Source organism: Indicator indicator, chromosome 18 (genome assembly GCF_027791375.1).
Source record: "Indicator indicator isolate 239-I01 chromosome 18, UM_Iind_1.1, whole genome shotgun sequence".
NCBI classification, from domain to species: domain Eukaryota; kingdom Metazoa; phylum Chordata; class Aves; order Piciformes; family Indicatoridae; genus Indicator; species Indicator indicator.
In genome coordinates, this window is record NC_072027.1 from 13,514,840 (window position 1) to 14,564,187 (window position 1,049,348).

General features: G+C 39.5%; 8 protein-coding genes and 1 non-coding gene across 11 annotated transcripts; 6 read left to right on the forward strand and 3 right to left on the reverse strand.

Moving 5' to 3' along the window:
- Positions 1-46,568: 46,568 nt before the first annotated feature.
- KCNMB1 (potassium calcium-activated channel subfamily M regulatory beta subunit 1) lies at positions 46,569-49,690 on the forward strand. The gene is made up of 3 exons (XM_054389420.1): positions 46,569-46,705; positions 48,092-48,287; positions 49,427-49,690. Exons 1-3 carry the CDS (start codon positions 46,569-46,571, stop codon positions 49,688-49,690), a joined length of 597 nt encoding a protein of 198 aa, XP_054245395.1.
- Positions 49,691-114,317: 64,627 nt separating this feature from the next.
- LCP2 (lymphocyte cytosolic protein 2) lies at positions 114,318-139,167 on the forward strand. The gene is made up of 21 exons (XM_054389234.1): positions 114,318-114,395; positions 118,000-118,062; positions 120,831-120,877; positions 124,799-124,864; positions 125,767-125,798; positions 126,367-126,401; positions 127,733-127,931; positions 128,670-128,770; positions 129,634-129,703; positions 129,865-129,948; positions 130,731-130,756; positions 130,833-130,852; positions 130,959-131,063; positions 132,017-132,047; positions 132,678-132,690; positions 133,625-133,742; positions 135,433-135,482; positions 135,988-136,091; positions 136,941-137,018; positions 138,066-138,221; positions 138,928-139,167. The coding sequence occupies exons 1-21, from the start codon at positions 114,318-114,320 to the stop codon at positions 139,048-139,050; spliced, it is 1,599 nt and encodes a 532-aa protein (XP_054245209.1). The 3' UTR covers positions 139,051-139,167.
- A 71,738-nt stretch (positions 139,168-210,905) lies between these two features.
- On the reverse strand, positions 210,906-213,040 carry FOXI1 (forkhead box I1). 2 transcript variants are annotated; one of them, XM_054389269.1, is made up of 2 exons: positions 212,470-213,040; positions 210,906-211,180 (listed from the first exon to the last, which is right to left on the reverse strand). In XM_054389269.1, the coding sequence occupies exons 1-2, from the start codon at positions 213,038-213,040 to the stop codon at positions 210,906-210,908; spliced, it is 846 nt and encodes a 281-aa protein (XP_054245244.1). The 2 variants fall into 2 exon arrangements, with proteins under 2 accessions (XP_054245244.1, XP_054245243.1); XM_054389268.1 differs by having other exon boundaries at positions 210,906-211,459; positions 212,467-213,040.
- Positions 213,041-224,485: 11,445 nt separating this feature from the next.
- DOCK2 (dedicator of cytokinesis 2) lies at positions 224,486-392,968 on the reverse strand. The gene is made up of 52 exons (XM_054389131.1): positions 392,926-392,968; positions 386,148-386,231; positions 385,114-385,154; positions 384,067-384,122; positions 383,816-383,912; positions 382,971-383,119; positions 382,146-382,281; positions 381,141-381,295; positions 380,465-380,546; positions 379,850-379,985; positions 379,221-379,296; positions 378,119-378,195; positions 377,629-377,754; positions 376,670-376,794; positions 373,869-373,967; positions 372,782-372,854; positions 372,604-372,707; positions 370,110-370,293; positions 369,910-370,007; positions 368,604-368,693; positions 368,250-368,350; positions 365,689-365,823; positions 361,171-361,279; positions 357,702-357,772; positions 356,960-357,066; positions 344,690-344,838; positions 339,947-340,042; positions 296,273-296,371; positions 293,766-293,860; positions 274,924-275,002; positions 265,480-265,580; positions 265,319-265,377; positions 263,999-264,147; positions 255,103-255,188; positions 250,697-250,853; positions 249,513-249,553; positions 247,943-248,033; positions 246,659-246,778; positions 244,819-244,908; positions 243,481-243,585; positions 242,836-242,977; positions 242,234-242,315; positions 240,127-240,211; positions 238,321-238,407; positions 237,813-237,989; positions 237,073-237,156; positions 234,546-234,683; positions 232,608-232,735; positions 228,522-228,702; positions 226,985-227,105; positions 225,895-226,037; positions 224,486-224,560 (listed from the first exon to the last, which is right to left on the reverse strand). Exons 1-52 carry the CDS (start codon positions 392,966-392,968, stop codon positions 224,486-224,488), a joined length of 5,514 nt encoding a protein of 1,837 aa, XP_054245106.1.
- Positions 321,370-331,325, forward strand: INSYN2B (inhibitory synaptic factor family member 2B). The gene is made up of 3 exons (XM_054389132.1): positions 321,370-322,736; positions 325,708-325,782; positions 331,139-331,325. Exons 1-3 carry the CDS (start codon positions 321,370-321,372, stop codon positions 331,323-331,325), a joined length of 1,629 nt encoding a protein of 542 aa, XP_054245107.1.
- A 3,943-nt stretch (positions 392,969-396,911) lies between the features above and the next one.
- SPDL1 (spindle apparatus coiled-coil protein 1) lies at positions 396,912-412,029 on the reverse strand. Its single transcript, XM_054389170.1, has 11 exons — positions 411,871-412,029; positions 409,633-409,809; positions 409,141-409,335; positions 408,734-408,883; positions 407,968-408,066; positions 406,996-407,106; positions 404,693-404,833; positions 403,136-403,245; positions 401,819-402,006; positions 400,563-400,908; positions 396,912-397,062 (listed from the first exon to the last, which is right to left on the reverse strand). Exons 1-11 carry the CDS (start codon positions 412,027-412,029, stop codon positions 396,912-396,914), a joined length of 1,827 nt encoding a protein of 608 aa, XP_054245145.1.
- A 59,829-nt stretch (positions 412,030-471,858) lies between these two features.
- Positions 471,859-974,936, forward strand: SLIT3 (slit guidance ligand 3). The gene is made up of 36 exons (XM_054389401.1): positions 471,859-472,043; positions 496,350-496,421; positions 498,930-499,001; positions 522,911-522,982; positions 728,645-728,716; positions 754,075-754,146; positions 774,903-774,974; positions 779,782-779,945; positions 791,487-791,628; positions 807,396-807,467; positions 816,166-816,237; positions 826,664-826,735; positions 838,476-838,619; positions 841,205-841,368; positions 854,955-855,105; positions 856,399-856,473; positions 864,311-864,454; positions 867,544-867,687; positions 873,540-873,703; positions 875,868-876,000; positions 884,619-884,687; positions 885,808-885,879; positions 886,063-886,134; positions 893,247-893,318; positions 898,795-898,958; positions 902,904-903,028; positions 917,443-917,540; positions 924,903-925,042; positions 938,086-938,179; positions 943,111-943,248; positions 950,265-950,505; positions 952,158-952,288; positions 968,788-968,942; positions 970,992-971,277; positions 973,445-973,653; positions 974,698-974,936. The coding sequence occupies exons 1-36, from the start codon at positions 471,859-471,861 to the stop codon at positions 974,934-974,936; spliced, it is 4,563 nt and encodes a 1,520-aa protein (XP_054245376.1).
- Positions 974,937-985,581: 10,645 nt separating this feature from the next.
- PANK3 (pantothenate kinase 3) lies at positions 985,582-999,598 on the forward strand. Of its 2 annotated transcripts, XM_054388940.1 has the most exons (7): positions 985,582-985,609; positions 992,517-992,869; positions 994,638-994,891; positions 995,519-995,695; positions 997,082-997,205; positions 998,778-998,903; positions 999,340-999,598. In XM_054388940.1, the coding sequence occupies exons 1-7, from the start codon at positions 985,582-985,584 to the stop codon at positions 999,388-999,390; spliced, it is 1,113 nt and encodes a 370-aa protein (XP_054244915.1). In that variant the 3' UTR covers positions 999,391-999,598. The 2 variants fall into 2 exon arrangements, with proteins under 2 accessions (XP_054244915.1, XP_054244916.1); XM_054388941.1 differs by lacking the exon at positions 995,519-995,695.
- Positions 999,599-1,010,930: 11,332 nt separating this feature from the next.
- Positions 1,010,931-1,011,002, forward strand: TRNAD-GUC (transfer RNA aspartic acid (anticodon GUC)). The gene has a single exon. It is a non-coding gene; the product is annotated as a tRNA-Asp (tRNA).
- Positions 1,011,003-1,049,348: the final 38,346 nt, after the last annotated feature.

A 1,049,348-nucleotide genomic window follows, 5' to 3' on the forward strand; every position in this document is an offset into this window, starting at 1 on the left:
CGTGGAGAAGTAGGACAATCTTTTCCCTGCTGTTCTGGCAGAAGGCAACCATGAAGATTTTCCATCAGCAATTTTCCACAGAACATGTCATTCGGACAATTTTTTTATGCTCTAGAAACACAGGGAGAGGTTGTGGCTGCAATACACCACTGGATGCCTACATTTGGCTGCAAGGCACAGGATCTCCTGCTGTCTCTAGCTGTAATGGAGCAACTCATTCCTTGAGGAGTCAGGGTTTATGCAGAGCATGCTCAGCTGTTCCCTGTGGTAAAGCTTCAAAACTACAGAGCTGTCTGCAGTGTTTGCTGTAAGTAAATAAACATCTAGCTCCAAATGATTACATGATAGGTACAGACAGGTGTTATTTGCATGCTCAGCAATATTTCCAACTTCTAAGTACCCTTTAGAAAACAACAAACAAATTCCAGCAAACCAGGCCATATATTGCTGCGCCACCTGCATTTGTGTTCATTAGTCACCTCATTTCAAGCATCTCAGACCTCCTGAACCAGCAGCACAGTTCTATTGCTGCAGTAAGGATGAAAACATCCTTCACTAAACAAAGTTTTACTGAGAGATGCAACATACGGTGGGGTTTCCTGTTAAAATAACAGATTAACTATATTTTTTTTTTTACAGGACATGACACAGAAAACCAAATACACTGAAATAAAACCCCTACAAAAACAGCTCCCACTTAAGACCTCAATGCAAGAACATTTAAACCTTACACATTCTAAGTCATAAAATCAGAGAAAAACATCTCCCTTCTCTTGCAGGGTCAAAAAGAAATATAAGTGTGCATGTGTGCTCATGTTTATGGGGGTTGGAACGAAAAGGGTATCCAAACTCAACCTCTCTTTGGATGCAGCAGTTGAAATGTACTTCTCTGATTTCATCTGGGACCAAATTAGACCTCCTATCCAATGTCTCCAGGCTTCCAGTAGATCTAAATCCAAACTGAAAGGTCTGCTTTTAGAAACTTTGCATAAAGAACTCATGATCCTGGAATCTGAGAGATCTACAGATCCTCAAAACTTTGGTAGGGATGATGCTCAACCCTGCAACTTTCACTTAACTTTCTCACTGTCACAGACTGAAGCTTGAGTAAGAGGAACAGGAGTGGACTTGAACTGCCAGGTCAGAACAGTGTGGCAATCATCACCTGTTCTTTCCTCCCCAGAGCTACAACCAGGCCCTGATGAGCAGCCCACATCCAGCTACAGTCAAAACCAGTTCACATCTCTCTGGGAACAAAGAGCTATTGCAAACCATTCCATATAAAAAGGTCGTTTGCAACTCAGTAAGTATTGCAGTGTAGCTATACTTGTCTGTAACCATGTGCGCAATAAAAGAAGTGTACCTCTGCTGATAAGGACAACGTACAGCTATATTTGATCATTTGAGCATTCACTTAATAGTTTCAGCATTTCTAGTTGCCTGTGTGCTGTTGGAGAACAGATCCTATCTTTGTTCCTGTCACTGCAGGAAGTGATGATTATTTGCACCTCTATCTCCCCTGAAGCTGCATGCTCCTTCGCTACTTCATGGAGCCATATACTTGAGAAAATGCTTCATATACAGTGGTCATGAATCTTAACACCAAGCTATGCAAACAAGCTTCAAAGAAACCAGCACTTCAAAGTGATGGAAAAAGACAGAAACAAGCCAAAACAGAAAGCAACACTTCCACAAACACAGTTCCACAACTGACAAATACTTCGATAATATGTAACCTGAAGAATTTTGGTGTTCTATTCAGCAGAATAAAAATGGTTTCTTTTAGGAAGGTGAAGTTACTCGACTCTGATTCTGCAACTCGCCTTTTATCAAAAGAATTGGTTAGTCAGAATGTGGTGGTCTCCCAAAGGAAAAGGCAAATTTTACCCTTTAAGAACTTGCAACAGAGAAGATGGTCAAGCGCTCAATGCCCTGCATGGAAAAGGTCCAGGAATATTGGTCTCCCCCATCTACAAGCAGAGACAACCTATCAACTGAATTCTCAGCCAGGACACAGAAGTGTAAAATTTCCCTTCTCATCCCCTGTCATCTCCTGCCAACTATGAAGTCTAGGAAATTTCAACATGCAGAACTACATATTTCATCTCTAAGCTATTAAGCTGGTTTCACTTTCCTTTAGTATTACTTTCAGAAATCTGACCTTCAGTTTTGCTATTTCACAGAAACATGGAATGTTAGAGGTTGGAAGGGACCTCCAGGGATCGAGTCCAACCCCCCTGCCAAAAGCAGGATCACCTAGGGTCGTTCACACAAGAATGCATCCAGGTGTGTTTTGAAATTCTATAGAGAAGGAGACTCCACAACCTCTCTGGGCTGCCTGCTCCAGTGCCCCATCACCCTCACTCTAAAGAAGTTTCTCCTCATGCTGAGGTGAAACCTTCTATGTCCAAGTTTGCATTCATTGTTCCTTGTGCACCACTGAACACCACTGAAAAGAGATTGGTCCTCCAATTGATATCCACCCCTTAGATATTTATAGACAAGTCTTCTCAAGGCTACACAGCCCCAGATCCTCCTACCTTGACAATATCCTGTTCCTGTCAGCCCACTGAGGAGATGGCTGGTGCTGAAGGCACACAAGATGGACACAGCACGCAGATCAGTTCAAGGATTTTAGTTATCAGCTGGCCAGGAGCCATCGCTGCCTCTCCAGAGGCCAACAACCAGCTTGAGCTCCTGTGCTACTACACCTCCAGCCAGTTCTGTCCTCAGCACTGCCCAAGGACTTGCAGAATGGGAGCTCCTGTCCATGGTGCCACATCAGGATGGAGATCCCAGAATGGCCCACCAGTAGTGCTGAGCAACTGGGAACGGTTATTATATGGTCATCTTGGACTCGGTTTTGCTGCATATCCGATCTCATGCACCTGGGAGGCAGTGTTGTGAGAGGCACTGCCATCAGAGAAAATGTATTTCTGTAAAAGTTGTGACATTTCAAATAATAAAATTTTGCTAAGAATAAAGCAGTCAGACAAAACACTAGCAGAGGAAGCAATTACAGGTGAAAAGGAATGCTGTCAGAAATCAGGAGCCTGGTAAGCTATATGCACTGTGCTACAGTTAGAGAGCTAATGGCTTGTATATTTACTTCACAGAAAAAAATATTTTCAGTAAATTAGCAAAGACGCATATATATGTCTACTATAAATATTTAACGACTTCACTTCAGCTGGAAACAAGCAGATTAAATACAGCCATGGTTCTGAGCCCAGCTCTGCTTCCAGTGGTGCAGACACAGGTAACACCACCCTCTGCTGTAGGAAACCACAAAGTGCTGCCCAGACAGCACTGCTAGCACAGTCACCAGCCTCAGGAAAGACTCTGGACCCTGTGCCCTCCTCACCTAGGGGGAAAGCACAACTGCTTTCCTCAGCTGCTCACCCTTGGCCCATCCTGGTTGCTGCCCTGAAGCCCTGTGCAGGGTCCAATGGTGCAGGGAGCTCCAATGTATCCACAGCTCTGGCACATGCTGTGCCCTTCATTGGCCTCTCAACCACCATGCTGCCTCTGGCCCTGAAAGTAGGAGATGGCTCTTTAGGTTTGACATCAGAGGTTTTATATTTATAAATGCACTGAATTAAGCTTTCGACACTGTCCCATACTACATCCTGGTCTCCAAACTGGTGACTCATGGGTTTGATGGGTGGACCACGAGATGGATAAAGAACTGGCTTGATGGCTGCACCCAAAGAGTGGCTGTCAATGGCTCCATGTCCCAGTGGAGTCCCTCAGGGATCAGTCCTGGGACCAGTCTTGTTCAACATCTTTGTTGGTGACATGGACAGAGGCATTGAGTGCACCCCCAGCAAGTTTGCTGATGACACCAAGCTGTGTGGTGCAGCAGACAGGCTGGAGGGAAGGGATCCATCCAGAGGGACCTTGACAGGCTGGAGAGGTGGGCACAAGCCAACCTCATGAGGTAACAAGACCAAGTGCAGGGTCCTGCATCTGGGTGGAGGCAATCCCAAGCACAAATACAGGCTGGGCAGTGACTGGATGGAGAGCAGCCCTGAGGAGAGGGACTTGGGAGTACTGGTGGACAAGAAGCTCAACATGAGCTGTCAGTGTGCACTTGCAGCCCACAAAGCCAACCATATCCTGGGCTGCATCAAGAGAAGTGTGGCCAGCAGGTCAAGGGAGGTGATTCTCCCCCTCTGCTCAGCTCTGGTGTGACCCCACCTGGAGTACTGTGTCCAGTTCTGGAGCCCCTATTACAAGAGGGATATGGACATGCTGGAAGGTGTCCAGAGAAGGGCCACCAGGATGATCAGAGGGCTGGAGCACCTCTGCTATGAGGAGAGACTGAAAGAGTTGGGGCTGTTCAGTCTGGAGAAAAGAAGGCTCTGAGGTGACCTTATTGTGGCCTTCCAATATCTGAAGGGGGCCTACAAGAAAGCTGGGGAGGGACTTTTTAGGCTATCAGGTAGTGATAGGACTAGGGGGAATGGAATAAAGCTGGAAGTGGGGAGATTCAGGCTGGATGTGAGGAAGAAGTTCTTCCCCATGAGAGTGGTGAGAGCCTGGAATGGGTTGTGCAGGGCTGAGGCTCCATCCCTGGAGGTGTTTAAGGCCAGGCTGGATGAGGCTCTGGTCAGCCTGATGTAGTGTGAGGTGTCCCTGCCCATGGCAGGGGGGTTGGAACTAGATGATCCTTGTGGTCCCTTCCAACCCTGACTGATTCTATGATTTACATCATTTAGAGTGTGTCCATACTGGAACATACTCACTTAACTCTTTGTTTTTCTTTATATTCACTCATAATTTATATTACATATAAATGACTTTGAAGTTACATTGAGTCTTTTATTACCCTTTCCCCATGCCACATGCTGTTCCCTGTTCAAATTCCAAAGTGATCTAACCCAAATATTTACCTCCTAGAAGGCTGAAAAAGAAATATAGTTGCTGTGCTGCAACCAACACTAAAATCAGAGCTCCTAGTTCAGCCTTTGCCCTGAAGAGCAAAGGTCAGGACTGATGGAAGAATCAGTACTTGCAGTGTACCTCACCTTGTATTGAAGGACTCCTAACCCCTTAGGCACTTTATCTTCTCCATCAGGGTGGCATACAGCACACAGACCACAGAGAGCACTGTTACCTGCCTTTTAAACCTGACAAAGTCTGAGAATTCTTGACTCCCAGCCTTAGCTCAGGCAAAGAAGGGGTAGCTGAGAGCCAGGTCCTACATTATGGTGGGATGAGGAAAAAAAACATCTAAAAAAAGGGAGACATGGTTTTAGCCCCTGGAGCTCTTCTGCTTGGAATTGAGACTATATACTTGCACTCCTGGAGAAGTTTGAGATAAGGAAGACCATCTCACACTGCACTAATGGAGAAAAGCTGGCTCAAATGTGTAGTCACCTCAGGTATTTACACCTCCCTGGTAGCATGGCAAGGATGCAGACCAGCTCCCTTTGCTCCACAAGAGAGCACAACTCAATCTCACAACAGATTTGCTCATGAAGAGGTGAAACAAGAGAGATTTGAATCTGGTTTCAGCCTATTAACCCTCTGAAATTCAACAACAGTCCCCTGGATACTCCTGCTGCCAGTTTAGCAAGAGAGAAACAGAAGTGCCAAGGACCAGTTTATGGGAGGAGTGAGGTGCTTTCAGGTTCAGACATTTCAGGAAATATTGCAAAGGCAGATAGCACAGGTGAATTTACAGCACCCCTGACTGCGCTTCTCACCAGACAGCGAGGCAGACTGACAGTACAAGGCTGAGGTTTTTTAGTCAGAAGATGAATTTATACATTTCAAATTGCATCAACATAACTTCAAGTTTTGTTTTGCAAAGACCAGATTAAATAGAGCAATAACTCCTCACAGGATGGTATACATGGACTTTTTCTGTACCACGTGAACATCTTTAACCAAGGACAGAGACACTTCAGAGCTGAAACTGGTGGGGATGCTGGAACAACACCTGTAGGGAAGGCCAGGAATGATAGCAGTCATGTATCAGTGTCAAAAGAAAACATGGCATGTATGACAGTTCTTGCTTGCCTTGATCTATGTCTAAGCCCCAGAGAAGGAATGTACACCACTGAGGTAACTAAACAGCTGAGAAATACAGACTGACTTCAGACATTTGATCAGTGTGCCATAAGCAGAGTTAATCTAAGATGGAGAGCTGAGGCAAAACTCTAGAAAGCAGCTGCTTCAGAGCCTGAATTAACAGAAGAACTATGTCTGTGGGAACAGAGAATTTCTCAGCAATGAGAACAAAGGTCCAACAAGTTGGTAGGACCAAGTTGTCCTTCTCAGGAACACAAATGCTATATGAATGCTTTGATTTTCCATCTATAATGAAGAAACAACAGACTTCCTTTTTCACTCACCATTGTGGACTGATGAGTGTGCTAAAGACAGACTCAAGAGCTATGGCTACAAAGATCACAAATGCCTGAGGTAATCTGCTAAACTTCAAAGAGGATTTGGGGAATTTTTTTTTCCTGCTACCAGGTGAAGAATAGGTTGTCTGAAAGGTTATAAAGAAGATAATTCAGACTCAAGCAAGAAGTCTTCAGACAGGCAATTATCACCAGGAAGGAAAGGGTAATTTTGAGTAGATAGCTACATTACCAGAGTGTGCTCCTTTCAGCAACTGCTACTTACTAGGCTACTCCTGTCTTTTAGTAAGAAACTAGGCTCCCAAAACTCACAGGCCAGGCTGTATAGAGAATCATGGCTCAATCGATTCTTAAACACCCTTAAAACAAAGCTACAAAGAGAAGTACATCTAGAATCTCATCCAGAGTTTGTAAAATTAACCAAAGTCCAGAATGCTGGTCAAATCACACTTCAGCTCTGCTCCAAGAGACCAAATCCGAGCTCCACATTGTGGAGCTTGAACTTTAATTCAAAGATGTGGCACACCACTGCCGCTACTACAGCTTTTTTGCTTATGAGTAAGGCATAAACTAATAACACCCTCAAATGATTGCTGTGTCTGACTGTGGGAGTGCTTTTTAATTCCCTTATTTTTCATACAAGTTTCATTAGTGAACGAAGAGGGGGAAGAAAAGCAATTAACGGGAAAAGATAATAAACAAAGCTGATGTAGATAAAGAATCGCTCATACTCACTTGATCCATTGCTGCAGGCAAATTAGATAAGAGGAAAGGCAGGCAGAGTTTTCTGAGCAAGATGTTCTATTGCCAGCTCAAAATCTTAAAAATCAGACCTTGAATATATTGAAACAGTTACTGTAGTAAATAATATTAATTATTGCAAACACACCACAGTGCAGCATGCTGTTCTTCTGCCCACCTACACCCAGTGAGAGACAAACAAAGGTTATTAAAGTTACTTGAGCCTGACTGCAGGATTTGGGTCTTTTTGTCAGAGATTTACACCTAGCTTCACCACTTTTTGGCCTTGGGCTCATTGCCTTTGCTCTGTTCCTCAGCTTCTACATCTATGAAATAAGAGTGACAGGCCAAGAGTCCCCTTTGGAAATCAGCCCAATTCCACTAGCCAAATGGTAGAGCTGAGGATGAGCTTTTCCAAAGCAACACGTCAAGCAATGCAGAGCTGTGAGACCATTAACTATTCCAGCTGGGCCATGGCTGTACTCCCACCTACATAATTAAAACAACAAAGGCCCCACTTGACTTCTTGCATGACGCACAAGGCACTGTCCCCTGTTTAAGGTTTTCCTGTCACCACACAGCTTTTCTCATTTCTCTCATTTCCTTGGTACCTTCTCATTTTAAGGCACATATTTGCTTACATTCTGAAACCTAAATGCTAAAGTTATCCCCCTTCTTAGTCTGCACAGGAATGGTGAGTTTGGTACTGAGATTCCTGGGAAAAAAAACATCAAAAGTCAATATGCAAGAAATCCTTTTGGGTTTTGTCCTGGACGCAAATACAGCTTCACCTCCTGTGTAGTCCCTTAATCAGCATATATGTAAATGGTGAGGGACTGCAAACTTCTGAACACAGCTCTCCAATTAAAACAAACAAACAAACAAACAAAAAAACCCAACATATTTTGAGACCATAGATTCCTCTTAAGGTGAGGAAGGAATGACATTAATGGCTTTATGGAGAATCAAGAACACATTCTCTTTTCTAAAGGAAACCAGAGCAAGAATAGTAGCATATGAGAAAAATCCACTAATTCTATATACTGCTTTGTGTTCCTACGTTTCAAAGCACCCCTCCAAAGACAGTAAGCACCATGGTCCCTTTACACACCGAGAACCAAAACACAGAGGAACCAAAATGATCTTGGGGTCGGCAGCATGCCTGCAGCAGGAAAAGAGCATCTCTTGAGACAAACTCTACTGGACTGTACCACCACCATGTGGCACAAGTGTTATGGCTTCAGTGGTTACTGATAGGACAATACAGCCTGGTGCAGTTATTAAGCTGGTCAAATTAATTTTTTAGCACATACAAGTAGGACACATGCAACATCCAAAGCCTATCGTTGGTTATTGTGAAATATATTTTCATTCATGACTGACCATTCCTTTGCTTCAAGTTATTAGGGTGGTTTGATAGTTCACTAAGGTAACACTAATGCAGATATTGCACCCATTGCCACATGGTCTCAACATAAAAAAAAAAAAAAAAAAACAAACAAAAACCCACAAACATTTTTTTCTTCATTAAACTCTACTACTACCAAGAAGCAAATACAGAACAAAAGCAAAAGTGTCCCCAGACAAATAAAGGTCAGCATTCACACACATCATCCATAATAAGTCAGATTTATTCATTAGACATTCACAAGCAACCTGATCACTTCCGGGAATGAATTTACCAGAAACAAATTCTTATCACTGTGGAATTTCTCACTTTTTATTCTTAAAACAATTTTTAGAAATTATTTTTATGCAATGCTCCATCATGAAAACACAAGTAGAAATTTGACTGTGACTGTCACAAATGACATCAACTGTTTATTTCCTATGCAATGGTTACAGAAGTGACTGCTGTACTTTGTAAGGATCACACAGACAACATGAAACATTCATTTAAGTGACTACATACTGCAGAAAACTTGATTTAAGCACACCTTATTGCACTCTTCACTAGAATGAAGACTGGCAGTTTGATTGTCAGCACTTTTCATGGAAACTTAAGCTGATTCAGAGACAGTGAACACAAAAGTTTTAGCCTGGCAATTAAACAAGTATGCAGCTTGGCAAGCATGACACAGCCAGCTGTATGCCAACCTCAGAAAAAAGACCACTTCTGCGTAAGAACCAGGATGTGCTCAGAGGTAACACAAAAATTCCAAAACCCAAACTACAGATAAAGAGAAAAGACAGAGCAAAAATCCTATCTCACAGTCAAGTATTTCAGCTCTCGAGTGCTAAGTATCAGTGACCCATTTGACTTTGCAATCCAAAGGGAAAATCTGTGGGGTATGCAAGAACACACTTCTACAGCCAGACAACATGCAAGTTTTGCTCAGGACTTCTACCTTCAATTCTGGATACCTTCAGCGTGATTTTTTTTTTTTTTTCTCTCTGCAGTCAAAGTAACTTCTCAGCATACACGGTTTTCTTTGTGCAGGCATCATCTAGAGCACCCAGGAAGAATAACTCTAAGATCAAATTGGAAACACATTCTGCAGGTGACACATGCTCATCAGCTGGAAGATACAGCATCCCAGAAAGGAAGGAGACACTTCTGTCCGCCTGAAGACTCCACCAAGACAACCTGCCATGATGTCACCTGGTGCTGCTCAGTTATCATATACAATAATCTCATCAGAGGCAGGGAGAAAGCATGTTTTTGCTGTGGTTTTCAAACACACTCACAATTAAGTTGCTATTTAAGATAAAGAGGCCCCAGGTCACCCATTAAGTTGGGGATGAGCACAGCACAACACCCTTATGTCAATTGTTTTACCAGTATACAAGATGAAAATAGAAGAATGACATGTGTGAAACAGGCTGCAAAAGCAGAAACTCAGGTTGTGCTCAGCAATCAAAGTAAAGAGGCAATGCACTCCATTTGCATTGCAGTCCTTCCCTCTGTCTTTACAAAGACAGCACAAAAGGAACAGAACCACCTGCAACTGCATTGGTTTAGACAAAGCAAGTGGCAATGAACAGACAGAACCGAATTGCTTTTGGAGAGTTAAATATTGCTTAAAAGAGAGACACACTGACTGCCTCGGGCAGGCCAGTGGCCGCCTGAGTAAAAGTTTAGAAAACCCAAGGGTTTTGGCAGGTTCCCGCTCTGGGAGCGGACCCAGTACCCTCTCTCTCCACTGGAGTGTGCTGTTGGTTTGCAATAGGAGCAGCAACTTTTCCGTGCTCCGTCCCTTCGCTCCCAGTAGCAGCTCCCGCTCCGCCGTGGCGTGCTGCAGATGTTGGCAGGACTCAGACTGCTGGAGATGTTGGCTGAACTCAGACAGCTGCTCCACTGGCAGGAGCCCGGAGCAGCAGCGCAAAGGCAGCTGCTCCAGCTACTGCTCCTTTCACAGCAAACGTTACCTGAGACTCATCCCAGTGTGTCCCCTGGCTCTGAGCTCAGCCAGCCTGGAGGCCAGCAGAGCTGGTGAGTGCTGTGACTGCTGCAAATACAGACCTGTCCCTTTTCTTGCTTATTCAGTTGTTGCGTGTTTATAACACATTCATTAGACATCGTGCAGGTTAATGAAAAAAGAAAGCAAAGAGGGCAACGATATTCTATATGTTGAGAAGTGTAAAGAGTCTCAAGTTTGATTGCTTTCAGGGGATAAAAGTAAGGAGACAGATCAATACTGCTGCAGACATTTAATGCTTGAATATCTTTGCCTCCCACAGCAAATACTGAGAGACAAGCCTCCAGGAGGGTAAACCTGCTCATGATTCAATGAACACAGCCCAGGCTTTGACCCTCAGGACCTAGTTTATAGCAGCAGCTCATGCAGAACACAATTAATGAGTGGGAAATCAGTGAAAAGGAGTGAACTCTAGAACTAGATACCTGAACCTTTTATTCTCGTTCTATAGTAGACATTAATAGGAACTGCTCTGTATAGTAGGTGGGAACTTAGGGAAGCACATTTAAGTTAAGAAGAAATCCTTACACCAACCCTCCTCATTCTTTCACCTATTACTGATATAAAATAATCACACTCTGGCAGGCATCAGAAAGAAAAAGGACCAGTGTGGTTAACTTGCAAAATTTTGTTCCTGTGACTTGAGAGCATCCTCTTAACAGACTTTCAAATTAAAAAAAAAAAAAAAAAAAAAAAAGTAGTTGAGTTTAAGCTTCAAGAGCTGCTGTGGAGCCAGGACACTGAAGTAAAACCAGGACAGAGACAGTGAAGTTTCAGATTTCCACTTGCAAATTATTACATGACAAGAGAAAACAAAAACGACTTTGCACAGTAGAGTACAAAAATCATAGTTAGCTCTTATTTCAAATGAGATAGGAAAAGTAGTCAGGGAAGTCCAGGCCTTTAAGCAAAGATGCCTGATGGATTTTTGAAAGAGAATGTGGAACAGCAGTGGGATGGAGACATGGATTTAACCAAACCCTGCAATAAGATTCTGTATCTACTTGTTACCTTCTTTTACTTGTTCAGTCCCCACTTTTCAAACCCATCTCAGCTTAGCCTCACCCTGGAGAATAAGGATGAGTCCTACATATTTGAGAGCCTCTACCTTCACTCTGAAACAGCTGTGACTTTTCTGATCCTCACAGCTACAAGGACAGGCACTGCACGCTATGTAGTGCCCAGGTCTGCAGAAAAGGAGCCACATGTCTGTCAAGGACACCTTGCAGAACTAGTACTCTCCCTTGGAGATAATGCTGGAAAGCAGCCTAACTCACTTGCCTAGGGTGCTGAGTGTGTCCAGAGATCCCTCCCTACCACTGCCACTGCCGGATGTGCAGGGAACCTGGCCACCTCCTCTTTGACATGGGCAGGGATGGGGAGTTTCTGCTTCACAGGAGAATGGAACAACAGGGGAGGCTCTGGTCCTTTCAAGAGAAGACAACCACATCCCCTCTTCCCAGCAGGTGTACAGGTGTCACAGCCATGTGTAAGAGAAGACATATTCAGTCGTAGCTGAATGAGTTCAAATCAAGCTGACAGGACCCCAGCTTCATCTTTAGAACTACCCAGTAGTGTGCCATGTGGCTGTAAACCAGGCTGACTGCCATCAGTCTGCACCACACTCTATACAGTGCATATGTAATGAAAACCCAGTCCACTGTCCTAGCTTTGCAGGAGGGGGCAATTTGTTTCTAAGATGAAGTTTGCTCACTAATAACAGCTGGCAGCAACTGCTGCTGCTGTCATAAAGACAGTGCTTTCTTATTTTTATGTCTCTATTCCCTGCAACAATCTAGGTGCCTCGCTGTGAACTGATGCTGCCATCCAATAAAACATTAAAAAAGGCGTTAAGTGCAGCACCATGCCAAAAGCTACTGCAGCTACAAACAGAACTGTCTGAATGACCCTGCCAAAGAGTCTAGAGCACACTAAGGGAAATGTTTTTTCTTGCTTGCATGGTGACGTTCACCAAACATTCCTCACTGAAAGCCCAGGTTGATGAGGTCAGGAGCAGGTCCCCAAGATATAGGGACGGAGACAGAATATTAATCATTGTATCAATACAAAGAGCCAGGGACTGCTCTAGTTAAAGTGCTGCTACAGATCATGTGTCCTTCCCTGTGGTCCCTGTGCTGCACTCCCAGAGCAAATGAAAGAGCAGCTCTTTAAAACTGCTGCTATAAACGATCATTTGGATCTATGGACTCCTGAAACATACAACTGAAAGGGAAAATTAATTTCCCTTTTGGGACATAAGAGCAGTCGCTATGCTGAGAACAGTAATGAAGGAAGAAGACATTCCTTTAAATAAAGAGCAGATGCATCCAGGAAACTGACTTTGCACTGACCATCCTCTGAGCTGGAGTACTGGTCTGGGCACTGTGTAGCCAAACCAGAGCAGAACTGATCCCACTATCCCATGGTACATTGTTAGGATACAGCACACAGACGTTTCTACCGATCGATATTCTTTGCACACTGTCCCACATTTATCAGTTATTACAGAACAAACATTTGCATCTTTTTTTTTTTTGTTTTTTGTTTTTTTTAGAAAAGAATGCTTAGGGGAGACCTCATAAACATGTACAAGTACATAAAGGGTGTCTGTCATGAGGAGGGAGGTTCCCTTTTTGCAAACAGTCACATGGCAAAGAGAAGGGGTAAGGGGAACAAGTTGCTACTGGGGAGAGTCAGACTGGATGCCAGAAGTTTTTTTTCACCATTCAAACTATTAGACATGGAATAAACTCCCAAGGGACATGGTGGATTCCCCTACATTAGATGGTTTCAAGGTACCAGCTTGACATTAAACTTGTTCTTAGCACGACAGGTTGGACACGAAGTCCCTTCCTACCTGGCATTCTATGAATCTATGAATGCCATGGGATCTTAAAGCTTCTGAGGAGAGTTTTTAGCCCACATACCCCAAAAGTCAGCAGATACAAGTTTCCAAACTGAAAAAAACAGCCCAATTCAGTCCAACCTCCAACCACCTGCAATAGCCCCCCTGTGAAGTTTCAAGCTCACCCTGTGTAGGGGCTCCCCAGCATTCTGAGGGATTTTTCCATCCTCAGGGTGAAGCTCCACTATTTGGTTAGGACAGCCTACGAGTCAGGAACGGCTCACCAGTCACACATAGCCCTGAAGCACAAAAGGCAAAGCCCATGCCGTAGCTTTTCACACAATTAATGGTGTGGCTGTGCTGGATAATCCCTGCTGCCATCTGTCAAATGGCTGAAGCCAGCAAAGCCAGCTTGGTTTTAAACAGACATTCCAGCATCATCCTGACATAGAGCACTGGGTCTATTGCAATCATCTGCCAGAGCCTTTCTAGGGTACATGAAAATGGAATTATACTGTTCACCACACAAAGATTGTGGTGTGCTAGTCATAACCTAGAGGCTACTGACCAGGAACTTCACTGACTAGCAGCACATGAAGCACTAAGCTCTTTCAGCATCTGAAAATCCTGTTCTTTTCCTATCCAGTCTCAGTCCAAGCAGAAAGTGCAGCTCCTTGTAAAGTCAGCTGCTGATAAAGCAACTTTTTGAAGAGCTGTTTTAGCTCTGTGCAGAAGATCAAGCAGTGAGGAGCTGGGATACGAGAAATGCCTTCCCAGCCATAATCTCAACTCACTGCAGTTCTGGCTCTCTCCAAGCCCAGGGCACACAAACATCAAATGTAAGTGGCAGCATAGACAAGCTGAACAGAAAACAGAAAGTGTGTTTTATTTTGCTTAGTAGTTCTAGTCTTTTCTGTGGATGGGTAGTTGAAACAGGTAAATAAAAAGAATGGCATCTGGCAAAATAGAGCAACTGACAAGTTGGACCACACAACTGGAGCCTCAGGCTGCTTCCCTTAGTTAAGGGCAGAGTGTTCAGCCAGAAGCAAATGCTGCAACCTCAGCACTTCTCTTTTTCCCCAAACAAATATTGAAATTGAACATTCAAATTCCCTAGTGTGGCTAAAGGGATACATTATTTCAGCAGAATAATAATTACCATTTTTTTTCCCTGCACTGATACATTATTACAAGTTTTAGAAATACATAAGATTGGGGAAATTTCCCTAAGGCTGTATTAAATACCAAATCCGTTCATTTTAATAGATCACCCTTTTTATTACAGACTGCACTTGGCAGCAGCTTGCAGTTGTGTTCAGGTTAAGATACCATCTCTTCAGAAGCAGAAGGAGTTTCTTTAGAGGACATATTAAAAGACAGAGTTCCAGAGTAAAGAAAAAAGATAAATCTCAGAGTACTAAACTCCATTGCCCCGTACTCAGAAGCATCTATTAAAAGCCATGAGATGTGGTTATTTTAAGAACAGAAAGATTATTTCCACACTATTGCTAATGGCCCTCCAATATTCTGACATCTCCCTGTCTCCAGAGAGCTCCTGCCCTCTCTGGAGGGGCTATCAGAAAAAGCAACTTCAGAGCTAAGAGTTCCTGTGTTCCATTTGTATTTGGAGATCAGCATCCACAGAACACCTGAAAAATATTTTCCTTAAGAAACTGGGTGAATATTTTGGATTGGCTCAAAACATTTATCTCAAGTTCCTGAGAATGATACAACATACATTGGTACTCTTTTAAGATATGCCATTTATCTGCTCACATTTCTTTTTATCACTTTTATAATTAGAGTATAGATGTTTAACAAAGTATTTCTTTGCTTGACTGCAGACACTAGCTGTTGATTAAAACAATTGGGCTACGTTTTTAGGAACTAGATTTGTCACAAGTAAAGGGAGGAAAATTATCAGACATCCTTGATAGAACAGCACACAGTTCCTAAGGAAGTGTCAATAAACTGGAAAAAAAAAAAAACAAAACACAAAAACAAACCAAGAACTGTCCCTATGGTTTTAGATCCCCTGGTCTAATTTCCATTAGAACCTATAGATAGCTCTTGCTATTAAAGAATATTCCTCTCAAGAGGCTGAGATGAGCTGGTCAGGAAGGCATTATAAGAAATCAAAGCAGGAGCTCAGGATGAACTGGGAGAATTTCCACAAACAAGCTTAACGGGAAAAGTGGCTACTGCAGACTTCCCAAATCAGACTATTGGGAATTTCAGACAACACTGACACAGGAGACATACAACCTTCTTTAAGGTTTACTGGGCTCTTCAAACTTTCTGCACTGGGGCAAGGCCAAGGAAGACAAGCAAGCCAATGCTGCTCCCAAGGGCTTTCACCAAAGTGGTGTGGGCTCAGGAAGTGGAATACCTGGCCACATCTTTTGCAGAGCCATTGTGCGTGGCTCATTAGAGTGTCACAGTTTTGCCTGTGCAAATATGAGGGAAAGTCGAGGGAAAGTGGTAGCCTGACTTAAGTTTGTAGCAAAAGATAGAGTTTCTTGGAAAGAAAAGAAAACCCGTAGAATGTTTTGGCTGAGGAAATAAGCTTTGTAAAATTGTAGTAGCTCATCCTAGATCTCTTGCCCCATGTGGTCAGTTTCAACTGCATTTGATAAAGTGGTAGTAATTCCCAAAATAATCATCACCTTCCAAACCCAAGAAAATGGACAAGCAGGCAGAGGTGAAGTGCCACATTAATGCCACCACATGGGGTTTGGTTATTGTCATGAATTCTGATTAACGACATAAATTTTCTGAAATCCACAAAACAGAGGATATGAACGCTCCAGGCACAGGAAAAACTTAACTTTCAAGTTAGACACCACACAGCTCAAATGCAAGAGGCAAAACTAAATGAAAGCAGGAGATGTCTGCCACTCAAGGAACTACTTCTCTGGTTTCGCACTGAGATAGGGTCTGTGGGGGAATAAAACTGTACCAAGCTCAGCAGACTTAAACTCCAGCAGTACAGAGTCGCCAGAAGCAAGTATAAAATGTTAAAACTATTTTAGCTCCTACTCAGAGGGTTTGTGCTTTCCATAATGCAGTGATGCTGTGAAGCACAAGGTGAATGAACACATAATGAGACTGACTATATCAGTGGCCAAGAGTGTTAAAGCATTGGGATTCACAATAGGAGACCTAAATCTATCGTCTTAATATTGGCATTCCAGCAGCAGCACAATAGTGCCTGCGGTACCCATCTGTGGAAAGGAGGCCAAATACCCTAAGCTGGCACTGGTCTCCCAGGTGCAGATAACCAGGACAGGAGCTGGACACAGGCAGTGGTCACCCACACACTAAGGTGCAGACGAGCTGAAACTTTTGGTAAAAACTGTAGATGGCATCCAAAACCTCTGCACTGTACCACAGGCAAGCAAAACCTCTCTGAATCTTGTTTCAGAGACTGTGTACCATTGCATGGGTCACTTCTGCCAGTGCTATGTTGCTTCTCCAGTGATTCACTTTTCTACCCAAGTCTGGCAGCATTTAAATGGCATGTTAGAATAAGGGCTACAATCCAGACACCAGCTGTTCAGTGGTTTTTCTGTTTACAACAGTGGTATTCATGTTTTCCTGACAGGGTATTTAAAACAAGGGAAAAAAGAAGCCTGAAGTGAAGCAAACTTCTATTGAGTGTGGAAAAAAAAAAAAAGAAAAAAAAGAAAAAGCACACACCCGAGCAGCTAATTGCTCTGTACATCTTCTGCCTGCTGGGGGAAATAATCTTCAAATATTTACCATGCAGAATATGCTAACAAGGAACTGCCTGCTACTTTTGCTCACCATATCCTTAAAATAGATGTCACATATTTCTTCATATTATAAAAGCAGTGAAATATTTATTTTAGAAACATGCAGATTCCTCTGGCTTGCAGACGCTTGCATTTGTGTCTCTGTTGCAGATGACAGAAAATTTCTCTGAGATATTATGGTTGTAACAACACTTCTTTCTCATCTCCTATGTAATTACAGCAGTAATAACTTGGTCAGCTAGGTGACAAAAAAAAAAAAAACACAAACCCTCAACAAACCCACAAATATTTTCCTGTAGATGTTAGCCTGTACACAGAAATAAGGTTAAGGTTTTTTGGGAAACTGAAGTTAAGTCAAATTCAGTACAAAGTTTCAGCTGAAACAGCCCCATTGACTGTTAGGAACAGCCTGAAAAGACACATCAAGAAGCTGGTGGTGCCTCTCCCTGTACCCAGCTCTGTTTTGCACAAATATCAGCATTCATGACACCAACCCAGGAAAACAGATTCCTGGGTCCCAGTCCCTGTTCTGATAAAGACTTCCTCAAACAAAAGCACATTTAGTAATCAGGGGCACACAGAGAACATGGCCTCCTGTCTCCCTGTCTAACAAAGTTTGATTCCTGGCTGCTCTAAAAAGCAAAAGAGGAGGGTTCAGGCACTCAAAAATATATCTAATTGCACCTGGACCTCTCCACCATAAGCATGTGCTGGCACCCTGTACATTATTTGGTAGCCTCCCTTTCAAAATGTTTTGCTTCATTTTTGTCATTTATTCTCTGCGTGTCCACAGTAATACTCTTTATTCTGAAACAAAGGAAGATTTCCATTTAAAAGCAGATTTTTTTTCCCCAGCATTATATTTGGCAAGTAAATACAAAAATCATATGTTCATTCCAGTCTAAAACGATTCCCCTTTTGCCAGTCCCAGCTACAGCTGTGAAACTGAAAAGCCTTTACAGGGCCCTAAGAATGGCATCTCCAACATCGTGGTAGAGCTGGAACCAAAACCAGAAGCACATCCCAGGATTACTGCAATGAGGAACAATTACAGGAATTATTTGGTTTGTTTAAGCCCTGTTTCTCTGTAAGAGCTCAATAGTTTTGGTAACTGACAAGCTCCAGTGATATATCCTTTTCTCTCACTCAGGGTTGCTCATGTGTTTCTCAGAAAATAGTTAATAAAATAGAAGGCAGTTGGAAACTTGGTCTAAGCATTCTTTCAGCAGTGCTTGGGTCAGATACTTCAGTTATAAAAGATACTAGATTAAGAATGAAAAAACTTGACGCTGCCTTGTTTTCTTTTTTTCATTCTTATAGCTGACATTTCCCATGTAATACTTCCTTGAGAGCCATTCATCTCAAAAAACATGTTTTTTCTTGACCTATTAACTATGAACTTCAAACCCAAGTACTCACTTATTTCAGGAATTAAAAAGCAACAGAAGTTCACGATCTGTTCCTATTTGGCTCTCTTTAAAGGTGCAGCATATTCTAAGTGGTGACTGCTGTCTTGCTTGCTTGGACAAAGCCAGAGGGCATCATGCCCATCCACAGCAGGCAGGAGGGAATCACATGCAGAATTGTCCTCTGGTTCTCCCCCTGTTCCCAAGGACTCAAAATTTTGCAGGCATTAAGCCACAGATGATATCCTTGAGTGACCTACATGCCAACTGTATCAGCACCACAAGTAAACAATGTCCAAGTTGCTTAACTTTTCCTTCATGATTCAAGAACACAGGCAGTCTTTGCTGGATGCTGATAGCACAGGAATCCCCATGCCAAACAGCACTCTGGAATCCAAACTTAATCACAATTCCAACAGTGTAACATTTTCCACTGCTCTCAGGACAACAGCCAATAGAAATGGTGATGGCCCAAGGAAAGAAGAGGGGAATAGACAAAACACTACAAAGAACCTGGGGCAAGGGGTACTTGTTGCTTCAGAAGTGTCTGAACAATAAACAGGTGGCAACACTTGACAGCTTCTTTCCTACCAGTCTCACTTACATGGGCCACCTTCAGCTGTTGTGCCTTATCTCTTAGAAGATGTGAGCTGCCACTATCGTATTTGAGTCATAACCTGTTTTTGTCTTGTGACCATTAACCACACTTTAAAGACAAAAATGGTGAAAAGGCAAAAAGTGTTGTGTGACCTGTAAGAGCAAAGCAAAGCTAGCTAATGCCTCACTGCCTCCACTCTCAGTACCTAGAATTTATTTCAATGGTTTCCAACAAAATAGTATTTTAGCAAGTGTGTAGATCAGTGTTCTCCTAAATCTTACCACAAAAGGCTAAAGCAACCCTGGAACAGATTTCCTCAGGAAATTGGCTAGGGGAACTTATTTAGGAAATACGATTATTTTCAGCTCCTACTTGCCCTGATTTCCAATGCAGCAGGATCTGATCCACCAGACTTTACAAGTTTTGCTACTCTGAACAAAGAATGAAAGTAACAACAGCCATTTGGAAGAGCATAAAACTCAAAGAAAGTGCTGGGGTCTGCAGAACTATTTCTACGTAGCATCTGGCTCTTTGCAAAGTTTGACATTAAGTCTGCAGCTGGACAATATTTCAGTTTATTGCTCTGTGCAAAGCATCCTATGAAGCTCTCTGGAAAAGGCAGCTATTAATTAGTCCTAATGAGGATACAATTTGCTTTCAGCATGGTTACTTTATTGAAAACAGCAGAAACAATTGAGCTGAACAACAAAACAAGCTGCAATTAGAAGCTGAATGTCCACTGGCCCTAGAGTAACATACACAGCTGACAGCTAGCGACAAATTAATCTTCAACTCCCATGCTAAATTTTGACCATAATGCAGAGCATGGATGAGGTATGGTATGTATCCTACCAGGCCTGAACTTCTCAACTGATAGTTGATAGGGACAAAACCCCTCAGAGTTATTTTTATTCCCTGACAACATTTCATGAAGAGCCAAAACACACAGAAACCACAGCAGCAGATCTGAAAAAGAATCAAAGGAGACTTACCTCTTCAACATCCTCTGACACCCTGAGAAGTCAATGCATTTCTAAATGCTGCACTCCATGCTGTGGGTGGAGAGGAATCAGATTAGATGAACTACTGCTATCTGCATATGCAAATTCCTGAAATGTTGAAGATGACCATAGCAGAAAGGAACAGGGAAATGGCAGAGAGGAATATTTTAGATTGATAGTGATGATTAGTAGATCAGAAAGATTCCACAAAATATTAGGTCTTAGAAGCTGACAATTTTTTCCAGTTTTCTGATGTCCAGACCTGTTTTCAGATACCGTTCTCCTCTACTTCCCACTACAGAAAATGACATCAAACTAGAACTGCCTGTGGGGTGCAGGGATATGGATGATTCTCAGCAGTGTGTGGGCAACTACACTTCATTGTCCTGGGACTCAAACCCAGGAAAGTGAAAGTGCATCTATTCTTCCTCCTCTCAGTATGTAAAACATGTTCTTCTGAACTTACACATCCTATTTGCTGTTTTTCATTTTTCCTCCATCTCTACAGACTTGCACTGTCTGCACTTCTCTTAAACACTTATCTTGTATGCAACCATTTTTATTGTATTTTGATAGGCATGGGAGCATGCATGCTTCTGTGTTAAAAAAAAAAAAAAAAAAAAAAGAGTGGAGAACAAAAGCTGAAAACATACCTAGACCCTTTCCCAAGAGCCTTAGATGGTTAGTGATGAAAAAAAAGAAATAGATTAAACCTGAGAAGGGAGGAAGGAAGATGAGAGATTCGAGAGCTCTGAGAGGTGGGGGGAATAGGATGGGACATAATTGTTGAGCTGGGACTCTTACTCACCCATCCTCCTATTCAACAGCCTGTACTGTTTTGTCAATTTTTACTTTCAAGGAATGAGCCAATTTAACGCTCCACGTATATATTACTATTTGTTACCCTCACTGATCTCCTCTAAACCAGTCTTGTTTAAAGCTATTTCTAGAGTTGGCTTAGAAATTGCGTTTTACTTTGCAGTTATTTTCTTTTCCACACTTCAGTAGCTCAAAACACAGAAACTACTCTTTTTCATCCTAGGATGCCTTCCACTGTAATTGAATTTTGAAAAATCTTTTGAAACATACAGTTATCTCAGAATTCTTATCTCCTGGAATACCTCAGAATCATGCCTGTACACTGATCCAGCTTAGTTTCTTTGGCCGCTAAACATCCCTTGTACCCCCAGCTGATTCTGCTTGCATCTGGAAAGGCAGCAGAAGAGACTCCAACAGAAAAAGTTTGACAGGTGTCACCAAGGCTGTAATCTGATGTAATGGGGTTCTACAGGAAATTTAGGAAAAAAAGGAAAAGAAAAAAAAAGAAATCTTATTCCAGCAATTTCCACATGCTTTTTCTTCATAATCTTTATTTTGCTTCACAGAGTGATGTTTCCTATATTTCCAGTAGAAGCTAATCTACCAAGCTAATAAGAAAAAGGCTTTTTCAGTATCTCTTGACCTTAGATCATGACCACTGAGTTGAATGCAGCAGCAATTTCTATTCTTTTTCCAAATTCTTTAATGCAGCGAGAATGACTCTAACATTCGTTTACTGAACCGTGGTTAATTGTGGTACTCTGTGCTCAGGGAATACCTTAAGAACTATAGTCAATATAACTTCTACATACAATCAATATTAAGATTTTAAATAGCTTCTTCTGCACCAAAGTAACCTTATGTAATTAAAAAAAAACAGACAAAAAAAAAAAGAAAAAAATTAAATAGAAAAAAATAAGCAGGATTGAACAAAGATAGAAAGCTATCTAGGTAGCTGAATATGCCTGCTTCAGTGAATAAAAGAAATGTTACACATCAGACCCCAAGCAATAGCGAAGAATATTCAAACTTCCTCTGTACCAATGAACCAACCTGTCCTCACACTCTTTTTTTTCTTTGATTCAGAAATAATTGATGCATATATTTATTCGAAGCTAAAGGAACTGGGGCTTGACCAGTCTCTCCAAGTTTAGCTACAAGGGTGTCCTTGAGCTAGCCCAACACACCAAACCCAGCCTCCCCTCTGTATCACAACCTACCACTTGCCTTCTCTTAATCTAAGAGAGCACAGAAGCCAGACAGTGAATCCTGTAGTTTACTGATTTGGCTGAAGATTAACCCTGCAATAAAACAATGAACTGGAGAGATCCCCAACTTGCAGTGTGCTCACAGGACCTTTGGATCCAATGCAGAGGAATAACAGTAACATCCCTGTTACTTCAAAGGGAAATCTTGTCTGTTGTCCTTCACTGCTCATATAGTTTGCATCAACTTGCAGGACTGAGTGCAGACTGAGCTTTGAAGGAGATTAGATATAAGGTGCAAAGATGGGGGCGGGGTGCAGAGTTCCCAGGTGACCAAGGGCCACTGGGTTCTACTAAGATCTACTGGGTTCTTTATGTTATTTGAATCAAAGCTTCAGCCTAATGTGAATCTATGAAGTCCAGTCTGTCCACATATAATGCTCTCTGTTCTTTTGAAGGGTTTGACATTAAGAAATAAAATTGTTTTTTTTTTTTTTTTAAAAAAAAGCTGCCAAGAAAACCCACAGAACACAACCTTTGAGAATCTGAATACCCAATACCACTTTTCACTTAAATGTTTAAGGAAATGACTAAAAAATACAAAGTACACAGGAGATGATTCCTAGTTTTCACCACAAAACATGAATGTTAGGAGGGCAAATCTTTTCATTCTAAAGAACTAATGAAAACTCTTCCAGTGTTCTGCAACACATACTTAAGTAAAACTTCACATAAGGGTTGTCAGCATTGTTTTCTGCTTCATGGTTCTACAAAAGCTTTGTCTTACAATAGATGCAAAAATGAAAACTAATGAGTGTAATTAGTCTGTGAACCCCATTTCCAAAATGTCTTTGTCACAATTCTTATGCATTTTTTTATGGTATAATATCAGTGAAATGGAAACTCCCACCAGTTTACAAGTTTTGGAAACTCAAGACAGTGTCTAAGGAAAAGTATTTGTGCATAAAATTAAACTACATATAAAATTGTTACACTTGAAATATTTGAGTATGACGTTTTATTTGTGATAATGCAGTTTGATCACATTTGCAGCAAAATAAATAACTGGTCAAAGAACAAAAGGTGTGAAACCCTGAGATTACTGACATTTCCAGATATCCAAACAGAAATCCTTCATTCAAATACTTGCCAAAATGATTTGTTCAGGTTAGCCACAATTTCTTCAACAGCCAGTCTCCAACTAAACTAAACAACCAATTACAATTTTTGGATACAGAATTCAACAGACATCAGCTGAAGTTTGGTCCAGTGAGTTCACTGCATCTGTTTCAACCAGCACAACCCAGTCCATCTTTCTGAACCCTAAGAGCAATGACATTTCCACTTTAACTTATTCATAAGCAGCAGCAGTCTACACTGATGTGAATTTAAGATGTGTTGTATTGTTAATTTACTCTACTACATTTCTGCCTTAACCTGTTGACTGACAGTTTACCTGATCTAATTTAAAAGAAAATCAGAAAAAATCCAACAAATAAATGCATTGTCAGAAGAGAAAACAAATAAGAATGAATAGCGGCCATGACTTTTAGAGGACTGGAGTCAAATAGCTTGGTACTCAGTTCCAAATAATGTAACACAATGTCTGAACACTAAGATTTCCCCCTTCCACATCAAATACCATTTTATCATTGTGATTTATGTCATGAATACATGTTTTTCCTCTTTCTCCCTCTCCTCAGAAATCTGCCTTCTGATAATGGATATGTTATACATTCATGCTTTTCTGTAGCAGTTTCTAGCTGACAAGAACCATGAAAGGCATTTGGTTACAAAAATTACAAGGTCTTTCTGACCTTTTCCTCCTTTCTGATTAGTTAGGCTAAGCTGCTTCAATCCTGTAGAAACCAGAGCTTTAAGAAGATGCAGAAGTACAGGTCCAGGGAACTCAGAAACCTGACACTACCCAGCCCTGGAGCTTACACATCTCCAAGCTCAGCAGGAGACAAGGAGTTATTTTATGGCTGCAAATGAGTACATGGGCTTTTAGCATATTACAATCTTTCCTTGAATCTGACACTAAATAAGACCTTGCTGCGGGGGGGAGAAAAGGGGGTGGCAGTATTTGGCTTCATGGGGTGTTTACAGGCCAGGTCCTGAAGGGAATTGCCATAACTGCTACATTATTAACACAGTATAGCTGGCAGCTGACACTACAATCAGCCAACTCTGTTTCATGAGCCCAAGCACACTGCTTTCATCTGGCATCAAACAGATGGGTTCATTTGCTAACTTAAACCTAAACAGTGCCTGTAACTTCATGTGCTTATTTCGTTTGGAATTGAGCTGAAGGACCACCAGAATGTTTTTCAGACTACTCCAGCCACATCAGCATAAAAACTCTCCTCTCTGTGAGCTCTTGAACTTGGAGAACAAGTCCTTGCCCTTTCAAACCAAAAAGTTCCTTATACAGCTCCAGAATATCCATCTACAGCAACTGGAGATAGATCAAGGTCAAACACAGAACAGATTTTTTGCCTCTATGTAACAGGCTCTCCAGGAAGCTTATCCCTTCCAATAGCCTCTCTCATTTAAAGCACAGATTTGGCAACATGCAAATGTTCAATCAGGTGCTGAATCCACCAATTTTCTGACCACACACTCATAAGCACCTTAGGAAACATACAAAATTATGCCATTTTGAAAATGCCATATTTGATGTCTGTCTTTCAAACAACTTTCCATTGCATAACTGTAGAAAGTTCTACTTCTTGAATCAAACAAATAATTCAACATTTCTTTGTTCTGCAACATATTGAAAAGCATACAGTATCACTCCATCAGCTAATAGTATCCCATATTTCTTCAACCAGGAGAGTAATAGCTTCCCACCATGGTTTGCTTTTGCAACGGTGTGAATGATTGCAAGTAATGCTCTGAAGCAAAAGAATTCAGACATGAGGACTGAGCTCAGTATGCAGCCCTGTTGGAAAGTCAGAACAGAACAGAATAGGAATTTATTATCTGTTCGTTTCATCTCCTGTAGTAAATCTAATAATACTTTCACTCTCCCATCTCAGCTTTCAAGATTTATTTTCTGATAAATTTCCAACATTCTGTATGTCATGGACTGGTACAGTGATGGTGCAATACCAAAAGCTCAGATGAGTGATACCTATACAATATATACAGCACACTTGCTATACAAAATAGCTGAGAGGCAGATTAATAAGCTAATGCAAAATCTAAAGCTTATGCAACAGTTTGAGGCATAGGAAAAGATGCAGCACACTAACAAGTAGACTGAATAAGACAATAACACAGCACAGCTCTCCCTCATCCTTCAAATTTATCACACACCGCTGGGAGCTTTTCCTGAACGCATTGAAATGAGGAAGGTTTTCCACTTAGTAGCTGTCCCAGCTCCCAACGTGTACAAATCTACTAGGCAGCAGAAAAGAGCAAAGCATACCTAAACAAATTTCTCCTAACAGACTGTTCACACAAGTTTGATTTACCTCAGCAAAAGCTATATCTCTCCCACTCATCATACCCTACTGGAACATCTACCATGCTATATTTGAATCTTCTGCCACAAACAAATGCAGTTATATGGGATGATACAATTCCAATTACTAAAAATAGGCTAAAAAGCTTAAAAATGAAATTAAATACACTAAAGCGATCCCTTTCTGATGTCTCTGCTCAGAGGCCCTTATCTCCTTGCTTTAACACAGGCATATTGCTGCATGCAAAGGTGTGTTATTAGATGACATTTTAAAAGGAAAATATTTGAAATGCAGAACAAAGATGATCTTTGCATGCCTTAGATATAAGAAGACAAAGAAATGTAAATAAGTAATGATAACATTTGCAAACAATGTCTTACAGTACTGACTTAAAACAGTGGCTGAGCAATAGCTTGGCTTTTTTCTATAAAACTGAAAAAAAATTAAAAAGAAAAAGAAAAAGCAGCTGTCCCTTTCAAATACCATTTGAGATTTATTGTTTTAAGTTATCAAACTTTTAATATATGCTAAAGCTGAGTTTCTGAAAAAAGCATAAGAGCACCCAGAAGATTTTTAGAGCCTTCACTGTCTGCTGAGGAAACAGTCATGTCTCAGTGGGTAAACACATCCCCATAAAGCAACAACAGAAAAGTCATTTACAGCATGCTCCAGATCTGCACGCTCTACTACATGTAACTCTCACCACATGCAACATTGTACTTTCAGCGATATTTACTGTTCATCAGCCTCCTGGTTTAACAGCAAGTAAGAAGTCGATTAAAAGAATACAAAGCAAAAGTCCATCAGAAGCTTTGTGTTCAGGCAGTGTCCTCTCACAATGGCAAATATGCCAGAAACTGAGACAAAAAACATATGGGTATTTAAAAAATTGTTTCATGGTTACTTGCACTTTCTTGCATGCAAGCAGCAACACTACTTTAAAATTCCTCTTCTGTTCACATTTAGCTTGACTGTGAGTTGCTATGTGTAGTACTATATCATCATACCAGAATTTCATCTTGGGATAAGAAAAGTGATTTAGCTCAGTGCTGTACAAACTTTAAGTCAGTCACAATTATGCTTCTGTCTCCCCCTTCAATTTTTATTCAAAGCATCTTTTTATTCATTCAGCCAGCGATTACTCTGTGCATATTCAGCAGTGTTTTAAAGTATCTAGCACAGATTCAAAGCCATTTGGCTTACACTACCCTACCATACTGATGTAATATTAAAACTGAAATACTTCATCAGCAGAGAATGTAGATGTTGCTTTAAAAGATGCTAACAGATAATAGTATACACTAATAAGATTAAAATTAAGTTATAACTGCATGAATATTTATGAGCCTTTGCTGCTCATTAATTATGTATGTCAAAGCTTTAGAACAACAAGACTTAATGGAAGTTTGTCCTCACAGACTGACGACAGGCCTTCAGCTGAGCACATTCTCACAAAAAAATACTTCCAAACAACCCATTAAACAAAGCAAAACCCCAAATACTCCCACACATTGGTGATTTTTTTTTTTCCACCCTCAGTGTGAGGTTGATGGGCAAAACACAAGCTCAGGACTTAAGTAAATTTTCAGTATTTGGCTTTTAGAAGTAATCTGTCTATTTTACATTTATCTTCCTATTCCCATGCACCAATACTAAATGCAATTTGTAAATATTAAAAATTCATACAGAAAAAGTAATCACTATAAAAATTGTATTAAGCCTGAAAGCATTAATTCAAGACATTAGCCACTCAGCAAGAGAACAGTAGACGGTCCATCTTTTTCTCTCTTTCAGTTCTTTTAAACAGGCAAAGGACCCAAAGCACAAGAGGGAAAAACAGCCAATTTCTTGAAATTAAAATCAAGTACAAGAAGAAAAACTCCTGACTGCTGAAGTCCTATCCATTCCTCTCTTACAAGGAAATGTTGAGAGACCTGGGGCCAGGCTCTTCAGTGGTTCCCAGCAACAGGGCAGGAGATGACAGACAAATCCAGGAACGCAGAAGGTTTTATCTGAACATGAGGAAAAACTTTCCTGTGAAGGTGCTGGAGCCCTGGTACAGGCTGCCCAGAGAAGTTGTGGAGTCTACTTCTCTATAGAGATTCCAAACCTGCCAGGAGGCAATCCCTAGGCTCTGGATGACCCTGCTGTAGCAGAAGGTTGGACTAGACAATCTCCATAGTTCTTGTAAATCCCTACCAACCTGTGATTCTGTGAATTTAAACCAATCCCACCAAGGGCAAACACCTAATCTATTCCACCCTGAAGAACTAGTTTTGTCACCAAAATGAAGGACAGGTTAAGTGAAGTCTAAGGCTGCTCACAGCATACTGCTTTCTATATAACACAGAAGACTCTAGGTCCCATTGCAATCATTAAGTACTAGTGGTTCCTTCAAAACAGAGCCATATCTTCACACAGTACAGGAATAACATTGCTTATATGAAACAGGATCAGTGGTGTTCAATGGCAAAACAAAGAGGAAAGTGATAGATCCCACACCATGCATCATAACTGCTCTGCAAGAGCATGGGTCACTACATGCACAAACCCACTGCTTGCCCTCTTCTCTGTGCAGCTGGACTCTTCATTTCTGCTGGAACTCCCCTATCTCTACTGATAATTTATAATTCTGTTTGTTTTCAAACAATTCATTTGCTGACTCTTCTTTCCATTTGGTATAAAGTGACAGAATAAAGCTAGGCATGTTTTCAGACATACTTGGAAATACTGACAAATCACTGAAAAAAAAAGATCTATTCCTGCTTCTTTTGATCATCAATAAATAAACTGTTCTTCGAAATAAAGTGCCAGTGTAATTAGCTAGGCTAATTTTAGAAATGTTGGCTAGCAGGCTATTTATTTCAGAAATCATTCTCAAGTAACACAGATGGTTAAAATAACAGCAACTAAGAATGTGTGAACCAAATCATATAGAGCTCAAACTTAAAAGCTAACAACCCTGAAAAATATTACTTTGAGCAATTTGATTGCACAAGAAAGCATTATCTCCACAATCCTGGGGCTAACCTAGTTTCAAATTTCAAAAGCTGTAAAACTTGCAGGATCAGGAGATCGGTGAGCCATGTTTACCTACAAGAAGCTGCACAGGTTTCTCCTTTCATCAAAAGACCAGTACTCCTAAAATGATGGCAATTTCCATCTAAGTTATATGAACCAGTCAGGTTTAAGATCCCATAACTAAGTCAAATGGTCATGACAGTAATTTACAACCCTTGTGACATTTAACCATGGTTTCATTTAGCAGCTCATCACTAGTCTAGGCTGTGCTCACAGAAAGACACCATACTTCCCAGAATGCGAAAGGTTCTGTGCTGTTCTAGATATAACATAACAGATATAAGCAGATATTCTTCTAATCTTCCTATGCTGCATGTCTTGTCCTACCTTATTTTTTAAGCCACTTAAGATTTGCCAGTCTTAGTCATTGATAAAAATACCATCAACATCCCTCGGTGAACTTGGTATTCAAACCCCCCTGCTCCATCCTCATTACAGTTGTCAGTTTGGTTCAGTAACACTCATCCTGCAAGTCAAGACCGTTGTTACAAACCAGGAGGAATTAAAAACTAAGGTTGTAATTTTCTCAGGGAAAAGTTAAGTCAATAATGGACAGGGCAGGGAAGCTGCGATATTTTTTAGTTGACATGTTAGGGAGAAGAGTAACCAAACAATACATTTCAGAGTACTCTCAAAAACTCAGATCTCTGTCCCACATAGGTTTTGGAAAATTTCCCCCATATGGCTTTACTATTTTCTAAGAGATAAAATAGGTCTTTAAAGCAAACAGTGTGCAAATCTAAACACTAGTTAGAATTTACTACTACTGGTCATCTGTACAACACACCAGTTCCACTTAGCTGTGGCCTAAGATGTGATCTCAGTTTACCCTTGTCACAGTGCCTGTCCACAGCTACGCATATCTTGCCATTACACAGACTGGATTTCTGAGACAAAGACTTCCCACCAAGGCCTGTAGCAGGCAGTTTGCCTTGCAATTGAAACAGTTACAAAGAAAGTTTAAAAGGTTACACATATCAAGACAATTCCTGAATTCACGCTGCTCCTCACACAAAAAAAAAAAAAAAAAAAAGAGGAACTGAGAGTGTCTCTTAAAGTTTAGCTGTACAGCACAGCTGAGAGGGATCAGGGATGTGTGCTAAGCTCCAAAGCAGATGGAGTGATGGATGACAAAGAAGTTTTAAAGTCTTTCTGCTTCTTATCTATCTCTTTGCAGTATACTGGTTAATAAAAATTAAAAAAAACCCAGCTTTTTCCAAAAGCCGTTCACAGTCTTGGAGATAAGCAAAGCTCAGCCTGAACACGTACTTAAGGAAACATCAGCTTTCTGCAATGTCTTATGACAGATTTTGGGTCTTGTTACTAATCTTCCTAGCTGGATATCATCCCCATGGAGTCACGATTACTGAGCTCCACAACTGTCACAGGCATGACAAAAGAAGCTGAATATTGCTCCTCATTTTTTCTGATCTTTCTTATCGTCCTCTATTTCCTTTTTCAAGTAAACTCTTATAATTCTCTTCTTTCTCATTTTTCCTTTTCCTTTAGTCTTCTTTCAGTTTCTCATCAGAATAAGCAGGGGCCTCTAATGACATAAGAGAAAAACTCTTGCACTGTTGCCATTCTGCTTCCCATATAACTGCAAGTCTTACGTTTAACGTGACACATATTCAAGCATTAAAAAAACCCAACAAACTAAACAAAAACACCAAAATGAAAAGACCCCCAAGCAACCAAAGGAAAGACCCCCAAGCAACCAAAGGAAAGACCCCCAAGCAACCAAAGGAAAGACCCCCAAGCAACCAAAGGAAAGACCCCCAAGCAACCAAAGGAAAGACCCCCAAGCAACCAAAAAAAACCCACAGCCCAAAAGCTGACTTCTAGTAGAAGAAAGAAGCAAGCTATTTTTCCCAGTTTGAAGTCTGTTGTCATCAGAGAGGGTATGGATGTAACAATACCAATACTGCTGTATTTCAATGTGGAAATGACCCTTCCTTACTGAGGTCAGTACTATCTTACTGCTGCACACTCTCTCTCTTCAGGTTTAAAAGTATGTGTGCTGTTAAAGAAAGGTGTCACAGCACATTTACGTGCAGTTGACAGGCTTAGTAGGCATAATGGATATCAACACTCTCTCTCAATCCTACCTTGAAGCCATCACCTCTTTTAGAACTTGAGCACAGGTATTATTTTGCTGAACTACTATGCTAAATGTAAGAGGGCCTTCCCCATGCTTATAACTGTTGTCTGCAAAAGACAAGGGAACCAGGAAGTTACCTCTAGAGTTTCTCTAAGTCTTAGTATTCCATACTAACCCCAAAATTTCATGCTTTCTCTTACTAGCCTGTTTGTGGTGTTTTCAGCATCCCACCAAGATCCTAAAAGAGAAGATGATAAAGAACTCAGGTTGTTTTCCATTTAAGTTAGTTTCAAGAGAAGCATCACAAGATCTGGTCTATTTTCAAGTTGGCTGCTGTCACTAAGAAAAGTGTCAATTTTTCGCCCTCCTCCCTTTCCCATTTTAGAAATTGAAGAATTGCATCAAAGTGGAGCAGTCCAAAATTGTTAGAAGAGCTGCATTACTAAGCTCTATGAACTGTTAAGTACATTCAGAAAAGCCAGAACTTGGCCTGGAAACCGAAGTGCAACAAAAGGCAAAATGGTGACTCCTGAGATTGTACAAGGTGTAAGAAAGCTCTGAGGGACTTGGGAGGCTGGCTTCAGTCTCAGAAGCAAGCCAACAACCTCAGCATATATCTGGAACTATCCAAGAGTTTGTAACGTCAAAAGCAATGAAGAAGGATAAAGGAAACAGCAGTATTTACTGCAAAACAAACTGCCCAGTATGTCCAACAAAACGTCTAGACCTGAAGTAGTTAATTACATGAAGTCTGCTTGCCAATGCTTCGGAACAGTCTTCCTCTCTACAAGTAAAAAGGAAAATAGTGGTAATTAGAAAAGACTCCAGAGCACCTGCTAAGGGTACCCAATATGGTCTCAGCACCCCTGCTGTAAGTGGAGCATAAGGTAACTGGGAGGGGTTAGGACACCTCTCACGGTAACATAATGCAGGCAAATATGGCAATATGTTAGAGCAGCTGGATAGGGTGTCATCATAAATTCTTGGCATGCACTCTATCCTAGTCCCTGTGCTATCTCAGCTCTCCAGCACTGATCCAAGGAGCACAGCAGAGTTCTGATTTTCAAGTTTGGATATATTTGCTTTTTGGTCTGTGAAAGGAATCAGCAGGGCATTCTGAGACAAATTCATGCCATTTTCTTATTTGGGCATCAGAGGTCTTATCAGGTGAATGACAGGCTATGTGCTTCGTGTTCTGTGTCACAGGCCCACAGTATTCACGGTGTAACTGTTCTCCTATTTAAGTTCTTGTTAAAATGATCCATAAGTGATTGTAATTTCCAACAGGATTTTAAAGCCAAGTTAACAACATTTTGCAAATCCTAAAAAAAAATCTGGTCAATTCTCTTGCCTCTTCCCACAGACAGATCCTTGCAAACTTCTGCAGATTTTGAAGAGGTTTTGGCTAGCATGTCCTTAGCTATTTCCAAAATATTTTAATGAAGAAATTGTGGAGATGTTCCCATGTACAGTAGTTATGCTGGTATGATTACCTTTGCAGAAATCTGGTCTTGTCGATTCAAAGGCAAGACACAAAATACTTTAAAGGGCCCCTTGTACACACAACGATTTAGTACATGACAAAAAAACCCAAACCAAAACAAATTATGTAGAAGAAACTTAACACGCTCCTCCACCTACCATGTCAGTGCCAGCAACCTGGAAGGCTTTTGGAAAGGATCCCCACCTACCCTCAAAAAAATATCTGAAAGTCAAGACCACTGACCAGAATCAAGACCGAGTTCAAAGCCTGCTACAGAAGAGGTCCCTTGTATCTCTCACAATCCCCATAACACAGCAGTTTTCCATAACTGATCACACACATTCAAAGTTCAGGAAACAGTTTTCACATTTTCTTTCCCTCAACATGAAAAAAAGCTTATTCATCCAGAAACTGAATGAGAAAAGCAACAGACTGAAAGAACCTGAGGGGGATAAAACAATTTTGCTAAGACAGAAATCCATGGGGAGTGTAGAACTGCTGAACAAGTACAACAAAGATAACAAAGTTTAAACATCGCCACTGTTTATGCCCTCAAGTAGTGAGCCATAGCATTTCATTTAGAGGTTTCCAAAGCCTGTAAAGTGTCTCAGAAGTTCCTATTAAAGTGCATAGCACCATTATTGCAGCTTACTACAGAAGGGTAGGGTTTGAATGGAAACTGTGTGGAGACTAGTGAAAAATTTAACATAAAATGATTGCATTTTCATATGTCGTCTTAAAACAAACTCTTTTGAGCTTAGTCACATACAAACAGTTGATGTTTTAGTTTGGAGGTTGAAATAATATGTTTCATTTAGATTTATTTCCCAAAATCTTTCTTAATTCAAAACAAAGTTTTGAACAGAAGTCTTGGAGTTTTTCCTACCAAGTCCACACACATCCTCCTCCAATTCTACAATGTGGTAAACAGGCCTCTTAAATTCTCATTTGTGATGGACCTTTCCTACTTCACACACAAACCTACAGCAGACAGGGATAATTGTCTTCAGAAAGTGGAAATCATCCATATTCTGAAATAACAGATTTGAGACTGGGACAGCAGATTTCTGGTCTCTTGCCCAAAACATCTCTTATTACTTTATATTACAAAAAACCTTCTATTGGGATACTGTGAGGAATAACTGATTCCAGCATACTCTATAGGCTAGGGCACTGTCTTAAAATGGTTTTTGGTTTCAACATCAACTTTGGTTTAGGCAGTCAGGACCATGACCAGAAACTAGTTTTTGTATATTCTTGTTTAGTGATCCTAATTACAACACTATGAGATATAAAAGGTGATAAAAAGGATAAGAAAAGTAACTTTTCAGTGTTCAATTTCCTTCCTCTGCAAGCAAAAGCAAAATACACACTGTTTGGATCCAGTTCTCCAAGTACTCGTTTTTAAATGCAACAGAAATATTTCAGAGTCTACAGGGGACTCTGCTCAGCTACAAAAGTCTTCCTTCTCATAATCCCCTTCATTACAAGGAATTAAGTCTACAAACCATTCAAGCATCAGCACTCACTGCATTTGAGACTGGAAAAAACATTCACTCTGCATTTACTGAAACAGAAAACATGTCCTTAATGTAGTCACACTTGCACTCATAGTTAAGGACAAGGTAAAGCAGAGCAAAGCCCACATGCTGGGTCAGATGTCCTTCTTGGAGGCTTGTTAAAAAACAGTCCAGCCCTCCAGAGAACAGAACATCCCTTCCTGAAGAAAAAGATACCCTGAAACATTTAGGTCCTGATAAGTCAGTAGTTTGTTGTTCACATCTGAAGTTTTAGACAATCAGAAATCCCTATCGTACCGTCTAAACAAAGCACTCATTCCTTTCACTTCTAGCAAAGCCCCCTGGTATTGCAAAGCCTCCTTTTTTCCCCTACAAGTGCCAGTTCCTGCAGATGTACATGCAATTCCTCCCAATGGCCACCGGTTCCTACTTTGGTTTATCAGTCTATTCCTTCTCATAACACTGCACAGTCAGCAGCAAGCAAGAAAGAACACAGAACCCAAGAAACTAAACATCAGCAGTGAAAAAAGCAGGGTTCAAGGGAGAAAAATCCAGCTGAAGTCAGGAAAGCTGACAGTTGCAGAGCAAAATCTGCTGTTCTCCCCACAAAAAGAATTAGTACCATTTCCTCTAACAGCACACATTTTATTTGTGGTTTTGAATACTGACAATTCAACCCCAGAATTCAGGTTAACAAAACTAAAACAAATTTCAATTGATTTTCTCTACATTTGCACATAATCATTAAGAGGAAAAATTTACATATTAAGGTGCGTTCCTATTAGTGAATGCAAAGCCAGTGTGGTGTAATCAAACCTATTCAAGCTGCATCAGGTCCATGCATTTGTACTCTCAAACTTTCCTGAGGGGCTGAAGAACTCCAGGCAGAAATTCCTATAGAGATATGTCCAACAGGATACATGTCCTATGAGTCCAAAGAATTTAGTTTGCTCACCTTTCCCTCCTCTTTTCCTTTTGAGAACTCCTTTTCTTTCTTTGTGGTGAAGTACACGGGCGTTTGTGTCTCAGGGAAAGTGGAAAAAAAAAGATGTTGGAAATACCAAACACATACATGGGGCACAAGAAACATTTTTTTCACCACTGCTTCTAGTAACCAGGACCTCAGAGCCAACTGGCTACAGCAGCAGGAGAACACAGACCTGGAGTAGAACTCGGGCAGAAGTGACTGAAATGACCAGGAATCACAGAATCTTTGCCTGCCATGAAGAATTACTCCACCTGCTCAGTATCCATGCCTCACTTTGATATTTCAGTCTTCAGTTAGCAACAAAGAAACCGGGCAGAAAACTCCATACTAGAAACAAAGATCAAGACTGCAGAATAAAAATTCTCCTAACCCAAAAGCACAGCCAGTTGGAAAAGGTGGAGAAATCTGAAAATTATCTTTGTCTACCCTATTGCTGTGTCAAGATTGGAAATTAGGGCTCGGATGTGTGGAAAAAAAAAAAACACACTCAAAAAAAAAAAAAAAAAAAAAAACAACAAACAAACACACAAACCAAACCCAAAAAACCCAACCAACATTTCCCAGCAATTCTCTACACCCAGTTCTTGCTACACACCTCCCTCCAGCACTCCCCTCCCACAAAGTGCAGCTGAGGCTTTTATTTCCCTGAATCAGCAGAGAGCAAATGGGCTTCAAGAAGGCAATCTGCAAAAACACTAATCACAACCCCCCTGATCTGCCATGAGTGACAGGCACTTTCAGCCATGCCCTGTCACAAGAACTGGTGAAGTCCACTACCAGGTTGCCGCAGTAATAGCCTCTAAGGCAAAATTGAGGAGATCTGCTATCAGTGGCTCAAATGAGTTTTTAATCACAATGGAAATTGTTCCATGAGCCTAAAACTTACTTGCCATTAAATTCTTGGGGCAATGTTACTTTGAAACACATTAGAATTCCCCGGGTAAAGGAACAGTTCAAAGTAATCACCTTACTTTCATGAAAGGTGTATAGTAAAGGACATGAAATGCCTAGATGTTGGGACTCCTCTCCAAAAGGAAATTTTACTTCTTCAAGGAACACGAGATCAATGCTATTAATTATAGACAACAATCCCACTTACAGTAATTTCCTGCAACAAAAGAATAGTATTAGTTTAATTCTTTGTATTAATCTAGCTTTGGGCAAAAGAAAGAAAAAAAAAAACAAATCGTGAATTTTTCTATAGAGAACAGGTGTGCAATAAACACAATGGGCATTTCCTAACGTATTTTCATCTGATATAGGCTGGGGTTTTTGTTTTGGGGGTTTTGTTTTGTTTAGTTTTTCTGTTTGTTGGTTTGTGGTTCGTTTTGAAATCCTGATTTTAAGCAATTTAATTCTGGGAAAATAAGAAACATCACCCTTTCCACTATTGTTTTGGATCTCTTTTCTGGAGACTTCTTACCTCACTGCAACAAGGCAGATACAGTATTGTGTATTTTGGGAGGATAGAAAGATGGAGGTTAACCCATGCCTCACAATCCCATTTTCCCAATACAGGAGAGCAGTAAAGTTGTCACAGCACTAAGGGGTGCCCGTGGTGAAGACATGGAAGTAGCATGCCAGGGAGCAGAGCTCCCAGCAAAAGAAACAACATCAGGGATCATAGCAGGCAGCAACAGGCTTCTCCAACCATGAGATTTCAACAGGCAGTTCACATAAACCATACCAAATGCCCTGAATTCAAAGTATTCTTTGCTAAGCAATAACAAAATAATACCTATGGTACCTTGTACTCAGGTTATCAACATCCAGGCTCCCTGAAACACAGAGGTTGTCCCTAAAGCCAGTAAAAAGCTTTTATGATTTCTATGTGACTTGCTATAACCAGACTGTCTAATGTCCACAACTTTGGCAGTAAATTAATTATAGATTCGTAAAGTTGTTTCAGTTGGAAAAGACCTCTAAGATCATTGACTCCAACTATCAACCTAAGAGCATCATGGCCATTAAACCATGTCCCAAATTACTATGTCCATACATTTTTTTAACACCTCCAGGGATGGGGACTCCACCATCCATGTGAGCAGCCTTTTCCAACACCTCACCACTCTTTCAGGAAATAAATTTCGCCTACTATCCAACCTAAATCTCCCCTTGCACACTATCAGGCCATTTCCTCTCTTCCTATTCACCTGATACTAGGTGATAGGTTTTCATGCAGAACAGGCTAGATTTGTTCGACTGCAGGTGTCAATTTGTTTATTGTGGGTGTACATGCAGCAGGTCTGACATTTCTAGAACCTGTTAGACTGCACAGAGCCATGATGCTGCCTGGCCAGGGGTAGACTGAAACATCAGCTCTAGTTGGTTTGGAAAAAGAAGGAAGTCACAACAGCTCTGATCTCTTCTGCTAGACAGTACTAGACAATCTTATCTGCACAGAAATAACATTCCCATGGGCTTCCTTAATATCACAGACTGTCATGTCTAAGTACCTCATTTTGTGAAAGTTTCTTTACATTTCTCCTCTTTTTTTGCCTGCATTTTGTCATCATGGTGAACTATCCAATACAGGGAAAAAGAACAATTTTCCTTTTATTGGCCAAATTACACACTGAGTTATACTCAGCTAATATACTGAGTGGCTTCCATTATGAAATTACATTTCATTAATGTGTTTGGCCTTAGGCTACTAAGAAAGTGTGATGGTTTGAAACTGTCTTTTTAATTTTTCCTTGCAAAGTTCCCATTCTGTATATGAGGACTTGAAAGCCCTTCTTTCAGATAAGCTACCAACACTGAGCAGATGAGGTTTCAAAACCAGAAACTTACCCCTTTGCACTGCAGGAACCAACTTCACAGATGACAAGAGAGACTATTAGCCACAACACTACCAGAGTCAACCCTCCATTCTCTCTCAGACAGGCATCTGCCCTGATCATGTAACAATGCTCTAGGTCTCCCAACATGGGCACATGGCACCTGTATACTATATTTCATTCTTCATTGTATCAGAATTGAAGTACTAAGTTTGCAGGTTCAGGAAAGACCTTATCTTTGCTCCATGTCATAGTTAACTGAATGTGTGAAGTCGAACACAAGTCTATGCTCCTAGCATCTTCTGTTTGTGCCCATATTCTCTGAAATTGGTTAATAGGTACCCACAGAGGGTTAGATAGAGCAAACAGTTAAACATCCTCTCTCATTTCAGTTTCAAGATACCATACTAGGAGAGTTCTCAGTAACTGCAAAGAGAAACAAAGTCTGACAAGAATGTTGTGCTCTACTACAGGTACAATGCATCACAGGGAATCATTACAAACACACAAAAACCACTCTGTGAAGTTGGAGGGCAAACAAAAAAATTGAAATCCCTGCTGGTCTCTCTGTGTGACAAGGTCTGAGGACTCCCTCAAACCTCGTGAAACTGGTGGTCTATCAGCAAGCCCAGACAACTGTTTGTTAGTTACTTAAAAGGAAGCAGCTGAGTCCTAAAGTTTGCTTGTGCCCGATTCACACATGCCAATACTTAGGACATCCTCTGCCTCCTCCCAACTCACATCACTTTTACTATGTAACCATTCTTGTTCAAGAACCACATCTTCTCTTTATGACACCCATTAAAAATGACAATGTACTACACTATGAATATGTTTCAATTAGGAAGGAAAGGGGAGCTAATAACTTTGCAGGGCTCTCTGCAGATCTAAACAACTGTTCTCATTTCACAGCTCACTGATTCTTTAGAAGCACCAGAAAGTCCTGGAAATAAAATGGTAATTCTTATTAAACTGGCTCTGTCTCACAGCCATTAAGTTTTTCTTATGCCCTAATACAAAAACAAACCTTAAGGATGATCAACTTAGAAAAATGGAATAAGCAGTTCTGACCAACTAAAAGACACTGCTCTTTTTTATGTTCGTTTTGTTAATTTCCTTTTTTTTCTTTTTAGTTCCTGAACTGCTCTTTATGTTACAGTTGAGAGGGAGTTCAGTTTGCAAATTCCTATCACTTTTGTTTACATAAAGACATTATTTCTATATTCTAAGACTTCTAGCAAGATGCACTTGTTACGTAAGACAGCCTACTGTGTGGCATGTCACTTGCAAACACATCAATAAGCTGTTCAATAGCATGTGAGATTCCACCAGACTCTACTGAGCTTCCTTGAAGCCTCAGAATCCCAGCAAAGCTAGTCCAGTTCCTTGGGAGGGCAAGGGTCCTTAACCCACACGTGCGATGACCAGGCACTAGCAGAAACAAAAGGGAGCTGGAACAAAGCATTCTAATGCAGATGGAGCACAGAGGGCCAGTTTCAGTACTCATTACAGGGCACTACAGCAAATAAACACCAAAAACTCTTTTCCCCTGACACTTAAAATGTTCACAGTCTTTGTGTTTTTACGTACAAACAGAGCTACAATTCTTGCATGCTAATGTGTATACAGTTTCTCTTTCAGACCCACATGCCTTCTCCCCCTTGTTTTTTCCTTTACTAGCACTTAGAGAGAAAGTAACTCCTGCAAAATACTTATCTTGGTTCTTTTTAATTTGTCTGATAGTTTCTTGGAGACTAGCAATTGTTGGTGTACATACTTCACTAATTTACAGACATGTTAGTTTTTTCCAACTTGAAACCTTGCTCATTTTTTAAAGAATCATGGGAAATTATCCCTCAAATTTAATTTATTTTGGCCTTAGCCAAAAGGTTTAATACATAGCAATAAAGTAAGTGGGAAGGAAAACACTGAAAAGAAACTTGTCCAGAAACGAATTGGAATATTTGAAGTTCAGAGAAACCTACTCTGACATTGTTTTCTTCCCCCAGTTAAAGTCAGAGGTCAAATATTAAAACAGCACCTCAAAGTAAAGCCTGAGAAAACCCCTGCAATTTTGTAGCTAAAGCTAGTATTTGAAAAATGGATTACAGACCAAAAGAGGCTACTGCCTTTTGCTATAACTATCCCTAACTGGCTTCAATTTGCTCTGCCACACATACTCAAAAGAGCACTTTTGGGAACATGGCCTCTACAGCAGTAACCCCACACTGCCTGTCTGGGTCACTTTAAGTCCACTGTGGATCACCACTTAAATGGCTTACAAATAAGCAATAAATTAGTGCCCCTGAAGCAGATCTTTATACAGAGGCTACCACTGGTCCTGCTCTCCCCTGAGACCAGGGAAATCCTGCCTTGAATGAGTAGATGACTTGGTTCATTGTGTCCAATCATGGCAGCCTGAAGTAAGGCTAGAGAAGGAGTGAGCACTGCAGCTCCTGCAAGGACAGGGAGCACCAGGGCCAAAGCACATGGTGATTTTCTCCCTTCCCTCAAGTAGAAGGGAAAAAAAAAAAAAAAAAATCACACACAAAAACCAAACCCACAACAACAACAACAACAAAATCTATGTGATTTTAATAAAACAGAAGCTATTTTAGACTGGAACACAGAATTAGAGTTTGCAATATAACACATATTTGGCTTGCCACTGATATAGCACACATATCACTTGGTATGGGTCAGTGACACAGGGAGTATCTCAAGTTTGGAAACTGGTATCAGCACAGCACTTCCCTTGACCACATTCATGTTAATTTTATTGGGTTAGTTCTCTAAAACTCAGTGGCTATCTGGACTTGCACATCTGCAGTATAGCAAAAGGAAAAGAAACAAGCAAAAGATAACATGCAGCACCAGACTTGGATCACGGCTTCTGTCTAGTCGAATGAAACCCTGATGCACCTCAAACTAAGCAAAAGTGTTTTGTCACTGCCTCCTTCAGCACAATGAGAAACTCTGAAAATGCAGTTTCTCTTTTGCCTGTGGAATCTACAAGTTTTGTGGTGATTTTTCAGTAGAATCCCTTAGTGTAGCAGTTAAAAATCCGTCTGTATGGTACTAGACATTTGGGTTAAGGAGAGCAGGCAGAAGAGACAGCCAGAGTTGGTGATTCATGAATGTCAGTCAGCCCTTGTTTTCTACCTTGACTTCTGAATCACACAGCCTAAAAATAACTTGCAATAAATTTCTCATTAAAAGCATGACTTCTGCTTGGGCCAGAACCTGCATCTTTGAAATACCCAGTCTTGTTTTCTAAATACCAAAGAAATCATAGAAAGCTCCACTCAGTCAGATCACATTTTATCTGGGAATAAATATTGTTCATAAGGTTCTTTTTCCAACTTTCAAATGTCATTCTTTAAATTTAGCTGCATCACTTCTCAAAATATAGAAAAAAACCAAACCAAAACAAAAACTATGACCATAAATCTTTCCAATCTAGATGATAGGAGCAGGCTCCATATCCTTAGCTTTAAGTGTCTAACAGACAGTTATCTAAATCCAAATTAGCTTTGTGCACTCTCTTCTGCATCAATAATAATAAAAAAGATCCTTTTGGGAGAGATTCATCTGTTATTATTAGACAGCATGAAGTCTCTGAACACGTCAAATTCAAATCCTTCAACAAAGCAAATGCAGACGACCAGCTGAAACAGTTAATTCTTAGATACCTAAAGCAGCCTGGAAGCGCTCTGACCTTTGGTTACAGTGCTCAGAACATTCAATGCTTTTAGTGAATTAAGTCATTTCAGTTTCTTTATTTCCCCAACAGAAGAGTAGTCTTCTCAAAAAAAAAAAAAAAAATTACCTCTTCTCTGAAGCCTGGTGCTAGGAGTCATCTGTGAACATGTCTCAGAATCAGACTTGGCTTTTGGCAAAAGGACCATGCTGGACATGAATATATATATATATATATGGCATGAGAGATGCTTTTTTTTTTTCTTTAGGATTCTGATATACAATCAAAAATCTTACCATGTGATGCATCCAAACTGATCAAAACTAGTGGCAACTAAACCTTTCACACAAAGCCATTAATAGCTTAGGTATTAAGAATTAAGCATCAATTCTGTACCCACTGGTCATTGATACATTAATTCCTTAAACCTTACTCAAAATGCCTGTATCAGATTTCTAAACTACAGAGCTGTACATAAGGATTAGCACCATAGCTTAGAAAAAAAATCCACCAGGATAGATGGCAAAAGAGCCCTAGGACATGAGGAAACTTCATCTCCTAAGCTGTAGCTGGTCTCAGTATTGTGGCTTCCTGGTTTTCAGCAATTAATCTCAAAAAGGACAGTGCTCTTTCATACCTTACCATTTATGGTTACAGAAAACTTTGTAATAGGGGAACTAAGTTAGGAGTTCAGTCACAGCAAAAGAAAACCAGAGAAGAACAGGAAAGGAAAATAAATATGAAAAACTCTTTCAGCTTTAAATTCCACCACCATCCCCAGCTTGTCATGTAACAGAAGATTTTTCACCTGAAAAAGAACGATTTCCTCAAAAACAGTAAGTATATATCTAAGCAACCCTTTTTCAGTCAGTTTGGGGTTTGAGAAGTGCTGTGGTCTTAGAAACAATCTTTCTAACTCTGCAGCACTACAGCATATGGGTTCAGTTATTCTCCCTTTTGTAACTGGATGCAATCTGCTAATTCCTCATAAATATTTGTAAAGATAACAGTAGTGTTTTTGCAAATTAGGAGTCTGCAGCCCATATGAGATCAGGGCATTTCTTCATTTTAATGGTAAATAAGCTTCATGGCTTTAAGAGTCCAGCACTCCATTAGAAGCCTTGTCTACCTCTAATTATGTTAGAATGGAAGCAGGCACATGCAGGAGCAGGCTTCCCTGAAGTATGCCCTTAAATTGATTCCTTGTGTGCAGCCCTGTACAGCACTGAATCCAGAAGAAGCACTCTAGAAATATTTCAGAGCTGCTGAACTGAGCAACTTTTTTTTTCCTTTAAGAAACATCAGGGTAAAAGTAAACAGAACCACTCATCATCAACTGCATACATGTTTAAACTAAAAAGCTGCCTTTCTTCATTCACTCTAGTTTCAGATCAGGTAAACAGTTCTTTAATAAAGCAAAATGAAACATCCCATTTCATAAAATAAACATAGCAGTCTTCAATGACAGTCAAAATGTTGCTGCTTCAGGTTTCCAAGACAGCTGCACAAGCACACGGCAGAATCTTCTTTTCTTGCCCCATTTCCATGGAGGTTTCACCATCACCTGAATCTGTTACACAGTTATTTGTGGTACCAAATGCTCAGGGTTCTTACCAATTTGCAATGAATAAAATGGGCGTTCCCTGGCCACAGCACCCTGGAAAATGCAGACTTATTACCAGTAAGGAATGAATGTAAATGATGGAGTAGGAAACAGAATGAGGGGATATGGGGAGCAAATAACAATACAAATGTATTTTTGACTTCAAGCCTGTTGTCTGTGTAAGTAGTGGGGCAGGAGGTGAAAAAAAGGATGAAGGCAGGATTCAAATAGAAAGGAAAAAGAATCCAAGTGGTGTTAAAATACTGATGGAAACAAGTGGATAATTATGAGTGATCAAACTTACTCTACTTGCAGGCAGTAGTATAACCTGTGCAGCTCTGCCATGGCAGCATAACCAGTACAGAGCTCAGATTTTAGATCTTCTGGTTCCCACACAAGGTACTTACCCAATAAAGTGGCAACAAACAGCGTGCTCCTCTTACCCACATAATCAACATTTTTTTGTGTTGCCTACACAAGTTATTTTGAGAATAAAACAAGGTAACTATTAAGCTGGCCCTTGACAGCAGAAAGCAAATTACTATTTTGTTTTTAGAGGTGCTAAAGACCAAGAAGTCCATGCCTGTTTGAAACTCCTCATCACTTTAGAGATGCTGATGACACAAATCTCTCTTCTTGGTGTGATGCAGTATTAGCACTTGATGCTCATCTGACAGCAGTACATAAATGCTCACTGGAAATTCACCATATGGTGCAGGATAAACCAGCTCCAAAAAATGACTAGCACACTGTTAATATTTATTCCAGGCTGTAATTTGAGGGAAGGGTTTAGCACCCTTTCTTCTGCAAGCAAGCAAGATTAATTTATCAGTGCTACCTCTGATGCCATACCCAAGGCAAGAGCAGCCTGGAATAGCTTGAGAAGGAGATGGTGTTTGAACTCAGAGGTCACAGCACTGGAAACTTCTCAAAGGATGGAGAGGAGGAGTCAGAGATGTCCCACTGAATATCAGACACATCTACTGATCAAAACAAGGGACTCTATTCCACACTGGAGCAGATGGCATCCCCAGAATTATCACCAGCAGCTGTCAATGCAGTGATTATACATTGAAATTGCACAGCTAATGTACTGTATAATTTAACCAGACTGAAGAAGAAGATTAGGGAGAGGGAACATTAGAAAAAGCTTTGGAGCTTATATTTTCCTAATAATTAGAAGCACCCCACAATTTTCAGTTCAGATGATACATTTAGGTTTGCTCTTGAAGGCCAGACTAAAACCCATGTTACACACCTCAACATCTCCCAATTCAAACTCAATAGACACTTCCTGAACCAGTCAAGTCCTTTGCATGGCTTTTTCAGAGGAAATACTTAATTATCTCTTCCAACATTCCTCTTAATATACATTGTCGGAGCTAGAAGATGGCACACAATTTTCAATCTGAAAAAAAAAAAAGACCTTTTTAACAATGGGGAAATTCCAAAGATATGTGGCTTTCTACATGCATGCAGCATTGCTTTGTCTGAAAAGCCAGAAAATGCAGGATTTTCAACACAAGAACATAGCAATATTTATGTATATGGGGTTTCCTTCACCTGTGTTTCCTCTTAAATTATTCTGCACATGCATGAAATAGTTTTACAGATTGTTCTGGTCTTCTAAATTTTCAAGCATAAAAAGAATGCAGCAGGAAGTATGTATTTCATTTTTCAGGACCACATTTATAGCTAATCTGGTTCAGCAATACAACAGTGATGTGAGGACCTCTGATTTACTCTGCCTGAAGACCTAGATGGTTATTTTCTATGTTTGTAGAAGCACTCAGTGAGATATTTTTAGATTAATCTTTCTTGTTAACATTCTCTTCATAATTTACATGTTCTTATTCTCTTTGGGGCAGGGCATAGATCTGAACAGGGGGGGGCAGAAGCAGACAGCATCACCTAGCAGCCCCACAGAGAGCCAGGGTAAAGGCAGCCCAGCTGGTGCCAGGATGGGGAACAACACTGCTCATAACAATGAGAATACCTCTTGGCTACTTGGAAACATTTCCAATTTGCAGACAAATTCCTTAGGTGTTCCAAAGATGTAGTCTGACAGTTTGAGATGATTAGGAAGGATGAGCTTACCTGGGAAGTATGTGGCTGACAATGAAGCAGACTGATGGGGCAATTATATTTCTTATTTGGTTAATGGTCACAGGAGTTGTTGTTTGTCATGTAATAAAGGGTCTGATACACTACCATTTCCCAGCATAACTAGGACAGCTGTGTAAACACCATGGTTCATCTAAAACTCAACAATAGAACACTAGTCTAGCACTAGACCATTTGAAGTTTTCCACAAGTCATGGCAGCAGTACCAATCTTTCAATTTTTCATTTTCCCACAAAAGTGATAAAAGAAGAATCGTTGTTACTTCATGTGAGAATTTGTTAACAGCATGGGTTCTTGTGGTGGTTTAACTAATTGTCTGTATTTAACTTCTCAGTGTGTTACAAGGAACTGCTACTTAGGTACCACATGCTCTGGGGCCCATGCTCAAGGACTGATGATGTTCCTCAATTTCATTTTCCCATCCAATCAAAGCTGAACAATAGGCAGAGTCAGTTTTTAACATCAGTCGGTCTTAAGACGCTGTGTTGTGTACTGTTCCAGCATTATTTTGGAATTCTTTGGGGTTTGAAAATGTTATTTCCATTCCACACATACACCCTTCCCTGCCCCCCACATCCTCTCAACTACAAGAAATGTCAGAACCTTCAGAAGAACTCTCCTTACTGACACTTCCCCAGGTTTCCTGGTAGGATGCATGTGCCTCTGTGCATGGCTATACACAAGTAAGCAGGCACAGAACAAGCACACTGGCAGTGTGTGATGCCACATATGTGATTTATAGCCCCACAGAACAAGAAACACTCAGTACTGCCTCATTTAAAAGCGTTAACTCTCTATTAAATTCAAAAGCCAGTAAACAGGTAAGGTTCATCTTATGGCCATTTCCAAAGGCAGTAAATCATACAAGAACATAAGAAAAACAATTCCCCTCAAAGTGTCATACACAAAGTTCACAGGAGATATTAATGATCATTTAAAGTGGAATTAAATAGGGGACTGGACAAATTCAGTATTCTAACAACAATGACATCCCTGAATGGATGAGACCAAACAGCAAACATGCAGAAATCAGAACTGGGCATTTCTATTTCTAAATTTTATAATTTTTCAGCTCTTCCGGAAGAAGCCAACCACATTTCAGACTAATACAAAACCAAAGGCAGAGCGTAAAAAGAATCCCACTTTGGGAAGATTGTCCCTTCAAGCAGCCTTTACCAACACACAACACAACATTTCTTACTTCAAAGAAGCAACAACACAGACTGAATTAAGGCAAATTACAACTGGGGTGTGAACAGCACTCTCCTGAAAAGTAATCAGGTATTCCTACCCTACACAAACACATACATGCTTTGTAAAGGGTTTATATGGTAAAACTCAAAATACAGAAGGAGTCTCCTACTAATGAAAGATCTACTTTTCTGCAAAAACAGGGCCGTTCCTCCATGAGATACATCATATTTCAGAAACTTGTTACACAACTGCAATACCTGTAGCCAATCCTAGTTGCATTTCCCCTCTTCATTTTATTTTACATCAGAAAGAAGTTATTCAGATTTCACAACTCTGAATCATGTTGGCGAAAAAGCTGGTGACTGCACAGAAACGAGGGGAGACAAGAGCCTTGTGTTTGGGACTAGGAATGGTTGTGTGCTCCATGATGATGTACTTTTTTATTGGGATCACCATTGTGCCATTCTACACTAAAAGGTAAGAACAGTCATTTGTTCACAAATAAAAATTTGTTTGTTTGTTTTTTCCCTATCAGCATCAAATGTAATTATTTTAAAAGTGCTAAAATATACATTGTGCAATAAGTAATATGTTCTTGAATAGCTCATAAGAATTTAGGACAGAAGAAAGAAAAAAAAAAAAAAAAAAGAGAGCCAAGAAGTCAACCAGCACAAGGAGGAGGGAACAATCATCATCAGAGCTAGAATGAGAAAGACTAAACAAAACACTTACTATGAACACATGTTTAAAAAAAAAAAAAAAAGAAAAAAGAACAACCATGCTTATCAAAGCTTGATAATGGAAAATTAAGTCTTGCATAAATGGAAGGGGGAAAAAAGCTTTTCCATATTCAGGAAGGTGTGTTGTTTTATAATAAAGTTATAAAAACTTGAACAACAGAATCCGTATCTTATTTCCAAATTAACCATCATGACAATGTGGGCTCTTTAACAGTCTGGTCTACCACAGGAAATGTTGCAGAATAAAATGACTGCTGAAGAAGTTGCTATTACCTGGGGTTTTATTAAATTTTGCAAGCACTGCTTCCACACACAAAATTGATTTCCAAAAAAAATCAAAGTAACAAGACAGAGTGCAGCTGAGTTTTTCATGCATGAAGATTTTGACAAGAGAAAGCACATACATCCACCTCATTATTCTTACCAATACCACTTAAGGTTCCCAAACATGTCTGAAAAACATTCCCTTTAAAACAGTAATTCACATTTTAGTTATTTTCTACGCTTCTAAATACGTTACAAAAAACATTTGCGTGTAAAAAGATCTGTTTAAAAACTGGAGTGAGACTTTTTTACATTTTTTGTCAAAGTGTATTATTGTAAACAAAAGTTTACTCTCTTATCACTAATAAAAGATTAACTCTTGAGAAAAAGTGATAAATAATAGCAAAAAAAAAGGAAATTTTGTCAGACAAAATCCTAATGGTTTATTCATGCAAAGGTCCTGGAATGAAGAAAAGAAGAAAGGGGGGAAAAAACCCATGGAATTCAGTAATTCTCAGAACATAGATTAAATTATTCAAAATATTTTAAAGACTTCAAGTGTGCTCCGTTTCCAATTCTTAATACCACACTAAAATCCATAAGAACTGTTCTTTCTTGAATAACACATGAAGCTGATTACAGATGGGGTTAGAATCCAACTTCAAAGAATAGAATGCATAAAACCCCTCAACCATAACAGTCACAAAAACACTTTCCCATGGCAACGTTTCTCCAGGTGCAGCCATTGTTCTGGGCTGGGCAATGTTCACCACACCAGGACAGATCAGCCACAACCTCCCACCATGGGCAGACACTACTGATGCATTTTAAAACAATATCTTGTTTTGTTAATTTGTAGTGTTTGGACAACAGAAACCGTGTGCAAGGTACTCAAAGTCAGCATCAAGGACCAAGCTCCCTGCCCAAACAGTGACGGCTCAGAAGATGAGGATGTTTTTCCCTATCCCTGCCTACAGGTGCGGGTTAACCTGACAGCCTCAGGACAAGAGGTTATGCTGTATGCCACTGAAGATACACTGGACTTAAATCCTAAGGTACTTGCAACACAGCCTGAATAATCACTCTGCTTTAACACCTTTGAGAAAAAGAGGTAATTATTTTTAAAGTAAGCAGTAGAGTAAAAGGAAGATTTGTTTATCTTTTACATGTTAATGTCCATGCTTAAACCAAGGCATTTTAAAAATACTTCAGAAATTGCACAGGTCTGGGCTCTGTTTTAATCATTAAACACTAAGTTCGTATTTTATTCCTTGTCAAGGAATTACACCAACTAAAAAAACGTATTTAACATTTCTGAACATGAAAAACATGTAGGTAACCAGGTTGAAGACTTGTAGCAAGAAACAGTTTACAAGCTGTGGCTTGCTCAGTTACTTGAATTCTCAGAGGAGAGACCGAGAGTTTAAAACAAAACAACAACAAAACAACACCCCTGCAAGTCATAGAATAATAGAATAGCCTAGGTTGGAAGGGACCTTAGAAATCATCTACTCAAACCTCCCTGCCATGGGCAAGGGACACCTCTCAACTAGACTCAGCTGCTCAGGGCCTCATCCAACCTGGCCTTGAACATCCCCCCACAGAGAGGAGGCACCCACTGAGTCCTAAACACCCTTAAAAAAAGTCCCTCTTCCACCCTTCCTGGAGTATCCCTTCAGGTATGGGAAGACAGCTATAAAAGGACAAACAAGAAGGTTCCAACAGCCATGCTTTCCTCTTATTTTTCTGCTAGTCACAAGCAGGAGGTGCACAGTGAAGTAATTTCATTTTCCTGCGCACTGACAAGCCACTTGTGAATTTCTGAACAGCTAAAACATCTCTGCTGTGATGGTGCCTAGAAGCTCTGCTAAGAATCCAAGCTTGGCACTGCAATAAAAGCACTAATCACAAAGACTGCAAGTTTTATTTCAATCACAGATGTGTTATTGGTTTCAAATAACATTATTCCAATCTGTAAACCTACAGACTTCAGGCATGGACACATACTGACAGAGTCAGAGAAGCATGGCAAGTGGGGTATGGACATGAGGAAATCAGAATGATCTCCAGGAATTCCAGCCTAACCACAGAAGTATTATCTATGCTGACATGATTGTTTCATTCAATCTGACTTAGCTATAAACCTTGTATTAGAGTATCTGTTATAATGAATCACCTTGATTTCTTATTCCAGTGCTCATACGTCCCAGACAAGTCTGAGAAGGAAGCTAAAGCAAAAATAGAAAAGATTGCAAGCAATTTCAAAAACCACCAGACTGTGTCATGCTACTACAACCCAGGAGGAATGCAGACCAATGTCATTCACAGCAGACTTTATCCCCCAAAAGGCCTCCTCTTTGTTTTTCTTTGGCCTACACTCATGTTTACTGGTGGATGTCTGATTATTTTTCTTGTAAAAATTAGTCAGTACGTCTCTGTTCTTTCTGCTTGGCAGTAGAAAATAGAACAACGATCTAACACAGACTGTTGCAAAATATCAAAGCACCTTTGTTCTGCCTCTATCTGCATTTTGTGACTTTTAATATACCAGGTGTCAATCCAAGGGCAAGCATTCCAGAAAACTTTTCATTGTGATCAGCAAATCAAAATGAGAGCAGGATAGTACAAAACAGCAATTAACAACAGCAACACTGGTCAACATGCAAAGTCTAGATGGTTAACTATTAGAAATCCATAGAAGGTAAAGTGACCTGCTTTAGCACTTAAGAGTCATACTGTGTGTCAGCTGTTAAAAACAAAACAAACAACAGAAAAACCTAGAAGCAAGCAAACAAAACAAAAACAAACAGCAAACCCACTAAAAACCCAAGCAAACAAACAAAACCAAAACCAACAAAAAAACCCAAAAATTTATAGAGGAGGAAAATTATTTCCAGAAGAAAAAGTATTTACATCTTCCTATAACACTTCCATGAAAGTCATCACTTTGTATATAGGATTCCAATCAATCATTCTGATTCAGGAAAATGCAGCTGGCATAGGTACTGGTGTTTAGAGTGACGAAAAGCATTTGCTTATTGGGATGGGAAAGGGAAGAGAGCCTATTTTGTTAGTTCACCACAAGCTGAGGCAGGAGGACGACAATTGCTTGAAAAGACAGTAATGTGAGCAGGAGGATAGCTGTTGAAGCTAATGTACCATAGTGGTACTGTACTGGAGGTGAACAAGCTAGCTGAACATGGAGAGATTTATTGAACAGGCTCTTGGACAGCTTTTCTCCAAAGGTATGTTCCTTATTCTCTTTGATCACATACCTCTTCCTATAATAAATCCAAAATCTGATGTTATCTTTTCTAGGTGCACATTACCCTAATTGCCTCGTCTCAGAAAAATTTTTGAAGATGCACTTTCTACTTCTTACCTCTTACAATTCCAGGCAGACTTTCAGAAAGGCGTAGCATGCTAAACAATTTATTCTACATTCAGCACCAAGTGCAAATACAGAGAGCACCTGAAAACACTTCAGAAAAAAGAGAACACAAGATTAAGATTATAGATGGGGGCAGAAGAGAGAGTTATTTGTAAGGCTCCATCTCTTCACTAAAGTATTTGTGCCACACTCTGAACAAGACAACCTGAATGAAGGATAGGCCAACAAACTCAAAGCCTTTCTTCTATAATTTCATTTGTGTGCTTTAAAGTCTAATGAGACTATACAATATATGAAAGAGGTGTCTCCAAAAAAAACCCTCAGTGATTGAGGTTAAGCAAAAGAATCATGTTTAACACATGGATTTCTTTATAGTTGTTAATGCCTTGCATACTTTTCTCTCTGCTGGAGCGTTTCAAAGCATAGAGGTACTGTAGTGTGAGTAAACACTTGCTGTCTTTATTTAAACATGCTGTTGTTTATGATACCAAAGCCAATGATAGGAGTAGGGGACCCGATGATCTTTTATCTATATCTGTCAAGGGCTGTAAAACCAAGGAATTACAATAGCAAATCCTAGACATCTAGGTAGCCAAGGAATTGAACTAAAAATGAGGGAATGGAGATGATGCAATGCTGACACACAGATCGCAGCAACAGCTGATCAAGATTCCTTTCTTCTGCTCTGACCTTATCACAAACTTTTCACCTTAGACTTGACAAGAAAGAGTAGTTAGCCCTTTAAAGGAGTACTTGCATCATTGTTTTGGTGGGTATTGGTCTTGGTTTATTAAGCTTTCCACAAACACGTTTATCAAACTGTGACAAGAGAAATGAAACCTTCATGAGAAATTCTGCCAAGCAATTCATTCACAATACACACTGAGGCAGCTGCATAAAGATACAAATTAAAAGAAACTTTAAAACAGCTTCTAAAAGTTTTAGTCTGCCTTTCCACATAAAAACTTGAAAAGTCTTTGTTGTTCCTTTTATAGCTATTGACGTTCCCCTCTATAGCCTCCAAAATGGTTCTTCATGCCTCAATAGTGGTTCCTCATGCCCCACTATTGAGCAGGAAATAATTCATTGCTTTCTCAACTGCTTTCAGTAGGGCAATGAAATAGCACCAATGAATAGAACTTTTGAAGGTGTTAAAGTATGGTATATTCAATCAAATTACCTGAACTTGAATTACGTATCACTTACTCTTCAGGAGTACCATGTTAACATCGAGTCTCAGACTATAAGTAAAATTCAAGTACATCCCTACACCTCAAGAAAAGAACTTGGTATTCTTTATGGTCAGGTAAAAGCACTAACCATGATTTGATTCTTGTCCAAAGAATTCTGTACAAGCAAACCCTTTCATCTGGAAGAATCAAGTCATGCTAATGGGGCTGAAGTTATGAACCTGCGCTGTTATGCCCTCCCTGGATCCAAAGAGCATTCCAGTATTTCCAATATTCTTGCAGTGTACTTAGGGGCAGATTAACTGGCCTGGGAACAGGAACAGTAACGGTTCCTGGCAGTTCTTGTTCTGTGAAGCTGTAACAGTGCTGATCTCAGACATCTTTTCCAGAACAGCCAAATACACTGCCAGCGTCCCTCAAACACTCAGCAAAAACTTAGGAGCAGATTTATATAAGATGGATTTACTCCCCCTCCAAATAGCCGCCTTCTTGAGTGACTAAGATTGGGTCTGCCACTGGACATGAGGAATGTGAGGTGAATTTTTGGCTCAGATGTGAGCTATAGGTTCAAGCTGAGCCGCTGCACTGAACAGCTTTTCTCAGCACTAGCTCAGGAAAAGTCATCCCTTGTACAACACAGGAATGAGAAATAACAGCAGCAGCTGTGCTACTACTGATGATTCCAGCAGAAAAATCAAGTATTTAATTGACTCAGTGGCTGCTTCAGGCCAAGGCTGCTGAGTGACACCTCCTTTTTGCCAGAGGTCAAGGAGACATTGAATATGGATGATCAAAACTCCAGTCTTGGTGACATCTACCTCCCAGAAGTCATAACCTCAATTGGATTCAGAAAACCACAAAATATTTAGTCTTTTTCATAGTTAAAACATATGTTGCTTCTTCAAGGCATTTAGATATGCACTATATAACTATCAATAGAGAAACTTGCAAATAGAATGGAGATAAGAACAAGAGTTACAGATTACACTGAACTGGTAAGGCAGACCAAAGCTGAGAAACAGGATTTAAGTAGTGGAGTCCAGGAACTGTTGCAATAATGTTACGCTATTAGTCCCATACATTAAGCTTAATGGAAAAGGATAAACCCCCAGATGTTTTACCAGTAGATATTACTACAGTATATATGAAATAATGTAAAGAGAGTCAGCAATATGCTTGAGTTATTGACTGTGTTGAAAAAGCCAAATTTTTTCCAGAATGACAATTATCAGGTTTGCTTGAAGATACTAAAAATCCTAGATATTTCAGTTAGTTCTAAAGAACAGATAAAATGCTCTTAATGTCAGTAAAGATACAACACTTGCGTATGAAAACTGTTGTGGTGTTTCATTTTTTGTTTGGGGGGGTTGGGTTTTTTGTTTGTTTGGGTTGGGTTTTTTGTTTTATTTTGATGCGGTTTTTTTGTTTGGTTGGTTTTGGATGGTTGTTTTTCCTAAACATTCTCTACACAACGCTTTGCCCAGCGGCTTGATGCTTGAAAAAGTATCAAAATAATTTGCCTGGACTAAAAGAGCAGGTAAGCGCTGCAGAGCTTCTGGAACTCTTCACGAGAAATTCGAGAATCATAGGTCTGACAGTAAAGGTCATCTACCACTTTCACCAATACAATTCCAACCTCAGAAATGTGCTCTTTCACAGATGAAAAAAGTATTGCATGAATCTGTCAAAATTAAAGAGGTCAAAAGGCAAAGAAGAGATCTCTTAAAAAAATACAAGAGAGTTTTTTTTCCAAGAGACAACAAAAAATATCAGCTGACCACAAAAAAGCCCCCTGCTGGTGATATTTGTATGTGAGAGATTTGGGAATGGGAAACTTAGGCAAGTTTAAAGCAAGCAGTGGTTTTTGGAGGTGGTAGTTTTGTTTTCAAAGGAGAAAAAAAAACCAAAACAAAACAAAACACAAACAAACAAACAAAAAAAAAAACAAAAAACAAACCAACCACCTTTTGGGGAGCCAAGTCGTAAAAATACATATCTCTTGTTACATAATAGACACATCCAGTCACACGTTATGAAGGCAATCAGCAGGCCACTGGCACAACTGATGCAGACAGCCTGCTCTTCGAGGAAGCCACAGGCTTTGGGTTAGATAGTTTACACACAAGAGGGTCCAAACTCCAGATTAGAGCATGGAAACACATGGTTGTCAGCAGAAACTCTCAGTCCCTGGCCACTAGAAACATTCCTGATAAATGGGGAGCTCCTGTAGTCTCACAGCCTCTTTAAAAGTTCAACAAATGGATCAAAACAGGAAGCCTGATACCCAGCTGATTTTTCACTGGATAGCAGGAATTTTTTAAAACTCATAAATAAAAACCTACAGTAGCTGTTTTGGAGCACGATTAATAACATGTTTGTTCATTATTTCATATGCTGAAAATCAGCACTCTTTAGGTGCATGTTTGCACAGCATTTTGATACATGGAAATTCAGCTGACATTTTAGTCCCTCAGATGATGTTCAGAGGAAGTATTTTATGCAGTTTTAAAATATCAAGACTCTACAGGAAGGTAGTATAAAAAAAGAATGAAATTTGAAGACTCAGACTGATGACACTCCATGATCTCAAATCATATCAATGTACAGGAATGTGCTTGTGCCTATTAAGATTAGAAAAATTTTCTCAGGGGATAAAAATGAATTCAAAACAAGAACTGACAGATAAAGCACAGTTCTATTGTCTCTGTCTTCTCAGCTGAGCCAAAATCCATGTCAAAACCAGATTCTGGCACCTGACTACAGTAGTCGGAAATATGAGTTCAGAAATTAAGAATTCAAGCTCTGAGAATTAAGCAATGCTTTCTCTTGCATTCAAGGGTTAAGTGGCTAAGACACGCAATGATTTCTTCATGAGACCATTCCTATGTGTCTCAATGTGGTTGAAAGAAATTATTCCATACAGGAGACCAGCAGCATTTAACAGTCTACATTTGCCCTCTGTTTCCTAGTAGCTGGAGATTCAAGAAAAAAGGGTGCCCATCTAAGTTGCTACTGCAGCTTGGTTGGGCTTCCTCCCAAGTCCTACCATGGTTTCACTATATCATAACACTAACTAGAAGAGAGTTTGCAACAGAATAAGAACAGAAAAAAAGAAAAGAACAAATTTGCTTTGCCAGAAAAAGCATTTGGGAGATATTTCCACAGGAAAACAAACAAACAAAAAACCCTCACTGAAAGAAAACCAAATAAAAATACCGCAAGCAAACACAAAACCAACCAACCCACCCACCCCCAAACAAACAAACCCCAAACCTCCTAAAATGAAAACCATAAACTCACCAGACACTTCACCAGTGTGTTCCACATAATCACTAACAAAGTGTAAACAAGGAAAGATTAGGGAAAGGATTAATTATATGAAAGTAAACCATTGAGATAATAGCATTTCAGAAAGCTGGTCATAAGAGCTCAGACATCACCAACAAGAAGAAAATTATCTAGAACCCTCCATCCTGCAATTTTTGTATGATACTAAATAATAAAACTTATTCTATAAAGCTATTCAGAGCAGTATATCACCAGCTTCAGCTGACACCAGATCTGGGTTATGTCTTCAAATGGATTTTTAAAAATGGACTTTCAACTCCAGGATATTTCCTTACTATGGTTATCAAATATCAGGCATGGCAGTATCAAAACAAACTGTTATAAAGCAGCACTGCATCTCCTATTCCCAACACTCCTGGCAAAGAAGTTTTGCTAATGAAAGCATAAGCAGGAAGGTTTGTTGTTTGTGGCTTTTGGCATGTTCAATTTTTGACAAAGAAAGGCTGACTAGCGGAAAGGGGGCAGTGTATTGGGTTTTGTGTAGGCAGAGGATGGTGAAGAAGGAATAATTTCAAAGCTGACTCAGCTCTCAAACAGTGGGATTCCCTCCCCCCCACCCCGGAGTTGATTCTATTCTCTTTCCATTCAGGAAAGTTGGGCTGGTTGTCTTCTACACTCTTTTGCCTAACACCATGATACAGATAAAAACAATCACTCTTGTGAAGTTTCCCCTGTTTTCAGAAATAAATTCACCTAGAAGATGGCACAGATTTAGTCCTCAGTAGTGACTTTCATCAGGCACTATGAATTCAATCATGTTGACTTATCTAAATGTTTTTTAGCCATTGTTCCCCATCTGTGCTTCTCTTTTCTTGTGGCAATTAATTGTGCAAAGTAACAAGTTACAGGAATTGTTCTCTGAAGGCTAAAGGAAGAATGAACCGTTACTTCAGCCCTGAGCCACTCAGCACTCATAATCCTTGTCTTTTGTCTTTATCATTTCCAGTGTATTTTTAGAATCTTCTATTGCAATTTCCCAAGCTTCTTGCCAGTTGTAATAACTCATTTTACACCTTGATCTTTCTGCTCTTATCCCAATACAGTTCCACTATTGCATCTGTATTAGTCTTACAGTGCTTAGCTTCACGTAGAATCAGGATCATTGCCTGCCCTTTCCAGTAGTGACCAGCTTTCTTAATATGATCTTCCCAGACAGCCACATATCAGCTTCCCATATCTGCTGAAATCACTTTCCTAGGCAGCAGGTTTGGGCTATTTTTTTTGCGTTTATTTTCTTTCTGCTCCAATTTATCTTTCTCATTTGTGAGGTTAGCTGTTGCACTGATTTGTTCTGTTCCCCACGTTTTCTCACTTCAATGACCTCCCTCCTGCACAACTCATTTCATAAGGAGATTCAGGCCATAATTTCAAAAGAAACATCATTCAACTGTTTGCAATGAAACTAGATGAACAAAGAGGGTGTGCAAAAATAAAACTGCAGTGAGAGAAGTTTGTGTTTATGACTGTTCTTCGGGGAACTTGGCAGAAATACATAATTTAAAATTTATAACAAATCCACTTCAGTTTTTCCTTGTTGATCTTTTGTTTAAGAGAAGACTGGATGAGGCACTTAGTGCCATGGTCTACTTGATTGAATAGGGCTGAGTGATAGGTTGGACTGGATGATCTTGGAGGTCTCTTCCAATTTGCTTGATTCTATTCTATTCTTAATTAAAAGGAAAAAATCACTCAAAGAGAACAGTCAACGAGTTTGGCTTGAAGAATGTTGTACAGTTCAAATTAAATCTAGAAAAAAATCTGCTGCACTGAATTCAGATAATAAGAATGGTTTACTTTTTTTATAGCTTTTAAGTACATATTGCCATTTTAAGAGGACCCACTTCAATTTACTTTTGATTATAGCACTAGTGAATCCCTGTGAACTACCCTAACAACTTTTTAATAGGATGAGGAGTCAGCCATGTGTGTCAGTCAAGAAATGCAGCCTCCTGCAATATGACTGGAATGATTTTTCTTTTGTAATTCAGATCATTCCCCTTACACTCTCTTCCCCCAAAGAGAAAACCAACAGCTACTGGACCTGCTCCATGGTTGATGAGACTAATCAACTCAGCCAATTCAAGTGCACTTCTCACTGAAGCAAACCTTGATACCTACTATTAATCACAACTATTTCCACAAAAATTTCCAACTTTCATTTCTAATCTTCTCTGCATTGTTGCTGCAGTGTCATTTAAAACATGATATTGCTGCATGGGTTTAAATTTTTAGTGTGATATAGCTAATAGGATTTTATTTATTTCAGCGGTCTTTTTCTAAAAATGCTTATGTATGCTATTAAATCAACATGCAACACAGGAAAAAAAAACAACCAAAAACACACACACACAAAAAAATTAGGAACCAAAACAAACAAAACCCAAGCAAACAAACAAAAACACAAACCGAATGAAAAACACCCAAAATTTTACTTTTCCAAGTGAATAATTTATATAATTTATCCCTGGGAAGTGAAGATGATATAAATCTCTTCTTCCATAATAGGAGCCATAACATTTCCATTTTCCACTTTTATATCCCATCAGACTCTCAGATATATTACATCTTACTGGTCCTGTACTCAAGAAATCCAAGCTACTCTGAGAACAATTTACTGTGTTAACAGTCTGTAACCTGTACTTCTTAAACAGTCAGACAATTATTGCCTTATCAAGAGATTTGGGCCTCAGAGTCAATTGCTATCTAATCCCAAGAAACATGTCAATAAGGGCACTATCATCCAGGCTGCTGAAGCACCCCCAGATCTGAAACAGTTCCAAAATGTTTGAGTATATCAACAAGTTGAAAGTTATCTGTCCCAAAATACCTAAGAGACTGGTCACTGGAGTGGTCTGATGGCTAAATCAGCATTATGTCAATTTGATCAAGCCATTTTTTTCTGAAGGGACAGACATCTCTCCCCTCTTCCTATGTGTGCAATGTTCCCTTTGATCCAGACACCAGCTTTCACCTCTTCTCTGGGACCTGGCTCACTGAAAAGCAGGATTTTCCTTATGTGATTAGTTGTAGGCCAGTCCAGCTGGCTTAACAGAAGCGTGTCACGACATTTGGGCTTAACACAAACGGAAGGTTAGCTTTCTGAATGTACTTAAAACACCTGCTGGCACTAAAAGTGAGGTTAATACTTTCTATGCAAGCCTGGGGATTTCTATATTCATGCAGAACATCACCTCTCACCCTGAGGTAGGTTAATTAGGGAAGCAAGACCCTGCTGATCTTCCCATCCCAACAGGCACATATTGCCAAAAACTCAATTAGTTTAAATTAGCAGAAGACACTATTTATTATTAATCAAATGGATGACTAGGAAAAGGCAATCAATCAAGTCCTGGGCAAGACTAGAGTAAAGATTTGATTCAGACATTAGTCAGCTCCCTTCACCCTTCTGCACCCCAGCAGAACATTATCTGTTCAACAACTACATCACTGGGGTTTGCGACACCCAGTGATCAAAAGGCAGCCATTAGCCTTCATTTCTCAAATCAGCTCTTGCCGGCTGGTGTCTCTCACTGTTTACTTAATCTGTTCTGAAAAGCATCATGTAATAAGCCATCCTGACATATATTTATTGGGTTTTCTTCACAGCACTTAAGTGCTGTTAAATTGCTTCCTACACACTAAACTTTTCACCATCAATATTTCCGAACTGCAAACTTGAAGGTCCCTTAGCTCTTAATCTCTGAGTTTGTACAATGTATATTGTGTACCCTGCAATATAGTCCTACTGTGATATAAGGGAAATAGGAAAGCCTTCTTCTCAACTCAAGTTATGGCAGATATAAAAAAAAGAGATGTAATCCTTAGTCCTGTTACTATGGTTAAGAAACTTCATCTTCAACTACAGTTTATGCTCAACTCAAACGCTTCCTGAGGGGAACTCATTCAAACTCTGGTAGGTTAAAGAACAGCAATGACGCCAGAACTCCCATGTAAAAAACATGTGTAGTCATGGCTAAAAGTAAAAATAATAATTCACATAGCGCTTGTTCATGGAATAACGGAAAACACATGAAAGGATAAAGCAAAACTGAAGCAGTTAACCATGAAGCCAGAGCTCTAAAAGGACTGTGACTCTAGAATCAGATGAGACACAGCACTAAGTTCTTCAATCCCAGATGAACCTCTTCCTCCAAAACTACTGCTATTAAGTGACTTCATCTGCAATTTGATATTGTGAACAAATAGATCTCAGCTGCCTAACCTCCTACCTGAGAACCATGATGCACTTTTGTACCCTCCATAGCTCTAATGAAAGTGGTCTAGGGTAGGTGGGAAATGGCACTTACTCAACTTGCACTTCTCTAATTGATGTAAGAGGAAGTTAGTTCTTAATGTACAGCAAACAAATTAAAAACAGTCAATACTCTTTACAGTTAAGCATTGTATTTTCCTTGCCAAGTGGCATGACAGGTTTTTGTATAAAGCCTTCTTACCAAATGAAGTCGTGCTAATAGAAAATCATTAAGAGAAATGTCTCCAGCAGACACTTTTTCTGGCTTTCCCACATTACATTACTGGAAACACAACAAGAAACAAGGGAAAAAAATAATGAGAACACACACATAGGTTGATAGGAAGTTACATCACAGGTAAGAGGTTTTGCTATTTCAAACTGAAGGATGGAGAATAATAGGCAGGTTAAATTATTGCTGATACCTTACCTGGAAGATTTCAAACAAGACAATTCTGTACTTTGAGGACTTGAAACTAAGCATAAATTTCAGGCATTCTTTAGTTATGACAGAGTCTTTTCCATTAAAATGTAGACATCAGCACCTACATTTTTTTGTTCCACTAACCTCCTTCTTCAATATCTCGACAATGAAGTATCTATTTTGTAATTTTAACAGCTTAACACCTCATACAATTTCAACATTCATATTGAAAATCAAAAAGTTTGATATTGTGCAAACTGAAAAACCAAGGACATGACACAGTATTTTCAGTGTGATATAACACTAGAGCAAACAAAGTAATAAAAAAAAAAAAAAAAAAAGCCCAAAACAAACACCATTTTGTGGTTGTTTTCCTGGAACCAGGACTAAAACAAAGCTCCTTTTTGAGATTTCATTCCATGCTCTGGCTGCTTTCATTAAAAAAAAAAAACAAAAAACAAAAAACAAAAAACAAAACAACCCCCAAAAAACCAAAAACCCCACACCACCACAAAGAATCCCCCCAACAAAACAAAAAATAATTCCCACACAGAAAAGAGAATGGAGAAGTCTGCACTACTGAGCTTCCATATGGAAAAAAACCAGTTGATTTAAGATGAAAAAATGGCTTTACATGAAGAACTTCTGAAAGCATAGTAAAAGTACATTACCTTAATTGTTTTATAGTTCGGTAGGACTACTCAATCACCTGGAAACAACTCTGATGGTTTTCCTATAGAAACTGTATTCTTCTCCTGAACGTGGAGCAACAAAGTTACTCCAGAGGATTAAAATCTTACCTAAAAGCTGCTTCACGTGGTTTTATGTGGCTGAGGCAGTTTTGGGGCTTTTGGTGTGGATTTTATTATTTCTGTTGCTTAAGGGAAGCCTTTTTATCTCTGCAATGCATTGTTTAATATTAGTGTAATACTGGAGCAGGGAAAAGATGCATGCTAGTAAAGTTGTGGCATAACAGCAGCTTGCATAGACTATTCCTTTGCCTGAGTTCTCTGCCATTTCAAACTCACATTCCTTCCTCCTCAGTCCCTTATGCAACTTCATTCTTTGTCTTCTCACACTGCAATGTCATTACACTATAGTTCATCATTTAGAGCTTGAACGACTTTCACTTAGGTCAACTAGTATAGATATACCAACAGCCCAACACTTCCACTGGGAAGAGGAGCAAAAACTAGAAAGATTGCCAGCAAGTACATTTCTAGCCCTCAATAATCTGCACCCTAAGTAAGCATTTTAGCTGTGCTACATTACAAAATGAAAGATGTTTGTGATAAGAGATGGTCAAATCAAGAAGTGTATCAGTAGTCTGTTAGTAGCTTAATGTCTATATTTTCTCCTTTAGCAGTCTGATGCTGGGTGTGTGCAACCCTGTATGGTTTAGGGACAGGGTGGCACAGAAAGCTGGATGCACAGCATGCTCACCTTTCAAAAACTGTTACCAAATGTGCATTTACTTCATCACAGCTCTATTGAAACACGTCAAGACAATAGCTTCTAATGCTACTCCACTGAGTTCTTGTAAACACACCAGTGCTCTTGAGTACCAGTCTGAGTGTCTTCAGCCCAAGAAGCTCAGTTTGTGTAGAGAAGGTTACATTTTGGTTCTAGCTTGTTGAAGCTGCAGTTTCAAAAAGAGTTGTTTTTCAAAACTTGTTTAGCTACTTGGGTAAGTCAAAGGGAAGTGTTCTAAGAGGTTTATGGCTGCTAGCAAAAGCCAACATTTAGAAATGAGGAAGCATTATTTTATTGGATTCAATTATATTATAACAGTAGTGTAATGCAATTTCACTTAATCCTCTGCATTTACAGCTCTGTATTAATGCCAAGCACCATGAAATGAAAGGGGTTTTAATGTAAGATAGCTTATGAGAAGATGTTTTAGAGCCACATACAGTTTTCCAATTTCTGTGCCACAACTCGATATATCTCTTTTTACTTCTTTATACTTCAGGCATCAAGTTCAGAATTCAGGGCCTAGAATCTGAGGTCTTGGACAGCTGTTCTATTTGTACTCTTAAAAATGCCATATTGAAAATAAAAATCAGATTTTACTTCTTGGTTTGCACACTACAAGACATTCTTATGGCAGCGTTAGCAAGTTCTGCTCCTAAGGAGAGATGAGTCATTGTGTAAGTGCTTTTGTATGAACAATACCAGAGCTCTTTGTATGAACTCTATCAGTAGTTTGGCTTTATCCAACTGCCAACTAGTCTGTGTTTTAAATATACACTAATCCTATAGACAAGTATTTGTTGCCAAGAGGTTACTGTCAACATTTGTCATAAAAAGTGTGCTAATATAATACATATTAGACATTTTTAGAAATATCTGTTTATAAAGTAAGAGGGAAGATGAAAACACAGACTACATCAGAACACTCCTGCAGCGTTACAAAGGGATGTCGATAGGAACAGAGAAGATACTGACTGCAAAAGTACAGACAAAAGCAAGAAAACCCATGGAGAACTTGGTTCTCCCAGTTTCAGACATTAAAGGTCCAGTCCGGTTTTGTAAAGAAAAGTTTAGGAATTTAGCTAAAAACACAAATACTTATAGAAATAAAATAATTAATAGGAAGACTTAACCAGAGCAATGTCTCACAACCTCCTGCAGAAATATGCTTTCTACTAATTTTCTGCTTCTCAAGTGACTTCCAAATCAGACTCTAAGGCATGAACTCTAAGGAGTGGTTTGATGCAAGAGGACTAAACCCCTCCAGTACATAGACATGTGGCTTATTTATAAAAGACGTACACCTAACCTCTTGCCATGGACTTACAAAGTGCAATGAATACATAAGGAAGTAGACTGTCTAAACCCAAGGGATGTTCTGCCTTAAATGGAGTCGGAAGTGCAACCTCTGAAAGCAGCTGCTGTTTGATAGGATACAATATTTTGGAAAGAAAAATTAGAGTGTTTTTTTCCTTACTCTATCAGCATTGGAAACCTGTGGGATGAAAAGAGTCCTCCAAGTGGAAGTACAGCCTGAGGTTTAGTTATTTATAGCCTAATTTATTCCATTTGCTTTCAGAACTAAGATGTTTCATCTTAGCTTTAGCCCAGAAAGGAACATTTCACACAAGTTGAAGAAGGTGGGAAACAAATATTATTTTTTTTTTTCACTTGGGCCATTTCTCAGGTTTTATTCTCATTTTGTCACTTAACTGATGAAGGGTAGAATGGGGTTAAATTATAGCTCAGCAACTGGAAGAGAAAGAAGTGAAAAGGGGGAATAGATGGAAAAGGCAGTTAAGTACTCAGCACACTGGAAGGAAACATTTCAATTTATAGAAAAAGAAGATTTATTGCATACATCAGAAAGTGGTGGTAAGCACAGGCAAAAAGCACTTGTGGCCTCTTCACCACTTGATCCAGCTTAATATACCCTGGCTAGAAGGCAAAGAATGGAGATTTGACTTAAGTCTGTCTCTACCAGGCATGATCTGGAAAGCAGCATTGGTCAATTTTATGAACAAAGACAAAGGAACCCAATATTTAAATATGTTTTTTATGACAGGAACATTTTCTGTGTGCTATTCTACAGATTTCCTCCACAACCATGAGCTGGGTACCTCCTGTTTTAATGCAATGAGCAATAAAGGCTTCATTTTATAAAACTGCTAGGAGAGCCACATATCAAACTATTCCACACTAATTTCTTTAAAGAGTGGTTATGGTAGTTAGTTCTTTATTAAAGTAAACATTCCTAAGCTTTGTTGCCACACTGCAATATTTACAGTGTTTCTTGAAACATACCAGATTTTTTTTTCATCCTTTGAAACAAGGGAACAAAGGCTTTATTAAAAATAAAACAACAAAACTCCTACACATAAATTACAGAATGTCTTGCCCAGCATGAACAGTGCTCACTGCATCCTTTTCTGCAGCTTCTTACTGGGATCTGGGACTATTTTCAGATAATTTGGAACATTTAAACCAATCCAAATAGTCATGAATTTACCACAAGAAAATAACTTATTTTAAAGTGCAATTCACCGGTTTATTTCATCTTGGGAAACACTACTTCAGACAGCAGCATTGAGTAACTCTAGAGAATATATTAGGGATTTGAAACATAGTGCTAAGTTCTATATTATTTTCTTCAGTGAATTCAGTGGATTCTTCATCTGGCATTAACTGCAGAAATGTGTGTGGTTTTTAAAATCTACTTTATATAACTCTACATGGAGAGGGTCAGAAATTTTGGTCAAACAGAAGCTTGAAATAAACAGAATCATATTCAAAATAATCTAGAAACTGTTTTGAAATGTCTTATTCTTTCTCTTCCTAAAATAACTGAGACACTCTGCAGTTAGACTTATGAAATTATTTACCTGAACAGGCTAGTTTTTCAAATGCTGCCTGACATCTATTCCTAAGGACATATAACAGTGAACAAAGGCTTTTAAAATACTTCTGAAATGTAAACCCAAGGTTCCTGTACTTGGGAAATATATATACTTAGCAAGCATGCTATGTCTTCCCTAGGATGTCATTTACAAAACCTCACCACCTGGAAATGGCAAGTTATCTTTACCAAAGGCAACAGAGTTGTACCACTTCATGTGTGCTGGGTATTGGAATACAGGTTCTTAATTTAGAATCACTCTTCCAATAAAAAAATGGTACAATATTTGTGTTGCTCCCAAACAGAAGAAATTTAGACCTCCAGTAAGCATTTACCTGAGTATGAAACCTAAATATCAATTATTTATTGCTGGAACAGATTTTATAATGCAGTAACATCCAGCTTGAAATACAACAGCCATGAAGGACATCAAAAAACACACAACCCAGTAAGAAGATCATAATTACCAACAAATTACTAACAAAAGTAACAAAAGATGTAGCATGAAAATTTGTTGTAATTTGAGTGGTATGGGGGCTGTGGCTCACTGCAGTTGCCATAAATTCTAATTTTGCCCCTGGCATGGGGTCACTGATTGCTAAGTCAGTTACTGCATAATGGGAAAAGGATGGTCTTTCATAAACATATTTTTCTCCTGTTTCTGACTCCTTGTAAAGGGGTTTACCCTCCAACTTGTAAAAATCCAATAGGACTTGGAAAGCCAGTGTCAAAATAAACAAATCCTGAAATGAATGTTTCCCAAATAAGCTTTATGCTAATTTTATGCCTAGCAGTCCACTTTTGGTATATTGACTTGTGCTGGTTTGAGGCCAGCCAGAACATCTCTTGCCCCGAAAGGGACAAAAGAATGAGACTCACACAAACGTATTGGAGAGTGATGGAAAGTTTAAATGGAAAAAGCGACTGGTGAAAATACAGAAAAAAACTACACAGCGTAGTGGCAAAGAACATCCTAAAGCATACAGAGTCCCTTACATAGTACCCAGAGGCTTCCCAATCCTTCCCTCCTCCCACCTGAGGGTCTACCCAAACCCCCAGGGCTCTTCCTTCCACCCCTCCCACTGCTAGGCAAGTCTCAGGCTGGCCAGGTCTGAGACTGCACCCCCCTCTGCATTCTCCTCCTGGCATTAGGCCTAGTCAGGCCTAAGAGGCCTGAGATACCCCCCCGGCATTACCCGATAAGAGAGAGCATCTCCCACGGGGGCAGAGAGGGAAGAAAGAGGAAGAGAAAGACTCTGCAGATGGCTTTATAGGGCGCAGGATTTATGGGTAGAAATACGTCGTTTCCTGTGTCCACCCCTATTGGACGGGCACCCAGGACACCAGAGGTGTATCTCATGCAGCAGTGGCAGGGGGCACCCAGCCCAAACTGCCACATGACTATAAGAAGATAGATAGAAGACACAAATAGAACATTTGCTGGAGATTTTGTTCTATAGAAGCTGATCCAGACCCTCATCCTTGCAAGTGAAGATACCCACAAAAAAAACAGAGTGTTTCTTCCATTACCTGCTGTTATCCAAACTGCAGATGATATGCTGTGGAAAATTCAAACTACACCGTAACAAGAAGACATCAAGTTCATTCTGCTTCTCACTCTCAATATATTGCATCTCAATTTTTATACCTACAGTGTAGAAACCTCCTTTTGTCACACAAGAGCAAAGTCACATAAGTCTGAAGATGAAGTCCACCAATTAAACTTCTATCAAAGCATTTAAAAGATGCTAAATAAGGTTCTGTAAGACTGGCAGCACACTGTCTCTGAAAAAAAAAAACAGAGACAGGTGCTAGTTTCAAGCAGGCTCCAGCTTTCCAAACCACATCCTTACGATGAAGAGCTAATTCCTACAGATCTACATCCACATCACCCCTTATGGTACAATTTGCTCTACTCCATCTGAAGCAATTCTTCGTTAAAATAGCATTTCCCTCCTTGTGCTATTTACTGCATGACAGTTAGACACAAAAATATTTAATAAACATTTCAAGATAAATTCCTCTCTCCCCAACTTTCCCAGAGGATGTGAAAAGTAATCTTTGCTCTGTGCTTTCTTTTTCCTGCTTTTAGAAAGTTTATTTCTATACTATAAATTGTCAAATAAGTTTGTCTAATATTGTTGTTTCTTCCTGTATTAAGGACAAATGCACAGCTTGTTTATCACAGCTGCCTTCAGAAGACAGCTATCGTACTCTCCGTGAAACATTGTCAATACATTCAGCATGTAACGGTGATTTCGCAGAAGTAATGTTCATAATGCAAATGTTTCCTGTTTTTTCCTGTATTTATAAGAAGACAAATCTCACATTGAGCAGAAGTGTTTAAGATGAACACAGGGCACAGCACAACGTATTACCCCAATAAATTCAAATGCCAGCCCCTGATGCAAACAGCACTTCTGTCAATTTCTGACATGATTAGCATCACCACAATTACATGAGTGAGACCTTTCAAAAACTGAAAGGTCATTAGTTACCACAACTCACCATGCTGCCAGTAACAATCCCTGCAGAATCCTGAGTTACCTTGTCTGCAGGATGGATCACATTCATACAACGCTTTTATTCATTGAATCTCAAATTGCTTCTCATATAACAAGGAATAAAATTCCTTTCAAGGCATCAGCATAATCACAGTTCAACAACTGGGGAGCTTGCAAACATTTTCATTTGAAAGACAAGTTAAAAACTCCCTGACACTTATGAATTTCCCTGAAACACACAACTTGAGAGAAATGCTGCTCTCCATATGCCTAGGGTGTGACAGGAGTAGCAGTAAAAACACAACTAAAAATAAATAAATAATCACAGAAAACATACTATAAGTTAGACATCGAGAAGTATATTTCACTTCTTATGCCTTTGCCAGCTTCAAGTTTACTTAACTCCTCCCTGGTTTTATGTTTGGAAATGGGTTTTTCATTTCTGTTGGCCTCCTCTTAGACTGAATCCAGATGGTTCATACTCAGTTTTTAACAACAGTCAGCTGCAGTTTGAGTACTTCAGCTTGGCATGACTAGAGCCATATTTTACAATATTAGGCTGAGCATTTTGATGTAGAACATCTCAAGTTTATTCCTCTAAAGTAATATGTTTCTCCCTAATTTTTATTCCCAGGCTCTTCCAAGAGCCTCATGCAGCTGCTAGAATGTTGATGAACTATCAGAGGCTCCTGTTGCTGAAAATTATCATTATCATTGCTACACAGTAATACTCTTTTCAGAAATAACCACAAGGAATCATGAATGCAAAAGGCAAAAACTAGACCGCTTCTCTCAAAGTATTGTTATGTATGATTTCGTTATTCTTTGAAAGACAAAATGATCTATTGTGTTCATTATTTACTCTGTTTATTATCACTAGAGCAAAAACTCAAAGTAGCAGCTATTCATGTTTCTGAACAGTGTGCACACTTCACAGAGAACCTATTCAGATCAAGCTTTTATTCTACTCATTTTCTCTTCCAGTTCCCCACATCACATGGTAACTTTGGGAATTTGTTGCCTAGCTAAATAAAACCTTCAAAGTTCCCTTGTACTTCCTTAGAGGACACCTAAAAAAAAATCTAAGAAGTAAGATCACAGGGCCCTCACAATCCTTTCTGAGCACCACTACCATAGGAACAATGAAAACTGCTATTTGTGAACTAGTGGGAAGAGTGGAAAAAAAAAAAAAACAAAACAAACAACAAACAAACAAAAAAAAAAATCACATTAGGAACATTTTCTTGACTGGAATAGAGCCCCTCCATTATCATCTTTCCAATTGAACACACAACTGTGAAGGTACTGACACAAAATAAAAAATAATATTAAAAACTTTCAACCAAAAAAAAGAAAAACCCCAACAGAACACCTCTCAACAGCAGATCTTACAAAAATACAGTCAATGTAGAGACATTTTTAAAACCAGATTTGTCTGATGAAGACCAACAACTTTATTTACCTAAAAACACCACAGAACAATTACTTGCATTGCTTTCAGGTGTGTTTCTATGCAAGCAGAGCTGGAGTCACAGATTCAAATGAGTAATGCACTTCACTTGATCTTTAGCTTGAAGTCCGCTCCTGCTAATTACCTTGCATCCAATCATCCAGTGTGTATTTTGGATATGTGATAATCAGAAGCCCATCAATAAAAGGAAAATAGCCCAACCTCATTAACAGGAAAGCTGCAAGAGGGGCAGCAAAAGGCAGAGCAGTCCACATGGTACATCAATCACACACATTCCAGACCTCTACCATTGCTACCACAGCTCTGTAAACAGGAGCAGCTTCAGCAGAACAACTCCTGAAACAAGGTTACCCCTAACTGGCCTAATTCCATAGAGAACTTTGGCTGTTGAGGTGTGCAATACTTTCTGGGATTCAGATTTGGACTATGGCACGAAGAATCTTTGTTTGGATTTCACATCATTTTCTTCACATTTCCCAGCAGCTTTGGCTTAACTTCTTGCTGAAGTAGTACAGAAAAAACAAAACTATCTGATCTCCTAGCTACAGGAATTTACAAATGGCAAAAGTAAACACCATCATATCATACAACATAAAGAAGTATTAGAAAGATGTCATGCCATTATGGCACATCCGAAAGAATTTTACCTAAAAGTTGAAGTTGCCACTGAAAACTTAAACGGGAAAGATAAACACTTCTCTTTAGTAGACTTTTAAATGCTAGGAACAATTTTCAGATTTCAATGTATTAAAATGGTATTAACTTTTCCTACATGTAATTATGTAAATTATATAACAAGGTTTCATTTTTACATGCTCAAAACTCTGTTTTGGCTTTACAAGAGGAGCATCTCATCAAGCCTGTGGCAGCAATTTCTCTCTCTCTGTAATATAACTGCAACAAGTCTCCCATTTATGAAAGATAGCATTAATCACTCTTATTTTAAACCTCAGACTACTTCTACTTATCAGCATTAAATGTACTCCACCCACATGTCCTGCAAGCCAAATGTTGTGAAACAGTCATTACAAAGAATGAAGTTAGAAGTTAAAGACAGCTGAGAAGTGAAAGTCAAATTACATATGCATGCTAATTGTTTTTAGCAAAGCCATGCAAGTGTGGAAGAAGTTGGCCATGAATATTAACCTTCATTCCATCATGAGCTTAAATGCAGCCACAGTTAAACCCTTCTCATGTCTGCTTTCAGTGACATTACAATTTATGAGCTTTACTAATCGTGTTAAAACAACAAAAACAAAGGTGTGAGAACAAGAATGGCACAAATACTGCCATAGGACAAGTCAGACCAGAATTTCATTATCATCCTTAAGAATGGGATTCCTGCTCAGGAAGACAGTTAGCTTTATCAGGCACTCAGCATGGAGCAGAAACACCACTGCATGTTTGGCTGCTAGCACCAAGGTGGTCAGCGTTTGAAAACACTCTGCAGACTATAACAATACTTACAGAATAGCACACACAGAGTTTATCTGTCACTCAAGGATAGTTTCTGAATGTAGAAAAGACACACAAGTGTTACCTTATCATCACCATTTAGTATTGTGCTATTGGAGATAAAACTACAATTACACTTCATTATTTAAGCTAATTTTAGGATGATTTAATACATGCTACTATCCACTTACATTGAGCCATCTTCAAAGGTTAGCCATTTACACTTACTTTTATTCATTAGGAGGATAGTAATAGGATCCATTAGGTTAAAATATACTCTGTCATGTTCATTACACACCCTTTTAAATGACAAAAGCTACATGGCAAATTATCATATCAACTAGCATATCAATAAAATTACAGTATGGCACTAAACCACCTGCTGGGAGATTACCTTCTGTCTAGCCCACTGGTTACAAAAGAAAAACCAAAATCAGAAAACCCCTCACCAAAACTAACCTGAGACCCTCCACACACAGCATGGTACCAAATTTTCCTAAGTTGTTCCAATGTATAAAATTTAACATGATTTCTACCTTATTGCTTTTTATTTTTTTTTTTTATTAGAGATTCTGCACACTAATCCATCAGACTGGAAAAAAACAAGTATGTATATTTTCTCTGAAGAAACTGTCTATTAGTATAGTCCTGAACACAGGCCTGTATAGTTAGACTGGTATGCCTTGTATAGCTCTAACCCATTCAGAATATCTGTCTAATCCTCTATTGTTTTCAAAGGCACTACTTTCTAGAAGCAGAAGTTTATGAAGAATGTTAAAAAGGAAGACCAGAGTATTACCACTACCCTCTGACAGTTCTTAAAATCCACCTTTCTCCTGGTGGAAGACAGAAGTGGAATCCATGGACACTTGTTCACAGCTGATTTCATTTTTCATAGATATACCTACGTGAGTAACACAGTGGCTCGAAGATTCATCACTATGGAGAAAACATAGCTAGATATGGTGGATTTTTAAAAAGCAGAAAAAAACCCACAGACACACCATGCAAGAGCTCCTACGAGCCATTCAATGAAATAGGAGAGCTTCACTAGAGGGTTAGGATCAGGTACTGAACTGTGAAGCTTTGGCAGTTGGGGACTCTTCTCTTAAGTGCACAGTACAGACTGTGCAGTTATTGCACTCCTCACAGCAGCCGCCCCTCTAGCTGCTGGCTTTCCACAAGCAATTTCCCTACAGAAACTTTCACCTTTCATTTCACATTTGGAAAACATGGACAGGCTTTAGCCCTACTCTATAAATCACAGTGTTCATCTGCCTTCTGTAACCACTTTCCTTATTTAAGAACATTTAAAATACTCAGAAATTTTTTATCAAGAGGGAACTAACATGGAAGAGTTTTTACAAAAGCCCAGGAATCAAACCTCTGCACTTGAGGGCAGCAGCCAAAATTCAAGGGGTGAGGGTGAGCTACACAGCAGCAGAAGAATCAAAATAGATTTTCATGTCACAGAGGTGCAGGAACCCTGGCATCACTGAAACAACCACAATGATCCTTCCTCTGTCTTTTGGGTATTTGGTAACATTTACTCTACCCTTGCATTTTCAGAGGCTGGAGTCAAAAGATAAACCTAATGCAGTGCCAGTATGCTCTGAAGGAATGAGATGAACTTCCACTGAGAGAAGGCCTGTGTATGATTAAAAGGGACCATGAACTTTCCTTACCACTTCACATCACATCTCAGAAGACCAGCTGTAATTTGAATTCACAAAGAAGCAGCAAACCAGACCATGTATCTGTGAAACACTTGGAATACTTTTCTTTCATGCTGGGGGAGGCTGTGAAGAGAGCAAAATGTTTAATGGCTTTATCACTGCAGTGGAACAGATAATTAGGCAATTAAAACTATGAAAAGTGGACAAATTAGTAGTTCCAGATGAGTTGCATTGCAGAACAGTGATGGGAGCAGCAAGAAAACAGAAATGAGAGCCTTTGGCAAGCATTTTAATAGCACGACTAAAAGAGGGGCAGCTCAGGAACAAAGGTGAAAGGATAGTTAATTTGCAGAAGCCTATCTGCTTTGGTAAAGGAACATTTGGAAGGAGTCAGCCCTTAAAATAATCTCACTTTTCTTATGTTGATAATTAGAACACATTAATAGAAATCCAAGGGTTCCCATTCCAGCTTCATTTCTCATCACCCAGCAAGGTCCTCCTGTACTAGGTTTTTAATGACATTAGCAAAATCTTTGCACAGAGGCTTGTTGTTTAATCATTCTGCTCAATAGGAATCCCCCCAAAAAAATAATTCTTACCACCCATATTTTGCTCATGGGGCATGGAAGGTTAGCCAGCATTTCAGACACTGCAGTAGAGTGAAATAGCAAAACCTTACACAAAGCATTCTCCTCCCAACTTTGGTGAAGGTGCTGCTGATCACACAAAATAAATCACCACAGTATCTCACTTCCAGAAGTCTCTTTGAGAGTCTTCCCTACAGGTGCTGGACCCCTATCCAAGCCAAGGAGGAGACTATTCTGCTCACAGCAGCTGTAAAAGGGTATACTTATCCAGACATGTTTTCTTTAATGCATACATCTTGCTATGCAAAGCTCTTGCTGGAAGAGGCCTTCTGTGGCACCAGAGCAGAGACCACTGATCTGCTACTAAGATTTTCCAAATGAGAACACACTAATAGGGAAGCTGGTAAAAATCTGCAGAGGTACTACCTATGAACTTTGTGACTTAAATCTTGTAGCTTGTAGTAAAGGAGGACATACTGAACAGGCTGGTGACTGCACAGTAGTACCAGGTGTGTCTGCTTCTTTAGTGTATGCTGCACGGAGAGGCTGCTGTCTCATCACACGCTCTTTCGGAAGGAAGGACTTAGTAGCTGCAGCTCAGACCATCTCATTTTATTATTGTAAATCATCATGGAGAAAGATAAATGCTATTATTAAGACAAGCAGAAGCCATAGAGCTTCTGCCAAGAGCCACAAGGATTATATCTCATGGACCTGTGGAGTATCTCCCACCACAGTCACCCTGAGAAAGATGCCAGTATAAGAAGGAAACTATTCTTGAGCATTACAAAATATTTTTCTTGTAAAAAGTCTTTAAAGTAACAATATTTATTTAAAAAAAATAAAGACTATGAAGAAAATGAGGCAAGAGTGCAATGAAGAACACAGGATATTGCTTGAATATTCAAGAGTATATATATGGTGGAGACTAAAGACCCCATAATAACATCAATATACAGCAATTTCTATTTCTTTACTTGACATGTGGACATTTAAATAAGAAAAATACTAAACAATAAGCTCTGGGATAAATGTACAAACAAACTTGACCACTTTTTTTTTTTTTTTTTTAAATCAACACTCCTGAGCAAGACTTTTAATTACTTTCTTTGTAGTTATGAGTTTCATAGGTAATGATAGAGAAACATTTATTTTAATTATAGCAGGTTTTTGATATCTATGCAACAAATTCTTTCACACTGTTTATTTGTTCCTGAATCTGGTTCCTCCAGTTCAAAATGAAAGGGAAAAAAACCCAAACAAAGAAAAACCCAAACAGTTTGACAGTTTTAAATTCTTTGAATCCTAGGAAGCCACTCTTATCTAATCCTAGCAGCTTGAAAGAGACATTGCCATAGGAAAGATGTATTGGCTGCAATGACAATGATAGCACAACACTGGCATCTTTCAGAAGCAAAGAGAGGGGAGAAAGCAAGCTTAGGACGCTTTATACTCTCAATACTCTCATTTCTAGCTCTCTACATAATGTTATTCTACTGTCAGACTCAGTGTTAACTCTTTGTCAAAGCAAGACAAGCAGGAAATGCACAAGGGCTGCTTGAAAACTCCCCATTAGATGAACTGCTCTAGATGACACATGGGAAAGCTGACCAGAACATGTTTCCTCCTCTTTTCTTAAGGTGATCTCAAACAAACAGCACAAAGTTTTTTTGCCAATCACTTGTGAATATAGCCTTATACACCCTATGTTCCATTATCTCCTGAAAAAAAAAAAAAAAACAAACAACAAAACCCACAAATAAAGTCCACCAAATAAACCATACTGACATACTGCAGAGGCCAAGATCCTTCAGACAGTATCCTACTACTACTTTTCTTTCCTACCATGATAATAAGTAATTTCTTTCAGTATGTTGTATTTTTTTTTTTACAGTGAATTTCACTTTTATTTTTAAAAGACAACATCTCAGCATTAATCATGAGCTATAACCAACATGTGAGAGCTCTTTTCTGTGACAGACCTTCACAAGTTTTTAATTTTTGCCCTGTTGTTATTTGACAACCTATAGGTGAAGGGGGAGAAAGAGTGGAAGAATAATTAATACAAGAAGATGCAATTTTAAGCCATTCTTGATTTTAAAAGCAACCAACCTGTCCGGTATTCTTAATGTGAAAAAGGCATTTTCTCATGCAGATTTCTTTTGAAACCAATAAGGTTAATATGAGAATTCTGTCTTTGAATGTATTTCTTTTCTAGAGAGACAGACTGAATGATTTTTCCCAGTTTCTACAAAAGGAATCTGAACTTAACAGTTCTTGGCACTTCCACGTTTATTATTTTAGAAGTCACCTCAGACTGCTTCAGTTCATCCTAAAAAAACAACTTAAACATTAAAATTCATGCAAGAGCACATGTATCCAGACAGCCAATAGAGTCACACACCTCTGAAAAAGAAATGCTTCTTTTTTGACCCTTGACTGTGAACACATGAAAAAAAACCCCTTCAGATTTCGCATTAAAAAAGAATACAAAAAATCCAACTAAACAAACAAAAAAAGCATCATAACAGGGACTCTTCAGCCTTATACAAATCTATCTCCTAACAATTTAGTGTGACTGTGTTCTCAGTTCTAGAAATCACACCCTCTCCAACCAAGCACACACGCAAAACTTTGAGAAGTCTGACCCTCACCTAAACATTGTGCACATTTCCACAGGCACACAGCAGTCAAACATGACATTGTATACTACTGTCAGAAGTTCCCAAACAGATTATCAATACTCATTGAGTCAGCTGCTGTAAGTGGTGCTGAGAAATGTCATCACAAACAGAAGCACCAACAGAAGTAATGCAACAACTTACCTCAGTGCACCATCAGGGAAACTACTAGTTTTACAAAGAATAGAGGATTTACTTTTCTTATTGCTTTATTTTTAGTGAAAAGAACAGTATAAATACATTAGGTGTTGTTCCACCTGCACATGGTAAGGCACACAGGCTGTAGTTGACAAGCAAAACTCAGATAAACTAAAAGTATTTAAATGCATGTGATAAGCAGCGACCTAGATTTGGAAGCAAGGTACACACATTTCAAACAGAAACAGTAGCAAAAGACACAGTGAAGAAGCACTGATTACTGACAGTTATGAAGTCTTCAGATTTTTTTGAAGCAGCACATCAATTGCTTTAGGAAACACATCTCCAAACACACTGAAATAGTCTGCTACAATTGGGAAGTATCGACAGATTGACAAATAGAGGTTACAAACTACAGGAGTTAGAAACAGTTACATAAGTCTTTACAGCATAGCTCCAACCTTCACGCAGCAACTTCTTTCAGAGCAGCCAGTTTCCAGAATTAAACCAGAACACCTCTGAAGAGACAATACAAACTGTACCATAAGCCTCCTTAAAGGCTACAACTCTACCCTTACAAAGGTAACAACACAGAAGAATAATATGAACTAAAATATTTACTCTTACCTTTGCTGAGGGTTCCTGTGATGAGCTTGAAAATAGTCTGAGCAAATTTGACAATCCCATGCTTGCACCTCTTTGAACAACCACTCATGGCTCAAACGGGTTTGAAAGGCTCTTCGTACACAGTTCAAGAAAAACAAAAAATAAAACCCCAAGTCCTTTACAAAGTTGAGATGACAATTTGTGCAACAGCAGAGAACTCTGTCCTCACACAGTGAGCTCCAGCCTCTGCACTGAGGTTTGCTCTCGGAAGCTCCTATGAAAGCTGGCAGCAGAGTAGCCTGCCTGCCCTGGCTGTTAAAGGCATAGCTCTGGCCCCAGCCGCAGCTGTGTCTGTGTGCTACACCCACGGTGATGCCCTGATGAAAGTTGCTAAGCACAAGCAACCAGGGGAGGAGGAGGAGGGTTTGCTTCACCAGGCTTTGCAGACTGCCACGCTGGACACTGCTAGTGCAGCTGGAGGCACAGGGTGCTGACTACTGCAAACAAAAGAAGCTGTTGCTTGAAGACCATTTTCTTGGCTCTTTTTTCCAAATGATTGCATTAAGTTGTCAATTTTACTCTTATCAGTCCCACCGGAACTAGAAAATAATGCTTTTTTTTCTTTTATCCTACCGACACTGTACTCATAGTTTTCATGTAGAACGCTGCTGAGTATTCCTTTGCAAAACCTGCTAGAAGCAGAACAGCAAAGCTGTGCCCAGAAAAAAAGTCTCTTTTAATTTTAGATGCTGCTCAGCTGGTTATTTGCTCAGCACTGGTGAAGTGCCAGTCAGCCTCCAAGAGCTGGCAGAGCTGCTGCTCACACTCTATCCAGACCAGGGCTGTCTCACACCGGTACTTTTTGCACATGCCTCACCTTGTGGTCCTCCAGTGCTCACAAGCCTCTCTCTTACTGTACTGTGAGTTTATCCCCTAGCAACAGCCACAGCTCTGGCTTCTCCAGTTCAGTCAATTATTTCTGCGTGCCTGGAATACTTTGAACAAAAGGATGATAGATCCAGCAGCAAAAGAGAAATGCCTCAGATCTTCTGAGCCCCACCTGAACACTGGGTCACCAGGTGGCTTTAATTCATGCTGAAGTCCTCTCAGGCATTTTTAATAAACCCCCTAATGCATCATTTGCTTGTCCCAGGGTGAGTTACAAAGCAGATTACCTCAGGCTGTCACTCGTTAGATGACTTGATCAGCCCTGTCTATAGCAAAGCACAACAAACAGCTTCTCACTTTAGGGAGCAATGCTAATCCCCTTCACTGCAGAGGCACTGAACTGCTTTACAGTGTAACTTACATCCTCCTTAGGCAAAACTCAGACCTTGGTGAAACAGTACACTGCACTGTGAGACTGGTGATTGTCCGTCCTTCCCGCCAGGCCCTCCACTGCCTCCCCTCAGACTGGCACCGCTGTCTTCCTGCCCCTCTCACCCTACTCACCTGCTCCTCAGGCAGGGAACTGGGGAGTACTGCTTGGAAAGGCTTCATGTCTCCTCTTTTTACCTCAGAAAAAGATACTTTGGCAGGTAAAAATTGATACACAGGTAAAATTACTTCAGTGATATCCACAGTGTTAGTGCCTGAACTGTTAACCCCTACCTGTGCTGCCCACTGACTTCCACCCAGTTGCCTCTAGCCTTAAACATCTAACATGCAATTTTGTGCCTCTTTGTATTTAATAATCCCTTGTTCTGGAAAAATTCCTAATAACATCAAAGGAAATGTTCTATAGAAAGCAGTTACAAGCTTTTGAAGATGTCTGATTCTGGCTAGTGGAGGTAGCAGAAGTCTCCAGGGCTGCTGCCAGCCTGCATGGACATCCCCTGTGGCTGTGGCCTTCACCCTGGGATTGTGTTCCCACACAGGTTTGCAGGCGGGTACATTTTTCCAACGCCGAGATGCTGCAGGCAGAGGAGAGGAGCAGGGTGCCTTGTGCCAGCAAATCCTGCCCACCTGGATTTCCACAAATACCCAAAGGCCTTGTGCCCTTGTGGCCAAGAAGACAAATGGCAGCCTGGGATGCATCAAGAAGAGTGTGGCCAGCAAACCCACGGGGGTGGATCTCCCTGTACTCTGACCTAGCGAGGCTCATCTGGAGGAGTGTGTCTGGTTTTGGGCCCTCAGCTCATGAAGACAGGAAACTGGGCTACAAAAGCGATGGACTAGAATATCTGTCATAGGAGGAAAGGCTGAAGGACTTGGGGCTTTTTAGCCTGGAGAAAACTGAAGGGGGATCTTATTAAGGCTTATATAAATACTTAAAGGGTGGCTGTCAGGAGAATGGGGCCAGTCTTTTTGCAGTGGTGCCCAGTAACAGAAGAGATAATGGGCACAAACTTGAACATAGAAATTCAGTCCCATCTAAACATGGGGAGGTGATTGAGCACTAGAACAGGCTGCCCAGAGAGATGGTGGAGTCTCCATCTCTGGAGTCATTCAAAGTCCACCTGGATACCATCCTGTTCAACCTGCTCTAGGTGAGCCCACTTTAGCACCAGGCTTGAGATCTCCAGAGGTCCCTTCCAATCTTTACCATCCTATGATTGTCTTGTGGTTCCTGCCATCATCAACTCCACACAGACCAAGTCTTTATTATATATAATATCACTTCCTTGTTTCACAAATTATTACATTTTCATGTATCCTTTATCCTCAGCCAAAGGTTATGAATGGGAATCTGAGGCAGAGATTAAATACATTTCTGAACATTGTGAGAAACATGCTGAACAGAGAGTGATGCATGAGTTTCTGGTGTAAAATAGTATTTCTGCTCCTTACACCACAGATTTCCAAACAGGAAGGCAAGCAGTACAGAGTGATGTGAAGCTGGAGGGTGGGAAAGGAGAGCCAGGTATTGAAAAAGCTGAGAGTCAATTTGTCTGGACCATTCTTGGCTTGATAACCTCAGCTGAGTACACAAAATAAATGGTAGATTTGGTTGAATGAATGGTAGAAAACACACTGCTAAGTAAATCCTTCATGAAGCCATCTCTAAGCCTTGTTATTCCCAGAGATCTAATTCAGAGTTGAAAATATGATTCTTCAAAAGAAAAAATAAATTGTAATAAGGCAGTAAAATGTCGATAGGGAAATCAAGGAATCAGCAGGTTGTTAATTAGTGTGTCTCTGTATCAAAGTTTGCAGCATGTTTAATTGCATTTATATATACATCATGATATAATTGGAGGGAGAGAGGAATGTAGGACAATGGATGTAAGTGTTAGGAGCTGTATTAAAGGAAGTTATGAAGAGGAGAGAAGGAAGCTGGCACATCCCAGATAGCACAGTAAGCCTCCCTGGCACTCTAGTTTACACATAGAATGAGATTTCTTCTGGAATATCCATTTGCCTCTTTTGGCCCATACCATATGGTTTAACCCCAGCTGGCAAGTAAGTCCCACCCAGCCACTCGCTCACTCCCCCTGCAGCAGGATAGGGGAGAGAATTGCAAGAATAAAACTGAGAAACTCATGAGTTGAGATAAAGATAGTTCAATAGAAAAAAGTCATACATGCAAGCAAAGCAAAACAAGGCATTCAGTTACCACGTCTCACTGGCAGGCAGGTGGTCAGCTATCCCCAGGAAAACAAGGCTCCAACATGTATAATAGTTATCTGGGAAGACAAACACAACATCCTTCCTCCTTTTTTTGTTCCCCCAGCTTTTACTGCTGACCATAACATCATATGGTATGGATGGGATGAGAAGCAGGAAAGGCCTTGGTTCTGTGCAAGTGATATTCATCAATAACTAAAACATTCCTGTGTTATCAACATTATTTCCAACACAAATCCAAATCATAACCCATACCAGCTACTATAAAGAAAATTAACTCTACCCCAGCCAAAACCATAGGGGGAAATGGGTCAAAAGGAATATAAAACATCCATTAATCATGGATCATTTTAACCACAGGGTTGCTTGAAACCTGTGACAGGTTCAGCAGTGTGGTGGAGATTTGTAGCTCAGTAAGGTGGAGTTACCCAGGTTTCCAGCAGAAATTATAGCAACAAAAACACTCTTGAAATGTAGCCCCAAACAGTGACAATCAAAAAAAACCCACCTGGGCATAAAGACACTGATCATGAAGGGCCTCAAATTACTCACTGCTGTTACCTATGGGAAAGAACAAAGGCAGCTTATTCTGGTTGCAGGCAAATATAGACAGTCTTCAGTAAATGACTACTAATGTCTCTGAGAAATAAAGACATTATGTCCCTGTTTCAGCATTTTTATAACAGACTCAGACAATAAGGTGAGTGTAGACAGATGGTATTTCTGTACATTGCTGTATGTTAAATTTCTCTGTATTACTAGACAGCTAAGGAGGTCAGTTAAAGGTAGGAAAGCATACAAAAGTAAAGTAATTTGAAAGGAAAGTAGGAGAAAGTATTTTTCTCTGAAGATTTTGATATAATAAACCCCAAAACAAGACAGAATATGCCCTCTAATTTATTTTATGTTGATTTCCATCGTGCCTAATAACAGACTACAGTAGTTACACAGCATTCAGAAACCTAACTGCTTCACTTACACCTATGCTTAGTTTAAGTTCCTGCACATAACATCTGAGAACACTATATAACAAGTTAATTGCCATCTCAAGGAGATATAGAAGTGCATTGTAGGAAACTGTTCTTTCCTAATTTGCCGTTCAGGAAGTAAAAATATTCTCCAAGTAGGTAAGACTCACATGAGCTAAGTTCAACCAGGAGTTCAGTCAGTACAGTTTTTACTCACATCAAAGACACATAAACCTATTTGCATCAGGATAAAGTTTAATCCCTTCACTTGAAACCACACAGCAAATGCTCAAGAATAATCTCTAGGATAGGTATGACAAACAGACTCTGAACTTGGATGCCCTGCTTTCTTACAGCCTTCTCCAGTGTAAGTGGAATATCTTGATTTTTCTGTGGGAATACTGAGTTTAGAAAGAGCAATTTCAGAGCTAACTGCTCCCGAGGGTTTCAGGGTATAACATTCATGTTACCCAATTCATTCCACAGATATTGTCATCCTGCTCTGGAGGCCAAAAAAGCCAAAGGAGGTGATGGCTGCCAGAGAATATACTCTGCTATTTGAAGACTTTGTATTATTTTCCTTAAGTTTCTCTTCTTGGCATTGCGGGAGACAAATGTCAACTGGTTGGGTATTGTATTTGATGTGTTCCATTCTTACATCGGGCTGCAGAAAGACTTTTGCACAGAAGGCAGAAAGTTCTCACCCTAAGAAGGATAATCCAAGTAACTCCTTTTCTCTATGATTTGGAGAAGCATCTTATTGCAGATCTCCTTTCAACCTCCTTTCCAGAATTTTTCTCTTCATAAGTTTTGTTGGTTTTTATTTGTGTTGGTATGATGAGCTGTTACTTTAATCCAGTATAAGAGAATGAGATTTTTTCCTCCTGAACCAGAAATTGTTTTCAACCTCTGTCTATTCATCTTGAGCCTGGTTGTCCCGTATGTTAGAGATGGAAACTTGGACCATGCCACACATTCCTGCTCAGTCTGTACACCCAACTCTCCTTCCCAGAGAATAAAGATGTGGGAACAGATGCTGTGCACTGAGTTTCATTCAAACATGGACACATAGAAGTGCTGTCCATTCTTCATTGCCCTCCCATGAGAACAGCTGTCTCAGGATAGACCATAAATGAAACTTTAATGTTCTCTGTGGAAGCAAATCTAGCAAGCATAAGCAATTGTTCCTCCTTGCCATGTAGGAACCTCAAATATAGAGGTAATTAACACTCAAGAATCACAGTTTCATTGGCCCCTAAATAAAACATAGCTTCAAAGAACAGCTTTGAAAATTGATCTGCTTGCAATGAAGAATTAACATCTGACTTGTACGCATGCAGCCAGCGTGGGTAGAGCTCTCAGCAAGCCATACACCATGCCATTATTAACTGCAATGATACCACCATTAATAGTGAGCTTTTTTTATGTATAGAAATCCATCTACATTGTGCACAAATATCTATTTTTCAAATGTGGCAAACTGATGTACAACCAGATGGCCTCACTTGCTTATGATTAGCAGGAGCAAAGCAGCAGCAAATTTAGAATCATCTTCTAGCACTTCAGCAGCAGCATTCCAGCCCTGATACTATCTTCTCCTTGCTGCTAGGAAGACAATGGCCACACTGCATTTTTATTCACTTTGTAATTCCAGTCAGTATCATCATAGCCTCTGGAACCTCACGTGGAGATTTCCTCATCATTATAGACCTCAGTTGTTTTTATGGCACAGTAGTTACATCTAGACTCAGGCAGCATTCCCCGTGGGAGAGGAATGTATATAGATAGTGACACATCAGTATTTCCATAAACTGTCCACTCAGACTGGATCATCTGTTTATTTAATATCCCATCAGTCAGTCATGACCAATTATTTATACAGAAAGTCAGGGAAAGAATGGGTGATTATGAAAAAGCATATACCCTTAAGTCAGGCCTTTTGAAGTAAAGTAAGAAACTAAGAGAATCAAGGTTTGGGTAGGAAGATTTTTGCCTGAAGCACAACCATATGTGTAGATATGCACAGAAATTGAAGTTATAATACTGTGAGGGTTTTTTGGGGGTTTGGTTTGGTTTGGTTGGTTTGTTGTTGACAGCAGCAGCCCAATGCCTTGGACTTGGAAGTGGCTTGAAGCAGGTGGTTCATCTCTGCCTGTGGAAAACTTCACTGACTCTGGAACTTTGTGCAGACAGAGATTTTCCCCATAGAAAAGGCTGAGGCCAATGCCTAGATGCTTCTTTCCAAGCCAAGCACAGTACTTGCCATGCAAGCTTCCTGCAGAGAAATTGGCAGACGATCGAGCACTCATGATATTCCAGCAGTATTCCAGCACCTTCTCTTGAGGTAGCTTGTCATTCTTCTTAAAATACACTGGTAATGTCATTTTTCAGACTGGAATGAGACAGAGCACTTTTTCAGATGCTTTAATAGATTTGAATACATGCAAAGGCTAAAGCAGAAGGGTGCTACACCACATTCCTGAAAATTACACAAAACCTCCCTCAAAATGCACCCAAAAAAAAAAAAAATCTAGCCAAACACTTCACAGTTTCACAGATCCCGGCTATGAGAACCCAGGAAACACTTTAGTGACATGTCTTACCTTTCATGGTGTCTGCCCTTATCACAAGTCAGTAGGAGATTCAAAGCAGCAGGAGAAGCAGAGCCATATGCAAGCTCTAAATAAATTTTCCATGGGGAGTTAATTCTGCTCAGTGGATAGAAACTTGATGGGTGAGCCTGAAATGCACACTTGCTGCCATGTTTCCAGCAGTGAGATGATGTCACTATTTCAATGAGGTCCTGCTTAACTTCCACCTTAGCCCTGGATTCTCAGGATAGTTTTGCTATGAAAAGAGGTTAGACACAATCTCATTCAAACTCAGTTACAGACTTCTTCACTGACTGAGATGCTACCCAGCAAATACAAGGCTTCTGCGAGCACAAAAAGCTTATACTGAGTGAAGTGACCATAGACAGTTTGCAAAGCTGGAAGTGTGGAAAGGGTGGTACTGACCTTGCCCTTGTATGCAGGGAGGTAAAGGCAGCTTCCCCAGAAAGATATCTGGAAAATTTGGTCTAGTCCAAAGGAAAGAGATTTACTTTTCACACGTCTGTAAGCTCCATGGATATGTCAGCTGGGCAGAGGTGATTATGAGCACCAAAGGAGGACTAAAAATAAAATATATAAAAATTAAAAATTAAACTATGCTTCCCTTCATTTTGGTGGCAATAATTTGTCACGGGGATCTCTGAGCTTGTAGTCTGGGAATGTTTACATTTAATCAATATCTACTCTTAGACATCCCAACATTAATGATGCGCAAGAATGCATGCATTCATTTTAATTTATAATAGTATCAGGGCATGCATGAACCTGAGCTGTCTCTGAATAAAGAAGGAAGGTGGCAATGGCTAATATGTTAGCTGTGCTTCAGTGGCTTGGTAGGACAGGTCAGAACAAAAAATGAAATAACTCTGCTGAGAATATCAGTTGGAAGAACTATGGCAGTAAGAACACAGCTCCAGAGGCACTATGTCATGGGGTATCCAAAATGAAATTTCCTCAGCATTTCAATTTCAGGGGAAATTAGAAATATATTTCCTTCACTCCCCATTCCTCACCTATTAGGTTTTCACTCAACTTTTAGTTGGTTTACTGATGCATTCATTCGTCTGGTCCTGGTATACACCTTGTCTAGACAAAGTATTTTCTTTAAGTTTCAGTAATTATCTCAGGCAGAATTGATTGAAAATACTCTCTTTTATCTTGTCATGTAATCTATCTCATACCATGTATCAACCTCATACTTATTTTTGGCATTCCAGGAATCATCTCAACAAAATAAGGTTTAATGACTTGGCACTTGACAGCATTATGAAAAAAATGTCTTCAGCTTGGTGCAAGAATTGTGAAGCAAAGCAGAAAGAAGACTGGCTGAAGGTGAAGTCAGGAATCTTGTGCTACTTTTTGCATCTTCTTCACTTTTGAGGTGTAGGTGCATTAATTTATGCAGCAAGCACTGAACTCAGAAAGCAAGAGAGATTATACACTTAGACATTTTAATGAGTTTTAACAACTTGTTCTAGTTCAGAAAAACAAATTCCAAGACTTACATAAAAGAAGTCATGAAGGATAGGGAAGCACAGGTTATACTGCCTCCCTCACCTCCTTTTACCTTCACCAATTATTATTTTTTTAGGCACAAGAGAGGCTGAAGCTTTTAGCAAACAGTTAAGACCTTTCCCAGTTAAAGAACAATTAAAGTAAATGAAACTCATCTACAATTTTGAAGCTATCGTTCTTCAGTTAAATGCAACAAAAGATTTGTAAAACTAATGTTGTAACTGACCAAAAAACTGAAGCAAGACTGTTAACAGCAATCCAAACCTATTGATCCAAACAGAACTGTCACAACGGTTAGCCTTTTGTTGTTTTCTTCTCAGGAGAACATGCCCAAAATATTATGACGATCTCATAATAGTTACAAAGTGAAAATTTGAAAAGGTTTCCTTGAGGTTAAAAAGTTATTTGAACTCTTATGGAAATATTTCATTGATTTGAAAATTGCAATGTCTGGTTTTCTAAACAGGTTTATACCCTTTGCAACTACACTTTTTGCAGATGTAAGATTGTACACATACCCAAATGTGGCTGTTAACAGCCTGACTCTGATAATGGCTAAATGGTAACTCTGTATTAGATGGCAAGCTGACATAGGCTTTTGGACACAACTAGCATCTGAAGAAGTATATCATAGCTGCCCTGTGAATAAAAGCCTTGAGGCACTGTTATGATACAGAGCAATAGAATTTAATACAGCCTACAATAACCTGATTATATAGTTTGTGAATTTGTCAACACCTGTACAAATTGATTTTCCTTCAGATTTCCAAGACTTTTGAAAGTTCCACTAATAAAAATAATAGTTGTATTATTATCTTGTTTAAAATTAATCAGCAACCACAAGAGAGTAGACATAACATCCTGGAATCAGCAGATTTACCATATGTGCAATCAAACCAAACAGTCTTTAAATTACCCTCAGGTGAAGTCTGTTCATTCGGGCAACTCCACAAACATTTATAAATACCCAGTGTTTTGATTAATTCTAAAATAAATAAAAATCAATTGTTAATTTAATTAATACTATTCAAATTTGGTTTACCTTGATCCTTTTGAAGTACATGTCTCAACTACAGTGCTTTAGGAAAATACATCAGGGGAAGAAGTCCTGACTCAGCTAACAATGACCAAGTATCAACTTGAATGAACGTAAGGGTTTGTTCCTGATACTGAAGCAATAAGAGAAGGAGCCTGCTGGTTTCTAATTACTGCAATTCATCTTTCTGCACAAATGGTGCAAAAGGCTTGGTAGCCTTTGTCCATAAACCCCACACAACAGGTGCCCTTTGCTCCTCTGACTCCAATGAATAGTAAAGCCTTGTTTAGTTGTAAATTCACTGAATCACAGAATAAATAAGGTTGGAAAAGACCTCAAGGATCATCGAGTCCAACCTGTCACCCAAGACCTCATGACTACTAAACCATGGCACCAAGTGCCACATACAATCCTCTCTTGAACACCTCCAGGGATGGTGACTCCACCACCTCCCTGGGCCGTACATTCCAACGTCTAACAACTCTCTCCATGAAGAACTTTCTCCTCACCTCCAGCCTAAACCTCCCCTGGTGCAGCTTGAGACTGCGTCTTCTTGTTCTGGTGTTGGTTGCCTGGGAGAAGAGACCAATGCCCTCCTGGCTACAACCTCCCTTCAGGTAGTTGTAGACAGCAGTGAGGTCACTCCTGAGCCTTCTCTTCTCCAGGCTAAAAAATTCCACACTAGACAGAGGTGACAGTGAACCAGCATCCCTTTCCAAACAGCTCACCAATGTATTATGCCAACTGGGTCATGGACTGAGGATAATTTCCCCCCACTTTTCTTTGTACTGCTTTATTCTACATGTGCACTTTCAGGCACTCCAGCACATGTAGATGCTTGGTGAGATTATGAATGTAGATGGTAACTGCTTACTTCCTTGAGTAGCTCCATGATCTTCTAGTTTTCCATCCATTGCAGCTAAAACCCAATCAGAGGAAGGAGTGGGATGTTTATCTAGTTTTCCCTGAGGATGCTCAGCAGCAGTATTCTGAATTGCTAAGCACCATGATCCTTAACAGTACCACTTACACGGTCTCAAGCTCAAAAATTGATGGGTAAACTCTTTCCATAAGCATTGCTGTTGGCTGCTCTGAAAGTTAATTATGAAATGCTAAACAGGAAAAGCAATGGGTGATACATTTTTGTTTTCATCTTAATTTGTCATTTCTATTTTTAAAATCATTTAAAGCTGTTGAGATTCATCGAAGAGGTAATAAAATGACAGACACTGCAGCAGCAGGAGAAGACTGATAGAATACCTACCTCTCCAGCAGCTGTACAATCATCTTGAAGACAGACTAAAAGAAGAGCCAGAGGAGCTAGGGTAGAACTTTACTGATGCAATGTGAAAAAAGCTCAGGAAGTTTTGGGTACTGTAAAAAGGACAACCTGAAGAGAGGAAGGATATTTTTCTCCATTTTTGGTTCTACAATGAACAGGCAAGCCTCAGCAGATCAAATTCTTCTACTGCCCTCTGACATCTCTACCATTATCTTACTATTTTTATGAATTATTAATAAGTTTGTTCTCCCATGATTTTCAATGTCATTTACAAATCTCCTTTTGTGTCTCTCCATTCTTTAAAAGTTTGCTTTGAACATTGGAGGTGATTACACATCTGCTTAACAAAATTATACATTTTCCCAGTTTGGCTATGAATTTCCCAGACAATGAAGAGCATTTAAGTGTTTTGGATTTTTTTTTCAGCTTCTCATGTCTTCTAGAACTGTGTACACAGCCTGACCTTAGCCACCATGTCAGTGTTGTCACTGCTACAAAATTGTGCAGATGCATTCCCAGACCACCAGAAAGAGAAAAACAACATGGTTTTGATTACCCTGTGCTCTTACACCTAACAGGATTAAGGGAAGGTTGATGGCTTGTGGAGCTATCAGAGCCATCAAAGAAAAAGCAATAGTGCTTTTAAAAATTCAGCACCAATGGGTAATGTTTGTGAATCACTTATTTTCAAAATTCAAAACCAAATGAAAAAAGGCACACAAAAATCATCCCACCACTCAAAAGATTTGCTTTGTTCTTCCTTACAAGACAACCCCCTCATTATAATATTTTTATGAGTGACTATACAATGACATATCAAAAGATTTGCCTTGGTCTTGATGACTCTTAGTATCTGAGCCTGAGGTATTGTACTGTCAGGAATGAACCTGAAAAATGCAATGGGCTTACTATAAATTATATAGCAACTTCACTCTGATCTGTGCCAAGCTAGCCAGACATCTGCTATGTTTTTGTTAAAAGATGTAGGAAACACATTAAAATGTCAATATTTCCACCTGAAAGCCAAATTAGTTGAGATCAATAGGAATCTGTGGCCACGATATTCCTAATTCAATCGCCAAGCTTTCAGATCAGTTGAGGTAGGCAATGGGGTGAAATCTGAGAGCTGCTGCCAAGCAGGAAAATATTCAGAAGGCGAGAACTTGTGGACTAAACAGCAAACATACTTAACTGGCAAAGACATACTTGCACTGGCAAAGCAATTAGAACAAAAACAATTGCTGGAAGACTTCTGACTGCAGGAAGTCTGAGCCTCACTGACAAAATTTGCCCTACATCTACTTCTCTAAAAGCACTTTCCCTTTAGAAAAAGGGGGATTATTGACAATGCAGAAACAGTTTTCAAACAGTTTTCACTAGTTGTATTTAATTTTGATGTTAAATATAATTTTAAGGCAGAGAAGCTGGTATTTTCATCATAAACTAAATAAGATATTTAGATATTAACTTTTACGTTATAAATGTTTTCTGAAATGAAATTAATGGCTTTTAAATTGCCCCTAAGGTGTACTTTCTTCTAGCAAATAGATAGGCCTTTAAAATTGTCTATTTCCTGGTTAATTTTTATGGAAGAAAACTGTCAGTGAGATTAATATAAGGTTTGAGTAATGTCAAACTTGACCTCATGCCCTGTACTGTTTGACTATCCCCAAACTGATTCTAAAGTACCCTCAGATCAGGATAGTAACAACATCACACTTACAGTGGCTTAAACAGTCTAATGCCAGTAACACTACAAAACCAAGTTTTCTGCATGAACTGAGGAAAAAGCACATGGAAAATTGTCACTGATTTGAGGATCTTGCTATTAAGTTTCTCAGACAAGGGAAGGCAAGACTGACTAACCAGTCCCTACAAGGTGGACCCATGGCATCTCTAGGTCTCTGTCCTTTTCAAAAACCCGGCAGAATGTTTGCCAGATCTGGCAGTAAACTAGAAGTTCACACTTGCACACCTGCTATTCTTTCAGTTATCTTCATTCACTCAGCTAACTAGATACTCACCAGGATATTCATTTTCATATTAAAAGTGTAAGCCTCCAGTTACATTAAGAGATACCAAGCTGAATATTGATTTTTAATCAGAACTTGTAGACTTTTGTAGGCCTTTCACCATACTGGATCAGAAATACATGATCACTCAGGTCTGCTGGCTATGGCCTTTACAATTCATAGTCTTGAATTGCACACCACTTGAAGTGCAACACAGTATTTGGTGCCTGATGATTCATCTTTTTCTAGGAACACAGGAGTAGGTGTAGTCCCAAGATGCATTCTTGAACTCTGAAATCTTTGAAGGTGAAGACACAAAACATCAGATCTGTGGGGGAAAAAAAGAAAAAAAAAAAAGTCTGTTTTTTATTGCCCCTCTCAATCATGTTTGAGGGGTTAGAATCCAATTTCTGGCACTCTTCTCTATGGGTCTTAACATAGCAATAGACACTGGGTGACCAGCACTGTGGCACTTAGGCACAGGCAGGTGGCAGCAGTCCTTCAGTATCACCTTCTCCCTTGCAGATGTGGTAGCTGGCTGCAGCACAGTTCAGCTGTCAGGATATTGCACATGTTGCCCAAGGAACAGAAGGTGAGAATTCTGTGGAGAGGCACTGTGCTGATTAGATCTAGCAAACTAATTGGCTGTTGAGGGAAAAGCTGATAACTGTATAAAAATATCATTCTGAACAGACGAGAGAGATAGGTAGGTATAAAAGCAGAGGAACTCATGCCTTTTCATGGTCCTGACATATTTCAGAGTAATGGATCTAGTCATGATATACTGCTTTAATCTGACACATGATATGAAAAGACCTCTCTTCCAGAAAGGAATGATTCTGAGCTGGCCTGATACAAGATATGGTACAAATACTTGTAAGAAAGGATTGCAAGTCTGTTATGTGCTCTTGAAAAACTCCTGAGTTTTTTCCTGCTGGATGTTCCCCCTTCCTGAAAATTCATAAAAAGACTGTGTGTCTGTACCAAATCAGCTCTGTGCTTTCAGCCACTAAGTGCTTCATACACCCTATCTTTTTTTAAGTATTTCTTGAGAGCAGTTTAAACCCACACAGAGGGACTGTCAAATAAGTGTTTGTGCAGTGTAAAACATCCTTTGGTTTGCCAATGGCTTTGCAGTCTTTAAGCTAGCCATGTTCACCAAACAGAACCAGTCTCCAGCAACCTGCTGCCAGATATTATCTTTTATTTCAGTAGTAAATTTACTTTTGCACCAAACCTAGTATTATGTGATCTAAAAGTCAGGGAAGGCATTTTAATTTAAAAATAAAATAATAACTGTTTGTCAGTAACACCTATGAGCAACATGCCCTATTTTGACAAAGCAAATTCTGGCAACTCCTCCCTTCCTACACAGCAGGCCAAGAGATACAACTGTCTGCAGCTGCCCTGACTTGCAGTTGGAAAACTGGTGAAGTGACAAAGAGTAAAATTGTTTCCAATGGAATCAAAAGCAAATTTCCAGTTAGCTTTAAGTGCTTAAGTACTTCACTGCAGTTTTACTACTTTGGTATTACAGTGGCCTAGTCTGCCTAAGTTAAAGATTTGTTTCTCAGGGTAACTAGCACAGGGAAAGAAATATTTCTATGACTGTAAGTCATTCCCGCTGTCACCATTTCTCCTAAACACAAATGTGACTCTATAAGATAAACTAGTTGTATTCATCACTCTCTAGATGTTTTGTAAAACATCTCAGATGTCTGCAGAAGGAAAGGTATCTTTCTTCGGATCCTGATTTACTTAGGTCCTTCCTACTTAGTTATAGTTTTGACATGTTACATGTAGCTGGTACATTGGTTTGTAAAGCCCTTACATACGATCCACCTGGATGAAGCTCACTCACCTCTCTGTGCTTTCATATGGTGATGAAGGACTGCTAAACAGATTCCACTGCTTCTGTCCTCCCATCAATACCAGATGCTTGCACCAAATGGAAAGGTCAGAGAAAGGAAAAAAAGCATTACATTGCCAGTCAAAACTGTTATGGTTTTAACTGAAAAGAGGGTAGACTCAGATTTCAGGAAGAAAATCACCATGAGGGTTGTGAGGCACTGGAACAGGTTGCCCAAAGAGAAGGTTGATGCCTCGTCCCTGAACCGTTCAAGGACAGGAAGTTCAGGACTCTTAGCAACCTCATCTGGAGGAGGGTATCCCTGATCATGGTAGGAGTGTTGGAATTAGATGGTCTTTAAGGTCCCTTCCAACCCAAACCATCCAGTGATTCAGGATATTTTCTACGTAAAGATACAACTATCCATAGTGATTGTTTTAAGCTTCAGACTATCATTCACTTTATCAGCTATGCTTATAAGGATTTGTCAAGGCTGTCCAAACTCTTCTAGTTTTGTTGAATTTATATATGAATTTATAATCTGTCATTGTTTTCAGAGTGTCACATAGAAGACATCACCATAAAAAAGTGTAAGGAAAAAAAATTACAAAGGTTTTTTAGTAGTTCTCTAAAGATTTATAAAATGATAATTAGTTCCTTTGTTCTGTTTCCTTCTTGGTTCTTACAGAGGCTCAATCATAAGACAGATCTGAGGGGGAGGATGTTTCAAGATGGAAAGTACACTTATTTTCAAGAATCCACTGCTCATTCTGGGAGCACCATGGTATTGTACTCAAAAGCTTTTAAGCACCACTAAAGAACTACTATGATAAACCCATTGTCTAGAAGGTTGTCTAAAAGGAATTGGTCTGCAGACAAAGGAGCAGTTTTGGAATGATATGTCATGTCATTATAAGTACCTCACCTTGATCTGTATAGTCTCCAAAAAGTAAAGTTAAATTTAGCAGTTGTGGTAACAGCTGGTCTTTGCATCCTCTGCTGCACACTGCCAAATCCCTCTAAAAATAACAGGCACTGAGGAATTCCCATATCTAGCTCCTATTATACAATTTCCTAATATTATTCAGGTGGGAAGATACAATTACATTAAAGACATTTTCCCTAAAACTAAGGTCAAGGGTGGGATTGTTACAATAGCAACAATTGTAGTCACTAGAAAAGGGAAAAACCCAAAGACCCTCTGTCGGGTTTCAGAAGCATGTGTAAAGGCTGTAGGACTAGATATGGCCATGGCAGCTGAGGTCAGAAAGTTTTACACTGGTACCATGTGTGACGACCCAGTATCCCGAGCCAGCCCTGGTCAGCAAGGCGTGGTCCTACTAAGATTCAAAAATTCCTTTGAAGTAAATGTGTTAAGCCATCTGCTGAGCCAGCGTCTCTCCTCCAGAGCCATTAAGGCCATCACTCTGTTTATTCAAGATCGGGTATGTCAAACTTTGAGACAACAGTCATTAAGGGCTATCAGCCCTGCCCTGCCACATGCATTGTTTCGAGTAGAGGATTGGGCTATCACACCATGACAGCCCTAAAAGTAGGTTCTTCTGGCGTTTTGAAAGTTGTATTAGTTTCATCAAGTACGGACAAACGACATGGAAGACAAAGCTGGGTTTGCTTCCCCCTCCCCCCCCCCCCCCCCCCCCCCCCAGAATTTAGCCTTTAGTTTTGAAGAAAGAACAGCAGATTTTAGAATCCGAAAACCCAAAAGCACTGCAGCAAGGGAGTGATACAATTGCTCTTTATGCAATTCTGTTTGCAACTACTGACAGGGTGATTAAAAGCAAGGAAGGTGTCTAGTATTTTCGCAGATACCTGTGGGAAGGAACTACACAGTCCCAGACGACGGTGTAGCAGAAACAGCAGGAGGAAGCCTAAATGTAGGAAAACACACCTACCTTAGGCAAAGGCTGACAAAGTTCTTGATGTATTTACAGGTTTGAGTGCAATTTCTGAGATATTGCATGGACCCCCCAAGAGGAAAGCACACTACACAACATCACTCACCCTCAATAGAGAAAGAGCAACATCTCAAAGCAAAGTGCCAGCTGCAGAGTGTGTGGGAACAAGCACAGGGACAATATCTGCTGCTTTTAGAGACCTGCAGTGTACAGGGAATTAAATGTCCTATAACAGTAAATCACACTGCATCAGGAAACTGGTTCTGCAGCCACCTTCCCTTCCTAACTAGCAGAACTGTTTTGGCTAATAGCTTGGATCAGCTTTGCAACTGAGAGCTGCAGGGTAGCTCACTCCCTAGCTTTGTAGGAATACAAGACTAGCAATAGTCTTCCTAAGTACCAATTGGATAATTTATACTGTAAATAAATGAGGGCCTGACTCCATCACTCAAACAAAACACTGTTTGTTCTGATGTTTCCACTCTAGATGTACCCATTGGTCAGAAATAACACAGCTACTGAAGAACCCACAAACACCCCCACAAGAACACACATTCACATTGTTACTCTAAGAGACATCACTGCAGGGGAAGCTGCTAATTAGATCATAGGACTGTTAGTACATCTTTAAAGCACAGAGCAAATTTATGACTGAAATAAGCATACTTTGAGCCAATCTAGGACAATACTGTACATTAATGCCATGAGATCTGTGAAACCTTTAAGACTTTGAATGGAATTAAGAACAGACCTTACAGATTTCAAATAAAGTCTCCCCATAATCTGGACTGCTCAGTATGTTCACCATCTTCTGTATTAGTAAAACAGCCTCTGAGCTTGTTTTGGAAAAATAACCAACTCAATAACAAAAAAGTTCACTGAATTTATGTAAGTTCAAACTAAATGCTTTAAGCACTGGCAACTAAAGCATCATACCATCACATCTCCCAAGAGAGTTCTGAGGCAGAAATCAGTGGAACTGCATCCAAAAAAGGAAAATTTAAATTAAAAATACAAAAACTACTTCTTTGTAAGATGAACACTAAGATCTCCTGGTGCCTATTTGCAGCATTTAACTTTATTCTCCAGGCTAAGCTGGGCACCTCAACATTCTTGAGAATCTCTAAAGAGAACTGCACATTTCCAGGGGACAAATGAATCCAGATACCTTCATATGACTGCATTTTAGACAGGGGTTATTAAATAAAGAAACAAATAAGAAATGCCTCTCTCTCCCCATTTGCTAGATGCCACCTTGATGATTAGGTAAAACAGATGACTAAAGACAAGTGAGCTAAAGCCAGTCCGTCTTGATTCATTATTGAATAGGATTATTTCAACCTTAATTTACACAGTGGAATCCTTATAGTTTACTATATGTGACATACACACCCCAGGTCAGCACAGGCAGAGCATATGCATGTAAAAGATTCATTAACATGTTGCTCAGTGTTTTTCAGCAAGTGCCTACCTGCACAGCTGAACAACACTGCTATTCACAAGCCATCTTACAACAGAGCAGTCTTCTTTTGGCTGTGCTCTCACTGACTAGGGAATCAACTGCAGATAGTTATTGCCTATTGGCTTTCTTTCTTGCAAAGAGGCTGGGCATCCATCAACTGCTACCATCTCGATACTTAACTCACAGGCTCCCCTCTGAACTGTCCGTTTTGAAAGATTTCTTCTGAAGATCTCCATTTTTTCACCTTCTTTTTTTTTTCCTCAGCATGTCATTCCCTTGGCTTTCCCTTTTACTTCATAATTTTTCCCCTTTGCTCTTTGAAATAGTGCCTTCCTTGAGTACAATACTATTTCTCTTCTCATTTCAGATGTCACTCCTTATTTGGATCCTTTCTTAATCACAACAACAAGATCTGTTTAACAAATGGATTTTGAACTGTGATCTGAAATGTTCACTTGGGTTTCTCTCATGCTATGTTTCCTTCTTTACTCAGGAGCCTGGAAATGAGAACATATTACCTGTGACTCAGGTAAGGAGAAACCATACGCTGCTGGATGCTGTAGAATGATGAATGCTGGCAAGCATTACCACTACACACCCCAAAGTGTTGCGAGTCAGAATTCATAGTGTCAAGGAAAAAATAATTTTATTTACCTTGTTTTAAACACAAATAATTTAGATTATTAAGGAACAAATGTATACAGGCTCATTCCAATTCTGAGTTAAGTTTTCTCAGTTTTTTTCTATTGATTTTTGGAAGAACAGGACAAAGTCATACCCTAGAAGAGATTGATTCTGTAATCAGCATTTTCAGGTTAAAAATAACTAAAATGAAGCTGAACATATAGTGATAAGAACTGCTTGGAACAAATAAGTTAGAAATGGCACATATAGCAGTTGTGATACCCTGAATTTTTAACTCCTACAAGACAGTAATGGCAAAGACAAAGAAAGAACGAGCATAATTTGAGTACTTGAATTCCTGTTCAGAATGAATACTGGCAGCCTTTTAACAAAATTCATTACAAGATAATTCATCCCTTTATAGCTTCCAGCACCTGCTAATAACAAGGTGTGTTCCAAAGCTGTTAATGGGAGGACAGAAGGGCCAAGTAAAATTCTGGATACAAGTGGTGATATGCGGTTTATTCATGTCCTTAGAATTGAGAATTCTAATCTAGGAAAGCTCACTTAAATTTTTAACAACTTGTTATAATGTAGAATCTTAAATCTAGGGAGTGATGCAAAGACAGTCACTTGGGTAAAAACCCCAAAAGACTTTACTGCATAACTTCAGCCCCTGAGACTGCCAAGTCAAAGCTTTGTATTCTTCTACTTCCACTAAACTTTCAAAGTAAATCCTTCTCTCTCCTTTCTTGGAAGTGTAGACTAGTAATTTTCATTAGCTAAAACATACCTGCCAAGCCTAGCCTGTTACTGTCTTGCTGAGATTATAATTAGGAGTAAGTTTTACAAGAAAAGGTTCATTACTTCTTACACAACCTCATTTGATTTCAGCGTTTCACTTGCAAATTTCCAATGCATTATTTTCTTAGTGACAACATGCTGTTGCAACAGACGTAGTATCTTACGTCTGAATAATATGTTCACATCACTGTGTGCTTACTCCTATATCAATCATTTAAAATTGCATACAGAAATCTTGAATCTTCTCAGAATCTCTGGCTTTTAAAAGAAGAAAAATTAGACATCCCTTTCCCTGCCATTAGTAGAAGAGCATATTTGTCTCATTGTTGTCCTCCTCAGAAAATGTTTTTTGCAGGTCTGCTTCCAGTCTAGGGTCACTATAAACAACCCTTGCTGATGAGACTCTTCTGTTGATTATGGTTATTCTGGAAAAAAATGTTACAGTGATTACTAAACATTATTGTGCCCAATGATAGGTGTACTAATGAGCAAAGCTTCCATGGAAAGCTAATTCTTCTACGTCGGCATCTTGAACCATGAACCTCATTTCCAGCACCTCCTCCTTCACAGATGCATTGCTACCTGTTTACAGCCAGACAACTGCAGTAATCAATCAGGAACCTAGGCAGCAAAATTTCAGTGTTGTTTGAGCTGATCTATTAGTACAGTACATAGTACAACTCTACAGAGGTTACTTCCTCTGCTGCAAGAAGGTCAATACCTACATAAAGTCAAAACAAACTGTGAGCCACTCAGTGTGCTTCCCACCACCTACACAAGTAACAGACACTGTAGCTACTTCTACTCCCATAAGACAATTGGTGATCTAGAGGACCAGAATAAGTCAAAAACTAGGAAAGAAGTCATGCAAAGTCACCCCCCCTCAGCCTCATAGCACAATAAGCACAACAGGATGGCATGAATGCTTTGCTCATATGAATTTGCAAAGACAAACAGCAAATCTTCAACTGTTTCCATCAGGAAATGATTGCAGCCATTTAGCCACTGGCAGAAAAATATAGAGCCTCAAATCAAGACTAGCTGACATGTTCACATTTTTTGACTACGTTTGATAGATTTGGCAATTTTTGATTATGTTCTTACTATTGGTAAATGTTTAAAATTCTTTTGTGCAGGCTGGAGGTTGTAACAAACTATGGCTTTACTCCACATTTCAAGTGAAGCTTGTCATTGTCTCCAGTCACCAATCAACCCCCTAAGTATTGTTAGTCATCTCCTCTGTAGTTTTTAAGGATTTTTTCTGTTATACTCTCTTTAAATTGTGCCTCCTGTCTCCAGCCAGTTGAATTTTGAATGACATAAAAAAACAATATTCCAAGTCCTCAAGGGGAATAACTAAGCAAGGGACCAAGGCCTAGAAATCATCTCTGGTTTTAGAGCCAGTTTAAGTGTTAGAGGTATATAGGGTCTAATTTTACTTATTAGAGAGATCTGTTTTTAACCTAGAGAAAGATTCAATTCATCACAACACTTTTAAGAGTTACTGAAGATGGAGCAAGTATAAATTTGTATAACTCCTCCATGTGTTCGTATTTCAGAAATCTTTAGTGACTGTTCATAGTTGACTTCCACCATTCTGGATATCTTCATGAAAATGTTTCTGTTGTACAAAGTTCCACAGCTTTGAATAGCTTCAGCAAATACCAATAAGAGAGCTATGATACCAAATTGTGAAAATACTGAGCAATGACTTAGCATCCTCAGTGTTTAAAGCTTGAGGTGTTTTTAGTTGTTTTAAATATAGAATGAACACTCTCCCGTTCTATACGATAAGCACTTTGTACTTGCATGCTCAACATGGATCAGACATACTGATACAGATTTTCAGTCCAAAGCCCACAATACCATGACTCAGTGTTACTCGTAAGACTTTAGTCCAGCAAATAAAAAGCCAATGTAAAATATCCAAGTACATTAAGTGCGGGTTCAAGTTCTGTTATTTGAGTTCTTTCAGTTCTCAACTCTACCTCACAGTTCAGAAATTGGTGTGGTGTTTGTGTTTGGTGTTTTTTTTTTCTTTAGGAAAATCTAAGCACTCCAAACATTAGAGATTTAGAAAGGAAAAATTAGTATTGTAAGGTTCATAATAAAATTGCAAACAACCTTACCATACAGTTTTTACCTCTTCAGAACAAACTGTACACTGGAAGAGTACAGTGTTAAGAAGGGAGAAGAGGAAATAGACTTCCTGGATAGGATTTATGAAAGATTCCAAGTTCAGAGCACAAGTCCTGCTGATTTGCATTTGAAATCACAGTGGGTTTTTTCTAAATGCAAAAACTGAACTCTTGGTACAACATGATCAGCCATCATTCAGGGAACTCATAACTGAATTAGTCACAGCATACATCTCCAACAAATACATATTTATATGTTAGTGTTCCCAAACAATGAGTAGTAATGAAGTGTTCTGTACACGTCCTTCATGCTGATTATCAGCCAGAGCCAAGGTCCTAAGCATCACCAAGACACTCGGTGTTTCAGTGAGGAAACTCCACAGCAGCTGGGGAACTGAAGAATCTAGCAGGATCAATCCTGGAAACTTAGTCCTTCCACAATGAGGACACATTGGTAGAACCATTTCACAAATGGCTTATGGGAGGCAAGATATTTGTCTGATTTCATCCATGTTTATTGTCCTGCCCTTATCACTAGGTTAACCAGTTTACCACTATAGTAAGTCTAGAACGTTTTGGAAGAGGCCTATGGAAGGCGGCATGACAGGTGCTTGGGTTCCCAAAGTTACCATCCTTCTCAACTAATGGGAGAGTAGAGCAGTGATCAACTCCCAGCAGTCTGACTTCCAGTGCAATCCATGGTCTATTATCAGACCTTAACTCACTGCTAAAGTTATAACCACCCAGTCCTGTCCAACTTCAGCAATCATAGGGGCTCATGCATATTCAAAAGAGAGCCTCAACTTCTAGGCTTCTTTATTAAACCAGTGCCTTCTACCACTGACCTCTTCAGAACAAAATTTCTCACTTCATCTCCAGCTTTGAAATGTTGGAACCAAATCACTCTCTACACTTTACATGTAGATCAAGAATCCCATTTATCTCACAAGAGATATGTTGAGTACATACAGGCATTTCATGAGGAAGTCTGATCTCCAGAGATTGCTGTGCTTTCTTCCTTTCAAATGTTAAAAAAAAAAAAAAAAAGTATGGCTTCCACTGGCATGGAATATATGGAACTCAAATATGTTTCCTTTCGAATATGTTAAAAAAAAAAAAGTGTGGCTTCCACTGGCATGGAATATATGGAACTCAAATATGCCCTCATCACATGGGGAATTGCATTCCAGAGCAGATAGTAACCTAGCTTATTTGGCTATACTTGCAAGGAAACTTAACATTAATACAGAGCAGGTGAATGATGAACATTATTACACTTGTTGCAGAAGTGACCATGTGTTATGCTAATAAGAAAAATGTTCAGCTGCATGAAAATAACCTTCCCTCTGAGATTATTCCATTACAGTTTAATGTTTGCTCTTATACTTCCCTTTGAATACACATCATTTGTTCACAACACCATGGTCCCATGGAATCATCTGTTTTTTCCCTTTGATGTCAAGGCCTTGCTAACGCTCCACTCCATCTTCATTATCAGACTTAGTGCATTAAGCTGCTGTTCATAAGCTTTCAACAGTGGGAAATCTAATTCAATTTCTTACCATATTTTCCTCTTCAGAACTGTTCTTTTGTGAAGGGTGAAGATAAATTTAGATGAATGATGTGTCACTTGTAGCTCCTTTTAAACACAGCTCATCAGAAGCCACCTACAAGCAGGTTCAAAATACTTCTGAAGTGGGCCTCTCCTACTGCATTCAGCCTAACAAAGGCTGCTGGTTCCAAGTCATCTGACCTGACAGTGAATTCATGCCCACTGAAAGCAAACTCTCGTTTACAGATAACAGAGGGTAAAAACAGAATAGGACTTGAATGAGAGAAGAGAATGGCTCTCCCTCAAGCCAAAGACAACTATGGCTGTACAAAGCTGTCTCTAAGTCTTCTTTACATTCTCCCACTCTACATGGTGCTGCTCTTCACACAACTCAAAGCAGCCACACTTACCTGTGCTGTCACAAGTCTATTGACAGGTGCTGTAGCAGTAAATGGGTGTGCACACAAAAGATACTTACTAAAGAGAAGTAATAGCAAAATGGCTTTCTGATTAAACATGCACTGGATGCCACCATAGTGCAAGAAATAGCTGGCTTAATAACTAACAACTCTGTACCATGCAATTGTTAAGGTTTCTGCCAAGTGATGACTAATTCTGGAAGACAATGCATTGGGCTACAACTCAGATTTCATACATTAATGCTGCTGCTGTGCTACTTACTTTCTGTGTGACCTTGGTTATACTCCATGCTATACAAGTTATCATGCCATGCTCATCAACCAAGCACCTCCAGCCCATCCACACCTGCATATTTATGTTAGTAAAAGGGAAAGGCTAAAGTAGCAGATCTTACAGCCACACAGGAAGATGTTGTCTGTGATGAGAGTCATTTCTAGAAAATTGAATTGCTCTGGAGAATTTTTCATTCCCTCATTTGTGAACTATAAATGACCTTCCTTTCTCTTTGAATTTCCCTAGCCATACATGTGCCAAGGTTCTACAAAAGGACAATGCAGTGAGGGTGTAGTCTCACAACACTTTGCAGTAGGCAACTGTGAAGAATGCAAATTTACATCACCCTAGCCAGCACAGGAACAGCAGTGCTTCTAGCAATACTCAAGTACTTCAGAAAGGTGTAACACATCTAAGCAGACAGAAATACCTAAAAATTAGTTATTGGGCTTTTTGGATCTCAGGATCATGAGAAGCTTTTCTAACTCCTGAAGTATCTTTCCATAAAATCTCACCCCATCTGGGGTAAAAACTGTAGCTTTAGGAAGTAGCTGCTCCTGTAAGGCCCATATCTTAGTGCAGCAAAGCAGCACTCTCAGAGATATTTAAAGTATCAGTGTGGTCTACATGAAAATAAACACTGTTTTCTTTCCTGCCACACTTTACATATGGGTCCTTTCTATGTGCAGAGCTTAAAGAGGAAAGTAAATGTAGCAAAAACATGCATTGCAGAGACCTCCACTCCCCATGCAAGATACCCTTCCTCTGAGCTCTGACCAGTAACTTATTCAGCAAATTAGCTTTCTCTGTTACAAGACTCAAAGGATGTGATTTACTGCTTTTCACACACAAAAAAAAAACCAAAAAAACCCCAAAAAACCCCAAAAAACCCCAACACCCCCCCCCAAAAAAAAAAAAAAAAAAAAAAACAAACCAAACAAAAACAAAACCAAAAAACCCCCAAACCTTTAGAAATCATTAAATGGACAAACATTACATTCTATAACCCTTACTCTCAGGCTGGAAAGCTGGAATCTTTCTGTCAAAGATCCGTGTTTAGACCTGCTTTAAGTTCATGAATAATTCTGGTATAATAAACACTGGGAATTGGAAACACTGTGGCTCCAGACATGAATATAACTAACTCTGCCTCAGAAAGCTCTGTGCTTAAAACATGATTTGAATTCTTTCCCAGCCCTATGCACAGTTTTTGCCTGCTTACTATTGCTTCATAAATAAAAGCATTTACACCTTAAACTACATAGTAGCCATGATAAAACTGCTACCTTAGGGCAGAGTACAGAATTTACAGCTATTAACAGCTTTCTTTCCAGAAAAATAGCAAGCATTGTCTCATTGTGAACAGGCACCTAAAACCTGTCTATATATAAAAAAACCAAACAAACAAAAAAGGGAAAAACTCACTCCCCCCCAAAAAAAAAAAACCACAAACCAACCATATAAAACAAACCAAACAAACCAAAACCACCACAAATTATTTTGTATTTCTGCCAGAAAATGCTGCTGTAAAAGGAATACCAATAATTTTTATGATCAACCTTTTCCCCTTCCCACTTTTTATATACTTCCCACCTGGGACTGGCTCCTAACATTTAAGAAATCTCAGGTGAATTTTCCTTCTTTCATCACCCTTTCAAACTATAAATATCCAAAGCCACAAGGAAAGTGGATCATGCCCAGCCTCCACCTCGGTGTTTTTCCTAGCCTGCTTCTCCCAACAGTTTCTTACTGCAATCTTTTACCCTATGAATTTGGCAGGAGAACTGCTGGAACCAAAGTGTTTTTTAAAGTCTGCACAGTACTTTTCTTAAGAGCAAAGCAAGGATACTGTAGCTGCAGCCAAACTGCCCTCCACCTGTATTTGCATGAGGCCTCTGTCTCCTGTCAGTGACCCATAAGCAAAAGGCTCAGACCAACATCTAGCACTTGAAGTATTTTAGAAGAACTGAAAAAAGAGTACATCAAACTGAAGATCTGAACTCACAATGACTGCAATCATTTCATCTTTCTTACTGCTTATGATTCTGCAGACATTTGCTTCAGCAGTGCTTTATTTTCTTATCACTGCAAGCAGTAACTGTACACTCCTGTAATTTTATATTACCCCTAAGAAGACAGGGTATAAAGGTTATCATGTTTTCTCAGAAAAGTATTTTGTATGTCATTAAGGCACATTTCCAACAGATCGCATTTTTCTGAAACTCACACAGCTTTGTGCTTTGCATACGGCTGCAGACTGGCACACCTTATCCAGCAGCAGAGCCTACGTGGAGACCAGATCAGCCTGTCATGCCCCTTTTTTGCACTCGTCAGAGCCCGGGCCTTGTGTAAGAATCACTGAGAGTCTTCAGAATGAGTAAATGGGCAGATCATGGCTCATATAACCCCATAACAGATCTGCCCCTGAGCTTACCACCTCCAGTTCCACTCCTCATAATTCAGTTTCACTTCCTTGTGTGAACTACTCCTGGGGACTTCTCCCTCAGTAACCTTACTAACACTGAGTGGACAAGGCGTCCTTGCTACTCTCATCACCTCAAACACTATCCTCAGCACATATCCCTTTTCCCCACCAACACCTTCACATTGCTTCTGACACACATGCCAGCTCCTTCTCATATAGGTTTAAATGACACTAATCCCAGCCCTGACATCCATCCCAGGGTAATAGAGCTTGATTAGCTTCACACTCACAGAAACAAACCATTGCTTTTACTTATTTAAAATTAATTTCTGCACTTACCAAAAATTGTTTCCTTAAATTTCAAGATTTAAGAAACTGGAGCCTGAAGCCATGAGTACCCTAGAGAGAATTGACTTTTATTGATACATGCTCTGCTGAAAAGAAAATGTGGTAACACCTGCAGCTGCAGTAAGACAGATGTATTGCCGCAGTGCTGAGCACAAAGGGGAACCTGAGCTCCCCCTCCACAAACAGCTTCTCTTGTTCACCTGGCCACCTGCCAACATGGGTAGCCAAAGCATGGAACTACCCTGCCCATTAGGTTCTCCACATTATCCAGAAGCAGTTTGCAACTGGCAGTTGTTTATTTGATTGAGCAGCACAAGCACTTAGCTTATCAAGTTGTTTGCATGGGTTATGTGCCAGGGAAGATGTCCCCTCTTCCCTCCTGTTTATAGATATTTTACTTTAGAAATGGTATCTGATGAAAGGACAAGTAAATTCAAGATTTATATACAGATCCATTTCTAGGAGCCTTAACACACTTATCTCTTTACAGAACTTCAAGCTGATCAATAATGATTGTGTCTTGGCTGGATTAAGATAAAAACCCCTTCGATTCACTGATAACCTCGGGAGGGCTGCATTCATAAGACAGAACACATTAAAGCACAAAGGGAAGCCTTTTGCTGCAGAAGTACACAAAGATGAAAAGAGAGGCTTTCTGTGTATTTCCTAGAAAGGGGGAAAATGGCTCCAGATTTTACTTGCAGGACAATAGCTTTGGGGCAGGGGAATAAAGGAGATGTCTCACTATGCTCTTGAGAAGTTTTACGAAAGGGGTTAAACTCACTCTTTTCACTGGAGGTAGCAGTGTCTCATTTTGCAAGAATCATTTAACTTGCTTCTGACCTATAAACACTCAAACTAGTAGGCAAGAGCAAGCCTAGGTAAATGAGTTCCTGGTTCTACCAGATCAAACCACATATGCTGCTGACACCCCATCTCACTTTGACTGGTCTTAAGAGCAGCAGCAGCAGTCACAACAGCATAAAAAAATTCCAAGTTCCTTAGGAAGTTCACCTGTTAATTGAGGGACTGCAAAAAATTGCTGTAGCTGGTGTGCATAAACTGATGTGGACAGCCCTTAATGGAACTGCACACACATTCAGGCAGCCTGGATTAACCAGACTGGACACTGCTTAAGAAATTCAGTAGGAGTGTTCTTGCAGATGTTCAGAGTAGGCCTATCTATGTTCTATGAAAGAGAAGAAATACAGCCCTCTTTCTTATGGCCACATCAGCCAGGAGAGTGAAAACTGCAAAGCAGAACTGTTACAAGTTGCAGAGCTGTGACACAGAAGACGTGGAATCCCTTTCCCCATCAGGAGTAAACAGCCTGTGGTCGACTGGCAGCTATGATAGCTACACAGCTTCTTAACTGGAGTCACACCACCAGTGTGCAGCTTGCATGCACCCAGCTGCATAGGGGCATGCTTGACCTCTGTCAGCTTTCTCCTCTGCTATTTATACATTTTACGCAGCAAGGAACTTCATACAACTTCTTACTTACATCTCCTCAAATCTCCAGGAGAACTAGTTCAGCTCCCCAGCTCCATTAAGTCAGAGTCAACGCTGGGAAAGAGAAAGCATTCAGCAGTCCCCCACACACATCAGAACAGCAGGAGGAAACATATCCTTAAGTTCACCCTCCAGAAACTGCCAACATTAGAAAGTCATTTATTCTCAAGACCATCCTAAAGTAGCAGGGCAACCTAAATAAGAGCACTGAGCAACCCACATCTTCAGGTAACTGTAATTAGAGCAGTCATCACCCCCACTTACATCTATGTCAAGTCTCTTCCTTAGAAGCAAAGGTTTTATTGGAGTGAAAATACTACCTCCTCTGAGGAGATGCCTCTCTAACCCATTGAAGTCTTCAGTGGCAAACAGCTTATCAGCCTCCTCAGCTGAGCTTAAACAGAGTCCCAAACCACAGGCAGGGGGTGGGTGAAAGCCTCTAATAGGCTGTTAGAGTCTATTAGTCTTTCATACTAGCCTACAAGAGAGACTTTTGCTGGCAGAGCAGGTGCTTGCAGTCTCCTGATACCCACTTATAACTTCTGCTTCCAGACATGCTATATCATGAACAAAATTAATTTGTGAGTGACATAATGGCTTGGAAAATCTAGTGGCTTACAACTACTGTTTGAGATCAGCAGAAGACTGCAAACATCTTTTCAAATATGGGGCTCACCTGCATTCTCTTTAATTTTTGTGCTACAGAACCCAGATGCAGTAGCATAGGGTGACAACAGAGGACAGCCAAATCTATAGGCCATATCCATAAAGAAGGTCCTTGGATGAAGAGCTGCTACTACTGAAGGCAAACCAGCCTCTCACGTAGAGAATCACAGCTGTTTTGGTTGGAAAAGACATCTAAGACCATTGAATCCAGCCATCAACCTAACACCAGCATGGCCATTAAACCATAGTGCTGCATCCACAAGTTTCTTGAACACGTCTGGGAACGGTGACTCCACTATGCTCCTGGGCAGCCTGTTCCAATTTCTTTCAAGAAAGAAATTTTTTCCTAATATCTAACCTAAACCTCCCCTGGCAGAATTTCAGGCCATTTCCTTTCATCCTATCACCTGGTACTAGAGAGAAGGGACTGACCCCCACCTCATTCCAACCTCCTTTTGGGTATTTGTAGAGAACAATAAGGTCTTCAACTCAGCCTCCTCTTCTCCAGACCAAACAACCCCAGTTCCCTCAGACATTCCTTGTAAGACTTGCACTGCAGGCCCTTCACCAATTTGCTGCTCTTGTCAGCATGCTCCAGCACCTCAATGTCCTTATGTAGTGAGGCAGCCCAACTCTGAACCCAGTATTTGAGATGAGGCCTCACCAGAGCCAAGTACAGGGGCATGAGCACTCTGCTACTCCTGCTGGCCATGCTAATCCTGATACAGGCCAGGATATCTTTGGCCTTTGTGGCCACCTGAGTACACTTCTGGGTCATGATCAGATGGCTGTCAACCAGCACACCCAGGTCCTTTTCCACCAAGCAACTTTCCAGCTGCTCTGCCCCAAACCTGTAGCACTGATTGGGGTTGTTGTGCAGGACCCTGCCCTTGGCTTCATTAAACATAAAACTGACCTTGGCCCATCAATCCAGCCTGTCCAGATCTCTTTGCAGAGCCTTCCTGCCCCCAGGCAGATCAACACTTCCACCCAATTTAGTGTCATTGGCAACTGATCTGAATTTGTGAAAGCCAGACCACATAGGCCATAAATAACATCTAAATGTGAGACTTCTGTAATCACCAGACCTTCATCACAACCCACTGTGGTTGAGCAGAAGTGCCCAGCAAAGATAGTATTTGGACACTAGGAAAGGAAATCTGTTCACAGAATCTAGGATCAGTTACAAATTGTGACTTTCTATAGCAAAAATCTCCACATAAAAGACAAATGAAAAACAACAATTCTATTTCTTCACAGACTTGGGAATCATATATCAAGTTCACACCAATATCCAGGAGCTTAATGCAGAATCTTCTTTATTGAACCTGAATAACTTAGAAGTGTTATCAGATGAGAAACAAGTGGGAGTTTACAGAATAGTTAAAAATAGACAATTGTAGGAAAATTTCAACACTTACTCTGCTAAGCAGCAGACAGTTCAGCACTTCAGTGTCTGCCTTCAGCTTTCTCTCTGTGTCACAGCCTGTTATTTATAAAACACAATAAAATAACCTGAAATTAAAGTCTAAATTCTGCAACGTATTAAACTATACAAAGGATAAGAGGATAACAGTCAAATAAAAAGAAGCACGTAACAAACTGCTCACCTTTCTCTGGAAAATAGGAATTTCATTTTGAAAGTTTAAACACTAAACAAAACGCCTGCCTTAACAGCCATAACAAGAGGATGAAATGAGATTGACACGTAGTCAAATAAAAAAGAGTTCCCATTTTCTTCTGGGCAATCACTTTGCCTATGTTATAATTTAATGCAGAGCCTGAACTGGCATTGCTGCTGAAAGGAACAGCCCGCAGACTTGCCCACAGACCCAGCACTAAAATTTTGGTTTTGCTACGGTACATCTCCTACTTTGTGCAGGTATAATCCCATGCACAGTCATACAGCAAAGCCACAGCAGGAAAGAGCTACAGTCTGGAACTAACCATCACATCACTATTTTTTTTGTCAGATCAACTGGCACAGCCAGAGCTGTGATCCTGTGCTTATGCTGGCACAAGCAAGAGCACCACAGAGAGCCCAGAGGTTGGGAAAGGACCTTGTCTCGCAGCACAAGCTAATGCTGTCATGATTTGTGTCACATTCAGCAGTCACAAGACTTCTTTCTGAGGTTTTGAGTTTTACAGCACTGTAATCAATGAGGGAAGCCTAAATCACATCCCTGCATTGTTCTGGGCAATGGACACTCCTGTCCTTGGGGACAGAATGTATTGTATCACTCAACAACAAGCAACAGTGAGATCCTACTCTGACACTGCTTTAAGCTACAACTTGGATGCGAGACCTAACTCTTAGATGAGGGACCTAACTGTTCAGAACTGCCCCAACTGGATAGTTACTTTAGATCTGTGCATAGCTCTTTTATAATGAGCTACAGGATCCAAAAGAATGGTTTCTAGGCCCCCTCGTAGTACAACACGTGTGCAGGTTAAGATACATGCAAAATGCTCGCTTATGAGAAAAACTTGTCTCTCGTTATGAACATAGTTTATTTTGAACATAAGGTGTTACTGAAAATTGGAAAAGCTTGTGGTGATCAAGCATTCATCTCCTTGGAAACTCTGAGACAGATAAATATAAATATTTAAACCAAAACTAACACTAAATTTAAAACGAAACTCAAGACTATGTTGGTTAGCAGCAACTTTTTTTTCTTTTTTTTCTCCTAGACATCTGTGCCTCCAGACCGTGATGATCTAGATGCATCTAAACTGCTGGTTTGGAGGAAATGTTCTGGCATCCATGGGATGGTATCTCCCCTGTCTGCAAGAAAAAAAATCTGTGCTGCAAAGATGAGCATGCTGAGCATTTCTTTTGAGTCCAGCTTCTTGCTTTGCCTGCTAGGAACACAGCAGGAATAAACGAAAGTGCTGACAGCATCATTGGGTTGCAAGTGTAACTAAGAAGCTCAAATATCGTTATTTTCATCAAAATGATCTCACAAGTACTATATTTTCTGATCTGGCATGAAATTTACTCTCAACAACGTTCAGGATTTACAAAAAAAGTTCCCCATGAAGGTGTGAAATGAACATGTGTCAGTGCCTAAGATGTTGAAGCTCTTTTTCTCAGCATTGCAAAACCACTAGTGGTTCTCTTATGGCTCAGTATGTTGTTAAAAATATTTAGAGAATTTGAAATGTACAAGGATCAAAATCCAGTTCTGAGTTTGTGTATGGGCAGGGTGCTCTGCAGCTGCAACATACACTCCAGATTTGGACTTTGAATTTAACAACAATACTTTTCTTCTTTATCAAGTTATCAAGCCTGAATGCAATGATCAAAACTTGATATTGCTCAGCATCAGAGACCTGAGATGAAGGCAGTGTGAGCTCTGCAAGTCCTGCAGAGTTAGCTTGATTTAGGTTAAGGGAAGAACTGCTTGTCTAAGTAAAAAAGAGGTCACTTACAATCTGAGTGTCAGAGCCAATAAGCTGTTTATTGGTGTCAGTAGCAGAATGGGCTCAGTTAAAATAATCATCACCTAATGTAGCTGTCAGAATAGTTGGATAAAATAAAGACACTGCTGCTTAAAAATCTTTGAGGAAAGAAAACTTGCATTTCGTATTACTGTTCAGTCATTTCTATTGAAAAAAGATTTGATTGTTGCCTTTTTTTTTTTTTAACTGAACATGTGCAAAGCAAATGGAAAGCCAACAAAGCACGAAGGGGAATACCTCAATACCTCAGGATTCAGCACCATCTATGGATAAAGAGATAACAGCTCTCACCGACCCAAATTTCCAGCCCTAAAGGTGAACACAGAAGCCCAAACTCATCATGGTTCTCACACATTTCTTCTCTTACATTTGCACTTTCAAAGCCAGACTCTCAGTAAAAACAAAATAACCAAAACCCCAACCAAAACAAACAAACCAACCAACCAACCAAAACACAAAAGCAGCTATGTCTTCCCTGTATTTTACACAACTGAAGTGAAAGCTTCTCCATCTTGCAGCTTTTACCTTCGAAAGCACTCTTTGCGACAGAATACTGCAGTTGGGTTCCTAGGGCCTGCAGCGAGCCCTGGGATTGTATGTCCTCAGCCTGAGTGCAGGCCACTGCTCAGTCAGCAGCCAGTTAACAAGCTGTGTGTGACTCCAGATAAACTGCATAATTACAGAGCCACACAGTCATTAGCAGCTGCTGTTGCAGAGTAAGGAAGTTAAATTACCTGAAACAAATTCCTTCAGCTCTGTACAAGGAGCAGGACTAGTCCACTCACAAACACTGATTCAAAGACCTTTAAAACAACTTTTTTTTTTTTTTTTTTCCCCCTTTCAGGGAAAGAAGAGACCACACACAAACCAATCTGGTAAATCCAGTAGTAGGCAATACTATCATTCTTTAGGGCACACTTTATCAACACACCTAAACCCAGGCTTTTTTTTTCACCATCCTTCTAAGTAGCTGCAAAGGTGGACACTTTTCTTTTGCCTCTAATGGCCATTGCTTCATACCTCCATCTGCACATTGCTGATCATGGCACAGCAGTTCCTGCCCTGTTTGAGCTCTTCAGAAGCAAACCAGAGCATACAGGACCCAACACACAGAAAGGAACCGTACATAGTTTGCTTCTTCCTTAGACAAAAGATTCCCTTTTGTCCTTTTTGATCCCTTTCCCAGCTTTTATCACTGTGTTCACCCCTTTTGACTACAGCACTGATAAAAGTAATTTGAGCCTGATACCCCCTCTCATAGTCAGAGGCTTTGACTCACCATAACAGAAACATTTAGCTTTGTTTTAAATTTTCTTTTTAAGAATTCCCCAAATACTCAAAACAATTACCACTGGATGAGGTCTGGCTGTATATTTGGCAGGTTCCCACAGCCCAGTTCTGCAGTGGTACAGAGGAGCCGGGAGTGTCAGGGACCAGGAGGGAGCTAGAGCAGGAGCTCCGCAAGGAGATGATGGGAGAGGGGGAACCAAAGTCCTGCAGAGCTAAGGTCTTGGCAACAGCCATCTCGGCAGCAGGCTTGTCTTGAGCTGATGGGAGGAAACTGTGCTCTTTCAGAGCACAAGTGGGAAGGATCTGAGCAGTTACCCCACATTAAATAGCATGTTTCTAATTTTCATCATCTTCACCTGAAATAACTTTCATATTCAACTACAATATCTGTGTGTTTGCTGGTGAAGTTCTGTACCTGGAATGAACATCACCAAACTCCTTTCCAGTTGTCCTTTTGGCCCGGTTAGTTTCCTTCCCTCTAGGCACAGCTGGGATTTTTTGGCAGTCTATGAACAGAGCTGTTAAACTGCATCAAACTCTTAAGTACTGGGCAGAAGAATTCTTCAACCTGCAACCCCTGCTTTTCAAGCTTGCAGCTGCTTTTCTTGTTAGCAGACCTTTCACTGGTCAGGAGAACAACTGATTGCATGGGAACAACTCAAAGAAAGTTACCAAATTCATCTCCTTTTTCCTTCCTTTTTTTCCAACTTATCTTTCTAGACTAAGGAAAACATGTTTCTGTCTCTTTCCTCAGTAGCTATCTTGTCTAGAGTCTTCTAGGTGTTCTCCTCTGTATTTGTCTGCAGCATGTCTGGACAAACTAGACTCTTTAAGCACTTATGATCCTAACAAAGTGCAACAAAATATGTTGCTGAAAAACAGTACTCCTGCTAGAATATCTCTAACTACTTGCCTGGCTTTTACAGAACCTTAATAGATAGCTGATTTTCTCTGTTTTCTGCATAGAGCTCAGCTGCACTCTAGTGGCTGTTTTCTAGGATTTCAGGCGTTTTGGAACATCCTAAACTCCGTATTTCCACATACTTAAAGTAACACAATTCAGTAGCAATGGAAAATGCACTTAAAGTATACACATTTGTTTTCTATCAATGAAAATCATTACTGAAGGTTAAGTTGAGAAGGAGCTCATAACTGAAATCCTTCTTTGGTAAAGATAGATTTGAAACCAGCGTCTCAGTCATGGGTTTATTCAGATGCAGCTAGGTTGGTTGTCAGCTACCCAGACTGCTGGGCCTATGTCACACGTTTAACCCAAGTATCAAACTTATGTCTGCAACTCAGTGTCCATACCTTCTCCAGACAGAAGTCCCTGGTCACAGTTTGCTGTCTCATTGTCACTTGGCCACCAGATGGTGAGGAAGAGTCATAGTTCCCTTCATAGAGCTTTTTAAAGCTGGCAAGGACTCAGGTTTGGATATCTGTTAATGCACATGCATTGCAAAGTCACAGTTAATGCTTGACTACAACAAGAAATCATAGACAAGGAAACCTGAGGAGTAGAAGGTGTAGCTGAATGATTGTTAAAGACAGAAAGGAATAGATAATGATACTGTGGGGATTGTTAAGGGGTATAAAAATGAAAGCATTTTTCCATGTGTTATAGGTAGGTATATAGGTAGAGAGGGAGTAAGACATGCAGTGTTAAAAGAGGAAATACAGGCCAGCAATGGGAAATATTCCCAGGATAAAAGCAAGAAAGTATCTTAAAAACAAAACTGAGCAGGACATAAGAAAATCATGTGGTAAAGATCCTATTTACCTGGGACTGAGAGGAACACAAAGACTAAATTCTCACACAATTGAACTTTTTTTGCTTGACTTTAGGCAAACTGCCATGTAAACTGAGTTCGTCTAGAAAAATAAGTTTTTCTGAAAGCTGTTCACAGGGACCCTTTTCTTCACTTAAACAAGGGTGCTGGAGGACAGACTACCAGAAAGAGGTGAGAGAAAACAGATGCTCTTTGAAGGAAGCAGCACGTGTGTATTGTGAGCCACCCTCCTGCACTGCCTAACACAGTTAGACTCACACGTTTTTAAGTATCAGTCACCATCACTACATCTGAAAGAACTGTACCATTGGCAGCTGTTACTTGAAGGGAGACATTTTTTCTGTGAAGGTTGTGTCACTGCAGGCTTCAACTATGAAAGACTTCATTCTTCAAAGAGAGGGAAAAAGGTCACATGGAAAAGGTACACACCAGGCAGTAGGTGCAACATCAATGTTTCTCAGCATCGGAAAATCTAAGAGCTTATAACCCGTTTCCAGGAAGACGGAAAAATGAAGCATATAATACGTTGTATTATGGAACAGAGGTACTTTGTTCTGCCTACTTACTGTGCCTTCATTTCTTGCAATGTGAGATTCAACAGCTAAGGTGCAGAGCATGTAATCATTCCTAGCACACAGTTAGGATTGTCACCTCTGAAATGTGTTTAGTTATCAACCAATTTTCTGTGTATAGCCTGTCAAACTTCACATTCTGCCCCAGGAACTCGTTGTGGCCATGTCCATTGGCTGCAGTTCATTTAACTGCTCCAATGCTGTCCCTGATTCCTCATTCCATCTTCCTCCATAAAAATCAGATGTGTTTTCTTGCCCTTACACTCCTACCAAACTCTGACTAGATGTTCTGGTATGTGGGCTTGCAAAAGGGTGGACATTCAACTTTGGTGCTCTAGATTTCATTTCTTTGGTGACCATTAGTTGAAATTGCCTCTGTGAGCCCCTGGAGTAATTAGGAGCAAGTGCTAATTACTTAGCAGCAAGTGCTAATTACTGGAGTAATATAGGAGAAAGTGCTAATTCTGGAAGCAACCACCATGACTCTGAAGAGAGAAACAGAAATAACAGGCAAGTGGGAAAACATGGGAAGAGTGAAAAGAAGAACAATGAAGAGATTTTCCTTTTGTGGAATATGGGATTTGCCACATTGCATTTCTGGGCCACACAGGCATTTAAAATCTTCTTCCAAAACACCTCTCTGCAGCCTGGTTGGGATTGGGGGCCATGACTTACACATGGTTATTTGTGAGCTGAATAATATCTTCCACTGGCTTGTTCAATGCACGCATAAGTTGGAAATGCAGTTTAAAGTTGTTACACTAACCTAGAAGTGTAACTGAAGGTTCAAATGCAGAAAATAAAAAGTGTGAGGAGCAAGCTTCACGTGGCCACTACATCCTATCTCACAGCACAAAAGAAATTGTAGGCAAAGCCAAAGCTCAAGTATGAGGGCAGGTGGGTTTTGCAAAATATCTGAAGAGCATGCACGTAGCTGTAATGTACTTACAGTGACAAAGACAGGATCCAAGCAAATACTAATGATTAGATAAATGGGTTAGAACTGCTGTATGAGTTGCCTCTAGACTAGGAGACTAATTCTAAGAGTGACTGCTTTTCTCCTACCTCAGCAGCAGAATTAACAATGACACGATTTTTCTATAACACTACCAGAATATATTTTGACCAGAGTAATTAGTTTTATATTAGTACAAACAAGGAATAACACTATTGAAATTAGAGCTGCTGAACTGGATTTGAGATAGAAATTAGATTAGAAGGTAATGAAATACTGTAATAGAATGAATAATTAGGAATTTTAGCACAGGCTTCTTCCTGTCTCTGAACTGAAGGAAACTTGCTAAAAGGCATGGTGTGTGATGGGGTGTCTGATATGCTTGCTGTGTCATCTCCCCTTCACCACTGCTGATAACGCACCATCAAAACAACTTGCCCCTGGGGGATTCTTTGTCACAAGTTAATTTACTCCTATTTTGTACCTAAAACCAGATTTACAATGTCAAGGTGACAATATTTCCATGGTACTCACAGTACAAGCCTCAGATGATCCATATAGGTATTTTCTAATATGAACCTATAAACCAGAGGTACATCATGTATTTGATAAATGCCACACTGTTTAGAACGGCTGTTAAAGCAGTTTAGTTTTAGAGTTTTAAATGCACTGCTGCAATCGTTTACCAAAATACCTCCATCAAAAGGAAGCTCCTTTAAGCCAGACTGTGAATTTCAAAAGGACAATTCTTATAGGCAGTACTCTATAGACCTGCAAATATAATCTCAAATACATGCATTCATATGCAGTGCACTTGCAAATTACAAACTCAAGGTTAGAAGCTCTGCAGAGGTCAGAAATAGTGAGAGTGATGCATTTCAGTAGAAAGAAAAGAAACTTTCCAGTGCTTCAGAACTACATATCTATTCTTACTAACATAGGAAGGTCACAAAATACCACCCTTTGTGCAGTCTGCTGGAGGCAATGTGAGCAGTGAGCCCAAGCACTCATGACAACTCAGCCCCAGGAGGAAGCTCCAGGTCAAGGGAGGATAGATGTGATAGCTTTTGTTAAAAACAGACACATTTAGAGTTACTAAACATAGCCTCACCAAAGGGACATACTGACAGGATAGTGCCTGAACTGGCTATAGATGGCAGGTGTGGTCAGTTATGTCCCACGAAACATTATGGGTCTGTGGACACAGGAATTCTCTTTCTAGGTAACTGAACAAGAGAGCACTGAAACTAGGAAAAAGTAATAGTTTCTATCTGAGCTTGTCTGCTTCTTACTTTCACTGAGCAATTCCTTATTTGAAGGAATATTGACTGCAATTCCATCCCTAATTTTTGAGTACCTCCTCGTGTACACGTCCACCAATAATCTTTTATTGTTGTACAAATCAAAGAAAGATGTCGTGCTCCAGGTAGTGAGGTAAGTTGAAGTTTCTCTTAAGTGACTATTTTGTTCTTCGGAGGGGGGCTTGTCTGGGCTCCAGCTACAGAAGCAGAAATCAGTGTCTATGCAGATAGCACAGCAATTTATACTGCACAGCATGCAAATATATCAATATTTCTATACGTAATTACAAGCAAATAGGGTTTGCAGGAGCTTACTGATGAGTAGCAGACAGAACATTTTCAACACTTTGCTGTGCTTCCTTGTTTACTTATTTATGTTCAGACAAAGGAAGTGGTAAGGCTGACTAGCTGACGGCTTTTCTCAGAAGAGACCATTTTGTGTTAGAGGAAGCAGTATCTCTCTTGGATGTCCTAACAGTGTAGTTCTAAAGTGAAAAAAGCCTCAGGTTTTAAACAGAAGCAGCTGGGTATCAGGCAAGGAATTACTGGACAGACTGGAGGTGGTGGAAGGCAGGGAATATATGGCTATTCCATCCATGTGCTGCCGTGAACCTTCTCTAACTGCCTAGAGGAGAAAACTCAATGGATTCACGAAACATTCCCTACCGTTCTGATGTGGTCACCTGGAACCCAGAGGACTTGGCAGGATATTTTAGGACGGTAAGCTTGTGTTTCATCTCTGTATGATGGAGGAACATGCCACTGCAATGCTGTTTGTGCTAAATTTGTATTTGTGTAATGGGCGAAGATTGTTGCAAAACTAAAAGCAAAATTGCTGACAGGTAGGAAGCTGAGCTAAACTGCTCAGTGAAATCTAGAAGTGAATCTTTTGAGTGTGTTTCAAATTGGGTGTAAGAGAAACCATACAAATGTACTACAACTGTTGATATACCATATATTGACAGTAGAAGGCATTAATGTGTGAAGATCATGAGTTTTCTAGGTCTTCTTCAGTGACTTTTAGAAAATAGATTTTTTTTTTTAAATTGTTGTTCACAAATGAACCTCTGGGTGTCTTTTCTGATCCCACTCATGGGAACTCAGCGAGGATTTAACAGCTCATGGACACACAGACTTCTGCTATTTTTAAGTTCAGTTGGAAAACCCTTTTGCCTTTTGGTCTGGCTTTCCTATTCTAAAACTTCTTGGGCAAAGCTCGTGGGCCCAAGACTACCAGCTACCTCTTCCTTCTGTTCCTGGTATGTTTTCTGATGTCATCTTGTGTGACTAGCTAGGAATTCTGGTTCTTTTGACATCTCATTTGTGAAAATCTACGAATCTCATTCTACAATATAGAGGAGTTTCTACACTGAAGAAATACTTTGAAAGACAATACAGAAATTCATTGCCGATCTATATCCTACACATCAATACTGACACCTTTGTAATTGCCCAGGCATGTGTAACTTAGCCAGTTTTACTGAACTTTCATTTCTGTGCCTGTGTGTTCTCTGTAAATTGCTCATTTTCCAATTCATATTAGAAATAGTACTTGCACCATCTCACTTGCAAGTGAGTTATATTCTTCCTAGAGCCCAGAACTGTCAGACTGAAATGTAACATTCAGATTAATCAAAAGATTTAGGAAGCTTTTCAAGTAATGTCACCACCGCTGGTTAATTTTCAAGTGATCTTTCTGACTAAACTTGTAAAACCTGGAACAGCTGGAGCTTCATTTTGAAATCATGCAAAATTTTGTGTACCAGTGACTCCTATAAATGTATGAGCTTTTTCTATCAGTTCTTTCTGGAGAGTTGAAGAAAGTTTGATACTAGAGTGCAAAACTAGCTAACAAACACAAGTAGATCAAATGCAAGGTCTATGTATCTCCAGAGAAGTGAAACTGCCAGCTACTTGCAAACCTCTGATCTTATGGTACAAGCGTTAGTGGCACAGAAACATGAAATGAAGAATTTGAGATGACACCGACGAGATCATTATCAGCAGGCAAGTTCAGACAAATGTCAAAAACATTACAATACTGGTGCATGGTGGTTTGGATCACCACTTCCAAGAGAGTAAGAGGGACATGGCTTTCTGGAAGTTTTGATAATATTCTTAACAGTGATAAAAGAATTAGCTGTAAATTCTGTCATAATTATGCAGCACCTCCCCTCTACCAATCTAGATACCTCCCTCCACACAGAGATAGTCTTGACATCCCATTTTTTTGGGAGGATAATCGGGGAAAAATCTTCTTAAAGTTATTTAAGAAATCTGTGTGAGACAATAATGTCATCATAAGCCATCCAGGCCTGAGCAGCTGCCATAAGTGACTAGACCTTGTCCCCGAGTAACCCATACAATTTCCCTCATACATATCTCTTAAGGGCCAGTTGTTGTAGCTTAGGACTTCTTTATTTGTCTCTGGCTAATATATTTTGCCTGCAGCCATATGTTCAAAGTCTGGGATTCAAGTCCAAGAGGGAGAACCAATTTTTTCCCCCTCCTAAACAGAGATAACTGTGTGATGATTTTCAAAGGACAATCACATTCGAATCTCTCACCTGAAGTAATTGGCCATGCCACAGGGCAGTGGGAAGGGTTTCAGCAATTTTAGACTTGGTGATCCTGAGGGGCTTTTCCAACCTGAATGTTTCTGTGATTATGTGATTCATTGTTACCTTACACTTCAGCAAAATTCAGCCTGCAAACACATCAGTAACTTATGGAACATTACTATGATGTATTATTGGTATGAACAAAGTCCTCAGTTTCTGTCAAATAAGAATTCTTCATAATTACCAGTAATAACATCTAATTTATGATTCTAGGATTCTATGATTTTAACTTAAAGCCTACATTAACTTAAACCACGCATTCAAAATGGGAAGGACCAGTGGAGAGCCAAACTTTCAAATAATTTCTAAAGACTTCACTTTTTTTGGTGTTTGTTTTTTGGTTCTTTTTTTTGGGTTTTTTTTTGGGGGGTTTTTTTTTGTTTGTTTGTTTTTTTGGTTGGTTGGGGTTTTTTTTTTAGAAAATGCAAAGGTGTTTGTATTTGTAATATCTCAGGGGTCATTGCTAACAGTTGCCAGTGTTTTCCATCAGTTACTTTAAGAATGAGATTAGGTCTCAGTCACACTTGTGTTCTAACAAGTAGAACAGTTGCTTACTGCTGCATACAAATCTGTGCTGGTAATGTCCTGACAGCACTCACTATATGAGAGAGACATTATTGATAGGTCTCAGTTTCCAGTCTGCATTAAAGTCTTAATCTGCATCCTAAAATATTTAGCAGAGTTCAGCCTCTTTCTGCATAGGAGTTACTGAACGTGGCTCCTCAAAATATTCTCTCAGCTGTTCAGATGTTTTCAGGATCTGTTCTGATATAACACCAAGTTACAAGCTCACTCCTTAAAATGAATAAATAGGCTAAAACTAAGAAAGGACATAATGCTTCTATAAGATGTTCTTTGCTTTAGGGGAATTATTCCAGCAGATCAGGATCATTTGTCTGCATTACTTTCAGTACCTAAAGTTTCAGGCAGGACCAAAGCCATTCTTCTGCCCTAAAGGCTTCCAAAAAGTCACGTTTTGTCTCTGCTCTTCAGGTTCCTTCTGGTATGGATTTGGACAACTTAGAACACATGCATTCCAGCCAGTTGAAAAATATAAGCATGTTCTCACATCATGCTATTACTGCTCTAACACAAAGAAAACCCTTAAGATACTCACCAAAATATTTCAGAGTCATGTTTTGCTAAATGTGGCCAGTTCTTTTTCTACGTCTCCCAAATTACTGTTAAATTTTTGCCTGGAAAGACCAAGAGCTTTCTTTCCTCATGTACATGACCAACCTATAAAATGCATGTCCTTGTCCTAGATGCTACTGTATTACATAACATTGTGGAAAAGCTTTCCAAACATTATAGATAATTTCCAGACATTATTTCTACCCATAAGAGGAAGATTTTTGAATGCACCATTGAATTCAGCTACAGTTTTTGGTCTACTTCCTGTTTTTCACCATTTTTCACCCCACAGTCAGTACCACAACTACCTATTTTCCAAATATTTCTTTGGGCCAGACAACCATGAGGTGGTTTATAAATGTGAGGAATTACATATTCCTATATGGATGAAAATCCTCAAGTCCACAGAAGACTCTGTCTTAATCCATGTTTACAGAACAAAAGGAATCATTTAGGCAGGCTCCAGCATGTAAAAGTTGAAGCATCTACCCCAGGGTACTTGTATATCTAAATGTCTTCATCCATTCTTACAATTCAGGGTGCAAAAATCATCTCCTTTTCATTGACAGCTAAAGTATAAGGACTGTGAGAAAGTCGTGAGGAAGCACAGCATAAATGGACAAAGGTTCTTGGTAAGTAGAGATGTAAAATTCCTTCCTGTAAAATCCCAGTCAAGTGGTTATTTTGACTCCTGTTTGCTTTGCATTGGCAGATGCAAAGCACTTGGCTCACAGGTGGTTACTGAGGTCTGAGAAGTAAAAACCTTTGCTAAAATCAGCCAGACATCTTGCTTTAAATATGGAGTGCTGGGAACCCAAGCATGTTGTTTAATATCCATATATTTTAGCATTTTTTTTAAACAGACAGGGAAGTTTTAAACCACAAGCTTGTCCTATATTCATCTCTTCTTTTATAGCAATTGCTTGTTTTCAAATACTAACTACAGAAAACTCCCATTTAGTGATTGTTCTCTCCTACTGAAGAAGACAAACCTGATCAGAATGACTGCCCTGCTACTGTAGTCACTATTTCATGCCTATCTAGTTAAAATTAATTTTTTTTTTCTTCAGTAATAGACAAAATCAGTGAACTTTATGAGCACCAAAACTAGTAAGCAAAGCTCCAGTGGTTTCTATCAACATGGCTCTAGGCTTTACCAACAGCTTTGGCTTCACTTCAGGAAAGCTGACAACTTCCACCAACATAGCTTCTGTTTTCAGGTCTTAAATTACAACCAGGGAGATGTGTAAGGGCTTTTATTATGATTTCATTTCACTTTTACTTTGGTTTCCAAATATTAGCTACTCTGTCTTCCTCCAAACTGGTCATTTTGATTATTTGTATAATTAACCATAGTGGGAAACCTATGCATACTTCTTCTAAAGGCTTCTTAATTTTTATTCACTTGTCCTAATATATCAAGATTTTGACATTTCACTGAAATGCAACACAAAAACTAGCACCTTTTATAGGAGCATGATACAGCAACTCCTTCCTACTGGGTGAAATCACAATTATTCAGATGTATGTCATAGGATTTATCCTACTAATCCTCAGGAGAATATCCTTATCTCAGGCACTAAGGATCTGAGGCTGGAGCAGGAGTTCTGCCTCTGGAAGCACTATTAAATTCTGGAATTTTGTGAGATACAAATAACAAGATCAAGAACTGAGTGATCGTTGTACTTTTTTGTTATTTCCAGAGTGTTTCCTTAAATATCTAGCTCAGAGTGCAGAATGTCTTCAGAAGCAAATTAGGAGGTTCAATGGATACTTCTCTATTAAGTAAACAAGCAGCTATTTATATCTGCTGAGACTTTCTTAAGCTTTTGACCTACTTTTCAACTGTATAATTCACAACAGGTTCGCCTGTTAAACAGAACACCATCTCAGCTCAGGTCAGGAGTAATCTGCAATCTAATTGCTATGTTAAGGTTGAAGGGTGAAGAAACATTCTCCTCCCATCCCAGTTTCTGAAGAGTTTTGTTAGGTGGCCTTCAGCCCAAGTTTTCTAGCTATACGACCATCAGAACATGTGATTTTACATATACTGTGATGTTACAGATAAGGTTCCTAGCATGTAACACCAGCAAATGATGCTCTGTTATAAAACTTACAGTTTTACCTTGAAACTTTACAGTCAGGCATAAGTTTGCCTGGATTCACTATCGAGGCAGGAGGAAGGAACTTAATATGTAATTTCATAGCTTCTGAAATCACTTAAATACCAGATTTTTTTTAGTTGTACTGAAAAGACGTGAGACAAAAGAGTGTAAAATTAGTATCTGTGGTAGAAGTTTTCCATTCTTACCAGGAACATTGCACATTGCCTTAAAACAACAAGTGTTTAAAAAGGCATTTGAAATATTCTGTCCTTTTGTTATTTACTGCAAGAAGCCTAATTCCAAAATTGCTAGGAAGAATAACACTGATGATTTCAAGCAGACTGTGCATGTTCTGTGGAGCTCACAGCTATCATCACAAAAAAGTTTTACCAGGGTGTAGCTCTCTTAATTTTTTCACACTCTCTACTGAGATGAATTATTGTATCTCCAGAATTCTTTAATAAAAAATACAGACAGAATATATTTTCCTATATGCGAGGTGATGGCACTCTCAATGAGCAGCAATATCGAGAAAGCTAGAGAAGAAAAAGGTCAGGGACAGGGAGAAGACTTAAAAAATAGTTCTGGAAATTTCTGATTTACTATCAGTTCATCTGCTCTACCTTATGCATGTCTGACAACCTCTGTGGAGAAAGCTGTTGCAAAGAGGGTTTTTGTTTCCAGTTCTTCTGAGAAATAGAGTAGGGATGGATTTTAATCTTGCCTGTAACACAATGTGACAATGTAACACCAATGAAGAACTGAGTTAAAACCTAAATCAGAAAAGCAAATGACTGTAACTTTGCACAAATGTCATTAATTTGAATTAATCCTGGAAAACATGGCTTGTGTCCTGTAAACAAACAAAGGTACCCAACTCTCACCTGGTGAGAGCTGGTTTTCCTACAAAACTATTTAACAAGATATCATTAAAACATTCTAGCTACAGAACTGCTCCTCTGTGAAGTCAGATGTGATTATTTTGTTGAAATCAAACAAATACACATGATGGTTATTAGCTTCCTAGCTAGTTCAATACAGCTGGTAGCAACAGGAAGTAAAACCTGACATGCACCGAAGCAGAAAAAAATATATAGGGGATTTTTAATGGAAAAGGGTTCACTTCTCTGATGAGCCACGGGATGGGCAGGGTGCGATCTTGCATTGCTTTTCTATGTACTTTATATTACCACCTGTTGAAACTTCATGCCATGCTATTGAACATGCAAATTTCTGTCAGTCACAGCGTGTTCCACGGACAATTTTGTGATATATGCCATGTGTTTCCTTTTCAGAACATGTCTGAAAATGATATTCAGAAATTTCCCAAGCTCAGAGTGCCGTAAGTAAAGTCAGATCAATTTAACATTAAAAATACCTCAGTTGCTTTACAGAGAAATCTCATAGGAAATATCAGGCAGATGATTTGCAAGTGATTACTTAGAGACCTCTTTATTGCAGTCTACTGAAAGAGAAAGAAAAGTGATCTAAATTCAAAGGAGTGTTGTCATGACTGCTCAAGTACAATGATACAATATAAAAAAATAATTATCTGGGGGATATTCAAAAGAAGTGATCCATAAATTCTTTGAGTGACAGCATCTACATAAAGGTTTAAGTCTTTTATGCAAGTATTAAGTTCCAAGGATGATTTAACTGTTCATTGCTTAACTGTTGGCTTCAGCTCAGAGGAAAACATCTGTCAGCTATGTGTGCAACAGCTGAGGAGTTCAAGCAATTTTCTCACATGCTTTTACTTTAGGTAGGCATTATAGATAAATCAGACTGGAACATTTGATTCAGTGTTAAAGTGCTTTCCCTAGCCCCTGTGGATTAGGCCCTTAAAAACTTTTACATTTATCTGAATAACTTTCATAATTTCATAGAAGTTACTAAATGAAGAACAATAATCTCATTACGTCAATAAGAAACAGAACAAAACCCAACAGAATAAAATTCACGGGCAGAAGAACCTGTACATTTTTTGTAACCTCAGTTTCACTACTTCAGAACCTCCACAGTCACAGAAAGTGCTTGCTGTTGACTTCCAGTGGGGTACATTCACACTTTACTTTTCTATCATAATGCACCTAGTAGGAATAATTTTTCTGCAAGCTGAAAGACACATTAACACATTATAGTTTCAGTAGCTGATGATTCCCAAGAGTGCTAAACCCTGAATATATTCTATGAAAATACTTAATGTAAGTAGCCAGCATGACACTTAGAGCATTGGCCAGTGGATCTAATAAAAAGCACTGATAGAAGAGATTGTTCTCCAGTAACTTTAGTGGAGTTACACTTATCAGCATCTGCAGTCGTACAAGGTTTGCAAACCACAACCTACATATATACAGACCTCAGGAGATGAGGGTGTGGTTTTACTAAATATATACATTTGAGCAAATCAACTGATCAAGTTTAGCATAGAACTGTGTCATTACATGAGCCAACAGCGTGCACTTGCAGCCCAGAAGGCTAGTCACGTTCAGAAGTGGGGCCAGCAAATGGAGAGAGGTGATTCCACTACTTTGCTCTGCTCTGGTCAGACCTCACCTGTAGTACTCTATCCAGCTCTGGAGCCCTCAACACAGGAAGGACAATGACCTGATGGATTGGGTCCAAAGAAGGGCCATGAAATGATCAGGGGGCTGGAACAGCTCTGCTGTGATGACAGGCTGAGGGAGCTGGGATTGTTCAGCCTGGAGAAGAGAAAGCTCCTGGCAGACCTAGGGGGAGCCTTCCAGTACCTGAAGGGAGCCTACAAGAAGGCTACACAGGGACTGTTTACAAAGGCCTGCAGTGATAGGATGAGGGGCAATGGGTTGATATTAGAGAGGAGTAGACTTTGTTTGGATATTAGGAACAAGTTCTTTCCCATGAGGGTGGTGGAACACTGGAACAGGTTGCCCAGGGAGGCAGTCGACGCCCCATCCCTGGAGATATTCAAGGTCAGGTTCAACCAGGATCTGAGTTACCCAGTCTAGTGGAGGATGTCCCTGCTGACTGCAAGGGAGTTGGACTAGATGACCTTTGAAGGTCTCTTCCAACCCAAATCTTTCTATGATTCTACAATTACTTGGGGGTGAGTCTGGGGCTTTTATCAAAAACTTCAAGTAGGTAGCAGTTGTCATTACAAAGTGTGATAGGCCATGTCCTGTGATATACATAAAAACATCACCATCTGTTATTATTTTGAAAGTTAATCTCCACAAGCCATGTTATAGGTGCACTGTTTAGAAAATTAAAATCCTCCATAGAATCTTTACAATTCTCTATCAAAAGAGAGTAATTTTCTCATCCTAGAGGACTTTTCCTTTGTCTCTCTCACCCATCCTAAGTCCTTTATCCCAACAGAGGTAGAATGGATTGAGGAACACCTGCAGTAAAGTGAACAAAATCCTGTTTGCAGTACTGCTTTGGAAGTTGCTTGGGTTGGATTTTCAACTTCCTGCCAGTTTTAAGCTGAGGGGCTGGTGAAGAAGGTAGAAAGAGAAAGAGAACTCTGAGTAATATTTTCTGCAAGTGTTGTTGCCTTATCCTCTCCTATCACCCACTCCCACAGCTCAGGAAGCAGTGTGGTTTTGGTACTTCCTTCCTCACAGGGCTACAGGCTCACTGCTCAGCACCGACCTTCTGTCACAAATTGCTTGCAAAGTGTTACCATTTTAAACTAAACTTTCTTCTAATAACCTCCCTGAGGTGTTGATTTGAAGCATTTTAACTAAACTTGAAGCTTATACACTGGATTTTAAGCAGAAAATTATTAATTTTTTGGCAGCAAGATAAGATGAACAACGCCTTCCATACAGTTTTTCCTCAAAACCCAGATGGTGTAAACTCTCACAGCAGCCAGCCCAGGTTTAGTCCATAAAGCCTCCAAATACTCAGGTCTCGTTCACACCCATAGGTGTCTGAACTAAAAGAATTATTAGCTCTAAAACCAGTGATCTGCATTTTACTTTTTTTAGAATAATGAAAATAAACACAATACTATGAAAAACCCTTCCTCTGTCTCTTCTACAACAGAGAGTTTCATACACAAGTTCTGCAATCCACTGCTCAACCAAAGCACTGTTCATGCAGTGCTCACTACAGAATGGTTCCTGATGTTTCGCTTGAAAATTATTCACACAACAACTTCCTTATCACCTGCAGCAGAAGGAAGTTACTTTCTAGAGGAGGCACAGGCAAGAAAAGCAAGAGAAGTCCTATGGCTATAATTTGGCATTTCTCTTGTTTTCTGCATTGTGCTTGGGTAACAAGGTCAGATTTAGACATCTGTAATCCTCCTGAAATTATGACCATTTTTGCCTCTGCCTGTTTCAAAAGGGGCAAGGATAACAATATTTGCTTCAAATCAGGAAATTGCAAAGTAGTATCCTAATAAAAAAGCAAAATAATAATAAAAAAAATCTTCCTATGCCTTTCTGTTTTCATACTTGGATCCTTGAGTACACATTCTTAACTTCAAAGTGCCCATCTTCATCCTTTTCAGGCAGCACACCCACACTGATCTGAAATTGCTTGTTATCTGATATTTACTGGCAGTCTGATCTGTCTCAATAGCACTTGTCATAATCTAATAGAGCCATCCTGTGCCAGAAATTTATCTCTTAATCTGAATTGCAGTTAAGGTTAGCATTAGGAAAGAAGCAAGGGCAAAAGAAGGGATATTCAAAATAAGAGAAAGATGTTTAACACGGTTCAGGAAGAAAAATAAATAGCATGGTTGTGTTGGATTTTTTTCTAGGTATTGGATCTCTTGAAAACTTGCTTTCCTCAGGTCCCAGCCCAGGGAAGAAACTAATTGCCATTACTAAAGCAATAACAAAGTGCATAATTACTGCCTCCTCCCTGGGGGTGTTCCAAGCCAGGTTGGATTAGGCCTTGGTCAGACAAGTCTAGTTGAGAGGCATCCCTGCCCATGGTGGGGAGGTTGGAGCAGATGATTTCTAAGGTCCCTTCCAACCTAAGCCATTCTATGATTCTATGTCTACTACCTCAAAAGTTTCCAAGGCTTAATGTTTATTTTTAAATTTGATCCAACAACACAGGATCTTATCTATGGAAAAAACAAACAAACAAACAAACAAAAAAGTCTAGTTTACTATTGGATATGCTATAGCGCAGCTTTGCACATGGTAAATACTATTTCTGGATTACCAGCTTTAATTTAGTAAATATTGAGGGAAATCAACTAAGGAAATGACCAAGAAGTGTTGAGGAGATTTTTTTAAAACTTTGTGTTTCTTTTAAATAGAATTGTAAGTAAACTAAGTCAAGAAATAAACCGAAATGAAGGGAGGCTCTCTTTCTTGCCAAAATGGTAAGTACAACACTTGAGTTTTCCTTCTCAAAGCTTTCAGATGTATCTTTTCCGGACTGTTTCCAGATTGATCAATAATATCTGGGTCACAGGGACAGCCTGGAAATTGTATAAAATAACACTCTTTTTTTTTTGTTAATGTCATTCTTTAAGTACAGCAAAGCCTGAGCCCATGAACACCATAGATGCTTCTGCCATGTCTGGAACCAAGTAACGCAGACATTTCATACCACTTTTTCACCTGAGTAAATTAATCTTGAGGAACTCTATAAAGCCTAGGCACATTTTATTGCATAAGTCATCATTAATGCATTTCACAGACCTATACTTTTTAATACTTCATGAATTATCATCGAATTTAATATTCTTGCTATAGAAAAAGAGCAAAAAAATGCAAGAATATTGCATGAGTTTATATTCATATGCAATGAAAATCCATGTGTTCCACCTAACATAATTTTACATCATCTGAGAGCATGATTTTACACCTTTCCGTTTGCTAGGATTCAAAACTAGAACTGAAAACACAAAAATATTTATCAACCCTACCAATACTTCTGAACATAACTTTCAGCAGCGTTAGTGGAATTAGTAAAGAAAGTTTCTATTTTCAGGATTTGGGCTCCTGGTAGATTTATTTCGTGAGTCCCCTTGTTTCTAGTCACTCAGTCTTGCTGGCTTGGATTTTTTTTTCAAGCCAGTTTAGCTTACATTAGGATCCTGTATGTGAAATATAAAGAGTGTGGTTTAGGTACTTTGTGCAGAGTTAAGCTCTTCTATATATCCTTCATTCTACTGTTAAAGCCAACTATTACCTTTATTTGTAACAAATGTTGGTATTCTTCAAACATTAAAGGATTGCAAATGGAAGGAACTTATTTTATTTTCTATTTTTGTTGTAGGGCCCAAATACAAAAATCTCCTGAAAATCCAGGTAAGTGTGCACTGGCAGATAGTCTCTAATCACAAAAAGTGTTGTTTAAAAATATTAAAATATTATGTTAATCTTTGCAGGGCAGAGAAAAAGGGAAGGGGAGGGGAAGCCAAAACAATAAAAAGGAAAAGACAAGAGGACATAGAAGTTGCAGAAAGAATAAAGAGTAGTTACAGGAGAATAAGTAATCAAAACTAATTTTAAAATAGAATAGGTGGTGAAGAAAGGCAAGAGCAGAGACTTTTATAAGAGCATCCTAAAACTGCCATTCTCTAACCCCGTGACATGAGTCTGTGCTTACGCTGAGAGCATTTTACTTAAACTGGAAGTGCAGGACAACACTTACATCATCTCACAGAAAGATAGATGTATTCTTTGTTTTGAATCAGAACATTATTTGTAGCACCTCTCATGCCTGCCTACCTTTGACAGACCTACCTTGTTCCTGTGACACAGCATTGTATTTCAAAACCAATCTGGGATTTGCTGTGTCAGTTTTGTCAAGTTATGTCTTGCTGGTTTAAAGCTTTACATGCTAAGAGGCCTGTGGTTGTGCTTCTTTACACAGGATACAGTCAAGACGATGATGGCTGGTCTTCCTTTGTGAGTATCAGGATTAACAAAACCTACTGGCTGGGCAGATCACCTCTTCTGTAAGGTCCATTATTTCTTGCATTATCTACTCTAGGCAGTACAGATGATGTCAGCAGTGACAAGGGGTGTTAGGATGAGGAGAAAGAGAAGCAGGAGTAGCATGATTGGAGTAGCAGCACACAAATCTCTTCACTGAGAAATGCAGTAGTGCAAGGCAGAGCTTCAGAATGGCAGCCCTATGACACTGGCTCAAGTAGAAGCTTACAGCTTAGGATCAGGTCTCCACAGAATCTTTGATGAAATTTATGTATCTGTTTCAAGCTCTTGAAAGAGGTGGCTGGTAAAGGGAAGGCTGCTATGCATTCAATGGCAAAACCTTGCCATTTTATCCTCTAGAGTTGATCCATTGAAGAATCTAATTATTTGAAACCAACGAGACTGCAAAAGTTCCTTTTGCCTTTTGGCACAGAAAATGCATTGGTAAACATGGTTGGAAGAAGCATACACAGCTCAGGTAGCTAAAGGAACAGGCTGACTGATGCACAATCTGGGTTTATGAAGTTCTCTTACACTGACCAGTGCCAATGGTTTTTGCAAAAAATGGAGAAGGATTTTTACAAATCACTTTTAGCATAGTTTGCAGGGCACTCATGGCTATCTTAGGGGAACAAAAAGCCAAAGTAATCACCTACAGAGAACCTGGACTCTATGGCAGTACAGAGCGAGTCTAGAACTCTCAGTCAAGATCCCAATGACAACTTGAGTGTTCTTTTTCTTGTAAGGCCAGAAGATATGTGCAATGATAAAAATATGTGCATATTTTCACTTCATCTTATAATGTCCTGCAGCTTGCAGAAAGCTGGTCAGCAGAGGGCACCGAGACCCATATCAAATACTTCATTTTTTCTGAAGCATTTCTAAAAAATTGAGTTGCAGTCTATAAAGTACCTGCTGTTGAGTAAGAATAAATACCAACAGGCATCAGCTGCTGCTCCAATTGGTTTCTAGGAAGCATTGAATTGTTTGGTGGTGCTTTGTCTGTTCCCTAAAACAAGACACTACTTCACAATAAGTTAACACCTTATCTTGACCTTCCACTACAGTTACTGTGTTAAAATGCTACTCGTTTCCTTTTCTGAGCTGTTGAGTGCTGTATGCATTAATAAAATGCTGCCTTCTTTCCTCATCTTATTTCAACTGCGTTTTTTTTTCACTCAATCTAGTTGTAAAACCCTAATATCCTCTGGAGTGACAAATACTACAGGGAAAGGCCACAAGAAATTTGCATTGAATTGTTTAGTGTCCTGTGACAGCACCCATATTTTATGTACATTTGCCAGGATGAAGATGATGACTATGAAAGCCCTGATGATGACCAGGAACAGGAAGATGAGGCTGACTATGAATCACCTACAGAAGAACCCGAGGAAGCAGAACATGACAGTGATGGCTATGAGCCACCTCCTTCCAATAATGATGAGGCACACCACAATGTCATATTTCCTGCCAAGTCTCTTGCAAACAACACAGATTATATAGGTAATTACTGAAAATTAATACTTATTAATAATTTCTTAATTAGATTTTCACACCTTATCAGCCACATTTTAGCTCTATGGTAATGAACTATAGAAGATTTTTCCTTGATGTCAACAGCGTAGCTCATGAACAAAATTTAATGGCAGAGATTTACAGCTTGCTGGTGGCTTTGTGACTTTTAAAGCTAAATTTTCTGCTTCAGACAAGCTCTGTTGGAGTAAGAATTTTTCATGTGATGTGTGCATTATTTGACCTTTGATTTGAATCTGCATGGAGTTAAACATGTGCATACTCTTTTATCTTTAGTGGCAAAACTGAAACAAAGTAGTCATGATAGTAGCCAAAAAAAAGGTGAAAAATGAGGAAAAAGAAAATATCTCTGCCTGCCACTTTTTCTGTCTGCTTTCTCAGCATCCTGCAGCTGTGGAGACAAATACAGTCAAATACAAACATGCTATTTGGATTAGCTGGTGTTTCACACTACAGTGCATGAAAATACAAAGTGCAGGCCAGCAGGCTGGCAGGTGGAGGCACCTCACAACCAAAAAGGAGTCTGCAACTCCCAGTACAACACTGATCATAAAGCAGCTGTCCATTATACACTAAAAAAAAATGTACTTATGATGTATTAACTTCGGTATGCAGGTCATTGTGACAGCTCTTTTTCATAAGATCTGATGAGAAGAAAATAACAGAACTCTGTGTGATGGTTTAGTTTGTGATTTTTGTTTTCTTTAGACAGACCTCCAACAACTAGATCATCACATCAGCCTCCAGTACCACCCCAGCGACCTGGCCCATTCCCAGTACCATCCTCATTTGGGGGAAGAGCTGCTTCAGTACGTTTCTTTCTCAATATTTCATCAATTTCCCTTGCAGCACCTTCTCAGAAGCCCAGGTGTAATGCCAGAGGGAGAATTTTATCTACCAAAATATATTTGAACACTTGTACAGGACGAGCATTTTTTCCTGGAATACTTAAATTTCATGGGAGAAACAAATTATTTCACATTTCTTGGTTGTTTCTTACACTGGAAATCTGCACTTACATGTAAATGACTCTTCCATATATAGATCTATAGTAGATCTCTCTTTGTTTCTTTAATGATATTTGTAAAAAGAAACAAAGGCTAAGTCATTCTAAGCTGTACTTCTTTCCGTTGTCCAACAGAATTAAGAAAACATCAAAGTATAAGGGAGTGTAGAACAAGAACCCTGATGACACAGATGCTTTCACCCTCTACAGAGAAAAATTAATATCTGTCATGTTATGGACAGGGTCCTGCTGTCCACCTGTCTCAGAGCCTCAGGACTCTTAGAGGAACTGTTTGGCAAAATTAATGTTTCCCTCTTTTCCAGTGCCCCAGTAACAACTTGCACTTAAACAGATTCAGAAAGTATGCTTTCTTTCCTTTGAAAATACCCTTGCCATCCCCAAAGAGGACATCCCACTAGAGTATTCATTATGAGCTGAAATAGATGGAAGCAATTCTGTATTTAAAACCCCATGGAGGTTGTTCCTCAGGAGTATTAATGGCTTCTAGCCTCCTGTGTTGAACAGAGACCTATTCCTTGTACTGTACCAGAGACACAGATTAGCAGATGTGGTGTGGTGGAGTTAATATACTAAAATGAAAAGATAAAAGTCACTTTAACCACATGTAAAATGTTTGCTGCTTCTTATTTTTTGTTTTTCTTTTAGCTGCCAACTTTTCCTCCTCCACCAAGCAACAATGATTTAAGTAGAGACAGAAATACCAAGCCCTTGAAACGTAAGTGCAGCTGGATTTCCTTTGTAAAGCTTTCCCACAGGCTATGCAGCACTTCACATTTGTCTGCTATTTACACAGAAGTAATACCAGTTCATGGCTATGCAAATTAAAGATATATTGATCTGCACTAATAAATTATCCTTCACAACTTTTGTGTTTAGCTCCACCTCCTTCCATAGACAGAAGTACAAAACCCCCACTGGATCGTCCTGCTCCACCCTTTGACAGAGAAAGCCCCATATCAGGTCAGTATTTTAAGCTAATATCAGTGGGGGTGTTATGTATTAAAAAATACCAGTTTGAATATCATTCAGGCAAAGGACCAGTGCTCAGCCAAAAGTGCTGTAATCCAAACACACACAAGATGATCTGTTTATAAATAAAAAATGTGAGTGGTACTTAAAACATGGGAGACATCATATCTGGAAAGTAGGAGCCCTTTCTCAGGGCTAGTTGAACAGAAAGACCTTATGAGATCCCTGTGCAATAAAGGTTTGGCATAATCTTCAGTGAAGGAGCAAGGAAAGCTTTAGCAGGTTCAAAGAGGAAATAATGTTTGCATACGAAGCTAACAAAACTCTGCATCCACTACTGTGTGCAATTTGACACCCAGACTTAAAAGAATGCTGAGAACTGAAAAGACAAACAAAATACGTTTGGTTTAGACCTGAAAACCGTATCTTACAAGAATCTGAAGATACTATTCTACAATTTTTATTCATTATCTAAAGACTTCCCTCTGCTGTACAATGGCAAAAACGTATCCAGTAATTCAAAGCTGAACCACAGAAAATATGATTGTAAGACTGACACATCGAAAATGTTATTTTCTTGCAGTAAGAGATACTGCAACTCTGACATCTCTTGCAAAGCAAAAATATTTTTCTGGCTTATACCTAAGGAGGCTGAGTGCTACAATCTGCAAAATTCACTATCAATGCTAGTCAAAATATGTTTGTTTCATATGAAGTTTAATTAAAAATCTTACCTTTCATTTTGACTAAATGTGAGCTTTTCCTGTTTTCAGGGCGGAAGCCAAGCCTTCCTGAAAAGGTAAGGTCTATTTGGTTTGGTGCTTATTCATGTTTTCCACTTTTATACATTTACACAGTCTTTTGTTGTTTTACAGCCTCTAACTTTGCAGTTAAGGTAAGAATTTTGCCTCTACAGATGAGACTTTTGATGCTAGTATTATCTGGTCATTTCTTAGTAAGCAGCTTTTGGCCTTGATTTCATCATCTTGCTCCTGCTTTAGATCCTTGGGGGAGCAACTAGCAATGATGCCAAAGCCTCCTGTCCCACCAAGTGACAGGTATGAACGAGGCAATCCACCTCCTCTGAGGAAGCAAACACCTGTAAAGTAAGTGTTCCATTAATTGAAATTTAATAAAAGGATAAATGAAATTTAACAAAAATACAGATAAACCACAGGATAGTATACCTTACTGCTACTGCATGACAGCAGGGCCTGGGAATATCAAAGTTTTGCTTCATAAATATGCTTGGGGTGTGCTGTAAGCTATGGAGATCTGTGAATGCAGAAAAAGACTGTCCAGTCATATCTAAAACAGCCATTATACTGGGCATCACTCACTTCCAAGGTACACAAAGAAATGTATGATCCATGCTTTTTCCATCAGATAAGTTTTTGCACCAGGGAACTTTAATGAGTTCTAGTACTATGTGGTTTTTTTGTTTGGTTGGTTGGTTGGGGTTTTTTTTTAGGATGTTAGGAAAAACGAGCTTTACTTTCCTACCACGGATTTTAACCAGCCTGCAGAATTCCTTAATAGCAAATAGCATTCTCTAGCAGAACTGGATCACTATCCAGAATTTTCTAGCTGAGTGGTATCTGAGCAGTGTACTGATCTTGAAACAAATCAAAAAAGTAATTGGGATCTCCAGTTCACCCAGGATCGTTTATCACAGAAACAAAAACTGGAAGGTTTTATCAAGTGCTCCAGCAATGTTGCTTAGTACTCTAAATTAGTTCTAGACTTGAAGCCTAATGTTCCATCACTGATAAAACTTGTTTTAAGCTTTAATCTGACCATCAATTCATTGTACATTTTCCTTGTTCACAGAACGAAAATAGGCTAAGGACTAGCACAATGTCTTAGAGTATGGCTGAAAATTATAATCTTAGATATTTTTATATCTAAGACAAAAAAAAAAAAAAAAAAAAAGAAAAAAACCTGCATTCATTTGGTCTGTAAAACCTGCTATAAATTTATGTCTCATGGCCTAACACACAAAAAGTGAATGAGTAATATTCCACCTATGATTCATGCTTTTTTTCTTGTTTCATTACAGACAGGGTCGGCCACCACATAAAAGAAATGGAGTAAGTATAGTCTTAAAGCAAATATTTAAAGGTATAGGGACTATAACAAAACCTGCTCCCCATATAAACTAGTAATTCTGGAAAAGGCGAACTTGTTTCTTTTATCCATTACAATGAATTCTGATTAATCTTCCACAGCATGTGGTTGCTTTCTAAAGAGTTCTCTGTCAAGCTCAGTGTATTCTCCGAGTACTTTGTCTTACGTAACAAAAAGGGTAAATCCAGAACTTGTTTGTGACATGGAAGAAGTGATTTTGCTTACACTAGGGTTTGGGTTTTTGTGGGCTTTTTCAGCTTCAGCTGACACAAGTATTTCATTTGCAGATAACTGTGAGAACTTTATACTTACTGCTGGGATTTTCTGACTACTTTGGGTCAAGATCCCTTATGAGACATACACCTCACAGATTATTTGTAAATAACAACTACACGTTAGCTCAAGAGCTTTAAAAATTGTTTGTTATTGCACAAAGAGGGAAACCCCCGCATTTTAGATGAAAGAAACAGTATAGATTTTTAGAGTCCTTGTATACACAAAATTCAACAACTTCCAAGTTACTGTTTTGTAAACTATTTCTCATAAGACTGCTATAATGTGGTGCTAATGTGTATTTTCTCTTGGCTCCCCAGGAAGAAGATGACAGTAAGTATTTATATAGTGATTTTTAAAATTTCAAAGTATTTTTTTTTTTTTGGTTCTAAAAAACCAAAAATATCCAAATGATTACAGAGCTGTTTCTTTAGAGCCATTTAACACAGTCAAGTGGTATCTTGAAAGGTAGTAGAATGCTTATAAAGTACCTCCTGAAGTTTTATATATTAAACCTCAAAACCCAAGAACATAGGAAATCAATAGCTAATAGCTTTTTTCAGTCAGCCAGTTACAAGACAGCAGGATTTCTTATTTAGAAACACGTTACATTTCAAGGATGTGTGATCTGCACACAGCATCAAACAGCTGGGCATGCAAACCTGGAATCCTCTCCCTTTTTAACAGAAGCCACAGTCAAAGCCTGCTGGTATTAGTCTTCTGTGCAATGTTATTTTCTCAAAGAACAGAAGCAGAGATTGTTTCATGAAGTAATAGTATTTATAAATTGCTTCAGAATCCTGAAGTAAGTTGGTAAAGTAACCCTATAACAGAAGCAGAACATGGGGCCAAGCTCTACAGATTATCATTGTCTCCGAGACTCCATAAAGAATATTAACACTGTGCAGAGCACAGTTAATCTGTTCCACTCTTACCAGTAGTTGAGGACACTGCAGAAAAACAGGTAAATTGGTTTATGTTGTTTATGATGATATGGGAAAAATCTCACAAAGGAGTGAAGTTCAAGAAGGTAACCTCAAATCTGTTATTTAGAAGCAATGTATCAAACAACACGTTTATCGTACTATCTTGAGCTCTACTCCAGTTGAAGTGCCTAAATTGTGGCTTAACCAAAACAGAAATTAGAAAATGTAAATGCTGCTCAAGCCTGTTCCAGTTTATTTTTCTGTAATGAGCATCTCTTCATTCTAGCTCACTTAAGAATGTCTCACACAAGTGTTAAATATCCTTCTCTTCCTCTCCGCAGCACCCCAAAGACCAGTGCCACAGCTGTCTTTGCCCCCATACAGCTCCAATACATTCCCATCCAAATCTATCAAGCCTCCACCTAAGCCAGGATCCAACACTTTGCCTGGTGCAGAAAGGTTTGTTTCACCCATAATTGTGGTCAGTCCTGAATCTCAATCTCTCTGCAATTCAGCAGATAATAGTATGTATGTGGATACAGGGTTCTCAGATGAACAGTCCATTATTTTTCAGCCTATACCCTTGCTAATCTGTGGTGTTTTTGTCATCAATGAGAATCTTTCATAGAATTAAAGGATTTTTTTCTAATTTCCAAATATTAGATCATTACATCTTCTTTTGCTAGATGGAAGAGCTCTTTTTTTTTTTTTTATTTCTGATGTAGACTTAGCCTTTGATGAGTTAGAGTGGGCTCCTTGAGTCTAAGCCTGAAATACATTTTCTAATCTCTGTATATTTTGATGGCTCTTTGATGAATTCCTCCCATTTACCACTACCCACTGGAACTGCTGACACTCCAGTAGAACAAATATTGCAGTAGCAATATCAAGGTCATATGCAAATACAAACTATTCCTAAGATGAACACTTCTGCTTATGTTCAAACAGCACTGCCCAATTTTGTTATAGCAGAGGCCCCCATTTGGCTGATTATCTACCATGAATCACATCATGATGAGGTGGTTTTGTTCTGCAACCATAACTCACATATTCATTCCAGAGCTTTTTGACCAGTTCATTTAAGCAGAATAGAAATATAAACTGTAAAGAAAAAGCATGCAGGGAGTTTGTACCCAGCTAGGTGAAGAAATTAAAAAAACAAACGAACAAACAACTAAAATTAATGATCAGACCTTTCATTTTGAGAAGTTTTGGATGTAGGTTCTGGGATAAGACCATTAATGGAAACTGTAGAATTTCTAACAAAAAGACAGGAAACTGAACAGAGGAGGGAAAGGGTAAGCACATGGAAGTTTTACGGTGCTGTGAGTATGAGCTCCGAGCTACTGTCAGATCATAACTCACAGAATCACAGAAAGGTTGCACTGGAAAGGGCCCTCTGGACATCATCCAGTCCAACCCGTCCACTAAAGCAGAGACACCTTGATCAGGCAGCCCAGTTCCATCTTCAGACAGCTTTTGAATATCTCCAAGATGGGAGACTCCACAACGTTTCTCAGCAAACTGCTTCTATGCTCAGTTGTCCTCACAGTAAAAGTGTTTCGTGAGGATCAGAGGGAACCTTCTGTGTTCATTTATCCAGGCTAAATTGTCCCAGCTCCCTCAGCCTTTCCTCCTATGTGAGATGCTCCAGACACTTACCATGTTAGTGGCCCTTCACTGGGCTCTATCCAGTAGCTCCACATACATAGTTACAACACTAATGATGAGAAACTGTGTTTTCACCATCAGTGTTAGAGACCACATGAAAAATGACTCTACAAGTAGAACTCCATAGACAGAAACATCTAGCAAACTGTTGCCTGCTGTAGGGGATTCAAGTAGTCATTCTCTGTGGAAATAAGCTTTCCGCACTGATCCTGATACAAAAGTCTCGGTGGCTCGTTATTGATTCTCCCTCTACTTATTCCCAGATACTGAGCTTTGAGTAACAGTGGGTATACTTACATGAAAAGAAAGAAAGAGTAAAACAAGAAGGAGGAGGCTCTCCTCATCCTGCATAGGTCTTGAGAGGACCTCACATTCTGTAAAACAAGCACAAAATTCCAGATCAGTTCTTCAGAGCACAGTCATGTTCTAGTGCAATTTTGCATTTGTCCTGACTACTTAATCTTTTTTCTTTTAACAGTGCTAGAAACCTGTCTTCAAGTGGCTCACTACCACCACACTTACATCTAGGTTTGTATCCTGCATTCCTATATTTTTTTGTACAAAATACTTGTACAAGTATTTTTTTTGCATATGGGAACAGCTGCCAGTGTCAGTGACTTTTTTTTTTAGTTTCCACATGCTAAGAAAGGGAGGTACACAAAGAGACAAGGCTACTTCTAACTGTCTCTATAGAAACTGGAGGTGCCCTCAACTGAGTAATTGTGGTACAGAAACTAAAAAGGTGTAACCTTCAAGTTCATCTGATTGCAGGGAAACATGAACAACAAGAGTTCAGTTAAAGCTCCTGTGCACCAAGGATGAATTTACTTAAAGAGCCTGTTTTTCAAACTAGCCTAAATCTGATTTCAAACCAATTCAAAATGTCTCATTGGAAGGGACCTCAAGAGATCATTTGTATCATGGTATAAATTCTTCATGCCTCACAAAATAAAGACTGCACACCCTGTACGCACTCCGCAGTTGAAATTGTTTTCCTGGGTTTAATTTCTTTTTTTCCATTTCATCTTTGAAGGCAACAACAGCAGATCCCCTTCAAGAGGCACAGCTGACATAAGACCTCTATTGCCAATTCCTCGCAGACAGACTGTTCACCAGACAAACACAGAGGAAGATGAGGTATAAAGCATTGCAAGTAATACCTATAACTTCTAAACACAGCAAAATTTCCAGTTTTGAGAAAGAGCATTTCTCAAAGTTGTTTTTCTAGTTTTCAGTCACTGTCAGGATGTTAGTAGGTGCTTTCAGTTTCCTTTTCTGTGTCAAATTTTAATGCCTTATTCTGTTTTCACCAAGAAAAACAACAAAAGCAAAACACCGGTAGAACAGAATAAGATAAAATATTTGTTTACTGGATTATCTATTTTGCAGAATTGCCTTCCACTAACATCACATTTTCATTTCTCTTTCTATAAAGCTTTGGTGAGTAAAGAATTCATGCCCTTTAAGTGCAGTTTTGTTTCACATTTCTTTAGATATGACAAGTTTAGAGCAAACCACTCCTGTTGATAACAATGCATGGGATGTTCACAGGAAGTCTGCATTATTGTCTCAGATGATAGTTTAAAAAGAATAAACAATATCATTATGAAAAACCCACAGAGAAATGAAGGCAAAAGATACTAACATCTGAGGGCAGACAAAAGAAACATAGCAGTTAAAATCCATCTTTTACTGAAAATGTTCATGAGTAACTGGTTTCCTACATTGCCTGCACACATATAACAATGTCTGTAAGATTTTTAAATGCATCAAAGTGACAAATAATTTCAGAGTCGTTTAGTGCCACTTACCATACAGCAACAAGTGCTAGTATGATTCCTGAGCACCTACTTTCAGAGGTTCTGTACATAAACCCAAATATCTCTCATATTCAAATCTCTCTTGACTTCTCTGGATGTTGTTACCATCACAAACTGACTCACTGACAGCTGACTTTCTCCTTTCTGCTCTCTCACCAACACACAGACCTCACTGAGTGATGAATGGTATGTTGCTGATGTTAGCCGGCCAGAAGCAGAAGCAGCTCTTCGAAGAATAAACAAGGTACTCTTTAAACCCTTGGTGGCTCTCACCATCTCTAGCCATGTGTCCTTGCAGTCACAGGGGAAGAGAGCAGGTACATAATGTGGTAAGATTGTAGCCCCAATACAGATATTTAGAGAGAGGGATTCACCTTGGATATCTTTACTTGTATACAAGTTACACATCTAGTCTAAACCTGCCATGAAGGCTTAAGTTTTCCATAGCCCAAGAAGACAAAGCAGTTTCACCTCACCTCTCTTAGGAGTGACTTGTTCTCTGGAAATAGTTCTCTGGCACCACTGAGGAATTTGTTGCAAACTCCAAATTTTAGATGGCTTGAATAAGAGGAGATGAAAAACACACTTTCCAGGCTGCGTTTACCAGCACAATGCATTACAGAATCAAACAGATGAAACCCAGACCTGACTGCACATGTGGAGACAAATCAGACTGTACCCCACCACTGTGAGGAGTCTGTCTACTCCATGCTGCTTCAGAACATATGCAATGCATGATGCGTACAGCATTTCTATTTCTTGTACTAAGGTACAGCTGATGAGACCACATTCAATGGCTTTAAGAATGGGTGTTTCAATGGAGGACTTTTTAAAACTGATCTGAAATAAAGAGATATCATTGCCGTTACCAAAATTGCACAGACATTGTCATCATTTTAGGCCGACAATCAATCTCATAGAAACCTTGACTAGCATGTAGAAGACCAGAAATAAACTTCTCTTCTGGGTAAGGTGATGTGAGGTTTGGCTGTTGGTGTTTTGCTTTCTCCTTTAATGGAATCTCCTAATTTATCACCTCTCCTCCTTTCCCTAAAAATCTGCATTTGTATAAGACAGGAAAGTTTTAAGTCACAAATTGGAAGATAAAACATTTGAAAAAATGACCTAAACTCTTTATAAGTGCAGTTTCTCTCACCAGGTGGAAAAAGATTTCAGAAAGAAAAAAAAAACCACACTTTTTAAAGTGCATGAATGCTCCAGTTAAGATTTTTATGCCAACCAAACCCAGAAGTGACCTTTAATTGTCATCTTTCATCTGTTCATCTTTCAGGATGGAACATTCTTGGTAAGAGACAGCTCAAGGAAAACAGCTACTCATCCATATGTACTGATGGTGCTATACAGAGATAAAGTGTACAACATCCAGATTCGCTACCAGGAGGAAGATCACATATATTTGTTAGGAACTGGCTTAAAAGGAAAAGAGGTACTATGTGTTTTTCACATTACTCCCCTTCACTACTGTCCCATTCCTAAGCATCAGGCTACTTAACCTAGCAGCTGGTTTACTCTAGTGGAATTCTGTTTATTGTCTTAGAGTTGTTCCTGATAGAATATGTTACTGTAGGAAGTAAAATCTCCTGTTTGCCTTAGAATACAGCTATGAGAAATCCTTATGCCTGGTTATGGAATGCTTGTTAAGATATCTGAAAAAGGAAATATACATCTGAGCACAAATCCACATCTGCCAGCTTTACTGCTTTGCTCACAGACTGCTGCTTTACCTATGAGCGGTTGGATTTACTGGCACCAGACAGAGCAGTCAGCACACATACTGCAGTTCTGACTGAGTCAGAAATCTGTGAATTTACCAGTCAACTCGTTGAGGGGGGAGCATTGTGTCAAGCAGAATGACAACAGCACATACCAAACAGGCCAAGACTGCATAAATTAACCACACGCAGTCAGTTGGACACACACTAGATTGACAGTTATTGAGCTACAAGATTATGGCAGGAATGAAAACAGCTGATCTGAGAGCATTTACTGGACCTTGTAAGACAGCTAAATATTTAAGGGTTTTTTGGAAAGTTATGTTTGTTTGTTTAGAAAGAAACAAAACATTTTGTTTGTACTAAGTGCTAATAATTCTGAGGTTTCTGATGTAGCCTTCTTTTATTTACCTTCCACAGGATTTTTCTTCTGTAGCAGATATGATTGATTACTTCCAAAGAACACCTCTTCTTTTAATTGACGGGAAAGACAGAGGTTCCAGAAACCAGTGTATGTTAAAATATGCTGCAGGACATATTTAATGAAACCTCAATGAAGATTCCATATAGAATCAAAGACTACTGAAACTTATAAACTTAAAGATATTTCCATTTTCTGCAAACCAAAATAATGAAGTCAGTACAAACTCTTTCAATTTTAAGGAAAAAAAAATGAATATGCTTGGGGGGCAAGTGGGGTAGGTGGTGTTAAATTATGCCTTAAATGCAATTAAAACTCTATAAATATGGTTCTCCTATATCTGGTTTTTAACTGTCCACTAATCATATGGTGCATGAGAATATTTTTTCCAGCATACATTTTCTTGAAATGACTTCCACACTGAACTAGAGGAACCAGAAACAAATACCACTAACAGATCATATCTGAGCTGCAGCAGTATTTATGTTACTTAAGGTCATAGAGTAGACTCAAACCTTGCCAAAACTGAGGATTAGACAAAAGACAAAATCCCATTTCTGCCGTCCCACAGTGCATTTCCCAACAAATCTAACTGTGGTCATCACATTATCATCATGTGGTTGTTAGTTGGCAGCACACTCTCAAACCTCTTAGAAAGCAGACAGTCACAGTCAGGCTGAGCTTAGTTCCTCTTACTCCACTGTTTTCTGGGTTTCTGTATTTTTTCAAGAGAAACAGGAGCAGTCTCAGTTCTAAAACATAAGCTGAGCTGAGGACCACTGAATACTACTACATCAAGACTTTTTCCCTCTCCTTTGCCAAATCTTTGCCTCAGTTTTGTAGTATCTTTTGTTTTCTGGCAAGACCTTGGTTTGATAGCTATGTTAGCCTTGGTCACTTGACCATTTGTGTGTTTCAAATGATACATAAAAACCAAAATTCAGGGCAGAAAAATATCTTCTGTGTAATCTGAATAGCTGCTCAGGTAAGACAATCAGATTTCATAAAGACTTTAAGCATGTTTTTGTAAATGTTATCTTCCTTTCTAATATATGAGCTGGAATTCAAAACTAACAAATTTTATTTCCATATCTGAAAAAAAGATGAAAAATCAAATGTTAAAACCTCTTCAGTTGACAAACCCTGTCATTTTCAGTCACATTTTTTTTGAAATCTCACTATTAATCTTGGGAGGAAAAAAATGTATCTTTTCCAAACAATGCTAAAATTAAGGACACCATCCCCTGTATTACCTGCCATCTTGTGAGCTGGAGCTCATAATTCTGTTTCACAGCACTGCTTGAAAAGGTTGACAACACAGAAATACCTACTGTGGAGTTGTGGTTTATTTCTTTGAGATCATCTCACTAGTGAAAGAGGAATAAATGGTAAAGTAGGCACAACAAATTATAACACTGTGGGGTTTTTTTTCAGCAGGGTACATCTGTATTGGATTCTTCAAATAAATGTATTTTGTATATGAATAAACCCACACAACTCAATAGTCAAATGTGTCCACAAATAAAGTATGTTTGAATATTAATAGCAATGATCTACATAAAAATGGTGACTACTCAAAGTTTGGACCAAGAAAATTTCAGGACAGAGTGTTCAGAACACTAACTCTAGAAAGTCACTACAGAAACTAGAATGAAAGTACTTGTGGTTTTCCAGAAGCAATTTGCTCTTTGTCCTCATTCCTCAGCAATACTTTTAGAATCAGGAAGGCAGACCAAATGACAGGTTGTAGTTCCTACTTCACTGTCTGTTTCTTATCCTATGTCCCAGAGCACAAATGAGATAAAAGACGAATGACTTGAGCTGAAATAACTTTAAATCTTTTATTGCTGTTCCATTGTTTTTGTTTAATATGAGATAGCCACATGTGAAAAATGTCACTTTTCTGACCTTTCTCATTAATTATATGAATCTTTCCAGGCCTAATAGGCAATAACCTACTTACAAGAATTTTCCACTACATGTTTTTAGTTTAAAATAGTCTAGCTGCAGGAAACAATACTATCATTTAGAGTTCAAGCTGAAGTAGTATTAATGGAAAACAATGCATGAAAACAGATATCATTATTTAATCTATCAAACTCCAAGATTTTTCTTCAGCTTCTCTTAAATCTTTGGCCTTCACAGGATGGTTGAAATTCAAAATCAGGTCACAAAGCAGTAGTTGACTCTCCACTGAAAGACAAAGAGCAGTGCAACATGAAGGTATTTATTGAATGGTAGATGTTAATTGAATGGCAGCTGATCTACAGCACTTGTTGAAGTGTCCATGTATGAGCTCTTTAGAAAATGTGAAGAGTTGCCTTGCTTTGTTGACTTCAAGACAGCTACAATAAACTTTGGAATCAACATACTGGCAATATTTCTATTAGGAGACAGTGTTCCCACAATGCCATGATTTTATCTAACAGATTTTTGCCATGGTCAGTTACCAGGTTCCCCTTTCTATGTAACTACTCTTCCATTTATTTCTCAAAACAAAAGCACAACTGTATTTTTTCATTAGATTAAAACTCAGAAGACCAAGCCATTATCAGCTGCATACTTTTTAAAACAATGCCTTAAGCAGCTTCTTGTTTAGCTGAATGATGAAATCAGAATTACCATTTAGTTTCTTCAGCTCACTGGACATTTCCTCAACATTTTTAATTGCAGCTTCAAGGTTAAACTGCCTATCAATAGAAGCATTTTTGAACACCTGCATGAAACAGAAAGAAAACATAACTGGCAGTGTATATATGACTCAAACTCAATGATCCAGCAAGTCATCATCTTTCTAATTTTTTTTTCTTTGATTTTCTAAAATAATGTTTTTAATTAAAATCACACATGGCAAATTGCAGCTACTGAAGGCAACTACCAAACCATCAAGCTCTATTTTTGTTTACCCACTTTTTATAAACAACTACAATGAAGTCAATCATATCTAAAATTTCCTCTCCTCACTAGCATTTTTTTTTTCATTTTTGTTTTCCTCCTCACTTTCTAGAGAATCGAAGGGGAAATTAAGCTCAAGTAATATTCAGTCAACCACGAGATGGAGCTATGGTGACATCAACGTGTAGAAGACATTAACGTTACTGTTAATACTACCCAACAAAATTTATGTCTGTTTAGGTAATTATTTAATAATCAAAGTATTTTTGCCTCCTTTAGTGATTATATTATCTTGCTTTAACGTTTAATTAAAAAAAAAAAAACAACCTTCCCCCTTCTCAAAAAAAAAACCCAAAAACCCAAACAATAAAAACTGGGAGACAACTAAACCTAGAAACCATTTGAAATCAGATGTAATTTAAAACTTTCAATTTATACTACCCATTAGGATTTTCTTTCCCTTAGGAAAAATACTAAAGAAAATTTCACAGGTTATGTTTCCTGGCCCAATTATAAGTTCTTTAATAATCATATAGAACTTCATAAACAACATTCACTATGTAGAACATCTCAGCACACCGAGAAATATGACCAAAAAAAAAAAAAATAACATACATTTGACAAAGATTCTTTCTCCAAGTCTCTCTTCCCTTCAGACAGTGACTTTGCATGGAGGTCATCAGCCAGAGACAAAGATCCTAAAAGGACAAACCTCAAATGATTATGGTGTTTTATATATATATTTACACGCATCTATAAAACACAGAATAATGCTTCATAAGTGTAATGACTAGGCCTTGCTTCCATTAATGCTATTTAAAAGAAGAATCTAAGTGATGACACAGTTTCAATTCTTCTTGAGGAAGAATAAAATCTTGCTTTTTATTTATTTTACTTTCTTTTAGAGACAATGTTTCAGAAAATGTTTAGGAGTTAAACATAGAATTACAACTAGTGAATAAACATATTTGTAACAACGATGAAGAATTAATCAATCAAAATTCTATTTTTTGAAATTAAAAATTTTGTACAAGATCTACAAAGGCACTGCAACTGGTGTCTGTCATCAAATTATGGGGGGAGAATCTCAAGCACAAACACAGGAGAAGCCAAGTGTTGAATGTCTGTCATTAACAGAGATGTGATTAAATACCAGATCCCTGGGCTCCTTCTTCCCCCATTCTCCTCTTCCTTCCTTGTACTTTAGGATACCCTCAAGGAAGTCTAAGTGTATGACTGGAAAGCGGTTTCAGCACTAAAAATGGAGAGGAAAAAAAAAAAAGAAGAGTGATTGTGCATGTTCAGAAAGGGTGCAATGAAATTCAAAAGACCCTGCCCTTAGCTAGAAGGGCAGACCAAAGAGAGTGCTCCAGAAACACTCTGCAGTGGGAGCTGGTAGTGGGACTAGTGTGCTGCTCGAGGTGAAGCAGCTCCCCAGGAGTGCAACAGCTCCCTTGTCCATCATGGAGTGTGCAATGAGATGCCTCATAAGGCTTGAGGATCTCCCAGTTACCAGAAGCTGTCCTGAACCAGCAGCAGTCAGAAGAGGTGCCTCACAGGAAGGCCTATGAACTGTAGTGGGGCAACGGCAGCTACCCCACAGATTCATCAGGCTGTGGCAACAGCACACTCCTGTCCTTGGGGGTGCTTCCTGGGCAGGTATGCTTGCTAACAGACCGAGCCATTGGCACCAGCCTCTTAGTGTGTAGGCATAAAAAGGTTCACATCTCCTCTGGAGCTGGTGCCCAAGACCCTCCTTCCAGGTGTGGCCTGCCTGGATGGCCCATCTGCTGTGGGTGGCTTTCTAGGGCGGTAGTGCAGCCTGGCCTTCCCTCCTGGCTGCCCCATCTCCAGTATGCACAGTGGGTGCTTGTGGCAAAACCTATGGGCTGACCCTGGTACCTCACAGGCTCCGGTGGGGTTTGCAGAAGGCAGCAGAACAGCCACTTCCACAAAAGATGAGGAACCTGCCATTACCTCAGCCTGGCTGCACATTGGTTATTCCACAGCAGCAGAATGGTCGCTCCAGGTCAGCCCTGGGAGGCAGCAGACCCGAGGCACTTCCACTGTATCACCCAGCTGAGGGCAGACAGCAGCCCAGACAGATAGAAAGAAGCACATGGCCCAGTGCAGGAGCTGCCTTCTGCGTCTCTCTGCAAGGAAAGCCCCACAATGTGTCCATCTTCCCGAACATGAAACGTCAGTAGGTTGCGAGAGTCCTACTGAAATTGTGATTTTAGGAGTGGAAGGTAAAAAATAACCACAAATACAGTAAGAGCTGAAGAAGAAATTGAGAAGGCTGAGGTGTCAACAGTGGAGTAGTGAATGATGATTTCCTCTTGTCCTTTGAGGCTCTGGCTGTGGAGCCCTTACTGCGTGTTGCAGCAACTAATTTGTTAGCAGGCGGTTCCTTCTTTTCATCAATTTAAATTCACATGGAGTAAGACTAATTTATGACAAGTAAACCTCAAATAACGAACCTAAGTTCCTATAAGACAAGAGACACATTTTGCTGCATGGATTTATCAAGTTAGACTGCAACCATGAGTGCTGCCCTTAGATCCACATATCTGAGATGAGTTGAAAGCAAGAAAACCTGCTAAGCAATGACCTGGAGCTGGGAACTATTCATTTCTTTCCCAGTGTGTGCTCTGTAGTACTTAAAGACAGGGATACCAAGCAAGCGAATGGTTGTCAGCACTTTTATTTAATTTACTGCAACCACTTTTCCTGTTGCTCAGCGTTCATCTGCTGTTTGGCACCAGTGAGGGAATCTTTCTAGTACCTCAGAAAGAGTGAAGTACAGTGGATAGATGGACAGAGGAGTCAGCTACCTGCCATTTATTTACTCCTCCATGCTCCAAATTTTTCAAGGTTTTTACAAATCACTTTATTTTAAAGACTTTTGGCTGTAGTGCTGTGTGACTGCTTAATTGCAACCCAGAAGAGCATTTTTTTGTAAAGGCAGAATTAAACTGTGATTTGAAGAGAAAATGTGATACACTGCTTAGATTGTGGGGCTTTTCTCAAGATATGAAAGGAAACACTTTACGTGTGCACTAATTCCTGTACCCCAGTCTTTCAGTTTATAAGGTCTTGCAAAGACCTCAGTGCAAACAAGTTAGCTGTGCCCCTTCTGCATGCCTCTGAGCAAAAAGTTCTCTGTGGTTTGCAGAAGCTTGTGATTTGCTGGCAGAATACCAGAGTATAGATGCGTGCAAAGAAAAGATACAACCAAGTGCTTTTATATACCTCCTATATAGAAAAGAATATGTAAAGTGTATATAAAATGTATGTGCAAAAAAGTAGAACAGTAGCCTAGCAAGTTCCTGAAAACAGTTTTGTCAGTAGAAGCAGAAGTTATTTTCTTCAATAAGCTGTAAAGCAGAACGCTTAAATGTCTGCCAGGCAAGAGGTTAGCAGAGGAAGCTAGAAGAAGGAAAAAAGGCATCTACTTTGCTGCAGAGACTGCTTGGAAAAACAGTTGTAGTGTCCTTGTGTGGAACTAGGAAAGGGGCATGATATAGCTGACATCAAGAGAAGTATATTAGTGAGTAATGGGGAATTTCTCGAGACAGGGGAGGCAGTTCCACATTGACCTCTGTTCGAATATTTTATTTAAGTTTACTTTCTGAATTTGGGAGTTTTCCATATCCTAAAAATAATCTCTCACATTGTGCTTAAATTCTTCCATCAACCAACTGTAGAAGCAAAACCAGAATATTATAACGACCTGAAAAATTAAATTCAAAATATGTCCAAGAAATAGAGTTACTAACTGGAGGAAGCAAGTAGGGTGGTTTTTAAAGGCAAGGCCTTTCTAAAAACAAACCTCAATAATTTGTGTTATTAACAAGCAAGATGACCAAGGAGGTTGATTATACAAAGCATTTTCTTTTAAGAAGAAAGAGAGCAAGAGATATTTAATTTCTACACCAAATTTACTTGGAACTGAAATACTTTCTGGGTTTCATTGTAAGGTAATATTCCAAAATGAAAAACTGAAAATAGTTATTTAAATTATTAAGTTATACCTCTGTGTGAGGGATGTTCTCGTAAGTGCTGCTAGCAATTTCATATCAGCATGTCAGTTTATGAACTGCAGTTTCATCTTCACCTGAAATAAACCTACAGGTTTATGTTCAAAGATCCACACAGTTGGAGCTGATGGCCACTCTCTTTAATCAGCTTTGGCTCTGTGTGCTCCTGTACCACATGAAGCTGCTGTGCCCCTGGAGTCTTTCTGAGAACATTTTCAGTTAGGGAGGGAGAAGCTCTTCAGCCACCTTTATGAATCTCAGATAAAGACAGAATTACTACCAATGCAGTTCTCTAAGGAGGGAAAAAGGCCAAGAGGGCTAGAAATATATCTCAGGTCTTGAATTTAGGATTATGACGTAAATCAGCAAGAACTGCTGGCAACTAAAACTGCACCGATTGCTTTACATAACTGCCTTCCTCACCTTTGCAGTAAAATGACTTTGACTATAATTTCAGGCAAACCCAGAGCAATTAAAAATCACAACCACTGAACAAGAGGATTTCAGATTAAAGGGAATCTAAATTTGTTTTCTGATATAATCAAAAGATGACATAAAAGAGAAAGACCATAATCTCATCTTGCATCTTACCACTACAAAATTTAAATAAATTGGTCTAATAGGTAATAGAAAATAATCTATTCAAAGACAGTAATTTAGTGAGTGAGCTAATAAACATTAACAGGATTTGATTTTTAAGGAAATTGTATTTACAAACACTGCAATACACAGGAAATGAGATATGAAAAGTAAACTTCTCCTGGAAATATAACCATTTGATGTTACTTTGAAAGGTTTAGCTTCCATAATTTCCAAGTGGATCTAGTAGGAGAATTATTAAACTTGCACATGAAAAGCTCTAGCAATAGAGAAACTGCTTTTTTACCATTGCCTCAGTATAAAAAAAGTTAACCCAAATTGCAAGGAAAGTCAAATAGAAAACAAAACAAAAAACTGCACACTCAACTTCTGACAGTTGGTTCTGATGAAACAGTGTTTCACAATCTTTAGAGCATGTGTCGGATTTCACCACAGAAAACTGGTAAATGCTGAAAGCCGAAGAAAGTCTGACCAGCTCATGGTGCAAAATAGTACAGCAAAAGCCAGACTTTGACTTGAAAAATTGACAGTCCAATTCGATGAGGCAAAGAGTGACCAGCAGAAAAGATTGCTAAGTGAACTGACTCACTTAATGCTCGTGAACCAGGAGGAGTAAACCATGAGTTAAAACACAGATCGTTGATGTGGTGTATTGGGTGGTGGAAGTTTTCAGCCTGAGAAGTTTTCAGCCAGAACATTTCGAGAAACTACCTAAAACATAATACACTTTCCTGAGAATGCAATTTAGTAATACTTGTCTAAGAAAACATTCAAAACACTGTTGTGCACCTACAGAATGAAAACTGTCACACCACTTCACAGCAGTGACATAACTAAGTCCGTGTTGCTCTAAGAAACTGATTATACTAAATGCATACATGTAAAACACCAAACTGCTCAGACGACATCAAATCTTGCACTTCATTTACCAACTGCTTGTCTGCATATTCAAGTTTGCTGATTGCTGTATGCATACTACTAACAGAAAGGCAAAGGTCATTGCCTTCCACTTCAGATACTAGTTTTCATGTAAGGAGACACTGAACAGCATCATATTCTAGAAGGCACTACATGAGGCAGTCTGCCTAAGCAGCTGCTTTGATACATTCCCTGCAGTAGGCAAAGAGCTAAGAAAACACAAAATGGCATCTGAGTGGAAGACAGACCTCACTGTAGAGAGCCCTATTCCCTTCTGTTGCTTTGACAGTAAATATTTCTCTAAGTTTTTCAAGCTCATAGCACATCAGGTTTCAGCACCTCAGATGTTCTTGTCATTTGTTTTCATGGACAGTTTAAATTCTACTATTAAGTCTTCAAGATGCTTCCTACTGATATGAAATATTTTTCTGAAAAAGATTTTTAAACAATAGGCAGCATAAGTTTATGGTTTTTGGATATTCTGGAAGATCTGCACTCGGTGATCTGGAAAATTCTTTTACGTGGTAATAGACTTTAAAATACAATATTTAAGTTAATTATATAGGATGCTAAAGATGTGAGTATTTGCATATATAATGGTGAACCAGATGGAACCATCTGTTAAAACTGTTTGATTGGTTTTAATAACTTTATGTAAAAATAAAGGCATGTTTCCTGCAGCTCTTTCATCTAGAACATTTGTACTGTTCAGTCTTTTAGCAAAGCCAGGCATTTAGGTGGTGAGTTTTTGAAGAAACAAGAGGTAAATAGCAATTAGGTACTAGTGAGATAATTTTGGCAATTCATCATAAACTTTCTGCTTAATGGAACTTTGGGATATCCACAAATATTTTTGCTTTCTTTATTGTCTATATACCATGGAAAAGGAGAACTACTCCTGAAAGCAGAAGTCGTGCTTGCCACGCATAATCCGAGTTAATGTAATTTGGAACCACAACTAGTCCTGCAAAGCTTTTTAAAATGAAGTTCAGATGTATCCAGGGGCAGAGCAGAATATTTTTAAGAAGCAATCAGGAATTCATCATGCTTTTTTTGGGTTTCACAATAGAAGTGACTTCAGATATTGTCATATAGTTTTCCCATTCATAATAAAACCATTTAAATTACCCAGGAGTTTGGTATGAACCTTTACTCATTAGCATGTAGCTAGCTAGAGCTATAAACCTATAGCTACTTCTAGCCCTTGCAGACACTCACTTCTCTATATCCTTTCATACACCAAACGCTATTCAGTAAAATTTCTCTCATCTGCACTGGGAAAGTAAGTTTATAACACAAGGAACTGTGAAATTGTCTCCAGATACTACAAAACTAGTGATTCCACATTGCCTTTTGGAAAATGACTGAGATGACATTGCTTAATATCTTATGGATGTCTTAACATACAGCTCCCTTATCTTCCTACATCTACTAACAGCAGACAGGCTGAAATACTGCAGAGAGAAGTAAGGGAGTATGCCAGTATCAGTAAATCAGGTTTATCATTTGCTACACGGCAGATTATCCCTTCTTCACTTAAGTTCATATACTACAAACTGTAGTGGTTAGAGACACAATGTATGTATTACAACTTCTACTAGCTGTTTCCATTGTAATTATCTACATTACATTTCACGTGTCAATTTGAAAATCAAAACAGAAATGAGAAAAAAAGAAAAAAGAACAACTTGCTCATGGAAATCCTCTTTCATTGCTTTTGTTGCTTTACCAGAAGACTTTGTTTGATTAACTCATGAAACAGCAAGAGCCAAAATGAAAGCTGTCAAAGCTGTTCAGCTAGGGCATTTCTCTGTAACTGAGACATTTTATAAATTTGGCTTTCTGGAATAAAAAGAAACACAGAAGTGTTAATTTTTGCAATGATGTTTGTGCTGTAAAAGTAAAAAAAAAAAAAAATAAAATCCATATAACACACTCTCATTAAGTACTACAATCTCTGGAAAACAGAATGGTAGAACTCCAGAGCAACAACAGAGCAGTCACTACAGGCCTCCTTCCCAACTTAAAATGCATTAGCTAAGAGCACCAATATGCTTGGCTGAAAAGGTTGCTTATTTGGTCCAATGTGAAATTGACAAGGATGTAGTAGCTGTCAGATAATCAATGCCTTAATAGCATGTTGTATTAGCTTCCTACTCAGTGACACTGCAGTTCCAGGAGGAAGGGTTCTAGCAAGAGCAAGGCAGACACAGGAGGTTTCATACTATGTTCTCTCTATGCTGTCAGAGTGATTATCTGTCACAGTGCCGTCCATCCACTGGGGGTAATTCAGGCTTGGTCAAATAAGCCAAAAAGAAGCCTTTTCTCTTCTGTTGACTACAGTGGCAGTTGAGAGAACTGGACCTCCGCTTAGTGAAGTCAGCTTTTGATGAATAAGTAACTCTTTCAGGTCTTATTTTACACAAAAATGTGCTTTGTTGTGTTTTATCTGTGTTCATGGTGTGGAAAAAATATTAAAGATCTCATATTTAGATATGCTGGCTGTGTCTGCACCAAAATCATTATGTTTCTGCTTGGATGAGCTGCCATACTCTAAGTGCAGCCATGGACAAAGTTGCATTATCTTCTAACAGAAATAAACTGAAATACCAGCATCTTGTTCAGATTCTTTTATCAGAGATGAGAATGCATGAAATCTGGTATTTCAGGTGGAGTTTAACAGTCTCTCAAATATGAGCAAGACTGCTCTGAAATAACTATGACATAAGGTAGCAAGTTACTAGCTGTGATCATTTTGTGGTAGCTATTTAACATCAGAGACATCAGAGATGATGACCTCATCATGCATTTGCATGTCCTGGCTCAGATTTCTCACAGCATGACAATGGTGACATTGTGCTCAATGAGTTAGGACAGGCACGAACATTAGCTTGAGCACAAACAGAACAGAGCACAAAAATAAAACTTAACAGAAATATAAGTCAATATTTATGTTATAAGTACTTGCAGTGAGAGAGAGGAAGTGGATACGTGACAAGTGAAGAAGGAAGTGTAACACACCTATACAAAAGCAATGGACACAACATTTTTCTGCACCACTGTTAGGGTTAGGATAAGTGCTAAGGTTAGAACAACTGGGGTTTGGCTTACAGTTAGTGCTTGCAGCTGCTGCAGAAGAAAATTAAACTTCCACCTGCCCATGTACTTCAGTCTAAGTGAAGGTTGATTGTAAGAGCCCAAGTGCCTCATGGATTCACACGTCACTCCGCAGAGCTTTCCAGCCTAGCAAGTCTGCCACTAGTACCACAGAGTACAGGATACAGTAGCTGGAGGAGAGGTTCTTTAAATAAAGCTCTGTACAGCAGTCAGATGGAAACCATTCTGGGCAGTGCAGAACAGCTGATGATGTGAACAGTAACCTGCTTAATATGCCTAGCCACAACGCACTGATTGGTTTTCAGAAGGAATCAGTTACTGCAGCAGTGTTGGTAACCTCTCAGTAAAACGGGATTCTGCATTTGAGGTCAAAGAAAGGCTGAGCTGTATTAGAAATAACTGAACTACACAGTATAGAAATAACTATACTACACAGTATCTGAGGAAAAAACTGTCCATATTTAACTATGATATGGATATAATACGGACAGCAGAACAAGATAGTTTGAAGATCATATTTCAAATTATCTTGTTGTGTTTTCATTTTGTATGTATGCACGTTACTGAGGAATACATGTGCCAGGACACATGATGCTTTAACAATTAGCAATTCCATTGTTCCTATTAATTTGTGTAACCCTTAATGGTGTGACCAGTAAAAATGGAAGCACTTTGGACTCAGTTGTTTGTGTCTAGAACTATTCACTCTAATACTATGATGTGGTAGCTTCACAAACAGTAAGACTTTGGGATAGAAAGTGGGATACAATATGGCACTCTGCCTCACTGACTCTCACACAGGAAGGAAAAGGGGTCTCTTTTTTGATTTAATTTTTTTCAGGGATTTCAGGGAGAAAATACTTTTTTCATGATTACATTCCGATGCAAGAAAGGCCACCCATTTATTCCAGCATTCCGCATTTTTCAAAGCGTGTTCACAATGGTGATTAGCAAGAAAGAATGAGAAGCAAGTATTGTCCTTTGTGACAGCTTCAGTTAATTAATTATACTTTTTAAACCTCTTTAAATCAGTGCATCCAAGCTATTTAAAATAAAGTGAAACCTCCTTTAAAGCAAGGGTACCATCTGAAAGGAGATATATAAAGAGCATACTTCTTCAACCAACAAGTTGCTCCTTGTTTAAACTTCGAATCACCTCAACTCTTTGCCCATTTTTTTCTATTTTCTGTTCCCTGCAAAACCAGCATGTAAAGGGGATTCTGTATCAGCTTCTGCATCACCAATATAATAATGATTTCAAGAAAACATTTGTACCGTAGTGTCTTTATTGTTCATTATTTACAAGCTGAGAACTCACTGTAGCTCTTAAATCTCATGTTGGCAGGCATAAAACGGTCCTGTTTGGGTGCTGATGAGACAAGCAGTCTGGATTCCTGTGTCACAGTGTGGACAGAACCCCATACTGCTGCCTAGGACTCAGTTTTGCAGGTGTATGTTTTGACAGATCTAACGTGTGCTTGTGAATGTGGGACATCAAAACGTCACTGAAAATACTATTTCCTTCCATTCCCAATCTTCTCTACCTCTTTCTATAGCAGGTACTAAAACAGCCCAGTGACATAAGCAAGGTGGTGCTTATTGTCTGCAGCAATCTGCTTATAATATTCCCTCCATGGATGAAGTCATTACACAAGAAATTGATGTCTGCATGGACTTTCAAACCCGAGGTAATCAGGATCAATAATGAAAGTTCCCAGCAAGGGGCACTGTTTTCCTAAACGTGCCTCAACATTCAATTAGCACAGAAAAAAATTCATGTACAACTCATCTATTTAACATGAACCACACACCCTCCACAAAAATGCTGAAACTCTGATCACTTTCAGTTGAAGGAAATCACCTCCATTAAAGCATTTCTGCTTATTTTATTCCCCAGTCAATAGCTTGTCAGGTATAGGACTTGCAGTTTGACTAAATTAAGAGACACTTTTGAGATGGAATTTGCTTAAATCACAAATGGTTGGATACTTCGCAGAGAGAAATAGAGATTTTTATATAAAGGATGAACTATATAAAAGATGAACTATCAAGAAACTTGTGGACGACACCAGAAGGCATTTGGAGACAGGATTCCACATAAAGCGTGATATGCAAGGAAGTAACAAATCCTTTCTATGTTCAACAACAAAAAAATTAGGAAATATTCAGAAAATCCCACTTTGGAGCATCTGAAAACAAAAGTAAGAACATATCTGAAGCAGTGTGCTATCACGAAAAGAATTCCTTTGGAATGTTGGTCTTTTCCAAGACTAAGAGGGAAAAAATTAAAACTTCAGTCATTAAAATAACAGCTTTTTCGGGAAGGCACTTATAAAATTTAAAAGTGAGGCATGTTTCATAACAATTCATTTACAAACAAAATGTCAGTAGTAGATTTGGCATCGTTGTTGTGCCTGACTGCTGAAGCCTTGCCAATACATAGACATTGTTTCCAGACCAGACCAGCTGCTGCAAGGAGGGCAACACAATTGAATTTACAAAGTTTTAGGTAGAACAAGGTTGTTAGAGGAGCACACGAGTGCAGTGCTATCGAGGAGCTGATGTTTTATCTCACGTTTTTCTTACCTTGTGTTATCTCTGGCTAGCGTAGTCTAGCTCACTCTCCTTTAAAGCAGTATTATATTTCCAAATAAATGTCCTCCTGAGAACTTCAGAAGTTCCTGAAAATATGGTTATCTTATTTTTATGCTACGTGTTTTTCCTTTCTTTATGGTGTTTCTTTGCTGTTTTTCATTTATTGTTTTGCAAACATATTTGTGAGAAAACACTGGATAAGGAATCACTTCTCCTTGTGTCTTATTTAACAAACTCGAAAATGTGGGGGTTACTCTGAAGAATAAATTAGAATGTTAAACTAATCAAAGTGCCTCTTCAGTAGTTAAACACGGCAGACTTCAAAGGTTCTTGCCCAGACATCAGCTGGGAAATGAATCATGACCTTGTTTCTTCAAGCATTTACAATATTTTAAGCTTTTTGAGTGTTTTGCTTTTGAAACAAGGAAGATGTAGTAAGTAAAATGACTGCCCTCTTACCTCTGTTAGTCTGAGCAGCCATCCAGTGCCCTGCAGATTATTTATTCCTGGACAACGAGGGAATGATGTGGTTGTGTCATCCTTTGCAAAGACATAATGCAAAAGAAATGTTAGTTTCTTTGCCACCAATTTTAATCTACTTCATATCTGGCTGTAAGTACCCCCCTTCTATACTCTGCTTTTGCTGTGATGTAGAGCTATACTGCCAGTAGTTACCAGCTACCTGTAAGACTTCTTTAGCACCTTCTCTAAGTGTCTTCTCACAAGCTGTGACAAGTCAGGTTAAGAAAGAAGGACATGCCTTAGACAGATATAATTTATTCTTCGAAGAGGCATTATGGTTTATTTACTTCTGCAACACTGTGGTGTGGTCACAGGTGAAGTGACACCTAGGCACTCTGAAAGGGCTACAGAAGGAAGTGGCTTTAAAAACTCCTTAAATGGTCAGAATTTAATCAGGTGTGGGCCTGAAAGGCAGATTGGGCGAGGAAGCAAAAGACTAGCTGCTTTATACAAAAGAAAATGACATTTTAATGAGCTCTTATATTTATTTTACCCTCCCACCCTCCTTCTTCTCTATTTTTGCATTATGAGATGATTAGTCTGGATGTCTGACATCCTCACAATTTAGGATGTTTCTCCTCATTCTACAAGGAGCTTCCGTACTACATGCAGTCAAGAAGTATCCTCATGGCTGCAAGCATATAGCAACCCTTGTCCCTTTCTGAGATGTGTCCTGATTTTGAGTGTCTTGCACGGGCACTGCCACAAGCCAATGTGAGGGCATGCTGTTAAAGTGATTAAAGCACAGTAACCCAGTGATTCTTATGTTGCTTTTTCTTCAGCTATTCCTATGTAAAAGTACACATGAAAATTAATGCTATTTTTTGCTTGTTTACTTTTACAGCTCTCTTTACTACATAAATTCAAAGAACTGAAACTGTGCTATACTTTTCTCATATTCAACTCTATGCAAATCCTAGACAACATTTAAAAGACTACAAAAACTGCAGAAATAAATCTATTGTTTCTCAACTACCTCCTCATCTAATATGCTGAGGCAGAGCATGATGTGAATTTGTGACACACTAACTCAGCAACCATTCCTCATAAGGATTTATCATTGTAGCTCACCTTCTGCATGCTTGCACGTACCTCTTCAGCAAGACTGTAATTTGTTTTTTATTACAAATGGATTGCCTGAGATAAATACATGACTCTTATTTTGTAGGCAGAGAAGGTCAATAACAGTCTCTGCAGAATCTCTCCATAAACTGTGAAAATAAATAACAGTTTAACCTCTAGTCTCTATTAACAGACTGCCTTTATTTATTGTTTGACTTGTGTAAAGACAGAGACAGGCAATCCAAAAGAAGCAGCCACAGTAGACTCTAATGACCTTCTTTTACAGGAATGTAGATACCAGTGGCAAAAGCCATTCCAGCCTCAGCATCATGCAAAGGGCTATTTTGCAAAGAAACATTGTGTGTTAGTTGTTGAAACTTTTTGGTGCATTCCCCGAAACAAATTACACTATTCTGAATATTTTTATTTCTGTGCAGTAAATAAAGTCTTTCATGTTGACAATGCTAATATTATATTTTAAAATATATTTGCATTTTTGCCTTTTTTTTTTTTTTGGTCATTTTTTTTATTGCATTGTATAAATCCCAGAGCAGAGATCCACTAAGCTCACTTTGAGAAAGACCTGTTTCTTGGGATAGCAGCATGCAGTGACACAGGTGATCATATGGTATTTCAGTATGATTTACTGGCTGAATCTATGGGAAAGTTATTTCAACAATAATTGTGGATGTGAGTTTGCAGTACAAGTCAGGAAGGTTATTTTTAAGTGATTATTTTAGTTGGATTATTTCCTAATATTCATAATGCAAAGTATTCTTAATATATTTTACTTTAATTAGTGTTTTAAATCTACTATATAATCATAGGAAGGTGGGAGGGACGCAAGAAAATACTTTAATACTACTTGTAATCCTGAGATTTAGCAAAGCCGTGGGGACACTGGGAGGGCAGAATAAGAAAATTTCTAGTAAACATTTATTTTAAGGAAGAGCTATGAACTTCCTTAAGCATGAAGATATGTGTGTAATTAACTTGGTTTTACTTACTTCTACATCTTAGTGATGCATCAGACAGGCTGAAAATTCTCTTCAATCTTCATCTACCTAGAAATAAGAAGTTGATTTTTGTTTACAGATATACTGATCCACATCTGCTGGTTGTTCATTCATTTCAGTTTTTAGTCTCGTTTTTCACTAAAAGAATTAATCATTGCTAGATAATTTAAAAATATTTTTTCTTCCTCTTCCTTCATGATGAAAGCTATTTCTAACACCAAATGGTAAAAATCCATCAAAAGGTTTATCAGAGCTGTATTAATGTGAGAGGCATTTCCCAAAGGTATTGAATGTAAGTTCTGGGACAGTTTGTCTTAGTGTACAAAGTACGGAAAGAAAGCCACAATCTTTCTGAGAATTGAAGATTGTAAGTTTCTTCTCACTTAGTCAAGGGGCTTGATACTGGTTCTGTAAATGTGCAGAATGTGTTTTTCAGACTTACTCTGATTAGTAAGAAATTATGACAGATCTTCTCAGCACTGTGGGAAACTTCAATGACTCTTTTCAAAAGTGAGGCTTTTGAAACATATTGGCCTCCCAAAATGGAGTCACCCAGAAGTGCTAGTCCTTTCATCCTCCACTGTTGGCTTGGCAGTTTCGCTTTCTCTTTTTCATATTTTCCTTTTGCGCAGTGTATCCATTCTAATAAACCCTATTGCTTGAAACAATAAGTCTGACCATAATTCAAATCTTGAATTAAATGCAAATCTAGTAGCAGAAGAAATGGATTAAGTAGTATGATAAGATTTGACATGTAAATATTGTGTTTTCTGAAACAAATTTTCTGAACATAAAGTTTAATGAAAGTAAATGAATACTTGTAAGGACTGACAAACCCAAACTAGGACTTGCATCTGTAAGAGACTAACAGAACGTGTGCACCATGAGAACAACGTGGAGACTGAACATTGGTGCCTTTGGAAGTAACATACAGCTGCCTTTCTAAACATTTTTTTACTCTTTTTTGAACAAGTGGTCAACTGGAGGAACAGGAGAAGAGAAATGTCCTCTTCGCAGGGCCAGCAATGCCCCTTTTTCTTTTATTTTTCTTTTTTTTTTTAATATAGCAATGCACAAGTGTGTGCAATTGTGACTGAAATAGTGAAGCCTTTCTACCCTGTGGATTTATGGACCAACTACTGGATTATTTATTTGTGTTCTGAAACAGAAGAAGAAAAGATTTCCAATCATATCAGGAGCCAGATAAGTGCAACCTTGATTGTCACATATATGCAGTATCAGTATGGAACAACATTGAAGATTTATGGCTGTGTAGTCCTTTATGATAACATGCGGCTCAGAGCAACACAGAGACAAGTTTGGCTGTGAACTCAGGACAAGATGCCCAGATCTCTGCTCAGGAATTATTCTTATTTCCAGAAAAAAAGGAAAAAAAATTAAGATGGTAAGGTTTCCCCATCTTTCTGTGCAGGAGCAGCTGAAAGAACTGGAGTTGTTCAGCCTAGAGAAAAGAAGTCTGAGGGGAGACCTCATTGCTCTCTACAACTCCCTGAAAGGGTGTTGGAGTGAGGCAGAAGCCAGTCTCTTCTTCCAAGAAACAAGCGACAGAATAAGAGGAAATGGCCTCTACTTGTACCAGGAGATGTTTACTTTGGATATTAGGTTGGCCATTGGAATGTGCTGCCCAGGGAGGTGGTGGAGTCACCATCCCTGGAGGTGTTCAAGAGGGGACTGGACGTGGCACTTGGTGCCATGGTTTAGGTAGGCATGAGGTGTAGGGTGACAGGTTGGACTTGATGATCCTTGAGGTCTCTTCCAACCTTCTTGATTCTTGATTCTTCTTGATATTAGGAACAATTTTTTTTGCTGCAAGAGTGATGTTCTCTCTAGCTTTTGGGAACTTCCACAACATGATGTAGTCTCTGAGAAGATAATGTGCAGCACACAGCAAAACCTGAACCTATTTCTATGCTATTTCACGGAGCACCTATTTAATAATCAAAGCCCATTTTTGCTGAATTCAAAATATAAAGATTATGCTGTTTGAAAAGACAGAAAGGTGTAAGTCTTGCACTTATCAATGTAATAATAAGATTTCCTTTAAAAACAGATTAACTTCAGTTGTCTTTATGACTAGCATACTGGTATTTTCCATTATTTGCATTTTCTAGCAACCTTTTTGTCCTTCCAGGAGAAAATGCTTGTGCTTATTTACACAAAATAAAGATGTCTTCACTTTATAAGTTCAATATTTTGGGCAAGCGATAATATACCAGTCTGCTAGCCAGTCTTAGCAGGAAATCATCCTAGCACTGATCACAGGGAGATGACTTGTGGTATCAGCTCATTCTGAAAAGTTTAGCAAACATGTTATCTCTAGCAACAAGTCTGATGTAATGTTTATAAGTTCAACCTGTCCTGTTTTGCCATTGTTGGTAATACACTCATTACCAAAACAATCTAAAAGTCTTTTCTCCGTCATGACCTTCGGGAGGTCACATACAGATGAGATTTCCTCATGAACTAATATTGAAAACATGTTTTCCTAAATTTAAAACATTAAATCTTACTTATAATGAAACTTGAACAACTTTCTAGTGCAGAAAGATTTTAACAGATGATCTCCTCTTAATGTAAGTGGGTTCCATTTTGTCCACATCCTGAATATGCCAAGTTGTGTGGTGGATTATGTATATGACTACAAATGCTTACTTAAAATTATGGTTAGATTGCCATCTCTGTTTGTTTAGTTAAGGACCACTACATGGTCATGACAGTTGAGCCAAGGCTGACTCATAATCACAGAGGGAAAACTGTATGGAGTTAGAAGGAAAGAGAAAAATATTCAGCATTTCTTTAAGATTCTGAAAAGGCATTGAGTTTGTTAGCACTTGAACCCTTAGTGCTTAAACAGTTATGGTCCTGTCTCAGACTTTTTTCTCTTTAATTTCCAGTGTTTTGCACTGTCAGTTCAAAGGAAATCTTTCTAATCCTCACGCTACCAACACCAGGAGCAATTTGCAGGCTGCAATGATCCCATCACCCCTGTGCTGACAAGGGAGTCTTTTCTTGTATGCCACAATCTAGAATCTCATAAATTCTTCTGGTGTAATGAAAAATTAATCCAGCTGCCTAATTCTTACCTAAGTTGGACCAGGAGCCTTATTTTTAAAAGCAATATTTCTTTAATCCTTTTTTTTTCATCAGAAGTAAGAAGCTGTAAGTGAATATGCACACCATGAAGACCTGGTTAATAAGTAAAATAGGTAGTCATTTTCAGAGTAAAGCAACACCTACAATTTCTCAGCTTTTATATATACATGATATTTACTGTATGGAAACTCACAACTACTCCTCTCATGCCTCAGTGCAGCAGGAATGAATAAGAAGCCAGAGGGCAAATTCTTGATTCAAAATCTCAGCAACTTCTCTCTGACACAGACCTTTTAGGACTGTGCAAATGTCTTTTGGTTCTTCCTAACTTTTGCATATGGTCAAGATACTCATAAACTTCCTTAATTACTTCACTAGGAATATGCTCATAACAGCTTGAGGGGAACATAAAATACTTTCAATTTGCTACACACATAAGTTTTCATAATTTTTGTCTCAGCTGTCTGAAAAGTAGATGTTCCAGGTCTACATATAAACCAAGAGAACTTTGGATATCTGGAGAGGTTAGTGTTGGGCCACCTCAGAAGCAACAAGTAGCAGGATGAAATGAAGTCAAACAAAATGCTCCATTGCTAAGAAACTGAATCTGAGTTGTCAAATTGATTAGCTTCTTATTATTAATTATACTTCTCTAAGGACTACTATAGCAGTGTAAAATGTTTTCCTTTACCAAAAAAAAAAAAAAAAAAAGGCAGCTAAAGTAACAGCTGCATAATCAGTTCCAAGTATGTAATACATTAGCTGCTTAAAAGTCTATAATATCTTTGGACACTTCTTTTATCATAAGACCTCTGGAACATGTGACAAACCCAGACAACCTGCTGAAGTCACATTACATTTTCTTTTCAGCTCCATACAGCTTCATCGATGTGTGCTTTTAAAGGAACTTGTGCTGAAAATGAGAATTCTGCTCTCACAGGATCTCTATAATACAAAGATTTAATCCAAACATATATTTGGCTCTACCAAGATCAAATTTCTTGTTGTTTACAGTCCTCAAATTCTGAGAAACATCTTGTCACTCCTTAATAATGCAATAACACTTTACATAGCATATTAGAATAAATTTCTCTAGTTTGGATATAGAAATGCAAGAATAGACAGAAAGATTTTACTTATAATGTTAAATAAAAGTGACTATGCAAGGTTTTGATGAAAATTGTACTGTGGCCAGCACTTCAAATAACAACACTTGGCCTCCCACTTTGTTCAACACCAACTCAGGAAAAAATTGTGTCCTTGCTGAATGGTCACATGTCCCCTCTGAACCAGCAGTAAGGATTGTTACTGAAGGTCATTTCCTGTTCCTTCACAGGTTAGTACTGATCCAGACCAACCTTGTTTAGCCTGAAATCAGACAGCGCTGATGTCCAGGGTCATATGGCTGCAGGCAAAATGAACTGGGCCTAGTCATCAAGATGAATGTTATCTATAATTTCAGTTTTAAAAGAGTAACATATAAAACAGAATAGGTTATAGATGCTGAGGTCACAGCTGATGCTTTTGTTTACTGATGCATATTTCTACTGCATACAAAAACTTGAACTTTCCTGTATTAAGGCTGTAACCCACTAATTCAGGAAAATAAGGTATAGATGGAGGTTAGCAATGAAAAGTGGATGAAAAATTTCTTCTCCAAAAGGGTTGTAAAGCCGTGGAATAGGCTGTCCAGGGAAGCTGTGGAATGTGCATCCATGGAGAGGTTTAAAAGATGTGTGAGGGACATGGTTTAGTGATGACATGGCAGTACTAGGTCAATGGTTGAACTCAATAATCAGAGAAGCAAAGAAAGTTAGGGATTGGAATGCACCTCACAAGATGATTGAGTCCAATCCTCCTGGCAGAGCAGGCTCACCTTTTCCAACCTAATCTTATCTATTACTCCCCTTTCCAGAAACAGACCTTTAAAGAAAGGTGATATAGGAGTGCAACATCACAAGAGAGATAAGAGGCAGATGAACATAAATCTTCCCTCTAGTCAATATTTATCTTGATATAACTATGCATCGGTATCCTGAGGCATGAGGACCGATGTCAGTATTCTCAATGTGCAGGGCTCTAGGACGTTACGAGCAATATAAGAGGAAAGACAGGGTCTGTCAGCAGGAAAGCTGCTGAAGAGACACTGCCTTGAGGAACAAGGTGTCCCTATTTTGCATCAGGGAAAGGAAAGACTGTACTCGGTTAAGCTCTCTCCATATAAAAATAAGGTTTGAGAAAAATGACAGTGTCAGGAAACAGGATAAATTTTCAAGAAGAAATTGATGGGGTTTGTGTCAGCAGTCCTGCTTTGCAAATTATTTCTAAATACGTTATTCTGTACTTGAAATAAAATCCTGTCAAGCTCTTGGGCTCCTTTGGGTTTCATTGGTTTGTTGTTTTATTTGCATGGTTGCTGCCCTTATCAAGTATATCCTGATCTGAAAACAAGCATTTGGTCATTTAAAATTGAATGTAAATGTTTGGCTTTCAACCAGGCAAACTGTGAAAAAGGAAGTTCTTTTTCATAGTCAGCTATAAACACTTTAGCTCATTTTAAACTTGTTTATTCATTATATGTGCAAATCACTACAGAAAAAAAAAAAAGACAAGAATAGTTGAAAATAGATATGAGGAAGTACAATACTGAAGGCCTGGAAATTTTGCATACGAAAAGACTGACTAAGAAGCATTTAGACCTGCTCTTGGAAAAATAAATACACAGACCACTGTTTATTTTTCAGGATTTTTTGAATATACCAGAAAAGGGCATTGGTTTTCCTTTTATATGATATTAAGAACACATACTTCTCCTATATTTAGTAACACTACTCCCTGTAATAGGGGTGGTTTTGACATTCGCTGGCATTAGTAATTCCATGGATATTTGCTCAGTGAAGAACAATCACTAGTTCTAGTCAAGGCAGGCAGGCTGGGATGCACTACAGGAAGCCACAATCCTTGTTTGAGCAGCTGAAATGGAAATTTCTAGTGCAAAGGCTAGTGCTCATTTTGACAGTGCTGTACCAACTGCCATTCAGCCTCACCCTCATGACCCACAAAGTGCTGTCTGCCAAGCATGGAACTGTTTGAAACAAGCTTCACCAAACACTGCATTGGCTCCTAGTTCTGCATAGCTGAGCTGTGAAAAGAACCCTTAAGGACTGGCAGCAAATAGTTTACAAGTAGATGGACAAATGAAAACCTTTGCCTCTCAACTCAAGGCAGTAGAAGCTCTGTCATGCTTTCTGCCACTAGAAATCACTCTCAGCACATCTCTGCTTCATCTTCTCTGGGAACCCCATGAAATGGCACAGGCACTGTGGAGCAGAAGGGGAGAAGACAGATGGCTAAAATGTCTTCTCATATCCTGTCAAATCCAAGCCTTATGGTGGCACAGAAACACATGGGACCTAACCAGCTCCGACCTCCTTTGTTCCAGTCTGTTTGTCTCTGATGAACGCACTGTACCATAAACTGATTCCCAGAGTAATGAATAAAAAATAAGCAATTAGGGGACCTACTTCACCGAACTGTATTCCCACCATTGTCCATCTGGTCTCATGCTAAACAATTCATTTAAGAGAGACTATTACACAGAGTAACTCAAGTAACTTTCCTTTTCTTTAATGTTAAGAATATCCAAACTATGAGAGTCAATTTCTGTCACACTATCTTCCTGTTCTGTGCTTAAACTTTGCATGTGCTTTACAACTGCTTGTTCTAAGCACTTGCATTCCTCATTTTGCCACTATAGACACATTCAGTTCTCTCAAGTGATCATTTTGAAGGAGACACCAGAGCTGAAGGAAATATCAGGCAGGCAGAAGTTGTATCAATGACTGTAGCAGAAGGATCAAACTCATGCAAGACTGCTGGACAATGCCAGAGTACTAGAATTCCTCCTATTGCTGCAAATTATCTTGGTGTTCAAATCTAAATAGAATGTTTACAACCAAGCAATCTTATTCTTGCTGCCAGGAGCTGGCACTTTTGCACACGATCCTCTAGAACTTTTGAGAAGTTAGAGAAATTATGACAGAGACATTTTCAATGACTTGCTTGCCCAGGTCCTTTTATAACATCCAGACCATGGAGATGGCTTTGAAACGCTCATGCTTAATCTGCTTATTTCCATAAAAAATGGATTTTAACCAAAATGTCATTTTCCTTCCAGTGACTGAAAAAAAAAAAAAAACAACCCCAAAGCATACATTATGCAAACTCCAGAGGGCAGCATGGTATTTCAAGAGTCACTAAAAGGCAATGATGCCTTAGCTAACAGCAGATTCTGACGACAGCAGAGAATTGTTGTTGTAAGCAACCAAAAAATAGAAGTCAAGTTCCTGGCAAAATCATTAGCTCACCTAGTTTGCTGCTTTCCACATAGTGCCACATGACTTAGAGCAGCAGATAATGCAGGATTGTAGTTTACGCATATGCATGCCTTATGCTGGAGCAGCTACATCAGCATAGCCCTCTGCACCAGTTCTTGCTTAACCAGTACCTCTCATGAGCCATCTCTTCAAACTGTGACAGCACTGTGTCTAGGGCAAGGAACAGCCTCGTTCAGTGAGAACAAAACTCCTTCCTGTGAGCAGTGGTAATTCTGTTCATGCTTTCAAACAGTATGTAGAAATTTAGGATTCTAAGAACACTGACTGCAAGGTGATCTCATGAGCACCAGAGTACAATTGCCTTTAATGGCAATCCATCGTTCCATCCTTTCATAAAAGTATCATGCTCCCTCTTAAAAGCAGACGATTTCTCCTTCTCAGTACTCTTGGAAGACTATTTCAGAATTTCTTCTAATTGTTCTTCCATAAAAATTCCACTCCAGGTTTATTTTTGGACAACTGTCTCTTGGTTCTTGTGTCAGCATTATCTGTTAGCCTCTACACTGCCTCTGTTTTGCTTATTAAACATGTTTCTATCTTTTATGCTGTGACAAACCTCTCCAATTCCTTACTCAATTCAATAACAATTCTCAAGTCACCGCCTTAATACTTCTCTAAGCCCATTGGAAATTGATCATGTCTCCACACATGCCTCTTATAGCAGTAATGGGTCTGCAATGGCAACATTAGCATGTGTTCTGGAGACTTGGAGGAGGAATAAACTTGAGAATGATCTGCAGGTACAACCTCCAACTCTACCATTTCTGTGCAACAGTTCAAGACAAATAAGACTGTGTCTCAGGTACCTGATTTTAGAATGGGGATAATATCCACCCTGATACTAGAAAACTGATACCACAACTACAAGATTGTACAGTAATGTAATACATACTCATACATCTTAACAGTTTACTTCTCAGCTCACTGAAGTAGTTTATCTGCAGTAGTTCTCACAGTGGTCTGTCCAAGGTCAGCTAAGAGATTTCACACTGGTACATCACTCACAGTACTTCACGTATTATGATAATTTCTTTTTTCAGTTGAATTTTCCAAAATATCTCTTTTGTTCCAGAAAAATGGCTTCTGGAGTTATTCTTCACAACACTGCCATTAGTTTCATCATAACGCCTGTGTATTAAGGAGAAAATTTGTAACAGCACTTTTAAGACTGCTGCTTCTCAACATGTTTCTCTCTCCCAGTTGTAGTACATTGCAAAATAAAACTTCTTCCTGATTTCTTTGCAGGTTAATTTGGTTGGTCAGTTTGGTTTGCACTTTTTTTTTTTTTTCAGTTTTGGCTTTGTTTCTGAGAAAGCATTTGACCTGAAATATATAGGACTACAGCCTAAACAAATGCAACATACAGCTTTGCTAACATTTAGCTGACTTCTCCCAGAATCCTGATTCAGAGATCAGTTTTCTTGCAGAGAAGGATGAGTACACTCACAACTATGGATTAGTCCTGGCAGCTTTTCTTTCCAGTTCAGAAAGCAAAAGAGAAAAAGGAACAGACTGTGACTTTTCAGAGTAAATCACTAGCTCACACCTGCAAGGCTGGAACAGCTCTTCTGGTATGAATCCATGAAGCTGGGGAAACTTCAGCTGTCAAATTTTCTGGTATCTTTTTTCTCTAGCTGATCTCTGTATTTCATTGTCCCAGGTACCTCACAATATTCAATTGCACACAGAAAGGCGACACATAGGATGCCATCTGCACACATGCAGCTACATTATGGCAGTAAAAGAACACTGGATGGGATTACCCAGTACTGGGTTACATCACCTACCCTGTTGAGAAACATCGTAGCATGAGTTTAGGCCTGCACTTCTTAACTTCCCTGAACTCCTCCTGAGATAGATTCAGAGCACAAGCATTTTCTGTTGGATGATGACAGGCATAGCAAGGCTGTCAAGTGGCAAGCTATGGCTCCTTGCATCTCTTCCCCAAGACCCAAACCCAGAGAAGGTCAAAGGAGATGGAAATCTGCTTTGACATTTGTCACATGGTAAACCTTAAAATTATATCCTCTGAAAAGATCCAGCAGAAACATGTCTCCAGTCACATTTTCCTCCATCCCAATACACATGCTATACCAAGACTAGTGTTTCTTGGAGGCTGAGTACACACATTCAGCAGGAGAATCCCTGGTCAGTATGCACTATTTTAAACCTTCATTTGAAGCAGAAGACAGCCAGATCAGCCCTTGTATTCATACTTCATATCAAGTGCCTAGGCTACACATTGATCTGTGCCCCACAGTTCCGTCCCCTGGACCCCTTGCATGACTGGAGTGCTCACTTTGCTAGCAGTTAGCAGGTTTTACACTGCATTATTTATTGCACCGAGAAAAAGCAAAGCATTGTCACTGGGTCTGAAATTAACTGAAGATACATTTTGTGAGCCAAACAAAAAAGCTTTTCACACTCAGGGCAGATAGTCAATTACTTCCTTAATACATATAAAAATGTTTTTGATGTAAGAGTTCAACTAAGTCACTTAGTTGTGTCTACTGTCCTCTGGGGGTTTTGCTTGGGTTTTTTTTGGTTTTTTTTTGGTTTTTTTTTTAATTTGGTGGTATTATTAGGTAAAATTAAGTCATAAACAGAAGGTTTATATATGATGAACAAGATTTTTGTCTGGAGGGTGAAATAAATAGTAAACACTTTTTGCACACTGTTCTCCAAAGACTAAAAGCAATATATGAGCCCAAAATACCCCAGTTGTGAGGGCACATTGGAAAAGAGATGGAGAAAGGCAGCTTCCAAAAGAAATATCACAGGACAAAATAATAGAGATTAACAAAATAATTTTGTAGGAGTCCTGTTTCTTAACATGTTTTAAGATTTCTATCATTGCTGATGTTAATAATTGACATGAAGTACAGTGAGAGTTAGATAACAGCAGGAACGTTCAGGCTAGGAACTAATTTCATTACCCAGTGCCTCACACCACTGGAAAATAGGCAAATGCATAACCTCATTTCAGAGATGATCTTACTTCACTGTGTTACATCTGGAGGAATTTTATTCTGTCTAGAAAGAGATTTCTGCTTGTGGCATGTAATAGGAGGTGTCCTCCAGAGAGCAAAGAAAGAACAGGATGTGAATTTTGTCTTCATGAAAGTGAGGGATTAATAGCAAAGCCCTGAGCCAGATACAAGCTGTGTGGGTATTGTGCAAGCCTCATCACACAGCACTGCCATCTCACCTTAATTTATGACCTGGAACACAGCAACTTTTACAGCTTTAAGATGGAACTGCAAGTTGCACCAAAGCTTACAATGATTTTTAAATACAAGGGAAAGAGGTAAAAACTCCAAATCTCTTTTGCTTCTCAGCCTAGCTCAGGTATAGACTGGACAAATTATGCCGACTCACTGTACCCCCTGAGCCTGCAGATTTCATTACTGGCATTTGAGTTCAAGATTTAAATATGGTCATTGTATTTCCTGAACTGTGATTGCATATATGAGCCAAGATCTGTTTGCTAGCACAGGCAAGTACAAGTAAAGGAGTAGGATCAGCTTGAGCATGGGTATGATCTTATGCTCATGTAGACAGGCCATATTATAATTTTCACCATTATATCTACTAGGGGTAAAATCTTTAGTGGCCTCAGAGTGCTAGAAAATCACAACCCAGATTGCTGAGATCAGTGTCCCCTTCATACAGCTTGCCAGCCCTTAGAATTCACCAGAGAGGGAATTCAGGCTTTTTCTTCTCTTTACTCAGCCAGAGTCCCTGCTTTCTGGTTTATACCACCAAAAGCCAGCTTAAACCAGAGATGAATCTACTACATGATATAACAAACGGCTATTGCTCTTATTTGTCCTGTATGTTCTTATCTTACAGCTGCAATTAATCACCACCCTGGAAATCAAACACTAAGGTATTTGTACATTCTCTTTGAAAATACATTTCAATTTCCTTTTACTTGAACTGCCCTGTCCTTTGTCACACCTGCTCAATGCATCATTCTGCAGAGCATATACTGTACACACCTGAAGAGTCTGATGACTCATCGTTGAGAAGACCATAATCACCACAGAAAGAACATAAGATTGAAAAGTGTGATGCAATTAAATATAGAGAGATGTCTGTTCATTAGCAAGTAATCATACTTGTGTGCTGATAATAGTTACAGCACGTCATGACTAAGGACTAGGTTTTGTTCCCAGTAACATGAAATTTTCTTCCATGTGTGACTGTAGAAGCTGCATGAGTACCAAGTTTGGACTAAGCACCAAAGTGAGGGAAATCTGTAAATCTAATTCCATCTCTTTGGTGTGCACACATTTTGTGATGCACGTTAGCTTAGCCTTTGTGGTTTTTGAAATCTAGCTTATTATATCTGAAAATATTTTACTCTGCACAGAGAAGATAATTGGGAGAGGCTGATTTTATGGGAACAGCAGTGCAGATGAACTGGTCTCCAATCTAGCATTTATAAGGAAAAGGTTTTCTTGGTTTCAGCATAGTTCACAGGTACAGATGAAGGTGCAGCTAGTTTGTCTGTACTGCCATTAAACTTAGAGTACTCATCAGGGTTTGGAACAAATACCCTAAGCAGCCCTTGTCCCCCATCATAAACTCTGCAGGGACTGCTCCATTATCTCCCTCAGGTCATGATGGATTTGTATCTTTTGGTTTTAGGAATGAAATGGTTTTGCCATTCTGGGACGTATTTCCGTTATGAGATGAAATGAAATTTCTATTTTACCAATACACAAGCAGATGGTTCTGGAAATTGCTAGGCTTCCATGACTCTGAAGGACAGCCAAATTGTTGCTGGAAATAGTCTCTGCTTATCAGTTTAAAAGAACACCTTTTCTATAAAAAGTAAAAAAAAAAAAAAATCCTGAAAGATCTGTAAACAGTGAAAACAATAGTCCAGTCAGTACACATCTTGAGAATGATTCAATTAACTTCTTGTCACAGGTGCAAAGTCATGTCTAGTCTGAGAGTCTCAGTCTCAAAATTCCAAGCAGGAAAGTAGTGCTAGCAGTACCAGAGCTGAGAAAGATCAGCTTCTTAAAATTTCGTGGACTGACTTCTGTGAGGATGGCATACTCAAAAGGGTTCTCTGAGGTGTGGATTCTGAGATGCCTGTATGTAGGCACTGTGACCTTCTCCTGTGCTGAGAAACAGTTGTATGTAAACCTTTCTTCCCTTTTTCTTCTGTCAAAGAGGGTGGAACTGGCCAATATGTGGAACTGGCCAATATGCTTCAGAAATTACAGGAACAAAACGTGGAGGAGGAAGACATCACGATCAAACAAACATTGTTTCCACAGAAAATAAGGCCAAAATTAAAGCTACTTATTGGTTTTCAGTCTACTTTTTTGAGAGACAGCTAAAAAAGCAGCTAAAAAACACCCTATGTACAGTCTTACATTTATATGCATTACTCATACTAATGTGGTGTGAAATACCACATCTCATAAACTAATACAAGGACTGACCTCTGAGTCTGCTGAATTTCTGTTATGAAAGAAGGAAAATGAACTAAGACTTTACTTTATTCAAAGTTTTACTGGCAGCTGGTCTGTTCTGAGGATTTAACTGTTATTTACACTGAAATCAACATGCAAGAAAATTGTAGCCTATGACTCCCAAGGGAGTAGCTATGGAATTTTTGCATTCTACAGAATGTTACGGGTTGGCAACTGCTCCTGTGTGCTACACAGATCACTTCAATCCCATGTGTTTATCCTATAAACAAGAAAGTGCTCCACACTGTTGTGCTAAAGAAAATAGCTGAAGTCTAAAGCAGCTCAGTCCTGTTTAAGCTGTCCCCAGATACACTGCCTGGCACGAGGGTTTGTTTTTCATTTATTTGTTAATGAAAGCTGGCAGCAGATGCTACACTTTTATTGAGCACATTAATCATTGAAAGAAAACAATATTTCTGCTGCTCTGGCAATTCCTGGGCTACACATAAATAAGGCTTGCTGCTTTCCTGTTAACCCCATACGTAACAGAGAATCCCCTGAAGCACTGGGTTTCCTTGCAATAGGGTATATTTCTGCTGTGAGACTAAGTGTCTAGTGTAGATTCAAGTAAGATCTGAAGTCATCCATCTGGCTTCTGACTCAAAATTCTACCTGTGGCAGTAAGTACAATGCATGACAAATGCTTGGGTGCTTTTGACAAATAAGGATGCAGCCTCAATCCAGTTGCTAGCTTTCACAGAATGGCAGTAGGAACAACAACAGCTCAGCACTGCTGATTCCTCTCCCTCAGAGCTCTGTTACAGCACTCACAACAGAAAGTGCTCAAAGCCTGTAAGGCCTTAGGGAACTCCCTCTACATGTGCCATATACATCCTTCATAAATGTAGAGCCACTAGCACAGTCACTGGATCATCTTGCTCTAGAGTAACATGAGGAGCACCAAATGTGTCCCTTAAGCAGGCCTTTTCTTCTCCTAGTTGATCTCCTACTTATTGTTACTAATGGCTATCTTGGGACAACCTCTCTTAGGATCAAGCTGGCCTGCACACACTGTTTGGACAGAAACTATTTACAGCTCAGTACTTTACTTAAGAGCTCCAAGCACTTCTGCTAATATATGTGCCTTGCAGCAGAATCACAGCACACTACCTGTGGGGACCTCTCCAAAAGGTAGAATGGCATTGTTTAAGTGGGATAATGGGACTTAAACTAATTACTAACAAACATGGCCTACTATCTTGAACAAAGCTGCACTACTGAAGATGATAATCATAACCTTTCTAACCTCATAGCCCAACATTTAAAGCTTTGACCATATTTCTGAGAATGAAAAGGAATTCAGAAGGAAGAGGAATTCATGCAGCTGTGGAAATAACAATCAAGGACTGAAAGTGCCATCAAGTACAGGCTCCTTCAAAAACACTTTACTGATCAAATAACCCTTGATTCATATAGTTTCTTTATCTCCTGCAATGGAAAAAATACTTGAGGTCAATATCAAAGTCAGTGAGGACACCAATTATAAAACGAATCCTCCTTGTGTCTCTTTTATTTCACACTTTAGACTACATAGAAGGACATACCTGCCTGATGACCAAATCATTTGTGCTTCAAAATTATGAAAAACTATTCTAAGAGATAACAAAGATGACAAGCAGTCTGTACATGCCAGTCCACAAAGAACAAATTACCACAAGTCTCTATGACACAGAATAATTTTCTGTGCTGAATTAGGCATTTCTTTTCTACTCTCCTTTAAGCCTAGCTTCCAAACTGCTTTATCAAGTCATGTGTAGGAGAAATCATATGAATGCACATCTTCATTAATCTGTGTAATGAATTCAGAGCAAATTACAAATATACCAGGTAAATTAGTTTTACTCTGGCTCACTTGGAACAGGTCTCTTAGCAATACCCAGTTCTGTTCACAATTCTTCCATCTTTGCCCGCATGAGTAGAGCGACAGAGAATAGCCGGGCTTTAGAAACAATGGTGAGATGTCACAGAAACAGCACAATGTTAGCAGGAATTCTTCAGTTCTCATGACACTTACAGTAAGCACAATTTTCAGTTTCTGGGTTTCAACACCTTGACTATAGATTTCCTGATACATGGAAAATGCAGAAATTGTTAATTGTACTTAATTACCAAGTAAGTTCCTATCTCTCCAGTAGATACTGCATTCTCCAGCCTGAAACAGGTATTTTCTGATAAGAACTAGAGTAGTCCAGCTAGGTGTTTACACGAATTTGCATGCAATCTCTAAATTCATTATTCTTCAAGTTATCTTTGAGTTTTCCTCTGTCCTGCAGGTTCTCCCTAAAGGTACAAGTTTATTGTGAACAGTATTTATAAAATGAAAGATAGGTACAGCTGCAGCTCCTAGAATAATAAATAATACTTGATTTTGTTACTTCTTTGTACTTGAATGTTTTAATGCACACAAAATATCCCAGATGAATACAAATGCTAGAATACGATTTCCCTTTCTCTTTAGCTCCTCTCATCTCTGGCAAAGGAAAATAGGAACCATTAGAAAGCTAATTTTAAACTATATTTAAACCACATTAAACTAATTTTGCCACATTTCCCTCTAAAACCAAACTTCCTGGTTTACTAATGTCAGTGCTAAAGAAAATCCTTTGTATTTGATCACAAAATGTTGTTATTATTTGCCTAAATTGTTACCTCAAAAGCTTAAATACCCTGTTGGAAAAGGGTCAGTGAATTAGATTTTAGGCTAACAAAAGCATTACAAAGACTTTAACACTGTGCCTGCTGTAGTTTCTCTTCACTTGTCTGAAGCAGGTAAATCAATTTTCGGTGATACCAATGTATCACCAATACTATATTAATGTACCTCAGGTAGTAACACTTTAAAAATATGTGATCATTCCGCATGGTTGAGGAGTGGCTACACAGCTGAACGTGTTTTATAGGAGTCTGACCATTGCAAAAATCAATTACCATCTAAGTGTCTTTTGAATGCTAAAAGTGTTTTGCTGCTCCTCACAGTGTTAGCTCTACTACTGCTACATCTTCTTGGGAGATTTGAGGTTTCAACTTTTATTTATGACTTCCAGAGATCTGCAAAGGTAATGAAAGGAGCTGAAAACTGTGTGATGAATAGGTAAACACTGCATCCAGCTCACCACACACTGTTCCTTCACATAACACTTTTTGAAGTAGTAAGTTTTTTTCTCACCTAAATAGATATGAAACATTGACAGAGAAGAAACAGGAGTATGAAATAAGGAGGTACTGCTTTACAGAGTTATCTTTTCTAGTGAAACTTCTTCATTAACTTTTGGGGTTACACCTACATTTCTGGCTACATCCCTAACTGGAAAAAACACATACTCCTGTACCCATGACTGTAGGTGACATGAGGCTCTTCATAAACTTTCCAGTCTATATAAAAGAAAAATAATTCTTGTAAAGTCATTAGTTAACAACACAGAGCACTTTAACATAGCACCATACATTTCCAATTCTCCTTGTCTGTTCTTAATCACTTTTAATATTACTGTCTATTTATATGGAAGCAATAGCATGGTAATGCTTTGCACTGTAAATGGTCCTGTTCTGATGACTGTGCAAGACATTAAAGAAACGGTCTAGCAAGAAATGACAGTAAATTACAAGGAAGGAAGATGGCAAGAAAAAAATTATAAGAAGATATGTTTACAATAAGTGATATGTTTTACAGTCTACCATGATATATATTCATCAGCCTGTAAATACAAAGGGTACATTATGCATACAGGGTGCATTTAAGGCCATTCTAATCAATAGAATTTATCCTTAGCATAAGCCAGGGTATGTTCAGGCTAAAAGATGTGGGTTAATAGTTTCTGTGCATGTTGGACTACAACTGGGAGATCATTCAAGCTTGACCTCTCTGTTAAATTCCATGTAAGTAGATGTATTATTTTATAAAACATACTGAGAACAAAAATACATTGTTAACAAAATTACAAAATAAGCAAGTCTATTATTTTACAGGTTTGGAGTCCTTGGATATAATTTCAGTCCTCTAATATGTTTGGAGAAGGGGAAGAAGGATGAGAGGTCAGGCAGAAAGAGTGAAATTAGGACATTCACATGCCTTCCAAATCAGTTTAGAATATTTGCTTTCTTTTCCAGTTAGTAAATAAAAGCTTTTCTTTTTTTAATACTCCTTTGTACTATGTCTTTAAGTATTGTGTCTAACTATTGCAGTGTGCACTTAAAAAGTACTTCCTCACTGAATTTCCTGATCTTTATATGGTAGATCTGTTTAATTACTCACCCCCACCCACCCCCCCCCCCCTTTCTTTTTTAGCATTTGCTTTGATGCAGATAGATACAGCTGGGAAACTCCACTGTTGGTGGAATTAATTTCTAGTCAAAATGCAGGGCAGCTGAATCAGTAAATAGGTGAGAATGTGACTATGCTTTATGAGTTGCAACTGCAGCACTGCTAGGTTATCATGATCTCGAACTACTGAAGACTTTTGAAGGTAAGGTGATCTAGTGGTCTTGTACACATCAAAGTAGTAAATCAGCAAACAGATACCAACAACAAATTAATAAATAAAATAAGAATAAAGGAATGGCCAGAAAAAAAAAAATTACTGAGCAGACCATCACAAGCATTTGCTTTTACAGCAGTCCTTGACAAAAGCTGTCAAGGAACACATTGCTCTGCAGCATTTCAACCATTCATTCTGAATCAAAAAGCACAAGCACGTATCAGGCTGACAGTCTACAGGAAGTCATCCTTCCTTTTGTAATGCCATGCTTTGATATTGCTTCAGCAGTGATGCTCAAATTCTGAATGACAATTTACAGCAATACCACCTAGAAGCTTTTATACCATAACCTCAAGACAATACCTAGAAACACCAGTCAATTTGTAAATGTATAGATATTTGAATGTATATCAGAAAAATTTGTTCCAGGAGCATGACACTAAAGGTCTCAATTTGGTGCCATTCACACTCAGAGAAATATGCAGTGTCATTCTTTCTGAACCTTTCCCTAAATATGTCATGCACATCAGAGGCTGCCAGTGTACACATGGATCCAGAACGAGTCAGCCTCTTAATAAAAAAAAAAAAAAAAAAAACGCAAAAGAAACAAACTTGTAAAAACACTGAAGCGATTTTTAGTAAATCAGACAAGGTTATACAAATAAAAGTAATAGCCATGTGATTTCACTAAAGCCTCTTACAGCCAAGTAACTACAATACAGAGGTGTGAACTGTTCTTTGCCAGTTACTCATTAACCAATTTTCATTAATCATAAAAAATGTTATTCATGATTACGGATTCTATAACTGCAACCTCCCAATCAGTGTTTTGCTCAGATGGCCTTGGTCCAACGTAATCTTTCTTACGTTGCTAAGGTATTTTGCAATAGCAACTGATGACTGGAGTTACTGAAAGAGGTTCTAGGTTTACACTACAGATGACAACTCTTCAAAATTAATCTCAATGTTTCTGGGGGATTTTAATCTTAAATTTTACAATAAAAGTTGAGAAAAGTTCTCAATTATGAATGAAGAAATCAAAAGACTTTTTTACACTTTTCATCACATTGACAGCAACTCATTAGAAGAGGAGGATTAGGGGAGATCTCATCACTCTCTACAACTACCTGACTAGAGCTTGCAGTGAGGAGGAGGCCAGCCTCTTCTCTTTGGTGTCAAGTAACGGGACTAGAGGAAATAGTTACAAGCTGCACCAGGGGAGATTTAGGTTGGATATTAGGAAATATTTCTTCACTGAAAGGGTTCTCAAACACTGGAATGGTCTGCCCAGGGCAGCAGTGGAGTCACCGTCCCTGGGGGTGTTTAAAGTTGTGTGTGGACCCGATGCTTAGGGACGTGGTTTAGTGTTGACCCTTCAGTGCTTGGTTGAAGATCTCTTCCAACCACATATATTCTGTAATTATCTGTGGGAATGTGTTTGATAATACTTTCCATGGTAAGTACAAAATGAAAACAAATGGAAAAGCAATTCAATATCTTTCACTTGTTGCAAGGACTGGCAAACAAAACTGAGCAAATGAAAAAATTCAAACTCCACATTAAGCTTTCCCCCACTTTTCAGATCTAATTCACAGTTCTGTACATCATATGCCAGAATAAAAGTGGAAAAAAGTATTAACATTGAAAATACAGCAATCAAAACACTGTTAATTCCATAACTGCAATACCATTGTGTCTGTAGCAGATAGATTCCAACTGTGTGCTAGGTTAGTCTTTTCAGTACCATGATACTGTTCAAACCTTGTTATGTGCAATGGATCAATACTCCTGAGAGACACACAAAAAATGTGTACTATTAATCAAAACCAAACCAAGAGTAAAGGCTGCACATGCTAAGTCTGCATGCAAATTACAAATGTGTTCAGTGCTCATGCTCCAGATGCCATTTTTATCTTTGTCTACATCCTGCTCCTTGCAATGCTTTTGCAGCTGCATCTGTCTATGAAAATAATGGTTAAAAACCGTGGAAGATAAATCCTAGCAGGTGGCATAACTAGTAATTTCTTAGGTTTCAGGATGAAAAACTGTATGTCTTATATGTGATTCATTCTAGACATAATTACACTAAATTGAGACAGGTATAATGATGTAACCTGGGCAGGCTATAGTCTCTCTGAAGAAATATCTAGAAGGAAAAATCAAATGGAAAGAATAATTCTGGATTATGTCAGATATTCCTTCCTTGGCCTCATGCTCCCCTGCTCAGACAACAGAAGAGGCTTCAGCCCCAAGATGTCCTACATCTCAGAGCTGTTGAAGACAATCAGCATCAGAAACTTCACACATTTGAATTACTTCCTGGCAGCTTTTGGAAAAGTGTTTCAAGTCACTAACACCCTCTCCCAAAGGGTGGGAAGGTTTAAACCTCACAGAGGGTAAAATTTTCCAACTTTGACAACCATGATGATGAGAGACTTGGAGCTGGGCTAAAAGGCTGCACATAGAACACCATAAAGTCAGGCTGGTCAGTGTTCCAATGCCAGCAGTTATATCAACATGTATGACCTCACTTGTGTCATTCCCACTCATTTTTGCTTGTCCACGGTGTTATATTATGTAGCTGAGTACAGAATCTGGTACAGAAAAACCAGACATTTATTCCAAGAAACCTGCCTTGCTGCTCAGAAATGCTGTAGATAAAAGATTCGAGATCTAATGAGAAATAGTGGAAATAGCCCTACAATGCTAATATTAATACAGTGCTGAACTGATTAGTGTTTACATCAATGTCTGTTCATGTCAGAGCTGATTGATCATTTCTGTAATAACTAAAGATCACATAAGTGAAAGGCCAGACTGTGTTAATGACAGATAACTAATTAAGATTACCTGCATGGTTCATAGTAGAACCTGACTCATCAACCTAATCAACTTGTATCAATCACTAATCACTTTGCATTAACATTTCTAATGAAGTTAGATTCAAATCACAACTTTCCTGAGAGCTGTTAAGGCAACCAAAATAGGCCACCGAAATATACTCCTCAAATCCAGCACCTGAAGCCTGAAAAACCTATAGGTGATCTTCTCCTCCACACAGACACACTCTTTGTCAAAACCAGGAATGCCAGAAGCTCAGCTTCAAAGGTAACTTAAACTATCCTGCCCTTTTCCTCTGTATCCACAGCCTTTGGCTTGCTGCTCTTAACCTTGCAGCTAGGCACAGATAACACGATGCTAATCTTACAGGCAGGAGACTCGGCAAGCTGCTTTTCAGAGTCCAAAACAGAGAGTCCTCTGTGGATTGGTCAGCAGGACACTGGAGTATAAAGCTTGCTTGGTCCCTTCCTGTGTCTCAGTATATCAAGATTTAAGCTTCACTGACTCCAGTATAGCAAACTTAAAATTTTTCATGCCTCAGAGAACTTTCTCTAATAAGTGTTTAGTAGCTGGGAAAGCGCAACAGGAATTAGCTGAAAGAGATGACTTATTTCTGGCCTTATTAAGCAGCAATTTGTTCTAGCTCAAGCTATAACAATTTTTTTGCTCTAACATGAAAGAGGAATGCTGGTTTAAGTGATTTAGTTAAGTCATTCCCTTCATTTTTTCTTGCAGTATGGGTTTCCTTCAAATTCAGGAAGCCAAATGCACTGTGGTATTTCTGAGGACTAAGTCCTATGTTTCTAATTTCCCATCAAGTAAAGCAGGCACACCAAGACCTCCATTTCTGTTAGGCATTATAACTCCTCATGTCAGTCTTCCTACTTAAAGCCCCAAAGTTAAAAATCTTACAAAATCTGTTTGTAACGAAAATATATAATTTCTCTTGCAAACTGCTCATTAAGACTATTCCCACTGTTAGCAGGACCTATTGTTGGCGAATACTGGGTCAAGAAGCTAATTCCCTTACAGTTCTTTTACTGTATTTAATGATTACTGAGAGTCTGCTGGAAATGAGAGCAAAAGAATTTTATTCTTTATTCAATATGACATCACCTTGATTTATATTCTGGGAAAATTAATAAAGGGTCTCTGAGACAGACTATCTGTGCTGCCAGGCTTGCATAATGTATCTGCTTTATCTGCTGACCTGTGCAGAAATGTATCAGAGACTAATATTTCTACTTTCAGTGCTGCATTTACTGTAAATTTGCATTCTTCCAGGAAAATTCTGACAGACATATTTAGCATCTCAGATCTAACTTCAACAGGGGCACTTAGCTGGTACGGGTTCCACTAATCTTTTTTGAAAACTTAGCAGCTGAATTTGATCCCAGGACTGAAGACACAGATAGGACTTATGCAAGATGCTGTAAAAGCAGGGAAAAGATTTTCTGCCCCTAAGCTGCAGATCCCTATAAGCCATCCCTGCTTCCAAGCTCACAACAGAGGCAGTGCCTAAGATGCTGCTTCTATTCCAGGGTTCCTCTTTCCATAAATCACAGCACTCCCACACACAGGTAGAAGCACTTACTCTCCTGTGCGAAGTTTAACCGGCCATCTTCTGATGGACAGAACTGCATACAACAAGCATCATCCTAATTATCCTGCATTTTGTTACATGCCACGAATATTCTGTAAAAGCTAGTTAAATTCTGAGTTACTCTTGCTGATGGCAGAGCCTTCACTTTCAGTCACAGACTACATGACATGGTTGATAGGGCCCTTCATGAGGGTGCCAACAAGAGAAAATGTAGACTATGCTACTTTCAGGCTTCAATACCTTAGGCAAATGTTCATTCATTTATTGCTCTGCTTTATCGTGTTTCCTTATGATCCTTCTTATCTCTTCTGTGAAAGCTTATTGTGTCCTACCAAAGAGGAAGCATTGCCACAAACATCTACATGCACACAGTTGAGAAAGGTGATTTACATCCAAGGTGCTATTAACACAAATGCGAAAAGCCACCATTCTTCTAAGGTAGAATGTTGGCAACTTCAAGATATTAGAGATGATCAAATACAAACTCTGGGAGACTGGAGCTGCTGTTTAAATGGAGAAAGCATCTCCCATACCATCCTATCCACTCCTATGTTACTGATGAATTTTTTTATACTCAGAGAAAATCTTTGTTTGCAGACTTTCAAATAACCACTGAATAAGTTAATCAGTAGCCAGTAAGAACATAGAGATTCTAGAATGAGGCACTGACAGAGAGAAAAGAAGTCAAACAATTGCTGCACCATCTCTTGTATCCTTACCTTTATAAAGTCTAAGACCTTAAAGCTTGAAATGTTATTTGCTGCTTGTCATGTAATGGCTGTATTGGTGAGTCAGAAACTTTTTTGCTAGTATCTCATTCATTTCCATGTACTGAAAGGAAAAAAAAAAAAAGAGCCAAAATAAAGGAATGATTGAAAAATTAATGAGTTAATGAGAAATAAACTTATCTTACTTTACAACAAAATTCTTGCAAATGGTTCTTCAAATGGCTCTCAAATCTAGATAAAATCACAGATTGCATTAGGTTGGAAGGGACCCTCAAAGGTCATCTTGTCCAATGCCCTTGCAGTCATCAGGGACACCAACTAGATCAGGCTGCCCAGCAACACATCGAGTCTCACCCTGATTGTCTCCAGGGAAGGGGCCTCAACCACACCCCTGGGCAGCCTCCTCCAGTATTTCACCATTCTTATTGTGAAGAACCTTTTCCTTATGTCCAGCGTAAATCTACTCTGCTCCAGTTTCAAACCATTGCCCCTCATCCTATCACCACAGGCCCTTCTAAACAGTCCCTCTGCAGCCTTGCTGTAGATCCCCTTCAAATATTGAAATGTAGTTCTATCGTCTCCTCAGATTCTTTTCTTCCCCAGGCTGAACAGCCCCAATTCTTTCAGCCTGTCTTCATAGACGAGGTGCTCCAGCCTTCATGCACACACACAATAACAAACACTGTCTCTGCATGTTTGCAGATCAGTTCAATGCTGCCTGATTTTTATCATGTTATGAAATGTCTTTGCAGACATGCCTGTGACACAGTTCAGAAGCTGCTGAAATAGGTTTCTGGTTGCTAGAAGGATTATCTTTTACCTCTGAATAACAGAGCAGAGAGTCAGTATTTTTCACAGTTTGATTTTTTTTTTTTTTAAAGTACTGTTTTGGGTGGCCAAGATATAAAGCAAATTCTTCTGTCTTTTTTATTTCTCTAAAATAACTGCACCTTCTCCTTGGAGTTCATCTGAAAGCTTGAAATTGAAATAATGCATATCTCAGGAGCAAACACAGGATTAACAATAAAACACATTAAAAAAAAAAAAAAAGGATCTGAGCATCCTCAATGTAATGCACCATTGAAAGAAATTGAAATGAAAATCTTTTTAACTTCCTCACCTGCCTGCACAAATAAATGTTACACATGCATCAACATCAGCATATCATGTAACTTAGCTTCAGGTGCTCCATCAGATGAATGTTTCTCTTCCTAAGTGAAGAACTGATTTCAGAGAAGAAAAGATATCCAGCTCTTGCCACTTGTAAGCTAGGGGCAGAGAAGCAGGGTCTAACAAGATTCCACAGCGGCACAGAGGCCTGATGGCTCCAGATGCCCAGCTCCATGCAGAGCTTGCTGCTGCACATTGACCAGAGCTGCACTGAGCAAGCAGCCAGCTAGGTGTGCTTGAGCGTGAGATACTACTGTGTTCCACAGACCTCAGTGTGTCAGAAAAGGTTCAGAATGTGCAGTGACCTCTGAAGATCATGTTTAACATATTCAATATTTCTAGTGTCTCATAAAACTTCAAACCATTTCACAAATTGCTTTCAATGTCTGTAAGCTCTTTGCTGTGATTTCAGCACCTTACAGCAAGGGCAAGCCCTATGATACACGGGTTTTGTGAATAAGCCCTGAGTGTTAATTGGAAGATAACCTTCTTTTCTGGGAACACACTTGTGCTTTCCTTTTGAATAAGAAGTTTTCTAATGACTAAATAAACTTCTAAACCCATCCACGCCCTTGAATGTGAATACAACAGAAAACCAAACCACAAAGTGGCATTTTTGGTATTTCAGAACTATTAAATTGGATACAAGCAATATAATTTTTAATGTACGTGTTTTCGTTTACAAGACTTCCACAGATATTGCAGGCAAATATTTGATCATGACAAATCAAAATTCACCAGTTAATTGATTTTCAAAGGTGTGAAGCACTCTGTAGCTTGCTTTGGCCGACTGTAACTGTCTTCAGTGTAAAGTAAGATATAATTCTGACTCTATCAGTTCATTACACTGTAAACCAGAAAAAGAAGAAATAGAAGAGACCAGCTAGAGAAGCAAATATTATCAAGGCTGACAGGAATGTTAAATGAGTTTTCTCCAAACATTCTGTTCAAGATCCAATCATTTTAGTAATAGGAATTAAATAAATTCTAGAGATTTTGTCCTTTAAGTGGTAGGTTACCATTTTAGTATTCTAAAGAAGCTTCATAAAGAAAGGAAAGAATAGTTGCCAAAAATTCTTAATTCTGAAAGACTCCCTAGGGAGGATAAAAGCACTACACATCCAAGATCTTGGCATTTATTATCATAACTCCTGTCAAGAAAGGAACAAACTATTAAGCAGTATTGCATAAGTTTCTACTATACAATGCATTCAAATCGATTCACAGAATAAATCTCTTGTACTTAACTAGAAAGCATTTGCCAACTAATTTCCAGATTGGTGATCTTGTTTTCTAGGTAATTACATTCTTAAACTATGCTTTTTCTCAATATTGCTTCTGAATGCCTCCTTTTTTATAGATCAGTACATAAACCAGGCTTCTTAATTGTTCTGATATAAATTTTTATCCTTATTTAATTATTTCAGTTTCTCTCAACTGCAAGTGACCATATTATAAAGTTTTATACCAACTTTCATTATGGCTGTCACTCAGATTCCACTGAGCCTTTTCTCAACATCTACAGCAAATCAAATCAGATTATCAGATTTTTCCTTTAGTCAGGCAAAAAGGCAGGGGACTTTCTTCTCCTTGTTGCCAAGGCATGCCTAAAAGCTGTGATACTCACTAACTGGGGCAAGTTTGGAGCTGAAACCCAGACAAGACCCTTATCCGTATTCACACTGCCAGCCAAGAAACACAACACAAAGGAATAAAGTTGTGACAGGCCACAGTTGAACACTTTCATGCTTTTTTAGACCAGATATTCTTCCATGTGCTGAACTGCTAACAGAAACTAAAATGCTAAGCATCATAGAATCATTTGTCACCAGAAACATTGGACGGAAAATACAAACACACTACTATATGCAGAAATATCCTGCTAGTGCCTAAGGATAATAAAATACCAGACTTCAGACAGGTCTGTACAGCCAAACAGCCTTGGCATTCATGTATGACTATGGAGGGGCTCCTGGCCACTCTGGCACTGAGGTGACCTCTCTTGTGAATGTTCATCTCCATTGGAGATCACCACTCTTAACCTCTATGTCAAACATTTAAAGAAAAAAATAATGAGTTTGTGAACTTTAAAGTTCATTACTGAATAAATATGTAACTAGAGAGAACAGAGGTGGATTTGTCTTATTTGACTAAAAATTCAAACAGCTATCACGATCTCCAGTCATGAGTGTAGATAACTAGAATTACTGGACACACAGTAAAATATGTAGAATACAAGATGAGACTTGAAATCTTATCTCACTTCCATTGACATGCAGGGATGCCCACTGGCTTTAACAAGAGTAGGCTTGGCTCCTAAAAGGCTTTTTTAAAACATGAATGACTACATGTCACAGGCTGAATACAACCCCATTACAATACTGTTCCTACAGCCCATGGAGCTTCAGTGTCAACACTAGGCAAGAAAGGGAGCTCTTACCAAGAAAAAAGAATAATCATGCAGCCCGCTCCCTTTAAGTGCCAGGTAAGAAAAAAGTGTCCAAATACAGTCAGCATGACATATGTTGATGATGGGTGCCATTTGGGATATGTCAGACCAGCTGAGGGTCTGGTTAAGCAGTAAGGAAAAGACAAATATGTCTCTTCTCACCACTAGCATAAGACAAGTCATCTGTCAAGATGGATAAGAATGGGTAGATTATTTCAAAACAAGCTGCAGAATACTTTATTCCAGCAAAGTCCCTAATTATCTTGCTGCAATCCCAGCTGTCAGGAAATATAAACAACAATGCTACTGAAGGCAGTTTCTGATAGTTTGTTCTTTTCAGAACTCAGTGCAGCCCCACAGAGATAGGAGTGTAACTACAGAATGGATGAATCTTAGCCATAATTAACCTACTGCAGCAAATACAAAGAAGTTACCATTTCAAATGTGCTTTTTCATGAAAGATTTTAACATTTCTTAGAAGTAAGCACAACAGCAGTTTCTTTTTTTTTCAGCTCTCCAGTGCCATATGTAAAAGTTACATCAACCTCACAATTATCCCTTGTTATTTGGTTTTGAACTTTTTCATTATCTCTTCTCTGCCTTTTCAGAAGTTCAATTTTTAAATTACTGTTCTCAGTGAAAGCCTTAATCTTGCACTGGCTTCTCCTACCCAAATCTTCCATTTATTGTACCACCTTTCTTTCTAATGAAGATTTCAATCATGTTACTGTTTGCTTTACTGTCAAACACTTTGACTATCTGTAAGCATAATGAATTCTCTGAACCTCGGAGGAAGGAACTGTAAACCTGTCAAGGTTAATGGTCTTACAGGCTGGTGATTTCACTCCACGCTCTCTGAAAGGCACTAGGAGAGTCCTGCAGCCTGACCTCCACAGCCAGACTGCCTGCCAGGGAGCGAGAGGGAGGGAAGGCTGAGGGAGCCAGGCACGCTCCTATGTTTTCAGTAAACACTGCCTGGAAAATGGGCCTGCTTTATAGCACAGATTAGAGACTAAGATAGATAGGAGCTGGCTGGGATGGAGTAGCCTTCTGAAGGGAACTGTAGCTTTGCCTGGGGAGCAGTGTGCCAGAAAATCACATAGAACTTGATGCAGAGAGATGTAAAGCAATGTTGGCCCTTATGTGGTAGCTGAAGGTTGTAGTATGGGTAGGAGAACTAAATTAATGACATCCTCTGCTACCATCACAGCTGTGCAGCTGCTCAGTTACTTCAGAAACCTTCCTTGCTGCCTTCCTGCAAAGCTAATCAGAGTTAGAAATTAAACTGGCCGCTTCCGTGAAGGACAACAAAAAGCATTTTTATAAATGTATTAATGCTAAAAAGAGGGGCAAGAGGAGCCTCCACTCTTTATTGGACATGGAGGGTAACATTGTAACTAAGGATGAGGAGAAGGCTGAGATTCTAAATACCTTCTTTGCCTCCATTTTCAACAGTAAGGCAGGAGGACTTCAGGATAACTGGCCTCCTGAGCTGGTTGATGGGGTCAAGGAGCAGTGTTGTACTCCTGAAATCCATGTGGAATTAGTTCGAGACTTGTTGAATCACTTGGATATTCACAAGTCCATGGGACCTGATGGGATTCATCCTAGGGTGCTGAAAGAGCTGGCAGATGAGCTGGCCAAACCTCTCTCCATCATTTTCCATCAGTCCTGGCTCACTGGAGAGGTCCCAGAAGACTGGAAACTGGCCAATGTGACACCCATCCACAAGAAGGGACGGACAGAAGAACCTGGGAACTACAGGCCTGTCAGCCTGACCTCAGTGCCAGGGAAAATCATGGAGCAGATTGTCTTGGGGGCAATCATTGCGCACCTGAAGCGCGGCCAAGGAATCAGGCCCAGCCAACATGGATTTAGGAAGGGCAGGTCCTGCCTCACCAACCTGATCTCCTTCTATGATCAGGTGACCCGCCTGGTGGACGTAGGAAAGGCTGTGGATGTAGTCTACCTGGACTTCAGCAAGGCCTTTGACACTGTCCCCCACAGCAAACTCCTGGCCAAGCTGGCAGCCTGTGGCTTGGACAGCAGCACTCTGCGCTGGGTTAGGAACTGGCTGGAGGGCCGAGCCCAGAGAGTGGTGGTGAATGGTGCCACATCCAGCTGGCAGCCTGTCACTAGTGGTGTCCCCCAGGGATCAGTGCTGGGCCCCATCCTGTTCAATATCTTTATTGATGATCTGGATGAGGGGATTGAGTCCATAATAAGTAAATTTGCAGATGAAACCAAGCTGGGAGCAGGTGTTGATCTGTTAGAAGGTAGAAGGGCTCTGCAGAGGGACCTTGACAGGCTGGACAGATGGGCAGAGTCCAACATGATGGCATTCAACAAGTCCAAGTGCCGGGTGCTGCACTTCGGCCACAACAACCCCATGCAGAGCTACAGGCTGGGGTCAGAGTGGCTGGAGAGCAGCCAGGCAGAAAGGGACCCGGGGGTACTGGTTGACAGCCGCCTGAACATGAGCCAGCAGTGTGCCCAGGTGGCCAAGAGAGCCAATGGCATCCTGGCCTGCATCAGGAATAGTGTGGCCAGCAGGAGCAGGGAGGTCATTGTACCCCTGTACACAGCACTGGTTAGGCCACACCTTGAGTACTGTGTCCAGCTCTGGGCCCCTCAGTTTAGGAAAGATGTTGAATTGCTGGAGCATGTCCAGAGAAGGGCAACGAGGCTGGGGAGAGGCCTTGAGCACAAGCCCTATGAGGAGAGGCTGAGGGAGCTGGGACTGTTTAGCCTGGAGAAGAGGAGGCTCAGGGGTGACCTCATTGCTGTCTACAACTACCTGAAGGGAGGTTGTAGCCAGGAGGGGGTTGGTCTCTTCTCCCAGGCAACCAGCACCAGAACAAGAGGACACAGTCTCAAGCTGCGCCAGGGGAGGTTTAGGCTGGAGGTGAGGAGAAAGTTCTTCACAGAGAGAGTGGTTGGCCATTGGAATGTGCTGCCCAGGGAGGTGGTGGAGTCACCATCCCTGGAGGTGTTCAAGAGGGGATTGGACGTGGCACTTGGTGCCATGGTTTAGATAGTCATGAGGTTCAGGGTGACAGGTTGGACTCGATGATCTTTGAGGTCTCTTCCAGCCTTCTTGATTCTTGATTCTATGATTAACTAATTCTATGATCACAGCTGCCTTCCTGCAAAGCTAATCACACATCTGAGCCCCAGTTGTAGTTTCAGCTCCCTCCCTAAATATTATTTGTGGGGGCATACATGGATAGCTGGAAAGGTTTGCACAACCTCCAGCACCAAATACCTCCTGTCCCCACCATGAAAACAGCCTGACTCAAACCAAAATCACCATTCCCAGAGGTGTTCAAAAACATGGCACTACAGGACATAGTTTAATGGTCATGGTAGTGTTAAGTCAATGGTTGGACTTATTTTCTTTTTATTTAATATTGTACTGCAGACACAATGCACTGTATTCTTTAAGGTCAGTACCCTTGAACTTCCTACCTCCAGAAATTTTGTTTCTGAAAGCAACAGAATCAGTCTGACATGAAATTCCTGTGCAGCATGAACCCCAAACATGACCTGGCTCTCAATATATCTGAGAGACAAAGGCATTTTAACTTTGTTTGGTTTTGGAATTCCCATAACAAGAAACTAATTTCTTATGCAGGGTCAGATACGACATACTGGTCAGTCATGACAGCCAGAAATGAAACTTAGGTCAGGAATCTCTTAGCTGAGATACTGGTAATTAGATTTCACTTTTCAATAGCATACCATTCTTTATAGGCCCTGAATTCTGCACTCCTAGGTGCCAAGGCAGTACCTACCTACTGTGATTCTGAGTAATAATATACTAGTAGTTTCCAACTTTTAATATCATATGCAGAGAGTATCTTATGTGAGGTTGATACTTGAAAGACAGCTGTTTGCCCAGGTTAAACATTAAGTACGTTTAAAAAAAAAAAAAAAAAAGGAAATCCAAAAACCTGAAAACCCCAAACCAACAAACAAAAAACAATAAAAAAAAAAAAAAAAAACAAATACATAAACAACCTGTGAGTAATGAATGATATTTTCAGTGAGTAGCAGAAATGTAACCACGGTGTGGTTCCACTCTGTGGAACTATTCACTGCATACACAAGTAACTGCTTTTGTTTGGGGGGCATTATGCTTACACCTCTGTAGGGCTTTATTACCTGTCCTAGAATCACTGAATTTTTTGGGTTGGAAAAGACTTTTAAGATCATCAAGTCCAACTGTTAACCTAGCACTGCCAAATCCACCACTAACCATCTCCCTCAGCACCACATCTACATATCATTTAAGTAATTTATATAATTACAGGATAAATCTGTGTTTTTCACTGAGGGGATAAAGAGTTGTGGGTGAAGTATCTATCAGGTATCCAATATATTACAGACAAACATTCATTATATCTTGTGGAGGAAATAAACATGAATGTGAAGAGTCTGTTGCTCTGTTTGAGAACAAAGTTTTGGAAAGCATGCAAAGCTAGTTGAACAAATATCCAAGGAACAGAAAAAAAAACACAATAATTTCTGGGATACTTAGGCACATCTGGGTAGAATCACACAGGATTATGACTTTTTTTCTCACTGAATTCATAAAGACTTGACATTCCACTGCAAAGAATGGTCTTTTCATAGATAGATTTTAAAGGAAATAGCCTTGAGATTGCTATAATCCTGCCAGGGAAATTCAGTACAATTAAGTATCAGATCCACACCACTTGATAGGATAGCAGCTAAGACAACTGGTTCAGAAAAAGCAATCAGTGGAAGATGTGACCTCCAGTGGACTCATGGGCCAGGTCCTCAGCTACTCTAAATAGAGGTGCTTGAGTAGTTTACCTGCAAATATGATCCTTCTTCCCTTGGTTAAGACACTGTATGAGAGAGAAGTAGATGAAAGGGTCGATTCCTCCCAATATTACATTTCTTCATACTATTGTTTTTCCCAGGGACCTTTTTATAATTTCTATATAAAATGCTGGATTAAATCTATATCTCACAGATGTCTTTTTTCTTTAATGTCCATAGCTAACTGAAATAGTAAAGTTCAAGTCCCTTAAAGGCTAAATTAACATAATTACCATCATTAAGGCAACTGGGTTTTTTCAGTCTGTTATATCTTAGCTTTTTCTGAAGGCAGACTCTTTATCTGCAGGCCAGTTTTTATCTATCAGTGAAAGATTTATTGAAATTGCTACCATTAATATTCACTAAGATATGCACATAATCACTTAATACTACTGATTTCTCTAATGACTGCCTAGTGACCAGATGTATGGCTCATTAGAAAGATCAAGTATTAATTAAAACAACTTATCTTAAACAGAGGTGAAAGAGAAAAGGTTGTGTTGGCAGCATTAAAAGAAAATTACAGAAATCTTTAACATGGATTGAAAATGTCAGTGGTCAAAGCCATGAAGTCAAAGCTCAAATCTCACTGTGTTTCCATGTCAAAATTTACTTATTCTACAGAAAAGAGGAACAAAAGATCACAAAGAGACATTTTAAAGCTACTCAAGTAGGATACCATTAAGAGATTTGCAGCATAATTTTTCTCACTGACTGTATTTAAGCCCCCCTCAACCACCACCATGGCCTTGCCTTCTTGGCAATAGACATGGGGATACCTTGACTATGTCTCTTTCTAGGCTGCTGACAGAAACACAAGTAATTCAAAGCATGAAGTTCTTCTCCAAAGCAGTAGCACAATGCCTCTTCACCCACAGCCACTCCTTCACCGTACTCTCAAGTAATCAGCTACCTGGAATACCCTTGCAGTTAATAACACACAATCTGACAGCTTTTATCCTTCAAAAGAAATAAAATCCAGTTAAACTCTTCTTTTTGGTTGATCACTCATATCATAGTGTGCTCTCATAAAAGCAGAGCTATTTTCTTTAAATATGATGCCTCAGTTACGGTAGCAGCAATATAAACTTTACTGAATGTTTTATTGTTACATACCATTCCTTGCAATAAAGGCATTTCAGTCACTCTTTACTCTCCTGGAAAGGACTGCTCTCTTGTAAGATCAATCTGGCAGCAAGCATACCTCAGTATGCCATTTTCCTTAAGATAAGAAAGTCCTTTTTATGTTGCACTGCATTTTTTCTTCCTTATAAGAATATTGAGTAACCGCTCAGAGGCCAGGGCAGTGAAATAATTTGTACTGAAAAAAAAAAAAAGGGGGTAGGGGGTGAAACAAAGAAAAAAAATAGAATTGTTTCATTGCAGATAGCAAATTCTTTTTCATCCAAAAAAGTACAGTATAAGCACCAGCTCCCTGCTATCACACCTCAGCTCTCCCTTCCATGAAGCCCATAAGAGAGCAACTAATTTCCTAAGACTCTTCTGCACTTTGTGGTGAGGACAGCAGTACAAAGGAACATAGTAAAGGGTTCACTGCATTACCACTGTCCCAATGCACCTCCAAGACTTTTAGGTTTCCTGACTGCAAGGGTACACTTCTTGCAAACAACTCATCATGCCTGCAAACCTGACTCCTGGCCATCAGATACCTAGAGATCAACTCAGGTACCAAACCTGGCATTTTACTACAAGCTGAAAACCCAGATTCCACTGTCACTGGCTGCCCACTGTCTTCTCTGACAGATCAGAAACATTCTTCTTTAGCAAAACTCACTATACATGCAAAACTGTATTTATACAAGTTTGTATTTATATAGAGTCCTCTACCCAAGCAGAAAATTATTTGATTGATCCTTTTACTTTGTAAACATCCAAAACACCAGCTCTCTTTATTCCACCATTTAGACCAAGAGGGCCTACTTAGCAGCAGCTGTTCAAACATTTGTTAAATCACTTCTCAGCAAATACCATGGTACAGTGTGCCTGTTCCTGATTGCAACTTTATAGCAGTATTTAACATGCACTAAAAAACATATGCCACACACAGAGATATTCACCAAAAAATATTTCATCTCAATCAGCAACATCTTGCAAGTCTCAGAGAAACCTGGAAACTTCCATAGTTAAGGAGGTGCTAAAAGACTGTGAGAGGTGAATGGATTCATTCATCCTGAAACCTAAGAATGTGCACAGAGAAGTCCAAACAATCTGTCTTTACACATTGGTGCCCAAAGGCTTGGCCTGATTCTGTATTTAATAATTGTAACATAACACCCTATATTCTAAAAATACCAAGGTCCTGTTGTGGTGGACAGATGACAGTGACAAATAATGTCCAGATCTAACATGTTAATGTGAGAAAAGAGACATGAAGCAACCTGGTGAGAGAAAATCATCTATGAAACCAGGGAGAAAACTCCAAATTTCCTGACTTTTCCATTAATGTCCAAGCCCCTGGACCTTTCTGCCTTCCCAATGTGTTCTAATCTCAAGAGAATATCTTGGTACTGCACCCTTGAAGTTTAGACAGGCAAGTTTGAAAATGTCTTAAGTACTGAGCTCTGAGTAAGGAAATCTTTATTTTCATGCATCTCTCACTTTCCTACAGGAAGTTCAGCAAGAAATTTATCAATTAAACAAGAATAAAATTGTTGTCTTAACTTACTGCTGCCTATTCCAATGCTCCTGCTCCAAGACTCCAGAACCATACCATTCCGCCTGGTATTTGCTAGCCTCTTGGTTTGCCTTTTTTTTTTTTTTTTTTTTTTTGGCAAAGCCACGTCCAGACTCATTGATAATAACTAATGCAACCTGCTTCAGCTATAAGGAAAAAGTAGCGATACCTTCACCTAGCAGCCTGGTACTACAGCTCCTTGCTCAGAACTGTTTTGACTACTCACTTGGTGTCTTTGGAGAGTCCATCCCCACTGGTTTTCCCCTTTTGGGGAATTTTGTTTCCTCCTTATACCCTTACTATCAACGACAGAACCCCTGCAGAACATCTAGCTGGAAAACTGGGCCTCACTGGACTGCAAGATTAGCCAGGAATTGCTGAAAAAAAATTTAAAAAAGAGAGAGAGCACTAATTTCAGTTTGAAAGGCTGAACCCTCAACTCCAAGCAGGTTCATCAGGAACCTCTAGGTCTTATGCTACTTTGGCACAAGGCAAGCATTGTCAAGTGGCTGGAGGAACACTCTCTTTGGTTGGAATGAAGATTTAGGATTAAGTTTTGACCTTTGCTGATAAATTTCAGGGAAATTATAAATGTTGTACAGTGACTAGACCTGCAACTAGTGAGGCTCTGTGAAAACCTGTACTGATACAATGATGCAATTATCAAGCTGTTCAGGTATCAACAGTTTAAAGGAAAACAAAAATTTAAGATCTTCAGGTAGTAGATTGCATTGAATCCTAACACAATATTAATGCACCAGTCCAAAAGCAAGAAATTACATGTGAGAGGAGAATGTGCAGTGGCTTAGTCATGATTCTGAATCTCAGCGAAGGAAAAAAATAATAAGTGCTGATGGACAAACATACGATAGCAAACCACAAGTTATTCCCCCAACATTTAATAGCTCTTTAATCTTGCTGATTGGTAACTCTTTCTCTCAGAATCTACAAGAAAGGTAGACAATCAGAAAAGCACCCAGTACAGAAGACTCCAGGAAGGTGAGGAAGCCTTGAAAACCAGCCTAGCTGTTATTTAAACTCCCTTCAGTGTGGCTTCCACAGCTTTAAATAGAATCTATAAAGTAGCAAAACCCCTAAAATCCAAAGGAGCTCAAGACTATGCATTTTATATCAGGATTTACTTATTGTTTGTTTTCTCTCTGGCTGCTTCACTATACCCATCATTTGTCAAATTGCTGATGTCATGGAATCATGACTTTTTTTTATGCCTTCTCGTAAAAGATGACCTATAAAAATCTCTGAGGTTGAATCACATTAAAAAGTAAATGGCAAAAGGGTAAAGGAAAGCACAAACCCTTCTAAGCCACGTGTCATTCTCACAGATATCTACTGTGTTTGCAGACATGATGCTGGGAAGTTCTGTGAGATCCTCACAGGCACTTCCAGAAGAAAAGCGGTTTTAACAGTTCTGCATCTACAACCATATTTCATGAAGCCAAATGCCACAGGATCTCCTTTCTTGTTTTGTACTTAGTCTCATTGGTTATACCCATGTTGGCTTTCCCCATCACAGCATTCTGTCTTTGAGCTGAAGACTTCAGCACACTGTTTAGCATTCCCTGGAGAATATTGCTACTGCCTCAACTTGTAAAAAAATATTGGTGCCCTTGCAGAAGTTTTCTGATGGAAGTACAGTATCACTGACACATAGGCTGCTGAAAATGGATCACACAACTAGCATATACAAACCCCAAAACCATATAAGACACTGCAAATGGGGTTAAGAGTCTTTGAAACACACCAGTTCCCTGAGAGATGGACACAAGGAAGTAAAATTACAGAGTTAATTAGAAACTGAGGATGTAGATCTGCTAAACTAGGAGCTCTGCTTAAAACAAAGCAAAATCCCTCAGAGAAAGAGAGGTTGTGAAGAGATTAGTGAAAAGTCAGAGTGTCAGCAAAGGGAAGCTTTCTTAAGAAGGCTTGTGGGAATAACTTCCTGAAAGTCTGAATCTCTTGGGTTTGTTTTGTGCTCTGAAAGAGAAGATATTGATGTAATAGAGAGTATTGTGTTGAAAGAGGGCTATGCCAATCAAATAATGGCTCCTTTGTTTTGCTAAGCTAATGCTTTACACACAGTCTCTCTCCAACACTTGCTGGTCTAGTCCAAAAGCTATTAAGAATAAATGAAAAGAGCACTCTGAGGTTTTGGTGGGTGGATTTTTTTCCACAGAGTAGTTTTACCATGGAGTGCTAAGAACCCATTCTGTTTAGGAGCACTCTACAATGTCTTCCTGTAAGAATGGAATCTGATATCAAAGCAAAGACCAATCTTTTAATTGGCACTTAAAAAAACAAACAAACAAAAAAACCCAATAAAACAACGAATGTATGAATTTATTCTGTTCAGAACTCTGAGTTTGAGTGATCTATGATTTGTTTCAAATTTTGCCCACAACAATTTAGAATATTTCATTACATACTATTACATCTCTCAGTTAAAAATCAATTTAAAAAGCAAATAATACAAATACAAAAACCCTGGAATACTGTGTCTGGCTTTGGGCTCCTCAATTCCAGAGAGACAGAGATCTGCTGGAAAGAGTCCAACATAGAGTTATGAGAATGATTGCAGGATTTGAACATCTCTCCTATGAAGAAAGGCTGGGAGACCTGGGGCTGTATAGAGTAGAGAAGAGAAGAGTGAGAGGGCATCTTATCAGTGTCTATAAATACCTGACTGGTGGGTTTCAAGATGAAAGATGAAGGTGCCAGTCTCTTTTCAGTGGTGCCCAGTGATAGGACAAGGAACAATGGGCACAAGCTAGAGCACAGGAGATTACACCCCAACACAAGGAGACACTTCTTTATGGTGAGGAGGGTGAAGTACTGAAGGAGGCTGCCCAGAGAGATTGTGGAGTCTCCTTCTCTGGAAACTATCAAAATCTGCCTGGATGTGTTCCTGTGTGGCCTGCCCTAGGTAATCCTGCTTTGACAGTGGGGTTGAAGTTGATGATCTCTGGAGTTCCCTTCCAACCCCTACCATTCTGTGATGGTAAAGGTATTATGTTTTCACCATTTACTACAGGTTTTAAATGCTTTGCACATCTAAAAATCCCAATTTGGCAAATTAGTTCAGAAAATTAAGAATGCAGCCATAGCACAGGACTGCCTTGATTTAGACATATAAAAGAGCACTATTTATTTGGCTATAAAGCACAAGGAATAATCTTTTTATTGAAATAATTGGGTTTGCAGCTATAGTTACTATTCCTACACAAATACTAATTACCTCATTGAGGTTTAAGAATTTTGTCATTTCAGTGCTTTTGTAATTGCAAATGTTTAAGGAAATAGAGCAGGTGGGTTTGACAGTAGGAGGGCAAATTGCTTACTAGATCTCAATGTGTAGGTAGGGAGACATAAACAAGCCAAACAAGGCTTTAGAGACATAATTTCAACTTCTTGCTGTACTTTTCCCTTTTATTTCATTATTTAAATTTTTAGTTCATGCTGCTTTCCCCAACAGAAAGTCACAATCACTTTTAAAGGATCAAAATTAATTTTAAAATTTTGTTTCTAGGACTGGATTCTAATATGAACACACTACAGAGACTTCCAATAAAACTGTTACAAACAGCACTGGAGGGAATAGAAAAATTAGCTGTATGAAATGGGTAATTTTTAGCATTTAAAATGTTACCTCTTTCTCTGGAATTCACTGTTACTCAATTCTTTCAGACTGTCTTGAAATTATAAACCATACCTACTAAAAAAAAAAGTGTAGACGTGACCCCTTTTAAGCCCACAGTGCCATCTGTGACCACTTACAGCTTGCTACAGAGCTATTTATTCGGTTTACAGTGTGTATTTTGAGTGTATACACAGAATAAGAACTAGATCTCATGACTGATACAGCTTTGTTTCTGAGGACTAAGGGAATGTGATACTGGAAGTTCTCTAAGAACTGTCTAAAAAGGTTTTATGAAGGGATTATGAAATCCTGGGAAGAAAACTAAACAAAAATGTGTAAATGCATTTTGGGTGTCAGCAAAGACCAATTCTCTACCACCTTTTACACACACTTCAAGATCTCTATCTATTTACAAATTTATTTCTCAACCTCTAGTTTGCATGTCTTTGACAGTCTTCATTCAAACCATATGCAAATACTAAATGTGTTACTGTTAGGGGTAACCTGAGATGATTTCTTATTCATTTAATCAGATTCTTCTGTTGATTCCAGAAGAATTATATTGATATTTGCATTACCAGGAACTGGGAGTCAGCTAAGCATGTAGTTTTCCAGCTTTATCTGGGGCTATTAAAGGGGATCTAGTATTTTGCCTGTTGAATGTAGAGTCCTTTTTAAAGAAGCTGTTGACTTCGTACTCTTGCTTTGACCTCTTATGGCCACTGCTAGAGGCAGGACACTGAATTAAGACCGAGTCAGTATAGGTTATTATACATGATACATGTATTTCATGTTTACACTCTGTAGTAGCAGGTATTGGCTTCATACCAAATACCTCCCATTCTCCGAAAGAAGACTGGAGTCATGCAAACATTGTTAAGTAGCTAAGTTACTTGAAAATATGAGGTGAATCACTGTTGTCTCTTCAAGCACTGCACTTCTATACTGGCTTAGAAGTATCTTCTACCTATTTGATAAACTCACAAAAGCATGAAGTAGCCCTAGCCAAGATAATCCAATAAAAATTGCTCTCAGATCACTGGGCAGTGTGTACAAGGATGCTGCAGAGTCGTAAGAAAGTTGAAAGCAATGCTGCACAACCGGAGAAGGTGGGCTGCACCCCTGAATGCGCCACTGCATTTCCATAAACATTCATTGTGTTCTTTCAATTAACAATGTATTTTAAAGTTGAAAACCATGAACATGCACTCTTGCAACATTCAATTTGGGAAATTGGGAAAGTGTGGTCATCTCCTGTGGCTCTTTTTTCTCTCTGTTTTTTAATAAGGCCTCAGAATTTCATGGCCACTGAAGAATTCAAAGAATGCCATTAACCAAGATACCACCCTGCTAACTAAAACATACTTGTTCTGAAAGAATTCCATAGCAAATCTCAAGTCTTACACAGAGAAACACCTTTTAAAGTCATAATATTAAAGCTTTCTCAAGTTCTTTTCCAGGTGATGCCTAGGCCTTTATTTTGTCATTGCATTCTTTGTGCAATAATTACTCAGTCACAATCATAAGACTGGGGGTTCCTGTATTATTTATTATTCTTAAATTAAATCCCTAGTTTTCAGGTTTGGTCTCAAGAGTTTGTTCTCTGCTTGCTGGGTTCCTTTTACAGTGTGGTAATACCAGTCTTTATCATGGGAAAGAAAGGAGAAGGGAAGAAAGGATTAAATCATGCAGGGGATGAAATAAATTGCCAGAACTTACATTCATTTGAGGTAAGGAAATATGTGTTAATGGCTGAAGAAGAGGAAAAAATATCAGGAGTAGCACCAAACACTTCACCTTCTAAAAATGTACATACTTTCTATAATTTCCTACTTTTCTGGACAGACAAAATGCAGGTCAGATTTGATTTCTGTGAGCTGTCCTACATAAAGACTGAATCAGAACACTGCTTAGCACCCCAGGGCTGCCAGAAGTCTAAAAAGTCTTTTGGCTACCAAAAGGCTACTGCATTCACCCTCAGAAACACCATGTATGAGTAAATATTTCAGGAATCCTGTCTCTTCACTTCAAAAATCTATGTCAAGCCTCAGCATTAATATGTTAGGAGAAAAGAAAGTTCCTACATGTGCCATGAACCCCCATTTCTTTGAATACAGGAGAACCAAACATCTCAGGAGCCAAGCACAGTCTTCTCAGAAGCAGCTTCTTTTCTCAGTCTACTGTCTGTTCCATCACAGAGAGATGTATCCTTAAGCAGTAAAATTCAAGGCAATCCCTCAATACCAAGCAAATTTCTTGCACTGTTTTGCCATGTACTTCTGTGTCTTTGGATAACAGTGTCTTATTATATGCATAATAACTCTTAAAAATGTTATTTAATGACTGTTGCTTTTACACCTAAAGGAAAGGAGCTCACCACCCTGAGCAGCTCTAACTCAGTTTGCAATTGAGCATCCCTCATCTCTGAGCACAGTGGTTGGCAGAAGAGATAGATATGGTTTGACATACATAAAGCATTTTCCTGTCACTTACAATATGCATGCACATTCCACTTTCCCTCATATCCCCACTCAAATTAGATTATATCATTGTTATAGTTGTTGGTCTCTATTTACATAAAACAAATGTATCTTACAGTATTGTTTTGACACACGTATCAGTGATTTTTTGGCACAAGACACAAATTTTTATGCCTATCTGAATATAAAGGATGACAGTAAAGAAAAATAAATTGATAAATAGAGTCATATTTGAATTCTTCAGTTGTTTGGATTGCCACAGTAGTTCCTGTTCTCAAGGTTTCTCCAGGCTTGTTTAGCTTTAAGACTTCAGAGAAGGAGAAGAGTTTGTAAGATAACTAAGCCTGGATCTCAGAAACTTCATCTCATTCCAAAGAATGTTTGAAATGTCTTCATTTAGCAGCTTCTCAAATGAAATATAACAGACTTTCAGGTCTCCAACTGCTTGTCCTAATTTACAATGCAAAGTTCTAGAAAAGCTTAATGGAATTTAAGGCTTAAAAAAAAAAAAAAAAAAAAAAACAACCCACAACACACCCAAACCAAACCATAAATACACCCAGAGAATCATTCTTTCAGAGTCTCAGAGATTGGCCCTGGCAACAAATATGGGGACTGACATTGGAAACCATATCTCAGGACAGTTTAAGGTATAGAAGAACACATTGGTACTTGCTGGCCATCATCATAGTAGAAAACATTTTGCAGCACTATCCTAACAGAGACACTGATGTGATCCTTCCTATACAACAGACTGCTTTGCACTGTGGTGACATGGCATTTCAAAATATGTCACTTGGGGTTTTTGCATCAAAATCAAAAATCTAGTGTACTGTACTAAATGTTATGCCTTTCTAGCAGTTAATCACATAGATGAGACAGTCTTATTTGCACACTAGCAATTAATGCTAACAAAAAAGGAAAATAGAGTTTAAGGTTCCTTTTCCCATATTGTGAAATCCAAGACTAATTCTTACAAACTTACTGTTAGCACAGCACTGTAGGTGACATTTCTATAAAATACCAAATAATATTCCCCAGTTTCTTGCATTTTTTCATTGTCTTGGGGGTGTCCACAAATTTTATTCAGGACAGCAAATATTCCTTACTAATATCTACAGTGTTTCAAAGTCCTTGGGTGCAGTCAGATGGCTAACACCAAGTGTTCAAAATGTCTGGTCAGAGCTCATTGAAATTCAAGGGTTCAGTTAGTTCTGGTTTCTCAGTTTGAGAGCTGTCCCTGCAGCCTATGAAGCTGGTTGGTACTACCTCAAGATTTTTAGTCTAAATTCAAATCTGGAGCTCTAAAAGCCAAAGATACGCTGTTGCTGCACTTTAAGAAGAATTTAACAGCAATAGCTGCACCTGAAAAACACTACTCAACTCCACCTAACCCCATTACAGCAAAGCCAGTGTTTTACAACAAAAGTGAACAGTGAATAATTCAAATGTTTCATTAATTTTGGAGGAACAACGTAATGTTAAAACAGCACAAATTTAAAGCCTAAAGTGCATGAGGCAGACACAGTACTTGATGGTTTGGCTGAGGTTGAACTTCAGCTTTTGGGAGCCTGGGAGCTTTCAGTTCCAGTGGAGGGGCTTTCTGAAAGGAGGGAGGACCGTGCCTGGAAGAAGCTTCCCCCCACCTGTGAGGAAATCACTGCAATGAAAGTGCAACAGCAGAAAGAAGATGCAGCTTAGGGATATTCAGAACAATTTGCCCAGTGTTGTGCTACTCATCACCCAACCAGCAACACAAACATCTTTTTCTTTTCCCCTCTCCAACTTGCTCTTTTTCCCCTCCAGCCAGGAACTGCCACTTTAAATAACCATGCTATTGTTTGAGATGTTCTAAGCAAAAGGTGCCCTCTTGGAAGCAGAGGCTTCAGGGCCTCTGTGAGACTCCTATAAGACCCTGGCGAAAGGCAGGGCCAGCTCCATAAGATGAAGGGCAACGGTTTTAAACTAGGGCAGGGTAGGTTTAGCTTAGACACATGGAAAAAGTTCTTCACAGAGTAGTGAAATACCGGAACAGGTTGCCCAGGGATGTGTTGAAGTCCCATCCCTGGAGACATTCAAGGTCAGACTGGATGGGGCCCTGAGTAATCTGATCTAGTTGGAGATGTCCCTGCTGACCTTTGAGTTCCTTCCAACCTGATGTATTCTATGACTCTATATGCAGCTAGGCTGGGAGAGGTAGAGCTGGCTTTGTTTCTGCTCCAAAACTGGAGCAGCTCATCAGGACTCACTGACAGGAGCTGGCCACAGGCAAAGCAGGAAGCAGAGGCACGCAAGCTGTTGGCGGGAAGGAGAGGGCTGAGGGCAGCCTCAGGCTGGCACAAGCCAGGGGTGGGGGGGGCTGAGGACAATGGCAACTCTGGGGGAGCGCCCAGCTGGGCACAGGCTGGCACTGCTCTGCTGAGGGATCTTCTCCTCAGCAGCCTTATGCCTCCTCTGCTGTACGAGTCACTGGTGCCTGGAATGAGGGGAAGCAGATTCCACCATCAGGGACACCAGAACACCTCTACAGGCCAGAACAACAGTGCCCATGTAAGCTTTTGGTCTAACTTGTATTTGAAACCGCAGTGACACTGACACTAGAACCTGCCTGGATTTATCTGAGGTGTTGGGTACTCTTGCGATTTATACATGTGGGTAACTATATATCTATGCACAAATATATAAAGAGTGACGTTGTGTCAGGTGAGATCTACCTTTCTGCCCTCATTGCCATCAGGCCATGTTTGAATCCTGCCTTCCACACTACTTGTACAGTCCCCAAAGCCTCATTGCCATCAGTTATGGGAGGGATACTGCACTTTGTGTTACAATGGCAAAGTGCCCTGTAAGGAAGAAGGCAGTTCGACTGGTTTGGCATGCCATTTTTCCTGCCAAATTCAGACTAGCTGTAACTTTCACTTTAAAGTTTCCTGGCATTTGAAAGATAGGTACTTGGTAGCATGCTTAAAGGTTTTCTCTTGGAATTCACTTTAGCTAGTTTACTTACGAAAGTTTTCTCCTTTCCCTTTCTTTCTCAAAAAGGAAAAAAAATACACCAATTTATATATATAAAAATAAATATAAATTCATATAAAAATAATTAAAAAAATAATATCTATATATAGATGTATTTGTGTGTGTGTACTTTAAAGCCTTTGCTGTGCTTCAGGTATTTTCTGGCATAACCTAGAAAGAATTGTGTGAAGGTTTCTTAAATTAATGATTCATCATAGTACAACCTAAGTTACTCTTTCTTCAGTTTAGCCAAAGTTTCTCAAATTTGATCTTCACATTTTCTATTGAGCAAAAAATTGCTATGCTTTTAATAACCAAACATGCAATAACCAAAGACCAGATCATTAGGCTTTAAACAAGACAACCTCTTCCAAGGAGATAATTTTTTTCCTGTGTGTGTTGAAAAGTTTCTCACAGGTACAAGCTGTGGTAAACCACAAAAATTCCCAAGGATTTCAAGTCTTAATCTTACACTTACACTGCCATTGTCATGCTGTCCATTTCATAAACAAACATTCACTAGTTTTGTTATACCAGTGTTCTTTAGCACAACCTCAGCATTTTGCCTTTTGGCCTTGGTTCTAGCTTACAGTTCATGTTTTGTGATGTAGAATTGTCTTCTGAGAATCTGGCTGGGCTCTGTGTGGAAGTGCAGCAATATACTTTTAAACCTTTAAAACCAAAAGTGTCAAATCTCCTTGGTTCAGGAGACACTGTGTTTTGTTTAAGGACTGATAATATCAGTAGTAGAATTTCGAACACAGAATATAAACTATATTTTGAAGGCAGGAGAACTGGAAGAAATGAGAGTTAAAACAAAACCAGCAAGACACATGGGTTTAAAGCATAACAGACTGAAGGATCTGGAGGAAGTCCCCAACTAGTATTTTTTCTTGTTATGCCTGATTTGCAGCAGCCTCACCATCTGCTGTTTAGGACTAAACAATTCAAGGTCAGATTGCTTTTCCCAAAATAGTGATTTATTTATATTTTATATAAAACATCTTCCCTCAGCATTCCCACACAGAGCTCAAACATCTCAAAGAGACAGACAGACATGTTTCTACCCTACCTAAACTGAATAATTTATTAGGAAAAAGCAACCAGTTTCAATTTAGCAATTTCTGACATATATGCCATTTACACGTTGCAATAAAAATCATTTTGACTTCAGCTTTAGGTTTGTCCCTCTATGCCTTGGTATATCTGGTGGTGGAGGAAAAGAAGTTCCTAAGACCAGCTGGGATGAAAAAAAAAATATAGGGGATTCATCAATACTTTGGAAACTTTGACATATAATGGGTCAGTTTCCACCTGCTTTGAAGAAGTCAGCATTGCAGGTGACAGTAAATCCACTGTAACACCATGCATGCTGAGCAAGAGCTGAAAAAACAAACCTACAGATAAAACCACAATTAAAAAAAAAACATTTGTCTTTTCATTTAAGAGTTAATTTTATGTTATAGAGCTGACATCATAACCTCATTGTGAGTATAACCACTGCCTTATACAGTGAGCCTTGCAAACTTGTTTGTAAACACAATTAATGACCTGTTTATCCACTAAAGTCCTGTTTTGCAGTAAAGGTGTCTTCTGGAACTATTGGTAAAAATGCTTGTAGAGCTAATGGTTGCACATCCTTTATGTTGCTTTATCTAGGATATCAACCATAGCAGTTAAAACAATGACAACAAAAGAGAGAAAACAATACAATAAAACAAACAAACAAACAAAATCCAAACAAAAAAGCCCAAGCCCAAATTAAAAAAAAAAAAAGGCAAAAATCCCCCCAAACCACAAACCCTTAAGTTATACCAAAGAATAAAAATGTTTCTTGCTTTGTAGCAGAGTAATGCACCTTGTTGCATGGGTACCACATATGAGATACATAATGACTCTATTCCTTTTTTATAGCAGCAAAGATTGGCTTGAAATGTCTCATGAAGCAAATTATTATTTTGATTAAGGCCTAGATTACCTTGGCCTGTCTGATAATTTCTACCAAAGAGCTAATCTGCACACACACACATACACACACAGAAAGGCTTTTAATCAGATTTCTATAACCCCCACAAAAACTTCTGATAGAAGGTTCACAAGGCTTACTAGGGTTTCTGTGCAGAGGAAGCAAATACACTCTGCAGAAAGGATGCAACTTCATACTTCTCTATTGTCATCCTGTCCCCTAGTGACAGTCATTTGCTTACAGCTTGCAAAATTGCCACCTGATCAACACCAGTTTCAAAATTCATAGCAGAGAGACCACACCCTCTCAAGTGAAGACATAGTCTGCTGAGAGCCTGTCAAGCTTTCACAAACTGACTCAGTTTCCTCCGTACCAGATAAGCCATGGCAAGAAAATGTGCTTGACTGCCAGTAAATCTTTAATTTAAATTTCATTATCAAACTCAGTAGCTGTGACTGCAAAAGGTAATAGAAAGCATTATCTGTTATGGTTAAAACTGCAGTATGAGGATTCTATGTGTAACATAAATTATCTTCCCCATTTTTAATGGATATCCTGAAACAACTTTTCAGAAAAGTATGAGAAGCACAGAACCTTCTATGACCTTCAGCTCTCTGTATTGTTTGGGAAATCCCAGAGAGAGTGTCTCCTAGGCTAGAGCAGCATGCCTGAGCTCTTCTCAGTGCGGGACAGTGGTACAAAGAAGCCATAGACAGTAGTGAGACCTTAGAGGAATGTGTATGGAGCAGAGGTTGCTCTGCCTTGACATATTTGCAGCAGGCTGTGCAAGCATCATGCAGCTCACCTGAAGCACAGCTCCCATGTAGATCATTTGGGCAAGCTCAGATTTTGCTTTACTGCTTTGCTTGGCTCTGCTCTATGCCTACTCAACAGTCTGTTCATATACATGAACTCTAGCTTTGACTTGAACTTCACCTTGTGTTGCCTCTAGGTGGTTTAGACAAATTAACTTTCTCCTGCACGGGCTGGTTTCTCCAAACCCCTGCTATCTCACTGGAGCTCTGTGTGTTGTAACACTGCAATGCCCTCAGGCAGGGTTAGGCCATTTGTTTACATATAAACATGTGGCACACTCCACCCGTACAAGTGTTTGGTTTTGCATAGCTAGCAGATAACAGGGCTGTAAATTTTATTGCTAAATATTATAAACATAGATCTATGATTTTTTTTCCCCCAAGAATTGTGGTTTGGGGTTTATGCTGATCTTGCTTTTGCTGATTTTAGCTGGATATAGCAGGAATCTGTGACTTATGCATGAAATCAGGATAAAACTTTTTGGTTTTCTTCTCAACAGCACCGAGAACTTCTGGGTCTTGTTTAACATAATATAAACTATTACAAAATTAATTAGGATATTTTTCCACAAGATGCAAACATATTATTAAAATAATATGCTAATTTCCATAATTTCCCATTCAATGTCTTATTATATATCCACAGTGTATAATGAACTTGACATTTTTCTGACAGGATTATGAGAGTGACTATTTCTGCTTTTCTCTATTCTGTACTTTACTGGGTCATGTCTTTTCCCTGAAAATGTCTCTAAGTAGCTATTAACAAATATTTCTCCTCATTGTTTTTTCCTTCTACAGATTCAGAGTGCATCAGCATAGAGAGCTGCATGGATCCTTCTCCATGTTAGCTCAAACTACCCCAGGATATTACAGGGTAATTTCAGTGCTGTCATATCATACTTGAAACAGTATCTAAAATATGTGATTGTGTTTTCTTATTCAAAGCATTAACATTTTGTACCAGTTATATAAGTGCCCATAAAATTAAATACATCGGGCACTAGAATCCCTTGTTTTGGAACAGTAGTCAAGAATCATGGGAGAAAACTTCAAACTACTTATTCATAGGAAAAATATTTCTGTTTTAACATTTTTTTTATGTAGTTACTCCAAAAATATCTGTGAAAACTTAAGGTTGAATGTCTTTGTGGGCTTCCTACAGGAACATGGTAAAGTCTGAGACATATTTCATTTCAATGTTTCTTGTGAATAGCACAAGATCAGAACTGTTGCTGCACTGTTTTCTTGCTTTCTCTCTTTCCTAAGTAGTTTTCAAATTTTGTTTCCAGTTTTGCAACTGCATTGCTATCCAAGGGCTCATATCTGGGGAGAGTAGGAAACTCCTTCTCATACATGTTTGCTTCTCATGAACAGTATATATGGGGTTGGGATATCATTTGGCCCTTTCCCTACTATTACAAGTGAAAAATAAGAAAAGCCTTCTAAAAAGCATTTCCTTTCCTAGAAAGAAACCATTCTACAAAGCCTACAATGAGACCTACTTTAATTTTAATTCAAATACATCTTCTGAAGAATCTATTTGAAAAAAGAAAATAAAAAGTAAAATCAAACACCACAACAAATAAACTTCTTAATGGTTTTCGGTTTTTCAGTTAATATTTAACTGATAAAACTAATCTAAACAAAGTAAATTATTTCAGAACACAACTTTACAGATTTATATTTTCATCACAAAAATAATGCATAACTAAGGGTGTTTATTTTTGCATGCTTCACCATAATTTTCTACGTTCTGAGACCATTAATATGCACAATCATATCTTTCTGTGCTTGAATTCTTAGGTTTCATGTACTGTTTCTGACTGTAGTGGTATAAAAGGTGATTTTGTTTGAATGTCAAGTGTCTTCTTAAGTGAGGTTCTACTACAAAAGTGATACAAATTGTATAGTAATAGAATTAATGCAGTGACATACTCACCAGCTCAGCCAGTAGAAAGCCTCCTTATAAATGCACATCATCAACACAGGATGAATCTTTCAGCCATGTCAAGCTGTTCCTTAGCTTTTCTGCTTTTATCTCACAAGTATTATGTGAAACACCTGAAGTTAAGGCCTAACTTTCTTGCATAGTGCAGCTGTTACCACAATGAGTGCAGAGTGCACCTGGGTACCAGCACTAACCAGGAGGGACTGCAGAATGATCACTGGTGTTTAAATTATAAAATTGCTTTCTAACTAGTGACAATGCAGAAGGCTAAAGAGAAAGCAGCTTCTGCTGAATGTAGGAATCTGTCTAACGAGGTTAAAATGGGTATATGCTCTTTGTAATTAAAAGTCTGATGTTGTAGTTCTTTGAAGAGCCATCACAATTCAGTTTAAGCAGCTCAGTTCACTGGAAACATGTTCACTGCTTTTGGCAAAAAGGTAAGAAGGGATTATTGATTCTTTAGGGGCTGCACCAAGGAGATAATTACATACTGTAAGATATAATTACATGGATAGAATAGGGAGTCTAGGGCAAAGCAGGATTATGATGCTTCTCCTAGTAGTTTTGAGTGCAGTATAGGGAGCTGCATTGTGTTATAATAACCCAGGTATGCTGTGTCCTCCTTGTCCTCTCTATGACTGTCAGCTTTCATGGTGACAACACTGCTGCACAGACTAAAGGGGAAGGGGTGGTAAAGTCTCTTAAATGGGAAAAATAAACAAGCAGGCCTTAAGGGATATGTTTGGGGATAACTGGGTCCCAGCATCAAAAGTTGGCATGACAATTTTGAAATATCTTCAGGATTTTGAAATATCTTCAAGATTTATAGAACAGCTTTGGTAACTGGAAAGTTATTGAGAATTGTTCTTACTTTTAGATGGTTGATCTGCAAAGCCTGAAGTTGAAAGGGTCAAATGAATTGAATTCTGAGTGTTCAGAATGATAACATTGTGTAAGTGTACATACACCTACTATTAAGCAGAATCCACAATATTATTTGTATTATATGAATTGTATTATTGACTAAGAAGATGACTCCAGCTAGGTGCCGTATTTGCTACAATGGACTCCATCTGGAGACACACCAGAATGCCATTTGAACTGGAATTCACTGAATTATTGCAACAGGAGCACTGAAGTCTAATATCAAACGTCTTTATACATTTCCCAAATACAACCTGCAAATGCAAACTAGTTAGCAGATGGATAGTCTCACTAAATGTATAGCAAAAAATGCAGTAATACAGCAGACAGCTTTAATGTTGGATCCCATAAGTGCGAATAATGACATCCCAACCACCCAAGGAGGCCTAGAAGTCAAGCAGAAACCACTGTAACATGAATTTGCACAAATTACAGGAGGTAGCTAATACTTCTACTGTGTCTTAAACAAGAACTTGGAAAACTCTCAAGTTGCAGACCTTTTGTTTGTTCAGTGGTGCTCTCAAAACACACTCCAGGATTTAGGTCAGGCTTTTCTCTGTCATGTTTGTTATTATTCCCCTTCTAAGCAGTTACTTGGGATAACAGACCACTCCAGCCATTACCTGTCCCACATGGCAACCAGGAAATACCAGCAGCATTATAAAGGATTGATCAGCCCACAAATGACAGCTTCTGTTTCTCTCGTGTTCCAGAATTTTCATGTTTCTATCCCTGTATTTCTAACTTTGCTTTTGTTTAAGCAGACCTGACCTGTGCTATCCACAGCCTGCCTGCCTGCTTCATTTTCATATTATCAGTTATCATCAACAAGTTTCTCCACAGCTGTGACCTTATTTTTCCCCTTCTGTGCAGGGTAAGGAATGTTAAATGTACTTCACTAGAGAGAGGAAAAAAAAGTCCTAACTGACAGTAGTCTGATGGTCAATTTTTAAGGGCTACCTTACTTACTTGCCAGGGGACAAAAGACCATGCCTTTTTGCATATTTATTTGCATAAACCCTAACCTATAAAGTTGCACAAATTTAAAATATTAGCTTTAAATAACATTTTGTATGAAAATAAGAAATAACCTATTACAGGCAAACTTGCAGGTGACCTAAAATAGGTCCACCCAATTTAACTCAAAGCAAGATCTGTGATAAGGCCTGTGTATTAGTATTAATTTTAACTCATCCTGTAGAATTTTATAGTTAAAGTATTTTCTATTACAATTCTGTAATATCATCTGAACAGAAAAAAAGGAGAAAAAAAAAAAAAAAAGAGAGACCCTGAACACCTGACCTTTGTGGAAAAGTTACCTGTTTCCTTGCAGAAGGGAAATCACCATGCAAGTTCAGGGATTAATGAAGTTTGAGCGTGCCAGAGATGCTGCCAAGGAACACTTGCTTCCAGTGCCAAAATTAAAGAGCACATCCAGGAGAATTCCTCAGACCTGAAGTAAATTGGTCTGTTCAGAGTAGTGGCAGGCACAGGGTAGGGAAGAATGTCAGAATAGTCTCATTGCAGCTGCAGCCACACTGTCCCCTACACAAAAGCATACAGGGAGATTGAGTAAATATTAAAACCCTCACCCTTTCTTATGCTGTGCAAGAGTTGTGCTAAACCTTTTTTATTTTTTTTAATAAAAGATCTATGATTCAAGATCCACCTACCTGCAATACAGTTGAGTTAGATGATGGCATTATCAGAATTAAATAAACAGATTCCCAGATGATGAGGCAAAAAAAGAGATATCCCTCCACCTTCTTTGAACTTGTTGAATTCTTGGCATTCTTTCCATAAATCACTTAATAGCTGCCCCATTCATAGGAAAATGTATTGCTGAAGCTAAACTGTGAGGATTGCTTTCCCTCCACTCTCATTGGAGAGATGCATAATAAATTAAGCCTGATTTGCATGCAAGTTTGCATACACAAAACTCTTGTCATGAACTAGCACACAATAACTCATGTCAGAACACATTGTTCAAACCACAGCACAGAATAGCTACTGAGCTGTAGGGCACACTGGTGTTCCTCTACTGCTCTGTGTTACCAATCATTTGCCCCAACAAACCTTCACTGCTACAAAGACTACAAAAAGAAATAAATGTAGGAGCTTGTCACTGGTCAGTGAGCTGCAGCCCAAATACTCTCCATTGCTCTGTGTCACATCCTGACAAGAGGGAAATTCTGAGTCCTAGAGGAACTTGTATGCAGAATTTATAAATTAAAAAGCTTTGTTTGATGACGCAAATGTTACCCTTCTCTTTCAAACTGCTGCCTGGAAGTGCACATCAGTTCTTTACTAGGCAATTTATGATTAGCCACTATTAGTGTAATGCTGCCCGGAAGCACTACAGTGCTGAGCAGACTTCTTCTGTGACTGGCGGCTTTGCAGCAGTAAAAGCATGTTACTAGTCTAGCTCGACATGATGGTATCACAAGTCACTTAGACTCAATTTCAAACAAGAAGAAAAACTCTCCTGACATGGCATAAAGTTGCATCAGAGCTTCTGCCAGCTCTTCATGGAAAGTATCAGCATGCCAAGGTTTGCCTCTGCTTACCTCTTGTAGAACTACACATGCAGAGATTGATGCTAACACCTATTTGGTGTCTGCCTACCTTATCTCAGCACTTAAAGGAGGGAAAGCTTGAGGTTAGGAGAAGTGTACAGCAGGCTCTTGGTTCATACTTCACAGATCCTGAGGTGTGGATATTTAGGCAAAAAAACCCACATAGGTCTGGGTCAGCTGACTCCAAGATCCGTTGGATAAAATTGTAAGGATTGCTGTCAAGTGCCATGAACTGGCAGTGTAATGAATTGGCAAACCTACTGGGAAGTTCATTATTCTCCTCACCTGGGAATGTTTTCACATCAAGCAACAAAGACACTATTGACACTACTAAACAGTAAAGAATTTCATAACGTATCCCATCAGGAAAGAAAAGCTACTGCATTGTAATTCACAATGGATCTGGCAAAGTCCCCATTGCTGTTTACTGGAGAAGCAAATACTGGTAGGACTGGAATAGGATCTTTACAGATACCTGGACCATGCTTCCTGGTATCATCTTTGAACAAGGAGTAGCATTTAAGTCCTCACCAATTTATCATCTGCAAGGTCAAGCTTTCCAGAATCTTGTAGTTAAATACAAACCTTTAAGCCTCATGGTCTAGCTTTACTCTTCTTCCATTTTGTCTTAGATGTTTGCTTAGTAAGAATGGTATGAATGTAACCCAAGGTATTTGCAAAGGTTTTTAATGATATTTTGCATGATATTCTGTCATTTCTTTTCCCAGTATTTTTTCATGCTTGATCAAAGAACTAAGAGGGCTGTAGTGCATGTGGAAAACTAGATAAATAATAACCAGATTTTTATATCATCACTGTTCATCGAGCGTTGTAAGAATGTTCTTCACTGCATCAAGAGGCTGCAGCATGTTTTATTTTTTTGGGGTGCATGATATAGAAGTCTCTCATTTACAGAAAGCAATCACAGTTTGCTAGCCACACTAAATTCTTCCTCTCTCTTACAAAATGGTTTCATAGGGCAGTGTATGCTGGCTGTCACTTGATACAGATGAATTGGGGAAGGTTCTGTCCTGCAGCCTTGAGTCTGTCACAAGGTATGATGCATATGGACGCTGAAGTGTCTCACCATAATCACTCAAAAACTGATTCAGTAGAAATTATTTGGGTTAACATTAGCTTGTCTTAGGATTTTTCTTGAGCCTGATTCGCTCTGACTGAATCAAAGTAAGAAATGATTACTTCAGCATTTGTTCTGGTAGAGTTATCAAGACACAAAAGGCACTAATCACCTGCAGGAGTGGGGAAAGTTCACAGGCATCCAGAACAGTGAGGCAGCAGTTTCAAAGTGAATATTAAACCTGCATTTATGATCTTGACAAAACCATAACCATTAATAAAGTAAACACCAGCTTAGAAATATCTTTGACTCCTTTGCCTAATCCAGTAAAAAGCTTTACAACAAGCTTGGCTCTGAAAATAAATTAGAAGCATAGAGTAAATTGCCATGCACATTGATTACATTTCCTGTATATTGACTGTAAATAGATTTAGCAGATCTTACTACTAACAGCTCTCCATTGTATCCTCATCATTAGTGCAAATTTCTGTGTACCTATATGGATTTCCTTTTATTATTTGGGACTTGAAACTAGGAAAGTCAAAGAAAATACTGAGTGACAACGGAGTTGCTTTTTGCTTCTTAGCATGATTTGCAACTTGCTTTTCCTCACATTTCTGCTCTGTGAGTCCATACTGGAACATTTTCCATTTCAGCACTAAAGCCATCACTTTTCTTTCAGTTTTCCAAAACATATAATCCACAGAAACTATATTCCAGGTAATTTGGTGTACGTCTGCTGAACGTGAGACATAACAACACTGACTGAATGTATTCCTCTGTTGCCAACAAGCAAGTCTCGCTGTAACAAATGCTCCTAGCTGTTGAGTTGCAGAGTATATTACGGCACAACTACTGAGGGTGGTAAGACACTGGAACAGGTTGCCCAGGGAGGTGGTAGAAGCCCCATCCCTGGAGGTTTTTAACACCAGGCTGGATGGGTCTGTGAGCAACCTGATCTAGTGTGAGGTGTCCCTGCCCATGGCAGGGGGGTTGGAACTAAATGATCCTGAGATACCTTCCAACCCTAACAATTCCATGATACTGGGCTGAGATTCTTGTAAGGACTGTAAAATTCTGAAGGCAGGAGTTCCAGCTCAGGCTTCAGCATCTGTCTGACTTCACAGAAACCTATAGTCATGGCAGAAGGACACTACCAGAAGTCCATTTTATTTTTTTTTCTTTAGCAACAGCATTGATGATGCAGGTACATAACTTCCAATGGAAAACTTATTACAGCGCATACAAAACTATATATAGACATGGCAGCATCAACAGTGAAAAAGTTGAAAGATAAAAATATCAAATAATAAATAAGAACGCAGAGCCTGTGAAAATGTCTGCTCTCTGAAATTTTATGTGACTGGCACCACTTGGCTCCAGCAGGGACATTCTAAGGGTGGTTTTTATTTAGTGATAGTATTTTGCATAATAGCAGACAATTATATTCCTCAGGCATGCAAATTGTGATTTCTTAGACTTACTCTATCTTAGTCTCTGACCTCTTGTGACTATAGCACTGCTCTTTCTTCAGGCAAATTGCTCAAGTCAAACTATTAAGGAGACATCTAAAGACAGAAGTAGTACAGTAAACACACACGTAAATATACACTCGTCTATACAAATGCTTTATTAAAAGTGCTTCTGGGATGGCCCATGACAAAACTATACTCATGTAGAGTTAGAAAAAAACAACAAACAATCCAGACAAAATGAAATCTATTACAATACATTAATAAGTCTTCTATCTTTCCTGAAATCTGGTCAGCACCCAGATGTGAACAGTTAAACTTGCTGCAGCCTATCCAGTTTGGAATGTTACTCTACATAAATGTGGAACTTGATTCAAGTTTTGGCTTGAAAAAACTTCATATTTTGAAATGTTGTTATTGCTTCAGTAGAGTGTAGGAAAAATAAGCATTGTTTCTAATATGTACATGAAGACAAACAGCTAGGGCTTTTAAAAAAAATGGGGGGAAAAATACAGCACGGTGACTATTTATAGTATCTATAATTGGTGCTCTGAAAGACCCAGCCTTTGAATTGAAACTTAGAGGCAGTTAAAGTTTCTGCCTTCTCTTTCTTCTTCCTTCTTCCCACCCCTCGAACTCTTTACTCGGTATAAGTCATTAATGTAGAATTGTAAAGATAGAAAGAATGTGTTTTCTTCTTATAAAACACAGGACAGATCCTGCTTTCCTTATGTGAACAGATTTGTATGTATAAAGCAAAATAGCTAAATTGACCCTGTAATTAGAATTGAAAACATTAATATCAAACCGCACCAGAAGAAGACCATTATATTTTAAGCTACCCTTCAGTTTGAAAGTGACTGTTGTGCCCATGATTATGCCATCTGACTTCACAGCCATATTCCCCTTGGGCTCAAAAGGGGATGAAAATTTAGACAAGGTATGCACTAGTATGAGAGATGCCCAAAGACAGCCCTCACCATTCAGGTATTGGGTGCTACTCACTATGCAGCAGTTTCTGTCAGTGTCTCAATAGCTTTGGCTGACTAAGTACTTGCTAAGCATGTCTGGTACTGGCAGCCTCTCTCAGCAAGAGAGGATATTTGGAGATATAACCACATTTCTGTTAGAGCTGTAAATGCATAGCAATATTAGTACCACGCCAGAAAAAGCTTCATGCCTAAGGCAAACAGGGACTTCTCAAGGATGTCTGTAGAGGACCATGGTTGGCAGCAAATACAAGCACAATGTCTCAGGAGAACTCTTCACTACTCTTGCTGTTATAATTCCTGATTTTTAATGAGGAGCTGCCAACTGTGGAGTGTTTGTGTTTTGAATAAGAATAATGGGTGGCAAGTTGGTGGCTGCCAGAAGGTAGGATGAAGTGTGGGTCCCAGGGACAACATGCTAACGTACAGAAATTTTCCCCTTATAAAAAGCTAGACTTCGGTGTCTTAGAGTCCTTCATTTAAACCTCTGTCCCTTCCCTAGAATATAGCGTGTTGTTTGTACTGATACTGCTGTAAAAGTGAGTATTGAACTGGTTGAGCACAGAGTTGCTGTAGCCCAGATGGCTAGAAGGCATAGAATTGGACCACTCTCCCACACCATGATTTGGGATATTAGAGAGTGGAGAGTAGGAATTGAAGCCTACCATGTTCTGTCCCATTTTGTCTACGGGTTCAGAGTTGAGTCCTAAAGGCACTGAGCGGCTCCCTGAGTTAGAGCCATTAACGTAGGCAGTCATACTGGAGAGGAAGTTACTGAGGCATGGGCTACTGGAAGATGGAGGTGGAGATCCTTTCTCAGGTGAATTGTCAGTCCCCGGTGATGAGTTTTCCATGACATCCTGGTGCTCTACATCTTTGGGGCTACCAGTGAGGCCACTATCCTCTGATTTCTCAGATACAAGAGTGGCAGCACTAGCCCCAACGTCAGACTTCCTTTTCCTCTTCCTGCGGAAGTTTCCATTGTCAAACATCTTTTCACAGTTTGGGTCCAGAGTCCAGTAATTCCCTTTTCCTGTCAAAGGGGGCAGAAGCACATTTTCAGTTTAAAAGGATGCACAGAGACAACAAAAAGCAGTCATCTAAGGCTTTACAATGTGCTTCTCATTTCACAGCAACAGAACAGTTACATGAACAAAGGACTGAAATAATTTTTAATCACACAAAAGCAGAAGTCTGTGGAATTCACAAAATAGTGCAGAATTTTGGGATGTGTCCTTTAGTCCTGACCCTTCACACATGAAAAACTACAAGTGAAGCCACTGGGAGGGCCTCTAGGTTTCGTTTTCTTTGTGCGGGAAGAAGGTTTTCAGTATAGAACTGGTCCTCTGAATTTACAGCAGGGAGTAATCAACCCCCATATAGGGCTGCTCTTTCAGATTCACTGGGGCAGGAGAGGTTTCTAACAAGACAGAACTAGATTTTTTGCCATCTGGGGCAGCATAATTCAATGATTTTAAAATGTTCCCAGCGGTTCTTAGCAGCTATTGATAGAAAACAATAAGTAAAGGAACAATCGGACAGCACACCAGCCAAGGGGTTGGAAACAGCAGAGGTGTGATTCCAAGCAAAACACTGTTTGAAACAAAATAAAAGCAGCCTGCTTTCCTCTTGAGAATTATCAATGACTCCCTAAAGCTGCTGGATTGCTTTCACAAATCTGAATTTTCCTTACCCTTACCATTAATTCCCAGTTAAGCTTGGTATAGGTCACATGCATTATGCCAAGTGAATTTTGAATGTGACTCTGCTTGGCTGCTCCCATGCTTGCTGAGCCTCATGCTCATCACTCTGATCAGCTCTCAAAGACCTAGAGCAGTCAAGAATCCCTTTCCCTGCAGAGATCTAATAGCAACACTGATCCAGACCTGAACTATGCATAGATGCCTTCTGTGAAAATAGAAGAGTTACTATTTGTATGCCCTGTATCTAGGTTAGCACAGCTCTTCGCAATGTATTAGGCATTTTAAAATTAATTAAGTTTAATTAGAGGAGGGAAAATAGAGGAGGAGAAAGCTATACCTGGATCATCTTCATCTCGGGGCACCTTCTTGAAACAGTCATTGAGAGACAAGTTGTGCCGTATGGAGTTCTGCCAGCCAGCTTTGCTTTTGTTATAGAATGGGAAGTTGTCAGCCACATACTGGTAGATCTGACTGAGAGTCAGCCTCTTTTCAGGTGCTCCATGGATAGCCATGGCAATAAGTGCAGAGTAGGAGTAAGGTGGTCTAACCAACTTCATAAGCTCTTCTTGGGATGGGAGAGGAAGCCAGCCAAGGTCAGATCCTCCCAAGCCGTGCATGTTAGGCAAGAGCTGTCTCTGCATCCCATAAGACTGAGGAATGAAGGGACTGGCATTGGATCCTGGGAGATAGGGTGGTGGGGTAATGGAAGGTCCGTTTAGCCAGAGGTAAGGATTGGGAGTAGCATTGTAATCCGTCGTCTCAAAAGTGCTTGGTCGCTGTGGACTAGGGATGTTCTGTGGATGGAAAAAGTTCTCATAGTAGATATTCATCTCTGGAGGTTCTTGTCCAATATTTGGAAACTGTGGGCTGCAGCGTGGTGGAGAATGCACTGGTGGGTCAAAGGAGCTCATGCTCTAACACAGGCAGCTAGTGAGTTGTGACACGCCTGTGCTGGTGCTCCTTTCCTGAGACAGGTGCATCACCTGTGCCCTTCCCTACCTACTTATGCACCTGTAAATGTCTCAGCTTGTGCTGCTGGCTCCACCCCACAGCCCTGAGTGGCTGCAGATGAGAATGATATCCTTTTTGGAATGCTGGCAGTCCCAGCCAGTCATTGATGTCACATCAACCAAACATGAAAGTTACAACTCTTTATCTTCCTGAATGAATGAAGGAATTTTCCACTAATGTGATGCACATACAGAAAGCCTAAGGTGCCTTGAAGTTAAAACCCCTAATCAGAGATCCTCCTCTTTCTACCTTGCACAATAAACCTTTAGCATTTGGAGGTTTTTTGTTTGTTTTTTTTAAAAAAGACATTTTGTGCTGCTGCTAGTAACAACTCAGAATGCAAAAGCCACTTCCACTTATCAATGACAGAGTAGGGATATATATATCTACTGAAAAAAAAATAAAAGAAAGAAAGAAAAGAGAAAAGGTCAGACCTCTTTTTCTTTCTGCATTTTTAATTGCAGAGTTGCTTGTACTTTCCCCTAGGCAATCACAGTACTGGAGGCAGATTCTGTCGCTGGTTACTCACGTGAGTAATCTTACTGATATAAATGGAATTACTCCCTAAAGTAAGGATTAATCTTGTGAGAAAAAAATGGCAAGCTTAATCATCAAACCTTTCTTTAGAGCTTAAATTGGTGAACTGAAATGGGAAATCATTATTTGCTGCTTCCTCTTTGCTACAGGACTGGTGCAGAGAGCTCATAAAACTGTGTCGCAAAATTTCCAAATGGGAAAGAAGCAGCTTTGTTCAGCACAGCTCTTTTCAGCTGACTTCCAGTAACTTCATTTATATCTATACAGACAAAAAATGGAAAAATCCTCTAGCTCTTCTTACTTTGCTTGGAAAAGTATTTACTGCCTTGCATGTCATACTGCACTTCTGAGGGAGGAAAAAGCAGAGCTGCCATCTCACCAACACCTGCCACAGAACAAGGGCAGCCCCAATGCCTGTGTCACTGCAGGAGAGCCTGCACTGTAGTTGAAAGCACAGTTACACTTCCCTTCAGAAGTGATAGTTTTATTTTTAATGTTTAAGGCACATACATACATTTAGAACTTTACTCAGCCTTAATAAGCCATATGATCAAAAAAAGCCTTGCCATGCCAAGGCCTTTTAAGATGTCGCTTAAAACATGAATTTTGATCTGTAGATCTGAATTTCTGGCTGCACTGAAGAGTCTTGCTTGGTCACACATTCATCAACTCAATCTTTTGCTGTAACACCACCAAGATTTCTCCCCTTCCTTGGCATTAGTGATTCACCAATCTCATGTTCGTATCTTTGTTTCTTTGAAAGGTATGAAAAAAATGTCACTGAAGATACAATTGAAATATTGACTACAGAATGACAAAGCTTGCCAATTGGCCAGCTCAGAGAGGCATCTCTACAGCTGTTACTAAAAAATACATGCTTTGACTGCACATAACATTTGTACTTTAACTGGAGTTAAAAACACTGCTATTTTCATCTGAATGACAGAGATGAGAGTTTAGAGCTTCTAAATGCTAACTAGCCTGTGCAGAGATACACATGAAACAGAGAAAAGTTAAGTGGAACAAGGACTGGCTTATTATCTGAGTGAAAACTGCTGTGCAAGAGGTGACTTGGACAAAAACTCAATAATACTGTGAGCATATCCCCCTCATGAAAACTATCTAAAATAATGATTTACTCTGTAAGAATTTGAATTATAAACATGCAAAAAGCTGTTTGAGCAACACTGCCTACACCTTCCTAATTAACTTACTAACATATGTAGCTGTGTATACACTAATGAAATCTATGTGTGGTCCTGCAAATATTACTGTTAAAAACATTGCTAATAAAAAATCCCATTATTTACAGCAAAAGTCAATGGCACATTCAAGAAATGTTCAAATGAGTAAAAAGAGGATCCACTTTCACAATTAACTAAGACCCAGAATAATGTACGCCAAGCAATTGATTATTAATTCTCAACAAATCGTATTTTTGCAAAAAAGAAAAAAGACCTGAAAACAAAACAAAAAAACCCCATGCAAACATTTTACTGCCTAGGGTTTGTTTAATCCAAGTAAAAAATGATCTAAGTGCGTCATGGACTTAGCTGAGAGGCATCTAAATACTTATTCCCTGAGGTGCTCTGCATGCACAGCTACCACTAACATAGACTGAAGTGGGTGCCAAGTGAATACATTGAAAATATTCTAAGCTTTATGGCAAAGGAAAAAATATTACTTCTGTGCCTGGAGACTGCAGGTTGTAAAACTTCCTCCACAAATTAATCTGTATGAAGTTTTGGTGCAGTGCATTTTAGTAAGGTCAGTCCCTGGCTGTGCTTTGCAGCTGCCTGAAAACACATTACCACCAGACCTACTTTGACATGACATGTGAGCAAAGTGTGACACAGAATTAAGTAACACAAGGACTGAGGTGAAGCACTCCAAGTACTGCTTTTAGAGCAATGAAGTACAAAGACAACTGTAGAAATCTGCCTATGGAGCTCTGAGAGAGAGTGCAAAGGTCTGATACCTCCCTGGCATTTGTGCTGGCACAGGTTCTAGCAGAGACATGATCTGATAAGCATCATTTTCCTTCCAACTGACTGTGCCTGATTTGCTCAAATCAGAGTATAAACAATGCCAGTAAAAATGGTACTTTGTCAGTACTGTGGGCACACCTTGCTGCAGGAGAGCCATTGCAATACATGCTGCTGTATGCCACTTCAGATGCAGATGCTCACGTGCATCAAGAATAAGCTTTGCTAAGGCTCTCGTTACCGAGCAAGGCTGGTCAGAACTGGAGGTGAGCCTAACCAGGAATACTACCCTGAGATCCTCAAAAGACTATTGTTCTTGGCAGGAGAAGGTAGCAATCCCAGAAGTGGAGAAAGGAGAAGGAAAAATGGTGAGGTTTCCATAAAAAAGCAGATGGGGAAAAGCAGTATACTGACCGAGTTATGCTAATATGTTTTGAAATAAAATGGAAGCTGATGCTGGGGTCATAGTTAGTGATCATTCCTTCCAAATGCACTGGGTTCTTGGGTAGGATTCTCTTGTTTTTTGTGTTTCTTTTTAACCACAGTACACTATTGTACAGCCCTGTGTGCATGCCTCCATTAACTGGAAGCCTGATCAATGACAGATGGTTTTCAAACCAAAGACTGTTGTCAACTCATGTGCTATACAAATATTTGCTCCTCTCAGTCTCTTAAGAGAAGCTCTAAAATCTGCAAAGTTGAGGCCCAGTCCCTGTAGAACCATTGCTCTCCATAAGTCTTTTAGGTCAGCTCCTATGTACCCCTTTACTCCAGCCAACAGATTGCCCTTTTACAAAGGAAATCATAATTGTCTTATGAAAAGTTAATTTATTTAACTTTTTCACCTACATATTTCCAAAATAACCTATACATTCAGCATTCTGGAAATGCAGTGACCTGAGAGAAGAAAGTACACACCAGCACACCATAGAAAGCAAAAGCATAGCAGTCAAAAGTTAGAGAATAATAATGGAGCACTCCAGTCTACCTTCTTAACCAGACTTTTCCACACAATAAAGCAAAATAAAGCATAATACCTGCTAGTCTCACAAGTACCCTTGGGTCATCACACTGATTCACAATGTTTTAGAGAATTTAGATCAACTACAATACAGTGCAAACCTACTCTAATGGCTCAAAAGGTTAACAATTCTACTAGTCAACCTGGCAAACCTTACGTACTGCCTATCGTTTGTCCCTCATACAGCCAGTATACAGCACTCTGCAACATGTACTTTAGCTAATTAGTCAGTTGACACTTGAGCCAGATTATGATACATATGGCCAGATAATCCCGTAGTGCGGAGATCTATTTGTAGCGAGTATCAAGCTTTAGGCTGGACTGTTAACACTTCATATGATGTATTGTCACAGTGCAACTTCTTACTGGAGAAAAGTTCATACAAGTTATTCATGTGGGCACAGAGAGGAAAAATGTGTTTAAAAGAATTCATCAACCACTCAGTATACCAAGCAACCCACCTCGTTTCAAGCAATTTACACGCTGAACTCAGGAACAGTTCTGTGTCCATGGGTAAAACATTTTCACATAAGGACAAATTGTCTATTCTCTTGGCTGTCTAGTAGATTACTTGAAGAAATCTTTATTCCAATATTCTTATTCTAATAATCATGTGCACAAAATAAACCACACCATTTGCAGAAACAAGGTGTAGCAGGCAAAACAATGTCATATCAAGGTCATTACAAAAGGATAGGAAATTTAAAAGACAGTATTGCAAAACAAGAGAACTGAGCTTTATTTCTAGAAATGCAGATTGAACATTAAATTAATGGAAAAGGCAATATCATTTGGATCTGTGCCACAGAGGCTGCAATGCTAAAATGCCCTTATAAGTCCTTCAGAACAAAAACACTGTGAAGTTTTAGAGCAACTCTATAACTGGTTTTTTTGAAGACTGTAAAACCTTATAATGGGTAGTAGCTGCTTTCTCATCATGAGAACTATGATAATAAAAGTGGTCATAACTCCTGCTTCAACAAAGGCCTTCCACCATCTTGCCAACATATAATATGATAGAGGGGATTAGGTGTCCCTTGACTTATGTATTAACCATGAGAGACCTAGGCAAGCAAGAAATCTATAACTTCTCTTTGGCTGGCTATGGCTCCTGTGGGATCCTCATGGGGGGATACCTGTAATCTAAACCAGACATGGAGAGACTCTTCAACAAAGTCCTCTGATGTTAGAATCTGAGGCGTGTCTCAATTATGGTTAATTAGTACAATGATAGGTACTTCAATCACTCATACTTTGACAACCTCACTGCTGCAACCAGCTCTTGAACTGCTGGAACACTTGCCTTGATTATCTGCCTATTCTTCCATGCTTGCCACTAAATGTTTGTTTATACCAGAAATAAACAGTGCTAATATCAAATGAGGTGTTGTATGAACATCAGTTGTGCTTGCCATGGAAAGTAATCTGGTTACCTTTCCAAAGCCCTTCAAAGTTTAAATTCTGGTGCATTTCAATGAGATGCACAACTGGCTGTCTACAGAGGAAAAATACTAACATGCTGATGCTTCTGTTTCAGTTAGATTTCAGCATCAAGGAATTTGTCTGTATTGTTAAACAAGCTCCTTCCTACTCCATGATTTAAATGGGGATTTTGAAAAGATACTTAAAAAATAAGGCTTTTTCAGAAAATATAACTTCCCTTTTTAATTTAAGGTTTTGTTCAGCCTTCTACACCCCCTAGTGCTTGCATAACACAAACACTTGGGGAAAATTAATTAGCAACTAAAACTGATAAGCGAATTGGTACAGATGCAGTGAACTACTCTATAGACACACTTAATCCTAGACAAAACTCAGGTTGTTTAAACGTAACCAGGGTTTAACTGCAGCAAGCTAAGATCCTTTAATTTGTGAATAGGATGATTTACAATGTAAATACTGCTTGCACTTCCAGTTGCTCCACTTTGGTTTTCCCAGCATCTGGACAGACAGGTCAGTAGTTTGAGTTCTATTGCATGGGCAAAGCATTGCAACTGCTTACCTCCCTCTAGTGACAATGTCCGAAAGTGTAACAGATCAGGCCGGATCTGCCCTGGATGCAACTTGGGTCAGCAACAAGTTTTTATACTGGCACAATCACTGTCCCACCTTAGCAATATTACATACATCTATATTTGTAATTCTGGGATATGGAAAAATAACTAATGGTATTTGTAAACATTTTTAACTTTTTCACATCAGAATCCTTTAGTTGCTTTGAAACTCTGTACGGAAATTCTGGCAAGCATAGAGACTTCATGTCTACCTTTTAGGTTTGTTTTCTTTGCTCTTATATTTTCCATTACTGATCTCCACTATCCCTGTTTTCTCATCGAGAGAAAGAAATATAAATGCTGTTGTAAAGAAAGATTCTACAACTTCAGGCATTGTGCATTAGTATTACTGAGTGTTTCAAAGCACTACTGAAGCATTGCTGAGTGTCTCAAAGCAAATGAAGTCATGTAGTAAAGACTGTACATTCCTCAGTATCCAGCCACAACATGCTTTATTGTATGATAAAAGAGCTGCATCTAAAGCAACACTATCTAGGGCTGTTTTCTCATGTATGACAATGTACAAGCAAATATGGAGAGTTTTTAGTTCCAACACAACTCCTGCTACTGCACTCAGATAACTGGATTTTTGATGGTTTTGTTTTTTGGGGGGGAGGGTTGGTTGGTTGTTTGTTTGTTTTTGGCAGCTGGCCTGACAAATCAAGGCACAAACACTTTAAATTTGGGGGTTTTCTAACCCAAATCACCTTTCCTGTGCCTCTTGAATCAATTACCACTTAACGCCATTTTATCACCATCAAACAGCCATCCAACCAATTCAAGTAAATAGGAAAGCCTGTGAAGTGTTAACTGTGGGGGAGAGATCATTCATGCCTCACTCTTCAACCTGTTAGTAAATGCAGGCTGAACACCCACATGCATAACGGAGCACACCGAACTGCAGCACACACTAATATTCATGAAAAAGCCATTAATTCAGAAAAAAGATTTGTTACAGCTCATACACTCACAGTGGCTGTCTAAGCCTAGGGTCAAGCCATAAGAAAAAACGTCTCATGGCACAGTAGAGCTTTCTGCTGTTCTGGAATATATAAAACCAAAACAAAACAAAGGGTTAATTCTATCCAAAACCCAGTCAGATCAAAATGTCCTCAGTTCAAAACCATGATTAAATTTATCTAACATTTTAAAGTTTATTAAATCCATGGCCTACTTGAGGTTTGTTTGCAGAGCAATTATTCCTTTACAGTGTTAATGTTTAGCACACACTGGATCATGATAGCAAATCAGAACAGAAAATTACAAACTGAGTCAACAAAGATCAACTACTCTCCTCACCTCATAGCAGTAAATATTGCCCATGGTGAAGTCCTTACAACTGAGGGCAGTCCCTGAAACATTGCTCAATGTTCCCTCTCAAACGGACCTTGAATGCCCAAGGGCAAGTAGGAACCCAGTTCTGGGAGCAAAATCTAAGTAAATACTATAATACTAGTGACTACTCCAAAACATCCAGGATAGGGGATGGCTGCAAGCTTTTTTTCATCAAGGTTTCCAAATTCCTCAGTATAAAAGATTTGTGTCACAAGATGGACACATCCCACCTCCAAAAAATTAATCAGGGAAAGAAACCATAAATTATTTTTTTCTCCCTCCTCAGAAATGTTGGGGGGTCTTTTGTTTTGTTTTGTTTTGTTTTTTTAAACAGGATGGCACAAAAGACAATTTGGCTTTAAATTGCCTGAATTCTCCTGATTTCTACATAAGAAGGATCCTGTGTTTGACTATGTTATTCCTTTTATTTTCTTACATTCTGGACAACTGCCCTGTGCTGCTCTTTTAAACAGAACGTCTTAGGTCCAGATGATTCCCTTTGATGTTGACATACACAGAACCTGTGTCTGGGATAAATGTTTCATTTGCTAAACAGCACTGCACTGAGGCTGGAACAAAAGAAGAAAAAAAAAAAAAAAGGTGTTTCGGTCTTTCCATGATAGTTAAGCTAAAATCATTTAAAATGGAAGAGCAAGTTAGCATAAAGAATTATGTGATTAGATGGCTTTAAACAACTCCTGGACCTCTGCTGACTTAAACAGAAATGAAACTTTATAACAAACAAAACCATCTTCTTCTGACCTATCTTGCTATTTTAAAAACATGTTGAACAGCTTTTCTTGTTTAGAAGTACCCTTAGCCCACAATCAGGGTAGAACAGACATACTTAGGAGCATGACACTTCTATGGCTCTTACTTGGGCTGAAAGAAAAGATCCCTTGATAATCACAGCCAGGCACAATACAGCAGCTGCAATACTGTACCATTAGTGAGCAGCTTTTATTCAGCATCTGTATAGTCATAAGTACCAAAAAACACTTACAAGTTTATCCTACTCCAAAGCAGAAGTTTATGTTCATTAGTGCAATCAATGTAAATCTCATTATGACTCTGAGTATAGATTGCACTAAGTGATTTACCAGCCATCAGGTGTTGAATTACTAGGAGATTTCATGTTCAAAATGATCAAGACAAATCATCTATGTACACTTCACTTCCCCAGCAGTTTCCCATCATTGTGCCAAATATTTTTCTTGCAGGGGTCTTGTTCATACCTCAACTTATTTTTAATGAGAGCCTGCACAGTCACTACCACTAGCAATGAAGCAAGCAACAAAACAGCCCAATAGCAAAAGCTTGTGAATATCAAACAGGTTAAAGAGAGCAACTCAGTCTCTGAATCCATTTTGTTGTTGAAATTTCAGTAACTTTATTAATATGACATAAAAGTGGAAACCCATTCCCTGCTTTTCAAAGAACTGTGACTATGTGCTCGGCACAGGTTTATAACTTTTTGCCAGTTCAGTTTAGAAAGCGCTCTTCAGACAGTACCTGCCTCAAATACAGAGGTCTATCACATGTTCATTCTCTATTCAAGAACACAAGGTGTTCCTAAGGTCTGTAGAACCCTTAATAAAACTCTCCTTCCTGCTCAAAAATATGATCCTTATTGTCCTATACTCTGAACACCTTCCCACAGGTCACACCAGATAATTTTTATTGACATTTAAAGAGCATTAAATTTTCTCCCAAAATAATAAGTAATAATTTCATAATAAGGGCCTGAACACTGTTACTCCATGGCACAAACAAAGGCAGGCTGGATATCCAAGTCAGTTAAACAAGGCTCCAGAATAACCTGATGTAGCAGAACACTAATGTTTGCTCTCTAGGATCAGAGCTTATGCTGCACTGACAGCAGATCTTCTGGAGCTAGACCATTGTTGTTAACATCGTGTTGCAGTCAATGAGAGATACAGCCCAGGTGCCTGTGTCAAAATTCAGACATCTAGCTAACATACAGGGCATGCAGCAAAAATGCATTGTACATTGTTGCAGTGTAACAACTTCCTGCAGGTCAGCAAATAAAGTCTTAGCTGCACATTCAGTCTTTCCCATCCCATGCTAAATGATTTTTTACAGACTTGCACTGCCCATACATGTCTAAAATTTCAGTTCCATGGACATCCTGTTCTTGGTAGTTATTTTTTCTTAATTAATTTTGCTTTTCTGCTCTGAGTTGATTTATGTGATTCCAGGCTTGAAATAGATCCAAACTAGACTGGCAAGAAGAAGACAATCTGTGATGTGGGGCAGCTACTAAGAGTTTTGCTGGTATTTGGTAAATTCAACGTGAATCTAACTTCTTAATCAAAAATTACACTAAAATCTGAGGAAAACACAAGCATGAACCTTGAACCACCAGATAAACACTCAGCATCAAACTTCCTTTGGACATCGTGCTACTGTTTTCCTGGCATTTGCTTCTGGGCTCTTCCTTCCATTCTGTATGTTTTTTTTATTTTGAATAACAGCACTTGAATTACAGTTTATAACAACAGCTTGTGCTAAACCTTTTCTACTCCACTCTCACATGATAACACAGCTGCAAGATACAATAAGCAAAAAACAAACTTGAACAGGTACCTTTACAAAGAATAAACAGGTGCTAAATCATCCTTTTCTTACTTGATCCCACTAGAACCACACACTTTCTTTTAAAACACTTTTTCCTTTCTGATGTCAATATTTCTTCAATCCATCTTCAAATAATATTTCAAGACAGCCCTAGTGCCCTCTTTCTTCCCCCAGGTTAGCAAGATGTTAAGCGTGCAGCCTTCAGCCTTTTACTTTCTCTCACTCACAGATAATCTACTCTATTAAAACTGTGGGTTTGGTTTGCCATTTTTGTTGTTGTTGTTGTTTGTGGTGTTTTTTTTTCCCTAGAAAAGCCTTGCTCTTCCTCTGTGCGTTAGATATCAAGTTGCTGTGAAAAGCAAATGAAATAAAAAGTCTGGCAGTATCCATGCCAACAAACGCTGCAGTTAGTGTCAAAACTCAACCCATGTTGTCTCTGGCTATTCTAGTGAGTATTTCTTGGTGCAGTATTAGTTTCAATGGGAAATATTTCAAACTTCTCACAGAAAACAATCCATAATTAATTCTGGAGAAAACAGTTTCACATTGACAGCTTGCAAAGAGAGTCTAAATTCATTAAATAAATTATTCATGCTGAACAAAACAGTGTTTATAGAAACAGTCAGGCTTAGAACAAATTGAAGATGTGTTTCCATTGATTGAGCCACTCAGGAAGGAAGAATTTTAGCCTCTTAGCCTTTTCTGTTTCCACATAAACAGCAATAAGTCCAGTCTCTCCCATCCACAGCACTATACACAGTAATATTCTAGTTCATCGATATAAACCGATGTAGGTGGCTGAAACACACAGGAAATAAACTATTTGCCTTTTAGAAACCTTTATATTTGGATAGCATATCTGCCTCTAGGAAGAACTGACAGGTTATGACCCATCCCAAAGTGCTGACCTGCAGTGCTGTGTAGTTTCATGCCAATTAAGGCATTATCTTCCAGCTCTGCCTCATGAGTCGGAGAGGCACAGAAAATCAATTTGGAAAGCAGAAGACCTGAACTTGTAGAATTCCATTTGCTGTTAGACAGAAACTATTACCTTACACACAATGATACCTAGAGATTTCAGTGAGAAAGGGTCAAGGAAAGAAACTAATTTTTTACCATTTTATTGATGAACAGTTGAAAATGCAGCTGTTGTTTATCCCACTCAGTATAATAAACTTTTGCATGTTTTCAATCTAACAGCCACTCTTCTGAAAATAACTCAGCCAAATGATGTCATAGTGATGGACATCACCCTGACAAAGACTGAGGACACAGAGCAGTGCGGTGGGAGCAGCAGAGGGATCTGAGGACTGCAAATCCAAATACAGACACAGATTAAATTGTCAGTGGCTATTTTGTGCTGAGCCATCTGTTGCCATGACTACACTGCCAGCCAATAGTGTAAAGATAGCTGGAGTGTGTCTATACAAGCTGCACAAACCACTAACTTCTTTACTGTCTGAAAAAAACAGGATCTGACTTATATTACATTGTATGCATTGCAGGTGGCCTCTTCATACAGCTTTCTGTCTAGGAATATGTTTTGTTAAAAGGGAACACACAATCTCCTTTGACCAGAGGTCAAATAAACTTCTGTCCCATATCCTGCTGGGCACATCCTGTAGTATTTTCCTCAAATGTTACTGCTGTATTTATATCACAAGTAACTCATCACAGCCCATGAATATGTTGCTAATATTCTCTATTAGCCATGTGTTACCAGTGCCTTTCTTCAGAGAAGACAGTGGTGTAAAACAGTATAGATATGTATATGTAATTAATCTGGATTGTGAGGTGGTCTTGGCACAGAATGAATTAGAGATCTGTAGACGAGGATTTGAAATGGTGCTCCACAGACTGCCTTCCATCTTCTAGAACCTTGGAAATGCGCTGAAAAAAAGGAAAGAAAAGAAAAAGAGAGTGCCATATGTCAAAATGACTGCTGTATTGGATGCAGTTGGAGGCATATTGATTTTACCAGCTTGTAACCTTAAGCTGTGGCCAGAGAAAAAAAAAAGACATTCACCAAATCCTGGATATTTTGAATTAATTTCTCCATAAACCTGTATTTAAACCCATCCACATGATTCTAATCATGCTGTGGAAGCATTATACAAATGGATTTTCAGCTTTATTCAGTCCTTTTTCAGACCTGTAAAACCAGACATTTTATCCTCCTTATTTTATGTGCTCTTTAGGTTTAAATGTGAGGGGAGGAGATCAAACTGAAAACTTGTTACTGAAAAGAGCATGGGATAAGTTGAATATAAATTAAATCGAAAGGATTAATTAATATGATTATGAACACTCCTATATATTGATCTATAGTTCCTGAAGGCATTATCTATATTTTTTTAAAAGACTGAAGAAACTAATAGATGAAAATGAAACCTATTCATAGAGGGAAAAAAATAACCAAATAACCAAACAACAAGCCCAAAAATCAACCTTTGCTTTGAAAGCTCAGCAGAGAGGGGACATGTAAAATATGACAAGTGTCACAGAATGCTTATGCAGTTGTACACAGCAGTAGCTACCAGCATCTGCATTAAACATCACCCTCCCACTACCTGAAATAATAGGGAAATTTTAAAACTTTTGAATCTTCATATCTGCACTGACGATACCTTTTTTGCTTTCAAATACTACATTAAACTCAGTTGTGTTAATGTCGAGAAATTTCCACAGAAGCTGGTGAAAGGTTTCCTACTTTAAAGGGTGGCACCTGTTTGAAGCAATGTTAATGACTCTGGTGTAAGCTGATTTTTCCTTTCAAGTAACCATCTCTCATATCAGAAATTGACTCACACTGTGCACGTTTTGCCATAGATGCCTTGCTTACTTTGATGCTGGTACTACCTGCCCAATGTCATTAAATCGAGCAATAATTCTATTCTTTTTTGTTAGTAAATGTTATATAAAGCAAATGGGAGAGAATCAGTAGGCCAAATGAGACCTCCTGTGGTACAGATGCAGAACTGCACAGCTGAGCCTGCCTTCTCAACAAACATGTACATCTGAACCCCAGGAACCATAGCCAGACAAATCTTTGCTTCCCCATACAGCTTCCTCTCCTCTCTCTGATGACAGGGGAAAAAAAAAAAAAAAACCAACAGATTTTGCCTTGTGATCTTATGGCATTTTAAAATTACTTAATTTTCAGAGCATGGCATTTTTAAACAGGTAACACTTTCCTTTTTTCCTTATAAACACATAGAACTTACCATCGTTTTGAATAACTGGTTCACTTTCTTTTTTTTGAAGGTTTTCTTGTCACCATCTGAGGTGGAAGGAAACACTGGCTGACTCAACCTATGAGATGCAATTGTCTCATCAGGTACCACAGAGCTGACAGACAGAGTTACTCCTTAGAAAGAAAACATGGTTGCACAAAAATGGAGTCAGTGTGCAAAGTAATACAGAACTCAAAAGAATGAACTATTGATATTATCAGAAAGAATGAAGACATTTTAAATCTAAATATATCTTTACAATATAAACCTAAGTAAAAGTTTCCCCATTTGTAAGTGGGGAAACACCAAACTTCTCTGCATTGACACTGAATAGCAAAAGGAATGAACCAAACTTGTCAAAGAAATAGATACAAATACATGAAAAAGAAGTAGACCATGACACTGTACTGTATTGTGCTAAGCAGTTGGGCAGGGAAAGTGAGAGGGATAGTTGAAGTGCAGGGTTAGACATGGCGTGTGCTGTGGAAGAAGTGGAAGGTAAGGAGGACAGATAGAGGCCTAAAAGGAGCTCCAATTTCAGCACTGCTTTCCCCTTCTCTGGATGCAGTGGGTGGTTATGTTCTCTTGTTTCCTCTTTCTCTCACTGCGAAGGATGCTTTTGAAATTCCTTTCTAGCATCAAAAGCAGAAGTGTAAACCTTACTATGGGGCAACCGTTGGGGATAATCATCTGCCAAAGCAAAGTACTGAGCATTTCTTCCTGTTTCAAACACTGCCCTCAGCTGTGAGGGCAGATTGCAGAAGCCCTTGCTTCTGCAAGTGAGTCGCTGCAGAGCAAGGAAGATGACTAAATCTTGCCTCTCTCAAGGCAAGGGGAATGCACACACTGGGAAGCAGAACTGTGAGCTCCAGAAGTAAGAGTTTTGGAATTTGCATGCTAGCATTAGGAAGCAGAGTGTTATCAGGCAGTAGTAGCAGTCCAGCAGTCCATGCACAATAGACACTTAAACAGTGATCACTGCTTCAGAGGCACAGAGTTACCTGCTCCAGTGTGAGCCAACCCTTTATTGTAGTTTTCATAAGAGAAGTGCAGAACTCCCAGTTTACTGTAACCTGCTTACCTGGGATAGTTGGCATGGAACGACTGACAGAACTCATCTGCTTGAGGACAGATGTCTTCTGAGGTGCCACTACATGTTCTGAGAGGTTGGTGTCACTCATGAACTCATATTTCCTTGACAGCTGTTTAATGAAAAAAACCCACAATGCCATTGATGAACAGAGATATAAGCAACAAAGACCTAAGCCAGACAATATTTTGTGAAAAGCATAAAAGAAAATAATAAAAAAAATCATAAGTATCCCTACTTCTATAAGGGATTGTTTGCTGAGCAAACCATAAAAGTAACTAGAAGCAGAAGAATTGGGTTCACATATAATATACACTAGCTAAAAATGTGATGATTTTGTAGATGATTTATACATGGATAAATATTTCCTATTCCACAGAAAAAAATCATTATTCTAAAAAACTTTTCTAGAAGAGCTTCTGCCACTGGGAACTTTGGGATGGTATTTATATCATATCTTTGGAATAATACCAACACCACCTCTGACTATGATCAGCAAAGTCACATGAAGTTTTGAAAACATTTGTCCCCACTGCATTACCATAAGCAGCTTGGCTGCTGTGAGACTTGTCACTACTCTTCTGAAGCAAAACAAAATCCTGTAACTCAATGTGTAGTGAGACTCCCACAGTCAGGAGTATGCATTCCCTGATTAATCAGAACAAAAAGGTGTTGCCTGATTCTGTATATTAATGCTTCTCAGAGCATGACTGTTATTTATATTTCTCCTTTGTATGAGGACCTGTAGTGTAAGACAATCATAATCCTCCTTCCCAAAAGAAACTTAGCTTTCTACTTTGCTTTTGATGATTACTCCAAAATTTTTTGGTCCAATTACTTATTCTCTCTCTAGTTCCAACAATCTGTTATTGCCTGACATTTTAATTTAGATAGGGCTTGAGTATAAAGAGGACATCTTTCACTTTTTTAAAAATTATTATTACATCTTTTTATTCTAAAAGAAGAAAAAACCTCTTGAGAATTAAACTACAAAAAAAAATAAAAAAGGCCACAATGTAAGTTATGTAAGTCATCATAATGATCTAGCAGTGCAATTTTATTATTGCTTTTAGCACTTGGAAGATCTGTGGAGTGAGAGATGCCAGTGCTTCCAAACTACAGCCTGGCACCAGTAAGGAACACTGTTTGCAATCTTGCAATTTCCTAGCAGCTGCATGTTCCATAACAAGGTCCAAAACATACAGGGCTCATCACTTTTGAAATAGGCCTGCCTGCAAGGAGCTGCCATGAAATGTCAGCACAGTCAATTGCCTCTCCACAGGAAAGCTAACTTAACCCTCCCAATATAGTACTCCATTTTAAGCTAACCAAGCTTCAGAAATTGCATCTTCAGGGTTATATTATCTGTCATCATAAGCAAGTAGAGATGTTCTGATGTTTCCACTGATTTGTTTCCTTCTCAGCATCTTGCAGGTTTAATTCAGGGCAGGGCAGATCATCCCTGCAAAGGAATAATGTCCTCTTTTTTTTAAGGATTCTAAAGTACTATTTGAAATCAGTAACATACACATTTTATATCTGAGATAGAAATATCAGGTGCTGTCTTCTCATCAGCAAACACCACGCTGCTTCTTTTTGTTCTTTTTTTGGACCTTCTCATCTTTACTTCAGGGTGAGGATTAATTTGCAGAGTAGTCTCCTCTGATTCTGCTTTTACTGGCTTTGGTAGCACTACTTCCAGATCAAAGCTGCAGGAGCAAAGAAAAAGTACAAGTTGCTGAGTGATATTTTAAGTGCCACTGGTATTCTGATGTCATTTCCCCATGAAATATAAATGCAGGTCATCCTTTCCTTGGACTTTCTATGCAGCCTTGCAAAGGGCTGCTGCCCTGTGTTTCAGCTGGCAACTGTAGATAAAATAAGATGCCTTCAGGAGGAATGATGTCATCTTAAAACATTCCTAAGAATGTAAAATATTAACATGAGCACAAATCCCTCTTTAAAGATTTGTGCTTTAGCTTAAGAACTCCTAAACTAAACAATCAGAGCTCATAGTACAAGTTTATGCACAATGACGGTGATGCCAAAGGTAAAACACATTGTTGCAGTTGCTGAAAACAGTGGGACAGAGTATTAAATATGCATTGTCCTGTTTTAAAAGCATCCTATTTATTTCACCATATTGCATAACAAAACACAGAACCAGTGATGTAAAAAAAAGTAAAATCTCCCACCTCTCTTCCTCTAATTTGTAGAGTTTAAAAATTACAGTATCACAGTGTATCAGAGGTTGGAAAGGACCTCAAGAGATCCACCCTCAAGAGGTCCAACCCCCCTGCCAAAGCAGGATCACTTAGGGTAATCTACACAGGAATGTATCCAGGTGGGTTTTGAAAGTCTCCAGAGAAGGAGACTCTACAACCCCCCTGGGCAGCCTGTTCCAGTGCTCTGTCACCCTCACTGTAAAGAAGTTTCTCCTCATGTTGAGGTGAAATCATCTATGTTCTAGTTTGAACCCATTGTTCCTTGGCTTATCACTGTGAACCACCCAAAAGAGCCTGGCCCACCCCACTTGACACTCACCCCTCAGATATTTATAGACATTGATCAGATCCCCTCTCAGTCTTCTCTTCTGAAGACTAAACAGCCCCAGGGATCTCAGTCTCTCTTCATAGGGGAGATGCTCAAGTCCCCTAATCATCCTCGTGGCTCTCTGTTGGATTCTCTCCAGCAGGTCTCTGTCTCTCTTGAACTGAGAAGCCCAAAACTGGACACAGTATTCCAGGTGTGGTCTCACCAGAGCAGAGTAGAGAGGTAGAAGAACTTCCCGAGACCTGCTGGCCACACCTTTCTTGATGCATCCCAGGATCCCATTGGCTCTCTCGGCCACAAGAGCACATTGTTGTTCCATGGAGAACTTGCTGTCTACCAGCACTCCAAGGTCTTTCTCTGTGGAGTTGCTTTCCAGCAGGGCAGTCCCTAACCTGTACTGGTGCCTGTTGTTATTTCCCCCCAGATGTAGGACCCTGCACTTATCCTTATTAAACTTCATAAGGTTTGCCTGCACCCAGCTCTCAGCCTGTCCAGGTCACGTTGCATGGCTGCACAGCCTAACGGGGTTTTGTATCATCAGCAAACTTGCTGAGGGTTCTCAGTGCCCTCATCCAGGTCATTGATAAAGATATTGAACAAAACTGGACCCAGTACTAATCCCTGGGGAACACCACTGGCCACAGGCCTCCAAGTTGACTCTGTGCCACTGATGACAACCCTCTGAACTCTGTTGTGGAGCCAGTCTGCAATCCACCTCACTGACCAACCATCTGTGCCACATCTCCTGAGCTTTTCTATGAGGATGTTATGGGAGACTGTATCAAAAGCTTTACTGAAGTCAAGATATATGACATCCACTGCTCTTCCCTCATCTACCCACTTGGTCATAACTTCACAGAAGGCTATCAGATTAGTCAGACAGGATTTCCCCTTGGTAAATCCATGTTGGTTACTCCTGATAACCTTCTTGTCTTCCATGTGGTTAGAGATGACCTCCGGGATGAGCTGCTCCATCATCTTTCCAGGGATGGAGGTGAGGCTGACTGGTCTGTAAGTTGCCTGGGTCCTTCTTCTTGCCTTTTTTTGAAGACTGGAGTGACATTTGCTTTCTTCCAGTCATCAGGCATCTCTCCTGTTCTCCGTGACTTTTCAAAGATGATGGAGAGAGATCCAGCAACAGTATCAGCCAGCTCTCTGAGCACTTGTGGATGCATCCCATCAGGGCCCATGGATCTGTGTGTCTTCAGATGGTATAAGATATCTCTAACCCTGTCCTGACTGACCAGTGGAATGTCCACATCTCTCCAGTTCTGCTCCCTTGCTTTTAGAGACTGAGGCTCCTGAGGGCTGGTCTTAGGAGTGAAGACTGAGGCAAAGAAGGCGTTCAGCAACTCTGCCATCTCTGCATCATCAGTTACTGTATCTCCCCTCTCATTCAGCAGTGGGCTCACCTTTTGCCTGCTCTTCCTTTTATCATTGATATATTTGAAAAACTCTTGTTCTCTTTCACCCCTCTGGCAAGATTCAGTTCCAGGAGGGCCTTGGCTTTCCTTGTGGCATCTCTACATTCTCTGGCTATATCTCTATAATCCTCCCAATTGACTAGTCCTTTTTTCCACATATTGTAAACCTCCTTTTTGTTTTTGAGTTCTACGAAGAGTCCCTTGCTTATCCATGCAGGTCTTCCGCTTGCCTTACTTGATTTTTTTTCAAGGGAATACATTTCTCTTGAGCTTGGAGGAGGTAATGTTTGAATACTAACCAGCTCTCTTGGGCCCCCCCTTCCTTCCAGAACCCTAGTCCACTGGATATTTCTGAGTCTTGAAGAGGGGAAAGTTGGCCCTTTTAAACTCCAAGGTTGAAATTTTACTTATCACCCAGCTTCTTTGTCTATCGATATTAAACTCTAACATGTTGTGATCGCTGCAACCAAGATTACCCCCAACCTTGACATCTACAATGGGGCTATTTTTAACTTAAATAATAATTTTTAAAAAGAGATTAAATTCGTTCTGGCTTTATTCCCTGCTCTGCTGATGTAATCAGCCAACTGAACATGGGGTTGAACTTATTTTACAACATAAAAAAACTGATAACTCAAGCAGTATGGTGAATTTGTTGACCTGTGCTTCCTAAAATCAAATTAGCACCATGAGAATTAAAAATAGGTGCATGATTCAGCTGCTTAAGTGTAGTTGTCTGGTTCCACAGGAGCTGTCCTGCTTTATTAGAGACATGGGGCTGGCAGGTATGACACAAATCAAGTTTGTGTGATATATCCTTCTTGAGTGGAAACTGAAGGGCAGGAAGAGCAGCCTAGGGCATCTCATGATGTCTGGTACTACACATATTTGTCAGACAACTGAAAAGAAGTTAAACAAGGAACTGGCGTTCCACAATAGGCAAGAATAGAGGGGCAGCTTAAGAAGAAACATTTAGAAGTTACGGTCATGAGCCTTTGACATTTTACTTTTTAAACATGAACTACTCAAAAAGGGAGAGCAGATGATTAAAAAAAAAAACCAAGTCGCAATCAAACGTTGCTCAGCAAGATCAATTTTACATGTACCTTGTTTGGGAAGAAGTTCTGCATGCCCAAAGGAAAATTTATAAAGTTATCAAAATGATTTGTTGGAGGAAAAAGCTAATCAATAAACCTATAACTGTTCTCTCAAACTTCAAAATCTTTATGTTTCCCAGTGCTGTGGTTAAGAAATCATATTAGGTGAAGCATTTTACATTACTACAAGCTTTACTAAAACCTTCTTCCTCCTTCCTTCTAAGTTTGTAAAGGTTGTTCTCTTCCCCTGCAATTTTTGCAAGCTTGAAGATTCTACTGAAGTTAAAAACTGTATAAAGAGAAAATGGAATTTTACTTTTTTCAATGAGAGTTGAGTATATTTTGTCTCTGAAGGTGAAAACACTCTAGTTTTAAGCTTGGACAAAGTGATTACTGCAGCTATAATTAACTTTAGCATAGTCTGAAGAGACTGCTAGTGGTCTTCATTTTTAAATTATTTTATTAATCTTTTAGTTTCATCCCATACAACTGGTTAAAAACACGAGTGAAAGAAAATAAAGTATTGTATTCATAACCAACCTTTCTGAAGCAATTTTGTTTGGAGTACTGCAGTCTGAATTCATGGAAGACAGTGAAATAACTGATAACTGACGATAGGATCTCAGCATTGATCTTGGCCGTCCTACTCTCTTGTCATCAAAATCTGGCTGCAGGATGGAAAAGAGAAACACATTCTATAAAACAACTTGGTGTGAACTTCATTTCAGCCCTTTTCTCTAGGTCTTGAAGATAGCACAGATGTTTTAACACCTGGTATGGAAGGACTTATTTGTTACCATTAATTACAGTGATTCTCTTTTCTGTATGGACACATCCTTACTCTGAAACCTCTCAAGCTCAATGGATACAGTGACTGGTCAAATAAACTACACCTGACATAATTCACTGTAAGTCTGAAAAAAGAAATGAAGAGAAGCAGTGTTTGCTGATCTTATTTTGTACAGACCTGAGGCAAGCCAATGAAGCATTTGCCTGGGCTAATCAATTTAGTTAGTGGTAACTAAATTAGAGACTAATCATGCTCTGCCTTCAACATAGCAGGTTCTGCCATCTCTGTGTATTAGCATAGCCTTTTCAAATTATATGTTTGCAAACTATGAACAAAATTAACACGTCCCTAAGAACCAGACAGGAAGAACAGGAAGATTCTCCAGGTCATCATGTGTCCATAGTGCACAAAGCCATATATGCTGCACCATCTCTGTAAAAACTTGGAATTGCAATGTTCTGCAGTAGAAGCAGAAAAAGGAGACTTCACTCCAAATCTTCTTGAAGAAGATTTAGCTATCATAAAGGAAATACTCAGCTTAACGTTGACAGTTATGTAAGCTTTTCAGCCTGGCACAAAGTCAAATGAAATGATCTAACTTATTTCCACATACTTCCCTGTTACTCTTGATAATAAGGCACGAACAATGATCAAATTTATGGCCTAATTCTGTCTTCAGGAGTGATCTAAACCAGCCAGAATCTGCTGCATCACTTTTGTTGTTTTATTTTAATAATAATAATATTAAAAAAAAAAAAGCTCAGGCTAGCCTCAGAGACAGTCAGACCTGGTAAAATGGCAGTAGGGACATGCATAAGGTACATTCTCTGCTCTTGCAAAATTTTAAATGGGTTGCTTTTTTCAAGTGCTGACCTGTCAGAGTTCTGAAGGGTTCAAGCACTGGGTGAGATTGCTAATTGTGGATTACAGCCTCTTTATAATTGTGTAAGGATGGTGGCATGAGACTGAAAGCAAGAAAAAGATACTGAGAAAACCACATAGAATTTTCATCATATAGGTGTATAACACAGTACATCCAAAAACTTAGGGAAGACATTTGCTGTTTTTCCCTGTAAAAGATAAAATAAATCCTCTAGTACAATCATCAATGCTTAAAGCAACATTATTAAATAATTTCCAAAGCCATTGGTGCTTAAACACAAAAAGAAGTCAGCATTATTCTTGCTAGCCTGCACAAGCTCAGATAGACCACTTTATTCAAGAATTGTCTGGAGATTTTGTGCTTAGAAGTTATCCTTCAATTCCCAGATATTTCAGTTTGGTCTCAACTAATATTTATAGTATTATACACATGATAGGTTCTACTTCATAACACAGCTGGAAGTGGCTAGCACAGGGAGACATCAATTGCAGATCAAAGCTCTAAACCACTAAGAAACATTACAAAGAGGAAAAACACAAGAATTTGCTTTTACTTCTATAATAGAGAAAAAAAGAATTGCAATTTTAATAGACATAATAAAAGACTGCAAATCTTCCAGAATGAGGTATATTTGATAGGTTAGAGAACTGAATGAAAGTCTTGACTATAAAACTCAGTTCTTACTACCTGCAGATCACAAGAAAACCCACAAGCCATAGAAGTATAGTATGTGTTTTTGTTTAAAAGGGCAAGATGTGTACTAAGTAAAGAGAAAGTGCAGGAGAAGTTTAAAAGAGAGCAATACCAGTTCTCTGGTTCCATACTGTTTTTCCACTTTGACTTTTAAATGCTTGAAACACTCCTCCATGCGGTCATGGAAAGGACGAAGATTATCAGAAACTCTTCTTTCATGTATTTTAATTCCAGCTCCAAGGAAAGGTATCTTGAAGAGGTGAAAAAAAAGAAGAGAAGAATGTTAATATTAAACGGGGTGTGCAACCCTTCTAACTGCATTTAAAATATCTGCTAATGCCAAAATTCTTACTGTGACTGACAGACAAGCTTGTCAGCTGATCTCAGCTTTTAGCAACAAGTACAAGAAGGAAAGGGCTTCTGAAAATGAGATTGCTCAATAAATTCTGAAGAATTTGGGTGCCTCACAGTAATCATTTCCTATCTTCTATGATTTTTAGTGTTGTGAGATCAAACACACCATGCTAAAGTGAAAAAAAAAATTGTAGATTACTGGTCCAACTTGCTAAGAAGGTGTTTGCCATAGTTTACAAGAAGGAAGGTAGGGATGAAAAAATATCCAGGTGGATTCCATGCAGATGATTTCAAACTCTTCTCTTTCAGACAGAGGATTAATTGACTGGGAAAAGTTTAAACCAGACTGCTGGGGGATTAATCATGTGCCCTGTTTGACAATTACTATAGTAATTGCATATGTGGTATGTATGCCTGGTTACTGAAGGTGACCTCTTCTTTTCTCCTTGATTTTACTCTGCAGAATTCCTCTGTACTTGCCAAAATTCAAGAAAAATTCAGTAAGATAATGTTTCAATACAAAAATGAGCAACCCAAGCCATGAACAGAGACAGCTTGCACTAACCAGTCTGACTTTGCTCTACTGTACCCCTGTTCTCTTTTTCTCTGCTCAGCCATTGGGCTGGGGTCATTGACAAGTAACCAGAGGGGTGAAGATGATTATTCCTGCTTGAGTTGAAAGAAAGTACATAACAGTAGACTTGAACATCTGGGGAAAAGGAAAGACTAGAAACCTACTCCCTTAAAGGAAAAGGCCTGACAAAAAGTTAAGGCAAAGGTCTGTGAGTTCATTAAATACCTCTCTCCACCTCTATAAAGTAGCATTTTTCTTTGTCAGGAGGAACAGCTTGCTTCCCAAATAAATGAAGCACATGGGATACTAACATGACACTTCCAACCCCTTTCCCTACAGTGCTTTCCTTTGCTATTATATTGCTACTATCACCTTTGCTGTTATATTAATTTAATATCAAGTTAAAAGAAAACAAAACCCATCTTATCTGCAAAAATAATGGGCAACACACTTTGACAAGCTGTTTAACTAAGAATATGCTGTCCACAAAGAGAAACTTTGCAGTGCTTCTCTCTAAAACATAAAGACATCTCATTACTCTTCAGTCTTCAAAGACGGTGATTTATGAGATCTGTGTGACATGCTTTTAGCTACTCTTCTGCCAGTAACCTTCTCTAAATGCTTTACCATTGACTCTTAGATATTTTGCCTTCATGTTTGGGAATTTTTTTGTAAAATCCACTTAGATTCCATGCTTCCTTTCTGCTTTCTGACCCTATAAATATTGTTAATATTGTATACATCTGTCCCTTCTTTGACCTGATCATATTTTATGGAAGTTCAATTTCAAGATAGTTTTTAAAAACATGCTATTAAAGCCTATCTATTACAGACAGCTCTGTCTATCCTCTTTAGAGGGATTTTCAGGGATGGATATAAATTGCCACTTCACTTCCTAATACCAGATGGTATTACAGTCAGTTTATACCACAACACCCACTGAGTACTCCTGATGGTGAGAAACAAACCATATACAGAGCCTGAGGTGGGCAACAACACAGGAGAAAGCTGTAAAAGTTGGTGACTTAAACTAATAACCAAAAAGATGAATCAAAAAACTAGAAACTTCAAAAACCATTAAGAAAATAGTACAAGAAACCCCATTAAAATTATTTGGAAAATTCATTTCATAATTGAGAGAAGAATAAATGCTTCATTCTTGCTGGTTTTCATCTACAGAACAGAAACTGAATCATAGAATCATCAAATAGTTTGAGCTGGGAGGGACCTTAAAAGGTCCAACTCCACCCTGCAGTGAGCAGGTTGCTCAGAGTCCCCTCCAATCTGACCAGGAATGTTTCCAGCAATGAGGCCATCTACCATCTCTCTGGGAAATGTGGGCCAGTGTTTCACCATCCCTAGCATAAAAAAATGTCTTATTTATAGCTAGTCTGAATCTCCCCTTTTATTTTAAAACTATCACAACTTGTCCTGCTGCAACAGGCCCCGCTAAAAAGTATGTCCTCTGTTCTCACAAGCCCCCTTCAAGTACTGAAAGGCCCAAAGTCACCCCAGAATTCATCACAGAACTAGGCAGAAAGTTTGCAAGCAGGATCATCTCATTCTTTTATCACTCCATGCTTTGGGGAAATAGTTAAAAATAAACACCAAAAAAATCTCTCTGAAAATGACACAGTCTTTCAAAGGTTTTCTCCTGCAAGAAAGGAACAGAAAAAAGCAATAGCTGATGAAGCTGTCAGTAAGAAGTTACCTGCCAAGCAATTAGATCTTTGAGTCTGTTCAGCTTTTCTTGATCCTCTGGATGGTCTCTGATATATTCTTCTGTAAAGAAAGCCTTAGGGGGGCAAAAAAAAAAAAAAAAATCAGCCTGCCATTTCAATAGGTAAAGAAATCCATCATCACTTCTTTGACTCCCACTGATGACCATAATACTTGTCATCGAATAAGACATACAAATACTCCTTACCCAGATGCTGCCAGTGATAGTTCCTTAATATAGTAGTTGACAGCTGAGAAGATCTCTTTTTTGTTCAAAAATATTCAGTCTTTATCCAACACTTTTGGGTTTGAGACCCTTACAAAACCTGATATGCAGAATGGCTGCAGTAACTAAGAAAACCTGAAGACAGTTCAATTGACTAGCCACATCTAAATAGTCCAGTCCTCCTGTAGGATAAACTTGTTTCATTTACTGCACATGAAATCTCTTGCTGTGTGAGAGCCCATTCCATTACAAAAGGATCATCTCCTCTCCCATGTACATAAAACCCCTCATAATTGCAATTAATATTGAGCTTCAGTTACTGTAGCTTGCTAGTTTCTGCTTTCAAAAACAAATGTGACCAGCATACAAAGATCTCTTAACCGGTGAAGCCACAACTTTCCTATTCCCAAGCCCACATTCCACTGCCACATTGAATGAAAGACACAGGATGATCATGAAATACTTACACCTGAGTATGCACTTTGCATTGACTCAGAAGCTCCTACCTTCTCATATTTGGCAAAGCCACCCATAACAGCTGGATCGACAATTCCATTCAGAAGCATAGAAAGTGGATTAATAGGAAGGTTCTCATCACTCTGGTATTGGTTAATCATCATCAAGATTTTTTCGTTCGTTGTGGACATAGTCTCAACAGCATTCTCTAAAGGACTAATTGTAGTCTGTAGAAAAAAAAATACTTCTAAGTTTGATAAAGAGATAAAAAGGTATTTTCAGTTTTATAGGACTCCATGTATATGAACAATATTCTTACCGCTCAGCAAACCAACACAGGTTTGTTCAGTTCTCTTAGCACTTGGTCCTGAAACTATAACTCAGATGCAAGATATATTGATACCAACAGTAGAAAGATAAAATATAAGTAATAGCAATTTTGTATCTACAAAAATAAGCAAAGAACAATAGCCTTGTGTGACAAATTTGTATATTATTTTGTACCTGAAGATTCATATAGATACATGTTTTATAGATTCTTAGCCTGTTAATACACACCTGTGACATGGAGACAACCTCAAACCATCGTAAAATTCCAGGAAGTTTGTATGCTGTAACAAATGATGTCCTCTCAATCCACATAGACTAGTAAAAAAACAGCAGAAAGAAAATGATACTCCAGGACTGAAACCTTAATCTTTTCTGTCTTCTGAAATGTCAGAGTCAAAAGACTGTAGATGGAAAATATATGTATATTTTTTGCAAAAAAGGACACGGCAAAATAAACCCAGCACAGTAATTTGCACAATCAGTTTTCTGATTTCAGATTAGGTCATGTTCAGGCACTAAGCCTGCACAAAGCAGAGGAAAAAGGAAATTACCCTTTAATCTTTTAGCATCTGTTTCTACTTTTGCCATTACAGATTGAATGACTGTGTCCAGTTCTGGGCCCCTCATTTCAAAGAGGACCTGAGGGAAGTGTTTGAAAGAGTCCAGTGCAGAGCCACAAAGATGATGAAGTCAGTGGAACATCTCCTTCTGAGGAAAGGCTGAGGGAGCTGAGTCTCTAGCCTGCAGAAGAGGAGACTCCGGGGTGACCTCATTCGTGTTTACGAAGATGCGAAGGGCAGTGTCAGGAGGACAGAGCCAGGCTCTGCTCAGAGACGTCCAGTGATAGGAAGGGGCAAGGGGTACAAGCTGGAGCAGAGGAGATTCCGCTTGAGCATAAGGAAAAACTTTTTCATGGTGAGGGTGCCAGAGTCCTGGAACAGACTGCCCAGAGAGGTTGTGAGGTCTCCTTCTCTAGAGACACACAAACCCCATCTGGATGTGTTCCTATGTGACCTCCTGTGGGGATTTTAAAACGCCACTGGTTCATTTACCCTACTGCTCCTTATTTTACTAATGTCATCATCCAAACTGCTAGTACTGAGAAACATAACAATGAGTGCAATGAACAACTATCCCAATTTCTGTTTGAAGGATGTTTGTCAGCAGCAATGAAAATACAGCAATTTAATTTTTGTAATACCATTTCAAGGTATATTCATAAATGGTTTCAAAGATCTCCAGTTTGCGAAGGAATCTAACATGAATCATGAGTCTTCATAATACAGAGCAAAGCTGGAATGTCAGGGTTGAGTTTGCATCCAAAGCTTTTAATATAACAGCAGACAAGAAGTGCCTTACATGGAACTATTGGCATTGCTAATCAGCACACACATAACAGAAACTGCACATTTTGGAAATAAGTGGCTTTTTCCAGCAGCAGCCCAAGAGCTGAGCTTTAGCCATAAGAGTTGGATGGGGTGGCTTAATGGAAAACTATAAAATATCAGATATCACTAAAATTAAAATATAGGCTTTTAACACGTTTTTATGCATGGCACTGAAAAATAATGTATGGTGTTTCAGATTTCCTAGAATATTTGAACAATGAAGACTGTTCTTCAGCACTGCAACATTATGCATGGAAAGAAAAATCGCAGAGGCAACACTCTGTTCTATCATGATTTCACACACCTCTCTCTGCCAAGCAGGCAGCTCACCAAACTGTTGTAAACTACAAGAGGCAAACCAATTGGCATTTATTTACATGACATCTTGTTTCATAATAAAAAGCTGTACCAGAAAATGTTGCTGTTTAAAACAAATGTGTTGGACATATTTAACTACATAATATTTGCCTGCAGTTGAAACAGTGATGTATCACTGAGTAAGTACATAGGAGTGGGGCTGAAAGAGAGAAATCTTGTGTTCGTTTTTTGGCTGTAATGAGTAATCTGAGACTAAGAAAGGAGCTAGATCAAAAGTCAGTCACAGCTACCAGAACTCCATCCGTCACTGTGTCTATCATTTACTTACAGCAAATTCATTCTCAGGGTCAACAGAGCCTTTTCTGACTGGTCTTGAATAGTGGAACCGCTGCACATTGTTGGACTTATAAAAACTGAAATGGTAAAAAATTGCAGAATTCAGAAATTTATGGATCTTGTTATCACAGTGAAATATTTCATTTTGAGTCAAGCTGGGATTTAATTAAAAGCAAGTTTATTGCTCAGGAAAAAATCACTTTACTGAAAACTCAGGAGAGAACCACTTCTTGATAAATGAGGGACAAAATACTTTTACAAGCATTAAGCTTCGGCTTGTGACTGAGTGTTATTTCCAGGTATTAAAATTCCAGAATGTTAAAACCTACAGAAGAAAGTCTAAAAAAGTTATTTACTGTGCTGTATTCTTGATGTGGCATGCACATTGCTGGTGTGCTGTATAATGGCATACAAAGGAGCATATTTTATTAAAGATAACTGAGCAGCGCAGACACAATCACCTGGACTGAAATACCTGCATTTTTTCAACCCCAGCGTGTGTCAAATCGGTATAATCGTGTCTAATGATTCTACTCACTATACTGACCAGCAGTTATGTAATCCATTGGAAGCCATTAATCACTTTTTTGTGATAAGAAAATGTATATGAACATTTGTATGGGGGGCACCAATGTAAAGAAATACACTGTAAATTCATGTTATGTCCTATTCTGTTTAGCTAGAATCATTCTCCACCAGCCTGAGTACAGATTTCCCCTAAGCTCATAACCACTCTGCTTTCACCACTGGCTAATTTGTAAGAACAGGGATTGCATGCTTGCAGCTAATTATTTTGATGTCCATATGGGGGGAAAAAATATTTTTTGCTTTTAGTTATTGTTTTAAAGATTAATTACATTTAAAGACATTTTAAGTAAAAGCTAATTTTACAGAGAAAAAAAATAAATCTCAGAAGTAAGGTCACAAGCCATGTCTTGGCAGCCTAGAGAGACAAATGCTGAGACTCCAAAGAGCTGAGCTAAGCAAACTCCTGCTGTGTTAGTTCATAAGAACCTATAATTTCTGATACATACTATAAAGATTAGCTTTACCAATTGTGTCAGTGTGAGCTGAAGTTCCCCCCCCCCGACAATAACCAGGCTAGCCCAGTCTGGAAGCAAATGAAGGCTGTATTTACAAGCAGAGTCTACAATCTATGATGAAATGCAATGAATATGTACAAATATACAAAATTCACAACATTTACAAATATATACAATCAACAGAAAAGCACAACCGATCTCCCTTTGCTTCCCCCCAAGAGGACCCTCCCAAAGGGGCCTCCCTCTCCCAGGAGCTTCCCCCTCAGACCCCCCTTGGACAGAAAGCAGAGTTAGTTAGAGCAGAAAGTTGTTAACTTAGCTGCCAAGGTCAGTGTGTTATCTTCAGCCAGAAGAGAAGAAGAAACAGCAGCCAGACAGCCCAGCAACTGCCCCCACTGCCGAACGCAGAATGTGCCGAATGCCTACTTTGTTTTGGGTAATAGTTCTTAAACATTTCTATCTATCCAATGGAAGTGTTTAGAACAATCAGTATTGTGCTTTCTTACACCCAATAGTGACTTATTTATACTCTTTTACTTTCTCTCTTCTGAACTTTGCAAGGAAAAATTAAAAAGACAGTTTCAAACCATCACACCAATAAAGCAAAGAAAGTGGAAAATACTGCTACAAGGAGTCACATCACTTTACACAGGCAAAATCTTGACCATAGCACCAATGGAAACATTTTTGCCACCATGTGTTTTGTACTTGGCAAGATAAGTTGTAACAATATTATGTTGTACAAGAGCCTTAAACTGCACCATTCTTATACTGCCTGTCACCCCTAACACCCCTCTACTCAGCACTTAAGTTCTGTTGAAAACTCAGCAAATTGGACCCAAAGCATGGATGATTTCACCTCCCTGACACTTCTGAAGACGTAAATGGGTAGCAGACGCCTTTTCACAACATTCCAGGGAATATCTAAGTCAGTAAGCTAAGACAATCAAAGCTCTAAGACTCATGGGTAAATGTATGAGTTCACAGAATAATGGTTGTGAGTTTAGGAATGTGGACTGACTTACATTGCACTATCTATTACAGCAATTGACTTACTTGATAATTTGATCAGGTACTGCCTTATTTTTGAATCTTGGTTGCTCCTCCAGGACTGGTTGCACTGTAAAACACTGAATATCTGAAATTATGCAAGTTAAGGGCATGCTATTAATTATTGGTACAGAATACTATAGGGGATGGGGAGGGGAATAAAGTAAATGAAAAGCCAAGCCAACTTACATAAATAATGTCAAAAACATCTGATGTTTCACTCTTCAGCTTTAGGCATGTTGTTTAGCATTTCATCTTTGAAATCTATAATTGGGCAACCCTTTTTCTATGGAAGTGGTACTGAATACTCTACTTGTAAGCAAATATATCCTGTTCTTACATATTTCAGTATATTTAAAACTCATGACCTCTGGTTAGATTCTGTAGCTTTTACTTAAGTCCCTCAGTGCATTTCACGATAGCTGCAAACAGACTTGAAGAAATTCTACCTTAAGAAAATGACTGAAGCACATGATCTCAAGAAAAAACAAAAACAAAAACAAACAAATATAAAATTGAATCATAGAATTCACAAGGTTGGAAAAGACCTTCAACAAGGTTTCCCTAATCTGCCTCCATTCTGTAATTTTCCACATATTCAAGGATACACTGACCAGGAGAGTTTTTCACATCCTCCCCGGGTGCTGAGGTGGTGTTCATCTTCTCTGCACTGGGAAACTGACTCATCAGCTGGGCCTGGAAGTCCTCTCTCCTCTCATATTCCTTCCCACGATAGATGAATACTTTGTTCTGCAAGGAACAGAATGCTGAGGGCTGTACAAAGCTCAGGCAGAAGTTATAGATGCATGTTTATTAGTACAAAGACTCACTTAAGTCTCTAGATTTTGGAATGAGTATTATTGCTTTCTAAATATCAATTAATTATAAAGCAAGACACCCCTTTCACCAAGCGCTGGAATGCAGCACTGATTCTCTAGAGGTGGTGCTTTATGCTGTTAGACAGAACGAAGATAAACTGGCATCACAGAATGCCAGCATGGTGGGGGTCAGAAAGGATCTCTGGAAATCATCTGGTCCAAACTCTTCGCTAAAGCAGAAGCACCCAGAGCAGGTTGCCCAGGATCATACCTAGACAGGTTTTGAAAGTCTCCAGATAAGGAGAACCCACAACCTCCCTGGGCAGCCTGTTCCAAGGTTATTTCTCCTGAGACACTTGCGCTAGTAAAGTATGCTCACATTTTTAAAACCATAAGAAAATACATTTTAAAAGGTAATAATTTAAACAGATTTACCCTTAAAAATGGGGGGAATCCTTGGCCATAATACCCAACAGCAAAATAGTCTGGTTTAGGTCTCAGAATCTTCATAATGTTTTCATAGAACTTTGCTTGTTGAATCTGAAAGCAAAACCAACGGCAATCACTTCTGGTTTGGGCAGTTTTTCATTTTTTAACCTCCACAGTAGTACTGCACTACATACTACAGCTATCAGTGGGCATGCAAGAGCTATCTATTATCAGCTGGTAAGCTAGAGCAATAATCAGCATGCACATGACACTCTTGTGGTACATTAAATATTGTTCATATTTCTGTGAAAATAGAACACATAGTTAATCGTGTATGGCTTCAGTTAGTTTAACCTCAGAATCAGGCTTGCTCCTAGTTTACTAGAGTGAAAAGCAGGTCATAGTTGGCACTCTCAACACTTAACTGACAACATTACTGAAACAATACATTCAAAAAAACTCCCTGCCTCAAATGTTTCCTGAGGCATGGATCAACTCCAGCTTTTGCCCTAGCACTACACTAAGGACACACAACCACGTAAAGGGCTTGGAACGATGTCTTCCATAAAATACTAAGGGTCATTTAGGTTTACTATTTTTTCCTGTGTTATATCTAGGAATTGGCAAAAATACTGTCTTTATCTTTTTGTTTATGATAAAAGCAGAACTGATTGGGAGAAAAAGCAGCTTTAGTTATACAACATCATGTTTTGGATTCCCATGTGGGAGATTCAGGAATATCTATTGAATGAGTCCTAAACATTTGCTAAAGATCTTGCACACATGAAATGCTGGGAGTTGGGGGAAAATGAAGTTATATATGGGAGAGGGTTCTTTTTAGATTAATTCACTTTTAATAAAAACAAACAACTGAATATTTAATCTTCCTTTAACATCTTACTTCTAGCCTTTGGACCTAGTTCTAACTCCTTGTGATGTATCACTTCCCCCATCCCTGATTAGGACAGAATTCATTAGGCTTGTCAAGATTCAAGTTCCTATGTTTTAAAGAAAATAAAATCAGTGGAAAAAAAATGCATCCAGGTTCTATTTCTACACTAAAGCAGCACAACAGCCATGACAACATGTTATATTTCTTTTATATACAGCCTCTCATGTTTATCTCATCCACAGAAGTTTCCAAACAAACAAATGCGCACACAACATTAACAGTTCTGTAAGAATTTCTGCTTTACCACTAAAATGTTGCAATACAAAATAGTGACCAATGAATTGCAAATCAGTTGTATATTCAACAAGCTTACCAGCAGCTCAATCATCTGATAGCTCAGAAGTACTCATTTCTGTGACTGAAATAATTTGAAGACCTGTATATAAACTTACCAGGTTTTGACTTAGAAGTTCATAGTCAAAAACTTCTTTTTCATATTGCTCTGCAAGCTCTTTGCATAAAGCTATGGCTTCTTCCCACATCTGCAATGCAATCACATCTTTAAAAAGTAAATCCAGTACCAACAAGTATTTAAGGCATCACCGTTTAACTACAGCTTTATTGATTATGCTATATTTAAACTGCACTCATTTATTAACTACACATTTAGAAAGGAAAACTCAAGGCAATCATAAACTGTAGGAAAGCAGATTCATGTGAAAAAATAAAAAGTGGTTTACGGTTCATTATAGGAAGGAATATGTAAACTTATTTTATTCTTATAGTAAGATAATAAAAAAGATCACCTAACTTTTCAGATGAATTAAAATAGAACAGTCAGTCACTAACGTGCATAGCATCCAGAATATACTCCAGCACAGGAGTAGAGTATAAGGGGACTGACACCTGCCTTTCTAAAACAAACACATTTTGTTTTACAAGAAATTCTGAAGCTTGTATAATCCTAGGGAGCCTTGCATAGGACAGATCTGCTAGTCAACCTAAAAATTACAATGCTTAGACTTAAATTGCCACTTGCCCAGAGTAGCAGCTTGTTTCATTCCACACAGTCTGGTAGCTACCACTAAAAATTACTGTGAGGAATTACAGAGCTGCATTGGGAAGACTAGGACAATTTTTCTCATCTGCTCTAGGCATTTAATGTATGTGGCACAAAATTGGTCTTAAAGCAGGCAGAAATGCCCTCACTTGAGGATACTTCTCAGATTGTGCCAGATTTCTTATCTATTCAGAATAAAGAGACTAAAGGGGTTTTCTGAGCATGAGTCTCTGATGTAAGGACACTGCTGGTCACATGCATTATGGTCACTTTTTACACAGGACTGTGTGCTCCTAGGCTAAGTAGTTCTGAACCTGAGAGCTGCCTGCAAACCCCCTCTGATGTATCTGAGGAGAAGCTGAATGCTAGGGAGATCAGAAATCATGAGGATTTGATAATTCTGACACAGTGGGTATGGGGACTGCTACATTGTGGTTATCATAGACGCCAACAAAACATCTTGAGAAGTTCCAAACTGCAGTGCATTTGCCTGCACTGCACTGAAGCACCAAAAGCTTTCTACCTTCTGAATTACAGGAGGGACTTTAATGAAGGAGTTAAGCCTTCATTTTGTAACAAGCAGTAACGAATTGCCCTCTTATTTCATACCTTTGGCCACATCTGGACAAGACATAATGACTGAAAGGCCTTATTGTGTCATAAGATCCATTATCCAGCACTGCAGAAGTTTTCCCTACTTTCTAGTTTTTGCTTTATTTCCAAAAAATCTCAGCTCAGCTGTCAGTGTATTGTCAGGCAATTTCATTAACAGATATTTTTTCTAAAAGCTGAGCTAAGCCCAGGCACTGAAGATTATACTAGTACTTTTTAAGGTTGGGGTTAAATTCTCAGGCTTCTGAAACAAGTATGTCCATTTTGAATGATCTTTTTGTGAGATATGACTGAATGATTTAGAAAATGGCAACAAGCTGAATTTCTTTCCCAAGAAAGCAAGTACATACAACATATTTTATTATTTTAATACTGCTTGAGACGCTTGTGACCAGTATAAACATCAACCCTCTTGCTTTGTGAATGTGGTTATTGAAAGATTATGTTCCTATAGAACAGCTATACATTCAATAAGCCTTTCAGGACACAATTGTTACTTGACCCACATTTTCAAAGAGGATTCCCTACACAAATGTTTTACACAGAGAGTATTCATTAAATACCACTATACAAAGTGATGCAATAAAAAGAGATTGGAGAGGAGTACTCTACAAACCTACCTTGCCTTTGTCAAAGTATTCTATGATCTTCTCATACAAATTCTCTTTCAAGTGTCGATAGGTCTGCGAACACTGGAACTCTGTTGACATGACTTGGGGTGCACACTGCTCATCTGACCACTGAGAATAAAAACATATTAAAAACCATATGATTCTGGAGTTCAACATTTCACGTGTCCCTCCTCATCCAAGGCCTAGTCCTCCAGGCTCTTCTACTAAGTGGTTTGTAGGGGTAGGGGGCTGATATTTTTTTGTTTGTTTGTTTGTTTGGGTGGGTTTTTTTGGTGTTTGCTTGTTTGTTTTTAGCCCAGCCTTTGTTTCACCCTTCCACAAAGAAACTGGAAAAGGCACTGGGAATGTTTTTACTACCTCTTCAAACAAGTGCTGTACTTCATGTGATAACCAGGACTCAGTATAACACTTTTAAATGCTATGTTACTTCCTGCCCCCCATCCAAAAAGTGTGGCTGAAAAGCTGAGAAAATTATTTACTTTTATCTCAGCAATGTCGTCTTGACTGATTTCAGTTCGATTTTTTGCATTAAAATATTTATTTGTAACATTAGCTTTGTCTATACCAATCCATACAACATATCTCATTCTTTTTTACGATCAGAAAAATTAAAATGAGGTTTAAGCAAAGGAGCACTGCAAAAAAAATAAAATAAAATTATGTAGTTCTGCACTAAAAGATACTCCATTAAAAACATCTTACATTTTTGTTGAGGAACATTTAAATTTTGATTTTTCCCCTGAAGTGGAAGTGCATCTTACTGACTATTTGTATTGATAACATCAGTTACAATGAGAATATTAGTTGTAGCAGCAAAATGATCACCAGCTACAAAAGGAAGGAAGTATAATTTGGCAGATTGATCCATATGAAATGAAAAGTCAGATGTGCTTCTGTGACAGTTTGAAAAAAATAGGTTTCATTTCATCATTTGTATATTTGGGATGGTAAGAAATTCGCAAAACAAAAACCATACCAAAGTTAAGTGGCTTCAGAATTTGCACACAATATTCTCACTATAAAGTACAACTATTTTTGCTACAATAATAAGTTTTACCAAGATGTGGCTTTCAATCACCTACGGAAAATACAATTTCAACAATTAATGTTACTTTTTGCATGGCCTACTGCAGTATTATTAACCAGAAAGCTGAATACCCCCGTGGAAAATAACTCATAAGCAGTAAATCAGCAATTAAGACAATCATGTTTAATTTAGAAATTTTTAAAAATGCAAAAGATTATTTATACATGGAGTTTAGAAAATTTAACCTTCAAGAGCCATGTGTGGAGCAGGAGGGTGTATGCTGCCTCTGTGTAATTCTCACAATCTAAATGAAGATCTCGCAATTTATACAAATACCTGTTAGAGGAGAGAGCAAGAATTAGAGTAGATACTGACATGGCTGCAATACAAAAAAAGACCAAAAAAAAAAAGACAAAAAAAAAAAGATCTAGAAACACTCTGTAATGGGAACTTCATAGACGTCATGCAGATACTGCCCAAAGTGTCTTCACGGACACTCTGAGGGGGTTAAAGCTCTTTGAAACATTGTGCACAAAAGGAGAAGCTAGAGCTCACCTCCTCCTGTGAACTGCTGTCAGCTCCACATCTGAGAGGAAAAGGAAGGAGTACTAGACTCAAGATCTATGTGAGACCCTGAAGTCCATTATTTCTGGACTGTTACTAAAGATAGCTGCCTTTCTCTGTAGCACTTTTCAGTTGCATGTAAACCTTTCCATGTAAATGGATGCAAGCACAACAGTGAGGTACAAGTAACATAAGTTTAACACAAGGTAAAGGAGAACATGGAAAATACCAGCCCAGAAAGACAAAGGAAGTCCCTGTACAACTTGGAAGGTGGTGCAGGCAGAAGAGTTGTTCTAAGTTGTATGTTGCCAGTGTTCTCCTCTATCGCTAGGGCTGCACTCCTGCTAGCAGCACAACTACTGCTCTTCACATAACCACATCCACACCAGCCAGGAAAAAAAAAAAAAGTGCACCCCATCCTCTTACAGACAACAGTAGTTTGACACAGGAACTTGCTGTAGCACCTCAACTCACTAGCATTTCCACTTGTCAGCCCAGATGAGAATGTTGTCACTCCACCCATTCCCCACCAATGCCCACAGATAAAGTTCTGTTTCTCCTTGGCCACTCCAGCTGATAGCTCCAGGTTTAGCTCTGAATCACCTTCAGTGCTCATTTCAGCTGAGATTCTGAGCTTTGCACTGCAGCGGCTGAGGTGCAGGTGGTTCTGTAGATTTGGCAGAGGAGAGGAGGCAGCAAAGAGTGAGCTTTTGAACAGCAAGATTTGCTGCAGCTCATATGCAAAACTCTTGGAGATCATAAGAGGCCTTATAACATTTGAAAGAATTTGCCAGTATAGCTATAGCTCTTACAGAAAAATGCTTTACTAGTAATTAATTCTGCATTGCATGCAGTGATGCATATTTAATGAGACTTGGCAGACTGCTTAATTCTATAACACTTGAATGTTGCTTCTGCCATTCTAAATATATGATACACACTCCACCAAACGTCGAATCTTGCTGCATTTTCTTTATTTAAAACAATAGTCAACAAATGTTGAGTGATTGGGTCAACTAAAAGTTGATTCCTAAGGGGAAAAGTGCAGCCGCTGAATCCATATGACAGATTCCAACTGGCTGAAGGCTAAGCAAATAAATGGAGTAAGAATGTAAATGAGGCAAGGGCTACAGCAGAGTCATTGGGGTAAACCAACAGTAGGTAACAAAAAGCCAAGTACAATGATACAAAGAGAATCCAGAAGGGAACACTACTGCCCTCTCCAAGAGAGATCCAACAGGACTGCCATACCTGATATACATCTCTTCACGGTTAATGTCCTTGTAGAAATTCTAGGGACACAAACATTTAGAAGTTATCTACTGATGCCTGTTATTCAAACACAAAATACAAATACACATGCTGAGGTCTCACTCTTCTTGCTAGTTGGACAGCATAAGAAATACAGGAGTTACAGATGGTCTGAAGTTCAAGACTGGTGATCCAACTTCAATTAATATTTTAATTAGTAATTAGTGCATTGCATTTATTACATATATGTATGTATACTTCTAGTTCACTAATGAAACCACTAGTGAAAGTTTTTCTGTTGGAGAAGAGGAAAATACATTATCCAAATGAATTAACATAATAAGCCACATGCTCTGCCTACACTTGATGGCCAGAAAAGAATCTGAGATTTATTGAAGTTGTTACTGAATGCTGTTGGTGTGAACTGTTGTGCAGTACCTTTAAAGGTGTTAACTGCAGAAATAAAGTCCATTTTTGTCACTGTAACACTTTTGCATGTATAGGAGTTGATCAGGATGTGTAAAATGTATGACATGAATTGTCTCCTGGAAGACCTGCAGAAATTTATGCCACACTGTGCAGCAATTACTGAGTAACAAAAATACGTTAGTGCAGTACTTGTTAACCACATTCTTTTTCCAGCCTTTAAAGTTGATTAAGGCTCCTCTTCAGCTTGGAGGAATTTTCTGCTGGAAGAACCTCTGTACGAAATATCCTCATTGCAAAACATGAATAGAAGAAAAGACAGGGTGGCATACAACCAGATCAGAGACTGAAATCTTGGCACCTTATTGCAGTGTATCTTGCAGGTTCCTACCACAGTTTTTAAAACCCAGAATTGTTGACTTGCTAGAGCAGTAAGTGGGTTAGTTCCTCATGCAAAACTTGTCTCTGCAAAAATCCACTGTTATGTTAAGCCTGACAAAAGGTAAAGGTACATGAGCAGCAAACTTCTTTATGTATCCACAGAACTGAAGTAGATAAAACACACAAGCAAAACCAATGGACTGAGTGGGTGCTGTTCTCAGGTTTATCCAATATATTCATGCATACAGATATAAAAATCTCTTGCCTCAGAGTTTAAATAACTCCTGAGCATTGTTGTTGACCTGAGCTTCATCTTTAGTAAATGGATTCTAAATCTCTTTCCTGTTCTCGTACGAGAATTACAAGGAAGAACGTACCAGTAAGTTCACGGTGCAGCTCATGCGATTGTCCTTGCTCTCATCATTCATCACAGTTCGGTAATCCAGCAGTTTCTCCAAGAGGCCTTTAACCAGGCTGACAAAACTTTCAACCATGTTAAAAATGCCAGGATACTGACATGCACACTCTGTAAGACTGCAAACACAAGAACCATTTTTACAAAACTGCTACTGTGACAATCGGCACCCCATCAGCTGAAAAACTGGGCCTGAAGGTAAATACTGAATTAGGACTAAAGTGACTGCAGAACGCACCAGAAATTTGTGTATTGGTGATTTAGATATCCAGAGGAGAGATGGGATATAAATCAAAAGGAGAAAAATTAAACGTTTACTGTTCCTGTCTAAAAATTACCTTAAATTCAAGGGTTTACTCTCAACATCAGAACAGATGTTCTGTATTCATGCATTTAACAAACTCAGGTCTCTGGAATGCCACACTGCAGCAATAAACACTACACCTTCTTTTCTCTGTTTGCACACAACATAAAATGCAATGTTTCCTTCCCTTTGTACAGTTACATGTGAGCAGACAATGGAAAAGAACATAAACTACAATTTTATGTAAAAAAAGACATTCATTAACATGACCTCACCATATCAATTTGCCCTTGAGGAATAAGCAAAACCAACCAATAGACTTTCTCTAGATCAAAAAAATCAGTTAGTTGTCTTTTGATAAAAATCTAGCAAAGTGAGTTCCATCCATTATCTTCAGATTGCAACTGATATTAAAAAAATATTAGCATGTGCTGCTTCTATGGAGTGCTGAAGTGACTCAGGAGTAGATAATTCACATTACTGTTTTGTTTTCAAAGCTTAACTGCTTAAACATTACGAAATGATTACCAGCATTTCAGTAAGGATTATTTTCTTTCTTTCTTTCTTTCTCAAGCTCTTTAAGAGCTTGTTTGCTCTACTTCACATCCCATTTTCCCACTGGGATTCTCTCTAACAAACTGCATTTTATATATAAATATATATAAATTCACATACATATAGAGATGCATGCACTGGCTCTGGCTGAGAGGGAATTTATTTTCCCCATAGTGCTGTGTCGTGGTAGCTAGAAAGGTGTTGATAACACACAAGTGTTTTGGCCACTGCTGAGCAGTGCTCCACAGCATTAAGGGTGTCTCTCCAACATCCCCCTCATGCTCAAAGGCCAGTATGCTGAGGATGGGCAAGATCTTGGGAGTGGACACAGCCAGGACAGTTCAACTGACCACAGGGATATTCCATACTGTAAGATGTCTGCTCAGTAACAAAAGCTAAGAGAAAGGAAAAGGAGTATTTGGTATTACAACATTGGTTTTCCAAAGTAACCATCACATGTACTAGAGCCTTGTTTGCTAGAAAGTGGCTAGACATCATCTGCTGGGGCAAAGTAGAGAAGTTTCCTTTTGCTTTCATGTATGGCTTTTGCTTTATTAAACTGCCTTTACCTTGACATACGACTTCTTTTCCATTTTATTTTCTCCCCCCACTACAGCCCTCATGAAGAGGAGAGTGATAAGCTAGCTTGGTGGGCACTGAGCATCCAGCCAAGGTTGGCCCTCCACAAAGAACATGAATTCCATGTATATTTGGCATACTCTATTAATAACATATTAAAATCAGCATGTATTCTCATAGGGAAATAATCAAAAAAGATTATCCCTGTAACTGTGCTTTGTGCTTAGGCTGAGCAGTTTCAGTGGCACATTTTTCTTCATTTCTGACCTCTTAGTGTTCCACTAACAGCTCTTAATTTACATGCAAATACACTTAATAATTTATTACTAATCTTTAAGTACACTGATTAAAAAGCTTTAATTCTATAGCACTAAGGTATAACTAATTGCAGAAATTATTTTTCATTCCTCAAAATTAATAAACTTTCTTCCAAAAATCCATACTTATATTAAAAATATATATGCCTATCTATTTCATATGCCTACCTACTTCAATTGCAAGGAAATCCTTGAATCTTGATCCCAGCAATATGCCCAGTCTCAAAGTTTTCACTCAAAATGAGAAGAGCACTTAATGTTCCTTTGATTTCACAGCTCCAGCATAAAGTAATTTTGCTAAGACAGAGTGAGTGTAAATGTGTGTCTGAAAGAACATTTCTCTTGTACAAGCTGTGACAGACAGTGGCAAACAGATAAAACCAGAATGCTTTAATTGCTGTTGTCTGACTAGTCTGAAAAAAGAACTGAAGTATTTAAATAAATTACTGAAGCATGGCTTATGACATTAAACATATTGCAGATTGAATGTTAAATACCAAAGAGCCTGAAGAGTTGGCAGCTGACAGAAAAGGCTAGTATATCAAAGGATATTTGTGGAAAGGAAGGTAGGGGAAGGAGGGAAGATTTTTAAAAGTTGTCTTGTTCAGATTTATACAATAATTCTACTAAAAAGGACCCATAAAACTTGAGAAGATTTTTTTTATTTTTACCCAGGAGGGAGCAAGAAGCCTTTGAATTTTTAACAGAGCTTTTTAAAAATAGAAGTTTTAATATTTAAAAAAAAAATATTTTCAATAAAGCTCAAGAAAATAACATGGGCTGCTGCAATGATGGGGAACTGGAACGCTTCCAAATGCTATTTTCTTTTGTGCCTGTATTAGTAAGTAAAACATGCCAGAAATTGTTTTCTGAGCCTGAGGACAAGTGGCATAGCACCACTTGTATTCATCTAGCCAGAGTCTCCTCCATTTCCCAAAGCAGAGAAGCCTTGTTTATTCTGCCTACTGAGAACAGCTTCTCCCCTGTTTATTATCCCAGCTCTTCGTCGGTGCTGTCTAGGACTGCATTCATTAGCACAGCTCACAATCCTGCCATGGCACATGCTGACATTTAGAACTATGGACAAATGCAAGGCGGTGCTGAAGCTGTGCGGGACCTGTTTAGGTTATTGGGCACAGGCCAGTTCCCAGCTGCTAGGCAATGTGGATTGCAGAGGTGAGCATCAACACACAATATCTGCTAAATATCTGTCACATAGCAACTGGAACTGTGCAGGAATGCAATGAAAATATGACCGAATGAATAGATCTGGATCCCATTTTAACCGTGTCTCTCTCCAGTTGGAACAGAGAGTTAGAGACAGAGGCTTAAAATCCTTGCTTTGAAAGGTGCAGATGTAGAAAACAAACAAACAAACAAACAAACAAAACAAACAAATGGACCAAACAAATGAGAGAACTGGTCATCAAAGACAAGCGACCAGCCTCTACATCAACTGCCCCTCTACAGGTATCATTAAACAACTTCTAAGATAGAACAAAAAAAAAATTATCTGAAGATAATATGAAGTGATATCTTTAGAAATGTGAAAATTCTGAAGTCTTATAGAACATGGGACAGTATCAACGGGAAAGAAAGAGGCATGCCAAAGGAAGAAGGATACCTTGGAAAGGTAGGGGATAAAAATGCTACACAGTGTTTGATAAGAATTTTCAACTACACTACTGAGAAATGGGGGTTTACTGGATGTGTTTTACTGGATAGATACCAGGTCTCTAGAAAAATATTTGAATGCAAGAGTAAACCACAAACAAGACAAGGAAGTGATGGCACACAGCTTGGAAAAAGTAAACTTCAAAGAGTCCCACGTGATATAAAGGAAGATTTTCTCTGCATTGATGAAATCTGGGTTTGAATACTGAGTAATGCAGCATTTCAAAATAGATGTAGACATTACAGGAATGCCCATAAAACATTCAATATGATAAACTGAAATGTTGGGGTTGTTTTGCCTACAGAGAGGGACGAATGAAACTTGACAGTAACTTTCAAATGTGTTAAAAGCTGCTGAAAAGAGAAACAGAACAAACGATTCTTTACGTCCCCTGTAGGTAAAACAAGAAATAATTGGCTTAAGCTGAGGAAAGGAAGATTTAGCATGGATATTTGGAAAAAAATTGACTAGCAGCAAGGAAAGTTTAGCACGGCAATAAATGCCCACTGTGTCAGCTGAATTCCCAGTATTAGAGACGATGAATTGTAGTGACAGTTCAGGCAGGAATCGTGGCAGATGCTTTGCTGCAGTGTGATTAAGCAAACTGCATTTGCAAGGCTGTGTCGGCCATACCAAGAGCCAATCTGGACATCTCTGTGTCACTGCTTAGCTAGCCTAAGACTTGAAGACAAACAGCACATATTCCAGACTGAAAAATCAGTTTATTGCTCTCAGTTTGCAGAGTCAGGAAAATAGTTTCAATGAGCAAACATACAATTCAAACCTGGTTTAATGAAACAGTGTGCTATTTCCAGCCCCTGCATTAAAAAAAAAAAAATGCTAAGACTCTATTTTTGAAGTAAGGTCACCAACTGGAGAAGTAGGAACAGTAAGATAAAAACACATCTCAAAAGCATTTATTCTTATGCACTACTTACATGGACTCAAACAACTGCATGTAGTGTTCATCCCCACGTCCTCCTTCCACCTCATGGTCCAACTTCAAAATAATTTCATTTTCAAACTAATAAAGAGAAATCCAAACATTGAGTAGACATCCAGAGGTCAAATACATTTCAGTATGGAATCAAAAGAATATCTTTGTATAGTCACATCACATATTCCCAAGGGTTAAATGCTTGAATATATCCCAGTTGAATAATGCACATCTGACTTATTTCCAGATACCTGTTTCTTAGTACTGATGAAATAACCCGAGGAAACAGCTTTACAGTGCTTGTATTATGGGTTTTTGTAGCAGAGCTCTAATTTGAAATACAGCTTTTCACAGCAAGTAGAATCACTTTCACCCAGACAAAATACAAACAATCCTACAGTATGCAAGGCCTTGTTTAATTCCTATTTGTTAGGACTATCTAGACTCTAATTAGGAAAGAGTGGCAATTATGGCACTGCTTCACTTGGAGCCATCAGCAGCCCTATTTCTCTGTTTGTAAGGTACAAATGTACCTTTTCCCCCTCTCTGAATTGAAAAAGAATTTGTTCAGTCTGTGTGCATGCAAAGAGAGAAAACCTGTTAATATTTCTAGTATTTCTCTACTGTTTTCATCTCGTGATCACTCTATCTCTCTATCACTAAGCAGGCTACTCTTAAAATGCCAAAGCTTCAAGGCTTCCTTTCATCCCAGACTTAGAGACACAGTGCTTCTCTGTCAGCTATCTGCAGAGTCATCCTTGAAACTTCAACTCAGCTACTAGGGTCTGTAACAAACCTCTTGAAGCAGGATAACCTACAGTGTTATCTATGTTGTTTACCTGCTGCTCCTATTGCATCCTGTGACAATTTCTCACATACTCTTCAGGTAGTTTTACATAGTTAAGCACGTGTGGAAGCTACATCCTCAAAGAAGTTTGTTCTGCATGAACTGTTTTTCTGCTATCATCACAGAGGTTTGTCTCACACAGATGCTTCTCTGCCCCACTTTCTTTGCTTTCAAGCACCTGTGACAGGCTGCTCTGGAAAAGTGTGCTGAAGTTCAGGCACTGCTTGGGTGTCTGCGCCTCACCTGTCCCAACTCAGGCCATTGCTTCACGGCTGAGCTTGTGCAAACAAAAGTGAAGCAGCAGTCACCCAAAAGATTAGGGGTGTCTGCTGCTTTGAGACCACCACAGTGCCCAGTGTGCCTGCACCATCATGTGAGTGGCCATGATCCAGCCTGCTTTGTGAATACCGCTGCCAACCATCCCTCGGTGGGGAATGATAGAGAATTCAGGACTAAAAGCCAGCACCACAAACTGTCAGGGTGAACCCACTACCAAGAGACAACAACCATGCAGGATGCTGCTGGAACCTGGAGTGGTAATAATTTTCTCCTTTTACCTCTGATCTCATCTCATTTTTCCCTTCACTCTTCTCTTTCACCCTCTCACATTCTCTCTCACCCTCTCACATTCTCTCTCTCTCTCTCTCTCTGGTATGCACTAAGTAATCACCTCACCTGCCTTAAGAACTACTGTATGATCTGCACTAACTTGTAATCAATAAATTGCCAACCATTCAGTCCTTTAGGGGTCTTTTTGTCTCATTCACTCCTTAGGTATCCCTAAAGAACCTCCTGTGAACCCTTGCTCTGAGGAAGTGACAGTGAGGGAAAAACATCTCACAAGATTCAGAAAAAGACAAAGCCTATTTTCCAAGTCTGTCACACAGGTAAAGAAAAGGTTATCTGGGATACTAATGCTAACTTGCAAAACTCTTGTTACAAATATGCATGCAAATTGCCACTGACAGTAGCCTGGCATCTTTAAAGTGTAATAAACTTGGGCAACACCTCAGGAGAATTTCTAAGCAATATGCCATAGCAATATACCATTACCTCTTAAAGAAATAGAAGTATGGGTTGGATTACATTTTAAGGTAACTCTTTGTGGAACCATACCTTAATTATGTTACCTTTCCAATGTTACTGTGTTATTGCAATATAACCATACAATCGTATTTTGTTGTTTCAAAGCCATTGCAATACATTATTGGAAACTTAGAATCCTTTTGAATCTAATATGTTTAGATCAGAATTTGTAATTACTTTGCGATGCCTTTAACAACGTATTGTGCTAAATGCCTTCAAGTCAAGGAAATTAAAACCATGGAAATTATAATATGTGCTTATGGTTTCTTTGGGTTCCCCCCAAGCACCTTAAAGAATTATAAACTGCACATTCAAATATGTACTTGAATAGTTTCTATTTGTGTATCCTACTCCTAACAGAAACAAGAAAGATGAGTTAGCTGTTTTGTGGGGTTTTTTTCCCCCTCAATATAAAATGAAAAAATACCAGTGGAAACTTAAAATAAAGGTTCCAGTAACTTAAGTCAGTTGGAAATCTACTGGGAGAAGGCTACAAGGAAAATATATCTCAATCAATACTGGATAGTGGAGACCCAGGCATTTTGAACCAAATGACTGGGTGTACTAGCCTGCTGCTGTCCTTCAGACATGATCTGAAATAAAACTGTTCAAAAAATAAAATGTTTGCCAATAACCTGATAGATCAGCCTTGGGAAACAGAAAATAATGAAACTTACTGTAATACAAAAATATTGATGGCAGAAAATATTTCATCTTTATAAGCTTAGCAGAAAAAAATATTAACATTAAAATACTGCAGGTTTTAACATGTTTTTTAAAAAACATTCACAAGCAGACAGTCCATTAGCATAACTTTTCCCAAGCTTCAAGCATTATATTATGAAGAAGCAGGTATGGGTTTGCACCTGCAGGCTGGAACCAGCACAAATATAAAGCACAACAGCAGTGGAAACCCCCTGCAAGGCAGAGTTGCTCTTTTATTAACCAGTCTCCAGCTCTAACAGCAATGGGAATAATTTTCATGGGCTGGTTACCTAAGGCTGTTTGACCTTGCTCTGTGCTCTGCCTTTCCTCACTACCTTCTTTGCTTCTAAGACCTCTTGCCTTATAATGTTCTTTTATTCCTCATTCTTTGACATCTCTTTTTTGGCTTGTTAGGTGAAACCCCGAGAATTTATAAAAGCGTTCCAATATTCTTCAGCTTGATTCATAGTCTTTTAGCACTGCTGAAAGTCTGGGCAAACCCTTGATTTGAGTATGCTTTCTGAAGTTGGCCACATGTTGTGCACAAACTACAATGGCACAGACAGGTGACTTCAACAACTCAGCACCAGCTATAGCGTGTTTTAAGATAACTGAGTAGAAAAGTAAAGTTCATGAAAACCTGAACGCTGTTTTACATGGACATAAAACAGTTAAAATATTCTGCTGCCTGGAACAACTGAGAAAATACATTGCTAGTTATTATCTGTGAGATGCTTACATATAAAAAGTCAGTGCTGAATGTGAATCTGCAAACCCATGTAGTATGTGTATGAGAAACATTAGTAGCAGGATAGGAGTAACTCCAGCAGAACTGAGCAGCATGTAGTCATCCCGTATTTCAACAGAAGTTGGCAGTAGGTGTTTCATCTCTGCGGCGTACTGAATAGGCTCTGCACTGCTCCTCAAAATACTTAATGACTACAGATCTCAGAGTCTCTATTTAAGAACTACTTCCCATGAAGTTCTCAGAGAAAACTGTAAATTGTTCAGTAGAAACTGCAGTCCCATTTTCTGATTTGAGTGGAGGGAAATGACTACTACATTATACTACTTCTTAATTATATGCTTGGGTTTTTGTGGTGTGTGGTTGCTTTTTTTGTTGTTTTCTATATAGGAGTGTCAAATAGAGGGATTCTTCATTTTTCTTTACAGGCAACAAAGAACTTTGGTTTGTTAGGATCCAGAACGATTTTTGTCCTGTTATTTGCAAGTTTTGCTGTTCTAGTATTAGCTCTTTCTTGGTAAATAGAATACAAATTAAAATTTGGCAGCAGAAAATTATATAATATACCAACACTTAAGAAAAAAAGAGCTATCATTGATATACAGAGAAACATGAAAATAAAACTTATTCTGGCTGGTGCAGACTGAAAAAGAAGGGCTCCAGATTAATTTCTCTGTGTAAGTAGTGTGTGTATTACTGTCTGTTGTGCATTACTAAATGGGTAACATTGGTACACAGAAGTTTCAGGACAAGGCAATATTAAGCAAAAATATCCAAAGCAGTCATTTTCTAGAGCTGATCTGTGGATTTGTTGCAGTAAGACAGAAATCTGTGAATATAGTGCAAGTCAAGCACCAGTTAAAAATCATCCACCTCCTAAATCCTTCCTAGTACTTATTCAGCAGGTAAAGAATTGATTACTTCTCTAAGAGGTAATAATTTCACATATACTGGATCTCAACAACAAAAAAAATCTTCCTAAGCATCTTTCCTTAAACCAAAATAAACAAAAAAGCTAGCAGAAATACAAAATAATGTTTTAATGTTTCTGTGCCAAAACATAGTCCTGGAAACGGTATTTCTCCTCTAACTTAAATATTGTGCCTAATTGTCATCAGCACCAATTTGGCTTTAAAATCTCCTGCCCCTCTGCGTAATAGATCCAAGAAACTTCCACATCCCTCAATACAATTCAATACAAAACAACAAAATATCTCCATTACTTCTACATGGATGTGCCTGAAGTACCAAGCCAAACAAACTTGGTTTCTGCTAATGGGATGATCTCACATCTTTCTGAAATCCTTATGCATAATGAAGTTCCAAGAACTGAGTATAAGATACAAGGGTATTTACAGCAATTCTAAATCCCACCTGCCAGAGGAACTTGCTGTGCACACCAACAATTACTCATTTAGTAACCTTCTAGAGCTGTCTCCTCAGGAAGACACAGGACTATTCTAAACATCCATCCTGTATCCCTACAAATAGCTACCTAACCCCAAGAACACACTGTCAATCAGCACTATATTCTGATACAGTCTAACAGCAGGCAGGAAGCAAAGCAAATATAGACTTCCTCAGATGGCCTCAGCAATTGGTGAAACCAATGACAGACACTAAATTGGAAATACCAAACATAAACAGAATGAATTATTTGAACAAAAATAAACACAGATGAATTCATCTTTCTTAAGCCAAGTTAAATCCTTAACATAACTCCAACCCATGTTTATTCAATGATATTTTCATTTACTCTGCAAAGAGCTAATCTTTGGGGGTTTTAAGTTTGGGTTGTTTTTTGGTGATTGTTGTTTTTTTTAAGTAAACCTTTTCTAGCTTTCGGCCTGAAATTATCAGTCAGAATGAACAGCAATAGGTGGCTCGATGATGTGTCTTTCTTTGGGAAGTCTTAATGACCTGATCTTTCAAGGAAAAATGGGTGGGAAACATAATGTGTCCAACACACAGGCAACTAGCATCCCTTCATATCTGAAGCAGAAGGGGGTGGAGATATTTTGCAGGACTAATTCCATCCACAGACACTGAACATAAATTGGATAAATTGCCTTTCCAAGACTCTTGTCTCTCAGAGCTAATGATAGACAGAGCCTTCGTGCCTAAAATTAGTAGATATTAATGGTCCCATCCCTGCATCTTCAATTCAAGTTAAAATTACAAGGTCATATAACATTCCTTCTGGGTGAATGGGAGTTACATGTGCGAAGTAGAAAGATTGTGAGGAAAATGCCTTACTATGCTGTACACCTACATATATACTCCACTCCAGTAAACACCAATTCTTGAGATAACAACAGGTGGAATTTTGTTTGTTTTCTTTGGGATTAGTTGATTTCCTAGAAATAGCTAAATAAAATTTCTGCTTGACAAATCAAAATAACTTTAAAGCCTTACTGCACATATATTCTATGCATAAAGCAGGACAGAGTTTCCTGAGCTAGCAGTAACATAATATGTGTGTCCACAGATTGTGGGGCACTGAGATGCTGATGTCTCAGCACAGTTCCACAGCAAGTTAATGGAATCAATCTTTTTGGCAAAATTTATTAAATCATGTGGCAGGTGCCAGACATGCTCTAGATCCAGTGCTGGTACAGAATCAACAAGCAAAGATGTCTCTCTGCTTTTATTCTCTCTGTCATTAGAGAATTTAGATTAGAAATAAATTCTTTACTTTTAAAGTTCAGCAAAACTGCGTTTTAACTGAATGCCAGTCTAGGCTCCTGAGTACCTAAAGCAGTCTTGAAATAACATGTTATTATTCACAATTTTTTCACACTAAAGGTGTAAGAAAAAATAATTTATAATACTAAGTGTCAATTTGTATATGGACATGGTCCATTAGCAAAAGCTAGAGTTTAAATGTTTGTGTAACAAATATTTTTTCATTCATACTAATTCCTTGACCATTTCTAATTAAGACGGTAACAATTTTAAGTAATAAAATTACAAACCAAGCACACTAAGTTTTAAAAACTCACCATAATTGCCAATCTTACAGATGCATGTTTGAGAAACTTATCTTAATTACTTCATCCACAGGAGAGGAAAGAACGCCACAATTCTTGGCCAGTAAATGATCGCAATTTCTAAATCAGAACTTTAGAACTCAAGGAGACTCAGCTGCTCAATTATGAAATAGTTTTAGTGCCACCTCGTAAAAGTTACCTCTTACTTTGAAGGTGCAATAAAACAAACGTTCTTGTTCCTCAGCACTGAAAAAATATAAACTGAAACTTTTCTTATATTAGCATCAGAAGTCATTTAAGGGTCTGGCATCTCCCAGGCTCCTCAGCTGTTGTTTCTGTTAATCGGTCAGTATGACTAATGAGTTTTCAGGATTTTTGGTCTGTACAGATCTATGCATCTGTCCCAGGAGATGAGGTATAAGCCAAGAGAAGGAAAACATTTTTAAGAAGGCAAATATAGGACTATTAGGACATGGATAGAACAGATGCACAGTAGCAAAGTGGTTTTTAATCTTGGCCTTAAACCAAACGCTTTGCACTGTGGAGTACAGACCAAAATGGAAATTCCATCTGCTTGTTTGTTCCACACTTACTTGACATAGAAACGTCCCACATGATTTAATATACTACACATAGCTGGGTATACAAGTGAGATATTCAAATTGACTTCCCTATGAAAGCCTAAAGACTTTTGTCTTGCCACTTAGCATTATACAAACTGTTCTGAATTCATTATTTGTGGAACTACAAAGCCCGAATCTCCAGTTTAAAACTTCCTGTGATAGGCCGCGTGCAAACACAGAGTAAGGTCAGTCCCTGCCCAAGGAGCCTTCAGAGAATGAAGAAGTCAGAAATAGGCAGACACTCACTGCCCAAGTAGACACAGCATGCAGTGGCAGGAGATTGAGATTACATTCCCAAAAGTCCTATCCCACCATTCCTACTTCTATCCCATCAATCAAAAATATTTAAAAATTCTTTTCCTTGTCAAAATCAGTGTAGAAAACATTTTAGGAAAGTGAATGTGTCACTGTGTTTATTTTAGTCGCAATAAATATTTAGAAAAGTTTGCATATCCTGAGAAATCTGATAATATGGGTTTGATGGGATGGATAAAGAACTGGCTTGATGGCCGCACCCAAAGAGTGGCTGTCAATGGCTCCATGTCCCAGTGGAGTCCCTCAGGGATCAGTCCTGGGACCAGACTTGTTCAACATCTTTGTTGGTGACATGGACAGCAGCATTGAGTGCACCCTCAGCAAGTTTGCTGATGACACCAAGCTCTGTGGTGCAGCAGACATGCTGGAGGGAAGGGTCTCATCCAGAGGGACCTTGACAGGCTGGAGAGGTGGGCACAAGCCAACCTCATGAGGTAACAAGACCAAGTTCAGGGTCCTGCATCTGGGTCGAGGCAATCCCAAGCACAAATACAGGCTGGGCAGTGACTGGCTAGAAAGCACCCCTGAGGAGAGGGACTTGGGAGTGCTGGTGAATGACAAGCTCAACATGAGTTGTCAATGTGCACTTGCAGCACACTCCATCCATTTCTGGAGCCCCTATTACAAGAGGGATATGGACATGCTGGAATGTGTCCAAGAGAAGGGCCATGAGGATGATCAGAGGGCTGGAGCACCTCTCCTATGAGGACAGACGGAAAGAGTTGGGGATGTTCAGTCTGGAGAAGAGAAGGCTCTGAGGTGACCTTATTGTGGCTTTCCAGTATTTGAAGGGGGCCTACAAGAAAGCTGGGGAGGGACTTTTTAGGATATCAGGTAGTGATAGGACTAGGGGGAATGGAATAAAGCTGGAAGTGGGAAGATTCAGGCTGGATGTGAGGAAGAAGTTCTTCACCATGAGAGTGGTGAGAGCCTGGAATGGGTTGTCCAGGGAGGTGGTTGGGACCCCATCGCTGAAGGTGTTTAAGGCCAGGCTGGATGAGGCTCTGGCCAGCCGGATCTAGTGTGAGGTGTCCCTGCCCATGGCAGGGGGGTTGGAACTAGATGATCCTTGTGGTCCCTTCCAACCCTGACTGATTCTATGATTCTATGATAACACATAATTAACCATTTGCTGCTGCTTCTGGCAGACTTCCTATATTTAAAATGGGACCGTTTGGCTTATCAATAACTACTGGCATGAGGAAGGGTTATCATGAAAAATTTAGGTAAGAAAGGGCCCATAGAGGTCATTTAATTTTGCCTGCTAATTAACCAAGGGCTGACTTCACTGTCTTGTTTTGTTGCTTAGAAAATTTTTCAGTGAAATTTTGAAGATTTTTGTAAAGATTCTGCAACTTCCCTGACCAGTTCCTTATTGTTGTCATTGCAGCTGAAGTTTTATTTAAGTCCAACTAAACGACTCTGGAAAGCCTGCACTCACTTGCACAAGAGCTCCGCATTTTGTTCTTAGCATTTTGAATTTTACATTCTATGAGCACACAAAGGCCTACACAATAAATATTTACCAGAAATAAATCGACCACAAGACATCCTAATGAATTTTCACCCAAAGTAGTTTCAATTACCTTTTTGAATTCTCCTGTCCTTTGATATTCACACAGCATCATGTCAAAGAAAATTGGGATTGTGGCTTTCCGCAGTTCAACTTCAGGAATAAGAGTCATTTCCAAGATGGGTCCAACCATCCCCGGAATAAAGCAAATTTTATTCTGGCCTGAAACAGAAATGCAAATTGGGTATTTGAGAGGACAAAAAATATATATTCTTTTTCAGGAAAACATTTAAAAACAAGCTGCCATTTTGAGATAATGTTTTTTTGCCATAAATATGGTACATCAGGGAGACAGGGATGTGCGCTGCACTACTTTCTATTTATGAATAAACCAGCAGATTCTATGGAAGAGGAAAGTATACAATGCACTGCCCCGATTAATTCTGTATGTCTGTTCTTGTATGAAATAAACTGTATGGTTACTCCATGCTCAAAGCTGAAGAGCTGTGCTTCAGTCATAACACTGACACTTCCACTGGACAGTCCATTCTAGAATAAATTTCTGGATAACTTTTTACTTTACTCTTTAACTGTATAGGGCCTTCAAAAGACAAAATATGTTAACAATGCCTTGCTGGAATTTTTGCAAAAGTAACAAAACACTCATTGGAATTAAAAAAGGAATGTGGATCTCTTCTCCCATGCCTCGGAGAAACTAAAGCTCAAGTTCTTCTCAAAAATCCAAATTTTAATCTAAACAGATTCCCAAATTGAACTTAACTAATTTCTGGAACTGTAAACACAGACTGAACAGTAACCTTCTCAGGGAATATTTATCTGGTTCTCAATTTCAGCAAATAAAGGTTCTGAAATCTTCTGATTTCAGCCATTGTTGAAATCAGTGAGAAGGTTGTGAATTCTCTAAGAAATACAAAATAGGCTGTAATCAAACATTATCTCATGTCAGTTCCAAGTCTAACAGAATCCACAGAATTGTTAGGGTGGGGAAAGGTCAGCAAGTCCAATTATAAACCCAACATTGCCATGCCAATTAAACCACATCCTGAAAGCACCATGTCCACCTGTTTTTTCCACGTCTCCAGGGATGGTCACTCCCTGGGCAGCCTGTTCCAATGCCTGACACTCTTTTAGTACAGAACAGAATGGCTGTGGTACCCAAAACTGAACCCAGTACTCAAGTTGTAGACTCACCAGTGCTGAGCACAAGGGCACAATCACTTCCCTACTCTTGCTCAACACACAGGAATGAAAACGTATTTCAAGCTTAAACAGCAGAAATGCTGACAAAAGCACTTCATGTCAGGTGTTTTTTTCAGTGAAACAAGCAATCCCCTATGGATTCAGTTGCAATGAAGTTCATTCGCCTACTTACCAAGTTTGTACCACATGTCACGAATAGCAAAGCCAATTAATCGTCTCATATCTCCATATCTAGAAAAAAATAAGATTAACAAAAAGTATTTTTATCATTATCTTTATCATCAGGTTAGTACAAAATTGAAGACATCATCCAAAGTATACATTCTTGCTTACTTGTTCTGGATTTTGTTGTACTTTGCATGGGAAAAGTTTTCTAGCTGCAGTGAGTCCTGGGTAATGAAAGCCACAGCCAAATGAAAATAGTTGTTCCACAGCTGTAAATTGAATAGAAGGAAATTACAATAGTTTTGAGAAGAGCAGGAATAATATTAAGCTATGCATAATGCTGAATAATTTATGAAACCAAACAATGCAAGCAATGAGATTTGGATATTATGCAAAGATGTATATCATTAGTATTATGCAATTAGCAAAAAGCAAGAAAGATGAATTTTAATAACCACTAATACACATTTTCTCTTAATAACACAGCAGCTAAATAAATATTGCTAAAAAAAGGATTCAGAAGAGATTCATTAGCTAACAACATTAAACCATGAAGCATGGCAGGGCCAGTGAAATACATTCCACACCAGCGAATCTTAACAACTTGGAGCTAAAGGCAGCCAACATAATTGCACTGTATTTGAGAAGTACTTCAAAAGGCAGTTACTGTCTTCTCTTTGGAGTCTAATTCAACAATAATTTGCGTGAAATTCCAGTATATTTTGTTAAGAGCTCTCTACATGAAGCAGGGACAAAATGCATCCCTAAATAACTATTAATAGTACTTGAACTAGAACATTTGTATTTCCCATGTAAAACCCTTCATTTCTGAAAGCAAATTACTTGTTCTCCAGACAATCAAAATGAAGCACTTCTCTCACATGGTAGAGATGGAAAGGGAAAAAAAAGAAGCTTCACTAGGCAACACAAATGGGAAGAAATAAATACTCTTTTCAGAAGCTTCTAAGTAGAAAGCAATGGCTTAAGACTTATTTAAAAACATAGCTGCATCTAAAACTATGTGTGGTAGGTATCAGCAAGACAGCGGAGAGGCAATGGGAAATGTACTCAGTGGTAATTTAAAGGATGCAAATAAAAGAGATATCACTATCGCTGAGCTCTTAATTTTCTACAGTGAAATACAATCCCAGATAGAGAATCCACACTAAATGACCTTGAAAAACAGTGTTTCATCAAAATCTTCAGTGATGTCTGCCATTCACAATCTGGAAAACTCTCCTGTACACAAATAACCAGGAAAAATAGATAGCAACACACAAAAATTCTCACAAAAATACAGACATTTCCTATAATAAATAAGAGTCTCAAACGTCCTCTACAACGTGAAGAAGATCCTGCACTTAATTTATTCCTCCCTTCGAAGCCCAGCTATAAAGCTCTCCTTAGCAGACTTTCTTATTCAAAAGCCCTTAGGAGGGCTCTTTCTGTCTTTAAGTATTTACAGTGCAGAGAGCACAGTTATCCCTGGTGCAGACACACAGGCTCAAGTAGCATTTGGCTGGAAGTAGTTATTAATCTGCTCCGTATTACACCATTCAAAGATGCTCTAAATTCACCCAAAGCGATCACCGCCTTATTAAAAATATTTGAGTATCAGCATTTGTAAGGCAGCAGCTTTTTTCCCCTTAACAGAAACACTTAAATTATGCCCACATCTAATTTTTGACAGTATACTAATAATACTTACTAATTCAGAGTCTTTTTCCCCAGGATAGATGTGATTTATAACCTGGAAGTCCTGTTTTCCCCAACTTATCAAATATTTTAAAAGATTCATTTGATCAATCTAGAGTTTTCAGTCCCTTGAGAAGCTGTATCTATTGATATATATAGCGAATATACTTTGTATATGTCAATTAGACCTATAAAATGGAAAATGTCTCAAATCGTTCTAGGTTATCGGGAGAAAAATGAAGCCTTCGTACTACAGTTAATTGTCTATTCACTTAATAGCTCCAAGTTCAGTGCCATCTTTGTCAGAGATACATCCTAAAGACTGAATATCCTTATTTATTAAAACATGCCCTCAGAATACTCTGTGGTGGCTGGAAAACAAACAAACAAACAAAAAAAACCCAAACCAAAACAAACCAAACAAAAAAAAAAAAAAACCAACCCACGATCCTCTGCATTTCAACAGCAAGCTAAAGTTAAGGAGTTGCAAGCTTCTAAGTGCGAAAATTAACTGTAAAACTCTGTGAGGCAGAACAGTTTCCCACAAGTGAAAAATGGCAAAAGTCAATACAAACAGAATTTCAAATGCAAAAAGAATATGTTCTTAAGAGACCTTTTCTCTTAAGCCCACAATAACATTCCAAGATGTTTTGCACTTGAACCTAGCATGTGGTAGGGCTGAAGTGAAACAGCACAGTGAGAGAAGAGCACCAGCTCTCTCGTGCTGTGATCTGTGTGCTACTCATGCTCTGCTGCTTGTTGACATGAATTCCAGTGCTGAGCTGTCAGCCAGGGACGGAGTTCAAGGAGACAAGGCTGAAGGTGAGAAGTGACCTTTCCATGTCACTACTCCTCACCTATTCTTTGCAGACTCCTGCTGAGTGCAAGCCCTGACAGTAATAGCACAGGCTGCCTTACTGTGCTGCAACACTTCCAACCATGGCAACTGCATTGGCTAAGCATGGTGTTACCCACACACAATGAGAAGGCTGCAGGGTTGTCAGTGCCCCTCTACATAAGCTATAAGGGAACTTGAAAGAAGAGGATCTCTCATTCCATTTTAATTCAGGAAGCACGAGGTGCATCCTCCCTAGAAAATGCATCAGCTGCCATATGGGAAAATGTGAAAGTGATTTAGTAAGATTTTTTCCAGCCATCTCACAAAGAAGAGGAGATCTGAGTGATTTTACAGCACAACTACCAGAAGGAAACGCTGCTGCCTCCTCCCTCCCTCACACATGAAAAATAAGCATTTTCTTTTAAACCAGACCAATGTTGTAATGGAATGTGGGCTGCCTCTTATGATAAAATTTGGTAGCAGGAATATGGATGATTAATATGAAATTATAATTACTATAACAGTACAGATTTAGAAACCTAATCCTTTCTAATGCCCTGTAAAAATACTGCTACGAGAGGGGAAGGATGGAAGAGGGGAAGTAACAGGAATCAATAGCACTGTATTTTCCAAAATAGAAACTCTATGATAGCTCTGCCTTGACCACAACAAAATTATTTCTGTTTGCTCACTCTTCCCTGTCCCTAATATGTCAGAAGCTGTCATCCCCAATCAGAAATATAAAAGGAATATTGCATTAAAAAATAATTTCAATTAATTGAGGCATTAAGGGTGACAATGGATGTTGACTGCATCACAGTGCTGCTCGCTCAGTCCTGAATGGAAATACTACACAGAGAAGGATGTCCAGAACCAAAGCTTAAGGAGCCAGGAGTTGACAGGGACAAGAGAGTGAAAAAACTTTGTTATCCTAGACAAAGGTAGCAGCTAGCTAATGACATCAGCTACTAACAGAAAGAGGAAAATGTCATATGAGGTCTAAATAGGTTCTCTAAAGATAACTGTGTACACTGGAAAACTTGACTGTAATTTAGAAGTGAAGCATTAAACATTGTTATCTTCGTTTCTCTGTTGATGGAAGATTGCCTTACAGTTCATTCAAACTAAATGAAATTTAGAGGAAAACAGCCATGACCTGCAAGTTGAAGAGAAATAAACCCTTCTTTCCTAACTGCATTCATAAAAATAAGGAAACTGCTGACAGTTACATGTCTACTAAATAGAAAGGTCATTTAATTATTACAACAACAAAGAAAATGTTAATCCACAGCTGAACTCACCTCTTTATTTCATACCTACATCTCTGCCCAGTATTTGCTTCCTTAAAAATCCTTGTCAGTCAAATAAATTGCAAATCATCCAACTGAATGTTCTTTGGTATAAAATAGAAACAAGTATACAAAGAACTTTTTCTCTGGGGTAAAAGTATTCCCATGATGATTCACCCTCAACAAACACCCTGGGGCTACCTTTGAGGTGTGCATATACCATTCTGTCTTGAAACACAGACATTTTCAGTCAAACAGAATTAGCATTTTTTGACTGAATAAGATGGTACAATTGCCACAAAAGGTAAGGGAAGTGTGCTGAAAAGTCCCTGAACTGTCCTCTTTACCAGAAATTAAATGCACTTCTCTCACATTCGCTGAGGAGAACATGAAGGTATACTTTGCATAAGTATAAAGCTACACCAAATTTTTTGGTCTAGTCAAACCCAAGAAATCTGGGTGGCTTTCAGGGAACATTTTTTTTCCAAACTCTACACTACAATTGTTAAGTTTTTTTGTTTAATAATAAATAATAAAAAATAAGTCTCTTCTGAAAAACCCATCTCAACTCACCCATCCTAAATCCAGATTTTACACTGCATTACGGTTCTCTTGCCCTGCAAAAGCCCAGCTGCAAAGCAGCAATCTGGACAGGCTGGTGGATCCCTGCACCTGAAACTGGCAAGTCCTTAAATATTGGTACAAACCAGCAAAAATGCCAGCACTGCAATCTCCTTTAAATTATATGTTGAACACATCTGAAATCTATCCTCTGCTATGAGGATAGACTGAAGGAGCTGGGGTTGTTCAGCCTAGAGAAAACAAGACCCAAGGGGGACGTTAGACATGCCTTATGATACCTGAAGGTATCCTACAGGAAGGCTGGAGAGTGACTTTTCAGAAGGGTGTCTAGGGACACTAGGTTTAGACTGGATCTCAGGAAAAAGTTCTTCAATATGAGGGTGGGGGGACTCTGGAATAGGCTGCCCAAGGACATTGTGGATGTTTCCTCCCTGGGGGTATTCAAGGGCAGGTTGGATGAGGCCTTGAGCAGCTGAGTCTAGCTGAGAGGCATCCCTGCCCATAGTGTGGAGGATGACATAGGTGGTCTCTAAGGTCCATTCCAACCTAACCCATTCTATGTTTCTATGAAATCACCTGCCATGATTCTATTTTAAAGGCAAAATTGGTTTTGCTGGTAGAAGCAAAGGAAACAAGGACACAAGAAAACCAGCCAGCCCTACCCTACAATATCCCACACCAGATACCTACACTAACCACCATAAAAACAACAAACACCAAAGCCCACCCACAATACAAACCCTCTTACAAATACATAATGTGATCCTGACTAGTGAGCACCAATATATGGCTGCCTGATAAGACAGTTCTGCCATAGATCAAAGAATCTTTATGACTATTAATAAAAAGAAGTGTAATATTGAGAGGAAAGAAAAACCCAAGGGCAAAAATGTAAGCAATTTACTATCACGCAGACTTTCTTTTGACACAAAATTCAACAAAGAAGTCAAAATACTAAACAGTATTAAGACATATTGTCATGGACTTCAGAAGAGTCTAATCTCAGACACGCTTTCTTAGATGATAATTTGTATTTTTCTTGTATACCACCAATATAAATGCAAAAATACTGCTTTGGACAGGTTTCTTTTGAATCCCTTCCTGAGAATCTTTACCTGAGAAATATTTCCTAGCCTTTCTAGACTATGTTTTAGCAAGTAACCGTGTTTCTTCCTAACATAAATACAAGTTAATAACCTATTTCAAATACAGAGGCAAGAATAGAATACAAATACCTAAATGTTGAAGTGTTTTACCTATTTCCATAATTCTGACAGAAACTCCAGATTTATGTGTGTTCAATCTTCAAGTTCCAGTTTAGTTTTAGCACCAAAGAACACACATTAATGTATTATGCAAGACTCATTTCCTGTTCATACTGTATCTATTCACCACCTCAAGGTACTGTGAACATGGTGACCCCTTGTTCATTCTTGCTTCCTGCTTTTGGTCAATCACTTAATGCAAATTCACTCCCTTCTCTTTTGTAAAATCATTTACTCTGGAGCTGACAATTTTATCTTATTGGCACAGAAGTAAATATTCTGTAACAAATGCTTCTCAGCTGTTCTTTTCGTTATTGCTGTAGGGTTTACTGTATTATGGCACTGGAGAACACCTGCTGTATGCCATCTCTAATTGCAGCTTGTTTTCTGAGGACATCTGATGTACATCTGAATATACCCTGCACGAAAACTCTGCATGCAAAACTCAAAAAAAAAAAAAAAAACCAAACAAAACCCAACCCAAAGAGAACCACGCCCTCACCTACCAGTCATATAATCTCAGGCATCAGCTAACTGTTTTAATACTTAAATAATGATTCAAGCAGTAGTTCTAGCACTTCCCACCTGCCCACTGCATGCAATGACCATCTCTGTGTAAAAGCACTGGAATTTAAAGAGGGGATCTCTACATAAATGGACTCTGAACCAAACTTACTACATGCTAAGGCAGGGAATTTGACAGCACTGTGCTGTGCATAGTTTTGGTATTTGTCTCTGAGGTATATAACAGCTTCATTACTGAACATATGGCTTTAAGTTTATGCAGAGTTTTAAACTTATAAGATTGTAATGACTCTTCATCAGATATACTACATCACTTCACAGTGGTACAATTCTTTCCTTTTTGCCTGAACCACATAATGAGTAAAAAAAAAAAAGCAATTTTGCTTTGGAAACAAGAAAAAAGTCAGGAACTTTTTTTTCCTCATTTAACAATTTTCAACAGAGTAGCAAAAATTTCTTCATTGCTTTCTCTAGATTTAGAATACTCTGTTGCTCAATTACTTCACAGTCTACTTGTTTTGTTTGGTTAGGTTGTCTGCTATATAGTGTCATGTAATTACTCAACCAAGTGAACATCCTCAGGTCTACTTCACTGTGCTTTTTTAAATTGAGACTTTTCTTCAACTACTTGTTAATAATCAGATTGGAAAACACCATCCTAGAATCACTAAAAATCATTCACTCAGTTACTTTGTTTTTTCCTCTAGGTTTTCAGTGATACGCATCTTTACTTTCTCCTTCACAAGATATTCTTTTCCTATCATTTGAAGAACTCTTAATAAGGAATATTAATACATTAACATTGCCTCTGGTTTAGCTTCTGGACTCTTGAGATGTTGCTCTCACTCTCTCTGCTCAGTAATGATCTGAACTTTTCCCATTCATTCTCCTTTGAAATCAGACATGAATGGTGTATATGTCCCTAACAGGCAATGAGATTGCCTGGAGACTGCTGCATCCTAAATCACTGACCCCTGAATGAACAGTTCTTGTTGGGGGCTTTTTTTTTTTTTTTGAATGAAAATCCATTTGTTTCACAGAAACTCTATATACAGTAATTTACTGTAGGCTTTAGACCTGTAGTAGTCACTTAAGAAACACAGGCATACAGCATCTTTCAAAAGTTAGATTAAATTTAGATGCACAAATCCATTACTTATTCATACCAAGAAACAGCTGGACATGATTTGTAAAACACATCAAACAAGCTCACTAAAATCTCTGCCACGTTCAGCAATAGCTGAAGCATATTTCAAGATCATATTTTTTCTACAATTTGAAGCAAGAGCCCAATGTAAAGAGCTGAGGTGAAGCTGAACTTTGGTATGTGATTGCCTTAGTTCTGGTTTTAGGAAGCATATCCTCCATTTAGTCTAATCAATATCTGACCCACTGATTCCAGTGATCAGTGGCTCTTCCTCCTGCACACTCAGCTCTTCCAGCAGGAGCCTTAGGCACCTGACCAAAATGCACCTGAAGTGAGGAACACAAGCTGCCCTTGTTCCAGAGGGCTGACATGGAAGCAAAGAGCCCATGTGGTCATCAGGCTGCAGCTCTTCACAAAACTGAAAGTTATGCTACTTCCACATGTATTCCCAAATCAGCAGTAAGCAGCTTTTTTATGGTATGGTTAGAAGGTTTTCAGCGCTTTTGTTCATGGAATAAAAGTAAGGTATCTACCTGAGCTGGACTTTTAAGTCTCTTGCAATAACTGCAAGGGCTCTACAATTCCTCAGATGGCACTGCTTATTTATTATAATGTTGTTTAGGTTACTCCAAGCCTCCAGATATTTGACAAGTCATGAATTAAAGAGCAAACATTAATGCATTCCCTTGAACTACAGCACTCAGTGTTGAACTACAATGTCCCTGGTTGTTTGATAACATTCTGGAATACACAGAATGCCACAGGAAACTTGTCTGAAATAGAAGAAACGAGTCTAGTGCTTCATTGTGTGAAAGAGGCACTGCACAGCACCATAAAATTTTGACAGATACACCATCTCTACAGCAGTCTGCATCTTTTTGGTAGCCTACACATACTGGTGTTCACCAGACTCATTTTATTTGCTTTTAGAAATTTCTGACACACTGTGCAGTAAAAATGATCAAGTGATTAAAAAAAAAAAAAAAGGTTACAAATTGGTTATTAAGAAATTGATACGGCCTAAGAGAGATAATATCAGAAGTATGTCAAGGATTGGAAAGTGTCCAGCAGTGAATTTTAAGTATGCATATACACATTTGTGAAGTCATGCCTTTTGAAGGTACAAATTTTTTGATGAAATAAATGAGAAAAAAGAAAAGCTCTACATTTCATCCTTGGACACTATTGTAACTCAATGTGAACTGAATGCTTCTCCTTTCTTTTTATTGCTGTCTTTTAAACTCCTCCTGTGAAACCACTTACATATGAAAATAAATAGCTCTGTAACTGTTCATAACCCAAGATGGCTTATGTTAAGAATAAAGACCAATACCCAAACAGGTTTCAGCATAGCTAAATATTCACATGCAGTAGAGTAGAATCACTTGAAAGAGGTTACAAATTGCAAGATTAACCAAAAAATATAAACCTCAAGAAATAAAAACTTCATGATTACAATCAATAAGTTATTATCTAACAAACAGATTAGAGTTTTGGAGTCAGGAACTTGAAACATTTGTTTTTAACCAGAGTTAATTTGAAGAGTGAAATAGAATAATTTTTCATACTGTACTTTGAGAGTGCATTTTCTATCTATAGCACACATGATAATCAGGCAGCATCTAGTGACAAATCCTGAATCTAAAACTGTATTTACATTTTAATAACGATTTAATGAATATGAAAACCACCAATATTTTCACTTCTTTCTGAAGCAAGCCAAGCATATGTAAAATGCATGATCAAATAGTTAACTTAAAAAGAAAAGAGAGACGTTAAGCAAGCCAAAAAAACCTACCCTAATTTAAAATTATTTCAGAAAGAATTACTACTAAAGAAAGGAAAATAAATAAAGATAGAAAAATCAGGGAAGACTGCGAGTTAAAAATAAAAATAAATTCTAAGTGCTAAATACTTCAGGAATCAAAGAAAGTTAAGCTCTTAGTGCCCTAGATACATAGGGGTGACATGGTAAAGGTGACATGCATTACATCAAATATTGCCTTTTTGAATACACTTGGCTGGCTATGAAAAAATATGTTTTCTGCTTGCCAGTTCTGAGAGAATCACAGTACCAAAGACTCCGTTAGGGTGCCTGATGATAAATAAAGTAGCATTTTCATGTCATATCAAAGATGGCTTAATCCTGCCACACTCCAATTAACAGGCATTTTGATATCTATATCAGAAGGGTACCACAAGGGGCTCTTACAGACCAGGGTGATCAGCACACGCTACCTTGACTTGGCTAAAAAGCCTACATATACTTACTTGAACTTCAAAATTCATATTCTCCAGAAATTTTTGGTTCATTGTCTCTGCAAATTTGTTGATGGCTCTCAAGAAAACCCTAAAACAGAAAAGCAATGATACAGATAAATGAATGTTATTTCTGGGAATCTCTTCCAACCACATGATATTGATGGAAGCACAGATAAACATCGAAAGCTCTGTAACAGGCAAAATTCAGACATACATGAGTAGAGTAGATGACATTCCTTGCCATGGCATGTTATTTATAGGCCGTTGTACATAAAAACATTGAACCACACAATTGTAAAAAAGTTTTGTGAGTGCTGCTCAATAATTCTGACAATAAAATTCCTTTGCTTCTGCTGCACACTGTGTTGCATTCTTTCAACCACGATTTTACTTCCTATGTGACAAAACCGAATCATTTACAAGTGTTATTGCCTCCTCCTTATAGGTTTGCCAGCTGACAGTTCCTGTACTCACAATATTAGTTAGGAGCTGCCACTGCATTTTCCCAATTAAAAGCTATTACATGCAGCCTTTCAGTTTGCTCACAGCTGGGGAGACGAGGGTGATACCTCTAAGAGGAAGCAGCACCTATTTATGCTCATTATTAATGCAGCAAGATTAGGTCATGTTTCTAAAGCTAAATTCTTTCTCTAACTTTCTAGCATATTACAAACCAAAAGTGAATTGTATTTCTAAATATTTATAAAGTTTATTTAAATAATTCAGTTTCATTCAACATACAGTTCTAAAAGGAAGTGATCCATTTCCCTCTGCTTCATAGGAAACATTTTTAAAAGCTTTCAGCTGAAATATTTCTATGGTATACACTGGAAGACCAAAACTACTGCAACCTGAAAGAGGTGACCATAAGTGAAAACAAATCCTAGCTCTTCAAATCCAATAACTGACCATTAACTAGCTCTTACCAATCAGATGGAAGAGCTAAGGGTTACAACACACAGAACCAAAAAGCCCCACCAGTTTAGCATTTAGCAGCATCAGAAAAAGCCACAATTCAATAACTGGAATTATTAGCAAGAAATTAAGAGACCACAGGATATCCATCATTTACTGTCAATGGTATGTTGTATCCTTGCATTGGATTCTGTATGATGTTCTGGTCTCCATCTCAAAAAGATAAATACAAAAGGAAAAAAGAAAGAAAAAGACAAGCAAATAAAGATGAGAAAGAAATGAGCAAACACATTTAATGGCCTGTGCCTGGGAGGTGGTTTCTTAAGTTAGGGGACACTGTGTGACTGAGGAGGAATATGGAAGAATCTATAAAACTGGAAGCACCATTGAGATGGAAGACTTACTGCTCGCTGTTTCTCAGACAAGCACTACAAAGAACTGAACAAAATCAGTGCATTCAAAATCAGCAAAAAGAAGGAGTTTTCATACTAGTCTTGCTCAGCTATACAACTCATTTCTACAGAACACTGTGAATCACTGAATTTTATACTGGCTTAAGAGTGATTAGACACATGAACGACAAAAATTAAGGAGGAATACTAAACATCGTCAGTCACTGGAGACTGGGAGAATACAGCACACAGCATTACTTCTTTCAGCTCTGCTGTTATGCTGTTCCCTTGGCAGCCACTTATGAGCCACTACCAGAAACAGAATAGTCAGTGTATTGAATTTTAGTCATCACAAAAAAAGAAAAAAATTGCAATAGCTAAATTTAGTTTCTTAATGAGAGAGGAAAAGCAAAACTTCAGCTTTTAGTAGCCTTATGATAAGGAATCCTATTTAACCACTACATGACAGCCCAAAGAAGCACACTGGTTCAATTAGGGCAACAGCTTGATTGGCCAGACTTAAATCCTTTGTTATGATTACAGTTCTCCAGGAGCTAAAAAATTCTTTGTGAAAACCTAAAGAAGAATATTTCATTTCCACCCACCTAATAGTCCTCTGTAATGTTGATGTGATCAAGGCGGTAAAGTAACTTATACAGCATGTTACATCTTGCCAAGTCCTAATTTTTCAGGACACTACAGTTTTAAATGCTACATTAACTGCACCAGTGGAAGGTAAGAGACTTGTAAGACTGCTGTGCTGCTCTGCTGCATCATCCCACACTTTCAGATGAGCTTCTTTCCACTGGTCTAGGGCATAGTCTGATCTAATCTTCTATCACCAGCTTCGCTAAGCTTGCTGGCTGATGTAAGGGTCTGATCTATGAAATGCTGAGCATCATCAAATCACCTCAAGTTCAAGAAACCTGATTTTGCTCAATACTGTTGTTGCAGGCTATCTCCACTCTCCTAAGCAAGCTCTGTGCAATCACAGAAGTGTCCTGTGTATCCACAGCAGTTTTAGCCTGTATTGGTCTGAGCAGGCTATGGCACTTCCTCTTCAGCCTTTTATGTGATCAAGTCTTATTCTGGAAAATGTGATTTCCTCTGCCAGCTGCTCCATGCTACCCACTAGAAAATAAACACATTCTTCCTTAACGCTCCACTCGTCTGGGTACATTTATTTCTACAAAACTGGCTGACACTTGACACAGTTCAAGATTTTGCAAGAAAAGGGGATTCTAAAAAGAATGGTCTGCTTTAGACAGCACGCAAAAAACACACACTGAGGCAGACACCCCTGTGCTACTCTGTCAGTATCGCTATGACTCTTCTGAGTAGGAGTTCTGAATCAAGGCCTTTCCAGCCTCATGTCTTTTCTGTAGAACTTTATTGCTCTATATTCTCCTTTGATTTACATTGTGTGTTTCTTGCTAACTTATGAAATCAAGTTCTTCAGCTCCAGCTGCTCAGGGTGGCATTTCCTTTCACCCAGCAAGACTTTTGTTGTGGTAGGAGGAGGAAGAGGGCAGGTTCCTACATTTCTGACATTGTTTTTTGTCCCTTATTTGCACACGACCCCAGTACCTACAGTGAAACATGTTACCTAAACATCCTGTTATGGCAGAATCTGATTCAGTGATGATAATTTGTCTTGCATTCAAACATCGTATACCTTTAGGAACTTTGTCTTTTGGCACACAAATATCATGCAAGCAACAGCAGAAATAGTGGTAACTTAGATATATGTGGAATTTATTACTGCAAATCTATTTCAGACCATGGAACTATTTCTTATGTGTCATATTTAATTGTGGCTTCACATTACCCATACATAAAAAGCCTCAAGAAAACCTAAGAAACACCACAATATCAGCGTATATCAGAGGTTGGAAGGGACCTCAGGAAATCATCAGGTCCAACCCCCTTGCCAAAGCAGGATAACTTAGGGTAGTCCGCACAGGAGTGCATCCAGGTGGGTTTTGAAAGTCTCCAGAGGAGACGACTCCACAACCTCCCTGGGCAGCCTGTTCCAGTGCTCTGTCACCCTCACTGTAAAGAAGTTTCTCCTCATGTTGAGGTGAAATCTTCTATGTTCTAGTTTGAACCCATTGTTCCTTGGCTTATCACTGTGAACCACCGAAAGGAGCTTGGGCCCATCCCACTTGACACCCAGATATTTATACACATTGAGGAGATCCCCTCTCAGTCTTCTCTTCTCAAGACTAAATAGCCCCAGGGATCTCAGTCCCTTTTCATAGGCGAGATGCTCAAGTCCCCTAATCATCCTCGTGGCTCTCTGTTGGATTCTCTCCAGCAGGTCTCTGTCTCTCTTGAACTGGGGAGCCCAAAACTGGACACAGTATTCCAGGTGTGGTCTCAGCAGGGCAGAGTAGAGAGGTAGAAGAACTTCCCGAGACCTGCTGGACACACTGTTCTTGATGCATCCCAGGATCCCATTGGCTCTCTTGGCCACAAGGGCACATTGTTGTTCCATGGAGAACTTGCTGTGCACCAGCACTCCAAGGTCTTTCTCCGTGGAGCTGCTTTCCAGCAGGGCAGTCCCTAACCTGTCCTGGTGCATGTTATTATTACTCCCCAGATGTAGGACCCTGCACTTGTCCTTATTAAACTTCATAAGGTTTGCCTGCACCCAGCTCTCCAGCCTGTCCAGGTCACGTTGGATGTCTGCACAGCCTGACAGGGTGTCAGCCAACCCCACCCCCCCCCAGTTTTGTATCACCAGCGAACTTGCTGAGGGTACTCTCAATCCCCTCATCCAGGTCATTGATAACAAAACTGAACCCAGTACCAATCCCTGGGGAACACCACTGGCCACAGGCCTCCAAGTTGACTCTGTGCCACTGATGACAACCCTCTGAACTCTCTTGTGGAGCCAGTCTGCAATCCACCTCACTGACCAACCATCTATGCCACATCTCCTGAGCTTTTCTATGAGGATGTTATGGGAGACAGTATCAAAAGCTTTACAGAAGTCAAGATATATGACATCCACTGCTCTTCCCTCATCTATCTATTTGGTCATAATTTCATAGAAGGCTATCAAGGAACTTACTGACCAGCAAAAATTAACAATAATATTAAAAATATTTACAGGATTCTATACAATAGCATTATATGGAAGCTATCTTCTGTGACTATCCCTTTCATTCTCAAGGATATTTTTATCTGACATACTGGAATGACACATTTAGAGAAACCACGCAAAACTTCCAGGCTGTCAAGTTCCAAATATTTTCATGCATTTATATTTTGCCTAAAGGGTGTATCTATTTCTGTCATTGGAAGTCACTTAGGCAGTGAGTTTGAATTCTATTCCTGGCTCCTGACAATGCCATGACCTCAATGATTTCATCTCCATGTGCCTCAGTCTCCCCTTTCACACAAACGGGGGATAATTTACTAACCACGGGTATGAAACTAAACAGATATTTATAAAACTCTATGAGATCTTAATGAAAACAAGAGAAAATACAGTTTTAATTATTACTGACAGCATACTCCTAATGAAAGAACTAAACATTGATCCAAGAGGAGAGAGTTAAAGTCAAATGATAGGAGAAGGCATCATTCCTTACATTCATATCAAGCTTGTGAAGCCCAGAAGGCAAATAGTATCCTAGGCTGCATCAAGAGGGCTGCATCCTAGGCCCCATCATAAAAAGAACAGTGAGCTGCTGGAATGGATCCAGAGAAGAAACACAGAGATGATCCAGGGGCTGGAACACCTCTGCTATATTGAAAGGCTGAGGGAGCAGAGGTTGTTCAGCCCGGAGAAGACTCTGGGGAGATATCAGAGCTGCCTTCCAATATCTGAAGGGATCCTACAGGATGGCTGGAGAGGGACTTTTCATAATGGTGTCTAGCAACAGGACAATCCCCACCCCCCCTCCACCCCCGGAACAGGGGATTGGTTTTAAACTGTGGGAGAGCAGGTTTAGAAAGAACTTAGAAAGTTCTTCAGTATGAGAGTGGTGCGACTCTGGAACACGTTGCTCATGGGGTTGTGGATGCCTCCTCCCTGCGGGTTGTTCAAGGCCAGATTGGGTGAGGCCTTGAGCAACTGAGTCTAGTTGAGAGGCATCCCTGCCCACAGCGGGGGGTTTGGAATAGATGATCTCTAAAGTCCCTTCCAACCAAAGCCATTTTAGGATTCTATGACCTGTAACTGACATAATGGAGATGACAAAGCTGGAAAGGAGCTGGTAAAACGTGTGCCCCAGAACAGCTCAGAAAGACACAATATGCACTGTCTGACTTCATAAGACATTATTGTGAAAAATTAGTGAAAGGGATTATCTTGTCACAGTGTAATGTAGGTTAATTTCCTTTGCTTCTATAACAGATCATTGGAGCTTAACTTTTCTCTGAAGTGGGGATTGCAGCTTAGCTTTATTTTGCAAGTTTAGACTGGTTTAGACTGACCAAAGGACAGATCTCGATTTCTCATACAGATAATGTCATTAGATGTTTTTTTCTGTTTAACCTTCTCCTCTTGCCACATTTCCCCTTAAATAATTATGCAGGATTATAAATATGCTCTTGAAAGTGTTTAATCATGATAAATTTTCTACACTTCCTTATTATGGAATTAATTTCTCATCAGTTTAAATAATTGAGCTCTAAATATGTTGAAATTCCTTTACCCACAATTATTTCCACAATATTTCCTGAGTTTATGGGAATTCATACTTTAATTTAGAGTTCATATCAATCTCTTAGGACTTAAGATTTATGAATGGTTCTCAAAAGCCTGTCTCTGGGCATAATATCAGCATGAAAAGGCAAAGTTTTGTCTTAGGACACCTACAGAATCATCATGGTTCAATTGCTGTTACCTCCTTTAGCTTTCTAAAGCTTGCTGTTTCTGCCAGAGAAAATTCTTTCAAATTTTGGCTTGAAAGAAAGCCCTATGAATAGGACCCCATGCAAGTGTACTTAGAACATACATCTACATATATGAAACTAAATGGGGAGAGTACAGCACTGTAATAACAGATATAAATAATTTAAGACAAAGCTGAAAATGTATAGATCATCCTAAGATAAAAAAAAAAGATAAAAATTGATACATTGATAAAAAATGCTCAACAAGCATAAAAGAGAAGGCCTTGGAAGGAGCAAAGAAACAATTTTTTCTTCATAAATAACATGGGTTTCAAGGCTATTCCTTACAAGATGATGACTCTCTAGTTAACAGTAAAATAGGTCTGCACATTGTCCTTGCTTTTGAAGTGCAAATCAGTGATAAACCTAAAATACAGATCTGAACTCCAAGTTATTTTTAGCATAAACCAGAGACAATTACAGTAAAAAAAAAATTTAAAATCGAACAACAACCAAACTAACAAAAACCCCACAACAACAAACAAGTAACAAACAAACCAACCCTTTCAACTGTCATTGCCTGCTCTTAGGTGGTTTTCCAAAAGCTGGCTTTTTTCTGCACTTAGTTTCACATGTAAAACACTTTAGAGTTCACAAAATTATTTCAGGAAAGGTGCCTAAATCAAGTACAGAATTACAAACCTTCCCCAAATCATTATTTAGTCATTCCTCAGACTCTTAAGGATGAATTATTTTAAAGCAGTTGTCCAATAACTGTGAGATGCTCTTAAAAGTCTTTTCAAGTTCCCAAGACTATTTGAGAGTTCATAGCATCAAAGAGGTGAAGGCTGAATTAGCTCACTTAGGGATTTATTAGCCGTAACTCAAATTCATGTTTGCTCTTTTTTCTAAAACTGTGATCACACTGATGTAATGGCAGGTGGAAAAAATAATCGAGTACAAACTTCTACTGGATAATCAGACAGAAAAATAGATACGAGCTTCACAAGAATATTGTTTCTTGTGTTGTTGTGAAAGCTCTTCCTGAAGGAAACCATTAGAATGCATTTAATGAATTAAAATCACCAGGGGAAAAAAAAACGTCTTTTTTCAATCATGTCTGGAAATCAACACACATGGAGAGTTTTGAGAACTCAGAACTTCTTCCCACAAACCCTAAGTGATCTTCCTTCAGAAGATTAGGTCCACAGATTTGGTTCACAAATTAAAGTCAGAAAGAGTTACACTAACTTCAGCCTGGCAGGCATTCACTCATAATCCCCTTGGGTTGATCACCAGCACTTTCTTCAGTGTAACCTGTACTTGAGCAGATGAGTAATATGAGGGGAGTTCTTTCGAAGCCTAGGAGATGCATAGACTATTGTCTTGCAGATCTTTTCTGAATTCTGATAGACACAGTTTTGCCAGTGTGTCAATTACAGGAAAACTGAAGTAGAGAATAGTAGAGCTGAAATAATGTTGACCTTATAGTAGCAACCTCATAAAATACTTTTTAGAGGACACACTGTAGGTATTTAAACATGAAACAAGAACAAAGAAAAAATAGCTGAAGTCAGCTGATTCTCTTGCAGGCTTCTGTCATCTTTCCTTTTCCTTTTTGTGTGCTAAGCTAGGAGATGTTAAATAAGACTAGCAAAGTGGTTCAGATCCAGCCCCAAATGCCGATCATTGTTAATGAAACAGTGATCTGCAACTCTAAACTAAACATGGAAGATACAAAATACACAAAAGAGAGATCATGCAAGAGATAAGTGTGACAGAAGGAATTAAAAACACAGTTTACTATTTTGGTGACCAAAATGGGGCAACAAGAGAAAGCCTGAGAAAACAGGTGAAAAGATAATAACAGAATTCTTTACAAAGCAGCAGCAGAAATAATCCCGTAATAAGGTGGCAAGCTATCACTGACTGAGAAATGAAGGGCAATGCAAGATGCAAACACTATTCAAAAGCCTTGCAGCTATGTGAAAGCTAGTTATTAAGAGCACAATAACGGCAACCTTTCAGAAGTGATCCATTTCCATTGTAACTGGAAAAATACAGCCAATGGTGCAAAGAAAGTGGCATGCTTTAATCATACTTTCTCCCTTGTGTCAACTCAGTATCATCAGAGACTGAAAAATAACTTTTTGTACCATTTGTATTGAATTCTGATAATAAAACAACTGTCATTTTCCAAAATTATTCTTCGATGGACATCCAGAGAATCTATCCAAACAGCATGGTCAGAGAACAACTCCTTTCAAATAACTATTATACCGTTTCTCTTGCCTCAGCTATACATTGTTATCTACCATTCCTTTTGCTTATTATTATTAATGGAAACTTTACCTTGAACAGGTATGCCAAGCACACAAAGCAAGCATACATGCTATGAGGTATCAGAGTTAACTCTGACAGCAGTTCAAAAGCAACAGCTAGAGAAAGACAAGAAGGAGCAATGACTTTGGTGCTATGAAAGGGAAGTTTCCATTCAAGATCTCCTGATTTTGTCAGGTCTCTTTGTGTGTATCTTTTCCTTCAGCACCTACCTGAAGCATGTTTAAGGATTGTTCATCTCCCATTTAAGAATAAAAATACATTCTCAAAAATACATATCAGGGACCACATTTATGCCAAATTTGATGTTTAAGATTCGTAGATTTAAAGAATGGTTTAGGTTGGATGGGACCATGTAGTTCCAACCTCTCCATCATGGTCTGGGACACCTTCCACTAGAGCAGGTCACTCCAGGCCTCATCCAACCTGGCACTGAACACCTTAAAGGAGGGGGCATCCACAACCTCCCTGGGGCAACCTGTCCCAGTGTCTCACCACACTCACTGTAAAGAATTTCTTCCTAAAATCCAGTCTAAATCTCCCCTCCTCAAGCCTAAAGCCATTGCCCTTTGTCCTATCACTACAAGCCCCTGTAAAAAAAAAAATCCTTCCCAGCTTTCCTGTAGGCACCCTTCAAGTACTGGGAGGCTGCTATAAGCTCTCCTGCTTTAAGAAACTTCACTACTGGAAAACTAAGTACAAAAGGACTCAGATATACATAACTTCACTTTAAAGTTATTTTGAGTAATTATCCTTATATTGCATCATCTGTCTTTGATCTATTCACTTTTTTTATTTTCATGCATTCCAGCTAATTGTTTGCAGAACAGAAATATTCTGGATTAATAAACAATTTTAAAATATCATGATGTCTTTTGTGCTAGATCAAGTCTGGAAATCAGATTAAAAGCTGAAACTCAGTTACCACACGTGAATGTAATGACTTACTGTGGCTATATCAAGATGACCCCCACTTTTGAAGGAAGTTTGAAATGATATTCTGAAATTACTTTATCTGTTCTTCCTGTGATTTTTATTTCTCATCTGTTGACATTAGCTTTCCTGTAATGTTTGTACATACCATTGAATCTTTATTTCTATATATCTAATATATCTATACTTTGGTGAACATGTGTTCATGCTTTTTCTAGGGCCTGTTTCTAGATATATGTTTATTATTTCACACATCAGAGGATTAAAATTGGAGAATTACATGAAACTAATGGATAACGTGGTGGATAATGCTGTCTCAGAAGGTTCGTTTGGTTACTTTTTTAAGTAGCTCTGTATTTTATTAACAATCTCACCACAAAATTTTAAAGATAAATATTTTTACTTTGGCTTTGCTTTTTCTTTGCCTTCATTATATAACTTTTTTTTTGGTTTTGAAATCCCTTCTCAATACCTGCATTATATTTTAACATACCATCACAGAATCCCAGAATGTTAAGGGTTGCAAGGGACCTCCAGAAATTGAGTCCAAAGCACAATCACGTAGGGCAGGCCACATAGAAATGCATCCAGACAGGATTTGAAAGTCTCCAGAGAAGGAGACTCTATAACCTCTCTGGGCAGCCTCTTCCAGTGCTGTGTCACCCTCACTGCAAAGAAATGTCTCCCTATGTTGAAGGTGAAATTGAGCTTGTTCTAGCATGTACCTGTTGCTCCTTGTCCTATCACTGGGTGCCATCAAAGAGACTGACACCTTCACCTTGACAACCACTCCTCAGATATTTACAGACATTGATAAGATACCTTCTCAGCCTTCTCTTTGCAAGACCAAACAGCCCCAGACCTCTCAGTTTTCTTCATAGGAGAGATGTTCAAGACCCACAATCATCCCTGTAGCTCTCCATTGGACTCTCTTGAGTAGATCCCTGTCTCTTCTGAATTCGGGAGCCCAAAACTGGGCACAGTATTTCAGGTGTGGTCTCACCATAACATGTAGTTTTGATTTTTCCAGGTATTCTTGTTGAAAATATTTTGCAAGTGAATACCTTTTGTCTAGAATACAGGATTTCTCTACTTCAGAAAAGCTGAGCTTTTTCTGAAGTTAAGAATATGACATGTAATTATAGGTACAGACAGCTATGCATCTGCCTCTCATGTAATTGCTGCTGACTTGAGTTTACAATCTCACAGCTCAAACTATCAATACAGAAGAAGCTGCACTGAATCAGCAAATAATGGCTTTTTGAAAAGATCATTATGCAGAAAATGCATAATACTTCAGCAGGGATGTTTTGTGATGTTGCTCTTTAAAGATACCAACATAACTGTTCAAAATAATGTTACATATGTAGATTTCATTTCTTGAAAATCTCTGGAGATATGAAATGCTGGCCAAAGTTATTCCTCAGAAAGTGGAATACAGAAAGACACTCAAAAACAATTATAACGCCTGGTGAAAATTATGAATATTAAATTTACATTCTCAGTCTTTTCTGTAGTGACATATTTAGAGCATTTTCTGTGGGTAGTCTCATTTTTTTGTAAATTATTATTCATTTGTACATATATTTTACAGAATAGAAAATACTGCTTTAGAAATTACTGTTTTAATTCCCAGATGTTTTAAAATACCTGAAAAATATATAAAAACTACTTTGTAACAGGCCACATAGCAAAGAACCTTAGAGATTTCTATATGCAAGTTAAAGCTGTAAGTGGAAAAATAACAGTTTATCTTAGTGACTTATGGAAACCATTAAACTAAAAATATCTTTTTTGTGTGTGTTGAGTTGTTCTCTCCACTAAAGACTTCGGTTTTACTTCAGGTGACCCTACACTTTAAGAAACAGGAGCTTCCAAGCAGTGAATACTAAGAAAGATGAGATACTCTGCAGTGGGAAAGAGACATCTCACAGCATGTTCTCTCTCTGCATTTTAGATAAAAGACCAAATGACTGCATTCAAAACATGAGGCATCCATTGTGTACAAGGACCATGATCTGCAATAGCCTCTCTTGCTGAGCAGCTGATCTGCTGCAGTAATCACATAATTAACTGTTGAGACTCTTGATAAGTAGATAATTCCACCACATGGCAAGAGTTAGTGCAGAATAGGCATCTTGTACTATTTGGTGCTAGAAAGATGCAAGTGATTGGGAAGCAGGGTTACATCAGGCACAACAAGACTCAAACATCTACAGATGAAGAGATGGTCTCTGCTAGGGTTACAACTAATAGCAAAGCATTAAATGACTCAGTCAGACATGCCAGCCACAGCTGGAAGTGTGACTCTCCATGGAAGCAAATTTACAACCCACAGTGAAACAACTGCCTCTTCATCTGCCTTGTTCCACATTCCCAGAACTAAGCTTATGTCATTTTCCATATTACAAGTACTGACTTTTATAGGGACTACAAAAGACAACTAAAAAACAGAGTTCCCTGGATTTCATGTAAAGGGCATACAAATCTGAGAATACAGAGACACTGGATACCAAATATTCCAGAAAGAAAAACAATAACTAATAATTAAAAATATATCCTTTGCCTCTGAAAAGGATTTTATATTAACAGAGAAACTGCATTTCAGAAAGGACATTCTTAGTCTCACAGCAAAATCTAACCATACAAGGACATATCTTGTTACTATACATGATTAAAGCCATGACTAAACAGTACAAACTGATTGAACTTATTAGAACACTTCATCTACCCTTTTATGAACATAAAGGAATATTTTTATTAGACATTTACACTTTCTGCTTAATATACTTTTCACTTACTGAAATTACAGAGTTCTGCAATATGCCATAAACTGATGCACAAGTGTATTCTGACCCCCTGAAAATTCAAGCCCTGAAGAAAAACAATTGCATTTATATCAAGTATGCTTAGGCCAGTCAAAAGTTGCCAGAGGAAAATGAGATCAAAGAAAGGAGTTACTTGTATACAACAGATCAGCCTTCTGAATTCTGCCTTATTTGTGAAAACTAAACTGCAGCACCATCATCCAACCTTAGTTACATAAATCAATCTTAACTTCCAATATGTCTTTGAAAGACAAGAGTAAAACTAACCTGAGCTACTTGTATTTTTTTTCCCTCTTAGGAATAAATAAATTAATGTCCCTTTTTATTCTCTGCAAGATAACTAATGAGGCAATGCTTAAAGAAAACTCTTAAAATATAGCTGGGTAGATATATCTGAATTTTCTACTACATTTCCCATGACAGCAGAACCACTTCATAGTAATAATCAAATCATTCAAGATGAGATTTTTTTTTTTGTTTTTCTATTCTGATAATTACTGTGGTACTCTTGATTTTAAAATCTCATCATAATTGTTATAAACTGAATACCATATTGCAGCACCAGCTGGAGTAAACAATACCACACACTCGTACCAAGTGAACGCGTGTACCTTGTGTACAGTCAGATCCAGCAGTGCCTGCAGTCACCATACACACTAACAAATACATCACAGTATCAAATATCTCTAAGCCATGAAAATATTATAAACTTTCATTTCCACCAACAGAAAGATAGATGGCTGAGAAGCAGCTCTACTATTTCCATTAATTCGGGGGTTTTCTCCCTTCCACCTTGAGACACTTTGTGTTTCTATGAAATCTAGTGAGTTGGTAGTAGCTATACAATTTGCATTATCTCTCCCATAAATTCTTAAGCTTCTTGCTTGAAAAAAAGACTTGTACCTTGCTCTCTGCCACCTGTGTTCAGTCACTTTTCTCCCAAACTCTATTACAAATATCATTCTTTAATAGACTTACATTGTGACTGCCAATGTTCAGGTTTTCTCTTCAGAAATATTCAGTAAAAGAAGTCCAATAGTCACTGAATTTGTTACGTGCTTGTTACTGTAAGATTGAGACTACAACTTGAAAAACATATCTCTTCATAAGGCACACAGCAACATATTGCTGAGCTTCACAGGACAATACTAGAAGCAGCTAATTCTTCTGAAGAGACTTACATATATTATTCAAAGAGTTGTTCAGAGACATCCTTACATATAGCATGGAAAACATGATTACCAGAAGCCATGTTTAAGAGAGCCATTGACAGATAATCAATGAAAACACTCAGGTCTGGTATTCCTAACTGGCCTTTTCATAAGAGGAAATCCCTTCAGTCCCTTGCTAGGTAACTGATAGGAACTTACTCTGCCTCACTATGCTGCCTGGTCAGGACCTAATGATACCAACAGGATCTATTGTTGGCAGTCTGATCCTGGCAGTCTAAAGAATGGTGAGGTCCTTGGGGATGCAGGCAGCACTAATATAAAGCTGTAATGAGATTTTGATGAATTAATAATGCAGCTCTACCATGTGAGCTACATGGGAACCAGGTCTTGAGGGTGTTACAAAGCAGTTCACCAGCAAACAACCAGTTATTTTTAGTATCTGTAAAGAAAGAAAATTGGCAACATTTTCAGCTCTTTTGCCAAATACCTGCAGTGCTAAATCTTCCAAGCTAGACTTAAAAAGAGCTGGGGAATGCTCGATTCTGACAGATGTCCAAAAACACTCAGATAGACAGGTAATGAAAACATATTTTATAAAAGGCCCAAAATATCCTGCAGTGTTATCTCTCAGGAGTTATTCAACAATCTGATCTGACCTTCAAACGTACTGGTGAAAACTCATTTCCTTTTATTTTTAAATACTTAAATACAATGTTAACAAGGTTCAAAAACTCAGATGGACTCCAAAAGAATTAAAGTGCTTAGTATGCCATTTCAGACTGGACACCAACCAAACCTGATTCCAGGTACTAATTATGATAAGATCAAGTAGCTTCTAACTCTATTTAAGCAATTACCATTTCAAAGCCCAGAAGGACAGAAGGAAGGATGTGAATACTTTTCCCTTTATTTGATAACTCCACCAACCATTTCTTCTATTCAGTGAACCTGACTCCCTGTGCACTTCATGTTGACAGTAAAGTATAGGAATTCCCTGGGAGGAATTATGTGCCTCTAAATTAAAATTATGAACAGCTAAGAGAAAGGAGAGCACACTAAATGGTACTACCTAAACCAGCAAAGCACAAATGCCCTGTTCCTAGGAATTACTGCTTTTAATACGCTAATAGGCAATTATCTAAGTACCAGAAGCAGAAAAAAGTGCACATACAAGCAGTAGCAACTGGTAAGAAGTGTGCAGTAAGCAAGCTTCATAAGAACAAAAGTTAATTAAGTCTGCTATGGAGGTTCAGAAAAATAACTTTGATATTAAATCCTCATGGCCTCAATGAGCATTTTACTATTTCCCAAAGTGTTCTGCCCCACTTGCATGCCACAAAAACATGTTCTTCCCAACCTGCTGATAATGGAAAAATGAAACAAACAAAAGGTAGCTCATTCCCCTGTTTGATTCTCAGCTGCTGATAGAATATTCCCAGTCCAGTAGGACCAGGACACACAAGAGTGCTTCTTCCAAATGGACTTAGGGAATCAGAACATGTTTTGAAAGCAAACAGCATGTTATTTATAATGGTGATTTACATCACTGAGTTAAATCAATCCACCCTGATACAGGCAAAGCTCAACTAAGTATGTTTAGTCAAGTAAAGCTTCTACTCCCACTCTTTCAACTTGCCTACCACAGTTTCTCCTAGACATGACTGTGTCCATTTTCCCTTCCTTTGGACCTTGCAGGAAGTCATTCTCTCGTTCTTTTCCCCTCTCTGTGCCAGTCACCTAACATTTAGTGCAAATATCTGTGATACCATACATGTACAGTCTCTACTTATGTATAAGAGTAATTAGTGCTCTGCTCATTAAGTTCACCTTTTACCCACAAACAGGCTCAATCTTGCAGTACTCATTATGCTCTTCCTTTTCCTCTGCCTTCAAGTAACTGCACTCTGATTTTACATTTCTGTACTGCAGTATAACCTTCAGCAAAATTCCTCCAGTGCCCACTTTCCTTGCTGGGAACAAAATACAAGATCATCTGGGGGAGACTGTCGGCTTTGTGGAATGCCCGTAGGGAAGAAGTGCCAGCTATGCTCTGCCACTGGCTGGGTTACACTGCAGACATGTCTTACAGCATGTATTAATATTTCTGTGAATTCAGAAAGGGAGAAGGTAAAATACCTCCTTCAGGCGGCATGTAGCCTCCTGCTCAGAACAGGGGAATTAAGAATGCAAAACTTCAGCTGTGCTAACACTTTTTGTGGTGGTGTTTGGGGGTTTTAATTTATTTTATTCTCTCACTATTATTTTAAGAGAACACAGCCTGTTCTCTTGTGACTTTTACTCTGCTACTTCTCTGGTCTGGAGCAAAGCATGTTAGTAAAACAAATGGAGAAACCTAAAATAGTCTACAATTTATTTCACAGAATATCTGCCCCCCCCCCCCCCCCAAAAAAAAAAAAACAACAACAAAAACAAAGAAACAAAATTACATTTCTATAAAAAAGATAATAAAAATCCTCCCCCCCCCCCATTGCTGACATAAAATTAAAACATGAATGTTAAGATCAATAACTTGTTTCCTTATGTAATCCTTGGAATAGCAACATAATCAAAGAGAATAAACAGTGTCAAGCCAATTTAGGTAAGTAGTGTGGTTACAGAAGCACTGCTAAATAGCTTCTAAACATCTTTTTTTTAATGCTTACCTTTTTCTTGAAATATTTTCAATTGACTTGTTCAGTGCAGGATAAGCAGCAGAGCCTGCCTGGACCAAATTGTCCCCCCAAGTTCAGAACCATTAGGAGGCTTTACCAACAAGCATACAGTACCACAAATGAGGCTAGACAGATACCACTAGGTGAAGCCCTGAGCCCCAAAGGCATAGTCTCTGAACAAGGATTGATGCTTCCCCTGACCTCATAGAACAAAAGAAAGTCCTGTACTTGTCAATATTGTGGATACTAAAAGCACCCTCCAGATAAAGTTTTACACATGAAAGGTTTGATATGCTTACATACAATAGAAGACTGTTAGGTTACTTTAATACTAAGCTGATACTTTTTAAGAGTAATCCTTGCTATATCAAAAACAATTGCAAATTGCAGCAGCAGCATAAGAACGTGCAGTGAATCAGATTTTACCTCTATACGCTGGCTCAGAGAAACAAGTGGGATGCGACTGCCATCAGTTCACAAACTCTCATCTGGAATGAACATATCCACCAGCATATGTGCATCTACCCTCCTCAGAAGAGAGGTTAGTGATCCCTCTGATGGAACATTAGTGAACATGAGTGACATAAAGTGAGGTTTAGGACCCTGGGGCCTCACTGCAATCATCATTACCCACTAGAACCTCACTTTAAATCACAAAATCATGAAAACCTTTTCATTAAACATTAAATCCCACAGGAATAAGCATCCAATATCAAAATTTGATACTATAATGATGCAAAATTTCTTAGCAAATATTTTCCTCAGGACCAAACACTTCCATGATATTATCAGCTTTATTAAGTATCCTCTGTTCTCTCCTCTTCACTGTTAAAAACCGGAAGAGTAAAATTACATAATTGTGACGTTTCAAATAAACAGCATCTGGGGATTCTAGGTTAACTGGAATCTAAGCACCTTTGAGATTTAATTCTTAGACTAGTCTCTCCATGACTTCTAGAAAACTCAATGTCACTGCCATTTCCACAAAACTAAAATAATGATAGTACAGGTGACCAAAACCCATCTCACCAACAGAAGTCATGCTCAAAAAATAAAGCTAGCATGTTCACTTCATAAACTCATCCAGTATATAAGCTCAAAGTGTTTCCTTGAGAACAAGAAGCAACAATAAATTCAGCCCTGAAGATAACATCCAAATAAATAAAACTATGTAATCCAAACCCAGATGCTTTTCAGTGAGATTTTTAACCATTATATCCACTAATTATAGAGACAAAATCAGACACAAAAAAAATCCACAAGGTAAGGTGGACACATGCTGATGGTTACTTTTTTGTTCAATTTCTTTTACATATGCAGATGCTTGTAAAACTTTAATGTGTTCAAATTTTGAGGAAAATTTCCCCCACCTCCAAGTTCTACAACTAAAGAAACTGAACCAATCAACTTTGTTTAGATCAGCCATGTGGTTTAGTTTGTATTCTAACTCCAAATCTCTCTTGCTTTCCTCTGTTATTGACTAGAGACAAAAAGAACAGAGTCAGTTCCTCAGAATGGCTAGGAACAATTATTAGTACATAATTCCTCACAAAACCCATTATGTATGCTATATAGTAGCCTTTTCTTGATGCCAAAAACATTCATTTCTACCTGATACTTAAAATAAACTAGAAAACTCACACCTCAAGGGAAGAACATTTTCTTCCTCTTCAAACAAGCAGTATTTCAAAGATACTCTAAAGGAATATATCTGTGATATGTTGGGCCAAGACAGCTGTCTCAAACCATCATCAATGGTGGAGATGCACAAAGATCTCATCTCTTTACAGTTCAGTATCACATGATATGGAAATGATAAATTGAAAAGAGCTTATGTGGCAGTAAAATCTATATGATATGAAATTTCACTCACTCTACTTGCAGTCCTAGTATAAAGACAACAGAGGTCCTGTTGCTTAATGGAAATCAAGCAATATTCTGTTTATCCTGCTATCATTCATGGTGATACCAAACCAGACATTCTAGCTGTGGGTAAAGATGTACAATCTGCACAGTTTATGTCCACAAGATAGTTCCTTCAGTCAGCTTTACAATGTAAGAGTATTCAAAGACTTATTAACGGCAAGCTCTCATAGAGCAAACAATAGAGAGCATGATAAATTCGGTGACACAAATGTTTCCTTAGATGTCATTTTGATCTACAGAGGCTGAGTTTGAAGCAACTGCTCATGACAAAATCCCAAATGATCTATAGCATAGAAATACACATCTTCAATGATGTGGGCTACAGTAAGCACCATGGATTTAACCTCTTCCTACAAATAGTATGCTGTACTCAAAGATTTAGTCTTTATCATCAAACCTTTCAGCAACCCCAGCAACCATATTGGTTTGGAAATAAAACCGTGTTTGACAGCTCTGGCATTACAATGACTTGCTGACATACTAGTGAGGACATTCTAACCCTGTGCAGAAATTGTACATTTAAGATTCAAAATGCCTTTTACAGTTCGGCTTCTGTTGACTGTCAACATGGAGATACACTACATACTTCCACTTCACTGTTCAACACATTTTTGATCCTTTCCATAGTATGTGGACTTAGAACAGGTAACTAGCTACTTAATGTACTGTCAGTTAATTATCTCAGATGATGATCTTTGGCATTCACCAGATTGCAATTATTCAATCATCTTAGATTGCACAGATAAACTTTTCGTGAGATATGGAACCAGTTCCTTTTTCATAAGCAAATGGAACATAAGCACTGATGATCCAGCCCCATTTTACCTGTTCTGCACCATGCTCATTGCAATCCAGTCTGAAGGATAAACATTCTTTCCAATGAGATCTTTGAACATGATGAATGTTTCCATCAAGAAGTCCTACAAAAACAAAATACAGCGTCTGTGATTTTGTAACACAAAGTTCCTGCTGTGATTAAAGGACCAAGATGGAGGGCTTTTCTTTGCTCCCAGGGATGTCAATGGAAGAATTCCTGGTGAAATCAGTATCAGATATCCAAGACTGAAAGTAAAGTTCTGTAACACAGCAGTCTCAGATTCCAAATGAAAACTAAAAGTCATTACACTGGGCCATAAATGAATGAAAAAAAAGTAAAGCTGTTTAATTTTTCATTAATCAGCAAAACAGTCTCATTCTGCATAAAGAATTGTTAGATTTGAAAAATAGAGGGGGTTTTGTTTAGTTCATTTAGTCAACATTTAGTATTCTAAATTACAAACTGAAGGCATGGATAGAAAGCTTTCAAACAAAATGAGTACTTCTTTTCCTGGAAGTATTTAAAGATCACTGTATAACGAACTTCTCTACAATGAACATAATCATTTCATGTGTAACACTTATATGCAATTTTACCCTTGAACTTCTGAGCAAATCACCTTAGAACATAGAATGCTGTCTCATCATCTTAATATGATTTCTTAATCTCCTCCATGGTTCTTCCTGCCTGTTTTCCACACTAACCTCCTAAAATTAAGATGCAGTTCTTTCACAACTCTGTCTCCAGTACACCTAGCCACAAACCCAGTCTTTCAAATAACCCCTCCAAAAGTGAGCTTTTAGTATTTTTGCCATAAGGCATACATTTTCTATCAATTTTCCACAGCCTCTTGTAGCTGTGAGACTAGCAAGCTGTCATCATCTATTACAGAGACCTCACAAGGAGCCCTCTATGAAGGTTGTACTCTTTCTTGCATTATTACTTACAGAGAGCCAAGTAAATGATAGCTCTCAACAGCATTATTTGAAAACCAATCTTTGTCATCTTCACTGACATATAATTACTGCATAGAAGAAAAAAAAAAGAGAGAGAGGACAAGACAACAATCCCCTTAAAACCAACAAAACCCACTGAATTTATAAATGCCTTTTTTAATGTTTTCCTCAGCAGAACTACTGAAGTAGTCTAAGGATTAGTGAAACTTCTAGGGCCAAATACCCAATCTGTTTGAAAGCTGAAATTATGTTAGGTTAAACTAAAACACATGAAGAATTGCAAAAGCTATCCAAGATTTGTCAGTAATGGCACCACACTGACTTTAAGAAAGAAGAGGGAAAAATCTTGCCAACTCCATGCACAAACTGTAGATGGTGTAATCAAAATCCTCACCAATACTGAAACTTATTTCAGAGTTATGTCAGAAGTGTAGCAGGACAGATATAGGACTGCTTAACCTTCTAGAACAGTGACCAATGGTACAAGCTAGAACATACCCCAAGTATCATTAAATTATGTTAGAAACAACTAGTATAAAATGATGTGTTGTAAGAATATGGCATTTACTCTATGTAGTGTACATTATCTGGACCAGAAGTTGACTCAATAGCAACAATTAAAAGTGTAAACGGATCACCATGTGCAAAGCGGGGATGGAGGGTTCAAGTTAGTTGAGACTTGATTTTGTTGTTGTGGGTTTTTTTCACCTCAGAACAGTATAATACAAATATTCCATTGGCCACCATGTGAGGAGAGGTGATGCTGCCCCTTTACTCTGCTCTGGTAAGACCTCACCTGGAGTTCTGTGTCCAGCTCTGGAGTCCTCAGTGCAGGAAGGACATGGACCTGATGAAATGGGTCCATAAGAGGGCTATGAAAATGATCAGTGGAGCTGGAACACCTCTCCTACAAGGACAGGCTGAGAATGTTGGAGTTGTTGAGCCTGGAGAAAAGAAGGCTCCAAGGAAACTTAATAGCAGCCTTCCAATACCTGAAGTGGATCTACATGAAGGGTGGAGAGGGACTGTTTACAAAGACCTGGAGTGATAGGACAAGTGGCAATGGTTTGAAGTTAGAGAAGAGGAGATTTAGATTGGATGTCAGGAACAAGATCTTTACGATGAGGGTAGTAGAACACCGGACCAGGTTGCCCAGGAAGGTAGTAGAAGCCCCAGCCCTGGACATATTCAAGGTCAGGCTTAACAAGGCTGTAAGCAACCTGATCTAGTGGAGGATGTCCCTGCTCACTGCGAGGGGGTTGGACTAGATGACCTTTGGAGGGCCTTAGCAACTCAAACCATAGAATCATAGGATTCTATGATTATTATATTACTGCCTTGGTGCTAGTGAGAATGTTCCAAATTTTTGACAACGCTGTAGTCCAAGGTCACTATGAGAAGAGGGAGGTAACACAGAAGCACAGAGGCAGAAAACATACAGAAAAAGACTTAGTTCTAGGAAGATTCAAACAAGATACTTCAAAACAGTACTACTGATTTTCCACAGGAAAAAAAATCCTTAGTATTATCTTTCCTCTCCATGACTATTTTGTACTCACCACTAGTTCTGAACTTGTCTGGAAAGTTTCGATGTAAACAGAATAATGCTGGTTGTTCATCTGGTTTAAGATTGCTGTCATGCATGCCACAAAATGACTCTGAAAGAAAACCGGAGAGAAATCAACACATGCAGATTACTTACGATACTAGATTGCATTCTTTCTAAAGTTGAACTGCTCTTAATGCTCAACAAATCCTTTTATGTAGATATAAAAAAAATAATATTCAAGCTTTGAGAAGATGAAAAAGGCATGTTAAGGAGTTGAAATTAAATCAAAAGCTACCCTTGACAGGGGTAGGCTGTGGTGAGGGCATAATTTATGAAACACCTCATGAAAACACACATTCTGACAAGAAAACTTTATGAAGTATTAGTATCACCTTAAGACTCCTAGAAAGCATTAGATGTTGCCTAGTATGCTTCCACCAGGAATTCACAACAAGAACATATATTAGCATCAAAAATTTCTGATTATTCTTGTAGAAAATGCTATTCTCAGGAAGAAATATGGCAGGAAAGAAGATTTTTTTTTTTTTTTTACATTCTGCAAGTATTGAAAGTAGCTATTACAGAACTCTGTGAAACTTCTACAGAATACTGTTACTTTCATCTCTCAAAACTTCTTTCAAACTTAACAAAAGGAAGTATTTTCATTTTCTCAACTCTTCAATTTGAAAACTGCTGAAAGATACAAATTGATTTAAAATCCTAGGATTTGTAATCCCCTGTAATGTACTGGAAGTCGCAAAGACATTTATATCTCAAGCAGTAAGAGTGAGCTTAATCATTTGCAGATTTACTTTCAGACAGTGAAGAATCCTCCTTATTGATGTCTTTTAATTTGCTGAAGTTTCAATTCTTCTTTTAAAAATGATCCTGCTGTAAATGCTTTGATTTTATTAAGAGACCATGAGGTAGATGAACATGCAGAATAATTTTCAGATTTACTCAGATCTTTTTATAATAGCAGTTTAGAACTGATAGAAAAGACCCACCAGCTCCTCTGATCAGAATGTAACTTCCACCTGGTACTGTTCAGATTATCTGTTTAACTCCGATTCCTTTTATGCTCTTGTCCGATAGGCGATAAAGGCACACATTAAAGGACCAGCTGCAATGGGCCGTACCCAACCATTTTGTCTAGCACTTGGAGGGAAGCCTTCCTTAAGTTCAGGTGGTGGCCACTAGAGGTCTTTCCCTTTCACATGTTCGCGGCTCTTCAGTTTCTGCTGCCTTATTTATTTATTTATTCCTACGTGAGCAGACTCAGCACACTTCATGCATACAAACAGTGAAAATTACAACATAAAGGACCTATTACACCTTCTTTTGGAGTAACATTAGTGCTAGTGAGAGGCTTGCCTACATTTTAAGGCTAAGAAGACACATTTTCTGCAGGTAAACCAAAAGCTTTCAGGTAAGGAATCGTGTGTTCTCGGGTACTGATGCTCTTCTGAAAAGCAATGCTGGTTTTCCTGCTGTAGTAGTTCACTTTTACGGTTCTGGATCAAACAAATCCTTTCTGTGATGTTAAATGTGTAGCTTGGAAGTAATAATGAATTCCAAAGGATTCAGTGATGAAACTGGGGAAGGGGGGGTGGGTGTTCTTTTGTGGGTGTAATTTTCAGGGGGGGTAGAGGGGAGAAAGAAAAAGAAAAAAAGAAAGAAAAAGATTACTGACTGAAGTTAGAGAATTGTACCTGAAAACCAGCTTGTATTTTTATTAGTTAAAGATTCACCACAGAACGTCTTTACATACTCATGTTAAACAATACTTCCTGAAATAAGCAGCATTTCTTCACAAGCATTGGACAGATGTATTTCGTTCTTTAAAGGCATAAAGATTTCAAGAAGCTTATTTCTTTTGTTGAAACCAACTTCTGAAATGTGTCTAGCTCTAAGTGTGATTATGGTACAGCACGAATGCCTATTCTTAGTAACTGTGTAGGGTGATTTTAAAATTAACAGATGATATGCCTTGATTACTGAAAAGAGCCATAAGCAGAGATCACACATTGCTGGCCACTACCTCGCTCCAAACCTGTCAAATTCAAATCAGTGGGACTGAATGAGACATAAAAAAAAGGTGACAATGAAGCTGGCTTGCTACAAAAACTTCCTCCATCATTTCCATGTAACTGTAAAGCAGGAAAATACACTAATATTGTTTGAGCTTTAATAATTTTCTTGCCAATATTAGAAATTAACTGGTAGCTTCTTTATAGGTTACAAGCTTGCCCCTCCCTCCCTCCCAGTCCCCAAACACAAGCAATAACAATTTTCTTCTCAGACGCAGCCTGGGATCCCTGAAGTACTCCGGCACTCTCCGCAATATCATTCTCTCTGGGGGCACATAGAAGTAATATAGGACTGTAAAGAGCTGTGATCACATCTGCAAATATCTCTCTGTATTCACTGAAGTTCTCCTATGCTGTTTAAGTACCTCTCACTATACTGTGAAAAGAGCAGGAGCTGCGTGAACAGACGGTTAAGTTCCGCAGAAGAAGGATCTCTTGCACTTCAGAGGCAGACTGCAAGCTCGCTAGATGGACAGCAGAAACTCAAGCACTGCCTACAAACACATCAGTCTAATGCCTGTGCTTCAAGAATTTGATTCATTAATTCAAGCACTGTACGTAGAGACAATAGTACAAAAAGGGTTGTGCTGAGAAGGTGAAGTTCTTCAGACAGAATCCTAACAAGTCATTTCAGCTGTGCCTAGGTCTGCTGGGATTTATGCAGTAAACTGCAGCAGAAAGTGTTGATTAGAACTAGATCAAATGCATAAAAATAAATATATTAAACACTTGCCTGATAAGATACGAACAGAAAAAAATAGCAGAAATAATTCTGAACACATACCATTATCCAGTAAAATTTATGGTTTCCAGCTTAAAAATATTAATTTGCATTTAAAAGTACAAGAACCCATAATAGAAATAGCCCTGAATTCTATTTTTTTAATTAATGAACAGGCTGCAGCCATTCAAAAAAAAGGTGAAAAAAAAAATCGATAGTTTGAACATTATACTTTTCTCAGGAGCAAGAACACAAGTAAGTAGGCAGTCAAATGAAAATGACACAGAGAAGAAAACATCTCAGGAAACATTTAAACTCCCTGTTAACTTAGAGGAAGCATAATTAATTCCAGATTTAAAAGAAGTATGATACCGACTGGCATTAGTATTAACACTACAAGAGAGTGGCTAAGGTAAAAAAAATGCTGTTTTGGTTGGATACGTACAAAGTACATCAAAAGAGATCAGAGAGGTATTCTGTAAAACAAATAGGGCTTTTTAAGTCTTTATAGAAGTCAAGTGAAAGGAACGGGGAATCTTTTCCACTGTTGTCAAAGTACATATGAGCTATGGATGCAACATGTACAGGGAAAGAAATATCTAAAAACATTAGGGCCATATGAGTAACTTCAACACCTAGCAACTAAATCCCAGCATACTTTATAATAGCAGATGGTGACAGGTTGCCGTAGAAACTTCAAATAATACTAGCACCACAAGAATAAATAGAGCAAACGCACTGGAAAAACAAACAGCAACAGAAAAAACATAAAATTAAGCTGCACCTTGATTCTGGTTTAGTGCAAGTATTTAAGTGTCTGTAAGGTGGGTAATCTTCATGCAGGTGTACTTCTGGAAGGACTCAGGAAGGTATTTATTTCATGTAGGCACTTACGTAATATTTATCCTCATTACCAGCGCTCTTTACCAACACAGAGCTCAAGTGCAAATATATAGCACAGGTTCGTCTTTAAAAGCAAACAATGAATAATTTCTAAGAATTCTACGATTTCTGAAGACCAAAAATGTTGTACTTATTTTATGTCCCCCTTTTTTGCAGTTATCGGATGTTTAAAATGTTCGTTTTACTTACCCTCACAATTGGTGTAAGGTAAGAAGACTGCTTTACGTACCATCAACCTCACAATCTATAACTAATATATGGTTTACATTTGATCAATACATAATTGTCTGTGTTGGGCCAAGAACCTTATCCAGAAGACCCATCGTCATACTACGTAGATTAGATTTAATTCTGAACTCCATTTCAAGTGAGAAGTTTCAAAACTGATCACCTGTTAGTGACAGTTGTACAAATGGTGCACATGAAAAGGGTGACAGTCCAAACAGTTCTCTGTCTTTTTTTCTCTTGGCTCAGAAACAAGTGCAAAAACCTTTCTGGAGGAAAAGTGATAAATGTTATCTTGAATGTAATGAAAGAAAAGCTAACCAATCAACTTTTTCAATCCCATCTTAAAAAAAATCATCAATATTTATGCTGTAGTACAAGAACATAATTGAGAAGGCCTCCCACATTCTGTTTTCACAGTTACTGAGTCATCTCACCTATTTAGTGTCATGAGTAAAGAGCAACATAATTATGAGAAAAGTAAAGCTCAAGGCTGCCATGAAGGGCCACAGTGGTTTGAAGTCACACTTCCCCAGAAAGCCACACTAAACCTTGAGGACTGTGGCACGCAGAGAAATTAGCACAAAGACTTTTCTCCACATTGTGTAAACACTAAACAATAGCACTCTGAAGTAAAAGCAAACAAGCAGAACTGCCAATGTAGTTCTGTTTCTCCTCCAGAAACAGATGTCAGTGCCAATGCATGTGCTGTCCTCAAGTGTACTTTCTAGCTGTCAAAGCACAACATGGGCATTACGACAGGCTGCTGTGCAACAACCTGGAGTACATCTGAAATGGTAAAGCACTCCTCATCCACACAGACTTATTGTAGCATGCCAATGAGCATACCTTACTAGAATTAACTTACAGTAGCAGATTCATCTACTCTTAGTAGGTCTGAGTTTTTAACTTTCCATGTAGTTCATTGGTTCTGTCGTCTTGTCTGTTATAACTGACTGAACAGTAGCTTGGGCATCCTGTTTCTGCATCTTACTGACCGCTTTGAATTTCTGACTGAAAACATGCTGGCCTGTTGTAGCTTCTTTTCTTTACAGTCATATAGTCTACCCGAAAGGATATACAACTATAAACTAGCCAATCACCAGATGGAAAAATACAGGACAACTTTATAACAGAATCACAAAATGATAGGGGTTGGAATCCCTCTGGAAATCATCCAGTCCAACCCCCCCTGCCAGCACAGGTTCACCTACAGCAGATCACACGGGATGGTATCCAGATGGGTTTTAACACAATGAAACAGTAATAGCAGCTGTTCTGTAAGATTTAAAGTTGTTACAAGTTTGACAATCAAGACAATTTCAAAATTATTTCATCTAAGACTTTTACAGACAAAGCAGTGAGACAATGCTTCATGGCATGACAAAAGTAGCATGACTTTTTAGAACATTCTTGGCCATCTAATTTTATTTATTTATTTTTAATTTTGTGTTGATTTCCCAGAAATCTTACAAAAAAGAAGATTTGCATTGTTTTTGCTGCTGCTGGGTTTTGGGTTGGGTTGGTTTTGTGCCATAAATCATCACTCTAGAACTCCTACTACAGTTCCTGCCTAGGCTGAACACTTTACTTCTCAAGTTTGTGATCAAACATGGATAATTTGCTGGTACTCCCAGAACATTAACAGTGACTTCATCATCATGGTGTAGATACAAATAAATTGTGGATAATGTTATTTAATGAGAAGGCAATCATTTGGGAGGAGCAACTACTGCTTGAAAACTGAAATAACTTGTCCTGAGCACAGAAAAATCAGCTGTTTCACCTCTCACTCAACCACTGCTGTCCACATTCCCAGTCTCAGTTCTGCTGTATCAGATGAAATCTTCCATCCTTGCCTTCAGGGATCTATGCAGCTTCATGCTGCACCTCCCCCCTCCTCCTCTGCAATCCACTAATTGCTGCACAAGTTACTTGAGCTGGTTTCCAGACTGATATCACAGGCCAGAAGAACTTCTTACCCTAGTGTCCTTCTTGCACTGAGAATCCCAAGTATCCCAGTGCTTTCAGGCTGCTTATTTCCCTAATTTCTTATTCAAAGTACTATTCCACTTCCCTGTTGCCACTAAAGCAGATGGTCACTCAAGTTGATAAAGCAATGCTCGTCCTGTCAAATGTCCCAGCGCACAGATGATGCAGTCAGTACTCCACAGGAACAAAAGCATGCACACAACATACAAGCAAAGATTAAGATTAAAAATATTATTCCCAGTTTATTTACTGTAGTAAAGCTTGGCCAGTCCCTTTCATTTGAAAGGACTGGAAACCAAACTGGGTACTTCAAGGAAGCAATATGGTGGCCAGGATGAGCTGGAGCTACTACCCTGCCAGGGGTGTAATACTGATCAGTAAAATAATCTCGAGATGGGATTGTCTACTCTCTAGGACTACAAAGCAAAACACACCAGCTCTAAGGGACATCAACAACTGGGTCAAAGAGAAAAGGACAGAACTGATCAATTTCAGTTCATTAAAGTGCAGTAGCAGCTTTTATTTGTAAGCCATATATCTTAAATTTACTGTGAAGATGAATGTCTTGGATAGTGATTCAATTCTTGTAACTGAACAGAGCCACCTCCTTTATTCCCAGAACTAAGCCAGACTTTAATTGATTTTGTTCTTTTAGCTGCACTCACTGAAGACAGAAAAATTAAATTCAAGTACACGATCAGAGGTGAAACTAATACAATAGATTTGTGAACAGTTAAAACAAAGCTTTATGATAATATGCAGCCCTCTCTTAGGCTGGGATTAAAACCAGCAATACTTTACCTGATCAACAACGTTTTTGCTGGGTTGAAGCCCACCTTTTTGCTTCAGCATAGCTAAGAAAGCTCTAAGATCCAAGTTGCTGAGAAATTAGTATTTTTCTACTCACTATTCCTTTTTGAACAGCTGTAACAACCAGATAAACTTTCCTGTGAGGAGCCTGGTACTTTTCCTGATATCTTAAATGTACTAATGCCAAAGTGCTTTCAGTTTGGAACTTCCAATTGTCATTTGTCTCCTTCTACATGACAAGCATTGTATCAGTACTTTGGTAATTTGTTTGACTTCAGGAAAAGAACAACAAAAGCAGTCTGGAAACGACATGAGTTGATAAGCTTCTGTTGATCTATAGCTTATTTTAAAGAACAATAATTTCTTTTTACCTCTATATTTTAAAATTGTTGTGACTGCTGTTCTTACGGGTTGAAAGCTGCCTATGGTCTATTCTGCTCTGTGGAGTTGGTGAAGGGTAAACAAGAGACATACTGTACATATCCTGCTAATACTCACTGACTAAAGCCAGGCGAACTTTCAATGCTTTCCTTTAAAACAATCACACTCAGTCTTAAAAAGGAAGTTAACTTGTCACTCTGTTTATCAGGAAATTACACAAATGTTTATAAAGAGGTTTATCCAGGAGCTAGATGATGAATATATGAGAAGGCACCAAGAAAATCCCAAAACATCATGAACTTTTCACAGGGATCCTCAAGATTCTCAGAGGATGACAACTTTACTCCCAAATGACACTGCTTTCCTTGTATTGTTTACTGCCAAAATATTCAGGGCTACCTGAAGTGATTTAGTTTTCCTAATCACTAACCTAAGATTTCATGTAAATAGATTGCCCTGCTAACAAAGCAGGGTGTTGAAACCTTCTCTTGAACCTAACAAACAGAGAAATAATGAATGGAGATATATGTTAGGGAATTGCATTCCTAGCAGAAAACAAACCAAATCAGAATCACACTTGTGCGTAAACAGACTTGATCAATGAGTTAGTGCCAGAGAAATGGTAGCTACAAAAAAAATGTTAAATATTTGTTATGGCTCAGACATTTAGTGTACAGTCTTCTCATGCTTATGAGTAGTCACTGCAACATAGAATTTGTGGGAACATCAGTACATATCTAATGACACATACAGAAAATAAGAGTGTGATCAGAACTACTGCAACCTACACCTCCACTAATTATATTTCTGTATTAATGCTATGAGATTTAATAGCAGTTTCAGAACTGTATTACTGAAAATTCTTCATAGAAGCTTATTAGGTTATGATATGTAGAATCACCCTTATTATACCACTCTGCTGAAATGATACAAAAGGACTCATTTATACAGCAAATAATTTTTTGTCATTTTAATTTAGTAATGAATATATATATACAAATCACCTCTGTAGAACTGAAGGGCAGAACAAGCATTTGGTAGGTGTCATACAATCACACATTCAAAAGAATTCTCAAGATCTTTTAGAAGGACTAACCTCTTGACAACATCATTATGGTATATTTTATAAACAAATTATTTTTCTTAAATAAAGTTAGCATAAACCCATTGAGCTGAATGTTCTCTTACAGCATCCTAAGCCTGTATCTTGTGATCTATTCTGCATTTGTTCCAAAAAGGCCCTCTCAGAATTATTACAATATTAATAAAAGTTTAGAAAGCTAGAGGTGATTTAACTTCAAAGAGAACTAGACTCGAATTTCCCATTTGGATCATTATCAGTTTTCAAGGCGTGTTTTATTAAAAAAGAAAAAAAGTAACTTGTTCTGCTCAGTTTTTCTTTTAAAGGATATTGCTAATATTTTATTGCTTAAACTAGAACTTACTGACTGCAGAGCTTACTGCCAGGAACTCAGTAGCATAGAGTATTTTTTTATTTAAAAGAAGACAGACTTACAAGATGCTCTAGTGCCTTTCCCACAGAGTTTCTTATAAGACATGTTGCAAAAAATCATTTACTCCTGCACCAAGGCCACTGATCTTTTTATACGGTGACTGTATTCAAGTAAGATAAAATGACTTGAATCTCTCCTGGCTTCAACGTCCTGACCTCCAAGATTGCTAAAAACAACATTTATATGTTTCAATAATTTTAACAACCAGTTAGAAATCATTTGTAAAAAGTGAAAATACAAAAAAGAGTTTACAACCAAGAGGAGAAGGAATATAATATAAATGTTTATGCCAAATGAAAAGGCAAAAGAGAAGGAGCACATTTGAAATACAAGAAGAGTACTGGAGTCCCCTTACCCCTTTCAGATCATCATAAAATCTAAATGACAGTGCTGCAAATAGAGAGTTCCAGGACATTAAGTCAGACTTAGCAGGTTGTACAGCTCAAGTCACAGATGCTCTGGAAGAGCAGAGTAATCAAGCATGAAAACAGGAAACCAATAATATAGCCACCAGGATGTGGAGGAGAAAGAAAAAGAACTTGCACTCTGTTGAATTCTGGAACCTATTATATGGATTTCACAACAATACTGAGTAGGAAAGAAGTTCTTTGGCAGAAAAGAAATGTGTTGTATATGGGCAGTGGGCTGGCAGAGTAGTTGAAGCTGGCCACTCTTTGCAGCTGAAAAAAAAACCCAGACTTAGTCCTTGCTCAAATCCATTTCTCTGTTGCTGGCTCTTGCTCCTTTTTCACTGGGGCTCTCTGCTAAGCTGGGGCTACACTAGCGTTTCAACAGAAACTAAAAGCAGGCCCTTATGAACAAGCCCATGGAGTATCATTGGGATGTGCGAAATGTATGAAAATGAAGTCTTCACAATCTGCTGAGAGAAATCTTAATTATTGCACCAGATATCACTATGTGAATCCTATGGTTTTCTGGAAACTATTCATGAAACTAGTAATAGCAGGGACACAAAACATGTCAATTGATATACGAAATTTCAAAAGAAAAAAAAAAAAGTCTGTTCCCACTGAACTAGGTCACTCATGTTATAAAAAAAAAATGCCTTTAGGCTGCCAGATAAACAGCCTTATGTTCCTGCCTTAATATGGCTTTTTCTGGGCTTATACTTAAGACAAAACCACAGCAGTACTAACAGACTAACAGGAACATTTGTGTGCATTGATTTGGTGTGCAAAAGTGTTGGTTGCTCTGGGGGTTTTGTTTGTTTGTTTGTTTTAATTTTACAAGACAAATCCCAAAAGAAACTGAAGTGCATACTTAATTATTTCTGCTAACACAATGTAAGGTAAGCCAATCTTCTCTAACAGATTCTAGGTTGCTTGCCTTTCGCAACTTTGTGGCAAGGTAGTCATTTGGGATTCTGTTCAACTTTATCTGGTAAACACAAGAAAAGCTGCATGTCCAGTCATGTCTGAAATGAGACAAAGAATCCACGTCTACATGCTTTATCTGTCCTGCTAATAATGCAGGAATATATTGAATATATTTCAAAATGTTCATTGTATCAGACTGTTACTTATCCAAGTTAAACCTAGAGTTACTCCCAGGGAGACCTTTTACAATGAAATTACTGTTTAAAATAAAAACCAGTACAATTTTGTGACAATAACCTGACTGCAGAATCACTGAGGCAACATACTGCTTGCATGGCATAATGAAGAAAGGAAATAACTTTTGTAAAATTACTGGCATCACAATAACAAGCCCCAGAAGGACCTCCCAGGAGGTCCAGAGAAGAAGAAAGCTTTTCTCTATTCTGGAGACAATGAAGCAGGGCAAGCCATATTACATGAGGCAAGCCATATTATGGAGCCACTGAGAGATGGCTGTTTTCCTCTCCAACTGACTAGAGGTGCTACAGTTGTGTAACATACCCAATTAAATGGGCCATGCTGCATTCTTAGGTTAGAAAAGCACCAGAAAGCATGGGAGAAGTGAGTTTAAGGCAATATTTATTTACTTACATGTTTAACTTACATGATACTTTTTAAGAATTTCACATATTTCACAACATATGAGGAACAGGACAGTCTTTTAATTTGCAGAGCCTATTACGTATATTCTACCTTCCCATCTCCTTTGAAGGCTAGTGTCTTCATTGTGGAAAACTAATTTCAGAACACACGATTTCTTTGTGGATACTTATTGCCGTGCAGTTTGAGTTACACTTATTTCAATTCCCACATATAAATACTGGACTTCTTCAAAATGCCAGCCTCAGTAAAGACTGAATAATAAAAAACTTAACACGACGACAATCACATGCCACACAGCTTGGGACAGTGCAGGTTGCTTACAGATGTCTATCAATGATTAACTTCTCTGGCTACTTAATAATAGCTTTGCTAGCTAAAAATAAATTTCTAATTTATACAAGCTATAAAGCCAGTTACAAGATATGGATATTGAGAAATATCTGACAAAAAAACCCCAAACAAACAGGCTTTTGTTTTGCCCTTGACATCACTGTAGCATTTGCTTGTGTTGCCCAAAGACAACACGCTGTTGTAATTTCTTCAGCAAGGTTCAGGGCTCTCAGTGTGTTCAGAGATCTTCATCTTTCCGCAGGGACCACAGCAGCAGATCATTAAAGGATGGCCTACTGTCCTTTGTGTTGTCATCTCAGAAACTCAACAAAGCTAAGCATATCACCTTTCCCAAGAGGACAGGGAAATGCTTATCTACACTTCTGTCATCCTTTTCTTTACCAGATTATTGCAGCTCTGCTTTCTGGAGGCATTCCAAAACAGTCTAGGTGCAAGACCCAATTCATTCTATGTGCCTCCAGCAGAAAACCTACCTCTCTTTCTCTCCGTGATACTTAAGTATGTTTTAAGACCTGACTCCCTCTCATGTCAAGACACACGAAAGTATCACCTCAAGTTTTCTGCCATTGTACTGGCTTCCTCTTAAATACTGTATTACTTTTATTATCTCACTACATGCACTAAAGTCACCTCATGACCTTACTGTATTTTATCCTCCCACCATTACACAATTGCACAGAATTTGCTTTGTCCTCTGTTGTGCAGTGTGCCAAAACACTCAGAGCTACTGAATCTCAATGCTTTAACTTTAGAACATTGTGACATCCCAGTAATAACCTTTAACTGCATAGTCTCATTTTCTTTGCGTAGGTGTTTTATAACTAATACTAAGAGACAGGGGATATTATCAAGATTAGGAGCTGAATGCACGAAAGCAATTAGTTCATGAAACTGCAAGGTTGTTAGAACAACTGTAAATGCATTTGTTTGATTTGCTGTGCCACCCTCAGCCATCAATGGCAACTGGTGTCCAGCTGAGTGTCCAGGCCCTAAGCACCTCAGACCTTTTTCACCTTACTGCCTTGACAAATAAACAAGTTATGGACAAAGAAGATAAGCATATTTGCTTTCTAAATACCAAGAGAAAAGAGTTATTTGGGGTTTGCTGGTCGTTTTTATGGAACGTTCCATATTCCCACATTCTTCAGAACCTGAGACAATTTTAAACTCTCATAACCTGTCCTAAGTCAATAACAATAATAACAAAAAAACAAAACAAAGCAAAGAGCAGTATTTTAGTAAAGAGGGAAGAACAAGGCATCCATTTGTTTGTCTTACCCCAGTGTGACCAGACTTGACTGATTTGTCATTCTGTTGTGTTGAAGAAAGAACAGTATTTAGTCATAAATATCTTTAAATAATGCTACCCGTGGCAGTAATGGTGTAACTTAGAACTGGTAGCTCTGTCAAAGACTGAGCTGCAGAGAGGCTTACAGTCACTGCTTGGGGCTCCTAACACTGGAAGTGGTGCTTCTGGGTTTCCTTTGTGTTATTTTGTGTAGCTGAAAATATAGAGTCTAGAAAGGAGAAAAGTAGGCTTGTAAGAAAACAGCTGGGGAAAGCCCCATCCTGAGCAAACAGCAAGGCTTTTGAAAAGAATCTTCTCTCTACCTTTAGAAATAGTATTCAGGCAATAAAGATGCTACAATTCAATTTTAAAGTCACATGCCCTATGTAATAATCTGTGCACCTCACAAGCAACACTGAACCACAAACTATTAAAATAAACAGAAGTGATCTATAAGATGCCAGAATAAACTCATGGAGAATTATGAATAATCTGGTGTACCAAACTGAAAACATGACTGAAAAAAAATTACCTTCAGAACACTCACAAAAGAAACTAAACCTGCAGCCTCTCCCATGGGTTGAGAGAGAAGCAGTACACAACAGAGCAGATGGAAGCAAAGCAAAAACATACCTGTGCTGTCATTTCTCATAACTTACTAGCAAGATCAACCTGTTGTACATAGCTGGTCAGGATGCTAACTGTTCTGTTTCTGACTAATTCTTGTAAGTCTTATAAAGTAGAATTTTGAATTTCCCTAATGCCTGCACTACAGATAATTTGATATAGACCTATAAGTCAAAGGAAGAAAATAAGAATGCCCAAAGAGTTTTCTATCACATAATTCTCATGTATTTAATTGTAATTCCCCCAAATACAAGTCATTGAACTCCCCAATATCATCAGGTTGGAGCATTTTGTAAGTAAAATGATTCACAGCAGGAACCTGCAGAATCACAGAATGGTAGGGGTTGAAAGGGACCTCTGGAGATTGTCAGGTCCTGCTAAAGCAGGATCACCAAGCGGAGGTTTCTCTCTTCCTCTAAATTTCTCACTAATCCCTCTCAAGAATGGATAATTCTGGCTCATGGCAGGTTGAGGACAGTTATATCACTAGTTCATTTTGCAAACATTCAAAGGCAAGATGTGCCAATTGACTAGAGTGCCTTGGCAGAATACACTGCAGAGTGATAAAACCTGAGAAAAGATTTCTCTGACGTTGAAAAGTCGCCATGATCACCACTGATACTGCATTTTCTCAGAGGAGTCCCCAGCTCATTATATCTCACCCTACATTCTTTCTCCACTTGCAGCTTTTCATACCAGAAGTAGGGAGCTTCTGGGAAATGTCATTCTCTGCATATATCCTGCCAAAGCCAGTAAGCATAATTTCAGTCTCTCCAGTGGTTACTGTCAACCAGCTTCTTGTAATCCAGTCTCTAAACTGCCACTATTCAATTCCCTCACACTGAAAATATTTTTCAAAACCAGCAGCTGGAGAGAGACCCAGCAAGGTATATTCAGCTAAGCACACAAAATACATCTCATGAGGATGAAATACACTGCCACTTGCATTTCTGATGTCATTCACCAGCCTGAAGGAACGCAGGTAAAGTAGCCTCAAGATGCAGATTTAAAATTCCAGCCCTTTTAGGATGATGAGATCTGGCACAATCTTTTCACACACGTTTCAATATTTCTGTGGGAAACCCAGAAGCTGTGAGAGAATGTAGTGCAGCAAGAACCTGGCATGGTTTATTCTCTCACTGTCTCCCAAAGTTTGTGATATAATGAGAGTAACAGAGACTCCTTACAGTACCTGAACACTCCCATGTCCTGAAGTGGTGCCAAAAAAAAAAAAAGTTAGAGATCCTGAAGAATCACAACCAAAACCACAATGCTTACAAAGCATTCCGTACATCTGCAGCACAGCAGACTGCTAAATATTTTGGACTCAACTTCGCCATTTCATTCTTCTTGCTCTGAAGTGATAGATTAATTGAAAAAAACAGAATACAGAAACCAGATGAAAGCAAAGGGGCTGCAGCAAGAACACTCAACAGTTGTTTTCTGAAATGAAATAAATATTGTAATGAGAAAAAACAACTAAAGTGCAGAAATCAGTCTTCAGCAAGTACTTTACCATTCTTCCAACACAGAATGCACTGGGCTGGAAGGGACCTCTAAAAGGTCATCTAGTCCAACCCCTCCCCTCCCCACAGTCAATAGGGTCATCCTCAACTAGATCACGTTGCTCAGAGACCCATCAAGCCTGACCTTGTATGTCTCCAGGAATGGGGTCTTCACCACTTCCCTGGGCAATCTGCTCTAGTCTAACACCACCCTCATAGTAAAGAACTTCTTTATAATATCCAGTCTAAATCTATTCCTCCCCAGTTTAAAACCATTGCCCTTTGTTCTTTTGCTACATGCCTTTGTAAACAGTCCCTCCACAGTTTCCACATAGGCCCCCTTCAGGCACTAAAAAGCTGCTATTAGGTGTCTCTGAAGCCTTCTCCTCTCCAGGCTCAAAACCCCCAACTCTTCAGTGGGTCCTCCTAGGAGAGGTGATCCAGCCCTCTGATCATCTTTGTGGCCCTCCCTCTTGACCCTCTCCATGAGGTCCATATCCTTGTGTTGAGAAGGTTTCATTCTGGTTTTAGATGGTTTAGGATAAAAAGGGTCTTCTTTTTCTTTCCTGGAATTCCAATCCCCTAGATACATCCCACAGATTTAGTTCAAAAGGGAAACAGCTCAGTGTACGAAAGCAGCAATACCCTCAGTCTTCCTTTCATATTCACCCAGCAACTCTAATATCATGGCTCCTCCAAGTGGACAAAAAAAGGAAGAAACACACTGTGAAATACTAAGGCATGCAGGGAAAAATAGTTAATATGGCTGTAGTTTTAAAAACACCTAATACAGCAACTTCCTTCTTCAGGAACTCAGAACAAACCTGCCCAGAAACTCCAAGTGCATAAGCCTATACACAAAAGACATGATACTCTTTCTTGAGTAACAATGTCCATCTTAGTTACAGTTTGCAGATCCATTCTAAATGGGAAGACTAATAGCAGAGTCATGGAACAAAGATATTTATTTTCCCCTAGTTGTCCATGTAGGGTTAATGCTGAGCTCCTCTTTGCCCTGGGCCTTCTCTGCACACAAGAAGACAAATCACAGTCATTCCTGTCATATTCTCTACAGGTTCATTCAGAGAAAATCCTGGCCTATAAATCATACTTTCAGGTCAGCTGGGAGCTTTGCAGAAAGAAATAGAAGTCTGCCTCTCCACCTGAAACTGCAGTGGCCCACACATTTCAAATGGAAACAGTGTCACAGTATTATGTCTTTATTTGAGGTTCCTCTGTCCCCACCTGGAGCACACGGCTCTACTAAACAGCAAAACTGTCTTCGGTAATTAAGTGATATGTTACAGTGACCAACAATTATTCATAAATACACACAGTGAAAAATGACACAATTTGGGGCTGATGATGTCACATCACTAGGCACTCCCAACGTATACCACTAAAGACAAAGTTTAAAAGCTAGTTACATGAACTAATGTATCTGTAATCAAACTGTGTCATTTGCAGATGATGCTAAGTTAGGTGGGAATGTTGATCTGCTTGACAGTAGGGAGGCTCTATAGAGAGACTTAGACAGATTGGATCAATGGGATGAGGTCAATGGATGTGCTTCAACAATGCAAAGTGCTGGGTCCTGCACTTGGCCCATGAACTACAGGCTTAGGGAAGTGTGGCTAGAATGTTGTCCATCAGAAAGGGACTGGGGATTCTAATCAGCAAGCAGCTGAAGATGAGCCAGCAGTGTGCCCAGGTGGCAGAGAAAGCCAATGGCATTCTGGCCTGGATCAGCAACAGTGTGAGCAACAGGAGTAGGGCAGTGATCATCCCTCTGTACTCGACATTGGTGAGGCCACACCTCGAACACTGTGTTCAGTTTTGGGCACTTCAATACAAGAAACATACTGAGGGGCTGGAGACGGTGCAAAGAAGAGCAATTAAGCTGGAGAAGGGCCTAGGGAATGAGTCTGATAAAGAGCAGCTGAGGGAACTGGGCCTGTTAAGTTTGAGGAAGAGGAGGCTGAAGGGAGACCTTACTGCCTTCTACAGCTGCCTGAAAGGACAATATAGAGACGTAAGTGCTGGGGTGTTCTCACAAATAATTAGTGATAGAACAGGAGGAAACAGCCTCAAGCTGCACGAGGGTAGGTTTAGGCTAGACATTAGGAAAAAAAAATTTCACTGAAAGAGTGGTCAAGCATTGGAACAGGCTCTCCAGAGGTGGTGGAATCACCATTTCTGGAAGTATATAAGGGTCTTTCAGATTTAGCACTTAGCAATACAGTTTAGCGCTGAGCATGGTATAGTAGGGTTAACGGTTGGACCTGATGATCTCAAAGGTCTTTTAAAACCTGAATGATTCTGTGCTGAGGTCTGCAAAGCAGCATGCTCTCTCACACACAGATGTGCATGTCTGCCTACATTTAGATATAGACAGGCTAACGTATAAAACTTGGGTATAAATTTACAGCAGTCCCAGGTGTAACACGTACGCACGCTTCTACACAGACACCCAGTACTTCCCAGTATTTTTTCAAGTACCAAGACAATAGTACAATACCAGATTTATATGATAAAGAGCACTGAAAAGTTATGTTATGAACCAGCTACTTGGACACTTTCCAGCTCACCAACCTGTCACATTGGATAACTCCCTGTAGGCACTCAAGCATTTCTTCAAGAGGAATGTCTCAGTTTTAAGTACACTTGTCTTTGCAAACTAACACTGCGGAAAATTCAAATATATGTGACTGAATTTATTCACTTAAGAGGAAAATATGGGTTGTATCTTGTCTCCTGACAGTAAGCTTTGTATTAACAATTTCCAATACATACACCAAAAGATATCTTGAGGTAGGAATGTTCTCTAATCCATGACAGCTTTTGTTATGAAACAGCCAATGGAATGTATCATCTCCTCAAAAGAGATGGCTGAACTTTTCTTTTTATTAGAGCAGAATAAAGGAATTTCAAGTACCATGGTTCTGAAAACTATACTCAGCAATAGGATCACCAGTATTTCATCTTTCAGGGCATCTTCAGCACTTCATGTGGAATGATACTGCATCATCTCAATCAAAGCACAGGCAAACCACACTCAATTTTCATTCCTACAACTTGCTTCACAAAATACATTTTTCTGCTGCAGTAAATATTGCAGCATCTTCTCTAACCAGTCTTAATATCCTGAAGTAATTTTCAAATTTTGCTGTAATATTACTCAGAAATTAAGTCCTATCATCTCTTCCATCACTGAAATATTCCCTTTCTAAAGTCAGAAGCTCCTGCCCTGGGTTAGTTATCAGTGTTAGATCCTCCTCTACATTTGCCTTGACCCCACCTTGAGGTGGTTCACAAAATCTGCTAGCAGGGTTTGTAAAAAAAGTTGATGCCTTCTTAGGTCCTAATTTCTTAGGTGCTCAAGCAAGCTTCATTCAGCATTACAAAAGCCTCTGCAGTCAGGAACATTTGAACACTATAGGAACATACACAGACATGTTCTGTGGCGGCGCACACATTTGGAACTGGGTGTTCTGTGTACTGGCATGTACACAGAGGACATGTAATAAAAGAACACTATAAAAGACACTGCAGAAAACTCCAGATACCAAACTATGCTACACAAATTATTCCACACAGTTACTTTCATAAATAGCTTTTTTCTGTGGGACCCAAAGCAATAAGGCTGCTTGTTGCGATCAGTGTGATCTTGTACACAGAAGCCATTTAAAAATCTCTCAGAAGCTTCATCTTTCCTTTTTCTGCCAGATTTTTCCTGTGTATCACAAAGAGCTGAAATTTGCACTTCTGGAAGACAGTTTTTACTTTATAGGCTCCACACCTGTCATCTATTTTCACCTGAAATATTCCCTTCAGAAGCCTCCTTGCAGTTCTGTAACTTTCAGTACACTTGCATCCATTTCCTTCTGCAAGATGCACTGTCTAAAATCTGCTCTCAGAAACTTTAAGACTAGAAGGAAGAAGTTCTGGCTTTTGGGGGGGTTGTTTGTTTTTGTTTTCAAAAGAGAAAACCTTTTTGTTTCATTGCCAATGAGATTCTGGAAGAAAATGTAGAGAAATAAAAGATTTGCATATCAAGCCAGTCAGTGCATGACAGACTGCCCTTGCTCTATTTTTGGCTTGCAATGAACTGTGATCACCATGTGCTGCCTGGGAACGTTAGCATCCTGAAAGGAAGAACTTGAGTTTCATTTCAGTCTCTGACATCCTACAGAGGATTTGGACACATATAAGCTGAGGAGAAGTCATGACTGGAAGACAATTAGACTGTGGTGTTTCATGTTAACATTGGTACATAAAGCTGGTGACTAGCGCTGGTCAGTAGATACTGCTTATGTTGCATGTACATAAGGGAAGGAAAAAGTGATATAATTTAGTGTCTAACTAAGCTGCCAGAAATACACTGTATAACTCTTCAGACCATTAAAACCTTACCATTTCAAAAATCTGCCATTTTGAAATGAAGCCTAAAGCTCTAACTGAATAAATACACCCACCTTTTTAAAGATTAAATTAGCCTCAGCATTGTGAATAAAATCACTACAGCAACATAAGTCTTCACACTATATTGAAAGAGGGCACATAAAGAAGAATAAAGCTGTATTTCACTGGATTTTGCAGGGTTTGGGAGCATGCAATATTTTTCCTGTAAAAGCAGATATATTGGCTTTTTATGCAAGATTTTAAAGGGATGCTTCCATGTAGAACACTGCAAAAGGAAGTCAGAAAAGTTCTTCCTGACTTGGTCTTTCATTCCTTTTCATGCTTCCTTTATGGTTTTTAAAAGCTCCAAGAAACTCACCCTGTTTCTACTTATGTTAGAAAGATACCTTCTGGGAAGGTCACCAGTCAGTCTGTCCTGACCACAGAGACATAAATTTGAATCAGGAGAAATCTGTGGCTGCACCTGCAGTGCTTGACTGGACCTTCAGTGATCCAGTGAGAGCTCACCACAGCTACCTCACTGCCGAGGTGCTGGGCATGAAACCAGGGTGTACAGATAGAAACAGAGAACTAAGATTGTGCCAACAAGTGGGTCAATAATGCAGAGGGTATTGGGCAACAAAGATCCAAATAGTGAAATAAAACAAATGCAGAAGTAAAACTTACTCAAAAGCAATTTGATCTTTTTCTCATGAAACTTTTTTTTTCCCCCCAAGCATTAACCTAACAGTATGTACTGGTAAGGTTACAAACTGCACTAAAAAAAAACCAACAAAACTATCACTGATTAATTCAATAGTGAAAATTAATAACGTTTCAATACTCCATAGAATTTTAGGATGAGAAACACACAGTAATGCTTCCATGATGCTAAAGTGTAGGAATTTTTCAATGAAGTATCAGTCTGATTTATTCTCTCTTCAAAGCTACTCACATCAAGAGAATGCTAAAATTTGCTTATACAATGATATTCTATTGTTCTTTTATCATTCTACTCCAGATTCTCAAAAAAAAAAAAAAAAAAACCCAGTAAGCTGATGCTGCTATGGAACAGTCTGCTATAAACATAAAGGATACTTTAAAGTGAAGGTGAAACTAATAAAAAACATTCTGCAGTCCATCAGATTGTGATGAATTCTTTTGTGGCCTCGCTGAATGTAGACCTTTGCAGAAAATAGGACTGCAAACTCCATTGAGGTTTCTTAGGCTATAAGAATGTAAGATGTTCATTATAATCCATCCTGGAATGACTTGCTGTGATTGTTGCTTTAGAGGTTTCCTTTGAGAGAATACTGAACACAGAACATTTTGGGTAATAACATCAAAAATTTTGACAGAGAAGCACTAAATTATTAAATTGCTTTATACTTCTAGATTTTAAAGATTGCTTCCACACTGAATAGAGTATTTTTCATCGAGCTGTAAGTTTTTCATCTCAAAAGAAAAACAATTAGAATCTGTCTCATCTTGTTTTAAAACTTGTGCTGCACTGAAAAAAAGAACTAAGGCAAAGCATCTAAACATGACTCAGATCTCTGAATGGAAGGACAAAGATAGTCAACTTCAAACTGTGGTTTACAGTTAGGCTTTGGAATAAGCAGAACCAAAGCAGTTCAGCTGAGGATGTATTACTGTGCCAAAAGGGCATAAAAGGGAAAAGTATAGAGTTTTTAGCATCATCCAGTTCCAGTAGTTTTACATTCATCTCTCTCTCTTTATGATATCTGGTGATATCATGAAGATACCAGTTCAGTGTGCAGAGATTTCAGAAGCATATTTAAGGTTTTCCTCAACACATTATTTTGAGGAAAAAAGCCAACAAAAGTTTTCTAAAAAGTGGGTAAAAGGAACAGCTTCTGTTGTCAAAATTCCTGACAAAGAGAGAAAATGAACATGAACACAACTGACATCCACAGATTAAGCATGAATTCATAGTTATTAATCCAAAATGTTTAATTTCAGACACTGATTTTTCATTTTTAAAGACCAGAGAGAACATGCATATGGAACAAGCCCCCTGCAGTGTTAGGTTGTCATCCAGCCATCAACAAGCACAGTTCAGAACGGCCACAGCACATGCAGCCTCTTATCCCACCAACAGTTTAGGAAAGGGGAGACCAACAGCATGACAGGAAACTGACAGTTTCTTAGAAACTCAGCATCATGATTCTTCCACCTGGGAAACAGCTTATTATCAAACACAAACCATAATTAAATAGATTGTGATGAATCTTTGAAAAAAAAATACCCATCAGGCTGCATATCATAGAAAATCAATACTATACAGGGGAAAACTCAAATCAGACATGACATAAAACTACTCAGTCTGAATATACTGTGTTACTGTTACTAAAGCTCTGTCAGCTATCATTGTCTGTCTAATGCTTGAAATCATCTGCTGTTGAATCTTTGGTAGGCAAATCACCTGGAAGTGGCAAAAATTTACACTGAATCCAGAAGTTAAAAGTGCTGATGTTCAGAAATACAACAAAGTAAATTACACTGAACATCTTCCCATTGAAAGCCTTCAGAAAAGCTTTTAGCCTAGGGACTTCTATTTTTCTTGAAGATGGTCTGTCCAAATGTGGGCTTGAATACTGGCTTTAACATACGCACAAAAGAAAAGCAAAATACTATACTATCACTAGAAGAAAAAACACTATTTTTCTTGGGCAAACTAGTAAAATAAAATTGAGGTGTCAAAGTGCTGCTCAATGAGTTTGGAAACCCTGTCAAATATTTAATTTTTTCCACAAAACTCAGAGAAGCCCAGAACCACACACTCACACATCTGCACTCTTCCAAAATCCCCACTGCCCTTTGCTACATGCTTTTTCACTTCATGCAGTTTCCCATAATCTCCACTTATCCTCACCAGCTGCACTCCTCCACCCATAGCTCCACACAGTACAGCCCCATACGAAAAAAAAAAAAAAAAGGAAGGCAGAGGCAGGAAAGATAGAATAACTATTTTAAGAAAACTGACTGGTCTCTTGTGGTCAAATTTCCTTTGGCTGGCTGGGTAGCTACACCTTGTGTGCATTTCTAAGATCTCAAAACAACAATCTTGAGGCTGGAAAACCAGCTCCATTGAGGTGGCATGCTTTGCACCTTAGTCTTTTCCAGGAAAATCAGTTATTACACCCTCGGCTACAATTAAACTGGAGCTAGAATAAATTTACATTGGAGAGTAGGTACCATCGTTAAGAAGTGTGTACTCAAAGTATGTAGGGACTTTAAAAATTGAGATTTGCTTTAACAGTATAAGCCAAGCATTAACCAAAAAAAAAAAGAGAGAGAGAGAAAAAGAAAAAGCAAGCAACGATATCTATCCATCAGATTCACATATTCAAAACACTGAAAAGAGAAGCATGAAATATGCATCACTTAAAGATAATGTTAACGATCCAGCACCTGATAGGAACTTGCTTCAACAAGCAGCGAATGAAGAGACTGGAACAAATGCACAGTGCTAATGAAAGAAAAGAAGCAGGGCACAAGGCATTTCCTCAGGGCTGAGGAGCAGTTGCCTCACTTAGAAATGGGGAAGTAAACGCTAGACAGCTGGATGCGAGGTCATGGAATCCTGACAGATATTTGATTCCAGTTAATTTCTCCCATCAAAGCTGTTGTTATAAGATAGAAATTTAAAACTGACATACACTTTTTGCCATGAGTGACATAAGTTATATTAATACACTGAAAGCATTTCCATAAAAAAAGATCCTTAGAATTTCTTATACTTCAGTCAAAGCGAAATAATGAGCAAAACAAGACCTGTAAATTGATGTGCCAGAGAAGATTGAGGAATTACATCCCAGGCAAGGGAAAATGTTATTTAAACTTAGTAATTGGCAATGTTACACTGATTCATTAATCTAAATACAAACACTGAAAGATCATTGAAATTCACTGGATTGGGTTTGCAATCAAAAGATTCAAGCATTAATATCTGTAGATTTTGGGGTTTTTTTCAGTTTGATGCAATATAAATAATGGCATCAAAACTTTTCATTGCAACAATTCACATGAATCCCAGACTAGTGGATGCCAAATTAGCTAAAACACACACAGAATTAAAACACCAATTTGAAAATAATGAATGCAAGAATCAAGCTCATAGGCCTCCATAGCCAAAGTAGAGAGCTTTACTAAATCCCTTCAGGGCTTTTTACTTGTATTTAGAACACAACAGATTAGATTTCTAAAGCTTCTTTCTGAATTTAATTGGGCACGTAAAACTTTTAAAGTAGTCCATCTGCCTGGAGCACAGCAGCTGTGATGGGAAGTGGAGAATGCTACTGCAGTATTTGGAAACTTTCTCAAATAAAACTGTAAAAAGCCTCCAGTAATTAGTGGATGATTTGAGATTTCAGAACTTGGCACTGGAACTTTATTTACAGAAACTATTTGACTTGTTTATTGTGTACTCTTGTTTCCAGTGAATAAGCAGTGCAGTGAGTTAAGTGACTTAATGTTGGCTTATCATGAAAGTGGAATTTGGAATTAATGGATATGTTTGTTTCCTCATGCAACTTTCTCTCTACAGTGAAATCATTTCCTTTTAAAACTTAATAATAGAATAATATCACATCATTCTTTTGCTTAAATTATATTACATTGCTTAAATGTTACATGAGGCTACACAACAGTTTGCTATATTCTGTAACAAGATCTTTCCCACTGCACTCATCTCATCAGTTCTTGTAAATTAAATATGGGACAGTTTGTACAATGCTTAAATGAAGGGTACACCAAGATACTGGATGTAGCAAGGCTACTAGGACCACCAGTGAATTACACGGAACCAGAATAATAGTAAATTAATGCTACGCTGGGAATGTAGCCCTAGTGTAAAAATTACTGTAAACCTAAAAGCAAACTATGCAGGATTACTAAAAATCCCATAGAATGTTTCCCATAGTTTGCTTACATTTCTCCTCTTATCCCTAATCTATTCTAGTAGCTAGTTTCAGATATAGCATAACTTACAGAAAATACAGGAAAGCTGTTTAAAAAAATAAAATACCTGAATTTTGTTTGAACCTCAACTTGCCTTCAAATTAAGAGTTGTATTGTTTTGTTGCATTCATTTGTTGGTTTGGTTTCATGGGTTTGTTTTTTTGTTGTTGTTGTTTTGTTTTATTTTGGTTTGTCTTTTGATATTTCATCCATAATAAGGTTTAACAGCCATTTCAAATCTGAAGACTTAAGATGCATATTTGGGACCAGATTCAGGCCTGCATGCAAGTACTAACCACAAAGAGAAAACTACTATGCTGTATGTTTTATATCTATTTTTGCTGGTTTGTGTTTCATATGAATAAAACTTTAAGCACTTCAAAATAAAATACTGGTTCTGTTTCTATACAAGTATCTCTCAAAACCATGGGAGATGAAATGTTGTTAGGAGACAGCAGAGGAAAACTGCAGTGTTTGGTGCTTTGTTCATCTACAACTGTTGTCTTTTTCCTTTCAGGGAGCATTTCCTGTTATTCTGCACTTGCCCATTGTTGGGTCTGATTCACTCTTCTGATGCCAAAGCATTTACAGAAGGCCCCCAATGAAACAGTCTTTTGGATATGACTGGCCTCATATTTGCATGAACTGAAATAACAACTACACATCACTGTCTTCTCTCACTGAAACCCACTGGATGCTGTATTTTCGCCTGCTAGGAAGTGGTTACATTTTACTTAACTGTCTGGGAAGATCAGTTTCATTTACAACATCAAAAGATGGCTGAAGAAGAAAAACTCTGTCTAAAGAAAGTAATCCAGTTCAGTATTAATGGATATATTCCATCAGTAAAACTATGTATCAGAAATGAAAATGCACCCCAAAGTTATTACACTTGTTTAAACAACATGCAAATAAAACATATGTGACTAGTCCATCATAAAAAAAACTGGATTACTAATGGCAAGCTGACTGTCAAAAAAAGAGCCATCAGGAAAGCCATAGACTCAACCTTACCTTTAAATCAGCTAACTGTAAAAGCATAACAGCCTGTTGCCATTTTCTAATACGAAGGTCATGTCACGTTCAGAACACATGGATTTCTGTTTGCCCTAGCTACAAGACATCTTTCCTTAAATTTGATAATCTTTCCTTAAATTAATTATCTTAGTATTAGTAATTGAATTTGAAAAGCCTCCCTAAAGAAAGTATGCCTGTTCAAAGTATGAATAATAGCAAGAAGAAGAATGAAAAGCTTAGCTTCTTCAGGGGCACGGTATTCATTTGCACCTTAGGAACCACCTTAACATACAGTTCAAATGACAAATGAAATGGGTCGTAAAGAAACACACTACTTACATACTTTAAATGGTGATTCAATGGCCCAGCAAAATCTGAAAATGCGCCCAGTGCTACTGAAAAGGAACAGTCTGGATTCAGCTGATTTTATGAGACAGCCACAGCACCGCAGGACCAAATCTCAGCAAGTTCGATTCAAGGATGACGGTGTGAACACAAAAGCAGAACTGGACACTAATCCTGCCCAAGATATAGCATTCACAACTGGAGAAACAGAAATATTTAGGGATCACAATTTTTTGTTACATCAATCTCCATCCTTTCCAAGGGCTCAGATGGGGCTTCGGAATATTGCCATACAAACATCTCCTAGCCTCAGGAAACACTTCCCAGTTTTCAAAAAGAAAAAGCTGACAGTAAGCAAGTCATTAATAGAAATGCCAACTGAGCCTGAAAATTCTGTCCAAGTAAATGGCAATCTTTCAGAGGAAGATATGTCTTCAGATCTCTGCTACTTAAGAATAACTAATCATTTGGAAGATGGACTTCGGAATAGTGAGGTGGACAATCAGTCAAGACAAAGACCATCAAAAGCACAGAGCAATGGACCTATCCACTCAGATGATTTCTCATTATCAGAGAAGACAACTGCTTCTACACAGGTGCCTGAATACATACATGTGACCTTTCCACAAGACAGCAGTGTTTCCATGGATGCACCAGACGCAACCATGAACTTAAGTAATACACTGCATTCCTCTCCTGTCATAAACAGCAATGAAAGCAATGAAACCAGCACACTGTCATCCAGTTCTGAAAGAACATATCCTTGCCTAAGCAAGTCTAACTGCAGTGAAAGAAATCTTCATTCTGACGCTGCTGAAGCAGATAAAAGTGATTCTGAGTCACTGTTAGCCAGCAAAGACACAAGCAGTAAGAAAACTACTCCATTATCACCTCCATCAAACCACGGTTCATCTCCTTGTTTCCTCAGAGAGTATCAAGATACAGGAGAGCACAAAGCAGGTTCCAGCTGTGCGACATTAACAAATGATGATCACGCAATAATGTCATTGACCAGCATTAATGCATCAAAACCTATTCTGTCATGTAATACCGAAATCGAGCAAAACTCAGATGTTTCCCAGTGTAACAGCTGTTTAGAAGGATTCCACATAAAGTCTGATCTGCCAAGGAGTGAAATAAAGCCACAATCTGACAGAGAGATTAGTGAAATAAATCAAATTCATTTGGCAGATGGTGAACTCTGTGCTCTACAAGGCAGGCTGCAGTCTGTAGAAGAATCCTTGCAGTCAAACCAGGAGAAGATTAAAGTCCTTTTGAATGTAATCCAAGACCTGGAAAAATCCAGAGCCCTCAGTGAAGGGTATGGTGCAATTTAATATTAGTAATTAATCAGAAGTGTAAAGTAGATGTTAGCATTTTTTAAACTTTTGCTACTGGGGAAAAAGTAATTTAAAAATGCGTCTTTCCTGTAATAGTTAAAGATGAGTTTGCAAAAATAGTATCTTATACCTTTTCTCTGGTATCAGGACCTCAACAGGGAGGCAAGTCTCTTTACAGCTTGACTTTAGCTGACACTGCCTTGACTAATCCCAGTATGAGATACAGTTTGTTAACTCCTTTGTTAACTTAGGTTTATGGTGTTAGACACAGAACCACTGACACCTGAGAGCTGGCAAGCTCTGTACAGCTAAAATTTGTATGCAGTAGAACAGCAAACCCCAACAGTCTCATGTATTGATGTGGTGTAATAGAAATCTATGGCAAGCTACCTATCTTTTACTGGCAAGGTCAGATCTGCACTTAGTCCTATTGCTGAAACAGTTTGTATCAGCAAAAACATGCTTCTATTCAAGAAATTATTACTGCCTTCATAAGCAAGCAAAAGGATTAGTGACTAAAACACAGCATCTGCAGACATCTGGGGACCACACTGCTAGTTACATTTCAGGACACGAAAACCAACATCGCTTCTTAAAGGGAATGCCTTAAAAGTAGAAGGCATGACGCCAGGTAAACTTCAAGAGCTTCAATATGTTGGGAAGATTTCACAGGAGATGGAGGTAGGTGCTTAAAAGGCATTAAAACTATGAACAGACGGCACGTGAGGATGGTTAGCAAGAAGTCAGCTGGGAATGAGGGATTTCAGAATGACTGCTTTCTGTGCCACTGTAAGAATGCATGATCTGTAGGTATTTTTAGTATTGTCTCACGGTGACGGTTAGCCAAGGCTGCCAGCACTGGGTAATTTCTTTATTCATTCTAGGTAATAGCACTACCACTGACACAACTAATGTCTAAAGACATTGGACACCTTTGTAGGACAAGGCTAAAAAAGAATTTTCAATATTTCTGTGCTCAAGACAGGGTTTAGAATAGTGCTTTCCACACATTAACAGCACCTCCTGCTGACAGTAAATGCATCTAGGACACATTTTACGGTTCTGTTTTACCATAATGCAGTGTATCCATCAAATAATTTTTGTCTTTGAAAAGTCTTTGAAAAAATCCATGAATAAACCTAAGTATCAAGAGAATAAAGATTTCCTTTACTTTTTAAAGATAAAATAAGATTAAGTCTATGTTATCATAGTCTATATACATTTACACCTAGCACAAGTACCTTTGGCACCTTGAATGATCAGTTATGTGCAACTGCTTTGTACATAAAATTGCATCCTTAATTTTAGAATCAGACCATTTGTATTAATCTTATTTACTGACTGCAATCAAAGAATCAATATGATAATCTTCCACATTTCCACAAATTGCAGACATCACAAAAAGAAGGCTGCACTGAGATTTTTGTGTAGGTTCAACTGCACAGAAATAGCACAGAACATGATACTGACATGACCCTGCACCAGATTTTTGCACTTGTTCCCATGTGGAAGCTGCAATTTTTATGCCTCAATTTTCTTACCTCTGAAGAAAAATAAATATGTTTTGAAGAATTACTTGTTTTGCAAACTATTTTATCTGGGAGTTGAAATTACCTTCTTGTTAAAAAATTAAACGCAAACCAAGTCACCATGCAGTTTTACTCTGTACAGATGACTTCTTTCTGTAATCATTAACAGTAATGTCCATCTGGCCATTAGTTTCCAATGTGCCTGCATAAAGTTTTATTCCATGTAACATTTTTCCCATGTAATTCAGCTCCAACTCTCCACTCTCAGAGGCTTATTCTTAGTCACTTTTCTCTACCCAAAAAGCCCATGTAATTTCTTAGCACTAACTTTGTAATAGTTCAGACACAGACAAAAATCCACTGAAGACATACTGATAACAAAAGTGCAGACCCATTTATAAAATTCCCAAGTGCAGAATTTTGGTTTAGAAGAAAGATCTGAAGTGAGGGGTAAGGAGAAAAATCCAAGTATATATCAAGCTTAAGCAATCCCTTGTCTACAGCATACTGCATACAACTGCCACACAAATATGGAAAAAAATACCCACGCCTCCTCCCTTGCAGATAGGTATGAGAGCAGCTAAGTTTCACTTACATTTGCAAATTTGACCATTTCAAAGAGTAAGTTACTGTGAAGCACAGTCAGATTATTCTGCAATATTTATAGACCCTTTATGTACAGTTAACACATGACTGAAAACAAAAACTTTGCCTCAATCATCTTGCTAGAATCACTCAGCAATAAAACCAAACATTCCAAGTACTTGTGAAGGTAACTACAACCCATGTGAAGAACCTCTACTTCAATTCCAAAAGCAACCAGAAAATTATGTTGGTACCAACTGAACTTCCGTAATTCATATAACACTCATTAAATATAAGCATCATTTATCATTCAGATATATGAGCCACCAACTTCAAACTGTTTCTAATGCACGTCTCTCTGTGATAAAAATAATTCAGCTCTGACTGATGTTAAGAATTGGTGTTTTCTTGACACTCAAATTTGGATACAGCAGTAAAAAATCTACCTTGTTTATATTTAAGTGAGGAAACATGAAAGGGTAAAGAATGGAGAGCATAAGGGTAGGCAGGGGTCAGATTAACTGACCAACAGCATGAATATTCAAATACTCTGAAGAGTGTTTATATGAAGCAGTCCCGTGCCAAAGTGTTTTCTTAACAAGTACTCAAGAAAGAACAAACAGTCTGAGTCTTAACAGAATGAGGTGGGAAAGGTGCAAGAGAAAAACATAAATCAAGATCAGGTTTGGGTTTGTTGAAGCAACATTCTAATCTTGAATTTGACAGTAGAATTTTTAGTAAGGGTAATAGAAGAAGCAAACAAAATTACTCATGAAAGATTCAGAGATCTCTTAACCTATCTATAAGTACATGTAACATGACCTGCTCTTTGTTGCAGGCGTAACTTCTATCACACTGGTCAAGACATCAACAACTGCAGCACCTGCCAGAATACCGCGTGTATCATTTACAGGTACTTCCCTTCTTCATACACCTTCATCTTGCCTGTATGTCTCTCACAAATGTGCATTACAATGGTTTGCTCTCAGCTATAAAAAGGTCTCAATTACCATTAATCCACTTTTTACAAATGTGTGAGGTAGTTTGTTTCCCAGATAGAGAAAATTAATATTATCTGAAAGAGGTACTGTACTTCTGAGAAGTGAAATTTCCCACCAGTGTTTCACAGAATTATCATTACTAGCATGCTCTGAAAACCTTTGATCAAATTCCTTTTACGTCTTACATTTTCACAGCTAGGATGTCTGTAATAAATTTAGTTCTTGGAACTCATGTCTAAAGGTCGCAGAGATCAGTCTTCAAAAAGGGCAAGAAGGATGACCTGGGTAATGATAGACCAGTCAGCCTCATCTCCATCCCTGGAAAGGTGATTGACCAACTTATCCTTCATTCTGTCCCTAACAAGGATAAGAAGGTCATTATGAGCAGTCAGCATGGTTTTATCAAGGGGAAGTCATGTTTAACCAAACTGATAGTCTTTGACAAGAACATAACCAGGTGGATAGATGATAGTAGTGCAGTAAATGTGGCTTTTCTTGATATCATGAAAGCTTTGGACACTGTATCCCACAGCATCTTCACAGCTAAACTGAGGAGGTGTGGTCTGGATGATCAAGTAGTGAGGTGGATGTGCACTGGTCAAAGGAAAGAAGTCAGAGTTGTGGTTAATGGGACAGAGTCTAATTGGAGGCGTGTATCAGGTAGGGTCCCTCGGGGATCAGTACTGGGACCAGTGCTATTCGATATATTCATCAACAACCTGGATGAGGGAACAGAGAGCACTGTCAGCAAGTTTGCTGATGACACCAAATTGGGAGGGGTGGCTGACACACCTGAAGGCTGTGCTGCCATTCAGCAAGACCTGGACAGGCTGCAGAGTTGGGCAGGGAGAAATTGAATGAAATAGAAGAACAAGTGTAGAGTCCTGCATCTGGGAAAGAACCCCATGGACCAGTATAGGTTGGGGACTGACCTGTTGGAGAACAGCGCAGGGGAAACACACCTGGAGGTCCTGGCGGGCAGAAGGATGACCATGAGCCAGCAATGTGCCCTCGTGGACAAGAAGGCCAGTAGCATCCTGGGGTGTATTAGAAAGGCTGTGGTCAGCAGATCAAGAGAGGTTCTTCTCCCCTTCCACTCTGCCGTGGTGAGGCTGCATCTGCAATATTGTGTCCAGTTCTGGGCCCCTTAGTTCAAGAACGTCCTTAGGGAACTGCTTCCAAGAGTCCAGCACAGAGCCTCAAAGATGATGAAGGGAGTGGAACATCTCCCCTGTAAGTAAAGGCTGAGGGAGCTGGGTCTCTAGCTTGGAGAGGAGACTGAGGGGTGACCTCATTCATGTTTATAAAGATGTGAAGAGCAGTATCAGCAGGACAGAGCCAGGCTCTTCTCAGTGATGTCCAATGACAGGGCAAGGTGCAACAGGTGCAAGCTGGAGCTAACCATGTTAAAATAAGGCAAAATTTTTTCACTGTGAAGGTGCCAAAGCCCTGGAATAGGCTTCCCAGAGAGGTTGTGAAGTCTCCTTGTCTGGAGACATTCAAAACCCACTTGGATGAGTTCCTGTGTGACCTACTGTAGGTGATCCTGCTCTGACAGGGAGGTTGGACTCAATCTTTCAAGGTCACTTCCAACCCCTATGATTCTGTGAAAAATCTCCAAACGCCAGTTGGCCAGCTACAGTTCATGTTTATGTGCAAAAGGAAAACAAACTCCCACAATGCTCACTGCAGTAAATGTGTATTTGTTATTATGTTGAGAGAGTGCAATCTGAGTGTAAGATTTCACTGAATGTTAACTGCAGTTTACATTAAAATCTTAGGGCCACAAAACATTTTAGTACTGTGTCCAGAAGCTGTACCTGTTTCAAATGCTGTGCCTACACAAAGACAGTGTGAGAGTTTGCAGCTTGCCAGCCATTACCGAAAAACCTACAAGGTACAAAGCCTTGGTTATGCTATACACGTGGCTTGTCCACAAACAAGGGATTTTATAGGGCTTCCACCAATTTAACAACATAATATCTAATATCTAAACCTCAACTATGAGGCAGTTATTTGATTCCAAAAGATTCATTGGGCTCTTCATGGAACATTAAGTAACATATCACACAAATGTGGCATAATCTGAGCTGGAGCTCACACTTCACCATTGCAGATCCTCTACAGTACTGCTATGGAGTGCAGATGAATGCATGGCCAAAGTTACATGGGAGATTTTCAACCTCATTTGGAGAGGTCGTAGAGAGATTGTCATACTGCTGCTTTAATCCTGTCTTTTTGCATTCCCTTTTCGTGAAGGACACTTTACTCAAAGGATTTTGAAACTAATGACTTAAATCAGACCCTTGTTTTCCCTGCTACACCTGTACACATTTCTGATGTGCTGCAGTTTTTAATTTTTTTTTCAAAAGCTTAGTGGAAAATGAACTTGCTAGTCACATGTTAATATCAGGTATCTGAGTTAGATCTTAGGCTGCAAAATTAAGAAGTTGATTTGAAACATCTCACTTTTTTTTATCTCTTCCAAGATCTTCATCTGTATTAGTATTCCAGTGCTTTCAGATATTTAAACAGGTTTAGATTTATAAAACTAAAGGGTAAGAGAATTTCTTTTCGGTTGAAAACTCTTCGTTTCTTTACAAGAATATGGCAGATCATTATCTTTCCCAGTTTGTAAGTGCTAGAACATTAAATTTTTTAGTGATATTATGAACAGACCATATCCACATGGAAGTGGTTTTCACACTGCCCAATTCATTCAAAAATTTAATAAGCTTGTTCATTAAAGTTAGGTATGGACACAGCACTGGAACTAACTCTTCCACATATAAATTCAGTCAAATATTGATGTCCTAAACCTCTGCTACTGAAATCTCAAAGTAATTGAGATGTCACAAATTGAATGCCACAGCTCCTCTGAGACAAAGCTGTTAGTCATCTCCACAGTCCACTGGATACTCCAGGAAGTGACATGATGTATCATGACATATTCAGCATAGACCAAATCTGGATAAAAAGAAAGATGCAGAACAAAGCACATTTCCTTGACTCAGTCACTGTCTCTGAACAAACACTCTAGAAAGGAAACTTAAACTACACCTTGTCACAAGATGCTTTTTCCCTTCCAAAGAATGAAATGTGATGCTTACCCTGTGTTTCTAGTTTACAATACAGGAAAGATCCTGAGAAACAAGCAAAAGTATCTGAAGGAAAGAAGGGAGGAAATAACCAGAGATGTGCCCTTTTGATTTACTAGGTAGTCTGTAACAGTAATGGTGCCTAGAGGCTTGCATTGCAATGATAAGTAGAATACATACAAGAGAACACAGTTCCTCTAAAGAGTTTCTAGTTTTAAGAGACAAAACACAAGACAGCAATGAAATGCAACAGTTTCCACTTAACAGAGATGCTCCTTCCACAAGACAAGGTTATGAAATAAGCACTATGAGTAACTAAGATTTGCAGTTATTAATATTCATTAGACAACATTCTGAAAGAAGAAGTTATTACCAGGTTTTACAACAGACAAATCTGAGCAATTGATGTGTTTTAGGTAGCCTAAAAGACCTGTGTATTTTATTCACTAATGTAAAATTCATGTGGTCACTAATTACAGAATGAGGAGGTTCATCTTGCTCCCTGTTTTACTGCTCTTAAAGAGCCCAACTCACCAGTGATTTAAACACTCTACAAGCAGCAGGTTGGGCTACTACCATTGCACTATCTTATCATGCACATTTTAGGCAGTCCCTAAATCAAACAACATACTAATCTCCTATCATTGCAAGTGTGGATTACACTGATTGCTAAAGTAATAAAGAGTTTTTCAGTCTAACAGTGACCAGGTGTCTGGTGGTTGTAAGCTACTGCTAGTAGGGTTATGTGACTCACAGTCTAAATCCTGTAAAACAAATGCTGATATTATAATAAACAAAAGCAAGCAGCAGCTGAAAACAAGCAGTTATCCAAGCATATAAGGGATAGTATCAAATGAAGACTGAACTGACCTCTTGCCTCTAGGGTTGATCTCTCCGACATTAAACTAGAAACTTCAAAGAAATGAAGAAAAAAGGAACATGAACAGATGTTATCTTTACATATGCTATAAACTGAATATTTCATCCTCAAGCCCTTATGATCTGTGACTACTGAAAAGCGTTAAATTGTAGATTCAGAAATAAGCTGATAAAACTGAAAAGACACTGATCAAATTTGTCATTTCTATCACTTTCTTCTACTTTTTATGTTTACTATGTATTGCACCATGTCCAGAGATCTCTCTCCAGTTCTTAATTAGAATAATGTTGTTGCTTTCTTTTTGCTAGCTGAGTTACTATATTTTATTACAAAGGAAACAAGCTTCTAGTTGATTATAACATATTATTCAACAATGCTCATGGATTTCTCTCTATATATGAGTACAATTAGTAGTGTTCAAAGATAAGCATATTTGCTAATTTTACAAATTTCTTCTACTCAGAACCCAAGTAAGTTTCACGGCATTAATGTGACATGCCATAATCCCTCTGATGATGCCCTTTTCCTCCCAAAGAGCTTGCATTATGGTAAACACAACCAGCTCCTTCCTACTCTTCCCTCTGCCTGCTGAAACCTCCACAGCAGACACTCTCCTGCCCAGAAGACAGTTGAAATAAAGAAAAAGCATACAACAGTGCATCTTTTTCATTTGTTTTCCTATTTACTTGTTTAACTGTTCTGCTTTTATCAGACTGCTTAATCACTGCCCACATCAATTTTTTTGAACCATACGATTATTTCTGTGAGTGTACCTGCTTTTATCTAATTAACATCTTGGCTTTCATTTGACACTGATAATAATTAAGGGCTTCAATACAAAAGATGAGTTATATTTTACTTTACTAATACCACTTATCTCAAAGACCTAGCAGATCTCCTAGCAGGAGACATTCACATTTAACCAAGTTAAGCATGAGAGCTTTGAATTCATGCCAAACATCTGACTGAATGAGATTACAGCATCAAAATCTGGATATTGGATAAATTGCATTGAAAGGTTATCTTGGTACCTTTTCAAATCTTCTCCCTTTAATTTTTGTCCCATTTGAGCACAGATCTGGATTTCTTAACACATATAAAGAAAAAGTTTTCCTTCCAAAATAAATTAAGAGATGGACTTGCTTTCAACAACCTGTACACCCTAGGTTTAAGCAGGCTCTAATGCTGAATAATGCCAAATTATTCCAATGAAGTAAGCATCTTTTCCATGTGTTTTTTTAAAGAGGGAATTTCTCACTTACTAGCTTAAATCTCTTCATTTCTCCATAGTGTAGAATATGACTTCAGGCAACAAGAAGGAAGGTTTCATCAGATTTTGAAAATGCTGGATCATGCAGAGCAAAATCTAGCCCCAGCTTCACCTCAGAAGCTACCATCTGATCCTCCAGCTCCCGAGAAAAAGGAGTTAAGAAGAAAGACGAAAAAGGTGAAAAGAAAATGCTTCTGGTGGATTTGACTTCCTTCTGGATCCTTTTACATTTCAAAAGCCACTAGAACAGCAAGAGGTTTGAGAGCACACACCTGACAATGTGCTAGTACAAAATCACAGAGCATAAGAACATTCGATGAGTATCAGAAAAATCAGAAGAATTGAATTAACTGAAATTATCTCACTTCCTTTCAACAGGAAGCTTTCTCGTTTTTTCCAAGGACACTTTCATAAGCTTTTTAAAGACTTTTTTTCATTTTTTCAAAAACAATGAGGTTTAATCTCTACTTTAAAAACAACTGTAGACAAAGCTAAGAGTGTCATGCAGTATTCATTTCCTGTTTGTACACAACATGGATCGCAAGGAAGGAATTTTATTGATCTTTAAATAAACCACAATCAAGAAAAAATTCAGGGGAATCTACATTGTTCAAACAAATCTCTCCTCAAAGGAGACAATTACAATTATTTCACATAAATATTTTCACAGAAATGTTTTTGTTACTGTCAAAAACAGAAAGACTAATTTCAGCACAAGTTTTACTCCATCCTCTTAGTAGTTTAATTTTCAAAGCAACCATTTTGAGTTTCAGCCATTTAATAGACTTCTCACAAAAGAATAATGGAATCATAAACCAAGACAATATATTGGTATTTTAGTCTTAATTCCCTACTCAAGCAAGGTCCCATTAGGTGAACTGAGTTTTGAATATCACAGTATCACAGTATATCAGACGTTGAAAGGGACCTCAAGAGATCATCAGGTCCAAACCCCCGGCGAGAGCAGGATCACTTAAGGTAATCTGCACAGGAATGCATCCAGGTGGGTTTTGAAAGTCTCCAGAGGAGGAGACTCCACAATCCCCCTGGGAAAGCCTGTTCCAGTGCTCTGTCACCCTCACTGTAATATCTCCAAAGACAAGAATCCATAACCCCTTGGGGCAACAATCTAGTCTGAATTTCCTGTGTTCTAACTTATGTCCATTACATCTTGCTCTACCCAAACACACTCTCATTAAGAATTAGGCAGACAATTAAGACCTTTCTTCTAAACCTTCACCTGTTAAGAGACTGAAGACATCCCTCTCTTCACACATGCTGCAGCCCACAGCCATCTTGGTGATCTCCCTCCAGTAAGCCGATGTCTTTCATCTACCTGGAAACCTATAACTGGACACAATGCCTCAGATGTCATCACACAGTTCTGAATCTGGCTACTGTCTTGCTAAACCATTTGCCCAATTTGTCCATTTAAGATCTGTATCACTATACCAAAATATCTCAAGATGTGGGGTTTTGGCCTTAAAATATAATATCAATCATTAAAAAAATAATATTTAACAACTTATCTGTATTATATTAAAAACTATATGTAAAGTTTTTATGAGATGCCAATGCCACCATTTCTTTCCTTCAAAATTAGTCATGCTAGCACAAGGAATGCCAATGTAACCTAATTTAGGGGTGATGATACTATTATTTTGCTCATGAAAACATGGTCACCTCTCATATGGGAGGCAGAAGGAAGATGTTTTTCCAAAATTTAAAGGGCATGCTGTAAAGCCCAAATAATGTACTTTATGTTTAGTGGAATGTACTACAGACCTTTCCTTAGAAGTAACTCTGGGTAATTTGTCCAGATGGTGCCAGGGTATTCAATAGGTTAAGCCCTGGATCCTATTTTTCTAAATGATGCTGTATTAACTGTGCAATGTTAGTTAAAAATGTCTGTAGACCTTTTGTACACTTCTGTGTTCCTTGAATTCTTTGGGTTAATTGCACATTTGGAAATACATTAAAAACAATTTTGCACAGAATAATTTTGTCTGAAGAACTAGGTCTTTTTGGTTAAACTAGTCTCTGTTTAGAATAGAGAATGCTATGGAACACAGCTTAAGATACCAAAATTCTGAAGGACTGACAATTTTAATGAACATTTCCATGTTAAATTCAGTCAGTATGGAAATGACAGGCACAAAAATTATCATTATTTTAAAGGCTTTTTAGAAGAACAGCCTTATAAGGAATTTTTAGGGTAAGAATGAAATTATTACATCAGAACATGTCACTCTCTTACATTCATGTACTGCTTAGGCTGGTATGCCAACAGAATTCCTGTTTGCATTAGTCTCTATAATCAATATAATGAAGGATTTATTTGTGTGTGAATGTTTTTTATGTGTTAAAGTAACAGTTTCAGATTGCTGTTCTCTGTGATGTAATAATGAGCAACACCAGCAGGCAAAACACAAACAAACCCAAGTTTTTCTGTAGTGAATTGAATTTGTTATTGTATGAAAGTAAACTTTTTTACTTTCTTTTTGTTAACAAGCCCCAAAAAAGCTCATTGAAAAATGTCTGATTTTGATTTTGTGTAAATAATTATTATGATGCTTTCAATATATTTTCAAAGGATCCAGACTACTCAATTTAAACAAACTAGAGTATTTTGGTTTACCACATAGCACCAATGAATCCCAAGCCTCAATAAAACTATGCAAAACCAGAAATACTCTGCTTCGTTTAAGAAAGTCCAACCAAAGAATAAAGCTTGAAGTCTTTCTTGTGACCCAAACAACCACTGATACTACTGGAAATCTGAAATATACTGATTTAAATGGTTAGAGGCTTTATATTTTAACATCTGATCTCAATGAATTCAGAACTCTAGACTATTTTTGTTCCTTAATCTACCAGTCAAAATTAGCCTTTGTTTTACATATTCCTCAGTTGTTTTTCAGTTCACAGTCAGTGAAGTATGGATTATCCAAATATGGATACAAAATCCTCTTTTTAACATGGGCACACACAGCAGTAGCTAAACATTCAAGGTATCCAGGCCAGCAGACTCTCAGCTCCCAGTGCTGCCTTTTAAGAACATTCACTTGTCTTTCAGCCTACCCTCCATTCAGTGTTTCCAAATTCATCCCCTTCTAGACATGCTTTCCTTGAAAGAAAATATGAATTACAGTGTTGCTAAAGCAGTGACCTTCAGAAAGGTTGCTCCTAGGGTTCTCAAATTCACAATTTCATTATAAAAGGCAGGGTTTTTTGAGTCAGCAGTAGTAGCAACAAACAGCCAAGTTCTAAAATAGGTATTTAAGATCCAAACAGAAAGCTTATCTGAAACAGACAGAACTCCCTCCTCCTTCTTGGAGTCTCGAACTACCATGAACAAAAAAAAACATGCAGTAATTTAACAGAAAATAAAGTAGGGCAAAAGTAAATTATTCCTACAAAAGAATAAGCATCATAGTTTCACAATAAAACGCTAAATGCAAGATGTTACTATCCTTGGTCTCCTCCACAGCAGTCATGCATAACAGTCTTTTTACATAGAACTTTAAAGAAAACAGTGGAGCAAAAGGCAGTTTGTCACATTAAAAGGTAACAGTGGGAAAGTGACAATCATGGTACGCATGAGCCTCAGCAGGAAGGAAAGGCTGTGAGCTGCTGCATGCTTTCTTTGTTTTTAACATATGAATCTGTGAAATGGGCCCTTGTGGCCAAGAAGGCCAGGGGTATGCTGGTGTGTATTAGAAGGGCTGTGGTTACTAGGTCAAGAGAGGTTCTCCTCCCCCTCTACTCTACCCTGTTGAGGTCGCATCTGGAATACCGTGTCCAGCTCTGGGCCCCTCAGTTCAAGAAGGACCTCAGGGGACTGTTTGAAAGAGTCCAGTGCAGAGCCACAAAGATGCTAAAGGGAGTGGAATATCTCCCTTATGAGGAAAGGCTGAGGGAGCTGGGCCTCCTTAGCATGGAGAAGAGGAGACAGGAGGGCTGAGCCAGGCTCTTCTCAGTGATTTCCAATGACAGTACAAGGGGTGCAAGCTGGAATACAGGAGGTTCCACATGAACATAAGAAAAAAACTTTTTCACTGCAGCATCTCCTTCTCTGGAGACATGTAAAACCTGCCTGGATGTGTTCCTGAGTGACCTACTCAAGGTGACCTGCTCTGGGCAGGGGCTTTGGACTTGATCTTTCAAAGTCTTTTCCAACATCTGGCATCCTGTGGTTCTGTGATTCTACATATTACACAGCATCACAGTATATCAGAGGTTGGAAGGGACCTCAAGAGATCATCAGGTCCAACCCCCCTACCAGAGCAGGATCACTTAGGATAGTCCATACAGGAACACATCCAGGTGGGTTTGAAAAGTCTCCAGAGAAGGAGACTCTACAACCCCTCTGGGCAGCCTGTTCCAGTGCTCTGTCACCCTTACTGTAAAGAAGTTTCTCCTCATGTTGAGGTGAAATCTTCTATGTTCTAGTTTGAACCCATTGTTCCTTGGCTTATCACTGTGAACCACCCAAAAGAGCCTGGCCCACCCCACTTGACACCTGCCCCTCAGATATTTATAGACATTGATCAGATCCCCTCTCAGTCTTCTCTTCTGAAGACTAAACAGCCCCAGGGATCTCAGTCTCTCTTCATAGGGGAGATGCTCAAGTCCCCTAATCATCCTCGTGGCTCTCTGTTGGATTCTCTGTAGCAGGTCTCTGTCTCTCTTGAACTGGGGAACCCAAAACTTGACACAGTATTCCAGGTGTGGTCTCACCAGGGCAGAGTAGAGAGGTTGAACAACTTCCCTAGAGCTGCTGGACACACCTTTCTTGATACATCCCAGGATCCCATTGGCTCTCTTGAGAACAAGAGCACATGGTTTTTCCATGGAGAACTTGCTGTCCACCAGCACTCCAAGGACATTCTCTGTGGAGCTGCTTTCCAGCTCCAGCATATTCCAGCAACACAAAATACCTAAAACATAATAGCTTTGTAAAACATAATTGAAGAATGTAAGCTACGTGAAAATGTGACAAATAAGCACTGCTTTTTGTTTTATTGTTTAGTATTTTAGAAATATGTCAGCAATTATTAATTCATATAGGAAATTTTAAAATTACCAGATACACACTACGCAATTTATGACATCAGGACTGGAAAAGGAAAAGCAACAGAAATTGGTAGATTGTTATAAGATAATAGTATTTGCTATAAAACTGTCTCCAATTTAGAGAATTACAGTGTAATGCCTAAAACCAGCTCACAGAGTATGAAATAAAAGTTAGAAATACATACAAGCATGCTCTTAAAATTTTTTAAAGCCCCGTAAAAATCATAAACCAACGACAACAGAAAAAAAAACCCTGACCCACAGCTACTTGACAGCACTTACATACAAAATATCATAGGCTTCTTTAAAAGATGTATTTAAATGACAACTACAATATGCTATTTATAAAACATTGCTCGGAACATGGCATATTCTAAAATGACTGTATTTGAAATTGCTGTTCGCAGGAATCAATCTAACTTTCTTGGAAAATTCAGAACGTGTGAATAAAATACTGATTCTCTTTCTCATGTAACAGCAGTTCCCATAGGGCTTTTTATTGTTTTGTGCACTATAGCTCTTTCCCAAAAGCCACAATACTTAGACACAAAAGGCCTTCCTAATGAGACACATTATTCAATGTCTGTTTTCTAGGTTCTTTAAATGTAATGTTATCTTTGGTTACAAAATGAGATATTTTCCTTAGGTTTCAGCAGTTACTTAAACAGCATTTAGATTACAAAGAAAGTAAACAGTTTTTCTTTGGAAAAGGAAAATGAATGGGAAATTAATAAATAGGCCTTTCATGGAAACATTCTGCATCTTTTCTAGGTAGACAAAGCATTTCAATTTGAATATTGAATAAAAAAAAAAAGCTAGAATTTTTAGCTAGACCATATTTGAATATATCTAATTTTCCAACCACAGCAGCTCTGCAAGGGTGTTTCTCTGATTATTATTTCCCCAGAGAGTACTGGGTTTTGCATTTTTATATCTTACATAAATATTATCTAAAACTTTTCTGTAGCATTACTACACTCTTATCATACTAAACTGACACTGTGAACAAAATCAAGTTTGGAGTACCAAAGGAAAGTTTTTTAAATGTATACAGTGGATTTATAGTATTTACCCAACCAAGCCAATATTGAAAACATTCCACATGCCTCTATATATTTTATTCTGTAATCACTGTAGTAGGAATTCTCTGCATCACAAAGTCCTCTATAAGTCTAAAGTCCATAAACTGTTTAAGGTATAGCTTGAATGGCCAATTTCAGACAATAAACATGTCCCTCTATTACAAGTTTAGAAGCATTCCCACAACTACACAGTCAAGGCTTTTTTTTTTTTTTTAATAGTGAAAATAACCAAGCAGCTGTTGAAGCCCTCAACTGCCAGAACATCACATTGAAAGCAAGAGTGGCATTTAAGTAAGTCTTTTCTGCACTACTTGCAGAGAGACGAATTACTTTTCTATCAGTGACACCTTCTCCTGAAGGGATTGTGTCCTTCCTAGCCTGACTCTTTCCAGTAATTACCAGAACAAAGCTCACAGCATGCTGTTACCAGCCAAGCACAACCTTCCCTTAGATTCAACACAGAATCCTTTTAACTCCTCCTCTGCCAGCAAACTACAAGATTGTGAAAAGGAGACCTGCTTATCCTTGCCAGAACACAAGAACACTCAGGTAAATGAAATCCAATTGGTCAGGTACAAGACATTTAAACTTGAGATTGCAAGGAGTGACAGGGTTTGTACATTGTATCTATTGCTTTCTTTAGTATACCATGGCACTAGCATTGGTTTTCATACCATTTTCCAAGTCTAGAAAATTAAGCAGCAAAATTATTTCGTTACTCAGAAAGACAGTAACAGATTTAAGAACGTCTAGTGACCTGTTCTCCAGTGAGTCAGTAACAGATGCAGTCCAATTTGAAATGTCACTCGGATCCATATAACATCAGCTACGTGGTCTGACTACAGCTGTTCTCTAGGCCCACCTGTACTTTCAGACATCCCTATACTTTCAGTATCTGTGGCTCACCTTAAGCATTTTGCAGAAGGCTCCATTTGCTGACTGCTTAATTTTTAAAAGATGAAGCATTTAGACTTTTAAGCAAGCCTGGCCCTCTCAAGAAGTTTTAAAACAAACCTGAAAGTTAACTGAGTGAACTCAAGGTAGTAAATGGAGTGTGCAATGACCTTGATTTGCCAGTTCTTTCAGAATGTAAAATAATGATTTGATCATTATAAAGAACTTCTTCACATCACATGTAAAAGACCAACGTGTTGAGAGTTCTTACCTCAGCTCTAGAAAACTGATTTATTGGAATTCTGCTTTGAAAAACCTTTAAAATGCTCAATGGACAGATAAGCAGAGGTGCTTATGCATGTTATTAGCATTCAGACAAACTGCATTTCAAAATTCGCACTGAATTTGATCTTTTTTATGTAGAAACAGCTGAGCAAGGTACAGTAGATGAGAGGGGGAAACAGGTTTTCCAAGCCATTGACTGTAACAAGCTGTATCCAATTAACTGTGTCCTAATGATAAGGATCTTCTTTGCAGGATTACTACAGTTTCATTTTGTCATTTGATTTATTGGTTATGTTACTCAGAAATACTCCTTACAACATTCATCACACTCATACAATGCTTTCTTTGCAAGTACAGACAATGTTTGCAAATGCTGCAGAGGACTGAAAGGTTCACTGGGTCCCCATTCCAAAACTCAGCTGTTCTCACCGTGCACACAGCATAGGGTTATATGCACAATAACAACAAAGAGGGGTTCTGGTAAACAGCTAATGCTATGATTTCTGAAACTTGCAGATCTGCCACCAGGGAATCTGAAGAAGCCACTTGCAAGTATCTCCTCTGAAGAACTCAATTGTAAGGAGACTAATCATTAGGAAACACACATTCTAATTGGCAATGACCTGAAACTGTTATTTTGGTTTTCAAACAGAAATGAACACGGAATCAAAGTACATGTTAAAAAGCAAAGTACAGTGTACCTCTTGTGGTCAAAACAATCAAGCAAATGCTGCTCAGGATTTTGCAGAATCTTGTAAATCTCTAAAGACTAACAATTAACACAAGGTCCACAATTCCTGCAGAACAGAACTGGCTTCCTTTCGCAAAAATAGTATTAATTAAGAGGAAGGTACTTCAACCTGAATACGCTGCAGGATCTGTCCTTGAACATAACTCTTGAAACAAGGAATCAACACAATTATCTCAGGTGAGTGCTCTATCCTGAGATGTTTTCCCTCTGCACACAGGGCATTATCTTCCACCTCCAGAAACAGAAGTAGGAATGGCAGCTGTTCCACTGCAAATTTAACCCACCAAAAATTAAAGCGTGTGGGAAAAATGGGAGAATCAGAGTATCCACCAACTACTTATATGAGCTTTTTTTTTTTTACCTTTCACTTTGACTCAGACATTTTCACTTTAGACTAATAGAAACAGTATTTTGAATGTGTTAAAGTGTGCCATTTATGCAGGTTTCTGAGACATTCTTCATTTGGCAAACAGCAATTAAGTTTCAATTTAGCGTTGCATTTTTTAAAGAATGCACAAATCTCACATTATTCAACCACACTTCAGAAACAGTACAGTGGTACAGCTGAATGGAGGGGGGGTGGGGGGGAAGAGAAAAGAGTAAATCTTTAGACCTTTTACTTCAAATCTAAAAAAGGCCATGAACAAGGAATCCACAAATACTCTATTTGCATTTTTTGTCAGGATAAAGGATAACTATAAAATTACTGTCAAAGCATTAAAAATATATTAAAATCTTACAATTAAGGCGTCATCTCTTCCCATTGTAATAACAGTTCTGTTCACTGTGCGTAATAACTGCACCATTATCTCTTGAATATGGTGATAAGTTGATGCCTGTAAACAAAAAAAAAAAAAGGACAGTTTTTGTATTAAATCTATATCTCTTCTAAAAGAAAAAAAAAACACAATTATTTCCATTTTGGCAGTTCAAGTTGTATAATATAACTCCTCTGTTGAAAGAACAGCACTAATTGTTGCTCACTCTGCTCCTTACTTCCAACAGTTTCAGTGGATTACACATTTCAAGCGGCACCATCCAGTTTTAGCCCTACCCAACAACTGTTTCTTGTTTCAAATATTCACTTCACATCCCTCACTCAAGGGACTTATGTTTTCCCGGTAACTAAATAGCCTAAAAACTAATACCAACACCCTCACTGAATTCCTTTGAAATTATCTTGCTGAAGCCTTAATAGCTGCCACAATTTAGGCAGACGCTTCACGAATTTCTTTATGATTCTAAAATGCTTCCAAACCTGTTTGCTAATATACACAAGAGCTTAAAACGCAGCTGCTGCCAAGTAGGCTTCATGCACAGAACAGGAAGTTTATACACTCACTTCCACTTGTGGCCTCAACTAAGATTCCAAGAGAAAGAGTTTACCATTACATTTCATTGTGTAAGCACTACAAATAAAAACTTGTTCTGACACAGTAAATATTAGGCTACAGGGTATGTGTCATATTGAAGTCAGCTTATGAAGGGCTGTCAGACTGCATGCATCAAAGCTGTGAAGGGGGAACAGGGAAGTGGTTTTAATTAAAACAGAAACAAAAAGATTTCACCATGACCTTCCTCAATGCATTACTTGCAGTTCTGAGCTATGACAGGTGCTGAAAGCACACAGTCTCAAGCTATGAAGCTAATTTTAGACATGATTCAGTCAAAACAATGTTATCTATGGTCAAAAGTTGTTTGCTGTAGAGACAGCTTAACACCTCACCCAGATGCCTAACCAAGTCTGTCTATTCATAAAAATGATAGTCCTTAAAGTCCTTGAGATAAACCGATGTTCTTTATGTACTTGCTGCCTGCAGAATCCAGCAGCTAGACAGCAGTTGCAGAGTGTTTGAACACAGAATCTGATGATTCACATGTTCCCACTCACCAAACAATGTAGGACAAAGCAGTAGAGCAGAGCTCGTAATATTGCAGTATTTTTTTCTTTGTCAAAACACATTCTTCAAAAATTCTGTAACAACTTCAAAGATCAGCTCACAATATAAATTTGGAACATGCAAAACAATGAACAACTACTGCTGGTTTTCTTCTGTTCCTCATATTTTTTCTAATTATGGTGATTTTTCCAGCATTAAACCAACGCAAAAATACCAGAGTTAAGTTCACAAATAGTTTTAAACACCAATCCAAATCCAGATTTCTCTATTGAGATGGAAAACCAGAAGAAATATGGACAAGACACTGGTGTTTTAAAGATGGAATTAAGCTTGCAATTAATATTGAAAGTGAGTCTGCCACTAAAGCCTGAACGTATTTTTCCTCCAGCAGGTCAAATCATCCATTTTCTTAGAAAGATGTTGAGATAGAAGAATTTAATTGTTCAATAGCAAATTGCATTCATCTTAAGGTTCAAGTGCAACTCCATAAGAAATAAATTGGTTAATTACCAAAAAATTTCTTTCTGGATAAAGGCATTCCAAAAGAGATCAGCAAAACATTATTATAATAGTAATCTGGCCCTGTAATGAGCCTTTTCCATTTGCCTATATGAGTATGGAATGCAATGTATTCCCCACTGAAAGTCAAAATTGTATGTCCTTGAAACAAGATTTTTCACTTTAGCTGAAAAGTAAACACCCAAGTTGCACTCAAGAGAAACCCGCACTGCCTCTAAAAGACAAACTACTGCCTGATGCTTTAGATACTGATATATTGAAGGTGTTTCCCTCCTTCAGGTAAGTCTTCTCAAAGGCAGATTGTTAGCTCTAAAGCAGAATCAGTGTTTAGCAGTTTAAAAACAATGAAACCAAGACCCACAGATTCTCTGTCAAGAAAAGAAAAAAAAACTATTAGCAATAATCACACCTTTGTTCTTGAAGTTAAAAACAGTCTTATATTTAATTACATATATCTTAATATATTCTACATATGTCTTAATATATTTTAATATCCATGTTGCACCTGATCAGCAATTGTGCTGCCAGAGGCATGCCAGGGTATGTGTTTTCCTCAACAGAAGCAGAACAAAATATAGTTATTTTGTTGATGTTTCAAGTGTTCTACAATGCTTCTTATTTGTCTAAAAGAGTCACTATATGCTGACACCACCACTGGATTTAACCTACTCCAAGGACTTTTCTCCTTATGAAATTCATCAGTATCTACTGCAAATATAATCTGTAGGTAAGTGCTACCCAAATATCTCACAGAGTCTTCAGTTTAGAGGTTATCTTACTTCAGTGAAGCTACTGATGAAATGTCACTTGTTTTAAACAAATATGAATGGGTTTGGTTTTCTTTAAATGCATGTGTTCTAAATTCTCAGCAAATTTCTGGACACGATGGGTTATGCGCTGCCCAAAATGCCATTGTTTGTCACAATGCAAAAAGGGTTGCCTGGCTACCTCCTTCAATGAGATTAAATGCACAAAAAGCTTTATATGCTTTCAAACAACATCCTTCAATACAAATTATATAATTTTATTTGGATTGTTAAAAGATTGAAGTCCAAATCTCTGAAGAGTGCTATCACCCATTAAACCCCTGGTCTCCAGCTGTGTTCAAACATACACATCACACTGACTAGAGGCAAAAAAAAAAAAAGCCAAACAAGAACAAAACACATTGACAAAGCACCAACAAAACAGAACAATAAAAACCCCGTTATTAAACGTATCATTCTCCTCAATGATAAAATGCATTTGATTTTAAGTACAGCCAAGCATTTGCCTGCTATCAAGGGAGAACATTTAAAGGGGGAAAAAGAAAAAGAAGAGCTTTTCAAAAGCTTTCAGCAGCATCACACTAACCAAGTAGTTTCCAACTAAAATGTTCCCAAATGAAATCTGAAGTATTTTATTTTTCTTTTCTTAAGTCCTTGAGGCATATGTAAATCAATGCATTCACAGAACATTCCAAAACCAGCACTTACAAATCAGTCAAACATGGAATTTATTGGAACGAGCAGTTGCTTTTCTGCAATCATCACTGCATTTCATGAGCCCTTATTTCTAGAGCCCTTACTTCTAGAAGCATTTCTATAGGAGATGTAGCAGTTCAGATACAGGTCATAGTCCATTCCTCAAGTTTGGTGGTTATAATAATACTGAGGAATTAAAAATAAATAAATAAATAGAATCTACCTACACTTCAATTATTTTTCCCCCAAGATTCACAAATAGTTCCAAAAATGAACAACAGTATTTACTAGCAAGAATTCTACTTAGAAAGTCATTTTGCATCAACAATTGCACTTATAATATGAAAAAGACACAGGTTGAAAGGTTTTTTTTTCTTTAGAAAGAGTAAGAAAGAAATAAAATGGGATGACTTTTCAAAAAAAAACCCACACTATTTCCAAATGTTTCTTCTGATTAGAACAGCTCATTGAGTTTCTGCAGCACTGTGAATGTATCAGTCCCTGTTCTTGAATACTTGACAAGCTGGAATCCACAGGATAGTTTTCAGACTGCATGGGGCTGCACATCTGCACACCCAGCAACAAGGATTCCAGTTCTGCACACAGCAATCTTCTCACTCATGGAAACATGAGCTACAAACTCATATTTCCAGTAGATGTTAACAGGTCTTGGACGTGTCAGCTGCTGTTATTATGGACAGCGACTGCCAATTTTGAAAACAGTTTATGTGGTACGTGTGCAGAAAGTATTAATCCATCTTACTTTATGACTGTGTTTCACCTTTTAAAGTACACAGTAAAGAAACTGGCTTACTTTACAATATAGTCCTATAAATATAATGTCACTTTTTGCCATTGTCTTTCTCAAAACAATGCATGTGTCAGACATGTGAGGATCCAGAGCTGCAGCCAGCATTGCAGGTGAGGTCTTAGCAGAGGAGAGGGGCAGAATCCCCTCCCTCCATCTGCTTGTCCATGTGCCTGGGGATGCAGCTCAGGACATGGTTGGGTCTGGGCTGCAAGTGCATGTTCCTCATGCATGTCCATCTTTTCACACACCAGCATCCACAAGTCCTTCAAGTCCACAGGGCTGCTCTCCGGCCTTTCATCCACCAGCCTGTGTTGATACCAGGGATTGCCCAGACCCAGTGCAGGACCTTGCAGTGGCCTTGATGGACATCACAAGGTTCACACAGGCTCACTTAAGCTCCTCCAGATCCCTCTGGCATGTCAACCACACCACTCAGCTTGGTGTCATAATAATCTAATTAATTTCATTATGTATTCCATTGAACTTTACCAGTCAAAATTAAAAGTGTCTAAACCTCTGATAGGAAAAAATCCACAGCAGCCTCACTGCTTTTAATAATGCTATGACAATTTACAGCAGCTATTTAAAGAATATAAAATGGAAAAATAAAAAAGATAGCATACCTCAGCTGCCTTTTAACTTAAGTTTATGAAAAATAGGAGAAAAGTTCAATTTGGCACTGAATTGTATTAAATATTTATATGAGATTCATCAACATCAATATTTTACCCTCTAATAAGTTCAGGCTTAGTACAGACTTCGGCCATTTACATAATAATCAGTACTTACAGGGTCTTGACAGCTCAGAACCTCCAGGATGCTATTGAGTAATTCAACACAGTGCTTCTTCTCTTGGATCTGGAGCTGCTGATCATCCTTCTGTTCTAGTAATTCCTTCAGCTCTTTTGTTATCACAGGAAGCAGAATGTCCCTGCACTCTGAAACAAAACAAATTATCTTAAGAACAAATATAAATCAAATATTACTTGCCAATAAACCCCTCACCAAAGAGTAGAACACACTATGCTTTAACAACCACAGTCCCTTCCAAAGTGGAATTGTTGATTCAGGGATGTTCTTAAACCTCTGTGATATTTGCTTAACTTAGAAGTATTTCTGATACGAAAAACTCAACTTCCTGATAAAAACTATTTGCTTCCATTAAATTCTGAACACTTACTGAGAAATTACTCACTCTACATACAAAACACTTGGAAATCAGCTACGTTTAAGTAATGACAGGATTCTGATGTAAGAAAATAATATGCTTAAATTACTCTTTCTCAAAGTAAAGGCACAAATAGCAACAGAGCTGTCCTAAGAATGTAATTTTGAAACATACCTTCTATGAGCACAGAAAAGAATGCAGACAAGGAAAAGACTCAACTGAAATGCTTGTTGAGCCTATGAGACCAAGAGTTATGCATACATTGATCCTTCTTTAAACTTAAAGAAGCTGGCTGAAGGAGCAAGTTACATTTCAATCCTACAAGTACATTGACTTTTTAAGTCGAGAGTGCTTGTAGGAAACGGCTGGAGGACAACTGCAGTGAAGTTGCTATCGAGGAATAAAACATACAGAAGATTTTTTTTTTCTAATTTAATTGATACATGCCACTGAGTGATTTAAGCAGCAACCTTACAGTGCTATGCAATTGAAGAGAGTACAACACAAGAGTGTGAATAATACTGAGCAGATGCTTCAAAGATTTGTTATCACTATGAAAATAACCTGGGAAGAATGCAGAATACTCACTGATACACAAGCATAGAGTGAGATGTGGTGAAACTGCATTCAGTGTGATTTAAAATAAGCCAGGGGCTCAGAACACCTCCAAAACAAGGGTGCTAATACCAGAAGACAGGAGAGTAAGAAAGAAAGAGAGGAAAATAGTGGGAAATAGATTATAAATTTCTGCATTTTGCCTATGAAACTGCAGAAGCTATCCATGCAGATTAATCTTATTTCAAGTAAAAGCTCCAAGCCATATAAATCTAAAGGGCAACATAATTTCTTGCTTCAGAAAGTGCCTCTACTCTTGGTAATAATAAAAATAAATAGAAATTTTAAAAGCTATTTATCTGATTCACTATAACCCCTGGTCCAAGCTACAAGAGAAATTATACTCAATGACTAAATTACAAATTCACTGGTAAGAGAGCAATTGAAGAAAAAAAAAAAAAAGCAGATCTGCCTGACCAACCTGATTTGCTTTTATGATCAGATTACCCATCTGGTGAAGGCAGGGAAGGCTGTGGATGTAGTCTACCTGGACTTCAGCAAAGCCTTTGACACTGTCTGCCACAAGAAGCTCCTGGCAAACTGGCAGCTCGTGGTTTGGACAGATACACTCTGAAATGGGTCAAGAACTGGCTGCAGGGCCGGGCCCAGAGAGTGGTGGTGAATGGTGCCACATCCAGTTGGCAGCCTGTCACTAGTGGTGTCCCCCAGGGATCAGTGTTGGGCCCTATCCTATTCAATATCTTTATTGATGTTGTAGATGAAGGAATTCAGTCTATCATCAGTAAGTTTGCAGATGATACCAAGTTAGGAGCAGGTATTGACCTGTTGGAGGGTAGGAGGGCCCTGCAGAGGGACCTGGACAGGCTGGATGGGTGGGAGGAGGCCAATGGGATGAAATTTAACAAGGCTAAGTGCAAGGTTCTACACTTTGGCCACAACAACCCCAAGCAGCGCCACAGGCTGGGGACAGAGTGGCTGGAGAGCAGCCAGGCAGAAAGGGACCTGGGGGTACTGGTTGATAGTAGGCTGAACATGAGCCAGCAGTGTGCCCAGGTGGCCAGGAAGGCCAATGGCATCCTGGCCTGCATCAGGAATAGTGTAGCCAGCAGGACAAGGGAGGTTATTCTTCCCCTGTACTCAGCCCTGGTCAGGCCACACCTTGAGTATTGTGTCCAGTTCTGGGCTCCTCAATTTAAGAGAGATGTTGAGGTACTGGAACGTGTCCAGAGAAGGGCAACGAGGCTGGTGAGGGGTCTGGAACACAAACCCTATGAGGAGAGGCTGAGGGAGCTGGGGTTGTTTAGCCTGGAGAAGAGGAGGCTCAGGGGTGACCTCATTGCTGTCTACAACTACCTGAGGGGAGGTGGTAGCAGGTGGGGATTGGTCTCTTCTCCCAGGCAACCAGCACCAGAACAAGAGGACACAGTCTCAAGTTGTACCAGGGGAGGTATAGGCTGGATGTTAGGAGGATGTTCTTCACAGAGAGAGTGATTGCCCATGGGAATGGGCTGCCCGGGGAGGTGGTGGAGTCGCCATCGCTGGAGACCTTCAAGAGGAGACTGGATGAGGCACTTAGTGCTATGGTCTAGTTGATTGCTTAGGGCTGAGTGATAGGTTGGACTGGATGATCTTGGAGGTCTCTTCCAACCTGGTTGATTCTATGATTCTATGATTCTAAGAACACATATTGACACAAGACGTGTTCAAAGAGTGGCAAAAAAAGGAATTTTGCATAGCTTGCTGTTCGTTTTTGTGTCCCAAAGGCAAGCTTTCTGCACTTAATGCAGGCCACAGGCTATCCCTTTTAATCAGAAACCAAACAGCTGCATTTAGAAAGCACCCAGTAGAGCATAGGCACCCTAACACTCCTGAAGCACTTCAAACATCAGCAATACTGATAGATTCGCAGTCACCAGCTGCAGATATGAAGCACTGCACAGTTTTCTGAAATTGAGGTATAAATCTGATAAGTGGAAAATTCTTTTTTGATTCACTCAAAAGTTCTAGTAACCAATTATTCAAACATACCAGCATCTTACAGGCCATTGAAATATGCAAGAAATAAGTTTTTGACATAATTCTTCTGCACACAGCCATTCCATACTTGTTAAGCATAAAGAAAGCAGGGCTTCCTGCATAAACAGAATTTTCCTATTGTATTGAAAGAGCAACTGAGACAGAAGGTACAACTGATTTCCTCCAATTTTAAGAGCTAATTATTCTGCAAGCTTCATTACTCCCACTTGTACTTTGCATTATAAATTAAAATTGGATCCATATTTGATACATACTGCATCTATTAAAAGACCTTAACACAAGCAGCTGATCAATTATGTACAGGGCATTTTCAGATGTCAATGATACTGATATGACAAGCTACACAGAAACTCAGAGGTTGTTTAACTAGTCTTAGCTACATGATCTTCTTTTTAAAGCAAAACTCCCAGAAAAAAACAAACCTACCACTGTCATTAACAGAAGCATAGCTCAATATACATTTTTTACAAGCAAATTGTATACTTTCATGTTAAGTATTTTGGTTTAGATTAAGGTTATATGCCTGTATTTTGTGACCAGCTGCCAGACAAGCTTGGTAGCTAGGGACTTGCGGGCACTGGGTGACAACCATATGAATAGAAGCCAGCAGTGTGCCCAGGTGCCCAAGAAAGCCAAGAACATCCTGGCCTGTATCAGCAATAGTGTAGCCAGCTGGAGCACAGCAGGGGTCATGCCCCTGTACGGGGCACTGATGAGGCCACACTTTGAATACTGGGTTCTGTTTTGGGCCCCTCATTACAAGAAAGACATTGTGGTGCTGGAGCATGGCTAGGGAAGGGCAAAGAAGCTGGTGAAGGGTGTAGAGCATAAGTTCTCTTGAAGAGTGGCTGAACAAATTGGAGTTGTTCAGCCTGGAGAAAAGGAGGCCCATGGGAGACCTTCTTGCTCTCTGCAGCTCCCTAAAAAGAGGGTGGAGTAAGGTGGAAGTCCTTCTCTTCTCCCAGATAACAAGAGACAGGACTAGAGGAAAGAGCATTAAGAGGTACCAAGTCCTGGAACAGTCTTCCCAGGGAACCTGTGGAGTCAAATATTGGAGGTATTTGAAAGAAGCAGTTATGTGCCACTTTGGGACATGGTTTAGCGGCGGACTTGGCAATGTTAGGTTTGTGGTTGGCTCTTTTCCAACCTAAATGATTCTATAATTCTATGATGAAGCAATCCACACACACACACCCCTCCCTGCCCTGAGAAAGCTCAAGAGAGGGACAGACGTGGAAGGGGGAGTGCCGATGCTTATACAAACACTAGCTGCTTTTTTGCTTGATGAACGATGTGATAACATTGACAAAGACAGATACATTCTTTCTTTATGTTCAAACCCATGAAAAAACAACTGCTCTGTTTGTTTTTTCCTAGAAGCCATAAAAAAAAAAAAACAAAAAAAAAAAAACCCCAAACAAACAAACATGTGCTGCCCCCAGTTATATTTGAACACATAAAACATCAACAGTTTGAGCATCTTGCATTTTTTTCTTCAAGGTTTGTTCTAACATATTTATCAACCCCAAATGCCAAAACACTTCTCAGAAAGAAGAAGTTCCCTCTTTGCACCTTCCTGAATAAGGACCACAGGATTCATTCTTTTAAAAGATTAAGGCGTTACATAGTTTTGGTTTGGGGTTTGGTTGGGTTTTTTAATCCCTCTACTCACCCCATGCATTTTCAAAAGCTATCTATTAATTTCTTCTATATCAGGTAAGGAAAATTCGAACTCTAAGTCATTAATGCAATAATGTCATTAAAAAAGACATTTGAGTCTCCTTCAGCAAAAATCACAGACAGGCTTCATTCCTGACTGCCTCATATGTGCAGCCAAAATGGTAATAAAGATTTAACACCACTATTGTCTCCCTTAGGAAACACTACTCTTGATTCCCTAGCATGCCTGTAGTCATATCCATCTGTCAGGATGGCTACATGCCCACTTAAAAACTGGCATGCCAATTTAATAAGGACATAGGTGTCATCTGAATACAGATTTAGAACAAAGCCTTAAAAATAAAAGCACTGAACAACATTCTTTCAGTGAGGACAGACTTCCAATGGCAGTTAGTGCTCAATAAAGCACCATGCTCCTTCACACAGGACATCTGCTCACAACTGCAAGCATCTTTCTATTAAAGGTCTTCCTTCTTATTTGCCATTTAGCTCTTTGCTGGGAGCCTGAAGGTCAGGGATTTTAAATTATATGTATTTTATATTGCCAAATCTAAATTCAAATTTCACAGTTTAGCTAAGAGCCACAAAAAAGGAAAGCTACAGGTCACCTACAGACTCTGACAGCACTGTGAGATGCATATGCTGTTTCTTTCCTGGACTCTAGTAACACAGGAAGGAGAAACATAATGGTTGATCCTGTGAAGCCAGAGCACAACACTGTTGCTGACCATTCAAAGCAAGTGTCAGCAGATAAGGTTAGATACAGAACAGACACAGCATTAATGGTCATACCATACCACTGCAACCAAGAATAACATTGCAGGATGCATCCACTTCCAAAATTCAAGAAGTATCTAAGTTTCTCCATACCTCATGGAAGCTGAGTGATGCCATGTATTCAAAGGCAAGCCAGAGCAGTATCAACCCCTGTAAGTGCTGTAGCCAAAACAGCAATTCAGTGCCTTTTTCAGTTTGCAGTCATTGCAATCTGCCAGCCTGCCACAAATGCTTGTCAGCACATCCTCTCTGGCAGGCTTAATATTTTGCTTAGTGTTTCAATAGTGGAATATTGATGAATTCCAACTTGCATGTTTCCACATTTCATTTAACCAACAAAATGTTGCTCGCTTAAGTAACAGCTTCCTATCAACCCCTGTAACATCTCTTTGTTCTCTCTTTTCTACTTGAAGTACTTGTAAACAGCAGTTTTTACACATACATCTCTAAGTTCATTGTTAAAACCAGTTCACTTAATTTAGATTTTCCTTCACATATCAAGATTTTTTTAAAAAATACAACTAAAAAATCTGCCATAATAGGTCAAGTCTGACAAGAATTTACCAGTAGCAGTTTTGAGCATGTCATCTCCATAAACAGAAGTAATGGCTTTAATCCACACATGCTCATCACAAATGTAAGCAGATCAATACCCAAGATATGCATGTGCCATCTTTATCCATATATCAAAGTACTGAAGGAATAGAACTGGCAAAATATGCATACAGGATTTGAGGTGATTCTTTAAAGGTAATGTACTCCTAAAGACACTACTGCATATTACAAAAGGAGAAAGGAAAAAGAACACCCTACTCTGAGAAGTGTTTCTTAAATTAATCATTTCAAAGCTAAGGACAACATTGCAGAATGAATCCATGGGAAAGATTTTGTTTCAACAAAGAACTGGTTTAGAGGAATTTATAAACAGTGCCTATTTTCATATTTTTCCCTGGAGCTGAAGACAGGAAAGTCAAATGCAAATGTGTTAACCATCTCCTACATTCAAACAGTTTAAAACACTTCAACACTTTCAACTAAGTTTTGTTGAAAGCAGAGCAGGAAAACAATCATAGAAAATGAAAACTATTACTTAAGAACTGCTAGCAGTAGGGACACATCTAAGATTAGAGGAATAGTTAAAAATCAGTATCTATAACTCAATTCCAGTATTAATAAACTGAAAGATGCTTAATGAAAATTAGTGTTCCATTTTTTTAAAAAGCAAAACAAAAACAAATACACACCAAACTGAAAACCAAACCAACAAACAAAACAACACACACTTTTTTCTTTTCTCAACAGTCCTGAAGATAAAAAAAAAAAAATTTGTCTAACTCTACAACTGGGTTACATAAAAGAGAGAACAAACGTGATGCTAATTACATGCCACTACCTCAACTCTCAATTTTATTTATTTTTAGGTGACTGACTTCCTCATATCTGAAATCACACTATAGGTTTACAAATGGATCTTTAAAAACAGGGAAAAAAAAAACACAGCACAAAAAACCACACCACATCACACTGCTTTTGAAACACAAGCATTTTACAACACAAATCTTCACTTCCTGAAAGACCGTATAACAAATTCAAACCCTTAAAAACAATAATCCAGAGAATATGAAAATGCAAGTCATTATCTTCCTGTTTTTTTCAGGCAGAAAAGTTTATTAAAGGTTCATTAAAAGCTCATAAAAGTTCATTGAAGTTCATCTAACAGAAGTTAGATTGCTTAGGCTATACTATACAAAAATATTACAGTCCCAAACCCATTTGAATTCACTTTATGTTATATTACATATTCTATATCACAGTTCACCACTTCTATTGTGGTTCTGCTTTAATACTACAGTATTTAAGATTGTGACCTTATTGAAAAGATACCATAATTTAACCTGTACATAACACACAAGATATTCATAGCACAGGACCAACCTACTTACAGTTTTGTCCAGCTGCATTTCAAAAATTTAGGACACATTTCTTTCTGTAATACTTACTAAGGAATAAATCTCAGATTTTACTTAATTCTCTGCTCTTCTACATGACCAACACATGAGCTATTGATACTTTTCAATCAGTGAAGTGAAGAAATTGGAATATTTCACAGGTAAAACTAGGCAACATACACACGAATGTTAGGAAACCAGTCTAACTGGGGGTGTGTTTAAGTACCTATCTTGGTTTAACAGCAGTACAACAAGAAGTTCTTTAGTTAGGAAAAAAAATTCCTATAGTCTCAGTATTTCTTCTGGCATCTGGCAAATTAACCCCTACTGCTAACATATGTCTCCTGCTGCTGTTCTTCCAAAATCAGTATGTGGTCGGCATATGCTGAACGTGCAGTAGCTATGTCTAAAGCCACAGTGAGCAGAAGACCTGGATCTCAAGCCAAGAGACTGAAACTCTATTCCCACCCCTGCCAGTGACCATCTGTCTGACCTACTTAGATTTTATATTCTTTGCAGTAGACCTCACACAGTTCTGCTGTAGTCCAATCTCCTAATCAGATGTGGGCCTCTGAGAATACCATGTCAAAAGCAGCAGTGTCAATACCTTTTACTGTATGTTCAAGTGTTTTACATTCATTCCACATCAATAATAATAACAAAAAAAAAAAACACAAAACAACAACAAAACCAAACAACCAAATAATTCTCTCAAGCCTAATTATTTCACGAATTTCAGCACAATGTCACAGAATATTCATTGCTCACCTCAGAACAAAAACATAGCTCCAATACTACAAGCTCAGGAACACTACAATAACAATTGCAAGCAATTTGTAAACAGCTATGTCTCAATTTGGTGATCTCAAAAATAGAGACATGGTCAAGGAATTTTGGAAATAGATTTCCTAAGCAGCAATACATCAAAAGTAGTTTTACACAGAAATGAAGCAATTCCAAGAAAACTTTTCTTTTATAGGTCCGGCAGAGGATTGCCCAAGAGAGAGAGCGTAATCTATTATATCTCAGTACACAAAGGGACAGCTGTATGACAGGAGACAGTTTCTTACATCTTATATGAGATCTGAAATCCCCTTAGGGATGGTTATACAGGACAAGATGATTATTTCCCTCCGATATTTTAAAATAATTAGATATTGAGTGATCTTAAAGGCAAGTGTCAAAAATAAAGATTTCTGGTCTTCTGATCAAAAGGGACGTGCATCATATTGTCTGAAGACAAAACAGGATAAAAGTCCATGTATATGCTCATGTATCCTGTTAGAATGCTCCTAAGCTTGATGGTGGAAGTGTACAGGTAGTTAAAAGCCTACAGTCAGCCCCCAAACACCTGAACCACCACAACCCCTCTAAGCTGTATTATAGTTAGGAAGTGAGAACAAGAAATCGATGCCTCGACAACAAAATCTGTCAATGCAATTGAAAGGCTTGTTGAAGTGTGGCAGCACTGTGGGGCTTCTGAAGATCAATTCCAGCAGCAGTCAGCAGGCCTGCGCATCCTCTCTGACAAAAGCACTTAAGTCCATGACAGTCTACAGTGAAAACTTTGGAATGCCTGGGAATGCCTACCAATAAATTCAGCTTAACCTGGAAGTTAACTTTCAACTTCAGATTCATGCATAACTTAACAAAAACAAATTTCAACGTGTTTTTATCTATTTTTTTTAAAAGACATTTTCAAGTTATCACAAATGTCCTTCCTTAGAAAATGCTGTGAACATCAACAGGTATAGGAAAAAAATGCCAATCTATGAAATCCAGTTAAATAATAAAGACAATACCACTGGGAATGGAAGTAAATTAATTGAACTGAAACCGTAATGAACTACATGGAAAGAGACTAAAGCCCGGAGGAAAAACAGGTAAACCGAAACACATACAAATTAATAGACTTCATTGTAATTAGCCATGTAGTTAAATATATTCCATATTCATGGCAGTAAAAAATACTACCTGTTGTAGATAAATGTGAACATTAAGTAATGATACTGTTGGCAATCTTACCTTCATTATCACGCTACGTCCTTCTTTGTGATACACTACAGATGCTTGAGTTCTTGTAAATTACCTTCCACCTCATTGCTTGGAATAATGAATCAGGCATTGTCTACACCCTACATACAGAGTTAGTTCTCTACCCAATTAATTTTAGAATCAGTTGTATTTAATGTAGAAGAAAAACGCATCTTTGGAATTTGCTATTTTAAACCACAGTAATGAACAAGAAAAAAGGACATATTTGCTATTTGCAATAGCACAGTACAGATTTTTTCATACTACTACAATATCAGAGACACTTAATTGCATATCAGTCTTTGCACATTCTTCATTGAATGCACTTCAATATGTTGTGAACTTTCCTCTGTGGTAATTACAACTTGAAGGTCAAAGCCAAGCAACACAAAAATAAAACACATGAAAATAATCTTTAAATATCAGATAGTTATAAAACACTCTGTGATTGTCCCAGGGTTGATTTTCTGTCATTAGCAATGTAGGGACAGGTTGGGTGAAATGAAAGTCATAAAGATCATTACCCAAAAGAGAAACTCTGTGACTAAATGCCCTAACAGATATTGGGATAGCACCATTGAGGCAATAGTAACACTGTTAGCTGGCCATATGCAAGAGTCTCTTTGAGCCTGACTGGGTTGCACTGAGGATGGTGAAAAGATATGCCTGCTCCCCTCCTTAACCTCTCCAGAGGAATAAAAAATAAGGGAAATTGTCGGGTACATGTAAATTTTCATCTCTACAGTAACAGCAAGAAGCAGTTTTATTCTGTCACTTCATCAAAACACTGAAGTACAAAATCTTCAAATGAATATTGTCTAGTTAGCAAGAATATTCTCTGGTTAGGACTATCGTAAGCCATGATATTGACAAAACAGTATGTAAAATGGGCATGTTTATAATTTTTAAATTATATCGACTTGATTTCTCTATTTTGGACAATTATTTGTTCAGAGGACTGTCTCTTGTTTAAAACTAATTAAAAAAAATAAAAAACAACACAACACAATTTCCCCAACAGCACTAAGCATTGTTATATAATTATATAACAAGTACTGCATTTAAAACATTCTAAAGTAGATTTTGCATATGTAATCATCATAAGCATTTAAAAAAGCTATTTATTTCTACATATTATCGAATGCATACACTTTAACTGTCAATTACTAGGGCAAGTGTGAATTACAATGACCTATTCAGATATACAGGATCCAGTGCAAATGGTTTAAATATTACATGCTTTCTCTATGGACTCAGATACATTGTTTTGCTGTCATGGGATTCATGTTAGCACAAAATAGCACAAAGAGGTCTTGGACATGATTTATCTTCTTGATTTATAAATCTAAGGCTAAATTAATCCACTATCTGCCTGGAAAAAATTTAAATATATTGATTATCTAGTCACCAGTACACTAAAAAGACCATTTATTGTTTTCATAAAAACTCCTCAGTGTTATAAATCCTCTTAGCAACGTTTCTTATCATCACCTTAAAAATACAGAAATAGGAAACATATACCCTTTTTATAATTCACAACACATCCTTAAGTAGACATTTCCCATGATATACCAGCTATATATTCCACCACATGAGCCAAGCCACGTTTACAAGCAAGAAGCAATCTATTATTGTCATTTATCTGCAGGCAGTAAGAGCTTTACAGAATATTTTGCATTAACAGATCATAACCAAAGCAAAGGCCTGTTAAACATGTGAAAGGAGCACCACACTAAGCAGACTATAATGGTAGCTTCCTTAGAATCTCAAAATCCATTATTTTTCTCCTCTGGAGCATACACATATACAGGAGAAATGATCTGTGGAATGTACACTAAAAGGAGTAAGATGCAAGTCAATAGAATTGTGATGGACAGAGGTTATTTTATTTGTGCTATGTACTTTATACTCAACTATTTTCCTTCTGGATCTTTATTAGGGCTTTATTCCACATCACACAAACATGGCATCTGCTGTCTGACAAACACACCTGATTCTGATCCAGTAACAAACATACTTCAAGGAGACAATTTTCTTTACAGAAAAATTATCAAGCCATTGTTACTCCACAGTAATGCTTGACCTTATCCCATCTTCAAAAATTCTAAGACAGAACAATAAAAGTTGAATTTGTCTTCCAAAAAACCAGCATTTGACTGGGGTCTAACATATCACGTGAAAAGCATAAAAGTGAGCAAAAGGCAGATTAAAACAAGTAATATCCTTACTACTATTAGAATGACCCAGCTACTTTAAGTCTAACTCTTCCTGAAAACAGCAAAGCAGTGGGTTTACCAGAGATGAATCAACACTTTCATAACAAAGACATTTCAATGCTACTTTGCACTCCTGAGTGGAGAAAGACATCAGGTCCTGATAAAGGTCAAGAAACATCACAATCTGTAAAACGGGAGGTGCTGCATTACAGCTGAGCTACACTACAGCACAATTAGACCTTTTTGCCTCTGCCCAGGCAAAGCTTACATAGCACAGGTTGTGTTCACAAGGTCGTTTTCCTGTTTCACTGTAGAGCTTACAAATAGGTTTAAAGGATATAAGTATATATCTATATCTCCATCCATCTAACCATTATGTCCTAGGAAAAACATACAAAACTGTTCCTCTGAGGCTCACCTGTTCTTTGCTCTAGGCTCGCAAGCCTGCTTTGTAAAATAACTGTCTTGAAAGAGGAGAATCTTCTCCAGAAGTCAGACTTCTGGCATTCACACTCCCTCGGTATTAGTTCTACTCAATTTCAAACATGAATTGTACAAAACATAAGTCAGTCAGCATTTTCACACCTACTTATTTTAAGCCTTAAAGGCTTTTCATATTTACCTTGCTTTTTAAAGAGGTTGCTGTGTACGATTTCCTTCATGGACTGCACTTTCTGCTTCTGTAGTTTCACTGGCGGAATGCAAGTGTAAAATTCATACAGTAGTTGGCTGCACGTAAAAAAGAAGTGTCATAAATTGTGTACAGATTAATTCATTATGCATTAAGAAAGAAAGAGCAAAAGACCATAACTTTTTAATCATATATTTAAGACTTTATTTACCATATCACAAACATTGACAAAAGATCACCAGCAGGTTAGAAAGTGAACTTTCAAGAGAAACAAGATGAGGCCAAACTAGAATTTGGCTATGTTTACAAATGTTTATTGCTTTGCTTTGTTTTCAATGCAATAAAGATATATTTGCGTGTGGTGGAGGCAACTCATCTTTGTCTGATGAGTAAAGACAGATACTTATTTCAAACTGCTACAATCAGATGTGGTTTTCTGAAATAGGGCTTATTCAAGGGAAGGGGGGGTAAGAAAACAAAATAGACAGATTGTTCCTTCTGCTCAATTTATTCACCAAGTTACTGCTTAAGTATTTGGTCACCATAATGAATTCTGTCATTATGCAAGTGAGAGAGAACTCCCTGTTAAAAATATATGCCCAGAGTTTCAACACTGTCTTGATCAGAACAAACTTGCTTAGCTTTGTTGACTTAAATTGATCAAGAAAAAATAATTGTTGACAGCAGTGATACACTATATGATACAAGCAATAAATGTTCAAAAGCAGCTCACCTTAGTAACTTGGCATCAAAGACCATTTCAACATCCTGAAGAACTGATGGGATGTACTTCAAAGCAGCAACCTGAATGATACATACATTGCATTACTTTTCTGTGTTTCTCTGCATACACAGCACACAAACAATACAGAACACACCACTGAAACACATGCACACAAAAAGAATGTATAGACTTTTCAGACTGAAATTTCAAATCACATTTGACTATTAATTTCACCACAGAGTACTAATCATAAAAAGGGCTCTTGTACTGAGGACATAATGAGGAACTTCAGTACCATAGTACCAAATGGATCATATTTTCTCTGTAGACCACTGCAAGGGCTGAGATCATGTTTGCAGATCATATTCTCTTTATAGACCACTCAGACTGTCATTATGATGCAAATAAGAAAGTGGCACACATGACTATTGTTACATGGACAACGATACTTAAGTAATTCTCAGGCTCAAAATCATCACTAACTTTTATGGCTAACATTTTTAAATGCTTAAGCTTTCACTATTTGAAGCTGCCTACAATGAGTTTTACATTCACAAAATTACCTGTGACTTATCTAACAAGCTTGTATTTCTGAAATACTTTGCATATCCAAAAGGATATGCCATGTGTTTTGGCTGACAGCTATAATAAATACCAAGCAAAACCAGACTCCATGGTTTTAAAAGCATTTTGGTAAAGTGATACATAATTCATCACAAAGGAAAAAACTGGCCACGATGATAAAGTTTTGAAATGGGACATCAGTCATCTTCTCTTCCATCGTCTTATTTCAGTAGGCTGCCTACATAGTTACTGTGAAAGGTGTTTGATAAAGGATAGAGCCATCAGTGGCCACAAAACATTTCAAGCAGTGCTCCACTGACACTTGCTCTGTTGTCCTCTCTGCCTTCCCACATATTCCGCATTCTGCACTTGTATAGAGAGGATAATGGGAAGTTCATAGCTACCATTCCTCTGCAGACCTCTGGTACCAACTGAACTACAGTAACAAGTATATCCCCTGCATTCTTTTGAACTCCCAAGTTTCATTTGCAATTATTGCTTCAAATGATGCACAATGGACACAGCTGAGCACTGCCCTTAATGAAGTCATAAAAATCTCCTAGTAAGCAGTACATGTGCTGCATTCTTCAGACCTTAGAGAATTTTTAAGCAGGATACAGATAAACCCACAGCACTGCAGAAAATTATTTCTTACCTATACAACATACTCCTAGATTTATTTTAACCTTTACTCCTGACCAAGCTTATTTTCTTCGTGGCCCTCTTCTGCAACATTATATTATACATATTCATGGAATTCATGTACCCATGAGATTTAAAGAACATAGAAAGAAATCACAGGAGCTCTGTTTCTTACTGCAATTTTATTTGTTGTCAAGGCAACTTTAATACATTACTCTGCAATCCCCTGTTGGACATCATAATCAAAGCATCACAGTCAGGACCCTTCTAGTCTTACATTCTTGTAAGTAATCTGCACATATCTGCACAGTTTTAAGTTCCCATATAAGGTTTCTGAAAGCATGCATAGAATTGTGAGTACTACTTTCTAAAATCAATGCCTGGGAGCAAGCTGGGTATAGCTGACATTTGCAACAGACAAGACCATCTGTAGGTCAAATATGATGTGCCAGTTGGGGGACAGAACAGATTTTGGAAAAGAAGCTGGGGCTTGATTTGTAATTTAAGGTTGAGAAGACAAGACGCTAATGAAAGGGCAAAGATATGACCTTACAAAAACATATCATCTGAAATTTAAAAATAATTCACCAAATTTTATTCCCCAGAAATATAGATTAGATTTACACAGAGACAAAATGCAGCTGCAGAAAATGATGGGTTTCCCCTAACAGCTCAGAGGAAAGAAAAAAGGTACTAACACCTCTCTAACTCCCCCTCACCTCCATATTCCCCCTTGACCAAACTATTTATATCTACAATTCCAGATTACAGGAAGCCTATCCTCAGAAATACAGAAGTATAGGAAACACTATCACTAAAAGCTACAAAAATTCACCAACAATGGCTACAGAGAAGCAACTGATAAATGAAACAGAACTTTAACTGAATGCTGAAGTTGAGATGCATTCTGTATGTGTCTTTAAACAAAAGAGGCAGATTCACCACTAGAGGAGAAAAAAAAAAAAGGCTAATTTGGATTCACATGTAAACTTCCATTTTACCAACAAGAAATTAACAACTCAGTCTTCAGTAGTTCAGATCTTATATAAACTACTGCAAAACAGAAGCTGATATCTACCCTTCCCAAAGCTCAGGCAGTAAAGCCAAAGCATCTATTGGCTTCAGTCAGTTCAAGAACAAGAGACTGAAAAGGCAGATTTTTAACTTTTTGTAATTTACACTGCATGTAACAAGATTAGGAATTAAGACATGATTCATGAGATAAAGTTAAATTGAAACAATGAAGTGCTTCTGGCTGTTTAATATGACATGTAATTTTACAAATAACCCTTTCCTGTCTGAACTAATATTCAATAGAAGTCTGAGTCTGATTGTTTTTCAGTAAGAATGACTGGGAAATTACTACTGAATAAAATACTGAGCTCTAAGTTTAACAGATACTTTGGGTTTCAAAATAAGTTTTTAAGTCTTCTGAAGCTAAACCTCATAGGTATTTGGACAACCAAGATGGAAATGAGTTAATAATTCACATTCCAAGGCTCTGCAAACCAGTTCAGTTCTAGTTTCAGTACCCTGAGAAATCAAATTATTTTAACTTCCTTCAGGGCTCCTAAAACGTTCATCTCTGATATCTTCAGAGAATAATCCATTTGAGCTCATTCAACTGATCTTACCAATCTACATTCTGTGTCTATTCATATCAATGATAATTTCAAGTTTGACAGTTTTAAGGCTGTTTTGATATTCTGATTATTTTTCTATTTTTCCAATAGACTGAACTTTCCTGTCTGGGTATGCAAAGTATAACACCTATGGAGTCCTATGTGTTTGCAATATCTCTGAATAACCACCTCTTACCTTACAAAGTTAACTTTGTACTACTACATCAATAACTGTCATCCCAGACTGTATTTCAAACTAAGATAGTGCAATCTCTGTTCAGAATTATTCTCAAGAAACAAAAGAATTAAAAACTGTCACTGGAGGTTTCACTTCATTAGGTTCCTTGAAAGATTCCAGCATCTGTGTTTTGGTTCTATCATTCACTATATTCATAAAATGTATCTTCTCCCAACCATTTCAACCGAGGCTTCAAACTTGATTAGACAACTTTGGTCTTCCAATAAAGCAGAATTACAAAAGACACAATAAAGAATACACTTCCCAAAAGTGTCTCTTCCTCAATTGAAAAAGAAAAATAAGTAAATTTTTAAAATTAAAAAAAAAAAAATCACAAACCAAAGCCATATTAAAAAAACAAACCAAACAAACAAAAATATCAAAACCAACTTTTTTCCCTGCACACACCAACCTGCAACAAAATGGCAGTTTTATGTTGGCTTTTCATCAGGTTGTTGATGGATTCAAAGAGTCTCCTCATAGATTCTTCAAATTCTGTTTGTTCCTTGCCTTCATATAATCTGTTAACAGATACATTGGGTTATTCTTTCAGAATCACAAAGTTCCATAGTCCTAGAAGTTGCATATTTAACATTACTTTAAAATATATGGCATAAGTTGATCCAATATTATGTACACAGATATTTGTCCAATGGGTTATATTTGCTGTTCACTCTATTGTGTTGAAATTCTTCAGCCTGAACACCACATAAGCATTTAAACGTTTTTTTAAAAAGCCACTAAAGAATAATACTTCCCAGATCTGAGCTTGTAAAAAGTCATTTCAAAGTGACTTATATACACATATTACTACTGTTTCTGTCTTCTGCTTGTACTGTTGCTTTTTCAAATAGCTTTTTTACTGTCTTCATTAATCAGTCTGCTTTTGGAAAAAAATCTGCACTTAACGCTTGAAAGTTTAAAAGTGCATTTAAATTAAGCTTATTCCATTATTTCTTCATTCCCTGTCCTGAAGTTTGAATATTCCAGATCATCTCTCCTGCATCATTCATACCAGCCATTAAGACTGCTTACATACACAGTTAACTAATGCTGGTGACATGTCAAATTAGTCAGCTGAAAGAGATGTCAAAAGTTGTGCAGATTTTTGTTGTGTTTGTTTTTTTAAAACAAACAACAATTAAAAAAGAGCCCCAAAACCAAAAATAAAACCAAACAAACCATGTTAAGAAAAAAAAAATGGGGACAAGAGAAGCCTGGAATGCGTATACGGTTCTGTGAACTAAAATGCTGCACCTTTCTAAAGTTGAGTATTTCAGTGTCATGTGCTTTTCTTTTCAACTTGAAATTCAAATCCTTATGAGAACTAAGGGCAAATTAAGAATGTCTGCAGCAAGAAAAAAAATCAAAACTGTGATTTATACAGTGACAGGCAAGAAGCTTTGAGGACAGGAAAACACTGAGAGGTACACAGGCCCGTGGCCTTTGCATTCTTTAGGATCAATGCCAGTCAGTGAGATTTAAGTCAGTTTTTGGAAAGGAAGATCCAAAACATTATTTGGAGAAGTAAACATCCATGCTGCACATCATTTAAGGTATGTCCTGACTGAGGTGCAACAACTGTATATAAAATGCATACCAGAAAAACTTTGTCATGAAAGGCATCTTGGAACGAGGAGGGTTTGGTATAAACACACTTAAACAGAAAAGTCATCTTACTTATTATCAGGTGGTATTTTTGAAATTTAGGGGTTACTTAAGTGATTTACTATTTTAGCATGCTGGAGATTGTGGCATGTAGGGGGCACTTAGGTTGTTTGGGATTTTGTTGTTTTTTCTTTCCATGGGAATGAAGTATACGGGAGTTGTAAGCATGCAGCTGTCTCAGTCTAAGTGTTTATTACAGTTACTTGGCTAATGCACTGATACAGATTTTCCTGATTACACAACATGGCTTCTTAAACCTTTTTTATTTTTTTGGTGCAGGTGGATCTTTCTTAACTAAATATGTGGGGCAAGCAGGAAGGCAGAAGCATCAGACAACATGTATTAAACGTGCTTCTAGAAAATTTACAGCAGGACTAATTTAAGCCAGGTAGAATGATAACTGTTTCCTGACTCATAATCTAGCTTCCATTTAGACATTTTTCTGTATTAAATTTCAATTAAAGACACTTGTTCCAAAAGCAAATTTTACGAGGTGAGTAATTATCTGCTTGGAAACAACTTCATCACAACAGTGCACATAAATTTCACCACCAAAAGTAACCTTAGGCCAATGAAAGGAGGGAAGCAAACATTTCATGTTTTCAGTCTGCATTATGTAAACCTTTGGCTAATACATATGACCTTTCTGCAAAACAGTCACTGAACAAACAGCTGCAGGACATAACCTTAGTTCAGCCAACTGGAGTAAAGAACATTTTTGCTTTCATCACATCTCTGGAGCTTCAACGGGACTGAATAAACACAAATTAAAGTAGAACTTGGTTATCTTCAATGTATCTGCCTGACAACGAGATAAAAAATGTTTCCCATTTTATGTCTAATATTAGAAGTCATTATTCATCGTTTTCCTACACAGTTTTCACTTTGTAATGTCTTCTACCTTTCAACAAGGCATCTTAGTTTCTTAAGCAGCCCATCAAATTAACAAGAATGATCTAAAGATCTGTCTTAGCTCTATTAATTCAAAATATTTGTCTCCAAGATGGCTAATCTCTACCCTTGAAAGTACTTCAACCATAAATCCTAACTTTTCCCATAGGAAGCAAATACATTAATCCATTTTTTCCACACATATTTTCTTTTGTTCATGAACTGTCTGACAAGTTCAATCACAACAGCTATAGGTGGCCATGCCAGTGCCAGATGGTACTGTCCGTGGATTGGTTATTTTTGCCTAGAGGTTCCCATTTGCAAGAGCACCTGACCTTAGAGCTTCAGACCTTCAGTTAAGGTCTTCATTGGGAAAACTAAATGGAGTGGATATGCAAAGCTAATCACTTGAATATGCAACATATTGCAATAACGTAGTTTATCACAAAGTGTCTGCTGCACACTTGTTGCTTCCAGGTAATACTAGGGATTAAAATGGAGACCAAAGTTCTCTCTGAAACCAAACCCTACCTTCCTACTTCCATCCATAGAGGAAATTTTCACAATCCTCTGCACAACACTTCCTTCCCTAAAACTCTAAATGTCCCCTTTTGCCATGACAAATTTAAAATACAACTTTTGAACTGCTAGCTATGTTCTATTCTCCTGAGCACCCTCTCCTTCCTTATACTTCTTTTCACCATGTTTATCTGTTTCCATCTATAAATAGTAAATTCCTAGAGGAGAATATTTTTGAAGGACTGTATCTACCATGACTAGATTAATTTCTGAATCTATGCCTGCTCTGACCAAAATTTCAGAATTCATCAAATATACTTAATTTTACCCAATTATAAACTTACAAGGATTTGGGGAGGAAAAAAAAAAGGCAGTGGAATAACATTGCATTAGAGTTCCCACTGAGCAGGAGATAAAACATCTTTCTGTTCTGTTGACTGCTGACTGCAAACATAAGATCCAAACACTCAGTCTACCTATAGTCCTCAGTTTGCAACTATGTATCTCCTGTCACCACATTCCTTCAGCCATGCAGCAGAGTGACAAGAGAACAAGTGTCAGGGGAAAAAGTACTAAGGATAGACGGGAAAAACTGAAGCAGAAGAGAGGAAACAAAGGATGTGGAAGGAGTCTGTGGGATATAGTGAGAGTCCTTAAGGGCTGGGGAGGAATTGGGGAACATAAATACTGTAGTATAGCCTTTCTCCTTCCAGCTTCTATCTCCATTCTCGGCCTCCTTTTACCTTGTACAGTATCACTTGTAAACATTATACCTCATCTGTTTGGCTGATCTATCCGAGTCTTCCCTATAATCCATTGAGTCTTCCCTATAAATCGTTTAACTGGAGATCTGAAACACATATTCAGTTGGACAACGATGATTGAACACTATATAGCCTTCCATGCAGTCTGATCTGCTGAACACCATGATCTCAAGGACAAGTATCCAGCTCCAAGCCATCTGTCACAATGCTTGGTCATCCACTGGTCTTAAGCCAATGCACCTGATGCAAAGATTAATCATCCTTTGAAAGTGGCTGCCACTACTAAATACATCTCTGGAACTTACACTCTCCAAAAAATTCTCTTAGCAATGTCTGTATTTTAGGCCAGTAGTCAAGTTTTATGTTTTATTCACAAACCCAACAGCTCTGTTCTGGAATTGTGTTTTTCTGTTTCTCGCTTTACTTCTGTTTCTGGTATTGGATTGCTAGATAAATGGCAATAGTCTGGGTACTGTGATAGCCCAATCCTCCATTGTCTCAAAACAATACATGTGACAGAGCAGGGGTAATAGCTCCTAGTAACTCTGTTGTCTCAAACAAGGTGTGACTTACCTGGGCTGAATAGAAAGGGTGATAGCCTTAACTCTGGAGGAGAGCTGCTGCCTTAATATTGAAAAGAGATCATTTCTGGGGATAGCAGAGTTCCCTCTTTAATAAAACCATGTGTGACAGCACCACGTGACAGACATTGCTCTGCAAGGGCCTAGTGCACACTTCTCCCCGTGCCAAAAGAGTATAAAAGGACCCCAAATTCTGGGGTCCATGTGTTGCGTTTACCACAGAAGACCCTGCTGGGATGTACACCCACCACCAAGAACTATTCCTGTGATATCATTGCTGGATCCAAGGAGTGGTGATATCTTCTTTCTCTCTCTCTCTTTCCCCTCTCCTTTTTCTCCTCATTTTCCTTCCATTTCAAGAGTTTTCATTGGTTCTACTCAACCCAATTCTTCAGCTGTTTGGTGTCAGGTCACTTTAATTTACTCCAAGGAAAGTTTTGAATCTCAGCATGACCTCCCCTGCTGCCCAGGGGTGGCTCAGGATACCAGGTTGTGATAGGTACTTACTGTGAAAATAATGTCCTTGATCTAACAATGAACTTGAAAACATATTCCAGTGCTTTCAGAGTTCTTAGGATAGGTTCACATTGCTCCCCTCGGCTGGAGGTATCCAAGTAAGTCTTCAGAACAGTCATTAATTTCCTGAAGTTAAAAAAACACTTTTAAAAATATTTTTAATTAACTTCTTTAACCTCTTTGGCTCCTCTAGATAAATATTTATGCTTAGTCAAGCACATACAACAAACGTACTGCTTGTACTTTTGCATTTATGCTGCACAAATTCTATCAGTATAAATAAATGAGGAACAAACTCTTCTCTGTGAAAGCAGGAAAAGGAATGTGAAATTTCAGACTTAAGCTACATAACTTCCTGGAAGCACTTTTACAACAGTTTATAATATACATGCACAAGGCAACACAAAATATTACTTCTTCCTACAGTGACTAAACACCACTATGTGCTCCAAATTAACTGCATGTAAATAGTGCACTAGTCTGGTACACAGCAATATCTGCTTTAAGTATGTATTTTATTTCAACACTTCCTTGCTTTGTAGCTAAACAGTTTTTTGGCTAAACCTACTAAAAAAACCACAGCAGCTCATATTAGAATTTCATCACTATAGTTTCATTTTAAAGGATTATATTAGCATTAATGATGCAACCTTGATGTAGCCATAAGAATTAAAAGAAGGGCAGTTTTTTGGGTTTGTTTTTTTTTTCCCTTGAGTCGCTAAAGATAGAAATCTACTACCCCCTACTCTAAACAAACAAAACAAAACTATCACCCAAATTCTATCCCAAATAACTGCTTGCTCGTGTACAGAACAAATACGTATTATACACACATATACATACAAATATAGAGAGAGACATATATGTATCTCTATGCAACTAACAGCCCTACTGCACCAGCCTAACTCATATTTCAACAATACCCTGCTTCAGGCCTCTCGTGCCCATTGTGTGTTTCCATTTAATCCGTTGTATAGCTTCTCTGAATTCACACCTTTCTGTTTGTACACAATGGCAGTCCACTCAGGATCCTTCAACTGCCAGTGTTAAGTCCTCTCAGAATTCCATAAAAGCTAGGTACAAATGGATGACTAAGTAGCAACTTAATAAATATGGTCATAATGTGGTTGTAATATATTTGGGGCACAGTATATCCATCTTTCCTAACTATGAGTACAGGCCATACACAGCTATTTATTTCATACATGATTCTTGCAACAGAGTATATCTTCCATCATGTGCATAGAACCAACAATGCCAAGAAAGCTCAAGATTTGAGAAACAGTCAAACTTTTCTTTGCCTCTGCCACTTTGATTATATCATCAGAAATACCCAGCCAAGTAAATCTTGGCAATATTTTAAGCAAATACGGCTGTCCTGAGAGATTCCATACTCAAACTTCTCTTCTTTCACAATAATATAAAGCATTAAATTACTTAAGCTTATTGTGTATGGAGTGGAGAAGGATTAAAGAAGAGCATATAGCTTGTGCTTGAGCTTTCTAAGACAAATAATGCTAACTCCAACTTTGCTAGAATGTGAGAAAGGATTGATTGTGCACTACTGCCTTCCAGTTCCAGCAGCCTCATTTTCTAATACATAATCTGTATGACACTTCCCGTTGAGTTGGAACCAATGCAAATTCAGCACAAGATATTCTCATCTACTCCAAATCTTCAGCTAAGGTCTTCCATCTATTATTTGTATTCTAAATTACAGTTCTGCTTTAAGCTGCCAGAACTAGACTTCAGGTAGATTAAAAAAAAATAATTAAAAAAACCCCCACACCTATCCTGTTATAGCATTTCCCCAAGATGAGTACTACCAGAAGATGTTATCTTTCTTCATAATTCAAAGGAATTTCATCCTACCATCATCTGCAAAACCATTTTAAAACAAATTAGGAATCCAGTATCAAATTTACTGTATAACACATTCCCACAGTTTTAATTCTCTTCTATGAATCCATGTCTTCCCATCTAGGCATTCTTCAGACACTCCAAAGATGAATTTATAAAAACAAGCGAAAAAAAAAAAAAAGAAAAAGAAACACTAGAACTGTCCACCTGTCCACTAACATCACCACCTGAAACTTTAGCTCACAGCAGATCACATATCAAATACCAAAATTCCAGTTGACTGAACTGAAACCCTCCTAGTGCAACATCAGACTGAACTGCGTACGAAGATTTGACAGTTCACAATGTCCTCACTTAAGGCATTTCAGGTTAAGGACAGGAAGTAGCAGCAAAGGCTTTACAGGAAAGTATCTTTTGACAAATTGGACAGGATACCAATGAAGTGCTCAGACATAGTAAAACCCAGGCAAAAGAAAATCAATCATTTAACCCCAAATTAATTATTTGTCAATTAACTCTACTTATAATGATATGTGTGTCTCTTTAACATAAACAGGTTTCTTTAAAATAAACAAGCAACAGCATCAAAACAACAGTCATCATCAGTTACACCACAAAAATCACAGGCAGGATTTATTTTCTTTCATGTCATGGTGGAAGTTCAAAAAGAAAGAGAAAGAAGACAAACTTACTTGTATGCCAATGTTGCACTGAAATGCTGTTGGATATACGCTTCCAAAACAGTGTTAAAATGCTGAAACTTACGGTCTGCAATTAGTCCAATGATATAGATCTAAACAGACATGGTCATCATTAGCATCTTTTTATAAAGTTACATTTTTAATTAAAATATTTGTTTTCTGAAATATTTTTGATACTTTGCTAATTGAGAGTTTAAGTAATTTGCATTTCAGTCAAATACTAATATTCCAACTGTTCTGTAGAGGTTTCAAGACTAATTCCCTATAATAAACAACTTGCTAGCTCATTCAAAAGTATATGGTTCTTCACTTCAACAAATACAATCCTTTGTTGCTGATTCTTACCAGTGCATCAAAGACGAGGATGTCATATTCATTGCTGTGGGAATGTTCCATCATGATGTTAAACAGGGCATCCAGCGTATCTTGGAGAAACTGCAGAACAACATGAACTGACAAACTGGCAACCAATTCAACTTGAAAATCTTACAAGTCACTTCTTAAGTGAGTAGATTTACTTCCCCTTGAGTCAGAATTTTTAAGGCCTTCACTGAGACACAAATTCAGAAAACACTTTTGAGTTTGTAGGTTTTAGTCTCTTTACTTTTAAAGAACCTACATCCTCAGAAATTACTATCTATAACTGCACTCCCAGTTCCTCAGTGGAACAGATTAATGGATGCTATTCTCATGTGTACATGACGACTGAAAAGGCACTTCATATTTCTGTGCTCCTAGCAAAGTAGCCCAGTGACTTGAGACACAAATATTGGTTTGGTTATAAAAAAAAACACCTTTTTTCTCCTTCCCATTCTCTGCAGACAGGCATCTAATGCTTACTTTTTGAGTAACATATGTAGCAGTGGCTAGGACTTACCAAAATATTAACAAGTTTTTATTTACACTATATTCACTAAATTAAAGAAAGGACCTCATTGGGTGCATGACACAAAATTATTTTTTTTCCTCACATGAACATGTAAATTAAGCACTGTAAGGAAATAAATAGAAAATGTGATGCTTCAGATGGACAAAAGCAAAAAATTGGACACAGACTGTGAAAGATATTTAATACTACTGCCTTCATATCAAGTTTTCAAATAAAATTTTCTGTGCAGGCTCAAAATTAAACTTTTCCTGTGACATACATAAGCACATGACCAATAATATTCTTGGTATTCAATTTCCCATTCATGCACAAAATTTCCAGCAAAATAAAAGAACAGAAAGCAGAAAAAGATCCTGATAAATTAATTATCAGTGAAAGCAGGTGGATTTAACTAGTAATCTTGCAAATCTCCACAGCCTAATAATAGCCAATGAGAAATATCTTGGAACAACAAGTACAAAAATATTTGCTAATACTGTGAAGAGTCCTGTCCGGGTGCTTACTTCCTTGTTCTTCTAATGAGAAGCTTTGCTCGTCTTTTCAAATTATCCCTAAGAAAGGCATTACACCGAATGACACAAAAGTGTAACTGACAAACCTCTAAGTTCCTATTTTTATCCTACAGGTCTCTTTATGTTCCTATGTTTACTGTAACTGACTCTCCAGTTTCATTCTCTTTTTGAAACTGTGTAGCATTTTTTGTGCCACGGTATAAAGGGACATGTAAAATAACTACTGTTGGAATGACTAGAGAAGATATACCTTCACAACTTCCTCTCCATCCACTATCTTCAGTTTTTCCAGGTTTTCCTGCAGCAGCTCTGGCTTCATACGCCACTTCAAGAGCCCCAATAAGCCGACTAACACAAAATAAATGGCCAGACATTAAAATTTCAAGTCTAATCTATCATTCGTGCAAATGTCTCCCTTCTAAAGCTTCCCCCAGTTTAGAAGATACATACCATTCTGAGTTAACTTGGTAGAACAAACAAGGGTTGAAATATAAAATGCATCTCGTGAGCTTACTGAAAGCCCCCCTACAATGTTTGAATTCCTGAGCATGGTTGCTGCTTTATTTTCTACGTGTTGACGTGTAGAAGGTAACGTCAAATAAGCACCAGCGTCCTCCATTTTTTTACTGTCCCCCTGAAAAACAACACACCATTTATTACATGTTTCATACCACTGGATTTAAAACTAGATTTATTTTGTACTGTCTACAAAAGTAAACAAAAAAGCTATGTTTCTGCGGACCTAAATGTATGCACTGAAGGACAAAGAATACCCAAGTCCCTGCACACCCTGTGCAGGTAAGCCAAGCATCAATGTTTTGCAGCAAGAACAGCTGCAGTGAACACACAGGGAAAATACAACATAGAAATTATAAACAAACTATGAGAACTGATATCACTGGCAGAGTTTAAAAGCAAGAGCAGATTTCTCATTCAGATGTCATTAGCTATGGAAGACAACAGACTACTGAAAATCACCTTGAAGACTGTAGGCAGGACACAGACAACACAGCTATGTGACTTAAGAACAGAAAATGAACTGAACAAAAGAAAGAGCAGCAGTAGTATTTTGGTATGCCCATTACAACTTAATATCTGGACATTTACTATGAAAGATCGAGGCATGGTAAAGATTATATTTTAAATTAGAAAATAAGCTGCAGTAACTAAGTGACACAAATATCATGGAGTTTATGCTTTTCAGTAGAACAAACAATACAAAAACAGGGCCAAGAGGGATTTTTTTTCCCTTCTCGGTAACCAAGCTTCATGTCATAACCTTCACTGATTTTCTGTGTCTCAGCTTTTGATTCATACCCCAGACAGGAAAGTAATTTTTAGAGAAGGAATAAAAATCATACTCCTCACTGGTTTGTAAAAGAAAAATTACATTTTGTAAAGTACTCGAGAAAATTTCCCAGTTAAGTTTACAAGTTCTGTCACTTAAATCTGCAACGTTGTGCTTGATCTGACTCAATTGCAGACCCTTAGTCTACAACTGTGCATAAACAAGGAGTTTCTAAAACTATACCTAGAATGATTTTCTAAAAGTTTTGGGGTTGTATCTGAATCAGTGACTGTAAGAGTGCAGTCTCAACTTCCTATCAAACAAGAAGTATGGTTAAAAATTTACTACAGATAGTAAATTTTTTACCTAGACAGATAAAGGGCAGAATCCTTGTGTGGCAGAACAGACAGCATTACTAATGTTTATGATTGTACCAAGCTTGCTAAATAATTCTTAGAATTTCTAGAACCAGAATCTTGAACTTGTCTCAAAAGAAGAAAGTCAAGAGACAATGGGGAAAAGAATTAAAATTTTGATCCACAAGTATATCAACAAGATTCAGTGCCTGAAGGCAGTGAAAGTAAAAGCTTGCTGCTTAGAATTTTCCCTTTTCAAGTTACTTCTTTTGAGAGGCCAAATGTACACTGTTTAAAACACTTACAGCTTAAAATTACTGCTTTTGATACTGGAAGAGGCAAACATATGCAGAGAATCTGTCTGTTTCTCAGAAACATAAACTAGGTCAAATCTGTTTAGCATTTCTCATCCATGCTTAAGTTAAAAATACTGTATTGATGCAGGAATGAATTAGATGGGATTTCATAATCAACATTAACTACACAGTCACTGTGATCGTTATTTTCCTCCTGGTCTAAGTATTTATCAATGAAGATAAATAGCTATACACTACTGTTAATCTTCATTGGGGTAGATAAACAATTTGGTTTAGTTGTATGCTGCTCACTTGCCATTAATAACAGGAGACTAGTTTATTAAAAAGAGGATTAAGAAATACTTAAATCGTTGGTATTCTGGTTTGGTTCTTGTTTTCTTATACTGTCTTCTACAAGGGGGGGGGGGGAAATTAGAAACCCAAACCCCCAAACCACCGAAATCTTGAAACCTCTGTTTCCTGTTTCAGTTTGAAGTCAAAAATGTATCAAATCAGGACTAGTTAAAATTCTTCATACCCAAAACCAAATACCCAAAACTTTCACTTTTGTATGCGAGTAACTATACAAAGCATTGTCAAACTATTCCTTAAGATTACATTCCCTGATTATTCCTGTGACCAAGATTCTAAACTAATTACAACAAGCAGTTTTCCCCTACTTCAGCAAGAATAATGGTACAGATCCAGATACTGAGCTTCCTCTATACTAGAGGTGAAAAGCACAAACTTCAGTAAAAACAATAGGAAGAGCAAGTGTCTTACTGTGCTTTGATATAAATCTCTAAAATTTAGAACCATGTTTACTAACCATAGAACATGTTACATTGGGGTTTTTTTGTTCAGATGCAAAATATAATATTTATCTTTGGCAGAATAATAAAATTAATCTGTGGATAAGGAAATTAACAATGCAGTCAAAGACAACAGTGTGAAAAAGGTGCTTTTTTTTTCTGGGAAAGACGGGAAAAAAATTGATCCAATACCTTTAGAACTAGCAAATCATGGATGCCATCTTGAAGAGTTGTCCCATCCTCTTTCATTAGTCTTATGTAGGCCATCGCAAAATTCTTTTCTCCCTTATCTTTAGCTGCAAAGCAAAATGTTTTCAGCTGACTATCCATCAATGAATTAAATTCACCAAAATAAAATTTTCCTACTTACATTCTTGAGATGATCTGTGCCTGAACATGAAGCGCACATGTATCCTCTGCATGTCTTCAATAGGGACTGCTACCTTTTGTAAAATCAGAGAACAATCAGCCGGGTGGGGAGAAGTTGATTTCACCAGTAATGAGCTCCTATTCTAGAATAAATAAGGACCACTTCTGCTGGTTCCACAATGCCTTTTCACAGACCATTTAAAACTATTGAGCCTGATCACAGTTGCAGAAGTAGCTGATAATCAATTACCTATTAGCCTTTCCTCAAGCACCACTAAAGAAACGAAGCACTGAACCCAGTTAGTTACAACACACAGGTGCTTGTATGCTGGAAAAGAAGTGTACTGCAGTCTTACTACTTACCCCATTAACCACACAATTACACAACACCTCTGAACTATGAAATTTCCACATTTCATATACCAAAAATAAAAACTGATCTAATAGACAGGTGAAAAGGATTTTAAAAATCCTAGAAAAATAAATCACTTATATTTTTGTGATTAAATTCAGTTTCAAAGTCTTGAGTAGAATCCTGGGATCTCGTGACTGCTTTATCCTTAAGGTAGCATACCTATTTATAATAACCATGAATAAAAAAGGCTAACTGCAACAACAAAAGCACAATTTTTTTATATTGTCAAGTTTGCAGTTCTAAAACTAAAGATTTGTACTCGGTCTGTGTTCCTTCACATCTTATCTCTACAAACCTTAATGCATAACATGCCTTCCCATGAACTACAAAGGATCCTTTTCAAAAGGATCTACTGCTAATGATTCTGTACAATTGTCATCATTTCCCTGCAAATTAATACATGCAATGCTTCATTTTTGATGAGCCATGTCAGGATATGAAGTTATCTAAGATGACCTCATTTGTTTTGCTAAACAAATTCTTAACATCATTTTCTAGGCCAACTTTTCAGCCTCACTAATCATGTATCTTTAATAACTGATGCATGATTAAGTCTTCAAGCTGCACTCAGGACCAAGTCATCTTTTAAGAAAAGCTGTTGCCGTGCAACTTTTCCGTGTGCGGATCCACAAAGTGAAAAGAGAAAAACAAGTGAAAAGTATTGACACCATACCTTTAATGTTTCCATCCAACGTGGCTGTTTGACTTGATAGTAAAGAACTGATCTATATTCACTCACAGGTTTGTCCCCTGCTCCCAAGCAAACGGCATTCTTACAAAAAGAAGGGAAGAAACAGTGCTTAGTGGCTCACATAAGTGATTTTTTTTTTTTTTTTTTTTTTACTTGAACAGAACTACCCCAAGCATCAAGGTACCAGAGGATACCCTTCCCCAGTGCTCCCAGCGCTGGCTGTGGGGGAAGCTTTACCTTCGCACAGGGCAGTTACCATTATGGAGCGGCATTCCTTGAAACATGAAGCCACGGCTGCTGCAGCCCGCCCTGAGGCATGAAGCCATGGAGGCCGGGGCCCTCGCCGAGGCACAAAGCCGTGACTGCCACGGCCCTGCCTGAGGCACGAAGCCATGGAGGCCGGGGCTCCCGCCGAGGCACAAAGCCGTGACTGCCACGGCCCTCCCTGAGGCATGAAGCCATGGCAGTTGCATCGGCCCTGGGCTCCATTTCCTGCCCTCAGCTGCATGTTTCAGGGCCAGCCCACCGGGCCATGACTCTCTAAGCTTTGTAAACCTGGCACAGATGTGGCATCATTTAAAACTAAATGATAAGGAAAGCACCAACAAAAATACTAATATGAAGATACCGCATTTTTCAAGCCTCTGAACATAGTGAAAAGAAACATTTTCCATAATCATACTGGACCTACCCCATAGATTGTACTTTACAGGGATTACACAGAGGCCTGGAAGAAGACCTGTGAGATGAACTTTTATAGACTTGATTTCTCAAACTGACAAATCAAAGGCATTATTTCAAGTGGAAGAAACACACAAAGTAAAAATAATCTATCTTAATTATGCCATTTATTTTTTCCATTTACTTTAAAATGCCCTGTTCCAGCAGACTCTCCCAAGTGTTCACTCACCTACCAGAGCTGACTTTCAAACTAAACATGCTGACAGTATGCCTGCCTGCATTTTCTCAGCGTTTTGAATTTCCCATTTTCTAACAACTATTAGAAGTAATACAGATCTAAAATTTTTGATCAAGTTCCAAACTTACTGTAACCTAGGGACTGAGTTTACTTAGTGAATCTTTGAAGAGTCTTGGCCCAGCCCTGTATTTCCCAACTGACTGTGGTTGAGGATCGTCCATGCAGAATAAGTGATAATTGAAGAAGCAAGACTACAATAACTACCGCAAAGGTGCTGAAAATCCAGTCTATCTTTGAAGTCTGCTTCAAACATCAGAATGCCTTGTGGAAAGAAGGATGCGATGTCGATCCCTGACGATGATTTGTAAGGTCTGGCCAGAGTGATTTAACTGCAGAATGGACATTTTTCAACATATATGCACCGACTTGTTTGAACATAGTCTGCGGCGTTCATTCAGACAAAAGGGCCTTTTACTTGCAAGAGTAAATCTAGTGATAGTTCTTCAATTAAAACTAGTCTGCTATCTACACAGAGACAGTTTCCTGTTTAGTGAATATATACTTACTCTGATTAATGAATAATTAGAAACACTGAAATTAATATAAATTCGTGGGTCTGAAAGGTTATTGGTATTCATTTACCTTTTTGGAAGTTAAAAGGCAAAACCTGTTAGTTTTGTTATTACTTGTATTCAAAAGCATTTCAAGTAACTCCTCAAAATCGTTGCTTAAACACGTCTAAGACATATTACCCACAGAAAGCAAGCACAAACTGAACATATATCATGAATCATAGACAAAGTGACAAAGTTACTTTCTCCTAGTATTTGCATAAAGGGTGCACCTGCAGAACTGAACATAAATAGTATCAGAATGCAAGATTTAATGCATTGTCATAGGTTTATTGCTTTAAGGATACTTTGGTGTATGTATTTTAAGCCTATTATTTCGGAATAGACAAAACAGAGATTGCTTAAGTTCGTTTCACAGAGTTAACCACATGCAAGTCATGTAGTGATGTGTTTTCCTATGGATAAGTAAAATTTTGTAATCAGGGTTACAACCCCGTGCATGGACCCTAAAAGCATTACATGAGTTTAGGATTTTATTCACTCAAGCTTTGATGTTATATTTCAAGTCAAGCATTTAACTGTAGTTCATGTAGTTTAATGAGTTACTCCATCTTTATTTTATCTCAAGACATGTCTTTATGATTTCACCCTCATGATAAAAGTGCTGATTTACTGAACAGCTCAGAAAAGGAAAAGCCAGAAATTCCCTTGAATACTTAACTCGTGTTAAAAAGCCTGAAGGAAAAGACAAAAATTACTCAGAAACAGACAAGCTAAAAGACACTGTAAATATTTATGTGGCATATGCACAATGTCCACACTCCTCTGTTGTCTCTAATTTAGTTATTTGCCGTGTATTTTATTCAAGGGACAATGACACACTCTCCCTGGCACAAATCGAGGGTTTGTTGTATACCAGAAATGGTACTTCTGACATTTTAATGTACAGTTACATTCCTCTGGGAATTTCCACAAGAAAACCCCTAGAGCAGCAATGCAGTAATTGTCAGAAACAGTACTTGTGCCTTGGCACAGTTAAAATAGGTCATTCAGCCTTATTTGTCATTACAGTTTTATGCAAGACATTTATAGGACTTCAATGGATACGTTACTTCAAACATCATAAAATATATCCGGCATAAGATTTCACAAGATGGTACAAGTGAGGGGAGTGCAAGTTATTACACAATGGTATTTTATAACAATTTGTAAGTTTAAGGCTTATTTCTCTAATATAACTATAACATTAGACATTTTTCTATGTCCACCACATAGAAAAAAAGAAAACTTACTGGTATCACTTTTCCTTCTTCATCACAGACACACATTATCACTTCCACATTTCTCTGAGTTGTTTTATTGTATTTATCAAAATCCCCATACAGCAGTGTAATATAAATGTCATTTCTTATATCTCCTAAAACAGAAATTGAAAGGTTGGGGGGGGGAAATTAAAAAAAAAAAAAAGGAAAAAAAAAAAATCAATAAAAGCAGGGTCAACTGAAATTCATGAGAGAATCTCAATTTTTTTTTTTTTTTTTGCAGGGAAACAGATAAAAATGTCTCATTTTCTATCTGAACTTAAATGTTCATCTCTATTATGCTTAGCTAAGGAGATTGTACTAGGTGAAATGAACCCATGGGGAGTCCTCAAAGTGACTTGAAATAATTCTCGTCCTGCACTGACATCTGCTGGTGCCAAATGATGCCATTACTGAATTTTCCCCAAATCCACAGCTCTTTTTCTAGAGGCAGATTCATACAATAATGTGTTGTTTTATTTTTTTTTTTTTGAGGGACTTGTTGTTTGCTTTTAAAAAAGAAACACTGAAGACTGAGTGATTTTGATTGGAAATTATCTTACCATAAATTTAATTTAAAAAAAGAGTAAAATCAAGAGACTGAAGAAACTAATATCATATGTTTACTGATATTAAATTACCAAAATGATAAGGTTAATTCAAAATTTCACATAAGTATCCACCATAATATACTTGAAAGACAAGAAATCTGTGTCCAAATATCTGGGATTATCCCTCACTGTCTTGATGTGGGTTTTTTTCTGCTTAAGTGCTAGAAAATACTTTCCAAGGATTTCACTATTTTATATAAGTCTCTAATATTGGAACAAAACTTACCATGAAGAAAAAAATCCAGAGGCTCTGAGCTATCCATTAGTTAGTTACAGAACTAAATAAATAAGGCAGTTGCTGATGCTCATTAGGATATTAAAAGAAAAATCTATTTCTACCTGGCATGATTATTTCAGGAAATCCCAGCTTTCTAGCAACAACTGTGGTTCTGTCCACAAGATGTGGATAGTCCTTCCTAGTTTGAATGACATCTCCAACAAGCATTTTCACAGTTACCCAGAGACCTGTTAAGAGAAAAAAAAATAAAGAAGATTACATTTATGATAAGGAAAAAAATAATAAAAATCTCTTCAAATCATTAGCTCTTCCACCCACCTAAACAGTGATAAAAATTCATTTCCTCCACTTCCTTTAGCTGAAAGTAAAAGCTCTAAAATCCAAACTTCTAGCTACTAATTTAAATAGTCTCCAAGATTTTGCAACAAACTCAAGATTCTTCACTTCCAGCGTCAGAGTTGGCCTACCTCTGTGATGTCCTACAGCTCTAACATAAAAGCTTATCTCCAAACTGTAAACAATATAAACTGATGTTCCACAAAAAAGATCCTGTTACTTAATTTAAAAATAAGTAAATAAAATCTACCTTACCTTGTCCACCACTGTCTCCCTTTGATGCAGTGACTTTGCTTAGGAGACTGTGTAAAAAGTCATTCTCTGCCACTACCCTGCAGGAGAAATAATAATGTCTACTACGAATTAAGTGCTAGATATATCAAACACTATTGGGAACACAGGTGACAAACAGTCTCAATCCTCTTTGCTGTACTTGACCTTGTTATGATATGTTCTATAATTTCATTATCTCGCACTCCAAGTTGCAGACCACTCACATTAAGCGTATGTGTACGCTTAAGTGAGAATAATTAAACAGACATTTTGTAACAGATTGATAAGCTTTCATATTATCATTTTGTAGCAGTGTACACCATGAATGCATTCCTCTCAATGTCAGTGCAGTCCACTCTCCCTGAAAAACAGCCTGACAAATGGACTTGCCTTTCTTTGCAGCTACTTTTGAAATTAGAAACATTTCTAGAATATTAGAAGCATTTCTTGCAAAAATAATTAATGAATGACAATTCAGCTGCTTTGTAAGGGAAACTGGATTTTTACTCATTTGTCTCAAATGTAAAACAGAATCAAGCAGAAATTACTAGTAATCCACGCTTGTAAAGCTTACTGCTGAGTACATATAACTATTTAACTTGGGTTTTGTTAACTAGGACATGGTGCCAGCTGTCTGAAGGAGCACATTCATAGAAATATTGAATCACAGAATAGCTTAGGTTGGACAGGACCTTAGAGATCATCTACTCCAACATCCCCACCATGGGCAGGGACACCTCTCAACTCGACACAGCTCCTCAAGTCCTCATCCATCCTGGCCTTGAATGACCCCAGGGAGGAGGCATCCACAACCTCCCTGCGCGGCTTATTCCAGAGTCTCACCACCCTTGTACTGAAGAACAACTTTCTAAGATCTGGTCTAAAACTACTCTCCCTCATCTTAAAACCGCTCCCCCTGTCACTACATTAAATGCCTTTCAAAGTGATATTTAAATAATGAACACTGTTATCAAATTATTCTAAGATTTTTTTCTTGAAAAATTTCACAGATTGTTACAGAAAAAGACAAATAGAAATATTTTTTGTGTGTATAGAAAAGAAAAAATATCTAGGATTGTCTTACGGGTGAAAGGGAATGAAATGCTGCTTTTCTTCATCACTTTCAGCTTTTCCTTTTATGATATCTGTAATATCCATAACTAGAAGAGTAAAAAAAAAAAAAAAATCATCAAAAATACTTCCTCTTCTCTGAGTAACGTGAATTAATGTTCTTGTGCCTCAAGGTAAATACAGATTTTTCACTAGCGAGCAGCGTAGCCCAGTAGGGGTAAATTTGTGGAGGAGAACATTCAGTGCAAAGTCCACACTACAAACATGTGAAGAGATAATTACTTCAGATGATTTTTGGTCTGATCCTGCAAATACAGGTCTGAGAGTGCATTGGTGGTGCTCTGGGGACATAATCAATCGTTCTATGTCATCTGCAAGGAATTCTGCTACCATATTCTGGTACTGTGCTTTGGTTCACACCACATAGCAGTAAGTATGAATTATCAGAAATTAAATTCCAAAGCACATTTCTAACCTGAAATAAAATGTTAGTGTAGGTGCAGACTTTAAGGTCTTAAAAAATTAAATGTAGAAGATAGCTGATACAACTATTTTTCATTCCGAACATGTTGTGGTTTGGTCTAGGGTTGGCAAGTATCACTGGGGTCCTGCTTCAGAAACAGTACAGGAGACATCAGTTACCTGCCACTCCAAAAGGCCTCCTTAGTCCCTGTGTGTATTTCTTTGAGTTACTGTCTTTGAGATCCATCCTTCCAACTCGGACTATTTGGCAAACTAAATAAATTTTGTCTCTGCTAAGGTCTTTATTTCCAAGATCCTAAGATTAAAAACAAAAAGAATTGCGATTTTGCTTGGGGAAGAACCAAGTTGTGAAACACAAACAGGACCTCCAATGGTTAATTGAGCCTCAGTAACCAAAGGGGAACAAAAAACAAACAAACCAACCAACCAACAAACAGAAGCAAACTGAGCCCACAGAAAAGATGAAACACCTGACAGTTCAAAGTTTGAAAAAAATAAGGTAAAATAAATGGAGATGATAGTAGCAATCAAAAGATACAGTAGATTAAAAAATAAAGTCATCAATAAATTTATGAGGCAGCAAATGGAGTTGAAGAAAGGACAATGAAGCATTGTCACTGCCTCAAAGCACTTAGTGGTTTGGCATCTTGCTCTGTTTTTAAGATTCCTTCTGCTTCCTCCTTCATCTTGTTCAATCTTCAGAAGTTCTGATAGTGACCCCCACAGAAAAGACAATCCAATTTGCAAACATGAAGTAAACTGGAAAACACTTACTGTGAACACTACTTTAAGGTTGTTGAGCATATCAATTTCCTTTGGAAAGCCTCTACTCCCCCATCTCACCAAGTAGTTCTCACTGTTTTGAAGATAAATATCTTAGCATCATGTGATTTAAAAATTCTTCCCTTTCACAGTGCATAAAAAACCACAGCACATAAAGGTTGCATAACAGATAACAGCCTCGGGTGACTGTTTAAACCTAGTATCAGACTAAAAAGAAGAATGCTACACAAAATACCATCGGGATGATTTAAAAACTAACTTTAACATTACACAGATGGGAGGAAACTAATTGATGGGAATACTCCACAGAATTTAATCTGTCTTTGAATTTATGGTTCATCCAGTTTGTCCCCTTCCCCTTTTCAGCACTTTACTACAGACACCGCAACATTTTCCATCAAAAATAATCTTTTAACCTCCAAGTGGTCTCAGGCTTCTCTAGAACTCTGAAATACTCAGTCTAGGAAATACCTATCTAAATATTTGGGATCCCTTACCCTGAAATTCTTCATTAGTGACCAGCAACTAGATCTGTCTACGCTTCCCTTTCCATTGTTTTCTTCCTTTTATATATCTATGTTCTCTACATTACTCACCAGGTGGCAACTATTTTACTTCATTTTGGCTAACTCTTTTTGCTACTCTTTTCCAATGAAAATAGGCTTACCTTATAACTGTCAATTTCTGTGGATCATACAATGACATAAAAAGCTCTGCGTCCTCTCCAATCCGGCAAACAAAATTCCGCACAAAGACGTAGAGGCTGTGGGTGGGAGATGAAGACATCCGGGAGTAGGATGCATAATCTGGTTGATCCTTCGACTGCTCAGAAAGAGGAAACTAGTTAGCCAGATACATGAAATAAAATGGGGCAGGTGCAGATACTACAAGCAGTTTAGTGGTGCTGATGAGAACTACTCATAAGTTGTTTTGCAGTCATTTGTCATAGGCATTATTGGCATGTCTTGACTGCCTAACTTCTCTTTTTGTCAAGAGTTTTACTGCTTTATTACTGTTTATTTTCCCACGAATGAATAAAAGAAAAAGTATCTCACAGCTCCCTGAACAGATTTCGCATAGAAAAAGGTCAAGGAAGTACATCCACCTGCTTTGCATTTTAAAAGATTACATTTGTGCACTCTTCAGCTTTGTTCAGGAATGCTAAATTCTGGTGTCCACAGGATTATGCTGAGTTCTCCTGAGTTCCTCTTTACTGAGCTTAACATCTTCAACTCCATACAACTAACTAGTAGCAACATGCAGCAAACAAGTCGTGTTGTCACAATGTCTTCTAAATAAGAGCCTTGTTTAGTCATAGTCAACAGCCTGAACTACAAGAAATTATTCACTAAGTAAATCAGCCTGCTGAGTAGCCCACAGACGGAATGAGGAGACCTACTTCTATTTAGGAAGCCAAGAAGGGATTTTAAACCAACTGCAGACACAGGCTTCCAGGATAGCCCACAGCCTGGATTCAGTGGACAAATGCAACCAAGTCCCTTTGAGAATTAGCAATATTTAAAGCATAAAAATGAGAATCTTCTCTTAGTTCAGTAAGAGGTAAAATTTTCCACCAGCTTTTGTCATAGAAGGTTACATCCTCCAACCCTTGTAGTGTGTCTTCATTTTGATTTTAGCAAAGGAAGCATTACGTTTGGCCAGTCAATCCTACCATCTCCTCTTTAATTCGCTCAGTGATTTTGTTAGTTGCTTCTTCATGTGCATGAAATAGGCTGATGACACTGGTTTTATCTGGATCCAAGATATTTCCATCTTCATCTCTAACTATTAGATCTAGCTCAAGTATCCTGCAAAAATACAAAGAGCATAATGGCAGGGTTATTTCCTTCTATGAAAATAAAGCTAAAAACAGTGAGGCACAAGTAGCTCCTTTAAGTTTTAAAGCAATAAAGTAAGTTTAAATGTATGCAACAGTATTTCATTGAAGAAAAATCTAACTAAACCCCATGAGGGGTTTTTTGAGGTGTGGCACATTAGGAATTTTTAGTGATGTCACCAAAACTTTTACATGTCTAACACATAAAATAGATTCACCGTGTTCAATGACTTCAAGGAGTCTTCCTCATTTTTGCTACTTAATGTATAACTTTTGTAATCAAGATGAATAGGTTTTTCCTGATACCTGCTGCATTTACTGGTCTCTTAACTCTCAGAGTCCCATGACATAACTGCTGTGCTCTGTTCTCCTTTGCTCTCATACGAATCATGCCTTTTTTGCTTTCGCTCTTTTATTTCCCGTCAATATTCAAAACTCAAGTCTCACCTCACGGTGATTTGCTATGAGAAGCCTCACCATGGTATCTACTTTTATCAGAGGAATAACAGAGAGAAGTTTGCAAAGGAAGGTTCAAGACTGTATCTACCTCTCACATTCACGTGTTGCAAAAGTGCAAACAAGAGAAGTTTATTATCATCTTTTCCTACCTGGTTGCTTTAAAATAAATCATGTTTTCCAGCAGCAATGTTGGCCACTTACTTGTTACCGTAGTCAATTTTGGAAGTCACTTTCTGTTTGAGTTCTTTGAGCTCATCTTTTGGCAAAGTCCCGGACAGAAGCTGTGACCGCCACTCCATTAAGTCATACATCATAGACTGCACTTGCTGGAACCGATCTTTCTTATTTGTCTAAGACGGAAAAGAAAATGATAGGTTTTCAAGCTTCAACTTGAAGGGAAAAGTTGGTCTTGGCGATTAAAGGACATGTCATATTTAATGCTAAATGATTGCAGGAGCTCAAGTACTGAGCTTGGCCTCCTTCCTTCTCTCATCTCACGAGCTGTTAAGGACAGAGTCTCCTATGTGATCATAAAGAAATCACATGAAATTTAAGCAGCTTGTATAGGGGAGGGAATTACTTGGGGTTTTGGGGTTTTTTTTGTTAATTGTTCTGGTTTAAAATTCATTCCCATCAAGTGAAAACATTATAGGTGCAGTTTACTTCTGTATGAGATACCTGATAAGAGCATACTTGGAAAAATAACATTTGACTGTGGTATGAATACATGTAAGCGAAAAGTAAAAGAATGTACAGAAGACACTAAAGCAGTTCCAGTGTCATTCACTGAAACAAGATTTTGAAGTGAGTTTAACACAAGAGGAAGACTAAGAAGTTACATGTTTCAGAAAATTGTGCTAATGGGGGGAAACTGCACCATATTCAAGATTTCTTTGCCCAAACAGAAATAAAACAAACTCCAATGGCTGTGATCCTGGAACAGGCAGTGCAAGTTATTGAAACAGGTTATCCATGAGAAGGGACTACTCAGGTACTGGAAAATTCACCATCTAACAGGTCACACATGGGATGCAGAGGTGTCATACCACATAGAGCTGTTTCCAGATGCTTCCCCATTCCCAAAGCGTAGTTGTAACTTCTTGAACTAAAGGAATTTCAGCAGGTATGATATTTTCTATGTGTCTAGGAAAGAAGACAATTTAACAAAATGAAAATGAAAGAAAGTACCAGACTTTCATGATTTCATTATAGTTACTGTGTTTGAGGCACAGAAATGCCTTAAAACTCTCTTTAGCAAACAAGGCTCTTAATATAACAAAACCATTAAATTCAATACCTTTTCTTTTCAACAGTAATGTCCTTGATGTGGATGAAAGATTTAGGAAATATGCCCTGTTGAAGGAGAAAAACAAAACAAAAAACCACTCTTATTCTGCAAGAACACTACCAAATGAGAGTCTTCCAAAACCCACTTCTAAATTTTCTTCATAAAACCATGACTATGAACAAAAACCGGAATCCCCAGATAAATAGCTGCCTATCTAGTTTTCTGTCCAGCTAGGTGCATATCTGTTTGACAGACAAAGTTTTTTTGTTGTTTTCTGCAAACACAGCATGCATAGAATTCTGTTTCTTCATAAGAAACACCATCTTCCACCCCATTCTCCCAGAAAACATTACATACAATGAAAAATATAAAGAAACATTGTCTGTGCATCAGCCCATACATTTCTCCATCCAAGAGAAAAAGTGCAGTCTAATTTAGTCTACTTTGATAATTAGCTTGATTATCAAACCCAAAGAGCGATGCTGATATGGGATCATTGCATGTAGTGAAAGAAATACCAATAGGCAGAGGAAATCACTTGAGATTAATAGTGAAATGGTGACAAAATTTACTTTGAAGCACAAGAGGCAAGAATACTGTGCCTAAGACTCAACTTGCTTAAAGAAGAAAGAATTAACTTTCATTTGCAGTGCACAAAGGAGGGAGACACTTAGCGAAGTCATAAACTCTTAGCCCTCCAATGTATATGTAACACAACTGCAACTGAGATAATTTTTGTACTACCTAGGGCATGCAGTAAGGTGCTCACCAAGAAGTAGCAAAGGAAGCATCAGAATGTATGCCTCGAGGGAGTTGTTTATATTGAATGTAGCCTAGAGAATACTTAGAAAAAAGTGCAGAAACAGACACATCTGCTTCTCCCTGTCTTTACTTCTAATATTTACCACATTGTCCCCAACAAACACTGATCGTTTTAACCATCTTAAAAGGGATCAGAATAAGACTATCTGATGAGAGATACTATAAAAACCCCAAAGCACTTCATGAGCTGATTCCTGAAAACCAGTCCCATAGGAATAAATATTGCAATCTTACCTCTGATCCTTTATGTCTTACTAGGTAACCTTTGTACCAATCTGAAAGGAAGAAAGAGCGCACTTAGTATTAGAGAACATGTGCATTAAAAGGCATTTAGTGAAGTCAGGGGTGTTGTTTCACATAAGAACTATCTACCATAGGATGTCTGAAAATTAATAGTTACTTCAAAAATATAAAGTAAAGTGGATATCAGGAAGTATATCAGCATGACTTGTACATTAGACCACATGGTCTACCTCAAGTCTCACATAGTACAGATAAACTTACACTGAATATAACAGCCTCGCACTCACTTTGAAAAGATAGAATAAGCTGTTTTGCGATGCAATGTATAACACATATCTCTTCCTAATCTTCAGTCAGATTGGAAGGGTACAGATCAAATCAGTATGGAGGAAGGCACTATCAATACAGTAGCAACAATGAAACCAGCTTCACCGTTGCACAAAATGGTGTATACCTGTTCTTCTGCTGCCAATACATGGTTCCTCTTTGCTTATGCCAGTCGGTCTGGTATCTCCATACTTCCTACATCAGTTTAGATCAGCATATTGACTATCTGTGATCCATGACTTGAACTTCTGCTATTTAGCATGCTCAGTAAGTTGGGTGATTTTCAGAAATGTTTCCATCACTCAAATGACTTTAGCATTATAGGTTTCTATCTCATGCTATAGAATGACTAGGATGCTGAATATCTCTTACCAACAAATCTTTAGAACCAAAAACGTACTCCATTACAACTTGAATCAAATCTAATATAACTTCCATCAGGTATATTACAATCTGGAATGAACTTCATAAACTCTACATTCACCTTGATGACTTCCTCATTACCAAATGAGACCTCCCAGAAAAATCCTTATATATACTGTAACATTTCTGATTTTGGCCTCCAAAAATGAATAGATTCTTCCTCAAAATAGACGTAAATACCAATAAAAATAAAGAGTATTGGGCAACCACTTAAGTATCACAGGAAATTGCCATGAAGTAAAAGTATACCTGTAGCCTGAAGGCAATTGTCTTACCTTCACAGGACTCCAAGATGTGAACCACATCACCAATCTGTAGAGGTAGTTGTGGTAGTCCTGTGCCTTGGAAGTTGTATATTGCTGAGAAATTAAAAGACCAAAAAACTTTTTCAATAAACACACATGGATTCTGATACAAAGATAAATACATTCAAATAAACAAACAGGAACATATTTCTATGAAAAACCTCAGGCTGTTGCCATTACATAATCTCTTGTGAAAATGCAAAGTTGTTGAAAATGGCCAGTGCTGGGAACAAAAAAAAAAAAAAAAAAAAAAAAAAACCAACAACAACCAAACATTTAGTACATATGTTGAAACAACATAGTCATAGTAATTGGTCTGCACAGGATTTAAGAGCATCTATTTAGCTGCAGCTCTTTCATATACAAATGTTCATTGTGCTGCAGAATTGTTAACCTGCTTGTCTAGGAATTTAAATGCCTAGTTTGCAGAAATTTCTAGCAACAGTGGTGACAAGGGATGCAGAGATGCATATTAAAACTGGATTTACTAAATTCTTCCCTAGGTTTAGATGCTTCATCTTAACATGAAACTCTGTTTTATATGGGAACAGTAGAAAATGTTGTCACTTTCTGTATTTAACCACTCTGAAAAGAACATAGGAGCAGTAGATTTTAAAAGCCTTGTAATCAGAAACTTATCTATATGTGGTTAAGAAACAGCTAAGTTTCAGAGGGAATTCAACAAAATAAGCTTCTTGACTCGTTTTTTACCTTCAGGGGCTACAGGATGTGGGCTGCCATAGCAAGCATTTGTTTCTGTGTTGTTTTTTTTTCTTCATTAGCTTAGTTATAGATTTTACAGTAGCATTACAGAGCAGATATGGCTATTGAAGCTGTTATCCCATAGGGAAATTGAATAAAATATCTGAGCCTGGAACCACAATTAAACAATACAAGTAGGAACAGTACATGAGCTACTAGCATGACCTCTGCTTGCAGACAAGATATTAGTCAGCAGGATTTTCTTCCTTTTCTCATGACAGTGAACCAATCCATCCACATATCCACAGCATCCAAACTCACAGCATTTTGGACTAGGGAAAAAATTATCTAGAAAGGTAAGTCTACCTTTAGTATCTTCCTGCATTCCTTTCGCTCTCCCTTTCAGGCTTCTAAAGCAGGATATTTATCATTGTTGGGCCAAAAGGTATACTAATGACACCTTTTACCTAAACATTTTACTTAAATTGCTTTTCATGCAAATGCCTTAAGTCAGCATGAAGCTAAATACATTCATCATCCTCATTTTCTCAGGAGTTCCATATTTCTTATTTCTTCCAATATAGTTCCAGAACAGAAATTAGAAATCATTTCAGGTTTAATTAACAAGGTTATCAGACCAAATATTTGGGTTTTTTTTGTTGACATAAAGAGGCTTTCCCACCAGTTCCTCCCCCTGACTGGGTAGAGCAGAGCTTGGATCATTAAACATAAGGGGCAGAAAAAAATGAATAAAAGGAAAAAAGGCTTCAAAGGGAGGCTCTTCTGTCCAGATCCAGCCATTTATTCTAGTGATTCTTGAATATACTTTGTCACAAAATCAAATTTAAACAGTAGATGTGTTATATCCTGACTGGCTTCCTTTCATTAGTCTTGACACAGATTTCAAGAAATGGAAGATGGCAAACAACCCTTCTAAGTTACCATGACACTTAAAGAGATATTGCCATCAGAGTATTTGGGGGAGAAGGGTGTCTGTGCTCTTACTGTTCTCTTGAAATGTCCACACAGATTACGATTACTGTTGACTAACACGTACTTTCTATTTCAAACTATGAAATGCTCTCCTTACAGTTAGATTTGTCTCAAAATACAGATGCAAGTTGGCAAGTCATAGTGCAGACTGGGTTTGCTCTCTTAAATACTTCATTTAACAGCAATTAATGTACTGGAAAGTGCAGTAACAAACTGACAAAGGAAGTGGCTGTATCAGCTAAGACTTCTCTAAATGACTAAGTGGAAACTTCATGAGAGGTTTTACTATACAACAGGTTGTTTGGTATGTTGTGCTTTCCAAAGCAGAGCAGTGAAAATTTCTGTTGACATTCCACACACAAGGTAAGTGAAATAGTCACTCTTTGTTCAGAGTACAGTTCTTGTTAAAATTAATTCAAATGGTTGTAGACTGAGACAGAGGCACAGTTAACATCTTACCAATTTGTGTCCTCAATTTAAATGACAAGCAGAAAAAAAAAAATTTTACAAAGTCATACTTTGTACCTTATTAGGAACATTCACACATAAAACACTCTAGACAACTCAGAGTAATCCAGGTAACAGAATCCCTCCCTCAGTATTTGTGTACATTAAAAGCCCTGATTCTTGTTCGCATGATTAGACTGTAAGCTACTGCAAGATTGGAGTGGTGAGCAGGAAAACCCCACAGAGCTGCAGCACTAAAACCGTTTAATATCCTCATCTTCCTACCTGTCTTCCCTGTCTGTTTTCTTTCATGTTAAGTCCCTGTCCTGTTCTCTGTAACAAATGCAGACATTAGATGGGTTTGCTTTGAGACTCACCTTTTAGTAACAAGCATGCTTCAAGATGGTTTCTTTGGCTACTTTCCATCTTTGCACTTAAAAAGAACCGGATTTTTTTTTTTCCAAGCTATAGGTTTGCTGAACCTGCTCTTCATTTCACTTTACCATAACAGGAGGACTATCTGGAGTGATTTCTTCACAGTAACTCATGAAGTGTTTTGCATATTTCTAATGAATAGCCTCAATAAGAATCCTGTTCCTTTTAATTTTTGAAATATTGCAGCTCTACTTTTACCAGTACCAGTGTAAAAGCAGCACCTTCTTCCCTTACAGATCACTTCTTTGTATTCAGTTACCATTTTATCTTCATAAAAGCAGGGGGAAATTATTCAGCAAAGGATGCTGACAAACCTCCTGTGAAAATATTATGCAGTCCCAACAAGAGTTCTTGATTTCTGGAAAGAAACCTTTAACATTTATTGCTCCACTATTGTGAGTTGAGGCTTTCTCCTTAAATCTCACAGAGCAGGTGTGCTACAATGAACATGACATGGACACAGTTCTTGTGAATATTTCACAGATCAGAGACATGCACCAAGGCTCAAAGTGGGTTAGAGGCTAATTTTATTTATTGCAAATCATGCTCAGCAAAGCATAACTCTTCAGTTCTCAGATAACAAGCTGCTATCTCAGATACAACTGAAAACAGATTTCTTCACATGCTTAACCTTGAGGCCAGATGGAGGTTTGAGCTGACTTGAGCTACTTATTTTCCTTCTTAAACACAATAAAGCCAGTATGGATTATAAGAACCATCAAGTTCTGGCACACCAAACTAGCTATGTAAAGCTCTTGTATTCAACACTTCAGCTTTTCATAGAATAGTAGAGCATGGTTATTTTTCTTAGAAGTCTTTATGAAGATCATGGATAAAGAGATTCCTTTCCCAGCTTTGTCTCCATCTTACCTCATTTTACCTTTTGTGGTCTCCCAAGCAGCTAGAACAGTCTGTTGAGTTCAGGTGTTGCATTTTGTGGAGTAGGCAATCTACTATGAACAAAGCTCTGCCTCCCTTACAGCTCAATCTCTTTAGATTTCACAGAGACATAAAATTTTCAGAGGTCTTCAGCAAATGAAATCAGACAAACCAGTCAAATCAATTTGCACCCAGGCTTTTTTACAGTTTCAAACAAGTCAAGCACTCATCTCCTTCCCCCAACTTATGCTTCAAATCAACAAATCCCCATTTTCAGATTTGGCAGTACCAGACTGAACCTGACAGTTGAATTTAGCATGTCAACATAATATTTCACCAGGTTGTAAATTTTTCACAAATAAGATATTTTCTTCAAGGTCCAAGCAGATTTCAAACACTTTGCATCTTGCCCTTTACTAGGAACATTCATCCAAACCCACTAGCCTACTATGACTTTTCTGCCCATAGAAGTAACATACATTTACACAGGGAGTGATTCAAGTCTAAGAACAAGCTTCACATATCAAATCAGGAGTATGCTTTCCAAGTGCAAAGCTGATTATCAGCTAACTGGAGTATTCCATTTCATTAAGTATGATACAGAAGTGGGCACATGGCCTGAATTCTGCCATAACCGGAGGATTCTATGGTCTTCCACACGTACTCAGCCTACTACTGCTCATCCAAAGTTGGGCCCAGCTTTCTTAAGCTGAAACTGCTTATCAGTGGAAACAAGGCATCAGGTGTGCTTCTAAATAAAAGACTTTGAATTCAACAGGAGATCTTTCATCGGAGACTTGAAAGCAAAGATCTCGGAAAACAGAAGCCCAAACAGCCCTATACAGTCAGAAAGCTTCCAGCCTGTTACTCCAAAAGTTTGTCAGCTTTCACAGTTGGACTATAGTCAGCAAACTCAGTTTGTTCATATGTTCTAAGCCTGCCTTTTGTATCACAGGAAGAGACAACAACGGTCTTACATGGCAGACGGGTGAAAGGAGAAATGTAATTTGTAGCAGACCATTATTTCAGCAAGCAGTGCCTGTACACAGTAGTGATTGCACTGATATAATCTACAAGCCACATGCAGTCCACAACACTCTAAAATAAGTGTCATAGTTATTCAAGCTGGCGGTATTTAAAGAGCAAGAACACTTGTGCTGCACTGGCCTACTGACAGATCAAGTAGACTTTGTAAAAAACTCCTGAACTTCTACTGTATCTGTGGCTGCTTAAACTTCACAAAACACTGCCATTAAATATTCTTTCCTATTATTTCAGTTAATGCACTAAAAGTGCTTATAATTGAGTTAAAATCATACTATTTTGAAATAAACATTCATAGAGGTAGAAGAGACTAGTGCTGTACAAATCTGCATGTTCTGAATGGGGCACTTTAGAATAGTGCAGTGCCTTGTTCAATCAAAACACACAGTAGAATGCATATAAACAAACTTCACTGGACTGTCATTAGGTTGTGGACTAAGACGTTTCACAAGACTGTTTTTATTAAGCATGGCATGCTGCACCATTCAGATACCACACCAACTACTGTATCAGGCTTGCTTTTTGCATCCTGGGAGGTCTTATCAGCTATAAGGTTACAAAGAGGCAAAATGTCACTGCAAACAAAGCATGGCTGCCCGACTGCTGAACAGGTGACAGATCATGACCAGGGGCTGTGGCACATTGAGGGGACACCATTGATGAAACCCAGCAGGTAGGTCCACTGAAAGAGTAGGTGGGGGGAGGTAAGGAGGGGGGAAAATTAAAAACAAAAACAAAACACTGGCATGTATAAACATACAATCATAGAATGGTTTGGGTGGGAAGGGATGTGCGAAGGTCATCTAGTCCAACCCACTGCAGTCAGCAGGGACATCTTCCACTAGATCACGTTGCCCAGAGCCCTGTTGAGCCTGACCTTGAGTATCTCCAAGGATGGGGCCTCAATTATCTCAACCACCTGTTCTAATGTTCCACTACCCTTGTTCCTAATATCCAGTCTAGATCTCTTCTCATTTCAAGCTGTGGCCCCTCGTCCTATCACAGCACACTTCTGTAAACACTCCCTCTCCAGCCTTCTTGTAGGCCCCTTTCAGCTGCCAGAAGGCTACTATTAGGTCTCCCCAGAGTCTTCTCCAGGCTGAATACTCCTTAAATTAGGTTATTTGGGCCTTACAATGTTAAACACTATAGCAGATGATGAGCAAGTCTTTTTTTATAATTACATGAAACTCACCCTGACCCAAAATGCTCCTTTTAAAAAGCTGCTACAAGTGAATCTTATTTATATTCCTGCGAGTAACTGATTTGTATCTAATACTTTTATCCACACCTGTCACTAGGAGAGGGATAGAAACCACATCCAGCAAATCCAGTCATACTCTCCCAATTCAACAGTTTTCAGGAAATCAAATGCAAAAAGCATATTGAAACAGAAAACATTTACACCCTCAATTTTGTAATACAAACTGCCACCAGAACAGGCTGCTTCTATTTCACAATTCTGCTACTGCTGCACATGAAAGTTGAACAGGAAGACATTATTTTTCTCTGATTAATTCCTTGATGATTCACTTTATTTTGTGAAGCTAGTTGGGTGGGGTTTTTGTTTGGAATGCATATCACAAAATTCTATGGTCGCTTTGAAATAAAAAAATGTCTTAAGAAGAATTTGGGGACTCCAGATCAATAACTATGCACTAGCAGGTAAAACACAAGCACTACAAGATTAACAGCCTTCTGTACTGAGAACCTGCAGTTAACTGCAGTGGGACTTCAGGTGCTTCAGCTTTGATACTTCTTTTTTTTTAATTTTTCTTTTTTTTAACAGCAAATTAGTCCCTCCTCACTCAAGTTAACATCGCTTATTTTAAGACAAAATTATGCTGGAAGATGATCTTCCTTTAAAAAGTTCTATCTATAGACTTACATACAGGTTTTTCTGTAATACTGTCAAGTCTCTCAGAAGCAGCTGTAGGGTTCCTCTTCACCTACATGTCTCCCCTAACTTCTAGCTGCTACTCATTTTACAACCTCCTACTTATTCTGTTTCTGAAATATCAAGGTGAAAAAAAGCGACATTACTGTAAGAGTTCAAGATTTGAGAGAAGTGTGGTGTGGTGGCATCTTCCAAGCTGACACTAGGGTACTTCTTGTCATTCCGTTTGAAAGATCATGTCAATTAAGCCACCATGGTGGAGGCTGTTATCACATCAGAGAAAACACCTACCCACATCCTGTTCAGAAGTTTGAAGACAAAACTCAAATGGCAGTTTACTAAGGTACATACCCACGCCAGTCTTCTTCTCCATCTTCTGCCATCTCGCCATCATACATGAATCCGTGAGGCTCCGAAGGATGCCCACCAGCAAGGAAACCAAGATTCACAGAACACAGACTTCAAGATGGGTAACAAACGAAGGCACTGGAAGCAGTATCAGCTGCTGCCACTGAGGACTGGCAGGCAGGCTGAAGCAGCTGCAAGGGTTCTGTGAGATTCGCTGCAGTTCTGAACTTCCTTCCTCTTTTCTCAACTCAAGATATTTTACCCCAGTGTCATGGGGGAGGGGAATCCCAAGCTGGGTGTTTCTGTTGCATTATACTCGCCGTAACACATAAGCAGGCAAAAAGGAGTGAAACCACCCCAGTCTTGTCCTGCACCACTCCTAAATTTGAGACCTAAGCTGGAAGGCTACTGTGTGCAAAGCCCAGCCACAGTAACGACCTCCAGACATTGGTTAGTTTCATTGTGAAACGTCAAAGGGGCCTCATTTCTTAAATTACACCAAAACCAGATTTTAAACATTTGACACAACATAACACTAGATTTAAAAACTAGTTTTATCTAACCTGTCCTGGAATGGGGATTTGGTTTCATAATAGACTACCCCTCAAAAGAAAAGTGAAGGTAAACCCACATTTCAAATCATGCCCACTTTACTTTTGTTATTTTACCTTTGGAGAAAAAGCAGAGGAGTTTCCTTTTAAACAAAGCAGCACTTATCTGAACCTCAAAAAAAGAACTTCTTGTATACTAACATACTTTATTTTCACACACACTCTTTTGTGAGCTAACTTACATAATGACATTTTAGATGTGCAAAGATCAAGCCAAACTGCCTGTAATTTGGATTAAGGACAAATATCAAATTGAGTACAAGTATGGCACCTTCATTCATGTTCCTTACCTATAGTTTGGAATCTAAAAAAAGGCAACAGAAAATGCTTTAAAAGATTTATCATTTCTTTATCTCCTACTTAGTACAACAAATTCATACAACAATCTTGTCCTCTGGATATTACGTGGCCACTTGGCAACTACTGTTTATCAAAGCTCTTGAGCAGTGCTGTGCTACATCGGTCAGGATATTTTTGATATCACATGACGTGCCAGTTCTCGATTTTAACCAGCAGTCATGAAAGGCACAGACTGCCAGTTTGTCTCATTGCAATCACAGAGAATTCTGATACCTGTTTCTAAAGGAAAACCACCTTAAACTTTACCACAGATTTGCTGGAATTGCCCTACTCTCAATCATGTCAGCAGACTAGCTTAGCAAAAGGTTTTAGCTAGATTTTCTCTCTATCTTCTCCCCTCAAGTAACATTGAAATTCACATTGCGTTTATTAAAGTGAGCTAGATTCTGATCAACTAAGATAAATGCCATCTACAATGTTTCATCTAAATCTGCTCCAAGGAACAACCACTTTATGTGATCTATGAAAAGACTTTGAGGCTGAATTATTTCGTAGTGCCCTATGTATTAACTCCCTAACCAATGATAACTATTCTCCCTTCTTTGAATCCTTGTTGCAGCAAATCACCTAAAGGTCCTGGCTTGCATTTATTATCTTATTGTACACTGCTCTTTATATTTCCCTGTAATAAAAAATGCTAAGGAAAACGGTCCTTCTCTAGCACTCATTTAAAAACATGCTTCATGATGCAGGTCTAAGAACCCTAAGTAATACAATACTACTGTATCGTGAAATTAGTCAAGGAAATTACTCTCCAAACTTAGATGCAATTTGCAATGCTTTTCTGATGCTCTGAAATCTCTTCCACCTGAGGGATCTGATCCTGCAGAGTACAAGACAAGTACTACATAGTACATAGTACCACACATCGGACACAGCTCTCTCTGTCCCTACCTCAGAGCTCAAGACCTCCTTCTAACCATGCCAACTCACCACAAATGCGCTGACCTAAGAACACCAGCTTCTGAAGTCACTGCTGCTTCCCACCTGCTACACCCTTCACCCACGGCCAGCTCTCAGCATACATCTGCTGTTGCTTCCTCCTATCAGACTTTCATGATGATGCTTTTGCAATTCATTAGCTACTAGCACCTACTACAACTTTCCCCTAATTCAGCTAAAACAATCTCCTCATCTGACTGCCTGAAAAACTACCAGCTAAAACTTTTAACAAATGGATTGAGCAATAAAAAACTTCCTTCAGCTTTAAGGGGAAAATGCATCGAGAATAAAGCATACACAGCAACCCTAAAATCCTCTGTCCCCAGCAGAGGACAGCCACCAACATGTGCCTAGAGAATTAAGGCTGTGTCATGGGTTGAGTTGAATGTGCTGCTGATATTCAGTGCCACACTGCCATCATGCCAGCTTCAAAATGGAAGTGCTGACTGGAGCAAAGTATCCTGGAGCTTGTAGTTTAGACGGTACCATGAGAGCCTTCCTGTTCCACTTGCTGCATCCAGTTTCCGTGTTTGGGCTGCTGGGCTTTTCCACTGAGCAGACTGCTGCTTGCTTGGGTGGGAGGGTACCCATTTTATCACTGCCTTCTGCTGCTGCTTCTGTATTTTGCCGCACATTTTCTGCAACAGGCTAAGGGAATTGTGCATAATATCTCAATTCCAGTAAAACTAAACCCAGAGTTTGGAGATTTTTTGTGTTACTTTCCCTCCGACCTGTGTAAGGAGAAGGGGGGCTTGCAAGAGCAGGCTGTGTTAACATGAGACAACATGCCTATAAAAATTTACTTCCTTCCAGACACTGTTTGTAAGGTACATTTATACATGATCTAGAAATCTTCTGGTGGTGAGAAAATTAGTCAGCATCACTACTACAGTGCAAGCTACCAAATGAAACAATAAGTTAACAAATCCAGAACACAACAAATAATTCCTTATACAGCCCTGCTTACTCTTGGTGAAAAGTAACAGTATCTGGCACGAGCTTGACATTGCATCTACTTAACTGCAGAGGCATGTTAGCATTCCAAAGTACCAAGCTGCCAAAGCTAAAAACCACTGGGTTTTAAGATTCTTCCTCAAGATATCTTTTTCATAAATGGATTTAAAAGGAGGAACGTTAAAGTGCTTTCATCTGAACTACTGAGTCTTGTACTTACGAAGTGGCAACCCATTCAGTAGAGGGAGTTTAACTGTAGCGTGAGTCAAATTAAGTCATCTTAGACCTCCACATAGACACTGAAAACAACAACAACAAAAATCCATGGAACTAGCTTAGGTGCTTTCCTCAGAATTATTCTGCACCAAGTGTGATCAGACAGTTGGAGAATATTAAGATGTCTCCTAACCACACAATAACACACAGCATATACATTACGACTTCTTAGCTTTTATTGAGTGGAATTTTGTTTTAGCAGAACTTTCTACACAAAATATTTCACCTCTCAATCAAAAATGAACAACTTTCAATAAATGCTTTGCCTGAAATGCAATATAGATTACATTTTAGGAAGGAAGAGAAATAAAATTTTAATTTCATTGTTAGTAAAAGAATTCATAGTTTCAAAAGAATACTATCCCACAAGATGTATAAAAAGTTTCTCACATGCACCTCTGCAATCAGGTCAGTCTGAATTACACATTAGTGGGAAAAACATTAAGAATCATGAATCCAGGAACTGAAAGAAATTCAGGAGTATAACTTGGTTGAGTTCTGCATCAACACTGTCTAGTCTGTCCCAATCAGGGTTGACCCCTGTCTGATCATACAATAAAATTTCTGATGTTTCAGAAGAGCACTGTGCTTCAAATAACAACACATACGTAGAGACTTGAAATCAAGACTTAAGACAAGGCAACACTGCCGGAACTTAACAGGTGCCCTCTGGGAAGTTAAGGTATCAGTAGCGCAACTCTCATTCATGTGATCATACTCTTCATAAAACAAGGCAGCTCACTATCCAAATTAGGAACCTGGACATTTCTGTATGATGTAAGTTTACTCAGTATTTCCTTCTGAAGCAGGACTCCAAATTGCTCAGGTTCCTCCCAGAATGTAGTTTTATTGCTGAGCACACTGTGTTTCAGAAGTTGGCGTAGAAGATACATACATTGTTGTGTATTTTTTCTTTTGTGTTTTCTTCTCAGTCGTGACTTTGTTTTCTTTCTTATCGTCGTCTTCTGTAGTTTCAGATCTGGATTCAGCTGTTAACCTACAGGTAAAGCAACCATTCTAAATACATATTTAGTTAATAAAAAACAAGGCTAGAATAAGAGTTTTAAGCAAAATCAACAAGTCATGGCATACAAAATAATCCACATGCAAAGACAGAACAAGCAGTGTTTAAGAATGAGACTAAAAAAAAATAATGTTCCTATCAGTCCTATTGACATTTCATCAGTTGAAGTATAGCCTTTCCCCCTGCCTTGTCTGCTAAAGTGTTTGGCAAAGAAGGCTACTGATTTTATTATCTGGTTGGGATCAGCCTTTAAAAAACACCATAACAGCGACTGTGCCATGCACAAGGATCAAGCCCATAGAAGCACAACTACAAGTGAAAAGACCCAGCAACATTAATACAAACATCAAGTCAAGCAGTTTCCTTTTAACCACCAAAGAAGAAATTAAAAAAAAAAAAAAAAAAAAAAGAGGACTACACTTAAAGCAATATACTAGGGTACCAACCTAGTTCTGCACTACTGCCTTTGTCTTTATGCCTGTGTAACTGAAAAGCTCTTAGAAAAAACTATTTACAGGCTCAAAACGGCCACCTGACATGGTTTAATGCTGCCATGAATGGAAATAGGAATAGAACTGCCACATTGCTGTTAAAGAGCTAAGCAAAAACCTATATTTAGACATCTGTGCACAATCAGTCATTTTAAGAATTACTTAAAACCCACACAAATGGATCATAAAAAACAAATGGATAGACTGGTATTTACTCAACCAAATCATCCCCAATTGACTATTACACACTATTTCCAAGGCAGAACAAGTTATGGAAAACAAAGTCCCAGATTAAACATGGCTTTACATACCAACACAAATCCTATGCTGATTCATCACCACACCTGTTCAAGCAACCTTGTGAATTTGTACCAGTCTCAAGAGCCTCTAGACAGCCCACAACAATCTGCAGCTGCTTTCAGCATCCAAGCCCTTTTTTAGATCAAACTACAGCAAGAAACCTCAAACCTAAATGCTAACTATATTGGGCAGCAAGGGCTGGAATTTGCTGCTGCAGTTTTGGAAGTGAAGAAAAGCATTTCAATATGGAAATGTATCCTTTATTGACCAGCTGGCTGATTATCACTAGGTGTAACTTTGGCATTGCCTGAATTACAACAGCAACTAATTACCTAGATAATTAAATCTTGTCTCAACTATTGTGCTCTTAACACTCTTAACACTCACATACCATAGCCTAGTCAGTACCATCAACTAATACAGGTTTGTTTGCCATAAACTTTTCTAAGTACACTCACACACACGCATCGCAGATACACGTTGTGGAAGTGTTGTATTTAGTGCAAAGTATCTACCTTTACCTTGCTAAATAGCATCAGCAAGCAAGAGACTCTTCAAACAAGGAAATCTGCCATCCATACAGATGGCTTCTGGCCACTTCTTCACTGCCTAAACTAAACTGATACAGCTTTTCAGACACCATTCTCTAGAGGGGAAGTCTGCAATCCTTTCACAGTTACTACAGCTCTTCTCACTGCCACATGTGATGGACCAATACTGACAAAGCCAGAGCACTTGCTGCATGAAAACTACTCCAGTTACAAAAACAGCCCCCAGCTGGAACATTACATTTTACTTAAATGTGAAACACTGACTATTATCCACCATTCACATGCCAATTACTTTTTCCTCCTCCACATTCCCGCTCAAATTGCTAATATTCTTCATGCCTTTGCATTTAGCTGTATTCCTACACAGGGTTTGGCCATTTCCATCACGGAACAGTCCAGAGATTCTTTTGTTAGTTAGAAACTCAGCCTCTCCATTGTTCATTTTTTCCTGACTCCCTATTTCAAAATAAACCATAACAGGGTCAAGTGCATCCTCAATATTATTTTACACATCATTAACTGCAGATTTAAAGGTTCATGTTTCTGATTGTGTTAATGAACAGAACCTTCTGCCTGAATTTGCCTTTTATGGGTTAGTATCACCACTGAAAACAACTTTAAAAGTGTACATGGAGTTTTGTGTTACATTTTTGTTGTGCTGGAGGTTTTTGGGTTTTCCAATCTACCAATTTCTGCTTTGTTCCTTATTTGCAGTAGGTGCAAGATTAGAATCTTCCCTCTCAACTACAACTTCATCTTCCTCTTCCACTACTTCCACTCACTTCACTTTCAAACATCAGCTCCATAACACAATTTTCTCTCTGGCAGGCTTACCCCCTCAGCTCACATAGGCTGTTTCCAACACCTTCCTGTCAGCATACACTCTATCTTCCTTTCTGAAAAGGTTACAATGATACAAACTTTCCACAGCCAGGTTCCATGCTACCTGTTCCAACAGGTGTATGTAACACTGTCAAAACACAATACCATCACTAAATTATCCAATCTTTTCTCTCAACTTCCACCACCTATATTTGACCTCCCTGATCTCTCCTCCTCAGTAACAACCCCCACATATTTTGACACAGCTGCTTGACCTTCTAGTTCTGCTATATTCTTTCCATACTGTTTCAGAAAGGTGCACTGTTTAGTTACTCTACATCTGCTAACTGCATCCAATGCACCTTGAATAATTCATCCAAGAGCCAAAATATCAATCCAGTTACTTCCGAATGCCAGTGATTCTGGATACACTGTACAGATTTTCATGTATTAGGTCTTCCTCCATCTCCGAAGCTGCTACCATTCTACATTCAATAAACTCATTTCACTAGCAGTTTTAAGCTTAAAATATCTAAACTATCCCAGCTTTTTTTCTCCCCTACCCCAAGCACTCAAACATGTCTTAACAAAGATTATGGATATGAACACAATACAAAAGCATCAGCTAGAAAATAGAGATGAAATCAGCATTCCTTTTACCAAGATGTTCCAAGTTATTTGAGCATCTATAAAAAAGTAACTGAAATTCTTAACCTAGCAGAAGAAGTTGATCTTAATTTAGCAGTTGTGTTCTAGTTATCATGCATCCAGGTTATGGCAATCAGTTGTCTGACAACACAAACAGCATGATTGTTTATTATCTTGCACAATGCAAGTTCTGTAAATTCAATTCAGTTTAAGAATTATGTAATTTAAATTTTTAGGCTTTTAGCTAAATTTGAAAGTTAATGAAGGCTGAAATTAGGTATGAAACTGAAGCATGATACCTATTGCTTTTGTTACTTTGACATGTAACACAGCATACAGCAGCTTAGAAGGCACCAAGAAAAGAGTCCCATTTCTGAAGTCAGATCAAACAGAGTGAGTTGCACACCTTAAATGTTTTCAAGTAATGGGAAACTTATTTCAAAGATCATTACAGTTTCAAGAGTCTTTTCCATTAGTCATCATTTTAGTCTTTCTGAAAGGTATTGAGAGGTTCAATGTAGGCAGCCGGAGCTGAGGAATTACATTGCATGCAACACTGAGGAAATAGATAAAGAAATGGATAGCACAGTTCATGCAGCGAAAGAAAAGAGATGCAGGTCTGTGCTGATTGCCTTGACCATAGACAGAAGCTGACACTGACCTGGAGGCAGCTGAAGTCAAGGAATTGTTTCCACTTCTGCTACATGAAGTAAAGCCTTCATGATTCTCATCTTTAATCTTAACTCTCTTTCTTTCTTTTTCATGTTCAGCTACTTTTTGTGTTGCTTGAGGATCTATGTTTCTTGGTGGTGCTTCAAGAGTATGTTTTTTTGGAGAAGCATCATTTGGCTCCCAGTTCTCAGAAGTCATCTTTGTTGTTTCTTTGCTTGGCAACTGAACGATAACAGCTTCTTTTACTGAAGTATTTTTGCTGTCTAAGTATTCACAAGTAGTGTCCACAGGAATCTTCTCCCTCCTCTTTTTAATTCTAGTGCCTTTAGCTAATTCTGAGAAAAAAGGAATATAGAAGTCAAGCTGTAGTTAACTTGTCCACCAATATGTTCTTAACAAAACTTAGAACATTTCACATGACTAAAGACCATAGAATAATTCTTAATAGATAACTTACATTCCTTAAAGTATGCCTCACTCTCATAATCTGTTATCAAGTAAACATCCCAATACAAGTTAGCCTGAAAAAAAGACTAAAATCTCTCTCCATCTTTACCTTTTAACCCAGGCTTTTAATGAGATAGTCTGAACTAGAGGAGTGTGTTCCATTATTTTATTTCTATTTTGGAGGCTGCTGAGGTAAACTTCCACAATAAGAATTTAAAATTCAGTCCTTTGGGCATGATCAAGTTACAAAATCAATTCACCCATCTGGTTCCCCATTTGTCTTCCTCCACAAGCTGCAACTGTCCTTTACACACACACCCAAGTATCAGACATTTTTCAGGTGGACCTTTGTTGTCAAAACTTAATTCACATTAACTTGAGCTACTAAACCGTTTTTCTTCTACATGCTCTGAACAAAACTCCTGTCAGCTGCCTACATTCAGAAAGCTAATGCTTCTCATGAGAGATGCTGCTACTACTATGAAAAAACCTCTGGCAAATTTGTTCCCATCAACTTGACTACGGTTATCTAGCTATACTCCATAAAGCCTCTGAATACTGCAATTTGTACTTTTCAGTCTTCTGAAATTAGTGTTAGTATACATACTCAAGTAAGGTCCTTGAGCAAAGTCGGGATTTACTACTTCATGTTTCAGAGCACATTGTTATCAAAAAGGTAGCCATTTAAATGCTAGTTTATATCTGGAATTAACCCAACATCTTCTTGCTTGAAGTGGTTCAAGTAGTAGATGTTAAGATCACCAGATATTTTTTCTCTAATAGAAAAGCAGTATTTACCTTCAGGTTCGTATTTCATTTTTAGTTCATCCAGCTTAACTCTCAAGTTCATATTCTCACTCTGACAAGCTTGCAAATGCCTCTCATTTGTGAAGAGTTTCCTTTCAACTTCCAGAACCCTTTGGCTCTCATATAGGGCTTTCATCCTCTGCAAGGATAGTTCGTTCTTCAAGGTTTCAGTTTCCTTGCTGGCATAGGAAGAAAGTTATAGACAGACTTGGTTTATTCTGGGCTTTTGGTTAGGTGTGTTTTATTTTCAGTAAAGCATCAGATACAAAGTCAACTAAGCATTAAGAAACTTCACCTAATATTTGTATTTATACATTATCAGGAAATGAAAGAGACCTTTCCAGTACAATGGAATTTCTTGCTTGAACTTGCTGTGCAGCTATGAGTTTAACTTCTACAGACAGAATGCTTGTTAATAAGAAGCTGTATGCTAAACAATGCAGACACGCATGTGTAACTGCATGGAGCAGCCTTGTCCAACCTAAAGCCTCCATTTCACTGTTTTTTTTCTTGCCTCTAAGTAAATGTAACTACTTCTGTAACTGACAAACAAGCTTTACAGAAGAGTGTTGCTCTAAGCAACCAACACTAATACTCAGTGGAGGTCTTTGCTATGTTTCAGAGGCCAGTAACTTCCACATCGTAAGCACTGAATCACCACTCCTCAGTAATCCTAAGGTACTCAGATCATGCCAGTTTCTCATCATAGCAACTACAGTGAGGTGTAGACTTCTCAGGAATTCCCTCAGCACTGCCTCCTGCTGCAAGTGCAATACTTTCATCTGAGGGTTTAACAACAGGCCTGAGGCCAAACACTAGACCTTCTAAGCAACAGATATGAATTTTACTAGCCAAGAGAACATTTCAACTTAATAGTCCAATAAAACATTTCAACTGTTACTGTCTGGCTTTTTTCAGAAGACAAATACATATGGCCTGTAGACTTTAAGAAGCTTCATACAGGTCCCTTAGAGGTTTCTTCTTAGTTTATGCTTTGGTGGTTTTTTAATGAAGTTCTCACTTATCTTGTATCTAGGAGTATTAACAACATTTCTAAAAGAAAGCAACAGTAATATAAATAGTTCTGTTCCTATCTTTTCCAAGAGTAAGTAAAAAAACCGAAACAACTCTCAGTTCTATGACAGGACGCCCTATACGGGATTAGAAAATGAGACAAGCACCATAATTGCACATACAGTCAGGGGAGCACATACAAATGGTAACAGAAAAAGGGAGAATAAAACCAAGTAGCTAGGAGATAACCAGACTGCAACTAACTTCTAGGCCACAGATCACATCAGTACTCACTTTGAGTTGTCAAGTTTAATTTGCAGTAAATCTGCGTAGTAACCATCTCCAGGCTCTCCTCCTTTTGAGCCGCTGCTAACTTTGGATTCTTCCATATTCTCATATAAAGTCTGATAACAAAAAGTAAAATGTCAAGGCCTCAAATAGTGACCTTTGAGAAGTACATTAGCTTAGTGCTTTGGTGCAATTTTCTGTGCATTTCTATGGAGAAGCCTCATCACAGAAACATTTCAACACACAAAAGAGAGCGTGGCTGCTCTGAGCACTTCCTCATTTGTTACAAATGTCAAATAGCACTAAAACTGACAATTCTCTCAATCATTGAAAGGAAAATAAATAAAAAAAGCAAGGTTCTCAACTCCAGAAGATTTTCTAAGAGCACTGCAGACCAGTTATCTTCCTTTAACAGGGAATTTTTTCCAGCATTTAATTGTAGACTTCAACAGCTAGGTCCCAAAAGAATACAAATTAAATCAACAGCCAAAATCCCAGAAATCAATTATATCCTTTAGATGACAAAGGTGGTTCATAGCAAAGGATGCCATAAATGGAATAAACTTTTGTGGTTTTTAATGAACAAGTAGTAATCGTGAAATTCTGTGCCACAGATCTCACAGGCTGCTGTCAGTAACTGATGACAGCTACTTCTGATAGATATTTGAATCCATCATTTAATTTCCTTATTTTTTTATGGCAGAGACAAAAAAAAAAAAGTACTAATCAAGCTTAGACATGACAAGAGTGGCAAAGCAATCAAGCTGTCTCACTTGATAAAATGGGTTAAGCCTAGCTTTATGCCACTTTGGTAACACACAGAACAGAGGATGCTATCATGGAAAGCATAATCCTAATGCAGGGGTTAATACATCTGAGTTCAGAGCTGTGATAAGACAGGACCAAATGAGTCTCGAAGTAAGAAAGGCTACAGCTGTTCACCCTGTATATCCACAAAAGTTACAGCAGTACCTAAAGGTGTTCTCATGTGTTTCTCACTGTCCAAAATCTGGACAAGATGCTGTCAAGTTACATGACAGAAGTGAAGAAACTGCTTTACAAGGCTGATTAAGTAATGAAGTTTTTTCTAGAAAAGAGCATGCTTTGACTGATAAGTTAAAGCACATTAAAGAACTAAATATCAAATAAATCCAATATAACTGACAGACTCAAAACTGACAAAGTACTAAAGTAAAATTGTCAAATGGCTATGTCTTCCAAAAGAAAAAAAAAAAACAAACAAACAAAACCCCAAATCCATCAGATGGCCTAGCTCACTGAACTTTAACCAAGTAAGTGAATTTAAACATTATGGGTAACTTTGAACATTATGGGTAACCCAGGTAGTTTCCCCAATCTGAGGGTTAGATGGTACAGACTTTTCCGCTTCTCTGAACTTCAGAAGTTCCCCAGGTGTAAAATGGAATTTTGGTCAAATAAACACAGGCACAGCCTTTGAGCATGGACTTCATTCAGGTAGGTTTCACAATTCTTATTCTCATGTTTTAGTTTCTGATTATGACTTATCCATTTGGTCCATCCATTTGGTGATGGACTACATACCTTAAATTTTTCTAACTGCCTCACTTTGATAAGAAGATCTTCCACCTCACCATTCTTTTGTTCTAACATTGACTGTAAGCGTTCCAGCTGCTCAAATTCTGCCTGAGAGCCTTTCATCTGTAGCAGTGTAGCCATCTGCAGCTGGAAAAAAGAAAAAAAAAAAAAAAAAAAAAAAAAAAGAAATAGAAAGTTATTTTGACAACAAAGACTGGCTTAAGTGAATGAAAATGTCAGCCTCTTACCCAAAACAGTTTGGGTACTCAAAATGTAATTCTAATCCTGAATATCGAAGCTCACTGGATGCCTACACTCAGTCTTCACCATAGCTTGACACTAAAATGCTTTAGGCCAGCTGAAAACTTACTGAACAGTCCCTGAGGTGTCATGTTTCTCTGTATTAAGAAACCTATAAGCATGCTGTCAAAGACACACAGCACCATTTTGCAGTCAAACCATAAATACCAAGTCAGCTAGAACCAAACTGCAGTCCAGGCTTATTTATCAGAGCTAAACCACAACTATCAAGAACTTCTCAGTCAGGAGAAAAAACAAGACTCTAGTTCATCAAAAAGTGCATTGCAGAAAAACGATCAAATGAAGCAAATCAAGGCACAGGTTAAAAGACAAAGCATGAGAAGAGCATTTATCCAACTACATCTCCTATGTCAAGCAAAGGACATTGATGATCCTGTACCCAAACTACAGCTAAAAAGGTTAAATAATCTCCTCCTCACAGCTTTTACAAGACATAAGGGAGGCAAAATTTTAATCCCCCACTGGCTGATTAAAACTATCCTTATGTTTCCTAACCACATAGGCACCTAAACTTTTCCCCTTTCACTGAAAAGCCCACTTGCTAACTGTCAGAATTGCAAAACTGTCAGAACTACACAAAAACAAAGAACAGAAATATTAAGAAACTAGAAGGGACAATGTGGGCTGTGGAAAAATACACCAGACATGGTAAAACTTTCACAGGAGCCCTGCTTACATTCTGCTCAGGAGTCATCAGGTAATACCATATCCAGGCACTGTGAAAGTAAAGCTGGAACAAGTTACCTACTGTGTGTGAACTGGCTGCTGAACGAAGACATCATTTGACTAGAGAGCACCACAATGCAACACAGAGCAGAGAGGATCCTAACGGGGACCTGAGGTGGCAGTCAAAGCAAAACAGCAGTCCTAATAAGCTATTTCAAATATTAGTAATAGAAGACATTTTTGGGACAATGATTACAAACTGAAGTTCCAAAGGAAAGCATTAAATAGTAGAACAGGGATACCAGTGTGCCTCAGCTCTTGGTAAAAATCTTGACTATCAGGAGGAATGTTTCTTATACTATCCAGTGTGACTGACTTATAATCACATTACAAGGAGAAAACTGAAGAAACTGATCCTACTCAATCATTTTACTTGCTCAAATCTTTAGCTCTCAAGATCAGACTTCAGTAAAAGAATTCATTTGCTTTATCAAGAGTTCTTTTACTGTCCTTTAAGAAAGTTGTTTCATTATTTTCATCCTACCTCTCCACCAAAGCTAGGTAACACAAACATGTATCTTCACTGCTACTCATGATCATCACTCCTGATGTTTAAGCACTATTTTCAATAAGTATGACCAAACATGACTGAAATGAAAGGATCCACTTTTGTTGGCAATCAGAAGACCAACGCGAAAAGAGTTGGTAGTTTTATGGCACCCGCTTTACATTGGCTTCTAAATGACCTCTGCTAACTAGTTCTCAACAGCATTAACCAAGAGGCTCCAACCCTATAGAAGTATAGTCTAAATGAAATAATTATGACAAAACTTATTCTTGCACTACAGATAGGGCAAAGAAAGAAAAATATGAACAAGCATGAAGAAACGAAAGAAAGCCAGAAGGAAAAAAACTCCAATATGGTCAGAGGATGAGTACAAGCCTGCCCTTTATATTCATTCTTGACAACCACAGTTGATACAGAGTAATGATTCATGGGGAACAAGAAATAGGTCAAAAAGAAAAAGCGATTGCAAAGACAAATTCAATGCTAGTTTAACTGACAGATGTCTTGTTTTACTTTTATCCATTTAACAACTACTGACAAAGGAAGCATAACGCCATCAGCATGACTTCAGAGTTCTAGCAACAATATGAAAACTCTGATGTACCACAGAAGTAGCATCTTGACTCCTCACTTGTTTTTCTCCCATTTCCCTCCCCCAAGACTACTGTACCATAATTAACAATAACCAAATCCCCTAGCCTGTGTATTTATCAGACCCCAAGGAAACCCTGAAGTATTACAATAATGGTCATACCTTCATTCTTTGCAATTGTTCTCTAGTGAATGCATGCTGTTTTTGTAGAGACTGATACTTTATTTTCACACTGATCAGCTGTCGTTCCATTTCTGCCCTACGGTCCTCCACCTAGAGAACATTGTTAACAATTATTACTATGAAAATTACAACACTTTTTGGTACTTGGATAACGAATTTGACAAGACGTTTCCTAACAAATTGGTGTTGGTTCTGCAAATACTGCTTCTCTACCAACAGTACTTGAAAACATGCACTTATGTTATTAACTTGAGATAAAAGTGAGTGCAGTGCTGTAGCAGCTGAAGTCTAATCAGTAAAGTACAATGGATTTTTCATTGGACATAAAAATAAAGTAACATTTCACATATTCCAGTGTTGCTGTGGAATAGTTTTGTCCATTGGCATCAGAACAAATAGTTTAAAAGTAACTGCGCACCAATTCAACCCATTTCTTGAGTGTTATCAGAAAACAAAAAAAAAAAACTTCCTATGCATTTAACAGCAGCTGGACTCTTACTCAAAAACTAATTCAGACACCCTCCCACATGCTCAAATATCCAGCCATTTCCAGCGTGTTTTTAAAAGACAGCATTTAATAGCATCTTCTAGTATTTCACATGCTATCTTCTGCATTAAAGGCTTCTCACCAGCTGAAGAAAACCACTTAGAGCTAAGAGTTACAGACAGATCTTGAACTCTCAGTCCCATCTTTTATCTTGATAGTTGGCTAACTTTTAAGTGATTCCATTAAGTTTACTAACTCCTCAACTTCAGAGCATGCACAAAAATTGCTGTCCACAGGTCATTTCCTAGGCAGCTCGACGGTGAAATAGCATTTGAGGAATAGAGATTCATGCTGGTCATATCAGGTAGACACCCTCATGTTTTCAATGCAATACAAGAAATAAAACTTATGAAGTACTTCTTCTCTGCTTTTTATATTCTCAGGTATATGTGACATAACTGTACCTCAGCAAAGAGAGAATTGCCTCTACTTGTGGGGTCCAAGGACTGCTGCACCGCGTGATCCAGCTGAACTTGAAGCTCCTGATTAGCTTCACGTGCTTTCTAGATTAAAACAAAGAGGATATTACTCATTTAAGCATCTGATGTGCTGCATACATGAATTTAATCAGACAGCTTTACCTCGTTCACTTCTTGTGCCTTTAGCACAGATTACATTGCACTGCAGTACTTAACTGCACATAGAGCTGTAGTCAGTAAGAGGCAATCAATTTTTTTTTTTTCACTAACAGGCTTAAGATTCCACTTGCTCTTCAGGACAAGAACATACTAAAACCCTAGAGGAAATCTCTGATGTTTATCAGCTGGATTAATGGTACTGAGACTATTAGCCCTGCTGTGGAATTTAGCCACAAATTCATAAACCCCAGTACAAAATTTTCCAAAGCATTCAGTAGGAACTTGAAATAAAACTGAGGATTGTAGCACGACAGTCTCACAGGTCAGTGATATGAGGCAGAATACTGAAGTGCAAAGGGTCTCCATATACAACCTTCCACAGAAGAATGCCAATACAGAGAGTATTTAGCAACAGGTGATACCCAACATGACTAGCCAACACAGGTTTGGGTTTTTTTCCCTTGCCTTCTCTTTCTCCCTCACTCCTCTCACCTCGTTTCTCAAAAGTCCTCTGATATCACTGAGAAGTGAGTACCACAACTCATGGAATTCAGGAATTATCTTCCACTGTTGAATAAAATTAAGAGAATACCTCTAACGCATTACAGTAAGAAACAACTTCTTTCTCCCTCTCTTCTTTTTCTCCCTGTAGGCGCTCCAGCTGATGACGTAAATTACTGTTCATGAGTTCTAATTGCTCTTTACTGTACTGCAGCTCATTCAGCTTTTCTTCAACATTGGCCTAAACAAGAAAATCAAGAACAAAGTAAATTTCCAAAACAATCTGAAGAAAAGGCCCTACAGGTTTTTTACTAGTAACTATTTTTAGTACAAAATATTACCTCAAAGATGTATTAAAGTCATTAAGGCAATTATTTTTCCTGTGTGCATTTTAATAGTAAGCCAAATGCAGCAATAATCACAAAGCATTGGAAAATGAAGTGAACTTAAGTGCAGAATTTTCTTTTCAACTACTATAATTAAATAGTAATGACACACCTTCACATTTTCTAGTTCAGTGAGTTCTATCTGAAGATTGAGCATTTCTGAAGACATAGTCTCATGTACACGTTCAGACATCATATGGAGTTCTTCTGATTTGGCAGCAATTATTTCCTGCTGGTGATCCACTTTGTGTCTCAGCTGTTTCTCTGAGAGTCGGGTTTCATCTAATTCTGCTTTCAGGTTCTCCATCTTAAAGACAGTTGACAACCAAGGAGTATCATTTTATTATAAAATTACTGAAAAGCACAATACTTTTTACTCTAATTACAGAAACACCTTAGAAATACAACTCAGAAGTAAACTTTTTGAAATTTAATGTAATTTACAATGTAACTATGCAGATATTTGTTAAACACCAGCCAAATAAACTCCTGCACATTGTAACTACTTGTTAGGTTTTTGGTTGTTAAGTGTGCAATCATGAGTGAAATACATATTCCTTAAAATGTTATTAGCAATCTTTTAGCTGTATATTAGTTGTCAAACCTTGTTTTTAAGGTCACAGATTTCTTGCCCATAGACTCTGGCAAGCTGCTCTTTCTGTTTATCCAGTTGCACGTTTTGCTGTTGCTTAAGGGAGTCACATTCAAAACTCAAGCTTTCCAACATCCGATTCTTGAGTTCGATTTCTCTCTGAAGAGAGTATTTCTCTTGTTCAAATTTCTGAAAGAGAAACATACTAACAAATCTAGATGCAATATTGATAAATGATCACAGAATAATGTACTGAACACAGACTCAGAACCAAGAAACTAAATGCTTAAAACTTGTAGTTCATTCACCCTTTTGTTGAAGTCCCACTCAGAGAACTGTCACACCTGTGATGCAAATAGAAAAAAAAAAAAAAAAAGGAAAAAAAAAAATCAAAGCACACAACAAATTCTGTTCTGAAACATTTAAACTTTTTCTGGTTGTGTAATATTCTCTTTTTCACAGAAATCTATTTCTTTGCACCCAGTATGAAAGGAATGGGCATTTTTTTCTGCAAGTGGACCAAAAAAAAAAATAGGTGTGAGCTCACATCTCACCTACCACCACAGAACGTGATGATATTAAAAACTGTGACAGGCCATCAAGTGCTCCCCTACTGCAGTACAGCAGGGGCTCTATGCTTGGGCAAGACATCTAAATTGCCTACTGTTCTGTACTAAATGCCATCCACACTTCCAGACTGATGAATGACTTTTTCATCAGCTTCCCTCTATGCTTGATTATTTGTTTGCTAATTATAAGGGCAGGTTCATTTTAGTCTTCCATTCAGGCAGCAATTAAGGAGAAGAAAAAAACATAAAGGGAGTCTTGAAAGCAGAAAGCAAATTCCAAAACCAAATCAAGCTAAACATGCAGGATTTTTATTTTTTAAAATAAGGTAACTCTTAAAGCACGAAACAATTTAAAAACTGGAACCTAACAGAACTAAAAGCTGCCACATATGAAATGAACTTCTGCAGCCTAGACACCAGCTTATCGAGGACAGATTTAGCTCTCAAACAGAATACGAGTTTTAACTCAAAGACAAAGGCTCGGGAGAGCACTGGACAGACCCAAGAAAGGCAAAAATGCCTCGTGCTATGTCCACACAGACCTCTGCAGAAGCATACACAGGCTTTTCTGAAAGACTCATGTGCCTGCTGTTAAAACTTACTCTCATGTTCACAGTGATTGCTTCAGCTCTCAGATTCCAAAGCTCTAAAGGATCTGTTAGATAACAGTTAACACACAAGATGTTATTCTACTGTATGAAAGCTCACAACTCCTTTCCTCTGCCTTTGGCATCTACCCAGTTACTAATTGAGCTGGTTCACACAAGCTTAGCTCAGAACTTTGCTCCAGTCTTTAATACAGGATTACAACCTATGGGTGCAGCTCCACAACACAGTAGCTACCATCTCAGCTTGTCTGCAGGGATGGATGATCCTGCCCTGCCTTCCTTACCACTTATGCTTTCCATAAGCTTAATAATAGCAAACTGATCAAAGTAAGCTAATAGGTTTCATGCAGAATAGCAGGGTGCTACAACTCTCCAGCTGATAACAACACCCATACTACAACAAAACCCCAAACATTTTAGCTTTATCACAAAAGAAGGGATGGATGCACAGCCAGAAACAGACTGCGTGAACAGAAATGGTGTATCTGAAGCATGGGCTGGCAAAATTCAATTGTTTATGCAGAATAGAAGAGATTTCATTCTCGGAAATTCTCTTATACAATTACCAAGAAAAGCAGTTGACTAAATAAAGCCTCTGTATTTCAACACTGCACTACTCTCTTCTCTGAGCTGTAAAGAAACATACCAATAAATTCATAATCCCTTGGAATTTAGAAAATTTGAGCACTTCACTATAGACTAAATCAGTATCAAAGTCTTGCTGCTAGTGTTTTTTGCAGCTTTAATTGATAAAGCCTGCAGGGAGAGCACAACATAAATGATTGCTAAACATAGTCAAAACACATGCTCTAAGAGCAAATTTACTTTAGCACTTAGTATTAATTTCACATTAAAGGCAATTAATCCTACATGGTACTGAATACGTGATGCATAATTAGCTCTGTCCCAGTTAGATAAAATGATGCTCAATATCTGAAAGCAGAGATAAAAAGCCCCACTCTACAAATACTTAAACTAAAAAGTTTTACTAAAATTACTCTAGACTCGGAAAGACCTGTGATATTCAGAAAACAGAGTAATCAATTTAGATTTCACAAAGTTTAAAACATCACCTCAGTTTTCTCAGTCAGTTCACGACGTATTTGATCCAACTGATTCTGAACTTCACTTTGAGACTCCAATAAATGCAAGCCATATTGTGCTGCCTTTCTTCGCTCATTCTCTGCTTCCTTGAGTTGCTGTCTAAGACTCAAAACAGTCTCTGTGTCCATTTTTCTTCCTTTGGTTACTTCATCAATGCAAACACAAAATTGTTAAAAAAATGTAGTGCAGTAAGTTATAGTTCTTAATCTGAAGGAAGTTATTGGATTTCCTTTCTTAATTGGGATACAAGGATATACTCTTGTTTTAACACAAGACCAAAAAGAAAAGATAGCTGATAAACAAAAACACTCCTGTGGACAGTAAAATAATAGCTATCTCTCCACAAATTTGGTTAACATTTTATTACTGACTCTGTTTAAAGTACCAGTATGCAGCAAAACAATTCCTGTGCGCTCAGCCCTGTTTACTAGAGCCAGAGTTACTGTGTACATGGCTAACTTGCAATATACAAGAGAAAGATGGGAAATAACCTTGTGCAAATACTTTCATGCATACAGCTGACAACATTTTCTGTGGTTTTAATAAAGCCACATGAAGTACAGTTTTTCTCATGCACATAAATAACACTCAAGATTCACGTAGGCAGCTGTATTAGCAGGAGAGTTTACTCCTAATAGAACTATGTGAGATGTAGAAACAGATAAAAAGGCAGTTGAAGGCAAGTGTCAGAAATAGAAACCCTGTGAAAAATATAGGGAGTTTTAACACAGGGATTTTTAAGTGCTCAATTGAGTCTTTCATGACTGTTTTCCACTTCAAACTTAAGTGGCTCCAAGTAAATTATTTGTTATTAATCAGCTCTTTGTCACATTTCAGAAAATTCATCCATCTCTATCTTTCTATTGTAACAGAAGACACAAATAAAAGTCAATTTTACAGCAAGTTAGTCACAGTAAAGCCAAAGTATTTTAAAAAATAAAATTTAAGTCAAATTAACACCATAAGCTTGTATGACTGCTTGCTCCAAATGTACTAAACGGGATTTTTTTGTCGTGTGCTGATTAAGACAGAAAATCCTAAGCAATCTGGGCTTGTAAACAGCATAATCCATGAGTTCTCTTAGCAGGTATGCAGTAGCAATTACATACAAAGAAAAATCTGCAACTCACTCGAGGTCAGAGTTCATAATTTTTATATAATTCCAGTATTAAAGCAATCCTTGCCTGAATTTCTTGTTCTGTCCTTTTTCTTTTCACATAAGCAACTTAGTTGTGATCATTTCTTTCTGGCACTTAACTATTATCCTAGCAAGACACTGATCTTAATCAAAACTGTATTTCACAGGTCAGTACAGGAGAATTTGTTTTTAAGAGTCACTTTTGTAACATACAGGCTTCACTTTTTTGCTGACTTTCATTTAGCATGGGTAACAGTCATAGAATCATAGAATTCTATGTTGCTACTCGAGTTACTAGCACCCTCTAAAAGAAAAACAAAGTAATTTTAACATGCAAAGAACATCATGCCAAAACTGTGCTTATATTTTTTTCAGAGGTGCAAGACAGAAATTATAAAATTCTGGTTTTTGTATTTCCCATCACTTGCTCTTATTCAAGTTTAACATATACAAAGAGGCTTTATCCAGCCAGGCTCAAAAACGTCAGTTTCACATCTAAACATCGCCAGGCTTGGAATACTAGTTTTGCAAACCTTAAAGCTAAAATAACCCAGTGAAAGGCAGGAATTGAGCATACCTCTATCTAAGAATTAACAATATTATTAATGCAAGGACATGTACACTGTGTACATGAATGAAATGGTCAAGAGTAAGATGTAGCAAAACAAGCTTATAGGCAACCACTCCTGGCATGTGAATTAGTTAGGTAGATGAATTATTCTCTTTACAAACAGAATTTTAAAGATAACTTTAATTTCTGATCAAACAGTACACAGGCAACACAGTAATTCGTTTGCTTGCTAAATTAAATTTGTGTAACATTTTTAACTCACCTTCAGAAGTCCATTTAAATCTTTATTGGCCTTATTCTTTTACTCCACCCTGGGGGGGAAAAAAAAAAAAAGAAAAAAAAAGCAAGCAACAGCTGTTTAGTCCAGATGAGTTTAAGCTGTCACTATAGCACTGTCCTCCATAGCAGTCCTTTTCTGAAAATGCTTAAGGGCTGTGTGGTAGTCTCATGAAAATGCAGATCACAAGCTAAAACCCCACAGAAATGCAAATCTTATTGAAATCTCAGCTGAGGCATCTGTCACATAGTTTAGAAACAGCCATGTTGTTACATGATAGATGCTCTGCAGTTGGCTTTTGAGGCAAGTAAACAGGCTACACACAGGGTTACCTTCTAGCACATAGATAATCTTTTAAGGGTTGTCTGGGGACTTTTGTTTTGCTTCCTCCTCCTTCTTCAGTATCTTTTGTGTGCTCTCTTCAATTTTTGCATAGAAAATCTCTGAGGTCTCCATAAACCATTTAGTGGATAACATTAAGAAAACCCCAGAAAAACAAACAAACAAAAAAACCCAACAACAACACAACAAAAGCAACACAGGCTTTTCATCAGTTTTACAGCTTAAGTATGGAGAAAACCAGTTTTTCTATTCACACACTGTCAGCTCTTAGAGAAACTAGCAAGTATGCTTTCTGTAGCACAAACATCTGCATCTTCTCATTGTCAGTTTTGGGTAGGTTAATCAGATAAGGCCAGGTAACTTTGTTGACATGGTTGCACTGTTATATATGCAAGTAATTGCCTGTAGTATAATATTATACATGAACTATCCTGAAAACAATGTTTTAAGATAAATTAAATGGGTAGTTAGGTGAACAGGTCAAAAGGCAAATAACAGAAATCTGTCTACATTTATTCCACCAAGTGTTACAAGACAGTCACTCACTTGTGGCTATTTTCATCTTAATGACACATTCTGTACTAACGGCTCCAGACCTTGATTAGTCTCGATCTAATTACTCCTTGGTTGAAGTAATAGGGTAACAGAAGAGAAGGCACTCTCCTGGCATGTGAACTTTCTTCTCCCATTCTTTTAACTGTTCTTCCAAGGGTTATGTATCGTGATCTTTTCAAAAGTGCCCACGCAGTTTTCTGATGGTTAATATCATTCGCAAGATAGCTTCGCAATCCCATTAAGCCGCATATTCCATTCAGTCATTCAGACCTTCATTTCTTAGCCTACCAAACTGCATACTCCGGCTGAAGCATTTTCAGGGCTAACCACCTTCCACAAAATACATTCTTGGGTGGGTAAGTATTACAGAGAAAATTAACACCCAACAGACTACAGCCTGATCTCTCCCAACAGGTTACACAGAGGCAACGACTTGCGGCCGGGTGCCGCATTATAACTTAACGGGCTCAGAGGCCAGAGGTTCCCACGACTCCCCGACCCCATTCACCTGACGCAGCATCTCCAGGGGCCGTAGCAGACCAAACGGGCTTTTCCACTTGAGACAACAGGGGAAGGCACTAGCAGCGCGGGCCGGGCGAGGAGAAGGGCCCTGACGGGCACGGAACTCCAGACACGAGAGTAGGGGAGAGAAACAGCAGTTCTCCTCTACCCTCCCCGAGTCCCTCGACGCCGCAGCCAAGAATCAGTAAACGGACACCACCAGTCCCGCGGAAATGCAGCCCGCCGGCCACCCTGCGCTGGCGCCGCTCCCACCGTTCAAACTGCGCACCGCCACAGCGCCGCAAGTCTCGCGAGAGCTGCTGTGCTGCAGCCACCGCCTCCCGCTCTCTTCTGCTCCGCCCCGTCGCCGCCGAGCCGCCCGGAGGCGGGGTGTTGTATTCTGCGGGCAGCAAGCGGCTCACAGCCGTGTTGAAGGAGGGGAGCTCGTTTAGCCGCGGTAGGGAGTAGCTATGCAGATGATGCCAGCTGCAGGGGTGCTTGCACAGAGACTACTATCTCTGGATTTTGGAAGCTATCCAAAATTGAAGGGAAGGTAGTGAAACACCAGCTCATCTCCAGTTCCCTTGCTGTACAGGTAGTGCAGCGGCTGTGATTGGCTCCAGAGCCGCGGGCAGGGCCTGACTGCTCAAGAACAGCGGACGAAGTGAAGTGGTCAAAGCGTACAGAATGCAATGTATAAACCCTGGAAAGTAGAAGGGCAATCGGCGCCTCCCAGACACCGTTCTACAGAAGAGGATTTGGTTTTCACAGGAGAACACCAAAACTGCCTGGTTTACTCCACTACACGCTTATCATTACAGAAATGCCCTTCTTCAGCAGGGGCTGCTGAGGAAATGTCAGCCTTCTTAAACTTTTCCGTATGGACCTTGCCGACCAAACTTCCAAGAGCTACACAGCAAGCCAGAGTGCTCATAGTGTAGCTGTCAAGCACCAACTCTTAACTCCCTGGTTTATTCCTTAGCTTGGTCAAGTTTCCACTCATTACCACTTCCTGCATCAGGGAGGACAGGGAGGGATTTCATAGTATTAGACTGTATAGAATTCACAGATCTCCTAAGACAGTGAAGATTTGAATAATATCCATGAAGACGATCAGAATCATCACCTGGAGCCTTTCACCATGCAGTTCTGGTGGTTATTTGAGAGTCCAGGCACAATTGTCTCTGCCCCAAAAGAAAACTTGAATAAATTTTTCCTTCTAAGCAGTAGCAATATTTTTTATTTGTTCTACAAGCTTCATATCTTTTTGAACTTCAACCACTTCAATGAGTATGGAAGGTTTATTTTCATATTGAAGCTGACATACCTAACAAAAGCCACTGCATAGAAACATAGAAGAGCAAATTCTGCCTTTAAAGAAACATGCTTCAAGTATCACAAGGTTAAATTCAAGCAACAGGCTCTAAGTAGGTGCAAGGATAACGATCCTATTTAGAGCAACCAGGACAGAAATAGATGTCTGATGATCGCCTTGTTGGTGACATGGACAGTGGCATTGAGTGCACCCTCAGCAAGTTTGCTGATGACACCAAGCTGTGTGGTGCAGCAGACATGCTGGAGGGAAGGGATGCCATCCAGAGAGACCTTGACAGGCTGGAGAGGTGGGCACAAGCCAACCTCATGAGGTTCAACAAGACCAAGTGCAAGGTCCTGCATCTGGGTCGAGGCAATCCCAAGCACAAATACAGGCTGGGCAGTGACTGGATGGAGAGCAGCCCTGAGGAGAGGGACTTGGAGGTGCTGGTGGACAAGAAGCTCAACGTGAGCTGTCGATGTGCACTTGCAGCCCACAAAGCCAACCAGATCCTGGGCTGCATCAAGAGAAGTGTGGCCAGCAGGTCAAGGGAGGTGATTCTCCCCTTCTACTCAGCTCTGGTGAGACCCTACCTGGAGTGCTGTGTCCAGTTCTGGAGCCCCTATTACAAGAGGGATATGGACATGCTGGAACGTGTCCAGAGAAGGGCCACCAGGATGATCAGAGGGCTGGAACACCTCTCCTATGAGGACAGACTGAAAGAGTTAGGGCTGTTCAGTCTGGAGAAGAGAAGGCTCTGAGGTGACCTTATTGTGGCTTTCCAGTATCTGAAGGGGGCCTACAAGAAAGCTGGGGAGGGACTTTTTAGGATAATCAGGTAGTGATAGGACTAGGGGGAATGGAATAAAGCTGGAAGTGGGGAGATTCAGGCTGGACATGAGGAAGTTCTTCACCATGAGAGTGGTGAGAGCCTGGAATGGGTTGTCCAGGGAGGTGGTTGGGGCCCCATCCCTGGAGGTGTTTAAGGCCAGGCTGGATGAGGCTCTGGCCAGCCTCATCTAGTGTGAGGTGTCCCTGCCCATGGCAGGGGGGTTGGAACTGGATGATCCTTGTGGTCCCTTCCAACCCTGACTGATTCTATCATAAAAGGGGATTGGAAAATAAACACATACTGTAAAATTCTACTGAAGAAGGTAATAAAGCTACAAGAATGATACTACTGCTGCTCTTCTGTCAAAATGGGAGTGTAGCTTTCATCAGTTGAAATGGGATTAAACATTAAATACAGAATGGTCTAGACAGCAAGAACACCAAGTTGATTAAAATAGGAACAGAAAACAAGAGAATCCTGTTCTAATCCTGATTCTGCTTCATTCAGTGTGTGGTTAACCATTGCAAATACCCACAGCTAAAACTCCTTGTTTTAAAACAAGGATAACAGTGACTTAATTAACAAATACATAATTCTCTTGACAGTTTCTTGAGGACATATTGGAAAAATATAAAATACATTGTAAATATTAACATGATTACTCTACCAGATCTTTTATGTGCTGTAGATAAAACAGTTTAACTGATGAAACAGTTAAAATGGCTGCTGCTTTGCCTGTCTTCAGTTCATGTGTTTAATGCTGATATATGTTTAAACATGTGATGCTTAGTCCATGAAATATGTTAGAAAACTCCATATTTTCCTCAGCTTAGAATTTCCATTTATGCCTTTCAGAATTGTTCTCTTTTCCCTACTGAACTTGCACTTACTAGGATTTACAGATGGTTTACAGAATCACATCAACATCTTGTTAATATAAAATACAGGCATCACTTGTTAATAACTTATTAGCAATACAGATTTGTCAAGTGATCATCTGGTTACAGTGCTGCAAGATCATTCACTGGTGTTTTATTATTAATAGTTACATAATAGCACTATTTACAGTTTGGCTGTATACCAGCATTCCTTGAGTTGTACTTAGCTTTGAAGCTAGATTTTACCAGATGCTGTAGAAGAGCAAGGTCATTAAGTCCATCATTTGTAGTAAATTTGATCTTATACAGACAAAAGTTTTATCCAACTTAGCTCGAGAAGACTCACTTTTCATGTTTCTTTTCAGCTTAGGTTGTATTTTGTCCCTAGCTTGCTACTGTATTTACTCTGAGAAACTTCTCTCCTGCTTGTGACCTCAGTAACAGCCATTTTCTTATACAGACTTTGCAAATTCAGTAGAGAAACATAAATGTTTCCTAAGCATGTAGTTTGTGTACTTCTGTTTATTGATACTTTAGATAACTAAATGTAATTAAATCTGTGCACTGTAGACCTTATATAAAATATAAATGTGTGTTTTGTAAGCTTTATCTATGCTAGCAGGCAAGAATGCCATGTAAGTAATGGAGTAATTACAGCAAGTTGATGTGTTGGGGTTTTTTCCCCCCCTGAATAGGAGGCTTGTTGACTTTATCTACATTAAAACACATGACATTTAAAAACCCTCTTAGTCTTTCCCTGCTAATTGCTTGGTGTAACATATGAGCTGACAAATGTTTTACTAACTGTGTTTAAGATCCCAAGTGCTATTAAAGCAAGTGAATAATAGCTTCTTGAGTAGCAGCTGATTACCAGCTATGCAAGTCATTTTGGCACAACACTTCTAATAAGAACTTATTGGACCATTAGGGTTTTTTTGTTTGTTTGGGTTGGTGGTTTTGCATGTCCTTGCTCTTCATTATTTAAGAACGCATAACTTTACAGGATTTAAAGCCATGGCACTTCATTAGCTAGTGCCAACTTCCTTAAAGTTCAAGTGCAACGTTTTCTACATTTTTCTTCTGGTTTGTTTCTGAAGTGAAACACACTTTCAATTACATGAAATTCACGAGTCTCTGTGTTTTAATTTATCTCTGTGAATTCCAAGAGCAGTAATACTAATACCTAAAGTCCTTTCTGCAGGGAACTCAAGTAGCTCAGTAATTACAGCAACAGATTGGGGCCCAGCAACCTACTGTTTTTAATCCTACCTAACCTATTAGTGACTGACCTCATCCAAATTACTTCATCTGACTATTTCAGTCATCTTAGCTAAACTAAGATGTATTTTGCGGTTTTGTTTTGTTGTTTTTTTTTCAGCAACCTAACCTTACCTACCCTTCTGTGACTATGATTACTGGGCAAAATCTATCCGGTAGGTGAAGCCTTTGTTACTTTGATTTAGACTTGTTACATCTACTGCTTGCTTGAATGGGTTAGGAGCCTCACAATAAGCTTCCTGAATTTATGTAATCAAGGGTGTCAATTACCCAAATAACCCTTCTTCAGGTTATAGACAAGCTGCGGTAAAAGTTTAAGTTATGACTCAATTAGCATCTCATAGACTACACTTTCCTTTTTCATCCTTTTTTTCATCCATCCTTTTTTAAACATCATGTCAAATCACATGTATTTTTCAAGTTTTCCAAATAAGGTTAAAATCATGATTGCAAGATTGGGCTAAAGACAACGACAAAGAAATTATCCTCGTTCCATGATAGCAACTTCAGAGGGGTGAGTTTTCTGTTTGTTTATAGCTGGTAGCTCAGGAGATGGGTCAATCTGATAACAGGCTTACATGTAATAGAACCAGCTATCTACTGTAATTTTACCTTTTCCTTCTCTAAGCAGTACCTAGACATGTCATTTTACCCTCACACCCAGTATAAATTCAGATATCTGTTATTAATCAGTCTGTAATTGAATGGTGGCTCAGAGCTCCCGCTATGTTTTTCTATGCATGATGACTTCAATTAGTTGACACCAATTTTTATTCAATCTATGCCACTAATAAATAGTAATGCAATATTTTAAATGCTACTCTCCTCTTCTGTAAGAAAGCATTTTAGTAACAGCATTATATGAGTATTTAAAAGACGCATGTTGTGGTATACAAATATCAGTACAGACGTCTTCATTTTCACTTCCAGTTGTGCAACCATTAACTAACCCAAACCTTTTACTAATCCCTGAAATTACTTAATGTTTAAGGGTTTATATATATATATATATATATATACTCACAACAGAATATCCCTAACGCAGACACGTCCATTTGAACACCTCTGGTCTGCCGGTAGTTAATATATCTACTGTTCTAGCCACGAAGCTTTCGCAACCGAGCTTCTCACTCCAATATTGAGCAGGACCGAAACGAAGGAGGGAGTGGGATGACTCCCGGATGGCTTTCTAGCTGCAGCTGGTGATACTTCAGCACCACCTCCTGGCGATTTCATCTACCTGCAGTTTCCTTGCAGAGCGTGTACTCTCCATACAAGAGGGACAGCGCTCCTCTACTGCCCCTAGATAATCAAAGACAAGTGCTGTGAGAAGCAGGTAACAGCCATTAAATGTTAATGAGGAAATGTTATTTAATGAAGCAACATAGCTTCGTTTTGATAACAGGTTTGTTTCAAATTAATTTATGACTGCACTTTATTTCAATAAACAGTCAGACAGGGTAGTTATCTTTGATTTGGATTTAATTTAATTTTACACAGATCATCAGATACATTGTGGGAAAGAATTTTAGCACTGTTACTCTGTAGTTCTAATCAAATGGAGTGAAAAGTTTAATCAGCCTTGCAAGATGGAGGTCATTAGCTTTTTCATCATCAAAAACAATTTAGCTTTTACCTGGACTTCATGTCAGGCCTCCTATTAATAAAATCTTTGCATTCCTCCATGGTTTGGTAGTTTAGGTGTTCAGTGTAAATGAGTGTGGAAAGCAGAGAGTGTTGTTGGTATTTGTGGAGGTGGCAGCAGTGGCTGCTTTCTGTGGCAGGTGGTGGTGGTAGTAGTTATGGTTGGTTGTTGTCGTGGGTTTTTTTTGTGTGTGTGTTTCATTGCTTTTGTTTGTTTTGGTTTGAGGGTTTTGTTTGTTTGTTTGTTCCCCAATTCTGTACTATTAACAATACCTAGTGTTTATCTATATGAACATATTAAGCTGTAGACTTTTTCTTGGTTTTGTTAGTGTTTCAAAACATTGGGTGGTATGATCGTAGTGGATTTCTTGTTAACCTAGATTTTATTAATTTACTGGCTACCAAGTAGTTCTGAAAATGCCAAGTAGAGATTGTATAGTTTTGACACTTGTGATAGTAAAGAAGAATAGGAAAAACAACAACAGAGAAATAAGTGTGATAATTTATAAAAGCTGCATTTTTGTCAAAAATACATATTGTCTCAAGGAATGTATTTTAGGTTTAAGTCCTGCCATTATTAAAAGGCAGTGTCACGAAATGTTCAGGCTAAGATTGTTTCTTAAGAGTCTAATTTACGCTATACAATTGATCACGTTATGCACAAAGCTGGTTTTCTAAAACTGTGTGAGACATGGATGAATGCATGAAACAGTCATGTTTTCATTGACTGAAGTTTATTGTTCTGTAACCAACTAAGAATTTCAACTGTAGAAGTCTCAGCTGGGATCAGGACTGTGAAGCATTACTCTGTTCATTTTTTTTTCTTTCATCTTAGTCGAGTATGTTTATCCTAGGTTGTAATAGGAAAGAGTCATAAATTGAGCTGAAGTTGTTTAGCTTTTGAGTTGTAGGTTTTCCATCTTTAAGACTGCTCTTAGCTAGTTTCTTTATTTCATCAGAGTAAACACCTGTGATCTTGCTTCTGAGGCTAATTCCTGTCCCACTCCATCCCTTTAGCTTTTAACCCCCAATGTTTCACTTTGCCCTATTCCAGCTCAGTTAAGAGCTTATCTTCAAAAGTGAAAATGTCCAGCTCCACTCCAAGAAGGGAAGTGCTAACACTGCATGCTGTTGTTCATCCTTGAAAATCCTTGGCAACCATTTTGTAGCCCCAAGATATTTTGGGGTACTGCCTTTAGCTGTAATTAAGTGGTTGTGCTTTGACTGTAGGGCTGTATAACATAACATGAGACTATATGAATCAGACAAAAAGGTTTTTTCAAAGTTACCAGTATGTGATATTTGCTTACTTGGGGAGATTTAGCAGGCTGAGGGTTTGCTGGGTTTGAGGAGTTTCTGGGTACTTTATGCACTAATTTTATTTTCAGATGCCTGCTTGCCTACCAGTTTGCAAGTATATGATCAACCACAGACTAAGTAACTTCATTCTGGGACTGGCAGGCTGAAAATCATTTGACAAAAACCAAACCCCACCTTTTTGCATTTTTTCCCCTACTGTAATTGTTTTCTCCTTATATTGTCTTTTGAAAACAAAATGGGAAAAGCAATGAAGTGAGCAGTACTGAGTGAAATGGGATAATTTAGAGAGATGAAACAGAAGGGTCTAATCCATTGAATATGTTCTTTGTGTACTTGCCTAGCCTGGTAAAATGCTCTGATTCTTTTAGTCTCAATTTCATTCGCTACATAATGATACTAATTAACAGCTTTACTGGCAGATCAACAACTTAGAGCCTAGTTTTAATTTTAAAATTCTAAACACAATTGACTTTTATTTCATTGTTAAATTTTCGTGCTGTATCTCAAAATACAGAACTGCTTAATCTTGTAAATTTAATCTTGAGTATAAGATTGCACAAAATGTCTCAGTGAAGATGGCTGTAACCATATTTGCTGCTTTGTGTTTATGATTGTAGTGTATTCAGCAATGCAATTAATCTTTCCCCACAGAATTTCTCTTGCAAGAGAAGACAATTATCAGTCAACTTGGATATTTTTACCACAGTCTTAACTTTATAAAAGCTTCTCCTTCCCAAAGGTTTCCATAAAGCCTTTTTGAATAAGGGCCTTTTTGGATATTACCAGTTGAATTAATATTTCTTATCTTATAAAATTTTCTGTTTACCTTCAGCATTTTAGCAGCTTCTTCACTCTCAGCAAAAGGTATGTTCCTATCAGTAATCAGATATTTTAAAATCATAGTCTACTTTGATAGTTATGAATTAATCCATTCTGCTAAGTCTTTACATGTAATCAATCACAGAATGGTTGGGAGGGACCTCTGGAGATCATCTAGTCCAACTGTCCTCATTATCTTCATGGCCCTCTCTTGGACTTTCTGCAGTAGTTCACTGTTGTTGTTGATCTGGGGAGCCCAAAACTGGACACAATACTCCAGGTGTGGCCTCTCCAGGGCAGAGTAGAGGGGGAGGAGAAATTCTCTCCACCTGCTGGCAGCACTCTTCTAAATACACCCCACAAGGGCACTGGCTATTGAAGGTTATGCACCAGCTTTGCAAGCAAAAACAAACTAAAGCTAGATCTAAAAGAAGAATCACGATCAATTGTCAGGTTCAGATGAAGAAAATGTTATTTTGGCTGCTTGCACTACCTGACCTGGAAGCTGTTCATTGAAAAGCTCCCATAATTTCTGGCAAGGAAAAATGTGTAAGTCATGTAGTTAATTAGGGCAGAAATCCATTACCTAATGCCTTCTGCTGAGGTGGTTTATTTTCTGCATGTAGATTTTAACATTAAGATTTTAACCTAAATTGTGAGGGGACAGAGTCCTTATGGTTGACAACATTCACTTATTTAAGCAATTCACTAGCAAGACACTGTGACCTTTGAGCATGGCAGTCTGTTAGCTACTCATATGCTCATCACTAGCTTTCTACCTTTGTTTGAGCTCAAAAGCTAATGAGCTAATTAGCTGGACAACTAATGAAAAATACAGTGAAGCTTGAACTCAAAAAATTCATTAATTTCTTAGCACAGAGAGTGATAAGAACAGCTCTGAAAATTATCCTCTATATATGACATTATTGAATTTTTTTAGCTCAAATGCAGTGTATTAGAAACTGAACTAGAACAGTTATAATGCTTGGAGATGAGTTCTGAAAGACTCATGCCTCTGGAAATGCAGTGTATAGCTGTTAGTCTGCTGACCATTGCTGTTTCCTGTACTGAATAGGCTGGGTCTATAGAACCATTTACAATTGCACTGTAAAGATCTCCCAGAGTTGGTTGGCTCTGTTACTCCCATTTATGTTCTGCCATATTACACAACTACAGAGTAATATTCCTTAACTCTTAAGTAATTCTTAGGTCCTACCTTAAATTTAACAGCTTCTCTCATCTTAGATAATTTATGTTAAGGTACGTTTGATTGTTTTGGGGTCTTTAAATTAATTTCTAGCACAAAGTGTTTTGGCAGCCACATTTCAGTTAGAGAAAATAAGCCTCAATTAAAGCTTTTCCTTAGGCAAACTTTAAATGTGATGGGAGGGGTAGGAAGATTCATCCACTGAGTCAGTTGTTTACCACAGGTTTTGTTTTATTTGAAAGTACTTATGCTGACTCTATACATCTTCATAATGAGAGAGTTACTTTACTCTTACTTTTCCTTCAGGGGAATAGAATTAAATGTATTTAACTTTTAGGCAGAAAACTGGCAAAAGTTTATTTAGTTAATATTCCTTCCAACAGAATATGAGTTAAAATAAATTGGAGCACATTTGGTTTCATCTCTTTGGCTGGCATCTTCAAACAAGTGAGGTGTTTGAAGTAGTTACATGTTGAGCACCTGTCTCTCCTCAGGAGTCCTGAAGGTCCCAGCTTTTAGTATAGTCATTTAAATCCTAGTATACCTTGGCTGCCAGACAATTTGTTGGTTTCTGGGGTTTTTAGCCCATTAAGTGCAATTACTTTCCAGCACAGAACTTGCATTGGCTCTTAGAGGTGCTTCCTCAATTGTCTTGCACATAGCCATTTTACTTCTGGAATTACAGGTGAGTGAAGCAGGTTTTAAAAGTACAATGTGGAATACAGCCATTAATAGCTAATGAACATTAGCTTCATTAGAAATACATTTTTGTGGGGTTTTTTGGGATAGAACTGCTATGGAGAGAGACCTAAAACATACTTAGTATAGAGGACTTGTCAGGGAAAGGCATTCGGATTATTAGTAGTTAGTTTATAGCAGAGAATGAGTGGAGGAGAATTTGTGTGTAAATTGCTGTTCATCATTTGCTATGTTGGGTTTTTTATGTACAGAAACTTCTCTTTAACAAAGGTCTTGACAGACAGCTGTTTTTAATAATCCAGATGTATTTGTAGGCATTTGGGTTATGACTTGGAATGACCAGAACGCATGTATCAGTCTGGTGTAAGTTCAATAGCAAGCTGAGAAATAGTGTGCTCACACTGAGTATAAAGCCTGTATTGGCAAACTTCTTGTTGCTATTTTTTAATAGCTTGCTATTGTATATTTTTCTTCAAGTAAAGTTGTCTTTCCAAAAGGTTAATGGAGAGCTACAGTTCCAAAGGGAGGTGTAGATATATACATGTGCTAAAGCTGTTTCTTGAAATTTAACTGGAGTCCTACATGATATTTGCATTTATACAAGTATCAAAGTTTATACCAACAGCCATGTCCAGTCCAGATTTCAGTATGATAGCTGGTTGAATGTAAGCACTAAAGGTGGGCTATTAAATGTCTAAATTTAAATTTCTCCTCAACATGAGGACAAAATTCTTTACAGAGAGGGTGACAGAGCACTGGAAGAAGCTGCCCAGGGAGGGTGCAGAGTCTCTTTCTCTAGACACATTCAAAACCTGTCTGGGCGCATTCCTGTGTGGACTACCCTAAGTGATCCTGTTTTGGCAGGGCGGTTGGACCCGCTGTTCTCTGGAGGTCCCTTCCAACCTCTAATGTACTGTGATGCTGTAAAATGGAGGATTCCCAAGGAAACCCAGAGTTTATTCCTAGTCAAGTTGAAGGGTTTACTTGAGAACAGCAATGAATTTTCAGCCAATGACTTTCACAAGGGGAAGGGAAGTGCTTGTATTTCCCAGTGACCATGGGAAGAGTTACCAACTGAAATAGCAGCTCACCTCTCTTCAGATTCTGGACTTGACTGTCTGTTGCACAGACAGTGGTGTGGCTCTAGTGACTAATGTTAAACTCCTGGGGCATGTCATCCTCTTTTGCTCCAACATTGACAAATAACTCATTTAAAACCAACTTATTTCTCAATAGTGAATGTGCAGACAATGCGGAAGAACCGTATTTGATGCAGTACCTTTCAGCTACTGGAGTTTTGGGATTGTTACTGTTTTCGTTGTTGTTGTTCACCTCCAGTTGAAATATCTTTGTCAGAAATTTGCATGTCCTGTGCTTTTCCTTACTTTTATAGTTTAGTTATGAAAAATAGAATTCAGTGCTTGAAGTGGGTATTATATCTTCTGTGGTATGTGATCAGGTTTTCTTATCACATGCTACCTAGAATACTGAGTGATGGCACTGGTTCATTTTCTCAGCAAATGAGCTGAATAAAACTGAAATTTAACTCCTCAGATATCTTTTCCTTTGAACTACACGCTATAAACGGAAAAGTAATGTTAATGTCATGTCTTGAAGATATTTCTTGATCTTAAACTTCCCTGTGACCTTGTATCTCAGCACAAGGTATGCTCAAGCGAGGAGTGGGAGTACTGTTGCCATGAAAAAACAGTTGAATTTAGAGGCAAGCAAGGTAACTCTCATCTGGTCAATGCTCTACCAGGCTTTTTCAAATGCAACAGGTTTCAGAGGAAATAATCTAGGTAAAATATTAAGGGGGCTGTAGAGGTAAGTTTTCTAGTAGAGAGACTGTCCTGTGGTGTCACTCTGATGTGCTGCAGTAAAGGCTCTCTTCCCAGGCATTGTCAGTACACTTTATTGAATACTTTGAGCTGACAGGAGAGTTCATTTCTGGGCCTGGGCCTTTCCAGCCACAAATGTAACACAAATAGATCTCTGCCTTTACTCAGTAATGGTAAATGGGGGTTAAACTGCCATTTAACTGCCTTCTCTCGTGGCTGTGCAGCTGCTGAGCCCTCAAGTGGTGCCACTCCAGTGTCAGTGGTGGCTTGGGCCATGCTGCACTTAATGGGAGCTGTTCACGAGAGGCAAGCTCTGCACACTGTGCTGCAGGACCCAGGCTGCTGTCACCCCCTGGGGCTGTTGTTACCCCTTTTACCCGCATCCTACCCCTGGGGCTGCCTTCCATCACCACCCTGGGTTGCAGCTTTGCAATGTGCTGCTGGTGCTTCCCACCACCCATACCGAGGCACATTTGCCAAATAGTTACCAAATCTGTCTGGAATTGCTCCCTTTGCTGCCTTTGTTTCACACTGCATCTGACTAACTTGCAGGTCATGTCCTGCCACACAAGCAGTAAACCCACAAAGCTTCAGTCATTTGAGTTATGAAGAATGAGGTGAATTAGGGAACCATCCCATAAAGATGCTGTTTGGTATTTTTAAAATGAGAACGTTTTCAGGAAAAAAAGTAGGAATGTGGTGCTTAATAGTGAAACATTCCAATATTTCTGCAGCTCAATACCTTCACCTTTGTGGGGTGTGTACAGTGTGCAGTTGTTCATTTAACTGCCATTATTTCAAGTGCTATCTGAGATATGTTTGGCCATCAGATATCAAGGTGAGAATATGAAAAAAGTGGTAAGCCATAGATGTATTCTGTCACAACTGGAAACAAAGATATAACTGAGAAGAGCTCGTGTTTTGCATTACCACATAATGTGCCTTTGCCTTGATCCCATGAATTGTTGTAGTTTCCAAGCAGAATATAATGGAGAAGCATGTGGTGCAACTGAAAAACATGTTTAGAAAAATAAATCACTAACAGCTAGCTTTTTTAGCTGCTGCTTTGAAATTCTTTAATTGAATTATTAGCAGATGGTGCTATTTCTGTTGACTTGCCTCACAGCAGTCTTTTCTGAAAAAGGAAGAAAATACTCTTTATGCCTAATTAGGGGACTGTTTCTTCTGGAAAATGTTGCTTCTAGTAGTCTGCTTTCTAGCTATTGTCAAATATTGGTAGATGAGATAATTTTTCTGATTCATGAATCTTTCCTAGAGAATATGGGTTGTAACTTCTTTCCAGTGAAAAGTAAAGCTGTTACCTTACTCTATTTTTCCCCCTGGTAAGGAGTACTGTTGCAAAACTATGCCTCTCCAGTACATATTTGTGCTGAAGACCCTTTGACTTATTCCTCTAGAAAGTGAAAAGTAATATTAATTTTCCTTGTGTTTGGTGAAAATATATTGCCACAACATGGCCTTTGTAACTTAAGTTTTTTCTTTACTTCATTAAAACGTGAAAATACTCTTTCATTTGGGACATAAGCTGTGTGCAACGTTCACAATAAATAGTTTAAATAATTTCTGTGGAGATAAAATTTCTACTTGTAACTACTTACGTAGTTATCTAATTCATGAATCTTCCTGAATGCTATATAACTAATCATTTGTGGTTTGGTTATAAATAATTAATCCTAGCAAGTGGAGCATGACTTTGCAACAAGACTTGGAATGCAACTTCAGATGCAGAAGAACTCAGAGTATGATGGGAGCAAATAAGCTAAACGTTAGTCCTGAAGTAGTTGAAATAACTTTAAAGGATGTGTGAATATGCTGTTTACTGAGAAATTTCCACTTGCTTTGCCCTATAAGGCTTGTTGGGTTTTTTTGTCTTTTTTTAATTTTTTAAACAGGTGTATTAAGGCCATTTTTACTTTAAATCTTTAAATGTTGAGGCTTTAAGATTCCTATTAGATGAGTTTACCTACCTGTCAACGTTGTGAAGAAAATAGTCCTTTACTTGGACAAACTTGTATTGTAGAATGCCATATTTATAAATGCCCAGTTTTAACTCAGCTGGCAGCTGAGTCCTGGCTGTCCTGTTACAACAGAGAGGTTTTCTCCTCTCCTTTCCCCCTCTGGGTGGGCAAGGAGGAAAGGAGCTGGGAAAGCTAAAATGTCAGCAGGCACACAGCAGACAAAACTGCAAAAACCAATGCTGCCATGTGTAGATTGTAACCGGCACAAAAGGGCCAAACCCCAGCCCAGAAACTGGGGAAGAAACACGAAAAACTCTGAACAGGAAACATTACAAGCCATAGAATATATTGCAAGTCCCCAAAACCCCTGGACAACCCCTTTCCTGAATGCAGTGAGCATGGTGTAGAATATATGATCCAGCTTGCCCTGTTGTTCTGTGCAACTGGCAAGGGAGAGTAGCCTCATCCCTCCTCCAACCAATACAATGAAGCACTTCATTAGTTTTCTCAGTGAAGCAGGATACTACTGTAAGATTCACAAGAGAGAGAGGACATGCAGTTGATGCTTCAGTGGCACATGACAAGCAGACTTTGTTTCCCCAAATCTAGAACTATCAACCTAAATTTTCCAAATGTCGAGGTGTCTAACAATAAAACCTGCTAGCTAAGTGTTTGTTAATGTACAAGATGGAACCTTTGCAGTCTTGACAACATTTAGGAATTTACTGTCTGTCTTGCCTAAACCATAGGAGGATTTATAGCTTGTTTGCCTCTGCCAGCAGTGATGCACATGCAGTGTACCATTATAACACCAAGAAGCTTATACTAACTCCTCTTGCCAGTTGAAAAACATCTCGGAAAACTCACTGCAGCTTTTAGACAGTTCTAATTGTTGCTTACTAATTTGGGGAAGCCTTTGAAAGTCCTATTTCCAGAAGGGAATAATTTAAACCCTTCATGTTAAGGATCTGACCTGTTCTGATTACCTTTGCTCACCAAGTTGACCACCAAACTTGCTAAGACAGTAAATTCCAATGCTTGCTCAAATTCGTATTTCTCAAATCTAGTCACCTGTACCAATTGCCAAAAGGATGTGGTGTGTACAGTCAGTTACTAACTATTATAAACTTTATAAGGTGTACACAGAACCTCTTGCAGTGTTTGAGTTTTCTGTAATGGACAGGAGAGACAACTATTTCTTATGCCTTACACTGAAGTATTTTACACTGAGAAAGGCAACAATTAAAATTGCAGTTGTTTACTGTTTTATCTGTGATAAAGCTGGAGAGGAAGAGTTGTAGTAAAGCTTACCTTAATAGAAACATAGCAGGTACCTTGCCATTAGTGCCACTGACCAATAAATCTCTACAAGGCTTTTTTACAACTTCCTAACCTCTGTGTCTGGGTATAGTTTTAAAAGGAAATTTAATGATTAATTTTCCTTTAATGGCTCTCCTGTGGACCATGAACTATGGAGTTCCAGTGTTGGTGTTTAAATGGTGATCACTATCTGTACACTGTTTTTTACTGTAGAGAGATACTGCTGTCATTTACCTTTTCTATTCTTCCTTTTACAGTGAAGGCTTAGTTTCCTGTACTAGATAAGCTACAGCTTAATACTACAGCTAAAGTGAAAGGTCATTACCCAGGCTGCTCTACTACTGCAACAAAGGGTAGCCAAATAGCGTACAATGGTGCCTTAAGCTATTATTTTTGCGTGGCTCTCCTTGTGCCATGTAGATGTACCAGTTGACATGAATATTCATCTAAAATCATTAAACGTTTTCTAAGGATACAATTGTGATTTTTACCCAAGAGGAATGCCTGTCTATTCTTTGCAGTTCACTGCATTGTTTCCAGTGTCTTTTGCCAAGTCTGATGCAGATCTAGTATAGATCTTAAAGGGTTGAAGTCTTTTCACCTAGGAGTTTTCAATTATTTGAGTCCTCTGTGGGATGACTTCCCCCCTCCCCCCAAACTATAAGAGCTGAAAGGTGAATCACAGGCAGACTGCAATTTCCAAGACAAATACAGGTAAGGATATGGATATGTGCCTGAATAGAAAATTCTGCCGAAAGCTTATCTTCTGCCTTCTGTGAAATTCTGCCAGTAACTTAAACAATGGAAATTTTTCTTCCAGCAGTGAAGTCACACTGCTTTCCTCCAGCAAAAAAAAATTGCCTTTTCCAGGTTCGAAAGCAATACTCCAATAGTATGTGCTAAGTTACTGAAAAGCTGGCACTGCAAAATTAAGGTGTAATAACTGATCCTGAACCAAATAAAAATATTCACATCAGCTGTTTCTGTAGTTGTGTCATTTGCAGGCTTGGAGTAGGAAAACATGAACACAACATCACTGGCACTCATCTTGCTTATTCTTCTTCATCTGGTGTATTTGTATGGGATATCAAATAAATAGCTGTATTTTAAAGGAAATCTTTCCTTGCATTCATATTAATATTATAATATGTGGTGTTACACCAAATATTCCTATTCTTGCCCTTGCTTTTATGTTAATTTTCACAACTAGATCTCCACTGCAGTGAAATTCAGGAAAAATGTCGTAGTAACTAATGCCTTAGTTTCGTAGATTCATAGAACGGTTTAGGTTGGAAGGAACCTTAAAGGTCATCTAGTTCTAACCTCCCCACCATGGACAGGGGCACCTTCCACTAGACCAGGTTGCTCAAGGCCTCATCAAACCTGGCCTTGAACACTTCCAGGGAGAGGGCATCCACAACCTGCCTGAGCAACGTGTTCCAGTGTCTCACCATGCTCACTGTCAAGAATTTTTAGTCTAAATCTTCCCTTCTGAAACTTCAATCCATTCCCCCTCATCCTATCACTACAAGTCCTTATAAAAAGACCCCTTCAGGCACTGGAAGGCTGCTATATGGTCTCCCCGGAGTCTTTTCCTCTCTGGGCTGAACAGTCCCAACTCTCCTGCTGCTGCTATGTTTAATAAGCTTTAGTTGCCAGTTCCCCAAATCAAAAAGTTAGAGCACCTGGAACTGTGGAAAGGAGGTGTTTACCCTTTCTACCAAGTTCTACTTTTCTTTTTTTTTTCAGACTGTATTTTTGCTTCCTGATTATTTTTTTTCTTTTTTTTTAATGTGATCACTCCCATGGGACTGAAACAGATCTTGTGTGGAAGTTCATGTGGAGATAAGAGAGTCTCATGTGCACCTGAACTTTTGAGGCAAGGACTGATAGATAGCAATACATATGCTTTTGAAGCTTTATCAAAATCTCTTTAGTGATGCCAGAGATGCACTAACTGGCAGATGTCTCTCGATTCTGTAGGAGCCTGGGTGGGGTTTTTTTGTTGTTTTGTTTTGTTTTCTTTCACAGACTCTTTAATCATAGCAAGTGTGACTGAGGTCTCAAACACGTACTAAAAAAAGTGCTCCAATGCTTACGAATTCTTAAGATCTTATCTGTTTCATGAAAATGTAATTAGGTCTGCCAGCTCCTGAGTTTTCTTTCATTCAAGTGTTCTTTGCTGTTAGTGGGAGGTCTAAAGCCATTTGCTTTTGTGTCTCTGTGTAATGATTCTTTTATCAGTAGACATTAGTTGTTTCATGAGACTGAAGCCTTGACCATAGGCAAAATTAATGCCATACCTATGGGCAAGACAGTGATACAAAGTGGAGGTTGTAAGGAGCAATATAGAGCCTGAAGAGATAGCCTAGAGATAGTAGAGTGGGGGAAATAAAGAGGATTAAAAAAAAAAAGATCGTATTAATGGTTACCATGATTTGTATTAACACTGTAACTTCATTCTAGAGCTGTACTAGCAATTTGTAATCAGTTCTTCAGTTTTTGTTCCAGCTGGACACAGCCAACAACTAGCATCAAAACCATTGCATGTACCACAATGTAATCACCTTCAACAACAAATTAGCACCTTCCAATCACATTTGTTCACAGCAAGCACTTTATTTTGTATTCAGTGTTCCAGGAGTTAATTTGTACGTAAAGTATTTGCAAATAGGCAACTGGGTGAGAAGATAATTCTTTGCATTATAGCTGTCTGTAAGTCTGGAAAGTTCTGCTAGCATCCCCAGAACTTTACAGATTGTCAGCAACATTTAAAGAATAACTTAGTCCCTCCAAGATTTCTCTCTTTTTTTTTTTTTTTCCCTCCATCTCCCCTGTTTCAGGCTGTGCAGTAGATAAGCTGCAGTTCCTTTACAAATCTTAAACCCCATCAAGGAACTATAACCTCTTTTCATCTGTTCTTTCATATTGGTACAGTAAGTTTCAAATCTGACTATTATCTAGCCTGCCAAGTTTTAATATAAATGGTGAGTGGGGGAACCACAATTCGCATCCACCTACAAACATCACCACTCAGTCATCTGTAATTTATAATCCATAAAGGTATCCCTTGCCAAAAAAAAGGAAAACAATCCTTTCAGTTGTTTTTAAGCAGCCTACACATCAGATTGTCGTCCTCTTGCTTCCCTGAGGCCCTTGCTTTCTGCTCCTATGTCTGGAGAATTTGCCCACATTGCAATGTAAGGCATGTGTACAACTGCTGTTGTACAACTATGAGATGCTAATGCTATGATGTGAATGTTGTGCTGTGACTTCTCTTCATAATCCTTTGTCCTTAAGGATAGTACTAGCGAGAAAAGTATCAATGATGTAAAAACTGTCAATAACTTACAAGCTATTTATGCTGCAAGATGAACTTGTCACATAGAGAGTTACTACCTGTCCATAGTTATTTGACCTAAACTGGCTAATAGTTCACAGTGAATGCCTTTGAAGTAACAGAATGTATGGACCAGTACATCTGGGGTCAGTCCCTACCTGCCTGAGTATGTGTTAACCTTGTGTGACAACACCAAGTTTGTTGTGAGCATTGGCTTCTTTGACATTGCATTACTACTTAAGAAATACATCTTCCAAATAATCTAGATGATGTAAAGCCTGTCAGCTTTGCTGTGCAGAACTTGTTGATAATGGACAAAAAATTAAACAAAGCATGGACTCTCTTGGAGCAGGACCTGCAAGAAAATATTTCTGACAGTTACCCTTTATCAAAGATGGTTTTGCCAAACACCCATTAAATTGGACAATAGAGATTACTAAAGATACTACATTAAATCTGTTTGGAATGTGAAGTGTTAACCTCATTTTGTTGTTTAGTTAGATTTGCAAATCTGTATCTGGAAAATAGTCATGATAGTTAATGTACACATTTGACTAATCTGTGTGGGAGTTTTTGACTTGAATCAATGTTATCTAGTAAAGCAGGTTCACTTAAATTGCAGTATGTTTTATTTCACAGTTCATAGGTGAACTTGATACAGTTAGCTAATTGCTTTAGTTCTACTACTAAATTTAACCACCAGTCCCCCACTGTCTCCATCTTCCATCAATAAGAGAAAGTGGTCTGCTTTAAACTTCTTTTTGATAGTTTCCAGGTGTGGAGGATTGATCCCAAAGTATTTTTAAACATGATTTAACCAAGGGTTGAACTCGGTTAAGGACAAAACCAAACTTAGGGTGTAGTATTTCAACTGTACTGCTAAGAGGGCTTTAATTCAGATAAATGTTTTCCTTTAATCTTGCTTGCCTCAATTCGTGTCTTGTTCTTTCATCAGTTTCAGGATTTGTTTGTTTTTGGTTTTGTTTTTTTTTTTTTAACCCTGATATACACTTACATGCAATATACTAAGTTGAAATATGTTGAAGATGTTGAAAATCTGATGAAAGGAAATTGTTCATAAAACAATTTGTTTTGGCAAGAGTCTGTGCCAAAAGTAGGCCCTCCCTTGATGTGTCAATGCAGAAATAAACACAGGAGGGAGGAAAAATGCTGGTGAAACAAATACAAATAGAGATTGGATGTATCAACACTCTAAGTTTACAAATAGTATCTTTTTAAGCAAACATTAAGACTGGAAACTTAAACAAAATTAAGTTCCTCAGGCACATGAAAGCCTTCACTGGTAAGCCTTAAAATAAAACAGAAGATATGAAACTGAAGTGATTAGGTGATTTTTCTCTTCCCAGTTTTCTTTCCTGAAAGGCTTTAATACACATGAGAATTCTTCATATTGCAGTGGCAGCTTCAGGCATCAGTTTGCCCATGATTATAATTTTCCTGAAGCAGCCTTTGGCTTTGTGGAGTACTTGGAGAACATTTGTTTTGGCATGTTACCTCATACCACATATGTGCTTGCAGATCAAGCCTTGTGACCTATTATGTGCATGGCTTCCTAAGACTGACTTTTATATATGTAATAGGAATGTCTGGTCAAAGAGAAAGAGCTTCCAGAAAAGGTAATGCCTTGGGTCACATCAGGCTCTCTGTCACCAGAGCTATTAAGATGCCTGCAGGAATCTTGGAGCAGGAGGTTGTCACAGAGCTGATCACTTAGTAATTTACAGTGAGCCAGGCTGAACCACAGTCTGAATGGGGTTGTCTCCTTTATGCTTTACAATATTCAAGTATATAGAGAATTCTCTTTGGAACTGTGGAGCCTTTCTCTGGCACAGGCTATAGCACGAAACAATGCTTAGCTCAGGCTGTATTGTACTAAGTACAAGCTGTCAGGGCAGCTAATCAGGTGAACTCCTAGCAGAAGTCTGTGCTTTGAGTTGTAATACCAATCTAGTCCTTAAAGTGCTTTCTAATTCACTATTGTTAATGTAAACTATGTAAAACCCACAGAAATTACTTCTAATTTAAGCACCACAGATACATAGGTTATACCAATAACTCTAAGGCAGGTAGCCTGTAGGATTGGTGGGTTGATTTCCTTGTTTATTGCATTAATTCTCTCGCAAGAACTAGAAAGAACATTCTGCTGGTGAACCAGATGAAATTAAAGCCCTCCCACTGTACATACAGCTCTTCCATTCTGAGTTCTGTGAGGGTGCTCTCTTGTATAGTGTTAGGAAGTATATGGTTTTAAGTATTGTAACATGATCTTTGATAAGGATTATCAAATCTGACTGAAAGAAAGGATCATGATATGTATGTGATAGTATTATGTTAGATTATCCAAATATTCCATTAATTGATTTGTACTGAAGGCTGGTGCTGGTCAAATATTCTTGCATCAAATAAATGAAATGTTTGTCTTCTTTTAATTAAACCTTTGATTTGAACCACTTGAATTTTGATCTGTGAATTTCCTGGAGCTGCTGAGATTAAGAGACTGAGAATCAGGTCTCTTAAGGAAAACTGCTGGGCTTTGTGGTTTGGGTTAAAACTTAAATGTGAAACTAGCTTACTCTGAAGATATAGAATGAAAGCAAATGAAAAAAACTGTTAAACTCAGTTATGAAATGCACAATGTCAGATCAGAAGCAATTTGTAATTTGATCATTGAAATAAATATTATAGTTCAGTAAGCAGTTGAAGGCTAGTGGTGGTTTCCGTGGTGTGCTTGTGACACAACTTGAGGTAACAGGGCAGCTGCTGGGATTTATCAAGCAGTGTGCTATGTCTTGGTTAGTCCAGCCTATCAGAAGACTTGGTCATGCGGGGATGAGAGCGCTCTCAAATGTGCTCAGCATTGTATCCTTTGCTTCTTCCTTTACAGTTCCCCATTCAGTGGGGTGTAGAACTCTTACATTCTGTGTTATTGCCAATGAAAACAATTAAAAGAACATTGCTCATCAAATCAAAGGAGAGAGATGCAATTTCACCATGATGGATCTACTTTTTCTGCAGAAAGATGAGGTGCTGTCACTTGATGCCAGTAAAGCTCACTTTCCCAAATGAGTATCTCACTTTGCCAAATGAATTTATTACGTTGTGTCCTACAGAATGTGTATTTGAAGTGATGTCAGCTTGCCAACTTTGAACACCAAATGATTGTAAAATACTGAATCTTAGCAGAGAAACAGCTAATTGCAAATGTTAAGACCAAAAATTAAATCAGAAGTTTGGCTTCTGTCTGTACTCCGCTTGTGCAATGATATAGAATGGTTTGGGTTGGAAGGGACTTCCAAAGGTCATCTAGTCCAACTCCTCTGCAGTCAGCAGGGACATCCTCCACTACTGAGCCTGACCTAAAGTATCTCCAAGGATGGGGCCTTGAGGATCTCCCTGGGCAACCTGTTCCAGTGTTCCAGCACCCTCATGGTAAGGAACTTCTTCCTAACACCTAATCTAAATCTGCTCTTCTCTAATTTCAAACTATTGCCTCTCATCCTATTAGTCCAGGCCTTTGGAAACAGTCCCTTTGCAGCCTTCTTTCAGGTCCCCTTCAAGTACTGGAAGGTTGCTATTCGGTCTCCCCTGGGCCTTCCTTCCTCCAGGCTGCACAAGCCCAGCTCCCTCAGCCTGTCCTCATAGCAGAGGTGCTCCAGCCTCCTGATCACTCTCGTGGCCCTTTTCTGGACCTGCTCCATCAGGTCCCATGTCCTTCCTGTGTTCAGGGCTCCAGAGCTGGACACAGTACTCCAGATGAGGTCTCACCAGAATGAAGTGGCAGAATCACCTCTTTCAACCTGCTGGCTACATTCCTTTTGATGCAGCCTAGGATGTCATTTGCCTTCTGGGCTGCAAGCACACACTGTTGGTTCAGTCCAGGTTCTCATTCACCAGAACTCCCAAGTCCTTTTCCACAGGACTGCTTTCTATCACCTCATCCCACAGCCTCTATTGAAAATTAGGCTTGTACTGGTCCAGCTGCAGGAATCTGCACTTGGTGGTGTTGAACTTCATGAGGTTCACCTGGGCCCATGTCTCCAGCTGATTCACATCAGTTAATGAAAACCCTTAGGCAAGGAGTTTGTTTACATTTCTCAAATGCTCTGAGTAGTTCTTTACTTTGTATTCCCACAAGTGTGGCTGCAGTACCATGGTCTCTTTGGACAGATGAATAGTCATGGTAAGTAGTACATGCTTGACTCTTTTCTCTAACTGATTATAGATGTCTAGCAGAGATTGCTTCATCTCAGTAGTTTGGGGAGTTTAGAGAACTGACTATTTCTTCCCTGGGGCCAGCAGTTTTGGGTGAGTGGATAGAGTTTTTTCTCTTGTTCTATATGTCTGTTACTAAGATAGTATTTAAGCTACTGCTTTTGTATGCTTTTCAGAGGAATGGCTAAGATGTTTTCAGCTATGTTGATTCTAGGATAACTGCATGTTTATGAAATGAAGCAGGCTGTTTGCCTGACTTATATGCATGGCTCCTTGGGTTACCTACCTTTGAAAGTAATTTTTGGCTTAGGTGCTCTTTCAACTGAGAAATATTGGTGAAATTCTTGTCTTGCTTTCACTAGTGACTCTACAACATGGTAGGAAGTGCAACAGGAACTGCATCTATAGAATCATAGACCAGAAAAAGTCCTGTGCATTTAGGGAAAAAAAAAAATAATTGAGCTGGTTTTATCCTGTACAAGAAATAAAACTATGGAGCATCAGAGTTTCTATACACTAAAAGCTGGTAGTGTCCCTCTTTCCCTGAAGTAAGCTCAATTCAAATGCCTCAGTTAGGAGATTGGGGACTCCACTCTTGGAGTCACAAGGAGTCAGAGGGAGGAAGATTTGCTTCTGGGAGGTACTGTATCAACAGGAGAGACATGAGATCAACAGAAAGAATTGCTGCAGGAAAGGGCCCAAAGGATGGATCAAGAAACCTCTAAGTGTACATTGAGCAAAGCTTTTCAGTGGGATCTTCCATCCCCACCTCCCCCTGCTTTTCACAGCCAAAACCAAAAGAGCTTTTTGGTTCAAGGTCCCATTAGAAGTGGTTTAGAACTATAAAGAAAGATTGCATTTTTTTGATTTCTGCTGTGTTGAGGGAAATACAATAGTGTGCTGTAATTATGAAGAACGGGAGGGCATCAAAGGTGCCCGATCCCATTATCTTCCTAGTTGGAACAATATGTAGGCCCCACAGATTTTGGCGCACTGGGTTGAAAGTGAGATGACTCATATAAAATCTTGGCCTTGGGAGCCTTGTTCATTCTGATAGTAATTAATTTAATTAACTCCAATTGCTGAAAACTCAGGAAAAGCAAAGAGAAATGTATTTGATTTACCACTCCTGTAACTGACTTTGAGTAGGAGTAAGCTTAGTCAGTGCCATTGCAAGATGAAACAAGCTGGCTTGTGCTTTCAGGGAATGTGGTCACTTACAGTAATGATGAGAATCTGTTAGCATGATAACAGTCTAGTGATGATAGCAAGGAAGAAATTGCACCTGTTAAAAGCATCTGCTTTTTTTTTTTTTTTTCCTGTTTATCTCATGGATATAATGGGAGTTTAGAGCAGTTAAAGTAGCTATTGATCTAAAAGCTGTCAACAACTGACCAGGCAAATTTACCATTTATAGTTAAATGATATCCCCATAACTGAAACCCTCAACATGCTGAGTTTTGACTTATTCAGTTCCCAGGAATTTTCAGTTTCTGCTGGATCTAGTAATGGTAGAGGGATGTATTAGATTTAGGATGTGTTTGAGTTACTGCAGTCACCAAATTACGTGCAAGTTAGACAAAGGTCCTCTTGTTTGTTTTATTTTGAAACTACAGTATTGAAAGTTCTCAAAGCTGCAATATACTTCCATACTTACAAAGGCAGCTTTCAACTGTGGAAAGTAAATGCTATCAGCTTTGTATCTTAGATTTGATGGGTTGATATAAAATGGTCAAAGATTCATTGTTTGGAAGACTGAAGTGCACGCTTTCGCTGCAGTATTGAGCATAATAAAATCTAGAGAGATAGTACTTGGATAATTGGTTTCATCATACAGGCTCCAGTAGTTGCTTTTTACCTGAGAATTTTCTGTTCACTGATCTTGCTGTAAGATTTTTTTCTTTAAAAAATCCTCCTCACCTTTTTTAACGTTTATTAAACATTTAAGTCTATCAAATACACCACAAGTCTCTGCACATCTCACGGTGTTAAAACGTACTTTGTGTCAAAAAAACCCAAACCAAAACAAAAAACCCAACCAACCAAAAAAAAAAAAACCAAACAAAAACCCAAACAAAAAAAAACAAACCCAAAAAAAAAACAACCCAGCACAAAATCCAAACAAACAAAAACACCCAACCAAGCAAAAAGCACACCAAAAACACAAAGGAAAAAAAAAAGGGGAAATCCTTTTAGCAGTGGTAGAAGACAGAGGCTGAAACTCATGCATTTATTCTCATTGCAGTAATAAAGTAACATCTGTTATAATGCCCTTCTCTGCTAAGTCTGTCACTTAGTTTTCACCAGTATAAAAATGCAGGACAGGCACACTGGATTTAAAGCATACAAAGAGTCTTCTGCTCTGCAGTTGAGCAATGTACGAATAACTCTCATTTACTCTTCCTAAAGTGTCCAGAAGGAATGGCTACCAGGTCTGCTGGTATGCTTCATAACGTTAGTGGATCATTGCACTTACTGCAGTTAACTCAGAGAGAGGCAATTTATAAGAATTTCACATTGAAAAATTCACCTGTGAAGCTTTATTCCCAGGAGTTTAAAATTCCTTCAGTGAGTCTTGGAATACCCATGGTGAAATAAATCCATGTTACCTCCAAAACTAGATATGTGGATCCAAGAGGCTACAGTGCTCTTCATGCTGAGCGCTTAGTTATGTCTTCACTTCTGCTTAGAGTAGCTGAGTATTAGAGTTCATGTGAAGAAACCTGAGCTGACTCATTTGCTCTCAGAAAATCAGAACATTTACATGACTTATTATGTGCACTCAAAAAGCTCCTAAATGCCTTCCTTATGTCCCAAAACTAACTGCAATCAATACCTTGGCATTGCTTTGCAAAGATGCATCTTGCTTGTCTACTTAAAAATTAACTAATGTCCAGAATTAAAATACAGTTAATTTCTGATGTTGAAGGCAAATGAAATGGAGCTTTATTGACTGCTTTCATTGTGTTCACATAACTGAAACTTTTTTAGGGAAGGAGCAGGGAGAGGCAGTTGAACTCTTTCCTAATCTACCTTTTTGTCACGTGTGCTGATAGATGTTCCTTCCCTTTTCTTCCCAGCCTGGGCACCATCCATACTTTTGGGCTTCCACACAGTATTTAACACTGCAACTTCCTGTTTAGTTGTAATATATGTCTTCATGTCAAAACCAAATAAATACATTCTATTTCTGTGAAAGATGATGTTGATCCAGAAGCATTTTAGGTTTAGTTGATGTAAACTGGAGCTTAAAAATGTTATCCTAGGAAGTTCTCTGTAACTAGCAGTGTGATTTATGAACTGCGAAGCTTAGTATTTCATATTGAAAGGAATGAGAAACTGTAAATCCCAGCAGCTGCTGAGTTCAAGCAATTGGCTAAAATATAAAAGATTATTTTACTGTATGCTCTGTGGGCAAATTATCCCCATATATCCCCCAAGTGTTTTTTTTTCTGAAATTGATTTTTCTTTTTCACTGACTGAAACCAAATAGGTGCTGGTCAATTTTCAAGGAAGTATTTAGGAACTCTGCCTGCCACATGCACTGTAATGATTATTACACTGCTGGCAACTCCCAACAGAAGGAGAAGTATCTGATCAAGTGATCTTCCCAAGCAGTCTGCTGCTGATGGCTTTGGGCAATATCTGTGCATTTCAGCACTGAGCTTTGGCTGTGCTCCTTTGCAGAAGAGTTATTTGCAATCCTTGCTTCCTTCATCACCTTCAACAAACTAGCCAGTGTTCCAGAAGTTTGGCTGTGCTTCATCTTTGTGTCTATTTGCTTCCTTGCAATCTGCCACTTTAACGCATAGCAGTTAATAAAATTACAAAAATGTCAAAAGAAAAATACTGTCTGAGAGAGGTAGGTAAACTGCCGAGTGAAAGTTGCAAAACTAACTTGAGCAGATCCTAAACCAAACATATATAACTGCCAGCAGTGAACTGAACAAATACCAGGGAATTGGGCTGGGTTATTGAAAGCTGAACTTTCTCTTTATAATTTTTTAGTAAGTGTATTTGAAGCACAGTCACGTTACATGCAACCAGTTATGTTCTTTCTCACCTGCCCAGTACGCTGGAGAGATGGAGGTGTTGTTGAAACACCAAGGCACTAGAATTTATGGGAATTGGGAGGATCCTAGTTTTCACTGAACTCTGTAGAAGTTGTGGTTCCTTAGAAGTGATGGAAGAACTCTGTCTTTGCAGATTTGAGTGCTCTACAAAGATACATTCACTTCCTTTACCATTTTTTACCATGTTTAAATCAATGTTTTCTACATATTTGAGCATAAGAATGAAGAAATGTTTTAAGCAATTTAAATCAAGTATATCATAAAAATTCTAGATAGGTTTTGACCACTGACATTCACAATTTTTTTAGCTCATTGAGGAAAATGAAAGACAACAGACAAATGGCCATCTTACTTATTTCAGGGTTGTATAGATTATTCTGCCTTGCTTTGCAAGTCCATCAGAAAAGCACAATCAGCCATTTGCTCCTTCTTTGTAGCTTCAGATGTATGATGGGGTGTTGTGAAGGGGATTATTAATGACCCTTACAATAATAATAAATAATATGGCAAATGGGTATTAATAAAAATATTAGTCACCCTTTATTAATGAAAATTGCCAAAACTTGTAAAGTAGGATTGTTGTACAGTTGGAATATATATCTACAATGGGAATATACAGTCTCTGGGCAAGATACAAACAATTATATGCAAATTAGGAGGTAATAACTAGGAAAGAGAGGGTCTCCAAGAGCAGATAGTGCTCAATTGCAGTGTGGGGGGAGAGACTCGGTGAGAACCTTTAAACCCAAAAGGCAATGAATTAATTGCTCGCAGCTTGTTTTACCCGCACAGGGGATGCTGTCTTAGCTGTGGGGCGCTCTCGTACGGCGCTGGCACAGCAGACTGTCAGCAAGGAGAGTTTACCGCATGGTCCCAGGCTGATCTGGCTTCAGCAGACGGCGGGCAGTTAACAATGCTTCTCGCATGGTTGAAAGCAGGCCAAGCTTTAAGCAAGGTTTGAAGCAAGGCAAAGGCGACTACCAGGTCAACCTCTATATACATATGGCCAGTGATCAATTGGTCCACTGGGGCACTGAAGCTAACGTGTAGCTGCCCAATGGAAAGGCGTTCTGCCAGGCTATCACCATAAAAGGCAGAAACCAGAACTTTGTCAGTAAGTGGTCAGCTTATGTGCTCTTATCCCAGATAAACAACTTGTTTACCAGACAGGCGGGGGTCTTGTCTCCTTTGTTCTTTTTCCCATGTTGCCCTGTCTTTCTGCAGGAAGGAGGGGAGAGAAAGGGACCTTGTCTAGACATCTTGAGGCCTGTCTGGGTTTGTACCAGGCCATGTCATGGGCCCACTGCAACATGGGGTTTTATTCCAAGACACATATGGTGGGCTTAAAACAACATTCTGTATAACATGAAGGCTGCAGAAGAAAAATGTTCAGACTACTTTGTGTGTGTGTATGCAGATGAAAACATCTGCAAAATATTGCTGCAAGGTAGGCAATGAAAAACTATTTTCTGCAGAGTTACCCCACTTGGGGGGGGGGGGGGGGTAAATAGCATACCAACTGTAATTCTACAGGTGTTCTTTGGTTTCTTGTGGTTTTTATTTTGATTTCCACCTGTACAGTGAATGGATTGCTTCTGATGGCAGCTCAGCTCAGTTCTCAGGTTTTGTATCTATTTCAAGAGATGTGGCATCAAAACTACTCATCAGTAAAAGCATCTTTTTTGTTTGTTTTTCTGAGCATAGCTTTTTTTTTTTTTTAGTAGGTGCTTACAATGAAATAATTTGGATTGTTAAAGAAAACTTCTAATCATAGAATCACAGAATGTTAGAGGTTGGAAGATCCAAACCCCTTGTCAGATCAGGATCACCTACAGGAGGTTGCACAGGAACACATCCAGGGAGGTTTTGAATGTCTCAAGAGAATAAGACTCCCAGCAGTCTGAGAGAGGAAGCCCACCATTTTAGAGATGAGCAAAGCTGAGATCAAACTTTTCAGTCATACAGTGTGATTACAATCTACTCAAGGCCTTTCCAGCTACTTGCGTTGGTGAAAGCGGACATCTGCTTTCACACATGGTGCTGTTGCCGCTCCCCATGCAGCAGTGCCAATCGGTCCTGCATACTGAGCAAAGACCTTTGGGTGGTGTGTAGGTGTTGTCCGTTGCTTATCACATCTTTGTGAGGAAGGATGCTCAGTTCTTGCTGAAATCGGGCCATCTAGTGGAGAAATCCGAGCAGTGACCGTGTCTGCTGCAGTTAAAAACCTGGAGAGGTTTGTGAAGCTCTGCTTGGCTTTCAGTTATATTCTAATTTGCATTAACTTCTGCTCCAAATACTGATTCAGTGACAGTTGCTCAAATTCTGTTTTGTTCACCATCAAAGTTAGGATGAGACTAGAAATGCGAAAGATCCCTCAGGACCTATAGGCAAACAGAATTAAAAACAGACTATGCAGTAGAAGTAAATAACTTCTTTAAGTCCTCTGGAACTTTCTCTGTGTATATGCAAATTACATCAGTGACAGCTAGTTTGTGTTATGTGCTGATCTGTTAGTTCTGAAACACGTATTTTCTTACTTTCCTCCTCATATTCAACAACTGCCTTACCTGTAGCCAGGCACGTGTTGTAGCAATGTATGCTCTCCCTCCCTTCCCAGAATTACAGTATGTTAGGAGTTGGAAAGGACGTCAAAAGATCATCCAGTCCAATTCCCTTGCCAGAGCAGATCACACAGGAATGCATCCAAATGGATTTTGAATGTCTCCAGAGAAGGAGAGTCCACAGCCTCTCTGGGCAGCCTGTTCCAGGGCTCTGCCACCCTCGCAGTGAATAAGTTTTTCCTTTATGTTCACATGGAACCTCCTGTGATCCAGCTTGCACCCATTGCCCCTTGTCCTATCTCATTGGACATCACTGAGCAGAGCCTGACTCTGTTCTCCCAACCCATGCCCTTCACATCTTTATAGACATGAATGAGGTCACCCCTCAGTCTCCTCCAAGCTAGAAAGACACAGCTCCCTCAGCCTTTCCTCAGAATGGAGATATTCCACTTTCATCATCGTCTTTGTGGCTCTGTGCTGGACCCTTTGAAGCAGTTACCCTGAGGTCCTTCTTGAACTGAGGGATCCAGAACTGGATACAGTATTCCATATGAAGCCTCACCAGGGCAGAATGAAGAGGGAGAACCTCTTTTGACCTACTAACCACACCCCTTCTAATACACCTGAGGACGTTGTTGGCCTTCTTGTCCACAAGAGCCCATTGCTGGCTCTTGGTCATCTTGTTGTCCACCAGGGCCCTCAAGGTTCTTTTCCCCAGAGCTGCTCTCCAACAGATGAGCCCCCAGTCTATATTGGTACATGACATTGTTCTTTTCCAGACATACATTCTTTGAGTTCAGATGAGTGATGCCTTGGTGATCTTGCATAGCTGAAGCAAAATGGGAAAAATTAATTCTATGGCCAGAAACCTATTTTATCTGTGAACAGAAACCATTATCGTCACACTTCTGGTATAGTGATACAAGGTTGTGGAGCTTCACGTAATTGTATGTTATGTAAGTAGAAAAGCAGTGGCCAAGCTGGAAACCAGTTTGTTCTGGGAGATATTAACTGAGACCATTGTCACCAAGTCACTTGCCAGAATTTATGTGATTTATTGTTTTCCCTCCAAATGAGTGTGGTCTATGTCCCATGGCTATTTGCTACTGCAGGGTGGAGAATATCATGGTCAGGCTCTAAGTCACACTGTTTAACAGCTGCAGGCAATTCTCTTTGAGCAGAGACTCTGATCCTGTCCCAACAGAAACAATATTCTATTTCCTTATAATCATAACAAAGCTACATGTTGCCTTTAAGAATCTTGCAGTAATAAATCACAGCAATTTTTTTTTTTTTTTTTAGGCTGGATTGGTAATTGTTGTACTTGTGACAGCAATGGCTTCTGTTATGTTTTAGGTCCGTCACAATGAAAGGAAATACCAAATTCATTGCACTTATGATCCCTCATTACCTCAGTGCCACTGTACTCGCATCCATGAATGTTCTTTAAACTGAATAGTCCAAGGACTGGTGCTTAGGTACGTGGTTTAATGGTAATAGTTTAGCAGCAGCGGTGGGATTGTGAGCTCTAGGTGAGTAGTTGGACTTGATGACCACAAAAGTCTGTCCAACCACAACAGTTCTGTGATTCTGTGATCATAAGAGTGGTACTGCTGACTGAGCCTGCATTACTCGACCAGCAAGGGTTGTAACTTGACAATTCCAGCTTTATTACAGGTGTAATCTTCTCCCTGTTGCTCAAAGTTGCTATTGGCTTAAATGGATGTTCTTGCACTGGCAAAGGCATCTGTGCCTGGTATAAGATAAATGTAGCCACTGAGGGCATGCTTAATAAAACTTAGCATCTATATTATCTGTTAAATCCTTTTCTTGAGGATGCTTAATGCTTCTCTTTACATCTTTGCATAGAGAAAATACGCATTTACAGGAGAGAGATGTAATGCTGGCAGTTACTAGAAGGAAGACTGTGTAGTTTTTCTCATCAGTGTGTAGTTGAAGACTGAAAATACTGTCCTCCTCAGGCCCACTGAAGGGTTTCTTGAAATACTTGAAAGTTTATTTCCAGGGCTTTCCTAGCTTGAGTGATTACAAAGTTCAGCCAGGGTTTCTTTTGAATGAAATGTAGTACAAGACTCGACCTTTAAAAATGTATCTAAATCTGAAAAACTGTAGATAATTACAGTGGCTTAACAGAAGGGAGCACCTGGTCTGTCAAAAGAAGTTGTTCCTTTAAAACCCAAAACATATGTCTTGGAGAAGTCTTTGGCTTCTTAGATTTCTTTAGGAGTAGTAGTGGGAAGCAAACTGCATCCCCTGAACCACTAGTGGTTCTTCTTTTAGATGGTTTCAGGATTTTTTTTTTTTTTTGAGGACCAGGGAGAGACTAGCTGCTCTAATTTGAAAGTAAAGAAATACACATTCTGCTGTCATAGGATCTGCTCCTTTCCCACTTTTCCCAACTTCAGTTGCCAGAGGCAGCTTTATGTTTGATTTTCACAATATCTGTTTTAAGCATGGGTACGTAAGTATAATTCAGATGTGAAGTGTGACTTAGTAAATGGATGGAAGGATTTCAGTAATTTGAGGAAGAACACAGAAATTATTCTGAAAACAGGTGTGAATATATCCCACAGCTTGCTTTGTGAGCAACCACATATAATCTCTCTGCTGCACTGAACAGAAGCTATGAAGCTGTGGTTAGCACAGAGCTGAATTCAAATCAATTCTGCTGAGACTTTGGGCATGTTAGCTGGGCTCAGTGTTATATTAACTGTGGTTACACAGCTTTTGGTTGGATCCAACTATAAGCCAAACTCAGCAGAAGACGACTTTGACATATTTTGCTCCATTGGAAGTTAAATCTCTATATAAATTTGAGGATCTGGGACTAATTAAACAGATTGGCAAAGATGTATAGGTGTCCAGAGGGAGTTAGGTTTTCAATTAACATGTGGAATTTCTTATACAGAAAGCTAAATGTTTAGCAGCTTTGAAGATAACTGTACAGGCACAGTGACTGACAACTCAGCTGAGGCATGGTGTGATTGTCTTGTATGAGTCTGACATGCTGGCTGTCTAGGAACCAAATGAATTCTAGTACAATAGCTGTGTATGATGATCTCCAACTTTTTTCTGTGGGACAGAAGACTCAGTGACTTAATAAATGGAACATCATGGCAAATAGGAAATAGTAAGAACTATGAGTTTTTAAGTTTCTTGTATATATGTGAGCAATACTCTGAAGAGCCAGTTGAGTACTCCTATTTAATGAGCTTGATGGACCTATATTCAGGTTTGAGTGTCAATTGTGTGTGTGTATGTGTGTGTATATATATATGTATATACACACACGTACCTGTATTCCAGCAACATCCTAGCTCCTTTGCCATTTTCTCAGGAGTATTATTTCAGGGTCTGCAATCCAGTCTTGCCCCTAACTATTCCTCCTTTACTTAGCCTAGACTCCTGATTAGCAGTCTGCAGGAATCTGGATTCATCATTTCTCAATAGTCATTACATTTTCCCAGACTGATTCATTGTGATTTTTAGTCCTATTCTTCAGCATTCTTTTACTTAATCACAAACATTGCCAGCTGCATACTTATGAGGTCTATTTGGTTACGTAATTGATGCAATAAAAACAAAAGTAATGACTGCTTGAATAATACTGGAGCTATCTGGAATTCTAAACAATAGAAACCAATAAATTACAATGTGTATGGAGCAATATGTAGCTAGGGGAGTTCTAGGGCCTTAATTGGACAAGGTCAAAATCCTTAAATAAGGGGAAGAATCTATAGGAATTACTGTCCAAAGTAAGTTTCTTCACACCCATTTGTTTATCACTTAAAAATGTTTTACCTAGCAATAAGACAGCATTGCGAGAAAGCTAAATGCTTTTACAGCTTACAGATTTGTATGTTTCTGAAGGTCTGGTCTACATAGTCTTACTAAAGAATGTGGTGTAGATGTTCTCAGTAGTCATTTAGTAATGTTATTTAGCTGAAACCCATGAAAGGTGAGGTGTCACCAGAAAATGTGATGGTGGAAGATCAGATATGTGGCTTTAACAGACTTGGTTCCCTGAAATCTTTCCCCAGTAACAGAATCTGTAGAGCTCTGGAAAAGCATACATGCTTTCTTTGTTACGATTTGTACAACTGCTCGTGATGAGGAGAGAGCTTTTTTTTTTCTTTTTCTTTTTTTTTTTTTTTTTTAACTTCAGGCTAATGAGTTAATTAGGTTTATAAAAATTTTCAGCCTGGTTTAGTTCGTGCCCCAAGGCCACAGGAGGAAGTGCTTAGAAATCAGTGTATTGCTTGCTGATTAAGCTTTTACTCTCAACTGTAACCCAAGTTTACATATTTAGATCCTTCAATTACTTAACAATTGAGTACAATTTAACTTACTATTCCTTCAACTCATTTTTGTAACTATTTGAGGATTTAGATGAGTTTTCTTGTGTTACCTTTCTGATAGCTAAGTTTTCAGAATGGAATATTGTGCTTGTACTTGTGATCCTGTTAAGGTACCTTTTGAAAGAACGGTCATTTCCTTATATCTGTTGGTGAAGATTTGCAGTTTAGAATAACGGAGGGTTGGTTTTTTTTTATTGTTAGATATCTATTTAAGTTTACAATTGAAGTTCTGTCAAGTCTCCCTATATATTGGTCACTGGCCCTTAAAACACTTGCTGCCAGCCATGTGTCACTGTTTAATTTTGGTGGTTAGTGATACAGTTAGTAACCTAGTCCACGTTTCTGTGAAGTATCTGTATTTTACTCTGTGTGGACAAAATACCTTTAAAAAAACCCCAACCAATTGAATGTTTCTAAACCTTTAAACTCTCAATGATGAATTTTTACTCTAATATTTTAATTATCTAAACCAGTCTGCAAGTGTAAAGATAAACATAATCTTGTCTGGTTTGAGTTCCTGGAAGTTTGATGAGCCTGTATTGAATAGAAGAGAGTTGATTACTGTGTCAACCAAAAATTGGATAAGTTAAGATCAACTGAGGAAAAAAAATAAAATGTTGTCCTTACTGTTGAGGAAAGACCATAAGAGACAGCTCCTTAGGCATACCTTCAACCAGACAAAAACCCCACATCTGTTCATCCTGGTTTATTTGGTTCTATCAACTGATAGATGTTCTATATCACAAAAGAGTGATAAAGGGGAAGATAAGTATGTCTTATTCTGTTTTGATGGAATTGGTTTAGTCACAGTAGCAATATAGTAATAGAAAGGAAAGGAATAATTTCTTATTTTCAGATATCTTTATTTCATTTATTAGAACATTTTAAAGTGAACTTGTGACTGTATTATGGTATTGCTGCAGTAGGAACATGTCTAGTGTTGCCCTGTGTATCAAAACCAAGTAATGTTTAGGGTGAACAAAGGAGGAAGACTCAACTATCAGATGTGGACATGAAAAGCACGAAAGAACAGAGTTAGATGGGTAACAAGTTTTGCTTTAGAGAAGAATAGAAGTATATATATTTATACATAGTGTCTCCACATCCCAAAGCAGGCCTTAAACTAACAAGGTAAGGAAGTTAAGAAAAGGGGAGGTGTTAAAAGGACAAGGAAATTGTTGGAGCAAGCTGGCATGTATCAGGGGAAAAGGAAGCAACTGGCAAGGGATCAAAGTTTTTGAGAAACTGTTAGCCTTCAACTGTCAAAAATCCACAGAAGAAATAGTGAGTGCAAATAGTTTCAGAGTGCTTTTGTCTTTATTGACTTTAAATGTATTATCTTGGTGTATATATATGTGAGATACATATAAAACTATGCACCTTTGTAGCTACTTTTGGATGTAGACATACTCTATTTCTGGTACAGGAAATGTCTCTCAGAGTTGGGAAAATAGGCTGTAGTGTGTGTGTACATCAGTTATATTTAAGCCAAGTATACCCTAGCAGAACTCTATTGTTTGTAACGTCTTACACTGAAAAACACTTTATCTTTGTCCCCTTTCCCTCTTGCTGGCTTGGAGTAGCAGCTTATGAGCTCAAAGCTGAGTGAAGTTCTCAAAGTCAGACTCCCACTTACAGCAAAAAATAGAGCAATAAACCTCTTCATGTAGGGTGATGATTATTACTTCATGACTGTTAAAAAACCCCAAAGCCTACATCTCTTAAAATGAGAAATAAATTGATTGTTCACAACATAATGTTAGGAAAATAACCCAGCACACTGACCTTTGAATCAGCACTGAGTGTTATTTAGCTGCAATACAGTCATTAAATTCTGAAGTAGTTAATTCACTGAAACTTCATTTTTCTGTTCAGTGAAATCTAGGATGATACCTGAGAAAAAATAAATCAGAACTAAATTCTAGACTTTCTTGTTTTAGCTGATAACTTAGTGTCTCAAAATTTGGTCTCGATTGTTTTAATTAAGGTTACTTTTTTTTTTGATTTCCACAGGAAATTGCTTTTGGTCCTGGTATTAAACTGTCACTGATGTGCTACTTTAGCACTCCATAAAGGAAGTAAACATTTGTCTTGAAATAACTAGTGAGAGTTTGTGAGTGCCAGCTGGCTTTTCTGGGAGTTCTTCAGAAAGAAAGAGGAGCTGGAAAGAAACAAGATGATTTTAAAACTTTTTTTTTTTTTTTAAACCAAGATGTACTAGTAAAACGTTCATCAGTAATGAGATGAATGCAATGATCTGAGAACTTCACTGCTTCCCCTTAACACTGAAGCTGACAAGAATGCTAGGTATCTTAAAGTTATTTCCTGTTTATGGAGGAAAGAGTGTACCAACCAGTTATATTTAAATGCAAATGTTGAAACAGTTAAAAAACCCAAAACTTATTGATAATGCACAGTAAGTAGGAGCCCAAGAGATGCTCATCTGCTCACATTTGATTTATTTTGGAGTATTGACTGAACTATGTTACCAAATTAATGATTCCATCAATTAGTGTTAAGTGGATATCAGTTAGGTTTGGAGCAGCTACAGATATCTCATGCCATGTACAGTTCCTGAATTTCTGTCACCCTTTGTGATCATTTCTGGTAAGCTAAAAGCAATGCATATTTCCCCACCTTCTGTGTGCGGTCTTATTGCACAGCAAAAACGAGGGAACTTGTACTCCACCATAAACACAATGCAGCTGTTATGTCACAAAAAGCAGATAAGAGCACAAATGCAGTTCATAGCTACATCATGAATGATAAGCTAAACCCATCCATTGGCCTACTTTTTAGAGCTTGCTAGGGTGTGTGTGTTGTCAAAGGGACTTAAGGTTTTTCCAGCAGAATGTGCATGGATGTGTGACTGACATGCAGCCCCCACCATCCACCTATGGTTGCTGGGGACAATATAGGGAAAAACCACACTAGTAATCTCACAAGGGCATCTTGGTCTCTATCACAGCAGGATTAAAAAATAAAAACTAAACAAAAAAACCCCACCCATGATCATTCCATAGTAGTAGGTCATGTGATATAGGAACTTCCTTTTGATTGTAATTCTTTTGAAGAAATGCATATATAGTTATATTTCAACTGGAATAGAGAAAGGGGAGGAGCAGGCAGTGTTTACTTCTTCTTGTCACTACTAACAGGTGTGAAATGCCAGGCTAAGCTGCAAGTGCTTCTATTCAATACTTATTTCCAGGACCCTTCCGGTATCCTTGTGGGGTGAGGGTGCTAGATCCCCTTGATTCTGAGGCTTTGTTTTGTTCCTGTCCCTATTCTTGTCTCAAGGGAGGTCACAGTGTGGCTCCACATGTCTATCCCTTTCCAGCTGCCTAACTTCCTTAGCCTATCCACTTCCTCTCTTAGCTCTACCTCCAGACTGAGAAAATAAAATAATTCACCTGCTCCTATCTCACACAACCATTGTCCCTAATTTCAGCTGCTTCCAGAGAGAGGCTGTGGCACTCTGTGCAGCCAGAGCCATGGACAGCTGCATGTTCTTGGGGAAGCTCAGTCTGAACTGTCACATCCCTTGTAGCAAGTGCAGAGGAGGATGCGCGCTTTCTCGGAGCAGACACCATGGTTAAGCTTCCTCACTCTTGCTAGTCTTGCTGGCACACCTTTAGGCTGGGAGAGAGATTTTGCCCTGCCTGTGTTAACTGCCCTGCCGCACCCTGTTTGCTTGCCCCGTTCCTGGCACCCTCCGGGCTGTTTCAATCATCCACACCAGGTGAGAGCAGTGCCCTCCCTTGGTGCTGCCTCAGTTCTGCTGATGGTTCCCACCTGGGGGTGCCACTCAAACTCTGCCTGCTCACTGCCAGAAAAATCTCCTGTCTAGCTTGGTCCATCTTTGATCTAGCACTCAGCCCTTAGTGATGCTTGCTTCTGAGACGTCACCTTGACTGCTCCAAAAAGGGTGAAGTAAGAGAAGTCTGTCCCTCAGGCAGCTGCACAGGCTTAGTCTGAAAACAAAACAGTTCGAGCCAACTTACAAATGGAGATGTATCTGTGGAGGGATTGTGCCAGTCAGCAGTCAACTTTGCATGCAGTAAGCTTCACAGATGTATTTTGTTAGCAGAAAGTATAAATTCTGTTGGATAAGAGCCAATTTGTATTTCTTACTACAAAATAGACACTGCCAGACAGGCTCAAGAGTGGGATTTCATTACGAAACTGGTTGTAAGACATCTGCACCAGGTACAGACACGCACACAAATATTCACATTATGCAGAACAGAATCACAGAATATATCTGGTTGGAAGAGGCCTGGAAGATGGTGCAGTCTAACCTTCAACCCAGCACTGAAGGGTCCGAACTAAATCATGTCCTTAAGCCTAGGTCCACACACCACTTGAACGCCCCCAGGGATGGTGACTCTACCACATTTCCCCTAGTCCTGTTGCTTGTCAGGAGAAGAGAAGAACATATCAGCATCTCTAATTATTATATTTAAGATGACTGTCATTACCTACTGTGTTGCCCCACTGTTAATTCCAGCATCTCTGGTTTCCACCAGAGATTCCAAGGGAATGTTAGGCCCAGCATTTCATTCCTTATATCACTTAGGGGTACATTATTCACATGGGATACATACACATGGAAGAGACAGTAATTTATACTACCAGTAGAAGTTGAATGATTGTTCACAAGCTAGAAGCAATAGCTTGTGCTGTTACTTTCATCTACAATCTTCAGGGGTAATTTCTTTTACCCAGGCTATTGTATAAACTTTTCTGGTAGAAACATTCATCACTTGTCATTATTTGGGTGTCACCAGACATTTTAAAACAAACAAACAAAAAATCCCACTCAAACAAACAAGCTTTACAGGCATTTTCCAGTCCCACGGTAATCCAGATGGTTTTAATTTTAGGCTGAAATGTCACCTTAAAAATATAATGGACTCCTAAAGATACAGTGCAGAATTAATGTACATCTAATTCCATATGCAGACTATTTCCCTCCATAAATGACACTAGTGTCTGATCCTGTTAAATATTTATGTTGCATAAAATATGTCATCACTTGGCCCTAAATTAGACAAACACATAGAGTATTTTCAGTTCAGGAAAGAACCACTTAGCACAGTTTTCCCAATTAACAAATGATCACCTTTTTTTCAGTAACATGAGAACTATTATGTATTAACAAGAAAATGAGAACAGTATGGGGCTTCTTTTGCTGTTGTTAGGGTTTTTTTGTTGTTGTTGTTGGTTTGTTTTTTCCCCAAAAATACAATTCTGCATTCCTTCAGAAGTGTATAAAGCTTAACGTTTCAGATAGCTTTAAACTACTCCTATACATCACATTAAGTGAAAATAACTAAGACATACACAAGATAAGAAATGCTTCCCATCCTTAGTTCTTTTTAATAACAGAACTGAAGACAATGCAAACATGCTTCCTATTTAAACATGTTCTTGATGATTGGTTTTGAATTAGCTGTTTTAGGGGTTGAACTCTGATACCTTAGTGGCTTCAAAAGGAAAGTCAAAATATTCTGACAAGTTTGTTCTCTTTATGGCGAATGTGTGTACCTCGTTCATCCTGTTAATGTCTATTTTCTGTCTACTTCATGGGGAAGTTTCTGGATTGTTTCCCAGTCTAGTCTTTCTGGTATGTCTGTGGGTTGTCAGTAACAATTGTTCTAGATTTCACGTATATATTTAGGTTTCATCAGAAAAACAAGTTGGGGGGTTGGTCTAGATGACCTCTGGAGGTCCCTTTCAACCTAAACCATTCTATGATTCTGTGTTTTGATTATGCAAAATATTCATTTATGACTACAAAATAATTCACATCTGAAATGGGACACAGAAATGTCAAGTTGGGAAGGCCATAAAGGGAGAATAACAGAACTCAGAAATGGCATCCAGCTGTTGGCCAAATTCTGGAATATAGCAGTGAACCCAACATTTTTCTAAGTTGAGGTAAAACACGCAACTGGAAAACAGCTTCAGTGCTATGTCACTGGGACATCTTTCTCTCCTCTCTCTAGTTTACTGAAGGGTGAGCAGATTAATTTCTGATGTATCTCTTAGTATTGCACTTTAGGATCTGACTCATAAGGATGTTCTTCGAGATCTCCCAGTTCAAATGCACATCACATGGCTGCAACTGAAAACAGTGACAGGCAGTGATCTGTTACGATAGGTCTTTCAGGTGTATTAATCAGTAATAAATACCTTATTAAATACAGGTGGATAAAGTCCATGTTTTATATCACTTCATGCTAGCTAGATATCTCAAGCTTCCACATGTATTCCTTGGAATTCCGCATTAATAATCCTATTATCTTTATTTTCAGTTAAATTCATGGTGGCAAGGCCAACTGTAAATCACAGAATTTCAGGGGCTGGAAGGGACCTCGAAAAATCATCTAGTCCAACCTCCCTGCCAGAGCAGGATCAGCTACACTAGATTATACAGGAATGCATCCTGTGTTTTGAATATCGCTAGAGAGGGACTCCACAACCTCCCTAGGCAGCCTGTTCCAGTGCTCCGTCACCCTCGCAGTGAAAACATTTCTCTTTATATTTACGTGAAACTTCTGATGCCTCATCTTCTACCCATTGCCCCTTGTCCTGTCATTGGGCACCACCGAGAAGAGCCTGGCTCCATCCTCTTGGGACTCACCCTTTACATATTTATAAACATTGATGAGATCACCTAAAGAGCCCCAGCTCCCTCAGACTCTCCTCATACCGAAGATGTTCCACTCCCTTAATCTTCCTCGTGGCTCTGTGCTGGACTCGTTCAGGTAGCTCCCTGTCTTTCTTGAACTGAGGGCCTAGAACTGGACACAGTATTCCAGGTGTGGCCTCACCAGTGCAGAGTAGAGGGGATGGAGAACCTCTCTCAACCTGCTGGTCACCCCCCTTCTAATCCACCCCAGAATGGCATTGGCTTTCTTGTCCACAAGAGCACATTACTGGCTCATGGTCACCCTTCCATCCACCAGGACCCCCAGGTCCCTCTCACCTTCACTGCTTTCTTGCAGGTCCGTCCCCAACCTATACTGATGCCTGGAGTTGTTCCTTCCTAGGTGCAAGACCCTACACTTGCCCTTGTTGAACTTCATCAAATTTCTCCCTGCCCAGCTCTCCAGACTGTCCAAGTCTTGCTGAATGGCAGCACAACCGGCTGATCTGTCAGCCACTCCACTCAGCTTTGTGTCATCAGCAAACTTGCTGACAGTGCACTCTGTGCCCTCATCCAGGTCCTTGATAAATATATTGAACAGTACTGGCCCCAGTACTGACCCCTGAGGGACTCCACTAGACACAGGCCTCCAACTAGAAATGAAGAAGATAAACCTCCATCTGCATGTCTGCAGAGGCCTCATTGTATATGTTCTGAATATCAGGATAACGTATTCAAACATGTATTACAGTAGTTATGTCTTCATTTGACAGGAGTATAAATAGACTAATAATAACCACAAGGAAAAGTGCTTTTGTTACCTTGAAATTTCCAACACCTACTCTGCCAAGTGTCGTGTCATTAAATGAAGGTCTACTGAATAGCTAGTTCCTTCTCCTGCTAGGTTTTTCTCACAAGTAAATACATCAGAGTGTGGGCTGAAAGATGCATGTGAGTAATGAACGTGTAGCACATATCCAAGCTATTTTGAATTGAGTATTGGAAAGAAAACACTTTAACAGAACCTTCCCTCACACCCCCCCCCCCCCCCCCCGTTACCTCACAGCAATATTTAGCCAGTGAAAATGTTTTCTTTCAGAATATCATTATCATGATTTGGTTTTGGTGGAGTTATTACAGAAGACATGGCTTTTATTAACATTCAGTTGATTTTTATCCTGGATCAGGATTTAGTGCTAAAGCTGAACCTTTCAGTAACTGTCTTCTGCTACTCAGCTGTAAGAACTATGTCACTCTGAAGGTCATCTTGCATGACAGATTTTCTTACCATGGTACTTGCCACAGAAAACTAATGTGAAAACCCCCTGCTGTGTGCTTCTTGAATTTGTCATTCTGCATGCTATACTTCACCTTGAGGCATCCCTGACCAGGGGATTGGTGTGCTGCCCAGGTAAGAAGTGAAAAGGCAGTTGAATGCTGTGCAGCTTTGATCAGGGCAGATTATTTTGGTTTAAACAGCATTTGCACACTAAAGCAGTTGTCCCCTGAACATGATATCATGTGTGGGGTCCATGTCACTCTTCAAGAAGATGCTGGAATGATGGAAAACAACATCAGACAAAGAAGTTGTCCTCATGGAGCTGTGACATTCTTCTGACTGCAGGCTAAAGCTTTATGGGATGCACGCAGTGGCAGAAACGATTATCTTCAGTTATGTTAGGAAGATGATGAGTCACGTACATCTGGAAAGTACTGTGACTGTATATTTCAGCATACTAAGCTGTTACAGCTAACTTTGAGAAATTTCCTATTCCAAAAATGGATTTGTAAAATCTCAATTCATGACACGCAAAGTGCGTGCTTTGGGCCTGAACTCTCTTACTATCTGTGCAGATGTAGAGGAGCTGCAAAGGCGCAGTGATTCCGAAGCTCTGAGAGACAGATGGGCATGCGTGTGCACGCTCACACTACCAGCAACGGCTCGATAATGTGCCACAATAACTAAAATTTTGTAGCAGCAGCATAGTGGGTGATAACTAACCTTGTAATTTCTAAATTCATAAGGGAGAGTCATGTATAGTGAACTGAGTCTCAAAAAGGTTTGTGGCAGCAAGACTAAAGAACTAGCAATCGTAGGCAGAGAGAGAAACATGCTGTTGGCAGCGTATCAAATGCTGTGGGTTCATTCCTGGGGGTTGTGCTCATCAAAATGCTAGAAAGGGACAAGCTTGAGCTGGGAGGGACCTCTGTTGTGCTGAGAATAGCTGTTGGTCTCAGGATTTGAAGGGAACTTTGTTGGAATGATTATTTGTTTAAGTTTAGTAAGCATTGTTGATAACCTGTGATGGATTGCTAAGTACCTGTGAAAAAGGGATGCTTGTTGCTTACTATTATCAGTGTCTTGCTATTTCTTTCCATAAGCCTTCAGAAGTCACTTATGTGCTTTGAGTCTAGGTAGTTTCCTGAATGTTTTGGTTCTTCTAGCGTGAAGAAAACTAATCCTAAATTATTTATATTCTGTTACTGTGATGGGCACTGACCACAAACAGTCTGTACTGGGCATAATGACATAAATCAAAATGATCATTATCAAGGCAGTGAGCACATAAATTCAGAAACAAGTTGATGTTTCTGCCTTCTTTTTTTACCCTGCCTTTTTTTCCACCCTCATCATGTTGTTGGAAAGTTTAAAAAGGCCTAGAAAAATTACAGATTTCTTTTCTCATGGGTGATGGGGTTTTTATCATACAATGACTCTAAGAGCTTTGGTTTGTACAGTGAGTAATAACAATAAAGATTTTAAAGTTAGTTTACTAGGAGATACTGAAAGGTACATGAGAATTTTTCAGTCTTTGGAGGCTTCCAAAGCTAATTTTGATGGGTGCTTAACTATGCAGACATTTTGCTTGGTGTATTAAGTGGGGTGGTAGCTTTCTCTGCAATTCAGTTGACATTATTACTTATGAAGCAATTAATTTAAATGCAATGAGCATTTAATACATTGTTCAAGGAATGTACTCATTATCTGGATAAGGAATTTATAGTAATGAATTTAATTTGACAGATGAACAGTGAACTGGCATCAAAATTATGATAAAGAAACTTTAACCAAGTAAAATATGACTTAGAAAGTTAAGCAAAACAAAAATCTGCCTCCAAAAATATCCATATAAAGCACTGACACCACCACAACCTTTGAAAATGGAGGTTGGCTTCTTAAAGTATTGGCATGCTGGATAAAGGCAAAGGCAATCTTCTTCGTCATGTTATATGACTTTAAAAATGTTTAATGGAAATATGTTTCCAAGAGCTTAAAAAAAAAAAAAAAAAGTCAAGTAGTCAACAATTGCAACAAAATGTTTGTATTAAGCAGATCCAGAACACGGAGATTTTTGGCAATAGTATGGGTTGGAAAGACTACCATAAAACCTATTAGTAGTATATTAATTTGGAGGAGTAATTTCAGGAGTTTATTTTACAAAAAGGTCTTTCTAGAAAGCTTTTTAAGGTTTTGCAGCAGCATAGAATAAAGCACTGAAGTTACCTTCAGAGGTGAAAGTTCTAACTTTTAATTGCATTAAATTGAGTCTTGCTTCTCTCTTGGAGCTTATCAGCACCTCAAGATGGCTGTCATGAAGCTGTTGAAAAATCTGCACGGATTGGTTCAGTGCTGCCACTCTTACTCATGTTGAAAATTCATTGTGGCCCTTTGTTCTATTGAGAGTCATTATCGTCAGTAATTTCTCTATCTATATTGCATTTGGCAAAGTGTGAAAATGAGCCAGATGTTACCACACTTCAAGCCTGTTCTGGAGGTCATATGAAAAAACCCACCAGAAATAACTGTACCATGCTGAGTAGTTTAGAGGAGGCTAGTTTTCAAATATGAAAAAAAGCCTGTGTCAGCAATGCATGGTGTCCGCCTGGCTAGCAGAATGGAAATTTTTGAAGAATATATTAGTTCTAGTTCATGTCTGGAGGTCTGAGTGTGCATGAGAAGCCCCCTGTTGTGAATTTTTTTTTCTTACTTCTACCTGACTTTCTGTGTGTTACTTTGGTACAGAGGTATTTTTGCTCTGGGAGATTTAATAACTTCTGAGGAAAAGTAGATCAGGGCATTACAGTCATCATACACCTCTCCAAAATGGTCCTGAGAGTATACCTTTCATTGTAGTTTTCAGAAGGATGCCCCACTCTGCTCCAAGGTTTTGTTCAGCTGTTTTTTTCCCATTCAATCCAGTTTTTAATAACTCTTTTTTTCCCCCCATAAAATCAATCAAATCACAGACATTATAGGATGAAACCATGCACTGGCAACAGCCCAGAATTAAAGACCAGCTTAAGTCAGGTGCTAATAAATATCAGCGAAAGAAAACTGTGGGTGAAACCCAGACTTCATGTGTTGGGTCTTGGTAATGGCTTTAAATACACAGCTTAGAAAGTAGGTAACAGTAGTGATAAAAACACTGGTTGACCTAACTGCAGGAGATAGATTGAGCCAGAAATTGCAGACATGTGCCAGTATTGCTGGGAGTGTCCTAAAATAGCAACACAGCAAGCAGCCTTAGATCATCAGCAAGGATAAAGGTGAACACACAGAGAGGGCAACCCTGCTGCATAACTTGCCTAGGTGCTATCTCAAAATATCCATGCCTACAAAAGGCACGTTTCCCGTTGTCTTTATGTGCACATACTAGATGTGAGACCACCAAAATGTGATATTAAAATGTGATAGTGAGTGCTTGGCTTGCTTCATAACTTGGGCAGTAATGATTTATATTCCAAGGAACATAAGGTATAAATAACCACTAATGTCAATCATACCTATCATTAAGATAAATATTCCAGCTGGCTCTGTTGTTTTTGATGAGGAAAAAAAAAATCAGCCTTTTCTGTTCTATGAGTTAGTCTCTTCCCCTGTATGTTTATTCTGCCTAATTGTACTGAAAAGGTTTTTAAGTCCAAAATGCTGGGTCAAAAAAAATATTTTATGTTTATGGGGAGTTGAGAGATGAAGAGTTTAGACATCCAATTGGAACCTTAAAGGCTTTGTCTGGCAATTATCCCAATGTGTCTCCTGGCTGTTTTGGCAGATAAAAATGCTACTTTAATAATTAGCTTGTCAGAAAATTTCACACTAGCCAGATAAAACTGCACTTGATGGCCTGGACTTGAACCCAGTCAAGCTTGCATATTTATAGAAGACAAATTCTGTCCTAATTCCTGGAAGCACTTCTTACATTTTGGCACAAAGAGGTGGCTGTATAACAAATTAAATTAACAATTAAATCACAATTAAATAAACTCATGTTGATAGAGTGAGAAGGAACCCAAGCATCCTACAGCAACTACTTTGTGCCTTCTGAGTTAATTTTACAATGTAGTAACAGAATAACTGTACTGCTTCCTTCTTGTGATCGAGTATTTTTTATTTTCTACTCAGATTAAAAACTAACCAACTTGCTGGTGTTCCCTCAAATCTTCTACTTGTTAACGCTTCTTTAGTCATGTGGTTATATTCTCCTGCTTAATCTGCTTCAGCTAGTACATATCAAGAAGAAGAGAACCAGCTGGTATTTTATGCTCACCACCTGGTGCAGAATAAAGGGCAAAGCTGTTATGGCACAAGCAGCCCTAATCATGGAGCTGTGTAGTTTTCTAGTTTGGCTGTGTATCAGTGATGAGCTGTGTTCCCTAAAACACAGTTGTGGATAATACTATGGGAGACATTTGCAGTGAGTCCTGCAAAGGATAACCAAAGTTCCCTTTGGCCAAGATAAAATGAGGGAGAAAACTATTTAGAAAACAGACTAAAAATGCAAATGACAATAATGATTGGTAAAGTTGTGAATATTTATGTTTGACAGTGATTATGGAGGAGTAAGGCTACTGCCAGACATTCAGCAGTTATCATGCTGAAACTTAAAATTCTATGCTTGATTGACCACTATCAGATGAACAGATAGATGGCTTTGATTTTATTTCTTTTAGGATAAAAATCATTCCATGTTTCAATGATTCCATAATATCAAAGGTATTAAAGACTCTTGAACAAAGAAAATCACTGGAAAATTATTTGGGCTTAATATAACAAAATCTCAGACCAAAACGAAAAGGTATATGAAAGGTATATGAAATTATATGAAAGGGATATCAAATAATCTGCATAAAGGAAATTAAATAGACTACTCTTATTAAAAATGAATTTAGCATTTACAGCATAAAAGTAACAGGGAAAAAGTTGCTTTATAATAAAAACATGGCTTGGAAAAATTATCTTGCTATGTGTCCATTGAGTCTGTAGAAACTGCATTGCTTTCAATATGATCAGTTTTTGCATGTACATAATTTGTGTTCGGTGTTTTGAATCATTAGTGTTATTCTGTTGCATGTATGTATATCCCATTTAAAGTAATGAGCAAACACCAGTTCTAACGTACTGGACAGTGTTAACTAACTTATCTTTATATTTTTCTAGACAAAAATCTCTATTTTTAAACATACATACACAGAAACTAAAGCATGACCTTTTCTAACAATTTTCTGTCATAGCTCTCAATTGTGAGGATGATGTTTTGGCAAAGGATAAAAGCATTTTCTGGATAGCATCTTGGAAAAGAATTCCATCTGTGATGTGAATTTTGCTTTTCCTGGTCTTTAAAGGCACACGGTTATATTTGACAGCCAGCAAAGAAGGCACAGGATCCAGGCATTTTAAAGAAAGGAACAATAAAGTAAATTTATTAGACTATTCCTAGTGAAAGAACAATCTACAATAGCATTGCACTTCTTTTAAATCACAGAACCACAGAGTGTTAGGGGTTGGAATAAACGATACGTAGTGGTCATTCTAAGGCATGAAACCTCAAGCATAGCAATCATCCTGGATACAGAGTCACTGTAGGTCAATTGGTATTTTGTGACAATTTTTTTGGCAATAACAGTGACAATTTTTTAGTAATAATGTAAAGAATTAGAAGATTAATTGCTGAAGGCTTTTTTTGGTAATTGTTATTCTGTTTGTGAAGTGGATTGTTGAAGGTCAATCATACAATGGCTCACTAAGTCTTGAAGGGAAAATGATAGAAAAAGGAATTGGATTATGAAATCCTAAAATAGTTCATATATATATATATTTAAAGTTATATAATTTTGGGATCTATCTGCTCTTCCTTCCAGTGACAGTGAAAATGAGATCATATGTGAATGAATTAAGATGTGTTTGAATTTATATCTACTAGATGTGTGATAACTGCACACTGTCTTGTAAAGTCTGCTACAAGGTTTTTCAAGGATAGGATTATGGAAGGATCATTGGAAAGGTGTTGTACCCTCTTGGCATATCACAGTGCTGCAGGATTTGGAGACTGACTGTAACGCTCCTGCATTAGTGGGTTACTTGAACTATTGGCTCACTTGGAGAGTGAAACGATGATTATGTCATTTCTTGTAGTATCATTCATGTGCTAGGCCTTTGCTGGGATGTGATATTTAGATTCCTGGCCTTGCTACTCGCTCTTCTGTTATTATCCTCCCCACTGCCCTGTTTCATAGTTTTATGCATTCTCTGTTTGTTGGATATGAGAAGAGCATGGCTTAGTCACCCAGGCTTGCTTGTGTGGAACACAACTAGGAGCTTAGGGCTGCAAAATGCACCTGATTTTGATAGCTGTGTGCATATGCAAGTCTGACAGATTCAGATCTGAGAGTATCTGACAAGAGGAAATAAGGTGCATTTTGTATGTCCCAGTGCCAAGGTGAATTGTAAGAGTTACCATCATGAAGATCATGGTCTAAATTCATGCTTTTGTTTCCATATGTTTGCACGTTGATTAAAGTAAGCTTGGCTGTAATTTAAAAAACAATGTTTCTAGACAATTTCAACCGGCTTCTTTTAAGAGAAGACAATTATAACCAACAGGAATATTGACAAGTAATGTGTCTGGCCTAGAGAGAACAAGGAATGTTGTTAACATTTAAGGCTTTCATTTGTATTTTTAGAATGGTTTAACTCTTTCAAAATTCCAAAACACTGAGCAGATCATTCTTTGTGTCTGAAAGCACAAGCATCAAAGTAACCCTTTTGAGTCTTTTATGTCTGTTGGATTTGTTAGGTTCGCAGAATTTGGGTTTTCAGTAAGAAACCATACTGGATAAAGACTGCTTTCATTCCAATGAGTTTAGTCATCTTCTACAGCACGTCAGAGTTCAAGCCTTGAAAACTGCAGTGCAAAGAACCTTGTATTGTATGAAGTTTTACAGCTTTCTTTCCAAGTGATGGCTTGAAAGAACCTGTAGGACAGCCTTTGCAACCTAGGAAATCAGACACATTTCTTCTCTCTGTCCAGCTTATTGTCTTGGTGTTTATAGTTCTGTTGTGACATTTCTTGTACTCACTTTGAGGAAACCCCAAAAAGCAAGCAGCACACAAAATTTATGAACCTAGATATTAGATTTTTCATGTAAAGCTTACACAATATGCAGAGTAGATATTCAAGAGTCCTGTTAAAAATGTTCCTCTACAGCCAGCCAGATCAGTATACCTGCATATATAAAAACTTAGGGAAGATCTGAAGCTCTCTAGTACTTTGCTTTCAATTATCATACCCATTAAAAATGCCCATAAGGGGAAAAAACATTTTAATATGAAAGAACACCACATGTTCATGTTAATAAAAAGTATTGCATATTTACAAAATACTTCTTGATATTTAATGTAAACTTTAGCTTAGTCTTAGAATAATACTTGAAACATGCTTTGCAAAGCTTAGACTGCTATAAAACCTTGTGTGTATTATAAATCTTTATGAACTAGTAACTGGAGGATGGGAGGCTGACTTGCCAAGGTCGTAGCCCATAAGTAACAGAAACAAAATCCAGGTTTTCTGGTTCCTGCTTAAGCAGTGGATATTTCCTTTCTGTACTCAAAAGAATTCTTTAATGTTAGTATGTGACATGATGGGGGCTAACTGCCTTAGCTTTATGCTGAATGTATTTTTAAACTTCTGATATGTTAGCAAAATCTTTTCAGCATCAGAGGTGGGGAAGCACTGTATTGTCAATAGATGAAGACAGGAACTTCTAACACCTGCACATGCTAAATGATATTTTATTTCCATTGCTGCATACTTGAAGGAAAAATTCTAGGAAGCTACTTATGCTTCAAAACAAGACAGTTCTCTTTTGACATGCTGAGCATTGTGAACCATCCACAACTGAAGTAATGAAATATTTCATAGTGTGGCAATGGGATCACTCAAGTGTTGAAAACATCAAGGAAAATATCCAAATACAGATATTATTAATAAAAGCTTTTAATGCTACATTTTATTCAAGGTTGCCAAGGTTAGTTTTGTCCTCTAAGACAGCATAAAGTAATATTTTTTCCATGTAAAAAGGCCTCATGTAGAGAAGTAAGTAGTCTTGCCTCATCCTTCTGATTTGACTTCCAAACCAAGGAACTGGTCAAATCTTGAAGACTTTAAATATTTTAGATTATGAAGAGGATAGCCTCTCTCTAAAGGACTGCTTTGTCTCAAAGTATGAAATTGTTAATTCCTGTCCAAGTACTCACTTCTGAGCCTACTGTCTAAAAAGCTTGATAATTAAAAATCCTGGCAATTAATACACTTCAGTGGCTGAGCTGGAAGCCTGCATTTGAATTTGTTTGTCTGGGTACCTTCTCTGTTTACTTTACAAATACCTTTTTGGGGTGAGAAAATGCAGAATCTCTCAAAATTGCTTTCTGTCAAATTCTGGCTGAAACAAACCAGTATAACTTGAAGGAGACACTCTTTCATTGTTTCATACAGCAGTGAACCTCATCATTTATCCATTTTGACTCTCCATTCTCTCTGTAACCATTGCCAAAACTTGCTATATCTTATCCCAGAAGTAACACCCTCAAGCCTGAGAGGATGCTATCCTGGGGCCTCCTTAGACTTGCATATATTCCGCAGATATTTTAATTATTTAGATTTTTCAGTCAATTCAGTACTTTCTTACAGAAGCCTTATATGCCCTGGAAACAGAATGAACTGTAGTGAACATCACCTGCTGTGTGCAAGCCATGTTCATACTGATTACAGACTTTAAGAACAAAATCCTCAATTATTAGTTAGTTCTTGTGCACTAAAAGCACATAATAGGCCTTGTTTTGCCTTTTTTTAAAATTTTCCCCTCTATAATATTCAGTTAAATGCTGAGGGAGAATCAGAAAAATCTATAGAAGGTTATGTGTGGATGTGAACTATGGAAGGCACTGGTTACTCAATAATTAATTCCCTGTAGTTGATGGAATAGTTGGCACAGTAAGTAGCAGAAATGATATGATGTGGTTGTTCCTGGTGTATGATACAAATGTAATATAAAATAACCTAATTTAATTTATTAAGCTTTTAGTGGAACTGCTTTCTTTTTTTTCTTCATAAGCTACAATTTAAAATTCTTTAACAAGTTTAAAAGGTTTCTAGTAGTGGTGAAGGTGCGTGATCTCTTCATGTTAGTCAATCAGCTTTCAGCTACTTCCAGTTTGACTTTGACTACTGGAGCCACAGCATATTAAGAACTAGAATAAGGAGCAGGTAAATTCCATACTGTCCATTATTAGAATTAAATTGACAGAATAAATTCCAGATTTCAAGGGCAATGGCAAATGTGTCTCTGAATCTAAGCAAGAGAAAAAATAGAGGTTTATTAAGTGTCATTCGCAATCTTCTACACAGTTAGTATGAATGTGAGCCCCACTCAAAGTGGAAGAGATCATGTTTAAATTCTTTCCTGCTCAAAGTCACAACTTTTCTTACATGGTGTGTGGTGAATTGTGGCTGTGCCAGGTGACACGGTGGCAGAAGCTGTCTTGCATGGAGTCATCTTCCTTATTACCACATCTCAAAATGGGAATGGGTTTGTGAGTGAATATGAACAGATTGCTAATATTCGTGTTGTTGTTCTGTTTGAGGGGAATATAAGACTAACTTCTGTTGCTAGACTGTCTAATCCATCTGAGGTTTCACACCAAGCAGTAGCCTTTAGCAGTGTCTCAGTTCTGATGGTTGTTTTTGTTTTATAGTTTCACTGTTTTAGAAGCAGCTAATGCTTGTTTCAGTAAGCATAATATTTACAAATGCAGGCACAGGTAAAAACATTGTTTGCTCAGACTAACACATTCTTAACAAAGAAAACAAAGCATTGTTTTCTTAGTTAACAAGAATAATGAACGTGAAAATATACTTGGAAAAGACAATATTTGGTGTTTAATTGACAGATAATTTTCCTCTCAAAATAGGAGCAGAAAATACCAGTATCTTTATGAAACTTGTGGCATTAAACCTCTGAGGGCTCAGATAATTTTAGAGTGAAAAGCAGAGTCTGAATCAGTAGCAGCAGTCCAATCTGATTTTCCTTCTCGTGGTGCTGTCATCTTCCTATTGTTTATTTTGACTACCGTTTTGAGGACAACTGCATATGCTTTTTAAAATCCCACAGGTTCAAAGACTATTAAACCTCCATACATGTCCTGTGTGCAATCGGTGGGGGACCCTCATCAGACCTGGGACAGCCTGCGCAAGGCAGCGGATGATGGCTGGGAGCCCTGAGGAGCTCACAGCCACACGAGGGCATCGTGACACCGCTTAGGCTCTGCCTGCTGGGGCCGGCAGCGGAGCCCTGCTCCTGCCTGGCAGAGGTGTCATCTTCCTGCACCGGAGCTGGAGTTAAACGCAGTGCTTAGATATTCTGTGCTTGGCAATATTGACTAAACCTATCTCCTGTTTCTAGCTTTTAATAAAAATCAAGTTCAAATTCTTCAGCACTGACAGGATTCCCCAGTGGAAACTTTATGTCCTTTTTAGGTAATGTGCTGAGACACTTCATTTAACTTGGGATATGTCATTGCTTCCCAAATGATTGCATCAGTGACTTGAAAATTAGGCAGACTTAAAGCTTCACATGTTGAAAATGCATATCAGCTTGATCATGTGACAAAGCATTAAGTGATGTGGTGGATGTGCTTGAGGGCTTCTCTTAGAGGAGTTCAGGGAGCCTTGTGACTTAAATTATGAGATTCAAGGCTTGCTTCTTTTGAAGCAATCAGAATTACTCATTTCTTCTCTATCCCCCCTAGTTACTCGTGATGGTAGAGGATTTATTCTCTTGAAGCAGGTACTCCTGCAGTATGAGGTTCTGGGATGGTCATTTGTTTCCTGAACCAGAGTATGATATGTTTGGATTCCTTAAATGGGTTTCTTTTTTGCCCATAAACTTTCAGATTTCAGGACTTCAGTTAGCTTGCCAGGCCCTGCTGGCAATCCAGTTCCCATCAGGCCTTTAGACAACTGACTGTTGTGCACACAGAAAGTATGAGCATTTGGGAACCATCAGCTTGACTGCACATGTGTAGGCCACATGGACAACACAAGCGCAGTGAGTCTGTTTCTCAGACATGTCATTCTTGCTACACAGCATGTGGGCAAGCAGAGCTGCCCAGGACGTCCCGGACAAGAAATATGGTGACGTTCGCACACCACACCACATAATGCATGTTGAGATGACCTCTAAATCACTTGGTGGTGCTTGTGTGCCTTGTGAAGGTGATGTTGTAAGTTCAAAATTATCTAAAGAAGTTATTTTCTTTCACTTACTTCAGCCTGAGCAACTGCCATGATCTGGTTTTGTCCACCATGACTTTATGTGGCTCCCAGAACTCAGCTGTCTTCTAGATTGTAAGTGGTATCAAAGGTACTATTGCAAGGTGGAGGCAGTGGTGGTGTTGGTGAGGATATTGATGGTGGGTTCAAGAGAGAAGGCAGCTACAGAACTGCCCAGGTGACAGCACTGCTGGAATGTCAATATACCCTTGAAGATCTGTTTAGTGAATGTGCTTTCACACCAAGAGAAAAAAGTGAAACTACTTTTTTTTTTTTTTCCTCACTTGAAAGCAAATAGATAAAAATCTTTAGGTATGACACTGTTAGTTTCCAAATTTGATGCAGAGATGTTCCAAATACAGTGAAATTCTGATTGTCAAGGAGAAATGACTATATTATTGCAGAAGCAGCAGGCAAGATTCAAATCCTTGCTGAGCAGGCAGCACACCTATGATAACAGTCTGGTCTGTAACGTGTTTTACATATATGGAAATGTTGTTAGTTTCTAATACTTCAGGAAATAGTATGGGTAAAAACTGTCCAGCTTTAGCTCATAACAGTTGACTTGCTTAAATCAGATTATCCCATAATGCGTTGTTTTGTGCTGTTGCATGTGACACCTGCTGTGCTGGCCTGTGCCAACTCCACAGTAAGATGAGCAGTGACTCATTTGCCAGCCTCTAGAAATTGCTGAGAGCCAGAAGCCATAGGAGATGTGTGTAGGAAAAACAGCAGAGTCAATACTTTGCCTCACTGTGGCATGTCTTGATGATTATCTGACCATCTCTAGAAGGAGATATTTTAACTGACATGTGGGATAACATCCTCTTAGTTTTTATAATGTCTTTCAAGAACAGGTTTGACTTTTGTCTATTTTCCTGCCATTTTGTGTGGTTCATGTGTCCTTTCCAGGGAATTCTGTTGTGAGGGATTAACAGTGGAGCATGACTGCCAGGGATGACAGCACTGAAGAGGTTTGGGGAGCATTTTTCAGCATTTCTTAGGATGTGAAGTTCATCACAGCTAAACATTAGTAACTTAAAATACCATCAGGTTGTGATATGTGCATTGCCTTTATAGTCATATTTACTTAGTATTAAACATTCTTCCATTCCATCCTGAGGTGAGGGGGTTTGTTCCTCTCCACATGGCCATTGGTGTAGCTGGGAAGATGCCTGCTAGTAAATGAGAACAGGAAAAAGGTCTGGTGTTGGAATGGTGCTGCCTGGATGCCAAGGGAAGATAGATTCCAAGAAAAGTATATTCACTGCCTGAATAAGCTGTGGACGTGTGCCTTCAGTCTGTGTGATGGAGACTTCAGAGCTTTAAGAGCACTTTGTCTTTCTAAGCAGTTTAATTTCTGTCTTGTCTGGCCTGAACCAGATGTTCCTTGTTCAAGAGCTGATCTCTTGTAGACTTGCACCGGATTGAGGGTGCTTACCTCAGAATAGATACCGATGAGTGTCAGTGACATGTCTGGAGCTGCCTGTGCCATTGCTCCCTCAAGAGGGTAAAGGAGAGGGACATGGCTGAAATCCTACAACTAACATTGCTGCTGTGGGTACTGTGAGGCTGGAGAGGGGGTGGCTGTTGCTTTACCCCTTACTTCTGTGAGTGCTGGAGGTTAAAGTAGTCTTTCTCTGCCTTTTGCTCCAGGAAAAGAGAGGTTCATTTAGGGATCCAGACAGAACTACACTTACCATCTCAAACTTTTGGCTTCTGTAGAGTTGGAAGAAGTGGGAAACCAGAATTTTCTGATCTTTTCTGAAGCAGCATAAAACAGCCACTCAAAGGGGTCACAGCTGAGTCCCTCTGTGTGTTTTCAAACCTTGTGTCATTTGTCACTGAGCATTCTCACATGGATACTGCTATATAAGGACCACTCAATGGAGCTTAGACTCCATCCATGGAAGTGGCTCAATCTTAAGGCTTGATCAAAATGGTTTCTATATAAAAATGAAATTTCTTCAGGTAAATTATTCACTATAAAATGAGAAACTCGCTGTACTGCTTTTTCAGACAAAGGCCAGGAGAGGTGAAGGTTAATGTGGCCTTGCGTGTGCACTTTGGCAAACTTTTCTTTGCAGGGAAATGCTCAGGAGCATCAAGTCTTGGCTTGTGAGATAGAGCACTAGACAAGTAGCTGCTTTGATGGCTCTAAAGGAGGATGTTTCACTGATTGAAGTGGGAAAGGGAAAAGTTTTCCCTACCTACAGGAACAGAGCCTGACTCCAGTCATGGACAGGAATTTGTGATGTAGATGAAGAACAGACTAACTGTTCCCAAGTGCATAGAGGTGCCTTTTGAACCGGAAGCACGGGACGGCACCGGTGAGGTGCGGAGTTTGGGGGCACCGCCTCTGTGGGGGGCGCCTATGGGGCGCGCTGCGGTCTCTGTTGGGGACGGTGCGTGGGGCCGTCCCGCCGCCAGGGGGTACTCGGGGTGTGCGGACGCGGCAGGAGGCGGCGGGGCTGCCAGACTGGGGCCGCTCACGCAGCGCCGGCCCGTGGGGCCCGCACATTGCGCCCCCTCCCTCCTCCCCCCCCCCCCGAAACCTGAAGCTGGGCAGCGGGGGGAGCACACCCCAGCTGTGGAAGCCGCATCTCCCTGCGGCGGAGCCAGCCCGACCCCCAAACTTTCGCCCTCCCTCAGCTCCAAAAGTTGGGCAGTTTGGTGACGTCAGGGCGGCCGCAGCCAATGGGGGCGGCAGGAGCTATTTTGGGAGGGGGGAGGGGTGGCACGGCGCGGTGGGCGCTTGCCCCGCTGCCATGCACAGTGTATGGAGAACGGCCGGCCGGCGGCTAGCGCAGCAGCGCCAGGGAGAGCCACCGTCTCTGCCCCGCTGCGCGACTGCCTTCGCCTCCCCTCGCCGCCTCCCGGTCCCGGCTCCGCCGGCCGTTAGCGCGGGGGTGCGGGCTCGCGACGGCAGCAGCAGCAGCTGAGCGGCGGGAGGCAGCTCCTGAAGAGTCGGCGGAGGGGCAGCTTTGAATCGGCAGGCAGGCATCTCCTGCTGCTCCACGGTGTGCCCACCGGCAGGCAGGCACCTCCTTCTCCTCCACCGCGGGGTGCCCACTGGCAGGCACCTCCTGCTGCTGCGCGGGGTGCCCAGCGGCAGGCACCTCCTACTCCTCCCCCGTGGGGTGCCCACCGGCACGCAGGCACACAGTCACCTCCTCCGCGGTCACCTGCCCGGCCCAGGTGGGGCGATGCGGAGCGGAGGAGGCTGTTTTGGAGATTGCAGCCGCTTCTGATGGATGTTTTGTGTGTGTTTACCTCCGCTCCCCGTTTTTCTTTCATCTGAAGACGTATCTGGCTGAAGCTCTGTTAAACTCTCTGCCTTCTGGTACCATTCACAGATAACAGAAAGAAACCTGAGCCCGAGAGGCAATTCCCCACCTTCTTCCACCTAACGTAACCTTTGCAGGCGCCTTTGAAGATTGGCTGGCGCTCCGGCGGTGATGGCAGCGGTGGGTTCCCTTGGGCTGTACTAAGAGCCTCTTGTTTTCTTTTCCCTTGCTTCTTAGAGGTATTTCATCTTTAAGGGCCGGCTATTTGCGCACACTTTTATACCCACTGAAGCGATCAACGAACCATGTTGTCTGGTGGAAGAAGTGCGTTTCTGTGCTTTGGAGTGGTCTTGAGCTTTTGGAGCTCCATGAGTTGGATGCCTGTTGGAGGATGCCCGCATAAATGTACTTGCGTTGCTTCCAACGTGGATTGTCATGGACTAGGACTCAAAACTGTACCGAGGGATATTCCCAGGAATGCCGAGAGACTGTAAGTAAAACCCATTAAGGGCTCCTCACTACTTGTTGGAAGCTTGGGATGAGTTTCTCAACACCTGCCCATGGGTGCGGAGTGCCTACTACTGGCAGCTGCAGTAATCATGCAGGGAATCAGGTTTTTTGGGAAAGAAAAGGAGGAGCTTTCCTCAAGTTACATCTATCCTGCTGCTGTTCTTGCTTTTGTAAAAACTCATCAATTTCAGGGTTTCTTTCAAGTAAGGTCTGCTTGGGTTTTGTAGTGAATTGATTGTTGTGGAGTAATCATTGTCAGTGGAAACACGAGTTTCATACGCAACTAGAAGCCTTGGGTGTTTTCACCCAGAGCCTGGTAGCAGTTTCTCCGTATTTTCTCAGCTTGGTGACTTCATCACCATGGAAAAATCGACTACTGCCATAAACTAATTCAAATGGATAAGAATTCACATTAAAGCTGTCTCTAAGTTCTGTCTTAAACTGCTGTGGGGCAGCTGGTTATTTAGTTTGTAATCTCCTTCAGGGTTTATGACAGTGGTATAATGTTGCAAGGTGCTTCCAGTCTCAGCATGGGAGAATGCAATGAATGTGTTCATAGTAAATCTTCTATGTTGTAAGTTCTCAGGCGTTATTTGACTCTTAACTTGCTTAGTAAGTTTTTAAGAAGAAAGCTGAAAGCAAGCTTCAGTTGTCTGATTCAGTTCTGGCACTGGTTGGTGCAGAGGACGGTATCTCTCATGTTAGTTAATGCATAGCATATGGCATATTTCAGAGAATGCCCAGTGCTAGATATGAAGATGTCCAGAATGGAATGTTAAACAGAGCTGCAGCGCAGCTCTGCGCTGTGCTCCACGGGTGATCATAGGAAAGTGCAGTTAGCTCTGTTTTACGTGGATTATCTGATAATTTAAAATGTTTCTGAACTTGTAAGCAAACACTATAGATTGTATGGCCTGACTTCCAATTTTGTTTCCTTCTGGGTCATGGAGCTGGGGAAACGTCAAACTGTTAGGCAATTTTTCCTCCAAGAAAGCAGGCTAGGTAAAGTTACTGAACAAAGTATTTGCGTATTGAGTCCTCTTAAAGACAAAATTCTGTCCCAGAGTGAAGTTTTTTAGTATCTTTGACTGTTTCTAAACGTGTTTTATAGTGAGTGCCGAGAGCTCTTAGATGATAGCAATATGCATGTTTCTTACTATGCTCTTCTACCATTTTTAATGATTTGTGCCCATAGCAGACTCTCTTTTAGCCCCAACTGTGTGAACAATGGCCTTCAAGATGTCACTATTATAGGAACCTTAACTTAAGCACACAAAACTCTGTGCTCCTTAAAATTGATGGGTAGCAATCTGGCAGTTTAGTGGTAAGCCAGTCAGAGCGTGTAGTAACACCCATGTTCTGTGTGCTTCACTGGTGAGCTGTGTTTGCATGAGTTTGAGTCAAAGGCTAGAACTAAATTTTAAAGTTTCAACTTCAAATCATTTTAGATGTGAGATTAGTTAGCCACTTGAGAATAATTTTAAAATGTTAATTTGGTATTGCCTGAGTTTTAGGGGAACTGAATTAATTTTGTTGCTGGGTTTCATTGATGAGAATGTACTTAATAGAGATGTTAAGGTCTCTTGCATTCTTGAAGAAGCTAATTCAAAAGAGGAAATTTCTTTTCTTGGTATGTTAAACATTAAAAAGAATGAAGGTGTATAATCACTATACTCGTAGTCCTGATACTTTTGATGTTATCTACAGACTTAAATTTTAGATTAATGTCTGCATGAAGAACAGTAGTAGCTGTTTCACAGCATTCAGTTTAAACATTTAACCTCAGAGATGCACTACTGATAAATATGAAATGCAACATTGAGGGATGTTTTGGTTAGGGTTGTTTGTTTTGTTTTGGGTTTTTTTAGGTAGTGTTTAATGGGAGGATTCAGTAGCTGAAACCTTGTGAAAACAACATACAGAGGATCACATAGTAGCACATTTTCCCATGTTTTTAAATATTGTCTTCATTTTTCATTCTGTTAGTGCATCACGAGCCTTTCACTCTTTTACAGCATTCACTGTCATCTTTGTTACACTGTATTCTAAAGCTTCTATCAGTCAAGATGTCTACTAGTTGCACTAACTGGAATCTTTCTGATGTAAGCAGTTGGGAGAAAAAGACTATATTTCTCAATCTAGCTTCTGTCATGGGTGAAACCTAAGTCAGCCACTGGATATATCGGAGTATCTCATTTTTCTCTGCTCCACGGCAACCTGTAACTATTTATGGCACAGCACTGGGGTGATGTGTAGCCTTTAACTAGCTTGTTTCGCATGTAAATAAGACATAGAATCATAGCGTGGTCTGGGTTGGAAGGGACGTCTGAAGGTCATCTAGTCCAACTCCCTCTGCAGTAAGCAGGGGCATCCTCAACTAGAGCAGGCTGCCCAGAGTCCTGTCGAGCCTCACTTTGAATATTTCCAGGGATGGGGCCCCAACCACCTTCCTCACATGGTTTTATCTGAAATGGCAAAGATACTTGTGATGTCAAATGTTTATGTGTTGGGAAAATAATTGTAACACATTTATTGATGGCCACACACCAAGGGACTTTGGAGACTCTTCTACTATGAAAAGGTTTTGACTTCTTTCTGAATTCTCTTGAGCTAATAATTCCACATACCTGTTCAAGTTGGAAACGTTTTGCTTTAATTAAGAGGAGATCTAATGGCACCACTTAAAATGTTTTGCCGTTAAGTTTTTAGAGTTATGTTTGTACAAATGTTACAGATTGTTTGGGCTAGTGGAGCCAAGTTAAATATTATTTAAATGTGTGTTAACATGAAACCCCAGGAAAACTGAAAATATAACATGAAGGAAAAAAATGTAAAATGTTTAGGGGGGCAAAAATCTTCTGTTGACAAGTCCTGTTAAATGAACTGGTGATTGTCGCCTGATACTGCAGGAAATTGACATCACCAGATGGTAGATGACTGATTCTTCATGAGAAATGTGATATGCTTCCCTTTCCGCTTCCCTTTCCACTTCCCCCGAGAGGCATGAAATTAGGTGTAAGACTTTCTCCCAGGTTGCAAGATCTGATGCTCCACAGAGGTCCTTGTACATGAGCAGGATGATAGAGCTGACCTCGTGGCTTGTCATTAGTCTTTACTGATCCGTTCCACGTTTGCTAAGTAACTTAACATCCTTCCAAGACCAGAAGTCTATAGACCTTTTGTGTAGTAGAATAATTTAGTAGTTAACTTTTGGAGGTGGGCACAGCCATTCTTTCATTTAAGCTATGCAACTGACAAGATGTTTTGTGCCAATAAAGGAGGCAGAAGTTAGGGTTTAAAAATTAAAACTATGTAAATAGGTACAAGATTTTTATGGAGCTTTCTGAGCAGTTCCTTAGGATTGCTTCATCAAACTCCTCTAAGCAGAGTTTGCATATCAGCATCTCAGTTCTTTTATGTGATTATTATGTCATTTTCTTCAGTGGAATTGTTTTCTGTGTACATACAATATTATATGTGTGGCTTTTTATAACACTTAATAATGGTGGTAGTCAAGTTTAGTTTGAGGTGATGTGCAAATGCAGTGAGCAGATCAAAGCCACCTACTTGACAGCTGTATTCTTCAGCTCTGAAAGAAACAAGTGATATGGAGAAACTGCTCAGAAGTCTTCTGGGTCACTATCTGCTTTCTGTTTGAAAGTGAAGCATGAGCCTTTGTGTTTTTCTTTCCATTTGTGCCTGGTTATCTCCATGTCTGTTACCAGCAGTGCATTATATATGTATGGAAGTTTCTTTGGAGAATTTATCGATGTCTGAATTCTTGATAAATTTATACTTGGTGTGTTAGAACCTTGTTTAATTGATAGCTCTCCCGGGTTAATTGTTGTTTTGTTCTGTCTTTTACTTTGAAGGATTCTTTATCTTGCTAACTGATAAAGCTTGCAAGACTAATCTGTTCTGTGTTTTGTCTGAGTAACTAAATTGAGTGTGTCCAGTTCAGAAGCTGAATCATCTGCTTACTCTGGAGTTTTCATGTGGTCTGGAGTTTCACTTATACAAATATATTATTATGGTGTTTTTGGCCTAGGTGGATGTAGCTGCTGAAGTTGCACTGGCTTGTAGTAAGTCTTCAACTTCCTTGATTTTTGTCTCCAAATTAAGTATCAGCTTCTGTCTTGAATGCTTCCATGTTACTACAGAACACAATGTTAAACACATGCAAATACAATTATGCTGGCTCTTACACTGACATTCTGTGTGTTGAGCTTTCTTCCCACTAGGGATCACCACTCATTTGTGTATGTAGTAATAGTCTCCAAAACCTTGCATGGAACCTTTTTGTTTGTTTGTTTTTATCCTTAGGTCATGTGTCCATACATAGACATACATGGCTTTAGCTTCAAAGAGCTTGCTGTCAGAGGTACTGGTCCTGGGAAAACTTGACTGAGTTGCTTGATTTAATCTGGATATTTCCCTTTTACTTGGATACTTGGGCTTGACTGGGCATTGACATGCACTTGGATAGGATCAGAGCTTAGCAGTATTGAATTTGTTACCTCATTTTGAAGTGATGGAAGCAGGAAGGAGAGCCAAGTTAACCATTGTAATTTGGTAGCTACAGAGGTAAATAGTGGTCTTTGTCATGTCTGTGTTTATTTGCACAAATTTGTGCGAATTTCTGAGATCAAAGGGACCAGACTACTTGCTGCAGAATTTTTTAATGAGTTGCTCTGAGACTATTCACTTTTTTCCTGCAGAATTAAGTGAAAGGAAAGCTGCCTCCATAAAGAACAGCTGTTGTCCTTTAGGAAGTCTGCAAATGCAGATGATGAGTATTACTTTTTTCCTCTGGAATTTGTGTGTTTATGAGTTTGGGGAAGTATGTACCAAAGTTGGTGTAGCTTACCTGTATTATTGGATTGTATCACAGGAAGCCAAAAATAAGTAAATCCTAATAGGCTTTTATCCACACAATCTGTGTAAAAATCCTTGTGTTGTCGTTTCTGAGTTGATCGCTATGAAATCATTCAACATTCATAGTGAATTTTATCAGTAGCCTTTTAGAATGTCACTGCAAAATGTTTTGGTTTTATTAGTTCAAGCATTTGCAGTTATGGTTAAAACAGAAATAACCCACCCTGCATGGACATTAACATCAGATACAATTTGTTGTCTGCATTTCAGTAGTCTTGGCTATTGCTCAGCTTCCACAGAGCAGAAGGAGAATGGTTTTCATGCAGATATCTCACAAGATGCTTGGAGAGTTTTAAGAATGGTAAGGAAAAAGTACTTGGCTCCAGTAAGGATACTCAGTGAGTAAGTGTCAGCTGTTGTATGTTAAAAATTGAGCTTGTTTACTGGAGAGGCTATTCGGAAGCCTTAAATCACAATGTGTTCCCTGTCAGGATCTAAAGTGCTCAAATGACTTGAAGCTTAATTTTTCTAGAACTCTTGATCCAGTTCTTGCGGTGCCTGCAGTGCTTTATTTCTCTTGGCTGCAGTAGCTGGCCTTTTAGAAAAAGCAGCTTTTTATCTGGTGGTGGTCTAGTGTGATCAATTTGTCCTTGATTAGAAGATTTAATTATTGCTGAACAAAGACTAGGGATAGAAGCCATTGGTCTTGTCACTGCAGTAACATAACTAGCCCTTTCCAGTTCAGAATGACTGAACTTGCAAGTTCTGGAGTCTCTTGTCTTCAGAAGTGCCTCCAGCCTTATGAGGTACTCCACAGTAGCAGACTGTTTGTGATTAAAGGGATGATTGTTCCTTTCTAAGATAATTTGAAACACTCTAATGCCTTATATGAAGGGCAAGTCTGCTGATGGACTTTGGTCTTGATGTAAGATTCACTATGTCTTGTGATACTACAACTATGGAATTATCTCAAATGTTACATTAACCTGAGGAAGAGCTTGTAGGAAGTTGTTTGTAAGTAAGCTAGTACCTCTTGGGTCTTTCACCTGTCTGCTCTTTGCAGCTACAAACACTGGATCAGGTAAAGAATTTCTGTGGTGCAGTCCTGAGACTCTTTACAACAGTGGCTGATCTTTGAGTGGGGAGAAATTGTGACTGAGAAAGTATGCTTCCCCAGTGCGAGAGCAGGTCATGTATTGGTTTTAAGTTGAGCCTGCTTTCTGCTGGAGGCTTGATGATGGAGGCTGTAGGAATCAACAACTACATCCTCTGTCTTGCAGTTCCGCAGCTCATAAAGTGACTTCCCTTTTCCTCTTGGCTTATTTTGCACTTCTGCAAGACAAAGTGGTGGTGTTTGTCCTCCTCAAGTTGGAGACAAAGGAGCTTCTAACTTCAGGTAATGAAGGAAGGAGTCAAGATAATTTTGGGAAGAAAAGCTAAAGAGATCTTCAAATGGAAAGGCTTTTTGAAGGAAAATAACATTGCAGTGTCACAGAAAATGACTAGAAGTAATGTGTGGCAAAGATTTCTTAAGGTGCCTGTCTGTATGTTCCTGATTTCTCCAGAGATCTGTAATGCTGTGTCTGTTTTTAAACCTGTTTTCAATATTGTCCAGTCAGATGTATCATTTAAAATCTTGAAAGGCTCTCATCGGTGCCAAGAACTACTTCTTTCTCATTGAAAAATGACATCGTGAGCAACTGACCATCTTTTCTAACAGTACTAAGTACACAAAAGATCTACTTATTTACATCAGCAGAACAGGCCTGTGGTCTTGTACTCAGAGCAAATTTTAGATGAGTTGAGGGCCATCTCTATACAAGAGAGTTTAAGAAGCTGATTCTTACCTCTTTGACAGTTATTTTCAGCTTGCCTTATTTTTTCTTTTTTTTTTTTTCCAACTGAATCTGGTCTGTCAGTTGTCTCTGTCAGAATAAATTTGTCATGTATTTCAGTTTTACACCATCTGTTTGGCTGCAATATATGTTTTTAATCCTGTGATTGATAGATTTCTGGAGCTTTTAATTAGATTTTTACCTTTCTATCTGTGAGTTGCTTCTTTTTCTGAGACCTTAATTTAGTTTTGTCCCTCAGGTAGAAATCATTTTAACTGATGGATATAGTTTTTTGCCTTTCTGTAACTGATGAAGGCAGCATTTTCAATAAACATCAGTTCAGTCAAAATGAGGAAGAAAATTCAGTGTTTTAAAGCTGGTCTTGACCTTTTGCCAAGCAATCTGAAATTCTGAATGGATTTCAGAGTTTGTATTGCTCACCAACTGACTTTTGTGTATGCTTTCTTAAAAGCTTGCAGTACTGTTGCAGAAATGATTCTTGAATTTTTGAGTCCAAAGGAGCTACTAGGAAAGCTCTCTGTGCTTCCTGCAGAGAGGTCTGTACAGCTGCCTTGCTGCTTCAGTTGCATGGTGAAGAATCAGCCCTGTGGAAGCAGTATCACGTTGCTCATGAAGACTCTCAAACACCTATTAAAGGTATTTAGAATCCAAGCAGTACTGAGAATTTGGGGAGATGGTGTTCTTATTGTGGATACTTTGCTGGCTGCCATGTGGACCTGTGGTCAATTCCAGTTTGAAGTGCAAGGCTTTAAGCAGTGGTGTTGTATTCAGGTATTTAATTGGGAAGACTTTAACCCTCTTTGTTTGTGTGGGGACACTGTAGTGACATTATGCTGTGTCTGCCTGTGCAGGCAGTTACTCAAGAGAACAAGACAAATCAGTTGCCAGTAATTTTTCAGAATGTTTTCTCTGTCTACTGCCACAGGTATGGCTGTCTACATTACATGGGTGGTTCTATTTCAACCAGGGCTGCATGTAAGTGGAGGGACGGATTACTTTGAAGGGTAATGATTTGGAGATCAGTAACCCATCTTAACAGCCTCTGAACTGTGCCTGTGGAAGGGGAGGTAGGATGATGATGAACTTCTTTTGTGATGAAATTGGGTTTTCTTCCATTTTGATGCTCTTGATTGGGAGGATCTGCCCACATCTTGAAAGAGGAAAGGTGGCTTTGCAAAATTTCAAATTCACTAGTTTTCGTAATATTGATCACAAACATGTAATGCAAGTTAGGTGCTGAAGACAGTGCTGGCTGTACCATTCCTTACTGTTCCATCTGCTTGTCTTCATCCTCTTGCTGAAAGCCCTTTGAGACATTTGTAGAAAGCTTAACATTAAGAAATGAATCCTAGGAAGAAGTCCTTCAGTGTAAGGGTGGTGTGACTCTGGAATAGTTTGCCCAGGGAGATTGTGGGTGCCTCCTCCCTGGGGGTGTTCAGGGCCACGTTGGATGAGGCCTTGTGCAACCAGGTCTGGCTGTGAAGTGTCCCTGCCCATAGCAGGATGGTTGGAGTAGATAATTTCTGAGGTCCCTTCCATTCTAAGCCATTCTATGAAATCCTGAGCCATCATAGGGGTGCCTCAGGCCTGCTAATGGACATGGTGACAGATTTCACATTAGTGAAGCTGAGGTTCTTATCTTCTAAATCACAGCAGTATAAAATAGAGTTTTTAATGTTTTGCTTCAAACTTTTTTTTTTTCCAAGTGCTGGATTCTGTCAAGGCTGGCTGCTTGGCTTGGGGGAAGGTGTGGAGGGGAAGAGTATGTGAATGAACATTCTCATGAAATGTTTCCCAAGATAAGCATTTAGCTGTTAGGGAAATAACATGCTGAAAGCTGAGACATAGGTGCATTCTTGTGCATACTAATAGTTAGAGGACTAGTTATTAATCTTTCTTTGTTCAGTTGGCCTTTTCCCTTTGTTCCTGTGGCTGTAAGGAGTGTGTTACCTAACTTATACCAAATAAATGCATTAGTAGATTGCAAGGTATTACTGGCCTGTGTAGTTAGGGGACCCTAATAAATAACCTTGACAGTTCCAAAAGATACAGACAGGGAGTTGTAAGCCTTACACACTTTCTTAGGTCATAGTAGATGCTTTAAGTTAGCTCAGCCTAGCTGTCCTACTCTGTTGTTCTCACTGACATTTTCTCTGTGTGCCTTCTGGTGAAAAATTAGCACTTTTGCAGATACTTTAGTAGCTTTTAAAGTTGGAGAAGTACTTTAGGGAAAACTCTTCTTAGCATTATCAGTAGATATATTTTAATATCTTATGTAATATTGACCTAATTCAAAAACTTGCCTTGGAAAAGCTTTTTCCACAAACAACTTACCCCAAAGCAGAAAAGATTCAAATTCCTAGTTTAAGGTTTTTTACAGACAGTCCAGAAAATTCATCCTAAAATGGAAGGCATTTGCATGGTATTTTGTGATCATGTTCCTTGGGACATGCTGTCTTGTCAAAGACTGATGGGCAAAAAAATTCTCAGTTGTTACCCAGAGCTCTATGTAAGAATCTAATTTCGCTTTACGTTAATAATTTTTGTTTCCCCTTACAGAGGGAAAGTAGCAAACAGCACAGAATCCTTGTCTGCCAAAGTTTGATTGCATGTTCTTTCTGGTTTGGAATATAATGTGTAGTATATAATACTCGTAACAAATGTTGTTATATGACATCAAGACCATTAAAATTAATCATTCCATATATGTGTACTGGTCATCCACAGATAGAGATAGACATACAGATATGATACAGAGATATTTTAATTACAAGAGTTGCATTCTTTAAATAGGATTCAATTTCTAGCAAGAAAAAGCTTCTTGCTGAAAGCAGTTCAAATGCTATTTGCCTTCCTGTTAGTCACAAAGCATGTTTTGTTTGGATTTTAATGGGACCTTAGCTTATACATTTCCCCAAAATCTCTCTTTCATCTGTGTGATGGTTTTGTTTAGACTGGGGAGTCATTAAGTACGTTTTTTGAAATGCTGATTTGGGGAAAAGCTGGATGAAACATTTTTGCTTGGTGAGGGTGGCAGTGGTTACAGAATCACTTACTGAGGTGCAAATTTCTGGGTCACAAGCTCTTCTGAAATAGATGTAGAGTGATGAGGACAGGCTAGCTGGCTCAGCCTCTGGAAGTGGTAGAGCTGGTTAGCGATGGTGTTGTACGAATATAGCTGGGGAGCTAAAAAAAGAAGTCATTGTAAGGAAATAGTACAGGGAAGCAATTGTGCATTTCTGAAATGCCTGAATAAATGCAGTAGGGAGGTAAGCTGGAGAAAAGAATGAAGGGTGAAACAAACCACGGAAGTAAAATCCTTGAGCAAAGAAAACTCGTTTTCCAGAAGCGGAAGTAGATATTGAGAAATAAAGCCCTAAGGCAAAGGCTGGCTCTGTAGAGTGAGATGAACACACATCTGGATATAAGCTTCTCAGATAAGAATGTGAAAGTATAAGAAACAGCCTGATGATCCTTCGGAGTTGTGACTTTTAATAGATAACATATGAAAAGACAGCAAATGATAAGGAGCAATCAAAAGGGTTTTATGGATTTTAGCGGGGTTCTTTGGCTTTTTTGGTTTCATTTTTTGTTTTCTTACTGGCCTGGAAAGTTTTGTAGATAATTGCTTCTGAAGTTTTTTAGAAGTTAAAAATGAATTATTCCCAGCTGATATTAACTTCATTTTATAGAATAAATATTTTTCCGAGGTTGCTCTTTCATGGTTCTTAAGTATATAAAAGGCTTAGTGCAAAGTGGTTTTGTAAGTATGAGTAGTTTCAGTAAGTTGAAACATCAAATCTGTGTGCCAAGACCTGTTTAGAAAAACTTGAGTTTTGTGTTTATTTAGCAAACATTGTGAAATAATTCAGCTTCACTCCAGCAAGTCAACTGTGGAAACCCCGTCCTCCTCCAGGGCTGGACAGAAAAGGTGGAAATCTGCTTGAGAATGAAGAAAATTGCTTGTGATTCTAACAACTGGATGGTAATTTGGTCATGTCAATACACAACTTTTAAGAAAGTTTCCTTTTATGTTTTAAAACTGCCCTACTTCTTTTACTGAAGCTTTTTGGCCTACCATTTTGTTAGTGGCTATGGTAGACATGAAAACTCAGTATGGTACTTCTTGGAAGGGATAGATTTGGTGAAACTAGATGCTTGTTAAATTAAAAAAAAAACCAAACAACCCTGAACAACAACAAACACACCCCAAACCCAAACCAAGACTTCTATTACCTTTTCAGGAAAAGATCTCCTGGGAAGAGTTTCTAGTCTGTACATGTCTTAAAGTGAGCAAGGAGATGAAATCCAGGCTTGATTTTTCATGTCAGGCATCACTAAAATCATTTGTTTGTGGGTAGAACTTTTTCACGAGTCATCAAGACTTTACAGCAGTCAGGAAGCAGGTGTGAGATATTTCAAGTCCTAAACAACAGGTTTTTTGTATTAATGAAGAGCACCTAATCAGGTTGCAGTCTCTTCACAGGGTTATATTAAGCCCTATACCACATGGTTAAGTAAAATACAGCCTTAAATGCAAACATCAGATAGTGTCTCTGTGGAATGCAGCACTGTGAATTTTGCTCAAGTTTGCATGCCCTGGTTTTTTTCTTGTTTGTTTGTTTTTCCCAGATGAGCGTGTTGTGGTTGTATTTGGAACTGAAAAATCCCCAAACTGACAAAGAACGACAAGTGTGTGTGTCAGGGTGAAAAACAAGCTCATGAAAAATAGTATTTTTTTTTTGTCAGTCCTTGTTTCTTGCTTTATTACATTCTGTTATAGGAGTCCTTAGCATTAAATTAGCATTTAAACACATCGGAGAAATGAAAATTTTGGGAATACTTAAGTGTTTGCCATAAATTGTAGTAATGACATTAACTCTGAAGAAGGCTCATACTTCTGAGAAGTCTTTCCTGATGTTCAGTTGTCAGAGATAATCATTTACATTGATTTAGAAGATAATTCCTCTTTGAGACAGTGAATGCAAATTCATTTGAATAAACTTTGAAGTCCAAAAGTGATGAAGGTTGAAGTGCTGGCATGTACCTATTCATACCCTGATGAGATTTTCCACTTGGGTGAGTGAAACTATGGCTCAAAGAATATTTGTCCTTGCCTTGTTTCTACCTCTACATCTGCTTGGTCTTTGTTGGCATAGCGCCAGCCTGAAGTCACCACTTACTGTCTGTACAACCAGCTGGTGCATGTTGGCTAGGAAAGATGGGCTACAGTTACAGGAGTTAAGTTGGAATGGTTTAATAAAATCAAGAATTGAAAAGAAATAAGTTAAAAAAAAAAAAAGGAAGGTTTTGGATATGCAGCTGTTAATCCTGGAGTTTTTGCTATGAATGAAAATAACGCTTGATCTATTATGACACACCACTGTACTTTTTGTTATGAGCATATCCTGGCTTCTCCATATTAAATCATGTTTCTTTAGCAACTGCAATATCTCTAGTTTTCCCTATGCTTCAGGTTTCTACTAATCCCTCAACTCTTCTTCCCAAACTGGAAACCAACAAACAAATGTTTTTCAGAGAACATAAAATCATGTAATCTTTAAGGTTGAAAGGGACTCCAGATCTCCTAGCTTAGTCTCTGCTGAAAGCAGGGTCAACATGGAATTCAGACCAAGTTACAGAGGCATTTGTTCATTTGGGTATAGGAAACCATAGCATCTTTATGCAGTCTGATCCACAACTTGGCAGTCCTGATTGTTACAAGGTTGATTTTTCTCACATTTCAGTTCATGATCATTGCATCTCCCATTTGGGCAACGTTTCTCTACTCCTGTGCACTTACCCTCTCTTCTGCACTGGAGCTTATCTGTGAGATGCCCGTTTAGCCAAGGTGGTATTCTGATATACTTGCTCATGATTTTATGCTAAGGTTGTTCTAGGCTGCTTTCCACAGGATGTCTCCAATCAATCAATTCTGAAGAGTTCCAGAATTCTGCTCTCCTGAAGTCCAAGGTCTGTGATACTTACTCACCTCACCTCCCTCAGCATTTAGAATGGTATTGTTTCAGGATCAGTAAAGCCAAGGATTCTACTGAAAATCTCACCCCCAACTACTGCATCATTTGTGAGAAGCAGAGGAAACCTTAACCCGTGGTTGATCATCTAACACCTATTTTAGGAAGTTGTCTGACTCCTTCTGGAAATCTCCTGACTTGATAGCTTACTCCTGTGCTGACTTCCCCAGCAAGAAAGGGAGTTTCAAGTTCCTCCTAAGAACCAAAGTCTATGATCTGGAGATTCTCTCATATTTCTTAGAAGAGGGTTATTCCTTTGTTCACCCTGAGTAGCTGATAGGTAACAAACTCCTACACTCTGTCACCTTTACTGACTTCTTTGATCCAGACTTGCATACTCAGTGGGACTCTCACTTGGTCCATAGAGGAGCTCTATACATTTGATGTTCCCTCATGTTCCTTCACATGAAGGACAGCCTGTCTTTCTCTTCCTTGACTGCCTTTACTGAGAACCCTGCATTCACCCATCACTGAGCATGCCCATGGCTACAAGAGCTGTACCATCCAATGGTGATGTAGTTCTGCATCTGTAGTCAAAACATTCACTCTTCCTGATGGTTTTCTAAGCTTTGTATTTGTACTGGCGCATGGGATTGTGCCAGTCAATAACAGTAATTTCCTTGGAAAGGGAGTCCTTGAGTTCTTTAATCCATTTTGCTGCTCTCTGCAGTTCTCAGGTACGCCTTTCAACAGCAGTCTGCTCACTGGGCAATTTTGGTCACTGCACAAGCTGTAAGAGGTATTTTTTTTCTTGGTGGTTTTTAACACCTATAGTTTTTGCCAAGTCATTTTTCTTACTTCTACAAGAATGAGGACAGAAGTGTGTTGCCTGCAAGCAGTTCCAGATCATTTGGACCCTTAATGTGGGTTATTAAGTGAGCACTACTGTAATGGACTTAAGAATGGAGAGCTTATTCACAAAATTAGGGCACGTGACCTCTAAGATCAGTTTTCTTATTGTTCAGACAGAAGGAAAACAGACTGAGTCATACCTGAAAGCTTTCTGTAATCAGAAAGAATGATCTAATTTTTTTTTTTTAAAAGCTGTATGGTGTAGGTGTGTTAGAGAAGTATGATGGGCTGCAGCACAAAATTTTTTTCTGCTACTGGGTGGCTGTTTAATTAGCATTGAAATTATTTTGAAGACTGAAACTATCCAGTGTCATACATGAGGTGCTGGCCAACAACAACAATTATTAAATGCTGGATTGTAAATTTGTTGTTTTTCTGGTTTAACATAGATAGCAAGCACTATCAAGGTTACTGGATCCCAGTATTGCTTGTTCTTAAAGCCATGCAGAATAGTTCTGACTCCTTTCAAGAACCTGGTGCCTGTGGCAGGGCTTGTTTTTTCTCAATTAATGTGCTTTCTGCATATGACTTGATCTTAACTGCTGATCAGAGGAGGGAGCCTATATTCCCCTACCTCCTAGGTAGTCGTAGATTGCAGTAAGATCTCTCCTTAGCCTTGTTTTTAAGTATGTCCTGTGCTACACCTTCCGGATCATGTCCCTTCACTCTTTTCCATGTATTGGTTGCACTGGAGAGCCTGGAACTCAGTATTGTATTGTAGACAAACTGCCACAAATCCTGAATACTACAAAATGAGTGAATTCTTTCAAATTCTTAAACCCTCCTGGTTACACTCGTGCTAGTCTGATCAATGGTGGCCTTCACTGCTGGAAGAGCAGCTGATGTTTTGTGGCCAAATGGGACTTCAAGATAGTTCTGCAAAGCAGCTCCCTGGTGAAGGAGTGCCCTACCTATAATTGTTCCATGGGCTTGTTTTCTTCAAGGTGGAGGGCCTCATAGTTTTTTTGTTTGTTGAAGCAGGTAATGCAAAACATTTCAAGTACCAGCCTTACTAGAAGTTAGTAAAAAAACAAAAGCAAAAAAACCCCTCATGTTCCATTACAAAGTCAACTGTTTGTTTTAAGAAGAAATGGTAACTTTAGAAAACCCCCAAACTTATATAGAGGGATGGAATATACCATCTTTTAAAAAAATTAAATTGTTTCAGCTGAACATGATTTGTCCTATTCTTTACAAGTGATGTTCATACTTGCCCAAGTGCTTTGGAAAATATAAAAAACATAAATTCCATTAAAATCCAGTTCCAGGACTTTATTTCCTGCATTGCAGAAGTTGAGATGGAAATGTATTAAATCTGAAGATATGCAGATTGTGCTGCCAGAGGGCTTCAGGGTAGTGTTATAATTGAGTAGTTTATCATAGTAACTTTGAAGTTCTTGGATTGAAGGCATAAGAGAATTGCCAAGCACTTTCTACAGGGAATTCTAGTCGTTTAAGGTTAAAAGGCTAGTGGCAGTCCATACCCATTAAAGACAAATTAAGCCCATTGTAAAAATCCTGGAAAATGTTTAAAATAATAAAGCAGATGCTGAATGTGTAAAGACTACAAAGGCTAGCCAAAAGCTACTCTATGGCTACATTCACACATGGGAGTGGATTTTTCTTCTTTTAATGATTATGGTAGTTAGTTTGATCCCAATTAAGAACAGAAGTTCTTGTAAAGAGGGGAGGGCTGTATTGAATAGCCTTTTGCCTCCAGCTCTGCAGGTAGCTTTCATAAAAGTCAAGAGGATATCTCTCATGACTTTAACTTCTGGAGTGCAGTAGGTATCCAAGTGAATGGTTAACTTACCTGTGAAAATGCCTCTTCCCTTCAGTTCCCTTCCCTTCAGTGTTAGTGCTTATGGTTACCTTTCATGGTGCTTGGGGCTGGGAAAACAAACCCAACAGGAAAATTTTGAAGGGATGACTCAGCTGTCATCCTAGCAGGTGGTTTGGATCGCAAAGTCGTTTAGTAGTGTAATGGCAAGACAATGAAAGCCTTGTTTCCCAAGAATGTGTGCTGCTTGAGTTATTTGGAGGAATTGGGCAAACAAAAAATATCAGTAACTTTAGATTCAGGAATCTGGATTCAGTTGTTATCACTTGAATTTTAGCTCCCACATTTTGAATGCTATTGCCAAGTTGATTTATCTTTTAAAAGAAATGCTTTGGGGGATGTATTATGAATTTACCATAACAAGGAATGTCTACTCTATCCTCATAGCAGTTGCTCATCAATTTCTGGGGAAATTATTTTTCTTCTATTTTTCATGAACTCTTGGAGGCTCTATGAATTGTGTCCTAGCTGAGCTTTTTTCTGATGTGAGTTCTAGATGGTGTGTTGGTTTCCGACCTGTTTGGCTCTTAGGAGGCTGGGATTTTTTTTAATTGCTCCATGCATTGTCCTGTGTGACATAAAAATTTTATACATTCCTTGTTGGAAAATACAAAAAATTGAGGCGAAGAGAAATGCATTTTCCCCATTGAACTCGGGGCCTTGGCTTAATCAAGACGCTTCTCAGAATATTTGGGTTTGTGCTGATTTGTTTGTCCCAAATGTTACACAAATGTGTCTAGCTTTGACCTGGACTGTGGTAGCCACTTGAAAAACTGAGCAGGAACAGAAACTAAATTTCCTGTTTGAAATTCTATGACTAGAAATACATACCTTACTTGTGAAGCAGTTGGACAGGGAAGAATCCCAGTGCTGTGTAACTTGGGTAAGAACTGTCTTTTGAAGTGTATGGCAGTTAATTTTTCTTAACGTATGCAGTTTCTCTGCTGCTCATACTGAATTCTTTGTTCATTAATGTGAATGAACAAACATCTGAGGACTTGAACAAAGGTGCAACTCCTGCTCTAGGTTCCCTTCTCCTTAGATAGCAGGGTGTACTCGCTTTGTATTTCCATTTGTGTAATGCCTTCCTAGGTTTAATCTATCTAACAAACGGATTAATGAAGCAAAGAAATTTCTCCTTAAGTTCAAGTGAAACCTCCTGTGTTCTAGTTAGTGCTCATTGCCCTTTGTCTTATTGCCCAGCACCACTGAAAAGAGCCCAACCCCATCCTCATGACCTTTAGATATTTATATGCATTTTGAAGATCCCCTCCCAGTTTTCTCTTTTCCAGGCTAAATAGCCCCAGGTCTCTCAGCCTCTCATGATTAAGAGAAATTCTCCCCGCCATTCAGTATCTTAGTAGCTTCCGTTGGACTCTGTAGTAATTCCCTGTCCTTCTTGAACTGGGGAGCCCAGAACTGAACACCCAAGTGCAGCCTTACCAGAGTAGAGAGGGAGAAGAACTTTCTATGACCTGCTGGATACGCTCTTCTTAATGCACCCCAGAAGACCACTGGCTTTCTTGGCCCTGAGGGCACATTGCTGGCTCATGGTGAACTTGTCCACCAGCACTCCCAGGACCTTCTCTGCAGAGCTGCTTTCTGGCAGTTCAGCCCCTAATCTGTACTGATGCAGGGGGTTATTCCTCCCCAGGTGGAGGACTCTACACTTGCCCTTGAAATTCATGAGGTTTCACTGAGATGTCAGGTCAGCTACAGCCACGAAGTTATTGCATGTCAGTGATGACCTTCAGTTTTGTTAGGAATGGTGCTGTGTTTGCCAGGTGGGCACTTGAGAGTTGTCTGAAAGGGAGAAAAGCTTTGTTGTGCTGAAACACTTATTGACAGTGAATAGCTTTAACCAAATGAAATAATTGTGTTTTTCCTAGAAAGAGAATTAAATTTAAGCAACACTTTTTTTTTTTTTTTGACCAGAAGCTAATAGGGTTAGATGTGGTGTCTGTTGGCTTTCCAGATTAGAAAAAAACCGTAACTTAGAAAAAAATGCATTAAGTGGAAGCTTGTCTTACAGCAAATACAGCACTTGCTGTAAGATCATCAGGATGAAAGTGTGTATATGCCTGTGAACTTGTGAAGTGCCCATACCTCAGGTTTAGAAAGCAAACTCATTAGGGAGTTGTGCTGAAAGCTAACAGGGTTTTATGCTTTAGTAAGGCTTTTGACTGTGTGCCTAGAAAAGCAGAACTGGGCTACCAGAGCTAGCTCTAAAAAGGGCAGCTGATTTACCAAAACCCTATAGTCTTGGAAGAGTTCAGGAATTCACTTCAATGTTCAAGACGCACATCTTTGAGGGCCCAAAGTTTGGGTTATCTTGGAGACAATAGTTATAGGGGGTTGAGCAGATAATGACATATGAGTAATAAGAACTTGCTGTGATCCAGTGTTGTTTTGAATTTTTGCATCCTTGCATATAGAAGGATTTTAATTTTGTATAAGGATTTTTTATTTATATGTGAACACTGAATTATTGATTTGAAGGTTGTTGCAGGAATTCAGCAGCTGATTGCCTTTGTTACTGGCTCTTTAGTAAGAGTTGTTTATTGTGTTGGTGATGTGCTGTCAAACTCAATTCTGATCTTTTTTATTAGGGAAGTATTGACTCAGAGCTGTTCAATATGAGTGTGTGTATTTGTGCAGGTATCTGAGTCTAGCAGTCAGGAGCATGTAGTGCTCAGTACCAAGTGGTTTTACTTCTCAAGTCATAAACTTTACAGTCCAAGGAAGAGGGTGGGGATTGAGAACAGCGTCTGGATGTTTTGGAAGATTTGAGTGGCCAAACAGAAAAATTATCAACTGAAATATAAGTCATGTAACAAAGGAAATCTTTGCACTCCCTAGTGCTGTTTGAAGCTGCATAATGGAATGCTCCAGAGAGTGTTGATGCTTTCAAACATTTAAAAGTCTCTCTGAAGTTCACTAGATTGTTTTAAGAGAAGAATGAAAGATGAAGCAGTTCAGAGGAATTCTTGCTATGAACCAGAATTTGCTCCAGTTGCTCCAAGCACTGCTGTTTGTAATATGTGTGTACATTGTGTTTTCAACATCTCCAAAATATGCATTGAATTAAATTGTTATTTGAACATAGCAGGACATGTTTTTGAGTTAAGCTCCCTTTAATAGTTCATCTGAACTCACTTTCATGATGTCTTACACTGTTATAGTCCAATTCCTGTTTCTATTCCCACTGAAATAATTCCTTCCTTGTCTGTTTTTCTAAAGCTGCTACTATACCTTCATTGTCCTTGCTTTATGCTGAAGAGAGAAATAGATTAACAAATGTGACCTCATACCCAAAACCTTACTGAAGTTGGTGTAGGCGAGTTTCAGTTTCTTTTTAAGTGAGTGATACCAACTTTGCTGCTGACGTTAGAATTCCTTAATGGGGTTTTCTTAGATGATGAGACAATATTATCTAAACATGAAATGATGAGGAGGAGATGGGCTTCTCTGTCTGTGGGGTGAGGTAGATGTGTTGAGTAAGAGCTAAGATCTGCTTGGCCTTACACACTATGCAAAATGCAGGAATTCTGCACACAAAATTTTATGTAGAATGAATTTATCTGCACATACGTGCTTTTGTAGATATAAATTAAATTCAACTTTCCAGTATAATTTTCCCCATGTCTCTGACTCAGAAAATTTCTTTTTTTAAAGCTGTGTTTGTTTCCAGTAGTTCTTAGGAACACTGATGTGCTTGAAAGCCAACCAAGATTAGATGTTTAGGTTTAGCCTTTTGTAGGTGAAACTCTCCACTGAGTCTGTAATCGGCTGCCAAACTTTATAAAGGAACCATAAAATATTGTGTTGCCCACAAATACCAGCTGTAAACCACTAATGGCTGCATTAGTTCAGTAACTTCACAGTCACAAAGTTTAATTGACTGATGGGGTAACCTGTGGCAATCTGCTTCTCTGCAGCAGTGTTAGACCTACTGTGAACATGAGGAGGAAGTGTTATGTGGTAGGTCATCAAGGTTTTTGTCTGTTTTTCTTCAAATGGCAGATTAGCCTTGAGGGGAGAGCATGCTGGGACAGGCAGATGTTCAGAAGGTGAATACTGCTTTCTAATGCAGAGACAGAAGTGATAGGTATTAATTAAATCCTAAAGGCTTTAAGGAAAGTGAGCTTTACATAGAATAGTTCTCTTAAAGCTAGAACATTGTCCAAGTAATTTTACTTAGAGAAATGTAAACCTTCAACTTGGATGCTAACCTTCAGAAGAGATTAACGGGATTCAGGTTGCTTATACAGTATAGTCTGTGCCAATTTGCGGGAGTAGGGGAAAATGGAATCTCAAGATGTCTATTGATCAAGGAATAGTGAAGTCTTTCAGAGTAAGGAGCTGCAGGTTTCACCAGGGAAAGGATGTTGAATAGCAGGAGTGGATGCACAGGGCTGGTGTGTGGGATTGGTGTCACAGACTGGCCAAGTAGGGATGGTGTAATGGAGAGATGGTTATGTACATATCAGGAATGCAGTTCTGCAATATACTCGTTCAAGCTGAGTAGAGCTGTGCTGAGAATTAAGTCATCAATATGGACCAAAGGTGGGGCCAATCACAGAATGTTAGGGGTTGGAAGGGCCCTCTGGAGATCATCTAGTCCAACATCCCTGCCAGAGCAGGTTCACCTAGAGCAGGCTGCACAGGGCAGTGTCCAGGTAGGCTTTGAATGACTGCAGCGATGGAGACTCCACCAGCCTTCTGAGCAAGGACATGGTGTTGCCCTATATACCTCAGCTGACTCTTGTCTGCCTTGGAGAATTCTGACCAGCTTAAGGCTGTGCTTTGCTAGGACTTTTTCTGAGATACGGGCCAATGAAAACTTCTGAAGAAATGACATGAAAAGCATGTGGGAAACAACATGCAAGTAAAACACAGGCTTATTTATGCATTGGTTACTCCAGACTTAATTCTTTCCAAAGCTTCTTGCACTTGGGTCACGTTGGCACACCATTGAGTAGTTAATGATGCACCAGGGTGGAAGAACTGAGCTGAGAACAAAGGAGGAAATTAAGCTGGAAATTCTGAAAAACGTAGGCAGTGATTCAAACATATTCTTGGAGAAAAGCACGTTTCAGTCTACAAGGTAAAAACAAATCCAAGACAATGGCTGGTACATGCAGTCCAAGTGCCCCATAGTTGTTTTGTGCTTTTTTTTTTTTTTCTTTCATGTATCTTTTAAAGTATAATTGACATAAATCAAGCAAGGATACTGTCTTTTTTTGTTCATATAGCTGAAACAGGGATTTTGCTCCCCATCTCCTTATTATCCTTAACTCCCATCTGTGCTAAAGAAAATAGTTTCCTGACAGAACAATGTGCTACTACTGTTATTTAACTATATCTTGTGCTAAGATGCAAAAAATACCTCTTAAAAGCTTATTCTATATATTTTTTTTAAACCATATTATGACCTCAGGGTTTTATTATGACCTTTATCAGTAGCCATTAGAAATAGATTAGGATTTCATAAACCACTTGTTTCTCTTGTTATTCCAGTGTACCTCACTACTGCCTCAGTCCTGGTAAGATCTTGCTTTAAACCTTAGATTCATTATAAGATTGATGCAAGTGCTTGAATATACATGCAAAAAATAGGATGGATTTATGCCTATTTCTAATGGCAGGATTTAGTAAAAGATACTCATACTAACAGTGTGTGGAATTATTAGTCTGAATTTTAGGATTTGGATATTTTTAAGTGGTCCTTACTCTGTTGGCTTTTTCCTGTTATCAAATTAAGTTGCCTTGGAATGAATGGAGATCTTTAACTATACCTGGTGTATCCTTAGCACAAATCTTGTAGACAAATATTATGGTGGGCAAGGAGTGGCTTGAGAGTGGCCTTGCGGAGAAGGACTTGGGGGTGTCAGCTGATGAAAAACACAGTGTGAACCACCAATGGTTACTGGCAGCCCGGAAGACAACCGTATGCTGGGATGTATCAAAAGCAGGATGAGGGAGGTGATTAAGCCCCTTGACTCTGGTGAGACCCTATCTGGAGCACTGAATCCAGTTCTGGTGTCCCCAACATAAGAGGGACATTGAACTGCTGAAGCAGGTCCAGAGGAGACCACAAAGATAAGAGGGCTGGAGAACCTCACCTAAGGAGACAGGCTGAGAGAGTTGTGGCTGTTCAGCTTGCAGAGGAGAAGGTTCCAGGGAGACCTTGGAGCAGCCTTCCAGTACCTGAAGGACACTACAAGAAATCCAGGAAGGGACTTTTCACAGGGGCTTGTAGTGATAGGACAAGAGGGAATGGATTGAAGCTTAAGGAGGGCATATTTAGACTGGAGGTTAAGAAGAAATTGTTTACATTGAGAGGGTTGAGACACTGAAACAGGTTGCCCAGTGTGGTCGTAAATGCCCCCTCCCTGGAGGTGTTCAAGGTCAGGCTGGATGAGTCCTTAGGCAACCTGGTCTAGTGGAAGGTGCCCTCTACCCATGGCAGGGATGTTGGAAGTGATCTTTAAGATCCCTTCTAACCTAAACCATTCTATTTATTGATATAGGCTGGATTTTTGTCAGTCTGACCTGTGAGCCTAATCACAGTCATTGCAGACTTGTAGGTACCAGACTGCCCTTAGTTAGAGAGTGGACCATCCTGTGTTGAGTTTAATTCTTTGTGGTAAGTTTGGTTTGGTTAGTTGTTAATTTTTTTGTTTGTTTGTTTGATTGGGGGGGGTTTATGCTGTGTGTTGTTTTTTGGTTTTATTTTTGTTTTCTGTGTATGTGGGGTTTTGTTGTTGGTGGTGGGTTTTTTTTTTTTTTCCCTTCAGTTTTTCAACTCCAGTAAGTGAATGGACCAGGATACTAAAATGATATTAAAAGGAGATTACTTCTCTGTCTGTTTGCATCTGAGATTTCGGGCACACATGAGAAAACAATACATTTGTTTAGGAATATGTGGAATTATTTCCTCAAATGGATGAGTATCGTGCTGTCATCTTGCTTTTTGTATTTTTTTTCTATATAATTTTATTGGAAACCATGTGTATCCTACTGCATGTTATTGCAGGTACTATAGTAAAATGAATTGCATAGGAAAAGCCTCTGCTTTCAGCTGCAGATTTGTGATCTTACTCTCTTTTAGAAAAGAAATGTGTGGCCTCATGGCTCATTTTTTCATATTAGATAGTTTTCATTTCATGGCAATAAACAACAAAATTTGTCAGAATGTCTTGTTTGCAGTTTCATGATCTTAAATACTGAATGGAACACATTTGTGGTAGCATGATGGAGAGTCGGTCTGGTTTATTTGTAAATCAGCTGCGTATTGCTTATTATGTTAAAATAAACATCACTGAAGACCAGGAATAAAGACTAGTTGTTGTGTTCCTGTTGGTTAGCACTAGGCCAGGTAGATCAGTCTGGACAAGGAGGAAAACCAACAAAACAAACCCCAAACAATGGGACATGCTCAACTGGGAAAGCTTGAGGGGTGCCTGGCAAAGGCAAGTCAAAGAATCATAGAGGTCTTCTCCAGCCAAAACAGTTCTATGATTGAGTCCAAGCGTCCCTAACACCAATGTGGTCATTAAACCATGTTGCCAAGTGCCACGGCTACATGTTTTTTGAGCACCTCCAGGGAAGGTGACTCCACCACTCCCTGGGCACCCTGTTCCAATACCTGATCATTCTTTCAAGGAAGAAAGGTTTCCTAATATCCAGCTTAAACCTCCCCTGAAGCAACTTGAAGGGATTAAACAGCAACACAAGACCCGTAGCACAAGCAGGTGTTTGTGTATGCTTTTGAAATTAAACGACAGCAAGATATTTTTTGGGAAACAAAAGAAGTTACTGTCGGTTTGCTGTGACTCTGAAGGCACCGAAGTTAGTTTATTGAGTGCCGTCCTTAAGTGTAACATCAGTTTTGCATGAACAGAGTAGCTGATAAATTATTTTAAACTTAAATTTTAAATTTGATGGGTTTTGTTAGGTAGTTTTTTGTTTTGTTTTGATTTTTTTTGTCCAACTAATTAAGATGCAAGTTTGGACAATGAAATTCTTCTGTATTTTTGATGTGTTCATACCAAAGAAAAGCTGCAGGAAAGTGGACAGCTCAAGGTCTGGTTGTAGTGGGTTTTCCCTGTCATGAAAGAGATGTAAGTTACTTATTAATTTTGAATCTAGAGCATAAATTAGCATATACTGAAACTAAATGCAGGAGGTAATGCTTGGTATGTGACCACATGAGGGAAATGTGTTGCTGCCTAGCAGAGGTGTTGGGAAATCAAGAGTTTAAAGACAGATGGTAGTGCTTGGCAAAGGGTGAACACACATGGGAAACAGGTCAGTATAATTAACAGCATCTTCTAAAACCCAGTATTTCCAAACAGCTGGGATCAGGATGCTGCCAGTTAGGATGCTTGAAAAGAAACCAACAATCTATAAACTGTTCCTGGGTAGGACCACATTTAGGAGACAAAGTGATTCTCTCTGAACGCTCAGTGTAGCCTAAGCTTCTGCAGCAGGCTTGACTCACTTGAGTTTAGAATAACCCCAGAATTTGATTTTCATTTTGAGGACAAATGCTCTGTTTCAGCTGTATTATACTGACTGAGTCCTGAATATATTATACTGAGCACCAATACCATAAATAAGAACAGAGGAAACTTCTTGTATGAGAGCGATATACTCAGAGGAAGAGGCAAAATGCATTAGGATTGGTGACCTGCTTTTTGAGATGTCAGTGGAAACATTAGTTTGTACTATTTGAGCTTCTCCAGTGATGGAGATACTGTTAGCTAACAGAATTCTGAATGTCAGTTACAGTGTCTGAATGCTGGTTTCCTTTTCTTCTGCAGTGATCTGGAAAAAAACAACATCACAAGAATCACAAAGACGGACTTCACAGGACTCAAGAATCTCCGTGTCTTGTGAGTATAGCACAAACCTTGCCTTTCTTTACAAGACTGTTTTAGGGTGCTAGTACTAAGAATGCCCATAATTCTAGAGACTGACTGTTCGTCATTTCTGCATATCATTCAGTTGTTAGTATTCTTTTAAACCATTCAACTGGAATAGTTTGTCATGCCACACAGTAAATTTTAATTTCATACTGGAATCTGGTCCCAGCACTGACAGAGGCAAGTTGGTTTTACTGCTCTGACCACTTCTGAAGCAAACAACTATCAGAAGTTGAGCACACAAAGAATCTCACCAGCACTCCCTGGAAATTTCTTTCTGTAAATCTTAAATTGCCCTCCACAGTCAATATTTTCCTTTGAGAATCTTCTAAAATAAATCCTTAAAACTGCAACTGTTGAAATGCTGTGGTTATTTAGTATAATTCGATCAAAGAATTAATTGGCTCCTGCCAATGAGAAGGCAAGTCTTTTCTCATTCTACCTTAACACTTTTGAACAAGTTGTCATATACTAGGAAAACATTTCAAATCTGTTGGAAGACTTTTTGTTCCTGTGCCGTTTCTCTTATCTCTAGCAGTGGAGTTGTTTAGCTTCCTTGGCTCCCATCCCAACTGACAATACCATTTTGGAAGTCTATTAAAATATATGTACTATACTGTCATTAATGTTTTGCTTTGGTGGTGTTTTTTTTTTTTTTAATAGTGTCAGACATTGCCTAATGCCTCTGCAGTCATTTATGCTGAATGCCCTTAACAATAAGCCAAACATGCAACTACAATCTTTGCATGAATTTTTTGTCCTGTGTTCATTATATGTTTATGTAATACTTTTGTTTGGCCTTTGAGTAGTGGGGTGTTTGCCACAGAAATGAGAATAAATACATTTTTAACAGGTGTGTTCTGGTTTAATATTGCTTTTGTCTTCCAAGCTATGAAGACCATCTGAAACCCCAGACATGTTATTGTGCTCTCTGCAAGCATAGTAATTTTTGTTCATTGTTGTGTGTTTCCCTATTCTACATGTTCCTATCACAGTCGGGTTTTTCTTACTTTACTCTCTGCTCCTTTTATCACTTTTTGTTCTCTAGAAGTCCTTCAGATTTTTATTGTGGTGGTTTTGCTTTGCACTCTTTGTTGTCTCTTCATAATACTGGCTATTCTGCCCTATTGACATTCTGGGATTTTCTCCATTTTTTTTTCCCTGCCATGTGTGTTGGGTGTATACTGGAAAGCACAGAAACAAATAGCTTGTTCCAGAGTTCCTGGAAAAGTAGTCCACTCCTGTTTTCCAACATGGCATGAGGATGACAAACAAATGATCTAGAAGCTGGTAGAATAGTACCACAGAAAAAAGCTTCCGGTCTAAAAATGACAACATAGAATCATAGAACATACATGCAAAATATTCCTTTTGTGCACCTTTTCTTTTTATCCTATGTAGCTTCATCTCTTTTCCTTTTTCCTCCCCCTCCTTTTAGGAACATGTCTCTCTGATTCACATTTTGGAGTTTTCAGTTTTATGTTTTGATCTTCATATGTGGTCTTAGCTGTCTCTTGCTTAGCTTACTCTGTTGCTGTGTTGTCTTCTCAACTGCTCTCCAGCTGAGGAACTCTGAGCATCCTCACTGAGTACAGGGGGGGGGCTGTTGAAAACAGACTAGGGTAGTGCTTGTATACTGCTCAGACTTGGCTGAGCCCAGAGTTACTTTGTGTTCTTCAGCTAAAATCATGTAGAGATGAGGTCTGTGCATCTGAGTGCTCTTAGAAAATGGGGGTGTGTTGGAAGGAACTGCTGAAAGGGAAAAGGTCAGCTTAAATGGGACTGTTGATATCTCTGCTCCTTGCCTTTCACTTCACTTACAAAGAGCATTTTTGCTGTGTAAATGAATAGTGACTTCCTGCACAGTGTAAATCAAAGAGAAGTCAGTCTCCACTGCTTATAACTTACTCTTGTCTCAGTCTTGGCAGGTGAGAGAAAGCAAGGTCAGGCAGGGTAGAAACCAGGGAGGTTTCCCTTCTGGCTGTGTACCCTGTTAGACAGCAGGGCTGTGTACCGTTGTCACATGTAGCTGCCAGTTTCTGGAGGGATAAGACCCCTTTGGATCACTTAAAAATTATTTATTCTGGGGCAAGCCTGGAATGTTCACAGAGCAAAAGCTGGACCAAAAAACCCCAACATGTTGACATTGACTGTAGGAGTCAATCATCTCAATTACATTACATAAACTGAGTGATATACTAGGGATGTAACAATCAGCCTCTACCTTTCTGTGCATAATGGTTAGAAAAAATTAGGAATAAAACTGTTCCCAAACCTGGCAGTGAGGACACAATTTCTGAATGTTTCCTGTTGGTGACCAAGAGAAACAGTGCTGTTCTGTCCACACTGCTTTAATAATCTCTAATTACAGCTGTTGTTGGTACCTTGGTGCAAAGCAGTTGTGTAGCAAGTGTGAAGGGAAGTGGGAAAGCTCTTTTTACTCTGTTTTAAAATTAACTGGTATTTCTGGAATTGCAGACACTTGGAAGAAAATCAGATTAGTGTGATAGAACGTGGAGCATTTCAGGATCTAAAGCAACTTGAACGGCTGTAAGTATTTCTATTGATATACCTATGTTAATGGACTCTCGTACTATTTCGTTATTATAAAATTAACTTAAAGAGAAACCTGCCTAAATAAGTGTACTCTTGAACACAGTTGAATTCTTGTTACATGATAGCTAATACTTGAAATAAAATGTGCAGTTGCTCACCAAGAAAACAGAACTCTTGGTGAGCCCAGAATCTTAATAACATTATCAGCAGGACGTTATCTGGACAACTCTTTTAAGTTTATGTGTAGGTGAAGAAAGTATTGTAAACACATCTATCATATTTTATGTATGTATATGCTTATGAGTTTTTAAATATGTGCTAATGGAAGTTGTAATTATCTCCTTTGAGAACCACAGTGTTTCTAAAACTGCTTTTAGACTTAATGTTTCTAGTTAGCTTCATTTCCTTTTAAGTTGCATGATGCCTGTGATACCGGTGGATTCCAGGGTGCCATGCAAGACTATACATTTCCTCTGCTTTTGATGGCAATTATATTTGTTTTTTAAAAAGGTGAATATAAGAGCTGTCTACCTCCAGAATCCAATTTATGGGAAATTAGTGCTTCTTCAAGAGCCAGTCAGTATCAAATGTCAGTATCAAAACCTACAAAAGTAGTGCTATATCCACTGGCTGCTCTTGGTTGGTGTACTGCTTAGCATTACCAAGTAGCTAGGTTAATTTTGTCTGCCACTAATTGGAACAGAACAAAATGTCTCTAGTATTGAAATATTTCTGGAAATTATTCTTTAGGGATAGGTGATGAGAATGTGCTGGTTTGGAATGCCTGTTTGTTACATGGACAAGCAGGGGGGTTTATGCTTGATTGTTAACTCGTATCTGCAAGGCATTTGTTGGAGGACTGTTTTCAGACTGATGTCTTCTAAAGCAGCATTCCAGAGTGAAGTTCCCACAAGCAATCATTCAAGAGAGGTCTGGAGTACTGAGCACATGTTTTATTAAAACTATTACAGATGATCTCGGGATTAGATCTGCATTTAAGTTTTTTAAATAGTGTGTTGAACGTTTAAAATTAATTTACTCAGGATTTTTGTCTTGTATTAGAAAGCTCCATTTATGACAATAAGGAAGATGAGTTTTAAATTCTGATTCTAACCCATTTTTACCTACAGTGAATTAGAATGCACTTTTGGAATGAGATTTTTGCCTTAACTGATTTGTTTCACATTTCTTGAGCAGTACAAAACAACTACCTTAATTTTCCTAAATTAAGCATAGCCTGACTGTAGAAAACTGTTCACATGATAGTTAGGATACTGACTCTCAAAGACAAACTATCAAGTCCTAGTTTTAAGGTCATTTGAGATACAGATATATATATATATATATATGTGTGTGTGTGTATATAAATAAATCTTTATTTAGATAAAGATGGTTTTAGTTAAACTACAAAATGAGTTTTGAAAAAATCTCGGAGAAGGGCTAGCTATTAGTAACCAGAAATGATACTCAAGTGTTGTCTTAGTGTGGTACGTGCTCTGTTAGCAAATGAAAATATTTAGTGAAAGCAGAAGTTAGGAAATGTGATACTTTTAATAGTGTCTCTTTAAGTATGTGATGTTTGAAAGTCTTACTTTTTTCCCTGCACGAACTCTTAACTTGGCCTCTTAAACATAGTACATCTCTGCTTCTCTTAGGATTGCCTGTCATTAAAATATTTCCTAAATGAATGTAGTATGGAAGGGAGGTCTGGAAACTTGCAACTTTTTGGTATTTTAACTTAAATCATTTTTAGTTGGGTTGTTGTGTTTGGGTGGTTGTGTTTTTGGTTTGTTTTGGGGTTTTTTTCACTGTGAGTCAGTAGGCTTTGGAGAATGAACTGTGGAAAGTTTGGCGTAACTTATAAAGGCTAAATTGCAACATTTTAGGTAATATTGAAGCTATTTTATTAAGCATTGTCAAACATTGCAAAATGTTAATGAAGAAAGTATGCTGCTTGAATTTTTTTAGAACTGGCTTTTTTCCATTTAATTTCTTTCAAATCACAAAAATTGCTTATATTGCTTCAACTTAAAAATAACATTTTTTGATCTCTTGAAGTAGATGCAATGGCAATCATTAACTTTTTAAGTAAAGCAGCTTCATTGGGTCAAACTTTAAAAAACGAGAGTAATTTCTATTCCTGGCAAAATGCCATCTGTAAAGGTTGTTCATTCAAAGTTACAGTGGAAATGTATTGTTCCACTCCCCTGCCACATCGTCATCATCCAAAGGGCATAAGCTTAGGTGAATATTATTTTAGCTCAATATATTTTCACTTGTCTGATGATTGAGTCATTATTAACTGAGTAACTTAACAGAGTTTTGTGTGAAATGTCCTGCATAGCAGTCTAAGTAAATGTCAAATGAAATACCTGTAGAGCTGTTACTCGTTACTGCCAAAATCACCGTGATGATGACTCTCCAGTTATTTGGATTGTACTCGGATATTTTTTTAATTATGTTTTAATTCTTTTTTGTGAGAGAACATCTAAAGATACAGGACTGGATATTGTCAAAATTGTATATTAGCTTAATAAAGTTTGACAATGTTATTTCAAGGAAACACACAATGCAAGGTATGTTAAAATGATAGATGGTATGAAGCTAGGAAATCCTGGGGAGGGTAGAAGACAATTCTTACTTGGGTGTATTTGTAGCTAGCTTACCAAACATGCAGGAATTTTAACCGTTGCCTCTTGGCAAAATTCAGTGTGTTTGCTACAAACTATTCTTCTGAGTCTTAAGATACAGAGTTCTTGAGAATGACCAGTGGTACTCACCATAAGTGGAAAGGCAGGAATAGTTCTAGTAGTTTTATTCCAATGAGTTTCTGTAGTTTTACTGCAAAACAAAGACTAGTGATGAGGTAACTGATCATAAAATGTCAAGCAGTTAAGAGCCAGTGTTAACAGATACAATTGGTGCATACAGCTTTTTGCCTTCTTGTTGCTCTGTTGTGGAGCCACAGGCGCAAACCAACAGTGGTCCTGTGCCATGCAATACAGGAAAGCTTGTAGACTCTGCATGGCAGCATGACTTTTCTGGCTGAGGTGCTTGAACAACCTCAGTATGACTTCTCCAAGACTTGTTAGTTTCTCCCAGGCTTCTCTAGCTACCACCTTTCCTTTGGCTGCCTTCCAGTACCTAAAGGGATCTTTCAGGAAGGCTGGAGAGGGACTTTTCATAAGGATCAAGGGAGAGGTTTTGAAACTAAGGGGGAGAGTAGGGTTAGACTGCATCTTAGGAAGAAGTTCTTTAGTACAATGGTGGTGAGTCTCTGAAATAAGTTGTTCAGGGAGATTGTGGATGGCACCTCCATGGGGGTGTTGAAGGCCAGGTTGGATGAGGCCTTGAGCAGCCAAGTCTAGCTGCAAAGTGTCCTTGTCCTTGGCAGGGAGGTTGGAGCTGATCTCTGATGTCCATTCCAACCTAAGGTGTTCGAAGACGTCGAGTGCTAGTCTTTGCAGGACAGATACATGCATCTCTGCAGTGTTTAAGAAGCTGTGGGAATATCCTGCTAAACTTTCAAGTGCCAGTTGTAAATTTTGGTAGTCTGCCCTGCTTGTCAGTAGCAGGGTAACACTTTTAGAGCAACACCTGTGCTTGAAAGGTTTCAGACACAGTAGTTCTTTTTTACTAGTTCCCTTCTGCAGTTTTTTTCCAAGTAGTTAACTCTGATAAGTCTGACTTTGATTCTTTCTCCTCGTTTTCTTTTGTGTGCTTTGAAGTAGTGTGCACATATGCCCCTGCAAACACAGTGCTATACTGGCACAATCTATCATACCCAAAGCCATTTTGCATTTCAGCATTTTGGCTGTGTGCTTTGCTATTAGCACAATGTTGATTTTTAATTTTGTTTCTTTAAGAGAAAATTACCATGAAATTTCATATGCAAAGAGGTTCAAGAAGAGAAAGAGGCATCCTGGTGGGTGTAAAAGATGAACTGAAATTTCTTCCTGAGCCAGATGTATGTCACACATTTATGTGAAAAATGAGGCAGGATGTAAGACACCAACTGATCCTGACTTTTCCACAGCCAACTGCCAAAAATTGTCACGTAGCTGTATTATCTTCAAAAGACTGGTCTTTGGCTGATGGCTGGTTCTTTCTACTCAAATTAGTGTCTTTAGCAACCATAAAAGATCTCAACATCTGAAAACACTAAAGATGTATTTTTGTTGTTTAGAGGAGGGGAAAAAATGTATAAGCAAGGCCAAATCAAATCTTTTTGAAGTTGGGAAAAATAATTAGCTTAAAAAAAAAGGCAAAAAAAAATAATCCAGATTCCAGGTTTTAACCCTAGCATATGCATATATGGTTTTGTTTTTTGTGTGTGCTGAGACAGAGGTGGAAATGGAAATTGTATGTATGGAAATGCTACTGTGCATTGGGTCTTTGCAAGCAGCTTCCTGAATTCTTGATAAAGATATTAAAATATATTCATTTGGTATAGTGTAATGTAAAATTGCTATTAGTGATGCTAAGGAGATGATAAAGAGAAGAGTAAATTGTTATGTGATGCTTCACAATCTGGTTCTCATAAATTGAGATTGAACAGGCTTTAAATAAATCATGTAATACAGAAAGCATCTTCCATAATTAACATGCTGAGTGGAAAGATTGCTAAGTGCTTCAGAGCAGCAGGCAAAATAGTAAAAGCATTGGACAGTTCTTTGCTGCTGTAAACAAAAGCTTATTGCAGATCTTTGGCAGCATGGACAAATCTATGGTGTTTATACAGGGTTTGCAGTATGTGCAGTTGAGATAATTCTCTGGAACTGTGTATACTACACATTTGTGAAGCCATATGGGAGACAGTTTGAATGTAACCTTCAGAGAAAAGCTTTATTTCTTATGTCTCCATTTCCCTCTGACATTTTGGATAACATAACTAATTGGAAATCAGTGATCATAAACTGCTTATCTGGAAGTGCTGGAGACCAAAGACATGCTAAAATAGATTTCCAGTGATCATCTGATACTTAATCAATTTTATAACTTGCACACTTCAGTCTTCCTCCTCAAACTGCCACATCTAAGCTGTCGTAGTACTGGTATGGGTAACAAACCCCCAGGAACAAGTGGTGCTTTAAGAATAAGAAACTCTCACCTTTTGCCTTCATTCTTCTCCCAGGACATCTCTATACTTGGCCGTTTCCCTCTAAGGAGCATATGGATTGTAAATTCATAGAATGGTTTAGGTTTTAACGCCCCTGCTTTGAGCAGGGATGCCATCCACTAGACCAGGGGCTGCTAGAGGCAGCCTGAAGCTCTGGTATTCTCACATTGGGGAGGGGTGGATTTCTTTGTATTCATACCAAAGATGGAGCTCAGTGTTGCATATCTCAAAACACGAGTTAATCTTTCATGCTGTAGAGAATTAATGCTACCACAACGCTAGGGTAAAATGAAGCTGTGCCCTTTAATCCTAGAACCCACTCTGTGTATCACTGATGTAGTCTTGTAAATGTGGGAAGCCGTCTTTGAAAAGAGACTTATTGTAAACGTGACCACTCTGCAGGACCATTCTACAGAAGACTGACACTCAGTTTGTGACACTAGGTTGATTGTGTTCTCCTGGTCTAAAGAACAAACTAGGACCTGGTTCTTGTGCTTCCTGCATCTGTGAGCTAGCAAGAGGAAGCACCTTGCTGCATTAGCTGATAGCTAGCTACAAGTTCAAGGAATATTTATTGGTGTTGGTTAATATTTAATTTATGTTGTGAATAATGTTTATCCCATATATTCTGATAAATTACTCCAGTATGAAAACAAATAATAAAAGCAATCCTATAACCATCTGAATCATAGCATGGCTTAGGCTGGAAGACACCTTAGAGGTCATCTACTCCAATGCCCCTGCCATGGGCAGGGATGCCTTTCAACTAGACTTGGCCAGTTAAGGCTTTGAAAAGCAGTCTCTTTTCCCTTGTGTTTTCTGGATGTGGAAACTGATCTAGGATACTGAGCTAAGTGGACCAGAAGTCCACTAGAAGTCATCAATTGCAGTACTAGATGTTTTCTGATTTACGTCTGTTACAATGAAATGCTTAATCATCTTTTCCAGATCTTATTTTAATTCTACTGAACTAGCTCCTTAAAATGTAGATATTAGGGATATGCTGGTGTTTTCATGGAGAAGGATGAGACACTTTTGAAAGTTCCATTGCTTTTTCATTTCCGGAGCCTTCCAACTGCCCTTCGCCACACTGAGAAGCTCATGTTGGATATCTGATTTTAATGAATTGCTGCTAAGTGACCAATAAATAATCCCTGTGTCCTACTAGGATAGGCTGAGGGAGCTGGGATTATTTAGCCTAGGTAAGAGGAGACTCCAAGGGGACCTTAGAGCTGCCTTCCAGTACCTGAATGGATCCTAAAGGAAGGCTAGAGAAGGACTTCATAAGGGTGTCTAGGGATAGGACAAGGGGGAATGACTTGAAGCTGAGGGAGACTAGGTTTAGATTGGATCTTAGGGAGGAGTTCTTCAGTACAAGAGTGGTGAGGCTCTGTAATAGGCTGCTGGGGGTGATTGTGGATGCCCCTTCCCTGGAGGTGTTTGAGGCCAGGTTGGATGAGGCTTTGGGCAGCTGAGTCTAATTGAGAGGCATCCCTGCCCATGGCGAGGAGGTTGGAGTAGATGATCTCTAAGGTCTCTTCCAACCTTAGCCATTCTGTGAAATGGAGGCAAATCAGTAGCTTATCTGAGAAATGTGAATGATAATGAGAAGATAAAGCATTAGGTACAAATGTTATTCATAAGATCTGATGGAAACTGCTGTATAACATACAAAAGGTGGATTACTTAGCTCTTTGGTTGCTATATCTCAGTTTATATTTAGAATCACACAGAGCAAAACCAGTAGCAAGAACGTGGTAGTTGGTGTATATATGGTGGGTGTGTCTACAAATAAAAAATAAAATAGATGTTACCAGCTTGAGTGTGAACACAGTAAGTCATCAAGGAGGGATGGAAATAGTATGTCTTCTTGAGTCACATCTTGGTTCAAGCTGACAGCTCACCTTTATTAATTTGTGGAAGGAAAAAAGGATGCTCATTAATTTTGTATTGCTTTTGATTTAGCTTTATGTGCTGCTCTTGGCTCAAACAGCCAAAATAAATGTTCCTAATGTATGGCTCGCATGCTTTACTTACCTGTCAATACTCTGCACTGGCTACTCTGGCAAATTTCACAGAAATGTATTTTTGGTAGTAATTTCTATAAATGACATACCAGATATAGTCTGGAAATACTTTATAAAATTTATTTAAAATAAATTTCTCCTTGCTGTTCCCAAAATTCAAATATACAGTCAATATAAAATTGTTGTTGAGGGAGGAGAATCTGCAACCATTAGTAGTTCTTGTAAAGGAATGTTGTAGGATTTCCAGTACATACGTTTCTATAGAGTCAAGCTTCTCACAACAATTGCAGATTGAAGTATGGCCTGTTCCATGCAGATACCCAGGTCACAGAGTGAATAATGAGTTCTATCGTGTTTTTTTTTTTTTTCAGGAAAATGTTATTTGTTTAGTATAGTAGAGCGATTCTACCCAATCATGACAAGGAATTTTTCATATGTGCTGTCAGTAGTAAATGCATATCTCAAAATAAAGCATACTTAAAGCTTTAGGATTATCATAACACTGTTCAAGTCCAAAATATATTAATTTCCTTTTGTATTTCATTGGTTTTTTGTTTGTTTGTTTGTTTTTATCTAGTGTAACTTTCAGTTTTAGTGTTTCCTTGAGAATCTTTCCTGGTGCAGCACAGTCCAACTGTGTGTGATGTTGATTGCTCTTATCCTGCCCCTTTAAAGCTTTTTAACAACTAACTTTTGGCCAATTTAGATGCCAGTGCAACTTCCTGCAACTCCAGAAAGCTGTCTAGTCCCAAGTGCAAGAAAAGACAATGCATGTTCAACAAAATGTATTTATGTAACAAAAGTTGTAGCCACAAGGTTGTCAGTAATTTGTCATATGAACTCAATGATTTTTTTTTTTTTCAGAAGATGTACCACAGGGCTGAACTGCAACTTTGAAATTAAAGAATTCATGTTATTTTTCAGACAAGGAAAATGGAAAGGCTTTTGGGGGGGACACAAGTTACTAAAAACTTAAGAATAGATATTATAGTCACATTAGAACTTGATATGATGAAATATAGTTGTACAACATAGCATGCAATATATGTACCCAGGCTTCTGCAGTGGCTGTGTGTGCTGGTTTGGGGCCAGACAGATCGTCTCTTGCCCCGAAAGGGACAAAAGAGTGAGACTCGCACAAATGGATTGGAGAGTGATGGAAAGTTTAAATGGAAAAAAGCAATTGGTGAAGCTACAGAGAACTACAAACCACAAAACATAGTGACAAAGAGTATCCCAAAGCGTACAGAACCCCTCACAAAATTCCCAAAGCTTCCCAATCCTTCCCTTCTTCCCACCTGAGGGTAAACCCAAACCCCCCAGGGCTCTTTCTTCTCCCTCCCGCTGCTAGGCAAGTCTCAGGCTGGCCAGGTCTGAGACTGCCCCCCCCTCCATTCTCCTCCTGGCATTAGGCCTAGACAGGCCTAAGAGGCCTTGAGGATACTCCCCCGGCATTACCCGATAAGAGAGGACATCTCCCAGGGGAGCAGAGAGGGAAGAAAGAGAGAAAGAATGACTTTGCAGATGGCCTTATAGGGCGCAGGATTTATGGGTAGAAATACGTCGTTTCCTGTGTCCACCCCTGTGGGTGGGCACCCAGGACACCAGAGGTGTATCTCATGTGGCAGTGGCAGGGGGCACCCAGCCTAAACTGCCACACTGTGGCTCAGTATCTCAAGATTAATTAGCGTTTATCTTTTCATGTCAGCAGGGGATTGCAGGTAGAAATGGAGTTTCTTTGGAGACACAGTGGTTTAAGTATGAGTATAGATCACTACTGTAGTAAGCCTGTCATGGAAAAAATAATAAGCACGAAACAAATTGTAGGAGTGAAACCTGGTAATTCTGAGACACCCAGTCTGTGTTTTGCCTGTGTAGAAAGTCAGTCTCCTGTTTAGTGTCTTAATAAAGCTGGCTTCATTTCTATTTGAAAATCTTAAAAGTCTTTTCAGCCACATTTTGAAAAGCCCAGAGAATTTTTAGAAACATAACTGGATATGTGACTTGCAGAAGTGTTAAAAAAAAGCTTTATTGTGAAAAAAAATATTTGTTTGGTTTTTTTTTGAGGCACAGTTTGTCATTCTGTGACATTGCATACTTGAAAGACAGACTTGTCGGTGTGGGAGGGGGATTTCAACTCTCACACTGTAACAACTGCTTAGCTATGTAATGTGCTCTGTTCATGGTATTACCTCAGATGAGAGTCAGCTGCAATTTGGATCTTAATGCTGTTTTTTTTTCCTTTGTTTAAAGCCCTTCGATCTAGCTATGATTGAAATGAGTCAAGCATTATTTTAAGCACTGAAATATATGTCATTGTGCACACAGATGAGCCGTTGTTTGATGCACATACAAGTATTATGCGTGGAAATAGCTTTGCCTTTTTTTCCTGAAGTGATCATAAGAAATACAAAAGTTGCCGTGTCCTTTTCTATTATGCCATTAAAAATATGGCAAACTGTCTGTTTGCCACAAAAATCTGTGATTGCTGCGTTTAAGTTTCAGGACTGAAAGAGCAGTAGAAGGTTAATTCAGGTAAGAAGTCCACAGTCACTTTGGCAAAACATCTGTTGGCAGTAGATTGGATAACGTGCGTGTCCTTGCACATCAGAAAGACACTTTTTTTGGAACTGTAGTTTGTGTGAGTGGCACAAACGCACTTAAACAGTAGAAGGGTCATCTTTTGCTTTCTCCTGTTGATAAATGCCCTCCATGAGCTAGATCTTGTGCATGCAATTTGGAGATCAAGTGAGAAGGAAAGGGAAAATGGAGTAAGTGTATGCCTTGATCAAGCCATAGTTTGTCAGTCTCTTGCACAAACTGCTCTGTGTTTCTACTGGACCACCTTTATTTAGCAAAAAAATTCTTAAGCCTGTCATAGTGATGAGCTAGTTCAAAGATTAACCTCTCCCGCTCTCTGTTGTTTGTAAGTCAAGTGAACAAGAACTGTATTTCTTCATGTTCATTTTTGTGGGACTGTTGTTGGAAGAAATTTTTAGATGACTCAGTAGTTGTCACTTTCCTCCCCCTTTGGAACTAGCTAGTGAATGAAGTGGTTATGAGAAAACCTTCAGTGATGCTTTGAAGACATGTAGATTTGTAATGGTTGTATCTTCTAATTGGATATCCACATTTGGGCAAATAATCCTTCCCAATGATGATGTTTATGTTCTGTGGACTCCTAGAGGGCACTAATACCCTCCCATTTCAGAGTATGCTGTGTAGCACGGGATTATAGAGTTCCATGTTACTCGACCATTGCTGGACAGCTAACCTTTTTGTTGTTGTTATTGCTGATGCAAGAGTGAAGCTTTTGCTACTTTTGCAAATATAAAAAAAAAAAAATCAATAAAATTGGCACCTCTTTTGTGAAGGAAGTCATTAGCAGCCCTGTCAGTAGGTCTGCACAGGAGGAATCCACACACAGGAAAACTGCACGAGAGGCAAAGGGCAGTTAGCAAGAAAGCAGGATGCATGCTTCAGTGAATGGTTTTGGTTTGCATTAGTATGTCTGACCTGGGCTACAAAACAAAGATGTTTATTTTAACAACATGAAAATAAACGAGCCTGATTTCATCAAAAACATTTTTATAGTAGGTCACTGACCCATAAGAACTCATGGAAAAACAAAATTGGGTCTCATTTATGTAGACAAGAGGTTCTGTAACCTCAGCATTCTTAAGCTTCTGAAAGCCATGGTTAGAGAGCAAATGGAATAACAACACTTTCCCTGCTATGTAAGCATAACTCAGCTGAAAGAGCTGATCAGCATTGCTCATTGCATCAGAGTTTTTAAACACTATTCTTTTCTGTGGCTTGTTTGTTTGATTTTTAGCAGTTTTTTATACTTGATGAAGATTTATGGGCGTATTTACTTAAGCAAAACACTTTGGGATTTAGCAATCATTTCTCCAGGATCTGTAGGAAATAATTCACGGTATGGGTTACTGTTGGGTAAGAAATGCTGCACCACTGGTCTGTAATAATTTGGATGAACTTTGTTTAGCTCTAATAATTTTATCCAAAGGCTTTTGTTTCTTTGAGCTTCCTCATATTAGAAGGATTGTACTGCTGGACATCTTAGAAATGCCATAAGTACTATTGGCTGAATTTCATGTTGTCAAACAGCAATCCTTAAATAATCATGTTCTTGAATGGAACAATGATAAATTCAAAGTGCTTAACATCTTTTTACTCTTGGAGAACACATAAATATGTAGGTCTTCAAACCAGTAACATGGAAGTTATTGGTGAGACCAGTACAGCTTTGATATTGCTTGTCCTCTGACACAACTCCATCTTAAGTGTGTCCATTAACTGCAGCTCACCTGAAGCTGCAGAACAGAACTAATCCATTCTGGTTTATAGTTAATGCTGTTAGTATTATTTTGTCAGTTGCTTGGAGATGATCTCTTCTCTAGATCTGTCTTTGTCTCAAGATGTTACAGTATGAGGATCAGAAGAAGAGAGGAGTCCAGGGTTCATGCAGATGTTATGAATATTAGTATATATTTTCTTTGAGCGTGGTGTATATTAGGAATACAAGAGAGAAATGGGCATTGCTGGATACTGAAGCACTTTGGTAAAACTGCCCCCCTGCTTTCGATAACTCTCTGTGAAAGTGGCAGTGGGTCAGCAGTAATTATCACAGAAGGTGGATGCACTGAATGTTTAGGTAAGAGCATCTTCAATGAGAATAGTTTTTTGTGGCTGGTTGCCCCTTGTGGCTTCCTGGTGGGAAGATGTCCTTTCAATGAGCTGTGATAGGTAATTCCCACAGGCCTGTGATAAAGCAGTCACAAGAGCTACAGTTTTGGTCTCAAAGTCAAGTGTAGTCTGCTCTTTGTTCCACTTAATTATTTCCTTAGAATCATAGAATCAGCCAGGTTGGAAGAGACCTCCAAGATCATCCAGTCCAACCTATCACCCAGCCCCTATCGCCCTATCCAATCAACTAGATCATGGCGCTAGTGCCTCATCCAGTCTTCTCTTGAACATCTCCAGGGATGGTGACTCTACCACCTCCCTGGGCAGCCCACTCCAATGGGCAATCACTCTCTCTGTGAAAAACTTCCTCCTAATATCCAGCCTATACCTCCCCTGGCACAACTTGAGACTGCGTCCCCTCGTTCTGCTGCTGGTTGCCTGGGAGAAGAGACTAACCCCTGCCTGTCTACAGCCTCCCTTCAGGTACTTGTAGACAGCAATAAGGTCATCCCTGAGCCTCCTCTTCTCCAGGAGAGAAGTCATTTTGTTGGCTTTGGAAGATGTGTCCTTTGTTACACATGCAGTTTGATTTCAGGCAGGAGATGATACTGCTAGTCTTCCTTTTTTAATAGTTCTGCTTGTCATGTAATCCCAGGGAGGAAGGAGTAGCACGTTGCCACAGAAGCATTCTTTACTATATATGGAGAGACGTGGTGAGCTGGGCTGGTGGAACAGATCAGATAGCAGCAGTGCTCTATTTCTTCTGTTAAAAATTCCAATAATAGTTCTACTTGCAAGTTTTCTTCTAATTCCTCACAGTTATTTGTGACTTCTGGAAATGGTTAGTTTGATTAATACAAATTTTAAGACTTGTTTGCACTTGGTTATGTGCACACTAAAATTTACTTTTTGGTTTCTTTATAGAGTTTTATCCCTGACCCAGTGAGATTAATCTCTGGTGTAAGAAAATGGTTTAACCATGTTTGGTTTACTGCCTTTAGAAAAAAATTGATGAAATATTAAATATTATGGGATTCTACAATAGGTTCTTTATGTTCCTTGGATAAAGTCCTATTGTTTTCATGTAGTCTGTACAGACTACATGAGGAAGGAATGAGAAAGTAGCTACTTTTTTTTAAATTAATTTTATTTTTTAACTCGCTCTGTATTAGGATTTCCAAGATGGGAAAATGGAGTAAATTGCTGTGGTGGTTTGATGCACAGGTACCTTTAAGAATACCACAAAGACAAAGTCATCCCAAATGATAGAGAGTCCTAGGGGACAGACCTGGCCATTCCAGGATATCATAACGTTGCTATTCTGTTCCCATTCCTGGTGTCGCTGTAGTCAAGACAATGCCAAGCTGCTATCTCTCTCTTCCTCAGAGATCTCACGTGCTGCTTTATCTCATGGTGTGTGGAGGGACAGCTCTGGCTGGCAGGGGGAATTTTGAGCTGCGTCACAAGGACTTGTAGGTCTGAGAAGGTCTGGGGTGCAGTTGTCACCTACTCCTGGGCCTGCTGAGGCTGGTAGGGGTGGAAGATTCCAGAAAGTTTAGGCCTGGTAGGCTCAGCCTAATTTGTGAATGTGTTCATTCTACCTTCACGCCTTCTGTATGTAGGATTTCCAATTAAACTTGCAATTTAGTTGTGCAGCCATTTTGTTTCTACTGCCCCAAAAGTTGTAGAGTATCAGTATGTTCCCTGGTCCGGAGTAGCTCGTGGCTCTATACCAGGACAACTGCTATATTTCTTCAGATGTGAAATAAGAGAATTTACTAAAAGCATTGCAGAAACTGAGGAGCAGACAGCTTCTGCGGAGAGCGTCTCTATGTTTGAGAGTTTATTCATGAAGCCTTTTTATTTATTTGAATATTAGTTACAAGAACTTACAATTTCTCTTATGTTAAAGGCAGATAGAAGCTACCATCCTGCATCAGTGTAACTAGTTGGTCTTATAAATACTCTGCTGAGTGAAGAGATCGTACATGTACTTTTGCTTCCTACTTCTCTTTTTAGAGGACTTTCTTGCTGTCGACGTCATTAATAGGTACTCTCTGATACTTAAGAGTCTCTTTTCTCTCCTTCAGTTAACTTCTGTCCATTTCTATGTGACACATGGTGTTGGTCTCAGTCTTCAATGCTTGCATGAATGTTATTAGACCATTTCTGTTCCTTCATGTTGGTATTGGGGAAATGTTGAAATTTGAACCTGTTCCTCATACTTTTTTTGCCTGTGTTATTAGTTTGTTCCTACCCAGTGGACATCTGTGTATGCTTACATACTGGCTCTATCCTCCACCTTAATGTTAGGTTTTGCCATATGAATTGAAAAATAGAAAATGTTATAGAGCTCCCAGTTCGTATCCTGCTGCTTTGTACAGAGAAACATAGTCTGCTTGGGATAGCAGGTAGATAGTTTTCAGGCTACTAGTAAAGGTTATTACTTCTGACAGCTTTGAAAATGTGAAGCAAGACCACCCAGTCTGCTGTGTTTGTAATAAGGGACCTCAAAGTTCTAACTTGTAAACTTCCTTCAAAAAACAGTGGTATCTCTCAGCTTTTGGGAAAGCTTCTGTACCAACATGTCGCATAAATATCGAGGTTCCTTTATTCCACACCATAATCTTGTAATATAGTTGTGCTGGGCTTCCTCATAGCAACCTTATTGAAATTCCATTATGTATCATCTGGCTTTATTTCCTACTGTAGTAATATAAAGAGGTGCTGACAGAAAGTAATGGACAGTGTTGGCTCTTTTAATGGGTGCTGTGTCTTTCCTATTTTCCCTTCCAAAAAGGAAGTCATGCAAAGCAAAGGAAGAAGTTACATTAATGCCACAACATATTTCTTGATGCTAATAGGATTTTCTGGTGAAACCACTGAATGAAGTTGACTGTGCTCCTGTTTTACTGCTTCCTAAGTCTGCTGTTTAAAAGAGAAAACTCAGTAACTCCTCAGAGTTCACCAACCCCTTCTTTCTGTCTAAGGCTCTTGTTATGCATTAATTCATTTTTATTGCTTCTTGGTTACACCCAAGCTTGTGATGTAACTGCTTCTCCCATAAAGTAACTCTTAGAAACTACTTCAACTATGTCATGCTCCCTGAGGCTGTTCTCCAAGGACAATGCCACAGAGCTCTTAATAACAAAGGAGAAAAAGCTAGCTTGTTTATTGCCAAAAATGAGACCCAGATGTTTTGAGTGTGAAATAAAATAAATGACAGAACTGAGGAGTGAACCCAAAGTTACTTGGGACAATTTCTGGATATTCAAGGCTGGAGTACCAGGACAGCTCCCTTAAAGCTACCTCTTTTAAAAATGTGAAAGCACTGTAATTTTGGGTTTCTGTTGGAGAAAAGTTTTATCCTAGGTAGTAATCAAGCTTGAAGGCTGCTGAACTTGCGTAGAAAGGAAGGGAGTTGTACTTATTTCATGACAAACATGCAGCACTTTGATTTGGTAGTAAAGTTGTCGATGCTCAGTAGAAAAGTAGACACAGAATTTGGAGGCCAGTGGGTGTTAGACACATTCTTGGGGCTAAAACTAGGTAACTGCTATATTCAGAGAGACAAGTACAAGGCTTGTATCATAGCCTGTGTATCAAGTTAAATTTCTGTGAGGAATGTGCTCAGTAATATACAAGAACAGTATCAGTACTACAAGAAATTCTAGTGAGAGTTTGTAGAATAGCTTTTCGTTGTGCTGCTTACATGAAGTATGGTTTACTGATGTTAGGGTATTCAGAATTTTCAAACCAAGTCACTAGCATAATCAGAAACTAAATTGCCTTGGAAAATGGCATGGTTTCCCAAGTTTCAATAAATAGCACTTGCATCGCCTTCACGTTGGGCTTTTGTATTGATTGTGTACTCCATGGGAAGGAGGTGAGTGCCTCAGGTGCTTTGGAGAGAACGTTGAGGATATTTATGTAGTTAGTGAGCATCCCATTACTGTAACTTTGCCATAAAAAGGCGTTTGGGTTTTCCTTGATTTGCTGCTTGCTCAGAGTAAAAGTGTTCTGCAGCTCCCAGAACAAAGAACGAAACTGGAAGTACTGCCTCTCAAAATACTGGATATGCTTGTATTTGCTGCTATAATCTTTAATGCTGCTACTCTCAGAACTGTACTAAGCATGTATTTTCATGTTTGAGGTGTAAATAAATGAAAAGTCACTGTAAAAATACCTTCCATCTACCTGTGCTGTATTGGAGCTTATAAAAAAAAATATTCCCTCACTAAGAAATACTGATGCAAAAGCTGAAAAAAAGAATGCAGTCAGAATAATTAAACTTTTTTTCTGAATGTCTAAATTAATTTTGTAAGAAATGCATAAATGTTTGAAATTTAACTGTTTGTTTGACTTCTGAACCCTGACATTCTTTTGAAATTTCTGAAGCCTTCCAGTGTTGAAAGATTCAAGAAGGAAAGGATATTCTCCATATAAGGGGAATCTATGTAAGAGGATTATAGTGCATGATCGGTGAAATTGCGTTCTCCTTCATAATTTGCAGTAGCAAACAATCTGTTTCAAGTTCTTAAAAAAAATTTAGAAAGAAAAATGGCTGCAAGCTGAGTGAGTTTGAAGGCTTTAATGTGTGTAGCTGATGTGGCAAATGAGAAAAACAGTCATTTTACCATAGTGCAAAGGGTCTCCTATGTTGGAAAGAGGGAAGATCTGGGAAGTTGCTGACTTGACTTCTTCCAATATTATAGTTATGCTTCCATATGCATCTTACTCTTTTCCATCTATACTGATCATGCCATTGATCTAGATTAGGTTTAGCTCCCATTTGCTTCTCTTGTGAGTGGGACTTGATGAGACAGCAATACCCAAACTGAATGTGAACCCTTCCAATTCTTTAAACATGAGGGATGCAGCTGAAGTCAGTATCCCAAAGAAAGTTTCCCCTCCAGGAAAACATGACCTCTGGCTTGAAAACAACTGAAAATTTTTCCTATGAAAGCTGAGGTTTTTTATTCATCCAGAAAATATCCAGAAGCCAAGAAAAGCCATAAATCAAAAATACAATGAATAACCCTTATTAAAGTATAGGTCTTTTCCCTCATTTCTGTCTTAGGGTAGTCCTGATAACCATCTTCACTCTCCCTTTAAGCATTGTCTCTTTTCAAGCTTCAGTATTATTTCTTACTCTGCTTTTTTAATAGCCAAGGGAATCTTAACAGTTAACTTTCTCTCCGATCCCTGCTTCAGACAGAGGAAGAAATATTATTAGCCTGGTTGGAGCCAGGAAGGTAGGAATTTCACAGTTAATAACTTCTCCATTGTTTTTTCAAGGGCCCTTGGTACTTGGTGATTGACATTGAGGTTCTTTCCCTCTTTGCCTTCAGGACATAGGAACCCCCAAATGTGCAGCAGGCTGGGGGAAGGAGGAGGTAAAACTGGCACTTGTTATGTATGTGAGTAAAAACGTTTCTGGGAGGTGAGAGGGAGTGTTTCTCCTTTGTTGAGACTGTGTATTTGATGCTGTATGTGGCTGCTCTAAAGAAAACAATAAACTGGAGGGCAGTGTTGCATGTATCTTTCTTGTGGCTTTGTAGGGGGCACAAATTCTAGAAATCTGCAGAACAGATTAAAGAATAAAACAGAATAAAGTTGTGAGGTACAGTTATGTACATGTGAGAGCAGAAGTCAGCAACCACCATAACTAGGAGTAGCAAGGGTTTGCTTGGAGGCGTGTGAGGCTGCCAGAGTTGGGGCACAAGGGCTTTAGCTGGAATCGTGGAGATATCTACATAGATATGCATACATATGGCTATATACACATGTACACATATATCTCCTGACTGCAACTGTAATTAGCAGTCGTTTACTTTCTTGATATTCAAATATTCTCTTTAAGCCTTACATTGTGAACACTATGTGCAGCAGGCAAATTTCACCATCTGAAGAGGCTTTGCAGGAGTACTTTGAATAGAGGCTGAAAATGTACATTTGTTTAGTATAAAATAAAATTTCTAGTATTGAGGAAAAAGAAGGAATTAAAGAAAGAGGTACTAAAAGGCAGAAGTTAACAGCCTTATTAGCTCAGACCTGAAGTAGGAGTAAGGTTGTGTCATGTCTCCAGTTGAAACTATGTAAGGAAGAGCCAATGAAGAAAAAAGAAAATATATAAATTATGTTGTTGCAGAGATCACTTGAATCGTTATCTGGGTCTTTGCAATTAATATTATTTAATACTTGTTTTTCTTAATTGCTTGTCTTATGTGCCAACAAACTAGCAGCTAATGATGTACAATCAGTTGCTACACAATATAACTGTATCTTGTGTGGGAAAATTAAATCCATTTGGTTTTTGAATCTACTAACAACAACACTTGATACTTCTAAGTTTGTTTTCCTGTATTACAAAAGATGCAAACAACTGTTTCTTAGCACCTCCCTTGCTTGATAGCTGTACAGACCTTCAGTGAGTTCTCCATCATCTGTTTTCTGTGTGGGGAGTCTCTACCTACTAAGTTGGTATCGTATCAAAGCTGCTCTTCAACTCTGATCATTCTTGCCGTTTTTCTCTGAACTTTATAGGATTCTTTTTGAGGTGGAAATTCCAAAAGTTTTCAGTCTTCACTGTGTGGATAGACCATGGATTTACACAAAGAAATAATATTACTCTCCTAATGATTTAGAACACTTGCTTTGTGAATTATTGCAGCGGAGTGAGTTGGTGTTTTCATGGGACTGCTTCCTGAAACTGCTCTTGGGTGCATGACCTTAAAAAAAAAAAAATCTGTTTCCTTGCATATCTGTTAAATTTTCCTTGCAGTGAATTATTTGTCATTTTATCTTTTGGGAGCTAAATACCATTATTTTTTTCTGGAGTTTGTAATCAACTTTAAATTCATTGTCACCAACAATTTGTGTCATCCCCTATACCTCCACATTTTCAGGTCACCCATGCATATGCTGAACAGTTTGGGCCCTCTTAGTTGCCATTTTTTTGTCTCCGACAGTGACCTTCTTACTTGGTGTACTTGGTGATGTTGTGCTAGTGTGGTGGTCTTTCATGGATGCCTAGGAGATGGCGAGTGGACTCCTGGATGACCATTGCTCACATGAGAACTATTGAGTGCAGTCGACTCGGTGGTTGATCAGCTTTTATGCGTCACTTATGGGCACTTGAGAATGAGACTAACAAAACTGAATGTGTGAAGTTCTATTTCCCCATGCATAGTAGTGGTTAAAGTGATCTCGGAGGTGCAGAGTTGTGGTGTATGGAAATCGTTGACTGTACAGTCAGCATGTGTCTAATCAGACTTAATAAGTTTGACTCAATGCAGGTTTTTCCAGAGCTGATATGACTCCTGGAGAGCCTCTCTGCACAGTTCTTCAGCTTCCAGGAAGTTTTATTAGTCTGGACTCCATGCTGTGCACATCCAGAGTTTCTCCCTATCCAGCACTGGAGCTCATCTGTTCTGTGGCATTAGATGGTTATGTATCATTCTGCCCAGTGGTCCAAATTCCTGGAATACTTCGCAGGTCTTATTAGCTGTAAAACATCCAATTCAAAATACTATGGAGACTGAACAGCTGCACTCTCATCCAGCAGTCCCAGGTCAGATACCGTGGACCAGATCTTGTCTGGCTCTACACCCCAGATTCCTTATTTGTTCCTTTGGATGTACCTCAGTGTTGATAATGGTGGTGGTTAATGTGATGTGTGCACACCTGTGCTGATTGCATGGTGGATGTGCTTCTAACATAAGAGGACAGATCAGAGTGTTAAGTTGAAACGTGCTGGGAGTCCCACATGGAGTTTTTTAGTTTGAAGACTGCAAAGGATTTGGTGTGACAATCAAAATTTCAGTAATTCTGTAACATAAATTAGGTTTCCTTTTTCTTTAATATAACCTGCAATACTGTTCTGATTAGAGAACTGACACCATTCTTTCGTGACGTTGCTAGTTGTACTTGCAAAAAAGGCTTGGCTTTTAAATCCAATTTCCAAATACCTATGTTTCTGTGGAACCAAGATTGTTCAGTCTGGAGAAGAGGAGTCTGAGGGGAGACTTCACTGCTTTCTGCAACTAACCAAAAGGAGGTTTTAGTGAGCTGTGGGTCAGTCTCTTCTCCCTAGTATCAAGTGATACAATGGGAGGAAATTGCCTCAGGCTGATTGAGGGGAAGTTTAGATTGGATATTAAAAAAAAAAAACAACCAAAACCAAACCAAACAAACAACAACAAAAAAACCCAAACCTGCAAGAGTGGTCAGGCATTGGAACAGGCTGCCCAAGGAGATGGTGGAGTCACCACCCTTGGAGGTGCTCAATAAATATGTGAGCATGGCACTTCAGGACATGGTCTTTTCCAACCAAAACAATTCCATGATTCTATGATCCTATCTTTATCTTGCATCCATTTGAAGTGATTGATTTAAAACCAGAAATATCTGTGGTTGTTAATATAGTGCAGCCACAAGACCAGTGTCCACAAAATTTATTTTATGAGGTTTTGACTCATTTTATCTATAAACTTTTTTGCAGATGATCTTTATTTTATTGGGATAATATGTGGCTGCACCTTTCCTGAGGTATTTGCTATAAAAGCAGAAATCATGGTGGCAGGATTAAGATTTAGGCAGTAACATCATGGTGAAAGGGTATCATAGGGAAGAGGCTTAGGCAAGCACAGAAGCATAGGGAATTTTAACACTGCTTTTTGGGTCTTCCTGTGTGTAGGGGCTGCTGTACAAGGGATTCATTAAGGTGTACTAAGCCTGTGCTTTGACATACCCTGTGGGAACAGTTACACTAGAGCTTGCCCTGTCTTGTGCTGGCATTTGAAGTTTCCTTATTACTGATGAGGATAAAGTGATGCTCCTGTCAAATGGTGTGTTAGGATCTATTCCACTACATTTCATTTGTGTTTGGCACTTCTCTGTCAAGCTAGAGGAAACAGTGCTTATAAATGACCATTCGAATGCTTGCTTTTCTCATTATGTATTTTTTTTAACACTTCGATGTCCCTTTTATAGGATTTAAAAACATCCTGCCATATACTTTGATACTTCTGGTTTGAGACTATTCTTAATAGCCTTTCTCTAGAGCTCAGGAAGAGAAATAAGAAGTCTAACTGGGATTTTTCCTAGGCTATTGATGGTTTTCTATCACATAATAAATATTAGCATGTTAAATGTATCCTGCATCAAATATGTTTGCATTTATATGAGGTGATCTAGTCTTACATTTAGGTGAGGTTTGCAGTAGGAGTAATTTAAATGTCATAGGTGATGTTCAAAAGAAACAAACTCCTGTTCATTCCTTGACTTCCCCTGAGAATCAACTGTGAATAAAATTACTTTTGGCAGAAATTCTGACTTGAAGTACATCTCCAGAAGTGATGGAAGGGGTGTTTGGAGATTCCTGTAGCTTGAACCAAGATATCTTGGTTTGTGTAGCTTGAACCAAGACAAGTTGTGGACTCTTCATGTTAGTTGTTACCTCAGATTTGCTTAGTTACCAATTACTAAAGTAGCTTTGCTTTCTTAGCTGCAAGCTGTTTGTGACAGAATTACTGTGAGCTTACCAGTATTTTGAGAACAGCATCACATGCAGTACAGCATAGGACTGCTAAGCTCTCTTGATGGGTTATTTTGAAAATGAAGCTTACCATGATTTAAGGCAAAGGAAGAATGCTGTTAAGTTATTGGTCTTGATAGACAGTTTTGTCTTGCTAATGCTGCAGTTTGGAAACACCAACACTTTGTTTATAGCAGTACCACGTTACAAACATGAAGTTCAGACCAATATGAAATGTTTAGTGCTAGTGAACAGTAGGTCAATATGTGAGCTTTTCAAAAGCATTCATGTCTGCATTTATTTCATATGATGTTTGAAAGAAAATCAATATTGAGGTAATGTTAGGATGAAACCTTAGAATGCATAGGACAATTGAAAAGGGCAGCTGAGAATTTGGTCCTTTATCTGTCACAGGTAGAGCAGTGTTGGCCCATAATCCAAAATTTTTCTCTAAGTATTTGGTAAGAGTAGGGAAAATTGTAGATTTTAGCCTTTTTTTTTTTTTCCTTTTTTTCTCTCCTAAAGTTGTTTTTTTGTCACTGCAAATTGTAAATGTTCGACTGTCCAGGTTGCAGAGTTCCTAACTTTGAAAACACAATTTTTAATTGTTAAAAAAATGTATATTACAAAAACGTTGCTACAAAAAATGTTTCTTGGCTGTTCATTGCTGTGGAATCTCCTTCATCTGATTTTTCTTAGTTTCTGTGATTCAAAGCAATAAGCATAAACTTGGAATTTGTGAATTCTTTGCAAGTAGAGATAAGAATATTCTTAAAATGTATTTATTGGACCTTGCTTTGAGATAACTTGCATGACTTCGGAGGGACAGTGGATATTTGCATGCATGTCATGAGTGCTAAAAGGTCAATTAGAGACAGTAACAAACAGCTTTGTGGTATATATGTGTTTCACTGGCAGAGTTTTGCATTCTGATCAAGAAACAAGTTTGATGTGTTCAGTGTTTCTCCAGAACTAGTGGTAATTTTGATGAATGAGGATAGAACTGAGGAGTGCTATGATCTGTATTATTGTAAGTTGTTTTTTATTTTCATTATTTGTCATCCTGATAAGTAGATCATTCTAGAATATAAACATGCTTAAATGAAAGCATGGATTTGATGAGGGTTAAGTAGCACCTAACTATCATCCTAAAACCAAGTGTCCTTTACCAAATGGAAACTAGTGCTTAGTATCTTTCATGTGCTTGTTTAATGATTAATCTACTAGACTGTTCATTTATGTCAGAGCTGGTAAAAATACTGTGAAATAACCACTGTTTGTATCTGCTGGAGTTAGCACCTGACACAGGTAACACTTAGGCTCTCTAAGCAAGCTTGCAAAAACAGCCTTTGGTCTGTTCTAGGTGTCAGAAAGGGATGTTAATATTCCTCTCTCCTCCATCACCTCTTTATTCTGCAAGACATGTTCATATGGATACCATATGAAAACTCTGCCGTATGAAAACACCACATCAGTTTGATCTCGGAGGAAAGCCTTTCAATTAAAAAAAATATTGGAGTTCTTATGGTGAAATGTGAGAAAACTGGAAACTAGATATTGGGTGTGAAGTGTCAGTAGGTTTCTGGAAGTTCTAAGTGTCTTCTAAGATCAAAACTTCAGCAAAAATAGATGTTATCAATGTCAATGTCTAAGGTAGATTGGGAACAAGGGAGGCATATATACAGGCTTATATATAAACTTATGAGAGAAGTCAGCTTCTTATGGAGCTGGATGTGATTAGTTTAGGTCAGCAACTGATTGTTCTTGTTATCAATTAGACAACAGAAGGAAGATTGCTTATGTATGGAACTACTTTTAGATTTTGCAGGGCTGTCATGCGTTTTATGAAGATGAGGAAGCTTATGCTTTTTATACCTTCTAGGTTGGAGTCACAACAGTTGATTTCTAAAATCTTCTCTAGAATGTTTCTGGAAGAATCTGAATCTTTCAGATTCTATTCAAATCACCATACAGTTGTCTGGCTACCTGTATATGTTCATATATTCTACAAAAATGTTCTTATTTTCAAAGTGAGGTTTTAAGAAAATTCTGCAAGGAAAAGAAAATCTATTTTGTGTGTAACATGTAGAATTAGTAACTGATCTGGAAATAATCTCAGTTCATCAAGTTACTTAATGTACTGTGCCTACGTTTTTAGAAGGAAGGGAAAAATCCAGATACCTGCCAGAGCTGACCATGGAGCCATATGATTCACTGTTAGTGGGCATCCAGAGGGAAATTTAAAAAAATATATTTGTGTATTTATCCATATTAAAACATTGAAAGTTTCTGGTGGCTGTCACTTGACTCCCTGCCTCAAGGATGTAGACACGTGGTCTACAGATGGCATGATCATTTTTGCCAGTGTATGAATAATGTGCAGAATGCATTCTATGTTGAGCTCATAGCATAAGGTTTAATACAACAGGAATTTCCTGTGTTTAAGTATAACAGAATAAGCTTCTTAAACAGGAAGATAATTAATTATTTTTCTTCTAATTGTACTGTTTAGGCGTCTGAACAAGAACAAATTGCAAGTTCTCCCAGAGCTGCTGTTTCAGAACACACAGAAGTTAACTAGATTGTAAGTATAATCTGGTTCCTGTTTCTGTTATACGTTCCTTATTATACACATTTGCAAGTTTGTGCTTCGACTGTGGTGAGAGGTTTAATTTTGGTGCTGTTAGAACTGCTAGATAGTATAGGTTAAGATGTTTGCATGCGCGTGGCTGTAATTCCGTGGAAAATAAATATCAGAGGGAAGTGAAACCACTTTTTTTTTTTTTTTGGTTCCTCATATATTCTGCATGAGGACTTCAAGGTGAATTATTTTCTATTCTCAATGGAGAGTTTTAAAAAAGCATGAGAAGAGTCAACTGTACATATGCAGTACAGTCTAGGTATCTACAAGGAGAGACTGCATGCTGTTATTTAGAAATTAGCATGCTGACATAATACAGGTTGTTAGAACTGTTTTATCTTTTTGGTGAAGTCAAGGCATCGTGAGGCAGACCAGCAAAGTTATGGCTGCTGCCTTGTCAGTCAGGTAGATGGGGAGATACGGATAAATTAAGAATTTTTCACTTCCTTGAAACATAAAACCCATGTTTATAAGATGCTTGACCAGTTTGAACAGCAAGAGACAACTACTGTTGAGCTTGATGTTATTTTTGGAGGGTGGAGGAATAGGGTGATGTTAGCACAATGACTGGATGATTTATGAACTGTATTAAAATCGAAATGGAAATAAAATAGATGAGAGGGTGCCTTCACAGTTACTATCAAGAAAAGGATCATATGCCTTTTCAAAGGAGTAGTATAAAGCTGTTTGTAATCACTTTCTAGTCCTAATGTTCTTTGCATTTATTTTAAATTGTGTACCTTGAAACTCCTCTGGAGTATAAAGTGTGAGCTGGTACTCATTTGCAGATCTCCAGAAGATACCAGTTGTATTTATTTCACAGAAGAGCTGCTTCATGTAGGTCAGTTGCCTAAGGAAATGGTGATGCTTTCAATATAAAAATACATTACAGAGCTTACGTGTTTCTGTTAACACAGAATCCAGTTAACATGTTGAAACTTCTCTGTCAGTGGTGCATTATACATGGGTATCATTAGGCTGCAAGGAACGTTCTGGTAATTATTGGGTTTGAGGGAAAGTTGTGTGTTGATAACTTCTGTTCTTGTGTCATCAGGAACCTTGCACAAAGAAACTAAGTGAAGGTAATTGAGGCTTTTCAGTACCAGAGTGTGTATTTTTTAGTAGATTGTGTAATCATGATACATTATAGTCCTTAACAGCCGCATAATAATTTGGCTTTTAGAATATAAAGATTGTAAAAAAATTACGTAGAGCAGAATGATTAATAGAAATGCTGTGTTCTGGAATGTCTCCCAATGGATGCTGGCAAAACATTTATTTTGATTCTCTGACATTCATGCAAAGTCTTGCTCACCGTTTAATGGTGCCTTAGATTGATCACTTAGCACTGTTTGTCAGAAGAAATGTAATTTTTCTTTTCAAGATAGAGGTGTTATATAAATACAATGTGTACTTTAAGTAAATAAATCTTAGCTAAGTGAACAGTTTTGGTTCTGAATGGAGTTCAGTGGCATTTTTTTTTCAGTGATTGCATAAGGACAAGAAAATACATGCATTTTTTTTTTTTTTTTTTTGTGCTTCAAGGAAAGATAAAAGAATGTGTCTGAGACGGTTACTTTCTGTATTTTTGTGTGTTACTCTCTCAGTTCTACTCATAGTAGATTTCAGATTTGTTCCTTCTCACTTCTGTTGTGACTTGCCTTAAATCTGGCAGTGCCAGTCTACTTTGTTCACAGCTGGCTTTCTGGGTAAGTACTTCAGTGCAGAGGCATAGTGCTTGCATTCCTTTCCTGCAGCTGGTCTGACCCAGCCTTTCAAGAGGAAAGCAGAGCTGAGAAAGTGATGAAAGGGAATAAAAGAAGTGAAACAAAAATTGATAAAAGGGACTTGATACATGGGTGATATACTTTTTGTGGAATTTGCAAGGAGTGAATTAAAATGAACATTAAAAAGCATAGCTAATACTGATTTTAATTTGAATTGTCCATAGTACAGATGTGTTATTTCTGCTGTCTTATTTTCCAGCTATTGATGGTGGCTTACTAGGATATTAGTCACTTATTTTTTTGTGATTGAAGCTTACTACAGCTGAAATCATGACAGTATTTAAGAATTAAATATCACTGTGCAGTATACCCAAAACATAAAATGTTGGTTTGTTGAAAAGGAAGAGCTCAGACTTGTCCACATAGTCAGTACAGATCAACAGTGACTTAAAGCTGCTCTCTGGCAGGCATGCAGTGAACCCCAACAGCTTCAACTTTGATAACAAAGATCCAAACTCAACTTTTAAAAAAGATAAAAATACATACAAATGTGATGGTTTAGGTTTTATAATTTGATAATAGTGTGAAAGTTGGGCACATTTACTAACATTACTTGCATTTAATTGCACTAGAGCAACTGACCGGGGAAGACTTATTAATGTTTCAGGTATCGTTAAAGGTTGTTAAACAAGCATGAAGCCTTTTCTCAGTGTTCTGTCAGAAATCTGACAGAAATCTGAAATCTGGGCTGAAGTCTGCCTCTGAGTTTACTGGAAGAACTAACTTTTTTATGTAGTTCAGTATCAAGAGAATCACTTCTGTCTTGTTAGCTGCTGGAAACTACAAGGTAGAAGGTTAAGTTTTCGTGTCAATGATGTGCTTGAAAAGCTAGAAACGAAACTTGTTTGGTGATGTTTGGGGGTTCTCCTGTTTCATGTGTGTGCTGTTTGCATAGTTTGGGACAGCAGCGTGGCTGCCCATGATGGTTTCCTTGTTTGTCACTGTAGCGTACTTATGTCAGGGCACTGTGCATTTTAACTGAAATGCAATCTTTCTGATAACTCATGAAATAGAAGCTGGGAAGCATTATAAATTAAAGTTACTTCCTCAATTAATCACTTAAACTCCTGGTACCTTTGCTGTTGTTTTTCCAAACCTCTCCCCAAATGTTCAAGTACAGGATGTCCTAGCACCTCTGACAGTGCTGCTTAGGCTTCATTGTCACATCTGGTTGATATTAGAAGCAGGAATATATATATATGTGTGTAGGAATAAACGTTAGGTGGAATGTTAAATATCCCACAAAACGGATTTTTCTGATAAGGTTTTTTGAGCCTTCTAGAAAGAGTGGCTTTGAGACTCATTGGTTTTTGTTTGCTTTAGTTCACATAAGAGTTTTAAGTTTAAGTTGGATGCTGAGTGAACCTTTCATTGGATTTTGTAGCGGAAATGTTTGCCATTGCTCTGCTGCCCTGATTTCCTAGGCTTTAAAGTTTCTTAAATGTTTTACCTGGGATAAATAATTAAGTATCTAATAATTCAGACTGCAAGCTCTTTTAATGAGAGAACTGAAACAATAAAAAGGTGCTTTTAATAAATCAAGGAAGATTTTTTTAATAGCGTTTCATGTATTATTGACTACTATCTAGCCATAGATAAAAAAATATTTTTAATCCTAATTCAAGTGATGAAATGCACAGAAAAACTATAGAAAACCAAAGCATGGAATTTAACAGCTATAAACCCAGGTTTGGATTCCAAGGTAATTATTTTCTAATGTCCGAAACGACATGTGAAATTTATCAGCAAACTTTGTAAACATAGCTTTGAGCATGATGAGTTTCTTTTGTGTGCACAGCTGGTATATAAAATGATCGTAGTTCATTTGCTTTTTACTAAAGGCAAAGTATGCCAGTGGTCCATGAGGTCCTTAGCTTTACAAACAGAACAAGAGGGGAACACCCCCAACCTGATCCAAACATCCCAACATGTAAAAATACATTTGTTTGTGTTGAAACTTCCATACCTAAAGCTAGCTGCTAAGTAGTCAATGTAAAGTGTCTTTGCTATGTGCGGATGAAAAAAAACCCCAAACTCTTAGAAGTGCCTTAAACTCAGATCTTGATGTGAGAATTGATACCTCCAGTGAATTTATAGCCATGAAATATTTGTTGGGTCTATTCAATTTAATGAACTGTCTTAGTTGTCGCTTGACAAAACAAACCAGGCTCTGGAAACTTAAAGATACTGAAATCTGATGCCAAAAGTGTCAGTGGAAGTATCCATTAGACTCTGAAATTAAGTACTTTACTTTTTAGGGTAGTATCAGAAGCTGGAATTCAGACTAAAGCTGAACACTGTAGTGTGAGAGCAGAGCCCTGGGCTTCTGAACTCTGAGACAAAACCACTTCATGGCTGTGCATTGATGTGCGTAATACTGTTTAAATCTCATGGGTTTTATATTTTGTATAGTATAGTACTTTGTAGTTATTTTATTGTATTCATCTATAATTACTTCCAAAAAATATATTAAAGTAGAAACATGAACAGAACAGTGAGATTACAGAAAATTATTTTGTTCTAATAAAGTGGGGTAGCCTCTGAGTATCAGGACTAGCAATCGCATAACATGTTGTGTGTTTTTAACAGGCTCTATCTGTAGCACAGGGAGATTTATCCAGCTGTATTGACTAATGGGGCTGCTTCATTTCTTGTTTAGTGGAATATTTTGAAAGTTGATTTTGAGAGATGAGTGGTAATGGTGTGTCTTGAAAAGGGGTGAAATTCAATTCTGATAGAATCACAAAACAGTTGGGGTTGGAAAGTACCGCTGGAAATCATCTTGTCCAGCCAACATCTAGAGCAGGCTGGTGCTGATGTCCTGATGGCTTTCAAATATCTCCAAGAAGAATGAGTCCGCAGCTGCCCTGGGCAGCTTGTATCAGCACTTAGTCAACCTCAAGTGAAAAACCATTTCTATATGTTCACGCAGAAACAGGAAACTTTTGTTGCAAGCATGCAATATGTCGTGTCAAATAACTACTGTGGAGTGAAGCAAGCAGAACGTTTGACAGAAAAATTTTACAATAAATCTATCATGGGCAAAGTTTGGATGATGGTACTTGATTTCTTATTTTGAGGTCATGCAACTTCAGTCGTGAAAAATGTATCATTTTTATAACAAGTTTTACAGTTTCCTATTAATATGTGTATCTCTTATTTGTAAATTAAAATATTCCAGGTAACATTAGTGACATAAATCAAGGTGATTCTTCTCCTTTACTCTGCTCTTGTGAGACCCCACCTTGAATACTGCTTCTAATTCTGGTGTCCCTGTCATAAGAAGGACACAGAGCTGTTGGAGCAAGTCCAGAGGAGGGCCACAATGATGATCCAAGGGCTGGAACACTTCTGCTATGAAAACAGGCTGAGGGATCCAGGATTGTTCAGCCTAGAGAAGAGAAGACTTTGGGGAGACCTTAGACCTGCCTTCCACTACCTGAAGGGATCCTACATGAAGGGGTTGGAGAGAGACTTTTCATAAGAGTGTCTAGCAATAGAACAAGAGACTCTGGAATAGGTTGCCTGGGGAGGTTGTGGGGGTGTTGAAGGCCAGGTTGGATGAGGCCTTGAGCAGCTGAGTCTATTTGAGAGGTGTCCCTGCCCATGGCAGGGAGATTGGAGTAGATGATCTCTCAGGTCCCTTCCAACATAAGCTGTTCTGTGATGATAGTAGCTATTGGGAATTATGTTTTGCTCTTTGAAATGCTACTGCAGACATTAATTACGTAGCAGTTCATTCAAATTCGAAAGGGAAACATATCAATTCAGTGTTCAAAGATGGAATAGGAAAGCAAAGAATGAAATGAAGGAAAGGGACTAGTTAGCTAACTGCGAAGATGGTGTGGGGAGTGTTATGCTCAACCTGCAGCATCATACTGTGCATTCAGGATAATGGTTGTCAGGAATGGTCTGGCATCTGCTTCCACAGAAAACTGCAGCTTTGAGACAGATGAAAGACTATCTGATTATATATTAATTTAATTTTAAAATGTTTTCTTCCTGAAATAAAAATCTGTACCTCCCGTTATTTAAAGCAATGGTAAGATCCTCATCTCCTTTTTACAACCACAGCCATGCACTATATAAAGTCTTCTAGGTTTTCTAGTTGAGTATGGAGTAAATGCGCATTAATGGCTAATAAAGTATGTGTATCACTGTAGGAAAGTCAGACAAGTAAATGTAAGTAGGATATTCATAGGAGAACCAGTAAAAATTGTTTGACCTCTTACATTGTTAGTTTTTTGAAGGTATATTAGAAGAAAGTGGCCATCTGTAAACACACAGAGAAACATACCCAGTCTTTCTGAAGACTTTCTAGGCTAAATTTTATTAATTTTGTTGGCTTTAATAGCTTCATTGCTCACTTCTTTTTCTTTTCCTTGAGCTAGGTGTTAAAAGCACATTAAGACTGCCTAGAAATGGTTTGTACTGTAATTCATACACTTTGGAGTTGTCGATGAAGAATGTATATTATATACATCTGCATTCTTAAAAGCAATTTTAATAAGAAATTGATTAGACACTGAAAATGTGTGTAATCTGTTTAATAGTTTATTATATTGGCTTTTAGTTTTATTTTTGCATGTTACTGTTTGCCATCTCTCTTCTTGATTTGTCTGCTTCCTTAGGATTTTAGTGTTTGTGCAGTGTCTGTATTTGATTTTGTGTGAGTAGTTTCAGTAGATAATTCCTAGTAGCCAGAACTATGCAGTTACTCGAGGGAAGTTTTCTTCCCCCTCTACTCTGCCCTGGTGAAACCTCACCTGGAGTATTGCATCTAGTTTTCAGCTCCCCAGTTCAAAAGGGACAGGGATTTACCTGATAGAGTCCAACAGAGGTCTATGGGCATGATTAAGGGACTGGAGCACTGCCTTATGAGAAGAGGCTGAGAGACCTGGGGCTCTTTAGTCTGGAGAAGAGAAGACTGAGAGGGGATTTAATAAATGTTTATAAGTATCTGAGGACTGGGTGTCAAGAGGGAGGGGACAGGCTCTGCTCAGTCGTGCCCTCCGATAGCACAAAGGGCAGTGGATATAAACTACAGCACACAGGAAGTTCCACCTCAACATGAGGAGGAACTCCTTTACTGTAAGGGTCATGGAGCATTGGAACAGGCTCCCCAGAGAGGTTGTAGAGTCCCCTTCTCTGGAGACTTTCAAGACCTGTCTGGATGTGTTCCTGTGTGACTTGCACTAGGTTATATGGTTATATAGTCCTGCTCTGGCAGGGGGGTTGGACTCGATGATCTCCTGAGGTCCCTTCCAACCCATAACATCCTATGATCCTGCTTTTCTTATGCAGCTGACATTGTTACACGTAAATATAAAGGTGTCCTTCCAAATTGAGTGTGCAATGTTGTGTCATTCTATTGCACACTGTGCCTGCAGTCAGGAGTTGGCCGTTGGAACTCTGTCTCCTGGTTTCCATTTGACAGGCGTAGATTGTATTGGATTTTACCCATGTCTGCTTTCCTTTGCATGCCTTTATAGCTGAGATGTTTATTGTAGCTGGGAGGTTGTTTCACATGTGTACGATTTGCCAAGAATTTGCTGCTGAAAGCCTTACTAGAACTGTTGCTTGTAAACCCTCATGTCCAGCCTGATCTTAGCAAGCCTGCAATATCAAATCCTGACTCCTGACAGAATTCAGTCTTTTATCTCATGGATGTCATCAGAAGCTGTGTTTGAAAAGCAACCAGGTCATAAATTTTCTGTGTGTCCTTTTTATTTTTCTGTTTGTTCTCTTTCTAGAGAGAAAGATCTCACAGATAGCTGACTTGGAGTTCCATTATCATTTCCCATTAAAGCAGGATCCTGACAATTCAATTGTTTCATGAGTGTGAATTATGGTGTTGCCATGACAAAATAGCATGGGCTTGTAGCATTGTGTTTTTGTGGTTTTATCCACATCCAATAATTGTAGTTTTACTGTGTATAGATCACAGCAGGTCTTTTTAGAAGACAATAAAATAATTACAGTAAGTGTTTGCTGGTCTCTAGGGTGCACTGAGAAAGATGTGCATTAGGGTAGAGGCTGGTGCTGCTGATAGCTGGATGACATTTACACCATTTATCAAGCTGAAGTAATTTTATATCTTTTCTGACTCTGACTGTAAATAATATATATGTAGCTTATTGTTTTTTTAAATACAAATATCCTGGTTTTATTTGCAGAATCTTAAGGACTTTTTTTCTGTCAAAATTAATGCAGAAGATTATTTTCTTCAAATCTGAATAAAATATTTTTTTGTTATTGAGAATAGAAAACAAATGAAGACTTGCAAAGAGACAGAAGGCTTCTTCCTCAGTGCTACTTTGTCCACTGTGTGAAGCTGGTTATTTAAAATTATACTGTGCAGATGTCTTGTTTCCCCTTGCAGGGGAAATAGGCACAATTAGAGAAGAGAGAGCACTCTTTCCCAAAATTACTTCTGAATTTTAGTGATGTTTTGCTCTATGAGCTGGGTAACTGCTGCCATTCATTTGTGCTCTTTTTCCTATGCTGTTAGAAAGACGACACACTCTTTTGGTTGGAATTCAGCTCAAGAAAGCAGGAGGCTCACAGTTTGTGAGGTTAATTTGCTACTCAATTGTTTGGTATCCTTAACCATGTTGCAGAGTGTCAGCTTTCCCAAATGTAGTTCTGAAAAAGTCCTTTCAAACATATTCTGGTTAAAATCAGTAGTCTTGGAGATAGATTAAAAATTATTGTGCTATTGCCTGCTCAAAACTGGGAAATGTTTAGTTTATTTTGCTCACACCAGTAGTAGCCTTGTAAACGTAAGTTTGACACAGGAATTTACCCCAACAGGGCTGATGAGAATAGTTTCCCATGCTGCTTAAAATTCTTCTTGTTCTTTTTAACAGGCTTAAGCTTCTGTGTTTAGAGTGACAAGTTAAAACTGGGGGGGGTTGTGCAGGGGGAATCACAGTGACTCAACTTCTTTTTATGATGGCTTTCAGATGACTAAGAGCTATTACATAGTTCTCAAAACGCAATAATTGTGGGTGAGCATTATTGACTTACCCTTTTCCTACATTTTTCTTCAGAACTTTGTTCTTTTGCTTCTGTTTCCCCAGTTTCAGTGTTTTACCTCCTTGCAACATTGCAGTCTGGTTCCTCCAGTTTGATTTGTGGTGATGGCAGCACTGGGAAGGCATTGTGGCTGGTGGCTTCTGCAGAGTGGACATGGCTGTGGGAGTGAGGAGCTGCCTATGTTAAACTCAGCAGAGGATTTAATAGCTGTCAGAGGATGGTTAGATTTTATCTACAAGTACTTTACTACTGCAGGTATTTTGACCTGGTGGTTTACAGGCAGTTTCTTTTCTGGAAATCAAATAACCCCATTAGTCTGATTGTGCTCTGAGTTGGCCAGTCAGATCTACTGCAGTTGTTTTCTTAACATGGCTTTTTGGCCTTGCTGCTACAGCCACTCTGCAAATGTCAGCACATTGTGGTCTACTTGAACAGAATTTATTGTTATATGGATATTGCTGTTCTTGTTGAAAACCTTACTTCTAATTGGTTCATTCATACATTAATATTTTTGGCCCTTTCAACTGTACATTGAAAGGAGCTGAAAAGTGTTTTGCCAAATATTTGGTATAGTAAATAGTCCAGAGCTGCTGGAGTCTTGGCCACGGTTTGACTGAGCAGTGGCAAATCCACTTGTAAATTTTCATTACTGCAGCCTAGGAGGAAATGCAGAATAAACATAACCCTTTTTTTTTTTTTTTTTTTTTTTTTTTTTTTTTGTGTAGAGGAGATTAGAATAGGATTGTTTGACTTTATTTTCACAGTTGTGACCACTTCCTTAGACAAGGTGAAGGTAGGAACAGAATGAACTGCTGACCTGGAGCACAGACATCTCATCTGCCTAACAGGAAAAATACAATGATGATAATGTAAATATTTCCATTGCTTTCCATAATAGTTCTCATTCATTGTAAAAAGTCTTTCAAACACTTTGGAAATACATGGCAAATAATGAGAATTTCTTTTGGGGTGTGAGTGGCTAGAAGTAGGAGACATGATTATTGTTCTAGAGACACTAATGAGGGTTAAATTGTAATTGCTGCATGTGAAGTCTTACTTATGATCAGTGACTGCAAAAACAAACAAACAAAAAAAAAAAAAACCCAAAACATTTCCCAGCCCAGGTTTCTGGCACATCTAAGTTTGCTGCTTGCTTTTCCACAGCAGCAGAACGCACTTTCCCTGCAGAGATTTATTGTGTATTTGGCGTGCCCCATGAGTTAAGGTTATTGAGGGTAAAATGAAGCAAGACCAACTCTTTCCCTCTTTTAATCCTCATTTGATTTTCTTCTTGGGGTCTGTAATGTGTACAACGGGAAGCTTAAGTTTGGCTTTCTGGAACTTTTCAATATGTTTCACAGGGGTAACAGGGCATGCCTGTTTAAAGTAGTTGAGACACTTAAAGGTCACCAAAATGAATCCTGCTATTACTTTTAAATGCACAGCATTTGCTTTTGAAATACAGTCGTAAATGATCCAGGATTTCATTATGATTCAAATCTCCTTCAGTTGAGAGAAACCTTGGGATTGTAGCCTGAGGCATATGTGTGCCTGTCAAAAGGGTCACCCTGGAGCTGAGCCAGGAGGTATTTGATCTAAAGTCTGATGCAGTTTCATGTCCCAAGTGCAGTCTACATTGTAAAACTTATAAGAGTAGAACCTATTTATGAAACAAAATTAAAATAACTCATGTAAGTAATTAAATGTTACGGTGCTACAAGAGTAGATTGACAAAGGACGGTTTATCATCATCTTACTCTTATGACTAAGACAAGGATGTTGTACAAAGTGTGCCTTTGAGCTGCTTTTATTTCGTAAATCAGTGCAACATACTGAAAACAAAGGCTTAAAGCACCTTGTGTTATCAAAAGTCCGTGAGCTGAGTTTTAATATGTTTCTCTTACATAATACTTAGAAACTTAGTAAGATTATTCCAATATAGAGCAATTGCCACTGTGGAAGTTTGAGATTTTCTACAATGAAAATGCAGATACTACTGAGAAAATAGAACAAAGCATATTTGAAATCAAGTACTTTGCTCTGTTCAACTCCCTGATGGACTGTTGCTAGAAACGTACCTATGAAGGATTTTCTTCAGGAAACAGCTGATAGGGATTTACTTCATTCCTACTGATATATGAAGGAATGTCAGGTTTCTTGTTTTGAGTGGTTTATGTGCAAGGTTTTTAGTGAACTGTGAGTGGAAAAATGTTGAAAAAATAAGACATCCAATATGAAACCAAATGTTGATACAGTTATTTTATTTTAAGCGAGTAATCTTGTATACTACCACACCATCATGTGAACAAAACTGTCCATGGCAGTATTTTGATAATCGTCACTGAGTCAGTCCTGTCTCAAGGTCTTTTGTGTCCCATGGACAGTGAAGAAGATTGCTGAGTGTGCTAGAATGTTACCAGTCTCTGAGCTCTACAGCTCACTAGGTTTTTCTGCAACTAGTGTATGCACAGTAAATTTGAAAGTGTTAGAATGGGAGTCATTTGTATTCATCCTACTCTACACTTGTATCCTAGCCTACTCTATCTCAATGATTGCTCATTTAACTCCATGTCTCACCTTCCATTATTGGGAGCAGAGCTGATGAGATATTGTGCAAGGTTTTCGTTAGCACTTGAGTTTTTTCTCCAGGAGTGGCAGCTGTCCCAGTATCTGATATTGATGTCAGCTGATCTGGGTCCTTGTTGGTCAGTGGAAGGTATTTCTCTTAACTTCCTTTCTTTTACTCCAGAGGCCGCATATATCTTCCGCTCTGTTAAGTACTTGCAGGTCTGCCAATGGCTGCACTTGAAATACCAGTCCCAGGATTTCTTGCAGTAAGATAGGCTGCAGTAAAACAAGTATATCTAGCATGATTTTACTGGGTTTGTTAAGAGTTGCACATCCGTGCCTGAGCCAGCGTATTGCCCCAGAAGGCAATGACTCACCTAAAGGAATTACTATCTAGTGAAACTTCATCATTCTTTTCTGGTGTTAGTTATGTGACTGGGAATTGCATGTGTGTGGTGCAGGGTTTCCATTTCTATTAGTCTTTCCTGTAATGAGAACAGAATCAGACTAATATTGCTCAGGTAGACTATTTTTTGACTTTCAGGACAAAGTTTGTCAAGTATTTTGGTAAAGTGAAATTTATATGCATCAGTAATTATAGGCTCCAGAGGGATTGCAGCCATAATGGTATTTTCCTGACACAACAGGAAACAAATTTCCCATAAGCCTGGGGAGTGCAGCATGCCACTTGCCCCAGTTGGTGGTGAACTTCAAAGACAAAAAAAATATGTTTTTTTAGTGGCCTTAAATTTTTCACTGTTTTATCTTGAAAACTGGTATTTCAATTGCTTGAAGGGGTTATTTTCTTCACTGCTTGTTACTCTTTTTCCCAAATGGCATTGCTAGTTTTTTAAAATGAGGACCACCTCACTCCTACAGCTGCAGCTTATTCCAGCTCTGATTTAATGAGGTAAACCAATTTCATAGTGTTTAAATAAGTGCACAAGCAAGGGACCAATCACTGGATTGTCTGGTTTGTGGATAGCAGGGCTTACAACAGGCCTTGTGTCTGACATCAACCTTTGCAAAAATGTGAGCTAGGTTATTTTAATCTCTGTGCTAGAAATTTGTAAACTGTGCATGTACATTTGACAGAAAGTTTAAATCATAAACCCTTAAAAGTTGAGGATTTGTTACCAGTCTGGTTCTTCGTATTTCTTAATTGACTTCATAATCCTTCCTTTCAAAGTATTGAAATTGAAAGAGAGAAAGGATTTCTCTCTTCCTGCAAGGTACATTGAGCATATGAAGGTGTATAGGACAGTGAGGACTTGTGACTCTAGCATGGCTCTGTAGCCTTTTCCCAAAGATGTGAATGAAGTTTGTTTAGTTTAGGATTTCTGTAGCATTTTGGTGGTGTGTACACAGCAGTGTTTGCATGCCACTTTGGAAGGAAGAATGCCAAAGTCAGTTGTTCATTAGGCATTCAGCCTGCCACCTGCCTTATGTGAGGTGACCTGAGGGGATAACACAGCTAAAAACTGTGGAGAAGCAATTTTTATCTATGAAAATTTCAGATAGTCATTATGAAACAAGTGTTTTCAGTTTGCAGTATTCAAATGCTGAGGGATGCCAGGGATGCTAAAGGTATTGGTAACTGCTTTGACAGTTTCTGCTGAGTCCAATAGCCAGTGACAATACTTCTGTATCACTTCAAACTGCCTTTTTTTTTAACTATGCAGCACTTAGATATACTTGACTGATAGTTTGTTTTTTTTTTTTTTTCCCCCTAGTAACTTCCCCCAGCATACCTGGCTTTATCTGCACAGTTTGTTGGGATTTGTTGTGAAACAGAGGTAGTGGCTTACCTTGACTCAGCAGTCATTGGGTTTAGGACTCATGTGCTTTATTTTGAAGGATTTAATACGTAGTATTATGCTGGCAAGCTCATTTGTGTCTTTTTGTTCTAGAGAAAGGGATTTTTCTGGTTGTATTCCTCTCATTTATGAAAGAATAGTGCATCTTAACCTTATTTCACTTTGAAACTGGCTGTGCTTTGAGTGGGAAGTTGAACCATATGACCTCCAAAGGTCTCAACTTGAAATGTTCTGTGGTTAAATACCTTGTTTACATTATTTAGTACTAAGGTTTGAAAGTTTTCAGCAGTTCAGGGTTCAGTGGTGGGGTTTTTTAATTTTCTTTTTTTTCTTTTTTCCTCCTTCTATACTGAATCAGAGATTAAGTGTAGCAGACAAGATTCTTGTGGGTGCTGGAAGATCCTGTGCCTAAGAGGTGCAAGATTGCACTCATCACCAGAATATTGGAGGAATGTGAGATGAGGGTTCTCAATTCCCACAAAATTTGAAAGCCAACAGCTGCCAGAATTGATAAACTGCTGCTGAAGAAATTAATTTTTAGTTGTCTCTTATCCTAAATTGTGCTATTCAGATCTGCCTGTACTGTTGGCTTTGGTATCCTTTTCAGAGGTAGTAGGTGTCTTGGTCTTTTATCTTACAATATCTCATTGTGGGAGGAAGTTATTTGCTATATCCCTTTCCTGAACGTGACCCAGTTCTGCTGTGCCTAAACAGAATGACTTACACAGCAGGCTCTGTTAGGATTCTTATATAGCAGGCACACACGCTTCCTAATTTCTCCTAAAAAATAACAATAAATGAAAACTAAAAATGGGACTATGGAATAGAGGGCTCATCATGTCCACAGAGTTTTCCTTCCTGAGAGCCTTTTTAGAATGAACCAATCATAGAGGTTTGAAGTACTCCTATGGAGGTAGATAGTTCCAGAGTTTTTCCTGGATTTTTTTTCTGCCTTGTACAGGAGGAAGACGCTTGATGTCTCCAGAATGATGCTCATACAAATTGTAGCATCTTGTAAGATGGCAGCTGCAGCTGACTTCCAGCCCATTCCAGTTGCTGGCCGCAGTCTGGGTGCTCATGGCTATATCAATAATGTGAGTGTGCAGCTTGTTCCAGAACACACACTGCTGCCATGGTTTACAGGTCTGCTCTGTGGCTTTTTTGTGTATATATGGAATGGTCAGATTTGAAAGAAAGGCAAATTGGTCTCAACCTCACAATATCTGAGAACATAGCTTTTGAGTTTGAGTATTAACTTAGTTTCAGGTTGCAGCAACAGAAAGGGGATTGTTCTCTTTCTGATGTTAATCTGATGATCTTGATATAATTTTCAAATTTATTTCCAAACAGCCTCTAAGGTAATGTTGCTACAATGTCAGCAGTCTATTTCAATTACATAAAAATCCCAACTATTTTAAAAGGATGGTTAAAAGGAATGTTATCTTAATGTCCAATGGGTTATGCTGAATTTCAGGAAAGTTTTAAGCTACTATAGAACTATGTCCATGTCACAAGTGGAATTGGTAAGTGAAGTGAAAGATAAGCAGATTTAAATGGGCTCATACAATACATAAAATGCAATAGTGAGGTAGCAGAGCTGGGAGCAGCCTGCGGAGACTAATAATGGTGAGTCTGTAATCTCTGAAGTCACGTATGCTGATTTTAAAATACTAAGTGTATTCCTTGGTGTTTTGGAGAGAAACATGTTCTTTCCAGTGTGCATGTTTTGAAACGTGGGGTAAAGCTTCAGATAAGGAAAACAAAATGCCACTTCTTGCATGATTAGCAATTCATCTGATACTGAAGGGCATGACTTTAGTAGTGCCTCCAGAAGGCTCAACTTAAGTTAGTGACTCAGCTTAGTTGAGTTACTGAATTATATACTGTTACTTAAATGTGGACGTCAAAAGATTTTTTTTTTTTTAGTAATGGGTTTGGTTTTGTGGGTTTTTTGTGTGTGTGTGATTTTTTTTGTTTTGTTTTTTTGTCCCCTCCCCCCCTCCTCCCCCCCAAAATCTGACAGTTTGTGGGAGCCATGTGTGTAGAAAATTGTCAAAAATATTCTTAACATTTGTCATGCAGAATAATTGATTTCTAGTTCTCAGCCAAGGAAATGAGTTTTGCTGCTGAGGCTGGTATGTCAGCAACATGTAATGTGAAGTAATTGTTAAGTAAGTGAATGAAATGCATACATTGGTTTGGGGAATGTTTACATTTAAAAGGGAAAAAAAAGAGTTGTGATGATGTTGTTTTCACACAGCTTGGTGTCCATGTTCTGCATATAACTTTATGAAGAGATAAAAGAGCAGCAGGGCTTTCAAAGCTCCCATTGTGCAGAAGTGCATTTACATTTGTGTATTTGATGGCGTGTCATTGTGCTGCATTTGATTTAGCTGCCTGCACACTCTACCTCCTGTACATCCACACTTCGTTATGCTCAGCATTTCTAACTCTATTAGGCTGTATCTTAGGAAAACACAAATTCTGCATGGAAAAACAATTTCTTCAGAAATTGCCAGTTGAATGCTTGGACTGATTTTTAAAGGCATGTTGTCAAATATTATCAGGTAATAAGGCAAAGAATTACCAGATAAGGGCAAAGAATTACCAGATAAGGGCAAAGAATTTTGGAATGTGGTGAGTAAGGCTCAGTGTCCTAATGGGAATTTTCAGTTGAGGTAAGCATGGCAACTTTTTGCAGATTAGTTACTGTTAGATAGTGCCGGTGTCAAGAGTAATTTTTTCTAAGTAGCCAAACATCCCTGCATGATGATTGTTTTTTTTCATCACCGATGCTGCATGTTGTGCTGATGCAGAATTAGTCTAGAAACCATTTCTAGTATGAACATTGAGACTGTTCTTCACAAAAATTTAGTGGTTAATGAAAGCAGTGGGATGTTATATCAATAGCTAAGTATTATGAATTAATATTAACTATTATATATTTTGTATATAATTTATTATTATTAATATACTCTCAAGAAATGCTACAGTGTCTTCCCTATGATTTTCGACTGGAGATTAGGAAGAAACTCTTTACAGTGGGGTGTGGTGAGACACTGGAACAGGTAGCCCAGGGAGGTCATGGATGCGCTCACCCTGGAGGGGATTTTTAATGGAAACATTAGAGAGATGAGACACTGCCTGGATTGTCTTGAGTTGCTGAAGAATGAGTAAATTAAAAAAAAAAAAAGAAGATTCAGATCATTCCTGTTCCTTAAGTACTGATGATTTTTCATCTTAAGTTTTTGCAGTGCTTAAATACTCTTGGAAACCGAGTTTTCCATGCCTTGCCTAGAAAGTAATGGAATTTCTTGATTAAATACTATGAAGTTAAAATTGCAAAGCCTGAATGAGTGATCAAAGCAACTTTAATTCTTGTTGTAGTTGCTGTCAAAGCTACTAATACTGCCCACTTTTTATGGCATAATAGAAAGATATGGATGGATCAGAAATTGAATTGTATCTTTCCTGTGATTCCTGATATTACCTGAAAAAAATAAATAGAATGGAATAGAATAAATCGGAGCCATTTTTATGCACCACTGAAGAGAATGTGCGATAGGTGAGGTGATGGGGTGGTAGCCAAGCTGTTGAATAGAAACAGGCCTTATTACCAGGTAGAAATTAAAACATTTAAGTGTCTGCACAGAGTATATTTGTGATATTTAAATTTCAAAACAAAATATTGGGTCTCCCTTGAAAGTGTGTGTCAGATAAGAGCACCTGTTACTTGAGCTGTGATACCACAGTTTAAAAGCAGGGCTGCAGAAGAAGGTGCTTCTCCTGACTGAAGGTCAATAGTAAGTTTGGAAAGTTTGCAGCCTTCACACAGTGGGCCAAAAGAGGTTGTGCTGTGTCAACAGAGTGGAGGGGATGGGTGTGGTGATTGACAGCCTAAGGATACAGCAAATAGTTTCAGTATGGCCTGACTGGTGAAGTTGAGAGGGCAAGATTTGGAGAATTTCAGCTATGTCATGGGAAATGGCCACAGCCAGACTTCTGATTAGAAATAGAGTGCAAATCCTCTGGGTCATTGCTAGGGTTCAGGAGGGTAAACCACTGCTGGGCTATCAAATTGTTGCCATATTTTGTTTAAAAGAGGGAGGGGGGGGGGGTCGGGGGGGGAGTGAAAGGAAGAAAAAGCCCCAAAAGAAAGCAGATCACTTTTTGTGTGTGTCAAGCATGACATCATTTTGACCCTGCTGACTTGTACATCATAAGCAACGCATGGGGACAAAGAAGGGCTGGACAAGTGTATCTAAATACTGAAGATATTGAGGAAATCTGAAAAGTTAATAGCTATTCAGCTGTTGTTTTTTTTCTTTTTTCTTTAGGTTAAAAGAATTCTCTCAATCAGCACTGATTTTTGTTATGATTTTACCTACAGTAAGGGTAGCTTTTACGTGGTAGTGATCTCAAAGTGATTTTAAACTGCTATTTATGAATGCTAAATTGCAAGAATTCATGTGGCATATTGAGAGAATAGGGAAAAGTCTTTTACCTTTTTTAAATATCAGAAGTGCGTTCTGCAAGGAAACTATTTATGATGGAAGGCTAAAAGCAGAGTACAAGACTGCTCTGAATACACTAGGATGCAGTGATTTTTTTTTTTGTGTGTGAGGCAAGCTGCTGTAAATACCTGCTATATTGGTCAGATCTGCTGTGAGTGTAGTCTATGAGTGAACTCAAGGAGAAGTTTCCTGATTCTTGGACATTGCAGTTTTCCAAGGCAAACCTCTTTATTCATTCAGCTCAGTCAAGTAAACAGGCATATCATTTTGCACATCTGTGGTTGCTTCCCAAACCAGTGTGCCATAAGTCTTGGGAACAGCTCTTCTGCACAGGTACGAGAACAGTGAGGTTGTGCCACAGGTCCTGAGACAGGTGGTGGTTGACCACAGTTTTTGCCACAGTCAAAACCATTCATTTACCCCTCATGTTGTTTCTCTGGTATTGCAGAGTTACTCTAGTACCAGGCTGTAGGTAGGACTGGTTGTGCCAGCTTTTTTTTCAACTTAGGACCTTCTGGTGCAGGGAGTTAGGCCCTTTCAACTTCCCTGACACACGGTGAAATATGTGGGTGTTTTCTGTTACGCATTCCAGAGGGATGCCAGAGCTCTGTACTCACTGGTGTTCTTCCTGTCTGAAGGTTTAGTCTGAATGAGTGGGTATGCTGCCCTGGCTATCAAAGCAGCCTGATGTGCTGTGTGCTCTCTTACTGTGCTTCCTGAGCATCAGGGAGCAGATAGCTGATTGTGGAGCTTGCTCCTATGCATAGCTACAAGAGTGAGGAACTGACTGGGATGGAAGGGAAAGAAAGTCCTTTCACCTGGGTTAAGTCTTAAGTGATGCAGCCTTGTTTCCCCATCACATGTGTTGATACTTCTAGCCTGCCATCTAAGTCAGGGGCAGCTGAAATTGTGAAGGCTGAGTATGTCATAACTGCAACTGAAAGAAAAGGTGATCAGACTGCTTCCGAAGAGCCTGTGTGTCAGGCCTTACATAGCTCTGTGATTTATTTTCTGATTACTGGACTGCTTTTATTTACTTCTTGTTTCATCCTCTCACAATACTAACGACATTTCAAGTTATCTTTCTAATTTTTCATTTCCTTACATGTTTCAACTTTCAGTAAATACAATTCCACATTCTTTACTTATGTGTTACAGAAAGTTTAGCCTCAAAGAGGGTCCCTGCAATTCACATGTCAGTAATCATATTCTATTGTATTGATCTGGTTGTTTGAATTAATATCTCCAGTCTATTTCCTTAGTAATTGCAGAACACTTACTGGTTAATGTTTCAAGAAAAATACTGTAAGCAAGCAGAGGTCTGCAGACCTCTATGCCAAATGCTCTCTAGGTCTTGAAGTCCTTTCCCATGCAGAGCTCTCTGTTCCCCCTTTTCTGCACAGAACAATGAGACGCTGCAGTGTTTTCTGTGATTCAGGGCACAGCTTAAGAGCTGCTGTGGAAGCTCAGAATTTTGCCACAGCTCCAGTTTTAAATGAAGGACTATTTGCTGACCACTTGAGAGTTTGCACGAAGGAGGAAGCATTTTTCTGGAGGAGATTAAATCTTAAGTGATAATACTGATGTATTTGCATTGCTTAAAAAAACCCCAATCCTGTCAAAGTGTTAAGTGATGTGTAAAAATCTTCAGAATGAATCTGTGTTGGTTTTCATTCTGTGTTTTTCAAGGTTAGGTTGAACTGCTCTCAGCAGTCTGGGAGGCTGTTGGTAGTGATTTAGTCATGTGTAATCTCATGAAAAATGTGAGTTTCCCAAGTGAGAATTTTTTTTCTCTAACAGGTATCTAAACTATAAGTACAAGTAATAGCCAGGAGCTGCATCAAAATAGTTGCCTGCCTGTGCTGCCATCATAGTCTCTGGTTCAGTGAAAGATTCTGGGGTTTGGGCATGTCTCGTTCTGAAGGATGAATAGAATGCTAAGTATAAAATGCAGATCTGTATTGTCAGCAGTGTCCTCCATTGAGGACTCTGTTTGCATAACATGATATGCAGGATCTGAAAGGTATTTCAGAAGTAATCTTAACATCTTAATAGAGGGATTAAGAGGTCACCACAAGAACTTGTAGTCACGTAATAGTGGAGTCAGAAGATGAGGCAGCACTATGCTGAGGTGATGAATATGTTACAGTATAACCAATGGCTTTTGGGTGAGCATGAAGAAAAAGACTCTTATAAAGGTGAGAGAATTTGTGATTTGCCCCTGGACAATGTTCTTAAGTGCTGAGCAAATCAAGTTGTTAGGTGCTTCTGATGATTTTTTGGGAGTGAAGGGAAGAAGAAGTAGGAAATGTGGGATAACCTTCAAACAGGGGAAAGGCAACATAGCCGCTTGGCATTATATAGTCTCAAGTTTTCTACATTCTTAAAACAAGATGAAGGTATAAAAATGGACAGAAGTCTTCAAGAGATTTGTAGTTTTACTGTATGAATACCATAATGATTGGCATACACAGCGACTTCAAACTATATTTTTAATTGCATTGATTTCATGTAGTAGTGTGTGTGAAATATTTTGTTCACACATAGGAAGAAGAGTTAGGTCTGTAACAACTATGTGAAGGGTGTGGGAGAGCTTTTCAGTGTACTTCTGTGCCTGGAGAAACTGGCATGTTGTTCCCTGTCATCAACTCACATGCAAAAAGGAAATGTACAACTGCTGAAAGTTGTTCAGAGAATATAGTAAGAAATCTTCTGCCTTTAAAGATGGACATATGTGAAGTACTCACCCTTGCATATTTTGAAGATGACATAGTTCTTGGTCTTCCTGAAGGTATTAAGGAGGAACGAGAGGATGTATGTAGCAAGCTTGTCTTTGGCTACAGTTCAACAGCACAAAACAAACCATGAAGCAAATGCATAAATGTGGTAACTTATTGTCTCTCTCAAAATTGAACACAGTGTGGTGGGTTGAACTCTGTCCAGCTGTGTTCTGTGATCTGTGTGGTCTGTCTTCTGGCAATTAGCATACTGGAAGTGTAGAAGCTAATGTTCCAGAAGTTTATCTGTAGAGATCTGTCTTAACTCCTGATGAGCAAGGCTTGTGTTGTCAGAGAGATCTTATTGTTTTAACACCAAAGTGTACGTCTTTGTCTTGTTGGCTGCCTTGTTAAAGTGAGGCTGGATGTCTAGACTCGTGTCTTTTAAGTAATGAGATTACTGAACTTCAGTTGCTGGAGAGAGAGGTGTGCTTGAAAAACTATTTGATGTGGAAGTAAGTGGCTTGAAAGTAATGAAAAGTTTCAAAAGGGAGAATGAGAAGGAGATACTTGAGTTCACAGATAGGCTATAAATTGCACCTTTAATGAAACTCCATGCTGAGCTCAGAACTAGACCTATGGAAAACAGGTAGTGTACCACTTCAAACTAAGACACATCTGCTGCTGTTTAAACACAAAGTCTTATTGTCTGACTTCACTATAGCTACCTTGCTTTAATTGTATTTGCACCATGCAATACCAATCAGCTGAGTTGTCAGTGTCCGTCAGACTCCTCCTGGAAACCCTGCTGATTTATGGCATGTTCTTTCCACCACTCAGAGTTTCTAATCACTTCTGGAAACATAAGCAGCTGTTTGGTGCAGTTCATGACCTAGTTCCTTATCAAAGCTGATACAGATAATTAATTTCCAATAGCAATTGCTGCAAGTCATGTGAACTGGTTTGCCTTTGTAGCTTTCAGGAAGTACTTTTAAACACAGAGGGAATGTATGATGAAAAGAAAGAGATTCCTTCCTTCTGACCAATACACCAATGCTAAAGATTGAAAAAAGGACCTTAAAGAGTGAGGATAGTGTCCATTGCCACTTTGAGATTGGTAGAAGAGGGCTGTTGGGTAAGCATGAAGAAAAAGACACTGTAAAGGTGAAAGAATTTGTGATTTGCCCCTGGACAAAGTTCTTAAGTGCTGGGCAAATCAAGCTGTTAGGGAACTGTGGTTCTGTAACCAGGATCCACTACATTTGTTTATTTGTTTGTTTTTAATATATATTTACTTGCTTTCATACTTGTTTTCTAACATTGTCTCGATGAGAGTAGTTGCTGTGTTTTGTTTTGCACCTTACTCTGGAGGACCCAAGTGTTTGTGTTGCTGTGCGGATTTTTGGTGTTGCTACTGAAACAAGGTAGCTAAGGTTGCCAGATCAGAGCTGTTATCTAAGCAGGAGCCAACAGAAAGGTGTGGAGCCAGTGATAGGAGATAAACTGGCAGGGTGTTGGTATCTAAGTGCATTTGCCTGCACTTCATGTCATGAACTGCATGATAGTCATGTGGCTTTTCAGTGGCTTTATTCTAAACCACTGTGAACTGTTAGACACAGATTAGAGCCTACGTGGCACTTTGCTCAAGTGCTGCTGGTGACGTTCTACTGTCTTGCCACAAAACAGATGGAGCTTTTACTAAGGTGTTCATAAAAGTTCTGGGATGATTTTGACAGAGAAGATATAGAGGGGAATTTAGAACTCTGATGGTTCTAAGATGTCCCATGAAGTTGTAACCAGAAATTTCTCTCCGATTTAAAAAAAAAAAATCCTGATCATGTGAACTGTGGATGTTGAATTAAGAGAAAAGTCTCCTGCTTTTTTTAGTAGCAAGGCATAATAAACTGTTGTCTTCAGTTCACATGAGTGTTTTCATAGTGGTACTTCAGTATAGGAAAAGAAATAGAGTGTGCTAATACAGGTAGAATATTTCTGTGCAGTAAATTTGTATTTTCCTTTGATGTAGAGCATAGCCTAGGTATAGTGGTGAAGCATACTCAAGGTTTTAGTCTTCTATTCAAATAAATAGAAAACCTACTTACTACACATTTGTACGTTAAAAGTAGAATAATATTTAATCTTGCTAAGTGACCTTGGTTTTGTATGAAGGGTTTGAAATATATATTTAATCAGATCAATGATTAAGTTTTGGGAAACAAAGCAGCCTCTCTCCACTAACTCTAGATTTGATTTTATCTAGCCTATGAACTCTGGTGTTGGTTTGTCTCAACTAGTTTACACTTTGAACATCTCTTCACACTAGTGTTTGGGCAGGAGTTCAAAGTTGTGTCTGTCTTTATTGCATTTCTTGCAACAGGAGTATACATAACACAAGTCTTATGGAACATAGGCAATAGCGACTGAAGATATCCTGCCCAGGGTAAAACCAGAATTTCGTTTTGCAGTCCCATTTTCCATATCCTCTTATTACAAGAAGGATCTGAACATGCTGGCACGTGTCCAGAGAAGGGCCATGAGGATAATCAGACAGCTGGAGCATCTCTCCTATGAAGACAGACTGAGATAGTTGGGACTATTCAGTCTGAAAAGGAGAAGGCTCTGAGAAGACCTTATTGTGGCCTTCCAGTATCTTAAGGGGCCCCACAAGAAAGCTGGGGAGGGACTTTTTTAGGATATCAGGTAGTGATAGGACTAGGAGGAATGGAACAAAAAATAGAGGTAGGTTTATATTGGATGTTAAGAAGAAAATCTTCACCATGAGGGTGGTGAGACACTGGAACAGGTTGCCCAAGGAGGTGATAGAAGCCCCATCCCTGAAGGGTTTTAAGGCCAGGCTGGATGTGGCTCTGAGCAACCTGCTCTAGTGTGAAGTGTCCCTGCCCATGGCAGGTGGGTTGGAACTAGATGATCCTTGAGGTTCCTTCCAAACCTAACAATTCTATGATTCTGTAATTCTATATAATATTACAGCTTGACCTTTCTTTCCAGTTCAACTACAATATGCTTGCAGTCACCCAGACAGACCAAACTATATTAAAATTCATCCGGGTGTTGTACACCGGTCTAGTGCTGACATTTGTCTATGTGGCTAACACACACGGTTCCAGCCTTAGCCATAGCCAGTCTCTGGCATTTCCTTTGACAGAATCTGAGCTGAGTCAAGATTCTTATATCAAGCTTTGGAAATCTTTTGAGTACCTTTGAGTGAAATGCATGAATTTGTCAATTCCTTGTCACTTCAGAGTTGTTTGTTTGTATGTGGGGGGTTTTGTTTGTTTCATTTGTTTGTGTTGGTTTGTTCTCAATTGTAGTCTTGCTAGCAAATGTAGGCTTGTGAAGTGATGACCTACATCTTAGTAAATGTTCTGTGAAATTGGAGTTTAGTAAACTCACAGTTGTCTTTGTCCATTTCAATGTGTTTGGGTGATGAGAATGAGCCATGTGATGATATTCATCAGCCTACATAGGGAAAAACCTGGTGAAGCAGAACTGTTGCAGCAGATAAGAAAATATGTTTCAGTTGATGTAGAATTAGAGGTAAGCTAACTGACTGTATTAATTAAGTGTGGGGAAAGTCTTTGGAAATATATCAGGAGTTTGTATGATGAATGACACTGGGCAAGAGAGATGGACTTTCCTTCCCTCAGCTTGACTTGTAGGTCTGACTGCATGCAACGATGTGAAGATCCTGCAGACCGTTTCCATCTTAGTTATGTTTCATGGCTGTGGTTGCAATGTTTAGGGCCAAGATTTTACTCTTAAGTGGTACATGGCAATGCTGCAAGCTCCACAGCTCAGGTGTGGAGTGAAGCAGTGACTTCTCAGTGGAGACTTAGTGGGATGCGTCTAAAGTATTTCTGGAGTCCGAAGCCTGCTTATGAAGACAGCTTTAAAGCATTGATCTTTGCAAAATCAAGCAGATAGATGTGATCTTGTTTAGCAGGCTGATTAAAACATTAACTTCTGTTGCTTTGGAGATCTTAGTGGGTTTTTAAGCTGCTAAACTAAAATACCTATATGTAGTGTTGAAAGTGTTAGAGTATTGGTTGTGGACAGGTTAGAACTAACCTGTTTGTATAAGCGTTTTCAAACATAAATTGGAAAATGGGGAAATGTTTCTGTGGATGATAAAAACCCCTGTTGTTCTCTCATGGAGTCTGCTTTTGCTGTTAAGGTGTAAACTCCAAGGCTTTGTGTCTGTCAGAAGTCAGAAATAGGTCTGCTCTTCCATTTGGCTGTGTTATCTCTGCCATTTCTCATGTAAGTGTTGTTCATCCTAACTTTGCTTAAATTTTGTTTGTTATTTTCCTCCAATGTTTAGTTTGGACTCTGAGGTAAAGCTTGCACTGACTGTACTGCAGAAATGCTAAATCAGTGCTATGTTTACTGTAATACCTCATTTCTGGATCAAGGAGTGTGCAGCATTTATTTTGTGTAATTTAATCTGAGGCCAGAAGTTTTTGCCATTTTACTTTGGATAAGGTGGTGTAAATTTTTTTTTTTGGTATCTATTATATGGATTTTACTAAATAGATCTGTATCAAACATATTCTATATAAAATGTTACTTGTCTCATTATTTTTTTTTCCCTGAATGGGAGAATTCGTCAGTAATCAACTGAAATTTTAGATACAGACACTATGATGAAACCCCCTTTTAGCGTGCTGCAAAGGAGATTACGCAAAGAAATAGAAAAGTAAATATAAACTTTAAAAGGAGATGAGATAAATCTCTGACATTCATTTTAGGAGGAGGACTGCTCATCAGCTTTACTTCAGGATGGATTTATGCTATTAGTGAACTTGTGATGTGGAAGGCTTCAGTCAGCCTTTAAATAGAAAAGGGCGTACAGCTGTTTGGGGTTTTTCTTATCCTAAAAAGGCAGACAAACTCTAAAGCCTAGTTCTGCAGCTTCTCCCTTGTTTGCAGAATTATCAGAGGGACAGATTAGAACAAATTTTGTCTCTGCCACTTATCAGTGACCCACACTTCTGTGTGCCCCACACTTAGCCTGTGCACCCTTTTGAAAGAGCTGACAGATTGTATTTGTGCTGCAGGGGAAGGGGAAGTGTTGGATGGAATGGTACAAGCCCCATACGGTTACAAAATATTCCTGCAGGTGCCCATAAGCAACCAAATCTTGCCTCTGCCAGCTAACAATGAGGATAAATGAGCTTGTCCTACTAAGTACTGAGGAAGTGCTTCCAGTTGTGTAGAAAACTGAGTGCTTTTCAAAGCCAGCAAAGAAGTACAGAGATTGGTGTGAAATGGTGGCATCCAGGGGTAGTTGAAGTGGAGAGCAGTTAATGGCCGTTCCTCAGAGGTGAGTAGAGATGTGGAGCCATGTAATGTAAATATTCTGAATATTTGCTGTTGGAAACCTTTGTATGTTTTTCTTCTGGGCTTTTTAAAATCCAGTTAGCCAAATAATCTAAACAATTTTCTTGTACTTATTTAGGCAGGAAGCCAGCTATTAAATTCGCCTGTAGAATTTAGAGGAATAAATATTCTGTGTACTTTTCTCTTGCAGTACAAAGTATGTTAAAATCCAATTCCCTGTGAGTGTTAAGTTAGCCTTATTTTTGTCTGTAGATCAACAATTTCTAATTGAAAAACTGCTCCGTTACAGGACGATTAACGTAGCAGCTCAGAGCAAATCAATGATAATTGTGACCTTCGGACAAAACTGTCTGATTAAATGTAATTATTTTGTGTGTGAAGATGCACCCACTTTTGCTGATTATGGAGAGTGGGGAAAGAAGGGAAAAAAAAAAGAAAACTGAAAAAAAAGTGTCTTTTGCCCAGGCTGTTTTTAAAAGCTCTTAGTTTGATGCGTCTTTGCATCTTCCTTTCCTGTACAGAAGTTGCTATTTCTGTCATCTTTTGACTTCATAAAAAAATTTCCCAAATAAAGAAAGCAGAGGTATTTTTTTGGAAGGCAAGTGTGGTGCTCAAGTTGTTTATTTTTTGTGTGCTCCAGAATGTGCTTAAGGACAGGATGTGTTTGTGCCTCCTTGTTGTGTCTGGGAGGAGAAGGGGAAAAGAGAAGTCTCATAAGTCTGACTTTGGCATTTGAAAAGTTGTCACAATGTGTCAGTCTTAACAGAATTACTTAAAAGGGGTTGGCTGATTCCCTGGTGTGAAACTTGTTACTTTTGGCTGCCTGATCACAAATAGTAACTACAGCTACTTGCTTAATACAGGGCAGCTGTGTAACCTTCGTGTAAAATTAGAGTCAGAAATACGCTGTGATTTGTTTGCTGCAGAATACACATCAGAAATTCTGTTTCAGATGGAAGAAATGGCAGCATGTAGAACAGATAAGCTGCAGATGCAGTAGATTCTCAAGAGTGTCCAAGATCTATTCTCAAAGAAGATTCTCAAAGACTGAACAGGAAAGTAGTTGAAAGAAGTGTGGTAAAATAAGCTTCATGGCTTAGGTATGGTAAATTCTAGAAACAAACAGCTGTTTTGCTGTGGTGGTATTATTTAAATAGTTAAACCTCTTTTTGGTTTTGTTTTTGCTTTTTTGCTTTTTTTTTTTGCCTTTTTTTTTTTTTTTTTTGGCCATGGAGGTTTGTTCCTGCTGCTTGTTTGATGCACCTACAGGTATATCAGAGTCATATGAAAATTACCAAGTTCTTATTCAATGAGCAAAATTAGCACGCTGCCCACCAGCTTGCTGTTGTCACTTCTCCTCCATATCGGCTGGAAGATTTGCCAGACATGACTCAACAGCATTCAAGGTTTGAGAAGGTTGCAGATTCCCTGAGAAACAGAATAAATGCATGGAGAGAGTGGGGTGGCTTACACAGGGAGGAACTGGTGTTTTGCTTGTTAATTTTCTGCTAGCAGAGTTACAAGAGTGTGGGGGCATATTTTAGTGTTTCAGTTTTGTGGATTCTTTTGAATCTTCAAAACTGTTGTTATGTGGACATATGTAGGCAAGCGCAGCTTTATCCATGGCCTCTTCAGTATTTAGAAGATCACTGTTCATTTTGTAATTTGCTGTAATAAGCAACTAGTTCCTCTGGGCTGCTTTTATGCTTTGCTTTGTTGTGGGATTTTTTGGTGAGAGAAATTCACTTCTCTGTTTACAGTCGTAGCATCTTTGAGCCAGAGCTTTACCTGCTGGTGTACTGAGCTATGCAGACAAGTCCCATTAAGAATATTAGGACCTTTCCATCTAACCTCAGACAAGCTGAAATGAAAACCAGCCACTTTAGCTGATTGCATTCAATTTACATTACTTGTTGATGACACCTGAAACACTGATGTGTAAAACCTCCTTGTCCTTGGATATAGCATGAAGAGCAATTCATAGTGTAACTCCTTTAGCAAAATCTTTTTATGATTATCAGACAAGGGGTGTATTTTTTTAATTTATTGAATTTGCATTTTATTACTTTTATTTTTTTTTCTTTGTTAGGGTATTGTGAATATTTCCAAAGCTGTCTGTGATATTTAATGGGTCTGAATTTTAAAGTCAAATATGTATTGTGAGTAACACAGAACTAATTTTTACACTTTGAAATATCTATTGATATTGATGTGAAGCTACCTGTCTTTTTTTTTCTATAAATACCATTATTCTATAATTCAGTTAATTCAGCAATAAAATTAGTCTTCAAATAATCCAGATGATGTTGGCAGAGTCAGTTCAACCATAATGAAAAAAAAATTCTTTTTTTCATGATTATACGAGGGTAGTTTGAAGACTGCAAGAGGGTCTGAGGCATCTCCAAAAGCATGCAAGAACACCCAAAGAAACTAAGGCAAGATAGCTTATCAGTGAGGTCAGGAGAAATTTATCTGACAAGATTATGATCACATTGAAAAAAGACTCAAGGTAGAAAGAGAGGACATCATCATGTGCCATATAGTTCTCCAGACACACTTTACAGTTTTGTTCTAGCCAGAATATTTCATCTGAAATTTAATATTGCAAAGGAAAGTACAACATAATAGCAAAGGTTAATTGTTCTGGTTGGTGTTTTGGCCCAGAGATTATCACAGTTTCAAAATGTATGCATTGTGCAATGGTTTAAATATTTAAACTTGTCTTCTGTTGATCTAGTTATATTTTAGCACACTTAAATGCATTCTATATGTCTTAAATTTAGTAGATTTTTTTCCTATGCTCTGAGACCTTTTTGCTTTAAAAATATTTTGAGTCTGTAGGAAAAGGCACTGAGAAACAGTTCCACCCACTTCTAGAACTGAATAAAAGTGCCTTTGAGCTGAGTCCTTGCCTGTGTTCTGCTGCAGTCCCAGGTAAACTATGCTTTCTCTGCATGGGCAGGAAACCCCAGGAGCATGTCATGGATCAGCCACACACATACCTTGAAGAGAAAGATGCTTGAACACAGTAGTTGTCTGGGAAAACGAACAATTTCTCAGCTCTACTTTCTAATTTAGCCTTAAGAAAACTCCATAATCAAAACAATCCTTTCCTAGCTCACTGTCCCATTCTATCAGACCAGCCAATGTTTTAGATAAAGATTTCAGCTGATCTGTTTACTATTTGATCTAATGCTTCATCCAGATTTTCAAATCTGAAAGTACAATTTAGAATACAAAATACAAAAGGTGTTCTTTGAGGGGGAATGGAGTGTTTATGGGGGATTATTTTGATTACTATGATGTATTCAGATACATCATAATAGCTCCTGGAGAGCAGTAGCATTAACAACAGGATGGTTTCCATGGAGAAACAAAAAGGTCAAATCATAATTTATTGAAAGCAATTCAAGTCTATCAGTTGAGACTGATAAACACATTCTTAAAAATTATTAAAAAAAACAAAACAACACAACTCTGGCATCCATGTCAATTGTTTACATTGCTTATCATCTGCAACTTGAAGGCAACATTTCAGGAAAACAGCTGTCATGGAAATACATTTTCATTGTAAATGAGAAATTGATGGGAAGATAAAGCAGGGTGAAATACAGCTGAAAGGAAAGAGAGCTACATGTCATGCGCTCCGGGGCTGAGGTGTGCACACAATTTCATTTCTGTAATTAAATGTCAGGTTACGAAAAGCAAGAATATAATTAGTTCAGCATAATTTAGTGCTATTCAGATGGAACTGAAGCCTTGTACTCACCAAACAATTTGTACTAAAATAACACAAGCTGTTCAAACAAATTGACATTTTTAATTCCTGCTTATAACAGACCTTTACTACCAGTTTCTGAGCTAGAATGTTTATTATGAATACAAAATCTTTCAGAATGCTTTGGGAGGGATGAATCTAGAAAATGCCAGAGCCATTTATCACAAAAAAAAGCAAGTCAGGATAACACTGCAATAATATGTATCCACTTACTAGGATCACCTAAAGAGGTGTGAGAAAAGGCAACCAAAAAATATGCATTTAATGACTTAACAATTTAATCAGGTTACTCAAAACCTTCTGCAATGAAAAGAGAGTTTCTCTATATGGAGGTGGCAAACATGAGGGAAATCTGCTGGTCTTCTATTGTTCCAAATACCTCCCTTTCATGCATTATTAGAATATCTTTTTCTTCAAGCCACTCAAAGATTAAACTTTTCTAACATTTAAGCCAAAAGTATTTCATACCAGTACTTACAGTTAATAGGAAATGCTTCTAACAAGCTTTTGTGTGTTCATAGAAGAGGTACCAATTTTATTGAAATTAGTCTATATCTGAAATCCTTACTCAAAGATAAAACCTTGCGGGTCTTCAGGGGATTCAGTCCCACAAGCCAAACTTCAAAATCCATCACTACAAAACCAACAATTTTGTTACTTAACCCAAAACGTGATCAAGTTAGCATTTACCTGGTTTCAGTTATACTCAAAGTATTTCTGTACCAGAATATATTCTCAAATTCACATTGATCCTACTTATAAAAAATAATCTTATTCATGATAGTCAAAGGAAGTAATCTTGCATTTTATGCATTTATCACTAATTATATTTGGAATCTGAATCATGCTGCTACCCTGTCTTAATCTCATTTAAGAAAAGATTAACCTTTCTTGACTTCTCACCACAGAATCAACTCGTGAGAACAGACACGGGACACTCATGCATCCTGTATCGTTAAAACACATTTCCAGTTACTCTAATATTGTCTGTGGTCAGACTATATAAACTATGGACAAGGGAAAATTTCAGTATTTCATGAAATTCTAATGAGAAAATACCAAAGAATGTGTCAGAAGAGTCAGTGTCTGTGCAGGACAGAATGTTTTGATTGCAGAGCACAAAGTCATTACTTCAACCCTGCAGTAATGGATGATGCATAAACACTTTCGTAGCTGAGTAACTAAGGTAAACCCTGGCTAAAATATCAAAATACTTAAAAAAAATTAACATCTACAGAAAATGAGCAATGCTGACAGTGAACCTGAGTTACCTGAATCGAGAAGAGTTTTGTTCCTATCCTGAATAATATTCCTAAAGGCATCATTGGGAATTAGGTTTCCTATCTGACCAGTACTTCAGCCCTATATATAATACCTATATTTTGAATAACCCACAAAGGTTCTTAAGCTTCCCACTTCAAGACTGAGTTAATTTTTATTTTTAAATATCGACATGGGGGAAGGGTGTGAAGGAATGTTGATAGCTTGAATCTGGTTACACAAGCATATTAATAAAAAGGAAAGGAATTCTTCCAGAAAACGTTTCACACACGGATGCCATAGCCTTGAACTTCATCGAAGAGGAGTGTCGCAGAGAGCCATGACTGAGCCAAATGTGAAATGGTACACCACCAGTGATAGGGCTTGCTCAGACAATTTGACCTTACAGGAAGGAACTGGTAAACCACGTATGGTTAAACATGTGAAAGTCAGCTTCCTCCTCACTCCCGGGGCTTCGCCTACAAACCAATTACAGCAGCAGAACAAAACTCTTCATTCTAACTGGCTATAATGTGGAAACCAAACACTAGAGCTTGCAAAAATAATTGTCAAGACACCTCTCCTTCAGAGCTGCACACAGCACTTGCAGACTGCAGAGATTAAGATACATCCATATGCTTAAAAGTGACTTTGTGATGACCAGTGAAAAGTGCCTAAACACACACACACACACACAAAGTAATGTAACCAGTTATGTTTTGGACTCTCTCTCTGCCAAATACTTTCTTAAGCTAATATTGATATTTTAACCACAGCTCAAATTCTCTGACTGAAGTAAATATGCCTTTATAGTGGATTGCTTTTTCTGGACATTTGCCACTCCAGACATTATCCATCGTTAATGACAGAAATGGGACTAGCCCTTGTCAAGGAACTGCTTAAGAACACATGTTCTTTTTTTTTTTTCTTTTTTTGAACATAGAATATGGAAAATATTAACTTGCTGAACTATACACAGCAAATACTCCTTTAAAAATTAAACATTTGAACAACTTCTAATACAACTAATTCTCATCCCCAGGTATTTTTTTTTAAAGTATTATTCTTATGTGTCCTTGAATTCAGACTGTGTTTCATTTCTGCAGAGCTACCAAGAAGCAGGTCTTGTCAGACAGCTATTTGATTTGTCGTGCTATGCTGAGTGAGATGCATTATACCACTGATTGTACAACCCTGAGTGAAATGACATTTTTCCTGCATGGTATGAAACTATGTCAGTACTGTGTATGGTCTTGATGGTGCCTCATACACAGACAGTATCTAGGATTCCTTCAGATCTCTGCTTAACTTTAGCATTTCCTTTAATTTTTTTTTATAAATAAAACTTGGCTAGCCTAGGTATAAATATAAGAGTAGTAGAAATACAACTGTCCTGGTTTTAACTCAACTGGCAGCTGAGTCCCAGCAGTCTGGTTACAACAGAGGGGTTTTCTCCTTCCCCCCCATCCCTCTGGGTGGGCAAGAAGGAAAGGACCCAGGGTAGATGTAGGCATAAATATCAAGCTGTACTGAGTGGTGGGTGAGATCAGGGAAGAGTCATGGATTAAAGGCATAAAGCTCTTAATAGTGAAGTGTAGAGAGAGAAGTTAGAAGGGCAGAAAAGATGAAAGATGCTGAGGTAGATGTTAAGTGGTGAGAGAAACTGCAGTGTACATGCACAAAGAAATGAAGTGACAAAAGCCGTTCTTTAACAGGTCTACGCTAAGTATCTCCTGCCTTTTTATTTTAATTAGCCTAGATATTTGCAGAGTAATACATCATCCTTTTCTTTTTGTTAGGAAACAATTCTTGTGAACCAAATAGGGTTTGTTTTTAGGTTTGTAAATTACATGAGTGGTACCTCAAGTTGGTTCAGAAAATAAATAGACTGCAGGACTCTCTATTTCTTTTCTTGCCACTGCTTCAAAAAGTCTAATTTGTTATTTATTTTTTTTTTAGTCACTGAGACCCTCAGCTAATTCAATTTGGTATCTTTCAAATAACCAATTCCCAAAGCATTTTTATTAAATTCAATGTATATTTTTCTTTTTCTTATATATTTTTATGGTTCCTTCAGTTTCAGGAATTTCAGAATGCTGCATTGATTAAGAAACCCAAAGTTTGAATGACATATAAAGACATGTTAGCTCCAAAACCAAACAGGGGTACCTTGTAGTTTTTACTTTGATTAAGATGATGCTATTTAGAAGTGTCAAGGGTTTTGCTTGCAAATGTTTGAAGTATTTGGTAAATGAGAGGAGCTGTATTACAATATGAGAACACATTGTTTCAGATTTCAGAGGATTCAGAGCACATCTTTGTGAAGACACCACCTTGTGAAGGAGAGAATGCATGTTTCAGGCTTAGTTTCAAAAGTTTATATGATGTGAGCAGACACAAAGTATAACAATAAATCTAACTTTTCATGAGAATGGTCATATCTGACTATTCAGTGAATACTTTTTGATTTTTATGGTGCCTGAGACCCTGAGGTATTATTTAACTGTATTTATTTAATTTTCTGTGTATGCTGTGCTGTTGCAATTCACCTAGATGCCACTTAAACTCTAGGCTGCTGCAGCTAAATGTTTTACTGATCATGAAAGGTAGTGCAGCACAGGTGCAGCACCAGTTTACAGGGTCTTAGAGACCTGCACAAGAAGTGCTATAGCGTTCTTGACAAGTTACGTTTTCAGCTGCAGAAAGAGATAGAACAAAGAATAGTCCAATTCTTATTTTACAAGCAGGAATAATTATGCAGACACAATGCCCACACACTTTATGGGAGTAAGCTTATTGTGATCATCAGGGAAAAAGCATTGTCACGTGTGGTCTCAAAGCAGTGATCTACACCTTCCGTTAGCCACTTCTCTTTCAGGTGACCAGCTGAAGCCTTAGAGCATGAGATTTGAAGTTAGCCATTGTGTGACTGTAGGTGAGCAAGTGTTGGCAAGTAGTTGTCATGTGGAACATTTAACCGTATCACGCTTCCCTATAGGGCTATTACATGTTAAATAATTGTCTCTGGGTGCTGCAGAGCCTCTGGATGCTGTTCATGTATAAAATGCTGTAGCAGTCTTTTAGTATAAAAGAAGATTATTCTTTCTCTTATTATTAATTTCTCTCTTTTTAAATGAATGGAAGCATTTGTTGATTTTTTTTTTTTGTGTGATTGAAGAAATTGATGATACAAGGAAGCCTTCTTTCATGTAATCTGTAGTCTTAAACGAAGACATCTCAAAATGCCTTTTTTTTCATGAAAAAGCAGGTGTTTATATTGAAATAGTTAACTTTAGATAGTGGTCCCACTGCTAATGTTAAGGGAAATCATAGAAAGCAATACCTAGTTTCTGTGTTAAATACTTTCATGCCTTGGAGAGGCTCTTCCTACTAGACATACTGGTGCAGTGATGTACTTTAAGGAAGCCTGGTGTAGGCTTACTTCTTAATGAGGAACATTAAAGTCCATAAGAACGTGTAAGGCTATGAGGGTTTTCTCATGTGGTCTCTCTCTCCTCCTCTGAGGCTTTTGAATATGAAGTGCTGGAAGAAAACATACAAATCCAAATTTCAGGTTGTAGGAGGACAAATAGCATCCTACAGGAAAACTCTTTGGATAAGTGTTTTCTGCAATGGATTTAGCTGTGACACTTCTGGGGAAGGTTTTGTCCTTTAAAACTGTACGCCTTGTTCTTGTTTTAACTTAGTATTTTAATTTTTTAAAATGTGTTATGTACCAGGCATCAGATTGTATGCTAGATTCTGGGTTTGCTTTCATTACACAGCAACATGCTTTCTCCATTTATCTTGTTAAGCACTGTTCCAGACTGTGAAGAAATGTTGCTCATGCAAAAACTATGCTGAAGTGCGAATCTGGACATACTCAGAAAGCTGCTGGATTCGTTTTGCTTAAGTTTTCGATTGATTTTAAGGTATGAAAACCTGGGCTTTTAGCCAACTGGCCAGGCGTTTTACACCATCTGCTTTTGCAGATATTACACCTTTCCTTGAGTCTGTTAAGTGATATATTTAAGGTATTCACAGACACTGTAGTGATAGGCACCATTTTGGATGTCATCAATGATGAGAGGGTGGTAAAGCTTACTGAAGTCAAATTGGATCTGGTGAGGTGAAATGTGGCTGTGACTTTTCATAAAGCAAATCCCCAAAGAAAAGGGTGGTTTAGTTTCTGTTTAGGATGAATGTGTCATTAACACATAGGCCTGAGTAGAAAAAACAATTTAAATGTTTCTGTTGTGTTGGGTAAATTGGTGCTAGTTTACAGTAGACAGCCAATGTTTACTAATGAGGATGTAAGAGTTAAGTGTTTGAAAGAGTTAAATTTTTAATGAGAAAAGCTGTGAAGTTAGCCTCAAATTTATATTCAGTTCTTCCTTTTTTGGTTCTAGAATACAGATTTTTCTGACCAGTCTGATGGTATCAATTCAGGCTGAATCCCCCCACAGCTGTACTTGCCTATCTGAGGCAGTGGTCAACTGGTGCATAGGCAGGAAGAAGCATTGAGTGTCTCCTGAGCTGTGGAGTGGTCAGAAGCCAAGTTGCTTTTGACAACAGGGCCACTACTTCCCTGTGCCCATGCAGTAATTACAGGAGTATGTGATGAATCACAATGGGAAACTGGCTTCTGTGTTCTCTTAATAAAATAACGATGAAGCCTGCCTTTCATCTAGGTTATGGCACAGTTCCACAAATGGCCGTGAAGGTACTACAGCAGGGCAGTATACCATGCTACAAGGGTTGAAACCAAGGGTGGAAGTCAACGATGACAAAATGCAGTGGAATTTGCCTTGTGTAATGGTCACAATCTGTCTTGATTTGTATGACCAGAGTGATTTGGTCAGGTGAAGCCCTTCAGTGGTATGAGAAATTTGTCCATCTGTGAGAGCACAGTGCAGAGAGACTAGCTTGACTGGCTCCCAGTTGTAGCAAAACGAGAAAAGAAGTTTTTCAGAATAGCTGCTTGCAGTAATTCATCCCAATTGAACAAAATATGTTTTAAGGAATAAAATCACAGAAAACTTTGCAATATGTTATGAGAAACTCAATATATTGTCTATTTGATTTAATTTTAAAAGAAATACTAGGTTATTCTTTTCCCTAAATCTTGATTATTTTTCTAAATTGAGTGGAACAGGAAGTACAGACTTGAAGATGCATGAAGGTGAAAGTGCTGTCAAATAGCCTTCACTGAAGGATCAGTCCTAAGTGTGAAGCAAGCACTTGATCAGTGAACTCTCTGGTTTAAAAGGAGTAGTATGTGGATGATTATGTACAAACAAATGTGATGTATTGTATTAAACTGGCATATGCCAGTTTAAGAGAGAGATGCAGGAGGGATATGTTTGTAAACTGTGGTTTATTGGGAAAATCAAATCTCATATTCTCCAAGTTCAATTCATACTATCGAAGTAGGAACCGGTACTAAATACAGACTCATCAGGGGATGCCCAAGGAGGCCAATGCTTTGTTCTTATACATAATTAACCCTTAAAGAGTAAATCAGCTGTTTTGTGCATCTGCAACACCAGCATAGGTTTCGGCATGTATACCTTGAAGTGCGATTTGCAGTCTTCCTCATTACACCCAGATGCTTTTCACAAAGGGCAGTCAGCATTAGCCCGTGCACATATACATCTTCATCACTGCCAAATATGATGAGCTGCTTTTGAATTCTTTTCCTTTGAGAAGAGAGCATTTAATAAAATGCCCAGAACACAATTAGTTTTGAAAATGACAGCTGTGGGCAATAGTTGTGATAGACCACTTCTGTCAGATTTGGCAAAATGAAATACTCAATGAAATGGGGTTTGTTCCACCAACATTTATTTCCTTTCAAAAAGAACATTGATGGACACCTCAGTACCACCATTTGCCCACTTTATCATTCTTATTATCTGTCTGCTATTGGGAGGCTTGTTTGCTTCCAAGTGGTGATGCTTTTTGAGGATTTTTTTTTCAAAATTATTTACATATACTACTGTTTTAAAATTTTGCTTTGTAAGGAGTTTGGAGGATCTCAGAATATACAGGCTTCACTTACATGTAAACAGAAGTTCATTTCCAGGTGATTAAGTCCTTTTCTAACCAAAATTTCTTTCTGCTATGAAATTTTGCAGTATATATTCCCCTGTATAGCATGGCAAGCCACCATCCTTTTCCTCTGTGACTGGCAATAGCACACTGCATGTGGATGTGGGTAAAGTGGAATGTTCCAGAATTGACATTCCCGTCTTTGAGATTCACTTTATTTGGGCATATTTATTCTTTCGCAGCTAACCACTATGAACCCTTGATCAGTTAATGACTTTGAAAAAGAAGTTCTTTTAGTATTATGCATGTGGAATTATCATATTTTAACATCAACGAAAGCTTAAAAATTACTTTTAGAATAGGAAGATGTTAGAACTTTTTGGAGGAGTGACTGATTAATCAGGAGCATCTATTGTTTTTCACAGGTGCAGATTTCTTTGAATTTCAGTCTATTCTCTCAAGTTTGGGAAAAACAGGTCTGTTAAATGAGTTTCACAAACTGATTTCAGGCCTGATTCTTCAAGTAAAGATTGGTATGGGAGGAATGCAGTTATCCTGCATTCTGTGGCCTGGAAGCCTCATGGGGATTATAGTCAGACGATGCTACTTTATTGACTTAATTTTTTTATTTCATATTTTTTAAACGTTTGTGCAATTCTTACTTGCCTTTATGATTAATATTAGGAAAAAGTGATTAACTTGCTGGTAGTAATTTATGCTGATTTGGCACAGTGGCAGTTTTATCTGTTGCCTGATATTTTTGGCTTGCTATGTAAGTGGCCTCTTTGTGTAAATTCAGATAGGCTTAAATTTCTCTAAGAGTTTGTTCACTCGAAGTTGTGATGATGAACAAAATCTTACAACAACAACTAAATTCTAAGGAGAATCTCTAGAAATCCATTGGTAAAAGTCAACAGTAAAACATTACCCAGTTTGTGCTATTGCATTTTACAAGGATTGCCTATCAAAAAAGGGTTTTGTGTATGTGTGAGATTGGAATCTGAAGGAAAGAAAGCCATAAAAATACTACACTGAATGTTAAGGCAGTCTTGTTTTAATTTCAGTGGTTGCAATAATAACCATGTAAAGAGCATAAAATAGGCTGTCTGAGCTGAGCAGAGAAAATTGTGGGGTAAGACCTCTCTTTCTGTAATCGGAGTGTGTAATAGAACTCGATTGTACACAAATTTATACCTATGACAGCCTTCATTTTACTTTCTATTTAAGAGGATCTTTGTATTTGAAAATGACTAACAGGCTAGCCTAAAATAAAACAAACTTCAGATGTGATGCTATTTTATAGTGAATTCCATAACCAGCCTAATCAGAAGCTATAAATCAATAAGAAAACAGGACTTGCCATTAATTAGTTAGTAGAAAGTTCTACCAATCGGCTTTCAGTACAGACCTGTGCCAGAAAATCACCCACTTGTTGAAGGCATCTTTTCAATTTCAACATGTAAAAGGCAGATCTGTTTTTAAGAGGGAAATTTTTGTAAATGGTATGAAATTTGTTTCTAACTTGAGTAAACCAACATATCGCTAACTGAAATCAAATGTTTGTAAAAGTGTCTCTGGGACAAATCTAATCCAGTCTGATTTCAATTAACTCATTTGTTTTGCAATTTAATGGCTGTCAAATCTGGCCCTGAAGGTCAAAATCATATTTAGCCAGTGTCATTGCCAAGGCAATCAAACAAGCCATGTTCTTGGTAAATAAAATTTGGCAGAAAGTTCACTAGTGCATGTCATGGCTTAAGCCATCTCCAGTGTGTATATTTCACACATCTGTGTGAGTTCTTAAATGCAAATTACCTTTCATAAAATAGGCATATTTTAGTTCATGATTACCAAGACTTATGAAAGCTGAAATGTCATCTGGAGTTCAGTTCTGCAGCATGCAGGATGGAGTCCCAAATACCTGCTCTAGTGTTATGCTTGAAAGCATACGTAGTCTTTGTAGGTGCCAAATATAAGTCTAATATTAAAGAAACTACAAAGTAAACATTCCTTTTATTTCACAACTATAAGTCTAATATTAAAGAAACTACAAAGTAAACATTCCTTTTATTTCACAACTGTTATTTAATTTAAATCTTGTTATTCTGTGGTATTTTGGTATCTGTGTCCAGCTGTTAATTAGGCCTTTTGACATGCACTGCTGCAGGGTTGATCCCTGAAGAAAATACTTTTCAAGTCTTTCACTTTCAAAACACAATTAATGTCTTCCCAGTTTAGTGTTTTGCATATAAACTGCTATTCTGATGTGCATTCTTGCTGAGTTGCTTTGTAAGTCTTTTAGATTGTTCCACAAAGATTAATATGTGCAATCTACATCAGAAAACTGATGCATATGATGAAAAAAATCTATAGAAGGAATGATTTTTTTTTTTGAAAGAGCAAGCATAAGGAGAAGTAGAAAGTTCTGTGAGATATAAGTTAGTTTACATTATAATTCTGCCTTTCCCCCCCCTTTTTTTTTTTGTTTTCTAAAGTGCAGCTACAGACATCTCAAATATTCCTCTCAGCTTTTTACTGGAGCATTTTTTTGTGTTTGGGAAGCAGAGTGTACGTTACATCCATGCTTAGATAATGTTTTTGTGAGGTGACAGCCCTGTGCAGTATATGAGAGAGCATCTGTGAAACAGATTGATATTTGTGTTTTATCTTTACTGATGCTGAGTATCAGGCATATTCCAATGGTACATGCATAGGGCACTCAAGTTCTCCAAGAATTGAGCTGTGTCACAAAAAGGACAATTGTGAAGACTCGGTGGAGCTTGAGACTTGTAAACGAAGTAGTGAATTGAGTTGCTAAATTTGTACTTGGAGCTGTTAAAGCTACTTTAAACAGAAGAAAACCACTTCTAATTTACTGAAATAACCTCTCCACATACTTCAGCACTGTTATTTTGGGGTGGATGAAGTTCCCCTAACTACTTAATTGGGAGAATTTGTCTGTAAAATTGGCATATAGCCTTTTAAATAGTGCCAGGAGCAGAGGTTTATAGTGCTGGTGTCAGTGCCTCGGTCAGAGCTCTGCATCTCTGTACATCTGGAAGACGTGCATTTGTTTTCAGTCTCCTTCCCAGGTGGTCAGGTGAGGAAGCAAACTCCCTGTAATCAGAAACCACACAAACAAAAGGGGCTGCACACATTGGTAGTTTGTAACTTTGAGTGTTCAATCACCAAGCAGAGGTAGTTAAAGTCAAAGACTATTTCTGGCATAACCAGGGTATAATTTGGTGGAATAAACTCTTGCTGTATGTTCCAGCCATTTTTTAAACGCACTTTTACATTTCCCTTAAATATGACATGAGATCTTAAGCTCTGGCAGAAGACGAATTCTACATTCTTCTAAACAATATCAGATACATATGCATCCCCTGATGCGGTAACACTCATATTTCCTCTCCAAAATTTCTTCTCAGCAAGTAAATATACAGAGTAGGAAGTGAAAAATATCTTCCAGTGAAAGATTCCTGACATCTTTCTTGCTACTAGTGCAAAAAAGGAATAATCCTTTATCACTGCTTTTCATGTTCATACTGCAGTGAACATTTAGGGCAGTGATGCTTAAGTAACTCCTAAGAAAGAAAAAGATCCCATATGTTACTGTTTAAAAAACAAATATGAAGTTCTTAGGAACATAGCATTGCAAAGATTGGGGACGTGTATTTGGGCCTCTGTATATAAATATAAAATATCAAAATAAATGAAATGAATAGTTAGAATTGACGTGAAAATGTGAACAATTACAGAGTTTATCAATCTTGGGTTTACATTCTGTAATTGTTCAGAATATGATTACTATGCTGAAATTATGTTGCAGATTGGGCAGGTCATGTGCTTCATATTGAGAGTTTCTAGTTTTATAGTATAGTTTGAAGCAGGTTGATGTGTCTGTGCATTGTTTCTTTTGTGGTTTTTATCACTTTTTGTGGTTCTCTTGTAGCTTTTATCACTTTTGTTAATTATTCTGTGCAGCAGCATATCAACAAAAGATGGAAAGCAAAGAAAAAATTATCACTCTGTACCAATTGTGATGACAATCCACAAAACTTTAGACATATTTTAGTTCAATTAAGAAGCATATTTGTTACAACTGACAGTTTTGTTCAAAATTTAAAGAAAAATTTAATTATTGACTTAAGCAGATAGATGTAGAATGGTTTGGTTTGGAAGGGACCACCAAAGGTCATCTATCCCAAACCCCCTGCAGTCAGCAGGGACATCCTCCACTTGATCAGGTTGCTCACACACTTCTCTAGCCTGACCTTGGATATCTCCAGGGATGGGGCCTTAACTTTCTCCCTGGGCAACCTGTTCCAGGCTTTTACCACCCTTGTGGTAAAGAACTTGTTTCTAACATCCAAGCTAAATCTTCTCGTCGTTAATTTCAAACCATTGCCCCTCGTCCTATCACTCTAGGCCTTTGTAAACAGTCCCTCTCCAGCCCTCTTGTAAGTCCCCTCCAGGTAACTGGAAGGCCACTGTTTGGTCTCCCCCCAGAGCCTTCTCTTCTCCAGGCTGAACAACCCCAGCTCCCTCAACCTGTCTTCACAGGAGAGGTGTTCCAGCCCCCTAATCATTTTCATGGCCATTCTCTGGACCCACTCCATCAGGTCCATGTCCTTCCTGTGTTGAGGGTAGTCAGCTTATTTGGGACTGTCAGGATGCGAAAGCCTAAGACAGCTTAATTCAGGCTGCAATGCCATCAGCTTTAGACAGGCAATGCAGCAGCGAGGCCGATATGCTCAGTGTAACACCCCAAAGTGTACAGTCCTATTGCCGTGCGTTTATAGAATGCACTGGGTTGGAAATGATCTATAAAGGTCATCTAGTTCAACCCCCCTGCAGTAAGCAGGGACATCCCCAACTAGATCACGTTGTGGGATACCTAAAATGAAATACATTCGAATGCATTGCAGCTTATTCAGAAGGTGTTGAGACTGAACTTAGAGGAAGTTATCATGGACAAAAATTATGCTAATTTTTAAACTTTCCTTCTGGACAACTATTACTGGTGGTCTAGAAGAAATACTGACTTGTCTGTCAGTCTGCTTTACAGAGCAGTCCCTGCAGGGGGTTGGTAGCTGTATGTTGGCTTGTTTGCAGTAATCCAGGAGGTAATAAAGGAGAAAGTCTACATACTTACCTGCAGCCTCTCTTCAGACCAACTGTGTCAGCCTGCTCTAAATTCTTCTTGACAGATTGCTAGGATGTGTGTTCATTTTCCATGTATGCTATTTAGCTTCACTGGACTGTAAAGCTAAAAGTTGTCCATCTAGCATTCAGCACTTTTTTATTTTTTTTCCAGTTTTGGAATTTCTTATAGTCAGTTACTCAATTTTAATAAAATATTTAAGAAATGTTTGAACCGAACTCCTCTTGGAGTGAGGGCCCAGTTTCTTGGCACTTGGGTTCTGAAGTCAGGTGGAAAAGCCCAGCTTCTGAAATAAACTAAATCACTGAATTTTCTTTTAATTTATAGATGTGCAAAAAGTTTTACTGAAATAAATTAAGGGCAAGTCTAATCTGAACTGACAGTCTTAAAGAACTTTTCCACTGCTTATCTCCACGTTTTTATGAAGGAAACACAGGCCAGACTTTCGGTTCTTGATTTGCCAACATCTGCCTTCAAGCAGTTGAACACAGGTGTCTGTGAGGAATGTTTTAAACAGAATTGTGTATGTTAGTACTGGAGTGCATGGTATTCAACAGTGACTGCAGTTCTGCATTCATCTTATGTGTCATGATCAAGAATCCTGTTGTCCTCCTGAAGGCTGGAGAGAGACATCTCCAGCATCCTGCAGTAGAAAGGCTATTTACTACAGTCTTTACTTTGGATTACATGTGGGCTTTTGAGACATTAGTCTGGAGCTTTTTGAAGGTGACAACTGGGATACTGAGCTTCATTCCCGTTTCTCTATGGAGTGAATGGACTGTAGAATATTCTATTTTTTTTTTTAATCACCACCACCACCTTTTTAAAAACAACCCAGTGGTAGAACCAGTGAGTGTTCAGTATTGCTTTGTTCTATCCTTAGGTTGCACTTGTTATACAAGGAGTAAGTGAAGAAGACAAATTATTTCTGAAGTGTGTTACTGGAGAGCTTATTGCGTGTGTCTGGTTTTGAGTTGATTTTTTTTTTTCACAGAATATTTGCTTTTTCCATCTCCTTTCTGCTTTTTCTTATTCTTTTCATTTCCCCTTTGCAGAATGCAAGTTCAGTGACTGCATTTAGTTTTCAAAGCTACTATATTTGATTTAGTGTGAAGTTAAGGACCAGAAATGTGCCACATGAAAGCAGAGTTGCTTACAGCTTTAAAAAAAGAGATAGTTTTTAAAAAGTTGTGTTGGGTGAATAAATGGAAATTATTTTAGCAGTATTTAAGTATTTTTAAGTTAATAAATTTATTAATATATTGAATTATTTATGTTAGTACTTTTTATTTGGAAATGAAAATACAAAAAGCTCTTATCTAGTATGTATTTTCCCCCATAGTGTGCCTAGTGCTACAGAAAAACTCTTATGTACAGAAAATTATAGAAATTAGATGTACAAAGTTGCAGAATGATTAGTGGGAATTCCAATCATCATATTTAATAGCTGAATGAAGCACAATGGAGGGTTATATAGTAAGACTAGTGTTATTTTTGGAAGGGGATCTTGGAGAAACAGGATATGTGACAAGTTCTGAAAGTCTGTTGTTTCATAATTCAGACTAGACTCCAGAATATCTTAAAAACACTGCAGTGTCAGTTGTATCCTGTCCCGAAGGCTCTAGATAAAACTTTGCTTTTCCCCCTCATCTTTCTTTCACTGTTTACACCTGTCAGAACTGAACTGTGAACAAGAAACAAAACAAAACAAAAAACCTGAATGTTTTTCATTGATATAACTGAGCACTGCCTTCCAAAATAAATCTGATGTCTCCCGCAGCAAAGGAGGTAATATGCATGAAGCTGGGTCCTTGGTTTGCACCTTTGGCTGTTGAGTCTTCCAGCTGAAGCAGAAAGCAAAATACAGCAGCCTCTCTACTCTGTCCAAATTGCATCCTAGATTTACAAGGAAATACTGGTAGAAGTGAGATAGGTATGAGTATGGTTAGTCTCCATGGAAAAAAGTAGACTTAAGTAGGTACCAAACCACTACGTACATTGCAGCAGTCTTCCCTTCTGCTTTTGGTGGGTGGCATAGTGAGAAGAGCAGCACTTCTGGAAATGTCATTCATATTTCAGATGTATTTATATATTTTTATTTTCACAGCTGTGGACTCTAGGAAGATTTATTTGCTATGAAATTGAGATATAGTACTCTTAAAAAAATTACCATTTTTTTGGCAATATACTCTTCAGTAATGAACCAGGAACATATGAGCCTGGGAAACATGCTTGTGGGTTGTGCAGCCTTTGGTGTCTGTGGGATTCCTAAAGAAGGATTATGAACTGCCTGCTGCCAGAAGCATATAGTTTTATGTTGGTACAAAACAAAGCCCCTCCCCAAATCTACCATTTTTTCAACAAAATGCAAGATATTGGTAAGAAGTGGAGTCTAGGATCTCTTTTAAATCTGGTTCTTTGGAGTGTTTGTATTGGGCTAATAGCTGTTTCCATGCATGACCTTTACACTTCCTGGTCCCTTTACACCCCTGATGTTTTCCTGTTGTATTAATATGTTGGTATGTTTACTCAATTGTTAATCAAGATGTGGATTGTTTTAGAGAAGTTTTGCTACTTAAAAATGGTTCCTTTTTAAAGAATTGCTCCGTGATGATGATACTCTTTTTGCAATTTCACAACTAGTTAAACTGCTTGAAAAGTACCTTTGAATTGTGTTCCAGCTTGGCAAGATTTAAATGGTAGTACTGCTGCAGAGGCTTTTGATAGCTAGGTTGAATAAAGTGGTGCTGTAAAACACCTCTCTCCTTCCAAAACAGCAATGAAAAGTTTGCTGTACATCCAATGCGCTTTTTTTGTAAAGCAGTTAATCTTTATAGTATGTTACTTACAAATATGTAAATGTGCTCAGAAATTGCCAAGTGTAAATTCAGTGGTGATTAAGTGGAGTCATAAACTACACTTTATAATGTTTTTCAGTTGCTTTTTCTGCTTTCCCTGGGCAGTAGCAGAGGTCTTTTCCCCCCCCTAAGTTTAGTTTATGAATGGGAAATATCTAAGGGAAGAATGCTATCTGCACTGCCTCGCTGCACTGTCTGCTCTTTATTCCAGGCTGTATGGATGATAAAATACACTATGAATTTAGCAAATCGGCAGCCCTGGAGAGGTGACAAATCACTTTCTGGTTTACCTCCAGTGTTTGTACATGTGTCAAGTTTGCCTCTTGACCTCTCCTACACTGTTTCTCAGCAGGGCAGTGGCACAGGTGTGCTCTCTCAGGCAGGAATGCAGCCTTTCTGGGATATCACTAAAGCCTTCCTGTTTTCCTCCCGTTGCATTCAAAAGCATGAGTTATCTCTATTTATTTTTTTTTCTATTAGCCCTGAGAGCTTATGTGGTTGATCAATCTTTAAAATACCATCTACACACTGAAAAATAAATAAATGCATGTTTGTGATTTTGTATATGTTCTTGTTTACTTAAACTCTGCTGGCTGAAATCTGGTTTGTTAGAATATGAATGAACGTGTAGTTTAATTTCAGCTTGCGCACTGTTAGTGCAGCTGCACAAGTAGTAAAGCAGCACTTAAACCATGTGAATCTGGTGTGTATTTCCTGTGCACTGATACCTACACTCCCAAACCATGTGCCCTAGGGCCAGTTCAATGGCTCTTGAATAATGATTGTTAATGAGCCTCATGTTCATCTCTGATTATCAAAGCCATGGATTGGTATGCACCAGCAGGTCATGAAGAAGTTTGATGCATCCATGGACTGATTTACAATTGATTAAAATAATTAAAACGTGAACTCAAGTATTTGAATGTGCTTTAATCTTAAAGTAGGAAGCTACCGGATAGACTAAGTAGAAGAGAAGCCACATGTGTGGCATTACATCTGAGCTAGTGCTTTGCTCCTTTTTCTTGCTTGGCAATGGATCCATTCATTTCTGTGGAACGTACAACAATGATCCATTGCAGTAGAAGGTGTATTAGCTTCAGTTACCTCTGAGGTTACTTCCTACAACTGCAAAAACCGCTCTGAATGGCTACATGAGACTAGTAACTGAGGATATTGGAGGAATAAAGGCAGACACTTTGATGTCACCTACATTTTTAAAACTACTTTTTTCTTCGGTGATTTTTGGTCTTCAGTAAATGCATGAGTGAAGCCCTGTTATCCTTAGTACTGGGGTGCAGCTGAAATTGACTGTGCGTTGCCATTTGTGTTCTGTTACTGTCCTTCTCTTTATAACTTCATTCAATGGGAGTCAGTATTGGTTGAACTTCTGACTTACTCAGTTTCTTTTCTTTGTGTGTTATAGGTACCACCAACTAATTTGGCTTCACTTGCTTTCTGTGGATTTTTTTCCATTAGGAAGCTAATGGAAAAATGTTAACTCTCAGGATTCATGCACCTAATGTGGGTTTCCCCAAACTGATACCAGTTCGTTGTGGGGAGTGTTTCTGGATCTGTCATTTGATCAATATGCAGACAGTCTAGTAAGAAAGTTTCCTTCTGTACTGTAAAGTTTCATTTTTCTTCTTTGTGCAAGGAATTGAGTTAGTCAGCTCTCAACATGGCTGACTTGGGTGTTAGATTTTAAGTAGGTCTTTGAAAAAAAAAACATGGTTTTGTTATGCCCAATGGTGTGCATAAGTATATGGGATTTGTTTGTGCCAGATGCTGTAGCAGTGCCTTTAAGAGTCATGCATCTCTTGTCTATGGCAAGTAGACAGCAATCATTTCACTGTCAGGAAGTGGGATTCAGTTTGCCATTAAATGCCTAGGTCAGCAAACTGTTTCCCCACTCCTCTACATAGTGGTTTTTCTTTTCAGAAGCCAGGTAATGAGCACAGGACAGGAGAACATCTCTGTAGAAAAGTTGATAACAGCCTCGATTTCCCCTTACGTAGTTTTAGAATGAATAAACTCACAGCAGTGTTTCTGTCAATATTGATGTGGCCTTTTTTTTTTTTTTTTTTTTGCTATATAAATATGGGCTTGGTTTGGAGTTGTTGTTATCTTTGCTCTGGGTAATTGTCTACATAGATATCAAAATCCTAAAAATAGCAGCTGATAAGATATGGGACATGCTCTTCATTTTTTATTTATCTGAGGTGATGCCATCAAACTAGTGATTGCTCATCACTGGGCTAGTTCTATGTAACTTGAGTCGGGAGGTTTTTTTTTTTTCTTCTTTCACTCTCATCATTTGTATGCAGGAAACATGTTTTAAAACTTTTACTGAGTTTTATACCTTTGCTGCTAATTTTTAGATTAATTTTTCTGTAGATTTGAAAACATTTCTCCTCTGTAGCATGCAGTTCAGTTGTATAACTTTCCACAAACTTTGCAATAACTTTTATGATAGTACTTGGATTTTTTTTCCAAAGCTTTTGTATCATTCTGTTCACTAAAATACATTTGTACTATTGAAGTACTGTTGTCTGCCCCAAAATCAATCTCTACCTTTTTTTGCTAGCCCAATACAGCTATTTTAAGTTCATAATTTCTCTTGCTGACATCCAATTATGTTACTTTATGAACTAATTTCTAAATGGAAGATCTTCTCCTGATGCTGAGAAAAGAAGAAACCAGAGTTGCTGCTTTGCAAAATCTTCCAGGGCAGCAGAGACGGAAGTTCAAGTACCGGCAGTACCTCTTGGTTTAGTCAAACTATAGATACATAAAATGGCCTTTTTCCCTTGGTACTTTTGTTACATAATCAGTTGGGATTCTAATTTTAGTAAACATCTTAGGGATTTAAGATGAGGAGCGTGGTGCCTGGGTTGGAGGGGAGTTCCTAGGTATCCATAGAACAGCTGAGGAATGTGGCCCTGCCCTGTCAGAGGAGAAGGCTCCATCAGGCAGACTTGTGTTCCCCAGTAGGCTTGGGTATTTCAGTGCAATCCTGACAGTGTTTTGTCTTCCTGCTGTGTGCGGATTGAGTGCATGAAGATGGGTAGTTAAACTTTGAACCAATAAACAGATTTGAGAGGTTGGTGCTTTGAAGAACAGGAGATCACAAGAGCAATTTCCTGTTAGTTGCTTTGCTTCAGGTATATCTTGATGTGGAGGCTTGACTGTGTTAGTCTAAGCTCCCTTCTGGTATCCAGCAGCAGCTTGATTGCTGTGTGATGAGCAAATAGGACAAATAAACACATTTTCATCCTTTTGTAAACTAGGGTCAAATGCATTAGGGATTTTAATAAGTTGAATGGGGTGATTTGTGCTACAGTAATATTTTTTTTTTTTTCCAATGATTTTGGGCTAATGTTTTACCAAGTATTATAAACATAAATGTACCTATTTTATGTCAATTAAGATTAACTCCTCTAAATTCATAGTTAGGAGAACCCAAACCCTTTCAGCATTTTATCTGCAGTCAAAATCAGCAGTAAATCAGACTAAAATATTAGATTGCAATCATACTTTTTGATATAAATATAACTACTTTAATCGTGCAACTAAAGCTTCATATAGAAAAATGTTGTCTGACGGTCACTTAGCAGGTAGCATTATGTGGATGATTTGCCATCCAGAACTCATTACCTCTAATATTTCTCTAATACTGTCATGGTTAACAGAGGTAATTCTTTGTATAGATGGCTAAGAACACTTCCAAACATTCACACACACAGTCTGTATATTTCTATGTTCATATGTATTTATTATCTATATACATGCACACACCTTAGAGCAACTCTCAACTGGAAATAGCTATACTGAAGGCCAATATAAATGAGCTATGGATTGTATTTGGATCCAGGTGCAGAATTTTTGTTTGCTGTAGCCTCAAAGTTCGTGATAGTGAAGTTTTATATTGGTCAATGCCAGGAAGGTCATTGTCCAAATAATAAATACATCTGTCAGAAATTTTTTTACCTGCCTTGGAAATATGTGGTAGAAAGAAACATCTTTATAGATTAACACATGCTCCCTGCTGACTTCGTAAATGAATTTTAGGGTACACAGTAAATTTTTATTAAGAATTTATAGCTTCCTGGCTCACATTTACTACGTATAGATAAGAATAATCTCTTTGTTTTAACACAGCTCTATTGGCTTGTATTTTTTCCTCTTTTACCTTCCATCAGTCATTTTTTTTTTTTTTTAAATGAATCCAAACAAAACAATATCCCTGGGGAGATGGCCCGAGAGCAGGAGGGTAAAGTTCAGAACCAGAAAATTGTTTTCTTGTATGGGACAACACCTGGTTGACCCTCTGTTGTTTGAATGTGGCCTGGAATTCTTTGTGGCTTGGGTGTAAAGCCTGTGCCTGCCGGTGCCCTCTGGCAATTAGCAAGTCATCACAGAGCTCGAGATTTTTTTGTTTCCAAAACTGATCAAGTGGGTAGTGGTGGCTGCAAATGTCCTCTGAGAAGTAAGTATCAAGCAGACGAGTGACAGCATTAACAGGCTCAAGGTTGTAGCACATGAAATGTCTTGTGTTCAGAAAGTGGTTACAGTAAAGCCCACCTGCCATACTGAGCCTTTGGTGTGTTTCATTTAAAGGGTTGATTCAGTTGACAATATCTGTTTTCTTACTACCTGGTTGAGATAATTGCCTGGTATCTGGGGTGGAATGAGAGAATTTTGTAGCCCCGCTGAGTGGTTTTTTTCATATTTGTTGTTTTTTTTTTTTTCCTTTCTTTCTTTTTTTTTTCCTTCTTGCTTTTTAACTTCAATGCAAGTTGTGACCTCCTAATGCCTAAAGATTTTTTTAACCTCTGAGCATTTTTTTTTTGGCAGGAAGGCAATTTATGGCCATCAGTAATTAACCTGGAGAGAAACACCTTTACATTTCATTGTGTCTCAGTAAATGGGTCAAATGATGAACGCTGCAGAGTTGTCATCCATGGCATTTGAAAATATCTGTAGGAAAACATTAGCAGATTTAATTTAAAATTAGTATATTTAAAGATTGAAGTAAGAAAACTCATTTAATGGAGAAGTGGTATCTTGGATGATCAAACTTTTTGGAGGTTTTTAGAGTTTTAGTCTTCTGAGATGGCAGTGGGCACTCAGATGAAGGTTAGGAGTTCTGTAGGTTTTTATTTATTTGGTCAGTATGCTATTTGTGTTACAATTCCTTTGTAATTCTTCAGAGATAGCTTGTGAAGTGTAATTTAACTTTCTTCCATATATGTGAACGGAGGACAAGGACCCTGTTACTTACCAAGGATCAGAAGCCTCCCAAAAGTGAATCAGGAGACACCTAAACCCCAAGTTTGTCAGAGCCTGTTAAGGCCTCAGAGGAACTAAATTCTGCCTAGCTTTATGCATAAGAAGATTTTCTTAGAAGGCAAAAAAAAATTTGTGAATCAGCTTACAGAAATTTGGTGAAGCATCTCTTTAGCCTTTAAACTATCAGCTTGAAATCAGGCACAGGATTTGCAAGACACAGAACTGATGCCTCTTTCTGTGGCTGTGTCTAATGTATTTAATCTGTTCTTGGGTTTTGTTCTTTACTTTGAAATCACCTCTGGTACACAACCAGGGTATTTGAAGATAGTACAACAACAGATATTTAACATGATGGCTCACCTTTTTAACAGAGAAGAACAAAAATAAAATGATGGTGGGAGGGAAGAAACCAATCTGAATTTCACTCAGTGGTTTTTACTACCTAAGTAGTCTCTCCCAGGCTATTTGTAAAATACCAGGTTTATGCTACACAGCTGAAGTAATTCACAAAACATTAAAGCTGGGACTAAAACCAGCCAGTTAAGGTTTTTCCCTTTGGTCCTCAGGAGAAATGGGGATTGAGGGAATTGACAATCAAACATTGCAAGTTTTCTGCAGGAACATAGTGAAGAATTGATATTTTAAATGAGGTGGAAGGGAATTAAACCCAAACACAAGCTACAGTGCCATTACCCAAGTAAAATGCATGGAATGTATTACTTTGGAACAGCTTCTTCCTTCTTGCCTCCCACCCCATTCTTGAGTCCTCCAGCTCTGCAATGGTGAGCTCAGAAAAGCTGGGAAAGATGGAAGGAAAAAGCCAGAGCTGGAAACTCTGAAGAAAGGCCTTTGAAAGGAGATCATATTAGTTCTCAAGGCCACACAGCATTAGGAATTTCCATAACAGTAAAAGAATTTACAACGTGCAGCCTATACATAACTAACTCTTGCAGCCTGTAAAATTCTGCATGCTTTTCCAGTAGTGAGCCTTGTAATAGTCCTGTGGATATCCCTGATGCCTTTGGACAGTGCTTGGGATGCTGTGATCCTGGCAGTCCAATGCTGTGGAAGATCCTGCAGTGCTGTACCCTGGCTGTTAGTACACAAACTTGAGAATTTTCTGTTGTGGGATGCAATAGATTAGCAAGGATGGTGTGAAATTCTGCATGGTCTTTGCATGTGCACACACCAAGCTTCGCTGTAACATGAGCCTCCTTCTGAAGTGGAGCATAGCAATAATATCCAAGTTCACTGCTAAATGCAGAGTTCTTTCTTTTGTTTCAATATATGGTTACTTTTTGATAACGGGAATATGTGTAATGGAAGAAAGTAATTTCTTCTTTTTTTTTCTTTTTTTTTTTTAATTGAACCATCTAAGTAATAATAGTAGACATGATAATTTATTATCCTTTACTGCCATGGTGTTTCCAAGAATGAATTCAAACCAGAAAATATTTGAAGTGAATGAGTGCCTCCCAGTCTGCAGAACTGAAGAAATTACGGTCCTGATTTCAGATCTACTGTGTACCCCTCTGCTCTTGGTGGTAGTGGTAAAGCCAGCTGCTCAGGAGACATGAGTGTTTGGCCTGAAATGTTGTAAAAGTCACACTAAAAGTCACTGACCTAGTCCCCTGGAATCTTATTTCTGGGGCCCCACTCAATTTCAAGATGAAGACATTTTCTTCTTTTCACTACTTACTCCTGGCTGAGTGGATCCTTTTCTTTAGTAGTTCCATCAGAGAACTCCTTCCTTTCCACGAGTGTGATGTAACAGTTCTATCTGTTAGAAAAGTTTCCTCTTCTTAATTAGCTCTAATAATAGGTTTTCAGTTTACTGTTTGCATTAAGTTGTTAAAAAGGATTTGGATGGTTCTTTCAGGAATCTTCTAATTTGTGTTTGTGCTCCAGATTTGTGCCTTCTTGTTGTGCCTGTCTTTGTCTGCCAATGGCTTGGTGCTGTCCCCAGAAGATTGCAGCTGAATGTGGCAGCTGCAATAAAATACACAAGAGATTGGGTTTTCCGTTGGCTGGGCCCAATTCTCCCTTCTACACTTGAACAAAAATACCACAAGTGAATAAAAAAAATTGGCATAGCCTCTTGTCATACATGAAAAGAAAACGATCCTTCATTAGCACATATTGGAGGTGATAACATACTGCAGAGTTATCCATCCATGGCTTTTGTTTGGTGGAAATATCACTAACTGCTTACCTTTTGATTAAGTAAACCCAAGTATTGTCCTTTTAAAGGCACTGTATGACATGGATAGGTCCAAAAGAAAAGCACCAATTATTCAACTCAAGAAAATACAAAGGTTAGAATATTTTTTGGTGTTTGTACTGCTCAGTTAATTAAATGAGTTGTAGTGAACTGTAACTCAGTGGGTTCACAACAGAGGAGGTATTCAGGTTTAGTAGCATGAAAAGAGTTTTACGAGGCTGACTACAAGGAAGTGCTTCCAAATTGTGCTAGGAAGGCATATGTAATTACTTTTTGAGACTGTTCTAAAAAAGAAATTAATTTGGAATAGCAGATTGATAGACATCACATTTTTTCCTTCCAAATAACACCCTTCTGAAATAAAAGTGCGGTCAGTTGCTTTAGTGATTAAATCTCTGAAACTGCCTAAAGGCTCTGGAATGACTTTGTATTAAGAGAACTAACAGTCATGCATGGGTAAGCTCCTGCCTGTTCACCCAGCTTGTTTTCGATTGCTCACATTGATAGCTTCATTAGCTTTGCTGTTGATAGTAATTTGACTGCAGCACATGCCAGTCTGAATGATGTTGAAATTCAAGACTACAGAGGGTAGAGACTGCTGAGAGCACTTAGCCAGTTTACAGGATCAAGTTCAGAATGTGTGTTGTTCAGAATGTGAAATACCTCACACAATTTACAACACTAAATTGAGCAAGAGTGTTGAAGAGGGTGGGAATGCTCTGCAGAGAGATCTGGACAGGTTAAATTGCTGGGTTGAGGTCAATGGAATGAGGTTTAACAAGACCAAGGGCCGAGTCCTGTACTTTGGTCAGAACAAAAGTGGCTGGAAAGCCACTGGTGGAAAAGAATCTGGGGGGTGCTGGTGGATGTCCAGCTGAACATGAGCCAGCAGTGTGCCCAGGTGGCCAAGAAAGTCAATGGCGTCCCGACCTGTTTCGAAATCATTGTGTCCAGCAGGAAGAGGGAAGTGATGGTGCCCCTGTACTAGGCTCTGGTGAGGCCACAGCTTGAGTCCTGTGTTCAGTTCTAGGCACCACAGTATAGAAAAGACATGAGGTGCTGGAGTGTGTCCAGAGAAGAGCAAAAAGGCTGGTGAAGGGTTTGGAGTGTGTCATATAAGTAGCATCCAAGAGAACTGGGGTTGTGTAGTCTGGAGAAGAGAATGATAAGGGAAGATCTTATTGCTCTCCCTGGGCTGCCCAGGTGGAGTCACCATCTCTGCAGGTGTTCAAGAAGCTGTAGATCTGGTGCTTCAGGATAGAGTTTAGTGGTCATGGTAGTTGGATTACTGTTGGACTTGATTTTAAATGTCTTTTCCAACTTAATGATTCTATAATTCTGTGATTCTGTTTAAGAGCACATTTCTCAAGCTGGAAGATGCTGACATGATGGCTGTTGTAGGTGAATATATGATTGCATGAATTTTAATTCAGTGATTACATGAATGTTTTCAAAATGTAACTTTCAATTCTGCAATCTCTGGGGAAAGTTTTTTGATTTGTAGAAGGAGGTGTTAGAAATGTGTTTCTCCCCAGTAATTTTAAAGTGAGACTATTTCCTTGTTACAAGAAACTTAAGTTCAGCTATGTGATTTCTCCTGTAGTAAGCTAATTAAGAACAAAATAGTTTTCAGTTTTCCCATCCTCTAACAGAATTTTCAATGGAACTAGAAGCTAAAAGTCGCATTTCCTTTTTGGTGCACAGGAGTGCTCAGAAATTCCAGGACATGTAAAAATCATACGTATAATTCCATTTCAGCTTTTGGAATTTAATTGAGTCAAATTGAAAACATTGCCTTGGAAATATCAGACTGTCTGATTTGAATCAAAATAGTCCTATATGGTGTTAAAAGTATGCTGGAAAGAAAAAAGGAGATAAATCTCAGTTAAGGAAAATGTGATACCTGATCCTTCCTTTAAATGTACTTAAGTGATGTATTCGTCTTAAGCATGGTCTTGCTTCTGATAGTTTTTGTCCTGTAGTTTATTTTTCAATCTCTCTCTCAAGCTATTCCAGATGCTAGAAGTGTCAAACAGATAAAACAGTGATTCCAGGCAACTTGAATTTGGATTATTGATGTAGGGGTCAGTAGCAGCACAAAAATACATTACACATATAAGGTGCGAACTGACATATGAAGTCTTCGAGTGGCATCATTTTGGTGATGAGAAATAGTTAGCATAGTTTGAATTAAAAGTCTGACAGTTTTTAAGCTAAGAAGTGTTTGTGAATATTAGTTTAAAAAAATAAATCAGAAGATTATCAGATTTTTTTACAGGGATTTGGACCCTAAGAGCCATTGTGTCCCCCCAAAAATTGTCTTTTCCAAGCAGGTTTTCAAATTTATGTTCAAGAAAAAGTGAAATGTGTCGTAGAGGATGATTGACAGGAGACTACACCATGACTGTATTCCAAGCATCATCAGTGGCTAAGTCTTTTGTGGAAAGAGTTTTTTCACTGTTGCATGTGTTCTTTTTATTGCTAGATAAGTTTAACCAAAGATGATTTTCTTTCACTTGCCTTTGCTCTAGGATTTTTGCAGTTTGTATCTTGTCAGATGTGAGGCCATGAACGTTGCTACCCACTGTAATGTTAAGGCCTTTGTGGTACAAAACAAAAAAAAGTACGAAACAACTACATTATCTAGAGAAATTCTCTAAAATCTATAGGTTATGAATAGATTTTATGTGAATGGTCTGTGAATTGAAAGCCACTACCTGAAGATTTATTGATATTGAATGGCTTGTAAACATTTAATTAAATATATTTGTGTAAGGATTCAGCTGTCATGGCCATTGCAAAGTACAGCTTATACTGTAATTATCTCTAGTTGTATGCAAAAGCTTTTGGAAAATTAAACTTAAGTGGTGCCAGTGCTTTAACATTACCACTACTGAGAACTTGGTCTTTTGATTGCATCCTCCACCTCCTTGACTCCAAAAGCATCAGTCAGAATAAAACAAATGTCTATAACTTTAAAATAATAAACCCATAAAACTGTGAGTAGAATGGTTGAAGACCCCCTCTACCATCACACACACTTTTAATTAATTCAGTGTGTTATTTCCAGATGAGAGAGAAGATGACTGGTTTGGTGACATAGAATGGTTCAAAGACTAAAAACCAAACTCAAAAGCATCACTTGAAGTTGCACATTAACACCTGCAATTGTAATTGCATGCACTGTGTCAGTTTGCAAACTAAAATGTTTCCATCTGGTTGGGTTTTTTTGTTTGTTTGTGTGTGTGTGTGTTTTTTTTTTTTTTAAACTAATTTTAGTTTCTGGAGGCTGAGCCTAACCTTTTAGTTTTAATTAAGTGAGTTTTAATGAAGTTTCAAAAAGCAGAGTTTTATCATGGCAAGTGCCTGGCTTCTCTGAGGAAGGTGAATTTACACCTCCAGATTGACTAGGTTATCTCCAGAGGTCCCTTCAAATCCCCTACCATTCTCTGATTCTGTGAGTCTTAAAATTCAAAGCAGGAAGTGACTTGAATCAATCTAAGGCACTGTACTGGGACTCAGAAATCTTTTGTTTATAGTTTTGCTGGTGGTCACAGGGAAAAATTTCTTAGTGATGGTGTCATCATTTGCTGTTCTTCTATCAAACACTTGAGGGTAGAACATCTCTTTGGCTTACACAGATTTTAGATGGAACCTCTGAAGCTTAAATCAGCTTTTGCTTTAAATTTAAAGCCTTTAATCTTTCTCTTTAATTAACCCTTGAGGGTAGTTAAACACCTAGGTGTAGCTGATTGGGTTGTCTGACAGTTGCTTTTTTGTCAAGTGCAACAGAATGGTAAAACATTAAAAATCCCCATTACATGTTGTGACTTTGACAGATGCAGAAAAATGTGTTTGTTGAATTCAGTTCAAAGAAGAAGCATGGAAAATGTTTATTGTGTCCTGAGATTGAATTTTTGCATTAGTTGTGGTATACTGAGCTTACTTTTCATGCTGTGATTACAGTTACAATACCAGCTTTAAATAAAACCTTTCACTAAGTATGTGTTTTTGTATGTGTAGCTCAGTTTTGTTCTCTGACTCCTTGGCCTCTTGGCAGCTCAAGGAGTGGGGGGGACATTTTAGAAAATGATGAATATTTCCTGAGTAAAAATGAGAGGTTGTTGGAAATGTAGAGAAAGACAGAGTAAATCTCATCTGTTTCCAGCATACTGTCAGCTGGATTGAGTAATAAATTCTTCAGTCAACAGTAGTCCTATGAGTGCTGGGAACAGAAATGTTAAAGTCTTGCACAGAGTAAAGAGCTGAGACTTGCAAGTGAACTGAAGGGACTATGATCCATTAAAATCTAAGTGAAGGAGAGGGCCACAGGTGAGAACAATATCCTCTTGTCATGTGCCCTTTCAGCACAGCATAGTCATTCATCATTCTGCTCCTTGCTGCAACCAGTGTGCTAGAAGCTGTGTTTTCCTTCTAGGCATTTCCCCACCCTGCCCTCCAACCCAAAATAGCAATGCAGTTTTTCTTAGGTATTTGCTTCTACTTTTCTTGCTGAATCCTCCATGAATCTTCATCTGTCACGTCAATTACAAGTCATTACTAAAATAATTTGTTATAAGCTTCAGTAAAGTTAATATTGTGAAATTATGAACAACTGTATATTGTTTACTTTCCTGAAATTTTCCTTCTGGCTGGCAAAAGGGTGTGAATGGGCCACTGGGGTAGGAGGAAGAGCAGTGCTGAGTTTGGGTTGGGCAACTTTTAACTTACTCAGTTGCTGGGAATTTATTTTCTTTGCTAGTGCAGCGCAGATGCTCAGCAAATAAACATGAGTGCACTGTGGGTCTTTATATACTCTTAATTACACCTCTTCTATTTTTATTCCATTCACATATGGAATAAACCAAAATCTTTTCCTGTCTCTTGTAGAAGCAGAAGGTTCCTTTAAAGCACAATTTATTGTGGTTTCACAAGCACAAGAGGAGTGGTGCTTCCCGGCCGTGATGGCAAAAACTTTCCAAGTGCACCGTTCACTGGTTTGTACGACCTAATAGGTTATAAACCCATGATTCTTCTTCAAGAGTGTTTTTTAATTAGCTTTACAATGTATTCCCATTGACTTCCTCTGCATCAGTATTCTCCGTTTGCTCATTAGTATGATTTAAAAGCACCTAATTACGCTAGTAGCTAAAGAATTGCATTCAGGTATTTTGGCATTTTTTGGTTTTCATATGAGCAGTTTCCTGACACTGCAAGTCACTTGTCTTGTTTATAGCCTTTTTGCAAATGAAGTGACAGTAACTTAGATGTTTTCCTTTCTGTAAAACAAAAGTAAAAATTGGTAATGTTATCTATAAAGAATATAAGTTTACCAGCATTGAAAATGATGGAATCAGAATGAAATTTCTTCTTCCTATTTCTGGATGAGAATATAACACTCAGCTATAACAGTCAATACCTTCAGATTTACTGAAATGACCACCAAGAAATGAAAATAACTGGGACAACTAAATACCAGTTTCTCAGCTCCCAAAGTCTGTATGGTACAGAATGGCAAACCAAGGCAGAGATTAAATGACTCCATTTTCATTTAATGGACCACAGACAAATTAAAAATATTTCAAAAGTGGAGCTGACAACATTTTTTTCTTGGTGTTCTATTTACTAAGAATTCAATAAAAAGTTATGTTTGTAAAAGAAACGTGGGAAGTGAACAAGGAGTCTTTTCCTGTCCAGTGGAGAAGACAAGTTTGATGTTCCAAAGAAAGATTTTGTTGATACGGGGAGGAAGCTAATGCTTCATAGGGACGTTGTGAGAGCAGGAAAAAGAATGCCATCTTAGTCATGGGAGATGTTCCTGAAGCTTCCTCACCTGTCTGTTAGTGGTTTTCTCCTGTGTGTGCATGTGTACTGACTTGCCACCTGAGGGTTGAGATTGAGACTCTTAAAAACATTGGTACCAAATCTGTGTAGTCTGTAGATTTCCTGAGAAGAATTTCCTGATGAGATTTTGTAGTTTCAAGATCCGGTTGGATGGAAATTTGGTGCTGATTACTTCAGGTTAATAAATACCTGCCTGCTCTGGCTTACTCAGTGTGCCTAAAGATAGTGTTCCTAGGTGGATATTGAGTGCTGCTGTTAACATGTTTTAAGTGTGTAGTTCTTCATGATAATGGTTATGACACTGATTTAAAATACACTCAAATTTGTTTTATGCTCTTCATAATTTTGCTATGGGAGGTTTTCCAGCATGGGTATATGATATGGTGAAAACTCAGAAGACTTAACTTGGAAAAACCCAAACGATTGCAAACTGTGATTTGGCTGAGTTGATATCAAAACTGTAATATTAAATACACATCTGTAGCACTATTTTTTTTGTACTAGTTATTTATTTTGAGACTTGGCAAGTCTCGAAGCATTGCAAAGCTTTATGCATGCAAGTACAACAGTGCCTTGGAGTGGTGTAAGGTAGGTTCATAAATCTAAACCAAACCACTCTTGGTTGCAAATGTGTTTTCAGATCATTTTCCATTGATGCAGAAATAACAGTTACTGTAACTGGGATGTTGTGTGTATCCTGACACTGTACTGAAAAATCACTTAGGCTTTAGTACAAATTTTACAGATGACAGAGTGAGAGCAAAGGTTTATAAAGTGACTTGTCTCCTGAGTCACTGGAATTGGACTACACCTGCAGTGCCTTGCCCTTGCCATCACCTCAACCTGCCCTGGAATGTTCAGTGCTCTGGTGGGAGTGTTGCAATCTTCACCTCTCTCACCTCAGCCTTCTAAATCATGATTTACGTGATTTGCTCAGTTCAGAAGCTCACTAAAACACCAAAAGAACAGGACAGTGTTTTGTGTTTTTTAAGAAGGATGTTGCTTGGTATTATCAGCTGCAAATTCTCCCTTGAATTCCTGTATTTAGTGTCGTTTCAGGCAAGGGCTGAGTGGTTTAAATTCTCCAGTTAGTACTCTTTCTAACAAACTTTCAGGAGAGAATGACTGAGGTTCTTTCCTACCAAAATCATGCTCCAACAAAGCTGAAAAATAAATACTAGAGGGAAGAAGAATTAAATTATTCCAGTGGACAAGCAACAGGGGTAGAGTTGGTGTTAGAACTTGAACTTCCATATTCATTTAAGTCAAGTCTTAATGAGTAGAAGCAGAAAACTTTGTGGTGTGTGTACACATGAGTTTTCGTTATAACAGAGACAGCGTGCAAGTTCCTGGCTAGTTCATGTGGGACATTGCTGCAGTTCATTTTCACTGTGGTTTATACAGGACTGTTTTTCAAAACATTACATTGTAATGTTACAGAATAAAGCATGTGTTTTGATATTGCAGTCGTGGTACAAATGTGCACAACTTTCAGTTTTAGCGCATCCATCTTTGCGTGGTTGATGCTGCAACGTGTCTCTATTTGGGGACAAACTCCTTCACCCCTTGCCGTGTGAATGTGAAGCAAAATGTCATCTTGAGAACTGTTCAGTATTTTTTTAACAATTCAGATAATTTAAGAAACTTGAAGAAATACTGTTTAACTGACCGAGTTTTATTAATAAATAATACTTAATGGTTCATCATAGCTTATTAGAAAATCTTGCCAGCTCATTAAAACATTGTATTTTCATGTATTTCAAGCCTTGTACACCTTCACTGCTTTTACAGAAGAAGTTGAAGTTAAATCATGATTTCTTATTATTTGTAGTTCTTTATTCACACTATAATCCTAGTGGGAATTTTTTTCTTGATCTTTCAGCAGTGTATGCAATAGGCACTAAATGAATGCACACATTGCCTTTTGGTGAAAGATAATAATTAAGAAGGTACATCAAAATATACCTGAAACTAAATTTCAAGAGACTTTCTTCGTTTTAGCATGCAGTTTTTCATTTTATTGATGAGCTATACAGCCCTGTTCTTCTTACAACACTTAAAGAATGTGGTCGGCTAAGAACAGATGGTGTCATTTAAGTTTTATACAGATTCTACTTAAACTTTTAAATGAAGTCCTTATGCTTTTGAATGTTTAGTTAAGACTTACTGATTGTTAGCAAATTGAGAATAGTTGGTTGCAACTGATTACCTGTTTAGAGACTGAAAGAGGTAATTGTCTCAATTTTTAAAACTTTGTAGTCATTAACATCATTAGTGGATTCCTGTCATCTTCTAAAGGAAACAGTGAAGTTGGTTCATAAGCTGGGAATCATAGGTAAGCTTGGGATTTTCAAAAAGGCAGGAAGTGGTAAAACATGCATGTGGTTTTCTTTAGTTAGGAAATTAACTCTGATTCTCCACCAGTGAAGCTGATACAAATGAGAAATCACTAATGTATGTGCTCTGCTGTGACACTGTCAAAACAGATTATTTGAAAGTACAAAAGTGATATGTTTTTGTCAGCTGTTTCACTCCCTTGCTACAAAAAATGTTGTTTGCATAAACTGCCTTTCACATAATTCCCAGGTTTCAGAATTACTAAAGAACATTTTTCACTGTTTACACTCACAATATATTTGTTTGACAACTGCAATAATTTGGTTAGTTTAACTTCCATTTGGATAGCTACAAAAATGCTTTCAGAAAAAAAAATGCTATCAAAACTAACCCCCCAGAAATCCTGACTATAGAATGCTAGGTGAAAAACTGTTGGCAAAAAGATAAATGAATAATCACAGTGGTGATTAGCATGTTCACAAGTGCAGTTCCCAGTGTACAGCTGATTGCTTTCTCTGGGAGGGTACTGAGAGCAGCTCTTGTGATGAAAGGAAAGAGAAGGCTGCTCACCAACAGCCTTTTCTGCTCTTCTAAAACAGCATAGTAAGAAAGTTTTGTTGAGCTTTTTCCCCCCTCAGAACTTATCCATCATGATGAAGATATATGGGCAATTCTCTTTTCCGTGGCAGGCTTAGCAGAGGCAGGGCTTTTTGTGTGTTCCCTGTTGCGCTTCAGTCAGCTGATAAAGTGGACCTGACCAAACCTAGTTCTCTCTGCAGTGGAAGGGATTATAGAGAGCTCCCATGATAATTTTTGCTGTCAGAGCTCTAATCTCTGTCAAGGAAGAATGGAAAGTATATCTAACAGCTGCATATTATTTCCAGAGGCATCAGGTGCTCAATGCATCCCATCACATGAGTTTGTATTTCCTAACTCATAGAACTGTAGATGGATTTAATGGTAGCCTTAAAAATTTCCTTGGTCAATGAAACGTATCTGTCAGCACGCTTCTGCGTGCCCCTAAGTGTAAAGCTGCTGCCTGAAGGTTTTTTTGCCTGCAAAATACATCTGTGTTGTTTTTTGACAATACCAGTAGAGCACTGGTAAGGAATGCTGCTGTCAGGGTTTTTTTCCCGGTGTTTCTAGTAGTTTTGCTAATTTCAGATTTGGATAAAAACCGCCTTAGTGACACTCCTGTGTTTACACTGCATTGCAGAATATGAACCTACTGACGAGGTGAGCACGATCTCCACAGGCTGCAAAACCTGTGTGTTTTGTTGTGTTACCTGGGAGGCTTGCAAGTTTTTGAGCTACTCAAAGACTTGGTAACTATGGAGAATTTGCACCTATAGTTATACATGTAAAGTTTATTTCAGCAAGGTGTAGAAAAAATTATTTTGGGTGGCAGACTGGACTGTTACATTGCCATGGGCACTGTGTGGTTTTGCCAATTAAATGGTGTTTGGTTACAGGAATGCTCTTGAGCAGCCACCAGTATGGTGTGATTACCTGTGGATGAAACCAGGCTCAGCCTTGGAGATGAGAGCTGAAGGCTGTGCTGCTAATGAAGCAGTGATTCCACTTAAGGAGATGCAAATGTGCCATGTAGTCTCTGTGAAGCAGTGTTGGATGTTGTCTTTTTGAAATAACCGTATCAACTTGATCAGCTTCAGGAGACTTGTGAACTGACAATAACAAAAGGACAGAAATACTGATTCAATCACTAATAAGAAAAACTTAATAATGAAATGAAGCCTTCTATGAGTGTGCAAATGAAAAGCAGATGCTGAAGATGAATGAATGCATGGATTAATATTGTTTTTGTTGTCAGAATTTATGTTGATGGGAAATGGAGGAAATGTACCTTTACAGAATTATTTTGTAGGAGTTGTTAACACCTTATATTCTTTCTAGTGCTTTACTGTTTCATGTACTGCAGTATGAATGTGTAAGCTGTTAACAGCAGGATGAACATTCAGCAAGCTGAACAACCACCTGCTCCCAGAACTGAACCATTATTTAAATTCCCTCTGCATTTCACAGGTTTAAAGACTCTCAGGGATTCAAATTTACAATGCAAGACATCAGACAACTTTCAATGCAGTACTCTCACTAGTTCTTGCATGCTGTATGTGTTCAGTTTGGCTGAAAGTGTGTTTTACTATAAAACATGAAGTCCAAGGCAATGTATAGAAGGGTTAAGCATCAAATGGAACAGAAAAATAACAATTCTCCCAAAGTTATCAATGCTGAAGTACTCAAATAGCATGAGATTCCGTCTTCCACTTGCTCCAGTAAAGTGTTTGTAGGAGCAAGAAATCTATTTAAATAACTCGAAGTAGTGGCAAAGCTGAGCCCTTCCAACTTTTTTTGTCTTCTAATCTTTGCAGTTCACTTTGGAAAGGTCACCAGTATTGAGTGCTTGTTGCTTTTAAGCAAGTATATACTGAATATAAATAGATTTACCTTTAAAGAATAATAATTATACTGAATGAAAATGAATTGTAGGCTGATTGAAAAGCAACAAAAAAGCTCCCACCCCTCTGCCAAAAACCTCACAGTGCTCAGCTGATTTGAAATAGTTTCAAAAGCATGGCTTTAGTAAGGGCAAGTCCTGCCTGACCAATTCAGTGACTTTCTGTAAGGGAGTGACTATATCAATGGATGAGGGAAGGGCAAGGGATGTCATCTATCTGGACTTCTGCAAGGTCTTTGACATGGTCCCCCAAAACACCTTCTTCTCTAAGCTAGAGAAATACTGATTCAATGGGTGGAGTGTTCAGTGGATAAGGAATTGGTGGGGTGGTTGCATCCAAGGAGTAGTGGTCAGTGGCATGATGTCCAGATAGAGATGGGTAACAAGTCATGTCCCTCAGGGATCTGTACTGGGACCAGCGTTGTTCAATATTTTCATCATTAATATAGACAGCAGGATTGAGTGCATCCTTAGCAAGTTTGCAGATGACACCAATCTGAGTGGTGCAGTTGATATGCTGGAGAGGTGGGCCCAGGTGAACCTCATGAGGTTCCACAAGGCAAAGTACAAAATTCTGTACCTTGGTCAGGACAATCCCTGTTATAGAATCAAAGAATCATAGAGTTATTTTGGTTGTTGGAAAAGACCTCTAAGGTCATCTTGTCCACCAATCGACCTAACACTACCATGACCGTTAAACCATGTCCTGAAGTGTCATGCCCACGTATTTCTTGAACATCTCCAGGGATGATGACTCCACCACCTCCCTGGGCAGCCTGTTCCAGAAAGACCACTCTTGCAGTATAGAAATTTTTCCTACTATCCAGCCTAAACCTCCCCGGCACAATTTCAGGCCATTTTCTCTTGTCCTATCACTTATCAATACAGGCTGGGGAAGGATGTGATAGAGAGAATCCCTGCAGGACTTACGGTTACTGGTGAATGAGAAGCTGGACATGAGCCAACAATGGGCATTTGCAGCCCAGAAGGACTGTGGCATCCTGGACTGCATCAAAAGAAGTGTGGGCAGCAGGTTGAGAGAGATGATTCTGCTACTCTGCTCTGGTGGGACCTCACCTGGAGCAGTGTCCAGCTCTAGGGGCCTCAACACAGGAAAGACATGGGAACTGATGGAGGGGGTCCAGAGGAGGGCCACAAAAATGATCAACTACTCGTTTGAGAGAGGGTACAAGTTCTATAATTTTCAGACAAATTGATACACTTTAAGATGCATGCTCTGACTAAAAAAAAAAAGCTAAAATAGCTTTCTGGGCTGTTTTAGTGATGCCTGTCTTTGTCTGGTTTAGACATTTTCCTCTGTTAGGGTTTTAGAATGTTAGAGGTGGTTGTTCTATGTCCAGCTTAGCCTTCTGTGTCTTATGTCCTAACTAATTCATTGTTGTTAAATAGGTGGGAGCAGAGTACAAAAATGAAAGTAGGCAGTGAGTGAAAAACTAATATTTAGCTGCACCTTGTCATGAAAAACCAGGTAGAGACATGAAAAGCTGATTTTTGTGGTTGAGCCGTAGCTAATAAAATAATGATGTGCATGCAAGAATTCTGTGACTACTTAAGCCACACAAAACCTTTTTGTTTTTTTAACCTTCTTTCAGGCCTTTGCATCTAGGTAAGGAGAAGGCATCTGGTTTTGACTGGATGATGAGTGTATCAGTAATCTGATAGCATCATTTTTCTTTTAGTTCCTTCTTTAAGTACAAAGTGTAATTATTGCAGCTTTGCCCGAGCAGCAAGATATGTCTTGGCTCTGAGGGATCCTAATCCTGGTATTGGAGTTAAACACTTTTCAGCAGTAGTACTAGCATGATCTAGGTCAGCTTTTGCCATTAATCCATGTTCCACAGAAAAAAATGTGCATGTTAAAGGGGACAGAACCCTAATGCATGTTATTTTAGGCTGACTGGCCTTGGAGAATATTTCAAGGTAACAAAATTAGATCTCATTGTCACAGGGCAAGCCTTTGTCTTATTTATTAATCCACAGGAGAGAAAACAGTGTCAAAGCTAGGACTGGTCAGACCAAAACCATGTGGAAACTGAATGTGCCACATGCACATAATTCTTTTTTGCTTGCTAGTTCTCCAGTCTGCATTTCCAGCAGTTGGCTTTTCTCTCTCATACCAGGTATTGACTGACCCCTCAGCCCCAGCTCTCCTTGTGTCTGTAGGAAAGTCTCTGAATTATGTATGAGTTGGCAGCTCCATTCTCTTTGTGTTGCCCCAGCATCCTGGCAGGAGCTGAAGCCTCAGTGTGTGTGCTGAAGCTGTCCTGTGTTGCAGACATGAAGAAGCCACCCTGTGAGTTCTTGAGGGTGCAGAATAGTGATCAACTACTGCTACTTGATGGTATCAGCAGGCAGATTTTCTCATTTCTGCTGTTATTTACTGAGAACTGTTAATTGAGTTTGGGATTGGAATTCTAAATGCTGGTTTCTTGTGTGTGTGGATTAATCTGCTGAACTGCAGAGTGGCTGAACTGGTGTGGCTGAGTCTGTTGTATTCTGGACTGCTAGTTAATGTCTCTGTTTAGCTTCAGTTGATGTAGGGTAAAGCAAAAATAATTGAGAGAAATTTTGTAATCCCAAAAGAAGTAAGAATGGGATTTAATGAAAAGACAGCAAACAAGTCCTGAAATCCTGACAGTGCTTACCTGTTGATTGATTTACTTTGTATTTAAAACACATAGCTGACATGTTAATGCTGAGATAAAGAGAAACTTTTAAAAAAGCAATTTAGGGCATGTGATTTCTATAATTTTGATGCACTAGTGGTAAGAATGCAGATTATATACACTTAAATCCCAGGTAATCCTGCATTTTGCAGCTCTTTGTACTTGAGCTGGTTTCTCATGTATTTCAGAAAGAGTCATATTTGGGTTTAATTGGATTGCTTTTATTAATATAATATTTAGAGACTTTAATGAAGAATGGAGTATCATGCATATGCAATAAAAATGTGGTTTGTATCTCAAGGAAGTAAATGAGAAAAACTCCCTGAAGTTTTCAAGTAAACCCTACTGTCAGCTGCTTCAGAGAAAAGGCTCCTGTTCCTTTCAGCTTTAGACCTCAATCCTATGTTCATCTTATTGATTAAAAAGGTAACATTCTGATTTTTTTTTTTTTAAGTTGCTCAGTCTGAATTAAATGTAGTTTCTTGTTGCATGGAACCCCTCAGGAAGCACTGCCTGGTTACAGTTATAGTACTTTATGTAGCTCATAGCTTGTGGATTCAGTTAATAAGAAACATGGCTCAGCTAATCATGTGCTTTTCAAGCATTTGTGGGGTTGTTTTTGAGAGTAGGGATTCTTCAGTTAACTGCTTTTGTGTGAGTCCTTATGTCAGTAATGGGCTGGATTCTTCCAGAATGAAACCTCGGTACAATTATAGGCTAGAGGTGTAAATGCCCCTTTGCCTTGGGAGAAATGGGCTTCATGCTTCAATTAGAGACATTTAAGAGTTCCCAAGGTAATTTAAATGTTTGCAGCCAGTAATGACAGCTAATTGTCACTCTTCCCAGCCCGAAGGAGCCATGGTACTGCTCACCCCATAAGTCTCTTCACATCTTTCCAGGTGGTGAAGTCTCATAATGCTGACCTAAGCAGTCTCAGTAGCACTAACCCAAGACATACGCAGCTAAGCTGGACTTTGTTGGAGCTAACCTCTTATTCGTGCATAGAACGTTGATACTTGAACCTGCTGTAATAATAAAAAGCTTTGCATTCACCCTTTCCAGTTCAAAATAGCTATATAAAGACTACTTAGGTTTAGATATAAAACTGTAGATATGATACAGCTAATATCAACATGAATATGCTGTTAAAACATGACGTGCTTTGATTGAAACCATTTGTGATGGTGGAACAAAATTCCTTACCGTTTTCTCTAAGTTGACAAATACCCGTTAAGTTCAAATAGCTCTTCTAGAAATGAATGGCAATAGTTGTGTGGGGGTTTTGGTTTTGTTTTTTTCTTTTTATTCTTAAAGTATGAAAATAATTCAGAAAACTATCCTATATTCATGACATACAAATACTATGTTTCTTTCTTGGTTCATCCATGTACACTTTCAATAAAGTATTCTAAGCTGAGGACTAAAATGCCAAAATATTCCCTTAATTTTGATTTGTTATAAAAGAGAAGTTCATTGCTTCAGAAGTTAGCTGAAATTCAGATTGTCTCCAATTTGCTATTTCTGAAGCTATTACATTTGGCAGTGTATCACATGGAACTCATATGTACTGCTGTGCTGAGTCAGGCTGCTGCCTGGGTTTCTTTTCTAGTGTTCAAGTCCATGGGACCCAACGGGATACACCCACGGGTACTGAGAGAAATGGTAGATGAGGTTGATAAACCCCTCTCTATTATATTCCCAAAGTCCTGGAAGTCTGGAGAATCCCCACAGACTGGAAAAGGGGAAACATTACTTCCATTTTCAAAAAGGGTAAGAAGGAAGAACCAGGGAACTACAGGGCAGTCAGTCTCACCTCTGTGCCTGGTAAGATCATGGAGCAGATTCTCCTGGAGGCATTACTGAGACAGAAGAATAGTGAAGAGGTGATTTGGTACAGTCAGCATGGGTTTACCAAGGGCAAATCCTGCCTCACAAACCTGGTGGCCTTCTATGAACAAGTGACAACATTAATAGATGAGGGGAGAGTAACTGATGTCATTGACCTGGACCTGAGCAAAGCCTTTGACACTGCCCCGCACCACATCCTGGTCTCCAAACTGGTTTCACATGGGTTTGATGGGTGGACCACGAGATGGATAAAGAACTGGCTTGATGGCTGCACCCAAAGAGTGGCTGTCAATGGATCCATGTCCCAGTGGAGTCCCTCAGGGATCAGTCCTGGGACCAGTCTTGTTCAACATCTTTGTTGGTGACATGGACAGAGGCATTGAGTGCACCCTCAGCAAGTTTGCTGATGACACCAAGCTGTGTGGTGCAGCAGACACGCTGGAGGGAAGGGATCCATCCAGAGGGACCTTGACAGGCTGGAGAGGTGGGCACAAGCCAACCTCATGAGGTAACAAGACCAGGTGCAGGGTCCTGCATCTGGGTCGAGGCAATCCCAAGCACAAATCCAGGCTGGGCAGTGACTGGATGGATAAAGCAGCTCTGAGGAGAGGGACTTGGGGGTGCTGGTGGATGAGAAGCTCAACATGAGCTGTCGGTGTGCACTTGCAGCCCACAAAGCCAATCAGAGCCTGGGCTGCATCAAGAGAAGTGTGGCCAGCAGGTCAAGGGAGGTGATTCTTCCCCTCTACTCAGCTCTGGTGTGACCCCACCTGGAGTACTGCATCCAGTTCTGAAGCCCCTATTACAAGAGGGATATGGACATGCTGGAATGTGTCCAGAGAAGGGCCACCAGGATGATCAGAGGGCTGGAACACCTCTCCTATGAGGACAGACTGAAAGAGTTGGGGATGTTCAGTTTGGAGAAAAGACGACTCCAAGGTGACCTTATTGTGGCCTTCCAGTATCTGAAGGGGGCTACAAGAAAGCTGGGGAGGGACTTTTTAGGATATCAGGTAGTGGTAGGATTAGGAGAATGGAATAAAGCTGGAAGTGGGGAGATTCAGGCTGGATGTGAGGAAGAAGTTCTTCACCATGAGAGTGGTGAGTGCCTGGAATGGGTTGTCCAAGGAGGTGGTTGGGGCCCCATCCCTGGAGGTGTTTAAGGCCAGGCTGGATGAGGCTCTGGCCAGCCTGATGTAGTGTGAGGTGTCCCTGCCCATGGCAGGGGGGTTGGAACTAGATGATCCTTGTGGTCCCTTCCAACCTTGACTGATTCTATGATAACTTGTGTTGCAAGAAACTTTTAACGTAGAATTGTTGAAAAAAAGCTGGTTTATGTTTTGGTGGTTTTTTTTGGGGTTGATGCTTGAATTGGATCTTAGACTCCACTGGAAATTTAAACTAGAATCATACGGATATTCTCAACTTTCTGAGTTTATATTAATTTGGCTTGATTTGTATTTGCATGGCTGCCCTTTGGAAGCAAGCAAGCATCAGTCAGCATATCAGTATTAATAAGGAAATAACACTGGACAGACAGAAGTCCTGTGCTTGAGTACATCAGTATGTAAATGGAAATTCAATGGGTTCTGCAGCTTGAAAATGTGAGTGTGGCCACCAGTGAGCGCAGAGGCTGACAGATGTTTTCAAGTGAAGGCATTTGATGCTCTTACCAGCATAAAGGGTGCTGTTTTCATCCCACATCTGCAGTAAGGATTTCAACATGCTTACCACAGAGGATACTACTCGAGTTTTTACACTGTGATTTTCATGCCTTGCTTTGCCTGTCCCTGGGATAGAGAAGGGGTATAGGATATAGTGTGATGGTATGCATGTGGTCCTGAAGACGTTGTTAGGCAAATACACAACAATAGTATTGCTTTCTATAGGAGGAAATTACAATAATTCTGTTGTTTTTCTTTTTACCCCAAGGACTGTTAACAATATCAGCCCAGCTACTTTAACTTACTAGATCACCCCTGTTAGTTGGAGAAAACTGTTGCTAAAGTTGCTGGAATAAGTAGTGTGAATGTCAAGGCTCTCTCATATGAATTTTGTGTGAAAGCAGATTATTTGCTGAAGTCAATGCATTTTCTTTTATACTTCGTTTAACCAGGGAAAAACTCATAGCACCTATGCCAATACTCAACAGTAATCTTGACAAGTGCCAGGTATCCACTTTGTTTGCTTTTAAGACTGTAGTGAGGCGATGAAATCCAGTCAGCATTGTTAAGTTATACCCCCTACATTCAGTGCTATTATATAGCCTGTGTAGGCAAGTCTTTTGGTTTGACATCTGAGCCTTGGCAAGTGATGATTCTGTCGGTAGTTGATGTGGGAATGTGAATTAAATGAAGCTAGATGCCCAGAGAATTGCAGTGGTGTCCTGTGTGGTTTGCATTCAGGTGTTACTGGTGTGTGGACAGACTTTTTTTGTAAGATATCTGTTACGTACAACATTTATGTTGAAGATGATAAACTTCAATAGCTGGGTGTGGTGATTTTAGTGGTTTTCTCTCCAAAGAAACTGAAAGTCAAGAGACAGTATAGACTTCCACTAGATCATGTACTGGGTTATTCTGCCCAGAGCACTGAGACACTTAACATCAGGCTAGACGCAAGATGGCACAGGTCTGTAAACCCTTTTCTGGGGGACAAACCACTTCTCTTGAGTGTTGGGCCAGTGTGGGCTCTGCCCCACTTTGTGTTCACATTCTTACTGATGATACAACCATTTTCAGAAAAATACACTGGCACTTTGAATGAAGTTAATTGTATGGTACAAAAAAAGCTCATCACCAAATCTACTGTTTTGCATAAAGTGGTGAGGGAAGTTTGCTTCCTAAGACAAGCTGTGAGAACCTTGAACAGTGCAATATTTGGTTGGAATGTCTTTCACATGCACTGGGTTTATCTGCTAAGGCTTCTATTCTGGTACAGAGCTTGAGAGAAACATTGATGCCTAACCCCAGTGCTCTTGGAGTTCTCAAAGTGCAACAACATCACTAATCTTTCTTTGTAATTAATTTAAAGTAAGGTTTCATCACAATGTGCACATGGCTTTGAGCTGAGGAGCTTGAAAAAAGCAACTTTTTTCTGCATTTGCAAACTGAACATTTGTCCTTCCCTTGATATCCAAGTGAGCTTACGCTGGGTGGAATGACACTATTGTCTACAGCAGCAGGGCTGACCTGCTCCATGATGGGGTCTGTATTTTAGCGTGGGCAGATGGCAGAAACTTAGAAGACAAGGATGCGATTTTTGCAGGAGAAATTACTGCTTATTGCTCACCTAAGAGCTCTGCACAAGAGTTTTATTTGCAGAGGAGATGACCAGCCGATACTGACAGTAAAGAATGCCCTTATTTCCTTTCATTTTGTTTTACTTTCTAATGACCAATTAGTCTGACAAAAAACCTCCCACCTTGAAATGCTTACCCAGATTTCACAAAGTCTTTCTGTAGATCCCAGGAGGAAGAAACCTGTGATCTTAGATGGAGCATTTAATTGGTTAGGCTGCATTAAGTTTAATGGGAAGAATGATGGTATGTGGATGGTTACAGATTTTATATGAATCTGTTAAATATGATTTGATGCCTTTGTAATAACAAATACCCTGATCCTCCTTGGAGATATTTGCTGTAGTTCAGAGCATGAAGATGTAGCAATAAAACATATGGCATTCATTTCCTTCCATAAAGGAGTAGAGGAAAGATACAAAAGTCTTTAGCCAAAGGTTAATTTGGTAATTTTTGGATTGTTTAAAAGGCTTAGAAAAAAATATTCTTGTGAAGTTCTAATTTCTTATTGTAGAAGAAACGAAGATACATTTTTTCTTCGATGTTCATTCTTTGTCTTAGTATTGTGTTGAGAGATTTGTCAGTGATGTGTCATACCTGTGTGTTAGTACCAGGCCATGTCTTGAGGAAGGGTAACTAGTGCTACTATGGGCAGGACTGTAATTTATCCAGAGGAACTTTTGGTGAAATCTATACAAGAAGCTTTTGCATGTAGGGCATAACACTTAGATCAGCCTTGTTCCTACACCACATGTATCAGACATTGCAAATCTTGCCTTTGCGGATGAAGGTAGTGCGCTGGGTTGCCGAGTGAGAAGAAGAAAGCACAGTGCTAGACTGACCATGCAAGAAAGAAATAAGGGCTCAGGATGTGACTATTTTAATGGGTGTCCCCAGGGATTTCTCATCTAAAGAGCAGGAAAGGAATAAAATCCCAAAGATTTGCATCTTGTGACTTTACCACTTTTGAAACTGGGCACTGAATTTCAGTCTTAGGTGTACAATAAAATTGAGCATAATTAAAATTATCTGTGTCAAGACTTTAAGACCTTAGCTTCTCTTTTTATTCTGCGTAAAAGCTTGATCAAGGATTTCCTAGAAGCTGTTCTGGGAGCCTAATTTCTCATTTTACTACTTTGATCAGTTTAACATTGATTTAATTTGTAATGGCTCTTTTCTTTTTCTAGATTGCAAGCTAAGTGTTGCCAAATTACCTTTATTTGCGTGTTAAACTGGAATTTTAGAGATGCTTTGCATTCCTTTGCAGGGAAGGTTTGTCACATGCCACTGTAAGTTGTTAACAGATAGCTTATTTTAAGAACTGATGGGACTGTTGCCAGTGCCCTGACTGATTATCCCTGTGCCCCCCCAGCCGCTGTGTATTGATTCCAATTAATGTGACTGACATCCACCACTGAGGGTGAAGTTAATCAGCTAGAGGATCTCCTGTTGTGAATTCATTTCCTCCTCTAAGCTTGTCCTGTTGAGCATTTAAAGAGACTAAAGCAGACACCACACAGGCATGTCCAGTCTGTGCAACAAGGTTAAGCTGTGGAAACTACAATAGCTTCTTGAAAGCTGCCCTGGCCAAGTGAAGTTGCCACACTTCAAAAGGTCAAATAAACCACTTTTTCCTTCTACTTTGATTATTGATTGCTGGAAGAGGTCATCAGACTTGTCCACATTTCAGCAAATATGCTTTTCATCTCAATAGTAACTTGAATCCATAGGAGGCTTTGTTGGTGATGGTGACATCAATTTTTGCTTTTGATGTGAAACATGAATGTCTTAGAAAATTACTTTTGGGGTAGCAGTAACATAAAAGTTACTGAAGGCTCTTCTAAATCATTGGTATGTATGCTGAACAAAATTAGTAGAGCGAAGGTGGTTACTGTAGTTGAAATGACTGAATATCCTACTGGGTACGAAACAGTTACACCTGGCAGCAGAACGTTTGCCAGTTTCAGGTTATCTGAAACAGCCATCCCTACTTTGATCACTGAGTCTGGGCCTAGCTTTAGCTATGAAAATTAGCAACCGTGGGCTAAAATGTTTGGCTAGGTCAACTTAAATAGTTAACATAGAAATAGAGAAGGAATGGGAAACTCGGTATAATAATAGTGAATTGATAACTATCTTGATTTCCTATGCCAATTTAGCAATTTGTAGCTGTTAGAATGTGAGCTACCATCTGGCTTCATAGATCTTTATCTCATACTAAATTACCATGACTAGTTCAGTTCCTTACTGAAAGTTTGTAATTGTGACAAGCAGCAAATAAAGAGAAAACACTGCTGAGTCCACAGATAAGACTGATACTCCCCTCTGGAGGTAAAAAATGCTGGGTTTTAGCAATTTCCTGGTTAAACACTTAAGAAGCCCAGCTCTTTGTAAAAACTACACATCTGTTTGTTTTTTCTAATTGCATAGCTCTAGTGTACCCCTGTAGGGATGATGCTCGTTGCTGTGGGACCTGATCTATCAATGAAAATGCTGTTTTCAAGTGGGTTTTGCTTCACCTTTCTTAAACAGTTTCATAAATCTTAATCCAAGTGACACTGTGTGAAAACAAATCCAGGAGGTACTAACAGCCTAGTTACCATTGCTGTGGTTTTATGCATTAGTTTGTTATTTCTGCTTTTTTTTTTTCTCATCACATGACGTCATCTGCAGTACCAATAAGCACAGTAACTTTCCTCAGCTTGGTTTTCCTTCTTGACCATCCTTACTATGTACAACAGGTGTAAAATAAAGTATTGTGCAAGTGTTATGAGGTCCCCTTCGCGCACGCTGTGTCCAAACTGAGCATTATTAATAAGTTCCTCTGGTTTGTCTCCCAGTTTCTTATAAAATTATATAAATTATAGAAGATTTATTATCTACAAGGCCACTTGTCTCTTCTATGTGAAAACTCCTGGCTTTAAAAAGTAGGCTCTAGAATGGTCTCTTGTGTTTCAAGAGCCGGTAAAATTCAAGTGAATTATTTACTTGGACCAAATGCAGTCTTGTGTAAATTTTAAGCTTTGTTATTCCCAATTGAAAACTGGAGTTAAATTGAACAAAGGCATCATTTATCTTGAAACCAGATTTATGCCTAAACTTGAATGGTTGTCAGAATTCTAAAAACATAGACTCATTTCATTTGACAAAGGCCTCTAAGATCACTGAGTCCAACCATCAACCTAACACCACCATGGCCATTAAACCATGTCCTGAAGTGCTATGTCCACATAGTTTTTTAGCACCTCCAGGGATCTGGTGAGTCCACTGCTTCCCTGGACAGCCTGTTCTGTTGCCTGATGCTTTGATGTGAATGAGACACTGTGATGGGAGATAAAAGACTTTAGTCTTCCTGAATGTAAAACTCAGTACTTGGGAATTCGCAGCCAATCCTGCAGAAAATACCACTGGCACTTTGGCTGCAGTTATTGCCCTTAGTCACTGAGCAGCAAAGGTGTGAACCTTGGAATGTTTGGGCACTCTGTATGTTTAACTGGAAACCTTTATACCACCAGCAATTTGTTTTAGTTTCTAGCTTATGCCATGGTATTTCAGGACAGAAGGTACAGCAGTGTGTGTAGTAGTTTACCCAAGCAATGTGTTCCATAGTAGTAGCAAATTGAGGACAGGGAGTTAGCCTTTAATTTTTCGATTCCTTGTTCTTTTCGGAGCATGACTGCAATTATTATGGCTAGCAAACTTTGATAACAGATGTTAAAATAAAGGCAGGCTTTCTTGGAGCTCTCCAATTCAGAGTAGCTACCAGAGAACCAGAAGAAATAGGCTGGTAGTTTTTGGAGAAGGAGCTGTTGTTTAGTATGAACTTAGAAGAAAATTTCTTGTTAAATGAGTAAGAGGGACACAGAACTGTTGGAGCAAGTCCAGACGAGGGCCACAAAGATGATCCAGGAACACCCCTGCTATGAGGATAGGCTTAGAGAGCTGGGGCTGTTCAGCCTAGAGAAGAGAGTACTCTGGGGAGACCTTACAACAGCCTGCCTATACCTGAAGGCATCCTACAAGAAGGCTGAAGAAAAGCTTTTCATAAGGGTGTCTAGCAATAGGACAAGAGGGGATAGTTTGAAGGTGAGGGAGAGTAGCTTTAGACTGGATCTTAGGAAGGAATTCTTCAGTATGAGGGTGGTGAGACTCTGAAACGGGTTGCCCCAGGGAGGTTGTGGATGCCTCCTCAGTGCAGATGTTTGAGGCCAGGTTAGATGAGGCGTCCCTGCCCATGGCGGGAAGTTGGAGTAGATGATCTCTAAGGTTCCTTCCAACCTAGGCCATTCTATATTAACACACTTGTCATTTCCAGTTTTATCTTTGCATACATATTTGAGGTCCTTTGTTGCAACTAAAGCTGTACTGTGCAAAAATTTTACAAACCTTCTAGCATTTCACTAATTATTAGGAAATTGAATTACCAAAGAAAACAGGTTTGTGCACATATCTCCAAAGCAGCAAGCTTAAATTTATCAAACTGGAGTTGCCATTATGAGTATGTATCTGTTCTATTTAAAAATAGGTATTGTTGTCTGTATTGTATTGGAAATGTCACCTTAATGGTTACTCCCTGTTCAGTTGCATTTATAGCAGGACTTGTCACAGCAGCCACTGTTCTTCAGTTGCAGAAATGTCAATGCTCCTGCTACAGAAGGAGAAAAAGAGTGTGTTTTTATGATTACTATTTTGAGCAGCTGGTTGTTTTTCTTATCTACTTGATTTTTGGCTTGCTATCAGCAGGTATAATAAATGATCTAATGCTGAAACAGTGGGAAATGGCATTCTGTTTACTGACTTAGATACTACAAGCACAGTTTCCCTAACCAAAAGGAGGAGTATTTTCTGTGTTTTGATGAATGGGTTCAGATTTCTGCTGGTTTCCCATAGTTACTGGGAAGTGATAGCAGAGTTAGTGAAGCAGCAAGAGGGGGTCTTCTGTTATTTATAGCTCCAAAACCTCTTCATAAAGATTTATATCAGAGTATTTCACAAACAGCAGACTCTCAGAATTACATCTTTTAAACTGAGGCAAATACGTGGGGTGGGATGTTAAAGGAGCTGGGCAGACCATTGCTGAGTGCAGTAGTTGCTGGATATACTGTTAACAGAGGAGAGACATAAATCATATTGAGTGATGATTGTTTTCTGAAATGGAGTCAGAAAACATGGTAGATACTGTAAGGCAGTATGACCTTACAAAGTAAAGTTGCACTTCTTGATCATGTCGATTACATGTAAGGAGAATCCACAGGCCAAATGTCTGTTTATCTTCTTATGGTCTAGTTGAGGCAGGGGGGGTGGAGTGGGATCAAGTAATTTCCTTTTGTATTTCCTCTATTTCTTCCTCCAGTTAGGTATAATTGTTTGAATTTGACTCTTTGTTTTGTTTAATTACACTTCTTAACAGCAGAACATGAGAGGTGAGGGGGAGAAAGAAGTATGATACTGAGAAGCAAAGCTATTATGCCTGAGTTTCTAGATGCTTTGTGAGAGAGTGATTGGCTTCAACCCTTAATTGTTCTCATTCTTACAGCAGCATCCTGCAGAACGTGTAGCATATATAGCATAGGCTTCATTCCAGTGTTGCTGATAAGGGGAGAAGTGATTTTTCACTTCTAGACTGACCTTCATGTTTGGTATTAGTCTTCTGCAACTGATCTGAAATGGTTGCATAGTGTATTTTGTTTAAAACTGTTGGGTGTATTCTGTTTTGTGTGCCTCGGGCTACAGTTTTGGGCATAGAATGGAGGCTAAGTGGTATATAATGGTTTGTATAGAATACAAACTTTTTACAGTTAGTTGTTGGTATTATCAGTGCTGCCATTTTCTGTCTTTAGGAGGCTTTTCAGTCATCTTAAATCTGTATGTAACCAAAATAAATACCACAAATACCTGAAATGATTGTAAGCATTGCAGTTCTACACAGTAGCAGTTTTAGCAGATGGGCACTGTGTTTGATAAAGAGTCTTTTTAGATCATGTCTTTGATATCTTCTAATGCAGGGATAGATTGATCTTTTGGAATAGATTGATCTTTTAAGCTATGATTTTATTAATGTAGCTGAGAACTTTTTTTGTTATGTAGAACAGTTCCTCCTAGTCTCAGTTGTAACGATTAAATTAATTTTTCATGAATTCGTAGTGCTTCAGGCTCCTGCGAAACCTTGCTTAGCTTCTGAGGATTTTTTTTTAATGTGTGATGTGAATTTTGTAAAGCCTTTCAATAATCAAAAAGGTAATTTAGGCCTTTTCTGACCCACTCACCCCCCCTTCTTTTTTTTTTCCTTCTTCTGAAGAGGGAACTTTCAAAAGAGCTGGAAATTCTCCAAAGGCTCTTATACAACTGGTACATTCTGCTTTAACATAATGCAATCTTTCCACATTTCTGTTTTTCCTTAATTAACAGGAGGATGGAAGGGGTGTTAGATTCAGTTTCACAGAAGGATTTTTTGCAACCACACAAGGCAGCGTGAAGAAAAGAGAAGAAACTTTGTAGGCAATAGTATTTTCGAAAACTGGTCTGCTTTCCTGCACAGTAGTTTCCTCCTGCTGCGTCTTATACACTTTTGCTGGAAACACTGTGGTTTGGTGATCTTGCTGCTGCCTAAACATTAAATTTGTCTGTGCTTTATTAAATAGAGCATTCTCTGCTCTGTGGTGGGATTTGGACTGCCCCCATCTCTGTTCCTGAATATAGGTTGGGCGGTAGAGTTCCTGGACTGCAGCTTTGGGTAGGTGCTTGTGTAAGGAGAAAAAATCCAGCCTGTCAATTGTACAGCCCTTAGCAGATATCTGCAGAGGTGGAAATATTTTTGTAAGGCATCCATGCAGAAATTGATAGCTTAAAAAGTAAAGTCTCTGCATGTGTAGCTATGTGCAACTGCAGATGTAAGGACAATGGTTGGAGGTTAGACAGAGTAAGTGTTTGTGAAGTTAGTGTCAGTGGTGTTCAGTGACAGGGCAAGAGGCAAAAGGCACAAACTGAAACTCAAAAAAAATTGTTTAAATATGAAAGAAAGGCTTTTTTACTTACAAGGATTGTAGAATACTGGAACTGCCTGCCCAGTGAGATGATGGTGAGCACCTGGGCAATAATCAAAACTTGACTGTACAGAGTCTGAGATATGTGCTGCAGCTGCTCTCACTTGAGCAGGGTGCTGGACTACATCTGCATGGGTCCATTCCACTGTCACCCATCCCATGACTCTGTGGAAATTGTAAGAATGGAGCATGTGACAGACAGGACTGCTCAAAGGAAACTGGTTGTTCAAAGCTGAGAATTTGCAGATTTTTGAGAAGGGACTTCAATTTTTTTTCTGGACACACAGAGACACTTTGCACTTGGGTACCCTTTGTCCTCAGTGTAGACAGACGCGTAGATGATTGATATCAGCTGTGGAATGTGCTACTAGGGCAGCACAGGTTAAAAACCATACAGCTTTTGAAAACTGGGGCTTTAATGTAATTTATAATCTACTGACGTGAGATTGTAAAAGGCTTGTAATGCTGGGAGACAGGATGAGCTATTTTCTGGTTGAGAACTTTAATTTGGATATGTTTCTCCTACACTTGAAATAAATAGAACCACCCTGTCTTTAGTACTCCTTGGGTACATGGAGAGTTGAGTGCTACCCATCCATTTTTTGTAAAAGTTGTTCTTTTGCCGGTGTGGTAGGGTAAACACTGGCAGAGCTTCCTTGTACTGTCTTATTGCTGAGTTATGCGTGAAGACGTGTGTCTGTGATCCCTCTGTTACGGCATTTTAGAGAGAGACAGTAAAGATACAGATTTGGGTTTTTTTAATTCATCTTTACAGAAACGTATTTTGCTCTTTCATAAAGTTCAGAGAAACAGTTCTCTCACCTAGAAGTTAAATAGCAAAACATAATGAACAGGTAAAAGCTCAATTCCCTTTGAATGCATTTTTCTGTAGAAGCCAATTCTGAGAGTGGACAGAGCCAAAACACTTTTCATTCTTTATCCCTACATAAGGGATAACATATTGAGATCATAAATTTTGGAGGGTCTTTTGAGATTTTTTAAATCCAACACCTTCCTTCAGTGCTTTGTACATCGATTAGAGACTTCTCTCAGGAAAGAGAGGAGCAGTGGAGATGCTCTACCAGCTGGACTACAGATGAAGAATGCTCTGGGAACTTAATCACCGTCATGCTCCACACTAAGCATTCTTGTAGCTCAACGTGTGCAGGAAATGAGTGTAGAGGAAAAGGAGGTTTTGCATTGAGGGAAAGTGTATACCTACAAAAACCCAGCCTGTGGCTACATTAAGGAGGATTAAACAGCTCAGTTGCAAAGTTGGGTTTTGTTTTATTTTTTTTGCAGTTTAACTTTTAAATATTTGTGTCATTCGTCATCCCTGTAGATTCTAAAATTAAGAGTTCCTGAAACTTGGGTGTATTATTTTGAGACAGAAGGCTGATGTTCTTACTTAGATTAACTACCATTTTATTAAATCAATGTAGAGATGGTAGAGGTATACACAAACTAAAAGAAATGCTCATTTTGTTGAAGCAAACTGACAGACCATGATTACAGATCATCTATTTTTGTGTTGCAAACTGGAAATTAATATAAACAGTGTGGACCAAAGCAGGCTTATGTTTTGCTTGGTTTTGATAGCTGTGTGGAAGGGATGATTCTGTAAACCATCTCCAAGATTTATTCAGTGATGTGCTATGAAAATAGTCCAAGACAAGTCAAAATTCATTTTGGAAAGTGTAACATTTTGCTTTCTAGACTTTCAACTTTGAGGCAGGGAATACTATAGCAGCTTGTGCTAATTGTTTAATGTGATGGAGTGTACACTGTGTATAAAATCCAGTGTTGCCTGGACATCGTATCAGATAAAAGATGAAATTCCAAATATGTAAAGAGTGGGCAAACCTTTCTGACGACAGCATGATAAATCCTGTGGTAGTTAGAGCTAAAACAAGCTGCTAATATGCGTCTGAGTTCAGGAGATATTAAACTATATATAGATTTTGCTATTGCTAACAGATTGTTGTTGAGATACCTGACACATTTTTTAATGTTACATGCTTCAGAAGAGCTGAGCTTTACATAATTCCTGGTTAGCGTTAGTTTTGTGAAGACATGTTAAAATGAGTGGCCTAGTTTGGAAACTCTGTCACATAGGCAAAGAGGGAGGTTTGAAGATTTTTACCAAAGATGCAAAATTCTCCTGATATGTGGTGTTCTTTTCTTTGTCTTTATTTGATTTCAGTGTGGGTGCAAACTACAGTGAGAGGTGCTGTGTCATAGCAGCCATCACTGGAACAAGAGCAACACAAGGGTTCCCTGCACAGATGGTGCTGCCGTAGCTCTGATGGGCACTGGAGAGCAGAATGACCAGGGTCTTGGTAGCTAGACATCAGTCAAGAGAGAAACTGTGCTCATTTTAGCAGCCTTTGGGTAAAGACTGCCCAGTGCAAACATCTTTCAGAGCATTCCTCAGGCAAACTCCAAACAGATGTTTGAACACATGTGCCGAGATCTTCTTGAGGCTCAGTTGTTGCTCTTGTTTGTTAAGTTTAAAGGCAAAGAGAAAGGATGCTTCTGAGGCAGGGATTTTCTCCAATTTTGTGTTCTGGATTCCAATGTTAGGATGAGCTTAGATGGAATGAAGGGGATTGGATGTAAATGTGCATTGTCGATATGGCTGATGAAGTATGGGTCTGTTATACTGGAGGTGCACTGATCTTTTGGCTGCATGGGTCCAGCTAGTTCATGTCAAAAGAATTGGAGAAAATTGTCACATGGGGAAGCTGTTTCTCTCTAACAACCTACTGGGAAACTGCAGAATTGCTTTTGCTGAAGTTCTTTCCTTGTTTCTCAGAAAAGAAAAGAAACTGAAAATAGAGTTATCTTATTCAAAATATTGGGCGTTGTCCCTTAACTGTTTGCTATCAGCTTGGTCTGTAGTTGTGGGTATTTCACAAACCATGGATGGTAAAGCTGAAGACTGTTTTTAATATTGTCCTTAGAACAGTGTATTAGGACTGTGCTTACATCCAAAGGATTAGTTTGGATTTTTCAATGCCTAAAATGTGTCTAAGTTGACCTTCCTGTTCTTTTTGGATATTTAGTTGCATGCCTTTGATAGTTGATGTAATAGGTCATGTGCTGTTCAACTATTTCTAGGTCTTTTATTAACTTTCAGATATTAGCTTGGTGGTTCTGTTCTCAATGTCAGGGGTTATTAATCATAGCAGTTTAGATCTAACCTTTAGCATAGAGACAAGAATGTTCCATATTTTTCTTACTTGCAGGGAAGTATCCAAGGCAAGTGCTCCTGGCCATTAGAGGAGATGTGTTACTGAAGCAGATGGAGCTTTGTTTTTCCTCCTGGCTATCTATGTCTGATAGAAATGCTTTCAGAGAACTACTGCAATCAATTTTTTGTTTGCTTTGTACACCCACTTACAGTTTTGGGATTATGGACTTTCCAGTTCCTTACTGAGGTTTTTCTTAGGTTAACTACTCCAGTGTCCTTTTGACATCTCTTATCTTTCACCCTGTAGAGTGAAACTCTAGAGAGCCACCTGCTTTCTGATCACAAAACTGTGTGTTCATAACCATGTAACTGTGACAGCAATTTGCTGTTGAAAGTTTTCACTGTTACTGTGGTTATGGATTCAGCTCCATAGAAAAGCATCTGCAAATAATGCAGTGCAATTATGAAGCCACCAAGTAGCAGCCTGCCCTGCTAAACAGTTCCAAGTACTGGGATGTTACAGGAAATATGTTCCATTTTGACTGCCACAATAAGTGAAGTACCAGAAAATGTTAGTCACAGAAGGTGTTTTTGCCAGAGAATGCTTTTGACTCACTATCAGAGTTTTTAAGCCCAAAGGCTGAGCCTTGACTTTAGAAACCATGTAATTCAGAAGTTGCTCATATATGTATCATATTTGGGAGCAGATGATGCTGAGGTTGGGACACTGCAACTTTTTATATGAGTTGAACATACCTGCTCAAGGAAGCCAATGATAAGAAAATCTAGCAGTAGCTGTTAGAGCTCCTAGAAAGCTGCTATATCCAGGGGCAGGCAGCTATGGTGGAAAACATGGAGCTGGGACTCCATGCTGGCTCCTGGTATATGCCTGTCCCTCTTGGATGTAGCAGGTCTGCTGTCTGGCAAGGGCTCAGCAAAGAAAGCCTTAAAATTTTCTCAGAGAACCTCTCTCCCTCCCTGTGTAGATGCAGTTGCACCCAGGTCAGCAACATCCTTTTCTTCTGTATCTCCTTGAAGCTGGCGTATGGATAGGGGAGGCTGCCAAGTGCTGTGTGAGGTATTGAGTTCTGCCTTCAGCAGTCCATGTGACAAGTCCTGCGTGTCTCTTCACCTGCCTGATAAATAAACCTCTCTGAAGAAACATCTCATAGTGCTTCTAAGAATCTCTTTCCAGAGGAAAGTTGTTTGATGGATGACATTAAAGATCTTGAACCTCTTGTTTACCAGACTGATGGTGTTTCTGTGAAGAACTTGTAGTGTGTCCTCTCAGTGAACTGGTAGAGGTTTGTCTGAGGCAACAATAAATTGCTTTGTGTTCATTTACTCTGGATTGCCATTTTTAATCTAAAACCTTTCTCTAAGGTTTCCTGTTGAAACAAGGTGAGAGTGTGAGTGTGAACTGTAATTCCATTCTCAGAAGTGGACAATTCCCTGATGGGAAGAGTTGTTCAACTGGTTTGTTGAAGAGGCTGTAAAAGAAAAATAGGCCTACACAGGCACATGTACACTTGCACTTATTCACCCCTGTATCGCGCTGTAACAGAGGCCTGGTGGGAGCCAGTGTTGAGTCTTGGGTTGTCTCCAGGCATTACGCTGGGCTATGTATGTAGCCAGCCTGTGTCCAAGTGGGATGAGGGATGCATGGAAGCACCTTCATCCACTGGAGTGGAGCCCAGATGAAGTTGCCTGTCAGTCTGCAGTGTATATGTGTACCTATCCCAGCCAATGAAAAAACAAAAACCTAATGAAAACTGGAAGGTGACTTAAGTGCAGCCCCCAGTGCTGTGCTAGCATGTTGACTCACCATGTTGGGAGCCTCAGACACACACTGTGTCTCAGAACAGCCCTTTTGCTCTTACTGTGACAAGTTAATTAAAGTGTCCTGCTTAAAGTTCTGCTCCCGTCTTTTGTTAGACCTGAATGTGCTCATGAAATATTGCTAAGTGTGTTTTGCATGACCATTTTAACAGTAAAAAACCCTGTTGCTTTGACAGCTTGATGTTTGCTGTTAGCAGGAGGTTTGTTTGATGTTCTGTGGTAACAGCAAACTCACTGAAACTATTTTCCACTCAGTTTCTTGATGAGTTTACTTGTGTTGGAGACACACAAATGGTTTGCAGTGTCATTTCTGGGGATCAGCAAGAAGAGCGCTACATGCTCAATGCAAACACAAAGTTCTGCTTGGATGCAGCTTGTTACAGAAAAGGCTCACGTTATATTTGATGTTGCATAGAGTATAACTGCTTCTAAGAGTATTTTCTCAGAGAAAGGAAAGTATGCTCTGTGAACACTCCTGAGACTCAGATGCCTATCTTAATATTGGGACTTTGAATGTGTGCCCTCTGGCACCCTTGGTTCTTCTGTGATTTTGTGTCATTTAGCAATTCAGAGCTGTGATTTTTGCTGTTTCTGAACATTGTTTAACTGTACTTCAAGTAGCATTAAAAAGTCAGTAATAAACTGAATTTATTTTGAATGACAAAAAAGCTGTATATAAAAGAACCTGATTTTGAGGAGGTAACCAAGAAAAAACCCACTCATGCCAAAATATCCCATGATGCTTCAGGAAAACCAAACATAACTAAGGATTGAGTTATAACCTATTGTATCTTTAATCCCTGTTTAACATTTCAATAAGAAGAACATTTCTCTATTGAGAAATTAAATGCTCTATATTTACATTTTCTTTATGAAATGAGAGGGAATGAAGTCATTCCACCTCATTCTCTTTTGCTTGACTGACATTTGATTTCACACTCTTTAGTCAACTCTTGAGTTGTATTTTCCATAATAAAAAGAGATTTGTTTTCCCTTGCATGTTTAAAATCCATTGCTTCCCTTGGATCTTCAGCCAAGGGTTTTTGGTTAGGTTTTTTTGATTGTTTTCATTCTCTCTCTCTCTTTCTTTCTTTCTTTTTTTTTTTTTTCTCCTTGTAATTTCTGGTTTCACTGTTAGTTTTGTTTTTTGGGGTTTTTTTTGACTATTGCAGACTTTTCAGACCAGATTTTTTTTCATATGATTTTTCTTACATACACTATATAAAGTGGTGTCAAACTGTACACTGAGTGGAGTTTTTGAGAACAACTGAGACTGCCGTCTTTAAATTATCAGAGCAAAAAGAGCATAGGCAAACTTCAGTGTCTGTTATGCCAAGAAATGTGGTAGTGGTGATCTAGGCAAGGTCTGTGAGAGGCTGAGATGTATAGTATTGAAATAGTTTGGAGTTCAGACCAGCAATTAGAGTATCACAATCTGGGAGGCAACTACATTTTAGTCTGGGAAACCCCACCCAATTCATTTTTAGCCTTTTTTTTAAATCTTCCCCCAAGGACATGTTAAGTGATTTTGGTTTGCCCCTTATATGGTGGTTTTTCACCTACTGTTTCAGATCAAAGCTGGGGCTGGCACAGTGGTGCACAGCCCAACATTTCTACATCAGAAGCTTCTGGGTTTTTTTTTTAATTTTTCCTAAGATGCAAGCACTACAGCAATGAATATTAGAGCTGTCCTGTCTCTTCATACAGAAGAATGCGTTATTTCTTAAGGTGCACCAAACTTACAACCTTTGATAGCCTACAGTCAATGTTTGAGAGGTAAAGAGGCCAGAAGTGAAAGCACTTAATCCTGCTGTAAGAGCTGTTAATGCCTGTTGACATAAACGAGTATTGAGGGTTCTCAGCAGTGCTGAGCTGACAGCACCACAGCCAGAGGCCAACTTTAAACAACTTCATTCTAGACTTACTTATATCCGAAGCCTGGAATTTGGATAGAAGTTGTTGTTGTTGTTGTTTCATAAACTATATTTTCAAAGGAAGCTTCCTTGCTTCTGATTCATTTAATCTTCATGTCTTATCTTCACTGGGGCTTCAGCAAAACCTTCTCATAATTGGTTTCAGATGATTTTGGAATATTTTTTTGTCATTTTCTCTGTTGAACCAGGAACACAATATTCTCAAACTCTTTGGAGAGACTTTGTGTAGGGTAAATAATTCATCTCTCTGTAGAATAATTTTATTATTGTTTCTATTGCTCCTTTTTATTTAGAAATTACATAACCTAAATCTGAAGGGGTTTATATAGAAGCATAAAAAAATCCCAAAGAATAGATTTAAAACCCAATATTCAGACACTAGGAGAAGGGTTCTATGTTCTAAATTAAATTAAATGCTGCAAAATATGTTGAGAATTGAGTAAAAAAATCTCTTTTGCTGTCTTCACCTGTTTTGGTTAGACTGTAATAATCTATCCCTTTGTTCATGTATTTGGAGAAACCTAAAATGTATTAGAATGCAATTAATTTATTTTCTTCAGTGAATATTTGTAAAAACAGACACTAGAAGGGATTCTGTGACAAGTGTCCTGTTTTCATGGAGAAGGTTCATGTGGTCATGCAAAGATCTGACAAGCAGAGATACAAGAGCAGAAAAGATGAAATATTGCTGCTAGTCTTTGGAGCGAATCCTCAGTGCAGCAGTGGCAAAAGTGAGGTGTCACAGGAGTGTATGAAGGAGGAGAAACATTTTTCAGAGGTTCTTGGAGAATCTGTGAGCATTGGGAAGAGATGCCCAAAGTACAACCATCATGAAACCAGCTCTAAACTGCTTGTGTTTACAGCAGGGAAACAGCAGCTGAAAAATACACCTGGATGTTGGGTTTGGGTCTTTCTGCTTATTTTAATAGCATTTGGCCACATGAGAGACTTTCTGTCAAAACAGTAAAATGTAGAACATCCAAGAATCTAACTGAATAACAGTGCTGTGTTTGCATGGATAAAAAAATTGCACAGCACAACAGTGCTCCTGTTGGAAATGCTGACAAAAGTCTATTTTACTTCTCTTCTGACCCCTTTTTGGTACTGTGCACAAAATGAGTAGGAAATATGTATGAAGGAAGTCTTACTGGGAAATTGTTTTTCTGCTGAAGTAGTGTGGACTACTGTCTTGGACTGCTTATCTCCTGGAGTGGTTGAGGAAATTTCAGTCCTGATTGGGGGTTTTAGATATTGAGGAGATTTCCTTAAGATGCTTGTACTTCTTACCTATTTGCCAGAGCCATGAGACAGCGAGATATAGGTTAGCCTTTCCTTTCTCCCAGTCCTGTTACAACTCTGTAAGAATATGCATACGGTTCTGGTGTCCCCACCATAAGAAGGATACACAGCTGTTGGAGTGAATCCAGAGGAGGGCCACAAAGATGATCCAGGAACACCTCGGCTATGAACACAGGCTGAGGGAGCTGGGGTTGTTCAGCCTAGAGAAGAGAAGATTCCAGAAGGACCCTAGAGCTGCCTTCTAGAAGGCTGGAGTGGGACTTTTCATAAGGGTGTCTAGCGATAGAGCAAAGGGGAATGATTTGAAGCTGAGGGAGAGTAGGTTTAGACTGGATCTTAAGAAGCAGTTCTTCAGTTTGAGGGTGTTGAGGCTCTGGAATAGTTTGCCCGGGGAGGTTGTGGATGCCTCCTTGGTGGGGGTGTTGAAGGCTGAAGGCCAGGCTGGATGGGGCCTTGAGCAGCCAAGTCTAGTTGAGAGACATCACTGCCCATGGCAGGGAGGTTGGAGTAGATGATTTCTGAGGTCCCTTCCAACCTATGCCATTTTGTGATTGTATCTATAATATCTATGACTATCTTCATTGCATGTATATATATATATGTGTGTGTGTGGGGGTGTATTTGTATAAGAACTGGTATTGGAACATGTCTTAGAATGGAAAGCACAAATTTATTTGATCAATAAGGTTGAAAAAATAGTTGTTGTTCTTCATCAGGCTGTGTATTGCTTCTCCAGCTGTCTCTGGCATTACTGCAAAGACTGCCTTTGGGCTGCATTGCTGTTTTAGCCAAATGGTGTAAAGAGCTCCTTGTCCCAGAAAGCAATTCCCTGTTTCTATTTCCTCCAAATACCACTTGTGAACGGTGCATTCCAACATGTAATTTTATATGCTTTTGACTGAAAGACGCAAGGAAGTGTTGAATCTGAGCTGGGAGATGTAAATGAGAGGAAGATGCTCAGAGTTTCCGATTTGGTTGCTTGGAAGCACAACAGGGTAAAAAAGATCTAGTTTTCTGTAAGAATTTCCTCTCATCATTCAGGTAAGGTTGTGGATTATTTCATCCCTGTAAATCCATGGCAGGAGATAAGAAATATGAGTGTTCAGAGCAAGGTAAAACTGCAAGAGGTTGAGCACCATGAGATGATACAGAAGGAGTGCTTGGCAGAAGTGGTGCAGCTGCAGTTTGCAAAGCAGTAGCATTAGGGAGTGCTCACTGCTTCAGCAGGCTTTGAAATTCATCTTGCATTTTCTTTCCCCTTGCTATCTTCCTTTGATCATTTCACAGAATTTAGGATATGTGTTCTGATCTCTTAACACAAACCCTCTGCTCTCCTGGCATGGTGTGAAATGGCTGCTTACCCATGTTACTCAGCCAAGCCACCATCTTGTAGGTTGTTGTTTTTTTTTTTCTTTTGCAATAACCTGTGACCCAGCTTTCGCTGGTGGACCTGATCTACTTTCCTGAGCAGTGTGGTGAAGAGAACTGGAAGCAGCGACTTGTAGGAAATCTCATCAATGTCTTACAGAAGCATTCTTGCTCTTGTGCCCACCTTGCTGCAGAGAATTGGATGAGTTCACCTTGTTTCTGTGGTGGGATACAGACATACCAACAACCACACTTTGATTGAAACCTCTGTTTCGATCAAGTGTTGTAACAAATTTAAATTATACAGCTGATTAGTGAACTTGAACAGCAGTTTCTTTCCTGAACCAGTCTGTCATTGGAGATGCCAGCTGTAGCCTAGTACACTATCGTATCACTTATCATTAATAGATGTTGCATGGATCTTATCTTTAAGAAAACAAGACTTCATTTAAAAAAAAAAAAAAAAGGAAGAAAAGTAGTCCAGTAACATCTAATACCCATTTATCTCAGAGGAAAAAATAGATTTCTGAATCTGATCAGAGCACCTCCATGTTCAGCAACCCAGCCCTGCTTCAAACTACCAGTGAGACCAGTGGTAATGAAACAAAGACACAGTCTTCATTTGAAGCCCTTGTTTGAGGGAAATGTGGCAGTTGCACATGTTCAGAATGGGATATATTGAAAGTGCTTGACTATGTCAGCATTCAGGAGGCAAGCAGAGTGGTGGAGGAAGGCAGGGAAGCAGGCAATACAGCGTGTTTTTGGGTATGCTGAGGGTGGGGGTTTCCTATGCCTGTGCCCATCAGAGCCATGTTGTACCCATGTTGCATGGAGGGCAGCTGATGGACCTTGTAGCACCTCTATGGATGCTCTCTATGGCCAGGCAATCTCCACGGAAAACAAAGTGGAGTGTCCCAGTGCAGGGTCTCTCCCAGGGTGAGACAACTGAGCCAGGATTCCACCATGCAACTCTGTGATACGATCCACAGTTGGATTTTTCTGTAAAGCTTTATATATTCTCTTCACAGTCAAAAATACTATCTGGAGCTCAGCATTCACTCAGCTTTATGTAGCTTGGGAAAGACATTTCAATTCTGAGCTCCTCAGTAGTGTGAGTGTGGGTTTGCAGAGACGAGATGAGAGGGCTTTCTTGGGAGGGGCTTTTTAATGTTTCTAGCTTTGGGCTATGCAGTGCTGGAAGTGCTGGAGAATTCTTTCATTTTCATATTATTATTTTTATCTGTGCACCAGGCACTCGTCCATGCTCTCTGCCCTGCCAAGAAGACTTCAGCATTAATGTGACAGACCACCCTGCCCGTGGGTGAGGTGTGTAATTCTTTCTCAGAGCAGAGATCTTGAGCAGAGGCTGCTTATTATGTCAAAGTGCATGTGGTTTTCTGACAGGAGTTACTTGGCAGTCCAGATAAAATATTAAACTCCACTCAACTTGGAAAAAACAGGATGACTTAAATGCATAGTAAAAAATGTTTTTGTTCCATTTCTTCTCTGTCTTATGTTGGAAAGTTGGTGATGGTGAGAGAGATCTTCCCTTGCTCTGGAGTATGTTCTCCTGTCTGATGTGCTAACCTGTCTGTGTCAGGAACAGCTGCTGGTGCTTGAGCAACAATATACTTTTTGTCCATGGTTTCCTGTTGAATTTAGAAGTGGGAATTAAAATGCTTGGTATTAAAATGGAAATAAAGCCCCAAACCCAACCATTTGGAGTGGGGAATTTTTGCAGTTCATTCCCCATGGCTTGTGCCATGAAACTTCTCAAAACCTCTTTTTAAGTTTTAGAAGTATGGCTTTTTCCAGTGACAGGATTAGTATTTGTTATTGTCAGAGGGCTATTTTTTTGATATATTAATTTGTATTTAATGTAATAAATTTGAGTCTTAAAAATCTGCCTCCATAAAAGCAAACAAGCAACTTTTGGACTTTTAAAACACATTTCTAATTACTGCAAATCATTAGAATGGTCTCATTTAAGGATTTGATTCCTTTAATCAAGTTTGCTATTGACAATGATGGAAGTTTTTCTTTTGTGGATGGTTGTTTAGCGTTAAACAACTGTTGAATATTTACTTTCAAACATTTTCTTTCTATAATAATATTGATGTTAGAACCTAGTTAGAGAAATTGCTCCATTTAGTAAGTTTTTTTAGACAGAATTCTGCCGTTTTTCTCTGCATACTCATGAGAAAGTAACCCCTGTTTGCAGTCGCATTGCTGCCCATTGCCCTGCCATGACCTGATGGGACAAGAGTGGAGGCTTGCACCAGTGCACACCCAGCACAGCACTGGGAGGTGCTGGTTGGGCCCAGTGGGATGGCTGGAATGTTTGTGTGATGGATATGGGGCAGCCTAGAGCTGAGAAGAATTCCTTTCACATAGGTGTAAGAAAACATGACAGCAAAGGAAGGTCCAGGAGAGGGCTCAGGAAGGTTTTCTAAGTTCTCAATACCCCAGCCCCTTTCAAGGAGTTCACAACTACTAACTTAAACACAAAGTAATTACAGGAGCACTCCCAGCACATTCTTGCTAGTGGTGCATTGGTAGCCTGTTGTCCAGCAGCTGCTTTCAGTGTTACCTTTCCCCGTGAGTGCCTGGAAAGCCATTTTAACATGTATCTCCAAGTATTTAGAACAGAATTGCTCTTTGGTGTATGTGCAAAACAAACAAGCAAAGCCCTCTTTGAATTACTGACTGTCAGTAAAATTTCTCAGTATCCAGGCTACCACTGGGTTTCTCTTGGAATTAAACACTTCATGCCTTGATTAGTTTTGTGTATGTTACATTTGTTTAGCAGATTCTCCTCCTGCCAGCCCATGCTGCAATATTTTTCCCTCTCAGACCAATAGCAGCCACAGATGGGACTCTCTGGCTTCTGGGGCTGGTGGTGACAGGTCACTGCCAAGCAGCAGAGTGGCAGCCTTGTGACACACATGGCTACAAAACATGGAAGGCCAAATGCCCTTGGTTTGCAAAGCTCTTGAGAAGCAAACTTAGCAGGGATTGAATTCTGAATCTCAAGGAAAAATGATAGGAAAAAACAGCTGCAGAATTTCCTAGCACTTTGTGTATGAACACTGTTGTTTTTTTTTTTCACGAAGAATTGCTGTTTCATTGAACTGACCTAAAATTGGCATGTCAAGCACTGAAAATAAAATGTGTTTTTCTTTTATTTCTCATTCTTTTTTTTTCATTATATAGTTCAGTTGTCAGATTCTCTATGTAAAAAAACCCAGCCACTCCTAGAACCTTTCTTAAAACAAAGCCAAAAATTTCATGTGAATTCCTGACTCTGAAACCTGAAGTTTTAAGCCATCAGTGCTGTGAGGCTTATTGTAGAGCTGCTGTATGTAACCAGCAGATCTCGGTGCATGCATCCTAGCTGTGGGCTCTTCCTACTCTTGATGAGTCAGTCCTAATTCATCTGAACTTTTAAAAAAGCAAACAGCTTCAAGATGCGTTCTGAAGCTGGTGCTTCATAGAAGGGGAATTCAAATGAGTAAACAGCAAGCAATTCAGCTTTGATGTACCTAGATATGCCTCAAGAAATCTGCAACTGCCTCTGGATTCAGGGTTTCATCTACTGTCTGTTTGAACTTATGCAGCAGCCTAAATATTTGAGTGTTGCATTTTAACCATTCTGTTTTCACTGGGATTTGGAATATGTTTTCCTCTAGAGTATTTAAGTATAAAGTGCAGTCATGTCCTTGCCATGTTGATTGGAAAATGAATTTACAGCCTGACATATAAGAATAATGATGTGTCCAGATGTGGATATTGAATACTATTGAACTCCTGCTGCCTTGTACAAGCTCAAAACTCCAGCAGTGCCACAGAAATGAAAAGCATCATGTTTGTGAACAAGTTCTTCCTCCCCTTTTGCCCCCCACCCCACTGTGTGATCAGCACATGCATGCTGCCACATCCTCATCCATTGTCTTGGCAATGTGCCAAGGCCACAGCAGCCACCCAGTGCATGCTGGAGAGGCCACCAGCATGGTCATCAGGATGCTGGCAGATGGAGGTGTGCAGGACAGGAGGCTGGACTGGAGCACGTTGGAGACTGTGAGTTGTTACCTGTGCACCTGAATTCGCGTCTTGAACTTAAATTCTGATCTCCTTCTCTTCCTCCAAGCAAACTAAACCTTGTGTTTGTCTTTGGAGTAGAGACATAGGGAAAAATCCTTATTAAAATACATCCCTTTAGAGGGAGCTTTAGTAGATCCTTTTTCAGAGTGGCCCTATGTTTTTTAGGGAAGGGCCAGAGTATTCTGTTGAAGGTTTCTTGAGCAAATCAATAAGCTTGCAAAGAAGCACAAGTGGATCCCCCAAGGCCTTCACCAGCCATGGGCTGCCTGAGTGTCCTCACCTTGATCCAAACCTGGAATAATCAGTCCTGATTTGTTGCCATCAAAAGGAATTCATAAGAATTTGCTTTCTACCGACTTCATAGTAGTATTGATAGGGTTTTATACAAGGGTTTCCCAAAAATAGCATGGTGTTTAACACTGGGTGGTCTAACACCAATGCATAGGATTTGTAAATCTTGCTGGGTTTACTCAAGTTGCAAATGGTGCTATTTGCTCTAAAGCGATTTTGCTTAGGTTTGGCGAAGGAGTTGAATTTGTTATGATTATACTGCTAAGCAGTGTTAAAGAATTCCAGCCAACTGCCGTGTTTGCAGAGGTGGGTTTTTAGTTGGATCAGAATTTTATTAAATTTACAGAATAAATTTAATTAAAAGCCAGTAATTTCTAACATCTTATTTACAGTGAGTGTACAGATTTCATGTGTTGATAGCTTTGCCTATTTACTTGGCAATTTGTTAAAGTAATATACTTTGTAATTATTTCATGGTTACTAACGCTTTGGTGCCATGCCACTTTCTGTTGAGTTAACATTTTGTGTTGGCTTTGTGGCTCTCTGATCTTTTCAGTCTTTGTGCTACTTTGTATGTAGTAGTTCTTCATACCAGTCCTCTAATCTTCAGTTTTGTTCTAATTTCCTTTGCTCTGCTTTTGTCTCTTCTTGATCCATCTGCCTGTGGCCAGAAAAGATGCTTGTTAAGATGTCTTTTTGGTCCCCAGTATATGGTGGTTTAGACCAGTGTAATGTCTTTTTAGGTAAACGTTATTTCTATGTGTTTTTTACACAGAAAGTGTATTTCCTAGGTACTTTTCAACCACATCTAGAGAGCAAGCTGTTGTCCCCAGAGTGTTCCTAGTCTGTAAGATTAACAGAAGTAGAAATCATGTCCACGTAGCAAGTGGTTTGAGTGATTCAAGGTATACATGATGTCTGTATTATGTCATCTTTTCCTCAGGACAAACACTTCTTCAGCCTTGAACAAGTAATGCTCCTCATCTTAATTCCATACGGTTTTTTAGCTTCAGTTCTGGACCTCTTTATATAGCACCAGCTTCTGACTTAAACCACAGTCAATACTGGATCAGCCTTTTTTGTGTGTGTGTCAGAACAGAGAGAAGTGGTGGAGCGGCTTACATGTGTGCTCAGAGGGTGAACTGAAGCCTAGACCAAAAGTGAAGTAAGGCCAGATGGAAGCACCGTTAAATATCCCTAGTAGCCCAAGTCTTAAAAGCTGTTTTCTTTGTAAAGCTTTCCTACTACTCTTTCAGCCCAGGGAGTGTACCCCATGGTGTTAGCTAGTGCAGTCACAAGTAACAGATGATGTGTTTGCAGCCAGAGCCTGGTGTGGCTGTGGGGTTGTGTTCTGGTCCTGGGCAGTGAAATGTTTGTACACATGTGTGATGAAGACAGATCTTCCTGTGTTACACAAATGAAGAGTGTCATTTGGGCAGTCCTGGGACGTTGCAGTGCTTCTTACCTCAGATGGTATTTGTGCTCCAGACATGAGCTGGATTATGTTTATCTGTTGGCTTGCAGGGTGCTTTTTACTACTGTGCCTGCCGCTTGTCTTGAAAAGAAAATTTGAAGTGGTGTTACTTGGCTTTCCTTTGGTTCCCGCTTCATTCTTTGCCTTGTTATTTTTAAACATACCTCAGAAAACTGCTAGAAGATTTCTACAAATCTGAAATGGTTTGTGGGATTATTTGGGATGTACACTTCAGTTAAGTATGTGAGGTTTCTTCTTGCCCATTCTCCACTAGATTTAAAAGTTATAGCTTGAAAAATGACTGTGGTAACGGCAGTGTCTAACAGCTGGTGTACTGAAGCATAAATTATGATGAAAAAAGCAGAGGATTTAGCTAGTCTAAAGCCTCCCTGTCTGTTGCTCTGTTTTAAGCATTGTGGGATAATCTAGCATATGCTTAGCTAGTCACTGCTGCAAATGCAGAAGTGTTTTAACTTTGATACCTAATGTCTTTTGCAGACAGCTTAGATAATGTTGCTCTGTGAGAGGTGTGGTGTGTTTGCCACTGCTGAAGATGGTACCTAATGATAGTTGGGTTTTTTCTTGCTGTGGAATGTAGGTTATGGTTTGCTTGGTTTTGTTTAGGAACATGGATGGGAATCGGATTAAGTGATGTCTCCTGTCCAGCTTTTTGGTCACCATAGGGTGATAGGGTAGATGTAACATTCTGGCACTCCACTGGTCACACCACACTGAGCCTCACTGTCTTATTCTCTGGTAAAACAATGTCTGGGATAAGTCCAATGCACAGCCTGCATTCCACCTGGCTGCCTTGGGGACCTGGCTTCTTGTTGTCCTCATAAATTTTGTTCCTGTGCCAAGAGGAGCCTACAGCTAAAGGTCAGGTACTGGCATTGTCGTGCGTGACTGCAGCTTTGTCTGCTGCCTTGCGTATATCCTTCTATTTCTTGTCTGTCCCTAGGCATGCTCCCTGTCCCTCCCCAGTAACACTGGGTTTTGCTTTGTCAGCGTCTTTGCAGAGGATGGTGAGGTCAGTCTCTCATGGTGTTACTGACTGTGGACAGGGAACTGGTTTTGCAGAAGTCATTCCTTTGATACAATCTGAGAGGAAGGCAAATTTGTTTGCATCTCTTTAGCGATCACTACTGCTGAGAACTGTTGACCTCTGCATTAGCCTGGTGTGCAATATTGAAATCTCATTCCATGAGTTATTGCTTTCCTTTAAATATCATTATAATATTTTAAACACAGAGTTGCTGTTGTGGTGATTTATGCAAAGATAAATTGGTAGTATGGTACAGAGGGATTTAGTCTCCCAGGTTCTGAATCTGCTTATTCCCTGTGCATTAAATTATAGCTTCCTCTGAATGGAAGCATATGAAATGCAGTGTGTTTTGTTATTTCTTGCACCATTTTGACAGACTTATCAACGTAGTTCAAAGAGCAAAGTTTTTATTTAAATAACACAGACGTGTTTGTTCAACTTCAGATTTAATAGTCCTGGCATCCTTCAAGTTCATGACCAGCTTTGCCTCAGATTTGCATGTTTTGTTTTCCAGACACAGTGCGAGGGAGAGGAGAATGGTTCCTGTGCTTAAGAGGTCACAGGACAGCATGAGCTGGCAGAAACACAAGCCTTGCTAGAGTTTGCAGAGCAGCAGCTCATACCAGACTCTCCCCATGGCTTAAGGAATTCTGAAAGGCATTTGCATTTTTCTTAAGGCCTGTGCTTTCTCCTCCACTCCACAACCTGACAATAAGACAATAGTATAGCTAGAAAAATGGTAGATAAATTCTTCTTCCTCTCCCACTATTTTGAGGTGGATATTTTTTATTCAGTTTGAATAATTTTGGTAACAGACCTAGAACTGAGCTGAGGTCTGGATTTTAAAGGTGCTTTGATATAGTGGATGCTTCCTAATGGCCCCTACTTCTGTGAGTTAAGTCTATATTATTTATTAAAATTGCCATTGTCTTTAATTTTTACTCTTGTAGTATAAGGTGTATAAGTATAAGGTGTTCAGTTATCTGCAATTCTGTATGATAACTCCAAGACTTTGATTGTTGTCTACATCTTACTCGACCTCTTGTTAAATTGATTTCTTGTATTTCTGATCATATTTCAGAGTTCATGTGCCATGTGAGTGCTTTGGAAAGTTAAATGCTGGGTAAATGGCATTGCTTTGTTATTTTGAATGTGATCAGTAGAAACTTTGTTGCAGTAGGAATACAGAATTTCTCAGCAGGTCTCTGACTGAATTCTCCTACAGAATTTTTGGGTCACTTGTATACCAAATAGATGCTTAGTATTTGCCTGGGAGGTGCTGTCATAATAGTTCTCTGAAGGTGGTGATCCATGTTGAGTTAATTTACTTAGTGTGCATGTACTTTGTTTTATTATTTTTGGTGGTATTTTCTGTTCTGTGTGCTTGCCAGGACTTACATGTCAGTGTTATAAATTAAGCTACTGTTGAGTGTGAGTGAGCTTGTGCTTTGATTTGGAGAATGGACCTAAGAACTTTAACGTGGCTAACAACTGCAATCATGGCTTTCATACTCATGAGTATAAAATGCTCATAAACTCGTTATTTTGTTTGGTTTGAGGGTATAAAATTGGGTAGTACCTTGGCTTTTATGTGAAGATAGCCATCAGCCTGTACAGAGAATGAAGCACCTAATACATGGCAGCGTGGAGCTTGTTGTTAGCTGCCAAAGTGCATGTGGGATTTTGGTTTGCTGCTGTAATCTCAGATGGATCGAGGGCTGGAACACCTCTGCTATGAGGAAAGGCTGAAGGAGCTGGGGTTGTTCAGACTAGAGAAGAGAGGACTCCAGAGGGTCCTTAGAGCTGCATTCCAAGCTGAAGAGATCCTCCAGGAAGGCTGGAGAGGGACTTTTCATAGGGGTGTTTAGCAGTAGGACAAAAAGGAATGGTTTGAAGCTGAGGGAGAATAGATGTAGACTGGATCTTAAGAAGAAGTTCTTCAGTACAAGGGTGGTGGGACTCTGGAATAGGTTTCTCAGGGAGGCTGTGGATGCCTCCTTGGTGGGGGTGTTGAAGACCAGGTTGGATGAGGCCTTGAGCAACCCCTTCTAATTGTGAGGTGTCCCTGCCCATGGCAGGGAGGTTGGACTTGATGATCTCTAAGGCCCCTCCTAACCTAGGTTATTTTATGATTACTTTTTGCCAATTTTTGATGTAGTTGCTGGTTCCTTTTCAATGGTAGCTGAGGAATGGATAAGGGTATGGTAGTAGACTGTATTTCCACTTAAGACAGGTACCAGTCTGGGAAAAATTTTGAATGCAGTAACATATTTGGATTGATAACATAAAGAAATGAAAAATGATAATGTAGATAAAATAATGCAGGAAGAATGCAAAAAAAAAAAAATCCTCACACAGCTTTAGAGCTCTGCTATTAGTGGGCCTGGGTAAAACACTTACTGACCTTGTCCAGTAAGGTTTGCCAGAAGCACATAGCTTTGTGGGAGACTTCAAGTGTCCTGACATGCACTGGGCAACAGTGAGGGACAGCCCACCATGGGCCAACCATTCCTCAGTGCAGCAACTTGCAGGTGATCTTACAAATAGCAAAAGGAATCAAAGCAAAGGCAAGCTCTCCTGATTTGAGTTTTGCAGTGTAATGGACATGTCATAGTAGCACTGTCAGTGAAAGAAGTTCTTTGGGTTACTTTCATCTCTGTGTATCGATTCAGTGTGTGGGAAGGAAATATGGCTGAGATCAGATTTGAAGTTTTCTATTTAAAGGTGTAGAGTTAGATGAAATGAAGCAAATTGGCTGGTGAACTCAAGAATCACAAGCTCAAAGAGCTGGTATTTCTTCATTTTAAAGGTTAAAAGAAAAGCAGAAAGGCTGTAGCAGATGTCTTAAGACTTAATTGGATGAGTAACTAAAAGGCTTACACCTGGACAGAGCCAATTTAATAGGTGCAGGCTAAGGAAAAATATTGATATATTCTGCAAAGTTTGATATTCAAGTTGGAGGTATTTCTGTACTGAGGAGTGCTAATATAAAGTCCAAATAAAGAATAAAAATGTGGTAGTTAAACACAGTCTAGGAGAATCTGTTAAGATTCTTAGAATTATTTTCTGTTCTGCTTGTTCTGCCATGAATTTGGCACAGTTTTATATTTCTTGCAACAAAACTGTCGGTGTAAAGAAAACCAAATTCCTTATTTAGTGGTCATCAACAACATCCCTCATAACACAAGTCTCAGAACTGGCATAGATTTCCACCCTGAGTCATGTATTTAGTAAACATTTAATTCAATTTGGGTATTCACCTAGGGAGGAGATTAAATGAGAGAGGTCAAGCAGCTGCTGAGTGTTGAGTAATTCAATACTTTGGACATGTTGAGATTTTAATAACATCAAGGTAAATGGTTTGAAATTGGAGATGGGAGTTGAGAGTCCAAAAAGAAAGGGTTTGTCTTTCAGTTTTAATTATGAAACCAGAGACACCTCTATCCTCAAGTTTTGCAAGCTGCAGGAAGGTATAATGAGCTGTGTTCAGCTTTGATTCTGTATGTGAGAATAACCTTCAGGTGCAGGATAAAAGGCAAGTATCTAAAAATATTTTTTAAATTGTTGTTTTCAAGGCTACTGGCCCATTTCTTTTAAGGAGCCTATGCATGTTCAGGGTTTATAGACTGTGTTACCAAGTCAAAAAAGAGCAAAGACAACATGAGTGCTGTGCCTGTGATATCGTTAAGCCCGATTGTGTGTCTGTATTATTTCTAAATTCAGCCTTTTATTGAGGTTGACATTTATAAGTACTGCTTCAGACTGAGATTTCCATGTTTATTGTTGCATCATTCATTTTTCTGGGGTGAAAAATACAGTTTTGCTTTCTGGTGTCAATCCAGGATGCTGCTGCAGGGGTCGCTTTCAAAATCCGTTGCTTCACAAGTGACAATTTCTTTGCTGTGACAAGGAGATGGAATCCCTGGCTATGTGTGATGCAGAAACTGTTTGTCTTCAGTTGCAGAACTCACCCTCAAAACTGAAGGTGTGATCCATCATCCACTTAGTTTGTGATGCAAGACTGTCTCCTTCAGTTTTGAGGATTTTAAACAAGTTATTTTTTACCCCCATGCTGCCCTTCTACTGGGAAGGAATTGAATTCCTGTAAACACCTACTGAGCCCTCCTCCACATCTGCCCTTGAAATTCTTCTTTGTGTTTCCTGGTGAAAATATGTCTGCAGCCATCTGCTAATATGCTAAAAACTCTTCCTGTCGCACTGACCTGTGTGTCTGTTGTTTCCCTAGAAGTGTCCCTCAACTGCCTTCCTTGTATGCATTTGATCTCCCTTCTTTCACTTGTGGTATGATGAGTCTTTTGCCATCTGAGTACCATCTTTGTTTCTCCTTTTATCTTCAGCTGCTTGGAGTCTTGGTGTATAATTCACAGTTTTTGAGCTACAGTGATGACAGATAGCTTTGCACCTCAGATCCAAGAGATCATAATGGTGCTGAAATAAAAACTGATAGGAAAATCATTTATTCTCATTTTCCCCTACTTCATGAAATTTATGTGCACTTCTAAGGTGTAACAACATCTGTCCCATGTGCCCTTCAAGTAGAAAGTCTTTCTCCATTGGTTCACAGTTAAACCTTGAATCTATGTTTTATTCAGTTCCAGAATATTTAGGATCACTCATCCCATCATGCAAAAAAAAAAAAAGGGGGGGGGGGGCTGAATGTGAGGTTCCCTCTGCTATGCAATGTCTTCTGCTTGTAAATCCACTGTGTAGGTGATTTGCAAGTAAGAAAAACCTTAAGAGATCTGTCCTTGTTTTGTTACATACAAAATATAAGCAGAAAATATGTTAGCTTGGTTAAATCTTTGTGGATTTTGGTTTGTTAGTCAAACTATTATGGGATATCAGGAATAGATGTTTCAAAGAATAAAGCATTCCAAACACACTTGCCTAAACTTACAAAATCCTTTTCAAGTGCTGACTTTGAAGTATTAGCCTTAATTATATTTCAAAGTATGCAGTAATCAGCAAGTGATTTGACCTTTATTTTGCTTTGCTGAATTGATCCTGTTAAAATAATGCTATCAGGGATGATTTGTGTGGCTAAAGCTTTGTTGAGCAAACAAAACTGTAAGCATTGTCAGACCAGAGATCGTTCTGGTCCAGCGAACTTAGTGCCCTGTGTTTAGTGTGTCAGAACAGGGCACGTGAGCACTGTGTTTACCTGGCTGGCAGCTTTCCTGACATCTACAAGCATGATACTGAAGATATTCCAGATTCACAATGGTGCCCACAAGTTTCGTTGGTTTGGGTTATTTTAATTTTCATTGGTATGCATTTTTTTCCCCACAGATGTTTATGTTTCTGGTTTTGAGAACAACTGATTTTTATTTTTCTTTTAATCATAGAACAGAATCATAGAATCAGTCAAGGTTGGAAGGGACCATAAGGATCATCTAGTTCCAACCCCCTGCCATGGGCAGGGACACCTCATACTAGATCAGGCTGGCCAGAGCCTCATCCAGCCTGGCCTTAAACACCTCCAGGGATGGGGCCCCAACCACCTCCCTGGACAACCCATTCCAGACTCTCACCACTCGCATGGTGAAGAACTTCTTCCTCACATCCAGCCTGAATCTCCCCACTTCCAGCTTTATTCCATTCCCCCTAGTCCTATCACTACCTGATATCCTAAAAAGTCCCTCCCCAGCTTTCTTGTAGACCCCATTCAGATACTGGAAGACCACAATAAGGTCACCTCAGAGCCTTCTCTTCTCCAGACTGAACAGCCCCAACTCTTTCAGTCTGTCCTCATAGGAGAGGTGTTCCAGCCCTCTGATCATCTTGGTGCCCTTCTCTGGACACGTTCCAGCATGTCCATATCCCTCTTGTAATAGGGGCTCCAGAACTGGACACAGCACTCCAGGTGGGGTCTCACCAGAGCTGAGCAGAGGGGGAGAATCACCTCCCTTGACCTGCTGGCCACACTTTTCTTGATGCAGCCCAGGATCTGGTTGGCTTTGTGGGCTGCAAGTGCACACTGACAGCTCATGTTGAGCTTCTTGTCCACCAGCACCTCCAAGTCCCTCTCCTCAGGGCTGCTCTCCATCCAGTCACTGCCCAGCCTGGATTTGTGCTTGGGATTGCCTCCACCCAGATGCAGGACCTTGCACTTGGTCTTGTTGAACCTCATGAGGTTGGCTTGTGCCCACCTCTCCAGCCTGTCAAGGTCCCTCTGGATGGCATCCCTTCCCTCCAGCGTGTCTGCTGCACCACACAGTTTGGTGTCATCAGCAAACTTGCTGAGGGTGCACTCAATGCCACTGTCCATGTCACCAACAAAGATGTTGAACAGGACTGGTCCCAGGACTGATCCCTGAGGGACTCCACTTGTCACTGGCCTCCTCTGGGACATGGAGCCATTGACAGCCACTCTTTGGGTGCAGCCATCAAGCCAGTTCTTTATCCATGTTGTGGTCCACCTATCAAACCCATGTGAAACCAGTTTGGAGACCAGGATGTGGTATGGGACAGTGTCGAAGGCTTTGCTCAGGTCCAGGTAAATGACATCAGTTACTCTCCCCTCATCTATTAATGTTGTCACTTGTTCATAGAAGGCCACCAGGTTTGTCAGGCAGGATTTGCCCTTGGTAAACCCATGCTGACTGTACCAAATCACCTCTTCACTATTCTTCTGTCTCAGTAATGCCTCCAGGAGAATCTGCTCCATGATCTTACCAGGCACAGAGGTGAGACTGACTGGCCTGTAGTTCCCTGGTTCTTTCTTTTTGAAAATGGGAATAATGTTTCCCCTTTTCCAGTCTGTGGGGACTTCCCCAGACTGCCAGGACTTTGGGAATATAATAGAGAGGGGTTTATCAACCTCATCTGCCATTTCTCTGAGTACCTGTGGGTGTATCCCGTCGGGTCCCATGGACTTGAACACTTTCTGGTTCTTCAGGTTCTTCACAAGATCTTCCAGCAAGAATCTCCTGATATTACTACACTGATATTAATACACTGATATTATTCCCAGAGCTCAGTATTAGGGCCACTGTTGTTTAATATCTTTATCAATGATCTGAATTGGAGGATTGAGCACTCCCTTAGTAAGTTTGCAGACGACACCAAACTGGATGAGAATGTTGATCTGCTTGAGGGTAAGAAGGATTACAGAGCTATCTGGACAGGATGGATTGCTGGGCTGAGGTCAGTTGTATGGAGATTAACAAAGCTAAGTGCCTGGTCCTGGACTTGAGTCACACCAACCCCATGAGTGCTCCAGGCTTGGGACAGAGTGGCTGGAAAGTTGTCTGACAGAAGAGAATGTGGAGGTGCTGGTTGCAGCCGGCTGAACGTGAGCCAGCAGCGTGCTCAGGTGGCCAAGACGATTAACATCATCCTTGTTTCTAGCCGGAACAGTGTGGCCAGCAGCAACAGTGTGGCCAGCAGGAGTAGGGAAGTGATAATGCACCCTGTACTGGGCAAGGGTGAGGCCACCCCTCAAATACTGGCTTCAGATTTGGGCCCCTCACAACCAGAAGGACATTTTGGTGCTGGAGCATGTCCAGAGAAGGGCAACAAAGATGGTGAAGGGTCAGGAGAACAGGTCTGGTGAGGAGAGGCTTTGACAACTTGGGTTGTTTAGTCTGGAGAAGAGGAGGCAAGGGGGTGACCTTACTGCTTTTTTACGACTACCTGGAAAGAGGTTGTAGTGAGGTGGAGATTGGTCTCTTCTCCCTAGTGTCAAGTGATAGAATGAGAAGAAATGGCCTGAAATTGTGCCAGGGGAAGTTTATGTTGGATGTTAGGAAAAATTTCTTCACTGAAAGAGTGGTCAGGCATTGGAACAGGCTGCCCAGGGAGTAGAGTTATCATCCATGGAGGTGTTCGGAAAATGTGTAGATGTGACACATCAGGACATGGTTTGATGGCTGTGATGGTGTTAATTAAAGGTCTGGACTCAGTCATCTTAGAGCTCTTTTCCAATCAAAACAGTTTTATGATTCTATGATATGATGTATCAACAAGTTCCAGATGCATTTCTTGGTAATTTTGATACACTCTTATTCTCCATGTGTTTGAAAAGTGGTAAAAATAGTTGTTGTTTTCATGTTAATATTTTGTATAATTTCAGTATATCCACTCTTAAACTGCTTTCCAAGCTGGAAGTGCACAACTGTCTCTGTCCTTGTTCAGAGAGTGTTCCATGTTTCTGAGCTTTCTGGTCATTATCTTGATTAAGGATGTGTGTTACATCACACTCCCAACTTTGATAAACATATCTTCCACATTGCCCATGCTCACTTTGCATGAGGAGGCTTCCTCTGCTATTAACCTGAAAACCCCTAAAAAATACTGAAAAAGCCTCTGAATTACCTGCAAACTTTGTTGTCTCTCATACTCTCTTCATATCATGAATCCATTGACCAGCACCAGTGCCTCTGGAACCATCCTGCAAACTCCCAGTCCCTGTGGAAACTGCCCGTTTATTCCCCTCCAACGTGCCTTGCTTTTTTAATGTTATTAATGCATACAGAGAGCCTTTCCTTTTATGCTGTGACTACTTGGTCTTTGTAAGTGTCTTTGAAGAACCTTGAAAAAAGCTTTTTAGAAATTAAAATAGACTGTAACAACAAAGTCACCCTGAATAATATACTTGTTGGCTACTTCAAATATATTTTTTTTTTTAGTTCAAGGTAAGACTGAACTTGATAGAAGCCATGCTAGCAGGTCTGCACTGTATTAGATTAATATATATTAATCCTGTTTCATATTAATTGAAATTAAATACTCAGATTTCAGAGGCCCATCTTTTTCCTCTTCTTACCTGCCCCTGAATATTCTCCTTGTGTTTGTCCTCGTCTCTTTGTTTTCTGATGAGGTCTTTCTTATAGATGTTAATACAGAAATTTTGTGCTAGTTGTAAAGAACTGAAGGCAGCTGGGTACAGTAACACACGAGGCTTGTCCTGAAGTGACACACAAAAGAGCTATTTCTCTTTGAATGACACCTCTTCCAAGAGATTTTTCTTGAATTCATCATTTGTTGTTGAATGTCTTCCCCTGCCTCTTTTATTCCAGACATCGATTCCTGACTCCTCAAGGAAAGCTCCAGAGAGGGAACTTACCAAGCTCTTGCCTTAAGTCTCAGGGGCCTAGCTATTGCATCTTTATCATATTTTTGCCCTTAATTCTCTGTGGCAGTTTTCTTGCTTTTGAAAGCTAGGAAAATAAATATAATTGTACTTTTTATACCTTTAGCAAGTTGTTCCTCACAATGTATCTTGGCTTATCTTGTTATTTTTTTATATATTATCGGAAAGATCATGTTTCTCTTCTCTGAGATCCTTATGTGTTTTTAATCAATCCTTATGGTACTTGAAAAAAAAAAAAAGGGGATCTAAAAATGTATTGTAGCTAAAAATTACTTCTCATTACAAAATGTAGCTGACCTACATTAGGATAATTTCTACTACCAGTATGCATCTGAACATGCTTTTGAGTTTGGTGTGTTTGTGGCACTTTTGTTCTTAACTGAGCGATTAGCTGGTACTTTCCTTCAGTGTCTCATCATTTGTTCATTTTGGCTTTGCATTAACAGAGTCACAGAATTGTCAGGGTTGGAAGGGACCCAAGGATCATCTAGTTCCAATCCCCCTGCCAGGGGCAGGGACACCCTCCACTAGATCAGGTTGCCCAGAGCCACATCCAGCCTGGCCTTAAAAACCTCCAGGGATTGGGACTTCCACCACCTCCCTGGGCAACATGTTCCAGAGTCTCACCGTCCTTATGGTGAAGAACTTCTTCCATTAAATTGGTATGCTCCAGAATTCCTAGCTGAAATGTCCATTGGTCAAAGGAATTGTTTCAGTGGTTGGAAATTCCAGCACCTATTAATTGAGGGTGATTAACATTTAGAATCAGTTCCAGAGTGTATAATTATCTATGTAGATAATGTAATGATCGTATATTTGTTATTTCACTAAACAAAATTGTCTTAAAAAATATCTCTGCAATCTAGCAATGTATATAAAACAAGGCTTGGATGAGTTCTGTCAACATAGCACATGAAGGTTTGAGGTTCATATGCACAGAAGTGACTAGACCATGCTACCTGTGAGTTGCAAAGCTTCTGGAAAATAGGTCTGTAAGGATCAGCTTTGCACTGTTCTACTGCTCATCCTTAGTGCCAGGAGAAAATACAAAGCAAGTTTGAATCAAGCTCCACTGCTTGGTTCAGTGCATCCTGTAGATACTTTTCATTTAAAAGTAAACTGCAGAAAAGGATTTTCAGCTGCTGTTACCTTTCTCTTGATGTAGCTGATAGCAATTTTAATGAAACTCTTCACAAAGCCTGAGTATTCTCTTGGTAATGGCTCTTCATGTAGAAGTTACCTGTTGCTGCCTTGGCTTCAAGCGACAGCTCTTCTAATTCTAGTGCTATAGTACTACCTGTTGACTTTTGCTAAGGTCAGATTAGTTTTATCTTTTTATCTCCTGTGCTGGAGGTTATGTTTGTGTAATACATGGCTAAAACATCATTGCTGTGTCAACATTGATTTTCAACTGTGCAAAAATAGTTGTTTGCCTATCAAATCAATGAGGTCAGCAGCTGAATTTCATAAGCAGTGTACGGAGCTCAGTGGATTCTTCCATCTGATGCTCAAAACAGCTCCAAGCAACATTTAAAAATAGAAGGTTGTGCCTTTCTGTGTTTTTGTGTTTGTTTTGACCAGTAACTAAAGTACCCCAAACTGGGGATGTCTAAGAGCAGTAGTCGTTTCCCGATAGTCTCAGGTGGGTGACTGGTCATAATGAGACATGAAGCTGTTGTGTTGGTTTTACAACAGCCATCTCCTGCACAGACCACATGAAATGGCCTTAACACAGATTTTTATATTTTCATTGTAGAGGGGAAAGGTGTTTTCAGCTTCTTACAGCATTATAAATTTCTCTGTGTGATCCCCTGGTGTGCATATGGCAAATATCTGCCATGATTACTAAAACAGTTCTATCAAGATTATGAATTGCATAATTAGAATGTATAAATACAGCTTGTCACATGACTGGGATTCTCTTGCTGAAATGTTAACATATGATGATATGTTATGGTAGCATGCCATGGTAAAAGCAAGAATTGAACCATCAGACCACAGTTTCCTTGTGATTATATTTTTCCATGGCTTAAGAGAAAATTCCCAAAGGGACAGTCTCTTTACACGGCTTGCTGCTTCATAAATCAGTGTCAGAGTTAGAACTTGGGGGCTCATCAACCAAGTGAGCTTACTGTCTCCTAGCGGGTGTCCATGCTAAAGAAGAAGATGATGAACCAAAAACTTGGCCCAACAAGTTATGCCTTTTCCAGAAACAACAAGGAGTGAAGATACTCTAGGGATCTTAAGGCTTTGAGGTGTACACTCACCAAAGTTGCACAGTAGAACTCTAGTAAAGCACTAAGCTTGTGTAGCGTCCCCAGACCCCACATTTTCTAAATTATAAATGACTGATTCTGAGCTTTTGCGTGTAGCCTGGTTAGCAGGAAGCTATTAAATGGAGGCAAGAACTGAAATGCAAGTATAGGATTGGTACAGCTTTCTTTTTCAAAATGAAGTCTGTCAGTGGATGCAGAACTATAATGCCCTTGGAACAAAGCTCATGTATTTGGTGGGGGTGGAATAGAGGGTTTTCAATAAAGACAGGCAGGGAAGAGGAGAATTTACCTTTCACATGAAGGAAAGGTGCCCATATCTGGAGATCCTCTGTGGACTGGACAAGAGGGTCACTGAGAGAGTGCACAGGCCTGACACAGGAGAGGAGCGTTTCTAGGCTTGTGAAAGAGGAAAAGGTGATTTGGCATAGCCCCACAGATTCCCTAGGAGTAGATCACACTTGACTTGCTGACATTAATCAATCTTGGTGAGTGTTGGGCAGTAGACACTGTCCACCTCAATTTTAGGAAGTTCTGCATTTGGGATGACATAATGCCCTGCACAGGCCCCAGACTGACTTCCTGGGAAGCAGTTCTGCTGAAGGACTGCTGAGGAATCTGAGGGCTCTGTTGGACACAAGGCTGGGTGTGAGTTCATTTTGCTCTGCAAGTACTGGAGGTTAACATAATCAGTAAATTGAGGTGATTCTTGCCCTGTATTGGGCATTTGTTAAACCAAGTATAATACTGGATCAGATTTTTGTCCTCCTAGCATAAGAAAAATGTTGCTAGAGAGGCCAGTGGAGGCCCCCAGGATCATAGTACTGTAGAACTGTTTTGACCTCTAAGATCATGGACTGCAAGTGTTGACCTATATGCCCCCGTGGCCATTTAACCATGTCCCAGAGTGCCATGTCTACACCTTTCTTGAACACCTCCGGGGCCGCTGACTCTGCTACTTCCCTGGGCAGCCTGTTCCAGTGCCTAGAATGGATGTCTGAGGCTGGAACACTAGCCCTGGGAAGAGAGGCTGAAGGAGCAGGGCTTATCTAACTGGAAGAAGAGATGGCTGAGGCTAAGTGACAACCTGCCCGTTCCCAAAGGGCCGGAGCCCAGGGCTTTGTCAGGGCACATGGGAGGACAACTGGGCTGCAACAGTTATGAACTGAAATGGGGAAAGATTAGAACTATGTTTAGGGACAGAAGATGGCACTGTGGGGGTAATTAAACTGGAACAGCCTGTGCAGAGAGGCAGGAGAATCCCTCAGGTTGGGATGGCAACCAGACTAGACCTTAGAGCTGACCCTGCTCTGAGCATGAACTTGAACTGGAGACTTTCTGAGCTTCTGCATACAACTGCAGTGAAGCTCTGGTATACCATCATATGCTCCTGACACTGCCTGAGATTGAAGTCATAGTGCTGGTCAAGCATTCAGTACTCATCCCAAGGTCAGTATAAATGAGGAGACAAGGGACACCAAACAGTAAAAAACAAAACAAAGCAGAAACTGCAAAACAAATAAATGAAAAATAACTGGGGGGGGGGAGGTTTGTGTGGGGGTGAGGGTGTGTGTCAAAATAAAATATTATTAATAAAAAAAAATCCCTAATCAAAAATACATAACTTGTAAAAATAAAACAACAGTGGAGACTGTTTTTAATTATTTAATATTTATGACAACACAAATATCTAATGGCAGGTATTGGATCTGTCAATGAAATATTTCATTGTTTAGTCAGTAATAAATACCTTCCCCTGCAGTTCAGTGAGTAAGCCTCTTAGAATACCAGTAGTAAATATTTAATAGTAAAGGAGCATTATTTCTCTAAGTGGCAAACATTTGTTTTCCCTTTATTCCACTTATGGGAGTAGGTGAGCTGTATTGGTCTCACACCAGCTTTAAAGATGAGCACTCTTCTGGATTAAAAATCAATTTAGAATTGTTCAGTATCTAAAAGTACATTGTGGGAGATTGGGAGAAGGAAATTTTGAGCGGAGATGGAAATAATGAGAAATCCATTTACATTATTACCTAAACCTTACTTTATTTGATGGAAAATCATTGTTATATCTGTGATTTCAGTTATACGTTTATCCTGTAAATTGCCCTCCATTTTTTGGATGATTCAGCGTTTGATACCTAAATCTGCAAAGACGTGTTTATTTATTTATTCTCCTTTGTCAAATCAACAGAAAAAAACAAACAAAGAGCCTGTGGTGAAAGAAGTCTTGGTTTTTTGTGGCTTTGCGTTTATTAAATAGTTAGTCTGGAGCCCTTTGTTTTGGCCATTTGCACCTGTGCCTTCAGGGAAATACTTTTCAAACTATCTGCTTTGACTCTGCTGCCACAGCCAGATGAATCAGAGTGCTTTAATGGATACATGTACAGAACAAATAGAGGGGATGGTAGTTACTTAGTGAGCAATTCATTTTTTTACTGATAGTGGTTTTCAAGTGATCTCAAAACATTTCTGCTGAGGGGGAAAAAAATCAGTTTCAGAATTTTTATATTGATTTATATATTGCCAATTTATATTGGCAAATAAATGAACCTTTCAGACTTAAATGAGGATGTGCCCTGTCAAGTGTCTAGAAGCAAGTCCATATATTGCCTTAGTGAATTCTGAGTGGGATGTCTGTAATGGCAGTGATGGCAATCAACATCTCTGCTCTTATGCCATTAAAACATTGAAATGCCAGAATATTCCCTCAGAGTTAATGGGCAGGTTGAGATTCATGGAACTGCTTTTGTGCTCAGTGGCTTATAAGCAGTAGTGCCCACAAGGGTCCAGCGGTGTGTTTTGGCTTTCCAGCCCCAGCCTGAGGATCTGCCTGAGCAAAGGCAGTGTCCAAATTACTGCTGGGCTGGGACTGCCTGCCGTCCCAGTGCCAGCTTCCATGTCCCATTTAAGGCAGCTGGATTCTGTCTAGGAGTGCCTCAAGCAGATTGCATCAGCTGGTTTGCTCTTCTTTTTAATTTTTTAAGCATCTAAATACCATTCTATGTATCATGCCTTTTAAATTTTCTGAATAACTGTTTTCTACTTCCTTTGACCTTCTGCAATGCACCTTCTCCAGCTGGGCTGTAATGGCAGTGTTTTCAGCAGTGTTTGTGAGAGTTCAGTGTGATGCCACTGCAGTACTCCAGGGTCAAATATCTGCCTAGAAAATAGTGTGGTATTTGCAAATCTCTGGTAGCCTCTTCATACACTTCTAGAGAAGGCATATTTGCAGACTTTTTTTACTTCATATGAGGCTCAAAGACTGAAAGGTTAGTTTTGGAGCATGCTATAAGTACTGTGTAGTGGCCTCTGAATCTTATTTGTCTAATGTTATCTTTTATTCAATAATCAGATGCAGACACATCTGGGTGAAGAAATTTGTTGCATCAGTTGGTAATGTCATTGACAATAGAGTTACTATGATGAAACATGACTTCAGTTTATTGTCCTAGCAAAAGATGGGCATTATAAATCTGAAACCACTATTTTGTGAACAAAAAGAAAAGGTTTGAATAGAAGTGAAGAGAAAAACTATTTACATTTCCTCTTCCCTTTCTCTCCTGCTTCCACTAGATCCTTTGCCTTATTAAAGAAAGCAGTGATTCACTGAGCATATGGCAATTAATCTGTTGGTTGGTAATCTGTGTTAAAGTCATGGCAATTTCCAAACACTAGGTTCAGTGATTTATGAGGAGAAAAGCGTTGCTTTCTCCCTTTCTCTAGATACTTACATTGAACTGTATTTGTACAAGAATGCTTCATTTCATCTTGAACACTTGAAGCCTGCCTCCTTGCAGTGCCAGAGCAATACACTGAACAAGAATCATCTCTGGCAGCAAATATTTTGCATGGAGTAGAGTGATGTGCTCATGGTTCAGAGTTGTTGCAGTGAAAAATGTGTTATCACTCAATCCCAGCAGACAAAGGTCAGGAATTGGCTGGAGACACTCTTGCACCTGCTTCCTTCCCCGTCTGTCCCAGTCTCTTTCCCATTTTTGAACAGGTTGCTCAGTTTTGTGGCGAGAAAGGTGAGCAGCCTTTTCAGATAAAAGAGAAATGAGAATCTGCTTATGATTTCCTTCTGAAGTCAGCCCACCCAAATTGTTTAGTGACTGGGACTGTAGCACAGCTGAGCAGTGACTGTGGTAAAGATACGAAATGATCCCATTCTGTGATTTCCAGAGCAATGAGTACACACTGCTCCATAGTTTCAGCACAGTCACAGCTGAAGCACAGGTATCTTCCAGCTGCCAAGTCACTACATTCATTGTTTTTCCCTGAGAGTGCATCAGTCTCAACATCTCTTGTGCAGCCTTCTCTTGAGGGCATCAGCTGGAAAATGCTATTTATATGAAATGCAGTTTAGGATTATTTCAGGAGCATGGGGTTTAGAATAGTAATAGAGAAAGTATGAAGTATTTGAATTTAAGTATTATTATCAAGATGTGGTCCCTCAGTACTGATGTGCTGTGAGTGTTGGCTTTTTTCTTCTTTTAAAAATTCTTATTGCCATCTTCTTATAGTAAGCTGTAAATGCTACCCTGCAAGACATGGCTTGCACTCGAATAATCACATTAATGAGCCTTCACATTTGCAGAATCCTCCGTTAACATCCTACGTTTGTGTGTGGCTGAAACAGTCTTGTAGTTAGAGTTATAAAGTTGCAACTATTTCCAAGTAAAAGCAGAGAAAAACATCTGAGTACCAAAGACAGAGTGAAATTCCGAACATGATGACTCCTGTCATACAGGCAGACGTGACCATGTTATCACGGTCCCATACACTTGATTTCAGAAGTAATCCCCACTATCTTGTCAGGAATGCAGCCAGAGGAGGGGATTTTCCATCCGTGGCCACAGAAGGAAAAAAAAAAACAGAGCAAAAGCCAGCCAGGTGCTCACCAGTGTTGGGGGCAGTATCTTATGTGGTCCAAAGTCCATCCTGCTGCTGATGCTGGCTGCGGGACATGGATTAGCTTGATGAGATTTAGAGACAGCTCCCTTTGAGTTAGAGCAGAAAAGGGTAGTTCTTGCCCAAAAGTGTTTGATGATGTCAGTTCTAATCTCACAGAAGTAGTTTTCATAAAATTTTTGTTATTAGAATCAAATCATTGCTTGTGACTAAAGCTTTCATTTGGAAGGAAAGACACTATAAAGCTCTAATGGATGTAAGGTTGAAAACCTGAATGCTTATACATATCAAGGTTGAAAAATAGTTTTGTGAATAATGTGATATAAAATCAGTAATAAGACTTTTTGAGTGGTCTAGTGAATAGTTTTTCACTCTGGGGTTTGATAATGTTGAACTGTTAGGTGGCTATTATTATCTTTGATGAACAGTACACAAAACCAAGTCCCCATTTATGGGACTTGGGAGATACCTAGACCAGGAATTTGCAATGGTTGCAAGACAAGATTAGGAGAGCATCCGGGAGAAATGTTTGCTAAATTTGAATGTGCAATTCCCAGGATCTTTCAGACTTATTTTAATGGATTATTGGAATTTATTTTGCACTTAATTTCTCTCTGCATCGTTCACAAAGCTTTATCTAAAATATTGATTGCTTGGCTCTTGGTTTTATTTTTCCTGTATGGGATAAAGAGTAAAAGTGACTTAATCCTCAAAGGTTGCAAGGAATGTTGGATCTGGCACTGAGAAAGAAAATAGTTATTTTGCAGTGGGAATGGCATGGAAACCAAATACTTCTAATACTTCCTAAAAGAAGAAAAATGAGCAGTTGATGACTTGCGACTTTCAAACTTTTATCACAAATTACTTAATAAAAGTGTTTATGGATTTTGTCAGCCATTTTTGGAAGAGTTTTACGTTGTTAATGGAATAACATGTCACCAGATCAGTTCACTTTTACACAGATAAAACACAATTTGGCTGCTTGCAAAGGCAATATGTGGCTTCACAATCGTGAATGTCTAAGTGGGTTTAATGTCAATGACGTGTCTGTACATAAACCTGTGATACTGCTTTGTGTTCTGGATTGACAGCTGCTGCTTTTGGTATATGGCAGTGCCTCACTCTAAAACACACATACATGCATCAGTGCAAAACCCTACAAACAGCAGAGCACCAGAACACTCAGGTTCTGTTTGAGACAACATGTGGGCTTCTAAAATCCCTCTGTGGAGGTAGACGTAAAGGTGGGATTGGAGAAATTTGCTGCACTTTAAGTTTACTTTCTATAAAAAGTAGATGTTCCTATACAAAGCTCCTTCAGACAGCATCACAAGTCACGTGAGTTAGGGTTTGTATAAAATTGGGCTGGTTTGCTCCCAAGTTTTTATACAGTTATGATAGGATTTTGTTTGGCTTAAACTTATGTTTGACATTTGTGGCAAATTGAAGTGCCGGTTACTGCTTTTATGGTAGATATCCCAGCATAGTTTAGAGAAAAATTAATGCTAGTCTCTATACATCCTTTCTACTCTCTTACTCCCCTTCGGTGTTATATGGATTATGATTTGTGTGCCTCCTGAAACTGGAAGACTTAAAGGTTGTATGGGCTGAGATCAGTCTCTGCTCTTGTTGCATTATTGTGTCAGTCTCTGCACCACTGATTGCTTGCTGTATTAAATCTTTTCCCCCCCTGCATGTCCATGATGTTTGTATTCCTACTAGAAAAGTAGTATGTTAAAGTGAAGGTCAACCCAGACTCTGAAGGTCAGCCGAAATACAACTTGTTTGTTAACTGGAATAAGATCACAATCTAGATTCTGCTACCAAAAACACACTGATCACAGAATTCTTCAAGTTGGCAGGGACTGTGGGGATGTCATTGAGTCCAACCCCATTTCTCCTTTCTGCATCGTATTGGTGACAGTTTCAATACCAAGATTATGCTAAGTCACATGCTCGCTACAGCACGAATGAACAAAATAAAGAAACAGAATTTGGCAGTGCAGAAAGGAGCCAGTCCGTAATGTGTTCCTAATCTAACAGGCTTTTTTAAAGCAAGGAGTGGTTACCAGCTGCTATAGCCTTTTGACTGAGATAGCTGTCCTAGAAAGCCAGATGAGAGAGCTCCAATAGAAGCTGGATAGCTTCCAGGGAGAAGGTACGCTCCTTGGGCCACACAGTATGTCTGAGGCTGGCAAGGTATTGAGTATGTAGTGGTTGCAAAACTGACACTAGTTTATTCCTGGAATATTAAACTTTTCATGTTTATTCCTGTTATATCTGGCAAGAGGCCTCTTTGGTGCTGCTCAACTCTGGTATCTTTATAGTTCCTTTGATTGATTCAACAGAGCATTCACAGGTCTAAAGCCCAAGTGAGCTGTTTTCTCAGCAGCAAAACATGAGATTAGGAAACAAGATACAATCAGGTTTTCATTTTCTTGGTGTTTTGGTTTTTTTCCCTAGTCACTCTATGTTAATGTGCAAATTAGTGTGTGCTATATGCACAGTGGTGTGGGAAGTCCCCACCAAATGTAAATTAAACAAATGTTCTTTCTCAAAATTTCCTGAATCCTTGTAAGTGGAACAAAAATTACACCTTTACTTTGGAATGATGAAATAGTTTCAAGATGATCTGTAGGAAAGATGTGTTTATGGTTTGGATATTTAATATTTTATGTAGAAAATTTGTTATCATTATTTTTCCATCTCCCTTGCCTGATATTTTGATGGGTAAGGTTTCTGGCACTTCCTTTCATGCATCTCATGCAATTTACAAAATGAAATTGCGAAAGAAAGGAATGAAAACTAAATGATACACTTGGTTCTCATGTACCTCCTAGCCCTGTTCATTTGGCACTTCTGCATTTTCCTGTGTGCCTCACAGTGCTTAGCTTTTTGGAAATAAAAATTTTAAGATGAGTTTCAAATTGATTTGTACCTGAATCACTGGCTGCAAGGGTGGTGACAAAGCAATGGTGTCACCTCCATGGTTTTTATGGGTTAGGAAAGAACTAGTTGCAGGGAAGAGAGAACACTTAGGGTTGGTTTCTATAGAAGAAATTTTTCCAAAACTCACAATAGTCATTCTTAGAATCACGGAATATATCTAGCTGGAAGACACTGCCAAGATCATCCAGCCCAACCTTCAACTCAGCACTGAAGGGTCAACACTAAACCATGTCTCTAAGTGCCATGCCACTTAAACACTCCCAGGGATGGTGACTCCACCACTGCCCTGGACAGACTGTTCCAATGTTTGATAACCCTTTCAGTGCAGAATGTTTCCTAATATCCAGCCTAAACCTCCCCTAGTGCAGCTTGTAACCATTTTCTCTAGTCTTGCTGCTTGACACCAGGGAGAAGTCAGCCACTTCTTCACTCCAACCTCTCTTCAGGTAATTGTACAGAGTGATGAGGTCTCCCCTCAGCCTCCTCTTTGCTAGAGTGAACAACCTCAGCTCCCTCAGACATTTTCATGGTAGGCAACTATTTCTGTTGTTGTAATTTTACTTTTCGATTGATTTTGGGCAGTGAAACTCAAGTATTAGTAGTGTTGATTTGGAAGTAAGAAAAGTTTAGCAGTCCTGGGTTACAAAACCTGCAGGAACATGCTATTCAAAACATACTATCAGTAAAAATCTAGCCAGCTGGATTGTGTAAAGTGCGGTCAACCTCTCTGTGTAAAAAAGAAGTGCTTTTTTAAGTTTTGTTTCTTTGTTTCTTTTTAAGTATGGTGAAATAATCTGAGGAGTGAGCTTTTAGCTATTTTTTTTAAGTTTTTGAGAACTTCTTTTCATTCTGAAGTCAAATGTGAAATCCAACAAATGCTTTTCAGTTAATTATTTGATGTGCCAGTTGTTTTAAGTATCTCAAATGTAGTCAGGCTGAGCTTCTTCACTTGAACTTAAAACTTGTTTTATTTGGCTGAACCTGTTGCTACCCCAGTTTTTGGTTTCTTCTTCCCAGATTCTTCCAACCTTATCCTTGTTCCTGTGTTTCATGTTTTTCCTGGATATGATTTTCAGATCCAACTGAAAAACACAGATAAAAGTAATGGATCTTGGCTATCAAATCATGCTAGGTTCTTTGTCAGTGCTACCATCTTCTGTTCACTGCATTTGTTGTATTCTTCTTTATGAAACAGTGCCCTTTTCTCTGACTTGGTGAATCAATCTTCTTTTACCATCAATTTCAGTAGACCCCCCACTCACCTTTAAATGTGGTATGAAGACACTACTGATAGCATTAGAGGGATTGCAAATGGAAGCCCCTTTTGTACTTCAAGATCTTAGCTGTCCCCAGGTTTTCTTCTAGTTAGTACCATTTGTATGGACATGTACCACAGTCTCTAAGCTTGTAGTCACAGCGAGAGGACAATGTGCCAACATGGAGAATCTTGAGCAAGTGAGAACTGTTTTTTGGGTCACATTTTATTAGAATCTCCTCTCAATATTTGGCTAGCTCTGTTACATAAAATAACCTCTGTTGGGGTTATTTTAATAACTAAGGAGGAAAAGTGTGTGGTGTGTCTGCAACTATAGATTTCAAGTTTGTGCTAAATTACTTGGCTTGGGATGAAGATGATATGGTTTTGGCTGTTACTTCATTGTTATGCAACAAGATCAGAGGAACACTGAAGTGCTACTTCTGTCCAGCTTTAACGGAATAGTTAATGTAGGACAGTCTTTGTTAATACTGCTTTGCTAACAAAGCCTCCAGTGTGGAACATGTTTCAGAGACAATAAAGCACCTGAGTCCTTGTCTAAGATTTTTTAATTTTTTTAATCCTTTCCAGTGGTTTCCCAGTAAAGTATATAAAGCAGCAGCCACTCCACTCTAATTTAATGACTGTTATGTGAAATTAGGTCTGACAAGAGCAGTGGTTTGTCAAGCTCGACCTCATGTTTCTGCTTGTGGTCATGGTAGGTGCCTGGAGATGCAACCTGGAATATTGTGTCCAATGTCGGGCTCCCCAGTTCAACAGAGACAGGGATCTGCTGGCGAGAGCCCAATGGAGAGCTACGAGGATGACTGAGAGGCTTGAACATCTCTCCTGTGAAGAGAGACTGAGACACCTAGGGCTGTTTAGTCTTGAGAAGAGAAGGCTGAGAGAGGGTCTTGTCAACATCTATAAATATCTGAGGGGTGGATATGAGGATGAAGGTGCCAGTCTCTTTTCTGTGGTGCCCAGTGATAGGACAAGGAACAACAGGTACAAACTAGAATACAGGAGATTCCACCTCAGCATGAGGAGGCACTTTGTTATGGTGAGGATGACATGAAGTGCTATTGAGCTGATGTTTCCATGACTTTGGCTATTTAGTGCTAGAAATCCTTTAGAATTTTAGGGAGATAACCTGTCATCCTGGCCATATCTTGCTTCTAAGACATTCCCCAAACAGAGGTGTCCTGCAACAAGAGCTTCTTTCAGCAGGAGCATGGGTACAAAGAAATTTTTTTCTGGTTTTGTTCTTCCATTATCGCTGAATGTCACTTACATGCTTTGATCGTTTCAGGATCCTTTAGGCTTTCTGGCAGGGTTCTCACTTTTGATAAATGAGTAAATTACTGGTTTTGAGAACTTCTGTGGATTCTTTAGCAATTGTTGGTTTTGTGGGTTTTGCCTTTTTTTAAACTCTTATTTGTATTTCCACACTTAAACTTTTGCAGTTCGTGATCCTTCTTGTGTCACTTGGACCTTTTGATGATTTTGGAATTGGTTTTCATGTGTGTGATGTCCTTTAGTATATTTTCCATCTGCAATGGCTTTCTCATGGTCCTTCTGAAGTTCTTTTTGATAAGTGAGATGAATCTGCAGTATGGTATCTTTAAATAGTTTCTGTGCTGCCCACCACAGGCTTAGAGTGTCAACTCCCTCTTTTAACTCCTTTTTCAGAATTTAAGAAACTCCTTTTCTTACTTTCCTGCAATTTCTGCTTTTGAATGTTAAGAAGAATCCCTAAGCTACGTTCTTGCTGTTCCTGCCTGGAGCACGCTGTGGTCAGGATTGCAGTGCAGCTTCTTGGTGCTGACATTTACCAAGGTACACACACTGCTCAGGGTTAAGAGAAATGTTCCTTTTCTGTTTGTGGGTTTCCTGCCTAGCTGCTCAGTGGAGCTGCTGCTAATCATATCCTTGGATGTAGGCTTTGCGATGCCTCCTGATGTGACGTTATCCAGTTTCCATGGAGGTAATGGAAGGCTCCTGTTACTGTTGTGTTTTCATCCTTTGCAACGTTTCTGCTTTCTTCGTGTGTCTACTCGCATGCTTCTATTTCTGTGCCTGCTCTTCCTACCACTGGCACAGCAAAGTCAGATGCTCTTCAAAAACATCCAGAAAAAGCCATATATGACTTGAACCTCTGGTTGCATTTAAAGGAGCTTTCAAAACATTTGAATTTAAGTTAGAGGTGGTGCATATTAAGACAAAGCTAAATTGAAGAACACGTTTCATAGATTCTCCCTAACATATGAAATAGCAGAATTATCTGATTACTCATGTCTGAATAGTGATGGCTGCTGTGCTTCCCCAGCCTCGTTCTACTTCTGTTGCACATCCACATATGCCAAACTTAGAGAAGTGCTGTCATTGCTTATCCATCAGCATTATCCAACACTGCAACTGCCGGGCACTGTTTTCTGTAATAGTACTCAGCAGCACAGGCTAGGTTGGGGAAGTTTGGCCTCCTTCCTTGTTGGTCTTATACTGGGAGCTGTGGGGGATGTGATGGCAGACTGGGTGTGAGCCACTATATAAGACATATTAGAAATTTATAAAGCAGTTAATAAAAATGCCATGCAGAAAAAAGTGAGGTCTAGGAGGGAGATGAATGGAGGAGGAGAGTTTCTCCAAATGTCAGGGATTGTGGTGTGGTGTCTGTGCAAAGCACCCATGGGTCTGTGCCAGGCTCCCACAGTCTAGACAGAGCAGTTTGTGTTGCACAGGATGTTTAATTAGGACATTATTTAATAAGTTGATGTTTCCCCTACCACATGCTCCACATGGGTTTTTACCTTTGGTAAGATGACTTTCTGCGGAAGACAAGTTTACACTGCCATAGCCTCACTCAGGTGGGAGGACAGTGGTTGATTTTGATCATCTCCTAGAGATACCTGGAACAGAAAATAGCCTGAGAATATGGAGAGCCGGAAAACCAGTTTCATAACTGACCAGGGTAAGGACAGGGCTATATCCATAGGCCTGGTCTTCTTAAGTGACAGGGGATCTACTTTTCAAATGTTACAACTCATGAAAACAGTTTTTTTGAGTCAGCAAAAAGCAGTCAGTCGGGGGGGACACAGGATGCCAAGGGAGGAGGTATTTTTACTTCTGTTACTCACAGAGACGTGCTGCCTTTGCTTCTGCTGTGCCTCCTATTACTGCATAGAAGATAGGACTGGTAATTTACTTGGCTTATTTTTCTCTGCTTTTTTCAACACTTCTTGAAGCTGGGCAAACTTCAAGTAGGACAGGCCTGGAAACGCAGAATCTGAACACAGGTATTCCTCCGTAGACAGATGAAGGAACTGAAGAATGTAATTTGTAACTAAAACTAGAACAAATTTATACTTTCAGTTCCTGATGAGCACAGTTTGTGTTTAATTTTGAAAATTTTCCTTAAAAATTAGACAAAATCTAAAATTATATTTTCCTGTGGAATGTAATCAGTTTTAACTGATGTAACAGAGGCAGAAGCCTCACCCCTATGGTGTAGCCTGGACAGCACTTCTTGGTGCTGCCATTACACTTGTGTTCCCTACCCGTATGAATGGGAGGGACCACCAGTCACTGGTTGCTTTGCTGATTAATAAAATCTGCATCAGGAATCTCAACACAAAATCAAAGTTTTGTGAGGGGAAAAAAAAAAGGAAGAAATGAGCAAGAAAATAGATGGAGAGATGACTCATGCTGAAGATGTGTGTGCAGCTCAGCAATTTTTATATTTTTTATATTTTTTTATATTGCACAAATAATTTTCCTTTATGCCACTAGTATGGTACAGTGTCTATAAAGATAAAATATATTTCTTTATGACCTGTTCTTTCATGTTTTTTCTTTGTTTCTTAGGTAACTTCATAATGCCATTAATGTGTGTTTGATCTCTTTAGGTAAAAGCAAGATGGAAAAATGCAAAAGAAGGGTTGGTATTTTAATCTTCTTTGCTGCTGAATGTAATTTGCCCTTACTGTGCTATTATTAAGAAAAGCTATGCTTGAAAATTTTACTAGTAACAGATTTCCTGGAAGGTTCTCTACATCTGTTAGCTTCTTTATTCTTGCTACTTTGAGGGGGGTGTGTGTGGAAGTTAATATATGAATTATGTATAAACAGCAGCAGCTTTTGTTTTACCCATCTAGAGCTTTGGTTTTATAATTTTTTCACATACATCTGTACCGGCCCTTTCTTCTCCTTCAGTCTAAGACCTTTTTCTGAGAGTATATTAATAAATTTGGAGAGAAGAGCTATTTCTAAAGTAGCAAATATCTCCACAGTTTATTTTAATGTCTTCTGGAAATGGGAGTAAATTGTTCATCAGGGCATTCAGGAGCAGTTGCCTGGAAGGAAAGGTATTAAAAGAACTGAACGCATTTTTTCTCTTGAGCTGCATATAACATTTCCTTAGAAATTGTGTTTTCATTTTTTCTTGATTGAAGTGTATAGAATTATTTAGTTAGAGGTTAATGAAAAAAATATTTGTATTAGAAATGAATGTGCCTTCAAGGTAATTTCTGTTGTTTAAAATCCCATATTGCTAGACTTATAATTAAAAGTTGGAAATAAGTAAATTAAATTTATTTCTTTATGAAGGAAAAAAAAAAAAGCTATAGACAACTCTGCATCCTTACCCCATCCCATTGTAGCAGAGGTCACACAGTTTTTCTTCAGTGAATGTGTTCTGTATCTAGATTTTCTTTCAAATCCCTGGAGTCAAAATAAAGGACCTCTTACCACTGAAGTGATTCTCTTGTTTTGTAATGATATTTCCGTAAATCCAGTTCCCAGTTTAGAAGTGAAACTGTACTTTTGCTCTATGCTGTCCTAATCAGCCACTCATCTCAAATGGCCATTTGAGGGGGGAGGGGGGGAGTCTTCTCCAACCCTTAGCACTCTTTGAACCAAGAAAAGCAACACAGGAATCAAAGCAAGACCAGTGAGTAACCATGCATTGATTTCCATTTTGCCAACCTCCGCTGGAGATGATAAAAGCAATTGGCGAGGGCTGTGTCATGTGTGTTGCAGGAGGCCAGATGAAAGTCAGATTTGCTGTGGCACAAATCTTTTTTTGTTTTCTCCCACGTATCTTTCTCTTTATTTGACACTGAAAAGCAATGGGAATTCAAGTTCCAATGAATCCTGTGTCACTGAGAAGGAATTTCAAAAGAATTTTTTTATAGTTGAAAGAGCATTCCACAGCATGTGAGCTGTGATTGTACGTATGCACGAGCACTGTTCACAGCCTTGCTCTTCATAAGTCTCTGGAGGAATATAAGTAAGCCTCAGCAAGCTCATTAGTTAATTCTCTCCATACAAGCATTTATTTTCCCTTCCCCCTTTTCTCTTTCTTTTTGGTTGGTAGGGAAACCCTAGGATCTGACAGTGAACTTTTGGTCTCAATAAAGCAGTTATACAGGGATTGGGTGGAATTTCACTGAACTTCACTAAGAGGGAGAAAATGTGGAAAATGCTTCCTCCAAGCAAAATATGAACAAAATGTTGTGATTCATTAAACTTCTTCCTATTTGCCTGCAAGTGAGAACCTTGCAGTTATTCAGTTGAATAGTGCGTGGCCCTGAGGGGGCAGAGCCAACAGAAAAAGTGATGGCATTAGTCCAAAGAGCAAAATGCATGTTTTCAGGAAAATTAGAAAATTTTGCTCCAGGCACATCCCTACTTGCACAGTAAGTTTGTTATATTGAGATCTTATATTGCTGTTTACTTTGGTTTTAAATAAGAAATGAAAGCTACTTTTTAATGTCACATGATATCTGGAGGGTGCTCCACAGAGCAGACCATCTGCTGTAATGGTTGCATATGCATTTAACTTTCCCAGCTGAAGTGTTTTAAGTTACACTCCAAGGGCCCATTACTTTGTCTGATTTTGGAATAAGTTTGCCTCAACTTCCCAGTATGGAATCTTTGCTTCTGAAATACCAAATGCTGGTTACAAAAACCGATAAATAAGTGCATTGTTATCACAATGTTTAATTTCACTTCTGTATCTCATTTGTATAGAGTTGCTTGGAAAATTCAAAACTTTAACCGTTTGAGAAGTTAAAAAATGTTGAATGCTCAGCATAGAGTTCTAAAGACATGCAGTTGAGCTGCTTCCAGGAGAGGGCAGTAGTGTCATGCATAGCATGGATGGTGGTCTTCATGCGCCAGCTGCTTGATGAGACATCATTTCTGATGTCTGTGTTGTCCTTAGTGTTCAGATGATTTGTATTGCCCCTTTCTCTGTACACTCCTGTTCATGACATGCCTGTGAAAAAAGAAGTCCAGAAGTTCCTGTCATCCAACACAACTCAAACCCTTTCAAGGGTAAGATCTGCCCAAGTACTGTGTAGTTGCAGAAGGGAATACCTTTTGCCTGTGCCTGTGCCACACTGTTAATCCTGTTTAACACAGTGGACCTGTGTTTGTATGTCCAGCTTTGCAACTTCTGTCAAAGTCCTCACCAGCAGAATGTAGTACTGGAGGTGTTAGCTGGGTAGCAGGGAGCCTAGAGCTGGGAGTACTTGACGTGGACACATGCCCATTCCATGACCTAGAATAATTCCTGGAGTCTCTGTATAATTTCTGTCTGTACATTAGTATCCGGTGTGTGTTGTTCACAGTGTCTTTTTGACAGCATTCACTTTTGAAGTTGCTGATTTGTATTTAAAAATGCAATCCTATTTTGCAAGTCCCTTTATTTTTGGTATGTTACGCTCAGGTGTCCATGTAGGTCCTATTATATCCCACAGATGTCTTAAAGGAGAAGGCTGCAGGAGTGTCTGCCCTCTCCCAGCAAACAGGAAGGCTCATGTTGTCATTTCCCTGCCAACTTAAACACTCTGCAAACTGCTCCTGTTCACTGCCTCACTTTATCTGTCCAGATGGCAAATACCGCTGAATAGTGGCTAGTTCTCAAACCATGCTGGGTTGGACTGCTTGTGCTCAGTGCCATTTGGAGGATTTAAGAGCTGAATATATGGAATACTTTACAAGACTCCACATCTTACTACCTCATTGTGTATATTGCCAGTGTTATCTGTTAGACAAATAGTGATGACAGGATAGTTCCTTTTCCTTTACTATCATTCAGTTGTGGTTACAACTGCCTGAATGCAACTGCAGTCTAGACTGTAGTGGTAAGAGGAAACCTGGGGGATGTGGCATGAGGGAGAGATAAGTGGTTAAAAAGATGAACTGTGAGCTTAATGCCTTTAAGTAGCCAACAAGAACACTACTATAATAACCCTTTATGTTCTCAGCTTATCCTGGTGTGGGGTCTTGGCACAGTAGCCAGGAAGCCTTGCCAGAGTACCTATTGAAGAGGTAGTCCACATGAATCACAGCCTCTGAAGTGGGACACTTGATACCATGACACTCATTAATTTCTTGTTCACTTACCTTTCATGCCACTGCACTTGCAAGTGATGTGTCTCAGAGCTAAGCTATGACACCTTTATCTCCAGAGCCACAGCAGATCCCTCCTCCTGGAACACCCACCAAAAGTTGTTCTCTGTCTGCTAACAAGAGGCACAGGAGTGTGTTGGAGTAAAGAAAAAACAAAAGCAAAACCCAAAGCCCACCCCCCAGTAACCAAGACTGACCTTATTCTTTTCCGAGAACAAGCAACAGCCTTGTATTTGTTTTATACAAAGTTCTTAGCTGGTTCAGAAATGAAGCTTGAGGGCCTACAGATGAACATGGTTCCAATAGACACGCAGAGAAAAACTCCTGCAGATAGCACCACACAGAAATTTAACATAAATAGTTAGCAACCCCATGATACTTGCTGCTGAGAACAAATGGAAAAAGAAATACTGATGCCATATGGATCAGCTCTTGTTGTGAGAAGAATGTTGACTTACCCCCAAATGATGAGGAGAAAAAGCCAGGAGTGCTCCAGGAGATGCAATGCCAAAGGAAGGAGCTGACAGCAACCCTTGGGGAGGGAGGCAAGAGAAATCTTGAGCAGCACATGGCCCAGGAAAAGCTGATTTGCTGTCGTTGGGCTTGTGGCTGGTAGCTTAAGCCCCTGTGAACCTGCTAATGGCATGAAGGAAAAATTTGGCCAATCTGTAGCTACATACAGTGAGCAATGGCATTTCTGTTGTCTCTTTTCGCCGGGCAACCAGATAGATGTTGTTTGCCTTATACAGGTCCTATAAGAAGCAAAGGAAAAAAAAGCATCCTTTTTTTTCATCATTTCTTTGTCCACAGATGCTATCAATACAAGCATCTATGAGGAGCAGCCATTGTCAGGTCAACAGATCACCCAGTCCCAGGCCCACGAGAGCTCTTAATTTATTGTAAGCTTTTGTTTTCCTGGACAAAAATAATTGTTGAGCTTGGAGTTTTAGAATGCCTTGTCTTGAGTACATTATAGCACCCACATCCTATTGAATCACACTGTGTGTAGGCTCTTGGCAGGAGTGACTTCACATCTGGTTTAAAATTTTTGAATCTCTCTTAATATAATAAAGATAATGTTTATGAGCCTTTAAAACTGCGGTGTGGGAAAGGGTCGGCTGACTGCTGAAAAGCTAGTGTGATGGTGAAAACGAAATGACGAGAATAGACATGGTCTGTATTATAAAAACATGTCTGACATGAAAACAATGGCGGCTTCTAATCCTTTAAGGCTGCGACTAGGGTTTGTCCTGTAGATGCTGCCTTCAACTTCATTTAACTTTGGCTTGGAAAGGGAAAGACTATATAAATAGAATAAGTTGCTCTTTGGTGGGGTAACTTGTGGTGCCATGCTACTATCAAAGGGAACAAGCAACTGAGAGCGTAGCTGTAGGGCAGCTTCTCAGCGCTGCAGCTGCTGTGAGCTTGAGTGTAGACTTTGATAATTTAGCTGTTAATCAAGTAGAGGAGATGAAGGCACTAACATAGACATTCAATGAGGAGCAAAATTATAATTGCTGAATATATTCAATATAGGGTTTTGAATGCAATCGCTAATATTTGTGGATGGAGAATTATGAATTCTGTATGGCCTGCTGTGCTGATGCACATGAAGAAAATGTTAACTGGGTGATGCAAACCAGACCAGGATAATTAGCATGCAACTAGACTTCGTTAAATCACACATGGAGTCATTATTCAGTTTAGTAAATGAAAACAGTTTGTTGATTCACCATTCAGGAATCCTTCTTCTCCATAACAACAAAGTGTCTTTCCCTCCTGTGTTACACTTTCAAGAAAACAGTGGGAAAACTGAATTTATACTGTTTGTCCTTTACTGATTTGCCTGTTTGCTGTATCCCACTCATCAAGCTCTGCAAGGTGTCAGTAACACTTCCTTTTTAGTCAGCTAATTAAGCAGCAAAGTTAGTTACACCTACACAAAAGGGAAGACGTTTGATTAAAGTCTGTATTTGGCAAAACAAACGCTCTATGTTGATGAGACATCTTTTCTAAAAAGAGGGAAATTGTATGTTTTTATTGGCAAAAAACATTCAGTGAAATCGTTTTAACATCGTAATACTTCATTCCAGAATCCATGTCGTTTTCCCAAGGATTTTTCGATAGCCATTAAAGTGAGTACTAGCTGTAGCACAGTTGACTATTGAAAATCACTGCCAGACCTTGTTTTAAAGTTTAGAATTTCCAGTCTCAGTCACTATCAGTTACCAGGCTGCTGAACCAACTAGAACCTGGATCCCAGAGTGGGTTCAGGGACAGTTCTTTACCTTCCTGCATTACAGAATCTCTAAAAACCCCTAAAATATACAGGATAATCTAATGGTTTTCTCTGCACCTGCTGGAGATATCCATCTCCTCCTTGTGTAAGAAGATTGGAAAGGTTTTCCATAGGAGAAGTGGAGCTGTTTTCACAAATGAGTTTTTGTTCTCTTCTTGCATTTTTATGTGTCTTGCTGTCTGAAAAAGGTGTAACGCTGGTGCTCTGGTTTTAATACTGAGTCAGGCAAGCTGTGGTTTGCCAAAATGGTTTCTTCCAAGATTGTTTTTTAAATTACATGCTTTTTTTATAAAGGAAAATAAAAAAATGATTGTGTGAAGTATGAAAGCCATTTTGATGCTGTGATTTCGCTCTCTGTGGTGTTCCTGCCTGTGAAGCATTTTGCTCAGTGTTGCTCTGCCTTGGCTGTTGGCACAACCATATGTGAGTGTGTATCAAGGAATGGATCTGGCAGCAAAAACCAAAGGGTTTTCATTCTTTTACAAGAACCTGTGGAACCAGAGCCGATCATGTTTTATATCAGGTGCTTTCCACAAATGTGCTCTGCACTTGGATAGGACTTTCTTAGCCCTTTGAGAAGTTGAGATGGAGTACTGTAATTATTGTAGTTCTGTAATGGTTACAGAGTACTGTAATTATTATATGCTATAAGGGGTCAAGATGTTGTTATAAACATAATGGAACTGGCAAACTTATTTGTTTATTGCAAAGCATCACAAGAATGATCTTAGATGTGTTTAAGGCAAACAAACAAAAATGGATGTTTGAGGTTAACCTATGCCTCAGAGCCATCATTTTCCTTGGGATTGCCCCAGTTGTTTGGTAAATTTAATCTTCTTTCATGTTATTGGTTAAACTAAAAAGTTGAGAAATGTGAAACTAGAAAGATGTTGGTGTTCTAGACATAATAAATGACATAACTCAAAAACCAAGCCAAGCTTAGATAGCAAGTCTGCTCATGTAATGACCAACAGTTTTCTGTAGGACTTGCAAGCAGTTACTTGGTTGTTTTACAGGTTAGTGTCAACTGCCATGTTCTGTGGCATAGATTCTTACTTGTCTATGAGCATAAATGCCTTGCTGCTACTAATTCCAGAATTCTTTGAGCAAGATTATATATTTAAATAATTCTTTTGAATCTATACACTTTGTACAGCCACAGTGTCAACACCTTCATTAGGTATCGTCAGGTCATAGCAGTGAGTTAGCAAGTCCAGTGCTTAAAATGCAGAATAAGCAGAACTAAATAGTCACCAGCTTCTGATTCTGACAGAAAAGACACTGTCTGTCTTTCCAAGCCAAACTTTGCATTTTACAGGAGCAAGCTTGCTCTTTCCAGAGGGGATCCATAGCTGTCAAGTGATGAATGTTGCTCATTAACAGGTGGCCTTCCACATTTGTAGTTGTTGCTGATCAGATGGTATATTGCCCACGTTGTGTCATGGACCACCATGTGCTAGAACAAGGAGGTAAAAACACCAGAAATATATCTTTTTTTTTTTTTTTTCTTTCAGTGATGGCAATTTAACCTCACTAAATAAATATTGAAAGAACCCAGACAGCAATACTTCTCTGCTTAAAGACCAAAACCTAACATTTTGTTGTTTCAGTCCACTTAATAAATAATTGTTGGTCAGATAGAAAAGATAATTCCTTCAGGGGTTATGATAGAAATGTCTCTGAAGATCTCTATTCCAGCTACTGACCAGAATTTTCCATCCTTCCTGAACATTACTCATTCTTCGGCTCAACACATGAAATAGCTCCTTCAGAACATGACAGATGGTGGTGGTGAGGAGGACTGAGTGTTACCCTCAAGAGAGCAGGGCTCTGGAAGAGCAGGGCAGGACCAAGGAGCAGGGCAGCACAGCTGGCAGATGGATGGGTGGATGGTACTGGCTTGAAAGGACTGAACGCAGGAACTGGCTGCTTCAGCGTTTTATTAGCTTATGGATACTTAGGCTCCTACAGAGCTGGGCAAAGATGAAGCTATCCCAGCTTCTCTTGCAAATACCTCAGTAGGAAATGAAGGATGGGACAATCAGTTGGCTGTTCTTGGCAGAGCAATAAAATGGATGGAGGATCATATTACACGTGCCTGAATTAGCAAGGAAAAATCATCTCTTGAAACATAAAGCACAGAACGTGAAAGTGTGTTGTGCCTAGCCACTGCTTGCTTTGTGCTGGCTCCTGATGCTCTGTTAAACATTAGGGAGGCAAGAGTGACATATAAAATTAAAATAGATACTTTGACTCTATTTTCCTTTATTAGTGCATTTCAGTGTTTCCATTTTAAGAGGTCTTTAATTTATAGAATAAATTGTCAAGCTCTAAATAATTTCCCTGTGGTTAAAATGTGACATAATTAATATCACTACAGGAGCATTTGTGTGATATTTCAGTTAAAGCAAACAATTACTATAGGACTATTTGTAAATTGTAGTAGCAGCAGAAAAATCAATTAGTTACTTGTTACAAAAATCATTACATCAATTGCATTTTGTGTTTCTCTTTGTTTGCTTAATGCAGAACAGGGATGACAAGAAAATCACGTTACCACTCTAGTACTTTTTTCTAGGACTAACGATTATATTTGTTACCAAATTCATGATAATATTCACAATTTCATTATTTTACAGTGCAGTACATGCAGGCAAATGCTACAGCTAGAAAGATTGGCAATTTGTGGCCGTGCCTCTCAAATCTCTTGCTGTATTTTAATTATTTATTCATTCTGCAATGGTGAATATTTCCAGGTTTGGTTTTTTGTTTGTTTGTTTTAGGGTTTTTCTGTAGCTAATAAGGGGGGGGCTGGAAAGTAGTCACTTCATAATTCAATTGAATATCAGCTATTTTAGCATCTCAATAGAGTTTGGAAGGAGACTGGAATGCTGTGAATCATTTATTACATACACAACTATATTTCACATATATGAAATAAATTTTTAAACACAGAAAATTACAGAATGGCTTAGGTTGGAAGGGATCTCAGAGATCCTCTATTTCAACCTTCCCACCATGGGCAGGGACACCTCTCAACTAGATTTGGCTGCTGAAGGCCTCATCCAGCCTGGACTAGAACACCCCCAGGAAGGAGGCATCTGCAGCCAACCTGGGCAGCCTGTTCTGGAGTCCTGTCACCCTCATACTGAAGAACTTCTTCCTAAGGTCCAGTCTAAACTACTCTCCCTCAGCTCTAAACCATTCCCCCTTGTCCTGTTCCTAGACACCCTTATGAAAAGTCCCTCTCCAGCCTTCCTGTAGGATCCCTTCGGGTGTTGGAAGCCAGCTCTAAGGTCACCCCAGAATCTTCTCCGCTTGAGGCTAAACAACCTGATCTAAGGAGGAACTTGTTTTCCATCAAGACAGTTGTGCAATGGACCCCAGACTGGCCAGACAGATGATGAAGTCTCTATCTTTGAAGATTTTAAAGACCAGACAGGATAAAGCTGTGAGCAGCCATGTCTTAACCCCAAAGCTGACCCAGCTTTAGACTAGGGGCAATCCACGCTTCCCTTCCAACCTGAGTTAGCCTGTGTCTTGTGTGGGTCTTGCGTGAAGAGTGGGAGGAGATGCAGAGCCTGTTTCTATTGTTGCTTGCTGCAGTCACACAAGAAGATAGTGCTCTAAAGACCTAGATATTTGCTCTGGCATAACTTTTTTTACTAGTCCAAAATAGTTTTCCCATACATTCCTTGTGATTTAGTGTTATTTCTGTCGCTGTGAATACTCTTAGTAGAAAGTCATGCAATTAACTGAGTCATCCACATTAGTCACTCCATTTTTATTGTATGAAGAGATTTCCTTACATTTTCCTTTGCTTATTTTGTTGTGACCCTTCTGAAATGACACATTTTCATTCTGAGAGAAACAGAGAAATGGCCAGTGAATTTGGGTTTATAATGCACTGGGGTTTAAATTATTTTCTCAACTGATTAGTTTCTGAGCTCACAAACTGATTTCTAAAGCAGTCTTCAGAAAGGATTTCTGTCTTGCCTTCTCAGTACGCTTGGCTTTCATTATGAAACTAGAACTTTGACTTTCTAATGCAAACCTAGCAGCACGTTAACTTTTTGTTTGGGTGGGGTTTTTTTGTTTGGTTGGTTTTTTGAGTATACTTCCTCCCCCCCAAAAATATTTTTTCCTGTTGTCTTCATCTGTTTTGAGAAATGTGAAGAATTGCTTAAATCTGAGATGGTTATCTATTGTGACTGAGTGGGTCATTCTATCAGCCACACAGACACACAATTGGAAGGAATGCTTGTGATGGAGGTGACAGCATTAGTATGGCATGCTTGAGCCCTCACACATAGCACCCAAATGTTGGACTTTATACGATGATCATTCTGTCAGGGAAGGGCAATATGCATCACTGAGAATGCATCAGTCTTTTGGAATTCAGATGAGTAGCTAGTTCAGTGATTGACTGTGATTAAGAGTAGGGAGAAAATAAGTAATTCCAGGCATTGCAATTAAGTGATTTGTTTGTATCCTGGTAATTCCCAGTGGGTCAAAATGGGGAGACTCTTGCTCTCTACAGCTACCTGAAAGGAGCTGGCCTAGTATCAAGCAGTAGAACGAGAGGAAATGGCCTGAAGCTGTGCCAGGGAAGGTTTATATTTGATATCAGGAACAATTTATTTACTGAAAGAGTGGTCAGGCATTGGAACGGGCTGCCCAGGGAGGTGGTGGAGTCACCATCCCTGGAGGTGTTCAAAAAATGTATAGAAGATGGCATGTTGGGATGTGGTTTAGTGGCCATGGTGGTGTTAGGTCGACAGTTGGGCTCAATAGTCTTAGAGGTCTTTTCCAACCAAAACAATTCCATGGTTCTATGTGTGGATTGATTGTATTTGGGACACATTCCTGTGTGTTAATGAGTCACCTTATATACTTTTACTGTAATTGCACACACTTTTAAAATGCTGTCTTTATTTGGTGAGCAGTAAAATCAAGCTTTGCCTAATGAAAAGAGTAGAAAGTGATTTTAAAAGGAGGTTCCATCAGAGTGACAGTTTGCTTTGGTTACTGTGGGGGAGTTATTGTTGTGTCGTTTTGCTTGGAGTGATGGGGAGTTCCACAGCAGATCCCATCTCAGCTTTGGTAATGTTCACATGGCATCAAGACCTTGGCTTTTTGATTCAAGTAGCTAGGTTGAATGATAATGTAATAGTGCTGATAAGAGATCAGACAGCAGTCCATTCTGCTGTAAAATCTGTGGATTTCTCATTTGAACTCCTGGGGGTTTGGGTTGAGCCGTGCATCTGAATTTTGACTTGAGTAGCCATCTCATTTCTGCTGGCCTTGTAATCTGAGAATTCTTGCATTCGATTATCAATTTAGCCACATACTTGTAATACAAAGAAAAAATTAGTTTCATTTGCTCATGTTTAATGGAAAAGTGTGATTCATTTCACACATTCTGCCATGAAACAGGGCTGGGAGACTTGGTTCTGGGAGGTGCAAAGGGTGTCAGGCAGGTACTAGGACCTCTGTCTTCAGTGCAGATGATTCTTAGTAGTCTTCTTTTAAATTACAAAATTAATATTTTAGCCTTTTTCTAGTTCAGTCAGAACTGTGTGTTGCTGCTGGATACATATGGGTAGGGATAGAACCTGTCCTTTGTATGCTTCCCCCAAAAGTCCCAGTTGAGTAGCTTGCTTTAGATTTTTATTAATGTTATTTACATTAACAGTTAATGTGTTCAATTCCTCCAGTGCTCTCAGTACCCATGAATTTCTTTGGACAGAACCTATGTGGCTTGTTCCACTGAGTATAAGGCTTATCAGAGGAAATTAGAAATGTGCTAAGAGGATCTCGACGAAGTTGCTCAGCTGCTCACCCCAGCAGCCCTGGAGCTTGCTCAGGGCATGTGTGTGCCTTTTTCGTATGTCCCCATAAATATTTCTCTGCAGATGTAAGCGCCTCCTGGATATTGCATTGGGAGTAATTTACAGATGTCTGGTAGATCAGTTTACTTTGTAGCCTCATATACTCTTTCACCAGATGACTTGAAGCCTGTTTTCAAAGTGATGCTTGAGTACACAAAACAGAGGAAAGCTGCTTGCTCAGTGGCTTTTGTCAGTAGAAAGAAACAAATGAATTTTGGGTTACTTACAAATGCATAACTTTTTGAAGAATGAATTTCCAAGGAAAAGGAAGTTGAATATCTGTATAATGACTTATGCAGGCTTCTGACTGGAGACTTTTAGGCTTTACTATATGTACACTTTCTTAATTTCATTCAGGTGCAATGAGAAGAATACAGCTTTCTTTTTCTGGAGATTAATGTTAAGAGTTCACTGAGAATTAATCTGTGAATAACACTTTTTCTGTCTGCCATTAAGATACAATTAATTCTATTAAAGAGCAATAGAAACTTTTAAAAACCCAAACAAAACCTTACAGATTAAACCAAACCCAAAGCCATACAGAAATTAGAGCAGGACTCTTTCCTTGAATAATTCCTTCTCCCCTTCCTTCTCCCCTTCCTTCTCCCCTTCCTTCTCCCCTTCCTTCTCCCCTTCCTTCTCCCCTTCCTTCTCCCCTTCCTTCTCCCCTTCCTTCTCCCCTTCCTTCTCCCCTTCCTTCTCCCCTTCCTTCTCCCCTTCCTTCTCCCCTTCCTTCTCCCCTTCCTTCTCCCCTTCCTTCTCCCCTTCCTTCTCCCCTTCCTTCATTCCTTACTTCCTGAATTCTTTCCTGAGTTCTGTCCCACCTGAATTCCTTCTGAACTTGTTCCATAGTGATTGTTTTAGAAATAAATATCAGTAATAATAGTTAGTATGTTGAACACTGTGAAAATACAGTGACCTGAAATGGTAGGGTGCTAGTAAGGGAGTAACCAACTTAAAATTATTCAATTTGAAGGAAAAATAGTTAAAGCTAGGCTACTTTTATGGCTGGGAATGGTTATCTTAAGCATTGGCAGTGTGAAAACTTGCCAAATGTGTTTATGATTCCCATGCTTCTCCACCCAGAGTCTAGGGAGAAACAAAAAAACCCCAAACAATAACAAAGTAAGAGAAGGTTTGCAAAGCAACAGTTGTGTAGCTCAGAACTGTCCATTGTCAGTGATGTAAGATGTAGCCAAGAATGGGATTTTGTAGCAGATGCTGTGAAAATGAGCTGTTTTAAGCAGAGATAGCTATTTAAGCATCTTACTACAGAACTGAGTATTTGTAACAGATCTTCAGATAACACAATAAAAAAAGTCTTGGTGGTGTTGCCTGCAATGTAATAGCAAACTGACAGCACACTTTGTTGGTGACACCAAGTTCTTTGCCATTTTTTCTATGTGTAAAGATGGTTCATCACTGCTCTTCTACATGAACACATGCAGAGGGCTGAGGTTAAGTACCTGACAGGAGTGCTTTTATAACTTGCTGTTGAAGGAAGAAAATGCAAGGACTCTTACAAATTGAATCAATCCATGGTTCTAGGGCTAGTGCATATTGTACTTGTCATTTTTGTGAAATATTTGTCCTCCTTGGTGACAGAGCTGCCTTAAAGCCCACATGGAAATATTTCTAGCTGCACCACTTGGAAAGTGCATTCTCTTTTTGTTATTTCGGTTCTGTCATAGTGTCTCTTTTATGCAATTAAATCGTACAATTAAATTTCATACAATTAAATGGAGGGGAAAGGAGGGTGAGGGCAAGACTGCCTTTTTCTACTGGAATTTTTTGGGCATCCCTGTCTTTGCAAATAATTTCATGGAGTCTAAAGTTAGACTAAACAGTGTATTAGAAATGTATCATTGTATGGAAGATTGCTCCTGCCTTGGTAAACAAAGAGGGGATAGAGTTGCTCTTTGTTTGATGTGCCTTCTAGCTTCACATAGTACATTTAATTCTTCCCAGAACGTACTCTCATACCAATACAGCTCTTTTGAAGGTTTTCTTCAATGTCTGTGTCCAAATTACAAAGTGGTTACTAGGCACACACATACAAACACACATAAAGAGCTCACCACCAGGCTTTCTGCTGTTGTTTAAAGCAAGCAAAACATTTATCCTGCTTTTCTCTTCTGCCTCACAATTCAGAGCACAGCATGGTTTTATTAGTTGGTTGATTGCAGTTTTAAGTCCTTTCCCTTCTACTCTGTCACTTCTTGTTTTTCTATGAGGTTCAGGCACCATCAAAGTCCTAGTGGAAATGAGACCAGAGGGCAATGTTGCTGGAGAGCTTTGGGGGTAGAGTTGTAGAGAGAAGGGAAGGAGCTTTAATACTGACAGGGAAGAGAATCTTGGGCAGCAGTTTGGGAGGAGAGTTAAAAGATTATTAAAAGACAATAAATTTACTTAACAGAGACTAATCTACTGGGACTGAACTTCATATCCTGTTTTGGGATAATATATTTCCTTCTGTGCTCTGGAATGAATCTGTCATCTCAAGTCTAATAATGAGAGGCAGAGGATTTTTAATCTCTGACCCCCTTCCATATAATCTAATAAAGGCTGGTTTCTTTATTTGGAGGCTAGCTTATTAAACTTGTTCTTCACTTCTGAAAAGCACAATTCAGGATTTTGCATTTTTCAGTCTTTAAAAATGGAATTGGGTTTTTATCTAATTTGGGACACTAATGTACTTGCAAAGTATTTGTTACAGTCCTCTGTTCAGAGCAGAGTTGTTTATCTCTTAGCATCTCTATTGAAATGCAGAGATGAGAAGCAGAGGCAGGCATGTTGTTTGCACATTCTTGGCTCCACATCGTCACTGGATTCCTTCTGACTGGGGTAGACAGAGGCAGGAGACCTAAAGCTGGCGTGTGACTTTCTGTAGCAGGGAATGATTGTTATGTGGGAAGCTGAGTGGGCTCTCAAACTTGGTAACCACATGCATAATTAGCTATAAAACTACAAAAGTTGTCCTCCTCCTTCCAAGCGGCTGCTTCTCGTGTGGCAGTGATTACAGCTGCCATGGAAGAGCCACACCACTTGACCTCATACATTGACATTGCCGAGCCACTTGGTCCTCTGCAAGTTGTTGAAAAATTCTTGGGGAGCCCCAACTCAAAAATTCTTGGGGAGCCCCAACTCAACTCTTGGGGAGCCCCAGAACATGCTTTGAGTATAAATCACTCTGTAGGCCTATAGTTGTTTGTTCCCAAGGAACACAGTGGAAGGTCACACTGAGATCTCTTGCTTCTTGATAATACTGCATTAAGGAGTTAGTAAAATATAGCAAAGTACAAGGTTGGCTTTCTGACTGCAAATTTAGAAACAAAATACAGCAGGCTTTTTCTTAAAGTTCTGTCTGAAATTTAGATCTATGTTAAGGCAGCATTAAGGATTGGTATCTCCGAAGGACTCCTGTCCAAAGGATGTCTCCAGCAAGCAGTGCAAACCAACCAGTCTCTGCTCATCACAGCCATGTATCTCTGATATTCAAAGCACTTCTCAGATTCTGCCTCCTACATGAGCATGGTAAACAGGCTCTTTCTATAAAAAGCCTTTTCATATAACTTATTTTTAGCCTCAGAGGTTTTTACTTTTTTTTTTTCTTTTTTTTTTCCTTTTTTTAAATTATTATTAAAGGACCAAACACGTTAGGGGATGAATTTCAGATTTGTCACTGTGAATTTTAGAGACTGAATTAGAATAGTGCAGGCCTTGCAAGTAGCCATGCAATCAGATTCTGTCAAAAATTAAGAGTATTGTCTTGACAGTAATTAAGAATTTACTTTCACACCTTCCAGGAGCTCAAATCTAAGCTGACATCTCTTGGAACTGTACAGTATGGAAGTGGTTACTTTCTGTTTCGTCTTCCAGGTTGCTGTATCCTATGTTCAGTTTATATTCTGGACATTTAGGTTTGCTCTGTAGGTAATGCAGAGGTGTGGGACCTTCAGTCCCTTGCAGTATGATCGCACAGTTTATGTACTATGTTATTTAGTCCTTTCAAAAAGGTGCTTTAGGAAACCTGGGCGTAGCTAATACACACATAGCTAATAATAGCACATTTACTCGGAGAGTTAAAATTACTGGTATTAACAGAAAGGATGGGAGAAAAATGGCACTTCAATTTCACCACACTCGTGCTGGGGTCCAGGTGCTCAGGAAAGCTGGTGATGGCTTTGCAGTAACTGAAGTGGAACTATGCTACTTGAAACTGGCCTTGCAGTCTGAGCTCTGTATATTGGACATGCCTGAACAAGTGTGGCTCTTCTGTGACTTTCTACGTGACTTTTTTTTTTTTGGGTTAATATTGGATTAGTGAATTAACAAAATCTTGGATTTAAAAATAGAATTAATTAAAAATGCTACTCCTCTAGGGAACACCATTAAAATGTGAATATTTTGTTATAATCACCGATTTCCATAGTAACAGCAAGTCATACTCATCAGATTCCCCAGTCTCTTTTCTATCCTACTGTTACCTTGTTGTTGAACAGCTTTCCTCTTCAGAACAAAGCCAAAATACTCTTCTTTTCCATTAGCTCTAACAGGTCCAGTAATTAGAACGGTAAATTTTGTCCAGTAAATAGACCATGTACTTAGCTGTGGTACTGCTGGTTTTACAGCAGAAGAAAAATGGTGACAATGGCAGTTTTAGAACTGATAGCAGTGTTTTTGTCTAATTTAAACAGCAATTATGGAAAAAAAATGTTTTGCTTCATCTTGATAAATGGCATATTAGGTATGCCTCTACTATATAGTATTTTGTCTTCAGAGAGGCTTTTATTAAAACATTTTATGTTTGCTCCTTCATTTTGATTGTGTAAGTGTAAGAAAAAGCAGATAGATGAAAATTGGCTATTCATGTGAGTGGTAATGAGCAGAAGTGCAGGTTGGAAGAAAGATGGCGAGTCTTCATTGGGAAGGTGATTTTCTGTAGCAGAGAGATATGAACACTGGATTAGAACATCTGGAATGATTGTCTTATCCCTATTAATCTTGAAAGTCCATCTTCTGACTTCTGTGGATTTCCCCCCCTTTTTAGCACTCTTGAGTCATTAGATCATCTGCTTCATTATACATATTAGTACATCACACGCCATAAATCCAAATCCTAATTGCTATTCTCATGAAAGTAGTTATTATTTCTGGGTTTTCTGTCTGTCTGAATTCATATTCTAGCTTTTCTCCCTGCATTTATTTTAGAGGTTCCAAAGTTATCTGTCTGCTTAGTAACAAAGACCTAAAGCCACATAGGTGACCTCTAGGAGGTTAGAAGCTTCGTTCAAATTAGGACTTTCAAATTGCATTTCTGAAGAATTCTTTGAGCTGTTGCTAGATGGTAAAATTGCTTTTCACACCCTCTCTCTTTCTTTAAAAAAAAAAAAAAAAGGAAACCAAGTCACAGGTGGGAAGCAAGACACCCTGTGTCACCTCTGTGAGTTGCCTCTCTGGGCCAGGGGGCTTTTAACTGGGCTCTTGGGGTAAGTGCTTGTATAGTTTGTGCTTCTTTTATGAGTAAATAAATTACTTCAGTCTCCAGGACTGTCTCCAGGGCCTTTCAACAGCACTATAAATTCTTATTATCCAGACAAAATCAAGACTCATTTCTAATAAAAACATATTTTTTGTTTGTTTTGATTTGTTTCCTTTTTTAAAAATTTCTTAAATTCTTTTAGGGCCAAACAGAATTGCCTGAAATATGAAAACATTCAAGCAGATTTTGTTCTGCCTCCCTGCTTGGTCTTCTGTAGTTAATTGGGTAACACTCTGAAGGAGTGTCAAAGAAGGAAAGAGATTGTCTTGGGGGCAATCACTGTGCACCTGAAGGGTGGCCAAGGAATCAGGCCCAGCCAACATGGATTTAGGAAGGGCAGGTCCTGCCTCACCAACCTGATCTCCTTCTATGATCAGGTGACCCGCCTGGTGGACGTGGGAAAGGCTGTGGATGTAGTCTACCTGGACTTCAGCAAGGCCTTTGACACCGTCCCCCACAGCAAACTCCTGGCCAAGCTGTCAGCCTGTGGCTTGGACAGCAGCACTCTGCGCTGGGTTAGGAACTGGCTGGAGGGCCGAGCCCAGAGAGTGGTGGTGAATGGTGCCACATCCAGCTGGCAGCCTGTCACTAGTGGTGTCCCCCAGGGATCAGTGCTGGGCCCCATCCTGTTCAATATCTTTATTGATGATCTGGATGAGGGGATTGAGTCCATCATCAGTAAATTTGCAGATGACACCAAGCTGGGAGCAGGTGTTGATCTGTTAGAAGGGAGAAGGGCTCTGCAGAGGGACCTTGACAGGCTGGACAGATGGGCAGAGTCCAACATGATGGCATTCAACAAGTCCAAGTGCCAGGTGCTCCACTTTGGCCACAACAACCCCATGCAGAGCTACAGGCTGGGGTCAGAGTGGCTGGAGAGCAGCCAGGCAGAAAGGGACCTGGGGGTACTGGTTGACAGCAGCTGAACATGAGCCAGCAGTGTGCCCAGGTGGCCAAGAGAGCCAATGGCATCCTGGCCTGCATCAGGAATAGTGTGGCCAGCAGGAGCAGGGAGGTCATTGTACCCCTGTACACAGCACTGGTTAGGCCACACCTTGAGTACTGTGTCCAGTTCTGGGCCCCTCAGTTTAGGAAAGATGTTGAATTGCTGGAGCATGTCCAGAGAAGGGCAACGAGGCTGGGGAGAGGCCTTGAGCACAAGCCCTATGAGGAGAGGCTGAGGGAGCTGGGACTGTTTAGCCTGGAGAAGAGGAGGCTCAGGGGTGACCTCATTGCTGTCTACAACTACCTGAAGGGAGGTTGTAGCCAGGAGGGGGTTGGTCTCTTCTCCCAGGCAACCAGCACCAGAACAAGAGGTCTCAAGCTGCGCCAGGGGAGGTTTAGGCTGGAGGTGAGGAGAAAGTTCTTCACAGAGAGAGTGGTTAGCCATTGGATTGGGCTGCCCAGGGAGGTGGTGGGGTCACCATCCCTGGAGGTGTTCAAGAGGGGATTGGACGTGGCACTTGGTGCCATGGTTTAGATAGTCATGAGGTTTAGGGTGACAGGTTGGACTCGATGATCTTTGAGGTCTCTTCTAGCCTTCTTGATTCTATGATTCTATGAAATGGGAGTGACTCAGCATTCCTCATGTACATGACAAATACTATGAAGGGCTTAAAAATGCAGTCTGAAGTGCATTTTCATAAGGTAGGATGTCATTCTGTTGTAAGAATGTTTGTTTGACTGACTTCACAGTAGGAGGGGAAAGAAAAATGGTTTGTGCTTTATGGTTTTCCCCTTAACAGGTAGTAGAAGAAGCAGGTGTTTTCCTTATACTGGATGTCACTTTGCAAAGAATTTCCCTTTAAGACACAGGCTTGGGCTACTCAGTTCTAAACTTTTATGTGGTGTAACTATTTAAGTGTTCTGGAAGAGGAGGCTAAGGGGAGACCTTAGTGCTCTCTACAACTACCTGAAAGGAGGCTTGATGTTGGTGTCTTCTCCCAAGTAACTAGTGATAGGAAGAGAGGAAATAAATGGGTTTGAGTTATGTCAGGGGAGGTTTGTGTTGAATATTAGGAAAAATTTCTTTACTGAAAGAGAGGTCAGATCTTGGAACAGGCTGCCTAGGGAGGTGGTGGTGGTGGAACCATCGTAACTGGAGGTGTTCAAGAAGCATGTATACATGGCTCTTCAGGACATGGTTTTGTGGACATGGTGGTGTTCAGTTGAAGATTGGACTTGAGTATCTTACAATTCTTTTCCAACCTTAATGATTCTATGAAATATCAATAAATAATTCATCAGAATGTCCAAAATTGAAAGAGGTCATGGGCTAAACTTCAAGGATTGAAATGGTAAACTGTTTTGAATATCTTTACAAACATTTCCTCTCAAAGTTTATATTTGTTGTATTCTGGGTGTTTTACAGCTGAAGAGGTTTTAACATTTTGATCTCTAGAGTTTTAAATAAATCTAAAAGTCTGAGAAAGATAGTTACTGTTTTCACTAGTACCATTTGGAAAGCATTTTTCTAGCAGTAGTTACAATCCAGCCACTGTAAAATAACCCCTGCAGATTAGATGCCCTGAGAAAGTCTCATTACTTTTCTCTTTTGCCCTGCTTTGTCCTTGACAAAGTTACCTATGAGGAGGAGTTTTCTCACCAAGCTCCTTTCATAATTTTCTGGCAACATGGATGGATCCTAGTGTAAATCAACATTTAAGATGTTTTTCTATGCCATGTGAAATTACCACATATGAACAGATGACTGCTGAGTATTCACTTTCTAGGAATAATTTTGTTTTTTATGATAGTCTTGTAGAGAAAAGCCTCTCTTCAGTAAGGTTTTAAATGCAAGGGTAATGATCAGCTTTTACAGAGAAGCTCTTCTTTAGAGAATATTTCAGCTTCATCAGGGTGGTGTATGGAACATGATCTGAAACTATATTAGATGCATGGATGATTTTATTTGTGTAAGTTCCGTTGTGTTTGTGGCAGTATTTAACAGTGCCCATCATGTCTTGAGCACTGTAAACATGATTGAAATGAAAGCATAATAGTCAGAGTGTGATTTCTTAGTTAAATTATAGAATAAATGTTTTGTGGTTTTGTTCAGTAGATAAACAGGGACCATTCATTTTGCAGCAATAACTGCTGTGTGCAACAGGCTCTTTAACCTCTGTGTTACCTTTCTTGAATGTCTTGTCACAAGCTGAAGAGCTCTTTTGGGAGCTGGGGTGGAAGAAGGTGACTGCAAGTTTTGAAAGTAGAGAGAGACTGACCTCATTTTTTAAATATTCTTACGCATCCAGTCAGTCTTAGCTTTCTTCACGGAATTTTTCTTTCAGATCTTCTATGGGACCTCTGCATGGACTTGATTTAAATTATTTTTGTTAGAACAATATTCTATGTTTATAGTATTAATGGGAAACATAGTGCAGCAGAGTGTAAATAATTACTTGGGGAGGAAAAAAACCCAAGCTATGGCCAACAGTGCAAGGCAGGCAGAGAATAAACATTTTGCTTGGTGCAAAAAATATTTGACTCAGGAAAATAATAGAAGCAAACACAAAGAGCATGTAACTTAATGTAGTCACAGTAGATGGTAGATTCTTTCAGCGGTTAGATTATTTCTGCAGCGATTACACAGTGAGCAGCAAATCTATGCTCTCTGTGAGAACTGCCTGAAAAATATTTCAGTTTTAACTGTGTGTTTCAGCCACTAGTATGAAAAAGATGGGTTTTGTTGCTTTAAAATGGGGAAAATATGTATTTTTTTCGTACTTTCACTACTACGGGAGTCAAAAAAATTTCCCTGAAATAACACAGCTGAAAAAATCTGAAAAACTTGGTATAACCCACTGTGGTTCACCTTCAAGTATAAAAGGTATCAATTATACCCAAGTAGTACTTTTCAGCCAGTTTGGAGGATGAGATGTTTGTACCTTATAGGAACAGTTGCAATATGTCAATCTCTGTCACTCAGGCTTCTCCACGTAGCTTTGCACAATCACAGTTGATCTACTAGAAACTATAGTGGCTGGAAAAGTTATGAAAACATTGGCTAATATTTTACAGACTTGAGTTTATTTTTTCAAGGATTTTACCTTTCATTTATCCCAGAGTCTTTCTTTAACAAACTGGGTGGTGAAAATATCACGTTACGTTTGAATGATGGTACACTGGACCCAGCTTTCTCCAAACTGTGTGATGTACAAAATGGAAGCCTGTGGGTACTGGCTCATGAAGTCGGTAGAGATGTGTCCGTCATGGCTTGAGCTTCATTTCTTCTCAGTGTGTTGATATTGCAACAGGTGTGCTGAGGATCAGCTTCTAGCAGCGCTGGAGACAAAGGCTGGCATTCTGCTTACAAACCCCAAATGAACCAGTGATGTAAATTGTATTGCAATGGTCTGATAAAGTGGTTTCTGTGGCTAGATCTGAATCAGACATTACCAATGAGCTTTGCTTGGTGGGATCATAGAATTATAGAATGGCTTAGGTTAGGATGGACCTTACAGATCATCTACTCCAAACTCCCCACCACGGGCAGGGACACCTCTCAGGGAGACTCAGCTGCTCAGGGCCTCATCCAACCTGGCCTTCAACAGCTCCAGGGAGGAGGCATCCACAACCTCCCTGTGCAGCCTATTCCAAAGTCTCACCACCCTTGTACTGAAAAACTTCTTCCTAAGATCCAGTCCAAACCTACTCTCCCTCAGCTTAAAACCAGTCCCCCTTGTCCTATTGCTAGACACCCTTATGAAAAGTCCCTCTGCAGCCTTCCTGGAGGATCCCTTCAGGTATTGGAAGGCAGCTCTAAGTTCCCCCCAGAGTCTTCTCTTCTCTAGGCTGAATAACCTCAGCTTCCTCAGCCTGTCCTCATAGCAGAGGTGTTCCAGCCCTTGGATCATCTTTGTGGCCCTTCTGTGGATTTGCTCCAACAGTTCTGTTAATGGATAAACAGCATCTCATGGTCAGGGCTGGAAAGGGCCGGATGGGGACAGCGTGTTAGTTTTATCTAGTAGAGCAAGGCTGCTTCCTTCAGTGACAGGACCTAAAATAATAGATTAATCTAAGTACTCTTTAGCCACATAGTTTAAATGAATCTCATATACTTCTTTGCAAGGTTGTTTTGTTTTTCACGTTGGCATTGCAAGCCAAATCATTATCTGTGAAATTCCACATACTGTCAGCTTTTCCAGGCAGTGTAGTGAGATTTCTAATAGCAAAATTGTGTATTATGATACCACAAATAGTTACACAATAACCTTGCATATTTAAGTGTTCTAGTCACAGAAGGAAACCCAAAATATATTAGAATTCTATTTTTAACCCTACCAACATCAAAGATAGTGTATGACAGTCTTATTTTAAAGACTATGGCAGAACATACATACGGAATACCTTTCTTATCTGAAACCAAGATGATATAGAATTTTCATTTGAGAGTTAGGAGAAGAAGTATTTGCTTTACACAAGGATTCATAGCCCTAGTGAATATTTGTGTGAAGAACAGACGTTAATCCAAATTGGAAAATGCCTAAAGACAAATACTAAAGACTTCATTAAAGTGATTATTTGTTCTGAGAACCTGATGTTAAAGGAGATGGTCCAGTTTTTGCCCATGGAGCCATTTACAGGCTCCAGCCAGAATAATGTGTAGATGAAACTTTTGATATTTGAAGCACTTGATGAAATGCTTTCAACATTTAACAATGCCATTGTCTAAACTTATTTCTGGAATGTAGTTGGCAGTTGGAATGTAGGGTTTTTTTGTCTGATAATCTGGCCATATAGAAATGAAATGTATGTGAATATTTATAGGAGTCTGTGTAACTGGCTGCAGTGGATCTGTTTGTTCTTGAAAATGAAGGAGTCCAGTCACTGCTGATCCTGAGGGATGAAGGATTTGCCATTTGAAGGCTGAATATGGTGGTTTGCATTTTGGTTGTTTAGCCCTAGGAAGCAGAATTATCTATAGACTAAGAGCTTAAAAATATGTTGGTTTATGGCTTTTGGATTTTGTTACCTTTAATTCTCACCCTGTGTGCCAGTTAGCGGCTGTGAGTAATGAGTCTGGCCAGGTTTCAGTAGTGGATGAAAACTGTGAGCCCTGTGTCTGATCGGTTGTCCTCAGCAGTGCTGAGCTTTAATGAGACTTCTTCAGAGTTCATTACCAGGGAAGGAGTCCCAGTATTTGCTAGCAGAGAAGTGGCAATACAACAGCAAGTTAGGGTCCTTCTTTTTCTAAGCAGCTGCAGGAGGTCAGCCATGCTGCATCCCAGTAGGAGAAACTGGGCTGTTCTAAACTACTTTTGCTCAGCAGCACCTGGAAAGTGAGGAGGAATGAAGGCTTGGTGCCTGCTGGCACTGGCTTTCTCACTTTCTCACTATGACAGCAGCAAGGTGCACAAGGCTCCATGGCAGCCAGGTGACACGGGGACATGCATGTGGACTGTTGAAACTTGTTTTAAAAGGAGACCAATTCATGTCCCGGAGGGTTAAAGCAACTAGAAAACAGTTTGTGGAGGGGCCACAGGATGGTTACTGTTAGGCTGAGATAGTGGGTGGTCAGCAGAGGGCAGCACATCCCACCAACACAGCTCCTACCAAGATGAAAGAGGATGATGAGTTCAAGTTTGCCTTATTATGTTTTCCCAGTTGCATTATGACTAAGGGCTTGAACAGTCATTGAAGTTCAGTGATCTGAATGCCTTCTCCATGTTTTCCTTTAAGGCTCTTGGACTGTAGACATTTATGTCAATCTTGTCAAAAAGAACGTTTCAGGTCTCCTTTCCAAAGACTGTAGGACTCCTCACCATGTACTCATAGTATTTGGAAGCTCAGCTGATCAGCTTTCAGAAGGAATAAATCAATTATGATTTTAAATTCTAAAACCAAGGGGGAAAGCAGTACTCTTTTTTTTTTTCTTTAATGGAGAAAGGTCAAAACAGACCAAAAGGAGATGATTGTTTGGAGAGTGTGGATGATGTCAATTTCATAATGCCAGAGTTGCTGCATGAGTAAAGGTATCAGAGAATTAATAAAAAAGGTTTTCTAAGAGTTATACCAGCTTCTGGTTTGCTTTTCCATAACAATTGCAAAGAGATTTAAGTTTGTTGACATTAACAACATTTGTATGCCTGAAAGAGCATACGAAAATATTGATGAAAACAAAGGGTTTGCTTAAGAAAACAAGCATTTAGTTGGACAAACACTCCCAGGTTTTAGGTGCTAGCCCTGCAGTAGCACAATCCTTCCTTCTCTCTCACAGTATGGCAGGATGTCCTTCAGCTCCTTCTTACTATTCCTAAAGACCTTGCAAGCTTTTAACTGACATAAATCACTGCTTTGGTGGAACAAAATGTTGAAGCTTTTCTAAGACAAGAAAGAAAAGCAAAGGTAAGCAGTTTTTCAAACCATGCAAGTTACCTTTAGTGTTTTTAGTAGAGTGCAGCACCTCACATAATTTCTCAAGCTTTTTATGGCTTTGCTAATGATGTTCTCATTTCTTCTATAATGTGTTGCAGTCCCATACATTACAGTCAGTGATGGGTTTGCAGAAAGCACAGAATATGATGTTGGCTGGGATTCCCTTCCCTGGAGGTACGAGACATTTGAGTTAGGTGAGGGAGGGCAGAGTTTGCAGTTTTTACTGGCAGTGGTTCAGTGCATTTCTGTATTTGTTGTGACTCTGAAAAAGCCGTTTATTTAGTCTTTGCATGAAATGCTGCTTGCTTTTCTTTTGGGAACTGGTGAAAGTTGAGAGCATTCCACATCCTCAGAGATTTTGCATTTTTCACTAGTATATGTCAATGTGGCAGAAAACTTTGATTAATAATACCAATGGTAGGGTCTGAGAGATTTGCAGTCTGTTCAGGCAGAACAAGATCAGGGTATCAGTTGCTAATATGGCTACTGCCAAAGGAATAGAGCAATCTATGTTTAATTTACTTTTTCTGTGGATGATATGAAAAGGAAAAAATCATTCCAGACAAAAGTAAGTATGTTATTTTGATATGTTGTCATGGAAATGTTTTAAGAGACCAAACTTAGTTAATAATACATAATGTTGTAGATAATGCATTAGTTAAATCAATGAGTTATACAGGTCAATGAACTGAAACTGGTGTTAGAGGAAACTGAACAGGAAATTAATAATTGAAGCTGCCGTGTATGTATTTTCTAAAGCTGAAGATATGTAGAAGAAGAGATGGATAAATACAGTCTGATGGATAGAAGGAAATGGAGAGGGATAGATGATTTGTGTAACTCATCCAGCTGTCCCTTAGAGTAAATACAAAAATCTGTTCTCTGTCCTAGATCAACCTTCTTTGCTTGTAGATTAGCTTCAGCTCTGCCTTTTGTTTCTCTCAAAAGATTTTACAGTAGGTTAAAGCCTCAGGTGTTTAAAGATTAAAGATTGTGGTGTAAATTAGGTGTTTTCAGATGTGTTCAGTTTCAGATGTGTTCATTACACATTGTCAACTTGCCTTCCTGCACTGGTGTCACTTGAGGAAATCTTTGTCAGCAGAACTGAATGGATTAGGACAGGATTTGTTGAGCATCATGTTTGGCAATATGGAAGAACAGGCTGAGTCCTGGCACAGGAAGGCATTCTTTATGTGTATGACATTGGCACTGGAGTTTTATGGCAAGTTGAAGACGACAAAATCTCACCCTGTGCAACACTGACCATTAAGGAAATAAGTATGCTTTATCTGTACTGCTTTTAGATTTGTCCTAAAACAATTTTATTTGTTCTTCCCTGACTGCTTTGGATAGGAACAAGTCAGTGAGTGAAATACATAAACTGCTTAAGATACCAGTCCATGTCACCCTTTACTTACGGAAATAATGCTTACAGATTAATATTTGTCTACTACAGTCAGGCCATAGAAGTGTTGCCCAATGAAATTTAAAGAACTGCTGAAGTAACTAGGGGACTGCAGTACACTTCAGGGTTTCTCCTGAAACATCAGTAGAGCCACATGGAGCAGGTCAGGTGCTAAATGTTACTCATCAAAAGGGTTCTGTGGAGCATCTGTAGAGTGTTACATCTTGCAGATCCTTTTGCTTTATGAACAACTTGTTTAGGTAAGCACTGAGATATTTTCTGCTGTAGTCTGCACACCAACTCTCAATACCAGAAATCAAATTAAAAAACATTTCCTGCCTTCCCAAAGCAACCATGTTACCTATAAACTTTCTTTACCTTTGGGCTATGATTAACATTTCCCCAGAAGAACAGATTTGGGATGGCCTGAAAAGAAAATGCAGCATAGTGAAGCATGTGCTTACAATATCAATATGAGATGAGAGAAACAGGGAACAAAATATTTTTAATTCTGTGATCTTTTTGCTTTTTTTCTGTTTGTATTGTTTCTGTTTTGTTTGCCACTTACCTAGTAATGGATAGGATGAGAAAATATTAATGGTGTGGTTTTCCTTGGAGAACAACAATATCAGCCAGGTTTGTACATCGCTCCATTGTATTTTTACTTTTTTGTTAATTTGTGTGCCATCAGAGAACATCTGTATAAAAGTCAGATGTCTTTTGAATATCAGAGCATCCATACAGTATGTTTTCTACCTCCTGCCAAGCATACAATTGCTTTTCCTAGACTGTGAGTCCCATGTATAGTACTGCTGAGATTTTATATGTGGTGGTGTTGTGGCAGGAAAAATCAAGCTGGTGAGTGAGGTGGAGAAAAACCTCTGTTTGTTCAAAGAGAGTTTCATGTAGTGTAAATGTGGAGAAGGCAACTAAACTTCAAACTTGCTCTATCCTGTGCTACAGTAATTCACACCACTGCTGCCTCTATGGAGAAGTGTTAATGAAGATCATCTTCTCCATGTGTTCAGCTGCTAAGCATGTTTTCTCTCAGTAATGTGCTGCATTAGCTGCATTTAAGGGCAGAGCCTCCCCATGTAATTTCAGCTTCACTGGACATCTGAAGTTTGGTATAGTGAGCCTGGCATCATCTTTTTATCTGTTAGAATAGTAAGATCTTTATAGATCTAGATTCTCAAAACCAGCAAATACCTCAAAATGGAGGGTTTTTTAGATTGTTTAGGAGATTAATGAGATTAATCCTATCTCTCTCTGCTGAATTCCAGGTGACTTATTAGAAAGAAATTACATTGGCAGCTTGGGATCTGTCCTTGTTTATGGCTCACCAATAAATAATGAAAATACACCAGCATCCCAGTTCAAAGGGTAAAGCATGTCAGTAGTGAAAAAATCCTTGCTAAGAGCAAGCATTTCAGATTTTGCCAACCAGCTTGTATAAATGGCATTAACTCTTAAGAGCATGACTTCTGTGTCATGTGGCATTTATGAAATTGAAAGCTAGTAGACAAGGTGCTTAATTCTGTAAGAAGTCAACACGTGGTTTAGACCTATCGGCGAGGTCAGGCGTTCTACAGGAGCCTTTCTACCCTCATTCTACCTTTCATTCTAATATGGCTAGCTCATATAAAATGATAGAAATATGAACAAGATGCAAATCAGCGCAGAATGACAAATGAGATGGTGTGTGCTTTCTCATAACCAGGTGCCAGCAAAAGGCAGAGGCTTGATTATTCGATAATTCAACACTGTACTCCTATTTTAAATGTAGATTGGAGAAACTTCCTACAGGTGTCATGTCAAAGTAGTGTGTTCTGTGAGGAGAGATACAAGGAGTTCTGCTGAATGTTTATTCTGTCACTTGTGGTTTGTGTGCATTTGAATAATGAAAGAATCACCCATGTAAACCGATCGGCCTGTGGTATCAGAACATTACTGCTTGGAATCGAACGTTGACAGACAAGCAGATCAGTTTCTGCATGTGTTTTAAGGAAAGGTTTAAGGAATTTGAAAGTTGGTGGAAACAGCATCTGTCAGCTATTATTGTAGTGCTGCTTTTCCTGGTTGAGCAAGCTGTCAACCAGTAAATCAGCAGAAAATCAGGCAAATGTTTTTCTGTATACAGACCTTGTCAGGTGCTGGAGGCCCATTTGAGTCTTTTCTTGGCAATGACATTGTAGGTTCATGTAAAAAATCTAAGCAACTTTTATTATTTCACTGAAAATCATAAAGTTAGGACAACAGAAAATACTTGCTTTCTGCTGTAATGAATATTTAATAACTCTACTGTAAATAAGAACCAGTTGGAAAACAGAATTTAGTATCAGGATCCTTCAGATTTCTCTGAAGTGAGCTAAATGCTCCTTTTAGCAGTTAAGCCTTTACAGATGTCAGCTGAGAACAAACATCTTCATAATTTATTTATCACACATGAAAGCTGATTTGCTACTTGTTCATGTATCTGTTACTTTCATTCAACTGTCTCCATCATGTCCATTTCAGAGAAAATAATAAGCTGAGATTCTAAAATAACTTTTTTATATACAGTTGCTTTTCTTCCCTCAAGGTAGACATTATGCAAAAGAATCTAATAAAGGAAGGATACTGTCCATCTGAAAAACTTTTCCAGAAACGTTCTTTTTTCATGAATTCACATATTTTGTTTATGTTAAAGTAACTATAAATACAGTACGAAGTTATTTTTGCACATCTGTCTCCTTCAGAGATTTCAAACCTCCAATTTTAGAATGAGATGCTTGCAAGAAATGTGTTTAGACCTGTTCAAGAAGAGGAGCTTGGCCAATCTTTTGGTCTGATCGTTTGACTATGTCTTTAAAAACCTTTTTCAACTGTGTGTGACCAAAAGGTATTTGGAACTATAAGACTGAGTGTTTACAACAACTGCAAGAAGGATCAGAAGAAACATGGGTTAAAAATGAAAAGGGGGGCGGGGGGGAAGGACAAGCTGCAGACTATTCCATAGCCTTTTGTTCCCTCCTAAGATTCTGAGTTGATGCTGCAATGAAACTTTTTTCTTATGAGTGCAATATTTCCTTGTGGAAATGGTGTTAAAGAACACCCCCCCTCACACACACACACACCCACCCCTGCTTCTCTCCCCCCTCTTTATTTTAGCTGTAACATTCTTAGGATCACTCTCAGCTGCTACATTGTGCTGTGCACTGCTTGAAAAGAAGCAGAAATGGCAAGATAAGATCAACTGCTCACCTGGGGAGACTTACAAACGTTTCATATTTGAAGCACATGTTCCAAATGCTAGTCAGGGATGGATAGCATTAAATTCTTACATCTGGTGCAGAACTGCTTGCTTTTATGTTGGTTTCTTTTCTTGTTTTATTGTTTAAAAGGATAATAAAACCTCACAATAATATCTCATAATCAGTATAGCATATCTCCAGGCACCTTTTGCATGTTGCATTTGCCAAGAAGAACATACGTCGTAGTTTGTTTTGCCTACAGAAATGTTGAAGGTTTGCGTCTGGATCCCTTTGGAAATACATTTATGATTTGTACCAATGCAAAGAAAGGAAGAGGAAAATGTTCCACTTTGGGTGACTATATGGGAATTCATTTTGGCTGGATGGTAAACAGAATTAATTATGCAAGCAAAAGATACACCTTTTGGCATAGCTTCAGCTGCTGCATGTTGCCGTAAATGTTTCAAAGCCAGTGTTCCAGCCATTTTCATTAGGTATTGGCATTATTTCAACTGACATAAGTTAGTTCTGAATAAACTGGAGATGATACAGAGAATAAACTCAAAATCCGCCTTAAAATGAACAATAACTCCAGCTCTTAGTTTTTCAGTATGAATTTTAGCTGTTTCTCACATACTGATTTTTGCTGGTGGTTTTTAGGATTGTAGGGAACACCCTAAGAGTAAAGAATAGAGTTAAAGAAAGAATGCTTAAGTGTCTTTGAGAGAGCTTTCTCTTGTTCTTTTCAAATAATCTGCCGTGTTTCTGCTATTTTGTTTATTTCTTACTGGGTAATGCATGTTAGCTGGATAAGGATTGCTGCACATGTGCTCTATCCATACACTCTTCTCTAGATATCTGCTGCATGCCACTGTAAGGGGCAGGTGTTTCAGCTCACTAAAGATTTGTCTGACTCTATACATCCCAGACCGTTCTTGTATTTCTGCGTCTGTGTTTTCTGCTCTAGATTTTTGTAACCTATTCAAATTCCATTATAATTTTTGAAAGCAACTATTTCCTCATGAATCTGAAGGAACCAATATCCATCCACCTCCGGAAAATCCAAGTCAAAATGCTTCAAGCTGGTTATCCCAGGGTCTTTTCTTCTCTTCAGTTATGTTAGTATGGCTGAGGTTAGTCTTTCCTAGAGATACTCTTTAATTCTACTCTTAGTCAGATGAGGCTACTTTTAGCTCTCTTCAAGAAAAAAGTTCTGAAAGTATTGGTTAGAACATTATCCCATGAATGTCTGGATGGTGTTTTCAGTAGGAAGAAAGCCATGGTATGTCTTGTGCTATTTGGTGATGTTGATATGTTCTGACATCCTTCTTAACTGGAGCTTGGACAACAATTGCATGGCCTTCTGCATCCCAATTATCCTGCATCTGTTTAGGCCTGTTCAGTATGTAGCTAAAGCAAGTGATTTTATGTGTCTTGTTTTATCCAGACTTACAGCTCCCTCATCTTGCCTTCATCTTAGGTGTTCCGGTTCAACCACCTAGAATAGCTGTGCAGTTTTTTATTAATGCATTGTAAACTTGCCCATATTACTAAGGCTCTTTTTGCTCTTTCCTTACAACAGAACTATCTGAAAACATTCCAGAAATATGCTGGTTTTTATAACAAAGTTCTGATTACTAAGCAGTTTATTATTTTTGCCACCATGAAATGATCATTCACTAATATAATGAACCATTTTAAGAGTTTGTCTTTTTTGTCTTCTGTTAGTGTTGGTTATAATCAGTTGTCTGATTCAGTCTCATAAACTCCATGCAAACTGTTCCTGTAAAATTATATTTTTAAACTCTGATAATGCTAAATCCAGTTAATTGTTTCTGGAATGTTCTATAGCATGGTTATAGAGACAACTTTGATAAATCCAGTAGCTGTGACTGAAGCATACAGATATATTAGTGCATCGCAATGTTTAAAAAATCATTAGTGTTGCTTTGAAAAGTGCTAGTCTGCTAGATGTTAGGAATTTAAAGGGGGAAAACAGAAAAAATATAATTTTAAATCTTGGTTTAATTGAAAAGTTACTGCTGAAAAGTGTGCAATTAAAATCCTGTTTTCCTTATATTACCCCCACTGATGACTGTCATGAGAGCAATTGGCAAGATATGGGATTAAAATTGTGTTAGTTAAGTAATTTACCAACTACTATACTGCATTTAGAATCAGAGAATCGGAGAATGATTTGGGTTGGAAGGGACCTCCAAAGGTCATCTAATCCAACCCCCTGCAGTCAGCAGGGACATCCTCCACTAGATAGGTGCTTACAGCCTTGTCAAGCCTGACCTTGAATATCTTCAGGGATGGGACCTCAACCATATCCCTGGGCAACCTGTTCAGTGTTCCGCCACCCTCATGGTAAACACTGGTAGTGTTCATTGGCAGTGAAAACCATTTATTTTTCTGCCAGCAAGATCCTGTGATGAATTCTTGCGTATCAACCAACCCTTTCCTTTGCTGGTCTTGAGTGTTGTCTGTGTCATGGATTGAGTTGAATCTGCTGCTGATACTCAATGCCACACTGCTGTCATACCAGCTTCAAAATGAAAGTGCTGGCTGGAGCAAAGTATCCTTGGACTTGCAGTTCAGATTGTGACATGAGAGGATTCCTGTTCTGGTTGTTGCTCCTGGTTTCCAGGTTTGGGCTGTTGGTCTTTTACTGCTGGAGGCAGGGGTTGCAGGAGTGGGAGCAAGTTGCTGGCTTCTCCTGCCACTTCTGCATTTTGCTGCGTGTTTCTGCAAATGTGCTGAGGTCATTGTGCACTGAATCATTTCCAGTAAAACTCTTTATCTCAACCCGTAGGGATTTTTTGTGTTACTTTCCCTTCCATTTGTGTGGGTGGGGAGAGAGGGACTTGTGAGGGCAGGCTGTATTAACCCAGGACACTCTGGTATTGCTTCACGATTAGGAAGCCTTGTCTTAATCCTAATTATTTTTAAACAGGACAATATATGTTGCCCTTTCCATGGTGTGAGCCCCTCAAGAGAGACATTTGGTCCAGTTTGTCTTTGATACAGAACTCTCCTAATGCTTGAACTACTTGTTTTGTGAGGAGTAGCTCAGACTTTAGAGGAACTCATCTCAGCCATCTTATTCTTGTACACTCATTTGGTGTGAACTTGCATGAGGTTTCCTACAACATAGAGGTGTGTAATGAATTTCTTCTTAGCTTCGATTGTATTCCCTTATTTGATATGGGGCTTCCTCTCCTAAATTTTCATTGTGCTGGATCAAACATATAAATGTGATTAACACTTAAGGTTCAGGTTTTCCTAAAAGCCTTTACTCACATTGGTAATGATGGGAAGAGAACAACTTGGAGATGTTATTTCTTTCTTTTTAAGTGCATCATTTTCCTTAAACTTTGATATTTATTATTAGTAACTATGCAAATAATTTACAAAGTAGATGCCTCTTTTTCATTCCACAACATACGTTTGTCTTCTCAATTTGTTGGATAATGAGAGCAAACTGCTGTCTTGCTGCTGGAGAAGTTTGGAAGATACTTGGGAGTTCAAATCCTAGCCTGTGCTTCTCTGACTTAAGAACCATACATGGGAAAGGGAAAATAATTCATTTCTGATAAGTTACTTTTGTTTAAAATGTATTTCGGGTGGGATTTGTTTTGGTTATTCACCAGAAAACTTGCAATCATTGATGAAGTCAGGAAAAGCCCTTGCTATGGGATTCTTGGGGTCTCTAACCAGAGAGGAAATGCTCATGCCAGGGAGAACTGAGCTTCCTAGATTACTTCCACACTGTTGGTAATACATTGGAAGGACTTGACAATTTTGATAAATAGTTATTATATGGAAAAGAAGCTCCTCAAATCCTTTATTGATCAGTGGTTAACCAGGGCTATGCCATCTGTCATAAAGAAATTTTAAAGAGAAATCAAGCACATCCTCTGCCTCCATCCATTAGGAACCAGTATCAGTTGGTTCAGGAAAGTATTCAGGGTCATTAGCTGCTAATTATGGCTGGAGCACTAATGTGTGCTTCATGCCTCAGAGTTAATGATGCCTACAGTTTTGTGTTTGCATCCAAAGTCTCTTTGAAAGTTGAACTTACCTTTTTCTTATGTGAAACTGTCTGTTAAAAGGAGAAATTTTATGTGGACTATTTATCTTTCTTATAATTTAGGAAGTAAAGAATGGTCTTGCTATTTCTCATTAAAAAAAAAAATCTCAAGAACACCTCATCTTATGAAGCTCAGCTGAAGAACAGGAAAATTCCCCAAGTTGGTATTTTTATTTTGCTGTTAGAGTTTGTCTCTTTTATGATTGGAGCACATTTCAGACAATTTTGTATGACTACTCAAAGCAGGAAGCCCTGAGGTATGTTTTGTTTGTCAGATACAATCAACCAAAGTAAGGGTTAAACAGAGACCCTGAAAAATGTCGGGTTAGGTAAAAACACATGCCAAGTGTTTCTGAAGTGAAAGGCATGTGAGAAAACAGGTCATAAATCACTATGTCTCTAGAAGGTGAAGTCTCCAATATTTATTATTTACACACCATTTTGATTTGGCAGTAAGGAAACTCCTTGTTGAGATAAATGCTGTAATTACAGTACTACCATACTTGGAGCTACAGCATCTATCAGTGGGGCAGAGCAAAGAGAACAAGGATCACAGAATCACAGAATGTTAGAGGCTGGAAAGGACCTTGAAAGATCATTGAGTCCAATCCCTTTGCCAAAGCAGGATCACCTAGGGCAGGTCGCACAGGAACATTTCCAGGTGGGGTTTTGAATGTCTCCTGAGAAGGAGATGCCACAACCTCTCTGAGCAGCCTGTTCCAAGGCTCTGTCACCTTCACAGTGAAAAAGATTTCCTTATGTTCATGTGGAACCTCCTGTGCTACAGCTTTCACCCATTGCCCCTTGTCCTATTATTGGACATCACTGAGCAGAGCCTGGCTCCATCCTCCTGACACTCACCTTTCACATCTTTATAAACGTGAATGAGGTCACCCCTCAGTTTCCTTTTCTAGTTGCTGGGTTTTTTTGCTTCATTAAAGAAAGGCTTGACATAGCAGTGTGTAAAGTTTAGGCTTTTTTCAATGGTGTTTGTTCCTTTCTTCTGATCTGTAAGATGCTGATATGTTCCCAGGGGGCAGCACACTGAGCCAACACCCTGACATCTTGGGTTTTATCACTCACCTATTCTTTTCTGGTTTTCTGTTGAGTAAGTCATTTTATCTGTGTTTCTGTTCACCTCATGCCTAAAGTGGGAATATGAGACTGTGACTTTTGTTCAAATAAAGTAGAAATTTCTTCCTGAAAATCCATAAGCAAAATCTATGTGATAGTGAACTAAAATGCATTCTCCGTTTTCGTTCTCTAAATAAGTTGTCTTGAGAACTTTCTTCCCAGCTTGGCTATGATGCCTGTGGAAGTATGAAGTATTTTCTCATGAAAATGGTAAAAATGCTGTCTGAACCCAAGCTATTTTGTAAATTTCAGAGACGAAAAATGGCCTTAACAATTTTATGAGACAGATGTGATTTCTCACAGCAGGGAGAGATGAGACATCTTTATTCTACAACCATATTCATGGAAGCTGTTTTTGTACATAAATTCTGCCAGTAAACACTTCCCCCCCATATTCCCTAATTCTACTTCTCATACACATGGATGGCTTTCTTTGAATAAGCTTTTCCAAAACATGCTTTAGCAAACACTTGATGCATAAGGTTCGGTGTCAGGGATTCATTCTCTGCCTTTTCAGATGTGTCTCCATTGCCATCCAGTATGGCTCCCTACTTGACAGCACAATTCCCCTCAACTCTGTCAAAGATGAATGTGAAAGCATACAGACCGCAACATGTATGAGTAGCAGAAGACAGGATGAATAGCTCCTGAGGGTGTACAACACACAGGAAGACAAAGGAGATAGCACTTCAGCTCACAGGGAAGAAGCATCATTTCTCAGCATGATTAAGTGCTTCCATGGAGATGTAGCAGCTACAATAGTACTTACATCTGGTAACTTAGCTTTTATAGCATTCTTTTGCCAGATTTTCCAGTATTTCAATGAACATATGTATGTTTATATTGGAGAAAGGAGTTTGCTTTAATGTCATCCCTTCTGAGACACACTTGGTAATAAACAACTCCAGATCATACCATGCATTTTTGTATCAGGAGTGAACTCAAAATGTTAAGCTGAATTTCAGCCTGACGCTGTTTATCAGTTGAGAATGCACTGGGGTTTTTGAAGAAATATGTATCCTAATACAGGGTCAGTGAGTGAAAATCAAGTACTCCAAGTTTGTTATTTTCTTAATTCTAGGTCCTGATGTCCTTTGATTTTTGTCACTAAAGTTATCGGAGTTGAGTGAAGCTTCATGCATACAGGTTAGGGGACATGAATTGGTGCCATGTGTTTCCCATTGCAGGAACCTTTATGATATCATCGTTGGAGAACATGCTCAATATGCCTTCCAGACTTGGCATGCTCTTTAGATTGCATGATTGGTTGGGACTATCAGTACAACATTCAAATTCCCCTGAGTGCACAAATACTAAGATATTTAATGCATTTAATCTCTAAGAGGAAAGATTCCCTCTAAAAAAACCCTTCTATATTGCTGGTGAAAATGTATACAGTATCTCGTTTAACATCTTGGCCTCATTTTGCTGTGGGGACTGTAAGAAACTTCCTATTCAGTGGACCACTAATTCTTATTTATCCATCCTTAGGTACTCACAGAAAAACATCTTTTTGACCCAATTGCTATAAACAAAGTCCTCCTTCTGTCAGCATATGGATAACAGCTGTCATTACCACTAGCCAGTTGTATTGACTGCTGTCCCAGTCCTTTATCTGTCCAACTCCAGACACTAATTCAGAAAATAAGAATAAATAATCAAGGCATGTGGAACTGAGGCCAAGCTTTTTTTTTTTATTTACAAGACCTGTTGCCTTTTACAGGGTTGGCACAGTTACTCTAAGCCACAATGGCTTTATAGATTTCATGATAACTGGACTTTCTGAAAAGTGTCTTTGCAGCTTTGGGGGAAACTCTTTTTATATTTCATTACAAGGTAAAAGGTAAACCAAAAATGTCACTGCAAATCTGCTGCAAAGCAGCAAAGAAAAAAAGCTGAAGGGATCAGAATTCTGCACATTGTTACATTGCAAGTTGAATGATTGCGTTCAGCTGTAGTTCCTCCATCTCTGTTGATGCCTCTGTCTTGGCAGGGGACATTAAGAACAAAAAAATCCAGACGTATTCAAAGAGAATTGCAGTGAGCATGGACATCAGTAAGAGAGGAAAAAGAAAAATGAGGAGAAGGAGAGTTAGAACAGTTATCTCTCTGAGGAGCTTAATTTTCTGAATGCATTGTGTTCTGTGGGGGAAAAGAAATAACACGAGGAATAAAGGAAGGACTGTTTCAAATGTTTCTGAATTCCTGCATTATGAAACCATATCCAGTTAAGATGGCATTTTTTGATATTTCAAATTAAGCAGCACTTGCACATTCAGTATTTGAATGGAAGGTCAGGCAAGTCTGGGCAGACTCCTGGTGTTTAGAGGTGTCTGGTCTTTTGTGTTTTGAGATTGTACTGACCTGAACTGGTCAACACAGCCATGTACATCTGTGCTTCTTTAGGTGTGATCTTGGAAATAAATCCCTTACATGAGTTTTGGAAGGCACACCTTAGTTCATTATTTACAGAGTAACTGGTGGAACTGGAAAAAGTACATAGTCCAATGCCTCTCTAAAGCACGCTCAGTTAAAACAAATGTTAAAATTTAATACTATTTCCTTTCTGCTATGGGACAGCCATAAACCTCAACCCTAAAAAATGGAACATGTTTCATGCAAATGTAGGTATCTTGGTTTTAGCATCCAGTTCCAGTTTCTAGATTACTCTTTAGAAGGGCTTGTAATTATAGGCTGAGGGACAATAACTGGAGCAGTGTAGATTTAGATTGGACATAAGGAGGAAGTTCTTCACAGTGAGAATGGTAAAATACTCGACAGGTTGCCAAGGGATGTGGTTGAGGCCCAATCCCTGAAGACATTAAAGGCCCTGGGCAGCCTGATCTAGTTGGAAGTGTCCCTGCTGACTGTAGGGGGGTTGGACAAGATGACCTTCAGGGGTCTCTTCTAACCCAATGCAATCTGTGAACCTGTTGACTACACAGTGTCTCATGTACAGTGTGACTGGCTTTGCAACCTGTGTCAGCAGAGGGGGAAAATGATGCACTTGAGTTCCCAATATTAATGGTTTTATGTGCTATTTAAAACATAAATAATTATACTGTTAAGAACTAATTGGTCTCTAGGTTGATGGCTGTGTAAGTATAGGATAGAAAGAGGAAATGGAAATGCATCCTCTTGATCACCAATATTCATATTTTATGTTAACTTGAAATAATGACTTGCAGAGTTGCCAATTGTTTCACATATCTGTGTGTAAATAAAACTTACTATAGACAACACAAAATACATTTTGGATTAAAAGGCAGTCATCAAAAATCTTAATAGAAATAAATTATATTTATTAGCTCTACAGAGGACCACATTTTCTGCACTTAAAATTTTTGGAGCCTATGTGGAATAGCTAATCACTGCAGGCTTCTGCCTGCCTGGGATCTTTCTTAATCAGTTTAGTATGGGCACCATACAGCATGTGTTCTATATAGCATGTATATAATATTTTGTCTATAAACCTAAGTGTTGTACTCAAAACCAAAATCCATACAGCAACCCTTTGAATGTTCAGTTTTCTGATGAAACACTTAAGTTGAGAATGAGCACAGCCATAGTTAAAGTGACTTCAGTGCAATGCAAGACTGATAACCTTAACTTAGACCTATTTCAGTGCTGCTAGGGAGTAAGGTATGAGCTGAAGATGTTGTAGGGGTCTACAGACATTTGCTGATCCAGAAGAAAAAGCTGAAAGGTTTGTTTCAGAGCATAATTTTTTCATAGGAGTACAGTTGTCATTTTCTTAATGCATACTTTCATTCAAACCTTGGTGCTGGGGAGTGAAGTGACCACTATGCTTTCTACACCTCCTTTTTCAATATATTGTGCCAAAACTAATGTTTCTTCATAGATATTAAAGAGCCATAATAATTTGTGGAGAAAAGAAAACACTTGGAGTGACATTCTCACCAAATAGTCATAGTTATGTTGTATGTAGAGGAGAAAAAGCATCATTCTTTGAAATCTGTGATGTTTTGGCAGCACACATCTTACTTTAGAAACCATGCATGCCACCAGAGACAATACTATTCTCATAATTTTCTTAACGACTTGCATGTCAAGATGAAAGAAAAACCTGCCTGTTCTGACACGTCTTTTCAAAGACCATGAGTGCCTCTAAGTGGCAGGAGTAAATAGAGTGTCAGAGTTAAAACTTTATGTAGTGCACTCCAAATGGGATTAATCTCAACAAATCTGTGCTGAAAAGATCTCTCCATTTGTATTTCTAGCCTTGGAATTACCTCAGTTTGGAATTAAAAACCCCGAATGCAGGCATTGACTGTGATGTGAACGCAAGGAGATTCTCTGGCTTGCTCAGGTTGTTTTCTCTCCCCCTTTCAGGACCTCCTCCGACATACTCATTTTTAGCAAATCACTTGTGTTTCAAAGTGCCCCTAGACATAGTTACATTATTTGACCTTTAAACACTGTGATAGACTAGAGCAAAATGTATGAACAAATCTATTAACTTTTCTGTTGTTAAAAGTTTTTCTTCGTTTATGGCCCTACTCTCTATTTAATAAATTTTCTGTAATGGCCAACTCATGGAGGAGGTTGGCATTGAAATCAAGTCCCTGAAAAACTCTGTGGGCTCAGTAACTGTTACCTTGATAGAACACATCTTTATATGAGAATGCCTTTGAAACAAGGTCCTTCTGATTGGTACTTAGGGCACACTGGAGTCCTTCCCCTTTAATGTGGCTCCAAACCTCCACTGTGATATAATTACTTAGTTTTGTGATGGGGTTACTGATTTTCTTGTACTGATCCTATGATTTCATCCACTTGCCACTAAATCCAGCTTTCTCCAACAGTTACAAGTCCATTCAGAGTTCTCTTTAGACCGCACCACAACCATCCCAGAAAAAAAGGTCCCATTTTCTATAGAAGATGCTAGAGAGCATTAGAGGGTGTTTTTTCCTGCACAGTTTAACTGCATACGTTTTCCTTCACAGAATAAATATCTATTAGATGCCTACAAGGACAGTAGAGGAATAAAATATTCCAAATTTAGATATGCTACCTTCTTGATGGGAACATTCCCTGTGCTCTGTCCCTGATAATTCCTTTGGCAGTTACAAAACTGTCATTTTGCTCTGTAAGATTTCATTTAATTTTCCTGTATAAGTGCTAATGTGAAACGAGTATTTTCCTGATTAGCTGGGGCATTTTCCACCATTTCCTTATTTTAATATCATTTTTAAGCCAGCAAGTAAATTATATTAAACTGACAAATTTGATTCCTCCATCCCTAAAAAAAAATCCAGTACTTTTGTTTTTCAGTAATAGCAGGAGTGGAAGATTCCCTCAGGTTTGAAAACTGTGCCTAAGACAAAAATTTATTTTGTAAGTTCTGAATTAGTGTGAAAACGTGCAAAGGTCACAGATTGTTAATTGCTTGAAACTAGAAACATGTAAGAAGGAAAGGAGACCCTGTAGACTGTCTTTGGTGTGGATATGCTTCAGAGAATGGCAGCTTCCCCATAACTCAGTGCTGAATGAAGGAAAGGGGGTGTTTCTCCAGTGATAAATTTGTACTCTCCTGCCTGAAATTTATTTGAAGCTGTAGAAGCTGAGATGTTTGCCATAGGGTCAGTTTAGGAAAGCGCTGCCAGGAAAACAGTTATCTGGGCCTGGTACTACCAGCATGATATAATTATATATGTTGTTTGGCCAGGAGATCAGAGTGGGAGTTTGAATTAGGGTTATGAGAGTAGAGCTAGCACAGGCAAACAGTGAGGCTGTCAATCAACCTTCCTATTTGCATTATTCTGTTTTAAAAGAAAAAAAGTGGAAAAGATTTGTTCATGTTGTCATTACCTCTTGAAAGAAGGTCTTAGAAAGCATGACACTTGGAGGAGAAGGTAGGAGGGCAAGACAGGGTGGAACGGCAAGGCAAGATTGATCCTTGAGAGGCTCGGGGAGTGGGGGGAAACATGTTACAAATGGTAATAAGGCAAGTTAAGAAAAATGATACCAGATGTGGCTGTAATGCCAACAATCAGCAAAAAATGTAAACATATATAAAGCTGTAGTAATAAAGCTGTTACAGCTGTAATGTTCAGGATGGAGAGAAAAATGAGGTCTCTCTTTTTAACTTCAGCTATATCAGACTCTGGCCTCTACTTATATTTATTTTTTCCTGTGTCCATTTCATTCTTTTAGAACAGTGATTCGTCTTCAGTAAAATTGTTAGAGACCATTTCCAGTGTTTTGTGTAAAAATAAAATACAGTACTGCAACATCTTTCACAGTAAATGATTTTACTTACATCAAAGAACTCTTCAGCGTATTTCACAACCAATTAAATTTTTAAGTACATGGAAGCATTTGAAAATTCACCCCATTCAGTTAAATGTAAAGATAAGACTAGGCCTGTGCACTCCTGCAAACACATGTCCATGTGTGTTGCTTCTCCTTCTCTACCCTGTAAATAGTTTTTTGGATCTGTAGTGTCCACTCATGGTAGTAAAGTAGATGGAGGCCACCCAGGAGGCCACAAGTTTGTATGAACAGGGAGTCCTTATAATATTTTTTTAAACTATGATTATTTTTTTCTGTGCAGCTCTACCTGACAAATGTAATTCAGATTTCTGAAGTTCATTGAATTTGTGTATCCCTACAGTGACTACATGATCCATGCTTGCAGAAAGCTTTGTTTTTCATAGATTCGTGGAAGAGACCTTCAGAATCATCTGATCATCTAGTTCCACCCCCCTGACATGGACAGGGATACCTTCCACTAGACCAGGTTGCTGAAGGCCTCATCCAACCTGGCATTGAACATTTTCAGGGAGGGGGCATCCATGACCTCCCTGAGCAACCTGTTCAGTGTCTCACCCCCCTCACTGTAAAGAATTTCTTCCTAATATCCAATCTAAATGTCTCCTCGTCCAGCTTCAATCCATTGCACCTTGTCCTATCACTACAAGCCCTTGTAAAAAAATCCCTCCCCAGCTTTCTTGTAGCCCACTTCAGCTACTGGAAAGCCACTGCTCACACTTCTTTTCATGCAGTCTGGGACGTGGTGGCCTTCTGGGCTGCAAGCACCCATAGCTGGCTCATGTTGGTTTTTTGTCAGCTGTTATTTTCACTACTTACAAATTTAGTGATTCAGTATTTGATAATTAGGGTTTGCTTTCTACCAATTCTGTGACTCTTCCTAGCTTTAATAATGCAATAGTATTTGGATCATTTGTTATTAATGATGAAAATTTTCAGGATTGTTCCTCAACCAATAGCTTTCTGGGACTCCTTTCTAATTACAACACATCAGCCTAGTGAGTTAATGTGGTCCTAATACATCCTGAGTGTGAATGACTAAAGAGTCATCTGGCTGTTGTAAGAGCTGTAAATTTTGCATGTAGCTGTGCATACAAAGTACACTTTTTTATGGTTTGTGAGGAGTTCACTCAGTTTGCGCCACACTTCTCCCACTTTATGGGCTCTTGTATACATGATGAAAGGGAATTATTTTTCAATAAGCCATTTTGTGAAGCTATAGTCTGAACTTACAGGGAGTGGACACACTGCAATAGTGCTTGGAATCTCCAGTACTGATTATTATGCAGCATTTTCAGTGCTTTCCTTATTTAGTAGGAAAGCTTGTAAGATTGTTATCTGACAGATGTTGTTCCACTCTGCTTCAGCATTTTATTCATGTATTCCTCCAGTTCTTACCACAGTATAAACACTTCCTGTCTTCTTTTGTTCTGATTTGTTGACTCTATCCTTTATTTGCATTCAAGTAGGAAATATCCTAATGTATAGGCAAAATATTATGATTGTTTCCATCAGGAAGGAGTCTGCTTTGGTTTGGGCTATATTAGCTGAGATGACTGTGTACCGTTAGCATGACTGCAGCAGAATTTCATTCTTGCAGTCTGTGAGAAGTGTTGCTGTCAAGAAGAGATGCAGGAAGCAGCAGGAGTGTCTGCTTGCTTATCTGTGTCTGTATGTTAAGTGCTGGTTTTGTCTGTGACAGTGATTTTCTTCTACAAGTAACCATGTGGTCATTGTTTCTGAGATGAGCTCTGCTAAGATGAAATCAGATCTGAAATTTGTGATATCTACAGGTATATTAATACATTACTTCAAGTAACTTCCTTGTTCTGTCTCCTCTACACTGATTACATGACACATGTAGTAATTGACATTCTTGAACCATTCTTCAGAAACAGTCAATTTTCTTATTAGTGATTTGAGATTCCTTGCTATTACTGCTTCATGCAAAATAAAATCAGTTATCCTGTCTGGGAAACTTTTCAACTATCTGCATTGGTTTCTGCTTTCTAATCTTAAGTATATAGAAGAAGCAGCCTTAAAAGGGGAAAATAATCTTCAGGAGGAGTGAAGGCTTTTGCGTGTTGTGGCTACAGCAGTAAGAAGCATGAAGTGTCAGGTACTTCTAAGTGTATGTAAGCATTAGTCTTTCAGAAGCTTCCTCCTTACACTTCTCTTGCTCATGCTGGATCCAGTGCCATGGCCTATCTTCTCCCCAAGCCCTGTGTGCCATAAGCACCTGCAGTTAGGCCCACATTCTCTTTGTGTCCATCTCACATGGTTGTGAAGAAGAAGAGCTGCAGCACTGTCTGGTAGCTGTTGTTACTGCCCTTGAAGGGCTGCTCTGCTCAAATCCCTTCTGTTGTCATGTAAGGCAACTTGAGCAGGACCACAAACCTGCTCTGAAGTGTTGATGTCTCTAGAAAGAGTCTGTGGTCTGCAGTAGCAAAATTGTGTACTTCTGCAGAAAAGAGAGAGCAGAATAGTCACTTGAAGGAGAGGAAATAGGTGTAGGGGGGAAAAATGGGTTACAGAATTTTAATGAGCCACTTCTCTCAAGTGCTTGTACAAAAACATTCTCCAGAAGAGTTTGACTTGAAGAAAGTAATAGTTCCTGAGAGCCATTTCATATTCACTTGAAAACAGAGAAAAATATTAAATTCCTCATGCAGAACCCCTGAAATAACATAGCTTTGAGCTGTGGGCAGCAAATTAAGTCAGAGAGAAGCAATTCACTATGATCTGCATTAATCAGATTTGTAGTAACACTAGATAAACACTTGAGATGACAACATGTTATCACAGGTATCTGTAATTCACTGGAGTGCTGCAAGAGTGGGTCAAGATCTACAGTTTATTTTCAGAAAATGAGAACTTACCATTAGGGCCACCCACAGAGTGAAGCAACTCCAGTGACTAACTGGAACTCTCATTTACTCTCTTACTTCTAATGTGTGCAAGGCCACAGAAACTGTCATTGTCCCACCAAGGTGCCCAGCCTGCACCAACCACAAAAGCACTGTGCCAAGATTCCTCTCTTCAAGACTATTGTAGGTGCTTTGCTTTCTCCATCACAGTGGAGGAAAGTGGGGGGGAATAATTCAGTACAAGCAGGAACTCTCTCCAGCCCTTTGCCCTAAAGATTAGAATGAAAAAATAAATAGTGACACTGGTCAGGGAGGCAGGTTGTTCAGAAGGGGGGCAGAAGTCAAGTGTTGTAGGAGTTGAGAAGCTGGTGCAGAATGGGAGGAGGGAAGAGCTAAGTGTGGGAAGTCATTTATTCCTTCTTTGAATACACCGTTAACTCTGCATTTTCACTCTGTAGTTAATAAAGTTTTTCATGGGGAGTTGTAAATCACCCCCAAAATAAACTTCTAAAAAGATTCTTGTTTGTAAAAATCTCACTACTTTAGCCCCAAATGGTGCTATAATTCCTTTCATGGCTCCTTGTTTCCTTTTAAGGAAGTTGAAATGTTTTAGTGAAAATAATTTTATGCCTATAGTGATCAAAGTTTAAAATGTGCATTACTGATCATAAGAACACACTTAGTTTGAGTGTGAAACAGGGCTGGGTGACTTCACCGTCTCCTTACACCAAACCAACACCATCCGGTGTTTGAACACAAAAAGCTCAGATCAACTGGCAATGAATGGATAGTCGGAGCTTAAAACGTAAGAAGTTAGTAAATCCTCTTTCAAAAGTGAGTTCAAATTCGTAAAGGGGTGAGAGCCCTGGTGCGTAGGGTGGGTGGTGGTTACAGGTGGACTGCTCAGCTGCTCTGGATACCTGGGAAGGGGAGTGAGCTCTGCTCATCCTGCCTCTCTCTCCCCCAGGTGTCACTGTTGGTCCACACCAGTGAGGACCATACACTTCTTCATCTAGCTTTACCACCTCTGGTGTACCTGTGCATAGGGACAGGTGTTCGTAGAGATCTGAGACAGGGCACTTTGTCCGTTAATATTTTGGTCAGATTAGGTGATACCATGGAAATACTGCAGGGAGTTTCATTATCCATTTGAAACAACACTCTTCTACTCAACAGAAGTGATATTTTCCATTCTGACAGTCTGCCCCAGAACTGAACTTCTGACAAAACTGGTAAGAAGATCAAGGAGCTGTGGAAAAACATTTGAGTCTGAGGTTGGATGTGTTTACTTTCCATGTAGCAGTACCATGCAGGGCAGCATGCTTCTCTTCCTCAACAGAGACAGGGTGATGCACAGCAGAACCCCAGGGCTTTGCCACTGCTCTCTTGGCTGCTGTGTCAGTGCAGGCACAGCTGGATCCCAGTTCACAGTTGCTCCTCCCTTGGTCCCCACACAAGAGGCAACACATCAGAGAGCAAAGGGACAAAAAGGGCTGGTGAGGAACCAGAGCTCGAGGAGACTGTAAAAAACACAAGGGAAAGACATCCTCTAGGATATTTTGTGGTATCCCAAAGCTGGTAAGGTAAGCTACTTGGCTTGTAGTTCACAGAAACGTAATGCAAATGAAATTTGTCCTAAATATGGTTTTAATTTCAATGAAGTCGCTGATGTCGTTCTGCCAGTCACCCTCAGGAGTATGGGCAGGGAAAGGCCGAGGGCTGCTGTGGCCCAGCACTGCTGGTGGGCGTCCCCTGCTTTAAACAGTGTCTGCTGCCATAATGAAATAATTACAAAATCTCAGGCTGTTATCCAATTACTCTGACATTTCACCATTCTTTGCCGTTAACTGGATTAAGCTCATTGTAAAAAGATTAGCTGTGGAATGGAGCTGCGCGTAACAGAGCGAAGCGCCTGGGCTGGCATGGGGAGGCAGGACCCCCACGGGACAGGGCGGTGGGGACAGGATGGCTGCTTGGGACACCCTGCCCATGTCTGGGTGCTGAAGTAACTCATTACACAGAGTTACACACAGGATTTAACATCTGGGGAAGCATGGTGGAAAACTTGTGCATCCTTCAGTTGTGGATTTTTATGACAAATTATTCAGGGTGGTTGAGAGAAAAGCGTTTCTCTGACCATTTTTTTTGATAATTGCTGCCTATTACCACCTACATTACCACTGCAGTTAATGTCCATTTTCTAGAGTAACAAAGCATCCTAAATCTTTCTGTATTTGAAATATTGGAATATGTAATAGTTAGTGCAATGATGTGCCTTCTCTCTGAAAGATCTGATTTTAAAAATATTAGACTGATCAGTAATCATTTCAGTTACGTCACAACAGGCTTGATGCTTCCATAACACACAGTTTTTTACTTGCCCTTTTTTTTCCTTTTGTTTCTCTCTCGTTCCAATTGGTATCAGAGTAAACATAATGAACGATGGTTGTTATTAACCAGTCATAGAATCATAGAATCAGTCAGGGTTGGAAGGGACTACAAGGATCATCTAGTTCCAACCCCCCTGCCATGGGCAGGGACACCTCACACTAGATCAGGCTGGCCAGAGCCTCATCCAGCCTGGCCTTAAATATCTCCAGGGATGGGGCCCCAACTACCTCCCTGGACAACCCATTCCAGGCTCTCACCACTCTCATGGGGAAGAACGTCTTCCTCACTTCCAGCCTGAATCTCCCCACTTCCAGCTTTATTCCATTCCCCCTAGTCCTATCACTACCTGATATCCTAAAAAGTTCCTCCCCAGCTTTCTTGTAGGCCCCCTTCAGATACTGGAAAGCCACAATAAGGTCACCTCAGAGCCTTCTCTTTTCCAGACTGAACAGCCCCAACTCTTTCAGTCTGTCCTCATAGGAGAGGTGCTCCAGCCCTCTGATCATCCTGGTGTCCCTCCTCTGGACATGTTCCAGCATGTCCATATCCCTCTTGTAATAGGGGCTCCAGAACTGGACACAGTACTCCAGGTGGGGTCTCACCAGAGCTGAGTAGAGGGGGAGAATCACCTCTCTTGACCTGCTGGCCACACTTCTCTTGATGCAGCCCAGGATCTGGTTGGCTTTTGGGCTGCAAGTGCACACTGACAGCTCATGTTGAGCTTCTTGTCCACCAGTACTCCCAAGTCCCTCTCCTCAGGGCTGCTTTCCATCCAGTCACTGCCCAGCCTGGATTTGTGCTTGGGATTGCCTCCACCCAGATGCAGGACCTTGCACTTTGTCTTGTTGAACATCATGAGGTTGGCTTGTTCCCACCTCTCCAGCCTGTCAAGGTCCCTCTGGATGGATCCCTTCCCTCCAGCCTGTCTGCTGCACCACACAGCTTGGTGTCATCAGCAAATTTGCTGAGGGTGCACTCAATGCCTCTGTCCATGTCACCAACAAAGATGTTGGACAGTCGGACTGTGCAGATTTCTATTTCAAGTCTTATACTTCATTCACGCCAACCACACTGTCACTAAATAAATTTTTACCTAGATTGTTATGATTGTCCATGCATGATGGGCTTTGGTGTGTTTTCCCACACAAAGCTCAGTGTTTTAGGGTCTGATGAAGATCCTCTTTCAAGTACAGCAACTGCAACAATTATAAAAAAGGAAGAAAAGAAAAAAAAAAAGAAATGGGCTTGTCAGGGTTTAGAAAGGCAAACAGTGTATTAAAACTGTTTTGAAACTGTTTAATTCTGCTTGTCTCTTTCCTGCCAAATTGTGCTCTCATTGAAGTTAATGGGATCTTTGCCACAGAAATAAATAAGGACATAATGGAACATTGCTAACGTCACTGCTCTGCCTTTTCCCCTCCCCTTCCTAAAATGGTTTTCTTCCATTCTTTCATTTTTAGTTTTTTCTTTCAATGAAAGGGAGCATAATAATTATCTGGAGCCATATTTAGTGAGTGTAATTATCGTATCTTTTTCCATACATACATATAGATAGATAGATAGAGTTACTCTAAAACATTAAATCTGGTATATTTTAGCTCTGGGACGGCTATACTAGATGATTTTTTAATTACATTAATTGTTTCAGCATCTTACAGAGTAAGTATTATACTTTGCAGTGATGGTTAATAGTCACACGTGAGATTTTTGTGCATGTACCAGAGCCAGGTTTGCTGGCCCTCAACATTCCTTCCCAGAAGAGAAGTAACTGGCTTTATTTCAAAACAATGTTGCTTGAATGCGAAGTCTATCTAGGGAAAAAATGTAACTGTTTTAGAGATTTGCTGTGTGGTAGTGTTTGGGTTTGATTCACCAGCAAAAATGGCTTGTAAGCTCTCTTTTCTAGGAAATTTAGACATTTCCAAACCTTTCATTCCATATATTCTTTCTGGTAAAGTTTTAAGTAGGTTTTAAAAGTGATCAAAAACTTATTTTACTGGCTAATTTTTGATGTTTATTTTCCAAAATTAAGTAATTTCTGTTGTACCTGGATTTTTTTTTTTCTTATCCTGTTAGGAAGATCTCAGATCTGTACATTTTCCAGTTTCTGCTATAAGGATAGTTTTCAAGCTTAAGTGAGCTTAACCTTTTAGTGTTTCTAGATGGGTCTATGGTTCAGTAGTTCAAATTTTGGATTTTATAAAATCTCTTGTGTAAACTGCTGCTTTTACACTTAAATGAGGAAAGTTTGTTTCCTAATCAAGGCAAATCAGCACTGAATTTATACATACTTCTTTTTACTAGGAGAATTGCTCAACGACTGGAACCATGCTTCCTTTTAACTGCTGTAATAGAATAAGCATAGGAATTAAGATGTGCAAAAAGCTTTCTGTTGAAGTTTTCCCAGGTTCAGCAGCTAATTTTCCTTTAAAGTATGTGGCTTAAGCTGCTCCATTTTTCCACTTCATGCAAAATAAGCCCAAAGTAAAGTAGATTTTGACAAATGCTTCCTGGCAGTGCCAGCCAATGGCCAATAACTGTCCTTTCCAAGGAGGTTACACTTGATCCTTGTGTAATTTTTTTCCTACCTTTCTCCCTACCTTTCCTCTGCCATCATCTCATGATTTTACAGGTCCTGTCTTCCTCATTTCCTAATTATGTCCATGGAACTTGATCATTATATGAGTAATTTGAGTTCTGATACAGGTTTGCAGCCTGCATTACAATGTAATATGAAATGTAGACACTTCTGCTCTAAGTAGAAGTGACAGATCAGAGCTTACAAATTGCATTCATTCACTTAAGAACCGCCTGGGACCTCTAAATTGATCACATGTGTTGTATGGATTATATAATATTAATTAGGGTGGTATCCAATAGTGCAGCTGTGGTCCTTTGATGGTTCTATTAAATCTCTGTTTGAAGGGGGTTGTAAGTTAGTTCTGCAAGTCTTTCAAGGAAAACTTGAAATGTAATTCTTTCTTCATTGCAGCTGAGAGGGGTTAGCATAGATGTATGTAAATTTAAGAAGGAGTCGAAGTAAAACAGTGCTATGGAGGTCTCAGAATTCCAGGTACCTTTGCACCTATCCTCAATGTTTATATCTTTACTGTGAACACTTTTTGTCTCAAAACCGAGTACTTTCTGCTTTAATTAATAATAATAATATACTTCACCCTGCTACTGTAGCATTAATTTTTTGTGTAAGATTATGATGCTTTTGTGTTTCTTTAAGTATATTGATAATTCTTACTCTGTATTTATTGTGATTGAGAATGTGATCATTATTAGAGAAGGAATAAACAAAGGAATATGTGGTACGTTTATTTTTCAAGACATCATTAAAAAAAAAAAGAGTCTTTGAGAGTAAGGTTATATCTTTCTGATTCCTGTGCTCAGTTGTCTTACCTTCAGATTTTTAGCAATATTGACTTGATATTAAAACAATTCCATGAAGCTATGAAGATGCTGCAGTGATTTTGTTCAGTATTTGTAGTTGCTTCTGGGTTGGGTGGTTATACGGAGCCATACATAATGCTAATCTTTTGAAGTTAATCAGCATTACTCACAAGCTCTGCTCTAAAAGTTAATTTCTGCTAAAACTCAGAAGCAGCATTCTAGGGCTGACTTAATGTGCAGTATGAGTAGTATATCTTCTGATTTCACACCTTTAAGCTCTAGGCTTTCTAACATAAACTAATATGGAATAGATATAAACCAAAGAAATTAAAGGGCTGTATTCACTTCCTACAAATTATATAAAGAATTGAAGAATGAGACTATAGCTGTGTAGGCTAATGAACCAGATTTGGTGTTGGTGATTTCATCTGTAGTGGGGCTGATACTATTCAATTCATCTGTATGACCTTTTCCCTTCAAGTGTGACTTTGGGTTGAGAAGAACAATGAAGTGCACCAGGCAGGCTGCTCATAGCACTTCCCAGGCTTTTGGAAAATAGACTTAAACAGCACAATTTTACAACGTGATTGATTTGCACTGTTTTCCCCAGACACTATGTGCAAACCTGACCTGTGTAAATGCTTCTTATATATTAAAAAGCTAACTATTTTAGTACACAGTGAAAAAAAGTATATCGTTATGGAGCTATTTGGGATTCATGTATTAGTATTCATGTTGTAATTACATGCTACAAGTAGCATGTTTTCCGTTGTATCCTGTTTTAAAGGAATAGTGGCCCATTTACGGCAACTCTTTATAAAGAAGTTGTTTTGAGTTCCTTTGGGTGCCTTTCTACCCCAAAGAGCTGCACTGCAAGTTTAAGCCCATGTGCACATTGCACTTCTCCCATATGCTGTGCTCATTATTTCCTCAAAGCAGTGATGTTTGCAAAAGCATTTTGTAAATCTAAGTTCAAAACTATCCATATCAGCCTTACTCTAGTGGCATGAAAAAAATTCCCCCCCCCCCTTCTTTTTTCTTGTTTGTATCACACTTCAGTTCTCACTATATAAACCACAGTTGCACTATGTGCAGTGTGATTGTACACACTTTCCTTTCTTTTTAAAAATACACAAGAGAACTTTGGAATGATCCATTAGAGTGGGAGAAGGGTAAAGGTTTTCCACTGGGATCTCTTTATTTTCTTCATGTTCAGATATTTTTGGTTACAAGATATCAGAGATGTTACATAAAGTTGTAAGTGATTAATAATCAGATTTCTTGTTAGCTGCAAAATAAAAGATGCACTTTTTTACGGGGGATAATTGTTGCAAGAACTGGATTTATCTGTTGCACACATTTATATCATCAACCTTTGTAGTTAATACAGAAAACTAATTTTCTTTTTGTCTTTTACTGAATGCAAAAGATTATCGTTATGTTAAAAGGAGCTCCTTGATTCTGAAGTGTGAATTGTATCAGCTGCTGAATTAATTTTGGCTGTATCACAAAAAGTAATTGGAAGTAGAACGAGTTCTTACTGTCCCTTAGTATTTTTTTTTTTTCATTTATTTGGGCTTAATTATAATTTTATTGTGAACAGATACCACACTGGATTTTAGAAAATAACTTTTTAAAAACTTCAAACCACTTTGAAAATCCTTTTTTAAAAACACCTTCATTAAAAATTCTGCAGTAGTATTGTTGCCAATAGGAAAAGATCACTTCAGCATGCAAACACAAAGTATTACCTTATGCTTATTCAAGAGAGTAGTGTTTCCAGGATTGTTTTGTTCAAGGATGTACTTAATGGATTTTATTTAATGGAGTCACTACAGCTCGCTGCTGATCCTGTCAGCTGAAAGTCTGAATTTATTTGTTAAGTCCTGAATATAAAATGTGATTTTTAAATATATATTTGGTCATAATCCTGTCTTCTGCAAAACAGATAGTAGGTTTTATTGTTTGTAAAGTAAATGACAAAATGCTGTCTTTTACAACAGTACTTGGATACCTCAAGACTGTGGATTACAAAGCATTCCAGCAGAATCTCTTCACTTTCATAGTAGCTCATGGTTTTGTCCTTGTGTAAGAAACAGGTTGTTGCCAGGAGTCAGCTACAGGGCTCTCACTCCTGCTCCTGGGCCAGGTGTTCAGTCAAGGCCTCCTCCATCCCCAAGTCATGCAATTTTCTGGCTGGTTTGTGCTGTGTAATCTTATTATCTTACTGCCCTTGCCTTATGGCTGTTATAGCATAGCCAAGGGGAATGTAACAGCCCTGCTGCATGAGGTGGAGTAGCTAGGCAAAGATTTCAACCTGAAGGGAAACTTGCTTTGCTTCTCACTGACTCTTCCCAGGCCAGCAGGACTCTACAAGGAAGGAGGTGCTCATCATTAGTAGAGACTGGTACAGAATTTCAGCTCTTATGTGTCAGTTGATTTCCACTTTACTGTCAAATGAATTTTCCATCTCCAATAGGAATTTTCATTTTTGTATGAGAAACCAACACTCTTTTAATTAATTTAGAGCTATTAGACAGACAAGCTGGATGACATAATTTTGCAGCTATTGGTATGCTGTACGGTCTATAAATGTGTGGAGAAGACTTTTTCCACAGGCGAAGGCAGGCTTTAGTGAGCAGGTGGTACTTGACCACACATGTCACCAGCATAACATTACTACAGTATTTTTCATTATAGTATTATGTGCTCTTTTTCTGTAACTTTCCCCTCAACTTATGTGTGCCTAAACCAGTTATAATTAAGTGCATTTGAAATCCTTCTTTGGCTTTTTAAAATTCTTTTTTCATTAATAATGAAGTTGTTCCATATTTTTCTTTTCCCTGCATTTCAAGGTAATGAATGAGCAGGGAATACACCTGTCTCCAGAACAGCCATCTCTCTCTCTCTAGTTCCAGTGTTGCTCTGCAGGTATCCTCTCAGCCTATTCTATGGAGAAGGTTAATTTCTGGGGAGTCATTAAAGCATGTTCTAAAACAGTTCTCTCTCACTCCATTGCTGGTTCTGCTGCAGGTCTTCAAGCATCTTTGCTGTAAAATACAGTGGATACATACATGTTTTAATCATCTGGCTTAATTGGGTGGCTCTTGTATTAAGTGCACTGTATGGGTGAATGTTTGAACCACATTGTACTGCTGGAAAATCCATTTCTAATGAGATTTTACTGGAAGTTAATAGAGCGATACAAAGAAATGAAATTAAAGGGCAATTCATCAACCTGCTGTTTATAAAATCAAAACTTTTTGGAAGAGTGAAGACTTTAACTTGAAATGCTGAAATCCAAGAACTCAATCAAGTAACCTCTTTACTAAGAATTTTACTTAATCCTTTTTGGTACCTCAGCAGCTTCATTTTAACAGATTACCTTTATTGGCTAAGTACTGAAATAAGGCATTCCATGATTGTTCTATACGAGAGACTTTTGAGGTATTTTCTGAAAAGTAAGTGTGCTGATTGTGAGACATCACTGAGATTTGCAGTTTATTCACCAGGTTTGTAGCGGTTTCCCTTCAAATTCACATATCTTGAAGGATTCCAGAAACAGACTTTTGGACGCTTATCTTTATTTTACCTAAAATAACAAAGAAAACTTGATAGATGTGATCAAGACATTGTTTGTATTTTTTATACCACCAGTTTTCATTCAATATAGTTTTAAACTCTCTGCATGTTTAGAATAATGTTCCATCATCCAGCATAGTTTTAATACCATGATTTTAGTTCTTAAGATATAATTTTTCAAGAATGATATGAACTATGAAGTAATTTTTTTTTGTGTGTGTCCCTTCCTAATAGTTGTAAGGAGGAAATGAAACAGGAGAGTTGCTGTTACGCATGACAAATAGGCAAAGCAACACTATTAAATAACTAGACCACTGGTTGTTAATGAGCAAGCTGCAGTGGAGTTTAATATGATAAAGCAAACGGTTTGATTGATATTTACTTGTTTTTTTCACTGTAATACTTTGTGCTTTTAATCCAGGATCCTCGTAGGCTGTATGATGTTTTACTATGTGTAATAATACCATTTATTTTGCTGTCTCTTGTTCAGAGTCAGTTCAAATATTTGCAAGTTTACCAACCAATTCCTGCACCTCCAGTGAAATGTCTGACACTGTCATTATTCATTTCTGTTCTCTTGTTAAGTATGCTGGAACTGTACAGGTGATTCAGTGGTCTAGTCCCTGATGAATATCAAGTTAGTTCTATTACTGTAATAAAATGGGTTTTGTGATATTTTTATAAGGCAGTTGCATTGACATGCTGAAAGCCTCATATCTTCATCCTTTTCCTGTGACACCTCTTGATTCCGTAGCTCCAGCACAGTATTTGCATTAGGTAGCTAGGACAGTCAGTGCTGTATTGACAGCTTTCTTTTGATGCCCCATCTAAACTCCCTGCTCATGCTGATGAATACTGAAAAAAGGAGACCAACAGTGATGATTTCCCATGTTGTTATTTGGCTTCCTGATAGAATTGATAATTTTCTTTACTGTGCTCCTCTTGGTGCTCAGTATTGTACTCTTGTCTTTTCATTTCCCTGAAATGAGAGTACCTAAGCCCAGAATTGATTCGGAGTCACAGTCCCTGGAGGTGTTCAAAAAAAAGTTTGGATATGGCACTTAGAGTCATGATTTAGTTGTCAGGAGGTGTTAGGTATTAGGTAAAGGGTTGGACTTGATGACCTCTCAGGTCTTTTCCAACCTGGTTGATTTGGCGATTCTGTGATTCTGTGAAATTCTACACTTTCCAAACAGTACTAAGTAGTGTTTACCTAGTGGCAGATATTAATGAACATAATTTAACTGAAAGCAAACTGATTGCTTTGCAGAACAGCTTTTCAGTCTTTAAAATGAGACCTTTCTTAAGCAAACTATCAAATGCCTCTTAAAGTGATCGTTTAATAATGTTAAGAAGATATTTGGGCTGATGGAAGTTGCTTGTGAGATAGAATATATTCCTTGCCATGTATGGGAAAGTGCAGGTCTTGACAAATTAAATATCTGGAAAATGTCACAAGTGGAGGGAAAATGGAAAAGTGTGGTGGCATTATAGAAAAGTTTTAGTTAATAAATGAGGAGTTATTAACAAAATGTTGTTTTTGAAACACTGCTATGTGTAAATGGGATTGCGTACCCTGCAGTCAGCAGGGCCACAACTATATCAGGCTGCCCAGGGCCACATCAAGCCTGTTCTTGAATGTCTCTATGGACATGGTCTCAACCACATCCCTGGGCAACTTGCTCCAGTATTTTACCGCTCTCATTGTAAAGAACTTCTTCCTGATGTCCAACCTTAAATCTGCCCTACTCCAGTTTCAAACCATTGCCCCTTGTCTTATCACTGTAAGCCTTTCTAAACAGTCCCTCCTCAGCCTTCCTGGAGGTCCCCTTCAGATACTGAAATCATAGAATCATAGAATCAAGAAGGCTGGAAGAGACCTCAAAGATCATCGAGTCCAACCTGTCGCCCTAAACCTCATGACTATCTAAACCATGGCACCAAGTGCCACGTCCAATCCCCTCTTGAACACCTCCAGGGATGGTGACTCCACCACCTCCCTGGGCAGCCCATTCCAATGGCCAACCACTCTCTCTGTGAAGAACTTTCTCCTCACCTCCAGCCTAAACCTCCCCTGGCGCAGCTTGAGACGTGTCCTCTTGTTCTGGTGCTGGTTGCCTGGGACAAGAGACCAACCCCCTCCTGGCTACAACCTCCCTTCAGGTAGTTGTAGACAGCAATGAGGTCACCCCTGAGCCTTCTCTTCTCCAGGCTAAACAGTCCCCAGCTCCCTCAGCCTCTCCTCATAGGGCTTGTGCTCAAGGCTTCTCCCCAGCCTCGTTGCCCTTCTCTGGACATGCTCCAGCAATTCAACATCTTTCCTAAACTGAGGGGCCCAGAACTGGACACAGTACTCAAGGTGTGGCCTAACCAGTGCTGTGTACAGGGGTACAATGACCTCCCTGCTCCTGCTGGCCACACTATGTCTGATGCAGGCCAGGATGCCATTGACTCTCTTGGCCACCTGGGCACACTGCTGGCTCATGTTCAGGCGGCTGTCAACCAGTACCCCCAGGTCCCTTTCTGCCTGGCTGCTCTCCAGCCACTCTGACCCCAGCCTGTAGCTCTGCATGGGGTTGTTGTGGCCAAAGTGCAGCACCTGGCACTTGTAGCTATAAAGTCTCCCAGGAGCCTTCTCCAGCCTGAACACCCCCAATTCTTTCAGCCTGTTTTCATAGGTGAGGTGTTTCAGCCTTCTGATCATCCTGGTGGCCCTCCTCTGGACCCACTCCATCAGGTCCATGTGGTGTTGTGTTAGGGGCCCCAAAGCTGAACACAATACTCTAGGTGAGGTCTCACCAGAGCAGAACAGAGTGGCAGAATCACCTCTCTTGACCTGCTAGCCACGTTTCTTTTGATGCAGCCAGGGAGAACATGGGCTTTCTGGGCTGCAAGTGCCCATGGCTGGCTTGTGCGTAGCTTCTCATCCACCAGCACTCCCAAGGCCTTTCTGCAGGGCTGCTCTCAATTCAATCATTGGGATCATTTGGCCTGTATTGATATTGAGGATTGCCCTGACCTAGGTTAAAATTACTGTAGTGTGATTTTAACCGATCATTTGATGCTGCTCATGGGAAGTGACTTGTGTACATGACACATCATGGCATATATATGTGATGTTTTGAGGCCCAGGGCTTTCATGTGGGTGAAAATAGTAGCTAGCACATCTTTTGGCTCCCATAGGATTAAAAAATCCATTGCCTTTTTTTTTTCAATATAGTTCCTTTCAAGTGGGAAAATAATAAGAAGATAACAAAAAGTACAGTCCTTTTTTGCTGGGGAGCACACAGAGCAGTTTTGTATTTCTGGCAGAGACAGATTAAGATTCTCAAATGAAGAGTTTGAGAGCTTTTTCACAGATATGTTATGGAAAACATGTTTTGCCCTGTAAGATTTATAATAACCCTCTAAGTGTTCTGTATGATTGGGGCCTGTTGGATTTCAACAGCAAATGCCAGCTATAGCAGTGAGAGAGTGCTTCTTCGCTCTGAGGGTTATGTTATCATATCCAGAAAGCAGGAGGTGATGCTCAGTATGTGGAACTGGTCAAAATGCTCTTGGGATCAGGACATCTACAAAATGCATCTATTTACCATGTTCATTATACCTCCCAGGCAAGCCCCACATGAGCGATCCTGCCTGCCATGTGTTTCAGAGAGCTCCCAGGGAATTGCTTGTCATCTTTCAGAGTGAGCATGGATATGGAATGCCTCCTATTTCCCCCTCTTCACCAAGCTCACAAAACAGGGCCCCTCTTGTGTTCTAACTAAGTGTTCATGTTCTTTTGAACTCTAAAAAACAGCTTTTGCTCCCAAGTGGAGCTGCAGTTTTTGCAAAATCTTCCCCATGATATGAGGTACTGAAGGAGAAAGAAATTAAGAGTAGTAGTAAAGTGACAATGACTGAACAAATTGTTGGGCATTGTACTTGCTTTCCTCTCATCTTTATGCTATTACAATGTCAATTTAAATGGAAAGTAAGCACATAGCCAACTGTTGTGTATGTTGAGAGAAAATTGTGTGTGTGTGTAATACAGAGCACTGTAACAGTGCTTTCCAGTTCATGATGCTCTCAGGAGTGGGGTGAATGTGTCTTCGTGTTTCCAGTGAGTCCTGCAGAAGTGCACATCCTTAGTTAAAGAACGACCCTGTCACTGTACTTCTGTGTGCTGGTGTTGCCTGCACACTGTTTTCACTCACTCCTTTGCTGTAGGTACAGTGGTATCGTAGGGTTCTTTCTAGGCTCTGGTAGGGGTTGAAATAAACTTTTTCAGTATTCAGCTTGCTCCTTCAATTATATGGGTATTTACAATTTAATATCTTATTGTCATACTTTATTTTAAGAGTGTAGTGATTCATTGGAAAAAAAAAAAAAAAGGAAAACCACTTGTATTATGGCACAAATTAATTTAATATACCAGGGTGATTTTTTAACCTGGTATTTCTGTCTTGTGTGACCAGATCACAGCAAAATCTGTTCTTGGCACCTCAGAACATTAAGCTATGTTAGTAGCTATATGTACTTATTTGGCCTCCTGAATTGCAGTCTTTCAATGTAGGCAATTTTTTTTTTTTTTTTAATTAATGCAAGAGCTTGAGACATTTGAAAAAATCAGTGTTGGATCCTTGGGAGCCATGATTCCACTGCACTTTTATGACTTCTGCCAGTGGTTTGGTATGCTCCCACTGATAATTCAGCATCTGTATCCATGATACATGAAGAACAATTCCCATGAATGTAATGTTTATTTTAATATTATTACAATATTTGAATGCCTTAAATTAGTTGTCTAGAAGGCAAGGTATTATAGTAATGATATTTTGATTCTTGCAGGTCCATACACTGGAGAAATTGCTATTAGCAAGCACAGTCTTGTAGTAAATAGCACTGGAGAATTGCAGAGAAAATAGATGTGCAATAGCAGGAGTGCCCAATGTAATTATATTTTCTTCTGTTTGGTTCCTCCTAGGGGAGAAGGAAGTTGGTAATTGAAATGATTAGGTGCCAGTATTATTATGGTATTAGCTGGCACACAGGCAGTACTTGAAGATTTGTCACTTCATAGTGGAGCTTTCTATATGATTCACTCAAGGTAGAAGTATTCAGAGTAACTAAGGGAAATAGCTCAGCTGTTTAGGGTTAATAATGACTACAGAAGAAGTAGAAATAGTAATGATAATTTGAGACATTTGGCAATGATCTGGCCATCTTTTTATTTCTGCAGGGGTATAGGTAGACCCCTTGGTAGTTTTGAAAGCAACTGTATTATTTTTCTAACTTACAGATTTTATGCAATCAATGCTTAACTTAACTCTGGTTGTATTTGCCCTTATATTTTCCTGACCTTGAGGAAATGATGGTCATTTTATGTTCTAGCCAGTGTCCTTGAAATGTTCCTCTCCAGAAAAGGACTCAATATCGCTGTTCTGTTCCCAAAAGATTGCTCAGTACTGTGAGGGTGGAAACCATTTGCTGTTACTTAATGAAAAAATGTCCTCCATAAATCACCTCTTCAAATGGAGCCCACAGTGAAGCAGCATGAGTCTTTAGCACTGCCAGCACTCTAATAGACTTATATATCCTGGGTACTCATTATTTGTTGGTGGTTAATTATAGAGTGTGTTAAAGACAGGAAATCTGGTGTGCTTCTTAAGGAAAAAGCAGCATGCCCTATTGTATTCTTTAAAGGGAGAGGGAACAGGCAAAGGAGCGGAAGGAAGTTTATCTTAATTTAAAGGAATGGACTGTGTACTTCACCTACAATGAAACATGTCTCATGTTTTAATGTGTCTAACTGGATGGGGTTTTTTACGTTTTAATGCTGAATATTGATGCTAAAGGATTTTAAGACCTCTAGAGAGGTTATTGCTGAGGTGATTTGGCTGCATCCTTGGGAGAATGTTTGTCATTACAGTAAAATGTCCCTTTGGGTACATGTGTGAAGGATGTCCCAGGGGAGGAAAACTGGAGCTTTAAGATCTTTGTGCAGCTCTCTGCTTATTAGATCAGTTAATCTAATTAAGTGGTTTACTCTGACTTAACACAGGCATGAATCAGAAGCCATTCATCTTGAAAGTCAGTTGTATGAAATCATTATATGGGTAGTGGGGAAGTGAGGGCTAAATCCAGTGCTTGTCAGACCATCAGCTTCTACTCTCTGCTCCAAGAGATCACATTCACATTTTACTTTTGGATGTATGTCAGTGGATAAAATATATAAATAGCTTTACAGCAAGGACTGACAACCCAGATTTTCCTTCCTTCAGGCAACTCTCTTAACTGCTGCTCTCTCGTCCCGCTTCTTTCTGATTCTGTCGTTCTGGAGAGTTTATTTTTCTTTCTGTCAATGGCACAACTTCAAGAGGCAGGCTAGAAAAGACTGCTCTCCCTGTGATAGCCACTACTTTGATATTAATAACTTCCTCTTCTGATGAGGAAAGACAGGCTTTGAACCAACTCAAACAGAAGAGGTCTGATGATAGTCACCTGCTTTCTAAGCTGTCTTACAGAAAGGAAGAGTGGAAAGCTTCATTTTCCTTCTCCTTTGGCTGAAAGAGTGTTTCCTTCTGTTTGAAAGGGAAGAGGTAAAAAGAGGTGAAAGGAAAATCCAGGAAAGGTGGTGGGCAGCTGGAGTTTGTAACCAAGCTTTGCTGGTCAGACACTGGAACTGGTTGCCCAGGGAGGTGGTAGAAGCCCCACTCCTCGAGGTTTTTAAGGCCAGGCTGAATGTGGCTCTAGGCAACCTGATCTAGTGGGAGGTGTCCCTGCCCATGGCAGGGGGCTTGGAACTGGATGATCCTTGAGGTCCCTTCCAATCCTAACAATTCTATGATTCTATTCACTGCATTTTATTCAAATGTTATCAGTAACAATAAAACCCACAGGTTAGTTAGAAGTCAGCTCACAGGCAATCTTTGAAACAGTGTTTCATTTAGATATTGGAGAATGGAAAACTGACTGCTGTATTTGAGATGTTCTGCATAAAGCTGTCATACCCATGGGAGCAACGAATATAATTACAACAGCAGAGGTTTCTCTTGATTTCTTGCTAGCTAATGATCCTCATTTGTCAAAACCTGAGAGGGACAGGCAGCATTCCTTTCCTTGTGAAAAATCTTTCTGTATCTTAGTTCCTAATGATGTTTACACACATTGTGCATTGACTCTCAAAATTTTATGCTATGTGTTCTTGGCTCTTCTCAGGTAACATTTTCCATGGAAGGTACCTAAAAACTAACTTTCAGGGCAATAATGACAAGGGAGCCAGCTCTTCTCAGTGGTGACACACAGAAAATTTAGCAATTTGGAAATTAAACAAGCTGTTCTAGTTGTCCCTACTTTGAAAAGGAAGTTTGAACTAGATGTTCTCCAGAGGTTCTTCCAAACTCACTTGTGACTGAGATGATTCTCTGTTCTGTGGTTATGTATCCAGTTCATTCTAATGAATGCGAGCGTGCGTGGTAACGTTTTCATGTTCCCACTACCCTGTCTGGCTTTTTACCTGTCAGTGCTATTTTTAGATGAAAAAAAAATGTGTTAAGGTCACTTTCTGGCCTAAGATTGTAGTAACATGCTGCTAATCAGAGTTCATCCATATCTCCTGCCCCGAAGTCTTGTTTTTCTAAGGAGTTCTCCTCTAAATGTTTTTATTGCTTTGTGGCCTTGACAAAGAGTGGGAAGTTTAGCCTGACAGTTTGAGAATAGGCCTTCTGTGTTCAGACAGCCACCAGCTGTATAACTACTGCTGATTGCCTAAGATTTATGTAAAAAAATTAAATCCTAATTTAGTTGCAGTTTTATGACCCTTGCTTACTCTTCACCTCTAAGTCTGTTTCCAGATGTCCTTTAGCATGCATTCAGGTCCACTGGTTAAGTTGTTCATGGAATTTGTGCCTGATTCAGCACCATTAGCTTAACCTGTACAAATAGTGGCAGTGCTAACTTGGATCGTTTCATTCGGCATAGGTCAGAGAGAGCTCACTTGAATCACCCTGGTGGCATTCCAGTAGGAGCTGGAACTCTACTGGGACAGCAATGGTGAGCAGCTCTGCTACTGTTGAAAAAACAGAACCTCACCTGTGTCCATCTTTACCGCAACAGTAATTACTACAGAAAACCATGTGCTTACCTGTTCCTTAACTGGGTGCTGTGGTCATGGCAAATTTATGGAGGTTAGCATTGTCAGAAGGCAAGTTGGAAATTTTGTCAAACCACAAAGGCAAGATTCTTAAGGTTTGAGGCAGTGGGCTGTGTTGTGTATGCTATTAATTAGTACCACTGCCCTTGTTAGGGCCTTTGCCATACTCTTTCACAGTATTAAAAGGCACTGCTCTGAAAAATGCATTGCTACAGATACTGTGGGATATCACTATGTTGTTCAAAGGAGGCTGCTTAAACCCGTGAACTCCAGCTTGTGACTTCAGCACATTAGTTACTGCCAGGAGGTGGTGACAGCTCTGCAAGGTTGTTGTGTGGCCAGAGCTGTAAGGGTCAGGGGCCACCCCTGTTTGGAAAGCTACATCTAATAGTTGGCAATCTGTAATAGTCTCATAAAGCAATCTTTCTTGCAGTGTTTGTGAAGGGACTGTTATTTGCAGTCTGATTTCCTGAAAGCATTCTGAAGATAAGGAGATTGAATAATCAGATGGCATAGGGTGCAGCAAAGAGTATATTCATCTCTCTAGGGAATGCAAACTATGGAAAGGACAGACCAAGTCAGGAGTTGAAATTGCCTTGCAGGGAGAGAAGATGGAGATGAGCCCATGGCCTGCAAACTCTGCTGGAGGAAAATCTGCTGATTTATATTGTCTGTGCCTCTGCTCCTTTTCTATCCTACCAACCCAGGAGGAGCTTGCTTACCATCCCAAAGCAGTATGTTACCAAGTTGAATGGCTTAGAGGAAGGTTACTTGGTTTTCAACTGATTTTCTGTCTGCAAAATAGCATCTATGTAAGAGTTTACATAGATAATATAATCTATCTTTTTCTATTTTCCCCTCAATAAAGAGATTAAAGAAAGGTGTCTTGAAATGTTCAGGTTGCAGGCAGTGAAGTACTTTGTTGTCGCCACAAGGAGGCCGAGAGCCCTTCCATTTTCCCATATGCTTTTTATTTGTCACAGCCTTTGGACCAGGAGCAGATACTGGTATGTCTAGTGTGGCATATACTAGCTCTCTGCAAACTCTTTAGAAAATAAATCGTTTGTCTTTGTTAGGCCTGTCTTGGCATACTCACAAGAAACAAATTAAAAACTGTGCGTTTTCTAACTAAACCCATACTGGACATCATCTAAAATCCAGCAGACTCGTGTACTGACTCTCCTTTTCCAGATTTCCTCAGAACAAAATGATACCATGAATAATACCTTTTACTATCTCCCAGTGAAGAAGAGATTAGAGAAAGAAAAAAACAAACAAACAACTATCTTTCTTTTTCCATAACCTCTTCCTGAAAGATGCTGGAAGCACTGGAAAATTAGTAGGCTTATGATGAATTGGCCACAAGCTGCAATCTGCAGTAATCTGTGTGCCTCTCTAAAATAACTGTCTTAAGGGGAACTTTTATTTTGTTATTTCTTAGTTGCTCTGGTTATTAGAATAGCTTTGCACAGTGGCTTATATCATGCTTTTATTTACTTTAATTAAACATATCCTGAAGAAGAGCTTGTAAAAATGTAGTTAGAGGTATTTTATAGGATTTGAACTTGAGGTCATTTTGTTAGATGTAAGATGTGAAGGGTGAGTGTCAGGAGGATGGAGCCAGACTCTTCTCATTGATAGGACAAGGGGCAATGGGTGCAAGCTGGAACATAGGAGACTCCACATGAACATGAGGAAAATTTTTTTCACTGAGGGTGACAGAGCCCTGGAACAGGCTGCCCAGAGAGGTTATGGAGTCTCTTCTGGTGACATTCAAAACCTGCCTGGATGCATTCCTGTATGACCTACTCTAGGTGATCCTGCTTTGACAGGGGGGTTGGAATTGATGATATTTCAAGGACCCTTCCAACCCCTAACATTCTGTGATTCTGTGTTTTCTCACACATCTTTGATCTACAAGGTGTGTCTATATTTTCCTTCATGATATCCCCAGGCAGCCTTCTCAGACACTAAAGGATACCATTTTCATTGTGTTTAAAGCTTATTATTTCTAGAATCACCTTTAAAACATGTTTTCTGTTTTAAAAATGTTTTCTTTTTTATTCTTAAAGGCAAAGAGGCAAATAAGCAAAGTGGCCAGTTCCTGTGACTTATCTGGAAGGCAGAGCTTGAGGGCAGTAGCTTCAGCAGAAGGTTAATATTATGGTAGATCAGCACAGTGGAAAGTGGAAAGAACATGTATAAAGAGCTGTGTGAGAGAGTATATTAAATGGACTCATGCCAGGATTCATTTTTTGTATTTAGTAGGGATTTGCCTGCTTGCTACACAAGTACTCTTTATTACTGTATTGAATTGAAACATCATCTACTCCTTGGAAAGATATCTTTTTTTGTGTTTCTGTTTTGATTTTTTTTTTCCTTCTCTGTGCTGCAATTTGCTTTCCACTATCTTCCATCTAATATCAGACCCACAAATGACATGCTTCCTTATCAGTGTTGTGGTGCTGCAGAAGGTATTGCACTACAGCGACTTCTGCAGGATGTGCTATTAATTTGACTGCATCCCTTGGAGAAAAGCACGTAACATATTCCAGTAGGATTGTTGGCTGATATTTGTGGCATGGATTTGCAAGGATGGAAAACAGTGACTCAATTGGAGTTTTCAAATTAGTCTTCCAAACCATCTATACTGTGCCATTGATTAGGGCAAAGCTGTGTCTGTTGCTAAGTTATATAATCTTTGATAGAGGAACTTCTTATACTTCCAGTTTCCCCATCATAAAAAGGACACAGAGCTGTTGGAGCAAGTCCAGAGGAGGGCCACAAAGACGATCCAAGGGCTGGAACACTTATTTTGTGAGGATAGGCTGAGGGAGCTGGAGTTGTTCAGCCTAGAGAAGAGAAGACTCCAGGGGACCTTAGAGCTGCCTTCCAATACCTGAAGGAATCCTACAGAAAGGGTGTAGAAGGACTTTTCATAAAGGTGTCTTGCAACAGGAAAGGGAAAATGGATTTAAGCTGAGGGGGGGAGTAGGTTTGGACTGGATCTTTGGCAGAAGTTCTTCAGTACAAGGGTGGTGTGAGACTCCAGAACAGTTTGCCCAGGGAGGTTGTGGATGTCTCTTTGGTGGGGGTGTTGAAGGCCAGGTTGGATGAGGCCCTGAGCAGCTGGGTCTAGTTGAGAGATGTCCCTGCCCATGGTGGGGAGGTTGGAGTCAATGATCTCTGAGGTTCCTTCCAACCTAAGCCATTCTAGGATTTAACCATTATTCTCCAATGATAGTAATAAGTTGAACTTTCATAGCATCCTTAGGCTTAGACCTGCAAAAGTAGTAATGGACTGTTAGTTTTTCTGCATACAGGTTGCTGTATATACAGTATTGTTGCTGTACATACAGTAGCTGTTCCATGTTTATTTAGAATATATTTTTAGTGTATTTTATAGCTTCTAAAACAAATTAATAAAATGTGGTCTGTGTTTCAGTTGCAGTATATGCAATATATATATAGTTTATATGTGAAATCTAGTAGATAATATTATGTTTCTATATGTTCATACATGCATGTATGTTACAGGTAGAGGGGGAGCTAGTGTAACTGGGCTGATCTAATCCTGACCTGAATTTTAATCATATTGTTACCATCTCATAATGTAACACACAGTGGAGGGCTGATATTACTGAGTTTTTGTGAGGTGAGGACAGCATAAATTCTGCTTGCATCTTGTAAAGCAGGAGGAGGTTCTGTGTCAATGATACCATTTATCCTGCTGCTGAGTGTTCCGTTCAAAGCATAGGTTACTGTGGTGGTAAGGATGGTCCCTTTAAGTTTTGCTACACTAGCAATGGGGCTGTTGATTCAGGAAAGCCCACACTGGATCAACCCAAGCTAGCAGAATACTAGAGCCACCTATCTGCACGTAAAGAGAAAGCACAGCTGTGCAGTCAGCATATGAAAAAAATTACATTGTCCCTTGGAACATGTACAGTGTATATTGTTGCACTGGTTATTTTCTTTCAGGTACTTACCCACTTCTAACTCACAGTATCACAGTATATCAGAGTATATATGGAAGGAACCTCAAGAGATCATCAGGTCCAACCTCCCTGCCAGAGCAGGATCACTTAGGATAGTCCGCACAGGAACACATCCAGATGGGTTTTGAAAGTCTCCAGAGAAGGAGACTCCACAACCCCCCTGGGCAGCCTGTTCCAGTGCTCTGTCACCCTCACTGTAAAGAAGTTTCTCTTCATGTTGAGGTGAAATCTTCTATGTTCAAGTTTGAACCCATTGTTCCTTGTCTTATCACTGTGAACCACCAAAAAGAGCCTGGCCCCCTCCACTTGACACCCACCCCTCACATATTTATGGACATGGATCAGATCCCCTCTCAGTCTCCTCTTCTGAAGACTAAACAGCCCCAGGGATCTCAGTCTCTCTTCATAGGGGAGATGCTCAAGTCCCCGAATCATCCTTGTGGCTCTGTTGGATTTTCTTCAGCAGGTCTCTGTCTCTCTTGAACTGGGGAGCCCAAAACTGGACACAGTATTCCAGGTGTGGTCTCACCAGGGCAGAGTAACTCATCTGCAAGGGAAGGGATTGAAAGTGCAAATAATTTCAGATAGCTCTAGCTGAAAGAGTAGTGAGTTTTTCTGAACCATTAGCACATTTCTTGATAGAGGCTTATCTTGCATGGGGTTAATAGCGCACATCACAACACTTCTATCATTTTATGCTTCATTTAGCTCCTGTTAGCAACACGTTTGGACTCCATCACTTTTACCTTGTTTAAAAAATAAATAAATAACTAGGTCATTAGACTCCATTAGCATCTGTAATAAACCCAGGCATGGCTTTTCTTCTTTTTCTTGGTGTATTCAAGAAGCCTCTGTAGGCCTGTTTGATGTGAGCATTAACCACACAGCAATGTCGTTAAACGCAAAAGTTTGTTCTAAGAAACACTATGATAAAACTTTAATTCATCGTGTCATTTATTCTCATCTCTTAACAGAAAATGAATTCTTTGTCTGGAATATTTACTGGTGTGTGGAAAGTCTTGGTGCTTCCATTTTAAAACAAGTAATTTTTACTTACTGAAGTAAAATGCAAAGTCAGCAATATTATCAGTCCTCATGTTTAGAATCGCTCTACAACTTGAATGTTGGACTTCTAAAACTTATTTTAATACATTTTAGTTTTTCTTTCCTGTCACTACCTGAATTCATGTCAAAATTTTTCTGTGTGGTTCTCTTGTTCTTAATTCTTTAGATTTGGTATGGCTGTTTATTATATCAGCTTGCTAATGTAACTCATTTGAGACAAACAATGTGCTTGAACAAACCCCTATAAAATTAACACTTGTGGTCTAAACAGACTAGTCCATATATAGCATGACTCTACTTCTTGTTCTGTAAAAATAACTTAGCCAAATGAAAACATTTCTGTGTTCTCTTGTTAACCTGTATGAAACATTTAACAATTTCAAAACATTTTAAAATTCATTTTTTTACATCTTTCAGTAGATTCTGCTGTCAGAAATTTCTCTCTTACCCTGAAGTAAAAAAAACAAGAACTTTGCAGATGTGCAATATAAATAAAGCAGTTTCAGTCTTGTTTGGAGGAGTGTGCTGTAAGTTATGTCCTAGGAGAAGTTCTAAATCTTTATGCAATTGCTGGGGTTCTAAATTTTGCTCAAACTAGTTAGACTTCTGGATGTAATATAGAGGAATATGTTCTGTTCATGCAGAAGCAAGTAGTGTCTCACAAAGTGAGGTATTTATGCCTATGATCAAAAGCCAAATATCACAAATGTGCTAGGGACTCTAAATTCCCAGTTGCTATGGGTTGTGGAACTGGACCTTCATTATTCCCTCTGAAGTAACTGAACTTGAGGTAAATAAATAGTGAAAGTAATGACCAGAAAAAAGTTGTCTTGTTTGACTAAATCTTCTTTCAAAAGGTCTAAAATTTGACAGATGAGTATTCAGGAACAATTCAATATTATATTTAATTTGGTGACCATTTGCAGCTTTCTTCTTCTGTGTTGTCAGCCCGTATCACTGTTTCAAGGCATTCATAGATTCATAGAATGGCTTAGGTTGGAAGGGACCTTGAAGATCCAATTCCAAAGTCCCTGCCATGGGTAGGGACATCTTCCACTATACCAGGTTGCTTGAGGCCTCATCCAACCTGGCCTTGAACACCTTCAGGGAGGGGGCATCCACAACCTCCCTGGGCAACCTGTTTCAGTGTCTCACCACCCTCACTGTAAAGAATTTCTTCCTAATATCCAGTCTAAATCTGCCCTCCTTAAACTTCAATCCTGTGTTGTGACCTCTGCTAGCAGATTGGTATTTAGCATTCAAATGGAAAAAAGAACTATACCAGACTATCTTTAGCCTATAACGAGTTCATTTTGAATGTCATTAGAATCAGTGCTTGCTAGGACCATGGGATGAGTCTTCATGCTGCTTAGCAGAAGTGATACATTTCTTTATCACTGCTGATGCCAGTGTGGTAGATTTCTGAGCAGAAGAGTTGGGAGGGGTGAGAGAAATTATTTTGTTTGTGTGTGTGTTTTATTGTTTGGGTTTTTATTTCTCTGTCAGATCATCATCTTTCTTCTTTACCTGTGATTTCAAACATGTTATTCATCCTGGCCAGTGGGGATTTTGGAGTTATTCTTAATGCCTTACAGCTGTTCTGTGTAAGAAGGGAGAGACATGCAAGCTAAACATACAAAAGATGTGGGGTTTTTAATAACAAAATGAGAAAGAGTATTACAGCACCGTTGCAATACCAGTACTCTCACTAGAGGCCTCATACATATGCATGCTAGGAGACCACCACATGGGAGAAAAACTGAGCATGGGGGAGAGAAAATGAATATTGATAAAACATGTCACAAACTGTGAATATCTCACAGGAAATACATAATCTCAGTGATACACTTAATTGAAACAGATTAAAATATACATCCATAGAGCTGATAATGTTTTTTTTATCTTGAAAGGTCAACTGGGTTTTTGACACTCCTGGTCTCACCAGAAACCTACGTAAAAGACATTGGGCAGGGTGTCTTCAATACATTTTATTTAGAATGGACATTTATGACTGGTCGTTGACCTTGAGATTCCATTAGCAGTAATGAAGGGCAGTCAGTAATGCTTTGTGCAGAGTACAGTAAATGATGCATATACACAGATGAGAACACGTCCTCTGCGCTGTGCTCTGTTGGGATTCACCGTTGCACTGGCACTGCATTGAGAGTTCCAGTAATTTACTGGCAACAGCAAGGCTGCTTTTACAGTGTATTGGAGTTCCACTTTTTCTGTTTCCCTTCTTCCCTCCTCTCCGTTCCCTCCCTCTTCCTATTGGTGAAACGTAAGCCAAAAGGTCCAGTTCTCTACAGAAAAGGTTTGTCTGATCACATAAAGAGTTTAGTTGATAGCTGTCACAAAGAGATCTTACCAAGATACAAAATACAATAAAAGGTTTCTGGAGCGCCCTAACATGAAAGTGTTTTCAACTCCAATTAATCAAAAAGTTTTGGACTGGCTCTGGGTGACATTATTATACCCAAAGCAGAATATGTTTATTGCAGGATCATCTTCTCCAAGCAAACTGAGCCCATCCTGATGAGCAGAAACTCAAGGAGAGGTGGCAAGGAGGAACAAGGAGTTCCTGGCAAAACTTAAATAGGAAAAAAAAAAGTTATCTGCTTTTAATTGTGGAGACCAAATGAAGTTATAAGCTTCATATTTGAATGACTTTTATTCATTGTTTGTCTCTCCTGCTTGCACTTGGACTAAAGCTGCCTAAAGACAATACCTTTGGCAAGACTTTGTTTAGGCTAAAACACATACATTTCAGTCCCTACAAATTCACCTTAAACTATTGATTATTCTTGCTCTCCTTGTTATGCAATAACAGTTCAGAATGAAATAATATTTTTTGATAGATCAGTGGAAGACCCAAACAATCATCATTATCAGCAAATTAAAACCAAAAAGAGAGTAGGCATTCAGATTTTAGAAAGTGGATTGTTTTCTTCATAGAACAGGTTGCAAGTAAAAACAATAAAAGTTGACCACTGAGATTTCATTGAGCTGTGGCAGTACTGGCAAAGAATGGAGGTTTTATTTGGACCATTTTGGGTAAATCTTATTCTGAAAGTCACCTGAAAATCATTCATTTCCTTGAGAAAAGAAAGTTTGCTTTTGGAAATGGGGCTTGCCAACCTTTGTCGTTACACCAAGCTGAAAAAGCAATTGTGAACCCCCTACAGACTCATATTTTTCCCTTTAAAAACAAAATGGAGAGAGAAAAGAAAAGCTGCCACCACCCAAGCAGCAAACTTTGTCCATCCTCTGTTCTCCAGTAGCTACCACCAAATTGATCCTTTCCTGAGACACGGGGATCATATCCTCTTTTATTTGGAGGCTTTCTAGCATTCCTGATGTGATGTGCTTCTCTTTAATGCAGGCTGGTGGTGTGTAGTGGAGCTGGATGAAGCTGCCTCAGCCTGAGCTGTGTATAAGAGAACAAAGCTCGGTACCATAAAGAACACCATTTTTAAAGTGGGCCTGCAGTATATGGAGGTTTCTAGTGTTATGACTGCAGTGTGAGAGACAGCCTCGCCCGTAGAAAATGTTCAGCCTGCTTTAACATTGGTTGATCTATGAGCATTGAGAAAGAAAGGGTGAGGAGACAGAAAGTGTACATGTTGACCTCTTCTTCCCCACTGTGTAGAACATAGCAGGTCAACCTGCCATAACACCTTTTTTTTAATTATGTGCACTTTTTTCTATGCCTTCTCTCATGGAAGGATCTGAACCTTTTTTGATTCAGGCTGGCTCAAGGTATCTAAGGAAATAATTTCTGCTTATGAAAAAAAGGACCCTGGTAACCACCAGATGCATGTGTCTAGTATTTTGTAACATCTTGATTGCGTGCTGGAAAACCGACAAGTTGAATTTCAAGGTAGTTGATATCTACTGCTCTAATGCCATCTGAGTACTACCAAGCTTGCAATTCAGGCTTGTTTAAATGCTAAAAGTTCTGTTTGAAGTGGAAAATAAGAAATGCTATCCAAGTTTTAAATGGGGTCTGCTACTGTTACAATAGTAGAACAGAATGGACTTCACTTTGGTGCAGGTAGGCATGAGTTATACCCATATTATACATGGAGAAACTCTTTGATGTATACTAATTGTGACCAGACCCACCAGAATACTTGGAGTATACTGAGTAATCTTCCTCTTTATGTTAGAAAGGAGTAAGTCCAAAAGATATTGACTGTATCCTTGGCTCATTTAATCTTACATGATTTGATTAAAAATAAAACATTTAGTATTACTGTTATATATAAGAAAACCAGTTTTCTTAGTTTTCAACAATATTTATAATATGTTTCCTATTTCAGCCTGCAGAATACTAGTTAAGTGAAAGAATAATGGAGCATTATATACTAACAACCTGTATATTGCTGTGCCTTTCTTTTCTGTATAACAGCATGCATAGATTTGAAGTAACACCTTTATTATTTTAAATATATTCACGAGATACATGTTCTCCAATTATTCTCCTGTGGCAAGTATATTTTTAATAATTATTTGGCATTTGAGTAAAATCTCTCTATATATCTTGTAAAACTCGAAGTAATAACTAATTAAAGCAGTAGTTTTTTATTTGAAGAACAATTACTTCTTTTGAAACATGTTAAAAGCTTAGTTTTACAGTAAATTAACTGTGTTCTCTGTTTACGAAATTCTGAGGTTTTTGAGTTTACTGCAGCAAAGTTGTTGAGTGTTATGAGCAGTGGTGTGCTGGGAGCCAGGGAGGCCACTGAATCCAGGGAAGGCAGCTTGAAAAGTAGCATTTTCTTTTTGAAGATGTGTTTTTGTAGAGATGAATTAGTGTTTTTTAAATATATTGCTGGTTCTTGCAGTTGCAAATTGGAGTACTGTGAGGCATCAAAGGACTGGAGGAGTCTCTCCAGAAAATATTTTCTGACACTACTGCACCCAGGACAGTGTCTTCTGGTGTTACAGCAAAACCAGGTTCCCTGCAATTGCTGATTTGCCTTTGAGTTACTAGAATAAAATACTGTACTCATATTCCAGTCATGGTTGCTATTTGAATTGTCAAAAACCCCCATGTAACTTGTTTTTTTTATTAACAAAACAAAACAAAATCCAGAACAACTTCTTCAATAATGAGAAAATCTGCTCGTTAGGGCATTCCAGCTTTGATTCTGTAGCTTCTGTGCTTTGGACTCGGCTACCCAAATCTTCAATCTCATTAGCACTGAGGAAAAAACAGTCTCTCTCAAATGATTAGGTATAATCAGTCAAACATTTAAATACTTGAATGTGACTTTTCTGTTAAGGATGACTGATGGTTTCATTCTCCGTAAGTCCTTTTGACTCAACATTTTTCTTTTCATTAAATTGATGTAGCTCTCTGTGCATCCTTTTCTGAGAACACAGCATATTTTATAACAAACTTGTATGACTGGCTTAGAGCAAATACCGTGAAGAAGAATTAAATTTACTCTCTCATAACCAATTAAATCTCCCCATTATTCATAAATGTGGAACACTTCAGTAATTATCAGGGGGGGGTTCAGGTTCGCTTCATACTGCTTAAGCTGAAACTGCTTTTCAGTGTTAGTGGATGAAGAACTTGGGAAGTAAATGTCTTGTTGCTGTTATTGACATATTTCATGACACTTTGCTCATCTGTCAAGTTTTGCATTTAAGTCAACAAGTAGAATATCATCAGAAAGCTGCTTTTCATTTTCAGAGAAAGCAAATTCACACTGAAAGGAAGCAACAGTGTAAGACAGCTTCCAACACACATCTCTGATTTCTGGTTCTGTCTGTAGCCAACAACTTGCAACTAAGATTAATTTTCTTTTTGGAGGTATGTTTTAGTAGTTATGGGGCTTTATAGGGTTTGTTTTGGTTTGGTTTTAATTTGTATTATTGATGCTTGCAATACACTGAGAAACATAAATGGACTGGAAGAGCAGCTTCACTGAAACATACTCTGAGGATTCTGAACAAATTCTTCAGGTGTGGTCTAGATTTTGGAAAGTTATATTTGGCCAGAGATGGTGGATGGGAATTGAGACAAGTGCAGGATGGGAGCAGAATTCCCTGTTGCTGGTGGGGTAAGATCCATGCACTTCAAGGTGTTATGCTACTATAGTCTGATACAGAAGTCATTATAGCAACTGCATGTCTGGATAGAAATGTTTCGCTTCCTTTTTACTTGGAGAAAAGGCATAATAATGAGCCTCAAAGGAGAAAAAGGCCTATAATCATTTAGGTTGAAGTGCTTCTTAATTCAAATGGTGTGCTATTTAGACAGGGAATTTGATAAGAAGGATTAGAACTGGAAAAGAAAGACATTTTTAAAAGCAAAGCTATTACAGGGTTCATTACTTTATTTATATGTTCTCCAAAATCACATGAATGAAGGAAAAAAATGAGAGGCAAAAATACTGGCTTCAGTTCAGAATGTCAATTACTACTTTTTTAATCCTCTTTTCACAATTTATTTGACATCTTGAACAGTAGCCAAAAAAGCTATTATAACTATAAAACATATTCATTGGTATAAATCTCATTAAGTTGAGCAATTTAATTAAGGTATTGACATGCTTAATTGATACATGCAACGAGAGGCCATTTTCATATCTAATTTCCATACGCTTTCTGCTTTTAAAAAAACTAGCTCCGTAAAAATGTTATAGATTCAGCTAAGCCCTGTCATCCCAAAGGAGCACTTGCTACCATTTACCTTGATTTAGAGCCAACTACTCTTCTAAGTGGAGCTCCATTAAATGGATCTGATGTATGCCTGACTCAAACATGCGTCAGCTTCTCTTATGATCAATAGTGGAATATTTATATTAATAAAGCACCAAGTTAATTAAATAAAATAGTCTTCTGGGTAAACTTAAGATACTAGGGGATGGGCAGAGAATCAATATATTCTGCCATTTGAACATTAACTATGTGCTCTGAAATTTTATGTTACCTTAGCAAAGATGCTTGCAGTGCGGAAGTCTCAGATGCACAGAAACTCCCAATGCAGAAAGCTCCCCAGCATCCTGTGCAGGATTTGCTTATTGAGTTAGAGCAAAGCCAACGAAACCTTGTATCTCTTCAGCTTCTATGACTTCATTCCTCTAAACACACTGCAAGTCCTTTCTTTTGGATTGGAACTGGGCACAGTCAAGTAGGTATTTTCCCAGTTGCCTGAACTGTTTACTCCTACCTTGCCAGAGATTGCCATGCTTTATAAACTTGCCAAGTAAGGGATTTATCAGTAATAGTGAAGGGTCATAGGTCACCTGTTTCTTTTTGAGGACAATCCTCATTAGTATTTCTAGTTCCAGTGTATTGCGTGTTTTCAGCCAAAAGGACAACTGTTCTTCAGCCTTTTCCAGAAGCAGGACCTGCAGCTGCACCCACAGACACAGGGGCAAGTGGTGGAGCACTCGGTGGCCATGCTGAGAGGCCTGACAGACAGAGCTCGGAAGGAGATTTCTATATGAGTAGGTGACTTCTTAGTACTGTGGAAACCTACTCTTGTTATCAACATCATTTTTAAGTGCTAGTCACAGATTCCCATCATTAGCAAACTGCTGTCCTTGTAGCATTAATGTTATTTCTGTAACATGCAGATGGCCTTTTAAGGAAACAAGTTCCTTCAGGTACTATTGCAAAGCACTGATACTACTTCATCCTATTTTTTAATCTACATTTTAAGGCTTCAGTACAGCAAAGTGAAAACAGTTTCTGTAAATACTACTGCAGCTGTAATAGGATGGCTGGCTTTGATAGCCAAAGGAGATGTGTTCAAGGTAAAGAAAATATTAATAGGTTATTCAGACAGCTTTGTACTTGTTCTATGTAAACATGCTACCATCTATTTAGTCAGGGGCACCATAGCATTGCTAAAAACAGTGACTCCTCTGGTTCAGAGACCAGCAGTTGTGTGTTGAAGCCCTCTCTGAAGGTGGAGAGTGAAACATGCCTGCTAGCAGGCTTCACTGGCTGGTATGGGGCTCCTTCCTGCTCCTCTCTTGAAACTTCGTGGGATTGTTTGAAGGAGGTGAGTTAAAACTGACAAACTAGAATATGTTCCTGTGGGCCTTCTCATTTTAAAACCTGAAATGTGCTGGGCTGAAGAGCAGTGACTGCTGAGCACGCCCATGCCGTGGTTACTGAACGTCTCATGACAAAACCTGTGGCCAATGGCTGAATGGAAGATTTCAATGAGACCCTTCTTTCCTGACTTCTCTGTGAGAGATACTGTCTACTATATGACATAAACAAAACCATGATGTAAATCCACAGGGAGGTAGCATATGGACTAATGTGTAGAACTTATCAAAATAATCAGTATCAGTATGCTGGGCTATTGCAGGAAAATAGGTCTGATATTTTCCTCTAATGTATGATTTTGACTTGGTTAAAAGCTTCCTAGTTACCAGGCACAGTGGGAGAACTGAAAGAATAGTCTCCTTTGTCTAGTAGTGAATGATGTCTTCCAGTAGCTAATTTCAGCATTGACTGAAAATACTTGGGTTTCTTTTTTTTCATTTTTTTTCTTTTTTAATTAATATAGAACTTTCTGAAGAAGACATATATATTTGGTGTGTTTATTACTTCCAAATGTGTTTCATATATGGAGGAATATACTTTGGGTCTTGTGTAACATTATTAATCAAAACATGTATGTTACATGTGACAACTCAAAATACTCAATGGATGTAAAACTTCTTGCCATATTATTGTGGTATTATTGTGTATTATTAAAGTGGTGGTAATGCATCCCAACTTTACCATTTAAGATTTGTTTTGCCTTTCTTCTTTTATATCATTCTTATGTGCTATGATTTAGAAAGATTGAACAAAGAGTGCAGGCTTGAATCAACATTGGAACCATATGTGTTATAGTTGTATATAATCTATGTCATAATTGTATAAATTTAGCAGAGTGGCATTGGTTTAGTTAGAAACCCAGTTTCTGGGTTAGACTGAGTTCCCCAGTACTTAGTCTTTCCAGAAATTAACTGTTCAAAGAAAGGGAAAGTGATTACATCTGAGTTGAGATAAAAGCAGATTCCACCATGAATTACTTTCTGGAACCAAACAAAAACCTTTCTGTATGGAATTATGATGCAGAAATTGTATTTTTTTTTCCTTTTCTTACTGACTCTGAGTTTCTGTGTTTTAATTGCTGGTTTTCTGTATGTGCATCTGGAAGTAATGATGTGAATAAATAATATCAGAATATAAGCTTTCCAAGTTTTATAATGATGTTAAATTTGATAAGAGAACTATTTGTGTCATATGACACCCATTTTTTCAAAATCTTGTGAAAGTAGTTGAACCAGAGGTGTCATAAATTGAAAAATCCTTTGGGATAATTGAAAGTCAAGTATTATTGTTGTTAGGCATAGTTTCTCCTGGAGGCTGGCATAGCTGTAATGGACTTTAGAGACAATCATCATCATTCCCAGCGGTGATGAAATCAGATCACTCTGGAATTTGATATTCTTTGATTTGAGAGTGCTTCAGCAGTGAAACAGCAGCGTGTAGACATCCCATTGCTTCCTTTTGGAGTCTATTGTGCAGGAAGCCCTCCTCTCTCTCCCCCTGGTCAGCTTTTTTACATTTAATTTAATTTTCTGAGCTGACATTGTCAATCTGAAATTCAGCAACATGCTTGACAGTGAGTCGGAGGAAAGCTGAGTTCATTTTTGGAAGTCGCTTAATGCAAATCAAGTCTCTAGCAGATTACTGAAGCAAGGCATTCACTGATGAATCAGAGTCATGCCCTTGTTTCTTTGTTGTGTGCAGGAATAAAACTCCAAATGTGCCACAAGAATCTTTGAGAGTCACTGTAAACCATTCACACGTGCCCACATCTCTGAATGGGTATTTTGGGTGTTGGGGCATAATTTTTTTTTTTTTCAAAGTACAGTCTGGAGGTTTTTGTAATGCAGTATTTAGTTGGCTTCAGGGAACTTAACTCAGCTTGTAACTTAGTCGGGCCAGTTTTCTTTGTAAGAGGCAATGAAATTTTAGGGAGAGTGTCAGTTCATGTGAGTTGTCTTGATTTTAGCTTAGTCTTCAATAAAGTTTCAGCTCCTTGGTAGGTGATCTATGAAAGTATTTGTTGCAACCCAACCACAGAGGAAGGGTTCGCAGGAGGTTCTTGAGGGATACCTAAGGAGTGAGTGAGGCAAACTGACACCAAAATAGCTGAATGATTGGCAGCTTATTGATCACAGGTTAGTGCAGAGTGGGAGAAGGTGCTTAACTACCCGGACAATCATTTAAAACCACAAAATACTTTATGATGTTTCAGTGAATCGTTTCTTCTGTGTGTATAAGGTGTCAGAATGAGGTTTGTAGTGGTCAGTTGTAATGGTCAGGTTGGACCTGCTGTGAACTACTTGAGTAGCTTGTTGCACCTTGCATGAATATCCTCAATAGAGTTAACCACTTTGTGGTATTACATCTTGGTCTAATAAATCTAGCTGTCATATCCCCATAGAAAAATGAATTAAGGCTACAAAGCAGTCTGAAATGTATCTTATATCTGCAGTGTTTCACAGGGGCTTTCAGGAACTAACCGATTCATAGCAGGAAATATATATAAAGGTGAAATCGTGGGAGAAAAGCAGAAGCTGAAATGTTATGAAAGAATAAGGGACAAGACACATAAAACTCTTTTGTCTAGGTGCTACAGACTGCTGAATATCACTGCAATGGGTGTTAGTGCTCCAATATTATAATTTGCTTTCAAAAGTTTTATTCCAGCTAAAGCATTAGTGTGTCCCTCTTTTTACCACAGAATAATAGCCTCTTGATAACCAGGGCTTAGGTATAAACAGAATGTTGGGGGTTTTGCAGCAGTGCATTCAAATAATTTGCAATTTGTTTCTACCTCACTAGAATAAATGGAATGTCATTGTAGTTGTTTTTACTATCCGTGGATTCTGTATAGTTTTTATTACTTTTATATAGCCACAGAAATGCCTGTGGTGATCATACAAACAAATTCCATCATTGGCCTCTTTCAAGAGAACTTCATAAAAAATAAAACCTAGATCTTTACACATGGAATTGCTACTTACACATATGACAATAGTCTATTTTTGTTGCCAAAGTGTAGGATCACAGCCTAAATTAAATAAATACTATTATGATCATTGGTTTCATTCTACTATGTGATGGTTAGGTACACCAGAATGTAACTGGTTGGGGAGATGGTTTTCTCCATATATCAGTAAAGTGCAAAAAAATCATTGCTGCAAAAGTACTTCTTCTTAACAAAGGCAGTATTAGGTCAAGCAAGGCTCATAGATTCATGGAATGATTTGGGTTGGAAGGGACCTCAAATATCGTCTAGTTCCAACCCCACTGCCATGGGCTGGGACACCTTCCACTAGATGAGGTTGTTCAAGGCCTCATCCAACCTGGCCTTGAACATCTCCAGGGCGGGGACATCCACAACCTCCCTGGGCAACATCTTCCAGTCTCTCACCATTCTCACTGTAAAGAATTTCTGCCTAATCTCCAGTCTAAATCTCCCCTCCTCGAGTTTCATTCTATTCCCTCTTGTCCTATCACTACAGGCCATTGTAAAAAGTCCCTTTTTGGTTTTCTTGTAGGCCCACTTAAGGTACTGAAAGGTCCCTGCAAAGTCTCCCTGGAGCCTTCTTTTCTCCAGGCTGAACAAACCCTACTGATTTTTAGTATTTGCAATTTCATAGGATTTCTTTCCACTACAGACAAAAGTATAATGAAAAGAAAATGTCAACAATATAAACTTTGGATTATTCTAAAGAAGCTTAAAATATGGGAGCCTCCACATAGCTGAATTTCCACTTTGGAAAGTGTTAACGTCAATAACCTGCAAGAGAGTTTCTAGAATTCACATTGTTCTATCAGCAAGCAAATATTTATAGAAAAGGAAAATCACAGAGAGAATTATTTCTTTCTACTGATGTCAGTGCTTCACTCCTACCTCTTTCAGCTGTATGTTTTTCCTACTAAATCATTTTAGTGCCTCTGTGTTGGAATCTCACTTGATTGGAGAACAGTGTAATAGAAACACACTAGTAGAATTCAGTATTACGTAGGATTAACACCACATTGGGATCGCTTTTTGTCACTGCTCCTGTTGCACTGCAGCATCTATCAAGAGGAATCTCTCTTAAATAAACTGGCAGAATGGTACATGCTGTCTCTCTGCTGGCAGGCAGAGCTCACCACATGTGGTAAGACTTAGTGGAATTTGCATAAAGTCGTATGTATATGACTTTCAGCTTGCGGGGGGGGGAGCAGGGGGGTAAGGGTGGTTCAGTCTCTTCCTGTACCCTGCTAGAGTACTTGCTCTAGTCACATATCCCGTCTCATTGTGTCTGATTATCCCCTTGATAAAAAGGATTAATTATATTGATACCATTTTGCAAAGCATTAAAACCCTACATTAAATGCTGCTAATGAAAAAGACTTACGTATTAGTCAGGAGCTTAACTTATTTCTAGAGGGGTGCTTCTCTGGAAGCATTTCCTCTGAGACCACTGTCAGTTACTTCACAATACCTGCTCCCGGACATACCCAAAGTTGAGTATGAAAATGTTGAGCTAGAATTTGATTCTTGCACATATGTTCCAAAGGACAAAGCAGATGCTGCATTCTAAAATGAAAACTCCTACCTGCCTTAAGAAAGGTGGCTTTAAAATAATAGTCTCTTAAACGCTGCTTGATCACTGTTTGATTGGCATTCTGGAAATGGCAAGAGGAGGGATGAAGAACTGTAAAAGTAATAAAGACAGATGTTGCCTTTAGTTGGGCATTGAGATTAGTTTTACAGTTAATTTTAAATGATATGATAATATTTACTGATTTTGTAAGACATATTCTGGTAGGTTTAATTTTTTTATGGTTTTGTATTGAGTGTGTTGACAGCCAAAAGTTGTAGCACTGTGTCTAATTTAATGCAACAGGGTGGGACTTTTATTGTTGTTTGACATGATTAAGAAATTTGTTTAAGCCTCATATGAAGTGTGCACAGACATATATCTTCTGTTCTTTAAAATATGCAGAAATATTTCAGCATCTACAGAGTGATCCCTGTGGTTGTGTCAAGACAGAAATCATAAATCTGTAAAAGTCCATTCAGGTCAGATCATTTGAAGAGTTTTTCTTAACACATGGTTTCTAATTTGGCCTTGGAGAAGGTGGAAGATGATGCCAAACTAATGATCTACTACTACTAAGATGTTTTTCCTCCTTGATTGCTTAGTGAAGACCCTTCCCCAGTCTTTAAGCTCAATCCCTCTGAGGTATCCTGTTTTCACAACAAAGGTATGGGTATGTGTATGTGACTTGGATTCTATTAGACTATGTGAAGCTTTGTGTGAATGTTCAAGTAAAGATGTATAAAGTTAGTGCCTACCACCTCACAGTAAAAGCAGATCAACAAAGAATTTGTGGTGTTTATCTTCTGGAAGCTTAGCAGGGATACTTGTGCAGTAGTGCGTGACTGTGTGAAAGCAGTGAGGACTGGCTTAATTGGAATTTTTGAGCCAGATTCCTTCCCTTAATGCAAACAAAACTAGAGAGAGTTTCTCATCGTTTTCCCAGAGCATGAATTGATAGCCAGCTGTACTATATTTAGAAAAACACAATCACCTTGCATTGTTCAGGGTCCAAAACATCTGTAGGACCTGCTCATGTTTTGCAGAACTCAGCTGCTGTCAACATCTAGACTTTTATTGCAGTGGTAGCAGGAAGAAATTATTTTCCTTTTAGAAAATCAGCAGTGATGCCAAGTTTCCACAGAGTAATGCTATTCAATGCTATTGTTCTTAAGCTCTTGCCTTGTAGCCCATCGGCAACAAGGCTTGCCCATTTTTCCTGTTAGACAGAGAGCTCTAACTGCTGCTTTCTGGTAAACAGAGTTTTTTACACTGAACACACAGAACAAAAGAAGCTGTTACTTCACTGAGTGTGTAAGGCTTCTCCAGAGATATAGAGGCACTGGTGTGTCAGACTTGCCACAGCTTTTTCCACCTGGAAAATGAAAAATATCCTGAATTCATCCTGCATATTTACAAGGCTCAAAGTTATTGAATTGTCCTCAACAGTGAACTCAGTTATCTGTTTATCTGTAGAATATAAGAAAGTCCAATACTGATCAATTTTGGAAACACTAGGACAGTAGCTCCTAGACAGGAATAATATTTAGCTGTTGAAAATGTTAAACATTAATTTTAACCGTTAATAAACTACTCCACAATTTTGGCAAAGCAGGAAAAAAATCTTCTTCTGTCTTCACTGTAAGTGAAATGCTAGTTTAATTTGATACAAAGACATTCTAAAAATGTGGTTGAATATATTTGCAGACTCAGTTTTGATCCAAATTCAACATCTGCATTCTTCAGCTTGTGTGTGCTGGCAGTTACCCTTTCAGATACATTCACCACCGAAGGAATTCAGATCCCTTTCTTGCATACCTCAAGCACGGTGTTTTTCTCCTGGCTCAGTCCTAACACACTTTTGAGGCACAGCAGTGTTTGCAAGTACGCATTTGTTGCAAAAAAGACAGAGCAGCATCCTTCTGTATGGCTTCCCAAGAGTAAGTGGCTGGAGCTGTAGAGGAGGATGTGACCAGATCAACTGTATACTGTTCACATCTTTGAAGGGCCATTGTATTGATTGGGAGGAATAAATTGTAGCAGTTGGAAGGAAATCTGTGCTGCAACCATTCTGCTGCTGCTTTTATCATCCCAGTTGTGCCACACATGAAGACAGACAGGGTTTGAGGTATTGTTGTGGACTGCAATTGAAACTCTGGGAGACAACAAAACTTCTTTGGGAATGTCAAGCCTTTATTTAAAAGATAAAGTAACAGTGAATATTAATACTCTGTGCTGGAATTGTTACAAATATAATTAAGTTAACTTCTTTTTTTCCTCAATGAATTTCTTTGGTCCTTCTCTTCGCATGTTCCCCCAGTCTTACAGACTCCTCCCTTAGTGAGCATTGGGTCCCTTTGCCTACTCTCTTCAGTGGATGTAGAAGTTACCTGACCTCCAGTTCTTGCTCTGTGAGAAAGCTGACTGGTGTCATTCCTCGCTTCACTGACTTGCTTGTCTTTTACTATGTGTTACTTAGAGATTCCTATTCTCCTCGGATTATACTCACTAATTTTCCCCATCTGTTACTCTTTAACTCATGAATTGTGTTATTTAATTCAGTCAAACATTGTAGGATAGAGTTTATGTGTCACATGCTGTTACAAATTGATACTAATTCCAGTGAGACAATTTGCAGTGACCAGACCGGGTGAAGTATATGATCTTTTGCAGAGTAGTTCAGTCTGGTTTTAGTCCACTAGTAAAGAGATGTTGGGCTGAAGGTTAGCCACTAAATTTTAGTAGTGCACAAAACCTCAAGGACTTTTTATTTTCTTTTATTTTGCTAAATACATTAGGACTCAAATGTGTTTAACCCAGAAATCCTATTTGGTAAAATCCAACATGGATTAACTAATTCTCACTAAGTCTCTCAGCCACACCATTCTGTAGCTGGAATGAAGCTAGCATGCAAAATACTTCTTTCTCAGTATTGGTGGCAGCTGACTCTTAAAATCATCATTCATACCTTTCCATTAGTTTTATTTTGCAAAGCAAGGAAACTAAATAGCTTTCCAGTATTATTGTGTCAACAAGAGATGATGGGAAACAATTGCACTCCTAAGCCCTACATGCAGTTGAATCAACCAATGTTTGTCTTACAGTTTTGTATTAGCTGCTAAAGAGAGAGTTGTGAGTGAGCTCTCCTTTCTTATTCCTAGAAGTAACTGAGTTGTGGATAAGCTGGAAGGTACTTGAAGGAATCAGGTTAGTTATTCTGGGGTTTTTGTTCACTTTAGCTGAACATTGGTTCTGTGTGTTAGTGATTGACTGAATTTGCAGTTTTATTATGGGATCACCATACCATAACATGGGAAAGAAACGTGTTTGGCTGCGAAGCATTAGCTCCTGATGACTAGTTCTTGTATTTGCATTAAACTTCTTTGACGTTAAAGACAAGTCTGGTTCTTTACTGGTTAACACTGAACACTGATCTCTCTTTTGCCCATTTGAGCAGGAACAATAATAAAAGAGTAATGTTCAACCCCATGAAACACTTCTTAAGCTCTTTTTCAGGCAGTTCTTTGTTTAAAAAAAAAAAAACAAACAAAACAAAACAACACAACCCCCCCAAAAAAAACCTAAGAACTTTAAAAGTCTAATCTTTAAAAGACTTCAAAAAATCTATTTAAATTTTAGAATCTGTATGCCAAAAAAGATCTGGAAAAGAACTGGTAAATCCTCAAACAGTTTGGGGTTTTTTGGTTTTGTAAAGGGAGACAGCAGAAGAATAATGCTGCTCATTATTTGGTTTTCATATAATACATCTGATTTTTAGTACCACTGTAACTTTGCAAGTTGTATTAAAGTCGCTGGTTTAATGTTTTAGATTTGTAGTTCAAATGAAGACTTTTATTTTATGAATGTTCATAGGGTCTGTGTTCCCATTAACTGATTTATGTTCTGTAACTGGCAGAATAAAACAAAAAAAAAAAAAGAAAGAAAGAAAAAAAAGTCCTAATGTACTTTATTGCTCTGTTAGTTGAAGTTTCACTTAGGATGCAATAACCAGCTTTAAAGCAGGCAGCTAAACCCAGCATTACAGTGAAGACTTGCAGAGACACTTAGGAAATGTCAGCAGTTTGGGGGGGATTTTTTTTTCCCCTTTCCAATCATTTTATCAGTAAGGCTCTTGAAATTCACATTTGAAGATCAGTAAAACAGTATTAGACTTGCAGATCTGTGTCCAAAGCATTTTAGTTAAATTAAAATAAAAACTAAAAAAAGTTCCACTGATTTATGAGTTAGACTAACATTGTGGTCTGCTCTGCTGTGAGGGCATGTGAGCCACAGCTGCTGGATTTTGTTAGCTCCTGCATCTCTGATGCAAACATGAAATCAGTTCTTTACTATCTCCATAGCTCTGTTTCTCATGTCTGAACTGAGAATGCTGTTTCCTTAGGGGTGTTCACCACACTCTGCTGGCTGTGGAAGTTGTTGCTCAAAAGTATCCAGTATCGTTGCCTGCTGTGCTTTTCACCTAGTCAGCTCCTCCGTAGTCTGCTGCTGAGGCCTTTTCAAGTGTGTTTCCATCAGACAGGACCCCTGTATGAAACAGGCATTGGGACACATCCAAAAAGAGCCTGTGTTTTACTGAGGCTCTGTCCAGTTGCAGTCTCTGTACTATTTGCACTGCTTGAAAGCTGTGTGGCAGGTTGAACTGGGTGAAACTTGCCTGTATTTATCAAAATAACAGGAAGAACAATTTAATCTACCAGCATTTGTTTAGCTCAACATGCCTGTTTTACAAGGATGCAAATGTATTTCTGTTGTTGGACTTGCTGCTTTCTGTACAGAGGAACCATGGTGAAGGAGGGTGCTGCTGACATGCTAGCATGTTTAGTTCATCCTTAGGTCAAGTCATTTAGATCAGGTCTCTAACACTGTCGGAGTGCAGATTTTTTCAAGTGCGTGTTTCTCTTAACAGCAGAACGTTCCAGATATCCTTCTTAGGATTTATCATGCACCCAGGCACTAGGCTTGTTTCACAGTACAGAAATAGGGGGTTTGAAACCTCTAAGAAATAGGAAATGTATTAGTAATTATTTATTTTTCTTCAGATTTATTGCTTATTTTTACTTGAATACCACAGTCCCCTTTTTTTTCTGCCCAATTTTTTTTGTTTGGTTTGGTTTGGCCTCACATTAGTTTATCTAATTTTTTGCAGTTACTATTAATAAGTAAGATTTATTTTACATGCTGTCATTGAGAGTTTCCAATTATATCTGTTATGAGAAGCAGAGAATGAAAAGCTGAAACTTAAATCTAAACTACCTAGACAAGTTGCTTGTTGCAGCCTTCTGCACTCTCAGAGGAGATTTTGTGAAGTGCACGGGCTGAGCTTGGTTGGTCTTTGCTTGCTTAACACAAGTTTGGCACATTGTGAGGACGAGGAGGTGAACGGTATTCCTAATCATCTCCAGAAGGGATGATTATGATTGTGAGAAGGCAGTTGCAGGAAATGAAGTATGTGCTGGTGCATTTCCTTCTATGCTGCGTCACTAATGCTGTGCAGGCTGTCAGTCCTTCAGACCACTAGAAATATTCATGAAATCAGTCCACAATCCTGAAGATTTAGAGAGACAGTTTTGTTAGCTGGAGGAAAGTGCCTAAACTGAAAATAAAATTAATACCATTTACAAGAAGAATGTTGTAGAAAATGTTTGAATTTCCTACAGTCCCCTGTTTTTTGCCTGACTGCAAGTGAGAGCTGAGCATAAAGACAAAGCAGAAATTAAATATATAAATTAGCCCTTTTAGACTACAATAATTTCACAAGACAATACTTGAACACCTAATTCATTTTTTAAATGTAATTTGAAATAATGCACAGTAAAATGCCAGAAAAATGCAGCTTGGGGTGTTGCTGGGTTTAGCATGGTTTTAGCTGATCACACAATTCTACTTTTTCAACCCCTTTTTGTTCTGCTTTGCATGTCTCTTGCTTTCAGATCTTACTAATTTTTGCCTTCTTAAGCCATTTTGTCATGTCTTTAACCATTCACTGCAACTCTGCTGTGCTTCACTGTCACACCACAGTGACTCCCTGTCATGAAATCGGCCTTCAGCATAAGACTTCCTTCTTATACATTTGAAATACACTTTACTTTCAACTCTTCTCTGTCCGGGTTGCCTGATCATTTGTCTGGGTTGAAGGGCTGTCTTTAAAGAACTAATATTTTGTTGCTGGCAAAAGAAAGGGGAGGTGAAGGAAGGGTCAGGGTGTGGATCAGTGTTAAACAAATTGTGACGGTCACAAAGAATTTTAATCTGGCTTGAAAAAGAGACTTGTATTCAGCAGCACATTTTTGCTTGTGATGGTCTGAATGGACAATTGTGGCTACTTTGAGAATTTGGTGTAGACTGCATGACGGGTATAAATTGGATTAGTCTCATGACAAGGACATTGCCCCTTTTTTTTTTCTATCTGCCTGATGGAAAGCAGAAGAAAGCCCTGTGTGACACGTCTTGACCTGCAATGTCAGTGTGGGCTTTTGTGACAGGCTCTGATTTCTGGCCTCTCATTTGATAAAGCTAGTTTGGTGGAGAGTAGAAAGGAGGCTTGGTGCAACACAAAATGTACTTACAGAAAAGAGTATCTGGTGGTGAGTACAGATGACTGCCATTCCGTCTTAATAGTCATTAGAAAGCCAGAATTTATTTCTGAAAATGGGGCAAAGTCTTGGGCTTGTTTAACAGAGGGATGCATTCACACCAAGAGATGCACTGTGTAATGTCCTGTGGCGTGGTGTCACCTTTGCTCATGCTTTTGTCCATCTATCCCTGTGTCTTCCATTTACTCCACTTACCTACATCTGACATATTTCTCTCCCACTCTTCTACCTTCCTTTCATTTTCTTCCACTTCTCTCTTCCCCTCTTTTCTGTACACAAAAAGAGGAGTGAAATCACTCCCTCTTTTCCATGCTGACAGGATGCCAGTCAAGAAATCAATTTGAGTGCTGTTTTTTCTTAGTCTGAAGACATCCTGACATTCTGATTTTGTGCCTATTTCCCTTTAATACCCAATGCAGCCCTTCCTGCCTCCATTTCCACTGGTAGAGCGTTGAGAACTTGGAGAATTCCAGTGGAAATATTCATAGTGCATCAAAGGAAAAGGAACTGAGTAGATGTTGCATAATAGAAAACTGATGTGCAGTACTTATTACTCTACCTGCACTCTCAATGTAGATGTAATTATTTCAATTAAAACATTTTGTAAAGTTTTTAGTACTAGAAAGGGAGTCTGAATTGTTGTGTTTGGGTTTTTTTTTTTTAAACAAGATTAAACTTCTGTCACTCCCATTGACAGACAATGCAGTGGGGTTTTCTTAGTGCAGTGGATCAAGATCTTTTCACTTTTCAGTTTATAGGACTCATAAGAGAATGATTGTCATGTTTTTCCTGAAAATTAATTGCAAGTAAGGGGCTGTAATCTGATCAGGAGTAGGCAAGTATTTCCGCAGTCAGTAAACAAACAGGAGCATGGTGAGAAAATTACATCTACGCTATGGGGATGCAATTTCAAGGCATCAGACTTGGCTGCAAGTACTCTGACAGCGAATCATGGCGTTGTGCCAGTGTCATGACCACATTTGAATGATGTCTCCTGGAAGCTCTGTCATTTGTATCACGAATTCTGGTGGTTTTTGTTGGAGAGTCATTTCAGCTTATGCCACAGACCTTTAGAGGAGATAAAGAAAATTGAAAACATCATGTGGTGTAACAAATCCAGAAGCATCTACTTTTCCAAGCATGCAGACGTTCCATTATCTCATGCAGATTTGAGAAATGTGTTCTCTTTGTTTAAAAGTATTTTTTTTCTTTTCCTTTATTCAGAGACCTGAGTGAAAACCAGATAAAAGGAATCCCTAGAAAGGCCTTTCGAGGAATCATTGATGTGAAGAACTTGTAAGTGGCAATTTCATTAATATTTGCGGTGAAAAACATTTTCCCTAGGCCATTACTATTTGTTTGAGTGCTGCGTGGTTAGCTCTGTGCAACACAGTATAGAGCTGTGGACCCTGCTGTCTGCAGGATATTGTCAAGGGCCTCATGTGCTACTTTGATCCCCAGGTACGCTGTGCAACACACGTGGGAAAGCTCTGAGCGAAGAAAAAAAGTATACCTAAAGGCTTTGCCCCTCTCTGCAGTACTGTCCTGCAAAATCCAGTAAAATCACAGTCTGAGGCTTTGAAGCAAGATATGCATAGGAAAAGAACTGGTAGAGTTTGGGGGTGAAACTGAAATATTTCTGTTAGATTAATTTTCTGTCTCACTGCTTGGGTGGGAAGTAAATATGGCAAAACATGGCACACAGGCACAGTAGTTGAGTACAAATATCAGCAAGTGAAAAGATAATGTGGGAAATTAACTGTGTGTGCTTTGACAGTTTGTATTGAAAATTAAAATGATTTCTTAAAGCCATTAAAAGAGAAAAGTAGGTTTTGCTGTTTGTGCAATGAAGCTTGTCTATCCTAGCCATTTCTATAACGTGCAGTCTGAAATATGTGTACATAGATTTTCAGCTCTATATTTCTAGAGCTGCTGGAGGCTCTTACCCGTTATATACCAAAAATGCATTTTTGGGAGCACCCACACCATTGTCCTTAGTGTCAGCACAAGGTGAATCGGAAAAGGAAATAGCAGCCAGCAAGTTGGCAGTCAGGATTTTCTGACAAAACTTGCAGCCACTCTCACAACCATTTCAGAGCCATCAGTATTTCCACACCAGTAGCAGAAATCTGAGAGCCCACCATGTTAAATATTGGAATTGTAGCATAAATAGTGTGGAATTTGGTTTTTTGTTTATTTATTAGCAGGGTCAGCTAAAGGAGATCTAAGAAGAAGCACTTTTCTACAATCAGTCTTGCAACATAACTGTTTTCTGTTTTCATTTCTTCCCCCAATGAGCAACCTCTTTAGTGTCCAGACTATGTTTTTTTTTTTCGATAGGCAGCATGGAGACTGTTAAGAGCAGTCACTGTGAGTCAGAGCATGACGTCTGCATCCAAGGGCAATCCATTGGACTTTCTCTGGATATCACATCCCTGCTGAGTGGCAGGGAGTATCACATCACTGGGATTTTTGCAAGGCAGATAGTACTGAAAAAGACCAAAGCAGGATTACCTGCAACTGGGAAACAGGCACAGGACCAACCCTCTGAGATGTCCCCTGCTCTCTCTGATCACTGTGCAGGTTCCTTAGGAGACTTTGGGTCAGACAGAATGGGGGGACAGGCTTTCACACATATGTGGTGGGTTGAAACTACCACATCATACAATATTTACGGCTGCTTCTGCAGTCATTCAGCATACTAATCTTGTGTTTCTTCAATTATTTGTTACTTACTCTGTGTATATTCAATGGTGACTTAAGCTTTTCAGGTATGAAGGCTTTTTTTACCTGAATGTCAGCCTCAGAAAGAATATCTCGAGGAGCCAGTTAAAGCCATCTAAGCCTGTACTTAAATGTGGAGAAGCATAAGAGGACCTGTGTGAAGGTCTAGTTTTTAAGACACAGAAAGACACTGGAGAATATAGTTTATAGTGGAAAGACATTTCTGCATTTTAGATGGAAGTGTGTCTTTTTTGTCTTTTCAGCATAAACTTTCTGTAATGTAGAGGAATAGTAAATGGTGTTTTGTTTCAGAAAATCTAACTTTGCCAGCTATAATTCACTGTTAGTTGTCTAACTTTATTTAAAATAGCAAAGTTTGCATTCAGAGTTGATTTCATCTCTGGTAAGCTGTCAGAAAAATCAGTGGTGTTCTTTGATTTATGCACCCAGTCTCAGTGAGGAAGGAACCAGGGTCTCACCTTTACATGAGCCAAAATGAAGGAACAGATGGCTGGAATGCCTACAGGAACTCCATAAATGTTGAAATCTAAAGCTTTAACAAGAAATTGTGATTGTCAAGTTAGTCAGCATCTACTATTGTGCTGTAAAAGACACATTGTCAGGAGTACTTCCCTGTAGCCATAGTTTCTTGTCTTTCAGAAATACTGAAAGTTATCAGAGCATCCTGGGTGGACAGTCCAACAGAACTCAGCTCTTCAGCAGGAGTGCAAAGCTTAGTAGTCTAACTAATAGATTTGCTGATGTGAGCCATGAGTACTGATTCTTTAGATTCTTTAGATAAGTATCAGGAGAAGCAGACTTTTCACTCAGACCTGTAGTCATTTTTTCTCAATAAGGAATGGATGAATTGTGTACCCAGGGTTATGCATTAGAGCAGATGACTTGCTTCAGACACAGACTAGTGGCGTATGAGCAACAGAGAAAGATGTGACAAGATGGGCCAACTTGCAGCTGGAAACACATTAACATTTCTGCAGCAATAACTATAAGGGTGTGATGCAAGCTGAACCAAGTTAATATTTAAAGCTCTTAAAGCTTTAAGCAGTAAGCTTAAACATGCCAATTCCCATTCTCAGTCTGCATTTGGCAGCCACATCACTCCCTTCTGAGTCCCAGAAATGACTGTGCCAATGAGCATGAGTGTTCAGGCACCTAGAGGAAGAGAATGAGTCTTTGCCTCTTGGTGCCCTTCAGCTGTTCAAGCACCTGCCCTGCATAGTGACACACATGCACTAATGTGCTCGCAGCAGGGTTGGCTGTTTCTATGGTTATCCTTTTATTGTGCTATCTCAGAGTTCTTCCGCCTTATAAAACACCTTTGAGGGATCTTGGAGACTTTTAAACATAAGATATATTCTCCCACGCTCCCCAACTCCTTCCAATTTACCTTTAAAATTCATATAGGGGAAGGTTGGCATGTCTTTATTTTCATGGCTTGACATTTAACATGGCCTTAAATTCTGGCAAAAATAATAACTCCATAGATATTATATTAGGGACACAGCAAAGGCTAGACCATGTGAAAGTCTCCAGATTAATGCTGGTTTTAATAGCAGTTTGGAAAGCTTCCCTCAGGAAAAAATGCAGAGAAGTTGATGCAACAGACTTAGCCAGGGCATGAATTCCTTATGGACAGAAGCTCGGAAATACACAGCCTAAGGGCTTCATATACATTACAGTGGGTGCCATTTGGAAACCTTGTGAGAGCTGCTCCGTCTCAGCGTGGCCATAGCAGTAAGCAACACAAAGTGTAAGGCTGTGTCCAGTTGGAGCATAAAAAAAAGAGGATTTCCTGAACTTAAGAGGTGTTGCTGCATGTGCTAAGCAGTGATAGTCTGGTGATGTCCCTCAAGCACCAGGACTGCAGAACTTGATACTGATGAGATTTTAGTCATTTAAAAAAATAAAGAAGATATGAAAGAAAAAAAAAAGTATTACAGAAATCGCAGCATTTCAGGGTATTTTTCACCATGCCCTTCTTTTTAAATGCTAAAAGCTTTCTCTTTTGTTGTTCTCTCAGCAGAGCAGTGAGCCCAGAAAAAATGAGCTTGTGTAAGAGCTGTGCTAAAGAAGACTTTTTAAGTGTTGGGGGAAGGTGGGGAATGTTTTTGCATGAGACAAAGCTAAAGCAGAGGCTGGCAAGATGAGTCTTTAAAACTCCCAAGTGGGGGAAATTTTGTTGCGCGAAATTATTTTCACATTAAGTGTTTTCTGCTATTTTACTGCAAAATCAAAGGAAGAATTTACACACAAAGAATGAGTTAGTACGTCAATTTCCAATGAAAATACAGAAATTCAGCTTTTAGAAAGCTTCAGGAATGCATCATGTCAATTACCAAGAGTGAACTGATGTGGGAATTTGGCATAAGTTGACACTTTGAACATGTTGTGGAATAGATGCATAAATGCTACTCAGTGGTCCTAAATGAGTTGAACAAAAAAGGGCAAGAGGGCCAGCTTGCAGTGTGCACCTGTATTCAATTTCTGTTACTTATTACTGAGAGAACAGGAAATGTTTCTTGCAGGAATCTAGCCTAAAGTAACATTTATTTCAAGAATTAAAGTATATGGACTTGGGTCTTGTTGAGCTTTGGGCTAGCTCGGCGTTGTCAGCCTTGGCCTTCCACCATAAAAATATAGAGAGAAGCTTCTTGGATTTCTGCACGTTTACCTTGCTCATATCATATCTTGGCATCCAGATGAGTGTTTCTCTGGTGAGAAACACTCCAGTTTCTGTTGAATGAGCCTGTCCAGCCCACCTTAATGAGGGCAGCCAGATTCCCAGAAGAGGAATATGTAGAGGTTAACTCAAAGAAAGATCCTATAAGAGCAGACACCATTTTTCTAAGGTGTTGCTTGTGGCTCTTTGCAGTATGCTCCTAGCTCTTCCTCTCACTGTGCTCTTCAGGACTGTGAAGCTGAGCATAACCAGTAGAGCTGCCTGGAGATCACAAAGCATTATAGCAATGTGATTGTAGAGAGACATGATGATATTTGGGCTTGTTTCGCAGGAATTGTTCCCCCATAAGAAATGCCCAGGACAGATTTCAAAGAACTACTCTTTGTGGCAAGCTGCTGCCCTGTATTTTTTTACCATTTCTTGACAGAAGTTTATTCCTTCATTTTGCAGCATTACAGTAAAGGAAGATCGATAGCCCAAGACTTACCAGCAAGCAGAGATCTGTCTGAGACTAAAATGGTTGTGTGTTTCCCTAAGCCTTTGCGTCTCTGTCACCTGTTCCTATCTTGCACCTTTAAGCCTGAAGGAAAAGCTACTTCTGTAAGCAGTGAAAGTGCAAATGTGCATCTCACGTAAATGCAGAGTGCACAGACATGGTGTTAGTGCCTTCGTCAAGGCAGCCTCCATGACCCATGTCAAGGAGCAAGTCCTGGTGGCAGGCCTGGGTGACAGGAACTGGCTAGTGTCCATGCTATCTGCAGAGTTTAATCTTTGCTGTACACGGTCCTCTCTTTCACATCAACATCTCCCAGACAAGGAAGCAAAATGATTCCCTAAAAGAAAAACATGAATACGTATGCAGAGTAGATGTGTGGGGTAACGACAGAGCAGCAGAGCAGAGGGGTAGCCAACCTGACAATGTGGACGCCCCATCTGAACACCACACAGAGCTAGAGCCACATCAAATTACACAGTTAACTGCTGCTTCTGTGAGGAGTTCTGCCATTTATTTTTTTATTCACTGGAACTCAGGTCTGTGCACATTCAGCTTCTCTCTTTTTCCTTTTGTTGACTTTGTTTGCAAGATAGAATTTTCTAGGATTGGGATTCAGAAAAACACAAGCTAACAGCTTCATCTGTCATGATAATAGAGGCTCATTGCATTTCTGTCTAAATATTTCTCAGCGTCACTATAAGATAATAGCTCACATTACCAGACCTGTAAGCTACTTGCCTTGCATCCTGGGGCCACTTCTTTATGGCCCTAAAGGTTCCTTTGGAGGAAGAGATTAAGCATTTAGATTTTTTAAAAATGCAGAAATAAATTAGCATATATGTAACATTTAGCATTTCTGTAAGACAGTACACATTTATTTTCCTAGTGGTTGCATTACCTATGCAATGTAAAAATGTGAAAAATCAGAGCTGTGCCAGCACTGTAAAATATTTTTGTGACTATTAGTTTCAGTTTCTTATTTGTTAAATGGCTTTTCCTGGAAGATACTCTTACTTTTTCTACATCATTCTACTATTAGCATCGATCCTTGTGACTTTTACAAAAAGTAAACATCTAGATTGCACATTCAGGTTCTGGAAAAAGCTGAACTTGCTTTTTACATTGAGGGGTATTTCACATTCACCTACACAAAATATAAAAATGTGCATGGTTCCTTTTTCATCCATCACAACCACCACTGCAGAGCATATCTGTAATTTTTACCATTCACCCATAGAAGAGAGAAAATTAAACGTACCTGTCAAGGTAAAATATTGAACAAACCCAAGGAAATAATGATTGATTCGTGCATAGCCATTTCACTAGCAGAAAGAAAGCAAGTGATTGTGGATTATTTGCAGTACATAAATATGCAGTATATCCTAATGAAATGTTAGAGTAGAAAACCTAACTCCTGTAGTCTGGGTTCTCAAGGGAAGCTGTTATCTGGAGGCCTCTGAAATTCCTGGCCTCAATGTCTTGATGTTTGTGTACAGTATTCAGTGGTACTAGTGCAGTTTGCAGTAAAATAAACCAAAATAAGATAAACAGCTGGTTGGATTTTCCACTCATTTGGTGTAAAATCTGGACTAAGTCTACTGAAGTAAGTGGTTGGCCTCAAATAAAAACAATGAGATGGCTGGAGGAGAATTGTTTATCACATGTTGGGTTGTGTATTTGCTTGTGTGTCTTTCAATAGGCTGGACAACGTGTGTCTGTGTTTGATGATGTGCATGAAAGGCACAGTATATGTTAAATATGAATAGAGGAGAATTTAAAGAAATTATAACTTTCTATTATGGAACAGATTTCATATTGCTTTGATTTCAGCTGGTAGTTTTGAGTGGTTTCAGAGCTGGCAAAAGAGGTCAGAGGTATTGAAAGAGTCAGCTATTTAAAAGGACTCATTAGGGACAAGCCTTTTGCACTCTTTGATTGGGGGGGAAGTTCATATTACTACAACCTTCAAAATGTGTAAATAATTTTCCTCCTCTTTATCCATAAATTCACATTGCACTCAATGTATTCCAGCAATGTATTCGTTTCTCTCCTATAATTGGTATTCATTGTAATAGGGACCATAATGAATTCGAGAGGGATCTCCATGGCCATCACATTTGCTTTCCTAGAAATTCCATTGTAATGCAGCATTATTATGGCATTAAAATAACACGTTACCATTTTAGCACCTTCTGTGGAGAAACATCACCTGCAGTGTAGGTTAATTTTATGAATATATTAGTTTGAGCTTTTGCCATCTGTTCTACCCCTTGCCGTAAATGCAAAAGGCATATATTTCACAATTAACTCATTAAAAAGATATGATTGATTGAAATGCACATGCATGTTCCCTATACAACACAGAATACATTTGAGGTGAGATATGGAAAACTAACCAAGCAGAGAGTCTGAGGGGACATTTTGTGATACAGTAATGTTTTTTTCTATATATCTTCAGCTGGTCAGCATGCCAAGTGACACAAAGTTGCTGGCTTCGTTTGCCTCGTGAGAGTCATGGCACACCTTTGCAGGGACTAACTGTGCATTGCAGTTTGGCTGGGGGAACTGTTGGTGGCTATACAGCCTGAGGACACTTTGTCATATATTACACCTTTGCTTTTCTGGCTTCCAGTTTACTCACTTCTCTACTGCTACTAACCTTTAATATCTATTTGCCCTGAGCTTTTTACGTAGCTTTTCTTTTCTATCTTACAGTAATAATTAGAGAAAAAGGCAAGAAAACTGAAATGCTGTGCAGCCTGACTTCTGGCAGGCAGGAAGGTGTGGGGAGGAATTGCGTTTTTGTTAGCCCCCAACTGTAGGTGCCTTACTGTTTCCATCAGGAACATTTTAGCTGCTGCACCACAGCCATGAGTAAACCTGGTAGAAATGTAAAGATCAAAACTTCTAACTTCTATGCAGAAACTGCATCATCCTTCTCCACCTACAGGGAACAGGCATAGCCAGTTTAGGTTTTATTTTTGCTGAAGTGGGAAGGGTTAGCAACACATGCACACACCATCTATACCTCCTGTTGGTCCATAAAAGCACAGCACCTTGGGCACAGGGGTGCATGCCCTGTCTGTAGGCAGGGCTGCCCTTAGTATCCTTTCCCTTACAGAAGAGCCTTTAGAGGATGAGCAACAGTGTCTTGGATAAGGAGCTAATTTTGCATTCCTCTGGAATATGACACACACGTAGCTGTGCTCTCCAGCAGTTTATTGTGATTGTCAAGAAATGTTGTGGGGTTTTCAAGTGTCCTTATAATCTTGAAACTTTTGCATGTTTCTTTTAACATCATAGGGAGTAGTCATCATTCAAAATTACCTTCTTGGGGAGAGACTTTTGTAGGCCCTTTGCGTTGTGCACCTACGCTAAAAGACGTTAGGTCAGCAGTAACCTTGCTGGTTAGGGGGCTCATTTCATTCTTGATGGCTCAGTTTTGCAGATGCTTTGCAGTAGTGTTATGTCAACTCTTCACATGGTGAGCTGCAGGGTTTGGTCTCAACCTGCAGGATATCCCTGTGTTTTATAAGATCTGCTAAAGGGAATGCTGATTCCTTGTGTTATCCCTGAACAACCTGGGGTGGCCCCAAATACATCAGGGAGCAATGGCAGAAACATGTGCAGACTAATAGCCTGCAAATTCTGCAACACACATGATAAATACTGGAAAACTCCAGAACCATTTCATGAACTATTTAAATGTATGTCAGATTTGGTAGTGTGAATAGACTACACTTGCATTTTTAAAACACATTTTGGTTTATGTAATCCCCTTTCCCATGTCCCTTGCTAATAAATAAAACACCAGGTGGACTAACCAGCACAGAATGATCTTAAATCTGTTGAATGTGCTAAACTACCACTTGCACTTCACATGAGATTGATTTCACAGACTGAAAATGCACCACTGATTTTTGTATCACTATTTTTTTAAACTAAAACATCTGCATTAAGTAGAGTGGATGTCTGCTCTGTTCTTCTGTCCAGTTGTATTTCAAGAAGTATTTGTTTCATGGATGCCCACAGTTGTGGGCTCCACTGGCCACAAGGGATCTGTCAACAACAACTCATTAAAAGCCAAACCATCACTCCTGAGAAACAGATTTCCTCCCTGTAAAGGTTGCTTTCCCCTGAGTAAAATGCCAGATAAATAAAAGCTGAAATATCTCTTAAGTGTGCTCTACCTATAAAGCAGAAGTATATAAGGCAGCAGTATTTAGTAGAGGAGGGTGTATGGTTGGTGGCATTTCTTATTTTAGGATTTTCATTTTTCTAGTATGAATAAGAGCTGACTACCTCCATGATAGTGCTAGAGATAATATCCATTACCCGATTTCTGTATTTGGTATATCCACTGCAATACAGAATGTTTTCAGTATCAATTTTTGGGCAAACCGTAGATTTTTTTTTTTTTAATATTGGCAAGCATGTATGGCAAGCATAAATACCAATTTTTTTTTCCATTCTGGAAATGCATTTCAAGCATCATTTAAAGACTGCAACTTCCTTGTTCATATGGTAAAATCCTAATGCTGATGACAAAGATGAAGTGTACCACACAGACCTAAGTTGTCGTTTCCATTTACTTCAAATTCTGTTCTGATCTTTCTGATGTTTTTTATTTTGTGTAATTTATTGCCTTTTTCTGCCTAAGAGGGCTTCTTCTATAGCCATTAGTAATGCATCTCTGTAAGCTGGTCATCAGTGAGGATTTTGAAGACTGACATGGATGTGCTGTGTCATGTCAGGAAAATAGCACATCTGACATGGCAATGTGAACTGATTGCACAAGGACACTGAACAAATGCAACATTTGGGTGTGAGAACCCCAAGGTTGAAAGCCACTTTTAAAATTTGTAGTGTTTTTTTTTTCTGTTTGATTAGGTGAAAAGCAGTTCTAAAAAATCAGAGTTTGGAATGTAGAGATTGAAGTTGTGTATAATTCACTTGGCTAAATGTGACACTGGTGTGAACTGGGAAATGAGGCCACAAGCTGTATGTCCCTAGAGCCTCACAAAGGAAAATTTCACCCCTAAGTTTGAATGGGATCTGTTATAGAGGGTTTGAAATCTGCTACAAAAAGTCAGGGGGACTGTTAATATTTCCAGAAATTACTTACCTGCTTACCTGTTTTCACTGAGATCTGCTTGGTGCTTTTCTGGGCTCATTATTCTTTTATCCTAATAAAATGTAGATAAATTTTGATGCAGCACCCATACTGCAGCACTGCTTTTGCAGGGAGAGTAATAAAGAGCAGATTTGGCCTTTTTCTGCTTTAATAGTCTTATAAAAGCCTCTTTGACAGAAACAAACTCCAGAAAATACCATGATTTAAAAACAGGCTATGTGGTATTCTTACTGTCCTTTTGATACGAAACTTGATTAAAATAGGATGTGACATAAGTTGAGAAAGTATGAAAATCAAATTTTCTTTATTTTATACTATTTTAGGCTACCCTATGCCTACAGTTTCTCTTTGTATAATTTGTTGTCTTTGTGCCATAGCTTAATTTCAAATACATTAGCTGAAAATGTCCCTGTAGCATTCTTCTGATTGTCAAAAGCAGCTTTTATTCTGAGGGGGGAAAAAAAAGAGAGAGAGAGAGAGATAGTACTGGTTTTAATTATCATTCTAAATAGCTTCACAACCACTGTGAACTCTGAATTTACATCATTTTTATGATAGCCACACTACTCCAGGTTTATTGATTTTGTCATTTGCTTCATTATATTTAATGCAAACCTTTTGTATGGAATTATTCCGGTGCTGTGCTAGGCACAGAAGGGTCAGCATACGCAGTCTCTAGCCAAAACAGCACAGCAGTATCGTTTTAGTGCAGACTCCATGAATAAGTGGGGGCTGTAAATACTGTCCACCAACAGAACAAAGTTTGCCTTCTCCTCCTGACCTTTCCAGCTGGACAAAGTTAAAACCGTATCTTGAGACATCTTTTGTTTTTTATCTCTCCCTCTGTGTTTCAGCTCTTCAGTCCATGCAACACAGGTCTTGTAGCTAGAGAGAACAAGGGTCTTTTGGCACAAGAGTAGGACTCAGGCTGTACCTGCTTGTGCTATGGTCATGCCACTCTGCTGTGACATTTATCTGGCAGGACCAGTTCTGTGCAACATGGAGATGTTGCCTACAGTGAAGGGATTTGCAGGGAGTGCTGCTCAGAATCAGCTTTGAAGAGCCAGTGAGCTTTTTTGGCTTTCAAGACAGAGATACTGTGGGTCTCTGGAGTGTCCAGTTGTTTTACCATTTCACTGAGACCAAGTTTTGAGATTTCATTTTGTGAATACACAACAGTGTTCCTGGATTTGTTGTGCTTTTAAAGGTGAATAAAACTTTCTCAGTTCATAATCAATACTGCATCACTTTTTGTGGGTAGCACAGTTATTATTTTTAATCTAACTGTTGAAAGTGATGAAAACATTGGTGCAAAAAAGGTGAGTAAATGGACTCTTGTTTGCTCCAGAGAATGACTTAGGCTCAAAAAATAATTTCAGTAATTGACTGGGGGACTAGATTTCCTGCACTGCTCTTCCTTGACCACAGAATAAGATGGATGTTCCCTGCTTCTTGACCCCACCTCAGCAAGGCTGCTGCTTGGCTATTAGTCCTCAACTCAGCTGCAGCTTTGTGTGCTAGAGCAGAACTGGGCATTTAAAACACAGATGACAACGACAAAGCCTGTATAGCTTCCTGCCACGTGCAGAGCACAGGAGGGGATCATTGTGTTCCCCATTCAGTGATTCATTCTGTTATATGGCTCCATGATCTTGCAGTTGGGTGGCTCCATGACATAAAGAGTCTGTAGGAAAATGAAGCCACTTGCAGTTGTGCTCAATCCAAACTTGTCATGCCATGAAAGGGAAACATTTTTGGAGGAAAAAAAGAATTAAACTGTAATGATACAGTTGTATTTTACAGTCTTGTCATCCTAAACTGGTTTTATATGAACATGTTCACTGTGTTTATACAAGGAATGTTACACAGTCCTTTTAAGCAGCTAAATTGCTGCATCATTTGAAAATTTCCTCAAAAGAAGCTCAGATCAGGTAAATCCTACATGGTTGTTAAGAAGATGCTCTTGAGGATCCTTATTTTATTTCAAAAAAATCATGTTTGTGCTTGGATCTGTAGTCTTTTCTTCCAGCATAAAATAAGGACCTAACTCTTAAATTAAGTGCAGAGGCAATCCTCAGACACTCAAATATCTTTTAGGAGATTAATAAAATTGATGATGTAGGTGCAAATCTGAGGACTGCTTTAGTAAAATAGCTAAGAGGTAGGCAAGAATCAATCCCTTTTGTTTAAGACCAGATGACATAGGCGGAATGTGAGATAGCAGTCCTGGAAAGGGCTGTTAGATGATGGTGTCATTTGTACAACTGATTTCTGGTACCAAATATCATTTTTCTCCACTTTTTTTTCCCCATACCAAAAGCCCATGGGATCTAATTTTGCATTTGTTTACCCTTTGGAAGTCCCATAAATGTCAAAGAAACAAATGGGAGAATTCTGTCTTCATGTGGAAATAGCCTCTGCTCCAGTCTTTTGTGGTTTTTTTTAAGATCTTTTTGGAGTTATTTTTCCAAGTCATTGAGCAGCACTAGAGTAAGGCTTTGATAATATGTATACACAGCTTGTGCAAGATTATATTTTCACACTTTGAATTCTTCTTCCTTTCTTTTCTTTTACTAGGGAAAGGATTTCTTAATTGTTCTTTTGAAGGAAAGTGAGACATTCAAGAATGATCACAATTATGTCCCTATGTATTTCTGCCTCAACATTCTGTCAATCAGAAATTGCTTATAAGGCAGCCACGATATGTTAATACTGGAATATAAAATGATATTTCCCAAAACAAAACAACCCTACCAAACCCCAGAATTTAACTCACTTAGACAAAATTATGGGCTATAGAAGACTGTGGTGTGGTACACAAGAATTCTGAATGCAAATGGTTTCAGTTAAGATTACCTATAAGCAGTTCTTGCTGCATTTCCAGGTGCACAACCTATGAGTCACCACATCCAGTCTACTTCTTGCTGCAGCAAAACCTTTTTCATACATGTTAAAAACTGCTCGTTGTGACCTGTGCTGGGAAATGGATCTTTCTGGAGCAAAAATTAGCTTTAGAAATTAGTTAGACTTGCCTCCCCTCCCCCCCCTTCTTTCTTCTGCTTCCTTTTGTGACCCCTCAGTTCCCTGTACATGAGTTGCACCCATGACCCTGCTTTATTTTGTACAGAATTTATATGCTTAAACTCAAGTCATAGCATCAGGCATTGATTAGGTCCTGCTTTTAAAATCAGTCTTGTAAGGAAGATGTCTGTAAGGAGGTCAAGTGGTTTGCCTGGGATGATTCACTGAATTAAGGGGGCTCACCGTTTTCTGAACTGTTCTGGAGGGGGTGTTGTTGAGGTTTGGTTTGTTTTTACCTCTCTGCCTTGAGCTCATATTGCTTTTCAAAAGTGTGGCTCTACTTTCTTGTGGTGCAGCTGGAAAGCGTAATTAAGGGTTAATGTTCAGGCAAGGGAGGTGGGGATAAGCAGCAGGTGTTTGCTAATAAGTTAGGCAAGCAGCAGCCTCAGGAGGATGACCAAGAAGGATGAGAGAAATGTACTGTGAAGGCAATGGTGCAGGTATCCTCTTTACCTACTTACAAAAGATTGGTTGCTTTGGTTGCTAAAAAGAGATCTTTGGGGCAGGGCTTTTGTCTGGCCATTTTATTTAAGTGCTGTTACATTGCAGTATGAATTAGATGTTTGAGATTTTGTGTAAAGGGTCAGGTAAGGTAAGTGGTATACTCTTCTGATCCATACTTGCAGCCTAATCCTACTAGGGAGTAAAAGTCTTCTTGCACATGTCTACCTTTTTGTTATGATAATCCTGACAGCGAAAGCAGCTGCTTCTGCTATGAATGTGTTTATGGAGTAGTGTCAGAAAAAAATACTAACAAAAAATACCACCAAGCAAGAAAACGTTGAAGTCATATGGATTTAATTAATGTTTAAGATTCTTTGTCAATTAATTCAATTTTGTAAGACTTGTAGAATCATTATTCAGTGACTGGTAAATAAATCTGAAGGAACACTTGAAACATGTGAAAATTTGTATTTAAGAAGTCACAGTGTCTAAGACGACCTGAAGGTTGATGTTGTTAATTTCAAAAGGAAATGTCTTTCTTATAAAATATAAAAATGCAGCAGTTTGCAGAAAAAAAAAAGCAATTGAAATCTCTAACTTCTAGGAAATTCCATATATAAACCTGCTTCTGCAATATTTCCCACTGCTGGTAGATATTAAGATGTAAAAATAAGTTAGTAATAGTAAGTGTATTTCCAGTAATAAGCCATCTTCTATACCTTCCCCTTCCCCCCCCCCCCCCCCCCCCCCCATTTTTAAATTAGAGATGTTGTTATTTCAAGATGCATGACCTGGATTTACTAGTTTTTAATTGAATAATTCTTTCACATTTCTGTTCATTAGAAGTCCAGCATTTATAGATAGATACAGGCTCTTAAGTTGCTTTACTCAGTGCTCCTGGAGGATGGAATAAAGTCCTTTGAAGGTGACATATCAACCTATTTTTGTGATAACAGGCTGTCTTTGGAGATTAGATTCTCCCTTGGTTCTGAGATATCTAAACTGTGATGTTTCATATCCAGGGTCAAGTTTCTCCTTGTCTAGCAATTAAGCTCTCCAAGCAATTAGTGATCCTGAAAGAAAGACTTTAGCACCTGTTAGCCTGCTTTTAAAATCTACCCAAGAACTAAGCTGATCTGAGACTATCAGGTACCAAGAGATACCTTGAGGGGTTTTGATGATATTTTTACTTTCAAGCACTGCAATTCAGCAAAACGTTAGTGCTGTTAGCCATGTTTTACCCATCTCTTTGTAAATGCACTTTGTAACAGTAGTCACGTTATCAATAACTATCTATTGCAGTGAGTGGTGTTCATCACTTTTGATATAAACTCTCCCTGTTGTATGTTTTGGGTTTGTATTTTACATCTCCTGAGGCCAGGGACACATATTTGAATTTACAAATGATGTGGGCTAGTGGAACTGGAAATATTGTGTGGTGTGCCTGAAATTTGGTAAAACCTCATTATGCTGCTGACAGCTGCACATCTGCAGGGCAATGAATAAATATATGAAAGGGTGAGGGACTCCAATGCTGCAGTAGTCACATAAATGCCACAAATAGATGGATGCCACTTGCTTTTATGAATTAGAAGAAATAGACCTGTGGTTTCATGTAGGTGGAAAGAAACACTCCCTAGTGAATATGCAGATGAGTTGTCCCATATGCTCTGTGCCCTGTTCCTGCAGGATTTGCAGTAGTGTCACAATGATTTGGTAAAACATTGTTCAGAAAGTTAAAGATCTGCTAGCAAAAACTGAATGTAGCGATCCAAACATATTGGATCATATGGTTCATATGGGTGTTTAAAACAGGCACATTTGTTCCAAAATGCTTGCAAACATAAATCTGCAGGATAGATTGCTGTCCTTACCCTGGGTGATAAACATTTCACAGATGACATGAATTTGGCTGGCTTGAAAACAAAACAAAACAGCTTTTTTTGTCAACTGTGCTGCAGTTTGCCATGTATTTCCATAGCACTTTTCAAAGTCCCGAGATAACCAAGAGCAACATAATTTTGGTCGTTTATTTGCTTTCCTTTCCTGCACTCTGTTCTGGTTTTTCTTCTGATTTACTTTTTTTTTAAGTTCTCTTTTTCTGTCTAGAAACTAGTTATTCTTTCCTAGCCCTTCTTGTTTTGTAGATGCCCGGTTGAGCCTTTGGGGCTTTCATTTGTTACACACAGGTGTTTCTCTGAGAGCAAAAGTGAATTTTGTGAAGTGTTCCTTACCAACTCATTTAAACTCACCTGCATGCTTATCTAGTATTGATTATAAGTCAGCCACATCTGACTTACAAAATAAGATGATGCTAAGAAACAACAACTATAACAACTCTTAAAAACAGAGCATCAGGGCATTGCATGAGTATTGAAGTGATGACTGGAAAACAAATCTTGAATGTTTTTATAAGGCCAGCAGTGGATACTATTTTATATTAGTAACAGAGCAGCAGCCTTAGTATAGGTGTATGATGTACTTGGGTCTGCTGCACTTTTTCAATAGACCTGAAAAGTCACATATCTGAAAAGCAGAGAAACATGTAATGAGAATGAAAAGAAAGAATTTGGAGCTGCCTGTGGCCTTCAGTGATTTAGGAAGATTAATGTGTCAAAAATCTCTGATAATGCCCAGACGTGAAGGTAGGGAACAGGATAAAGCTGTAGCTAAGCTAAATGTTTCTGTCTTAAAATAATTGAAAACACTTTTATTTTTCATTGATTACTTTTCAGTGGAATACAGTGGAAATTAGAAAAATAATAAGTTTCGTATCTCAAAGGTGAGTTGCAGTCTGGTCAGTATAAAAGAGGTAAAACCAAACAAAAATCCTGGAAGCAGCTCCACTTACTAATCCTAAAATTGGAGCCCATAGCTGTGTTGAGATGAACTGGCCTGCACTTTGGAGCCTTGTAGAAAAGCTTCAGAGTCTGCAAGGCAGGATCAGTACTAGGAGACCTATGCCAGAGTGACTTAAAAATGATGCAGCATCTTGATACAGGTAATGTTCACTAAGCTCCAGTGACTGTGGGGTTTAGTTATTTTAGTGTTCCTTGGATGTTAAGGAACTAAAGAACACTGTTTATAAAAAAAAAAAAAAATGTAATCCCCCAAACCAAAATGGGGCACTGAGATATTCAAAACTGTTCTTTCTTCTCCAGCTTTAACTGGCTATTGTGTTTTGGGTTGGGTTTTTGTTGTTGTTTTTTTAAGTGTGATAAACCAGGATCTGGGAAAAAAAAATTATCCATGTGTTATACTAAGATACTACATCTCACAAGTTCAGGATCAACGTGTTTGGGTATTCAGAGAATCACAGAATGGTTGTTGGTTGGGAGGAACCGTAAACAACATCTAGTTTCAGTTCCCCTGCCATGGGCAGAGACGTCTCCTACTACACTAGATTGCCACATTCAGCCTGGCTTTGAACACTTCCAGGGTTGGAACCTCCACAGGTCTCTAGGCAACCTATTTCAGTACCTGACCAGCCTCATGGGGAAGAATTTCTTCCTAATTTCTCATCTAAATCTATGTTATTCTAAGACACTTGTCCACTAGTTACGCATCCACAAGGTATTATTATGGATTTTTCTAATTTCAAAAAAAGTCATGAACCACAAGAATCTTTAGTGGATTGCTCAAATTTACCAGCTGTGTAACAAAATTAACACACTGCTGTGACTTTTCTGACAACATTTACTGGTTTGGGATTATTTCCTCCCAAGTTTTTGTTTTAGGAGCTAGAAACAGATCTCAAAACATTATATAACTGTGGGTGATAGAATTAATCTAATGTAATATGAGATTTCAAAGGGGACAGATGTCTGGAGATCAAATATCAAGATTCCTTTTTGCTCCATCATCTTCCTAACTGTATAAAAGAGGTGCTTCTGGTGTCTGGCCCTCGGGCACATTTACCTTCGCTTAATTGGCAAGCTCTATTGCATTTCTCTCTGCCACAGCTTCCATCTCATCATGCCATTTTCATGTTTGCTGGACAAGTCCAAGCCTCTTAAAGGCATGAGAGCCCTAGTTTCCCTCTCAACACTGAATTTAGTAAATTATTAATAATAACAATATGTAAACAGTGAAAGATCACAGTTACTACAATTTTCACTAAGCAGCCCTGTTAAATTGCTTTGCCACATCTGACCTTTCTCCTGGCACGACATGAGGGCACCTCAAACCCCTTCTCCTGATGAGCTTTGCAGAGCCCTGTTCTCCCTGAACTTCCACTGGCAGCCCCAGGTCATCAGTAATGTAATCTGTGTCCAGAACATCTCCTGTGCGGCTCTGTGGATAAGAACCAGCAGAGCAATAACCATGCCTTGTCGCATCACTCTAGGTTCTTGCTCTCCTCTGGCCTACTGAAGTCATGTTTCAGAAATACTGGTAGCTCCAACAAATCTTGTCTGCCTTTGACAACTGACAGCTGCTAGAAATTTTCATATTAAAGGATGAAGCATTCTGTGTTTTTCTTTTTTAAGTTTTGGCTCTATCATGAATTTCTTAATACATGGAACATACATATGGGAAAAAACCCAGAGCCCAGCTGCATACTGTGTATTGCTCTGCTCTGACAGCTGGCTTGGTGGCTTGGTTGGTTTTTTTCTTCAAAATGAGCATGACTTATGTGCTGCGAATTCCATGTAAATGATCTCGTGATGGTACATGAGCCTATGTAAACACTGACCTTGCTTGTAGCAGGCATCTTGATGTGCAGCAAGGCCATCACAGAATGATAGGGCTTGGAAGGGACCTCTGGAGATCATCTTGTCCACATTGTGGGCTGCCTGTGGTGCAGGCTCAACCATTCTAGTGGCCTTGAGGAGGGATGCAGGCATGGGTACCCTGGGCCCTGCAGACCCACTGTACCTACGTGTCTCTTAGAGCACCACATGGGCAGGATGAAGGGAGGAAGGACTCAAGGTTTGATGAAAGTGGAGGGCACAACCATGTCAACACACGTAACTTACCACCATTATTGTGGGTCAGAGGTAGAAAGTAAGTTACTTGATAATCCTGTTCTATCTGCAGCACCTCATGGATGCTAACCTTCTTCATCTCCTCTGCCCTGTGCTCTTTATACATTCCAAATTTCTACTAACTATGCAATTTAGATATCTCCTTTTTTATTTTATTGAAAAGCCTTAGTTTCAGATTTTCTGCAGTTTTATACTAACACCCCTAATGATAGGATTTCCTTATTAGTATTCCCAATAGGATTCCCTAGTGTGATTTCCTATTAACAAGGTGAACGATTAGTAGCATTTTGGAATTAGAATTTTTCTTTATGTGTGGTATTTGATACTTGTCAACTGAAAATAACAATACATAGAACTGAGATTTAAGTAAGTGCAAAGCTTCTGGAAAATGTAAAATCCACTATCACAAATAACTTTTATGTTCTCCAACACCCATTTTATCTTTCTCATTTCTTCCCCTTTTCCCCTTTGGGGCTATGGCAGAGGAGAACAACAGATGGTTATCAGTCAAGAGTAACTAGGGAAACTGCAAAACGTGCCCCAATTGCTATGGAGACAGCCATTTCTGTGCTTGGTATGCACTATTTGTTACATCAGCAACCAGAGAGAGTTAAAAAAAGAAGATAAAAAAAAATGTTCTAAGTCCCCTGCTAATGAAAGGAAATCTTAGATTTGTGTATTTACCCTTGTGGGAAGAGGCAGGAGTAGTCTACGTGTTCAATTGCCACTTAAGTTTTGCATTAAGCTGATATGATGCCTGGGTTTTGAAAGCAACATTTTGAATTGTGAGTTAATATAATAATTTAAAAAAATCAAATAGAGTAAATACTTAATGCTTTTGAATAGTCTGCAGACTAATTATTTACAAGCAACTCTTCCCCTCCAAATCAGATATCTCAGTGTTTATGTTATAATCTGGCAACATAGGTCAGGTATGAAGGTTGAAGACAGAGAATATGACTGTGCCCAATTATTGCATGCAGATGAGATGTTTCTGCACAATGCTTCAAACGTAGCTTTTGGCAAAACACCATCTTTAGGAAACAAAAAGCAATTTTGGAACACTTGTAAAAATCCCAGAGGGAGATTTTGGCTTGATCATAGTGGCTCTGTCATTTTTGTTTTGCACCACTGATTTAATCCAACTGCAAATTGTTTTAACGTTGAATTTATTGTATTAATTTTTTACTTCTTCCAACACAAGTAAGCTCTTAAAGAATAATTTTAGTAAAGCAATAGTAAAGAGTAAAAATTAAATGTGAAAAATGCATTAGAAGCTACTTTGAAAAATACTTTATTTCAATGTAATTGAATTTAGTTTTATTTGAAAGAACCATCTATTACTATTTATGGTGCTTCCTTATCAATTTAATTTAAGGACTTTAGTTTGGTATGGTAGAGATTTTACATAGATGTGTTGGTGTCACTTTCCTTTGAAATTTTAACATTCTCAAAGTTATCTAAGGACTGGTTTGGAGAATGAACAATAGATGTTATAGAGTGTCTAATTCCTACAGGTTGTTGAAGAGCTTCAATCCTAGGGCATAAACAATACAGGAAAGTGTCAGCAGTTTGTATTAGAAAAAAAAATAGAAAAGGGTTGGGAAAAATGTTGTCCAAACTGAGGTTCTTTTGGAGATGTAATTAACCAAATTAGTGTTTCTCTAACAACAATTCTATAAGAAGTTACAGCAAATTTACCTTCCTGTGAAGTGGCTACTGAAAATTCCTTTGAATGCTTCAGAAACATGGTACCTTTAGTTTGGATATTTCTGTTAAATGTGTGAGTCTTATTGAGGAAATGGCTCTTGACGTATCTCATTTATTTATCTCATTATTATTTATTTATCCATAACAGTAGATATCTGTAGCAATAATAAATTCATATCTGTAATGGTAGAACTTTCTAAATTCCACAACTATTCTAACACTTCCTTTTATGCTGAACATGTGAAATATGAGTAAGAAATCTGTAAAGTATTTATTACAGTCCTTTTTCATACGGGCTTTTATTTAAGCAGTTAACTAGATTTGAGGCAAAATATCTAAAGAGGTTACAGTAATTAAACTACTGTCACAGTATAATTAAAAAACAGATTAACATTTGAGCTCTGCAGTGGCCTCAGCAGTGTTTGGCACAACAGAAAAAAGCCCTCACTGAAACAAATAAGTGCAAACCATTGTGTAGTGTGTTTTAACTTGAAGGTGCTCCTCTTCATGAATGTAAGTATCGCTAATTGCAGGAAAAGTATTGAAAGCTCTTATATATGGCATCAGGTTAGTTGGTGTACTGTAAGAAAACATTGTTAGTAAAGGAAATGTAGGGCTTTAAACATAAGCTGTTAATGTTAGTAAAAGAGTAGATTATTTCAGTTTTGGAAAAATTCACCATGGGTGAATTAAACTCTTTACTACTTTTGAACAGTTGGGGTTTGTTTTTTTAAAAAATCTTAAATGTAGCAGCATGATAAAAAATTTATCAGCTCTGCTGCTAGGGATTTTTATCTCTCAAATGCATTTGAAAACTAAATATTCCTTATTGTTATGAGCAAAACCTCAAAGCCTTGGTATTTAGAGGATTATTTCAAATGGCAAAAAAATATCAACATTGAAAAATCCTATTCCTTACAAATGTTATATGACATTTAACCCTCCTGTATGATAATGGTCAAATCAAAATTAAAAAGCCCAAGCTATACTCTGTTACGGGAATTGTGTTTTAAACAGTTGAAGTGGTGTCTTAACCAAACCCCAAACTGCCCAGTGGTATAAGTCTATTAGGATTCAACATTATTTCTCATTTTATAGAAAGGTGATATGTGTCTTTTTTCTTTAAAACATCAATTTTAAAGGTAGACACTGATGAATCAGTTACATATCATTTAGTCACATAATTTTCCTGCCTTTTAATAAAAACTGAGACTAGCTATTGAATCCTGGCTAGAGTCACACAATGCCATACGTATTATTATAAAGTATTATAACTCTCCCATATGAAAGATACCTTTTTCACTTTATAGTTGTATAAATTCTCACACAGTTCCTAAGCATTTGTCTCTGTCACTGTTCACCTCATTCCCATATACCCATTCAATATTTTCCTTTCTCCATTCTCTGACATCTTCTGGTATTTCTCTTTGTATCTGTTAGTATTGTCTGGTTGCTAATTGCCTGTCACGGAGCTCTTGGATCCCGGAGCCTCTTGGGTGAGGTCAGAGTAGGTAATTCAATCACACAGAAGCTGCTGGGTTTCCCAGGCTGGGATCTTAGCTCACTGATGCTGGAGAACGAAGCCTTCTGACAGCATCACCAAGATGAAATTCAGTGCTTTGTGTCTGTTTAGGAGAGATTCTGTATGCAACCCAAAAACTTTCACCCAAGTACAAGTTAGGTATCTACCAAACTTAGCAAAATGTTGGCAAATCAAAGTTTGACAGCTGTTTTTTGTTTCTGCTATGGCTTCTAGCTCTTAGCATGTGCCGTTCATATTGTATGGCTATTTTACAGCTAGGATGTTGTTTCATTCGTCCTTTAGCTTCTCATAAATATAGAGGCATACATTTTCTGTGTGAGAACCCCTCTTTTCTTCAGAGGCAATTGAATCACTTGATAATCTGAGAGAAAGTCTGGACTTATTGCTGTGTACCTTCAAAAGGCAGGAGTTAAACAGGTATAAAAAGTGACTTTGTCCATTATAAAATTGTGTCTTAAATCTGAGTTTGTGTTGTCTGACCTTTTTTCACCATTACATTACACCATCACATGCATAACATCCCATTTCCAATATGAAAGAGAAAAAGGTCTTCTAGAAAGGGTATAAACTCTGACAAATAGAGATGGCATTTCAATCTGAATAAATGCTTTTGCTGGTTGAGACTATTTTTTAAGTTCACCTGTAAGGCTGGAGCAGCTGATCTGTGTCTCAGGTAGCAATGCCCCACAGAGTGCTCTATGCAAGCAGAAGGCAGAGATGAAGAAATAAGAGCAGTGTCGTGTGATCCTCAAGGAAATGTATGTGCCACCTCTTCTGAAAGACTTTTTTGTTTTGTTTTTTCCCCTTTTTAAAAAATGGTTGAATTCTCCCTTTCTATGCATATGATTAGTTTTGTTTAGGTAAGATGTTCTTCCTAACATATGTTAGGTGTGTCTGTTCTGCGCATTGAAGAGCTGCATGCACAACGTACTCACTCGGAATATGTGATCTGGCCCACATCACAGGATTTTTGTTTTGTCTTCAGAAGTATAAAAGTATGTGTTATACACCTGGCTTTGCCTTTCTGTAAGGCTTTACCTGACATTTTCTCAAACCTTTAACATACTGTCTTGGAATGAAGACTTTGTTTAGACTTAAAACTCTCCAATGTCTAGTCTCTGTTTAACCACTCACCATGGTGCTGTACAGATGAAAAAAAAAAAAAAGAGATTTCCATCTTTACACATAGAGAAATAAATGGGAAGGTGAAGGGTCTTAAAAACTGTCATGCTTAATTTTAAGACAACTGTTTAAGACAACTTTTAAGAAGCAATCCTCATGCTTAAACACTGATGTGAATGCTTAGGGGAGATACAGATGTCAGGAGATGTGAGCTCTGTTTCAAAGAAGAATTAAACACAGGGATGCCTCCCAGAGACTCTGCAGGTTTCCTGTATGGAGAACACAGAGTCAGGGTGTCTCTCTAATGAATGTTTTCCCTATTTACCAATGATCCTAATAAGCAGGCATCTTCTGGACATCCAGGAGTTTCTCTTGTTGTGGTCCTGTAGATTAATCATACAGACTAAACTTGTTTGTTAGCACTACCATGACTGGACCTATAGACATATTAAGATTGTCGTTATGCTTTCTCAACAAAAATCAATATATGGAAGTAGAGATTTTTAGGAAAAAAAAATACACCACATATGAAGTCTTTAATCAGAAGGTTTTCTGACTAGCACACTGGGATTATTTGCTTATTTTAGCATATTTGGCAGAAAAATCCATATTATAGTATAAATGAAATTTAAAAAGGCAATATGTAGGACTTCCCATGGAAGAAAAGAGAGAGGTGATTCTCACACTGTGCCTGCTTTCTCCTCGTCATGCTCATGTGTGCCAACTTTTTATGCTTAATAAAGCCAACTGAAGTGTAAAGTACTTAGTCATGCAGCCAGCCTTGTATTTAACTCATCACAAGTTTAATTCTCCTGAAATGCACCATCCTTTCTGTTTATGCAACAAATTTTTAACAACCCACACAATTAAACAGGGTGCTTAGAAAAAGCCACTCAGCAGCCACTGGTCCTCACAGATGCTAAAAATATATCATTTTTAGCCTCTCTGCTAGATGATGGGAGAAAGAGAGAGACCATAAATAAATATGTATGTATATACTTATGTACATATGCTATGGATGAACTGTTATGCTACTGAAACAAACACTTTGGATGCTGGTACATCCCAGTTTCTGTCATTATTAAGAGAAGTTTTGCAAAATTCAGTGGGCTCTCCAAAGTTAGGAGAGCTGTGAGAAGCCTTATCTGGGCTTATTCTTGCTAAGCTTATAGTAGACCTTATATTATGTAAGGTTTTCAATTCACTTTAAATCACAAAAAAACACATTAATCAAAACCAGGCTATACGATAAAGGATGTTTCTCTTAGTCATCAAATATTTACATATTCAAGATGCTCAATGTTAGTAGATCAAACTCATTTTTTAAAAGGGTGCATAAAGATTAGATTTGTTGTGTCTCTTCTTTATTGTTGTATAGTAAGAAAGCTGTGACAAATGCTTAGACAAAAAAAATAGTAGGTATAGAAAATAATTGGCAAGAAGTTGGTAAAACTACACAAAAATGCTACACACAAGTGTAATATGTTTGCTCTCTCTGCCTTTATATTTATTATTATTAATAGCAAGCAGAAACTGCAATGCAATTTTGGCATCTTTGTTCATGCTGCTTTATGCACACCAGACAAATGATCCCTGCCTCACCAAATGTAAAGTTTATGCCATAGAAAAAAGCAGCGTAACACACAGTCAGGACCCTGCACCTGGTTTTTTTTTGTTTGGTTTTTGTTTTGTTTTTTTATGAAATGCAGATATTTTATTTGCACAGGGGGAGGTTGATAATTTTATTTCACTCAGTGTAAAATTCAACGGATCAAATGTCAGAAAATGTAATAACAATTTTAAATAACTTTTAACTTTAATTCTCTAAGCAAAAAAGGCAGATGTAGCTGTACTGCTGTATCCACATCTGTTGTAAAATATATTTAAATCATGTGTATGCAGGGAGACAAATGAAAGAACTCCACCATCCTAATATTAAATTACACATTTTAAAGCAAAACAGTGTTTTAAGTGTACATGGGTATAATGCTTTCTGTCACTAGATTGCTCTTCCTGATGCAGTTAGACAGAATCTGTATTTAGTCAGAGATCTTTCAATAGAACGGGCTACCAGATGGGACCAGTAACAATGCAGAGAGGCATCGAACCACCACAGACATTTGGTGCTTAGAATAATAAAAAGACTATAAAATTAGATTAGTTGAGTCTAATTTGGAATTGGTGTATTCCCTATGCACTCTCACAGCTCTTGGGTAGATAAAGCCTGGAGATTTAGTACTGTCAGGACAGAGGACTCCAACTTCCAGTAAAAGAAAAAAAGGCATTCTGGGAGGTCACGGAGGGCAGCACAGTGACCTCCAATGATTTACAGGCCTTTAGCTTAATGAAATTGTTTCAGTGACATGACGGTAAAAGCTCATAATGGATTGGATGCCCTAATGTAATGAAATTATTCCTTTCTGCCTTAAAAAAAAAAAAAAAAAAAAAAAACAAAAACGAAAAGGAAAAAAAAAAAAAGGCACAATTAATATTTACTGAGACCTGCCAGGCTTCAGTGTGCGGGAGCGTGCAGCGCTGTCAGCCAGCAGCGCAGAGCCAGAGCATCGTGGCAGCCGAGCAGCCCTGCGCCGGGTGGCGAGATGCGCTGTGCGGGGGTGGAGGGACACCTTGGGGACGGGAAGCCCCTAGCCTGGCGCTCCAAGGCAGCTCTGCCCGTACCGGCCAGCCTTCATCCTCTCCCTTCCTTTCTGCAGGCAACTGGACAACAACCAGATCAGCTGCATCGAAGATGGAGCCTTCCGAGCCCTGCGCGACCTGGAGATCCTGTGAGTTGACTTGGTGCTGTGCTGGGGTGGCGGGCCGGGGGTGTGTGTGGAGGGTGTGCTTCTCCCTGTGCTGCAGTGCTGGGTGAATGTGGGGGCTTGATGTCCTTCCTTCCTTCCTTCCCACCTCAGAGCAGTGGCTTCGGTGGAAAGTGAAATCTCCCACTTCCCCCAGGCTGGGGTTACTGCTAATTAAACCACAATAGACGACTTCTCTGCTGCCTCTCCAGAGGAGCAGGGTTATCGCCGTGCTCGCTGCTGCGTGGAGCAGATGGGGTTCAGCAGTATTCAAAGTGCGTCCGATGTGCGCTTGGCAGCCAGGAACCTGGCCAGGTCTGCGTGATGTCGAGTAGTGGACGGGTAACAGGTTCATGGGGAACAATATTATGACATATCTGACGATTGCATTAGACAGAAAGCTGTGTAAAAGGTGTTTGGTATGTAGGAGGGAGGAGAGACGGGCGTTTGGCAGGCTTGTTCAGTGCAGTCATTGGCTTTTGGGGAGGATCCTGCTCTGAGGACTGGAATAACACCACGTTGTGTTCTTTCGTGTACCTAAAACTTTACACAGCAGCTATTAAAGCTGCAGCACAGACCAAAAGAAAAAAAAAAAAAAAAAAGAGACAGTGAAAGCTGACCCTAACAGAGCAAAATCATGTTAGATTTAGAGCACCTTCATTGTAGTGTAAAATCCAGTGTTACCCAGAACTCAGTATCTGAGCAGATAATTTGCTTGTTCTCTTAGAGACCTTTACTGGAATAGGTTTGGAGTATATGGGCTGATACAAAGCTTTCCCTGTGAATACTGCAAAGCTGAGTCCTATGTCTGAATGCTGAATGAAGATGGACAACATGACCCCTCTAAAAGTCAAGCCTTTAGCATCTGAACTGGAGTTAAACACTGAAACAGTGCACATTTAAATACAGTTGGACTCCTCGGGCTGCTGAAGAGCTTGCCCTTTACATGGTACAAACCAGCAAATGGTAGATGGTAAAGTAAGCACCTGCCTCACACAGTCCTGACACTTGGAGACTCAAGACATTGCCTTTGGCTTCTTAGAATGAGCAAAACAAGGGGCTTTATAGACAGTGCTGTGCCACTCACCACCGTGGGGCTGAGTATGCATGGAATAACAGAGGGAATTCTTCCCAAGGGCTCTACTCACCTTGCACTGGTGCTCAAAGGGGATCTGCAGAAACACATTCATCTTCCTGAGAGACCTGGGAGTGGTTTGCCTGTCACAGTCAGCTGAAGTACCTTTGGCCCCTCTCTTTACCAGGGTGGGATATTGATATTGATCAGATTGTCTGTGTTGCTTATATTGAGCTAACAGTAGATATCTGCAGTTTCTTATGTGGGTGTTGTTTGAATTCTATACTAATAGCACTTTTCAGGAAAAGAAACGTGTTACCACTATAAAGTTTTACTTGTCTGTCAGATAGAAAAGTCTAATAGGTGGTGAAAGAAAGGGAAAAAAAAATCACTCAACTCTACAAAATTTACTTTTTATTTGGTTTTGATAGACTGATTTTTCCATATCCACAGAGAGCGAATCAGTCCTCCAGTGACAGCAGATTGTGCTGTAACTGTCACTGAAAAAGGCTGGACAATTAATGGAGCTTTTTTTTTTTTTTTTTTTTTTTTTGTGTGTGTGTGTGTGAGTTTTTCAGGCTCTGGAAAGTTGTTGAGAATACATTCCTTCTCCCCAGAATGCAGTAAATGTTAAATTAGTTTATTTACCTCACTGCTTTTAATTGGCTAATTCTATAACAGTTACTTGCAGGTGGGAGAAGAGGAGAATATATAAAATACATCATAATCAGTGCTTTAATGCATTTTTAATTTTCAGCACAGACTGCTACAGGAAAAATCAATCTTGATGCTAAAAGATGAGAAAATAGATTGATAATATCTATTTCTAATGCTATTTTTCCTGCAGCCACAAAATCTGAGTTTTATACTTCCAGCCTAACCTGAAAAATTTCCCAAGTTTTTCTTCAAAGAAAGTTCAAGTACTTAATCTCTTTATCAAAATAAAATTGCTTAATGCCCCAGGAAATAGAATGTCTTTAGTTGTAGGACAGTCATAAATGTTACAAATTAAAGCCATTTGAACCATCAAAGACTATTTACAAGTGAAACCAAATTTTGTCATTTCAGACCCACTATGTATTTTGCACAGATACATTTTAACCTGCAATGCAGTATATAGAAAATATGTAACGAATCTGGCAAAACCGAATCATAATTAGCTGTTTACAAGGGTATCAAATAATACGTTTCTTCTTTATCGTACTAAAATCTTGTGACTTTTCTGATATCAAACATTTTCATTTCTGCACACCCACCTGTCCACAGAACCCTAAAGACAAAGTTGCTTAAAAAAAGAGTAAAAAGCACTTTGTTTTCTGGGCTGCACTTTTCACCTTGAATTTCTCAAAAACCAAACCAAAACCAAAACCAAAAACTTGAGCACAAGGAACTTGGTGATTTGGTAGATGTGGTAATAGAAAGAAGTGCAGTTACCTTCAAAGTGAAGAGCACTCTATGGTTCATTTTATTTACTTGTGCTTATCAGCAAGTTGGTTTTATTTATTACTTTTATTTTCTTTTTCCATGTTGTACATTCCTGCCCCACCAAATAACACAGAGGTAGAAATGAAAACAAAACTGAAACTTCTGCTTCGTTTCAGCATTTGGTGGTGCAATAAGCTGCTCCCTTTGTCCAGGGAAGTGGTGAAGCCACCTGGATGTGTTCAAAAAAATATGTAGATGTGGCATTCTGGGATGGTTTAATGGCCATAGTGGTGTTAGGTTGACAGTTGAACTCTTAGAGCTCTTTTCTAACCCAAACAATTCTCTGATTCTATGCTAGCAGCTGAAGATTGGACCAGAACATGACGCTGACCGCATCTCTTGGTACAAACACAGTCGTTTGATCATTTCTTTGATTATGAACCTCAGTGTTTCAGATATCACAAAAGATGTCCCTGATCCTATGATCTGACCTGTGTAGACCATAATGCAGGTGCCAAGCACTACTCGTGACTCTGAGTTCTGGGTTAAAAAGCATCAAAACTGTTGAGTACAAAGGGGTTTGGTGCCTTCTGCTGATTGTCTTTGCTCTTGCAGCAAGGTGAAAAGAGTGTTTGAGAAATTGCATGTAGAACTGGCATTCATACTTAAACATCTTTCTTTCGTTTTGCATTGGGGCTGCTTTTGTTCATTTTTTTGCCATTTTTTAATTCATTTTGGGTTTAATCTGTTGATGAAATGGGGATTTTTCTTGCTGATATACTTTCTTTCCCCCATCTTGTAAGACAATACAGCGTATTTCAGTGGGTTTGTTCTTACATTTGAAGACACAGAAGAAGGGGATGTGCAACACCTGAAACAGCAATATGATGGAAAAGGGGGGGTATTTTTAAAGGGGTGGCAAAAGCTTTTAACCTGTTAGGATAGAAACATGCAGAAAGGTTGAAGAAAATTGGTGTGAAACTTGCACTAACTGAAACACCACTTTTGGTAGGAGAGGTTTTCTGCTCAGCTTAATCTTTAATTATGTCCTGTGGCAATATCTGGCAATAACAGTATTATTAAGAAGTTGGTATTAGTGTAGCTGTAAGTGGTTTAAAGATTATTGTAAAACCCTCACAAAACAAACCCAAAAAACCCAGAAGAATTCTTCAGAATAATTGTCCAGTAGTCCTTATGATTTGTGGCAATTATGACGTTCATCTCCTTTGTAGACTAGAAATTAGTCCCTAGTTTCATTTCCAAATGTTTGAAATTATGAAACGTAGGAGACAGAAGTCTTTTAGAGCTTGGAATTTTACCTTCCATCTCTTAGGATGCATGAATACAAGGAAGTACTTTCAAGGTGGTTCGGCAAGCTTGCTCAAACTGGATAAACTAGTAACACTGTGTGAGCAAACGTGCTATTGTCATTAGACTGGGAGTGCTGTTTTGTAATGATACTCGGAGTGGAGCTTGAACACAGTTTATTCATTGCAGATTTTCTGTAAAAGAGCTTCTGAATCCAAAAGATTTTATCATACCAAGAGCTAATCCTATGGGTTCTGTGAATAGCATTCTATTAAAGAGAGCAAATGAATTCTTGCTGTACAGAGCTAGTATGGAATGATTTTAGGGTTTTTTTGTTGTTAGTTATGTTATTTGTTGTAGATCTTTCATATAATAACTCTAAGCCTCAAAGTCCTTTCATGATTTTCTCCTGTTTTTTGAAACGAGCACTGGCTCATGAGTCAGTGAGTCTGTAGTAACCAAATACGCTCTCGGCAATCTGCCGTTCTGGCCTCTTCAGTGTGAAAAATCATGGTAATTCACTCACAAGTTATAACTAAGAAGTGCAAATACAGTCACCCGAGTATTCACAGCAGCTTAAAGTTGTAAGTCAAATAAGCTCTACACATTCAATCCTAATAAATAAATAAATAAACAATTACCAAAAAAAAAAAAAAAAAAAGTTTTTCAGATTGAAAAATGAAAGCACACCAACCTTTGATCCCTGAAAATAAGAGTCCTGGAAATAAAATTTTCATCGGTGTTTGTATCTAAGCCTTTTCTCTCCAAACATCTGTTCGTGACTCTTGCATGCCCAGACAAGCACCCAGCTACAAGTGCCATGTGCTGGTTCTTCTGATCTCGATTCAGCAGCGAGTAGTGTTCAGCGGGACGCAGTGCAATCCGTCAGACCGCTTGTGGTTGGCATGCCCCAGTTGTGCTCTGCATTGTCTGACATCTCCAGTCACTGCAAGCATTTTACAAGTGGAATAGGATTATTCATGCTTTAATTTTTTTAATCCAGTCAGTTCCTGTTAGAAAGGATTCTTTTTTGTAAAAATTTGAGTAATCTATGCGATTTCCAATGGAGATGTCACAGAGTGCTGATCATGCACACTGCCCATTGTCTTGGCAAACTTTTAAGACCTTTGCTGAACATTGGTTATTACTTGGTGCTACAGTCAGGATTTAATTGTTCCTAGGGTTGTCTTCATTATGCTTGAACGTTCAGATGTATAGTCAATTTTAGTTATTTGCAAAATGCAATTCTGGGCATGTCTTAACTAGATAGAAGATTTTTGTTTGCTTTCCCACCCTGAAAAGTCAGGGAGAGAAAGTCATGACATAATTCTAAATATATGAGATGTCATTGCTTAATGAAAGCTTGAAAATGCCACACAAATGTGATTTCCTCTTCTGTTTTGCTGGAAATTGTGGTCGGTTGAGGCAATCAGGATCAAATTTGAACTCTCTAAATTATGTTCCTGTAACTGATACCAAACTATCTAAACACAAAACCAAAAATGATATTTCTATTGAAAATGGTGGGCATAGCTGTTTTTCTCTCTCATACGGTAAAATTAAAATGATTCAGGGTTTTTTGTATTTTGGTTTTTGTTTGGGTTGTTTTTTTGTTCTTTTACTCACAGATACATGTTAGCTGAAATGTGTGTAGATAAGTAAGATGGATTTAGAATCTTTAGTTATTTCATCAGTCAGCAGTACATAATACATGTCCTAAAAACAAAACTGAAGGGAGTAACCACTGACAGTATACAAGTAATTGAAGCACCTACCAGTTAGGTCAAATTAGGTGCAAAACAAGGAGTTTGGTTTTGCTAAGTGTCCTCCATTTTCTGTGCTGGGCTGGTATCACAGGCAATCAGGTTTTGCCAGAGGAAGAACAAAAGTCATTTTGGCCATTGAGAAATGCTATCCATGGACAAGTTCTTATTTCCATCTTTCTTTACTCCATTACTGATCAGACTGCTGTGTAGTTTATACCCTTCCCATTCTTCCTGCCTCCTGTATCTCTGTAGGTCATTAAGTGAATGAGATGTGCTCCTGAAGAACCTGGCTGCTGTTGCTTATATATATATATATCAGCTAGAGATAAGATTAATTACAGAAATGCCTTTCCTGAAGAACTTTTAGAAAGGTGCTGCAGCTCCAGTGGACCCTAGTGAAATGAAATGTATAATTAAAGAATTGATGGAGGAAAGTTGGTGTGCTTACATGGTTGCTTGATAAGGAATGTTTCTGGTTTTTTATACATGTCAGTGGGGGATCTGGTATCATTGCTCACGATATGGAAATGAAATCTGAGATAACCTCTGTTCTGTAACATATTCCAAAATGTGAGGTTGGAAGTACAGCATAGTGAGAGGAACACTATCCAGATGGCACCGTGGTGACAGGCTTTATATCAAAAAACAGCTGAGATAAAATAAGAGTGGGCAAGGGAGAGCTGCTGAAAATCACTGGTGCCTGTTACAGATGTAATGTAACTCTCTCTTTATGGGGAGAATATATTTGCATAAATTTATTGATCAATGATTTTGCTAATCCTGCAGTATTCCAGGCATGTCCTAGCAAACTGATGAACATTTCTATCAATCCTCAGTGCAGATGCATAATTATATTACATATTTAGAAAAGATGGATTTGCCCCCTCCTGGAGCGTATGTAGTGGTTGAATGCTGTGCTCATTCTCCTTTCTTCCTCCCATTAGGATGGAGCATTTTTTTCCCTTTAAGAATAGCCTGGAGCCATGCAGGCTGCAGAACTTGTCAAGATGAGCAGTGCCAGGTTAGAATTATTAGTTTCTTGAGTCACTGACCAATATGCTTTGTGAGGAAGCCTGATTTTATGGCTTGTGTAGTTTCAGCTCTTTATTGGTGCTGCAGTCACTGCTGAGAGACTCCAAAGTCAAAACTCCAAGAGAGACAAAGATTTCTGGCAAACCTTCTCTCCCATGGTATTAATTGTTTCATTTGCATTCCCTGCTCATTTTGTGACCTGCCCTCCCTCCCCTTTGACTAATATAGTTTCTTCATCAGTAATATAAAAGATGTAGAACAAGCATTTTGACTGCTGAAAGTCAAATGAATGTGAATGACTTAATCTAGAGGACACTCAACTGTATATTTAGTGCAGACATGTGGCTCAACACCTTAACCAAAAGCTGAGCTGGAGACTATGTTGGGAATAAAACTCCTTGCAGATAAAGTTGAGGTGATGACAGAATTCTGAGGGAAAGTAACAAGTCCAGGGTAGATGAGTAGTCATACTACGCCATAATTTGCAATTCATTGCTTATATGACTCCCTAAAGCAGCTGGAGATGATACTACAGTAGCTGGATATAATTCTGTCAGCATTAATTAGCCCTCTTTGGCTAGAGGAGGAGGCTGCATGCAGGTGTAGCACAATTTTCTGATACCAGTGTCAAACATACCAGGACATCCTCAGTCCTTCTGTGACACCATTTGGGGTCCAACACTGGTGCTGAATGCGGAAACTCCTACACTCCCTCTGGAGCCAGTCACCACAACAGCAAAAATAAAGAGATTATTAAAAAAAAAATTCAAAATGCAGAATGGTCACCTTTTGTGTGTGTGTGTGCGGTTGAAATGTTTCATTTGTGATCTATAGGGGTATGAATGTTTTGTCTTTTTCAGAGGTTGCTTTTGACCTGCTCAGCTCATAGACCAGCATAGACAAAGGCTCTGTGCTGTAGGCAGACTCTATACAGGAGGGGACTCAAAAGCCTGGTTTGCTTAGAAAAAGGGAATAAAATTATGACAGGAACTCTGTGTACCAGAATTGTTAATCTGCCACTTCAAGCACTGTGTCAGATATTTAACCTTAAACTGTAACTGCTGGGATAAGGGTAGTATGCATGACTTACTATTACCACAATCCAATATTTTTAGCTGGGACAACAATGTTATCTATAGGAAATTAGAAATCAAAACAGTAATGTGCAGTTAGTTAGCTTACGGGTGAAGTACTAGATAATTATATCTGCACCTGGAAAAAAAAAAGGCATACGTAGAAGTTTCTGATCTGAAAATCAATTTTCCCCGTTTTTCACAAGGTTATACACATAATATAAACATATATGTGTGTAAGTATATATGATGAGAAGATTAAATTGGAAAAAATATGCAAGTTTTAAAAAAGAAAGCATATGATTAGTATAAGTTAGACTTTCTTTACATAACATATCCAAGTCTGTGTTTAAGAAAAAAAGAAATAAGAGCTAAATTAAGGATGGAGGTATGAACCAATTTTTCAGGTAATTTAAAGCCAAATAATCACAATTTCTTTGTTAATTTTACTATTGTGAATGAAGCAACTTCATGTTAACTGGTTCGATACTTTTGAAGCAGAATGACATTTCTCTTTGGGGGTGAACAGTCCAACTGCATTGGTTTCGTGTGTACAAGTGACGGATGGCCATGCTTAAGACATCTGCAGATCCTTAGAAATAAATTTTTAAAAGCTGTAACATCATCCAGAAACCCTTGTGATATACTATGCAGATCTTGAGTACTTTAGAGATACCTCAGAAAATAGTGTGGTCAGTTGAAAGTGCATCAAGGGAGATGGCTACATGAAGCGACTGAAGGAAACAATGGACAGTAGTGTCATTTATTTATAAAACTTGTGGACATCCCTCTTATCTTCATGGTGCTGGGTGGTGTGGGGTATCTGTGGCTTGCAAGTACCAGACTATTGCTGAGACTGGGATTTATCTGTGGGTTGAAATAGAAGAGAACTTTGTGGAAGATAGGTTGGTGGTTGTGATGAAGGGATGTATGAGTGTATAGTGAACTAGGTCTTTGTTCAGCAAATTGGTAATTTGGATTTGCTTTTGTGTCTTTTGCCACTAGAATCTTAGATTGTCACCAAAAGTGCTTTGTTGGGAGAAAGGAGGATGGGAAAGCAGGTCTTGTTCATGGCTTTCAGCTTTGGACTTGGTTACTGTGATCGATAAATTGCCGCAATGCAGCATCTCTGCGACGACGCTTGAAGGCCGCCGAGAAGCCCCCGTTGGTGCAAAAGGAGGTTATGGGCTGGGCGGGCTCTGCGGAGGGGGGTAGTCCACTCTGCGAGCACCCAAGCTTCTTACTGGCTCCTTGGGCAATTTCAGTGATGTCTTAAAAGGGTTGGGTCCGCTTTATCTGTGAGACATCCTGCCTTCCCCTCCACGGCTAGGGTGTTAGCAATCAGGTGAGGCACTTCAGCTGATACTTGGGCTGAAGCAGTTAGGACAGACCATCTACAATGGCTGCTACATTTTATTTGGTATGCATGCAGATATTGCAGAGAAACAGCCATGTGTGGAAAACAGCTCACTCCTTTTCTTTAGCTACTACTTGCGCTTGTAGAATGTTCCTGAACAGCCCATGAGTGCTTCAAATTTTTTTCTATGTATATTTTATTTTGCACCTTTTCACTCTGTGGACTGAAGACAAATGAAACACTGTGAGTATTTGCTGTTCAAATTGTTGTGATTTCTTAGCTGTGTGGCATAGGGATGCATGAATATAAGCAGGTATTGCTGCTTCTCATGGACAGGTGGTATTTGGGAGAGATTTAAGAACTGGAAAGGTAGGTGGGTTTAAGCATACCTTGTGATGCACATCAGCGCTGTCTAATGTATTATTAGAAGAAAATCCTGATGGAAAGCAGGTTCCTTTCCAGCTTCACCAAGAAACATATAATTGCCGTTTTCGAAGAGTTATGTGTTATCTTTGTTCTTTCGGAACATTTCTTTGCTCTAGAAATGTAACTTTTCTTTAAGAACTCTTCATACATTGAAGTCTAAATTCACAGAATGTGTATCTCAAACATTCCCTACTTTGTTCATGTGGATTTGTATTAGCCTATCTATTAACCTTAATTTCCAGCGTGGATGAATTGCAGTTAGGGCCGTTGTGTACTGTTAGAATATAAAACTTATTTCACAAATACAGTCTGCAGCTCTTGCATTTTGGGGAGACGCTTTTGGCAGTAACAGTGAAATTCTTTCATTAGAAGATTTGCTTCTTTTCCTTCCTCTACTGTCAAAAGTTGGGACTTGCCTTTGCAGTTCTGTGCTACACCATGTGCATTGTCATGTTGCCAGAGCTATGAAAGATCTCTTCCTGCTGCCCTCTCCTAGTGGGAGTGCCAATGGTTTTGGGAACTGAGAGGCAGCTGAGACACTGGGCTCCTAAAAAAGCAGGACTGCTCTGGCAAGGGAAACAAGGGGTATTATTTTGCCTTCAGGATTTGCAGGTCTGTTGTGGGAGGGAAATGGAAACCAGGGGTTCTGGCAACCCACTCTTCATGGACACCACTTGACTACCTCTTAAAAGGCTTTTGTAAAAACCTTTTGCACAGACACCCAGATGCTCAGGCTAAACTGCTGCCAGTGCCATTTCTTTTCATTGTTGTATTTCTGCTTCTTAAGGAGCTGTCTGCTGCATACATGGGGTGTGCCAGCTCACCCCTCCTTTGGTCCCAGCGGTCAGCATGGGACTTGCAATGATCTGCAGTTCCATAGGCAGTGCCGCATTGCGGCACTTGATGAGGTAGCAACAGGACGGAACCATGACCCTCCCAAAGAGGTTGATTATAGTCACATAGGCCCTCACAATGGAGACAGAAGTCCATTTTTGGTCACTTTTTCTAGCTCTGAAAAGACACCTAATTTCTGTCTGCCACTTGGAATGGCTTTTGTGTTTCTGGATGTGCTACACCAGCAAGTATGAAAAGGATGCATTTGTTATGGTAGGGAAATCTATCAAGATAGAGGCTTTTTCTCTAAGGTTACAGCACTAATGGTTGTAGTGTGCTCAGAATGGGACAAATTAAAACACTACACTGTCCCTTTCTGATCTAAAGTTAATCACTTCCTTTAGAATTTCTTTTGGTAGAGTCCTGTAAGAAAACTGCAGCACTCAGCTGGCAGAACTCTGAAAGCTTTTACCTTGAAAATCTCCATCATTAAATGCCTTCAGCCTGATCAAAAAGCACTTGCTCCTTTTAAATTATAGATCCAAATTATGTTTATAACACTGCCTTAGCTTCAGAAAGGATGAAACAGAAACAACTCTTCAGGCAGGAATCTGAGAAACTTTTATTTTGTTGAAGTACTGATGCTTTTTTTTTTTTTTGGTTTAAGGTTTGTATGATCTAATCCTGTCTTGTTGATTCTTTTTCATCTTTTCCATAAATACACTCTAGTAGGCTTTCAGACCTTTGTATGCATCAAAAACTCAATCCAGTTTCCATTGATTGTGGTAGGAGTAGCACAGAATCCATAAACTACAGTACCTGACCTGAATGCAGTTGTTGGGTGACACCAACTTTAGTAAGAGACATCTCTGTATGACCTAAAACAAATACATATTTATTTTTAAGAAAGCAAATATCTAATTAACAATTAATTTATATTAAAGTAATTTAATTCTATTATTAATTTTATTAAGTCATTGAACACAACATTTTCAAATTAATCTACAAAACAAAATATAGGCACGTTGAAATTGAATACAATTCTTTTTTTGATTGTTCTAGCTCCTGTGAAAATCTGTACCTAAATAAACAGATTGCAGGGACTTGATTTGCTCTTTGCTGAAGTCAGCCACAGGTTTTGCACTGACTCCAGTTAACATTGGTCTGGATTTTACAATAAGTGGGCTTTTTCCCAGTGGTTATAAGCAATAATACCAGCCCTGGAAACTGGGTGTCTTAGAACATCAGAACCACCCCGATGATGTCAAACATTCATTTTTTGCACAAATGCTTTCCTTACTCCAAGTCCAAATGCTTAAAGAAAATTATGGATGTCATTGGGAGTTAAAGCCACATCAGTCATTCCCAATACAGTATACTGAAAAATGTGTAGCCTTTGGGCAAAGGCTTGAAAGAATGTCTTGATTTAAAAAAACCCAAACAAACAAAACAAAACAAAACAAAAACCAAGTTAAGGCAGTGTTTGTTGTGCCATTTTTGAGTTCAGAAAGCTAACTCATTGGAGAATCCATAATTTACAAATAAAGCAGTGGCAGAATAATTTCAGGTTGCATTACTTTGTCTTTGCACCAGTGCTTTTATAGCTAAAATTTACATTCAAGCTGCACTGAATTTGTATTTTCTGCCTAGAATTAAAATGTCATGTAAAAGATTGAAAAGCTGATTGAAATTTCTCCACAAAGCTTTTTCAACTCTCACTGGACACAGAATCTCCCAAGAATTGAGAGATGCAGCTGATACCTGTATTTTGTGCAGCTGATAGAGATTGAACAAACTGCATACCCTTCTCTGTATAATCTTTGTTATATTCTATTTTACCTCATCCTGGCTTAGCTCATCTTCCTTTATTTTATGTTATTCTCTTATTCTATTGTCTGCTTTAATTTGTTTTATCATATTTTCTTTATTTGCATGTCAGTATAAGTAAGCAAATTCAGGCACGGTGATCTGCACGTACGACATCAATGCAGGCTAAAGATGGCACTAGAAAGATTTCAGTATTAGTCCTCAGACATAGCTCACCAGAATCCTTAAGTTTGCTCTTGCTTGTATACATACGATGATACTATATTTGATTGCATAAGCCTGTAGGAGGTTTTTTCTGCCCTCTTTTACCCATTTGCACTGATTCCTGTTCCAAATCTCTTCATCCAGATAGCTCGCCCAACCATTTTCTTAGCTGGGGGTCCTGCCTTTCCCTATCCTCTGCTTTTAGTCTCAGCTCCTGACCTCGCCAGTCCCAGAGACTCCAGCCAAAGCACAGCCGGTCTCTAGGGACAGTTAATGCAGCAATTACAGGACTTAAGTTAATGCACCCTGAGGTTATAGCTGCAGGCAAATGTGATCACCCTGGTTCTTGCTGGGTGATACAAGAGGCATTTAAAAGGGGGGGAGGGAGGGGAGAAAAAAAAAAAAAAGATTTGTTATTCCAATAACCCAGTTTTCACAAAGCCTGATGCTTTTGAAAGTAATCTCTCTCCTTCAAGAGGGAAAAAAAACTCAGCAATAAACATCTGGCCTTTATAATAAGCTTAAATAGTTAAAATCTGATAGTTATATGCAAATTATAATCAACCACAGAATGGGAAGAATCAGGCAATTTTAGCAGTAAACATTGCTGGCAGTTGTGTGCATAATTCCCTGCTAACTTTATTTTTTTCATGCATTTCCCAAAAGAACATTTGATTTCTTCTGTATCCTTGAGACTAGTCATATTTCTGGTGTCAACTTCCCAAGTTAACAATGCTAGAACCTCTCCTGTTGCTGAGATGAGAACATTTGTGAACACATCAGTGAAAGGCCAATACTAGAACAGAAACCACAAATTGGCAACTAGTTCTTTTTATTTATTTGAGTGGGTTTTGCATGTCACCTGGAGACTATTTAGAAGATTATTTGCCTGGGCTAACATTGTGTTTAAAAATAGCACTTGTATAGTGCCAAGTCATTTTAGAATTGGGTACAAATATTGAGACGAAAACCCAGCTGTTATTGCTTTTGCTGCTCATTTGAGGTGTCAGATCAGAGCTCTACTGCTATATGTCAGTGAATGAGGCCCCTTGTGAGATCATTATGTTTTCTAACAGTTGAGAGTAATGGATTAATCAGTGCAGCATCAGTTGCTTTCATTATATGCCCAAACGATAGTTGTGAGCTTTAACTTAAACAGTCTGTGGGGAGATGAAAGGATTGAGTTCAAGAGGCATTCACCAAAATTCTGAAGAGATCTGGTTGAGTTTTGGACCTTGCTTAAGGAGCATGCCTTGAAAGGCAAAGGTAAGGACTGTGCTTAGTGCTGAGGGATCGAGTGCCAAAGCCATTTTGCCTTTTCACCAGGGGCCATGAGAAGCGGTAAATATTTAATTTAATTCAAATTCCTCTGACCTGTGTGAAAAATAGCTCTTTACAGCTATTGAAAATGTAACTCCTTTTACCCTGCAATTTCAAAGTTAATTACAGACATTAATTATGGCAGGGTATAAAATTCAAATCTTGGTTTTATTACTGAAAATATATTTAGATTCACTTTTTGGAATTGGTGAAATACCTCTGCTGTTGGTTATATTAGGTGGGTACATAAGGGGTGGAAGGGGTGTGAGGTTGTCATCTGATCTGTTGTACCACAGAAGGGCAGGACCATGGAGTCCCATGCCAATTCCGACAGGCATTCTTTTAGTCCTTTATTACAGGCTTCCACTGCTGATGGCTACACACTCTGTCATCTCTTTTCTGTATTTTTGCTGTTTTGTAGGAAACGTTTCCCCTATATCTAATTAAAACTCCCCGTTCTGAAATTTAAACCTGTTCTTCCTTGAATTAACCCTTGTCGAATACAAGAAACAGAATTTCTTTTCCCTTTGCAATGGCTTTTTGTGTTGTTGGAGAGGGGTTTAAGTGATACGAATCTGCTAATGTAGCCGTCTAAGCTTCTGTCACTGTTAATATTACATTTTGCTGCTAATGCAGTCAGCCAAATACTTGTTTCATCTCTAGTATTTCAGACAGACCCCCAAGATCCTTCCCTTTATGTGCATAAATACCGATGGAGATGTTTAATCTTGCATGGATTCAGCAGTGTCAGCCCATACATACAATGCAAAAAAGATTCCTTGACATTTATTATTTACCAATACTTGGAGAGTTGTTGTTTACCAACAACTTGGAGAAGTTGCCTTTCTGTCACTGCCAGGCCTGGACTGCTGTGTTGCCATCTGAGCTTCACTGGCAACTTTGAGCTGCAGAATCTGGTTTTGCACCAGTTCACTCGCTTCTGAACAGAAATAACGTTATCAAGAGAACTATTTACATGAGAGGCGTAACTGTGTTTGGAGATGCCTGGGTGAAGTCTTAATAAATTTTCTGGTCTCATTTACTGGATGTATAGTTGCACTGGGGATAGGAAGCCTGGAAAGCATGGCAGTTGTGGGAGAAGCAGTAATGGGGGAGTATGACAGTAATTCACTCTTGGGAATGTTACAAACCTGCAGATGCACCATTTGTAGCTATCCATTGCATGCACATAGATAATAATCTTGCATTAGGCCCAATTACATGGTGTTATGGACACACAACACACGGATTACATACACAGCCAACGAGCATGCTGTGATAAAGCCCTGGTGTAATTGGAGGAGACAGAAGGAAATGTTCGACTTGTTTGTGCTACCAGTGCTGCAGTGCCTAACACGGCTGCTCCCCACCAGTTTCACCCCTTTGGTTTTCTGCTCCATTTCGAAGTCTCACTTTCAAAACAGAGCTTTGCCATGGAGCACACTGACTTGGCACCCTGCTCATTCCACAGTGTGTTGAGAGAGTTTGAACAGGGAAAGGAAAAGAACAGCGCTGTTGTAAGTTCGAGTCAAGCCCACAGACACATAGAAACATGCTGCCAAATGAGGATAGTTGTTTGCAGGGTTCCTGCTGCCAGATTGTGTACATTACAAGCCTGTAAAGAATTTCTAGTGCCCAAACATAAAAGTCATTCAAATCCAGAAATACAGTAGATCAACTGGTGCCTTTTCTGACATCTCTTCCTCTATTTACCTATTAAGAGGTCTACATACTTTTTTTCTGAGTGCTTTGCAAATGCTGCAGTGTTCTGTGATCAGCCAAATGTGACACAAAAGCAGCCTGGCATGTATCAAAAACCTGAACGGCCAGCACAAGCAGACTTTCCAGTAACTATGGAAGATGCCTATCAAGGCTTGGGGAAAAGTGTTAATCAAAAATTTAATCTATCGATCTAAATTCTCAATTTGATTAGCTGTTTGCACTCATCAGCTGCAGAATTTGAATATGAAAGAAAATCAGGCTCTATTACCATCAAAAACAAAAGGTGTTTTCAGGATATGTCAAATTCTCCCATGCCTGTTTCATTTTAATCCATTCAGATTGTGAGTGTTGTGCTGATGCACAGCTAGTAAGCTGTTTATGTTATGAAAGTACCTTGTTCTTAGAAAAGTGGATTTTTCCTTTTGCCAATTACAAAATAGGGGATACCATAACTTTATTTTATTTTTTTAAGCTGGGCTGTGGCAAGTGTCATTGTCATTAAACAGTGTTCTACATCTAGCAAAAAACCCAACCCATCTTAAATGTCACTGGAAAACACTAAGACAGTTACTATTTTACAGTGTATTTAATGAAGTGCTAATTGGAGAAATGAAATAGTTAATATTTCAGATAATTATGTTATATTGTATAACTTTTTCTGATACTGTAGCCAAAAGATGCTTTTGGTTCATGTCTGGTACTTCACTGGAACAGAGCAGGTGGATATATTGTAATGAAAGTGTTATTATTTCAGATTAATAAGTTACCAGGCATTTTGATATTCATTATATGCTCTTAATTACATCATCAATTGAATTCCAAGTAAGCAAAACATGTATTCTAATTTACAGAATTGAGAGTGGTTGACTACTGACCTGGCAACCTGGGATTTCAGCACTCTGAATTAGGCCAGGGAACATGAAAGGATGCTTAGAGTTCCTGAGTTTATAAAATAAAATATTTGTCTTATTAGTAGGGTTCAGAATTCATTTTTTTTCTTTTCTTTTACCCAAAGTATCTTCCATAAATGTTGTGTGATTTCTTCTAGCATTAGGAGTATAATTTTTTTCCTGACTCTTATCTAGTCCTGAACATCAGCATTCCTATTCAAGAGAGTAGAGAAAGGAGTAAAGAATAATGCATAAATATTATTTTAAAACCACAAACACGCCAATCATTTCAACAGATTAATGATTTTTATGTAATTGCATTGAGTCTGGAATTAACGACTCCTTGTGAGGGAACTGCAGCAGCATACATGAATTTGCATTAAGGCAAAAGAGAAGAGAAATGAACTACATGCAGCTAAATTTGCACAGAAAGTTTAAGGAAGGAGATAGGTAATTGTTTTAAAGTCGTGACAGGATTGCAGAGCGAGCATTCTTCCCTTTAAAAACATTCTGATTAGTGGGGGCTATAAGTCAGCTTTTTATTCTTCAGAAGAAGAAAGCAGCTCCATGCATGCTTCTAACCAGTTTGGGCGACTGGCAGAGCAGTGAGATAGCAGAGCAGTTCCTCTGGGGTTGTAAATTGAAGTCAGTGGGACTATGACAGTTCATACTGGTGGAGGAAGTACCACTTTGAAGACTGCTGATCCCATGTCATGCATCTTCCAAGTAGTCCTTGGAGGACCCTTGGGGCTGTTGCTGTCTGCTTCTGCTTAGCTTGCAAGATCTGACAAGGATCATGGCCCAAGGTGGGAAGTTTGCTGGTATAAATAATGTTGTCCGTAATCTGCATTTCCTGATTCAGCATTTTGGTTGTGAATACTTTACAGGGGGAGGACTTCTAAATGAGAGGGTAGTGCTTTTTCAAGGGACAAGTGTATACTGGGTTCTGGAAGAAATGGGAAGAACCCAGGAGAATACAAGTTTCTCCATATAATGTAGGAGGAGTCAGAAGATTCTGCATGTTTTCTGTTTCTCACAGCTTCCTGTTGTTTCCCCATCTGTTTCTATGGGTTTGAATCCTATCTGGATCAAAATGAGGCTATGGCCTTGAAAAAGCTCACAGATGGCTGGAGCAGAATTTATTTCTTCTCTTCATCTGTTAAAATTGCCAGTGTATTGTGTTATTACCCCTGTCAGGACACATGCTTCCCATCATTGCTGGAAAGGACACCTCTTCCTGAAAACATCCCCATCCACAAGCCAAAGCGTTCCGGCTGCAGGAGAGCTGTGTGCTCTGCACAACCAGAGCAGCAGGATTAAATTCCTGCAGCTCCAACTGGGTTGTAATGTAGACAGTTCATTGTCAATTAGTGCCCTTTGCAGTGTTTGGCCTTCTTTGTTCTGAAATAATTGCTGTTATCATAGATGCTTTATTGCCTTCATTACAGTTAACATTTAAATATCGATGAAATAGTGTGCTACTAAGTCATCTGCACAACAGCTATCTGCTCAAGTTATCCCTGAAACTTGTGGTCAAGGAGTGTATTAATTCAGCACCAATTTAGGATTCATAGAAGTAGGGTTATATATTTGTTGAGAAACCTTTGCTTATTAGGGGCAAAATCTGAGCCGCTCTCATCTGCTATTTCATGAGCAGAAATACTGTGTGACTGGAATAATGTCTTGTCTGTTAAACAGAAATATTTTAGGAATTTAAAAAGTGTTTTTGAATCATCACATCAGACAGTAAAGATTGACCTTTTCACATCCAAATGAAGAACTGCACTTGGAGATGGGGTTGTGTTCTTTACCTCAGCTAACACAGAAGGAAGCTCGCTGTCACATCCTGTTCTTCTTGAATCCAATCCACTTCCTTTTGACATCAATAGAAATTCTCCCTTGAATTTCTGTGGCTTCCATTGACCCCTGCAGTGCCATGTGTGACCTATTCACACATCAGCTATGTATGTGATTTAATTTTTGTGAGCTGACATTACATGTGGCTTTTATTTATCAATGTACACTTAAAATCTTCCATCCAAGTGCATTGCTCATTTTTATGTAACAGGCAACTGCGGCAGAGGGTGAATTATATTTTTATGTTTACAGAAAAAAATGCAGTTAGAAATTCTATTTGTGGGCCCTCTTTGAACTTCCCAACATCCATGTGTAGATGCAAATAGCAGATAAATACAGGTATTGAGGGTAGGTTATTTTGATGTATATACATATATACTTTTGTAAGAGATTTTATTTCTTTTCTGAAACTGTTGTACATGTTTGTTTTGGCTAACTGTCCACAAAGAACCTTGGGTGGTATCACTGGCTGAATAATGTAATCAGGCAGTAGCAATTGTATGACAGAGCTTCATTTTGCACTATTTAAACTATCACAGTGGGACATTTATGTTGTCATCATGACATCAGCAGGAATTCAAAGGTAGAACTTTTCAGCCCTGTAAACGTACAGTGATGCTCACTGTGTTCGCTTCCAGTGCTCAAGCCACAGCAAAGCAGTGACATGTGCAAATGGTGATGTACAGCTGCCAAAGTGGCATGGCTGCTAGCTGTAAGGACTTACTTGCAGGGTTGCTTCTGAACTTGGCATTATTTTCCTCTTCATGTTATCCAGTTTAACTACAACATACTGGTTTTTGAGTTTATTGAGAAATTGATTACACAAACCTGTAATTGCCTATACCCATTGATCCCAATACTTAGCTGTTTGTTTCTTGTCCAGTTTTTGGCCACATCAAGTCTTGCAGAGGATCTGGAATGAATCCCATATATAATACTATAAGCCATGATGCATTAAGGCCTGCAGCTCTTACCAGTTCACACCTGGAGTGCAAACGTGTGTGACTTCACTGACACAGGTCTCTGGCAACAGACCTCACATGCAGTTTCCAGATTTCCCAGATTTTGCTTTTACTGACAAATCTGGCTCTGCTCACAGGTTGGAATGAAGGATGATTTTGCTGTGTTGGTGCAGTTTGCTGTCAAGTGTATATCAGCCCCCAGCCTGGCTCCGGACCCATAGTGCATCCATCCGGTGCAGCACTCTTCTGATATACCAGCTACAGTCCTACTGGCAAAGTGGTCATGTTCTGTTGTGCTGGGATGCAGTGCAGCAGCAACATCAGAACCCACTCACACACCTCTAAGTGTGCCTGTGTGTAATGTGTTACCCTGCACCTTCCTGGCTTTGTGTGCATGTCTTCCTGTGCACTAGAAAAAGTCTTAATAGGGTGTAAACTAATTTAGCTTCAGCCTGCTGTTGTTGTAGATGATGGTTTTGCCAAGGGATTTCTAAGCAGAATTGTAAAATCGTTTTTGAATTGGGAGATGACCAAGAGGACTAATTAACTTCTGTAAAATTCTTTAAATGTCTTGTGTAAAAACATAACACTGAAACAATTAAATAGTTCAGGGAAGAGTAATGTGTCTTTAGGTTGCTTCAGTGGGTTTCTCTTTCAGCACATCCCCAAATGTACAGAAGCACTGTCCTCTCACTAAGCGGTCCTGTGGAGGGCTGTACCCACCATATGAAGCAAAAGTGGCTTCATGCTCTGCGGCTGTGGACAGCACACATTTCAAATGGGCAGCAGCAGCCAGCACCAGGACCAGCCATGCAGGGACACAGAGTTGACATGGGTCCCATTAATTCTCATTCAGGCTGGCTTACTGCACTTGCAGATTTTGTGCACTTGGAGCATGGCAATTATGTCCTTCTGGAGTGCTTTCCATTTCCTGTGCCATCTTGATAAACTTTATAGCTTCTAATTTGCTGGAGAGTCATTGATATAATTAGGAGCTACATAAATGGGAGCAGCACACTTAGCTGATGATAATCAAATCAGTTCATTTTTCATAAGAAGCGCAAAGGGGGTCCCTACCAGTAGCTGAGATAATTTTCTCCTTAAGCCCTGCTTTGAAATCTTTACATGCCTGGGTCATGACACGTTTTATTATGGTCCGTCCTGCTACCCGTATATTTTTCATAAGGAGACCAAAGAAAGGGTACTCCTTGGCGCTCTGTCCATGTAAGCTGGCTGTGTTAATAAGCTTGTGAGAGTTAACAGCTCTCTTGTTATGTGAAGCAAGTGCTTTAAATGCAAAGCTTTCATGTTTTGGTGTGCCAGTTTGATGTTCCTCACTCAAGTTGCACCAGATTTTCAAAGTGACTGCTTAACCAAAAGCTCTGGTCCTGTTCCAGTAGTTGATAAAAACTCATCTGCTGTACTCTTTGGTACTCAGATATGGTAAATAGTAACCTACATCCATTCAGCTGTTGGTTGCCTAGCCCAAACAGTGTTTTTCATGATATGTCACAAGTTGTCTTGCATTTCTTACTGCTCACAGGCTGGCAGATACATTACCAAGAGTTTTAGCAGCTTGTTTAAATAGTGTGCTGGGGAAGCAATGTAAATAATTGATCAATCTACTATTTTCTTATCTCTTTTATTTTCTCTCTCCTAACAGTACTCTCAACAATAACAACATCACTCGCATTCCTGTTACGAGTTTCAATCACATGCCAAAGATCAGGACTCTGTGAGTAATGTCTTTGAATATTACAGTATTAACGATGATTTAAGTTAACTCTTTGTCATCTGATTTCAGCCTCTTCCCAATGTAAACAATTCACCCTGCTCTCTTGAAGAACATGGTCAGTGAACAAGCCTGAACTTGTGAGGGCCATGGCCTGAGCCCAGGGACCCCCAGCAGAAGGGGTAGCTCAAGCCCTTCTGTGGGGATGGGGACAGCTGAGGCTAGACTGGCACAGCAACCTGTTGGTGGGAAACAGCTCAGTGGGGACCCATGGCCAAGCAGGGCTGGAAACGTGCTGGGACCAAGAGCTCCAGGCTCTGCCACTTTGGGGTTGTGGCCCAGGGCAGGGCTGAGGGAGCTCTAGGAGCTCCTGATATAGCCATGCAGGGTTGGGAACATGCTTGGTGTCCTCAGGGCCCTGATGAGGAGTTCTCCAGGTTTACCTATGGTTAAGTAAGATTCAGTTTTATCAAGAGTTTGAATTTGCCTGGAAATGAAACCGGTATTTTTTTTCCCATGGGAAAATCCATAATGTGAAATGTGTTCCAAGCTGCAACATCATCAAAATTGTGGAAACTGCTCAGAAGGATCAAGATATTTAATTTTCTTTAGGTGGTCACTGTGCAATTGGAAAAACTCTGATTGGCATTGGTAGATCAAATACAAAGGTTGTGAAGTTAGACTGTGTGTTTTTATAATTCAGCCATAGCCTACCAAACCCATCATTTAACTAAATTATTCCTTTAAATTCCTTTAGGAAGTACACAACTTCAGATGGAAAATTTTCCTCCAAAATCTCAATATGCATTTAGTTGTAAAAGCAAAGAAAGGGTAATAAAAGCTAGCCTGAGAAGTTTCTCTGACATTGAAAAGATACAATGCTTTAATGATGCTCTATGTGCATGTGCAAAATTATATTAAATAAATTAACAGAACTGAAGAAAAATGGCTCTTCTTCATGTCCATCTATGTAACACAGCTTCTGATTTAAATCTACATTCTTCATTAAACAGTGACATTCATAGATCTTAATATAAGTAATTAAATGGAAATTAGATGTTTGTCTTTTAGAAGAAAATGGATGAAGAAGATAACAGTGTAAGGTTCAAGTTCCTGGAGTTTTGCCTTTTCTCGCTCGTTCACAGGAGTCCAGAAAATTTGCCTGGCTTCTTCAGATTAGTCAGTCTTGCCTATTACCAGAGCTCAATGCCTTCTGTCATTTTCCTTTTAGTTTAATTTCAGAGATGGCTTTGTATATAGCTCCCTGGAGACTTACACTGACTAATTCCTCTCTGCCGTAATTAAGGGAAAAAAGAAAGAGAAAAAAAAAAAAGAAGAAAAAAAAGGAAAGAAAAAAAAAGGAAGGAAGTCATAAATAGGATTTATAAAGGGAAGCTTTTATATTGAATTCTGAGAGCCACGTTTTATGGAACAGGAATGCTGACCCACTCTAAAAGGATTTGCTGGAAATTTAATTTAGGGGCTATGGCTAAAGGGCACCTTTGCAAACTTGCATTTGTATTCATTCACCTCTTGTTCTGGAAAGGTAGTTTCATCAATATCAAGTAGCATCTTTCAGTCTCCAAAGAGTTCTCCAAGCAGTTCAATATAGGAACTAAATATCCTACATAGACAGGTGGAAATACTGTAAAATGGTTTACTTTCCTATATTTCCTTCCATCTGTTTCAACAGAGGCAGAAAAGTCATCAAATAGCAATTAATTTAAGACAAATACAGGAATCAAATAGCATTTCAGAATTTCTTCTGCTGCTCCTTCACATTAAAAATACTTATCTCTCCAAGTCATCTTAGCATAGCTACATATCAGTCAATAATTTCTTAATATCTTCAGAATTAAGGCTAATACTGTTTTGATTTCAGCAAGTGGTATGTAAATGCATAGTAAGAACCTAACTACTAACAGCTAAAACTGATCTGGTTTTGTTCTCCAATTTTAAATATTTATATAAATACATTATTTGGAGGAAAATCATAATATTCTTTATAGTTTCCTTTATTTCACTTGATAACCTGTTTCTCTTGCATTAATATACAACCTCAAGGGACAGCTTGCAGGAAAGGAGGAAGCTGTCTCAGGCATAACGGCTGGATAAGACCTTTTTTAATCTATTATTATGTCGTATTATTAATCTAATACTTAATCTCTTGGGTGTTGAAGGAAAGTCCAAATGGATCATGAATGACATTCATTACAGTTTGCTGATTCTACTTTTTCCTTAAAAAATTATCCTCAGTTTATACACCTGCTCAAATAGCATCACGCTTAGACGTGCTTGTTTTCAGATGCTCTTGCAGGGAATCCCTAGTCTGAATGTTGCTGGGGTAGGGACAAGCCGTTTTTCCCATCCAGCTGAGGCCCAGTACACTGTGGAAAGCTTTTCCTCTGTGCCTCTCTTACACAGTAGTAAGATCCATTAGCAGGACATTTGGGGCTGCTTGTGCCTCAGCTGCATCTGCTGTGATAGTTCTATGGATAAATAGGTTTTCTTTATGGCTTTCAAAACAATCTTCTCATTTAAGAACAGAGAAGATAAAATAATGAGCATGTTCAACTTGAAGATGACCTCTCAGGAGAAATTAAAAAAAAAAAAAAAAAAGAAAAGCATTAGTAAGATATGATGCACTTGAAGAAGTCTTTAAAAATTCAGCTCTCTTGTGCTAATCTTTTTATTTAACTGTCTTTTCTGTTGCTAAGTTTCATTGATCTTTTAGCCTTGATTGGAAGTGACAGGAATTACTTTTTATTGATCTGCTTTCCTTTGCTTGAAACAGCTTTATTTATGTTAAAGCATGTCCCTCGTAGCTATTTGCTTAATGGTAAATGTCCTGTTGTCTCTGCATGTGAGGGACTGCTGAGACAGGTAATTGCATAATTTATTTTAATTTTTTTATTTAAGGGTAAACTGAAAATGTACCAAATCACTTCAGTGCTTCTTGTGTTCACAGGGAATTGGAGTATTATGCTTTTGAAGTACTGTGAAAAGTCTTTTTTATGGCTGTATTCATTAATATAATTACCAAAGCTATATTCTTATAGGCTGCTTTGTTAAGCTTGACACTGTCTAAATGGTCTCTTCTCAGAAGTACACTGTAGGATAGCCTCTCAAAAAGACTTGAACAAACAAGGTAGGGCTCTGCTGAAGCAGGTGAACTGGCAAAGAGGTGACAGTTTGCACTGCTAAAAGGAGAAAACCCAAGGACCAGTTATAGGAGTTTAGTGAGGAAAAGAAAACAAGCGGAAAGCAGCCTCTTCTGTGAAATTGTGGTTTCATCACTCCTGCCACCATACTGGGATGCAGGGAGGAGCTTTGTTACATTTCCTGAGGGAAGATGATTCTGAGTCTCATTGATTGCATAGTTTTTGAGGATTTAAATTAAATGCTTAGTTTGTAAGTTAGAAAAAGTCTTACATAGGATGATTTCAGACTAGATAATATTTGTTCTCTTCTCTGTATAGATATTTTTGTTTATTCTTTCAGTGAACAAAAAGTATTCCAGGGAGATTAATAGTTCATAATAACACAAAATCTTACTAGAAATCTGCCTTAACTGCAGTGCCATTTAAGTAGCTTCATTATCCCTAAACATAAAGTCTTCTAGGCATCCCTCGAAAACAATTATACTTCACAGTGCATTTTCCATCTCTACAGGATAAGCTCTCAGCTCCAGATTTGTAGTCTTTTATTATAACTGCCCACCCCAGACGTACAAATCTGGAGACTGTCCGCCTGGGCTCCACTGCTGAGCTGTGCTGTTACTGTGCAATATAAAGATCTCACAGATAGTTAATTTTTTGGTGGATGGACAAGGCTGAAGCCTGTGCACACCAATTCTATGGGGTCCTTTAGACATATTTTCTCTAATATTAGTGAATAATGCTTTGTCTAACCATTTCTGACAAGATTTTTCAATCTGTTTTGTCATTTCAGTTCTGATATAACACTGCAAATGTATGACTCATTACAAGGAATGAAATAATTAATGTTCTGGGCTTTTGTATTGACCTAAAATTTGGTAGCTATTAAAATGACCAGATTTGACTCCCTGAGTACATCATTGTTTTGCAGACCTCCCCCCACAATGGGATAATATTTCTGGAAGTCTTTAGTGCCAGGCATGAAGCAGGCTGGGAAGGGAGCTGTCTGGCTAGATCTTCTATCACAAAGAACAGCCTCAGTCTTGCTGTCTGGCATGACCCTGTCATGGTCCCTTTCTTTGTCATGAGTTGAAAATTCCTGTCTAGAACCTACATACTTACATTAAATTGCCACAGAGGAGAAGAGCATGGATGCAGGCAGCACAGGAACACAGAAGGTAGCAATAGCCTCTGATGTTTAGGGTTTCTCTTTCTCCCTCTCTCCAAAGGAGGGAAGAATCACTTGTCATCCTATGTCTCACCCTGGTCCTCGTGTTTATACAAGCTGTCCTTTGGATTCACTCAAAGAGGTCTCATTCGTGCAGTTATTTCTGTAAAGAAATCACAGGCAAAACAATTGCTTGGAGGAATCTTAAATTTGGCATGTTCTTTTCTCTAGAACAGCCAGCTCATGATTATCTGTAGTTGGGCAGTTATTTACCTTAACTTTCCAAAGACACATTATAAATAACAACAGTGGCTTACATGCGGTCATTTGTATATTATGTGGCAATGCAGTCAAGAGCTGACTCAGCTGCAATGGTCCTGTAAACTGTAGCGGAGAGACAGCAGACTTGCGCTCAGCTGCTCTGGTTAGTGACTTCTGTATAAAGAAGCTGCTAATAACTTGGGGATTGTTCTGTCTTTTGTAGGCGGCTCCACTCCAATGTCCTGCATTGCGACTGCCACCTGGCCTGGCTCTCCGACTGGCTGCGGCAGAGGCGCACGATCGGGCAGTTCACCTTCTGCCTGGCGCCTGTCAACCTGCGAGGCTTCCTGGTGGCTGAGGTTCAGAAGAAGGACTTTGTCTGCTCTGGTATTGATGCCAATTATTCATTTATCTATCAGCTGATGGTTTTAGAATGACATTCAAAAGATGCTCCAAGGACGGGAACACTTCTGCTATGAGGAGAGGCTGAGGGAGCCTGGGGGTTGTTCAGCCTGCAGAAGAGAAGACTCCAGGCGGACATTAGGGCTGCCTTCCAATACCTGCAGGGATCCTACAGGAAGGCCCGAGAGGGACATTCTGTAAAGGTGTCTAGGAACAGAACAAGGGGAATGGTTTTAAGATGAGGGAGAGTAGTTTTAGACTGGATCTTCAGAAGAAGTTCTTCAGTACAAGGGTGGTGAGACTGGAATGGGTTGCCCAGGGAAGTTGTGGATGCCTCCTTCTTGGTGGTATTCAAGGCCTGGCTGGGTGAGTCTCCTTGAGAGGTGTCCTCGCCCATGGCAGGGAATTTCGAGCAGATGATCTCTTAAGGTCCTTTCCAACCTAAGCCATTCTATGATTCACAGAAAAACAGAAGTGAGGAATTACTGTGTTGTGTTTGAATGCCATTCGGTAGCAGTGCTGTTTGTTTTTATCGTTGCTAAACTGTATAAGAGTAGATCAAATTGTTAATTTTTTCAGCTTTATAAAAATTATTGGATTCCAGTTAACATTTCAGTTCTCAAATTATTTTTCATACTATAGCACTGCCAATGATATCAACATAAGAAATCAATTAAGTGTGGATAAATTGGTATTTCTCAAGGGAAGAGCTCTACAGCTGACTGGAATACGAAAGAAGGGAAACAAAATGCTAATCTGAGTCTGTTGATAAATGGTTGGGTTATAGAATGTGAGGAGCAGATTTTATCCCAGGGACTGAAACAGGATTCTTAGGGAGCCAATGCACTTCACTGTTCCACAAGTTTCCACACTGATAAATGGGGCCGATGATACATGGCCAACTCACAAACCATGTGTCTATATATTTGGCCTATTCATCAAGTCTCTGGAACTGTGCTTGGCTCTTTTCTGATAGAAATGCATTTCCTTAAGAGAAGAAGGGAAAAGATAGTGGGCAAAAAATAAAAAAAAATATTGGAAGTCTCTGAATTTGGCTGAAAGGAAGAGATCTGGCAGAGAAGTGTCAGGGTAGTGTGTGTGCAGTGGAGAAAAAAAATAAGAGGAAGATACCAGACACAAGTTTGGAGATAACTTTGCAGGCCAAATGGTAAATAACACAGAGAGCTTCTTATGACACCAGTGTGAGTCCTAACCTTGATAGACAGTGAGTCCTGCCGTATTGTGTTCTTTCTCTCTCACAGCCTGTGAGTGCTGCAGCCTTATCCTCTTGGTACACGGGCTGACTGATGGAATACAGTACAAGTGCTTCTACTAGAAATGTTTTTGGGAATGGCTTGTTTCTATTGTTTCATTTATATGTGACAAAGAATGAAAGAAACTATTGTACTTAGAGAAGAGGACCTTGATCCCCTTAACTGTATCATGGATGATGAATTAATACCCAGCCCTGGAGGTATGCAGGAAGTGTTATGGGCTCATGGAAGATGCAGGTGGGCACCAATGATCTTTGTGATATGATTTGCAAGAGTGCTGTGTAGCTTCTGTGAAGTTATGGAGATTTGATGAAGCCCAGAATATCAGATAAATTACATCAAAAGTTTAACAAAGAGAAAAATGTAAAAATCTAACAGGCTGCAGAGAGGAAGGATAAAAGAAATGAGTAAATGAATTACGCTATTAGCAGAATCTAATTTTAACAAAGAGGTAACCAGTACATTTTTCTCTCATGAAATGAAATCTCAGATGGCGCATGAGTTCAGCTATTTGAATGTATGATACAGTGTAGTGAAGGGAGAGGAGTTGTTTAAATCAGAAAAGAGAATAATGGCTAGATGATAAATGTCATGTGGACAGAACTCTTCTAAATGCAGTTTTCCATGCAGACTATGACTTTCAAAGGAGAGGGGTTTAGCAGATGCTTGTCAGACCAACGACATATGAGAGAACTCTCAATATAGACCTGCTTTTTTTTTTAAAGCATAAATTAATAAATATTAAAGGAAAGAAGCTTCCAGTGAGACAGCCCATCAACTGTATCCCTTTACCCTCATTTGGGAAATGAAATATATTGAAAAAGAAATGCATTGGGAGAGCTCATTTTAGTGGAGGATTTAGCAGAGAGTTGAGCTTTAGTATGTGCTAGTTTGACAAAAACCTGCATGGACAGCTAGTTTAAAGATGATATAAATCTTCCCTATTCCTTATTACAGTTCTTATTCCTGGTTTTACAGCATAATTCGATTGTGTTTGACTATGAAGTCAAACTAGGACAGGAGGTGAGTAGCGAACTGAGCTTGCTCCTCTACAAAGGAATTTTACATAATTTAAGCTTAAATGAATCACTGTAACTAGCCTCAAGCTGGTGGTGAAAACCGCCTTTGCATCATAGTTATGAAGAGGTGAAATACAGTGTAGTGAACTACTCAAAGTACAGGCTCAGCGTTTCAAGCACTTGTGTTTTTGTATCAGTGGGAATATCACCACAGCAAAAGAACACTCAGCTTTTCCTCTGCTGTAAAATGGACTTCATCAGAGCATTCCAGTTCAAAACTAGTCCTGTTGCATTCTTCAAAGCAGAAGAAGTAGAATCAAATAATTCAGGGAAGAAAAGCATCCTTGAGAAAAAAAAGACTTTTGGTTATTCGTTGATCCTATGCAAAAATAGAGGAGCTTTATGTTTTTATGACAAACATTCTTTTGGAAAAAAATTTGGAACACTACATGTGAAGGAATGATCAGAGGGCTGGAGAACCTCCCAAAGTTGCAAGAGTTGGGGCTGTTCAGCCTGGAGGAAAGAAGACTCCAGGGGGACCTTAGAGTAGCCTTCTGGTACCTGAAGGAAGCCTATAAGAAAGCCAGGAAGGGACTGTTTACAAGAGCTTGTAGTGATAGGATGAGAGGGAATGGCTTTAAGCTTGAGGAGGGGAGATTTAGATTGCAGATTAGGTAGAAATTCTTAACTGGAACAGGTTGGCCAGGGAGATCATGGATGCCCCCTCCCTGGAGAGGTGGTTGAAGGGCCAGGTTGGATGAGGCCTTGAGCAACCTGGTCTAATGGAAGGTGTCCCTGCCCATGGCAGGAGGATTGGAACTAGATGATCTTCAAGGTCCTTTCCACCTGAACCAGTCTATGAATAGTGTAAGCTGGAAAAGAACAACTGAAATGCTGATATAGAGGTGCCACAACTGGAACCCAAATTGTGTGATTGCTTCTGGACGCCGTGCTACCAGTGCTGCACAGAGATGTTCATAAGCATGAATAACAGAATGTTAATGACAGAACGTTAGGGTTGGAAGGGGCCTCAAAGATGCAAAGTCTCTCAAGACAGTGTTGCTGAAATCAGAGTAATGTGCAGATAGACTTGTGTAAACTGGGAGTCTTTCAACAACGTTGTTCAGCTGATGCCCATCAGTTATAAAAGGGATAATTCAAATGACATTTGCAGGCAAATTGTGAGCAGCAGAAAAGCTGGTCCAGGTTTCAGATGTTCATTTCCATGAGCATTTGGCTCAAGACTGTAGGTAAATGTGTAGGATTAAATAGCGTGCAGTTGCCTGGAGATAGGTTTGCAATTACATGTAGTTGGATTTGCATTTCTGAAGATGTGGGGAAAAGGGCATTAAGAGAGCTGAGCAGAGCTGGGACTAGATGGCCTGTCACCATCAAGGGAGAGTACCGAGTACTGCTGAAGGTCCTGTCACCCACCAGAGCCTTCTGGCTGGCTTCTTCAGCAAGCTGTCCCCTCCTGGTTAGAGAGTCTGTCCTCCAGAGCCACCCCTGACAGAGCAGCCTTTGCTTTAAAGCCATCGGTTTCCAAAAAAATCTGCAAAGAGACAACTGCTTTTGCACAGCTGCTGATTGAGCTCTGGGATGTGAGACAGTCTCCTACAAGACACTATGTTGTGGAAGTGGAAATTGTGTGGCACCAGAGGATGAGTGCCCCTGTTCATGTGCTGCACAGAGATAGCATGGTGTATTTCTCCTTTCTGTCCACCACAGCCATTCACAGTATATCAGAAGCTGGAAGGGACCTCAAGAAATGATTCGGTCCAACCCCCCTGCCAATTCACTGCCATATTGCTGTGACAAGAAAAGACAGATTTAATGTTTGTTGAAATGCTCTCTGCACTCTGATCCTTGGGGACTGTTTATTTTTACATTCCCTTAGCTGGTAGAGAAGCATCTGAGAGTGATGGCTTCTGCTTGGTACCTCTTAGAGCTTTCCAGTCTTTGCCTGGATCAAGCCCAGCTTCCTTCCCATGTTCAGAATGTTTCACTGCTGAACTGACTTCTCTTTCTCTAACTCTCTCTCAAATCCACAAACTCTTTCTGCCTATTTGTCTGTCTCTGGTCCTCCTCTGACCTTAGGATAGTAATTTTATTTCATTTTCCTCTTATGCAAGTTTTATTATGGTTCTTTGATTTCTATCTGCTCTTTACCTATTGAATTTGATATTAATTTGCATGCTGATCCATTATGTCAAGTCATATTGTGTGTTCTTACCTCTGTTAGTGGGGCTGTAAAGCTTTGCAAACTAAAACTGGATTCATGAAGTTGCACCATCAGTAGCACCTTGGTCTTTTCAGTGCTCTCTGAAGGACCCACTGAGGAACCCCATTTGGATTTTTTTACAGTGATGAATAATTCTTGTTTTCCTAAGTATACATGCAAGAAAATCAATACACATCTGAACTACACATCTAAGAATAAAGCTTTTAGGAGCACTGTATCTCATACCTTGATGTGTAGCATACTTCAGCCACTATTGCCCTCAGCTGTCTGCTGTCAGAACAGCTCAGATGTCATCAGTTCTCAATGGATTGATTGCAGAGGAGACTGTCTGGAAGATATGCAGGCAGAGGCTGCATGGATTTCAGTGAGTGGTGGGAGGAAGCTGACTTCTGTGCAGTTGCTGCTGATTCTGAGTCAGTGTCAGCACTTGGTGTTGACTGAAGGTACAGGCTGGTACAGATTTGTTATAGTTTTGGTCAGTAGCTTGAGATATTTTATAGTGGGCAGGGCTTATGATTGAGTCTGAAGATTGGATGAGATTTCTTAGACTAGACCAGAGTATGATATTTCTAACAGGTAAAGAATTCATGCTTTTCTCATGTATGAAGTGCCCAATTCTAAAATATTGACATTAAGAAAATCGGGATGCATAGTTTGGATCAAATAAGTCAAAATTCAGTCTGAAATTGATGCAAGAGAGAAGTCATTACCAGAGCCAAGTGTCTAGTGACTGCTAGCTAAATAAACTGATACTGATTTTAAGAAAATAGTGGATTGATCCAAATCGCAGTTGAAGATCTAGAGTTTCTAATTCATACAGTGAGACTGCAGCTAGAGGTATAATAAAGAAGGAAATATGTTAGCTTCCTGCTGCTTAATGCAGTCTGGAAGCCCTAATGAGGAAGCAGATTTATTTGTTTAGGAAAGGTCAAACGTTCTTAAAACATAGCTGTTACTCTCTGGCCCAGAACACAAAGCTCAGTAGATTGTCTTGCTCTGTTTTTCTCCTAATAACTTTACACCATATTGTTGAGGAGACAACCAGCAATGAATAACTAATAAAGTAGCACTCCTCAAGCTTGGTATCATAATGAGAACATTCAGAAAGTGCCAAAGGAAAAGTGTGTGGGGAGAGGAACTCCCCTCCATCTGCTCTTGTTTAGAAGACACTGTGCAATAGTCTATCTGAATAACTAGCAGCAGGTCTGCTGCTTTCAGCATGGGGCATGGAGGTACTGTCAGCATGGAAGATTGGTGCTTCCTGGAAACTGAAGAGGAGGGAGGACTCTTTTGTAATGATGCAGATTATGCTGATAGTGCTGGGCAGTAGCAGTTGCTCTTGAGGGAGCAGAGTGATTTCTTCCCATTCAGTCCATCCCAATTCATGCTGGAAGGAGCTGCTAATGGCCCTCAGTTCTAATGGTCACAGGAAGCTGGATAAATAAAGTGGGAGGAGGAGGGGTTTTTTTGTGTTTGTGCATGTGAGTGGTCAGTTTTTGCTGTACAATCCACACTGTACAGCTGTTTTATTGCTTTTAGAAGTGAGCTTAACCATTTCATCTAACATTAACCTCTTCCTCTCTTTTATTAAGGCACTTCATATTACTTTGAAGATCATAGCTGAAAATTGGCTTTAAATTACATTAAACTTAGGGGTTTGTCCTAAAATGATGTCTTACCTTTTTGGTATAATTACCTGGTTTTTTTTTTCTGGAATCATCTTTTCCCCAAAGCAGTATGTGTAGCTATTTAATGCTTATTTAATGATGGCAGGTTGGGGTATAATTACTCAGCCACTGAGCTTTCGAACTGTTGCTGTAAGAATAATAACATGATTAGTTTTTATTTTACTGTCCAAACTCAGTGGTTTGTTCTGTTGGTAGTAAGTTGGTATTACTTTGATATACAAAAGAAATGCGTCGTGGTGGTCTGTCCTGCCATGGGTCACTGCCAGAGCCTTGTTCTGAGCAAGTTCAGAGAACAGCAGTATTAAACAGGAAGGAACAAGGTTGACTGTAAGAGTGCAGCCAAGACTTTTTCTGTTCAATACATGTTTGTGGTTGGCAACACATTTATGATAGAATAGTCAGTTAATAAGAATAAGCATAGAGCTGCTTATAAAACAACTGGAGAACTCCATAAACAAATATGTGGCAAATGCAAAGTTGCATACACTCATGAAACACGCAGAGTATATTTTTGTAGAACAAAGTAGGCTTCATTCATTACTCCAAATCTTCCTTTCACTGCAGTTGCATATTTCCTTTTTATTCCTCGATATTTGTTTGTAAACCAATTGGTGTTGACTTTGCCTACAGAACAGCTGTGCTCATGTGGTGTGAATTTTTAACAGATAAATTTACTGTTTGGGATTGTTGAGAAAAATAGTGAACTGGAATCAAATAATGAATATTCATGGATAGCAAATTTCTGTATACCATGAACTTGATGGTATTAATGTCATCAATCAGGGACTCAAGTCAGTAATCATAAATACTTAATGCTGTGCTCAGCAAAAAGCTGTGGAACAACCATTGAAGGAAATATTTGCATAAACCATTTGCTGCACATTCCTGCAGAATAAACCCATTTGTACAATATTTTTCCCATTAATGGAATATTTGCTATCTGTATGGAATGTTAACTTTGCAGAGAGTCGTGATTGACTTGCGCAGAACTCAATGAAGGACTATGCACACTCAAGTGTATTTTAATATTGGAATGCAAACACCGATCAGGAGCAATACATCTGTGTTAGGTATCTTTGTGAGATTGTATTACCGGGAGTAGAGTAAAAACCATACCTCATGTCATAGTAATTCATTTCAGATGTCCCAGCATTGTAAGAAGTTCCAGGGGGTTATTTAATTAAACCACAGAAGGTCATAGTATATCCACAGATCTGCTCTACTTGTAGTGTTGTTTATTGATCAATAATTTCATGTCTGCTATACTTAAAATGATTTAAAGTCACTACAGCTTTTTAACCAGTAAACCCTGTCAGATTTATCTTAAAATCCATTCATATTTTTTACAAATAACTAACATTTTGATGGTGGAAAAGAAACACTGTAAAGGCAGTTGGAGAGGTGAGGAGGTAATAAAGCACACTATTTAGTGTGCCATAATTGGATGTCAGTGCAAATGAGATTATTTAGGTTAGTCATTGCAAAATTTATTTTAAATGCCTGTGACATTCAAACTGTACACCATAACTATTCCAGTCTAATTGTAATATCGGTCTGAATGCTGATCTTAAAAGGCTAGAGGCCAATGAGATGCTTATTTGGAAAAGCACTTATTTTCTCTCGAAACTGCTGGGTCCTAAGTCTCCTCTCTGGCTTGTCTCTCCCCCTGACCCTCAGTCTTAGACTGAGTGAAGTGGTGCAGGCTAATGGCATGGTAGATATTAACCACCATAATCACTGAGACTGGCATTCAATTACATCAGTCACAAAAGGCATAGTAATTTTTGTTAATCGTATTCCTACACTTCCACATTTTGCTAGTGTTGGTTTTCTAATAGCAAAACATATAAACGAGTTGATGATTTTTATCTCGTAGAGAAAAATACAATTAACTTGGTGAACTAATGCTGCTGTGTAACAGAGAAAATCTGAACTGACAATGTGACAGACAGAACAACTTCAGAAGGGAAATAATATAAATGCAGCTGGCTTGTCTATGACCATTTCCTTCTGTTGCACCCACTTGTGCAGGACACAAACAGCAATCCTGAAATATTTTTGCTTTTCCTGTGGTTTTTCTTTTGTAGCAATATTGGCAGCAAAAGGAAGATTATTTTTTTAGATTTCAAGTATGCTTTCTTTGGAGACTTTATTGCCTTGGGGCACTTGATCGATCTCTATGTTTATACTCTGCATACCTATGAAAATCATACCCAAATTTTAAGAACTTTAGATTCTATAGACTACTGAGACTCGTTTTCTTGGCCAATCCTTTCTTTACCAGCTTTTCACAACTATGCAAACATTAAATAGGATTTTTCTTGCTTCAGTTCTATAGATCTGCTCCAGTGCTCACAACAGATCCTCACTTAATTGAAGCAGTTAATCCAAATCAGATTTCAAGTTCTGTTTATAGCATTATTCAAGGAAACTTTAACAGATGACTTTGTGTAAGAACTGATGGGGTATGTGCTAGATGCCAGATGAGTGTTCATGTGTAATACAGTGTTTTGTTCTTTGTAATGGAAAAATATAAGCAAAAAAAATTTTTAATAGTGATATCAATATGGGCACAAAGTCCTTTTATTTCATTAGCCTTCTCATTCTAGATAAACTATTGCTCATGAAGAAGAAAAATGCACCAAGTATAAAGGGCTGTATTCAGCACAAAATGTCAGTCAAAAGTTACAGCATTGGATATTTTGGGGCACTCAGAGCATTAAAACTTACAATGAAAATTAAATTTATAAAAATACTTCTTTTTTCATCTTCAGTGAAATAAGAAAATTGATCACTCAGTATATGTGGATAATAAAGACCCCACACTAAGCCATTCTTTTCCTTTACTTTTCACTTCTTTCAGCATGAGCTGTTATTTTTTCATTCCATTTACTCTACATTAAGAGTGAAGACATTCTACTGCTTGCTTGCTTTATTTTGACATCGGTTATCTCCCTGATTGATTAATTGGTTGTTTGTTATACTCACTGGCCATAATCTTCACATAAACGTTCCTCCTCTGTAGTAGAACATCACAGGTAAATGGTTTTGGTCCAAATTTGTGGGAAAATTAAAGGACTGATGCTGTTTGCAGTCAGCTATACATCAGGTATTTGTTCAGATAGAATCTGAAAGGCTTAGTGGGTAGCACAAATAATGATGTGATTAATTTCTTGGCCTTTCTATTAAAAAAATTGCTGGAAATTTCCATGATACTTAAATGCATGATGATGTTTTTACCTTGTTACTCTTGCTCCTTACTTTTTGTGCAAGGAAGACTGGTGTTTCTGTCTTTTCTCTTTTTTCTCAGAGCACTTTATGTAATAACCTCCTTTCAAACCATTCCTTCAATGTAGAGCCCTCTGCAATACTGCCTCATACAAAATGAGGAGGTGACAAGCTGAGTTACACTGCGTCTTCTACTGTTGATTTAGATGCAGTAGAGTTGGGAACAGACTCTTAAAATTCCAGCTGGCAATGTGTCAGGTTTTTTGATGTTGTGCCCTAATGAAAAGGGAGTGTATTGCTGCTTCTCTAACCCACAGTGATATATTGAGGTATATAACTGTTCAAAATTCATTTTCCTCTCTCTAGAAAGCCTTTTCAGAAAGATCATCAGATGTGTGATAGTCAAGGGTGTATGGAAGATTTGACCTTGCTGCTAATTTTCTTTTTTCTTCCTAGAGAGCAAGCACTGCTCTGCAGTGTTTCTTCCCTATCCCCAAAAGCTTGCAATAGCTTGTTTGCACTTCCCTCATTCTTCATTTTGTTTTGCATTGCGCTACAATGTAGGCAGACAAAACCTAGATGATCGAGTTGTAAGAAGAAACATCTTGTTCTTATGCAAATGTAACAGAAGCCTTTTGGAAGTAGTCACATTTAAAATCTTACAGAAACCTTAGGTTTCACGAACAGCAGATCTGGCAGTGCTCTTGGTGGTGGTGGTACTTAGAGGTGCCACTGAATGTGTTTCTGATGTCGACTTCTCATTGCTGTTTACAAACAGTAACATATGTAGGCTTGCTATACCAGCTGACATTGTGCATAGTTAAGGACTAAACCAGAGGGTATATAGGCATGAATCAAAGAGAACAATTGTAAGAATGCTGCATTATTATAAAATTTTAATTGCCATAGTGTTATTGGCTTGAAAATTGATGCAAACAAATGTTTTTGGACTTTCTGTCACCTGCAGTTAGAATTTATGAAAATACCCATCGTGAGTCTTTCCCAAGACAAACCCCGGGCATGTACAGCTTTGAGTGTAGTTTTCCATATTTTCGCAGTATTTGGGATTTGACAATTACAATGTTTCCACTTAAAAAAAAAAATTGTTTTGTAATTGTAATCCATTATAATCTAGAAAAATACCCGTTTTCCCAGTTTCTATTATGATTTTGTTGCTTCTTACCAACACATTCTCACCTTCACATTCAGTCTTCTCTGTCTGATCAAAAAGATTCTTCAGGTTTAACTCGCCATGAGTCAGTCCTGTAACTGCTACATGTTGATAACTTCAATTAGTGTAGTAAAAGTATTTTATCTATGCGTAACTCTGTGTGTGTGTGTGTATACATATATATATATACACAGAGAGAACTGTTAGTTTAAGAATCATAATCATTTGAGTAAAATTGACATACATGACAGTTAAACCTCAATCTAATGAATTGACTGGAATGTATGTAGAGCAGTGTCCTCATGCTGAACATTTGCTCTATAAGTCACTTCTTGTCTTTCAGTGGAATTGTTGGAGTATGCAAGGATTTGAAGGTTTGAACTCATATTTTTTCAAAATTCTTTTTGTGTTTCCGTTAACTACATTGTCTAATCTTGAAAAAACTAGCTTGGTATTTCCAGTCTTTATGCCATAATAGGTTACCTTATTTGAAAACATAAGTCATCACCGATGACAGTGTTCTCTCAGTGTGTAGAAATAGTCAAAGAGTGTTTGTGTAATGGAAACTTCTAGGTAAAGGTAACTGTTGAAAATACTACTTGATCTGAAGGCTTATTTTTTTGAATCTTTGAATAAATTGATATGACTGATCATGGAGGTGACTAAAGAAGTCTTCTGAGGGAAAGAGATTGATAGAGTGGAGACTGAGGAAGAATAAGAACATGGTGATCTGTTACACGTTTCAACTGCAGTTGATTTTGGAGCACATTATATTCACTGAATCCAAATAAACTATTACTTAATATACTAAAAGGATCTGGAAGACTCAGGCTGATGTATTGTGTTGTTAAAATCTCAGGCGATCATTTTCCAAAACTAACATTTAATGTTTTCATTGTCTCAGGTCCCCAGTCTGAACCTCCATCATGCAGTGCCAGCTCCATCACTTGCCCCTCTGCCTGCACCTGCAGCAACAATGTAGTGGATTGTCGAGGAAGGGGCTTAACAGAAATCCCAGCTAACCTACCAGAGGACATTTGGGAAATGTAAGTATCATGTAATACACCATTCTTTTCCATGTTTCTCCAGTTTTGGTCCATGTCATAGCCTCCTGTGTGGAAGAAAGGCATGTTTTGAAAACTGTTCTGAGAAGTTATCAGGTATATTGCAGTTGGCCTCTTTGCTTTTGTTATTTTGATCTAAGGGCTCAAAACATTCTTTAATCTAAAATAAGATACTGTTTGAGGCAAGGTTAAGTTCTTGACATGTTATGCTCAGATTGCGTCTACATCTCACAAATCTGGGATTACAGTTCTATACTCAGGTGAAGGAAATACACAGACTTTTTAAAAAATTGAATCATTTCAGTGTTGGTTGGTGAATTCCCTAAGGGACAGAGCGGTACTTGTCCTATACTCAGGTGAAGGAAATACACAGACTTTTTAAAAAATTTAATCATTTCAGTGTTAGTTGTGTGAATTCCCTAAGGGACAGAGGGGTACTTGTTAGCATGACAAGTTCTTTAACACTTTCGTGACTTTTTGTGTTGTGAAATCAGATGCTGGATTTACAGACTCATTTGTCTGTCTATCTTTAGGAACTGTAATCATCCATTTTTGTGTCCATGACTTCATACTGCTATAGTCCTGAAATACTGTTATGTTAAACCAAGTTGCTTTTGATTAGTCCATAAGGAACGTAGATCAGTTCTTTTCTTGCTTAGGTGCTTGTCATACAGGGATTCTTGACATTAAGCCAGCTTTTACAGTCTACATAGTATGGATTCAAATATTTATATAGTCACTGGACTCATTCAGCTTCTTGTTGCTGTAGCAACGTTTGCTACAAAGCAAAATTCACTAGGATAAAGCACAAGTTAAATTGCTCATATGTAGCTTGGCCCATTGTGATATGCCAGGAATGTGACAGTTATGGCCAGTGAGGGTGATGTGCTCTGTTGTTTGCTGTGATCTTCTATACACCATGCTCCTCTAAGTCACTTTATCAGTTGCCTTTATAATTTAAAATTCACCTCACCTTTGTCTGGATTGCTATCTCAGCACAACAGGTTAGAGGTAGTTTATGCTTGATTGTGCAGCACTACAAAAAAAAAAGATATACTAAAAATGAAAAAAAAAACCTAAGTGGGTGCAAAGAACAAGCAACATCTTAAAATTAATGTTATTGCGAACGCCTCGAGCACATAAAAGTGTTTGCACAAAATATAAACACTTTTGTCTTCTGAGAAAGTTCAGAGCGTATTGGTTGTGTTCATTTGCAGTGTATTGTGGTACACAGAATATGGATGTCAGACTTAGTTTTCTGTGCATGAGAGTCAGTTAAAATTATCAAGAAAATATAAATCGTATTTGTCATACCAAGAATATTTGGTGTTTAGTCCTGGTTTTAGTTCTGTCAGATGGAGCACAAGCTTCCAGGAGTGACTGGAATGGTTCAACAATAAATAGAGGATGAAACGGGTCCAGACATGCTCAGATATTAGGATTGGGCTAGGAGAATTTAAAGTTTTATTTTGTAGTGTTGAAAACACGAGCAGAAATCAGACGATTTTGTGGCTTCATGCCAGGGTCATAGGGAGAGCAGGATCTGCTAAAAGAATGTGTTCCAGCACTCTCCTGACAGCAGTGCACCTCAGTGTGAGAAAGCAAGTGCAAATGTTCACCTTTGGAGTGATTAAAATAGCGTTGAGTATCCGGGTTCCAAGCCATCTCTGGTTTGGTTGATCCAGCCTAAACCTAGCCCCTGTAATTTGGAGTAAAAGCAACTTAGAAGGTCCACTTTAGGAGACCAGCAAGTGAGGGAAGGCTTGGATAGCCTTTACTTAGATAATGACATAGTGAGTCAAGATGCAGATAACTTTTTAAGAAACTTTCATAATCTGGAGGTTATAAACCTTGTGGATCCATAGTACACTACATAAAGTTCTTGGCACACCAATTAAAACCTAGATTAGTTGGACCTCTTGTGTTTTAGGCAGTGCTGGAGTCTTTGTAGCTAAACCTCTTTCATTGCTCTAATCCTGTTTATATCCTTTGCAATTCACAGAGACTTCAGGTGGTAGTAGTTCTGCAGAGTGTAACTCTCATGGAAACATTTATTTCTCGCTTTCTGTGGGTGTCAGGCCTGTGAAGATTCCATTTGTCTGAAATATATATATTAAGAAATTTCAGTAGTTCTGTCTGTTTACAGTGAAGGTGGTGAAACACTGGAGCAAGCTGCCCAGACAAGTTGTGATGCCCCATCCTAGGAAACACTCAAAATCAGGCTGGATGTGGCTCTGAGCAACCTAATCTCATTAAAGATGTCACTGTTAACTGCAGTGGGGATAGACGAGGTGACATTTGAAGATCCCTTCCAACTCAAACTGTGTGATGATTCCAATTGACATCACGTATGGTTTTTTCTACCTGCACAGAACGGTGCTTTCATTTTGTAAAAGTACTGGTTAAAAAAACCCAAACAAACAAACAAAAACCCTCATGAACCTTATATCCAAGGGTCAAGTATGCATATTCTCACACAGAGTTAAGGGTATAGTCACATCTTTCTGGAAAGGTGGAAGAAACTGCTACAGTGTTTTCTGGGAGCAATCCTGACACAAATTCTTTAGACCAAGATAGCCATCCTGGTTTATGATGAAGTCTGTCATATTGCACAGAAATTCAGTTTGTTTGAGGCTGCTCTGGACTTATTCAATGTAAAATCCATCCAGAGGTTGGGTTCCAGCTACACATGGAATAATGGTTGTCTTTTGATTTGATATGATAGGCAGAATAATAATTTTTTGCTGTAATGTTATAGCAGTGGGGCCAAGTAAATTCTCTCTACATGCTGCAACCCCCATCTCTTGCTCTCACTATTGTTTTTTTCTCCGGAAATTTATCCCCCATGATTAGCATTCAGTCCAACTCATTGTACAAAAGGTGCTGCTGCCTGAAGACTTCTTTCTGGACTCTAATCCTATGATCTGGTTCTCATAATCTTTGAAAGACATAACTCAGTAGAGATGAGATTCCTCCTATGGAATATGGGGTACTGGCACACCCCATGGCTGAGCTGATGTTATGTGGGATCCTAAGGAGTGTTACTTGAGATGTATTTTTTTTTTTTGTTCAGCCATTCCTGTCTAGCATTGTAAATATGTCTCGCACTAAAATACATTTCCCCCTGTGGATTATACTCCATTCATAATATTTATGTGATAGTATTAAAGTGCTCTGCCTTCTTCTGTTCCAGTTGGGGCATTTCCAAGTGCCTTTGCTTGGTTATTAGTTGCATTCAGTTCCAGCTTTCTTGTATTTCCCCTTAACTCAGTATTTCTTTGTAAGCCAACATGTATCTGCTAGGAAGCCCTGACTGAAGGCTGTTACACACACAGCTGTTACACTGACACGCTTATTAGAGGTGACCTACATTTCACTCTGTCCTTTGGTATTAATTAAAGATCTTTTACTCAGCCTTTCTGCCTTTCTTCATTAACATGGGTAGGCAGAACCTTCTCTGACAAAGCTGCCAGCAAGTCCTAAATTTGGCCTTGTTGATAAAAACCTATCACAGAACAGGTGACTTGCTTGTGACAGAACATAAAACACATCATATGACACTAATTTTCCCTTACTGCTCACCTCTGCCATGTGTGACATGGAGGTCTGTCATGTTACTCTATTACACCTCTCCTCCAAGGTGATTATTCTGAAGGCCCCCATTGCAAGAATGTTTATTATTAAGTAGCAGAATTTTATTATTAAGTACCAGAATTTAGGAAAGCCAGAAATCTGTATCTCAAACTTGCTTTTTCATAATTTTATAGAACGGGTATCTAGAATGTACAGAATGCAATTCATTTTTTTTTTTATAAAGCTTCTTGTTCAGTGGGGAGCTGACATCAGCAGCCAAATTGACTGAGGAAAAATGAGTTAAAAGAAATTGAAGCTGCAGAATACAGACTGTGTGTTGAATGTTATAAAAGATTCTCTGCCTACAGAGTGGTTCTCTTGTGTTTTTCAGAGGAGAAATGAACAGTGTTTGTTATAGAGAAACACTTGAGAGTAAACATAGAAAAGTTTTTCATGAATACTTGGATCAAAACAAAAGTCATTAAGCACCTGGAGGCATTTACTGAAAAAGAAATACCAAAACAAATATGGCTTGATGGTTTGCTGGTAAATGAACAATATAGTCATTGCACTGCATTGAACAGCATCTGCAATAAAAGAAGTTTGCATTTATTTAGAAAGGCTGAGAGAAAACACATGCAACATAAAGAGGGAACACAATATGAATGCAGAATGGACCTGACCTTGAAGGGATAGAAGGAGGGAGGCATGACCTACAGACTAGTATGAGACACAGTCTCCAGAGATTTTGTTTTTTAGATTAGACTTAATCACAACCTCACAACCGATGCCAGTCAGATTGAATGACAGCTCATCCCAAAAAGACAGCAATATCAGGATGTAGCAGAGACCTGTTAAATGCAAAGCTACTAGTTGTGGCCGTGAGTCACTCCCCTGCAGCTTGGAAGGGTGTTGAGAGAAACGCTCTTTGCCACAACAGTGGATTTCGCTCAGCATGTGGTTTGGGCTGTGGTTGGCTCAGAACTCTGGGCTGGATGGATTTGAGATCTGGTGCCGTCTGCCTGTTTTCAGTCATTAGTGTTTGACTGGTTTTATGCCAGGAAAAGAACAGCTTTCCTGTGTTTGCAGATGGGGGGCACTGGAATTAATGACATTGCTAGCCATGTCTGTAGTGTTTCAGTGTGTGCCTCCCAGGTTTGTTTGATGCTTTCCAGCACTGGACAGTAAACGAATCAGAAACTTTCTATTAACCTTTCCCCCATCTCACTCCACTTTTCCTCTGTCCCTTCTTTAGAATGGAGTTTTCATGTTGTTTGTCTGACTCAGACTGATATATCAGTGCAAACAAGGCTGTATTTTAGGATATTAGTTCTGGACAGCTTTTGCCTGAGAATTTTATATATCTTGGTAGTGCAGGGATGTCTACTTCTGCCTTTGTGTTTTGTAACATTTGAGAGTCCTTTCTGAGTGGGAGCAAACACTGGCCCCCAAAAGCTGGTCCTTCTGCTGCTGTCTGGCCCTGCAGTACATGGTGGAGGGATGTCATTCTGTGGTACTCAGAGACAGCTTCCTGGGCTGCTGAAACAGTCACCACTGGCATCACCTCTGGCACTGTGCGCTGCAACTCTAAAGGATCTTCAGATTGTGTAAAAGAAGATTTTGGGTAATCGCTAGTGCTAAGGGTTGGATTGTGGGTTAGGACAGAAACTTGGAATAATAAAGGCTAACTGTGCCCAATACAGGAACTTTTGGCAAAAAGAAGGCTGAACTCAAAGGAGGAAACAACAAAACATGTGATGAGGAAGAGGGGAAACAAAGGAAATCAAGACAGATTAATAAAATGAGTCTGAGAAAGTGATGAGTATTTCATAATAAGCCCTGAGATTGCTAGTGGTGAGTCTGGGACGCAAACTCTGCAGGTGGGTTTAGGGGATGTGGCAGGAAGGCTGGGACACTGGGTGGCATGGATGGAGGCTGAGAAGGCTGAGGGGCCAGGACAGGGTGGCACAGGTGAAGATGGATCTGAAGAGTCTGTTCCTGTCAGAACACATAGGCATCCTCCAAGGCCTTTCTGCCCTCTCATCATGTACTTGAGAAACTGAACAACAATTTGTATCTTTGTCCCAGTACACTAGTGACTGCATAGGGATTTACTGCTTTAACTGCTGCTGTTCCAGTTACACATCAATGCAGGCCGTCTGGGTGATGTATTTTTGTTACACACACACAAGTTTCCTTGTGATGGAATTAGCTATTTCAGCTTTTGGTTTTGAATTCATTAAATTAACTATGTTATAAAAAGAAAAAAAAAAAACAAAGTTAATGTTTGTAGGTGCAGTGTTTATTCAGTGCTTCTGTATGTATGTGCTATGCACTTTAATTACAGCATAGTTTCATGTTGCTTGGTTTCTTGTTGTCTAGGGATGCACCAGGGTTGTCTAGTGAGAGAACCTTTGTATGTAGGATCTGTTTATTTGTTGCAGAAACAGGAAAATTCTGAAATCGGGACTGTGGGCAAGATAATCTCGTGAATGCTGTTCAGAGGCTTGGCTTCTGTCTCTTCTTGCCAGTCTGGGCAAGTGAGTTGCACAGACTTTTCATGGGTGGGCACTGGTGATGTAATCCCTGGTTTCTGGCTGACTTGAGATATTTAGAAGTGCTGAGGACTCACAGCTGCAGCAGAACTCAATAGGAGCTGTGCTTTGAACACATTGTGCTGTGCAGTATTAATTACTTTGCAGATGATTGGGATTTGGCTTTGCAGACTTATAAATCAAACTACAGATTCTAAAGTATATCCTTAGATCTTGAAACTGATATTAGACTCAGACCTATGATTTTTCATATCAAAATTGCTTTGTCACTGTTACTTAGCCTTTACAATACAATGCTGCTGAGATTAAGGGAAATATAATTATTCAAATTAAGAATAATACTGGGTAGGATGTATCCAAATCAGCAATGAGAAACTTTTGTTTAAATGCAATTGTTCCAGACAGAGTAAAGAGGTTGGCAGTCCTTCAAGGAAAAGTGCTGCTTAGGCACCTGTAGCTGGTGAGATAACTACCACACCTTCCAGCTGGGCTTCTGAGCAGAGTAAAATAGGATGGCAGCCCTTGCGGCTAAGATCAGTTTTGAATCACTTTTTCTGTGTTGGTTTAGTTTATCATTCTCCCTGTTGATAGCTGAGTTGATGACTGATATCTTTGTAGGTATGCATAGTGCCTGATTTTGGTGTGTGATTTCTACTTTTAGGAAAAATCTGTGGCACTTGACTGGCGGTTTTCTTATGGTTCTGCCAAATTGAAAACAAACCTACTTTTCTGCAAGAGAATCACTTTGAAATGCAATGTTCTACTTGTTCCACCTTTCATTAATGCTTTTGTGACACATCTAATATTTTGAAAATTGCTGTCATGAGGGTACCCCTGTGGTGGGCAGTCCTACAGACCTTTGAATAGATGGATTTGTTGCTGTTGTTCCTTCAGTGATTCTCTTTGGAAGAAACTGCATTCTTTGCTCTTCAGGACCTGTAGGAATATGTATGCAGGGGAGCTAAGACTTCAGTTATGAATCTTGATAAGTTTTGTGATATGAAGAAGGTGATGAACAAATTTTTTGCATGTAAATTACTGGTATATTCAAACTCAATTTTCCACCAATTAAAATTAAGTGAGAAAAGCTATTATAAAAAAGACTGATCACTAGTAACTCTATTTGTTGTAATAAAATTAATTCTTTCTTATACGAATTATAAATTAACTGCACCATAACAATTTCATGTATATTTACTTTGAAGCGCTCAGCTTCTTAAAGGCAAGAGTGTTTTCTTTTCTCAAGAAAGTGTGTAGAAACTATACAGATTGTGGATAGAGGTGTGACAGTCCTGCATTTCAGACTGGGTTTCCTCCTAAAACAATCATAATTTTCCCAGGTTTCCCACCTTGAATACTGCATCCAGTTCCTATTACTAGACACCTTTATGAAAAGTCCCTCTCCAGCCTTCCTGGAGGATCCCTTCAGTTATTGAAAGGCAGCTCTAAGATCTCCCCCAGAGTCTTCTCTGAGCTGAACCACCCCAGCTTCCTCAGGCTATCCTCATAGCAGAGGTGTTCCAACCCTTGGATCATCTTTGTGGCCCTCCTCTGGACTTGCTCCTTCTTATGCTGTGGACACCCAAACTGGAGTCAGTAGTCACAGTGGGGTCTCAAAAGAGCAGAGTAAATGGGCAGAATCACCCCTCTTGACCTGCTGCCCACACTCCTCTTGATGCAGCCTAGGATACAATTTGCCTTCTGGGCTGCATAGTGGGGAGGTTGGAGCAGATGATCTCTAAGGTCCCTTTCAACCTAATTTGTGATTCCTACTTGTTTACACAGGCCAACTATAGGCCAACTATTGCTTGCCAGTAGTCGCTGCAGAAACCATGTGTTTCCCAAGAATAAGCTCTAAGCTTCAGGAAAAAAAAAAAAGAGAGAGAAAAAAAAGTCAAAGAATCCTCTAAAAACCCGTTTAAAAAAAATAAAAGAGAGTGCTCAGCAGAAGTCTAAAGTTGAGTAAGTGTCAAAGCAGATGATGTGTTGATGAAGTGAATGCAAGAACCTCATCTTCTATGGAGCCCCCTGTGGGCTGGTCTCCTTGGAGCCTTCTCAACTGCAAGCCATTGATCTGAACAAATCATAGAATCATAGAATCAGTCAGGGTTGGAAGGGACCACAAGGATCATCTAGTTCCAACCCCCCTGCCATGGGCAGGGACACCTCACACTACATCAGGCTGGCCAGAGCCTCATCCAGCCTGGCCTTAAACACCTCCTTGGACAACCCATTCCAGGCTCTCACCACTCCCATGGGGAAGAACTTCTTCCTTACGTCCAGCCTGAATCTCCCCACTTCCAGCTTTATTCCATTCCCCCTAGTCCTATCACTACCTGATATCCTAAAAAGTCCCTTCCCAGCTTTCTTGTAGGCCCCCTTCAGATACTGGAAAGCCACAATAAGGTCACCTCAGAGCCTTCTCTTCTCCAGACTGAACAGCCCCAACTCTTTCAGTCTCTCCTCATAGGAGAGGTGCTCCAGCCCTCTGATTATCCTGGTGGCCCTTCTCTGCACACATTCCAGCATGTCCATATCCCTCTTGTAATAGGGGCTCCAGAACTGGATGCAGTACTCCAGGTGGGGTCTCATCAGAGTGGAGTAGAGGGGGAGAATCACTTCCCTTGACCTACTGGCCACACTTCTCTTGATGCAGCCCAGGATCTGGTTGGCTTTGTGGGCTGCAAGTGCACATTGCCAGCTCATGTTGAGCTGCTCGTCCACCAGCACCCCCAAGTCCCTTTCTTCAGGGCTGCTTTCTAGCCAGTCACTGCCCAGCCTGTATTTGTGCTTGGGATTGCTTCGACCCCGATGCAGGACCTTGCACTTGGTCTTGTTGAACGTCATGAGGTTGGCTTGTGCCCACCTCTCCAGCCTGTCAAGGTCCCTCTGGATGGCATCCCTTCCCTCCAGCCTGTCTGCTGCACCACACAGCTTGGTGGTGTCATCAGCAAACTTGCCATTGTCCATGTCTCCGACAAAGATGTTGAACAAGATTACTGGATGTCACAAAAAATCCAGGAGTGGAATCCATGTTTCTGTTGTGTTTGCTGTTTCCAGCATCTTGGAAACAATCATACATTAACACAGGCACTCTGCTTGAATGAAGTTAGGCTGCATTTCAGTAGCAGGGACTTGGAAACTGCCAAATCTCTCCATCCTCTAATGACTGTCTGTCCTGGATTTGTGTTCACAGTCACATGCCTGTATGCAGGTAAAATTCATCCGCAAACTCTTATTCCAAGTCCATGTGACCCAAGAAAGCCTGCTGAGATGAGAAGTTCTCTCTCTTCAGTCCAGAATAAGAGTGGAAAGACGTTATTTTGGATTCTACCCCAAACCAGTTTCTGTTTAACCTTCGGCATCCTCACTGATTGTACCCATTGATGGTGGCTACAGGAGAGCTCAGGTGGAGTCCCTGCTATATTATGTCTGGACACAAGGCACAAGCAGTTCAGGCTGTGGTGGTGTTGCAGTGAGAGGGAGCTCAGGCACCGTCAGCATGCTTGTTGGATGCCTGAACCTTCACTCCAAAGATGAAGCAAGGAAAACAAATGAATTAGGCTGGCAGGAAATACAACAATGAAGGGTGATGAGAAGGGCTAAAAATCCTACTTGGGAATGTGGAGTATCACAGGGGCAGATGAAGAAACCTTAAGGTTTGACAGTATATTACTGCAGGGAGGTGGTGGAGTTGCCATCGCTGGAGACGTTCAAGAGGAGAGTGGATGAGGCACTTAGTGCTATGGTCTAGTTGATTGCTTAGGGCTGGGTGATCACTTGGACTGGATGATCTTGGAGGTCTCTTCCAACCTGGTTGATTCTATGATTCTGGCTGTTTATGTTGCCAGAGACTTGGGTGTTATGTCAAAAACTGTTTTGCAAAGTATCACTCTAAGATTTCTCTGGTGCATTCCCGTTTTACCACACTTCATGCAAAATTAACATACCCCAACAGAGCTGCTATTGCAAATTCAGCATTAGTAGCAAATAGCTGACCAACAACTCAACTACAAAGCTGTGTCAGCTTAAACTAAATTCACTGTGATATGTCAGGAGATCCAGTATCACTAGCCCTACTTTTAGATGAACACCATGGTATCAGGGATCATATCAAAACATCTGGTTCCATTCTGAAAGATGACTTTTGGTGAGCAAAATTGCCTATGTAGCTTCCTAGCTAGATTTATTTTGGAAAGTCACTTTGTTCTTGATAGGATTTTGTCTCTTGAAGATATTCCCTTAGGGGAATAGTTAAGGAGAAGTTCTTTTAAAAACTACAGCAGGAGGCCAACAGCCAGACCCTGAAAATCAACAGCAAACATCAGAATGTGAAGGGAAACTCTAGTTGTCACCTTTTGTTCATACAGGAGGACGGTTTACTGGCTCTCGGTTCTGCAGTTCTGAAGGCAGACTCAGGGAGAGAGATTTATAATACATACTAGTGATTTTCTTTGGAAATCTTTCAGGTTCTGTGATAAAAGGCAGCAGTGTAAAAGTCTTGGAGGACTATATGCATTTAGGATTTTTATAGTGGTGTGGGAGTCTTTGGCTGAGGTAGAGACTGAAGTTCTGTTACACAACAGTAAGCACAGATATTTAAAATGCTTCATGCCCTGCCATCAGAAAGCACTTTGTATTCTACCTGTCAGAGAACTGAGGGGTGTGAGATGAAGCCACAAAAAGGCTGTTCATTGATAATGTAGGTCCAAACACACTTCCTGAAGCAACAGGACTGCAGGGGTTTTGCCTTGCATTTTGCAGGGTAGTGCCCTGTACAGTGCTGGAGTGCTGTGTGTACAGATTCTTTGTTTTTCCCTGTAGAATAAGCTACGAGTAACTGCAGGGCTGGATTTCTTCCCTCCTAACAAGTGCATCTCCTGTCCAGGGATGTCTTTGAGTAAATACTCTAGTGCAGCTACCTGAATCTTTTGTGCACGGTAGGAATAAAGCTTATATTTCACATGAAGAGGCAAGAAAGGAGTCAGGACAGGGATCAGATCTAGCCCATATTTGTAGTAAGAAGACTGGACTTTAAGTATGATTTATTCCTTGTAAATACTGAAAATATATCTGTGGGCTTTTCTTCATCAGAGTCCAAAACATATGATAAGATATATAAGTTCAAAATATGAGATAAATGTAAGATAATGGTCCAAGCAGTTCATATAATCCAGTTGTTCTCACTCCCTGGCAGGGAAGAACAGTCTCAGTCTTGCTGCATGCTCTAGAAGTTTCCTTCTTTCTATATAAATGGTTCTTCCCAGCTCTGGGCTTTGTCACTGTTTGGGATGCGTATGCTGCTTATTTCCCCCAAACAGAACGTAACCAGCTCCCTGCAAATCCCTGCTTATAGGGCAGAGAAAAGTGAGGGGTTTGCCCTTCCCAACAACCTTCACAGAGATTGTGTGCATCCTGCCAGATACAAGCATGCTACAGGTTACTGCTGCACACTGATTTGATATTATCTCTACCTCCAAGATTGCTTGTGGTTATTGGCTGAACAAGAGGTGAAAGTCCAAAAAAACCCTAGTGCTGGGAGTAGAGCAATGCAATCCAGGGAGCAGTCTGCTCATCCAAGTGCATTCTCTCGCTCCCAGCAGGGAAGTTCATGACTGCCCAGTGCAGAGGGACATTTCTGACACATCTGAGAAGAGCTCGGTGGCACTGTTAATAGAGCATGGCTGTCTCATTTGTAGGCTCTATTCATCTGACAGCTAAGAATTATCAGTACTGATGCTTCACTCCCTCTCTTTCTCCAAGCTAGTGATTTGTCTATGTTATGGTTAGGTAATCTTGACAAAACATTACTCATTAGCAGCTGAGATGGTATTTGAAATGGGAGAATTGCTAGCAAACTGCTCCATTAGAGACCCAAATAACAAATTCCTTCTACCTTCAATAAAGGAGAGATAGTTAAAGTCCAAATTAATATATCTGTCTCACCCATTCTGCAGGAGGAATCACTCTTCAAGACAAATGACTTTGTCATTCCCAAGAGTGTGAGCTGGCTCTATGAAGGTTCCATTAGGCATTTTTTTATCCTTTGTGTTTTGCCATCCTGGGTCTGAGCAGTACAGGCACCCAATGAGGAGGTGATTAAAAGATTTGCACCACAGTGAACTTTGAGATGGATTAGCATGGGAATTTGAGTGCTTATTCTTTAATCTGGACTAGTTTTTCCTGTGTAACTGCATAGTTTCCCCTGTTACTTTCTTTCTTCAATATTTTTACTTTTTTTGCTACAAACTTATTTAAGGAGAGTGGGAAGAAGGAGGACTTTATCCTGTCTAACATCATATTAGAAAATGCACCTGAATCCATTGGTGCCTTCATACTTTCCAATCTCTGATAATATACTAGAGAAAAGAAAGGAAATTGTACTTGTCCTTTGATGTTGTTGTCAAAGACTCTAAAATAAAGCTTTAAGAGGCAGACAGAACATTTCTGTGTGTCACAAGGCAAGTGATAAGCTTCAATTCATCTAAGTGATACAGCTGGCAGCAAGGGACATGGCACAGGGAAATGGGTAACTGAAAGGAGGAACAAAAGCCCTTAAGAGGTTTGAACATGGCTGATTTAATTTACCACTTTTGTGACTTCAACTTGTGGAGTCTTTTAAATAGATCTTCTTATGGAATACCAGAGGAAAACCAAGGAAAATTTTATTGGATTGTGGAGGATAGTAGATCAAATGATCAGAATTTAGCCTTTCAGGACCGTGTCTCTTGTACAGAGTTCTCAAATGTGTTGTAAAATTATTTTATAGTGTATTCTGGTGATCCACCAGAAAATATGAAGATTAACTCACTGGTGTTGCTTTGCGCTAGGTGGTTTATAATGTATGACAGCACTTCACAGTATGCAGGGATAGATGGAGAGATGATGAAAAATACAGCTTTCCAGAGGTCATGTTCTAGGTAAACTAGGTAATTTTCTCTGAAATTAGATGTGGCTGTGAAATTTAGATTAGATTTGCACTTTTGGGAGGGGGGAAATGACAACATTAGGTAAGAACTCTGGTTTTCACTTCAGCTGAAAGATGACACTTCTATCAGCAGTTTTCCATTGTATCGTGAATAGCGGTGGTTTATAATTAAGCCTTCGGCACCTTGAAATTGCCAACACCTCTGGTGTTTCCTTAAAATTTTTTGAGTCCTGGACTCTCCTTCGCTTGTCATTTATGCACTCAGATGAGGTGAAAGCACAAGGTATTAATACATTTTTAAAAATTGGGTTTTACTATTTTTATTTGTGTGACTGCCATGTGTTTTTCAGTCTATACCTACCAATCTATGCATTTATGAAAAAAATACCCAAATGTATGAAATTCATGCTTTTAAAATACCTGTTATTTAAGGCTGCACCATATTGAATGCTCCAAGGTCAGCTGTAGTTTGTATACAAGGTGGAATCCACCTGCAAACACCCTGATGAGACCACACGCTTGTGGCTTCTCTGGTAGCATCTGCACAATGCAGTGCACTAAGCATGATGTGTGAACTTTACCCCTTCATTTACAAAGAGGTTTGTAGAATAAAAATCTAAGGTGCTAAAGGTGAAAATGTAGCAGCAGATGACAACAGCATTGTCTGTTTTTGTAGAGGCCATCTACTGCAAATTTTTTTAGGAAAGGATGAAGAGCTCAGTAGTATTTCGGAAGGTAGTTGTGGATAAACTCTGTGTCTCTAGAAAGTTCAGGTTTTTTCCTTATTACTCAGGATCTGTGGATATTCCAAGTTTGCTCCTTTTTTGCCCTTTGGGGGGGCAAAATTTCTGTGTATATTTCCACCCTAGAGTCACTAAGATTTCCTTGGCATTTTAAGTGATTTTTAAAAGGGGCTGTTTCCCCACCACCACCCCCTCCCCACCCCTCCCCGTCCCTGCATTGAGTTTCCCTCTAAGGACTGCTGTGATGCTGTAGGTGCAGCTTGTCTGAACCCCCAGTTTACATCTATAAGGCAAGGAAATTGGACATGCATGGCCCTCTTTTGTTCCTAGAATTGTCTGCATAGAAGTACTTGGGAGGAGTTAAACACCAAACTGGCAAGCTGACAAAAAGCCTTTATGGGAAGAGTATGTGTACTGCTAATTCTGGTGACAAACACCCAACAATAGTAGTGTACTGAAGCTTACAGCAATTTGCATTTCACTGTGGACTTGCCAGAAATGAAGCATGTTATATTTAGACCAACTGGAAAGGAAACCTCAGCCAGTAATGCAACTCACAAAACAAGGGATAGAACTAACTCTGATCACAACCTTTAATGTACATAAGAGTGCACATTAACTGCACAAGTTGGCTGTGCAAGTATCACAATACTCCCGGCTTCTTGGAGTATAAGTGAGCTGGTAAAATATCTTCTTTTCAAGGAGATTTTTCTTTTGTCTGTCAACAGAAGGATGCCCTGTGCAATAGAGGGCTGATGGGCCTTACACGGTTTCTCTACATTATTCGCAAGTCCTTTAAAACCCGTGAGGTACTTCTCTCTGCATTTCATTTTCTCTCCATTCTGGGTTTTATATTTTTTTTTCCCTTTCTGCATTGCTGCAGCAACTCTAAATGACCAGCGTGATTCGTTCTGTCATTCCAGTATGTTTTTGTATTTCAGTTCTAAACCACTTCCAACCACAGATTTTTGCTATTGAAACCATTTCTTTCTATGACATTTTTGGAAGAAGATCCACAACATTTGAATAATAAGTAAGAGCTCAGTAGAATCAAATTTTGCTTTCACTTCCAGCTCTGACTCTTGAATTTTAGCTGCTGTGGTCATGCGAATTTCTGGTTTGGGGATCTACTTTCACATATCTTAATTGAGATGAGCATTTAGGGTTCATCTGAGGAGAAGACAGTCCTTTTAGCAGAAATTTAGGGAACTTGAAAATACCTCTGGGAAGGAATGGAAATTAATCTTAGTGGTTACTATATGTGATATCTTAAAGCTGTGTACCTTTTATGTTAGTGATACTTGCACTTATACCTCATAAAGAATACTTCCTTCAAACCACATCTTGGAAGTGAAAACAACATTTTCATGTAGTCTGGGCCATATTTTAGAACACCTTCAGTATCTGGCAATTAAAATAGGGAGATGCGGTCGGGTTTTGTTCTGCTTTAATAGAGATTCTTCCAACCACTCTTCTGAAAATCTGGATTCACATTGCAGTGAATTCCACTTTGTTTTTCAGTATGTTCCTGAGTCACTCTGATAGTATTATTAATCTGCTTATTAAGCTGTCACAACATAGCATAGTTTCTAGCTTAGATAGGTATGTTCCATTTACAGCAGCTAGTCAAAACTTCTGTATTTTCTACCCTATCTCTGATTAAGTACTAAAAAAATATACCTACTATTTTTTTGTTAATTCCAGGTGCAATTTCTATAGCCTGTGACATTTTTTCCTAGGCAGATTTAGTATAATCAACGAGATTATTTTATTTTCTAAGTTATTTTCTCAGTATTTTCTCCAGTTAGTGGCTTTCAAAAGAAAAATCTGTTTCTCATAAAAACTCTATAAAATTGGTTTATATTTATATAAAAATTTGCTGTCATGTTTAATGTTATTTCTGTCCTATAATTGTGTAATTAACATGTATATTACTTTGTTTGTTTTCAGACGTTTAGAACAAAATCTCATCAAAATCATTCCCTCTGGAGCTTTTACCCAGTACAAGAAGCTTAAGAGAATGTAAGTTTTAATAAGACCAACATGCAAGAGTGATCATGAATCTTTTAGTTTCAAGTTCAGTATCTTTATTTTAGAAACATATTGGGAATTTCTGTATTGAAATCACTGGGGATTGCACACATAATCTCTTCCAAGTGTAAGCAACAATGGAATTTGGTTCAGGATATCTAACAGTGCATAAAATCCTTAATAATGCTTAATTTCACTTCCTATTATAAACAATGTGAGCTAATTAGTTGTTTGTCTGCTTAAATTTCAAATCTTTTCCTCCAAAAAGATTTTAAGGTCATTTGTGTTTGGTTCGGGTTTTTTTTTTTCCTTACTCATTCTGGTAGCTGTTTACACCACTTCACTTTATTTGATCCCAGTTGCAGCAGGAGTGAATGTTCTTGCAGAGTAGTTTGAGGTGTCTTGTAGTGTATTTAATGTCCTGATGTTGAAATGGTTTGACTGTTTACAGGAAAGCAACTAAACCTTCTGGAGCTTGTTTTCTCTGTTTCTTAATGGCCTATAGATACCCAGAAAAATCTTTACTCATAGCTCTTGTGTTTTCTTTTTGGATTAAAAAAAAAAAACAACAACAACAAACAATCGCCATTTGTGGCAGCACTCTCATGCAGATAACTTGGGCTTTCCCCTAATCAGTCTTTCTTTTAATTTTTAAGTGATTTATGAGAGCTGCTATGACAGTAGTACAATAATACAGACAAGGGTAAAACAAGTTAGTCCTGCTTCACCATAGCATCAAGAATTGATGGGTACCACTGGACCAGTAACTTCCAGAAGTCATTCAAGATTTGTAGCTCCATGCTAAGACTGCTAAAAGGGTGCCTTTACAGTTCTTGTTTTCTGAGGTGGACAATGCTCACTGGAATTAAGAAATTGTCAGCTCATTATCTGATAGTTAATTCTTTTGGGAACTGAAATGAGTTTGTGCTGTACCTTTGAGTTGAAGGGTAGAATTACTGTGTTTGCTAGTCCAGCCTTAGTGAGTTTCTAGTGCTGAAGAGATGTAAATATGGATCTTAATATTTAACTGGTCAAATCATCTGTCTTATGGAGTCTATTCTTCTATCTCACTTTCAATATAGCTGTATGTATTTTTAAAGAAGTACTGTATTAGATAACAGGACGGTAATTTCAGTGAAAAATGATGGATCCCTTTCCAGTGACCTAACTTGTAACTTTTTCATTATTAAATTCACTAGTTGGTTCTTTCTGAAATATGACTAATTTTAGATTTTGGCAGTGTTTTACAGTTCTTTAATTTTTAATGATTGGTGAACTCTAGTTTTAAGGGTGTTGATCAAAAAAATGCTCCCTAACTTTACTAACTGCTGAACTCAGTGTAGCACTTACTACATGAAATGATTAATCTTCGAATTTCACAGCAGAATTCCATTAGCAAATTGTGTTACCAGCTTTCTGGAGTATAATTGGCATACTTATTGGGATCTGAACTCCTAGTTAAAAAATAAGTTATTGTGCCAGATGATCTATATCAAAGTTTGGTTAACATGCCAGAATTTTGCAGAATTTGAGATAGGTTGCAGAATGTCCCGTAACAAAAAGGATGTTTTGCCATTTGGTTATTGATCTGTCTCCTTGTTAAAGTTTTATTCCTTCTGAACAGTGAGGCTGTAAATCGGGAATCACTGTTCTTACACAAAGTTTGAGGACATTTGTTCCACTATTTGAAGAGACTCTTGATATCATCTTTTCATTCTGCAGGGTTCACAGTACTGCTAACACAAAAATGTGCTTCAGTCAAAATCCTACCTTTTAAAAGAAAAGAATTATCCATCCTTTTCCTAATAGAGGAAGGACATGTTCAATATCACTGGAATCATCAGCCTTCTTTGATTTCTGTTACTTTTATTTCAATGAGCAGTGCAATAACATGAAGATTATTGATTTAATTAATTTATGCCTTACCTGGGGTACAAATGAAGAATCTAAATGAGGAATTATTATTATTAATAGTAGTATTATATGATTCAGAGGATGGTATTAGCATAACATTGTGAATTGTATTCTGTTTTTCTCCTGGTTAATAAATACGCACAAATGTTAGGAATAATAAACAACTTGCAGCACTCTCAGTATTTTGATTGTTTACTGAGTATTTCCTACAAGATTATTCAATTTACTTTTCTTAAATAATTGGATCACTGAGATTACTTTTTAGGTAAAAGCCAGTTGTCCAAAATAATCTTTATATAACTTGATATTTGTAAGTTGAGATGATAGCAGAAGATGTATCACAGTATCACAGTGTATCAGAGATTGGGAGGGACCTCAAGAGATCATCAGATCCAATCCCCCTGCCAGAGCAGGATCATCCAGGTGGGTTTTGAAAGTCTCCAGAGAAGGAGACTCCACAACCCCCCTGGGCAGCCTGTTCCAGTGCTCTGTCACCCTCACTGTAAAGAAGTTTCTCCTCATATTGAGGTGAAATCTTCAATGTTCAAGTTTGAACCCATTGTTCCTTGTCTTATCACTGTGAACCACCAAAAAGAGCCTGGCCCCCTCCTCCTGACACCCACCCCTCAGGTATTTATAGACATTGATGAGATCCCCTCTAAGTCTTCTCTTCTCAAGACTAAATAGCCCCAGGGCTCTCAGTCTCTCTTCATAGGGGAGATGCTCAAGTCCCCTAATCATCCTCGTGGCTCTCTGTTGGATTCTCTCCAGCAGGTCTCTGTCTCTCTTGAACTGGGGAGCTCAAAACTTGACACAGTATTCCAGGTGTGGTCTCACCAGGGCAGAGTAGAGAGGTAGAACAACTTCCCTAGCCCTGCTGGCCACACCTTTCTTGATGCATCCCAGGATCCCATTGGCTCTCTTGTTCACAAGAGCACATTGTTGTTCCATGGAGAACTTGCTGTCCATCAGCACTCCAAGGTCTTTCTCCATGGAGCTGCTTTCTCTGTGGAGCTGCTGTATGTGTATTAATTCAAGTGTAAAGCTTGCATCTAGCTGAAATTTGCTCTTTTAGAATGTTTTTTCAAGACCTTCCAGGATAGGAGAGTTATTTTGGTGCTCAGGTTTTAGCAAAGGAGCTAAAATCTTTTGTGTCCTGGACTTCACCATAATTACCCACATGTTCTCACACAATTAATTACATGGAGATGAACAGATCTGTCTCTGAAGGAAGATGTAGCGCCTGTAGGATTCAAATACACAATTGAATTTATATAATCTAGGATCATTGTTCCCCAGATTTGGCGGTGAATTTAGCAGATCCTAGCCTTGTGCTCAGTTGTTCAAGAGCTCTAGAAGTGTTTTGAGGGGCTTGAAGGAGATAAATCCCATGTTCAGACATAGAAGTTGTTGTTATTGCATGAAGTATCAAATTATGCAGCCATTGTACATAGTTCTGTAACTTTTAGCTTGTGAATTCCAAATTTTATTGTATTACTTCCCATGATTACTTTGCCTTTCTGAGGCTTTTAACAAGTTTGAAGCACCAGACTAAGAGCCAAGAACACAGATTCACTCTGTAAGATGGGGTTGCACCTCTGTAGCTCTGATGCTTGAGGAGGCATTTCATGTTGTTAAATTAATTTTAGCATATATTAGCAGAAAACACATTGAGGTTCCACAGTAGCTCCGTGGCATTGCTGGGTTTGTTAAGAAGCTTCTAAAAACTAAACCATATATGACATGGATTTTTGCTGAGTACCCTTGTCAAATGAGACAAATGGGCCAATTTACATGTTGGAGCTAATCATGTAATCTGGTTATAATAATGTTAGACAACAAAGAGACTACACATCCAGTGCTATTAATAGTTTTATATTTGACTGCATCTAAAAGTAAATCTAAAACCTTTTACAGTAAAGACATTTCAGCTATACAGCCCTATGTTATACAGAGACTTACAGAGTATCCTTGCTCCCCTGATGCAAAATTAAAACCAGTTTCAGAAACTAACTGGTAACTGAGCATGCCCTCCAAGGTGTGCTCAGCAACTTTTTGAAAGAAGATATCTACCATGCTGTTAGAGGTGTAGGGAGACTAGTTTGAAGGGTCTAATGTATACCTTGCCTGGGTGAAACCCTGATAGGTTTACTACATTTACAGCTAAAGAGCCACATTTCCACTGAGTGGTTCAGAGAATTGTAGAATCATCATAGAATGACTTAGGTTGGAAGTGACCTTAGAGATCATCTACTCCAACCTACTTGCCTCTGAACTAGATTCAGCTGCTCAAACCTGTGCAGAGAGACCCTAAACTATGAAAATGAGCCTTGTGGTCTAAATTGACTTAGCTGTGCAACTTAGAAAAACCCAGATCTCTTTGTCTTGATGCAAGTCAAACACAGAATAGGATGATATTACAAAAGGGAGTGAGCAAAAGAGGGGAAAGGATGATCAGGAGTAGTCAGCATGGATTTACCAAGGGGAAATCATGATTAACTAATCTGATAGCATTCTCTGATGTTGTAACTGAATTGGTAGATGCAGGGAGACCTGTGGACGTAGTCTACCTTGACCTTAGTAAGGCTTTTGACGCTGTCTCCCATAAGATCCTTGTGAGTAAGCTCAGAACGTGTGGGATAGAAGGACAGTGAGATGGATTAAGAGCTAGTTACAAAATAGGGTCCAAAGAGTGGTGGTCAATAGTGCCAACTCCAGCTGGAGAGCTGTAACTAGTGGAGTCCCCCAGGGATCAGTGCTGGGTCTGGTCCCGTTCAACATCTTCATCAATGATATTGATGAGGGAACAGAGCGTCTGCTCAGCAATTTTGCTGACAATACCAAGCTGGGAGGCTTGGCTGATACACCTGAAGGCTGTGCAGCCATTCATCAAGACTTGGACAGGCTGGAGAGCTCAGCAGAGAGGAGCCTAATGAGGTTCAACAAGGATGACTGCAGAGTCTTGCATCTGGGAAGGAATAATAAACTGCACCAGTACAGGTTAGGAGGTGATCTGCTGCAGAGCAGCCCTGTGATGAAGGACCTAGGAGTCCTGGTGGATAAGAAGTTATCTATGGGTCAGCAATGTGCCCTTGTGACTGAGAGGGCCAATGGGATCCTGGGGTGCATTAAGAGGAGTGTGTCCAGCAGATCAAGGGAGGTTCTTCTCCCTGTGTACTCTGCCCTTGTACAACCTGGAGTATTGCATCCAGTTTTGGGCTCCCCAGTTCAAGACGGACAGGGATCTACTCGAGAGAGTCCATTGGAGAGCTATCAGGATGATTAAGGGACTGGAGCACTGCCTTATGAGAAGAGGCTGAGAGACCTGGGGTTTTTTAGTCTGGAGGAGAGAAGACTGAGAGGGGATTTAATTAATATCTGAAGGCTGGGTGTCAAGAGAGGGGGGACAGGCTCTTCTCAGTTGCACCTTGTGATAGGACAAGGGGCAATGGATATAAACTACAGCACAGGAGGTTCCACCTCAACATGAGGAGGAACTTCTTTACTTTGAGGGTCATGGAGCACTGGAACAGGCTCTCCAGAGAGGTGGTGGAGTCTCCTTCTCTGGAGACTTTCAAGACCTGTCTGGATGCATTCCTGTGCAACCTGTGCTAGATTCTATGGTCCTGCTCTGGCAGGGGAGTTGGACTCAATGATCTCCAGGAGTCCCTTCCAACCCCTAACATCCTGTGATCCTGTGATAATTGAATCTTGCCTCAGTCAAGTCAGATGGAGTTGGAGCTTCTCTATCCAACAGCAATGGAGTTTGGGATCTAACAGAAAGGAAATAATCTGTCTAATTATCTTCTAATGCTGATTGTAATGCATCTGTATGAAGCGGGTGAGTGCCATCACCCAGCATGGCGTTTATGCACGTTCAGGCACCATTAGTTATACACTCATTACGTCTAGACATGGGGAGAGAGAAAGAATGGAAATGTTGAAATGTAGCAAATCAATAAAATTGTGCTGAAATGCTTGTTTCAAAAACTAGATGCCCATTTTCAGATGCTTGTCATTGCTCAACAAACTTGTAATTTCATGTCATTGTAAAAAACTTTAATATGCTTTTCAATAAACAGCACAAATTCACATCAGACTTCTGCTTTCATAAGAATTACTAGATAGAAAGCAGCAAATGCAACCAGACAGTCTGAACATGTTTCACAAAACCCTGAGTAACAGCAAGTCTTCCTACTTCACTGTCACAAATTTGGCTGCTGTGAGGTGAGGTGAAGAAGTGGAAACCTTCACTGAATGTTGCCATTGTAGGCACAATGTTGTAGTAGAAAACATCAGTAGATTGCAGAGCAGTTCATGAGCCTTATTGAAAAAAACAAACAACAACAAAAAAAAAACCAACAAGCAAACAAAAAAGAGAGAAAATTCCACTTTATGTGACTAGATTTGAAAGCAATTAGAGGACTTCATTAAAATTTAAACCAACAGAGTTTGCAGCTCAAAACGTGTATAAAAAGGAAAATCTTCTTACTTTCTGATTCCCAAGTTCTTGTTCAAGTGATGTTTATTTAGATTCTGACTGGGATCCTTAGTATGTGCCCCAGTGGAAATAACAGTGAAGATGTACATGAAACACTGCATTACACCAGCTTCAGCTATCGGTTAAAAGATTTGATACTGCTGACACAAACTTGATATCCAGTGTCAGTGACTGCAGTAAGGTGGTTGCAAGTTATTCCTGTAGCTAAGCACCTGGTTGAATTGATTGACAGAAAGATTGGATTGCAGTGACAGTTATGACAAGGTGCCCAGATCTGATCATCTGGGTCCCAAGTGTGGTAAATTTGGGTCCATGTATAAAGAAGCTGTGGCATAATTGCTATCTTGGTGTGCTTGGTTGGTTCTGGACAGAATCAAAGAGTATTTTCCAAACCAGGAACACATTTTCCATTGAAAATGGCAGCAGGATTTAGCTGATTCCCACTCACACCATAGCTGAAAGGGTGGATTCTCACTGGGGCTCCCTGACACAGGGTGTGCAACACCCACTGGGTGTTCCCCACAGTGTTAAAGGTTCAGACAATTGCTGGTCAGATGCATGAAGACTTTCCCCAGTATCTGAAAGTGCTAGACAGACCTACCAATGATGTGCCAACCCTCTTCTCACCTGCCTCCCCACATCAAGGCCATGGTAGGATTTTGCACTGCTTCTTCTTTCTGGGCCATTAAAATCCAAACATCACCAGTACTGGTGCAGTGCTGAGCTTGTCAGTGGCAGTGGTCCCTGCTTTGGAATCCAAGGCTGAGTAGTCTGTTTCCTGTCTCCTTTCCCACTGATATTAGACAGATATGTTTAAGTCTTCCCTCAGAAGAATTTTATCATTCTAACAATTATTCATATTATTTCATACAAATAAAGACCAATCCTTAGTGGAATTTCCTAGGGGTTTGATGGGGATTTTGTGTAACTATACTACATGTTTCTGGTATTTATGAATATGTTTGTCTTTACATGTCATTTATCACAGGATTCTTCTCTTAGGCAGACACAGTCTTGCTGTTTCAGAAGCCATTCCTCTGGTGCCTACCCATGCTGACACCCACCATCTTCCTCAATGAATGTCCTGCCAGCACTTTCCAGCTACCTTCGAACCTCTTGTCACCATATCTATTATTTTAACTTATAATCAAAATGTGACCTTCTGTACTGATATCAGTTAGCCTTCCATGCCTGCACTTAAACATTCAGACAACCTCTATGTTTTGTCATAGGCCACTACATTCTTGTAGATTCTTGTGGACCACCCCAGAGTCACAAAATGATCTCCATTATTAGGAGTTCTTAAGATGATTTTGTCAATTATTTTTGTTCAATGGAGTACCTCATTGTTGTTCTTCAAAGCTCTTTCTAAACTCTTTGTCCATAAAATGAAAGACCTCATTAGCAGGATGCTACAACCCTGAGCCAAACTTGGGAAATGGTGGAGGTTGTGTCAAGATTGAAAAATTCCCTTGGAGTAAATTAAAGTGAAACAGCACCAAAGGGCTGAGGAGCTGGGTTTGTTAGAGCCAATGGAAACTCTTGTTAGTGGACTGGAACAGAGGTGAATGGGAAGAAAAAGGAGAGGGAAAAATAGAGTTAAGAAGTAAGAGAAAAGAAAAATATCACTACTCCATGGATCTAGTGACAATTTCACAAGAGTAGTCCAAGTTCTTGGTGGTGGGTGTACATCCCAGCAGGATCTTCTGTGGTAAATGCAACACTTGGACCCTGGAAGTGGTCCTTTTATACCCTTCTGGTAAGGGGTGGGGGTGCAGTCTCTCCAAATCCCAAAGAGAGGTGTGCACCAGGCCTCTTCAGTGCAATGTCTGGCACATGGTTTTATAGAGGAAATTCCCACCTCCCCAGAAGTTACCTCTTTTCATTGTTAAGATACCAGCTCTTCTCCAGAGCTATTATGGTCATCACCCTGTCTATTCAAGACCAGGTATTGTCACACCTTGTTTGAGACAGTAGACTCATTAAAGGCTATAAGCCCTGCCCCACCACACACTGTTTTGAGACAGCAGAGGATTGGGCTGTCACACAGGGGAGCTAACATTTTGCGGAGGCTATGCCTTGCCATACGGACTGCTATCTTCCTATCATTCATCTATCTATGTCCTTACACAGTTCATAATTTCTCTGATGTAGTGTTATCTTTTAGTTCTTTTGGGATTCTTTTTTTTTGCATCAAGTACATTCTTCCAATAAACTACAGCAAAAATGTTTTCCTGTTTACAATTTTCTTTTAACGCTCTTTTCTTTTTGCAGAGACATCAGCAAGAATCAAATATCTGACATTGCACCTGATGCATTCAAAGGCTTGAAGTCTCTCATTTCATTGTAAGTAGAAAGTAGAGCTGAATGAGCATTTGGGGAAAGCTTGCATGTAAGAGAAATAAAAATGATAATGTGCTGTCTGGGAGAACTTACACTTCCATGTGCAGTTGTCAGCTTGTGTGAAGCATCTGATTTTTTTATAAATCAAAAGTTGGTCGTGAGGGTTAGAAGGAAGAACATTTACATGTCTCTAGTAATTCTTTTGTAGATGAATTCCCCCAAGGTTACTGACGTGGTCACTTCTTCAGATCTGTGCGTTTGCACTAGCTGGTTAATCCATGCCCCTCAATTTACCATAGCACACAGAGCCTGATCAGAGCTCAGACACTGTTTGGTGGTGTGAATCAAATCAGGGAGCAGTTTTAGGGGAAACACTTCCATACTGTTGTTTTTTTTTCTTCTATATTGAAGAGCTGACATTGAATTATCTTGTGGGGGTTTTGGTTTATTTGTTTTTGGTTTGGGTTTTTTTTTTCAAACTAGTTAGGGAAGAACTTAAGCTCTTAGGAAAATGTTTTTACTTCTTATCTGTAACAACTACTTTATTAACCTAGAACAGGCCTAAGATATTGCTTCATACAGAAGATAAAAGGAAGGTAGGATCTCTTGACACCCATTCATTTCTCCTTGTAGAACACAGAAACTGTTTTAGCACCAAGCTGATTTTAAATGCAGCTATATTTCAACCTAGATACCCACAGCACTATTAAAACAGTGGAGTCTTTAATGGGTAGAAAGAGCAGTACAAGGTCAGAAGCTGCATATGGAGAATGAACTAGAAGAGAGTGTTGTAAAGAGTCTTAGGTTGAGAGAAGAGGGTAAGCTCAACTGGAATGATTGTTTATCTGTGTTAGTTTCAAAGACAGTTCTAAAGCCTTTAGCTCATCAATATTCATATAGTACAGTTTGATTTTTAAGAGTGCAGTTTAGTTCTAAACACTGTCATAGTTTTAATCTCTGAATCCTGGATAATTCTAACAACCTTTATAAACTTGTTGACTGGTGCTAATATTAGAAAGTTATTTCATGCTAAACTTAAATGTTGCAGTAAACTGAGCTGGAATGTAGAAGATGGGCCTTTTTTTGTGCCCTGAATCCAGCTGGGAGAATGCCAGAAACAGATACTAAGTGTTGCTAGCCTTTGTTGGATAGTTGGGGCAGTGTTACCCAGCGTACTGTGGAAATGGTCAGATCCCCTTCAATGCTCTCTGGAAATTATTTGTAAGAGAACGGCATTTAGTGAACACTTCCGTTTTGTCTTATTATGAAACTACTGCTGATGCTGCAATGCTACAGCTTTCCAATCTAGGAGCATGCTGGATAGGCAAGACATTTCTACTAGGGTTGACTTCCCAGCTGAGAAGTTATTCAGCTTTAGCTGTATCCAATTCAGATATCCCCAGGTGGCCTCAGGAGTGAGACTGAACACATTGGAGAGGAAAAGACTGTAAGCTGGGCAGGAATTTATGTTTTGACTTGTACACAGAAGCAAGTAAAATGTATGTCCTCTGCCCAGTCATCCAAAACTACATTTTAAGTAAATGATGTTTAAATATGTTTATATCTAAGTGGGTAAAATAGTGCTTAAGTTAACACTGGGAGGTTACAAGGGGAAAGTGAAAGGGCAGAGAGATGAGATGCACCACAGAAAGGGCTGTAGTTAGGGAACTGTCTCTGAGCAGCCTTTCTTTGTTCAGTCTTTGTCTCTGCCTCAGTTGCCTTTTACTGCAGCCACACAAAGCTGTTGTAACATACAATCTGCTTCTTCCCTCTTTGGCAGACTGGTTTCTACAAGGGTATTAACTCCAGCTTTGAAATTGTCAGCCTCCTCCTCTAGGTTCAGTTGTCCATTGTGCTTGCTATTGGCTTTTACTTTCTTTTGAAAAGTTTTGCTGTTAATTTCAGGTATGTCTTGTAAATGTTTCCCCTGTGGCTGATGGGCAAGAGTTGATTTTTCCATAGTCGGTCACTGTACTGGTCACTTCTGGAGTTGTTTGAGTTTCTGAGCTTCATTGAACTTTCATGGAACAAGGTTATGTGCTGTTCTGCAGAATCTGGGTTTCTCTGAAGAAACCTCCCCCAGGTTTCTACTTCTGAGAAGCAGAGAATCTTCTTTCATCTGATCTCTGCCATAGCCACCAGTCCAGTTCTATCAACTGCAAAAAGACAAGTGTAAGAGAGGATAGCTCCTTTGAAGTGCCAGTCCTACCAATGAAGCTGCCAAAGGAGAAGGAAGCAAGAGAGTTTGCTTACTAGTGTTTTGTCTTTTAAGCAGCACAGTCCTTTTCGTGCCTGAGGCCCCCATAACTGTAGTCTGAGAATAACTGAGGTAACTTTTACTTTTCATATATGTAAGTCAAATGTGATTGGTGGGTGACGTGTTAATGAGACACAATTGAGGTTTAATCTGTGCACTAGGCATCTGGACTTTTCCACCAGCTGAGTTAAAACAGGAATAAAGGAGGGAGAAATATTAATGAACAAGTGAAAGTAAGCAACTTTGATTCCATTAAAAATGGAGTACTGCTGTAGTGCCTAAAATCCTTGCATTATTCCCACTTTCTGCTCCTCCCTTTACTCCCTTCTTGCATGCAATTGCAGTGCTCCCTATGGGTCCAAGAGAGTGAAAGTGCTTATCTGGAAGACAGCCAATATTGTTAGCCTGGCTGGCTAATGGAGGCCTATATATAGTGGGTTGCTACCTCCTTTCTTCTGAAGCTAATTTAGGTTAGTGTTTCCAGGCAGAACTGTTTCTCAGAGTACTCAGCCTATTGTACCTATGGAGAGATGGAAGAAAAGACGTTGTATTACAGTTTTCAAAACACAGGAATGTTTATTACAGAAGCAATTTTCCCTGAAAGTGTAAGATTTAAATCTTTTTAAAGCGCTAAATGAGACATATGCTAGCAGGTCATAGTTTTTACCTTAAACCTATAGATTTTCTATAACAAGAAAGTCACCTGTGGGAGTCAAACAGGTCACAAAATCTTAATACTTTTAACTAACCCAATTCTACCTTAGGTCTTTCTCTGTATTTAGCAAAAGAAAGGTAAGCTTGTTCGTGTAAGTACTCAAGACTTCTCATTCCCCAAACAGAAAGAAAAAAAAAAGTAGCTGTTTTCTTCATGCCCTTTTTTCAGTGGGATTGTATTCCCTGGTTTATAATGATTGTGTGGAACAAGGAATTTCTACTCTGGTTTTCTTACAAATATTTCAGCATGTACATAACTTTCTATTTTTTCTTGGTTGTGGCAACAATAAAGGAACTAGATCATTCTTCTTGAAGAATGTTTTTTAATTATTCTCAGTGTCTTCTGGCTTTTCTTTTTCCTCTTCTGTTACATACAGGGAGGCACTGGAAGGCATTTGGTCAGCTCTAGGGCTGTGGGTTTATTTCTTCACAGAATCTGAAGTTCTCTTTCAGTATTTAGGCACTAGGGTTTAAATCCTTAGCATATGTTTGGTATGAATCAAACTGTAAACCTGTTTATGGACAAAACAGAACGTAAAGTAAGATCCAGCCTCTGCTTTTGAGAGAACAGTTGTGGAGAGCTTAGAGGGTGCTGTGAGCCAAGGGCTGAAAAGAAGAGTGTTTAGTTTTAAAGATGCTACTGTGGGATTTGGGAGGAAGAAGTATTTCTCTGTCTCAGAGGTGACACAAGAGTGTCTACTTTGAAGGTCGTGAGAGGTAGTGATACTGCAGTACTTGGGACCACATAAAATATCCAAATTAGTTTTAAAGATGCTACTGTGGGATTTGGGAGGAAGAAGTATTTCTCTGTCTCAGAGGTGACACAAGAGTGTCTACTTTGAAGGTCGTGAGAGGTAGTGATACTGCAGTACTTGGGACCACATAAAATATCCAAAATAAGAAACAAATAATTAAAATTATTCAAATCTAAAAAACGAGTGAGCAGCACAAATATAAGTGAGCCATGGTGATATAGCCATGGCTTTTGTGTTGCAGGGATTTGTCTTGCCATCCAATACTTCTTTCCATATAAATAGGAAAGCAGGAAACACCCGTGCAGTGAAAAGGGTGGCAAAATTGGTTGATTGTGAACTAATGTGTTAGCTTAATTTTAAGCATTTGGTAAATGCTCTATTTGTAGCACACAGAGTTTGTGTTACATGGTTAGAGTTGCACTTTGCTGGAGTTGGAGCAGTTAATAGCTCAGCATGGAACATGGGGACTAAGTTATGAATAGTTTCATGTTTCAAGATTGCTACATGCACTTTCTGAACTAAATTAATTTTTCATTTAATCAACTCAAAATCTGTCTAATATCAATGAGAGGATTGTGTCAGCATTTGGTTATTGTTAATAGTATCAAAATGTTATTCTTGGGGTTAGTAAACTTCCCACAAATGTAGGTTTGGAAAGCTATGTCCAGACTGTCTGGGGACATTTTATGAGATATGACAAAACAGTCTAAGCCTTCAGTGTGTTAAAATGAATGAATAAATTTTAGACCACTGCTAAGGGAGAATTCCTTTGCTTTTGTTCATATACTGAATTAAGCTAGTGAACAATTTAAAAGCTTAGCTCAGCCTGGGCACAAAGACAAGAGACAGCTTAGATTTTGACATAGCAGTCCCATTTAGACCATCATCTCCTGGGTGATGTATGTGATGTCATTCATGGTGATTTGAAATCTGCAATAAAACACTGTCTATTGTAATAACTGCCAAACTTATTTTAAGGTAACAAATGGCTTTGGATAGTTTTACTGTGATTTATTGTGACTGACTTGTACTGAAGAAATATAAAATAGTGCAGGGGGGAAAAATTTACATGTCTAAATTTCTTTCAGATATTAGAAATTTATTGCTGTTTTTACCCCTATCAATCCCTCCCCTTTTGAAAACTTGGATTCTTACTGAGCCTGTGCCATTGTTTGTAGCTTGGGAAATGTAATTTTTCCTAGCAAGAATTGTTTTTACAGTCTGAAGGAAAGTTAAAAGCTTTCTGAGGACTGAAAAAGACATTGCAGAAAGTCAAAATTTGACACTTCAGTAGGAATGTTTCAGTCAAGCCAAAATAAAGGAACACCTAGCTGGAAACCATATGGTCTAGAATAAGGGATTCTGTGCTATGATTTCATACCTCCAAGAGTTCTTTATCACCTTCCAGGAAAAAAATCTCTATGTTCTGAGATGTGACTTTTGAAAGCAGCTGAATTGCAACTACATTTGCAAGTAAGGTAGGTAACTGTAAAATAAAGACAGCACAGCAATTATTGTTTCACGCTCCTAGAAGGTCATATGGTAAATTTTGGTGCATATGAAAGGCCCAGTGTTGGTAAAGTCTTTGCAAATTCCTTAATTCAGAAGTTGTGAAGGGGTCGGAGTGTGTCTGGAGACAGCAAAGAATCAATGAGACACTTCCATGTTGAGTTGGTGCTGAAGAAACCTTATGTGCTTAATTACATTCTCTCTCATGCTTGTTACGTGTGCCCCCAATGCTTCTTTGTCTGGTATCACAGGCTGTTAGGTGTTGGAAGGGACCTCCAGAGATCATCAAATCCACTCCCCCCTGCCAGAGCAGGATCACCCTAGGGCAGGCCACACAGGAGTGCATCCAGGAGGGTTTTGAAAGTCTCCAGCTTTTAGATAAATCTGTGTCCCACACTTTCAGATGAGCCTACACGGTTACTATTTTCACTCTGTAATCTTTATTTTTAATTACTTAGAACATGAGTTAGATTAATCTGCAAAACTTGAAGTTTAGTAGTAACAATTAATTTACTGAGAATTTAATACTGAATTGTGCCTTGGAATAGAATCATAGAATCATAGAATCAAGAAGGCTGGAAGAGATACATTTGAGGGACAGTATTAAAATAGCACACCAGAATCAGGTGGAAGACCTGATTGTGACTTTCATATATTTGTATAATTTCTTACTGGAGATCCATAATTACTCTTCAGCTGAACAGGATGCCCTTTCCAGGGATCTCCAGTGCTTGCAGTGCAGCCAGAGATCTCTCTTTTATGTGTGTTGTTCCTCCCATTGTTTGAAAGTTTGATCACAGCCTGAAAACTGCTGCAAGTTGTGAACCACTCTGCCAGGTACTTTTGAAGAACTGCAGCTTGTGGTTTGGGGCCATGCTGAAAGCACTTAGCTGTGAAATGGCAAGCTGATGGCTCTACATGCCACTAAGAATATAGCCCTCAGATGACTCAGCTGCACCTGTGCCATAACAAGTGGCTAATGTTCAAAAGCGCCTGCAAAATATTTGAGAAAAGCTTGCTGGAGTTAAAAATACAATGACTGATTCTTCACACTGGTCATTCTGCTATTGCATATACCTACCTCCTGGAAAGACTAAGATAAAAATCATACCCGGGCAAGTCTCATGTGTTTGCACATCTTGACTCTTTTCTCCACTGGTCTCTCTCTTTGTAAAAGAGACTCCCATGTGTGGTGGGAAAAGATAGGAGCAATAAGAAAAAGGATACCTGTTGCTGCCTCACTTAGTTTTGGCTTAATCTTGAGTTCCTACTTTTAAAATTAGCATTGTGAATGTAGAATTCTCTGTCTTATAAAATGTCCGCCATGTTTAGGGTAATAAATTCTCTACTTGTCAGTGATCTTGTCAGACCTGTGGCTGAGTTGGTCTCCCAGCAAGGATGAGAATTGAATGAATAATCAGGAGCACCCAATAAAATTACTAGTAATTTTTTTGTGTTCTAGTAAATGCCATTCTGATTCACAGATTCACTGTCTGTAGGCAGCAGTTACTGAGATTATATTTTTAATTACATACTAACTTTTCTTTGGTGTATTTTTAATAACAAATATTTGGGGTCTAAAAGTGCTAGGGGATGGATAAATAGGGAGTTGTATTCCTGTGCCAGGCTTGCACAGTAGGCAGGACACCTGCATGTCCTGCAGCATATGTGAGGGATGCAAGTGAACATACAGCCTTAGACAAATCTAAAATTTATCTCTGTTGGTAAAAGCATTGGAGATTGAAACGAAGTTCTTAAACTGACTTGCCTGAGTTTCTTGTTACATGGCTTTTTGGAGGTATTTTTCTTGGTTGGAGTTTTTTTTGTTGTTTTTTTTTTTTTTCCCCCAAAACTGCTATTCTGGAAACATTGTGTTGCATGCTACTGAGATGGGCAGAATGACAGGAGACAGAGGAAAGTAGCTACAGTAATGGCACATCCATAACCTAGCCAGAATTTTCTGCAGGCTGATGCATTCATAGTACTATTAGAAGTGCAGCAGTTGGTATCTTCAGAAAAAAGGCCTTGGATCAAGAACCTGACCATTAATCTGTTTGTTGGTGTGAGTATGACTTCCTGTCATAAACAGGAAAAAATAAGAGAACTCTGAGGAAAGCAAAAGTTTCTGTACTTCTTATTAGAGTAAATGGAAATCAGGAACCCAAGAAATGAGAGGTAGTGCATTATAAATCTCCCCTCCTTTTTGCTTCTTTCTGTAGGACCCTTTGACTTCAGCTCTGGTATGGCAGGCAGACAATGGCATTAGCTAATTTGGCTCTATGTAGTGCTGAGCATGAATATGAATTAGGGACAAGTGCCTGAGCTCTCATACTGACTTTTGTTTAGCTGTTAATTTGTGTGAATGTTAATGTGCCACATGCATATAAGCTCAATTAGGTTTGAAAAATGCTTGTTTTCTTTTCATGGCTTCTAAAAATCTAAGCTTAATTTCATTCCAAGTGCATTTATTTTTCTCAAAATAATAATGAAGAGCATGTATAAACACATCCAAGGTTTAAAATTCAGTGTAAACGTTACACAATGATCTTCTGACTCCTAAATTAAAAGTGACAAAATCATAGAATGACTTAGGTCAGAAGGAACATAAGAGATCATCAGATGTGACCTCCCTGCCATGGGCAGGGACACCTCACAACTAGACTTGGCCTCATCCAACCTAGTCTTGAGCATCCCCAGAAAGGAGACACCCACAAGGCATTCACAACACCCCTGGGCAACCTATTCCAGAGTCACACCACCTTCATACTGAAGAACTTCTTCCTAAGATCCAGTTTAAACCTACTCTCCCTCAGCTTAAAACCATTCCCCCATGTCCTATTGCTAGACACCCCTATGAAAAGTACTTCTCCAGCCTTCCTGTAGGATCCCTTCAGGTATTGGAAGGCTGCTCCAAGGTCCCCCCAGAGTGTTCTCTTCTCTAGGCTGAACAGCCCGAGCTCCCTCACCCTATGCAGAGGTGTTCCATCTTTGTGGCCCTTCTCTGGACCCACTCCAACAACTCTGTGTCCTTCTTATGCTGCGGACACCAGAACTGGAGGTGGTATTCAAGGTTGGGGGGGGGGGGTGTCACAAGAGCAGAGTAAATTGCTCTAATAAGAGTCTTATTTTGATGTGTGCATTTAGCAGTACTGTAACCAACAACTGCCCTAGGTGTGAGTGTTGGGATTGCTTTGTGGTTTTACTTTACAAAGAGTTTTACTCTTACAGCCATAATAACCCTTAGTCTGGAGTGAGGATTTCTTTTGGGTTTTGCTACTTCTTTGCATATTGTAAAGCTTAGCTTCTGAACTCCATCTTCCATGCTTCACTATTATACATTATTGATCAGCATTGATGGTCCTGCTGCTTCACAAAGCTAAGGAAGATGTTCATCTAACGTGACAGAGCTTATAATCTGAACTTGGTATAGACATGATGCATTTGCTAAAGAATGAAGAGTGCTAAAGAGAGTGTGGAGACTGAAGTGTACTGGATTCTGTGTGCCTTATCTTAATATTTTAACCTTTTATAAATATTTTATTTGCAGAGGTTTTGCTTTTGCTTCCTGATACAGGTGCTAACATTAGTTACTTTGTTCAGAAACAAGTCTGTGATCAGCCATTTGGATGTTGTTTTAAAGCCCAGTGAATTTCAGTGACTTGATTATCTCGTATTTTGAAACTGCTATCTAAATGGACCTTTCAGAGTTCAGCCAAAATTTCTGTCTAGTTTTGGGTAGAGTATAATAATCTATGTACAGTGCATGACATTTTGCAGAAGTAGGACATTGTGTGGTGTTATTTTATTTAGATTCATTTTATTTAGACTCAGAAATGAGCTAGTCTGGGAACTCTCCCACAAAGGTGATACACTTCCAGTGACTGATGAAGGATAAACTGAAGTGGTGATACTCTGGGAAGGCCAGAGGGTGTTGTAAATGGCCTGTCATGCTAAGTGCTTGTTTTTCACTATGTTAACTCACCCTAATATGTAATATGTTGAAAGACAGGGTAAGCCAGAACTTCAGCCAGCATCCAAGCCTCATGTGGCTATTTGATAAATTGCTAGCATATTATTTCACTTTTAAAAGTCCGGGAATTAACTAGTTTAGTGACAGCCAACAAAATTTTGTCATGAGATGGTTTATAACCATTTGCTATGTCCTATATAGAGCACAGAAATTACATAAATGCTGTTTTTCCCAATTTGAAGTCTATTAAAACATTTAGGTAAGGCATAACATTTTCAGAGGGAGCCTAATCTACTTCTCTTTTACCAGAGCCCCCCATAAGCTCCTAACTCACTTTTTAGTTTGACAAATGTTATCAACTTGCAGAAATGACATGAGTAAATACTTTAACTATGATTGAAATTCAGGTGTTCCTTTCATACATGATCTTGCTCTGATCCCTAGGTAATACATCTGAGCATAATGGTGGTTTTGTCTGGTTTTCCCTTTAGTTCCATTTCTGAGAATACTGTATATGCATTTGTCCATTAAAAAGTTTTAATATTAAAACTGAATCATGGGTATCAGGTCATATATATTTATGGTTGAATAAATATATACAGAGACTCTCATTTGTGTTATTAAATCTTTACTGATTTTTGTAACTGAACTATAACTAAATTAGTTTTGTGTTTCTGAAGTATATGTCTATTCCCAGTTCAGGCTAAATTTCTTTATATTAGCTAGCAGCTGGTGAAGCCATAATATTTTACCCTGTGATGCCTGTGTCACATTTCATGTCAATTATTATATCTGAAGCAATTCAGTTATATGAAATTTTATCTACAGCAAGCTTGTGCTCCCTGGCTTTTAAATTCAGTATCACTGAGCAGAATTCTAGGGTTTTGCATCAGAGAACGTACCTTTCAGTGGTTAAAATAATTCTAAAAAGCGTGGGGGAAAAAAATCCCTCAACAAAATAAAAAATATTTCAGATACCGTTTTTGGATCACATCCAGTGTCTACATTAAAAATGCTTTCCAGCACCAGAGGAAGCCAGAATCGTAACAACTCATTTAATACCACGTGCTCTCTGAAAAAGAAAATGAGATCAGTAGTTAAATGAAGTGCCCACGGACCCTGGGCATGGTGCACAAGATCAATAAGGATGATAATGTAGAGATGTGGGAGGACACTAAACTGGTCTGTTACTCAAGATTTATTTTGTCTTCCTGAATCTTTCAGAGTGCTCTATGGAAACAAGATCACAGAGATTCCCCAGGGCCTTTTTGATGATCTTGTGTCTCTGCAGCTGCTGTGAGTATGATCCCTTCCTCTTCTTTATTCTACAGGCAAGCTAGATTTACTGGATTTTTTTTTTTAGCTTCTGACATTAATATAATCACCCTTTCCACTGAAAACTCACTGGGATGTGCTAGTCTGTTGTCTCTATGTCAGACAAGAGGGAGGCAAAGGCTGAGGGGAAAAAAGGAAGGTGCCAACAGTTTTATTGCACAGCGTGTGTAACGAGTAATAGACACAGAGGATTTATGTGTGGGGAGGAAATGAGAGACGTGCTGAAGTCCAAGAAAGGAAATCTGGCCACTGGCTGATGTGCAGGTGGGGATGCCATCTGACTGGTTTTACACATTTAGCATTTGTGGTTAAATATCTAGATCCTTGAGGGCTACTGTGTTGAAAGTGCCTGCTCTTGAAAGCAAAATGGTGATACGAAAGTTCTCATTGTCACCAGCCATGCTTAGTTCCATATTTTTATTATGCTGAATGTGGCTTAGTTGCAAGAGACATTATTAAAAAATACATTGTGTATTTGAGTATTTTATGCCATTTGGGATTAAACACACAGCTATGATCAGCGCTAAGATGCATATCACACAGTCCTCAGTATTTATTAATGTAGCATACAAAATTTCCTAAGCCAAACGTGAAATTGCAAATTTCACTCACTCTTGTCTCCATAATCACATTGGGAACCAGTAACTCCTTCAAAGAGAAGGAAATCAGCTGCTCTTTCAGCCAGTTGGTAGAAGGAGCAAAAGTAAAATGCGTTTACTATGTATTCCTCATATTCTGCAGCATGGTTGACGCACTTTGAAAGCAAAGTTGATATGTGATCAATCAGTTCTGGTTTATATAACACACAACCCTCCACTTCCAAACAATAAATTATACTAAATATAAAATAAAAAATAGCTTCTGGACATGTTATTTTAAGCTTTCCTGTTTTAATATAACCAGAAATGAATATCTAACAGATCATGATTACCATTCAATATGTCACTCCATGATTGCTCTCTTCTCTGCATTTATAGGTTACATGAAAGTAAGCATAGGTTTAGATTAGAAATCCATGAGCAAAGCCCAAGACCTAAAATACGATATCATGGAGATTGCTCTGTATGTTAAGTGAAGGACTACTCAGATGTTTAGTTTTAGTGAGGTGTCCCTGCCCATGGCAGGGGGGTTGGAACTAGATGATCCTTGTGGTCCCTTCCCATCCTGAATGATTGTATGGTTCTATGATTCTAAGATCTTAGTTGCAAACACAGACCACTTCATTCTTGAATATCAGGACAAGAAAGAGCTTGGTTTGTTTATGACAGTCCTTGAGCTGTGATAGTTGGAAGCTGTTCATCTCCTGCATGCAGTCAGTTGTTTTGTCTTCACCTTTTGCACATCCTTTTGCTGGCATCTCCTTTCCTTTGTCTTGTCCCATACCTCACATGTTAGTGCTTCACTGTCTTTGTGGCCAGCGGGGCAGGCATTTTGCCATGTGTAAGAAAAAGTACAAAAGTGTTTGGAAGCTGGGACTCAGCACGTGCTTATATAACTGGCATTGTCAGGCTCCGGTTGCCTTCAGTACAGTGAAGATGCTGCCAGTGAAAGGAGAGATAAAACTTAGCTTGTCACTTTAACCTCTGAGAAAGAAACTATATTGTAAAAAACTGAGCTTTATCATAGTCCTCCTCCTCAAAGGTTGCAAGTTCAAAGTAATACACAGTTGCTCTATTTAACCCAGAACATTTTACAGGTAGGATCTTTTCCAATAGAAAAGAAGAATAATCACTCAACACATGGCTCACAGTGTCCTATGAAAAAGTGGGTCCAGAACTTTTGCATAAAGCATTAGGCAGATTTCAATGCCTTTGTATTATAGTCCTTGTGTGCATGTAGATTGGGCTTTCAACCAATTACATATTTAAGCCTGTTTTTCCAGTCTGAATCATCTCAACTGATGCCTTTCTGTTAAGGGGGCAAAATCTGCATGCCATAGAACCATTAAAAGCTGAAAAGATGGAAGTGGGTTGCCCCATTATGGGATTTCCAGAGTATTGTGGCTCTGGAGCCATTTAGGGTCTTCTTGTAAGTGTTTGACTGTAAAGCAGCTTTTGGCAAGGAGAACACTGAATGATCATGCTTTAACTGCAAACGAATGTTTGCAGGCTTTTCTGGTCATGGCTTTGAAGCAGCTATTATGGGTTGGCTTGTAGTATTTTAATGGATACCGAAAAAATAAGTGCCATTTGTTGGTTTTAGACCTGCTGTTGAACAGTTGGAAGAGTGCCCTGTGATTTGATCTAATTTAGCGTTCAGTGGGCTCTAGATTGGATTTCTTCTTATTAGTCTGGAGACACACTGATAAGAATGCTCTGATTAAGGTATCCTGGTAGCTGCTGTAATTTACTAAGCTTGAGCTGGAGCATTTTTGAAAATACACTGGTGTATGGTGAAGCAGGAGACAAACAGAAACAGGGAGTCATTGTGAGGCCTGTATAAAATCATTGAAATTGCATTTAGAAGGAAAAATAATTACTGTGAAATTGCTAACATTGTTATTTACTAGTTTGGATAAGACTCATCAGAGTCAGAAATGTTATTATCCTTCTCTTTCAATATACTGTCACAATATAGGCCCAGAGTATTCCACTTTCGTTCTGGTACAATTGTTTTGTTTAAGTGCTTTACATCTGCAGACAGTACCACTGATGTCAGATACAGCATCTTCAACTGTCCCATTGGGCTCTGGTGTATGGGAAATAAAGAATTCCAAACAAGTTTTAAACTGCCTGGCTAGCATTAGAATTCTGTATTTCAGTCATATAAGACTGAGGTGAGTAAGCCAATATTATATTATATTTGGCAAGAAAATAACCAGACATGGGTAGATAATAAGGTTTTTCTGTTGGGGCATGATGTTGGTTTTATTATTCTTTTTTTAAGCCCTACTGATTTAATTTAAAATATTGCTTCTGATGCCTTCATTATAATTAGCTATCTTAAGTAGTTAACATTCCCTTAATAATAAATAATCACAATTGAATTTCTGTTAAATTGCTGATTTCACAAATTGTATGTTTTCCTAAAGACGCAATTGTAACCAACACAGCAGCAAACATTATTACAGAAGTCCAACTACCCATCTGTTCTGTGCAACAGAAGCTTTTCTTGGACCATGTTATTTTCTTTATCCTATTTGAAGTTGCCAGGAGAGGGGATGCTGGAAAGCTACTGTAGCTACTGTACCCTATCCTCAAGTCAGCAAGCTGGACTGAGTGTCTTCTGAGAATTCTAGGTCGGCTTGGATTATAGAGCGCCAAACTGTTTTCCAAAAATTAATAACTGGAGTGACTTTTTTTTTTTTAAACAGCAAACTGAACCTTTCATTTCACTGGGGCAATAAACCATCCAAGCTGTAAAATAGTGTTTGATTAATGAACAGTTGTTTGTGTAACTTGCATTTGAATATCAAAAGAATGGAAAGGGTTTCAGTTTAAGGTGGAAGCTTTCAAGTAACCATTAGATGTGGTCACTTTGAACTCCTGTCCAGGAGGCCTTTGATTAACCTTCATCTGTCTATAAACTGGAATGTGTTTAAATGTCCTTCTCACCTGTCTTTCAGTTTTCCTGGAACATGGACAAGCTTGTTCAGGAGCCCTTGCCCTTTGCCAAACTTTATGCCAATCACTGCAGAGGGGGCACAACATAACACTGTGCAGCTTTCTCTTTCAGCAGCCCTGTGACAGATAAGGCTGACAGTTGCTCTGCTTGCTCCCAAATGAGCAGAGCCTGACTGCATTGAAACAGTGAATCGTGTGGCTCAGGACAGTGAGCTGTGGATAATGGGCACCAAGTTTGTTAACCAGTGTTTTTCATATGTACTTTCTTCTCTGAAACCATATTAAAACAAACATTCTGGCAGCCTTTTTATTACTGTCATACACTGTGTTCTTCACAGTGCTCTTATTTCTTGGAACAAGAAGGTATCATCAAATCTCTACTGTTTAAAGAGGTCATCTAGCACAATAATAAAGGGGGATGAAATCTCATTTTTCAGATGTTTGGCAAGTATCACTTTTCAATAAACCCTTTTCCTTGAAGCCATTTACTTTGCATAGTTAGTAATTATACAAGGGCTCAGGCGTGTTGATCCCAGACCTTGTGGCTGAGATCCTCATGGCTTGCAGGGCAAGAAAAAATCCCTATAGTGGACTCTGTTTTGATGTTGCCAGAAGTACAGGTACTCCTGGGGTGCATATATATTGAAATCATAAAATGAAGCCAAAAGCTTATAACCTTCTTATAGTATCTGATCGTAAGGGAAAACTCATCTCCGTAGTTGGAAAAGACCAGTAATAATAGTGGTGCCTGGAGTTAAACATACTGAACAGATAAAGTAGCTTCAAAAGTGGTGAAAAATTAGACTTCCAGATCAAATCATCTCACCTGGATAAAAACTGAAACTAGAAATTATATTTACAACTGCAACTGAGCTTTATTTAAAATAGACTTATGTGAAGTGACAAGTTGTCTGTGTCCTTTCAGAAACTGCTATTATAAGTCTTCCCAAAATTCAGCATTGAGTGATCTCCTTTTTAGCCTGTTTTTGTGCTGTTTCTCCTTGGATGAATATTTGAGATACTTGGCAGTCCCATAGCTCTTCTGGTGAGGTAGCTTGGAAAATATGTCCATGGCAGATTTGCCAAGTTTGAAGTGCTTGCGTTGATTTGTAATTGTAAATTTAATCCCAGTACTTAAGAGTTTAAACTAGGATCTACCAGTTATTTATTGTGTACTTTCAGGGCTTGTTTAGAAGCTCAAAGAAAATCCACTGAAGCACAAACCCATGCAAAGTATTCTTAAAGCAAGAAAGACAAAATTGCACTAAGAATGTACATCAATTCCAATATTTTGTATTGTATACATTACACCCTTGTATACTTGGGTATCATTAAACAGTGATGCAAACAGTATACAAGTGCCAGGAGGAAGAAATGTTAGTTTTCCATTTCCCAGTCTTTTGTAGCACAGTAGTCTCTCCTCCCATAGCAATCTTTCTGAGCGTTGAGTGGTGGATCAAATCTGATTCCATGGAGTTACTCGTTTTTCTAATGGAGAATTGACAAAAGACATTAAAAAAGATACCTTCTGACTAGATGTGAGAGGAAACATTTTCACAACTACAAGTCATACTGTGGAGCAGGCTGCCCAGAAAATTGTGCATTCTCTGTCCTTGAAGATTTTAAAGACCATATTGAATAAAACTCACAGCAACCTTGTCTGGCCTTACAGCTCACCTGGTTTGGGGAATCTAACAGAATAAACCTCTCAAGCTTCCTGCCATTCTGAATTACCCTGTGATCTGAGGAAATAATTAATTCTCAGATAAAGCAAATATCTGCATTAAGTATCTGTAATTTGGTCATGCTTCGAATGGGGTTCAGACCAGATAACCCCTGGAGGTCCTTTGTAACCTAGGTAATGTCTGGGCTCTGTAATTCTAAATTCTTAGCAAAATGGCATATGAATTTTCCCTTGATTGCTCAAAATATTTCTGACTACAGCCAAGATGCTGTGCAACCTTTGTCCTTCTAGTTCAGGGCAGAATACTCTCTGCACAGACCCATTTAATAGCTTTAGAATTGTTTTCAAGCCGCTTGCCTCAAGCTTTTTTCCTTCAGATTTCTGCATTTGAGCTGCTATTGTGATAACATTACTAAGCTCAAATACTACTCTTAAAGTGAGGGAGCAGCATCTGCCAGACACAGAAATACAATTACAGTCAAGCACTAATGAAAGACTGTAACAGCATCTGTCTTTTCTGTGTCACTTCTGTAGCCTGTCTGCGTACAGCTTCCCAAAACAACTGCTAGTTCATACGTCAATCTGTAATTTGTTAGCTCTTCTGACGCCAGTGCTGCACTCACCTGACAGAATCTGAGTTATTATTGCACAAGAAACTACTTCCTGATAGTGCAGGAAGGTGAGAAAATGTGTGCATTCTGTTGAGCATCTGAATTACTGTTTGGTTATCTAAAATCCACTGTCACATTACCTGCATGCGTAAGTTAGACATATTGAAGTTGAATAGCAGAAGTCCAAGTCCTGTAATAGCACGCACTTATAATTCTCCAAGTAGTAACACAGGTACCACAGGATTTTGTGGATGATGTTCTGACTGGAGTTGCAGTCTCTTCTATCAGTAATGAAAGGAGTCCTTTAAAATCTCCCCAGAACAGGACTGTCAGACTATTTCTGTGCTTCCTTCTTGACTCATTATCAGCTTGTGACTTTTCCATATTAACTTTTGTTGAATAAATTTGTTGTCATCCTCACCATCCAGTTTCTTGCATTCAGAGAAACACCTGAAGCTGGTTCAAGCAAGCATAATGATGATTTCACACTGAGTATTATCAATTGTAGCACTGATGGACAGTGGTCAGTCATCACATTAGAAAATATACGTTTTAGTAGATGTCTAAATATCTTGGCACAGTGAGCAGCAGTCAGATTACTCCCCTACACTCCAGGCCATTTTAAAACATTCCTGGAGACTTATATAATTATTTTGCCTGTAAGTAAGCAAGGACACACAGTTCTGTTGTTAAACATGGCTTGTCATTGACTGCTAGGATGATGGAGTGCTTGACTAGATACTTCCATATTGGCACTTCCACTGTTCTCTCTGATCAGTTGTGTTAAAGATAATTCTTAACTCCCTTTGCTATTGATATTCTAGAAAAGTCAGGTATATTTGATTTGTATTCTGCTGTAAGCCATGCAAAACTGTTACCCAGTTCTCTCCTTTCATACAAGTCTCTTATGCATTTTACATCTGCCTTTTTCTGGTGAGTTTTCATTTCCCCCAGTGGAGTCTGGCATGTGGGATGTGCCAGCCAGTTCTTGGGATGCGTTTTCATTCTCATCGTGTTGTCATTGCTGTCAAAACACAAAGCTAGTGAAAAAGAGTTTTCTAATGGCTCTGTGCAGCTCTTCTCCCTGACAATTTCCTTTAGTTTCACTAGTGTACCTAGAATGATTTCTGGTCCATCCTGTAGCAACAGAAATCAACCTCCTGTCTCCAGAATGTTTAAAGGTTGATAAGCTGCTCTTTCATTCTCCAAGTTAGGTACTTATTTGCTGATGGTTTGATTACTTGACTACACTGAGCTGAAAATGCAAACATTGCAAAGAGTAAAAACCATATAAACATCCCCATTTGCTCTTAAAAAACAATTTTTCAATCATTTTGGGTTTGGAGTGCAAAATGTTATTTAAATGTTAATCACTTGAAACTGTGCTCGGGCATATAATTCAATTATTGGACCATCTTAATTATGCAGATGGTGCTTGTGAGCATCTGATACAATTACAGTGCCAATTCAGTGCACATTCATTCAAAGAGCTTAGCTGAAACATTATTACTTCACTGTGTGTGGACAAACTCACTTTTTCAGAAAATGGGTTCATGGAATTGTAATACTGCTCTGCTCATTGCTTTCAGTGATGTGTAAACCACAAGGTCTTTAACCATTCTCCTATAGTCTGTGGTGGTCCTAGGCTTGCAAGAGATTTCTTCATTTTTTAACATATCCAGAGGGATGAAAATGGAGACTTGAGTTAATAATCCATCATCCATCTAAGTAGCAGGTGGATTTATTTCTACTTGAATTTTTAAACTCCTTCTGAATGCTGCACCACATCTGGAGGCTGTGTATAAATCTCATCCAGTAAAGCCAATAACAAAATAGGAAAATCAGTGGAATTTACTTTCACCATAAATTGGTGCAAAATAAATACAATGTAATTCTTGCTAAATAAGACTCAACATTTAATATTGTCCCTTCTTTTGGTGTGAGTCCAATATAAAGAACACTTACCACGTTTTACATGGTTTTGTGTTTAAGGAAGATCAGTGTTTCTACCTCCTAGAGTATGTTTTTCTCAATGCTTTGGTGCTGGTTTAAAAAAAAAAAATCTTAGAACCACTTTTAACTCCATGCAAGGCCAGCCCTGTACAGCTAATTAATAATTAGATGCCATCAGGGAGGCTGTGATAGTGAAGAAAGATTAAGCAAAGAATTGGAATTTATAAAGGGGAATATCCAAAGAGGGGCTATTTTAAAAGAACAGAGTTTTTAAAGGAATAGAAACCTTAATGCTTCTGGCCAAGGATCATATTCTAACTCACAGTAAGTGGGAGGAAAAAAATGTAGGGGTGATTTATTCTGCTTTCTCATGGTTTTTCGCTTCCCCCCTCCCCTTTCTCACTGATTCCGATCAGAAATAGGCCATTAATCTGTTTCATGATCCACCAACTGTGGCCACATCTGTGTTACTGCTGTGCACACTGTCTATGCTCTTTAGATTTAGGTACTGAACATATATTGCATAGATGTTACACAGAAGAGGTGTTGTCACCTCAGGAAAGCTGTGTGTAGGACCTGAATTCCTGCCTCTAAACAGTCTGCACAATCGCTTCCCTGTTCCAAATGGCTTTCTCTGATGCTTGAAGGAGAGAGTGTGCCTCTGTATTTGTGGCTATGTGCAGGATCAGATTGTCTCATTTTGGGTACTTGGCTCTTACAGAAATGTCAGAGATTGTATTGCTATGAATCTTGTCACTGAAAATCTATACCAGCAAAACTTGTCACATTGTAAATTCTGATTTCCAGCAGTTTATTCATGTTTTGTTGAAACTAATCAGAGAATGAATTTGAATCCTGTGCATTCACTGCAGTTCTAGGTCATCTTTTGCTCTGAGGATTTATTAAGTGGGATCGATGATGGTTAGACTTCAATCTCACTCTTTGCACAGGAGCAAATGGCATCTGCCCAGCACACCTCTCTGGTGTGTGCACGTCTTAAGCATCACAAAAAGACACACTGTTTATCCACATATGCAAATACAGCTGTAGCTCAGTTGTAATTTCTCATATTAATGAGATTATTTTCAAAATGAAAAAAAAAATTGTTATTTGATCTTTATGCTTTTCTACAAGTACTGCTTGCAAGAGAAAATATTACTGTAATATTAGGGGAGAAAAAAGTTTCTTCCTGTATAACTTACATCCCAAGCCTCTGTTATGGAATGACTAGTTGAAGCCCCTCACAAGAAGGGCATTGAGTTGCTGGAGCAGGTCCCGAGTAGGGCAGTGAAGCTGGTGAAGGGTCTGAAGAACAGGTCTGGTGAGGAGAGGTGAAGGGAGCTGGGGTTAATTAGTCTGGAGAAGGGAAGACTTCCTTGCTCTCTACAGCTCCCTGCAAGGAGGCTGGAGTAAGGTGGGGGTCGGTCCCTTCTCCCTGGTATCAGGTAATAGGATGAGAGGAAATGGCCTCAAGTTGCTCCAGGGAAAGTTTAGGTTGGATGTTAGGAAAAATTCCTTTTCTGCAAGACTGGTTGGTCAGTCCCTGGAACAGGCTGCTCAGGGAGATGGTGGAGTCACCATGCCTGGAAGTGTTCAAAAACATGTAGCTGTGGCACATGAGGTTTAATGGCCTTGGTGCTGTTACATTGATGGTTGGACTCAATGAATTTAGACATCTTTCCAGCCTTAATCATTCTGTGATTCTAATGTGCATTGCCTAAACCTAATGTGGGAGCAGTGCACAAGGACATGGGTTAGAAACCAAAGGACTTGTAATGTATAAGTGCCTGTCTGGGGATATTGTTCAAAACTCAGTGGTTAGTTCTGCTCACTAATAGCTCCTTAATTGTTCTTTATGGAAAAGATAATGTGCAAGCTTGAAAAAGAAACACATAATGTACAATAACCAACAGGGAATGGACTGCTTTGGCTAGGACACACAAATGGCTGTAAGAAGCAAGTTGTAAGAAGTGGCATTGATGTTTGCTGTTGGAGCAAAATCTTAGAAGTCAGATGCGTGGTAGAAACTGTTCTTGCAGCCTAATATAAAAATTGTCCTGTTACTTCTGGTAAGTCAACAGGAGTGAGGATTAGGTGTTACATAATTATCAGTCAAAGCAATGCATTTATTTTGGTTAGTAGTTCGTGCAAAAGTGTAACCTCATTTATTCATCATTGCCTTCTATGGGACTTTCTGTCCTCTGACACCAAACTGTTTCTCACAATATTTAAAGAAGGAAGTTCTGGTAAATTGATATTGACTGTTCTGTAGTCTGGAAAGGTGAGTTCTGTTCTGACTCCCTCTCATTCCAAAGCACTGTGTTCCTGTTCTCCTTGAGAAAAGAGCTTTGCTCAAGTATGCTTCTATCTTTTATGTCTCACAATTACTGTAGCCATTCACTGCAGTAATGAGGTGCTGCCAAAAGGACAGTAGGAGCAGAGAGCTGTACTGACTACACAGCATTCCAAAGGTTTCAGCAATGCAAAGCCAGCTTGCTATGCAGAGGAAGTAGCTTCTGAGGTTATTTTCTGGAGCAAAAGAAAAGCATCATGTGCAGCTAACAACTATGCAGTTCTTCCTTGACAGGTTGCCCTGTTGTATGTAGCAGTGTACATGCAGTGGTGCTAGAGCTGTGGTTAAGAGGCTATGTTTGCTTGCTAGGGAATGGAAGATGACTTTTCCTTTTTATTTATAAACACATTTTCTTCTGATTTAATATTACTGTGGTGCCCCATAGAGAGCCACAGTGCTGGAATATTAAGCCCTTCAAAGTTATTAGCAAAGTAGCAAGAATTTAATGACCAAGAAAACTGACTTAACAGCATCAATTGTTTGCAATGTAGTATTTTTCTCAGTAAAAAGATGGGGATTCTGGCTTTTGTAAGAACGGGTCATTTCTTGCCTATTTTCCTGCTGCACCTAAAATACTACATATGCAGATGACAGGGACAATTTAAGTGTTCTTGTGCTGGAATGCCTCAGAGGGAGATCTAGCTTCTTGTTGGGATTGTATATACTTGTATACATGACAGAACAGTGTTTCTGTGACAGAACTCTGGATGGATAATCTGAAGAGAACTTGCACAAGTACTGGCTGAACTTATTAGTTCTTCCAACCAGCTGCTCTGTAGATGTGGAAAAAATATTTTTAAAAGGGATGTAAATTGCCTTTGTGCTGCTTTTCCATGACTGCACAGGACTGTGGTATAACTGGAACAGGTCGCTCATGGCTTTATTCAGTATTGTCTTGAAAAACCTCCAATGATGGGAGACTGCACAACTCATCTGAGCAGCTTGGTCCAGTGCTTGACTGTTCTTAGGTATGAAGTGAGATTGACTTTCAGCAAGTTTTAGTCCAGACCCTACACTTTTCTCTTCTTGTCTCTGAGGAGAATCATGTTTTCTTTTCTTTCATGATCAAATTAACCCTGCGTTGCTTATCAGAAGAAGTCAGGCTTCTGGAATTTCAGTTAGATTTAAGACAGCTGCTGGTGAAGAAAAATGAAAAAAAAGCTTCTTCTGACTGTGGACTTCGTATATGAGTGCATGCAATAATAAAGTGGGGAGCATTTGCCATTTTTGTGTATATTAAGCTGAAGACTTCTTTATATATTTGTGGAGAATTTTGAACAAATTGGGGGGTGGGTGAAAAAAACCCTGCAAGATCTTGTCAGTGTTTTAAGATTGCTAGTAGTTATATTGTCTCCAGCTATTGGAGTACTAGTGCTGACTGTGTTTTTTTGCCTTTTTAGTGACAAGTGAAGACCTTTATATGTGGGTTGGCTTTGGTGGCTGGGTTAATATTTTTTAGATTTAACCCTGAAGCTCAGTCTATTTATATTTGATTATTACAAGATTAATGAATTATAAACCTTTCCTCTGTTTTTAGGCTTCTCAATGCCAATAAGATCAACTGCCTGAGGGTAAACACGTTCCAAGGTCTGCATAATCTCAAACTGCTATCTCTTTATGACAACAAACTGCAGACCATCAGCAAGGGGCTCTTCACACCTCTCCGATCGATCCAGACTCTGTGAGTAAGCAGGCACATCATAAATGACAGCTCTCTCCTTTTCCCTTAAAGGTGTTGCCTGTTTTTGCAAAGGCTTTGCATCTGAGATTAAAACAATTTGGAATAGACCCTAGGGTAGTAGCTTTTCTAGCAGAAATAAAAGCAGCAAGAAAAAGAAGTATTGCTTAAATTCAGCACAGCCAGCTATCAATACAACCTGCCCATAGCAACATAAATGTCTTAAGTGTGTTAAGCCCTCAGACTAATTCATTCATACTATTTGTTGGGAAGATAATAGGGAGATTTGACTCTGTGCAATACAGGAACAGCAAAATCTATCAAAGCCATCACCTAACACTTTCTAGTGTTGTTGGTGTCTCTCCTTGCTGGGTCTGAGTTCTGCTGTACAGTTTGTGACTTCAGGAACCACATTTCAGCTGGCATTCTGCTTAAGGGAAACGGTACACTATATTATTTGACCCATTAAGACAACCCACTAAACATTTTCTGAGAGTCTTTGAATTGGAAGTATTAGGAGAAGAGGGATCAGAAGCAAAACTGGAAGCGAAAGTACAGAAATGACTCAACAAAAGATGATTTCATCTTAAAACTGTAAGTAGCAGGGTAAGGTAAATGGTACTCCTCCCTCAGAGCTGGAGTTGGCAGCCTGATAGAAATCAAAAACTAGGAAGAACTCCCTCACCCAACAGCACATATGAGAGCTTATATATATATTTGTTTGTGCATATGTAGAGAAGACATTCTGTGTGTTTCTGTAGTGTGCAAGCACAGGCATTTTTAATGTTAAAATATGTGTGTATATAAATACTATTTTACTGCTAATGTATATATACACATATACATGTATTTTTTAATACTGGAAATGCATGGGCCAAATTAGTTATGTAAATGTTTAAATTCATATACAAAAAGATGGTAGCATCAGGGTACCTGTACAGCCACAAGGCAGCCACAAGTACAGCCTTAATTTCCCACAGATACATGGCCAGTATGTATTGCTGCAAACCATTAAGGCATTAGAAAAATCAACCCACCCCCAACCCCAGTCTTCCAACCCCCCGCCCCACTTCTTCTGCTGCAACATGCTGTCCATGTACATAGGTACACGTGAAAACAAGAGTAGCTGAGAAGGTTCAGTTACAGATGTATGTAAGAACTGTCAAATTAAACAACAGGCAGAACCCTTAGGATATAAAAATGGCTCCTTGATTTCCACTGGGGTTTTTGTCACCAGTCCCGGTGGCCACTACCTGGAATGGACTTGTTTCACACCAAGGCACTTTTTCATGAAATGTTTTGATTCATTCTCCCATTTTTAGAGCTCTAAGTGATTGCCATTTTCTGCCTTTTTTTTTCTAGAGCTATAAATCCAGTCCCATATCCTGCCTCTGTATGCTTGTTTGTTCTTTGGACCTTTCACACAAGGAATGACTCTACCACAACAGTAATCTTTAGTTTCTCCAGGCACTTTCTGCTGTGTATGCTTTCATTTCCCACTCCCTGACAGCCCTTGCCCTCCTGTATTTCATACTTACTCTGTTAAGTGACAGTTCATAAATATAACTGCAAACAGAAAGGAAAAGAAGTTTCTCTAAGTGAAAAACCCACACTAACAGAGCAGAGTGATTGTGAGGCACTAATTTTACACCTCTGTCCAAACCAAATTTGAACATCTGTCATTTCATAAACTGTCTTTACAGTTACCAGAGAGCCATGTCCTGCTCCCTTTAAAGTTAGAGGGATTGGCACAAGTTAACTGAGATCAGAATCAGGCTCTAAGGTTGACCTAACAAACTCCTGATCAGTGCTCAACTTTGTCAAGCAGAATAAATCATACTAGCAGTGGAGAAATGCTGTTTCTCTTCGAGATACTATAGCAGATTTGTATTAACAAAGTCAAAATATCCAGTTGAAGTCAGTGCTATAATAGATATTTCCAGATGTGTGGGAAATACGTTGTGCATAATTTGGTGAGGGATAGACTAAAGTTCCACCTTGCAAAAACAGTTCAGTCTCAAAAGTAAAAATTTTTGCTCCAGGAAAAAATGCTCAGAAGGGGAATGCTGTTCTGCAGGATGGCTGCATGCAAATACCAGTTTTACTCTTGAGAAGAGACCACTGGATCACTTCTAGCTTTGCCCACAGATCCAAAGCATTTTGCTAATTCACATTTTGATCCCCAGGAAACTAAGCATACCAATAATACTTCTTTTCAGCCAGGATACAAGATGATCTTCAGGTCAGGTGCATCTAAAAGGGTGCATTTCTCTCTGAAGGCAGCATGTCAGGCTCTCAGGAGGAAGCACTGGACTTTCTAGACAGGAGGTCTGTATGCATAAAGCAGACTTTGCTATCTTAATTTTTGTTTCCTCTGTGAAAGGACTTGCAGCAGGCTTAATGAGCTACGAAATGTGATAGCTCACAGAATTCTCCCATTCACGTGCAGCTCTGTGTGGTTTCCGCCAGGCCTGGGTTTTTGGAAGCTTATTCAATTACTCTACTCTTCAGGTTTGCGTTTGTGAAAAACAGTGATGGAGTACAGTGTCACAGGTCACTTCTGATTAAACATCCCATCCTTCTCGCAGACATTTAGCTCAGAATCCATTTGTGTGCGACTGCCATTTGAAGTGGCTGGCTGATTACCTGCAGGATAATCCGATAGAAACCAGCGGCGCTCGATGCAGCAATCCGCGTCGCCTTGCCAACAAACAAATCAGCCAGATCAAGAGCAAGAAGTTCCGCTGCTCAGGTAATTCATTTATCCAGGCTGTACTGCACTTTCAATTCAGAAATAAGCAGGTCCAGAGAGCCTGCTAATTGAATCTGCAGGACAGTGTTTGCTATAATGGATATTATGGAGCATCTTTTAAAATTAAATTTGGGAAATTCAGTTAGTTCTCCAGAAAGCCAATTACGTTATGGATGAGGAAAAAAATAAAAAAGGGGGCAGTCTGTAGCTCTCTTCTCTTTAAAACAAAGAAAAGGAGAAAGATAAAAGCTTGTAACATTGAATTTTAAAGAATGACTACGTTGTAAAATGTCTAGAGAAAACAATGAAGATGTCTATGAATCCATGTGGCAAATGTCATCTTTTGAAGTGGTGGAAGGTGGAGGGAGCATCATTTGTATTCAGGCAGAACTCTTACTGACCTTAATGAGAGCTGAGCTCAAGTAAGTTCTCAGACCTAAAAGGCTAAATAAGTAGTATGAGATTTTCATACAACTGTCAATGAGTATTTCTGACCCAGAATGTGAGTAAAGCTGGGGGTGGGAAAATGGCATTAATTGACATACTTTCAAAGATTTGGGGTTTTTTTTATGCCCACAAGTAACATGCACTGATTCAAGTAAAACTGCCATTGAAGTTGGTGAGATTAATTTTGTTTGTCTTACTCAGTTTTGAACCAAAACTTGCGTCATACTTTAGGGAAAGATTTTGTGTTATGAGCTAGATGGAAAAATATTTCCACCTAATAATAACCTCTGAAGTAACATAAACACCATTTTCTCAACCCTATCTGTTCTTTATTTATGGTGCATCTATCACTGAAAGGACATTTATTGCCCTATACAGCACAACTAAGCAGACTGCTCCTTCATGTGTTTTTGCTATTGGTTGTTTGTATTTTCAGTTACTGCATTTTTGTGTACTGTAAAGACAAGCAGGTTTCAGTGAGGAAATCTATTAGTGTGTACAGAGAAGAAAAATAGAAAATGACTGTTATTGATGGAGTACCTTGCACTGTTTTCCACAAAAATCACGATGATATTTGTCTTTTTCCTCTAGAAAAAAAAATACTATGATTAATTGTGTTCCTGATGGTAAAAGATTAATGACTGTAGATGGAGATGCAGCATGAAACTGAATGGCAGCAGCCCAAAACAAGCTGTTGTGCTTTGTGTATCTCTGTGAGCAATGTGCTGAGCTAAACCTTCTCTTTATGGGGAAAATAAAATAAAGACAACTTCATTTGCAGTCAGGTTTCCTAGGGCATGCTTGTTAAAGTCTTCAATCACTTGCGGCTCAAGCCGCAAAATATATAATCAGAACTGAAATGGTGACATACTTTTATCTAGATTTTTGGATTGTGGCCATCATAGTAACAAGGTAATTAGTCAGTCATATTCATATTTAAACTGGAAATGAAAATGCATAAATATAATTTAGAAAGGAAAGTAGCCACAGAAATAGATTAGTATAAATCTGTACCCAGTTTGCCATTGTTATTGTCTTCTGCTTTTATTAATAGGCTAGAGAAATTAATGTTATGTATGTGCATGCATGCCTGGAGCAATGGCCCAAGTTACTGGATAAGGCAAACACCATCTGATACCATTTATGAAAGATCATAGCTAAGAAGAGCAACAATACAGAACACAGTACCTGGTGAAGTTGAGAATTATATTTTGTGTGAGTTCTTATCTTGGGGGTCCTTTCCTTAGGCTCTTTTTCCCTTGGTCTCCAGTTCTACAAGTATATCAAAACCACATGGAGAAGGCATAAACCTGACTTGTGAAAGAGGAGAGCAGGGATTGTACAGCTTCAGAACAAAGATTTCAGCTGAATGAAAGCTAACTCTGTTCAAAAGCTCAATAGAGAAGATATCCTTGCCTGTAGAGTTTCCAGATGGTGATACATTGAACTCGACTCACTGTCTGCTCACATGAGACAGGAGAAACGTCTAATGATTTAGAAGAATCTAAGTTTGTAAATCAATCCAGAGAACAGACACCCTTGGTACCTGTTCTGCTCAAGTTGTCCCTTTGATGAATCATGGCTGCTTCAGACTTGGCATTTGGCAGGAATTTTCCGTGTTTGCATTTTAAGGAGTATGTTTCATCCCAGGATTTAACACAGCATGTCTCTTTGCAGAAAAGTCCATGAGGTATGAATCTTCATCATTCAAAGTCAGACTATTGAGCAGTGCTTTGTGTTATCCAGGGATGAGCCTGCACAATCCCACTGGGATGGCAGTGCTTTGTAACTTGTTAAGCGTTCTGGCTGGCTGTGGGATTCTTACTGTCTAGATTTTACATCTTGTGTTCAGTGTGTTAGAAAAGAATTTTAATTTTAAATAATTTTGTAAATGTGCATCTCTTTTCCTAAAGGGTTCTTGTTTCAGGATCCTGATACTTTAATGTGATATTTTTTTTAATACTGGTCAATGGTCAGTAATATGGTTTTGTTGGGGAGAAGTGCAGTGAATATGAAGGATTGGTTCAAGAAGTAATATGAGGAATTTTATCCTGACGTGGTCTTTGAAAAGTGATGAGGATGCACAGAATGTTTGAGCTCTGTGGGAGAAGAGTTACTCAGCCAGTGTCAGGATTACACCCATGAGCAGTTAAATCTAGGTGAGCTTCATACTTTGACATCTGGGAAATGACCAGTTCTTGAGTTACAAAATTCTGATGTCCTGAAATAATCTGTGTGTTGTCCATATTACTTTGAATTTGACAAAATATCATAAAGAGGACTGTCAGGAAGGACTCGGCACGAGAAAGAAATGTGAGTATTCAGTAAATTAAGAAAAGAAAGGGATGTGTTTATTATACAAGGATAGTAAATGGGCGTGCTTAGCCGGAATGGGGAAGAAAAGCTCAGGTGTTCCAAGTTTCTTCAGTCTGAAGTGATAGAGGAACACCAAGAAGGTCACATTTAGAGATGCAAATGGGCTAAATAGAACTTTATTTGATTAATTAAATGAAACTGTGAAGACAAAACTATGCAGCATAGGGAAAAATAAAAGTTAAAAAATCAAGTCTAGAAAACGTCATTCTGCATTTTGTTACCTTTAGTTTTTATTGCAGCTCCCCACTCCACTTTTAGATAGCATTTAGCAAGAGGAACTTGCCTTCTTTCTTTAATTAATCATCAAGGCACTTTTCCCAGATGCTATTTCCTCCCTGAACCAAATGACTCAAGCTTTTACTGATAGTGATGGAGCAACATCTGTAAAGGTTATGATGGCCATAGGAAGGAGATTGTGTGCAACAGGTAGCTAATGTGCATAATTCTTTTGAAAAGGAGAATTGGAAGCATTATAGCATGAAATGAAGGAACAGCAGGGAGAGGGGCATGTTTTTGCCTGGGGCTTTGAGACAGGCAAAGTTGTTGAATGTACTACCAAGTACATTTAGGTATCAGATTGCAATAGAGACTATTGCCTGTGTTTTTCTGCCTTCCGTTTAATGCAATGCACCAAAATAATAAGCCACCCCCTTGCTCACCTTTCTCCCCACAGCTATAGAATCTGAGACTGAAAAAAAGGTTTTTCTTGAAAGAGAAATTGGCAGAAAGGACTGTGACTAATTCTTTCCCTCTTCTGTTTATAAAAGGGAAATGCTGTCATTTTCAGTGGCAACAGTAAAATTGTAACGGTTGTTTTCTTTTGGGCTGCATCTGCCCATCAATGACCACCTAAGGATCCAGTGATTCTTGCCAGCCTTAGGTCACAGAAGGCTCCCATTCTTAGTAGAAAAAGGAGGGGAAAAAAGAACAACAGCAATCTTCTGCCTAGTAGCATTGGATTAAATTCACAACACAGCATTTTTGTTTTCTAAAGCAGCACAGAGCTTTAGGAGGAAGGGAAATGAATCTATGAGCAGATTGTGTTGTCTCTGTGGTAGCTTATTGTCACTTCAAGAGTTGGCAGGATCCTTGATTGCTATGTGACACTGGGTATGAAATAGCTTTTGCAGAGAGCTGCCCTTGTATTCAGCTGTAGAGCTTTCTTCCCCCAAACATGTTTGCATTTTTCAGTATATTGTGTATTTCAAAAGCAGTGAAGATTCCACCTGCTGTACTTACACAAACTATGTCTGACAATGATCAAAGCCTATGTGTATCTAGAAGCGTCACATCATGAAAGCTTTTTTATCTTTTAATTCTGAGAGATAAGAATCTTAGAAATAAGATTACTAGATGAAATACTATGAAGTGAACCCGTGTTCCTGCCTCCTCTGGTGTTGGGACATGTATCTAACAGACTTTAATTAGTTACTTCAGTTCCAGATAATGCTGTACAAGTCAGAAGCATGGGGAGGAGGACAATGAGCCATCTGCCAGCACAATTCGCTCATATTTGAATACTGCTTCTTGTTAACCCAACATAATTCAAAGCCTCTGTGGTACATATGGATCCAGAGCTTATATATATAGTGCTGGTATCTGGTCTCTTGTGTCATCCCTTCTTACTGGAAAGTGACTTAGTTGCTGTTAGTCCCCTCAGAATTTTTGAAGGAATTTCATAAGACCTCATAAAACAAGTTTTCCCTCTAATTCCTTATGTGTCTTTTCCAGTCTCTGTCTTCATATATATTCACCTTTCTTGGGTTACCTGCCTCTTCTGGAACAGAGTTCTTATTATTTGTGTATCATCTGGAATTCCCTTCTCTCTTCTCTGCATTGTTTCAACTTTAGAAGCACAGAACTGCACTGGACGGAGTGTTCCCAGTCAGGAGAACACAGGCTGCACAATGAGGGCTTTTTTGCCCAGTCTGTAAGGCAGTTGACATGTTTCTTGTCCCATCACAGAATTACAGAATGATACAGGTCGGAAAGGACCTCTGGAGATCAGCTGGTCTAACCCTCTTGCCAGAGCAGGTTCACCAAGAGCATGTTGAATAGGACAGTATCCAGAATGACTCCACCATCAGAGGAGAGGGTGAGGAGAACCTCCCTCAACCTGTTTGATACGCTCTTCTTGATGCATCCCAGGATGCCACTGGCCTTCTGGGCCACAAGGGCACATTGCTTGCTCATAGTCACCCAATTGTTCACCAGGACAGCCTTGAACCTGTACCAATACATGGGGTTATTCCTCTCTAGGTGCAGTCCCCTCGTTGAACTTCCTAAGATTACTCTGTCCAGCTTTCTTTTGTCTCCTTAGGTTATCTCCTTCTCTGCTTCTAGTGACATACAACTGCTATTTAAGCTCTTTGAGCTCCTCAACCAGTGTTTAAAAGTCATGAAAGGCAAGTGAATTCAATCCAGGTCTTCCATAATTTATCAGACTGAAACACCCTCCTGTTGGTCCTGTAATTTGCCACTCTGATGACAGCTTTGCAGATTTCATCCATTTTGAGGAACAAATAGTCATTTACAGGCTACCATTCATATTCCTGTACTTAGCATTTTCTGTTTGATCAAAAGCCCTGGTAACCCTCTGCTCTTGTCTGCCTTGTGACAGTGCTGCACTGTCACGTGCTTGGGGACTGGAGACAATGCCTGCCCTGAACAGGCTGTTCTGCAGCAGCTCTTGGCTGAGCAGGCATCGAGCTCTGACAGTTTGTAGGTTTGTCCATGCTGCAGGTGAGAGTGGTGGAGATTGGCAGTCCTGCACAGGGTGCTCTAGGCTCAATCACATTTGCAGGAAATCTTGTCTGAGGCCAGGTCCCAACACTTTCTGTCAACAAGGCTTTTGCTCAAGTGGATTGAAAGGAATATGAATTCTATGTACAACTGGAAAATACACTTCACTCAGATTTCTTTCTGTGGGGTGTTTGGTGTGTGCTTTGTTTTTATTCAGTTAAACGCTATGTGTTGTACTTTTTTTTCCCCTCTGAAAAACACCAAGAATCAGTGAAAGTACCTTCAGAAACTCTGAATATAGCTAAACTGAGGGCATGCATTTGTGCATAAGAATAATTCTATCCCAATGGAAGGTAGTTTCACAGCAACAAATCACCTGCAGATTAACCCCTAGACTGAACTCATCCTTGCAAATGTGAAGCATTCACTGTACACTGTGACTGAGTATATTTGAGCTTTGGTTTGCATGACATTTTTCTGAAGTTGAAGTCATTGGAGAACACAACACAACTGCTATGAGCTAACTGCAATGGAGCTAAATTCCCTTGTACTGTAGAAATGTTCCTGTTGAAAAAGTAAGTTGGCCACAGTGTAAACCAGTTATAACCCTCCCCTCTCTGTAAATCTTTGATAGCAATTCAAATATTTGTGCTAATATTTGTGTCAGTTACTCTAACTCTTCACTAGCTCATGATAAACACCATGGTGACAGTTTCCTGTACTGCAGTAGGGGGAAAATAGGCAGAATGGAAACTATTTTGCTCAAGGAAGCATAAGTTTAACAGAGAGCAGGTGGGTCTATTTGGCAGAGAGTGTGGTTCTTAATAAGAAAGTAAATTACTGTGTCCCAGTTAAAAAGTTTATTTTAAGGCTGTGCTTCATTTTATTTTTAAGATGAAGTAGTCTTCACAAAACCTAAACATCTGAACTGTGTTCCTTATCTGCAATTATAGTAGAGAGGCAAGGAAAAGAGGGAGAACGAACGTTGAGTCACAGATGCATCCACGTCACTTAGGCTTCCAAATGACATAGTTGTCCTAGATTTCCCTTGTAGGCAGAGTACAGAACTACACAGATTTCTCACTTGAGATCTGAGTTCTCCTCTGCGGGTGTCTTCATTAGCTATGGCAGAAACCTGAGTGATTACTCTTGTAACTCAGTACCTCAAAAACTAAGATGGGACAAAGTTTGGTCTCTTCTCACATTGCCATTGCCCATGTTGAGATTAAGCTGAGCAACACCAGAGATGCAAAGTTAGCACTGTTTTGTTTGTATAGCGGTCACTTGGATAGGATAAAGAAAATGATTGGAGAGGCATTTGCATGAAGAGAGCTTGTCAGCTAAAAACAGTGCAGGACTGTTTGAGCCTGCAACTGGACAATAAATTTTCATCTGACTGTTGTGAGGTGTTATAGCTTGATGGGACAGCTAAAAATAGGGTCCTCTCTTCAAATTCTTAGCAAACTGTGGATTCGGTGACTGATGAACAAACAGATCTTGGGTAACAAGAGGTGAATTAACTCCAAGAACAAACCATACAATGCCATTTGGATGTAGAGTATATCTAACGGGTGGGGGGGTTGGGGAAAACTGGTAGATATCTGGAGATAAGATCATTCCTTTTCAACGCAGGCTTTTTTTGCCAACATTTATGTATAATGATCTTATGTACATCCAGGGGCTTATGGAAATTATTCATTTTTTTAAAATGAAATTTATAAAACAGTGTGCTACTCTATGTAAAAAAAAAAAAAAAAAAACAAACCCAAAAAAAACCCAACAAAAAACTCCAACCAAACAATAACAACAAACCACAAGAAGAGAAGGCTCTGTTCCTGCACATTTTTTTGCAGTAGTCTGCAACAAGCAGAAAGACCAGAATGTGCCTGTGGAGTATTTTGCCTCTTAAGTATTCTGGGGACATAAATTAGGGTTTTGGCAGAGTTTTCTTTGTGTGCTGGTACCTCTTGTTCATTGTAGTTGATGATTAGCTTAGGCAGTTATTGTAAGCAGTGTTTAATTAGTGTGGCAGAGGAATAGAAATTTGTTCAAAATATTCTGCAGGGGTTTCTCAGGAAGATGTTTGCAGGGTTCTGACTGCGTTTGTTTCCAGTAGGATTGAGAGAGTTCATTGACACTGAAGCTACTGAGTTTATTATGGATATTCCACTTAATACTGAAAATCAGTATAAAATATAAAATCAACTATTCCTTCTCATTGCTTAACAGAGCACTGTAGATTAATTTTTTGGAAGAGCCAGAACTGCTGCATTATTAAGCCAGTGTAGGAATAAGGATATGGAACTCTGCATCCTTCTTTGTTAGAGCCATACAAAATGACTGGCAGGAATGCTAGTTATAAGTTTAATTTCTAAATAAATGAGGTGTGGATTCCAGGGTCATGCATACTTTGAATGAATCATGGAAGCAAATTAATGCCTCTCTGTGCTATGTTGTATGAGTCACAAAAGAAAATTAATAATCTAATTGTTGTATCAGTTAGGACTCTGGCTAGCTTGGCAGCTTGTGGAGATTGAACGTTTATTGTGTTAGGTTCCCCTAAAAAGCCACTTTACCTTCTTACTTAGATTGTAAAGATAGACAGTAAATCAAATTGTGTACTTGTGGTACACAAACCCACAGTTGGAGGTGACTGCTGTACATATTTTCTGGAGTTTCTGCGTATTAATGTTGGTTCCTAGCAAAATGATGAGGCAGAGGCCTGTGCTGTATTTGTCATTTCTGCTCAGGTACTTGCGTTGTTCTCTGTATAGGCAATGAATAATCTCCTTGGTGCTGACTTTGTTCTTTGGGCAATGCAAACCCCTTACTAAGGAAAGTGTTATTTTTTTTTTAAAGCACAAGTATTGACCTTCACTGAAGTCCAGCAAAATGTTCTGAGTAGTTCCAAAGGACAACTACTTCCCCTCTCACTTCTGAAGCCTGTAAGAACATGTGCAATGTGACTTTCAAAAGCACTTTCCACTGGCATAGCTCTGCAGATAGCAAAGTCAATGAGAGTTTTATTTCAGTGGGTGCAGTCAAGCCAAAACTGAATGTCCTACTTTAATATGCCATAGTTGCAGGAATGAATTACAAGAACTAAACTTGTTCAAAATAATCCAGGATATTGGGAAGAGAGAATGTTTCCATCAGCAAATGATGTACAAAACCCAAAAAACACTATACCAAGAAGCAGAATAAGAAAATATTTGTTTACCTTATATCTGTTGTAGCACATCTGCTACCTTGCTGTGAAGTGCAGCTGAAATAAAAAATAAAAACAGAAAGCAAAGCAGTGGTAATTACAGGTCTTCAGTGTACGTGCCACTAGCATGAGAGGTTGCTGGGAGCTGAAATTGGGCTCAAAGGGAGCTCGGGGAGCATTTAATACCCGAACTTGGCCACCACCTCAGAATCTGCTATTATTAATGCGAGCTGCAGTATTTCTGAGATTGCATTTAAATAAATGGGACAAGCCAAAATAGTGTTTATGCTGAAACGAGACACCAGGAGAAAGTAAGTAGCTAACAAAGAGCAGCATAGATTGGGCATTCCATACGTGGTGGAAGTTGCACATCCTTCTTGGAAGGAGCTGTTTGCAGTCCTTTGGTAGTATTTTCTGTCATATTAGTCCTGTCTCTGAATTCACCAGGGCTCTGTTTGTGTATGCTAACCCCAATTGTGCTCCAGGGCGTTCCTGCAGTTGTAGCATAAAAGATGACCTCTTGTATCCAGCACCTTTTTGCATGGGTGGAGTGGAGAGCAGCTCTCCGTGAACCTTCAGCTTGTGCTTCTCCATGCTGCTTCCTCTCAACGCTCTTCTCTCTTTGGCGCTGCCTAACTCTGACTCTGGCTGTCCATGGGGTTTTCCTTTGTGCTTGATCTAACCATGTGGTAGAACAATACAAATTGAACATGGTTCTGTCAAGCACCATGGAAGGCTGCATACTCCCTGCAGCATGGCATGCTGGGATACTTCTGCTGTTTTCAGAAGCATCAAAAGGTGAGAGATTCCCCTTTTCTCACAGGAAAAAAGAAAAAGGTGAAGTGTTGCTTAAACTGGACTCCTGGGCGCTGCAGGGGGAGCCCTAGTGATGTTTGTGACAGACTTTCCAGGGGACTTGCATGCAGAATAACCGTTTCTAAGTAATTAATCTGTTTAATTGCTGTTATAATGAAAAGGCTAGGCATCCCGTTCATTAATATGATTCAAGGGTGATTCCAGCCATACCTACAGAGATGTAAAATCCTTGTTGTCCTCTTTATAAATAACGAAGACTGCATCTCTCTAGTTGAGCTATCCAGTGAGTCCTTCTACTTGAGGTATGCTTTGGATGCCGTTTCTATAACCAGGTGCCTGCTACTTATCATAACTTTGGACCTGATCTGAGCAATTTCAATGTGCTGCTGTTCCATGATGGAGTATACTGCAAAAGAACTTCAGAAGAGTCTGCAAAGCATTGTCTTTTATCTCTTGAAATTACTTGGGTGACATGGCCTATATGGAAGCGATATTATCCAGTAGTCACCTGGTGACAGAGTTTAGACAGCATGCCCAAGTGGGACATGACAGCTTAGAGAAGATCTTTAACTGACTTCTGCCTAACGTCCCCCCAGCACAAAGTAGAGATAATTATACCTATTCATAAAGGACTTGGAGAGCCTCATACAGAACATTCTTATATAGAAATACTGCCTCTTTTTGCAAATTTATTGCCTATCTGCTTTGGAGCCATCAAAAGAAGGATGTCTGAGATTTTTAGATTTTGCTTATAATTACTGATATGAATTAATACTAGTGATGTGAAATTATGACAAACAATGTACTTCCTTTTTTTTTTTTCCAGAAAACCTAAGAGAGCTGTGATCTAGTGGTTACAGGAAGAAGCGAGGGTCATGATTCCTGGCATTTTGTTCAATATTTAGGCCAACTGATGTCTTGGCACAGAGAGATAGGCAATAAATTTTGGTGCCAAGTTTGAGGTAGCTGGTTCCATCTTTTCTAGAACAAATATATCAGGTTATTGAGGCAGCTTGATTTTTTTTCTGGAACAGATCATCCAGGACTCCTTTAAGTCCTTTAGGCAAAGCTGAGTTTTAAAAGCTGAAATCAGGTTTACCAAACAATGCTTAAAAAAGAACAACAGGATGAAAAGTTATTTGTCTGTGCTGCTTAATTTCTTCATGTAGATAGTAGGAAGGCACCTAAAATTTTTGAGCACTGGTAAATGTGATGTTTCTTCACCTGAGTGCTGTTTTGTAAGAAGGCATGTGTATTTGTTTTCTGAGACTCAGGAATTGCAATACTCGGATAGTGGTGTCACCTAGGTTGTCAAATAAAAATGTTATCAGAATAAGTAGCAATTCAAATGAACAATTGCTCTCAGTTAAACACAGGCCTGCTGTTACTTCAGCTACTTGCTTCAGAGCAAACGTAAGTCTTTTTAATTTTAGAAATTACTAGAAACTCCCAGGTCATGCTTTACATTCTACCAAGCTTCACAGAGTTCTCAGCTACAGTGCACGTGGGCTTTTGGGTATAGTAAAATGACCAAATGGCTGATCTGGAACAGTAAAATGAAGTCAAGTGTTTCTTCTGTGCCTCACCTGCATCACTTTTTTATGGCTTTCCACGGGTGATTTTATAGTGTGGAAGAAGTTCTACCTGCATGTGATGGTTAATTGTACTTCCCGAATCCTGTTCTCTCTAAGCTCTGCAGTAGCACACTGATAGAGCCCTGTGTGTAGGAATGGATATATGTACTTAAAGAGTCCTGAAGCAGATGGCTGAATTTCACATTAGATGGGAATATCTTAAGAGAGTAGCCACCTGTCCAACGGATCTCAAGGCTCAGGTCAAACAGTACATTTTATCTAGTCTTTGGCAAGTGATTCCTGCTGTCTCACAGTCTAACAAATGACTGCTTGGTGAGCATCTGCGTGCTATTGATTACTTTTGACTCCATGCTTACCTAGGTAACTCTTACTTAAACTCAATTAGAAGAAAAGAAGAAGAAGAAAAGAAAGACAAAGGGGGAAAAAAAGAAGAGGAAGAAAGGAAATGTCATATACCCCTTTTTCTCCTTCAGCATGCATTCCACTTATGTTCCCATCCTTCAAGATGAATCTTGTATCCATCAGTAGACTAAAAATTATACTTAATAAATTTTCACCCTGTGTAACTTCGTGTCATTTGTGATTATTCTTTCTAAGCATGTTTTTACAAGGAAAATTAGAAGTGTTTTTTAAAAGGTTCATTTGTCTTTAAAAAGACACTGTCTGGGTGGGTTTTTCAAGGTGTGCTGTAATTGTAGAAGTTCAATAAACTCTGGTCCCAATAACTATTAATCTTTGGCATTATTTCCAAGGAATCATAAACAACCAAATCTACTGCTTCACAGATCTGAGAAAGAATATCTTTATGTTCTTCTAATCAAACCATAATATGCTCATCACTTGACTGCCAAGCCTGAATTTTTAGGACTGAAAATAGAAGGTTGTTTTTTTTCATGATAAGAGTTTAAATGATGGTGCAGGGAAAGGCATAGATTGTATTTTTATAACACTTTAAAATGCCCAGTGGCCCTCATATTTTAAGTGCAGTGCTGCCAAGCTAAAAAACAGTAGCAAAGTCTCACTTTAGATGTACAATTTGCAATAGGCAGGATAACCTGCAAAGTATTTAGCACCACACAAGTGCAATGTACAAAGCTATATGTGATGTTTCTCATTGAGTGTGGAATTACAAAACTAAACTGAAGTGTGTCTGTGGAATCAAAATGTTAGATTGCCTGCAGAATTTCTTGCTTTCACTGCATCACCCTGTGGAGTAACGTGTAACATAAATTAAAATAATAGTGGATTTGTGTGACTTCTTTTTTCCTACACAAAATAGTATGAGGTCATAAAATGAGCAGTGGGGGAGTCTGGGAAGGGGAAGCAAGTGATGAATGTCATCAAGTGTCTAGAAAAAAAATTCATCTTAGGTTAAAGATTTTATTGATATTTTCAGGTTCTTGAAAACTGCACTTGCTCAACTCCTTCCTGAGAAAGCATTGCAATTGACTCTCAAAACTCTGAAAGAGTTAAAAAATACTTTTTTGATAGTTATAATCATTGGGCGTTACACAAGGTTCCTGGGACAATTCTGCTGCTTCCATTATGAAATATGAAGTGAGTGGGAAGGTATTGCATGGTGGGGTCTTGGCAACACTTTGCTTACATTCACATTTAATAATACTTCTGGTTCCTTGAAGCACAGAGATCAAGTTTCCAACCTGCTGTTATTAAAAGAGGAAAACCAAAACCTGAAAAAGAGTGATTAGTTCACTGAGCCTAATTGGAAAGGCATTTCATTAGAATGGGTCAAAAACCTAGTCAAAGAGGTCTGGCAATCATGATATAATGGTACATGAGGGAGTGCTTCTCACTAAGTATGGTCTACCCATTCCTTAATTAAAATGAAAATTATTTAAATTGTTATTATTTTTCTGTTGTTTAACATAGTTAATAAAGTTATCTAATTGTTGAAAAATTGACAAGATTATCTCTTAAAAGATTGCCTTTAAAAGTAACTGTCATAACTGAGGTCTGAAAATTTGGGGCTTTTTAATTATGTCTTTAGAAATCTTCTGTCATTTGAATGCACCTAGATGACTTCTGCTTTCATGAGATCTCTTTTCCTTGTTGCTGGACTAAGTCCCAAATACGAAAATGTGAATTTATTAGAGCTCTTTTGAAGCAGTCTCCAAGTGCTAATTATATTTCCTTCAAAAAATATCTTACCAGGCAGGCTTGTTAGACAAGTAATTAATATATTAAGGGAAGAGTGAAAAAACAGAGACTAGTCTTGGGAGTAACTTGAAAAATTGCTGAACAAAAATCTTGGGCAAGTATTAAAATTGTGTGCAGGATCTGCGAGCTGACGGGAGGCAGTGTTGAGAATAGATTCCATAAAATCTCTGACTGCTGCAGCTATCAGGAACTGTTTGCTGAAATCTATTTTCCTTTTATTGCAGGGTCAGAGGATTACAGAAGTAAATTCACTGGGAAGTGTTTCATGGACCTGGTCTGTCCTGAGAAATGTCGCTGCGAGGGAACAATTGTAGACTGCTCTAATCAAAAACTCACACGATTACCCGGTCACCTTCCTGAATATACTACTGATCTGTAAGTGCTGGCTCCCTGGCATGTGCTCAGCAGGGAATGCTGGTTTTCCTAGTTTTTAAAGGCTGTAAAAGGGACTCAGACTAATTGAAGGCACCTTCTGCTTTAATCCCTGTGTGAAAAAGGGGAAGTTGATTTGATTTCAAAGGAGCACCACAACTCTTTTATTTCTTTAGCATTCATGCCAACTGTGGGGATAAGAAAGGAGTAGTGGCCCTGTGCATCAGCTGCTTGCCTGGGCCTTCTTGATGTGCTGACCTGTTATGTGGCCCAAGCTATATGGTTCCTTTCCATTCTACCTTTGAGTCTTTTGTCTATGCATCTTTCTTATTTAAGAAATGGATTAACCCTTTTGAGTTAAATCTGTGATCAGGAGCTCATTCTGTATTTGCAGTGCCTGCTACTTGGGTGAAATGGCTCTCACTAAAACTAATATATTGTGAAGCTATAACTGATTTTATGAGCTTTATTTGCTTTCGGAGAGTCATCAGAATTACAAACATAGATAGTGCTAAAGAGAGTCTGGTTGTTTTGTTATATTATTAACCCCTTCAGGCACAGTTCTATTCTTGTGTTAGTATTCTACTTATTATACTTAAAGTATTCCATTTAAAGCCCCCCAAAAACCCTGTTGATCAGAAGTTAAGACAGTAAAACATGAGAGACATCCAGAAACAGCAAAGTAGCTGCATAGGAAAATGGAGCTGTATGTGATCAGAGAAAGAATTTTGTGTCCCAAGCCTGCCAACACAGAGACCTTTGCTTTAATCTTGAAGACCAGTAGACTTTGATGGGAAAGGACCTCAAATCAGATCCCTTCACATCTCCAATTGTATGTCTTCTGCAGCAGAATACCGACACAGAGGTTTAGTCATGTAAACAGGGCTGTGTAATCACAGAATCAACCAGGTTGGAAAAGACCTCAGAGATCATCAAGTCCAACCTATTACCCAACACCACCTGACAACTAAACTATGGCTCCAAGTGCCACATCCAAACGTTTTTTTTAACGCCTCCAGTGGTTAAGGTTAATAATCCTTTATCCTGTGCTTTGGCAGAAGGCAGCGTTCTGACACTGTCCTTTGGCATCACACTCTTAATGGCATCCTAAGCCTTTACAATCTTCTGTGTTCCCTTTCCTTCAAAGCCAAATGTTTTTCTAGGAGTCTAAGAGAGTTGGCAGGTAGTGTCTTCCTTAACAAAGGTCATATCTCTGTGTGGCAGTCCTGTATGTTACAGAGATATATCTATAGAGATCTGTGAAGTATTAAATGTTTCTTTGTTTTTTCCTATCAGGCGTTTGAATGACAATGATATTTCCGTGTTGGAAGCTATTGGACTCTTCAAAAAATTGCCCAACCTCAGAAAAATGTAAGTCTGAGTCACTTGTTTGTTAGACTACATGCTGCCTTGGATTATAAGGAAAGAGGAGGGGATAATATTTTTATGATTTAGTACTGCAGGACCAAAAATCACTTCTTTAATATGAATTTAAGAACACTGGATGAATTGTCTGTTAGATGGACAGGCCAGTTAAATCACAGTGACAGATGAAGATACCTAGACATTTCAGTATACTTTAGGCTCTTTGTATTAAAGTCTCTGACTCATGGAGACTGAAGGAAATTCTATCCCAAACTTATTGAGATACATGCTCGTTGTTAGAAGTGCTACAAAGTCTAGCGTTTTGGTTTTGTCTTTTGAATGTATTTTGCGACTCCCCACTAGTGTGATGATTTCAAATAGTCATACGAAAAAAATAGGACAAGGTATAGATGATGGCAACTTCTTTCAGTCGTTAATTCTTCTATCTGAAACAATAATTAGCTACTTTAGAGATCAGTCATTCCAATATATCTGTATAATTCTGTTAACAACCTGAGCCCTGGCACATTACAATGTATATATTTAACACAAACTGTGTTTCGGAAAGATGCGAATATGTTAGATACCTCCTGATAGTCTTCTAAATGGATCTTTCTGAAGTTATTTAAAGTTTTAACCCTATGGCCTAATTCCTTATCTAACTGTTTAATTTTAGTAAGATGTTGCTAGTGTCAAGGTAATACAGGGACACCAGCCAGCCCACCAAACTGGCTTTTTGCTCTGCATAATTTCTGCCATCTGCAGCTTCCTAGCCATTTAAATCCATGAAGGATCTCAGGGCTTTTGGAGAAAACTGTAATGGGAATCTTACATCAGTTTTATTTCTGCAAGCATTTCAGGTGCAGCGTGGAAGGTTTGAGAGTGGGGGTTGTGGTTGTGCAAGTACAGGCCACCAGACTTGGGGAATTAATCACATTCGTTAGCCTTGTATCTGTAAGTTGTAGCTGCAGCGTACTTAGAAGTTGTTGACAGCGTTGAAGTGTTCTTTTGTCTGTAAGTAGATAGTTAACTGGAATGAAAAATGCAGGGTATATAAATGTACACACAGATTGGAAAGCATCTGTCCTCATCAAATTTTCAGGATTTATGATTTGAAAATTGGAGAGGTATGATAGCTGAAATAATGTCTTTCACTTTGTTTAAAACTTACCATAGACAAGCTTTGGTGCTGTCCTTCTGGTTCCCATCAGCCACTTCAGGTGGGAGAGATGCCTCTACAGGGCTGTATTGTTATACGGGTGTTTTTATAAGACTTTCTGCTCTGTTCTTGGTAGGCAGTGAGAACTGAGATGTACAGGTGCAGTTCAAATGGATGGAAAAAAAAAGAAGTTGTGCCCTACACCTCATAAAAAGTGCCTTGCCTGTGGATTTTTAGTGTCAGCCTCTGAGCAGAGACTAGGTAGTCTTTGTAGTTGAGCTGATTTTTTTTCTAGCTGATGTTTCAAAGAAGCATCTAAATTTGAATAAAGGGATTTTGTGATAAGAATGGGCTTTCCTATATGGAGAGCAACATTTCAACTACAACCTTAGTGGCTTGATCTGTGTGGAGCCAAACTTGACTTCTTTTTTTCAGAGAATGGTTTAGGTTGAAAGAGACCTTAAATATCATCCAGTTCCAATTCCCATGCTATGGCAGGGACACCTTCCACTAGACCAGGTTGCTCAAGGCCTCATCCATCCTGGCCTTGAACACCTCCTGGGAAGGTGCATCCATGACCTCCCTGGGCAATCTGTTCCAGTGTCTCACCACCCTCACTGGAAAGAATTTCTTGCCAATTTCCAAGCTGCCCTCCTCAAGCTTCAATGCATTCTCTCTTATCCTATCACTACAAGCCTTTGTAAAAAGTTCTTACTCAACTTTCTTGTAGGCCCCTTCAGGTACTAGAAGGCTGCTATAAGGTCTCCCAAGAGCCTTCTTTTCTCCATGCTGAGCAGCCCCAAGTCTCTCAGCCTGGCCCCGTTGCAGAGGTTTTCCAGCCCTCTGATCGTCTTTGCAGCCCTCCTCTGGACTCGCTCCAGCTGGGAGCACCAGGACTGGATGCAGCACGCCAGGGTGTAGCGAGAGCAGACTATAGAGAGGCAGCATCACCTCCCTCATACTGCTGACACTGCTTTTGATGCAGCCCAGGACACAGTTGGACTTCTGTTCTGCCACTGACCATTGCTGGCTCATGCTGAGTTTTCCATCACCTGATGCCCCCAAGTCCTTCTCCTTCAGACCACTCTTGAGCTGCTCCTCACCCGGCCTACATTTGCTCTTGGAGTTGCCCCAAGTCAAGGACCTTGTACTTGGCCTTGTTGAACTTCATGAGGTTGTCTCTTCAGCCTGTCAAATGCTGTATCAAATGCTTTTCACAAGTCCAGGTAGATGGCATCAGTTGCTCTTGCCTTATCCACTGATGTTGTAGCTGTGTGTGTGGCAGGAATGTGATGCATGTGCTCTTCATTAAGTCTTACTGCTAACTGCTGTTATTAAATTAAGGAAGAAAAGTGTTGATCAAACTTCCATTTTTTAGTGTGTGTGAGGAACAAGGAATCTTACTGTTATTTGATTGGCAATGTTGACTCTCTCTCATATTCCCTGTCTGTTCAAGTGTTAAAGGAACACAGCAGGTGGAGGAATCTGTCTGGAATTTGTATTGCTTCCTAGGCTTAAGAAAACAGCTCAGAGCTTTGCAGTGCTAGACCATTATAGAATCATAGAATGCTTTGGACTTGAAGGGACCTTTAAAACTCATCTAGTCCACCCCCTGCAATGAGCAGGGACATCTTCAACTAGATTAGGTTGCTCAGAGCACCGTCACATCTCTAATGGAATTAGCCTAAGTTACTTTATTTCTTTTTTCTTTATTTAATCTCCCTTTTTTCTGAAATGAATCTGAATATCTGGAATCTGGGTATCTGAGTGGGCATTTGAATGATTGCCCCCTGATTATCCTTCACTTCAGTTTAAGCCTAGTGACAGATCCACATCAAGGAAATTTGCAGAGAAACTACTTCAAGAGTAGTGGGATTCCACTGAGGCTCGTCAAGTTCCAGCATCATTCTAGAGAGGAATTAGCTCTTCCTTCCTCTTGATGGTGTTTCATCTTGGTGTCTCCTTATCTTAAATTACACTTAAGTATGATTGTGGTTTACTCTCTGAGGTGGTCTGTAAATTAGACACTGAGGATGATTCAGATTTTACTTGCATCCTAGGCGTATGCTCATATTTGTTCTTTTGTTATTCAGAAACTAACTTTATTGTCTGAAACTGGTAGAGAATGTTGTGGTGCATGGCATCTGGGCTCATTGTGTGCCTCCCTTTTTATTCAGGGAGGCCAGCAACCTGCTCTGATGAATGAACGTAGGAGTGTCACTGGGTATCCTTCACTACCTGTAGTATTTAAGTCTTCCAGTGCCATCCTGCTCCTGAGAAAAGTCACTCTATAAAAGCCAGCCAGACTCGTAAAAGCTGTAAAACCTTCTCAGCATCCTCCAGGAGAATGCAGCATCATGAGGGTTTTTCTCCTAACAAACATATTAAGAATTCCTAGCATGTCACCAACAGACAGAAATATTCTAGGGAATTCCCCACTCAGACCAGGCTGTTTGTATGCTAAAAACTACAAGGTTCGAGGTGAGACCAAGCAGAGCCTTTGCAGTTGGACTGCACTCAGGTGGTTGTCCTGTTGCGAAGGTGTGTTGGTAAGGCATCAATGAATAGCATGCTGGCATGTTAAAACTGCTCCAGCAGGATGAATGATTCTGTTAAGTCTGAATAGAATCCAGCTTTTTCTGTGTTGAAGCTAAAAGATCAACAGAAATAATATTATTATAAACTTTAGCCATAAAGTAAATAAAATTTGACTGAAAAGTGAGCTGTGTGAACAATGTCACCTTGATACTTCTCAGATCTCTTCATTTCCTCTTCGCAGCCCCGCATAAAATAGACCCAGGCGTTCTGAAAATGTTTTTTGACCTCTTGCCCAAAATAAAAGTCTGGAAATAGGATTAAATGTTATCACCAGGGTAGATCAGGGAGTCCTTACAGAAACAATAACCTTTATTGAATGACCAGATGGACTATAGGTTCCCATTTGGGTCTTGCCAAAGGGCATAGGTATCTTGGGAAATACTCAAGACTCATTCTTTTTTCTACTGTCTTCCAGTATTTCAAGAATTCCTTATAGAATCTTGGTGTAGCAAGAGGATGGAGCTTTTCCAGAGTGGGAGTTTGCTGTAAGGTCCGGTGGAAGGGTTTTTTTTTTCTGATAAAGAAATTCCTTTTCAAGGGCTATGATCATATATAAAAGATTCCTTTAGTACTGGGAAAGATAGAGTAGAGTTCTCTGAGTTGCAAAGCAGGTAAAAGTTTCACTGCTTTCATTTTTCAAAGTTTATATCAGCTGATTATTTTTGCTGGCAATTCTAGACTGAAAAGTATGTAATTTCTCATGTTTGTTATTCTAGCAGGTCAGACTTTAAGGAGATTACATTTATTTTTTTAAGTGGATGAGTGCTGCCCCGTACTATTTTTTTTTTTTTTTAATTTCTGACATGGGAAGCTGTAATTGAGGAAGACGAATAACGAAATCCAGGTTGGCAGAACATCTGCTTTGATAATACTCCAAGCAGGATTACAGGGCAGTGCCATCTTTACCTTTATTATTATTGTAAAACTTGGCTTTTCTCTGCCAAAGTTGCCTGTTGCAACTTTGATTTGACCACAGCATTTAATCTTGGATTTTCAAAATTTGTTTTGCATGTGAAAGGTACATATAATTGGCTGCTTCTAAACTGCTGGGATATTTGGGGGATAATTTTGTGTTGTTGAAATGATCAGGCATTAACAACTCAAATGAGTGAAGTTACCTATCTGCAGAAATTCTTTGACAGCAGTTAAAATTCAGATTATTTGGATTGTACAAAGGTGTTGATTCCCTTGTAAATTAGGTCCAGCCTTTTTCTGCAGTGTTAGCTCTCATTTGCCTTAGGTATCTAATCATCTGTTAAAATTGCATCTGTGTTTTAAAATATATTTGACTACATATCTTCAAGATGGTAGAAGCTAAGTAATAAAACTTTGTAACTACAGTTCTAGGTCAGTTTGCAATCTGTGAATTGAAAGTCAAAGTCTTTGTGTATTGTTGTAACTCACCCTCCTTTCCCACCACAAACGTTTATGCATTTACTCCTTTATTTTCGTGCAAATATGCATCGTGGCATGATCTTTCCCAGGAAAGGGATTATTGGGAGTATTTATTTATGCCAGCATTCAAAAGAGATGCTGAGCTATAAACATTTCCACTAGAGAAATAGCTGAGCCCCAAAATTAAATGCATATGTCAGAATATCCTTCCTTGACTTGCTTTGACACTGAATATAAACTCTTCATGTGAGCCTTAGCACAAAGTACTAAACTTCTGGAAAGCAAAATCTGCATGTAAGTATTTCTGTATGTTTTAGTGTTATTTTTGGCTGAATGCTGGCATACTCCTATTCTTTCTGATCACAGAATGCACAAGAGGTGATGGGCCACATGCTGTAGGGCCTGCTATCTGACAGTTGTTCAGCAGACATAAGCCAGCATACTCAAGTTTCCCACATGAAACATATCTCCAAGACTCAACCTTTTTCTTATTTTATTAAGTGATGACTTCTGCGAAGAGCAAGACCCACATTATTTCTATCTGAAACCAAACTGTCTTGTTGCCATGTCTTCTGTCTACTTTTATCCCAACAAGATTGCCTGTTCTTCTGAGCAGAGTAGCACAGGTGTTAATCTGATACCTCGTCATGTGGTTTATATCACCTGCAATTGGATCTGGGAACAATTGCTTGTGCTGCATGTGTACTGGGGTCACTTGTGGAATAGACTGCTATTCAGTATAAGTAACAGTGGTGGAATTTGTGAGACTGCATCTTGAATACTACGTCCACTTCTGATGTCCCCATCATAAGGAGGACACGGAGCTGTTGGAGCAAGTCCAGAGGAGAGCCACAAAGATGACCCAAGGGCTCTGCTATAAGCATAGGCTGAGGGAGCTGGGGTTGTTCAGCCTAGAGAAGAGATTGCTCTGGGAGGACCTAGCTGCCTTCCAATACCTGAAGAAATCTTAGGAAAACGTTCTTCAGTACAGGGGTGGTGAAGCACTGGGGGTGGTGAGGTTGCCCAGGGAGGTTGTGGATGTCTTCTCCCTGGAGGTGTTTAAAGCCAGGTTCGATGAGGCCTTGAGCAGTGGAATTGAGAGGTACTCCTGCCCATGGCAGAGAGGTTGGAGTAGATGATCTCTGATGTCCCTTCCAACCTAAGCTGTTCTAGGATTTCATGATTCTATGAATTTGGCGTCTTCTTAGGAGCAAAAATGTGTTTTACTTTCTCTTCTTTATTGTAGGCAGTAACACAAAGAGTAGCATTTCCTGTCATGAAGACAAACAAATAGGATTTTTCAGCATAATTGTTAGAGGGCATTATTGGAGATGCCTGAAGGACTGAGATCCAAGGTTTTACTGTGCTCAAGGCCTTTTATGAAAAATGTGTTAAATAATTAAATGCTATTTATTTTTATGCATCTCTAATGGTATTTTATCATTTAGAAGTTTTCTGTTCACTGGGTTTTTCATAGGTATGAAATATTCAAAAGATTAATTTTGTATTTCACCAGAACTTCATTTGACTTTCTAGATTTAAGTTTTCTGATGTTGATCTATAAGCAAACATCTTGAGACTGTATAGGCAGAGTAAATATTTTGGAAATTAAGCTGTATATTGAAGGAGCAACTGAGAATTAAGTGATCCTCATTTCATTTTGAGCAGCAGTGTTAAATTTAGGTGCCTGGGAGTTCATTCCAGAATTTGAATCAGATACATGCACTCACACATTTTTATGTGATACTCCACTGCTGAGTTTACAAACAGTAAAGGTCCAGGTGTACTAGATAAACGTGGTCTGTGTTTCAATCTCTGGTACCTATTTCAGTAGCAGAAACATTAACTGCTTCAGGAGAGATGAGCACCCAGTCACATGCATGGTTCAGGGATGTCAATCAGATGTTATAAACCCCCACATATTTTATCCCTGATAACCATTATAAGCAAAAGTGACATCAGGTATAACAACTGGTAGTTCAATAAATTTAAATAACCTTAATATGTCTGATAGAATTGTAGTTTTGTTCAGTATATCACAAAATGTCAGGCGTTGGAAGGGACCTCCAGTGATCATGGAGTACAACCCCCCTGCCAGAGCAGGATCACCTAGGGCAGGTCACTCAGGAGTGCACCCAGGCAGGTTTTGAAAGTCTCTCTGGGCAGCTTGTTCCAGTGCTCTGTCACCCTCACCATAAAGAAGTGTCTCCTTGTATTGAGGTGGAACCTCCTGTGCTCTAGCTTGTACCCATTGTTCCTTGTCCCATCACTGAGCTCCGCCAAAAAGAGCCTGGCACCTTCATCCTGACACCCCCCCTCAGATATTTATAGACGTTGATAAGATCCCCTCTCAGCCTTCTTTTCTCCAGACTAAACAGCCCTAGGTCTCTCAGTCTTTCTTCATGGGAGAGGTGTTCAAGTCCCACATTCATCCTCAAAGCAGGACTCTCTCCAGCAGATCTCTGTCTCTCATAAATTGAAAAGCCCAAAACTAGAATGAAGGGAAGTCTTTTTTAAGAACAGTAGATACACTTTTGAACTTCTGTATGTTCTTCTTGTTGAGTGAATGTCTCTTTAGATAAGAATAAAAGGCACGTGTTCTTTCAATCTTCCTCGTTCTAGTGTGATGAAATATGTTTGGAATAAAACATTATAATCGTTTTCTTGCTTTGACTGATTGTATCCTTCCAGAAATCTAAGCAATAATAAGATCAAGGAGATCCGAGAAGGCACATTTGATGGAGCTTCAGGAGTTCAGGAACTGATTCTGACAGAGAATCAACTGGAATCAGTGCATGGACGAATGTTTAGAGGCCTCACGGGGCTGAAGACACTGTAAGTACAAAGACCTGTCTTTGTTTGTTGCTCTGTAAGTTGAGTGGGTGTGCTCAAGTTCAGCGATGCCTGCTAAAATATCTGCTACTAGACAACAAGCTCTATGGCCAGATCTTGTTATCACTGTCAGGAAATGTGTTTCTTATCCTGGATAGGTTTGAGGTTTAGCTGCTATTTCTGTGAAAATCAATTTTCATGAATTTTAGAAGTAACATTTTGGGGCCTTTCAGTCATTTAATATTTTTATTATTTTCTTATTTCCTATGGAAACAAGGCATGTAGGAGCATGATTACTATCTATTAGTCCATCCTCCCACTCCACTTCCACCCAAGCTGGAATTGTTAGTCTTCTTAAACCAAGCCTCTGAGCAGGCTAGAAACCTAAAATTAATATCCTGCAAATTACATGACCTGAGTAGGCAGGGAGAAACAAAAAGTTACAGTTGACACCAAAACAGGTATGGCTAAGCAACTTTAAGGCAGGCATAACCAAACCATTACAGGTCCTGCTGGCAGAGGTAGTGGGCCACTCCCTTTGCACTAGATGCAGTAGCCCACAGAAGTGGGTTTGGACTAGCCACAGCATGCTTTTTCTTACCCATACCAAACCCATAAAAATTATGTATGGGTATACTATTAATGTGGTTGTGGCTGGGGAGAGTGTGAAGGAGACACAGAGCCCAAATGCTTAGGAGATCAGTTTGGTGTTACTTGTATGCTTAGGCAACCTTTGTAATTTACTTCTGAGAACTAGATATAAACTGAGCACTTAGATAGAAACTCATAGTACCTAACATTCATTTATTTTTAAAATAACGTTAAATAACTTTTAACATTAAAAGTTATATTGCAAGAAGGATCACAGGCAATATTTCAAGGTGTTGTCTAATCCACCCTATCCACGACCCTGAGAAACAGTCAGGGACTAGGCTTCTGGTGACAGCAAAGACTCAGGCCAGATGATCTGTATGTGAAAAAGATTTCTCTTGCATAGCCTTCCCAGCTGTAGAAAGCAAGCACTTGACAAATTGGATGCTAACAGTAAACAGACTTGAAATCAAAATGCAATTTAAAATCTTCGATTTATTCATTAACAGCAAATAATTCTTATGTTGCAAACTATCATGGAACAATTCCTTTAAGTCCTTATGTGTACAAAGAAATCAAAGTTTCACTTCAAGGATTTTGGCCCATAATGATGAACAGAGAACTTTTCTTTTGCTGTTCCTTTAATATTTTTTTCTATGCTCTCAGCCATCTGTTCTTTGATTTAATGTATGCACTTTACTAAAAGATTTGAAAATACTGGCCATAGATACTAAATTAATTTTTATACAGTGAAGCAGCCTGTGGCAGTGCTCCTAAAGAAAATTCAGCATTTTTTAATAAAAAGATGCTTAACATTCAAGCTATCCTGCTGACCTGACCTACATTTCCCCTTAGCTGATAAAGCAGTCTAAATATACACAGCATGATATGAGGATCTCTAAGTATAAGTTTTCCTTCAGGAAGGGCATACAGTGCATGGTGAACCATGATATGAAACCAAAGGGTTTAGCTTGAGGGACTTCTATTTCTATCCATTAACTGACTTTCTTTGAGCATTAAAATTGTGATCTTTTGCAAAGAGGCCACATTGGACAGAGTCATGATCCAGTTTTTAAAAGGCTGTGCATTCCCTGAAATGTGATAAGTCACTGTGCAAGATACCTTGGCATCCAAATTGGATCATCCCATCTTGCAGTACTACTTTACACGCAGAACAGAGAAAAGTTTTCCTACTGCTACTAAACCACTATGGGTCTTCTTTTATTTACTACCCTATTCATTTTAGAGCTTGTGGTCTTGACGTGGCTTTCAGGCAGCCTAGTACACCGTGTGTAAGGTGTGTGTCTCTGTGCCCTGTGACTCTTTTCTGACGGCTTCATCTCCGTTGCAATACCAAAAATATTGAGAAGGTAGTGCTTGTGATAGAGAACAGTAATGCAAAAGCAATGTCATGTTCAGTTCTTGAACACTGAGTGTTTGAGATCACACTGTGAATTTCCTCCCAGCCCTACCTAATCTTTCTGGTGTTTTCCAAGTATCTATTGATGTAGCATCTAAACACCCAAGTGACAGATGCCATCTGAGATTTAAATGCAGACTTCTAAGGGACTCTGAATTTTCATTGTTCACTGCATGAATCTGATGCCAAGAAATTAACCCTCCTCAATTTGGAGGATCAATTCACTGGAACAGCAGCATGAACTGAATATATTTTGATGATTTTTGTTAGTATGCTTTAATTAGTGAATAATTTTTCACTTAGGTAGGAATATGACAACTGTGCAGTGATGTTTACAGACCCAGATGTTGATTGGCATGCAGTGTAATAAATACATGAGCCTCTTTTTGTATGGAGTGAAAGAAGATACTACAGTCTTTCAGATTAATTAGGCTTTATCGTCGAGTTCATTGTTACCATAACAACTCAGATGTATCTTCCAGAACACAGCACTGATTCATCTGGTACAAGCACCGAGCAAAGAGCATTTATAGGATGGTTACTGCTTTCTGTCTTGTCAGTTAATGATTATAATGACATTTCAGAGCTTGTGTTAGGTCTGGAAATCTCTCCTAAGCTATTCCTTAATTTCTGCTGAGGATACTGTTTCCTTCCATACTTTTCAAGTGTGGATTACAAAAATCATCCATGATAGGAGTAATGCAGCTAGTATTGTTATTTTCACCTATTTCTGGCAGTCTTTCTCAACTGATCTCTGAAATACATCCCCACTTACTGTCAGATATTTGCTAAATTAAGGCTTTAGTTTTTATTTCAAGTTTGCCACCTATCATGGTTTTTAATCACATACTTCTTTCAGATGCAGAGCTCCCAGTGGCCTCTAATGTTGTGTGGGAGAAATGCATTTTAAATTAATGAGACAATGTTTACATTGCATCCAGCCCTCCCATAGCTGTGTTGTACTTCAGCAATCAATAGAGTACAGTGCTTGCCAAAGCATCTGTTGATGCACTAAGGTGCTTATTTCTTGAAATTATACCCCCTCCCAGTAGTTTCTAATTCCCTCTTTTAATCCTTGCAGGATGCTGAGGAGCAACTCTATCAGCTGTATAAACAACGACACCTTTGCTGGACTGAGCTCCGTGAGGCTTCTTTCTCTGTATGACAATCACATCAGCACTATCACCCCTGGAGCCTTCAGCACTTTAGTCTCTTTGTCTACAATGTAAGTTATCTTTTTGTGGTACAAACATGTCACGTTGCTGTTGCTCCATGCTCTCCTTTTAAGACAACATTTGAGTTTCAAATCAAAATACTTACTGTTCATATATGGAAAAGCTCATTTAGAGAAAAAAAAAAAACCATCCTACTGAAATCACAGGGGTGGAGGACTCAAGGTGTGATTTAGAAAAACATCTGAATTGCTTCAGCTGGAGTGGCTGACAAAACTTTGAGGTTGCCAGCCTCAGGCAGGATGACTGCGTGTTTTACTGTGTCATAGCCCAGTGCAATGCACAGCAGAAGGTCATGTAAAACAGCCTCTGCAGATTCCAAACTGCAGAGCTAGTGCCCTGAAGCTACTTCAGTTTTAGTAGAGTATAATTTGGTAAGAACATCTTTCTTGGATTTCAGCTGAATTAGATAACTGTCAGGAGAAGTCTGCTAGCTGATGCTTAGATTTTTCAGAAGAGCCCAAGCAGACAAAATCCTCATGTCCTACTGAATGTTAATTCGAAAATCCAAACCTAAGCTTTTCTGATAATTCTCTTATATTTCTCAATCCTTCTTTGAAGTATTTCCCTTGCTACTTAAAAATGTTTACATGCTTTTTGTAGTGTGTCCATTTTAATAAAGTGCAGACTGATAAATATGGAAAGACAGTCTGCTCTTTGTTTCCAGCTGTGATGGGGACCCTGATGTTGCTGTTAAGTCGTCTGCTTAATTCCCTTCACACCACCCTGAAAATACATCCTTATTGTCCAGACAAAATAAACAATTGGTGCTATTGCATTCCAGGTTTTGAAAGCATTCTCCATCATGTTTGGGAAAAGAAAGGAGTGTTCAATCTCAGCTGTTTTGCTGCTCACACTTTCATTTTCTTGTTACAACCTTTCACCAGCAAATCAGTTATCATTTTGGCATTAGCTCCATGCAGCATAAAAAACACAGACTTTTCTTCCATTTACTTTCTGTAGTCCCAAAAGCCTCCTTGAAGCTGGTGAACAGAGAGAGAAACACACAGCCAGGTTATTTCAAGACACTGGTCAGAGCAAGTGGTACTTGCTGAAAGCTTATTCTCCCTCTGCTGCAAGCAGTGTCTGCCTGCTTCTCCTGCAATTGTCTCCATGCTTCCTTCTGTGGATCCCTTAGGAGTGTGACTCTGAATCAGTACATAAAGTTCCTACCATGTTTGCATAGAAGTGTCTGTCATGTTCTGTTAGAAGATAGCCCTTCTTCTTCTTTTTTTTTTAATCTGTGGATAAAGATTATTACAGTTTCTGGTAATGGCAATTAAAGCTACTGCTAATTAGAATGCATTGCTTTGGCACTCACTTATAATCATGCTGGTCAAGGCAGGTTCCTATCAGTGTCTTGATGAAAAAGTGTGTTCCTGGACACATTTTCACTCTTATCTACAAACAGGAGAAAGGTGTGCTTCGACTTCTTCAGACATTGATTTAATGCCATAGTGATATTTCACATATAAATGCAAAATTCAGATGTGTTCATTTCCTAGCAATACTTCATTGTAGGTAGATATATTAGATGACAACACTACTGAAGATAGATAGTATGACTGCCTTTCCTGTTCAGCCAACATGTTGGGAGTTAATCAGGTATTGTACTGACTTATTTTTGCATCTATAAATGTGAGCCAGGAATTCATACAAAGACTAACAGTTCCATTTTTACCTTGGCATATTTACAGCACTAGAAAAATACTTCTCCTTATTCCTCTTTGTGAGTCAGCCTCATTGGTGTTATCAAAACACAGACAGCTCAGAAAGTAATGCCCTGACTTACAGTCTTCAATAGAGGAAGACCTCACCTTGAATACTGTGTCCGGTTCTGGTCTTCCTATCATAAGAAGGACACAGAGCTGTTGGAGCGAGTCCAGAGGAGGGCCACAAACATGATCCAAACGCTGGAACACCTCTGATATGAGCTGAGGGAGCTGGAGCTGTTCAGCCTAGAGAAGAGATCACTCTGAGGGAACCTTAGAGCTGCCTTCCAATACCTGAGGGAATCCTCCAGGAAGGCTGGAGAGGGACTTTTCATAAGGGTGTGTAGCAATAGGAGAAGGGGGAATGGTTTTAAGCTGAGGGAGAGTAGGTTTAGATTGGATCTTAGGAAATTCTTCAGTATGAGGGTGGTGAGACTTTGGAACAGGCTGCCCAGAAGGCACCCCAGAGATGTTTAAGGCCAGGTTGGATGAGGCCTTGAGCAGCCAAGTCTAGTTGTGAGGCATCTATGCCTGTGGCTGGGAGGTTGAAGTGGACGATCTCTAAAGTCTCTTCATACCTAAGCCATTCTATTAATATCTATTTTGTAAGTTGCTCATGAGAAAAAAAAAAAAGAAGGAAAAAAAAGGCAGTTTTTCATTTGTTCCTAGTCAAACTAGGTATTGTAACATCTTAATATGGAGCATGCTCACACTTCTGTATAGAGAGTTCAGTCATGTCTTTCAATCTTTCTACAGTCAGTGGATGCAGTTGTAAGCAGAACTGGGTTTTCATGCATGATGATAGTTGCATAGAGTTAATGCCAGAATGATAACTGGTTCATCAAGATGACACAAAATTAAAATATCATAGCCTGAATGCCAGGATGTGTTTTCAACAGAATTTCAACAATATCCAGATGTGTTTCAGCATGTTTTTCTGTCAGGCCACTAGAATCTATTTAAATAGATGGCTTCTTCACAATTTTTAAGAGACACTTGTAGTAAGATATGTATTTCATTCCTCGAGACTTCTGTTCCCCCTTGATTTTAAAAATATGTCAATGTCCTTGAGTAAACACTTCAGAATTTAATGTTAGCATGACATTTTTGCTAAAAGCTTGATTGTTTTATTTCTGTTTAGTGTGACTAAATCACTACCTTACGTGTAGGAACTCTGATTACTAATTAGGATTTTTTAATAACAATTTGTCTGTGCAACATTGCTGTTTGTGATTTGAGAATTCTACTTGAATAGCCAGATTCCAGAATAAAACTTTTGCAAATAATTGGCCTTACTAGACTTTCAATGGCATTTCAAGCAGAGAATCTCTTGTCCCATTTGATACTGCTGAGAGAGTCCTGAGCTTACATTTTTTGCAAAAATTGCCTCTCAGTCCTGCCACAGAATAACCATGTGTGTAGAGACATGGATGAACTTCATGATGCCACATTAAGGCAAAAAATAAATGCTCTACAGTTGGACAAAATTTAGGTGCTGCCAAAGCGTCAGGAGGATCTGTCTAATATTAGACAAGATAGATTTGCCCTTTTTTACCAAGAATTATTTGAATTTCAGAAGAGTATATTTGTTTGTCTATTAATTTTATCTGCAACAATTTCTTTCTTTCTTACTTCATAAAAAAAAAAAAATCATCACAATCCAAGGATTTAATCAGTTTGGGGCTACATGTTAACCTGTGTTTGCCAAGAAATAAATAAAGCTTTGTGGATAGTTATTGCTTCTCAGCTAGTGAGCAGCAACACCTTAAGTCAAAGCAACCTCTCCTCTGTAGAAAGGGATAATTACTGTTTGGATGGAAGCATTTTGTAGATAGAAAGATAGAAAGTTTGAGTGTTTCTGAAAGTTTGGGAGCAATCATCCCAGCAAGATGCTCTTTGCTTGTGCAGATTGTTCTTTACATTCAGAGCTGCTGCTTTTCCAGAAAGCTGATTGTATACACCTGCTCTTCGTTTCCTGTTATGGATTAATTCATTGTAAGGATTTGTGTCATGGAAGCTGTTCTGTGACTGTGATCTCGCTGCCTTCTCTAGTGGAACAAATGTCCTTTGAAGAGTTGGTTGACTTAGCATTGGAGGTTTAAACATTTGGTTTAAACACTCTGTTAATGCCAAAGTATGTCAGTGTGGAAAATATACAGGAATCCTGCATGTGGTCCCATTATAGATTAAAGAAAATGGAAAACAGTTCAGAAGGCAACTAGAGTAACGCTTTCAGTGCTTTTCTGCACATGCTGTCTGAAAGGTCCTATGTAACCTGTTCCCTTTCTCACCTTTATACAGCAAGTTAGCCTGGCCTTTGAATCCTACTCAGCATGAAATAGGTTGAGTATTTTTATTACAGAGCATTGTGCAGAGTTTTCTCCTCCCCCCAGTTCTACCTCTATACCACATGCAATAGTCTGTGCTAGATCCATGTATAATTGTACCCCCAGAGCTCCAGGACAGCTCAGTGACTGAAGCATGCTTTTTTACAAAACAGAGAGCAGCTGTAAATCATATTGTGGGTATGTGATGTTGGCCTAGAACATATATAATTTAAGAGTTGGTTTGGGTTTGTGCTCTTGCTGCCACACCTCAACTGTGCCATGTTTTTGTCTCCAACACTATTGACAACATGCTTAGGTTTCTAGAAGTATGTCACAAGTGAAGATTTAAAAGGGCTTCAGCTACCACGCCTGCATTTGAAGTGCCTGTGTAAGGCCTTAAAATTTTATTTTCTACAGTTATGCTATGCTTTAGAGAAATTTCACTCTCAACTTTTTGTCTATATTATCAAAATAATAACTCTCAAAATTATTTACATATGATGTGAGAATTCCATCAGTATTAGTTTAGATACTTCATTTTCCATACATGGGGCTCTGACAGCTTATTTTTCTTCAGTGAGACAACCTCAGACTGAGGCTATGGATTCTCCCTGTCTTTGTACATGAGATAATCAACTGTCTTTTTTTACCAGGGTTATCAGCCTTTTTCCTTTATCTGAAATTTAGTCATAAAAAAATGTGCACACAAATTAGGGATAGGCATATCAGTACAGGACTCTAGGAAAAAAAACTTTTTTCCAAGATTCTCAGTGCTAATTCTAGTTCCTTTAGAAAGGTGTTTACTTAAAGTAACTGTTGCCTTAAGCTCCTTGCATTCAAAGGATCACAACCTATTACAAAATCGAAATTATTAATATCTTTATTATGTTACAAATTGCTGTATGTGTGTGATTGCATGGTTTGATAACAGGATGAATGGGACTCTGTTAAGCTCTGCTAACCCAAGCTACATTAAGAGTCTATCCTTCTCATGGAGGCTGTCAAATGATTGCTTTGAGTATTGCAAACCACAGTGCTGCAGCCAGGCTGCAGCTGTATTTGAAAGATATTTCTGGAGCTGCTGTACATTTGGTGCAGACCTTGTGAAGTTCACAAGGCAGTAGAGCAGGTGCTTGTCACTGCAAATATAAACTGACCTTAGACATCTTCATAAGAAGTAGCTCAAGCTGACAGTGCTAAGTTATATACATATCTATGTACATACATGAGTGCTACTTTTACTGTTTCAGTTGGAAACCCAAAGTTAGGTTGCCAGTGGCTCCCACCTGGCCCTGGTTTGTATGGGCTGTAAGACAGGCAAGTGGAAAGCAGGTTCATAGTGGGGCAAAGGAGCAGTGTGCTAAACCAGCTTGGCTGTGCACATAGGGAGCAGTACCTGTGCTAAGGAAACTTTTCCATGACTTTACCTGAAGTAATGACATTGAAGATCATGCACACAAGAGTGTAGTGTGTGAGGTGAATTTAAGCTTGAGCATGAGCTGTACCTTGGGTTGAAATCCACTGTAGATATGGTCCTAGTAATGATGTAAATACACCTAAATAGTAGTTGTACTAGGAAGTACTTCGGCTTATAAACATAGATATATATGCATAAATATATTTTCATTAAAACCCTAGTCCTACTAAAAACCTGCTTAGAACTTCCCCTATCTGTAGAATAGAGGAGGGTGTCACAGAAGCTGATGGCAGGAAAGAGCTTGGACTTGGAACCAGTCATCTTCCTGCAACTATTTCAGTATTTCCGTATGTTGATGTTTGATGCAGTTGTGTTTTGTTCAATTTCAGTAATTTGCTGGCTAACTCCTTTAATTGTAACTGCCATTTGGCCTGGCTGGGAAAATGGTTGAGGAAGAAGAGAATTGTCAGTGGAAATCCACGCTGCTTGAAACCCTTTTTCTTAAAGGATATTCCAATCCAAGATGTAGATATCCAGGACTTCACCTGCGATGGTAAGAAAATCCAACTCGTTTTGGCTTTTCTGATAATTTTGGCACCTTTGTGTGGTCCTCTTCCTATCAAGCAACATTGCATGGTAAACTTTTTGGTTTAGTGATGAGGAAGACAGAGCTGAAGTTCCTTGTTCCCTATCAGGAGTCTATCTTTCATTCTCGATTTCAAGTTTCTGAATTTCTGCTATCTGCACCTAAATATAAGAAAGAATTTAGTAGCGACAATTGCTCTGTACTTAGTGTGCTCTTAGTATAACCCTGGCACTTCCTTCTAATCCCTTATTCATACACTTAGTTAACATCCTGAAGCCAGTGGGAACATTGTTTGCTTGGAAAGTCTTTTAGATTTGGATACTGTTTAGTTTCACCACCAGGGAAATTAAAAAATGCAGATATTATTTGAAATGACTCAGTGATGCTTTGTTAGGTCCATATAGGTTTTTAAAAAAATATCCTGACATTTCTTTCATTCTCTAGGTAGTTCTTTGTCTTCTGATCAAGCAGATTTTAGGGAAAATAGCAAGGAAAAAGCTTGGCTGACGAATGCATAGCTAACTTGACTTGTAGGCTGCAGTTGCCTATTAAGAGCTGTTGGAGCTGCAGTTAGTCATACCCCTAAAGCGACCAGAGGAGTGATAGGAGTTTCCTACTTAGAGTAGAAATTAATTTCTATTCTGGTCAAGCAATCTGGCAACAGGCCCAGGTGCATGGGCTCAGAGTTCAAGGGCCTCATGTTTAGTCATTATAGAATAACTTGCTTTTAGTTTGGGAGGAAGGAAGAAAAGAAAAAAAAGGTCCTGGTCCACCAAATGCAATTCCATGTTTGGGAGCTTTCGGTATCATACTATCACACAGACAGCTTTGGTGAATGGAAGGTAGATGGTGGCAGGGTGTTAAACACAGAACATAGTGAGAAATGGAATGTGCTGAAGAAACATGCTCTTTGTGTAGGTTTGTGAAAGCCTTGTAGGTTTGTTTCCAGTCATTAAGCTTTTTAAGCTTAGCTGGGGAGAAAAAGAAAAAAAAATCTTCCCTGTTCTTTCTGCAGGCTGGTTGTGCTTTTCCAGCCCTCTGAATACAAATGACTACCTCCCTGCCCATACATTTATGGGTAATTCTGTTATCTTGTATCAGGATTTCCAGTCTTGTTCTTTAATCTCAAAACTCATGGGTACACCCATCAGAGAGAAGACAGAAACAGATCTGTCTCAATTAGTCCTTGCATCAGTTTAAAAGGGAAAAAACAAGGCAGCAGATAATGCCAGCTGGCTGTGTGCTCAGGGAGGGCAGCACTGTGTCTCCATGCTGGTCAGCTCAGGCTGCCTGTACTCACAAACAGTTGTGTGTCATTTAAAGAATGTGCCACTAAGTGTTTCCTTTCATGTACATCGGGATGCTGTAGCATGCCTTTGCCTTATGTTTTGCAAAGCCTGTTGCTTTTGGGGAATATCCGTGCTTTAATGTTCTTAACTTCAAAGAGTTGGTTTCTTCTGCAGAAACCCTATTGTTCTTCAATTACAAGATTTAATCTGCTGTTTATGAAATGTTGAAACCATTTTTTTGGAGAAAGTAGATATTTTTATGTGTGCACAGATGAATCACCAGCAATTGGAAGTATGGTGCTCAGTTTATTGTTTGCCTGGTTATCCTTGTTGAAAAACAATGAGGTTTTGCAATTCAGATAATAAATGAAGTGCAAGGATGACTTTAAAAAGTAAAAAATTAACATCTAAAAGCTGAATTAGAAAAAAAAGTCATCTGAAAGCAGAGCAGATAGCAAAAATCATGTCTAAATGAATTTAAGGGCAATGTTCTGGTCAAGTTCTCCATTTCAGACAGTACATTATGGGTGGGAACAGGATCTGGGCTTCACATAACTGATTTTAGTGTAATTCATAAAATTACAGACAAGCAGATACTTCTTAAAAATACATATATATATTTATTTTCAAATACTGCTGTTCAGTTTTTGAACTATTCATGTTGCCTAAAGAGCCTGTATGAAGCTATGTGGATCCAAAGCACTGGATATATTTTAATATTGTGATGGCTACCATGGATTCAGGGTTATCCCTCCTTGGTCCTTGTAAGCAGTCATCCTCAGAGTGCATGACTTTGGGCTGCAAAGCTGACTTCCTAATACTCTGTTTCTCTCCCTCTGCAGGTAATGATGAAAGCAGCTGCTTGCTTTCACCTCCGTGTCCTTCCCAGTGTACCTGTGTGGACTCCGTGGTACGTTGCAGCAACAAAGGGCTGCGGATATTGCCCAAAGGAATTCCCAAAGACGTGACTGAGCTGTAAGTTACCTTTTACACAGTTCCTTTCATGAAAAGTTCATGAAATTTCATCATGGGGAGGCTTTGTAGGTCCTTGGGGAGGTTGCCTTTAACTTTAGTGACTCGTGTTTTGTGCTGTGGTGCTTTCCATATGTTTTGACTGTTATTTTTATACCTATTTGTCCCTTAACTGAATGCACTGCTCTGTAATAGGAACAGAGCTTATCTATCCTTATACTCATTAATTCTGTGTGTGTAAGGAACAAATGTGTATCAAATAATTCTGCAGTGCTTCTGAAAAGCCTGAGCTTACAACAGGCAGTTTGAAAGGATGATGAAAATATGTTCCGACTTATGCAGCTGTGAGCTAATTATCCTCTGAGGAGATGAAAAAGAAAAAAAAAGGGAAAAAGAAAGCCAGTGGTGAAACAAACAATTAATTCTTTTCTCCAAACCCCATGAAATGGCTAAAAAACCAGATAATTAGGTTAAATTGTAAAGTAAATTCTTCCTAGTTGAAAACCATCTTCTTGATCATCTTTTCATCTTATCCATCACTATGGCTTTATATTGGATTTCTGTTCTTCCCATGGAAAGAAAATGCACTGATGGAACTGCCTGGCTTAAACAGCTGGTAATAGAAAAACTGAGATTTTCCCCTTTAGGTCCTTATTTAAATGTATCCCAGGTGAGTCATTGCTAAAACCTGTTACTAACTCATCAACATTTCTATGTGAAAGTAATTGGTTGAGTTTGTTGGTATGTTCAGTGAATTTTGTAATGAATTAAAATCTGATTCTGCTCTTTTTTGAGTACCTACTATTTTTACCATTTGGGCACAAGTCAGCTGATGAATTAGATACAAAGCTTCTTACACACTTCACAAGGGGAAATTAGCGTTTGCACTGTTTTCACCAGGGCTGTAGTCAAATACAAAACTTTATTGCTGAATGAGGGGTGTATTGGAAGTATATAGAATCAGGGAATGGCTTAGGTTGGGAGGTACTTTAGAGATCATCTACTCCAACCTCCCCACCATGGGCAAGGAAACTTCTCAACTAGACTCAGCTGCTCAAAGCCTCATCCACCCTGGCCTTGAACATCCCCAGGAAGGAAGCAGCCGCAACCTCCCAGGGCAGCCTATTCCAGAGTCTCAACACCCGTGTATTGAAGATCACGGTGATAAAACTTCTGCTCCGTTCTTGTTCAGGTTTCATTTCATTCAAATATGAGTTGCCAACAGTAAGGTCTCACAGATGTTACTTTGATTTCCACTGCCACACTGAGAAATTTTTATGTTTGAATTTTGCATATTGAGCTTTACTGATACTATCTGATATGCTGACGACATCATGTTCACAAAAAAAGATAAATTAATCTCACATTCTTGAAAAGTGCTATATTTTCTTAAGCTGTTCCTTGGCAAATGAGGCAATAGCCTGGAACTGAACAGTTTGAGTTCATAGGAGTTTTACGTGACTGTCTTCTTCAGTAGAAGCCTCTTGGCTGTGCAAGCCTCTGCTTTGGCTTTCTGCTTTCAATCCAGAAATGTGTCAGCAGAGCATAGTCAGATGCGGACTGGCTCTGAATATTTCATATACTGCAAATACAACCTTGAATCTGTCACAGCTATCTCAAAATTCAATACTAATCTCACTCTCCTCTCAGGTAACATCACCTGAGCTCCTTATTTGTATCTGTTCCAAAAGATGAGCTGCAGGTACTGAAGCTAAAAATTTCACGTGTTTGTGGAAACTGTGACAAGAATGAAATAAAAAAATTAATCGATCTCATTTGTCTTCCTTTGGCATCCCGATTGAGATAAAGATGTTGCCTGTAACCTAGAAGGGACTGTATCATCTAAGTCTCAAATTGCTAGTGTGAATTTAAGTGTTTTTTTTGTTTTGTGTTTGAGAATTGTGATTACTGCTGTGGTAAACAGCATCTCCTGTAGAACACAGCTTCCTGCCTCATTCTGAGAACAGCTAAAACCTGGCATAAAGAACTCAATACCTTTCTGAGCACAGGGTGAAAGAGATCTATCTTCAATCTGTTTGCTCTCTTCACACCAAAACACCCTCATTTCCCTAGGACAGTTCCCTTGAACTGTGTCCTAAGGCGGGAGTATCTTCTAAAAGCTGTTTTCTTTCTGTGGTAGTAGCGGGTATCTGTTTAGCACTTGAAACAGGGAAGCACAAAAGTATCAGCACTTTTGCATGGCTAGTGAGAGCCCCAGCATCAGGGCAGTGATGCATTCACTTTTCTCAGTGGTACAGTGGGCACAGGTGCTCAGAGAGATTAAAAACCCTTCCCTTGTGTCACCATAACCCACACTGACTTTTGGCCCTTCCATACTCTCATGTCAATGACCTCATGCCACTCTCCACCAGGCACTCGCACAAACCCATGGTCACTAAGCACAGAAGTCATGCCAAGGAGCAAACAAGGATGTAAAAAGCCGCTTGTCCTCGCAGCCCCCAGCTTGGTCCTTGAGGAAGGCCTGAATGGTGGTATGGTGCAGGGGAGCATTTTAGTGGGATTTTTATGAATGTACCATTTATACACTTCCATTTATAAACTCCCACTCCTGACAGGTTCATTTACGGGGCATGTTAGCTGCAGCACTTTTTATTAACTGCAGTGTGGCTTTATACAACGTGGTTTAAGAAGAACTGCCATGTATCTAGCTAAACCAGTCTGTAATGGCTGGATATAGTCTTCTCAGAAGTACTTTTAAATTCTTTTTGAGGTCTTCAAATAGTCTTAAATCAGGAATTCTTTTATTGTAAGAGATATTAAACAGAAATGTGCAAAAATTAACATAGGTCTTGCACAGGCACATAGGGAAAAACCCTTTTCATAGGCAACGTTTCACTGTACCTAAGATCAGCAAAAAAGATCACCAGCAATGTTTTGTTTCATGGTGGACTGCAGACAAAGGCTCTCTCCTTCCAACTTTCTTCTGGAGTTTCTGTTTTGGATGTGTATATAGACAAAATGTGTGAAAACCATTTTCTCCATATATAGAGACAGGAGACATCTCTGTCTTTGGTTTGTACCACCCTTGGGAGGAAGAATTATCTTGGCAGGGAAAGCTTCCATCTAGAATAGAGTTGAAAAGATCACTAAGTCTCATGGCTTCTTAGAGGGATGATGATGCAAGAAACTTGTTTCCCAGCTATTCCTTCAGAAAACCTCGTCATCATGGGCAAGCCTTCTTTCAGCTTCTTGGGAATAGGGATATATAATGTTTCTTGCAAATTCCTCTGCTGTATATTTACATACTGCCTAGATTTTTTCCCACTATTTGCTTAGTCTGAAGAGAAACTTTGGTTTTTTAGAACATACTCAATTTCCGAGTCCAGATGTTCAGAAGTAAAATGTTCATGCAATGAGCTAGTTTGGAACCTAGCCTCACTGCTGCTTAGTGTTTTAGGCTTTCCTTTCTTACTTTTTCTTTTTTTTTCTTCCCAAATCTGTTTGAATTAAGTTTCCCATGCTCTTTTTCTTTTTACATGTTACCTAAGTATGTGAACACTATTTTTTCTTCTTTTTTTTTTTCTTTCACAAAACTATAGTCTATTTCTAATAAAGTCTTATCTGACAGCATCCAGCTGCTTTTATGGATCTAGAGAAAATAGTATTTTGCACTGGGGAAAAGCATTGGCAGCAGTTGTGTGGATGGCGTGTGCATAAGCTATAACATAATGAGCACAGTGTCTTTTGGAATAAATGTAAAAGAATCATGTCATCTTTAGATTCCAAACGTCATGACACAGCTGTATCATTATAGAATCATAGAATGACTTATGCTGGAAGGGACATCAGAGATCATCTAATCCAACATCCCTGCTGTGGACAGGGATGTCTCTCAACTAGACTCAGCTGCTCAAGGCCTCATCCAACCTGGCCTTGAACATCCCCGGAGAGGAGGCAGCCACAACTTCCCAGGGCAGCCTGTTCTAGATCCAGCCCTTGGATCATCTTTGTGGCCCTCCTCCGGACTCACTCCCACAGCTCTGTGTCCTGCTTGTGATAGGTACACCAGAACTGGACTGGTGTTTATGTGTGATAGCACTAATGGGATTGTTAGGAAAACCTGCATCTGTACATTGTTGTTAGTGTTTACTTTTCGGTGATACTAATACATATTAGTATTACTTTTGCCATTTCTCTTTTGTCCTCACAAATCTTCTCTCCTTGGTCAGTGTATTTTGTTCTTCGTGTTAGGTTCATTTAGCCTGCAAGCTCATTCAGAACTTGGCACAAGTTTTCACAAGTGACTGACCTGTTTCCTAGCAGAGGAATCCCAGTCTTTATTCCCCACCTCTAGTTTTCTTCCTGTTGCTGCCTCAGCCTTAGCATGGCACGTTTATTCAACTGAATCTCCAGTTACTGTGTTGATTTTGACAATTGCTTCCCATACATCTGTTCCCTCATCTACTTGGAGATGTTTATCACCAATCTAATCGTTCCTTTCATTCTCACAAGGCACTTGCAGCTAAAAATAGTGGCTCCTGTCTGGGCCATACAAATTGTTGCAATAAATATACTCTAAGCAGTTGGTTATGATACATGTAGAATATTGTAACAATTTAGTGCCATTTTTCAGTATGTCTGTATTGCTGTTGGATCAAAGGGATAACTCTGAAGTGAGGTATCTGATGAAAATCATCTGCTCAAAAATGCTAATGCTTTTGCTTGTCAGGCAATCTGCACTATTTTATAAACTGACCCTTAACACAGCCTTCAGTGAATTTGCCTTTGATAATAAAGGATAGAAAACAATTTAGATCAAAGCTTAGGCTTACACAGTCCTGTGTCATAGAAGTTTTTACAGCCTGTTTAATTCAGTACAGAGGAAAATTCTCCTGAGAGAATGAATAGTTCTGTAGAGGGATATTGTAGTGCCAGCTGAAATAGAAGGCTTGAGTCTGCATTTCACATCAGATAGTTTAGGAAATGTAGTCCCAATACTGTCAAATAATGTGTTCAGTGACTCCTTAAGTTTGAGTATATATCAGAAATAAGACTTTAGCACTAATAGAAACTAAAGACAAGTTTAACTTTGGGGCTTTCCCTTTTCTCTAAAACACAGCCATGTTTCTGTGTGTCAGACCTGTAGGCTGTGGTCTGGCGTACAAATGCAACAAAATCCAGAGTCCAAATCTGCCAAAGCTTGAGAAGGTTAAAGGTCCTGATTTGTACCTAGATACATACTTGAATTTTGTTTCTTCTCAAGAAACTGTGATTGACTCTCTTAAAATTCATGCCTTGCAGTGTTTTCATCTTTCACAGTCCAGTTCTCTTCTAGACCACCATCTTTAGGAAACTGAACTTGCCTCAGCATTTTAGGATATTGGGTATCTGCATTAAAAGGTTCAGACCAAATTTTAGAGCTGGGTACAGTTGTCTAGCATTGTCCTTTTTTGTAATGTAACATTCTATATGAAATATTTAAGGAAATTAAACAAAAGACAGTGTCTTTTCAGTTACTGCCTGATAACTGATTTCTCTCTCCAGCTTCTTCTCTGAGCACAGATTGCTGCTGCAAGCTTGACTTTATGGCTGAATAGACATCGCAGTACAAAAAAGGTTCCAAGTGATTCAAATTGTTACATGATGCTTTGGCACCTTGTGCTGGTTATATCACCTCCAATCCAAGTGGTTTCAGTATAAAAATAGACAAGTTGGAAAAAGAACAGCTGTCATCTTTTATGCATAGCTTTAAATTTTTTATGTGTGATGTTAGCGTGTGTGGAAGGTGCTGGATGAGCCCCAGGGCTGCTGGCACCGGGGTCTGGGAGCCAGTCAGGTGGGTGCAGGGATGGAGCAAGGCACTGTCAGCAGCACTTGGTCATAGTTTAGAAGAAGCCTTTCCTGGTAGGCACATTTTTTTTTTTTTCAAGTTTTGGCTCTGGTAGCTGCTTGTTGGTTACAGGTCATTACTAAGGCTTCAGCATTCCCAGCAGCAGCATTCATGGGGTAAGAGCAATTTTCAGTCTGATATTTAAACTGCAGAATTAGGAAGCAGCAGCTCATCTTCAGCAGTTGGTTTCTTCAAACATTGCATCTCAGATCCTCCTGATGCTTGGCATGCTCTGGATATTTGAAATTCATTGCACTTAAGTGTGCATTCAAAATGAATGCTTTTTGCTTAGAAAACACTGCCATTCTTTGTATAATGTGGTGAAAGGTTTAACAATGGGGAACTGTTCTTATGCATGCATGAAAAATATATTAGCAGTAATTTTTCAGTGTAAAATTGTGTTCAGAAATCATACCACTGGTACAAGTATTGCAGCTTTCTGCTAGCACATTCATATAACCATCAAATTGCTTGCCATACCAATCCAAAACTACTTAAAGGTGATCTTCTGTTGGAATTTAACTCCAGAGCTCAGCATGTCTATGTTAGTCAGAATAATGAAGCACTGGATTTAAATGTGCACCTTCACCTTTTGTTTGAGCCAGAAAGGAAAACAGAGGGTAAAAACCTTGGCTTGCCATCAGCAGCTTGCTTACATTGCAGATTGTTTCACATTGGGATCAACAAGAGAACATCCTGAAAATATATTTCTGAAAGTTCCAACACATTGCAAGAGTCAAGTCTCCTTTCCTGAAGGAAGTCATATAGCATCCAAACACATAATACATGACCTGCTTTTCATTTCCTTTGGAAATCCTTTGGATTTTACATTTGGAATAAAGACTGGAACTCAACCTACCCTCATGCATGGGTTCAAGATTTGCAACATTCTGGGATGAAAGAGAAGGTGCAGACTCCCAGTGTCTTGCTGTGTCCCACCATGAGTGGGAAAATGAGATGTGATTTGCCCTGTTTAAACAGTCATGTATGTGGTTGAATTCTGAGGGTCGCTTATGTAACAATTTATGGTGTGAATTCACCAAGAAACTCCATTTTCAACATGATTTGCAACAAATCTAGTCAACGTGAAGCAACTGAGTTTCCACTTGCTGAATATGAAAATACATGGGAGGTGTAAATGTGGCATAACTAACCCATGGGCTGGTTTGTGATAAGCTGTGTCAGCAGAGCAGCCAGCACTCCTTTGCCAGGGTTGTTGACTGTGCAACACTCTCGCTTGTGACCTTTGTGAGTGGAACAATTAATTTCTTCAACTGTTTGTTTGTTTGTTTGTTTGTTTTTTCCATTAACACAGGATTTTGCTTTTGGTTAAAAAATCAAAATCCTGTAGTCCTGCATGTCCAGCCTGCGGGAGCTAGATCAGCTCCACTGCATGCTCCAAGCTCTGCCATGATGGGATCCTGTGAGCAGGCAGAATGGATAACCATCAGGCTGGGATAGTTAGCTGGAGCAGTTCAGCTGAAAAGAGGACTGAAGCAACAGAAAATAGTGGGAGGGCATTATTATCATAGAATCGTAGAATGGCTTAGGTTGGAAGGGACCTTAGGGATAGTCTACTCCAACCATGGGTAGGGATGCCTCTCAACTAGACTCAGCTGCTTAAGGCCTCATCCACCCTGGCTTTGAACACCTCCAGGGAGGAGGCATCCACAGCCTCCCTGGGCAACCTATTCCAGAGTTTCACCACTCTTGTACTGAAGAACTTCTTCCCAAAATCCAGTCTAAACCTACTCTCCCTCAGCTTAAAACCATTCCCCTTTGTTTTATGCTGAGATACAAGAGGAAATAAAAATATAACAGCTATAAAATGTATTATATAAGAAATTCTGTTAGTGTTTATGGATTTTTACTTCTAAATTATATAAAAATAAAGTTTGTGGGATTTTTTTTTATCTGTCTTGTTATATTTATTGTAGAGAGGGAACATAGCACAGTAAATAATCCATTATTATTGTGGCTTGCTATAGTAAATGCAAAATAAGGAGGTCTGTTGCCAAAGAAAAGGAAATAGTATGTGTGGGATAGAAATACTTGACATGATTATCAGATATTTTCAGCAGCAAAGGCAGCACACAAAGTGTTCTGGTGTCTGTGGGCTGCATTTCCTGGCTACACTTGATTGTTTTTCAGAACTTTTGGAAAGTGTTGTATTTGTTCAGAGATTTTCCTTTGAGTATGTAATGTTCACGTTTCTTCTGTGCAGAAAGACTGCAAATATGGGCACTACACACCTGTATGAGGATGCAGGATTAGCCCAAAAGGCCCTACTGTGGATGTGTCTGTATAGAGACATTCAGTAGTGTCCCACATAGCTTCCACCCTGCTGTACAAAGAACTTCGATGCGCAAAACAAAAACCTTCCTAACAGGGTCAGGCACCTCTCAGTGTTCTTGAAGAAACTTGGCAAAGGTAGCTTTCAGTTCAGAGTCCAAGCCATACCATTTTTATCCCCTGCTATCAGAGAAGAGCCACATGGTCATTTCTACCTTTTGGCCTACCACATGTAGGCCAAAAATCTTTTATTCCCTTCCAAGCCTTAAAAAAAATAGTAGATCAATGAGCTGTGTCATGCTTTGCATGTAGGCTAATTCACTCATAAAGCAGAAACTGTTACAGTTTCAAAGCAATGAATCAAAGATAATTTTATTACTGACTGACTTTTTTATTTTCCTCATTCATAGTGCAGATTGAATGACAGGAGTTCTCATTAACATGTTTGTCTAATTGTCAAAACTGTCATTTTTTTCAGATACCTGGAAGGAAACCATCTGACTGCTGTACCAAAGGGGCTCTCCACCTTCAGACACCTGACACTGATGTAAGAAACATGTGGTTTCAATGTCATGAAAATTACATGACACTTTCTGCACTACGTTGTAGGTGGAACATAAGTAATTAGCATTTGGGAGGGAAAAACCCACAAACCCAAAAAACCTTCTGTAATTTGGATTTGGAAACAATTTCACAGTGATCACTGCTGTCAATAAGCATTCATGAGGATTGGAGAGGGAGTGAGGTGACTGAGAGCACCAGAGACTCTTCCTCTGAGGAGTTTCCAGCCTCTGTGAGAAAACTAAACTCTCAGGCAGGCTGCTACAGTTTCATTTGGCAGATTTATCTGTGCAAAGCTGTAAAGGTCATTAGCAGAGGAGGCAGCATCAATTTGTTCTAGGTGAGGCAGTATTTATAATGCTAAGGCAATGAAAATTTGCATAGCTGTTTCTTCTGTACAGACAGACACATAGATGAACTTTGTTTAGTAAATTGGTCCCTGAAACACATAGGAATTTGTGTTAAAGGAATTTGCTTTAAATTTATCATAAATTTTACATGTTGTTTGAATTAGCTCTGTAGATCTTCAGGTCAAATGAAAAAAAACAACCTCAGACAAAAACAAAACTGAGGGAAAACTGAAATCCTCTATTTTAAAAGAGTGTTTTATTTGGAAACATCTCTAATTTTGGTTTTCAAGGGAGAGCAACAACAAAACAAAATGTTCTTTTTGAGCCTGAAAGGCTTTTTTTAAATGAAAAATTAAAATTTGGGTTGATAGCTGTCAATGAGAAGAGCATATGGAAGTGATATGGCTGTAACACATTTTAAAGCAAGTTGGTGCAGTAAATATCCACTTGTGCTGTTATCATTTATTAATTTATCCTTCTACCTATATTTTGCTTGTATTCAATGTTTTGCTGGGATTTTCTATGCTATATTCTGGAAATATGCCTTAATATTTCTGAGTCTAAGGCTTTCCTAAAGGAGTCTAACGTACTTTGGTTTTAGAGCTTATTCAGAGTTGCTTAGAAAATACAGAAATTCATAAATTGTGACTTTTCAATTGCTTCAAGTGTTTTGCTGTGCAGATATGCAATCTTTAAAAAAATATTTATTTCTCAATTTATAAATATAAATTATATTTTCTCTATGTGTTTCTTCAGTGATTTGAGCAACAACAGCATTAGTGTCCTGGCCAATTACACCTTCAGCAACATGACTCAGTTATCAACACTGTAAGTAGCCCAAAGTTTTGATAGCAGTTTTAATTGCTTTTGAGACGCCGTCCCTGGTGTTGAATATTTAGTGTGTACCTTGTTTATTAAGTGTCTGGCTTTCCATGCTTCTTTGTGATTGAATTAGTAGTGGAATAACCAAAAAAAATGCAATGTTGTAACTCTGTTCTCTCATTCTCCCAGCATCTTGAGTTACAACAGACTTCGGTGCATCCCAGTCCACGCCTTCAATGGGCTCAGGTCTCTTAGAGTGCTGTAAGTACCACTTCTTTGATGCAGCTGAATTGCAGCTTATTAGAATGCTGTAGATGGCAGGCAGTATTTAATGAGCAGATGGCTTTCACTTGATCCAGTAGTCATAAATATTTTCACACAATTAGCTTCAATGTACTTGTACTTAGATGCAATATGTCCGGTAATGACTAGAGCAGGTGAGTGCTAAACTTTGAAAAGAAGCAATTACACATTTGCAGGATGAATGAATTTTCTATGATAGTTCAGGGACAAGAACTAGCATGAAAACAGGCTTCCAAGAGACTGCACAGAGTTTGTTTGCCCTTCTACTTGAGCAATGTTTGGGTGCCCCACAGGAAAGGACTTTTTTCCTCTTTGCAAAAATTTGATCTTGTTTTAGAATTTAAGCTTCCATTGGATGTTTCAGCAAGTGTTTTTGCTGAAAACCTGTGCATTTTTAGAATATTTATATGAATTTAGATTTCTACAGGCGAGTTTTTACATAAAGAATGCAATCTGAATAGAAGTCTGAATCTGGAAGTCTCCGCTCTTAAAAAATGAGTAAGTCAAGCCACTGGCTGCATGCCAGTAATGCTGAGATGACCATCTCAAATCTCTTAAGTTACTAGTGAAATTTCACTTAATGTTGACTGACAGCACACTCAGATGTCCATCTGTGGTTTCTTTCTTTGGAGATCCTTTTCTGCACCCTTTCTTTCCAATGTAGCTGCTTTCAGCAGCTTTCTGGATTGAAATATTTGCTTACGATCTCTTCAGGCAATTGTCCTGCTTGCAGCAGGCAGGTCCCCCTCAACTTTTCTTAGGTATCTTCTAGACTGACTTCTGCTTCAGTCTCATATTTACTGTCTATTACACCTCACCTGCCCCATCAGAAACAAACCCTGAGATGAGTTTGCCCAGTTGTTTCTGTGGACACATGTCAGGACAAGGTGGGTATCAGAGTTGTTCTGGGAAACTGAGGAAGCGACAGCTACCCTCCTGGTATTGCTACCTCGGGATCTGCCCCTCTGCAGCTCCCGTAACCTCTTGAAAAGATCAGAAGTTGGTTGACCATCCCATCTGTTCATGTTCTCACCAAACTGATCACGCAGAGTTATCCAGATACTGCCACGTGATTGCCTCTGCTGTCTGTTTTGGTTTGACCTATTCTGGAATGGCCTCCTTGGAGCACGTCTGTTCCTAACAGCTGAAACTTGTATCCATCTGGAGGAAGAGGAATCAGAATCATCCCCCTTCATCAAGTTGGATATGGAGGTTTTAAGTTCCTACTTCAGCTCTTTCATGCAATTCTTCATTTCTCCGGATAAAGTTTCAATGGCTGAAACCAAAGAAGTACGTGCAAGACTATCCTCCAACTGCCTCATTTGGTCAGTGAAATGGCCAACAGTAGGAGGCACTCCACCATAATTTCTTGCCACAATTCTGCTTGCCAGAATAGTAGCATAATTAGGAGGAGCAAGCTTAATGAGCTTTTTGGCAAGGCCTGTTCCAACAGGAATTTCATCAGGATTCAGAGTCTTATGATCTCCATACATTACTTCTCTCACAGCAAACTCTCTCAGACGCTTGATTCCCTCAGCTATTGTGGTCCAAGGCTTAGGGTTCCATGGTAAATCATCTCTGCTGGGGTACCTCAGCGAGACTGCCAGTAGGAGGCGTGCCCACAGAGAAACTTTACCAATGCACTTGCCTAGGTGCCTGTCTATGCCTGTATCCTTTGAGAGCATCCCCAACTGAGAGGCCGACTTGTCACCTACCACCAATGCTGGGGCTCCCATATCAAAACACCTGGCTAGCCAAGACAGGACTGGCTCATTATCTCCTCTGATGTAATCCTTCCTCACATGTCTAATTTCCTGTCTGGGTGCATTAGCTGACTGTATGTCATCCTCATCATCATCATCATCATCATCATCCTGAGGTCGCTGTCCCCATAATCCTATTTTAATCCTCCGTTGAATTTCTTTGAGTTCAGAGGCACTACCAGCAGTTGCTAATCTACTAGGGTCTACATCCTGACCTACATCTCCATCATCCATGTGGGGTCTCAAAAGGTCTGCCAGAGTTTTAAGGCTAACCTTCTCTTCCTCACCAGAAGGATCTTTCTTAACAGAGGGACCCTGAGTAGAAGGACCCTCATCTCCATCTGCACCATCTCCTGCAGCATCTGCATCTCCTCCTGTAGCTCCTTTGCGCTTTCTGGTGATAGTGGCAACCAAATTTACTGGCTTGGTTTTCACATTCACAGCAGAGTTGGAAGAGCAAGTAGCCTTATGTCTTTCTTGACACAGTGCTATCAGTAGCCATATGATTATTCCAAGAAGCAACAAAATTAAGATTAAGGCTAGTACAAGATATCTAGGGTACCACTGGTTACAAAGACCCTCTGTAGTTGTAAGAGGAGTAACAAACACAAATGTGTCTGCTAGCAGATCCATAGTTGAGTTACCATAGCTTCTTAGCCCAATAAGACCACAACAGAATTCACCAACATTCAGTAGCTTGTTCTTAACCCAAAGAAATGACTTATATGCCACATATCTCACAATCTTGTCTATCATGCAGGAAACAGCCCATCTGTAAACAATTGCACCGATAATAGATGAAATAAAATTACTCAAAATCCAAAACAGCTTCATTTTGCTTCCTAATCTGAGCAGAAATAAATCAAACAAGCAATCGAGCCCCGAGTTGGAGCGCCAAAAAAATAAAAAGTGTGTCGGTGTGAGCTGAAATTCCCCCCCCACCAACAATAACCAGGCTAGCTCAGTCTGGAAGCAAATGAAAAGCTGTATTTACAAGCAGAGTCTAAAATCTACAGTGAAATGCAATGAATATGTACAAATATACAAAATTCACAACATTCACAAATATATACAATCAACAGAAAAAGCACAATCGATCTCCCTTTGCTTCCCCCCAAGGGGACCCTCCCAAAGGGGCCTCCCTCTCCCACGAGCTTCCCCCCCAGACCCCCCTGGACAGAGAAGCAGAGTTAGTTAAGCAGAAAGTTGTTAACTTAGCTGCCAAGGTCAGTACGTGTTATCTTCAGCCAGAAGAGAAGAAAACAGCAGCCAGACAGCCCAGCAACTGCCCCCACTGCCGAACGCAGAATGTGCAGAATGCCTACTTTGTTTTGGGTAATAGTTCTTAAACATTTCTATCTATCCAATGGAAGTGTTTAGAACAATCATTATTTTGCTTTCTTACACCCAATAGTGACTTATTTACATTCTTTCACTTTCTCTGTTCTGAACTTTGCAAGGAAAAATTAAAAAGACAGTTTCAAACCATCACAGTGGGGAGCCCACCTTTCTCCCCATGGCCCAGCCATGTAAGTGGGTCATCATTACTTGCACAGTAAACTGCAAGCAAAAAAATTAAATAGCTTATCTGTGATGAGATGATTCAGTGTGCTGAAAGGGAGCTTTGAGCGCTAAAAGGTCAGGACAGAGGAGCTGAACGATATGTCTGAGTCCTTTGAAACTTCACATGAATATTTTTTTATTTTTAAAAAATGTTAGATGTCATTCTCATGCAGAAGTTCCTGTGAATGTAAAGGGCAATGGCTTCTGTGGACGGACTCCCTAAACATGGAATTAAAGTGTCAGCATTGGTAGTGCTGCAACTGTGGAAGCAATAAAGCAGTGCTCTTTGGCTGAGCTCTTTCACTGTGGTTTGAGTGGTAAAATAGGTATCTAGATTTCAACCTCCTAACATACAAGACAGCTATAGATTCCCAGTTTCCATTAGTAAAACCAAGAAAGATACCTGATTTGGATTTGTTAAGTTTGGCTTGAGACTCTTGATTTTTAGCAGACCAGGATGGTCACATTCACGCTGTTACATGAGTGCTGAAATTCAGCCATAGATGAATATATTCTGTTTTGTGGCCAAATAAATTATTCCATGTGAAACTGTCTTTGGGCTTGTTCTGCTACCCAAGCTAGCTTGATTAAAACTAGTTTGTGACTCTCTACCCTCAATTACAAAGTAGCTATACTGTGCCTCATTCTTTCCAACAGCTACAATTTGTCTCTTCACTTTTGTTCTTGCCGGCCATGTGTGAACGGAAACAAAGGGCAACACTTTACTAATAACTATTATCTTCTGGCTTTTTAAAATTCTCTGTTAATCAAACTGAAAAACATATCTTCCTTCTTCAAAGAGGAGTGAAATGAAGCCTAAATGGGAATGTCTGTCTCTGCTCTGTGCATTGGGAAGCCTCCAGATTGAATTGATTTATTACAAAACTCTAGTATCAGCTACAACTTTTGCCACGTCTTCTGTGTTGTTACTAAAAATCAATTCTCCAGAGAGAAAATGGCTTCTGAGTGACAGTGTGCAATCTGTTATTGTCAATTATTTATTACCCTTTTCTCAAAGGAATTTAAAAGAGAAAACAGCAGCAAAAAAAAAAAAAAATCCACATTTGGTTGGTTGGTTGGTTGGGGTACCTTTGGCTGTGTGTGCCTTTGAAGGTAGTAGACCCTTCTCATACAGGCTTCTCTACCATGCAAATTCCTTGTCTTTTTGCCTCTCTGTAGTAAATAAACTAAATATGTATGTGACAATCAGAATAATCACAGATGTTTGATGAAGCTGGTCTTTGACAGATATCTTATACTTTTCAGCACAAACGCAACTGAGAAAACTCTGGAGTCAACATGCTTCTTTTTAAGCCTGAATATCTATTAGTGTTTACAATCAGGTCTTTAATCCTCAGTCTTCACCTAGTTTATCCATCATGGCAAACAAAGTGTGCTGGGGAGCAATTTCAGCAGAGAGTCTTGAAATTTTTTTTCAATCAGCAAAAGCTAGTATAAGTAGATTTTTGCACCAAAGCTACTGCAGTGAACTGTTGTGAGTTTGTGGTTTATTTTGTTTGTTTTTTCTTATTTCTTTTTTTTTCTAAAACTAGTCTTTTTAGAAGCTAAATGTAAACATATCTCCTTATTTAATAGCTGTGGAGTATGTCTCAGTCAGTTGGTCGTTCTGTATAGAATTAGTGAAGAAGGTGTTTTATCTGGAGTTACTTGTGTGGGAGTTCATATCCTTCCTGTTCAGATTAATTGCTTGAAGATCCATCTTTATATATGCCAGGTATTATTATTAATAGCCAAAACCTAGGTGTGCTTACAAGAGGAGGAGTTTTTGGATATACTGGCATCGAGAACTGGAGAGAGATGCCAGCAGGATAACTCAGCTATAGCTTTTGTGGTTTCAAGCTCTGTAGAAAAACTTTGCAGGTGCATTAAGATAGAAACTGCAGCTGCAGTGAGGTAACATTGCATGTACAGACGTTGTTCACAGTCCCATGGCAGGGCCCAGTCTCATGGGAGACAAACAGTATATATCTTCCCCTGGCAAATCTGGCTTTCCTTCCTGTGTCTATGCTGGTGTAAGGCAGCGAGTAAAGGTAGAATTCATGAGAGCTATAAGGCATTGTGTAGATCTTGGTGAAGTTTATAGGTGTTAGGGAAGAAAGGATGCTAAAGAGAAATGTTTTTATTTCCATCTGGGCCTATTGTGTGTTTCCATGGGCCCAGGCATTTGGTTTGTTTTAAATAAACTCCATGTGCACCATTTCAAGAGTCTGTACCAGTCACAGAAATAAAAAATAAGATGTGATTTCTGCTTCCACAAATCACCAGGTAGATTAGAAAATAAATGACTGGAGAGGAAGAGCTGCAACAAAACTGACACACAGCAGGTTTCTGTTTTCCACCCTTTTCTGCCATGTCTGGAGCACTGACAGTAATTTCTGCATCTGGGAAAGGGGACATAAAAATATGGCAGTTTGCTATGACTAAACCAGCTCAGGGGAGAAGTGCAAAAGAAAATATAATTCTAAAATATTGATGTCCTTTGCCTTTGCAAGTTTTCTGCTAACTTTTGTTTAAGAAAGTGAGATCCTCCTGGCACCTTACAAATTCTTTTCGTCACTAGGAAACTAGTATTCAATAATATGCAACCTAGAAAAGTTAGAATAAACTATAAATATTTTTCTCTATGCTGGGTTATGTTTGTTTGCTTGCTTGGTTATTGTCATATAATTATCTAGAGAGGCAGAAGATGAAGCAGCTGAAGAGCTGACTTTATAAAATAAATGGTTGCGTATCTTCTCTTGTGCATTTTCTGGATAGTTTTTATGCAGTTGTCACCTCCAGGATCTTGTGCTCTCCCACACATTCATTTGTTGCTGGCTGTTTTCCTGTCTGATGGGAGCCTTGGTGCTGCAAGAGGTTCTCTTCCCTCTATTTCTCTGTCCCAGCCTCTACTGAATGTGCCCTAATCTGTCGCAGAGCCTTCAGTTGCAATGAAAATGACAATTAATCACAAATAATGATTTTTGCTCTCAAAGTGTCTGCCACTTTGAATCCAACCATTGTGCTCTACAAGCTGCAAGAAAAACCTTTCTATTTATGCTTGCCTATGTAGCACACAGAAATGTATTTCTTAGGGAAGAGATAAAGTGGCTGTTTAAAATGTCCTGGGAGCAGTGGAGAACCTTTTTGCAAGTACCCTGAAAATCCTGCTGGAAAAATGTTTGCTTCTTTGTGCAGCATTGAATAATGTCCTAAAACAATTAATTTCCAGTCTTTTCCCTGGTAGCATAAATGAATTTGTCAAATAGATTTTAAGAATACCATACAAAGAGGTATTTCTTACTGTAAGAATGGGAAACTAGACCATGAAAGCACAGTTATATTTGCCCTCATGGGCCCTTGTTCTCTCCTAGGATCTCTCTGAAGTCAATATTTAATTTAACTTCCGCAGTCCCTATTTGCCCTGTTCTGTTTTTTTCCGTGTTTCTGGCTAATGGGATTCTATAAAAGAATACATGTCTGTATGTGAGGGTCTGTTTGTCATTAATACAATTTTAATAGCATAAACAGTATGTCACCCTTGTAATTTAAAATATTAGTCACCAACAATTCCAATTGTATCATTATTTTTAAATGCCAACATCTAGAAGCAGAAGTAGTAAAGCATGGAATCTCATGAGTTGTGAAGCTCATAGAAACTGCTTCTTAAGCACCAGTCTCTCACTTGTGGGAAGCAGATAAAATACTGTGGTTTGATACCTTCCCACTTTTCCTTTCTTCTAGGACACTCCATGGAAACGACATTTCCAGTGTTCCTGAAGGTTCTTTCAGTGACCTGGTATCCCTATCCCATCTGTAAGTACTTCTGTAAGGGTTCTTCTATTTCATTGGCAGTTTCAGGTTTATGAAACAGTACCTGTTAATAGAAATTTAAATTGTATCATTTTCTGGTTTTCCTGATCACTTTCATATTCTGCTCTGGATATTCTTAGTACATCTGTTCAAAGGAAATAAAAACCTACTAGAAGTTGTTGTTATTAGTTAGCAAAATATTTTCTTAAGGAAAACTAAATGAGCTAATGTGACAGTTTCCTCTTCTGTGGGCTTTGTGTTTAAGGCTTGCTTTCAGCATTGTCTATGTGAAATGCAGAGTGTGTTATGGTCTGAGAGTGAGACAGGAAACCTCCCACAAAGAGCAAATATTAAGCAAATGTGAATTCTTTGCTTAATAAATGTCACATGTTTTGCATGCTGAAACATCATCCGTGTATGGACTTGTTGCCCGATCACTACTTCAAACATAGAGATTTCATCATATGGAAACTGGTAATTTCACAGCATTAATACTTTATTCCATAATTTTCAAAATTATTAGACATTTCAGGAAATCACTGTTGTTTTGGTAGAGGTCCAGGATATTTTTAAATGCAGTTCAGTTGATGAAAAAAACTGTAAAGACAAATAGCTGCAATCATTACAAAATAGAACTGAAGTGTAACAGTTGGTGCAGAGACAGCGAACAGAGAATGTTTTTTTCACTGAGATAATGTGTGATATTACACATGGTTAGACAATAGATGGAAAGGGAATTTTGTGTAGTATGTGTCTTGGTTGCTATCCTCACTCAGAGAGTTGGGTATGACTTGGCTGTTTTGGGAAGTGCCTGGTTTCACAAGCCCATATGGATATTTTCTGCTCATACACATGAGTTGCTGTTGATGTACACACACATGGAGACATACAAACAGGTAGGTGTGCGTTGCACAGAATCATAGAGTCATTCAGGCTGGAAAAGGCCTTTGAGATTATCGGGTCCAACCATTAACCCTATTCTGGCAAGTTCACCACTAAACCATATAGCTAAGTGCCACATCTAAACAAATCTTAAACACCTCCAGAGATGGTGACTATGTCACCTCTCTGGACAGCCTGTTCCAATGCTTGACCACTCTTTCAGTGGAAAAATTTTTCCCTATGTCTAGCCTAAACCTACCCTGCTGCAGCTTGAGGCTGTTCCCTCTTGTGAGAACACCCCAGCACCTACCTCTTTATATTGTCCTTTCAGGTAATTGTAGAGGGCAATAAGGTCTCCATCAGCCTCTTCTTCCAAAAACTAAACAGGCCCAGTTCCCTCAGCCACTCTTCATCAGACTCATTCTCGAGGCCCTTCTCCAGCTTAATTGCTCTTCTTTGCATCCTTTCCAGCCCCTCAAAGTGTTTCTTGTATTGAAGAAACTGAACACAGCATTCAGGGTGTGGCCTCACCAAACCTGAGTACAGAGGGATGATCACTCCCCCACTCCTGCTGCTCACAATGTTGCTGATCCAGGCCAGAATGCCATTGGCTTTCTCTGCCACCTGGGCACACTGCTGGCTCATCTTCAGCTGCTTGTTGGTTAGAACTCCCAGGTCCCTTTCTGCTGTACAAATTTCCAGCCACACTTCCTGAAGCCTGTAGCATTACATGGTGTTGTTGTGGCTCAAGTGCAAGACCAAGCACTTGGCCTTGTTGAAGCACATCCCATTGACCTCAGCCCATTGATGCAATCTGTCTACGTCTCTCTGTAGAACCTCCCTGCCATCCAGCAGATCAACACTCCTACCTAACTTGGTGTCATCTGCAAATTTACTAATGGTGCACTCCAACTCCTCATCAAGATCATTGATAAAGATGTTAAACAGAAGTGGTCCTATTACTGAGCCCTGAGGAATACCACTTGTGACCAGCCACTAGCTGGATCTAACTCAATTTAACGTAGGTTTTCTCTCTCCACTTCTGTCTTTGTAACCTCAAACATACTCTCCAGGACACTTACCTGAACACAAGGTTCAGTTCATATTTGCATATTTCATAGCAAATATGTCCTTGGATTGTTTATTTCTGTGTATCGGCTTTCTGGCTCAGTTTCTCTCTGGACAATAACAATTAAAGACATCTCAGACTAGTAGGGACCGAAATCGTATGTGAGCGGCTGTCCTGGTTTGAGCCTACCCAGCTCAGGACAGAACGTAGAATTTACCCCAGAGGAATAAATAAAAACACGCACACAGAACTGGAAGTTAAATAGAAATAATATTTACAAAAGTAAATGAAGTACAAAAGGTATTAAGGGAAAAGGATATATGCAATCAGAATCGGCAGTGGCCTACTCCACCCCAGACCAGCCCCATGGCAGGCTGTGTTACACAGCAGAAATAGATTCCTGCCAGCCAGGCCTCCCTCCCACACAGCTGAAAGCAAAAGCACCAGCTAAGAGCTAAAATGCCCAGAGCCAAATGAGCTTACCGGAAGGAAAGGGCATGGAATAACAATTTATTACAATATCTGATGCCTCCCCCTGGGGGCTTTCCACCCCACTGGGAGTTCTACTCTATGGTTCCCAAGTTAGTCCTTAACCTACAATAGCAGCTCAGTTTCAACTTCAGCTGAGAAATAACCTTCTCTGTTTCAAGCTTACACCTTGTCAGAGAAAATACTTCTTTTGCACAAAATATATTTCTTCATGTTCCCAGTATAGTCAAATCGTTTTGTATGTTGTTTTGAAATGAAAGGCTGACTGAGCTGGAGCTCTGTACCTTCTTTTGGACGTGCAGTGACATCTTCCGTACTGGGAATCTGGCTTCTGAAGGTATTTTTAGAACTCGGAAGAGAAACATATCATGCCCCATTTGTTTGGATTTTCCTCAGGGTTTACTTTAAATGAAGTGCAGATACAATTTTCCTGGGTAAACCATGCACCTTAGGGAGTGATAAAAACCCCTTTGGCCCAATACAATCACTGCAGTCTATCTGTTTAGATATATGTGCTGCCAGAAATGTAAAATACACAAAGCTCAAATGAGCAGTAATAAATAGGATCCATAAAATAAATAAGACCTGTCTAGGGTGTAATTTGCACAGTTGAACAATTGAATTTTACAGTGCAGTTGTGCTCTCCAATTTCTTAAAGAGGATCTGAAACTTTTAGCAACCACAATGATTTTGCTCTTTGTGTGCCAGAAAAAGCTGTGCTTATCCAAATGAAGTCATACATAATTGAAAATAAATTCATTTTGAGTTCTTCCTGATATATAGATCTTCAAGGAGAAAGCATGCACTGGAATAATTTTGAAACTGAAACAAGGGGTTGCTACTCATAAAGCTCATAATGCATGGGAGAACAAAATTACATGCTGCATTTACAAACTGTGTGGCTAATAGGATAGATATTATGGCTGGAGAAAGCTGACTGCCAAGGTGTTGAGCCTGCACTGTCTGCATCATTACAAGTTGTCAGGGGGAAAAAGGAGGGTGTCAAATTAACCTCGAGAACTGCAAGGAAATATTTGTGTAGCATAGACAAAACTATTGATTTTAGTCAGTTGTTTGTAATAGCTTTAAATTGGAGTGTAATTGGAAACCCAAAACTGAGATCTAGAGACTTCCATCACTTTTTCCATAGCTGTTTAAAGCCTATGAGAAGATGTTCACCAAAACATGATTGTAAACATCATATTGTTGTAACTGTTACAACAAACTATGCAGAGGAAGGTTTTTATTTGGAATACGCATAAAGTTTCTGTTTACTATTTATTACTTTATTTACTTTAATCAGGTAATCATCTATGTAAGACATGATGCTACTAATTTGTTTAGGGCAGGGTAAAGATAAATATGCTACAGCACTACTGTATTAATACTTAAAAGGAGCCCAAAATCTGTTGGGATAGAACTGAGACCTTCTCAGGTCAGTTTCTGTCTTTGCTGTCCTCACCACTTGGCTGATACAGAGAACGCTGTAACTGACTCAGTTTCTCAAACACTGCCACGCATCAACTGAGCCCTCAGCTGCCTGAGGACACTTGTTAATGGACAGTGTGTACAGCAAGTATTGCCATCAGATGTGTTGATAAACAACTCAGATTCCTAATCATGTTGAACAGTCTCATCTTTACTTAAATGAATGTTAGTAACCTATAAAAATTAGATGTCTTCTCCTCTGTTTCTCCATCATGGCTACAGTTATTTTAATTGACTTTATTCTAAACTGCCTTATAACACAAAAAAAAAAAAAACAAGAAGTGTCTGAACAGAAATATTTGTCAACATTTTGAAAATGCTAGGGATGGTATTTTGTTATTGCACAAGATGTGTTTTCCTTGTGGAAACATTTTGCTATAATGGGTGAAGAAATGGAGAGAGTATGTTAGAACTCATGAGTAAAAGTGCAGAGATTCACTATAGTTCCTAAAATTAAGTAAAAGAACAAACAGAATACTGCAAACAAAAGAATATCTTACAAATTCTGCAGTTGTACATTGTTGTTGTCTAGTGCCTATAGAGCAGCTTTATTTCCAGTGTAGTTTATACAGATTAATTAATGGGATAGCTGGCTTTCCATTGTGCTCCCATTCCCATTTTTTTATATGACAGTTGTTCAACACTGAAGTTAATTTTTCAGTCCAGCTTTCACTGCTGCATTTTGCTTGACCTTGGACAAGTGAGCCAGTTGATCACAGTTACAGGGTTAAAAAGTCAACCCAGTTGTTTTTTTCCGTTGTAAGCAATGGATTTAGAGAAGGAATGGATGGATATTTTTTAATACTGTGCTGCAGTACACATTTAATTTTGATGAATGAGCCCTAGACAGGGTTTGAACCTATGAACTCTCATTATGAATCTGTCTAGGGCACAGTGGGTTCATTAGTCACTCCAATAGCAAAAGTATCAACAAATTTACTGAGGTTTCTATCTTAATATCCTGATATGTTTTTATTTGAAAGAAGGTTGAGTTTAAAGTACCAGCTTAAAAATACTTGATAACATACACAGTAATAGTCAAGTCTAAAAGCCCAATTTAAATTATTAGGGTTTTTTAGTTTTGAAAGCCAGTATCCTCTGTGTATAGGTTTCATCTAGTGGGGAGGCATTGACATGATTCATCAGATCCAAACTAAATTACACAATTCACCATTAGAATATGCTCATGAAGGCCAAAGGCTTAAATAGAAGAAACCAGCATTATAAATCTGATCAAAGCAACGTGTCTGGTGGCATTGTTCAAGCACAACTGTTTGATTTATTGTTTGAAAAAGGGATCGGTTGTTAGGTATTTGTACAACCACCGTAACTAATGATAGGAAGAAAGAAAAAGAGTGGAAATACTGGAAGAGATAAAGCTAAAAGACTTCCTGAATGAATCATGGAATTGAACGTTCAGAAGATTTTTCCCACATTTTGAAGTAAAGCATTCCTGTAAATGTACAGAATAAATTGTACCTTCAGCAAGATCAGGAGTGTTATCTTTGCTTGCAAGTTGAAATAACTGTTGTCAACTGTTCACACCACCAGGGCTCTTGGCACCAACCCTTTGCACTGTGACTGCCACCTCCGCTGGCTCTCCGAGTGGGTGAAGGCAGGGTACAAGGAGCCAGGGATAGCCCGCTGCAGCGGGCCTGATGCCATGGTCGACAGGCTGCTGCTCACAACACCCACTCATCACTTCCAGTGCAAAGGTAGGAGCAAGCTGGAGGGCTCTCTGTTATCTCCTGCTGCTTTTCCTCGTGTTCAGAGCTTTATTGTTACACTCTTGTAATGTATTTGGTTTTAAAGTGGATTTGGAGGAGAGTTGGGTTTGGCTTTCATTTTCTGTGCCATCACTTTACATCCAAGCTGCATTTTCCAGTGCAGTTAATTGCACCACCAGAAGGAAAATCAGCAAACCTCAGAAGAGTTAGTATTCCTGTTGCTCACACCAGATTGTATAATGACAAACCAGCATGTAGGATGTTAGAACTTGCTTGAGCAAAAAAAAAAAAAAATTGGTTTGCCTTCTACTTACCCCAGAAAACTTGGCTAAAATAAGGGTTATTTTAAAAATATAGAGCACTCTACTTATTATGTAATTTACTTGAAATCTGAGAAACAGAATTCTTCTGGAAAGCAAGTATTTACCAAAAGTACATTTTCACTTGAAGATCTACAAAGGTCCTGATCAGCTCTGTATCAGGAACTGTAGATTATGGAAAATGTTTGTGTTAGAATTCAGTGTACTCTCAACCAGGAGTGTACACTGTAGCAGCTAGTAATGTTTAGAGGGAGGTCAGTGACAGGAGTATGCTTTATTGGAAAGGGGTTAGACAAATGGTAAGGAGCACACTTTTTTGTGGATAGAGTATCTTATTAGTGAATGCAGATTAAGATATATCTGTATGTTCGTACTGTAAAAAAAATGTTTGGGAGGTTCACTTAGGTTACCAGCAAGTACATGAAGATGGAGTTGTATTTATAGTGGAAAAGATGGTTCAGTAGCCTCTCCTGGAAATGGAAATGAGGACATAAAACCTGGTTTTATGTCTCTCAGAGTGCCATGCACATTTACAGTACTGCTTGGCAGCATGATTTTATAGAGGCTGGGATTAAACTGCTGAACAAACAAATGGTGGTGTTGAGGTGGGTTTAGAACACAGGCTTCCAAGCCTGAGCTGAATTTTATGTCCTTTCAAATACATTTTTCACATCTTTAACTATGTAATTTAATTACTTAGAGATGTCAGTCTCAAATCTATCAGAACTCTCAGAGCTACAGACTTTCTAATAGTCTATCAAATGTGAAATACAAATATAACCTAAATACAAAAAATACCAAATAAGGTACCTGGTCACACAAAGTGAAACAAAGAAAATGATGTTTTTATGTTACACAGAGAGAGAGAAGCTCATTGACTTTGGTCTGAAATAGTGATGTATCAGTAGTTATGCTCACTGTCTCTCAAAACCAAGCAAGGAACTCTTAGATAAGAAGGAAGTAAACCTGTGATCCAGACTGTTAAAACAGCTGTATAATTTTATGTAAATACTAGTTTTGTCCTCTAGAAAGCTGGTAGGTGGGGTTTCTACTATCCAAACTGTCTCCATGGCTTGCTTTATCTGAATAGAAAAGAGAAAATAGTGTTGATCCAGAGGTGGTCTTTGGACAAGCAGAAACTGGATGGTCTGGATGAGTGGCAATATATTCCAAGAAGTGCCAAGCCCCAGAAGAATTTGCCTTTTCTCATTACAATACACACATTATGAAAAACAGTACATGATTTGGTAGTCTAATTGAACTCATTTCCCACGTGCACATTTAAGATCCAGTGCCTCACGCTATTCTCTGTGGCTGTTGGTGATGCTCTTCAACAGTAAAGCAACAGGATGTATATTACATGTCAAGTGCAGCCTACCTGCGGGCTGGGGCCCTGCATGTTGCCTCCCTCAAGGTTCATTGCAGTCTTGGTTTGTTCTGCAGCTGCATTGCCCTCTCATTGCTGAGCTCTAGCTGTGACATGTGCCTGTCAGCAGCAGCAGGAGACCGTCTGTGTGGTGACACAGAGCGTCTGTACTTCTGCTTGTGTAGATTCAGTCCTAGCTCAAGTGCTGCTAGCACAGAGCTCAGGGTGGGCTGAACAGCCCAGTTCCCCAAGAAGTCAGCCCACGCCAAGCTTGGTACCTTGAAGCGCTTGTATAAAGGTAGTGCATAGATGTCCTCTGTGACCTCCAGTACCTTTTGGAGTAGAGATTAACTTATTCTTGTTAAAATTATGTTTTTAGCCTGTGACTGAGCAGAAGGTTATGTCTCAGCAGAGCCAAGAGAGTAAAAGTATGTAATGTGCAAGTCATGGAAACGCAGCTCTGCTTTTTATTAAATTGCTCTCCTAGTTATGCAGTAGAAGAATGCTGGGCTGAGGGCATTTGGCTATATGGATTTATAAATCAAATCCACAAGGGCAAGCTAACGAACTCTTAACTACTAGGAACTAACCCTATTCTGATTAGCTCTTGCATTGATTAGCTTTGATCTATGCCATAGAAATGAATGGAAAATATATGCAAGTGTATTATGAAACAAATAAATACTAGAATGAATTCTGGCTTAGTGACCTCTAAATATACAGGAGCAGCACTGCTGTCTGTCTCATGAGCTCTCCCCAGAGCTACCTTCATATATTCTTCATATATTCTATATATATTCTATCTTCAAGACAAAAGTAGCTCAGATATTGCACATTCAGTGCCAGGAATTCAGATGCTACTTCCTTTTCTGTCTAACTCCAAGTTAAAAGCACGTATGGCATTTATTTAGACACAAACACAGAGGCAGAGGAGGACAACAATAGTCTTTCATGTCATTTTTTGGATTTGTTACTGATGTATTTTTTACCTCATCATTGCATGTTACACTCCAATCAGTGGACCTGATAAAACCAGCATCAGTACAGGATTAAGATATAGCAATTTACATTGAAGGTACTTTTCATCTGAGACTTCTTGGTACCTGTTTCTGTCATGTCCTTACCCACTGTTGATGCTGTGCTGTGTTCAAAGCTAATTGTGAAGTTTGTCTCATACAGGATAGTTGAAAGCAAATCCTTGATTGAAGGGGATTTTTTTATCCCAAGTTTTGTTAGCCTTCTAGAGCTTCACTTTGTCTCTAATGTCAAATATAGGATACTTTTCTTCACTTTCAAGATGTCTCACAATTTACCTTTTCTTATCATTTTTCATGCAAAAACTCTGTATGCACTTCTGATTAGCACAGTATCAATTTAAAGTTATTTTTAGATGTATTTTCTTTAAACTTTAGTGTAATTACTATGGGTCTTTACTGCCTGGTATCATTTAAGCCCTTGTAAAGCTTAAGGTTGGTTTTTTTTCATGTGTGTAAAAGCCATTAACTCATTAATATTTTAAATACAGCATTGCAAAATCACCATTCCTTTAACTGAGAATATAACTGTCTAAATTAGCTTTCTGTAAAACCTCAGCAATAAAATATTGACTGACTTGGTACCCTAAATGTACTTAGTATTGTTTTGGTCTGTGTTCTTTTTCCTGTTCACCCACAAACATCACCACCAGTCTGGAAGAGTTCTGTTGAGAATGATTCTTCTGGGTAGAACAGGAAGAAAATAAGTTTTAAACTCTCTTTAAAATTAAGGATGGTAGAACACTTTGCACCTAAATATTCCCCTAAGCCCCATACTAAATCTTTCTTGTGCATGTTTTTTTATTTTTGCTGTTGCATCTGCACTTTCATTCTTGTTACCAGCCATAGAAATACCATGTTATAGTTCCCTGGGGGCTGCTATTGCAGAATATCCAGCCCTGAGAGAAGGAAAAATTGCTGAAAGCCACATATATATATAAAGCCTACTCTCTGGAGAATCCCAGCATGTTTTTTCAGAGCTCATGTTTGCATATCCAGGAGAACATAAGCATCACTGAGACTTGCCTAGCACTTGATTTAAGTATTAAAAACCTCTCTGATCCCTGGGAATCCTATGCTGCTGTGTAAAGTTGCACTTGCAGCATGTGTGTTTGTGCCAGCTCAGGGTGAGGAGGAAATGTCTATGTGAGTATGGGAAGTATGAATTTTGTCATTCAGTGCTCTATTAATCTCCTGCATTTTGCCTTTCCAGACCCAGTAGATATCAGTGTGGTGTCCAAGTGTAACCCGTGCCTTTCCAGTCCCTGTAAGAACAATGGGACCTGCAACAGTGATCCAGTGGAGTTTTATCAATGCACTTGCCCTTTTGGCTTCAAGGTATGAATACAAATTAACTACATGAGAAGAATAAAGTGTTCTTCATTGCTTCTGTTTTCTTAATTGCTATACCATGACGACTCAATTTTACAGGCAAGTGAGTTCAGGATCAAAAGATCCCATACTCAAGCAGATTGTGTATGACCTTTCAACTGCATCCCACTACAAATTTTATCCCATACAATCAGAAAGACTTTTTATCTCTCTGTAGTCTGACTATACATATCATCCTGAGCAAGTTGCTCTAGCTGTCTCTGCTTTGAGCTGGGTGGTTGGACCAGGCAATCTCTAGAGGTCACTTCTGACCTTGGGCATTCTCTAATTCTGTGACATAGATGTCCATATAAAATGGCAAGTTGGTTTTATCTTCCTTTTAATGTCTTTTCTTTTGCCTCCAACAAGATAACCATTTCATAGGTTGCCAGGACAATGAGGAGGCAGTTTAGTTGAGAATTAAGGGTCAGCTAAGTCCTCAGTGATAGAATGTTGACACCTGCTGGTTTACATCCATCTGACACAGAATGATTAGCAAAAATGTGATAACTGGTTAGAAGAAACAACCACTAGCTCAGCTGTCTCTGACTTGTGATCACTAATGTCCACAGGGTGAGGTGCAAACGTGAAATCCTGTAGATGCCAAGCATTGTGAGCATGTGACATCAGTTTCTTGATAACACATTTAAAAATGGGAAAATCGTGCTACTGAGTAATTTCTTTGGTAGTAACATTTACCTCCCATTGTTAACGCTGCATCAGGAGAGCTTGAGGCTATCAAGACTTTGTTTCAGAGTTGCTTTAACTGCAAACCTAGCTCACTAGCCAGTAGCTGCAGGATTAAGTATTAAATGAGGCATATGATCTGTTCGCAGCCTGCGGGAGATCAGATGTTATGGCCAAAGAAGTAGGTTGCATCCTGTAGACTTTGATTTTATTTGCCTCGTTGGGTATTTCTTAGAGAGTCTTGGTCACTTGAAGCAGATGCTCATAAAACACAGAGTAATAAGAAATATAGGGAAAAAACAGAAGGGCAAAACCAGACGTGTAGGAAGTAAACATGGGTATCCAAGTCTTACATTTCAGGTAGGATTTAGGAATTGGTTTTGATGACATCACCATTTCCCTTCTCTGTTTTCTTAGGATACATCCCAGCTGGTAACAGTAATTGTGGTAGGTCCCTGAAACAGTGGAAAAGGGAAGATGTAAAAGCTTATTTCTTGTACTTCACCCCAGTGCCTAGTATTGAAGAATAACAACAATTCTCCTTAGTAATTGAAAAAGCCATTGGAAATTTCCTCTCATTGGAAGTCTTCCTACCCATGAGCATATTAACCAGCAACTTTACTAAGATCTTGAAAGACCACAGTCAAAATCTCATGTAGCTGAAACTAACTACTTGGTAAGAATTGATTTGTCTTTGTAATGAGGGAAACTGTGGCTGTTTATCTCCTCAGGTTAATAGAATAATGGACATTTTAATTTGATGTTTAATGTAAACTAAGTTGAATTCTTCACAAGAGAATAGTTGACTGTTAGGATAACATGAAAAGTAAACGCTTCTAAAACTATCAAGAAACTACGTAAATCTTTCCATATGTTTTACTCTGTAAGGCACATATCCAGGTTATTCAAAGTAGAAATATTGTTGCTTATGAGCATATCTCTTTTTTTTTCCCTGTAAGCTTTTTGTTTTGAGTCTTTTTTTTTAACAGTATTTTTGTACTAGTAAATGCACTAGTACAGATATATTTGTACTGCTAGAAGACATGTTTACACAGGGAGAATTTATTAGCAAGAATAATCAAAAATAATCTTCCAGTTATATCAACAATCACTTTCTAGTGTGCATTAGACCTCAGTATGCATCATTTTACTTAGGTTTTGATAAACCCTTGAAGTGACTCAGTTTAAACATCTCAGAGCATCCTCCTGCTGTCCTCCTGCCTCTCACACTTTCTCAGGTAACATTCAGTGCATGAATGCAAAATCTCAACCCACTTGTAAGATTGTAAGCACCAAGCTGTCATCCAAGCATGGCAAAGAGCAAACAGACCCAGGCATGGCACTTAGAGCGGAGTTTAAAAATACTGACTGGATAACAGTACAAGGAGAATTGGTGGAAATTTAATAAGCAAAAAAGAACTGTATGTCTTTACCACAGGTTTTTGAATAAAAATTAAATATGACAGGTCCAAATGCAAACCATATGAAAGGAGCACTCTATCTACCACACTGTTCTCCACCAGAGATTCATGCTAATTCAATAACAATACCTTGCTTCCTTCTCACCAGCCAGCACCAAACAGCTCTATCCATCTGGAAGCTATTTCCCAGACCTTGATAAATTGCCCTAAATCTGCCCTCTCAGCATTTGTTTTTCCTTGTTTGATGTAGATTTTGAAAAAATCCTGTGTGGAAGAGTGAATCAATAAAGTGAAAACCCACCCTGTTTTCAAATGTAAGCGCATTCAAATGAACTGACAGCTTCATACTGCTCCCTGGAAAGAGACTGATGGCTACAGACTGCTTGCTGGGGTTCCTGTGCTCATGCTAGCCTTCAGAAAATAAACAGTAGGCCAGATAGCAGAAAGCCACCTAAATCACCAGTTGCCAAACTGGTGCCTGATGGAATCAGGCACTTGTACCAGTTAAATGTAATCACAAAAGGCTATAGTCTGTTTTTCAATATCATATTGATGATGACTCAATCTCTTATTTTTCATCATCACATGACTGTTTTCATTATGGAATCTATACCTTATGGGGATTTTAGCAATGTGTAATGCTGCCCATGATGGGTCTGGGTGAGAACTTGTGGACCATCTGAGCTGTTGTGTTTGATGAGGACAGAAGTACAGATTGCTCACTGAGAGACAGTAAAGAATGTGTGCTGATAGCTGACTTTGCTGCTGCTCTTCCCTTAAAATGGATGATGAGTGCATTTACTATAGAAAAGTCATGGCTGAAACAGTGTTTTTGTGGTTTTTCTTGGGGACAAATCCCCAAAGGCAGTGGGAGATAGTGTGAGAGTGCCACCTATCGTGGGCAGCAAGCTGGACTGGCTGAGCTCCAGGGTGCCACCAGTGCTGGCAGGAAATGTTTCTTCCTGTTATGAAGCTTGTGTTTTCATATTAAACACAAGCAGAGGTGTAATTATCCAGCAGAGTTTTCTTTACTTTCTCCATAGCATTCTTTGTAAGATTATTTCAGTAATATGTGTGGCTTAGATTGTTAAGTATGATTGCAAACAGAGGAATGAAGCTTTCTTCTGCTTTAAATTCTGCTGGCCACCTGCAGTGCAAGTGCGTGCGAGTGCAGCTGGTGGCTGGTAAACAGATAACGGTACCATACTAATTCGCTTGTCCTGCAGAGTGTGTGGCTTTGATGTGTTCCCATTGATACTGTAAAATCAAGTCTATGGGTGCTAGAATTCAAGAGAATAATCAAACTTGCCATCAGTAAGTCATTGAGAAAGGATTTACTTGAATATCTGTAGTAAAAACTAAGGTGAGTGAAACCAATACAGTGTATTTTGCCATTTCTGTATCTTGAAAATATCCTCTTGGATTTTCTGCCTGATTTTTGTGTCTTTCATACTGCTTTTTCTTAAACCTGAGGTAACAACAAATGAAGGATTTTTTAAATTATTATTTCTTTTTATTTCGGTTAGAGTTATCTGTAGAACTGGGGAAAGAGAGTTTAAAATACATCTGTGTTTTATCTGAAATGAACGAACAGAATATTAAGTGCAGTACCTGCCTAGGCATCACCATACTGTCTTGGGCTGCTCAGATAAATGGGAGCCTGAGCCTTTGGGATGTAGAATGTTTGTCAACTCTGGGTTCTGCTGTTACTGAAAGCTGTCTGAAATGGAAAGTGCAGACAGGTAAAATTAGTAAAGCATATATCCCACCTTTCAGGCAACAGATGCTGTTTCATGTCTGTGGTAGAGTTGCTGTGTAAATTTTATCCAACTGTTCACCTTCCTGTTGAGTTCAGCCAGTGTCCTGACTTTCCTAGCAGCACTGCAGTATCTTGAGGGTTCAAGCAATTTGACCAGTCATCCAGAATGACAGATGCAATTGGAAAAATCCTGGGTAAAGTTCTTGAGCTTTGGAAAGGCAGCGTTCTTTGCAGCCAGACTCTTGTGGTGGAAGGCATTCTAGAGAAGCCAGAATGATATTTAGTGAGGAAGCTGGCTCCAAAGTTCTACTAGGAATTTGGCGCTCCCTACTCCCTGCCCCCTGTGCCAGGTTTTCATCCCTGGAAAGAGGGTTAGAAATTGAGAATCTCAGAGCAGTGTCTCTTGGATAAGCAGGATTTGTCTGTCACATGTTGTACACAGATATAATTGATGTGCTAGCACTTGAGCAGGTAGATGTAGCTGAGCAGAAGCTGTGACTGCTCAGGGCTAAAAGCAGATTATATCCTTGCAGACCCCATTCCATCAGCATGGACTCAGTGCTGCACTGACTGCATCCTTCACTGATGAGGATGCACATGGCCTTGTGTTTGGAGCACAGGCAAAAGAAGTTTGCTGTATTTGCACTTTGCTGTCCAGATGCACTTCTGCAGCATTGTATGAATGATCTGTTCAAGACCTGGAATAATGGAATGCTCAGCACAGAACTGATGTTAAAATGTAGAGATGGTGGTGTTTGCTCCTAGACTGATATATTAGCTGGCTCCTGCAGTTTAAGGCTGAAATAGTACTAATTCATTCTAATGGACCAGTTTCTCAGTTATGCTGGTTTGGGTGTGGTTATATGAATGTCACCAAGTGCAGGGTTTGGCTGCTGATGCATGCCAGCTGTACAAGAGTCCCTGCCTAGTTTGTCAGGCTAATACTCTTTGGAAATGTAGCTCTGTGCTTTTGTTCCAGTGGATCTATTAACATATACATAGAAGTCCCTGTATACATCATTCAGTGCACAAATAAATCTGCAAGATGGAATTGCAAAAGGAGGAGGAATTGGAAGGAACTCTAAAACCAGCCTGCCCTCATCCATGTGAGACAGAAGAGCAAATGCCTCTGCCTCCAAATGTTACTCTGTCTTGGCTTCTTTCCTCTCCCAGTGTCAGGGTCAGGGGGACAGGCAGTGGAATGTAAATTCAGTGCCAAGTTTTCACATGCAGCAAAATACTGTTTGTGTGAGGTGATTCTGCCTTCAACTTTCATTCTAATAAATTCTCCTGGAGCATGTGTTTATGGGATCTGGGGCATTTTATTTTGTGTTTGTTTGTTTTAACCATACTTAAAATACTTACTAATGAATGTTGAAGCATCATTTTCTACCCTTAGTAAAATAAAGGAGAAAGCCTTTGGGGATGAGAGGTTATGGGTGGCCATGTAAAATGAGTAGACCTATATTTATGGATGGATTTTTAGGGCAAACACCAGTGTCAACAGTAGGTTGTTTTAATTTCATATAATGCTCCTAGGACAGAAAAAAACCCACTGCCAAAATTACATTATTTTCCTGTGTGTGCTTATTCTCCTATACTTACCATGCATCACTCAGACCTGTGTTTCTTTCTTTTTGTCCTTTACATTGTAGCAGGACTAAAGAAAATGGAGATTTACATCCAGAAAAGCATAAAAATTAAAGGCTTAAGGCAGGATTACCAGCACAGTTGCTGGCTGAAGGTGGTGAGGCATGCATATACCCAGTGCAAGCCCCGTAAAAAGCATAGTAATGCATTGTGACATGCCCTAATGAGGGCTCTGAACAGTAAAGCCAGCTCTGAAGAAGTATTTCCATTTTTGTTAGGTCAACAAGGCAGCAGATGTTAAGCAGGTTCAGGCATTTGCTCTGTGCGTGTGTGTGTGTGTGTGTGTGTGTGTGTGTGTGTGTTCAGTGCTGCGTCAGGAGAAGTTGTTGGGCAGTTCAGGTGGATAGTAAACCATGCCCACAGCTGGGCACTGTTGTATTCATTCTTTTGACTATGTGGATTATTCCCTCTCCACTTTGTTTTTACTCCTGTTTTTCTGGTCTAGTTCTAAATGCCTTAAGAGACCAGACTTCCCATCTTTCTTTTCTCAGAGTAAAGAATGAGTCTTTATTGGCATTTATGCTGAATTTCAGGCTCTTGTTCTTGTGTTTTCTGGCCCTATTTCACTAGATAATTTTTCTTCCTCTGTGGTTTGTGTGTGTTTCAGGTGATTGCTAGTTGCTATAACTCTGCTTAATCAAGTTGTGTTTGATCAGCTCTTAATTTTCTGCATCCCCCCATTTCCACACAATTGAATCAGTTGAAGTGATTTGCCACAGCTGAAAATCCTTATTGTTAGATTTTTTTTTTTCTTGTGATTGTCTGTCCTCTGTTATCCTTGGGGCTTTCTTGGCATTGACTGTACTTGACAATAAGGCTTTTGAGTTTCTTTTGTTGTCCAAGAACACAAACACAGCTTGTTCTAGGAGGTTAATTGCTTTATTTTCCTCTTTCCTTTGGGGATGATGGTATTGATGAAATTGCAGTAAGTAGGCTCAGCTGAAAATAAAACTTTCTTTGTCATGAGAGAGTAAACTCTGTGGTGTTAATAGAAATTATATAATGCCAGATTAGTTTGAGAATTAGCAGATTACTGAGTGAGGTAAGTGCACACACTACAGGTGTAGTTGTACTGCTGCTGACAGTGCAGGTTCCAGTGCTTAGCTGCTGCCTCCGTGGCCCTGGAGTTCCCCTCTTTGTGCTTCTGAGCACCTCTGAAAGAAATGGTGTGCTCTTGCTTGTTGTCATAGTGGGCATGTTTAGTTTCTGAAAATTTCATTTGCATGTTTGATTCTGAAAATAATTGCTGCCTGCCTGGGGTGCCTGTCACAGTTCAGTCCACTATCACATTACAGCCTTGGTTTATGCCAGAAAGGCTTGCTGGTATCTCTGACCTGGCAAGCCTGGTAGGTAAAGCTTTGTGGATCTTCCAGAAGCAAAACAGATTATACTGGCATTTTAGCTGATATAAGATGTATTTTGGTGTTAGGTCTTTTATCACTACATAAGTGTTCCAAACCAAAAGCCTGCACCCTTAATAGAAAGGGACACACCAGCAAAAGTTTCTTCAAATGGACTGTGACTCTTTCAAGCACCTTTGACTGTATTTATTTCAGAAATACAGTGAGTTCTATGGAGAGATTTTAATCACGCACAAGCCCTGCCTCATGTTGGGTTTCATTGGGTTCCTGCATGTGAGTTCTCTGCTCTCTCATACAGGCTGTGTTCAGTAGCTTATGTGTTGTAGGTTAATTGCCGTGAGCAATAAAACACAATAATTATATATGCAAACGTCCAGTCTTTATAACTTTCTCTACAGTGTTCATGTTAAAAAAGGGCCACTGACTTTTGATAGCCTAAGGGGAAAGCTTTGTTGTCACTACCACGTGTATTTTTAAATAAAGAGGCACTGACGTGTCTTGAAGGTACTGAAAATATTGTTCTTATTCATGAATACTGCTTGAATAAGACACTACATATAAAATATTCAATGTACTTTTTACATCAAATATTTTGGGTTGAATTTGATGTACAGAGGCAACCCTGGGCAAAATCAACTATTTTCTATGTCCCTAATTTTCTCCTGCATCTCCCAAAACATTGACACAGTGATCTGCATCCACCAGTTGATCAAGTAACCTTGGAAACTTCACAGGACCTGTTCCATCCAGTTTGGCACCTCTGGACTCAGTACAGATATGTGCTAGTTGAATTGACTCTGTGATAGATTAATTACATATCTTCTGTCATTGATTGAAAGCCCAAAGGCCATTGAAAGCCAAGGTGCTTATGTAAGGAGAGGTTTAGAAGGACAATTAGGATTTACATGGTAATGAATGTAATTGCAAAATAAACCTCAGATGTCCACTAAGGATTAAATTTCATACTCATAGGAGAAGAACTAGAATTTTGGAAAATAGTATGATGAATCCATGCACTTTGACTTTGACAGACATATTCTTGATTACTAGCTACAGAGGTAATGGAAGGTGTATTATAACCTAGAGGATCATAAATCTTTCTGATTTAAATAAAATGAGGCTTAAGAGAGCAGAGTTCGCCTAATTTGCTATAAATTGACAATTGTGATTTATTAACAAGGACAAGAAAGTCACTAAGAAGTGCTGCTGCCATGCCCGATTATTGTTTAATCAGGTGACAGATGAAGCTAGACTGGCACAGAAGATAACTATACAGTGCTGAAGATGGTGGGGTATAACTATTATCTGTGGTTTTACTTCAGACACACTGAGATTTCAGAGGGAGGTAAATCAGCCAAATTGAGAGGGCAGCAACAAAACCATAATCTTCTTTTCATAATCTAGCTTCTGTGCCATTTAGCAAACATTTCTCATGATGCTTGTGAGCATCTTTTTTTGTTGTATGGTGTCAGTGTAAGTACAGCGGTCTAAACAAGGATACTCAAAAAAAAAAATCAGAATTGTCTGCGTAAATTCATATTAATTTTAAACATTTTTCCACAACTAGGAGTAGATAAAATTAATTAACTTTTCATGTTAAATTAATTGGTGTGTCAACAGCCTTCTGTAGGCACACTTATTACCCCATTGGGACAGATGATTAAAGAGAAAGAGTTAATTCATCAGCACTGTGAGTACTCTAACCTAGAGGCATCAAAGGCATGGTTGTCTATTGCAAGGTCTGCATGCAGCAGGGAGAGTCACAGCATTTTTGTGAACAACACATGATCCAAATCTTTCAACTTCCACCTGGCAATCTAAAAGCAATCTGATCCAAAATCGCTGTGATATTATCTCTGCCTTGCCAAATAATTTGTATATGTGCCTAAGCAGATGGATCTAACTTACACCCTGCCAGCTCTTGTAGCTGTCTGACCTTGCCAGTGAGTGTCATCTATATCTTGTCCAGATTGAGGCTTAGCCATTATGTCCATGGCCAGAAAGAGCATAAATATGGAAACAGTATCACCTGGACCTACTGGAGAGTTTCAGACTACCATGTAGAGATACTACAGAATCCCAGAATGGCTTAGTTTGGAAGGCACCTTAGAGATCATCTACTCCAACCTCCCTCAATGGACAGAGATGCCTCTCAACTAGTCGGCTGCTCAAGGCCTCATCCAGCCTGGCCTTGAACACCCCCAGAGAGGGGCCATCCACAACCTCCCAGGGCAACCTATTCCAAAGTCTCACCATGCTCATACTGAAGAACTTCCTAAAAGCCAGTCCAAACCTACTCTCCCTCAGCTTAAAATCATTCCCCCTTGTCCTGTTGCTAGACATCCCTATGAAAAGTCCCTCTCCAGCCTTCCTGTAGGATCCCTTCAGGTATTGGAAGGCAGGTCTAAGGTCCCCCCAGAGTCTCCTCTTCTCTAGGCTGAACAATCCCAGCTCCCTCAGCCTATCCTCATGCACTTGGATCATCTTTGTGACCCTCCTCTGGACTCACTCCAGCAGCTCTGTGTCCTTATGATGGAGACTTCAGAACTGGGCACAGTATTCAAGGTGGGGTCTCACAAGTGCAGAGTACAGGGGACAAATCACCTCACTTAGTGTACTTCTCAGTTTGTCTTTCCGTGACTTTTCTTTCAAGCCTGTCATGAAGTGGAAGATGTACTTAGCCTTTTTCCTTAAAATAGTGATTGTTTACTCACAGAATGTGTCAGAGGACACCCATATGACACATGTACTAATGTTTATGAGACTGAGTATTGGATGTGGTTGTGTTACTTTCCCTACTAGGAATGTGAAGGACTAGGTTTGCACACGGTATCTCTGTAGCTGGTAATTTTGTCTGATTTTTCCAAAAGCTTTAGCTGTGCTTAGAGCTTGATAATTAAGTTGTTTATGAAAATTTCCTAGTTCTTAATTCAAAATCTCTATCATCTCTATTTGTCTTCGTCTAGTATTTTTAGTAAACACATGAATGCTGCCATCTGCTTCCTACATCTACCGTCTAAATACAATTTATTATGAACACATTGTAGATTGCTAACAACTTAAATAAACTTTGGTGTTTCTTTTGTATAGCTCGTTTTCCCAGCATGCTTTAAAACCCTGCAGTCATTGAACAAGGCTTTGATTAGCTGGAAAGAGGTCTTCCTATTCACAAACCATTGAAGTTGGATAGACTTCTACTTGTCTATAGGTGTCTCCATCACTGACTGGATCATGTTTCTACCGCACTCAGTGACAGTTTTTATACACCAGGAGGTTTCTACTCTGTGCATGCGGCAAGCTGCCTGCTGCCACCTCTTATCTGAACCCACTGCTGTTAGAAACAGGTGAAGGATCATATTAAAATGGACAGAGGTCAAATCTCTGTCATGAGACCTTGAATGAAGCTTTCAGCCTTCACAGACAATGCTAATTTGTGCAACATCATATTCAAAGCAAAATAAAACAACATACCTTGCAGTGGTTGAAACACTGTCAGATCAAATGAGCACTTTTTCCTTGTATTATCCTTTGTTCTTCTTGCTGAGGTTCTTATGAGGTTTTGCTACTTGTTCTTGATTGTTTTACTAATCATGATGTAATGTTTTCCAGTATTGTATACTTGTAAAGGCTAAAATTTGGCACAGCAGGACTGAGGAACAGCTTGTATGTGCACTAATGCCCAAGACAGTTAATTACTGTTGAGTATGAAATGAAGAACCAACACTTTCTAAGTATGAGGGATAGATTCTGTTCTCATTCACTGAAATTTGGAGCTGGAGCAGCCCAGATAAATTCTTGAGCTCCTGAGGTACTTCAGATTTAAAAAGGCAGCTGGACTCTTAAGCATGTATGTCTGCTGATTAGTTGCAGAAATGTTTCAGAGCCTAATCCTTTCCTCTCTATAGGAAATGAGTGAAATTATATAAAACTGTTTGGGAACTGATGCTTTCCTATCAGACTAGAGAAAAATTTATTGAAGCCTGAAAAAAGCTCTAGAAATAAAATATTGCACACAGAGGGACCTTCATTCTCTTTCTGTGAATTGCTGAGACAGTCATATCTTCTTGTCTGTCCTTGAAACAAAGTCTGCGCCTCTTTTTCTGATTCAGATGCTATTAAAAGGCTCTTTAGTCTTGAAGCAAATATACAATATTCTCCTTTGTAACAATAGTTATTTCCAAGGAAGGCAATTCAACGAGTTTTTCCCAGCTCACAGATAAATTAATTTTAGTGATGCTTGACAGGAATTCCATTTTTCAGTAAGAACAGTCTTACTGTAAATTGAGACTAGAGAATTGCATTATTCATTTGAAAGATATTTCTAGAATGTCTTTCAGCTCTTCTGGGTAGGGACAATCTTATACAGAAATAAAATGGCCTTGCTTTGCTGTAGATTTATTAGTACCAGTATTTTCTACAGCCTCTCTCCTTCAGAATTCTTTGGATTTCATAGTCTACTGTGTTAGAGAAATTGTACTTGTTTTGTGGGCTCTCAATGTGCTATTGATAAAGTCAACTCAGAGGAGATAATCCTCAGAGAAGGATTAAGTGCTGTTTGCCCATTTATTACAATGAGTAAACTGAGTCAGACAGACTGTCATTTTCCTAAAGCCTCATAGCAACTTAGTGCTGTAATTAAGTCTGATTTGGCAGCACATACTAATCAGTTTCTATGGTGCTCAAGGCCCAAGAAGCCAATACTTCAGCCACCTTCAGTACAGAAATGAGATGAATCTCAGTCATCAGAAATTTCATTTGCCAATGACAGAGACTGGAAATGCCTTCCACTCCTTTTAACATTTGTCTTTATTAAATTTTTACAAGAACTTTCAAAATAATCTGAGTAATTACAGTGGAAGCCATGGGACCATTTTACACAATGTTCAGCTGTGACACAAACCTTATGAAAAACAGGTTTCTACTTCTTGCTATGCTATACTGCAAAGAGTTTGGTATTGTAGTGATACAGGGACAATGACTTCATATGAAACAATTAACTGGTATTAGTGAAGTATCTATAAAACTGTCCATTCTTCAGGGACATGGGAAGAGTATTTGTGATCTTAAAAATATTAAAAATGGCATCTTCCAGCTTCCCTAGATCACCTGGTAAGCACACGGGATTCAGAACACAGATGGGCAGTGCTTGGGCAATGCTGCTGAAGGGTGGCAGCAGATTAACGTTGATGCTGCATGGCTCACGTCCGTGAAGTGCTGTGGACCACATGGTACCAAAATAAAACCTGCATGAGCTTCCCTCCGCGCTTTCCCAATTCTTCCCTGAGACAGAGGGCTTGGGATTTCAAATGGAGAAGAACAGGCTGTTTGGCAAAGGCAGTAGAGATGAAGCAGAAACCCTCTCTGCCAGGTCTTGGGTGAGGTCTGCACTGCTGTGTTGGGTGAGTAAACTCACAGAGGGGCAGCAGACTGGACAAGGCTTGCTGTTGTTCTTTTCTGATTTGACCAAGGAAAAGCATGTCCCTGTTCCCTTGTATTTGCACAAATGTTGTATTCATTCTGAGGCAAGCAAGTCACTGTCAGGTGTCTGCTAAGTACAGAACTATGCTTCTTAATTCTCTCTCAGTACTATATCCTGAGAGAACAACAGTCACAAAGCTAGGTGGAAAAACAACTAACAGTTGATGCTGTCATGTGCAGTATATGGGCACAGCAACAAGATGTTTCATTTTGACAATATGGCCATCATCATAAAAAAATTAAATTAAATTAGACTGCAGACTTATTTGAGCATCTCCTGCTCCAGCACATCCCAACATGTATGTAAGGTCTGAAAAGGGTTGAAAGCTGTTGCAAATTTAGTGGAGAAAGGAAGAACTTCTGACAAGTGTTGTCAGCAAGGAAAGTTGGCGGTGGCGGGGTGGTGTTCAGTGCTAATGCATGGAAGTTAGAGCTGTCACAAACCACTGTCACAAGCTGGCACCTGCCCTCTTCATTTAGAAACTCACACTTGCCGTTGTTATTCCTCTGAAGTACAATGTAAATAATGGGTTTTAAACCAAGGCAAAAAAAAAAATCAAACAGCAACCTTGGCTGAATTAATGTATCTCCTGACATATTTTTCTCATCTTGATTGCAGCCGTGTATCATCTTTCCAGTAGATGAGCTGGCAGAGGGCCACTGCTAATAGGATCTTTGGTAGGAAGAATAGAGTGATCTCCTGAATTTCTTCTGATTGCACAGATCCCCTGAGTATCGATGCTTTAAGGTGTCTTTACTCCACCCTACTGTGTGCATAACTGAAAAGCAAGACCAAACTCTGTGATGTGTTTGCCAGATTTACAAATACCTTGTTCTAATCAGCAGACTATAATGATCAGAGAAATATGTCTATGTCTTGAAGAGACAATAAATAGTTGGTAGCATCTCAGGTTGTTCAAGCTAGTGAAGTTCAATTGGAACCAATGTATATTTTAGGGCAGTCTTGAAAGGGAACCCATGCAAAGACGGTATCTCAAACAGGGTTTGGTGTGTTCTGTACAGGAATTAAAACTCAACTCCCAAAGAAAAAATTATTTTTCCCTTTTAGGGTTTGCTAACAGACAGTAATGAGCATGGTTTGGTGTTGTGGTGTATAACTGTGCACTTGGTAACTGTGGGTCTTATGCTGACTGTGCCTTCTGCTTACCTTTGGCCATGAGTAATTCTTTTCATCATAAACTAACCTTACAGATTGAAGTATTTAGAGTAATGATGAAACCAGTTGTTTCATTTAATCAAATGAAATAGTTTAACTAAACTCTTGAAACTGAAATGACACCAAGATACCCACCAGCGCCATTGGTCAGAGTAGTTGCCCTGACCAGACTCTCACATAAGTGAGGAATATATCTGACCATCAGTAAAGGACTTCTGAATCATAGAATGGCTTAGGTTGGAAGGGACACCAGAGATCATCTACTCCAACCTCCCCACCATGTACCCAACTCTCAAGTAGAGTAGACTCGGCTGCTCAAGGTCTCATCCGACCTGGCCTTGAACATCCCCAGGGAGGAGGCATCCACAACTTTCCTGGGCAACCTATTCCAGAGTCCCACCACCCTTGTACTATAGAACATCATCTTAAGATGCAGTCTAAACCTCTCTCCCTCAGCTTAAAACCATTTCCCCTTGTCCTCTGTTTGTAGATACCCTAATGAAAAGTCCCTCTCCAGCCTTCCTGTAGGATCCCTTCAGGTATTGGAAGGCAACTTTAAGGTCCCCCTGGAGTCTTTAGGCTGAACAACCCCAGCTCCCTCAGCCTATCCTTACAGCAGAGGTGTTCCACCCTTGGATCATTTTTGTGGTACTCCTTTGGACTCCAACACCTCTATGTCCTTCTTATGATGGGGACACCAGAAGTAGACACAATTTAGGTGACGTGATGATTCTGACAACCTCAGACCTCCTGTAAATGATGCCACACACAGGGTGAGGGTGCAAGAGACATTGATGCAGATGATCTGAGTCTTACTAACCTTGTTTCTTTTGAATTTTCCCAAATAGGGTCGAGACTGCAGTGTGCCCATTAATTCTTGCATTCAAAATCCATGTCAGAATGGAGGGACCTGCCACCTCACCGAGGCAAATAAAGATGGATTCAGGTAGTAACACAAAGTTCATTTAAAATGAGATGATGAAATTAAATATCTTTCTACTTTGCATTAATGAGCTATAACAGCTACTTTATAAAAGCTGTTGCATGTAACCCTTTGGTTTGCCATACAAAAGAATTAATCTGGTTTCATTGCTGAGACATTGTTTCCTCGCAAATAGGCCTCCTTATATCTCATAATGAAATATACTCATAAGAGCTATTTTGAGCAGTCTCCCTGATCTGCATTGTTATCTGTGTGCTACTTTACCTTGGGGCATTTCAAACTCACATATATCCCCTTTTCCGTATCTGTAAAGTAAGCATCTGTTGCAATATGTTTTCATGCTGAAGAATTTTGTAGACAAACAGACTTTAAAGAAACGCTTCAAAGTCTTGATTATCACATCTTGGGCATTGTGCCTGCAAGAGGGTAGCCTTTACAGCTGGGCATTGGAGGTTTTCATTTTCCCATATAAGAAAAATGTAGCGTAGGTGGGAATACTCCAAGAAAAGTCCAGATGTTTCCCTGAGGTAACTGGGATATTTGTGCCACTACAGGTACTGCTTTACAGCTAAGAAAATACACATTTGAGTCTTTGGCCACTAGTTGTCATTAATGCTATTAGAAAATGGCACTAAGCTGCACCAGGGAACGTTTAGGTTGGACATTAAGAAAAAATTCTATACCAAAAAGGTTATCAAAGACTGGAACAGGCTGCCCAGGGAAGTGGTTGAATAGCATGGCAGTACATCCCTGGATGTATTTAAAAGCCATCTAGATGTGGCATCAAGGGTATGGTGTAGTAGTGGCCCTGGTAGAATTAGGTAATGGTTGGATTTGATGATTTTAAAGGTTTTATCCACTGTAATGATTCTGTGATTCCTTTTTAGAAAGAAGTTGCTGATGTGTTCATAGATTTGCTCAGCATTTAGTCTATTTCTCGCACAAAATATGTCCGAAAGTACCCCATGCTGTTCTTTGAATTGCATGTATGAAAGCCTCACTTCTAAAAGCTTTTTATACATTACTAAGGCTGCTGCTTTGTCTCCTCCTATATATAGCTTCCTACCAGTAACAGCTAACCAGCTGTAGGGAGACACAGCATTGCAAGGTTTATAAATGGTATAAGCAGGGAGGCAAACCAGTACATTTCTTCAGTTTGATTCCACTTTGGTTTCAGCTGTGATTACGACTGTTCCAACTGAGGGTAACTGTTTGTTAACCAAGTCATCAAACCCACATCATCTTATGTCAGAAAATAGGATTTTTTTTTTCCTGTGCCTGCCCACCCTCAAGAATTCCCCCTTACAGAATGGATCCAGCACGTGCTGGACACAGGAGGACACTGCTGATACTACAGTGGAGAAGCACAGGTTGATGGGGATGAAAGGACATGTCAGGCTCTGTTACAAATAGCGACCTGAGGTTCTCCAAGATGGGAGGACAGGAATAAAACACATGGCCATGTCTCCATGAGGAGCAGTTCAGAGCCCATCTTGAGCACCTGTGGGACTGCTCTGAGCAGAGCAGAAGAGTGCATCTCCTGCGTGGAGGTGGCATCTGTAGGTTCATACTGGTGCATGGTAATGGGAGACAATGAAGAGGCTCTGCAGATCATAGCACATACAGGTCATGCTGTTTGACAGACCCCCCCAGATGTTGGTGAAACCACTACTCAGACATGACATATTTTGTCTTGATTCAGATTAAAGCAGGCGCAGCAATTTTTAGAGTTAAAGTTCGATTTCTGCTTGGGAGAAATAAAGGTCTAGGTGTCTTTGGTTGAGGTTCGCTCCTGGTCACCCTCATGTTTAGGTGGCTTTCTCTAGCTCGTGCTAAAGCAGAATTGTACCATAATAGAATATCTGTTTTCTGTCACTCAGAGCTCATTTTTCAAAAATCTAGCTGCTACTAAAAATGTGCCAGTAAAACATTTATAATACCCATTGTACTGGAATAAAAGGCTTCAGCTTATATTTTGGATCAGCTCTTTCTTTAGCATTTTTGTTTTGTTCTCTGGTAGAAAGTAAAAAGCTTTGAATGATCTAAAATGAAAGCTACTTCTGATTTTTTCTTGTGAAGAATTTTACAATTTCAGAGGCTTTGCTTCAGTTCCAAATGAGTGTCGTTTTTGAGATCCATTATAAAACTGCAGGGGTGGTTTTGTTGCTTAACAGCATTTGAGAGTTTTTAAGGGTGGTTTCTGCTTTTATAGTTATTTATATAGTTTCACTTGGTCTAATAAAAGTCATATAAACCCGTATCTCATCAAAATCTCGCTTCATAAAATTGAATGTTCAGCTTATGCATAGCTCTGTTTTCTTTCCATACATTTAATTCAGTCAATCCATAGCCCCAGCTGCCCTGGAGAAGAGGAGAGTGGAGATTCAGCATGTCATAGAGAAATATCGTATGGGGATAGAACAGTCAGTGGCAGGGAAGATAAAGAAGCATTTTGAGATTGAATTTGGTTGGTTGTTTGAATTAGGATTTTTGGTGGGAAATCTCCTCTCCAGTGGATGGCAGCAGTCAGAATTATGTGCACATGAATTGTGTTCATCAGAATGGGAAAATGTTGCCTTAGATTATATGCTGTGAGGAAGCGGATGTCAAAAACATTTTCATGAGAGGCCTCCTTCGATTTTTCTGCTGTGTGGCCTGTAAAAGAAATTATATCTTCTGTATATTCTCTTCCCTGGGGAAATATATTCATACACAAGCTCTGCTGCCAAACTTGTCAAATCTTTACTCTTGTAAAAAGGAAACGTAAGGCAAAGCTCTTTCCCTATGAAATGCCAAGCAGTTTAACTCTCAAGTTTCTGTGGCCTTAGACAAGAAAATTACCTTTTAAATAATGCTAAGGTGGTGATGTTCCCCAGCAAAGAAAATAGTTCCCCAGGAAATTCATGGTTATGACTGAGATTCCAGCCTGACTCACCCGCTGTGCCTGGTACCTACAAGGGCTCATAGTAGCAGGGGATTGAGATGCTCAGATTTGTTGTAATAGCAGACCCTGGTGGGCAGCTGAAGGGCAGAGATTCAGCTGAAGTTCTTCAGTCCTTCTTGGCATCTTATATTCTTGCACTTTTTCATTTCTGAGTCATTTTCACTTTTCTTTTTTTCAGGTAGGGACAACTTCTGTATTAAAGAATAGTTCAGTGACATTATGTTGCTCAGGGGATTAGAAACTTGAAGTTCTCCCTCCCTTTGAATCTCATACAATCTATTCCATGTCTTGTTTCACAAAAAGTTGTCCCAAAAGGTGCTTGTTTAGACTGATTAAAAAAGAAAAAAAATGACCAATCAGACATGTCCTGGTCATTTAGCATGCCTGCAAGTGAGACTTTGACAAAGAAGGCAGAGCTGTCAGCTCTGCTTCATCTAGCTGCAGGAAAGCAGCTGATCTTCGATAACCTGCGGTGCTGGGAAACAAAGTCTCTGGATTATTTTAACTTTCCTCCACATAAACCCCACTCCGTTTTCCAGAGCGTTTTCTTTAGCCTTTTCCACAAACCTTAAGTTCCCTCATAAATGTGAAATTGTGCAACTGATTAACTCCCTAGTGTTAATTCTGCCTAGCTGAAGGGAAAACATTGCACTTCCAGTTTTACAGGCTACTCCACTGGGATGCAGATGTAAAAAGCTCCTTTACCAAGAAACTATAATATTCTTGCAAGAGTTTACTATCTCTGTTTAAAATTTGGGGTTTTTTGAAACATGATACATTGTGTTTATAGCTGGTTTAATAAACCAATGCTAAACTTCCCTGGTGAAGCTGCATCTGGAATATTGTGTCCAGTTCTGGGCCCTTCCGTTCAAGAAGGACCTTAGGGAACTTCTTCAAAGAGTCCAGTGCAGAGCCACAAAGTTTAGCTGGTTTAATAAATCAATGCTAAACTTCCCTGGTGAAGCTGCATCTGGAATATTGTGTCCAGTTCTGGGCCCCTCCATTCAAGAAGAACCTTAGGGAACTTCTTCAAAGAGTCCAGTGCAGAGCCACATAAGATGTTGAAGGCAGTGGAACATCTCCCTTATGAGGAAAGACTTACGGACCTGGGTCTCTTTAGCTTGGAGAAGAGGACACTGAGGGGTGGCCTCATTCATGTTTATAAAGATGTGAAAGGCAAGTGTGGAGAGGATGGACCCAGACTCTTCTCAGTGATGTCCAGTGACAGGACAAGAGGCAATGGGTGCAAGTGCGGTTCCACGGGAACGTAAGGAAAAACCTTTTCACTGTGAGAGTGCCAGAGCCATGGAACAGGCTGCCAAGAGAGGTTGTGGAGTCTCATTCTCTAGAAACATTCAAAACCCACCTGGGTGCATTCCTGTGTAACCTATTCTAGGTGATCCTGCTCTGGCAGAGAGGTTGGACTAGATGATCTTTTGAGGTCACTTCCAACCCCTAACATTCTGTGATTCTGTAAATCATTTCATTAGAGTTTAGGGAGGGGGAAAAATCTGCATATAGTAATATCACAAAATTATCAGTATACATCAGTTCTTGAAGTTTACCCAAAAATATAGTCATTAAATTCTGATAGTGGGGGATTATTAAGTTCTTTATTTTTAGGAAAACACAATGCTAACAGAAAATCCCTAAGATGGAAGAATAGGAAATTTGGACCTTTGTATGATCACAGTATCTTAGAAAATAGTTCTTTCCTGCGTGTCTCCATTGTTTGTGAGATCCAAATGAAATGCTGTCTCACACCACTGTTTAGTCAGTACAAAGTTTTCAGCATTGCCTCTGGAATTAATTTTCTCTCTCAGTCAGCTGGAACTAAAGTTTGATGACCTTCCACTCACTCTGCAATCTTCATTTGTCTTCTAAGCTTTTTTTTTCTGGGAAAATACATACAAACAGTCCCAAACTGCAACTCTTTCAACATATGGTTCAGTCCAGGTCCCAAGCTGCATGTTTTATCTTTTAATTTCAGTCCTCATATCTGGCACATGTGAATGCAAATCAAAATGACGAATCCTACGTAAGCAATAATGTAAAGACTCCCTGTAATACACAGGGACTAGTAGCCAAATGTCATCAATTATGCTGACATTTCCTTCAGTGTGGAATGTGCCCTAATACTGAGCAATTGTATGTTAACAATCCCATATGTATTGTTACTAATGGTAACTCTTCTGAGTTGAGCCATTACTGTGATAGTATTTAATAATGTCAGTTTTAATTGCACACATCCAAGCTGTCCCAATCCTTTTGTGGAAGGAAAATGGTGATATATTCACATAAAAACAGCCATCACAAAGCCACTCTTGTTGCGTTTCTTTACATGGAGAGAAAAAATTGTGCTCTCAAACTAAGACCTTGGGTGCCAAGTTGCAGCCTAGAGCATATTTTTATGGCAGATTTATAAATCTCTGAAAATAGGGTTTTGTAATCGAAAAGGGAGACATGATGAATGTATCACTGTGTTTAATTAGATGTCTTTAACCCCCTCCCTGACACTCATATTGCCACAAAAGACGGTGTGCCCACTCTTCTCTCTTATCTGCCTCCTATGATCCTCTGGATCATTGCAGGGTCAGCAAGAGGACATATTTTATTAGCAATAATGAATCTGAGACAAGAAAAGAAAATATTTCTTATTGATTTATTGTGCCTAAATTGGATTTATTTGAGCAGTTTGGTTTTGGTTATTCATGGTGAAGGTTTTCTAACTCCCATGACCTGTGAATGGTCCCTGCAGAACTGAATGAACTGAATGAAGATGACTGATAACCTATATGCCTGCTCTGTGTACCCATCTAGAAGATCTTACTGTTGTGGTGGCTCAAAGACATTCCCTACTCTTTTTTCTTCCTCTTTGTTATTCCCTTAGTTTCTGAGGTTGCACATGTGATGAAGAATCTAAGCTTATCCTCAGGGTCAACTTAGGACCTAGTGAAGGGGGATGGAGAGCTCTGTGCCATCCCTCCCTTTGGGGGCCCCCACTCTGATCAGCCTGTGACACACAGAAGGAAGAGAAACAAATGTTGTGCAGAGAGTAACCACCCCCAAAGTGCTGCAATTTCCTTCATAGCTTTTGAAGACCTCCTACTTCTACAGGGTAGTCATGACACCTACATAAAGCAGGATAACCTGCCCCCCTCACCCCCAAGTCCATTTTGCCCATCTGTGCCAAAACTAAGTACCCTGCAGCAATCTCTGCTTTGGAAATTCTGCTGCTTTCAGAAAGCAGTGAATGGCAATTAGTGTGATGGCTCTGGAGCTTTCTGGTTTTCATCCTCATCAATCAGTAGTGCTTTACATTGGTTCAGTTCCTTTTCTGACACCAGAACTTGCATGAGAAAGGAAATGAACAGCTGAGTGAATGTGTAGTTTGGACTGAGGCTCAAAACAGCCCTTCCACACACACTCTGCAACTAGTGAACAGCAATACTGGCACTACAAATACCTCTTCTGGCTTCTTAGAAGCTACTAAAATGACTGGAGCACTTAGCACATGTTTTTGGACCGTTTCAGGAAACTGTGGCCTCCACCTCTTCATCACTTGTAACTACTTTAAAATATAAAGGTTCTCTTAGCAACCATAACTTTAGAGCTAGAGAGGAAATGGAGATTGAAAAAAATTAAAGTAATTCTTCCAACACTTAATTTCTTACACTCTGTCTAGGGACCATGCATCACAGTCATCTGAGATAAAATACTTTGTGCAATTATTCTTCAGTAGTGTCCACAACCTCACAGAACTATTCCTGGCTCTGCAATTATTTGTTTGTGTTTTAGCTGAATTATCTAGGCATCATCAGTGCTTCTACAAAGAGATGTTGGAGAAGCTGCAGAAGTACTGAAACCTTACTGCACTTGTAAAAGCAATCATCCCCAAACATTTCTTGTTTGGATAAGTGACAAAGTGGTAATGAGAAGAAAATGTTCATGTCTGTAAAGTCAATTCAAGCTCTTGTTCTTTAAAGAGAGTGAGCTCTCTAAAAGCTGCCAAGTTGCCCTCTGATTGTGCAGTCTTCAGTAGGCAAATACCCATGTTCTCCAAAAGTCACTGACAGAGAAGCCAAGGAGTTGAGTATTGTGAGGAGTGCACACCCTCCTGCCCTGGAGTGAGTTACTTCAGTTCAGGGCTAGGGTTATCAACAAAGCAAGCAAAGGGAAGCATAGCAGAGGCTGTCTCCTGCTGATGATTTTGTGTCTCATGTAAATAATTATATGACCTCATGAACCACCAGACTGCATCCTTCACCAAGCACATAGTGTTAAAGTGCTCTGTGCTTCACAGCATGGTGAATTTGGTTCCAGCAACTCACTTTTATATGTTTTAGTGTCAGTTTTATACCTTAAACCTCCTGCCTCTTCAGATCTATGCTAACTTTATGATTTTTTCTCCTTCTCCAAAGCTGTTCTTGTCTCCTTGGGTATGAAGGGGAGAGGTGTGAAATAAATGCAGACGACTGTGAAGATAATGACTGTGAGAATAACTCTACATGTGTGGATGGGATCAACAACTATGTCTGTCTCTGCCCTCCTAACTACACAGGTAAGAAAGGGCCACAACCAAATAAAATGAGAAATCCGTGAAGACTCCCCTCAGTGCTTGGAGGGAAGAGTCCAAATGCATGTTTACTTTGTCTATGAGCATAAAATTAACCAAGAATCTAATCTCATTTTAAAGCATCCTGGATGTCTTACTGGGAAGATGTTAGTTCTGTCAATACTGCAGTACACCTGCTCCCAGGCATGGCCACTTTTCTGAGTCAAAATGCTGATGCCTTATTGTAAAATGCATTAAAATACAGTGAAGTCTAAGGTGACGGAGAAATCTGTCTGGACATCTGCACACACATTCTCTAAATGTATTTCAGAAATATTCCTAGTACTAAGCTGAGTCTGATATACATCTGTTCTGAATCTTGGAAAATAAAAATAGTATGAAAATAGCTTTTGGGGCATAGCTTTCACCTGAGATCTCAGAGGTTTGCATTTATTAAATAAAATGAGCTTGACAGTGTGTGCTTTAAATTCATTATCTCCATTTCAGAAGTGGAGAAGCAACGGCTGTGTGAGAAACCGTAGGCTCAGTGGTAGCCTTTGGTGTGCACCCATGGCAGTTAGCCCAGTTCAGCAGATGCGCAGTCACCTGCTAAATCCATGGTGACAGAAGTTGGTAACTGAGTTACAAATGGAATTAGTATCTCCAGCACCCATCCTGATTTCAGATAAATTCCTTCTGCAAGAGCAGAAACCCTCTTAACTGGAATCTAAAAATGCTCTTTCTCAAATCGTTACTGGAACATACTATTGACTCATTCAAGCTGTGTTAGTATGGCCTTCCTGGCTCAGCATGGAGTGGTAAGGAAACACCTGCAATAGTTCCTACTTCTATCCTTTGAAATGGGTTTATTACCTTCTAAGCATGGGGAAGTAATGAAGGGCTTCTTGTACGCTGGAATATATTACATGTCAGGGGATTTAATGAGGATCAAGCTTGAGTGGCTGAGTAAGGCAGGAGGAAAGCTTCTAGAATTTCCAAACTCTTAAAATACTTCTGTGGCTGATACAAAGGAGGCCCATGTAAATCTTTAGCTCAGAAAAAAAAGCCCTATGATTTTTGTGTACATTTATTGTACTTCTAAAATGATCTTTCTGCCAAACACGGAAAAACTTCAGCTTAGCAGAGTGAAGGGTTTTTGCTCATAGAATGTTGAGCCCATTCTGCTTACTCGTGCACTATTTATGGGAGCTGTTCTTGGGTGGTTTCAAACACAACTCTCTACAGAGAAGCAGAATCTTTACATTTACAAGAGGAAATATATTTGCCCAGCCAAGAAAGCAAACATATCTAGTAAGGAGCTGAACTCAGTATATATGCAAATGTCTGTTCCTTTCCACAGGCATATTGCAGATTTTTTTTTTCTCACACAAAAAAGTATAGAAAAGAACTAGATTGGGATTTCTTCTCAAATTGCAGTCTTGTTAGGGGCCAGAGAACTCATATGATACTTCAGAATCAGTTTTGAAGTATTTTATATCAACTTCCAGCTGCTTGCCTTTTTTTTTTTTAACACTGACCATTGTCTGTGCTGTGCTCTTGCTTATGAGCAGGACTTTGCCAAATACTAGACCCCAGTCTTGCAATGTAGGTACACATAATTGTATATAGCACACAATGAGCACTTGCTATCACTGTGCAGGCAGTAGCTGTGACTAGAGTTGCAATAAACTGCATTTTAAAAAAGAGCAGGAAGTACTTCTGGAAAAATATAATATGAATCATGAGTGCAAAAGACTGCAGAAGTAGAGGTGCTTCTTAAATTACAATCACAGAATGTTAGGGGTTAAAAGGGACCTTGAAGGATCATTGAGTCCAACCCCCTGCCAGAGCAGGATTGCCTAGAGTAGGTTACACAGGAATGCATCCAGGTGAGTTTTGAATGTGTCCAGAGGATGCTCCACAACCTCTCTGGGCAGCCTATTCCAGGGCTCTGGCACCCTCACAGTGAAAAAGTTTCTCCTTCTTTTCTCCTCCTATGCTCCAGCTTGCACCCCTTGCCCCTTGTCCTGTCACTGAACATCACTGAGATCTTGGCTCCATCCTCCCCACACTCACCTTTTACATATTTATAAACATGAATGAGGTCACCCTTCAGTGTCCTCTTCTCCAAGCTAAGGTCCCTAAGTCTTTCCTCATAAAGGAAATGTTCCACTGCCTTCATCATCTTTGTGGCTCTGCACTGGACTCTTTGAAGCAGTTCCCTGAGGTCCTTCTTGAACTGAAAGGCCCGGAACTGGACACAATATTCCAGATGTGGCCTCACCAGGGCAGAGTAGAAGGGGAGAAGGACTTCTCTCGACCTATTAACTGCACACTTTCTAATACCTCCCAGGATGCCATTGGCCTTCTTGGGGCACATTGCTGCCTCATGAAGTCTGAAGGCTTACAATAGTTCATGCTGCTTTAAAAAAAGGAAGAGTTTAGTGAGCTGTGATGAACAAATTGCCTTAACGTGCTTTACCTCCATTTTGGAGTGAGATAGTTCCTCAAACCTGATCAGTCACCTGAAAGGACTCACTGTAGTGCAGCTGCCTGGACTGAAATATCCCTCAGAGGTGCACCTGGCTCTTAGCATAAAAGTAGGAAACAACATAAAATGGCTGGAAGAATTAGAGTCATCAGCCAAGCAAAAGTTGCAGACAAGCCAAGCAAATCTAAGACATGGTTTTGAGGGTCCTCTAAGAATTGAATAGAAACACAAGGAACTGGAGATCATCTGAAACTGATTCATTGAAAGAACAGCAAAGAAAACGCATGGAAGCCCATAGGCAAGTCATGAAGAGGCAAGCAGAGTAAGCATTTTTTGAGTTGGTTTTTTTTGTTTGTGGGATTGTGTTGGGCTTTTTTGTTGTTACTGCTTTTTCACAAACACTTTTTATGGAGAATAGAAATTTCTTTGTCAGGTTCATTGGCTGGGCTTTGTGGCTGAACAAATCCAGACTATACGATACATTTTACCAGCGTAAGTATCCAAGAGTTGTTGGTTCCAGATACAAACTGGACTTCTCAGCAGATGTTGCAGTTGAAACACAAGTTAATTCAAGAGTAATCTGTGTTACAGTGGAGATGAGACTAGATAATCTGTGATAATCTGTGATGTTCTGAGTACCATGCAGGCTGTTGGATGTAGCTGCCCAGCTCAGCTACTGCAGATTCCTTATTTTCTCAACTGTAGAGGCAGACAGGCTCTGGTGTTCTGTGAAGTAGGTAGTCTGAATTCTTCATCACTCTTGTGGTCTTGGATGCCATAATACTAGTAAGGCTGCAGTGATATTCCAGGAAACACTGCACATCTGAAATAAACGTGTGTTATAAAATAAAGAATAGTCTGAATATAGGGTGGAAGCATGTATGTGTGTTGTGCTGTAAGAAATATTTAGGATTTCCCCTTGGTTTAGTTGACTAACAGTTAAATTGTGTTAGTAAATCTTGTGTTCCAAAATGAAATGCAAATTAAAAGTGCGTGTGTTGGAAATGGTGACTATTGAGAGAGCTGCAGTATCCAGGGTTTGGGTTTCTTCCATACCTTAGCCTTTTCCTGCTTTATCTTCTGTCTGTCTAATTTTATATGTTGTAGCCTTTTTAGGAAACAATATCCCAAATAATGCATAAATTTTTGATTCATTGGTTGGAATAATGAAGGCCAAAGAGCTTTCTTCAATTAGTCACTTTTTGCAGTGTTTTCATTTGAAATTCTTTGACAGTCTTTTCTCCCACTCAAAGTAGATGAGAAATGGCCAGTTTAAGTGACTGCTGATGGGAGGAATTTGCCATACTCCAGTCCCATTGCACTTGCAATAAAACAAAACACAACAAACCCACTGAAAAATAACCCACACTCACACCTCCTTCCTAGTTCTCTTCCATCTAGTTAACTTTAAAACCCTCATCCCTGGAGGTGTTTAAGGCCTCGACCAACCTGGTCTAGTGGAAGATGTCCCTTCCAATGCTAGGGGAGTTGGAAGTAGATGATCTTTAAGGTTCCTTCCAACCCAAAGCATTCTATGGATCTAATCTATGAAAACAATGTACAAATACAAATGCATTCTATGAAACAGGTAAACAAATTGAAGAAGACAAAACTCACAGGGAGGGTGGAAGGAGGTGATTGCCATAAAAAGATTCCAGCACTTGTCTCCACTACTAGGTTTCCTCACCCTTCTTAAAGACAATATTTTCATAGTTTATTGCCTGTGTTTACATAACCAAAACAATACTTATGCTGTGTAGCACAGTCCTGATGGCTTTTATTGTCAATTGATGTCTTATTTTTCCTCTCCCAAATTGGTTATTTTAATACTGAAGCTAAATTATAAGCATGTACTTCTTCCAGGATAATCATGTAGCAAAATCCAGCAACCTCTAAAGCCTGAACAGTCTGTGGGCTGCTTTACAAATTGGTTGGACTTGATCCTTGATGGATTACAGAACCTCACAGTTCTGTAGACTTTCCACCTCTTCAAAAAGAAACATATAGGAACATTGAAAGAGGACTATATGAATTAGATCAATCACCATGGTTCTTTTGCTTTTTTGTATTTTTCTGATTTTTATCTTCAACATGGTCTGTCTCCAGCTATCTCTCTAGCTTTGTGGTTTAGAAATGTAGAACAAAATACATACAATTTTTCCCTTCCATTCCTTTTTTCATTCACTACTGTCACAGACCTTGGGATCCATCACTGGTTTACTTATAGTTCTAGATTCAAATATAGAATTTCGTACTTCCAAAAGAGATCTGCTCTGCAGTCTCACTGTCCTCTGTGCTTTCACTTGAAGCTGTGTCCCAACGTACCAAAAGGACCTAACAGGTGATGGGTACAAGTTAATCCTGGGAAGATTCCAATTGGACTCCAGAAGAAAATGTATCCCCTGAGAACAGCTAGAGATTGCATTATCTCCCAAGGGAAGCAGTGGATTCCCCTCCACTGGACAGGTTTAAGACTCAACCTGACAGGGTGCTGGGCCAGCTCATTTCAACTAGAGTGTTACCTAGAGAATTTGGATCAGACGATCCTTGAGGTCCCTTCCAACCTGGCATTCTGTGAGTCTGTGACCAAATGGGCTGTACTAAACATGTGCTATGTACTAGCTTTATATGCTGGTTTATTTTTTGTTTGCTGTGACTTTTCCTTCTGTCTGTTTGATTTTAGTCAACAGGCAGGAGTATTTAGTGCTTACACACAAGAAAAAAAAAAACAGGAAATATTTCAGTTTTTGCTAAGGATCCTAAAAAGCCTCAGCAAATAAACACATCTCGTTGTTCTGAAACCTTAAAAAAATTGTAATTAGTGGGTTCTACTACTGAAAATAGGTCTTTTTCTAAAATACATGGCATCCCGTGGTGGGGAGAGCGGGGAACAAGTGTTTTAAAATAGTTTGTTTCCCTGGGAAAAAGCTGGAAGCAGTTTGTACCACAGAAAAAAGTACCTCTTAAAAAAATGACTAGAAACTATTTCTGGTTTTATGTGTTTGGAAGAGAAGGCTAAGATCTATTTTACCTTAGGGGACCTTGTGGTGTTCTGTGGTAGATGGTATCTGAGATTTTTGCAGTTGTGCTACTTTTAGACAGAACACTGTTCACTGTTAGTGATTATGGTCCCTTTTTCTAGCGTATCTGATTGTGGTTGCATGGCTAAAGCTGAGCACTTAGTCAAGCCAAACAACTCTGGAAGAAAGAAGTTGTGTGGTGACTTGTGGCTGACACTCTTTGCTGGAGCTCTTCAGCCCATTTCCCATTGCTAACCATTGTGGGGCTGAATTGCAGCAATCCCTGAGACAGGCACCAGTGACAGCTGAATGAAGCTGAAGTGGCTCACTGCATTAAAGGGCTTTTTTCCACTCCTGCTCCCCTCCCCCCTGCTTCCTCCCGCACATTTTCAACAATATTTTTGATATAGGAAATTTTTTAGGTAATGTGGTTCAGCCTTGTGGTTCCACAAAGATCTGGACTGCCTAATAAACCCTGAAGACTTAAGCGAGCACTTAACTATCAGCCTTTTTAAAACTTTAGAACTCTAGCCATAATTTCTTTGAGACAAACAGAAAATTGTGGTCAAAGTTTGATGTAGTTTCTTCCTTTTATTTGAAGGAGTTCTGCCTTACATGGAAGGTTCTCAGGATTAGTTACTTGGCAAATGTGAAGTATATTTGCTTTCAGTGCAAAGCATAAAAAGACGCCCACATTTCCCTCTTGTATAACTATGAATGAGAAGTGCTGGAAGATCTGGAAGTTATATCTTTGTTCAAGAGCTTAAGCCCACCAGTCCTGTTTTATTAAGAGACCCACATGTCATTGCTATCAGATTGGATTCTTTTACCTCATTGTACTTGGGACTGAAGAAGGAAACAGGACTGTAACTGGCAGCTTAGTCTCAGTATGGGTGTTCTATTATATTGGAGCTCTCAGCTCCAGAACTCCTTCTGGTCAGATTCCCATTTGTAAAATGTAGTGTCTCGTGTTTAAAGAGAGAGATATACTACAGAATTTCTCTTTGTTCATCAGGAGCATAGTGTATATCCCAAAGAAAATGTAGTCTCAGCTACTACTGCCTTCAAGAGTGGGTGAAGTGAGTATCATCCTCAAATGTGATTCATGATTCATTAAATCCCATCTGTGAAGAAGCACATCAGAGGATTCGAAACCAACCACAAGCCAAATACTTCCCTGCTTACTGGCAGGTAGTGCATACTGCACAGTTAATAAAGCTGGGAGAAGCAGAGTCCACCTATGGACAGTGTGTTCAGCACCCCAGCATCTCTAGGATGGCCGTGTTAGAACTGCCAGTAGAAAATAAGGAAATCTTTCTGCCTATCAGGTGTTCTTCAGAGATCTCTCTTGGTTCAAAGACTGTATTAGAACCCACCCTGGAGCAGTTCTTGAAGAACTGTAGCCTGTGGGAAAGACCAACATTGAAGAAGTTCATGAAGGACTGTATCACGTGGGAGGGACCCCACACTGGAGCAGAGGATTAGCATGAGGAAGGAGTGGCAGAGTGTTATGAACAAACCACAACCCCCATTCCTTCTCCTCCCATCAGACCAGCATGAGTTGGCAATGTGACCAGTGACCTATCTGCCAGCCGTGAAAGGATGTCTCAGGAAATGTATTGCATCTCCGATGTGACTGGACACACTGGATTGTGTAGACAACTGAACTGATCCCTAATAGATTCCAGACAAATCACATAGTTGGACAACATCCATATGAAGTAATACAGCTCAAAATTGTAGGAGGTCTGGCAAAACTGGGATCCATTCCAGACACAGTGGTTCTGATGGATATGCAAGTCACCACCTTGTAAGAGCCCTAGAGATTGTCCAGTCTAGTTAATGTTTTACATACTGCATCGTTGTGGCATTTGTGATGCTGAGTATGATTTTTTTTTTCCATGCTTTGGCAGCATGTAGAACTGGAACATACTCTGTCAAGGATCAGAAGCAGTCAAAGATTCATTACTTCTCTCCCCAGATTTTGTTGTTTAGTCCATTCCCCTTTTGATTAACATCAAGATTAGAGATAATTACTCCTTAATTCAGAAAAATAGAAGCCACTTTGGGAATCTCAGTGTGGAATCTTAACTTCAGGTTCCCACTTCATATGAGGCCAAAATATGAGACATGAAAACTCAGATAAGAGTTTTTAAAGCATTAACACAGAATAAAATGCATAAAGTGACTTTTAGTTCTTTGCTTAATGTGGGCAGTGTTCATCAAGATAGAGCAAACTTCATTAATAGGTCAGGAAGAGCATACCGCTACATCGCATTCCAGGTAATTTCTTTTATGATTTGGTATCTAACATGATAGTTGAGTGCATTTTCTGTTGATGGAGTTCCAGAGTTTCTCCTTTATTCATTGCAAGTTGAAACAGTTTGGAAGTAAAAAAATGCATATTTTTATTTTCCAAGATAAGCCTCAGATCTTTTTAATCAAGCGTCAACAACATTCCTAACTGAATTATTATCTTGGAGAAACATCCTATGTCTGTTCCACCCAACTGTTTTTAGGTTCTGTTTTCTGAAATTTCCAGTTGGCAGTGACTTCTTTTTAGTGACCGAAAGGAGAGATGGGGAGAACAAAATACAAACCCTACTTCTTCCGATACAAATTATTAGACACAAAATGAGTAATCTCTTATGAGAAAAACAGTGCAGTAATTTTTTTAGCAGTAAAGAGAAGAATTCCATTCTGACTTACCTGGAAAATTGCATACTATTTAACCATTCAAATATACATCATCTCCCTGTGCAGCCTGTAAAAGTTTTCACTGTGGATAAAGTCCAGGCTTCCTTCATCCTTTCTTCACTGTAAGCACTTTCCTTTTCTCAAGTGATATTGTGAAATTCTTGACAGCTTTTTTGCTTTTAGTCTTCCAGGCTTCAGGCCTGTAGTGATAGGACAGGGAGCAGTGGGGTTAGATTAAAGAGTGGATTTGCTTTGGATGGTAGGAACAAGTTGTTTCCCATGAGGGTAGTGGAACACTGGACCAGGTCACCCAGAGAGGTAGTTGAGGCCACATCCTTGGAGATATTCAAGGTCAGGCTCGACATGGCTCTGGGCAACCTGATCTGGTGGTGGATGTCCCTGCTTACTGCAGGGGGATTGAACTACATGACCTTTGGAGGTCCTTTCCAACTCAAACCATTCTATGATTCTGTCCCATTAAGGATGAACATATTTTCTATGTCGGTTTATCAATTATTTGATGAATACTCTGAATGAGAGAACAAAGTTGTCACCCAGTTGAGATATGAAACAAAAGGGAAATCATCAGACTCATAGGCGGCAACCTGGTGGTCTAGATTGCTTTTTTCAGAACTGCAGTTTTACTTACAGATAAAAAAGTAAAATACTATTACTGTATCTAATCTCTTTTACTGATTAAGGAGAAATAATGTAACTTGGATCTGGGTTTTAAAAGTCTAATGTGGCATGAAATAAATAGCTCTCATGATAGTACAGAAGGGGAAAAAAGAACAATTATTATTAAACTGTGTAAAAGTCATCTTTATTGCTCTGTTGTTGTTTGGGCTTCGTTATGAGACCTGGGAAGGCTGCAGAAAAACCTAGGCATGTTTCTTGGCAGCTCTGCATAAGCAGTGAGCCCTATGAAAAGTGAATGTGGAAAGCCCCATGAAATTCATGGTTTTGCTGAAAAAAATAAGACCAGGAAAATGTTGCATAAAGTTAAATAAAAATGTTTGCTGCGTTGGGTTTTTTGTTTGTTTGTTTTGTGGGGAGGGGGGTTTGTTGTTTTGTTTTGGTTGATTTGTTTGTTTGTTTTTAAGCAATAAGCAGTGCTGGTGAAGGTTTGGGGACTTTTTTCTTTTTCTCTTTTTTATTTTTTCTTTTTTGAGGGTGGGCTGGAGTGTTTCTTTTGGAGGATTTTTCAACGCATGAGACAGAACAGCAATGGGACATCCACCTGTTGGTATTCCTCCTGTCAGTAGAACTTGGTTTTGATCTGGAAGTTGGATTTTTTGTGGCAGATCAGACTGCTTCCTTCATCTGTCTTAAGAACTTTGAAATGCAGTGCCCAGGCAGCTGAGGGGATGTGCCTGTGTTTCTAAAGATACCATCTTTGTATCCTTCAGACCACAGAACATCACTGACCTAATACCTCCAGCTACTATGAAAAGTAAAATCTGTTGGCATAAGTATTTTTCCTCTTGTGAATCTGACGTAATCTCAACCTGTTCTTTGTTGGGGTGCATTGCATGTTGATTTATTTGTTTGGCTTTGGTGAAAGGTTAAAAAAAAATTAACTGATTAGAAAAGAAATCTAGTTGTCATTATCCTGTCTTTTATATAAGCATTTCAAAAATCTCTGTGTACCCAATTAGAGTTGTGATCTGAGACTACATAGGAGACAGGAAAATGTGGATGTTGGATTGTTTTCTGCATTTGGGTCAGCATTACACTGAAGGCTTCTGTTGTTTTAGCATGATCAAATATCTTCCACAAAGAGAATTAGTGCTCCTAAAGTTGGGCTAAGATGAATGTCCAGGGTTTTTTTAGGTTCACATAGCTATTCAGTGAGGAATTTGGACTAGACCTTTAATTGCTGCACAGAGAAGCAGCCCTGTGTCACTCAAAAAAAAAAAAAGGATCAGATTTTTCCTCTGATACTGACATTAAAGCAGCCAATGAGTATTGCACTCTCAGGTCTGAGGGTAGGTTTTTTGGCCCAGATATTTTCTGAGTGAATAAAATATGAGAAAGTCTTTCTGTAGCTGGTGCCTTGGGTTTTGCTTCTCAGAAAGTGTTTTATTTCCCTGGCATGCCTTCTGCAACATCTACTGAATATTGGTGGAGCCTGAAATAATGCATCAAGAATTGTCTTCCTGAGATGAGGCTGCTCTGGTTGCAAGGCATTCCCAAGTGAGCTTCTTAATGAGTGATAGATGGGAAAAACAACAGGAAGGATCCTTAAAAGTTCCAAGCTTTGCATGAAAAATGGTACTTTTTTTTTTTTTTTGGATGCTATGTTTGGTACCTAGCCTAGAATTCTCCTACATTTTGATAGTGGTGCCTTCAGAATGAGAGAGTGAGTCAAAATATTTGACATTTGGAGAGATTTTTACTGGATCTCTAAGCACTTGTCAAGACTGTTGAGAAGAATACTTTGAAAAGAATTATGATTTCCTTTGAGAGTTTATGAAACTGTTGGTTTTTTAAAAGACTGTTTCCTTTTCTTCAGAATAACAACCAAAAAAAAAAAAAATTGAAACCTCAAAAGTGTGTATTGACCATTTTTAGTGAAAGGATAGTTGAAGGGCTTCCCAAAACATTTCCAGCTTTAGATCACTGAGTTTTTTTAATGTCACCAGATGTTATTTTTTTTCCATGTTTATATTCACATAAGATTCATAGCACGTAAGGGGAACAACAAACTGGCAGTTGTCCAGGTATCCTAGCAAGTTCTGACCTGCTCACGTTCATGTCTGCCCAAAGGCCGAGGGAGTCACTTTGCCTGTTGATATTTGGGAAGGTTGGAGGGCTGTGGGTTTGGGGATTGCTTAGCAAGCAGACCTTTCTCCAATTCTGCCACCTCAAAAATGTGATAATAGCTGTCCCCAATGACAGCTTGGTTCGTATTTATAAAGTTGAATGTCTCTAGTTGCTTTTGAGAAGTAACAAAGTAAAATGGGCAAACCTCAAGTCCAGGCAATTATCTGTTTTCCTGGTTCCCATGGCTTCTCAGCATTTGGCATGACCCACTTCCAGGGTTGGATACATTCATTACATTTGCCCAAGATTTGCCCAGGGCTGCAGAAAAGGCTTGGTAGTACTTAATAGTGGTGGCTTCCTGGATTCCTTGGCTCCAGATGGAATTGGTTGTCTTATAACTGATCCTATGAACAATAAACTGTCCACTGCAGATTGCCATGCCAGGCTTCTCTAATACTGTCAAACCCAGCTCACTAAAAGCCATGAGGGTATGTATGGAGCATGAGTACAGGGTTCCTGTGGTACTACCCTCTCTCATGCCTCCAATGCTTTTGTATTGACAACTGATGGTTGTCACTGATGGTTGACAACTCTCAAAAGCAGCCACATTAGATGTTCCATGTCTGAAACAAACAAAAAAACTATGTATCATACTTCCATTGTAATATGAAGAGTCAGATAATGAGCTATGTAGCTTCTACCGTAGGGAGGCTGGAGAGATGGGAGAAATAACCTTGAAGGAGTGAGCTGGGGGTGTTCACAACTTAAAACCATCCCTGTCATCACCAGAGTCATCCTCCCAATTGTGCTCTCAGTCATCCCTGCCAGATCCCAAGACTGATAAAAAACAGTTCTGATTTGCATTTTCCATTTCAATTTTGATCTTTGTGGTTTGCTTGGCTTGTGTTTTCAAGTGTTTCTCTGTAGCCACAGGAGTTAGAATGTAAGGACATTTGCAGATGTTTTCTCCCAAGATGCAGGTAGAGCTGCAGCTTCATGAATATACTGCTAAAACATTGCCAGCCCACCAGGGCCTCCCACTTCAGCCTTTCTCCCACCCCATCCACATGGCTTGTTGCTCATGTGATGGTATGTATCATGTATAGGCACAAAAAACATGCATAACCTTGAAACCCTGCAGATGTGGTCTTCTGATACAGCTGCGCAGGGGGTTTTGGGGCTGTAGCTTTTGGGGGTCTCCATGCTGAGTACTTGACCTTTGCTTTTCCCACATGGCTTTGGGAGGTGTGTGGTAGGTTTCTTTTGGTTTCCTGGGAAGGCAAAGATTTCTGTGGTCTTTGGCTGGATCTCAAATCCTGGGGTACTGATGTGTGACCTAATAATTTAGGACTCAGAGAAGGGTAGTATTTAAATAAACTGTGTTTGAACACTCTGGAACTATTAATTATTACAATTTATACAAATCCAGGGAGGTGCATGCTATGTAACACACCATACGTAGGAACAGCTGAGCTGAGCTTACACATGATGGATGTTTTTCTGCAAAGACATCATCTCCTATGAGCACAATAGAGCACTATTCTTACAAATAGTGAATGTTTTATAATTGCATGCAGTCCTAAGGCTGGTTCCTATTATTGAAGAGTCACAGACGTTTTGGGGAGGAGGGTTTGTGGTTGTTGTTCTTTTCCAGAGTGATGTCCAATCGGCTTCTTTGACAAAGTATTAACTAGGGATAAAATATGTTTCAGTGTGAAAATGTTACAGTTCAATGAGCCACTTTGCTTTTGTGTCACTTTCTTGCTTTGATATAAGAGGTTCTGGGTCAGGAACTGCCCATTTGATCCTTAGTCTGTCTCCAAGTTCAGTTTATATGTCAGTGCATTTTATGCCAGCCTTTCAAATTCATGTGATAGAAACAATACAGTCACTAAAGGTCAAAGGAGCCCAGTTTAGTGAAGTCTCACGTGCCCTCCCAAGAAACATTGTCACTTCCTGCTGAGTTACTGAGCTGCCTCCCCATCTAGAGACATGTGCCATCCCTGAACAGGGGTGCAGCTGCTTTGGGATTGTCCAAGTTACATTACAGCTTTATTGCTTTTCTTTTGCCTCAGGTGAACTGTGTGATGAGGTGATTAACCACTGTGTTCCTGATCTAAATCCGTGTCAACATGAGTCCAAGTGTCTTCCACTTGACAAAGGAACCAGGTAAGTGTGTTTATGCTGGTCTCCATACACTGGGCTGATTCATCCATCTGCTTGACTAGGGTTGAACTAACAATGAGTTTGGGTAAAAATCATCATCATTAATGTGAATAGTACAAGACTATATATACCTCAGGCCACGTCACCTTTTAACACAACCAGCTCTCCTCAGCCCATGCTGGCTCTGTGTTTAAAATCTACTGTTCATTCCAACTACTAAGAAGAAAAAGATAAACTTGTTTCCAGAGCATAAAGCTGCAGGTCAGGAGTTTTCTCTTTTATCCCCACTTCAGCTGTTGTGTTCCAGGATGGTTTGTGGCCTTGGGGTGTAGTGGCACAGGCCAGCCTTGACCACACTGGGGCTTCTATCCCCACACTTACTTACCTAGGCAGCAGCAGCCCCCCAGCTGACCTGGACAGCTCTCACTCGGGAGCTGCTGCCTTCCCTTGGCGAGGCTCATCGGAGATTTTGTGAAGTCTGTGTTTGCATTTGTATCTTGGGAATGACACTGACTGTTTCAGAGGGCAAAATAAAGCCTCATGTTTTAAATGGCAGTAAAACATCTGGAGATTTGGGGGTTGGGGTGCTTTGAGAGGTGCACAGTAGCAGTGTTCACCACTTGTCTCAGGAGGGCGTTTCAGAGCAATTCAGCAAACAGTGACAGTTGGAAAGCCAAGCTCTGTGCAAGCTTGAATCAAAGAAGTAGAAAAGGAAGACAAATTCAAGAGGATTCTGCACTTTCTCCTAAGGTGGTTGCCACAGCCACCATGCAATCCTGAGTGCTCACTAGTTCCCTCCTGGGAGGGAGGGCTGGCCCTCAACCAGCACACCCAGCATGTCAGAGGGAACAGTAGTGCTCTTTGGTCATCCTAGTAACTTACAATTGGGGTCAGATTGTGTCCCCTGTGAATCAATCAGTGTGTCAGAATAGTGTGAACTAGTAGACAGAACACTTCAGCATTGTTAAAAAGAAGTGAACCAGTTTCAGGGATGTGGTTATCTGGAGGGCAGATGAAGCTGTGCTAGGCTGTTGGTCTGTACGGCCCAAGCCTTTCTTTTGGGGTGAAAAACCTCTGGACAGAAATGTTTCTGACTCTTCAGGAAGATGAAACTATTAAATGATTAAGACAGTTCCTGAAATGATGCACAGGGACTAGCTAAGGAGGTGTGTAGCAGTACATAAATAGTCCCTGATGCTCCTTCCAGTTCTCATTCCTAGTTAATTCATCATTCGACTAATCCAGTAGCTCATCACTTTATGAGGCAAAGGCTTGCAACTCAAATTACCTTATGTTGCTAGATGCTTGCAGGGATGGAGACAGCTGTGGTCCTGAATGGTTTTATACTTGCTGGAAGCATTTCTTTACCTGCCACCCAAATAATTTGAGTAATAAGACACATTTTCTTGCTTGCTTGCTAGAAAAGTGTTCTTTACAGTGGGGCCATAAACCCTTGAGGGGAGCCTTAGTAACTACTTTCAAGTATTTTCTCCTCCTGCTTGTTGCATTATTCTTCCCATTATTGATAGAATGCTACACAAAAATCCAGAATTTCTTTACTACTTCTGTCCCAATTTGCTTTCTAGCAGGCCAGACTTGAGAGTTGATGGAGCCTGCCAAGGTTTGAGTATAGATTTCTCCAAGTATTACTTTTTCTTTCATGCATTAGTTGCACCAAACCATTCAAAAATGGGCTGAGAGCCCTCAGTACCTTTTGCAGTGATGTGCAACTGGGTCTCACTGAAAACAGCAACCTGTTGATCTCCTGGCCTGGCATGTACCATATATTTAGCACATAGTGGTGCAGCGTAGTGCCCCATGCAGCATGAGTAGTGCTCCATGCAGTGTTAGTAGTGCCCCATGCAGCACGAGTCAACTTCATGCACCAATCCTCAGCTCTGCTTACAGGGGCAGGGAATATTAATGGCAGAATTCAGACTTGTTCCTGAGGTGACCATCCACTTGTCAGCTCTGTGCCCTGGGCAGCAAGGACACCAGCCTGTGTCTGTCATGCCTTCATCTCTCTTTGGTCTGCAATACTGAAGAGGGAGGAAAAGATGATAAAGACAGGGTGAAAAATAGGAAGCCAAGTTAGTTATTGATGTGGGGAGGGAAAATCCATTCTTGCCCTGCAATAGAAGCCACGATTCATGGCTTTAATACAATAGACATTGAGTGCATGGAGACGCAAATTCCCTTGGACAAACCAATGTTTTACATACCACTAGACATGGTTTTAGGCTCTCTCTGATACAGGAATGTTGCCATCACTACGAAGTTGTAGCAAAAACAATTTCAACTGTACTGGTGTCAGATGGTCAATGGGAAATGATATAACTCATCTTATGGTGTAAATAACTCTTTTAGCAGGGCTCAAATATAAAAGTTTCTTTGCTGCCTCCTTTACTGCAGTGAAGGTGTACTGATCCTCTGTTACTTGATGGCAGGATGTGGGATTGGGATGGAGCTAACATGCCATCATTCACTGGTAGGGGAGATTCTTGATTTTCTAGGAGGCACTCATCTGGCTGTTTCTCACCTGCCATACTCCACACGTGCATTTTTTGGTAGCTCCAGACACACTAACTGCTCAGAGATAACTGATCAAAACAGGAATTCCATATTTCTAAAGGGAAAGCCAAGCTTGGAGTCTTTCAGTGTGTGTTTGGCTGCACAGAGCTATTTGCTTTTTAAGCTGAAGTTGCAGGTGGCTTTCCTCACTTCCAACCTCCACATATTTATTGTGCTGTTACTATAGAAGAAGAGTAGCTTTCTGTATGCCAGAAAACAAAATAAAAGTCAACCAAGAAAAGAAAAAAAACCCCACCACATTTAATACAATGAAATGACTTCTAAAAAAAAATAACTCCAGGAAAGGAGCATGGTTTTCCATTCACTGTATTGATGTTGGAGTATGGTATAAATATACTTTATTATTCTAGAACTTGGAATTATTACCTGACAGCTTAAAATGCTGATTTAATGCAGCCCTGCAGAGAAAAGTGGTGGTTCTGTCATTACTGAGATAGCCAATACACATCATAAAATTGATGCATGGCAGCCCTGAATAAGGAACTGCACATCGTTCATTATTACATCACTTTATATTAGGACTGCAGGGATCACTAAAAAGCGACAGGATTAAATGCTGCCAAATTCCCCTACAAAGTCTTTTGATTGACATTATTTGCTTGCAGGTGTGACTAAAACGTTGCCAAAAATGTTGCCCGCTTCTTGTGGTTTGGGGAAGGGACACTTTGGTTTTCACTCTGTTTTGTCGTCTGCGTTATGTTAATCACAGTATTTCCTGAGCCATCAAGGTGTAAAAAGGCAACATAGGCATGCAGAACTGGACCATCAACCATCCTGTGGCTGTGGAGGGTCATGATGGGGGCCTCTCCTGTAGGGAGTATGGAGAGAGAAAGTGTACATATCTACATGCTGTTATCCATAGTAAAGCCCACAGGCTAACAGGCTTTGCCTTATTTCCTCCTTTCATGTTGTCAGTCACAAGCCATGTGTTGAAATGGAGTCAAGGTCACATTCTTCTCAGTGCTTGAGCTATGTTGTTGCTGAAGTCCTGGTGCTGTAGCAGTCATTCACTGGGCATTAGTACACGCAGCACCTGCTGCTGCGTTCTGGCAAGCTTTGCCCAACTCGCTGCCTTGCCATGATGAGCTGGAGAGCAACCAGAAGCCAGAACACACCGCCGCTCAGAATCAAATTCAGCGCAGTGACTGCTGCCTGGAAAGTGAAAATATCTTTTCTCATCAGCTCCCATGCATCCAGTTCCTCTGAAGACATTTTTCTTGAAAAGACCAGAAGAGTAGATTGATGGAGCAGTAGCTTCTCTCCTGATGCCACCTCCTTCAACTTTATGTCTCTCCTCTTCCAGCTCTTGGTGGCAAGCACACTGGGTCCAAATAAGGGGTTCTAGCAAGAGCACAGACCTCTTTTATTGCTGAAGTTAACTAGCTCTTCCCTTGTTTTGGTTGAAATTATATGCCTTTTGTTTTCCAGATGTGCAGTAACATCCCTCTGGGAGGAGTAAAACGTGTTTTATGGACTACAGCACGTTCATGACTAAACACTGCAGAGTCAGAAAGAGTCTGATCGGAAATCCCCAAAGATCTGTTCCAAATCAGAGACTTGGGGATGTATTCTGTATTGTCAGGTTAAAAACTTCAGCAAAGCTTATAGAGGAAACGCTGATGCAGCCTTTGCACAACAAACTTGAGAATTGTCTAAAGTAAAATAAAATAAAAAGCCGAAGTTTAGGTTTGGGTGCATCCCACTTTGTTGCTCCTGTGAATGGTGTCACCTCATAGCAGCAGGTACATGCCTTGTCTGAGTGTCACCATGAGACAGGACAGGCTTCAAGGGCAACTTTCCATAGTTGCAACAACATTTGCTGTGCCTTGCAAATGAATGGCAAGCAGGTGGTGGTCTCAAAACTGATGGTCTTTTTGTTTAAACTTGATGAGTTTTATGGCTTGCTTGCAGATCACTTCCATTTGGAAGGTGGAACTTTACTGTGCTCCATGCCAACCTCAGGCACTCAGCAATGTGCAAATGTTGGCAAAATCCTAGTCTGAGACATCGGAGCAACTGCCCTTGTAGAATGTTGTCCTCTGAGTCTGTAAGGTTAGGGAAGATGTTGTCATCTTCAGCATAATTGAGAGACCACTGTATGATCACCATTCTCCACAGACTTGCCTGAAGAAAAGCAGTACTACGATATGCTTTGCTTGGCTTGAGTTTAAACAGGTTGTAGAACCTGAACTGCAGACACGAGGGACTTGAGCATTTCTGATGGCAGGGACGTGCTTGATGTTTCCAGGAATAATTGCTAACACCTTTCCATCTCAAATCAGATTGGTGCTAGGCTGCCTGTGTGTGCTATTGCAATTAAGAGTGATCCTCTTCTATTTCAGATGTGAGTGCTTGCCGGGTTACAGTGGAAAACACTGTGAAACAGATGATGATGACTGCGTGGGCCATAAGTGTCGCCATGGAGCAGCCTGCATAGATGCAGTCAATGGCTACACCTGTGTCTGTCCTCAGGGCTTCAGGTAGGTGAGAGCCACCTCCCCCAGACTATCTTCTGAACAGCATTGGGGCATTTCCTTTAATTGCTTTCATCCTTAGAGCTAATCAGCCCCTACATGTGGTATTGATCCATCAGTCCTACCTGAATGGATGGCTCAGTTCTTCAAAGCTTGTAGCTGAAGTAGGTGTTAATGAGTTAACTGAATACAGGGGGTTGATCATTCTTGCTTTGGAAAGAGCAATTTACCTTTAGTGCAGGGCTTGGATAAAGGCCTGCAAAGGATAATAAAATTGCATATACGAACCCTCAGACCTGGCTGCAAGAATACACAAGTCTGAGGATTTTGTGCCAGTGTCTCTGTGCCTGTTGGTGGATGGGCTCAGTATGACTTGGACTGTACATTTCCAGTCTCTGATTCTGACAGCTGCCAATATATCTGACTCCTGGAAATCTCTCTGTCTGTCAAAGAAAAGTGTGCTGCTCCAAATGGATTCACTAATCATTGCCTGAGGCTGGATACTGGCTTCCTTCCAGCTAAACCTTTTCTGTGTTTGAAATACACACAGGAGACAAAGAAGAAGTACCTGAAAAGATCAGCCCTGACAAAGCAGAAATTGCACGAACACTTATAAATCATTTTCTCTGCTTTGTATCTGCAACTGTTTTCATTCTTCTTGCTTTCATCCTTGCTGGTTTGGGGTTTTCTTCCCTCTCAACGCACATTTTTATTGCAAAGCAGACAGCCTACCCTGAATAGGCATTGATATATAACATAATGTCAGCTCATGGTTTCACAGAATCAGAGTTGTTATTTACAGGATATCAGATATCCTATGAATTTCACATTTGTACCCTTCTCTCCATGTTTCATTCCCTGCTTCAGTCCTTTCGAGGGCCTCTAGGATCTTGTGAACTGGTGACTGGTAAGGATAACAAATGGCTGCCCCACAGTGGAATTGTAAATGTTCAGTGTTATTATGTAATTATTAGAGCTGAGAAGCAAAAATCTGGAGTCAAGGGTAACTGGAGCCTGTCATCAGATGGAGAATTCTGCTGCAAGTCCCCTGGCTTTTAAGACATCTCAGGAACTAGGCAGTAATGAATGTGATGAATGCAGGGAGGCAGGGTCACAGTGTTTGGCAGAGATGTTTTGAGTTGTGACACAGTTAGGCAGAGCAGTAGGAGTAGGTGGAGACTGGTCTGGGCCCCTTCCTGTGTACATGCAGCAGCTCTACTGGCCCCAGGTTGGTTGCTCTCACACCAGGGACTTCAGGAGCAGAACCTGGAACAGCCCAGCCTGGTCCTTTGCTCAAATGACGTGTTTTCATTCCACTAGAAGTCCTCCAAGAAGAGGAAACATCTTTATACACAAAGCTCAAAACCTCAGCAACTAGCTTAGACAGCACTTCATAGCCCAAGGTGGGCTTGGGCAAGTAAAGTGATCCCACTGCCTGTCAACAGCAGAACCAGGTTTAACTCAAGGTGTCCTGTTTGCTTTATTTTTTTCACACTAGTCTGTGCCACCGTCCTCAATCTACTCTGCAAGACAGAAGGGACCAAGGGTCTTTTAGAAGAACACCACAGTGGGCACTAACAGGCTCTCTCTGCCAGGACAGAGAGCCAGCTGAAGCCTCACATATTCTCCATGCAAAATAGTCCCTGATCTTGTTTGATTTTAGGATTAAAATTCTGCTAACAAAATATGATCTGCTCATTATTCTTTCCACAACTGCAGCCTTTTGTAGTTTAAAGGCATGCTGCTCTGAAAGGGGTTCTGATTATTTTTTTTTCCCCTTCAAGACTGCAATTGCAGAGATGGTGATTGACAGAGTTCAGCCTTCTGATGTTCAGGGTTGTAGACCCAGCTGTTCACCAAGCATGCCTCAGGTGCTGAGCTGTGCAGCAAGGAGATAACTTTACAACTATTTGAAGGCTTCAAGTGTTGATGAAAAGGAGAGAACACAAGGGGTGGTCTGACAAAGGTAACTGAGAGACCTAAGATGATGATTAACAAAGTTTTTGGTTAAGTATCAGGAATAATTTCCCAGCAGTGAGTTTGCAGAGTGACTTCCCAGTTATCTGGAGCTTATGCTGTTGTAATAAAAACATGAACCTAGCACGTTTTTATGGTTGTAACTATGCTGTATGTCAAAGCCACTTTCAATCACACATTGATGTTTAAGCTCATGTCCTCGCATGGTCAAACAAATACACTCCAGTAATTCTGAACAATGTAAGGCATTGTATGCACAAAGATGCACCTCTGATGACATCCCCAAAAGCAGTAGTACCAACATGCACTCACCTGATTTCCCATCTTAACATTCCCTGTTCACTATTCATGTGGAGTTTTGCTCTATGCAGCACCTTCCCTTACCACTCAGCAACCTTTTGCATTTACATACTACACTTTCTTCCTGAAAAGTTGTCAGTGCTTTCCTCCCAAAATAGCATTCATTTACCCCCTGCAGATGAAAACATTTTTGAGGCTTTGAGAGCCCCATTGGATAAAATCTAACTTATCAAACCTTCCCTCTAGCAATCAGCCTCACAGTGGTGGTGTCCTGATAAATGCTGCTCTAGTGGGGAAGCACACATTAATGCTGCTGAGCTTGATAGAAAGAACTGTTCCTCCATGGTGGAGATGCTTCCAAGTCCCCCACTGGGATAGTTTGCTGCAAGAAACTCAGCAGTGATTATTTAAATAAATGAGATTGTACCAGGCAGAATAGACTTGGCCAAGCCACTCAAGTCAGGCTGTGATCCACATTCCTCTACCAGGGAAATAAATAGTATCAGTTATTTCTAAAAATATATTCTTTAAAATATAGTAAAATAAAGAAAAGGCTTTGGCAGACAGTGTTGCTAATGTAACCTCTAGATGGCCACATCAGGACGGCTGCACTTGTGAAGCCACCCACTGAATGGGTTTCAGAAGGAAGGATTGTGCAGGAACCATACTGGGAGCTCAGGAAATCTTTCAGAGCAGCAACAAGCACAGACACACTGGCTTCTTGCAACATTTGCTTTCTGTTAGTAGAGGCTGTTGTGGGTCGCTGGGAGGTTTTATTATTATTATTTTTAACTTCCATGAAATCACAATTATATGCACTGACTTTCTGCTTTCTACTTGTTGCTTATAGACAAAACAAAATGATTGGCATTGGGCAGAACAAAGGTAATGGGCTGGGTTAGCAGTGCTCCTTTCTGCCAGTCACCTCTGGAAAACAATTACACCTGACCTAAGGCCAGGGGTGACAGCCATCTGTGGGACCAACTCTAGTTTGATTGCATTGCTGGCTCTCCTGACACATTTGCCATCCCAACACAAAGCCCTGCACTGGAGAGAGAGATCACACACTTAAGAAAACCAGGCTTGGCACAGGAAAGTGCTCCAGTCACACAGTCCACTTCAGTCCCTGGCTAGCAGTGGGAATGTGGCCCTGATGTGTCCTCAGCTCATCAGCTCTGTCTAGGTCTGCCTGTTGTGCTGATAGGCAACAACTACCTTAAACTGGCAAGAATTGCTTTCTGTATAGCTTGTCTTCCCATGAGGTTGTTACTACTGTTTTTTATATTCCCTTCCTTTCTTGGAAAGGGGACTCCAAATCATCTCTTGCTGAGTGGTGCTATGCCCACTGAGGTGCTGTGTTCACCCTCCAGGAATGGGGTTGCCTGTGTGGGTTTGCCAAGAAGCTGCAGTCTCTCAATCCCTAACTAATTCATAGCTGTGCTCACAAAGAAATGTTCCCAGAACAAATTTGCTTCAAGAAATACATCAGGCTGAGCAAAGACAACCCTTTCCCATTGTCATAGGTTGACTCTGGCTGGATGCCAAGTGCCCACCAAAGCTACTCTATCACTCCCCCTCCTAAGATGGACAGGGGAGAGAAAATATGATGAAAGGCTTGTGGGTCAAGATAAGGGCAGGGAGACATCACTCAGCAATTACCATCATGGACAAAACAGACTGGACTCGGGGAAATGAATTTATTGCCCATTGAGTCAGAGGAGGGTGTAGAGAAATGAAAACTAAACTAAGGCTGTGGCAAAGCACCACTCTGGCCTTGTGGTGAACAAAGGAAGTTTAGGGCAATGCAAAGAAAAATGCTGAAATGCAATTTATCCTGAAAAGTGACAAGAGGTGGTTCTGGCTGAGAAGGAGACATCTGTGTGTTTGTGACCACAAGCACAGTCAATGCCCAGTGACACCAAGGCTGGAGCAGAACAGTCCCTGTAGGACATGCGTGCAGGGCATTGGCGAGAGGCCAGCACAGCACTGTGCTCTAGGCCTTGGGAATCCCCAGCAGTGCTCTTCACCTTCCTCCTTCTTATTCCTGTGGGACAGACTTTTGTGTGCCATACCCATATCACTGTCCACAAGACAAAGATTTGGGCAAAGTTAGGAAGCTGCTGAGGGTATTCCATGCTGTCTGTAGGGAACGGAGAGCTTTTCTGGCCTTCTGCCTCGTGCAGATCCCAAATGTTTGCGTTTTTTACAAAAGGCATTCTTCAAGTCTACCTTTTGTAAAAGTAGTAATGTAAAACCCTGTGTCTCTTAAACTTGATAAGAAAGCAGAGAAATTCCATTGCTTTTGATGCAGATCAGGATTTAGCCCCTTCATATGTTGTGTATTTCCCTCTCTTTTGTGTTTCCCACATGCAGACCAGAGATTGGTGTGTGTGAGGAGAACAGGGAGACATTTGGGCTCTCTTTGCACACAGCACTAAAGACAGAGCTGTGGTATTCTGTGAAAAATTCCACATGAGAACATGTAACACACAATGCAGTCATCTCCATTTCCTTCCGTTACAGAGGCAGCAGGTTCTGGTCTTTGTGGCTAAGCAAGACTGCTCTGAGTACATTGTGGTTGGTTTATTTGCTGTTCTTGTAGTATTTATTGTAGGGTAATGGTTTGGCTATCTGTTCTTATTGTAACTAGGAAAGTTACCTAGAAATCCACTGAGCCTCTCACCTGAAGAGGGGTGAGGTTTGAGGCACTTTTTTGCTTTGTTGTTATAAGAATACTGTTATTCTACAAAGTGCTCCCTGAATAGCAGGAAATTCCTAGTGGTACAAATGGGATTTCACTGTTCCAGAACTGGGCTCATGGGTTATTCACTGCATGACTGGGTCTGCCACAATCTTCTCCAGAAAGCCCTCTGCCCCCATGCCAAGAACACTGTGAAACACTGAGTGATGGTGCAAGACCCTGAGCCCACAGCCCTGGCCATAGGGTTCCCTGTGACGTTCCCTGATGCTGCAGGACCCTGAGCCCACAGCCCTGGCCATAGCATTCCCCACAGCACAGCCTGATGCACACTCTCTCCTCGCCAGCTACCGATTAATTCTTCATCGTTTTACTGTCTACACATTTTCAAGCAGCCACAGAACTTGATGCAGTTTATTTATGTCTTCTCACCAGTACAAAGAGAGTTCCTTGGGTTTGGACAATGGTTGTAGTGAGAAATTTGGGGTGTAGGTGCAGGGGCATACCACATGCAGCCAGCTGGAGCACCTGGCCTGGCCCCTTTGCAATCCACTGATTGCAGAGGCACAGTGGGCGTGCTGAGCAGAGATTTTTCATTTACTTTCTGCAGTGTAGTCTGACACATGGCATCACTGTGAAAGATGACTGCAGCTTTTTTTGCACATTCTCCCTTTTCCCTGCTCCTTCTGTGCTGATGTCAATGTGTTAGTGCAGCTGAATCATTCCAGCCAATGACCTGAGGGGTGTGCAGCCATGTTAAATCCAAAAAGGCAGTCTGGGGACTGAGCCATCACTGCTCCTGGGCCATGGTGGTTCAAGTCTCAGAGGTGAGAGCTTCCACACAGAATCATAAAATCATAGAATGACAGAGGTTGGAAGGGACCTCTGGAGATAATCTACTCCAACACTCCTGCTAACGCAGGTTTGCCAAGAGCAGGTTGCACAGGAACATGTCCAGGCAGGTTTTGAAAGTCTCCAGAGAAGGAGACTCTTTCTGGGCAGCCCATTCTAGTTCTTCATCACGATCAAAGTAAAGAAATTTATCCTTAAGTTCTAGTTTGCATGCATTGCCCCTTGTCATATCACTGGCCACCACCAAGATGAACCCAGTCCCATCCTCATGACCTCCACCCTTTAGATTTTTATAAGCATTGAGAAGATCCCCTCTCAGTCTTCTCTTTCCCAGGATAAAGAGCCCCATGTCTCCTTGTAAGAGAGATGTTCTGGTCCCCTAATCATCATTGTGGCCCTCTGTTGGACTCTGCAGTAGTTCCCTGGATTTTGCTGAGCCTGTCATACAGTTAGGATTGAACCACAGCCCTTTTCTCCAGATCTGAGTACGACTCAAGGTCACAAATTCTCAGATCTTGGAACTTGGTTTTCAGCTACCTCTGTTTCTGGAGACCTTCCTTTCCTTTGTGTTTTTGTGGTCTAGGATGTTGCTAACCACAGTGCAACTAAAGTAATGTTAACGATCCTGATGCTGTTAGAAACAACCAAATTCAGGGAAGCTGCCCAGCAAATGGTACAGTGCAAGTGCATTGCTTCTGAGACTTCTTAGCAGTTGCCCACCTGTTGATGATACACTCTGATAGGCAGTAAACCAAGTCAGGAGGATGTAAAACCCACTAAAAATAGAGGATTTTCCCCTTGCTTGCTACTTACAATAGCAGAGGCAGACTGAAGTCATAGCCTAGAATGGAGAAAGCTTGGGTTTGGGTTTAAATGGCTCCCAGTTTTTGCTGAGAACCACTCTATGGTTTAGTGTGGGATGGAAGCTACTTTGCTGTACCTTCAGAGCTATAGAAGCAGTGCAAAGTGAAGTCCAAATTGCTACCAGTATCAGAACTGGCTGATTCAGACCCAGCCTGGGGATCTCTGCACAGCACCATGCTGTGTAGCTTCCACACATAAAGTAGGCATGTGCTAGCTAATCTGCCTTGCTCTACCACACAGTAGTAGTACAATGTCAGCACCTGGAAATGTTTCATTCCTTCAAAACATGGTGATAATGGAGGCTGCGTTGTGTTTCCTTTACCTTCTGCAGTGGCCTTTTCTGTGAAACTCCTCCACCAATGGTTCTTCTCCAGACAAGCCCATGTGATAACTACGAGTGCCAGAATGGGGCCCAGTGCATCATCGTTCACCATGAGCCTGTCTGCCGTTGCCTTGCAGGCTTTGCTGGGCAGAAGTGTGAAAAGCTCATCACAGTCAACTTTGTTGGAAAGGATTCCTATGTGGAGCTGCCATCAGCCAAAATTCGCCCTCAGGCAAATATCTCCCTCCAGGTATGCCATGCAGAACATCAGTTTCCAGCCCAGTGCTCTTTAGGCAATACTACAGATACACACATATGTATTTTCATCCTGAAGGAACAATGCCTATTGACTAAGATGCTGACAAAGTCAACCTGTGAGCCAGTTTGTCTGCTCTGAAATTATTGAAATGTTCAGGAGCAACTAAATGCCACTGTACCTTTTTGGACACATGCCTCCAGAATCTCACCACTCTCTCATTCCCAGACTGGCAGTGTACCTAGAGATGATTCAGAAAACTTCCTTGTCTTCTTGCTGATTTACAGCATTGTGTTTCATCCTGTAGAAATTAGTACTTAATATTAGGAAACATTAAAAGCTACTACTCTAAATGGCCTTTCCAGATAATATTTGGCTTATTCTTTTACTGTACATATTCAGTAGGTAAAAGTTCATTTGAGGTCTAAGGTTCAGAAGGCAATAGAAAATAGATATCAAAGTTGCCACACCTCTACTGTCATCTTTGTGGTTATGGATCAAAGGTACTTTGGATATTTAGTCCAATATGACATTAAGTGGTTTGGAGGTTATATGCATCCACAGTCTAGTAAGCATTAAACTGATTGTTAGTTTTTTTTTTTTCTTTCCCCTAATATCCCCAAATAAATGAGAGAATTATTTCTAGCTTTATGTTTTCTAAGACAGAGATGTGTGGAGCATGTATATGACATGATACCTCTCTTTCTTAAGCCACTGATGGTTAATCTGGACTATTTCTGTGATAGATTCATAGCATAGCAATGCAGGAAGCATAACGTTTCAAAACATGTAAGAAAAATCATCCCTATATGTTTATTTTATTGCATTTATTTTCTCAGTTTGAAAAGATTGTATTCCACAGTTGGAAATCCTATTCTAGACTTACTTAATGGAGTTTGGTTGTAATTAAAATTCCCAAGACATGGGCAAGAGGACTGAATTTCCAAATAAGCAGTAGATTTTTAAAGGGTGGTTCCTGCAAAGTTTATTCTAATTAAAATATGTCATACTTTATCTTTTCTTTAATAGCTCGAGTATACAGTTCATAAGAAAATGAAGCTGATACATTTATATTTGAACTGTCAGTTTTTCTTCAAAATCTCCTTTAATACCAAAAAAAAATAGGTAAAGTGTTGGTCAGCTTTGAAGGTGAAAATCTGGACATCTGACTTCTTAAGTTTACAAAGAAGTTACCACGACTTGAAACTCATTCATACAAAAAAGTACCTGCCCATGATGCTCTCACTTCTTGTTTCCCAGGCTGAATATTGTTCTTACATCCAGTAATTAATCACTAATGAATTAAAATTAGAATACAACATTGATTATTAAGACCAGGTAGAAGAAATCTTATTCAAAAGTGGTAAAAATAAACAAACAAACAAACAAAAACAAAACAAAAAAAAAAAAACAACACAAAAACACCAACTTTTAAGGGCAAAAGGATAGTGTGTGTATATATATATATATATAAATGCAAACAGATTTTTAAATTTCCTGTTTAGTTTTGGCATGTAACAATTCTAGGGCTGGAGCCTCCACAGCTTCTCTGGGCAACTTGTGTATATAATTTTGATTTTATTTTTATGTAGTTTTGTTTTTCAATCATTCTCAAGCAACCTTGCCTGGTTATTAACATTTCACAGGTAGCAACAGACAAGGACAATGGCATCTTACTATATAAAGGAGACAATGATCCTTTGGCTCTGGAGTTGTACCAAGGGCATGTGAGGCTCATCTATGACACGCTGAATTCTCCACCTACCACAGTCTACAGGTAAATAGCTTTACCAAGACAGTTGATTTCCAAAAAAAAAAAGATGGAGAGGTAGGAATTTTTCTAAGAAATGTGCATGGGATAAGATCTTTTATTATACTTCAAGGTATCTCTTTTATATATGCAATTAGATAAAAAAATTACAAAAAAGCCTATCTTGGCATTTATTGGTAGTACCAGTGACACCCTATCCAACTGTGATTGCAGAAAAACATTATGTTTCTCATCCTAAAGGTTTCATTTCTGCTGAATATTGTCCTTGATATAGTTCCAAATAATCAGTTTCTTTGATGTTGATATTTAGCATTAATTTACTGTACTAAAACAGAGCAGTGACTGTGCAACTTCAGAATTAGACTGTGTCAAATAGGAGGAGAAGGGATGAGTTCCTCTAGAGAGTGAATAATTTTGGAAGAACTCAGTATCTCTACCAGTAGTAACTACACAAACCAAGAAAAAACCACAAATTTCAAAGGTAAGTTGTAGGACAATTTGACCTTCAGACACTTGACTTTTGGGATACCAAACTCACGTTTTTTATTTGTTAGTCACAAGAAAGAAAAGCAGGTGTAAAAGTGAAACCCATGTACAGAGGTGCTTCCCTAGGAAAGAGATATGTGCTGCTCATGTCGCTCACTGCTCCTTTAGCAGCCCTCTCCCTGGGTTAACTGCCTTCTTGTTAATTTTAAGCCTTGTTGCTCCGGTTTGTTCTGTGTAACATGCAGTTGTGATCATTTGGAGCACATTCGTGTTCAGGGCAGTTTCATGGCGTTTTTTGTGGAGAAGAGCTGGGTTTCACAGAATCATAGAATTGTTTCAGTTGGAAAAGATCTCTAAGATTCTTGAGTCCAACTCTCAACCTGACACCACCAGGGCCATCAAACTGTGTCCCCAAAGTGCATGTCTACGTTTCCCAGCAAGTTGAAGGGTGTTACCAAGGATCATTAGCCAGGATCAGCCTCCTGCTTTATCTGGAAAGTTTTCTCAGCACTTGGTAAAACTTCCATCTTCCAGAGAGTCTCCTTTAAGGGTAATAGAGACTTGTTTGAGAAAATAAGAAAATTATTTCTGTATAGAAGCAAATTGGATAATATCAATGCAGGCATGTCACCAGGAAGAGTGATGGCTTGTCCACTGTAGGAATGAAGAAAGTAGTTTGTGATTTTCACCAGCTGGCTAGTTGTGAAAAATTTCACTGTGTGCGGCTGCTAATCCTAATTGATTTCATGTTAGAGCAAAGCTGAAGTTGTTAAACAGTTTTATGGCACTAATTAGAACAAAGGGAAAAGCTCATTATGTGTGGGCAGCACAGAGGGTGACAGATCCATGTGGATGCTTGTTCTCTGTTGTCAAGGGCAGAGTGGTGTGATGATGAGTTGTTGCCACCACCACAACACTTCATGGATCTGCTGCCTTCTGGCAAATTTGCCAGAGATGTCAGGCAGCAGTGTCCTCATTATTCCTGCGTCCTTCATATGGATCAAGGAGGAGGCCTCCATTCAGACTGACACCTCATTACCATAAGATTAATGGCCTGTTCACCACATTTTGTACTGTGTGATCCATTGAGATGGGAAAGAAGCTGCTTAATACAATGCCCTTTCTGAAATGTCACTCTAATCTTTTATTTGTTTAAGGAGTGGAGCAAAATGGGATTAGCATGGGGCTTGATGGGAAAGGATTAGGTTGATTGAGAAAAACTGCAGCTAAAGAATGTCAAAAAGGGCCTCTAAATAGATTAAAAGACTTGTTTTCCTTAAGGGCTGAGGAAGGGAGAGGAAACCTGCTTCTCTCCTTACAGTCATAGGATTTAAGGGTAGAAGGCGTGAGTGGATCTGGTTTGACCTCGCTGTATATCCTGTTTGACTTTGAGTTAAGGCATAAGTTCTGTTTGGCCAAGACATGACTTCCAGCTTGGCACTGAGTTTCAACAGGAAACCAACAAATAATGGAAAATGCCCAATTTCCCTTAGCAGCCTGGACATTGCCATTATTCAGCCATTGGCTATCATTTCTGAGTTGTGTGAGTAATACTTCCTGGATGTTTAAGAGGCTTCCTCCAGAAACAGGAAAGTCCTTTCATGCCTTGTAGTGGCTCCATGAGTTTATCTGCATTTCTAACTGCATTGTCTCCTAACTCGCATTTTTATGAAATGAAGAGCTGATTCAGCCTGCTGCATTTTACCTAAACCTTAAGAATTGAAGGGACTCTTTTCTGCAACTTCTACCATTGCTCATTTTCCATGAAAAATAAGGTTAGTAGAAAAACCTGCAATGTTCAAATTGTAGCCCCAGCATTGGTAAAACAGTTTGTGTTCTCTACTGCCTACTCCCTGCTGTCTTGTTTAGATGCCTCTCTTAACTCTCAGTCTTAGCAAAAGTGGACTGATTGCCTCTAAGAAGCTCTGTTTAAAGACTATTAGATTAATCTTCATGGGCAATATCAGGTGCTGCTATCCTCCAAAGGGGTCCACTTCTTGGAAGAGATGAACAGTGCTTTGGCTCTTTTTTTTCCTCAGAAGAGTCTGCCAAAAAAGGAGAAGGCCTTAAAATACTGTCTGGTGGGAACTATGCCAGCTACAGCTGCAGGAAATCTGCAACTGACCCAGTCCTGTGTTGTAACTGAGATGTTTTGCTGGCTACTTCAGGTACTCCTGTGATGGGATGTTGGAGGTCATTGGCAAGCCAGATTATCTGTAATTCTCCATCAGAGTGTCCATGATAAGATTTATTAATAGTACTTAAGAACAGTAAAATTAGCAAAGTAATGTCCTTTGGGGATGAGATAAAACCTGCTGTCAGACAGGTCGGGAAGCCAGCAGCAAGTGAGGCATACTTGGTGGTAATTTTCAGTAGTATCCAGCAGAAAGGTGCTGGAAGGATGAAGTACCCAATGTCTTACATTGCAAAACTCTCCCCCAGCCCTTAATATAGAGCGAAGCTCAAAGTTTGTACCAGACACATAGGGCATGTGCTCTGAACTTACTGTTGTGGTGTGATCTGATGGTGGCCCCACTTCATAACGCTCTTCTAAAAGACTTGAGGGCATGGATGTGGTATAACAGCAGATTGCAGGCATGCCAGCAAAGAACCACTCATTGTACCTGCTCTCTGACGGCAGGTTGTCTCTGGCTGTTGGCTTGGACCTGTTCCTGTGTCTGAGGTGCTCCTTTGAGGAAGTAGAACTGCCGTACAAAGTTAGACTGGAAAAGCCCAATATTAATTTGCTGTACATTCAGATTTGCTTCACATGTATGCATTCCTACGGTGTGTTTGGATAGAAAGGTTAAAGTTGACATTGGACTTTTCTTTCATTCTAGTCAGATAAAGGTCAACAAATGTCCAATGGAAAAGACTACCTAAAATACATTGTTATTTGTCATCAAGTTAGAAAGCGATACAAGTTCATGCATTGAACTCACCCTTTTAAAAGAAAAGCTGACTGGTGGGTACTGGAGCTCCTCACTTGTGAGCTGCAGAATAATGGTTTCCTGGGCATCACAGTTAACATCTTACAGAAGGTCCATGTCTGAAGTAGGATTCCTATTTGTTCTTTTATTCTGTTTAGTTATTCTATAGATGCAGAAACCTGTTTCCGAGTGCTTTATTGACCTGCTGGTTTCTGCACTGGTGAGAGTTACTCTTCCATGCCATGACAATACTGAGCCAGCAGTGAGTTCTTCAGATAAAGCACATCTTTTACACAGATACTCTGCCTTAATTTAAAGAGGCCAACTGTGGTTGGTGCTACTTTTATTTACCACCATGCTCCACTTGTTAAAAGCTTGAATTAACAAAGAGTGTGTAAATCTGTAGTGTCAGCATTCAGCTATTGATACTGGTATCTGTTTAACTATGTTCTATAGGGAGAGCTTCCTATTTCCAGTCTTTTTTCCTCTATCTGTTCCACGAACCTGAGATAAAAACTTATTTATTTTCCTCATAGATTTTATGCTATCAGGGAGTCATATTGATTTGGATGGTATGTTAATCCTTCCTAATAGAAATAGAAAATAGAAAATTGACACAAACTACTGATGTAATTCCCTGCAGAGTTCCCAGATTGCCATGTTGCATACAGACTGTCATATCTGGTACAGAGCAAGATGCAGACGTCACTGGCATAAAATCATATATTTGCATGCAGGCTTCCTGACAGCAATGAAAAGGGAGGCAGCTAGGAAAACATAAGAATTTATTATATTCGTCTTTCTGCAGAGCCTAGACCCAAATTACATTATAATTCCTTTTAAAAGTATCCTTGCATAATCTGTTTTCAAAATTTGTACATCATTAAAATAATTTCTTATAGATTATATAATTCACTTCTCATGGTCTGGCTGATTCTCACATGGCATAGATGGATGTTCTTGTGGTTAAAGCTAACGGCCCAAAATAAAGGAGCTTAAATTCTTGCTGTATCTGCCTCATATGTGATGACTGTGAGATGACAAATTACATCTGGTTCTTTGTGCACAAAAAGTACAGACATGCATAAACCCCCGAGTGTTTCAGAAATGTGCTGCGAGTCTCCAAAGGATGAGGTTCCTTCTCCCTCCAGGCTGTGGAGCAGCACAGGACTGTTACTCTGTCAGCACCTGTAAACTTTCTGTGCTGTTCCACAGCACTCAGGCTCTGCCCATGGTGGCTGGAGCCCAGGCAGCAGCCCACGTGGCCACCAGCACTTCTTGTCCAATGACAGGCCCCTGGCCATGCCACTCCCGAACATGAATGTTCATCCTCTCCTTAGATTTCATAGCCTCCTCCTCTGGTCTTCTGGTGCTGAATTTGAACAGTTGCTTTGGTCATAGAAGGACTTCCACATCTTCCAGAGTTGCAGGAGATGGGATTTTGTGTAATCATCTCTTTAGCTACAGCTGCTTATCGACAAAAAAGCCTGAGAGGCTTCACCATTAATTCACTGCCTTCCAGGCAGGAATGTGTTGTAGGAGTGAAAGAATTAATTATTCTTAGGATCATTATTAGAGCTTGTCAAACTCAGTTTTTACCAAGAGTGTCTTTGCAGAGCACACTGCATGACTGGCCCTTTTCTTCTTAATACCTTCGTAGTCTGCAGCTTGTGCTGTGCCTGTCCCTGGTGGGATTCCTGTTTGATACTTCTGGATAGTCTCTAAATAGACTGTTTTTCAGAGACTTCTATGAGACATCACTGAGCTCTTAACAATTCTGCATATTTGCAATTCATTTTATTCTCTGTATCACACACTTTTTTTTTTCAGGTACTCCTTAGGGATTTTGCATCAAATGTAATGAAAGAATCCCTGACCTGCACAGTGGAAGTTGTAGAATTTGAATGTACTTACACATCTTGCGTGAGCCAAGGCAAAGGACAGATGAATTATTTTTTGCCTTTATAAAAGACTCTGGTGTATTTAAATGGGACAAAAAAGACAAGTGTGTGAGTTCTTGTCAGACTACAGACATTGCATTTCTCTAGCTTTTCATGGATTTGTGCATAGTAGGACAGTGAAAATGCAAGGCCAAGACCTTAAAATATAATCTAACTTTAATCATTAGGTTCAGAATCAAATATTTGCTTTCATGAAATTCAGAAGCTTTCTTCTGCTGAGATGAAGCTTTAGAAGGGTAAAGTTTTGTCCTTCAGTCTGCCTGAGGAGAAAATCTTTGTAAGCTGAATTAATTTTTCCTTTGTAAGTCTCTTCAGTATCCCTTACAAGAATGACAGTTTCTCATCTCTCCTCTCTCTCCTTGCCATTGCCCAGCTCATTCTCTTCAGTGTAATATCTGGGTACCCAGAAACACTGTGATGCAGACCTACAGCTTTCACAAAGCAAGTTCTGTGTGTGGGAAGTTTGGAATATGTCATCTAACGCCACTTGCCCTATGGTGGTGACAGAAACAGAAGTTGCATTCTCTAAGTGGGGGTGCTAGTGGACGAGAAGCTCAACGTGAGCTGTCAATGTGCACTTGCAGCCCACAAAGCCAGCCAGATCCTGGGCTGCATCAAGAGAAATGTGGCCAGCAGGTCAAGGGAGGTGATTCTCCCCCTCTGCTCAGCTCTGGTGAGACCCCACCTGGAGTACTGCATCCAGTTCTGGAGCCCCTATTACAAGAGGGATATGGACATGCTGGAATGTGTCCAGAGAAGGGCCATGAGGATGAGCAGAGGGCTGGAGCACCTCTCCTATGAGGACGGACTGAAAGAGTTGGGGCTGTTCAGTCTGGAGAAAAGAAGGCTCCGAGGTGACCTTATTGTGGCCTTCCAGTATCTTAAGGGGGCCTACAAGAAAGCTGGGAAGGGACTTTTTAGGATATCAGGTAGTGATAGGACTAGGGGGGATGGAATAAAGCTGGAAGTGGGGAGATTCAGGCTGGACATGAGGAAGAAGTTCTTCCCCATGAGAGTGGTGAGAGCCTGGAATGGGTTGTCCAGGGAGGTGGTTGGGACCCCATCCCTGGAGGTGTTTAAGGCCAGGCTGGATGAGGCTCTGGCCAGCCTGATGTAGTGTGAGGTGTCCCTGCCCATGGCAGGGGGGTTGGAAGTAGATGATCCTTGTGGTCCCTTCCAACCCTGACTGCTTCTGTGATTCTATGATTCTAAGTCCCAGGTCACCTTGTTCAGTGCCCAGTATCTGGGTCTATAGGTCTCAGTTGCTCTCAGATGTCCCCTGTCCACAGAGGTTGGGCTGTGGCAGTCTAAATAGGTTCTGCCAGCGTCCATGGGCTGCTGACTTGCCCAAAGACCCATGGCCAACACAGGCACATACTTGGCTTTATCTTCCCCTCAGGACTCACCACTGAACTTTGGAGAACTCATGCCACAGTCTGTGAAAGCAAAGCTCAGTAGTTGCTCCTCTCCCACAAAAGGCTTCATGCCATTTCAACTCATTATTTGAATTATGACTTGAAGTCAAAGCAGAGATGTTATGTGTATCCTTTTGGTCAGGAGTGTGGCCATCTACACCATCTCTGTCACCTTTATTGATTTGTAAGAAAATCAGAGTACTGCTGCAGACCCAAATCAACTTCAAGCAGGTGGCAGAAGACAGTTTCTTCTCCCAAATCACCTTTAAAGCAGACTCTGCTGGCTTTAATGCACAGACAACATAATGGTCAGTAGTCTGTGTATTTTGTTAAGCGAATGGATTAGATGTTCTCTAAAACAAACACCTATAAGCTGGTCTGTACCCTTTTACTTTAGACACTGCATACCTGTCCTGTTTGGCTCAACTTGTCTCTCCCATCAAAAGCCTTCCAGATGAAGGGGACAGGAAGGAAGCCAGAACAGATGTGCAGGTTCCATCCCCACTGGTTGCTGCATCGGTCAGCAGCCCTTTAGGAAGGGTTATGCAAAACAGAGGAGTGCAGTACACACACGAATTTAACCTTAGTACAACAGCATTATAATGCTGATTTCTTTCAGCACAGAATAATAACAAAAATCTAATGGAGTCAGCAAGATGTCAATATTAATCCCAAGAAGAAATGAGAGTCATAACTAAACAAACTAAACAAAAGCTGTCAGGGGACAGCCAAAATGAATCAATATGTTCAAACACTCTGAGTTCAGCCTCTGTGTCAGTCTAACTTCACATCAGACTGACACCATGCAGCTCCTCCCTCTCTTGACTGCACTGGACCCTTCAGAGGATTACACCTAAAGGTGGAAAGCAAATTCTTCACAATTAGGGCATTTTACTTTGCAGTGGAGAGTGTTAGCCATTCAGTTAATAACATCAGGTCTTTTCAAGAGCATCAGAAAGGAAGATTTTTGCTCATGGAAGCCTGCTGGACTCTAGAATTAACTCAGCACCTTGCAGGTCCTGGCTGGTTTTAATGTTCAGGGTAGTCCTAGGTTTATGTAAAAATAGACAGTAAAGCAAAAAGTTGTTCACTATGGTGATCTGACTGTGACTAAAAATAATGTAACTCTATCATCAAAAGAAAATTGCTGCTGAAAATGCAGAAGCTCACATTAGAAATGAAGGTTTTCGTTAAAGTTCACTGTGTTGAGTTTTAGCCAGTTCGATTCAAACCTTAAAAGTGCCCAGCCAACCCAAAAGACATTGTGACACAAGACCTATTTTTCCACCCCAGCAGGTAACCCGATGTAATCATTAGTCTGTACCATGGCCTTATTGTTTCTTCTAGTGAGAGCATCAGCAAAGCCATGAGTCTGGTCCTGGCAGCTTCTGAGCTCTCATGAATTAATGCTGATTGTAGTCTACCTTCAGCAGTCAGTTTGGTTTCTGTGTGCTGGAAACGGGCTTTTGTGCTGAACTTTGTTTCCAGTGAGTAACTAGGAGACAGGTATGCAAATGTATTTCAGAAGGTATTTGCTTGTTGTACTACAGGTTGTCAGTCCAGTTGTGTATTGCCAAAGTTGGTTAATGCTGTCATCAGTACTCCTTTGAAGTATGCTCAGAATAGGCAATAAGCCTAATCACAGCCAAAATTACTTTATAAACTTTCTGTGCATGAATGACTGGCTCATGGCTTGGGCTGTGAGGTTTTTGCCTTACTACATGTAGCCAGCTAAGACAATGTGTTTATTTCTTTCTGTCTGTAAATTTCTTGTAAACGTGAAGACTAACACAAAGTTTATATGTGTACCATGTGCGATAGATTTGCATCCCGTTTATCCCAGGCTCTGCATTGAGTAGATACAGTCTGTTAGGTGTGCAGGCAGAACTGGCACTGGGATCATCACAGCGGGGCAGCATGGTTCTGTGCACATGTATTTCAGTGCTTCCTCCCCATATGGAAATGTGACCCACAGCACTGCATTTGCCAGCATGCCCCAGTGCTGCTGGAAAAGGTGGCTATGGCAGCTGCCTGGTCTGGATGCTGAATAGCAATGGATTTTGTAGGAGGAGAGCATACAACTGTAGGTATGTTGCCACAGATATTGTGGCAGTTGTGAAAACAATTTCATTTCTTGACCATGCATCATGTTTCTAACTAGACAGAGGGGTTTTTTTCTCTTGGGGCCTAGCTTCCAGTTTCAGGTCAAACCCATCATTCTCTGTCAATTTAATTGGAAGCCCTTATAATTGTGCTTTGTAGTGGCCCTGCTCCCTGCTGCTAAATGGCAGACACCTTCGTGTTTTCTAGAGATGAAAAGGGCATAGATGGTGTAAAGTATTCCCCCTGATGAAATGACTCTGAAGACATTTGATAGATTTCCTCATCAGAACCTGAGATTTGCTATCCAGTTGAATGGCAGGGCTGTTGTAGGTAGTGTTTGACACTGGTGCTAGAATGTAAACCCAAGCACCCTGTTCTGTTTGGAGTCCTGGTGGGGCAGGGAGCTGCGTCCTGGTGTGTGCCGCACCACTGTACACATACAGTGTGGCCTCTTTGCTGGGAAGGACGTGGCAGATGCTGCTGTCACTGGCCCTGCTGTTCTGCCAGGGCCTGCTCTCCTCTGTACTGCTTACAGTGTCATTTTTCTTAAGGATAACTGATTTAATGAGTCGCAGTAGCACTGCAGAATCTCTGTGTGGTTATACACTCTGTCTTTACAGGGTTTGTTATTTTATATGATGCATGTTACAGTAAAGACGTGGGCTGCATGTGTGCTGTGATGTGCCAACCTGTGCCGCTGGAGTCAGGTGGGAAGGCACAAACACTGTGACCTGTCATTCAGGAGAGGCCTCGATCCTGAAGACCTCATTCAAGCTATTTTTAACAAATTCTTGGTCAGCAGAGTGAAGCATTCAGCTCTGCAGAGACATGGTGATACTACAGGAGACCAGTGCACCTTTGACTGCCCAGCAGTGGGGTTGGAGAGAGGTGTCAGACCTCTCGCCCATGTTAGGGACACTGATAAAATTCACTGCAAACAAGGAGTGTTTAGCCTGGCCATGAAGAATCTAGGGAAAGGGGTCAGTCAGGATTGTGTTAATTGCATGTTGCAGGGGTATAAAAAAGGTCCTTGCTTCTCCCTCAGAAGGTCTGTAATACAGTAACTTTCACTGTTGGCAGGGGTGCTGCAGGAGTTGAATTATGGTTGGAAATTAGATATGCATAGCCTGGCCAAACGATCATTAAGGGAGACAGTAATCAGCTGCCAGTGTTTAAGGGCTGTAAACACCAAGAAGAGAAAGATGGTTTATTTGGGTGGTCTACAGAGTTGTAAGTAGGAGAAAAGGAGAAATCAAGCAAATTAAAATAGAGGTATCAAGGAAAAAAATCTTAATGTTGAGTGCTCTCAGCCTAGGAGACCTAACACTCAAGCCATGTAAAACAGGACAGAACATTACAGAGAGTGTATTTTAAGCTGAAAGTGAATTTGAGTGCTTTAATATATCTCTTTCACCTTATTTCCCAACTCTTGTGTTTCATTAGCATTTTTCATACTTTTTTTCTCAACATGTGGTTCTAATTTAGCTTCTGAAGATGATAGTGATGCGTTATTGTAGAGGTAGCACAAGCACTGTTCCAGTTTTGATTTTGCCTTTGTTGCCATGGAGAAGTTTAAATCTATTTTAGACCAAGGATTGATGATAACTAGAACTAAGGGCAGGAGGTAAAACTGTAGCTTGGAAAGGTGTCAAACCATCACCATTGGCACCTGAAGTCAGCCTGGCACAGTGTGAGTTTCATATCTCCCAAACCACTAACATTTCAATGTGGCTCCCTGCAGTTCTCACCGTATGTATCTCAATTTTGGTACCTCTCCTCTGATGCCTGCTCTTCCCACATGTTGTAAGCTCCCTAAGCTCTTTTGGACATGTATTTCTGAATATTCCTTCAAACTCTGAATGTTTTCAAAGATTATCTAAGTTCAGTGTTCCCCATGGCCTTCACTCCCCAGTCACTTACCATTCTTGTGTTTGCATTGTTCTGTGCTTCAAATGAGGTGTGTCTCCATTAAGACAGAGGTCAGGGAAATCTGGAGACTGTAGCTAATGAATTTATGTCCTCATCTGCATAATTGATGGTTATACATTTCCTCAGTGACACAGTTTGCTGTGATACTTGAAGCTATTTTTGTCTTTTACTTCGCTGCCCTGCTGTTCTCTGCTGTCTACACTAAAGGTATATTGCACATCACTGAAAAAAAAAATAACCCAAAGCCCAAATTTTACAAGTTCAAATTGAATGTTTTAATTCTTTAATGCATTTCTGTTCACTGGCATATTTATAGTGATTCAGCTCTAAATCTCTCATGGCTATTAGAGCAAGGAGAGTCAGTGGTTATAACATCTGTGTGTGCTTGGGGCTGTATTACAGGGGAAAGAAAATACGGGAGGGAGAGGAGAAATAGATCAAAAATGAGAAGAGAATTAAGTTTGTTCATCATTCTTTGGAGGTTTATGTTTCATACACATCCCTTTCCTTTCATTCCTGGAGTCTAAGCCCCCAGCAGAGGCTGTGTGCAGTGCCATGTGCAGTGGGTCCACTGGCTCATCTTGCTGGAATTGCTCTGAGATGAGGCCAGAATCCTCTTTTGTGGCCTCCCATCTCTGTAAGGGCAGCTCCGAGATTCCCACCTGGGCACAGGGTGAAGAGAAGGTGCTTCTGGTGAGCTTTGGAAGCTGGGCTCTCCTCACATGCCTGGTATTTCCTTCTCTTTTTCTGTGTAAATCTGATCAGGTGCCATGGCCAGCTCTCACTGAGGGTAACCTCGATGAAAGCAATGTAATGGATTGTGCAAGATATGTCGGCTGGGCTATGAAAAGACAAGTATAATGGAGAGGAGAAAGGTGAGGAGTATTGTGGGTTTGGGAACTGCAAATGTGTCCTCCTTGCTGGGGAGGCAGGGCACTGGGGGACGGCAGCTCACCAGGTACTCCTGGGACAGCCAGCTCTGACTGGGATCTGCTCCCTGCACACTGATCTAGAGGGATCATCCTGCCAGGCTTCAGCCTTTGCCTGTGCATTGAGGGCCTAGCAGTGATCACAGTTGGAAAGGAACCGCAATGGCTTCTCAGCATCAAGTTAGTTGACAAGCCTCAAGTGAAGGTCCTGCAAAGACCATGAATAATCTCGTGAAATGGCTCCTGGGATGGGCTTAGTGCAGCGGCAGAGGCAGTTTCTGGGTCCTGAAGAATCGTTGTGTTACACAAAACGGATCTTTTGATTCGTTTTACTGCTTACTTTTAGCAAGATTTAGTTATTCAATTCCTGAAAATCCTTGCTTACGCTTCAAACACAAGTCCTTTTTCAACAAGAATCTGTTGTGCGCCGTGTTAACGGCCAGAGCTGGTGGCCCAAAGCACTGCAGCTGGGAGCCGGTTGACGATCCATGGCTGCCTGTGCCCTCCGCAGCGCTTGGGCAGATCTGAAGCCGGGACCCGGTCTGGGGGTGCCACCAGGAAAGGTAGTAGGCTCGGCTTCATTCCCCCAGTCGCTGTCCCCTCGCGCTTTGCTCACACACACCGCAGCCGTTTAACACACACACCGTTTCCGTTTAACCGTAAAGCACGAAATCCTTCACCACAGGGACGGTGGCGAGTAACGTCACCTCAGCTGTCCAGGGCCTGACGGGAGAAATGCGGAGCAGGGAGCAGCACAAACTGCACTTGCGGCCGTTACCCTCACTGGGGTGCGTAGGGCAACGCGGTGCCGGCTGCCAGCTGCCGGCTGGAGCTGCGGGAACCCCGGGGGCGGAGGCAGGGGCGGGGCCAGACCTGCCGCACCGGTACCGGGAACCCGGCTCGGTCCGCGGTACTGCAGCGCCTCCTGCTGGCCACCGCCGCGCCTTCCACCCGAGGTGTTACCCGCAGCGGCACGGCGCTCACCCTGCAGCTCGCGGTGTCTTCCGGCACCGGCCCTGCCTCCACCCCACAGCTCGCCCTCGCCACGTCCTGCCAGCGTCAGCCCCGCTAGTTAACGCCGGCAGCCCTGCACCCGGAGCGCCGGTGAGACACGGTAAGCCCTGACTCGGAGGCAGGTGTTCGCACGCTGCAGCAGGAAGAGCTCTGCAAGGTTATCTGATACACAATAAGACTTCAATTAAGATTTTTTAAAAAACTCGAAGGGAGCTAGGTCGGGAAGGGGCCCCTCTAAAAAAGACAAGCACAGCAAGTTTGTGTTGCGCTGTGATGCACTGTTCAGCGTCTGTGGCTTTCTTCCCTTCATCTCCAGCCAAGCCACTGTCTCCAACTGTCTCAGATGATTGTGGAGTCTCCTAAAGGCCCCACTACATAAGCTCTGAGGAGAGTTCATGCAGCATTTCTCTCACCACTGGTTTCACCCCCAATGTTGTTTCCATCTCTCTTTCAAAATCCAAAGGCATCTGAATGTCTTTCTATCAGCAACAGCAGTAAGTGCTTTAACACAATCATCTCCTGGCTGGGGATTTCTGCAATCCTGGCTGTCCACATTCAGCCTCTCTATCAGATGTTTGCATCTTCTCAAAAGACAAATGAGCACTTTGCCTGTTTTGACTTTGTTGCTGGGTGATGGCACTGAATTGCTTTGTCGCTAAGAGTTACTTTGTCAGAGTCCAGGCACAGATTATTTTCATTCAGAGTTAAAAAGTGAGAGTCAGGACTGAGTAATGCTCATCCAATGTACCTACAGACAGAGACCTCTCCTGCAGGGGGACCTGGGTGTGCTGCGAGGTGTGAACACCAAGTGGTGGTGGGTGCTTCTATTGCCAGGACACACAGACTTGTGTTTGCCTGTTAGCCAAGGCATAATCTGAAAAAGCACACACTGTGGAGGAGGAGGTGATTGATGCCTCTGAAATCCTGGCCTGGGGAAGAGCCAGCCCTGCCAGATGTGATAACGTTGTCCTCTGACAAATGGTCGTAGCTTGGCCTTCTTCTGATAAGGATGCAGCTTTGTGTGTTAGTTTCAGATATTAATCCCACCAGGGAAGAGTTCCCTGTCGTACAGCCATCCATCTATCCCACCCCTCCACGCTCAGCTCTCAGAGCCGAGGGGGTTTGGCTGAGCTTCTTCCTTTCGTTGGCATTCTTATAGACTAACAATGACAAACACACATCTCCATTTATCTCACACCTTTCAGCTGGGAGCCTGAGTGCTGTGCCCCCATGGATTGAGCATTGCGACACAACAGTCAGACGTGCCGGGAACACACAGGGATCACCCGGTCGTCGCGTTCCAGTAACACAGCTGTTTCTTGTACTGTGGCAGATACTTAGCGGAATGCAAGAATACCTAAACAGAACGTTTGGGCCAGCTGTTCTCAAACTTCTTGGAGTTGCCAATCCATGAAGTAGTTTGCTAGCTGTGCGGGCCTCAATGCAGTGGACAGGGGTACAGTGATGACAGGCTTGCTTTCCTGAGGCACAGGCACTACATCACCCTGGTTAATAAACCTAGTGTAAGTCCTCAGCCTCTTATCCTGGCCCACACAACTCACTTGCCCTTGCAGTCGCCCTGTAGTTTGTGCCAGACTGTCTACTGGATCAGATGGATCTGGATTTTTTCTGCAATGTTAAGCCTTAATTATTTTACTTTAAAACATTTCAGACAGTACTGTCAGCTCCAGGTTCCTGTGACTTGGCTCCCTGGGGCTCTCTCATCATGCAGAGCATGGGCAGCAACCACAGCCCAGCTGCTTTTCCCCAAAAGTTCAGCCAGCAGAGCTTTCCTGGGAGCTGTTCTAGAGCAAAACTGCCCTATCTCACGGTGCCTACCTCACGCATTAAAACTGCTGTCATCTTACAACCTCTGTAATCTTTATGTAAACTTTTAAAGACAGTTGTGTTCCTGATTCATCCCAAAAACCTGTGGAGACAGCAGCACTGTAGAGGCACATTAGCTGTGCTCTCAGTGGTGCGCTCTTCAACAAGCACATCTTCAGAAATGCCTGCAGTGCTAACTTTCTGCCTGACGTTGCTCATGTGTCGAGTTGTTTCCAAAAACAACTGAATTCTGGTCATTTCTAAGTCATGTATTTGTTTCTGAAGTTGAGGTGCTATTTCCTTACACATCAGTTATGCAGGACTGGGCCTAAAGATGGGCAGCATGTCTTCTACATTGGGAGGTGGACACATCTAAAATGTGATTCATCCTCAGAGGTGAGTCACTTCTGAAGTGTGCTTGCTTCTCTCCACTGATTGTGAAGAAAATCTGGGCACAGAGACATCTACACTGCAGCTTTACAAAACACCTGACCCATGACTTTGTAACTTGCTGAGAGAGGATGCTGAGCTGATGGGCCATCTGAATGAGCAGAAACTCATTCTTACAACTAACCTTTTACATTTTAATGTGGCATTTACCACTTGTGCAGCAATCCCAAATCCAGGTTCTTGGCTAAGCAGTATCTCAGCACGCCTGCAGCCCACGGTTGGTGTTTTCTGTCTTTATCCGCGTGTAACAGAATCACCACCCAGCTAACAAGCCTGCTGGCAGGAATTTGGAAGAGAGTGCTTGCACGCCAAGCTTGAGATGTGCTGGCAATACTCTGCATGTGGGCAGTTTACATAGCCCACAGTCTAATTTTGGCTGTGAGTGCTACTGCTATTAGACCCTCATTATACTCTGGTGTTTGCATGCATATGGAACAGAGGCTGCACCATTTAATTTTGCACTGCAAAAGTCCCATGATGTCTATAACTACCAGCCTAATCTGAAACTCTCTTTGCTCAACATCAGATAATCGCATCCATGCCCTTCCCTGCTTTGAGAAGTGATCAGGTTGTTTTAGAGAATTTCAACATGCAACAGAAAGGCTTTAGAGCTGGAACTGCCCTGAAAATAAAAAACAGTAGTGTGATGCAAGTTGAATTGTGTTACTGCACCTTGTCATTTCTGGGACACTGAAGTGAAGGTGAAGATTTTATGTGGGGCAGGCCAGCAAAGAGCTGTTGTGTTATCTCACTGCAGGCTTCAGGTGTTTGAAAAATCAGTGTTAAAAACACCTGAGCCATAAATATGTCTTGTCCCCCACCCCACAATTCCTGCTGTCTTATTCTCAAGCCTCAGTCTGCCCCAAATGTTTCTCAAAGAGGAGTGGCAATTTGTCGGGTTTTGGGCAGGACGGTATGTATTGAGCAAAGCCAAAAGCTCTTGAATTCCTTCTCTGGCTTTAAGAAACAGCCTGTCCACACGCCTCAGCTTGTAGTTACAGGATACTTCTGATGTGAGGAAATGCTCATTTCAGAGGGCCCTGCTATCTCTTGCCCAAGCTTGCAACAAGATGTCAAGCAGTGTGCCAGAGGGGCAGCAGGCTGTGGCTGACAGCACAGAACAGGCGAGTTAAGTCATTTTCTCACTGAACCAAAGATACCACATAGCTACACCCTTGCTTTTCTGCCCTGGGAAACACACCTACAGGATCTACAGTTGGGATTAGCTGTCTTCTCGAGAGTTATGTATGTGTGGGTACTACCAGCACAGGCATCAGCAGAGTTTAAATTTGTACCTTGGAGGCTGATACTAAGGAAATTTTGAGAACATGGTGACCACAAAGAGGACAGAGTGGGAGCTGTGCCTTGGAAAGCGTTAGCAGGACAACAGGGTGTCACAGGAGCAGAGGCTGTTCATTGTTAATGTCATCTTCTAATTCTCTCTTTTTCTTTTACTTGCAGTGTGGAAACAGTAAATGATGGGCAGTTTCACAGCGTGGAACTGGTGATGCTGAATCAAACTCTAAACCTGGTAGTGGACAAGGGGACTCCCAAGAGTCTAGGGAAACTCCAGAAACAGTCTTCTGCCAACCTCAACACACCCCTCTACATTGGAGGTATAGTGACTTGCTCTGGACTTGGAAATTTTAATATGTCTTCTCAGAAGCAAATCATCTCCATCATATGGAGAGGACTGAGGGTGACAGAGGGGAATAGCAATTTGCTGTTCCCCTCTGCCATAGGTTGCTTCCCTGAATACCCTGGTGCTTCCCTGGAAGCCACACCTCTGCTGTTCTGCTTCATTGCACACTAGCATCCTACCACACAGCCAGCACAAGCTCACGCACCAGACCAGGGAAGTTAACCCCAGCACAACACAACAACAACAGCAGCAGTTTCTGTTAGACAGCTACAGCAAGAACAATCAGTTTGTCTTTTCCGAAGTGTTGGGAACTGGCTGGCACCAAGATGTTGTGGTTGAAGAATAATAAGTATCTCACTGATTCAGTGTCTGGATGCAAGAGACAGAATCAAGGCTGTGCACTGCCCAATCGATTTGTTTACACCAGAAGCACCCCCAGCAATATGTTGGACTGGATGTTGAATCTCTCCCTTTGGGTGACATACAGTTCTTGAAATTTTTGCCAGCTTGTTTTAAATACTAAAGTCAGCAGAACAATAATAGACTCAGAAAGTCTTCAGGCTTTTTTCTAACGAGATTATTGAAGCCAGTAGTGCAAACACTTACCAATTTCTCATAGTGCTGGTCAAGCATTTTGTAAATAATTCCCTTTAATAGCACTTTTGTAAAAGTGCCCTGAGTATTGCCCTTGTAAATCAGAAAAGTGGCTAATCTTGCTTTGTGCAGAGCTGAACTTTTATAATTGGTTCCTATTAAGAATGTCACAGGCTATTAAAGAGCATTATGCATCAAAGAGAATCTGCTGGTGAGGCCATCACAATTTCTCCCTCTAGCACAGCATAAAAGATACCAACCCTACAGCAATTTATATCCAGGGAACTCAGGAAGCAGTCACATGGAAAAGTTTTGATAATGGGTGAGCATTCTGAATCAACGCTAATTCTCAAAAGGTAAAAAAATGCATTCACAGGACAAACCTGAGACCTGAAATGAAGGATGATTTGATAGCAGAAGCCATGGGTTTGGTGGAGACTTTTTATTACCCATTAAAAGTAATCTTGCATCTTTCTAAACCCTCACTGTTCTGCATGGGCCACCTCTCTATGTGTGGCATTGCTATGGACACCAGCTGCCCTTCAGCTGCATATTGGTCAGTTAAAGGGATTGCTTACATTACCCAGAGCAGCTGTGCCTGACCTGCACCAAGCTTTAAGACAGACCCCAGCCTCTATGTGCCCACGGTTTTGTCCATCTCTCCAACTACATCACCTGGTCTAGTAGATTTCCTCTTAACACACAGAGAACGATGCTGAGTTTGTTTTAAGGCTGTCTGTGGCAAAAGAGTTACTTATGGACAGCAAATTCTGAGGCCCTACACAGCTGAAGACAAAAGCACTTGCCTATGCTAATGCAGCTGTATGGCCCAAGTGGGTGTCAGTGGGGAGGGAACAACATCCAAAAGAATCTGCTGGCCATCTGTGTGTGTGAGCTTCTCCAAGCACTTGGACAAGATGGAAGGTATTCACCACAAAGACCTGGCCTGGCTTTCTAAAGTGCTTTCCCCTCTCTCTAGAGTTCTCCTGCACTACTTTCAGTGGGGTGCATTCATACTGCTCCCTGCCTTAATGCTGTGATCTGGTCATGCCTGACTACCTCACTGTATCCCATGGCTGGTAGCTACCTGCTGGCAAGTAAAGACACTCTTAAACCTTCCAGAAGGATAATTGCTATTAACCTAGAGATAGAAAAAGCATTAGCTAAGGGCAAGAACATGTGGCCACTAGCCAAAAAAATGGGTGGGTTATTTTTCTTTCTTTTTGTCCTGTACTTCTTACATAAGCTTGATTTCATTTTTGTTTCTTTCCATTTCAAGAATGAGGACAATGAGCCTGTACTACCTTACAAAGGTCCTATGCAAACTAATTCTTTAAAGGGCCTGCAACAAAAGAAACGTTAGCAACTATAATTTATTTGCTGTCTTTGTACCTGTGAGTAAACCGTCCCTTTTGTTTTCTATCTGAAGGGATCCCGACTTCTACTGGGTTATCTTCACTGCGCCAGGGTGCAGATAAGACACCAAATGGTTTTCATGGATGTATTCATGACGTCCGCATCAATAATGAGCTGCAGGATTTCAAGGATTTACCACAGCAGTCAATAGGAGTCCTTCCTGGCTGCAAGTCCTGTAACATCTGCAAGCATGGTATTTGCCGGTCCCTTGAGAAAACAAGTGTGGTTTGTGAATGTCATCCAGGTTGGACAGGCCCCCTGTGTGACCAGGAAGTTGGAGACCCATGTCTTAACCACAAGTAAGCGCAAACAAATGCTGATGAGAGGGTAAAAGCTTTATGGCTAATGTATATGTCATATTTCATCTTGTAAAACCACATCTGACTATTTTTGGAGGTGCTGGATCCCCACAAAAACTACTGACAGTTGTGAGTCAGCATCCTTGGCAACTCTCAATTTCCACTTCTTGTTCTGATATTGCTCACTCTCAAGAGGGCTTTTTGTCCTGGAGGAGCTAATGTTTAATGTTGCAGGTCATACCTTTGGCTGTAACTCTGCACATTAAAATCAGAACCCTCCTGCTGACAGGGACGGCTTGTCTCTGAGGAGGTGAGCACTTACCCAGAGGAGAGCTACCTGTGAGCAGGAAGTACACATTTGAGAGATACATTCACATTGGACCCAGTATTCAGACTAAACCCATGAAGAACATCATGCCCTCCAGCATGAAGAGTTTCAGATCTCCCAAACAGCTGATTTACACACTATGCTCTGAAGCACCCCTTTCAAAGTGCAATTTTAAAGGCTAGGATGGAGTTGCATGCAAAGGGAGCACAGTTCAAAGCCTCAATAACCACATCTCCATCAGGGGCACTGGATGAATAGCTTGCTTACAGCAGGAGCTCAAGGGAAGAGGCCAGGCAGATCAGTGGTCTGCATAGTTCAGTGGGGTTTCATAAGTAAATGGAAGTACTTTGGTACTTAGACGCTGTTTTGATTGCACAGTCTGTGGAAGGCACTTTTCACAAGCATGTCCTTTAGACGAGTAAATTGACTTGGAGGATAGTTGCTTTCTTAAGGGCAGAAATTTAGCTGGCAGAGGTACCATTTTACACTTGCTTCCAGGTCTAATTCTGGAAAGTGCTGAACCCTGAAAGGTGTTGAGAAGCAACTAACAGTTTACCGACCAAAGGTACGAAGACACAAGTGAAGAAACATTTCAAGACCCAAATGTTTCATTGAATTTCCAGCATCAGCATGAAGCTGTCATGGTTGTAGAGAGATAAATAGGAGAGTTCAAGATGTTTCCATGCTGAGGGATTGTTTCTATCATAATTCAAGAAGGGTGATGCAGTCCTTAACATAACCCCCTTGCTAAGGAAAGTAAGCTGTGTGTATTTTACTGCTTGCATACTGTTCCACCTTTCACTAAATCACTTCAGCCTTTTGGAGTTGTCTCCTCAAAGCTAAGCCCTTTGTGTCCAGCAGAGTTTGATGCCCTGCTGGCAGGTGTCTGCTCCAGCAGTCACAGATTCATGTCTGTGAGGCAATGCAACTGTAAAAAACAGGCAGTTGATGGTAACAGGATTTACTATCCAAGCACACCCTGTGTTAGTAGGGCAGAAAATACTGCTTTATATAGACTACGACTTCCTTTATTACAGCATTTTGCGTGTTTTGGCCTGGCTCAAACTGCTTTTATTATTTGCACTTTTTAGTCCAAAGTTTACAAGGACTCAAACAGAGAACAATTTTGAGGTATCAGAAAGAAAACAAATAAGAGAATGACATGGGGTAATGTTAAGTAGGACCAGGACCTGATATTGCAAAGCCCTGAGTAGTTTGTCCTTGGCTGGACAGTGTTGCTTTCTCCCCTGTCCTCAGTCCATTTCAAGTCTGTCCCTGTCCCAACACTGGGGATGGTGTCAGATCAAAAGCTAAGGATCAGCGCCCCTCCCTGTGCAATTCCTCAGAAATAGCAAAGCTCACTGCAAACCACATGAGCCAGGGAACCCTTTGACTACAACTGCCTGTCAGTACATCTGTGCATAGCTTTTCCACAAGAACCTCCACGTATCACATTGGTTTTCATCACCTGGTATTATTTGTAGAGTAAGGTTGCTAAGGAAGCCTGGCTGTGCATCTTGATTGTTTGCACTTAGTTCCACATGCTGCTGCTGTAAATGTGAGCTGTCTTGTGTGGACACCAAGCATTGATCCTTGCTCTCAGAGGAGCCTGATGTTTTTCAAAGCAATCCGTTAGGATCACAAATTCTAAATGTATTCTGTAAACGCTGTCCAATATTCACTGAAAATTCACAGTTTCTGCAGTGTTTGACAGAGAACTGCTGGTTTTGGATTAGTATCCTGGAATTAAGTGGGCAGAAATGCCAAAACCAAATGTCCCTGGGAAAAGGAACTTTCACATCTTACACAAGGCAGCTCTAAATGCTTCTCTTTCTCCAGGTGTCTGCATGGCAAGTGCATGGCAGCCAATCTTGCTTACACCTGTAAGTGCATGGAAGGCTACACAGGCATATACTGTGACAAGAAGAACAACTCCTCAAATCTCTGCAGGATTCTGAAGTGCAACCATGGGCAGTGCAAGATTTCTGAGCATGGGGAGCCCTACTGCGAGTGCGACCCCAGCTATGGTGGAGAACACTGTGACAGAGGTATGCTTCAGCCACAGGGCCCACTGCACCAGGCTGCTGCAGATCTGCTGTGCACCTTTCTTTTTACCTCTCTTCCACATGACTCACATTTGGGGGTAAATGGCAAACAGGAGAAGATAAGGCTGAGTCAGGCTCTGTGGGACAATACAGGGAGAAAGGAACCACGTAACAGCTATCTAGCGGCTATCCAACACACAGAAAGGGGAACATCTGTAGCAATGAGCTTTATTCTCAGTCTCCTGAATCCTCAAGTTTTGCTGCTCTCAGGATTCAGATGGGATGTTTAAATGAAAGGTACTTGTGAGGCTTACCCTCAGTGAGCAGTGGTCAGTTAATGGCAGTGCTGGGAAAGGAGGTCTTACTCTGCATATCAGGGGCTTCTGCAGATGACATGAGTAGGAACTGGAAGGCAGGAGGTACTGCTCATCTGAAGTGGCAGTGAATATCCTCAGCTTGCTCCCTCTGATGTAGCTGACCAGGTTTCCTGAGGAATCCCACAAATCGTGCTGGGGTTTTCCTGCTAGGGTACAGGCCCAACTCTTCCGCCCTGACCTGAAAAGACTCACTAGAAACTCAGTGAGTTGTAACTTCATCCATTCTGCCTAGTTACATTCCTGTACAGAAGGAAAGACCTGGCTTGTTTTAGTTTCATTTAGGTTGTGCCTTTCCTGTGGAGGAACCACAGACTTTCCAAACTCTATACAGCTACATCAAAACTATCTGGCTGCTGTAAAGTGACTACAGAACAGCACAGATCTTTTCAGGAATCCCATCTTGCTAATGTCATGCAGAGCAGGCTGACCTTTGATCCTGAGAAGCAGACATAGTAAAACTAATTCCTATTTTGCAGGAGTGCTGCAGGATTCAACATTCAGCATCCATTAGAGCACTTTCAGAACTGCTGATCAAAGCCAGCAGGCCTGCCTGGCCTCTGCCTTGTGCTGGAGATAGACACTTGTGTAACATGAGCTCTGTTTTGATGGCAGGTACAAAGCAGTAAAAGATTATTTATTTGTTTCCTTCTCATCTCCATTGTCTTATCAGAGAATCTCTGCCAAGGAGAGATAATCCGAGAAGTAGTCCGTAAGCAGCAGGGCTACACCTCGTGTGCCACTGCCTCCAAAGTGCCCCGCCTGGAATGCCGCGGCAGCTGCAGCAATGGGCAGTGCTGCGTCCCTCTGCGGAGCAAGAGGCGGAAATACCTCTTCCAGTGTGTGGATGGCTCCACTTTCACGGAGGAACTGGAGAGACATGTGGAATGTGGCTGCTCAAAATGCTTATAAGCCATTCTCCAGTCTCTTGCCACTTTAATCAACTCAGAAGCGCTATCAAAATGGGACCTATTTACTTTCAGAGTGAAGAAGAAAAGAATTATTAACTATATTGTAAAATAAACAAAAAAATAGAACTTATTTTTATTATGGAAAGTGACTATTTTCATCTTTTATTATATAAAGTATTGCACCACTTTGGGTATATGTATCATATAGTGAATTATTTTTACCATGAAACTTTTTTAACAGTTGTAAGAAAAAAAAATCAAAAATTAAAAGTTAAAAAAAAATTTATATGTAAAGAAAACATAGCCTAACAGAGCAATGTGGGGGTGACTTTATATGTGTGCACAAAGAACGAACATAAAGGTGTTCTAAGGACCTGCTGCAGAACTGAGACGGGATGAAGAGCTCTCTGGGCCTGTGGGTGGGCCTCCCAGAAGAGCATCCCCATGACCAACACCATCTCACCTGCTTGGGCACTTGAGAAAGCCTCCCCTCGGTCCCTCACCCTGCCTGACACCACCAATGCCAGTTTGCTCCTGCTCTGGAACTGGTTCCCTGCAGCACACAGGCACTGCTGCAGCTGGAGGCTGACTACGCTGTTTGACTCTTGTAATAGTAGAATGCATCTTTTGCTGTGCACATTGTGTTTATCTGTGTTCACATTGTATTCTTCAGCAACTGTATCTATAGAGCACAGGTAGCTTTATCCAAAAGGCAACAAAGGGAAAGGAAGTAGGGAAACATATGTTGCTTTGGGAAATTTGGGGGCAAAATGTGAAACAAGTAATGCCTAATAAATGACATAGTACTTTTGTGTAAACTCCTCAGCTATGTTCCTTCCCCAGTTTGTGCCTTCTTGCTCCCAGCCTTGAGCCCTTTTTTGTATACAAAGTCTAAGGAATGCACTGCTACATAGTTTGTCATGCCTTGACACTTTAACTTGCAAAGGTTGTAATGAGAATAAAAATATTGCAGGTGCCAGAACACTCCTGCAGCAGTCTGGCTTTTACTTTTGCTGTCATGAGCCATGGGTGTAAGGTGGGCTGTAGCTGCCTCTTTGTCCATGCTCTGGTACTGAGCAGCTGGCCACTTTTCCACAGCTTTTTAAACAAGCAGAAGTTGCACTACGTCCATGTGAAGGTATTCAGCCAACACTTGTCCACCTTAGCAGCACTCTCTTTTCAGTACAAGGAGAGACATCACAGCGCCATCCCATCCTGCATTTGGTGCAGCCCAACCAACACAGCCAAAGCTTTTCCCTCTGCACTGCTTCATGTCCTGCACTTGCATCTCCCAAAGGATTCCTATTAACTTTAGCTGCATTCAGAGCAAATGCTGAATAGGAAATGGAAATCAATGCAGGCATAAGTTCCCACTGTGAATGTGAGGCAAAAATTGATTCTGGAAGTGCGTTTGAGTTTTGGAGGGTTTTTGGCAAGGCTACCTTTCAGGGTCAGCAAGTATCTAGGTACCTCCATCATCCCCATCAACAACTGTTCAATTACTAGTATAATTTCTTTCTGTAATAATATAGCAAGTATTACCATCCTTTCTTCTCTTTCTCTGGGAGAGGGAAAGTCAGAAGTGATTCCTAACAGCTGCAGGCCCCTAATGGGAATGCTCACTAGTCTCACCAGAAAGATTTCAGATCAGGGGCTTCAGCAAAGGATGGGTAGCAAAGTTGAATCAAAAAAACCAAGGTTTTTGTTTGGCTGGGGCTTTGGGAAGAATGCAGCCCTGCAATGACAAGTACCAATGTTTATTTCCATTAAAGTGACTATTAGCTATCATGAAACCAGGAAGCTCTGACCTGTGTTGCATTCTGCCCCATCACTCTCCCCTGAACAGCAGCACTTTGTGCATATTTCTTTGTTACTACCACAGCACCTTGAGCAGAAAGGACATAACCTATGTAACAGCAGTCTCACAAAATAAGTGTCACTCTGTGGAGCCTGCAGTCAGTAGAACATAAACCAATCACTAGTTAATGTGCCAAACTCTGACTGAAACAGGGGAGCTCAAGAGCCAAGGGAAAAATAGCCTGGCTGCAAGTACTATGGGCTGTTATTTTAAATATACCATCAAGAAGCTCATAGCAGCTGGAATTTGTGGTGTGCAACAAAAATCAGCCAAACCCACAACCTACAGGTTTTAAAGATCCATGTAAGTAACTGCAGCCCCATGTGCAAATATGTGCCTGGCACACCACTACCGTTAATGTTTCATGCCTGCTTCAAACACCTTAGTTTGCTGAAGAAGCAGCTGCTGTGATGCAAGACAGAAGAAATACAGGCTGAGAAGTGGTTTACAAGCCTTCCCTGTGCTCTACTGCATGATTTGTAGCCACTGTGCTGCCGAGGCCTGCAGAGGCATGGCCCCCTCCTGAACACTACCCATAACTGTGTTCACTGCATCCGTTGAGCAGCAGGGCAGATGCTGCCATGTACTCATGGCCTTGCACCTGCTGGAGGGTGCTGTAAAAGGAATGACCTTGACTGGCAAGGCAAAAACCATCAACATCTTGTTAACACATTACTGTGGGATTTACTGAAGCCAAGCCTTGCAGCAAAATGACCAGCAACAACTCAGCAAAGCTGGTCCTGTTCCTGGCCCTTTTTGGTCATGGCACTTCAAAGTTAAATGCCGAGAAAAAGAACTAAGAGTATCTATTTTGTAACCAAATGATGCCATTTTTGTATGCTTTTAGGCAGCACTTGCCATTGGATAGTGATGCTTTGTGTCAATGATTATCTGACTTGCTATAGAAGTATTTTGTGTTAAGAAAATAAAAACCATTCAGATGTGCCAAAAAATGTGAGGTTAACTGAAGCGTAACTAGCTCCCAAAGTTCCTCTGTAACCTGCCCCATGTTACACTAGATTTGGAGAACTGTGGGTACAATGAAGTAGTTTTTACCTCTATAAAGTTTTAATATAAAGTGCACAGAGCTGCGTATTCCTAAAAAATGGCAATGCAGACTGGTGTGAACTGATGTATTTTATTAATAGATTCTCATTGTGATGTAAGTTTAAATAAATCATCGGGTTATGGAAGATTGTAACACACCTTGTGGTGAGATTATTTCTGTGTGTGTTTGAGGTGTTGTGTCTGGCCTTTTGGAGCACATTGGGTAGTCCATGGGAAATCGTGGGGGAACTGCACGTGTTCCTCTTGGACAAATCCAGTCAGAAAGTGGCTGTAGTTAAGTGTTTATGTTACAGCATCGCAGCTTCATCTCTCAGGAGGCTTACACACAGAGATGAATTAAGCCACAGGTTTTGAGCCTGGATGTTTTCTTCAATAAAATTCTATTAAATTCTTTAATTTTTGGCTTGGTTTCCTTTTTTTTTTTTTTTGTTTGTTTGTTTTCCTTTTTTTTTCTCCTAAGTCTTTGAGAAAGGTCTGCAGCAAAAATGTATTCCTTACCTAATAATACAATAAATGAAGAAATATTGGGAGTGGGGTCAGAGGAGGTCTGACTTGAGGAAATGGAAGCCACACAGCCAACAGTGGATGACAGGGATCTCATGATGTCCTGACACACGTATATTCCAGATTTGCCAGCACACCTCTGTAGCTGATACTACTGTTAGTGATCCAGATGTAGCAGATCTCTTCTGCTCACTGCATTCCAGCCTCAGCACAGAGTAAGAACAAGCTCCTACCCAGTTCTCAGCTTCCCCTCACCCCGCCCATGTGTAACACTCTCAAATTGCTAATCGTACTTCAAACTATGGCCCGCAGAGTTGCCTTTCCATGCCAAACTACCCACAGCACTCAGTCCTAATGAGCATCATTAAGCCTGAACTATGAAGGTTAATTATGTAATTGTAGCAGATGGGAGCTTTTCACCTAAAGCAAACCCAGCTGAGACCACTATTAAAGCTAGTAGGAACTCTTCAAAAATTTCTAGGTTCTGGCTGAAATAATTGGTTTGTGCAACAGCTATTTGTGTTGCTCCCGGCTCTGCAGCACACAGGTTCCTCGGCGAGCACTAGAGCAGCTGCACCCAGAAGTAAAATGCTCTTGTTTGCTTCTGCTTGCAGCGCTTTAGGTTATTGCTTTGCACAACCCCAGACCCGCCCCAGCCAGGGTGCCGCGCTGCTCAGGATCCGCCAGCAGGTGGCGCCGCAGGGCGCGGCCCCGCCAGCTCAGCTTCAGCTGCTGAGCTGGGCCGATGGAGGATTTCAGTTGGAGGGCACCTAGAGCCACCATCTAGACCAACCGCTGAGCAATCCAGGCTGACCGAGCTCAAGCAGCATGTTGCTAAGGGCCTTGTCCAACTACCTATTCCACACTGACAGCCACCTCTCCAGGAAGCCTGGTCTGATCATCCTTTGGATAAGGAAACGCTTCATAAAGCCCAGCTTAAACCTCCCCTGGCATAGCTCTGAACCATTCCCACGCATCCTGTCACTGAATCCCAGGGAGATAAGTTCAGCACCTCCCTCTCCACATCCCCTCATCACGGTGAGGAGTGGTGAGACACTGGAACAGGTTGCCGGGGGAGGTTGTGGATGTCTCCTCCCTGGAAGCGTACAAGACCAGGTTGGATGAGACCTTGAGCAACTTGGTCTAGTGGAAGGTGCCCCTGCCCATGGCAGGGGGTTGGAACTAGATGATCTTTAAGGTCCCTTACAACCCAAACCATTCTATGAATTTATGAATCTATGAAGCTGTAGAGAGCAAAGAGGTCTCCCTTTAGCCTCTTTCTCTCCAAACTAGAAGAACCTTAAGTCCTTCAGCCACTCCTCATAGCAGTATATGTGACACAGATGTGACACAGATTTTTCTGGGGAGTTTTAAACACTAATTTCTCTCTCTCTCCCTTTATTTTTTTTTTTTTTTCATCCTGTGCCATCAACTTCCTAGTGTTGGTCACCTTGGTCCTGTGAGCCTCTGCTGTCCCCACAAGCTGCAACCTGGCATGGGGTCACTGTGGTCAGGACCTTGCAGTTACCTCAGGGGTCTGCAGGGACCAGAAACAGGAGGATGACCCTGCTAAGCCCCAGGATGACATGTGTGAGACCTGAGAGTGTCCACCACCCCTCCACAGCATGATGGTGGCTCTGTGTGCTGTCATAGGAGGCAGCTGATACCTGTGCATGCAGTGGCCTGAGGAGAGTGTAATAATATCAATGCCAGGAGGCTGCTGTGGATGGTACCACTGCTACTTTGGAGCTAGCACCTCATGGAGTAACAACTGGTTGCGCTGTTTCTCTGTCTGCTCACACTCACTGAGGTGCAAGCTCTGAATGCCTGTACAGTTTATTACCCAGCAGGGCTCTATGCTGAGCTGGTAAGTACACATCCCTGCAGCCCGTGACACCTCCTGTCTACACAGGAAAGCACAGCTGTTCCTCCAAGCACCTCAGAACCCTACAGGCAGCAAGGACCTCCTCAGGCACATAATGCAGCACATGTGCTATGAGCCCTTCTTATTAGGACGAGGAAGCATAAACTTATTCCATGAGGCACAGGGGCATTCCATAGTCTCACAAGCAGAAGGAACAGAGGATGCTGAGAGACTTGCATAGCTTTGAATCTTGTTCTTACATAATCTCTTGACCTTCTCCTTTCCCAGGGCTTCCGTGCTTTCAAAGTAAAGTAGTCTGGGGAAGGCACTGCCTTCTCCTACTGTCTCTGGCTCTTGTCCCTGTGGCACACGGATCACTTCTTTTGTGCAAAAATAATCTTTTACAACTGTTATGTCTCACCTGCAGAGGAAGAGTTCACATTCTACCTCAGAGACATGTGGAAGGGAGGTTACACAAGCCCCACATGATCAATGGCTTTTGTACTCAGGGGACAGCTCAAAGCTCACAGGAAATCAGATGGTTACATTCTCAGCAGCCCATTTTTCCAGGTAGCCTTCCACCAGCAGCACTTAGACAGCTCTTCTGCTGTGCCTTATCTGCAGAGGACAGTGAGCCTGAACCCTGTGCCATTCCAGGCTGCTAGCCATACACTGCTCCTGTGCTGGCACCTTTATCCTGTCACCATCACCTTGTCTCCAGTGCTGAGACCCAGATCCTGTGCTACTGCATGGGATGAATTCCTGCAAAGAGACAATGTCAGAACTTAGGTACAGATTTCACTGCCATGGCAAAATGGCAACAGGCCTTGGCCAAGCACAAGGCTAGTCATCCCTAGCCTCATCCTTGGAAGATGTTTCATATGAAACTTAAAAATATGGTGGAAGAAATAGCACAAGGCAGACAATAAACATGAAATTTTACTTGAGGAGACTGAAATTTTGTAAAGAAGTGACAAGCAACTGAAGCCATGGTGCTCCACTGAGGAGGGTTGTTAATGACAGGCAGATGATTCAGCCCTGCCACAGACACTGCACACAGAGCAAGGTTACAGGAATACAACACCACAACATAATTTACTTTTGGACTTTGCAACATAACAGATGCTATCACACTTTCACCTAGCACATGATGAGAGCATGTACAGCAGGCAGTAACTACAGAGAAGTTTAAACTTAATTACACAGAAGTATATTTTTCATTTCTTAAACTGCCCTAATTTCTTTTGGGTAAAGCACTCACTGAATTGTTGGGGTAGTGGTGGTGGGTTTATTTATTTTTTTACTGTGTAGAAAGAAATACCAAAATATGGTATTTCCAGATCCAGACTAAGATCAAGATCCAGACAGATCAAGAGGCTCATACCAAAAAATAAATGAGATTCTAATATGGCAATGAAACTTTTTTTTTTTTGACTCACCCCAAAACATCTTCGTAAGTCATACTGGTTTCGAAACAAAAATCTTTGCTGTCTGGTGTATTATTCTCATAGAACCCTCTTCTGGTTCCATCACACTTGGATGCTGTACTGTACCTTGATAACTATCAGGTGGAGTTGGTTATATAAACGTATATACATTTATAGAGCAAATCAGGCATTCACCTTCAGATTTATTTATTCTTACTCAAGGGATTTTCAAAGCAGCATGCTGGCTGAAGCACAAGTAACTCCAAGCTACCAGCACTTGTAACCTGTGAATCAACTTGATCCACAAATTGAGTGCTTTGAGCTTCTCACAGGCCCATGTTAAACTCTTAGTTTGAGACAAACCTCTGCTTTGAGATGGATTCCAGATACACAGGAGTTGAGTTCGGCTTGGTTGTTGCGGGGCTTTTTCCCCACATATTCTGTCTTAGCCGAAATGTTCAGACAAAGCATTTCACCTTCCTGTGAAGCAGTGCTTGAACTGAACTTTCAGATTTCCTGATCTTGTTTTTAACTGAACAGCTCTCGGTCCATGAATTATCACAGAGCCCTATATTTACACCCATTTTTTACACAAGAAGATGAATTAAGAAGGTTTTCTAGCTTAAAGTGGGCACCCAGTGTACTCAAATTCAGCATTTGCTCCTACAAGGCCCATGCACATGGTTTTATCCCTGAGCGAAGTCAGAGGCTTGGAAAGCAATCAGCAAATCTGCATGGCTGGGAAGGAAGAGTTTTAATTTCCTTAGTGAAAGGCTGGCTCAGGCAGTTTTCTGCCTGTTCAAAGACAGCAGGAATTGGACAGCTGTCAGGCTATAGACTAGGGGGTTTTGTTTTCTGGGTTTCATGTATACATTTATTACTGGCACTTCCCAGGGTTTCATAGCTTCCAGAGTTAGAAGGTGTGTAAGATACGTAGTCAGAGTGCAGGCACTGGAAAACCTCAGTGCAGATCTGTTTTCCCCAGCCCGACCAGAAACATCTGTGTGACACCAGATAGCTCATTTTACACAAAACATTCCACACCACATAGTCTGGTGACAGGCAGGAAATTAAAGGACTCTATCTTACAATCACAGGGTAAATTTATGAACAGGCACAAGTTAACTTTCAGGTAGCAGCTAAATTCTTGTATTCCCCATACGTATGTAAATGCTTGTGTTTAAAATTTCAGTAGTAAACTACATTGCAGTGAAAAACCACAAAGCCACACCAAAATTTCCCCTCTTTAAGAATAACACATGGGAATTTCCACACTTACATGCAGCTTACAGGAAGACAGAAGTTCTGCACTCTTAACTTCCATTAAAAGCAGGAAAAAATGTGAAGAAGACTTCAGAGTAAGTTTTCCAAGTACAGACACTTCAGAAATGAAACATGGTAAATGGGACATGGTATCCACCTGGGAATTACAGCTTTTTAAATGTAAGATTCCTGATAAAAATTTTAGAATCACAGTCAACAAAATTGCAGTCCTCAAAGCAGATGCAGAATCACAAAATGAGGCATCTGGGCTCCCTTATCATGCACAAAGGTGCTCAGTGTGGACATCAAAGCTGTGAGGAGGCAGAGGTACTCTGGAGGTGGCTGTCCACGGGCATCTCTGGGCTGCCAGGCTTAGGCTCAGTTCTTACCTCTGGCAGAGGTAAGAAGGAGGTTTGGGAGAAGAGGGATGACTTCAAAACCTGGTTCATCAGAGGGTCCCGTGGGCCAGAGAATGGATTCACCACAGTCATGGCTGGTAGTGCCATCATCAGTGGTGTTGAGTGACCACAGATCACTGCTTCTGTTTGAGTGTCTCCCAGAAGATGGAATGTGGGGGCTCCCATTTTTCTGTCACACACCCAACAGCTTATCCAGCTCTTTATGGGGGGGGTGGGGGGGGGAGGAGGGGGCTTAAGAAAAGAGCTGAAAGAAGTGTTGGAGTCAATGAGTTCCCCAAGTAGAAGCCAGTTAGGAGCGCCCTCCCTCAAGGGTTCCTACCAGGACCAATATTAATTAATATCTTCCCCAGTGACATGGGGAGTGGGATGGAATGCACCCTCAGCAAGCTTGTAGATGGTACCAACCTGAGTGTTCTGGAGGTACAGGATCCATCCATAGAGATTTGGAAGTTCATGAGGTTCAACAAGGCCGAATGCAGGGTCCTGCAACCAGTTCAGGGCAATTCTCAGTATCACTCCAGGCTGGCGATGTCCAGCCCTGTGGAGAAGGACTTTAGAGTGTGCTGGTGGGTAAAAGGTGGACACGAGATGGCAATCGCAGAATCACAGAATGGAAGACACCTCTGGAGATCATCTAGTCCACGCCCCCTGCCAGAGCAGGTTCTCACAGAGCAGGTTGCACAGGACAGTGTCCAGGCATATTTGGAGTAACTTCAGAGAGGGAGACTCCACCACCTCCTTGATGCCATCTGCAAAATGCTGCTGTGTTTTTGAAGATTGTTTTGGGGGATGCCTGATCAAATTGGGCAGCCATTTCCATCTGCAGATACTCAGTGGCAGAACAATTTCTTCTCTGTTATGTTGCAGGGCAACAAAGCTGGTGAAGGGCCTGGAGAACAGGTTTCATGAGGAGTGGCTGAGGGGACTAGGATTATTCAGTCTGGAGGCAGAGAGGAGACCTCATTGCTCTCAACAACCCCCTGAAAGGAGGTTGGAGTGAGGTGGGGGTCTACTATCAGGTCATAGAACGAGAGGAAATGGTTGGAATTATGCCAAGGGATATTTAGGCGGGAGATTAGCAGAAATTTCTTTCCTGAAAGAGCAGTCAGTCATTGGAACAGGCTGCCCAAGGAGGTGGTGGAGTCACCTTCCCTGGAAGTGTTCCAAGAAATGTGTGGACACGACACTCCAAGACATGGTTTAATGGCTATGGTCTTAGGTTGAAGGTTGCACTTGATGATCTTGGAGGTCTCTTGCAATCAAAACAATTCTATAACCGTACCAAGACGAGCGAGTTGGCCGACCTGACACAGAACCTACCCCGAGTCCCCTCTTTCGCCCCCTCACAGCCCACAGCCAGCGCGAGCCGGCCGGGCCCCGCCCGCCCGCGCCAGGCGATAGCGCCTCTCGATTGGCCGCGGGGCCGTGGGGTGAGCGCCGCGAGGGACCGCCGGGAGCTGTAGGCAGAGTGCGGCGGCACACAGCCCGCCGGACTGCTGCTCCCGGCGCGCCTTGCGCTGCCACGTGACAGGGCGGGGGGCAGCGCTGCGGCAGCGGCGCAGCGGGCGCGCAAGAGCCGCTTCGTTGCCTCGGCCCCATTGTGTGGCGCGGCTGCGGCTCCCTGGTGCTGCCCGCCATCTTGTGTCGGAGCGTGGGGGTGGTCCGCGCCGGGCCGCCGTGTCCGTCTCGGCCGGGGCCTTCGTGGACGGAGAGGCCAAGACTGCAGCCGCCGCCGCCTTCCTGCCGAGAGGGACCGCGGCGGCGGCGGGCAGCTCCTGCGCTTCGGCCGCGCCCGACCGAGGCCTGCCCTGCGTCTCCGCCCCTGAGGGCGGCCCCGGGCCTCTCTGCCCGGCCGCTGCTGTTCCCCGAGGAGACAGGAAAGACCCCGGGGCAGATGCTCGGCTCCTTGCAGCGGGACACAGCCACCGCGCCCAGACGAGCTTGAGGGCCCCTCAGCGCCGCCTCTCGCCCGGTTTCCCGGCTCCATCCCGAAAGCCGATGCCGCCGCTGGACAAGCAGCTGCCCGGGCCGGGGGCGTAGCGGTGGGCGCTGCCAGCGCCGCTCCCGAGGAGGCGGGCGCCCGCCGCCCACCGGCCGCGGATCAGGAGACCCGAGGGCCAGCCCCGAAGAGCTGCCGCCGCTTCCCGCCCCATCAGGCGAGGGGCAGGAGACCCACCCCGAGCGCCGAGCCGCGCCCCGCCCGCCCCAGCCGGCAGGCGAACCGGGGCCGCCGCAGCCGCATCATGAAGATCAAGGATGCCAAGAAGCCGTGTAAGGCCGCGGGCTTCTGCCGCGCGTTCCGCCACCCAGGCGGAGCCGGGGCAGGCGGCATGGGGACGTGGGGGCTCGCGCGGCGGGAGGTTCTGGTCCGTGAATCTGGGAGCTGCCTGCCGAGACTCCTCTCGCATCTGTGCGTCCGTTTTCAGTGAGGTTTCAGGGTTCAGGTGATCGTTCAGACTCGTCTTTGCTTTGGAAGGGCTTCTCTTTGAAGAGGAACTAATTAGCTGGGGGAGGGATGGGTGCTGATTTTAGGGAAGGTGACACTTAATCGGTATACCAAAGACCACTTCAGGCGGCTGCATTTGCTAGTTTTTTTAAGAGCTAATCAGTTTTTTATTTATTTCTTTAAGAGATAATATTTGCTAATATTTGGATGCAAATCTTCCCCTGGAGATTAATGCTTCCTTTCAGTAAGCACAGCTGCAGTAATACTTCTAACTCTTACTTTGGAATATCATATTTGGGAGGGCACAGGCATGGTTCAGACTCGGGTGGATGCAAACTGCCTAAGACTACTGATACTTTTTTTGTGAAAGAGAGAATTGGATTGATTAAGTTAGCCTACTTACAGGTGGTGTTTTTCCAGTGTAAGATACACAGCTGTGCAAGTCAACAGGCCTGTCAGACTTAGTCGGATGTACCTATACTGAAAGGAATGCAGGTATTACTCCAGTCAGGCAGGGTTTTATTTTGTCATCATACTCAAAAGACTTACTTCCGGTGTGAGTTAGTGTGGAAAAGATGGCCAGTTCTAAAGAGCTGGGTCTGCTGCTGTTCTCAGTAATGTCTGAAGAGCATACAGCTTATGTATATTGAAAGTGAATGTGTTAAATACAGTTTGAGCAATCCAACAAAACAGGAAATCACCAAACGTGTATTAACACAGGAAGTATTAGTGCAGCTCTAGCAATAGTTGCAAATATGGAATCGAGTTTGGCTGTGAAAATACTCTGTTTCTTGTGGTATTAAGGAAACCCTGTGTGTGCATCTTGTAGCACACAGCCATCACCTCCTGTTAATGCCAGTGTGTGAAAATCGTTGAATTGACTGCAATCATTTTTATGAACAGGACATTTCATACAGTATTCTTTTCTCTGGTGTAATATTTAAAGAATGATACCAAGACTCTGAAGCAGTAGTTGATTCTAAGAGGTTGTAATAGATTGGCAATTTAAAACGGTGACAGTGTGGCTGCTTCTCCTGCAGAAACCTGATAATTTCAGGAGTGTCCCAGCTGGGCCTCCAACACTTGTTTTCTGTAGTGGTGTTTTAAATAACAGTGACAAATCCTATCAAAAATTTTAACTGCCTAAATATGCTAAACTTGTAGTTGCACTCTTCCAGGTCATGACCCTGAACTTGAAGGTTGGTTTTATGATGGGATCCAGAAACAGTTGAAACTGCATAAGCAGTGGAGGGGAGGAGTACAGTGTAAAACTGTGGTGTTATTTCATCTTGATTCTTCAATATACTTTGAAGCTGGTGGCTGTGTTAAATGCAATAGCACTTAGTTTCATAGGCAGTGAACTTCAGGCTCATTCTACAGATCTCTGTTCTTGGTTAGTCACACTGACTGAATTGGGAGAGCTGCTGTGTGTTTGAAGAGGAGCAGATCCACAAAAGCATTGAAGATGGAAAAGCCTACTGATGTTCAGAGGCTTTAATGCCCAAATGCTGCCGTCAGTTTGACTTACGTGCTCAAATTGGTCTTAAAGCTGAGTTGGGTTCACAATACCACTTGTAGACTGTCTAGTTACAAATTATTTGGTGTAGATAGTTGTAGGCTGTTGTAAGAGCTGGCAAAGTGGAATATTGCCTTAGCCTGCCTATACTTTTATCTATGACATTTATCATAATTGGAGAAAGAACAGTTGCACAAAGTGCCATGCCTGTCATAAGAGAGTTGACATGGGAACACCTAGTGAGTTCAGGATTTCTGATGGGGTGTGTTGTTTAGACATGCTGCTGCAGTCCTCCCTTTTAAATCTTCACCTGGTTAGTGATTTTGCTACTTTGTTATTGAAAAAACTGTGGGAAATGAGCCTGAACTGGTGGAACATGTCTCTTGGAATTGGCTGTCCTGAATGAAAAGAGGCTAGCAAGGGCCATTTAAATGTATTTTGCAGCTGCTGGGAGGTGATGGGCATTATAAAGCAGAGCAGAAATTCAAATTAGGAAAACCTTGTACTAAGTAGTGTAGGAATGAAAGCTGGAGGGTTTGTGGAATCTTCCTATATGGAGGATTCTTGAAAAACTTCAGAGGTCTACAGTTCATGGCTGGACAATGCTGTAGCTGACCTCATCTGGTGTTGGCAGTTTTCCTGATAGTGTGAAAGAGAAGCTGGACTAGATGTCTTCCAGAAAACCCTTCCAACCAGTTGCATGATAACTCTTCCAAGGAAATGCCAATGGGGAAGAATGGCTGGCTCCTGTAAGAAAAATTTCCAAAGGTTATTTAGGGGTAGAGATGATAAATGTGAGAGCAGACTGACTTCCAGGATCTGTGCTGTGTAATATCTGTCTAAAGGGAAGAGAGAAGTTGCTCTTTTAGAGAGAGCTCTTCAGGTTGGAAGGGGTGAGCAAGGCAGCCTAGAGGAGGAAAGCGCCAACATGCTGCGCTCTTCGGAGGAAGTGAGGGCTCTAGAGTGTAATGAGCTACTGAAAGGAAGGCAAAGATTTCTAGTATTTACTGCACAGTGTATGTTCCTTTTTAATAGTTTCTTAAAAATAGTTTGAGGAAAATGCCTGTTTCCCTCGAGGTCTATTGAGACATAATAGTGTGTGAAAGTGTATAGTGGAGATTTGCAGAATGCTGAATCAGTATAAAGAAAATACTGACTATGGACATAGTTGTGGACACAGTGATCCCATGCAGGATTTGTGTAGTAAAATTCATTAAAAATTCATGTAGGTTGCTGGAGAATCTTCTTAAAGTGATTATTCTGTTTGTAGAATTTGTTGCTTAGTTTTGTGGTATCTAAGCATTTTGTTATTAGCATTTGAAAGCTGATAATTATCCCTAGCAGATGTTACAGGCTCTTATTTCACTGCAGTTGAAAAATGTTTCTTATAATGGGTTAATGCTTGCCAGGCATAGTTCTTATTGTGTTTACATCTGAAGGTATTAGGTTAAGCCTCTGCATGCTGTATCTCACTATATTAAAAACACCTATCCCCAAAGAGATTGCTGCTGGAATGTCAGCAAAAATTAATGGAATGAGCAAAAAGGGAGAAGATGAAAGCAGAAATATTTTGTATTAGCTTTATGTGGTATCCACTTAGGTGTGCTAAGTCTAATGAAGAGCAGTTGCAGTAATTGCCGATTACCACCTGTCCTCCCACTGCTAAACATGGCCTTTCTGTAGTGTGCTGAGAGGTGGCTGGGTGGGATAGTGTGGTGAGCACAGTTTGTTGGAGACGTTCCCACCAGAGGTACAGTGGGATGTGACAGTGCATGTCGGAGTCATTGAATGCAGGATTTGTTTTGTCCAGCCCAAATCTACTTTGAGGTGTCCTTGGGATATTTGAACAAAAAAAACCTGTTAGACAGCTAATTAAGCAGAGAAACTCTCCTGTGTCTCAAGGGCCAGGGACACTTGATGTGCAGTTTTGCTCTGTAGAGGCTCATAGGCACACATCTGTTTAACAGGCACAGCAAAGGTGCTTTGCTGCCTAGCCAGCAGGTTAATTCCATTTGATTTAGCAGTTCAACAGCCTTTGATGTGCTTTTTCTTAACTTGTCCCATTGTATGTTATGTACCTTAGACTACTAGCTGGTACGGAAGTTAGAGTTCGTTTTTAGTTTCCTGTATGCAGATGTTTTGGGGAAATACTGGAAGTATAAGAATGCCTATATGTGCATAGGGAAAAATGCATTTGGAGAGACTTCAAGATAAGTTTAGTTTGTTTCTGTGTTTATAAACACAAACTGTGTAACAGTTCAGTGTAATTTCTGTAGACTTAACTTGTTTGTCTTGACAGTAATCAGATAAGAACTGGGATCAAGGTTATCTTTGTTAGCTAAGGCTACATACTGACCTGAACTAGAAGGTAAATTTTGTGCATCAAAACTGATAACACTACATATGTTCATATGCCATGCTGGCAGAAGTATATGTAATTTTTCATGTGATTTCACAATCATTTTTCTTTCTTGTATTTGAATCCAATATAGAATCATGACATACAGCATGCTTTGGCAGTTGTTCCCCAAGGTACATTTATACTTGAAGTGCAAGTCTCATGTCTTAATATATAAGCTTTTTTACAAAGATGACACAATCTGGTAGCCTTATCTCTGTTGTCACTGATGTTGAATTTTTTTTCTTTTTAATTTTTCTTAGCGTTTTTATGGTGCAAAGCTCCCTACTTGAAGTGGGGGTTAGCTACTCTTATTTGAATGTTAGTTCTTGTTAATTTAGTGTAGGCTTGAACCAGGCTTACTTTATCTTACAGTGAGAAGGAAGTATTTTAAAGTTGTTTGTTTCAAACATAATTGCATTCATAGGAATGAGTTTAACAGTAACCTGTTTTTCAGTCTTTAAAAGCTAAGTACAAATATATAGTTAAACTGAAGAATCCTGTATTTGACTGAATAAGGGGGAAGTAATTAAGCCTCTTGAGTATGTATTTCTGCAGCTTTGGATTCAAAATGAGTGTAAGGTCAAAGTAGTAGTATGAGGTCTGGGTGGAGAACTTTGAATGTCCTCTATTGTGCTAAAGCAGGATTCGCAGAAAAGGAAAATACTTTAACCTTTGTGCTGTACTGGCGTGAGGAAGAATTTTTATTGTAATTATTCTCATTCAGCATATAAAGACCTTACACGATAAGATATAAGTAACCTTAAGTTTGTTGCCCAGAACTATGCACGCCTAGAGCTTGAGAAGTGCAAACACAGGAGAATGAGGCCTCCCTGTGTAGTTCTCAAGGACAGTTTTTAAAAACAGCTATCAGTGTGGGCTTTCTTACTAAGCGGAACTGCTCTACATCAGTACTTGACCACAGCATGTGCCAGCACTCTTCCCATGTGGGAGGTGCTTTTCTACATTGCATGAAGCAGTTCTAGAGAATCCTCTTAAACATCATTATTTTTTAACTGAGAGGTTTGTCTTTCAAAGCTATCACCACAGCATGTAGAGAACAATCTATTGCTTTATGATGGCAAAGTTTCCTGGTTACACTGTCAATGCAGGGACCACAATAGCTCTTGGCAGAGCTGGCAGTGAAAGAAAGTGGATTTGGTATTATGGAGGTTGGCTATTGTTATACTCTTCTTGTTGGCGTATCAGAGACAGTTCAATTTGGTGTGAAGTATCCCATTAAACCACCAGAGTTTTGACTTCCCAGTTTGTGTGCTGCTTTGCATATTTAACTCTTCTCATATACATAATCCACATTTTATGTATTCTTAAATAGAGTTTAGCTTGACTTTCTAAAAGCAGAATGCAAGTTTTTGAAGTAGTTTTATAGTCTATCCAAGGCAGTTGGGCTTGTTCAGTAAAAAGCTTGATTCCTGCTTTTCTTTTTTTCAAATTGCAGCTGACTTCTGCAGAGAGGAACTGAACTATGAAAAGACAGGATGCTGATTTGTTCTGTGAATAGCAGTTAAATTGTTGGCAAGGAATACTGAGCTGTGCATCACTTTTTTGTAGAGTATACTTTGGAATAAGAAGAGTTGTATTGAAGAAGAGCTGAGAAAAATCTTTTTCTGCAGTTTATGTGGATTTAGTCATTTAGAAAAAACCCACCAAACCAAAAAACACACACAAAAAATTAACACATTGAAGCTGCAAAATGATGGCTACAGCTGTGCAAGTCCTCAAACCTCCTGTCTTCAGAGCTGTAAGCTTAGAACAGAGGTACAATTGGTTCTGGTCTCATCCAGGCAAGTTTCTTTAGCTATGCCTGCTGTGAGGATCAAGATGATGGCTGGGGATATTTTTTCAAAAGATTATGCTGCTGTCATTCTGCTCCTAAATTCATCACTCAAAGATCCTTGACCCTCAGATAAAAGTATAAAACCACTTTTTATAGAATCATTTATGTATTCTCAGCCCAAGGTACCTGCCATGCTATTTTTCAGTTGTTACAAGACAACTTTCAAATACAAGATTACCTCAAAATTACTTTTTTTCCCCATGAATTTGAGAGACTACTAGCTGTGAATGCTGGCATATATGCTGCAACTACCATATGTGAGAGTGAAAGCTCTTATGCTTCAAACATGCCTCAAAGAGTAGCAACATCACCTTAAGCAGGGTGCTTATGAATGTGTAAAGTAATGCACATATTCCTTGTACACATGGCATGACTTAAAGTAGAGGTGTCATCTTCAGACATTACCACGATTAGCCTAGCTGCTTTTCTGGAGGGGAAGCCTTGTGTGAGACTCGAGTGTGCGCTCTCATAGTATGTTTTCTGAGTAGTCATCCTGCATTCCTCTGTGACCTTATCACTGTTTCAGTAAGAGGAACTGGTGTTTTTGCATGGGTTCCCATTTCCACCATTCCACCTGCATCCAGGTAGGATGGATCCTGAGCCAAGGTCCACCCAAAGCAAACTGATTTGAAGGCTGCTTTCAATGAGTGCAAGTCACTGTGCTAAACTGTTATTTTAGGAGTGAAGGTTATTTTAGTCCTTTGTTCTCAAAAAAGCAGTTGAATTTTGTATGAGTTGGTGTGAAAGATGTTATGATTTGGGGCATTTTTAGTTGGGCTTGCTGAGCACATGTGACAGCATTTAAATGTGAACAGAGTGGCTCATTTTTCCATTTCTACCTGTGGCCAGCGGGATTTTATTTTGTTCCTTTGAGGACTTTTGTTCATGTTTTCTTGTTGAAAAGTGAAGCGTTGCTTTCGTCTTAAGTTACATGATCAATCAATTCTTGTATCTTCACAGCTTTTCCGTGGTTTGGGATGGACATTGGGGGAACTTTGGTGAAACTTGCCTATTTTGAACCTATTGATATCACTGCAGAGGAAGAGCAGGAGGAAGTTGAAAGCTTGAAGAGCATCCGCAAATATCTGACTTCCAATGTAGCCTATGGATCCACTGGCATTCGAGATGTTCACCTTGAGCTGAAAGACTTAACAATTTTTGCTCGAAGAGGAAACTTGCACTTTATTCGATTCCCAACTCATGATTTGCCTACTTTTATCCAAATGGGAAGAAATAAAAATTTTTCAACACTGCATACGGTGCTTTGTGCCACTGGTGGTGGGGCTTACAAGTTTGAAGAAGACTTTCGCACAGTAGGTAGCCTACCTTTCCTCCTGCTGAGCCTGAGGCCGAAAGCATTGCTCAAGCAGTACTTTGAAAAACTATGTAATGCCCCCAAAATATTAGTAATTCTTTTTTTTCCCAATCTTAAGTAAGATAATCTAGAAATATGCTTTCTGACATTGTAGTAAGAGTTAATATCTAATGCTAACAGCTAGTTAGAAACTTCCATTAATACAGTGAAATGCAGGACACATTTGTGGAAATTAACTGTTTTCTGGTCTCTTTTTATGTGATGGGAAATGTGCTGCTGAGGTGCTTGAGTCACTTTGGATTTTCTTTCCTGAGCAGTCTTTGATAGATTTTCAGTGTTTGTGGGTGGAGTTATTAATTGTGTGGCATCACATGTATCTCAAAGACAGCCTTCTTTCAACTGCAAAGTGGTTTGGGATTTTACTGAGAGGTTTTGACTCTTCCATTCATGATCAAAATTGATCATTTGTTTAGATGTAGTTGCTACCTGAAGGTAGTTGTTACTGAGAATCTTACTGCAATATCTGCTGTGCATGTCTTACCTACTTTTAAAGTGGCTGCAGACATCTTGCACTTCTGGAGACAAGACGACTTTCAGTAGCACCAAAGGTTGGACTTGACGATCTCAAAGGTCTCTTCCAACCGCAGCACTTCTGCGGTTCTATGTTTGGTTTCAAAAATCTGTTTGTATTTCCATTCTGGTGCCAGGCTTGTGTTGACGTGGTAAATATGTTTGTGGGGGAGAGTCACTGTTTGTGCAGAAGAACTAATTCATTATCTAAAGCCCCACAGAAATAGTTGATGTTGAAACAGTTCCCTGATCTGCTCAAGAGTGAATCTTCGCAGTTGTGCCATGGCAAAAAAAGCTGAAGGGACCTAGGGAAGGACTGGTAGTGCTGTCATCTGGCACTGATGTTAGTCTACATCTGATTGTGCAAGTTCATATTCTAATGCAGGCTGCTTTCTAAATGTGAAGTCACCTGATTAAGAGAAAGACCTTATGGGTGTTCTTTCTTGGATTGCCTGCCCAGCTGGACACTCTTAACTCTTGGAACTTCCTGCTGCACTAAGGGAGAGAGCCCAGAGGGTTAAGTGGATGAAGTATGGCATGAAATTACAGCCTTCCTGGAAGTCATAGCACCTGTTAAATTGTCTCTGCTTTATAAGAGAACAACAGCTTAAGTGTCACGTGCAAAACTGTGGAAGAACTGTAATGAGGCTTAAGTCCAGTCAAATTTCTGATACATGTTTTCCTTGTGGTCTTTGGAGTGTTAGTTTAGTTGCAGGGATAGTTAGTTGGATGCATTGAGGTTTTTATCTGCTGGCATCTTAAAAACGACTATTTGCCTTCTAATATGGGGAGGAAACCCACAAAACTTGAAAAGATGTGCAAATATGTGAGTTTTGCCAAGATTACCCTCAGTAGGGCCTCTAGGGTGTTTGGTGGTGTTTTTCTGATTTAGATTGATTAAAAATGTTGCTATTTTTTAGTGGATTAACCTCCAAAGACATCCTGGTGCTCAAAGCAGATGCTCATACTGCCTGTCTGTTCTTGATTCAAGTCTGAGATCTAGATTTATAGTCAGAATAATTCGCTAGGTGGTGTATTCAAAATTTACTTCTGAACTCTTTGACTTTATAATGGGGTTGAAGTCCCTGAATTAGTCACCTGAGAGAGCTTCTTAGACAGTACAAATATACTTATAAATTTGTAGCACATTTAAGCAATGCTAGAATGTGATGACACTTTCTTCTTTTTTAACACAGATTGGAAACCTCCAGCTGCACAAACTGGATGAGCTTGACTGCCTTGTCAAAGGATTACTGTACATAGACTCTGTCAGCTTCAATGGCCAGGCAGAGTGCTATTATTTTGAAAATGCCTCAGATCCTGAGAGATGCCAAAAGATGCCTTTTAACCTGGATGATCCATACCCGTTGCTGGTTGTTAACATTGGTTCAGGAGTCAGCATTTTATCAGTCCATTCCAAAGACAACTATAAAAGAGTAACTGGAACAAGGTAACTTAAAAACTTGAGGTTGTTACTTTACAGAACAATGAGCCTTCTGTTTTCAGAGTGCTTTCTTTCCCTGACTCCTCCTGCTTAGCCCTTCTCTCACTCTGTTGTATAGAAAAGTATTTTGTCTTTAATTTGCAGCTGCATTCATTGAAGCCATAGTTCTATTATTGAGGAGATGTATCTAGTATCTTACCTATGAACTGATGAGTGCTGGAAGTGCTCCATAGTGAGAGTTTTATAGGTTTTGTCTTTAAGTTTTGATAATGTGTTCCATGAACCCCTGTGTTTCTCCTGCTCCTTAATAATAAATCTGTCCACTCATGATGTCCAGTAAATGATCAAGAGTCAGTGGCATGGTGTGGATACTTAGAGTTTTTCTGTGATTAAAACTCCAGTTTACACTTTGAGAGTTTTTATCTGTTAGCTCTTACTGTAGGGTGAGCTTCTTATATAAATAAAAAACTTAAATAAATGTTCAATTGATTGACAGCTGTCTGTGCTTTGCTTGAGCACACAAGCAAACAGCTTGGTAACTAAGTCAGAGGGCTTTATTTGTTTATTTTGTTAGACATAAGAATCTTTGTGAGGAAATACTATGCAAAAGCAATTAGTCGTCTTTCTTCTTAGTCTAGGTGGAGGGACCTTTCTTGGTCTATGCAGTTTGTTGACAGGCTGTGAAAGTTTTGAGGAAGCTCTGGAAATGGCATCCAAAGGAGACAGCACACATGCTGACAAGCTGGTTCGAGACATTTATGGAGGAGACTATGAAAGATTTGGCTTGCCAGGATGGGCTGTAGCATCAAGGTAAGAAAGATCTTTGTTGGCTCTTTTGCTGGTTTAGGGGCCTTCAAAAGCAAGATTTAGAACTATTAATACAGGGAAAACTGATTTTTGGAAATGTTTATTGTAGTAGTTAGGTTTTTGTACTAAAAGTACATCTCAGTTACTTTTGAGCTTCTTAATTTAGCAGGGCCATTGTCCAGAGGGAAGGTGAGTGGAAGGTGGCATTTGTGTTGATCTTACAGTGCTATCTCTTAACTTCTTTGAAGACTGCTTTTTTTTGATAAGTGGTTGTTAGTACAAGCACCTGACAGAGTGCTTTAACTATTTTTCTCAAAAAGGCTGCTGAGCAGTTTGTACCATGAGAATGGATTATTTTACTGCCAGTGACAGAGGATTTTTGTCATAGCTGCAAGTTTTATTTCCATCGGGAAAGATTACTGGTGATAAGAAGTGTGAGAAGAATAAACTTCAGGAGTGAAACTAATATGTACATAAGAGTTCATGAAATTTTTGCCCTTATTTGGTAGAAAGAGATCTTATTTCACAGTAACTTAATTCTTCTCCTGCTCCAGCCAGCTGAGCCCAAGTCTCTTGCAAGAGCATATACCAAGAGGTTTTAATATGAGCAAACTTCACCCTTTTAGTCAATACATCTTAACTCAGTGTATAGGTACTTTTTGTTCTTTTACTTTTGAAGACGCTTAGAATCTGTAAGGGGTGTTTGAGTCTTAGAGTAGCCAGGATTCTGGCTCTCTGAGCTGACTTAGATACGGCACAAAGTCCTTACTGGTAAAATATGTGTAAGTTACGGATTCTTGTCTTGTTTTATTTATAATTCATTAAGACGTTATCTACTGTGAATTGTAATTAAAATGCCCTTCTCATCTGGGACTGTTCATTTATGCAATCTAAATTGCAGTCTGTCAGCTGTTTATTTTCTGGTTTTGAGGATTGTGTTCCATCATAAAACCATTCAGCTCATTTCTGGTTTACATCTCCTTTGAGAACAGAAGATGGGACAGATACTGTGAGTGAGGAAGAAAGCATGGAGTTCAAGGATTCATCAGTCAGACTTAGCCGTGACTTAATTTACAGTAACTAGGCTTGCAGAGTAGTCTTGCCTAAGAATTAAGACTACTTTTTGCTGTAGATACTTCTTCATGGAAGTCAAACAAAAATACTTCATTGAGGGCCATGATTGTAACAAGACTGTTTCCTGTGAAGTAATAAATACACACATTGTAGTGTCAATTGTCAAATTACTACATTTAATATAGACTTAAAAAGGGAGTTCCTTAAGAACCAATGTGACGCTGAAGTTCCGTTACAGCATAAAAGTTGAATTCTGAAATTACTTCAAATACTCTTGAATCACTTTGTACTTAACAACACTTTTTCCTACTCTAGTTTTGGGAATATGATCTACAAAGAGAAGAGAGAGTCTGTTAGTAAAGAAGATCTTGCAAGAGCCATATTGGTCACCATCACCAATAACATTGGGTCTATTGCCCGGATGTGTGCAGTAAATGAGGTAAAAAAAACTTCTGACAAGAAAATTACCAATCTGTAGTCATGAGACTTCACTTTTTTTTTTTTTGACACCTGTCTTCTTACTGGTGGATCTAGAGATGCTTCTCTGCTGTGTTCTGTTTCTCAAAGCTCTGCAAAACAGAACCAGTATGCATTCAGTTTCAATATGATTAGCATGGACGGGCAAGAACTTATGGAAGAATATTGAATTTAGGCTTTGAAGATACAAATGTCTGGGCACCAGACGTTTCCTCATTTATTATCAAAAAATCTTTGAACTAAATGAGGTTTAATAACAGCTTTCTATAAGAAGACTGGGGGGTAACTGTTATTTAGAGCTCTGCTTAAAATCTACTGACGTGAAATATCAATGACCATATTAGTTGCAGCAACTCTCCTTTTGCTTGGGAGCCAGACTTAATGTATATTTTCTGGTTTTAATAGTGCAAGTTCTCCCTCAATTTCCTTCTAATGTGTCTTGGAGAAGAAAGTTATTTTTTTGGGTATTAAGTATATTTTGGCTTTTTTGCTTTGTGACCAAGCTTGATAACAAAATAGGCAAAATGAAGGTGAGGTACAAAGTGCATAGTAGTTGTCTGAGGTAAATGTATGCAGTTCTTATTTAAGGCTGGGGGTAAATGAGTACAGTTCAGAACTCATTAACTGCACAAATCAGCTTTATTCCTAGTTCTTCTGGTCTAATTCCAACTGTGTCATAGAACTACAAATCACAAGAAATAGTTACTAGTGATGTGCAAATATAATATCTTGGTCTGATGTATAAAGATAAAATGAATTTAATTATTTTAGCTTTCTGCTATAAAGCAGAATTGTGTTTGAGTACCTGAACAGTCTATTTACTATATCTTCATTGTGAACTATTCAAGATGGTGAAAACAGTTGCACGTTAGTCATTTGACTACAGGTTGAATTGTAAAATTAGTGTTTGTAACAACTTGGGAGTATTGATCTAACCCAGTGTTTCATGTTGCTTCCACTTCATTTTGAATTTATTTCAGTGAATGGGGAAGAGTAAATGAATTTAACTTTTTTTTACTTGATTAAAATTTACAGCTCGCTTATGTTTTTTAAGTCTTATTCTAATTTTATGCTGATGCATATCAGGGTCTGAAGATGAAAGGAACATGTTATGTCTTACTGTCTTCGGCTTCTTTACAGTGCTGCCTTGTTGCATATGGATCAAGCAGCATTGTACAGGGCTATGAAGGCATTGAGTCTTCTCTACCAAATAGAAGTATTTGTATTTAACTTCACTTTCAGCTGGGCTGTTCCTGTGGCTTAATTACTGAAAATGTTCACTTAATTTGAAATGCAAATGTTATTTCTCTATAAATTACGTCCTTTAGTTCTTTAGGGTCGTGTGTGGGTTTTTTTCATTTTCTCCAGATATGCTGTGTTTTTAAATTTTGGATCCATGTTTCAACTGGGAGTTGTTTTGGGGAGTTTTTTTTTCCTTGCTCAAGGCATTGAGTTCTTTGTTAGCTGAAATTTTCAAAGCTGCGTTAAACACTGAAAAGACTTAATCTTTTGCTGGTTTTTCTCTTCTTTTCAGAAAATAAACAGAGTTGTGTTTGTTGGCAATTTTTTACGTGTGAATACTTTGTCAATGAAGCTTCTTGCGTATGCACTGGATTACTGGTCAAAAGGCCAGCTAAAGGCCTTGTTCCTAGAACATGAGGTACGTTGTGGTTCATTTATCTGTATGCACAGTTGTACCATCAATCAACAGTGCATTTATTGAGTAGCCCTTCTAAGTGTTGTATCATGAGATGCCAAGAACTCAGTAAACATTGAAAAGGAAGTTTCTCTTACTGTGTAGGTTCCCTGGACATAGCTTTCTCTTGCCAGAGAAGTACTTCAGTCACTTTGAGCTATCTTGGTTCACACTATAGATCCTTGGAAAGGGACAAGAAAATATTAAACTCTGCATGAAAGTTCAATAGTCTTTCCTTGGGTTTGGGTGAAAACAATAATAAGTATTGTATTTCAGAAAATTACAGAGATCTACAGCACAGGCCTTTGAAATGCCTACATTGTTCTTAACTGAGCTTCAGCAATATCCTGAAAGTCAAGACTGCTACTTGAACCTGAAATATTTTTCTTGTTTTGAACAGGGATACTTTGGAGCTGTTGGTGCTCTTCTTGGGCTGCCAAATTTCAGTTGAGATACCAGATGTCACTACACTGAACTATTTTCCGCCTGAATGACACTTGTTTATGGCTGTGGGAACTAAATCTGGGGAGGCAGAAGAAAAGAGCAGATTTTCTGTAACTGTTCTCGAAGTGATTAGCTACTGAATATTGCCATTATAAGGAAAGGGGTTTCAGTCTGTTGGGCATTGAAAAATGAACTGTTCAGGGATATCATTTATGTTCTGTGGTACATGTAGCCAATATTAAACTTTTGATATGCAGTACATCCTCTGAAAACAAGCTTCCAAAAGAAGGAATGCCCAGACCTTTAAGCGTTCAGTGTGGAAATAATGCAGTTTTACTCCTGAGGCTTTAGGCCTATCAGATTGGTAGAATGAACAATTATTTTCATTAGTCATACTGTATTATGAGCACAATTTCTCATGTGTACTTACAGAAAACAATTTGAAAACCAGAAGGTACTGTCTGCAAGATGAGGAAACTGTAGGCAATTGCTTCCCACAGTGAGAATAGTCATTATTTTACGTGGGAAGAGTAGAAACACAAAAAAATCAGCCAAAGTAGCAGATTAAGCAGTGAAGATGTTCACTTGTCCTTTTTATTTATTTTAAAATGCTGCAGCTATTTTTGAAGGTTCTTCTATCTTTGGTTGGATTAGGAAAATACGGTAATGATCAATGAAAGCAGATTTCAGGGTTGGGGTTTAGATTTTGGGTTCATTCATTGGGTTGGGGTGTTTTGAGGACGTGACTTACCAAAATGCCTTCTGGTTGGTTTTTTGTATCTCTTACAAATTCTGACATTGTTTGTACAGGTACCACAAAGCCTTAGGGAAATGAAGAAATCCTCCTAGAACAGACTAAATATAATTCTGATGCTTTGGCTCATTTCTGTGAAGTTTTGGAAAATTTCTGCCCCATCCTACTAGTTTGAAAATGTGATTTCTCCTTAATTTTATGAGAGTTGATGAGAATCTAATTAGATGTTGAAAATGAAAGGTGGTTAGCTTGCTTTTGGTTTGGAAGCTTGTTTTTGAAAGTTGAGGACAGCATCAGAGTTCATATTGCAGCACCCAACGGACCAATAGTTCATGCACTTGAAACATGAAACCACTCATCAAATTGTGGCCTTGGGATAAAATCCATGCTCTGGAACTGGTCTTTGAGGTTTTCTGTATACTTTTAAAGTTGTGATTATTGTAATAAGTTTGGTTCTGCAACCAGGGCACAACTTCTTAAACTTGTAAGACTATTACACAGTCATTAGCTGTATGACTATGGACTAAATTACTACCTAATTTCTGATACCATTTTAAAGGTAAGTATTTTCCTATAAGAGCATGAGGAGCAACCAGACTAGAGCACAATCATATCCTGGGTTTTAAGGTATTTTTGAAACTGTTCACTTGAGTATACCACAGCATGGCTGTGTTGCATCAACAGATACATCCACCTAGTGTGTTAGAAACCTCTGTGTGCTATTTTCAGTCTTCTTAACATTCAAAGCCTCATACTAGCATTATGGGTTTAAAAAAAATTGTGGTCCTTTAAAAGTGATTTCACTTAGAGTAGCCAGTTCATTAAGCCCAATGCCAATCACAAATGCAGTTCCATTGATTGTTGCTTTGGCTGGTACTCATATTACATTTTTGTTGTGCTTGCTTTGTTTCATTTAACATATATATAAAAACAAACAAAAAAACGCCAAACAAGCAAATTCACTCAGTTTAACTGACGTAATGCTAAATCAGAGCATGGGTTTTATAGAATCTCTTTATAAATGCTGTATACTGTTCCTTTGAAATTACAATCAACCACAGAAAGCAACCTTTATTTGGTTATGACTTTGGAAATACTTCATTTTCTGAAGGTTCTGACATTCTCCTGAAATTCTTGCAAAACCAACAGTGTGTATTTCTTGCAAAGTGAGGTACTTCAAAAACCTGCTACAGCTTGATCAGAAACTGTTGTTTCTAATTACTTTAGACCATATTTATTACTGCTTCACTTCTTCCTTTTTTGATACTAAAAGAGCTGCTCTTGAAGCGGTAGTTAGAAGTTACTTCTATATTTAAGCAGAATTGTGTAGAAGATGATGACCTAATCACCATGGTTCATTTAAACATTTGAATTTGAAGATGAATACATTCTGAAAGTAGAGTTACAGAATAAACTGAGTAATTCTTGAACAGCTGTACTGTAGACAAACTACTGTGAAAATCAAAAAGTCTGCCCTACCTCTTTTACTTCCATTGAGCTTCTAAAACAATTGGCTTCCTTTTGCTGGTTTTATCAGCACAATTGTTACTTCATTACAAGAACAACCAGAGAAGTTTTCAAGCCCTACCGTAAACCCACGATGTCCTGTATTTAAGCCACATCTTTGGGTTTCATCTCATTTTCTCTCAACCTAGAACTTGTTCCTAGAGTGGAACTCTACCACCAGTAGAAATGACAGGCATCACAAATAGTTGCAAGATAAGTCTTAAAGTCTTATCAACATTTTCTTCTAAATAGGTTGGAAAAACTTGTTTCTTTTACACAAATCGCTTAAGTAACCTGTTTTACTTTCACCCTTGTCATTTCCTTTTCTCAAAGCTAACTGACTGAAGCAGCTTCAGAGTGAATTGATTCAATGTGATGTACTACAACAGAGAAAATTTGGGATTTTCTCAGGGCCACAGTTGTCTTCTCAAGTGGAACCACTTCTCTAGAGGAAAGCTGTGTGATACTTCTTCAGTAAAACATAAAACACCTTTTGACTGTGTAATCATTTCCAGTTCGATCAGCCATCTGAGTGCCTTTTAATTTTTTCATAAAATGCCAATTTTCATGGTACTAGGACTTCATCCATGAGGGTTCCTAAACCAGTGTTTCTTGCCAGAGAAACAGCAGATAATTTTATTAGCCATGTAGATGATCCTTTCAGTGTATGGAGAGAAAATAGTATCAGGTTTCTAGATTCCTAATCCCTGCAGCCCTTATCTGGAGGTAATGCTGTTGCATTTCTCGGGTCTCATCCCTCCAGCTTGGTCTTTTCGTGTATTATACACAGTTTTACTGTTTCAGTATCTCCTTGAAAAATCATGCAGATTTTTGGTCACAAAGGTATAGATTTCTGGCCAAAGAAATTCATTTTTAGATGAAGCTATTTCAAATCGATATGGCTATTAAACTTAACCACTTTCACCTTTCTATCTATTTTTGCTTAGATAACTGCAGTTTTTTGAATGAGATTGGAACTTCTACAATACATTTTTAATATTTAGCATGCTTGTATGAACACATCTTCAGCAATCTGCGCTGAAGCTAGTAGGCAGATGTTTAAGTATAAACTTTTTTTTACTAAAGGAGCAATAAATTGACCAGAGAGAAGCAGCACTGGTATATTTTGTCTTATAGTTTGGTCAAGATTTTCAAAGAGTGAGCAGAAGTCTAACCTGCCTTTTGAAGATCTTTCCCTTTCTATAGTGTTTTGCAAGCAAGCACTTGTGTGATCTTACCAAGACCTCCATTTAAGACTTAAAGCATGGAGAGAATGAGATCATGCTGTCCCATTTACTCCCAGCTTGTATATTAAGGACACACGTTCTCTTCTGGCTTTTCCTAATGGTTTAAATACTCCTTCAGCAGTACTGTGAGATTCCTGTTTGCATCTGAGCTCTTGGTGCAAGGTGATTTTATTGCCTTTAAGGACTGCAACACTAACTCTTTGTCGCTATCCAGTATAGTTTACTTCCAGATAAGTTGAAATAACTTCTCATATCTAAATGTTTCAGATTATCAGTGGGGTTTTAATATTGGGAACTAATTAAAGAATTAAATCTAGAGCAAATCTGTGCTTCTTAGGCTAAATGGTGTCATAGGCATTCGGGCATTAACTTACATTAATGCCTAAATTTACATTCAACATATTTTTAAATACCACTTTCACTAATCACAATCTAGATGCTAGGCGTCTGCAGTCCTGAGGAAAAGTTGAGATCAAAACAGACAAAAGACAGTGTGGGTCTTTTGACCCACACTTTAGTTGTGGGCAGCTTTTTATCCCAAGTCCCACTTGCATACGTCTTGAGACTAGTTCTGTCTCCTTGTCAGTGTTTTCCTAGCAACAGGGCTTTCTGCATCCTTTTGGATTGTGCAGGCTTAAAAAAACCAGCTGTATGTAATAGAGCTCTGCTTAGGTTAAAAAGTGAACAAATACCTGTGGGCCAGATGAGAAGGTCTGTAGGTCACAATGCAGGCCTAGGAACGCACTTGGTGCATACAATTACTGCTCTGGTTGTATTAATTTTTCTATTTCCCACTAACGCACAATGAGAGGGGGGCAGACTTCACAATCATGGACAAAATGGATGAATTAAGTCCTTGGGCATGACCATGGGAGATAAAAACCTGTTTTATCACAGTATAAAGGGGTAATTCCCTGCTTACATTCTTTTAAGTTTTACTGATCTGTTCCAAACTAGAGCACCAGTATTCTGTCATTTGTGATAAAATTACTAATTCTTTAAAAAGCCTGTTTGGGTAGTTTTGTTTACTTCACATACATAATTCATACAAAGTATTCTTAAAAACACATCTTCTGAAAACATCTCAAAAGATGCTGTAATATATTTGTAATTATTAATGTGCTAATGGAATATGTTTGAGCAGTTTAGGTTTGCATAACTGAGTGCCAAATCATGCTCTCTTCAGTTACTTGAGTAGGTGATTCTATTAAATGGGGACTGTTTTAAACTGAGGAGCAAGATTTAGCCTCAAGGTCTTCTGCCTGGGGAGCACAGTAGTGCTTCACGTATTCCTGCTGGTGCTAAATCATTTGTTGAAAATAAAGATTCTAATTAGAAATTGTAAATAGATATATGTGGCCTGATCCTTCTGAGAGACTTAAAATATATCATTTGCAAATATTTTTTTGGCCTTGATTTCAAGTTTTCCTTTTGTTTTCTTTAGAATATGTGGATTTTGTTTGTTAATGTGGTTAGTCATTGACAGGTTTGGCTTCCTGTGCTGCTTTCTGTAAGGCCCATAACATTCCCATTCTGCATTATGGTACAGGTTACATTCTTTGCTGGATTGCAGTGGTATCCTTTATCTTGTTTTGTCACAAAAATAGCATCAAGTAGAACACAATTGGCATTTGTTCTCTGCTAAAACTTGCCCAAAATGAGCCATTACTGTAAGCATTTGGGAAGCTGTTGAAAATGCAAAAGAAAATACCCATTTAAAATATTTTTAAAATCTAAAAGTGCTAATTCTTGCCTCTAAAATAAACTGGAATATAGTGCGTTGACTGCTAACCTTTGCTATAAATAGCATTTCACAGTTCCTCTAGCATCCATTTCAGAACCTTGTACATACAAGCTTTGGAAGGAGCTATATTAGATTCAGGTATACAAAAGAATGCAATTATAAGACTAGTAAATTAGTAGTTTGAAATAAATTACATCTAGAAGTCATCAGCATTAGTGTGTTGATGGTATAGCGATAGGATATAGAGTGCTTTTGGTAATCTGCACTTCTTTGTTTCTGAATTTTGGTATTTTAACAAGTGAGTGTTTAATTTTCCATCTACTGTCTCCTCATCTGCAGGCCTTCTAATCACCAATTGCTGTCTTCAGATACTTGTCTTATTTAGTTAGTGAAATGGACAGGCAGCTTTATAAATTGTAAACCCTTGTAGGATGGAAGTTCTCTGAAGAGCCATTTGGTTAAGTTGCCTTATTCTATTACATTGCACTCATCTTATTTCTCCACTTTCTTGTTTACTGTTCAGACACTGAAAACGTGATGTAAAAATACATGCTACAAATTTTTATTCCTAAATTACTGATGAATACCTGTTAATACAGGTCTTGTAAATTAAAATCTTTATGCCATCTGTAATACAGCTCTTGTAAATTGTTTAAATTATTTTTCTTTTTATAGATTCTCATTATTGAATGTACAGATTAGAACCCTTTAATACGTCACTGAGTAATTTGACTGGGGCACAAATACGGCCAATGCTGTAATTCATCCCATCAAAACTGTAAATAATTCTTTGCTGCTTGTTTGCATGAATGAAGTTTGGATTTCCTTTACTTCGGCATAACCCAGCTCTGCTGTGATTGGCCTACTTTATGCAGTTTGTTTTCCTGGCTTTTTTTACCACTTGTTCTGTATGGATGTTAAAACAGTACTTTGTCTTTTCCTAATAAATAACCTGAGGTTGTTCACTGTTTGCCTACGTTTGTGCGTTTTGAGGAAAGGATTTCTTGGTGTAGGTTTTTTTTTTTTTCCTTTAGCATCGCAAGTTGTGCTACTCAATACTGGGGGTGGTTGTGTAGCACTCTATACTGAGGAAACTTGGCTGCTATGGTTTTCATGTTTGTTTTCTTTCTCTCCTTTAATAAAAGCCTATACTTGACAGTCCTTAGATTCGGTTCTTGTTTTTAAACATTTGATGTCCTAAAGAATGTTAGTTTTGGAGTTTTGAAGTAGAAAGCGTGCCATGAAGCTGCAACAAGCTTTTGATTTCGTATTAACTTGAGAGCATATGGTGATTCTTGCACACAGGTGACTCAGTGTTGTTTTCCTGTGGAATAAAATACTTCAGGTATAAATCCCATGTTAGTTATAAACTGCAATTAGTCCTCTGGTGGAGTAGTTCTTTGCTTATGTTTTGTAAAAGCCAAGTGACCCAATCCTGACATTGTTCTGACTAACAGGCAAGAGGTTGTCAGGACTGAAGTCCATGCCACAACAGCATGCTGGCAATACATCTTGGGACAAGATTGCTGTGTCAGACACTGCTCTTCAGGGTTTGTATATGCGTTTTAGCCATCCAAACTACAGTCTTGGCTTTAAACTGGCAAAAATGCAACCCTGAAAATTCCATTGTGTGTCATATCTCTGTCAAATCTGGTGAACAGGAATCTCTGTCCCACAGACATTCTTTCTACATAGAGAAAACAAGGTTGGAAGAAGTCCACGTCCCTTTACAAGGGTTTGGGGTGGTGATTTTTGGTCTGCCTTTTAGTTTTTTAATGCAGAACCCTTTTTTTTCTGTGACTGAACTGTAGTAGCCTTTTGTGGCAGCTGGTTTGCATTTCAGCTAGGATCCTTAACTGCTTCCTGGTGCAGCCTGTGTGCAACCTCACGGGGGGGGTATAAGCTGTGTGGGCTTTATTCAGTTCTATCTTATCTGTGGATTGAATCGGGTAAAAGTAATAATTATGTGAAATATGTGACTTCCTCTTCCTGTAACACTATTCAGCCAGCTGCAGTTGAATTTTTATTGGACTCAGAAATGCGAACCTAATTTAGTAATGCTTGCAACTTCCCTCTTGTTATAATTTTGGATTAAAAAGTTTGCCTTTTGACCCAGAGTGAAACCCCCTTGCTCTGAAGGCATTTCAGTCCATCAGGTGCTTGGTTAGTATAGCTGCTTTCTGCCACTTCAGGCTGCAGCATAAAACGTGGTAGCACTCACCTTGTGCACAGCACATGACAATTAGCAAGGTGGTTGACCATGTTCTGTTTCTACTCTGGCAGGAGCAGACAGAACACCACTCCCTGGGGCCTCAGCAGCCATCTGCTGCCCCACAAGCATCTCTGTGCCTCAAGGAGGTCCTTCCCTATGGCTGCAGAGCAATGAGTGTGGCTCCATGTCCACAGGCCAGGATGGGGACAGAATTTTTGTGCAACCTGGAGGCATGTAGTTCACAGAGGGGATTTGGCAGTGGTGGCTCCTTTGTAACCTTACAAGATCACAGGACAAACTGCCTCCAGGAGCCTGCAGATGCCTAGTGTGGGCCTGTGCAGCTGGCTGCAGGAAGGGAAACGATGGGAATAGCTCTGTTAGAACAGATCAGAGGCCATTTCTGAGGAAGCAGTATCAACTTTCTCTGGCTACATTTCTATTCTAAGGTCATAATGCAACTCTTCGTTTCCTGAAGGTGCCTTTCTTGGGAAGGACGTAAACTGTCCTATACAGAAAGGAAATAAATGCATCAGGAGTGCTTAAGGGTACAGAAATGTGCCTGAGTTGAGGAGCAGCCTGGCATTTTTTTCAGCATGTGGGGACAGCTACCTCTCTGGTGGATTCTGACTGCGTAGTGTTAAATGAAAGAAGCTGTTGGCCATTGCAGCATTTGTATTATTTTCCATTACATAATTATAAAGGAGATTTAAATACTACTTCTTTGCCCTAAACCATGCATTGAGCAATGACTAGAGAAAGTGTTCTAGCAGATTCTTATATGAGGAAACCTGAAAGGAATGGGGAGCCAAAATGACAGCATATTTCAAGCAGATTAAATGCATTCCATCAGCTGACGGCAGAGAAATACAAAGAGTAAAGATTCATAAACTCCAGACTCCACAAGTCCTGAAAGGTAAAGTGCCTGCAGCCCATGTGAGTGTAAGGCCGAGCAAGCACCTAAGAAATTGCAAATTAAATTTTGAATGGTTTCTGTACTACTTGTCAGAGGCCTTTGAGTCTGGTTCAGCAAATTTTCCATCTACCCTGTTGCCCACCTATTCACTCTGTGTTTCACCAATTTGGCTTTAAGTTAACTATGAGAGATGATGTCAAAGGCCTTGCTAAAGGTGGGACAAACAACATCCAATACTCCCACCATTAGACACAGAGGCAGTCATCAAAGAAAGCTGTCAGGCTGTCAGTCACAGTTTGCCCTTGGTAGCACCACGTTGTTCCTAGTCGCTGCCTTGTCCTTTGTGTGCCTGGATGTGTCTTGTTCTGTAGCCTTCTGCGGCAGTGGGGTGAGACTGACTAGCCCCACATGCATCTTGCTGAGGACTGGGGTGGCATTTGCCTTTCTTCTACCATGAGCCTTCCTCGGTGGCCATGACCTACCTGTGCTCACCTCCTTCCTTGGCCTCACACAGAGCCTGCCTAGTCCTATGGCATCAAGGGTGCCCACCCAACTCCAGGGCACCTGAACTGTTTTCCTCTCCAGTGGGGAAAGCCTCATTCCCACCACTTCTACTCCTGAGAGCAGACCTTGGAAGTGAGAACCAGAGGCAAAGAAGGTACTGACTACTGTAGACTTTCCCCATGTTTCTTGTTACTGGGGGTTGTGGGGCTTAACAAAATGGGGTGGTTCTGTTCACTGAATCATGGCCTAGGCTGGAAGGGACCTTAGCGATCATCTACTCCAGCCTCCATGCCATGGGCTGGGAAGCCTCTCGACTAGACTTGGCTGCTCAAGGCCTCGTCCAGCCTGGCCTTGATCACCCACAGGGAGGAGGCATCCACAACCTCCCTGGGCAACCTATTCCACACTGGACCCAGCCTGGATTTGTGCCTGGGATTGGCATGACACAGACCTTGCAATTTGACTTGTTGAACTTCTTGAAGTTGTCACTGGCCCACTTCTCAAGCCTGTCAAGATCCTTATGGATGCCATTCTCAGGTGAGTCCAGTGTACCACTAAGCTTGATGTCGTCAGCAAACTTGCTGAAGGTGCACTCACTATGCCACTGGTTGTGTCACTGACAAAGATGTTAAACAGCATTGGACCAAGTACAGATCCCTGAGGAGTTCCACTTGTCACTGGCCTCCACCTGGACATTGAGACGTTGATCACAACCCTTTTAGTCCATCCATCTAGCCAGTTCCTTATCCATTGTGTGATCCATCCATCGAGTCCATGCCTCTCCATCTTAGAGACAAGGAGGTTGTGTGGGACAGTGTCAAATGCCTTGCACAAGTTCAAGTAGATGGCATCCGTTGCTCTTTCCATAGGTACCACAGCTGTAACTGTTGTAGAAGGCCACCAGATTTGTCAGGCAGGATTTGACCTTTGTGAAGCCATGCTGGCTGTCACCCATCACCTCATTATTTTCCATGTGCCTTAGCAGTTACCAGGAGGATCTGCTCCAAGATAAGGCATATTAAGGCAATGGCCCTGAGTTTTGGCCAGGGACTGCTTATCAGAGGCTGTTGGCAGCAGAGGAATGCTAACCTGGGAGCAGGTAAGGAGAGGTGCTTTGCACAGTAAATGTGAAGAGCTAACACCCAAATTGGTGGCAGTACAGATGCAAGGGAGAGGTGTCACTGGAGGCACTGGCTGCAGCAAATTAAGTTTGCTGCTTTTAAAAAGTACTCTAAGTCAGTGTCATAGAGCTGGAAGCAGTGCTAGCTGTTCAGGATTACATCATCTGCACTATTTGACTTTGATTTTATAGCCCCTTATCATTGTTCTGTGGTCTAATGAATCTAGCTTATCACTTCATTGGCATTCTCTTGGTCCTCACCTCCTTTGAAGATTAGGGTTTGATTCTACAACAGGAAAATTCATGACATGAAGAAGGGTGGAGTAAAAAAAAACCCTTCAGACAAGTAGATACAAAGTTCTACCGTGGCATAGTTTTAAAAGATCAGTTCTAGCTTCCACCAGGAACATATTGCAGATGTTACAAGCATCTTTCACACCAAGTACTGCTGCTCTTTGCTCAGATGAGGTGGGAGTGGAACCTCTAGAGATCTCATCAAAGGTGTATGTGATTTCAAGTTCTCCATTTTCATCTGCTCTTCTCCCTCACACTGAAACTCAGCATGGAGAAGTGGGACAGGTATGTGCCAATGCAAACAGCTCCACTGCCAGACCAAAGAGGAGCTTTAGGCAAACACTGCAGTATGTCAAAGGCTCCTTTAGCACTTCAGCTCTGTGACCATTTCCTCTGTATCAACTAACAAACCCAAAATTAATCTCGACACAAAAATAGCTGCTCATTTCCCTTCCTTGGCTCTATAGGTACTGCCTCTTTGTGATGGTTTCCCCTGCCTACAGTTGGATACGATTGATGAGGATCAGTGGGAGTTCCCTCTTGCCTGTAGCCTATGGCAATTGGCACTAGATGCTCACCCCATGTGGTTTAGTATCATGTAGATGTGATCCCAGGCAAAACAGCCCAAGGTTTCTTAGCCTCTCCTCAAAATGCAGCTGCCTCAGTCCCCTCAGCTTCTTAGTGGACCTCTGGTGGACTTTCTCCAGTAACTGTCTGTCCTTGAGCTGAGGAGCCCATAATTGGACACAATACACCAGGTGCAGCCTCACGAGGGCAGCATAGAGTGAGAGGAGAACCTCACTCTTACAAGTGCACCCCAGAACGCCATGTTATGCATATATATGAGGATGTGTGTATGGAAAGGAAACACTGAAGCCCGAGCTTGGCCCTTGGAATCCTTGGAAGGTTTGTGGTGAGGGCCCTGCACAGCCGGGGTGAGCTCCTGCCCCGGCTGGCATGAGCGGAGTTTGCACACGCGGCAGAGGCCTGGACAGGGCCCGTGGTCACTACTGCGCCGTTAGAGCCGCCTGTGCTGCCAGGGTGGAAGGTACTTCAGAGATCATCGGCTCCAGCCAGAGCAACCACAGTGACCTGCAGACGAAGCAGTGTGAGGTCAGGAGAGGAAACCGGGTCCCCACGCGGGGCACCATTAAAGGATCGATGACAGGACATATCACCCAGGCAGAAGAAATCACCTAAGTGGGACTTCCGTGGGTTAACTCAAGTACCGAGAGGGCGACACATTTTTCCACTCCTCGTTAGTATAGTGGTGAGTATCCCCGCCTGTCACGCGGGAGACCGGGGTTCGATTCCCCGACGGGGAGGTGCGGTATGAGTTTTACCTTGCCTCGCTGCCTTCTTTTTCGTTTGCCCTCTTGCTCGCGCGTAATGGACCCGGTGCCGGAGCGAGCGGAGAGCTGTACGCTGGGGAGCGGTGCTGCATTACTGGGGACGGGGAGAGGCGGCGGAGACCTGGCGCGGAAAGACGGGTAGTCGGTATGTTCCTGGAGAGGTGGTGGCTGTTCCATCCCTGGAACCATTCCAGGGCAGGTTGGAGGGGGCAGCGAGCAACCTGCTCTAGTTGCAGATGTCCATGCTGACGGCGGGGACTGGACTAGACGAGCTTTAACGGTATCTCCCAGCCCAAGCCAGTCCATGAGTCTCTGGTTAGCTCATGTGGAAGCAAGTCGTACCATCGGTGGCAAGAGCAGAGTGCTGGGCAGTGATGCCACCTGGGGTGCCGAGGGGCTCCCCTGCCAGAACTGGGCTCTCCCCTGCTCCTCGGAAGATGCTCGCTTGTGTGCAGAGCAGAAGCCTTCATGATGCTACAGTATGAACACTGTGTAAAAGGGAGAAACACCCCCTTAAATGAATTTGTGATTTAGCTGCCTCTAGTGATTCTTCTAAGAAACCTAAACTTCATTTTAAAAAACATCCATGATCTACTATGATCCTTGATAATTTGTGTGATACCTAAATTGCTCTTATTGTCACAATTTGCTACCTTATTTCAAGTCTGCATCTCCTTATCATCATCTCCATGTTGACATTATATGTCAACCATCTGAAGCATTCAAACTTCCATCAAAAGACATTTTTGAAAGCAAACTTTCACATGAAAACTGCAGGGTTTTTAACTGGCCCGGTAAATCTGTATGACTCCTGACAGTTCCAAGAGGAACCGTCCACTCTGGATCAGTCACTTGTTATCAGAAGTGAGCTGCCTGTGGTGAAGCCTGCATGGCCACCTCTGCTTTCAGAGCACACCTTGGTCTGCTCTGGTACACACCGACTTCTGGCCCCTGCAGCACACACCCTTTCAGTCACAGGCTTCTTGGTAAATGTGTTTGGTAGCTTTTAGGGGAAATTATTAAACACCTTGTACAGAAAGAATGTTTACATTTAAGTTTCCTGATGAGCAAGTGTTTGTTTAATCAATTGTTTTACAAGCAATGTGTGTGCTGTAGGAGTCACAGCCACAACCCCCATTCCCAAGCTACTCCCTGAGATTTTGCAGATCCCTTATCTGTACCTGTAGAGGTCGACTGAGCTCTTCTGGAGCAAGGAAATCACTGTGATAGTGATCATCTGTTAGTTTGTGCTGGCTTCCGTAACTCTTTCCCATAGAAGTGGTGACTGGTTCCAGCTGGGCTTCACTGGACGGCTGAAATCACTAAGGATGTGAACCTGTGTCAGCTTAGCAAATACATTTGAAAGTAACCTTAGAACTAAGTTTTGTTAATCTGTAATTATCCAACCTACACAGTACTCTGGGACACCTGCTTGATCTGAGAGTGTTGCCATGGCCACTGGGGTTTGGGGCATCCCTGGGATGTGCCCCCACCCCACAGCATGCTGCAGATGAGGGGACTGGGACTGCACCCCAGAGCTGGCCCTGAGGAATCTCTGCCAGGGAGAGCAGCAACAGGCAGCAGCACGTCATGCTCATTTGTGATGCTGCTCATGAGTGGATGATCTGAAACCTGAAGTGACTTAAAGAAATGTATGTAACTTCTCTTCAGAGAAGACCCATGCAGCTGCTGCAGGATGCATCAGCTAGTGTGGTGTGAGGTGCTGTGTTCCTCCTGCTAGCAAGTTCTGCACAATGGGAATATAAACTGATGGGGAGGCTCAAGAGAAGGTTCCCAAACATCAGAGACTATTTGCTTACCTTTCATGAGCAGATGCAATGTGGAGCATCATGGTTTCTGATATTTGGGACATGCAGTTTAAAATTAAAAAAACCCAAGCATGTTACAATGGGCTTTGATGGCACAGTAATGCTTTTGGTCTCTCCCAGCAATAGCTGATTAACACATTGCTGGTCTCTAGTCACTAGATTGTAGGATCTCGAAGACATTTTTTTTTTCTGAATTAGAGGGTGTTAACAAAATATTAAATGTCACACTTAAAAGCCTTCTGCCCAGTCACTGCTGCTCACACTGATGGAAAGTGTTGCTGGAGAAAAAAAAATTCAGTGCTTTTGGAGAGACTTAACAGCACTTTCAACAGATATGAAACTAGACATGTTGAAATAACACATCACTTACATGTTTGTTTGAAATATGATTCTAGTTTATAGTATCATTCACAATTTCATTCAAACACCTGTGTTCACTCAAGAAGTACAAGGCTGGTATCCTGTCCCACTCATGTATCCTACTCCCATTCATGTACCAACAGTATTTTACTCAAAGTGAATATCATTTTCAGGCTCTAATAACCAGCATCTCATCTCTTCATTCTCTGTCTTGAGAGATGCAGTGATCCCCTTCAGCTGTCAGGTTTTAGCCTGGTGCAAACTTACAACTATATTGTTCTGAGACAATGAAAACTAAAGCTGAAGGGTTTTGGCACACACACACACACACACACACACACAAACCTTCTCTCCTTTCAGAGACTTTCCTGGGAAACTGGAAGAATCTTATTTTTAAAATAAATTAAAGAAGTAGTTCCTTTAGCTCTGGACTCTGCATTCCCTGCTATTTGGCTGTGGATCATCGGTGGGTAAATTGATGGAAAATATGCCTTAATTTTTTAACCATTATTTTTCAATAACTATTCTTTTAAAAAAGATGTTTGGGGTATTTTTTTGCCAGATGACTCCCTAGAACTCCCATGAAGCAGCTCTGCAAGGCACAGCCTCTTCCTCCAGTGCATTGCTAATCATTCCTCAGCATGCAGAATTGCTGCTGTGGCTCTGGTGAACACTACATCTGTTTCAGTGTCTTATTCCTACCTGTAGATATTCCTGAAAGCCTGCACAGGCTGCTCGCCTGCAGCATTTTTGGCTTGGCTCTGGCAGCACATACAAGCCATCAGTATTTTGCTGAATTCTGATCTGACCCAGCTGGAGCTCAGTGCTTCTCACAGGAGCTGCAGCCAGGCCTGGGGTGTGCTGAGATGGTGCGAACATGGTCAGTAGGTGACTGAAGCTAGTCCAGCCAGGACTAAAGGCCCTCTGATGCCCCATGTGTTTGGTATTTCTGTGTTTCTATCCCATACAAAATAATTATTTGTCCAGTAAAAGCACTTGCAAGCCTGATGTGATGCATATTAACAGGCTGAAAGAAAGAGCAGTGGGAGGTGTCACAGATGTGTGATTGACTCTTCTGTAACCCTGGGCAATCCATACCTCTTTTCCACACAAACCCGGTCCTTGACAGGCTGATGAAGTGAAATTGTTCAAACAAGTTTTCTTTAATTACTTAGGCTTAATAAAATCCTCCTTAAGCCTCTAAGTTGTTTCTGTAAAACCTGCTGTTGGTCTTTTTGAGTCATCTGTTGTCACCTTCAGCCCTGGTGCTATTACTGAAACGGATCTGTGTTCCTTCACCGTAACAACAGCCTGGCTTGAGCTAATACCTTTCCTTCTAGGGCAGCAGCTCCTGGGTCTCCCTTCCTGCACATCCAGCGGTGCTGGTTAACACCCGGTTAATGCCTCATGGCAGCAGCTGAAGGAAATGCCTCCAGTTGGTGCTTACATTTAAATGTTTGCACTAGCATGTTCCCACTAGGCTAGCTGAACAGCAAAATATTGAGTTCAGTGCACTCTCACTACTTGATGTTTTTATCATTTAAGGCTTGAGACAACTTGTAAATGCTTAAAATAGTGTGAAAATCCCTGTGCTGGCACAGACTCTAAGCCTTTTTGGAAGGCTGTCTGCTGTTCTCCTGCTATGTAAGTTTCATATGTTCCACAGAACAATTATGGCAAAGCAAAATTTTAAATAACCAAACCTATATGAATGTTATAATTTAAAAGGAAATTCATAACTTCAGGGCATCAGAAAAGGAAGGTGACTGAAAAATAGGAACTGATGATCGAGCAGCTGTTCATCATGTGAGTACCCAGCCTTCTGTGGGCTCCATTATGGCAGCTCCATGGATTTCCAGAATTTTTCCACAGTGGTATTAAATAAAATTTTGTTCCTAAAAAACTACAAATAACTGCACTATTTCCGGGTTCTTTTTGTTGGGAATGTAATATGTAACAAAAACTTTTCTAAGATAAAGGCGGAGGGAACTGGGAAGAAGGGTTGTGGGAAGCAGGTGAAGTTTGATCCTGAGGGCAGCTCACCTATGGGAACAACAGCTCATCCTGGTGGAGGGAGACAAACCATTGCAAGTTCATTGTGTTGGCAAGTCTTTCCACATGGATAGGTTGAGCCTGCTCCTCATTTTAGCAGCTCTGGCCCTGGACCTTCTTTCCAGACATCGATGCTCCTGGCTATGTGCTCCCTAGAGTAAAGCTAATGTAGGTCTGCCCTTTCTCTCCTGTGAAACGTCTCGTCCCTGCAGAGCTGCCAAGAAAACACACCTGTCTCTGTTCTGTAACACAGTGCTGTTTGTCTCTGCCTTATATAATGAATCTTAAAATCCTGGTGAACACTCCTCTTCAGAAGGAAAGAAGCTGTGTTACTGCTTGTAACAGAGGAGTAGGACTGGAGGCAAGAGAGATTTGTCTGCTTTTACCAATGTGGTATTTGTAAACAACCTTTTGGATAACAGCAGGTTTGCTCTTTGCTCTGAGTGTGAACATTAACTAGGGATATCTGATCTAGTTATAACCTCCTTCTGCTACTGAAACATCTCCCTTGGTATGGTCTGCCTTGGTAAATGACAGCTTTAGCTGAAGGAAATTTCTTAAATTGGTTTCTAGCAGTTGAGATGGCCAATTTTGCATGTAAAAAAGAAATCAGACATCCCTCCTAAGACTCCCAGCATGCTTTGATGCCAATGCCCAGCCCCCTGTGCTTGCTTGCCCACTGCATGCAGACACATGACATTGCTTAGCTTGCTCTGACACCACTCCTTGAGTATGGTAAGAGGCGTTTGGCTAAACAATAAGCCACTTATCTGCAAACTATATTTTGCTTATTTAGCTGTGAATAAATACTCCCCTCTGCTGACTAATAAAACTGTCTCTTTGGGCAAAAGAGTCACTCAAAGTTACCTTAGCTGTTAGGTCATCAATTATCTTAACAGTACACATGTGCTCACACTCCCCTTTAAATATTTCTGTGAGAGAGTGGCAGTACCAAACACATGGTTACCAGCTGCAACCAGCTCAAGCTAAAGCATCACACCCATGGCTTCATTTGGGAGCAGATGAAATCCAGATGCACAAATGCTCGAGTTCTCCACAAAGGAGGTGCTAAGAAATACATAGAAAAAGTTGTATCTTGGCCTTTAACATGATGGGCAGGTTCAGATTATTTTTACAGCAGCTCTAATGATCAGTTGTAGGCTTTTTTTTGTCCAAATATCTTGGTTTAGCATTATGGATAATTTGAAAATCCCAGTGTTGCCTAAACACACCCACTGAGTGAGGATGTTTGCTTCACCTCAAAACAGCCTGATGTTTTGGGAAATGTTTCAGCCCTTGCAGGAGTCCCAAGTCAGAGATACAAATGTGAGGAATTTCTAGGAATGTGGATTGACTTTGCTGTTTTTTTCCTAACCACAGCTTTATTTTTAGCATGCCTTACATTTAAAGGTCATGTCTGGGAGACAACAGGAGGTACTTTAGTTCCTCTGTGTGAATATTGTGACTCTTTATTCTGGATTATTTTGGCTTTATGAAATATATACTGCTCCAATTAAGAAGTGTTTAAGGAGTGACCCTGGAAAGGTGTGTGAAGAAGGGGGAAGGTGATGTCCTGCTTTGCATGGCCAAAATGCTAACATGACCTGTGCTCACAAATTTCAGGGGACTTAAAGTAGCTGCAGAAGGTTGGTTGCCGTTGCTCCTGGGCTGCTGTGCTTAGTCTAAGCATCATGGTTCAAGGAAGAAACTGTTAAAGTGGATAATGCTTTCACTGGATACCATGTAGGAGATCCAGCTACTGGATCCCTGTGGTTCCTTCTGGCTTCGTGGTCTCCAGCAATGACAGAGTGGAGCAGTGTGAGACTGTGGTGGCTGCTGTGCTGCTGCTCCTGCCCTGCCTAGTTGCTGGCACAGAGAGGCTGAAACCCTCTGCATTCAGAGGAGCCTCAGAAGAAGAAGAGTTATTAAAGAAAAGGCAAAATGGTCATGTTCTCCTGGTGCTCTTTCTGGTTCTCTTCTCTGATGCCAGGACCTACCCTGACAAACCACCTCCACATTGCTGCCCAGATGGCCCACCAACTGCACAATGTCTGCTCTCTCACTGCAAGCTGCACAGAAATGTGCTGCTCTGTCTTTGTAAACAGGCTAAAAATACCATGGTGTTGTTCTTTCGAGGGCCCAGGAGTTCAGAGAGGCTGGGAAGGAAGCTGGGGTCAGTCTGCCTCTGGGGAGCAGGCATCACACATAGGCGTGGAGCCATGGGATGATCCTATCCAGCTCTGTAGCAAAGGGGGCTGACTAGAAGAGACCAAATGAACCAGACACAGCATCACTGTCTTACTGCCCTGGCCCTAGCATTTCAGTGGTGCCAGGCCTGCTTGGGTTAGTTCCAGTTGTGACGTGGAAAGCCCCAAAGCTGTGTGAGAAGCCGTGTGGCAGTGGGGAACAGCCTGGGGCGATGGGATAAAGTTTGGCTTTGGTTTTGCCCCTCTTCTGTAGAGCAGTTGTTTTCTTTTCTGTGTCACTGCATGTATTAGCTGGTGCAGGTACCAGTGTACTGCAAAATGCCAGCTGGGTTAACACTGTCTTCTGGGCTCCTTTTCTGAAAGTTGTTTTATGTGAGGCTTATGTCACCATTTCCTCTGATTTCTGGAGCCAGAAAAGATTGTTCTTTCAGGCACCATATTTCAGAAGCAATTAAAAGGTAATTTCTGTTCTCATCACACCAGTGCACTGCATTAAAGTATGTGACTATGCTACCCACATCCCAGCCAGGGTAACCAGGACACAAGTCTGGATGTCTCCACGAATGATACAGAGGCACATTCCTTATAGAAAGCCCACCAGGAGCTGTTTCAGTTTGCTCTGTATGTCTCACCACGAAGACCTTTCACTGCAAGGTAAACTCAAATTGTGATCAGCTGCCTCTTCTGCAGCCAGAATGAATTCAATAGAGAGATTGTTTTAAAGGCAATCAGCTTTGCTGTGTGAGAGGTTCAGCATAACAGCACTGCACTTAGCACTCTTTTCCCATTGCCTCTGGCTAAGCCAGAGCAGAGCGTGAGGGGTGGTGTCCGCGTTGCAGCCCTCAGCAGTCTGCTTTGCACTGAGCTCATTCCGCTGGGCCATGCTCCAGCTGATCGAGGATTTCTCACTGTTTTAGCTCCAGTGCTTCAAGTACCCCTGCATGTTCACACAGCTGATGTAAACTGTATGCATCTTGCCTTTGCGTTCTGAGAGTGTTTCTTGCTGGGGCCTGTTTCACCCTCACCTTGGCTCTGTCAAACTGAATCCCTGTTGCAAACTGGGTTGTAGATGCTGATGTGAGATGGCAGCCAAAGGGGCTGTTGCTGAATACCGAAGGAAAGCAAGAAGAAAAAACATGTCAGAGACTCGACGAGATACAAAGAGTTGCTGGAGGGAGCTGTGACCGAGCTGTTCTTTCCCAGGGAGGATTCTCCACCCCATCCTGGGTGGGATCTTGAAAGTCTTGCTTAAAGCCGAGCAGTCAGTGCTGGAGTTTAGCTGCCCCAGGCAAGTCGCTTGCAGGGCCAGGGGAATAACTTCTGCATAGGACGGTGGTACGTGCAGTTCTCTCTGCCCATGGAAGGTAGGAGGTTTATTTTCTTTCCTTAATTATTTTTTTTCTTTAATGTTATTAGCAGAAAACAGAGCATGAGCCAGTTTGGGGAGTGGGATTACGAAGTGAGTAGGGCTGTTCCCTGCTGGGAATGTACTGCTTCTCTTTGGGCTGGTTTAGACAGAAACCAAAGTTTTACAACGACGGGTTTTGTCCAGGATTTAGAAGGAAAATGTAGCTATTGGGAATTTTGGAATCTAATGCTCTAGCGTCTGACAGTCATACACAGGGCGTCTAATGGCACAGCAAAGCCTGAGCGCTGCAGCACAGTGTGCGAGTTTGGTGCTCGGCAGAGTTTTCCCCTCTAGAGGGTAGCAGCTCCTTGCGCTGTGCGGCAGCAGCGGCTCCCGTGCTGTCCCGGCTCCCGTGCTGTCCCGGCTCCCGTGCTGTCCCGGCTCCCGTGCTGTCCCGGCGCTGACACCCGCGGGGAGGACCGGAGAGTGTTTTTTTTTCGGGGACGTGCGTGAATACAGGCACATGGGTGTGGTTTATTTTGCTCTACGTCTCACTAGGTCATTACTCATTAAATTCCACGTGCTGGCCAAGAAATAGAGGGTTAGAGTTTGTTAGGTAAAAAATTCCATGTCTCCCAGTATCAGCCGAGGGCGGGCAGGGCATCAGGAGAGGATAGTGGATTTTCCTCTGAGAGATCACCAAGACCCTCGGTGCTCGCCACTGAAGTCTCATCCTTGCCGTGTATGTGCAACCAAGGCAGGGGAAGGCTTCCCGCGGGGATTGGAGTGGGGTAGTGGGCAGCAAGGCGAGCCGGGTAAGTAGCAGGAGTAGGTAGGGAAAGCACGTCAGCCCTTGGGAAAACACAGCGTTGGAGAAGGCACTGAGCATTGAAGAGTAATGGCAAAGGTGACCTGTTTACTGGGAGGAAAGAAGCTGAGAGGGGGGACCTTTGGGGTGGGTTCCCTGAGCCCGCAGCAGTGGGAGGCCTGTCCCAGCACAAGCAGGGACTGGATTGGGGGCCATGAGTGCTGCTCCAGGCTTCAGTGCCCAGCTGTGATCTGAAGTCCTCTCCATTCTCTCTAGAGTGGGAGCAGGTTTTTAGATATGGGGTGACTGTGTTTGTTGTCTCAATTGGCTTGACCCCCGATTGTTTTCCCACTTCACTCCTGCTGCTACTTTACTTCTTACACATCAGGGCTGGAGACCTTCAGCAGCACCCCTAGCCTGCAGGAGCTGATTCCCCAATGCTGGGATAATCCTGGCATTGCTCCAACCATCAGCTAGGCCAGCCTCAGCTCCTGCTGTTGTCAAAGGCTTGCTTTGTAATGCTGGAGAAATCCTGCAGTAACTGGCAGATCTCTAGGAGGGTATTCAGAGTCAACTTGTCAGATGGTAGCTTTTATTTTATCACTCTGTGTAAAACATTTTGTATTCTCTGGGCAGGAGGTGGAAGTGTTACAGTGAATGTTTTCAGAAAATTAATTGGTGTCATGTTGTCCCTTCCCAGTGACACTCCCCTGACAGACAGCCACTGGGGCTGCAGCTGCCCAGCCTCACCAGCAGTTCTACTCTCACATGGGCTTTGAGGACTGTTTGCCAAGACCACAATTGGGAATAACATTGCATTTCTTGTCCTTTGCCTCTCTATAAAATACATCAAGCTGAGTTTTCAACCCTGTGTTTGCTGATGCTCTCCAGCCAAGTTTTGAGTCAATTTATTTCTCATTGCTTTGTGTCACCCTGGCAATGTGCCGAGCACAGCACTGAGAAGAAACACAATTTGTTTGCTGCATTTGAGACCAGGGCTGTGCATCCATCCATTGGTACACACAAGTCTTCCAGGCAGTGGAAAAGGTGTGTTTTGTAAGGTAGAAAATTACTTGTCTTTTGGAAATGAATAAATTGTTGACATAAGCTAGAAGTCATAAAAGGAGTATGGGTTATGTTGCCAGATATTTGCCATAAGAACATTATTTTCTTGAGTGCTGATACAACAGATGTAGCGGAAGTGACCCAGAGGGATGCTGGCTGGAGGGCAGGAGAGACAGGAGGTCATGCCTTGCCCAATGGCAGGGAAGGATCTACCTTGCCCCATGGCTGCTGTGGCAGATGGATGCTGGGCAGGGAGAAGTGATGACCTATGCTGTCTTGTGCACTGCATTCACTGGTGAGAGCTGCCTGTAAAGCCTGTAGAGGTGCCTGTCATGAAGCAGAAGCCTGAGCCAGGCAATACCTGTTTGGGGTGTGTGGTGGTAGAGAAACTTGCTGGGGTGCTGCAAGGTTATTGTCCTGTGGTTGGAGAGCTGTCAAGAGTCAGGGAGCTGGTTCTGTGGCTGTTTTCATGTGGATTTCTGGTCTTTTTTTGGTATAAATTTGCCATTCCAGCTTGGGAAGTCCACCATTTAGTAACACTTTTAGGATTAACATTATCTGACACCTGCCAAAACCTGCTACTTGTGGTCTGACAAGACCCTTACAAGGGGGACTGAGCACACACGCTTCCCACTGAAACAATCCCTCTTCCCATTTCCCTCAAGGCTCCTGGGAAAAGGCAGGACCTGGAGCTGTTGGAAGGCATACTTGTGTGGGAGGGGAGCTTGTTTTCTCTGGTGAAAAAATAGTATCAAATAAGGAGCTGGTTTATGCATTAAAACAGCTTTGTGAAGGCAAATACAAAAGAAAGGCCCTGCTGACAGCTCTCTAGGTTGTACTGTGGTGCCTGATGTATTCTGGCTGCTGGAACCTGGAGGCTACTTGTGAGTCTCAGCTCGATTCAGTGACCTTAAGCATCTGAAGTAGGATTAGTGCTGGCCACCCTGGTTTCAGTTTTCCAGCGCTGTGGTACTGTACTGCAGATCTTGGTGCCGCCCCCATCATCTTCCAGACATGGGGCAGGAGTGGAGTGTTTGCAGTGAACAAAGTTTTGTGGTGGGTGCACAGAAGGTGGTTATATGAAGAGGTCAGTGCTCATGTGCTGCACAGCAGCTTCCTGCTTTTCTTTCCAGCTCTAAATTCTCACACAAGAATGAGCATCCTCTTGAAATCTGACCTTTCTTTTCTGTTTTGATCCTCATATTTGGTAACAGTTCCTTCTTTCCTTCAAAAAAAGCCAGCGTGATAACCAGATGATGTCTCTGACTTGTGCGAACCAGCCTTGCATGATGGGACCTTTCTATTTGTTAGGCAAAGCTTATTGATTTGATTTCTGTATTGTTATTCAAGCTAATCTTGGAATATGTCACTGATGATGGTGCATGAAATTGAGCAGAGTCTGAATAAAAGGGTGAAATATTAAACAGACTTTGCCAAAACACAGAAAGGAGGTGGATGTGAATGTGCAATATGTTTACATGGTGCCATGGCTATTGCTGTAACTTCCAGCTGCATGCAGGCTGTTAACACCTTTGGTTTCTGGGAAATGTTGACAGGAACACCCAGGCTGGTCAGACACCAGCACTGGTTGCTGCTGGGGTAGATGGATTGAAAGCCACGTCAAATAGTGAATGTCCAGGCTAATATCCATCCCTAGCTGGCCACTGTACAGCTGCAGCTGTGGCTCTGGAGGTGATGCAGGCTAACAGATGGCTAGCTGGGACAGGAGGAGGATGGGACCTCCTAGTGCAAGGAAGGCGAGAGCTGTCTGCTGAGGTGGAGATACTGTCCCTTTAGCAGCATACCTTGGTCTAAGCAGAAATAGCTGCCATACTTGCTGTTACACATAAAGGTGTATTTAAGCATAAAAATGCATCTGGGCAGTGTGCAAAGGAGCAGCACGTCTGGGACCGGTTGTCCGGGGACTGTGGGAACGACCCTTCGAACACAGCTTTCTCTGACCTCTTGGGTTAGCTTGCCGCTAGATGTCATAGCACGCTTGAGTTTGTGGTGAGGGACCAGGAAGTGTCTCTGGCGCTGGAGACCCGCACCGGACTCCCGAGAGCAGCGGTGAAGCTGTTCCCTAAAGCCCTTGTGTTGGGCTGACGCAAATAAATAACCTCTTTATGTCTGTTCTTTTCTTTTATAGCATTTTGGAAACATTCTGGGATTTCATATGTCATTGAGCAAAGTCTGACAGACCACCAGGTGAATAAGGAAGTTCACCTGCTGCAGGGGTGTGACCCCGATGGGTCCCCTTCCCCTGTCCAATATGCAGTGGCCCTTCCCCCCACTGCAGCAGACAGCAAGCTCTTTAGCATCAGTTAAATTAGCAGGAGCACATTAAGTGTTTCAAAAGCTCTTGCTGTAAGGGAGACATGTTTTGTCATCAGTCCCGTTCCCACCAGCACAAGGCAAGCGGAGGACAGTGCTCATGCAGCTGTTTGGTGCTGACCTCTGCCTAAACCATATCAAACAGCTATTTATAGGCACACAGGAAACCGTGCTGGGCTCTACGCTTCCGCTCTTCTCTGAGCTGCATCTTTAATCAGCTTTGTGTGCTTTTGCATTGAACGTTTTGCTGAGCAATGCTAGATGTACGTGGTTAGGTCTGGGCAGGCTGGTGACCAGATAGGCAAGTCGTCTTCTGACTTGTTACAATTTTATTAAAAAGTGGCCACATTGTTAAAAGATGAAAAGTAGATTAGAGTGTGATGTACTTGCTGAATAAATCAACGGATGACATCATTTAAAACCTCCTGGTGGACGTGATTTATGTACAGAACCAGATTGGAGGCATCACCGTCACCCATATCCAGGCAGTTCTTTGGTGAGGTGCAGCTGTTGAAGTAATGGTGGCATCACTCTACTGCATTCAACTGCCATCAAGAATGAGCACGGTTTTGACAGTCTGACATTGAACAAACGGCACCTGTGATGGACAGTGGTAGTCCTTTCCTGTGTTGAGTAGCATCATTGATCCTGAGACTAGCATCTGTTCAGCCAGAGCAGGGATCTCATGCTCTGAACACTGGTCTTCAAACTGGAGGGCAGTTCCACAGACAGGACACTGCTCCCTTCTTGCCTGGGGGAATATTGGCCCAAATCAGGCATGCTGTGAGGAGAGGCAGGACCTGCATGTGGAAAGGAGCTAATATCTGTGATCTCTGGCATGCATGAGTGGGTGTCCTTGAGGTACTTTTGTCAGGACAGAGCTGGGGACCTTCACACACAGTAAGCACTTACTAGTCTAGATGCCCTAGAGTCTGTGGGAAGTTACTTCACATAGTCTGTACAACTGAGTAGTTGACTTATCTTTCTGGACAGCAGCTGCACATTGATCCCAGCTCACATACTTCTGCATTACAGGAGGTGACCCTGAAAGATCAAGAGACCACTCCCAGGCTGGCCATGGTGAGCCGTTCCCTGTCAGACACCCCTTCCAAAGAGGGAAAATGCAAAGCAATGCTTTACTTTACACACTTGATAAACAGATTTATATCCAATTCTTTTCTTCTCCCCATGCCCAGAAGCAGGGCTATACCGTGCTGGCTCTGCCTCCCTGCTATGTCAGCGTGTGAAGATGCTCTCATAGGGTGTAAGGGTTTTACAAAAGGGTCTGTAATTAAATAAAAACATTCCTAAACAGCTTGTGGTTTTCTAAAGTTATCTAGAAAGAAAACTCATTTTGAACCTCAGTGCCTTCGTGCAGTCACCGCTGAGGCTGTGAACCCAGTGTCTCATCAGAGCAGCATAGCAGAGGGCTCTATAAGTTCAATACTTTCACTTATTAGGTTACTAATTACAGGAGCTAGAGAGTTGTTTAAAGCAGCTGTGAGGAGAAATCACAGGGATTTTCCTTGAACTGCTTACAAACGAATAGGATGTTAAACAAAGAAGAACTCAGAGAAATTTAAATTACATCTTGTGACCTGGATGTCAGACATGGTGCTGCACATACAGCGAGGAGCAGACAAGATGGATGGGCTATAGCTGCAGACCACTCGCTGCTATTAATTTTCGCCACATGAATCTTTCTGACCAATGGCACATTATCGTGTTGCTTGTCTGGCATTCCCTTGGTTGTTATGCCCTCATGGCACCAGTCCAGAATATGTACAAATCTTATTTAGTCACAGTTAGGGACTGTGCCTTGATACTTGGAATCTCTGAAAATTCTTACTATGCTGCTTTCTCCTTAGAGAAATGACTTGAGCAACTCTATCATTCCAATCCATCTGCAGTAACTGTCACAGCTGAAGGCACTTTGAGCAGAGCAGGTCGCTACTCTGGAGAAGGGTTCATGGGTTGGGATCTAGACCTCAGTGCTGGGAGGCACTCTTTGATTCTATGACTTGATGATCTTGAAGGTCTTTTCCAACATGGTTGATTCTGTGATCAGGACTAAGGTTTGTGCTTTCTATGTAGTGTAGGGACACCTACATAAACAGAGAGTAGGGATATTAGTCAGATGGGGGTTGGACTAGATGACCTTTTGAAGGTCCCTTTCAACCCAGACCATTCTATGATTTTTCCTGTTCATCATGCTCCCACATTGGCTGGATCTGTACAGACTTGTTCTTGTTTCTGTGTGGCTGAGTGCAGTGCCCTTGGAGCTGTGATCTGCTGGAGATAGGACAGTCTGCACTCCCTAGCTGTAAGGAAGCTGCCTCTTGAGTTTGCTGCTAGACTCTGCCTTCAGAGCTGCCCGATTTTTTTAATGTCTTAATGCAGCATTAAGGAAATGAGCTGGAACCCCCTGGTGGGTGATGCTCCTGAGCCCCCCTCTTGGCACCCCACGTACCCACCATGGGTCCTGTGGGCTGGTGGGGCTGGGCTGGTACAGGCACAGCTGCTGCATCTGCTGCATCCACCATCTAAATGGAAAGAGACTACAAGCACATATCAGGCTCCTAAGTTGTAGAACTTGTCTATCTCTGGGAAAAAGAAATTCCTCTCTGGGGCCTTTACTGGAAGCATTGAAGGGAATGTGATAACTCTTTCAGATGAAGAGTTAGTGCTAATGCCCCAGAGACAGCACACCTCCAAGTGGAAACCACCCCCAAAAGCATTCCTTTGTCCAGTGAAAGTACACAGGAGCTGAGCTGCTCATTATCTACCTGAATTAAGTATCTGGTTCAGTAACAGACCAGTTGACTCAGTGGCCCTATTTCCTTTGATTTCAGAGGTGTGCTGTAATTCCTCCACAACATGCTGACCAGGCTTTGGGGTCCATCACGCAGTCAGGCATGGCAGTGAGCTGGGGTGAGGGGAACATGCTGGGTATGAATAAGAAGGACATTGTCTGAGATCCCAGGACTGCTGCATGTTTCAAGACAAGCTGTGCACACCCTTCAGCGTGCACAAGCAGAACACACGTGCAGTCCCAAGGTATGGGATCCACCCCTCCGTTTGTCCTGGAGTCGCTGCAGCAGTTGGCACAGGAATGATGTTCTGTTGCCAGGAGAAGAGAGCACAGGATGTTCAGGGAGGAGAGGTCAAGTCTCTTCCTGTTTAGATGTTTTGAAAAAACGCTTGAGCGTTTTAGTGGAAAAATGACTGAGGGAACCATCCAAATTTGGCAACAGGAAATACTGCACTAGCATAAATATAAGGTTGACAGCTGAAACGAGAGACAAGTGATTGTCAGGTAGGGCTGGTAAGGACAGTGTTGTGCCAGCTGCTCATGCTGAAGCTCAGCAGTCAGGGAGGATGTTCTCACTGCCATGCACAGGGACATACCTACCCAGCAGTCATCACTAGTGTTGAGCCAGCTTGGCTCTCACAGCCAGGTAATCTTGGATTCTCCCCCCATGGTGCCAACAGTCAGTAAGATGTGTCTTTCAAGTGGGGGACTCTTAGTATTTCCAGCAGTGGATAATGAAAGCTATTGCACTAAAATCAGAAGTTTTATGGAGTATAAATTAGAAGCAGACTTTCCAGTGCCAGGTTACTTGTGTAATGAAATTAGCTGTTCATAGCTAATGTCAACCCTGCTCTTGATCCTTTCTCCCCTTCAGCAAATCACTGAAGCTCTCTAAGCCCATTCCTAGCCATACATAAAATAGATGTAATGTTGTTGTTAAGCCTGTGCAATTACTGAATTACTCCTGCACCTGATTGCAAGTAATACACCCCTAAAGCTATGATTCAGCTTTGCCCATTGATTTGCTGTGTGACCTTGAGCACCACATTAAATATACCTTTAATATTCAAAGAATTAGTGCTCATTTATACTCATGATCATGCTATCCAAACTCCTACTTCATACCAAACTTTCCAAGCAGAGTCTGCTTATTATTTATTGTGAAATTTAAAGACAGGAGCTAACCTCTTCTGAAATACAAAAGAGATCTGGGAGCTTAGGTTCCATTCAAATGCACCTCAAGCAAGTTTCAGTGGCACTTGAAGAGCCTAAGAAATTTAGATACTTCTGAAAATGTCACCCTAGCTGTACCTCCAGGGTCTGACATTACACAGACACCTGAATTACTAAGGCTAGTTCCCTTTGCTGATCCAACCTGATTGCTTCGAAGCTTGCAAAGCATTAAGTATGCACATATTTAATGTCTGCTAATGCTGGAGGGGGAGGAGGCCTCAAAGTGAAAACTACTGTGCATTTAAATGTCGTCTTCAAAGCTCATCTCAACCCCAAGCTGAGGGGCTGTCTGGTGTTGCTTGCTTTCCTATTTTAGTCACTTCTATGTTTTGTGCGTTGGAGAGCTGAGCTATTGAATCAAGGTGTGGTGTCTGTTTGAAGAGAGGTCTTCTGGAAGAGTGAGTGGCTGAGGGAGATGTGTGGGTAGAGTGTGCCCCGTCACTAGGATTAGCCCCTGCCTGTGGGCCTTTGAGAACGTTTTCTCTTGTGCATGTTTGTATAAGGAGCAACTGTGGTTTTCTTTAACTTTGGAGGATCATTGTGAAACAACACGGACAAGAAGCAAACCTGTTTTCTGAGTATTCTAGAACTTGGACCTAGGTTGGGGGTGGAGTTTTTTGTTTGGGTTGGTTTTTTTCTGTTTTTGGGGGGGGGGGGGGTGTGTTTTTTTTTTTTTTTGTTGTTGGTTGGGTTTTGGTTTGGTTGGTTGGTTTTTTGGTGGTGTTTTTTTTTGTATGTTGACTGGAAGTAAACAAGGCTTGGGAAAGCAGGCAGTTGCGTTTGACCTTGAGACCATTCTGGGAATCAGAGAACACAAACAGCGCTTTCTTACAAATGTTCCCTGCACTCACCCTTCAGGAGTGATCTCTGCCATGATGTAAGTCTGGGCAACGCTGGCAGCTGATGTCTGAACTTCAGCTCTTGTTCATCTTGGCAGATACTCTTATGGTACAAATAGCTCCCTGAAACTAGGAGGTGAATTTTGGGGAAACCATGCAGAGTGAGTAGAACTGCAGTGTACGGCTGCTTGTCATCCCAACCCAATGAAAAGCCATGGGCTGGGAACAAGATTTTGGAGTGGGACCTCACATACAGTGGCCACAGGATTTCATCCCCATTTAGTGTTCATCTCCATACCTGTACTGCGAAGGATTTAAACTGCAGAATTTCTGCACTAATGCATTGGTGCTGTGAGCAGGCAGTGTTGGCACCTCTGCAAAGAGGACCTCTGCTGTGTAAGCTGGTTCTTTGAATCTGTGGAGTTCTTTTCATGCTCCTTGCCTGAGAAACAACGTAGAAATGAGCATGATGTGTAATTCCTACAGATTCTTCAGCTTCTACAGACGAAGCCCTTGAACCACTGCAATAGTTTTGCAACATCAGTGACGACAAGGGCAGCAACAGACTCGAATGGTTAAAAAAAGTAAAGCTACCAGACCTCAGCTGTGTTCTGATTATTTTCTTTGAATTTGCTTCCTTTTTGTTGCTTTTGTTATACTGAGGCATAAATAATGTTAAATTCCATATCACCCATGGGTCTGAAATTTAGCTGTAACAAGGACTTCTGCCAACTTTTACAAAAGGATTTTGCTAACATGAAAGAAAAATAGCTCATACATAATAAACACCCCTGCTGACCCATGTTATCCCTTTGTATTTAAGGTTGAACATCTCTGAAAGAAAAAAAAATAGATAAAGGGGATGCAGATAATCAGCTGCAACAACAACCCAAACCTCTGTGTGCAGGTCTCCCATCAGGGTTTTGATTTTCAGGCTGTTCACAGCTGCCACTACATTTTTTTCCTTGGCCCGAATAATGTAAATACTGAGCTGGTAGTGCTTTCCTTTCCACTGGTGTAAATCTAGGTTGGAGCTCAGACCTGGACTTGACCATGCACACACTTTATCCCTGGGTTCTCAGCCGGATAGCTTGTGGTATGAAATTAATCATGGGTGTAAATCTATGTGGGACTTCTGCCCAGTTCTGTGACTTTGACTTCAGATGACCTCAGCGCAGTTCCTCTGGACTTTAGCCAGTGCAAAACAGGCTGAATTTGGTTTAGTACGTTCTGCTGTTCTCACCATGGAGATTCTAACCAAGGGCAGCTATTTGGTTCCATGATTCAAGGAAGAGTAGTGTATATTTAAGATGTAGTGGGAGCAGACTGGAGATGTGATATTATCATGCAATGGCCAGTTTCAAATTCATCTGATGGTTAAATGAAGATGCTAAAAATGCACTTGAAAGAGGACTGGCTGGCTGAGAAGCCTGGCAGCAGGAATGAACTTCTTGTTTGTTGAGGGCTCTGTTGAGGTCCACATTATGGGTCAAAGTGTGGCCAGGCTGAGGAGGCTGAGCTGCCTTTTCCCTGGTACCCTGAAAGCTGCCTGGCATGCCAGGGCTGGGATGAACTGGGATAACCATGACATGAAACTGGACTTGAGGCTGATGTTCTGGTAGCCCACCAGTCTTTCTCCCTAAGTGCAGTCAGAAGAAACATCAGTTTTCAGAGACTTTTCTGATATAACATATTCTCCTTTTAGTTTTCTAGGGTTTGGGCAAGCCTGACTCTGTTTTTAAAAACTCATCTCTTCAATCTCTTTTGATGGGGGAAAAAAAAAATCCCCTACACCAGGGAACCAGAAAGTGACCAGGCATTGCAGTACAGCTCCTTCGCTCCTCTGTGCTGGCTTCACCGTGTGCCTAGAAAAATACACATTATAAAGAATAATTCCTCAACAAGAGGAGAAACTTCTTTATGGTAAGAGTGATGGAGCACTGGAGCAGGCTGCCTAGAGAGGTTGTAGAGCCTCTGTCTCTGGAGACTTTCAAAACCTTCCTGGATGCGTTCCTGTATGATCTACTCTAAGTGATCCTGCTTTGGCAGGTGGGGTTGGGTCTCTGGATGTCCCTTCCAACCCCTAGCATTCTGTGATTTCCAAGACTCTTAGCACAAGCAGCATGGCAGGAGAGGAACTGCTAAGGGTAGCTGACTGAGGATAATGGATAGTAGGATGAAATTGAGAGGAAAAACTTAATTGGAATTAACTAGCTGAGAAAAGCCTCTTGATCTGTCAGACAGTGAAATTGCCTCCCAAGAGCAATGGTACAGTCCCAACCATGTGGGCATTTAAAGCCAGTGTAATGTCTATGATTCCCCGAGTTAACTGGAGTATCTCAGTAATTGGAACTGACACTGAGATTTATCTTCTTTGATTGACTGGCTTTCATAGAGGCTCATCTCTTTGTGGTACTGCACAGAGCTTTCAGGGCAGCTGTTTGCACTTAAACTGCCAGCAGCTGACAATATGTATCCATTTCAGCTCTTCAAATGTGTTCTTTGAAAAAACATTTAAATCACTGGAATAGACAGTGCTAATCAGTCTGCAGGAAAATGGAACATCCTTACCTGGGGCTCCCTGCTATAAATCTTCCTGTGCCAAAGCTCAGTCATCATGCAGGAGTAGAAAGCTATTTAGGTGCATTACTGCCAAATGCCCAATCAGCTTGAGAAATTGGGCTGATTTTGGCCAAGGCAATGAAAGGAAAAGGTGTTTTGCCAAACACACAAAAACAAATGGCTGATATTTTAGCAGAAGCTCCCATTTATGACAGAGAAAGATTCATTCCGCTAAGATGATGGGAATGATATCCCTTGAGGATTTCAGAGAAGACAGCATGCACAACAAGCTGGCCATAAAGGGTGAGGTTTTTAAGGAGGTTTGGTACTCAAGCATTGCCCATCCATCTGCTGTGTAACCTGTACAGTGGCAGCATATCTCCTGTCTTGATCCACCCTCTCCAGTCTGGCATAGCTCTTCAAAGCAAGAGCTTGCCCCCATGTTTTGGTCCTTTTTACAGTATACAGATAGGACCTGAGCAACTGAGGAATCTCTTTTGCTGTGGTGAAGCACACTTTGGAAATCAGAGCTTACAGAAACATTAACTCTCAAGCTGGCTAGTGTATGAGATTTATGAGATATGTCTAAACACACCAGGTTGGAAGCAGATAGAGGAGTAAGCTATTGCTGCCAAATGTGAGATCTGCTTGGCATGTTTGCTAACTGCGGCATCTGGGTAAGCTTCAGGTAATAGATTGTGGCTGCAATTTCACCCTTGCAGGATTGTAGGAGGAGGATTGACTCAGTCTGATTTCTCAGCCTAGAGACATAGCCTTTCAAAAGTACCACAGCCTGTAGCTGTACCTTTCTACGGAGAAAAGTTGTGCAACCTCCATCTGCAGGAGGAGAAGCCAGGGCAGTGCTGCTGACTCTCCTGCACGCTTCTTCTGAGCAAGGCACTTCATCTCTGGCTGTTCCCTCAGACTGGTTCCCCTGACAATCCAAAGAGCAGTGTCACGGTTCTATCAGTGTCTGCCTCACTTGGAGGAAGGAAGCTTTTATGCTCTGATGGTTTTTCTAATGTTTCAAGTTGTCTGAAATCTTGCTCTCCATCACATCATTAAGGTCACTGATAGGTAGATGTGCATGTTCTTGCGTCTCTGCAAGTTTCTCCACCAGCCATGGTCACTTTTTGCATGCAGGCTGACGTGGAAGGGGTGAGAGTGTGAGGCATTGCCTTTGCACCAGGATGTGTGTGTGTGTGAGAGATCATTCTCTTCTTGCTCTCCCTATTGCTTCTTGGCTTTATGTGGTGAGACAGAGGAAACAGAAGTGCAAAGCAGTTGGGAAAAGAGAAGGACTCCTCCCCTGGGGCTTCAGACACAGCCACTGGTGGGAGTGGGCAGCCCAGAAGGGACATAGGTGCCAAGGAGGGGATGCAGAATCAGAAGTTGGGGTACCATGGCACTCTTACCTAGTGAGCTGAGAGGTGCTGGCTTGCAGCCCAAAGCCATGTGGAAACCACTCATCCCATTATACTAGAGATATCCCCTTCACTGGTACCTGTGGGTTCTGGAAGGTGCTAAACTCTTCTCTATTTAAAGGCATTTCTTATCCTAAGGTTTCAAGGTCTTCAAGTGTGGAGAGCCAATTTGCCTTTCTGTATGATCAGTTGTACTGTTATGGCTCTGCTGTTCACTGCCTAAATGAGACCTAGTTAGGGAAATGAATGTAAATGAAATATGCTAATGCTTTGCCTGGAATGTTGTCAGGTATAGCACTATGAGGATAATGTTCTGATTTACTGTTGAAAAGTAAATGGTTATAAAGGAGTTAGTATGTCACTGAAAGTTTCCCTTTTCAAACTGCTATTTCTTCTGCTGTGAGAAATTTGGGTAAAATAGGTCTACATAGATACCAGGGGGGAAAGTTGAAAATGTAAAGTGAAAAATAAAGAGATCACTGGTAGAAAATTGTTCTTTAAAGATTAAAAAACAAAAGGAAGAAAAAGGAGAAGAGAAATGTAGGCTTTGGGTAATATCTGTACAGCTAGAGCAAACTGATACAAGGAATTTTACATAGGTGTTTATTCCTTATTGCACTCTTATATCAAGTTTCTTCATTCTTTCTGTTGTTTGTGAAGTCTTCTCCACAGATCATATGTTCTGCTGAGCCCAGTTGTCTGCATGTGGGCACTTTTCTCAGAAGAAAAAAACCCTTCAGTCCAGAATGTTCCCATTGAACGAGCTGGGCACAGACTGGGAAAGGTCTAATGGGGAGTCCCTTAGCTGGTCAACATGGACCAAATCCAGCTGGTGGTGGCCACTGAAGCATCCCAGAAAAAAACCCTGTTGTCACAAGGTCCTGTTGCCTTTCCAAACACCCTGCAGCAGGAGCAGCAAGCAACCTCTGTATTTGCTCTCCACTTGGGTTGGGAGAGTTTTGCTTCTGGCCCACCATTCCCAGGCTGGTTTCCCATACCTGTTCTCCTTCAAAATGCCTTTGAGGAGTGCTGTCCTGAAACTGCCATCTTTGTGTGACAAGGCACAAATTCTGCTACTTCCCCAGTTGTGCAAGAGTGCAGATAAATAAATATTGGTTGTAAATCGATTTGGCCTTTACAAAATACAGCTAGCCTGCTTGGCTTTTAGTAGCACCAGCTCTGAATTACATGTCTGGACTAGACACTGCAGAGATGAATTCCTTTAATTTGTTCCAGAGTAACTCACCATTTAATTTAACTGAGCAGTTCCTTGTTCTCCTATTCTGGAATGATGGATTGTAAAATGCACTCCTTTAAATTAATCCAGACGCTTGATTTCTGTCAGTGGAGTAATCTTTCCCAGTGGTATGCTAAGTATGCTTTTAAAAGGTATGGTGAATATGAATGCTATGCACTTGGTTGATGATTTAAGTGCTTACGCTTTCCAAACATTGCAGAGAAAAACAAATGTGGCTTAGCTGCATTTTTTATAACCTTTCAGAAGTGATCATTCAAATAGTAGCAAAAGGACTTAAATGGACTTCTAAATTGGATGGTACAAGTGAGGGCAACTCCCCCCTCATCAGAGAACCATCAATTTGAAATGGGGCTGAGCAAAGCTTATAATGTTTCTGAGTGCAGGGCTTCCATAGATCATCCAGAAAGCTTTCTCGTGGAGCCATTAATGGTAAAATATTTCATGTGGCTGCTGTCACTGCTTATGCTGGCTTGATGTTGCAAGAGAGTGATGCCCATTTATTATCTTGTTTCTTTTCTTATTTTTACTGCTTAAAGATGAAATGGAGTGATTCTGGAGAGGAGAAAAGGAGGCTGCATGAAGACTTTGTATGACTGTATTGTCTCCTTTGCTAGAACTCCAAAAAATGATAGCTGAGTAAGTGATAATGACGTCAACCTACCCATTAGGTTCTATCAGCCCAGACACTCCCTCACTCTGTGTTATCAGAGGTAAGGATTATCTGAAAGCCACAGCCAGAAACTGCACAGCGTTCCCTGGGTCCAGCTGGAACCCAACAGCAGTAGTTATTCTTATATGTGGGAAGACAACACAAATCCTCCTGCCACTGAAATACGTGGCAGTGCTTTCTAGGCAAAGATAAATGTCCCTAAACTTTTAGCAACACATAAACTTCAGTACACACTTTGCTACCCATTCATTCTTGGTGGGTTTACACCTACAGAGAGCGGCACATCGCCAAACTGACCCTGGCTGAAATCTGGGTTCCTACTTTGTATATAAGGGCAATGTACTGGAAAAGACATTTGGAATCAGGTGGCCTGAAATCTTTTAGTTCACCAGTGGTAGGTGCAGAGATGATACCTCCTCTGCAAAACAGATTTAGATCTTACTGTGAAATATGTAAAAGGCTTATATTATCTAAACGTTAGGTCAAGATGTTTTGCAGAAAGTGAGAAATTGAGCTCTTCTGCAGGGCACAACTTACAAGGTGATTGCGTATGCTGCCATGCTAGTGTTGACAGGATAATGTACTTTTTGTTTTCTTGATCCTATCTTAATTTTGAATCTTTTATGTATGGAATGCATACTTGACTTGTTACCTTTCCTAGGTAGCTAAAATATACCTTATACCTTCCAAATCTAACCCTGCACCAGCTACATTTGGCTCAAACAAGTATGTGGATATTAGGCAAGCAGAGGAAATGGCATGTGTATTGTCTACTATTCTGACTTGCTCACCTTTATCTGCCTTATTGCTTAAAAAAGAAAGTGTAGAATTGCAGCCTGCTTCATATTTCTTTATAGTGTTCTCTCTGGGCAGCACATATTGTTGTGACCTGTCAACGCCACAGCCTGCATGGCCAAGCCATCTAAGGAAAAATTGTTTGGCTCAATAAGGTAGGAGTTATATTATGCCTGGATACAAACAAGAACACACACTGCCTCCCATCTGGCATCAAGCTTAGTCTTAGGCAAGGACTGGGTACTGCTGAACGCTGAAGTGAACTAAGGCAAATCAAGGTCTGTTGATCTGAAGTGCTTTTAGTGCTTTGGGTGCTTTAGTATCAGCATTTCTTTTTTGAACACTTTGCTATAAAAGACTTTTAAAACTCAAAAGAAGAGTATTTCACACATTTTGAATTCAAAGAAGATTTCTGTCAAAGTAGTTCAATAAACAACCTAAAGGCTTTTAGGTCTTAAAACAAAGCTATACTGACCTTGCTGTGTTTCCAGAAAAGAAATGTAAAATTCATTTGCAGCAGATGCCTGTTATATCCATCTCCAAGTGGAGAATTTGGGGCCAGCTAGAGATATTGTAGAGGATACAGACAGTTATCTTAAAAGTGTACTAAATCAGAATGAAAATCCAGCTGAGGTTTTGTCTTCACTTCAGGCTGCTGTGTGGTAGGACCATTGGCTTACAGCCTTTCTTAGAACTGACAAGATTTCCTAGCTAGAATGGATGCTTTCACTCTTCTAGGACAGGAGCTGGAGGAGGTTGAAGGACCTGACAGAGATCACAGAACCAAGAGTGGTTGTTGATGTCTTCAGTAATTACTTCGGGCTCTTTGTTGTCACCTAAAACATAAATCATGACTAACCCAGGTCTAAGGCTTGGTGTCTCAGACATTTGCACTGTGAGTACCTAGCTTGTCTCACCAAGAACTTTTTGCTGGGTGCTAAGAGCCTCTGAGGTGCTTGCCAGGGGACTTTGCATAAGCTGTTGTGAGTCACAGGCCGCTCCAGAAGAGCTGTGCTTGCTTTGGGCCAACCAGCTTGGGTACACTTGACATTTCTGAATGTCTTCTAAACATGTAGTGCCGATAGAAATATTGTTTAAATATTTGTGAGTTATTTAAAAACAGTGCGTCAAATAAGCAGCCTTGTGACGCCCGACAGATATCTGGCTCAGACGAATGCTTCGGTGGAGAAGGAAGAGGTCAGCACGAGTTATGTACACAACTTAAATGCTGATGAGAGACATGCTGGATCCATCAAACAGAACAAAAGCAGTGCCCCTTTGTAAAGCCCCCTTGCATGTCGGGCTGAGCACTGGCAGCTGGACTCAAGCCTGGCTGGAGGGATGCTGGCCACCTTCTGGCAGGTCCACAGATGGGGAGTCTCTGCTCAGTGTTTTCGTGTGGGCTTGGTGGCTAAGAAGCATGGATGTGCAAGCAGAAATGCTCTCTGGAGACATGGAGGACAGGCAAACTGTGCTGCAGACTGCCAGGCATCCCTGTCTTAAATTTTGGGCTATTTAGGTTCTCTCAATATTTTCCTTGCTTGGTACCCATCTACATTTTTAGTAAACTAAATTTTCAGAAGCTTAAGGGAATGAATTTGCAGTCTAACCATGATTAAGCAATTTCTTCTCAGTATTATTAGAATATTTTATTAGGTCAGGACAGATGGGTGCTGGACAGAGGGGAAATGGGATTCCTTTGATAGATGTTAAGAGCTGGACATTGTCTATTAATTATATTAAAATATTCATAGAATGTTATAAAAGCTGCTTTCATATATGAAGTGCATTCTCTTCTTTCAGTAAACAATGAGTAGAGATTAAAATAATCTACCAGGCATTGCTGAGATACATCATAGTCTGTTACAGAGGCTGAGCCTACTATAACACTTGAATCTAGTTTTATGTTGCATTTAAATTCGTTTGACACCAATTCCAGACCTACTGTAAAAATGAGATATGTGATTAGAGCACCACTGTCATCTTTCCAGGGTTTTTCCACTTTCTAGGCTTGCTGCAGAGGAAATTATTTTCAAAGTGTTCAGAATATTGACCTGTTTCTTGGCTCTTGTCACAATCCATATAGTGGTTGCAATGGGAGATCCTCTGAAGTTAGCTGTCTAGACAACACATTTTGTACATTTGGAAAATGGATTTACAAGTGACTGCTGCAATTTTACACTTTGCCTTACAGATTCTGATCTGTAGTCTATTTTCTTTTTCTCATCAGTTGCCGCCTTCTTGTTCTCTTTGACAGCTTCTTCTCATTTAAAGTGCCAGAGTGAAAAGCCAAAATGAGTCTCAGCTTCTCTGAAGTCCAGATACAAGCTGTTCTGCTTTTCAGATGGAAATGCTACGTTTACTTAAGGAATACATTGAGGCTATTTATTGAAATCTTTTGGCTATTATTTCTTTCAAATGGCAATTGCATTTTCAGAAGTATACTAGAGGCTTCAAATTAGTGGTTCAAATGAAAAGTTTAAGCATATGCCATAGGAAAGAGTACACAAGGAAAAAAATAAAAAGAAAATAAAAAATAAACACAGAAAAAGAATGATGGTATTTTCTGGAAAAGGCTCAAATCTTTCAAAGAATTATCTGTTGATAATAAACTTGAGCCAGGAGAATAGCGAGAGCCAGTCTAATAATAGGTTTGGTTCAAATTAACCACCACGCTTTTCTACTTCTCTCTGAAATTTGTTAATTCTGTGCCTTTTATTTAGCTCAAAAGCAATGAGTTCTTGAAAAATCTCACAGACGAACCTGTTCTCAGGAGATTCCCAACCAAGCAGATCTGACCTCATGCATAGATAAGCTTGGGATAGTCTTTGATCTAGTCTGGCACTTATTCTGCTTATTGCTGCTTCCTGAACTTGTTAGAACGTTGTTAAAATCACGAACTGTCTTTTCATGTGTAGCATCATTCTGCTAAAATTAGGAGGTACTGGGTTTGGCTAATTGGCAAAGATTGACCTGTCCAGCTGCTTTGTTTTGTTGAAGGAACAAGCATCCTCTGGATCTTTAAAGAACCCTCTGTCCAGCTTCTTTGATCAACAGCTGAGATATAATGAAGATAGGAAGAAAAATAATCTTTATTCTGCTTTTCTGGTCAGGCAAGAAACAGTTGTTTTTTCACGAACTATGACTGAAAGATGATCCAGACTTTGGATATAGATCCTATTTAACCTGGTCTTGGCTCACAGCAATGTCTGAACTCCAAAAGGAAAGCCTTGGATTGTCTGTCAGTCTGCATGTTACATCACCAGCTTAACACAGGACAGTGGCATGCTGCAATGCCCTGAGGAATTCCCACTCATGACACAGTTTCCCATGTATCAAACTCAAAGCCCAGTGCAGTGGCTGTGCTGCCATCTGAAGGGTCACTGTCAGTGTGGCATCATGATGGAGGCGTGCAGCTTCCACTGCCTCTAGCGTGGGCAAAGAACAGGCTAGAATGGGCTCACTAACAACTGTACACCTTCAGGCTTGGTCTCTCTGGCAGCAGGATATTGCAGCATGAAAGTGATCCTTGTTAGCTATTTTATACCAAAGGTTTTCTTTCCCAAGTGTCAAGGTGCCATTTCTTGTTAGATCCTCTTCATGCTGAAGTGTCAGCCATTTTGGAGGCATGTTGGTAAGACATAGAGTGGACAGTTTGGTTTTATTTATTTAAATAGCTGAAAATGCCCTGGTGAGTCTGTTCTCTCTATGTGCTGCTGAACTGACAGTCATTCCACCCTGGAAAAAGAAGGGCTGCTGGCTGGGTGCCCCTGGGAAGTGCTGGAGGGAGGGTAAATTTCAGAATCACTTCAGAAGACATGGAATATTGCAGACTGTAGACTGCGCCTCAGAGATGAGACAAAGGTGAAATGCTTCTTTGCCCAACTGCTTCCTTCATGTAAAATTCATACGTTGAACAGTGGCAAATGACTGCTGGTTTGAACTCCATCTAGTGCACCAGAAGCTCTGATTTGCTTTATTATTCCCCCTTCTCGGGTAAGTACCATTTGCAGCAGTGTGTATATATTAGGTAATCAAAGCGAATTTGGTAATGTAGGCAGCAATGACCTTGCTGCTGCATTTTCTGATTTTCTTCCTCCCTTTTTATTTTTTTGAACTAGTGCCTGGTGGACTCACTCATAACCAGCACAGCAAATTTTCACAAGCAGTGGAGCATCACCTTGACAACTGAGCAGTCATGCCAGGGAAATACAATCCCCATCTCTATTCTGAACTGGCATGCCCAGGTATCTGGCAAATCACTCATCACCATTGCCATGCCAGAGTCCCACCAGGCTTACCTGCCAGAGGCAGATGTTGCATCTAAGGAAGTGGTTAGTGGTGGACAGGGTGGTTGTGAAAGCAAGCTATGGGAATCAAGGCTAATTGCAATCATGGATTGGCCTTTTATGAAGAAAGAGTTGAAAGAAGTACTTTTTCATATAGTTCCACACATTAAGTAGAGTTGCTTCACAATGTTTTGTTTCATTCCATGGGATTATCTGGCTCCTCCATTTTACATTGTGTCTTTGGCAGTGATCACTACTGTCCAAGGCAGGACACTGTGTTGGCTAACACTGGAGCAGGACCTGGCACACAGCTCCGAGCTTGTGCCGTGAGATTTGTTTCTCACATGAAACCCCTCTGGGTTTCCCTTCTAGGGAACATATTATGGCTTCAAAAGTTCACTGTGGAGAGTAGCAGACAACAGCCTGGTCCTTTTGCTGGGAAAAACATTTTGTCATGTGTGAAATAATACTGCTCTGCATAAAACCCCATGCATTAATGAGAGTGAGTCTGTAAGGGCCCATGTGTGGTGCATGTGAAAAGAGCTGAGTCATCTATTCCCAAATATCTCAGGTCCAAATATCTGTATGTGTGATCTAAAAGCTTCCTCAGGACCATATCAGCAGTTTATTCATCCCATTATGCAGAGCCTCCCCTAGCTGAAGCATAAATAAACCAAGCACAAGTATTCTTATGGTTCTAGAAATGCCTTTTAATAACAGAGATGGCAAAACCTTTCAGAGAGGATAGGTTGACAGCAAGTAGGAAAAGTAAGAAATTACAGCAAACCCCATTTCCCCCCCTGCAACGTATGCAAAATGATTTATTTTTTAAGGTTCAACAGCTAGAAGCTGTTCATTTGAATTCAGTGTGCTTTGAAACCAGTTCTATTTATCCAAAACATCAACTACATTTTAGTAGAAAGAAGTGAAGTTAATCCTTCAAGGATATGTTACCAGGTAGCTGAGTGCTTTCCTTCCTCAGGTACTCTGTCTGCAAAGACAGATTCTGCAGAGCTGTGTCCCTCAAGTATCATGTGAATGCTTTTATGTAAAGACCTCAGAAGTGCTGGTGGCTCTGCCTTTACTGTCAACTTTGCCTTTGTGATTGACTCTTGAGATAGGAGAAAAAGATAAGTGACTGAGAAATCAGTGTTTGCTCTGGTCGTTTTTCTCCATCGGCAGCAGGTCAGAGCTGTGAGTTTGCTCCGGGTGCCCTGTTCTCTGCACCAGGCAGTTAAACTCTTCTATTCACTGTTCCTAGGCAGGAAGGTTTGACAGGGATATATATCCATGGAGGGGAGACTCCTCAGGGAACTCCACATGCCCACTAGAGGCACATTTCTCCTGAGCTTTTCCAAGTTAAATGTTGGTGAATCTTCAAAACAAGATATTACATTCTTTGTTGCTACATTATCTCCCTCGTGTTTTAGGAACTTTACTGGGTTTGGAAGAATTCTTCAATTTGTTTAGTCTGACCATAAAAGTTCCTTGAGAAAATCCCTGGAATTCATTGTGATAGTGTGTTCCTCTTTAAAACTATTTAAATTCTAACAACAGCAGACAAAAGCTAAGTTCCAGATTGAGATTTGACCTGCTCTGAAGAGAGGCAGGTTGCACCATTTTAATGGAAGCAGGGGCACAGGGATTTAAAGGAGTGAAGATCAAACCAAGTCATTATCACCTGCTGAACTCCATGCTGTTTTCCAGGATCAGCAATTCCACAATATTTGCTTTCACAACAACACAGGGTAGTTGTGGGTATTATAGCAGCAGGTAAACAGCCATATAAGAAGGACCAACTTCTTCTAAGGGATATGGGAATAACAAGGATGCTTTACCCTTCCCTTTTAAAAACAGGCTGTGTTTTATTCGAAGTTTTGGTACCCGGTACTAGAAGGGGAATTCTCCCTGGTTTTTATTTTGCAGGGATTTCTAGAAGAGGTTAGAGGTACATTTCATAGAATCAGTCAGGGTTGGAAGGGACCACAGGGATCATCTAGTTCCAACCCCCCTGCCATGGGCAGGGACACCTCACATTAGATCAGGCTGGCCAGAGCCTCATCCAGCCTGGCCTTAAACACCGCCCTGGGCAACCCATTCCAGGGTCTCACCACTCTCATGTGAAGAACTTCTTCCTTATGTCCAGCCTGAATCTCCCCACTTCCAGCTTTATTCCATTCTCCCTAGTCCTGTCACTACCTGATATCCTAAAAAGTCCCTCCCCAGCTTTCTTGTAGCCCCCTTCAGATCCTGGAAGGCCACAAGAAGGTCACCTCAGAGCCTTCTCTTCTCCAGACTGAACAGCCCCAACTCTTTCAGTCTGTCCTCATAGGAGAGGTGTTCCAGCCCTCTGCTCATCCTCATGGCCCTTCTCTGGACATGTTCCAGCATGTCCATATCCCTCTTGTAATAGGGGCTCCAGAACTGGACACAGTACTCCAGGTGGGATCTCACCAGAGCTGAGCAGAGGGGGAGAATCACCTCCCTTGACCTGCTGGCCACACTTCTCTTGATGCAGCCCAGGATCTGGTTGGCTTTCTGGGCTGCAAGTGCACATCTACAGCTCATGCTGAGCTTCTCATCCACCAGCACCCCCAAGTCCCTCTCCTCAGGGCTGCTCTCCATCCAGTCACTGCCCAGCCTGTATTTGTGCTTGGGATTGCCTCCACCCAGATGCAGGACCCTGCACTTGGTCTTGTTACCTCATGAGGTTGGCTTGTGCCCACCTCTCCAGCCTGTCAAGGTCTCTCTGGATGGCATCCCTTCCCTCCAGCATGTCTGCTGCACCACACAGCTTGGTGTCATCAGCAAACTTGCTGAGGGTGCACTCAATGCCACTGTCCATGTCACCAACAAAGATGTTGAACAAGACTGGTCCCAGGACTGATCCCTGAGGGACTCCGCTTGTCACTGGCCTCCACTGGGACATGGAGCCATTGACAGCCACTCTTTGGGTGCAGCCATCAAGCCAGTTCTTTATCCATGTTGTGGTCCACCTATCAAACCCCTGTGAAACCAGTTTGGAGACCAGGATGTGGTGCAGGACAGTGTCGAAGGCTTTGCTCAGGTCCAGGTCAATGACATCAGTTGCTCACCCCTCATCTATTAATGTTGTCACTTGTTCATAGAAGGCTACCAGGTTTGTCAGGCAGGATTTGCCCTACCATTTCCTACCATTGTAGGTAGTTATGACCGAATTGTCGAAGGCTGAGTTTGGATGGAAAGGAGACACAAAAAGAATTAATGATTACCTGACCCTGTTGTGGACCAAAGTCTATAGCAGGACTATCTCTAGATTTCAGGTCTGTGTTTCCAGGGTGAGCTTGGAATATAGGAGAGCTTTATCTGCTGCAGGTTTCACTGGAAGGTCCCAGTGAAAGCATAGCCAAGCAAAGTTCATTTGAGATAGAAAATACAATGAAAATTATTTAAAATACTTTAATCATGTAGTAAGATTTAGATGGTGCAGGCTGCGAAAATGAGGCCTGAGTGGTTTAGAATGACTACAGCCTGGAAAAACCATGAGGATATGTTTGATGTAATCCAACAGCTTTTTGACTGACTTGGAGCCACACCATTTAATCTTGATTTTCAGGGGAATAATCTGCTGTGAATTACAGAGAGCCATTGAATGTGCTTGTTTTCTCCTACTTCTGTTCTCACAGATGCTTTCTGACAGGAAGGCCAGAATGATAACTAGATACTACTTTTACAATATGATGGGTTGCTGTTTTGTCTTTGCCTCAACATCATTCTTATCCTCTTTTAAGCAAAGTTAAAGAGTTTATTCAGTTTGCTCTTGTCACAAGAGAAGAAAAATAGCTATGCAGTCCAGGCTTTCATTTATACATCTTGCTCCCTGAAATACAGTTTGTCTGATATGCCTTACCTCATAAATGATAAAGTTTCAGTGTTTGTCCTTCAGAAAACACTTTTCAGTCAATGGTTTTCCCTGTAAGGAAGGGTATGCTTTAGTTATTTTTTTTCTTGATTTTCTCTGATTATTTCCTATTTTAAGTTATTTCCTATTGAGCTTATTAATTTTTGTCTTTGTAACTGACCATTTTTCCCTGCTACTTTTAATATTCATCTCTTTTAACTCCATCTTAATATATTGCCTGTGTTTTGTTCTGTATTTTTCCTCCCAATTGGTCTAGCTCCTTAATTAATCACACAGCTTTTCTCTGAACAACTTGTTGCCATAGAAATATTTTTCTTGATGCCTAGTAGATGCTGAAGTCAGATTTCTTGATTTCTTATGCTAACTCCAGATCATCAAGCTAGAAAAAATGGAAAACAATTACTTTGGGATTTTGCTAAGAGAAAGTCAGAAATGGAATTCCATTCATCTCTGATTTCTCAACAGTGTATGTTGTGGAGGAGGCAGTGAAAAGGAGTGATGGGAAGAAAGGAGAGAAGTGATCTTTGCTAAATGTATTTGCATGGGAAATATTCCAGTGACATCAGAATTAAAATATGTGAGAAGCTTGGCTTTAATGAACTGTGACTCCATTTCTTGGCACAGTGCCTGTCAAACAACTTTAATAACTTGGGGCTTTCATACAGTTTTGGTTATGTATGAGTGAGGGATTTAGAAGTGGCAGGCTCATTAATAAAAATGATTAATTTTGTCCATGCAGTATTTTTTGAAGTTGTTTAAAATGACTCATTCTGGAGTTGCCTTCCTCCATATTTGAGCAAGGTGGAATGTAACTGGATGGTGTGCAGACTGCCTACATGTGCTGCCCTACAGCGGGCTGATGGCTGGGGTTTGGGTCAATTCAGCTTGGAACACAATCCTTCAGACAGGCTCTGGAGAGTCTCCAAGTGAGTGTACGTGGTATCAGAAAAGAGGAAATCAAGTACTAATGGCAATTTGGGAAAAAGATCCCATTTTCCAGGCTTCAGTCCCAAACAATGGTGTAAGCTTTGGCGCTTTACTAATGCTACTAGGTGGTCCTTGGTTTGCTGCAGAGCTGAGAAGAGAAAATCCCAGGTGAGCAGGAGGTAGATTTTTCTTGTCATCTTTACCTCTGGCCTGGAAACAAGGCCCCACAAGTCCACTGCTAGGCAGCTGTGCATTGAGGGTTTGACACATTGTGAAAATACCCAAATACCTCTTCTGAAGCTGATTCATCATTTTTCCAGACACCCTCTTGAAAACGGTGATTCCTACTTTAGCTGTAGGTGCTGAATGCCAGCTCCTGTAGAGTGCAAACTTACTGTGTGTGGGCTGAACCTCCTCTAGTCAGGGACTGATGTAAGGTTCCCCCCGGGTTTATTATACTACAGAGGGCACAAAATGATCAAGAGAGGGGACTGTGATTCCTTCTTGAAAAGCCTTCAGAAATTCCTCACTTCATGCTATGTCATACTGCAGTAGTTCTCCCGTAAGACTTTCTGTAGGCTCTTTCTTGATCACTTGCCCATACAACGCTAGGAAACTTGTCACAAATTTATGAAAGAGAGAGAAAAGCAGCATTGTAGGGCTATGCATTGTCACCTTATGGCAAATGCATCCCCTCCGACCCCCCAAAAAAAAAAGTGAGAGTTGGAACTTTGGAACATTTCTATCACATGGAAGCAATCCCCTGATGTTATCCCAAGATTTATATTACACATTCTGTCTCCCTAACTCAAGCACATAGCTAAGAATTTCATCAGTGCAGGGTGTGTACTTTTTTATATTGCTTGGGTGGGTCTGGCAAAAAGCATTTTCTTAGCTAATCATAGCTGGATGCCATATATCACACCACTGTAATTTCTTCTGTATTGTGTAGCTCAGTGACTGCCAAGATCAAACACCTTTTCTATTGTGCCATTCAAACTGCCAGTTTAGGAACCAAATGCATGAAAAAAGTAATCAGACCTGTGCAAATTTTGTATTTGGTTGTCATACACAAAACAAATATAATGACAATGAAACACACCCATAAAGTACATCTTCATTAGGGTATAATGATCCTAAAACTTGAGTAAATGTAACGAACAAACAAGTGCATTACTTGTCCACTGCATTCAATCTTTTTTTCTTTTTCCTGCTGTTTTAATCTCCACATTTTAAGAGTCTAAACATCACAAGAAGTTGTCTACAGAAGTTTAGAGCCTGATCTACAGCTGGAGAGCTGTAACTAGTGGGGTCCCCCAGGGATCAGTGCTGGGTCCAGTGCTGTTCAACATCTTCATCAATGATATTGATGAGGGAACAGAGTGTCTGCTCAGCAAGTTTGCTGATGACACCAAGCTGGGAGGCTTGGCTGATACAGCTGAAGGCTGTGCAGCCATCCAGCATGACTTGGACAGACTGGAGAGCTGGGCAAAGAGGAACCTAATGGCGTTCAACAAGGACAAGTGCAGAGTCCTGCATCTGGGGAAGAATAATAAACTGCATCAGTACAGGTTGGGAGGTGATCTGCTAGAAAGCAGCCCTGTGGAGAGGGACCTGGGAGTCTTGGTGGATAACAAGTTATCCATGGGACAGCAGTGTGCCCTCGTGGCCAAGAAGGCCAATGGGATCCTGGAGTGTATTAAGAAGAGTGTGTCCAGCAAATCCAGGGAGGTTCTCATCCCCCTCTACTCTGCCCTGGTGAGACCTCATCTCGAGTACTGTGTTCAGTTTTGGGCTCTCCAGTTTAGGAGAGACAGGGACCTGCTGGAGAGGGTCCAGCAGAGGGATATGAGGATGATTAGGGGACTGGAGCATGTGCCTTATGAGGAGAGGCTGAGGGACCTGGGGCTTTTTAGTCTGGAAAAGAGAAGACTGAGAGGGGATTTAATAAATGTGTATAAATATCTGAAGGCTGGGTGTCAGGAGGGAGGGGACAGGCTCTTCTCACTTGCTGCCTGTGATAGGACAAGGAGCAATGGATGTAAGCTGAAGCACAGGAGGTTTCACCTCAGCACAAGGGGGAAGTTCTTTACTGTAAGGGTCACAGACCACTGGAACAGGCTCCCCAGAGGGGTTGTGGAGTCTCTGTCTCTGGAGACTTTCAAGGCCTGTCTGGATGTGTTCCTCTGTGACTTGACCTAGATTGTATGGTCCTGCTCTGGCAGGGGGGGTGGACTCGACGATCTCCTTGGGTCCCTTCCAACCCCTAACATCCTGTGTGTGATCTGTTTATCTGGAGTGGCTCAGAGTTTGAATTATCTTTTGACCTCTGTAAATGAACCCATCATCCCACCCTTACAGGTTGCCAGAGCTCTGGCTCATTCTGCCCATGAGAGCTTCCTTTGTAGAGCTTCCTTTGGAGAAATTCCAAATCCACTTGGACATTGTGATCCTGGGCAGCCTGCTGTAGGTGACCCTGCTTTAGCAGGGGTGTTGGACTTTATGATCCGCAGAGGTCCCATCCAACTCCCACCGTGCTGGGATTCTGTACAGCCAGGTACCCTGTCTGGGGGGGAGTCTATGGGACGTCTGTCCTGCAGCACAGACAGCGTAGCATAGACAGGCAGCGCGACACACCACCGATAGGGCAGCAGTGTACGCGGGACGCAGCACGGGCGATGCTACCGGGCCCGAAGCCACCGCACCGGCCATCGCTTCGGGCCCCGCGGGTCGGGACAGCGGGACAGCAGGGCAACGGGACGGCGGGGTATCGGGGCGGGGCGGTGTATCGGGGCGGGGGCGGGGCAGGGCGCGGTCCCGGGCAGGCGCAGCTCGGAGCGGAGCGAAGGAAACCGGAGTGGCGGCCGTATTGCGGGCAGCGAAGTTGCGGCGAAGCCGCTCCGCAGCCGCAGGAGCGGCCCACGGTGGCTCGGTCAGCCGTGCTGCGACAGATGACATCCCTGGGTGAGAGGCCAGGTGGGTGCTGCGGGACCTCCCGCCCCCCTCTGCTTTTTCTGCTGCTCCTCTCCCAGCCTGCCGCGGCTACGCTGCCTTCAGACACGGGCTATCCGCGCTTTAACCGTGCTCTGCTAGCAGCTGCTGCTTCTGCTTCATAGCCCTATGCATTCAGGGAATGCTTAGCGCATTTTCTGACAGTGGTGAGTATCGTTGACTATCAAGCAGGCATATTGAGCAAGGAAAGGGTTGTCCATTGACTAGGCAGCTGCTAGCAGGCTCAGCTCGTTGTACCCGCAGCAGGTTCTTGCGCTAGCTTCTTCTAAATATAATTTACTCACCGGCCAGCTTCGAATGCGTTAAATAGCTCCTGACATGTAGGCTGAACCTGTATCACCTGCTGTGGCATTATTGGCATTTTGTAGAATTATGGAAAACTTAGTGCTATGTGATGAAGGGGCAGGGACACTGCGCCGGTTTGGGGGTTTGCTACTTCTGTGCTACAGGCTTACTGAAATAAGCAGTTACCCTCGCTGTTATGGTTCCTCTAGAGACTTTTACCTCAAGTGTTCCTCAGTCACATACAAGGGTCCCGGAGAATAAGAGCCATAAGGAGCTTCTGCAAGCAGAGAAATGTAGCCATTCTTGCTTTACAGCCAGCAGGACCAAAGGACAGAGAAGCAATGTATCTGGGATTAGACTTGAGTGTCTCTTACCCCACTTACCTGGATAAGAGTTTTCTGGTGTGGATTTGGAAATTAGGGAGTTACACTCTTATTTCTCCTAAAGTCTGTGGGAGTTAGATTCCCTAATTCCCTTGAACACTTTGAAATTCTTGTAGAGCAAACACCACCTTCTCCAAGTTAAACTGAAGCAATTAAAAGGTCAGCCAGCACTGACAAGCTAGTTAATGTGGTCTGCAGAGAAAATGCCTTTAAACTTGTATAGGTCCCAGTCACTGACACTGGAGGCTAATGACAAGGACCTGAGTAAAGATCCTAATGTCAGCTGGGAGTCCTAGTAATCAGCTTGGGAAGCTAATGCCAAGGAGCTGGATAAAGATGCAATTAAGTTTGCCACAAAGTACTGGGATACATTGCAGTTCCCAGCTGTGATAACTGAAGTGTTGGCTGCAGTTCCAAAATACCAGCGTGGTAGTAAAGAAGGAATGAGAGGACAAATATCTTAGCCTTTTAATTTTCCAGACGTTTATGTTCACTATCTGCATGGAGCCTAAATTATCCTGGCAAAATTCCAAGCAATAATCCTTCTTTACTTTCCTCTCCCTCAAGTGGGTTAATAAAGTACAATTAGGCTTTGCTGTATTGCATTGCACAAGGGACAGCAGAATAAACATTTCCACTTATTTATGATCCACCTCAGCTTGTGGAGAGTGACTGTTTTACAAGTCCCTTACTGCTTTCCCTGGTCAACACAAGCACCCTCCTTTGGAAGCATCACGTTTAAGCCTTCAGCACTGAGTAGTCAACATGCTCAGACTCTAAATAAGAGATAACTTAAGAAAAAAATATTCTTAAAAATCCTGCCACAGGTATGATGCAGTCTTGAGCATTATATATTCAAGGATATCATGGTTCTAGTGCTGCAAATGCATACAATGGAATAGTTTATTAGCAGCTCGTAAGTCATAGGGAAGTAATACCAATTTTTATAACCCCAGGAAGAAAAACAGATCTGTAAGATGCAATGGGAAGCTCATCATTTTGTCTTCCAATGGATCCTGAAAAAGCTCTGTTGCTTCCACCACTGCCAGCACAATCAAAAGTGACAGGATCTAAGTCATTGCATAAAGGACCTGGCAGCTCACAGCTGATGGGTCATGAGCTGTAGGGAAAATGCAGAGTGTGACATGTGGCTGTCAAGTGTCCTCAGTGTTTGTTGACTCTAGTTCTGGAGGAGTCTGAGAGGGACACCACTTTGGGATCATTGGTGATGAGAAGAGGCAGCAGCATCTTGCTGTGCTGGAACAGTTGGCTGTGCTGTGCTAGATCAAGCAGGTTTCAAGGCTCTGAGTGTCTGCTTGTCTGTTGCTGTTGTAAGAGGATTACTGCCTTGTGGAGAAGAAAGTCTTAGTACATAATGAGAGATGGGGAAAGAACAAAATTCTTTAGATTCTTTACTAGTTACCTTCCAGATAGGTGTAATATGTAGTCAAATAAAGTCAGAGTCAGTTCTACCTTCTTCTCTGTTCTCCTGTCTGTGGGGAGGAGAGGCCATGTGAGTGCATCCTTGTTGAGGAAATCTATTCCTTTTGGCAAGCACTGCCCTTGTGTGCCACAGAAAAGTGGACAGGTAGGTCCTGGAGTAAATAATGTGTAGAGGTGCTGCCAACAGCAAGAAAACCTGTCAAGCTGTTTGCTTACTGGCATGGTTTTGGAAGATGTTCAGATCTGAACACAAATCTCCTTAACTGATTAAGACCTGATCACCACATGGTTCTTACTGGAAAACTGTTTTGGATGAAGATAGATGAAAGAGTAATGTATCTACCAGGGTTTTTTAAAAATATCCCCCCAAAATAGTTTTAAATTGGAAAGCTGCAATGAGACCTCTGTGAAAAACAATACACAGGCTGTGGTTCCATACCAGACTGACTGAGCTGCCCTGAGTTAGGCTGCTGGGCACCAGTG

Excerpts from the sequence above, each read along its gene's own strand:
- SLIT3 (XM_054389401.1), top strand. The coding sequence starts at position 471,859 with ATGTTGTCTGGTGGAAGAAGTGCGTTTCTGTGCTTTGGAGTGGTCTTG. Across the intron at positions 816,238-826,663 it reads TTGAAGTCTCTCATTTCATT|AGTGCTCTATGGAAACAAGA; the intron begins GTAAGTAGAAAG and ends TGAATCTTTCAG. Across the intron at positions 838,620-841,204 it reads CTCCGATCGATCCAGACTCT|ACATTTAGCTCAGAATCCAT; the intron begins GTGAGTAAGCAG and ends TCCTTCTCGCAG.
- DOCK2 (XM_054389131.1), bottom strand. The coding sequence starts at position 392,968 with ATGATGGCGAGATGGCAGAAGATGGAGAAGAAGACTGGCGTGG. Across the intron at positions 373,968-376,669 it reads AAGAAGGAAAAGTGATACCA|AATGCCGTTTGCTTGGGAGC; the intron begins GTAAGTTTTCTT and ends TCTTTTTGTAAG. Across the intron at positions 357,067-357,701 it reads TTTGATGCCAAGTTACTAAG|CCAACTACTGTATGAATTTT; the intron begins GTGAGCTGCTTT and ends TTTTACGTGCAG.
- INSYN2B (XM_054389132.1), top strand. The coding sequence starts at position 321,370 with ATGACAAATGAAATGGGTCGTAAAGAAACACACTACTTACATACTTTA. Across the intron at positions 322,737-325,707 it reads TCCAGAGCCCTCAGTGAAGG|GCGTAACTTCTATCACACTG; the intron begins GTATGGTGCAAT and ends TCTTTGTTGCAG. Across the intron at positions 325,783-331,138 it reads ACCGCGTGTATCATTTACAG|TGTAGAATATGACTTCAGGC; the intron begins GTACTTCCCTTC and ends ATTTCTCCATAG.
- SPDL1 (XM_054389170.1), bottom strand. The coding sequence starts at position 412,029 with ATGGACACAGAGACTGTTTTGAGTCTTAGACAGCAACTCAAGGAAGCA. Across the intron at positions 408,884-409,140 it reads CTGAACTAGAAAATGTGAAG|GCCAATGTTGAAGAAAAGCT; the intron begins GTGTGTCATTAC and ends TTTCTTGTTTAG. Across the intron at positions 402,007-403,135 it reads ATTAAACTTGACAACTCAAA|CAAGGAAACTGAAACCTTGA; the intron begins GTGAGTACTGAT and ends TTCCTATGCCAG.
- KCNMB1 (XM_054389420.1), top strand. The coding sequence starts at position 46,569 with ATGTTGGCGAAAAAGCTGGTGACTGCACAGAAACGAGGGGAGACAAGA. Across the intron at positions 46,706-48,091 it reads GTGCCATTCTACACTAAAAG|TGTTTGGACAACAGAAACCG; the intron begins GTAAGAACAGTC and ends GTTAATTTGTAG. Across the intron at positions 48,288-49,426 it reads CACTGGACTTAAATCCTAAG|TGCTCATACGTCCCAGACAA; the intron begins GTACTTGCAACA and ends TTCTTATTCCAG.
- FOXI1 (XM_054389268.1), bottom strand. The coding sequence starts at position 213,040 with ATGAGCTCCTTTGACCCACCAGTGCATTCTCCACCACGCTGCAGCCCA. Across the intron at positions 211,460-212,466 it reads CCGAGATGAAGATGATCCAG|GAAAAGGGAATTACTGGACT; the intron begins GTATAGCTTTCT and ends CCCCTTTGACAG.
- LCP2 (XM_054389234.1), top strand. The coding sequence starts at position 114,318 with ATGGATTCACGAAACATTCCCTACCGTTCTGATGTGGTCACCTGGAAC. Across the intron at positions 133,743-135,432 it reads ACTTTGCCTGGTGCAGAAAG|TGCTAGAAACCTGTCTTCAA; the intron begins GTTTGTTTCACC and ends TTCTTTTAACAG. Across the intron at positions 135,483-135,987 it reads ACCACCACACTTACATCTAG|GCAACAACAGCAGATCCCCT; the intron begins GTTTGTATCCTG and ends TCATCTTTGAAG.
- PANK3 (XM_054388940.1), top strand. The coding sequence starts at position 985,582 with ATGAAGATCAAGGATGCCAAGAAGCCGT. Across the intron at positions 992,870-994,637 it reads TTGAAGAAGACTTTCGCACA|ATTGGAAACCTCCAGCTGCA; the intron begins GTAGGTAGCCTA and ends TTTTTAACACAG. Across the intron at positions 994,892-995,518 it reads AAAAGAGTAACTGGAACAAG|TCTAGGTGGAGGGACCTTTC; the intron begins GTAACTTAAAAA and ends CTTTCTTCTTAG.